This window comes from Rhinolophus sinicus, chromosome 17 (genome assembly GCF_057876585.1).
Source record: "Rhinolophus sinicus isolate RSI-liver-muscle chromosome 17, RSI-T2T, whole genome shotgun sequence".
Lineage (NCBI taxonomy): Eukaryota > Metazoa > Chordata > Mammalia > Chiroptera > Rhinolophidae > Rhinolophus > Rhinolophus sinicus.
The window spans coordinates 22,074,554-23,227,986 of NC_142517.1; the positions used below are offsets into that span (position 1 = coordinate 22,074,554).

The 1,153,433-nt window shown below is 34.3% G+C and overlaps 5 protein-coding genes, 1 long non-coding RNA gene and 3 pseudogenes across 75 annotated transcripts; 5 read left to right on the top strand and 4 right to left on the bottom strand.

Annotated features, from left to right (window-relative positions):
- Positions 1–50,775: 50,775 nt before the first annotated feature.
- Positions 50,776–231,984, top strand: LOC141570216 (uncharacterized). The gene is made up of 6 exons (XR_016019672.1): positions 50,776–50,866; positions 109,547–109,677; positions 168,053–168,096; positions 204,376–204,595; positions 227,019–227,168; positions 228,030–231,984. It is a non-coding gene; the product is annotated as an uncharacterized LOC141570216 (long non-coding RNA).
- On the bottom strand, positions 69,181–107,901 carry LOC109447505 (KATNB1-like protein 1 pseudogene; annotated as a pseudogene).
- Positions 206,826–868,239, bottom strand: LOC109447544 (uncharacterized). Of its 42 annotated transcripts, XM_088794078.1 has the most exons (14): positions 710,836–711,226; positions 684,612–684,672; positions 612,644–612,840; positions 599,654–599,705; positions 523,692–523,770; positions 452,530–452,574; positions 403,761–403,820; positions 350,910–351,024; positions 320,592–320,675; positions 272,710–272,780; positions 271,715–271,868; positions 219,161–219,357; positions 214,400–214,507; positions 206,830–210,400 (listed from the first exon to the last, which is right to left on the bottom strand). In XM_088794078.1, exons 1-4 carry the CDS (start codon positions 711,044–711,046, stop codon positions 599,695–599,697), a joined length of 480 nt encoding a protein of 159 aa, XP_088650204.1. In that variant the 5' UTR covers positions 711,047–711,226; the 3' UTR covers positions 206,830–210,400; positions 214,400–214,507; positions 219,161–219,357; positions 271,715–271,868; positions 272,710–272,780; positions 320,592–320,675; positions 350,910–351,024; positions 403,761–403,820; positions 452,530–452,574; positions 523,692–523,770; positions 599,654–599,694. The 42 variants fall into 42 exon arrangements, 29 of the variants coding, with proteins under 29 accessions (XP_088650219.1, XP_088650215.1, XP_088650204.1 ...); XM_088794075.1 differs by lacking the exon at positions 206,830–210,400 and having other exon boundaries at positions 210,410–214,507; XM_088794071.1 differs by lacking the exons at positions 206,830–210,400; positions 214,400–214,507; positions 219,161–219,357 and adding exons at positions 251,347–254,326; positions 254,525–254,706.
- On the bottom strand, positions 530,246–530,770 carry LOC109447498 (myosin regulatory light polypeptide 9 pseudogene; annotated as a pseudogene).
- Positions 868,240–946,612: 78,373 nt separating the features above from the next.
- Positions 946,613–966,522, top strand: AADACL2 (arylacetamide deacetylase like 2). Its single transcript, XM_019731930.3, has 5 exons — positions 946,613–946,814; positions 950,055–950,277; positions 956,522–956,591; positions 958,438–958,609; positions 965,889–966,522. Exons 1-5 carry the CDS (start codon positions 946,677–946,679, stop codon positions 966,489–966,491), a joined length of 1,206 nt encoding a protein of 401 aa, XP_019587489.3. The 5' UTR covers positions 946,613–946,676; the 3' UTR covers positions 966,492–966,522.
- Positions 966,523–968,618: 2,096 nt separating this feature from the next.
- LOC141572123 (polypeptide N-acetylgalactosaminyltransferase 1 pseudogene) lies at positions 968,619–969,975 on the bottom strand (annotated as a pseudogene).
- A 26,741-nt stretch (positions 969,976–996,716) lies between these two features.
- Positions 996,717–1,026,304, top strand: LOC109447551 (deacylase AADAC). Of its 3 annotated transcripts, none has more exons than XM_019732037.3 (6): positions 996,791–996,992; positions 1,008,691–1,008,792; positions 1,011,622–1,011,844; positions 1,013,829–1,013,898; positions 1,014,943–1,015,114; positions 1,025,430–1,026,304. In XM_019732037.3, exons 3-6 carry the CDS (start codon positions 1,011,658–1,011,660, stop codon positions 1,026,024–1,026,026), a joined length of 1,026 nt encoding a protein of 341 aa, XP_019587596.2. In that variant the 5' UTR covers positions 996,791–996,992; positions 1,008,691–1,008,792; positions 1,011,622–1,011,657; the 3' UTR covers positions 1,026,027–1,026,304. The 3 variants fall into 3 exon arrangements, with proteins under 3 accessions (XP_019587595.2, XP_019587596.2, XP_088650735.1); XM_088794609.1 differs by having other exon boundaries at positions 996,857–996,992; positions 1,008,691–1,008,769; XM_019732036.3 differs by lacking the exon at positions 1,008,691–1,008,792 and having other exon boundaries at positions 996,717–996,992.
- An 8,459-nt stretch (positions 1,026,305–1,034,763) lies between these two features.
- Positions 1,034,764–1,065,581, top strand: LOC141566975 (deacylase AADAC-like). Of its 25 annotated transcripts, XM_088793779.1 has the most exons (9): positions 1,034,764–1,036,232; positions 1,044,216–1,044,316; positions 1,046,258–1,046,455; positions 1,046,620–1,046,689; positions 1,047,765–1,047,936; positions 1,050,314–1,051,334; positions 1,055,210–1,055,371; positions 1,061,620–1,061,844; positions 1,064,041–1,065,581. In XM_088793779.1, exons 3-6 carry the CDS (start codon positions 1,046,377–1,046,379, stop codon positions 1,050,314–1,050,316), a joined length of 324 nt encoding a protein of 107 aa, XP_088649905.1. In that variant the 5' UTR covers positions 1,034,764–1,036,232; positions 1,044,216–1,044,316; positions 1,046,258–1,046,376; the 3' UTR covers positions 1,050,317–1,051,334; positions 1,055,210–1,055,371; positions 1,061,620–1,061,844; positions 1,064,041–1,065,581. The 25 variants fall into 25 exon arrangements, 6 of the variants coding, with proteins under 6 accessions (XP_088649905.1, XP_074182794.1, XP_088649906.1 ...); XR_016019563.1 differs by lacking the exon at positions 1,046,258–1,046,455; XR_016019564.1 differs by lacking the exon at positions 1,046,258–1,046,455 and having other exon boundaries at positions 1,046,629–1,046,689.
- Positions 1,065,582–1,078,258: 12,677 nt separating this feature from the next.
- On the top strand, positions 1,078,259–1,108,542 carry SUCNR1 (succinate receptor 1). Of its 3 annotated transcripts, XM_019732056.3 has the most exons (4): positions 1,078,259–1,078,408; positions 1,103,391–1,103,578; positions 1,104,944–1,105,009; positions 1,105,469–1,108,542. In XM_019732056.3, exons 2-4 carry the CDS (start codon positions 1,103,543–1,103,545, stop codon positions 1,106,408–1,106,410), a joined length of 1,044 nt encoding a protein of 347 aa, XP_019587615.3. In that variant the 5' UTR covers positions 1,078,259–1,078,408; positions 1,103,391–1,103,542; the 3' UTR covers positions 1,106,411–1,108,542. The 3 variants fall into 3 exon arrangements, with proteins under 3 accessions (XP_019587615.3, XP_019587617.3, XP_019587618.3); XM_019732058.3 differs by lacking the exon at positions 1,103,391–1,103,578 and having other exon boundaries at positions 1,078,263–1,078,408; XM_019732059.3 differs by lacking the exons at positions 1,078,259–1,078,408; positions 1,103,391–1,103,578 and adding an exon at positions 1,100,819–1,100,941.
- Positions 1,108,543–1,153,433: the final 44,891 nt, after the last annotated feature.

Here is a 1,153,433-nt window from a genome sequence, read left to right on the forward strand (position 1 = left end):
GTTTAGTGATTCTAGAGCTTTGTTCTATTCTTTTATCTGGGACATGTTTCTTTGTCTTCCCATTTTGCCCCCTCCCTTTGTTTGTTTTTATATATTATAAAGGGTTGCTATGTCTCCTGGTCTTAGTAGGGTGGCCTTATGTAGTATGTGTCCTGTGGAGCCTAGTGGAAGAGTCTCCCTGATCATCAGAGCCGGGTGCTCCAGGTGTGTTCCCTGTGTAGGTTGTGTGTGCCCTCCTGTTGTAGTTGAGCCTTGGTTGCTGTTTGCACATCAGTTAGAGGGATTAACCCTCAGGCTGATTGGCTATGAAGGCTGGCCCTGACTATAGTGAAGAAGTTGTGGTGCAGGGGCTGTCAGAGCAGGATTCACTTTAGCAGGGCTTCGGTGCCTTCCCATTGTGTCCTTTGGGTGTGTCATCCTTGGAGGCAGTGGGTGATGTTCTGGCTGGGTCCAAATCTGTCCACTGGGTGTGCTAGCCCTGGACCCTCCTGGGAGGGGACCCACTGCAGGCTAAGTTCAGACACAGCTTGTGCTGTGCTCAGGGTCACCTGCCATGAGCCACAAAGCAATCTGCAGATGTCTGCCACTTGCACTGTGCTTGGAGATTCCTTGAGAGGCCAAGCCATGAACTCAGGCTAGCTGTTGCTAGTGCTGGACTGAGAGTTGCTCAGCTAAGTGTATGGGACACACTGAAGCTAGATGCTACTCGTTTGGTTTTTGTGAACCTTTGAGAGATTTAAAAGAAACTTTGCAGTATGAGCCAAGACAGGCTGTTTGTATGGCGAAGCTACTGGGAGTGGCTTGGGTGTGCCCAAAAGTTGGCTAGGGTGGGGTCTTAGAATCACAAGGGTGGAGTAAGCAAACAATGTTAGCCAGGTTGATGGAGACTGAGTCTGCATACTTGGAGGTAGAAGGGCTCATCAAAGAAACAATAGCTTCCATCAGCTCCTCTGCCTGAGAGAAAGCTGCCCTTCCAGCCCCCATCCTGAGTCCAGACAATTAATTTCCTCCCTGTATGACCCTGGCATCTTTCAAGCTGCTGCTTCAGCCCTGGAGCTCAGAATGAGTGAGTCAGTGAGTAAGTCTGTGTGAGGGTGCTTTAAGCAGAGTTTCTGGGATGGCTGCCATCTTCTGCAGCCACAATCTTCACTGATTTTCACAGCCAGAAGTTATGGGGACTTCTCTCCCCTGCACTGACATCCTGGTCTTGGGAGCCTGGTGTGGGGCTGGAACCCCTGTCTCCTCTGGGGCTGGACCTCAGCAGATGAGACATCCCTCCCAATTCACAAGTTGGTGTGGAACCATCCCATTCCACGTTTCTGCCTCTCCTAACCATTTTGAGGGAGTTTCTTCTGTATGTCCTTAGTTGTAGGGCTTTGGTTCAGCTAGATTTCAGGAAATTCTCAGTGATGGTTGTTCTGTAGTTCAGTTGTAACTTTGAAGTGGTCATGAGAGGAAGTAAGCACAGCATTTACCTATTCTGCCATCTTGACCCTGTCTTGTAAATTTATTTTAAAATATATTTCCAAATGAGCAATATAACAGCAGTAACAACTGACAGCTTCTGTCAAGTTTCCATGTGTGTTAATTAAACTAATGAGAGGCATCATTGAAAATGATTTTAAATTAAACAAAAACTCTAGTGTTTTATATTCAACCTGCTGGAAGAACAGGTTTTTTTCTTTTTTCTTTTTTTTTATTTTTATGCTGCATATATATGTGTGATAGGGGTGCAGAGTAAGGCAGAAGGGCTATTAAAAATTGCAATTCATAAGCAATGTAGCAGTGGTGACCTTTGTATCAAATGTTATATCTACTCCTTCTGAGATGAAGATCCTATTCCTGAGTACATAAAGGTGCTCATCAGAATGAACTATAGAATTTCAGCATTGAGTTATAACATCCTAACAAAGGAGGAACATAGGATATAAGACCAAAGAATGCCCCATGGAGCCTTAGAAATGAAAAACAATCTCATAGGAGTAATGGATTTTAAAATCCACATATGGATATTGACTTGGAATAGTTCAAAACTTTCTCATATCTTACGGCCCTCTTGACTCCTTCTAAAGTTTCATACCCTCATTGTGGAGGAAGAGTGAACTGAGGGAAAAGGGATTTTCTTTATATTCAAATCATCCATTTTAAATGCATGCAATATGTTTTCCATTTCTCATTCGTGAAATCTGTTTTTCTTCTCAGCTGTCTTATTCTTGTAAGGAGAAATATAAAGGGGCTTCTTTGGGGCCGCTGACCTTGACTTATTGGTGATCTAGGTCTCTGCTCAGTACCACTTGTTTTTTACTCTTACCAGATACAAACATTAGAATTTATTGGGAGCAGAAAGATAAGAGTTGTGAGTACAGTACACAAGAGAGAGTGAGAGAGCAGTATATAGGTGGTGAAATTAGACTGGAGGTTATATCTTTTTAAGACAACATGGGACTCAGACAAGAACTTTTTCTTCATTTGTGTGTTTATAAGAAGGGTTTGGAGCTAAAGTCCAGACCTTCAGCAGTTGACTTCTGCAAAGCATTTTGTCAAATTTGTGGCTTTCACTAAATCAATAATCTCAGCAGCTCTGTATTCTTCAAGTGCAGGATATTGTGATGAGGCAAAACCCAAAGTATCCAGCATAACAGTCAGGTATTTTTAACCAAATACACAGAAATATTTATTAAAACTATAATGGAGTACTTATCAACCTCAAATTATATGTAGATATATCTTAGAAGAAAATACCATCATGAGCAAGATTTCAAGAAATACACTATGTGGGCATGGATTGATACCTTTAGTATGCTCTCTTAGGGTTAATTTCAGATCAATTTCCTTTCTACAATGTTTACTTCCCAGAGCTAAATTATGGTGGCTTTAAATCACCCTTAACTTTTGATGTTTAAGTATCTTGCAATGAGACGTCTTCACCCACATATGTGTAACTCTACGCAACCTTAGTATTTTTTCCAGCGAAAGAATGACTTGAAATGTCAAAAATATTCTCTCAGCCACACTCTTCCAACCACTTGGTCCAACATTTTGGATATCTGGGCAGCAACTTGGTAATCAATTAGCTTTATCAGAAAGAGAAGTCTTTAACTTTTTCATCAGGAAGCTATGTATATCCTCCTTGTGGTAAGCTTCCAAACTTCAGCAATGGTTGTTTTTTAAAAAAGTCAGGACGTAATTTCCTGGGTTTTATGTATTGTGCACCACAAATGTATATCAAGGTTTTGTAAAATCATGAGATAAGACCATAGATGGAGTCCTCCACTTTAGCCTCAGTGCTGGTTATGAGATTTAAGTTGGAGTAGAGGTGGGAGGCGAGCAGAAAACAGAGAGAAAGAAAGAAACAGAGACAGAGGGACAAAGCAATGAACTGGGAGGGAATTGTGAATCAAGACCACCACTAGGGTTTGGGGTCCCTGAAGTAAATATTTTCGTAGGCACATGTCTATATAAACAATTTGATTACAAATATGTTACCAAATTCATGATTCTCTGTGAAGAATAATAATTATCAATGATGATATAAAATAGTGGAGTTGGGAAGAGGTACTTATTTGTTGTCTAATCAGTACACGTGAAGATTCGTTTTAGGGTCCAAGTGCCATCTCTTTGTGTTCAAGTCTAGGAAACATTTCTTTACAGTTCTTTGTTACCAAATACATCGTTCTTAGCTAATTTTATTTCTCTCACATGAGAAAAGGATAACAATGCTGTTACTACTCACAGTCCTATGGCTCCTTGTAACCTGTTTGTATTGAAGCAGGACTCCCACAGCACGTGGTTACTATGGCCGACATCATCACTTAATGGCGCTGCATCATCCATCACACTGCCCATATACCAGCCTCCACTGTCTCTCTCAAAAGTTGTATTGTGCTTTGTTGGTGATAATAAGAGCAAGTCTTATTCAGGTATGCAGGACACTGTGAATGGTCATTTATTTTCTGGTCATGTTATATTTTCCATTGGAATTTAATAATGTAATCATGAATCAACATGTTTTCCAATCGTGACTTCTCTTGGACTCGTTAGTCCATAATCACTGCATTTCTAGATGGCTGGCCCTACCTTTGCTGTCCACACACTGCCACCAGCAAAGGATCTCTGGTTGGAATGACAAGAATGATCCCCTTTGTACAAGGAATGTCTGTCCCTTGTCAGCTATGGGTTAAGACCAATCCAGGAGAGCAAGGCATCCAGCAGAAGCAAAAGAGGATATCAACGGTATATAGCATTAAAGAGAAAATGGTCTCAAAGCCCTTAGAGGACATGGGGTGGTAACTCCTGGAGGATTACTTTATATGTGCTGTGGAGCCTCTAGGGCTTGGGGTGGCTATTTCAAATGATAGTAGTGGGGGGGGGGCACAGGACAAAGGATACCTGCTGTCACCCCTGCTGCCCATGGGTGCTATAAACTGGAAGCTGCACGACAATCAAAATAGATGTTCATGAGTCGTCATACTGGCCCACCTGTGGCTCAAGGCAAAGGGTTGGCAATGAACATTGGGAGCACTGAACACTGAACTCTTCCTGTGCCTGACAACATGAGTGACAGTAACTCACACTCCGTGGGTCAGTACTACTCTGGCTATCCAATTTCATGCAACCATGCAACAAACAAACAAACAAAACCCAAAACAAAACACTATACTAGTTAGTGAGAATAATACACTTGCTAGGCTGTACTCCTGGAACTGAAGCCTGGATGGGGCTTGGGGGCAGCTCTGTAGGCACATGACCCAGAGTCCCTTGTGACATCTGGTCTACCCCATCCACTGTTTAGAGGACTGGAAATTGCTTTTTAGAGGAGTACAGGCTCAGGTGCCCCATATAGAAAGCATTACAGTCCTAGGCACAGGAGGGAAGCTTAGGAAATTTCCAGGATGGCGCAGCAAAGCACATGACTCCTCAGTACCAGGCTGGAGCAGGGGCTGGCTTTCCTAGGTTAAAGAAGACACTCTTGGGACGAAAGCTGTAATGTAGAGGGGCTCAGAACTGACATACACCTTCCTCAAAGCCGATTCCTTTAAATTGTGCTTAAGATTTCTTTTTGCTTAAATTTATGACAATAATGGTATGTATCCGACATCAGTTTAATCAAATCTTTCAAATTCTACAGGACAGACTTGTCTCTGTCATTTCTACATCACCCCAAGTGACCATAGCTATAGCTACCCGGTGAAGATTTTAATACCAGTATTGAAGTATGATGGGGTGAAAAAGTTATCCCAGAAAGTGACACACCCTTCACCTCAAGAAAGTACTAAAACCCCAGCTGGGTGTTATGGCAAAAGTGAATTTAGGAAACTATTTTGCCAGTCATCTCTCTCCTCTCATTTAGACCTCTGTTTCAGAATCTCCCTTAGATTGAGCTCATTTCTGCTCATTCTCCCATTTTCCTTCATCCCACTTTTTATTATCACAGTGCCATGTATTAGTTCCAAAGCTGTAGGAAGAATAGCTAAGTAGAAATTGCAACTAATTTATCTTCTGAATCTTCAATAGAGGGCAGTTGGTAGTGGTGCACATGAAAGTCTAGGGTTTGTTAAAAATTCAGATACTTGAGCCATGACCCAGAGTTTGTGACTGAGTACGTCTGAGGTAGATACCAAAACTTTTCAGTATTAACAGCCCTCCCTGCTGATTCTGATGCAGATGGTCTGAGGAATATACTAAATAGTATAATAAGGAATCGCTATTGCATAAGAATTAGAAGGCTGCTCCAAATTGATACAGGCAGATAAACTGATCTTCTGAAGGTACTATCCGATATTTTGGCATAGCCTTTTAGTAATTCTTATTAGGGAATAATCAGAATAGATAATAAAGATAATTGACTGGCCAGTGAGAAACTTATTCTTAGCCATAGTGGAGATTTTGGTGCTTTTTAGGTGACACACTTTAGGTAGTATTCTTCCTGGTCTGGGTGGCGTATACACAGGTCTGGTAAATACCTTAAATTGGTTTGTGTAACTAAGAACGGTATATGAGGGATGGAATTAAGCAACATCTACTTTGCTATTTCTCAAAATATGGTCTGTATATCACCCTTGATATAAAATTTTTGGTTGGTGATAGGAGCAGCCAAGCAGGGGGTAAGGGAGCAAGTTTAAAAAAATAGATTCCAGAGTCCCATCCTAGACCTTATAAATCAGAATCTCCTTGAGTATGGCCTTGGAGTATGTATTTTTGACAGGCTTTCTAGATGATTCTTACGCATTTGCAGACCACTGATCCATAGTGGAAATAGAAAACAATGTCTTAGAGACATATTTAAAATAAAGAGAAATAAGAAATGCCTAAGCATTATTCTTATAATTACGTTGACAAAAATTAACACGATGAAAAAATATAATTTTCTGTAATTTGAAGTGTACCTTCTTCATTTCTTCGTGATCTGTATGTTTCCTTTCAAGCACAAATCTTGCCTGGCTAAAACTTTCAGTGCCACAAAAGTCCAGATAACACGTTAGGCATTATTTGAATTTGATTCACTTCCTCATCCAATGTTTCTATGTATTTTTTAAAAAGCCAAAAAAGTCTTTGTACATATGTGCATATTTTTGTTTGTGTGAGACAAACCCCTCTCTGCCTTGGTGATCTCTTTAATGTCACTCAAAATGCACACAGAGCAAGGACTGCCAGGGGAGAGAGATGACCCCACTCAGTCTACTTTGTTTTTGAGACAATCAGTGGCTGCTGTGAAATACCAGCAGATAGATATAATCATTTAAAATTAGTTTTAATCACATGGCTGTGCTTTATTTTCCTATTTCCTTTGAAAGGTAAACACCTCAAGAATAACTTGCTGTTGTTCAGGACCCTGCTTTCTCTGGACCTGGTACTTTGTTATGTTCCTACCTTATCCTGTCAAAGAAGGGCGTCCCACCCCACTAATTCTGTTGCTATAACAGTCAGATTTCATTTCTGTGCCCAGAATTCAGGGAGATTTTCACTCCTAGCTCTTCATTTTGTCCCTGGGTTTGTAGCACTCTAGGTCTGTTGATGATTAAACAACAAAGTCTGTTTAAGTACTTATAACAACACTTGTCTATGACTAATAGCTCAGGTCCATTCAGTGTTAAGTTAAAAATTACCCAGTGATGGGTGGTTAGGAGCTTTTGAAATCTAATATATGCTGAGAAATATGGTGTTTGTTCTTAATGCTTTTACTGCTGTCATGCTGCTGTGCACAGTTGCCATGGGGCTGGTTGTAAGTTCTGAACCAACCTATCATTCAGTAGTTAGAGGAAAGATTTCAGAAAACAGGGACTTGTGTGCATACAAGGAAATTATTGCTTGGGGAAATCAGTGTAATTTATGTTGATATGCCACACAATGTAATTACCTAAAAAGTAATAGTATCTTCTTGAAAATATTCAGAGGGAGGCATAAAATAAAAAGCTCAGGAAATTCTCAAAGAATAACTTAATGGGGAATAAAAATAAAAGTCTGAACTAAAACTTTATAACATGTATGAATGTTTAGATACTCTTTTTTTGTTTTGTTTTGTTTTTTGAAGATTTTATTGGGGAAGGGAACAGTGTGTACTTCCAGGACTTTTTTTTTTTTCCAAGTCAAGTTGTTGTCCTTTCAGTCTTAGTTGTGGAGGGCACAGCTCAGCTCCAGGTCCAGTTAATGTTGCTAGTTGCAGGGGGCACAGCCCACCATCCCTTGCGGGAGTCGAACTGGCAACCTTGTGGTTAACAGGACATGCTCCAACCAACTGACCCATCCTGGAGCTCAGCGGCAGCTCAGCTCAAGGTGCCTTGTTCAATCTTAGTTGCAGGGGGCAGAGCCCACCGTCCCATGCGGGACTTGAGGAATTGAACTGGCAACCTTGTAGTTGAGAGCCCACTGGCCCATGTGGGAATCGAACCGGCAGCCTTCGGAGTTAGGAGCATGGAGCTCTAACCGTGTGAGCCACCGGGCTAGCCCCTAGATACTCTTTTTTAATGTTATCGATATATTCCATTCCATTCCATTTCATTCCATTCCTTTCCTTTCTTTAGTTTCCAAAATGCTGCTTAAAATTAGTTTCACAATCCACCAGTAGTTGTTGTTTTTTTTTTGTTTTGTTTTGTTTTTGTGTTTTTTTTTTACCACAATATAAAATACACTGTTTTAGAGACTAAAGATTCCACAGAGAAGTCAAGGGACATAATGCTGGAGCACCTCTTTGGAAAGAGACCAGGAAAGGCCTCAAAAGGCTGTCTAAGTTATTAGGCCATTGTTAGGCAATAATTGAGAAAGCACTATAGGTTTTTGAGTTGATGTAGCATTATTACTGCTAAGTTTTAGAAAGACAAATCTGCAGCAAATGTGTAGGACAGTGTTGGAGAGTCTGTTAGCATGCTTTGGTAATAGTCTGGATAAGAAAGCTCCCGAAGAGTAGATATGGAGAGTAGGAGGAAATGTCACAGTAGCATTTATACAAGATATATTTGAATAGAAAGAGGAAGAGAGAGAAAGGAGTCAGAAAGAATTTGAGTTTGGTGTAATTAGAATTTTTGCATAGTTATGGGCTTGTGTTCTCCCAAAATTTGTATGTTGAGATCCTAACCTGGGATCCCTCAGAATGTGACTGTATTTGGAGAGAGGGCCTTTAAAACAGCAATTAAGTTAAACTGAGGCTGTTGGGGTGGACCCTAATCCAGTCCAATTTGTGTTCTGTAAGAGGTTAGGAGAGAGAGAGAGAGAGACAGACAGACAGACAGACTAGGGTACGTGAGCACAGAGGGACAACCATGAGAAGTGGCAGCAAAAGGATGGCCATCTGCAAGCCAAGGAGAGAGTCCTCATAGGACACCAACCCAGCCTAACCCACTGGACCTCTGACCTACAGAACTGTAAACAATGCGTTTCTATATGTTTTAAGTTTGTGGCCATTTGTTACAGCAGTGATAGGAAACTAACCCAATTATTTCCATGTGCACCTGCTAGGTAAATTTCTAAAGTGGAACTATTGGGTCAAAGAGTACGTACAATGATAATTTTGATAGATTCTTCAAAATTGCCTAGAAAATAGGTTAGAGCAAGTCACCTTCCCATCAGCAATGAGAGTTCAGATTTTCCCATTGTTATCAGACTTTTGGATCTTAGATAAGTAAGAAAATATTGTTTCAGTTTTGTTTTCCTTCATATTTATCTTATAAGTAAAGTTTTGCCACTTTTATTTCTATATCTCTGAACGTTTACTTTATATCTTTTTCCTATTTTTCAGTAACATTGGCAGGTGTATCTTGTTGATTTATGAAGTTGTTTATATACTATAGAAATGTATTCTTTGTCTATAAGTTGCATTTTCCCCTCAATTTGACATTTGCCTTTTGATTCTGTTCATGGTGTTATTTTAATGCAAATTTTAATTTTTATAGAGTCAATTATATTTGTATTTTATTTAATGGCTTCCAGATTTTATGTCATGCTTAAAAAGGTCCTTTGTTGGTAAAGGTCTTAAAGTATTAGGTTGGTGCAACAATAATTGCTATTTAAAAGGTTAAAAAGAATTGCAAAAACCGCAATTACTTTGCACCAACCTAATGATTCACTTATATGTTTTTGGTTTCATTTTTTAACATTTAAATTTGATCTTTTCATGTAATGAATAAACTTTTTTTCCTACTGATTTGAAATGCTATTTTAATCATATTTTAAATTCCTATTTGAATTTTTTGTGTTTCTTATCTTAGTCTGTTCCTTTCATGATTATGTTTACTCAAACGCTAACACCAAACTTTGGATTATTGAAGTTTTAAATATATTTTAATATCTAGTAGTGTGATCTGCCACATTGTTCTGCCTTTGTTGTTTTTTTCATAACTTTTAGAATTGCCTTTCTAATTAAAAAGAAATCCAGCTACCGAGTTTACTGGGGCAACAAATAAATCCATAGATTAGCTCAGGGAGAACATTCATCTTTATGATATTAAATCTTCCTGTCCAAGAACAACACATATAATTTTATTTATTCAACTTTGCATTTAAGTCCAATTAACACTTTAGTCTCCTAAAGATGGATTTTCATTTATTTTTAAATTTATTTCTAGATATTCTTTCTTTTCATTGCCATTGTAAATGGGGTCTTTCATCATATCTTCTAAGTGGTTGTTGCTTGGGAGTATAATATTGTATGTATGTACCTATATAATATATATTTGTTTTTCTATATATTAACTTTATTCTCAGCCATTTGGTGAATTCTCTTACTATTTTTCTGTCGATTGTTATGTTTTTAAGTGTAAAATTATAAAATCTGAAACTAATAATAATTTTACCTTTTCCTTTCACATTTTAAAACATCCTCTATTGTTTCTTGTCCTATTGTATTCAAAAGATTTAACAACAATTGTAAAAAGTCCCTGTGCTTTAGGGTCCTACTCAGCTATAGGTATTGTCCCAAAAGAACCCTTTCTCTTTGAACATCTTGATTTAGACGATTTGTTGTACCCTTTGTAGCTGATCCAGAGAGCCAGCTTCTCTACCCAGGCCTGGTCCCAAGTAGGCTTAGCTCTTTCTTTTTTTATCACTTGTCCGAGTTGTAGGCTCTGTCTTGACATAAAGACGTAATTTATAACATAATTCCATGATTCTCAAACATGGTTTTGCATTAGAATCACTTGAGGAACTTTCTGGAAACAAATTAGTAAGCTTCAGATGATGTCTAACTGAACCAGAAATTTGGGAGTAGACTCCTTTTTTAAAAGATTCCCCTGGTGATCGATTCTAACGCTACTGAAAAAACTCCATCAATCCAAGATAACGGTTCTCAATCGGGGATGATTTTGTCCCCCAGGTGACATGTGCAATGTCTAGAGATATTTTTGATCGTCAAAACTAGGGGTGAGGAGTTCTATTGGCCTCTAGTATAAAGACCAAGCATGCTCTTAAACACCCTACAATGTAGAGGACAGCCCCCCACAACAAAGAATTTTCTGACCCAAAATATTAACAGTACTGAGGTTGAGAACGCTGGCCCAAGACGTGCACCTGGGAACTATCAGAGACTCATCCTTACTGACCATTGCAAGTAGCATGCCGTTTAATGATTTTAATAGCAGGGGGTCTATCAAGTTACAAAACAATATGCCAAAACCATATGGTCTGACCATTATTAAGAACTAAAGAATAGTTGTGTTTTCCTTGAAATTGTAAGAGCTAGTACCTTTATTGTGTCAGACAATATGACTTCATAGTCATGACTTTTTTTCTCACTAGCACCAGAACTTCAATTTAGATGAAGATAATAATGTGCCTCCCTTGAAGCTATGGGTGCCCATGTGAAACAGATCTAGGAAAGGAGATATAAGTGGAACTCCCTGGTGGGGCTTCTGTGAAATCTCTTTAAAACGCAGACAGATTGAGTTGGCACATGCCTTCTGCCTTTCATCTCTCTCTATCTCCCTGCTTGGGACATTGATGTAATGCTCTGGATGAGGCACTCATCTTGTGATGATGGGGTGACAAGCATGTGTTAAAGACATCTGAGTGAAATGAAGATTTCTGAATACATTCAGGTTTGCCATACCAGTCTAGCTCGGAACTCCTTCAAATGAGAAAAGCAAACACCCTGATTTATTTGTCACTGTTTTCAACTGAAAGAAATTTCTAACGATGCAGCAGTTTTCATAATGAAAGTATATAATGCCAATAAGGTTTTGTAATCATTATTTTGAAGACATAATAATGTCTTCTGTTTAACAGATAGACTGTTAAAAATATCGTGTATAGTAATATAAAATTGTGATGTTGATTGATGACACTTTTTTTTTTTTGGAGGAAGGTAATTGCCTTTGCAAGGAAAATAACATAAACTGGGGCTTGAAAGTGTGATTTTTTTTCAGGACATGGGTTGGCAAAAGACAAAGATTTAAAAATATTGATCAATCTCTCTGCATAAGAAATTAATTTGGAATTATGAAAAATGGTGAGTATGTATGGGAGAAGAGAGCTGAGGTTACAATGGTAAGTGAGGCTAGACAAATGGCTGAACTATTTTAAGGCCAGGGATATATAATATTTAATTTTAAGATGTTTGCATCACTTTGATATAGAACTCTTTCTGATACCAAAATCTCTAGTAAGTTATACTGTATGCTTTGCATGTGCATTTTTATTTGCTTATTATTATTTTGGTGAAATTCAAGAAATAAAAAGCCAAATTTCATATTTGGGTTGGACTTGAGGAGAGAATATGAACACTCATTGAATGGGAGCTGAAAGTCCCATCAATAATCCAGCAGAACAAAATATTATACATTTATTTATGTATTTATTATATACATACATATATTATCTATTATGTATATTATATATTATGTATATTACATATATATTATATATTATACATGTATGCTGTGTTTCCCTGAAAATAAGACCTAGCTGGACCATCAGCTCTAATGCATCTTTTGGAGCAAAAATTAATATAAGACCCAGTCTAATATAATATAATATAATATAATATAATATAATATAATATAATATAATATAATATAATATAATATAATATAATATATAATACCGGGTCTTATATGGTATATTTTCTATTGGTTCTGTTTCTCTGGAGAACCCTAAATAAGACAAACTTGCTACTCATTATGAGAGTAGGAGTCTGAAAAGGTAAACTCCCTTTCTCTGATTATTTCTAAAAACCTACAGTAATTAAACTGTCAGTGAAAGAGGAGGGAAATCAATGCCAGCAGAGGGAAGCAGCCATGGGCTGAGCTGTAGATAGCGTACAATGCGGAACACAAAGCTAACACACAAAATGTTTTAAAGTCAGTGTTATGAACCAGTAATAAATTTTACCCAAGGCATGCATTTCTTTAAATGTTGCTCAGAGACATACCTTTTAAAATAATGGTTTAAAAATTTTCATCCGTTCTGCCATACCTGTGGAGCTTTAAGGAAAACAGGTATATGACTCAAGGGATTTTGTGGTTGTAGTGAAATCATTACACTTGTCACAGTATCCAAATTTGAATAAGTAGATGTACTGAGAGATCTCTTGTGTGCTGAAATTTAGAAAGTTATGTTACCAATGACAGTGAATATCACAACTAATATAGAGCATAATTAAATAGATAATCTATTTTAGAAGAATAGGTAGTATATTCATAAACCAAGAATATGTAGTTTATAAAACTTGTTTACAGATATAAAAAAAATATATTTCATAAAAACCAAATTAAATTTCTCATCAAGATCTTACATATTCTTACAGAGTTCTATTCAAGTCTATACACATGCTTTAAATTATTTTTACCAAGCAATTGGAAATACTGTGTTCGCCTGAAAATAAAACCTAGCCGGACAATCAGCTCTAATGTGTCTTTTGGAGAAAAAAATTAATATAAGATCTGGTATTATTATTTATATTATATTATATTATATTATATTATATTATATTATATTATATTATATTATATTATATTATATTATATTATATTATATTATATTATATTATATTCCTCGTCTTATAGTAAAATAAGACCGGGTCTTATATTAATTTTTGCTCCAAAAGATGCGTTAGAGCTGATTGTCTGGCTAGGTCTTATTTTCGGGGAAACACTGTATGGAAGGGAAATTAGATGGAGTCCATTTGTATTGAGTAAAAACAAAATAAAAAAAAGTGAACACACAAAAAAATCCAAAGAATAAAATCTAATTCAATGTAAGAGGAATTAAAGTAGTAAATAAAAAAACACTTAAGCAAATTCTCATTTTTTATAAATTTAAATGAACTGGTAGGCCTGTTTTCCAAAATTGGGAATGTTTACTCTTTGGGGCACATAAACCTAATTATATATTTTATTTCATGATACTTATGTTCTTTATTTAAGAGAAACAGCTGAGAAGTTAGATGTTTCCATCTATAACTACTTAATAGAATTTTTTCCCATAAAATTTCACATCTGTGTTGTTTAGTTCAATGGGCACTTGAGGGAAGGGAACAAGTTACTACAGACTTCTATGAAATCACTATTTCCATAAAGTTTGGAGTCCAACTTCCCCAGTGAATGGGACTTTCGATTTTAAAGATGTCTAGATTGTTTTAATGTAATTGGCACTTGACTCTGCATGGAAATTCAAATAAATATTCAACACTGGGAGAAGAGCTCAGCTCTAGTTCCTGAGGCAGAACTGATTTTGCTCTAATTTCTTCTTATGTGTTAACTGCCTATACAAAATTTGAGGACTAAAAATAAACAAATGAACTGTATCTCTTATAATTTATTTAAAGATAGGAGGTTATTAAATAATTTAATATCATTAGTCTGTCAAGTACAGTCTTCTTCATCAAAGAGAGCACTATTTGTAACAAAAACTTTATAGTTTAAAAGCAATTATATGCACAAATGGCTGCAGGAAAAAAGAGATAATGAGAAAATGTGCAACTCCTAGAAGCAAACCAACAAAATAATTTAAAAAAAAAAGATATTCCAAGTTATCCCACACCTTTCAGAAATTAGTGGTTTAGTAACTTGATATTATGGGTTAAGATAGGTGGTCAAATATGTTTTAATCCATTCCTTTCATCCCAGCATAATACCTGGTACAAGATGAGCAAAGGATTAGGAATTTATTTCTCTTACTCCTGGTTCACTCATTCACCAAACAAGTACTTTTTGAGCGTTTATTATGATAATTGCCTTTGCTTATTACTGTGCAATACATGGGAGACAGAAAAGAAAAGCTGAATCACACTCCCAGACTCAAGAGTCTTTCAGTGACGTGGAGCATGTGGTAGGTCAAATCTATACAGAAAAGGTTGAGTGGAGGATTTGCAACAACCTGGTGATTTGGATCTTTACAGCTAGAATATCTAAAATATTTGGGACAAAAATAAAGCATAGTTGTTTCCTAACCCCATGATTTTGTGAATGATACAAGTGAAGATGACATTAGTGAAGAAAGATTTAATGGTAGAATTTCAAAATTGATGAAATATTAACAACCATTCCTTCTTAGATAATGTCTTCATTTACAAACAATAATGAGTTATACGATAAGCTTCAGAGTGGAAGTTAGAAGAAACCCTGTTGCTTTTAATTGTCTTAACATTGACATATTCGCTAATTCATCTGGGTACCTATTTCTTTGTAACATCAGATATTATGATTATACATTTTTAAAGTAAATTATTTAGTAGTAGTGTTTATGTATGATTTTTATTTAATTTTAAGTATAACCAAAAGAAAAAAAGATATAGCCAAAAGAAAAAAGTAAAAGTAAAACATTTTGAAGTGTTTTGTCTATTGCTTTTGAATAACAAAGCTGAGTTGGAGAAAATAGCGTATATACCTTTGACTTTCCATGTTTTCCACTCTATATTTTTGTTTTTCAATCCTTTTCTGCACATAAACATGATAAAATTTGTTTGCTCTCACCCGTATTATTCTATGTATTTTGCTGGCACTAGTACTCAAACTTTCCTAATCTACTCTAGGTCTGTTTCTTTAAGCTTTAAAGTCTTCCTGGACTGTTCCATTGTCAAGTGTAAAGGCTGCCTGAGCCAGGGTGCATTCTGGCTTCTACAGCTATTCACATATCCCATATTGAATTTGTGATCATAGCCCCACTGTTATCCCTTGGTTGCTGACAATTCCTTCCTTAACTGTTCTCTGATTGCTTCCAATCTGTTATTATCAAGTCCTTTGATGTCTTGGAATTTTGGTCCTGTCCATTCATGTGTACTTCAAACATAGTATTAGGTGATTAACATGACTATTGCAACCTAAAGCAGTAATACTCTCTTAGAAAATCCTCACTTTAAACCTGGGATACAGTGAGTATTCTTTATGAATTTTTCAAACACACAGAAACCAAGGCTATTGGGAAAATGTATTAGAATCAAAAGCACTAGGCAAGCAGTAACTCAGCCCAGAGAGGTTTTTTTTTCTGCATCTAAGTTTAAAGAGATTTTCTACCTTTCAAGTTTTTTTTTTCTGAGTTATTTTCACCATCCATGTATGTTTCTATCAGTCAATCAATCCATCCATCCATCCATCCATCCATCCAATCTTTTCTGAGTGTCATTGTCCTAGATATTTTCTGGGAAAGAATAATAATACAGATATTCTCATTACCATCAGAGAGCTTGGAGTGTGATTAGCAGTATGGGTAAGTAATAGGGAAATTTAAAATAGTGTTTGGGTGTGTGTGTGTATGTGTGTGTGTGTGTGTGTGTGTGTGTGAAGCATTTTGAGAGCAGAAGTAAAAGGCTCTGTGGCAATATATAGGAGAAAGAACTATCTGGGGTTTGAGGATTCAGAGAAGGCTTCATAAAGAAAGACTATTTAGGCTAAACACTGAAATTAGAGTAATTGACAATGAAAGTGGAGTAGAGGAATGGCGCATGCAGAGCAAGCAACACAGATATTTGAGGAACTGAAAGCAGTTTAGCATAGTGTGAAGTGGAAGTAGGGAAGGAGGGAGAGAAGTAGAAAAGTAGACTGGAGTGTTCAGCAGAGTCCTAATTATAAAGGACACTAAAGGTAAAATTAAGCATTGGGACCTCAAAGCATCATCAAAGAGCAATCATTAAAGGATCTTGAAGGAGGAAATGATGAGATGGAGCGGAGAATGTATTGCCAGGAAGAAGCACGGAGATGGGGAAACCATTGTGAGGCTGTTGTCGGAATGTAGGTAAGAGATGATAAGCTAAGATGGTAGTTATAGGGATAGATAGAAGTTGATGGATTTGAGAAATTTTTAGGAGGTATGTTGAGCAGAATTGAATTAATTTCACATTAGAAGTGAGTATAAAGTCAATTATAATGACTACATTATTGTCTTGACTAGACAATGATGATACCATTTGCTGAGATAGAGAACATAGGAAGATATGGAATTTGGGAAAGGGGGATGATGGATAATTCTGGAACATGTTGACTCTGATATATGAATGGAAATATGAATGCAAGGAGACTAACTAATGTTTTCTCGAGCTCAGGAGAGAGCCCTGGAGAGGAGATTAAAATTTAGGATACATTAACATAAAGTAGTTACTAAAGCCAAGGAAGTTAAGGTGATCACGAAGAGTAATGTAGAGTGAAAAGAATTTGCTGAACTGAACTTTAAGGACAATAATATTTAAGGACAGGACAGCAATAACACACACACACACACACACCCCCAAGAAGAACCAAGAGAGGTGGGAAGAAAACCAGGAAAATGAAATGTGATGAATGCAAAGGAAGAAAGTGTTTAAAAAGGAAGGAACAGATAATGTGTTAGATACTTCCAAAAAATAAAGTGCGATCATGGGTGAGTGCTCACTGATTTAGGTAGACCATCATTGATCTTGGAAAAGTAATTGGGGTGAGAGCCAGATTATTATGGTTTGAAGAGAGTGGAAGATAAGGCCATCAAGAGAGTGAATCCAGAGTCATCTTCCAAGACTAGCTGTGAATGGGAAGAAAGAGTTAGGATAGTTGCTGAACCAGTTTGCAAGACTGTGGAGACTTGAGTGGTTTATATACCGGTAAGAATTGGTTTCACAGAGAATTGTGGAATTATAATTTTTATAATAAATGAGTAAAGGTGGCAAGTTCTTTCAGACTGCATCTTCTTGGCACTGCATTTTATTGGGCGTCACTGAGGTCCATGTTCCAGTTATCAGTTACGCTGGTCCTCAAAATTAATCTTACTTAAAGTATGCAACAATGGGTTAGTCAGAATAGTAATTTTTTAATTAATAGATTACTTGTAGAAAAATTTTAGATTTATAGAAATATTGAGTGGATAGTACAGGGAGTTTCCATATGTTCTCCTCCCAGCCCCCAGCCCCACACACGGTTTCCCCTATTGTTAATATGTTACATTGGTACCATCTATTTGTTACAATTAATGAATCAACATTGATACATTATTACAAACTAAAGTCCATAGTTTATTCAAACTTCCTTAGCTTTCACCTAATGTCCTTTTTCTGTTCTACCGTGTTTCCCCGAAAATAAGACCTAACCGGAAAATAAGCCCTAGCATGATTTTTCAGGATGACATCCGCTGAACATAAGCCTAATGCATCTTTTGGAGCAAACCTTAATATAAGACCTGGTCTCATTTTCGGGGAGACACGGTAGAGTCATGTCTCCTTAGTCTCCTCTTGGCTTTGATAATTTTTCAGATTTTCCTTGTTTTTGATGACCTTGACAGTTTGGGGAGTATTTGTCAGATATATTGTAGGTTGACCCTCTGCTGGAATTGGATGTTTTTCTCATGATTAGACTGAGGGTATGGGGAGGAGGAAGGTCACAAAGGTAAAGTGTGTCATTTTTATCACATCATAGCAAGAGCATGCACAATCTACGTTATTTATGTCTGTTGATGTTGACCTTGGTCACTGGGCATATGTAACATTTGTCAGGGTTCTCTCCTGATACTCTTTCCCCACTATTCCCATGCTGTACTCTTTTGAAGGTGGTCATTGTGTGAAGCTCACACTTAAGAATGGGGCGTTATGCTCCCCCTCTTTTAGGATGGAGTAGCTAAATAACTTACATAGAATTCTTCTGCCTGGGTCATTTATCTCTTCTCTTTCATTTGTTAATTAATTTATTTATATCAGTGTGGACTCATGGATATTTATTTTATCTATTGGTTATAATCCAATACTACTTTATTTATTTTATTGCCCCAATTGTTTCAGCTTTGGCCTTTGGAACCTCTTTTAGTTGTTTTCTGTGTCACTTTGACCCTCATTAGTGTGCTATTATTATTATTATTATTATTATTATTATTATTAATTTATTTATTTTTATTGTTTTAATTTGAGCACTGTGCTTCACCAAGTCATTTCTTCGACCCTCACCCTGAGTCCTGGCAATCATTGCTATTTTATTTGTCACTCTAGTTTTGTTTTTTCCAGAGTGTGATGTAATTTGATCATACACTATGTAGAATTTTTCAGGCTAGCGTTTTTCACTTGCAATATGCCTTTAAGATTCCTTCATGTCTTGTGGCTTGATAGATCATTTCTTTTTATCCTTGAATAATATTCCATTGTTTGGATATATTATAGTTTATATGTCTGTTCATTTATTGAAAAACATCTTGGTTGCTTCCAATTTTGAGTATTTACAAATCAGACAGCTGTAGACATTTGAGTGTAGGTATTTTTGTGTACATACGTTTTCTGCTCAATTGGGTAAATACCAAGGAGCATGATTGCTGAATCATATGGTAACACTATGCTTAGTGTAAGAAAGTGCCAAACTGTCTTCCAAAGCAGCTGTACTATCTTGCAATCCCACCAACAATGAATAACAATTCTTGTTGCCACATTTCAGTGTCAACATTTGTTATTGTCAGCTTTTTTGATTTCAGTCATTCTAATAGCTATGAAGTGTTATCTCATTGTTGCTTTAATTTGCAACTCCCTAATGAAAAATGACGTTTAGCCTCCTTTTTATGCATATTTGCCATTTGTATGTCTTCTTTGATGAGATATATGTTCAAATCATTTTATCATTTTTTCTTGGGCTGTTTTCTTATTGTTGAATTTTAAGAGCTCTTCGAATATTTTACATACAAGTCTTTTATCAGATATGTGTTTTGCAAATATTTTCTCACAGCATGTGGCTTGTCTTTTCCCTCTCTTAACATCTTTTGCAGACCAAGAGCTTTGAATCATGACAGGACAACTTATTAATTATTTTCTGTAATGATCATGCTTTTGGTGTTGTATATAAAAATCTCACCATCAGACGAAGGTCACCTAGATTTTCTCTATGTTATCTTGTAGAAATTTTCTAGTTTTTAATTTTACATGTAGGTTGATAATGGACAAAATAAAATGGAGTAAGAATTGCAAAGAGAGTCACTTAAAATAGAGTCAGGAGACCCTTAGGGAAGTTGGACCTGTGCACATCTTGTGCCTCGGTGCTCAGAGCTGCTATTAAGTTGCTACCCTGTGGCTAAACTTGGCTAAGGCTGAGCCATAAACATCCTGGAACCACAGCTGCTCCACTTTACTTCCTCCTTGTAGTTTCTCCGTCATCTATTTGCCTATTGGAACTAATCAATCCCTTTTAACCTAACCAGCAGTTCTTCATTTACATGAAAAAATGACTTTGTGGTTTTTGCCTTTGTAAGCCCTGCCTGTCTTTATTCTCTCCAGAGGGATGTTTGGGCTGCTACCCGCATCTGCATCTAAGGAGTTGCAACTCTTTTTGCTCAAATGAATACTTTTTATTCTGTATCACAGAACTCTTTGGCTGACAAGGTCACGATCAATTTTGAGTTAACAAGGGTGTAACCCCTAGATCTAGAGTCATTATTTTGCATATGGATGTCTAATTATTCCAGCTCCGGTGCCTTCTGAGCTGCTGCCCCAGCCCTGGAGCTCAGAGTGAGTGAGTCAGCAAGTAAGTCTGTGCTTTGGCCCTTTAAGATGAGTACCTGGGAGTGCAGCTACCCTTTTTCTCACTCAGCCACAATCTCTGTTGGTTTTCACAGTCAAAGGTTATGGGGATTTTTCTTCTTGGCACTGGACCCTGGGTTGGGGAGCCTGGTGTGGGCTGGGACCCCTTCCCTTGCTCCTCTGGAGGAAACCTCCACATCTGAGATATCCCTCCCGATTTTTAATGGTCACATGTGGTTGTGGGACCAGCCCATTCCTTGTCTCTTCCCCCCATCAGTCTTCAGGTGGCTTCTTCTGTATGTCCTTAGACGGTTGTTCTGTATTTCAGTTGTAATTTTGATGTGGCCACAAGAGTTGGTAAGCACAGCATTTACTTACTCTGCCTTCTTGACCAGAGCTCTCAAATTTTGGATTTCGATTTTTTCCCTGGAATAGCAATATGTGGTAGAATACTGTCTTTGATGCTGGGCAGTGGCAGTGACCTACAGCTCCCAGTCAGCCACACAATTACAAGGGTAAATAATCGAGACTCTACAGTGTATTATTGAGTACATTTTAGGCTTATCATGTTTGCAACTTACAATGGGTTTATCAGGACATAAGCCCATCATAAGTTGGGGAGCATTTGTATTAAGTGTTGAAGTCAGGAAATGTTAGTCTTCTATCTTGTTCTTCATCTTTAATATAATGTTGAATATTCTGGGTCTGTCATCTTCCCATATCAACTTTGGAATGGGTTTATTGATATCCATGAAATAACTTTCTGGGATTTTGATTTGGTTTGCCTTGAAACGATAGAGCAAATTGGGAAGAATTAACATCTTAACAATATTGAGTCTTCCTGTTCATGAACATGGAATACCTATTTATTTGGATATTCCTTAATTTCTTTGATCAGAATTTTGTAGTTTTTCTCATATAGATTCCATGCATTTTTGTTAGATTTATATCTGAGTATTTCATTATTTTTTGTGCTAATGTAAATTGTATTGTGTTTTTAATTTCAAATTCTAATCTTTTTCACTGTTGGCATATAAGAAAGCAATTGATTTTTATATTAATCTTATATTCTGTACTTTTGCCATAATCATTTATTCCAAGAGTGTTTTTTGTTGTTGATTCTTTGGGATTTTCTACATAGATAATATGTCATCCCTACACAAAGACAATTATGGTTTCTTTTTTTATTCCCCTCCCCACCAACTCTGGGTTAAGGCACTGTTTCTCAGTCTAGTTGTGTAGGACGCAGCTCCCTGGCCCATGTTGGTATTATGAGCCTTGTGCTCCAGTGGGTTGAGGTAGCTGGTCACCGGCCATCAGTTGGCCGCTCACAGCAGCTCACAGCAGCTCTTGCCAGCTGCTGGCCTGCTCATGCTGGCTGTCGGCCACTCATGTTGGCCACTGGCCACTCACGGCAGCCCATGGCAGCACACAGCAGCCCACGCCAGCCCACGCCAACCTCCAGCTGCACATGGCAGCCCAACTCCAGGGAGAGCTGCTGTTCACAATCTTAGCTGTAGAGGGCACAGCTCATGTCAGTGGGAATCAAACCGCAGGTGGGAATCAAATCGGTGGCCTTGGCGTTAGGAGCACAGCACTCCAACCACCTGAGCCACTGGGCCGACCCTGACAATTACATTTTTTACTTCAAAGACTGTATACATTTTATTTGCATTTTTTTTTGTCTTGTGTTAGCTAGAAATTCTAGTACAATGTTGACTAGGAGTCATAAGAGGGAATATCCCCAGTCTTAGTGGGACAGCATCTTGTGTCTCACCATTGTGTATGAAGTTAACTGTAGGTTCTTTATAGATGTTTTATATCAATTTGAGAAAGTTTCCCTCATTTTTAATTTGCTGAGTTTTTATTCATGAGTTAGTGTTTGATGTTAGGATATGTCAAATACTTTTTTTGTATAAACTGATATGATCACATGAATTTTCTTTTTTACCCTGTTTATATGATTGATTACATTAACATTTGTTGAACAAGTTTTATAGACCTAGAATAAATCCCAATTAGTCATGATATATAATTCTTTTCATATATTGTTGTATTTGATTTGCTAATATTGTGTTGAGGATGTTTGCTACTATGTTCATGACAGAGATTATTTTGTAGTTTTCCTTTCCTGTAATGTCTTTATCTTGTTTTGTTACTAACTTTTAATGGAAAGATTCCCGACTTTTGATTTAGGATTTTTAGCAATGCAATAACATCAATTGTATTCCATACAATCAAATTCGATTTGATTCAATTTAATTTGATTCAGTACCATCATTAAGTAATGTATAAGACACTCTGCAATGTACTGAAGTAGATGATAGATAGAACAGGTTCCAGATCTCTTGAGGGTAACAATCAGATTGACTGTGTTCCCTTAAGAGAGCACACTTTTAGGTCATAGTATTTGTTGATGAGAAAAGAAAGTTCCTTAAAAATTGTTTAACAAAACTTTGGTAGGTGAATGAATTTATGTATCTACCTTGAATATTTGTTCTTAAGGATCATGGACTTCACCTATTTTTTGTTTTCGCTGTCCCGCAGGGCCTGGAAAAGCTCCTGGGGGAGTAAGTACTAAAGAAATTTTTATTGAATAAAGAAATACATTGTTGGTGTATTCCTCAACAAAGATCTGAGTCTGGGCATCTTCAGCTGTCCTAGAAATGTTTTTAAGTGCATAAGTTAAGTGCTTTCCATGATTATTTTATTTATAATTTTTATTATGACATGTTATTTTGTTGTTATATCCTAACATCATTGAAGTTGCCAATTGTAAAGATTTTGAAAATTATATTTTGATATATTTTTTTATCAATCATTTAGAGGGGACATCAAGAAAGTCATTTTATTCTAAAATTAACCTACCTTCAAATCACATAAAGGAGTACCTTCTTACCTCGATGATAGCCTCACTTTGCTACACACATAGTGCCTGTGGCCCTCCTTCCCCTTCTCAGTGACCTTACCCATAGAGCACTCAATAGGATCATTGTGTGCATTACCTGGAGTCAACAAGAATGTTCCTTCCTTGACCCATGCATAAATTTTTCTCCTTTGCATTATACTCTACTGTACTGTACAATGCTGCATATTTGCCACATGTGCTTACTGAGCATTGAAATGTGGCTAGTTCCACAAGATGAAACTATAAAATTTTGGATATATTGGGTTAAATAAAATGTATTTTTAAATAGATTTTACCTTTTTTTTTTTTGCTTTTTTAATGTAGCTACTTGGAAATTTAAAATTACATATGTTGCTCACATTATGTTTCTGTTGGATAGTGTTGGAGACTGTTAAGGGTATGTGAGATTGCTATTCATTTGTAATTGAAAATCAGTTAATTATGTTTTTAAAATTTCTTAGTGTGCATCTACTGATTTCTTAAATGAACAGAAAAAAAGTATAAGCAACTTGCCACCCAAACGTTAATGTTTCCAGTGGGCTTTTCCAATGGTGGGGAGAGTTAATAACAAATTGGTTGAGTGTAATATTTGTGAAAGAATATGACTGGGAGGAGTCAAATGACTTCTCTAAAAAATGTAGAGGAATTGTTATTGCTCCCAAAAGAAGTAGTTTTATCTCCTTTCACATGAGTATTGCATACTGTTAGAGTCTAGTCATGTCTTCACCCACTTTGGATTCCCAGCCCACAGTCACATCAGTGTAGTTTCTCTGGTACCTTTTCAATAGGGGAGGTGGCTTCTGTTTTACTCTGCGAACAGTCTCCTTATCCATACTAGTAACACTTGAGTCATATTAAGTTATTTCTGTAGCCTTGAAGTCTGTGCCTTTCACATTCTGTAGACCATCACACAATTTTCCTAAATTGTTTTCTTCTTTTTTTTTTCTCAGCAAATTTCTCTTGGGTAATTTATGCTTCATTTATATTTCCACATGAATGAAATAATCTAACTCATTCATCATTTTGATTGCTATCCTCTGGAACATTTCCTATATTTAAACTATTCTGGATTAGAGAAACCTCAGTACATTTTTTTCCCCCTGAAAATAAATGCAATCTCCGTTTCATGAACAAGTTGTGTTCCTAAAGTGTAGGGATCATGTTACAGCTGAAGTTTCAGTCCCAAGGCCAGTTCACCCATCACATTGTATAACAAAAGTAGAGTAAGTATTGTGTCAGTAAGGCTATGAATGTTAACACTGCATACGAAAATGTTTCCATGAAAACCACACATTTTCAATTCGGCATGGCAACAGAGTATCTTCTTTTACTGTGATGGAATAACAGAAGTCCCAACACGCCTATTTTTTAGCAAGAAGAAGGGGGAATCTTCCTAAATTAATGGTTGTGGATACCACCAGGGTCAGTTTAGGAATTTAAGCAGCTGAAGTGTTAGAGATAAAACTCCCTTTCATGTGCTGGATCCTGTCCTTAATTTCCTTCCTTCCCCCCACTTCTTTCTTTTACATCACCATCAATGGCTTACAAGTAAAGCTTTGTTCCTCATGATCCGATATATAAAAAAAGTGTTATTTTTTCCTTGGTTTTTCCATTTCTACAACAAATAACCCCTTGCCCCTTGCTTATTATTTGCCATTTGCAGAAGTGTGGTAATAGCAGTCTTTTCTGTGTGACATCATCCTTCTCCTGTCAGTCAGTGATTTTAGAGATGCATATGAATGGTGGAGGATGACTGGTCCAAAAAGAGCTTACAAAAGAACATCAATCCACATTTCAATGACAAGTCAGTCTTAGGCCACACTGGAACTTCAACAAAGACACTAGCTCTGAGGTGAAGACAAGCTCTAGTTATGGAAGCCAGATAAAAGCGGCTGAGGACAGTGCCAAGGAATGACAAGGTCTAGTAGAGGAACAGGGCAGAAGTGAGGCAGCTGTGAGATTCTAGCATTTCCTCTTTCTTGAGATATTTTTTCTCTCCTGACCTTGACTGAAGGAAAGGCTGAGAAATAGAGAGACGATAGATCAAAGGACAAAATCTTAGTTTGAAGCCAAGGAGAAAAGGGAGATAGAAGAATTTTAACAATGTTTTTTCCTATTGTGGATATAGATCCACATTATCTCAAATTTGTTTTCTTTGAAGAGCTTTGAAGTTCTTTTTATCATCAACAACTTTCTTCTCCTTTACAAGATACCTTAAATATGCCATGATTTGCGTTCAGCAAACTCTCTGCTTATAGAATTCAACTTTAAACTCATGAGAGTAATACTCACTGAGTGACTGTTATATTGTAGATGCCATTTCAGAATCTGTAAGTAGACCAAGATCTTTAAACTTGGGTCCTTGGAGTTTGTGAATTTGTAATCCATATTTAAATGCATGCGCCTTGGAACATTCAGTGCAAGTGATAAAAAGAAAGTAACCTGAGGTCACTTGTGATACATGTGAATTAGAAAAGTTAAACAAGTTTATTTTCTTCAGAATGTCACTGATTTCTTAATATGATACACATATTGTAACTCTCTAAAAGGGAAATGCAGTGTTCATCATCCCATGATATTATTAGCCAGAGAATTCTTTTTAGAACACTATTTCCAAGAACTAGGTCTGTTAGGAATACAATATGTGAAATGCTGAAACATATTTTAGTATCATTTTCCAACATGTTTTAAGGCTAGGCTTCCACTGAAACATAAATCTAAGAGCTCAAGGAAAAATATCTTTATTTTTCTGGTAATTGCCATGCTGCAATTTTATCAGCATTACTAATTTGAAATCAACTTAAGAATTTATTTGGAAAAAGGAGTTCTATACCAAAACAAAATATGATAACTGCTAATCTAAGCCAAGTGCCTCATTTTATAAGTTAGAAAACTCAAGTCCAGACATTCCTTGAAATGATTTATTATAGATCTTATAATGAGCTGAGTATTAGAACTCCAGTCCAGTGTTCTTTGTATTCCCCAAACTACAGTGAATATGTCCAGTAAAGCTCAGATAATAAAAATGGGTTATAAAAGAGATCCTACTCAGTGACAAGAAAATTTAGTTCTTCCCAACCTGTTACCCAAAAGTATTTGCTGATTTATTTCATATATAACATTCTTTTTCACGCTAAGTTGGGGTGTTTCACCAGAATTTTATTCTTACACTAATTATACTTCATTAGATGGATAAATATTTATGCTGTATTATTTTCTTAAATTCTGTAACATTTTCCTTTTCCTTTTCTTGTTTTTTTGAAATTAAAGTTTGTTGGGATAACACTTGTTGGTAAAGTTACACAGGTTTCAGGTATACAATTCTGTAATACATTATCCATATCCTTTTCTTGTTCAATTAAAGTCATTGTACTAATGTATGTTAAGTCGCTTTTTTGCTACATGTTCCAAATGTTCTCTATTTCTTATGGTTCCATTTCTCAGTATTGGTTTAAAATCCTTATCTGCCAGACATCGTGATGAAGGAGCATGATTATGGGCTTGGGAGTGGATCACAGCCGTACTTGAATTCCAATTTCACTATTTGCTTAGGTGTGTGACCTTGGGTAGATGACCACACTTCGGTAATCTTCACTTTCTGCCACAGAAATGTGATGACCTGTCTGCTTCATGGGTTACCAAGAAGTTTACAGACTGAACCCCAGGTCTATTCCTTTTGCTTCTGGCTCTGGCGTCTCTCTCTCTCATTCCCTCTCCTCCCCTCCATCCCCCTCTCAATGGGTTGCCTGTGGGGATGTCCACCCCCAACTTGCATTGAATTAGACACAGGTTCTCCAATGATCAGTCTATTCATGACTAAAAAAAAATAAGGCCTTTTTTCTTGCTTGAAAGCCAATGACTTCATAAAAGTAGGTAAGAAATCACAAGTAAAACAGGCCATGGGAATATTAGAAAGTTTAAAGAAATGTTATTTTTTAAAAATAGTTTTTGTGCCTGTTCTAGAGATCCCAACTGATTTCCTTTTCTCCTATCCTGCAGTCCATATTAGACTTCTGCGCTCGGCTTTCATTTCTAAACGTAGGGTTCATCAGATTGCACCCCTTCTCTCCTTAATTCTATCCTAGGAGTGAAATGGACATTCTGATCCATCATATTAGAAGGCACCAGGTAAATCGTTCGTTGCTTTTTGCTTGTAATGGGGAATTGGCATTGTTAAGACTCTCTCATAGGGTACCTCCCACCTCAATAGACCCCTCCAAGCATCTTCACCTTTCATCGTCATGATGATTGAACAAGAGAGCACATTGTCCATGTGGCACTTCGCCGGACTCAGAGTACACTGTCGAGAAATGTTATTCCAAGTAAGGAAGGAGAGCAGACAATGTCACCAATTCCATGTAAAGAAAATCATTCGTGACTAATTCCATGAACTGATTTACTATGTTATAATTTAACTCAGCTTTCTGAACTCTTCCCGGTGTTCTCACTGCTTAGGCTTAGCTCTGGGCTGCCCCTACTCTTGGGAAGCTCAGTGCCAGCACCTTCCCCTTATTGACATTTTTAATTCATTTTTTTCCTCTTGATATTTTTATTCTCCTTGAGCTTATCATTTGATGATGCCTTTTACCCTGTTGTCTACACATTCTTCCAAGATGTCACTTTTCCTAAAATACCAATTTGTCACCTATCAATCCACAATCCTTGTGTTATATGAGTTCTCCATGACTTTCTATGCTCATCTTCTCATTACAATTTCTCTTCAGTTTTATAAGCCAGAAACAACTGAATCCAATCAACCCTTGTAAACATCAGGGGTTGCTTCACCAATACTCCATCATAGATTCTTCCGCAATTGGCCCAGGATGCTACATAGGTAGAGTAATAGAGCTTTAACAAGAGTAGTTATATCTACAACTTTCATTAAGAAGAAGCTAAACAGCTTGGTTATATTCAAACGCTGCTACATATAAATGAGAAAGCTTGCATTTGGACACTTGTCTGTGTTTTGCTTCCAGGGAGTGTCCAGATATCCAACTTTTGCTCATTTATGAAGACATTCTGCTTTAAAAAAAATTTAGATAGGAAAATTTTGCTGCATCTGTTACAAAAGTTGAAATTAAAGCCAAAATACTCAAGCTAATATTCATGCAAGTATATCATTTGCTGTACAGTTTAGAATTTGGAATAATTACATCACTCATGAAAGATAGTTTAACATGTCCCAAATGGCACTGTTTAAATTTCCATTTGTTATTGTGTTAAATCAGTTAAATAACATAGCTAAAATTGAGGCAGTAAGTAAAATTAAGAATAGAGTGACTGTAACGTTGTGAAAGCATTTTAGCATTTCAAATCCTAAATTTCTATGCTCACCTAGCAGCAGATGTCACTGGCATTATAACATTTTCTTTTGTCCCCTTTGAGTTGCTGCTGTCAAATTATGTTATCTTTAAGAGTCACGTGTAGCTGAGAAAAGCGACAAATAACCCGCAGTTCCTTCCAAAGTTATTACATGTTGAAGTGGATATCAGTTCTTTGTGTCAAATTTTCCAGTATGAAGAGAGGGGGAAAAAATCTTTCTCTTGGTCAAAATAACTAAGAAAATCACTAAGGATCCTATACAGTTTTAGTTTTACTAGACATTCATTTTGTTATCTTTGGTGAGATTCAGAATAGAAGTCTGGTTATCATATTATGGATCCTTAGAAACTTAAAAAATGTAGGCTAGGCCTACTACTGAAAGAGTTTTGATATTTTATAATTTGGATACTAACCAAGATTACAAAAGAAAGTCTGTCTATAGAGTACCTGGGATTCTTCTAAGTTCAAAAAGTGCCCTAAAGGATTAGTGGTGATGAGAGAGAGCAGTACAGGATCCAGAGGCGTCTACCACATTCTGGAATTTCTGTTCTTCAGTATACTCTGTTTGTCTATATTCCATCACCTGTTGTTCCTCAGTGCTCCCATTATCATCAGAATTTTGTCCTATAGATAAAGGCTCTAGAATTCTAGAAAAAAAATTTAACTATCCTAGGTCAAGTCTTTTTTTTAATTTTCTTTGAGAATAAAATGAAGGAATTTTAGGCAACTGATTTTTGTAATACAGATATAAAAGTCTCAGGACTACAACAGAATTTTACAAACTGATTTTACTAACCCCTATTGCTTGCAATGTATCTTCAGTGTAATAATTCACACCCATCTAGAGCACAGAATATTTTCTTATTCTTGGAGTCATGGATATCACAAATTTACTACATGCTTTGAAAAATGTTTCTTCATTTATTAGGTCATTTATTAACTCTACTTTTTTTCAAGTATTGGAGTGACATTTAAGTCAAGTATTTTAAAACTTGACTTTTACTCTGTCCATATTCTTCAAGTACTTTTTTTTTTTTTAATTTTAGCTACATTTTCTAAATGTATTTACATTTTCAGGTAAAGATATCTAAATTTTTTATCCTTAAAATAAACATAAGCTCCTAATTTATTCATTGTGAATACCTTTCTTTGAGCATACCTAGCTTGGTTTGTTTTATTGCTGAGGTATAGACTTCAGAGCTGCCAATGTCAAAGACTTATTTTGGTATACAAGCAAAATGACTTTTAAAAAGTACCTTTCCTTTTTATGCTACTACCTTCTACAAGCAGTCTGTATGATTCATGTATATGCAGTGACTTTTCCATAAATAGTATTTTTCCAAATGGAAGCTCGTCTACCCCTTTTTTGCCCTATTATTGAGCTTAGTGAGAATTTTTGCAGCTTTGTTTTTTGTATAAGAAAGATTAATGTTAACTGAAAATTGGAAGATTTTCCAATGTCTTTCCTCTTCTTCATCATCTAAAACTATTTCCTAAGACCTTATCATCATTAATATCTGGAAGAAAATCTATTATGTTTCATCCTTTTCTCTTAAGGCTATTTGGGAGACAGAAACAAGTGCAATTTTACATTTATACAAAACTTGTAATAGCAAATGTAAAAAGGTGACACCAACAATAAACCGCCCATGAACCTGTATTTAGCCTATGAATGTTAAAGTTAAGATGTAGCCCTCCAAAACTGCTTAATCATGGGAACTTCTAGTCAGAAAGACTGGCAAAATGAATTTGTTCATGGCTCACTTCCTGGGGGTGCTATCCAAAACTAAACCGGCAAACCTTTTGAAATTTACTTTTTTTTTTAAGAGGTTGGTTTGGAGTTTTGATAGTTGTGAAAATTCCCAATCTACATGTGAATACTTGATAGATAATGACTATATATACTATGAGAGGAGACATAAAGTATGATTCCATCTAAACCTGTCAACTTAGGCCATAATTAGTATAATTCTATAGTGTTTTAGTTGCATTACATCATTTGGTTTTAAAGCAAACAAATATTTCATCAGAAGAAAAATGTGTAAATGTTGAGTCAGCAGAGCTTATAGCAATTTCCTGTGCCTTAACATCAAGGAAATCTTGCAGAGACAAGTGTTTTAGAAGCTTTTGAAATGAAGCTGAAATAACAAGGGAAAATGTCACAGTTTCGTGCAATTAGAATAAAAGTGAAGAGCCCTTGTTATAAACATTGTAGGAAAAAGAGAGACATCATGGGTAAGATGTATATATTTCAATGACTGTCTTTAGCATGCGGGACACATTTGAAGCATGCAACATGTAGCATCTAAAAAGAGGTTAGAAACTATTGGAATTTGACTTTTTGGATTCCTTTGCAATGCTTTTCATTTTCAAAAACAGAAAACAGACAATGTGTTTCCAGGGTATTCCTGGCTCTCTTGAATGGTATTTGGTATGGCTCCTCAAGTATGTCATCACTATTCCTTGGTAAAGAAGTATGTCTTTTAAAGCAACGGCCAACCTTCTGTAGCCAGAGGATCGTATATTTTTCTTTGAAAACTGATTTTGGGGTGGGTACGAGGATGGCCACTTTATCCTCTGGGAATGGTCTTCTTTTGGATTCTCCCACACTCTGAGCATTTGTCCTTAGGCAACTTCAGATGGATCGTGCTTGGCTTTTGAGGATTCAGCTTTAGCTCAGAAGAGGTGGTTGAAAAAGAATCTTTTTCATCTCCAAATGAAAATGCAAAGAGATTTTTTTTTTCATTCTTTTTTTTTTTGAGAAACAGAATGTAATTAGCCAAAAGTGGAGTGGGGCCAACCAAGAAGCATTAACAGGCTAAATGTTGCCCCAGTTCTTAGAGTGGTCCAAAGACTGGCTCATTCTTGAGTGTCATGGAGGAAAGGTGAAGCATCTACAAAAGTCTAAAACGGGTGACTGCGAGACACGAAAAGAGAGAAATAGTTCAATTTTCTCACAGATTAAGGAAGGCAACTGAAGCTAGCCACCCTCTCTTCAATCTAAAAATCCAGTGACTAATTTTTTCTAAGCAGGCACTACAATGTTCTTGCTGGGAACAGGACAGATAATATATGTAGCTGGCACTCTCACCCGAGAGGAACTATTGTTCCGTTTGGAGAATGGAGGCCAACTCCCTTTATGACTTAAGGAAAAGCTAATTTAGGACATATCTAAAAACAAATGAAATGAGAAGGGAAAAAAAAAAAATCTCAAGTTACTATGCAGTATGCCAGTTGACTAAATGTAAAAGAAAACAAAACCAAACAATACCCCCCACCCCAACTAAAACAAAAGAAGAAAAAGGAACATATGTCTTGTGTTTGCTCTGTGCTCATTTTGGCTTACTTCAGATACTTTTTCAAGTTTAAATTTGAAATTTGATGACTCTCAGAAGCAGAAAATTTCTTTTCTAGGTGTCATTTTTATCTATTTCTGTCAAACCCTTTAATAAGAAATCAAGAAGAACTATCATTTAAGGGAAGAAAAAAACAACAACATACAAAAGATGGTTGACTCCAGGATAAAATATAGTAGAAATATAGTAAATTTACCTACAGAGGAGAGATTTCTTTGGTGAGCAGAAAGAAGTCTGAGAACAGTGCCTTTTAAAATATGACATCTGGAAATCACTAGAATTAACTACTTGATGGAAAAAAGAAAACCTCTCCAGATTAAAAAAAAAAAAAAAATCTACCCAGAAGTTCTATATTTTTTAACAAATAAAATTTAACCCTGACCTCACTTTCATTTTAGGTGAAAAGACAGAAGTTTTTAAGATAAAGATGTGTTTATATGCTTTTTTTTTTTTTTTTTAACACGAAGTCCATTTTGATTTTAACATCAAACTCTCAGATTCTGGCTCACCATGAGAGAAAATGCCTCAGGGCATTTGTTTTAGTCATTATTGAATCCCTTATATGTGAACTTGAAAGATCTTCACAGTGTGTCCTGCAAGGGCATTTCATACAGGAGATATGGGCTGGGAGAGAGAACACTAGGCTGGAAGTTAAAACAATCAGGTTTGAATCCCAGCCTAGTACCCTGGACAAATTACTTAACTGTTTGGAAAATGGTGATAATAACATTTAACATCTTATCTCATAGAATTTATAGAAAACATTAAATGAAATAATAAACATGAAAGCACAGTAAAATCTATAAAGAGTTGTATAAAATAAGGTAATATTTTCTATGGAGTGTATGCATTTCTCCTTGGACTGTGTATTATGAAATTTCTCTTCAAATCTTTATTTCTATGTCATCTCTTTGAATGTTCCTTGTTTCACTGAAAGTTTATTTAAAAAGAATTAAATGGGTAGTTATTTACATGGTTGAGTTTTTCTCTTCACTTATTTCTGTCAGTAATTTCTAGGGATAATTTTAGAGATTTTGAGTCGTCAGGTGACTAACTGAATGCATCTTTGTGTCACTTTATCCCATGCACAAGAATCCTGGATAGGAATGGAGGCCAGGGAACATAATGTGATTTTAAAGTGATTACAAACACTTACCATTCCCTGTGAGAATATGAACATTTATGCTTAAGTATGGGTAGATTACAAAGAAGGGGGATACTAGACGAAAACACACGCATGGAAAGTGATGGCAGCCTCAGTAAAAAAAATTGGCAAAGACATGGGACTATAGAATCGGTATGAAAGGGTGTTTTAGAGTTATCTAGTAATACCCAAGGCACAATAAGTGAATCTCTTAAATAGCATCTTGCCGAGAGTTATTTGTACTGATTTTTACTTTTTATTTGTGAAAAAGCTGTTGTCTCTTGAACAGTGTTTCTCAAAATGTGCATGTAAGTCACTTGGAGACCTTTTCAAAATGTGTATTCTGGTCAAAAGCTCCGGGGTGGTGGTTGGGCTAGTTAGGAGCCAGTGTTTCAGACAAGCTCTCAGTCAATGCCAGAGCCGCTACTTCGCAGAGAACAATCTGAGTAGTTTGGCTGACTGTCACTAAAATTATTTCCCACTTACAAGTAACACTCCAGAAATGATATATCCATGTTGGAGAAATGGTGACTATGGAAATATTATTCAAAAAATATTCCATTTTTATATAGATTAACTGAAGTGAAATCGATATATGACAAAGTAGCATTTGAAAGTGTAAAATTGGACAAGTTTTGACATATGTATACAACCATGAAACCATTACAGTAGTCAAGATAATGAACATTTCTCTCACTCTCAAAAGTTCTCCATGCCCCTTTTTAATCTTGCTTTTATTTTCTCCTCTCCCATCCCATGTACCCACTAACATGTTCTCTGTCATTTTAGATTATTTTCAATTTTCTAGAATTTTATATAAAAAGATCATACAATGTGGAATGTGCTCTTATTATCTAGTTTCTTTCATTTCTTTCACTCAGCATAAATAGTATGAGATTCATCCATTTTCCCATCTTTGAAAATTAGATTTTTTTGTCTCATAATTGAGTTACATGTACTTTTTATTGCCGAGTAGTATTCCACTGAATGTAAGTATCACAATGTGTTTATTCATTCTGCTGTTGATAGATATTTGTATCATTTCTAGTTTTGGATTATAACATATAAAACAGTTATGAGCATGCACAAACATATCTTTTAACATATTATTTTAGTTCTTTAGAAGAATGGCTGAGTTGTACAGCAGGTATATGTTTAGCTTTTTAAGAAATTATCAAGTCATCAAATGTGATAGTGTCATTTTACATTCCCACCAGCAATGTGTGAGAATTCCATTTGCTCCCTTTCCTCTTGCTTAGTTGGTATGAACAGTCTTTAATTTTAGCCCTTCTAGTGGTATCTCATTGTGATTTTAATTTGTATTTCTCTAATAATTAATGATATTGAGCAGCTTTTCCTGTTTATTGGCCATTCATATATCTTCATTTGTGAAGTGTCTGTTCAAACCTTTTGCTCATTTTCTACAAGTGGATTGTTTGTCTTATTATTATGTCAGCAAGTTCTTTATATATTCTAAAATCAGGGATTGGCAAACTTTGTCTTTAAAGGCACTGAGAATATTTTAAGCTTTCTGAGCCATGTGCTTTCTGTTGCAACTACTGTGTTTTCCCAAAAATAAGACCTAGCCTGAAAATTAATATAAGACCCGGTCTTATTTTACTATAATGTAAGACCGGGTGTAATATAATATAATATAATATAATATAATACAATATAATACTAGGTCTTATATTAATTTTTGCTGCAAAAGCTGCATTGGAGCTGATTGTCTGGCTAGGTTTTATTTTTAAATGAGGTATTTAACTCTGGCCTTGTATCATAAAAATAACCACATATAAGACAAATCGATGGACATGATTGTATATGAATAAAATTTTATTTATAAAAGCAGATAGCAAGTCAGACTTAGCCCATGGACCTTGTTTTGTTGATTCTTGTTCTGGGTAGAAGTTATTTGTCAAATATATGTTTTATAAATATATTTTCCTTTTTGTGGCTTGTCCTTCCATTTTTTAATAGTCTCTTACAAAGAACAAAGATTTTACATTTTAATGAAATCTAATATTTCATTGATTTTTTTCATGGTTCATGATTTTTGTGTTCTATTTAAGAATCTTTGCCTACCCCAAAACATACTCCTTAATTTTTTCCCCCAAACTAAGGATGATTGTTTTTTCTTACCACAAACGGGTATCCAAATTGTTACAGCATGATTTGTTGAAAGATTATCCTTTGTCTGTGGAATTACCTTGGTATTTTCATCAAAATCAATTGACCATATGTGAATGGGCCTTTTTGAAGACTTCCTTTATAGTTCCAATGATCTGTATACCTCGCTTACCTCGCTTTACACTAATCTCACACTAAGTTGATTATTGGAGATTGAAAATAAGTCTCCAAATCAGGTAGTATAAGTCTTTCAATTTTGTTTTTCTTTTTCAAATTTTAGCTATTTAGGACATTTGTATCTCCATATAAATTTCCATAATAAGAGACTTCTGGGATTTTCATTGGGATTCATTGAACCTATGGCAAGAGTTTGTGGAACTATAGCCCACATGTCAAATCCAGTTCATGGTGTTTTTGTACTGCCCTCAAGCTCAGATTTTTTTTTTTTCTTCACATTTTCAAAAGGTTGTAACAAACAAATTAAAAAATCCCAGAAGAAACAAAGACTATGCAACAAAGATCATATGTAGGCTGCATGGGATCCTGAGATCATCAGAACAATTAGAAGCAGAGATAAGAACTGAACTGAACTGGTGGCAGCATTAGATCTATTGCCTTCACTGGCAGATATTTGTTAAAAATGTGAGATTGAAGCCTGGATATGGCCCTGGGCACAATCCCACTGAACTCTTAACTAATAGAAAAAAATAGAAAATGGCCAAAAAAAGGCTTTTATTAAATTCTGTTGTTTTTTTATCAATGCTAAGATTTTACCAAGAATGGTAGATAGCATTTTATGTTGATATATTAACTGCATTTCATTTCAAGTGGAACTGAGTCACCATTAACTTATACAAAATAAATGTGCACATGGACATCATACTCTTACTTTTTTCTTCTCTAATTCTGACATTGACAGCTTGGGTAAACAGTAATTTTGAGAAATATACTCCTAGGAAATATATGAACTTTTGACATCTATTTAAAAATGAAACAAAACAGATATTTAATTGAGGGTAAAAATAGACTAGGTTCAGACTGAAACAACATAAATGGTGACTTTAAAGTGCTTTTTCTTTCCTTTTGTTTAGGTTACAGTGTTTCATAAAAGCCAAATTTAATTAAATATGACTATACATTAGAGTTATATTCAGGACAGAGAATAGAAAATAGTTATATTGTAAATTCAAGGAACAGTGTTAATGTCATGAAATATACTAACTGAAAACTGGAAATTTTAGCACCATTTTCTGTTCCAATTTCTGCTATTATATTAGATAAGATCTTTGATCATTGGCACCTCGACTCAAGCAATATTGTAAAGTTCTTTTGAGGCAAAGGTTTATTAGTGAATCCAAGAAAATTTCATGGGTCAAATATTTTCATTAGGGTGGGACCAGAGTGGAGCTGTGGCAGGAGGTCTGTTTTGTCCACTAAGGAAGTTTTGAAGTATGATTTGCTACTTCTTGCTATCTAAGGAATTTAAATTTATTACATATGATCTCATTAGTCCTTGTAATGTCTGGCAGGTAATGTTAAAAACACAACTGACCAATAACATAATTTCTACTAAATAAATGTATTGCAACTGCAAAAAGTTTAGTGACTCCTTGCCCATGGTCAGTTATTGAGTCAGCATAGTCCAGGAATGGAAATAAAAAATCCAATAACTTATATATCTTCAATATTTTTGCAGCACACAGAAAAATAGTCCATGAGATGAATGACATACAACATGCTGAGTCTTCCTTCCTCCCACTAGATTGCATTAGCTTACATTCATTGGTTTTTGCCCCAAGTTAATTTTACTTATTAGATCTGTGAAAAACATGGCAATGTCCTTAGGGCATCTGGACATGCACACCGAAACAAATCAATTATTTGAAATGCTACAGAATAAATACTATCAGAATAAGCTCCTTGGGAGAAGAAAGGTGTCATATAATTCAAAGCAATTTATAAATATCTACTTTCAGACACAGTATGAGACCTGAACCAAACTTCTTTGAAGGGCATTTAAACAGAGCTGCCAATATTATGATTACATTTTCTCTTGTTTCATGCCTAGAGTAATGTTTAAGCAACAGAGTTCAAGCATTTTTTCTAATATTGGCAAAGCAGTGTAAAAATAATGCAATTACTTATAAAGGGACATATATAGGAAATTACTTTGACTCGGATAGCTTTAGCTTTTAAAGTAGAGAATTATTCTCACTGGGATAGTGGAATGTATGTTGAGATTTCAATGCTGTTCTTTAAGAATTGAAAAATATGCATAACATAAGATTCTAAAGAAAATGCGTTTTAGATGTTATGTGGCTACGATCAAAATTCTATAATAGCTACCAAACATGATAAGGGATGGTAGAGAAGGGAATTCTGAAAGTCAACATAATAGCAATTACAAAGAAGACTTCTATGAATAATGCAAATTAAATAAGTGGAGTAAAAGAATTGATTAAAGTAAGTTTATATAAGTATTAAGGAAACTGTACTTATGTAGTTCCTAATTTAAAGCACCCATTTTACATACAAAAGAAGGTAAGGAGAATAATTTAAACTGTAAGTACCCTGAAGAATAAAATAATTTAGTATCAAGATGACTCTAAGCTAGTCATTGCAATTAGAAACTGACATTGATAAAGTATTCAACTTTCAATGTTAACATTGTGCTATGTACTAGATATATCAAGACCACACATCTCTGTCCTAAAGGAGATTAACATTCATAAACCAGCGAGAGAAACAGACAAGAAAATAATAACAATAAAGTGCAGTAAATGTATTATTCTGAGAAGTATGCAAAAATTTCTATAGTGGTCTCAGAAGTTATCAAATCTAGATTAGTTTAAAAACGGGAAAGCTTTGGAGAGGTTTTATCTGGATTATATTGATTTACATTTAACATAGGTCAGACAAAAAGATTTATATTTAACATAGGTCAGACAATTAAGTTCAAGAACTCATCCTAGAAAAAGTGCTCCATACCTCATTGCTGAATATCAGTACGGTCACCTTTGAAGTACTCCCCTTGGGAAGCTATGCACTGACACCAGCCCCTACTCCACCCTTCAAAGCAATTTTGGAACTCTTTTTCTGGAATGGCCATCAATGCTGTTGTTGTATTACCCTTGATGTCCTGAATGTCATCAAAATGTCTTCCTTTCAATATTTCCTTTATCATCAGGTAAAGAAAGAAGTCACTGGGGGCCAGATCAGGTGACTAGGGAGAGTGTTCCAATACAGTTATTTGTTTACTGGCTAAAAACTCCTTCACAGACAGTGTTATGTGAGCTGGTGCATTGTCGTGATGCAAGAGCCATGAATTGTTGGTGAAAAGTTCAGGTCGTCTAACTTTTTCACGCAGCCTTTTCAGCACTTCCAAATAATAAACTTTGTTAACTGCTTGTCCAGTTGGTACAAATTTATAATGAATAATCCCTCTGATATCATAAAAGGTTAGCAACATCATTACAGCAAGTTTGCAAACTTAATTGTCAGACCAGCCTGAATATTAAAAATAAACCATATTCTTAATTTCATCGTTTTTGTTGTTATTAATATTACTTAAATAAAATGAGAACAAAGACATTCCACTGAGGGTAAATCACGTCTGTAAAGTATGACAAATAGGGGATAACATGGCACAGTTGAGACATATCAACTGTTATGTATGAAATGTAGGGTATGAAGAAGGGTGGGGCAAAGGATGGGGTTGCAGCGAAACATTAATTCAGATTCTGAAGGCAAAGCTTAGATTTTAGCGTTGACAAAACCTTTCATTGAATTCCTGTGAAGTCTTAGTCTAAGAACCACTTGGTTCTTTAGTATGGTTTGGCATGTGTCGTCTCTGATCCTTATTGGCCTAAGCAATCTTATGTCCGTTTTTAAATTCTTAGAAAGATACCTCATTGCATATATTATAATACATAGTTTCATATTTGGTCTCATGAGTCATTCTGCATTCTCTCATCAGTATGTTCTTTCTAAAACACAAATTTAAATTTTTATGTGCACTCAAGTTTTGGATTCTATTATTCTCTATTGATGCAACTCCCATACTCATTGTCAGTGACTTCCCATTGTTTTTAGCAAGAATATCATGTCCATTTCTTTGAAAGATGCCATAGGAATTTTGATGGGATTGCATTAAATCTGTATATTGCTTTAGGTAATATGGCCATTTTAACTATGTTGATTCTTGCAATCCATGAACATGGAATATCTTTCCATTTCTTTTTGTCTTCTTTAATTTCGTTCAATAATGTCTTGTAGTTTTCAGTGTATAGGTCCTTCACATCTTTAATTTTTTTCCTAAGTATTTTATTCTTTTTATTGCAATTGCAAATGGAATTTTTTTTCATTTCTTTTCCTGAAATTTCACTGTTAGTATATAGGAACACAATGAATTTTTGAACTTTGATTTTGTATCCTGAAATGTTATTGTATTTGTTTATTGTTTCTAATAGTTTTCTGGTGGAATCTTTAGGGTTTTCTATATGAAGAATCATGTCATCTGCAAAAAATGATAATATTTTACTTCTTCATTCCTAATTTGAATACCTTTTTTTTTTTATCTTTCATGGTTGCTCTGGCTAGGATTTCTCATTGTGATCAGCCTTGTTTTCTCCAGTTATAAATCTCTCTGTAGGTGATCTAATTTATTCCTATGGCTTTTTACTTTATTTTGTTAATTTTACTTTATCTTATTTCATTAATTTTTTTTACATTTCTTGGAATTTTTGAAGAGACATTAAATTTATCACACTCTTAAGTTTGTAGCCATTTATTATTAATTTGTTTAAGGAACTGCTTTCCTTTTTATTATTCATTTCTTCCTCTTCATTATTCATTTCTTTATTTTAATTGTTTTTCTGTCAATTATGGTCCTCATCTCCATTCCCCTTTGCCCCTAAGCATTTCTTTCTCTTTTTTTAATTGTGGTAAGAAACATGTAACATAAAATTACCATTTAACCCATTTTTAAGTGTACAGTTCAGTAGTGTTAAATATACTCACATTGTTGTGAAACAGATCTCTAAGACTTTTTCATCCTGCAAATCTGATCCTTGATCGATTTAATAACATCTCCCCTTTTACATCTTGCTCCAGCCCCTGGTAACCTCCATTCTATTTTCTGTTTCTATGAATTTGTCTACTCTAAGTACATCATGTAAGTGGACTATGCAGTTTTTGTCTTTTGTGATTGGCTTATTTCACTTAGCATAATATCTTCAAGGTTCATCCATGTTGTAGCATGTGATAGGATTTACGTTCTTTTTAAGACTAAATAATATCCCATTGTATGTATATATAATTTTGTTTATCCATTCACCATTGCTTTCTCCTCTTGGTTATTGTGAATAGTGCTGCTGTGAACACGAATATACAAATGTATCTTTGAGACCCTGCATTACATTTTTTTTTGGATATATATCTAGAAGTGGGATTGCTGGATCATATAGTAGTTCTGTTTCTATTATTTTATGGAATCTCCATATTCTTTTCCATAGCAGTTGCACTATCTTATAATCTTGTCAATAGTGTACAGGATTCCAACTACTTTATGTTCTTACCGAAAAGTGTTGTTATTTTTTAAAAATAGTAGCCATCCTAATGGGTATGAGATGATATCTCATCATGGTTTTGATTTTTTTTCGTTGATGATTAGTGATGCTGAGCATCTTTTCATATGCTTGTTGGCAGTTTGTGTATCAGCTTTGGAAAAATATGCATTTGGAGAAACATTCTTTGCTCATTTTATAATTGGGTTGATTTTTTATTGTTGAGTTGTAGGACTTCTTTATATATTCTGGATATTAACTCCTTATCAGATATGTAATTTCCAAATATTTTCTCCCATTTCATAGGTTGCCTTATCACTGTGTCGGTAGTGTCCTTTAATGTAGAAGTTTTTAAGTTGGATATAATCCCATTTCTATTTTTGCTTTGGTTGTCTGTGCTTTTGATTTCATAGCACATAAATCATTGCCAAATCCAATGTCATGAGGTTTTTACATTTCTTTCCCCGTTTTTTTCTTTTAAGAGTTTTACAGTGTTAGATCTTACATTTAGGTCTTCAATTCATTTTGAGTTAATTTTTCATATTGTGTAAGGTAAAGGTCCAACTTCATTCTTTTGCATGTGAATATCCAATTTTCTCAACACCATTTGTTGATTGTCCTTTTCCTATTGAGTGGTCTTAGCATCCTTGTCGAAGATCAATTGACTACACACATGAGTGTTTATTTCTGGACTCTCTATTCTATTCTATTGTCTATTTGTCTATCTTTTTGCCAGAACCATACTACTTTGATTGTTTTTTGAGGCATTCATTTTCAAAGTTACATACTCATACTGGGGATGCCAAAAAGTGTATACAAGTGGACACTTTGGTCAACGTTGCTCAAGCAGTAGTTCGCCGTAATCAGAAGTGTCTGGATGCTGATGGTCACCACTTTGAGCACCTCTTGTAATTACAGAAGTCAAACATGACTGTGTTCATCTTTTGGTATTGGTATACATTGAGTATTACAATTTTAATACAGTTTTCCTTTCTTAAAATGTGTATACATATTTTTGATACTCTCTTTATATAGTCTTACAAAGTTTCAATCCTAAAAAATAGCCTTAGTTGTTTATAAATTTTCATAAATGGCAATGTGCTATATTTTTACTATGTTTATTCAAGTCTATAATTTTAAGATCTCTCAGTGCTTCAGAGATTTTTGCTTCTTCCTTCTACATGGCATTCTCAAGTATGCAACTGCCACAGTTTAATTAATGATTCCCTTAGGAATAAACAATTAGTTTATCTCTAATTTTCTACTAATGCAAACAATGTCTAGATGATAATCTTTGTATGTGTCCTCTCACAGATTTGTACAACAGGGTTCTTATATATTTACCTAAGAATGGGGTCATTGTATCATGGGTCAAATACATAATTAATTTAAAAAGAATTCCAGATTGCTTTTGATAATAATTAAGTCATTTTACATTCCCACCAGTTGTACATGAAAGTTCTCATCTCCTCACATCCTAGACAGTACTTGGTATTATCCAGGTTTTTACTTGTTGCCATTTTGATAGATGGGAAGTGGTATGTCAATATTCTTTAAATTTTTATTTTTCTGATAATTGGTAATTTTGAGCATCTTGTGATAGGCTAGGGCATCTTCTTTTACGCACTCCCTATTTATATCCCTTGTCTAAAATTTCTCTTGGGTTTTGTCATTTTGTGTGTTTTTCAGGAGCTCTTGGTATATTTTGGCTCTTAATCCATTGTCAATTATAGACATTGCAAATATTTCCTCAGTTTATAATCTACTCATTTAACCTGATGTATAGTGGACTTTTTTGAATAGAAAATTTAGATTTCAACACAGTCCCGTTATGTTTTCTGTAGCATTTGTGCTTCTTGAAGTCTTCTTCAGCCACAGCTCACAAAGATATTCTACTACATTTTTTTCTGTTGGGTCTATAAATTTACCTTTTGCATTTAACTCAGTAATTCTTCTGAATTTTTCTTTGTGCATAGTATAAAGCATGAGTTCAGTTTTATTTTCTCTTTAGAGTGTGCCAGCTCTCCCAAAGTCGTGTACATAACAATATATTTTATTCACTTTCTCTGTGATTTACTTTTACCATATAACAATTTCTTACACATTCATGGTTTTCCTACTGGCATCTGCTTTTTTATTTTAGTGGTCTTCTTTTCTGTTCTGCAATATCATATTATTTTAATTATTTTGGATTTAAGTTTTATCAATATATGTTAGACTGTGTCCTTACTCATTGCATTTGTTTCTGAAAGATGATTTAACACTTTACCAATCCTTATTATTTTATTTAAATATAATTTTTCAAATTCCCCCCCAAATTTTTTTAAGATTCTGAATGAAATTTTATTGAATTTAAGTTGTGGTGAATTGACTCTTTTACAATGTTTATTAATCTTATTTATTTATTATTTTTTATGTTTATTGGAGACATAAAGAATGCTATTTATTTGCTTGAGCTAGCCAGTCTATTGAATGCTCTTGTTAGTTCTGTTAGCTTTTCTGGCAATTCTGTGGGTTTTCTAGATAGATGATCTTATCCTCTGGAAAGAATAACAGGTTTACAATTTACTTTCCAACCTTTAGAGAACCTATGCATTATTCTTTTTTAAAGGAATATCTGAGTAATGGGCCTGACACTTATCAGTTGTATCAGTTAGGGTATAACCAGGAGACAGAAACCACAAAGTTATTTGGAGAAGAAACAATATAATTATTAACAGGGGATTGGAGTAACAAAAGCTTGATGAGTGCTGAGCAAAATACTCTAAAGAATAGAGGAATAACAGATATAGGAATCAACCACTACTCCTAGGGATAAGAAAGAATGCTCAAGGAAGTTAAAAAAAATCTAGCAAACTCCTCCTACCCCAGGACTGAGATCCAGACTTCATTGGAGACGGTGCAGCCATGGCTTGCTGGATGGCAGAGATGTTAGCTGAGGCTGCAAGGCCATCTAAGAGGGTTCTGGGTGGCTTCCAGGGGAAGCCATGCATAGGGAGATGCCATATTGGCAGTGTTTGCTGGGAAGCCACTCTCTATGGTGCTGGGGGAAGCTGCCCTGGACAGATGCTGTGCCACAGGACTCTCTGTAAAACTGCTCCTTGGGTATGCCTGGGAAAGCCTTTTATGGGGAAATACTGGGCTAGCAGGATTCTGCTCTTCAGTGACCCAAGAGGGTCTGGAGAAGCTGTTCACAGTAGGTGTCATGCTGGTGATTCTTCACTAACAAGCTCCCAAAGAGGAAGCTGGTAGAAGATGTTCATGGGGACATGCTATGTGCTACTCCTGCCTGGTTGGTACTGCTGGAACCATGGACTGGAAAGCCACACATGCTGCAAGAGCCGGGTGCTGCCGAAGCTGTGCTGCTATGCTGCAGGAGCCTATCTAGAGGAACACACCAGAATCAGGAAGAGAAACCCCTTTTCTTGCTAGTGTGCTCTCAGCACCTTCTACTGACAAAGCTTAATATCATGCATGCTGCAAAGGAGAAACATTTACAGGGCGTTATAGGTGGAATTGTGTCGCCTCCAAATTGATATGTGGAAGCCCTCATTTCCCATGCCTCAGAATGTGACTCTATTTGGAGTTTCTAAAGTGGTAATTAAGGTTAAATGAGATCATTAAAATAGGTGTTGACTGACGTCCTTATAAAAAGGGATTAGGACACAGACACACACAGAGAAAAGACCAAGTAAAGACACAGAGTACATGGCCACCTGTAAGCCATAGAGAGGCCTCAGAATGAAAGCTCCTTGATCTTTCCTGCTGACACCTTGATCATGGACTTCTAGCCTCCAGACTTGTGAGAAAATAAGTTCTGTGGTTTAAATCATCCAGTCTATCGTACTTTATTATGGCAGTTCTAGACAACTAATACACAGGTTCTATTTCTATTATTAAGTGGTCGGCAGTGAATAATGCATTTGAAGCTGAGACATTACAATTTGATAACTGACACACCAAGTTTATATGCTTGGAAAGTTAAAAAATTCTCTGAACCTGGTTTCTTATCTGTAAAAATGGAATTCTTGCCAGAATTGAAGGCTCTGTTCAATATTTTTAAAGTTACTTCTATTTTGTCCCTGACCATCAACCACTTACACAGGGACTGTCTTATTCATAGAAGTAATTTTAGGTAGAGCCTGACCTTTGGAATCAGAAAAACCTTTTCATTTTTGCACTTACAGGCTCTGTGACCTCAGCTAAGTTACGTTAATTAACTCTCAGAACCTCACTTTCTTCATACAAAGAAATGCAGATTATAATAGTACCTACCTCATAGTGATATTGTAAACATGAAGTGAGAGAGAGGAAAAAAATATATATATTTATGTGTATATATGTATATATATACATATATACACATACATACACACACACATTTAGCTCTGTGCTTGGTACACAATTAATGCTGGGTATATTGCAGAATATTATTATCTTTTAACTCTAATACCTAAGAAAATGACTGCCAGATAGTCTGTGAAATATGTATTTGTTGCTGAACAAACTGAACTCAACTGAACAGATTATCAGTTGGAGAAATTCAGATATAACTACTGGCTCTGTGTGTGTGTGTATGTGTGTGTGTGTGTGTGTGTGTGTGTGTGTGTATGTGTGTGTGTGTGTGTGTGTGTGGTATAGTATGTTTAGACAGAGCAAGTATCTACTTAGTACTTTCAAATCATAAAAATGTCCTCTATTACATGTAGTGAATTAGGTGTGGATGACCACACAGGAGCATGTTACCATTCTAGTGTTATAGGGCATAATAGATCTCACTAAATAGCTAGGAGGAAAACAAAACAAAACGAAAACAAACAGAGAAATGATTTGATTTAAAGAGGTCACCCCCAAAGAGTGAAAAGTTTGAGAAAACAGTTATTTTAAATCCCTGAGAAAGGAACTAGTACTAAAAAACAGGAAACTCATCAAGCCTCAACTTGTTTTCAGAAAGTCCCTAATTAAATCATGATGGTGAAATCTGACAGGTACAAAACAAAATCTGATTTTAATGACTGTCAAGCTCATAGTTTTTGTTTCAGGGCCACTTTAATATGGGTTCCCCCACTGTTTCATATGTTAGAATATTTCTCCTTAAGATAACATGACAAGAATCAATAAGTTTATTTTAAATCTTACATCTAAAACAAGGTCAAGCAAGGTCTTATGTCTTCAATAAAGTCATTGTTTCAAGCTGAACTTGTGTAATAGTGCTGAGGCATGAACAAACATAAAACTTCTCAACACCAGAGCCGGAAGAGAACACACAATTCGATGTTGGGGTGTGTAATGCCAAATGAACAGAACTGATATTTTTAAAGTTAAAAACATGGCTTCTAATTTTTGCTCTCAAGGTACAGACAGTCACACACACACACACAATTACAAGATTTACTGCTTAATATCCTCTTAACCACTGAAAGTAATTCTGTTTATGTTAGGAAAAAGAAGCCAAGTAGAAAGGTCATTATGTTGTGTCTGCAGCTCTCACTCCTAATATGTGAGTCTCATTTATAAGTAGAGGAAAAAATCAATAATCCTTTTAAGTTGCCTTGGATTCCAAGTGGAAAATGCTTTAACCCACTGTACTGTGATGACTTAGAGCTTCTGTGAGATACTGTGCGATGTTGTTTCACCAAGGATCCCAGCTCACTTCAATAGCTTTTAATTGCATTGCCGAGTCTATCTTGGCTAGTGAAGAAAATGAATGCTCTCACTGCTTCCTGAAAGCTTAACTCTTTTATTCGTCAATTGTTCTTGATCATCTCCTTGAAATTTAATTTTGCTTTTATATAAGTTACCTGGAAGATTAAAGTAGTTTCAGAAACACATTTCTAGCATCCCAGGAATGAAAACCTTCAAGCTTTTTAGTTCATGTTGAACTAATATTTACTAAGTACCAACTGTGTATAAGGTCTTACATACTAGGTGGAGTAGCAGACAAGAAATGAGTAAGATGGTTCTTGTCTTCAAGAAGCTATAATCAGAGAGAATGAGTGAAGAATATAAATATCTACAATTTGAAGTTCTATATAAATTACCATATAAAAAGAGGAAAGATTTTTGTCCAAAGGTTCAAAGGAGCTCTGTCTTACACACATCAAGTTAAAAGGAAGGCAAAAGCTTTAATGGCCTTGAAGAATGGATGAAAATTTGAAATGAAGAGGCAGAGATATTGCCGTGTGGGAGCAAGTGAATTGATGAGTAAAAGTGAAGGCAAGATAAATACCAGACCTTTCCCAAGCTGAAGTCCAAGCATTAGAAGCAGATAAATTTGGAAAGTAGGTGGAGTTTAGGTTGTGAAGGGTTTTAAATATGGTGCTTCTCTGAGAAAATTAGTAATACAATCAAGGCCAAAGACCAGAAGGAAGATTACTCTGGTCAGTAGGTATTGGGAAGAGAGAACAGGACAAATAAAGACACAAAATATATTAGATTAGACATCTGATGCTTTGGAAGTATATAGTAAGTATATTGCATGTTTTAAAGATTATTTAAAGATGTAACTATCTTCTAGAACAAGTTCTGAATTTATGCCCCAAAGGCATGAGTTCTAAGGCCATTTATTCCATGAAGTGTGATAGCTTAGTAAGAATGAATAAATGCCAATTATGTTTCAGACACTGTGCTGGACAGTACATCTTTTCTAATAGCCACAGCAATTCTTTAGATGGGCATCAATACCTTCATTCTACAGATTACGAATATGGCACAGAGCGTGTATGTAACTAGCCAAATGTCAGATAATTGATAGCAGAGTTGAGATTTGAGCCAAATATTTCTGACCAAAGCCTGTGCTCATTCAACTCTAGGTTTGAATCAAGGCCTGCTTTGCCTTAGCTCTGTGACTTTTTGCATATCACTCAATATCTTAATATTCTTGTCAATAAATCGGGTTAACTTTAAACTTGCTGTGTTATCAAAATTAGATTAAAATGCCTGTATTGAAATTAGTGCTCCATAAACTTACCTTTTTAAAGGATGATGAAATTAAAGTGATTATAAAGAAAACCTGTAAAACTTGTTTAAATGATACCTGCTTGTCTCCAAGGTACATGTTAGTATTTGTAAGTGATTTAAAACAAACAAAAAACCCCACACAACTTTTATTTTAGTCCTTGTAGTCTCTCCATAACCCCTCTCTAGTTTATATTATTGTATCCCCTATTCTTTGTAATTCTTCCACCTCATGCTGTATGTTACATACAAAGAAATATCCTTACAAAATCCCTAAATATGAGTATGTGAATGTTCTGGGCATGTGTAGCACAAGTACACCCAAAGTACTTCCTTAATGTAACATATTATATGTACCTTTTTAAAATCTCCATTGGTGAAAGAACATGACACTGAATTTCTTTTCCTTTCTATGTATTTGGTTTCCATATCTTTGACAAATAGGACAAGTGAGGTAGGTAAGACTGTTTCCAGGCAGTGCTGATAGAAAATTAGATGCACACTATGGAGCAATGTGTTAAATGTATACCTATCACCAAAGATCTATTTTTAAAATATAATGTTCATAAAAAAGTAAAAAGAATTAGATGCACAGCAAAACTAATTTATATGAATTTAAAAATATATTTGCACCAAAAACATACATTTTGAAAGAACACATACCAACACAAAGACTGGTAAGTCCGCTAGAATGTTTGCCTGGCAGGAGGAGAAAAGGCATGGACTATGGGAATAGAACGGAATGATGAAGCGAATGTGGGTGTGTGGGGGCCAGTGCAGATAAGGTACCATGAAACAATGCTGTAATGTCAACCCTGTACATCGGAAGTCCTTTCAAAATGAGTAGAAGAACGGACTTCTCATGAACCTTCAAAGAGGAGGGACACCAAGCTTAAGTCAAAGAAATTATCCTACATCAAAAGGAGGGAACTATTTAGAACGGTAGTGTTTGATGACGCACAGATAAACAAGAAACAAAAGCAAGGTGCTTTAAGGATATAAAGCTGTTTCTTGGCGGTCTCTGTAGAACGTTACCTTTTAAATTTTTTTTTTTAAATTTAAATTCTCTAATCTAGTTCCTAAAGCTGAGTCTACCCCTTGGAGACAGGGTTTAGGAGGAGAACAGTGATCTTTGGAATCACACCTGGATTTAAACTCTAAACTCCATCACTTACTAGTTGTGAGGACCAGAGCATGGTACTCAATCTTTTAACTCTTGAGCATCTTCATACATAAAATAGGCACTTTACTGTGTTGATATGAGAGATAAATGAGTGAAATACTTAAGTGTCTAACACAGGGCTAGATACACGGTGAGCACACTCTCAGTAGTAGTTTCTGGATGCTTTGTCTTTTCCTGGCATTGCCACTATGCATTCATTCAACAAACACTGAATGAGGTGTTACTTTGGTTTATGCACTGTATATACAAAAATGGAGAAGATGTAACTGTATTTTCAAACTGACTGTAGTCTAGTGGAGAAAACAGAGTTAAACAAAAAATTATAAGATGAGAAATGCAATGATGAAGGTGTATACTGATGGTAGTGGAACACGGAGGAGGAGATTCTAACTAATCAAACAGCATTTCTTGGAAGAGGAGATAACTTGAGTATTGTCATGTAGATTTAGTAAGAGACAAATAGAATGCAAAGTTCCAGAAGAATCCTTTTGTGTGAAGAGCATTGTTAAATTCCAATTAATGGTCAGTATAAATACTGGTAAATGAATATTTCATTGGTTCTCCATTGTAAGATTTTATTTCCTAATAAATAAATTTGTAGTTCCTGAGATACATAGCTATGTGATAAAACTGCCTGCATGACTCCCCAAAATGACCCACTTCTATAGCACTTTCCTTTTATATGTTCCTTATTTCACTCTGCTTTGCTATACTGTTCAGTTGGCCAGTGTGGAGCTAATCTTGTTTTCCATAAGGTTAAGCAGCCTTCTTTTTAGAGCCTTGAAATCCCTGGGAACTGTTTTTCTAAACTCTGATTTAATCCATGTATATTTGCTCAGTGTTTTTTGTTTCATGCTTCTTTTTGTTAAGTGAATATTGTTTTAAACACACACTCATATATTGTGTATATTTATATATAAGTATGTATATACAGTGGGTGCCAAAAAACGTATATACATTTTAAGGAAAAAACTCTATTAAAATTGTAATACTCAATGTATACCGATAATAAAAGATGAGCAGAAGTCATGTGTATACTTTTTTTGGCACCTCCAGTGTGTGTGTGTGTGTGTGTGTGTGTGTGTGTGTACATATATATATATACACATTTTTTCCTTAAAAAGAGAAAATAAGAAAGGTTATGTTTGGATGGTGCATTATAAACCCAATATGTGATAGTGATGTCAAAAATGTTTTTCCTTTACAACTTCAACTGAAATGGCAAGACTTTCCTGAAACAACACTTGGTGTTTGTTTTTAAAACAAACCCGTGGGTTTACTTTGTAAAAATCATGAATGTTTTCTTATTCATCCCATATCCTTTTCAGAGTTGCTCCATGCCAAGGGAAATATGATTAAGGCAGCTCAGTAAGAGTTTTGGTCGGCATTAAGACACAATGGATGTATCTTGTGGGGGATTCAAAAGGGAGGATGGGAAAATCTGCGTGGACACTCTGGGATGATGGTGGGGGGCAAGTTATAATTCTTAAACTTTTATCAAATGAGAACTCAGACTTTTAAAAATAGTTTCACACTCTGATTGATAACAATAACTTAAATTTACCTCCAAAGCTTCTATAAAAAATACCCAATAAAACTAAGTCCTAAAAATTTTATAAAGCTCAGTGGCAATACTAACGCTGGCATCGACAAAACACTTAAAGAGATCTATCTATTCCCTGTATGTTCACTTTCGTGGTTCAGAGTTTAAGATGTATTTTACTCTGGGAATTTTTCTCGCCTTGCCTTAAGTATTGACTGAGTTTGAAATAAAATATGTTTATGATGAAGCCAATAAAATGGATGAAGCCAATATTGAAATCTGCCTCCACTCTCTAGATTGCAGAATGCATCAGGATTTAGACCTTGCTTCGATGTCAATAGAAAGCCTGCATTTTGCGGAGATACATGGACATAAAGTGGACAAGGTAAGAGGAGAGGAAAGGAGAATGTTGGTTTTAAGAATGGGTATTTTACCTTCAAAAGCTTTAGTGTGCACGAAAGAGATAGAATAAATATTTTCTCCAAAATGTATTCAAAACTATTTAAGTCACACAGATTCATGTTTTTCACCTTCTCTTCGGAAACCTACCAACTAATAGTTCTGAATTCCCCCATGTGTCCAATTTGAATATAAACAGAACAAAATGCAAGTTGCCTTCTGCTGGTGTCTATTTCAACAGCTCAGTTGATGGGAATCAGTCAATTTTAGTAACTGAATGAAATACAATAAAAAGGGCAGTAAATAGAAAAGTGGAGGAGATTAGATTGTAAAGTATCTCTTGCAATTTGAAGATATTATTGTTTCTTGAAACTGGATGTGTAAGAGAAAGCAGTTATTATTTGCCAATTTTTGTGGCTTTACAGGAAAATAAATATTAGTGGTGTTGGCTGTATCAAGTAAAAGACATTAAGGATACCTCTCTGTGTATGTGTGAAATTGTTTCAAGCAAACTGTAAAGTTTACACCTGCTCAGGAATGTCCAGGTGGCCTGGCCAATGCCTGGCAAATTTTCAAAGAATCTTGGGTAGCATGCTTCACCTGGGCTTTGTCAACTTTGGTCTTGATGATTGGCAACAAATATCTCATCAGCCTTGGGTTTGGCTTTTGTATTTGTGATACCAAATAATGAATGCCTAATACAGTATCATTTTTTTCATATTCAATTAGTATGTTATCAACAATCATTTGTTCACATAGGTTATCATCACATTCAAACAACTTCAGGAACACAGACCTGGTATATCATTGGAATTTATTTTTGACATCTGAATATGCATTATAGATGAATAGAACATATAGATGTAAGTTGAAAGTAGAAAATCCCCTTAAGTGTTTTCTGTTGAGAAATCCATTAATCAGTTGAAATGTATAGATATTATTTTAAAGTTAAAATTTTTTAGTAATTAATTATGATAAAATTTTATATTCAGAGTGATCAAGAACTTCAAGTAATTAAAGTAAGGAATATCATTTACAGTATTAAATGACTTTAAAATATTTTTGATTTTTAATTATTTACTTATAATTAGGATATCAATTAGGACATGAATCTTTCAAGCAAATGTCTTAGTTGTTCATTTCACATCTTGTGAAAATGAATTATGAACAGCATGTCCAACCAAAGCATATTTGGTTGATATTAATTAAACCTCACAACAGTAGATTCTAAACAAATGATTTAAGAAGATAATTCCTTCAGTTCTGAATCTATGGAGGCTAATCATTTAATCCAGAGTTTGTCAAAATTATTGCTGTATATTCCTGCTCAGCACTTTCAGCAATGAAGATAAAGAATTTCTGAGATTTTCCTGAGATGTTGATCTTAGCTACAAAGTTCTACAAGAAAACATAAGGGAAAAGGTTTTCCATAATTTTGTTCTGCTTTGCATAACATCATTAGTAATGTTATTAAAATTATTATGTTTATACCTTATATATGGGACATGGAGAGTGACTAGGTTTTTTTGCTTAAAAATAAATTCAACAGCAGAATTAAATAGTGATGAATTCCATGCTTCTACCTCACTCATTGCTTACAGTTTACTGAGTCTTAGACAGCTGACATTACACTGACTCTGACTGAAAATATATTTGCAGAATGGAAAAGCTTTATAGGAAGTGTCATGAAGTTGTCACTAACAATGTAACAAGCATGGAGATTTTTCGTGTTTACACTCATCAGTTATATGTTCACAGAGTAATTATAACATACCATAATATAACCATATAACTGGCCTGCAGCCAAAGACAAGCTATATGACATACTGGAGACGTTAAATATTTTTCCAGAGATTTTTTTAGGTGCAGTTTACGTATTTAAAAAAAGGCTACTGGAACGAAGAAAACTTTAAAACTGTACATGTAGTTGACATTGTTGATACGGTAAGACATAACCAATGGTTGCTGCCCACAGGGTACAGTGGCTGAAATTTACTTGTGAAGTAACAAAGCTGTGGGGCATTTCTTCCATGTTTTCTGCAATCAGAATACACTTATCATCTTTTCTGGGACTAATGCTAAAATTGGTGTGTAGGCAAGGAAAGGAGAGCTACAGAGAGACATTCTGAGATGGTTTTGTTATCTTGAACTCCAGTTTCACTGTTCCATTGCCACATTTCAAGATTCAAGGGAACAATTTTTTTCCAAGGTATCTCATGAGGCTGCACATTCTAATATTTAAAATATTAGAAACAAAAATATAAGTGAGAAGTATAATGTTTTTTTGGAAAATGTCTTTTACAGCTTTATTTAGGTACAATTCACATATCATGCCATTCATCCACTTAAAGTGGACCTTCAATGGCATTTAGTAGTGTAAATTTGAGGTATCACGGAGTTGTGCAATAACCTCCACAGTCAATTGCAGAACATTTTCATTACTCCAACAAGAAACACTGTATCCCTTAGCTGTTCCCCTGCAATCCTCCATCCTTTGCCTCACCCCACGCAACCACTAATCTACTCTCTGTCTCTATAGATTTGCCTATTCTGAACATTTCATGTAGGTGGAATCATACAATAAGTGGCATTTTATAACTAACTTCTTTTACTTTGCATACTGTTTTCAAGGTTTCTATATTGTAGCCTGGATCAGTACTTCATTTCTTTTTATTGACAAATAATTTTTCTATTGTATAGATATACCACATTTTGTTCTTCCATTATCAGATGGTGGATATTTGGGTTGTTTCCACTCTTTGGCCATTATGTATAATGCTGCCATGAATATTTGCTTACAAGTTTTTGTGTTGACATATGTTTTCTTTCTTTCTTTCTTTCTTTCTTTCTTTCTTTCTTTCTTTCTTTCTTTCTTTCTTTCTGTTTTTTTTTTTTTTTTTTTTTTTTGGATATATACCTAGCAGCAGAATTGTTGGTCAGATGGTAATTCTATGTTTAATATTTTGAGAAGCTGCCAAAACATTCTCTAAAATGCCTGCACAATTTTATATTTCCACCAACAATATATGAGAGTTCCAGTTTCTCCACATTTGCACCAACACTCATTATATTCTTTTTAAATTTAGCCATCATAGTAGGTGAGCAGTATTATCTCATTGTGGTTTTTATTTGCATTTCAATAGAAACAAATGGTGTTGAACATCTTTTGATGTGCTTACTGGGTATTCATATACTTTCTTTGGAGAAGAAATTCTATTCCTTCTACATGTGTTGGTATTCTACCGTAAGGTAGAGATTTCTCTTCCATTCCTATTTTTCAACGGGCTATAATAAATTATCACTATTTATTTTGATGTTGAATTTTTCCCTGTTTTAATGTCATCGAGGCACCTTCAGATAACTCCTTTGTTTTTTTTTAAATGTTCCTATCACCCTTTGAATAAGCTCTCTTACTTCCTGTCATGATAGAAAGAATGTTCTAGATTAATTTTATAGTTTTCTTGCCCAAGTCCTGGAATAAGCCATTTTCTCAGGAAAGTAATTTTTTTAAATTGTTAAATGGATTTAGAAACCACAATCTGGGAACCAGGTGTATAGTCATTATTTCTAGGGTGCCATTGCTTTTAGGACTTCTTAGAGGACAGTTAGAAAATATATGTATATGTATACCTACTCACATATGTACATATCTATATATCTTTATTTATAAGTAAAACCCATAAGTTTTCACTGATACCTCAAATTTATTCTAGCCTTTCTCTCCTTTCACATTTGTACCTTCTTTATCCAACAGGAGAAATATAACTCTTATTATTCTGAAAGTGTTTATTTGTTCAATTCTCTTGTCTTTAACTAGTCCTCCAATTCTGTGGGTTGTTTCCTTGGTGTCAGCCTTGTAAAATATGCTAGTTATGCTGACTAAATTCCTCTCCAGCTCAGCAGCCATTGACTCATGCCTCTGAGCAGCTGAGTTCCCACAGGACAGGAGAAGAGATATAGCTAGCTAGCGCATTTTAAAGAAGCATTTCTCTCACAGACTTATAAAAGAAATTACCTTGGTATTAATGAAGTGAGGAAAAGAGGACTGTGAATCCTCAAACAGTAGAGATTCCCAGGAAGTGCCTCTGTAGAGGGAGCAAGATAAACAAATCCTAACGAGAACTGGCTGCATGGTGATTCTAATAAGAAGAAACAAAGACAGCCTTTCAAAGTGACAGGGTCCCAGTCAAGGCATGGAAGCTGAAGAGAGCTGATGGTCTGAAACAGCCATGTGGTCAGGATTAAGAGATGTCTGTGAAGAGAAATGATTGGTGACTTGAAAGTGTCTCCTTCCACAATGCCTCAGCACTGAATCAAAATACTGGAACCATGGAATGGCCTTGGGGATGGGAGAAAAGCGGAGTGACTAAAGGGAAAGGGACTTGGAATTAGAAATAATTTCCTGAGTTACAGGAAATAAAGTACTATTCTTGAACACTCAAGGTTGTAGATTGGGATTCATAGCTACCACATATGGAAGTGGTGTAAGATAATCTCACGAATATAAAACAAGGGAATTAAATATTAATACATAACTTAAAATGTTCTTAAAAGTCATATGACTAGATTTTTTCTACAGTAAACCATAGAGTTAATTAAATCATTACTTACTTGTCATAGCCTGGGGAAACTGGAAGATTATTTTTCCCCCTCAAATTCTTTTTAAAATGTTGATATATAATTCTAGAACATCCTCTTTTTAGAATGACTTTTCAAGTTTTATGACATATTTAAAAAATTCCATTATGATAAAAATTTTTAATGATAAATTTTCTTTTCTTCAATGACCTCTACATTCACAAGCCTTGCTTTGCCCTTTGTAAATCATAATTCCAGACTGAGGTCCCAGTTCACCATCCTTTGACATCACCTTGATAAATGCTGCATATTATGCGTGTCTCCTCTGCCTATGTTAACATCAGGAACTGGCATTGGACTGAAGAATTTATTTTTTGTCAAACAAGCTTCCCATTTGCTTTGCTTGTCACAGCGGGTTATCTTGGACTTCTTTTTGCTGACTCTGCCTATTTGTTCTTGTTCTGCATAATAGACACAAAATATGACCTGGCTATTTCAGCTGTTACCAAATTTGAATCACAAAACAATATGAAAAAGTATGAGGTCTGACAATTAAGTTTGAGAACTTGTTGCAACAATGTTGCTAACCTTTTTTGATATCAGAGGTATTATTCATTATAAATTTGTACCAATTGGACAAACAGTTAACCAAGTTTGTTCTTTGGAAGTGCTGAAAAGGCTGCATGAAAAAGTTAGATGACCTGAACTTTTTGCCAACAATTCATGGCTCTTGCATCATGATAATGCACTAACTCACATGGCACTGTCTGTGAGGGAGTTTTTAGCCAGTAAACAAATAACTGTATTGGAACACCCTCCCTACTCACCTGGTCTGGCCCCCGATGACTTCTTTCTTTACCTGAAGATAAAATAATTATTGAAAGGAAGACATTATGGTGACATTCAGGACATCAAGGGTAATACGATGACAGCTCTGATGGCCATTCCAGAACAAGAATTCCAAAATTGCTTTGAAGGGTGGACTAGGATCTGGCATCAGTGCATAGTTTCCCAACGGGAGTACTTCGAAGGTGACTGTAGTGATATTCAGCAATGAGGTATGTAGCAGTTTTTCTAGGATGAGTTCGCGAACTTAATTGTCTGACCTCGTATGTTCTCATCCTATGGCTTTGATCTAACCTTGCAGATTGGTTCCCTGCTTCTAAGTATCCACCTTGTTTCCTACAGCCTCCTTTCCTTTGCTCATGTAATGCCCTCAGCAGCTCTGAAGTCTTGATTGTCAATGTCCCAACTGTCCTTTAAGACCCTTTTTAATCATATTTTCTGAGAGGACGTTCCAGATTATTTCCATGTGAATTAAGTAATTTCTTTCTTGGCTCTATCTATCACTGCAATGTATATCATGAATATAAGTCTCAACTCATTCCTTGTCTGGATTATAATTGCTTGGATAAACACAAATATGGCACAACAAATTCCAAAGCGTCAGAGGAAAAGTAGGTATGGTTTCATGAAATAAGACTTTGGAAAAAAAATGACTGATTTTTGTGTACTTTCACAAATGACTTTGATTATCCAGAAAGGACCTAAATAAACAAACATGATAGCACAAATTCAAGAATGTAGAACAGGGGTCCACAAACTTTTTCTTTAAAGAGACAGTAAATATTTTTGCCTTTTCAGGTCACACAGTCTCTGTTGTAATGGCTAAATTCTACCATTGTAGTGTGAAAGCAGCTATAGATGATACTGTGTTTGCCCCAAAATAAGACCTAGCTGGATAGTCAGCTCTAATGTGTCTTTTGGAGCAAAAATTAATATAAGACCTGGTATTATATTATATTATATTATATTATATTATATTATATTATGACCTGGTATTATATTATATTGTATTATATTATATTATATTATATTATATTATATTATATTATATTATATTATATTATATTATAGACCTGGTCTCATATTATAGTAAAATAGGTCTTATTTTTGGGAAAACACGGTATGTAAATGAATGGGTGTGGCTGTGTTTCAATAAAACTTTATTTATGCTTGTACAAAACAGGTGGTGGGTAGGATTTGACCTAGGGGCCTAGTTTCCTGATGGTTGGGCTAGAAGACCTTTCTAAAGAGGATAAAAAAGGTTTAGTTGACTTTGACATGAGAATGATTCCAATGTTTGTGTAACCAGTTTTTAATCTTGCTTGGCTATCTGGATCAGTTTCCAGTTTCCCGGTAGATAATTGCATTGTGTGTCCTGTAGGTATGTCATATTCACCATGACTATAACTCAGCTAATTTTCTCACTTAGGATAAGTAAGATAAGTGTTCCCATCTATTTACATCAAAGATTCCATAATTTTGCCAGCGATTTAACTTCTAAGTTTATGTGCTTCTTTATTTACTTATAGTTAATAAGTATGTGAGTGCTCTTTTTCTATCTATGTATTAATAATTGTTGGGAGAGAATTCTTCATAGGTCTCTCATTTCTGAACTTCTTGCTAGCAAAGGGTTTCACAGTTTTTCCAAGACTGTCTTTTCCAGGAGGCATAGATAGCAAACAGCCTTGCAAGATAGAGAACGGGTCTTTTCTCTAGAGCAGATGAGAGGTTTCTTTGCTGTCAAGTATAATAAAGATAATGCCTCTCTCCTGGACAAAGGTTGAGCAGGCTTCCTTGCAGCCCAATTAAAAAAACTAGAGGTTCCTAAAATCGATGTCTCAGCTATGACTGAATCAAGTATGGGTGATTTATCCTGAGGTAAAATTCTTCTCCAGCTGAGAACCTGTGAAAGCAGATAAGCCATGTGCTTACAAAGTACAATACTCTGACAGATGTAGGATAGACATTTTTATTCCAAAAAGGAGAAATTAGAAGAATTTAGTCATGCATCCCAAAATGTAGCAGGGCATATTCATTTAGCTTTTAATGCTTGATATAATCGTTTTTGGCTCAGTGCTCTGTCCTCCAGGCCCACTGATGTTGTGGGCTCATTTTCTGGGTCCACTGGGGTGGCAGCGTTGCCCCCTCAGACCTGGATGACAGTCCTGCCCCACTGAAACCGAGAAAGAGACAGCCTCATCTTGTGGGCTGTGCCCTTTGTGCCTGTGGTGGCAGTGGCCACCCTGCTAATCTCTGCATCTCCTTCAGGGTCATTGTTCTGTTTTCTTGAAGGATAATTGTGTACAGCCACACCGCTCTATCGACCTGTTCCATGCCTTCAGTGTTTCCCTTAGAAATCTCTTCAGCTAAATATCCGATTTCGTTGCTCACAAATTCTACTACCCACAAAATACTAGAATACAGTCAAGTTCTTTATAACAAAGACCGTTTTTCTTTCATGTCCGATAACATGCTCCTCACTTCCATATGAGGCTTTACCAGAAGTATCTTCTCTATGTCCACCAACAATTTCTTCAAAGCAATCATGCTTTATTTCACGCACCTCAAAACTCTTCCAGCCTTGACCCATTACTCCCTTCCAAAGCCACAGCTCCGTTTTTAGATATTTTTTTTTTTTTTTACTGTAGCACCCCATTTCTCAGTACCAAAATCTGTATTAGTTTGCTAGTGCTGCCATACCAAAATACCACAGACTGGGTAACTTAAACAACAGACATTTATTTTCTCACAGTTTTGGATGATAGAAGTCCAAGATCAAGGTTCAAACAGATTTGGTTTTCTTGAGGCCTCTCTTCTTGGCTTGCAGATGGCTGTCCTTTGATGTGCCCTCATGTGGTCTTCCATCTATGGGCACATATCCTTGGTGTCTCTTTGTGTGTTCAATTTTCTTTTTTCTTATAAGGACACCAGTCAGATTGGATTATGGCCCACCGTAACCAACCTCATTTTAAACTTAATCTCCTCTTTAAAGACCCTATCTTAACATACGGTCACATTCTGAAGTACTGGATGTTAGAGCTTCAACTTATGAATTTTACCAAGATATCTCCCGTAATACTTGGTTATTGACATTCAGTGGAGACACTCATTTTGCAGAACAGAGTTGTTGAGGTAACCCGGTATTACTACATAAAAGCATTAACCTCTGCAGCTAATCACTTTTGTTGCTGAAAAGGGAGAAAACCCCTATGGCCCTATCAGATGTAGTTTCATTTTTACCCTTGTTTTTGGATAACAACAGTGCTAATAATCCCTTTGAACATGAAAGACAATAATGTAGATAGTACTTGCCTTCCTTAACTAATTTTTTCTAGACTATTCTATAAATCATGAATTTTATTTCCCAGTGTAAGATCGCAGACTATTTGAAAGCTATGTTGTTTTACAATTAGCAGAGAATAAAATTTATTTTCTTAATGTCTTTAAAATTTTCTTTCCTAACTTCACACACTAGACCAATTCATTTATCCCCTTTTTCCTGTTTTGCTTCCTGCTAGTAAGGCTTGCTAGAAAAGATAATCACAGGTTCACTGTGTCTACTAGTAGGTTATTCTGTTTAACTTTAGTCAACTTCTTCACACTTGCTCGGTAATGCTTCAAGTCATTAGTAATTACAAATTCTTATATTCCCTATATAACATGTGTCTAGCCTCTCTAAGTACTTAACTTCCATTCTGTTGTCTTACCTTCATTATTCAGAAAACAAAGATATCTAGTAGGATAACCCTATTTTCCCATTTTATTGAGATAATACAGGTTGTTGTATGAGAAATTCCTTTGTTCTTCTTCAAATCTCAGAAGTGTTCTGTGTCATCACCTGTTTCTCCCTTTATTTTATTTTTAAATTTCTTGGAAAAGGTAAGTGAGATTTTTTTTCTTGTCCTGATTTTTCTCCCATTTATATACACAATTTAAAAAAAATTGTTTTGGGAACTTATTCCTTCATATATTCACTTTTTCTCCCCCTATAGTGGTCAATCTTAGGTTTTTAGAGTCCCTTCCTGTTTGAATCTGATGTAATCAAGCTCAATCTCTGTATATCTTTGTGTCTGTCCATCCACCTAATGTCTATCTATAATGTGCATGTTTGTGATGCTGATATTTCATATGGTACTATTTAATAAGAATATAAACATATTTCCTTCTGTTCAGAGCTAAACTTCCTAAAGAGCTGATTTAGTGCTTTGAATTCTTCCTCATTTAATTTTAACCAAGACCTAGGAATAACAGCAATTAAATCCTAAACCCCAAATATATTACCTAGGAATAAAATCTGTGAAATGTCTTCTTGGGATGACTGTAAAAGATAAGCTATCATGTAAGTAACTGATTCCATGGGGAAAAATATATACAAATGTGTGACTGAGCAGTTCCTGGATATCTATTTTCAGTCAGGGTTACCTGGGGAAATTTGGAAATTGATTGTAACAGAAAATTAAACCTAACTAAATTAACCACTGTCGGAGGAAAACATAAACAGAAGGGCAGTCATTAGCTTGAATTCTAACAAAAGTAATGCCTGAAGCAGAAGGATTGTGCCAGGATGTTTCTAACACTATCTAGGAGGAAGAATGGCTAATTAATGGGTGGCTTTCTTTCAGGATTCAGGCTATTCCCAAAATTTACATTTTTCTATAGCACCCAAAATTACCTGTGAGGTAGAGTATAAATTTCTTAGCACATTTCATGAAAATGGAAGAAAAAATCTGGGATAGCAATACTATACCAGACAAAATGGACTTTAAAACAAAGGGTATAATAAGAGACAAAGAAGGATCTAGCAATTCCACTTCTGGGTAATTATCCAAAGAAACCCAAAACACTAAATTGAAAAGACATATGCATCTATATGTTCACTACAGCACTATTTATGATAGCTAATAGAAGCAACCAAAATGTCCTCGATAGAGGAATGGATAAGAATAAGTGGTACATATATATACAGTGGAACATTACTCAACCATACAAAATAATGAAATCTTGCCATTTGTGACAACATGGTTGGATCTAGAGAGTATTATGCTGAGTGGAGTAATTCAGCTAGAGAAAGAAAAATGCCACATGATTTCACTTATATGTGGAATCTAAAGAACAAAATTAATGAACAAACAAAACAGAAACAAACTCATAGATACCGAGAATATTTTGATGGTGTCCAGATGCGAGGGGGTTTGGAGGAATGGGTGAAAAAAGGGAAAGAATTAAGAAGTGCAAATTGGCAGTTACAAAATAGTCATGGGGATGTAGTATATCGCATAAGGACTATAGTCAGTAATATTGTAATAGCTATGTATGGTGTTACATGGGTACTAGATTTATCAAGGTGATCACTTTGTAAGTTATATAAATGTCTAATCACTATGCTGTACACCTGAAACTAATATAATATTGTACTCGTATGTCAACTGTAATTGAAAACTAAAAATTTATTTAAAAATGATAAAAAACAAATTAAAGAACAAGTGATAGAACATACAGGCAGCACTGTTAAAAACTCCGAAGTGTTACAAAAGTTAAGTAAAATAAAATAGTATTTAAGAGGAATATAGAAAAAAATCATACGTACACAATAAATTTGAAGTCACCTCTATTTTATGCACAAATTACATACTACCCTTTTATCCATTTTATTCCAAACTTTTAAAACCTGATAGATTATGTTGCCAATACTCTTTTCTTAATTTAATCTAAACAGAGGTGGGTTTTTCCGAGATCCCTCTGATTTGGGTTGGGGGTCAATTGGCTTTAAAAGAGCAGAATTGTGGTGACAGATATTTAATTTTAATGAGCACATATCAACTGCTAAACACCTAGTTAGTACAGGGGCTACAAAGACCTTTATGACATGCTTTCTGGTCTAAAGTAGCTCACGATCCAGCTGAGGAGAGGCAAAAGACAATACACATGGTGTAAAGAAATAGGTCCTATAATTTGTATACCTACAAACTATGTTTTAGATACAAAAAGAGTTTCTGTTTAAACCTTTTTCTCATGCAAGTATTGTTGGCTTATGTCTATGTTGTTATACAAAGTTGAAAATTATCACATTATGTTATCATATCCTATTATGCCATTAAAATAAGTGTTTATTAAAATAAAATGTATTGCTTCTCTAGAATGAAAAAAATAAATTAACTTAATTAACATCCTTTATCTTTTTTCTCTTATCACCAAAGAAATTTCTGATTATGAGTTTCTTTTCCTCTTGCAATTTTCTTTCTGTCAGAAAATATTCTATTGAGGACGTAAGCTTCTCCCACTCTTATAGTTCTCGTTGTATCCTTGGTGTTGAACTGTGATGTGCTGCATAGTTATGTTTGTCCCTTTAGATGTATTTTCCACTTTTTTGCACTTAATTCTTTGTCCCGAGTGACTGACTTAGATGGACTACCTCAATTGGTTCCTTTGTCCATTAACTTCTTGTTGTGTTTGACCAATGGAAACCACTCACGTAGATAAGAGGGAGGGATGATTGAGGACTCAGAATATTATCCCTCTCTGTGCCTATGACTTGCTATGACCCTTAACTGAGAATTGCTTATTGTTTCAAGATGGTCATGACAATAACACTTTCCACTTCTGGATTCTGAAAACAACTCTACCCCTTACCCCCTTTTTTTTTTCTTTTTGCCAGAAGACGTGTTAAGAGTCCCATTGTTACTAGGCATGGGGTAATGCCCCTTGTGATTTCACTTTATTCAGCCCTTTTCAAAATAACCTAGGTAGAGTGTGTCTTACTGGGACCATATTGAGGATTAGATTTGCCATATTTGGTCTTGACTAATAGAGTTATTGGTTCAGGAAATAGCGTCAGGGAACAGATCCTCAAAATGGAATTCTAGAATACAATCACTCATATGTGCAAAGAACACAGGGATAATAACTCCTTGCTAAAGGGGATGGGGCATGGGCAATCCATAGCTTAGTGTGACATTATAATTAATCAAATCAAGTCATTAGAGGAGCACAGATGGAGGGAGATCAAGTGGCTGTGGCACTTAGTAGTTATGGCAACAATAGTGATTATAAGATTGTTGGAGTCCCTGGATTCAGTTTATAGACTTAGAGATGTACATATAGGAAAAGCAAAAATATCAGCTATGAACAATTACGACTACCTGTGGAGATCCTGAAGGCCTGTTAGCAGTTTTGAAAAAATCCTTTATCTCATGAATTTATAGGGAATGTAAGACTGAAGACCAACAGGGTTTGATTGTAAACATTAATTAAATACTCCACGTTACTAATCATCTCACAGTAAGATAAGGACCATGGTGGGGGAAGGAATAGGAATTTTATGTATGAAACAGGGATATTTATGTGTACTTATCCTGTTTTGCCTCAAGGCTGTGTCAAATCTGCTCTCCTACATGAAATAGTCTTGGGCAGTACATCTCAAAATTAATGTATATATGAGTCACCTGGAAATCCTATTAAAATGCAGATTCAGATTGAGCTGGTCTGGGGACTGAGCTGGGTGTGGCCTGAAAATCCTTTACCTCTGAGACATTGTGCTAATCGAAAATGGTGAACAGGAAGTGACAGGCACCATAAATGTCCTAGTAAACTATACGTGTGCCAGAGAATGGGCAATCAATACTGAAAAAGTCCAGTGGTGTGCCAAACCAGTGAAATTTTTAGGGGTTCATGGTAAGATAGCCCTTCTAAAATATGAGACAAGTTATTCCACTTAACCCAATAAAAGAAACACAAAGTTTGATGGGCCTCTTTGGATTTTGGAGGCGATATATACTACATCATACTCCTGCTCCAACCCCTTTAATTATTCAGATCTATAATAGTGCTAGTATTGTTTTGGGACTTGAGTAACAAAGAACCCTTCAATAAGGCTGGTTTTGGTTCAAGCCACCTTACCATTGGGTCTAATAAACTAACACACCCAATGATTTTTTGAAGTATTTGTGAAAGACACGGTGTTGTATGAAACTCTTCCAAACTCAAATAAGAGAAATCACAGCTCAGGCATCTACAGTTTAGGAATGATGTGATGCCTTCCCTATTCTTGCACCATTTGAAAAGCTTCTTGCTTGCTACTGGGCTCTGGTAGAAAGTGGATGCTTAACCTTGTAACATCCGGTGATTATGTGACTCAAACTGTCCAAGATGAACTGTATGTATCTCTGATCAACCCAAACGCAAAATTAGCTTTTCACAGTAGCATTACTTTATAAAATGGAGGTGGTATATAGTAGACTGAGCCCAAATGAAGCTGCTCTGGAAGACACAGTAAATAGCACAAATGGATGACTCAGTTTAACATGGTACCTGTTTTAGTGCTTTGCCACCATGGAGAAGGGAAAAGAATGAACCTGGTTTAGTGGTAGATGTGACTGTTATGCCAACACCAGATAGAAGTAGACAGCAGCTCTCAAGGTGACCTTGAAAGACTGGCTAGAGTGGATATCATGGTGTACTGTCCAGAGTCTGTTCTTTAGGACCCAAGTGCTCATTTCTTCTGTGTCTGGGCGTCTTGGCAACCAACTGTTCTCAACTGAGTCTTGTCTGAGACTTGCTCTTAGTTGAGTCTATCCACCTAAAGCCATGCCTTCTTCCAGGGGACAGCCCAATCCAATAATTGGTCATACAGAGGTATTAAGCCCTGTTCCCATGCCACAGCACAGAATAGCTATGAAGAAGCATCCTAACTCCAAAGTTCGCCATAAAATCAGCTAAGGTCTTTGTCATGATGGCATCGCTCTTTAAATTCTCCTTCTGCCCAGTTCTGCTTCACTTCATAGCTGTTGACCTTGAGCATGTGCAAATAAACTTCCTGCAGACAAATCACTATCTCAGAGTCTGTTTCCAAGAGTACTGAATATGTGGTAGTAGGTGCCCAGAATGGTCTGAGCTGAGGTGCTGGCAGGGTGTAAGGGGAACGTGGAACAGGTGGTGAAGTAAACAACTTGTTTACTAACTCACGCCTCTTAATCAACCATAAAAGTGGAGTGTTGAAGCCATATTAACGTTAAATTACTCCTCTATTTCCCTCTTTAAATTTTTAAATGAAGAATACGAGTGGCAGATACTATTTCAGGTTCCAGGTTGGAGTATGGCCAAATTAATATCATCATAATTATATGGTGCCTGATAGTATTTGTATGTCTCCTGTGTGGGGAATAAAATTCCAAACGGTACAGGCGGAAGTGTATCCTAAGGAGAGAAAGAATGTGCTGTGCCCGGTAACGTTTCCTCACTTGATCTGCTCTTCCTCTCCATCCTTCTCTACCCTAATCTATGTGTTTAGTGGCTAATCTATATAGATTACATCAATGAGTTCTCTTGCCCTCAGGTTTATGAGTGGTTTCATCCAGTGAAATACACCTTCATAGCAACATCATAGATACATTTCTATATCTTTAGTGTTTTATGACTGAAACTTGGCAAAATACCAAAGATGAGTGAACTTTATTATTGTGCGTGCTTGGGTAGTCTGTTGATGGGCAGTGATGTTTGAGAATAAAATTAGGACATTCGTAAATAATAAATTTCATATGTATTTTTATAAAATTAATTTTTCTCACTTTCTTTTTACGAAATCCACTATTTGTGTTTTTATTATAAAGATCTTGAAATAATTTATGTTCTATTATGTTGTGTTAATAACAATGCAAAATAAATAACTTTTTCTGATTAATCTTATTTATTTAAATTTGGAGAAGCTTTATTCTGCTGAGTCAGTAGCTAACAGATTTGTCAACAAATTCTTAAACCTAAATTTAAAAATCAACCATAAATTCCATGCATCATGATAAATGCATAATGAAGTCACAAATAATAACCTATTATTTCAGACAATACTACACATATTTCAATTATCATCATATAAATCTGTATCATTTATGTAATGGATCTCATCATTTTAGAAAGTCATATCTAGATTCAAAATTAGTATATTTTTCTATCTTTAAACATTTCAATGCTGAGATATCATAGAGAATTCAGAAAACAGCAAATTTGAGATTATACCTTGATCTGCAATGACCAAAAATTAGTCTCTATTAATATTAGTTTTGGGATTACCTGTATGTATATTTTCTCCTTCATAGTCATGCAAAAATTCCCATGTTCTTATACTAAATGTTTTAAATTATATTGGAATACCACTTTTGTTATATATTTCAAAGGCAATTTCTTCTGATATATAAGAATATTCTCTTTAAAACTTTAATAATGTATATTTTAATAATTTTAAATGTGAAATAGCCAAACTTATATACATTTTTTGTAACTTTTGTTAAAAATATTAACAATTTTCAACAGTTAATATCAAATAATTGTGCATTACACAAATTCAATGTTATATTTTTTGCCAAAGACCAAAATTTGCTTCAATATGAGGCTCTTTGATTATTTTTCTATCCTTTCAAGTGCATTTTTGTATTTTGGATATTTTTAACTGTATATAGTCAGCATTCCTAACATGCTTCCAAAAATATTTGTAAAATTGATATCCTTCTTCAAGATATTACATCTTTAGGCAGATGCAGAAAATATCACATCTAGTCTCTGAATTCTTTCAAGGTATTTCATCACTTCTCTGGGTCCAGTTGAGGTCTCCTGATAATGAATTCAAACTATGTGCTGCACATGGCATAAGAATGTTTCAAGGTCATCTGCCAAAATTCTAGCTTGTAAGCCTCCTTCTTAATCAGTCATTCTAACGACATTATGATAGCGTTGTCCTCCATAATCTTTTTACCCAAGGCTTAAAAATGTCAGTGATTTTTTCCCCCAGTTCTTCGTTTAAGTCAAAACATGTACTTTTTAAAAATAACAAGTGTAAAAACAGTGAAATATTCATTAATTTCAACCGCTGTTTTCTTCCTCTGATAATTCAATGTTATGCATAATAAATGTCAGTTTCAGCTTTTTTTTTTTTCCCCTGTGCAATCTGGTTGGACTGATAAATAATAGTTGCTTTAATTTTGTGTAAAATTTCTACTCTCATTTTATTATCTGTTAAGTTAATCTGATTTTGGTTTTTCCATTCTAATTGATGGCAACATTTTAAATATATATCTTACAAGTTTGGCCGTTTTAGCATCAGTGTTGAAATGATTTCCACTAAGCAAGAACATTTCTATTATTTTCATTTGGCCAAAACTGATCTTAAAAATTGGTTGTGAAACATGTAACTATCTGAAATATAATATACAACTTCTGTATTTCCTTTCTTCATTTGAAATAATTTTGGTGTATAACAGAATATTAAATTTTCTACTCTGTTCATCCAGTGGAAAATCTCAAACTTTAATTTGAGTCACATTGTGTTTAGTTAGACCTCTTATGTTATAAGAGGGATGCAGTAGCCATTTTCCAGAACCATAATCTAATAAATGAAATAAAACTAGAGGTTTTATTTTTCTTTTCTCAATTTCTTGTTTTTTATGAATTTAATGTTTTTGAAAGATAACATTTTTAATATTTTTAAAGTGAGAAAGCTGCTTGTGTAGAATTTATATCAGTAATCGCTATTTGGGTAAATGCTAAAGAGTTACATAAGCGTTGAAGGATTACGGCATAGAAATTTGGCAACTAAAAAATCTTTGCTCAGATGCCTCTTGGGCTCATTAAAGATGAGATGATGTATGAACCAATAGTGGTATTTAAATCCGAATCACTTTCAAGATAGGCTAAGATATACAGCTGGGAAAACATTCCACAAGTGGGTACACTGACACTAAAAATGGTATTTAAAACAAAAAACAACCTCATACAGTCTGCTGGCATTTCATACCAACCGTTGGAAGAGGTTGTAACATAGTGTTGGAATTTAAAATACAAAGTCAGCAATAACTGTAAACCTTTCTAAAGCATTGTACATACCTTTCTAAAGCATTCTTTAAAACATATGTAGTGCAAAAGAATTAGAATTCATATAAAATCAGAATTAAAAAAAAGTAAAAAATAGAAATATTTAGTGAATTTACTCAAATGAAGGAAGCTTAAATGACACAATGAAAATATTAGAAATCTATATGCAATAGAAAATGAATATAAATTAGCCAACTCCAGCTAAGCATTCATACAAATACATATTTATCTTTTTCTTTTATGTAGGAATAACACGTAGATACATGACATGATGATTCTGGCAAAAAAATAACAGATATTAAAAATATTCTCAAGTTTTAAGGATGGTGTGGAATAAGTTTTAACAACAACATTCTGTGTGAATGGAAGCCCTTGACTTGATTCCATGATTTTATCATTCCAGAAGCATAGTTGGTTTTAATTTTGTTAAAAACAGTTATTGGGATCATACACATTGGCTTATTCATTAAGGCATTTTCATTTTGTATACACAGTATCTCAGGGTGGCCAAATAACTTTTAGTATTTATTATTTGTGATGGTATTTTAAACTTTCCAAATCTTTTCAACATAAGAAAATAGCTGCACATATTTAAGTGTTTTCTTATAAAACACAATCTTAAAAAAAGTAATGATGATTGGTCTTTGTGGTTCCTAGTAATAAGTTGTGTTATTTTTTTTCACATAATATGAAGTATATTCTTATGCATGATTGCATTAAAGTCCAGTTGTTCTTAACCAATATTACCAAATAACCGTATAAGTCCCACACGCAGCAAAGGTGAACAATCGTCACAGCACACTTTTACCTTATTGAAATTGAAGCTGCTCCTTTTGGGTATATTCCCATTTCAATGTGAAGTAGATTGTTAGGGTTTCTTAGTGTTTTACTATACAGCTTTTAGAAAACGTTTTTATTTCTTCCATAGTTCACAGTTCTCCGATGAGATGTTTTGGAAATCGATAGTCCAGAGATGTTCTGAATAAGCAAATGCTCCTTAGTACATGAAGTCTCTCAATGCTACTGTAATAAATAAGCATCTACATCCTTAGCTATACTACCAGCATATCCTGGGACCAAAGTGACATGCTTTTCTTGTTCCCACAATCAACTTAATTACTGTTTTAAAATATGAATGATTTCCATCATTTATAATTTCTGTTTGGGATGATATTTCTGACCACCACCTTTTTATGACTGCTTATAGCCAGTTCAAACCAACTATTATCTACTCTTCAACTTTGCGTTTAAGTAGTGATTGCACTAGAGGCAACAAGTCTACAGAGCAGCCAAGTGAGACGCATTGTTTTTCTTTCAGTAAACTATTAGGAAGCACAGGATGGCAACCCACCAACACTCCAAGTGTTTCTATCCTCACCAAATAAGCTACAAGTTCACTTATACTTCTCTTTTTCTAGAAAGTTAAAGCGACATTCAATCTCATATTCCTCTGAATGAAACTTGTGCCATTGTTTCATGGTCCTGAGAAACCTCAGGAAAAAATTTTTATTTTGTATTTTGTATTTTGATGATTGACTTTCCGTCTGTGAAGAAACCAGAATCACTGGAATTAAATAAGTTTGACTATCATGGTGTAATAATTTTTCAGGCAGGTGGCCTGCACAAGCCAGTTCATTTTCTTTATTTGCCATTTCACAGCCCCCACTTCTAGGGGACTGCTTGTTTTTTTGTTTTGTTTTGTTTTGTTTTGTTTTGTTTTGTTTTGTTTTGTTTTGTTTTGTTTTGTAACAAGGATTTGGAAAAGGATGATGAACTCTCTTTCTGTGATCCATCACCTTACGTAGTTTATCTGGGCTTTTCATGGCTTGTTCAACTGTTCAATTTATGCAAGCCACCGACTTTTGAAGATTTCTTAACCTCCTTCAGGTTCTAATTGGTGAAATTAGAGATCCTTTTCTAGGAAGATCAATGGAATGATCCTCAATATTATTACAAAAGTTTCGTTTTTTTTTTAACACTGTGGATTTCAGGTGCCATACTCTCTTGGGTACCCAACGCCTTTTGGTACAGCAGCGCCTCAGTCCAGTGCTGGCTCAGGAAGTGCACCCCAACACCTAGAGAGTCCCTGGGCTCCCAGCCTGAGCCCCATTCAGGGACATTCAAACCACTGTGCGTCAAGTGTAATTTTTGCTGCCTTGTAGATAGCAGGCCTTTGTTGCAAATCTGATATAGTAATTCCCTTTCTCAATCACATTGTTTTGATTAGTAATAAAATCTTTGTTAAATAGTTAGAATTGCGGCAATTTCATTGAACCCTTCCAGTTGTGAATAATTATATTGCTCATTCTCATGGTTTTGATCAGTAATTACATCTTTTTAAAATAAAAATTTTATAATGTTCTGTTTATAAGTTTTATGTAAATCATGCTCTCCAGAAGTCAGCTCCCTTGCTTTATTTCCTGTATTTAAAAATGTAAGCAATTCTCCTCTTTGAGGACCTTCTATTTCTTTTTTCCTTCCTTCCTTCCTTCCTTCCTTCCTTCCTTCCTTCCTTCCTTCCTTCCTTCCTTCCCTCCCTCCCTCCCTCCCTCCCTCCCTCCCTCCCTCCCTCCTTCCTTCCTTTCTTTCTTTCTTTTTTTCCTTCCTTCCTTCCTTCCTTTTTCCTTCCTTCCTTCCTTCCTTTCTTCTTCTTCTTTTCATAGCTTAACATTGGTTTTACTTAAGCAAACATTTTTTCAGCCAGGTATATTAGTTTCCTAGGACTGCCATAACAAAGCACCACAAGCTAAGTGACTTAAAACAACATAAATGTGTTGCCTCACAGTTTTGGTGGTTAGAAGCCTAAAATGAAGGTGTTGGCAGGGCCATGCCCCCTCTGAAATCTGTAATGTCTCTCATTGCCTCCTCTAGCTTCTTGTGGTTTGCTAGAAATCTTTGCTCTTCCTTGGCTGGAAGCTGTGTAACTCCGGTCTCTACATTTCTCATTACAGGGCCTTCTCCCAGTGTTTTTCTTTTGTTTTTTTCTGACATTTACCTTTTTTGAACCCTGCTTTTCTATTTTCTATTTCTATCAAGATGTCAGCTTGTACTCATTCTCAATGATTTCAGAGATTAAAAATTAAATGCAATCATGTGTAAAATTTATAAAATTTGAACATGCTTAAAAAATATTAAACACAGAATGAAAAGTTAAAGTTATTTTTTGTATATGTTACATGTATTTTTCTTCTAAAACAAAAATCTGTTAAATGTAAAGGGAAAGTTATAATTAATAACTATGAACATTTTAAGAAAAATATTTAAATCTAAAAATTTTGTTTTCTTTTTTTGGGAAGGTTTAATTAAATCATAAATTTTTAAATAAAAAAACTTCATAAAAATACAACTATTAGCCATTCTAGAATTCAGTGTCCATTTAGATGGAAAATATTAAAACCAAGATTACCATTCAAACATATTAGTTCTATACCTACTTATATGTGAGTTTAAGGGCAGTATAAATTGTGAAATATTGTCAAATGTTCACCAATTACTATTACAACTGCTGCAAATGCAGCACTAATTTAGAAGTACCCCACACAAACTGGAATATAAAGAAAAGACAGAAAGTAGATTTCTGGCACCACTGGGGAACCACATTTTATAATGCAAGAGTTTATTGCATTCATGAGATCTGACAGGAGAGATTTGAAAAGTTAATTACTTGTCTGATTTTTCCTTTCCTAAACTCTTCTGTCATTCAGATCTTCCCAATATCCCATCCCATCTTTGGCACAACCCACAGACTTTGATGGTACTGGGATTTCTTTGTTCAGAATACAGAGAGCCATGATCAAAAGTGTTTCTGGGGTCAATAAAACCAATGTTTGAGGTTATTGATCACATATTTCCAGAGCTGAGGGCCAAATCCTGAGAGACAGAGTTGCCTGCATCTTACTTATGATGATGTCCTGTGAGTGTGCTTGTGGTTTGAAGGGCTCTCTATTAGTGGGAGGGCCTCCACCTGCCTGGATCCAAGGGTAGTAGTTCCAACGATATCTTCATTTCCAAATCCAGTGACATGTCTATGTATTTTATATCCTCAGCCTCTTTGTTACAAGCGATACTACATTGATTATCTTTGTATTCTTGAAGATCTCATGTCATTATTTTCTTCCACTCTCCAACTACCTATTTAATTGTTTTTTTTTCCTATCAATCCTTAGTCTTAGCAGATCTTATACACATTTAACCAAATTTCTTTCTTTGACTCCTCTCTGTGTTTTTAAACTCTCATTGACTTCAACTATTATCTGCAAGATGACACCCAAAGGTATTTCCTGAGCTTAAGCATCATATTTGCAGTTGCCTGTCAACACCTTTTGCTGTGCCCCAACACCACATGAGTGCCCCAAAATGATACTCCCAAAATTGACTATATTATGCTCTCCAACATGCTTTTACTTGCGGTGAACTTTATATTTGCTAAAGGTACCACTAACCTCCAAGTCACCCAGGATTGAAAGTCAGACAACTTTGTCTCCTACCCCTTTCACTGTTCTTCATCCAATCAATTTCCTGATGTTGTTGCTTGATTTCTTGAATTTCTCTTATGTCAGTCTCCCTTTCTCCACTGTCCTTTTCTACTTACCATGTACATACTATGTGCTTAGTGATCATTTACTAAATATTGGTTTATATGTAATTAAATGTGTATGAAAACACGGTGGAATTTTACAATCTTGACATACCAGGTCAACTCAGTGATTCAAGGATAACTTTTGAAAAGAATTCTTCAAGTATAAGTTGGATATCTAGTCTTTTTTTTTCATTTTGTTATTATCACTTTTTATTCTTTTAAGTAGAAGGTGATAATCTGCCCCTAATAATTAATTTTTTTTATTATAGCAAACACAGAAATAAAAATCTATATGATAAACCTGCAAACTAAATACTCTAAGACAGATGTTGGTAAATTATTTTTCATGTAAGGGGCCAAATAGTAAATATCTCAGGCTCTGTGGGCCATAAAACCTGTCATAGTGGCTGAACCCTGCTTTTATGGCACAAAAGGAGCGTTAAAACATACCTAAATATAGCATGGCTATATTACCGTAAAACTTTATTTATGACTATTTCAGATTCCACAAAAAGTAAGAGTATACAGTATTTGTCTTTTTGTGTTTGGCTTATTTCACTTGGCATAATATCCTCCAGTTCCATGAATGTTTTCACAAATTTCAGAAAAATGTTTTCTTTTTAAAAAGGCTGAGTAATATATATATTTTAAGATATAAGTTTTATATATATATTCATTATCCAGTCATTTAGGTTGTTTTGTCTTCTTGGCTGCTGGGAATAATGCTATAACAGACACGAGAGGGCAGGTGTCTCTTCAAGATCCTGATTTTACTTACTTTGGATGAATTTCCAGAAATGGTATTTCTGGATCATATAGTTGTTCTATTTTTAATTTTTTAGGGAACCTCTGTATTGTTTTCCATAGTGGCTATACCAATTTTCCATTCCCACCAACAGTGTATGATATCACCTATATGTGGACTTTAAAATAATGAAACTCATAGAAGCAGAGAGTTGAATGATGGTTGCCAGCGGCTGTGGGGACGTGAAATGGGGAGGTGATGTTCAAAGGGTACAGTGTTTCAGTTATGCAAGGTATGTAAATTCTGGGGATCTGCTATACAGCACAGTGCTTATAAGTAGCAGTCCTATTGATTCTTAAAATTTGTTAAGAGAACAGATCTTATAAATGTTCTCACCCCCTAAACACACAAACATAATGATATTAATAATAAAGGGGGTGGGAGGAAACATTGGGAGGTGATGGATATATTTCTGGCCTTGATGGTGGTGATAATTTCACAGGTGCATACTTTTTTTTGCCTAAACTCACCGAGTTGTATACATAAAATATGTGTAGCTTTTTACATGTCAATCATAACTCGGTAAAGTGATTTTAAAAAACCATTTATTTATGGGCATTGAAATTTGAATTTTATATAATTTTTATGTGTCATATTATTCTACTGTTGGTGTTTTTTTCTAACAGCGAAAAGTTTAAAAATCACTCTTAGCGTGCAGGCCATACAAAACCGAGGGAGGTACAAATTTGGCTTGTGGTTTGCCATCCCTGATTTTAAAAGAAGCATTTCTGAAATTCAAAAATTCCAATTTTTATTTTCAGAAGAAGCCTAAAAATTGAATATTGAGTGACCTTCACTTTTACTTTCCCAGGAAATTACATACTATTGATTAAAAAAATGCAAATAGCATTGAATATGCCAGTAGGTACTGGGTCAAGTTTTTTGGGAGACGCAAAGATGAATAAGATGCAATAAGATGCAGTGTTTGCCTTTTTAGAATTCGCACTCTATTAGAGGGCAAAGACAACAAAACAAATAGCTATGGAACAAAACAGTATCTGATAAATGCTACTATTATGGAAATTAAAAATATATCCTATAGAATTCTAGGAGAGTGATCAAGTCTGATTGGGAGGAAATAAAAAGGTGTCATGGTGATGTTATTTAAGGTAGGCCTTCAAGAGTGAATGGAATCGTGATAGGTAGTGATGGGGCTGGAATCAGAGAGGAAGCCCATGTTTCTGAGGGAGGAAATTACAAACCAGGCCTTGGCAGCTGGGGATACTAATGGCCTTGGTTGAGAGCAAGGGTTAGTGCTGGGCAGACATATTTTGAGGGATATACGTTTGGAAATGTTGAGATGAGGGCTTTAAAGTCCAGATTGATAATTTAGATTTTATTTTTTCTGATTCACTAAAGAATGTTAAGAAAAGGAAGATGTCAAAAGATTCCATTTAAAGTCAGTTTCCTTCATGGTGATGGTTAAGTCAAGGATCTAGTCTTCTTTGGCCAATACTGGGAAATTCTAAAAATTAGGTTTAGATGCTGCTGTAAAATTTTCTGTTTTAATATCCATTCAAAAATATTGTTTTTAAAAAGAATGAAGATAGTTAATTGACTTAGAGTTTAAGATATCAATTTGTCTTATGGTTTTAAAGATTTGCTAGAAGATTGCAAGTGTCTTTTTTCTTGAATTTATTTCACTTTCAAATTATATATAGCTGCAGTTAGCGTGTGCATGTCAACATTACACTTTAATTTATGCTTACTGAACAACCATTTAGTTTTTACCCTACTTAGCATTTCTTATACCTATTATGAAATAAGCTCTTGGCTACAATTTAATTTCTAGTTTGTGGATCCCATACTTTCCTGAAATTTAGTAAAAAAATTATAATTAAAATGGGTTGTGTGTAACCTAAGTATAAACAAATGAATAATTCTTTTCCACTTCCTTATTGTGCTGTGCATTTCCATCTCCTCTTTGTTATTTCTATTACATAAGAAAATTTGTCAATTCCAACATAAATGAGTTAGGAAATGAAACTGAAGGCCGTGGAAAAGGAAGTCATGACCGGAGGTAAAAACCAAATTACATTGCAGGATTTGAATGTCTCATTAATCTATGGCATTTCAGAATTACATGTTATATTATTTTAGAGTAGTTGTTTGACAAGGGCATTGTAAAGAAGTGACACTCCCTCCTGATTTAAATAACATTCTTGTCTCACATTTAAAGATTTATATGTTTTAAAAATTCTACTGAATGAAAATGGCAAACAACTGCTTTGGCATTTAATGATTGCTTGTCTGTTATATGCATTTTTGTAATAGTGCCCAGATCATGAGAATTAATGTAAGCATCCTTCAAATAAATTCCTTTTAATTCCCTAGGGTTAGTAACAGAAAGAAACTAAAAAAAGACTATTAATTCTTATATTTCATCTATCTCATTAAATGTAATGGTAGCATACATTTCATAATTCCAGCAATATCATAAAATAAACTGTGATTCTTTGACTAAAAATAGGTGTTTCTTCAATTTTTTTGTATCAACTAACAAGAATCAATGTTTTTTTAAAAAGAAAAGGTAGAGATTCCAAGGTAGAGAAAAACAATTCTTTCTTTGAAGCTTAATCTAAGTATTTTTATCATAAGTTCTCTCATTTTATGTTAAATTTTGCTTACTATCCATTTCACATTCAGAAGTGAAAACTTTTCCTTCAAAAATGTTTTGAAAATAACTGCTCATAGAGAAGCAATTCACTTGTTTACAACAGGACCCCAATCCATCAAGAGCCTACAGTTAAGAAAGTAGATACAAAATGTACATAAATAGCAACAGTACAAATTAGTTCTTGCAATGACCCATTTGGTTAGTCTGATTATTTGATATACCCAAATAAAATCCTGTCGTTAAATTCTTGCCACCTTTTTTATTTGCTCATTAAAGACCTGAGTGGATTATGTTGACTACCTTCCAATAAGTAAACACAGCATCTCATACTGTGGCTCTTGGCACCACGTTTACATGATATGTTGACAGTTTATAGTCAATAGTTGTATTAAAACCTTGATAGCTTTATTTCAACAAAGTACAGCTTTAGTAATGTATCCATTCAATCACAATTCTCAACTCACTGTGTATCATTATTTTTATTTTCAAAGCTGAACTTATATTATGCATTAAGAAGTGTGTATGTAGGGGAAAGTAAAATGATTAAAAAATGGAAACAGATTATATTGAGAATTCTCTCTAACATATTATGAAAAAATTCTTTAGTGAGGTATTTTAATATTTAGATTTATTGAAGGTAATTTTTTTGTTGAAGATCTGATCTCAGCTTTAAGCTAAATACATTTATTAATGGATGTAGCAAAGAACTTTTTTGCTATAGCATAGTTATTTCCAAATGTTCTTCTAAAGTCTTAGAAGGTAAGCTTTATGATAATTTATTACCTTATTATTTAGCATTGTTATATTCATCTTATATGGGTCAAATTTATTATATTAGTGTTATGATTTATACTCTATATGTTTATAGTACTTTGGAGATTTTTCTATAATCAATATAGCTAGTGCATTTTATGTGGCTTCAAACATAATTTTTAAATTGCAAATGTTTTAATGGTTTTAGAGATTTATACAACATACCCTTGCTGTATGAAACAATGTGCAATATGGATCAATAATGCAACCTATCTCTAAAAGCCTTCATAATTTAAAAATAAAAGGAAAATAAAAAGCATGTTACTCATGAATTTAGAAAATTAATACTTTGGAAGAAGTGAGTAATAAAGGTAACAATAGAATTAGAAAAGATCAAGGAGTAGAATTATAAATCTAAGTAAATTATTAATTGTAAGTAAGTAAGTTCAAGAATTAGTTCTAAAGAAAAGTCAGTTAAACATACAGTTGCAATCAGGTAAAATAGAACAAAAGCAATTTACCGCCACTCACCCTCCCTCCCAAAAACTTTTTGAAAACGAGAGGGCATGTCTGAAAACTGAAGAGGAGATTAAAAATATATATTTGACAATTTCCTTGAGTTGGATGGGTTATTGATAAGTATGTATTCTTAAAATGAATCCAAGAAGTAATAACTAAATATTACAATAAACTTGAAAGAAGTTTCAAAAATCTGTCAAAAATCTACCTCCATAAAAGGTTCTGGGCCCAGACAGTAGTGGAGAAAATTATATTTAAACTTTCATTGCAGTACTCTCTAATTTGTTACACACACACACACACACACACACACACGAATAGAAGCTTCCAAATTGCTTTTACAAAGCTAGCATAACCTAATATTCAAACCTGTCAAACACTGTCCAAAGTAAGAAAACTCAATAATCATAGAAAATAGAATAATCATAAATAAATACTTCTGACCTTAACATAAATTTCACTTCCTCTAAAGCATTCCCTGAAATCACTGGTTGTATCTATTTGTAAAAGTGTTTCTAAAAAGCATTATCCCAAGTATATAAAATAAATGCAGTAAACATATAAAAATAATATATATGTATATTCATGTAAAAATTTAAAAAGCATACAGAGCATGTAAAATATTTAATGTATGCATTTGTACATTGAAAAGTCAAAACACTAACATTGATTTATGTGTAAGGTGGGATTACAGATTATTTCACTTTTCATTCATACTTAAAATTCATTGTAATGCTTATTTATTTCTATTATAAAAATACATAAATAAATAATTCATACTCTAATTATGATGTTCATTTTATGGAAAAATATAATCCAAAGTGTTACATGATTTCTAGGTACTCAGAGTGATAAAAAGTATCCCCTATGAGTTAGGGTTTGTTTTGTTCTTATGTTTTGCCTCTCTGAGGAAGACTCATTCTAACTGGTCCTTCCAGAAATTCTTTGTGCTACTTATGTGCCTCAGGGTTCCTGCAAGGGAGAGGGAAATTCTACCAAGAGAAAATGAAATTACCAGTCACCTGAGGGGTGGATGCCAACAAACAGGTCCTGACCCTGTTGACAGTTAAAACTAACAATTTCGTTTTCAGCCATCACTGGCTGTTTGGAGAGTGATTCACTGACAGCTCTTTGATCTCAGCCTCTTTTGCTCCTTATTATTCCTGTTTAATATGTTATTGTTTTTTCAATTTTCAGATATCACTATTTTTTATTTAACTTGCTATCACATACATATAGTAAAAACCAAAAAGTCACCAGTTACCCAATGAAATGTTGTGTAAAAGAAAGTCGTGTTCCTGGCCCTGTTTCTAAATACAGAATACATCTTCTCAGATGCAAGCTCACTTTCTCACTTTCTAGTTTTCTTCATATCACCCCAGAGATGTTCTCCGCACATACAAACATGCACGTATATATCTTTCTGAGAAAACTAATGTTAGCATAGTATGCACACTATTTGTCATCTTTTTTTTTTTTAATTTAAAAATATACCGGAGGTGCCAAAAAAAAATGTATACAAGTGGATGCTTTGGTCAACGTTGCTCAAGCAGTAGTTTGCTGTGATCAGAAGTGTCTGGGTGCTGTGGTAACTACTTTGAGAACCTCTTGTAATTGCAGAAGTCAGACATGACTTGTATTCATCTTCTGTTATCGGTATATATTGAGTATTACAATTTTAATACAGTTTTCCTTTCTTAAAATGTGTATGCATTTTTTTGACACCCTCTGTATACTGGATGTTTTTCCATATTAGGTCATGTTAAATTGCCTGACTTCTGGTAATGGTTGCTTATTATTTTATTGAATAGCTACACAGTAATATATTCAATTAGTCTTTTATGACAGACATTTAGGAAAATGGAAAAAAATACGTGAAAAGGAATCCAGTCTTATGATATAAAGGAAAATAGGTCAAACACTCATGATGAGAGAAAATGTACCGTGTTACTGTGGGTATGTGAATGTCTGGTGGGTTAATAGGTAGTTTCATGTATTGTTGGTGGAAATATAAGTAAGTGGAACTTATATAGATGTTTTTGACCATAATTAAAATGATCTTAACTTTTGACCCAACACTTCCACTTGTGATTTGTTGCTTAGAGAGACACTTACACAAGGAAATTTATAAATGGTTATTCAAAGTAGCATTATTTGTGAGACAAATGATTGAAACCATTTTCAATGGTTTTCAGATTAGATTTTTTAGACCAATGATAGAGCAAGGGAAAAAAAAGCTAAAGAAGACAAAACAACTAAAAATTTAGTTAGTCGCTTTTTGTGACGAAAATGTTTTTTGAGAAGAATGCCTGGCAGAGCAGAAAGTTGATAATATAAAAGAAACAATTTGGATTAGATTGCTGGAGAAATTTATCTATGTTTTCCCGTTTCTTTAAAATCTATCAGCTGCCAAATGTACACCAACATAGCTAGTATAGGGGTGTGTGCTCCTGACTTCATTTCCCACCCAGAGAACTGGAAAGTCTTCCCATTAGATAACTAATAGTCAAATAGGACACAACGTTTAAGGGAAAAATGAAAGTCATTAAAAGAGAACAAGACAGAGAAGCTACTCTTGAAAATAAACTCACTTTTTTCACAGAGCTGGCCTTAGCAAACCACCCAACTTCCGATGTCTCCGACCAAACAGGTCTATTACCTGATGACTCCTATTCTAAGCACCTGAGGTCTGCTGAGAAAAATCACTCTCCTGGGATTCCCAAGGAATCTTGTTCTTCCTTTGCCTCTCACAAACCTGTGTGACATAGGGCAACTCACTAAACTTCTAAGGGCCACCAATGGCTCATCTCTAAAGTGAGGCCTTAATTTTTCTTCCAGATCTGATATTCCCTGACTGTGGCTTCTCATTTACTGTCAAGGGGATACAAGTCCTAAGGGGTTGCTGTTAGTAGTCAGCATTCTAAAAACAGGATCTGATCATTATATCTAATGTATAAGCAGATATAATATATATATATATATATATATATATATATATATATATATATATATATATATATATATACATACATACACACACACACACACACACACACACACACCCTGGTGATATATAAAGCTATATCCTTCAAAACACTATTTGTTAAAAGTTGAGATTGTTTTCTGCATGCCCATGGATTCTAGATAGGAGAGAAACCCTAAAATATGATAATCTCAACACACATTTTAACTTCAGTTTAGTCATTAACTAAATGTTTACTATTTTCATTTATAAAGCAACCAACATCCAAAATAAATGACATTTATCCATGTATCACAGATGATCTAAATAACAGTTCTGAGAGAAAACCGTAGAATTTGGGCAGATTGCACAGCAAATACCCACCTACTTGAGGACCCAGAACTAGATCGGAAGCTGTCATTCATTAAAGTCTGATTCTATTTTTATGTACGTTTCTCTATTTTGTTCCCTTGCTGGTTGTTTGCTGGCCAAACTTCAAGTAGATGTCTAAGTTCAAACGAAGTCTCATTTCATTTTACCACATCCCTAGGCAATCTAATTGTACGTTTCACAGATTCAGGCTTTGTGTACTGAAATTTCAGGGAATTATTTATATTATAATAGATCATTATTATGAAACAGTCTATGTAGTAGGAAGAACTCAGTGTGCAGAACTATATTAGAGAGACGTTCTCACTGCTCATGATGATCACAAGCGTTCAAAATGGGAATTAAATTGACAGCACATATCGAGAAAGAAGATAAGAAAGAATAAACAATTTTTTTCTCTTTTTATTTTCCATTGTTGCGAAATGAGTTCAAGCTGAAGAATAAGTGAAAAATAGCAGATGCTACACAAATTCACCAAAAGGGCTTAGTCCACGTCTATTTTTTTTTTTTTTTACTAATATACGTATCTGTTTTCCGTAAACATCCTATGGATTAACAACACAGTACTTAATTTTGTTCCAATCTGGAGAATTTATGTTTTTATTTTGGGGGGACAGGCCCGGGGGTTGCTGGATCATTATGTTATCTGTAATCTAGGATTTGAATACATTTGGCTGTGGGAGTAGGCACAATATGTGTCACTCCAGTGTGTTCTGCTGACTGTGTATATTTAGCTCTTTGGGTGGCGGACACCCAAATGCAGACATACCGCTGAGAAGCAGTGGGTGGGGCACACGAATGTGCTGCAGGCAGGACTGGGGTCTCTTCTGGGCACTCTTACTCACATGGCAGTGAGCATGTTTAATTGTGAAGAGTAATGATAGATCTAATCACGAATGATCACTATTCTTCTAATACAAAACCTCTGCTTCAGCAAACCTATTCTGGAACTATGACAATTTCCACTTCCAGTGTTACTTGTTTATGTAATTATTTTCTTACCTCCAGGCGCTCTCTGCCTCTTTTTTTTTTTGGCTTCAAATTCCTTCTTGAATCTGACTCTTAAATCTTGAGTCTTTTCCTTGGCTTTGAATTCTGTCTTGAATCTTAGTATTAAATCTTTGGGCTCAGGAATCTCTACTCTTTGAATGAGATACTACATGCCACTCATTTGTTATAAATTATCGTGATGAAATGTTACATTATAATCTTTTATCTATTTTACTCACACATTGTTATGAAACTGAACACGTATGCTTTTGTGTCCCTGTATGTGTATATTTGTCTGTGTATCGGAAAAGATTGTAAACTGGCAGAGGGAAGTAACTACAATTTCTACCTATGAGTATATGTATCATTTCCTAACATTGATACCCAGTATTGAAGAGGAATAGGGCAGGGGTTTGTAATCTCCGCCCCAAAAAGATTCAGTTATTCATGGCATGATTTTTCCAATTTATTCCTCAAAACTTACAAAACCCCACATATCATCACTTATTCAACAGACATTTGTTTAGTCCTACTTTGGACCAAGCACTGCCCTGGACACGAGGCATACTGATGTGAACAAAACAGAAGCATACAGGGAGCATATATTTTGATGTAGTATCACTAATATGAACATCATTTTCTATGTGCCTATCTAAGCATCTTTCTGATATTCTTAACAGTTGAAATATTCCTAACAGTAAAATATTTCAAAAGAATTTAGGATTAAATATGTATAGGTAGGGAAAATAAATTCTTAACTAGAAAACCAAAAGCTCTTCAAGAAAAGGGAAGTAGACACAATTATTTCCATTAAAATTTTGATAACAATTTATTGGGAAAATTAATTAAAAAACATATAGGAGCAGAAGATAACTATAAAAAGATGATAAAGGATTAATATCTATAATATCCAAATAATTTAAACGTTGACAAGAAAAAGCCATAATAAGAAAATCCTGGTCAAAGCACATAAGTAGGTAATTCCCACGAAGCAAATCCAAATAGTAATTACATGAAATTTATAATAATCTAACCAGTAGTCAGACAACTATAAAGTTACATTAAACTGGCAAAAATTGAAAAGAGACATAATGCCTATTGCTGGAATGGATGTAGGGGAAAAGGTGCTCACCCACAATCCTGATAGAAATGTGAAATATTACAGCTTTTTTGAAAAGTATTTTTCTTTGGAAATACGTATTTAAATTTAAACTAGTACCTTATTTTGCCCCCAAATCCCTCTCTTTTAAATCTATGTGCTAGAAACAAAAGCACCATTTTTGGACACGTGTTAAAGGATGTTTATGGATATTCAAGGATATGAATAAGGAAATGACTGACTAAAGGTATGGTATATCCAAACCATGAAACATAACGGAGCCTCTATAAAGAATAAAATGGAGCTATGTCAAGGATATTACAGGATTTCCACAAGATGTTTTGGAGTGAGACATACATTAAGTAGTTTGCTTTGAGGCACAATTAAGTTGCAGGATCAAGTGGTCCAGATGCCCCTGTGCACTAATCCTGCCTCCCCTCTCTCAATTCATACCCACAGCCTAACTGGGATTTCCCTATGACCAACAGACTGAAAAAGAAAAATCTCCATCCTTGTTTACCAATTGTCTTAGTCCATTTTGAGCTGCTATAACAAAATACCATAGTGTGGGTAACTTAAAAACAACAAACATTTATTTCTTACAGTTCTAGAGGCTGGGAAGTACAAGAGCAAGTCACTGGGAGATTCAGTGTCTGGTGAAAGCCCACTTCCTGGATCAGAGAGGGCTGTGGGCTATTTTCACTATGTCCTCACATGATGGAAGGAATGAGAAATCTCTGGGGCCTCTTTTATCAAGGCACTAATTCCCTTCCTCTGCCCTTGTGACCTCGCAAAGGGCCCACCTCCTAATTCCATCACCTTGGGAATTAAGATTTCAACATATGAATTTTGGGGGAACATAAATATTCAGTCCATAGCACCAATGGTTTTGCTTGATATGCTGGTACCACCCAGTATTGTTTGACTAAGCATGACTAAGCCCTGTTCTGGGTGGTCTTGAGGAACAGTGGTGAAAGAAAACCTCCTGGAGGCAGAGCTCCAAGTAGGACAGCTGACGTAATTTTAGCCTAGAGAGAGAGATACTTAGAAACTTGGAAGAAACATGGTTGGAGAACTGGTGAAACGGATGTCTGAGGAAAAGTTATGGGAGTGGAAATGAGATATGAAGCTATTTGTGTCCCATGTGCATATTAACTGAGGAGACTCAGTGGGTAAGATGACCCATTCTGTGAATGTAGGTCAGTTTCTTTCCCTACGTGGTTTCCCAATGGCTGTGAACAGAATAGACATAGTGGCAGGAATGCTGATTATGCATGGGCTCAGCCACATGGACTTTCATAGAGACAGTGGAAGTGTAACGGCTCTGTGCGATGTCAGAGGGATAGTGGATGGGGGGAGAGGGGTTTACACAGTGTGAGGGATATAAATGATAAACATCTAAGTAGTGCTTTGTCTTGTGCACCTGAAACTAATAAAATTAAAAAAAAAATGGCAACGGTCATTGTGAATGCCTTATCTTCCTGCAGCAGAGAACAAAACTGAGTCTTCAATATGGCACCAATCCCAGAAGATCAGTTGGCCACCTGCAGTTAAGTTGATCACATAAGCGCTCTTTCATCAAGAAAGGGTCAGTGCTTTGTTTACACTGAAGCAGACATGCGCTTTACAGCAAATAAAGTATGACAAGAGGCTAATGCTCATATGATTAATTAACTTTACCATGTTACCTGATATAATACTGAAGTGGACTTTTGGTGATTCAGTTATGGCACCAGCTGGGTGGCAACACCTAGTTAGGCTGCAGTAATGTCTTCTAGGATGTGTTACATGCTTTTCCTATGATGTCTTTCCCCCCCAAAGACAGGATCGATGGTTCCATGAATCAAGGGGTGAAAATGGGAGTATCTCCTTTCACTATTATGCCTAGTGATCTACCAGTGAATATGTTTGCTTCCTGTTCTCACAATTGTAAATTCTCTTAGTTTTGCTCCCATTAGGGGACATATTAATGGTTTTATTAAACTGAAATTTGACTTGCCAAATTGACTGCTTGGACCTCCTCAAGCCAGAGAATCAACAAGCCAAGAAGGGGTTTATTCTATCAGTGGTGATTGATTGTGGCTATTGGGAAAATTGAGCTGCTATTACACTGTGAAGTTAAGGAAAGCTATGTCTGAAATGCAGGAGATCTTCTGAGGGTCCTCTTACTACTTTCATGATCTGTGATTAAAGTCAACAGAAACCTATGACTGAATCAGGCAGTTTGGCAAATGATCTAATTCTTTTTGGAATGAAGCTTTAGTGTAACCTAACAGACAAGGGACTACAATCAACTGAAGAGATTTCTGAGGGCAAAGGGGATATGGAATTGACAATGGAAGAAGTGAATCATATGCACCAGCTACAACTATGTGACCCATGCAGAAACAAGGATTGTAATAGTTATGCATATTACTTTATTATTTTCATATGGTTGTTTTCCTATATACATTGACCATTTTCCTTTCTTCCTTATTTCACTATTATCGAATGTAAGATTGCAACTTGATATCTCAGTATCATGCAGAACTGATCATGCCCTGAGATTTTACCCTACTGGCTTGCTAACAGATTAGCCAGTTTCATAGGTACTGGCGGAATATGTGAGATGCCGAGTTAGAGACAAAATACAATTTTTTACTCACAGTAATAGTACTAGCCAGAGTAACAGCATTGTGCTAATTCTTCAAGCCCCAATTCCTACATATGATGTAATGAGAGCTAAGTATCACCTGCCTGTTGCATTACAGTCAATACAGGAACAAAACACTGATATTAGGAATCCTAGATCTTATAGAAGGAGCTGCTGGCAAACCTGACTATACTCCTTTCTGGGTAGAAACATTATCTTTTTTACTCTAGAATACAATCTGCTTCTGGGAATAGGGACGCTTCTATCTTTACTATTTTAGAATGTAGATATATGTATCTTCCAAATATCTTTGAAAAGATAGTCTAAAGCAAACCAGCTGTTAAGGCCTATAAAGATCAGTGGAAACTGATGAATAATTATATCCCCAAACTCAGTAGTCAAGTTATAGGATGCCAAAAGCCAAGAGGGACTCAATTAGAAAAAGAATGAATATCACCAAAAGATGGATACAGGGACTGTGTCATCTTCTCAGGAGAGGTTCGGCATGTGATTAATTGAACAAGGATATCGAATCATATTCTCCTGAAGCATGATTTAAGTATTGCCTATAATGAGATTTTGAGTATGGTTCAAAGAGGTACATACGTGTTCAAAGTGGTGAAGAGGTTCATTGTGTTGCCTTTTCCTGTGTCAACGTAGGTTAAGCCAGAACTGTGTTTCTCTAAATGTCCTTCTGGTAGTGTCCCAGGTTAGGGTGGGCCAAAAGAGAAATTTGTATGCGATGTGGAAGATGGAAGCAAATTAGCAGGCTTTACTTTCTGAAAGCCAGTGTAGGGCACCAGATACTGCTGCAGCTTTGTCATATTGCTGTGAATCTGCCAGCTCACCTTGTGATATGTAGAAGAGCCAGGCTGATGAGCCCTCCAGATTCTACTGGAGCGTCTATTTTAGTATTTCCAAGTTGTAGAGCAAGTGCGTTAACAGGTATGTGGCAAAGGATACAGGGTACTCCTGCAGGTCACTTATGCCAGGGTACAGGCTGAGAGAATTAGATGTGAGTTCTAGTTTATCTTCATGGGTTCCAGTTTGCCTGGATGGGCTCCAGTTTATCCCCACTCTATCCCAATCTATCCAGTGAAGCTTTCCTTCCCAACTGCTGGCCCTGATAACTGACAGTGACTTCAGACACAACATCTGACACAGGGGACAAGTCTTTCCATAGACTTCGTCACCATCTTCTATAATTGTGTGAAATCTAATCCTTATAATAAATTCCTTATCCCTCATGGTCCTACTTCTCTGATCAAACCTTAAATGATTCAGTTTCCAAATTCATTTTAAGCTGAATTCCTTTTTAATATTTCTACATTGTAAGATTACTTTAGTTCTCTGTGCTACTTATAGATTTTTATTAATATCTTAAATAGTTAGAACCATTGTATCATCCTTGTAACTTATAAATGGAAGGCATTAATCATATTCTGAAATAAATTTATATTTTTTCTATTGCTCCCAACATAGGAAATCAATATTATTTTTCATATTTCAGGCCCTACTCAGTAATAACTAATACAAAATGAATATATTACTGCTGGTAGGAGACCTGGCTACACTGAAACACTAGAAAGGACTTGAGTGTGTTAGAGTGTAGGAGAATAAAATAAGGGAGAAAAGAACACAAAATAAAGCAACAAGGTAAGGAAGAAAAAAACCCATATTTCCTCAAATTTTGAATTGACTGCCTTTTATTCTCCGGGAAAAATCTACATGGAATATATATATGGAGCATATATATATATATATATATATATATATATATATATATATGGAGCGAGAGAGAGATAAATCATTTTCTTTATTAATAATTAACTATAAGAAGTGGGTATAGATTTTTTGATAACATTTAGAGACCCACGTGGTTGATTTTTAAACTAGTCACCACCACTTCATCAATCTCCTGTGCTCTCTAGAATTTTATATAATTTAAGTACAAGCCTTGATATTCTTTCCCTTATTTTTCTGACAACAATCATCTTATGCCATTATCTTCATTCTTTATCCTGATGAACTAATGACCCTTTGTATTCTCCACCAACTTAACCTACCTCAGACACACACACACACAGCCATACTTGCATTCAAGGAAATTTTAAAGGTTAGGGAAAATAAAAAGCCATTAATAGGGTAGTAATTCTCTTTTACCTCTACTTTTACCATTTTACATACTTTAGCACATTTAATATATTTGTCCCTAAAGTTGCATTTCAGTTTATAGAGTGCTTTAGAGACAAGCTCTTCAAACTAAAATTGCACAGTTATAAAGCTTTGTATACTGCACTGATTGAGCCCCCAAGATGACAATTTATGCCAGTTAAGATAAAGAACTTTGCAAAAATCTTTAAGTCAATGATTTTGGTCATAGTAGTTCTACGTTAAACGGGTCAATAAAACACAAAAACGGTGCAACTTCATTCTCACTACCTATATAGAATCAATATGTTAAAAAAAGGAAAACAATGCCCACTCTAGATTTAAAGAGAAGGAATAACAAGAAGAGGATGGATAAAGAGAGTTAGAGGAAGAGGGAAAACAGCCATGAGCAGTGAGACGACTAAATCATCTTCATTTATTCATATATGTAAAATGCTTCATTCATTCTAAGTATCATCATGGGTTGAGGCTACTAATCAAAATAAAATTCATGCAAATATATGTACATGATTTGCAGACGAGCCATGGCCTCCAGGTTTCTGGAAAGTTGCCAGTATTGTCCTTGGTAAAGCAGAGTTTAGGCCCTTCCAGAGCTCTGCATTTGTCTTTTCTTTGTTAGAGACACAGAGCTCATAATCAGTGATGAGGGGAGAGAGTGAAGGTGGACTGACGGATGCTAACCCCGCCACAGTCTTTGCAATAAGAATGCACTCGGGTCTTCTTTCTGCCACGTGCAAGTTCTGAGCTCTGGAAGACTTAACATTTCCAGATATCGAAGGGATCACATTAGGCAGAGAATCAGTACAGAAGAACATGCTATTCTTTCATAAACAGATTTTTAAATTGTATTTGTTTAGAGAATGTGATTTTAAAATTCTCTAAGTATAAAAACAATTTTGTAATATAAAAATTTATCTCGTCCGATAGTCTATGGGATAATTTTAATTAGAACTGGGTTATCATCCTTTTTCTCAAATGACGGGCAGGTGCTTCACAGCAATAATTATAAATCACTGGTTCCAGATTCTGGATTACTTAGAGATCTTGATGGTGAGAATGCTGTCCTGAAGAAGTAGTGTAGTGTATTTATCAGGGAGAGTATGAGGTAAGCAAGTAGGAGTTTACAGTTAAGAAAGTTTATGAAAACTTAATAAAAAATTTATGAATATAGGGTACATTTTTCATTCAGCCATATATTCATCCAATAAACATTATTAAATACAATACTGAGGCAAGGTGCTAGCAACATAGTGATAAATGAGACCCAATTTCTACCTTTAAAGTACTAAAGTCCCATAATAGACAAGTAATCGCATTGTAGGAGCACATAGTAAAAGGCATAACGGAAGAGCACAGGGTGCAGTGGCTCTTCAAAGAAAAGTACAAACTATTTTATATAGATGACATTTATTTGAGCGACTCTAAAGATAGCTGGTATCATTTTCTTCTCTTCTTAGCCACACTTGGTGTGCCGTCCTTCATTAAGTGGATAAGTGGAGTATCTTTCCCCTCCTGCATTAGTCAAGGTTCTCCAGAGAAACAGAACCAATAGCATATATTGTCCATCCTCTGTATACATATGCACATATATACATATATCAGTGTATGTGTATCTCACTATCACTATACAAACACACACACACACACACACACACACACACACACACACACATATAGAGGGTGCCGAAAAAATGTATACACATTTTTAAAAGGGAGAAACTGTATTACAATTGTAATACTCAATATTTACCAATAACAAAAGATGAATGTAAGTCACGTTTGACTTCTGCAATTACAAGAGATGCTCAAAGTGTAATTTTAATACAGCTCTTTTCTTTCTTAAAATGTGTGTACATTTTTTTGGCACCCTCTGTGTGTGTGTGTGTGTGTGTGTGTGTGTGTGTGTGTATGTGTGTATTTAAATGTGTATATATAGGATATATATATATATATATATATGTATATATGTATATATACATATATATACCATATGCATATATATACATATGTGTATATATATATATATATGTATATATATCACTAAGAAATGTATTTAAAGATCATTTGATGACTTCGACAACTTAAAGGCAACTTGAAGAATAAGAAAGAGCCAGCCTGACAAAGAGCAGGGAAAGGAGCACTCTACACAAAGGATGGCAGGTGCCAAGACCCTCAGGTAGAGGAAGTTGGCATGTTCAAAGCAATGAGAGAATGTCAGTGTTGCTTGAGCAGAATAACCAATCTCACTAACGAGATTTATAATAAGGAACTGGCTCATGTTAATATGGTGTATGGCAAGTTCCAAGATCTGCAGGGTGAGTCAGCAGGTTGGAGACCCAGGAGAGCTTCTGGTTTAGTTCCAGTGTGAAGGCCAGCAGGCTCAAACCCCAGGAGAGGACAACATTCCAGTGTGAGTATGAAAGCAGGAAAAAAAGGTGATATCCCTGTTCAAAGACTGTTAAGTGGCAGAACCTCCTTCTCCTCATGGGAGGGTCAGCCTCATTATTCTCTTCAGACCTTTACCTGATTGGATGCGGCCCACCCACCTTAGGAAGGCAATCTGCTTTATGCAGTCTGCTGATCCAAATATTATTCTAGTCCAAAAAACACACAGAAACACCCAGAACAATGTTTGACCAAACTCTTGGGCATAGTGTGACCCACTCAAATTGACACATAAAATTAAGCATCATAGCTCCCTTTGAATTTTGGCTAGATTTGTTATTTGCTTTGACCAACAGAATGTGGCCAAAGTATCATGATGCCAATTCCATTTTGGGTCTAGATTTTAAGAGGCCTGTTATCTTTTATATTCTCGCTTGACACCAGCTGCCACATAAGAAGTATAATTCCCTTCTTATTATATTTCGTGGGAAAGTATAATGCTGTGGGAATTTTACTTGCTGTGGGATGCTGTGGGAAAGCATGCTGTGGGAAAGCCCATGCTAGCCACACTCAATGGCCACCTGAAAAAGTTCCAGATTACCAGACATTTGAGGAAACCTTATTTGTCCTTTCAGGACCAGGCCAGCCATAGTAGCTTCCAAGCAGAACACTGCTGAATGAATGGAGTGAAGAACCACCCAGTTAAGTCTAATCAAACCAAGACACTGGGGAAATAAGAGATCACAGTGGTTTTAAGCCACTGGCACTCCTTACTGCTTCTTCCACCTTCAAAGTCAGCAGTGTAGCATCTTCAAATATGTCTCTGAGTCTGACTCTTCCTCAGTCCACTTGTGATGACATTGGGTCCACTCAGATAATTCAGGGAAATCTCCTTATCTCAAGGTCAGGTGATTAGCAACCTTAATCCAGTTACAACATGAATTCCCCTTTGTCATATAACCTACCGTATTCACAGGTTCTGGGGAATAGGACATGGACATCTTTGTGTGTTTGAGGGGGCGTGTTATTTTGCCTATAACGGGGTAAGACTTGCAAAGTTGGATTCATTATGGAAGAAATGTTGAATTATGTTGATTTTAACATAGTCAAAAATTGCACTTCTATCTGTATTTATGTATACAAACACATACAACTACAACGAGAGACTAACATTATATGAAAATAAATCATTTTTTCATATTGAAAATAAGAAATCCTCAAAGATAATTCTGAGCACTGAGTGAAGGTTTTGTATTGAAGTCAGGCAAGGGAATCTAGCATTCAACTGGGCTTACAGAATAATCAGAGAAGCTGTATGTATAGTTAAAATTGTCATTTGACCATAAAAAAAAACAAAACAAAACAAAAAAAAACTAGATAAGTTTTGGGCCAATTTTGTTAAAAAAGAAAACCCCCAAACCAGAAGTTCCTGGTTATTAGCATTGCTACACCCACACTCTCTTTGGAAGCCTGTCTCAGGAAATGGATTTTAGAGCAACTCTGCTGATCTTAGTTACCTTTGTATTATAGAGAAAGCTCCTTCTTTTCAAGGTCTATCTCTAAATCATAAACCACGTCTTGGAAATAATTAAATTTGTTTTGTTTTTGTTTTATAAATTTAGGTATGAAAAGGTGAGGCCAAGCTCTCATTGTGGTCAGATTCCCCTCAAAGGCCAAAAAGTTTTGTTTTCCAGTTTTTGGGATTAGTAGTATTAACTTTATATACTGCTCTATTAGAGCTGCTTTATTATTATTATTTTTTACTATTATTGCTATTATCCCAATTTTATTTGTTAAAAAAAAATAGAGGTACAGACAAATCATCTGCCCAAGTCACTCAATTTCTAAGTGTTAGAACTAAGATTCTGACCTTCTAGATATACTTTTTAGATGACTGTGAACTTGACTGAACTTTTTTTTTAAGTTCTTAAAATATATATGTATATATTTATATTATATATATATATATGTTTATATATATGTATTTTTTTAAATTCAAGTTTATTGGGGTGATAATTGTTAGTAAAGTTACATAGATTTCAGGTGTACAATTCTGTAATACATTATCTATAGCTCACATTGTGTATTCACCTCCCAGAGTCAGTTCTCTTTCCATCACCATATGTTAGACCCCATTTACCCTCTTCTAGAGCTCCCATTCCCCCTTACCCTCTGGTAAACAATGAACTATTGTCTATGTCTATGAATTTTTGTTCCTTCATTTGTTTGTCTTGTTCTTTTGTTGTTTTCAGTTTTATATACCACATATCAGTGAAATCATATGATTCTCTACTTTTTCTGTCTGACTTATTTCACTTAGCATTATAATCTCAAGCTCAATACATGTTGTTGCAAATGGTACTATTTCATCTTTTCTTACCGCCGAATAGTATTCCATTGTGTATATATACCACAACTTCTTTATCCATTCATCTATTGAAGGACACTTTGGTTGTTTCCATGTCTTGGCCACCGTAAACAAAGCTGCAATGAACATTGGAGCACACGTGTCTCTATGGATAAATGTTTTCATATTTTTGGGGTAGATACCCAGGAGAGGGATTGCTGGGTCATATGATAATTCTATTCGTAATTTTTTGAGGAAACTCCACACTGCCTTCCATAACGGCTGCACCAGTCTGCATTACCCCCAACAGTGTATGAGGGTTCCTTTTTCTCACAGCCTCTCCAACACTTGTTACTGTTTGTCTTGTTGATGACAGCCATTCTGACTGGGGTGAAATGATATCTCATTGTGGTTTTTATTTGCATTTCTCTGATGATTAGTGATGTTGAGCATTTTTTCATATGTTTATTTGCATTTGTATGTCCTCTTTGGAGAAATGTCTCTTCAGGTCCTCTGACCATTTTTCAAATGGGTTGTTTGTTTTTTTGTTGTTGAGTTGTATGAATTCCTTGTATATAGAGCTTTATTTTGATAAGAGTAACAAGATGTGATAAATATTTAAAGACTTTCTCGTTATGATGTTCAGCATAGCTAGAGCCATACAATATTAAAGTTAGAGAATGTACTTCTATCTGTTATCTTTGTAAAACCTAAAGTGATACATTGTTTTTCAGTCACATTTACTTGCCGGAAATAATTTTATTACTCACATCAGTTCATGTGTTCCAAGAAGTGGAACCGAGAACTATTCAAAATGTCTCTAGTGGGTTTCACCTACAGTCACTTTTACTACGTATAGAGAAATTCTCCTTTGTTGAGATCCCCAAGTTTGCCAATATTCCTGATTTGCCAGGAAGTGATATTTACTACATGTGAGGATAGGACTCTACAAATCACAAAGGAGCTACAGATGAGTTTCTTGAAAGGATTTTGTGTGCATTATTTCCACACTGTCTTTTTTATTTAATGGTGGATTTGCCAAAACGAATCAAATGAGATTTGTCTTTAAATGTATTTCTTACATATATTTTTTTTTATTCAGCTCCTTTCTGGTAGGAAGTAGGCTATATAGTTATGCAGTTATGTAAATACCTATATTATGCCATGAAAAGTAAAGAAATTCAGTAAAGGCATTTTGAATGTTTTGAATGTTGTTCTGAACAGTTTTCAAGACAATACTACCAATGTGTGTTATTATTCTATACAATTATCGTCCTCTACTTCACAGGGTTATAATCTATATTCATATTTCTTATAGAATATCTTTTATTAACTGCGAGTGGTCAGTTTGATCAAGTTACAATGAAAAAAGTGTTTCGTTCAGTTTGTACAAATTTATTTCACTAAAAGGAGAGTTAGCTATAGATGAAAAAGAAAAAAAAAAATTTGTTCCATATGATCACCTGAATTTGGGACAAAACTACCATCAATACTTCAATTAAAAAACACCAATTAGACTCATTTTGCCAGTTTAATTTAGTCTTGTGTAATTAACTCTTGTCCCATCAGAGCTTGAGTCAGGAGTCTTCTTGCTGCAAGTCATCAGCTGCTGGACCAAAGCTGCTTGGAAATCTTGATGTATTTCTCTGGTACAGTCTGGCAGGTCTCTGCTTATGGTAGCAACGTCAGCTTATACTGTGAACACAAATCCATTCCTTTCAATACCAAGGGTCAATAATGGCTGATATAGCCCTTTATTGATACTATCATCTCTTTTATGTTTCCTCCAATAAACCTAATTTCTTCCTGTAGCTTATTTAGCACGGCCTTTTGGCCAACATGGGGGAAAAAGCAGGGACCACTTGTTGATAAGGCTGAATGATCTTGATTAATTTTATAACAGTCACCAAAAACATGAGCACTGAGGAGACTTGAATTGCCTTCTTGGGCATAATTCAAAATTCCTTAGAGAGAATCAAGTTAATGATTACCCTGAGTATGCAAACACATTATGAACACTGATGGCATTGAAACACTAGCAAGGCCTCTGAGCCATCTAGTAAAATGTGAATAATATGTGTCACCAGCTGAGAATGGTATTATACATATAGAAACAAAGTATTTTAAAGAATCTATTTTAGCAACCTTGTGCCAAGCTTTGCTCATGAACCTGAGACTGCTTCAATTTGCCCTAAGAGCATATATACTGTGGGAACATGTTCATATTAATAACATCTTACTAGTACATAATTGACCCAGAGGAGGCTCAGCTTCTCTTTTTGATTTGACAGCTCTTCCTGTACTGTTAGTTTGACAAGTAGAATGGCTCTGTCACACAATAGTGTTGATCTAATTAACGTATAGTGAATACCAAACCTACCTAATTATTTCTAGCCACCTCTCTTTTAGAAAGTTAATGAGAAAATGTTATTCCACAAGAGAGCAAGGGTAAAAAAACAAACATCTGAACAGTTTTATAATTCTGAATTTGTTACCTGGGCTTGGGAAAGGTAGTATCAAAAAGATTGATGAGGACATTTACCATTATGTCGATATAAGAGCATAAGTCATAGGTAAATTATTACAGTCTTGATTACTATTAGAGTGAAAATATATTAAAATGACATTGCAGAAGGTTACGTAATAATGTAACTTTAGTTCTTTCAGAAGTGGGAAACTGATATTGTTTATTATCAAATAATTCATAAGCGTGATGAAAACTTAGCAGGACCTCAGTTGAGAGAATTCTGGTCAGTTAAGGAAACTCTGCTACCTGGGCAGAACACAGAGAATAACTCATTATCTCTTTGTAAGAACAGATTAAATACTTCAAGAGCAATTTTAAATTATCATTCCTCTATTCTTTATCATACCAAAGCTTTATTTATCTAATGATTTGGGTATAAGTCTACATAAACTTGTATAAACATATGATTAGGTGACAAATTAAAGCTTTCAACTTTAGCTTTAAAATACTAACTTATCAGCACATTGTAAGATGCTACATATAACTTGTTGAACTTTCCACTTTAATTAGAGGGATTACTCATTCATTAATTTAATTTAATACTAGCCCAAGGTCCTAAAGTCAATTAAGGATCCCAGAAATTGCATTTAAATTGGTCCTATGGAGCAACACAATCAAAATTGATATCAAATGTTTGTCAGAGAGACAATCTTTTACAATTTTATCAAGATGGGGTTGGTGGAGTAACTAAGTTCACACAATTTGCATCACTGCCTCCAGTTCACACAAAGATATCTTTTAAAAGATATTAATAATTCAATTTAGTTCAACACATGTTTAAACAACACATGTTTAAAGTCTCATATCCTTAAATAATTTATGAAAATAATAATAAACAATATTTTCCATCAGCTTAGCATAGAACATTTATCAAACTCTAAATGATTAGACTTGCCATAAAAAATTATACCCAAGTCTTCTGTGAAATGTGTTTGCTGTGATAAGTTGCAAAAATGGCCAGAAATTCTCCTACCCCTTTATGCATCCTGCCCTTTGCAATGTAGCTTTGCAGTTCTACCCACCAAGAGGTGGAATCCATTTTTCTACCTCTGGAATCTGGGCTTAGTCATGGGATTTGCTTTGGACAAATATCCATTATCAAAGGTGACATAAGCTGAGGCTGGGTAAAGACTGCACATTGGGGCTTTCTCTTGCTGCTCTGGGAACTCTGCCACAACTGAATGAATCCATGATAATAAGCTGGATGATGAGGGACATGTGGCAAAGTCATCCCCTTCACTGCTACTGACATTAAGCCCATCACCAGATATGTGAATTAGGCTATCTAAAAACATCTAGCACTAGACAGCTAGCCCAGAGAAGAACTAGCCAGGCAAACTATAGAACCATGAACAATAATAAATGTTTGTTTTTTAAAGTAATTTTTTGTTTAACACAGCAAAAGCCAACTGATATTAAACAACAACAACAACAACAACAACAGCCTAGTACCTGAAAATGAGGTTTTGACATAACAAAACCTGAAATATATGATACTGGCTTTGGCCTCAAGCTGTGTATGGAGGCTGAAAATAAAATAAGGCAACTATTAGTAAAGGCTGGAAAACTGATGACCCAGGTTATATCATGATGGAATATTTGGCAATCTTTCATCTTCAGGAACTTGGACGATAGAAAATGTACCTAAAGATCTCATGGGTCTAATCTAGGAGATTTTTTTTTCAGACAGAATGCTGAAAGTGTCAATTGACTTATTTTAGATGTGTGTGGTAAGATTTGAAAGACAGAGATGAGCTAAAGAATGAATTGTTTTGTTTGCAAGATTTTAGAAGAAATAAAAATTGTACAAAATTTGCTGGGTTAAAAAGTAAAATTGTTTTTCTTGGCTCAGTCACTCGAGTTTTTAAAAGTTCACAAAGTAGGAAATAGCCTTGGTGTAAAAATAAAATCAAGAGTGTGTCTAGAAGACCCTTTATAAAAACTTCTAAAAGTTCTAAGTTAGATATAAGAGGCCTCAGCAAGACAAATATGCTCCTAAAAATCCTAAGGAATTTTTTTTTTCCTCAGCAGCCTGCCACATCCAAAGTAGAGAGATGGCTGTTTTCAGAAGAACTGGATGTGAATTTTAGAAGTAGAGAATTTTAGGAATCATATAGAGTAGACGTGAATCAGAGTCATAGTGAATCCATAAAGTTTTTAAGACAATTATACTAACAGAACTGCCTGCTTGGACTAAAATGGATCGCAATGGTTCTGAAAGAAGTAAGATTTCTGGGCTTTTAGCATGCTATGGATAGACTTCAGAATGTAAATCATAGCCATTTATTATAAAGATATAAAAATACTAGAGATTTACAGAATGTTGAGCCAAGAGAGTTAGAGAATAGTAGACAAAGCAACTCACTTTCACGGAGCAGAAATGGACTCTAATCAAGAAACATTCCCAGATTCAGTGTAGGGGAGCCGTTTAATGTGTGCTAGCTGGATTCCAGAATTGGTACAGGCCTGTGACCGCTCTGTGCCTCCCATTCCTCTCCTTTTTGATTAGAAGCAGCTATTGTAGTTATCTTGTTCCCATCTTACCCTTTTATGTTAAGTTGATTGGCTGCAGATAACTTGTGTTTTTAGTTTATAGATGTCTAGGTGAAGAGCAGCTGCATTTAATGAGTCATATCCACATCTAGGCTAGAAAGCAGATTGTGAGAACCTGGACTTCAAGCGAGATGCCATAAATGGCATAATTGAATGAGACTTTTTGTATCCGGGAAGGGAGAACTTATTACCCATAGGAAGAATAATTTGTGACCAGGAGACAGTCTGTGGTAGATTGTAAAAATTGCTACAAATGTTTCATTTGTTTCTCATATCTCTTTGTAAGTTGACTTTATAGTTCTTCCCACCAAGAGGTAGAGTCTATTTCTTGAATCCATCTCTTAAATCTGGTCACGTGACTTGCTTTGGCCAGTGAGATATTAACAAATATGATACAAGCAGAGGCCCTAAAGGACTTGTGCATTGGAACCTGCTCTCATTTGCTATAGTTGGACATGTGAACAAGCTCAGGATAGCCTGTTGAATGATGATAGTTAAATCATCTCCATCACCTCAGGTGACATTGAGCCAACTGCCTGAGGCCAGCTTCAGACAAGAAAAAGTGCTCAGTGAATCCATTATTTCACATGAAAGAATAAAATTATTGTTTGAAACCACTAACTTTTGAGATTATTTGTGATGCATTAAAAGCTAACTGATGTATGATATTTCCCATTGTAATAAGATAGAAGATGCATAGTTCCTTTAAGTCAAAATTAACAAGCCAATCTAATTCATCAAAAGATTTACCTTGATTACCAAAAGATTTACCTTGATTAAAAGGACTATTAGAAGGCTGGCCCGGTGGCTCAGGTAGTTGGAGCTCCATGCTCCTAACTCCGAAGGCTGCCAGTTCAATTCCCACATGGACCAGTGGGCTCTCAACCACAAGGTTGCCGGTTCGAATCCCGCAAGGGATGGTGGGCAGCGCCCCGTGCAACTAAGATTGAACACGGCACCTTGAGCTCAGCTGCCACTGAGCTCCTGGATGGCTCAGTTGGTTGGAGCACGTCCGCTCAACCACAAGGTTGCCTGTTCGACTCCCGCAAGGGATGGTGGGCTGTGCCCCCTGCAACTAGCAATGGCAACTTGACCTGGAGCTGAGCTGTGCCCTCCACAACTAACACTGAAAGGACAACAACTTGAAGCTGAACAGCACCCTCTATAACTAAGATTGAAAGGACAACAACTTGACTTGGGAAAAAGTCCTGGAAGTACATACTGTTCCCCAATAAAAAAAAAAAAAAATCTTAAAAAAAATAATGTTTTTTTTTTAAAAAAAGAACTATTACACAAATGAGGATACTTACAATTCTTCCGTATGTATGTACCAAGTATTAAATAAAACTTCCACTATCCCATTTAAACGATCATTTTAAAGTGCTATTTCATGTCTAGAAATCAACCTTCATCATCACAGTTTGACTTTTCTTGAACATGTATAGAGAGATTCTTTTTCTTTAAGGCACTACACATTTAAAACATAAAAATTCAGTTTTTTATTTGTTTACTTTAAATTCAAGAACTCATATAATATAGTTTATTAACCCCCTCCTCAGGAAGGCAAAGGTATACCAATTTGTTTTCTCAGGTAATAGCTAACATTTATACAATGAAAGAATCGTATCAAACTTTTGGTCAAGCTAGGCAACTTTTGTATTGCCTCTTACCTCCAGAATATGTAATTTGCCCTAGCACGAAACATTGGATATTTAGACTGGATTAGAGTATATGGGGTAGGGAGTTAATGGAAAAGAATATTTCTGTCTATATTTTTCCATATAAAAGAGAGAAAATTATAGACTTTTACAGATTTCTTGTATAGTAATTAACACAAGATCATGAAGCATCACCCAAGCCAACAGATCATTCCCATTCCATATATGTACCTTCTTATGTCAACGTACTTCCCAGGCTCCTTCAAATAAATGTTGACATCAAAGCAAGACCCTTTGCTGTCTAAGCCATACCAAATCTGCTTCTATTTCTTTCATTATTAGCAAATCTTTCCATCCTTTTGACAATAGAACTGCCTGTTTTAATTAGATATCCCTAGAGTGCATGATAATGAGATTCTTATGATCCATAAACTTTTAAGAATACTTCCAAAAGGAAATTTCACTAGGTAAAAGGAAGTACAATTACAGACCTTGGATTGTACAAAGCTAAATCCCCTCCAGACAGGGAAGCTTTTCTTAGTAATAAGCAACAACATATAGAAAGTGATAGCTTTAGACAACTTAAGATGGATTGATTATAGGAAGGGAGAGAAAGGTAGGAACTAAAAATAATTTCCATGTTCTTGACTTTAGCAACTTAAAGGAACGTCTTGCTTTTATTTATAGAAAGGAAAAATGAAGCAGAAAAAGATTTAAGGAAAGAGGAAAATGCAGAGTCAGGTTTGGACATGTTACATTTTAAATGTTTGTGATACATCCAAATAGAGACATCAAGTAGGAAAATGGATATATGAGTCTGGATCTCAGAAGAAAGTTCAGGGCTAGATATAAATTTAGAAGATTCAATAAAGCTAATGGAGTAGATGAGATCACTCATGGAAAGAGTTTAGGGAGAGACCACAATGAGGCTTAAAACTGAGCCCTAAGAAATAATTTTACATAAACTCACAGAAAGCCAAGTGTTTGTATTTAAGACACTGACATACTCAAAGGAATTCTATAAGAGAAGAGAAACATGTACTAGGATCAGTGAAGAATCATGTTTATCACAATAGTAAAAAGCCAGGAACAAGTTACCTGTCCAAGCTGGAAAATAAGTGAGTGAGTTATGAACAGCCTTCTGATATATTTTAATTAAGAGTAGAAAAATCCCATTTTAGTATAATTTATTGGCATGAAAAATTGTTGATAACGTTAATACTAAGGAGAAGCAGATTATAAAATCTTCATGTATAATAAAATAAACATGAACTTAAGGAACACTAGAAGTGCACATTAAATAGTAAGAATGATTATTGAAAGTGTGAATATAGATATTTATGTGCTACGTTTTCTCTGCTTTGTAGTGAAAGTTTACTGCATTGAACATAATCATACTTGAAAAAAAGTTAAAGAGTTATATACTTGAAGAGTTAAAATAAAAAATAATAATGATGGAATACACTACACAATTACAACACAGAAGATGTAGGAGGAAATTTCTGTGAAAATAGCATTATGATTGTTGAGTGCTTAATTTTTCCTACGTTCTATGCTGTGCTAAATGCTTTATGTGGATTATCTCATGCAGTTCTTATAAAAATTACATAAGGTGGAACTATTATTAATATTATCTTTTCTTTTGAATTAAAAAATGTTAATTAAGACTTTATTTTTTTTTAGAGCAGTTTTAGGTTCACAGCAAAATTGAGGGGAAGTTACAGAGATTTCCCATATACCTCTTGCCCCCACACCTACATAGCCTGCCCCATTATCAACATCCCGAACCAAAGTGATACATTTGTTACAATGGGTGAGCCTACATTGACGTATCATAACCACCCAGAGTCTATAGTTTGCATCATGGTTCACTCTTGGTATCACACATCCTGTGGGTTTGGATAAATACATAATGATATTGATCCATCATTGTGGTACCATGCACAGTATTTTCACTGCCCCTCCAAAACCTTTGTGCTTCGCCTATTCACCCCTTGCTGGTCCCAACCCCCAGCTACCTCTGGTCTTTTTACTGTCTCCATACTTTTGCCTTTTCCGTAATGTCATATAGTTGGAATCATACAGCATATAGCCTTTTTCTTCTTTCACTTAGAAATATGCATTTATAGTTCCTCTGTGTCATTTCATGGCTCGATAGCTCATTTCTTTTTAGTACTGAATACTGTTCTATTGTCTGGATGTACCAGTTTGTTTATTTATTCATCTACTGAAGGACATCTTGGTTGCTTCCAAGTTTTGGCAATTATGAGCAAAACTGCTATAAACATACATGTACAGGTGGACCTAAGTTTTTTATGTGGACCTAAGTTTTCAACTACCAAGGATTGCAATTGCTACATCATATGGTAAGAGTACATTCAGTTTTGTAAGATACCAACAGTCAAACTCTCTTCCAAATTAGCTGTACCATTTTGCATTCCCACCAGCTATAATTACCTTTTAACAGTTGGAAAACATGGCGCTTAGAGAGGTTGCCTTACTTGACCAATATCACACAGCTGCTAAATAGGAGAGCTGGGGTTTGTGCAAGCAGGTTAATTCCAGTGAGAGCTCTTCTCATATCCAGGGCACAAGTATAGGAGAGCCTTCCACTTCTTAAAGGTTACCTCAGAGGCTGAAGGAGATAAGATCAGCCATTTGTGTTCACTTCTCCAATAAAACATGCTGTATCAACACCAGTCCAGTGAAGCATCCACATAGTAATAATGACTAGTATTCAACGTATCAATATTTATTTATAAACCACTTTTTTTAAACCTTATAACTTCATACACAAAAATATATTTGTGGGTATGGATTAACATGATGATGAAAACAGTTTTTGAGGATATTGAGATCATAGAAGTAACCGCAGAGATAATCTGATCTAACACCTTCATTATGCCAATGAGAACGTTCAGCCCAAAGTGAAAAAGGTGGCTGATAGCACCAGAAATAGGAATGAGGTCTGCAGCATCTCAGTCTGGGGCTCTTTTCTTCAGCTGGACGTCCATGACACCTTTACAGGAATCTACAAGGTCAAAACTCAAAACTCTTTCTATAGTAATACCAACATGTTATTTGCCTTTTCCACTCTCATTCTCTAACAAGTTTATAGTAATTCTCCAGAGGCTACATTGGTCATGACTTCACAACAGATTGAAGGCAAAAGCAGATACACAAATACAGACAGACAATTAAGCCAGCCAATAAAGATATTTATAAAAATGTAATACAATGCCACTTTTTTCATTAATATATTTATTTAGAAAATAACAAACTCTTTTCATAAAAATATATTGTTTAAGATGCAATCTATTTACTTTTATTTTCATAAACTCTTCAAAATTTTCTCAGTTTTATTTTCTAATATAGTAGATATCACTAGATATGATTCATATAAAGGGACTTCGGGGTCCTCAGTAATTTTTAATAATTTAAAGGACTATTAAAGTCAAAAGTTCATATTAAAATTATTTGCTTAAACTGGTTTTAAGTTCTGTGCCTATTAGGAAAACAGTATTAATTTAATAATATATTTCAGGGTTTCAAATCTCTATATATAATTTTAAGATTTTTTTTCCTCAATTTTTTTATATTGGTGAACAAGAAAAGACCCTCACATTGTAGTGAAATTTATCTTACCTAGAAATCCTATATTTCAGTATTTAATTATGCTTTCCAATGATTAAACTAAATCTTACGTAAATGTATTCTTTTCTTATTTTCCTACAGAATATTTCAGCACAGAAAGCAATTTTATAATCTAAGTTAGATTACTTCTCATCTTTATTACTAATTTAAATCATATTTCTCGAAGTTAAAGAAGCATATTGTTTCAGGAAAATTAGATGCTTTCCCATTAGTATTATGCATGCTTAAAATATACGCTAATATTGCAGTGAGAATCATTATTGGGTTTCTCTATATAGTGCTGAAAGGAAAAACAATTAAAACTGCTTTAGAGTATCAATAATTCATGAGGGAAAAGTCTATCCCTACTAGACTACTAGTCTTAAAAAATCCTAGTGAGACAAGAGGGAGCCTCCAGAATCTTTCCCAGGAGGAAAGCCCTTCCCTCCACTTTATGAGGGAGTTCATTTCAACCTGCCCTTGGGCTTCTAAAATAGCTATGTATCTTCCTATTCTCAATGTGTTTTCTCCAGCAACTTAAAAGTAGAAATGAGGTGTTCGCAAGAAGCCACTTGTAAAACTAAATGAATAAATAAATAAATGCCCAGGGAATACCTTTTGTTAGCTTTCTGATTAACCAGCAGAGCACATAGCATGATACCTTTTATATCGAAAGAGCCAGTAGACAGAAGTTGAGACATTCCATCCCCACCTATGTTGTAGATATTCCTTCTCTCCAGCTCTGCTTCTTAAATCTTCCACTTGCTTGAAACTTGGGGTCTCCTAAATGATTTCCAGGCCTGCTGCCATATCCGATTTTTAATAGGAATCTCTAAAGTGAACTATAATTTGAAACTACGTAATCAAGGACACTGTGGGATTCTCCGCTTCAGGCAATATGTTCTGTCGGGTAAAAGAAAGCTCTGGCAAACAGCAGCCCCAGATCCTTTCACCAGCTGTGCCCCCGACTTGTTCTATAATTTCCATCAAGTCATTCTAGCAGCCATTGTCTGTCTGTTTCACTAGTGGAATCTACAGAAGTCCTAGCCTGCCTGACTCCCTGACAATGATCATGGGAGGATTAAGGAGATAAAGGCTGTAGAAATATTTTGTCCCCTTGGGGAAACACACTCTGAAAATAAAGGTATTAGAGAAAATCTCTGAATATGGCTTTCAAGAACTCAGATTCCCAAGTCTCATGCTGTATGCATGTTTTCTGGCAATTAGACCATTATTGCTTTTTCTCCCATAATAAAAACAATACAAAAAAAAAATCTCCTTTTAAAATACAGCAAAGAAAGCACACTTTTGTTTTTTTCGTGTATGATGTGTTTTCTGAGTCTAAGCATATAGCATTATAGCACGAGTTGGCAGCTTTACCCTCAAATACACTCACATCTGTTAACTGAACCTCAGTTTTACACACCCAATCGCATTGTTTAATTGCCCGTCTCTGCCAGTGGCATAAATATATTATATATTTATATTAGTAAGCCCCTGTGTGTGTTTGTATATACATATAAACATGTATCGACGCTGCTTTCATTGAGCTCTTCTGCTCCAAATTTAAAAAACATGATCCTGTCTATGCATTTTAACAGAAATAAACCCCCTCAAGGTTTCTGTTTAAAATCATGCCCACAGGCGTAGAGTGAGGGTCAGGCCTGATATGATTTCACCTTCACACACTTCAAAAGGATGTGTGCATGTTTGTGTTTGGGGAATGGATAATGTAGGGAAAAGAGGGTTAGGAAGAAAATCCTTTGTGAATGTGAAATAATCCCTGTGTATCTTTCAGCATCTAAATATGAGAATTCAAAGCTTTCATAGGGTTCTTCAATTTTAAAATGCTGGGCTTTGACTCTATTTTATCATGGCCTAATTTGATATTATCCAATCACTAAACCCTAGGAGCACTTTCTCTCTTGCATGGATAAATTTCTCTTAACTTCATTTTAAGGCTAACGAAAGCTTTTGAAGAAGTTGCAAAGTATTGAAAAATGGGATTTAGCATGAAAATGCCTTCCAAATAAACCACAAAAATGCCTTCTGTGATGAGGGAAACTTGCTGGCTGTGCGATACTGACGTGTGGAATTCCAACAGCTCCTTCTGAATTGGGGAGATAATTGCTTCAATAGAGTTCATAAACTTGCACGCTCAATTCATCCAGTAAAAAATCCTAAATGAACGTCACTGGAAAATAAAATCTCTATACATGGATGTCTGCTGCTGTGCAGCATGGAGAACCACTAGTCTGAAGACTGTCAGTTTTGAAATCTAAAGTAATGCATTACCCTGCAGGGCCCCAACCATGCCAGCTAAAACAGATGTAGCTTATTTACTTCTGGAGTGTGCTCTGCTGGGGAAAAATACCTCTTTTCTTCCCCCTTTCTCATTTAAAGATTGAAGATAAAGAAAAATAAAACTTGCTTTTGGATTGAGATTTATGCTACATTTCAATATTGAATAAATTTGCATGACTTTATAGGCACCTGAAAACACGGTATTAACACAGGAAGGCTGTCACAATTCATACCATACTAATTAGCACTTTCTACTATTGCAAAGTGGCATTATTTTAATATAAGAGGATATAATAAAAAATGTAATAGTTAGGAAAGAATTAACTATATAGGGCAAACAGTCAACTTACCATTAGTGTCCTAGCCTGAAAACAAACCCTAAACATCAAAGTTACTGTGAAATTCACATTTGTTCGTCAATTATGAAATGAAATCCATTGCTAATATTCCAAAGCTTTTAGAATTTTAAATACAGTTCAAAACTGAATAATGGTGATGTCCTTCCTATATGTAAATTCATGGCCACCCCACCAAAAAAAAAAAAAAGAAGGACAAGAAAAACCTACACAAATCTAGAAATAATACATCAATTAGAAAAGTCTATCCCCAAACCAAATTAGGGCTAAATCATATGTATTTAAATAGAATTTAAATTCTTTAAAAGAGTCATGTTAATTTCATTGTTAAGGAATATTAGTTTTTAAAGATGACGTAAGTTTGAAACTAATTTCCTCTTCTTGTTAGAAAAATTCATTTTATGCGTAGAAGCTTCTGAACTTTTGTGATCTACTCTTTCTTGCCAGGATAATGGAAATAAAAATCAGTGACGGGAGGGAGGCATTCTGGTGGAAACAATGCAAGAGTGTCCAAAAATAATGTGATGTATGTCAAAGGAAATGAAAACCAGGGAAATTCTATTCTAGAAGCTTAAAAGGAAAATGATTCATATTCTCCCAGGACTTATACTAGGCCATGGTGGTTAGACAGGCAACCTTGGAAATTAGTAGCCTCTGTAACACCACATAATCTCTTACTAGATAATGCGTTACAGTAAAATGGTAATCTTAGAATCAAAAGGCTTTCTTTTTTTTAAAGTTTCAGAGATGGATATCTATTTCTTCACTTCTTTTCTTATTTTAAAGTGCTAACTGGGTTTCCCATTTGCTTCTGAAAGGTACTTTCTTAGCATGATGGATACTTCTAATGAAGTTGACTCTTGCTGTAGAAAAGGAAGACAGTATCTCAGAATTTATATATAAGAATTGCATTCTTATATATAGAAGAAAAGTGGGAAGTACCTGTGGCTCTCCTCACCCTATTTTGGTTTTAATGTATATGTTTTATAATACAAGAGTACTCCTAAGATCATCCTCCCAAATGGCCTTGTGATTTACAAGAGGAATAGGGCCTGTAATCCTCAAAAAGAAAGGGGAAGGTGAACTTTGTATCATAAATTAGCAAAGATGAAGCAGAAATTGTAGAAGATTCATAGCGTTTGCCCAGTCAAACATGACGGGAGGGAACTTAGAGTTGTGTGCAGTGATATCCTGTTATGGAGAGGCTGATTTATAAACAGCTATTTCTTAAGTTCAAGTGCTTTGTACATGCAGCACAGCAAAACATAACGTACTGTTGGTGCCTCTTCTGGATCTCTAGGAATTTATTTTACTGGCTGCTGCAGTGCTGCTGCTTAGGTCTTGGGTGATTAGTGAATACCACCTTGCCCCCAACCTTGGGCATCCAGGTGACTTGCAGGGATACAAAAGCCCTCCTCTCTTACCTAAAAGGTGGGACAAACCTGCGTGCAGGTAATGTTCTTGAGCCCTCACGAGATCAGACTAAGGCGAGACATCCCCTCAACCACATCAGTGTTAATTTATCCCCCTTTCCTTACCCTGCTTTTCTTACTCCCTTGAGTGTTTCTCCTGGAAACATTCTGACACGAAGTCACTCTCACAAGAATTCCCATTATAGGAACTGTTTCCAGGGCACCCTCTCTAAGACACATAACACAGCAAGATTGGCAAAGTTCTCCATGTACCAAGTAACAGGAAGAGCTTTCCAACTTCACAGTCCTGCACAGCCCAACCACATGGTGTCAGAGCTGGCAGTGACAAGAATAATCTGTTTACTGATCAGGAAACTTAGGAAACTAAGGCACCAAAATGACTTGTCCTAGGTAACATAGCAATTTAGGGAAAGAGTCCGGAAGAGCACCCCAAAGCCTTAACTCCCAATCTGCCCCTCATTTCGCTTCAATATCAAAAGAGTACTTTTCAAAAGTTAGCTCTTTTCTTGATTTCCAGTTCACAAAAATATGTGCAGAGTCACTATTTTCTCATCTAGCTGTGGAACGTTTTCTTCTCTAATGAAAGACTCTAGCGTGTCAGCTCAGAAATCAAAATAAATTCTAACTTATAATGGAAGCTATCTGACCTGGACCACTTTTGTAATAAAACTACTAAAAACAAAATAAAATCTAACATTTATTGAGGCCTTACTATGAATTTGGCCCCCTGCTACTTGTGTTGTGTGTTTCACACCATGTGATGCTTAGGATAGGCTAGTGTGGCAGGTGCTCTAATATAATGCCCACTTTGGTGACGAGGAAGTTGAGGTTCACAGATGAAAATGGATGTGCAGCTATTTTGTATTAAAGCCGGAGTCAAGGTCGGATGTGACTTACTCATCCTTGACTTCATAACCTCCAGATTGCACTGACTCTGTAGGCTCCCAGAAGCATATTCTGAAACAGAGGAGTCTTCATGACTCACTAGATCATTCACTCTCTTCTGCCTACTGTCATTAATGGTCATTCTGTGATAAGGATACCCAAAGAAAGCATGGCAAGCAAACACGAGGAAAAAAGGGTCTTTACTTGGATAAAAAGATTCAAGACAACAAATTGCACCTCTCTTCACATAAAACTAATGCATATTATTTCTACACTGATCCAGAAGCAATTTATTGTACTTACCATTGCATTTATCAGGGAAATAATCCGTTGATGAATATTTTAGAACTATAATAGTTACATTATACTGTAATGGGCTAAAATGTCAGCCCTTGTCTTGTGATGTCCATGGATTTTAGCCAGTTTTAGTTTGGAGCTATGTATGACTTTATAGTCCTTCCTGAGTGACAATGGAAACATAATTTCCTACTACATAATATGATATTATCTGAGTGATGAGTAAGGGGGGGTGTGGGGTGTAAGGCAGTCCTTGACTGTGGTTCTATCCGTAGGGACTCAACTCAGAGTGGACACTACTCTTGACAGTGAACTAGTTTGATCAGTGGATTGGATTTGCTCTAATTGGAATATTAATTCATGTTTCATGAGCCTTTTATAATAGGGGTTCATTTCATGAACAGAATGACAATATACAAATTGATTCTTTTCAATTTAAGTTGATAATTCAATTAATAAATTGGTATTTATAAATTATGTAAAAATAAACCATACGTTTTTTAACCTATTGTGATGGAAAATTCCATGTTAAAGGTTTATACTCCAGTGATCTTCAGTTTTTGTCCCAGTTTTGACTCAGAAGTTAAGATTCACTGCAACCTATTAATATTCACATCTCTTTTTCACCGAATTTTAATAGTTTATGTCTTAGAAACACTGAAACATTCTAGCACTCTTTTTTTTTTTCTCTAGAGGAAAATGACTCCAAACACCTTTATGCTTATTTTTAAAAACTAGCGATAGAAACTATCCTGCTATGAGTTGGAACAGTTGACTGACATTTTGGCCTATTTTTTTACAGAGTGGCCTGCATGTGGCCTGCACTTGATCTCCATGCTAACGCCAACCCCCCAGTCCAATTACACTCACTTGCATGCAGCTGGCCTTATGCTGGGAAAGAGGAAGTCTTGGAAGCCAAGCTATAAGCTAATTCTACAATGACAATCTAATTCAGTAGATTATTTTATTTGTAGTCACCATTACTAATTTCAAATTAAATGAACATCAAGAGTAAAAAATTATTCCTGAACTACTGTACTCTTATTCGACTCGGATTTAGTTTTTTGTTTTTTTTCTCATGAAATATGTTGCTTATGTTTGTGTCAGGGTTGCCCTCATTATGTGCAGTTCCTTTTCAACTACATTTGGCTCAGGATTGCTCTAGAATAACACAGGTCTAATGTTATCGGCTTTTAGATGGTTCCTTCAGGAGGGATTCAAAGGATACATTTATTGGGTTTATACAAAGGAGACCCTCTCTTTCTTTCAAGGCTAAATATGTTTTTTCTAAATGCACACTCAAAATCCATGCCTCCTTCTACACAAATAAACTACACATCTGCCTTTCTCAATTTAATATTATATTAGAAGAGGGGGCATTGTTTAGACAACATATTCATGCTACTACTGACTGTTGCTATAAAAATGAACTTTAATCTCTGTACAGTTTCCGTTGCCTTTCCTTTGAAATCTGGTGTTTATTGCAACAGAAATTCAGATTTTGCAACACGAGAGTCTGACAGACAAGCCAACACAGGCGGCAATTTGGAGACAAGAGACCTGGAATTTCCAACAGCCAAAAATCTGGCCAAATACCAAAAGGAGAGGAAAGACACCTCAGGTAAGTTGTATTGATTCTTCAGATCTCTTTTGATTCTTTGCTAGAGGACTGCTTTTGACAACGCAGGGACACTTTTTTTATGGTTGGTCTGTGTTTCTGTTAACCATACTCTTCTGGAAAAGATCTTGACCATCTGGATGTGGTTTTTGTTTTTGTGAGATGGAACTTTTGTGTCCTTGACATGCCACTAGTATAAATAAATGCTCAATGAGAAGAACATGGATCAAGATGCGATATATTTCCAGGTCAGATTAGGACAACTACTACAAATTATTTGGTGTATAACAAGCATGCAAGCTAAATGTGCATAAGTGCATGAAAAAGTACACTTATTACAATTATATTTATGGGACATTCTAGAAACACTTGACTGCTGGTACAATAAACATTACCTTCTGCATGCAAAATGGTCCTCTGTAGTTTTAAAGGTACTAGACATGAGTATGCACTGTATAAACTGGTGAGCATTTTATCATTTTATTTCAAGAGGTCTTGATATGCTTGTTTCATTATAAAAACAATTGTGCATTTAAGATATATATTTAAAAGTGGCAGCAAACTGTAACCAAAAGACGAGCTACAAAGGGTAAGTCAAACCAAAGAATAATGTTTGAGGAGCATATAATTCTTCTATTCTTCCCCCTTGACTCCATTGGCAATCCCTTTGTCATAACTCATTCCCATATGTTGCTAAGTACGTTATCTAGACAGTGAGTTTTTGTTGTTTTTGTTCTTGTGATTTCTGAATTTGAAAATTGAACAGCCAGTGAAATAGATTTCTAAATTAAATCAAATTACCCGTATTGATGTTGATACTAAACAGTACAATTTTGCGTATTTTATACTTGAAATAAAGACAGAGATCTTATTTCAAGATTGGGTGTTATTTTTAGTTGGTGCTTATTTCTATACGTTCATTCTACAGAGATAAAGCCCAACACGGTATGATGAAGTTCTCTGTCTTTTAGGTCTGTGCATAAAATGACAGTTTTCTGAAGCTATAACTTTGGAGATAATGGCCACCAGTCTTCTCTGTCAATGAAGTTTGCATTTCCCTACCTGGGGGCAGGAGGTGGAGGTGTCAGATATTATTATGGCCCTTAACTCTGTTTTTGAATTATGTCTTCCCTTTCTTCACTATTGAGTCTTAGGAGGCGTGGAGATGGCATTAAGGCTAGCTGTGTCTTTGTCATATTCTGTGAATTAAAGCCTCTTTTTAAAGGATCACCACCTAAAGCCATAAGAACCTTTTCTAAATTTCACCCTTGTAATTGGAAATTACTATTTAATTGGTCAAGTTCATATAGAATATTATTTAAGTGATTTTTTTATTACAATGTAGAAATATTCTGGGTCAAATAACAGTATATAAAATCTGACAAGTATGTACTGAAAAAGTCCTATAAAGGAGTTATTATAGTTTGAGGATTCTGCATATTTTGAGAGTTTGTTTATAATTCTGCAATTTTAAATCACAGACACAATAGCTAGTTGTGTCCTGAAATACTAGATTTTTGTAAACATAGCAACAGACCTTTGAAATCAGTTTTAAAACAGGGTGCACTGTCCCTGAAGTGAATTCTGGTCTAGTCAATGTGTTTGATCACCTGGCTTGGATAAACAGTCAGGGTATATGTCATGCTAGAAAGGCTTTGGAAATGAGAACAGACGCTATAATTAGGTTTTACTTGAATGTCATACACTGTGCAATTAGAAAACAATGAGTTAGATAAATGGGATTATAGTCCTAGTTTTATTCTAAATATCAATATTAGGCATTTATCATCAGGCCCTTTAAAAGCCGCTACTTTAAAATGGACATGGTGATGGATGACTTAAATACAGACAATTGCAGACCCTAGAAGCAAGATAAACCACAAGGAATTACTTCCTTTCAGTTTAAGAAAGCTTGGACCTCTTAACAAATCAGTAGATGATATATTATAATGATTTTTCTATTTATATACTACTTCTTCCACTTGCACTGGTTGCATCATCCATAAACTAAACAAATAAATAGATTTATCTAAAGACAGATTGCTCAATAGCATCTTGATAATGGAAAGTGAGCCAACCCTACAGTTATTTGGAATGCCAATTAGGAATTGCTTAAGAATAAGTGTAGCCTTGACCAACTATGTTGTGCATAAACAGTTATCATTTATGGCAATACAGTAAAATTAGGCCTGGTCTACATTTCGGCCATTATTACTCATAACCTGCCACTGTGACTATTTCTGCTCTTCTTTAGTCAGCTCTGCTACAAATCAACAGTGATTATTATATAATAGAGTTCTCTGACTGATATTCTCATACTTTCACATGAGAGATGAGGAAATTCTTCATGGTGAAAGCAAACAAACAAAACAACGAATAAACAAAATAAAACTCTGAGTATAGGGGTCCTAAACCTTTAAGGACGGTAAAACAGATCATTACACTGCACGTGGATATATTGCATTATATGAGGTATATCAATATTGATGTGTGCGGAGAAGCTGCACCCTACTCACCAGGTACTTTTTATTCAGGAAATGATGTGTCAAAATTGTTTTGCTGCATGTGCTTTGGGCTGCATAAGGACAGGACTGATTGTGATAGCAGATGGTTGCGCTGAGTATAGTTATATGAAAGTAGGGTGGGGGCTAGCAAGTAAGGTGGGGGCTAAGTCAAGAAAGGTGAAGGATAACTTCAGTGAGGGGAGCCAAGGAAAGAAAGAATTTTCCTGTTTCATAGGTCTGACCAAGCAGGAAATCAATTCTATGAGGTTTGAGTCTCGAATCAGTAGACAATATATTATAATGATTTTATGTTAATATACCGTTTCTATAATATTAATCAGGAACTTTGTCTATGGAACTTATAAACAAAAGGGATGGAAGTCAAGGCGAAGTGTCTGAGTATAAAAAACGACTACTTTAGAGGCTGTAAGTAACAGGTGCATAATATCAACTGTGCAAAAAAACCCCACAACTTTGCAATACTGGTATCCTTTCTATTTCTTGTTCAGTATCAGGCTTGTGAATAAGGGATAGACCGTGCATTGTCTCCTGTTGTTTTTTTTCTAGTTTATCAATGTAATCATTCATTGTTAGAACTTTTCTTCAGAGCACTGCTGTAACACTGTTCGGTAGACTTTGATATATGATGTTTTCATTATTGTAATGGTAATAGAGTCATAAACAGTAGATACTCAGCAAATGTGCCAACAAGATGTTTTAAAAAAATTAATACCCATTTTAGATAGAAAAATTTAATAAAACCTAATATATGAATACTATAAAATGGTAATATTTATCTACCTCAATCTGGAATCTGGAATTATTCCCATATAAATCAGGGAAAAGAAAAAATATCTATATTATGTCTATTACTTAATCTTCACTAGCAATACGTGAAGTACTCTTTTTTCTAGTACATACTAATTAAAACTTTTGCTCTTTGCCAAACTATTTGGTTAAGGTAGTTTGAATTTTTAATTATCAAGTGAAAAGTGGTATTGAGCATGTTTTTGTGTTTACAATCATTTTGTCTTATTTTCTGTATCTTTATCCCCAAAACTTTTGCCGATTTTTCTACCTGGTTGTTGGGCTTCTTGGTTTGTAGGGGTACTTTAATGAGTTCAAAACATTTTTTTTTTTTTAACAATTTTTAATTTGTTTTGTGACTTTATAGTTAATTTTGCTATCTTGATTTTTTTCAGAAACTGAAATTTATCAATCATTTTTATGACTTCTGTGTTTTTTGCTTACTTGATAATTTCTATATTTTTTTGCCTTGAAAGACCATCCACACCTCGGAAATACTACTCAGTGCAAATAGAAAACGTGAGCATATAAATGCAATATTTTGAATGGAATGTAAATTTTTTTTTACTTGTTAACTAATATTTTATACATGGAGAATCCAGAAGAAATAACTGAAAAATCACAGAGTGAAACAATTCATACAAGTGTCTGGATATAAAATTAATACACAGAAATCAATAACCATCACACACACACACACACACGCACACACACACAGAGGGTGCCAAAAAAACATATACACATTTTAAGAAGGGAAAAAAACTATATTAAACTTGTAATACTCAATGTATACCAATAACAATGATTAATACGAGTCATGTTTGACTTCTGCAATTACAAGAGGTGCTCAAAGTGGTTACCATTAGTGTAATTTTAATACAGTTTTTTCCATTCTTAAAATGTATATATATATATCATAGATATAGATATGATAAACTAGTTAGAAACTATAACAGAAGAACATCCATACTAAAATTGTCTAAATAAAATATCTGGGCATAACAAATGATATGCAAGATGTACATAAATAAAACTTGAAAATTATTCTCTGAGATGCAAAATGTGTCTTGAAAAAATGAAATGATTGTACGTGTCTTTGTAGAAACATCTTCAACATTATAGAAAAAACTGTGTTCCTAAATTAATCTATACATCTAAAGCAATCCCAATAAAAATATAAATTTAAAATTTTGATTATAAAGTTTATATGGCAAAAACAAAAAAGAAACAATAAAGTGGAAAATAGAAAGAAGGCTAGTGAGGTATGAACGTTCCTATCAAATACTTTTAATTTGATATAAAGCTATGATAATTGAAATTGGAGTAATGGTGTTGAGATAAATATGTACCAATGGAAAGGAACATAAAATTTAATAATAGGCCTAAATGTACTTGGGAATTTAATATATGACAGGTTGTCATTTCTAGTCAGTGGAGAAAAAATTGGATTATCAAAAATTGGTGTGAGGGTAACAAGGTTGTCCTTCAAAGAAATGAAGTTGAAGTTGGTGCTAAGCTTTATTTCTTACACTAAATAAGCTCCAAAATATTTAGATTTATTAAAGGAAAACATAAAATGCTAGGGAAAAAAAAATTCTTAAAATGTTGCAGTGTGGATGGTTTCCAAAGTAAGTAAGTAAATAAATAACTTTCAATTCCTATAAAAAGTTCTGCTAAGCAACAACTACTCAAAGGAAAGTCAAACATAAATTAAAAATTGATAAAGGATACTTTAAACTAATAAATCTCTATTACAAATGAAAATATTCAATTAGCAACTACCCAAAGGAAAGTCAGAAGGCAAATTAGAAACTGAGAAAAAATATTTTGAACTCACTGATATGCTCTAGCAAATCAAGAAAAATGTCAACAACCAAGAAAAAAGGCAGGAAAAAGATGTGAGCAGAAAATAAATTTCAAATGATTTGTAAATATGAGAAAATTCTCAATAACACCTGTCATGTGAGAATTACAAATTAGAACTATTGTATTATACTACTTTCATCTAAGTTTGGCAAAGACCCAAAGTCTTACTTATTCACGATGTTGGCAAAGATGTGGAAAAACAAGCACTATTATATATTATTTGTATTTATTTAAATTGGTATAATTCCTTAGGAGGGTAACTTGTCAATATCTACCACAGTTAACAATGTGCATACCTGTTGACCCAACAATTCTACTTCTAGGACTTAATGCTATGTCTAAGTGTGTTTATAGGCAAAATTATACATGTACCCAGCTATTTAAGGAATAACTTCTTTTGCAAAGGTCAAAAGACATAAAATAATGTAAAGTTTATTCATAGAGGATGGAATAAATATATTACACATATTTTAAAATCCATGTAAAAGAATAAAGGAAGTTTTGTCATACTGATATATGAACTCCAGTATTTGCTATTAAATACTAATCACTTCAGTATAGAGATAGTATTCTACCATTTGTGTTAAAAAAGCAAGGTGGTAATATCTTTTGAATTTTGAGATATGTGAATGTATTAACTAGTCAAACATATAATAAAATACATTTTAAGAAAAATTTGAATATTAGACATCACTAATTTTTCAAAAAAATACTTCAGCCTTTCTTTTTCTGAGACCCAGCCAATTTCCCGTTCTGTTCTCCCTACCTCTTCTAAACGCACAGTTTTTACTGGCAAAGGGGGAGTGAGGTTAAAGATATGGCATAACACAACATTTCTTTTACTTTCTTATGATAAAGAGTTCAACTCTAAATCAACATTATAGACTAGCCTATTGGATCTAATTTTGTACACCAACAAAACATTTATTAAGGTAATGTGTTGAACTATGTATAAGCATTACTTGTTTTATCTCCCTTAGTAATATTTTATAAAGAAAATTTGTAAAAATTATAGTTGTTTTCAATTTGGGGAAAATAATTTTTTTAAAGAATTTTCTATCCCATTTAATACAGGACTATTTAAAAATAATGTCTCTGTTATATCACTTTTATTTCTGGATTCTGTAACATTTAATCAAAGAATACCTTTTGGCTAATTTTAGAAAATATTTTCTCTAACTGTATCCAATCTGTTCATTTTTTTCTTCGTTAAATGGCAACTCTTATCATTAGGTAAGCCTAATATCAGTTGCATTTAGATAATCACTGTTGACACCAAGGCAGATATGTTGATTTTTTTACCTTCCCCTTTGCCTCTTCTGCTTACTATCCGAAGCCTAGCAGAAATAAAAGAGAAGGGAGTGTGAGGATTTACACCATTGCTGCTGTTTGGGTTTTTAAATACTGAAATTTTTAGTTATAGTCACACAAGGATGGAAGAAAATATGGACTCAAATTAGAAAACAGAATGGGAATAGATAGTATACATATTAGGCATATTTTAAGCAGAGAACAATGGGATTGCCGAGCAACCTTCCAAATGATAAATTATCAGTTTGAAATGTTATGAATTCCCAGAGTATCTTTATACATAAATGTAAAAAGAAACCCACACTTCAAAGCTAAATACAAATCATTTTATTATACACTTTAATTATCAATAGATAAACTACAGCAAACTATATATTATAAAATAATAGGCATATGAGCTGGAGTATCAGAAAACTTTTGTTAAGCTCTAATGTGATCTGTAAGTGCTAGTTATGTTTTTATCCTAATAATTAAAATATTGTTACAACTGTCAGTGGTTCAGCAACACTTATTGAACTTTCCTTTGTATTGGAGCCCTGTTATAGAAAGTGTGGATGAGAGGGTAGAAATAGTCCTCTGACACATGTAAAAACACATGTTTTTTTGTTGGGTAACACATGTAAAAACATGCGTGTGCATGCACATACACACGAAGAAGTTTACTGACAATCATTTGTAAAAAGAATAAATTGCAGAGTGAGATGCAAAGTAAAAGGGTGGTAAATGCCAAAAGACAGAACAACATTCTTGTCTGAGGCATAAAGTTTTGAGCCACGTTTTGAGGAAGGGTAACAGAAAGAAAAAGATAAATGAAAGCAGATAATCTAGAAAAGATGGCAAAATCATCAATGGGAAGAAAATGTAAAAACGTTGTGGTGAACTTTGAACTTGACGGAAGTGAGACTATCAAAATGGAATTAGTTGAATGGGGCATCAGCCTAGGCATGTTTTTAAAAATGCACTGGTATACCCCATGGCTGCTAAATTTATCTGCTTTTTAAAAAACATTTTCAGTTATATTTGTAGATGGTGTAGTACAATTTCACAAGGACTACTTACATTTCCTTTTTTCTTGATCTAAACTAATTTTTTTTTTTTTTTTTTTTTTTTACGGCCCAGTTTAATTTTTACTAATCTTCAGAGTTTTCATTATAAACCATCTAGGAGTATATCACCACATACATTTCTGTCCTCTCTTCTTTTTGAAAAAGTAACATAATGAGAATACTTCCGTATTTAAAAACTTAACTTTTTATGGTGTTTCAATATCAGAAGTTGTTGTTTGAAAAACGAGTCATTTTTACAAACATATGATGAGGTTAAAAATATTTTTATGAAGGATCATTTGACTGACAGGCCCCTTCCTTATTTTCCAAATAGCTCCTTTCTGTAAGGTCTTCTTCAAAATTTCATTAAACAGATAATGTTAGAGGAACAGAGAAACAATTATAGAGGATGAATCAAAGACACATAATAAGGATGTTCATATACATTAAGGTCTATGTGTGATTCATAGCTGCATAGGTTTCCTTCACACTCATTCTACCATTTACGAATTTGCTAAGCTTTCACAATCCTAATTTGAAAGACTGATTTGTTTATTCCATGCTAAGGCAATGAAAAAACCATCTTTTGGTTCATAACTATTACAATTAGTTAGAGTTTGGTGGCTTTGCCAGATTTATGCATTTTGAAGAGAATTGCTCCTTTTTTTGTCTGCTACACATCGAGTTTAATCTGGTTCCTTTATTTTCCTCAGTTTCCCAAGACTAGCCCTGATCCTCAGGTTTCACTTCAGTGTCTCTTCATAATGTGTCCCTAGATTTAAATTTTCCTTTATTTAGCAGAATCATTATATACAGATTTTTTTAAAAAAACTAGACTTTATTTTTTTAGAGCAGTTTTAGATTCACAGCAAAACTAAGTGGAAAGTTCAAAGAATTCCCGTGTACCTCCTGCCCTCACACCTGCAGAGTCTCTACCACTGTCTACACCCTGCACCAGAATGGGACACTTGTGAAGATCGATTTACCTACAGTGTCACATTATCAGCTAAAGTCCAGAGTTTACATCAAGGGTCACTTCTGGTGTTGTATATTCTATGAGTTTTGACAAATGTATAATGACATTTATCAACCATTGTTGTGTCATGTAGAATAGTTTCACTACCCTAAAAATTCTCTGTGCTCTGCCTACTCAACTGTCGTTCCCCACTAATCCATTAAGACCACTGATCTTTTTACTGTTTTACTTTTATCTATTATCTACTGTTTTACTATTTATCTATCCATTTATCTATTGAAGGACATTTGGTATTGTCAATATTCTGCATTTTGACCATTCTAATAGGTATATAGTGATCTATCATTGTCATTTTAATTTGCAATTCCCTATTGACTATGATGTTGAACATCTTTTCATATGCTTATTTGCCATCTGTATATCTCTTTGGCGAGGTGTCTGTTCAGGTCTTTTGACCATTTTTTAAAATCATTTTCTTTTTGTTGAGTTTTAAGAATTATTTATGTATTTGAGATAACAATACTTTATCAGGTAGTCTTGAAAATATTTTTTCCCAGTCTGTGGCTTGTCTGTTCATTCTCTTGGCAGTGTCTTTCAAAGGGCAGACATTTTAATTTTAATGAAGTTCAGTTTATCAATTATTTCTTTCATGAATTTTGCCTTTGGTGTTGTATCTAAAGAGTCACCATGAAACCCAAGTCATCTAGATTTCCTACTTTGTTATTTTCTAGGAGTTTTACAGTTTAACATTTTACATTTAGGTCTGTGATCTGTTTTGAGTTAATTTTAGTGAAGGTTGAAAGGTCCGCATCTAAATTAATTTTTTTTGCATGCAGATGTCTAGCTGTTCCAGCACCATTTGTGAAAAAGACTATCTTTCCTCCATTGTAGTACCTTGGCTCCTTTGTCAAAGATCGGTTTACTATATTTACGTGTTTCTATTCTGTTTCATAGCATTTTTGAAAACATAAGTAGACTGATGTCCCATTGAATATATTCCATTTTGATATTCTCACTTCAGTCAAGTTCAAAGTTCACCTCAACTCTTCTTCCTTCCCATTAAAAACTTTGGTATCTCCTTTTCTGTATTATCTGTATTATTATTATTATTATTATTATTATTATTGCTATTAAAGCAACAACATTGACATTTTTACTGATGATTGATATAGTTTGGTTAATGTCTACCATATTTGTTACTGTTTTCTACTTGTTGCACTTTTTTTTAATTCTTATTTTTGTTTTCCACTCGTTGTCTGCCTTTTGTGGTTTTAATTGAATATTTAATATGTCTGCACTTTTTCTCCTTTCTTAGCATATCTATTATATTTCCTTTTAAACTTTTTAGTAGTTGCTCTAGGTTTGCAATATACATTTACAATCAATTCAAATTCACCTTCAAATAAACTATACCACTTCAAGGGTAGGGCAATTACCTTTGAAAGACAAATTATTCCTAATTCCTCCCTCCCACCTCTTGTGTCATTGCTGTCATTCATTTTACTTATACATAAACTATAATCACAATATTGTTGCTGTTATTATTGTAAATAATCTGTTATCTATTAGATCAATTAAAAGTAAGAAAAATAAATGTTTTTATTTTACCTTCACTTAATCTTTCTCTAATGCTCTTCTTTTCTTTATGTGGATCTCAATTTCTGACCTATATCATTTTCCTTCTCTCTGAAGAACTTTTCTAAACAGTTTTTACAAGGCAGGCCTATAGTCAACAAATTCCCTCAGTTTTTATTTGTCTAAGAAAGTCTTCATTTCTCCTTCGCTTCTGAAGGATAATTTCACAGGATGTAGTATTCTATTTCAGTAATTTTTTTCTCTCAATACTTTAAATATTTTACTTTACTCTCTCTCTTCTTGATTGTATGGTTTCTGAGTAGAAGTCAGATATAATTCTTATGTTTGTTCATTTATAGGTAAGACTGTTTTTCCTCCAGTCTAAGATTTTTATTCCTTATCTTTGACTTTCTGAATCATGATATGCCTAAGCGTAGTTTTTTTCCGTCAGCATTTTCTTGCTTGGTGTTTTCTGAGGTTCTTGGATCTGTGATTTGGTGTCTAACATTAATTTGGGGGAAATTCCCAGTCATTGTTGCTTTAAATATTTCTTCATTCCTTTCTTATTCTTTTGGTGTTCTTATTACTCACTCATATGTTACACCTTTTGTAGTTGTCCCATAGTTCTTATACTATACATATTTTTAAATTTAAATTTATTGGGGTAACATTGTTTAATAACATTATATAGGTTTCTCTTAGATATTCTGTTCCATTGTTTTTCAGTCTTTTTCCTCTGTGTTTTAAGTTTTGGAAGTTTCTATTGACATATTCCCCAAATCAGAGATTGTTTTCTTAGCAGTCTTCAGTCTACCAATGAGATGTTTCAAAGGCATTCTTTATTTTTTGTCACAATGTTTCTGATCTGTAGCATTTCTTTTTGATTCAATCTTAAAATTTCCATGTCTTTCTTACATTACCTATCTGTTTTGGCATGTTGTCCACTTTTTCTATTAGTGCTCTTAGCATATCAATCATAATTATTTTAAATTCTGGTCCAGTAATTCCAACATCCATGCCACATCTTTGGTATCTCCTTTTCTGTATTATCTATATTATTATTATAATGATGCTTGCTCATTCTTTTTAAATTGTGATTTTTGCTTTTTTGTATGCCTTGTAATTTTTTTGTTGAAAGCTGGACATGATGTACTCAGTAAAAAAACAAAACAAAACAAAAAACCTGTGGTACAAAGGCCTTCAGTGACATGATGGTAAGGTGTGTGGGAGGAGAAGTGTTCTAGAGTCCTATGAGCAGGTCTCAACCTTTTGGTGAGTATCTGTCTGTGGGCTGTGAACTTAACAAGTGCGTCTTAATTTCCCCCCCACCCTCCATCTCCTATCTCTTAGGTGGGACAAGATGGTTGGAGGGGTTGCAATTGGTTATTTCCCTTCTCCCAGAACAGGTAGGCTCTGATAAAACTCTAATAGGTTTGGCTCTGGTAAAATAGTTTCTTTTGAGAGCAGGCCTTGTTGAAAAGAACAGAATGCTCTAGCTTATTTCAAAATGATTACTTTCCCCCTCTCCTTCCCAGAATATGGGGGGATTTTTCTCTGATGTGAGAACATGGTAGATTTTCTAGAGGTAAAACTAACAAGAGTGTGATGACTGCCCAAGACTGAGCTTCTTTGAAATTTTTAACTTTCAGACTTGTCCACATTCAGCCTCCAGCAATTCAGTCACAGTTCAGGTTTTCCTACCCCAGTACTAGTTCCCATGGAGGTTTCTGCAGGTGGGTCTCTTCCGGTAAGTTGTGATTCTCTATGTCCACCTGCCTATCTCTCCAGTTTTGGGGGATAGCAGTTTGCCCTGTGACTTCATGTCTCTGAGGGATCTAGGAAGAGTTGTTGATTTTTCAGTTTGTTTAGCTTTTTAGTTTTTATTAGAATGGAGTACCCACTTCTAAGCTCCTTATATGTTAAGCTGGAAACCCAGATTTACTCTATTTTGCCGTGTATAATGCACTCCAGTGTATAATGCACATCCACGGTTTTGGCCCAAACTTTCAGGGGAAAAAATCTTTTGTTTTAATTTTTTAATTCAAATTTTTATTTGTTTACAATTAGGTACTTGTTTTTTGTATTATAAAGGAATTTTAGCATTTATTTTTTAACATATGGTATGATAAATCTTATGTAACAAATAATTACAAAACACAAGAACAGATACAAGATACAAGAAATTGTATGTACTGGTAAAAAATTTACAATATTTACCCATCACAGAAGGCCAAGAATTCTTTGTTGTTGCAAGTTCGTCGTTAAGTTCAGCAAAACCGATTATTGTATTCCAGGGTATTATTTTGCATATGGATATTGTTATTGATTTTTATAGTTACACTTTTAACTCATAAACATAAATAAAAGAATTAAAAGCATTTATATAGATACAGAATTAGTACTACCCATGTGTAATTTGCATCCTTATTTTTCCCTCACAAATTTGGGCAAAGAAGTGTGCATTCTAGATGGCAAAATACGATATTTTGCTCCTTAGAATTAATCATGACTTAATTGCCAAGTTAGGCCCATATTTGAAACCATCTAAACAGACTTTTCTGCATTGTTAAATGACTGAGTTTCTACTGGGTTCTGTTGTTAAGTAAAATGTCTACCCAATGAGAGAAAAACAGGCCTAATCCTAAATGGACAACAAAATTGTTTCATCAGAAAAACATAAAAATCACATTTTCTGTTTGGCTTGACTGTTTACTTTAAAATACTTAGGAGGAGACCAGAAAGAAAGAGGGATTGCTCAGTGTTTTCAATTAATTTTCAAAAGTATTGTCCCTAGTGGACGACAGACATTTTGGTACTAAAGCTATGGACTCTCTCTCTAGAACCAAAGGTATGTAAACACAAACTTTTGTATAAAATTTTAGTTTCATTACAAGTGTGACAAAGTCTATGGAACTCAGGGCCTTGGTTTAAAACTTCTTTCTTCCTGAATCTTACAGATAATCACAATTTCTAATATTTATAACCAATATTTCATTGATAACATTTCATTCAATTAAGTGTTGCTAAGTGGTTATTAGAATTCGTTATATATGATTATCAAAGTTACCATTTTTTCTAACTTTTATGACGTATTAAAATCTTTGCTCAGTTGAAATTATCTCTAAATCTATTTTTTTAAATGGTAAATATGCAATTTATAAAATTCAGTTCTATACATCTACATGTTTCAATCGAGATAAATTTTATTAACAGAGATTTACATACAGTTTCACATCCTCCCTTTCCTGTTTGCTATCTTTACAAACTTTGGGCAAATTATTTCTCTTTCCTAGTCTTTGTTTCATCTTTTGTAATGTGGCGATTAGAATACCTACCTCATGAAGTGGTTGTAAGAAGTACATACTTAGCTTAAGGACTTCTCTTAGGGATTGCTCCAAAGAATGCTCTCAGCAATTTTGAGCTTTTCATTCCATGTCCTTATGCCCTTAACTCCGGGTTATGTTATCTGATATAAATATCTGGTGCCAGCATGTAGCAGTGGGTAGAGTTAAAGTCTTGTAGGATCTAATTGCAACTGATCCCACAGTGCCAAATAATGTTAAATCACACTCATAGCTGACCTGTCTAAAATCCCTCAAACTGAAGTTGACATTTGTGAGTAGTCCCAGTCTTAGAGCCATAAAAAGGTTGATCTCCACAACCTCCCTAAAGACCTTGAGAATGTCTGAAACTAAATACTTCATGTAAGTGGCAGAAAATTCTCTCCACAGAATAGGTGAGTAGGGAGCAATGACTTTCTTATGAACGTAGGATTTTTCCAAATCAAGTATAAGAAAGATGGTAAAACAGGGAAAAGACCAGAGAATTTCAGTATCCTACCTGCATTTAACAGAAGAAAGGGTAAAGGTGCAGAAAAACATCGAAAACAATATCATAATTTTCAAGTACCTTTACACATTATGTCCTTTTAACCTCACAAAACTGTGACATAGCAAAAGAGTAGATATATGTATCTTCCTCTGTAGATGAAGAATGAATCTCAGAGTGGTTTAGTGACTCACTGAATGTGTCTGACTCCATCCATATGATGGAGCTTTCTGTTATTCCATTCTTCCTTGTACAATTTAGAAATTTCTATTATAACAACGTAATTCCATTATCCAATTTGTTTCCTGCCTGTACTCAAGTTATTTATTAGCTCTCGATTGTTTCTTATTGGTGCTTTCTGAGAGATTAAAAAAAAATGTTTTAGGTAACTTCTCTGTTTCCTCATTGAAGAAGACTTTTCATCCTCCAAAAGAAAATGACAATCAAAGAGGTTACACAGCTAGCAGTGACCAGATATCACCTAGAGTCCAGGTTTTTCTGACTGTTTGTGAATTCCAAGCAAATCATCATCTCACCTAGAAATCCCAGTGTAGAATTTTTATATCCCAATGATAATAGCTTAAATGTTTTTCTTGCCCTTCCCTTCCCTTCCCTTCCCTTCCCTTCCCTTCCCTTCCCTTCCCTTCCCTTCCCTTCCCTTCCCTTCCCTTCCCTTCTCTCCCTTTCCTTCCCTTTTCCTCCCCTCTTCTCTTTCCTTCCTTCCTTCCTTCCTTCCTTCCTTCCTTCCTTCCTTCCCTCCTTCCCTCCTTCCCTCCTTCCCTCCTTCCCTCCTTCCCTCCTTCCCTCCTTCCCTCCTTCCCTCCTTCCCTCCTTCCCTCCTTCCCTCCTTCCCTCCTTCCCTCCTTTCCTCCCTCCTTCCCTCCTTCCCTCCCTCCCTCCCTCCCTCCCTCCCTCCCTCCCTCCTTCCTTCCTTCCTTCCTTCCTTCCTTCCTTCCTTCCTTCCTTCCTTCCTTCCTTCCTTCCTTCTTTTTTTCCTTCCTTTCTTCTATTAGCCTCCAAGGAATCAGCTAAACATTTTTCATCGCCTAATTTGTAGTGGAACTTCAGAGTCCACACAGTTTCCACTAAAACTTTATTCTTCACCGACCTCAGCCTGCCATGCTACTTTGACAAATTTCTGTGCCTTTAGATAGGGTTGGCCTAGTCCTTCACTTGGCTCTACAGCAAGGGCAATGATGGAATTAGAAGATGAGTACCAATTGGAAGGAAACCTAACCCACTTTTGTCCTCATGCTTAAGTCGATTAGTAATGTAACACAAAGGACACAACAGGAAAATTCAAACTTGGAATAAGGTTTAAGAAGTGATGTTAGGGTCACACTAGCAATTTATATAGCTATATACAAAGAAAAAGGAAATATGCAAACCAAAGGAATAGAGACTGTCTCTGCATTGTGGAACTTTAAAAATCCTATATTTTGAGCAGACATTTGGTTTGCTATTTTCTATGGTTTGGAGGGATATGTAGGCATACCTCCACAAAGCACCTTTTACAATTTTCAAGGTTTAATCTACTTCCTCATATTTTAGCAAACTGATTGCATTTTGCTCATATTCTACCTTGGTTTGACATTAAATTCCAGTGTAAATGAGCCTAAGTATTTATTTGATTTTTTTCTGTGTTTATTTCAGGGAACTTTCCAGCTGGTTGCTTCAAAATAATCTCTAGTAATTTAAGCAGGGTACTGTTTTTATAGATCAAATGGGCCTCTAAATTTATACCAGGTACTAATGCTGATACTGTTCTTGCAAAGGTCAATGAAACTGACCCCTGGTCATTATTGTAGATATGATTGTTTACTAAGGACCCAGTGAAACTGAGTCAACTCCAAGACTCATACATTTTCCTTATATTTTACTTCTGTTAGTTCTACTTGCTTTGGAAAAATGATCTCACGTTTTATTAGACATTTTAAAAAGAGTTATTATTAAGAAGGTAATATATACTCAATGTAAAATTAATCAAGTTACACACACACACATACACACACACACACACACATGCACACGCACACACACACACACAGATAGAAATGTAAAGCCTTCAACTTCATCCCAGTTTCAAATCAGGTGTCATCTCATTCATTTTAATTCCATCCAACATGGATCTCTCTCTCTCTCTCATTTACCATGTCTTCTGTGCTGCAGGCTAGTCTACAAATCTCATACTATTAAACCTTTTGTCTATAGTCTCTTCCAGAAATATACAACAACACTAAATTATTCTCTCAGCTAATATACCCAGAGTATTGTATGTATTGCTTGTTAAGTGTCCTTGTTGAGGCTATAGAGTTCACTTTCAATCTTTACAAATGATCTCCAGCTTCTCAATTTTTAAGACATTATCCCTTGGGAAAATTATTTCTGCCGATTGGATCTGTTACTCTGTATTTTCTAGCCATTTGTGGGTTCGCCATGATTCATATCTCCTAAGCAAATCAACAGGGCCTATGAAACTAATCCTTCCCAAGACAGAATCTTCAAGCTCACCTCACTATTCCAAGCTCAATTCATATGATCCTTTGCAATCGATCCTTTCTTAAGATCAGGCAGTGTTAGAATAAGAATAGTGCACAATGGACTCAATTCTTTCTTTTATAACTTGGTGGGGTTGGAGGAGAAGAGGAAGGGAAATAAGAGGCACTACCTCAACTTGTATAATGAGTTCTTACCTTGGGTCTTCTGTTCCTTGATTCTCTCAGGAGTAAGCATGCTATACCAGGAAATATCAACCCTGATTTTTCAGTGGCCAAGTCCCTTTAGGACATAAATATTTGACAGACACTTAAATATATATTTATAAATATATCATATATAGTGTGTTAATATGCAATATATTTTATAAATATTTATAAATATGTTATAAGGGCCTTGATAATGGGTATAGGAAGATTCATGGTCATAAGCTGCCAGCTTCACTCTTCTTGTGCTCCCTGATCTAGTGTTGTACTGGCAGCTGTGTGTAGGTGGAACAGATATAGTCAAGGTTTTTATTGTTACCATTTCCCTGAAGGTGGAAGTCAGGGTACCATCAGGCAAGACTAGGCTAAGGCTAGTCTTTATTGTGAGGAAGCCAATGATAATATTAGTGTTGGGGGTTGGTCTAAGATCTTCTATATAATTTTTCCCCTTTGTTGTCAGACCAATGTTCTAACCAATTTAATACTTAAAATAGCACACAGAGGCAGGTATTACCATTATGTCCTTTGTAAAATGATGAAATTATTGCACAGAAAGGTTAAGTAATTTTCTCAAGGTCACCAACCTAGTAAGTAGTAGAGCCAGTATTCAAAGACGGGCAGCACGATTCTAGAAACTGGCCTCTCAAGCATTACATTTACCTCCTCCAATAATAAATAGCAGTACATTATATTTTCAGTATAAGATTTTCTCATACTTTGGAAGGCCTAATTAGCCTTATACAAATCTGTGACATGAAAATTGGACTATTGTGTTTTCAAAGTTGACAGATCAATAATGTAGAGGCTATATAGAAAGCAGAACAAATTGTAATTGATAATGCAAATATCAGTGAGTGGGGAAATACTAAAGAGAAGAGCTTAGGAGCAGGGGCTCTGACACATTGCACAGGCAAGGAACAAGAATGAGGATACTATATTCTGATAACACGGAGGATCATTTTATGTTCTAGAAAAGTCATAATTGGGATCTTCTTTTCCCTTTTTTCTTCTAGTATACTCTACACTGAACAGTATCTTGTGTCACCAATCTATTGGTTCTGCGTGTCTTCAGTTTGGGTCTTGTCTTTGTTACCTATCTTGGAGCTCTGGGCCCAACTATAGAGGAAGAGCATTTACTTTCCAGCGCAGGTTTAATGGTATATTTGGCAAGTCTACAGTGGACTCAAAACTGTAACATTAAGCTCTATAGTCTTTCTTGACCTATCTTTATTTAATGCAAGAGACAAAAAGGAGACCAGAAATATTTGAATGACTCCAGTCTTCCATTTTGCTATCAGACACATTTCTACGTAAAGGGCAAAGCATAATTGAAAACAGCTAGTAGAGCCTAAATTAGAATGCAATCTCTGTCCCTACCCTATTTTACCTCTCCTCCTCCTAAAACATGGCTTTGCATATTTTCTCATCAGTATATTTTCTTATCAAGTGAAGATTCTTTACCTTCTTACATCTCACATATAGATTACTTGGAAATGTAGGTGGGGGCAAGGAGAAAGGAATAGAAAAGGAGGTAGGAGACAAATCATCATCTAAAACATGGCATAGTTCCTCTCACCAGACAATAACTAGCCGTTGTTTTGTGTCATTTTGTAAAACTTTTCCATTTTTCTTTTCTACTGTATACTTGTTTCTGTGTGGTAACTACATTTTATTTTTAGTTAATGCAATTATTTTAAAGAAATCCATGTTGTCATGAAGCATTTCCAATATTCTTCATTGTTCTTGGATGAAAATAAAAATATGTAAATAAATCCTTGAAAAATATTTAATCCATGATTCCACCAGTATTCAGTCTCTGAGAAAGTTTTCAACAACTGAAAGTTCTTGAAAGTACTTTCATAAAGGTATGTCCTCAACCAAATAACTATGCAGGTTGTTTAATTCCAAGAAGCATGCAGAAATTTCTTTGGAAACCTGATTCTCTTTAGACATTCTCCCTTTAAAGTTTAAGAGCAATTTTGTAGAGTCATTAATATGATATTAATGATAAAGGGAGTGAGTCATTCGTCTCTCTTGAGAAAGAATATTTTGTGTTCTGACCAAACAAGTGGAATACAGATGAGATACTTTTGAGAAGGCAAAATTTCAGATATCAAATGTTATTCTACCCTTATTTTTAAAGTCACTAATAAAAGAAATGCTTCAGCAACGTTATAGTAATTATGGAATGTTTTACTGTTTTCACATACTTTTAACTATGTATGTTGGGGTCATTTTAAACAGCTTTTGTGGATAAAAGGGTAATATTTGATTATTTAAATGAATACAAGATATTGCTATTAAAATTTCAGCTTACACTTTCAAGCATTGAAGACTACTCTAACTTTTTTTTAATCAAGCTATACTAAGTTTACTAGACTGAACTAAAAGAGCACAGCATTGATATAATAGACTCTTAGTAGAACCTCAGGAGGAAATGAGGAAATGATAGTTACATGTCTTGTAGCTTACATTGGGCAATTTTTTTTTTTTTCTTATGATTTTATTGGGAAAGGGGAACAGGACTTTATTGGGGAACAGTGTGTACTTCCAGGACTTTTTTCCAAGTCAAGTTGTTGTCCTTTCCATCTTAGTTGTGGAGGGTGCCGTTCAGCTTCAAGTTGTTGTCCTTTCAGTCTTAGTTGTGGAGGGCACAGCTCAGCTCCAGGTCCAGTTGCTGTTTTCTAGTTGCAGGGGGCGCTGCCCACCATTCCTTGTGGGACTCGAGGAATTGAACTGGCAACCTTGTGGTTGAGAGCCCACTGGCCAATGTGGGAATCGAACCGGCAGCCTTCAGAGTTAGGAGCATGGAGCTCTAACCGCCTGAGCCACCAGGCCGGCCCTGGGTAATTTTTTTTAAATTGCAGTTATTCTTACTATTTTTAATTTTTTTATGATTACTAACTAGCTCCATAAATGTTCAATTATTGAATTAGGCCTGTGAGATAGAAAATTGAGTATGTTAAGGAAAGAAACAAGTGTCAGTTATTGTTCCAGAAGGAAGCAGATAGCACATTCAAAATGTAGTAGAAATGAATTAACGAACATATTTTTTTTTACAACAGTATGGAGAAAAGACATCAAGAGTAACCAATAAGGTGTGCTGAGTACCTAATGACTAGCAATATTGGGAAGCCTTTCTCATCAGTCCTGAGACTAAAAGGGTAAGGAAAGGGAGCAGTTACTGAAAGCTGATGAGAGCAGTAGTTATAGGAAAGATATATCTGCCAAGAAATGTTTTTTGATTAGAGGAACACAGACTCTGCTAGCCCTCAGCCAAGCAAGGAGGGAACCTGGATAATAAATACTCCTACTTTTCTCCTTTTACCTCCCTTGTCTCCTATAGCTGAACCAACTGGAAGTGCAGAGTAAGGAAGCCACAATGATATGTTTATGCTCTATAGAGATCATCCTGGGCATAGAATACAGTAGAAAAAGCTGGAAAGGTGTAGAGAATAGCTCTACAGGGGGAAAATCTAAAACATACAGCACAAGATGAACGTTGAGAAGCAAAGGGACTCTTCGGTTCTGGTAACATCTGCTAAAGTTAAAGTTTCTGCATGAGGATATATCTCAGAATGGAGTTTACTACCAATATTTGTGGAAAGAAAGAGAGATAATAACCAAATTAATTTTTGAATTCAGGTCAGCCAAAGTTTCAAGGTTTTATCTTGGACTCTACATTGACAAGAACTACAATTTTCCATATGTAATTGCTATTTTATTTAAAAAAATAGAAGAGGAAATAACGAGTAGTGGTCACCACGGATTGATGCTATATTAAGTAACAACTGGGCAGCGGAGCCAAAAGTTAATCTCAGACATCACTTTTTTAATGTAATTGCCAGCACAGCTCTAGAAATTTAGACCAAGTCGTGTTTGGAAAAGGCTGCATTAGAAATGAATGATGGAAAAAGAACACCACCAAAAAAAGATCTCAAGGGAAGAAATTAGGAAAATATTTTAAGAAGTAAAAACCAAGGAGAAAGAGACCAAAAACAAAGCAATCCTTGATGAAAATCAAATACATATAAAGTGCCAACATAAATAATCAACCATTTCTACTAATTGATGTTATTTCTATCCCTTTTCAAGGAATCCCTGATGTTTTGGGTTGCATGTCTTTGTGTTCACATGCACATATGTGTGTGTCTGTGTATATACACACTCATGTGTATAACTATCATCTAAAACATGGATAGTTCCTGTCACCAGGCAATAATTTGCCATTAGTTGTGTCTTTATTAAAATGTTTCCTCTCCCTATAAACCAATGTGAAAATACTGAGTTCAGTTCAAACACCTATAAAAATTCCACACCCTCATTTTGTAATTCAAACACTCTATATCTTACTGGCAAGAAATAACAATAGTGATAAACCAAAAAAAATTCAGTTTTAGGTGCGGGGAATGTTAAAAAAAAAAAAAAAAGAAGTCCATCTCTATGTTGAAGCTTCATAGGCTATTATGAAATAAAGAGCCCACGTAGGTGGTACACAAAATGTAGTAACTGCTTTCAGAATTCAGAAGAAGCAGGGAAGATTAGCGTGAACAGGAAATCCTGTGAGAGGAGTTAGAGAGCTAGGGATCACAATCTAGATATTAAGTTGTGTGAAGGTTTGAAGTGCGATGGGTGTGGTTATCTGGGAGGCATTCCAGGAGAATGCTCTAAATACAGCAGTCTCAAAGCAACTGAAGAGTTACTGAGAATTTCCAATAGGAGAAGACTCTGCTCCAAGCACTTGTGTAGGAAGGGTAGGAAGATGGAGGGTTGTAGCATTGTTCCCAGGCTTATCCTTGAGCTCAGGCTCATGAAGATTATTACTATTGCCTCCTACTTGGGTATAAGGAGTCCTGTTCTAGGACGCTGTTGAAAGGTGTAAATACATTAACACACATGCAAGCAATTAACACAGTGCTCGACATCATAACCAGCAAACACTAGTTATGGAACTTCCTTTCTTTGAGACTGAGATCAGGAGGGTCGAGCAGACGGTAAGAAAGGAGGGTGGCAATAGAGAAGTTCCAGACTCGGGTAAAGGATATTGGCAGTAAAATTTTTGTGAAGATACTAATGGGCGAATTTCTGCTCCTGCTAGGATTCCCTATAAACTCCATGGAGAGGAAAAAGATGGTTAGCTTCATTTTTAACTTGGAAAGGCTCCAAATGTAACGGAGTCTCCCAGTCTCTGGTTTAGAATTTACCTAATTCCTGCTGAGTTTCATATACATCGCTTAGTAGTCTAGCCTTCCTTGCTTATTTTCTGGGAAGGTGCCATAGAAGAATCCAGAAGCTGAGAATTGGAATTTTACTTAGCATTTTGCACATCTGTGTCACAATATGGATTTCTTTCATCTCTCTCATATCAATGGCTGGTAATAGTTTGATTTATGGGTAAACTGAAAGGAACAGTCTACCATGACTTTTTTATCCCAATTGTTGGCTATACAAGCTGAAAGGAAAAGGATGGAACACAGAGGCATTGGTGACAAAAACCATGTGGAACTATGCAAAACGAGGAGAGTGGAGATGATGGGAAAAGACCCAAATTAGAGTAAGGGCCTTCTGCTCCTTACCACATAGGAAAAGCCACCGGAAAGTGACTGAAATAAACAAATGAAGTCATTTAACTGAGTACCTATCCTCAAAAACACAGTTTCGTTTTGTTTTGTTTTCCCGTAAGGACTGCAGTTGTGTAAGTGAACAGCTGGTAGGGTGCTTACTGGTAAATTTTGTCAGATTATCAGCTTTTGTTTTTCCTTTTCTGCTCTCACAAGCTTTTCATTGCTCTTTCATTTTCTTTTATTTGCCTAAAGTTCCTTATAAAGTAGAAGACGCTTTTATCACCTCATCCAACCATCTTACAAGCTGTTCTTTTCTGTTCTCCTTTACTCTCCTTTTCCTTATTCTGTAACCACGATTCTTTCTTCTGATTGTGAATGGATCATCTGCTAATCTGGAATATGCCTATGTTCAATAGGTCATCCCTTAATCAGCCCTCAAGAATATGTCTAAATGAACTCTTTTTGTTGTTTGTTAATTTGTTTTTCTTTTCCAAAAATCATTCTGATCTTTTTGTTTTCATTCACATTCCCGCTATCACTAAGACTATTTCTGAATATTATTTTTAGGTATTCTCTGAAGATTGTTTGTTTTCAGTCATTTTGAATACAGTTTATTGTTCTATCCTTAAGATATTAATCTTAGGCAGATTATTTTTAATATCTGTATTTGTTGGCTTATACTCGTGCAGATATTAAATTCTTATTACAGCCCCTATATGTAAAATGTGTGGTACGTGTGCTTGTTAAAACATGAGATTTCCATAAATTAAAGTGATAGTTGATTTAAATGCATCACGCTCTTTTTTTATTTTTATTTTTTTTTACAATTGTTGCTTTAAAAAATTATAATTCACTTTCTGTGAAAAGTAATAAGATTATTTAGTCAAAGATATGTACTCTTGGAAGAAATGATGAATCCTAGACAGATCAATGTGGGTTCCTATTCTGGATGGTCATTGTGCAAACAATTTTACATGCATTTATTTCTGTAAAATGGGTATGATAATACTGTCTCCTTATGTGTTGCAATACTTAATTAATGATTATGAGCTTTTGCATAATGTGTGTTCATATATTAATAGGTTAATAATGTACATTCTCAATCTACTTTATTAAACTATTTTGGGAGCTAATTAAAAGGAATGTAATTTGTGCTTTTGAGAGGAAAAGTGTTATCTAAGTGTAAATTAGGGAGGGAAGTGGCAGTTAAATCTATAAAACGTATCTATTACCACACATTTGCGGCTTAACTCTAATTACAGATTGGACATGTGAGCAAACAGCATCTGGGAGACTTCCACTCATTTCAGAAGGCCCTTCTTCACGTCTACACAAGAAGGCTATTCATTTAATAACCAAGATTATTAATAAGCCACTTACTGCTCAGAACAAAAGGTTAGAGGGAAAAGACCTCTTTTCAAAGTCAGCGTATTGACAGTATTTACTGTTCTCTTTTGTAGACAAAGTCTACCCAACAAGTGTCAGGAGAAAGGAGTTTATTATTCAGTCCTTTAGACAGAGGAAAGCATTTTTGTGGATTGATAACTCTACCCGAAAAGGGCATTTACACCTGATGGCAGAGGAGAATTCTGTAGACAGATTTGTGCCTGTCTTTAAACCTTTCACCATCTGAATAACCCCTGAGGTTAAATAGCTGGTAGACATCTGTAGGCAGAAGTAAGAGAAATGAGATCATCAAGGAACGGTATCGTGCTTACAACATGTGGCGAAATGAGTGGCTCTTCACCATCTGTTATTTGTATGTGTATTTTATTATGTAAATGTTCGTACACACTGCATTCTAAACAAAGGAACATTACTTCCACTTTGTTGGTGCTGCCAAGCTTGCGTATGTGTCCTGGAAAAAGAAAGTGGCAGACAGAAAATTCAGGGTTCATCTAGCCACTTGTGTCCCCACTTCTTTCACCAAGAGGGTGAGAGACTCTAAGTAGGTTTGATTCCTTTTCTACATCCTGTTAACAAATACAAAGCTTGACTGTGAATGGAAAACAATGTCTTAAATACTACAGTTATGGTCTAAAGCTTCTTTTGCTGGCATCCACAAGAAAAAGATACTGGAAGCTAGGATGCCCTGGGATGGTTCCAATGTATACTAGTGACAAATCCAAGCTAGAAAATAAATTTGGACAAAGAAAACAGGCTCTGTTCAATTTTCTCTCATCTGTTTAATTCCTGGCACATATCTCTGGGTCATGGGAAGGTTCTGGTGGACTGCTGTCATTGTCTCCCCCAAAACAAGAGGGGTATGTGTGTGCATGTTTGGGAGGAATGAAAGTGAGGAGATTTGGGTGACACATATTCTGGTTTAAATTTTCATAAAATTACCAATTTAAATTGAAATGTAATTATCCTAACTGGCATCTTTTTGGCAGCAGCTTAAAAAAAAATCCCTCGGCTTTACTGTACCCAGCAAAAGCCCAGAGGAGTCCTGACACTGGCCTTTAATCAAAAGCTGAAAAGACACAAAAGCTTTCAGATAATCTATGCCAAGCTATCTTGGACAGCACGGAATTGCCTGGAGCACCCTTCTGGTGGCATTTAAAACACCTGGTGCCCTTAGAAAAAAAATACATCTGCGTCTGCAATTTCTCCTTCTGTAATTCCCTTAAATCTCTCTATCTCAACCCATCCTCCTATCTTTAAAAGTAGGGATGAATCAGTGACAGTAAAATAAAGCAGTTTTATTTACCAAGAGAATGATACTTGTCATTGGCTCTGCCTGGAGGTGACAGACTCAGGTGCCCATCTGCACAAACACATCCTCACTGTTTATTTCATGTGGTTTAATATAATTAAACTATCATTGTGCTCATTGATTCAGCTCAAATTTTAATTTGATAATTGGGGGAAAGGTGTGCATTTGAAATGGAGGCAATTAATTGACACTTTAAATGCACTTGAACAGAAATAATTTAAGTTACACCATACTTAGTGGTGACTTACTGTTGTGTTTATGCAGATTCTTTTTATTCTTTTATATATCTCCTATCATTAATGGAGGGAGGTAAATAATGTTACTCAGCCAAGTCCTTCCAATACTGGCAGTCTAATTCTGCAATTTGGAAATGTTTTTGCTGCCACAAACTATTCCATTCATTTCATAGTCATAAGCTCTTCTAAAATAAAGATATTCTAACTTTGAACTACAATCTAATCATTCATAACTAGTCTCACATATATACAACATAATTACGCAGATTGTCACATAATTTTGTCACTAGACAGCCTGATTCGCATTCTACCAAACATCTTGCACAAAGAAATAATGTGAATAACAAAGACAAAATTTCTCAATTTACAATACTCATCTTTCCCATGATTTGAATAAAAGGAAGAAAAACAGTTCTTGTTTATTTAATTTTTCTCCAATACCAGTTCTGCTTCAATTCATTGCAAGGGAATTTATATATTTTGGTGAACTTACTGAAACTTAAGAAGGAACCATATTTATGAATAAAGCAAGATTTTTGGTGTTAATTATTCTCCGTCTGGAAACAAATATGCTTTAATATTTTTTAAGAATTTAAGAACAAAGCTAGTTTGTTTTAGCAGCTTGTAAAATCTTCATTTTTACCAGAGCTCTCATTCACAGAGCCTGAAATAAATACCTTTAATCAAAACTTAAGCAAATTCAGTTTTACAAAATGTTAACTACCACAAATTATACCTGCAGTAAATGTTACTTAAGAAGAATTGTTAGCTGTCTCTACATAGTCTCTGAGAGGACTGTTGTTAAAATAAAGGACTGGAGCAACTACTCTGCCTTTTAGATGAAAGCTTATGCTCCTGCTTCAATCCATTATTCAATATTTTTAATATTCAGTGTAACCATGGATGAACCTAAGAAAGTTTTGGCAGGTCATCGCAGTTAAGCAAGCACACTCTTTTTATTAAAGCTGGAAACCTCATTAAAATAGGCTCTGTGAAGATTTTGTAAACTCCAGCTTCAAATCAAGGTTAGCAATAATGCTCCCCCCAAAATCTTTTCATATAAATGTGGTTCTTTTGGCACTTTCAAGTTTTTGAAAGGAAGAAATGTTAAAAAGCAGAAAAGGGCAGAAAAGAGAGCCAACAAATTAAAGAACACACAAAATACACACATGTAACCCACATATCCATATACATGAGCGTGATCCAAGAACAAATTGATTTCTCATATCTTTTCTTTCTATTATCTACATTCAAACAAAATTCTTCCAAAAAACATCTTTGCTAAATCAACTAATATAATAACTATAAAGAAAGGAAAACCTAATCGCAAACAGAACAGTCACCATGCTTAAAAAGAGCCCTTGGTTACAGAGCAGAATTGAAGTCTTTTGAGAGAGCAGAGAACTTTAAGGCTAGAAGTGAGCTATTAGACCAACTGATGTGATAGTTGGAAATATCAATTCAACACAATCTGACGTCTAGGTTAGTAAACCCATTCAAGATTAGAACGATTTGTATTCTTTTATTTTTTTCAGAAAAGCTAAATTTCGCAAATTTAGGTCGTTCCTGTCTAAAACATCCCTATTTTTATCTGTGCCTTAAACATAAAAAAAATTGATCCATTGCCACTGATAGTCTTTAAAATTTGAATTCATCAATAATCCCTTTTCTTAATCTACATTGTTTGTTAATTAATTCACAGAAAGATCTTTCTCTTTTTCTCCAGCAGTTTCTCCCCAGTATTGAGAATATTTTTTGAAAGCTTATTAATCACATAGAAGTACTATTTAGATAGGTATTAAAAATGGATATCACGTCAAGTGATTGACATATTTTGTTGATGCTTATTTAAATGGCAAAAGTCATCTCTCATAAAGGAAACCTGAAATTCCTAAATTTGATTTTAGTTCAGCTCAACAGAATTATTATCCAGCCCTGGTCTGGGTTTTTAAGGGAAAAAGAAAGAAACCATATATGATAGAGTTAATCGTCTCAAACTAGTTGAGCAATTCATATACATACAGAAAACATGCCACAGCATTTTAAAAAGGTTCAAGATAGATAATAAAAGTGGTTAAATGTGCTGGACTAGTAACAACAGGTGTTAAACTGATGATATTTTCTTATCGGGGAGTAACTGAATATTTTCCATTTTTAATGATTTTTTTTCCAGACTAAATATTAAAATAAATTGTGTGAGGAATGTTGTTTCTGGTTCTGTTAAATAAACAGTTTTTCTATGATCCTGATTTGCCAAGAACAACAGTATCAGATGAATAGAAAACAGTGACTTTATTCAAGGACCTATAACCCAAAGTTGTAACTGTGATCGGAATGAAAAGCTAATAGCTGGGTCCCTCATATTTATGGTTCCAATTGAGTAAGATACTTTTGAGCTATGAAGGAGCCTATTTGGAAATGAGCAAGGAGTAGATAAAAATGACTTGCCTAGAACAAGATATAAAGATATGGAATAATCCACAAATTACTTGTTGCTATCAGTAATGGTTGCATGGTATCTACTCCTTTACATGTATGTACAGTATTTCTCAGTTTGGGGGAATATTTGGAGTGCGATTTCTCTACAGCTGGAACTCTTGGCAGTTTCCCAGAAATTTTAACCTTATTTATCAAATTATTTCTTCAACTTAGAAAAAAGGTAAAATTGATATAATCAGGAAACTGTGATCTTAATTTTCCATGTTAAAAATAACCTGAAGGTAAGTTGTGACAACTTGTTGTGACCACTAAAAGATAACGGACACTCATGTAAACATTCCCCTAATTTTCAAAACCTTGACAGCAGCTTCTTCTTAGTTGTACTATTTACTCCTCTCTCTGAGTATTAATGTTGGCCTGCTGTTTTACAGGCTTTCCAAGTGTGTAGAAAATTTGGCTGAGTTAGCAGTTTTGTTTTAATATATTCTTGGAAATTTTACCTTCAGCAGCTCTGTGTGCTTTCAGCAAGTGGCTAAAATGGATGCTCTAAGTTTGACGAGGTCATGACTAATAACTCTATTGGTTGCAAGAAAAATCATGTCGCAAGCAGCAGGTTCAGATGGCACACGAGAAATGGCACGTGTGTCAACTGGCATCTTCCCCCGACTTTTATACATTAGTTTTATTGTTAAACATCAGGGGGAAGATCTCTGGGCACTGAAGCTACTCATGCCACATTTGAAAGCGTTAATAATTGCACTGACAGCTAAGAGGTCTTATTAAACCAGGAGATGCCGTACGTGCATGACTCCTTTTTTAAAAGATCGCCAGTGGCAAAGACAGATACTGTAGAAAGCACTGCCCAGTGAATAGTGAAACGCCTCTAATCAAGTGTTTGTCTGTTTAGCAGCATTTCTGTTGTTATCAGGATGTGTTTACATGCAGTCTCAAGGATGGCTTAATAGAATGAATGCAAGTGTAGCATCACTCTGCAGGCTGCAAACTGCACTTAGGTATCTTGTGGGCTTCACTCTAATTTTGGTGTTCAATATCCAGTTCAGAGCTGATGTGGTTTTCCACAACACTGCAAACAATGAGAGCCATCTATGCCTCAGAGTCCTCAAAAGAAATTGCCAGGAGTTTCCAGACTGGCAAGGTCAGCCCTCACTGAGGAATCAGCCTTCCTCTAAACTGGTTTCCCAACCCAGGCCCACCTACTGAAGAACATCAGCCTGTTGGAATATATCAGCTTTTGTTTTCCAAATGGGAAAAATATTGCGTTGGCCATGTTATTAGCGAAAGGCACTCAAAGTTTCCACTTGAGTTAAACGCATGAAAAGCTAAAATCGACCTGTAATTTAAATTTTATTTCCAAAGTGTTTAGATTTACCATGTTTTAGACTGAGAGGCAGCGTACTCTGAGATGAAAGCTATTGTTTTATGTGTTAATAAGGGTAAGAATGGGTTTTCTGTAGCTTTTAGCACTCTTCTGAATCACTGCCTTATTTACAGTGGAGGAATGTCGTAGATATCGTATTTCATCAGCAATGATGGCTTGAATATGTTCTGTGAATAATTACAGTATCTTTTCATCTCCCTTTTGTTATAGGAAACCTTTATAGTAAAGGCTTTTAAATATGCAGTGGGAATGTGTAATCCAAGTATCAAGTCTAACGAGAAATTGTTTTGGCAAGTTCAGAACCCTCTCAAAATTCATGGGTTTGGAGTTACATATCTAATTGGAACCTTTTAATGTTGGAATAGGTTTGCTCTTAGGAAAACAGTGTAAAGCTTTTAAGCAAGGACGGGACGATGGAGGGGAGGGCACATGGACCTTTAAGAAATACTCAGCAAGATTCTATGACATTAAAATTATGTTTATTTAAAAACAGAGACTCCTGTGTTCTAGTATCTTAACATAAAGAGAGTGAAAAATGGGAATTATATACACATCTACAAAAGTACAAGGCTTTGAAAAATTGCTTGTGCAAAAGCTTTGTGAGTTGCTGTTGAGCCAAATAATGGAAAAATACCTTGAGAGTGTCAGAGACATAATGGAGATTCTGTTCAACATGTTGCCATTTGCTAGAAATTTTATCTCAAGGGTACGTGCCAGCTGTGTAAAGACCTGATTCAAGTTTTCACTCTCTTAATGTTAACTTAGACCATCCTGAGATCATTTACTGCTATATTCCCAGGTTTTCCAGTGAGGAGAACAACCTACTCTTTTTTGAAAATGTCTTCCAGTCCTCACTTTTGAACTTTTATCTGTACCACAAGGCAGGTGCATGGGTCATACTAAGTGGTCAGATAGAAGGAACAAGAAAATCGATCCTTCTTTGTCTCCTTTTGGTCTCTGTATCAGTGCAGCTGACTGCCGTAGGATTTAATCTTAGTGAGGATGTTATGTGTATTGAGTAAAATAATCCTTTCTAAATATTAAATTTAGAAAGATGTTGTCATTGTAAAACATCGTAATGTACAGATAAACCTAGCTCAAAAAACATTGCTTTCTGTCAGTAGCAAGCAAAAATTGCTTTGGCAGCATTTATCAAACTGGGTGTTTGAAAAACTCAGCCTCAAAGTGGAAAGAATTATGAAAAAAGTCTGAGGTGGGGTGGTATCCTGGTTATATAAATATATAGTTGATGCCCATTTTGGAGCTTCGTGTTTTAATTTTGATAAAGTTTAATTTATCATTTAAAAAGAAATGGTTCAAGCGTTTGCATTCTAGTGAACATTTTTACCTGTCTCAACGACACAAAGACTTTGTTCCCTTCTTTTAGAGTGTTTTCTAGTTTTGATACTTAGGACTAGAAATCTTTTTTTTTGTTGTTTTTTTTTGTTAAGTGTTGTATATAGCATTCAGTAAAAATCAAAGTTCACTTTTTTTCCCATATAGATATCCCATTGTTGCAACATTGTTTTGGGAAAAACCCACATTTTCCTTATTGAAAATCATTTGGCCAATTATATTTGGATATATTTCTGGACTCTGTTTCTTCCCCCATTTATCTATATATTGATTTCTTCCTGCAGTACTACATTCTCTTGGTTATTGTATATTTTATAGTAAGTCATGAAACCAAAACATTTAAGGTCTCCATTTCTTCTTCTATTTAAAAATTGTTTTGGTCATTCTTTTTTATTTGCATTTCCATAAAAATTTTAGATTCCGCTTGTCAACTTTGGCAAGAAAATGCTGGGATTTTGATTGGGATTTCATTGAAATTATAAGTTTGGAGAAAACAGATTTCTTAATAATACAAACATAGCTGCATACAGTTAGTAAAATCACAACATTGGGACAATACTATTAACTAATTTACAGACCTTATTCAAATTTCATCCATTGCCCTACTAATGGGCCATGATACAATCCAGGGTCACACATTGCAGTTAGTTGTCATATATCCTTATTCTCTCTTATTCTGGAAGAGCCCTCAGTCTTTGTCATTGATGTCCTTGACACATTTGAAGACTACTGGCCAGTTGTTTTGTAGGCCACCTCCCAATATTGGTTTCCTCTTGATAAATTCAGGTTATTTATTTTCAGAGAGAAAACCATAGATGGAATTCTGTATTCTTCTCAGTGTTAGGAGGTAGAAGTTCTCACTGTCTCATTACTGGTGATATTAACTCTATCACTTAGTTAAGAGGACCTCTGCCTTTTTATCCACCATAAACTTACTCGTTTTTTTTTTTTTTTTTTAAAATTAGTATGTTGTGCAGTATATATTTCTTCAGATTGGATGTGCTCTTTTAATATGTTTTCAAATTTACTGACCCCTTTATCTCTATTTCTCTTAAGCCTATCCAGTGAATATTTTTTACTTCAAGTGTTGAAAATTTCAGTTAAAAAATGTCCAGTTTTCAATATTTGCAGAGATACCTTATGCTTTCATTCATGACAAGTCTAATTTTCTTTATGCCACTGAGCATAATTATAACTGCTTCTTTAAAGTACTGTCTAAAAATTCCAACATCTGCTAACCTAAGGGTTGGCATCTGTTGATAGTCTTTTCCCTGGAGACGGGATCACATTTCCCTGGCTATTTATATGTGAACAATATGGGACTGTATCCTGGACATTCTGAACACCAGGTTGTAGAGAATCTGGATTCTGTTATATTGCTCCAAAAAGTGTTGATGCTTTTGTTTTAGCAGGCAATTAACTGGATTAGACTCAAAGTGCAAACAGACATGTCTGAGGTGGGCGGCAGCTTAGATCTCCTCAGATCAGTTTCTTCAACCACAGCTGTGAGCTGCTTTCCATTCGTCCCATTCAATATGTGGCTTAGGGAACAGCCGGAGACTCGGACTGAGTTTAAGCACAGAAATTGGGATTTTTCTCTGGCTTTCTCCTTTCTATTCTCCTCACTCTCTGGTAACTCTGGTTGCCCTATGCTTCTTGTCTTATTTTCTTCAGCCAGTAAGTCAGTGGGCTTTCTATCAGTGTTTGACCCATCCCTACCACTGTCACTATGACTGAGGATGCCGTCAAGACAAAACTGCAAAAAATGAGGAATTCAGTCTGTTCTGATTACTTTCCCCAAGTGTGGCTCTGCTCCAAAATCTACCTATCAAATCAATCTCAGAAACTCCAGGTAGTTATGTTTGTAATTTTATCAGTTTACAGGTATTATTTCTAGGAGGATTGCTTTGTTCGATGATCATTTCTCCATTAACATGAAGACTTAAAAGATGAGTTGGAAACTGGATTTTGAATGGTGAAAAGATGTTGCCCTAAAAATTACAAAAAATTGTAATATAATAAATACAAAGAGTAAGGTACTTGAGAAAGAGACTTTTATGCGTAGACAACACTTATACGGTATAATATAGCAGATTCCTTTGGGTAACTCCTGAGTCATAATGAACTACTTAATTACTCCCAGAATTTTTCATATCCATAATATAGCCTGTAGCAGCCATATTTATACAACGACTCCTTGAGTCCTTGGCCAGAGTTAATTCAGAAATGATTGGACACCGCACCTGCTCTGAGACCAAGTCACTTCCTTGAGAATTAGGAATTATGATCAAAGAAGTCCATCTCTCCAATACGGCTTACATTCTACCATATTCTGTATAATTGTGTCTCTGTTCTGCCATCATGTAAATTGAGTAAAAGAAAAAAACAACTGTGTGCCATAACAGAGAGAGAGAGAGAGAGAGAGAGAGAGAGAGAGAGAGAGAGAGAGAGAGAGAGAGACTGAAAAGCAGAATCAAGAAGTGGTGAGAGGATGGGCCCAGTGGCCAATACTCTTCTAATGCTTCTTCATTTACCTGACATCTGGCTGCATTATTTTCTTTAACTGCTATTAGCAATCACTATATGCAAAGGAGGAATCTCCTTTTTTTCCTTAAGCTGGTTTTTGTAATTTGCAACTTTAAGAATTCTCACTAATCTCTGTGCTTTCCATATTACAAGCATTGTGAGAGGGTTTGCATAACTTTAGTGATGAGTATACACAGAACAAAAGTGTCCAGGGATGTTAAGTTTGCAGGAAATGGGCTAAAACTTTTTGGTGTTTAAAGTGAGATAATATTTAAAACATTGTGTTAAAAATCACCAGATAGGTTTTAGGCAAAGATCCTACCTATTAATTTGAATGTGATCAAAGGAAAATAAAGGCAAAATTGTTTTAATAAGTTTTGGGATTTTTTTTCCCCTTTATATAAGTAAATGCTAAATAAGATAATGTTCTTAGTTATAAACTCTGTAAATTCAATTTATCTGTCTTGTCCTTGTGCTCATTCCCCACCTGTGAGTCAATCCCATTACTATAATTACGTTTTTGCTTAATCAATTTTATTTCTGTACTTAATAAAAAGGGCCAATTTTTCTAGTGTTCTGTTTTTCCAATTATATAACCACTAAGAAGTCAATTGCTTAGCAAAAGTTAAAGTAATATGATTTGGAAATGAATTATTCTGTAACAGAAGGACATAATGAGCCAGATGAAAAATTAGAGCCAGTCTCCTCAGCCCCCCAAATAAATAAATAAATCTCAGCAAAAGCAAATCTTGGGATCCTTTGGATTTGTCAAACATTTCATGGATCTTCCAAAACATTTTGGCAGGAAAATTCCCTAAAGTGATTCATTATCCATCAATTCATATTTCAATGTCACTTAATATTTGTTGAATATTCACAACATGCTAGCATTGCACAGCTGCTGAGAACATGCTTCTCTGTCTCTCAGCCTCACACTGCATGTTTTTTTAAAGATGAAAAAAATAACATATTTTAAGATTTGTCTAGAGGATAAGAGAAAATTGGTCTAAAAACAAATCAGCACACATACCCTTGAATAATTAATCTTTGTACCTTTATTAGGAATATATTTTTGATTCTGAAAGCACAGAAATGTGCCCCTTATTTCTGTTTATATATTATATATATTCTTGTATTTTGTTGTATGTAAATTTATGTACCTATGTTTGTGTAGAAATCTAATTTTTATTTAATTTTGATATCACTTTTCTGTATCTATGTATACTTTGATTCAACTATTACTTCTATAAAATTTTGTTTTATCCACATTCTAATTTTTACCCACAACATAATTTTTGAATCTCTATTTAGATATATGAGAATTTCCATTTCTTAACAAATACTGAAATTTCCACTTACCTGTTCTTTATTTGTGTTTACTTTTTAATTTGAAAATTATTACATGTATACTTCTATATATAATTTTTTGATCTCATAAAAGGAATCTCTTAATCTCCATTTGTCCTATAAATCAGCAAGCTTCACTCTCTCATTATATTCAAATATCTGCTTAAAGAGGCCTTTAGATAACACTATCAAAAACAACATATTCACAACTCCAGGTCACACTCTTTTTTTCCCCCTTTATATATTTATTAAAAAATCTAGGTAACATATAATATTATATTAGTTTCAGGGATACACCATAGTTATTCAACATTTATATACCTGAAGATGTGATCACCATGTTAAGTCCAGCAACCATCTGGCACTGTACCATGTTATCACAATATTATTGACTATATTCTTTATGTTGTACATTACATCCCCATGACTTATTTGTTTGATATGTAGAAATTTGAACCTCTTATTCCTCTTCACCTTTTTCCCCTCCTTTTCAAATTTTTCAATTACAGTTAACATTCGATTTTATTTTATATTAATTTCACGTGTACAGCATAGTGGTTAGACACTTATATAATTTAAGAAGTTATCCCCCAACTAGTCTAGTACCCACCTGGCACTATACATGCTTATTACCATATTATTGACTATGTTCCCTATGCTTTACTTTACATCCCCATGACTACTTTGTAACTACCAATTTGTACTTCTTAATCCTTTCACCGTTTCACCCTGCCCTCCAACCTCTCCTATCTGTTACCCCAACAAATCTAGTACCTATCTGACACCACACATAGTTATTACAATATTATTGCCTATATTTCTTATGCTATACCCTACATCCCCATGACTACTTTGTAACAATCAAGTTGTACTTCTTAATCTCTTTCCTTTTTTACCCTCACATCCCAACGTCCCCCCTGCCATGTGGTAACCATCAAAATGTTTTCTGTATCTATGAGTTTGTTTCTCTTTTGTTTGTTTATTTTGTTCTTTCGATTCCACATATAAGCAAAATCACATAGCATCTCTTTTTCTCTGTCTTACACTCCACTCAGCACAATACCCTCCAGGTTCATCCATGCTGTGACAGATGGCAAGGACACATTCCCTTCCATGGCTGAGCAATATTCCATTGTATATAAGTACCATGTTCTTTTTATCCATTCACCCATTGACAGACACCCAGGCTGACTCCACTTCTTGGCCATTGTAAACAATGCTGCAATACACATGTTCCTTTGAAGTGGCCTTTTGGGTTTCTTCAGATAAATACCCAGAAGTGGGATTACTGGGTCCTTCTTTGTCTCTTGTTATAGTCTTTGTTTTAAAGTCTATTTTGGCTGATATAAGTATTGTTACCCTAGCTTTTTTGTTTCCATTTTCATGAAATAACTTTTCCCCATCCCTTTACTGTCATTTTCTGTGTGCCTTTTGATCTGAAGTGAGTCTCTTGTAGACAGCATATGAATGGGTTTTGTTTTCTTATTCATTCAGCCACCCTATGTTTTTGATTGGGGCATTTAATCCATTTACATTGAAAGTAATTGTTGGTAGATAGGTAGCTATTGCCATTTTATTATTCATATTTTTGATCTTTTTGTTTCATCTTAAAGAAGTCCCTCTAGCATTCCTTGTTATATGGGTTTGATGGTGATGAACTACTTTAGCTTTTTCTTGTCTGGGAAGTTCTTTATCTCTCCTTCAGTTTTAGACTATAGCTTTGTTGGATAGAGTAGTGCTGGTTGTAGATCCTTACTTTTCATTACTTTGAATATTTCCTGCCAATCCCTTGTGACTTGCAAAGTTTCTGTCGAGAAATCAGCTGACAATTTTATGAGAGCTCCCTTATAAGTTACTAGTTGCCTTTCTCTTGCTGCTTGTAGGATCCCTTCTTTGCCTTTAACTGCCATTTTAATTATAATGTGTCTTGGTGTGGACCTGTTTGGATTCATCTTGTTTGGGACTCTTTGCACTTCCTGGACTTGTATGTCTATTTCCTTCACCAGGTTAGGGAAGTTTTCAGTCATTATTTCTTCAAATAGGTTCTCAATCCCTTGCTTTCTGTGTTCTCCTTCTGGTAAATCTATAATGTGAATGTTATTATGTTTGATGTCATCCCAGAGGTCTCTTAAACTATTGGTTTTTTGTTTGTTTTTTATTCTTTTTGCTGTTCCAATTGGATGTTTTCTGTTACCTTGTCTTCCAAATTGCTGATTTGATCCTCTGCTTCATCTAGTATGCTGGTGATTTCTTCTAGTGCATTCTTCATTTCAGTTATTGATTCTTCACTTCTGACTGGTTCTTTTTTATGGTTTCTATGTCCTTTTTCATGCTTGCTATCTCTTTGTTGAAGTTCTCACGAAGTTTTTTGAACATCCTTATAATCACTGTTTTGAACTCTGTATCTGGTAGGTTGCTTGCCTCCATTTTGTTTAGTTCTTTTTCTGGAGTTTTCTGCTGTTCTTTCATTTGGGATCTATTTCTTTGTTTCCTCATTTGGCTGTCTCTCTGTTTGTTTCCATGTAATAGGTAGATCTGCTATGTCTCCCAGTCTTGGCCGGTGGCCTTCTGTTGTAGGTGCCTTGTGGGGCCCAGTGGCACAGTCTCTTTGGTCACCTGCACTGGGTGTTCCAGGAGAGTCCCTTGTGTGGGTTTTGTTTTATTTGAAGCTTGATTTGTATTGGCATGACAGTAGGTGGGATTGACACTCAAGCTAACTGGCTGTGGGGTTTGGTCACATCCACAGGCTTTTGTGCTGCTATGCAGAGTGCCTACCCTGCAGAGTGGGATTCATCCCAGTGGGCTCTGTGCCTGTTGAGACCATGCTTCATGTGTGCCATTTTAGAGGCTAATTGAGTGGTGCTCTGCTGTGGTCTGAAGCAAACTCCAAATGTGTTGGTTCTGGGGCTTCTTGCTATGGGCTCCAATGCAGGCCCTAGTTACCCACTCAGTGCCTGTGACTGGCTGGGGACTATCCACAGGTGATCGCTGCCTATGCTAAACCTGGAGGCACGTGGGAGAGTCACACTGTGAACTGAAAGTGGCTGCTACCAATGTTGGGCCTGGGGTAGCTCTGCAAAAAGCCGGGACACCCTGAGGCTTGAAGCCACATGCCAGTTCCTGTAAGGCTGAACCACTGATAGAGCCTTGGGATGGAATATGAGAATTGGGTGAAGTAGAGGCTCAGGGAGTCACCAGAGTGGGACAAGTTGTGTTCACCCAGTTAATGAAGATTCTGGTTTGGTGCCAGTGCTGAGCCTAGACCTACTCAGCAATAGTCTCAGTGTACACCAAGACCAGTTGTCTCCTGCCTGGGGCCCATGAGACCCCCAAGAATTGTTGAAAAAAGAGTGCAATGCGGGTGGGGCTGGCTGCTCACTGAGAAAGTGACTCCAGTGTTGGGCAAGTTGGGTGAGGTGGGGTTCAAGGGAGTCATGAGGGTGAAGGGAGTGGAGCTCACCAGACCAATTCAGATTCAGATTTGGCCATGGGCATGACAGGAAGGTTCAACTCAGAAAAGACGGTGCCCGCCTGCCGGCTGCACAGGAAAAGAACCCCAGACAGGGAATATGGCGACTGTCCCTCTAGTCCTCACTCTGAATCCACACAACACAGTCTCTCCCTATATGTCTCTGATACCCCTTGAGTACTGTCCCTCTGCCAGAGACCAAGGTGGGTGCCTCTGAGCAAGTGAGTCTGTGTGTGGGCCCTTTAAGAGGATGTCTGTGTTTTCCACAGCCTTTCATCCCACCTGGATGGTCAGAATCCCCACTGTTTTACACAACCAGATATTGTGGGAGCTTCTCTTCCTGGCACCAGTATTCCTGGCTGGGAGCCTGGTAGCCTGGTGTGGGGCTGGGGTCCCTTGCTCCTCTGGGGGGAACCTCCATGGTTGAGATATCCCTTCTGGTTCTCAACTGTCACACAGAGGTTTGGGACCACCTGATTTGCATCTCTGTCCCTCCTACAAGTCTGGACATGGGTTTTTCTTTATATCCCTAGTTACTGAACTTCTATTTAGCTAGACTTTAAATGGTTCTTCAGGTTCATTGTTCTATAATTTAGTTATAATTTGAATGTATTCATGGGAGGAGACAAGCACAGAAGTTATCTACTACACCATTTTGGATCCTGCTTTTTCCTGCTCATACTGTTGATTCTTGGATCTTGCATTATTTTTCTTCCCTGATATATTGAATTGTTTTGAATTTGTTTATTCTCTTTCTACCCACTATACTGTAAAGCTCATAAAATGGTTTTGTTTCTATTTTTTCCTATGCATGCATAAATTAGAACAATGTGGAGCACCTGTTGGTGCTTCACAAATATTGTTGAAATATTGAGTTCTCCAAGAAAAGTATCATTTTCCTCTTTATTTAAATCTTGATTTCAAAACAGAACTCAATTTACAAATCAGACTATGTGCTATCTTCCACCCTCTCACTTTTTTCTTCTCATTTGAATTTAGATTTATTCCTTTTGCCCAATCTTCCCTCCATTCTGGTTTTACAAGGGACAGCTAGCTTTGTTTGCTTTTCTGAAAACATCTCCTGGCTCTTTTTCATGGAAATCCTCCTTAATGATTTTTTTTTTCTTTATACTTATTTCCTTCACCAAGACTATTTGTAAAATATACACATTGAGAGTTGAGAATATAAGATAAATACAATGGATTTCCTTACAAAAATATTTAGTTGCTCACATCCTAATTTTGGTATAGTTTCTTTAATATTTTGTTGGATCTACAAGGCTTCAATTAAGATAAAATATATAAAAACAAGTTTTTTAAATGCTCATGTATGTAAATTATCTTATGATTTGAATAAATGTTAATTTTTTTACAATCATTGACCTGGAAGATAATAAGGGGATATAAAAACATTATTAGATATTGTATGATGTCATTAACTGTTATTTATTTATTTTTATAACAAAAGTAGAGACTCTTAAAGAGCATGAAATGCTACAAGAAGGATAAGATGTTGGTGTTGGGAAAAAATAATTAAATTTGTTATTGTAGCAATTTCATGAGATATAACTGATGCAGTATGACTCCAGAAAATCCCATTCCCTATTTTTTTCTCCTCTGGAATAATGGACAGCTACTTCCCCTCAAAACAAGAGGAAATAATACTGTGACATCTGGTTGCTTTCCTTTTGTTTCTTTCAAATAAAAGATTATGTATTTCAGTCCAAAGTTTTCTTAAAATGCTGTATTTACCAGTAAGCTTTTGTGTGCCTAGCATATTTTAAATTAACATTAAAAGAAAACAATAATGATGAGCATCATAATTATTCAGTAATAGTCCAAACAGCTGCCTGACTTTCTTTTTTGTTTTTGGTTGGAATTTGTTTTCATATTTTGAGAGAAAGTGTGGAAAACAACCTTTCGATTGAAGTTGGGTGTATTTTATGAAGTAAGAATATAAATTATATTACCTGGAAGTTTAGGAAACAGTTTTTCACTCACTTTCCTCAGAGGAGTCTAGAGGAATAATTAAAGGTTATGGTAATGATATCAACACATTTTTTTTTTCTAAGAGTAGAAATACACTACTTGCCAGCAGCCTATTTTTGTTGATAGTAACAAGTTTAAGGTGATAGTAGTTTTACTGTTATGTGCATAGACATCTTGCTGTTTTTTCTATTAATTTCTTTACCTGGAAGTCTATGTAATAAGTGATCATTTGAAAGTGATCATTTGAAACAGGTAAATATTGATTTTATATACACTCATAACACTTTATGCATACCCATATCTTAGCACCTTTTTTGTTGAATTCCATTGATCTATTTATGGGTTTCTTTTTCAATAGGCCACATACTCTTTCTTAGAGAGCATGTTTTATGGTCACATAGCTTTTCACACCAAGCACCAAAACAGTATCTATATTATGGAGTTACTAGTATGTTCACTGAAACGAGGCTTACATTTCCTCCCAGGTACTTAACTAATAAATATATGTACTGGGAGGAAATGTAAGCCTCGTCCAACATGCTGTTTCCCCCCCCACCCCCCCAGAAATTGAACCAACATTTAACTTTCCCCAAGGTGTTTGCAGACAGAGCCAACTGTTTATATCTCTGTGATGATGTTTCTGAAATAATCTAGATATTTTCTATCCAAAGTACTCTGAATGTAAAATAAGCAAATAACCTGGGAATTAATTTTCTCTTTATTTGCATGATGCAGTATTAGAAAGAGCACTGGGCTGGGAGTTACAAAAATGTATTTTCTACTTTTGCTTCTGCTAATCTGTTGTGTAGTTGTGTGAAATCAGGAAATTTCTTGAGGCTCGGTCCTTATAATCTGGAAAGTGAGAAGGATGGTTAATGTTGTCTCTATGGTCCTGTTCAATTTCAACATCTCAGATTCAAATTTCATTTATCAGTTATCTGCCATGAACTGATGCACTTGAACTCTCACCACTTCATTGCAATAGATTAGAATTCATGTCCCAACTACGTCTCTTTGGTAAAATAACCTTATTATGACCTTAGAAACCACTGTCTTCTACAGATAACATTAATAATAATAAATAATAATAATATAATTACCTAAATCTGTTCCTCATTTTGTTCCTATAAATCATACTTAGTTGGCTTTGTAAAATTAAACAGAGTAATTTTACTTATGATTGTATGCAGAGTCTCAAAAACACCCAGTATTAATGATATTAAGAGCTACTATTTATTGAGTGCCTAACTGGTAAGGACTGTGAGGTAACTTTTATATTTTTATCTTCAAAATAACCAGTTTGAGGTAATTATTAGCATTCCTATTGTTCCAACTACATAGTTAGATACACAGGCTGAGAGAAGTACAACACATCATCTACGTTTCCAAGGTTGTACATCCAAAAAATGTTGAAGCAGGGATCAAATCTAGCTTTTGTTTTTCTTTTCTCAAATTAAAAAGAAAAAAAAAATTCAGGCTTAAATCTAAAAACATGTGTGCAAGATGGGCATCTGGAAGCCTGGAGAGTAGTATATTTACTAAAGCATTACATAAATCACAACTGAAAAGGAGTCATTCAAGTTTGAAAATATGAAAATTTGAAGACCTCCAAAAATTGAATTTTGACAAGTTAAGAACAAATGTTTTTTCCAACCTTTATTGTCATTATTATTACATAAACCAAAAGATTGTCATATATGCTACTTACATTTTCACCTTTAATTTTGTGATTCTTTAGAGATAATTGTGATTTCATGTGCCAAACCCCTTTCTGTAGGTATTTATTTTGTAGTCTATCATTCCTGAAAGATACTTGAGGTAGCCTCAATGAGCTCTATAAAAATAGTTTTATGTCTATATAAATATATATAGAAACATAAAATTTTTTAAATGATAAAAAGATCAAAGTTCAGTTTTCATTGTTTTATGCCTTTTTCTCCAATCATCTTTTAAGCCATAATTCAATAAATAATTCAACTAGGAATCCACATGTCATATTTCAAATGGATATTTTGTTTATATATTATGGCTTATTTTCATCCCAAAATGAGTGACTGACCCAAATTATTCTGGAAACTTCCTAAGAAGCTTGAAAAGTGCTCATGCTTAATTTTGATATAACAATTCATTAACAGTACTGAGTACCAGCACGCTAATATTTTCATGACTCCACACAAATTGAAGTATGGGGAGAGACGGCAGGTGTTTCAGAGAGACAAGAATGTTTAATTTAAAAATTTTAAATGGATTTTAGATATTAAAGTTGAGGAAAAGGGAAAATGCAAGGATGAATATTAGTTTTCTCATCAGTGTAGGTGGATGCATGGTGTCATTTCAGAGATGAAAGATATGGAAGAGGACCAGATTTAGAGCAAGGAAGAGAAATCATGAATATAAAATATTTCTATGTTTCTCGTTGCATTTTATTTTTGCCCCAATTTTCTTATTCTGATTAAATATACATAACATAAAATTTACTATCTTAACCATTTTTAGGTACCCAGTTCAGTGGTATTAAATATATTCATAATGTTGTACAATCATTACCACCGAATTCATATCTGTAACTCTTTTCATCTTATAAAACTAAAACTTTGTATCCATTAAACAATAACTCTCCATTTCTCCCTCCCTGAGGCAGACATTTGAGCAGCATATTTTAAAGTCACACAGGTATTAAGTGGTGGAACTGGCATCTAACGCCAGGAAATAGTACTATATTGAACAAAAAAAAAGAGGAAATGTGCATAAAGGTATAAAATATGAACCCATTTGTGTCAAAAGCATGTGTGGTATAGATACAAACACATGTTTATGTTAGTAACTATAACCTATATGTGAAATATAAACATTTTAAATATACATGTGTGTATGTATATACATATATACAGAGGGTGCCAAAAAATGTATACACATTTTAAGAAAGGAAAAAACTATCAAAATTACACTGATGGTACCACTTTGAGCACCTCTTGCAATTGCAGAAGTCAAGCGTGACTTGTATTCATCTTTTTTTATAGGTATATATTGAGTATTACAATTTTAATACAGTTTTTTCCTTTCTTAAAATGTATACATTTTTTTTTTGGACCCCTCTGTATTCGGCATACCAGTTTGTAACAGTAATTAACTATTACAGACTAGGACTGAGGATGCTAAAATAAGGGTCTTGTTTATTTTTTGTTTGTTTGTTTGTTTGTTTTTCATCTTTGAACTTTTTATAATTTATTTTATCTTTGTAAAGAGTCAGTCAAAACAGAATTATTCAACTCCCCAAATTTAGGTTGTATCTGTCACTTGGTTGCGGGTGCAACCTCCCTCACTCAGTTAATCCAGGGCAAAGATATATTTCAGATATTGAAAGACATTTTTATGCCAGATCCCCAAAGTTTTATATTTTGATACTAACCTTTCTCTTTTTCTTTTATCTGACATTCTTATTTCAAATCTGAGTTTTCTACCCACAAGGATTTTATTTATTTATGAGCTCCTGTATTTGCTGCATGATTCACTGTCACTAGTTTTCATTTTTCCATCTGAGCTAATCTGTACATGAATATAGGTCATGTGGATTTAACTTCTTTAGCAGTGAAGAAATCAATTGCAATGCTGTCATAATGCCTTTTTCTCTGTGGAATTTGTATATATTTTGAATGACTGCACCTGCCCACAGTGGGGGTGAGAGGGTGTCTTTGCAGGGGCTTTGGGGTTATTACTCAAGACTCTGCAGGAGGAGAAGGGCTAAGGGGAGTTGTCAAAGGAACAGAAACATCTGTTATGTTTCTGTGGTTGGGGGCTGGCAGAGAGTGTGCAATCCATTTACAAACTGAAATGCCCATATAACCAGAAATCTCCAAGTTTAGTACTTATTGATCTGACCTTGCTGAGACCTCATTATTACAGGTCCCCATCTTTAAAAATTATGTGCATTTGGTGTCTATGATCTCACTTTCTCCTCCCTCTTTTTTCTGTAACTTAAGTTATTTCCTAGCCTCTGTGTTTCACACTAAGCCCATTAATTTGCCTGTACAGAAAGGTCATGATCTATTACCCTATCTCAGAAAAGGAAATGGCAAGGCAAAATAGAGCTGGAAGTAGAGGAGAAGGAGAATATGAGGGTGAATGACTTTGAAGGCAGAGAAATATCCAAAACCTTTTAATTTAACTTAATATATGTTGTTGGGGTTTCAAGGGTTGTAACAATAATTAATCACTTACTGCAAGGAAGGAATGTAAATTGTTGGTGCAGGAATTGATTTTGGTAATTATCTAGTCTATTTACGTTATGTTATAAGTGAGAAAAGAGGCATAGAAATATTAACCAAATGTCTTATAACCTTACAATCCTGTAAAGGAGTTTTGTAATCTGGAGCATACATGAAATTGGATTAAGAGCTGGTTTAGGAGCTGATAAGGTCGCTTTCAGATTGACCTGTGGTGTCTGAGATACATAGTCCATTCAGGCAGAAAGAGTCCAGTGTCCTGGAGGATCCATGGGGCAGAAAAATCCATCTAAATTCATCCTCAGGCCATAGGTTTGTCTGTTTTTCCACACTCTTTCTGGAAATTTCTGGTTGACAATGACACAGCCTCCTCTTTCCAGATTTAGTTCTAATGTTAAAGAAAGTGTGCTATTCCACACCAAATCTTTCCAACTCTGCAATGGAAAGTACCTTTTTATATTGGGGGTTCCATCTTTGGGAATGGGGCAGATTGGGAGGGGTGAAGAGAGAGAGAGAGAGAGAGAGAGAGAGAGAGAGAGAGAGAGAGAGAGAGAGAGAGAGAGACCCTGTATTGGTTCATGGACAATTTAATCTGAGAATGTTTCTTTTAAAAAAGATACATGAAAATCATCCAAAAGGCTTTTCAAACTACACAAATTTGCTCATGGATAAGCTCTGCTCTCTTCAGGCAACGTTTCTTAACCCAGGCTATATATTAGACTTATTGAACGAGTTCTAAAATAATATCTATGGCCAGTCCCCATCCCAGATAAATTAAATTCTCTAGGGATGAGATCTAGACATCAGTATTTAATATCAAAGAAACTCTTATGTGCAACCAGAGTTGAGAATTTGAGATCCTTTTCCTGAAGGAACATGTGTCTAATCCTTCCCCTGCATTCCCCATGGAAAATCCCAGCAATTTTGAACCATCATTACTAATTGAAGAAAGTTGAGGCAGAAAAATCTGAAAGCCATCACTTTCACTGTTCTTTAAGGATGGGGCAAGAGCCTTACTTAGAGCTAACACATGACTAGGAGGATCAGGAGATGGAATTAAAAATATAATTTACCTCATTTTCACTATTATTGCAAAAGCAATATTAATGTATAATTATTTCTCCTACATTTATCAGCTATAGAATAAGTATTTTCCATTTTATTTTACTACTAGATTCATTTTTGTGATAAAGTGGTATCTTTACAAGTAAGTGATAATTTAATTTCTTGAAACTAATATCACCATTGAAATGAACTAATATAAATTTTAAAATAGCAATGAATTTAAAGCAGAAGCATAGAAGCTATGTTATTTTTAAATTTATAGAAAATGGGACATCCACACTGTTCAAATTTATAAAGTCTCATATGAAAATAAGATTATTTAAAACTTATCTCTTCATATTATGTTGAAAGATCTCATAATGTAGAGAAACAACTTGGTAAAAATAGGTGCTAATAGCTGTAGAGTAGTTTGCTTATGTGAGTTTTTCCTTATTTTAAATGATTTCTAAAAACCTAAAATTGGCAAATATATTTCTGAAATTTAAAGATAGAAGATCATCATGAAATAAAAATTATTATTCTGGATGTTATTTTTTTTGTTTTAATTATTATTTTAAAAGAAGGATGTGGACTTCTCTCTCTTAGGTGATCCCATCTATACCAGTGGTTCAAAATTGGGGGCAATTTTGTGCTATCCCCAGGAAACATTTGGCAATGTCTGGAGAGAGTGTTTTGATTGTCACACCTGCGGGAAGGGCGGTGCTACTGACATTTAGTAGGCAGAAGCCAGATGTGCTGCTAAATATCCTACAAAATGGGCAGCCTCTCCCAAGAAACAATGATCTGTCCCAAAGTGTCTACAGGGCTCAGGCTAATTGTTTTAAACTGACTTGTTAGAAGCTTCATATTCTTTTTAAGGCCAACCAATTATTGTTATTTTAATCATTAATGTAATTCAGTAACTATTTATAAATGTCAGAAAGTATCAAACTGAGTCTCTAAAATAATATCTATATTTTGTTATAAACCAAAACAGAAATATGCCAAATATGCTCTAGAATGTCCACATCTGTGTGTTACTGTCATAAGTCACTTATATAATCCGTCTTCACTGGTCCAAAAGAGCAGGTGCACATACTGTATGATCGTTACTGGGACTGGACTTGTTCAGTAGGCATCCCAACACCCTTTTAGCATATGAACCAAAAATAAACAGCATACTACATTTCCTAGATGTGATTTATACTCCTATGGTTCTAGATATGATTACATATATAAATCACATCTGGAACTATATGTACATATTTGTTATGTAGTTCTAGATGTGATTATATATAGTTCTGTCTGTAAAATTCTCTGTATATACGTGTGTGTGTGTGTGTGTGTGTGTGTGTGTGTGTGTGTAGTTCTAGATGTTTTTCATAGTCTTTTAATAAGATGAACTTACACAAAATTTTTATTTTGAAGTAAGTCACATGGCTAGGTAAATCAGACTATCAGAAGCCCATTTTATAGTTGCAGATATTAGCAGATGCAGTATCATCCTGGAGCTGGCAGAGGTAGCAATCTTCCTGATTTCACATGCAGCTTCCTGCTTTTAATAGCTTCTGTATTGTGTCAGGGACTGCAGCTCCCCTGATGGCCCAGTTCTGCAATGTAGCTTCTTGAGTGATTCCTGGAAACTCAGTCAAGAATTGGGTCTTCAGCCTTCTTAATGATCCCGTATAGCATTTAAATCCCTTCTGGTTAAGCTGTGTACAGTAGATGCTTTTCTCTGTAGCCAAACACTGACTGATACAGATATAACAAAAAGACAGGGTGGGGCAATAAAACACCTCACTTTATGTGTCTACAAAGTACCAATATTTGACTCTTCAACCTTGTAACGCCATTCTCAAGACCTGAAATGCCTGTGTGAACAACATGACACATTATTGTTATTTATATCATCTCATAAATAAATTACAAACACAGGTTACTACTTTCTTCTCTCTTTCCATTCACCTCTGGTTTTGCTTTTCAAAAAATCTGCTGAGAAAACATCTGGTGTCACCTCACATCCAAGAGAAGTGAAATTCTTTCACTGGCTCAAGAAGAGTTCGCGGAGAATATAAAATCCCATTTATTATACTGTGAGAGAATGTAATGCAAATAAAGAAACCTTTTTTTTTGTATTGAGTATTAAATTGTGTTGATATATAGTAGTGATAGTTATGCTTTGGAAAAAAGATTCTAGAATGCTATTCTCTCTTCATAATTCTGAGAAAAAAAGGGGAATAATAATCTAGCATGTTTATCCACATAAAGTTTCCCTTGCTTTTATTAAATTGAATATTATAATTATTCCAAATTTATTTTTTTTAGTTTTCAAATTTTAAACAATTTGTCCTTCCTTTTTTCTATCTTTATTCTCGCCTTCCTTCACAATCATTTTGTTCTTTTTTTTTTTTTAGCTTTGGGATCCTTTCTTATCCTGCATCCCTCTTTTGTTTTATTAACCAACACATATTTGTTGAGCACCCATTGCCTGCTGAGCACTGTGCTAGGTTCTGGGAACAGAGCAGTAACTTTCCACTTTTCCGTACCTCTCCGTGTTGTAGGTATGGGAAATAAGAGAAAAGTAAGCACAAAAATAAATGTGAAACTGTATATTGTGCTTATTTGTAATGAGTTTATTTGTAATGAGTGGAGTTGAAGATGGATAGGGGAATTCTTCAGTGTCAGAATCAATAGGACTGGGAGATGGATTAGATGGAATGGAGTGAGTACTATGGGTTGAATTGTGTCCCCCGCAAAAGAGACATGTTGAAGTCCTAACTCCCAGTACCTCCAAATGATTCAGAAACAGTGTTTTCTCAGATGTAACCCAGTTAAGATGAGATCATTAGGGTGGGCCCTTAGTGCACATGGCTGGTGTCCTTAGAATAGGGAAATTTGGGCAGAGACACAAACACACAGGGGAGAAGACCATGTGACATGGAGCCAGAGATTGGAATTATCCTGGCACAGGCCAGGGAACACCCACGATGTCAGCAAACACCGAAGCAACATGAGACAAGGAAGGATTCTCTTCCTTGTCTCCAACCCTGTTGACACCAGGATTTTAGACTTCCAATTAAGGGTCTGTCAGGAGTCTCTGAGTGGTCGCTGTACCTGAATGAATTTCTATGAGTAACTCAGTAAGTTGGTCTCATTCCAAAATTATTTCTTTAGGAATTTCTTATTTCTTTCCTTTAGTATTTGTTATACATTTTATATTTATTATTTACTACACTCTACTTTCACTCCAGTTACTTGCAAATTGTTTACTAATTTAATCTTTTCTTGTCCTTTGTTCTGATCTATGTTTTTTGTTTATTACATTAAAAGAATTACTTTTCTCTTGTTTTTGATTTTTATTTTTCCTGTTTAGAACAAATTCAAACCATCCCTCCTACCTACTAAAACATTGATGTGTTTCTTTATTCTATGAAAGACTACAGTATTCACTCAATAAATTTATCTCATCTATTTTGTCATTTGTCTACACCTATCACTTTATTTTTTTCACTCCCATAGCACTTTGTCAACATATTTTAACTATTAAAATAACATGTCTTATGATATCAGTTGTGCTACCTGAAAACAACCGTGGAATGTTTATAAAGAAATCCTCTAAAGAACTCATGTGGTTAAAATTTGAGGTCTGACATTTAAGTTTGCGAACTCATCCTAGAAAATGTGCTACAGACCTCATTGCTGAATGTCACTATGGTCACCTTTGAAGTACTCCCTTTGGGAAGCTATGCACCAACACCAGCGCCTAGTCCACACTTCAAAGCAATTTTGGAACTCTTTTTCTGGAATGTCCATCAGAGTTGTTATCGTATTTCCCTTGATGTCCTGAATGTCATCAAAATGTCTTCCTTTCAGTATTTCCTTTATCTTTTGGTAAAGAAAGAAGTCATTGGGGGCCAGATCACGTGAATAGGGAGGGTGTTCCAATACAGTTATTTGTTTACTGGCTAAAAACTCCCTCACAGACAGTGCCATGTGAGCTGGTGCTTTGTCGTGATGCAAGAGCCATGAATTGTTGGCGAAAAGTTCAGGTCGTCTAACTTTTTCACACTTCCTTTTCAGCACTTCCAAATAGTAAACTTGGTTAACTATTTGTCCAGTTGGTATAAATTAATAATTAATAATCCCTCATATCAAAAAAGGTTAGTATCATTGTTGCAACAAGTTCGTGAACTTAATTGTCAGACCTTCTTTCTAAACAGAAAGGATGGATCTGTTAATTAGCTTGACTGTGGTAATCATTTCACAATGTGTACATATTTCAAAACATTACTTTGTACTACACCATAAATATATACAACTTTTATTTGTTATTTATACTTTACATAAAGATAGAAAAAAAGAAATAGTCATTTTGAAATTTTACTAATTTGGCAATTGCAATCTTTCTTAAATGGAAGTATGTTCTTACTTTTTAAAAAATAATTCATTGGGGTGACAACGGTTAGTAAAGTTACATAGATTTCAGGTGTACAATTCTGTAATACATCATCTATATATCACATTGTGTGTTCACCACCCAGAGTCAGTTCTCCTATGTTCTTACTTTTAAATAGTAATAAATTGCTTGTTTGAGAAGATCTACTTCTTTTACCTATGAAATCATTCTCAACTACGAAGCATTAAATGAGTACTCGGTCTACCAAAAAATGTGAAATTCAAATTTTGTGCACTTTCCAATACACCCATTAAAAATATTTACTGGAATTTTTGCCTATCAATTTATCATTTAATTAGAAGTTTGTGTTTATGATATGCTATATGGTCAGGTACTCACGTCCATTCTACTAAAGACAACCATTAGCAAGTATCAGCATAAGGTCAACACATGAAAATCCTGGTTTGCTATCTCTCTGAAGAACCCATGTCTGCTTGAGGAGGAATGGTGACTAGGACTAACAAAAATATTTAAAACATTTATTATTATTTCTTTTTAACCAGTGGTTTTCATACCTGGAAATTTTGTTAAAAGGTGCAATTGCCTACCAAACAAGTACTGTAAGAGAATATTCTCCTTTTAAAAAGTTAAAATATTATTATAAAAATGAATTCCCTCTTGACCATTACCTCCAAGCTTGATTTCCTTTTCCTTGTTTCACATTTCCACCTGATATAACCACCTTCATGAGTTTGGAATGTAAACTCCCCATACTTTTTCTTGGTGGTTACATGCATATTTTACCTATAGAGTACTATGGGGATATTGTTTTCATTCTGAAAAATAAAAGTCTTAATGTAATAGATCTAACAAGTTTTAATCTGTATTCCACAATATAAATGTTTCATCGTCTTCTAAATTGGATTTTCAGGGTGTTTTTTTTTTCCCCTTCAATTTATTGCTGTTATAAACAATCATGAAATAAACCTCCTTGTATAGGTCTCCTGGTACAAATATGCAAGTTTTCCTCCAGAGCGTAAAAATGAATTAAATATGAGGTATTATAGAGTTTTGGTTTGGTGGTGTCTGGTTAATTTTAAGGGATAGTATCAGTAGTTCCCAACGTATCTCTGCCAATTTATTTTCTCATCAGCAATATATGAGGCCTATTTTCCCTACACATTCCTTTAAGGCTTGATGTTAGCAAACTTCAGAAAGGGCTTGTTAATTTAGTTTACATAGTCCTGATTATCACGTCCTATTAGCATATTTTCATGAGCAGAGTACTTGTGCTTTTTTGTGACTTCCATGTTAATACACTTCGTTTTTTTTGTGTTTGGTCTTTTGCCGTGTTCATACTGATTTGCAGGACGTTTTAAGATCTGTGTAGTTTGGAGTGTGATCTCTGGACCTGTGCTGCTCCACTAATTGTTTATTTCTGGTCCACAAACAGGTATGTAGAGAAATTGAAAGTCAGTGGGCTGAGTAATTTTATGGCTATTCTATCTTAAGGAAAAAAAAAACACAGTTTATAGGTCCTTTTAATTTTTTTTTTCTTGGCAGTTAATTTTTATTGTATTTTATGACTATGTTAGTCTGTCAAGGATTTAAAATAGGAAAAAATTAGCTCTCCATCACAGAGGGTTTGAGAAGTACTGCTTTTGATATTTTATTATCATAACCATTGCAAGTATTCTCCCTATGTTTTTGCTTATTATTTAGCTTTATTAGTGGCATATTAGTGGAATCCATGCTATTAATTTTGGTATAATCAATATATCAATACTTGTATTTATAAATTTTGTCTATATGTACGTAGGCTATACTCAAGAAAGCATTACCCTATATTTTCTTATAAAACTATAATATTATGTTTTATATTTTTCTTAAATTCATCTAAATTTATTTTTGTAAAGAGCCTGAGGTGTGATTAACTTATCTGTCTAAATATTTTGCTAATTTTCCTTTCTTCACTGATTTGAAAAACCACATTTTTTAAGTACTTAATTATATGTATGGGTTTCTTTCTTTCTTTTTTTTTAAAATTAAAGTTTATTGGGGTGACAATTGTTATTAAAGTTACATAGATTTCAGGTGTACAATTCTGTAATACACTATTTATATCTCATATTGTGTGTTCCCCATCCAGAGTCAGTTCTCTTTCCATCACCATATATTAGACCTGTTTACCCTCTTGTAGAGCCCTCCTTCCCACTTACCCTCTGGAAATCCCTAAACTATCGTCTGTGTCTATGAGTTTTTGTTCCTTCATTTGTTTGTCTTGTTCTTTTGTTGTTTTCAGTTTTATAAACCACATATCAGTGAAATCACATAGTTCTCTACTTTTTCTGTCTGACTTCTTTCACTTAGCATTATAATCTCAAGATCCATCCATGTTGTCGCAAATGGTACTATTTCATCTTTTCCTATCGCTGAATACTATTCCATTGTGTATACATACCACAACTTCTTTATCCATTCATCTGTCGGAGGACATTTTGGTTGTTTCCATGTCTTGACCACCGTAAATAAAGCTGCAATGAACATTGGAGCACACGTGTCTTTATCTCTAACTGTTTTCAGATTTTTGGGGTAGATACCCAGGAGAAGGATTGCTGGGTCATACGGTAATTCTATTTGTAATTTTTTGAGGAACCTCCACACTGCCTTCCATAGCAGCTACATCAATCTGCATTTCCCCCAACAGTGTATGAGGGTTCCTTTTTCTCACATCCTCTCCAACACTTGTTACTATTTGTCTTGTTGATGATAGCCATTCTAACTGGGGTGAGGTGATATCTCATTGTGGTTTTTATTTGCATTTCTCTGATGATTAGTGATGTTGAACATTTTTTCATATGTTTATTTGCCATTTGTATGTTCTCTTTGGAGAAATGTCTCTTCAGGTCCTCTGCCCAGTCTGCAATTGGGTTGCTTGTTTTTTTGTTGTGGAGATGTATGAGTTCCTTGTATAATTTGGATATAAGCCGCTCATCTGAAGTGCTGTTTGCAAAAGCTTCTCCCATTCAGTTGGTTGCCTCTTTATTTTGTCGATGGTTTCTATGGCTGTGCAGAAGCTTTTAAGTTTGGTATAGTCCCATTCATTTAATTTAGCTTTTACTTCCCTTGCCTTTGGAGTCAAATTCATAAAACACTCTTTGAACCCAAGGTCCATACGTTTAGTACCTATGTTTTTTTCTATGCAGTTTATTGTTTCAGGTCTTATGCTTAGGTCTTTGATCCATTTTGAACTAATTTTGGTACATGATGACAGATAGCAGTCCAGGTTCATTTTCTTGCACGTGGCTTTCCAATTATCCCAGCACCATTTATTGAAGGGGCTGTCTTTTCTCCATTGTATGTTTTTTGCTTCTTTGTCAAAAATTATCTGTCCATATTTATGTGGGTTTATTTCTGGTTTCTCAATTCTATTCCATTGGCCTGCATGTCTGTTTTTCTGCCAATACCATGCTCTTTTGATTATTGTTGCCCTGTAGTACAAGCTAAAGTCGGGGAATCTGATACCTCCAGCATTGTTATTTTTTCTTAGGATTGCTTTGGCTATTAGGGGTCTTTTGTTGTTCCATACAAATCTGATGATATTTTGTTCTATTTCTTTAAAACATGACATTGGGATTTTGATGGGGATTGCATTAAATCTGTATATTGCTTTGGGTAATACGGCCATTTTAACTATGTTGATTCTTCCAATCCATGAGCACAGAATGTCTTTCCATTTCTTTGTGTCTTCTTCAATTTCTTTCAAAAATGTCTTATAGTTTTTAGCATATAGGTCCTTCACATCCTTGGTTAAGTTTATTCCTAGGTATTTTATTCTTTTTGCTGCAATTGCAAAAGGAGTTGTTTTTTGTATTTCTTTTTCTGAGATTTCATTGTTAGTATATAGGAATGCAATGGACGTTTGTACGTTGATTTTGTAGCCAGCAACTTTATTGTATTCGTTGATTGTTTTTAATAGCTTTTCGGTGGGGTCTTTAGGGTTTTCTATATATAGCATCTTGTCATCTGCAAAGAGTGATAATTTAACTTCTTCATTCCCAATTTCGATGCCTTTTATTTCTTTCTCTTGCCTGATTGCTCTGGCAAGGACTTCCAACACTATGTTGAAAAGCAGAGGTGATAGGGGACAGCCCTGTCGTGTTCCTGAACGTAGAGCAAAGGGCTTCAGTTTTTCTCCATTAATTATGAGATTAGCTGAGGACTTGTCATATATGGCCTTTATTATGTTAAGTTATTTTCCTTCTATACCTATTTTATTAAGTGTTTTAATCATAAATGGATGTGGTATCTTGTCAAATGCTTTTTCTGCGTCAATTGATATAGTTATATGATTTTTGTCCTTTATTTTGTTTCTGTGATGTATCACATTGATGGATTTGCGGATGTTGAACCATCCTTGTACCCCAGGGATGAACTCCACTTGGTCATGATGAATAATCTTTTTAATGCATTGTTGTATTCGATTTGCTAGAATTTTGTTTAGGATTTTTGCGTCTGTATTCATCAGAGATATTGGTCTGTAGTTTTCATTTTTGTGTTGTCCTTACCAGGTTCTGGTATCAGGGTAATGTTGGCCTCATAAAATTATTTAGGGAGTACTGTCTCTTCTTCAAATTTTTGGAAGAGTTTGAGCAGGATTGGTATTAGATCCTCTTTGAAGGTTTGGTAGAATTCACTAGTGAAGCCATCTTGTCCCGGACTTTTGCTTTTGGGAAGGTTTTGGATGACTGATTCAATTTCATTACTGGCGATCGGTCTGTTTAGATTTTCCAGTTCTTCATGGTTCAGCCTTGGAAGGCTATATGTTTCTAAGAATTTGTCCATTTCTTCTGGGTTATTGAATTTGGTGGCATATAGTTCTTCGTAGTATTCTTGGATGATCCTTTGTATTTCTGTGGTGTCCGTGATAACTTCCCCTTTTTCATTTCTGATTTTGTTAATTAGTGTCTTCTCTCTTTTTATCTTAGTGAGTCTAGCTAAGGGTTTGTCAATTTTGTTAATCTTTTCAAAGAACCAGCTCTTTGTCAGATTAATTTTTTCTATTGTCTTTTTTTTTCTCTATTTCATTTAGTTCTGCTCTGATTTTTGTTATTTCTTTTCTTCTGCTGACCTTGGGTTTCACTTGTTTTTCTTTTTCTAGTTCTGTAAGGGGTAACATGAGGTTATTTATTTGGGATTTTTCTTGTTTCTTGAGATAGGCCTGTAATGATATAAATTTCCCTCTTAGAACTGCTTTCGCTGCATCCCAAAAATTTTGGTAGGATGTATTTACATTGTCATTTGTTTCTATGTATGTTTTGATCTGTCCTCTAATTTCTTCTTTGACCCAGTCGTTCTTTAAAAGTTTGTTGTTTATTCTCCATGTATTTGTGTTTTTTCCTGCTTTCTTTTTGCAGTTGATATCCAATTTCAAAGCCTTGTGATCAGAGAATATGCTTGGTATGATTTCAATCTTCTTAAATTTGCTGAGGCTCATTTTATGTCCCAATATATGGTCTATCCTTGAGAATATTCCATGTACACTAGAAAAGAATGTATAGTCTGATGTTTTAGGATGAAGTGCTCTCTCTCTCTGTATGTCAATTATGTCCATTTCATCTAATGTGTCATTTAGGGCTGCTATTTCTTCATTTATTTTCTGTTTGGATGATCTATCCATAGCTGTCAATGATGTATTTAAGTCCCCTAGTATAATTGTGTTTTGGTCAATTTCTCCCTTTAGTTCTATTAGTAGTTGCTTGGTATATTTCGGTGCTCCCTGTTTGGGGGAATACATATTGATGACTGGTATGTCTTCTTGATGTAAAGTCCCCTTTACCATTATGAAATGTCCATCTTTGTCTCTTGTTATCTTTTTCACCCTGAAGTCTGTTTCATCTGATATCATTATGCCTACACCTGATTTTCTCTGGGTACCATTTGCTTGGAGTGTCAATTTCCACCCTTTCACTTTGAGTCTATGCTTGTCCTTGTAACTGAGATGTGTCTCTTGGAGACAGCATATGGTTGGGTTTAGTTTTTTGATCCAATCTTCTACTCTGTGCCTTTTTATTGGTGAGTTCAGTCCATTTACATTTAGGGTGATTATTGATATGTGAGGATTTCCTGTCATTCTATCTTTCATTTTCTGGTAAGGCTGTGTCTCCATTGTTTCTTTGCCTTTTGTTGTTGTCTGTTTATTTCTGTGTGGTGGTATTCTATGACATTTCCCTCTGTTTCTTCTTTTATTACAGTATATATTTCAGTTCTGGATTTTTTTTGAGTGGTTACCCTTAAGTTTATGTAAAAGAAAGTTTGATATTTAGAGTATTCCATTTTCTTCAGCACGCTTACTTTCTCCATTCCCATATTCCAGTTCAGGCCTTTACTCTCCCCCTTTTTATGTTTCGGTTGACACAAATTGTCCCTGTTGATGGTGGTCGAATAGCCTCCTTTAGTATTTCTTGTAGTGCAGGTCGTGTAGTAGAAAATTCCCTCAGCTTCTGTATGTCTGGAAAGGTCTTTATTCCTCCTTCATATTTAAAGGATATCTTTGTTGGTTATATTATTCTTGGCTCATAATTTCTCTCTTTCAATAATTTGAATATTTGGTTCCACTTCCTCCTGGCTTGTAGAGTTTCTGCTGAAAAATCTGATGATAATCTAATGGGCTTTCCTTTGTAGGTTACCGTCTTCTTTTCCCTGCCTGCCTTGAGGATTCTTTTTTTGTCGTTGATTTTAGACAGCTTCAATACAATGTGCCTTGGAGAAGGCCTGTTGGAATTGAGGTAGTTAGGTGTTCTATTTGCTTCTTGGATTTGAGGATCCAGTTCTGCCCACAAGTTTGGGAAGTTCTCATCAACAATTTGTTTGAATATATTCTTGGCTCCCTTCTCTGTTTCTTCTCCTTCTGGTATGCCCATTATTCTTATATTGCTCTTTCTGATGGAGTCAGAAAGTTCTTGTAGAGTTCTTTCATTTCTTTTAAGTCTCAAGTCTCTTTCTTCTTCCATCTGTGTAATTTCCAGCTTTCTATCTTCGATGTCACTAATTCTTTCCTCCATCTGGTCAACTCTACTACCTAAGGTGGTTATTTCATTCTTAATTTCTTCTATTGAGTTCTTAATCTCCAGAAATTCTATTTGGTTGTTTTTTAAAATTTCAATCTCTTTCGTAAAATGCTCATGTTTTTCTTTGATTATGTTTCTGAGTTCATTAAACTGCCTTTCTGTATTTTCTTGCATCTCATTGAGTTTTTTCAGAACTGCAATCTTGAATTCTTTGTCATTTAAGTCATATATTTCCATGTCTTTAAGTTCCTTTTCTGGAGACTTTTCACTTTCTTTCTGAGCTGTCTTGTTGCCTTGGTTATTCATGGCAATTACTGATTTATTATTTCTCTTCCTAGACATCTACAGGAGTGGCTTCTACAATAGGTTGATAGGAAGAGAACATTCTTTTGTTTTCCAGTACTTGTTGGTAGAATGTTTTATTTTCTCTCTGACTGCAGCCTTTTTTTTCTCTCTCACACGGTAATACTATGTTTTCTCTGCACTATTCCAGCTTCTCACACAATAGGGGATTCCCTGGGAGATGGTTTCTCCTCTGTTAATAATTCACCTGGGTCACTGGGCTCAGTGTCCGTGTGGGTATGTAGAGAGTTTTTGAAGTTCCAAAGCTCTTCCTGCACCAGATTCAGAGCCCTTGTGTTTCAGCAGTTCTGTTTACTCCTGCAGGGATCCGCTCAGATAGGTGGGGCCAGGGGTGGGGTGAGTTGTGAGAGGTGGCCCAGAGCAATGGCAGCGACCACCACCACAGCGGGTCCTGCTTCCTCAGCTCCCTCCCCTTTGCCGGAACTAGTTGGGCTGTGAATCCGTGTCTGCGGTCCACAGTTCTCAGAACAGCAAATATTCTGCTCTTTTGATCTGACACTGCTACTGTTCTGCTTCTAGCACCGGGCAGATGGGGCCAGGGCGAGCTCTGGGAAGGTAGGGAGAGGGTGGATAGTCTCAGTGCCTAAGGCTTCCTTTCTCTTCTCGGCAGTGAGGGCTCAAACCACCGTTTTCAGCCTTCTTCCCTCAGTCTTTTCTCAGAGGTCTCTGCCGTGAGCATTGGGTTCAGCTGAGTTGTATGCTGCCCCCTCAGCCTTGTGGGCCATAAGTGGAGCCCTGGCAGTCCGAGTTCTTCCCTCTCCCGCAGCTGCAGTAGTTTCCGGAAGCAGCGAGCTCGGAGCACTGAGCTAGGTCTGTGTCCTTTGCTCGCGCGGCTCTGTCTCCACACTTCTCCCTTCCCCCCTCCCCCGCTCGTGCGATTCGCCCACCTTTAGGTGAATTCAGTAGCGGGCCTCTTCGTCTTGCCTGTCTGCTGTGCAGGGAGTCCTTTTTGGAGTTATTGTTGTTCGATTAGTTGTAAATTACAGGGGAGCTTTACAGAGGCTCACCTCAGGCTGCCATTTTGATGATGTCTTCGAAATATACCTCTTTTTATTCTTAATATTTTGTTTAAAGTTTCTCTTATTTTTCTGGATCAGTCTTATATAATATTTTTGTTATTATTCAAAATCTTTTCATATAATCAAACTTTACTTTGTTGGTCATCTTTGAATTTTATAAATTTCAGCATATATTCTTATTTTGTATTCTGAGAATTTACCCTAAGTTTTTTTCTGCTATTATAAATTGAATACTTTACTCATTTTTCTTATATGGTATATTGCTAAAAAATCTTTACATTTTTTGTTATTACTGTGGAAGTGATTGTTCTGTCTTATATTGGCAAGATTTAGGAAAGCCACCAATATTTATAAATTATACTTTAATACTCCTATATTGCTAAATTCACTTATTGGTTCTAGCTATTATAAACTAATATATGTGAGGGATAACTATTATCCCTCACATATATTAATAATATTTTTATATTTTTGTTTTAAATATCATTTCTTTTCTTATTACATTGGCTAAGTCCTTTAGTATAGGGTAGTAATAGTTATAGCAGAAATTATTATTCTGTTTCTGACTAATAAGAAAGTGTGTAATGTTTTTCATTAACTGTTTCAGGTGTGATATACATCTTGGACTTCCAATGAATATGTACTACCAGAGTAAGTGTTTTATTATTGTCTTAGTTTGCTAGATTTTATTTATTTATTTTGGCTTTTTTCACTTGTAAGATTATTGAATTTTATCTTTTATTGCTTTAATAGTGAATATAACATAAGCATGAAATAACTTTGTTAATTTTTACTTTTTGAGCCTTCCTTTGTGACTGTATGTAGTCACATTTTTGTAAATATTGTTATGTGTGTTTCAGTTGAATGTGTATTGTTTACTTCTTATGGTATTCAAATCCTCCCCTGTTTTATGATTGTAAAAATATAAATTTCTTCTTTTTATTAGGTTCAAAAAGTTTCACAATTGTTCAATCTTTTTTATGTGTGGATCATTTCTTTTTCAGCATGAGATATCCCACTTTGTAATTTCTAATGATCTGAACCTTAAATTTCAGTTTTCTAACATTAATGATGCTACATTATTATTATGTAGGCAAACCTCAACTCAGTAAATCAATTCTATGAGAGGCATTGCCAGTGTAGTACTCAGATCTCAGAAAGCTTAAGTCTTGGCGATGGATTGTACATAACGGCATGTAAGAAAGAAATAAAAATATGGAAAAGAGTTGGATTACTAAACCATAAATTGCCATTACAGGGATAATTGAAAGTGGGGGCTGGTTTAGTTTTGTTGATATTAAAATTATGGAGAAGATATTTATTTCTACTAGGCCTTTCAAATGGAGTTTTAGAATTCAAGTTCATTCAGAAAAAAACTCATAATTTCTTGAATTATTTTCAAGAATTCATAAATTATCCATGAATTAAACAATCCATTTTTTCTCCTCCACCTTTATTTCTCCAGTATTTAAACAAAGTATCTGTGCTATAATGGACCATGTTAACTTGAAGTGGGAGGGAGGCAGCTTTTCAATTTATACGTAGCCTTACTAGTACTACTTTTCTTCATAATATACCCCTGTTTTACTTGGTTTAAGCAACATAAGAAAAAGGGAAGTTTACTAAAAGTTTTTCATGCTCTTCAGTGAATCAGCTTTCATAGTTTTTAATGCAGCAAAGGTCTAAAAGAGAAAGTAGGTGGAGATAAAGCAGGAACAGAAACCAGATGGTAGTATGTAAGAAACTGGAAAAAGAAAACATATGCTTTGGATGTAAAATTTTTGAAATAAATTTGTCAGCAAATAATTCTATCAGCAAGGGGAATGTAGCTATTGGAAAATCCACAGGTCAAGTGACATTTGTTTGCAAGGAAAATAGTGAGTGGAAGGAATAGTGCTGAACACTACAGAGTTAGAAATCAAAAGCATAGGGATAGAATTTGAAAATGTGCAAACGGAAGAACGATTTAAATAGAGCATAGAGAGCAAGAATTAGATTTTGGGAGTGGGAAAAAGAAATTCATTAAAGGTGAGAGAGGAAAAGCAGACAGGGGTGTGGGGATCCAAGATAACTTTAATACCCCTGAGGTCAGAAAACTCTGGCATTCACATATTCAGAGAAAACAAATTATTTGATATGTGTTGTGGGTAGATGTAATTCCCAGGGTCTGACAAAATTCTAACAGTCTCCCACTTCACTTTCTTTATTCCTTTTCAATTTTGCATCTCCAGATACAACCCTTACTCACATACTCTGTGCCCCGATAGTGGTTCTGCTCATGCAGATCTGTATTTCATGTCCTCAGGCAGAGTCAATTCCAAACGAGGAGGAGCCCTTAGCACAGACTAAGCTGTTTGTAGTTCAGTGTTTGGAGTGGAGGCCAAGATCAGGGAAAAGGCCAGATAACAGAGGTTGAAGCCAATCAAATGAGAGGACTCTTATAGGAGAGTAAGTCACAGACTGGTCAACTCAGTCACTGTTCAGAAGAGGCCATTCGAAGAGAATTTAAAAAGCCAGGAGAAGAGAGAGAGAGAGAATCTTTACATATGGAGGGCTAAAGAAAGACTCTGAGTGAAACGAAGCACAGGACTGGTTGTTTTGTAAAGGGCACTTCAGGCCTGAAGCATGGGCATGTAAAGCGTTGCTAAAAGCTCAGACTCTGACCTGTTTCCCTACTGTTTTTCTTGCTCCAAAATTGTTTGTTCAACCCTGTTCCTCCCCAATTATCTCAGCTTTATATTAGGAAAAAAGCAAAAAAGAAAAACATAGGATTATCTGATTAAAATGTATGATAGACTTAACCTCCCTAAGGAGTAATTTGTAAGTTTAAAGGAGTGGTTTTTTTTTGTTTGTTTGTTTTTTGTCAAATCCAAATGAATCTCTAATCAGTAGAATGTGTCAGAGGAAGTGAGCAAATCCCTGTCCTGAATGTTGGTAAATTAGACCGACCAGTTAACTTGTGGCTTCAATTTAACTATGTTTGCATCAGAAATCTGTCTTTTATTAGGCTAAGTCAGCCTTTTCTAAATTTGTATTTTCTTTATTTTCCTTTACTTTCTCCTTAATTCTGAGTAAAGTTATTTTCAAATGTCAGCTCTTCTTTGTTAAGTAAAGAACTAGATGGAACTAGATAGAAAGGAATTTTTATTCATTTCTGGCAGACTTATTGCCCCTGGAGGCTGAAGTAAAGACAAAAGAGAACCAACAAGGAGGTATAAGGGAAGAGAGAAATAATTCATACAGCTCCGCTTTTTGCCTAGGATGATCTGTCTTAAACTACTTGGGCTGCTATAATAGAATACCACAGACTGGGTGGCTGATAAACAACAGAAATTCATTTCTCACAGTTCGGGAGGCCGGAAAGTGGAAGATCAAGGACCCAACAGATTCAATACCTGGTGAGGGCCCACTTCCTGCGTTATAGATTGCTGTCTTTTTACCATGTCCTCACATGGTAGAAAGGGCCAAGGGTTCCCTCTGGGATCTCTTTTATAAGGACACTAACCCTTATAAAAGAAGTCTCCACCCTCATAATCTAATCACCTCCCAAAAGCCCTACCTCCAGATACCATTGTTTTGGGGGTTAGATTTCAACTTATGAAGTTTGGGGGGAACACAAACATTCAGTCTATAGCAATCTTCCATACAGACATTTCCCTTGTCTTCACAGAGTTTTTCTGTGCTTATTTCTAAAACCCAGCTTTCTGTAATGCTATTTAAGAACCTGGCTGCATAGTATTGCTAAAATAGCATCTTGAAGATTAGGATACAAAATCCGTGTATTTATCAAGCTCTTCCCACGATGCTTAAACTGCCAGCAGGGAAGGTTCTACATGACATACTGAAGTAAAACTCTACTCTCAATGAGTCTTGTTTTGTTTTTGTGTTTCCATCAAACTCTTTGAGAGTCAAAAAGAATTCAACCTGAAGATTGTAAAGGTTTAGTCATTTTATGAGGGCTAGGAATTTCCCAAAGGAAAAAATATCCCTGTTTTATCACACAGAAAAATTTCCCAATAGTTGATTTATTTTCCCTTTCATATTAATTTTCCTAATGTTCTCATATGATAAAGAAAAGGAAACATACTAAGTTCAAACAACTTGTAGTTTAATTAACTAGCTAGCTTTCGGCCATAATGTGTTAGACATAGGAAACCGAGATAACAGTGCCATGTAAGCAGGGAATACTCATCAAATGTTTACCCGCCAATTGATGGGAAGAAGAGGAACATTTTTATAGGGAGGAAGAGAGGATGAAATTGAGTCATGTGGTCACTAAAAACAACAAACTTATAATTTGATTTTTGACCTTCCCAGAAATGTTGCAATGTGCTGCCTCTTAGTAGCTTCCTACCATATACTTCTACCTCCTTAAAAAAAATTTTTTTGAGGTATAATTTTTATACAGGGGAGTACACTAATCTTAAGTGTAGAGTGTGTGACAAATGCATACATTTGTGTTACCCACACCCTTATTGAAATAGAATATTTTTATCACCCCAGGAACTTTTCCCCTTTCCCTTCTCAGTCAGTTACTCCCTCAACGGCAAATAGTGTCTGATTTCTATCATAGAGGCATTAGTTTTGCCTTTTGTAGAACTTCATATAAGTGGAATAATTTTTTGGAGTCATACCAGTTTTTGAGTGCATCAGTTCTTTCTTTTTATTACTGAGTAGTATTGGATTGTATGATTGTACTACTATTTGTTTATCCATTTTACTCTTGATGAATATCTGTATTGTTTCTAGCTTTGAACTATTATGAATAAAGCTTCTATGACCATTCTTCTAGAAACCCTTTGCTTGGAGTATGTTTTCATTTACTTGGTCAAATAAAGGAATGGAATTGCTAAACCAAAGGGTATTTGTGTTTAACTTTACAAGAAATAGTCAAACAATTTTCCACCAGCAATGCATGAGAATTTTGGTTGCCCCAAAAGGCTAGTATTTCAGGTTGTCAAACATTTTTATTATAACCATTCTAGTTTGTGAAGTGATATTTCATTGTGACTTGAATTTTCATTTCCTTGATTAGTAATGATGCAGAGCACTTTTTCTTTTACATACTTACTTGACTTTTGTATATCTTCTTTCTCTTCATTAGGTGTTTATTCCAGTTTCCTGCTCATTAAAAATAATTGGTTCTTTTATTATTGTTAATGAGTTGTAAGAGGTCTTTGTGTGTCCTAGATGCAATTCCTATGCTAGATACAAATATTCTGAATATTTTTCTCAGGGTGTGGTTTTCTTTATTACTTTTTTAACAGATGTTTTTAGATGAGCAACTGTTTTAATTTTGATGAAAGACAGTTTATCTTTAGTACAAAAGCAAATTTTATATTTAACCATATAGTAATCATTCCTACACTTTATTCTGTCAAATAAATTTGAGTTTATATATGGTGTCTATTCCTTTTAAAAGAACTTTTTTGTAACATTGATTGAATTTTCAGTCTGCTGGTGACAAATTCAGCATTTTTAAAAAAATTGTTTTTATTTTCTCTTTATTTTTGAAATATTTTTTGTGCAGTGTATTGAATTCTAGATTGACTTTTTTATTTCAACATTTAAAAATATTGTTCCCTTGTATTCTGGAATATATAGTGTCCTATTTTAAAAAGTCAGTGGCTTCAATTCTATTTTTTTCTGTGTAGAGTGTGCCTTTTTTATTTGGCTGCTTTTAAGAATTTTCTATTTATCTTTGAGTTTTAGCCACTTGACAATCAGGTGCGTTTTCCTTTGTGTTTTCCTTTGTGTTTTCCTAAGTGTATTTTCCTTTGTGTTTATTTGAACTGTGCTTCTTTGATGTTGTTGGCATGTGGGCTGATACTTCTAAAAAACATTTTTACACGTATTTATTTGTGCTTGATATTGACCTATAGATCCCTGAAGCCTTTTTCGGTATTCATTCTTTTACAGTTTGTGCTTCGATTTGCATAGTTTTTATGGCTTGTCTTCAATTCCCTGATATTTTTTTAACAGTAGCCAATCTGTGACTCTTTTCCATTTTGGGTATTGTATTTTAGAACACCTTTTTTTATGTTGTCATTTCTCTACTAAGATTTTCCATACTTTTATTTATTATATCCATTTGTCCTTTACATTTTTGGCTATATTTATTATAGCTATATCAATGTCTTTGTCTCATAATTCTATCTGTGTCAACTCTGTGTCTGTGTCTATTGACTGTCCCTTATTTTTCTCTGTTTATTCACAGGTCTCGCATTTTTGTTTGTATCCTGGACACTGTGAATGTTACATTTATGAAATCCAAATTATGGAGTCTCTTTTAAAGAACATTAAATTTTTTTTTCCCAAGTGATTAACTCGCAGATCAACATGGTCCTTTCAAGGTTTGGGTATGTCTAGAATAACCCTACTCCTAAAACTTGGTCTTTCTGAGGTCTGACATCGATAGTTTTTCAGTGAGGGTTATCTACTCTGACTGGTTAGAACTCTGGTACTCTCAACATAGAGAAAAATCTAGAATTTTCACTCAGCTTACATTCAGCTCTCTTTCAGACTCCATGATGTCACACCCTGTGCAAATGCAGCTTAATAGTTCATAAAGGAATCAAGATAGACATGCAGATATCTAGTTTTCCTTCTCTGTGTATGACACTCCTTCCCAATATCCTGGCTCATAAATTTCGGCCACCTCAGCCCCTCAACTCCCCCGATCTCTGTATTTGTCTCTACTTCTCTATGGCTCAGTTTGGAAAGTGTCCCTAGATAGGAAGCTGAGGTAAATGTAGAGTATACCTAGCCTGTGTTCCTTTTTTTTAAGGATCTCTGCACTATCTGTGCATGACAATATCATTTTATAGCTGTTTATGGTGAGAGAGTCAACACCCGTTATTCAGTATTGGCTGTAATCACAATTTCTCTTTTCTCTGTAAAAAAAAAAAAAAAAGTTACCTTTGCATTGTGGCTCATTCTTTTTAAAACACTTTCATACATCATCTCATATTAAACTCAAAACATTATCAGATGAATTAGCACTAATGATGATAATCAGGGAAGAAGGGAAATTTTAAATTCCATGTTTCTGATAAGGATATTAAGCCTTAAGGAGAGTAAATGATTTTAGCCTAAACCATGTAAATTGGTACCCAGTTTTCTAATTTTTATTTTAGTATCCTCTCCACTGTGCAATGCTATCTCCAGGAAAAACAAAATTCTTGGCTTTTTAAGCATAGGTTTTTTTTGGTTTTTATTATTTTTTTTGTTTGTTTGTTCAAACATATGCTTTCTTTTTTTAAGTTAAAATTGATCGGAAATCTAGAGAAGTTTTATAATTTTTTTTCTTTAGGATGTCCCTTTTCTGGTTTTGCTTTCTTTTCACGCATTCTGAGAAATTCAACATCAGATGTGTCTATTTTTATAACTGACCTTGTTAACAAATTATATACAAACATGAATGACCACTAGTTTTATATTAATTAAAATTTTTGATGTGGGTGTTACAAATACCAACATAATTTTAGATTTTTGCAATATAATTATAATGTCCAGAGAAGGATATTTCATTCACCCTGTTCTGATGAAAAACTTACCACATTTGTAATTTAGTATTAATATGGTTATCTCTACCATAGTCCAAGCACTATTTTTGAGTCCAAGCAATCTAAGACAGGTAAATAAGACTATATGTCTTATTTAACCACTAGTCCTTAATGTAATAGCTGGCTTATAATAGGTGCTCATTAAATATTTATTGAAAGACTGAACCATGAATGCTAATTAGTTCATATCCTGAAATTTTCATTCAATTCTAAGTATCACAATTTAACAATGTCATGACAAATTGGATGAAATAGAGGGAAGATTGGCACTGATGGTGAAGGGCACAGAAAAAATAGTTGAAATTAGAGATATTAAACTGAAAAAAGACTCCTAATGGTGTATATAATGACTACTTTAAAATACTTGAAGTTATCTTGTGTAGGTTGAGTGGTAGACTTTCTCTGCGGTGCTTCACAAAAAAGCAGTAGGCCTAATGGACAATGTTTCAGACATGCAAATTTTCAGTGCAAAATAAGGAATTTTCCAGAGAAAGGTATACAATTGGAATCAAAGGACTTAAGGCTATAATGGAACCTATGCTTCTGTTGTTCTAGAGACTGAATTTGTCTTTTGGGGCATAGAAGCCACTTTTTCATAATCTTGGAAAATTTAGTCCCTAATTAAATTTATGAAAATATGATTCTATTACTCAACAAATGTTTATTGTTCTCCCAGTATGTGCAACCCCCATAGGAAATTATTTTATACTGTAGAGAGGGCTTATTTTCAAACTCTCAGTTCAGAAGGGATTCAGAAATTCTTTTCCCACACCTTTATTTGGAATTGTGGCTTCCTTTGAGAGATGTTACTACTAGAACTGTTTGATGCATACAAGTGCGTGCACACACACACACAGACACAAGCGCACACACACACACACACACACACACACACACAGAGAAAGTGAACAAAAAAGACTCAAGCACAACTGTTGACCTGGCATGTTCTTAGCAGAAAATTAGAGTAATTATATTTTAAAGGATTGTCAAGATTTCAGAAAATAAATTATTAGGGCAAAAGATAATTAAAATAGAGATCATGAAAAACAGAAAACACTTAGGTAAGGAAGGATTGCTCCTTGTAACTTAAACTAAGAACAATCTATATATTTGGGATCAGATTTCAAAATATAATCCTTCTAAAAGTTTTCCATTTTCTGGTTTGTTTTGCAAACAATTTATGGGGCAACCAACTGCCCATTGAACTGCCATTAACAAGTATGCAACATAATTTAATCTAAGATTACTTATAAGTTTGGAAATGGTGACACTAAGAAATTTGAATTTTCTTAGCCTCATTAGTTTATGAATATATATGACGTCATATCCATGTCTAAATTAATAAGAAAGATGATTACCCTCATCTACTAATAATGCATGAGGGTATTTGCAACTTCCTACAAAGACTGGACTCATTTGTTATTCTTCAAGGATCTTTCAAATGCCAAAAACACACATGTAGAGATATAACTGGGCAATGTTCTGTGTTGCATAGTCACTCCTTGTTGCTATGTATACTGTCCAAAGCTAGGGGTCTGCAGATCTGGCATGCTCTGCCAGTTTGCTAAGGTCTTATAACTAGGTCAAATTCATGGTTCCATGATCCATGTTACCTCAAGAATAGGTTTTTCCTTGGAGGTTTCTCACTTCATGCAAATAGATGCTTTTCAATTTTTCCCCATTTATAGTCCCCCAAATATTCAGTTATATACCTGAATGTCCAGGAGTAAACACATGTAGATATGTACTCTAAGGCAGGATACAATGAACAGTTTTGGAAGAACCTCTGATGTTTGGAAATCATTACTAGAGTACTTGAATTTCCTGGTATACATTTCAGAAGTAATCTATAAAACATACATAAAGCTCAAACAAAAGAAAAATTTCATGCTATAGAAGAATGAAATAACTGTTATTGATCATATAAGCCTTACTTTTTTTCTTCTTTCCAGAATATCTGTATTGTTTTCTCATTGCTTTATAAAGCTAGTACTGATGGGGTAAATGAGTTCTCTCCTATACTTTGTGATTTCTGTAATATGCTCACTCTTTGGGAAGATACTGTTGGAAGCACTGACTCCCTGCACCATGTGTGACTCATGACACTAAGTAGGAATCTTATCTTTGATTAAATGATTATCTTACTATAAAGTCTGAACACACTGCCTTTTGAAAATACCTTTTAAAAAAATAAGTAAAAATTGTACTTATAATTGTGAGATTTCATGAGTAAAATTATAGTTTGGATTTATCCAGTGTTTGCTCACTCTCTCCCTCTGGAAAGAATATATAATTCTTTGCACACACACATATATATCATTCATACACAGGATTATTTTTTTTTTTCAGATACAGTTTTTTTTTGGACATAAACACATGTTGAGATTTTAGGCAGGCACAAAGTGGACAATTTATCTCATGAAGTTTACAAATGTGTCAGAGAAGAAATGAATGTAGATAACATATTTTTGTTCCACTCAGGGACATATTGGGTAGGGCACATTGCTTTCTGAATCATTGATAATCTCTTTCCATGTCTTAAGCTATGAAGTATTACCAATATCCAAGTGTTAATGGACTGGACATTTGTGTTCCCCCCCCACTTACCAATTTATATGTTGAAACCTAATCCACAGTGTGATGGTATTAGGAGGTAGGGATTTGGGAAGGTGATTAGATCCTATGGTTAGAACTCTCATGAATGGTATTAGTGCCCTTATAAAACAGACCCCAGAGACCTCTCTAGCTTGCTTTCTACCATGTGAGGACACACACAATCAATCAATCAATCAATCAATCAATCAGATTAAAAAATGGCTGTCTATGAACCAGGAAGCCTGTCCCGACCATACACTAAATCTCCAGTGTCTTTATCTTGGACTTCCCAGCCTTCAGAAGTGTGAGAAATAAGTGATTGTTGTTTAAGCCACAGTCTATGGTATTTTGTTACAGGAGCCTGAACAGACTAAGATACCATGTCTCTTTAAAACTCTTGCCACAGAGATGAGGTTCTTGCCCCTGAAGACAACTTGCTGATGGTGACTGATTTTTTTCAGTCTTCTCTCCTTACTTCCTCCTCTGTGATTGTGCCACCCAGCTTGAACTTGATATGCCCTTTAAATCTGCCCCCCCTGTTTTGCCTTTTTTCTCCCCAATGCTTGCCACACGGTTTTGAGGCTAAGATACACAAACCATGTTTGCTCTAATGTAAGGGGCTGCTCTAGCCAAAGGCATAAAGAGCACATCCCTAGCCATAGTCGTTAGGAGTATTCACAAATTCCTTGTTCATCTCTCCTTTCTGGTCAACAGGAAGGTCATACTTCCCTACACTTTTGGAAGTTACGGGCGGCCATATTGTTTTATCATGCCTAATAATATGTGACTGGAGAAGATGTATGTCATTTCTGCCAGAAATTTAAGGAACCTATATGTTTTTGCCATATTCCCCTTTTTCTTGACTCACCCACGCGGCATCATGTGTTGAGATGGAGGCTCTATCAAGCTGTAACATGAATGGCTATAATGAGCAGAGTCCCCATGCTAACCTGTAAGACATGAACTAGGTGATTGAAAAATAAACAATTGTTATGAAAAGCCACTGAGATTTGGTGTGCTTGTTAGTGCACAGCCTAGTTTATCCTGATTAATATACTCATTAATGTAAATTAAAAAGCTAGTTTCTTGGCATATGATACCATTTAATTTACAGTCACTTATTGAAAGCTTCTGTGCATAAGGAAAAACACTAGGTATTTATTTGGGATGCAGATAGAGAAATTAGGAAGACTCAGTCATTGCTCTCCCAGAATTTATTCCCACGAGAACTTTATTCTTAATAACAGAGTACAGGTTATGTAGGTCAATTCTATTATGTATGATGGAGAAATAAGTATAAGATTTATTTAGAGGTAGAGTATTTGCTTGTGTGTGTGTGGAGGGAGGAGGTGTTTTTCCAGAAACAGACTCCTTAAGTACATTGTATAGGGAATGCAAATTCAAATGCTCCAACATCCACAGCATTTACACCATAGAAACAAGGTGGGAATTCATAGGAGATATTACCAAGGATCAGATATATTTACCTAAGTAATGTAATGCCAATAGAGAACCCACAGGGGAAGGGAAAGGCTGAGGATACATAGGTGAGCCTCTCTGCTGCTTCAACCTGCAATATTGGGATTCAGTGCAAATATAAGTGTGCAAAGAGATCTGGGGTGGGCACCAGAGATCCAAAAAGGAGGACAGTCAGAAGCATCTGCCATAAGAAGGTGGGCATCAGTTAGGGAAGCTAAAGCCCATACTCCCAGAAGCCCTTCAGGTGAAAAGAGATCAGAGGACCACGTGGAGAGTGAATGTCCAACCCAATCCCTACAGTATGCGACACTAATGTAAAAACCAGAGTTTCTCTCCTGGTATTGCTGTTTCCTTGTTATGCAAATTGGAGCCTGTTACCTAGTTTCTATGTGCTTTATTCCTAATCTGTACAATAAACATAATTTAATTTGGTATCTTCCTCATAAATGTAATGGGAATATTAAATGAATTAACCCCTGTAAAGTTTATATCATAGTATCTGGCAGATAATAAATGCTTAACAAAAGTAAACTATCACTTTTATTATGGTCACCATTATGGAATTATCCTTCCCCTGGAGTTTCAAGCAGTGCACTCACTATTGGTTCACAAAATTTGGGTGATTCCATTAAAAGTAAACATGTAAAATAATACTGAAGTCTGTCTGATTTGGTTGAATCAACATGCAATGTTAAGCCTAGTAATTAAATAATAATTTTTTTCCTTTATTTGCTTTGGTGTCTAGTTTCAGTATCTGGGTTATATGAAAGTATATATTTGGCTTTCATAAGAGGACTTTAGCAATGCTCTTTAAAGGGAAAAGAAAATCTTTTGGCAAAGCCATTACCAACAGTTGATTTTTCTGATTTTTATTCCTTCATCTTTAATTCATTAAGCTTTTTAAAATTCATTCAGTGCAATTTGGTTAAAATTCTTTCTCCTTCTCACTTGCGTCCAAAAATGTATTTGCTATTAAGCTCATTTTGTAAATGTGATACATTGATATGAGTTTTCTTCACATTTTTATGATGCTGACACCAACAAAATGCTAAGAGGAGATTGAAACCGTTGGGGTTTTACGTGACGCTAATGATAGATATTTTTAAGGTTTCTTTTGAGTTTTTACCCTCCATAATGCATAAGATAGCTTTCCTATAATATTGAGAAGAAGAAACAGTGATCAGAAAGATTAAGCAGACACCCTGTCTCTAAGAAAGGAAGACATAAGAGAAATGAAATGTACAACTTAGATTTAGTCAAGGATATTTCAGGGTTCATGGCTGTTTTTGTTAATGATTATTTGGGTAATAAATACTTTATCTTCTCTAATGACAAAGCCAGTCCTGCTTCTGAGTCAGGCATTTTGGTAAACAATGAAGAAGTATTTTTAAATATTCTTTGCTCTTTTAAGGATTATGAAAAGGAAAATGACATTTAAATCTTTGCATATATTTAGTTCGAAGTCATACCACAGAAAACTAGTATTTGGAGGAAGAAGTGATTCTTATAAAAGGAGACAGATGGGTAGACAATTACTGGAAATGGGTAGAGTCTAACAAATTTATGCAATAAGAAAAACACTAATATTTAGCAGTGACACTCATATTTTCAAAACTGTATTCTTCCTAAGCCTATCCTCTCTTCTCTTTCTAAATATTAGGCATACACTTTTATTTATGTGTCTATTTAAAATGCTCTCATGTATTTACATGAATCTTTATCCCTTCCCCCACTTTTTATTTCCAATCCACTCAGATGTGTTGCATGCCTGTGAATTATACCCCAAGTGTGACAGACGATGACTATTTGGAGGATGCCAAGTAGCAGTTGCCCTAGCAACAATAACCAGGGGATGTGTCTCAGAACTTCTGCCTCGTCTCTTCTCCATTATTTTTCCTATTTTGAGAGTTAGATAACATGGTTACCAGAATTAGTGGAAGCTGGTTCCCCCTTTCCCCCATAATGAAAGAGAAACTTAGAAATGTCTGCCTTTTCCTTGCTATCAGGGGAAATCCAGCCTATCTCTGCAGTCAAGACTGAAAGGAGGGGGACTTTCACCATGTTTCCCTGAAAATAAGACATAGCCAGACAATCAGCTCTAATGTGTCTTTTGCAGCAAAAATTAATATAAGATTTATAGTAAAATAAGACTGGTCTAATATAATATAATATAATATAATATAATATAATATAATATAATGTAATATAATATGAATAATACCGGGTCTTATATTAATTTTTGCTCCAAAAGACTCATTAGAGCTGATTGTCCAGCTAGGTCTTATTTTCGGGGAAACAGGGTAGAGGAAAAAGAGCTGTTTGCTCTCATACTAATAAATGCTCGGTGGTGGGGAGAGTTAATTGTCAGAACTGCTACTGCGAACCACTTGTAAGGAATGGAAATATCATTATTGAATTTCCACACGTGGGCTAAAAGAACAGTATCAAACTTGGATTTTATGATGCTGTGTTGTGAGAGTGGAAATTTCTGGTCTGTTCCGAATCTGATATGGCAGATTTAATTTTACACTCTTAAATGAAGAAAACCCAGAAGAAGAACAAAAAAAAAAAGAAGTGTAATCTTGACAGCAAGATGGAAATTTTATTTTAATTACCTATGAATTTGTTGATATTTACATCCCCTACCCCAAATAAATATTCAAATTAAATCAGAGAATGAAGTTTAAGGAAAATTCTATTTGCTAAGAGAAGCAGAGTCGATTTCAATGAAGCAAAAGAAGCCTAAGCTTCAGGGTCTCTCACTTGCAAGGGCCACTTTCAAAGCCCATATCTAAATTTGTGTGTATAGATATATTACTTTTATTCTTAAAAAGCCACTCCACGATCCACTTTTAGATACACTTTAAGCTCCACAAATTCTGAATCCACCTTTGAAAAAAAGGGGAAATATAAATGATTTAGTTGATCACATATTTTTACTATTGTATTTTTATGACGTTCAGATTTCTAACTTTGTAGTTCTCTTTTGAATACTCATGTCTGTTTTTACTTTTTTCCCTCTTGCTTTGAGGTATGTTATAGATCCTCCATTATTTACAAGCTTGCACATGTTTAAATAGCGGTAATCAAAAACGTGTAGTTTGCATGTATCATTGTACTTTCAAAACCATTTAATAAAATTATTAATCCAGAATGAAATGGTAGGTAATAGAAAATAAAAAGGACTGGTCAAGAGTTATTTTTAAAAAGGTAATTTATCTGCTAACCATGTTTTTGGTTAGTCCATTTAATTTCTGTGGGATTTCTGACTGAAAAAAAGTTTTTATATAATCTTAGCAATAAACATAATTAAATAGATGCTTAAGGCAGGTTTCTTTAGAATTCCTTTTCCACATCCTTTGAATGGATAGTTTTCATCACATATATACTAACATTATTGGAATATTGGAAAATATTAGGGATTTTCATCAAATAAGTGTTATTTTATTAATAATACACTGGAAATTTTTGGTTATTTTAAACCCAACACTTCATGGTAACTCTGGAATAATTTTGAAAGGTACAGTAAAACTGAAAAGTCTTAGTACTACTAATTACATTTATCACAATTTACCTTTTATGCAGACATCCATTTCCTCCGCTGAAATGTATTTTCTTGAAGGCAGGGACTATATTTTAATGTTATATATTATGGGACTTCTTGTCTTTACAAAAAGACTTAAATATTTTAAAGCAACACATGCAAATAATGCAAAATTAAAAACGTACAAAAGGAGATATGTATGTTGAAAAAAACTCCCCAATCCATTTTCAGAAATATTGTAGGCATATAAAAACAAAATTATACACATTTTTTTTTTTTTTTTAGCATAGTATGGGGACTCTACAGTCTTAATTGTTTGCACTTACCACTTTTGTAGATTGGCCCATATCTGCAAACAAACAAAAAACTGTGTTCTCATTTTGTGTTATAGCTACATTGCATTCGATTTTATATGGATGGATAATTTATTAAACTGGTATTTTGTTTTTGGAGGTTTAGATATTTTCCAATTATGCTTACTAAAAACACATTGCAATGAATAAACTTGTATATGACACCATTTTGTGCAAATGAGAACAAATTTATAGGCCATATTCCTACATCTGAAATGAGGGTCAAAAGTTACGTTTGTATATATTAATAGATATTGCCAGATTACTTTCCATATGGGATGAATTAATCTACAATCATGACCAAAATACCCTTTCCTTTCAGCCTTACTTATGGAATGTGCTATTAATTTTCAATTATTGTCAACATAGGTAAAGAAAGTTGTCACTATTTTTAATTTATTTTTTTCTGTTTTTGGAATTTAGACTTTTTCGTAAGTTTAAGAACATTTGAATTTCTATTCACTTTATTGTAACACTGTTTATCTCCTTCTATGTACTCAATACAATGTGTACAATGTGTATGTATGTATGTATGTATTTATTTAGTTAGTTTTGTGTCCTTGGTCTTCATTTGTCTGTTCTGTTATTGTACAAGCTCCTTGAATGTCCATACTTGGTTTTCTTATTCATCACTGACTCACCAGGACCCATTACACCAACTCCTCTAGCAGGCATTCAGTAAATATTTGTTGTACAAATGACTAAGGAGAGTAATGTGAGTCCGTTTGGAGGTCTCAAATGTGCTGCCACAGAACTTTGTCTTTGCTTCTGTGCCCAATTACCTCTCAATCTCCTAAAACAACTGGTTATCCTTTAGGATTTTTTGAAAGCTTGCTCACCTATTTGAAATGAAATTGAGAAGCATAGTACTTAAATTAAAGAGACTCATACTTAATATATTGGAATATAACTTTCGTATAGCTTCTCCAAAATATCTAAATTGCAATCACAGTTTAGTTTTCCATAAGGGAGAGGGTTCTCTAATGAGAATTCTAGTTTAACTTATTTTTTCTTTACTTCCATGGAAAGGGAAATTAAGATGCATCTAGGAAATAAGGAAATAATAAATTTATAGACCTCAATATCATATTGAGAAATGCAAAATTTTTCTGTTAAATGGTACACACAATTTGCTACACTGAACTTTGGCATTGCATGAGACTGCAGTGTTCTCAGAAATGTAATTATTTTAAAAAGTCACTATCAATTAAAGATTGGCTTCAAACATAAAATGGACAATGATTTAAAACTCCTTTCCACAGAAAATGTCATACCTGTGCTGTGTAAATTCTTTCAGCAGTTACAGATAAATAATAATTGTTGAAATGTAAAATAGATTTATAGTGTATTTAAATGGCTAATGTAAAAATGGATAAGCATTACTGTATTTTTAAGTAGAATTCAACAAATAGCATCTAGGTATTTTTCTCATTTGAATATTAATGACTCTAGTATAAAGAACAGGTGGTTCTTTATACTTTATATCATATTAGTAGACCTAGTCTTGCTAATCATATTAGATTATTAGAAGCCCAGAAATAAGTCCTTGTTTTCCTCTGCAGTGCATCAGATTTACAACTCTTAATAAAATCCCGAGCTTATACTGTAGGTAGGGTTTGAGATGAGAGGCTTTAAAGGGCTTTGTCAATTATATGAAAGGCTGGCTTTATTCCGAAGAGGGCCACACCTCTGAGGTGTTGCCATGTTAACTGACTTGGGGATTTGCACTTAGAAAACCAGTGAAAGGAGGTTGGAGATCTAGGTAGTTGGGAGAGAAGGGTCTCTGATACAGGGAAAGAGAAGATCCTTGCATTACGGCTTGGACAAAAAGCGAAGGCATAGGTGATACACTCCAGGAGACATTACTTTATGATCAATTTTAAGTTTCTTTTTCTGCATTGTAATTCCTTCATGAATGCCTTAAGACTTCAGTTCAGTTTATTAAACCAATACAATCTCAGGTACACTGCCAAAGTGTGGGTTTATATCTGTGTCTTGGGGTGAAATAGACTAGACAGAACAAGATTGGCAAAGAGATCCAATGATGGATGGACAGAGGCAATTGCTGAGGAATGCCAGCTCTATGGTCAAAGTTGAGAGTTGAAAAGTGACAGCCTATGTGTATAAGTGCAACGCACATTTTGGGAGACTACAGAAACAGCAGAGATGGGACTTACTGTTCTTATGAGAGTGGGACTTGGATTATAGTTAAATGGTAACGGGTAAACTCAGAAGACTGTGAACATATTCAAACATGGCTTAAAGAAATTGATTCTAGAAGTTTATTACAAGTCCTCAGTATAGTTCAAAAGAGGTTCTTGTCTCATATTTCAGTGCTTACATTATGCACATACAAAAAGTTATGGCTATACATTCATGTACATTAGAGTCTTCTCCCTAACCAGATTATACCCCTTTGAAAACATAAGGATTAATTCTTACACCTCATGCTTACCTCTCATACAACCTATCTATTAGGTTGGTGCAAAAGTAATTGCTGTTTAAAAGGTTAAAACTAATTGCAAAAACTGCTATTACTTTTGCAGCAACCTAATAACATGGTACTGAGCCAATATTATGCTGCTCAACATCTATTTGTTAAATGCACATTTTATTGGACAATTCTCTTTAGGACTACACGGCCTATAATCTCAAATGACTCGTAATAACATGAAATAGGATCTTAAATATGTTTAACATCTGCATTTTGGAATGTGAACTTTTCACTTATGATATATTTGCTTTATTCCTTTCATTACCATCTTCATTTAACTTTGAACTCATTAGCACCTGAATTTCAGGGCTCCGTGTAAAGAACAACAAAATAGCTGAACTAAATTCTTCTGTTATGCTAAAATAAAATCAGCAATTCACGTATCAAATCTATGCTCATGCTTAGGCATAAGTCATGAATGCTTTAGTCTATATGTCATGTGTTTGTCCAGCTATTTATACAAACATGTATAAATATGAAGTACAAACATGTTTTGAAGCTCTGAGCAGAGCTGTGACTGACTGACACTTCCAAAAAAGATTTCTTTCCTCCAAAGAATCTTGTTCTCCAAGTTTTATAAGTCTAATTTATATACCCATTCTCAAAATTATATACGTTTAACTTGTTTCTTATGACTGTGGAAGCCTACAGATTAACAAGTGTCAGGAACAGCAATGAATAAATAACACACATCTCACCCCCTCTAGGGGGTAGGAAGGAAGGGAAGGAAAATAATTGCTGGTTCAATCCCATGTGCACACAATCCTCTCATAGAAATCCTGCCCACTCCAGCCCATGATTTAAGAGACCAAACCACCCCAAGCATGGACGTGTTATTATTTTCTTTACCCATCATTTTCCAAAACAATACAACTAATACTTCCAATCAGGTTGGGCATTTCAGTTGGCTACATCACTGTTTTGAATAGTGAGTTCCAAGATTGGTAGCTGAGAAAAGTTCTTCATAAAAAATTAAAAGGGGAGGGTTGCGGGGGCGTGGGGGGGACAGGATTAGGGCTTCGTTTTCTCTCTGCAGCGGCTGCTGCTCATGCATAACACGTTCCTAGAGACTGTGCAGCTGATGCAAAGCAGACTTTGAGGTTTTGTTCAGGTCTGGTTTTGATCTGCAGTGTTCAGGGATGAGCAATTCCTTTCAAGTTATTTGCAAACCTTGTCAAAGCCTGATTGCAGCATGACATTGATGACAGACTGATTATTACTTGTCTCAAAAAGCAGTGTAAGAACATATTGGCTTTCATGCAAACATCCAGCTTGTCATTAGCGTACAGTGCAAATGGCAGCGGTTTTATACCGGAATCCTGGAAGAACAGGCAAAAGGAGGCATCTCTGTTTCTAGTGATCCTGGAAAAATTTTCAGTAAAATTTTAAGGACAATTTTCGTTAAGTGAAATTCTTAAAGCACCAAGACAAATGGTTTAACTTTGAAATTTCATTGGTTATCTTGAGAGACATTTATTCCAGTAGGCTAGACAGAAAAAATGAAGGGGTATAAAATAATATTACAATATAAACAACGTTTTTTGTGTTTTTTTTACCCCCGCCCCCTCCAGGTAAAGCAAACCACTAAAGCTAAGAAATGAGTTCAGTTGCAAAATTTTGCTTACTTGGAAGCCCTAAGTACTAATTAAGTTTTGATAATTTCTCAATAACTTGAGCCAGATCCAACCAGATGAATAAATTAGCTACTTGCAATATAAATTAGATCTTGCAGTAGGCGCTTACCTTTTCAAACCACAGGAACTCAATTGCGTCAAAAAAGTGTATGTATTCTGAAACTCTTTCCAGGAATTAAAAACTCTGTGATTTCAGTTTTCTTTGAGTCACCAAATTTACCTGGGTATCTGCTTGATACTTAGGAAAACGTTAGTGGCTAGAGAACTAGTGGTATCTACAATTAGGATCTTATATTGTCTTCTCTGAGATGTTCCTTTTGCTATTTCTTTCTTGTTTTGGTATAAAAGTTACGGGGATAATTTCATTAGGCCAGAGATACTCATTCACAGAAGGGTAACTCTACAAGAAGGTGACTTGTTTAAAGTTAACTGCAACAATTAATTGAAAAAATAATATATGTACATGGCAACATTTAAATAAAATTTGTAAATAGGAATGAAAGGAACATCTTTCTTCTACTGAAGATTCTTAATACTTTGTCCTAAGAAGCAATTGTTGATAAACATGTATCTGTTTATTATTCCCAAATTTTTACATAAATTGAGGCAGGACTCAGCATAGTATTCTTGACTATGTTTGTTTCTCTTAGTAATATTGGAAGCTATGGAGATAGGACTTTAGGCAGTCCTGAATTTATATCTTACTTAGGATCGTGAGATCTCAAAGATGGCTGAAATTGACATTTGTTTCATGCAAGTGTGATATATTTTCTCATGAATGTGCTTGAACTGATCCACGTTACCTCACAAATTGCTAAAAGAGATAAAGTCAATTATTTCAAGCATAAGGACCACAAGAACTCTGACATGTTTATGTAATGGAATACTTAGCAACAATGAATAATAATAGTTACCGTGTAAACTGGTAAGGTTGAAAGAAAGAAATTGCTTGATAGACGTGGGAGACTCAGTAGGAAGACTTAGAAATTTTGGCATTCTAATTTTTCATTTACACAGTAGGTAGCAAATAGATATTTTGTAATATTGATGGATCAATAAAAACGAGGTGAGGTGCAAGAATACTGTTTAAATACCAGACAAGATTAAAAAAAAAACAACTAATTGAGTAGAAATGTTATTCTTTTAGCTATTATTTTAAAACTATATATATGTGTTGTTTCATAATGGACACTGTATATATATGAATTGTTTCATAATGGACATTTTAAAATTATAAAACATTTCATATTTGAGGTTACTAAATATGATTTAAAAGCTGCGGGACCCCATTCTGCTCATATTGATGTACATACAATAGAACAACCATTAGAAATATAGCAGAAGCTCAAACCTGCCCAAGTAAAGACTTCCAACAGGCCTCAGCTGAAAGTCTTCTCACCTCCCAGCCACAATAACGACCATTCCCCGGAATCTTGCACAAACAAGCATATGCATTCGTCAGGGCATGCGATTCAGTGGGGAGAACTTGGCAGAAAGACAAAAAAGGAGTCTCCAAACTCCTTTGGAAAGTGTTTTGCCACTTATCCTAAAGCTATAACTCTGCCAACTGGAGTCAGTGGGCTATTATATATTTATATATGCATTTAATCTGCCTGGAGAATTGTTTTACTTATATGGTGCATCAACATTTCAAAACAACCTTTTAAGATACAGAATCTTCTAAGAGGAAGGCTCTTCATATGTGAGAGGCAGCTTTCCTTCTGAGGGACGGCAATGACTAGTTTGTTTGAGTACAAAACTGACAGTTGGGAAAGTCTGAAATATAATTCTGGCTTTTCTACTTCCTTAGGTTGGCCATACAGAATAAACACGAACCTGTTAAGCAAGCAGAATTTTGGAGGAAGTACATACACATTTTAAAGAAGAGCTAGACTGTACTTTACTATAATATGGGTTAGTGAAACACCTTTACCTCTCTTTGAGTGACCTTGTCTGGTTAGATCTGTATGGAAACCATTGGCAAAATTAGGACACAGACTTCATGAGACTTTGCCAAATGAGATGAGAATGAGATAACAGGATTCTGCAGAAAAGTGCGCTATTCTGTGAAATTGCTTTGTCTATATAACCTGAAAAGAAAAAAGAAAAAATTGCAAATGATTTGTTTTTTGAAATTAATGAAAATTAATGAAAAATTAATGAAATAATGTTATAGTCTGAAGAAAAGGTCCTTACAGAAATCCATTTTGCTGCATTCTGGAAGAGGAATCTTAGCTTCTGATAAATCTGCTATGTAGATACTGCCCCTATCAAGATGTAGCCTTTAGCCTAAGGTATGTAGGCTTAAGCCCTAATTGCTGGTAGAGGTACAATCTGTAAATAGTATGACTGCACATAGTGTTCATAGTTTTGTTGTTTTTAGTTTAAAAAACTTGCTGTACAGGAACAAAATTCACCAAAGAGTCTGAGAAAATTTACCTCAAACTATAGCTGATGGAAAATGGAAATAAAACAGGGATCCAAGCTGTCAACAGGAAACAACTGGGGGATTGTGGGGTTAAGTAGAGGCTATAAAAAATGGATAGAAGTGTCAGTAGAAGGATTCCAATACTAAGGAGACCTTCTCTTTCAAATGGGCCATCAAATTCTGGTGTGGGAATTGGTAGGATTATGAAATCAATTAATCAGTTAATTAGAATATTTGTGAGAGTTTTAGGCCTCTCCAAAATGGAAGCCTAGTCTCTTAAAGGATGATTAGCAAATTCAATCTTTAGCCAAATTCTTGAAGTAGGCTAAGATATTGGACCAGGAAGTGAAAAATAATTGACATAATCACATGTTTTTAGGTCCATAACTTACAAAAGGTATAGCTGTGACCATTTCACAATCCTGAAGTGAAATGTCATAACTTGATTGAGGAGATCAGCAGTCTTTATAACTTGTAGGAAAAGGAAAGTTGACTATGATGATTAGGTATGTTGTAGGTCCATTCATGCAGGAGTGATAACACGCTCTTTGTTGTGGCCCCATTATTGTGTTTGTTGCAAGAGGATTCAGTAAAACAATGATACCAGGTTTAAAATAGAGTGTTACATGACCTAAAATTTTTTTAGTTATGTTAGGCAATGTTTATGATTTGTTTTTTAAACCAATCTATGTAGTGGAATTACCCCTAGGCCAAGATTTTCAATTTCCATCTTTTCAATGATTTCTAACCTCTGGGATCTAACTATTGAGCCTCAAACCATACATCAAATTATTTGCATGTGCATTTAGATATCTTAGAGGAGTGACTTCAGACTTATGATGTCCACACTGAACTCACATTTTGTTCAAACCTTGTCCTACTCCCAAAGTCCCTGTCTTAAGGACTGGGACTGCTATCTAAGCAACTACCTGGAGAATCTCTTGTCCTACACCATATACCCTATCTTATCCTGTACGAACATAGATTTTCTTTTGTAACATAGGTGGGGCAAATTATCCATTGTTGTAATGATTAAGTAGAAAATTAAGGTTAAATATTTCATTCACTTTAAAGCATTCTGACAAACTCTTTTGTTATAAGCACACACACATATGCATATATCAATATGTGCACACACATAGTATAGTTCATGGAAGAAAAATTACCAGAGAACCATTAGCATAAGTAATTTCAAAGATGCTAGACATGAACAGGCTCTGAAGAAAAATTCTAATTTGAGACATAGGATGGAATGTTTAGAGGGTTTTTTAGCAGAAGAGGATCAGGTGAAGTTTAGCCAATTTCTGAAAAAATTTGGTCCAGTATGGTTTTCAGAGGAGCAAGAATTGTTCTTGGGAAAGAAGAGTTAAGCGTTGGGGTTGTGTGCAAAAGAGCGTGGGCAAGAACATTTATAGGGACAAGGACATGTGAGTGCCGCTGTGGGAAAATCCCTGAGTCCTCAGGGTCTCTCACAGTTTTCAAGAAATGAACAATAAAAATAAAGGAATCCTGAATAACCTCTATACTAGAGTACCATTAGCAAGCTCATGGCATCTGCTTCTTCTATTGTATGCTGTTTTGAAGACTTTTTGATTTGAAATCGTCCTTGACTATAACCTTTATTAAACAAGGAAGGGTATGCTTGTACTCATAGACATATAAATTGTTTAAATGTATCTATTTTACATCAAAGGATTATATTTAGAAAACATATCCATAACCTCATTTTAAACAGAAGCATCAAGAGTACTAATTTAAAATGTATATGCACCAATATATGTTTTATAGATATTTCAGTATTTGCTACCAAAGCCCTCTGATATATGATTGTACCTATCATTCTAAATCCAAAGGTGGAAATAAAGCATGGTGTGTTAAATAATTTCACTATTAAAAAAATGGTTTTAAAAGAGCCTACTTTCTCTACTTTTATTTAAAATGTATTTCTGATGGATTTAGGATTAAGGTTAAAGTGTTCCACAATTTGCTGTGGCAAAGTTGGTATACATACTTCAAAAATAGGCATCTAATCAAGAAGAGTAAGATATAATATGTTGAAACCATTTCAGTGAGAAAAGAAGGAACACACATAAAACAGAAACCTTTTGAGAACAGACATCAATACTGATGTAAGAAAGGATTTCACCAAAAACTGGAATCTAGAATTGAATGAGATGTTAATGTTTGAATAGTAATAGAGAAATCATGAGCAAGTTAAAAATGTTGGCAGATTAAATATCTGAGAATAAATGAGGTATTGGAATGTGAGTGACAGACAGAGGGCTTGCGAGAAGAAAAATAGAAGAAAGAAAATGTTAAATAGATTTGCCATGGATTCTAAATGAAATAAAATATTATATCTAACCAGAGATCTGGAATATTAACCATCAAAACAACGGAAAAAAAAGATTTTATAATAGAACCATGTTCTTCTGTCAATCCACGCTGCCCTCCATTTCTGTTCTCTTTCTTAATTGTCAGGTCTCAAGCCCTCTCTTCCAGTTACAGTCTTCTCACAGTATTAAGTTTTACGGTTGTACCTTCAGGCACAGTTTTTTGGAATGCCAACAGTCTTTGAATATTTCTTTGTAACTGCTGCTTCCTCTTATAACATTTCAATAGATATGTATTTTCCGACACATTACTGCCCCTCTCTCTCAATATGAACCCAGGTATTCTTATTTTGTTCAATAAGTTGATTATCATTATGTATTTTGAGCTCACAATGGCCAGATTTGGCCAGTGAGAGACCCTTTAAGTCATTTGTCCTCTTAATAAGTTCAGATCATTTTTTAGTACATTCTTATTTTCTGAGCACAAATATGTCCTAGAAAACTTTCTTTTTTGGCTAAGATGTCTTAGAATCTAGCCTGTCCTTATCACTTCAAGTGAAAGGGAGTTAGGTTCTGTCAGGTCTTCTTTATCTGCTTCCTCCTTGCTTGATGCTGTGTCCCAGCTAGGAGAATGAGTCAGCTTCTTAATGCATTCAGTGTTATGAAATTATTTCCTTTCAATCTAGCATATTCCTCAAAGAATCTAGAAGGTTTTTGACAGCTCTTTTAATTTCCTTGGAAGAGGCAGACTTTAGTTGCTTCATGTTCTCTTAGTCTTTGCCATGGATGTCAAAGGTGAAGGCAGTTATGCAATCTTGCTCAAAATGGCCTTTCTACTGGAAGCGAATTGATCAATCCATGGCTCTCCAGTGGGTTGTTTTATTCAAGTTACCATTTACTTAAAAGAAACAAAAAATGTTGCTTTCTTTATCATTTAGGATCCTAGCAGGCCGTAGATTCATCTCAGATGGTTCGCATGAAAAGTTTTTAATAAAAGAATAACATATAGAGTTGTGAGCAGAGATAAGAGAGCAAACAAGAGTTGGTGAGACACCCAGATACTAGCAATAGTAGGGAGCATGGCTACTCCAAGGGCTAAATGGACACAGGAAGGACACAGAGTTATGGTGGGCCTTTGGGGTGAGGACCATGGAGGGAGAGCTCTGATGAAAATGAAAGCTGTAGAGGAGTATAGCCAATATCATACTTGTGGCACCAAAGCAGGGAGGAAAAGGAGAGTAAATACAGGGTTTTGTTTCTTTCCACCCTCTTCTCCTGATGATGTTCTCATTGGCCAAAACTCACTGGAGGTCATCCTGCAGGAGACAAGTAAATGCAGTAATCTGTATGAACACTGTATTAGTATTCTCCAGAAAAACACTATATATTTATAGTGTTTTTTGTTATGGTGGTTTTTCTGGAGAATATATATATATATATATATATATATATATATATATATATATATATATATATGTTTATTATTTATTAGGTATGATAAAAATATAGTGAATACTTAAATTGAAAAAAAAATTATTACAGTAAAAGATGCATTGCTACTAATCCCCCTCAAAATACACCCTCTCACTTCCAACACATTTATCCCATCATTCTTGCCACTTTCTGAAGCAGTTCTAGAAGTCCTCTTTCGTGAGTGTCTTTAGTTGTGCTGTCATGGGTGCCTTGATGTCCTGAATGGATTCAAAACGTTTACCTTTCATGATCATTTTGACTTTGTGGAAGAGGCAGAAGTCGCAGGGTGCCAGATCTAGTGAATTATGTGGATGAGGACACAAGGCAATGTTTTTATTTGATATAAATTGCTTTACCAGAAATGATGTGTGACATGGTGTGTTGTCCTGATGGAGGATGATTTACAGCACACTTTAAAACACACATTTTTTCAACCATAGCTCACACCTGACTGACTGACTGCATCGAATAAGTTGAAACTTGTCACACACTGTTATTGAGGTTTAATGTGCCCCTAGCCATATTGAAGACCCCTGCCTTTCCATTGAATGGCACTCAGCAGCAGCATTGACCGTATTTTGTGATCACAATGGAAGTGCTCCATGTAACACATTGTTTCTGGTACAGCAATTTCTGTCAAATAAAAACATTACATTGTGTCCTCATCCATCTTATTCCCTGGATCTGGCACCATGTGACTTCTGCTCTTCCCCACAGTCAAAATGATCATGAAAGGTAAATGTTTTGAATCTATTCAGGACATTGAGGCAGCCACGACAGCACAACTAAAGGCACTCACGAAAGAGGACTTCCAGAACTGCTTCAGAAAGTGGCAAGAACAAGGGGATAAGTGTGTTTGAAGTGAGGGGGAGTATTTTGAGAGGAGTTAATGGCAATGCATCTTTTACTGTAATAATTTTTTTTTTTAATTTAAATATTCACCGTGAGAGGGTGCCAAAAAAAAGTATACACATTTTAAGAAAGGAAAAAATCTGTATTAAAATTTTAATACTCAATATATACCTATAACAAAAGATGAAGACGAATCATGTTTGACTTCTGCAGTTACCAGAAGTGCTCAAAGTGGTTACCATCAGCGTCCAGACACTTCTCATTATGGCGAACTACTGCTTGAGCAGTGTTGACCATCTCTTAAAATTCGTATACATTTTTTTTTTGGCACTCCCAGTATATATAAAACTTAGTGTTATACGCATAATTCAGTCTGAGTCCAAAGGCCTGAGATTAGAATGGCGTGAGAGGCCTGAGGGTTTAACTCCCAGTCTGAGTCCAAAAACCTGATAACCAGGAACATAGATATCAAAAAGCAGGAGAAATGGATGTTTCAGCTCAAGCAGGGAGAGCAAATTTGCTCTTCCCCCAATATTTTGTTCTATTTGGGACCTCAATGGATTGGATGATGTCCACTTGCATTGTAGAAGGCCATCCATTTGTTTTACTAAGTCTACTGATTCCAATGCTAATCTGTTTCAGAAACCCTCTCATAAACACACCCAGAAACAATGCTCCACCAGCTAGCTATCTGGGCATCCCTTAGCCCTGTCAAGTTGACACATAATATTAACCATCACAAGCACAAAGAAGCCAGAGAGGGGAGGGAAATGGTATCTGTGGACAAAGGAAGAAGAGCTGGTCCACATACTTAGACCATTTCCACCACCATCACTGGACAGCTTAGTGCAATGTATTCTTTAGCAAGTTTGTGGATGCTGAGTTCCCCATGCTTAACATCTCGAAAATGCACTTTTAATTTGGTTCAAAAGATTCTGCTGTACAGAAGCTGTGTCATATTTGCTTTATTAGAAAGATCTTGTACCTCTCTCCTTTTGAAAAATCCAATTTGTTGTTCCACTGTGAGAAAGTATGTCAGGTGCCTATGTGGATAAGGCAGTCATAAACCAGGCTCCATTCAGCTCACACAACTTAACCCTGTTAGGAGCTATCAGTTAGGGCAGTTTCAGGGGACGCTGAAGTTGATTATGAGAGAACAAAGAAGCAAGAATCATACTACATAATCAAAATGGAAATTAGTTTAAACTCTCAGCTCTATTTCCTGAGCCAATGAACATAAAGTTCACATTTTGCACATCTGTTTGCTGAGATGGAGCTATAGCTATGTTCAGGTAAACAAAAATAAACCCCAAATATGTTTCTAGGGTCATCCTCAAACTGAAAACATATATCTTGGTCTCTCTGTGGGTGGATTTAGGGACATACTACTTGGGGGTTTTGTGAGGGTTGTGATTTCCTCATTTTTACAAGAACTATACAATTCCCGTGTTTGCCCATTATATTTTCCCTTTTAAGCTTGGCAAGCATGTTATACTGATTTGGTGCCAGTGTGATACTTAAGGCTGAATGCCTGCATTTTAGAAAATTTAATTATAAAGAAAAGAAGAATTTATTTAAAAGCCTGCTACTGATAGAAATGTTTTCATTAAATATATTTTCACCCAGTTATGAATCCAAGCAGCTTTCTCTTTTTCTTTTTTTTTCCCCGGACCATTTTGCTGCAGTGTTTACAGCCTGGTACTGCAGCGCTGCGCTAGTGAGGGAGACTCGGGAGCAGAGCAGACGTGACCAGACACGAAAGGGAACAAGGCCTGCCTCATTTCAATGCTCAACCAGAGTGGAATGCAAATAGCAAGCAGTGCATGACAAAAAGTAAATTAAATCTTTAAAATCCTTCTTTTCATAATCTTAGATAGTATAGGCAGCTCAGGTAAGGCTTCTCTATGAATACAGGATTTTTCGCTCAGCAAAATCCCCTTAAAAGCCAGATAAGGGGTAATATAACTTTGTCCCTTTAATATAAATACCATTTTTTTTTTCCACACTGGCTTTTGAACACACAAACACATACATACCTATGTTTTTCTGATGGCTTCTCAGTTTTACATTATTTAATTATATACGCTTATAGCAAATGGTTTTGAATACCTATGATGATAGGATACTGACTTGGGTACTGGAAGCTCAAAGGTCAACACAAGTGTGTCCTCTGGGAGATAGCAAGTTGCCTGGATGAGCCATCCACGGGGGCAGATAGCAATCCAGTGCAACGTGGCAAAATGCTCTAATGCAGGTGTGAATACAGTGATTGTTGGAGCAACAGCAAAGGAGCAAGTCATTCTGCCCTTGGAATTAAAGAATGTGTTCAAAAAAATGTACATAGAACTAGATTGTGAAAGAGCAAATGGAAGGGGTTTGTCAGATGTAGTAGACAGAAATGCATTCCTGGCAGAGGGAACAAAATAGTCAAATAACATGGAGTCCTATGATGATAAAGTCCATCAAATTTGTATTCATTTTGTTTATTTCAAGATGACATAGTAACTTCAAGAATGGAATTAGTTCTTTACACTCTCTTGAGTGCAGCTCAATAGCGCTTTCAGACGTGCATTAAGATATATATATATATATATATATACTGAGGTTTACTCATGTTTGAATTTTGATCTAGCTTTGGGCCACCTGGCTGCTAAGAGCTTTATTGTCCTAATATCTGGACTAGTGAGTCTAATACTCCATTACAGTACTCATTTTGTGTTGATTAAATCACACAGCTTATAAAAGTTACAGGGCACCTGAGAGACCATTGCAAACTGACTTATTTATGAATGAAGTTGATTAGCACAGGATTTTGAAATAAGTAACCTTGGGTGTAAATCTCTCCTGCACTAATAGCTGAGTAAGCCTGGAGAAGTTAACTAACTGCCCTGAATGCCTGTGTTTTTATCTGTAAAATGAACACAATGGGGCTTAGTAGCACTGTTGGGAAGACTGTAAACACCGAACTGAAGGTGAGGCTTTGAGCACGCTGGCTGGCCCACAGCAGCAGCTCAGTAAATGAGTGACGCCAAAATGATGCGGAGAAAAAATTTTATTTATCTTAAAGCATGATGTAGGGAATGAGGGCAATACTGCATTTATATGAGAAATTATACATTCCACTTTTTAAGGAACCCACACCATCATACCTCCTTTCTAAAATAATGTTTTGTAGCCCCAACACTTCTAAGATGGCGTTTGCATCTGCCCATTTGATTCCACAGTTTGTGTGGAAAATGGTGATGAGCAGTACGGTATGTACCAAGTGGAGGGTAGAGATAAAGAGGAAAAAGATGACCAGCACATTCTCCTATTTGCCAGTCTAGAACCTTCTTTCTCCACCCTCACCTTCAACAGAACAGGTTTCTGACAGAGGAACACTCTGATTATGGTATAATAGTTTCCTAAAACATGCATCTGAGATAGATTAAAATCAGTGTGAGGATCTCCTTTCCTATTTTCCTCTTGGAGCAGGTTTCTTTGTCTCCTGCAGCCACGCTCTAGCTGAGCTTGTTAGCAGCGGCACAGGAAGATTTGTGATCTGAATCTCGGGCTCGAAGTTGTTTACTGTTGAGTATATTCAGGCATCATTGCATTTTCTTGTCTTTAATATGTTACTGGCAGTTGGATGGCTTAAAGCATCTCTGTCCAAATGGAAGCTTTTCCTGCTTTGTTCTCTCTTCCCTCCGCCTCAGACACATGGCCACCTGGCATATGCTGTGTGTTCTCTGTGCAGAGACTGCCAGCACGCAAACAAAGCCGGGGTGGACATGCACGGCCAGAGCAGCCACGATGGCTCTGAACTCGGTTAAACCACTGGTCAGTTGGTCAAACATTCAGATCAAATGGTTTCTTTGTGAATTAACAATAGGAACAGTAGATCATGTCATATATAGACACAAAAAAGAACAGTAGTAACTCACAAGTTTCTTTTCAACAATCCACATGACTGAAAGACAGTTCCTTAAAAACTTTGATACTTAAAAAATTCAGACTAAATAATTATTGGCCAAGTGCATTCCAATTACTTTAGAATTTGCCAAGGAAAGAGAAGAAGAAAAGCAAAAACCTTTGGTTTAAAAGTCAGCTCCCTTATCGCCCTAAATATTGCAAGGAGTTTTATAAAACTTTGTAATAGCTATTCTAGACATAACTGGCAGTATTGAAAATTGGTAAATTCCAGGTGGTAATTTCTCTATATGTCTAAATTATGATAAAAACCATTTGGAAAGCAAAAGGAACAAACTTGCAAATAGATGTAGCTAATAGGATTTTTTAAAGTGATAGCCACACATATTTTGGACATTCCTTTTTTTCTCGAGGTTATATTTTATATAGTACAGCTTGCTTTTGACAAAGAGAAAACGTAATAAAGAGGGCATAAAAGATTCAGTGTCTTAATTCCCTCGGTTTTCTAAATTTACATTTCACTATTAAAAGATAAATGCAGGTTTTTTTTTTGAGCTTTATATAGATGCACACTTGTTGCTAACAATAATTTGTTGGCAAACATGATACTGTCTCTAAATTTAGCATAAAACAGTATATTTACTGTTACAATAAGTCAGTGCTTCCTCAAGCTGGCACATTTTTTCCCCCATGTGCAGTAAGATTAAACAAGAGGCCATTGAATTATATAAGAACATTGAAACTAAGTGCTATAGTCTCAGGTCTTTGAAAGGCACAGTATACGGACTTGATTTGTGAGAAGCATTCATAAGATAAACTACAGACAGGTAAGTCAACATAGCCATGCCCTTGCCATGGCCCAGGGGATCCAAATTTCAAAGAAAACAGTCAAATGCCATAAATGGCAGCAGCTGTATACCGGAAGTCTTAGTAACTATCAAGCTATGGTAGATCATTTCAACTTTGTTAATTACCCCAAACTGACTTCACCCTCTGTTGAGTAGTAGGATTTCAAAATAGACAATGAAGAGTCCTACCTCCAGTAAACTCATCTGGCTTACACGAAGAGAACAAATTAGTAGCACAAAATAATAGATAAAAGATGCCAAATCAGTGGGTTCTTTGACTCATCTCTGCCCTGTCTTTTTCCATTCCCCTACTTCTATTGCCACTAACCAGATATCAAATTATGTAGATTGTCTCTCCTAGAATTTTATATATCCTGAATTTCATTTATCCAGGTTCAGGTTGTCAAAACCCTTCTACACTACGTCAACATCCTACTATTTCATTTCTTGGCCTTAAATTTGCCAGAATATTTATGTCAATGTCTCTACCTGTATTTTTTTTACCTCTCTCTCTAGCTCTATATCTACCTCTATCTCTAACTTTATCTCTACATTTACATCTATATCATCAATATCTGTATAGTGTGACTTGTAGCAGTATCATCTGTTTATCCTTTAATATATTTATATTTTCTAGAGAAAAACATTGTACGTGAACTTCCATAATATCATCCCTTAGCTAATTTTCATATTTAATTTATTATAATTCCTTTTTCTGACAGAATATATGTGTGTTTGTGTGTCTGTGTATAAATGCAATAATCCTTAGATATATTCATAATTTATTTCCAAGGAAAACAAATTTAGACTCTTTAGTCAGATATTCATGACCTCTAACAAACTGACTTTCCTACCTTATTTATTATAGTTCTTTATTTTGCCCTCATTCTCTATTCAGGCCAGTTCCTCATGTACAGGTAATAGTTTTTCATCTTCCTGTTATTGATCATGCAATTTTTCAAGCTACGTGTTGTCTCCCTTTCATTTCCATGTTTGTAAATTCTATGCATTCTTTTATGTTTGACTCAAGTATAACTTATACCATTGAAACATTTCCTGATTTTTCTCAACTCAACTCAACCCTCTCAACTGTTATAGACTAGTTATAGCATTTTCCACATCCCATTTGGATTATTACTTTATAATTATATTTTTTATTCAGTATTTATTGAGAATTTATTTTGTGTCCAGTATTGCAATAAGAGATGGAGTAAAAGATGGGGAAAAATCATATTGTCCCTACCTTCAAGATGTTTACAATCTAGTGGTGAGACAGTCATAGGAACAAATATAACATCATGTTGAAAAGGCTCTGGAAGTAAAGAACAACAGATGCTATTATATAAATAAATGACTAAATTATTATTTAGGGTACTATGAAATATACCAAAGAAAGGGAAAAAATGTTTGGCCTGAAAATGAAGAATGAACAAGGGTTTATAGAGAACCACATAGGGCATATGGGGTGCAATGAGGCCCTATGTGAATCTGCCTGATTCCAGACAGATGAACACATGCAAAGGCATATGTTTAATCACATATTTGAGGACAACACAATAATTCAGAATGCCTTGGACTTAAGTTATAGAAAGGGAAGTAATAAGAAGACAGGAGAGGCAGTGAGGAGAGAGATGGCAAAAGTCTTAGGTTCTGTACACAAGAGTTTGTAGCTCAGATTGTAGGTTACCAATAAGGAATGCGATCAAATATGCATATTGGAATTGCCATTTTGAACAAGTTATAGGATAAGGGGAACTGGTCAGATAGTTATTTAGAGGGGGAAATGAGATTAGCTTTTTTCCCTAAAACATGGGTAGCTGGGATAGAGCGGTAGAGACAGAAGGAGTTAGGAAGGTTGCTATGCCTCTGTCTTGGGAGGTACAATTACTAAAACAAGAGATGCAAGGCACAGGTTTGGTCCAAGTAGAATGAGTATGGCTGCAAATTGGGTGAGTTTAGTTTTCATCATTTATCCAGATTTTGCTTTAGAATTATTACGTCTGCTCTTAGGCTATTAGGTTCTCAGGGCAGGATCTGTAGCTTTTTCTTCTATATATGAACGTCTGGCAATTAAGTTCGTGAACAGTTGCAATGATGTTGCTAAACTTTTTTGATATCAGAGGGATTATTTATTATGAATTTGTACCAACTGGACAAACAGTTAACCAAGTTTACTATTTGGAAGTGCTGAAAAGGCTGCGTGAAAAAGTTAGACAACCTGAACTTTTCACCAACAATTCATAGTGCTAGCATCACAACAATGCACCAGCTCACACAGCGCTGTCTGTGAGGGAGTTTTTAGTCAGTAAACAAATAAGTGTATTGGAACATTCTCCCCACTCACCTGATCTGGCCCCCAATGACTTCTTTCTTTACCCAAAAATAAAAGAAATATGGAAAGGAAGACATTTTGATGACATTCAGGATATCAACGGTCCTGACGACAGCTCTGATGGCCAGTACAGAAAAAGAGTTCCAAAACTGCTTTGAAGGGTGAACTAGGCGCTGGTGTCAGTGCATAGCTTCCCAAGGGGAGTACCTCAAAGGTGACTGTTGTGATATTCAGCAGTGAATGATGTAGCACTTTTTCTAGGATGCATTTGCAAACTTAATTGTCAGACATCGTATTTGCACTGCATTTTATCCAGGGCCTTGCATTTAGCTGTTGAATTGGGAATGGGTAGACCTAGAAGAAGTCTGTGTAGGCCTCAGAAACTATTCTGATCTGGTTGTTTAGGGGCTCTCAAGTCTACAACAGACCACCTCTGCAACTTCAGAGGCAAAGAAGGTTCAAAAATGTATCCCCTTCTATCCTGGGGGTTTTAGATGAAGTTGATGATTGGCATGAAGATGTTCCAGACAAGCTGTGTTCTCTCTCCGACAGTATGAAATCCCCGGAAGGTTTCTGCTAATTCATGGGTCCTGTGAAGTAAAAACGGTTAATGATCAGCTATGATTTCCCTAAGTAACTCACCTGGATTCAAGATCCAAGGAAGTACTGAGTGGCCTTAAGTGACAAAAAAAATATTAATGTACCAATGTCTCAAAGGCTATGTTACCTTTGGAAGCACCAGGGTACCTAAGTTAAAACCCCCAAATCTCTGAAATTTTACATCCTAATTTCCCACATAAATTTTTTTTTTGAGCAACAAAACCAGGACCATTTTCTATTGAGGTGGAAAATGAGGCATTAGGGATATATGCAGAACAATATGTTCTTCAGTTTGTCTCCAGTTTGGACTAATGTCATGGTTTATTTATGGACCTAGCAAAATATTTAATATATTATTTTTAGCTCAGTTCAAATTTTCTCGTGTTTGCTTGTGGTCTACTTTGGAAAATGACTGCTTTTATTTCTTATATCAACTCCTGTCCAGTCTTAATAGCACTGTAAAATAGCATTTTAGTTTCAGTTATTTCTCAGGAATGAAAACAATAGTTTTTTAATTGGTGGGATTTCAATTTCCCAAGAACAACTACCCAATTTATAACTTTTAAAACATTTTTCTTTCTACAAAGCTACTTATTCAAATAAAGATATTTTTTAGTTCAATTTTCTGATATGACTGAAGGCTGGGAGCAAGGAAAAGAAATATAACTGAACAAATTGAGGCACAAATTTTTTGTCTTGTTTTGTTTTCTTGTTTTTTTTTAGTTTTAATGAAAATCTTAATTCTTGAGAAGACAAAATTCGCAAAATCATTATTGCAGTATTACATTTTTTGGAATTGTTTTTAATAACATTATACAAATCATTCTAGTTTGAATATGCTATAGTTATAATAGGTTTTAACATAGGAATAATATGATAATTTAACACAATAAAAACGAATAGAGAAGACAAATACAAAGGGAATATTTAGATACATTTTACATATCATTGACCTGTTACATGCAAACACAAATAAATTCTATAATGGAAAATTAGTCAAGAAGCAAGAGTAAGAAATTCAAAGCAGGTGATATCCATGATAATTGAGGATAATTAGAACAGAATTCCTCTGAGTAGAGCTGCCAACCTTCTGTTGGCTCACGTGATAAAGCAGCTGTTTCAGTCCTACAAAGAAGTGAGACCTTGTTTTATTGCCCTGACTGAAACTTGTTTTTATTAACATGATTCCTTTCTAGCTAAAAAATGTTCAATTCTGTCAGTGTGACTTTAGGGGGTTATGCAGTTTTATTAGACGTACCGATGAACATAATCACAAAACATATACTTACATGCATGGGGAATAAGTATAGTGTATAAACTTGTAATCATATAGGAGTGGGAATATGGGACCATTTATTTAAAGAATGCTGATTCCTACTGCTGTGTAAGTGTTGAAATAGTTTTATCATTTCCTAGACAAAAAAATCCACAGTTTCAGGGAAGTCTCCATGGAAAATGAAGAATACATTTAGATTAATGAAAAAAGAAATGTAGTAAGACACTCTACCAAAATGGCACACAAGCCATGTTTCCAGAGGATATATGGAAATTGTACTGCATGTTGTAGTGTTGCTCTCAAGGAACTCCATTCAATCCCACTTTGAGACAAATGTTATTTATAAAAGTCATAGTTATCGTTCCCTTGCTATTAAGGGAAACATCTGGGTATAAATTCCCCTTGGATTGGATCACAGAGCAAAAATACAATTATTTTATTTTGTCACCATACCAATATTTTCATTAAATAAGTTGTAGGATCTCATACTTGGGACATATATTCTCTTTGAGAGAAGCTGTTGACCCAGTGGACAGAAGCTACTTTGCATACTTTGCCTATTTTTCTAATTTGCTTATTTATATTAAGGTAAGAGAATTTAAAAGTCATCATCCTCTAAGAAGGCTGCACCTGACCTTCTACTTCATATCTTTCCTCACATCACATGGGTCAGTCAAGATAGAACCATATTTGAACACATATTTGTACAGAACTCTGTAGTATGTGCTGTAGAAATTACTAGGTTAGTAAGCAAGATCTTCTAAGGAGTTAATTCTACAAAATGCAGAGTCAGGAGTCAGCATTTAGGTACAAAACTATAAGACAAATATAAATCATATTATATCACAAGTTACCAATGACATAGAAAATAGAATATTTCACCCACTGTTTTAATTGAGCTTGATCTGATGAACAGAACATTTTCTGGGGGCTTACCCAGAGACCACATCACAATCTACAAAAGACTAAAATGGTAATCTTCATTGGTTTACATTGAATATATATTAAATATATTTGTGGTTTTATTACTATAATGATGATGCATAAAAGGATAGTTTGGTAGTATTTTTTGGAGAATTTTCCTGTTGTCATTTAGTTTTGAATTCCTTGAAAAAAGTGCTATTTTGTGAGTTTTCTCATATTTATTCTTAACATGATTTGAATTATGTAGCTTTAGAATTGGATAAACAGTTATTTATCATTTGTGTGTTACAGGGAAACAGAAGACAGAAGGCCTGATAAAAAGGTTGAATAATAGCTAGACTCCAAAACTATCTTCCTGGGCCCCAGTTTGGTGAAAGCTGTATTAAATCATAGACCCACAGAATATTAAAGAAAACGAGGGCTTGAAGATCACCGAATCCAACCTCACCATTTTTACAAATCTGGAAACAAAAATCATGGGATTATGTGCCTCACTCACAGTCACAAGCCAGTAAGTAACCGAACCTGAACCCAAACTCAAATATTCTGTCTCATGGTTCAGTTTGTTTTTCCAAATCATCCTAACTCTCTAAATAGTATAGTTTAAAATTTTAATTGTTTGAAAAGGTACTATAACCACGTGCTCTAAAATGTATGAAAGGTATAGAATAAAAAGGGCAGTTTTTATTCCTTGTCTCTTTTATTTACTTCCCATCAACTACTCTCTCAACACATCCTTAATCAGGTAACCTCCTTCAAAATGTTGCTGAAAATCATCATCTCGCTGAGGTCTCCTTTGCACATTCTACTTAAATCAAAATCCATAGTCCCAGCACTCTGGGCCCCATTTCCCTACTTTAATTTCTCCACAGAACTGATCACTCTTTACCATCTTGTATATTTTACTGTTTTTCACTTACTGTTTTTCTCTCCAAGTGGGAATACAAGATACACAGAGGAAGGAGTCTGTTTAATATTTCTTTAACTGCTATATCCTCAGTGCTTAGTGGGAACTCAATAAAATTTGCTGGACTGAGTTAAATTGAACAACTGTGTGTCTAAATGCTGGTGTGTTTTGTTTATTTATTTGTCCTTGAATATTCCATAATTTCTGCTTTCTGAATAATGGTGTTATGCTATTTGGTGCACGGGTATTCATAACTATTACATCTTTATTGTGAATTGTACCTTATATAATGATAAAGATCCCCCTTTTGTACCACTTCATGTTTTCACCATGAGTTCCATCTTTTTTAAAATTAATTTTATTTTTTTATTAGTTTCAGGTGTACAAAACAATGTAATAGTTAGATATTTATCGTTTATGTCCCTCACAAAGTGATAACCCTCCTCCCTCAATCCACTACCCCTCTGACATCGTGTACAGCCGTTATATTTCCACTCTCTCTATTCATAACGCTGTACTCCGCTTCTTGTGACTATATATACATGTAAAATTATAGTTGATATTCACTATTGTTCAGCTTCAGCTTCAGGTGTACAGTGCAGTGATCAGGCATCTACACCATCCCTGAAATGGACTACCTAATAAAACAAGTGTCCATTGGATACCCTACAATATCTTTACAACATTATTGATTATATTTCCCAAGCTGACTTTCATATCCCTGTGGCAATATTGTAGTTACTGATTGTGCTTTCTAATCCCCTCACCTTCCCCCTTATCCCCCCCCCCCATATAGCAACCCTCAGTTTTTCCTCTGTGTCTCTGAGGCTGTTTGTGATTAGTTCGTTCATTTATTCTTTTCTTTAGATTCCACATATAAGTGAGATCATATGGTATTTGTCTTTCTCTGTCTGGCTTATTTCACTCAGCATAATGTTCTCTAGGTCCATTCATATTGTTGCAAATGGTAAGATTTCATTCTTCTTTATGGCTGCATAATACTCCATTGTATAAATGTACCATAGTTTCTTAATCCAGTCGTCTACCGATGGGCATTTCAGTTGTTTCCATGTCTTGGCTGTTGTGTATAGTGCTGCAAAAAACATAGGGGTTCATAAATGTTTTCGAATTAGAGTTTTGGATTTCCCTGGATAGATACCTAGGAATGGAATTGCTGGGTCATAAGGTAGTTCCATTTTCAGTTTTTTGAGATACCAACATACTGATTTCTATAGTGGCTGCACCAATCTGCAATCCCACCAACAGTGTGCAAGGGTTCCCTTTTCTCTACTTCCTCGCCAGCACTTGTTGTTCGTTGATTTATTGATGATAGACATTTTGATTGGGGTGAGGTGGCATCTCATTGTGGTTTCTTTTGCATTTCTCTAATGATTAGTGAGGTTGAGCACTTTTTCATGTGTCTGTTTGCAATCTGTATGTCCTCTTTAAAGAAATGTCTCTTCATGTCCTCTGCCCATTTTTAATTGGATTGTTTGTTTTTTTGAAGTTGAGTTGAGTGAGTTTTTATAAATTTTGGATAATTATCCCTTATTGGATATATCATTGACAAATATCTTCTCCCATTTAGTAGGATCCCTTTTTGTTTCATAAGTTCCATCTTAATTGACATCATGAAATCATGCCTCTGCTTCTTTTGATTTGTAATTGTATGTTTTTCTTTTGCCCATTCTTTTATTTTTGTATTATCTTGTTTTATATATATATATATATATATATATATATATATATATATATATAAAATTTATATTTATATATATATTTTATTTAATATATATATATATTTTTTCCCCAATGTTTTTCATATGCTTTCACTATGTGGTCTCTTGGATTTTGGTGTACATATATATGGCGTGTGTATATGTGCATGTGCACACATGCATTTAATGTTTAGTTCCTGATAATAATAAAATTGGTACATTTTCCTGTCCTTCCTCCTCTGTCTTCCAATGTTTGATTATCACTTTTACTCTTTATTTTTGTATTGTTAAATGTGCATAAATTTATATTACTTGAGGTATGTCAAATGAGACGACCAGTAAAACTTGCTGTACAGCCAGTTCTTTTTTCCCATTCCCAAAAGAATTTTTGTGTCACATTTATTGTAAGAGATTGAAAAATTGGTCAGAAAATAAATTATTACAAAAATTTGGGAAATTGATATCCCACGTATATTGATTTTCTATTGTCTGTCTAACAAATTACTACAAACTTAGTGACTTAAAACAAACCAAATTTATTATCTTATAATAATCTTATTCTGCAGGCCAGAATGCCTAAATCAGTCTCAGTAGTCTTAAGCCAAGATAGGGGTAGGGCTGGTTCCTAAGAGTAACTCTGTGGGAGAATCTGTTTCCTTGCCTTTCGAGCTTTTGGAGTCAGCCTGCATTCCTGGGCCCAGGGCTCCTTCCTCATTTTCAAAGCCAGAAGAGTGATATTTTCAGATCTCTGTCTCTCCTTCAGTCATTACACCACCTTCTGTAACCCTGATCCTCTTGCCTCTATTTTAGAAAGACCCTTGTGATTACTTTGAACACATCTCATGACCCAGAATAATCTCTCCACCTCAAGATTACTAAGTTAATTATATCTGCAAAGACTCTTTTGCTATATGAGGTAAAATATTCACAGGTCTTGGGATTAGGATGTAGACAACTTGGAGGGGGCATTACTCAACCTAATGTACTATGTTAGACAGTGGCAAAATATTTGGTAGAACTGTCACTAACTGTAAATTGAAAAAAGATTAAAAGTACCCAGTGATCTTGTGATCCCAGGCAAAATGGAAGTTTGGGCAAGGTGGTTCCAGGAAGGATGTCAAATGTATGTTTTTGTTGCTTTTAGCTACATATGATAAGGTACTACAAAAAAGAGATGAGGTCAGAAAAGTGAACACTTTTTAAAACATTTAATCTTTTTCAATTGAGGTAAATTGACATATAACATTATATTCATTTCAGGGGTGCAACATAATGATAGGGTATTTGTATATATTACAAAATGATCACCACTGTAAATCCAGGTAACATGTGTCACCATACATAGTTACAAATTTTTTTCCCATTTAAAATTTACTTTCTTAGTAACTTCCAAATACAATACAGTATTATTAGCTACAGTCACCACGCTGTATATTACATCCCCATGACTTATTTAGTTTATAACTAGAAATTGGTACCTTTTGGCCCCCTTTACCCATTTACAGGAGAGCTTTTTTGAATACTAAGATCTAAGAGGCCGTGTGTGTTTCTTGAGCTGCCACTATAACCATACGATCACGCTTGACTAAATATTTACTGCCCCCTGAAAGGACGACAACCATGTGGAGAAGACCTGGACACACAGACTTGCTTTCAGAAACAGAGCTCCCCTCGCCAAAGTACAGATTCTTGAGTATTTAAGATTATTGTCTTAACTACTGATTTTTTTTTTTTTTTTGCATGATTGTGGTAATGGCTGAATTACAAATATTGTATTTTACGTATTTGTATTTCCTTAGTCATCTGTAAATGATATTCTTTGGCTTCTAGATATTTCAAAAGAAATATCTTCGATCAAGAAATCCTTCTTCCAGTCTTTCCCTACCTTCTCTTTCCTATTTTTTCTGTTATTATTTCCTTATCATCAGAGAATATACCTTTGCCTGATCTGACTTAATCCTAATCTTTGTGTTTGTTTTGCAGTTAAAAACAGTTAATGCTTCTTCCAGTTTTCTTGTCATGTTTTCAATAATGTTTCCTTATTTAGATGAAGTCTCTTCCTCTAGTGGTTCTCTTTAAAAGGTCTCTTGGGAATGAAATTCCATGTTTCTTGCATATTTGAAACAATTGTCTGTAAGTTTTAGAGTTGAGTACAGCTTGTCTGAGTATAATATCCGTGGTTCATGCTTTCTCAAGTATCTTTTACATAATTGCTCCACTGACTTCTGGTATTGAAAACTTCTGGGGAGAGATTGGAGACCAACTTCATTTGTTTTTCTCTTTATAAGTATTGTGATAATTTTGCTTGTCTCTGTGTCTTTTAAGGTCCAATATTTTTAATGGACTGTTTTTTGTTTGTTTGTTTGTTTTTAACTTTTATTTATTTTTAAGTGTGGTTTTCCAGGGCCCATCAACTCCAAGTCAAATAGTTGTTTCAATCTAGTTGTGGAGGGCGCAGCTCACAGTGGCCCATGTGGGGATCAAACCAGCAACCTTGTTGATAAGAGCACCACGCTCTAACCAACTGAGCTAACTGGCTGCCCCCAAAGGACTATGTTTTTAATGGCCTGTTCTAGGTCATTAAAAACATAGCCCTCTATCATGATTTTTTTTTTTTTTACTGTGGTAAAATATACTTAACATAAAGTTTACAATTTTAACAATTTTTAAGTATTCTGTTCAGTAACATGAAGTACATTCACATCGTTGTGTAGCCATCACCACCATGCATCTGCAGAATTGTTTTCATCTTTCCAAACTGAAACTCTGTACCCATGAAACCCATTCATTCCCTTGTCCCTCCAAATCCTGGAAACCACTCTTCACCATTCTCATTTCTGTCTCTATGAATTTGACCACTTTGAGTACATCACTTAAGTGGAATCATACAGTATCTGTCCTTTTGTCATCTTTTAAGAATTAAAAAATGTATAACTTTAAATATATTTTTTGTTTTGTTTTGCTTTCCTTATCAGGAACTCGAATTATGCATATATTGGGGACATGTCCACTTAATTTAAATAGCTAATATTTTAAGTTATTTTTAAGTCTTTATCTTTCATTTTTCCTCTCCTATTCTTTTACTTACTATGTTTTTTGTTTTAGTGACCATTCTTCTTTGTGGCCTTCATATTTATTTCTGTAATTATTTTTTGTACTTCTTTTCTGACATGTGACAGTTTATGTTTCAGCTCATAATTTTTCTTATCTTTTACCTGTATTCTTTACTTGTGTTTCCAGTTTAATGTCATAGAGTCTCTTTTTTCATGAGGTTTTTTTTTTCTTTTTCAATTCATGCTGAAATATTTGTTCACGATTTTCATAGGCACTATAGCAATGTGTTTACTCTGTAGTATGCTTTAGCTTTCACTTGTATACTATCTTTGTATAGATGCTTTTCTAGTTGCTTTTGTATTACTCATCACCGAATGAGTTGGAGTTTTCCTGGAAAAGTAATTTGCAGGAAGTTTCTGTAGGGTTAGATATTCTGTAGTAGTCTTAAATTTTTCAAAATCCAAGTGATTTCTCCTCTGCAGATAGATGACTCTCTGGGCTGCTTTGTGCTACAATTTCTCTTCTGATAAATTTTATTTAGCTTTCCCTCCTTTATTTCTTTCATCCAGACCACTTCAGGCCAGGGTGGTGGGCAGGTTTGCCATCACTTCTGTCAGACCTGATCTCACTCCCATTACTGAAAAAAAAAAAAAAAGGATAGTTTTCCAATTCACAATGAGCCACTCACCTTCAGGAAATACACTTTTGCTGGTGCTTACTGAAATATGCTGCTGCTGACCAATATAACTCCCACCTTATTCTCTGAAATTTCTTCTATGTAACTTCTCGATATATGCATTTCAATTTGGCTCCCTAGTTTCCCTGAAAATGCAGTTAGACAGGTCTTTATTATCACTGTGGCTTTTGCATGATTTCTGGGAGGAGAAAGGACTATACATGCTGACTTATGCAGGGAGATTCTTTTAATTGTTTTTTGTCTGAGCTCCAAAAAGTAATATAAGTTTCAAATTGAGAAATAAATGCCCTTTATATTACATTATACAGTACTTGAGGTTAGGTTCCATGACATTATCTGTGGTGTGCTTCATGGATCACTTCTAATGTTATCTGTGCATTTATCTTTTTATTTACCCATGTATTCCACAGAGTGCTTATCACAGTATCTGTCACATAAAAAGTGCTTAACTGATGTTTGTTGGAATCTAATAGATGAGTGAATACTGGATATTACATATCAAAATTATGGTGAATATTTTATGCCTATCTTACACAAAATATGAGAAATTTTCTCCCTACTCAAGAATCTTTTGTCTACTCAACTAACTCTACCTAAACAGTAAACATTTTATCTACCCAACTATTTCTTCATTGATTTTTGCTTAAATTCTAGAGAAATAATTGTAAATATGACCATTGAATGACTACAAATTGAGACAACAGTAGTGCTGCCATATAAGGATAACTCATATATACTATGAGAAGTGCATTTTACCTCACTAAGTAGATTAAATTTGATGTGCCAAATAAACAAAACAGTGGTATAACAAATGTTTTACATTTGTATCTGGATCTGAGAATTAGCACAATCATTTATTTGCAACATTTGAATTTATCTGTTTCTTTTCGCCTAGTTCAGTAGTTTACAGGTTTCACACTTGAGCTCATCAATAAAGAATTGAGCGGATTCACAAAAAATTGAAACTTTTTGCTATTTTCTCAATAGAGGACACAGCGTGCCCTTTATACGGACTTTTCCCCAGCAGTTAAATGATTGTTTATTTTAACTTTTTAGTTTTCTTGCTCTATCTTTATGTAACATTTAAATTGACATGATATTAGAGAGGCAATTTGTGTAATTATAAAGAGTTTTCTAATCTCTGGATTTACACTGATATGTAATCTTCTCAAGATGAAATAAAAGCTCTTGGTTAGTATGCTGGGTAGAAGATGGTAATTTTCAATTATCATCCAGTATAACATACCCCTACTGTGCATGGATACTGTATTTTGTGTTAATTATCTTAATGTAATTGCTTTTTTATTAATCTTAATACTTAACAAATGAGATCATATCTGCAATGAATTTTTCAAAAAGCTTAGCAGAGATTCATCATCACCCCCTTGAATTTTATTATAATAAGTATGAAATGTGAAAGTATTTTACATTCTTCACCTTTGCATTTAAAAAAAATTAAATTCCCATTTCTTAAAAATAAAGATGTTTTGTTGGTGAAAGCCAAGAACATCAATTCTTAAATATATTATTATTATTATTATTTATTACTCTTAAAATATTTACAGTGTCAAATACAAAGACATCATTTAAGTTATTTCCATTAAGAAAAAATATAGTATTTCCTTAGACCCCATTTTGCCATATAGGGAATATATGTATATGTGTATATTAGGCTGAGCTCTAAAAGAAATATAAGTTTCCAATGAGGAGTAAATAACCCACATGAATTAATTTTGGAGATCTAGTGTGACAATAACAATGTGACTTATCAATACTGCATTATATTCTTGAAATTTGCTAAGAGGATAGATCTTAAGTGTTCTCACCACACATAGACACACAAAAGATAACTGTGTGAGATGATGGACATGTTAATTAGCTTGTTTGTGGCAATTATTTCACAATGTATAGGTAAACCAAAACATCAAGTTATACCTTAAATATATCCAATTTTTATTTGTCAATTATAGCTCAGTAAAGATGGAAAAAAGAAAAAAATTTAAAAAGTGGATAGTCAATGCAGCCTACTTAAGGGGGAGGGATTCCATGAGGCCGTGAGTACTAGGAGGCAGGGATTACTGGGCGCCGTTTCAGAGACTGTCTGCCACAGTAAGCAAGAGTGAGCCTACTGACACTAATGTAGATTTTTTTGAGGGCCCTTAAATTCTCCCAGTTCTTTTTTTTTTTTTTACTTAAATTTAAACACTTAAATTAATACACACATACATATTGTAGTAAGCACTCTGTAAAATACAGAGATACATATTAGAAACCATTAGAGTTCAAGTTCCATATTTATTTTTCTCCAGATTTGATTCACCTTGCATAACTGAAATATTTTACCCCTTGATCAACATCTCCCCGTTGCCCCCTCCCCTTACTCCCTTGGTAACCATCATTCTAGTCTCTGCTTATGAGTTTATCTCTTTTAGAATGATAGGACGGTACTTCCAAGATTAGGTTTTAGAAAGACTTTATCTAGGAATGTCTCTCTCTCTCTCTCTCTCTCTCTCTCTCTCTCTCTCTCTCATTACTTGCACTGAGGCACACAAGCTGCCATGTTGTCAGCTGCTCTCCGGAGAGGCCCCTATAACATAGTAAGGAAAAGAGGCTCTCTGTTCCATAGGCTGTAAGGTATTGAAGCTTTCTGATAACCACTCAAGCCAGCGTAGAAGCAGCTGTTTGAGCCCCAGTTGAGGTCTGAGATGTAGCCCTGATCTACAGCTTGAGGGCAACCTCATGAGAGACCTTGAGCCAGAGGCACCCGATTAAGCTTTGCCCAGATTCCTGAACCTCAGAAACTAAACATAACAAATTTCTATTGTTTTAAGCAGCCAGGTTTGGGGTTAATTTGGGGGTAATTTGTTAATAATTAGTAAATAACTAATACATTTACCAATAACCTCACCTCCCTATACCAGGTAATTTTTCTGATACAAGATTACTATGCTAACTTTTCAGAGGCTATAGACAAGAGTTTCTTCATAAATATAAGATTAAATGGATCATCTATTCTAACCATTCATAGTTTTAAAATGTATTTTGTAAGATAAATTCTAGAAGTTAATATAATGGAAGGGAAACAAGCTTCTTTTAGCACTTGAGATTATGAGCTATATTCAGAAGAATGTTTTTCTCTTGACATGCTACTGGTTTCAGAACTGTACCAACTAGATCAAGTATATCTTCAGCTCTCTCTTTTCCTAAGCTCCATACCCATATATACAGCTACCCACTCAACATCTGTATATATCAAACTTAACATGTTTATAACTAACATGATTATAACATGATCTTTTCCTCCTCCACACATCCTCTTCTGTCTGCCCTCTCTTAGTAAAGGGCCCCATCAGGTTCCATTTCTCGACCCTAGAAAGTTAGGGGTGAATTACAAGTATGGCTATCCCTATTTTAAGTAGGGCACAGACTAAGGTGCTGCAACAAGTAGCACTTGATTTAGTGTAGGTGTGCAGGACATAAGTGACTCCATTAAAGCTAACCCGCCATCTTGGTAGCTGGGTGAAACTGGCACCTTGCTCCCTCCCCCTGCAATACACAGAACTCTGGGCTGGTCACAAGATTCCCATTAATTCTCTCTCCAATGCAAGGCATCCTTACTTCACCTGTACGTCACCCTGGCACCAAAGCCTCCTGGCTTCTTGTCCCTTTGATCACCGACACATTCTCCCTGTTTTTATCTATAAAATACATAGTGGGAGTGGGGGAGGGGTGGAAGGTGCGGTGATCCATTTGTTTCTGTGCTGCCCGAGAGCGCTTCTGTGCTTATGTTCCCTAGCAAATCTTTAAACCAACAAATTGGATTTGTCTGCCTCATTCTTTGGCTTAGCAGGTCCTCTGGCATTTAGGAGCCACTTTGCATACATGGCCCTTTCAGGAAACACATAGGTTCTATAAAATAGAAACACAATTTTCTTTCACATGTTTTCTGAATACGTGGTCCTGGGTTGTTGGGCAGCCTTGCTATCATCAGTATGTGGCTTCCATTTCTGGGTTCAACGCAGTTTTTTCAATGTTGACCATCTCTCGCTGGGAAAAGAGAAAAGGCAGGGGAATAAAACATATGACTAAGCAGTAGCATGTATTGCTGTTGCTCACATGCCACTGGCCAGAGTTTAGTTACAAGAATTCATCAAACTGCAGAAGAGTTATAATCTGAGAAATGTAATGTCAAGCTTGTTGGCCATGGGCTCAGCGAAATTGGGCTAACATGGTTTGGATTAAGATTACAGGCTCTCAGGGCAGACTGCTGGGGTTCAAATCCCTGCTCTGCCACTTACGAACTGTGTGATCTTGGACAAGTTATTTTGCTTCTTTCTGTACCAGATTCCTTCATACGGAAAATGTGCATAATCTCATCTACTTCATAGAAAAATATTTATAAAGGATTTAGAACTGTGCCTGGTATATGTTAGTGTTTTTCACTTAAAATGGGTGTTATTAAGCAGGAGATAATGGATATTGGTTGACAGCAAGCACTTAAAATTTCAGTCTTTTTTATTCATGCTTTGCTTTTAATCTATCACCAAATTCTGTTGATTTTTCTTCTTAAATTGTCTCCATGTCTACTATAACCTCCTCTAATATACTCTTCCTTCCCTCCATCCTAAAATCTACTTTCCACACTATAAGAAGTTTCTTTTCACACTGAAAGCATGATCATTTCATTTTCCATCCATCTTTCTCATGGTTTCTCAAAGTTTCTTATGGTTTTTGGAAGGAAAGAAGGAAGGAAGGAAGGAAGGAAGGAAGGAAGGAAGGAAGGAAGGAAGGAAGGAAGAAAGAAAGGAAAGGAGGGAGGGAGGGAGGGAGGGAGATACAGAGGGAAGGAAAGAGGGAAGAGAAAAGCAAGAAAGCAAAATAGAAAGGAAAGTAGGGGGAAGGAAGGAAGGAAGAAATTCCTTATAAGGCTCTGTATGCCGGGCCCCTGCCTATGCTTTTGGCTTCCTCTTCCCTAGTCTCTCAACTCTCAGCTTGAAAATCTGTTGTTTTAGTTTTCTTTGTAGTTATACCATGCCTCCTTTGTCACAATTTCCTTGCACACAAATCCTCCCCTTGCAGGGATATACCCACTCCTCTCTTGATTGATTCCTTGTCTTTTTTTCAGGTTTAAATTAATTATCACTTCCTCTGTCAAATCTTAGTAACTACCTATGTAGGGTGTGCTATTCTCAAAAGTAATGTAATCATACTTATAAAACACACATGACAGTTTGTGATAATGCAAATTTAGTGTGGGGTTGCTTTCATTTAATATTTGCCTCTTTCACTATCTTGTAAACCTTTTAAACGTGGTGATTTGGTCTGTTTTGTTGTTCAAAATTTGATTTCTAGCTTCTAGCTGATGCTTGACACATAGTAGGCATTCAAGAAATACTTGTGATGGAAAAATGAATACCTACGAAGAAAATTATATTGATGATGAACACTAATACAGATAAGCAGCTGAGATCAAACTCGGAGTATCAGTAGGCAAGATCCAGAGCTACACACTGAGACACACTGTGCATAATAAATTAAAAATGACTCACCAAGAACTTTATCTTCAAAAATGTGCTATTTTCGTACATAACACCAATGGCATTATCACATCTAAAAAAATTATTCAACACCCTGTCCATATCCAATATTCAAATTTCCTCTCTTGTCTAAATTTATTTTCACAGTTGTTTTTCTCAATCAGGATCCATATCACATACTCATTGTATTTGGTTATTATGGAATTTGAAATGTTTAAAAATGAAAATTCTCACTTATGCTAAGCAAAATAAGCCAATCACAAAAAGACTGCATGATTTCACTTATATGTGATATATAAAGTATTCAAACTGACAGAAACAGAAAGTAGAATAACAGTTGCCAGGGGCTAGAGGGAAGCGGAGATGGGGAATTGTTTAACCAGTATAAAGTTTCCATCATGCAAGATTAAAAAGTTCTAAATCTATTGTGCAACAATGTACATAGAGTTAACAATACTGTATCGTACACTTAAAAATTATTGAGAGTGTAAATTTATGTTATCTGTTTTGAATCACAATTAACAAAAATGAATGCAAAACAAATAAACAAAAAAGGATGGGAGCAAAGGACTCAAATAAACATTCCTCCAAAAGACGATATACCAAGGGCCAACAGCACGTGAAAAGAGCTTGGCATTGTTAGTCATTAAGGAAATGCAAATTGAAATTACAATGAGATACCTCTTCATACTCATTAAGAAAAAAAAAGAAAAAAATATTAAAAGTATATGTTCAATATTAGCTCTCACTACTTGGGATTCCATGCCAGATTGCTAAAAATATGTAGATTTTGAATAGGCATATTTACTTGATTTTAGTAATCACAAGTCTAGCAAAATAAAGATGACTATCAATTTTTAAAATATCTCCCACTAAGAAGTGGTACCTATGTCCTCTCCCCTTGAATCTTAGACAAATTAAATAAGGCAGAAATGATATTGTATCCGTTTGGGGGCCCAAGCCTTAAAAAACTGAAGAAGCTTCCAACTTTTGTCTCTTTGAACACTTTCTTTGTCAACCCTGAGCTACCATGGAAGAAACAGGACTACCCTGAGACCACCATCATGGAGGATATAGATCCATGGCAGAGAACCCAGTATTCTAGCCATCTGAATCATGACACCAGATGTTTTAGACCACCTGAGCTGCTATAACAGAATACCATTAGACTAGGTGGCTTATAAACAACAGAACTTCATTTCTCACAGGTCTGGATGATGGAAATCCAAGATCAAGGCACTGTCAGATTCAGTGTCTGATGAGAGTCCACTTCCTGGTTAATAGACGGCCAGCCATTTTCTAACTGTGTCCTCACATGGCAGAAGGGGTGAGGGAGCTCTCTGTTTTGTTTTGTTTTTTTAAATAAGAGCACTAATCCTATTCAGGAGAGCTCCATCCTAATAACCTAATAACCTCTCAAATGTCCCAGCCCCAAATGCCATCATATTGGGGGTTAAGATTTCAACATATGAGTTTTAAGAGGACATCGACATCCAATCAATAGCGCCAGACATGCGACTGTAGCTGTCTTGTATCCTCCAGACAAGCCCACCTGCCAGCTGAATGGCACTGGCCAACCTTAGACAACACCATATGTATCAGAAGAATCATCCAGAAGAGCTTTGACTAAATTTTTGACTCACAAATTGTGAAGTATTCATAAAATGGTTGTTATTCTAAGCTACAAAGTTTTGAGGTTATTTGTTAAGTAGCACTAGCTCACAGAAACCTAACAGAAAATAAACTTTTTTCAGAACTGTCCTAAAACTTCCAATCCTTGTATAATAGCAGTAGGTCATAATTCACCTAAAATGTATTAAACATGTATAGTGGACCCCACTAATACAAGAATATAATAATTTAGCTTTGATGTTTTCTCCCCTCTGGAAATTCTCTCCCAAATACTTATTCTAGAGTGCACTGATGGCTAGTTTAGTTAACTACATCTTTTGCCAATAATACTACAGGTTTTTCCTCTTTGTTTCCAAGTTCAATATACTTGTATTTTAAAATACACATCTTGTAAAAATGTCTATCCAAATGACGATCAGAGACAGAGCTAGGAAAATAAATAAAAGCTAGAGAGACATTAAATGTCTAGCAGTTAACTTCTAGACTGCTTTATGCTACTTTAGGCCCTTATATAGGCTTCTGTTTGCTCCAACTTTCAAAGTTTAACTAATTTCATTTTATGAATATTTTTTTTCTAAATCTGTGAGGAAAAATGAATTATTTCAAAATTTGAATGTTTCCTAATATTTTTCCCATGAGGAGCTAAGTTCTACTTGCAGGATACCAAGAGTTACAGGTTGAAAAACTAGTCAATTCAGAGATTTTTTTCATAGGGTTTTATCCAGGAAGTAAGATTTCACATCAAAGAGATTCTTTACAATATCTAAGTCTGTGTATTGTACTCAACTGACAAGATGCTGTGGTGCCCTTAAAAATCCCCTGATGCTAATCTAAACAGACTGTTTACTTCAATATCTTTGGAAATACAAATATATATGAGTATAAAACTTTCTTTCCTAATTTCCCCTCATAAGTTTAATTTTTTTTCTCATAGGCACCAAAGTTGTCCTCTAAACAATAATGGCCAATTTATTCCACAGTGGTGTAAGAGAATCTTATATTTAAAATTCTAGGACAAACTAATTTTTTGGAGTCACAAGTATAGTGTGAGTCCTTGTCTTACAGTACTTATCCACAAGGTACTCTTTTTAATCTCTTCTTCAGGTACTATTTCCTGAAGTTTGAACAGCTTTCTTTTTTTGTCACTTATTTGCATTTTAAACAACTTCATTTATGAACCTAGTGACCGAGCACAGGACCTGTAACCAAACTACAGAATATTTGGTTCTCTTTCAAACAGACAAGAACATATTTTTCCTTGAAGTGATCAAAGGGACAGGGCAGTTGGCTAATTTCAAATCATGATTATGGGCTAAACATTATCTTGTTCCCTCTAAGACCAACTGTTGAAAGAATTCATTGGCTAAGAAATAGTCTCAGTTACTTTTTTGGGGGGGATAAAGTTCATGTTTTAATTTTATTTTTTCTGGACAGTTATAAAATGCAATTCTTTCTTGTGGTTCACAACTAATAAATTCCCAATATATATGTCAATGGCAGAATGAAAAAATTAAAAATTATAGTACATTACCAAATAGCTAATAGCCTGCTGAGGTATCCACAGTTAGAAACCACAACTGAAAGGTCTGTGGTGATTCTCAACCAACAACAAGTGCTAGCAGGTTTTCTCTCCAAATATTCCTCTCAAAAGACAGATATGGGCATTCCATACTTGTAGGTCCCTGCATGCCTTCTAATAAAAGTATCTGGAAAGAACCCGCATAGCACCTACAACAAAAAGAGTCACACACTTAATTTATATGTTTAAAAAATAATAAACCTCTTTGTTAGTTTCCAAATGAGTCAGCTAGATCCCGTCTTTAGTAGGTAAGCAGCTGACTTCCTCCTTTTTTAAGGTTTCTGGTAATATTTTACCTCTTTCACAAGTCAGGAAGACATTCATGAACTAAGAAAAAGAAAAAAGTGCCCCTTCTTAAATTTTAATTTATTAGGTTGGTGCAAAAGTAGTTGCATTTGTTTGCAATTATTTTTAACCTTTTAAACCACATTTACTTTTGCACAAACTTAATAGCTGTTTTTGTCAAGAACGAAACAAAAATAAAACACAACAAAGTAGAGGATAAAAGTATGTAGGGGGCCTGGAATTGTTCTATTGAAATTCATTTACAGTGGCTAGATAGCATTTAACTCACTCTATGTCAGCTAAGAAAAATTAGTGTTAGTTGCTTAAGAAGGCATTTTGCTCAGGTAGCAAAACATCCCTCGCCACCAGCGTGCAAAGCCCAGGCTTTGAAGCTGTGGGAACAGCAACAACAACAAAAACAAACAAAAAAGTCCTAAAATAATCTATGCTTTGACATATTTTAGAAGAGAGAAATCTCTATAAATGACAATACACAGGAGACTTTTTTGCGTGGTTGACCTGTTCTCTCAAAGGCAGCAAAGAGTAGAAGACAGCAGAGACCACTAAACTATTGTCTGTGTCTATGAATTTTGTTTCTTCATTTGTTTGTCTTTTTCCTTTCTTGTTTTCAGTTTTATGTATCACATATCAGTGAAATCATTTGGTTCCTGACTTTTTCTGTATGACTCATTTTACTTAGTATTATAATCTCAAGATCCATCCATGTTGTCGCAAATGGCACTATTTCATCTTTTCTTATGGCAATAGTTTAGTGGTTACCAGAGGGTGGGAAGGGGTGGTAGATGAGGGTAAAAGGGATCAAATATATAGTGATGGAAGGAGAACTGACTCTGGGTGGTGAACACATAATATGATATATGGATGATGTATTATAGAATTGTACACCTGAAACCTATATAACTTTACTAACAATTGTCACCCCAATAAACTTTAATTAAAAAAAAAGAAAGCAGAGACATCTATTGCATTTAACCTGGATTTATGTTTTTGGAGTCAGAATAGCCTGAAATCAAATCCTGGGTAAACCTCACAGCAGCCGGCTTTGCCTCAGAGCCTGTTACTTAACTTCTCTAAACCTCACTTTCTTTGCTCAAATAATGGGGATCTCAGGGTGACTGTGAATATTGTATTATAGGAGTCAAACAAATTTTGAGCAAATGTTTTACATTACTAAGTTTAAGTTATAGAAATGTTACTTAAAATGAAGTTATTTTATTAAAATGGAACTGACAACGACTTAGTAAAAATTTAATAGCTAACATCAGAATGGGTTATTTTCTTAAATGGTAACATTTCCCCAAACAGAACTTCTGCTAAGCTTAAATTGTCAAGTTATTTAAAAATATACAATTGGCTAACTTATATTAAAACTTGAAAAAGGTTTCAAGATGATTGATTTTTATCTGATTGTTTAGTGGGGCAATTTATAGCTACCATGGAGTGCTAAATTGGAGACACAGGTAAGCAGGGTCTAGTGCATGCCAACCACAGATGTTTGTAATCAAACGAAGTTAACTGCAACTTTTTGAATTTTCTGGATTTACTTTATTTGAAAAAAAAATTGGAGTCCTTGTAACTGTGTGAAGATTACTTGGAGTTACATGAAAGGGTAACAAAATATAATGTAACTATGACATTGTAATTTGAATAAGTTATATGGCTCAACTCTGCCTGGCTCTTTTGTATATAGGCACTTAAAATTGCAAGCAATATTGTAAACTTTTTATAGAACATATAAAACATGTTCTACATGATCCCTGAGGTGAGTGTTTCCAATTGTGTGATATGTTTCTTCTTGATTATTCTTTGTCCTAAACTTGTTGCTCTTCAACTTGAGTTATAAGAATATTCAAAATAGAAGTACTAAATATCTGTGTGCATATATTCAAGCTCTTCTAAAGGATTAGATTCAATAGTGGAACTTTCTGTGAGAAAATAATGTTAACGACAGCAACAACTACAAAAACAATACATAAAAGATATAGGGGATTTGATTTATAGAAATATATATTTTTTATATTTAGTGTGCTACTTTGCAATGGGAAGTGTTTGGAAAAAAAAAAATTTTTTTTTCAGGGAGCCTGTTCCTACCAAAGTAATGATAAGTAGCACATTCACCTTGTCTTTTACCTAGGAGTAACTCTATGCTGCTTTAGTCACAGTCAAAATGAAATAATACATAAGCATTCAGTCATAACATGGTCTACCCATGTATCCTTATCTAATTATAATCCTTATTAGCATATTCCTCTTACCCAAAGCTAGAATGGGATAAGAAACAGGGAAACAGAAGGAGGATGACTAATGAACCATAAAAGTTCCTTTATGGTTTATTTTTAAAAATCTAACCTTTAACAAAAAACTAAAGCTTCTAGATCTTTGGAGAACACTGTCATTTAATCAAATGGCTTAGAGTGACAATCTGAAGCATGGGGGATAGAGAGAGAAAATCACTGAGATGAAAAAGAAGATGAGAAGGAATTTTTAAATCTCATTAGGAAAAAGAAAGCAAATGACATAGAAAAATAGCAGTTCATGACTTTAAAAACTGTCATCAAATAAAGCCCTTTTCTTCTAGAATTACTCACCCACTAATTTAGTCTCAGAGATGTTGGTCTGTTGCACAATAGTCCACAGAAAGAAAAATAAATTTTTTAAAAACAATATCTGCTAAAAACAGAAAAAGAGACCAATCTAAAGTAGATTTCCAAACATAGTAGAGCTCTAGTGAGGACAAGTTGAGTATCAAAAGTTTGATTTTGGCCAAAAGGAAATAAATAAAATTTTAAAAGCTTTAATTTGATAGTTACATTTAAATAATAGTTGGGTTTACATTAAGCATATAAAACATAATGGTAATATAAGAAAAAAATGACTATAATGAGATGTGTTTATATTTTATTAATTTCCAAGTAAGTGGGAATGTTGAACTTTAAGGATGCTTTCTTATAAAATTACATTCACCATTTATAAAAAGATATTAATTTATCTGCAGCTGTGTAAGTAAGTGAGGATGGATACTGGGAAAAGTGAATAAGCAAACTAGTTCTTTAAAATGCAGGAAAAGAAGTCAGGAAAGGATGTTCACTCCTGGTGGTCGGTCACACACAATAATTAGGTGGGAAAGTGTCCAACCATATGTAGCAAGATGATGACTACACTGTTTTAGGAAGAAGATGACTGCATAGAGTCTAATTGGTCCACTATCCTCAATGATGAAACTCCTGAGCAAACATGATTATTATTAGGGAGATGTTTAGGGAGTTAAATAAATAAAGAAGTGACGTGGGCATCATTTGAGCGGTTGTTGATGTGGCAGTGACAAAAGGAGACAGTGGGGAAAGAACCAGGGGTGGAGATGGAGAGAAAGGAGAGGCCACTAGATCTCTGGAAGGGATGTAGGTGGAATTCCTTCCTAGCTCAGTGGCCTCAGAAAGATTTTAGGTTCTCTAGTGAGTCATGGAAAGAAGTAAAAGTAATCGCTGCTTCCATGCTTTTGTCTGGTTAGTGGAGACGATAGCTGACTATATAAGGAATGAATAGGAAACTGTCTTTGTGGTAGAACTGATTTGGTAACAGTGCCTTGGAGTTTTGTAAGGGTTTAGTGCTTGGAAAAAGATACCGGGTGGAGGAGGGTCAGTATGAGCATTTATGATACATTTACCTATTTACATCAATAGATACTCAATTGTTTACTTTTCTTCCCTTTTAGATGGATAGATTATATATATATATATATATATATATATATATATATATATATATATATATATATATATATATGTAATTAGTTTTAAGAAAGTCACCTAATCTTATGATCCCTAAATTTCCTCATCTTTAAAATGATTATAACAATGCTTATTTATGATACCTTTCATAGGAATCAAATATTTGGCAATCTTTGAGGTACCTATACTGTAATTAGAAATCATGAGTGAAAATCCTTTGTGTTTTTCCCAGGAAAGTTTCACTTTAAAGATATCATTACTTCTATCACATCTTTAAAGTGTCTTCTTGCCTCTGTAGGATTTTATACAATCCAAACTGCAGGCAAAAAAGGAAAAATCGTGACCTAAACAGCAAAATAGCATTTAAGATTAGCTCTGTTACATTACTTAAGGGCTATCTAAGAATAATACAAGCCAAATGGTACAAAACTACCTCGACATTAAGGGATCATACAATATTCATCACCCCAGCTAAAATAATGCATAATAGAAGCACTCAGCACTTTGTGTACTAGTACACTTTTGGTGTGGCTGATGGCTTTTGAGCCATCATTTATGTAAGTATACCAACTTTGAGGGCGATAATACATATTATTAAACCATTATCCATGTATCTGTATAAGCCATCCACTTTTGGAAGGTCTAGTAGTGAAGGCTTAGGCGTTTCAATCAAATTAACCATTTTGTATCCTATTCTATACAGTAATTATTTGAAATAGCAAAAAGTGAAACAAAGTTTTGTTGTAATTACATTTTTCCTTAAAAGAAATTTAAGTAGATATTGAAAATATGACTTTAGTTTTATTCAGCATTCTAGTGTCAGAATGAGTTTTACTCTAATAAGTACTAGATGTGGCAAATTTATGTACATTCAAAATTTATGTACAAATAGAGTCATAAATAAGTTTTCAATGAAAGGATAATAAAATATGTGGTACTATATATGTTTAAATAAAACCCTGAAAACTCCGTCAAGATTATATTCTTTTTTATTATAAATTTTTACTTCTTTTATTATACAATTGATATTGGGTCCTGGATTTCGACAAGGGCTGTTTGTATTTGTTCAAGAAACCTCTAATCCATGACTGCTAATATGGCATGTAATTTTCCACATAAAATGGAATAAAGCATTACTGAAATGTTTAACTGATCCTTCAGACTCTTAATGAGACATACTGTTTGGCTGATAATGTCAAATAATGGAAGTTCAAAAACTCTTGACTATTCAATAGAATCTCAGCAAAAGTATTTGTTGGACAATCTCCTTCATCTGCTTAAGTGATACCTTTTTGCCTACTGAGCTTTATGTTCATGACTTAGCAAAATTGCACATCACAAAATGGCATCGGCCTCTAGAGTTTTTTTTTGAAGTTTCCAAACCTTAAATACTAAATTGATGAATGTTGTTGTCCACTGCAAAGCATACGTTTCAGAGACATTTTATAAAAGTCCATTTTACATCCAATAAATCAGTCAATTACCAATCAAATTGCACATTCTTTGGAGGATCTTCTACTATATAGAAAAAAAATGTGTTAAGAAATTACTTCCAGAAAGAGAGGTGGGGAAACACTGTAGTGGCAGTGTTTATTTAGAAAAATTAAAAAATTACCTGGATAATATTATATTGTACTCATATTTTATACACACACACACACACACACACACACACACACACACACACACACACATACACACATATAATGTATACAAAGGGTGCCAAAAAATGTATACACATTTTAAGAAAGGAAAAGAAAACTGTATTAAAATTGTAATACTCAATATATACTGATGACAAAAGATGAATACAAGTCATGTGTATACATTTTTTGGCATCTCAGGTATGTATACATATACATACTTACACACATAGATATATAGATGGATAGTAGATAGATAGATAGATAGATAGATAGATAGATAGATAGATAGATGATAGATAGATTTCTACTGAAGTGATTTTTGTTAGAGTACCATAAATATATATTTTTTGAAATCACAGATGATGCTTCTGTTTGTATATACGCTTAGGATAGGGGAGGAATCTTAAGAAGGTTATCTAGTACATTATCACCTACCAGAACTATACCATTTATCTCAGGTATTTAGCTAGACTATAATAGAGTATTAGAATTGCAAATGACATTTGACCCCTTTCTGCCTATTTAAACATTGAAATCATCACAGTAACATTCCGAATAGATTTTAATCCAGCCTTTGTTTGAACACATATAGTTTATTTCTGAGGAAAGTGATCTGCCCTTTGAACCTGAAATCCAAGAGTCTGAGGTCCAGTCTTCAAGTTCCCAGCCTCTGACCTCTCCCTCCTTTGTATAAAGAGTATGCTGGAGAGACAGCTACTAAGATCTTGATGATTGTTGGATGTTATGAACATCTGACTCTGAGAACCAGGGAATCTATTCAAATCATGCAGTGCTCTTGTTGTTAGAAGGGTGTTCCTTATCCCTCTGTACTTTTGGCATCCTTTCTCTGAGTTATCTCTTTTAGTCTTCAGAGTCTCAATTAGAATCAAAATCCTTATACTGCTCAGGAACAAGTTCTGAATTCTAACACTCTTTCAGAGCCAAGACATTCTTATTTATGTGTAGCAATATTCTTTTGATGAAAGTGAAGTCAATCTTTGGCTCTCTTCTTAAAGAAGCTAAAACAAAAGAGGCCATCAAATACATTCTCTGCTGGATTACACAAACTATTATGTATGATGGAGTAGACCCCCATCAGTAGGCATGGAGATCACCTGGAATGTCCAGATGGTTCCTCAGAATGGGGGTTTTCAAAAGACCATTGCTAGACATATGTGTCTGGTTAGAATGTTTAACCTTCCTGGTCTTTAATCATGTAGCATTATGTGAAGTGCCACTGGATGAATGGCTTGATGGAGTGTTTTGAGGCTGTAGAGTTTCCAATCTCCTGGCCACCACCAGAGGCCCTGCAACCCCCGGGAATGTGGTCCCTAGGGTATGAATGCCTTGCTATTGGTCTATGAGAATAGAGAGCAGATGGGAGTCGGCCTTCACACTGTGTACATGGGCATAAGGAGTGTTGTGATCAAACAAACGGGGGGGGGGGGGGAGAGAAGGAGAGAGAGAGAGAGAGAGAGAGAGATCAACCACTAGGGTGCAAAGAAATAGATAAAGTGCTATGATTCTGCTCCAATTCTTCCTTAATTTTTGATAAACTCAAAGACATTTTCCCCTCAAAATTAAATTCATGTATAGAAGATTCTCTTTGGGATTTTTATTCCTCAAAAGACAAAAGTATCATGTCATGGAAGTTCATTACTCTGCACAAGTACTAATGACACCAGTGAGGATGAAAAGCCCATAATTATTCATTTTAAGGGCAGTTGTAGTATGTGGAAAGCAGTTCCACAGTAGCAAACATTTGCATCAGACTGGCGTGACATTGAGTACTGACTCTGCCACTGTTACATGGAGCAAGTATCTGAACTTCTCTGAACTTCAGTGCTCTCATCAGCAAAATTAGAATAATTTCAGGGTTGTGGTGATAATTAGATAAGATAAGCCATACAAAGAGCTTACTGCAAAGCCCAAAACTTAGTCAACGCATAAAGGGTGGCTATTATTATTTTTCAGAATTATAATTATCCTATACTTGTGAGGAATGTTGATAATGCTTTAGCAGCAGAACTTGACCTAAGACCTTTCTACGTAAATGCCTTGCCCTGTATGTGGTGACGATTTAGGCCGTTTCAGTATTCATTTATCTGACCTGACGTTTTTCTTTTTCAGATTTCTTTTTCTTTTTAATGTTGGTGAGCAGACCTCGCTGTGGTACCTCTGAAGAGCGCTGCGGCTTGAGGGCAACATGTCCTGCCTGCTTTTTCGAGTCCTCATTCAATCCAAACAGAAGATATGAGCTCTCGCTTTCATTTATTGGAGGTCAGCATCTTTGTTGTTGTTGCTGAACTCTGGAAAGAGCGATACATGGAGCTGTGCTCGCCAATTTGGCAACGTGCTTTTTCAGCCCACTTGGCTGTGCACAATATTCTGTCTGAATTTGGGAAGATCTGTCTGCTTTTCTCCTTTGTAGAGAGGCTGTGAGGAATGAGGCAATGGATTTGTCTTATATACAATAGCCTGGAAAAATAGGCCGGGGCCTGACAAATCATGAGAATTACATGGCCATCTTCCAGAGAGCTCCTGGCTGGAGACAGGAGGACAGGTTGAGACGCCTTTTGATAGATTTTGCACTAATTGCCCTCTTTCCTAAAAGAAGTCCTGTTTACAAGAAAAGTGGGGGTTCGGTGAATAGGGGGAGGTGAGGATTCTTACATAGTATGAGATCCTTGTAAGAAGAATCAATATTATGCAGATTTAAAGGTCACAGGTCAAATCATGCATCTCAAAGCATAGCGGTAAACCCTACAATCCTCATACATGACAGCGAGATGTGATAAGGTACAGATTTGACCTAGCCCCAAATACTCTACATTTGAAAATGACCTAAACCCTTTCCTTGTTCGTAGAACCTCAAATGACCATGTGCTATCCCTCTTTGCTATGTTTATGTACGCAAAATCCTTTGTGCTAATAGGGTCTGCCTGTTCCAGATGACGTGCTATGTTTTCCTTCCTGCTGTTTTCTTCTTTAATCAGTAAGGGAACCTCAGACAGGAAGTATAATTCATGATTCTTGCTCCATATTCTGCCCCCCACTACTCACACACTGTCATTTTAATTGCCTTTCCAATGATGAGTGAGTGATGTCTTTCCTATCTGGCACTCTGTCATTTTGGTTTAGAATTCAAGGAATGGGAGACGCTGGATCTGATCAATCTCTGGAGGCAGCTGATCTGACTCAGCATCTGCATCAAAAATATTGCTCTGAAAAAAGATGCAGTCTCCTCATCACTGCTAACACCTAGAGTTACCGCCTTGCCTGTGTGTCGTTCACTTAACTCCTTGACTGCCCGCATTGATTATGATGGCCGTGGACCGAATCTCCATTTCTTCATCTCAGAATAATGTTCTCCAGAGCTGCTTTATGAAGCTATTCATAGATAAAAACAGCAGCAAGCCCAATGGCATGGTTTCCTTTTCTGTATTCTGTGACATTCTCATCTCCACCGACTGTGTCTGGCAGCCGCACAATGAGGCCCTGCATGTGTCAGGGAGATGGATGATATCTGCAGTGTCTGCATCTCAACGCTGACTCGATGAGCTCCTGCTGAACCTGACCTCCGGGATGCTGGATTCTGTGCCATTGCATTAGAAAGGCAGCCCGCCCCTTTCCAAGCAATGTCTTATTTTCTCCCAAGACAAAATACTTTAATAGAAATAATGGCACGCATTAGGTACTTTGATGGATAGCACATAGTACTTTCATCCTCAATATTCCTGATTATGGGACTCTTTGTTTTTGTCTTGTTGCTCTGTTATTGTTTTTTTTTTCAAAGCAAAAACAAAGAGACTACCAGTATAGGTAGTAGTTCTTTATACTCTTTTCACACATCTTTGCTTTCTTCAATTGAATGGTATTAAGAAACAAAAATTAAAAAGGATATTAATGAACCCCTATTTCCTTATCAGGGAAGCAGCCAGTTAATTATGGGGAAGTTTGTTCTGATTTGAATTGACTGGGTTTTGTTTCAGCATAAAATTGGTTTTGAAAAGTGAACAAATGTACTGCAGTGAGGTCTTTGGTAATGGATTATCAGTAAGATCTCAGTGCTGGTAGGACCATGCAGGCACATCTGAGCAAAGTGGGATTATATGGGATATGCACCAGAGAATTAACAACAAGAACTATTTCTATGATCTGTTTCCTAGGGCATGTAACCTGCATGACTACATGGGCACGTAACTTGCACTGTCACACAGAACCCCACCCTGAGATGGGCAGTTTAATGCTCTGCTAGCAGCATTTTGAAATTCTTAGTAATTGGTGAGGAAGAAGACCTAAATGTTCATTTTGCACTGGCCCAGAAAATTATGTAGCCAGTACTGGTGCTAGGCGCTTCTCTGTGCTTTATCATCAAAAGCAGAATTACTCCTCAGTTTTCCTTCCTTTTCAGGATATAGGATTGAGGAACAACAGGATAGACAGCAGGGTAGATGTTAGGATAACAAAGGAAGCATGAGGCAGCCTGTCCACCCCATGTGAAGGGTTACACTGGAAACACCATAAGAACCTGTTCCATATGTCTTTGACCTTCCAAATAGGTTAAAGGTCTAAAAAGGAGGCTAGAGAGAAAAGATTTGGGAAGATATCTCTTCGGAGAGAGCTATTCCTTTGCTATGAGATCTCTCTCCCTTTTGTGGTTGGGAAGAGAAGGACTTAAGAGGGGCCAAAAGAATACATATCTGACTCATTCTGGAGAAAGTTTCAGTGGACTGTGGCCTAGATCCAATTCATACTTGGAAACCTCTAATCTAAAAGAGACTAGAGGATCAAAGGGAGGTGATAGAGTTTGTTGGAACAAGGGATACTGCATGAACATTCGCTGTGGGCCATCTGGAAGAGAACCCTGGTATAGAATTATCTGAGGTCTGCTAAAGTCTATCTTGGGGCTTCTGGAGGCATAAGAAGACCCCAGGGGAAAGATGTCCAGCTGGTAAGGAGTACCTGAAGCAGGAGTCAAGTCTCTAGAATAGAAATGTACTATCTGTTGGGACCAAGAGAACAATGAGAGAGATTGACCAAAGAGAGCATTCAAAAAACCCTCTAAAGCAACCCTGAGGACCAGGGTCAGTTATAATCATTTGCATGGACGATTATTAAGAGACTCCAGCTTTAAGTATCTGCCAGATCCGAAGGCATAAAGGCATCCAGGTATCACTTCTTTTTGCTCTCTCCAATCTTGATACTGAAATGCAGCTGTGGACTAGGAGAGATGGTGAGCAGGAAGGGAGAAGTACCAGAGCCCTTGAACCATTATAAGTCCCAGCATAAAACAGGTGCCAGCTGGGAGAGGGGTCAGGTTTCATGTTAAATCAGATTTGGAGTTTTCACTATTATATCAGACTAAACATTCTGGTGACTGAATTGAACCTGTGTTTTCAATGTAAAGTAATAGTTGGATATCCCTTTACCTAATAATGAGACAAAAAGCAAGGAAAGCTGTCTGAGTGTTCACTCTAGGGATGAGAGAAGGTTGTATCTTTTCCCACTATCCCATTAAACTATTCAGTGATCATAGTGCACACACATCATGCTTGTTGACATACTGGTCACATCTTTATTATCCATTCAATCATCCCAATATTTTGCAAAAAGTACTATCCAAATGTTGAAAAGGAAAACAACAACAACAACAAAAAAAACACAGAGGTTGAGACCTTAGCAAATTAATAAATGATAGAGCTAGAATTTGAAGCCAGATTTATGTTTTTTAAGGTTTATTTTTTTAAATCATTAGACTGACTCTCTCTCTCCTAGATTAGAAAAAAATACCATTCATTGAGTACTTACTATATTCCAGGAATACTGCTAATCGTTTCACATATGTTATTTACTCCTCATATAAACCACGAGTAGATGCTATTCTTGTTATCTGTAGGAGGAACCTGAAACTTAGAGGGTTTCAGTAACTAGTCAATAACTAGTCTGAAATTACATAGTCATGAAATTACATAGCTCTTGTCTGTCTGGTCCCAAATTTGTGCAGTTCATTAAGAGAGAGAAACAGAAAGAGGGGGCAAGGGAGGAGGCGGTGGGGGAACAGAGTGAAAGAGAGAGAAGTTTCCCTTCTACTTTTATTCTCAAATAGGTCATATGTTTGCTAAAATAAAATACATATAGCAGTCCTCCTAATAATATAGTCACTAATAGCCACCAAAACAACAACATAATTATTAGCCAGATATGGTTCTGTGAAGACGATATCATAAATACAGACAGAGAAGACTAACAGTCATAACAACCTTAGCCAAAATAAAAGTGACCAGCTAGGTGTTACTCACTCTAAGTGAAATCATGACATTAGAGAGAGAGCTGCTATCTCCTGTTTCCAGGAATATTTGGAGAAATCTTCATGGAAAAGGTGAGTCATTAACAATAGTTTATTTAAATAGTTCAAGAACAAAACAAAACACATCCAGGTTGGGGGTGGGGGACTGCAAAAGCAAAATCACAGCACTGGGAATAAATATAACCAATAAAGGTAGAAGCAGGAAAAAGAGTTTTTCTTTTAGAAAAATTGCTGTTTGTTCTAGAAGATTGGGACATATGTTGTGGCTGCATTATTTATGCAGAGAGCTGAAGTCAGGTTGATGTATGTGAACATGATGTGGTAGGAAATGAGAGCCCATGGCAGGTGCTTCATCAAGTGATTAAGCAAGGAGAGTTAAGTTTTCGAAATATTTGTCTGAGATTGGTATGCTGGCCGACAGGAGTCAAAAAAAAAAAAGAAAATAGAGCTGGTGAGAGCGATTCGAAGTTTGTTAGAATGGCACAATATGGCACCTCATTTTAGCCTTTGCAGAATGGACTTTTGGATTCTCTCCCTTTTCCTTCTTGAATGAGAGTGGAAAGGAATGGGGGTGGGAATAGACACATCTGGTATGTAGCTATGTAGATTCCTGATATATACGTATCTGCAAACTCTAAGAGCAGAGCTGTAGCCCTGAAACAACGTGGGGAGTTTTTATCATTGTATATTAAATAATGCCTACAAAGCTCATAGTTTAATGAACCAAAATTCTAATATCTATCATGATGTAGAGAAAAATCATCTTTGTGATACTGGGAAGCATGATGTGGTAGAAACAGCAGTGACTTAATCAGAATTATGTGTTTTCTTTTGAAGTACAATATCGCTACATAGAGAAAACACGTATTTCCATTTTTTTCTAAACATTTAAAAATCAGCATACAATTCTAATTTGTTACCTAATGCATTTCAAGACAGTGGAATATTCAAAGAAAATCCTGAATGTACTGAACACTTATAGGTAAATGAGTTTTATTTAAAATTCTGTAACATAATTCCTGGAATTGGAATGCCACTCAAAACTTACCATCAAAGGTTTTGTTGCAAAATGCCAGGACGCCACTGAATAAGGTAACAATGAGACAGGGAGGGGACTCTTAATTTGCCCAAACTTCTCTTGCAGTATCTGAATAATAAGCTCTAATGTACTCATGCAGGGGAGGGTAAGAGCGGTTGAGAGCAGAGTAAGTCATTGATGTGGCACATTTTCCAAATCTCTCACTGGCAGTATCCATATTATGGTTTCTATTTGAAGTGCTGACAATGGAGGAAACATTACTAAGAATGGCTATGATGGATCAGCCAATAAAGCTCGAATCACCCTTTCCTTTCACATCTACTTGTCTGGTGTGTCTCTGACATGAAACAGAATCAACTCAGAAGGGGCGAAGTAAGGTTACCTAGGATCCCAGACAAATTTCTTTTAAGTTTGGCTTATTTCTTTGGATGATTTCTTAAAAATTGACCTTTCTATTGAGGCATTTTTTAGAACAGTATGATGTCTTGCTGAAGCATGTCTGTGAAGAGTCTTTGAAAGCCTTTTTTTTTTTTCCACAGCTGCACAAATCTATGTTGGCTTTGGATCAGAAAAAAAAAAAGTGATATTTTTCCTCTTCTTTCGAATATTCAATTTCATTCTTGTGAATTATAATTTATTTGAAGTAATTCAATATAAATATATCTTTGAAATCAGACATTAATTTGTATTCTCACTTTCAAAACACTTTTTTTTTTTAGTTTTTGTTTGTGTACAAGTTATCAGTCAATTACATCCTTGTGGGTATAATGCACAAATGGCTGATGTCTGTAGGGATTTATAACTGGAAAAACTACATATTGCCTTTAAAAACCTGCTCCTGAATTGGTGATAGATATAATCAAAGATGTGGTTAAAATAAAAAAGTTCTCAGGAACATTATATACAGTACTGGATAGGCCATTTTATTTAGGTTGAAATGATGATTCTCTATAAAAACCCTCTGACTGGCTCAAACATTTTACTCAAACTGTAGGGCCTCATAGGTCTTCTTTTTCCATAATATTTTTCTTTTTAAACAGTGAAACAAATCAAGATTTTTCAAATAAATATTGTTTGAGAAATCTGACAGAACAAAGAAACATGTAAATGGCCTCTAAGTAGCTAGTGCATGAAGAGAGAATAAAGTAGCAGTGAAGGAAGTGAGAAAAGCATGGAGTTGTTCTAACGAAAAGGCATGTTAGTAGAAATCCCAGGCCTAACAGACACTCTTGACTTTGAGCTTCGTTATTGTCACTATCTCAATTCATTCTTAGTACAATAAAATAGTTATGTTTCTGTCAGTAACCTGTTACACCACAGAAATTTTCCATCTTGTGTTTTTGTAATTACGCTTAAGCCAAATGGAAACATGTAAAAGTTAAACAGGATCAATCCTAGTATTCTATAATTATTTTTCTATAATTCATGTCTTAATTTTTTTCATTCTCTACTACTGTTCTCATTCCAAGATTGTTGTTGATGTAATAGTTGACACTAATAATAGTCTTTGGGAGTGGCTAATTATGACTCTACACATGAGGGAAAAAGAAATCTTGAGTAACCCAAAATTACAATGGCAGAGATAAAACTTTAGAAATGATGTTCAAGTTAAGATGAGTCATTCTAATGTTATGAGACACTATTTTATACTTGTTAAGTACTTTACAATTATCCAGTTATGTGTGAGTATTAATATATAAATATGCTGTTTTATTGAAATGTCCAATAAAAAATCATTGATTATTCACCATATATCAGCATTATGCTTGAAGATGAACATATTATGATGGATACGAACATTCCTAATTCTCTAGATCTTGTGGTCTCTTTACCTCTTCCCACAAAACAGGCAGGATTAGTATTATTAACTGACATCCAGAAATCAAAGAGCTTGCCCAGACTTCAGAACTAGTGAATTTCTCAGACATTCTTATTCCTAGCTCAGAGTGTATATTCTGTACACTCATACTTCTCAAATTGTGTTCCCCCATGGCCATTCCACAAAAATAAGTTTGTATTGCCAAACAACATTAGAGACATTTTAAGCTTCATCTTCTTTGGGGAGATTCAAAACATACATTAGCACACTCAACTTCTGAGAAACAGTTTAGTAGAGAAGGATTGTTTAATTCAGTGAGTCCCAAATTGTTAACATCTCACTGTATATAGTTCTGAGATGCAATGTATCATACTTGTATGTAAAAGGGCTGAGCTCATGAGTACATTTGCTTAGTCAATAAAGTGAGAGATTTGTCAAACCCAGTTGGTCTTGCTTGGCAATCCTTTTGCCAGAGTAGCACTCATTGTTATCATGTGGTAACTGAATATTGAATAAATCTCATAACAGCAAAGTATATGCAAAGTATATAAACAACTGTGCATATCACCAGCCTTCCTTGTCACTTTGGAAAGGAAGACAAGGTCTTTAAAAATTAGATTTGATATTTTTAATATTTAATATTAAATATTTTATAAAGCATTTAATCCTTCAACTACTGTATGGTGACACAATATTTTATAACCACACCATAATTACTCAACTAGAAAGAGATGCTTCAAACTAATTACCTTTTGTGTTTTTTCTCCATATAGGTGAATGGGTGGGAAGAATAGTGCTATGCCTTACTATTTATAACTTTATAACAAACCCATCCTAATGTTGCTATCTTACAGTCTCTATAAACTCCACCATCAAAGCCATAAACATATCCCTCATCTTCCAAAGTCTCCTCTTACCCCTTCTTTATTTTTTTTTTTTTTTTGTGTGTGATAACACTTAACATAAGATCTACTCATTAGCAAATTTTAAGTATACAATACAGTACTGTTAGCTATAAGTACTATTAGGTCTCCATAACTTATTTATTTTTCATAACTGAAACTTTGTACCCTTTGACCATAATCCCTTCATTTTCCCCTTACCACAACCCCTGGCAACCACCATTCTACTCTCCCCTTCTATGAGTTTAACTATTTTAGATTTCACATATAAATGAGATCATACAGTATTTGCCTTTCTGTTAGCTTATTTCACTAGTATAATGATCTCCAGGTCTATCTATGTTGTAAATGGCACAGTTTTCTTCTCTCTCTCACTCTTTTTTTTTTTAAGGCTAGATAATATTGCAGTGTATGTATGCACCACAATTTCTTTATCTAGGCATCTGCTGATGAACATCTAATTTGCTTCCATGTCACGGCTATTGTGAGTAATGCTGCAATGAACATGGAAGTGCCGGTATCCCTTTGAGATCCTGATTCAATTCTTTTGGATAAATACCTAGAAGTGCAATTGCTGGATCATATTGTAGTTCTATTTTTAATTTTTTGAGAAACCTCCACATTGTTGTCCATAATGAGTGTACCAACTTACATGCTCACCAAAAGTTTACCAGACCTCCCTTTAATCCACATCCTTGCAAACACTTATTTTTTTTTTTTTTTAATAATAGCCATCTAAAAGTTGTGAGGTGATACCTCATTGTTTTTGATTTGCATTTCCCTGATGATTAGTGATGTTGAGCATCTTTTCATATTCCTCTTGGACATTTGTATGTCTTTTTTGGAGAACAATCTATTCAGATCCTTTGTCCACTTTTAAAATCCAGTTATTTATTTTGCTATTGAGTTGTAAGAGTCCCTTATATTTTTTTAGACATTAATCTATTATCAGATATATACTCTGAAAATATTTTATCCCATTATATAGGGTGTCTTTTCATTTTGTTGATTGTTTTCTTTGCTGTATAGAAGCTTTTTTTTTTTTTTTTTTTTTTTTTTTTTTTTTGTAGTTCCATTTGTTTATTTTTGCTTTTGTTGCCTGTGCTGTTGGTATCATATCCAAAAATATCATCGCCAAAAACAATGTCAAGGAGCTTTTTCCCTATGTTTTATTCTAGGAGTTTTATAGTTTCATATCTTATAGTGAAGTCATAAATCCATTTTGAGTTGATTTTTGTTCATAGTGTAAGATAAGATTCCAATTTTATTCTTTCTGTAAGTGGGTATCTAGTTTTCCCAACACCATTTATGGAAGATAATTTCTTTCCCCATTTTTTATTCTTGGCATCATTGTTGAAGATTAGTTTGACCATATAGGTGTGAATTTATCTCTGGGCTCTCTATTCTGTTCCATTGGTCTATGTATCTGTTTGTATGCCCATCCCACGTGGCTTTGAAATCAGGACGCATGATGCCTCTAGCTTTGTCCTTCTTGCTCAAATTTGCTTAAGACACCTGGGGTCTTCTGTAGTTCCACATGCCTTTTAGGATTGTTCTTTTCTCTTTCTGTGAAAAATGCCATTGGAACTTTGATAAGGATTGTATTGAATCTTGAACTTGCTTTAGACAGTTACACAATATTAATTCTTTTAATCCATGAACACAAAATATTTTTCCATTTCCTTATAGCATCTTTAATATCTTTAATCAGCATTTCATAGTTTTCAGTGTACAAATCTTTAACCTCTTTGGTTAAATTTATTCCTAAATATTTTATTATTTCGATATTATAGTAAATGAGATGATTTTAATTTCTTTTGCAGGTAATTTGTTGTTAGTGTATTAAAATGCAGCTGATTTTTGTTTGTTCAATTTGTATCCTGTAACTTTACTCAAGTTGTTTATTAGTTTTAACTTTTTCTGGTGGAGTCTTTAGCATTTTCTATATATAAGATCATGTCATCTTCAAACAGAGGCAATTTTACTTCTTAATTTCCAATTTGGGTGCCTTTTATTTCTTGGAAATACAGCATGCCAAAACTTATAGGATGCAGCAAAAGCAGTTCTAAGAGAGAAGTTTACAGCAATAAATGCCGACATTAAGATAAAAGAAAGATCTCAAATAAAAAACCCAACTTTACACCGTAAGAAACTAGAAGAAGAACAAACTAAGTTTCAAGCTAGCAGAAGGAAGGAAATAATAGAGATTAGACCAAAAATAAATGAAACATATAGTTGACACTTGAAACTAATAAAAAAAGAAACAGTAAGAAACAAGAAAGTAATAATAATATATGAAATATAAACTAGAAAAAGAAGAATAAACCCAATCCTTCTCAAACTCTTCCAAAAAAACTGAAGAGGAGGGAACACTTCCAAATGCATTTTACAAGGCTAGCATTACTCTGATACCAAAACCAGACAAAGATGTTGCAAAAAGTAAGTTAAATAATTTCTATTAAAAAACTCCCTTGAATGATGATAACCAGCATATTGTCCATGATCACATTTGATTCTTTTAGACTTCATATATAATCTTTGAAAAATGGCTTGAGGAAAAATCCAATCATTATCTATTGGACTGATAGTGTAATTGAATATATTATTTGTTTGAAATACCCTAATTGATCCAACAGCATAGAATACTTAGTTTATTCAGAACATAGAAAATTATGAGTAAACAATTTAGAAAGAGAGGCCCTAGGAGTCCTGAAAGTCCAGGGTTGAAAAAGCATATTGACCAGGAGAAAATAGACCAAGATTTGTAGGACAAATCTGCTACTGGCTGGGCATACAATGTTAAGTGATTAATTTCCTCAACCACTTCAAACCCAGTTTCCTTATCTGTAAAGTGTGGATATTGATACACTCTGCTTAACCCAGAAATTCAAAGAAGAAAAATTATGTTAACTTATTTAAGTAAAACATTTTGTAATCTACAAATTATCATACTCTTAAAGTCATTATGTTAAATAAGCAGAGACAAGGGGTTTCATCAAGTTCTCCATAAAAGCTGTTCTACTTCTTAATAGTTGGAGAGCTAATGGAAAATTATAAGTAGAAGGACATATGTTAGGATGGGCTATGATATTCTGTGGCAGCCAAAATAAACCAAAGAAAACAAAACTTGGTTTAACACAATAGGAGTGTGTTTATTGTCCATGATATATATCTAACAAAGGTCAGCAGAGCCCTCTACTCCACATAATAACTCAAGGACTGGGCTGATGGCCAGTATGACATCTCAGAAAAGATCTTCTGAAGTCTCAACAGCAGGAAAAAGAAACTGGAGAATCATAGATGGGCTTTTCACTGCCTGAGCTGTTCACAGATCCATTGGCCTTTAATTACCCTGGGGCTAGGAAGTATTGGAGAGCAAATGTATTTTGTTAAGCATTACTGTTTCTACTATGGTATTTATTTGAGAGAGAGAGAGAGAGAGAGAGAGAGAGAGAGAGAGAGAGAGAGAGAGAGAGAGAGAGGAAGAGGGAGGGGAAGAGGAAGAGGAAGGGAGGGAGGTTTCTAATAATCAAAACAACATTACAATTCTGTGATTGTTTGATTCTCAACATCAACTGAGTGTCATTCAGTTCAGTTCTGACACTATCTGGAATAAGCACAGTCTCCACCAGTAAAGGGCTTAGTCCCATGAGACTTTCCCCACTTCAGACACCAGTTGCCAGTTCTGGGTGCACTAGCACATCTCACTAGCCAGTTATAAGTCCAAGGTGCCCACAACGCCCTCCTTAAGTTTGGTAATTTGCTAGAACAACTCACAGACCTCTGGAAAACACTTTACTTATGTTTACTCACTGACAAAGGACACAACTGAGGAACAGCCAAATGAAAGAGAGGCGTAAGTCAATGTACAGGGGAGTAGGTTGGTGAGTGGAGTTTCCATGTCTTCGCAAAGCACACGACTTCCCAAAGCACATCAATGTATTACCAACCTAGAAACTCTGAATCCCACCACTTAGAGGTTTTTATGCAGGTTTCACGACATAGGCATGATTGAGTAAATCATTGACCGTTAGTGATTGAACTCGAATCTCCAGCCCCTGTTCTGTCCATGGAAGTTGTAAGGTGGGGCTGAAAGTTCTGACTCTCTAAGAACGGCTTGTTCTTTCTGGAGATCTGCCCCAATCCTGAAACTATCCAGGAGACCCAAGTCATCAGTCATATGATTAGCATACAAAAGACATTTCTACCCCTCAGGAGATTTCAAGATTTTTAGGAACAGTGGTACCAGAAAAAGACCAAATATATTTTTTTATTATAGTACACATTTTTGAAAAAATGGAATTCACCCCATATATAAAAAGTATCTCAAAATGGATAAAAGACCTAAATGTCAAGCTAAAACTATAAAACTCTTAAAAGAAAATGTAGGCGTAGGTCTTTGTAACCTTGGGTTAGATAATGGTGACTTAAATATAATACTGAAAACACATGCAACAACAACAAATAATAATAATAATAAATTGGGTGTCATCAAAAGTAAAAACTTTTGTGCTTCAAAGGACACTATCAAGGAAGTGAGCTGACAAACTACAGACTAGAAGAAATTTTGCAAATATATTTGATAAGGGATGGGAATCTATAATAAATAGCTTTTACAACTCAATAGTAAAAACCTCAGTAAAAAATGGGCAAAGCATCTGAATAGGCATTTTTCCAAAGAAGATACACTAATGGGCAATTAGCACATGAAAAGGTGCTTAACTACACTAGCTGTTAAGGAACTACAAATCAAAACCTAGACGAGATATCACTTCATATCCACTAGGATGATTGTGATCAAAAAGAAAATTATAAGTGTTGATTAAAATCTGAAGAAATTGGACCCTTTCTACATTGCTGGTTGTCATGTGGGAGACCCTGCTAGCTGAGCCATTTGTCATGCAGGAGACCCTGCTGGCTGTGCCATTTGTCATGTGAGATGGCCTGTGGGGTCTCTGGTCCCACTCCCCACATAAGAACTCAGGATATGGCTAGGCCAAAAAAGAACACCCACAGAGCCATAGGTAGGGCAGTCACACCACTATAGTCTCACTGGAGGCTGGAGTCACGCGACCTGCAACCTACTGTCCACTTCTCTGCCTGCCAACTGACCAACTCCCCAACCAGCGCAGCCGTGGCAGTTATATCAGGGGCTAATTGTCTAACTTGGTAACAGCTGACAGCCAACTAGCCACAGCTGACAGCCCTCTACTACCCAAGCCAGCACCTTTCCACGTGAGGCCGAGAGCCTGGAAACTGCTCTCTGGGACTCTGCCCCCACACTGGTAAAATGTTAAAAAAAAAAAAAAAAAGTAAAATGGTACAATCTAAAATTTCCTCCAAAGGTTAAAAATAGTTACCATGTGACCCAGTAATTCTGCTCCTAGGTATATACACAAGATAAATGAAAATATATTTCAATAAAATACTTGTCCATGAATGATCATAGCAACATTATTCATAATAACTGAAAAATGTAAAAGGCCCAAGTGTCCATCAACTGATGCATGAATAGCATGTGGTATATCCATACAATGGAATACTAGTAGGCTATAAAAAAGCATGAAGTATGGGTGCATGTTACAATATGGATAAACCTTGAAAATATGTTAACTGTTAGATTTTGATAGAAGGATGTTTTTCAACATAGCCTATAATATCTTTTGAAGAGCATAAAGCAGATATTAAAAGAGAAATTTTTAGACTAATGGTCTCCAATGTGATATCATACATAAAATACAATTTTCATTTATATTTAGTTTATATTAAATTAAAAAAGAAAGAAGTTAACTTTTACAGAAATGTAATGTACAAATTGACATGTGTCTCCCCACCTCTCTATGGGTGGTCTGAGGTTCTCTGGAACTGACTGATGGTACTCAGGATGTATTGAAGGAAGAGAGTGAAAGTTCAGCAGCTTAGTGACACCTTTAGATTTACCCACTGTGGGGACAGAGCTCCAGAGAGCAGTTTCCAGGCTCTTGACATCAGCTGTGACTAGTTGGCCATCAGTTGTTACTGGTTAGCCATTAGCCACTAATATAACTGCCATGGCTAAGCTAGGGGGTTGGTTAGTTAGTTGGTTTCCAGGCAGAAAAGGGAATGGCGGATTGCAGCTAGCAAGTGTGGTTAGCAAGCACGGATTGTGGACTGTGGATCGTGTTGGTCCTACTTCCTGTGTCTCACCCGGCCATCAGTGAGATGGGGGTGCAGGAAGACCCCTCTTTGGGGTACTGGCAGATGTTTGCTTTTGTGACTTGACCAGGCACCACTGAGAAATAATGGTATGACTCCCCTATTTATGGCTCCATTGTTGTTCCTTTTTGGCCTCACCATATCCTGTGTTCTGGTGTCGGGAGTGGGAGCTGAGACCCTGCATGACACATGGCGTAGTGAGCAGGGAATGGTGCTGGCCAGAATTTTCAAAGGAGTAATGGAGCAGTTTATGCGTATGAAAACTCGGTCTCGGGAAGCGCGTGAGGAGCGGCGCCGGGAGCAGGAAATGCAATCTGCCTGGGAGAAATGTGACCCCTCGGCGAATTGGGAGGCCTCTCTACCTTCCGCATGGCATACCACCCTGTTGGCCGTGACAGGCCTCACCTTCCTTTTGGTGATCTGCTGCTGCCGTGGGCTCCTAGAGTTGTGGACATCTTACACCGAGGCCACCACCCACTTGGACACCTGGTGTGGCAAACAGGATTCCAGCCAGGTAGGAATGGTGTCTGACTCAAGGCAGGAGGACATGTGGCCCCCACACAGTGTGTGGTACCCAGTGGCCACTGTTCTAAGGAGTTGGATCCCCGTGAAGGGGTGGGAGGATGTGGACAGTTCTCCAATGAGCATAGGCCAGAGAAGTGAAGGTCGTTGTGGCCATGTGGGCTGGGAGGTGCTTGCTGGGGTCGCCCAGATTGTGGGACTTGTAGTCCCAGGAAGAAACGCTTGCTGAGTCTTCGGTGGAGGATGCGGGTGAGGTCAAGGTCATCCCTCACCCTCTCAGGATGGGGAGGACTTGGAGCCCTCGCCCTGTGGAGAGGGTACAGATTGTGAGGCCAACACACAACCCTGGTGAAAGAGGGTGTACTATGGGGAATTGCCTTTCATCCCTGATTTGATGGAGCGCTTGACTGTTTGCTTGGGAATGTACCACCATATAGTGGAACAGGCGGATATTTGCTTCCTGTGTCTTGCCCGGCCACTAGCGAGAATATAGTGGTATGACTCCGCTATCTATGGTGTCGTTGTTCCCTTTTGTCCTCACTATATCCTGTGTTCTGGTGTGAGGAGCGGGACCAGAGACCCCGCATTACACCCACCTTTAGTCCCCAAGAATATATAGAGCAAAATATTTGCCTGTGTATGATTTTAGATAATATCATCTTAAAGAATAGGTTGATCACTTAGTTTTTAAAACTGTCTCATCTGCAAACTTAGAAAGTAAACTAAATGAAATAATTTTGTAACTGATTAAAAAAAACCCCTTTCAAGTGTACATCTTAATGTGAGTTTGTGAACTAAGAATTACATTCAGTGATGGCACAGGTGTGGATGGAAAGTTAGAGAAGTAGAGAGAAGAGTGGGAAAGTAGGAGACACAAAGAAAGATTGATGCAGAGAAAGAATGTGTATAGGGGCAGAAATGATTCAACAAATGGGATTCAAATTCCTATTACATACAAATGTATTGCAAAAGGTTTTTGTGTGTGTGTGTGTGTTTATGTGTGTGTGTGTGTGGTTGCAGAGATTTCTTTTTCTTTTTAGTTTCAGGTGTACAAAACAATGTAATAGACAATGTATAAATATACCCCTCACAAGGTGATAACCTTGACTCCCATCTACTACCCCTCTGACATTGAATCTAGATGTTACAATTCCATTGTCTATATTCCCTATGCTGTACTCCACATCCCGTGAAAATATATACATATTTAATTATAGTTGACATTCAATTTTATTCACCTTCAGCTTCAGGTGTATTGTGCCAGGGTCAGGTGTCTACACAGTCTATGAAGTGATCTCCCTACTAAGTCCAGTGCCCATCTGGCTTGCTACATAATCTTTACAACATTATTGAGTATATCCCCCAAGCTATATTTCATATCCCTGTGACTATATTGTGACTACTAATGTGTACTTTCTAATCCCTTCACCTTCTCCCTCATCCCCACCACCCTCCCATCTAGCAACCATCAGTTTTTTTCCCTATATGTCTGAGTCTATTTCTGTTTTGTTTGTTCATATTTTTTGTTCTTTAGATTCCACATATAAATGAGATCATATGGTATTTATCTTTCTCCGTCTGACTTATTTGACTTAGCGTAATATTCTCTCCATCCATGTCATTGAAAATGGTAAGATTTCATTCTTCTTAATCGCCGAATAATATTCCATTGTGTAAATGTACCACAGTTTCTTTATCCAACCATCTATTGATGGGCATTTCAATTGTTTCCATATGTTGGCTATTGTGAATAGTGCTGAAATAAATATAGGGTGCATATATTTTTTCAAATTAGTGTTTTGGATTTCTTTGGATAGATACCCAGGAATAAAATTGCTGGGTCATAAGGTAGTTCCATTTTCAATTTTTTGAGGCACCTCCATACTGTTTTCCATAGTGGCTGCACCAATTTGCAAACCAACCAAAGAGCACGAGGTTTCCTTTTCTCCATATCCTTACCAGTACTTGTTTGTTGATTTATTGATGATAGCCATTTTGACCGGGGTGAGGTAGTATTTCACTGTGGATTATATTTGCATTTTTCTAATAATTAGTGACGTTGAGCATTTTTTCCTATGTCTGTTGGCCATCTGTATGTCCTCTTTAAAGAAATGTCTCTTTATGTCCTCTGCCCATTTTTTAATTGGGTTGTTTGTTTTTTTGATGTTGACTTGTATGGGGATTTTATAAATTTTGGATATTAATCCCTTATCAGATGTATCATTGGCAAATATCCTCTCCCATTCAGGAGGATGCCTTTTGTTTTATTGATGGTTTACTTTGCTGTGAAAAAGCTTTTTAGTTTTATGTAATCCCACATGTTTATTTTTTCTATTGCTTCCCTTGCCTGAAGGGATATATCAGTAAAAATATTACTAAGGGTAATGTCTGCAAATTTATTTCCTATATTTCTTCTAGGAGTTTTGTGGTTTCGGGTCTTACATTTAAGTCTTTAATCCATTTTGAATTTATTCTTGTATATGGTGTAAGAAGGTGGTCCGGCTTCATTTCTTTGCATGTGTCTGTCCAGTTTTACCAGCACCATTTATTAATAGACTATCTTTATCCTAATGTAAATTCTTGCTTCCATTGTCATAGATTAAATGACCATATAGGCATGGATTGATTTCTGGGCTTTCTATTCTATTCCATTGATGTCTGTGTCTGTTTTTATGCCAATACCATGCTGTTTCAATTACTATAGCCTTGTAGTATGATTTGATGTCAGGTAGCGTGATACCTCCCACTTTGTTCTTACTTCTCAAGATTGCTGTGGCTATTTGGGGTCTTTTATGGTTCCATATAAATTTTAGGGTTGTATGTTCTATTTCTGTGAAATATGTCATTGGTAATTTAGTAGGGATTGCGTTGAATCTATATATTACCTTAGGTAGTATGGACATTTTAGCTATATTAATTATTTCTATCCATGAGCATGGTAAATGTTTCCATTTATTTGTATTCTCTTTGATTTCTCTCTTCAGTGTCTTATAATTTTCTGAGTACAAGTCCTTTTCTTCCTTCATTAAATTTATTCCTTGGTATTTTATTGTTTTTGAAGCAATTGTAAATGGTATTGATTTCTTGATTTCTCCTTTTGATAGTTTATTATTGATGTATACAAATGTAATTGATTTCTGAATATTAATTTTGTATCCTGCATACAAAATTAATTTACTAAATTGATCTGTTCTAATAGATTTTTTTTGGTGAAGTCTTGGGATTCTCTCTATATAGTATCATGTCACCTGCATATAATGTCTATTTTATTTCCTCTTTTCCAATTTATATACTTTTCATTTCTTTTTCTTGTCTGATTGCAGTGGTTAGAACTTTTAGAATTATGTTGAATAAAAGTGGTGAAAGTATGCAACCTTGTTTTGTTCTCGATCTTAAGGGGAATGTTTTTAGCTTTTCCCCATTGAGTAGGATGCTAGCTGTGGGTTTATCATATATGACCTTTATTATGTTGAGATAGGATCTCTCTATACCCACTTTACTCAGAGTTTTTAACACAAATGGATGCTGGGTTTTGTCAAATGCTTTTTCTGCATCTATTGATATTACCATATGATTTTTATTTTTTATTTTGTTAATGTGGTATATCACGTTAATTGATTTTTGGATACCGAAACAACCGTGCATACCAAGAATGAATCCCACTTGGTTGTGGTGTGTGATCTTTTTTAATGTATTGCTGAATTCAGTTTGCTAATATTTTGTTGAGGATTTTTGCATCTATATTCATTAGGGATCTTGGCCTATAGTTTTCTTTTTTTGTAATGTCTTTGGTTTTGGGATCAGAGTAATAGTGGCCTCATAAAATGAGCTTGGGAGCCTTCTCTTCTAGATCTTTTGGAATAGTTTGAGAATAGATAACTCTTTTTTGAATGTTTGGTAAAATTCATCCTGAAGCCATCTCGTCCAGGACTTTTGTTTGTTGGGAGCTTGTTAATTACTGATTCAATTTCATTGGTAGTAATTAGTCTGTTCAGATTTTCTGTTTCTTCTTGATTCAGCCTTGGAAGATTGTATGTTTCCAGAAATTTATCCATTTCTCCCGGATTGTCTAATTTGTTGACGTATAGTTGCTCATGGTATTTTCTTAAAAATTTTTTTTTGTATTTCTATGGTGTCTGTTGTCATTTCTCCTCTTTCATTTCTGATTTTATTAATTTGAGTCCTCTCTTTTTCTTGATAAGTCTGGCTAAGGGTTTGCCAATTATGTTTATCTTTTAAAAAAAACAGCTCTTAGTTTCATTGACCTTTTATATTCTTTTTATTGGTCTCTATTTCATGTATTTCTGCTACTATTTTATTATTTCCTTCTTTGTACTCCCTTTGGGCTTATTTTCCTGTCCTGTTTTCCATTCCGTTAGGTGTAAAGATGGACTGTTGATTCGAGATTTTTTTTTTTCTTGAGGTAAGCCTGCATTGCTATGAATTTCCCTCTTAGGACTGCTTTCGCTGCATTCATAGATTTTTGGGTCATTGTGTTTCATTTTTGTTTGTCTCAAGATATCTTTTGATTTCTTCCTCGATCTCATTGTTGACCCATTCATTATTTAGTAATATGTTATTCAGCCTCCATGTGTTTGTGTGTTTTCTGGTTTTCTTCTTGTAATTGATTTCTAGGTTCATAGCACTGTGGTCAGAAAAGATGCTTGATATGATATCAGTCTTAAATTTATTGAGACTTGTTTTGTGGCCTAGCATGTGGTCTATCTTTCAAAATGTTCCATGTTCACTTGAGAAGAATGTATATTCTGCTGCTTTGGCATGAGATACTCTAAAAATATCGATTAAATCCAACTGGTATAATGTGTCATTTAAGGCCACTGTTTCTGTATTGATTTTCTGTCTGGAGGATTTGTCCCTTGGTGCCAGTGGTATGTTGACACCACCCTACTATGATAGTGTTACTGTTGATCTCTGTCTTTATGTTGGTCAATATCTGTTTTATATATTTAGGTGCTCCTATGTTGGGTGAATATTTACTAGGGTTATGTCCTCTTTACTAGGATTGATCCCTTTATTATGCAGTGCCTTTCTTTGTCTTTTATTATAGTCTTCATTTTAAAGTCTATTTTGTCTGATATAAATATTGCTACCCCAGCTTTTTTCTCATTTCCGTTTGTGTGAAATATCTTTTACTTTCAGTCTGCGTGTTTCTTTTGATCTGAGGTGGGTCACTTGTAAAGAGCACATGCATGGGTATTGTTTTCTTATCTATTCAGCTATGCTATGCATTTTGATTGGAACATTTAATCCATTTACATTTAAAGTGATTATTGATAGGTACATAGTTATTGCCATTTTATTATTCATACTTCTGGTCTTTGTTAGTCTGTTTTCACTTTTGTTCCACTGAAAGAAGCCCTTTTAACATTTCCTGCTATACTGGCTTGGTGGTAATGAATTCCTTTAGCTTATTCTTTTCGGGGGAGCTCTTTATGTCTCCCTTAATTTTAAATGATAGCCTTGCTGGGCAAAACAATCTTCATTGTAGGCCTTTGTTTTTCATCACTTTGAATATTTTCTGCCACTCCCTTCTGGCCTGCAAATTTTCTGTAGAAAAGTCAGCTGATAGTCTTATGGGAGTTCCCTGGTAACTAGCTGTCTTTCTCTTGCTGCTTTTAGGATTCTCTCTTTGTTTTAACCTTTGCCATTTTAACTGTGATGTGGGCCTGTTTGGATTCATCTTGTCTGGAATTCTCTGCGCTTCCTGTGCTTGTATGTCATTTTCCTTCTCCTGGTTAGGAAAGTTTTCAGTCATTATTTCTTTAAATAGGTTTTCAATCCCTTGCTCTCTCTTTTCTCCTTCTGGCACTCCTATGATGTGCATGTTGTGCTTGATGTTGTCCCACAGTCTCTTAAACTATGTTCATTTTTTTTTTTTTAATTCTTTGTTTCTTTTTGTTGTTCTGATTGGATGAATTCTACTACTCTGTCTTCTAAATCATGGATTCAGTCCCCTGCTTCATCTAATCTGCTGGTGATTCCTTCTAATGTATTCTTCACTTCAGTTATTATAGTCTTTATTTTTGACTGGTTATTTTTCATGGTTTATAGATCCTTCTTTATGCTTACTATCTCTTTGTTGAAATTCTCATTAAATTCCTTAAGCATTTTTATCATCAGTATTTTAAACATGGTATCTGGTAGGTTGACTGCCTTCATTTTGTTCAGTTCCAGTTCTGGAGGTTTCTTCTATTCTTTCACTTGGGACATGTTTCTTTGTTTCCTTATTCTGGCTGTCACTCTGTGTTTGCTTCTATGTATTAGTTAGATCACCTACGTCTCAGTCTTTGCTGGGTGACCTTATGTGGATGTGTCCTTTGTAGTCGAATTGCTCAGTCTCTCTAATCTCCTGAACATGTGTTCTAGGGGTGTCCCTTGTGTTGTGAGTGTTCTCCTATTGTAGTTGAGCCATGATTGTTTTTGCCGTGTCAGTGGGTGGGATTGACTCACATGCTGACTAGCTATGAGGATTGGCAAAGCCTACAGTGTATGAGCTGCTATGTGAGGGCTGACCCCCGGTAGGAGGCTTTGCCTTGCAGGCTCTTGTGCCTGTTGAGAATTCCCTTTGGATGTGTTGCTTGTAGGTCAAATCAGGTAGTGATCTGGTTTGGTCTGAAGTTGGACTCTGGGTATATATTTTCTAGTGTCTCTTGGGTGGGGCTCTCATGCAAGGCAGTTTTAGCCCTGCCTGTTACCAGCCCATGGCTACCTGGTAGGTGCCTCAAAGCTGTATGTAATTGTCTGCTGCCTGTGCTGGACCTAGAGGCATGTGGGGGTGGCCTCTCTGTGTATTGAGACTGGTTGCCATCAACATTGGACCTGAGGAGCTTAGCAAAAGGCACAGGGCCTCCGATGCCTGCTGCGACCTGTCAGTTGCCTGTAAGGTCCAACTGTTGAAAGAGATTCCTTAGGAGCATGTGTCTGGCTGGTTGACCTGGTGTTGAATATGCCCTCGGTGGGTGATGCAGCACTAACTGGGTGGGGTGGAGTTCAAGTGAGTCACAAAATGTGGCTGGTGGTTTTTACAACGTTAATGCAGATTTACATCTTAAGTCTGTACTTGGCCTGTGACCACCTTGTATCGCACCCTGAGGACACTGTAGCCAGCCTGCACAACAGGCTCACAAATTCCCAAGAGCTGCTCCCAAGTGGTTGCAATCCATTTTTGGGTCCCTGTTTACCACCCAAATCTCCACAGGCTGTTTTGGATTGCTTGCTGCTAGTAAAAAACCTCTTCCATGGTTTGTGGGGGGAGGCCTGGTAATCCAGGCAGTCAGAATGCCCCTAGCAATGCAGCTATAGGTGGATAGGGTGGGGTTACAGGAGGCTAAAGGGTGTGGTCAGTGGTTTCTATAAATTCAGTATAGTCTTGGCTCCTGGACAGGTGCTGGGCCCATGACCACCAAACAAAAGAAACAAAACAAAACAACAAAAAACAACTACACACACACTGAAAAGTGACACACAACAATCAAAACAAATAAAAATACAAAAAAACAAAACAAAAAAGCAAAACAAAACAAGAAAACGAAACTAAAACAAATAAACGAACAAACAAAAACCAGAAAAAACTAAAAAACACCAAAAAAAAACAAAGAAAACAAAAGAAAAACAGAACAACAACAAAAAGAACAGAAAAAAGAAAAAGGTGAAAAAAGAGAAGAGAAAAAAGAAGAAAAGGAGAAAAAGAAAAGGGGGTGGGGGGGAGAGAGAGAGAGAGAGAGAGAGAGAGAAAACAAACAAACAAAAAAATGCTAAGTCCAGCCACCACCCTTCTAGGTTGCAGAGCAGGTCTTGGCTTAACACCCTCTAACAGTCTCCCCAGGCCATTGTGGGTTGTCTTCTGTTGTAAAGTACCTCCCTCCTGCAGTTTGCAGGGGCGGGGCCAGCCACCAAGTGCCCAGAGTGCCCCTGGCAATGAAGCTGTAGGTAGGCAAGGCAGGCTTCCAGGGTGCTATGGGGCGTGGTAGGTTGTTCCTATAGAGTCAGTGCAGCCCGTAAAAACGCGCGGCTGAACACCACTGCCAGAGCTTCTAAAATCCCAAAGCTTCCCCAGCAGCTCAATGCTGCACTGGTGTGTCTCTGCTGCTTTGATTACCCCGCAGGGATCCACCCAGAAAGGTGTGGGCGGGGTCGGTTTTGGAAAGGCGGCTGGTGCTTGTGGCTCCAACCAGCCCACAGCTGTCTGGTTCCCCCCAGCTCTTTCCCTGTTATGGGAGTACATGGGACCAGCGCTGTCTCATCCCCTGCCAGCTCTTTCCCTGTCACCAGAGTACACCGGAGTGTCGGTGCAGTTCTCAGGGTTGTAGATATTTTGTTCTTTAATCTGATGCTACTACCTGTTTCTTCTGGAGCCTACTTCTAACCCTGGGAGGGTGGAGGTAGGGCGAGCTCTGTGAGGATGGGAGGGAGGCAGCCAGGCTCTGTGTCTTTGTTTTCTGTTTTCTGCCTGGCTGTGTGGGCTTAAACTACCATTCTCACCTGAGGTCTCTGCCCGGATCGCTGGATTCAGCCGCCTTGTATGCCGGTCCCTCAGGCATGAGACTGACGGACGCATCTTTGCTCTTCCCCCTTCCCTACTCCCCCACTAGCCCAATTCCCCCACCTTCAGGTGATTCACAGTGCGAGTCTTTCAGGTGTACTTGTGTGATGTGCAGGGCATCCTTTGTTGAAATACAGCTGTTCAATTTGAACCACCCCTCAGGCTGGCATTGCTGTGAGGTCATCCCAATATGGAAGTTTTGAGGAAAGGAACACAAGCTTTGGGCAGTCGTGCAATACCTGGTTTAACGTTAAGGTTTGAGGTTTCCAAAAATTATAAAGTATGCTAAAAATGAATTTAATATCAATAATTAATAATTATAAATATTTAGCTAATGGAAAAATGAATTCACTTTGCCTGGAAATATCAAGTTAGGCTCCAATGGTGATATTAAAGTTGGCTATTGCTGGATGAGGCGTTTTCTAGACTAAAAAAAAAAAAAGGAAAGGGCACTATAAGCAGAGGGCTTTACTGTGTGCAAATCACAGAGGTACAGCACAGGATATTTGCTGGATATTTTCAGTGTAGCCATAACTCATGATATTTGATAGAATAGCTAGAGGTTCTGGGATTAGGTAATGCTTTGTATTTACCATACATTGAAAACCACAATGTGAATAACCTATCTCAGTTGAGTAAATTGTTCTATTCTACAAAATCCTTATAAATAAAATGGCTCTTTGGTCCTAGAAACATATCACTTTAAATGTTTTGCATTTTACATTACCTATCCTTTTACTTCTGAGTTCAATAAAACATTTTGATTTTAGCTGGTTTCTTCTAAAGCACTTTCATTTGCAAATTTCTAAGTATCAATTTACATTCCAAGTATTTCACAGCTATTTGAATCCAGCACTTGTCTTTAAAAGCTGTTTGACCTTAGTAGGAGATTGCCAGCTCTCGAAAAAATGCGTTCTTATAAAGAACAATCTATTTCTTGGACATAGAACCACAACGTGTTTAGCTGCAGTCATTTCCCCCACAGATAAAGCAGTCACTTTAGAAAACTGCATTAATATCTATTTAAGGTAAATATTAATATTAGACATTAAACTTACAAACAAAAATAAATGCATTTAATGTATAGAGCAGCAGCAGCAGCAAAAACAACACAGACACACACACACACACACACACACACACTCACACACATACATACATTCGACTTTCAGTACTCTAAACCTTTCCAAATAAGTTATTTAATTTACTTTGAGAAGTTTTTATTTTACGCCAAATATCTTGAATATTTGTAGCTTGAGGATGTCAAATGAATGTCACAAATCATCATGATTATGACCATCAATCTGTCTTGGAGCAGGAAATTTGTATAGGCCCCTGGCACCAAAGAGGATTTTGTAAGAAATATGTTGTCTGGATGTCATGACTTCTTACTCAACTTTCAAATAATTGTAGTAGAAAGTACAAGTTATAGAACTAACTCAGCCAGAGGGGTGAGAGATTCTCTGCCCTTACCACTGTGCTCATCCTCTCATCTGTCTTCCTGATTCCATTCGGTTCAGGTCAAGTTCATAAGGACATCTTCTGAAACATGGAGTTTGCTTAGTGTTGAGAAATCAGTCATGCCCAGACACGTGATTTCCCTCCCATGTCAGGATGTAACATTAAGAACACATCTGTGCCCCACAAAAAGTAGAGCAGATTTTTTACAAATATTTAATCATTATGCCAATCTTTTGTCTCATTTTCCTGGATACTTGAGAATGAATATTTGGATTATTTTTAAAGTACTTTAGCCCCATGAGTGGCTTTGCTAGCTCAGATGAAAGGGCCTAAACCATACTAAATATCTGATAGAAAACTTCAGAGAATATATTAAAGACTATATTCCATATTTGAATTTAACTTAGAATATGTTACAATAAACTGATAACCTATAAGTTAAAGTAGAATTTTTGAATAATCAAATATTATTTTGTAATAACCAAGAAGAAATGTGGAGGTTTTGTTTTAGTTTTTATATACAAAAGATGAAAAATAAAAGGATCTCTCCTATATGGAATACAAAATATCTAAATTTGCATCACGAAAGATTTCTTTGATAAAGTCAGAGACAAAAATATAGTTGTTAGGAAAAACAAAAACATGTTTAAATTACTTTGTGGTTGAAGATGGGCTTAATTGCCATAAGAGTACTCTTTCAAGATGATTAAACATAAAAACAAAAGCTAAGTATCAAATCAGCAGTATCTCTTTGAAAAGTGCTAACCAGAGACTGTGACTTCAACAGGGAGAAGTAGAAATGGGATAGCATTTAAAGTAAAAATAATATAACTTTTCATTACCTCTGTCTCCCCAGAAGCTTCCTATTGGAAATCTAGTCAAAAGAGAATACATAAAACCCAGTAAAACTGCAATCTTTTAGAAATATTTTTATCACTACCCAATAAAACCTCTGCAAGTCCAGAAAGTATTTTGTCTTATACCAAAACAAGATAATAAGCCAATACTTTGTGAAATTTATAGCATCAGACAATTTACCTGAGTTATTCAGGTAACTCAGGAGAATAGGAATAGCAGGGTTCCTTCCAGCAGGAGGAATTAATTACGATGATTTAAATGAAATCTTGTGAGGAGTCTGAGGAGATGGCGAATGTTTGAATAGGACTTTTCTCAAGAACTTAAAGCATTGTGGTGTACTGTAATGTAAGGTGGAATATTTAGTTCTTGTCATCTGAATTATTTTCATATTTACATGTATATGGTTAAACATGATCTATTTAAACAAAGTACCTATAGTTTAACTGGCTTAAATTATTTCTTAGTTTTGCCAATTTAGTAACAACTGTTTTACTGGAATGAATTGCTCAGTTGGACCAATCCCTGAAATAATAGGGAGGCAGCACAGTGTAGGAGTCGAGTTGAGTCGAGTTGAGTAGTTAGAGTGGAATGGAGTATGTACTGGAGTGGAGTGGAGTAAAGTATGGTAGTGCAGAGTATAGGCATTTGTTATGAACATGGGCCAAACCATCCCTAATGTATGCAGAGTCTGCGGCAAGAGTACAAATGGGGCCACACATATATTATAACTAAATATTTAAAAGTTGTATTTCTAACTAACCAACTATTAAGTATTAATAAAATGTTCTATCATATATAATTTAATAACAAGCTAGAACATATGTTTAAATCTATGGTTTTTGAATGTCTAATTCAGCCAAATACCAGAGATTTCTAAATTCAATTATTAATCGTATGACTGGATATTCTGTTTATTGGCTGAGGCTCTCTGGGCAAATATAAAACAAACTTGTGTGATTTATTAATTATTACATATGTATTCCATAAATTTGTTTGTACCTTTGTTTTAGCAAAATCATGAATTGTGCTATTGTTAGCAAGATTTTTACATAATTTGTGTTCTAATGACATCTAATGATGTACAGAATTGAAATAGTAACATTTAATTATATTCAGAGTTCACAATAGTTGGATTATTTTCATCACCAAGTATACATTGAAGCAAATGGAAAAATTAAATTAACTCATATTGTCTTTTATATGTGCTTCAGAAAGTTATTTTTTTCTATTCAATGTTATCTACTAACATTATAGGCAAAATACAAATTATAATGAATTAATATAAGTCTAGGTTTTATATATATAGCTGATTTTTAAATTTAAGTAAAAAATTTACTTGAATCCTACTATATTATTTTATAAAAATAAATGATTCATTATTCTAACATTCAGTAGTAATTCAGATATTCATGCAGAGAATAACCTTATATGTCGCATACAATTACTGCAAATACTATGCTCCTTTGTGAATACTCCCCATGAATTAGAACACTGGAAAACTATGTTTTACTAGGTAAGAATTTATTGTAGTCATTCTACCTGAGAGTAGAGTTTGGCAAGATTCTTTGTCATTTCTTCTTGCCTAAGTGCTTCAGCTGATAACATCTTCCCCATGCTCTATGTCAGTGTCCATCTTCTATGTCAGCAGCCCAATAACCCTTAATCATGGTTTTGGATAAAAAATGCAGAGAAAAAGATGTAGAGAAGCATTTTCCTGTGGCCTACGCAGTATACTGTCAAGACAGCAGATTGGGGGCTTCCAGGTGGCACTGTGACAGAAACAGAGGCATCCATATGTTCTTTAATAACTTTATTTTTGTGACATATGTCCCATCAAAGTACTAGGCAACGGCCACTGTTGCTCAGGCTGAAGGACACTGACTGTAGGACCTGGATGGAGTGAGACTGCCAGCATTTGAATTAGGGTTTCACTATTTGTAGATGGACATATTACTTCTCTTACATACCTCTGAAGATCCTTTCTGCCATATCTTCTTCAGTGCCTTTGGCTGCCATTCCATCCAAGCCATTGCTGCAGCAACTACCTATGATATGCACGGGTTTCAAATGGCTTCAGAGGGAAGCAAATCAACTCTAGCTCGAGTCATTTCCCTGCAGTGTCTCCTGTGCCTCCTTCTCTGGTGCATTTCTGTTGATGAAAGGCCATAAAATGCCAGGGGATCATTTTGACAAATATGCTTGCCCAAACCAGAAGTAAATGTCAGAAAAACATTTGACCAATAAGACACATAAACCTATTGATAATTCTTCCCTTTCTCTCTTCTTTGATGGATAGGCATTCCTGAGATGCATTCATTATAAAGCCTCTCAGAAGATGATCCTGAGATATGCAGGACAGTTGAATTTGATACCACATTCTGATCAGCTCAGTAATGCTACCTTACATTGACTCTCTCCTTCCTAGTCTCAGGCTCTTTTCCCTAACTCCTGTTTCCTTGGTTTTGCATTCTCTAGTAAAATTTTAGCACATAATCCTTTGCCTCAGACTCTGCTTTCAGAGGAACCCAGACTAAGAAAGTGTATGGTCTTAAGTAAATAAATTCCTCAGTGTCTCAATTTCCTGATATGGAAATGTGTAAGAATACTTATTTCTTAGCATAATTGCACTGACTAAATGCATTTGTACATGAAAAATACCTAGAACATTTCCTGATACCCACAAAGCAGAATCTGAGACAAAATTTTAGGTAGTAATTACTTTCACATCTCCTATTTCCAGATGCAGAATTTTTTCTCATAAAAGCCAGTGTTTTTGATTCCATGACTATTTTTTTCATTCATCTACATATGTTGAGCACAAACCTTGGGCCAGACACTACACTATATAATGGAGATTTAGATAAAGAGCATAATTCTTCTCTTAAACTCATAGCCTTGTGGGGAAGACAGAAACATAAATAAATAAATGAATAAATAAATAGTAATAAATATTGACAGAGATATTCACAGCACAATGGAACCAGGAAGCAGTTACCTAAAATGAAAAGCTCGAAAACTCATTTTAGAGGAAACTATAGCTTAGTTAAATTTTGAAGGGAGCGCAGTAGTTAACTGAGATAAATAAAGCTTCGCAATCATGTCAGAGAGAAAACAATGAATGTACAAGGAGATACGGAAATGAAGAGTACATTCAGGTATTTTAAGCAGTTCTACATTTTTACATCTAAAGCTAAAAGTCAAAAGAAGGAAAAGACAACATTGAAAAGTAGCAAGGGCAACTCCATGAGGAGTTGTGTATATTATCCTAAGATGTTAGTTTTTATCCTAAAGGTATTCAGGAGCCATTGAGGGAGCTTACACAGAAAAGCTAGACCTAGAAAAAAAAATCACTCCGTGATGGTACAATGAACTGGAGGAGGCAACACAGAAGATTGAATTCAGTCACTCATACCAAAAAAATGACAAGAACCCAGGAAGTGGCAAAGGTGGTGGCATGGAAAGGAAGGAACTGATTTAAATTTTATTAAAGTGCAAAATAGACATACAGGTAAACAGATAAATATAACATAGAGATAGATGATAGATAGATAGATAATCACAAGTAGGAATTTATGATAGGTATTATATTAATAGATAGATAAGTGCATATGTAGGTATGTATAAATACGTATAGACCTTGTGGTGACTATAAAGTGGTAGATTGAGAGAGAGAAATCTGCACCACTCTCAGAGCTTGGCTCAGAAGTGATGGTGGAAAATGGTATAAAAAATCAATATAAGGCACACCAGAGTTGGGGATCTTAGAGATGGAGCTTGGAGGGTAGTTTTGAACATGTTGAATGTGAGAGGCCGTGTGACCATCAAAAGCAGATACCTAGAGTACTGGAGCAGAGAAGGTAAGCAGTTGTATTGCGTTTCTGCCTAGAGAAAGGAGAAAAGAAGAGTGTACTTAAAAATATCAGAGGCTTTGAAGAAGATTCCTAAAAACTTTAATATATAAATAAATATAAAAAAGTTAGATGTTTAAGTTCTTTGAACTTTTATGTTCAACTAAGAAAATCAAAACAAGTTTGCTTTGTTTTCATTAATCTCTAACATTTCACAAGGGTCAGAAAAGGGAAACTATTTCAAAATATCAAAAAAACAAAACAAAACAAAAATAAAAAACAAAACCAATTATCTGAGTTACACAGAACCAAAAAATAAGAGCAGTTGACAGTTTCCATATATTTGGGGCATTCAAAAATAATTTGAAGTAGATAATGTTCTGGTAGATGCTATATAGATCTTTCAGGAAAGGCCTCTTAGGACATGATATTTAAGATGAAATGTGGAAAATGAAGAACAGTGTAAAGGAAAGAGAATGTTATATTGAGAAAATCGTGTTGTGTAGGATATTGAACTGAAATATCTCTAAAAAAACATATTGTTTCATGAAAGTTATCCCTTCCACAAGGAAATGCTTAAAACCAAATGATTTTAGTATCATGACTTCTGAGGACTGAAGCCAGGTGCTTGAAAATAAGCCTGCTTCTTAATCACAGTCAAGAATTGAATACTTGGGCAAACACCAATTTAGAACTGAATCCCAGACTTTGTTTAATTATGAAAATGTCAGAGTTCCATAGACTGTGGCATGAAAGTTACCCACGAACTTCATAGACTAACTTTTGGTATCTATTAGGCTACTGAAATGTCTCAACAGTACGGGAAACACAAATTAAATTTTAAGACGTATAATTTCATATTTCAGAGTATATGCCATGGATTTCATTTAATCTGTATCAAGTAGAGGACTATTATCAAATGAAAATAAAACTCTGTGCCCTGTATAAATTTTGACTCTTACGTATGCAGTATAAAAAATTAAATAAATCTATTACAGCCACAAGTTTACGGCAGCCAAATGAACTGGCTGTTTGAAAATGTGAATTTTCAGCACTGCCATTTTCTTTGGCATGGTTGGGATCAGTTCTAAAATAAATACCAGTGAAAAACCTTCCCATTAATTACATGTGTAACCACCAGCTGTTGGTCCAAATTAAGGTCAATTTTCTTTTAGTTTTGTATGCCTCAATCCCACAAGCACTAAAATAACTGGAAATGACTGAAGAAAGATAACAGTAGTAAAAGTCTCATATACAAAACCTATGAACATAACTCTAAACAGCAGCACAGTAAAACCTACACTCAGCTAACACCTACTCCACACCTAGCTCTAGTTTCATCTGGCAGCTATGATATTTAAATGCACATAATACAATTCTTAGCACATTGTGGGCATTTGTTGAAGGGACTACTAAAATTAAAAAAACAAAACAAAAAAACACACATACACAATAATGACACGCAAGGAGCTTTCAATCTAATAAACTTCACTTGAAAATTTGGGGACCAATTCTTGTAAATTTAACAAAAGATAGTCTAGTCTTCTAATGACTCATTAGTAATCACAGACAACTTTAGAAGTCAGCATATTTACATAGATGCTGGTCAGGTGGCTAAAACACTGAAAAAATCTGATTAAATTAATTGAGAAATCTCAATTTGGAGACAGGATAGAAATCCATTGTAGAGATAGAAATAGTGAAGATCAACCAATCTGTGCCTTAGATTTTTCTCAGTGTGCGAGCCAGCTGCAATACATATCACTATATATACTGTAAAAACAAATCTTGATCCCCACACAAGTATCCACCCCACCCATAGAACTAGTTTTACGTCTTCATGCATTTCATTATTTTTTTTGCTTAAAAATGACTTCCATGACCTATAATAATTTTAGATCAGGTTCTTATTCTTACCAATTCCTAGTCATCTTTGGAGTCCCCCTCTGTTAAAAGTCTTTCCTGACAAACTCTTCCCAGAAAGCTTCTTTCCTTTCCTCATCCACTACTACTTAGATTTTTATTTTTTAATTTTTTTATGGCTTTAGCTAACACTGACATAATGCCTAATACACATCAGAAACTGTTCTTTACATAACTTGATTTATACTTTGTGATTCATATTGATTCATTCAACCCTCACTTAGATTAAGGCAAGTGCATTATTATTATCCCTATTTTATAGATGAGAATACTGAGGTTAGCTGAAGTTACAAATCCAAAGGCATGCAAATTGGAAGTGGGTTGTAAAATAATGGTTTGAACACAGGCAAATGGCTCCTGAGTCCATGCTCTCAGCCACTACCCTTTACTGTCTCTTTCTGACCCTTGTATTTATATATATGGTACTGAAATATTATCTTTTATGTCATGATTTTCTCTTCTACACTGGGGGTTCATAACAAAACCTCCATATTTTGATCTTTGTCTTCTGAGCCAATTATGATATCCAGCATCTTGTAGATGTGCAAACATATTTGTTGAATGAATAAATTCACAACTTTGATTGGAAGGGGTACCCTTGTCAAAGATACCCAGATTTTAAGGTTTCCATAAAGAAGTAAAATTTGCCTAGGTGAGCATAACATCAAGATAAAGTATTATTACTTGAAACATATCAAAATTTATATAATATGCGATGGTGACTTACTTATGGTCACCTTTCTGTAAAAGAAATAAAATGGAGCAAAAAATAATTCCATTTGCTAGATAAGCACCATTTTTTATTCTTTCAAATATTTTTTTTGAAGGTAATTTTTTGAGTTATATTTTCAATCTGGCATGAGCTCAAATTCTTTTATTTCCCTTAAGTTCACCATCAATCTAAACTCTGCTCAAGAAAAACCATTCTATTTCCAAATACTACCAGCCAGATGAGTTTCTTTTCTGCCATTGTCATTTTCTCAGCAGGTTACAGATAGCATTTTGTTGCTCTCAGCTGTGATGTAAATTGTCTGCTTCCCAAACCAGTTTTCTCACTCTCTTAACCATGGGCTATCTCCTTGGTTTTCCACTATCATTCATACCTTAAATATAACCTGTTCAGATAAACTGAGTATGTTCTCAACCCTCAATTCTTCATTATGTGAAATCCTTTTGAAAAAAGAAGCAGAAACTGAACCAGCCAGGATATCATACCCTCCAGGAGTGTGTTGCCATATGACGTCAGGTTCTGGTCCATATTAAATGACTATGAAGTATCAGTAACCACAGTTCCCTTTATAGTTTTCCAGTACAGGACAACAATTCTTTCTCAGGAAATAAATAATTCTGTAAGTTTGCTTTTTCCATACAAAAAGTGTTGACCAATTGCTTACTTTTTTTCAACACTCTTTTTTGTTTCTGGCTTTTCTGTTTCTACTGGCTGCATCAAGGAGAAATATTTAATTAAGTAAATATGCTCTTATCTACTGAAACTTCTCATGGTGTACAAGCACACAGTGTTTGTTGCTTTGTAGGTAGGGTCAGTCAATGAAAGAAGAGGAAGCTTGAACTGAGGCTAGATCACTAAGTCAAAGACAGTCAAATTTGTAATGGGCCTTTTGGGCATACATTGAATAATTGGCTGCAAAAAAGATTTCATAGCGAATCGATAGTTTACAAAATCTGAATGGACTCCTGGACAGTGGGAATATAGAATAAATTCTATGTAATGGAATTTTTTTTGCATCAACTTTTTAATTACTAAAATATACCTGCTCTTTGTAAAACATTTAGAAAATATGGAACAACACAAAAAAAGAAATGAAGATAACCTATAATCTTACTACCCACAAATAACCACTGGTAATATGGTAATTTCTATTTTAACATTATTTTATTCTCATATACAAATGATTAAGACCTATAAATATTTTTATTATGTTTTGTTTACTTAATACTACAAATAATTTCCCAAAGCATTAAATATTAAAATAGTCTTCTAAGACATATTTAAGTGGCTGCAATTCATTATAAATAAGCAGGCAATTCATTACAAATAACCAAATTCCATTTTTGTGTATATTTGGTTTATTTCTTCATTTCCCAATATTTGAATTTTATTTTAAAATAACCACTATAATTAGTGTCTTAAATGCCTCTGATGTCCTGCCACCATGCTCTAGACCTCACTATTGATTCCAGCAACAACTGTAGTAGACAGTTCTATTTGGGCTTTAATTCATTCTAGGCTGACAGCATCTCTTCTAATGCAGTTGTCTTTCTCTCGTTCTGAGAGGCCAAGAATGCCCAGGAATTGGCACTAATCCATGAAGACAGTAAGGGGATGGAAAAGAGAGGTAATGCCTGCAGAGTAGCCCTTACCAATGGAAGATGAACCATCATGAATGAATTCTTCTACCAGTTGATCCTTGGGAGAAAAATGCTGAGAAGTATTCTACAGACTCTGGAGGAGATCCCAGATGGGTTAAGTCCCAGTTAGTGACCTTGACAATAGACACTTACAGCTTTTTCTCCATCCCTCAGTATCTCCTATCCCTCATTCCCCCATCCTGGTGTTACTACACTAGCACAAGTCCATGTGTCAGACTCTGCCTTGGGGCACGGGAAGAGCCAGGCAGTTGAATTAGTGTCCTTTCCATAATTCCTTGTGCATATTTCTAATTATTTCCATTAGACTGATGGCTAGAGGTAGAATTTCTGAGATGAAAGCCAGCAATTAAAATACAAATTTTGATACATATTACACGTTGATAAATTTTAATTAAACAGAAAAATACCTAAATGCCTAATTACCATGTATCTACTAAATTGATTTATTTTTTAACTTAAGACAACTTTTTTTCTCTATTTATTCAGCAGCCAGCTAATTTATTATCTTTAAGATAATCTTTAATCTTGGAAAAGTCAACCAAGGAAGAGATATTTGCTGTCCAAACTCCATGACAGTGTCTCTGATTTTTATGAAATCTTTTTATTAACAAAGAATTTCACTGAACTTTTAGACTTGAACATAACCATCTCCTCAGAAAGAATAAAATGCCACAATAAAAGCTGTCAGCATTCCATTTCCATTTGGACAACTGGTAGAATTCACCTTTATTTAGAGATATCTATTGGTAAAATTTTCCATTTGCCAATTCTCAATCACTTAAAATTTGGTTCATAACCTCCCTGTGATTGTATTCAAAAGCAAGATATTTATTTGATCAACTATGTAAGTGCTGTGCTTCCTTTGCCTGCAGAGGTCTAACCTAATCGTCCCCTAGACAGCTAAGGTTCAATGCCGTAATTTTTAATCCACCTGCTCTGGTTCACATCCAGTGGTTCTATGATTACATCACAGTCCCATAGTGATAAGTTGTTCCATATATTCTTGTTAAGAATGTTTTATAGCAGCTGCTACTGGATCTCAAGGTTAATGAAAGCCTTTTCCTAAGAAAATGGACTCTTTTTACTTGAAAAAGAATTCATCTGTATATAGTCTCTTAGTCTTTCTTGAGCCTGATTTTTATTGTTGTCCTTATTCCCTCTAGTTTCTTATCTTATAAGAATTATGTGTGTCTTTAAGTAGTCTGTGTATACATACAAATGCTCTTTATTTGACACTATTGAGAGTTTAAATCTTTTTTGACAACATATTTAGATACAATTTTATTTAACTAGGTCCATGGTAATGGGCACTTTTTTTTTATTCCAGTATTTTTGACATGCAATATTACATTAGTTTCAGGTGTACAACATAGTGATCCTACATTAATGTATTTTATGATGTGATCATAAGTCTATTAACTATCTGTCATTATATAACATTGTGATATTATTGACTATATTTTCTGTACTATATGTTGGCATCCTTTAACCATGATAGCCAATATTGTTGATTGCATAGTTAATATTATCTTAATCATATACTTTGTATTTCCCACAAGGATTTAAGGTATCGCACAAACAAGACACTGGTACAAATGGATATAGAAAAAGGAAATTAGAATCATGGTAAAGAGAAAAATACAAATCTCCCACCCACAATGATTAATAGAGGTGCTATGACCAGTGTGGTGTTATTAAAGCCAAGAAGTAAAAAAGTGTTTCAAGAAGGAAGGAGCAGCAAACTGTCAAATGCTCGTAGGGGGTCTTTTAAAATGAGGCAAAAAAGATGGATTTAGCATCCTGGAGATTGTGAGTGAGCTTGACAAATGTAGGTCAAATGGCATCTCATGGGCCAAGCTTGGGGATGAAGCCACATTGGTGTAGGTTGAAAGGTGAATAGTTGTTGAGCAAGGAGAAACAGAAAATAGAAATAACTCCTTTGAGAAGGATTGCTTTGAATAGGTTTAGAGAGAGATGGGGACATAGCTGAAATACAGTGTGGCGTGTAGGGGCACCTAGAATTCATTTTTAATTTGGGAGATACTAAAGTGTGTTTGTATGAATATGGATATCATAAGATGGTTTCTCTTAGTGATCTTCCATAAGAGTCAAAAATATATCTTCCAAAAAAATTATTGAACCAATGTTATTATCTAGTCCTTCTTTTAAGGAATTTAATATGCACTATAAAAAAACGAGTGAAATATTTCATTGGAATGAACTTGAAGATACCCAATGGAACACTAGGATATACTGGGGTAGATGAATGTGCCATTGAGGAAATATCTTGACCATCATCATACACAGGGGGAACATCCCCAAAGGGAATATCACTTGACTTTTTCCCCTACTGTAAATATACTCTGATCCATCCTATAATCTGTGGCCCTTCAAAGTGGCAGAAATTATCAACCCAGTGGCTTTCTAACTCCAAATATCTTGCTTAAATCAACCTTTCACTCTCTGGTGGTCTGAACACCCAGTAACATGCTAGCCATCTGCCAACCCTGTGTCCTGATGATTTGTCTGGCCATCCCTGTATAAAGAACCAAAGATTTCTGTGCTTCAGCAACTGAACTTTCAATGAAAAGATCCACAGTCTAGGCTGTGGTTATCTCTCTAAGCCTCTCTTCTCACTCTCCATGCTTGAGAAGTACAACTATACAGCAATAGAATGCCTTGCCTTTGTGCAGTCAGCACAATCTTACTTAAAATGACTTTCCTATATAAATGTATAAATAGATATTCTTTTCCTTGAATCATTTCCTCATATTCCTAAGGATATGACCCCTCTACCAAACTTTCTTTACATTCTCAGAATATTATGATTTCTATCAGACATTCAATAAAAAAGAGAAAATAAAGCCTTATACAAACTCTCTCTCATTCCAAGACTATAATCTCCTTGGAAGGACCACATGTTATTTATCTTTGTGTTCTCTGAACTCACACATAGTAACACAAAAAATATTTTAGTTGAAGAAATAAAAAGAATTAATCAAAAAACGTTTGAAGCACTTTTAAGTTTTTGTAAAATGATCATTTTCTTATTTCATCATTCAATATCTTCTTGTTTAATCCATTAAGTAGATTTAGCTATTTATTTAATTCCTCCCTAGTCTCTCACCAAATCTTTTATCACTTATTTCTTTCTTTCTAATAGAAACCAATTGAAAATTTTATTCTTTATCTGTCACTGTTATTTGCTCACTTTCTTTGATGTTTTAATTTTTATAAAATTTTCCACTGTGGACAGTGACATTTATATGCTTCAATGACCATTACATAACACTTAAAAATATCTCTTTATTATATTACCATATTCCTTTGTAAGAAAATTATCATAAAACTATGCAAATATGCTCTGAAGTAACTTTTGAATGATGGAATTAATCAGGAGTATCCGAAAGTCCCATCTCAGGGCCAGAGTTAAGATGCTGTTAAAATACCTGACTGCTAGTAGAATAGCACTTAGAACTGGCTTAGGAAAGAGACAGAATTCTATAATTGTTTATAAAATTAATGCCCTCATAAACCCAGAATAAAGGTATAGCAATGATATTATCTGGGAAGAATAATTGGATTATGGTTAATGGTAAGAACACCTGAAACAATGATATTCTAAATCTAATATAAATCTTGTAAATCACTAAACCAGGGAAAGAAGGTTAATAAGGTTTTCTTTAGCCAACTTAAACAATTTTAAATAAAGATATGGGTTCACAGACACATATCAAAGTGAGAATACTGATGACAGAGTAGTTTGGAAGGAATAAGATCTCATAGCATGATCTTCTGTGATAAGACTGTGATAACATTTCCCAGGACAGACATCAGATCTGATACTTGCTCATTGGGAAAACTTAGATGGGCTTCTAATAGAAGGAAATCTGGAGGAAACAATCACAAGTTGATGAAATGGAATTCCTTTCCCTAAGGGAAGGAAATAGAAATGTTGGCAAGATTAAGAAAATTAACTTTAGAAGCTAATTGTATCAAGCTTGGAAACTTGTACAATGAATCCTTGGGCTTCTCTTAGAAAGTGGAGTTCAAGGAAGTTGACTATCAAAAAGAATATAGTTCTGCAAACTTAAAACAAATTATACCAGGATATTTGAAAGTCAAGAAGGGAAACAAGCAATATGATGAAACCCAGAACTTTGGATGAGGTTGAAGGGAAAATGAGAGGACCACACATCGTCAAATTTAGAAAGAACTTTACAAAAGGGAGTAGTAGAATCAGAGTGAATTAAATACCTAATTATCAGAGAGAACATAAAGAGAATTCTTTTTTTTTTTTCAGAGAGGAATAAAAAATCACAACTAATGTGATATAAATATTTCCTCATCTATTCATGTATTGAGAGCCTATTGTGTATAAGGTATTGTTAGGCACTGGACATTCACCAGTGAACACAAAAATCATCTCTCCCTTGTGGAATTACATTCTTAAAATACCATAAATATATCATTAAAATTCATTAAAGTATCTTCCAGTATATTTCCTGATGTTATATTCAGTTCAATTCTCTACACTTTTTACATGTGTATTTTTTTTGTAATGATGATTCATGCTCATCCAAAGTGATAACCCTAGAGACAAAATCCTTTATAAATTCTATTCACTCAAATAAGAACTAATGCATTTTAGAATAATATGCAATAATAAGTGTTGAAATGAACTTTTGTTGTTATTATTTATTCACTTAGCCAGATAATCAACTATTATTACTACTTTTTGCCTTCACAATGTCCACTACTCCTTTCTTTCCTAGAGAATCCTGATTTTTTTCAGGTAACCACTATCCCATATCCAATATACACACAGTGAGATATCTTGATGAGGTAAATCTCACTCTTCCCTGGGGAAAAGAATGATGGTCAAAGGGGTAATCCCATTCTCCCTTCTCTGTGATTGGTTCAGGAATGGACATGTGACCCAATTTTGCTGTATGACGCATTTACTCATTGAGCCCTCAGATTGTCCTTGAATATTGAAGTGAAACTACTGACAATGACACATGTGACAATTTAAAAAGAAAAATCAGTAATAAAATGGAAAATAAAATTGTGCTTTAATCTTGTCCCTGAAAATATAACAGGGCACATTTATAAAAATCTTTTTGTAACAAGTCTTTTGATATTTTTTTTCTCATCTATTATTTAGTTAAAAAAAAAAAAAAATTGCAGCTAGTATGAAAAGGTCATGGTTGCTCAGTGGAACTGCTTTTCTAGGTGATTTTAAATTGATTGATGTTCTATTTGACAGTCCTTTTTTAACTGATATTACTCACACTTCCCAAATAGTTCCCAGGAGGTTTATGACTCAAACCCTGGCCCCTCTTAAGTTTCAGACTTACACCCTCAACTGTTTCTCTGAGTGTAAAAGGCTTGTCTTGCTTATACAGCAAACCTAAATGTCTCCAACTGAACCTATTATCTTCTTTCCCTCAGTGTCTCACTGCCTGCCTTTGTTCTCCACCATGGTTTGTAAAGCATACTATCCTCTAGGTTGATCAACCAGAAACCACTCTGTCAATTTCCTCTTTTTCATTTATTCTTGAAAACAAACTGGCTGTTATTACCTATTCCTTCTAAATCTAAATTATTTCTCTAATTAATTCATCATTTCTCCTCTGTATCCAATGCCTTATTCAGGAATTTATCCACTCTTCTCTGGATTTCACAGTAGTGATCTACCCAGTCATTCTCTTTCCTTTCTGCTCCTCATGATAGCATCAGTTATTTTATTACGAGGATGTGTGTAAATGTGAGTGTGAGTGTGTGTGTGTGTGTGTGTGTGTGTGTGTATACCAAAGCTTGGCAGAATCTCAAGGTAATCCATAATCTGACCCTTACAACATTTTCCAGATGACCCATTTTATTCTGCTTCATGAACCCTATATTATAGTCAACCCAGGACATTCATCATTTCTAGAACATGCTTGTTAGTGTTTTTTTTGTGTTTTTTTTTTTTGCTATTCCTTTGTTCATAGCATTTTCTGTGATACCATTGTCATACATCTCTACCTGTAGAAATACTACCTATTTCCAAAAACCCAGTCTGAACTTTAACTCTACTTGGATGTTTCTTTTTTTTTAATTTCTAAGGACAATCATTCTTTTCTTCCTTGGCATTACCACCAGGCACTTATCTGGGCTCTATCAGACACTTATCTGCCTTCTCTGCAACACACAAATATGAGTCATTAATATATTGTTATTAGGTAAAAAGCCAGCTTGTTTCTAGAAATATAATGTTCAAGAGCCAGATAATAATTCTTGCTCCATATACTACATTATTGTAATAGTAATTTAATCCCACTTTGACTACACTTTAGTAAGGTTAATAATAAATCAAAAAGGGCATAGAAACTAAAAGACAGAAACATTAAAAGGGTAGAAAGCACAAGGAAAGTACAATTTTAAGAGCTAGGGACCCAATAGGATCAAAATTGGACTCCTTTCAGGTCTGTAAATTGACTGACTGGACTACTAGAAAATATTTTCCACAAAATCTGTGCCTTCCCTTCCCATTGTTCTAGTGTGGGTCTATATCTAAAAAGCTGGTTGCTTTATTTAGGTTCAGTTCTTCCCGTTCCTAGGACCACGATTATCTTTTTGATAGTTGTGACCCTCTGAATATTTGGCATGACTTATAAGAAGAAGTAGAAAGACCTTACTCAAGAAACAAATGTTTATTGATCTCAGATGGTGTCTCAGATATGTCATACTATACGACTTACTACATAGTTCCTTGTCTGTGCATTTCTCTCCACATCCTCTACCCCAATAAGAATGAAATCTCTATGAACAGAAGGGCTTTATCTAGCTATTCACTACAGTATCTCTAGCACCTAGGACACTGTCAGTTCCATGGTAAATATTGAGTTGACTCAATGAATTCCAATATCCTAGTCCAAGCATGATTCACAGAAAGCAATTTTTATAGATATTTTATAATTCCTGTAAGCTTACTACTAACCAAAAATCTATATTCCCTTCACATCATCTCCATTATAGTTAGATGTTGCTCTATTACTGAATAATGGCCAATGAAATGTCATGTTTTCCATTTGGGGGGCACAATTTATAAAGGAAGGAAGATCTCCTGCACCTTCTCCATGCTCACTTTCCCTCCTGCTGGTTCAGAGCAGACAAGATCATATGTTCTTAGCCCATAGGGGCTTGTGGAAAGAATTCAGGGGTTTCATGAACTTGGATGGGAAAAACATTACATCTTTTAACTAGCCTCTAACTGAAAGTTAGCATTTCATTTTACTTTTGATGGGAATCAAAAGAAATCCCAATAGTATTAGTAATATGTGACTTGGTTGCCAGTTGAAATCACAGATACTTCATATCATATTTCTGCTGTTGCAGATATCTCAAAATATTATTTACCCTCATCACTACTTCAGAATTATGGTGGTTATTAGAACTGTGCTGCTAGATTTAGTTATTTAATGTCAATTAAAAAATACATATATTTACCACGTCATAAATTCATTTCATACACATTTTGATATGTGTTTGTCAATGTAATTACTATCCTTTACAATTATATATGTTTTATGTATTTAAAAATATTATACTTACAAAAGAGTCTATAGGCTTTATCAGAGTGACAGGTAGATTATGTTAAAAAAGAAAAAAAAAAAAAAAAAAGAAATGAAGGGCCCTGCCTCTGGATTGGCAGAGCCATGAGCTGAAAGGACCTTGGGTCCCTGAATTACCACAAGAGGAGAGCTGCCAGCTGAAAAGTAGCCTCTTCCTTGAACTATTAAGAGTAAGAAAAATAACGTATTCTTTTGGGGATGTATTCATTAACACAGACTATCCTACGAAAACTAACACTACAATATTTTTTCCAGTCTGCAATTTCTATGAAGTAAAACACTATAACAAAAATCAGGAATTAACAAATATGTCCTAAAGAATTATGTGGAATAAGCGGGAAAAAAAGGGAAAATATGTAAGTATTTTAGCTTTTCAATGCTGTTTGACTTGGGCCTGATTTACTACAATCTCATTTGTATAATAAGCTTATGTATAATTAATGAGAGTTTCCTTAATATTAGGTCTCTTAAAACTTTGTTAATTCTCCTTTATAGTTAAAATGAAGGATTTTTATTGTCCTTCTTGTAAGAGAGAAAGAATGGTACTCTTCACTTCATGATTGAAACAGCTTGGCCACTTGGTGACATGTATGCAAATTTCAGTTTTAGTAATTTTTGCTGATATTTAAACTGCAAAAATAATGGGATAATGTCCATAGTGTCAAAATTGTGTATCCTTTCCTATCCTTTTCTTCTGCACCATTAAGCCAGCTAAAGCATTTTTAGTTCTCATTTTATATTGAATGTTTTAAGTTGGCCACAGTTTCAGAAAAAACAAAAAACAAAAAACAAAAACCCAGATGTGATTCGTTTTGGACAAGACTTAAACATATAAATTTCACACAAGTTTAGAGGCCACTAAAGTCATGGAAGAAGCATTTTATGATTTATAAACACAATCCATTCTGGGCGAGTAACCAATTAAGGTGAAAAGGGCAAGAGAAGTATCTGAGAGCACTTAAGGTGAACTATCCTTGACCAAACTGTAAACTAAATTCACAGTATTTCACATTGTTATAAAATTGCTTTTTGAACTTTAAAACAGCAAAATTTAATTTGTTATTATATTCTCTCTGCAGCCTCCTTTGTAGGCATCACCCTATGTGTTTGCACAAAGTCCAAAAATCAGTTGCATTCCAGGCATTTCTTTTGGCTTTGTGTATTGTTCTCTCTTCACCCATCTGCCAACCCTGCTTTACCCTACATGATTCAGACTTTCACAATTTAAAAAATTATAAGGCTCTTTAGAAACTTAATTATTAGTAACTATTAATAATTTTAGTATGAAAACAGGTTTCATTTTGTGGGAGTATGTGAAAGTACTTAAAAAATGTAATCAATTCATATGTGTTTGTGTATATGCCCTTTTTAAAAAGAATAACTTTATAATCGAGTAATCTACTTAAAAAAGAATTATCATTATAAAATTCCTCAAATTATATATTCAGAAAAAATTGACTTTCTTTAAAAATAATGGAGATGTACATTTTTAGATTTCTTTTTTTTTTTAATTTATTTTTAAAATTTATTGGGGTGACAATTGTTAGTAAAATTACATAGATTTCAGGTGTATAATTCTGTATTACATCATCTATAAATCCTATTGTGTGTTCACCACCCAGAGTCAGTTCTCCTTCCATCACCATATATTTGATCCCCCTTACCCTCATTTTTAGATTTCTTATTAGGAATTATTATTTTTTATTTTTTAGCTGCATTTGGGCAAGTTTAGTGTAGTAATTAGAAAGTTTTTATTGTGGGAGAAATTACTTACAAATGGATTATTTGCTCGAATAATTTGACAGTAAAGTCATATATGGGTATAAATATTTTATAGACATTAAATCTATCAGTTTAATATTTCTAATCCAACAGTGTACTTACGCGTATTAGTGCAAAGGTGTAACTCATGATATTGGTATTTTATCATAGCAATCATCTACATTGTGGAGAACTATTTCCTCAGGATAAATATATATATATATATATTCTAGTCAGTTACAATGTGGATGACATTTATTTTTGCGGAAGTTTTTCTTGATCGGAGTTTTTCTTGACACTGAACAAGATATGTGTGTGACATGATTGAAGAGGAATTAATTACCACCAGCAGACTATGACTCATAAACCAATTTACCTTTAGTGGTCCTGTGGCATGGGCCCCAAGAGTGAGGCTTCATTTTAATTGCTGTAATGGCCATTCCTTTGTGTCATTAAAGCACAAATAAAGATCGGATGTGCCAATAAAATGAGAAATAGAACATAGTAGGGTTGTTTCTAAGATTAAAATCTCATTTAATTAGCGTGAAGAAAAATTAGAACTGAAACACTGAAGAATTTCTTACTATTTTTAGAGTTAGAAAAATACCGTTAACTTATTTAAAATTTCTTTGGCCACCATAACTGTTACATATTTCAAAAACCCTCTTTGTAAAGAATCTGGTTAGTTGACAGATTCACATAAATGCTGAATACATTTTGAGAAAAAAATGAAAAATTGTCTGTTAGGATTTGAAAACTTCTGAAGCAGCGTAAGCCCTTGCCCACTCATGCTCTGCCTCTAATTCATTGCCAGAACAAATAGCAAACACTCAACAATTTACAGTTCATTATTCCAGTATGGCACCAAATGGCATGGATTTAAATATGAGTGAAGGGTAAGGACAATCTACTCATAAGGTATTGTATTTAGGTCCAGTCTACCATGTTAAAAATATTAGTTCTAAAATATTTAAGTGATTTACATAAATAAGTATATAAATAAAATAAAATTTATCTTATATAAAGCTACTGTATGATGTAAAAATGGCTGAGAAACTTGTTCTGTGGATTTGGGGAAACATTAAAGTTGTTAATTAATTATCATTGATTTTTTTACATTCTCCTTCAATTTTTGCCAGTGTAACTTTTTTATTACAAAAAAGTTATCTTCCATTAGGATCTTTGGACCTTAGATATTATTGTATCTCAGATTAATACTGCTCAACCTACAGTGGTGTGATAGACATTTGCCTTGTCTATTGCTTCCCATTCTTTTATTTTCAATATTTTTATTGTATTTGTCTTTCTGTTTCTTTGCTTTCATCTGGTGATTTGGAAACTATATATCTTATTTTCATTCTTCCTATTTCCCTTTTGAGTACAGTGCAATACAGTTGTGTTTTGTTTTTATCAAAATCTGAAGTTCATCACTAACTACAACGTCTCCCCAAATACGGCAAGAATTTTCTCATGCTTTCATTTTCCTCCTATTCTCTTCATCCTTGCCAACAGCTATGTCCAGACCATTTAGCTTTTTGATTTTCATTTTAGTTAGTCAGTGTTATACATCAACATTTAGGTACTAAATATCAGTTGTATTTGTTTCTTTGCTTACCATTTTCCTTTTTATTCCAAGTCATCTTCTTTTTTGAATACCTTTGATTATTTTGTTTTGCTCCAGAAATGTTTTCAGAGAGGCCTCATTGTGATTTTCTTCCTCACATTCCTTTCTCCTTTGATTCTAAACTTGGAATGTCCAGGAGCCATTCCTGTATGTAATTATAATCAACAATTCTTGTGACTTAAAAATTACTTTTTCTGACTAAACCCGATGTTAAATCCCATGAGTGTGCCTTAAGATCAGTTGGATGGATTTAAATGTATATCATAATTTTCACAGAAGAATCTTCCTAAAAGCAAGTTGATTTTTTGAGTTAGAAGGAAGAACACTGGGCTGAAAAGACAAAACCTGATTTCGGAGCTCAGTCTACTAATTAGTTCTGCGATGTTGAGACAATTGCTAGATTTTTATCAATGTAAATCTTTTCATCTGAAATATGAGTAACTTCCGATCTAACATTCTCTAATGTTCTTTAAAAATTGAAATTAGAATTTAGCATATTTAGGCAAGATGCTAAATTGCATTGAAATATTACTTCACATGGTTGTGTATGACTGGTCTTGTTCTAGGTTAATGTTGCTATTATTTGATAGCTTAAAATGTGAAGAGCACAATGATAAAGGATAAAGAAGATATTGTGGTACCTAATACATTTACATAATATGGATATATGATAAGTAGTCCAAAACGTTATGGATTTGTTCTAAACAACTTTTTATTATCGATAAATATATCAGGAGTGTCAACTGAAGAATATATTAAATGTCTATTATTTAACATATATTAAAATACCAGGCTTTTACAAAAAAATAGAGCTAAAATACATCCTAAATATTTAATAAAGTGAAAGCAAAAATAATTTCACTGTTAAGCTGAATTTGCAATACTTACTTTTTTTTCTCTTCAAAATGGCAAAATGCATTGTGCTCAATGGAAAAAAGAAAAAGAGAAAAAAAAAAAACAAACAGACAGAAAGGAACTTTATTTACCAGTGAATACTTGTTGATCTGCAGACATCTCAAGTAAAATCACTCATCATCAGGATTAGTTCTAACAGCATCTGCAGAAACCAAAGGAAAGGATGATGTGACAGCTCTTTTGAAAACATCCGTCATTGTCATCTGATTCCTCTTATTATGTCTTTCCTTTTCAAATATTTCCTTCAGCCTGTACATCTGGATGATCTTCTGTTCAGTAGTACACTTTTTTTTGTTTGTTTCACAAAATCTATGCAATTTTTTCAACACTCTCAATTGTTAAAATAGATAACACTCTGTCTGGGTTACTCAGATTGGGTCACGGAGTGAACACTTACCATTTTTTTCAGCCCTTTTAATAATGAATAATGCCACTGCCACAAGTCTTTCAGTTTATTTCGAATAGTTAATGCATCATATAGTTCACAAATCAAAATGACATTAAAAAAAAGTCTTGTTCCCACCCCTCTCCATATCTACTTTTTCCCTCATCTATTCTTCCGGCTACCGATTGAAAACATTTCAGTCCTGAATTTTTATAATTAATTCTTCAATTATTAATATGCTTTGGCTATTTCAAAAAGATTTTTATTAAAAATATGGTTAATATACAATATTATATTAGTTTCAGGGGTACACCACAGTTATTCAACATTTAAATACCTAGAGAAGTGATCCCCATGATAAGTTCACAACCAGCTGACACTGTACTATGCTATCACAATATTATTGACTGTATTCCCTATGCTGTACATTACATCTTCATGATTTATTTGTTTTATACTTGGAAATTTGAACCTCTTATTCCCCTTCACCTTTTCCCCCCCTTTTAAAATGTTTCAATTACAGTTGACATTTAATGTTATTTTATATTAATTTCAGGTGCACAGTATAGTAGTTAGACATTTACATAATTTAAGAAGTGATCCCCCTGACTAGTCTAGTACCCACCTGGCACTATACATAATTATTACCATATCATTGACTATATTCTCTATGTTTCACTTTACTTCCCCATGACTATTTTGCAACTAATTTGTACTTAATGCTGTTACCTTTTTCACCCTGTCCCGTAATCCCCCTCCCATCTATCACCCTGATAAATCTAATACCCATCGGACACCATCATAATTATTACAATATTATTGACTATATTCCTTATGCTATACACTACATCCCTGTGACTATTCTGTAGCAACCAATTTGTACTTAATCCCTTCCCCTTTTCCACTCACCCCCTACCTCCCTTCTTGCAACCATCAAAATGTTTTCTGTATGTATGAGTTTGTTTCTGTTTTGTTTGTTTATTTTGTTCTTTAGATTCCACATATAAGCAAATATAAACAAGGTTATGTTGTGTCTGTCTTTCTCTGTCTGGCACTTCACTCAGCACGATATCCTCCAGGTCTATACATGCTGTCTGTGCTTTGGCTATTTTTAATAGATGATAATTTAAAAAAATATTTAAAAAAACCCCAATATTTGGATACTTCTAATCTTTCAAATCCTGAAAATGAACTTCTACTGTCACTTATTTGTAGGCTGAAATAAAGTAAAATAACTGGTCTCGATGCTCAAATGTTATAGAGAAATATCAAACATAATGTTGGCTTTGTTTATAATCTACAGCTTAAATAGAAATTTATCAATGGAAGCTAAATATAGCAGCATAAAACCTTTGTCACAATTGGCCCGACTCTTTGAAAGGAAAATGGCAAATGTTTGAGTCCATTTACACTGAAGTGCTTGCATTGGCCTAAGAAGAATAAAGATAAAAGAATATATGTTGTTAAGAATAAACTGTAAGAATATATAACTAGCTCAGAAGTACTTGTTATGTGGAAGAAAAGTCTCAGAGGGAAGAAATACAGTGACCAAAAGTATGTGAGGTTATAAAAAGTTAGTATAAAGGAGAAGGCACAGTATCACTAAATCAAGTCATAAGGTCTGACCACTAAGACGTAGTGCTTGCTATAACAGAACTACAAGGAGAAAGTGGTTTAAGATGAACACTCGGTTCTCCTTAGACTACTTGAAGCAATGGAACACCAGAAATATTTCAAAATGAAGTCATAATACAGATAGCCTAAGTTCTGTCTCATCTAAATTAAACAGAATCGATTGCCACATGTGCTTTAAAATAAATACACTTATTTAACTTGGTTCTTTGGAAGCAAGTAAAGTCAGAGTGAACATGTAAGTTGTTCAATTTAATTTTCAACCTTTCCCTTGTGTATCTATGTAGTTAATCATACAAATCTTCCTCTTAAACCAGAGTATAATTTTCTTCAAGGTCTGTAATAGCTGAATTCCAACTAGCAGGGCCAGAATCAACTCTGCTATGTTGACAACCTTAATTGAATATGCACAACAATATTAAAATATTAGAAGTATAATTCCCTTCACCTTGAAGGGATGTTTTACATTTCATTATATAAACCAAAGGAGGGAATCAGTCTCATCATACATCAGGAATTCTTTCATCACTGCTCATCATGTCATATGATTTATTACTTAGTATTTAGAAAATTTTCTTTTTATCAAAGTTCATTACTAAATAGACTATGCTGAAGATGGTAAGATTTGTCTCCTTGCCATGCAATGCAGTTTAGCGTATATGTTTAAATAAAAAAAAACAAACAAAAAACAGAAGAGGTTTATTTTGCACTACATCATCGTGGAAGGGAAAGAGTAGACATGAAATGAAGGAGAAACTATCCCCTCCCTTTATGCCATCATAAGGCTGGGGTTCAACACTCTATAGAGTGCTTTGTACATCCCCACAGGGTCAGGATTCTAATTTCACGTGGATGTGCTTTTTTTCAAGACAGGAGATAAGATTTTCCTTTTTCATTGTTGACTTTTAATGTTTTTAAAATTCTACAAACCTAATCAATGTGCACATTCTTAAAAAAGATATTTTAATGCTTATAATAAAATCTAGCAATCCCCTGTCCTTCCTGTCCTTACTTTCTAGTCTTAATCCTCAAAAGCATTTGCCTTCAACAAGATTTTTAGTGAAGAAAGTTGATGAATTCAGTTTAGAATATATGGAATTTGTCTAAGTGGAAGGGTCCAGAAAGTTGTTGGACGTCCAGATTTGAAATTTAGGACAGGAAACTTGGATACACGTACTGCTTTGGGAATTCTCAATTTATAGGTGGTATTTGAAGCTATGAAAATAATATCTATCTCAGAGTTGCTTTTTCAAATATGTGTCGGAGAGCCCTTTGCAAAATATGATATAAATGTAGAATATTCTTAGAGAATAACGTGTGGCACTAGGAAGCTTAGTAGTGTGAAAATTAATAAATAGAAACCTCATTGAAAAGGGAGCTAAGAAGCTAGAAAGAAGTCTCAGTCACATGGCACACAACAGCACACTACTGACCCCAACTGAAAGAGAACCTTGCATCACCATAGAAAGTGATACTACATTACTACTTCAGCAGGGGGAAGAAAAGATTTCTTTTCTTCCAGCAACAGCTCCACCAATGGGAGACTGCCATAACTCAGCCAATAAAAAGTCACTATACTTTGAACTTTTAGTTTCTTTCAATGGACTCTTTGTTTACAATAGCTCCTCCCAAGTTCATAAAAGAACATTCCTATTTTTGTTTCTTTGGACATGGAGTGTTTCTTTGGTGCATGGTTCCTAATTAAATCTGCATGACCCTAATTGCAATTCTTTGTTGTTCCTGAATAAACCCATTTTGCTGGAAAAAAATATCTATTTCTTTAATGTCAACAGTAGTAATAAATCTTGGCAGGCTGTTCTATATCTTGACTACAAGGAGCTACAGACAACAAGAACTGAGAGAAGAGTCACCAAATTGGGTAAAAAACAGCTCAAAAAAGAGCAGCAAGAAAGGAATGGAAGAGAAAAAAAACTGGAACCCAATCTTAGGTTTTCTTAAGGCCAAACCTAGAATCCCTATTCTGCCGCGGTTCAGACATTGGAAAGAGGATTTTCAGGTAATGATTAGTTATAAAGCTTTGCGAAATAGTCCACAGAATTTTCCATTGAGATGTACATAACTAAAATAGAATATTCTTACATGGAAAATTGGACAGTGAGTAAAATTTGTCATTGCTTCCTTTATCCCTAACTGCCTTTTATTGTTATATTATGGCTTCCCAGAATTCTCTGCTTTAATACTCTCCTCAGATTTACCCCTGAGGGCTATGTTCCATCCCTCTGGAAGTCTTATGCTTCGCTTTCATCAAAACTCACCTGAAATTCTACTACTATGCATGAAAGATTAACTGCAATGGGAATATCTTTCTGCCTAAAACATTTGTAAAATTGAACAAAGTATCAAACAAATTTCACACATTGGAAAATAGCATATAATTATAATCTCTGAAATTAGGAAAATAAGTGAGGTGAGTCCTAAAATTGCCCCAATTTATATTCAGGAGTGGGGGGTGGGGGATCAGTTCGCAGATCACAGTGCATCAAGAGGGAGTTTAAACAGGGCCTACCAATCTAGCTGAGTTGAAGACAGAAATTAGAGCTAAGGAAGGAAATTGGCTAAATTTTGTGAGGCAGACTATCCAAAAAGAAAGGTTATACACATACACACACAGAGTTTTGGAAGTCTGCAAAAGTGACTCCCTGAGTCTTACATTGAATACAAATCTAGTCTACATGAAGTACAATTTCATGAAATATCAACTAAGAAAACACCAACCAAAACACAATAGGTTGGAAATTCTCTAGAGCTCCCTAAGTCTTAGAAGAATTTGTGTTTCCCACCAGCCAGAGTTGGTGAACTTTATGATATGTGCAGCATTGGATAGATTGCTCAGAAGAGCTATACCTATGCAGTAGCCCTAAAGGTTGCTTCAGAACAAAACAAAGCAAAACAAAGCAAAACAAAACAAAACAAAAAGTAAAAAAGCACAGCTTTGAAAGCATCAAACTTATTCTATATAACTCCATGCCAGAAAAAAGTTCAAAACAATTTAAAGAAAAATATCACCATTAAAAACCACACAATTTAGGATTTCTTGCATCTACTAAAAAGCAATCACCATGCAAAAGAACAGGACTATATGATTCATAGCCAGTAGAAAAAAAAATCAATAGAAACAGACCTAGATATGACAGAAATGATGGAATGATCAGAAAAAAATATATACCTTAAGTATCTAGTATAAACTTTACAAATAGATTTAAGGATGTACGCCTAATGAGATTAGAAATGGAATATATAAAAACTGAAAAACTTTAGAACTAGAGATGAATAATATAATGCTAGATTGAATGAAAAATAATTGGATGCAATTAACTGCAGATTAGAAATTGCAAAAGAAAACATTAGTGGGCTTGAAGGCATACAAATAGACACTATCCAAAATAAAGTTCAAAAGAGAAAAGAATGAACCCCTTCAGTTCATCAGGGACCTGTGAGATAACATCAAGTTTTCTAATACAAATGGAACTGGAGCTGGGGGATATTTGAAGAAAGAATGATCAAAATGTTTCAAATTTTAAAAGTTGTCACATTTTAAAAGAGCACCTAAGCTGAATATGAACAAACAAAACTACGCCACCACACATTACAATCACATTACTGAAAACCAGTGATTAGAAATAAAAAGAAACAAGAGAAACGGCTCACACATAAAGAATCACATACAAAGAGATAACTTTTTAAGGTGAGGGGACGGTTCTGTGTCTGGACTGTAGTGATGATTATACAATTACGTATTTTTCAAATCTCATTAAACTATAAAGTGAGTGAAATAAGCTCATGTACATTATTTTTTCATAAAACTGATTATTTTAAAAATTTACTTGATCTGTGTTCTTTTACTTGACAAATTATTGTTATATTGTAGACTAATAAAAGATAAATAAACTTTTTTCTGGTGTACTTTTATTTCAAAACAAAATTTTGGACTGAAGTTTTTAATTTCAAAAACGTAAGTTTTAACTATGGTCATGTTAAGTGCTATGGTGAAATATTTGGGAGCAGGATAGATTTTCTAGCACTTATCGAAACTTACTATAGGACTACCCAAATAGATCCAGTCCTGCAAAAACAAACTGGCCTAAATTTAAAATGTCATTTCAGGCAACCACTGGGAGAAAAACCTCAAGGTATTAGTTACAGCAATTCAGCCACTTCTCAATAATTTATTCTAGCGAAGAAGTACAGTGGCACTAACATTCCACAATAGCCTCAAGTCATGAGAAAATTTCTATTTGGCTTCATAACACATCAAGTGATTTCTAGAAAAATTTTTCCCAAAATTCAATTTTATAGTATAGTTGTATCAAGCATGGAGCAGCTAAACTTCACAGAATATGAGCTGATACAACAACAAACATTTTGAACATCCTCTGTTGATAGAGTTCTGTGAAGGACATTGGGAGTAAAAAGACATATCACCTTAATATTCGTGATTAGCAATACCTGTCACATGTTATTTACTCCATATCATCTGTGGAATGAATATAATAAAAACAATATGTCCTGTCTGCCACAGAATCACACAGCTCCCTTGGCTTGGGAGTATTGCAAAAACGAGACATTTCCTTGGACCATTCATCACAGGTTAGGATGCCCATTTTTCATTATAAACACATATTCCTCTATTTGTAAAGTTCTGCTTCCCTTTTATCCTCATTCAAGTGAACCTGGTATGAAACATTTAGTTTACAAAATCTACCAAGTGGAAGTTTTGCATCTCAATACTCACGAACTGCCTAAACAGCAAAATAAATTTTGATTAAATAGACTCAGGGGACACCTATCATCACAACTGATCTACACTTCTATAAAAAAAAAGAAAATGAGGGAGCAGCAGAAGTCAGAGATTCACAGCATGAGAGGAATTCAACAGGCCATTGCTGGTTTGAACATGGAGGGAGCTATAAGGTGAAAAACCAAAGTGACCTCTAGGAGTTGAGCATGATTCCCAACAAGCAAACAGTAAGTCAGTGGAAACCTTAGTCCTACAACCCACCCCCTACTGAAACAAAAACAAAAACAACCCGGATGAACTTGGAAGGAAATTCTTATACAGTCTCCAGCTTTGCCAATGCCTTGATTTCAGCCTTTGAGATTCCAAGCAGAGGACCTAGCTAAAATGTGCCAGACTCCTGACCCACAGAAACTATGAGATAATAAGTATGAGTTGTTTATAGCTGCTAAATTTCTGATAATAGTACAGCATAGGGAATATGGTCAATACTATTGCAATAGCTATGTACATTGTCAGATGGGTAATAGACTTATTGGGTTTACCACTTTTTGAGGTATATGTCTAATTACTATGTTGTTTTGTATACCCTGTAACCACACATGAACTTCATTTCTTTAGCATCCATTCTGCTTTAATCCAGGCTAGCTTTGTTTAGCCTGACAGAACTATGAGAGCTTGCATTCTTTCCCCAGATCCTCCTACTTGTACATATACTGTACGTCCACTCCTTTTAATCATTAAGCCTTTAGGACATTAGCTTCTGGTCAGCATCAAACTCACTTAAGAATAAAGCTTCAGGTCTACAAAAAAAGAAATAAAAAAAAATATATATGTAATATATATATAAAGGAAATATATAATATTATATATAATATATATATTATGTGTATATATATTATATATATTATATATATATATATATATATATATAAAGGAAATTGATTCTGTTTAAGATTCTGTCAAATTCTACTTGTATTTTATAAGTCTAGGATTAATTTGCGAATAGTGCCAACCTAATCGGAAGGACATGGCTTACTAAATTGAAATATAAACCCATAACAATCGTCAGAGATGGATACTTTATAGATTTTAGGTAAAGTAAATTTAAGGTAAAAGTTGGCACTTGTTTCTTTCAACAGGCCGCATTTCAAGAACACATATTGAGAACCGTATGATTTCACTCATATGTGGCATATAAAACTAAAAGCAACAGACGAACAAGACAAACAAGCAAAAACTCATAGACACAGACACCAGTTTAGTGGTTACCAGAGGGTAAGGGGGGAGGGGAGTGGTAGATTAGAGTAAAGGGTGTCAAATATGTAGTGATGGAAGGAGAACTGACTTTGGATGGTGAACACACAATGTGATATATAGATGATGTATGTATATAATTATAGAATTGTACACTTGAAACCTACATAATTTTACTAACCAACGTCACCCCAATAAATTTAATAAAAATAAATAAAAAAGATTACTTAAAAAAAGGAAACATATGAAAGAGAAATTACATTGATATTCTTGGGAAGCAACATACAAGAATAACAATAGACTAAGTCAAAGTAATGCTCCAGAGAAAGAATTCAGGCAGATTACCAATCACTTGGTTGTAACATGTTTCTACTAAATCTGAAAGCTCAGTGTAGGGTTGAGAGCCTAAATCTCAACAATACTTATTAATAACTCAAATCACAAAATTAGAATTCCAATGACAAAATCTTTATCAGAAACTTGCTAATGGCCTTTGAGTTTAACATTCTGTGTCTCCTAATATACCTAGGGACTTAAACCAATGACTTTTGACCCAAATAATTTTCTTCTAAGATGAAAGTGATTGGATGGCACAGACTGGACAGATATAACTAAAGAATTTCAATTACACTCGCTGGCTTAAAACAGTATTATAAATCTAGTTTTATTCTACTTATGACATAGGTAACAGTTAATTATTTAGATAGGTTTTCAGAACAAATATTATTGGTATAATGAAAGAGGTGCTTTTTTTTGTCTGTTCTTCCTTGCTTATTCAAATAGCCTGACCATACCCCTTGATAATTTTAGCTGGATTTCATTTGGACAAAGTAAACAGTTATAATTTAACCCATGGATGCCATAAAGCTCACTGTACTCCATACCCATATCATATATTCATGGGCATAATACATTCTCATGATACACTCACTTTATACACTTGTTGATATTCACTAGAATGAAACAAAATTATTGACCCAATGGGTATATATATAATATGTATTGGTTTTCTAAAATATGTACTCAAGTTCAAAACCAGTCTCTGGCCAAATGGTGGTCTTAGTTCCCCTGATACCCGCTTTCCCAGTTCTTTGCCATTATTTTTCCTATCATGGTCAATAAGAAAAATTCAAGAAATGAAAGGGCAATCAATGCATGATTTTTTTTTTTTTTTAGTACTTGTGAAGGAAACAGTTACTGCCATAGTTTAATATGACTCTTCTACTCATTATTTGTTCCTCTTCTCTTTTTAATCTCTCTCTCTCTCTCTCCTAGGGCTCATTTTATTAACTCTTCACATTCTTTTTATACTTTATCTCATCTACAATGGGAGAAGTCCTAATTTTAGCACACAAATTGAATTTTCTCATGTTAATATTTCCTTAGCAAATACGTTTTTTTTTTTTTTTTTTTTTTTTTTTTTTTTTTTTTTTTTTTTCTGTTTCATTAAGTAAAATCTAACAAGTTTGTGTTGGAACTGTTTAGGACTCAGGTCACCTGGAAGGTGAAGGGATTAATAATGTGTGAGCTGAGGTCTGAGGGTACCAGAGATACAAATGCTGGCTGTTTACAATTCTTAAGTTTCTCATCAGCATCAATGGTCTGGTTCTCTGCTTCACACATGTGAATCTGAACTCTTTGGGTCATACTCCTCTCTCCTGCAGCTGAGTTACTGAACTGTTACCTGCAACCACCAACCGGGTCATACAGTGTTTCTTAGTCCTCTTTATTCTGTGCCTCGATTATGACCCCCTATTTCAGACCTGCAGGTAGTTTCCTGACTTGGTAGGTTTGGTTTATATTCTTCTGTATAAGGTGAGCATGAGGATGATTACCTCCCCATTAGGCATCATTGAAAGTTTTGAGTTCCCATTGCTGTAAGAGGTGTTACCGTATCTTAGAGTGAATGGCTATGAGGTGACAAATTCTTTATAATTAAAAGAAGTTTGTTTCTAAACAATGTATCTAATGTTATATTCATATAGCCATGATTATCTAAGAAATATGAGGTTTGACAATTAAGTTAGCAAATACATCCCGGAAAAAGTGCTACACACCTCAGTGCTGAATATCACTATGTTCACCTTCAAAGTACTCCCCTTGGGAAGCTATGCACCGACACCAGTGCCTAGTCCACACTTCAACGCAATTTTGGAACTCTCTTTCTGGAATGGCCATCAGAGCTGTCATCGTATTACCTTTGATGTCCTAAATGTCATCAAAATGTCTTCCTTTCAAGATTTCCTTTATCTTTGGGTAAAGAAAGAAGTTATTGGGGGCCAGATCAGGTAAGTAGGGAGGGTGTTCCAATATAGTTATTTGTTTACTGGCTAGAAACTCCCTCACAGACAGTGCCATGTGAGCTGGTGCATTGTTGTGATGCAAGAGCCATGAACTGTTGGTGAAAAGTTCATGTCTTTTTTGTCTAACTTATTCATGCAGCCTTTTCAGCACTTCCAAATAGTAAACTTGGTTAACTATTTGTCCAGTTGGTACAAATTCATAATGAATAATCCATCTGATATCAAAAAAGATTAGCAACATTATTTTGACTCTTGATTTGGATTAACGGAACTTTTTTGATCATGGAGAATTGGCTGACTTCCATTGTTCACTTTGGCGCTTTGTTTCAGGGTCGTATTGGTACACCCATATTTCATCACCAGTGATGACACAGCCCAAAACATCATCTTGCTTCTCCAAAAGGTTTTGGCAAACTTCAACTCTCCTTTGGTTTTGTTCATCAGTGAGCTCCTTCAGGACCATTTTTACACACACCTTTCTCATGCCAAGATATTCAGTTAACATTTTCCTAACTGTTTCTCTATCAATGTTTACTTGGTCTGCTATGCTTCTCACAGTCAGCTGATGCTTTTGATGCACAATTTGATGAATTTTTGCAATGTTTTCATTAGTTCTGCTCCTTACTGTCTGCTCTGACCGCTCTTCATCAGTGGCCCGTTCTTTCCCCTCAGAAAAATGTTTAATCCATTTGTACATTGCCATTTTCTTCATGGTATTATTCCCATAAACTTGAACTAACATGTCCCTGATTTCACTTCCACTCTTGCCAAGATTAATAAGAAATTTAATGTTTGTTCATTGCTCTAATTCAAGCTCACACATTCTCATTACAACACACAAAAACACACAATAATAAACGCCACTCAGCAAGACACTGCCACACGTCCACATGAACACAGTTGTGAGACACTGATATACCAAGGTTATGAAACCTTAACGAGATGTTTGTAGAGTGCTGCCAACGGTGGCAAGTTCTCAAACTTAATTGTCAGACCTTATATGTTGAATAATGACAACTACCTATTGAACTTACCTACACATTCTGCTTCCTAAACTACTTAATGGCAGTTGGAATCATTCATTTATTTATTCATCAGATATTTATGTGCTGGACAGTGTTCCACTGGGGATTCAGGAGTGAACAAAAAAATATAGAAATTCCTGCATCAGGGAGTTTGCATTCTATTATGCTTGTATATTTATGTAGTATTTATGAATATTGCATAAATCAATAACATATGAGAGCAAAAAAGTGAGTTATCTATTAAAAGCATGAAAACTCTACATGAAAGGGGGGATGGCATATAATAGAAGAATTCCACATTCCTCTCGTGGTGCAAGTGTCTTTAAAATGGGACAGATGCCCAAATAGGGAGTGGGAAATCTTGAACAATTCAATCTGAGTATGATTAATGCAAGGAAGGTGACTTGGGGCTCCATTTTAGAATATCTATATTGAAAGACATGGCCTTGGCCTTGCATCAAAACTTTGATGAATGAATATGTATTTGCTTAAGTTAAAGTAAAAAATTTAAGATACATTATATATATATATATATATATATATATATATATATATATATATATATGTATATAATGCCATAAGATGTTCTACTTTAACTATTTTTTAGAATGCCTATTGATCTTGATCACATCAGATGAGCGAGTTTCTACTGACTTAATAATAGTAAATATTGACTTTATATCCACCATGGGCCATGCATTGGGATTAGCATTTTATATGCATATTTCCTGTGTTGTCACATAATCTTATTAATCTCTCCATTTTTTATGTGACGAATCTAAATCAAGAAAAATGTCAAGTAATTTGCTCAAAGTAATACAGATGTTATAGATAAAGGCAGGTAAACTCTAAAGCCACTGCTGTATAAGGTTATTCCTCTAAGTTAGAGGTCAAGCATTATCCCACCTGGGAAGCTTTCCTCATTCCTTTTGCACTGATTCTAGGTCAATTAATCATGTAATATAGAGTCATTTTTACTGTATACAAGCTTGTGACCTAACTTCAGAGAAGGATGTTCCAAGACTGGGAAAAGGGGCCAATATAATATCCTATCAGGGTAAAGCTTGTAACTCCAGTTTCATATAGTACTTTTGAGGTCACAGAAGATCGGGGACTAAATGTGGCCTGCAAGAGTAGCTGCTCCAGCAGACACATCTGCCTTCGTGTGGACCATACAGGGCTGGACAATTGACCCTGCGGATAGCAGACATAATGGGAAGATAATGGGAATAGCAGATACTCTTCTTCATTTTCCTGGGTAAGTCCCAGGGTTCTCATATGTTCCCACAGTATTGGGGAGACTCCTGAAAAATGAGTTTGACTTTTCATTAATCTTGGCAAGTAGGTACTGAGATAGATTAAACATTAAATAGAAAAATAAATAAATAAATGTGGTATCCTAGTTTCATGGAGTAATTCATACCTGAATCATGCATTTAAACGTGCATAAACATATATATTTGAATATGTGTGTGTGAGGTTTTGTGTATGTTTTTATCTGCAAGTGACAGAAATGTAATGTCAAATAACTTAAGATAAAAGAAGATTTATTTAAAAAGTAGGGGCAGTTGAGAAGATTAAAAGGGAATATGTGCGAAGATCTGCAATTTATGGAACCTGCACCTTGGATGCTCTCCGGTAGTTTTTGTCACTCCCTCTTTCATCACTTCTCATTTACAAGTAAGTCTCATTCTCTCAGTCTTCTGTGCAACAGGACACATGGCCAGCAGCAGCCCCAGGGTCCTCCCCTTCCCCCTCAAAAAAATGGTGTTTTTTTTTGCAAGAAAGAAAGTGAAAAGAGCTTCAACTCCAACTCCAACTGAAAACATCGGAGTTGGTGAGGACTCCAACTGACCCTCTAGCTACTGCTGGGGATGACGTTAGTGGCAGGCTCTACAGGACTGGTATTAGCTCAGATGAAGGATACTGGGTGCAAGCAATGCAGAGGTTGAGAGATTGAAACTTCCCCATGAGCTGACTAGATTTATGAAAAAGATGAGAGTTGAGCTGGGACTTAAAGGATGAGAAGGATTCAAATAGATCATATGGGTGAGAAGGGAACACAGTGGGAGCAAAATCATAAAAGTGTAAATGCAAGGGATACAAGGAAGGTGATTTAATTAAAGAGGAAGCAAGAGAAGGAGCTATCATTTACTGACCATCTGAGATCTACTGGGTCATGGCTGGTACTTCATGTATATTTCTCACTTAATCCTCTTGGATACGTTTGTATGTTTTTGACTACAAGTAATAAAAATCCTAACTAACATTGGGTTACACAGAAAATCAGTTGGTTCAAATAAGAAGTACAAAGATGGGGTAGGATGTAGGATTGGTTGATCCACTGTCTCAAAAATCTATTCCCTGTTTCACAAGTATCATGTGTTTCATTTAACTGCACTGTGTCCTTGAACTGAAATGGAATGTCTGCCCAACTTTTAATATGGCTTTTGTGTTCAGCTCATATACTAGCACTGCACTGACTATTTTAAGTTGAATAAAATAAAATATCTAGTTTTTCAATCACATAAAACATACTTCAAATGCTGAACAGCCAACTATGGTTTGTGGCTCTATATTATACAGCATACAGAATCATTTCTGTCATCACAGAAAGTTTTGATGGACACTGCTCTTCTATGTCCTTGAAATACTTTCTGAGACTATGCACTTTCTTGCACATTTACCTCTCAATGCTTAGAGGGTTTTTTTTTGTTTGTTTGTTTGTTTTTTTTGTGTGTGTGTGTGTGGTCTTATCTCCCCATTATATCCCTTAATTGTATATTGCCCTTTGGTTATTCTTTTAAATATTTCTTGCTTATATATATTATCTGTACAAGATAGTACATTTCAAGGGTAATTTTTCCATGCTGCGTGATGGATGAGTAATCACTTGTTGCTTTGAATTTGAACATATAAGATTTCAAATTAACATCAAATGCCAAACATGAATGGCAGAAAGGAACTATTCTTTAAATTGAATTTTTATATTAGTATAGTTTCAGATACACAGAAAAATTTCAAAGATAGTACAGAGAATTCCCATTCACCCCACATCCAGTTCCCCCTGTTACTAATATCTTATATTAGTATGATAGATTTGTTATAATCAATTGGACAATATTGATGTATTATTATCAACTAAAACCTATATATTGTTTTTTACCTAATCTTTTTTGTTTTCCAGGATCCCATACAAGACACCATATTATATTAAGCAGACATGTGGTCTTGACTATGATAGTTTTTCAGAGTTTCCTTGTTTTTGATGACCTTCATCATTCTAAGGAGTGCTGGTCAGGTATCTCATGGAATGTCTTTCATCTGGGATTTGTCTGATCTTTTTCTCATAGTTAGAATGAAAAATTTTGAAAAAATAATTTAAAGTATTGAAAAATCATTTTCAATACTTTTCAAAATAAAATTAAAGTGAATGAGAAGAATAGATATCTAAGGATTGAGACCACAGTTAAAACATTGCAGTTGTGATTGGCATATAGAACGTGGTATCACAAAACTAAATGTACAGGCAATGGAGATGAACGTTTAGATAGTACTAATTGCAATCTTGAAAGGCTCAGGGTAAAGAGTGACCAGAATATTATAAACATGAGATGGGGGGAAAAGTGCCCAAATCTTCTCTTTCAACAAACTTTCTTTTAAAGTAGCTTTTTCGAGTAATTCTGAGCAAAAGTTCTCAGGAAGGTGAATGAGTTAATGCCAATATCTATAATAAAAGCAAGATACATCTAATATTCTTGAGTCAAACTTTTTAAAGAAAAAAATGAATATTAGTTTTTATTAATCAAATAAGTAAAACAGTAGCTATATTGTAATGTTCCTGACAGAGTTTCACAGTAGGTCCACTGATAATCCTTTAACTCTTCACTCCTTCAGGACTGCCATGTCAGTCATGCTTCCACTTTGAAACAGCGTGGTGATGCATCTATGTATGTACCTCAGAAGTATGAATATATGTACTTTTGGATAGGTCAGTAATGTGATGGTAGTTCCTAATTTCCTTGATTTACCACATTTTTTCATTACTACTAGATATAAAAATAGATTTTTCAAAGTCCAAAATATCTATAAACAATTACGTGTATATTTTGATCTATACCACATATTCGCCTTAAAATATTTCCAGGCATGCTAGTCAAAGTATGTACCCGTGGATGTGGGATGGTGAGGCTGACTAGAAGAGCATACAGTCTTCCAGAGGAGTGAGAAAAGATAAGTAGAAAGTGGGTCAAGGAAGGAAAAGGAATGCCATTACATACAAAAGTTGAAAAATGCTTTAGTTTTATATAGTTTTTATTTTACCACTCTCATATTGTTATTTATTTCGTCACTCTTCCAGCCAGCCTGCTCTCAGAACCCAGACTTCTCTTTTCTTATACTTCTAAAGGAGGAAAGCTGATATTACTTTGGTGCGCAATCTATGCATCTTGCTATGTTAAGCAACTGTAAACTTCGTCCAATTTAATTGCATCTACAAACTCTTGGGTAGTTTTATTATTTCCATTTTAAATGAAGAAACTAAGGTTTTAAGGAATTACATAATTTGCCTCTTGGCAGAGAACTGATAAGTGAAGAAGCTCATAAGCATGTCTGTGTAATCTCAAATAAAACTTATATTCTAACGACTGATAAAACACTTCCAAAATGATTGGATTGAGTCAGGCTATATTCCTAAAGTATATACTCTGGGAATATACAGTTTCGTCTCTGATAATTCTTCTCTTTACAAAGCTTGGGAACAGAGAAGTTAAATTTAAGTTTGGTTGATCCAGGAGCTTAAAGATCTACTCACTGTTCCACAGGCATGGTGTTTTAATCATTTATATTCCATATGCCTCACAGCTGAGATAAGGATTCAGCAAGGGCTCCACAGCTGACCAAGCAGAAAGTTTAAAAGTCATAGCAAGAGTTTCCATTGTCATGAAAGGACAGGTTTTCTAACATGGAGAAAACCTCTCACTTCATGGAGTCACGCGCTCAACAAGGCTTTAGGAAGTCATCTGGTACAGACACTTATCTCCAGAACAGGAATCCAGTCTAAACCAGGGCGTGTGAATAAATCACCATAAAGAGTCAAGGACACAGGTTGTTTTGGGCTGCTCATGTAGAATCCTGGTTAAATACTTTGCCACAGTTATTCTACTCTCCTGAATGGTTTTCAAACTGAGTTCACACATTTGCCCTGGATGCAAATAATAGCTCCAGCAGGGAAAATGATCTTAAATAAAACATGGATGTGTTTGAATCCTGTTTGTACAATGTTTGATCATTGAAATACATATAAAATCAGGGGGTAGAAATATAAGAATGTATTTACCTCCATAATTTCAAAAGCCAGTAGAATAATATTTATGTGGCATGAGTGTGTATATGTGTGTGTGCGCGTGCTTGTGTGTGTGTGTGTGTGTGTGTTTATGTTTTGTAGGAGCCCTGCAGAGGGTGTCTGCGCCTAGACAATTATAATACCCCTTGAAGGCTACCTGGTGATTTTGATGACACATGTAAAACTAGGAGATTAAGAACATGAAGGATCTATTTAGTAAAACTCTTACTTTTGTTACAAATTTCAACATATAATTTTCACAGCCCTTCTCACCAAAGAGTAAGAAAACTTATTCAAAATTTAATTTGTTCCATATTTTGGAATTGTATCTTTTACATTGTACTGAATTGGCAGTTCACTTGCTACAGAAAAAATAACACAAAGAAAATACTGGGCATGTCTGCCTATATTATCATGGTTGACTGTGAACTACATAGAATATTATTTGGACATTTATAGAGACAAACATAATAATTATGGGGGAAAAGTTCAGGATTATTTTGGCTTTTTATTCTAGCATATTTTAAGAAATTGACCTGACTGTAACTTTCATTTGGAATACTTGTTGAAAAAGCATAAGTAAGTTTTAAAACTTGGATTGAAACTTAATCTATATGGCAATAGTACTTGGAAGAATCTAAGCTCAACTCAGAATAAAATGTCAGGACAGGTTTTTAAAATGGTACATCTCATACAACTTAAGTGTATAAAGAAATAAACTGTATTGCTTAACTGTTTTTCAACAAAGGGCATAATGTGTAAAGAAAGGAAATAAGTGTTCAATAACAGTTGATTTAGCCTGTCCCTTTTAAGGTATATGTCATCTGTGAAAAATACAAAAATACAAAAACATAATGGTTCATATGCTCCTTTCTGATTCCAAGGGAAAAACCTTTCAAATCTTCATTAAACACTTTTATTTTGTTTTCATGCAAAAGTCTCTGTTACACGTTCTGTTTCACCTTCAATACAAATTAAGTTGTAATTGAACTGCTCTTTAAATACACAGAATCTACAAAATAGCATTTGTTAAGATTGTAATGGTCTTCTTCCCCTTCCTGCCATCTTTCCCACCACATCACTATCTCATGAAACCAAAACAACATACTAACATGGAGCACCAATATAATACCCCTATTATATACCCTTTATAATCTAAAGCACTAGCTCTCAAACACAGCTACACATTGGAATCATCTGGAATATTTTAAAAATGCTGATCTTTGGGACCTATTCTACCTGATTTGATTGATATGGAGTGTGGATTTGGATTTTTTTTTTTTTTAATTTTAGTTTCCATAAATAATTCTAATGTGCAACAAAGTGAGAACCATTAATTTAGAGTAGTGGTGCTCCATCTTGCTTGCACACTGGAAACTTCTAGGAATTATTTAAAATATTGGTGCCAAGTTCTCACACTTCAACTTGACGTAACTGGTCCGAGCAGCAGCCAGAATGTGAGGAGTATCACCCCACCCATAACTGTTTCTAGTAAATAGCCAAGACGAAGAGCTAGCCATTCGTATTTCACTGTTTGCTGAGTCAGAAGGAGATTGATATAATTTTCACATTTATAAACTTTCTCACATTGAACTTTTAAATACTTAAAATTTGAGTTAGAATAGATGTATTTGAATGTAGTTTAAGGAATTAAGGCAAAGAATAACTGATAATTACATCTTCAGAATAACTGAAGATCTCCCAGAAGAAAAATCGTGTTCTCATTGTAAAAGTATAAGATTCAAGGGCAAAGTTATTACTATTTGAAGAAAGAAAATTATGAAAATATAATCCAAATAAATTATTTTTTAATGCAAGTGTAACAATTAAGATCATCCTTGGGAGAAATTTATTACTCATAAGTAAGAACAAGATAGAGAAAAGGCACTTTTTGTCAGATTCACCATTTTTAAAAGCAGCGTGATTAATTTTCAGATGTGTAAAGTCACCTACAAATGTTTATTCTACTTAGAATTTTCTTAAAAACACAAGTTCTTCACAACTAATGTAAACTGTCAATTGCTTAAAAGTGGAAAAGAAATATCTATTTAAATACTATAGCATGCTTCTGAATGGAAAGTACAGTGTTAGTTTTTTATTTTAATTAAAGACTTGATAACACATTCAGAGAGAAGCCAGGTATAAACTGTTAAAAGATTTTTCTACACTTGTGGAATAGTTTTATATGATTCTATTACTGTAACTTGCTGAAGTGTTGTGTAAACACCGGATGAGTTATTGCTTATAAGTTAATTTATACATGATAATGCTTACAGTATTTTCCCATTCTAAAAACATATCCAAATTCTTACACTCAAAATAATACAGTGTAAAGGGTCATGTTCTCGTTCTTCAGTATTAACAGGAAGATTGTGTGTGTGTTTTTTTAACATTTGGGTGATTTTGTGTGTGTGTGTGTGTGTGTGTGTGTGTTATATTTGATGATGCAACTTCATTTCTCTAAGCAAATTATTTTCCTTTAGTTGTTTCTCTAATTCTACCATTTGCATTGTAGGATAGATATTTTTTTAACAAAAGTAATGCTAACCTCTCAATGTCTGTTCGTGTGTGAAAAAATGCCAATAAAATGCATAGAGAAATTAAAAACTTCTTTATTCACTATTCACTAAAAAGGAAAAAAATATTAAAGTTGAGAATAGGTACATGGTCATTGGCAGCAGAGTGGCCATTTAAGTAGTGTTGATAAAAGAAACTATACAAACGCTTTTGTGTGTATGGCAGATTTAGGAAAATCTGTTCTTTAAGGAATTAATCTAAAATTGGAACTTTTTCTAAAGTAATGGACTAAATAAAAACGTACAAATTAGAATATAAACTACATGATATTTCCAGATAATTCCAATCATTTAAAGCAAAACAAACACATCTATTTGACTTTTTAAATTTATTAAAAGATTGTCTTTTTCCCTCATTATGTTTATAAATTTATTAAAAGATTGTCTTTTTCCCTCATTATGTTTAGACCTTATAACTATAAGGTCTTTTTGATATGTCTTTTGATCCATGTTGCAGTATTATCTATTCTACTAGCTTGAAAATATAAAAGGTATGATTAATAACCTGTTCCTAGGTGTACAAACGTAATAAACATTTACCTGGCCAACTATTAAATTAACTCTATAAATGTCAAATTTTCACTTGTTACAAAGGTTAATATGCTATTGATCTTGTCTAATCCATAAAGTGACTGAAATAACCTGAATACAGAATAGTCCATTTATTTGTGTCTTATAGACATAGTTTAAATAATTGGAAAATGTAAAAATTTTATGACTTCAATAAAATTTTTGGTCACAAGCGCTATGTCTGACACCAGGAGTACAGCAAATGAGGTATGAAATAAAGTTCAGAAAGGTTCTTCCTCAACAGGGTCACCGTCCAGGGCAGTAGAGAAAACCAGAGGCAACTAAAATGCAGAATGATGTGGGAGATTCACACGTCATATGGGGATCACAGAGAACAGGCATCTGTCCCAGACTGAAGGTGATGGGGATGGGGGCAAAGGTTCTTGAAGGATATGAGGCTGAAGAACCTTAATAAACCTAAACAAACAATACACTTGTATAGTAGAGCAGTAGTCAGGAGGTTTGGAGAAATAGACATTCTAAGCAGGAGGCAGCCAAGGAGTAAGAAAGGTCTAAAAAAATTACAGAAATTACGTAAATGGAACTGGAGCACTGAATGTGAAGATTTGAAAGGCAGAAAATATTTGAAGAAACAATAGCCAAGTGTGCTATTACAAACAAAGGACAGCCAATGAAATATGTTAAGCATTTACTAGAGGGACAATGTTGGTGATGGTGTTGATCAACTTGATCATATTCGCATTTGAAAAAGAATGCCAACTATGTGGCAGCAGATTGGAGATCAAAAGAAGTGGAGAGTTTAGTTAGGAGGGGTATGTGGGCAGAATTCCTAAAGGATTCCCAATGACCCTCCTTCCTTATTTGTGAGTGGAACCTGTCAATATGATGAGACATACATGATGATGTTGTGTTGTATGAGAGGGATTTTGCAGATGTAATTAAGTTTCCAAATAATTGGACCTTCATATAGGGATATTATCCGGAGTGGGCTGAATCTAATCAATGGAGCTCTTGGTGAAAGAGATTCAAAGTGTGAGGAAGATTTAATGAGAGCAATTCTCTGATGCTGGCTTTGAAGATGGAGGGAGACACATGGCAAGGAATATGGATGGCTTATGGAAGCTGAGAGTGGTCTCTGGATGACGGCCAGCAAAAAATCTAGAGACCTCAGTACCACACTTGCAAGGAACTGAACCCTGCCCAAATTCTAACCTCCATATGAGAATGGAACCAAAATGACATGCTGAACTTGGTCTTGTGAGCGTCTCAGCTGAAAACCCACTTATGCCATGTCCATATTCCTGACGCTCAGAATTGTGAGCGAACAAATGGGTGTTGTTTTATAATGCTAAATGTGTGCAACTTGTTACACAGCAACAGAAAACTAATGCAAGGAGAAAATTAATCATTCCAACAAGGAAATAAATTTATATGATATCTTAAAATACTTTACAGAGCCATTTCTAATTATAATCAGCCACAGTTTACATTGAAAAAATTATATCCCATTAAAAACAAAATAAAACAAGACAAAAATTTACTCAGAAGGCTCAATTATTTATTACATATTGGGCTATTTTTATAACTGAATCTCTTTTAATATCGAAGACTATCAAAGTTTTTAATCATTTTGTGTGCATCTGCCATTCTTGTCTCCTAAATTCCTCTTCCTGCAAACATGGTCCACACTATCAAAACTTTGATAATCTTTTGCCCAAGGACCGGAATTACTTATCATCATTCTCATTTTTATAGTTAAAGAAAAAAATACAATCATTGTTCTCCCCTTATATGAAAAGCTTTTTCCAAAAATCCTTCCTGTTGTTACAAAGTTACCTTGAAAGATAATACTCATTTTAAATTTTACTATATGATAAATTTGAGTCTTTAATCTTCGATAGGTGCCCATTCTTCATTTTCCCAATACCATCAAACTTATTTACACTGGAAATATGAGCAAAACAGGATCAAAAATAAAAACATCACATCTTTAACCTTTAGAGAAAGATTTCCTTTCCTAATTTCTGCTTACATTTATTTTATTATTTTATAAATATCAATTAGTGTTTATTATTATTATTAGGAAGTTATATATAGGATAATCACCATAAAAATAGATCAAAAAGTAATAGTATTTCTGTCTTGTAATATAAAATTTTTATAGTAAAAACTCTATTAAGTAATATCCTCTAAGAATATATATATATATATATATATATATATATATATGTGTATGTATATATATAAATATATATTTAATTAAAGTGTATTGGGGTGACAGTTATTAGTAAAGTTACTTAGGTTTCAGGTGTACAATTCTGTAATACATCATCTATATATCACATTGTGTGTTCACCATCCAGTCAGTTCTCCTTCCATTACCATGTATTTGATCCCCTTTACCCTCATCTACCACCTCCCTCCCTCCTTTACCCTCTGGTAACCACTGAACTGTTGTTTGTGTCTAGGAGTTTTTGTTTCTTCATTTGTTTGTCTTGTTCCTTTGTTGTTTTCAGTTCTATGTACCACGTATCAGTGAAATCATATGGTTCTCGACTTTTTCTGATTTATTTTGCTTGGCATAATAATCTCAAGCAGAATATATTCTAATATTTATATTATAGTGATGGTCTATAGAATAATGTTTATCTATGTATATATTGACACTTTCCTCGACTATGTCTAAATTTATATTTCAATAATATTCTAAGATAGCAGATTTTAAAAATATGCTACTTTTTTGTGTTTACTTCATGGTAAGACCCTTCTTCCCTATTTCTTTTTTATTAGAGAGATTCTATTCTGTGCTAAATACTTGGTTCCATTTGGTCATTACCAGCAATGAAATTTTTAAAAACTATAGCATGCACTTTAATTTTTTGCCAAAAAAGCTTTTTTTTTTTTTTTTTTTAGGAGGGCACAGCTCACAGTGGCCCAAGTGGGGATCGAACCAGCAACCTTAGCGTTATTAGCATCATGCTCTAACCAACTGAGCTAACTGGCCACCCCCCAATAAGGTTTATTCTCTGAAAATATCAGACAGACATTTCTGTACATGGAAAAAAATTGTTATTATTAGAATTTATTAGCTAAAGGAGATATGTTAGGCAAGAGATTTGGAACTAAGTATTAAAATATTTTTCAAAAGAATTTTGAAGGGTGATATCTTGAATATGTGACTAAGTATCACATTTATTATTCCTTTTACTTTTGAGAAGAATGTGCTTTTAGTTTGTTATTTTGGTCACTATAATTCATTTTATCAATGAGCTGTCACTGTATTTAAACATCTGGAACCCATCACACTGAACAATTGCCAACACTCATGACCAATCAATGAGCATTTACTGTGAAGAATAAACATTAAGAATATGATCCTAGTTTTGTTATAGTAATTATGTGATGGAAAAACCTTCCATCTCAGATCCCTATAGCTTGCTGCCTGAAGAATTGTTATTACCACTCTCTTGAAACTTTAAACATCATCAATCATTTTATTCAAAAACTCAATTTGTATAGATTTTTTAAAATCCTAAATGATGTCTAATGATGCCCTCCCATTCCAAAAATTAGAATATTATTGTAATATTATAACTTTAACCATAAGTCTTGAGTAAGAGACTCCATGCAATTAACTTCTAAAATTTTGGCTTCAATATTTCAAGAAACCACTTAAAAGAACAGAGCCTTTTAATTGCTCTCAACGGAATTCCATTCTACTTTTATCTCTGGAGAGGATTTCCCTATAATTCTAGCACTTCAGCCAGATTGTTTGCACACGGCTGAGCAGAAATAACATATATTTATACATCAGCATATTTAATATCACAGGTTCTTCAATGTACTGACACAATGTTGGCAGTATTAACAATACAGACATCATTAGCCTTCCAAAAGACCCATAATTGAAAAGTCAGACTGCTGAAAAATGTCACCTTGTGTGTACTGTACTAAAGGAATAAATCTTTGCCTAAGTCCTTGAAAGGGCAAATAAAAACTCAATTATGGCCTGTGTTGAATCCATAGGCACTAAATTTCATTAGCCTTAACATGCTGTTTGGAATTTTCATCTCTTATGAACCATTTCTCATAAATTTGCAAAAACAGTACAATCTCCTGTTCTTTATGTTCTAGCCAAGTTAGAATCCCACAAAGACTTACACAGTAGGTATGAAAATTGTGTTTCACTATATTAAGATAACAAGTATAAAATGTTTGTGAGCCTAGGAAAAAAGTAACATTCTATAGATTTGTTTATTTGTTTGCTAGAAGTAGAATTGTTGGCAGGATGTATCTAAATTTCATTAAATGTGTTCCTGGAGAAGGGAGGACTTTCTCAAAGACTGTAGGAGAGAGTTGTGGTTTGCACTGATTGTGTTGTTAATTTTTTTCTGAGCATTTTTGTTTTGTCACTTGCAAATCTGGAAACATGAGCCAACATATTTTTTTAAAATGGGCCCTAAATTCGTTGCTAAATAGGAATTTCACATTTGGCGAAAGGTTGGCAGCGTTTGGCTAACCACTCAAAGACATGAGTATACACATACTGCTGACTCAGAGAAATAAAAACCAAGAGGTCCAGAAGACAACACTAAAATGTTTTTTCCTTTTCCATGTAATCTCACTTTATAAAGCCTACATTAAAGTTTTTCAGCAACTGTAAAATTTATATAGTACATGGCTAATAGATATATTGTTGGACAGATAACACACTTATAAACCGTTTTTAAACTTAAAAATGTGTCTCCAGGCCATAGTAGCTGTGACTATAGCCAAGGGTACATACATCTATCATCATTAGTCTCAGAAGTAATGTTAAAATGACCTTTACATGAGTTTTAGTTGACTATGGCAAGAGTAACCAAAGGCTAGTATTTATATTGCAGTTTCAAAGGGTAATTTTTCTGGATAGGTGATTACCAGTTCCTCTTAGAAGAAAATCAATAGAATTGCAATCTTTTCCAATGGGAACAGTAAGGAAAATTTTTTTTGCCACACTGAGTCTAGTTTTATAGAGTCCTTTCATTGGATTTCTTCATTTGGTATTCTGAAAACTTCCTAGTGGCAGGAAGCATCCTATACTAATTATTAGTGTAAGGCTTATGTCTGTGGCAAGCTGTCACTGGTTCTCCATAAACTAGACATTTTAGCAATTCTAGTCTCTTGATATTTGACCATTTTTCTCAATCAGCTCTATTGCCTTAAGTATTTTATATCTATTTATTTTGTATTTTCTTGTCCAATTATTCCAGTATCTGCTAAACCAAATTATTTTCCTGTTGTTTCCACCATTTCCTGACCATGGTCCTTGTTTCTTTGTGTACTTGGCATTTGTTAATAATGAAATCTAGTCACTGTCAGTAATCTTTGAAATTCCCATGATACTAGATAAAGGATCTTCAGAGAAGAATGGAGTGCCTCTACTAGTACCAAAGAATGCTGACATCCTGGAACTTCAAATAAGTTCTCAACTTGAGGGGTCCCTGACCTATTCAGGTAGTATAAATTAATGAGCAAGGCCTATGCTTACCATATTCAGGAAATACTATTTCTATCCTGTCCAGAGCCATCGAGACTCACAGATCTTTTTCTGGTTCCATTTAGTGGGACAATTTTTGTTGTTACTGCTGTTTGAATCAAGACTCTCACTGAGTTTACAGTATCTTAGATGGTCCCAGCTTTGTGCAGGGCTCTCAGATTTAACTGCCCCTTGTGTGATGCTCCAAGAGGTAGGGACTAGTTTCCCCAGAACTCGAGACTCCTGATTATAGCATTTGGCCTCAGGACAATCATTAGCTCCTCATTTACTTACTACTCTGGTTTCAGCTCCTAGGTGTATGTGTGTGTGTGTGTGTGTGTGTGTGTGTGTGTGTGTGTGTGTATTTTTTTCTTTTTTTCTGATGTTTGCCTTTAAAATGAGGAGTGGATTCAGGTTTTGTGAGACTTACAGCTTATACAAGTTTGAGGAACATTTTCAAGAAAAAGAGTAGAAAGTAATGAAACAAAGTTAACTAGACCTATGAAAAGAATCAATGAAATATAGAGGAGTCTGTCCAAGAGGGGCCTTGGATTTTAAGCTTCATTAACTTCATAGTAAATATACCAGTTTACTACTTATCTTTTGAAAACTCTTTTTAAAATTGTGATTAAAAAATACAAAACATAAAATTGACCATTTAAACCATTTTTAAGTGTAGAGTCAATGGCACTAAGTACATTCACAGTGTCATGCAATCATCACTACCACCCATCTCTAGAACTTTTTTCATCTTCCCAAACCGAAACTCCGTACCCATGAAACAATAACCTGCATTTCCCGCTCCCCTTAGCCACCAGCAAACACCATTCTACTTTATTGGTTGGCCCTTACTAACTACTCCACAGTCATTGAATAATTTGGATGTTTTGCTAAGTTTCAATAGCTTCTAACCATTTGGGGTACACAGAGTAGTACAAATAACTAAATTTAGCTACTGGAGGAAAATCCTTGTGTATGCTGGAGTTTTTCCTTTTCCCATACTAAGTCATATAGGTTTAGCTCCATCCAAGGAGGTCCATATTAAGACACAGCAAAGTGAAGCAGAACACTTTGACCTGATTCTGTCAGCCCAACCTCAACTGCCTCTGAGCTCCTGCTTTCCCAACAGAAAAACACTTAGTTTCCAGGCACTTCCAAGGCCCCACCAAATCTCTTTCCAACTCTACTTGACAAAAGCATTACTTTAATCACGTACTTTAGGCCCTCTTTGTTCTGAAATTCCAGTCCTCAGCATCAATCAGGTAAGTTATCGCTCAGGCTTGATGTAATTCCAGACTATATCTTGTGCATATTGGAAAAGCTAAATATATCTAGAAGCAGCATCAGGATTCAAAAATTAAACACCATGAATTGAAAGCAAGATTGTTTCAAATAATATTCTGAAAGATACTGCATTCAGATCCAAAAATATGAGATGGTCTTTTACTTCTTGCATTAATTTCAAAGAGCACAATATTTACATGAGAGTTCCTTCTGCAAGCTACTCGGAAAACTTTTGCTCTGAGAATTTTTTAATGTGGTGATGGCTCCCAATATTTCTTTGGAAAATGTATTTTGTATTTCAATTATGTTCACTAAAGGAAGAAAGTATCAAAGCATTAGCACAGAGTTTCTCCACCTTTGCACTATTGACATTTTGGGTTGGCTAATCCTTTGTTATGGGGAACTGTCCTGTGAATCATAGGATATGTAGCAGCATCCCTGACCTTTAGCCATGAGATGCCAGTAGCCACCCCCCAGTTATGACAACCAGACATGTCTCCAGACATGTCACATCATCCCTGGTTGAGAACCACTTATTTAGTGTAACTATGAGAATTCAATTTTATTTAAACTGTTGAAATATTTTTATTGATTTGGCTGTGAGAAACAATATATTCCATTCCCAACATGCAGGAAAGACACCTAACTCATTCCCTTTACTAAGTGAACACACTCTGTACCTTCCTGGGCCATGCAAGTTGTAACAGTGCTGTGGAGTGGAGAATGAGGGCAGCAGTCTGATGGGAAAGATACCTGTGGAATTTCTGCTGGTGCTTCCTTTGCATTGCCAGAAAGCTTTTTCCTTAGAGAGATGTTTATTAGCAGAAGCTACGGGAGTTAGAGTTTAGCCTTCCCCTTTGACAATAAACCTCAGCATCAATTACTTTCATTCCAACTTCCCAAGAGACATCCTTTGGCTCCACTCTGGTGACTAATGTTAGTACATTAGAGCAGGAGTTGGCAATTTATGGCCTGCAGGAACATAGCCATGCACATTATTTTACATATGGTCTATTGATGCCTTCCCTTCTCCAACAGCAGATTTCTGTACTTGTGACAGTATGGATTGCAGAGCCTAAAATATTTACTTTCTCCCCCTTTACAGAAACAAATTCACAATTCCTGTTTTAAGTCCTAAAATCTGCAATTTTTTTAACTGCCCAACCTAAAGCCTTGTCCCATTCATTGCATCTGTTTAGTCATAACAGCAACAGCCACATTTGCACAAGTATCAGATTCTCTACCATGTATGCCAAGGGCAGGATTGATTTAGACACGATCTTCATCCTCATGTGAATAAGCGGGTTGCCACTTCACATTCAAAGACTATTCTTACACCTTTGCTTATTCTGTCTTTCCATAGGCTCAGCAAACCTTTTGTTGTAGGTTTTTCTCCTCTCAGGCCTTTGGGATCTTTCCTGTCATTTTTGGGAGTAGAGTGGGAAAATGAGGCCACTTAGGAGCCTGGTTACTGTTACTGAATATATTCATTTTCCTTCTAGTTAAGATTGGGATATGGGGAGAAGCAAAATACTTTGGTGTAGGAAAGAGTAGCTAAAACATTCTTCCTTTTTCAGAATCTGTGGTCACGCAAACTTTTCTGCATTGTTTTATTTTTGTTGTTTTCAAAGGAGAGCAGACACTACTGAAAACTTTGTCTAGCAAGTCTACATAATTTTTATTTTGTTAAATAAAATCCAACCAAGTGAATTCAAAGATGTATTTGTCTTTGTTAAGTAATTCATGAATCAGTCAGGATCCTATCTAGCAACTCCAAGGGATTGCACAAAATGGAAGGCATTTATAGCAAAAAGGTGAGGTAAGGGAGCTATTAACAAAAGTAACAATGGATTTTTTTAGACCAGCATTATTTTTATATTATTTAAAGGATTATCTCCTTTTGGGGTAAAGGGGAAAGCAAGGGTTTTTATCATGCCAATTGCCTCTTCTTTCTTTGGGGTATATATAGAGAGGGCCCACTTGACAGATTATGTTATTGGTGCTGACCAGAAAATTCAGACTGATTGATTGGCATTATATTTCTCTGACAAGTTGAAACAGTAATTAGATGAGGTATTAAATCTAGGTTTGGTATCAGGGGCTATAGCACAAGTGATGCCATTTTGTCTTGTGGTTTTCTCTTTGACTGTCTCTTTTCTCTAACAATCATGTCTCTGGGATGGTTTTCCTATCAGGACCAGTTATGTTGTGATATTTTGCCTGAGGCTTATGCTATGCTCTATAATATGGGAGTTTTAAAAATGCTCCTTTAAAATGTGTAAGGCTTGGAAAACAAAGTATGTATATGATACTTGATAATTCGTGGTCACAGGATGTGCAGAAGAAGAGACTCATGAAGGAAAATGGAGATATTCAACCTACCACAGGTTACTCCATAGATTATGCCATCAAGCTGTTTTCATTGTATTGGAATAACCATTGTGAAGATATTGTGAAAAGCTTTTAATCCTCATTTTTGTTCACTTCCAGCAAAGACTACATTGGAAATATTAAGACTAGATATAATATTAAAGGCATCTTCGCATGCAATACTTACTTGCACTTGTATTTTTACTGTGAACTAATAAACTGCTGAGAGTAATATTCCAGTACTGGAGTTTAGAAAATATTTACATGGCAAAACAGAATGTTTAAACTGCTGTCCCCTTTATCAGCTGTCCCTGCTCCACTTAGCATGCCTAAGGGAAAGAACTGTAGCCAGAGTGGACCAGAGTATTGCCAGTGAAGGAATGCAGTGTGGTTTCCACTCACTCAGGCCTTTGTTCCATTCACATTTTGAACAGATCCGTGGTAGACGTAAACTTAAATCTGCTTTGTATTTTGTTACAGTAGAGTTGAATCTATAGAAAATATAGAAATTCTACCTGTTAATCAAAGGAACATTCAAGTACAATCAACATCTAAATAGGCTCTAGGTTTGCAGTGAAAGAAAATGCCTATTAAATGCTACTAGTTCTGGGTATGACTCACTTGTAAACACGCACACCTAAGTGACAGTAGTGTCCCTATAGAAACTTTTAGAACATAATTTAGAGGAAGGAGAAGTGAAAATTATGAGATTGGGGGAGTTGCTAAAAACATGCAAATGATTAGGAAGTAGTTTTGAGTATGTAGAGTACACCACTGGAAAGATGACCTTGGAACAAATTGAAGGAGGAGGAGCTGGAAGTGGGAAAAAGAGCTAGAAGAGATAAGCTCATTTACAACCCATCCTCCAAAAAAAGTGGATTTTTATTTCCTATGGGATAAAGGTTACAATTTTACACTCAATTCCAACCTTCAGATTCTTTTTACCCATATTACCAAGGAGTTCTAGACACCAGCTGCTGTCCTACAATTCAACTTATTTTTGACACTCCCCACCAGGAAATAGCATCAGATTCCACAGGTTAAGAGCTCAGATTCTACAATGTTGCCCATTTCAAAGGCCAATAACAAGTTCAGGTTGTCACAAGTGCTTCTGTGTCTATAGATTAGAGGTTTCAACCACCACTTCTTTGGGCTTGATTAATTTGCTAGATCAGCTCACAAAACTCAGAGAAACATTTTACTCACTAGATTACCAGTTTATTATAAAAGGATATATACGAGATGTGATAAAAAATACAACGAATGCTTAAATAAAAAAATTATTACAGTAAAAGACACATTGCCATTAATTCCCTCAAAATACCCCCGCCCCCCACACACACACACTTCAAACAAACTTATCCCATCATTCTTGCCACTTACTGAAGCAGTTCTGGAAGTCCTCTTCTCTGAGTATCTTTAGTTGCGCTGTCGTAGCTGCCTCAATGGCCTTAATTGATTCAAAACATTTTCCTTTCATGGTTACTTTGACTTTGGGGAAGAGCCAGAAGTTACACGGTGCCAGAGCCAGTGAATAAGGTGGATGAGAACACACCGTAATGTTTTTGTTTGATAGAAATTGCTGTTCCAGAAGCGATGTGTGATACAGAGCACTGTCATGATGGAGGATGAAGTAAAGACATTCTCAAAAGAAGACTTCCAGAACTGCTTTAGAAAGTGGCAAGAATAATGGGGATAAGTGTATTTGAAGCAAGGGAGAGTATTTTGAGGGGCATTAATGTCAATGTGTCGTTTACTATAATACTTTATTTAAACATTCACTGTAACTTTTAATAATTTTTTCAGGAACAGCCAGATGGAAGAAATGCACAATGAATCCATTATCCCATATAGATACAAAAGAAAAAGAAGAATAGTAATTTTTCTCCTTGTGATGAGAGCTCTTAGGATTTCCTCTTTTAACAACTCTCATATATACCATGCAATAGTAGTACACTGTTGTAGTAGTAATACATTGTAATGTTGTACATTACATCCCTAACACTTATTGATCTTATAACTGGAAGTTTGTACCTTTTAACCACCTTCATCCGAACAGTGATTTAATTTACTTCAATATACATTATAAACTTATTGTGGTGATCATTTGATATGTAAGTCAAATCATTTTGCTGTACACCTTAAATAACATACACATATGTCAATTGCATCTTAATAAAACTGAGAAAAACACAGATAAGGTGTTAACAAATAAAAATACAATTAAAGACAAAAATAATAAAATAAGAAAATAAACTACTGTTTCTGTATATTGGACAGTAGCCAACACAGGACTATGATCACTGAAAGAATGGAAACAATTGAGGAAAGCCTTTCGATTGTTATAGATTTCTACCTGCAGTTATAGTATATTCTAGAACCTGGAGCAGGAAGGATGGGTCTTAGCAAATCATGGCTGTCTCACCAATGAGAGAAGAAAGAGATTGGAATTCAGGAAGTCTAAAACAGAGGGAAATAGTGAATTAGAGTTCCAAAGAGGAGAGAGGTATGCAGAAAAAGAACACTAGAAAACATAATAAGGTCCCCTTGAGACTTAGCTGAATAGTAAGATGCATACACGTAGGTGAATCTGCATGAGAATAGGCAAAAATTGGCTGGGAGAACTGGGGATCCTTTGCGTTTCCTCCAGCCAGTGTGGAGAGTCCTTGCTGATCACGCTCGAAGTTCAAGAGAAATGTGAAAAAGCCACATCTTAGTAGCGGAGCTAGATAATACCCAAAGACTGCTCTAGTCATATCCAAAAAAATAAAAAGAAATTTCAAAAAAAGAGTAGGAAGAACTGCAAGTAAATTAATTATAATTACCTTCTAGAACAAAGGCCAACTGCTCTTTAAAGGAGGACAATTGGTGACCATCACCACTGTAAAATGCAAACATTCAGCATTCAGTCAAAACTTACTAGACATGCTAAAAAATAGGAAAATGAGACACATAGCCAGGAGAAAAATTATCCAGTAGAAGCAGAACAAGAAATGATAGAGATGAAAGAATGAAAATTAGAAGAAAAAATTATTAAAACAGCTATTACAGTTTAGTTCAATTGTGTATAGAAAAACAAACAGAGTGTGGAGAGAAAGGAAGCATTTAAAAAAGAACAAAATGATGGCATTTCTAGAGATGAAAAATAGAATAACATGAAAAATTTACTATATGGGATTAACAGATTAGACATTGCAGAAGGAAACCTAGTAAGATATTAAAAAAATATCAGTAAAAACTACATAAGATCAAACTAAGAGAGGAAGGTAAGAATGGAAAAAAAAAAAAAAAAAATGAAATGCATTTCAGTGACCTGTGGGACAACATTAAGCAATCTAAAACCTATATAATTGAAATCCCAGAAAGGGTTGGTAGCAAATATTTGAACCTATAATAAACAAGTTTTTCAAATTTAAGAAAACATTTACCATATAAATGCATGATGAACCCTAAGAAGGAAAGATGCACAGGAACATACAGTGAGACAAAGTGAGAAGACATATATCAACAATGTCAGGAATAAAAAAGGGGACATCAATTTAAATTCTACTGACATCAAAAGGACAATAAGTGAATACTGTGACCAGCTTTAAGCCAATGTATTAAAATACAATGTATGAGTCCACAAAGAAATCTCTTAATTCAGATGGATTCACCAGTGAATTCTAGCACAGATTTAAGGAAAAATACCAATTTTATGCAAACTCTTCTAGAAAACTACAGGAGAGTGGAACATTCCTTAATTCACTTTATTAGACATTATCCTGATTTTAAATATTACAAGAAAAGTACAAAGATTCCTCATAAACTGAGATACAAAAATCCTGAACAAACATTAGCAAATATAATCCAGTAAATCTTTAAAAAGAGAATATGTTATAACCATATGGGGCTTTTCCAGGAATACACAGTTATCTTTTTAATATCAATCTTTAAAATTCATCAAATTAACAGAATAAAGGAGAAGAATCATTAGATAATTTCCCTAGATACAAAAAAAAACCAAACCTGACAAAATTGAACCCCCATTTATGATATAATATCTCAGTAAACTAGTGATAGAAGAAAATAGTCTCAATCTTATAAAAAGTATCTTTAAAATGTTAGCTATAGCTAACATCATACTGAGTGAAAGATTTTTCTCCCTAATATTAGGAACAAGGGAAGGATCTCCACACTCATCATCCCTAACCAACATTGTACTGAAGTGAAATAAAGCAAAATAAGGAAATAAAGACACACAATATGAAAGTAAGAAGGAAAATTGCTTTAATTAGCAAATGCCATAATGATGTATGTAGACACTCCTAATGAAGCTCCAAAAATCTACGAGAATTAACAAATGTAACAAGATTGCATAAAACAAGATCGATATAAAAATCAATTGTCTTATGTACTAGTAATGAACAAAGGATAATTAATTTTTAAGTATTTATAATTGCATCTAAAACCATGAAATACTTAGAATTTAACAAATTGCAAGACCTGCTCACTGAAACTATAAAACATTGCTGAGAAATTAAAGAAAACCGTGATGGAGAGTGATACCATGTTCATGGATTAGGATACTCAATCTTAAAAGCTACCAGTTTGCCCCAAATTGATCCATAGATTATATAAAATCCTATTCAAAATTCCAGTCAGCTTAATTTTTGAGGAAAATTGACAACCTAATTCAAAAGTTATAGGGAAATATAAAGGACCTTGAATAGCCAAAACAAGTTGATAAAAGAACAAAACTGGAATACATAGGTTCCAAGATTTCCAACAATTTTACAGTAATCAAGACAATGGTATTTGTGAAAGGATACACATATAGATCAATGGAACAAAATAAATGGTTCAAAAGTAGACCATGCATATATGGTCATTTGATTTCACACATAATAATTTAGACAAAATAATTCAGTGGCCAAAGGAGAATTTTCTCAATAAATGGTGATGGACCAATTGGAAATATCTATAAATAAAAAAATATCAACCCTTACCTCAAAATATACATTTAAGTTAAACTCAAAATGGATCACAGATGTAAAAATAAAAGCTAAAATTCTAAAACTTCTAGGATAAAAATATATTTTTATATTAGAAATATTTTTATAGTTAGTTCAAAAAGTATCAATCATAACATATAGATACAATAAACTTCATTGGTCTTCAATTGCATTTAAAAATGAGTATGCAAGCCAGAAACAATTGCATTTAAAAATGAGTATGCAAGCCAGAAACAATTGCATTTAAAAATGAGTATGCAAGCCAGAAACTGAGAAAAAAAACATTTGCAATATACGAGTATATCACCGGAGATTGTAGCTTGTTGCTAGCAGACACTCCCCCTTGCTGGTTTTGGTGAAGCAAATTTCTTATTGGGAAGGCCCGCAGGCAATAAATGGAAGGGAGCCTCTGGCTAACAGCTGTCTGTATCTGAGGTATATGAGGCCATCAGTCTAACAACTCCAAAGCAACTAAATCCTGCCAACAACCACATTAACTGAGAATGAAAGTGAACCCTTCCCAAGTTAACCTTCAGATAAGACCTCAGCTAAGACCCCTCTTCCCTGGCTTATTAGCAACCCTGAATGAGAAGTTATTCACATAAGCCATGCCGAGAATTCTGAACCATAGAAAATATGAGGTAATAAATGTGTGTTGTTTTCAGACACTGGACTATTGGTGATTTGTTATGTAATAATATACACATGCATTCACCAATAAAAAGGAACAATCTAATGATATACGCAGTATATTCATTTTCTATTGGTGCATAACAAATGACCACAAATTTAGCAGCTTCAAACAATGCCCATCTATTAATTCATAGTTCTGTCCATCAGATGTCTGGGCATGGATGGCTGGGTTCTCCCCTCAGGTCTCACCAGCTTGAATTCAAAGTGTTGGCCACTACTGTGATCTCATGAGGATCGGGGGAACTTCTTAGTTCATGCAGTTGCTGACAGAATTCAGTTCTTTATGGTCATAAGACTGAGGCTGGAGCTTTATTGCTGGCTGTCAACACAGGGTTGTGCTCAGCTCCTAGAGGCTGGTTGGTGTTCCCTGCCTTGAGGTCTTCTTTACAATATAGAGATGTTCTCTCTAAAAGCCAATGGCAAAGTTTCTCTCAAGCTTCAAATATCTCTAACTTTTTCTAAAGGCTCATTTGCTGAAGTCAGTTTCATCAAGGAAAATATTCCTATTTAAGGTAAACTCATTAGAGGCTTTAACTACATTTGAAAAATTACTTCACAACATCATCTAGGTTACTGTTTGAGTAACTGGGAGAAGGTGTGCATACCAGGAGGCAAGAATCTTAGGGGCCATCTTAGAATCCTGTGCACCATATGAATAGTAGGAATACATTTCAGAAACAACACTGAGTGAAATCACCCAGACTTAAATAGGATACATATATGATCCCACTTTTTTGAATCTCTAGGAAAGATCACTATGCTCAGTGGTAACAAAAAGCAGATCAATAGTTGCCTGGGTTGGGGTGGGAGTGGAAAATTATTTTAAAGGAGGCACAAGGGACTTTTCAGGGGTGAGGGAATTCTTATGGACCTTTATATTGATACTGGTTACACCGGTCTATAAATTTGTCAGAACTCCTCAAACCATATACTTAAAATGTGTACATTATATTCTGTATAAAGTGTACCCCAATAAAGGTCTTTAAAAATATACAGAATCAGCCAGTGTGACCTTTGTTTCACTGTTATGTAAGGACATCTAATGGGTCAAACATAATCTCACCCAGAAACCAAGTTGCAAAGGAGTCTAGCAAATTCAATTTTAGCTTTAGGTTCCATCATTCATGGTAAAGGATTGGACACTGGAAAGTAGATGGTACATATGTTGAGCTAAGCCAGGTCCTTCAGTTCAAAGTATAAATATTTCTTCTCATTCTTTTGGTATATTTAGAACTAATGAAACAAACACACGCACACATACACGCACTTGAGTATACACATACAAGTATATGTACATACTCCTCATGAAAAAGCACTACAATTAATAAAGAGAAACAATGTATGTCATGATAGCTGCCCATCATAAATAGTCCTTCATGTCAATATATAGAGTTTATTATTGTTCCACAAATTAAGAGATAGCAGGCCTAGTTTTCAGACCTGAACTTCACTAATCAGAGATATCACTTCTGTGGATAAATGCCACCAAAGAGATTGTCACTTCTTATTTTAAACCTGTGTTCCAGTTTTTATACTTAGGAATGGAACCTATTCTAGGATAATATGACTCTTAATGGGGAAAAAGGAAACAACTGAGTTATACATAGATCCTGCAGAAATCTTTAAAATACAGTAATTTTTCCATTTGATTTTTGGATCAGCTAAATGTATAGGGCAGGGCCTTCTTCAATAATCTCTATTTGAACAACAGGGGTGGAGTGGGCAGAGCATGAATCAACTATTCTCAATGCCAAATCATCCTCTGGGTTTAAAAGAAGGGTGTTTTCTCTTCCAGTCACAAGCATGTGTACTTACTTATCAAAAATAAAATATAAAAATTAATGAAAAATTTTCAGGACATCTGGGAAAGATTTTCAGAAGATGAGCTGCAGGAACATATCACTTGAGAACCATGGACACAATTATATAAATAGGACAAAGAGCAAGATTTAAGCAAATTGCCAATGTTCACTTGATTGTGCTTCTGCAGTATGTATCACACCCAGAGACAAATAAAACTTAATTTAAAACAGCAGTATGTGAGGACTGTTGCTTATTTGATTTTTGCCAAACCTAGGCATACATATAGTTAACTGAATTTACCTATTGATGCTCACAGAAATTACCTATTTACCTCTAAGACATCTTTCATGGGTTCTTCAAACATAGGCTTCGGGAAAAACTAACAAATAAATAAATAGAAATGACGAGACACCATATGTCATATCTTGCACCATGGGTAGAGATGGAGTTATTTCAGTAGAGTGGTTTTAGCCATATAAAAGTCTAATCAGACTTTGAAAGTTATGTCTTTCCCTTTTCCTTGGAAGGGCAAATGTATCAGATTGTGCGTTGAGTTTCATGAAAAACCAACAGTGAGTTAAACAGGAAGGGGTTTATTTATCTCATGCAACAACCCCATGGATAGGAAGGTAGGATGAGTACTGTGATTCAGTGTCATCGAAGATCCAGATTTCCTCTGTATTCCTATTGAAATCAAGCCTACAATGTGGATTTAATCCTCATGATTGCGAGATGGTTATTTCTCTGGGCATCCATCTGGGAGGAAGGCAAGGGGAATAAAGGACCATCCCAGTGAGTTTCTGTCTCTTATGAAGCTTTCCAGGTAGCCCCCAACCAGATTCTTCAACTAATTTTATCATAGGCCAGAATTCAGTCACATGACTGCCTCCATCTGCACTGGAGGCTGCCAAAGCAACGTTTTTATAGCTGGACACATTTTTACTCAACTGGAATGGCTGTTAAGTAAGAAAGGTGAAGAGGATATTGTGTAGGCACTGGGTAGTGGCTGTCACTGCTGGTAACTATCACAGACAAGATCTGCTGTCTTAATACTCCCTTCTCCCATCTAACATTCAAATCACACACACACACACACACACACACACACACACACCACTTCATTTCGCTCATATTCACCTCCTATGAACTTACTCAGTAGATCCTTTCCCTGAAAGGATAAGCATATTGTTCAAAGAACATAAGAATATAAGTGTTATTCACCCAGGTTTCTATGTCTCTAAATCAAATAATGAGATGTTTTGAGGTTCGAGTTATTGCTTAATCAAAACTGAAATAAAAAGACTTCTTGACAGTCTTAACTAATCTTGCAGCATTTTTCCAGAGTTAATAAAAGATTAATAGAGTCAAGAATATTTGAAAAAAGATAATTGAGTCAAGAAACATTTCTTGAACATCAACAATGTGCCAGGCCCTATCTTAAAGTTACCAAAAAGAAAAAAACAAAGTGTCTCCCACTGGGGAACTCACTATCTGATACAAAAAATAGGCATGTGAACACGTAACTACCATAGAGGAAGGTGTGAGTGCAAATTAGAGGACAGCACAGTGGAAGAATGTTTCTCTATTGGTGGAGGGGTGCAGGGAGGACTCCTTCAAGATGTGATATCCAAGATATCCAAGCTGGAAGTGTCAATGTCAGGATCAGTTCTCATGTTTGTTGATTTTCAGTCTAATGTATTTCCCATAATCTAAAAATGAAAATTAAAAAGTGGCAATGAGAAATGTACCTTCGATAATATTTTTAAATCTACCTATGAATAAATATACAACCCAAAGTGTTGGTCTGAATTTTAATGAAATAGTTAGATTACTGCTTTGGCTCACCCAAAATGCATTATGTTTTCTTCACAGTTTGTTATAAGTTTCCTAAATATGGAACATCTCACAATATGCTTGTGCCTACTGAAAAACAAATAGCAAAGTAACTAATAACCCAGGAAACTGTTGTCCACAAAATATGTTATTTTCATGAGCTTGAGTAATACTTAAATTCCTGTTTGTTTTATGTATTAAATATTTGAGAATAAGAGAGTAAATATTTTTAATTGACTCTACCATACAATAATGATATAAACTGTATGTTGTAACATGTAACATGTAACATTGTAGCTGAACCTCTTAATGATCAAGTAACAAATTCTTGAAGGTATATATATACACACTATATATACTATACATACACACACATACTCATTTTAGATTTTCTGGGGGGTGGAATTTCATGGTAGTCCTTAATGATTGTGAACAAGGTCACATTTCCCTTTATCCCAACAACTGCCCATTCTCATCATCATCTTTCTATTTAAAACACATTTCTGAAAATCAATCCTGTCTGCCTAGAAAAAGTTAACAATTAAAAAATATATCAAAGTGCTTTCAAATATTCTACATCTTTAATTCTCACAACATTCCTGAAAGGTTGCATGAGCCATTTTCATGGGTTTTATGAACTTCCGAGGCTTGTCTAAAGTTATATAGCTACTAAGTGACAAAGACAACCCTGGTTTCGTTTTTCCTAGGTATCCTTTTAAGTACCTTGCAGTTCAATCTCCCACTTTTTAAGTCTTCCTTCAACCAGGGTCCTTGAAAGTTCCTAGTATTTTAAATATAATAATTCTTTTAATAATACAGGAATTTTTATTGAGCATCTATTTATGTTCCCAACATTCTACTAAGAATAAGGCAGATAAAATAAGTGTCAGTCTGTCTTCTAGGGAATGGCAGTTTATTTCACTAAGTTAATATAAGCATCATAATGGCTAGAACTAACCATTGTATCCTAAATGCCTAGAACAGTGCCCGGCACTTAATATATTTTAGTAAGTATATACAGTCATACAAGTGAATTTTCAAGACTAGAAAGTGTATGATGGGTGCAACTGTGAAGGAACAAATGTAGACAATAAGATATATGTAGAGTATCAAATGGAAAAAAAAAAAACACAGTAAAATTCTGAGCCAATATACCAAAAGAGCATGCAGAGATCAGGGACATTCTGGGATAATTAATAATTCCTGGCAGGCTTTTGTAGCCAACATGGAGAGAAGCCAAACCACTTTTGGTCTTGTGTATATCAAGAATCTTATCTTAACATCAACTTTGAGCTATTTACAAATTTTAGAACATTTTCCACAAACAATAGTATGTGCTCACAGGCATGAGAACAACAACTCAGCCCATCATTTGTAAACATGAATGGAACATCTTCTGAAGCAGGGAGGCTAGAAGAGAATGAGGCTCTAAAAAAGGGCAGAAGAACTTGCACAGTCAACTGAAAAGAAAGCTGATTAGAAATAACAGAACTATTCCTTTAACTGAAATTGGCACAGGCTTCTGGGTTTGGGTAAATTGGAAATTACACTAAATCACATTGTATATAATTAAAGTGACATTTGGTTTGAATACATACTGCGGGTTTTATAAAAACTATTCATTGCTTTCATCTCTTACTATGGGCTGAATCATTCTCTACCAAGTCTTTGTTGTCATCAAGTTGTCGTCTCCATGTGGCTTGTCAGAGATTGATGCTTAGTGCATACATACCTTGCCTGACTACTGTGAGTGGCATCCTCTGCAGGCTGATGCTACGACAGCTATAGCTTTAGCGAAAATTTACTGAATACATTCTCCATGATAGGCAGGTAAATAAACTGAGGCGCAGAGGATTTCACAAGGTCCAATCACCAGTTTTGGAACAGATTCTGAGCTCAGGGTATGGCTCTAGAGCTGGTACTCCAACCCCCTAAACAGGGCATGTGTCTGTCTGTATCTATTGCTTATGATACAAATATAGCAAGTTCAGCTTCTGCAAATGTAGTTTACCTTCTAGGTAGACTTTTCATGACATGGATTTAACTCTAGAATGATGTTCCCTGGCCATCCAATATGGATTGTTTTGTATCTTATAATGTCATCAGGTTTTGTATGCCTAGGAAATATATTACGTTGGTACAAAAGTAATTGCGGTTTTTGCAATTATTTTTAACCTTTTAAACCGCAATTACTTTTGCAGCAACCTAATAATTTTAATACTAGCCTGAAATCATCAAGAAGGGGAAAAGTTCATATGATTATTTCAAAATTCCATCCTTGAAAGAGATATGATGGCAGGTGATTAATAACAAAATCTAGTTAGCTTAATTTTCCAATTTTCCAGGAAAATTTTAGAGAAGTGAGAACCTAACAATAGTCACCCACACAAAGTAGGCATGACCTTGTTAAATTACAAACACTGCTGATTAGGGATGATTCAGCTCTAGTGGTTCACTATGGAAGAGAAAATGCCAATGAAATAGAAATTAAAAAGGCATAAGGAACGTGTATTGGAGTAACGAGAGAGAGGGTTTTCGGAAGTCCTCAACCAAGATGTTCTCCAGGCCTGACCCTCCCTGACAATGGCTCCAAACATTGCTGTGCAACAGAATCATCTCATTAAAACATAGATTTCTGGGCCCCACCCCCAGATTTTACAATTCAGTGGCCCTGAGGTGGGGCCCAAGAATACGCATTGCTAACAACTTCCCAGGTGATACTGAACCTGCTAGTATCCATTCACTTTGAGAACCATTATTCTATCGTAATTGTTCTCCATATAGTCTATACAATCACTGGGAGTATTCTTTAAGATATCTACATTGTAAAATTATGCCTTTACAATTAGGATCCGAGTATATGCTAGGGAAAATGGCCAGAATGACTAAATCCTGAGTCATAGCAGAACAAAAAGAACACCTACCAAAAAGTATTTCAGCTTTAGGAGCCGCCAACAACCTGCCCACTGAGGGCTGCTCAACGAAGATTAAACAAGAAAGATACTAAGCAGACCAGAGATGATGCTCACCCTCGGCTCACACTGTCACCACTAAAATAGTGAGAGAGAACACCACTTCCATATTGACGGCATTGTAGGTAGACCTACATATTAGTTAAAATTAGATAAAAATTTTGACTCTATCCTCTATGAAATGGTGAGTCTGGGAGATTGAAAAACTGAAACATGACCCATGAGGTCTGAGTTTTAGGTAATAAAATATATATCAATCAGGACTCCCCCTCCTACCCCCGTTGAAAATGAAACTCAATTTCAATTCAGACCAGCTTCAGCCAAACGCAAAGCATATTGTCTCATTACCAGGAGTAAGTTGGAAAATTTATCCATGGTATCTACATGCTCAAACAATATTCCGAAATTTTGTCAACTTTCCCTGTTGCTCCTGAGACTGACCGTCATTTGTCAGAATTTAGTCTAATGTCCAACCATGAACCAATGTCTGTGGCCTCAGGTGTAGGGTTGGGTTGGCCAGACACCCCGAGATGTCACCTTGGAAAACGAGTAGCCTTGTTGAAAGTCCCAATTCTCATCTAGTTTACCCCAATGTTCCAAAGAAATATTATCATTTTTTCATATGCCTGGACATGAGAAAATTTGGGAAACATTGCTTTAGAAGATAAAGTAACACAGGATGGGAAATAGGCCAATTATTGCTACAATGGGCCTAGCGAACAGAACTTCCACATGTCTTAAAGTCAAAATTGAGTGTATAAAACCAACATCCCTAACTTTTATGCTGTTACCTGAGTTAGGTAGATAATAAATCCCTTATAGAAGTGGCATCTACACTCTCAGAAGGGGGAGGAGAGAGGGGAAAGTGGATAGAGAGCCTGAGATAAGACTTGAGGTACCTGTGCTGATGCCCACCCCCCCACCCCCCCATCCCTACTTCAATCACTGTGATTTGGGCTCTGTTTCTTTCTATTTTGCATGTAATCCTTGCTTGAGTTCAGGGTTCATTGGCTGAAAAAAGCTTGCAAAATGCCACCTTCAGAACAGGCTTAGACAGAGGCCCCTCCATTGTAGTTATGCCAGCCTTCATTATAGTAACTCAGAAATATTCTTTCCTTGAAAAACCCAAGCTCAAGATAATATGAACTCTATACCTTATAGCCCCCTACTAGGAGTGGTGCAGGGAATAAACTCTCTGGGACTGAATTTTTGATTTAGTTACAGTGCAATAGCTTACTTAGTTTGAAGGATATGGACTTAACTAAAGCTCAGAAATCAGCTCGTCATCTTCCCCTTGCTCAGGAGCCCGAGCAGGGCACGGCATGGTTTGGGACAATTCTGGCAGTAGTCCAGTGAGAAAATATTGCATGCCAGGTTCACGCTCAATTATCTACAGTTTGAAAAGAAATGTTCTCAGAATTAAAAAAAAAAAAAAAAAAATAAGGAAAAGAAAAACTCATACAAAGATAACCAACACAGCTTTTAGGAAAACTTCTAGGTTTTAAGCACTTCATTGTGGAATCACACAAAGATGATTTTAAAAGCCAAGTTTTGAAGTGAGATGTACGGTTCTGGGTCTTCAACAAATTCTGACAAGATTTCACACACTGTCAGAGAGGTTCTTTTCTCTTGCCTGGCTTCCCTGTGGTGGGAGTGGGGACCGAGCCAATGCCCCAACCTCCTTACACTCAGGGAGCCACTTTGACCCAATTCCAGAAGCCCAAGGGCTGTCCTTAATTAGCATTGTAATTTATATTGCACAATTATGCAAATTGGGTACATAAACAAAATTATCCATTCAGTTTGGCTTTGCTACATGAGAAATGCAAAGAGAGTAAAAGATAAAGAAAACAATACATTTGTTTTAATGTAATGCACCAGTTCTTACTTTATCCATTCTTTTGTTTTCCTCTTTCACCTTGCACTTGGGTTTTTAAAAAATTTTCCTTTCTCCTATTTTCTTTTCTTTTCTTTTTATGCTGTGTTTTCTTCCTTTATCTATGTTTAAGTCTTTTCCTTGAAAAATTTTCCATCTCATTAATTCTGCTGCAGTGATTCGTAACTCTTCAGGCCATGTCTTTGTTTTCTGATAGCACTACTATCTCAACTGTCTAGAGTTTCCCTTTTCTTCTTGCTCCCAGATTCTCTCCTTTCTCCTGGTGTCCTTTACCATTTTACTCCATTTGCCTGTGAGTTTGACTTGCTTTTATACCTCTGTGATGCCAACATGCTTAGGATGCAATCACTTTTACTAAAACTGAAAATAAGCATGGCTAATAACGGAGCTTGGAAGATAGAAAATTTAAGATACAAAGCCCAGTGAAACAGAACTGGAAGCCAGTGCCTACAAGCAATAGACAGTATTCAAGTTGATATCCACCACCTGGTAATCCATCAACAAATCAGCATGACAAAGATATTTTTCCTAACTGGGTGATAAGTCAAATTGAGCCAGCCTCTTTAAAAAGCCTTAACATTGTACAGAAGACCAGAAAATCTAAAATACCTAAAAGTAATGGAAAATATAACCTTCTAGATAAAGCTGGCTAAGCCAGGACACTGGCTACTGTGCCTGACAATATTCGGAGACTAACCGTTAAAGGGATTTATAAGAGGGGCTTGAACAGAATTGTGGCGAGAACAGAATTGTTCATTGCTTTATCTGCCCAGAACCACAGCTCCCACGGGGACATATGCCTCCTCCTGTTACAGCCCTCTGGCTGTAGGAACAGCAGCCAAATTAAAACATAACCCAAGGGATACTAGACCCAACTTGGGCAAATCATAGCACCCTCCCTTTGGCTATAACTTGTTTCCACTTTGAATAACAATCAAATGCTTTCCCTTCCAGAGCAGACTTTTAGTCCCTGTCTCCCTCTCTGACTCCCACTTCATCTCCTACATTTCTCCCATTCACTTACTAAGTTCTAGTCACCCTGGCTTCCTAATATTCTCAGGTCATTGTTTTTGTATCTTTCATCCTCTCCTCCTGGAGTGATCTTGATTTTTCAATGGATGGTTTCTTCTTGTCATTTGAGTCTCTACTCAAATGTCATCTCTGAGAAATATGCTCTTATATTTCTACCTAATGTTGACCTCCATTCCCTCACTTGCTATATATATATATATATATATATAAAACCTTGCTTTAAGTTAGTGTCATTGAAAATTGGCTATGTATATATTTTGTACATGTATTTACCTCTCAGAAACATATATTTTATCTTATTTGTTGCCTATCTTTTCCCACTAAAATGTCAGATCTTGCCTATCTGATTGACCTCTGTATTCCCAGTATTCAGGATGGTGTGAGACACATAGGGCATGCCAAGCTAATTTTGATTTAAGTGAATGAATTAATATTTGTTATAGAATGGGCAATGACCTAAACCTGGCCAAAGGTTTCCATTCCCATGATTTGTGGGCTTTGTGATCAAAAGCAAGTCAAGTTCATGGTTTGGAGCATTGAGTGCTAGAACTAGGAGATACAAAGCTGACACAAACAGGTTTCCACCATGTGAACCAAAGTGAGTACGGCAGTAGGGGGAGGGGGTAGATGGTGGGAGAGGGAACAAGTAAGGGGTAGTAAGAAGGGTTGAGGAGTACAGTGAATGAAAACCGAGAGTTTGGACAGTGTTTATTGCATGGTTTCTGATGTTCCTGAGGCCCAGCTACGTTCCTGCCTTTGGTTTCTATGAAAATCCTCAGGTTCCTTTCTATGATTAGTGCTTTTCCTTTAACTGTAAATTGGATTTCAATCCTCTGCAATCAATAAAAATAATACATAATAATGTTGTAACATTGTGCTTAAGAACTTAAAATTGGGTGCAAAATTAGGGTTTGAATCACGATGCTGCTATTTATTACCTGTATCATTGAGGACCAATTTCTTAATCTCTCCAATTTTAGTTCCCTTATCTAAACATGAAGGGCAATAATAGAATATACCTGAAAGGGGCACTGGAATGGTTAAATGTAATTATACATATAAATTTCTTAGGCAAAGTGTGTGATATATTAGTACATTCCTAATTAGGGAAGGAACTACAGCCTGGCTCCAGGGTGAAAGTCTGCTTTCAAATGGGATTTCAACCCACCCTCAATGATGTATCTTACTTCCTGCAGTATATCTTGCATTCTAGTTTTTGTTAGAATATTTTCTAAATTCTTTTTGTGATTAAATATATTTAGAATTGGACTTCTTTACTTTTCTCTATGAACAATTATGCTCATGTCATCTTTGATAGATCAGTTTCTGCTAGACGTCTGGGTGGACCATTTGTGAATTACCAAAATATGTGGTGCTAAGAAATGGGAAAATTGATGATCTAGATTGATTCTCTTCAAGTGTAAGGTGGTAAGTGCTAGGTATCCAGTCTATGAAGAGAAAGGTAAGTTCACAGGATGAAATCCTGGAAGACAAACAACAGAAGCTTGCCTCTCCTAAGCCTCTTGGTAATTGCCTATTACAGGATGTGGGTTGTTACAATAAGAAGAATGAAACTATAAATAAACACGAACGCTGGAGAGGGGTTTGGACTGGATCAACCTTTTTGAATGAGGCTTGAGATACCACTTTGCTGCTCCCATAGTATAGTCCTATATCCTAATGTCCAGTCTACAAAGATCCCATAAGTCAGTTCCACCCTCACCACATCAATAAACTGGAGGAGCCACTCTGGGAGTGGGCATGGGGGAGGGTGTGTGGGGGGAAGAGGCTGTTCTAAGACCAGCAAAACTAAAATGCAAGGAGTGATGACAGAGGTAAGCAAGTGTAGCAGACAGTAAAATGCAGGTCTCTAGTAAGTTAACACGTATTTCTTAAAAATGTATCATATTAAAACAATGTATCATATATGCCAAAAGTAAAATAAATAAAAAAGGAATTTTTAAAAAGACTGTAGCATGAAATTAAAAGTATAGAAATGAAAAGTTTCAAAAACTTACACACAATTTAATGATATCAATTAAAAAATGCTCATGTTTTTTAATACGTTCCCTTACCTCAGCGAAAACTGAAATTCAGATTCTATTAAGTAGCAGGACTGGATTTCTAATGGGCTTGTAATTCCCAGGTAATAGGGAGAGATTATGATGGAGTGGGGTTTATGACTAGAAAACTGAGTAATATTTAACATAGTAGGTTAGAGTAGATTTAAAGAGATTGAACACTGTTTTTCTGATAAATTTTGGGTATGGATTTGAGAGGAAAACTAGATTATAGATACTATATTTTCTGTTTACATTCAAATTACAGTATGTATGGAATTTTGTGACTCTTATAATCCAGGAAAAACCAGGTAAAAATTTAATAAGAATATCTGATTCAAATTTTTACAAAAACATAAAATTATAAGAAATACACTTTAAAAACATTTATGGGCCCTAAAAATATGATTGAATCCCTGGAGAGACAGTATTGTTATATGGTAAGGTCAAATATTGTAAATTGGTCATTGAAATCATTTACGTATGGCTGAGATAAATGAAAGTATTGATGGATTATTGGATATTATTTTAATACACTATACAAATTATATTTGCTAGTATGTCATCAAGAAAATTGCAATTACTTTCTTAAACAATATTGCCCTTTATATAATTTTTCATTTCGTATTTGTTGTATTCTTTCTCAGTTCTATTATTTTTTCACTCTTTGCAGAAAATTAGAGATTTTTCCTTTAAAAATTAAGTTATGTGATTCATTTGTTGATTTTACATTTCTCCAGTTCAATAAAATATGTGTTGTTTCAGTCTCTAAGATTTGTCTCTTTGATTTGTAGTGTGCTTAAGTTCTTGAGATAAAGACTTGATTCACATATATATATATATGATTCATATATATATATGAATATATATGAATCATATATATATAATTAAAACCTACAAATTTGTTTCTGAATGAGTGTTGCTAATATACTTGTGTTGAAATGTGGTGCTGTAATATTAGATTTCTAAATAGTCTACAATTACAGTTTTATTTTCTGTTTTATCCCAATGATTATTTAGGCAACTGGTTTACTTATCTAATGTTAATTTGTTTGATTGTTTTTAATACTCTGGGGGGTATTTTTATGGAAAATGTATTTTTAGTACTATTAAATTGTAACCATATATGATTTCTGCAATTTCTATTATTTACCATTTATTTGTTCTTGCCTAATACTGATCTGTTTTAGTAAATAAACCATAGATGCTTGAAACAAATGTGTAGTTTTTGTTTAGAGGGTACAAAACTTCATAGACATCAATTATTAACTTTTCCTTCTATTTTCTTGATTTTCATTATTCAAATTATCTGATGCTTCTCCAACGATTTTGTAGTTATATACCATGTTCACCTGTTTTATAAATATGTGCTTCCCCCTAAAATGTCTACGTACATTCTTTTTATACCTTATACTTGTATTATTATCCAAGCTATGAATGAAGGCACATAGTTGGCCCCTTCCTGTTAAGATGAATATTTTGTTACATATTTCCTTTTGCATTCCCCCCACTTCTCACTTCTCCTACATTCACATTCTTTCTAATCATCAATTATAATCCATGTTCTAAAACCAACTCATTGTTGTTTAATCTTTTTTAAAAAAATGTTTAAGTGTCTTATTTTGCCAATGATTTTTACATTTGCATTCAATTTTCTAAGCATATTATCAACGATTAGGTAAACTTACTTTTATGTTCGTTCACCACCGTGTTTTCCTGTTCTCACACGACGACTGACACATCATATGCTCTTGGGAATTCTCGTTAAGGAACTAATGCAGTAGAACAAGAGAGAAAAGAGCCTGATCAAGTGAAACTTAAACTCCCATCCTAAGTGTTGCTTCTATAAGTGCATGTTACCTGAACATATTACCAAGATTATGGTAAATCCATAGAATGGATTTCACCTTGATAGCCCCATATCTGCTGTGGTCAAACACACACACATACACACAAATCAATACTAATGGAAATGAACACTTTACTATGTCCCATATGCTAGTACTCCTGGAATGTGAAACGCTTACATTAACTTCATTGTTATTAGTAGCTCTTTTATAAGATTCACCTGTAAATAACTGTAAACATTGGTCTCGAACTTGGCTGCACATTGTAATCACATGGGGAGATTTCTAAAAGATCCTACTGGCCTGACTACCCACCAGCTCAATTAAATCCAAATCTCTCTGGTTGAGATCCAGGCGTATTTCCTAAAGCTCCTCATGTGACTGCAGAGTAAAGTCAAGTATGAGAACGGAGGAGAGTCAACAGAGTCTGAACTCAGTCTAGTAATGCCTGTGGATATAATGTGTCATGCGGGGTCTCTGATCCCGCTCCCTGCATAAGAACGCAGGATATGGTGAGGCCAAAAAGGAACAAACAGAGCCATAGATAGGGGAGTCATACCAGTATATTCTTGATGGTGGCTGGTCAAGAAACAAAAACAAACATCCGCTAGTACCCAATGAGGGGTTTTCCTGCACCCCAGTCTCACTGGCAGCCAGGCAAGACATGGGAAGTAGGATCAAACAATCTGCAATCCGCTGTCTGCTTCTTTGCCAACCAACCAACCAACCCCCTAGCGTAGCCACAGCAGTTATATTAGTGGCTAATGGCTAACTGGTCACAGCTGATGGCCAACGAGTCACAGCTGATGGCCATCTACTACCTGAGCCAGCACCTTTCCACATGAGGCCGAGAGCCTAGAAAATGCTCTCTGGGACTCTGTACCCACATAATGCAACCTACGGAAAAGCTTTTCTGGATTCTTACAAAATGACCTGGGGAAACAGAGTTTTCTTCTGAACTAGGATAACCACATTAAAATGATTGAAAAGCACTTGTATCATTGTTTTATCATTTTTTTAATACGCAGATGAATGGAGTGCCCAGCTCTGTTTTGGGGTGAGAGTAGAGACAACAATAAGGTTTTTCAGAATTGGTCAGCTCAGTTAAAACCAACATGGAAAAACAGACTATAGCCCAATTTTGCAAGACTAAGAACTCTGTCCATTTCATAAATATGGTTTGGGCTGTCTTACACAAGAAAATTTAAAGTTATAGCTGGTATTGAGGTCCTGCAATCTTTTCCTTTATCTTTGGTATATTACCACATATATGCTTCCTGATTTTATGGAACCTCAGACATTTGAGTTCATAATAAGGATCAGATTTTGAAGGATACCCGAATAGAGTCAAGGAAATGTTCCCTCTGGAAATGCACTTTGAATATCAATTGTTGCCATAACAATTATCATGCTTGACTTGAGAGAAGAGACAGGTAAAAAAACAAAACAAAACTCATATGCAAACTTTAGGTGGCATTTTATTATATGCATTTTTCTAAACACACTGTTAGGGAATAAATCAGCATAAGTTATAGTTAACATTGCAATAAAGGGAGGCAACTTGCTGTTTTATATAGGATAATCATTAGATTGCTACTTTTTTAATTTAAAATTTGTTTGACAGTATCAATTCATTTTTTTTCTTCTAGTTTATTGAGGTATAATTGACAAACTTATATACATATTTAATGTATACAATGTGAAGATTTGATATACTCCTATGTATACACCGTAAAATAACCATAATTAGGTTAACACATCCATCACCTCACATTTACCATTTGTGTGTGTGTGTGTGTGTGTGTGTGTGTGTGTGTGATGAGAACACCTAAGACTTATACTCTATTGAAAATTTCAAATATACAATACAGTATTAACTATGGACATCATGCTGTATATTAGAATCAATCAATTAAGCAGTTAACATACTCGAATGTTTTAGGAAAGAGATGTCTCTTTACAGATAAGAGTGAGCTAACTAGTTCACATACAACTTAAACATTATTTTTGGCCTCTCCCCTGCTAGGTAATATCTATTCATTTTATTGTTTACGTTGCTGTTTATAAATATGTTGTTAAAATATGCAAAACGCACTTGTCAGGCAGATAGCCTAATTTATATTTTCAGGATAGCTTTCTTTGTATAGAATCTGGATTTCCCAAGATATACAGCTTGATTGAAAATAACAAGCAGAATATAGGATCCTTGGACACCCATCTTACAGGAAAAATAATCAAGAAGATAATGTGAGTGAAGTGTCTTCTACAGTGACCTTCACTTAGTCCACTGGTCCTCAAACAGGAACTGGACCTGCAGCATCAGTGTCACTTGGGAACTTTACAAATGTCATTCTGAGGCACTGCCCAGCTTACTGAATTAGAAACTCAGGTCTGTGTTTCAACAAACCGTCTGTGTGCTTCTGCTACACGCTAAAGTTGGAGAATCTCTGACATGGTAGAAGTGCCAAAGAAAAGGTAATAGAATAAACATAAAACAATAAAACCTATGACTCTTCCACTGCCTTTTTATTTTGTTTAGAAAACGATCTATCTGCATTAAAAGATAATATTTGCCCAGGTAGTTCATTTTTATCTACAGTAGAATTAATCAGGGTACATAATCTATTTTTGCATTACCTGTCAAAAATTCATGACTGGGTTTTAATATCTTTCAGTGTACACTTAAGTGATCATTAATTCCTTACATTTGCATTCAAAAATTCTTTCAAGCAACAGTGTTAGATTTCACTTGTGCTTTACTTACCTCATTGAGATAATGTTACTATAATGATCTCACTTATATATTGCATAATTAGATCTAATATCTCTTTAATGAGATACACCATGTTATTTGGAACCAGCTGCCCTATCATAGATAGCAAAGGATACCCTATGCTAAATTTTCCAAGACATTTAATAAATGGTCATTTCATACAAATTATTTTTTCCTTTTTTCTTTCAAAATCTAGTTGTTTCTTGGTGGATATTAACATTCACAGTAACTCAAAGGATTAAGGGTGTCAGCTGGCTTTGGCACGAAACATAACAATTATTTGCTGGGAGAGTAAAGACTCACTCGGTTATCAAGAAAAAAAACAGTTAAGTGAGAATATAGATCAGGTTGCTCTCACGTTCTTGCATGTATACATTCACAACATATGTTAAAATTTTATGATATTACAGTTTAAGAAAGAACCTCTTTTATATGAAGAATAAATTTATTTATTAAGGAAGAGCTACGTGTCGGCTTAAGAATGTGGTAGTCCGTTTTTTTTTTCAGTAACTGCTTATGTATGTTTAATAAATATGAGATGGAAATAAGTACATATATATCTGTAGGGGTTGCTTCATTGGTTATTCACTCATACAAAAATACTTATGTGAATTGTTAATACAGACAAATGAATCCACAATAGACATGTGTAGACATATAAGGTGAACTGCATGGAGGCACAGTTACTAGTTAATATTCAATGGTATTCTCATCTCTCTGCTGAATATAAATATATAACTATTTATCTGAACTGTATTTGCTGGAGAATGAAACCAGAGCATGCAGCATTTTATGAAAGTGTGGTGAATTAATGGCTAAGATTACCTCACTTCCCTCCAGCCTGAACAGAAGAGGAAATGAAGGGAGACAAACTGAACTGGGATGCACAGGGACTCCCTTGATTCTGCCTGTCACTGTTGTAAGCCAGCTCAAGGCCTCAGGGGAGTCTGGCTGTTTGAGCCTTCCTCAGCCAGCCAGACGGTAACGGCCCACTGCTTTTACTCATTACCCCGAATGTAACGCACTAAATTTAACAAGTAACACACTCAGCGGGAATTTATTGGCCTTTTGCAGCATGATTGCAAAGTAGAATATGGATATGGATTCCAATTACTGTTGACACCCAGATCAGAAGAACAAAGCCTGTATATAATTATTAATCAAAGTTGATATTTTAGGGAAATGAAAATAAGTAAGTCAGTAAATAAATAAATATATATCTATACTATTTGAAGCAAATTTTCCCAGGTTGAAAGAACTCTCCCTGGTTACACAATAGAAGTATTCCAATTAAATATAGGAATAATAAAACTGCAACACATGGAGGCAAAGTGATCCTATAAAGCAACATTTTTTGCATTAAAAGAGCTGTGTGGAGCAAATGTACAGTAGAGAGAAGGCTAACAAATTCCAAACATAGACTCATGTGTAATATGTAAATGCATGGTCAAATAAAAGCAATCTTTAAATAAGAATTTGATGTTTTAATTAGAAAAATAATCTACTTAACATTGTTATTGCAGAAAATAAATATAGATCCCTTAAAATGTGGTAGGAGGAGTGATTGTAACCATATATATGTATATATACACATATATATGGTTATAGTTTCATATCTACAATACTGTTGTTTTGTAATCATGAAAATTACATATTGTTGGCATATGGACAGCTATGATAGATCTCAAAATGGGAGAAGGAGCTAGAATTTTTACTCACATTGGGCAAAAGTTTGTTTTATTTCTAAAGGCCATAGGAACACAATAAGTGTACAGGCATAAGAGAGGAAACATGATTTTATTTTACCAGACTCTGTGTGAATGAAATATATGCATCCCTGGGAAAGGCTGGAACCCTTACATTACACAGCATCATATCCTGGCTTTAATAATGACTAGTTTGCTGACCTTGAGCCACTAATTTAAACTCTCTTAGCCTGTTTCCTCAACTGTAAAACAGGGATAATTATAGTAGCTGACTCTGTTGTTATATTGACAATACTGTATTATATACCTCAAAGTTGCTAAGAAACTAGATGTTAAATGTTCTCACCACAAAAAAAGAAATGACAATTATGGGATATGACGGAGGTGTTACCCAACCTCAAGGTGGTAATCACATTGCAATATATAAGTGTATCAAATCAACACCTTGTACACCTTAAGCTTACACAATGTTATATGTCAATTGTATGTCAATAAAATAATTCTGGTAAATTATTTAATATAGTTCTAACACTCAGTAAATATTAGCAAATGTTATGCTATTTTGTATTATTTTAATCTATTCAGTATTGAAAATCATTAAACCAGAAAACAAATATCATCATAATCTTTCTTTTCCACCTGGATATGTTTCAATACAAATTTGAGCTCAAATATTTTGATGGAAAGGAGGGACATTTTATTCCTCTACTGATTAGTTTGGACGTGAGAGTGCTAATTATATGGCAAAGTCTTGTCTTGTAACTGTGTGAAGTGAAAATGCATTTCTGATACTCAGCAAGCTAAGGTATAACATAAGTCTAATGATACCTGCCTTTGAAGGCATATGCTAAAATGTACATATATGTATATGTCTATACAACTCACCTCATGGCTTGGTAGCTCCAAATATGGAGATTTTTATTAGGGCTCTTTGTATTTAGTCATCACTACAGTTCCACTTGGTAGGTTTCACTGTCATTTCCATTACTTTAGCAAATGAAATGAAGGATGCAACATGTTAACTGGTCTTTACAAGACCACAGTGTTAATAGTAAAAACCTTATTCACTTTAGGTCATTGACCATAAGTCAGTGTTCTTTCTACTGTGGTAACTTCCCTCAGCAAGTGAGAAGATAAAGGTGGATCACTGACAAAATGTGTGTGTGTGTGTGTGTGTGTGTGTGTGTGTGTGTGTGTGTGTAAAAGCCATGTGCTCTTGATAGTTGGTGCATATTTGGGTTTTAAACAGAAAGTGGGTGGGTGAAAATCATCTATGTAGTGCCCTAGTTTTCTCTTTCCTACGAATGTCATGAAGCTTACCTATTTAAAGCCTTAAATAATTGGAATACTGAAACAAAATTATCTGCAGAAGTAGAAAGAAGTACTTCTATCTCAATGTCACCATTGATGTTTTCAGATCAGTATCCATGAAGCCCGTAAAGCCAAAGGACGCAGTTAAGAAACATGAAGTCAATCAACCTGCAAGGAGTCCCAGCATAACAATGAAATGATAACTTAAGCTGAAAAATTTAACCAAAACTACAAATCAAATATATTATATTATATGTATGTCGATTTTTATCATTGAACTTTGTCACTACTCCAGAACAATTTTTATTCCACAATACATAGGAGCCACATGTAAAAACTGGTCAAACAACTTTCAGATATGAGTCAGAGAAACATGAACAATGCATGACTTTTAAAAATTAAGGAAGAAGAAATTAAATCAAATCACACTTTACATAAGCGTGGGTCAATGCTTATATTGAAAGAAATTCATTTATTCTTTCATTCACTCCTTCGTTCAACAATAATATATATTGACGGCCTCTGCTTGGGCAGTTGTATGCTAGCACTGAGGATACAGCACTGAATCAGATGGACAAGGTCATTACCCATGTAATAGTAAAGAAAGATATGAAACAATCATATAATTACAATTTTAATGAGGGTGTTGACTGCAACAGAAGCCTCTATTAGGATTCAAATCTGCTCTTGGGCAAGGGGTCAAAAGGACTCATTAGAAAATAACTTCACATGTGCTAATACACTCAGTCCTCATACCAACCCAATGAGAGCAGCACTGCTACAATCATCCCATTCACAAATTAAGAAACTGAGGGGAAAAAAGACACTAAATATCTTAACAAATCATACAGCCAGTAAAGGATAAATCCAAGATACAAACCCAGGCCATCTGGTTTCATACTCTGCTCTTAACCACTGTGTTATAGACGCTCATGTGCATTTGTGAGGGGATAATGAAAACACACTGAAGATGGAAAGAAAGGCATGCGGGAAGAATCTGCGATAGAGAAGTTCTCGATGCTCCTACATACGAGCAGCCAGCCCTGTCCAATAGAAATGTGAGCTGACATATGTAATTTAAAATTTTTTAGTAGCCATGTTAAGAAAAAGTAAAAAGAAAACAGGTGGGTAGAGTACTCTGGAAAGATGATTTGGCAGTTTCTTATGAAACTAAACATGCAAATACCATATGACCCAGCAATTGGACTCAAGTATTTACCCCAGATAAATGAAGACATATGTTCACACAAAACCTGTACGGAAATGTTTATGGCAGCTTTATTCATAATAGCAAAAGCTAGAACCAAGCCAGGTGTCCTTCATTGGATGAGTAGTTAAACAAAGTGCAGTATATCCATAGCATGGAATGCTATTCAGCAATAAAGAGGAATGAACTATTGATATATTCAATGGCTTAGATCTGTCTTCAGAGAATTACGCTAAGGGAAGAAAGCCAGTTCCCAAAAGATACACTCTGTATGATTTCATTTCCTTAACATTCTTGACATGACAAAATTACATAAACGAAGAATAGACTAATGGTTGCTAGAGCTTAGGGCCAGGGAGGGATGGGGCACAGGAATGGGTGCATGTGGTTAAAAAGCACAGCACGGGGGATCTTTGTGGAGAAGGAACTGCTCCCAATTTTGATGTAATGGTGGAAACATGTACCTATTTGATACATATGTGATAAAAACTGCATAGAACTAGACACCACACACACACACACACACACACACACACACACACACACACATAGACACACACACACACAAATGAATACAATTAAAACTAGAGAAATCTGAATAAGACTGTATCACTGTCAACATCCTGGTAATAATATTGTGACAACAGATTTGCAAGATCTTGCCATTGGGCAAAACGGGATAAAAAGAACACAGGACTTCTCTGTACTATTTCTTACAACAGCATGGCAATCTAGAATTATTTCAAAATAAAAATGTTAATTAGAAGATTAAGCTTATTTTATTCTACTTAACTCAATATATCCAAAATGTTTTCAACATATTAAACAATATAAAAATTATTGAAATTTTAAATCTTTTTTTCATGCTGTCCATTTGAACTGGCTACATTTCTAGTTCTCAGTAGCCACATGTGGCTAGTGGTTACCATCCTGAACAGTACAGGTGCAGGGAAGACAGAGACAGGAAGAGGAGACAGGTAGGTAAGGGTCAGGTTACAGAGAGAGCACTCGTAACAAAATGGCCTACGGAGCCCAATGTTCAGGCAATCTACCACGTTTTCCTCAGCCACCCTGGAGTCTTTGCTGCTCCTGGAACATGCCAAACATGCTCCAAACTCAGGAACCCTTGGTCTTTCTGTTTTCTCTGCCTGGTGCCCTCCTCCCAGGATATCTCTCTGACTTGCTCACACACTAAGAATTATCTCTGTTCAGCTCTCTGTCACACGGTCTTTCCTGACTTACTTATATAAGTAAGTCTTATACATAAAAGAGCAAATTCCACTCTTCGACACTATCACTTATTACACACTTTAATTTTCTTGACAGTACTTATATCATCTGACATTCTATATATTTACTTACTTGCTTATTGTCATTTTCCAACAGGGCCTGGAACAGTGCCTGGCACACAGAATACATCCAATGAATACTTACTGAATGGATTGTTTGATGAATAAATTAATTGTGTTTAATTCCTTCAAAGTTCTCAAATGAACTGCCTGACTCAAATAAAATCTATGATTACCTTGAATTCAAAAACTGACACAATAAATTTCAGAAATTGGGTAAAGCCTTCTGAGGTTTTAAAGTACAAAGCACAGAAGCAATCTCTTTATATCCCAGTAAGATCAATACTATATTTTTAATAAAAAGATTAAGCTTTTGGCTAAACATTTTTTTCTTTAACACTGCCAGTTATTTTAAATAACTCATTTCTGACAAGATCATTTTATTTATATTTTGTTCCTATATTCAGGATAGATTTATTTACATCATGTTGCAAAATTCACTTTTCTACCAAGTAATTCATGCAGAAATTCTGAATAACGGTAATCACTATTGCTAAAAGTGCTATCAAAGCCCACCTAGTACTCTGGGTCTTTCATGATGTATCAGCTTCTTAGAGAAGCATTATTATTAGAAGCAGCAACTCCAATCAGAATTTCTTTCTCTCTTGTATTTCCATTACTGCTTCCAATATGTACCTTAATTCAACATCTATTTATATCAAAGGTATTTATGAAAATGTTCTCACTCCAGGAAGGCAGAAACTGTCTTTTTCTCTCTCAGTCACTAGCATAGTGATTTACACTTTACAGCTGGACTTAGATAAATATGTGATAAATTGAGTGAATTCTGTTTTGTTTTAATAATATATGCATATGCATAGATCTAATCTAGAGGACTTGGTAGGCAAACAATGTCTAAGATACTTCTCAAACACAAATTCATATCATTCAGTATTGTTTTCAGAAAAGAACTAATATTCATCAAATTCCTATGATACATTAAAGATTTCCATGTGACCTCATTTAGTCCCCACAATATATGGAATATTATTACCAACTCTGTGTCTAGGAGGAGATAGAAGCTCAGAAAGAACATGTAACTTTTAGAAGGTCTAATGGCTGTTAAATATCAGGATTCTCCCTGTCTGCCTGATACCCATGTCCAAAGTATTATTTCACATTTTACAGTAGGGGTTAAATACTTCAATATAGAGAGAGCTTCTGGAGACAAGTGATATGAGGTACATATTTTGTTACCAAATTTACCCAAAGTTTCTGGGACCCAAAAGAGGACATTGGTAAATTAGTGATTATCTAGAGAAATGCAACCAAGACATGTTGAGCTTCTAAAACTATATTTCATATAAAATAAAGGAATTGGGATGTTTTATCCAAGAAAATAGTAATGATACTGAATGGTAAGGAATTTGGTGTCACCCAAACAGAGGTCTGGCTTTTGTACTTGGTTTGTGGGAGGTAACCCCTAAACACTTGGGATTTCCCACGTGCTTGTATCCGTTATTCATGGGAAACACTTTGGACAGTCTGGTAAATCAATCAATCCATCATGCCTAGGTAATAAAGTGCCAATAAAAACTCTGGATGTTGAAGCTCATGCACACTTCCTCTGTTGGCATTCTGCGTGTGTATTGTCACACATCAATACTAGAGGGGGAACAGGTTTGGAAGGTAACGGAAGCCTTACATTTGGAACCCTCCCAGGCTATGCACTGTGTCTCTTCCTTTGGCTGAGTTTTGATATTATTTCCCTGCGATAACTGAAACTGTAAGTATAGTAGGTTTCAGTTAGTTCTGTGAGTCTTTTCAGTGAATAATCAAACTTGAGGATGGATTTGAGAAACCCTGAACTTGCAGTTGGCATCAGAAGGGAGGGTGGTCTTGTATGCACTCTTCCCTTTAACTTTGTAGTTGGATGCTAATTCCTTATATTTGGGCTCAAAAATCTTGGGCAGAGTTGATGGTCTGGAAGACTATATGCTTAACTCTGTGTAGATGTATAATAACACAATAATTTTAGATATCCTTGAAAATGTATTATAGAATATTAAAAATTTGTGGGGAAGAGGGGCATGAAAACAGATCTCAGACATTCAAAGTATTATTGTGTAGACATATTTGGTATTGTTTCAGAGACAAATTTTGGCTCAAATAAGAACTTTCTAAAAAAAAATGGAGCTAGTCAAATATGTCATTAGCTGTCTATGAAAATAGTAAGTGTCCCACCTTTGAAAATGTTGTGCTAGTGTAGAATGTCATAAGCCCTATGTATTGCTAGGGATTTCAGCATCAGAGGAGACCATGGGTGATTTTTAAGATATCTTCAAACTCTAAGATTCTGCTATTTTATGGTTTCTATTTCTTAAAAATAGCAACTAATAAACCCAAGCTTACATGTTTAATGGACAAGGTCTTTAATTTGACTTTTTAAAAGATTTGCTAATTTTGTTTTGCTTAAAAATACCAGGAAAAAAAAAAAAAGTGCTCCAAGTGAGAACTTTAAATTTACGTAGTGCTGGCTCATATCTTCCCACATAAGTTTTTGTAATTTCAGGGAAAATGAGGAATACTTGCTTTCAAATGTTAATAGAAAGTATACCTTCTCTGAAAAACTATTTTATCATCAATACAGAATTTTAACAATGTACCATAAAAATTGGTATTCTGTTACAAATCAAATTATAGACAAGCATTTTCAAGCAAATCATAAATGAATACAAACAAAATCTAACATTGTCACACAAGAACATAAACTACATACTTAACAACAACTTGAATTTAATGCAAAATATATTTACTTGCATTTCACAAAAACATTTTTCACATTATAACATATCACTAAATGTTGTCACATCAACAGTTCATGAAATATACCTTCTGAGCTTTCCTAATTGCCATTTCTGTATACTCAACTGAATCTTAAGTTCTTGAGTAAAACTCTTGAGTATGGGTTTTATTGAACCAATAAAAACTAACGTGTTCCTTGGTATAAGTTGCATTTCACACATTTCTGTTACTATTCTAATCAGCACAGAGCATGGTCAGCACAGAGCAAGCAGCACAAAGCACCTTACTCGAGAGAGTTAATTTCATAGACCTGATATGTTATGACATATGGAACAAAATAATCAAAATCCCACCACATGAAAAGTACAATAACCCTTGGTCCAACACTGCCCAGAGTATTTTATTGCTACTTCTCGGTAGAGATTATAAGGTTGGGGTTGCCTCGGGCTATCCTTGTCTATGTTCATAATAATCTCATCAGTTTGCTTAGGCTCAGCTTGCCCCAAGTTCCTAATTGTGACAAGTAAGATTTTATATGAAATAATAATTTTAAAAGTACATACTAGATTAAGGAGCTTAATTAAAACAAAAAAATTCTTTTAAAAGATATAAGATGTGTGATATAAGAAAGCAATGTGTCTATATTCTTACTTTGGGGGCAAAGCAGTAGGAAGAATGGGGAGTAGAAGAAGTGGGTCATAGACTCCCACATTTCATTTTGTAGATTTATGTAACTTCCTGAAAAAACTTCTCCGATACTTGATATGGAATGAAAGAGATTCAGGGAATCTTACAACTTGAAAAGAACTCATTAAGGTACTGTAGTTCTCAGTTTAAGACATTCTCCAACAGTTTCAAAATAGAACATGGGTCTAATTTTAGTGATGTATTATTGAACAATTGGAATATTTTATACATGATACCACAGCTTTGAACTAAAAGCAGCCACACAAATGGAAAACTAACTATAACTTATTTATATCCACTAAATATATAGTGGAAAGATATACCCTCTTCATATCTGGCAAGGGATATGAGATTAAAGTTTTGTCAAAATGAGCTAATTATAAATTAAAATCTCCCAATTTTTTCAGTTTCTTTTTTTTTTTAAATAAGAGGAATCAAAAAGACAACCATAGAGGTGGCTATTTAAAAAGCCACACATTTCTGAAAGTCCATAAACAATATATACTTTTCAGTCCCAATAATAAATATACACATACTTCTGTTTTTAAAAGACAATTGACATTTCATACCATGTCTTCATATTTTTATCTCAACTCTGTATTCCAGGATAGCGAAAGGGATGCACCATCTCCTAGAAGTAGGCTGGAATGGTTTACATGCTCCACCCCAAGACAAGACTGATGCTTTGAATTGTCCCTGTAATTGAGTGCATATTGGTCCTCCCTACAGTTCTTATAAGGGTAACATAACAGTCAACACAATACAATTTTACTAGTACAGTATTACTCATTCTTTTCTGAGAATAACCTAGGATCATTTTAGATTAAGAAGGTCTAAATAGAACCTTGTGCTTGTTCAAAGCTACTTCTGCTGGAATTTCTCCACGATTTAATTCAGTTTCAGACATACGAATGGGATGATCCAGAGTTTCATATTTAGTATGGTAATGGTGCTCAGACTTGCTCAGTTGGTGGAATCACTGAAGATTAAGGCACTCCTTTTGTGACATGGTGAAATAATCACATAATAAATTCTAACATGAGTTTGATATATTTGATTACCAGATGATGCAACCATAATATATACAGTTGGCCCTTGAACGACAGAGGTCTGACCTGCATAGGTCCACTTATATGCAGATTTTGTTCAATAAATATAGAGTTGGTCCTGTGTATTCCTGGGTTTTGGGTTTTGCATGCTCTGATTCAACAAACCGCAAATAGAAAACAGTATTTTCAATCCGCAGTTGGGAATTCAAGGCTGTGGAAGGCCAACTGCGTGGATTCTTCTATGCTATATTATGTAAGAGACTTGAGCTTCTGAGGTGTTTGGTATCCGCTGGGTTCCTGGAACAAAACATCCACGGATACTGAGGGACAGCTGTCATTACATGTTTAGGGAGTCAAAAGATATGCACAGATTTTCAACTGTGTAGGGGTCAGAGCCCAACCTCCTCATTGTTCAAGGGTCAACTGTACTTACAAAAATCACAAACATCCTTCTTCCAACCACAGTAAAGACCAGCTTTCTATGAGCTTCCTGGTGGGATGTACATGAGACCATTTATGAATGAGTCTTGTTAAAACACACACACACACAAAGAATGAACCTGAATGAAACACTTCAGTCTAGCTCTCTGTTTACAGGAAGTATCAGCAGAGAAACACATGGCTAATGGCGCTACAAGGATGCAATCAGCAAAATCCAGAATGAGAAAGACACTAAAAGACAACTGACTCGGTTTCATCAAAATAAATTGCAAAGAACTAAAAGAAGAGGAAGCATATAGCTTGAAAGGGACTTTAGGAATACTCATATGTCAACCAAGTGTTGTACTCCTACGTGGCCCGTATTTGATTCCTCATTTCAGCAAATTAACTAAAAAAAAGACATAACTAGGAAAATTTATACATTTATGGAAAATTTGATGGTATTAGGGAACTACTGCAAATATTTGTAGGTGTATAAATGCTAGTGTGGTTTGGAAAACAGCACTTTACTTTTAGAAATACATACTTATAGAATATTTATAGATGCATGCCTATTATACGATGCATGGGTTGCTTCAAAATAATCCAGGAAGTTAGGAAAGAGTGAATGAGGGGTATGGATGAAACCAGATTGACCATAAATTAATAACAGTTGAATAGTTGGATATATATCCAAAGGAAAGGAAATGACTATCTTGAAGAGATTCTGCAACCCTATGTTTACTGCAGCATTATCTACAGAGACAAGATATGGAAACAAGTGTCTGTTGATAGATGGATGATCAAGAAAATGTGGTATATAGACACACACAATGAAATATTATTCAGTCATAAAAAGGAAGTCAATCCTGCCATTTGTGACAACGTGCATAAACCTTGAGGGAATTATGTTAAGTGAAATAAGTCTAACTGAGAAAGACAAATACTGTATGATCTTAATCTGTGGAATCTACAAAAAACAAACTCACAGAAACAAATTGTATGTTGGTGGCTGCCAGGGGCTGGGGAGTGGGGGAAACAAGAGATGGTGGTGAAAGGGTACAAAGTGTCAACTGTAAGCTGAATAAATTCAGAGGATCTAATGGACAGCACGGTGACTGTAGTCAACAATACTCTCTCATATACCTGAAATTGCTAAGAGAATAGATCTTAAATATTCTCACCATCCAAAAAAAAAAAAAAAAAGGTAACTACGTAACTAAACTTGTGAGGTGATGAATGTGTTAAGTAACTTTATTGTGGTAATCATTTCCCAGTATAGTGCACTATGTTATATGTAAAATGCATCTTAATACAACTGGAAAAATAAAAGATGTGAATTCTCCCCCTCACCCCTACAAAAGAAGTTGAATAGCTGAACCTCTATGTGTGATGACTAGTACATAGAGGTTCATTATGTGATTCTCTTTAATTTGTATATATTTGGAATTTTCCATAATAAAAGCTTTTTTTTTTTTAAAAAAAAAAGAGAACGCTGATTATCTAAAATGTATTTTCATTAATATTAATATAAACATAAAACCAAAAGAAAATGTAGCAAAAAGAATACATCTGGAAGAATTCATTGAAATAGAAAATTCAACTCATTCGGCAATATTTGGGGGTTGAGGGGAATTCTGACCAGGGTTTGGGCTGAAGCAGTCCACTGTTAAAATGAGCCTTCTGGAAAGAAGACAGTCAAGAAGCACAGTGGGATAATTGCCACAAAACCAATATATTTGAATTATGTGCTAACAGAAGTATAGAGAAAACGATTAAGATTAGCTAGAATGTTAAAAGGAACACTCGACTCTCCTTTTTACCTCATTTCACAGACCAAGCACTAAGTTGTACCCTTTATAGAAGTACAGAAAACTTTATAGATTGAAAGCAATGGGCAGAAGACACTAGAGGGACATAACTCAAATAGCACTTTTATAGTATTCAAAACAGCAGATATTAGCTTTTTCTCGTAATATGGGATATTTAGACCTGAGCTGTGTATTAATCTCTTTCAGGGTCCATATATGTATGTGTGTACATATATATATACACACACATATGTGTATATATGTATATGTGTGTGTGTGTGTGTATATATATATATATATATATATATATATACACACACACACACACACACACATACATACATAATGTATATATATATCCACTAATTTATTTCAAACTGATGTTCATTTTGATATCTGGTTACTCAAACCATTGTTAATATTTGCTTATTTCATTAGTTTTGTCCAACTGGGACCGAACTGTACTGTTTCTGGCCAAATAATGTAAGGCATCCATGTTATTAATTCAATCTGCGTGTTTGCTTTCAAACTTGAGTGAAACCTTTAGTTTTTTGATGTCCCATCCTTGGTCTTGAACTTCTTGGGATGTATTTGTTTGGATTATAGTCAAATTGAACCCACTATTCAATCAATAATTGAACTATGCTCCTAAGATACATTCTGTTTAACGCTGAAGGAAAATAACACAATTTGACCCTTGTGAAGTGTTAGGAAGAACTGCAGTCAAGTGGAGGCTTCTTTTCTTCTGGTTGGAGTATATTGTTGCTATCTTAACCTTGAGCTAGGCAGAGTCATGAATAGCAACATAAAATTCTTTTATCTTTGTTACTTCAATGTTAAGAGGCTTTATAACACAAAGGCATTAGATTGAAATCTGTAGCTAAACATTTAATTTTAGTGCTTATAATAAACTAAGAATAGCTACTGTTTCCTGAGTATGTATTTGAAGCAGACACCAAGCTAAGCGCTTTGTATCCTACATTACATTTATATACAGTTTCATTATTTTTGGGCATTGCAAGAGATCATCCACCTAGTTGCTCCCATCAAGACCACCACTCTTTCCTCCAGACTTTCTAATAGTAGTGAACAAAGTTATTGCAGCTTTTAAACATGTATCCTGCTGTGGGTTGGAGCCAGCCCGGACTGATTCTGGAGACTATTATGTCCATCTTTCCCATCGCCATGTTAAGTGACTCATACTGGTAGTATAAAATGACCATGGTGGGATAATTTACTACAGAAATTAGTAAATGTCTTTTTTACCCTCAGACAGACAGTTGTCAGACATTTACCAATATGTATCCTTTTGTCATTTTCCTAGAATTTGTCATTGTTGAGGATCTAACGTGGCCCAGTTATTACTACTGCTGTGACAGTTTAAAGAATTTTGAACAAATAAGAGGAGAAAGAAAAGAAACCAGCCTCAGTAGTGTCCCACCCACTAGACAGTCCCAAATTTATTTTATTTCTTGAAAGAACCAGATAAGAGAGCCATCGTTCTCTTGGCATTATTTTAATAACTTGAGGGAAGAAGGAATTGCAGTGAGACTCTATATCAGGGGTCAGCAAACGATGGCTTGTGTGCTAAATGTGGCTAATTTTCTGTTTTTATAAGTAATATTTTATTGGAACACAGCCACACCCACTTGTTTAGGTGTTGTCAATGGCTGCATTCACACCTCAACAGAAGTGCTGAGTAGTTGTGACACAGACTCTATGGCCTGCACAGCCAACAATATTTACTACCTGACCCTTTACAGAAAAAGTGTTCCATGAATGGCTGGCTTTGTGATGTGTTTGCTGTATGGAGCATGTTTTATTTTGGATTTTATTCATGCAAAGATGAGGTAGAAATAAGCTCAATTTCCTTGTTTTACTTCAATCTGATGAAGAGAGTCACAGAAATATAAGCTATGTCCCTAAATTTTCTTTACACTTTATTTATTTGACATTCAATATTATTTTATATTAATGTCAGGTAGACAGCTATGTCCCTAAATTTTACTGTACCCATTCATGCTATTTGATCGTGTAGGGTAAGATTTCATTCATCACGTCATGAACACTCATTACTAGTCTCACATAGGTAGGGATACCCAGACCCTGTGTCTGGATCTCTTTATTCAATCATTCGTTTATTTATTCATCCAACAAATACTTATTAAAGGCCTCTAGGGTCTGGCCTCCTAGGCTCCAGGTACTAGAGCTATGCTCACGAATAATCAAATCTCCTGCCCTATGAGCTCGTATTTTAGTATGAAAGACATACACTTGTTTGCTTGTCTAATATCATATCAAGAAGTGATAAGAACTACGAACAAACTTAAAGCAGGAAAGGTGTTGGACAGTGAATGAGGTGCTCTTTCAGATGTTTAGGGAAAGCATCTCTAAAGAGATGGCATTTGAGCAGAGAGACCAGAATGAAGTAAAGGAGGAGCCATGCACTCCTGGCAGAGGGACCAGCAAAGGCTAAGCCTCTGCAGCAGGCATGTGCTCAGCTGGCTGAGGACAGGCAAGGTGGAGAGTGTAAAGCGAGGAGTGATGATGTCAGCAAGGTAGGCAGGGGCAAGGTCATCCAGGGCTGTGTAAGCACAGGAAGGATTTTGAGTGACATGGATAACCACTGGGAAGCTGTGAGCAGGGTGCGGACTTCAAGTGACCTGCACTTTACATCAGTGCTCCATCTCCAGTGCATGGTCGTCTACAGTGGGTAACAAGAGGGGAGAAGACTGGTTACAAGGCTGTTTCAGAAAAATGCAGGCAAGAGATGATGTGCATGTGTAGGACTTAGGGGTCCTGGGAACCATGTGAAAACAGTTAAAAGGATTTTGGATTAAAAATAATTTTAGACTCCCTAAGTCCTCTTTATAACTGTGCTAATTTAGTTCTTACTACATAGAACAGAGAGTAGGGAAGAATTCATATATTCATTCAACGAACACATTGATTATTAATAAGAGAACAACAGGTGCTACGTACTTGAGATAGAGGTTAAAAGAAGCTCAGTTTAGTGGAAAATAACTGGCAACAACTGGGTTCTTTACATACCTGTTTTCTCTCTTACTTTATACAAAGTCGCCCAACCTTGACCGCAACACCATCCACTAAGCTCTCTGCATCGACGGGACACCTCTGGGCCCTATGGCTGCTTTCACTCAGGACATCTGAGGCTACTGTCATTTAAGATGCTTTTCTCTAGAGTTTGAGAATGGAAGGAATGGACTAAAATAGAATATAGTCTATGTGGTGCACGTGTGTGTACACACACACACACACACACACACACACACACACACATAGTAGTTCCAATGCACAACTGTTGACTCTCTAAGACTTTCCTTTTACAAATCTGCCCTATTTCTATTGACATAGTTCTGTGATTTCCCAGCCAATTAAGCTATGGGATTTTTTAAATTCATGTTTTCATTATGATAGTCTCAACTCGCTCTGTTCCTTTCTTTTCCTTCCATGGTTAAGGTTTTGGGTGAAATACACTAAAATGTTCACAGATTTCCTTGATCTTTTCTATTGCTTGACATCGAAGCCATATCCTCTCATATTAACCTCACAGCTCTCTGTGTTGCCATGGGCATTGTGAGATCAATATCTGTTCCAAAAGTTATGCTTCTTTCTTTGTCCTAAACAAAGAGCAGAGCTTTGCTGGTTTTCCAAACGAACAAGATTCAAGCCCTGAGCGAACATTTGGGCATTTCAGTAGACATTGTTCCCTGTCATGTGGACCTGCCTGGGACTGCAAAGGAACCTTTTAATGTCAATTAAAATCTAGGGTTTATAAAAAAAAAAGAAGGAGGGGGTGTGAATACACTGGCAGACAGTCCTCGAAGCTGAGAGTCAGTGTAGCAGGCTAATATTCCTGAGAACGGGGTTTTCGAAATCGAAATACTGTGGAATCCAAATTGCAACACACACTTTAACATAACTTAAACACTATTAAAGAAGTGGGGAAATTATAATAACTATTTGAAGTTCTATATAGTATATGTTATATATAAAATACATAAGTATATATACCATATTGTTGATATATTTTTAATTTTGAAAATGCCCTAAGTGTACAGCCCTGACTATATTTTCTTTAGTGGTATGATGAAGATAAAAAATAAAATGGGGCCTTGGGAATCCTCTCCAAGGTGTGTGAGCTGCACTGGACTTCCACCTCACCAGCAAGGCGTAGGAGAGTGTCTTGGAGCTTGGGAAGGGTTAAAGTTTTGTCTGTGACACTGAAATTGAGGCCAGCTGTAGGTCATATTCACGTCCCAGTCACAGGAAAATGAACCTGTGAGACAGAACCTAATTATCTGCTAAACCAAAAGCCAGTCTCAGTTCAATAACTTACGACAGAGCTAGCAGCCAGATATAGTGTTACTATGGCAACGCTGGAAAAAGCTCCACTGCGGTTGAGAAGGAGGAAGGGAAGGAAACTGTAACCCTAAATGTGCTGTAGCCGTTTGATCTCGGACAAGTGGGTCTGTCTAGAAAACCAGATTATTCTATACATGTCTACCATCGTCTGTTCACTGAAATATCTGCTACAATCCCTGAAAAGAAAAATGCAATCACAATGTCTTCTGGGCTTAAAAATAATCCACTAGTAAATGGCTAACTAGGAATTAATTTTAAAGAGAAAAACATAAGCTTCCTCTTTCTCCTCCCCATGCCATCCCCAAATACAGATAAAGCAGGACACACAGGGTGGGGATTCTTGATACCTCATCATTGTAATGAATGAGTTCTGTATGCATAAAATTCACTGTCACCCTATTTTCCTCTTATCCCCAAATGAATGCTGAGATATTTTTGAGAGAAAATTTTGGGAATTAAGCAATAGTATTTGCTTTTCTAAGGGGTAGAATGAGAACTGGAGAGTAGGGGAGAAACAATTTTTCTTTGCGAACTCTGTGTACATTTTCAAATGAAATAATTTCTTGGGATATTGAGTTAAGAAGAATCAACCATTAGATGGAGATAAGCTGTGCTAGGTTGATCATTTTTCTTCTTGCCAGTTAAACTTTGTCATTCTTTCTGGATTTCTGACTTTAGAAGATGATATGGCTTATGCACATTAAAACTTCAGTAGCCAGTTACCATGAATACTGTAAAAGCAGCATCTCACTAAAAATATTTGTGGAAGAAACAAGAGCCTACCATACAGCAATATGCACTTAGAGGAGGAATTCAGAAGTGTATTCTCTCACTTTCTCTGTCTCTTCAATCCTTCCCAATGGAGACAAATCGTTCTAAATCTTGTCAGTTATAATTATTGGATTTCAAGATATTTGACAATTTTGATATGTCATTAATGATGTAGTAAGACACATCTAGCACATAATGTTATTATCACTTGGGCTTGCTATCCAGTTGTAATACCAAATTTGATTTCACATGGATACATATGTATAAATATATAGATATAACAGACGTGTTTCTTATGTATAACTCATAAACACATTGGGTTTGGAATATGGAGGAAGGAATATGGATATGAATAATATACTTCTCACATGTATGAATAAATTTGCAGTAATGCAAATGAGGAAACATAAAATGGAAAGTAGGTTTCTTCTAACAAAAATATCACTAAGACTGTAGCCTGAAATTTGCCAATTTGCCAATATATTAGAGTCACTTATGATGTGTGTGAATTTTCTTTAAGATGTCATTACCTTTTAAAAACATTTTACCCTACCCTATTTTTTCCACATATAATTATGTAAATATAGAAATCCACAACTTCAAATTCCTTTAAACAACAATGATTTGTGAAAGGGAGTTTCAAGATTTTAAGAAGGGAGGTGGGGGCATAAGGAACAGAAAAGCAATACCAAAAGGCGGAATGAATTTTCTGATTAATTTCCAGGTGGGTGTAACCTAACTGCTGCTCTTGACCCTAACTTAATTCAAGTAAATGGAAGCCAGAAAGCATATCCCTTTCTCAACAGACATTTCTGAGATCTGATTATTAAAAGGGCCTCACTGGTGGCACAGATACCAAGAATACAGCATTGGTACACTATTTGGATTCTGTCACTCTTAATATAAATAAGTTTTTTCTTAATCTTTCCATTTGCATGAATTAATTAGTTAGAAAAGAAAATGAAGCAATTTTATCAGAAAAGCATCGGAAAGTGCTATTGATTCAAATGCTTTTACATTTTAGCCTTATCACACATGATGAACTTGCAGATATGAGCTTAATAGTGATGCAAAGCACCAGATCTAACTGGATTCTCTGTTCCACTTGAATTCCCAGAAAAGATATTAGGAGCACTAAACAAAGAAATAATTACCGTTTTTCTCACGATGTTCTTTTAGTCAATGATTTTCAAGAGATGCGATTTTACATATGTAGTACAGTCTTTCCAGAGCATTCCATTACACATTTTCTTTAGCACCATCAATATTTCCTATATTTTTTGTGGATAGATGTGTGTGTATGTATGTGTACACTTTGTTTACTTCTAATTGTAATCCTAATATCCATCCGTAAGTAAGAATTGTGTGAAGCATGTGTCCCATTCACTATAAAGACATTGATATGTTCAATGAATGTTAAACAAATACAATAAAATAAATTGTAGCTGAAAGTAAGTCTACAAATGAAAATGAAGTTTACAGATTAAAATAATCTGCTTGCAATATGGAAGGTACTCAGTAGTGTGTTTGTTGACTGAGTGAATAAATAAGTGGGTGTGTCTGCTAAGGAGCAAGGAGAAAAAGCTAAGACTTACTGATTAAACCTTGGTTCTAGCTGGTGTTTTGTATCCTCTGAAACTCCACAACATCCTTCCCCTTTTTTCCAGATAACTTCTTGATGCCTCTCAAAGACAAGGAAACGTTTCCAGATCTCCCCCATGCCCTGCTGAAGGACTTTCTTAGGGGGAAGGTGATGGGTAGAGGGTTGGAGGGAAAGGGTACTAGTTTAGACTCCCTCTAGCTCTCTCCTATTGCCATTCCTCTAGGCGTCTAGGCTCCAAGTGGGTAGGAATCATAATCCCTCTTGGCCCACATAGCTTCACACTCATCTAACAGAAGTGTCTTGTTACCCACTTCCCTTCCCCGGAAGTTGCAACCAAAAGAGCAGAATAGGTAATATTCCTTGTCTATATCTAATTTTCCCCTCCTTCTTGCACTCTAGGCTCCTCACTGACCACAGCCTAGAAAGTTTCATGCTGTCCTCCTGTGTGATAGGCAACTACCTCTAGCTCATGTCCTGAATCCTTCTCTACTTCATAGTTAACTTTTATAAATTTGATGATCCAGGTCTCTAGCATCAAGTTAGTATTTCTGGCCATACCCTTAAGGAATTAAAAATAAAACCATTTCCTTCTCAAGAGCCTCGTTCCTCCAAATCAGAACAATCTGCTTTGAGCTTACTGTACTCATTGTAAGTTTTAAAAAAGAATCTACTAGGTACTTTAAACCTTCCATTGACTCTGTTCTTGATTGTGTCTACCCTCCCACTATAGCAATTGATGCCACTAATCACCTGAGTACGGCTAAATAAAGCAAAAAGCATAATTTGGAGAAGTAATAACCTAAGTGGAAATTTTCCAGGTATTATTCCACTATACACTTGGCTCTATTATTTCTGTCTTTAAATATTTCTCCAATGCCCCCTTGTATCTCTATTTCTACTGCCTTCACCTTCACTCAGGCCATTATCATCTGTCTCTATTAATATCCCAAGGGAATCATTATACATAATTATATAAAAGTGCATTTGTCTTCAGAATTCTGTTTATACTGGTATTAAGGAAAAAAGATGGAAAGAAACTCAATTTACACCTGTGAATGAATTCGTTAATTATATTCTACTCGAACAATAGTATAATGAGCATATGATAAAATTATAATATATGAGAAAGTGTTCGTTTGGTATTTAACAATTAAAAAGCAAGTTACAAATAATTCTGAAAATATTAAGGGTATTTATGTGTGTGAATGAGAGAGAGACTGAGAGGGAGAAAGAAACTGGTAGGGAGAGGGAGAGAAGGTATGAGTATTTACTATATGATAAGAAGAGTTATTTTCTGAACGATGAGATAAATACATTTTTTCTTGGTTTTCTATTTGTCTGGAATTTCTAATTTTATAAAATTCTTGGTTTTCTATTTGTCTGGAATTTCTAATTTTATAAAATGAATGCTTGTTATCATTGAAAAAATAGTTTATTTTGTAAATAAACTGGTTGTCTTACGAATAATATATAAATGTCTTAAATTCGCTTAAAATGGATTGAGACTAGTAGGTTTAGTAACACTGGGCTAGTAGATTTAATTCTTTTTGTAACCTCTAATACTATCTTTCCAGTTGCCCCCAGAACTCCGGTATTTTCAGGATATAAACCGCTTGAGGAGGACAGGAGTTTGAAATGAGATACGTTTTCATAAAAGTATATGGTATAAAGAAATGCCTCCTTGTTTCCAACCAAAATCTGTTACTTAGATTGAATGTCCAGATAAATTTTTTCTATATTATGACTTTGCTTCATTAATTATTGAATGCTTCAAAATTGTTTATGTTCACTGTGACAGAGATTGCTTGTTTTTCTGCAATATCATTTCTCCCCTTTTTCCTCTGGTCCTTCACTGGCTGAATGACTACCCAGAATAAAGCCTACATTTCTATGCACCCACTCTCCAAAAGCTTTGTGTGTGTACCTGGTGACTAAGTTACACGTATATTGGAAGGTGTGTATAACAATTACAGAAATTTTCTTTAAAAAGAAGTGTAGTGTCCCTATTTTTCTCTTCTTATTACTACTGTTTGAAAGTGAACAGCATGGTGGAGAACCATGGGGCATCTTGAGATTACCTGGAAAACGGAAGTCATTCAAAGAGAGAAACAACATAGCAGAATCCTAGGTTCTTGACTTCAAAGTGTTCAACTAGATTTCCGTGAGAATGATTTTCAAAACTATGTCATCACCTTCAAATTTTCCGTTACTTGTTTGATATCTATCTCTGGACGTCACATTCAAACGATGAATCCAATGTGGCTGATATCAAAGTTGTATTAACTAAAACAGGAGCCAAGGGGGGGGATCTGATGCTGGTTCACAAAAGGATTACCATGATTCTTATTCTTCTAGCATCAAAAGGTAAAATACATAAATAAATAAGATAAAAATGTTATTGCCTTTCTGCCTTGCTACAATTTGTATCCCCATGCAATCTACTCAGTTACTTAATTCTCTTAATTACGCAGCTATGAGATTTCTCACATTTACCTCCTCCTTTTCACATTAACTATCACTAGTGGTTCTTAATTTTGGGGTGGTTTTAGCCTCCACTAAGAATCTTATAACTCATATAAGGGATATAAAACTGAAAGCAACAAACTAACAAGACAAACAAATAAGCAAAAAGTCATAGACACAGTGGTTTTCAGAGGGTTAGGGGGAGATAAAAAGGGTAAAGGGGGTCAAATATATGGTGACAGAAGGAAATTTGACTTTGGATGGTGAACACACAATATATAGATGATGTGTTATAGAATTGTACAGTTGAATCTATATAACTTTATAAACCAATGTCACCCCAATAAATTTAATTTAAAAAAAATTCTAAGGAAGTAGACATTTCTTCCACTCTATGGTTTTAAAAGAAACTATAGTGTTTTCCTAAAGGTAGAAGACATAACAGAGTAGGTTAATTTTTTTTTTTTAAACATTCAATGTCAAGTTCCTAAAATATCCTATAAGAATTTTTCACTCGAGTCAAGTATGGTTATTTCTATGCCACTTGGGTTGAATGGTCAAAAAATCAAGGCAGAGTTTAATGCTTGACCCACCTAACACAATTAAATACACGCTATTCCTCATTGATTCTAGAATACTGAACCTGCTTTTTATGTGCAAGAATATAAAAGTAAAAATACCTTTTAGAGGTTTCTAGGCATGAGATCTGCTTGGTTGAAGTTCAAAATCAGTCCATAATTGGCATTATACATGTATATTATTCAATAATCAAAGGTTAACCTAGGTATGTGTGTACACAGCTTGGATTTTTTAAATCACAGCACATTTTACAAAAAGTTTGCAAAACTAAATAGCAGTTGCTGCTACTGCCATATTTTTAAGCTACCAATACATCATATTTAAAATAAAATCTGGCTTAGTGGTGATTTTTTTCTTATATAAAATTTTAAAAATCAATTCATCCATATTGAGATTGAAGAAGGAAGAATATGGTTTAACAGCTAAAAGAAGTGATGATGTAACACTCGAATAATCCTCTGATGATCATGAAAATCCCAAATAAGTTTTAAGAAGACACAAGGAAAGGCTTGGAGTAGTTACCCAAGATTTGTGAAATGAAATTGATTTCCATTCAAATCAGGTTTTTTACTCTTCTTGAAAATGTCAAGGTGTCAGCCTGGGCCATTACGAGACTGTGATTTATAGGTAAGACAAAGTGATAGTACCAGCTGACTGTCTCGAGCCACGGTACAGTGTCTGGAAAGTCTGCCAATGAGAACGATTGCTTTTCTTAACCAATCAGCAAGGCTCAACTAAAATCCTACTCTTTTTTATTCCATTTTGATAAGGATATGATAAAATACAATCTGGAAGATTTACTCTGTAGGAAATAAACAAGCATTGTGGGAGCAAGTAGTTATCATACTTCCACAGACTAAATAACAAATATTATTTATGGCTATCTATGCTTCAGACAGTTAGAAACACATACTCATAATAGGAGCATAAACAGATGTTCAAATATGACAACTTATTTTAATATACTGAAAACCATAGCATAAATTTGTAATTTAATTAATTAGGAAGAAGAATTGTGATATTAAAATCAATTTTCAAACCCTTTAAATTATATTTACAGCATTGCTCATCTGCATCACACACAAACACACAAATAAAAACCAGCAGAATGTTTTGTATTAGAATCATTGTTCAGAACAAATTAATCTTTTTCTCATCGATAAAGATCCCCTAAATAGTTCTGGATAGTAAAATATTTAAAATGCCCAGGTCATACATGCGATATAAAACTAGTAGAAGACACAATAGTAAGGAAGAACTCAATTCACAAAACAAAATAAAATATTTTCAAGAATCATTAATATAATGCTCCCTAATATTGGAGATAAAAGTGGAAAGGATATAAAATGTGCTGTAACAGGACAGCCTAAACATATGGTGGCAGAGGAGAGTCACTAGACATTACAGAATATAATCACCATCCCTTCTTTACCAAACTCCCATTTCTGATAATCCTAAATAATTTTTAAAATGTCACTTTCCTAAATGAGTCCTAATGCTGACTTTCCTGAGGCATGCATGCATGCCATATAGCAAATGATTATGGAAAAATTAATAAAATGTATTGACTCTCCATGATACTCAAGGTTGAGATTTGCTGCTGCAAATGTTTCATAGTTATAATGTTGTACAGAGCATGTTAGGGCTAAATAATATTGCCTATATGTGGATAGACTCCACCAAGTTTACCAAGACAAACATATTTCACAGGAGCCTATAATATATCATTATACTGAGTGATTTAGAAACTTGTAGTGGTTGTTTGGATTCCTGTTACATTTTTGCCTGCTTTGGAATTCTTTTAAAGCCTTTGACATCAACCTTGCTAGGTTAACCGTGTTTTGCCTCCCTACACAGGCTGTCCAATCTGCGAAACTCTCATCTGGACAGAGACGTGTCTGCAAAACAGAGACAATCAGAATCTTCTGAGAAATGAAATTGATGTAGCGGTAGAGAGAACCTTTTTATTTTTCCTTCTGGAATCATAAGCTCTAGGAATGATGCGTAATGCATGTCTAGAATTGCCAGTTGCCATTTTTTTCAACACACAGAACGAAGGTGAGAATGAAGTCAACCACCTGAAAATAAAGTCAACACATTGGAGATAGTGAGAGAGAGAGAAAGAGGGAGAGCTACTGAGAAGAGGAAAGATAAGGATAGGGATAGGGGGAGGGGGAGGGAAAGGGGAGGGAGAGAGGACCAGGGAGGAAGAAGAGAGGAGGATAAGCAAGAGAATAAGAAAAGGAAGAGGGGATGAGGTGAAGGAAGAGGAGGAGGAGGAGATGATGACATACATACAGCTTCCTGTCTTTCTTAAACTAGTTTGATCTGGGTTTTGATCTTTTGCTACTGAAAGAGTGATTAATGTAATGATTTAAACAAAGGTTATCCTTTCCTACCCCTTTGACTCAAAATACCCCGTGTGATGGAAAAATATCCAACTATCTTATGACATACTAATTTTTTACATGTAAGAAACTTTAAAATCATCTTCTTCCACATTCTTGTTTCATAAATCAGCTGTAAATTGGGAAAGTGAAAAGGATAAAGGGTCAGTTTTATAAGATAACTAGTGGTAGAAATGTTGTTAGAATTCTAGTGTTCTACCTTTTACTTCACTTGTCAAGTTCAATGGCGGCATTTATGATGCAAGTCTAAAAATCCAAGTTTACTCTGCATATTTTGTTAATTCCCAGAGAATAGCACAATTAGAATGTTTTGGACCTTTGAGTAATTAATGTTAATTCCCACTTCATGAAACTTTGCATGATCAATACCATTATATTCAACCTAACTTAAAAATAAAATATGGTTTCTTTTTTGTTTTGAGGGATAGAAATTTTGTCCAATTATTCTGGAAATGCCAGTTTTATAAACTACAATTATTAATATTCCTAGTCAATCTACGGTTTTTAAAGACTTTTATATAGTATAGGGAATAATATGAAGAGAATCTAGGCATTGCAACATTCTAACAATACCTCACCCATACCTTGTCCAAAACAACTCAAAGTATATAGGTAGGTTATCTGAGCTACAACTAGAAAATAAAGCAAACCACATAGAATGCTTATCTGTAACATACAAAACAGAATAAAACTGCTAACTCACAGGATTTATAAAATGCTAAACCCACTAAAAGGACAAAATATGTTGGACAAATGAAAGATATCTTTTGTAGATCACAAGCTGTTTGACAGCATAATTTCTCTTTTTCTTTCCTAAAGTCTACACTCCAGAAGTATTTGATAAAGATATTTAGAGTATATGATTTTTGAGTGCCCAGGAGCTGGAATGATTTCCTAATGTGGTCTGCCTTTCACCCTATGGGACAGTGTATATCCAGTAGATTTTAGTGATGAAAAAAATAATATGTTTAACAAAGGTAAATGCTAAGGCCCAAACAGTAATAAATAAGCTAATATTCATTGAACGTTTTCTTGGTGCTAGGAACTGGGCAAAGGAATGTACTTGGATTATTTCATTGATCAATCATTAAGTATACTGAAGTCCTTGGTATTAAAATGTCATTAAGATTTTTAAGCCAATATAAATCAATTCAGTTGTTTGGTAAATGATGATTCAGGCTGTGCCTATTTATAGTGCATTAAATTAAATTATCATTAAATATTTAATATCTATAACTAATATTCATACATCTGACATTTCATTTTAAAATCAATCAAATTTTGCTAAGTGATCAAGTTTTAAATGGCCATAGGGGTCCCATGTGCTGGTACAGCCTTAATTCATTGAGTCTTTTTTTATGCTTGATATACATTTGTGAATGAATGCATGAATGAATGTATCAACAGCTTATTTTGAGTTGATAAATTATATTTATGTACTGATGAAGCTCTCTCCACAATGACAACAAAGATATGTCATAGAGAGTTCAAGCTTCCATCATCTTTACAATTTGTAATCCCTGAGATAAAGAATGATAATATTTTTCCAATATCTGTGTCAATTCTAAAAGATACTAGGAAAAACCCTAAAAATTTCATCTGAGTCAAGTCTGTACTGGCCTTTAAATGAACCTTATAAGCAGTTCTTTACCTCAACATTAGGACTAATAAGGTATGTATTCTTATAGATGTGGGTACTCCGTATAGAAGCATGTTTTATAGATAAATAAAACCTAAAGAGCTCTTTGTAAGCTGGTAAGTAAGAGATAAGGTAGAGATCATTTTTTTATCTCTCAAATTTAGCACCACCTAGTCCTATTATTTATCAGCACTTTGCTCTTTCAGAATTAGTTCATTGCATTTATTCAAAACATAAATCATAGACTTGAATGGGAGGAAATGAACTAGAAAGAACATACAAGTCGAATATCTTTATTCTAAAGTAGGATTATGATATATCTAATTGCTGAAAAATACATCATCTCTTTGTCGTGTGTGTATATTTGGGTGAGTTTAGTCAATGCACTAAGTGGCCCTCACTAAAACACACCCTATGGAAAGAAAATGCATTTTCTTTAAACATAAGATATAATTCCTTTGAGATTCTGTTAATCATTTTCCCTTTCTAATTGAAAAAGTCACCACAGAAATTAGAGTACGAATTTCATTATTCTAGAAAGAACCTTAAAAGTTGACATGTCTTTGAACAATTGTTTCAGAAATCCTTTTTTAAGTACATTTTCATTTTCTGGCATGGCTTGAATTGAATTCTAAACTTTCTGCTGCTTGTCCTCTAAGCCCCTCTGGTGAATTTAAATAGGCTTCCTTATATATTTAGTACATTCAAGAATTCTTTGTCGCAGTGCCTACTCTGCTTTATTATTAGAAGGCTGTCTCGGAAGTCCAGCAGCCAGTTTGTTTTCTGCCATTAATAAAGAGTCTACTTTTTTCCCCCACTTCTTTGAAGAAGTTGAAAAGGCTCCATGTTGGGTGGAGGGGGGCCAGGAAGAGAGAGAAAAGTAAAGGGAACCGACTGTGGTGTAATCCCCCAACAAAAAATGCTGTCTAATGTAGAAACCTCCCCGAGGTTTACAAATGCACAGGCTGGGCTTTTAGTATGATGAACAACAGAGTAATAACTTAGCCACGGCCAGGTTTCCCCCCAACCCCCCATCCTCACTAAGAATAGGAAGTCTTCTATGAGAAAGACATTACATTTTTAAATCCTACAAAACGAAATGCTTCTGTTAGCTAGTGTTTCAACACCACCCAAATCTCTTACTGAAGATATTTGGAAACTGGAAAGACAATCACAATGTAAACCTTTAATTTCTCACAATTCACTTAATATGACCAGAAAAATATACAGAAGAGTTTCAAGGAAGACCTACCAATTTGGATGCATAAAATACTGATGTTGACTCATGGTCTAGGGAAAGCTAATTCAAAGGCAAGGAAAGATGATTCCACAGAATGGTCACTTGGTGCTCACAAATCGTCAGATACCTACCAATAGAAAGGGAGAAATTTCTTAGAAAAAAATGAATGGTTAAATCTGCCTACATAAAAGAACCCAAAACACTCCCAAAACATTAAAAGGCCAAGAAAAAACCTAGGGATCATTATTCTTATCTAACTGACCTAACAGATGTAATCCATGATCATTCTTACACTTTTTTGTTTGTTTAGGAATTAATTATTAAGGCAATAAACTTAAAAATCTCATTACTTATATAAACAATGAAAAATGTATTTGACCATGAGAATCTTTCACTTTTAAATTTTCTATAAAATAGGCTTGGAATTAACTGACTGATTACATAAAATAAAACTATTTAAACTTAAATTCACTCAATCTCAATTACCTTCAAGTTCCACCTGCTTTTAAACTTCCAGAAGTAAAAACATTGCATACAAGTAAATATTATTGGCTAGTAATGCACTTCACCTTAAAAAGCTACATTTAATATGGGAAGATGTGGGGGGAAAGTAACATTCAATTAAAATGAAAATCACTCACTAAAAATTATGAATGATTTTATGATGATGTCTCAATTTTTATGCTGTTTTTACTAAGACTTAAAATCTATCTATCTATCTATCTATCTATCTATCTATCTATCTATCTATCTATCTATCTATCTATCATCTATCCACACACACATATATAAATGTCTCAATGTGTGTTCGGTCACTTATAGATCAGAAAACCAAATACGGAGATGACAGGTAAGAATATTACTTAAGTTTCTGCACAGTAAATATGTAGTTGCAAAGCTACTCTAAAGAGTATATTTTTCAAATGCTTACAAATGGCCAAGATTTTTTAAAAGTTCTCTCTATTAGGAACTTTATTTTCCTTCCAAATACCATCATTAAGAGATCGCTGGGATGTGAGTGTTAAATTAAATGAATAGTAAGAAACCAAAGGCAATAATCCAAGATATCAAAATGATGCCTGCATTTGCAGCCTACAGAAACCTAGGCTGCACTGCATGTGTAAATGGCAAGAAAATTTGGGTGTTAGCTAACCCTTTATATCCTGCTCTTCTTGAAACGCATTTAAATAGGATAGTTTGTAAAACTATTTACATATTTATCAGGTGAATTCAACATGTACCAGCATTTCCTTTTGAAGAGGAATTTAAGGTAGTATACACCTTTTCTAATTTCATTAGTAATTAACCTGTACTATAATTCCCCTGAGATTCTTAAACCTCTTCTAAACACTATTAATGTAACCTATGCTTAAATGACTTTAGAATATCTCTACACCTCTTCTATAGCTTCACTAGAACACTAAAGTGTTAAGCACTTTTAAACTAAGAAATATATTGATCCTATGAACCCTGAAATGAATTATAATCATATCATATTTGGTAAAATTCCAGAAGTGGCTTCCTTGATGGATCTTAAAAGGCTTTAAAAACTGCCATTTTGGAAAACTGATGTTTTCCTCACAGATTTTTAAAGTTAAAAGCATGAGCATCACAATATTACCAAAGCAATACAAAAGAGACAAAAGAAAAACTAATACTTCATTGGTCTTTGATAGATGTTTGAGGTGAGTGATGATATTTTAAGAAAAGGAACTTGAAGTTTATAGTAAATTAACAATGTGAGAAAGGGAAAGAATCAAACAGGGGTTAGCATACTTATGTAAAACAGTGATTTGCTATTTCAAAATAAAAATGTAAAAATAAGCTGGTGTCAAAGAGGAGGTGATCCCTCATTTCCACCGCATTGAACAAGCTCGCATCCGCAGCAGACAGCCCTTAATATATGCGTCTGGCTCAGGCTGGTCTCCCAACCAGGAAGCCATCGAATTGTTAATATCACTGCTTTTTCTGTATGCAACACACATCATTTCCTCGCTCTTTGTTGAGGATCTCTCCTCTTATTTTAAGCTTAGTATGATCTGATTTTCCAAATCATATTATACAGTCCCGAAACAATATTATCCCTTGACAGTTACGATCCAAATACAGAAAAAGTGTCCATCTATCTAGATACAGCATAAAGAAGTTTATATAAACAAAGTCACCCACTCACATCTTTACTCACCTTTCTGGAGTAAGAGAAAAGCTTTATCAATGATGCTCTCAGAAAAGACGTATATATATATATAGGAAAGGTACATAGGGAGGGCTCAAAGAATACATGACGATTAGTAAAAAAAATATATTTTATATATGTTTATGGGGAAATAAACATCATTACATTCTAAATTTAGCTTTAGTACCTTTCTTCTATGTAACAGAAGTTAATATATAGTGTGGTTCATAAATATGATAACATAAAAGAAAATATTGCATTGGAAATAGCTTATATCTAATATCATATAGCAATACATATCTATCCTTCACATTATTTTGGAACTACACTGATGGAACATCTTATACATATTATTTATGATTATATTAAAACAGGTGTCTGTAAACATATACTTGTATGTGATATTGTTTTACATAAGAAGTATTATAGTTTCTGATCCTTTGTGTAAACATTGTTATTAAGTATAATCAAGTTTCTGTGTACTTAATATATATGTACACAGATATCTTTGTATTAAGAAACTGTATGCTTTAAAAATGTTCAATTACAATGAGAATGAAGTTAAAAGAAGTAAAAGATTAATACTACCGAAAACCTTTACTATTTAGATTACCTCCTTTCATTTACAGTTTTAAAACATGTTTATACACACACATGCACACACTTAAAATTTCAAGATTCTGGAGAAATGAAATAAGTAATATAATTTAAAAATCTGAATAGGTACAGTGTGAATACATGCTTAAACATATCCTATGTACCATATATAGATGATAAATATGTTTATGATATTGTAAAGTCAATTTTTTAAGAAATATAACTCATGGGTAACCTGTATTCTGTGATGTTTCAAATCATAAGTAATTATAACACATTCAATGAAAAGGTGAACAAAGACTCCATACAGTATTCTAAAATACATTCACAAATTTATTTTAACAATGCAGAAGATATAAATTTATAGTACCCATGTAAAGCATTAGAGTTAAAAGAGTGAAATTGCTTTGTTTCTTCTATTATGGAAAGTGTCCATTTTGAATCTTAATATCTGCAGCATTATTGTAAAATTCTTAAACAGATTGAATATATTGATTCTATTTCAAAAAATTACTTATTTGATATGCCAGTGGCTAATAATGTTCAAATATGACACATCAGTTATAGGTGAAATAGTTACTTCTTAAGAAAATAAAATTCTTATAAAACTATACATTTAAGATTCAGCTGATAGATGAATTAGAGTCTGATTTGATAGGTAATGTTTACTGATTTATCTCAATAGGTCCATGAGGCATAGAAACTAAAATATAAAAACTAAAAGGTACCATATTTTTGCTAATTATTGATAGCTGTCACTTGAACTCTTATAACAAGGGAATGTCTTATTATAAAAAGACATATAAAGTATTTTGCCTGGTTAAAAAACTAAGGAAAACTCTGACAACAAATACCAAATATAAAGCAGCATTCTTCTTAAATCAGTAGTAAAATCTAACAGGGTCAGTAGAGAAGATTGTAAATCATTTTATTTCTAGGCCTCAAGCACGATTATAGCTATATATTATATATTCTGAGCCATAGTTACATGGAGACATATATGATTTAAGTAGCTAATGTATATAGTCTATGCATATGAAAAAAGTTATACATATATAAACCACTCTCTCCATTATTATCTAAGGAGGTATTCTCTTAGACTAGCCACCTTAAAATATACTAAAAGTAGCATTTTTACACTTGTATTGTAATTTTGCTTCTTACACAGATATCTTATATTGCTTTTATATGGTCGTTATAATATAAATGCGATTCAGTGAAACTCTATAATCACTTTAGAGTACAGTTTCTGAAAATAGTATTTTTGGGGGTGGGGTCATCGTGAAAACATTGCTGATTATAAAGAAGAGCATTGTTCTTTTCTTCTAGGCAGTATCTATGTATGTTCTTTTGTTCTGGTGGTAACTGCAGACAATCAATAAGGTCCAAAGCTGCTGGTTCCCCTCCGCCTAGGTCCCAAGAGCCTGACTTGTGATGTTACTAAAATACCTCACAAGTTAGGGTCTCAGGGACTAGGAAAAGTCTGATTTGATGAGGTAGAATTCTTCTTCCAGTTATAAGGCTAGCTGAGAAATTACAGTTGGGTTCAGTTAAACTTTTCCCTTTAAATAGTAATTAAAATACATACGAAGAAATATATAGGATATATAAAAGTTAGGATGAGCTGAATATTCACGACGACCATTTACAGATTAATTCCAGACCTTTAAATAATGAAGAATATGAGAAACAATGCAAACAATGAACAGTTAAGAGTCACTGCATTAGATCCAAAGAAAGAGACTAAAAATGGGTTAAAAATCTGTTTCTAGCAGACTTGTACAGCAATACCATAGCCTCTATTACATCAAAGAAGGATTACATCCCAGTTAATGGGACCCTGATTGAAATTTTGCTTCCCATTACACTTCTATACAGCACAACTGTTAAGGTGGGCCCAGGACATATAACACTTTAAATCTGATTTAAATATATACTGTTGCAGTTAAGAATAAAACAAAAAAACTTTTCTGCATGTCATAATTTAATACCTCTGAAGCTTGATTTTTCTCTTTCAATCTCCAAACTATCCAGACAGCAAATATTCCCAAGCATACTCTGTAGCTATTTGAGCAATGCCACTTAACAAACGTAACTTAAAATGCTGGCAACACGATAAGAAAAAAAAAAAAAAAATGATTCTATATCTGAAATAGTTGCATTAGAAAGCTCAATACTTTTGAAAATGCACAATCCCAATCCTGTATTCACTGAATTTCCTTCGATCTTTTAGCCTTGTTTGTGGTTCGAGAACAGAATTTGTACTTTAGGAATGATCCAAGGTTTAGTAGCATAGAACGAAGGGTAAAACCATCGGACCAGCCATAACATAAAAGTCCTGGCCACAGAAGTGGAATCTGGTTCTTCTGAAGTGGTTGATCTTAAAAGGGAAAAGAGGAGGAGGAAAAAAAAAACAAAAAAACAAAACGGAAAGAATTAGAATGTTTTCCTGTAGAACAGGTGAATCATCCATTTCCAAGTAAGCTGTAAGGAAAGCTATGCTGAACAAAATATTTGCTAACTGGCCCCCCTCCTCCACCCTAGTACCACACCCCTTTCCATTCCCCACCCCCACCCCCTGTCCAGATCTTTACTTTGCCTTGTAAGACTTTAAATATTCTGCTCCATGATGTAATACATCATTATATAAGATCTTTTTCTGTTTATCATTTGATTTTTCCATACTGAATCAGTTATGACTAAAAATAGTAAATAGTTTTTTTAAAAATTCAAACAAAAAAGCAGCACTCACAAAAAGCAAAAAATAAAACAGTCCTTAGATATAAGTCCATGCTTTTCCTTAAAACTGAATATGGCTTTACAATTTTTGACCATAGCATTCAACCAATTATTAGAATGAAAAATCTCACCCCTCCATAAATATGACATTAACATAATTATACCACCCCCATCACGGAGACCCATCCTCCTTAGGGAATACATCTGATGCTCCAAAGATGGAAATCAGTCAGATTTTAGTTGCTCTCCAACGTACCTTTGCTTCTCACTGACTGACTGGCTTTTACCCTCCACGCACTCACACGCCACCCCCTCCCCTCGGCTAGACACGGATGCCCGAGCGAGCACGCGCGCGCGCAGGCATACAGACACCCTGCGAGAGGCGAGGCAAAGCATCTGATGCTGACTCAGAGCGCTCTGTGTGCAGGGGGTGGCAGCGGCTGGTATTTTCACTGCGCTCATCATTAACATTAACTCACAGTCTAGCATCCACCCTCTCCCAGACCTGCGGGACTGCAGCATTTGCATGACGCTGTCACTCTAGCCTTTGCAGGTCAGATGATGGAAGAAAAAAAAGAGAACCGAAAGAAAGAAAAGGAGTGAAAAGAAAAAGCCCCAGGGCTTTAATAAGAAATGCCTTCATCTTTTCCAGGGTCTCCTTATTTTTCCACTTTTCTACTTTCTCTGTGGCTGAGTCTCAGTTGTTTGACATCTTTCCGGAAGAAAATATCTTGTGGTTCAGTTCGCCAGTAGTCGGTTGGTCCTGCCCTCACCTCACACTCCCACCTCCACTCCCCCCCCCCCCCCCCCCGCCCCAATCAATAAGACAGATCTCTAAATGCAGTTGTGGAAACAGGCTCCGACACAATCTCATCCTGGATCCACTACCTCAGGAAGCAGGCATCCAGACTCACATGTGATAGAGAGAAATAATGCCAGCAGTCTTTAACAGTCCTATACTTTACTCTTTGCCTTCTCTCCCTGCCCCCACCTCCCTGCAAAAGGGCAAAAGGAGTCTTTCCAGTTCCCTATGAAGCCCCCGAAACAGCCCAACAGACACATGAGTGAGACTGATCTGTATACATCAATCATTTCTATTTAATAATGAAAAAAATTACGATTTTAATAAAAATAATTGCTTAATATTTTTATTAGCTATGCTCTCATTTCACAAGAATTATAAGATCTGCCAGCATCTGAATCATCAATATGATTTAAACTGTGTTGAAATCTTAAGTTGCTGGAATGAAATCAACCAACAAGCTATTAGTATATTTTTTATTTTTTTGATATATGAACTTTAAAAAAGAATAACAAATAGTTGAGTTTTAGTATGTAATACATATGTAAAAGTTTTTGAGATTAAGAAATGTCTGCAGGCTATAATTAAATATTGAATATATGTTTACACAAAATATGGATTTGTGTACATACATGAAAACAATCTATATGCATTGTTATAAAAGGAAGGGAAATATTTGGCTGAACACAGTTATGTCTGTGCCACTGTGTTTCACAACACAAAAGGCAGTATATAGGTATTTATCCAGTTCCTTTGTTCTTCAATTGTTCCCTATAATGACAGAATGTGGTAAACTGCCTACCTTTCCTTTCTACATGAGCAATATTTCTGAATTACTTGCCAGAGAAATCTAGCCATTGGTGACTCTGCAGCATACAAGAAATCCATACAAAGGGAAGAGAAGTACAGCAATTCTCAAGCCAATTTCAGTACTGTCTGGTGCTGTTGAAATTTCAGTTTACTCACACAGACAGATCCCAGCATGCACTGCGGCACTGCAGGACCAACTAAGGTAGCAGTTTGGCAACAGATCTGTGGCAACAAACATGAAGGACAACCATTTGCAGAGGTTCCAAAGAAAACATCACACAACCCATAAAGAGAAAAGAAACGTGTGCAGGCTGATATGTATCTCTAAAATCAGCTCCTAGAGGCTCCTGATTTGAACGAAAAGGAAAAGAAAAACTCAAGCGCCAAAACAAAAAAATACACATACACACAAAAATAAGTTGGCGCCTGATGGAAACATGGAATTAAGTACACACTCATGAGAGAGAGAAAAGAAGGAAAAGAATAAGAAAGGGAGGAAGAAAAGGAAATGCAGAAATGAGAAGTGGGCGGGGAATGAAGGGGAAGAAAGGAACAGGGAATAAAAAGCAAAGAATCACGGAGCACTGAAGCGACAAATAACAAGAAATTAGATTGCAGAAACCAGAGATTCAGGAATAGTGTTCAAGTTTAGAATTTAATGAAAAACAATAGCAGAAATTAATGCATACACAGCATAGCTTTAAATACTGATTGTCAGTAACAGTGAGACGCGTGCTGCCTTCTTCCTGTTCTACTTCTTCCTGTTCTACTTCTAAATCTACTGGTCATCTCTTAAAGTCTCTTTGCTCAGAGAGCCATCTTTTTTTTTTTTTTTTTGGCTCTCCAACATCTGTGTCCTTTATGCTATTTTTTTCTAGACAGTTGCCCACAATTCTCTGGATAAATTAATGTCATGACCTCGCTAAGGCTATCAGACATAAAATGTCGACTATTTTAATAATTGAACATGTGCTTACAGCAAACAGCCTACTGATATCTTAGCTCTGTGGACTGTCTGCATAAGCACCTCACTCCGAGCTCTGCAAATCAGAAACAATAAACGTAAATACAAGTCTCCAACATCCCCCACCCCCAACCATGCTATCTTTTTTTATTACATGTAGAAACAGACACATACATCACTTACTTAACTTTCCGGAAGGCATAATAATATTAACCAAGGAGGCAGAAAATCAAGAGGAGTAAAGGTTTGAAGAAAAATAATGATTATAACTGAATGGCCATGAATTTAAAATATTTATATCCAGACAGGGTTTAGTCAGTTCAAGTGCCCAGGGTTCTGTCAAGACCACCGTTAGGGCCAATGGGAATGCAGACTTGATTATAATCAATATTTATCTGAAAGAAGATGTTGTAATCAATCAGTTCAATCGCCACTGTCATAGACATGGGTTTAAGGTCTCTTCTGATTTGAAACTACTGATCATTAATACTAAAACATCCCTAAATGAGACCCTGACTATGGTTAAAATATTTACAAAGTAAAATTTTTCTCCCTGTTTTATATTTAAGCAGTGCAATACATGTATGGTCTTGCTAGGTCAATTGTTTTTATGTATTATTTGAGTTTTGTTCTGTTAACTTAAAAAAAAAAAACACTAAGATATACCTGAATATATATCAAGTGACATATTGACTTTAAGGAAGCAATAACTACTCTAAAATACTTTAATATAACCTGTCCTCTACCTTACTACTAAGGCAGGAATCTTTTATTTCTGATAAAGGCCATTTGAATTTAGTTTTATTTTGGGAATTATATTTAGGGTAAGGGAGAAGGAGGACAAACAATGATCTACAGTTCAAACTTAGACTCAAAAGTCATGGATGTGCAGAATATATTGTTTTTTATTACTTGCATATATTCTTTGTTTTACTTAACCTACACTCTCCAATAAGGTGAGACAAGCCACATGTAGCTATTAAAATTAAAATTAAATAAAAGTAAAAATTCAGTTCCTCTATTGCCTGAGCCATATTTCAAATGTGTAATAGCACACATGGCTGGTAGTTACTATTTTGGACAATGCAGCTATAAAACATTTCCAACTTTGCAGAAAGTTTTACTGGACACTGCTGACTTAAAACTGTTCTTGTGAAAAGTTTATAGCATAACTGACCATTTTGTCCCCATACTTTCATTTCAGTCTATTTTAAGAGAATGATTCTATATTTATTTGAAGATCTAAAATAAGAGAATTTCATTTGACGGAAGAGGATCTAGTAGTTTTATTTACTAATAGTTTTGAAATATGCTATACCACTTAAGGGAAAGTGTTATACAGAAATTAATTTTAAGGTAGTTAAAAAAAACCACACAAACAAATACAACATCAGAAAACACAAAACAAATACTCAAGCCAAAGTTGCCAAATAAATCTGAGAGATGCTTATGTGTCTATCCTTTCCAGAAGTGAGAGTGCTGGTCTTTTTAGTGTTAAATAACACATATCACAAATTTCTGTTTTCAATAAAGAAGGGATGTAATGGTAGCATGCGTAGTAGCAAAAATCCAGAGAAAGAGCAATTTTTAATAATCCTTTTCATATAGAAGGAACAGCAGTTAAGTGTGGCAACAACTACGATTAGATGTCTTTCGTTTTCTTTTGAAGAGAAAAGAAATAATAATTAATGGACAAGGGAGACAAGAATTAGATACCAATGAACCAGGATGATCTGTTGGGAATTTCCTATTAAATAAAATGTTGAGAGAAAAACAGGTGTGTGTGTGTGTGTGTGTGTGTGTGTGTGTGTGTGTGTGTGTAGACCTTGTTAAGATAATTCTGAGTTACCAATCAGATTCTGGAACTAATTATCTTAAGCAAAAAGAAAATAAAGTAAAATATAAATATAGATGAGTTATTACTTTAAAAATTTCATGGTGAAAGATACAGATGGTTTTTCACCAGGAAAAAATACCTGACCCATATTTGTTTTAGAATTTTAGTATGTGGACTAGAGGATGATTCAGTGTTTTTTTGTGTGTGTTTTTTTTTAACTCAGGCAGTTCTTGACTAGGATGCAAAAGGTGTATTTATCAATCTGAAATTAATTTTTATTTTATTTCTCTCTCTTCTTTGATATATAAGTGCAGAGTATACCAACTAACACGGAAAACTAATCTCATAGATTTCTCTTCCTTTCAGGGATAATCCTTCAGACCCTGGCATGTGAAATCTAACGTTCATTCTTCTATTCTATTCAGAAAATGGAATGATTGTAACTCTCTAGCAATCTTTCTCTCTTGTTCCTACTCTCCCTCCCTTTTTTCTTTCTCCTTCCTCTCGCCCCTCGGCTTTCCCCAAGTGCGAAATACACTTGCCTATCCATTCTGTCATCAATATCCACAAGGGGACAGCATTCAAAGCCATACCAGAGAGAGGAGATGAGGAGAGTACATCTGAGACGGTGTAATTAGAGCAACAACATGAACTTGAGGGAGGTCTTGAGGGGAAAGTGACAATAATAGCCATTGTTGTATAGCCATACACATGAACAAATAGGTCTTGAGGATGCTGGTGGAGTGTTTTTCTTTCAGGCAAAAGGCAGGGCATGATAATGAGGCACAATTTGGAGAACACGAAAAATTACATCATATAAAGTTGTATTTAAATCTGGAAAAGCATTTTCCAATAGTTATCAGGAATATATACATGTATATATTTGTAATAAAGGAATGTCTCTGTTATGTTGATGGACTTCCTAACAGGTGAGAGAAAAGAATTAATCTTGACTTTTTAAGATGAGACTTAGTGGAAAAGTTTAAATGATAGCAAAGGACTCCAGAATTACTGTCATATTCAGAGCTTGAATATTATGGCAAAGGAGCAATAATAATTTATGTTTTAGCTAACGGAACTATACAGAGTACAATTTTCCTTATGTTCTATATACAACACTTTGCAAACAAGATGAGAGGTGGGAAGGGAACTGATTTAGGAGTCAGGAAATGGGTTCTAATGCCAATTCGGTAAACAATAAAGTTTATGGTCTTGGATAAGTAATTTAACTCTTAGAAATTTAGTTCTCGTATCTTTAAAATTAGGAGGAATAACTAGGTTAATTACCAAGGCCTAATTCAGCTCTAAAATTTTGTGCAATGGAAGGGGAGTAAAACTGGAAACACGTGTTTGTTATTACTACCTACCACTTAAATATAATATTTGTATACATAATTATATTATTTAATCCTCACAGTACCGTATAGTAGCATTTATCCCCAGAAAGACTAATGATATATCCTCTCTCTATATCCCTGTGATTATATTTCATCTAATAACTGAATCTCAAAAATGTGTCATTTCATTATAGCTGCATAATATAGCAACATTAAAATGTTATATTAGATGTTTTCTATGGATTACCCTATTTACATTTAAATGTTCATTTTTTGAAGCAATGTATACTTTCATTTTAGAAATAGGGAGGTAGTAATTTTCTAAGATTTAGAAAGATGTGTATACACTCTTATGGTATACACACTAAGGAGAAGAACTCATAGTTTCCTTGGATAACTTATTTGTAAAAATTAGCGTTATCAAAAAACATTTTAGCATTAATTGGTTGAATAGATATACTTTAGTTTTAATAATGAATTTATAAAACTGCTTTAAGTAGATTTTAGAAATTCTGAATAAAAATATCAGAAAATCAGAAGTATCACAAAATCAGGTGAATCATGGGCTTAAAATTCTCTACAACTATCAAAATGTTTAAAAACATTTTTGTTGGCTTTTAAAAATACTCATTTCAAATGCTGCTTAATTTAGGTGGCATAAAGTTATTAATGAATAGATATTCTGATTGCTCATAATCAATTTTATTTTACATGTTTAGGGTTTTCTTCACTCAGAAAAATATGCTAATTTTGTATGTTCTTTTTTACATAAAGAAGAGATAATACTTTATCCATTGATCACAGTAGGTAGGAATAGAGCACAAATGATAAGAGTAAATAAATAAAAATGTATTCTCTCTTTATAGATACTGTTATTTCCTTTCCTGATTTTCCTATTAAAATAATGTATATTTTTGAAACTTAGTATCACACAATCATACATGTTATTTTCTAGATTGAATGTTCACTTTGCTATCTCTATGCCTAATGATAGAAACTCTATCCTGATTAATAAATTTTTAGAATTATAAGTACTATGAGACAAGGTTAACTTTTCAAAACATATTCTTTCATGAAGAATGCCACTACTTTATTACATAGCTTTTCAATGTTGGTTGGAGAAGCATCCATTACCTGGGAGTAGAGGAAAATGCTTCTAAGGGTTATCAACATCATGTAAATATATCTGAACAGTGAAGGTTCAAGTGTATCCTGCATTCTCATGCTTTGTTCCCATCCTTTCCAATCAATTGTATTGATTAAGGGTTAGAGGGCATACTTTCACTGATCAAGGAAAGAGCCTGACATAGCAAAACTGTCTGCCAATTCAAGACAGATCAATTCCACCTTTGTTTCCTTTTGGATACATTATGGTTATTTATTCTGCATCACCTGAATTCCATTATACATATATATGGAATTCATATATATATATATATCCTTTCTTCCATCTTAAGAAAGGAAATGGATAAAGAAAGGAAATGGTAAAGGATTTTCTATTTTCATGGGGGAAAAAAGTGATACATTTCTGGGTATTCCACCCACTGAATTGCTGTTGAACTTGCTAGACACTGTAATATCTGATCAGGCACTTGACTTGATTTCCAAGTTCACTCTAGAATTCTGTTCATTTTCAACATTTTATAAAGAATTAGAAAATAAACTTTCATAAAATGTTGAATTCATTTATAAAATCAGTGTCCATTTGAGAAAATAAAAATGAAAACACACCATTGTAGCCTTCTTTTCTGGAGCCACCTACCCATTAATTTTTTTAATGCCTCAATGGAACTGGTTGAGCCGCAAACAATCCATTGGTTCTGACAGCTTTATAACTTAAAGAACATGAAGAACTCAATTTAAGCTACCTTGGGAAATAATTTAAAACAAAAACAAAAACAAAAGCCTTCATGCAATGTTATAGTAGCATATTAATCCTCTTGGGAGGGTACTTTGTAATACTGTATTCTAAACCTGCACGAGTGACTAGTATGTGGACTTTTACTAACCTGAAAAGTACATGTTCTTCCTACCCTATCTGTAAACTTAGATAACAAAGAAAATATTCAAGAATTTAAAATCCTCATAATCTAAGAGGCTCACAGGCATGTCAATATTTTTCAGCAATGCTTGATTATATTTCTTTATTTATCAACATAACTAATTTCCTTTCTCTTAAATGTCATGAGACATAACTCATTAAGAAAAGGGGTTAAAATAGATTTCCCCCTCAGATACTCTACCATTATAAAGCTTTGAATTTAAAAAAATCATATTTTTATTCTTATGCCTGACAAAGACAGGTTTTAAAGTACACATTAAACAAAAGAAAACGGCTTTTCAATTACTAAATGCAATGCTCAGTAGGACAGAAAACTTACTGCTTCTTTTAAATGCTAGACCTTTAAAACATTTGCTAGATGACAGCATTATTTTAAAAAATAGTTTCTTTAGCAAAGCATTAAAGCTGAATATGCAACATTTCTAAGGAGCATTGAATTGAATAAATCTATTTGTCCAGCTTACTTTGCAAAGACTGCGTAGAAAACAGCACCATAAACACTTTCAGTCCCCACACAAGGACTAAACAAAGAGTCCTCTTTCTAGCCATCTAATCGGGTAATTTATTTTTTCAACCATCACATATAAATCGAAACACAGCTGTAACCAATGACTTGCAGATCCAGTTCCCAGCCAGCTGGAATCAGTTCTGCTGAAACAGCAAGATTTTTACATTGTTCACTTCTGTACATCTGGAGAAATCATTGAGGTTCAAAGGTGACCAGAAAAGCTCTTTAAATAAATTCAACCAACAGTGAAGATTTGCCTAAAGAACTACAAACTCCATATTCACTTATATAAAATGTCCATTTCATGAAATTAATGCTTATAAAGGCTATTTGCATCTTCATCAGTATAGACTTTATGAGTTGCTAATTGAATTAAACACTTAAATGTCTGTTTCCAACAACTTGCTTAGGGTTCTTCAAAACTCTTTCTTAGGAGATGTAGCTATTTAAAGGTGGTTATATTAAAACACTATGTTACATGCTGAAACACCAGGGGACCATAAAAACCTGTAACAAAACCAGATACCAGAAATGTACCTACTCATATCTCAAGTTTAATCATGTTTAGCTAATATAATCCTCTATTTAGATAAAATGAAAGAGAAATACTATCTGAAAGAAAGCAGGCTGGAAACCCTCCCTCAAGCTAGGCAGGCAAATCCCCAAGGAGCCAGAGTCCTGGGAGAAACAAACTCGGATCAGGAATGTTCCACAAGCAGTCTCGCAGGGAGGTGATTCTGGCACTAGAAGAGAAACCTAAGAGCAGCAGACACTTTTGCTTTACTCTAGAAGCATCTAACTGCACCAAGGGCACAAGTTAAGACTCTCAAACAAAAACTGACACAGCCAATCCTTGATGTAAAGAGGCTTCCATAAATATTGAATAAACTTAAAGCAAATAAAAACCCAGAAGAGTAAATGTATCCTAGGCGTTTAAATTACACACAATATGTTGCTTCAAATGCATCATTTTCTTCTCTAAAGCCATCAAAAAGATATTCACCTTGGGAAAATGAATATATATGTCTGGCAAACTTCTCAATCCAATTTTATTATGTTAAAACACTATGCAAAGAAATCACAGATACTCTTAGTTTTCCTTTTTTAGTGAAATCAATATGCAAGTAAACAAGTAATTTTCAGTATGTAACCACCTTATTTAAATGTGTGGCTATTTCAATTGCACTGGATCAACAATCAGTAACATCCCAATGATTTGTACTTCTAATTAGAAAGAGTGAAAAAATAAATAATAGTCAAGTATACTTTCAGTTTATACTGAATGACAGATGGTGGCCACACATAGTACGTTGCAATTCCCCATGAGATATTAAATTCACATAAAGTTGGTTAAGTTCATTCATTTGTTAAATATATGACTGATTTTTATGTGTCGATCACCAAGTACACAAGCTATATGAAAATAGTCTAGAACAGTTAGGACTGTGATTTAATAAATAATGAAACATTCGGTGTCATGAGGATGACCTTTACGAATTTCAGGGTAAGAGAAAATTGCACCCAATGAAAAGGTGGGAGATCTGCCCTCTTGCTATCACTGGTTATTAACTAGCTGTGGGATCTAGAGAAAGACACATAACCTCTTTAGATCCCTTGTAGAATAAGGATCTGATGTCCTTTTCAGATCAACTGTCAGCATTTTTTGCAGATAATTTCAAAAATCCCAATGTATATCTACTTATCCTATCATTCCTGAAATGCAAAATCCCTGATTTTGTTTTCAAATTTCATCATCACTTTGGGAGTGCACACAATTAAAAAAAAAAGAAAGAAATCTGTCCTTTTTTCAGATATGAACCAACTAATCCATAAAGAACCAGAGTCTACTACATAATAACTTTGGTGAGTAGAGGGAAATTTAACTTTATAGGAAAAATTCTTGAATGGATATAGCTTAATTTTATAAGCATATCATTTAAACTTAAGCAACCAGGTAAATTTCTCATTGTTTTAAAAAAGGACTAAAATTAGGCAACTCCCACACTCTGTTCTTTACTGTAATATTAAAGTATGCTTCATAAGGAAATTCACATGATGGAGTAACATTTTAGTTATTTGAATTCACATGTATTCCAGAATCCTGTGATGTCTATATACTCATTCAAATGTGTAATATTTCTAGAACACCTGTAACGTATGACATATTTATGTATACTCGTATACATTCATGATTATACAAACATTTATTATATTTGTAAAAATAAAAAAAATCCAGTATCCAGGAATCTTCATAATCTATTTCTACTGAAAATCACCTGTACAAATAGCATGAGAAACTACTCCACAAATACTTGTTCATAACAAGACAAACAAAATAGACCTCCTGTGACAATTTCAGCTGAGAGAGAAAAAGGGTGGAGGTTCTTATTGGAAAATAGCTTGTCTTAGGTGTCCCCCAAACAATAATATCTTGTAATATGCCCAGCTAACAACTTAATGTAATAAATACTGAATTATTCTAAGTCATGAGGGATACTTTTAATTATTTCAAAGTAATAGAAATAAGTTAGTTCCTTACTTAAACTTAGTATTATCAAATTTTGATTAACTTTATACCCATTTTCTTTTCTCACAATTTCTTGGCCTTTAATTATAAAACAAATATTTAATATGTAATCTATGCAACACAGGCTATGGAAATTTTATCCAAAAAAATGCCATATCTGTGTTATCATGAGTTGTGAATTCTAAGAATGTATGCCAGCCCTCTTTCTTCTACAGGAACTGAGAATGGTTTCTCATGTTGTTTTGAGCTGTAGACCGAGGGAAAATAGTCGAAAATAGGCAAATGCTCCATGTCTATTTGTGAATATATTTTCCTCTCATTATGCTAATGGTTACTTAATCCATTCATATTAGTTTGATCTTTTTAAGCACTAGCTAGCAAGAAATGATACTTCATCAATATTCTAAATCCTTTGTTAAGCATAATATATATAAACTTTTGTGATAATAATAGTTTTAATTTCTTTGGGTTAGGTGTTAAGAGAGCCACAGTGTAAATTTAAAAATGTATAAAATGTATTAAATCTATTAAGTTATCAAATGTATTTAAATATAATTGCCATTAAACTAGCATAAATAACTATATTTAATTGTTTTTAATAAAGGTTTTTTATTCCTAATAATTGAGTTTCAGTCATTAAGGCAGTATTTATTAATCTTAGTTGTTTGCTTATATGCTTATTTCGTTTGTAATGTTACATGAGCATTATCCTGTCTCCATGGAGAAATGGTAGAATTTCATATATTGAAAAGTGGTTTGGAACTTGGCAAGATAAAAAGTAGTAAAAATACACATTCAGGAAGAAGTAAAAAGTCCAGTTTTGTTGCATAAATATGAACATGAGAAGGCAGGAAGGTGGAGTTCGGGAAGAAACATGGGGTGAAAGAGAGAAAGGACTCATGAGATAGGATTCTTAACACATATGCTAGAGCCTTCTTAAATGAAATAATACTTAATACTTCTAAGTTAGGGTTACATATGAACTAATTTGTCTCTTTTCTATTTAAAGAACAATATGTAATACTTAAATAATTTCTTCTCTATTTCGGATAAGAGAACTGGATCTTACGCTGACTTGCAAAACATCGATGGATTTAGCTTTAAAGTTCAAGTTCACCACTGTATCTGACAAGGAATAAATATTTTTGAAAGTCTACACTGACCTTGATAGTTTTAAATTTTGATGAGTTTTTGTTTGTCAAATGTTGATAAGTCTAATCACTTCTCTATCCAGGGTTCGCTATTGGCAATACGGGGGTGCCAAAAAAATGTACACAAGTGGACACTTGGGTCAACATTGCTCAAGCAGTAGTTTGCCCTAATCAGAAGTGTCTGGATGCTGATGGTAACCACTCTGAACACCTCTTGTAATTGCAGAAGTCAAAGGTGACTTATATTTATCTTTTGTTATCGGTATATAGTGAATATTACAAATTTAACACAGTTTTCCTTTCTTAAAATGTGTATACACTGTTTTGGCACCCTTTGTATATATTCAGTATGAAATACCAAGAGCAAATAATCAGGACATTTAAAAATTGTATGATTATGAACAGATATTTTGATTCATTGATTGAATTATCAAGTATACTGACTCCTTGTCAGAAAGTATATATCATTAACCATTTTATCTAAAGGTTTAGCCAAATTCTCTAGGCTAGGAAGTAATAGGCCATTCATTTAGGCATAGATTCTTTGGGAAAGAAATAAAACACATCTATATTACATATAGACATAGATATATAGATATATAAATATATAGATATATTACATATATATCAAATTTTGTGGTTTAATTGATCTTCTCAGTCACCCAGAGGGCAAGTTCCTATAAAAATGGTTCATAGATTTGTAAAGATGTAAGGAAATCAGGAATCTATAAGAAGAAATTTTGTCTTTGGAGTACTCATAGATATTAATACCTATCAGTGGCTGAAGTTGTAGAACCAGGCTGTTAAAAAAATTAATTCAATTAGACTAAAAATAGGAATTTTTTCAAGATCAGCTGACATTTACATTAGGATCAAGTCCTGGTCTTTTCTTTCTCCCAATCTCACCACCGTTGTAGATAAATCTTTTTTAAAGAACTAAAAGTTTTTCATATTCAAAGAAAGAATGATAAAACACTATGTTTGAAATCTTGAGTCTACTTTCTTTCCAGAAGACCTACAAATCTTCCAGATATACCATGTTAATCAACACACAAATCTTCCCATATCTTTAAGTCATAGAAATTTTCCAGAATACTATAGGCAACATTGTAAGCAAGCCAGGGATGGAGCTTGTGAATTACATAAAGGTTATATCCATGAACTAACCTAGACAGAAAGAATACTATACCCATATAATTGTACCTATAAGCCTTTCATCTGTGTAATTAATTAAAATGAAGTGAGAGGGGTTAAAAGGTAATTAGGGATCAAGTATCCCAATACTTTTTGCCATTTTGGTACCAACCTCACATAAATGAAAATTTGCTAAGTGAAAATTAGAAAAATCATACTCAAATAGGCACTTCAAATGACACAGACCTGTCAAGAAGAGTTACACGAGGTTATTTCTAGAGCTTTCAGTCACTCTTGAATTTAAGTTGACATATGTGTGTGTGTGCGTGCGTGCGTGCGAGCGTTTGTGTGTATGAGTGTCTATTGTGTACAAGTTGCTAAAATGATTAATAAAATGAGGGGAGAAATTGCCTCTTCCTCAAACAACTTACTATGTAGTAGAAGAGTCAGACACAAACAAAATTAGAATACACAGAAAATGTGAAGCATACTATTAAATACAAAGTGCTATGAAAACACAGGCAAGAGAGACAATAAATATTGAGCACTATACAGAAGGCTTATAGCAGGAAGCTCAACTAGTCTAGGGCCTTGAAGGATCAGAAGGACTGTTAGAGGAAGCAGATAGAGAGAAAAAAATTTCTAATTGGAGGGCAGAAAGAGGAAAGGCTCAAACACTCATGCGATGTTTGGGAAATGCCCAGGAAAGAGTGGTAGAATTTTGGCTTACACAAGGAAGGATACATATTAGGAAAAATGGCCAGGCAGTTAGACTGAAGTGCAGTTATAGAGGGTCTTTAATGTTACATTGGGAAGTAATTCTTTAGGCAAAAATGAACAACAAAAATGTTTTTGAGTAGGGGTTTCTGATTAGTATAATGACTCAAAACAATAAAACCAATAATTACTATGCTCAACACCTAATCCCTGTCTAGTCATGTGCTGGTATACATCGTATCATTTTATCATTACAATGACTTGGTTATCATTTTTGCAATTTATTGACAAGGAAGCTCAGTTTCAAAGAGTTATATAATGTACCCAAATGCCAAACCACTAGCAAATGGCTAGAAATTGATCCTGGCCTATCTGATTCTGAAGTTCATCTCTTTACTGTTTTGTCAGATTGCCTCTCAAAATTAAATTGGCCCCTCTGAGAGCACACTTTTGAATCTGGATCTCACTACCCAACAATGTAGGCTGTCTACATCATGTCAGGAAGATTCTACAAAGAACTTCTGAGATGGTGCTGAGATTCTAGGAATCCCTTCATACTCTGAACATTTTGGAAGTGACAGAAATATTGAAACATGGGTCTGTCCAATCTAAAAGCTTATGTTCTTTCTTTCACATCATGCTACAATCTGTCTAATTAATAATTTAAGTATCTGTACAAAATTTCATCTTGGGAGTGTACCACAATTTGCTTAACAATTCCCCAATTGCTGAAAAATTCTAGGGGTTCCAATTTGGGGATATTATGAACAGTGTTGAAACCAATACTTTTCTCCATGTGTCTCGTTTCCTATTTGAATATCCTCTTGTATAACACTGCAGAAGTGGGATGGTTATAATGATTTAAAACAGCTGAGTAACTTTGGCATTGCTGAATAAATGATGGCCTAGAGATGCTTTCCATTTTTATTTGAATTTTACAATATATCAAACTTAGGACCATAATATCTAATATGATTTCTGTAAAGCTTTTGATTAGGAGTTTCATTCATTCATTCATTTTTACATTGGTTCATTACTCAACCATTTTGTTGCTCATCCATTTCTCATCTGACTACACATTATGTGATGGAAAAATCAGCTAAAGATAGACTTGTCTTCATCTGGTAGACTTTGAGAGTAGCCACTGAATACTTTAATGTTCAAAGGACTTATCAACAAAATATTCTATTTTCTCCCATGTGGTAGTCTCAAGTTACATGATAAAAGAACATTTTGGCAATACACCATTATGTCTATTCCAAGGAATAAGGTCAGTTGGTGGAACATCAAAGTTTGTACTAAATCTCCCATGAGGATTTTATCAAAACAAGAAATCTACCAGTTTTGAGGCTTTTATTTGAATTTCTATTTCATGCACATTTCAAACATGTTTAACCTTTTGAAAATAAGCGCTTAAATCAGAGAACAGTAAGCACAAATGTATCATAGAACAAGGGTTTTTGAGAGATCTAATTAATTTTGAAAGCAAACAGCATTCCTAATTTGGGAATTTAATATATATATATATATATATATATATATATATAAAAAAGCAGAAGAAAAAAATACACTGAAATTTAGAAACCCTGAATTCTAATTTTGTCTCTGCTATGTTTATTGTGCAACTACAGACAGACTATTTAACACTCAAGGAAGCTACCGCATGGGATTGGAATGTCAGTTTTCCAACATTAAGCCCAATGAAAACAGAAACTTTCAAATAAATGCAAAATCACATTTCCACATAATGGATTGATTTGGGGTTATTTTACCTGTTACTTTTAAAGCAAATTTTGTTAAATGGCAAAAAAAATTCCAGTTGATTTCTGTTTCTTAAACTTGACTTTATGCACCTGGAATGTGGTGACAGAGTTGCTGGATTTTGAAGACATGCAGCAGAGCAGGGAGTAAAGGAAAAAGTCCAAAATTCAATTGATGTCCATAAGGTTTAGTAGATTAAAAAGAAATAATGACAACTAGTAGAATTTTCATGATCTGAGGGCACTATTCTGGGTTGAAGAATCAGATAAATAAAATTTCCAAACTGTAATAATGCCATATCAATTCCCATGTCCCTTCCAAAAATATTTAGATTTATAAACCAATGAAAAATATGAAAGACATTTTAGATTCTTTTGAGAAGATGACATTATAATAATTTAAAAAAATAACTGTTAATAATTACACACTGACACTAAGAAACACATCTACTACTTATGGGAAGGAGGAGGAAGTAAGTGAACAAGTGAGGGAAATGTAATATTTAAGGGTTATTTTACTGTTTTCTTCCATGGACCCTGGTCTTCCTAAAAGCAGTAGCAGTGGGGAACTTTCTCACTAGGGTAGGAGGGAGCCATCAGGTGGATTCTCAAATAATCCCATCCAGTTTTAAAGGAAGCTGACCTGACTGAAAACCTCAGATATTCAACTTTTATCTTTGTAAAGTTAGTAATATATGCCCATATAGCTTGGATAATTTGTATAGTTTATTTTCTTTTTTATTATTTTTTAATATTCAATAAATATTGTGGGGCTCTAGAAGGCATATTTCTATTTTGACTAGTCTTCATCCCCTGTTCAGGTAGCCTTGAGGGTATCTGGAAAGATTTTATCAATATTATAGACAACACTTCCAAATAGATCTCTGTTAACTAAAAGAAAAATTCAAATACACACACACACACACACACACACACACACACACACAAATCATTTATTAGAAGTAAAAGTATTTCACTAAAGGTAATTTCTTAAAGAGAAGAAAAGGAAAACATGTTGGGTATTGTATGAAGTAGAAGCATATATTACAACAATAAAGGAAGAGTAGCAACAGCACAAAGTTGAGCTTGTTTAATAATAAAAAAAAAATGCCCCTTCCTTCTTTCCTTCCTTCCTTCCTTCCTTCCTTCCTTCCTTCCTTCCTTCCTTCCTTCCTTCCTTCCTTCCTTCCTTCCTTCCTTCCTTCTTTCTCCATGCATCTATCCATCCAACCATCCATCCATCCATCCATCCACCTACTCCTTATAGTGAAAACTTCTCACAAAAAGGCTATCTTGAACAAATCACAGAGTTAGAATTTCTAAACAAAGAGGGGTTAATTGACCTTCCTAATTTTCAGGATGGCTAAGTTATGCCTACAATTCTTCAGGATGCACATAATTTAGAGGTTTTACATACCTCAAACATGTCTGGGATATTGTGTTCCTTTCTTCAGAATGGTTTGCTCTATCTTGAACATCACTGAGTTAGACTAAAGAAACCCTGTAAATTTTCCTTGAGACTAAGTACAAAATGTGTTAGATACTATTTTAGAAAATATGATGACAGGAAAAAAATGTCACAGAACAGTCTGTTCTTGAGAAGAAATAACAATGATACATAATTTTTTAAGAAAGATGAAATTACTAAGGGCTTTAGAATTTCATGACATAGGTTCAAACATGTTACTCTCACATTCTTTGCTCTCCTGCTACACTGACTTATATCCTCCTCCACTTGGGCTTTACCAGACAACCTCCATATCACAAGCTACTCATCCACTGAGCAGAAGCATTGACATAATTTGAAAACCATGCTTTCTAGTCTGCCTCTTAAACACTGACGCAGCCATGGGATAACAGAAATCTAATACCCCTGACCAATCAAGTGTACCTCTGTTCCTACCTACATTCAAGATGCTTTTTGCTACCATTCCTATAATTGCCATTGGCTTTTAACCAAACTTTGAAATGATTCATTCACCAGACCTGGTGATTTTGCAACTGCCTCTTTTTCCTTTGAGATCTTAGCAATGATTTCAGACAACACTTTATTTATTTTACCCAGTTGTCTTCATTTGAAGATTAGATGGTCATAGCTTTGCGTCTTAACAAATGTTTGTTCTATTTATTACAGCAATTTAAAAAATATGCTTGACCTTGTTTTAAAAAAATAATGTACCCCCACTTCTTTCTACTATACATGTAAAATTCATTACATGAATTTTCATTACATTTTCTAGTTTTGACTGGAGGAAAGAAAAACTTTAAGTCCCTCCAAAGTACAGCAATACCATAGTTCTCAGGGCAGATAACTTGAATAACAAATAAGTAACCAGAGAATTGAATTTCATAAATGTAATAACAATTTGCAGCTTTAGGTCACAGTAACCATATTTCTGATAATAATAGTAATAATAAATTTTTATACCTTGAGGTCTGGTTATCAGAGAGTATTGCCTAGTTCTAGGTTAATAGTCTACACCAAAGAGACCATTCCCTATTAGCCTTACCTAGTATTACAAATAATTTATTTCTAGAAAAATGACTAGGAAAGGGCATACTGTCCTTAAAATTTTTATTGAAGAATAAATCTAATTCATATATGATTTAAGTAATATGTACATCTATAGTACATACAAGGGAATATAACAAGGCTAAACTTATAAGATCTCTCTCCTCCAGTGAAAATAACAAATGGTAAAGAAAATGCTGGCGACAATGAAAGAGGTAATAGATGCATCAAGAAGAAGCCCAGATGCCCACAGTTCAAAAAGCATCATGCTAGCTTTGTTGGAACAACTTGTGAATTCAACAAGCATCTAAGAACCATCATTTGATGTAGACTCAGCAACCAGATTATCTGCCAAGTCTATCCCTGTTTCTCCTATAAGAGACTGAACTTACCTTGCCCTCTGCGTGTGTCACCTAACAGGCAGTTGGGATAGGATGGGATAATGTTTAATTGGAATAAATCATGTAGGTAGGACCGAAGAAGTCCTAAAATCTGAGCTTCAAAGGACTATTTAACTATTTGAACATTGGGATTCTAAACAGGTCTGTGAAACTGAATTTAACACAAGCAAAGAAAAATAATTTAAGGGATCGACAACAGGAAAGAAAAATTTGTGAAACAGACTCATTAATAAAATACGAAGGAAATATGGCCTTCTACTAAAGCAGTGTCACCTAGCTTTGTGAGTCCGTGCACTGCTAATGTCATATGAATTTTGCCTGTTTCAAAAAATATGAATATTCCTGAGAAAATAAGTGTAGCACAATTTAAGCCATGCCAAAGATAAGCATTATGTGCTTCAGATTATGTATAGATATATAATAACCATAAAGAATAGAACCATTATACAGTTAACAATCTGGGGGTTAGGGGTGCCAAACTCCACAAAGTTGAAAATCCACGCAACTTTTGACTTTGAAAAAACTTAACTACAGTGATCCCTTGGTATCTGTGTGAAATTGGTTCCAGGACTCCCATGGATGCCAAAATCCACAGATGCTCAAATCCCTTATATAAAATGGCGTGGAACAATGCATATAGTTAGCCCTCTACATCTTCAAATTCCCAGTGGTGGATCAAAAATACTGTTTTTTGACCAGTAGTTGGTTGAATTGCAGATGTGAAGCTCGTGTATTCAATAAATACAGAAGGCCAACTGTATTTATTGAGAAAAAAAAATACACATATAAGTGGACCTATGTAGTCTAAACCTGTGTTGTTCAAGGGTCAACTGTAGTTTTTTGAACATTAACCTTTTTGAAGAATTACACATAAAGCTATTAAAAATGAAGGTGTTATATTTTATTTAAATAAATAGAATTAATAAAAAGGAATGTATATTTCTTAAAAAGGTAAGCATAATACAGATAAAACAAACAATGTGAGTAAATCTTTCAGTAGCAAAAGCAACAGAACAGGTAATACAGTCTATTTCATTTTGAAAACCCTTCATTTCCCTGCAAGTAGATAATGGACGTCAAAATGCCTATTCACAACCTCACAATAAAATGAAATAATTTTTCCCCAAAAAAACTCCTTGTGTATGAATCATTTCATATGAGTATCCTAATAATGGAATTCAAAATAAGTATTATATGTTCAAATACAAAGAGTCTATTATGCCATTAGTTTCCTTGTTTCCCTCTCTAACCTCCATTTATAGGACACAACTTAATTCATCAGAAGAAGCCTTCTATCTTGTATTCATTTGGTTTTAGTATAGCTATTAGACAGTTCCAAGGGGAAAATGTGTCTGTAATCAGACCTTCCCCCAAGATTCACCAGAAGGAGAAACCACACAGGCAACAGTTTTTGAGGCATTAAAAGTAGCAGCCTCAGGATGGATAAACACAGACTATGAATGTTCACACTACATATTGTGAAGCGTTAATTGAAGAATGTTTATTTGGCACAAGTGCCACCCCCTTTTTGTACATTCCATAAGATGGTGGTGTCATGTTTACGTGGTTATGCCACCTTGCAGCAATGCATTCTTCAAAACAATTTCTAAATGCTTTTAAAATTACCTTTCTTCCAATACTGGATTCATACACTTAATTCAATCTATGTTCTGGAACCTAAGATGCAAACACTGCATTACCAAACAGATTAGATGTCTTTTACGAGGTTAAAGGGTTTCATACATAAACTGATTGCACTGCAGAAGGTTGCTATGCATGCACATGTGTGGGTCAACTGCCCGCAAGAAATAAGTATGGTAAATTTGATACTTTCTTATGTGTGACACTCACTTTTTCTTAGTTTGCAAGAAATCTAATGCCTTAAATCCTCCTTTCAGTCAACTGAACAAGAAAATTAGCAGAGATTAATCTAGGTTAAATATGGAGACAAGAGATGCATATAAATATATAGTGGATAATTTTATTTTCCTAAGAAAAATACTATTGAACAATGTTGATGATGTTGTATTTTTTTCATTTTAAGGAAGACCTTCTGATTCTAATGCATGGTGTTGTGGTATTAATAGCCAGTGAGAAAATACAAACACTAAAAATGTTAAGATTTGATTAGGTGGTCTCAGAACAAACCTCTTAGAGTCCGGAAAATTGGAGAAACCTGCAAAATATGGGGTTATATTAATTTTAATAATTAGAAGCAAAGCTTTATTTTTTAGTATAAACTTGATTTATGGGATATGGAAAGAAAGCTACTGGGTTCAAAAAAACTTTTCTTTTAGTTGACTGCTTTCCTATAGGAATCCATGATTTTCCATTTCTTAAATAGCGAAGTGCATTTTTATAAAAGTAGTCATTTTCTAAGGGAGAGACCAGGCTGTGGTGGGTGCATTTAAAATTTTAAAAATCTGAATTCTCTCCTTAAACTTTTGTTAAGAAAAAGAAAAACAACAAACATGATATTTTGACAAATGATGTTAGAATATCATAAAGTTATAAACTCCTCATATTTAACATGGGCAAAAAGGTCAGCATCATCTCAAAAGCTCTAGGGACATGTTCATCTGTATTCTCTATAAGAATCTTTAAATAAAAATTTCACTAAGAACTGAAAACTATGACAAAGTGGGATCCATACTCAAACTAAGGGCAAACCCTTCTTTTAAATGGAAGTTAACTAAGATTTTAAAAATGGCATGATGCAGTTCACTGCTTACTGGAACTCTTTACGACTAATTCTATTTAAAATTTCATGCATTTTTCAATAGACGTAGCTATAGGATGAAATACTTAGTATTTAAAAATTCACGTTCACATTTTAATTTTAAATTTAGAAAATATACAATAACTTTTGAAGTTTAAGTTATGGTATTTAGAACACTTAAAGTATTTACTTCCCAATTCATGTCTTCTGTCTACATTAGTTTTCAAAAAGTTATCATGTTACACAAACACACAAAAGGTATTTGAGGGTAGAAAATCAAGTAAAAATATGAAAACAAGATCGTAGGTATAAGTGTAAGAAATAAGTGTCACCTACAGTGGCAGATAGGGGACATATTAGACTAATAAGCCACATTGGTTTCAACAGCAAAATGTTATTCAGAATTTTATAGACATATTCTTTCCTACTTGATGCCCCTCAACTGACCAACAGAAGTATAATAGATAAATTCTCAATGGAAGGCTTTACTATAACTTATTATATCTTCTGTAGATAATTAGTAAAGGCAAAACAATTAAGAGTTAATTTATTCTACCTGCTGATAAAAATCACAATTGCCAAGAGTTTGAAACATACACACACACACACACACACACACACACACACACACACCCCAGAATTGCATAGCTTTAGTATTAGAAAGACATCATGCAGGTAAAACTCAATGATATACATTTTCTACTTGGCAGAATGACATAAATAAATATAACTATTTTGGGAGAAGTTTATTTCTAGCTTTTGGTCCATAGATATAACCTATCTTATTAACCATTTCTTATATGAAGTGTGAACTGAAATGTATTGCTTTAAAAATTTAAGTCAATTAGAATTAGTAAAAAATTCACATTCAATAGACAATAACATAGCAAGCAGTGATGAAAAGCCATTTATTTTAGAATATTTTATAAATATTTATGTAAATGATTGGTTTTAAAAGCAAGACCAAAATGGGCCCAGAGTTTGTTCTGAGGCAAACACACACTTCTATCCTTCTACATCTATAATTTAGAAAGGAAGGGGATTACTAAAAGCAGGATTACAATCTCAAATTAACACATGATAATAATGAAAAGTAAAGGTTGAATTAGGCACCCCCTAGAATATGAAACTAGAAGATGAAGATGGTTTTCCAAAAAAAAAACTGAAGCATGATGCCTCTCTGGTGAAAAAGTAATCAAATATGTTTTCTGATTGTTGTTAATACATAGGAACATTGTAAAAACAAAACAAAACATGTTTTACTGTGAAATCATACTAAACAGAGATAATTACTAGACCTCACTATAATTTTCTTGCCTTGTTATAGAAAATTTAGTTCTATGGGGCCCACTTTTAGCTTTTAAGATCTTGCTAAAATTTTGTGACTTTACTAACAAAAACACGGGTGATACTGATAGAAAGTAAAGGAACTGGGAGCAAGTCATCTCTACACATGTGAAGGTACAGTGTCTGTTGATGGGTATCCATAGGTATCCACATAGCCGTACAAACTACTGACATAGTACTGCTAGCCCACTTTGCTAATTTACTACTTTTGTTACCTGACATGCTTGATTTGTACGTAGCAATCATGTGGTCAGTGAACCGTGGTAAGGGCAGGACTTTTTGTCTCCTGATGCCATTTACATTACCTAACCACAGGTGGGGGAGCCTTAATCTACAGTTAAACACTTCCTCCTCCATTCTTTTTTTTTTTTTTTTTTTTTTTAAGGTTATATACTTATATGCTATGTTTCTTTCTTTTAGTTATTATTTTTTTAATTTTATTAAATTTATTGGAGTGATATTGGTTAATAACATTAGTTTTTAAGTGTACAATTCTATATGTCACCTGTTTATTGCGTTGTATGTTCACCACGAAAAGTCAAGTCTCCTTCCTTCACTATATATTTTGCCCCCTTTACCTTTTTCTACCTTGCCCTCACCCCCTTTCCCTCTGGGGTCTGTGTCTGTGAGTTTTTGTTTCTCTTGACTGTTGTCTGTGTCTGTGAGTTTTTGTTTGTCTTGACTGTTCATTTACTACTTTCAGTTTTATATACCACATATATAAGAGTGAAATCATTATGGTTCTTGACTTTTTCCAACTGATTTATTTCGCTTAGCATGATATTCTCAAGATCAGATTTCAACTTTTATTATGGCTGAGTTGTATTCCATTTCACACATGTATTGGGAAAATATTAGCATTCAACTGAGGGTGGTCAGATGGATATTTAACTAAAGAATAATAAAGAGTGCCTAGAAGGAAAAAATATCTAGCAAATTCTATGTGGGCTATTGTGTTTATCTCTGCAGACCTTTTTACTTACTTCCTTTACCAGAAACGCTTGGGTACACACCTTTCTCCTTTCCACAGTGTTTATGACTGGCTTTCTTTCTCCTGAGTACAAGGGAAAGGGTTACTAGTATGGAGTATCTTGACAATTCCAGAAAAGCATCTCTCTCTCTCTCTCTCTCTCTCTCTCTCTCTCTCTCTCTCTCTCTCTTTCCCTATTAATTTTTGCACAATGTGGTTTGAGGTGGATAACCACTGGGCTGAGCAAAGTCGCCAGCGGGGGAGGTGTTCCTCTCTTGGAATGTGTTGAATGTGCATTCTTTAGATGCTTGGAAGGGGTGACTGCCCTCTTATTGGCTCCTACCCATTTTCACTGGTTTGGCTGCTTCAGTAGGAAGGAGGTATTGCTTTCATTTTTTATTAAATGTGTGGGTAATATTTCCACAATGCAATGCCAAAGTGACTTATGAAAATATGTATCACTTAAGCATGATGCCCTGAAAGGAGTCTAGATCACGAATCTTGAAATCTGCTCAGCTGACTAGCTCTATCATCTAGGACAAATTGTGGCACTGTTCTGGGTGTTTCCTTTTCTTTCCTTTAAATTTTTTTTTTCAATTACCATTAACATACAATATTATATTAGTTTCAGGTGTACAACATAGAGATTAGACATTTATATAACTTACGAAGTGATCACCCCTCTAAGTCTAGTATCCATAGTTATTACCATGCTATTTATAGTTATTACACATAGTTCTTACCATATTATTCACTGTATTCCCTATGCTGTACGTTACATCCCCATGACTGTTTTTGTAACTGGCAGTTTGTACAGGTATTACTTTTAAACACTCAGTGGGTTCCTCAGCACTTAATCACTGATTACTGACTGCTCTTAGGCTTCTGAAGTTAGCTTTTAAAGCAGAGCTTCATTTGATCCGCATTAGATATGTATCTTCAATTTTTGTTTTGTTTATTCTATTTTTAAATGAAAGAATTAGGTTCTTGGTGGATAGAGTCATCTCCTCTTGGTTGAAGCCTTTTGACCACGAGCTCTTGCTTAGCAATGGAAACGCACAGAGAAGTAAGGACAAGGCCCTTACCTCAAGGAACTTCCTTCAAGAAACCAGTATGTTCATGGCTTGTTCTTTATAAGCTTTTTACTTTGAATGGTCTTGGTGGTTAGTAAGTAATGCAAATAGACTCGTGCTATTGACATTTTACCTATTTTTCATTCAGTGAAATACGTTAATTGCCATTATTAAATGCCACTATTTTCCATTTTCTTTTCTCTGAAGAATAATTTACAAGCTAAGAAAAGTGAAACAAATCTTTTAATCCAGTCCACTAGTTTTTCTTTACAAGATTTTTAAAAATAGCAGATGCACTTCTGATCAAAACTCAAGCATACAGCTGCTTTCTACAGTTTTGTGAGTTCCTGACTCACCCTAAGCTACCTTCATGCCATATTGCACTCCTAGCCTAGTTTTTCCACTCACTGAACCCTGTTCATGTGCTTAGGATTATTCTCTCTTGATAACTTTTGCAGGATACTAACTAATAGAAATGTCAATGATAATGATTTCCCTAAGCAATCCATTTAATACTATCATGGATTAAACTTTATACAGATTTTTGTTTGATATTTGAATTAATATATAATATGAACAATAATGAAAACTACTTACTTTAGAAAGAGTATTGCAATATTTCAACTTTCATTTGCATAGGCCTTTGCCTACCTTTTTCTGAATTATAGTGGTTATATACTAAGCATTCAGACATAAAACGGTATGAAAAGAATAATCAAAAATAAAATAAAATAAAAGAGCAAATGAATATGCACAGTCCATTCCATCTGTGGAAATCCCACCGCACAAAAGTACATTGTTCTGTCAAAGCCCTTATCACATTGTATTATAATTACTGTTTATAGTCTATTTCTCTGACGAGGCAGAGAGCTTCAGGAGATCTTAACCTATTTATCTTGGATCTCCATCTCTGACATAATGTCTGGCAGGTAGAGGATGTTAAGCATAAAACTGTTGAATGAAAGAATAAGTGAGGAAACAGAATGGGTTTGCTTCCTCACTCTGCCATTTATGGTGTGTGGCCCCTTCCCCTTTAGCCTGCGGGAGTCTCAGCCTTCTCCTCTGTAATACTATCAGAAAATCAGGAGTTGTATAGAGCCTCAAAAGGCATCCTGTGTGTATAAGTTATAAGGAACTGCACAGGGCTTGGTTAACTTTACTATCCCTTCCCTCAGTCAAAGCTGATCACTTACTATGTGTGAAACACTGGGCTAAGAGATGGGACATCTGGTTCCTTTCCTTGTGGGGTTGAGAGTCCAGTGGGAAACAATGCCAGGTAAATGGGCAATCGCATTAACATGTGCTAATCGTATTGTGACAAAAGTTGGGCAAAGTACAGGATACTAAGTAACACATTGGAGAGTGTTTATGAGCCTTGAGGAGTCTGGAGAGGATTCCCGGACAATGTGATATTTAGAACTGATGTATGTCAGATAAATATTTCAGGCAATGGAGGAGGAGATGAAAAGACCAGGAGTGAAGAGTGAGCGCATGATGCTATGTGTGTAAGGGCGGCTTCTAAAATTCCTCCAGTCCTAGCCTTATTCCAAAAATCATGGGGCAATGCTTTTGTGATCTTTTATGGTTCATCTGTTTCATAAAAACATCTAACTTAAATTATTGTTTTTCCTCCAATATGTAGGGAATGTTTTCTTTGGAAAACTGCATTTCCCAAAATCTCCTAACTCATATGACCTTATTTATCACTTTTGTGATTTAGTAAATTTTCTATCAAAGAAATAGCCGAACCCTATCTTTGCACTGCAAAAGAAACTTGTTAATAAAGCTGCTGAATATATTGCATATTACTGAACTAGTTTTAAAAATATGAAAGCATCTAAGCCCTGATTATTTCCATCTTTCATTAATTACTGGTATTATGTAGCTTCCTTAAACTAAAACGAATACTAGTCACAGAAGTATTTATATTGACAAAATTAACAATTTAATGAATGTTTGCCACATTATATGGCTATTTATGATTAAGCATTGCATATTGGGTGTCATATTAGCTTTTATATTTTGAAGTGTACTCTGTGTTGACAAATACAGATAGTAAACTATGTACTAAGGTCAATCGTCTTAAAACACTGACTTCTTTAAAGAAGTAGTGAAAAGAATATGAGCAAATTAGAAAATCTAGGTTTGATTTTTGGCACAGCCACGTACTAGTTCTGTGGCTTCAGGTGGGTCACTTAACTTCAATTTTATTTAGAAATGTTTTTCTTTTTTTTAAATCCTTCTCATTTACACTTGAAATGAAATGGAAACAGTGTTTACAAGAGTTTTCAGTGGGGATTAGTTATAAAATAAATACTTAAAGTTTATTTACATATGGCTTAAATCCTAGAAGTTAAAATAAAAACCTTCTACAACATTATCACATTCTGTTTCAGTGTGTGAATTCTAGACTAAGAATCAAATATCCTGAACACTGTTTAAAATGCAAGTGTATGTGTTACTGAATCATTGTTTACATTACCATGATCCTCAGCCATCAATGTTTAAAATGGACTTTGGCAACATCAATAGAGGAAGACAACTTTAAAATAACTTTAAAGGATCCAGATAGCCCACATATCAAATACAAATAAGACACAAAGAATTATGATGTTATTATGAGATCCTTAGGTATTTGGGGTTTTTTTTTTTTTTTTTTTTAGAAATTTGATTGTAAAATGTGTTAAAAGAACAATTTCAAGGGTTGAAAGGAAGAAATAAGCTATGGAACACTTGCCATAATATTCACACTATAAATGAAAGCATTCACTTCGCTCATTTTGATCTCCCAAGAATTACACACACTATTTTTTAAAAAAAACAAACAGTAGAAAAATGCGGTGCCTTCCTGCTTCCTGCAAGAACTGAACCGCTAATTACCTTGGAGGATGAACATGACTTCAAAACACATATTTATTACACAAATCATTATTTTTCCATCCCCAAATTTCCTAATGATAAGAAACAGCCTATTTTAATCAAGTTGGCTTTTCTTATGCCCCTTAAGTATAAGAGATACGTGTCTGGGCCTGCAGATAATGATGCCATGAGATGGCAATCTAAGTTTTAGGCCACAGTCAGGGAAGTCTTCTACTAAAAATAAGTGGCCATTTAAATGCTACCATATCTTATTTTGTAAATCTATCCTCACACAGCAAATAATCGTTTTGGGTGCAAAAGTTAGTCATAAAATTCTCCATTAGTAGTTGGTAATTGCATGTTTGTAAAAAGTGCATTGGAAAATTAAATGTTGGAAGTACCGGCCACATAAGGAATATTAATATTTATATGAGATAACCTTGTAGGGCCTGATTTCCTTTTTACTGAAAACTGCCTACACGGAATATTTTCCATTTTCTTGAGGAGAAAGAGTTTTGCACATCTATCACTTGTCTGTATTAATACTCTGCTTTGTTCTGTCCCAGCTGCTTTAATAGAAAAACAGGAGTAACTAATAATTGTTAATTTTACAGTAGGTGTGATAAACCAGAAAGTAGTATTGGGATGTGAAATATATTACAGGCAAACAATATTAACCTATGTCTAAATCACACCTGAGTGCGTACACAAAGTTTCCACCCTTCATTATTAACACATAACTCTAAAGGGATAAATTTCAAGCCAGTATCAAGAGAGAATTTGGCTCTTGTAACTGTACTTTCAACATATGTTCCCGATGTGATGCTAACAATACTAGAGGAAATGTGTCTAGTTTCTATCATGGTCGATACTGACAAAGATGCTGCAACTGAAAACAGAATGAACTGAAATCACCTAATTATACACAGAGAAATGATTCCTGAACCCCTTTATTTCTTGTTTTAAAAGGAATTTGTTTTTATTTACATAAAGAAAAGTATGATCATATTTTCAATGATCAACTCAGATTGGATGAAACTGTTGCATTTAATATTCACGAAGTGATGAATAATAATAATGTTTACGAGTTAATATTTATTCGGCCTTCACTATGAGCCAAGCACTGTTCTGCTGCATTTGTTATTTCATTCACCCTTTTCCACGACCTTTGAGGTTGACACTGCTTTACAGATGAAACATTTGAGGCATAGAGAAGATAAGGAACTTGTTTAAGGCCACACATCTAACAAATGATCACAATTTTGACCAACTGATAATGGAGCATACTCTATCTCTGTTGATGTCTCTCTCCCTGAGCAGGAAAACGAAGGACTTGTTGAAGGTTATTGCTCAGTTGAAGCGCTAATTACTAAACACAGATTGTGTGTCCTTAAGCCACTATCTGAACTAGCCAGCTGTTTATTTTTTTTAAGATTTTAATTAAACTATAGCTAACATACAATATTATATTAGTCTCTGGGGGACACCATAGTTATTCAACATGTATGTACCTAAATAAGCGATCATCAGGATAAGTCCAGCAACCATCTCACACTGTACCACACTGTCACAATATTATTGACTATATTCCCTATGCTGTACCTTACATCCCCATGACTTAATGTTTTATACCTGGACATTTGAATTTCTTATTCCCTTTCACCTTTCCCCTCCCTTTTTAAAAATTTTTCAATTACAGTTGGTATTCAATTATTTTATATTAATTTCAGGTGTATAGCATAGTGTGGTTAGACAGTTTTATAATTTAAGAAGTGATCCTTCTGACTAGTCTAGTACACACCTGGTACTATACATAATCATTACCATATTACTGACTATATCCCCTATGTATTACTTTACATCCCCATGACTATGATGTAACTACCAATTTGTATTTCTTAATCCCTTCACCGTTTTCACCCTGTCCTCCACCACCTCCCATCTATCACCCCAACAAATCTAGTACCCATCTGACACCATACATAGTTATTACAATATTATTGACTATATTCCTTATTCTATACCTTACATCCCCATGGTTACTGTGTAACAATCAATTTGTACTTCTTAATCCCTTCCCCTTTTTCCACCCACCCTCAATGCCCCTCCCATCTGGCAAAAATCAATATGTTCTCTTTATCTATGAGTTTGTTTCTGTTTCATTGGTTTGTTTTGTTCTTTACAGTCCACTTATAAGTGAAATCATATTTCATTTGTCTTTGTCTATCTGACTTATTACACTCAGCACAATACCCTCTAGGTCCATCCATGTTGTTGTAGATGGCAAGACTTTATTCCTTTTTATGACTGAGTAATATTCCATTGTATATATGTACCACCTCTTCTTTATCCATTCATCCATTCAGGGACACCCAGGTTGACTTCATGGTTTGGCCATTGTAAACACTGCTGCAATGAACATATGAATGCACACATTGCTTGAAGTAGCATTTTGGGCTTCTTCAGATAATTACCTAGAAGTGGGATTAATGGGTCCTTCTTTTACAGCCTTTGTTTTAAAGTCTATTTTGTCTGGTATAAGTATTGCTACCCCAGATTTTTTTGGTCTGTTTTTTTTTCAATTTTCATAAAACATCTTTTTCTATCCTTTTGTATCCAGTCTCTGTGTGCCAGCGGTTTAGTTTTAGGAACTACAGGGGCCTTTAGCGTGGACCCTCAACGGGTCTATAGCCCATTGCTATTCTTGGCATTTTGCTAGAAGTCACATGGAAGAACAGTAGGTTTTTCTCACTGGTGTAGAATAAGTATAAAATACTCTACTGGTGTAGAATAGCACTATCACAGGTATAAGGCAGCCCTCAAAAAGCAATGAGAGGCAAAACTGTGCAGTATAACAACAACAGGATAAGAAAAAGGAAATCTGAATTCAAACCAAATCCTAGTTTTGTATCTATAAAACATTGACCCTAATAACTTTGTTGCTTCTCCTTGGGTTATTCTGGAACAGAAACAAGGTAACAAGCAAAAAGGTAGTCTCTACAGACAGCCAAGGTCAACACAAAAAAGGCAATATTATGCAGTCAATGTTGAAATAATTGCTATGCAAAAGAAGGAGCCATGTGATGTCCGGGGTAGGAGACCCACATGTCTAGATCAATTTCACCAGGAGAAAGTAATACTGCTGCAGCTTCAGTTTCTCCTGGGCTTGTCTCTAGGAGTGTGCATCATTACAACTCCAGAGCGAGTTAAGTGATTGCATTACAGAACCAGAAGAGTTCCTGGATCTTGTAACGATCAGCTTTATAGGGGCCACTCCAGCACAATCAAAAGCTTTCAAGAGAGATTTCCAGTAAGTGATCTGTAGAATAAGATAAAGTTGGAACAAAAGGAAATATAATATAACACTAACTTAGAATTCATGAATCTGGCCAGAAGTGGTTTCATGACATCCACTTATCCATTACTGTGGTTCCACCCTGTGCCAAGCATTATGAATAGTAAGCCAGTCAGATAGATATAGTTTTCTACTTTTTGGAAATTCACAGACAACTTGGAGGCAGATATTATATAATAAATCACAAAAAGTATGTTATTAATAAGTTTGAACTTCAGTTTTCTTAGTTATTAAATAAGGATATTGGAGTAAATGATTGCAACAGTCCCCTTCACTCATTGCCTATGACTGATTTTAAAGTAACAATCTAAAGAATAGAAAAGGGTATAATGCAATACCAGTTAAGAAATAAGAGAGTAGAATTGCCAGAACATGCAACTGAAACATTATTAATTACATATTAATGTGAATATCAGGGATAAGCAGATCTTGAAGAATGAAGGCAATTTTGCCAGGAATAAAAGTTATTGAAAAACTTTTTCTACAAAAGGAGCAAATTAATTAAAGACTTTTGTGTTCATCTTTATCATATCAAAATAGCTTCCATTTATTGCCTTTCATGTACCAAGCAATTTAGAACATAATTTAAATTACGTTATCTCATTTAATCCTACAGGAGCTCTATGCTATACTATTGTCCTAGTTTTGATAAAATGAACGAGGCTTATAGAGAAAGCTACTAAGATACAGTTGTGTTCTGGCTGCCTCATTCCAAAGTCTGTGCTCACAGCACCTTACTGCTTTCTGTTACACAACACTTTCATGAGTTACTTTTGGGCATGGAGCCCCATAGTGACTGAATGTAGCGGTGTATGGATATGAACTGGGAAGAGATGGGTCCAGGAACTGCAGGGGGCGCCTGACATAGTTTGTTACACTGGAAACAGATTGTAAAGTTCCTTAACATCCTGCAGAGGAATTTAAACTCCATTATGTATACAAGATAATACAACTTTTGCAAAATACACTCTACTCTTTGAGTAGGGACTTACAGAGGGGGGAAGGAGCTTCAGGAGGTAAAAGAAAGCCAGAGGCTTAAATGAGGGTCAATGTGAAATATTGTAAAACTGAGTAAAAACATAACTTAGAAATATGGTACATTTTTAAAAAATCCAATTACTTTAAAAATCCCATAGTTTACTTTAAAATATCCAAAGAAGCCATGTATTACCTATATTACTTTCAGATGTGTCATTAAACAGCTGGAAAATAATAACAACTGTAGACGCTACCATTTACTCATGCATATTCATTTCAAAATACTCAGTTACAATTATGCATTAATTAATAACAGAAAATGTATATGTTCACTGAACATTTATATCTGACAAAGAACTATGTCCAGGAACAGAAAAGTTAAATAAACGTATCAGCATCATAAAGCAAGGTAGGCAGAGCTCTAGGAATGAATAGAATTATTACCCCCACCAAAGCCAGGTCTTCTAATAAATTCTATTAATAAATTCTAATAAATTATCTGTCATTGAAAACAGGGAGGGGGGAAACCCACATTTTCTGAAAGCCCACTATGAGCAGTTGAGCTAGGTAATTTAAGTTCTCATTGAATTCTCAAAAACAACAACAACAACAACAAAACCCCACCATTCTGTGGCCATAAGATCCCATATGATAGAAGAGGAACTCTGAAAAGATTGATTTAATGAAGAGATCGAGGTTCCAGCCTTGACTTGGAAGTGACTCTGTTACTTTGAAAACGCTCTCTTTATCTTTCTGTGCTTATGTCCTTCTGTATAAAATAAAGGAAAGGGGGCCAAGTTGATAGAACAGATTGCCTCATAAACAAAGATTCATTGCGTGTGAACACGTGGATAAGCATGTGTGTGCTTAGTGTGACTTGACGGGTGACACTTTGAAAGTCTCCAGGTCTGTTATTCTCTGCTCAAGCTGCAAGAATAGAAACAAACGTGGGGCTGATGAGTGTGGGGAGAAGACCCAGCTGGGAAGCTTGGCTCTGGTAGGGGTCTCAGCAAAACTGGAAAGGGTGGAAGCCATTGAGCTGGGGGCAGTCAGGCTGGCCAGAAAGGAAAAGATCAGATGGCCGTGAGAAGGGGAGAAACGGCGCCATGTCCAAACACAGTGAGGGAGTACCACCAATCTCTAGGCGCCAAAATATTCAGCCCAGTCTGGGACAAAGACGGACACACCACAGACTATGTATATAAGATTTATGTTTTGAGGAAAACTGACGTTTTAAAAGCTAACAGAGATTCTAAAGTTATTGATAGCAACGGATCACGTGAAAAGCCATCAACGCCTTATTGGTATTAACTCAGAAGTGAAATTATTTTAACCAGAATGTTCATTTTCTAAAAAAGTTTCCCTCCAGAACTTTCAAAAAAAGTATCTCTCATAACTATTGCAAAGACAGCTTAAAAAAAAAAAAAAAGAAACAGAATACACTAGGTAATGTGCTTAACTGTTATAATAAATTTTTAATCCCCTGAATTTTATGCTCATGTTATCAACTGGCTTCTACTTATTAGATGTCATTTGTTTAATCATGTAAAACAATTGTTAGCCTAATTGTTTTACATGATCCTAACTTTTAGGGAAAAAAGTTTATTTCCAATTTTCTATTATTTTAATATAAAATATTATGTTAATCTTGTATGCTTCCCCAGATATTTCATGGATAAATCTTACTGTTTTCTTGATTAGCTTTTACTCCCTTATTTAATTGAGTGGAGCACATATGGAGAAATAGAATAAGACACTTTATTATGGAAAATTCTATCCAAAAAGAGTTGCCAAATGAAAAATATAGGTCACGAAGTTAAATTTGAATTTCAAATAAACAATGAAAATAACATGAAATATCAAATGTAGTGATACTAAAAAATTATTCATTGTCTATCTAAAATTCAAATTTAACTGTGCATCCCATATTTTTATTTGCTAAATCTGGCAGTCCTGTATCTAAAGTACATGTTTTGTAATGAAACTAAGCAAAGAAAGTAGGTCTATCTTCCTGTATCCAACAACCATACACCAACCTTGAAAAGACCTATTCTGAAGGCCACAGCACTTTCATAGCCAGCAGTAAAATATTTGGCAACTGAAAATGGGCAGGGCAAAGTCACTAACCCAACCCCTGAAATCTCTGACACCACCATAAAGGGAATAATAGATGCTTAGGGTCGAGGAGGTGAAGATGTTATTTCCTGGAGAATATTTAAGCCCACATCCAAGACCCAGGAAGGAGGTGTGGCCTTTCTACAGATTTGTGGGGCAGGATCAGAGCACTGGTTAATTGGCATCCAGCCCTAGAACTTTAGATGCCTATTTTGCTTCCTCTCTGGAAGTTATCATGTTTTGGGAAACCACCCAATACCCTGACATAGTACTCTATCAAGCCCGAAGAACAGAGGGGGACAGAACTATGTTCAAAACCTCACAAACTTTTGAACTCAGTTCAAAAACTTCCTGTCTATTATCTAAAATGAAAATTGGTTACAACAAAATTACTGAATATGCTTTCACTGCATGAGAAACTGAATTTAGTTTCTACACGTTAAAAAAAAAAATTAACTTGGTTATGAAACATAGAGACCCACCCAATTTTCTGTGAGAAATGTTTAAGGTAAATCAATCTTATCATACTGGCATGGTGTGCATGCCTTACCTCCTGATGAAATGGTCGTCTTTTAAGAAAATAAACCTGTCAGGAAGAAAGTACAGACTGAGCTATCTTCCTATGGCATCACTTGACTAAGATTGGCCAACAATTAATGTATTAATTACATTGTAGCTAATGCCCTCCAGTTTCATCGGAACTAAGGTCTACATTTCTGTAGTTGCTCTTGCCTATTGATTTAATTAATTCAACAATTCATTCATTTATCTATTAAATACAATATTTTTATTTTTGGCACTTGGCTATGTCTAAAAATGGAACTCTTGTGTAGTAATGGGAACAGAAATACAAACAATTAAGCAATAAAAACAGCAGGATCTAAGAACACAAAAGAGAGATGGGAAGAGACGGGGAGAGAGACAGAGACAGAGACAGAGACAAAGAGAGAGAAAGAGGTAAGGAGAGGTATTGAGAGATTGAGAGAGACATCTTCTCTCTGATAATGAATAGTTTTAAAACAATTTGTTCCTTCTCCTTCCCTGGAAGTCTGTTCATGAAATTTCCTGTAGATGAGCTCAAATGGGTTAATTTTCTATTTGTGGGAATGCTGGTGTTGTTTTTGTTTTTCATTTTTTTACATTCTGTATTTTTATTTTCTCAAGTCTGGAGATATTCAACAGAAAGGAGTTGTTACCTCTTTTTACAGACGGGAAAACTAAGGCGCTTAGCAATTTATTACCTCACTGTCTTTGTATATAAACAGTGGTGAAAAATTGCTTATGTTTTCAAAATAAGAACGATACAAAAAGGAAAATACTTAACTCTAGACATATGAAGAGGAACTATAATCTCAGAAGGAAAAGGTGAGGCTTCTTGTCTAGCGTAATCTAACAATGAGAAGAATATCTGAAACGTGACCTATTCAAAAGAGCAAATCCAGGCAGTAGAGCCCTGATGTTCTGGAATCAAGGGGAGGTCTCAAAGAAAACAACTTTCTCCAATGTGTCCTGTGGTTGCCTCTCCTATGGAAATTCCACAGCTCTGGACCTGTGGGGTGCTTAATAAGTAAACAATACACTGCACCCTTATATGTGTAATGATGGTCATAATAACTATATATTTTTCAACTCCAATTATCTACTAGGCACCATGCTTCCTAAATGCCATATAATCTTTTAATCCTCACAAAAATCTTGTAATACCAATGTCATAATTTTCACTTTATAGATGAAGAGTATAAAGCACTGATAAAGAGATCAGCTTTTGTAGTAGTGAGTAACATAGACTTATTATAATGTCAGGTGTGCCTGCCTCCAGGGCTGAAGTGCAATCTGCATTACTGGGGAATGGGGAACTGTCAATAACTGTGCTCTTAAGTTTTATGTGCAACAAAAGACCAATCTGTTTTGGAGCAGGGGACATCTTTCTGAGGCCTTTGAAATCATATCACAAAATGATGCTTATGGAATGTATGCCTATGCAGACATAAAATCTGAGTAACACTGAGGCCTTTTTCAAACTACACCCACATCCCACCCCACATTCCCTTCTCTTCACGTCCTCAAGCAATAAAGTTTAGAACCACTGTTCTAAGAAGTCTTAAAATCCAGAGCAGGAAATAATATGCAGTGCTAAGCTAATATTATTAGAGGAGGGAAAAAAAAGGTCTTCTCTGTCTCTAGCTTATGCAAGGAACGATATTAGATACTTCTCAAATACCAATCAGTTAATCTCAAGTAGTCTGTTTATTGTGCTCCCATATTTTGAAATTTTAGAATTTAAAAACAGAAGTAATCCTTACGTAAGAGATAGATGCAAATCAATATTTATCATCAAATAAACATTTTACCACAGTGAGCTGAAGTAAGAAGTAAATATATTTGCTGTTTTTAGGTAGGCCTGGCAACCTTATACTATCCTATGTTTTGAAAAATCAGACACAAGAAAAGTGCTCATTGAACTTTTGTTGCATGGATATCTAAATTGAAAGAAACACTAGCCTGGGAATTTTTGACTAGTGAAGCTAGACTTTCATTCTAAATGAAGTAGAGCAAGTCTTACTTTCAAACTTTTACTGTGCATACCAACTGGTCTCAAATTGCTGAGCCTCTGTCATTGGAAGCATAATGACAAAGCAGTTGAAATCCACTCCTTTGGTATGTCACATTTGTTTCAGTCCTAGGATTTACCATTTATATGGTTTAGGAAATTATATAAAGCCCTGACTGTGGTGTTCTCACTTTTAAAAGAGGAATAATACTATCACAGTAGAAGCAATCCTACCTGATGTGTTTGGGATGAATAGTTGATGGATTAAACAAAAATACTAGTTAGAAAGGGAAACATAAAAATACATTAACACAAATATCTTTAATTTTTCTTAAAATATGTCAGAGGACAATTTTCTAATTTTTTCAATGTTTTCATGTGAGACAAATCTTTCATTAAACGTGGGACTGGTGACAGTCTTTTTATGTTTCATAAATTGTACCCACAATGCACCACTTTAGTGGATGCAGTCATTTATAAGCAAGAACACATAATGGCACTGATATAGTAAACTGAGAGATGGTTCAATCAATATTTTTATGATTTTTTAACAATAATTTACAGTTGAATGTTCAAATTTAATATGATAATGATTTTAGCTATTCCATTTTATTGAATCTTTCCAAGGAATTCAGTTATTCTCTTTCTTTTCTGAACCATGTTCCATTGGATTAGACAATTAAATTATACATATGTTACTAAATAAATTACAAGTAAATTATATATAGTACAATTTTTAATTAAAATTTCATATATTTAATGACATATAAACTACATAATTTGAAACATATATGTGAATTTATGCATGGATAGACAAGTAGACAGATAGATTAATAATATTTGTAAGGAAAGCTTTCAATGATATCGAGTTTACTACTTAATTAACTCTGGCACCTCAAAAAGTATGAAACAGTAACCCAATGCAGTTATTCTTAAATTTTTCAAGAAATGGACTCCTATGATAACCTGACAAGACCTGGGACATTTTCCTGAGAAAAGTAAACATACCCACATACATTTAAAGTATTATAAATATTTTCAAAGGGCCCATAGAGTCAACAATTTCATCCTATGGGTCTTATGGATCTATGATCTTAATTAAGAACACCTTTTTTTTTTTTTTTTTTTTTTTTCCTATGTGAGAAGCAATGTCATTTCTTTCTAATTAGGTTTGTGTTGATTGCTTCAGAAAGAGTTGCAAACCTCTGTAGTTTTTAATGTTTTGGCTTCCTTCTGTTGAATAAAGGTTTAAAATCTCATCAAACTAAATCTATACTCAAATAGGAGCAAAATAAACAAATAAAAACAATAAAACAAAACCAATTGAATTCCAAATCGATTTGAGTTTCCCAAGCCATTCTCCCCCTAAATCTTAATTCAACTACAGAGGGAGTGCTCTTAGCTATTCTCCACTTTACAGATTAGCTGACATTTTCAGCAGATGCTCCCAGCATTCCAAATAAAAGTGGGCTACTTTCAGGAACTACACTGTCAGATACATAAGATACTAAGCCACGTATAGCTACTTAAATTTTATTTAACTAAAATTAACTAAATTTAAAATTCAGTTCTTCCATCACACTAGCCATATTTCAAATGCTTAATACCCACATGTAGCTGGTGGCTACTGTTTAGGGAAGTGCAGAGAACATTTCATCACCTCAGAAAGTTCTAGAACACCGAAGTATTTCTGCTCTCAACAAGTGATTTGTATGCTTGCTGGCAGTCAGTATGTCTGTTTCCAAAACAGTCTATGCCAGTTGTTTAATATGAAATTGTATAACTTAGTTAAATATTATATAAACCAATTTAAATATGAATGTAAAAAGAATGAGAGATTGTTTATACATGAAAATTTTGGAAAGACTTAATAAAATTCCACCATTTTAAAATGCTATCGACTTAGATGAAGGTAAGGCAACTTCAAAAGATTAGAAAAAAACCATGGAGAAAATAGAATTCTGCTGTCAGATTTCTTTGTGTTGGATTTTCCCTTAAAGACATTTATGAAGCACCCAAAATTATAATTCAGATAATGTATTATGGGATTCATAGAAAAGATGATTAATATCTGTAATCGGCAACCCAAACTCAAAAATAGTACTTGGCAAATAAATATATAGTCGTGTTTTAAAATTGAAATAAAATATGTATTGTATGTATGTGTTAATTTTTAGGATCCATTTGTTCAAAAAATCTTTGTGGATTAACTGATCAACTACTGATCCCAACTATACTAAACAGGAATGTTCTTACTACACAGCAAAATTGTAGACACATCTTTTTTATTACTATAAATGCAATATTTTCATAATTGGCTGTGTTATTTCTACTTACCAAATTTAAGTTCTTTGAACTAAATTATATTAAAAAATTTATGGATAGTAACCTGATCTAATTCTAGATTTATGCATAACTAGTCTTTGAATTAAAATATAATTAACAACGATGTCATTAACTTTAACAATACCCAGTTGCCTGAATGTAAGACATTATACGGAGATGACAACACTTGAACTTTGTGTTCACTTTATTTATTCAGTTTTGATTTTTTCTGACTTGGAAATGCTATCTATCCATCTATCTATAGCATTAATTACTTGAGAAATAAGAAGTATAAGAATTTCATTGTTTTGTACATTTGAGATATAGATGCAAATGGAAACCTAAAATTACTACAACCAGGACTACTATAATTACTACTACTACTACTACCACTACTACTACTAAATTTCTTTCATTAAAATTAGCATCAAAATGATATTACATATGGTAGGTGTTGCATGACCAATAAATACTTTCATCTGTCAATTAAATTCAAGGAAATATTTAGACTGTCATGGATCACATGTCTATTTGAAATAACAGCAACACATGTATATTTAAAATAACATATAAGTGTGTAAGAATTTATCTTTTTTAGACATTGTAATTACTTGAAGATATTATAGATACTTCAAATTACTAGTTCAACTGTAAAAAGGCTATTAGGTTTATCAAAAGAACAAATTTACAACTTTACTGTGTGCCGCCTTCATATGAAAATGAAAAACTGGCTGCCCTTGGGGGCCAAATTTAGATTGACTGAAGAAGTCATTTTGAAAACAATGAGTATGCCTTCCTTGGTCTACCTCAGTCCTGATTATTTCCTTTTGTCTTAAAGTCTAGCTTATTATACTGCCTAGACCCTGAACTTGTTTAAGTTCATGATCCCTGTTACATAATGATATGTTGCATATCTTGTGGGGGGGCATAGGCAATTGACTTCTTAAGTTGGACTTAGTTATTATGGTTAGCATTTCATATTAACTTTATTCTTCCAACCAACACAATGTTAAGAAGTCAACCAATTCATACTTCCTTTTTCACTTATGATATACCACCAACTGCTAGGCCATGCACCTCTCCCCTGGAGAAGACTTCTGGAAGAAGAGGATATATCAGAGCAGAACTAGAGGGTAGGTAAGTTTCCTCTATGCCTAGAAAAATGAGTGTACTTGTATTTGAAAAGAAAGAACTAAAGGGATACAGAGTTCATATATCTACCATATTTGAGTCTGAAGATAAACTATTTTGTTATCTGTAGTCTTTCAGAAATAAAACCTTATTATCTCATTTCAATCAATCAATTAAACTTGGTTTAATGACACTACAGCAAAATCTATTGCTAGCAATAGAAAACTACCCAAAATTTATTAATTGCAAATGTAAAATATTTCTTCTTAGATTATTAATCTGGACAGAAAGCTGGACTGTGTCCATACTAATGGATCGACCCTGAAAAAAATCAGGAAATATTCTGCGTTTCAGTTTGGTCATCTGGAAAATGGGCCATTTGACCTCTTACCATTTACAAACCTAGATTTTTTTTTTTTTAATTTCAATCAAGTACTATTCAAGTGCTTACCAAATAAAAGTACACATAATTTATACAGTTTACAATCCAACTTTACTATGTACAATCTAAACATATAAAAAGTAACAAGAAACAGAAGGCTGAATATAATTGGAGTCAAGTAAGCCGTCCAAGAGTTCAGAGTGAAATGAAACAAACAAGATTTAAGAGGGGACAGAATTAGGGAAGAAACATGGGTAGTAAGTTGATTTAACTCACACATTCCACATAGCATCACGTGAGGTTAAAAATGAAGGCACACACAAAACAATGCCAATTTAAAAATTCAAGAACCATCATTAAACTTTTGACGTTCCCAAAAGTTAAACGTCATATTCCTAATTTCTCTTAAATTCTAAATTTTTAAAGTTTGAAGAAGTCTACTTAAATATAGAATCGCTCCACTGTACATGTTCTTATTTCATTTAAAAATGTTTTTGTTCATTCACCAAGGAGTTCTTGAATTCACCTTACAAGCTGGGCACTATGGTAGGAGTTGTGAGTTTTGAAAAAGACAGCTATTTCTGTACACAAGGAAGTTAGATTTATTATAAATAACAGATTAGCTTGCTTCACAAATGACATTCAAATGGTATATCACATGCTTAATCAAGACTGGCCTCTAGACCTCATAAACAGTCTTAAAAATTCCTTATCCCATAATGATATATTCTGGAGAGCCTAGAAATATTTTGGGAAACACAAGACATTACTGACGAAGCATAGTTTATATTAAGGTATGTACATGTTCTCACCATTGCTCACAAATGATCTGAAGTTCACCTCAATCCAACAGTTAAAAAAAAAAAAGTATGTACCCTGCAGGAGGTACAAAGGTAAGTCAAAGTCATCTTTGGGTACTTGTACTTACTATTAATGGAAGTTGGAGAAAACCCTGTGGGAATAAAAGATGTAAGGGCTATGAGGATTCAAAACTGAAAACGTCTTCTGAGAGAGAGTAAAGGCTTTATGGATGGAAGGTGATATACAAGGATCCAGAAGAACATATTAACAGGTGTGTGTTTGCTTGGAAGTAGTGGTGGATGGTAAGAATGAGTAAGCATGTAAGAGATAAATGTTCTTTGATACATCAGAACCTTCACCTAATGATCTTTCATTCACAGGCATTCTCTATGGGTCTTTTAGGGACTTAGTATGGGCATAGTCAAGATCAGTAACCTCAAGAATTATTCTTATATTCTGTTGAAAACCAGGCATGGGTATGAAGTACTGCTCAGAGAGGCAGAATTCTGTATCGCATCATCTGAGGGATCCTGGGGAATCACCTATGCTCATGAGTCAGCATTTGATAATAGGGAATAACAGAAACAAAATGATTATTTACAGAAAGTGACTCATTTATTCTAATAACAGTTCATGTACTGCTGCATTGTTTTCAAGAAGACTCAGTCCAATTGCCAAGCAATTTATCTGATTCTCTTAAAGTTACTTTGGCCAATTTAGTTCATGAACTGAATTAGGCTTTTCTGTTAAGGCCAATCAATTGCCTTGCCGTTTGTTTTTCTTCCCTTTCCTTCTTCCCTCCCTTTCTTTCTCCCTCTCCTTGATATCTTCCTTTCCACTCCAACTCTTTCCTGCCTCATTCCACAAAGCATTTAAGCTAAATCGGCCACTATGAGCATAAAGATATATATACCAGGGGTGCCAAAAAAATGTATACAAGTGGACACTTTGGTCAACATTGCTCAAGCAGTAGTTTGCCATAATCAGAAGTTTCTGGACGCTGATGGTAACCACTTTGAGCACCTCTTGTAACTGCAGAAGTCAAACGTGGCTCGTATTCATCTTTTTTATTGGTATATATTATTACGATTTTAATAGTTTTTTCTTTTCTTAAAATGTATATACATTGTTTTGGCACCGTGTGTGTGTGTGTGTGTGTACAAATTAGTGTCCCAAAATATCAAGAGAGAGTTTGATTAAGTAAAGTATGGTTAACTGATATTGAACTGTTTCGTGAATTTTCAAACTTTCTCTGTTATAAAATATGGAAACCCTGGTATACAATAAAACATGACGAGTGAAAATTCTTAAAGGACTTATTCAGTCTGTATAGCTGTTCCCCCATTGAATGTTAACTCTTTAAATGTGCAATGTTTCCACATGGTTTCTTAGACATAATTTGACTCTTTCTAGATACTGACACGAGCAGGAGTCCTGAATCTTTAAAAGTAATCCTATCAATGTGTGCATTTTCCATTTATAATTTTTAATAAATACATAGTAAGTTAAATTACCACAACAGCTGGGTGAGAAAAATTTATCATTAAACACTAGTGAGAGCATAATTCTCCCATGTAGTATTCTCACTCTATTTTCTTCATTGATGCTAATTATATCCTCTGCTTTTCAGAATTACTATAATTTCTGAATGACTAACACAATGGGTCATAGTTAAATCTTTGTCAATTTTCAGCCATTCTTCTATAGTACCAGACTACTTTAGATAGAGCAGATAAGAGACCACAATTCTATGCATTTATCATAGTATTTTTTATGAGGTTATCCTTAAACTGCTCATCATCATAGTTCAATTCTGTGACATATTTTAGTTCACTGCATGGAAACAGGCATTTATTGGCAACAATATTATATTTGGCCCATCAATGTCTACATGACTTGGTCTCCAAATCCATACACTGAATATTGGGATACACACAAATACATACATTCTCACACAAGAAAGGGATCCTAGGCTCTCAAGGGCTACACTAATTACAAAGATGTAATTGTTTACCACTCAGTTGTGTTTCTTCTAACTTTGGGTTGAACTATCACCATTAGACACATCACTGTTACTCTTTGCTATGAGTCACTGTCTTTTTCATCACTTCTTTCTCTCTCTGTCCCTTTTCATCTCTTGTCTATGCTCCTGCCTTTTGTTCATTGTCTCTTGACTAGTCCTTAAAACAATTTTTCTTTCTTAGAGACTACTACTTTTTAACTTCTGCATACCAGTCAAATAATTTTTCTTAAAATCTTTAGTATTAAGCTTTCTATGGCTCGTGCGTTCTTCCTGTTGGTGACTGAAAAGTTTCTTCCAAACTACCACTGTTGGTGGATTCTAGATTCTGAAATATTCTGGATGCCAGAGTTGCACAGAAAGTTCATCACCACACAGCCAGGGTCTTAGAGTTTCTTAACATAAATACTTGTATCTACAAATGTCTTCTTATGTATTCAATGTTTCATGTTTGAAGTTTAAATTAGTTCTAGTATCTACAACTATTTAATTCTAGCCTCTCTATATAAATTGCACCATTCACTGCCACTAAAGTTGACAGAAAGCTAATGGACTCCAAAGAGACCCATTTGTGTTGTACAGACAGAATATTGTGGGTGCCATTCCTTCAAACCAAAATGTGATCCAGACCTCATATTATATTTCACATGCTTATCTATTATTAATTTCTTGATATGGTTCTGATTTAGTTGTTTCTGGTTTATGCAACAGATATAGCTGTATAAAAATAAAGGGCAGAAGATAAGGGAAGAAAATAAAGGGTAGAATACAATGAGCTGGTTTTGAAATTGGTGCTGAAGTAAATACCATTCGTCTGGAAATTAAGGAATTTAAAAATTCAAAAGAAATATACACAACCTAAATTTAGGATTATAAACTGTAATGAGCTTACTAATAGAAATGAATTTGTTCTATTCTTTTTATTTTAGAGAAAGAGCACTCCTGAATTTTAAATTGTATGTGTAGGATGAGAGGAGACAGTCAACAGAGTCGAGAAACAAGTCAAGTACATTACTGATGCAGAAAAGTCTGGGAATTAAATTTAGGGGAATTTTTAGGACCAATAAACAAAACTCAGATTTGTGATCACTGTTGTAATTTATAAATATTCAATAGAAATCATCACAGAGTGAGATCTTACACTCATTCATTCAACCAATAAATGTTTAATTCTTATTATGTGTGAGGCATTGCAGGGGATACAATGAAAAATAAGACATGGACTTTGCCCTCAAGGGGCTTACAGTCTAGTATGGAAAAAAATAAACAAGCACTTAGATAGCCACAACATAAAGGAGAAAGTGATGTGTCATAAGAAAGAATCAGTCAATGTGCTATGGAAGTCATTAACACTGGTAGACACTTTTTAAAAAAAAAATTTATACTGTAGGGTCTACATAGCTAATAAAAATAAAAAGAAAGACCAACGATCATTTTGAAGTTTTAAGTGCCAAATTTTGTGAATCAATGGTTGAAAAAATCTGCAATATTAGTGTAGTTTAAGTCACTACTCACCAGCCCTTAGAAATGTTTGATCACAGAGTAACAACCTATTAGAAATACCATCTTGCAAGTGTTTATAACCAGATGTAAATTGAATAATCTAATATTTAGGGATGAAAGAATCATTTTCATGTAATAAAGGCACAAATTAACTATCCAAAATACTCATGACACATTACCTTCTTGCACAGAAATTGACTCAATAAGATTAAGATGATGAAGAATTCCTCGGTGGCTCAAGTGTGCTCCAAGGAAAGCTAGAAGGTTGTACAGTTAACTCCCAGGGTGTAACTCTAAACCATACAACCTACTACCTCAACCCGGATGCACACAGCTTCAACTGTTGCTTCAAACTCCTTATCATATCTTCAGTCAGCTCCTCCAAATATGGCGGCCATACACCTAAGGGCTTGGCAAGGATGTAGATATAATACACTAACATTTTACCAATCGACTTAATATGTGCCCACTAGGACTATCTTAACCTCTTCGGTTTCCAGAATAGGTAATACAAAATGTTTTCTGACATCTCTCCTGGCATAGTTCTACTAGCAATTAATAATATTTTAAAAACCCAATAGCATTCTGCTTCATTTTTCAAGAGAAAAAGGCTCAATAGTAACACATAAATCCAGTGTTGTCTTTAATTTTCTTACTGAAGTTGATGAGATGCGCTAACCACTGAAATATGACCTGATGTTTCTGAACAGTATCTAGGCAGATCTTGGTTCAAACCATGCTATAAAAAATTAAAGTTTATTAAGCAATTTACTACACTTGGATTCAAACTTGAGGAGCTGAGATATAAACGCTTCCAAGTGGTCAACAATTGAATCCTGCCTTGTAAGACAGCTGAGAATTAATACATACATAAAAAATGAAGGAAAATATAATTACCTCAAAAGTACTCAACTAGAGTTTAACCGGAGTTTGACTGAAATATTATTGAACAGCACTGTGTATAGCATTTTGTCAGATTACCACACTGACACAGACCCATAGAAGCGAGCTTGTGCGGTCCACTTCACCACAAGATCGGATCTACGGGTTTATGCCGATGGGCAACATCTCACATGGCCTCCCTATTAAAGCAGAACTTGTAAATAACTGATGAAATTAAGAAATGAGCATAATAATATCGGTCATTTAGTATAAATATTTTAAATGCTGAAATGTTCTAAGTATGCATATTCCCATTTAAAGGCCTTAATAAATATTCTAAGTACAGGTTTATATACATGAGAATTTAAAAAATACTATATTGAAAGATTTTTTTCACAGATTACTTTTGTTTAATAGTGAGCATTTTAAAATTAGGCTATTCTAATTAACGATGAGTTTTAAAAGAAAGAAATCCGTCCACGTATGTATAAATTATGTAACTGTGAGGCAGGAATGTAGTGTTATGAGCCTATAATTAAGACCAAGTTAACTATTAAGCTAATTGTGTAAGAGTTAGATTGTGTTTGTTCTAATTCTTATAAAACCTCACATACTGGTTTCAAGGAATTGATAACATAACTTTCTCATAAAACAAGTAAAGTCTTGTTGACTAGGTAGAAAACAAAGGAAGTTATTTAAAAGTCCTAAAAATATATATATAGCTGTCTATATTTGGAATAATATTGAAATTAACAATATTTTCATAATTAATATCAAATAACTAAAATTAATCAAACATGAATAGCATTATTACTACTACTGTGCGCTAACATTTATACTCCAGATCTATTGCATAAAAGAGGATATGATCTCTCTTATACATGATATATATAAATATATTTTTCAAAAATGATATAGCTAAAACAATATATGGCTATATACAACTCTCACCTGGTCAACAGGTTGGGCAAAAATAATTATTTAAAAAAAATTAAATCACCAGACAATAAGCAAACACACAAAGAGTAAACATAAAGCCAGCCATATACCCCTTTTTTTAAGATTCTAAGCTCAACAGCAACAAAATTATAATTTGTGCCATCATTAATCGTTTTACTCATATCAACAATATTTAGCATTTTTAAATTATACCTTCATTGTGAAAAATAGTAATACTATATAAAATTTTCTGGTTTTGCATGTTTTGAAATAAATGTTTTATAGACTTTACATGACGAATTCTGTCTACGTAATTTTCACCATTACTTGTATTCAAATTATTCCCATAGTTATTAATAAGTATAGTAAAAAAATCAACATTCATGCATTCAATTATAGTAAAAATATTTCAACATAAATTCATAAATTTATATATGAAATTAAGAGCAACCTTGTTTTGGGTTTTATCAAAACTATAAGAATGTATACTTTGCTTTCATTGTCTTATTAGATCATATATTTTTAAAAAGCATGACTTTACTCCCTCCCCACAGATTTCTCTTCCCTACACATGGTACAACAAATTATAAAATACACTTTTTCTTTTTTCCTAAACAACTTTCTATTCAATCATATTTCACCTATGTTATATGGATGTATATATAGACATATAAGCAAAGGGACTCAAAGTGTATACTGCTCACAAACTCAGACAAATTTTTTCACAAAGTAAGTAATATTTTAAATTCTCAAACCATCAATGAAAATTCCAACAGCTAGGTTCATAAGGAATATGAAACGAATTCTTATAACTAAACACAGTCAAAATTATTGTTTCTCTTAAAAAATATTAGCTGCTCTTTTGCTTTTTATTTTTACCTGAGATGATTTCTCCTATGATCACTGTCTTCACTTCTCATATCCATTTTAAGTTTTTCCCTAAAACAACCACAAAAGGAGAAATATCAGACAGCTGCTCTCTAGGAGGAGCATTTGGGTAGATGGTGGGAAGGAAGGTAGACGATCGAGAAGAAAACACAATATCAAAATGGGCAAAACCTTTTAAACTATTCTTTTAAAAGGCTTGGAAGACTCCTAGAGCCCCACCCAAGGCTACTCATATGACATATAATATGGTTTCATAGTTTGCATTTATGCGTTCATTTTGGTTGGTGTTGTTTTCACAGTAACAGTTTTGAAAGTGAAAGGAGGCATGGCTGTTGAAGAAGCGACTAGGTTTTGCACAATGAACTAGTGAAAGCTGAAAAGAGATTTGGATTTGGCATGGAGCTTAATAAGATAATTAAGAGTATAGAGATTAATGGTTCCTAAAAATAACATTTAAAATAATGTTTTTCAACTAAAGGGTCTTGAAACATGAAAACAGGTTTATAAATGTTAATTAAGCCTGTGAAAGTTGATGTTACATTAGCTGAGGCAGCATAAAGGAACAAGAGCTGTTTTTTAAAATAATTAGGAAAGAATAACCCCAAAACTTAATAAAACGTTTATTTGAATGTTACCAGTACATAGGGTAATTGTTATTTCCCATAATTCTTTGTAGAATAATAAAAAAGAAAGTAGAATTCATCGGTTCTGTAATATTTTCTCATTGTTTACCCTATGTACTTTCAATATAATAAAATATGATTTTAAAAGCACAAGTTTGCTTAAAGTTGGCAAATATTACAGTATCAATTTGTAATACGCAAATTATTGTATACTGTATCATTAATATATACTGCATATTTCAAAAACATTTTCTTTTTAACATATTTTAAACATGTTTAGAAAGTTTTACTCAAAATTAAAATAGGTGGAATACATCTGCTAATCCTTTCTCATTGAACCAGGCAAAATTGGGTTTTGTTATAAAATGCTTAAATTGCTTAGCAATATAATTCTACAAACAGACATAATAATTAGAATGCAATGCATTTATCAGCTGAGCCAATATATTGTTTTTAACTTAAAACAAGTTTGTATGTACTTTTTCCACTAAAACAGTTAATGGATATTTCCAACACTTTTGCAATAGTTCTAAGACAAATGCTTTTTTTAAAAGTATATTTTTTTTAAAAGTATTATGTGGAAAGAGCTTCTTTCATACTTAGCAACTGAGAACATGACCTTTTCAGCTACATTTCTGTAATACTGAAATTCTGGTAAATTATTTAACACTAGCTTCGCTCAAACTAATTTTATTTATCAGTAGTTTAATGCATATTCTAATATGACCCGTTTTTTAGAAGTTCAAAAAGTTTTTTTCTTCCACATTTCAAACTATGAGTCACAGTACATGAAAGATTTAGTTTCTTTACCAACTAGGTCTAAACACTCACTTTTCTTAGACAGCAAAAATTAATACTGTACACAAAAAGCACAGAAAACAGTAATGTCATTTCAAAGCTTCTATGTACAACAAAAATAAAAACATGTACTATATTTCTCATAGAGATTTTTCTATTTTTACTTAAGTTTCTATTCTAAACAGGATTAGAGCAAGAGAGCCAAAGGAGAAAGTTAATAAGAGTAAAGTGGGTGATGAGTTAAATAAGAGTAAACTGAAAGTTCAAGGATTCCCTTTTATATAATATAACAGTAGGCTTTAAAAGAAACAACAAAAAAAGTTATACCTGATATGAAAGGTGCGATTTCACCAAGTGCAACACATTGCTAATTATGCCATATTTTTGAAATAATAAAAATAAAGAAGGCTCATTTAGTAATGTTGCCTTATAAAGCTGATTTACAAAGCTCGATGTCTCTGCAGTTATACAAGCCAATGTTTGCCTTTTTTTTTTTTTTTTTTTTGGTTTGTTTTGGTTTGGATTTTTTGTTTGTTTTTGTTTTTGAGCAGGAACGTCTCTCTTTTTTTTCCCCCAGCACTGTTGCATGGAGTGGGACAAACTCTGATATTTTTTCTCTTCAGGGCTCTTGTTATTTCTTGGAGAAAAGTACCAGGGTGCTTGTCTTCTTTTTCTTCCTTCTCGGTATTCCAGGCACAAAGCACTGCACAGAAGCTGCACCAATCCTTGCCGTCCCTGGCAGAAGAATGGTAGAAGGTGGGAGAGACCAGGAATCCTTCCAGGCTCTGCTGACTTTAGAAATGAGGATTGCACACGTTTGTCTCCTGAACCAAAAGGGTGAGAAGGCAGGGTGCCAGTTTGCTACACTGCTGCAATGATCTCATGCTCACTGCTGCTGTCGTCCTGTTTGCCCAGTTCAAATGCCTGTTCATTATAAACCAAAAAAAAAAAAAAAAAAAAAGAACTACTTGGATTCTTCAGCAAGCAGAATGGGTATTAACATTAAAAAATATCAGCAGTAAGAAAAAAAGCAAAAAGCGAAATGCACATATAATTTTAGGATTCACTTGTTATGCCTCAATATTCTGTTTATATTTTCCTTCTTTTTCTTTTTTTTCCTATTTGGAGATAAGCAGCAGAATTTATCAGGCGTGAAAGGGACAGCCTCCTGGTGGCCTGCCAAAAACCCAGAATAAAGGCGAAGTTGTGCTTCAAAGCTCAGTCGCTTGCTGAGTCTGGCTAAAGTCAAGTATTAAGATCCACCATTTTCTGAGCCATGCTAGAAAAGAAGAAAAAAGTCAGGACGGTTGCTGCTTTCCAAGTCTCCGTTGGCACCATCACAAAATCTCAGTCGTAAGGTCACATGATTCTCTGCCAAATGTAGAGTGCGTCCCCATCAACCATTCTGCTGATACTGCGAAGGCAGCTATTGTCTCGTTTAGACCCAAAGTTCAGCCCACTCTTCATTGAATTAGCTGAAAAACGCATCACCTTTGGGGGCTGGGAGTCATGGAAACGTCTACCTGGCAAGCTGCCCACTTTTTCTGCCCATCAACCAGAGATGGAATTGTGCTGCCTAATGCAATGATGACTTGGAATGTGAAGAGTCGTCCAAAGTGAATCTGATTCTTGCAACGCCTGTTTCAGTTTGCACAGAAAACTCTGGCTTCTTGTAGTTCAGAGGAGGGGGGGTGGGAATCTTTCCTACTAAATGTAGCAAATAAAGGTCTGAACATGCCTACTCTGCAACTTTATTTCACAACACACCCAAATTGTTCTCAAATGAAAAGATTGAACTCCCTGCAAGTCTTCTGAGTTTAAGGGATGCCTTCCACTGTTTCCTTTTCCTTCACAGCGAATGCAACAAGCAGGGTATTTGTTTAAGATTTAAAATCTCAGAGATTCTTCTTGTTTTTTACTACTTTCTGATTTTATCTGGGACTGATTTGGGGCTACATGGCCACAAAATCCACTGGCAAACCTGGGGATGCCTGATTGCTGCAATCTCCGTCAAAGTGGTCCCCTGAGAGGAGAGCCAGTTGTCTCTTTGACCACACAAAACCCTGAAACTAGGTCCTGTGGCAATCCTCATCACTACCTAGCACAGATGCTGTGCATGTTTGCTGAGATGGACTCATGGAAGAAGTGTTCTTTCTGTTCCTTCACTACCTACAGTTTGAAAGATGCAGGTAATGTATCAACAGCTCTTAGGCAGTAAAATGAAACAATTCCCCCTCCCCAATGAATTTCCATTCTACCAGGCGACTGAAGTTCCCATGGACAAACATTTCCATACTTTCGAACAAAAGCACATTTCCTTAAGCAGAATCTAAAGCCAATTGGAAAAGCAAGTCTTATTAGTATTTAAATCAAGCATAGTAGTACTTAAAAGAATCATGTTCTCCTATCTGCATTAAAAAAAAAAAAAAAAGAGAGATGTTTCAATGATGGGAAGATCTTTATCTAAAGTATAATTATGTTGGTAAAATTTTAAAGTTACATCCAGGGATTTACAAAATGATGGACTAACATTATCCCTCCTCCATGTATACACACCACACACACACACACACACACACACACACACACACACACAGCACAATATATGACAAAGATATAAAAAGATAACCCAACCCTGACTTGCCTGATAAAAGAAAACCATTAAAAAAGAAAAAGATTCAGGGATCTAGGAAACATCCTAAAAATGGTCTTTTTTTAGTGTCATGTTCTTCAGTTCACTTTCTTTAGGAGCAATAGGAGTAAATGTGCACAAATACACACATACGCATATACACACGCACACACACACACATTGGAACCATTCTGGCGTCCTCCCCATATGTAATTCAAAATACAAACAATTCTAAACCATGAAACAAAAACTTACACATGCGATGAAATTAAAATTGCTTTTTCTACGTTGTGAAATTCTGGACAAATTTTGCTCATGTCTTAAGTGCTTAGAGTGCCTGATAGGTAATCAAGCATGGTATGCAGACACATCTGTCCCATGCTTCAGCACAGCAAAAAGCAAGTAGATAAGCTCTCACAGAAAGAAAATGTTAATTTTTCAGTTCTCATTCACTTATTCAGCAGATATTTATTAAATAAACGTAATAGGCACAGGGGAACAGCAATGAATCAAATCGACATGCCCCCATGTGGGAGTCATTCAAGAACTTTCAAGTGAGAAAAGCTCACTTCTAATCATAAGTGTTGCTGGTCCTAAAGGAGCATTTATTGGCAACAAACTAGTCAAGAAAGAAACTGGTAGAAAGTGGAAGTGAAATGGATATTAAAAAATAAAGGTAGAGATGTATTTTTTGTCTCAAGTTTTCTCTTTTTTGTATAAAATTTATTAATCAGATTTTTATAATTCTGTTTAATTTCCTTAAAGAACCTAATGTGAAAATTGCATGGTACCCAGCCAATTAAAAAAAAGAAAGAAAGAAAGAAAAAAGAAAAAAAGAAACAGGAGATGTTCATTTACAGGAAGATGGAGTAAACTTAGATTTTCCCTAATCCTACTGCTAAGTACAACTAAAACCCTGGACATTATGTATAAAATAAATGTAAGAAATATTCTGAAAGACAGATGAGTCAGGGACCTCAGGACCCAAAGATCAACATGGCGGTGAGGTCCCTGGATTTTAGTTTTGCCTTGTATATCCAAAACTTGTAGCTAAAGAAGTCTGTAATCGAAAGATACCAACTGGAAGACTAGAAAGCCCCAACAAAAGCCTGCTCTCTCTAGGCAAAGGAACAATAAAGGGCAGCCTAGAAAAAACAGAAAGCACTGTAACAATATTACTTTGCTTCAAACATCACACAAAGGCTCAATAGGGAGCCTAGCACTGATTCTTGCTAGACTAGAAAACAGCATCCTAACCTCCTCTCTTTAACCCCAGGAGGTATAGGGAAGTCTGAATAGGGAATTGAGACATTCACTCCTTCCAGGGGTTCCCTCCCTCACCCCAATACAGTGTCAGTTTCATAATTAAAAATGAGACAATAAACAAGAAGACATAACACATCAATATATAAGCTTCCAATCGGAGCACCAAAATATATAAGGCAACTACTAACAGACTTAAAAGGAGAAACTGACAAAAACACAATGATAGTAGGGTCCTACATATCCCATTGACAGCCATGGATAGATAATCCAAAGAGAAAATCAATAAGGAAATATCAGTCTTAAACAACACATTAGACCAAATGGATACAATTGACATTTACAGAGCCTTTCATCCTAGGACACCAGACTGTATATATTTTTCTAGTGCTCACAGAACCTTCTTAAGGATAGACCACATGTTGGGACACAAAAATAGCCTCAGCAAATTTAAGAAGACCGAAATCATACCACATACGTTCTCCAACCACAATAATTTGAAATTGAAGATCAGCTGCAAAAAGAAAGCAGGTAAAACCACAAATATGTGGAGATTAAACAAAATGTTACTAAAGAATGACTAGGTCAAAGAAGAAATAAAAGGAGAGATCAAAAGATATATAGAAACAAATGAGAATGAAAATACATTGTATCAAAATTATTGGGATGTGGTGAAAGCAGTATTAAGAGGGAAATTTACATCATTAACAGGCCTACCTCAAGAAACAAAAAAAATCCCAAGTAAACAATCTAACATTACATCGTAAAGAATTAAGAAAAGAACAAAAGAAACCCAAAATTAACAAAAGGAAGGCAATAATAAAAAAATTAGAGCAGAATTAAACGAAATAGAGAGCAAAAAGCCAATAAAAGAATTCCTGCAACAAAGAGCTGGTTCTTTGAAATGATTAATAAAATTGACAAACCTCTGGCTAGACTCACTGAGGAAAAAAGAGAAAAGACACAAATAAGCAAAATCAGAAATGAAAGAGAAGTTACGAAGGATACTGCAGAAACACAAAGGATCATACATGAATAGTATGAAGGACTATGTGCCAAAAAATTCAATAACCTAGAAGAAATGGACAAGTTCTTAAAATACATAGCTTCCTAGACTGAATCACAAAGAAATGGAAAATCCGAACAGATTGATCAACAGTAAAGAAATTGAAACGATCATCCAAAACCTCCACAAAATCAATGGTCCAGGACCAGATGGCTTCACTAGTGAATTCTACCAAACATTCAAAGTTGATTTAATACCTATCCTCCTCAAATTCTTTCAAAAAGTTGAAGAAGAGGCAATACTTCTTCACTCATTTTATGAGGCTAACATTACCTTGATATCAAAATGTGGTAAGGATAACACAAAAAAAGAAAACTACAGACCAATATTTCTGATGAATATAAATGCAAAAATCCTAAACAAAATACTAGCAAATTGAATACAACAATACATTAAAAAGATTACATATTACGATTAAATGGGTTTTATTCCAGGGGCCCAAGGATGGATCAACATACTTGAATCAATAAATGTGATACACCACATAAACAAAATAAAGGATAAAAATCATATGTTCATATCAATAGATGCAGAAAAAGCATATGACAAAGATACAACATGCATTTGTGATTGAAATACTTGGGAATAAAATGGGAATGAAGGAAAGTACCTCAACATAATAAAAGCCATGTATGAAAAACCCTCAGCCAATATTCCCTATGATCAGCAACAAGACTGAGATGCCCCCTGTCACCACTGTTATTCAACATAGTATTGGAAGTCCTAGCCAGACAGCAATCAGGCAAGAGAAAGAAATAAAGGGCATCCATATTGGGAATGAAGAAGTTAAACTGTCACTATTTGCAGATGACATGATTCTTTATATAGAAAACCTTTAAAATTCAAAAACCAACAAACAAAATATAGAAACCTATTAGGATAAATAAATAAATATAGTAAAGTTTCAGGACACAAAATCAATGTACAGAAATCCATTGTGTTCCCATAACAATGAATATACACAAAAATGAAATTTCAGAAAAAGAAATGAAAAAAAATTCTTTTTGCAATTGCAACAAAAAAGGATAAAATACCTAGGAATAAACTTTTTTTTAAAATTAAAGTTTATTGGGGTGACAATTGTTAGCAAGGTTACATAGATTTCAGGTGTACAATTCTGTATTACATCATCTATAAATCCCATTGTGTGTTCACCACCCAGAGTCAGTTCTCCTTCCATCACCATATATTTGATCCCCTTTATTCTCATCTACCACCCCCTCCCCTTTTACCCTCCAGTAACCACTAAACTATTGTGACAACATAGATGGATCTTGAGATTATATTGCTAAGCAAAATAAGTCAGACAGAAAAAGCAGAGAACCATATGATTTCACCGATATGTGGTATATAAACCAAAAGCAACAAACGAACAAGACAAACAAATGAGAAACAAAAACTCATAGACCTAGGAATAAACTTAACAAAGGATATGAAGGATCTATATACTGAAAGCTATAAGACATTATTAAAAGAAATTGAAGAAAACACACAAAAAATAGAAAGATATTCAATGTTCACAGATTGGAGATTTATTATAATTAAAATGGCCATAATACCTAAAGCAATATACTGATTTAATGTAATCCCTATCAAAATCCCAATGACGTTTTTTAAATGTATAAAACAATAAGTCATCAGGTTTGCATGGAATCACAAAAGACCCCAAATAGCTAAAGCAATCGTGAGAAAAAAGAACAAGGCTGGAGGTATCATACTCCCTGACTTCAAATTAGACTACAAAGTGACAATAATCAAAACAGCATGGTACTGGCAGAAAAACAGACACACAGACCAATAAAATAGAATTGAGAACCCAGAAATAAACTGACACTTTATATGGGCAGATAATTTTTGACAAAGAAGCCACAAACAAACAATGAAGAAAAGAAAGCCTCTTCAATACGTGATACTGGGAAAATGGGCAAACCACATTCAAAAAGAATGAAACTAGGCTGCTATCTGTCACCATATAGCAAAATTAACTCAAAATGGATCAAAGTCCTAAACATAAGACCAGAAACAATAAATTGCATAGAAGAAAGCTTAAGGTCCAGTACTAAATTTATGGAACTTGTGTTCAGAGAAGATTTTATGAATTTAACCAGAAAGGCAAGGGAAGTAAAAGCAAATATAAATGAATAAGACTATGTCAAACTAGAAAACTTCTGCAAAGCAAAGGAAACCATCAACAGAACAAAGAGGCAAACAACTGAATAGGAGAAGATATTTGCAAACAGCACCTCCAATAAGGGACTGATATCCAAAATACAGTGGGTGCCAAAAAATGTATACACATTTTAAGAAAGGAAAACTGTATTAAAATTGTAATACTCAATACATACCGATAAGATGAATAGGAGTCACGTTGACTTCTGCAATAACAAGAGGTGCTCAAAATGGTTACCATCAGCATCCAGATACTTCTGATTACAGCAAACTACTGTTTGAGCAACGTTGACCAAAGTGTCCACGTTGCAACCTGCACAACACACTTGTATACATTTTTTGGCACCTCCACATATAAAGAAATCATAAAACTCAATGACAACAAAAAAACCAAACGATCCAATTAAAAAAAATGGACAGAGGACCTGAACAGACACTTCTCCTGAGAAAACATAAAAATGGCTAACAGATATATGAAAACAATGCTCAGCTTCACTAGTTATTAGGGAAATGAAATTCAAAATCACAATGAGATACCATCTGACACCTGTTAGAATTGCTACTTTCAACAAGTCAAATAATAACAAATGTTGGAGAGATTATAGAGATAAGAGAACCCTCATACACTGCTGATGGGAATGTAAATTCGTAGAGCCACTGTGGAAAATAGTATGGAGGTTCCTCAAAAAATTAAACATAGAATTACCATATGACCCAACAATCACTCTTCTTGGGTATCTACCCAAAAAATCTGAAAACATTTATCTGTAAAAATATATGTACCCCTATATTCATTGCAGCATTATTCACAGTGGTCAAGATATGGAAACAACCCAAGTGTCCTTAGCTAGATGATTGAATAAAGAAAATGTGGTACATATATACAATGGAATATTACTTGTTCATAAGAAAATATGAAATACAGTCATTTTCAACAACATGGATGGATCTTGAGATTATCATGCTAAGCGAGATAAATCAGACGGTAAAAGTCGAGAACCATATGACTTCACTCATATGTGGATGCAAAACCAAAAGCAACAAACAAACCAGACAAACAACCAAAAACTCATAGATGTAGACAAGAGTTGAGTGGTTACCAGAGGGTAAACGGGGACAGGGGTGGTATGAGAGGGTAAAGGGAATCATATATACGGTGATTGATGTGTAACTGACTCAGGGTGGTGAACCCACAATGCAATATATAGATGATGTATTATAGAATTGTACACTTGAAACCTATATATTTTACTAACCAATGTCACTGCAATAAGTTTAATAAAGATTGAAAAAAAAGAAATGAGAAAAAGTCTCAAACCAATTTTCGTCGGTCCCACCACAATAACCAAGAAAAAGAAGAGCAAAGTCAACCTGAAGTAAACAAATATTAAGAATAAGAGCACAAATAAGTGAAATTGAAAATTTCAATTGTTACAGAAAAACAATAGAGAAAATCAACAAACGCAGGAGTTATTTCTTTGAATAAAACCAATAAACTTGACAAACTTCTAGCAAGACTGACAAAAAAGATAGAAGAAACAAATCACAAATTTCAGGAATGAAGCAGGGTATATCATTACAGACCCTCCAGGCATCTAAAGATAGTAAGGGAAAACTACAAACACTAAACTCTTAGACAACTTAGATGAAGTGGGCTAAATTTTCCAAAACACCAAATATTACAACTGACCCAATATGAGTTAGACCATTTGCTCAGTCCTATAACTATTAAGGAAGTTGAATTTGCAGTTTAAAATCTCCCTCAAGAAGAAATCTCCACACCCAGATGCTCTAGGTAAATAATTCTGACAAATATTTTAAAATAATTTAACACCAATTCTGTACAATGTTTGGAGAAAGTAGAAAAAGGAAAAGTTCCAAATTTATATGACGAAACTAATATTATCCTGAAAAACCCAAAGAGCATAGAAAAAGAGAAAAGTATAGACCAATATTCTTCACAAATATAGACTCAAAAATTCTTAATATATTATTAGCAAATAGAATCCAGCAATATATACAAAGAATTTATACCATGACCATTTGAGGTTAATTCCAGAAATGTAGGCCTGGTTCAATATCCCAAAATTAATCAATATAATCCACCATATTAACAGGTTAAAGAAGAAAAATTACTCAATGATATCAATGGATGCAGAAAAAGCGTTTGACAAAATTCAGCACCCACTCATGATTAAAACCTCTGTTACAAATAGGAACAGAGAGGAACCCCTCAATTTGATAAAAATATTGTACAAACAAAAACCCCTACCATTTATATTTAATGGTAAAAGACTAAATGCTGTCCCCCTAAGAACAGCAATAAGGCAAGGATGTCCATTCTCTCACCACTCTTATTCAACATAGTACTGCAAACTCTATTGCAGCTAGAGTAACAAAGGATAAACAAATAAGCAAATAAACAGGGAGAAATACAATGCTAGTTAAAATCACTCAAAAAAAGAATACTGAGGTATAGATCTAAAAAAAATATATAGAACTTGTATGCTGAAAACTATAAAATGTTTATTAAAGAAACCTAAGAGATCTGGAGAGACATATTATATTCATGAATTGCAAGTCTCAATGTAGTAAAGATGTCAATTCTTCCTAAATTGATATAGGTTTAATTAAATTCCCATCAACATCTCAACAAGATATTTTTTTAGAGATAGATAAAATTTTTCTAAACTTTATCTAAAAATACAAAGGAATTTGACTAGCTAAAAGAATTTTGGAAAAAAAATATTGAAAGGAATTATCAAATTTCAACTTATTTTATAATACTATATTATTTAATATACTATTTAATATTAGGCATAATATTATATATCCATATAATAATATATTAGTAATAAATACAATAATAGATTACTATTTGATTGTATTCAAGACTGTACAGTATTGGTCAAGGAATAGGTACATCTATCAATGGAACAGAACAGAGAATCTAGAAATAGACCCACACATATACACCCAAGTGATTTTTTGACAAAGATGCAAAATCTATGTAATGGAAGAAAAATAGTCTTTTCTATAAATGGTGCTGGAGTAATTGGATGTCCATAGGCAAAAACAAAAACAAAAACAAAACAAGGTAGAGAGAGAGAGAACTTTGACTTGTATCATACCTATTACACAAAACTACTTCGAAATGGTCACAGATGAAAATGTAACATAAAACTTTAAAACTTCTAGAAAATAACATAGAACAATGTCTTTGGGATCTGGGCCTGTGCAAAGAGTTCCTAGAATTGACACCAAAATCACAATCCATAAAGAAAAATTGATAAATTGTCTCTTCACAATTAAAAACTTTTACTTCATAAAAGACTCCACTAATAGGATGAAAAGGCAAGCTACAGGTGGGAAGAAAATATTTTCAAACCTCATATATGAAAAGACTAGTATCTATGAAATATAAAGAATACTCATAACTCAACAGTAAAAAAAAAAATAAAAAAAAATCAAACAATCCAAATGGAAAATGGGCAAAAGATAAGAAGAAACATTTCATCCAAGAGGGTATACAGATAACAAATAAGCGCATTAAAAGATATTGAACATCATTAGCCATTAGGAAAATGTAAATTAAAATCACAATGAAGTATCATTATACCCCTATTAAAAGAGCTAAAACTTAAAAAAATAAAATAAAATACTGATAACACTAAACATTGGTAAGGGTATCAGATCACTCATATAATTGCTGATTGAAATATAAAATGGTGCAGCAACTCTGGAAAACAGTGTCATATTATTTTAAAAACTAAACATATGCTTACCATAAGACACAGCAATTTGACGCTTGGGCATTTATCCCAAAGAAATGAAAATTTATGTTCACGCAAAAACCTGTACGTAAATGTTTACAGCAGCTTTTTTTATAATAGCCCAAAACTGAAAACAACCCAGATGTCCTACAACTGATGAGTAGTCAAACAAACTTTGGTACATCCATACCATGGGATACTACTCAGCAATAACAAGGAACAAACTATTGATACAATCAACAACCTAAATGATTTCAAGAGAATTATGCTGAGTGAAAACAGCCAATCCTCAAAAGTCACATTGTATATGATTCCATTTTTAAATTCTTGAAACGGTAAAATAAAAATGGGAACAAGTTAGCGGTTAAGGAGTTAAGGCAGGGGTTGGAGTGGGAGGCAAGTGGGTGTGGGTATAAAAGGGAAATATGAAGAATCCGTGTGGTGATGGAAGTATTATGTATCTTGGCTGTATCCATGTCGGTATCTAGGTTGTGATGTTGTACACCAGTTTTCAAGATGTTATCACTGGGGAAAACTGGGTAAGACGTATATGTATTTTATGTCTTATAACTGCGTAGGAGTTATCTCAAAATAAACAGTTCATTTGCTTATTTTTTAAGTAGCAAATACACGAAGGCAAATACTTTTACTGGTTGTTCGTACTATCTTTGTTCTATTGTAAAGAAAATGATCCTGGAAAAATCTGAATGTCCTATTGGTTTATTTGGACTTGATATCCCAGAGTGCTATTCAGTAAACAATGTTTTGATCAGCTAGGGAAATTAGCTTGAAAAAATGTTCAAAATAGGGCCAGCAGACTTTCTGCAAAGGGATAGAGATAAATGCTTTAGGTGCTCCATGTTATACAGTCTTGATTACAACTGTTTGACTCTGCTATTGGAGTATGAGAACAGTCATTAAACATATATAAACGAAAGAAAGTGGCAGTATTCCAACAAAACACGTAAAAGTGTGAAAACCATTCTTAGCAAGTAAACTGTACAAACACACATCCTGGATTTGGTCCACTGGCTACAGTTTGCTGAACTCTGAGCTAAATTACTTTTTTGGAATCTTTTACTATCTCATGATTCAGTTTTGTTTCCTTTTTATTTTGTTCTTGAACATCTTCTATACTGCAAAGGCTGCTAACTGCTCCCATTTAGGAATTCCCCTTCACTGTCCTTGCATCTATGTTTTCCTTTCTGACGTTGTCAAGTAATACAAACAGATGTTTTAATGTTGAAATGTGAGCTTGGGACAAAGTAGAAAATTGGAATAAAGTTACCTTCCCATATTATCTTTTTTTTTACATTTCTTCATAATTTTACTGAGAAATAGTGCAGCCTTTTAATGGGCCTCTAGAGGCAAACTACTTGAAAGATTCAAATTTGTATAGAATAGAAGTTGAAAATAAAAACAAACAGGCTATAAGAAACAGTGCATTATGTTGTGGTTGTTGGTCTTACTCCCATAGTGGTTGTGTGAGGGTGGGAACAGAAATGGTATTAAAAGCAGGAAAAAAAGCAGCTCATGACAATAGAAAAGAGATTGAAATTGGTAAATTAATAAAACAAGGAGGCCATTAGACTGGAGTGGCTTTAATGCCACATAGCCTTGTAAGCAAGTCAATACCTGAGCCTGTAATGCTTCAAGGTTAAGAAATTGAAACCTAAGAACAACCAATCACAACCAACTAGGCTTTCCCAAATAAGGCGACTTCTTAATCTATAGCCAAAAAAATAATTTCCTTGCTTTGCTTCCGTGTCTTCTCCTTACAAGTCTTTTCCCTGGTTCCCATGGGTGGAGTGCCTGTAAGCACTTCTAACCACTTCTGGTTTGGTGCTGCACATTTGGAATCAATTTTTGTTCAAATAAACTTTCAAAATTTTGATATGCCTCAGTTAAACGTTTAACAAAATTAAACTCAAATCATTAAAAATAAAACCATGTCAAGCACAAAGAGAAATTTAAAAACAAAGCCTAAATGGGAGTAAGAATAGTCAAAATACTCCTTGGAGGCCATTTGGGTAATAGGGTAGGCTACTACCAGAATTATTATTTTCATGAAAAACAAGACTCTTTCCTACAAAATTATGCTTAATTAATGACACTATAAAAACAGTTGTTCAATCATAAATGAAGAACATTCTGAAGTCCTCAGACAATATTGTCTAGAAATTCCTTAGAAAATTAGAATGAGTAGATGGAGAACAAAGCTGTTTTTTTTAATTAAGTGACTTCAAATAATTAACATAGAAAACTAAATTGCTTATTATTTTTACCTTCATAATCAACTAAACACGAAGACTCGTTAAGAGCTCTTGTCCATTAATTATCTTTGTATCAGATAGAAGATGATGAAAACATTTCAATTGGAATGAGAAGTTTTAAATAATACAATTTGTTAAAATACTGACCATAAAGTAAAATGAGATTTTCATTACAGATATGAGTTAATATGTGAACTTAAAAGTCATGTTAAAGCCCTTTATATAAATAGATGTATAGAGAAATATTAATTTATATTGAGCACTCTCAAATTGTAGGTCTGATGCTAAGCAATTTATGTGAATCAATTCCATTGATAACTCTAAGATTGATTTCTTGAACCCAAACTCTTATGAGCAAGAAGTTCATACACGTGTGGTTATCTTTGCTAGTATAATACTACCTATCACACTGGGAGAGAGTGTTGTTTTTAAGTGTGTGGTAACACTGTTTTAAGTGGCTTAGGGTTTTAACCATTACTTTTGCAGTAACTATGGAATTGAACATTTCAATTTTTAGTTTTCCAAAACAGAAACTGAATACATGCAATTTTCAGTGTATGGGTCTTGTCTAAGTAATTAAAAAAAAAAAAAAAAAATGCCTCTTTCTCTGATTTTGAATATCTGGTTCTTCTCAGATCTAGAGATTTGGCCCACAAGTAATTAGCAGATTCTTTCAGGCTTTGGCTGATTTAAGAATGTGGGGTACTAAGATCACCCTCCTCTCCTGAAACCATCCAAACTAGATTACAAGGGCCTGAAATACATTGATTTGAGGTGAAGAACAAAAATCAAACCCATAAATTCAAAGTGTATGCCATAAATGCTCTCCTTCCATGGGACTTTTTAACAGATGTTAGTACTATAGTAAGAATTTGAAAAGATAAATTATCAAATTTAAAATTAATAAATTTGGGTAGTTGAAAATATTGCAGACTGGTAAAATTTGTTAGTTGTCTTATTAATTTGCCTTAAGAAGAGTGTATATCTTAAATATGCATGGTATTTTATTGTTTGTTTCACACGTCAAGTGAGAATCACATATTAATCATGACAGTCTAGGAAATCTGGCATCTTTCTTGCCCACTTAGTAGGTCTGCTTTATATATTAACTAATTTTAGATTTTAATGGCAATGAAAGACTATAAGAACCTCTGTTGAGCAGACTGAAAGTTTGTATTAGAAGAGTTAAGCAACAAAGGAATAAATAGCCAAGATATTCCTGTCTGTTTAATAGGAAGTACCACAAGGGTATTCTTGAGTTGGTATCAAATGTTCACATGACTTATCCAATTGCATCCCCAGGAGTAAGTGGTAAAGCCTTTGGAAAGAAGCAGAGCATGAGCCAAAGGTGTCTAATCAAGAACTGATCCCAGATCTGAGGCAATATTGGGAGTACCAGTGGGAAGGGCATGATACTCAGAACTGAGAACACCTATTCATTATTACTTTTCAGCAACTGAATTATTTTATAGGAGAGTTTCTCGGCAGTCAAATAAATATCCTCAAGTGATGTTCAAGTCTAATGTTAGGATGTTTGTAGAATCAAAGCCAGAATAATTATTAGTTAATGCCATCCCAGAAAGGTAGTGGCTATCTATCCTACAAAGTATTAAAGGGCCTAAGTGCACTAAGGAACTATATTTTAATTTCCTATTCACCACATCTCCCTAGTCCTTTTTCCAGTGTCTGTTCTCAATTATAGTAGCACATTCTACTTTTGACAAGTCACACACGCATGACCTGACTTTACCATCATGCATAAACTGTCAATTACTGATATTTTAAAGTAATTTTGATTTCAGATAAAATTGCCCTCAACTTCCCGACTACTTGTGCTGCTGTAGTGTCATCTTGTAGGTTTGCATATCTTCTGTATGTGTGAGGACAGATTCTCCTTTAAATGGGTGTGGTTGAACCAAGAGTGGGCAGAATTAGCAAAACATGGATTATTTATATGCTGCCATCTGTACTCAATTGTGTTAAATTTATCACAGATCCATTATGGGAATTCTCCAGATTACTGCCATGTTGGTGGTCATTGGTCTGACTATATTAGTTTTTATGTTTCCTTCATCTCTCTAGGAGAACCAAATGAAAACTCCATGAGATGCTTACATGTAGAATCATCTCCTGGGCTACAGAAGGAACTCATTGTTTATTTTGCATGCAAACTTTTCTTCATTCTGATATCATATGAGTAACATTGGTCATTATCAACAACCTTTATTTAGTAAGTAATGCAAGAATAATTTTATTCACATTAACTTCATGAATTAAGAACATTCTCTACAAAAAAAACAAACAGGTATAATGAAATAAAAATAGAATGGAAGTGATTTGTATGTGAATTGAACCTACTTTAATCAGTTATTTCTTTTCTTGTTCCTCAATTCCGTAGTTTAAAAGAAGCAATTACTAGACTATACATTTTATATGACATTATCAGAGGATGAAATATCCCACAATTTATTTTTCAGTAATGCAGTATTATTCCATTAACAGGAAATCATTTTCTAAAATCTAAGTATATATATTTAGAAAGCATTGCACAGTTTGACTTACTGAAAAGAATATATTACCATAATTTTACTTTTCTTGGTAGATTTTGTTTTCTAGGTGTCATTGTTATGGGTTTTGGATACTGAACTTTGGTTGAACATAGTGTCCCAGTTCTGTAATGCAGCAAGACAGTCTTTCACAAAAAGAGAATGTGCACCAAGAGAATTAAAAACAACAACAACAACAACAACAAAAACCACAGTATGGGAGAAAATATATGCAAAAGACACACATGATAACAGGACTATTACCCACGATATAGAAGAACTCTTAAGACTCAATAAAAAGCAAACAAACAACTGGATTAAACAATGGACCAAAGACCACAACAGACACTTCAGCAAAGATATACAGATAGCAAGTAAGCATATGAAAAGATGCTCCATATCATGTTGTGCATATCATGTTATCAGGAAAATGCAAATTAAATGAGGTGCCACTACTCACTTATTAGAATGGTTAAAATCTGAGACATTGGCAATCTGGGAACATGTGGAACAAAAAGAACTCCCTCATTGCTGGTGGCAATGTGAAATGGTACGAGAGCTTTGAAAGACAGTTTGGTGGTTTCTTATAAAACTACACACATTCTTTCCATAATCCAGCAATCACACTCCTCAATAGTTACTGAAAAGAGTTGACAACGTAAGTCCACACAAAAATCTGCACATGTATGTTTGTCACAGAAGTTTGGGGGTGTAGTGGAGGTGGGGAGTAGAAATGATTGGGCTGAACACAGAGGATTTTTAGGCCAGTAAAACTTTTCTGTGTACTATAATGGTGATAGATGTCATTATATATTTGTCCAAAATCATAGAATGTACAACATCAAAATTGAATCTTAATGTAAATTTCATAGACTTTGGGTAATGATGATGTGTCAATGTAGGCTCATCAATTGTAACAAATGTAACACTTTGCTGGGAAATGTTGGTAGTGGGGGATGCTATGTATGTGTGGGGGCAGGACATATACAGGAAATCAGCTCACTCTTGCTGTAAAAAATTAAATCTACTAAAATAATAACGTATTCACTTAACTTGCCATAGTATTCAATGTGTATTCAGTAGCCTATTGTACGTAGTACGTATGAGATCAATACAGTTTTTCAAAAATATAATTTGGTTATTTATCCCTAAACTACATGGCCTTTATATTTTTATGTATTTATATTATATTGCCTATTAAATGTTATACAGAGGGTGCCAAAAAATGTATACACATTTTAAGAAAGGAAAAACTGTATTAAAATTGTAATACTCAATATATACTAATAACACAAGATGAATATAAGTTATTTGTATACATTTTTTTGGCACCCCGGTATATATTTTATAATTTGAGATTTATCAACTTTATTTACTTTTCTTCCTTTGTCTCTATCAGGACCTCAATCTTCTCCTATCTGTCAGGGTCTATGACAACCCATTTTATTTACTGAATTTAATCTTCTGTTGCTCAGGAAAGAAAACAGGTAACCACGGCATTATGATAATATCAAAGTCACCAACACTCCTTTAATATTTAATAAATAATACTGCATATGTATTATACAAGATATTATTCAAAAAAGATTCCCATGTCTTCAAAAAGCTTAAAATGCTGTAGAATTGATAAAACATTTCAAAACATTTTGAACATAAGGCCATTTGTTTCCTCCAATAGGTTATGAGAGTTAAGTCATATGTACCTTTAAAGGTGGAATGTGGTATAGAACAAGCAAAAAGAAAGGTTAGGTGAGAAGGGGTGAAAACAAAATCTAGAAGAGCTTTATGTACACCTGTACACCTATGGCTAAATAAACATCTGGAAATTGAGAACAAGTTTGTGACGTATTTCCAAATTCATTCTGTGCTTTAAGTATTACAGAAATCATATACTTGGGATGTGTGTTGCAAAGCTTTGTCTGACATTCAGTGTGATGGTGTATATCTAGAAGACACCAAAAGAAGTAAGCTTTTAGTGTAATATCTATTATAGCCCACAGGTAATAACACACCAGATTTGGGGCAGGGAATAGAAAAGAAAAAGATACAGTTCAGGTGTAATTAATATATATGAAGAAAATCACTGTTGGTAGCAAATTCTGCTTTATTAAATAGTTCAAGTAAGCTACAAGGTAGACTATGTACGAAGACTATGTTTTCAAAATAGTTGTGAAATTGATTTCTAATGAACAAACTCCACACATTGCTTGCTCAAATGTGTGTTTTCTTATTATTTGAAAATGGGAAATAATATGAAAGAGTGTGTGTGTGTGTGTGTGTGTGCATGTGTGTGTGTGTTCTGTGTAGTGTTACTTACAGTTAACTAAAACTATTCTTCATAAAGTTTTCAATTTATAAAAAAGAGAACATATTTGTTATTTTAAGATACAAAGAGAAGAAACTAGATTAGCAAACTAAAAGTAGTATTTCGATGCCAAATATATTTTTGGTTTAATAAGAATCTAACTACTTGAAATCAAACCTGTTTTAGAAAACAGAGCTTAGACTATATTCAGAGTTGGGGTCAAAGTTTACGATTTAATTTCATTTGCTTTGTTCACTTCACAAACAATGCATCAATGATCACTGTGTTTAACTTCAGGTATTTGAATTTGATAATGGTGGTCTGTAGAAGATAAATTTCCAGGGTGTGGAGAATGGATCTATTTAACTATTCAGTCTGAGCTTCTGAAATGTTAACATGTGCATGTGTATATACCAGAATTTCTTACATATGTTGAGCAAGCACAGTCAATATGTTTCATTTCAAAAGGTTTGTATTGCTTAGATTATACTACAGAATGCCTTTCACCATATACATAATAACAAGAATCTAAGAATACATTTCTAAGGTCCTAGCATGATATTAAGAGTTTATTTTAGAACGTGTCCTGTCCTACTCCCTTCACTACCGTGTTTCCCCGAAAATAAGACCTAACCAGAAAATAAGTCCTAGCATGATTTTTCAGTATGACATCCCCTGAACATAAACCCTAACACATCTTTTTGGAGCAAAAATCAATATAAGACCCAGTCTTATTTTGGGGGAAACACGGTATCATTTGTCCAAATTATTATATAATTGAAATTCCTTTCTTTTCATGAAAGGAGTGAATTATTAAAGTAGTTTTCTTTCTATAGTTCCAGATATTTGCGCTTGCTAGTAACAGGGAAATAAGTATCAACCTAATTCAATGAAGTGCTTTCTAATGGCTGGGAAGTTATGGTGGAAGTCTCCCTCAGATGAGCACACCCACATGCCCCCCTCATTTACTCGGTCAGTTATGTTTCAACAGAGGCTGGAAAACTGTGTGGAGGGATCCTGTAGAAAAGAGTGCCCTGTTGAGACAGGGTCAACCAGATGATCTGAGGCCCATTTTGCATTGTGAGCCTGGATAAGTCGTTTAGTCAATCTGTGCTCACTTTCCTCTCCTTTGCAATAGGAATAAAGATAATAATGACCTTATCAGGCTGTTGAAAGAATTAAATAAATAAACTCACCTAAAGGGGTTAGAACATGTCTGGTACCTGGTAGGCATTAAATAATGTTAGCTACTATAGTTGTTTTATAAGTCTCCCAGTGCTATGCTCCCAATTGAACACATTTAATAACAAAAAGCTATCTAGCAATGTTTCCCAGCAACATTACTTATAAACACCAATGATGCTACCATTACTGTACATTGATATAATGTGATATTTTACATATATCATTTGATAATCATCACATCTTTAAAGGTTAAGCAAGGCAGGTGCTATTATTCTCATCTACAAATCAATGAACTGAAGATCAGAGTGATAAACATACTTGCTTAAAGTAATGTATCTGAAATGTAAGACCCAGGAACACAGGTCATCTGATTCCTATCCAAGGTCAAGTTTTAATTAATTAATTAATTAATTAAGTTATTTATTTTTCACTAAGCATGTTTTAAAGTAAATCTTTTAGTTTGTATATTTTTCTTGTGTTTCTCTCTATCTCTGTCTTTGTGTTCTGTCTCTGCTTCTGTTTCTCTTTTCCTCCACTGTCCTGTCTCCCTCAAGTGGGGCTAGGAAGAAGCACAGAGTATTAATATTTTTCCGTATAATTGTACTGGATGTCTTACAGTCTTGTGTAGACCACTAGGTGTTGGGGTTTTTAAGGGGAGGCAATAAAGTTCATAGAAAACAAGTAAAAGCACATAGTTTTGAGTTTGGTGAAATCTGGATTATCTGGACTGTTTGCTTTATGCAGAGAAGAACATGAGGAATGTGAAGAACGTTTGGAGTTCTGTTTTGCGATAACGTCTGGAAAAGCATTCAGTAAGAATTCAAGTTGAATTATACTGTCATCCAGTTTTATCAACATAATAAATAAGCATACCAAAGATGTTTTTTTGTGATCATTTTCGCCAACAAAAGACCTGGTTTTGAAAAACATTTTTAATAGATTTTTCCTATATAATTTTGAATCTCTGTAGTTAAATTTTATTCTTTTCAACTGTGTTGGCATCATTTTTGTTATTCACTTCTTCAAAGATCAAATTAAACATACAAACAATCGTAGGACTGTATGTGCTATTAAAGAGAATTGTATGAACTTAAATGTCTGTGAATCTTAGAGTTCACAAAATTCCAATTACACATTCACTTTAAATGGAAACTTGAGATTGAGACCTAAATCTAATCAATACTTGTACATAAATTTAGGTTAAATTTTTTTTGTAACCCACAAACATAGATTTTTAAAGATATTCAAACAAAACATCCACTTTATCATGATTAAATATAGTTTTTATTTATATAAAATAGTGTCTAATATTTCATTTTTTAAATATTAAATTAATCTGCAATACAGGTTCATTTAAAGCAAATTAAAAGTAGAGAAAATCCATAAGCACATATACAATTATCCTATTAGATTGCATTGCATGTATTCAAAGTGTAATTACAACTTAGTATCATGGAAAATTATGAATCTCTGGTTATCAGAGGTTTTCCATTATTAGGGGAAGGACATATTTTTCTGTCCTAATCTATATTAGTTCAGGATAGGTTGAAAAGTATAGACTTTACACAGAAAGTATAAGTTCACACTTGATAGTTATCATAAAACCTCATATTTGGATCAAAATGCCACATGTGTTAGAAATAAAAGTATTATGACAAACAGGAATTTTAGAGTCTGAATCATCAAGTTAATACAGTTAATTTAGTCAATGTTTTAGTGACTGAAAATTCAGTTATATCCATTCACAGTGCAGATGAATTAGCCAATAAAGTTGACTAAAATGCTTTTATTATTAGAAGTTTTCTTAAGATAGAGAAGAGGACAAAAAAGAAAAATATTACAAGAAGGCTCAAAAAGAGTAATATTAGTCACTTATTTTCTTAAGGAGAGCTTTCCTCAGGTTCTAAAATACATAAATACTGAGTACAATCTTATAAAATACTGGGTATAATCTTATAATCCTTTGCCTCTCTGAAAAAGAGTAAACAAATATGTTAAACCACCCCAAATCCTCCTCCCTCTTTATTATTTACTGGGCTTAGAAACTCACTTAGGGGCTTATAATCCAATAATGACAAATGTTTTTATTTATTTAAATTTGGAGGGGTATTTACTTCAAAATATTTGAGAAGTTGAGGAGGGGTTAACTTCTCCCATTAGAATGTAAACTCCACAAGGGCAGGGATGTTTGTCTCTTTTGTTGAAGGCTGTATCACTAGTGCTTTGACCACTGCCAGGGCACAAAAGAGGGGCTCTATAAATATTTGTCAAATTAATGAAAATTGAGTTAGTCTCACTTTTACAATAAAGATAATTTTTCCAAGGTGGTTTTTCTGCTTGGGAAAACAAAACAACACACACACACACACACACACACCCCACACATAGTTTTATACTAAAGTTTTAAACTAAAGATCTTCTTTGATCAAAGTATTATTCTGGAAAAAAAAATTGACAAATGTGGAATTTGTTTTAGAAAAAATCATTAGTGTACCTGTAGTTATTTATGCTCAAAATTACAGTTGCAGCAATGCAAATACATATATTCCTAGAGTCTTTATTTCTACAACATGAAAAATACTCTTTCTACTTGGTATGCTATGCATTTATGTTTTTTTATACAATCATAATGAGATAAATTATCTCTTCTTCATTAGTAATAAACTAGACATTATAAGATATTAGTACAAATAACTTGATTATACCATGATTTTGATGAGTGTTTCCCAAACTTAAATTTACAAAACACCTGTTATAATGGGGTTCCTTATCAAAAGTATGAAAAACATTGTGATAAAGTCAAACATTAAAGAGCTGAAATGTAGTGTGGTATTGCTACTCCCCAAGAAGGAACATGTCACACAACATTTGAAAGATGTATTTGCGTGGGTTATCTCATTAGACTAAGGTCATGTTGAGTTTATCATTAATGGCAATGAGTTAGTAAAATAAATGATTTTACCAAAATATTTGCTCTGAATTTGACTTCTCCGTCATGGTATGTGGATATTTCCACTCTAGCATTTCTCTATGATTCTATTTATGATCACATGTGGCAGATGTCATATGTACCATCCACCCTTAGAAATTTAGGAGACCATCAGGAAGGACACCACCCTAAAGAGCAACATTGATTCTGAAAAGGTTTCCAAGTATTTATATACTACAATGTACAAACAGTGTTAGTTCTCATTTTTGGCATTTTCTCCACTTTCTACACTGGCCGTTTGTTCAATTTTTAAAAAATTGTGTAGGTGAGGTAGGGGGTGGCAGGAATTCTTTTCCTTCTGATGTTTTCTTCCATATAGAACAATCCAGTCCTCTCTCCTTCTCTTACTTAAATTCCCAGTGACCTAATTTGACTGATATGTTTTCAAGAAAAAACTGTCCATGCATAAATCAATCCCATTTGCTGGCACAATTTTTTGGGGATGAACCTCCCACAGAAAGAGCTATTGAGCAATAAAACGGGACTTGTCTTACAAGGGAGATCTAGTTTTTCTAGTCTGAATGGGTGGGAAAGTTTGTCTAATGCTAAGATTATTATTAAAAAGCCCATATCCCTGCAAGTCTAAGCTATATTCTCAATCTAGTCCACAACAAATGTGATATTTTGGCCTTCCTTCTGTTTTCTCTTCTCTCTTTTTGTCTTATTTCCCAGTTGGTTCAGAACTGGAGGGAGCCTGTAGGGTGTGTATTTATCAGATCTCTTAATGACCTTTATAACCTGTTGAAGAAAAATCAACATGTGGAGTTTTGTTTTCCTTGAAATTTAAAAAAGATTTAAGTTGTGGTTATGAATTAGTATTTTTCCATGCTCTCTTCAGATAATTCTTAGTATCATTTAATCCTTGATATTCCATGAGGTCATAGAATGTTTTCCTGTATGTCGTTTTATAGCAATACTGAGGGCATAACTGATGCTTCTTTTCATACATGAACATTACTGATAAATCATTACCAAGCAAATCATCTATACAGTTGGGGATTTTTTCAGGAATGCTGTTGGATTTACTTTCTCTTGCCCAGTTGTTTTTATGGTCAGTGGCATTCAGCTATGAGATAGTTGGCCTGGGTTTGAACTATAATCTGTGAGTGACCCAGGAAGAGAGCAAACCTCACTGGCCCACACAGGCATCCAACCCAAGCTTTGGCCTCATCAGCTCCATGACTCAACTGACTGAGCTGATTAATAACAGATGCACAATTATCAACCACTGATTCCACTTCTTGAAGAATTATGGGTTTACAAATTGTACTGAAACATATTTAGGGTAAACTTGGATGTGTTAAATTAAATGTATTTATAGAAGTAAACCTTTTTCATTCTTTTTCTCCCACAGAAATCTTAACACCATTTTGGTAACTGCATCCAAATAGAAAATCAATCCAGAATAAAAAATACACCAAAGCCTCCTTCCACTATCTCCCTCATGTCACACACACTCACACACACACACACACACACTCACACACACACACACACACGTCTGTACAAATGTCTGGTGGCATTTATAAGCTCTCTCCTGGATATCCAATATTCTATAACAACAATTTTCTTTGGAACAATTGTCTTTGGAAAAGACAATAATGCAATAATGCTGGGAAAAGTAGAAGCAGCCAGAAAAGAAGAAGACCAAATATGAGATGTGTTGACTCCATGCAAGAATCCACAGGCATGAGACTACATGAGCTGAGCAGGGCTGCTGAGGACAGGACCTGGACATCACTCAACAACACATAACACACATACAACAACATAATTTTGATCAGCTCTCTTTGTTTTTATTACCATTTTCTCTTATTTGTGAAGCAGTGCCCTAATTTCTTCCTAAAGGTCTTTATACTCTCCAATTCATTCATTCACAACCCAACTTTGATTTCTCTTCTCTGTATTCTACCTTCCCGCTACACATAGATTGATGGGAAATAATTATTTTATGACAGAATAAACAATTTCTTGGAAAAAATAGCAGTAAACTTAAATGAGTCTAGCAAAATAATTTTTCCAATAAAAAATGGAGTGTCCTGAGAATACTAATCCTGTGATTAGCAAATACATTTTATCAATTATATTGTTGAAATATAATAACAAATAAATAAACAAATAAAAACAAACAAAAGAACTGGTTTCTCCATGATTATCAAGCTACTTGGCTGATATGAACCATATTATAAGTGTTTAATCAGAGCCAAAAAATGTCACGTATTTCCAGAAATTCCTTTTTAAAATTTTATTCTCTGCTTACAAGACAATGAGATATTTGTGCCTTTTAGAGCTTAAGCAGTACATAAGATTCTTTTTCTGACTTATTCTATGAATGAAAATTGTATTATAATACAAAACTTCCAACTTGTGAAATTTAAGTATAGTTTCTCACACTGACTTTTTTATTTACATGAATTTTTCTCATGGAAACAAATTATTTACATGAGCAATTTTCAGAAAAAATTTATGCTTATATATTTTAGAGTAATAATTTCAAGTCCCTGCTTTAAATCTACCCCAACTTGGTATGTATTAATTCAGCATAGTTAGCATTTTTAAAACTAGGTCTATTTTAAGGCTTTGTCTAAAACAGCTGCTTCAGTTTTTTTCCCTTATCATGATGCGATCTGGTGCAATCAAGTCTTGGTCTTTGCATTTTGACTTACTATCTTAAATGTACTTTATACTTGTCTGCTCTATAGTCTTCATTTCCGGAAGTACTCATCAACAGTGTCAGACACTTATGAAATATTGTTCTACATTTTATTCATCACTTGCTATTTTTGGTGTTATAAGAAGCTTGTGGGACACCTTCCCTCTCATGATTCTGACACAATTTCACTTCTACCATCTTGATGCTTCCAACTAACCCAGTTACAATTTCCCTTCATCATAAATAAGAAAGTCCTTTTTTACATAATTTATTTTCTTTAAGTAGGTAGTCCCTGCATTGATGAGTGTGTTTAATTATCACTATACTGCAAGAATAGATAAATAGGCCCCAAACAGTGAACTCCCTAGATAGTTTAAATCTATTTTTCCGTTCAAGTTTCTTAGGCCTTTTGGAACCAAGGACCATTAGGCTACCTGCCAGGATCATATTGAAGCTCCAATACAGCTTTTCTTCAGGCAAGTACAACTTATAACATAAAGTCTTACCCTCCACTTTTAAAAATGAAAGATATGTATTGTCCAGAGCAACTAAATAGGGATTTTAAAATATGGGTCACTAATATCTTTCTAATATAGAAGTTGCAACCACAGGGTTAAAAGTGCCCTAAAATCATACTTACTTCGTTAAATAACATTCACACAATATTTTACTTACATTTCCAGAATTCTTCTATGATCCTCAATGTGGAAACAATATAAAGCAATATACGTGGGTCATGAGTTATATAGCAATATAACCCATAAAAATCTGTTATGTAAATAACGTTCCTTTTTAGGGATGTACAAATGACAAAAATAGACTATTATATACACAGAGACTTGGTATGAAGTCGTATAAATGTCTAAGGGGGAAAAGTATATTAAAAGGAATCTTTTGAGCGATCAAAACAGCTTATTTGGATCACTTAATTGTCAATTTATTGACATAAGGAAATCAGTTGTTAAAACAGCAGGACAAATGGAATTGGCCATGTCATTGCAGATACAACATGCATAACATTAATAAGTCAAAACCATCCTGCATTGATCCCTTTAGTCGGCTTAGAGGCTATATCACAAAAGCTAGTATACAATGGGTAAGGCTCTTGGTCCAATTCCGAAATCACAGAAAACAGCCGCAGCAATGACGCCAGCAAAACACTGCTTCTTACATTCAACCTCTAATTACAATATGGACCTTATCCTTCCAGTGGGCCAAAAAGGAAATTTCCCACTTTATGGAAAGAATCCTCATGCGTCTATTGCTGAACTTCATCTCATAAAGGACCTTTAGATGACATTCTAATTGACAAGCACGACATGAGTTAATACTTTAATAATGGAAAATGTACTCCTTAATCATTCTTGAGAGTCATAGAAGCATCAAACTTATGTTTTCCTCATATACACTATTATTGTTTAATTTGGAGCTTGCATTCTGATAATTTACATAATTTTTGAAAAGTTAAATGGTCTTCTGAGACATTGAGCTTAAAAAAAATTTGTGTTATTTTAACCTTTTACCATCTTTCTGGAAGCTAGCTTACTCTTCATAGATTGATTCAGCTGCTTAATAGGTGGCATTTATGATACTACTGGGGGTGATACCCATTATGTACCTGTTACCGTCTATTCTATAGATATAGAGTCTGCAGCCCCAAGCCATCAACTCAGTCACTATCCTTTGCCAAAAATCTCAAAAATATAGGCTGTCGTTCATAATGGGGCTGGATATGTCTGATTCAGCAAATTCTACTGCCACTGTTGGAAAATAATTTAAAAGTACATGCTCCTAGTGAATCCGTAACTATGTAGTGATATCTTTGTAGAGACAGGACAATGTGGAATTTTAACAATGCCTTTAACTGAGAGATAAGGAATGCATTAACAAAACCATATTTTGCTCACAGAACTACACTGACAACCTTCAGACCAAACATATGAGGGCAGTTACAAAATTAAAATATAGATCTATTTTGTTATTGTGAATTAAATACCTCAGGTATCCTCTCCTCTCACGCCATTCTAACTGCTATCACCTGAAGCTAAAAGCTTATCATTCACTCCACACCTGCATTACTGCAACTATTTTCTCTGGACCTTCATGACTCCAGGCTACCTCTTGCCTTTTTTTCCAACCTTCTGCTGTCACCCATATAATGCATACCACTTCCAGGCTAATCCATGGTAAATGCTACTCTCAGTATATTAAAACTCTGCTTAAAAAACTATTATGAATTTTTACTTCAAACCACACTAAACACAAACTTTTCTACCTAGATATCAAGACCATACACAAACTGTTTCCATCTTTCTCATTTAAGTTTATTTACTGAGATTCAACAACAAATACTTCTGGGTCCCATTAAAGGTCTCATCCATTGGAAACGGCATTCTTTCATTCAGGAGTTTCCTCTGATACCAAATGCCTTCTACTTTTATCTTTGGCTTCACTGACTGAGTTCTACATAGTCTTCAACCTCATAATCCGGATGCTTCCAGAAAGCACTCTATTGTTTTTGCGACCATCACTAGGTCCCATCTGCTCGCAACACCTATACCTCTAATACCACTTCCTGGTAAAGTGGCTTTTTATTATTAAAGTTTTTGTCATGTTTTTTAGACACAGTTGCATAATTATATCATAACATATTTGAGGAGAGGTGCTATGTTATTTACTTTGGTATCTTTTCCTTTGACATAAACGGTACTAAAATATAGAAAGCACTTTAAAATTATTGACCAGTTGCAGTTAATTTCCACAAAAAATAAAAAAATTAGAGCTTTGGATTCTTGCCCACTTCAAAATTCACAAAGCACTTTCTCAGTTCTTTTCCAGTAATGGAAGTGGTTTTCAAGCTATAACAATTATTATTATTATTATTATTATTATTATTATTTTGCTCTGAAAGATAAAAATCTATTACATGGTACTGACTTTAAACAGCAAAACTTTTGTATATAATAATTTTTGAATTTTTGTACATCTATATAGAACAGTATTTCAGACCCATGATGGTAATTTCTGTGCACACAGAAACCATCTCCCAAACTCCATACACTATTACAGCCTTTTCTAGTTCCTCAAAAATCAGCTCAACTATATTAATAGTATAAGGGAGCCTGGCAATAAGGGCACCTTTAATAATTCTTTATAAAAGTATTATTTTGGGATCTCTTAAGGAACTTTTTTCTTTCTAATTCTTTTCATTTCTTTTTTTAACTAAATAAGCTGGCAATTAAAATTTTTCAAGCTCTGTCTTCAGTAACAATGACACATACTTCAGGGGTGATCAAGTCTTGTTAAACTGAATGAAGAGTATTGGACAGATTTAACCACTTTAAAAGGCCTTTTGTCCTTTTGTCAAAATTGGGTTGATTGTTTTGTTTATACATTTCTTTAAATGACACTTATAATTCTAGAAATAAGCTCTCATTGGAATCCTTGTACATTTTTATAGTTACAAAGAAGTGACATTCTAAAGTCAAAGGAAAAAGCAATTCTATTTTGTAATTACTACTTTAAAGACAGAGGGATCACTAGTAAATTATCCCAAACAACCAAACATCAACAAGGGGTCCAGCAAGAAGCTCTCCTAGATGAGATTTCTAATAATTTCTCTGGGTCTCACTATTTCGTTGTGTTCACACAGCCCTATCCTGTCCCCTCTTGTTTAACTATTGATCTGCTTGCATATATATTATCTCTGAAGAAGATCACTGGGGCATAATGAATACTAATACTACATAGATAATATTAATGTTTATAATTAATGTTTTTATAATATTGACAATAAATATTTTATTAAGTAATATTTCTAATATTAATAAAATAGGGAGGTGCCTAGTGCTCTAACAACAAATGTGAATTGAGAAATATGAAAGTTTGTATAAAACAGACTGGAGAGGTCAAAGTCATGGGTGGTCTAGGAAAACTAATGGAATGTGTTTTTCTGGTGAATGCCATATAAATTTGCAAAGTAAGAAGGAGAGCTGTGACAACCAATTTATTTCTATATATGTATGTGTTTTATTTTAGCATTGTAGGATTGTTCCCTGAAATGTGATATTTTTCTCACTTCAAATTCAAATAAGTCAATTTTGAAAAATAACTACCCAAAAAAAGGGGTGTTGTCTGTTTCTTTATAAAATAGAGTGCTGCTCGTTATCTTTTGTACAACTTTACTACACAGGAACAGCTCAGAAAACAAATAAATGAATTAAGAAAACGTCACCAATCTAAAATACTTTTTCTTTACTTCTTCAGATTTCTTCAGTGTTAAACTTAAAATTCCACTCCTATCTTCCCTGTTCTTAATTTTCTAAAATAATTGTTATTTCCATGTGAACATTAAAAAGAGGTGGCGATATGCCAACACTTTGTTTCATCTACCTTGAGAAAAATCTCAATGATGAAAAATGGAATGCCTATCAATTCCCTTTCTTAACCTATGTCCAGCTCAGCAGACTTTTAATGAAAGCCCAAGTTCAGTAATATGAAGGCATCCATTTCCTTGGAGTTGACTATACCCTAATCATCCTTTTAATAAACTCACTGACTTAGTAATGAGTCTGGTATTTTTTTCCACCAATATTGCACTTAATTATATTCATGAATTCCATTTTGTGAGTTCTATGTCATACTCTCTTCCCATAAAAAGGGCAATGTTTAGTTTTGTCTTACGAACTCAGTTTCCATTTCCAAGTGTCAAAGCAGAGAGGATGATAGCACTGGCCAAAAGACGCTATCCTTAGAGATGAGTAAGTGCCAACCTCCTTGCCACAGTGTCTGCATGAATTCCATGTTTATCTTGAAACTTTTTTATTTGTTTTGCTCTAGTTAGTTGGCATCCTCTATCCCTCTATAAGAAAGGCATTTCTCTGATTAAAGCAAATGTGCAGGATGCCAAAATTACCAACCCAAAAGTGAAAAATTAAAATATTTTTGGTGGGTTGTGTTTTCTTTTGTTTTTGACTAGGGAAGGTTTTTTTTTTTTTTTTAATTTTTTTTTTTTAAAGACCAGTTTAATTAAAGTGTTGATGAAGTACATTGTGTGGTCTGAAGTACTGTGGTTTGGTGCCACCTAGTCAGACAAATTTCTATTGTACTTAGTTCCTCAAATTTTTCTATATTCCATGACGCCAGAGCACATTTCCTACATAATATTACTTACCTTAATATAGCAAAAGGAATTAATAGTGATATGAGATGAAAGCACTAGAAACAGATAATTTAAAGATGGAAATGATCACTTTGAGAAATAAGAAACATTTGTCAAAGGTAAGGATATAGCTAACACTCCAAATTGGTGCTGAGAATTACAAGATTAAATTTATATGTTGAAAATATTTACTCAAATTTCATCCACTAGAATTTCATCAATTATGAAAATAGAGGAAGTGGGATGAAGGCACTGATAAAGTTTCACAGTTTTGTTTATGCATGCTTGTTCCAAGCAGTAAGAAATATTAGATTGCTATAAGATCTAACCATTAGATTCAAGTCTGAAAATTTAAAGGAAGCTGAAGAAAAAGTGTGATGGGAAAAGAGACCCCATAGAAAAAGAGGAAAATTAAAAGAGAAAGGAGATCAAAGAAAACAATAAAAACAGGAGACAGGCTGATTAAAAGGAGAAATGCTGTTACAAAGAAACCAGAAAAACTAGTGACACACAGCACTTAGGTTTGGCAAATTTCATTTTGTTTTAAATGGGAGCTAAAACAAAAAACTGAGGTTTGAACTGTTAAAAAGCCAACCTATGAGGCTTGGGATTTAATTTTAAATTCAGCCTTTCACCATTTTTCGAGTATTTTCTTTTTTCTTTTTTAAAACAGAGTCTTTGATCTTTTGCCTTAATGGGTCTGGCCAATATGTAAAGAATCAAAGCTGTGAGTGTTAATGTCTCTATTTTGTTAAATCAAGTATTAAACATTGTACTATTTGTGCGGTCTGAAGACTATTGGAATTGTACTTTGTGTGAGTGAGATGTTTGAAGATTCTGGAAACGAAGTGCCTAACCAGGAAGCCAAAGTAATTTTTTGCCAGAAAGACATTTATTTTAGATGAATTAAGCTGAATAATATAAAAATCCCAAATCTCTCCAGCAGAGTTAATCAATAATTACATTGGATCATCATTAATAAATGCAGATCTAGATAATTCAGTATATGAACTGAGATTCTTGTCTATATTACTTTTCACTCTAAATTCATCCAAATTAATAACTAGTTTCTTTAACTTCACTATCATTAATAAACTACAAAAATTAAAAGTCTACCTAGACAAAGGAATAGCAAGTCTATTTCAGAGAGTTACTTAAAAAGAAAAACTTAAACAACTTAAAAATTACTGATTGATTTCACATATATAGTTTTTATATTTGGACCTATCATTGGTTATTAAAAGGACTACCACAATTTACTGACCACTAGGTGCAAATACTAGGTGCAAATGCTAAATAAGATATAAATATGCATTTAAATGCAAGTTAAATTATAAATCCAAATGAGACAGGTGTATTAACAGTTGGAAGAAAATGGCCTTTGATTTATTTTCTAGTTTTTGAAGTTGCAGATTTAAACACAAGCCAATAGAAACGATTATCAAATTAATTTCTATTTTTTCCATCAATAATTAATTTGTAAACTGAGTGCATATCTTGATTATTATGTTCTCAGTTTCTTTTCTTTGGGAAGAACATGTGTTTGGCTGAATGGAAAGCAGAATATCAAAAATGAAACACATACCATGTTTCCCTGAAAAAAAGACCAGGTCTCACATTAACTTTTGCTCCAAAAGACTCATTAGGGCTTATGTTCAGATGATATCATCCTGAAAAATCATACTAGGGTTTATTTTCCAGTTTGGTCTTATTTTCGGGGATACATGGTATATCCCAAGAACACTACAGTAATAAATAGGGTTTAATGACTCATTTGGTGACAGTTATGCAAGTTACTTTGCATAATTTTTGAATTAAATCTAAACGTACACTCATGCTTATATAGAACATAACTAACATATGTAAATTATTTTACATGATCTTAATTGGTTCAAGTACTTATTATTTATATATCTTTAAGCTATTTTTCAAATACTTAGCAAACAAATTGGACAAACATTTCTGGGAAGTTCTAAATTTGTACATCTCAGTTTATGTTAAAACACCAGTTTGAAAAAGGGCCCACTGTTTGTAATTAAATCTTACAACAGTAGGACATGCTTCAAAAAACAAGTCTTTTGAAAAGTCAGTATCTGGACTTTTCAGGTAAAATTGAACACCAAGAATAAGAAAATGGAAAACTAAATGCGATATTCGATAGGGATCTGAAGTAAATGTTAGGGTATATTTATCAAATATTAAACCATAGGTTAGATTTCAAAGGGTAGTGATGGGAGAAATGTTATAGAGAAAAGGGGATTAAGAAATATACCAGTTTGATACAATTATACGGTATGTATGGGAGAATTGAGAAATTTACTGAAGAGAGGTTTTGACGAGGCTGTGAAGGTGATAGTGACCTGGACCACAAATTTGGAATTTATTTTGGAATTTGGAATTTATTTTGTGTATAACTAGGAATCATTGATATTAGCACAATGTGGTCAGGTATATGTCAAATGGATAGCACTGTGGTAGTAGTGAATTTGAGGCAAAAATGGGAACACTGGAAGATTGAATAGTATTACAAAAATGGTGTTTTAAAAAACATTTAAAAAGTTATCCACTAACTAATATAAATGAAAAATCTAGTTTAAATGACATATTATAAATTTTCTTATGCTTATATAGTTAGGCAAACTTTAAACATCATGGAGCTTTCTAATATTGGCCAGAGAGGGGTGGGTTTGGAAAACTTGTAAACTTCTCCAGGCAATGTAATTTGGTACTATCTTTCTGGTAAGAAGTCTTGCAGAAAGTATCAAAAGTCATACATTTCAGTATTATAGCAATTTTATATACTATATACATAGTATATACAGTGTGTATATATATATATATATATATATATATATATATATATATGTGTATATACATCTGTATACACAGATATGTACATATATACAGTATATATAGACATATATACTGTATATACTATATATAATATATATATACAGATACATCATTAATAAACACTTCAAGAAATTAAAAGTCTACCTAGACAGAGGAATATCACGTCTATTTCAGAGTTATTTAAAAAGAAAAAACGTAAACAATTTAATATATATATATATATATATATATATATATATATATATGATATATATGTATACACACACACACACACATATGGAAACAAAATAATACCTGAAAGAAATAGTATAAATATATGAATAACTTTTTTTTCTTGATGGGATTATTCGTTCATTCACATAAGAAACAGTTTCGTAAGCATCTAGAACGTATCTGTTGTCATTTAGTATGGTTATGGGAATACAAAAATAATTCAGCTTATAAAATACTAGGGAAAGTTAGATACCAAATAAGTTCAACCATTTGTTCTGATTTATGTGTATTCATAGAATGGGGGTTGCATAGGAGAGCATGGACATGCCTAAGCAGGGCCCTGATGAGTTAACACTGAGGCAAGGGGAGGGATACGCAGGGGAGATCATAAAGTAGGAAGAAGACAGAAGAAAGAGGTTTATGCTAGAGAAGTTGGCGAGGCCAATTTTTGCAAACTGTGGAAGAAAGAGGATATCAAGGGAAAAAAACTAGTATCTCTTAATGAAAATAATGGAAATCTCAAAGGGGTAAGGAGAAGCTAGCCTTGGATCTTGAAGAGAATGAGTCAGATCAAGCTGAATGCAATGAAAGTTTCAAAGAAGAAAGATGTGTATCTAAGTTGATACATGAGAAAATAAGCATCTCAAAAATGCTTCCTTCAAAAAGTAAAGATCTGATTAATTTGGCTCTTAGAGAAAAAGGTCTAATTTTTACAAAGAGAACACTTCATTTTCTTAATGCAACATATTTTCAAAAGTGTTCTTAAATTTTTTATCCCATGAATATATGAATTTCTTATTTTAAAACTAAGATGACAAGAACTTTTATATTCTAATAGGATACTGATGCTAAAAACACAAATTTTTTCTTGCTCATGAGATTCTAAGCTGTAAAAATACGTTAGTAGTTAAACTTCAGTGATTTTTTTTTTTTTTTAGATACTAAAATAAAGATATATTCCATAAAATTGGATACCGGCCTCTTGCTAAAAGTAGATTGGAACAATATTAAAATAAGCACACTTATTTTAATTATATATTGCATCAAGAAACTCATGAAAATACCAGGCCTGGTTGATGAAATTCTTCAACATTCATTCAAACAACCACATTGTTCCATTTTTTCCTAACGCCTGTCCTGTCCTCTTATAAACAACATGAAAGTTTATAACCTAAGAACAGAGGTCTTTTTCTTTGTTTTTGGTTTTAATCTCCTCTTTTAGAAAGTTAAAAGAAAAACAAAAACAAAAACCTCTTGTTTTAGAAGCATTCCAAATTCTCTTAATATTTATTGACCATATACAGATCAGAATTTTATGTGTTTTTGTCTGGTCAAAGGAATACTACACTAAAGAAAAAGAAGAGATATGGGTAGGAAACGGAATGAGAGATGAGGATTTGGGTTGGTAAAAGATCAAGCCTTCCAATGTGTTCATGAATAATAACAGATAATCAAATTATCTCAATGACAATTTATTATTTTTGTTTGTGATGCAAATTTCTAAAAAAACTCAGTTTTGAATATGAATACAAATGACTGTTACAAAAGACAGAGACTTTATCTGTTTATTTATGACTTGTACATGGCTCAAAATATATATTTTTAAAATGATGACTAAGTGGGGAATATAATCAATAATGTAAAGATTTTGTAGGGTATCAGATGGGCACTTGTCTTATTAGGGAGACCACTTCATGGACAGTGTAGATGCCTGACCACTGAGCTGTACACGTGAAGCTGAAGCTGAATAATATTGAATGTCAACTATAATTAAATATATATATATATAGTTATGGGATGTGGAGTACAGCATAGGGAATAGAGTCAATGGAATTGTAATAGCTATATATGATGTCAGAGGGGTAGTAGATTGGGGGAAGAGGATTATCACTTTGTGAGGGGTGTAAATGTCTATTATTATACATTGTTTTATGTAGCTGAAATTAATAATAAAAAATGATGACTATAGCATGATGAAAATAATATTATAAACTTTCTGACAATATAAATTAGAAAAAAGCTATTATTAAATTAGGTAATTAGGTTTTATTTCTAGCTTTGATAAAAGTTCATTGATTTGCTTGAATAATATCTTAATGATTGTGAAATATAGTAAAATCTAAGTAGTAATGAATCATAAAATTCGTCAAGGATATGGATCGATTCATCTTTGTGGCATTCCACCCCATACTGTCTTACTAATATTGATCCCACAGAGATTCATTAACGTATACAGGTCTAATTAAAAGTCAAATGAGAAACAAAGACTCATAGACATGGAGAATAGTTGAGTGGTTACCAGAGGGTAAGGGGGAGGGGGATGGTAGACGAGGGTAAAGGGGAACAAATATATGGTGGTGGAAGGAGAAATGACTCTGGGTCGTGAACACACAATGGGATCTATAGATGATGTAATACAGAACTGTACACCTGAAATCTATGTAACTTTACTAACAATTGTCACCTCAATAAACTTTAATTTAAAAATAAATAAATAAATACATAATAAAATATAAAAGACAAATGTTAGCTTGACTAAAAGATTAGGCTAAAATATATTTTATAAGATTTAATGGCTGCCTACAAACTATTTAATCTCAAAGGAAAAAAAATCCCTTCTTAGACTATGCTTCATTCTTGTCACTTCACCTTCTGTGACTTTGTTTCACAGTATAGAAAATGAAATCTTCTTGATTATGTTAATGTACATGTAGGTGACATTAACCAAAATAGGAGTTGAGCAGCATGTTATTTAGATCAAATATTTGATTTATTTTTACTTCCATTTATTTTTTATGTCATTAGCATTCTTTCTGATGAACTAATGCAAAAGTAAATATTGCCATGGTTGAGTGAGTTAGATCATTGAAAATTTCACACTTTGAGGGGGTTGTTCTTCTTTAAGTAAGTTGGGTGCAATAAAATTATGAACTACAAAACCCTGGTAGGAAGAAGTGGGATCCTCAGTGCTTTGATCATGTTTTTCTGCTCATATTTGAACAGGATGGGTTCTACCATTTGTAAGTTAAAATATTAAGTAGATTGTTTAAAAATAAGATTTGTAGAATGAAACAAATACCAAGATTTGGGTGCTCTTCCTTTTATTTTGGGAAAATTTTCCTAGATTTTGGATCCTTGTCTTTCAAAATATAAGGCAGCTATTAAAGAAGTTACCTCACATTAATATTCGATTATGGGTGAGACTTTTGTCACATCAGTCCTGCATTTATAACTTCATGTAATATAACATCACTACGGTTTCAAGGTCTGTTCACTTCTTGCCATAAATATACTGCTGGACTACCCCACTGACATCAGAAATTAACTTCCACCTACATCTTTTTACTAATGATACCCTAATCAATATCTCTAGCTTAGGTTTCCCTTTTAAGGGCCAGTTTTATCTATTTAACAGCCTACTTACATAACCAACGGAATTCATCGCAAACACATTAATCTCTCAACATGTTCATAATTGAACTCATCATTTTTCCCCAAAAACTGTTTTTTTGTAGTTAGTTAATGGCACCTTCATCTACTCAAACTTTCTTGCAAACTTTGGGAATCATCTAAGATACCCCTAAGAGGTTAGCTTGTGCTAACCTCACATGCATGAATGATGAAGTCTTATCAGTTTCATATCTAAAATATCTCTTGAATGAGCTATAAAACTATGCCTTCTCCTAGCTCTTCATCAAGAACTCTCCTCCTTCTTGACCTTTTGTTTGATATTTACTTAGTTTTCACAGTTGCTAAAACTTCCAGAAATCGTTCTAAAATGTAAATTTGTCTTTTCATGCCATTGTGAAATTTATTCATTTATTCTTCATTATCTTTAGAATTTAACTCAAAGTCATTAGTATTACATTAAAAACTCTTGTGATCTAGCACATGCCTACTTGTCTTGCCCCGTCCTGACCTGTTCTCTGTGTCCAAAACACCACACCATCATTCATCAAATGTGTTTATCCTGCCATCAATATTTTTTTTATGGTACCTGGAACTCTCTTTTCCATCTTATCTGTTGGCCTGTCTCTTCAAATCTCCACCTTTGTATTTTCTCTTCTGGCAAGCCATACCTGAGACTTTTGAGCTGGATTAGAGTTAAAAGCTCTTAGCTCTGTGTGCATCCCTCTGATGACAGAAAATCTGACTTAGTCCATGAATCCTCAAAACCTAGTACAGTGAGTGCCTGGTACACAGTATATGCTTGATAGTCATTGATGAAATACACACAAAAAAAGAAAACACCCCAAAAAACAAAAAAATGCTTTGAATAGAAGAAAATAAATGACGGGAGGTTACATACATGCTTTATAAATTGGGCTACTAAATATTTCTGAGATTCAAAATAATCAACTTAGACTTGTGAAAATAAAGGAAACCTCATTTAAAATAGAATTGGGAAACCCTGTGTGGGAGCTTGCATGCTCTACCACTTCTACCTTGGCAAACCATAATAGTGACAAACTTATTTTACATTCTCCATCAAGAGGAAGGAAGATTTTTCTCCTTATTCATCCAATAAGACAATAAGAAGTCGTTATCACCTCGAACTCTTGTTCTCCTCTAAAGGACTTTCCCTCAAAATTATCCCTCCCACTTCTTCCTTTCCTCTATAAAGACAAGCCTCTCTCCTTTGTTCTCCAGATTTACTTATGGCCACCATAGCTCGCTTGTACAAAATTACAATTCCCAAATAAGCTCAACTTTGCTTTTATAATTTGTTAATTATTTTATTTGAGGTGGACAATTTATATATTTTAAATTCTCTATATTTTAGATAATTAAGTGAAATTGATGACTAAAACTCAACATCCGTTTTCACCGACTGTGTGCAGGGGGAAAGGAGTGGAATTACATAAATTTTGTCTTTCTCTTTTACAAAAGATAATCCAAAAATGTAATTTGAAAAAAATCAGATTTTTATTCGTGTCCTACCTTACCACTCTGGCTTTTTTATTAACTGCGTTAAAAAAAATTACTAAGTAGGTATTATGGGTTAAATAGTGGAGATATAATGAGAGCTGTGTTGTTAATGACTACATTTAGTTGAAATCCTAAGGTTTTGGATCCTAAGGACTGCTGTACAGAAAAAAACTGTGTTTGTGTTTAGGAGACCGAGAGGTAAGACTTGTCTTCCCACTGACTAATTCATTTTGAGTTTCACGGCAGGTGCTGAAGTTGACTGGAGACCTAACCTTCACAACACTGACCCAAATGCATGGAGAGTTCAAGAATCTAGTTGGTCTCTGTGGACATCTTAAATCAGGAGATGCTCAAAGGTCACTATTGACAAGACTGAGTCACTGAGGTTTGTTGCAATGAGGAGTAAGAGGTAACAGCACATTGTCATCACATGATGACAAAAAAGTAAATACTGGTAAACTTTTCACTTTGTTGACTATGTTATTCTCTAAATACAGAGACTTATAAAATGATAATTCTCCAAATTGCAGAGCATATTTAAAGTGTTTTTCTAGAACCACCAAAAAAGGAAGTGACTTTTCCTTTCTAATAATAGTAGAACATGGAAATATGTCCATAAGCAAGGGAAAGCAGAGAATTAAGGCAATTATAAGGATAAATTAGGCACAAAGGTTGTTTCTGCCCCAATAATCCAGGTAATTAAAACCAAAACAGGTTCCGTATGTAACTGGCACAGTTTTCCTCTTTGCTTTGGTGTTCGAGACATGATTTTTTCACAAGCCTATAATCTGTTTTAAGATACAGCATTTTTCTTTGTCCGTAGTATATTTTGAAATAAGGAATGAATTACTAGAGCTTTAAATTATATATTCAAGCAGTAAGTTAATTTGCCAGCAATAAGTTAATGAGAAAGGAAAGCTTTTAGATGACTGTACAGATAGAATTGGCACTTGGAACACTTACTATATATTAAAAGTACATAGATATACACAGAAACATATATATGCATTTCTTCAGTTTTGACATTCTCTTCTGCAACAGGCATCTCAAATTTGTTGTCTAAAACTGGATTCATTTTGATATCTCTCCCTACTTTCCAAATAATTATTTGTCCTCCCGTATATCTTAGCTTAAATTAGGATTTCATTACGCATTCAGGAACACAGGTCATAAATATGGAAATTGTCCAAGCTTTCATCTTTCCCTTCACACTGTGATTTGTCTCTTCCCCTCCATATCCCTTAAATAAGTGAGAAGTTCCACTGATTCCATTTCTCCAGTGACTCCTAAATCTCCTTACCAGTGCCCTTTCCCCATGCTCCATCTCTTCTTTCATTGCTTTCTGTTAGGACTTCGCAATTTTCCTTCCAAGACTAGTCACATGGCCTCCTAATTGGTATCATTGTATCTTTCCTGTCTCCCCCACACATAGTCATCTACACTCAAACTACAATACAAATCTCACGATGCCAGGCACCTGTTACATAAATAAAGAATGGGGCTTATTATTGCCAGGAAAAGTCTCCATTACCTGGCTTTCCCTTTGTCACCATTCTCAACTCACCTTTTTCTGTCACACTATTTTTACTACATCTTGTAGGACTGCAGATCTTACCTTTGTTCCCACTCAGAAGGATGTTTTATGCTTCCTTGACTCTGCCTAGATCTTCTTCCTACTGTTGCATTTACCTCTACTTGGTCAGCTAATTCTAAAAAACTAAATTATTCATTCATTCAAAAATATGTATTAGCACGTACAGTGTACCAACTCCTGGACTGAAAGCTGATTATCAAGTTGTACTCCTTCTTATAAAACTGAAGGCAGCAAAGGAATAAGACAAGCAAATAAAGAAACAAAAACTCATAGACAGAGACAAAAGTTTAGTAGTTACCAGAGAGTAAGGGGGAAAGGGGATGGTAAATGAGGGTAAAGGAGGTTGACTATATAGTGACGGAAGGATATTTGACTCTGGGTGGTGAACACAAAATACATACATATAGATGATGTATTACAGAATTGTACACTTGAAACCTGTGTAGTTTTGTTGACCATTGTCACCCCAATACATTTTAATTATATAAAAAAAGTTGTACTCCTTTCCCTCTTGTGTTTTTTCAATTTAGTTTAGTTTTCATCAAGATACTTCACGAGTACCATCTCTTACAAGAAGCCTGGGAGGCTGGTCTATCACCTTTCCATTGCACCTGCAAATAACCTAATGAATGTCCCTATCACTACACTGAAATCATGTTTGCTTATCTGTCTTACCCAAAACACTGCAGTCGTTATAGGGCAAGTTCTTGTATTTTATTATTCTTCTCATTTCCCAAGTCCAGTGTCTGGTCCATGACAGTTGCTTAATAAATAATGTTTGAAGTGAGGGTTGTCAATATAAATTAAACTTAATGCAACGGTGTATTTCCTCCCTTTTAGGTCCCCCCCCCACCATCATTATTTCTTATGCACATTCTATTCTTTCTCTCATTCTTCTCCCTCCTTTCTATTTACATATCTTCTCTCTTCATTTAAATATTTGGAAAGCTGTGCATTAGGCTCTGTCATCAGAACTGATAATAGTAGCTCTGGCCACTTTCTTGGTCAGAGGAGCTTATTAGTGTTTTGCCAGCAATGGGGATTCTAGGTTCCTGGTGGTTGAGGGAAAGAATGAGTTAAGAAAGGAAACGGAGATCAATAGAACATTCTAAACAGGGCAATTCTATAGGAACCAATGTTTTGGGATGCAATAAAGACGTGAGAGGAGTTGCTATCACCCAATATTCAAATTATGAGCTCTTACTCTTTGAGACTCTTGCCTTTTGAAATCCACCTAATGCACACGAGCTTGTATACAAATACATACCGTGTTTCCCCAAAAATAAGACCTAACCGGACCATCATCTCTAATGCGACTTTTGGAGCAAAAATTAATGTAAGACCTGGTAGTATATCATATCATATCATATCATATCATATCATATCATATCATATCATCACATCATATCATACCATATTATATGTTATATTAAAGGCCCAGTCTTATATTATAGTAAAATAAGATGGATCTTATATTAATTTTTCTCCAAAAGACGCATTAAAGCTGATTGTCCGGCTAGGTCTTATTTTCGGGGAAACATGGTACATGCACGGTACATGCACACACATATGTACAACACACAAGCATACTTTTACACTTAGCTATGCCTGAATTGTCCATTTCTCCATTTTATAAACTAGAAAGATCCTACCCATTCTTCAGGTTCCAGGTCAAATCTCACCAAGTTCTAGCTCACATTTATCCCACTTTACTCTGGTAGGAATGACCACAAACTGTGGTAAACAACACATTTTTAATGTCTAATCTAATGTGGGTCAATAATTATGGAAAACACAATGTAAATTAGTTACTATATAAGTGGAATAAAGAACAAAAAGTAGGAGAAGTATATTTAATGCATCACTTTAGAATTATTAGATTCAGCAGAAATAGAATCAATTTGTCAAAATGCTAAAAGGTATCTAAATGCATGTTCCCAATTTCTCTACTTACATCATTATGAATCAGAAATGGTGTGTGAACTGGAAGCAGCCCACAGACCAGGATTTGAGAAGCAGAGCTCTAAAGAAACGAGTATTGATTTACAGAGTGGTCAGTGTTTGCGTGCTTACTAAATGAATTAACAGACATACCTCAGAACCGGCACAGGAAGACATGGGAGTTTTCTTTTTTCCCCCTATTTTGGCATGTTTTACAAATTTCTCTCAGAATTTTGAGAGAGTTTCTATTAGCATTGCCTCAATTATTCAGAGTCAGAGTTTTCCAGCAGAGGTTTTCAATCAATCATTAATTCATTCCTCAACTAGCATTTATTGAACATAATTTATATGCCAAATACTGACCTCGATATTAGGATCCAAATTTGCATGAAATATGGTCCCTGAAAAACAGCTGGAATGTAGTCTTTAAAAGTATCAGGGCCATGAAAGTCAAGGAAAGTCTATGGAATTTTTCTACATTCATGGAGACTAATAAAATGTGAGTACTAAACAAGGTACATCATTCGGCAACAAATGCTTACACTCTAAAGGATAGCTTTTGGAATTTATCTGGACAACTAATGAAATTCAAGTGGTATCTGAGGATTAGATGGTAGTTATATATCCATAGTAATTTCCTGATGTCTTAGTTTTCTCTAGACCACCATAACACAACATCATTTACTGGGTGGCTTACTTATCACAGATATGGAGGCTAGGAAGTCCTCAATCAAGGTGCTAGCCAATGCCATTCCCTGGTGAGAACTCTCCTCTTTGTTTGTGCTCTCACATGGCAGAGAGGGAGAAAGAAATAAAGCTCTCTGATGTCTCTTCTTATAAGAGCACTAATCCCATCATGAAGGTCTCTCATTCATGACCTCATCTAAACCACTTAGCTCCCAAAGGCCCCTTCTCCAAGTACCATTACATTGGATTTAGGGCTTCAACATATAAATTTGGTAGGCGAGACACAATTCAGTCCTTAGCATATAATATCGATAATTTTATTGTGGTCATGTGCAAAATGACCTTGTTTATAAGGAGACACATCCTAAAGTAGTTGAGGGTAATGAGGCATTAGATTGGCAATTTACTTTCAAATGATACCCTATGCTATACTTGCAAATTTTTATAAGTTTATGATTGTTTCAAAAAAAAAGTTTTAATGATATTGTTTCTGGTCTTGAGATTCTCAATTCTATTTGGAGACATTGGAGCAACTGTAATTAAATACCATTAAGTGCAGTGAAATGTGTGGTGGTATAACAAAGAATTGAAATAGAAGAGGAAAGGGTGAGTCTGTCCAGAAGGAAAGCAGGGAGAATTCAAAAAGGAAGTCTTAAATAGGTCAGAATAGAAAACAAACTAGGGGCCATGGGACCCATGTTTATCCATTAATGACTATATGACAAAATTTACGTTTGATTTATATTTTCCCCTTGCATTTGTCTTCCCTGTGATCCATTACTTTTATTCAGCATTTCTTTTTAAGATTAATAAAACATTTGATTTGCAGGAATCTTGAGTAAAAGAAGGGGTGATAGTAAATTAGTAGCATAAGGTTAGTTGCTGTCAGATAAAACTGTGTCAAAAAAAATTGTTTGTTAGCCATCATTTTTTTTTTTTTTTTTTTTTTTTTGCACTTCAGAATATATTTTAGCATCACCTTCTTAGCTTACTTAAATCATTCTTGATTTTCCCTTTCAGGACTCTAGAGATAGTTGAAAAGTCTTATGTGGTTGGTCTCCATATTTGCTGCTATGACTATAGCCCTCCCTAAAGTATTATATGAACTCTTTAAAGGACAAGGCAGAATAAGGGTTAGGGTGTTTTTGAATTTCCCTATTTCTTACAGAAATCTATGATTCACTCATTAATTGAGCAATTATTTACACGGTATCTATGCAAAGGTGGCCTACCTAAGGCCTGTCTAGACTCTATTACATTTTTTTTAACTAAAAATAATTTGAGTCAACATTCAAAAACCGTCAGATTTCACGTAAAAATTCCAATAGTCAATTCCCTATGCTTTCAGTAGTTAATGGCCATTGGAACATACAATTGGTCAGAAAAATTGACTGGAGTGAGTAGAAGTAACCCTTGTATGTTGAGCATATGGTCATCGTTTGCCTCGTCCACATCACTTGTTATTACATAAGCTTGATCTGTTACACCCACTTTTGTTGTATGCATGAGTCCTGAAGGTACTTGCATTTGCAACCCTAGCCAAATCGTGGGAGACCTTTGCCTAGGAGAGTGTTGAGAACAAAGACAATATAAAAGTATGCATTTCAAATATTAAGTCATACAAACTGTCAAGCAAAAGTCAGCAACAAACTTATTTATTTATTTTTTTTAAGAAAAGATTGACCAAGATCCTTTCCTCCTTTCCAACTTGCCCAGTAAAATGTATATCAAATTAGAGTCGTGGCTAGTGACTTGTACAAATCAGAGGAAGAGAAAAACCATTATGCACTAGGCATTACATTCAGTTTCAAAAGAGACTTTTCCACCCACTAATTCTTAATTTTTCTATAAAGGAAAATGAAACTAGTACATCTCTTCTGATATTTTAAATTTACATTACCATTGAATTCAAACTAATGTGGAATTAGCGATTCTTTCAAGCATAATTCAAACTATTAATAACTCTACTTTTGCTTGTTGAGACAATGTCAAAAATTCATTTAAATGGCATGAGTAACTACTTATATCATACAAAGTCCTGGAAACAATACTCCTTTTCTTCTAACAGAATTCATATAAAGAATTGTTTCTTTTATTTATTACTTCTATTTTGTAAATAACAATTCCTATTTTTAATCCACAGAGCCAACTCTATTACTGTCTTAACAATAATAATCTTACATGTGTATAATGCTTTAAAGCTGACGCTGTGTTTTTAGATCCATATGATGTAATGTGTAAATAAGTTCAGCACCATATAAATAATTTTCATACATTTATAAATTTTTTTTGCTGAAATACTCAACTTGTAGGTATAATTTTGAGCATGAATACCAAAAATAATATTTAAAATTCAATTAAAAATCATTTTCATTATATATCAAAAACTTTATATTATTTGTATCTCATCCATCAGAAGAGTTGATTATGTATTCCAGAGAAAATGGAGAGGAAGATAGTGGCACCTTATAAAATTTTGGTAAGATGAAACATTTTCACCTTATTTGTTCCCTTTCTAACACTTCAGTTACTTAACTGAGTGGCTATTTATTTAGCATCTACTAGATTCAATGATGACTGATACACAGTTATTGCCCTCTAGGGGTTAACAGACTACTTGGGTCAAAAAGATACACGCAAAATGAATTTCGTATCTTAATGATAGAAAATTTTGTATCTTGATAAGATCTATTTTTACCCAAGTGTTATAGAGATGTAAGTCAAGTGGTGTGAACAAAGAGGAAAGGAAGAGTCTCTTTGAATGCTTACGGAAGGAGGTGTCATTTGGGGTAAACCTTGAAAAAAATTAGTAACATTTTAGTTTTATACACCTACAACTGTGCAGGTATGTTCATATAATATGAACATCTATATTATTATCTTTTCTTTCCCCTGATCATTTATATGCACTTACCTAATAATATTTTTATGTCTCTTTACCGTAACACTTTTTCTTCACCCCTTAATTTCCTGATTCACTATACAAATGGGAATTATCCTTTTGTATGCCTGCCAAAAGTGTAATTAAGGAAGGCCTTCGTTCATTCTACTATTTTAAAGTCCTATTTTTAAAAATAGTTCAGAGGCCCTATTAAATAAATCATGGTACATCAAAAATGTTGCCTATATAATGCAGCCATTAAAAATGGTGAAATAGATAATACATGTTCCCTTAGAAGGATGTTCATAATTAAAATGTTAAAAACACAGAATCATGCACATAGTATGAAAGCATCATGTGCACATGTGGATACTGAGGTTTATGTAATAAAGAAGGAACAAGGAAAAATAAATACTAAAACTTTAACAGCAGCTCACTTTGAGGGAAATACCTCTTTCTATTTAGTATAACTCTCTGCTTTCCTCATCCTAAGAGTTAGTAAATGTCTGCCTCTTTTTAATTCAATAATTCTTCAATAATTGTTTAAGAATAAATAATCTAATTCAAAATAAATTTTAGACAATGTTAAAAGTCACAAAGTATATGAAAATATAAATTTGAATTGTTGAACAAACTCCAGTGAAAAATGATAATTATATAAATTATGTTTATATTAAGACAGAATTTTAATTTTATTAGAATTAAAGTGAAAGTAGTTTTTAAACAAAAAACAAGCAAGGCTCACTATTTCTGTCAATATACCAAAAAACCTTGGTCACAATCACCTAAAGATAAAACACAACAAATGTAATAAATTCATGAATCTGCTTCATTATTTCTCAATGCTTTACTAACTTGAAATAAATTTTTTTCTTTGAAAGTATAGTAGACCACATATAAAGATTAAACAGAATTGTAGAACCTTATTCATCAGAAAATGATACAATGCTCCATCACAAAGGCAAATATAGACTAGAACTATCATGTAACAGCCATAAAATCAAAGGACTTCTTGGCCTCACCCAGATCTACACAAGGTATTCTTTCCCATCAGTGAGACCCATCCTCTGTCACACAACAAGATCACACAAAAAAATGACATGCTCTTTTCATACGGGATTAGAGGAGTCACACATTCATTTTACATTCCTTGTTTTACTAGATCTTCATTTCATTCAGTCAGCGAAAAAGAGTATTATGACATGTATTTTATAGATGAGGAAATATTGCATTCTAGAGGCACCACGGCATGCCAGCCTAAAAACTCAAGAACAGTGAACAAACTATTGTGTAAACACACAGCAAGCATAAGCGATCATCAACTCAGGCATTAATAAATGCAAACTGTCTGGACATTTTTATGAGAATATTCTGACCCAAAGTTGGTTTATTTGTCATTATTGTTCTTTTTTTTTCTTTTAGTCTTATGTCTTTAATCTACTGTTCTGCCTCTTTTAGGCATTGAGCAATTTGTCCAAAATTAGAAAAGAGGTGCTAGAATGTGGGAGTGGGAAACTGACCTACATCTGAACAATTTCCATGTGATTCACTACAATTAAACAATTTGGTTTGAAATAGCTATAATTAAGCCATTATCGGAGAAGTATTTACTAGGCTAGGAATTCTAAATTTATCTTCACATAAGTCCTAGACAAGAAAAGAGCCACATTTTCTGGTACTTTTATTAAGTAAATTCTTCCAAATTAACTAAATCACTGATAGCTAATTATACTTATGCTATGGTTACTTTGGCTGTTTTTAAAGAAATTGCAGGTTTAAAATGCCATACACTCAAAAAGAAATGATGGTCGATAAGAGAATCTCAGTTTCGAACAATATATTATATACATTAGTATACATAAATGTGTATAGTATAAAATTGCCTTCCTGATATATGGAAATTGCATACGGCAATGTCACAGAACCCTCAAATTATGGAGACACTAATATAAAAATGTAAAAGCAAGGATAAATTCTGTCTACAGTAAAACAAGCTATAATATATAATAAACTATAGTAGTACGTAATAGTATGGGAAAAATTCAAACTGAAGATTAAAAATTATGTGTTGGATGATTTAAAGTTTAGTGAGGAAGTAGCTATAAGACACTTTCAGTTATTCAAAATAAGCAACATCAATTCCATCAGTATCTAACAAGAGGAGTAAATTATTGAAACAGATAAATACAACATATCTTGTAAGCAAAAAAGGGTTCTTTTTCCTACCTTTATAGATGTGTGAAAAGTTCTATGATTAATCTTCAAGATACCCTATAAAATAAATAGAAAATAGATGACACAGAGAATAATAGAATAGCAGGATTGTTTTCACATTAATATCAACATTGAATGTTAGTGATCTCTTTGCTGTGAGGTGGTCTATTTACTGTGTCAAGGCACTGTCTGTTCCACCCACAAATATACACGATTCTGACAACATTGAAGGTAGTATAGGATACATGAGCATTGGAACAAAAACATCATATGTGAATTGCACATTTTTGTTGTCTATAGAGCATATATATAGTGATTAAGACTCTTGTTCACAACTTTCAGCCAATTTAGTAATTTTACTATTGATGGCAACAGTAAAAAGAAAAAGTAAAATCACACCATATTGGAAAAATGAAGCAAAATAATAACTAATAAACAACAAAAATTAAAAAACAAAACTTCTAGATTTAATTACATCTTTATATGATTAAACTGTGGGTACTAAGACTGTAGTATGTACTGTGGATATGATCACAAGATTTCAGCTTGGAGTGAAATCAAGTACTAAGAGATAGATATTTAAGAGAAGTATTACCTGGCATAGGCAATTAGAGTAAATTAAAAAAATCAACTGGTCCAATATCCTCACTTAGCACAACAAGTTCATATATCTAGATCGTGGCAGAACTAAGGGCTGACTTTCCATCTGTCAGCCTCAGAAGTTACTTAAATCTTTGTAACTTCCAAGACTGAAAAGAAGGTTCTTTTTTCCTTTGTATGTTTTTGGCTCCTTTGTTGAAAATTATCTGCTGATATATGTATGGGTTTATTTCTGGGTTCTCAGATCTGCTCCACGGGTCTGTGTGTCTGTTTCTCTGCCAATACCATGCTGTTTTGATTATTATTACTTTGTAATATAAACTGAAGTCAGGGAGTAGTGATACCTCCAACTTTGTTATTTTTTCATGGGATTGCTTTAAAAATAAGATCTGAAACAATAAACTGCATAGAAGAAAGCATAGGTACTAAACTTATGGACCTGGGGTTCAGAGAGGATTTTATGACTTTGACCTGGAAAGCAAGTGAAGTAAAAGCAAAACTAAATAAATGGGAGTATATCAAAATAAAAACCTTCTGCACAGCAAAAGAAACCATCAACAAAACAAAGAGGCAACCAACTGAATGGGATAAGATATTTGTAAACAGTGCCTCTGGTAAGGGGCTAATATCCAAAATATATAAAGAAGTCATATAACTCAAAAACAAAAAGAAACAAACAGTCCGATTAAAAAATGGGCAGGAAACCTAGACACTTCTCCCAAGTAGACATACAAATGGCCTACAGATATGTGAAAAAATGTTCAGCCTCACTAGCTATTAGGGAAATGCAAATAAAAAACACAATGAGATACCACCTCACCCTTGTTAGAATGGCTATTATCAACAAGGCAAATAATAACAAATGTTGGATAGGTTGTGGAGAAAAGGGAACCATCATATATTGTTGGTGGGAATGTAAATTGGTAGAGTTACTATAGAAAACAGTATGAAGTTTCTTCAAAAAATTAAAAATAGAATTATCATATGACCCAACAATCCCTCTTCTGGGTATCTACCCCAAAAATCTGAAAACATTTATCTGTAAATATATATGTACCCCTATGTTCATTGCAGCATTATTCACAGTAGTCAAGATATGGAAACAACAACAACAACAAAAAAAAAAAAGATATGGAAACAATGAAAATGTCCTTCAATAGATGGTTGGATAAAGAAGATCAACATGGATGGATCTTGAGATTATCATGCTAGGTGAAGTAAGTCAGACAGAAAAAGTCGAGAATCATATGACTTCACTCTTATGTGGGATATAAAACCAAAGCAACAAATGAACAAGACAAACAAAGAAACAAAAAACCATAGACATAAACATAGTTTAGTGGTTACCAGAGGGTAAGTGGGGAGTGGAGTGGTAGAATAGGGTAAAGCGTGTCAAATATGTGGTGATGGAAGGAGAACTGACTTTGGGTGATGAACCCTCAATGCAATATATATATGTATATGGTGTATTATAGATTTATACACTTGAAACCTATATACTTTTACTAACAATGTCACTCCAATAAATTTAATAAAGGTAAAAAAAGAAGAAGTAGAGGGAGCAGAATTTTGTATTTTGTTCTTGATATGTTCCATCTTCCAAATGAAGCTTCATACTCCTGCCTGAATAAAGACCTATGTCATCAACATTTATTTCTTTGACCTCATTCAAAACTCCTTTCCTTGGTAGAGGGAGATACCAAAGAATTAGAGGACAGAATTCTTCTAATCATAAGCTACTTATAAATCAATGACAGAAAACAGGGGAAAAAATCAAGAAAGAAAGCACGTGAGCTACAAATCTAACAAAACCAGTCAATACCACTGCGAGCAGGATACGAGAGAAGCCATCCAGTAGTAGGCACATAAACTATGCTTTCAGGGCATCCTTCAAGGAAAAGCTCCCACAGCTCTTTAATAAATGCATCTCCTTTCTAAATTGTTCTATGATAAGCAGTAGTATCTGGCTGCACTTCATTAAAAAAAATACACAATCATTTGTGATTCTTAGTAAATAAAATGTAATTTGTTATAACAACCATGGCTTATTACGCCAATTCTTGTAAATGCTTTCAAAAGATAGACAGTAACCCCTGGCCCAGTCTGTTTTGCTGTTCACAGTAACCTCTATGTTTTCAGAAAGTGCAATAACAGACTTAATATAACAGAAACATAGAATCTACCTCTGTACTATCAAGATTAGAATTTTAAGAGACTGGGAACTGATCTAGTAGCAATACAATAGCTGTGGGATATTTTCTTGTGCTATAATCTCAGAAACAGCTTGTGATGTCACACTGGAAGCTCACAGTAGCTGTAAAATGCCTCTCCCCTGGCTGGACAAACTTAATGATTGATTCATGTTTCCTTTGCAGAAGGTCAAAGGATGAGTGTTGCAAATTTAAAGACTCTATCAGATATTTTAAAAAAAAACAACAGATAAAAAGGGTTTCCAAAATGTGAAATTTAGATAAAAATTCGAGAGATTGGGGCATATCTAGCTAAAGTAGCTAGTATCTTTAAGAACATAAAGCATTGCTTAATAATAAGATGTATTAATTAGATTTGATTACTCCAACATTACAGTTCTGCTTAACTCATGAAGAAAGAATGCTGAGATATTTTTTTTGAGTGTGTGTGTGTTCCAAGATATAAGCAACTTAACCCAATTATATTATACTTTAGCACTCTTATTTTAAGATATGCAAATATAAATACACACACATATAAACACTATTGTGGGTGGACACAATTATGTAGTACACAACCAACTATGGTTAAACACTGAAACGTATGTTTCTAATCCGCTATGTATTTTATGTTCTTAAATATCTTGACTATAGACTAGAGTTTGGGTATTTTTAATATCTCCAAAATCAGGGTTATGGTAAATAAACCCTTCTACAATTTTCAAAATGATTCACGGTGCAAATCACCGCTATTTAAGGCAAAATTACTATAATGTGGAAGGCAAGATATTGTAGATAGTTGGAGAATGTCAAAAAAGTACATGTCAAGGTGCTGCTTTTAATATACATTTAATTAGAAACTCTGTTTTCTGTTCTCTTTCTCTTCCACTGAAGAGACTATCGCTTATTAAGGTGCTACCAAAAACACTTAAAACAATCTCTTGTTTCAGAACAATGCAGTTTAAACAATCAAGATAATTTAAAATATTGTATAACGTATTTAAGTTTTCATTCCTAAAGGCTTTAGTTCTTTAATCAGAATAAGAGGTTGCAACATGTATATCCTACAAAAAAGGCAAGTTGCTCAACGCATTTGAAGAATAGGAGCAAAATTAGACTTGAGCATTTCTGCAAAAGCACATAAGAACAACTAACTTTATAATGTCTATACTATACACCTCTGACACAAAATAAACATGTTTTCTATGTAAACAATAAGGAATTATACCTCACATATTCATTAAAATAGAATTTAAAAGTATAGTATTACTTGTTGTAAGCCAACTGGATTAAAAGTTTTGATGGTCTAGGTAAGTCCTCTTATTTTATAGGTATATAAATGAATTATGATGTATACTATAATATTTATGAGTAAAGCCTAATTTTATTATCACAGTACATATTTTCTTCTGAATTTTGCTAAGCTTAGTTTTGCCATTTTAGGAAAAATAAGCATTAAAATATTCACATTTTTAGCTTTGAGGTTTACTTCCAGCTCCTCAAGATTCAAATCAAATAATGTCTACTAATAATATGTTTTTACTTGAAGACCCATGTTCTTCCATTTGATCAACACAGAAGGATAAATACAACTTTAAATATAAAGCTTAATCTAAAATACTAAATTTTCTGACATTATTAGCAAAGCAGATTTTTGTTCATAAGAAATAAAAGTATTATTTTTGCCTAGCTTTTAGCACAATTTTCTCTTCTATATCCTACAATTTGTATAACTCAATTCTATACTTTGAATCATAGTGAAGGGTAGAATAAGGGTTATTGTTACTTTCTTAGCATTGGTTACTTTAATAATTATGTCAGGAAGTTGTGGTTTAGTTAACGACACAGATTCTTCTCACAAAAAACGTTTAAGACCCAAAGTCTTTATAGTATTACAACCATCTTTACTTCTTAACCAGTAAACATAGATTGTCTAAATCATTATGAGGACACTTCTAAAAGCTTCAGCTCCCTTGCATGGTGATAGAATGGCTAGAGAATACAACTTTCTCCCCTTATCCATGGTTTTGCTCTCCAAGGTCCACTATGGTCTAAAAACTAAACAAACAATTCCTAAGTTTTAAATTGTCTGCTCATTTGAGTTGCGTAATGAAATCTCCCACTGACTTAATCCATTATGTGTGAACATGAATTATCCCTTTGTTGAGTAAACCCCAGTTGTAGACAAGGTCTGACAATTAAGTTTGCGAACTTGTTGCAACGAAGTTGCTAACTATTTTGATATCAGAAGGATAGTTCATTATGAATTTGTACCAACTGGACAAATAGTTAATCAACTTTACTATTTGGAAGTGCTGAAAATCCTGCGTGAAAAACTTAGGCGATCTGAACTTTTTGGTTCTTGCATCACAACCTGAACAATTCATGGCTCTTGCATCACAACAATGCAGCAGCTCACATTTCACTGTCTGTGAGGGAGTTTTTAGCCAGTAAACAAATAACTGTATTGGAACACCCTCCCTATTCACGTGATCTGGCCCCCAATGAATTCTTTCTTTACCAGAAGATAAAGGAAATATTGAAAGGAAGACATTTTGATGACATTCAGGACATCAAGGGTAATACGATAGCAGCTCTGATGGCCAGTCCAGAAAAAGAGTTCCAAAATTGCTTTGAAGGGTGGACTAGGCACTGGCATTGGTGTATAGTTTCCCAAGGGGAGTACTTCAAAGGTGACCATAGTGATATTCAGCAATGAGGTATGTAGTACTTTTTCTAGGTTGAGTTCCCGACCTCAATTCGTACACTCCCCACCCATTGGTCATATAGTAGCCGTCTTGGTTATCAAATCGACTGCCATGGTAACACAGTGCTTGTGCTCATGTACATTTATTTTACTTAATATGGCCCCAAAGTGCAAGTGAAGAGATGCTGGAAATTTGGGTATGCCAAAGAGAAACCACAAAATGCTTCCTTTAAATGAAAAGGTAGATGTTCTGGACTTAATAAAGAAAGAAAAAAATTGTATGCTGGGGTTCCTAATATCTACAGTAAGAATGAATCGTCTATTCATGAAATTGTGAAGAAGGAAAAAAATATTGGGCTAGTTTTGCTGTCACGCCTCAAACTGCAAAACTCATGGTCAAAAGTGTGTGATAAGTGCTTAATTAAGATGGAAAAGGCCCTAAATCTATGGGTGGAAGAAATGAACAGAAAACGTGTTTTGGTTGACTGCAATATGTTGCGCCAGAAAGCGTTGAACCTATGTGAAGTTTTCAGCAAGGGATGCTCTGAAGCAAGTGACACGAGGCCCTTTACTGCAAGTAAGGGATGGTTACACAGATTCAGAAGTGGTTTTGGACTGAAAAATATAAAACCACTGGAGAGGCTGAGTCTGCTGATGAAGCTGCTGCCATTTCTGGTCAAGTTGAAGATGTTGACTAGGGTTCAACTAGGGGTCAGTACTACTGTGTTTCCCTGAAAGTAAGACCTAGACAGACTATGAGCTCTAATGCATCTTTTGGAGCAAAAATTAATATAAGACCTGGTCTTATTTTAATATAAGACTGGGTCTTTATACTATACTATACTATACTATACTATACTATACTATACTATACTATACTATACTCTAATATACTGGGTCTCATATTAATTTTTGCTCCAAAAGATGCATTAGAGCTGATGGTCCGGCTAGATCTTATTTTTTGGGGAAACACGGTATCAGCAGTTTCACACACCCACTGGTTGTCTTGGAATGGACCCCCAGTTGATAATGGCAGCTACTGTAGTTCCAATAGTAGCTTCATATCCAAGGAATTTGATAAGGCCTTTCTCCCCCACAAAGCCTCTGTTGGACAGAATGATATGACTGGTTTTCTGACAAAAGATATGCTGTAGAAATTTATCTCAAGTGATCCTTTTTTTTCCAAGTGACAGTTGGAACATGCCCATTAGGATGGTTCTAGAAGTATTCTGAAGCAACTTGTAAAGGCCTAGCTGAAGTCTTGACAGTTGATCTGAGAAAAGCAGTGACAGCATCACAGTGAAAGATTGTCAGATTGTCATGTTCAATACCTTTCTGAAATAAAAACCTCCATGAAAGTAAAATGGGCTATATTTTAAGAATCACACACATCCAGGAAGTAGGTTTAACACTATTTATTAAAAACACACATACTTATTCCCACATTAAATGCATTTTGTCTTGATTATAATAAATTAAATGCAGAAAATTGTATTCCTAAAATATCCCAAATTTTATTTTGGAAATTACAAAATAATTAATGATTTGCATTAAGAGAGGGTTAGTTCCAAAAAGAGCATTTCTTGCTCTTACAGAGTTTATATACTACCAAAAGTAATAAGCTAATTTATCAATAAATATGTAATATGGCAAATGGTGGTAAGTGCTATGAAGAGACACAAAGCCAGGAAAAGGGGAAGTGAGCTGGTGTTACATTTTAGATAAGGTGGGAAGATTAGAAAAATCAGGAAGGAAAAATATAGAAAAAGAAGGGGACACATTGTTTCCTAGAGCCTATCAGTTATCACCTTGGTTCTGCTGTTATTGCATGTTTGAGCCTGAGATTTTCTGTCATGTCACCATGTGAACTTTCTATAAAATGGGATAACAACATATATTTTGCCAATTTTTGTAACATGTAATTGACTGCAAAAATGTTATAACTTAATATCTGAAAAGAAGAACACCGTGACTAAAAAGAATGCACCATATGCAACTTAGTGAGCTTCATTTAGATTTGAAAATCATCCTAGGTCACTTACATGTGTTAGTTAAAAGTTGTAATTATTATTTCCATTTTATAATAGTGAACTGGACACTTAAAAGACTTAAATAACTTCCCAACGTCAGACATACTGTAAGGGCCAAAGGTGGGGATTTGGCCTGGGTCCCTGTTATTCTAAAGCCCAGTTCCTGATGCCCCATCTTACTGGGTGGGGCTTCTTCCACCATCATGTCAATTCTTTCAATCCTTAATATCTAGTATAATACAGTCATGAACCACATAGTGACGTTTCGGTCAAGGATGGACAGCAGTTACCACAGTAGTCCCACAACATTACAAATGGAGCTGAAAAATTCCTACTGTAACTGCGGCAAAGTTGTAGTATAATGCACTCCTCACATGTTTATTGTGATACTGGTGTACACAAGCCTACTGCTATGTCAGTCTTACAAAAGTATAGCACATAAAATTATAGTGGTGGGCTATGCCATCTCTGTTTGTGTAAGTGCACTCTAAGATGTATGCATGACGAAATGGCCTAAGGACACATTTCTCAGAACATACCCCTATCATCAAGCGGTGCACGACTGTAACTGCAATACTTTATGTTTCTGCCATATCTTAAAATTCTTCAAAGCCTATTCTCTAATTACCCATTGCCACTCTTATAGAAGTCCTGTATTCAGAAAAGTGAAGGCAGAGTGGTTAAATGATCAGTTATGCAACTTCACCTCATTGTTTAGTGAGAAAGACAGCATTAAATCTTAAGTTTGCAGACTCTGAATCCATTTGTTTGTCTACTGTAGCACACTGCTCTACATTTTGAGTTAGAAACGGGAGGCAAAGTACTTTCCAAATCTGCAGTTCTGTTTTCCCCTTGAGGTTGAGCCTATGTAGTAGCAAATAAAATAATTGAAAAACAAGCTTCCCCATTTTCTGATTTTAGCATTCTCACTCTTTATCTTTCATAAGATTATTTTACTCTTCATTTTGTTCCCTGGCTCCAATCAAACAAATCAATTTAATCAATTCTAATTTGGGGACATATAAATTTATACTTTATTAGAGTTGATAAAGATTATACCATGGTTTTGGCATTTGCGTACAATATATGTGATTCAGTAAATTTTTATTACCCTTGATTATCTTAAAGGCAGATGTCAATATTAGCTATAATTTTTTCCCCCTCAGAATTCATCTATTGATATTCCAGTCTGGACACAGTGCTTTTTTCATAGTATAATAACTGAGTTTTAGATGCTCAAAAGATTAAGATTTAATAGTCTATCATGTTCCAGAAAGATAATCGCTTTTGCTTTATGAAAAATGAGGTGGTTTATTCTATCATATATGGTGGAAATTTAAGTTACATAAATAAAATCTGAGTTGTTATGAAATTTATACCTATATCAATAAATCACTTGAAACACTAAAGCAACTTAGTAGTGCCATTTCTATACAATTGAAGAGAATGGGTCAATAACCAAGTTTGACTAATACCCACATTCTATCCATGTAAAACAATAAAACTCATTTGTCTTGAGAGGTACATCAGTTAAGTTTTGTGGAAAATGACAAAACATCACAAAACTAATGTCAAATCAATCAGAAATATCAAAGTCAGAGGAAAGTGCTCAAAAGAAGATTCTAACCCAGTCTTTTGAATTATTTGGCATCCTTTCAAATACTCATATAGTCTCATCAAGAGTTAATCTTTATCATTTGTTTTCCAGGTCCTCAACAGTAAGTCACTTAGAATATGTTTCTTGAACAGAAGACACACACAACATCCCATATATTGAAAGTTTACTTATCACTGATATCCAAATTATAAATCTCCTTTTTGACAAACATTGTAAAGCTCCAATTCTCGAATGACACTCCGAGGGAAGTGTGTGTGTGTGTGTGTGTGTGTGTGTGTGTGTGTGTTGTTTTAGCAATAAACATGTCCCTCATATGTTTCTTCTGTCCTTTTGCCCAGAACTTATTGACCTTGAAATACTAGAAGTCTCAAATTTGGAAAAGAATCATACAAATAAATATTGCATGGATACAATAGGAAACTGGTAAAATGGCCTATAAGAAGCTACTCAATTATATGAAAACCTAAATTTTTCTTCCTAATAAATGAAATAATACATTACCCAAATTTTCAAATCTGTTAAAATCAAGGTGATTACCCAATCTTTGTCAAAGATACTAACATGCAGGTTGCTAAACGTACAGAATAAATAACTCACAGGGAAATCTCAAAACATACAGCCAGTGAGTTGATCTATAGCCGACAGCAAATATTTCACCCATTTCTAGACTTCAAGCTCTCTAAGTGTAAAGAGCTATCTGGCTTTATTACCAATATGTCTCCCCATACCTAACACAGAACCCGACCAATGGTAGGTGTTAGCATAACATTTCTTGACTAAATGGAAATTCTTAAAATTCTTCACAGTGCTGATCCAATCCTATCACTCCTATTCATGCTTAAAATCCTTCAAAATCTTCCCATTGCTCTCAGAATAAAGAGTGAAATTCTTAACAGAGTCTACAACCTGCTGGTTTAGCACCTACCCATTTCCCCAGTCTTGTCTCACACAAAACTCCAACTTTACTATTCGTGATAAACCATCTTCTTCCAGGACCATGCAGACACCTGCCTCCCTCACACTGACTGGAAAAGTATACTTTATAAAATTATTTTTAAAATACTTCAAAATACAAATGTACATAAGTATCAACAATTATAAAACAGACTATAAGTATTCAACACAGATTAGATAGGTATTACCATTTTGCCATGCTTGCTTCACTTATCTTTTTCTCTAGCTCTTAGAAACAACAACAACACAAAACAAAACAAGAAGAACAGGTCATAACTCACTTTCTTACTTCACTAAGATGTCTGCTCAGAAAAGACATCCCTTATCCTCAGTCCGAAATGGCATCCCTCCCTAATGTTTTTGTCTTCTAGTTTTGCTTTATTATTTTTCATAGCATTTATTATTACCTAACATAGTATATATACTTATTTGATAAAATTACCTGTCTCCCTTTCTAGAATGTAAGCTACATGTTAAATAAATATTTTATTGCTACCAAAGTTCCACCCAACATAGTCCATTTTCCCTCCACCCACCTCAGATACTAATAACAGTCTGAAGTAGGGGTGTGGGCTTTCTACATACGGTTTTTACCTTTCCTAAGATTGGGTGTCTCCATAACAAAGACACTGCATAGCTCTCTTCCTTTTTTTTTTTTTTTTTGTCTGGTTAACATCTATCCATCCTGTGAATTTCAACTGATGTTTTATTTTCTCAGACAAGCTTTTGCCCACTACCCTGCTTATTCCTCTGTACTTCTTCTGGGCAATTGTGACAGCCACTGTTGACTTTTGTTATGTGAATATTGAATAATCTGTCACTCTGCCATCAGACTGTAAACTCAATGAAGGCAGGGCCAATTCTGTGTTTGTTTATCATTCCTGATATGTAAGTGCTCAGGAAACACTGGGGAATAAATGAATTGAGTGGCAACATAATTCAGAGAAAATGGTTCTTATCATCCTCCCAGTCATGAAGATGTAGACTTATTAAGCCAGGAACCAGTCATTTCCTTGGTCAGATTTTCCTACAAATGAAGTTCCTTTGCCTGGCTAACATGAAAAAAGGTAACAGGGTATTAGTTGTCACACAGATATTTTTCCCCCACAATTTTTTATTATACTCTAGAGAGCTTTCCATTCATCTCTGTGAATGGCCAGTGCACATACTGTTTCATATTTTAAGACAAACAATTCTATTTTAACACATTCCAATTCTAGGAGTCACCAAATTATATTCAGGCACCAAAGAGAAAACTACTTTGTGCTATTTACTGATGTTTCAGTGAATCAAGTAGAAATATTTTAAATTACTGTCTCATGATTCTCAAAAACATTCCTTGTAAAATACGAGATCCAGTTCACCTAAGTTCCTGCTCAAAAGTGCATGTATTATTGGATCAAATTACACAGCACTTACATTTTGAAACTGAGCCCTTTTTCCTTTGGCCTCTTCTCACATTCTTTCCAAACAATGTGCACACACACACACACACACACACACACACACACACACACACCCCTTGATCAAGAATTTAGACTTAGGCAATGTGGAAATACCTATATTAGCATATAATCATTTCCATTTAGTTTTACAAAAATTAGTTAAGTAAAAGTTCAAAAAAACTTAGAAAAATATTTTTGAACTGAGGACTCTAAAAATATATTGACATATAAGAATGGGTTTTAATAGCAAGTTTCTCTAGGCCACATAGAGTGCTTATACTTGCTTTCATATTTGCAAAGTTATGTCTTCAGTTTATTACTAAGAGGACCAGAAAAGTAGAATGAATTATGTTATAAAAATATCTTGACACACTATTATTTAACAGACATTCCACAACCATATAAAAACAAAGCACATGTCTGGGGTGAATAAATAGCACTTATGTTGCACAAATAATCAAGTCAATGTGTATTCTTTTAAACATGAGCAAGAACAAATAAGTATTTTTTATATATATATATATATATATATATATATATATATATATATATATTATATATATATTATATATATATATATATAACTTTGAAATATGTTGCATAATAATATTCATGGCAAAAGGCACAGAATTTGGGTACTTAGGAACAATTAAAAAAAGTTTGTTTTTGCTGCTGTTATTTACTCAGTCATTTTTAAAAACACAGTTTTTGCATAAAATGTATTCAGTGTTTTAGGCTTTGCTCAGATGTCTGAAACTCAAATTCCTATAGCAAACCTGATACTGTACATTAATTGCATGGACTGGGGTGACCTGTGTTGTGCTGGAGAGTACATGACAGGAGTTTGTGAGTTCTGCCTTCAAGAAAGATGAAAACCTCTCCTACATATACTTTTTTTTTTTCTTTTACCATATGCAGAAATACTTTTAAAATTAATTTATCAAAGAGTGCTTGGTTATGTGACAATTACTGTTTAAGTTGTCCTTAAATTGCAAAGATTAGTACAACTGTGCTTCTGTTTCAGGGTGTCTATCATCCAGTGGGTTAGACAAACACATAATTGGCAAAATGATAGCTGACTATAGTAAGAGCAGTGATAGGCATTGAGAGAGTGATGCACAGGGTATTATAGGGACATGGATTCGAGTCATCATCTCTGACTGGAATCAGGATGAGGGTGAGAACTAGGTCGACAGTACAAGGACATTTAAGAATTAATTGGAATTGGCGAAAAATTGGGGTTGTGAAAGAAAGCCTCCAGACAAAGGAAACAGCATAAACAAAAGCCCAGAGAGCAGAAACAGCATGAAGTAAGAAGGAAACAGCCATCACTGAAGTGTTACATAGAATATGAGGCAGGGAGTCGTTGGAGGTAAAACTGGAGACTTGGACAGAAGTCAGATCATAGATGGCCTCGTGTTGTACTAAGGGGTTTATCCTAATCAATATAGCAGATGGATTTACTCTTATATGCCAAATCTTATATGACATCACTGGGTGGACTGGTTTCTGTTTTGAGAGAGATTCTGAGAGAATATTAAGACTTATTAAAATAGGATATTTTACTCAATTACTAAGTTTTCCACAGATGCAAAAATGGGGAGTTATGGCATTGATGTTATATTTGTTATTCTGGTTACATATAGTTGACGTCTTTCAGTGTATGTGTGGCACAATATGTTAAGATTTTCCTTTAATTGCAGACTAATCAGGCAAGATTTGGAATGGGGAGATAAATTAAGAGGCTTCGTAGAAGTTCAGAAGAGAGATGATGCGAGTCCTAAACCAGGGCAGTGGGAATACACAGAAAGACAAAGGAAAGTTTCAAGAAATATTTAGAAGTCCATATCGGAAGGAGTCAGATATGGGTGATGATGTTGAAAGAGGAGTCACAGATGATTCTCAAATTTCAGCTTGGGAAACTGGGGTTCATTGTATACCACCACCTAGGACAGAAGGTACAAGGAGTAATCACAAATTTGAAGAGGAAAATGCTGAGAGATGGTTTGAGATTTAAGATGCTGGGAGAGCCACCTAGGAGGCAGTGAACATGTGGCTCACATAAGAAGTCATTTCGTTGGAGATAAAAATTAGGGGAACGATCAGCACACTAGTGAAAGTTGAAATTATGGGAATCAATTTGTTCACCTAGAAACAGTGTTTAAAGTGTAGGGAGAGGAAATTCAAGACTGATCAATAATATTGTTCACAGGAGAAAGGAATCCCTGAAGGAAACAGAATGAAGGAATCAAGTTTAGAAGGATCAGAATGGGGACAGTCATGGAAGTTGATAAAATTTCAAAAAGGATGGTTGACCAAGTCAAATGCATCAGAGAACTTCACTAAAGTAAGGACTAAATGTGCCTTTGCATTTGGCAATTAAGAGCTGATTAAGTAAACGAAAGGTAACAAGTAGTTTCAGTAGCATTGCAATGGCACAAATTATATGTAAAAATTACTGATAAAGTTTTTATTGTGTTTATCAAATAAATAAAAGCAAGGCTATGATTTCTTCCTTCTACATATAAAGCACAAATAAAATATTAACTTAAAATAGGCCATTTCCATACTATTTTAAATATACAAAAAGATGAATTACATTTTAATTATGTATGAACTTCAAAGTGCCTATAGTCTAGTGGGTTAGATACTAGATATAAAAGTGCTCTATAGGGGATAACTATAATTATTATACATTTATTTGTTATTTACTTAGTTATACCTATTATTATTTATTTCATTATCATTTGCATATATGTCTCTAAATTATTATTTCTCAAAAAGCATAGAAGATTAATATATCATTTAACAATCTTTATTTTGTTTGTTTTAGATTTCACATATAAGTGAAATCATATGATATTTGCCTTTCTCTGTCTGACTTATTTCACTTAGCATAATGCCCTTAAGGTCCATCCCTGTTGTCACAAATGGCAGGATTCCATTCTATTTTATGGTAGAGTAGTATTCCATTATATATATTTTATATATATATATATATATATATATATATATATATATATTAGCATATGTATATAATATACTATGTATACATTATATATAATATAGTATATATAATATATAGTTATATATTATATATGTGTATATATGTATACATATATATATAATTTTCTTTATCCATGCATCCATCAACAGACAAAACAAAACAAATAAACAAACAAACAAAAAACCAAGCTCACTGACACAGAGAACAGACTGTTATTTTCTATAGGAGGGGGGCTGGATTGAGGGTAAAATGGATGAAGATGGTAAAAAGATTCAAACTCCAAGTTACAAAATAAATAAATCATGGGGATATAATGTACAGCATGGTGATTATTATTAGTAATACTGTATGGCATATTTGAAAGTGCTAAAAAAACAAATCTTAAACGTTCTCATCATAATAAAACTTTTGTAACTATATATGGTAACTAGACTTATTGTGGTGATTATTTCACGGCATGTAAAAATATTGAATAATTATGTTGTACACCTGAAACTAATATAATGTTACATGTCAATTATACCACACCAAAAAAGAATATATAAAGTAGGAGTTGGAGATAATTTACACTATAATTCTCTTTAAAATATAATTTAAATATGAGCCAAAAATTTGGGGCTTTAATTTTGTATAAGGTGTGAATCATAGGTTAAAAAAAAAAAAGAAGAAAAGAGGGAAGAAAGGCAGTGTAAGTTAGGTTAGCCTACATCCAAAACTCAAAGGGTGGCAGGTCAGGGTCCTAAAGAATGGAGTCTCTTGACATTCTGTCCAGTAGTGAACTCTCCAACTATGAGGGAGCCTTATAGCATGGCTATGAGAAGAGCCATCTAGATCTGTGATTTCTAATCCAGAAAGTACACTGGGTGCACCTGGAAGTCTTTTCAAGATACACATGCCGTGGCCCCACTCTGGACCTTCTAAAGCACAATATCCAGGAATTGGTCCAAGACATGTACATTCTGAAAAGGCCCAAAGGTGATTCTAATGTTCATATGTAGACAAGCATCACTGTTCTACATGGGAAGCTCAAACCACACATCGTGACCCCCATTCTTGATATAGTCTGCTTCAATAAAATGGCATGAAGTAAACAGAATTATTCCTCAAGTTTTTTTACCTGCCAGAAAGATGAGACTTTTCACCTGTACCAGAAAAGCTGCGAGGTAGGCAATAGATGGAGATGGGTTTTTCAGTGCTCCATTAAGAAATGGTATAAGATCCTACAAGTGCCTCTGCTAGGTTCCAGCTATTTTTTCTAAAATTTCAGTTTTTCCAGTTCAACCAGGGTTAAAGGAATAGTACACTCAGAAAAAAAACTAAAACAAAAACAACAACAACAAACAAAATACACAATTTTACAAATTGGACTTAACATAATTGAATTTATTAGGTTGGTGCAAAAGTAATTGTGGTTTTTGCAATTATTTTTAACCTTTTAAACTGCAATTAATTTCACATCAACCTAATAGTTACAATTACATCAGCTATTTAGATACAGAATCCAATTGTACAAACTATACAAAAGTACATAATAAAATTTCAAAAATAAGAATATTGTATATCACATGAATGATTTGACTTAAAATGGCTGACATACTTAAATTATTTATTAATTATGCCTGTTTCTTAGGAATAATCTTCCCTTTTTAAATAATAGAATGGACCCTGAGATGGACAGAGGACACTCAGCTGCATACCCCCTCTTCTCTCCCTTTGCTTCCTCACTTACACTCTCCCCATGTAATGCCAGACTTCCCTTTGCATTCAAATGCTGCCAGTTATTACTGTATTCTTGGGGGAAGCAATTGGCAAAGTGTGTGTGTGTGTGTGTGTGTGTGTGTGTGTGTGTGTGTGAGTGTGTGTGTGTGTCTACATGCGCGTGCATGTGCAATGGGCATATTTTTCTTCCTGATGAAGGGAAGCTGCATTTCCACTAATCACAGATGAGGTGAACTGCTTAGAGTATAACTATTAATATTTCAAAGACTGAGAAAGAGAGAGAGACCTAATATATTATTATATTTGCTGATCCATAATACATTTTCAGATTTTTGCAAATGTAATGATTATCAGCACTGTTTTTGCCACTTAACTCACACACTGTTGAATCCTTCCCCCGTTGGTAAAGGAGAGTGGAAAATATATAGAATGTAGGCATCATTGAGAAATGGTAGACAGGCAGCTGGGAGAGCTGGTAAAGGGGAGACATGGCCTAAGCTAGTGAGTCAGAGAAAGTTGCCTAGGAAAATAATGTTCTGCTTTTGTGTTGGATGTAAATGTCAGGAATAGATGGCTACACAGCATTTTTGAAATAGCCATCCTATTTCTGCTCCAGTACCCCACCCACTCTACAAACACCCCCTCCAGGTCTACTGCTCTAAGGAATTCAGAAGTATATGTTCTTACATACAAATATGTTTAAGTCATTAAATGATTTTTCCATGGTGCTCTTGACCGGGATTTGGAGACCGTGAAAAACAGAAATCAGCAAAGGCAAAAATATACGCTGAGTTCATTTTAGATTTCTTTGAACAAAAAAGGAAAAGGACTGAATTTACTTAAACAAGTATAATGTGTTTTTCAATGAGAATAAAATAAAAAGAAACTGCATGAAATTTCAGGAGGAACAATTTTAGATTTTACATATAAAGTGACTGAGACTTGCAAATAGATTTAAAATAATCTACAAACCCATTCTTACTGTTTTTTTTTTACAGTGGAAACAACCTCTTGCTTGCCTTAATTCCAGACTCACTAGCCTTCTTTCAGTTCCTTAACATAACTTCCTTCCTCTAAGCCCTGACCTTTGAACATACCATTTCATTTTTTCCAGTAATCACAACAGATTCATTCACCCTACAGATATTTACTGAGTACCTATTGTATGACAGGCACATTTCTAGGCATTGGAGGATATGTCATTGAAAAAAGAGGGGCAACTTTGCCATCATGGACTTATGGTCTACAAGGAGTTGTGAAATTACTTCACGATTTCTCAACCTCAGCATTTTTGGGCATTTGGGTCTAAATGATTTTCTGTCATGGTGCCTACTTTGTGCATTCAGGATGTCAAGCAGTACCCTAGATTCTACCCAATTAGATGTCAATAGTACTTCCCCAGCTGTGACAACTCAGAATATTTCCAGACATTGCCAATTATCCCCTACGAGAAGCAAAATCAGTCCCAGTTGAGAAGCACTGGGTGACTTAATAGCGATTGTTATGGTTGTAATTCTATATTGATTTTAGTAATTATTAGAATATTTTTTTCTCCCACAAGATGATACTTGTCCACATAGAACATACAGTATCTGTTTTTCTTCTCACGTAATATTTCCAGGTTTAGGGCCGTAACTAGTATGTAGTAGGCACTAAATAAATACTTGTTAAGGGACTGAATGATTAAACCAATGGTCAAACAGCTTTCTTCTGTCATATGTGAGTTAGACATTTTCATGTGCTCCATTAGCTCTTTCTGCTTACCCTCCATCATACCTATTATACTGTATTATATTTGCCTACTCTTTGATCTAGCTCATCTCTCTCTCATCCACCATACTGAATATTCCTTAGGGGCAGAGGAGGTGTCCAATTCATTTTCATATTCTCACTTCTTAACACAGTACCTGACAGAGAAACACCTAATGAATGAATGGATGGATAGCAACACTAATAATTTCTAAGCATTCAAAATGGGGCAGGCATTAAGCTAGTCCATTTCTGCTATACATATCCCATGTCATCTTTCCAAGAAATTTGGAAGGAAATTATATAATCTCTATTTTCATAGAGCAGGAGTCTGAAATTGAGAGATAAGGTAATATGCCCCAGCCATGACATGAAAGCTTCAGAACTGAAACTTTCAAATTGTTCTAAAATCCAAAGCATTACTCTGATAGATGTACATTTCTTGGCTTTGTCTGTGAGAACTAGTGAATGAGTTAGTAAACAGCAAATGAAGAACAACTGCTTTTTTTTTTTTTCCAAGTAAGAGGTGAATAACTTTTCAAATTACTATCTGCACACAGATAGCTTAAGAAGAAACAAACAAATCACCTTGTAGATGACATGGTTCCTATCCCATTACCTAAATTTTTGGAGTGGCCAAAATTTCGTTTGAAAATTGAATGTACAGTGAATGGACACTACCAATGGAATGTCAGTTTGGTCAAAATGAAAATTTTCAGCCAAATTTATGTATTTTAGCTAATAGTATTCCTGTCATGTGGTACTTCATTGTGGACTCAATAGTAAGTTTTAAATATAAAAACAGATTTTTAATCCTAAGACATTTGTTCCTTAAGCACTTCAAAAGACTTAGATTTTAAGAAGCTAACATGATTTTGGAATCCAGTGCTCAATAAACCATTATAAATCTCCCACATTACATTCTAATCATTAATTTATGTTGTTTTCTCATTATTTTGTCCACAATTCCATTTTTCTAGTGACTGATTTTTATAATTATTTTTAATATCCATTTATTTGCCCTCCAGCAACAAATTAAAATTATATATATATATATATATATATATATATATATATATATATATATATATATATATATTAGGTATATATATATCACATGTATCAAAATGTACTTATCAATTTTGTAAGATAATAAAAGAATAAAGAAACAAAACAATTTCTGCCTACAAGAAATTTGTTAAAAGGTAGAATTTAAAACAAACTTTTGATTTGATGAACATTAAGAGAAAAACCATAAAACAAAGCAGGTGATATAAGAGCAATGACAATGTCTCATATTTGGGCCTAACCACGTTTGGAGCATTCTCATTTACTTCTTACAGTACCCTCACAACAGTGCTGGAAGTTAAGTTTTGTAACAATCAATATTTTCAAAGTTGTTGCTGAGAAATCTGAGATTTATATGATTTGAAACACATTTCTGAGTTCACTGAGGGAATAAATGGTCTAACCTGGAGCAATTCACATCTTCTGAATGTTGGTTCCAACCTAACTTTTCCCTACACCTACTGCTTACTCAAGTAGATGATTATATAGACCCCACCTAAGAAAGGGAGACCTAATGACTACTTGGTTAACACTCTGTCCAAGTTCCAGTCTTAAGATGTTTTTGTATTTTCTTGGTATTTATTCATATTCCCTTTTTGTGTGTGTTTTCTTTTTTTTTTTTTTTTTTTTTTTTTTTGGAAATATAAGAATTCAATCCCAAGACTGGTTTTGAATGACTAAGGAACATTGGTTCTTCATTTTTAAATGGTGTAAATTTGACAATTTTATTTTACAAAACTCAATGACCCCACTGACTTTCCACCAGAAATGCTTTTATAAAAATAAAATTATTCCAACTCAAGATCACACCTACAAGATAGTACTTGTATCTTCTGAAGGAAGGGTCTTTTTAATCCTGTTGTGATAGTAAAATTTCTTGCAATCTACCCATTGCTCCAGTTTTATCTTCTTTTTATTAAGTAATTAATCGTTCACATTTTTTTCATTTACTTTCATTGCCTGGAGCAGTAATTTTCAACTTGCATCTGCTCAGAATGCACCCAAGAGCAAATTCATGTTGAGAGATTTCTCCCATCAGAAAATGGTGCTGATACTATCTAGCTACAAAGACAGGATTTATGTAAATTCCTGGTCTCTGAACTTCCAAAGGACTTTGTACACTTATCACTCATTTAGTATTTGCTACATATGTAAGACCTTATATTGGCTAACTTTTTGAGGATTTAATCTTATTTTCCAACATAAAATATAAGCCATCAAGGTCAGAAAACTTGTTATATTTCCTTTCATCTTAACAAGACTCTGCACGAATGAATATAGTTGGTATATATTTGTTAAGAAGTAATATTTGTTAAGAAGATCAGCTAATTTGACCATAAACCGATTTAACCAAAACTATCACCACTTAATATCAGAATTAGAATTTAAGTGATCAAAATATCACATTATTTGCTACAAGTGAGGTTTGACATCATTCAAATTATTGAAACAAACCTAATAATTTCAGCTCAACTCCAAATGGACTGGAATCCAAATAAGTGTTTACCAAAACATAACTATTTTAGGACATAAGAGAAAGTGTAAGATGGAAAAAGAAAGAATCTGGAACTCCCACGACATCCCGTTTCCCCTGAATGTGCCTGGCAGCAACAATGCCAGGATGGAATTCCATGCAGGGCAATTCTATTCAAGGAAGAGCTCCCCACTCATATCCATTTAGTGGCCTTTGCAAAAATTATGAGAAAAATTATGTTTGATTTTCTTCTCACCCTAAATTAAAACAAAACACTCCCTTTCTTTGTTCTCTTTCTTGTTTGGAAGGAAAATTAGGGGAGAGAAAAATAATTTGAAATCAGGAAAACATAAGTGTTGTATCATTCTAAGTTCTCGTGTTCCCTCAACTTGTTTATGTGAGTGCAAGCATGTGCATATATCCACTGTGCATTCATTATACATGTTTTCATTATATGCACAATGTCTATTCATTATATATAATATATATTTATACTTATATATATTTATGTATAAATATATAAATATATATATATACACACATATATATAATGGATGCATATTTGATAAATATCATCCAAATCTTGCTTTGAATATTATCTGAGTTATAGGCTAGAAAGTTGGAAGATATGTGAATCTACTCAAAGGCATTCTGATACCACAAAAAATATCTTTGTATGAATTAAGGTGTAATAATCCAAACTCTGTATCTTCTCCAATAGTTGAAATATGGAAACAGATACAAGAGAGTGTATAATCATCAAAACTTGTAGTTATCACATGCTTAATATATATTTACTTTTTCATTATGTGTTCAATAAATTGTTCTAAGAATTAGTTTTTAATGAAGCACTAGTGGGAAGCAAAATGGTGAAAAATACATGGCAAAAAAGAGAGCTTATGTTAGCCAGTTAAAAGCAAATAACTGGCTTATATATTGTTATAGACATATCAGCATAGATATGTAAATATCTAGATATGGTTTGTGTTCTGAGAATAATTACATATACACAGGTTATACAACTGTCATTCATTGCATCAACTATGTATAATTTTCTTTGTTTTTAAATTCTAAAACAAATAAAAATGAAAGCGATCCAGAATAGACCTTCTTAGAGGAGTCTTCATTGGTTATTTGGCTCAAGCCCTTATTTTAGAAATGCAGAAACTGGAATCCAGACAGTTTAACTGACTTTCATTTGAAACCTGAAATATAAATCCCTTTGTAGATTCCATTTCTAATAAGTGAGGAGTCTTGTTAGCGATTCTTTAAATAGTGGTGTTATTTACAGCATCCATTTCACTGAAAGCAGTGTCCTTCATTTGCCTGGCAACTTGCTTTCTAGAGTCATAAGTTTTCACCATTGCTAACCCCTGTTTACAGTTTTTGCTTTGTTCCTGTGCCCATTCTTCAAAGGCTTGCTCAACTGCCACTCCTTCTTAATGATGTCTTCTTTGGTCATCCCAGCTGGAAGTGATCTTTACCTCCTCTGATCTACTAGAGTAATTATCACATTCTGTCTTGTTATTCAACATGGCTTAGTAGAAGTGAATGGATGGACTCTGGAGTTTAGCAGATAGGGGTTCAAATTTTGGTTTTGCTGCTCGCAGGCAAATATAACATGGGCATGCTGGCCAGTTTCTCTGAGCTATAGTTATGGATAAATATAAGTACCTTAACTATGTTTGTTATCACCCTTCCTGCACTATGCCAACTAAACATATTTATCAGCTAGATAAGTTTTAAATCAATATATTACATGCACTTATCAAATATTTACTAAGTATTTTCAACATGACAAACTCTGAACTAGACTTTTTCAAAATTTGAAAGTCACATGATCATTTATATAACTACATTTCCTGTCTCCTCAACCAGAATATTCACATCTTTAAAACAGGGACTATAGATATTATCATATACTATTTTGTGTTCCATGGTGTTACGGTATGTATTTGACAAATAGTTGAAAAAAATGAATGAATTAATAAATGAATGAGAAATCAAATTGATTATTACTCTTATTGGAAGTTTGGTTGACAAGTTATCAGAAGGGTTATAAATTGTTTAATACTAAGTACACATTGTACACAAGATGGAACCCTTTTTGTTGCTAATGACAATTGATCTGAAATGAGAAGTAGACATTCTCTGGAAGTAATAAATTTATGTTCTCTTCACCAAGAAGTATACATTTGATTCATTGATACATTGCATATGAAATTTTATTAAATAAAATAAAAATTTTATTATAATTTCTACATGATTCACAATATAAATATATCTGAACCCTGCAAAAATTGTTCAATCAATGGGAGAAAACATCATGTCTACTATTAAATCCATCTATGATTTATTTTTGTTATGTCAGCATATCATAACTCTTTCAATACCCAAAGCCATCGTATAAGTATGGATGAATTACAAATGTATGCCACAGCATGGCACAATGCTTTGCATACTTAAGTGCTTCAACACTTAAACCCTACAACTATAAAACAGTATAGTCAACATAAGCAAATTCATCTTTGTGATGGGTTTTATTCTCTAAAAGGCTTAATGTTCAAAGAATCCTTTGTTTTTGACAAGTGTAATGTGAGGGCTCTCAAAATCCTGATTTATTATTGCTCTCCCCTGCCTCCCCTTCTCTCCTGGTGTTATTTTTTAAGTGCTTGCGATCCACATTGGATGAAAAAATATATATATCTGAGGTAGAGAGCTGTGGAGATTCAGGGTGGGAAGAAGAGGACTATTTTAAATCTTGTGACAGTGAGGTTTCCTTCACTAAGGAGCTCTCTGTGGGTTTCTGGCATTGTAAGTGTTTTGTCTGCTTGCAAGTGAGCAGCTGATGGATAGGGGAAATGTTCATTGATTTGTAGTGCCTGCATTGCAGCCAACCAGCACTAGAATGAGGTGGCACCATCATGAATCTCTCAACTATGCATATTTATATGCAGCTGCTGTACTTCTAAACCTCCAGTGAATACAAAGTACTTGTGTGGCCACCAGTTCACACAATGCTGTCCTGCCGCATGCTCTGATTTAACTACTGTATGGAAGAATAGACTTGGGTGGGGGGGCTCCGTGGGATACAGAAAGGAGAGGTAAGCATGGAGGGAGAAAAGACTCTTGCACAATTCCTTTTTCTCAGATAGTCAAGAGAATGAAATGAATGTGAGAACAAGCAGAAACCATTCTAATAAATGCCTTACGTGCTTGAATCTCGAGTTCTAAAATTGATTAATGGAAACAAAATCCTTTTAAAGATAGTGTTCTCAGTGAGCAAGGCTTTGGGACTACATGATAATGATGTGGTTAAAATACGCTGGCACCATTGAAATCATCATAGCACTGAGCTCTGTGTATGAGAAAGTCCCTCCCCTGGGTAAACCACAGTTTCAGTACAGAGAAATAGATGAGATGCTATGGGGAGGGGGAGAAATGTGTGTGGAGGGGGGCAGGGAGAGGAAGGAGAAATAAAGAATCTTTGAAAGCGTTGGAAAGAAAATTTAAGTGATGTGAAAATATGAAGTTGTTAAAAAAAGCAAAACGCAGATGAAAGAGAATTCATTTTAGAATAAATATGGAGCAGGAGGGGTGTTTTGGAAGCATGAAAGCTATAGGACAAGGTCTGAGAGCTGAAAGCTGAGAAGAAATGAGGAGCTATACTGTAAGTCGGAAAAGAATTAAAGGAATAAAAGAAACAAAGAAGGAAATTGTCAAACAGAATCCTGTCTTTCAAAGAACACAAAAATCATTTTTGAGATATATAAATATACATTTAGAATTATAGATTCTAAATAGTTTTAGAAAATGTCACAATTTTATTAGACTTCAAAGTTTTGAAGTACAATAAATTTGTAAGATAGATTTCTAGATTTTTATCAGTAAATTTCATTTTCCCAGCATTTAAAGGGAAATAATTAAAGAGACAAGAAAGGAAAAAGGAAAATTGAAATTTATATAGAATTAACACGTATAAGAAATTATTCTCATTCATAACTTTCTAAAGGCCATATCAAGTATATGCTATCAATGACAACAGTCTCACAGCATATCTGACAGAAGTTCACTTTATTATAAGATTACGGCTCAGCTCCAATATAAGCTGTATCGAAACAACATTAAAGGAAAAGTCAAATTCAATATCTGGGTACAGTTTGATTCCATTATAAAAAATAAGCTTTATGCTTTTCCATGTAGAGTTAAAGCATTAATTCAGCCTAAATTGCAGCTGCTCTTTTGACCAGAACATAAAATGGCCTTCCAAATAAATCTCTCCGAATTTTCTAGGCAGGGTGTCAAACCTTATCTCTCATGCGTCTAGAGAAAATAGATTGATTCTTGAAAGTTATAATGCCAGAGCATAAACAATGTTAGTATTATATTCTAGTCATTTGGCCTTTATTAATCATGTCCAGATTTTCAAAACAATATACAAAACCTCAAAATTGATTAGGAATTTCTCTCTTCTGGCACAGAAACACTCTATAATGCAGTAATATTAGACTCTGGGTTAGCAATGTACTCCACCCAGTGGTGTGTCAGAGTAAAAATGCCTTTTATAAAGGCTAAACCTGACCTAATTTCCTTCTATTTTTAAGCCTTAGAGTGGTAAAATGTTAGATAAATACATGAAATGTAACATGAACTTCACTCTTCATAATGACAAAATAGGAAAGGCACATTACCTGTTTTGAAAAGATCATGTTTTCCAATTTTTCAGTTAAAATAAGTAAAATCTCTAAAGAGTCCCATATAAAGATTATAAATGAACTAATCAATCTTCATGTAGGTGTATATGCACGTGCATTGATAAAACTGACAGTGTCTGAGGTCATATAAGAAAGCACTAAATTGCTATCACTTAAACTAATAAAAATGATAAACACCATTCTCCCAATAGAGAAACCAAACCTGAATGTTAAACAGACAACCTAGCAAAAAAAAAAAAAAAAAAAGGCAAACCAAGCCACTTAGACTAGTTCTAGAATGCATGGAGACGGGCTCCTCAGATTAACTACATTATCTGATTATAGGCCTAAGAAAAACATCTTGCCCAATCTTGTTGAAATATCTAAATTTCTGTTTGTTTATGCCCTTGTCCTAGTTGGCAGAGAAGAGAGGAAATACAATAGAACATCTCTTTTGTGATTTATCTTTATGATGATCAAAGACCATTAGACATCAAAGATATTGGATAATCAATGTTCTGAGATTAGGGATCCCCCAGGAAATTAATTTTTTTAAAATTCTGAGTGTAATTTGCGTCTTTAAAAAACTGAGCAGAAATAAAACACAGAATTAGAGTTTGGATGTCTAATGCAGGGTTGGAATTTCCCCCTATTAAACATGGAGGAATATGAAAGCCCATGTTTCCGCTTACTGTTAAGAGAATGTAGGGGAACAAAAAATGCTTCAGGCTACATGGCTAGCCAACATTTTAATTTGAACAAAAATTGAGCTAATACCAATGAGATAAATATCTGGTGGTAAATAACTCTGGAAAATGTCAAAAGACAACTATTATTATTACTTTAGATCTGCATTAAATTGTTACTTGACATTATGCAACTCACAATACTTTTAGTCCCAAATTTCTTCACATATTATAAAATGTACCACTAAAACTACTTTACTTCCATTGCCAAGTAAGAAGAGGATTGCTAATTACTAACTTTGTCTACATTATCAACCTTTCAAGAATTTGATGAAATCCATGAACATCTATAGTACCAAACATATCCACAGATGCACAATGATTTGTACATGATTTTAGGATTTCAAGAATCCCCTGAAACCTACTCATAGACTAAAATGAATAGCATGAACGTCATGAAAAGAAATCCTGGATAATCATTAATTAGTTTGTATATCTCACCCAATAGACTATATCGTTTATTTCTGTACTCAAGTCTCAAATAAGGTATCTGGCCCAGAGTTGGTACTCAATAAATTTGGGGCATATAAATATGGTTTCTTAAAGTTATTTGAAAATTTAAGTTTTGAGAGAGAGATTTTGAAATCATAATTTGTTCTGAATAGTTTGAGTGGAAATGAAAAGTAGAAACCAGGAATCACATTACCATTTACTTAGCTCAAGAAATGTTTAGATTTCCCTGTAGTTCAATAAGGCAAAAAGAGAACATTGGAGAAAATAGTTGTGTGTAGGGAGTAGATGTCACCTTTACTGAAGTTTATACTGTCAGCTCTTTAATATTTATATAGTGTGAATGTTTCATTTTCCCATTAGAAAAAATGCTGGATAATTACTCCATCATCACTTCATGGCATATAAAAGAGTTTTTCTAATAAAACACTTAAAAGGCAATGAGGAATGCCTATAGGCATTGTTCATTAAATAATTGTCTTATGTGTTGAATATGATATCTGTAAGACCACATTTATAGCTGTGACTCTCATAAAATATACAGTCCTATTCACTGCAGCAAAGTAGAAAACCAGATACAATCAAAGCCCATTGCAAAGTAGCTCACAGTTACCCTGGACCCAGTTATACTTAGGGCCAAATGATCTCCCTTCAGTACAGTACAACTCCTTCACTGTTACCCCAAAACCCCAAAGAGTTGGGACTACTCTTTTGTCATTATAACATGATTATATTGAGCTATCAAGGCAGGTTTTCAAATATTTAGCTTAACCAAGGAGAGAAGGCATTTGTAGAAGTGAGTATAAATTATGGAGAAAATTAACCTTGGATAAATTATTTAATTTTTCTGAGACTGGCTTCTGCACATGCAAAATGTCCAAGATAATAATAGTTGTGATGTGTAAATGCCACGATCAATGTAAAGTGTGCAGCAACATGCCTGGTACAAAGTAAATACTGAATACATGGTAACTGCTATATTGCTATTCCTAGCACCATTATTACAATAACACAACTTATTACGTATGATCTCAGCAGATCTTAGACTCACAAAAACTTTACTTTCCCCTCTTGGTAAAATAAAAATTTCTGAAACTATCTCCCTAATAGTCATTGCTATTATAAATCTGGAACACCTGTTAACCAAATAATGCTTCAAAAATAATTATAACATGACCAATTTTAGTTCCAAAGTGGCTTAACATATTAAATTAATATCTTCCTGCTTACACTGCTTGTTTCTAAAAGAACTGACGGGGTAAGAGTCACTGTCACGTGGGCCTTTGCACCAGGTACACTGTTCAAAATAATAGTTTCCTAAAATACTGTTAAATATGTGTATAACATTATTATAACTCTAGGGTCTGCTTTCTTAGAGCCAAAATCTGATGACAAATGACCTTACCTCAAAAATCAGTACTTGTGCAAATAATTGTTTACTAGTTGTAACTACTAAGGAATATACCAGGGAGTTTTTGACACATTCAAACTCTGAAATGAACAGAAGTTTTGATTTTCTATATCACTGTCAGTGTTGCATATGTCACTTCAGGGGTCTATTTGAATACCAAAACATCTGTATTTCAATTGATATTTAAATATTTATGGAGATGCATGATTACCTCTTAAGTGAAATAATTTTATTAACTCTCCTTTAGTCTTAGTTATAGTCAAGAATTGGAATAAAATAGTGATTGGACATTCCATTTTATTTCAAAAGATGGAAAGACCTTGAATTTTTCCTTTGTTTAATATTAACATTCATTATGAATGAATTTCCTTTGGTATTTTTTATCTTCTGAAGTAGAGTAAAAACTGGCAAAATTTGCTTTACCTTTGTGAATTAAGCTATTTGCACTGCAGAAGAACAATTTTGCTGATAATTCTTCCATAGAGTTGCTATGGAAATTATAAGAATATTAGCAGTGGATGAATTCAGGAGATAGAAACATTAACAGAGGCTGTAAAATGACTCACTGATAAACTCCAACTGTGCTCTGCTCCAGGGCAATGATAATTTGGTCATTTTTCAAATGACTCTAATTCTCCTGACTCTTCCTTTGCCTCCAATAGCATGAGGTGAGGAACTTTGAAATTAGGACAAAGGAGGCTCCCACATTATGATGGAAAATCAAAAGTTATATTGATATCTAAATTGAACACTTATTTTGTAGAGAAACCTTGGCTTGGTAAATGAAGACAGATTTGAATTTCTTTCCCAGCCTCTAGTCATCTCAGAGATTCATACTGATAGCCTGAGGCAGAGTGTCCCTAACTCTCTGTCTTTATTTCGCCCCTGAAAAAATAAGACCAACACTATCAGGCTTCTACCCCAGCTATACCAGAATTATTTTGTAAAAATGACTGCCCATGTACAATGTACAAACACACAGTATCAATCATCTATTTTGCAACTGAAAGAGATGATAAATAATTCACCTACCAGCTTCTCAGAAAAACTACCAGCCAAATACAATATAGACCATAATATTACTTATTATTTTCCTTTTTATTTGTGGAGAACTGCAGGGATGGAATGCTTTCATTTGTCAATGGGAATGAGACTTCATTCTAACAATTTTGCCACCTAGGCTCAGTTGAAATTGGGCCTGAGGATTTAGCAAAACAACTAAAAACTAAGAACAAAGACTTTTCAGGATAATGTCCTACCTGAGTTATGAACTGATGTTAATAATTTTGAAGTCTAGGAAAACCTTAAACATTTAGAGTTTGGCTTCTAACGAATGTTTCTGTTACTTGAATGAGTCAGTGGTTATAGTTTTGTTGCATGGTTTTCAAATAATCTCTTTTCATGTCCTTTCTTTGTATTTTGCTTATCACTCATAGTCTAGACTAAGTGCCTAGATAGTTATTCTATACAAAGTTTTACTGTTATTATTATTGTTATTATTACTATTATTAACAAATTTGTTAAATAATCAGATCTTTCAGTTTTATTTATAGGTGTTAGTTAAGATGTTACTACAGCTCATTTGTCTTATTTTGTCTGGGGTGATAAGAGGGATAGGTTTAAGGAAATCATTATGTTTTATCCAGAAGAGAGTCTTAATGTTGTCTATTGTCAACTTAAGCATGTTTTAAATGGTAAATAGGTGCCAAAGTCATCAAGCCAAAATGAAAAAGTTCCAGCAGGTGGACATTTATCAGCAAAGCACTGTAATGGGTTTGAATGCATCTAAATATGAAAGTGATTGGGTGAGGAATTAAACATTGCTTGAGAGAAACACTTGCAAAATCAAAGGACTATATCAGGACATTCCAGTGATGTTCCAGATTTTCTCCTTTGGGGTTTCAGGCCACATCCAGATATACTGAACCAACATCCCAGTGGTAGGGCCTATACATCTATATTATAAACTCTTAGGATAATGCACAGAATTACTGGGCTAAATTTTATCAAATGTCAGTATTTTAATGGTCTAAAGCATTCAGTGTTAAATATTAAAAATAGTTATGATCTAGTTTTGAAGGAAAGTGTTTTATAAGATTACTCACAGACAATTGTCATATTAATTAACTTGGTATAAAATTTGTATAAAATTTATTTTGAGGTAGGATAGATCTGTTTTGAAGTTTGTCCAGGGGATTCATATATTGAAGAATCAATAAGACTTTATTTTCATGGAGAGCAATAAGGTAATTCCAATGCATTCTACCACTTCTTTAATGCGAAAGGCTTATGAAACATCCACGGAGAGAGACAGATGGAAAGGGTCTTATGAAATGACAATCTACATTTATGAAGCAAAATCTACAAGAGATGCAAAATGAGAAAACCACTAAAAATGCAAGACTTTAATATTCTACTCAGCATAAAACAGAATAAGTGGACAAAAAATAAGAGAAGAGGTAGAATATCTAACCAGCATAACCAACAGGGTAGATCTTATGAAAATACAGAGGGTGCCAAAAAATATATATGCATTTTAAGAAAGGAAAAAACTGTATTAAAATTGTAATACAATGAATGACGCTAGCATTCATTTACATTAACGCCACCTCTTGAGCAAATGTTGTACTACACAGTGCTACTGTAATTCAATTCAACCTCGAAAAGTAATACATAGAGAATATCTCTTAAAATGTATACATTGTTTGGCACTTCCAGTCTATTGACTGCTACCCCCTAAGAATAGAGAACACACATTCTTCTCAGGTACTAACAGAATGTTTACAAAAATTGATCACATATTAAATTGCACAGAAAATATTAGTAACTTTCATAAAGTAAAATATGATATACAATATTACATAATTATAAGGCAATAAAATAAGAAATTATGTATATTTTTTTAAAAACAAACAAGGAAGGCCTTTCCACTTGGACATTTAATATATATATTTTTATTAAATAACTTGGGTAAAAGGTGAAGTAGAAATCAAAATGATAAATTAAAAAATATAATGAAAACCTACCCATTTAATAAAACAAGAATCATTGCACTAAACACTTTCAGTAATAACAAAGAAAGAATGAAAGTAAATGAATTAAATTCCTATCTCAAAAAACTATAAATATAACAACAAGTAACAAAAGTAAAGTATCATAAGGATAGAGTTAATAAAATTAAAAGAAAAAAATTATCAGAGAATAATATAATAGAAAAATAGTAGATCTAATTAATAAACTAAAATCCTGTTTTTTTCCAAGAAAATTAACAATAGGGAAAAATCACTAGCTCACTAATCACTCAAAAGTAGTGACAAAGTATAGCAAGAAAATGATGCAAATTAAGAAATGACAAAAGGAAAACAACTACTGAAACCAAAGAAATAAAAACATACTTACATACATGCATGTGCTTGTGTGTACACACACACACACACACACACACACACACACACACAGGACTGCCTTGCAGTGCTCAATACAAATAAATTTGAAAAACTGGATACTTTTCCTAGTGAGATAGATATTACTGAGATGATTCCATTTGAATTAAAAATCTTAAAACAGACGACAAATAGCACCAGGCCCTGATGGTTTCACAGGGGATTTTCATCTACTCTCAATGATTATATAGTTTAAAGATTCTAGATATCATTCCAGTGCATTGAAAAGCCATCAAATTTTATAATTCCTTTTATGAAACAAGTATGACACCTAACAAAATAAAGGCATTAAAAAGAAAGAAAACAAAGACTCATACTTAATTCAAGAAAACCAAATAAAATATTAACAAAAAGAATTCAATAACATGTTAGGAAAACTAATGTACCATGTCCAAAGCAGTTTTATTCCAGGAATGAAAAATCATTTCAATATTTAGAATCTATTACTATCACATATTACATCATAGATCTCAGGGGGAAAATCATGATTGTCTCTATAGATACTGAAAAAGCCTTTGACAAAATTAAACATTCATTAATGATTAAATAAACCTTAAGAAAATAAAACTAAGGGATACTTTTTACATATATATATATATATATATTATATAATATATGTGTGTGTGTGTGTGTGTGTGTGTGTGTGTGTGTAAAAAAGCCAATATCTTATTTAATGAAGAAACAGTAGAAGCAAAATTTGGAACAAGATAAGCATGGTCTGTATTTATACTACTATGCAACAATGTACTTGAAACATTAGTCAATGCAATTAGATGATAGAAATTAATTAGTGGTACAGAAACAGAAAACAAGAAGTGATACTATTCCTACTTGCAAATGACATGACAGCACACCAGGAAAACATCAGAGAATCCATGATAAAGCTAACTCAGACAAACAAAGATTCCAACAGTAGCATCATGTAACATTAACATGAAAAAATAAAGAGCCTTAATATAACAATAAATAGAAGACATATTGATAGAGAAAATCCCTTAACAATAACAATAAGGAAAATTAAATACTTAAAAATTAATTTAAAAAGAAATGTGAAACTTTTAAAATATTAAAAATAGCCCAAAAGACATAAAAGTAGGCTTGAACAAATATAAATACATATCTTACTCTTGACTAAAACAACTCAACATTATAAAGATATGAGTTCTCCCTAAGTTAATTTGTAAACTCAATGAAATCCCATAAAAACACAGCAGGATAGTTTATGGAGTTAGATAATTTGATACTAAAGTTTATTTTTTTAAAGCAAACATAAAAGGATAGCCAGGAAAACACTAAAAAAACACAAACAAACAAAAACTACAATGTGGATTAGCCCTACTATATATTAAAATATACTATAAAGCCTCTATAATTAAAATGTGTAGTACTATCACGTAAGTAGATAAATAATCCAGAAAAATGGAGTACCATGTACAGAAATAGCCTGAAATTTGACACATGTTAAAAGTGGCAGCTCAAATAACTGTAGCAAAGATAAACTCTTAATAGATGGTACTGGAACAACTGTGTAGCCATTGGCAAAATATAAAATTAGGCCCCTATCTCATAGCACACAACAGAATAAACTCCATATAGATCCGGAATCTAAATGTAAAAATGAAACTACTTAAATACCAGAAGAAAACATGAATGAAATCCTCTTTGACCATGAATTAAGAAAAGACTTTCTAAATATAAATCAAAATCCAGAAGCAATAAAAGATTGATAAATTTGAGTAAATTTTAAAAAACAAAACAAAAATCTGCAGGCAATAATTTTCAAAGTCTAAAGACACCCGAAAAAGAGGGAGAAAATATTCACAACATATACCATAGACAAAGGGCTAATATCCACACTATATCAACACCTCTTAAAAATTGAACTAGCACCAAAAACAAAAGTTTGAAAGATATCTGAAATGACAATTTTTACAAAAATGGATAAAAATAACCCCCAAATATATGAAATATTTTAATTCAGTCATAATCAGTGAAGTGCAAATTAAAACACTGAAATACCGTTTCTTAACTCTCACACTGGCAAAAATTAATGCTATCACATTCTGTTCATGGAGGTATGCGGAACTAGATACTGGTAGGAATAAAAATTGGTCCGATTAATCTGGAAATAAATTGTGCAATGCGTAATAAAACTACAGACACAATTGCCTACAGATTCAGCAATCCAACTTATAGGACTTTAACTTGTTGGTACCTTGGGACAATTATAAATTACATATGCACAAGGTTATTCATTGCAGTAGTGATTTTAATTGCAATATATTTGAAATAACCTAATGCTCACGCACAGGACAGGTGTTGGCTGCATTATGTTAGAGCAATACAACAGAGTACTACACAGAGTTGTAAAAAAGAATGAAGGATTTCCTGATGAAGTTTGAGTTGGAGTGGTTTCCAGGAACATTTGTTAAATAAAGAAGGCAAATTATAAGAGTATCTACTGTAGCTACCTTTCTTTTAAGAAAGAAGGGGATATAGGAAAATAAATATGTATCTGCTCCTTTGTGTAAAAGAAATACAGAGAGGGTAAACAAGAAGCTAAAGAAAGTGGTTGTGTGCAGGGAATGGGAGAGAAAGAGGAGAGGAGGGAGAAACGGGGACCTGGTAGCATGTAGAGAAAGCAACATTTCTCCAAGTATAACATTTTTAAAGTAGCTTCCTCACTTAGAACCATAGCAATTTTCACAATGTCCCCCAAATAAATGAAAAATTAAAATAAAAAAAATTGAAAACAACCCAGGATATGATGTGAACATACAAGTAACAAATGAACCTACTTATCTTATAAATGGAAAACATACCACATTGAATGGGATAGGGAAGAAAATAACAATCCAAAGTAACTTTGGAAAAAAATATTTTGAGACACTGTGAGGCAAAAAGAATTGGGTACAATTCCTTTACTCTGATTAGTAAATCAGTTTCTCACAGAAGTAAGGGTTATCAACTTTGTAACTATGTGATGTGCCTACCAGGACCAAACAAGAAAATATATTGTAGATAATGAGAGATAACATTTTTAGAGAAAAATAAGTTACAAACAAGGGAAGGCAGGAGACTAGAATGAACTCTGTTGTATTAGATTAGAACCAGAGATACCAGTATTAGCTCATAGTTGTTCAGATATTTATAGACAGGTAATACAAATAAATATGGACGAATGTCTACGCATGGTTCAGTATAGGTACTTGTACGTATATTCCACAGCATTATTTATTGGGAAGGTATAGAAGCAATCACAGCCCAGTAAGAATAAGCATATCTCGCACCCAGATCTTGGTTTCCAAATACCATTCTCCAATAAAAGGAACCAGAATTCCTCTAACAAATTGATCATGTCAGAGATGAGCAGGAAAAGCACAAGGTGAATCTGGAATATCTTGTATTGCCAAAAAAATAAGAAAGTGCTCAAAAAAAGGGGGTATGTTAAATGGGCACTGAAGCCAGACTGAAAAAAAAAAAAAAAAAACTTTCCAATATTTGAAGCTGAAATAATTGGAACAAAATACGAGTATACCTAACAATAGTATTGAATTATACCTCCTGAAATAAACATATACCCATGTGTCCACACTAATATAAATATACTGTATAACTGAATAAACAAACAAATGGTAGAAAAGGGACAGCTCCTGTTTAGAAGAATTCCAATTAATAAATGTGGAAGGAGTGAGGTACATACAAATTCACATTAGACAAACACAATAGTAATAATTATTAGACAAGATCTACCAAAATGTTAACATCTGTGAGCAAAAGATTGAAGAAAAACAAAATATTTGCTTAGTCTAAGGGCAAATGTGTATATAACTCCCAAGATATATATTAATTATGAAGGGAACCTTACACTGGAAAACCCTGACTGACACCACCTTTAAGTGATAAAGTTTAACATCAACAGTAAGAAGATAACAATGACATCATGTATTCCCCCATACAACGCACATCTAGATTAAGTTCAACATATCCTTATTTAATTGGAAGCGATGTATTCGCTGGATATTCTATTCCAGTTATTCAAATTAATATTATTCAAACAAATCTTGTTTCATTCCTAAATTCTGTGCTCTTCTTTTTTTTCTGTATTGTTTAATTGTATGGGGAAAAACAAGGCAGCAAAGAGCATAATCTGCTGTTTGGAATCATATATCATCTCATTGTAAACATATTATTGTTCTAAAAGACTGGATTAATGCTAAAATATATCAATCAGCCTTTCATAGAATGCCAACTATGAAAGGCATAATAGAAGGTGGTGGGAAAACAGAAATGAAAGAAATAGTCCCACTGTAAGGAGCTGACAATTTAGCCTCAGAGCAGACATGTATATAAATGAATATTTGTAAGTCAATATGAAGCATTGTGATGGAGATATGTACCATCCCAGAGAAGAACAATCAACTTTGCCTGGGGAGTAAAGGCAGATTTTTCAAAGGAGATGTCAGAGTACTGGAGAAGCAGCAGACATTTTTCAGGTAGAAAAGAAGGGAAAGATTTTTCATGATGTAGAATAGTATGTGTAAATATATAGCGCTATGAAAAACTGGTGAGAGTTTCATTCCAACTGAAGCATATGCTGAAGACCAGTAGTAGCAAAGGCCTGAAACCCTAAGTTGAAATGAAAAGGACCGACAAACAAAAACTATCTAATTCTTGTCCTGCTTACTATTGCTCTCTTTTTTGCTTGCTTGCTCTTTTCCTATTACATCACAATTCAACCAATCCCCCACCTTCCCCAAAATATAACAGCAACAACAAAAACCCTAAACCCCAGGCTTATCCCATGAGCTCAGCCTTAACCCTGCAGGCCAAAAGAAGCAAAAGGCTCATTCTTGCTTCTAATGGCAAATTTTATTTTACAAACATTCATGAGGAAGGGATCCTCTATATACAAGGCACTGGTTGGATATAATAAAGAAACAGTTTTTACCTTGGAGGTCTTTAAGCAGGGGAGATGCATAAATTTTTTAAATAAAAAAATAACATTTTCAGAAATAACTTCTCCCTACATACATCCCCAACCAATCCACATCTGTCTGCGCAGCACATCATAGACACCTATGAATAAATTTGGGCAAGACATTGGGCAGTTGGGTGGGCATTTTAGGGCAGCTCCCTGAAGTCATTCATTGAACTAAAATGTACAAAATCTCAGAGCTCAGTGGGAAGCGGGAAAGCTTGCTGGATATTAGGTAGGTGGACAATTTTCCAACCACCACCTCTGAGGCAAAGAATACACTGTGCTTGTCCAGTTCCCATTTTTTTCCAAGTTTAAGCATTTTTATAGTTTATTTGCTCAACTGTTCATACTTCATGCTAAAGCTGATTTTTATTTTTTAAAGAAAGAAGCTATAGGGGCAGCCAGATGGCTCAGTTGGTTAGAGCGCGAGCTCTTAACAAGGTTGCTGGTTGGACTTCGGCATGGGATGGTGGGCTGTGCCCCTGCAACTAAGATTGAACCCAGTACCTGGAGTTGAGCTGTCACTGAGCTGCCAGGGGTGGCCCAATGGCTCAGTTGGTTAGAGCATCAGCTCTTAACAAGGTTGCCAGTTTGACTCCCGGATGGGATGGTGGGCTGCACCCCCTGCAACTAGATTGAAAATGGCAAACTTGGAGCTGAGCTGCGCCCTGTACAGCTAAAATTGAAGGACAACAACTTGACTTGGAGCTGATGGGTCCTAGGAAAAACACACTGTTCCCTTCTAAAGTCCTGGAAATACACACTGTTCTCTTCCCCAATAAAATGTTAAAAAAAGAAAAGAAGCTATAGAATCAATAATGTACAGATTTTGTAGGGTGTCAGATGGGCACATGTCTTATTAGGGAAACCACTTCGTGGACAGTGTAGATGCCTGATCACTGCACTACACACCTGAAACTAAAGGTGAATAATATTGTATGTCAACTATAATTTCATATATATAGTCATGGGATATGGAATAGAGTAAATGTAATTGTAATAGGTATATACGATGTCAGAGGGGCAATAGATTGGGGGGTTATCACTTTGTGAGGGGTGAAATGTCTAACTATTGCATTGTTTTGTACACCTGAAACTAATAAAAAAAAAGAAGCTATATATTGATGTATATGTTTAACTATCAACAATAAAATACATGCAATCAGTAAACTGTGTTTAATACTAAATTGAGCTCAAGATTTGAAACTCAAAGTAATTTTTTTTTTTTTTTTGTAATGAAGCTGTGGCAACATTTAAAAATAGGCATCCTGAATTCTTGCTTTTGAATAAAGCATATCAACTATCACATAAATAAGTAGGAACAATGTCAACTCTAGGTTTAAGTGACAATGCTGAAAATATTAAAATCCACATTTTCAGGTGATGCTTTATCAAAGATGAAATTGGTTGTGCATTAAATACACATAGTTTTAGGTCTGAATAAAGCTCCCAAATTATTCTGCATTTGCATATTACCACAACTGCATTTAGACAGGAGAAGCCTTCCACAGCCAAAAGCTCAAATAAAAGAATGTGCATAGTTGTCAAAAATCTCTTACAACAATCATGCAGGAGGTAATGACATTATTTTGACCACGATCAAGAACTTTGGCATTGTTACAGCCAGTTCTCACTGAAGTGTGTGTGTGTGTGTGTGTGTGTGTGTGTGTGTGTGTGACTGAAACAAGTATGATTTCTGAAGAACACCATTTTCCCACCACTAGCATAAAAATGACATTGAACATTTTAATATATGAATGTGATAGTCCAGGATGGTAAGGCAACAAGAAAGTTCAGATAGCAATTTTTGCAGATGCTTAATAATGCAGACCTTTGTTCCTCTGTTTTCTTCATTTGATTATCTGCCAGCAAATACAATTTCAAAAATTTTATCCTCCAGTAATTTTTTTTAAACTCGACTTCCATTACTAATCAGAATATTTATTTTAAATCCATTATTGTTTATGCCTTACCATGGTTACCAACAAATACTTTAAAAGCAAGCTCAATTGATTTTTTAAATTTCTTTAAAAACATTCTGGATTTTATTTGTATAGTGAGATCAAATAATAAATATTTTATTATGTTACAGTAGTAGTTATTGGTATTAAAACAATTTAGTAATAATTTCTTCAAAGTGTAAATGATTACTAGATAAAAATTATTGAAATTATGAGAATTTTGTCTCCATTTTATTAGTTAAACTCTTCTTAAAAACAAGCATACAATTAAAACTACAACTTATACTTCTAAGTTTTGATATCTAAACAAAGTCAGTTTCTTATTTTTTTAATCTTTAAATCCATGTTTCCAAGCTTATAGAAGTTGACTCTGAAGAAAATTTTAAAAAATTTAAAAGCAATGGTCACAAAATGACTTTGGACGCCCAATGCATGGCTAATGCATAAAGCTCTTCTTGGAGATCCAGTGTTATTTTCTTCACTTTTAATCATGGTGGTCATATTTTAAAGGGTGGAATAGCTGAGACACTTCAGTCTATTCAATAAGGCAAGTTAAGAAACATTAAATTCTACATAATGTGTCATATCCTGCAGGAGGCCTTTGCTTTTCTCTTTCAACTTTATTTGTTACCCACTTCCATACACCTCCTAAGCTATTTCAGAATCTTTCTGCAAGATTCTGTTGAGCCATTGTAGGTGCCTATGTACTGTAATTTACAAAACAACATTAAGAAATGTTTCCTCACAGAAAATTCCTCCAAGATCAATTCAGTATTAATAATCAGTTAATGCAATAATCGGTTAATATGCAAATTTGGGGGGGATACTTCAGACAACAGGGTCTTGAAAGACCCTTAGAAAAATACAGGTTTGATCTTAACTTTTGAAAGAAAATTTCAGGCAAGAAGGCAAGAGTACATAATATAATTGAGGGAATGAAAACTTGGAGATCAGATAGAAAATTGCTACAATACTCTAGCTGCAATATACAGGATGAGATGAACTAGCTCAGCGGAAGTTTCCCTTGTAAAAAACTTTAAACCTGTGTGAATAGAAATTTAATTTCCTGAAGAGACATAGTTAGAGGGCTGTTATGAGAATGAAGTGTCACTAGCTAGTTATAGGTGATTTTGATTCCTTATTACTTTGGATGGATAGCACACAGATGTTCTGAGAAATCAGTAGATCAAGTGAAGGATATATTTCATCTTTTTTTTTTTTTTAAATCAAACAACACCCAAGCTCTACACAAGGCCCTCTGCTATATGTTTGTTTGTTTCACTGCACAGAAGAATTCTGGCCATCCTTTGTTGTAGTTCAGCACTCTAGTTTCTGAACCCGGTTGCATCAATCTAATCTACCACTCCACCACCAAATCATTTCCTTTCCCAAAGCACCCATTCTTTGTTTTTAAAAAATCTTTCCTTTTAATTCTTTTGTTTCTGAATTATGTCTCTAGTTAGATCTTGAAAGTAACAGGAAAAAAGTGAAAAAAGTATCATACCATCAGGATTAAAGTTTTTGTGAAAACTTGAGAGAATGGAATCATTGAAGCTTTCAGTGTCTGCAATGCAAGAGATCCCAGGTTGGAAAAACGTCTCAGGTTTAGATCAGCATAAATTAGATACTGTGCTCCCCACTATAGTTACTCAAGTAAAGAAGGTCTCTCTGCTTTTAAGATGGACTTCTTGGACTTTGTAGAAAGAGACTGGATCAGAGACAATAAGATTTTCTACACTGGAAACTGACTAATTTTTTAAAAAATTAAATATATCAAAACGTAGAGTATAAAAAGATATTTTTGAACAGAGCAAGATACACTGACACTAATATAGCTTAATGAAAGTTTGGATAACTTGATTTGGAACTTTATTTTATGTCCAAACAGCTGGATTAAGCTCAAGGGTTATTCCAAATATAAGTATTCAGACCTGTACATGAAAGACAATAATTAAGCTAACTACCGATTTCCTTTCCAAACTTTAAAAATCATACCAGGTTTCATCTGTTCCTTTCCCTTAATTTACTAAACAATAGAATTAGCGTCAGAAGGAGAAAGAAGATAATTGTGAACACCATTCAGCCTTTTGAGGGTAATCAAAATAACCAGTTACTTCAGAAAAGAAAACCAAGAGAAAGCGACAATTGATGCCAAAAAGAAACAGGAGAGTTGAGAACATATATTTCATCATCTCCCAACTGAAAAGTTGGTAATATATGAAACTTGGACTTTAAATTAATTGCTTTTTCTTATGCAAACTTATACTATGAGAAGTGAAGTGCATCCTTTGAAGTTTTACCCTGGTGTAATTAATGAGCTTATAGTCCCTTGAAGAAATGTTTCACAAAAATATATATGAAAGATAAGACTGCCATACCCCATAGTTAATGTTGGCTACAAAAAAAAAAAAAAAAAAAAAAAAAAAAAAGCAGGAAACATTCACTACTTTTCAATATTCTTAGAAACTTCATGCTTTGTTCTCTGTTTTGACTTCCATGATGGAAACTTTGATGCTTCTTTCAATGACGTAATATTAGCAAACAGTTACATCTCAAAAAAAATATGCTTCTTTTCCCATTTTATTCATAGTCACTCCCACATCTAGATTAAGTTCAATATATCCTTATTTAATTGGAAGCGATGTCATTAATATTTTATTTAACAAATATTATCATGTCAGTTCTGCTATTGTTGCCAATTTACACATAAGGAAAGTGAGGTAAGGGAGGTAATTCTTCCAAGATTTGATAACTAGTAAGTGGTAGGGGTGGGATTTAAACGAGGGCATTCTGACTCAAGTACCTATTCTTTTAATTCTAATGTTGTGGAAGAAGTCCAGTAGAGTCTCCAAAAGGTAGCAGTAGTAGCTAGCTACTGGCATTATTTTTTAAAAAGATTTTTTTGCTGTAGAAAACTGCTCTGATCTATCTTCAATTTATTTCTTTTTTGGAGAAGAGGGGAAAGGTCATGGATTTTAATTTTGTGTTAGTAATAATTAAATCAGTATACTCTTGGCTTTTCCTATATTCCTAAGTGTATATTTGTCAGCAACAACTAATTGATCTTGATTAAATCTTCCTGATGATTAGTTAAGAAATTTCCTCATGGCACATATAGAACAAAAGGCAGCTAAAATTCTGCCCCATTTATTACACTAATTAAAAAAAAGTCCCAATATAGGTGCTATACCCATTTATTATCACTTATAATTTTTCTGTATGTATCCTCTTTCAACATTTCATAATAATTCCATATAAATATTCACTATATGTTCATTTGACTTCATAGATGGCTAAAATACAAGTTCTCATTTTTATGAAGATAGAATTTGTGCATATAATATCCAAACATGCCCCCAAGAAATAGCTACATGTATGTCCAGAAAATTATCTTTGAAAATAAATTAACTATGATACAATACAAGGAGGCCAAAAATAGTCTGGGTACAGTTTTTACATCTCAGTTACTGATTTTTAAATTGTATTATAAACTGAATTATTAAATCCTTGGTGACAGTTCATTCTTTCCTGGACCAGATAGATATAGCCATAATGATTACAAGTTCCCACACACATAGATCCTCAGAAATTGTCAATTTCTTTGGCTAATAATACTAGAAAATGAGAATCAGAGTGATCTCTTGGAATAATTTTTTTAACTAGATGTTATTTCTTTGCAAAATAACTGAATTGTTGAAAGCAGCTTTAAGAGTTTTTATGAAAATGAGCCATGTTGAGAAGGGGAAACCCAGGTAGAGATTCAAATATCTATTTTATTAGGATCATTCACTCATTTATTCATTCAACATATATTTGTTGAGCACCTATTATATGTCAGTTCCTGTTCTGCAACAGAAATAGGAATAGGTACCAAATGCATTATCAGGGTAGTTTTCACACAGAATATCAATTAGTAGTTTTGTTGAATTCAGTTGCCTTTCCAATAGGCTAATATGGTATTTAAAAGTGTATTTTTCACAAGTTGTTCAAAGAGATTTTTTTCTGGCTTGGACTTGATTTGTTTTCCTTTAAGTTAAGCACATGATAAATCCAAACCAAATCAAACCAACCAAAAACACACAAATAAGCAAAAAAATACCTTACTAGCTTGGTTCACCTAATCTTCATCAGGACAGAATAACTCACAAGTATGTTATTAAGAAGGATACAGAAACATGTAGTCATTAATGAAAGGCAGTTAACTAACCACTTTGATTACAGATTGGTTTTTATTATTCCAGAGCAGATAGGTATTCCATGGTTTATAGATATACCACATCCTATGCATCTTTTCCTTTCTTGAATCATTTACCTAATAGCTAGCACCCATCAGAGACTGAAAGAACAACATAGGGTGAAATGTATGTCAGTTAATTTGACAACGTTTCCTTTTAAAAGACTATTCAGTTTTATTTTGTAATCAGAATAATGTCAAATAATCTAATTCTCTTTAATTCTCTATGGCTTGGATTTTATTTAATTTTTTAATACAAATCAAATGACAAATTAGCCATGTATCAGCATAGAACATTATTTCCTATCAATGGGCATCAGGGCTTACAATCAATAAGAAATAAATAGTTCTGACAGGGCAGGAGAACAATCTACCACATATGGCGATTTTCTTAGTGGGGTTTGGGATCATTGTGGCTTGCATTGGCCAGAATTGCCATTTAGTTTTTTATAAGCTAGGATTTATTACAAACCACACAAGGAAAATCAAGGAAGTAACAGATATATCTCTTCCCTTCAAGAGAAACTTAATGATAAATTATATTCATAATTATGGCTATAGCAAAACAGCTAATATAGGCAGTAAGTTCCGTGCGTTTAAAACATGTTATATAATTGTTTAGAAATTTTGTACTTCATCACTTCACAATTAGTCTAGACAAAAGAAAAACATATTTAGCCCTTTTTGTTCTTACCACAGTTAAATATAAATTCATTTTTATAGCAGCTTCATTAAAGCAAACATAGAATTGCAAGAAAACAGAAATAAGAACTGATGAACTAAGTATAATGAAATCTTTAAGATAAAATTACTTAAATATTATAGTAAAAAGAACTGAGGAGCAAAAAAAATGCTTTTAGTGAAAAATTCAATGTGTCCTTCATGAGGAAATGGCTATAAAGTTAACATATTTAGGTTACCTAAGTCGGGGCACTTTAAAAATATCCTGAATTAATTCTGCAGTTGTTTCCTTGCTGATCGCTACCTATTTCTGATGAACTCAATGTAAATAAACATTTGCTTTTTTAAAATCAGCTTCTTCCTTTAAGGTGATTCCTTCTGCTGTTCTCAAATGCAAGTGTTAACCTGACCCTCTCCATAGTTAGATCAGAATAACTCCATCCATTTTCACGGGTCAGTAAAGGCCAATTGCTGCAGGTTGGCATCCTGAGTTAAAGAAGACAACACTTTGATGTCAATCATATTTTTTTTACAAAGCCAAAGAAATATCCTGTAGTAGTACAACAAACTAGTATTTTCTAAATGTTCACATTGGTTTGTTTATTCTTAGGCTTTCAGGCATTGCACATAATTAAAAACATATTTAATACCTAGGTTAAGCTTATGGGGAATAAAAGCATTGTAGAAAGTTGATCTTCTCTCCCTATTAGAGGCAAATACATCTAATTAAGCAGAAGCACAGCAGTGGAATTTTGTAGTGTCCATTACATGTTTGAATTGTGAACAGGCCATCTATGAATTCATGTGAGAGGGAAGCTTATTGCCAGCTGGTGTCAGAAATGGAATCATTATCGGGTATTGTATAGTTGTCAACAATAATAACAAGCATCGTTGAACTTGGCCAAATTTGAACTTGTTGTTTAAACACAAAAATAATAGAAAGGGGTATTACTGTTTTAGGTACTATAATGTTTTCAAAATATCAACCCCAAGAAACCTGTAAAAACATTGTTTATTATTTATTATTGATAAATTACTTGATTATGAGGGAATTTTGTCGTGGAATAAATATAAATAAGACCAGTTTTCTTTAAAAATATTTTGGGAAATTGTAGTAAGCCACTTGTTCACCCTGATCTCTTATATGGGTTACCACTCTTTATAGAGACATAGTTTGTTGTAATAAAAGACAGATTTAGAGTGGGGGAAAAAAAATCCCAATACAGTCGTAGCTCAGTCTTTACTAGCTATAGGATACTAATTATTTTGATCTTTGGGGTGGAGGGGTATTCTGTCTTCTCCCCCCCCCTCCCCGAGTTCATGTGTGTATTATGTGAAAGGGCTTTGCAAACTACATTTTATTAATATACTACTTTAATATCATTTACTTTATTTAAACCAGCTGCTTATTAGCAAGTGTAAATAATACCCAGATGACAATCGCAGACTGTTTATCAGTATAACCAATGTAATAAATATATTCATTTGCGCTTCGGGGATGCACTCAATAACTCAACAAATAACTCAATAGGTGAGGTGGTTAATAACATCTAAATAACTTAATTTAATATTATTTTTCTACTATCTTTTGGCACCAAATTTACATTTTTGAAATGTAAAAAGGAATCCAAAAACAACCTAATAATGTAGAATGGATAAATAAACTGTGCTATAGTCATACCACATAGCAATAAGAAAGGACAACCTACTGATATATATGAAATATGGGCAAATCACATCGACAAAATGTTGAGTATCATAAGCCAGGCAAAAATGCATATGTTTTGTGTGATTCTATTTACATGAAATAAAAAAATGGTAAACCCAACCTGTGGGGATATCAGTAGGGTATGAGACAGTCTTCTGGGGTGCTGGAAATTTCTATATCCTAATATATGAGATGATTACATGTACATATGCATATGATTGCCTATATGTACTCATATGTAAAACACTCATTCAGTTTTATGCTTAAGAATCAGGTAGAGGAAAAAAACACAAAACTGGAAGCTAAGATCTGTACTCAAAGCCAACTTTCCAGGCACTAACTATTGTTATTACCATGAGCAAAAATACTGTTTTTTCCCCCCTAAGTCACCATTTTCTCCTGCATAAATTAAGGGAGTTAAAGAAATAACACTCAGTGATCACAGCTTGAAAAGCCAATGAATCAAATATCTGTGTTGGAAAAGTGATTCTTCATTGTCCATCAAGATATTTTGAATCATAATTTCCAGTATTATATGAAACTTAATTGAAGTAAAATAAACAATTTGATAAAATGTATTTTATGCCCATACCCTCATTTGTTTTAACTTCTAGTCCTACCAACAGAGGTTAGAAATCTAAATTTTAAAACAGTTACCAACAATTGGTCAAGTTTTCCGTACACAAGCCTATCACGTGGACAAATTGTGAATTTTAAAGTAAAGAGACACCATCGTCTAGTGGAAATCATCTGTTTGAAAACAGTAAAGCACTTTGGGAAGGATTCTGAGTGTTTGCTTCTGTGGGGTGCCATAATAGAGCACTATTGTTGGGACGCACTGGATGGTATTGGTGGCCACAGTGAAAAAAATCACTGCGCCTCTTCAACTCTTGCATTTCTTTGGTTATAATAACATTTATGTTAACAAAACAAACTAGTGAAATTTTTTGACTGAGAGATATTTTTCCCCAATGTGCTATTCCACAGCTTTTAATATATTAACCCACTGACGTGTGAAAGAGCTTCATATTAGAAATGCAATAGTTGTCCATATATACTATCGTTTGTTTTTTTCTGGAGAAAAAAATGCTTATGACCAAAAGTGTTTTACTGGTCACTAGCTATTGCTTAATTTAGACCTATTTTAAAAGTACATACTTTAAATATTAAAAGTTCCTACTACATAAAGGATTTGTATCGCCTGCTACTCTCCATCTAGTGCTGACATTAATATTTTTAGTTCTGTTTCTTCAATTGTTAACAACAACAACAAAAAGAGTATTTAATTCAGAGGGTTATAGTATATATTCCTTGTACTCTCAAGGTCAAGATTATTAAATATGTAGTGCAACATATAAACAGCATGGGCTAGAAGTATCATTAACATAGGTTCAATCCTGACAATAACATTTACTAGCCCTGGAACTGTGGAAAAATTACTTAAGCACTCTGAGCCTTCTATCTCTACAGTGGGGATAATTATCACCGCTTTTGATGGTTGTTTAAAGGATTGAGATGAGACATATGAAGCACTCTACACAGGATCTGATCCATTGCATCAGTGACTGGTCCTGTATAGCACTTTTAACAGTAGGAGTCAATCCCTTGAAAATATATTGTAGACAGACTAAGTTAAGGGTTCTATCAGCATACTCATAACCAATGAGTCAGTTTTCTAATTACTTCCAAGGTCAAATTTTTGGAATGTGTTTAGTAATACTCTTAGAAAAGCAAATTATTGTTGAAATACTAATGGACTGATTATAATAAATCTCTCAGCTAACACAGGGTAAAAGCTCTTTAATTCCCTGGTCCAATGCAATCCGTCACTTTCCACTTCTTCTTCCTGTAACCATCAACATGCCTTTTCAGAGAGCTTTAGAAAAAAAAACTTGGCTATTCCTATCTGCAAAGAAAAGAAGTCTGTTTCAAGCCCAAGGGAATTTGGTCAAGAACAGGTATTTACTTAACAGAAAAATATTAATGACAGTAGTTTATCATTATTTAATATGTAAGTAGCTCCAAGTAAAATGTGTGGATTTAAAAAAAAAAAAAGCAGATTTTCCAGAAATGTAGGTTCATGGTCATTTCTCATAAACCAATACACAAAAACAGTTTAGCAATATTCCCTATTTTTATCAGTGTACCTCCATCTTACTTTTGAGATTTTTCTTATAATTAGGCAAAGAAAACATGAAGATCACACACAAACACACATACACACACACACACACACACATACACACACACAAACACAAACACACCCACATCTTGTGAACATGTACATACACATAAAAACACTTTTTCCAGCTATAACTGGATTATTTTGCATGCTGTAAGGAAGTACATAATATAAACTACATAAAGGCATACAGTGGGTCTACACACTTTACCAAGTTTCACAAACCTGCTATAACTTTGGTCTGGTTGTGATTTCCAGTATCTTAATGGTTCTGCTGCCACCTAAACAGAAATTGTCCCAGGTACTCATAAGTATTAATTCCCTTCATCTAGTAAACTTGGTAATGATGCTTCCAATCCAATTTAAAAACCATTAAATGGTAGTGACTTTTAAACCCATTATAATTTAGCTCATTTCTATGAAATTTAGTTAGAAGAAAGCAGCTGTTCATTTGCACATCTGTAAATTACATTTAATTGCACTTTTATCAAGTGAGAAAGAAAACGCTCTACCTACAATGCAATTTGTATATCTGACCACACAAATGCTAGTAACCACCTGTGCTTTATATATAATTTCATTTTGGGTTACATAATCTCATCTCACTATTAATCCAGACTTTTAGGTAATTTAGCATCTAAAGTTTGATCTTGAGTAGGCTTTAAGATGAAAATGGAAATTATATTTGATTACACATAAGTTATTTACTTATAATTATATAAAAGAAGATAATAAATTTCACAGGTAGATATGGCTAAATCTGGAAGTGGAAAATATGCAAATACTATTACATTCATATTTAACTATTTGGGTATTGAATATCAAAACAAATTCCAAACATGAGGTAGTCTAATAGCCTACATTTTATCTAAGACTTATTCATTCAATAAATCAGCTCTTTATCTTATATAAGGCATTTTGAACTACTGACTACCAAAGTCAATTACTGCCTTCTAGCAACAAATAGCAGTTTCCAAATTAAATTTGTTGGCATCAAAATGTCAGTAGAAAAATGTTATCATTCTATAAATATTCTGAACTGATTATTGCTGTTTCATTTGCCAAAATTACAATTCTCTGTTTCTATATCCTTGTTGATTCATTTCCTAACTATCGAAGAAGTTTCACAAATAGCTAAATAACAGTTGAGTATGAATTTTCTGTACATCAACATTTTCTAATGAAGAGCTACCCGAATGTATCTAAAATTGGCTTCACACACACACACACACACACACACACACACACAAATCTCTCCAGAGAATATTTATGAATGGGGCCCTAGAAATGCAGAGGAAAGAACATGTGATCAGGTTAGAATACCACAGAACAAGCCATGGCAATATACCTATAATTTTCAAAAATTGCACCACTAGAAGAAAATTCACGTCTAAGTCATTATGCCTCATGAAGGATGTAATACAAAAATGTTAAAAGGAATGCTTTTAAAAAGTAATTTGCAGATGACATGTCAAACAGAATTATAATAAAGTTAATTCCACAAGTTTAATTTCAGGACAATTGCTTCTTTCATTGTTTAAATATTTGGCAAACACAACGTATATTGATTTATACTATTTTCAACCTAAAATACAGTTTATTAACTCAAGTAGAATGCACATGTTGTACAGTTTTATCTTCTTAACCTTTCATGCCCAACTGTCTGCATTCTTCAGGAAAGTGGCCAGGTTTAGGGAAGAATGAAAACTAATTATCCTTGCTAAGGCTGAGTTAGCTTGGTTATTAAACTGATTTGGCCACCTGATTGAGCTGACCTACCCAAACCATGATTTAAAAAAAAAAAAAAAAAAAATCACTAAACAGAGAATAACACTGCCTCTGCCAGAGAAACTCAAATCACAGACCCTCCAGTGAACAACAAGAATGAGTTTATTCTGCTGCAATCCATCTCTCTATAAAAATTTCTAAGATTAGATATGGGGCTCTGAAGCAAGACTAGAAGATTTAAATGTGGGAAACAATGGCATGGGCCTACCACACCATGGATCATACAGGTTGGCCCCAAATCACCCTTTTGCCACCACTTTCTCAGCAGTTCTTAAGTGAAGAGTAAATGAAGGCTGCTCTCAGAGCACACTGTCTATCTTTCCAGACTGTTGTTTATGTATGAATAGCAAGTTGTAATTAGTTGCTATAAAAATGCACCATGTCATTAATCTCAATCTTATTTTCTATTTTAGTTTTTTAACTGAAGTCCACAGAAAGCCCATGCATATCCTCACATTTATATAAACATTCAAAAAATACAACCACTTCTTTCAAAAATTTCTGCAAATAGTAGTTGATAATCACAGACGAGAAAGAAAAAAAACCTGAAATATTTTCAGGCCCCACATCCCACCCTACACATGTTGACCTCTTATGTTAATGGGAGAAATGGAAACTAAGGCACTGCTTAATCTCATGGTATTTTTGAAGAGAGCTATAACGTAACATTTCAATAATAGCAAAATGGAGGCAGTTATAAAATTAGTAAATATTAATAGTTTCTTAAGCAAATGATGGCATTCTAGATTTTCTCTAAACTAGTAAACCTTAAAATCAATAATAATCAAATATTTATAATCACTAACGTAACATTTCAATAATAGCAAAATGGAGGCAGTTATAAAACTAGTAAATATTAATAATTTTTTAAGCAAATGATGGCAGTCCAGATTTTCTTTAAACTAGTAAATCTTTAAAACCAATAATAAATATTTATAATCACTACACAAACATGTAAATGACCACTAACTTACGCTAAATATTCAGTGCTTGAAATTATCCAAATCATCAAATTTGAAGTAATCATTTATACTGATTCATATATAGACAAGCTTTCAATATGAAACTCAAAATTTTTGTTTATTCAGAATAATATGGAAAAAGAATAAACTTGGAGTCTACTACTACATTTTCCATCTTCATGCTCACAAGACCGTCAGTCATCTCAGGAGATAGGCAGATACTCAGGTCTGCCTGAACATACCTGAACATATAAACAAGAGGAAACTCAGAGTTTTGCTTTTAAAGGGCCTCCCCAAAGAAGATCTTATGCTGATCTTGACTTTGAGACAATATACAGCTAGACATAAGTCACCATTGTTTAAATATATATTAGGTTAGGTTGCTTACAAAATAAACCCTACCATGCTTAAAAACTATATCAAATAGCAAAATTTGCTTTATGATAATTTTAAAATTAAACCAATATTAAGTAAAAGAATTGCAAAGTGAAAATCAGATGTTCTTTTATACGAAAATGACTTAAAATCAGAGAATGTTATTTTTAATTCAATATTAATTACATTTAAATCAAAGCATAACATTTTAAAAAATTACTTGGTTATCTAATTTATAGTTACATGTTGAGTGCTTGGAAATATGACAGTTGTTTATCTCATAAAAGAATAAAATACTACAGTTAATTCTACAGGAAAAGTCTTACAAATGCAATACAGATTATAATTAAATTATTTTAATGTTCAAGATTTGTTGTACTAATGAAACAACAAAATATTATTGTCAGCAGTTTACATGAAAAGTATCTCCTTTTATTTTAGCATGTATTTTCTCTCCAAAACAACAAAGGTTGGTGTCTCACGTGCTTCACTTATCTACTTCTGTTACTGCAAATCCACGATCATCCCACATATGCTAATCTTTTACGGCAGAGGTCACTGAAGTTGTGCCAAAATTTAGTAATTATGTTCAATCTAATGTAGTCATACATTTATCTCACTGCTGGAATTTAGACCATTTAGAACAATGCATTTTATTTAAATGATGAAATGATGATCAAAAATGCCCCGTTGTAAACATTTCTTACATTTTAAAAATTGTGGAGAAAAAACTGTAGTTATAAAACTTTCTTATCAATACATAATTAAAGTCAATACTTAATTATTTTACTTACTATCTCTTTTACTTAGGGGAAAACAAGCATTTTATGTTCCTGTTGCATAATTGAAACAAACAAAAACCTGTCACATTTAAAATGGTAAAGGCCCATAATCTAAATTGACAGCTATAAATGAATTTCACTTTTTCTGAAGAGTGAAGAAGTTTCCACACTGTAAAGTGGAATAGGTTTTAATGTTTACAAAAGGATGGGGAAAAATAATGAATGAAGCAAATTCATCAAGCTGTTCTTCACAAATAGAATAAATCTAACAAACACATTGAAATAGTTTTCTTTTTAAAGTAATTGTATTCAGAATATTGTTTTAAAAATGTCAGCTCAATGAAGAAAATATAATCAATGTTTTGCATTTATGGTTCCAAGGAAAATTAGCTAATAAGCTTGCCAAAAAGCCTAAACCATTGAAATATTCAGTTGAAATTCATAGGTATAGCAAAACAAAGTAAATTTCTTAGCTTTTTCAGTAAAGAGCGTCAAGTAACTTTTTTTCAATACTTACTTGTTTCTACCTCAACTCAGAAATATTTGTCAGTAATCGCGAACAATAAGTTTCTTCTGAAGTCGCAAACTGACATATCTGTATACTCCAAAAGTTCTATATTTTATGTCATTTACTTTGCTAAGGCCTCTAATTAACAAAAAAAGCAAAAGAAACCTAAAATGTTCAGTAAAGACATCTCTCAGTATTTTAGAGAAATATTCTGCCAATTTCAAATAAGTAAAATAACTGACTAAAAATAATCAAAAAATGAAAACAGAAGACACCATTATGTGTATGGGAGCTAAGATTAAAATAAAACCAGAATTCAAAAATAGCTTTTTAAGCAAGAATCATGCTGAATAACACAAGCTATCTTATTTTTCCTGCACCTGTTCGATAACAGTAAATGATAAAATGTTCAATTTTTATACAAATCATGAACTATCTACCTTACATATTAACTCCTCTGTTAAAATACCAAAGATTACATTAAATGAGAGTTCAACAGTGAACTCACATGGATGTACCGAACTTATCCAGGTAAATTTTGGTAAAAGCAGATATGTATTTGCTCTTTTCCAATTTATAACATCTATGTATTTTAATGTTGACTGATATGATCATTTCAAACAGTCCATGTCTCTACACAACTCATAGCAAGTTATATATAGTGTCATAATTCAGTCCACAGCAATAGTAAAAAATATTTCATATACCCATAAATTACATATATACACCTAAATTGATCTGAAGGAAATGAAAATGCATTTTCAAGTTCATTTTCACTTTTCCTCCAAATTAGCAACATTTTACACTGTAATAATAAAGGGAAAATAAGTATAGTGATAAATACATGAAAAACATACCTATTAAGCTCTAAATCAGGTTTCTTTAAAAGAGAATAAATCATATTCTCAAAATTTTACAGAGAAATATGTTTATTTTAAAGTAAAAAAATAAAGTTTCAGTCCAGATTACTGTAGATTAAAATATAAGGCAAAATAGTATTTAGAATAGTGATAATAAGATTTCTTTTAAAAAAATAAAACACAGCAACTACGATCCTTCTTTTCTGCTCTTGTATACTATGCAATGTATCTGTTTTTAATGTGTAAAGATACTGCTGAAAATGACTATATAAATTCTGAGGTTGCTAACATCTGATTACTATAGTATTTCATAGCAACTTGTGAATTTAACTCTTAAAATACTGGAGTATAAAAGAACGTATCGGCTTACATGACAAAATGCAGTTAGAGTAAAATTAATAGCTCTGAAAACTGTATAAGTGCCTTTGAGCTTCAGAATTTCTTTCATGAAAAATTACCTTTTATGGTAAAACAGCAATTAAATACAATGATTTAAAGTTATTCAGTCATGTTTATATACCAAACATTTCTATTAAAACATTTGTTAGAAATAATATCAAGGTGTTAATAAATTATTATAATTACATGATAAATGTTAACATTTTTAGGATCCCAAACACCATGATATTTAAAATATACAAAAATCTCAATTAAAAAATGTTAAATTTAATTGTGCTCAGAACAAAACTTCTAGAAAACTTCTTTACTTACTGTTCACTGAGTATTACTTACAGAGATTTATAGTTTTAAGAATTCATCAGTTATTTATCCTGAAGTGTTTTGAATAACATTTTCGTACTGTATACGTCTTAATGAGATGATCAGCCCTACTCTGTTCTGCTGAGAAAAACAAAAAAATCAGTAAATCTTCTTCTTTAAGATTGTTCTTGTTCTGACGTATTTTAAGTGACCACAAGCAGGAATTCATAATGATAAAATCTACGATATGAGGAAAATTTTTTTAAATGCTTGTTTCATATTTACTGTATAAAGTCATTCTGACATGCCTACACAACTGGTTGTGGCAGTTTTCAGACATGATTTCTAATCAAAAAAAAAAAAAATTGCTCCAGGTTCTTTAGAGAAAGCTTGCCGCTGGGAAGTTGATTTTGGCCAAGTGCCAAAATCATGTGCAAAGGGGCCTCATTAGGGATTCATGGCAGCCTTCAGCACTAACAAAAAATGTGACCCAACAGGCTAAATCAGTGACTAAAATTAAAAAGTAAGAGACAAAGACAACTTACTTAATATTCCTTCCAAAGCAACATTAAACTTTTTTTTTTGGTAATTAAACACTTGTTAGTCTAATGCAGTGTTCCTCTGTCCTCAAATGATTGTACAATTACTCTTTAAATCTTGTCAATTTCCCTTTTAAATACACTTTCTTTCTGTGACAGTTTACAAAGATTTTGCTATATAATAAAACTCTATATCCACTATAATCTGTCCAAGAGCAGAAAACAAAATCGTAAAAATGCAGACTACAGTATTCTTTTAAGATTTAAACAAACGAATAAAAAATAAGCAAACAATAGTCAGTACCTTTTAAACTTCTACCAAAGTGAACATGCACACTCCAAACTCACATCGATTGTGAGGAATCATTCTCACTGCCCAACTTTTTCCCAAAAAAGTAGATTTGATAGGTAGCCTTACCTAGATGTCTTCTGGCTTTTCTGCAGATCAAAAAGTTTCCTGCCTAAGCACACAGATATTCTTTCACAAACCATAAAGGCCCTTTTATGAATCCAGCACTGTAACAGGCAGCTTTCCACACCACGTTGAGAGCCCAGTGCGTCAGCTCTCAAGATAAAATACACTGCTAATACACAATTAGTGGGAGAGGTTGTCTATTGGAGAATTTATCATAACGAAAGAAGGAAAAAGAAGGGGTTTTTTGGGGTTTTTTGTTGTTTTTGTTTTTGAAAAAGCAAAGAGGGTGCGGTCAGATGTTAGGTTTTGCCTGAGAAAAGGGCCCTACACTGCACTAGTACCTAAATACTAGCAGAAGCTGCCTGGGAAGAGAGCCAATGGAAGGACTTTGTTTGACCCAGCTGCCAATCTCCCCTGAAGCCGTGCGCCAGACTAAACACTCACACTATTTTAACTCAAATCAGGCTACAGCAGCTGTTTGCTTTCCGGCTCTGAGCTCTGCACCCATCATGGCCTGTGCAGTTCACCCGGCAAGCCCTGCTAGCTGCCTGGCTGAAGTCTGTTCCTGGTTGCGATTTGTCATTGGAGAATAAATTTTAACCCTATTCCTTGTAGTAAATATGGATTGTTTGTTGTTCAGCATTTAGATCTAGTAATTTAGGATAAATTTACAATTCTTTTAAAGAAGAATGGTATTTTATATCATGGAGGAGAATTGAGATTTGAAGGTAACAAGGATTCATACATTTCTTTGAAATTCTAACCTAAACTCTTCTGATATGCTCAAATTAACACTAAAATAACCTTGCATGTAGCAATAACAAGGCCCCTACCACGCACCACTAAGAACCAAGATGGTATCTATTCACCCCAACTGAAACTTCTTCAGCCCTAGAAAGATGGAAACATGGCATTGCAGGACCAGAGAGACTCATATCATTCTAAGAGTTAGTACTGATTGCTTAACGCTCTGGAAGTTGCGTCCAGAAGCTACACCGAAGCAGATAAGTAGTTTGTTTTCCTTACATGAAGAAGAACCAAGTAGTCCAATTTATCTTTCTTAAATTTCTAGCTCTTTTAGCTACTAGTTTAAGTATTAAAAAAAAAATCACATCTTTAATTGTAAAACATTGAAATTTGCCTATTAGTAGTCTATAGTAAAAAGGAAACTAAAAAGGAATTAGTCAGGGGAAGTACAATTTAAGTTATAATCAAAATTATTTGATGTAGCAGGGAGAAGAGATCCAATAACTAAGATCTATCCTACACCATATAGGAGCCAAACATCGCATATGTGGAGAAAATAAATCACTAAGTCATTCAACATGTGGAAGAAAGAGAGGAGATCCAATAACTAAGATCTATCCCACACCGTATAGGAGCCAAACATCGCATATGTGGAGAAAATAAATCACTAAGTCATTCAACATGTGGAAGACAGAGAGAAGTCGAGAGGGCTGTGATAACATGGAGTATAATCAAGTTGTTCTCATCCCTGACCAAAATCTTAATTATGGACAAAGATGGTGATGGTGAGAGAAGACAACATCTTTTCATTTACAAATTGTAGTTTCTGTTGTTGCATTGGGGTAGAACGATGTCTCTTCATTTAAGGCAAATAGGCAATAAGACTTTTTTAAAAAATAATAATAATAATAATTTGGTTCACACTGTAGTTAGATGAACAAAAAAGAAATGGTTCTGAAATACTGTAGAAGTATGTCCAGGAATTTCTTCAGAAAGTTGTTTTTTCTGCTTTAAGTAGAGAGTTTACTTTGTTTTTATTCCTGCCTCCAAATGTCTGTTTTCTTATCTTAGAAACTAGAGCTCTAAATTATAAAAATTGTAATTTTATAATAAAATATTATTACCTAAAATAGGAAGTGGCAAAGATAGTTACAGAGAGTTTAAACTATTAGGTTTTATGGGTGCACATAAACTGACAGACCCAATTCATTAAAAATGCATGTCAAGATAATACTGTGTAACAGGTGAGTTGCTATCCTTATTCTGAAAATAATACATGTATAAAACCAAAAGATTCCCATTGGACCTGGCTTCTTATTAGCAGAGTATGGTTTGACATTCAAAATTCTTACAGAATCAAATAAAGTGCTGGGCAATGGTTTCTTTGAGTTCTTTACTTTCAATCTAAGAAAGTATTCATCACATTTCTCTGAACAGTCTATTACAATTTGCCAAGCAAATTATCAACCACAATCACACTGCTACATACACATCCATGGTAACTACAGAACGACTGTCTTGAAGAAGAATCTGCTAAAGTCAGTAATTACGTCTCTTTCACTGCATTCTGCATGCCTCTCTTCTCCTTAGACACCATGCATAGTCTTTTAGTTCATATCATGACTGTATGGACTGAATTATAATCCCTCCCTCCAAATTCATCTGATGAATTCCTAACTCCCAGTGCCTCAATATGTGACCCTATTTGGAGACAGAAACTTTTAAGAGATAGTTTAGTTAAATGAGGTCATCAGTGTAGCCCTAATCCAATATGACTGGTGTCCTTAAAATAAGAGATTAGGACAGAGATACACTAAGAAGGAAAACCATGTGAAGACAAGGGAAAGAAATCCATCTGTAGCCAAGTAGAGAGGTTCAGAAGTAACCAACCCTTGATCTTGGACTTCTAGCTGCCAGAATTGTGAGAAAATGCATTTCTGTTGTTTAAGCCATCCAATCTCTGGTATGTGTTATGGCAACCTGAGCAAACTAATACAACGTTTAAGTACAAAGGAGTGAAAAACTGTCTTATTTTGGAACACGATTTGTTTCTATACTCAGTGTTTGATTTTTTCCAAGAATGCATGTAATTTATGAAGGAAGTCTACAATATTCACATTTTCCAGAAAAGAGGAAAAACAACATGCATGCCAGAGTTTTATATAAAAGCCTTACATGGTGCTAAGAATGAAGGCAAATGTTACACAGTTGCCACTTTTCCATGATACTTATTTTTAAACTTTGAACAAGAATACTGTGCTTAAGTCCTTGTGTAGTACATAAGAAAATTCTATGCCCACAACTGATATGCACAGATTTTAAAAAAGAATTATGGAATTCATAGGTGCCTAGCAAAAATGGTACATCAACCTATATGTTAGAGTCAGTTAGATCTTCAAGTAAAGTTACTAAAGGGAGAAGAAAGAAGCCAATAGGTAACTAATACACTTGACCAGAAGAGGTAAGGAAAAGGTTATTGAAATGACCATTACAATGAGATATTGTTTTACCTAGCAACAATTCCCACCAAGTGACACGTGGATGTAAGCATTCAAACATCTTTTGATTCACCACCCATCATTTCAAAAATTCTGTTTAATGCCGACTTCCTGTGGGGCGCTGGACTAAGTGTTGTGTGAGACAAAACAAAAACAAAAAAATGAAAAAAACAATACAGCCTCTGATTTTGTGTTTCAGATAGTCTAGTAAGCAAACAGAAAGCTGAACAGCCAGTTCTAAAGGAATGGGTACTGTGTTTGTTGAATGCTTCAGAAAGCTGAGGTGACATTGCCCAGTGATTTTGTAAATGTGATAGGGTGTTATGACAATATTGATAATTATCATCTATTCAGACACTTATAATAAACAAGGTACTATGAAAGACATCATCATGGAAAGTGACATTTTTTTGTCACTCGATAGCTTCATGATGTCATTGCTTAAAGTGCCTAACTATGTCATTGCTTAAGTAAAATTAAGATTATTTTATTAGGTTGGTGCAAATGTAATTGCGGTTTAAAAGGTTAAAAATAATTGTGAAAACCGCAATTACTTGTACACCAACCTAATACCATTTAAAAAAACAAAAAACATTTCCCTTATTATTTCTCATGCTAGTTGAGACCAAAAAAGACTATATATCTCTTGATACTAATATTTCAAAATAAAATCCAGACATAATCATTGTGCACAAAAGCACATTATTACTTCAAAATAAATTGCAAACTACATTATAGTAGGTTTCACTTTAAGCAAGATACATTAATAACACAGTACTCTGAGTAGCTGTTTCCTAATAAGAATATTCATAAAACATAGAGAAACTGTTTCAAATAAATGTTTGATGTAAATTGAATGTGATCATAGAACACTCAAATTATTATAACAAAATGATATTAAATGTTTAAGTAAATATTCTCCAGGAAGATCATATGCTAACATTTAAAACAAAACATAATACAACATTTAAGTGTCAAAACAAATAATTTTTGTCCTCTTCAGAATAGCAAATGGAGATACCCAAAGACACATAGCATACATACAAACAAACAAACAAAAATACAGTGCATTTAAGTAATGGAAAGAAGATAACATATTCTTATCGAACAGATTAAAGTATCAGAAACTCCACATTCCCACTGTGTTTTTTTTTAAAAAAAAAACATTCCCTGCTTCGCTTCATTTTCTCAATCTATAAATCTGCTTTTGTGGGAATATCTGTAGGTAATTTTACATATTATTAAGTATATGGTATAGTTTCTGAAGGAGTAAGAACAATCTAAACACACACAAGGAGAAGAAATAGATAACGCGGATAGCTCTATATCTATCAATGAATTGAATTAATAATTAATAACATTTCCCAAAACAAATCACCAGACTGGAATGGTGTCATGGGTGATTTCTACCAAACATTTAAGGAAGAACTGGTATTGATTCTATGCAATCTTTTCCAAAAAATAAAATCAGAGGAACATTACTGAACTCATGCAATGAAGCCAGTATTACTCTAATGCCAAAACTAGATACAAGAAAATAACATTATAGGCCTGCATCTCTCATAAACACTGACACAAAGAAACTTTGATAAAACACTAACATATCAAATTCAACAATGTATCAAAACAATTATACACTGTACCTAAGTGGTATTTATCCTATATACGCAAGCCTGGTTCAACATTAAAAAAAAAATCAATCCTTGTAATAATACCCCATTATCAACAGACTTAAGAAGGAAACTCATATAGTCATATTAATTGACACAGAAAACACAGAAGAAGTATAAGTTTTGGAAAATAATAACTGAAACTCTCTATATCTATAGATGATAGGATTGTCTATATAGAAAAATCCCTAAGAGTTAAAAAAAAAATAAAGCAACTATAGAAAGCTTTCAGGATGTAATGTGTAAAAGCCAGTGCCTGTTAGAAGATGAGTTAAGTCCTGGGGTTCTAGTGCACAGCATAGTGATTATAACAAACATTACTCTATTATACATATTAAAATTGCTAAGAGAGTAGATCTTAAATGCTTTCGCCTCACACACACACAAAATGGTAGTTATGTGATGCAGTGAAGGTGTTAGCCAACTGTACAGTGGTAATCATATTGCAATATATGTCAAATAAACCTGTTGAACACATTATATGTACACAATGTTATGGCAATTATATCCCAATATCGCTAGTAAAATATACTTTATAACATTTTTAAAAAGTCGATTGCTTTCCTCTTCATCAGTAATAAAAAATTAGAAATTGAAATTTTAAAAATACCACTTCTCATAGTATCCAAAGACTAAATACTTAGGTATAAAACTAACAAAATATGTACAAGACATATACATGGAAAACTGCAAATTGCTGATGAATAAAGAATAAAAGGTGATCTAAATACATGGATGTTTTAGCTCTGTCAGCGGACAGGGCCTAAGACACAATGACTGCACTAATAATGAGCACATCTAGTACCCAGATCTTGGGTAGCAACACTGTTACCCAATAAACGAAACTAAGGCTTTTGGAGAAATGTCTGATACTAGGATTTGGCAGAAAATAGGCAAAATGGGCCTGGAGCATCTAATAATGTCAAAAATTAAGTAAGTGCCCAAAACTGAAAAAAACAATGATAAAGATATACCAAAGGTATATAGAGGCCAACTGAAAGAGGTCCCAATGGACAAAGTTAGAAAATTTTGAACAAAATTAATAAAGTCATTTTAGACTACAACCCAAAATACAAAATTCATATCTATGAATACATACTGACATCAATTAATGATTTAAGTGATGTGGAGAGAATAGACAAATATCCCATGCAGAAGAATTCCAAGTAACTCCAAATCTATGTATTCCATTCTGAAGGAAATAGAGCATACCTGTCTATACCTGAAGTGTGGGCAAAGCATAGCGACTTCCTTCCAAAGAGCACAATATTAAAGATAGAAAGAAAAAAAAAAAGAACAAATTTGGAGGGGAGAAAGCTAACAAACGCTTCCACAAGCCAGGTGATCAAGATTAATATCAACAGTGGTTAAAAAAAAAATAAAAAATAACATCAACAGTGGTTAAGTTATTTCGACAGTGTTCAACTTTGATATTATGTGATGAGAATGGCAATTTATCTTTTTGGTCTTCCTCCCAAAAATGCATTACTCCAGTTTAAACACAAGAAAAGCATCTGATAAATCCATTTGAGAGAGAATCTATGGAAAAAATTGACCGGTAAACCTCAAAACTGTCAAGGTCATTAGAAACAAGGAAATTCTGAGAAACTGTCACAACCAAGTATAGCCTAAAGAGACATGACCATTAATATAATGTATCCTGAATGGGATCCTGGAAAAACAACAAAAAAAAGGTGGGACATTAGGGAAAACCTAAGGAAATCTGAATAAATTACAGATTTTAGTTTCTAATAATGTTATCGATTGTGTTTGATTAATTGTGACAAATCTATCTTAGTAATATAATGAGGAACTGGGTTTGGGTTATACAGGAAATCTTCGTACCACGTTTGTAATAATTCTGTAAATATAAAATTGTTCTGAGATTAAGTTTATTAAAATATGCACTAGAAAGATATTTTAATTAGAAAAAATGATTAAACACTTCAGGGCATATTACGTAATATTTTCTTACGTGTGGAAGTAATGTACAGAAAGTAATTCATGAGAAATATGTATTAAAGTAATAAAACTACTCCTTGGTTTTCATGACACTGTTTCCCCTACATTTTTTTCTGCTCATATATCTAATTTTGTTTTCAATCTTTAAATGTAAATGCGACTCAAGATTCCCTCTTTAGCTTCTTTTTTCTATTCTCACTCTACTCAGAAACCTAACTGACTCTCAGATAAAGATTGATAACCTCCAAATCTTCAGCACAGACACCTCTATGGTGCTCTAGATCCCATTTTTTTAATGCTCATAGGCATACCATCTCCATTTCTAAAATTAAATTTATTATTTTCCCTTTAACCTGCCCATATTGTGTTTAATAGCCAACCAACCATTTTGCATGCCACATACTGGAGTCAAAAGTAAAACACTGGGACAAGTAGAAGAATATGGAATACAAAAATGTAAGCAAAGAAAGATTCCCAACAACCACCAAAAATAAATAAAAGACATAAGTGAGCAGATCAAAGAGAGTTTTGTTTCAGGAAAAAAGAAAAAAAGAAATCATGTCAGAGAAATTGATCAATAGAAAGAATTAGAAATGAAAAGATAATTCATGGATAATTAATGTTTCTGAAGTATCAGAACAAATAGAAAAAAATCAAAGATATCAAAGATAGAATAGAAGAGGACTTTCTCAAGCCTAATGCCAAATTAAATAATTGACCGTGTACTTGGTAAAATTGATGGAGGAAGACGCAGACCTAGATCATTTTAGTAAAGAAAAAATATAATTACAATTTTAAAGGACACATCTTACCACTATCAAAATAGAAAAAGTGTGTGTGGGTGGGAGGGAACGTATGGTGTGTGTGTGTGTGTGTGTGTGTGTATCCACATAGGAATAAAAATGGGCTGATCACATTATTTTTCTATAATATGAAAAATTAACAATATCTATAACATTGGGATAAATTAGTTTTTGAATAAAAGGATTTAGGTCCACCATAGACATCCCCAGCAAGCCAACAGAATTAGGACAACCCCAACCATGAGCCAATCAATTAACTGCATTTATCCAAATGCAGATATTGGTTTCAGGTGGTCTGGAGCACATGCCCTTCACTGATCTAGTCTCTCATGTATAAAGGAGGCATGTATATCTGGGAGTTACCTTTTTGTAACTGTGACAGAACCAAGCTTTGGGGATAAAGTTGACATCACAGAAGACAAAGAAGGGAGAGAAGATAACTAGCTCCTTGATGATATTGTTAAAACACAGATTTAATCCTATCCTACTTATATCCATTTTCAGCTATGTGAACCAGTCAATTTTATGATTGTTTAAGCCAGTTTATTTTTCTTTTACAGGACATGGGAAGTATTATAACTGATAGCCTAGCCAAAGTTCTTTATATGTGTAAAGGCAACAAAAATACATCTTACATAATCAAAAATCAAAAGATTATATTATTCTTGAGAAAATTACATAAGACATGCTGTCTAAGAGCTAAATCAAAATTAAGTGTCTACTGATGGATGAATGGATAAAGAAATACCTGTATATAATGGAATATTATTCAGCCTTAAAAAAAAACAAAAAAAACAAAGGAAATCTTGCTGTTTGTGACAGTATGTATGAATTTGGAGGATACTACGCTGAGTAAAATAAACCAGACACAGAAAGACAAATACTATGTGATCTCACTTATATGTGGAATCTGAAAGTCAAACTTAGAAAAACAGAGAGTAGAATGGCGGTTGCCAGAGGCTAGGGGGTAGGGGAAATGGGGAGATATTTCTCAAAGGGTATAAAATATCAGTTATAACATGAATAAGTTCTAGACATATAACATATAGCATGGTAACTATAGTTAATATTAGCACATTTTTCTATTTGAAATTTGCTAGGGTAGTAGATCTTAAGTGTTCTTACTATACACATAAAAAAAGGTAACTATGTGAGGTGATAAAAATGGTAATTAGCTTCATTGAGTGTGATAATCATTATACAACACATACTTATATCTATAATCCATGTATGTATAACTTAAATACATACAAGTTTTAATTTATCAATCATACCTCAATAAAGCTGGAAAAAATAAAAACAAATTTTAAAAGATAACTCAATATAGAGGCCTTTCTTAGTCAAGCTAAACCCCAAACTCTGTATTTGAACTTGGAAATTTTCCCTAAAATATTATACTTCTTTTTCCTATACGGAGAAATAAAGTTGTTATGCTACAGTCTTCATAACCCAATGCTGAACGACCACTTAAAACAATAACATTATATTCTATTCCAATACTTGCTAAAAATGACTAAATTATTTACAAATTTGTGATGCCATGTCAGAGTTACTAGAAGAAAATTCTTTCATTGATTTATTTTTCCATAGGAAAAAATGTTTAGAGCACCGTGATTGATGATAAGTTAGAAAAATCTAACAAAAAGTTTGCAGATGCAGATATTTTCTGAGATAAAACTCTGATTTCTCCATTTAAAATCAAGTTCATAGATATATGCATCTTATAATTATGATTCAAAGTCAACCAATAAAGAATGATCTTAAAGAAGGAGCAACAGCAGTAATTAAAATGTATGTATTGAGCACCAACTCTGCTAAATTAGTAATATGAATTATCTCCTTTAATCCTCACTCCAACCCAAAGAAACACATTTTATTGCATTGAGTTGAACAGTCTCCCCCAAATTCGTGTGCACTTGGTACCTGTGAATGTGTTTTATTTCTAAGTAGGATCTTTGCAGATGTAAGTTTAGGTGAGGTCATACCAAATTAGAATGGACCCTAAATTCAGTGACTGGTGTCCTTATAAGAAGAGGAAACTTTGTCACAGAGACACACATGAAAAATGCTATGGGACGATGGAGGCAGAAATTAGAGTGATGTATCTACAAGACAAGGAAACATGCTGGCATCTAGTGAGATGCCAATAGAAAGTCATGGGACATATTCACCCCTAGAACCTTCCAGAAGGAACCAGTGATGCTCACCCTTTGATTTCTGACTTTGGGCCATCAAAACTGCAGGAGAATACATTTCTGTTATGTTTAAGTAACCCAATTTGTAATTTGTTATGGTAACCCTAGGATTGTAACATGTTATTATCTCCATTATGTAGGATGAGCAACTGAGGTTTAGAGAGGTTAAATATCATTCGAGTAATAGAATAATCGGATTAAATCCAATTTATCTGACACCAGAGCTTATGCTTCTGATCCCTACCTATACTGTGTTTTAGGTAATATTTATTGAGTGTTCATTATATAATGAACATCTATTCTATAAGAGTTCTTTGTGGTATAATCATTGTTTTGCTCTCAAATAATATCTCTTGTAAATTATCCACATTATATCATCAGTGCAAGGAACTAGGTTCATTGCCATGTTTTCTCTCCCCAATCTGGACACTTGTGGTAACACCCTTCCTTCCGACACTTAGCTTGGCTCTCTTCTATTTGGAGACAGCATGGGTGTCAACTCTTTTAGGAAGACTTTCCTGACCAAAGTCTAGTTTAGCATTCTTTCTATGCCCTGCCATAATACAATACACACTTCTAAATAACATAAAAATCTATTGTAATTTGGTTTTATCCATCTCCCAAGACTTTAAAACAAAGGACTATGCTTCCTTCTTTCCACTCTCAGTAACCTACACAGTCTTTGGCATTGAGTAAGCACTACTTAATGAGAACACTGAGTACTCAATTGAGTAGAATATTTAATGTTAAGTAAAGCAGAAGTCTTGAATTTCATAGAAAATATAGATGCTTATAGATTAACTTAACATAACCATGTGAAGTCTGTGGAATATATAGAAATTTAAATACAAGAAGAAACTAGATTCTGGAGAACAGAAAATAATTTTGAGTCATTTCATACTCTCCTTTACAGACTTGAGAATAATATGATAAATGAATAGTTTAATACTCCATTTAAGTGATTTTCTTATTTGGAACATTTATTCCTTTATCATGGTATAAGTATATATTTGTCATCTTGTCTATTCTTACGTTGAAATTTAGTGGGTTGAATTGTCTCCTAAGAAGACATGCTCAAGTCATAACCCCTGGTATTTATGAATGTGGACAAATTTGGAAATAGGGTCATTGCAAAAGTAATTAGTTAAGATAGGGTCATATTGGAATAGGGGTTCCTTAATCCAGCATGACTAGTGTCAGTATAAGAAGAGGAGACGAGACTTAGCAACAGATACACACCAAGGGATCACAGCCATATCAAAACACAAATTCACAGGGAGAATGTCATGTGACAATGGAGGCAGCAAATGTAGTGATGACTTTATAAATTAAGGACCCACCAAGAATTGCTGCCAACTACCAAAAGATAACAAGAAGGCCTGGGACAGAGTGTTCAGAGGGGACATGACCTGCTGACACCTTGAAGACAAATTTCTAATCTCCAGAACTATGAGAGAATACATTTCTGTTAAAGCTACCCAGATTGTGATACTTTATTATAGCAGCCCTAGGAAAATAATACAAGTTTCTTTACCTTGAATGTAAGCACCGTGAATTGTATTATGGTCTCCCTACTTTCTTTCTAAAGCACTTGTTTTGGGTTCATGGACTTTTTAACTTCTTAAATGTTTACAGTTATAATTTGGGGTGGGGGGATCTAAAACAAAGTAATCATGGTAATATCAACTGAATTTGATACCCTAACACATTATTAGGTTCTAATCACGTTTTTGTTAAAACTAGAAGACAAAGATAAAAGTTACTGAAATGGAATGCAGATCTCAGGGAAAAGGCATTGATGGCAAACAGGCTTGCTCTGTCATCTGGCCCGACCTTTCACCACAGCATTCCCCACACCATGAAACATATTATATTTAAAATTTATAACCTTTAGAAGAAGTCTGAAATACTCAACAATGGGAAGGAAAAGCCTGTTACAGTTCTGATGTATCTAGTCTATACTTCTCAAGGCCAGTGTGAAACATAACATATGGAATGCTGATGAGGCTTTAGGGTTAAAATCTCAAGTCTGCTAAAAACATGATTAATATTGCATTAGCCTTTTGGAGTAAAGGTCTAAAATATAATACATTTTTGTTTATAAGCAAAACCAGTGGGACATAAAATTGAACAGATATGCAGGTATAAACCCATAACCTTTAGCTGTCCTCTCAGAGAATGTGGTATCTTTAATCTCACAAATAATAACACTGCGATTAAATGTAACGAGAGCAGATAACAAGAATGTGCACTGCTGCTAGGGACCTTAGCCAAAGTGCAAAGTATGCTGTTTGTCTTGGGAAACTTCTCACCTCTCGGTAAACTCTCTTAATAAGCCCTCAGGCATCCACTGCCCTCAGGCTGCCCTCTGGCTGTCCTAGGTTCTCCTCACCCACCACATGCCCACATCCCCTCCTCACTGAACACCAGCCTTGTGCTTCATCATCAAACTTCCTGTCAGTTCCACTTTTCAATCAAAATTCCACTTTCCTCAGGCTGGCTGATTTTGGCTGGCTCTAAGCAAAATCCTAATCTGATAATCTGATTAAATTAATTCAAAGTAAATTGTAAATGGCCAATAGCCTAAATTTCTGAGAGAAGCTGAGTTCTTGAAATCTAATTTGTGGAATACACGAAGGAGATGTATTGAGCTGGAAACTTTCTGAGTGCCCTTTGTTTATACTCCAATTTCTTCCATTGCCTCATTCCTCCCTTCTTTCCCTCCTTCCCTCTTCCCCTTTCTCCCTCCATCCTTCCTATCTTTCCTTCCTTTCTCTCTCCTTTCCTCCCTCCCTCTCCCCTCTTTCTCTCATTAGTGGATCAGCAATGTGGCACTCCTTTTTGCATGGTTATTTATCCATAAATTGGCTTCCAGAGAGGAATTTAAAAAAGGAAATCACTGTTTTTTCCAAGACAAATGCAACTTCTTCATTCACCAGGTTGGCAATACCTATACTGTTAATAGTCTCCTCTGCTAGTGACTGTTTTCAAATCTGTGATGAAAAAAATATATATTCGACTATGATTCAGGATTATATTTCCCACTTCTTTAAGTTATTAAAGGTAATAATTTAAAACACAAATAGTACATTTGGAAGCATCACAATGAGCTTCTTCTATTATTATTATTTTTTATTATTCAAATACTTGTCACAAACTGCTATTAATGATCAAAACGTCTTTCCCAGAAAATCTTAGACTTCCTTTATAAGAATTTACTGATATTTGTATTAGCCCATCAAATCAAAGTACACCAATATGTATTGTATATTTATTATTACTAATTATTCTTTTAAAATATTCACTAATAAGGAATACTATGGTTTGTATATTTTTATAAACAATCAAAATTGTTTATATTTATTTCATGCTTTTTTGTGCCAGATGCTTTTCTAAGTATTTTGCATACAATAATAATTCATTTAATCCTCAAAACAGTATTATGGATTGCGTACTTTTATATACTTGCTTTTAACAGGTATGGAATGCTAAGACTCGGGGTATTTAAGCAACTTGCTTAGGATCACACAGTAGGTAAATTGTATTCAAAAATCACTGCATGAGTACCTAGGAACATATGTGCCATCCACTTTTACAGATATATATATATACATATTCCTTTTTTGAAAGATAAATTATATACGAATATTGATACTATTTCAAGTTCAGTCCCCAATGGAAGGTATGGGGCCAGTAAGTAAGAGTTAGACTAATGTTTTAAAATTGTCTTGCATGAAAAGCAAATCAATTTCTGAGGGTATCTTAGATTAACGTGGAAGAAAGCTGGTGAACGCCAGGAGAAGGAATAAGAAGCAATGGTATGTCCAGATCACTTCCTTTAAGTCCAGAGTAAGGGCAGGGACATTCAGGTCAGACTTTGGCAAGTTTACAAAAACACCTCTGGTGGTAAAAAGGTAAACTGACTAGATGAAGACAGATGGGAAGTAAAGTCTCCAGAAATCCTAACCAGCAGGTAGAAGAGAAAATGAGGCACCCTAACCACTATGAAATAGGGAGAGGAAAATGACAGATTCTTATCAAAATAAAGCTTTATGCAAGCTAAGAACAGTGCTCAATCCCAATATTATTTCATTTATTTCAACTGAATAAATTGTTTGGACGTTTTCAATAAATACTGCTAAGCAAAATACCACCAAGTATCAGGCTCTGCAAGGGACACAATTCAACAGTAGGTCAATAAATACCACAGCTGACTGCTTTAAATGATAAAAGTCATAACTTCTTAAGACTAAAAAATATAATAATACGGAAGTATATGTGTATAAAACATAAAATAAAAAGGTCTTTCTTTCCTTTCTCTGTCATTCTGTTCCCCTGATATAACTACTAATCTAGGTGTGTTTTCAAGACATTTTCACTCCAAAAACAAATAGATACTCATTCATCTTGTTTTTTGGTGAAACAAATGTATTAAAATTATATTTCTGTATATACAAAATGTGGCTACAAGTTATAGAGTTTTCTTTTCTATAAAAGATCTTACTATACATATTATATTATTCGATTTATTTTATTTCCCCCAAAATAATATATCATGCAAAGCTTTGCCAAGTCAGAATGTACAATCCTAATAAAGTGTTTTCAAAAAGTTATTTAATATTCCACAGTATGGTATCTCATAAGTCATTTAAGTATTCCATAATGTTTTATCTTTTTCCCAAGCTAGATTTTCACACATTTATATACATTACCATATGTATTTAGGGACCTAAGTTACAACTCAAACAGTGTTTTTAATCATGGGAATACTGTATATTTTTTCTCTATTATCTAGAAGAAATAAGATACTGAGGACTTAGAAAAGGCACCTTATCCAATGACTTCTCATACATTTCACACTGTATATTTTGGGGTATAAGGAAGTAGATCTGAGGCCAAATGGCTGTGTTTAAAATACCCTGTAGACCATAGTTAAGTATGTAAAAGTTTAATAAACTCAAATTTCCAGTTTCTCTGGCCAAAAGTTTATGTTCAAGAAATATTAACTAACCATCTTAAAAGTAAATCCTAGATGTTGGGATAGGTGGCTAGGCAAAGCATTCCTCTGAGAATTCTGAGGAAAACTCGCTGAAGGAATCGTCAGTGAGTGGGGTCATCCATGCAACAGCAGCTGTATTTTCATCCATTTTGCTTATCCCCCTTTGGCACTAAAGAAGCCTTTGTGTATGGAGAAATTTTGCAGCTGGGCAGAAGAGACAAGCATCTGGCTGAGAAATAACACCATAACTCAAGAGCAAATTTGGCCTCTGCAAATTTGGCCTTCTACATTGATCTTATTAAATTTCAACTTTGTCTTCTGGAAAAGAGATTCACTAAGCGAAGAAAAAATATTACAAAAACTTCTTCTGGCACAAGGACTAAAGCTAATAGGCTTCAGATATCTTCTAGGTGGGGAACATGTTCACCATCAAATGAGGACGTGGGCTGGCATGGGAAGCCTTCTTGGGATCTTCCAGGATAACCTCCCTTCTCTCCCCACCAAAGAAATTACCAAAATAGCTGCACTATTCCTTTATAGCTGATAGAGTTCATAAACAAACAAAATAAAATTCGTTCTCAATTGGTAGAGACACAGGCTAACCAAGAATTTTTGTTAATAGAGTTCAGTGAAAATAAAATAGGCTGCTGGGATCCCAAAGAATAAGCATGCTCATGAGTGTAAATGGAGGTGGGAGGTAATGTCCACGTTAGCAGGGACAGAAATATCATGCAAGAGGCAGAATGATTTCCAGAGTTTCCAGCTAAGATAAGGAAAAATTACGACTAGGTCAGAACTGGTTTTTCTATCTATATCTGTGAGCGACAACAAACAAACAAATATAAAATAAAATCTGGAGGCAACAGAGATCAATATTCATACAACAGGGGCCAATATCAGTAGAATATTGAAAAAAACACAGGTGTGTTTCAAAAATATACGTTTAGTCATAAGATAAATAAGGTCTATGTAAGGATTTGTAAAGTGACTATAATACAAACAGTTTTATATATTTTTATTTGGAAGAATAACTTTAAATTTGGTTCAAGTTTTAAAGAATGATGAAAGGGAAATTACCCACAAAACCCTTTTGAACGCTTTTTATTTCCCTAAAAACATTTATAACTAAAAAGCAGTCATGAGGGTACAAATTTTACAGCCAACACCACCTGGAATATTAATAAAAATATATATATACAAAACCTCTTCACTTCCTTCAAAATTTTCATTTTAATGACATCTGTTCTAAATTTGAAACATGTTAGATGAAAACTTTTCATGTCATCAAGATCTTTGAAAAATGGATAAAATACATTGATCATCTCCACAAATAAAGGGAATATACACACAATATATTGCATATAATTTCAGAGCGATCACTGATTATCTTGCAAAATGCTTACTCTTTGATCCCAATTTAAGGAGCTCTAATCTAAAAGAAAGGACCTAACTAAATAAAATGGGACCTACTAATGGTTTCTGAAATTTTACTAGTAGAAGAAAAGTACAGTTTTTGCCACCATGTCACCGTAAACATGCAGCATTTGCTTGGGCACTGGATGGGTTGAGATGGTGGTAGGGATGGGCATAGTACAGAGCTAGCAGCATGTCTCTCTCTACCTGTGCTCCAGAAATGACTCTAGAACCCTCTTCCCTTATATTTCCTTTGCTCTTTCAACTGTCTCTCACTCATTCTTGGAGAAGTCCTACAGAGGGTCTTCTGAATAGGACAAGAGAGAAGGAACCTTACCCAATATATTTCTAATATCATTATGGAAAACACAGCAAGGAAACAACCCGAGATACTGGAGGTGTTCATAAACTAAGTAAAACTAACTTGTTTTTGTAAACTAGTTTTCAAAAAAAAGCTCTTTGAGCATCCAGATATACTTAACTGTTGCATGTCTATTTTGAATAGTTTGAATAACTTAAAGTAAAAATCAAATTTTAAGAAACTGTAAAGTCTTTGCTTTCTATTTTATAAACCACTATTATAATCCCAAATGCCATTTTAAGAAACTCTGTTGCTCTAGGCGCACAAATATGTATGTCCTAGTCATATGAGCAATCTTGAACTCTCCCTGATTAAAATCCAGAGTTAAAATTACCTGCCATGAGTAATAACCAAGTGTCCTTTTACACAAAGTTTGTCAAAATAATCTTATAGAAGTGGACAAAGTTTGACTCAACTGTGGTCACATTTCACTACTGCTTGTAATAGTGACTACCTTAATTATTCACTTTCTATGTATGCAACTCACAAATGATAACTACACAAGTTTAGAAATTTGGCCACACTGGTCTATTTGCAAGTCACTTACCATATTATGTATTTCATTCTCCTCTGTGTTCAGTCTTGACATCAAGAGTTTTCTTTATCTCAGAAGCAGTAACAAGGTCCTGAAAAGCATTTTTATATTACAAAAGATTGCACTTATGAATATGTGTACAAATATTTCTCCAAATAATGGTCTATTATTTTTAAACTACTTTCAAAATTTATGAACAGGTTTAGCTCCAGAAACAATCAGCAAATTAGTACATTGTCTCTAAGAACACTAGATTTTTTTTATTGAATGCTGTCAAGACATCAAAATGTGTGGAATCACCTTGAAAAAGTGTTAAATTAGCATTTATTCTTTTGTCCCTAGGCTAATAGCTGGGTGTTGTTGTTTTTTAAAGCACCTATTTGAGGTGCTAAGAGGTCCTCATTAGATCAATTAAACAACCACAGCATTAAGTTTCAGAAATGAAGTGTCAGAAGAGATACCTTTTGATCTGTAGATCACTACTGGAGCAACAATAAATTACAAATAATGTGATTATGTTTCCTGCCTTAGCATACTGGGTTTGATAAAAACTGTTTTATTTTAGGAACAGTGTAACATTATCATTCCTGGGAGGAGCATGCTGTTTGCATGGCTAACTAAACAAAACAAAACAACTCAAATAACCATAAGAACAACAAGGACAAACCAGGGGTGATTCATTTGAAGTCAGTTCAACAAATCAGTATGCAAGTATTTTACTGGACTAGATTAAGAGGGCCACAAGGATTACTTGGGAGATTTATAATCCAATGAGGAAAGCAAGACACATATGACTACAACTAGTGGTAAAATATGAAACAATGACATTAATTACAAACATAAAAGTCTTTTAATTATTTTTAAGTTGACCAAGGTAGGCATCATTTGATGCTTGAGGTATTATTTGAACTGTACCTAAATGAAAAATCAGCATGTAAAAACATGGAAAGAGAGAGGGAGAATAATCCAGATTAAGAGAGCAGTACCGTATTTCCCTGAAAATAAGACCTAGACAAACCATCAGCTCTAATGCGTCTTTTGGAGCAAAAATTAATATAAGACCCAGTCTTATTTTAATATAAGACCGGGTATAATATAATATAATATAATGTAATATAATATAATATAATATAATATAATATAATATAATATAATACTGGGTATAAATTAATCTAATCTAATCTAATCTAATACTGGGTGTAAATTAATATAATATAATATAATATAATATAATATAATATAATATAATACAATATAATATAAAATATAATATGATATAACATAATATAATACCGGGTCTTATATACTATAATATAATATAGTGTAATATAATATTATATAATACCAGGCCTATATTAATTTTTGCTCCAAAATATGCATTAGGGTTGATGGTCTGCTAGGTCTTATTTTCAGGGAAACACGGTATGGGTTAGGAGACAGAGGACAGAGTATGTGATGGGTAACTTAATGAGTATATTTAACACAACTCAAGTCTGGAAGTGGGGGTAGGAAAAATAAGAAGTTCAAGTTCAAGGGGGAATTAATAATTTTAGTTTGATGATTAATTGAGTTTGAAGTACCCATGAGAAACTCAGGATGTATATCCAAATTAGAGGTAAAGATCGAATCACATGCACAAAAGGTGATAACTGAAACTTTGGGAGCCTTTGAGGCTCCCCAAGAGAACTGAGGATTTGAAACAGCTCAGAGTGTATACATGTTATGGTTAGAGAAGAAACCTATGGAATGTCTATACATATTCAAATACAAGTTAGAGAAAATGAGAATGAGAAGAAACATTCTGGGAAGCAGCAGAACCAACAAAAGAATGTATCTCAGATATTAAGAGTAGGTAAATGTTTCATGAAAGAAGAGAGTGCCCAGTATTGTCAAATGATGCCCACGAGTAGCAGATTAGGTATTAGAAAGTCATTTGCACTCTCTGAGTGAGCAGTTTCAATGAAGTGTTGGGGGAGAAAATCTAGATTGCAGATGGGGTGGGGTAATTAACTGGTCAATGCAGAAAATGGTCAAAATGAGTGGAGAAGTTATGGGAAAACCAGGGTGGGGAAAGTTTTCCAGAGAGAACGGCATATTAGAAAATGCGATGGATCCATCCATGTTATCGCAAATGGCAGTATTTCATCTTTTCTTATGGCAGAGTAGTATTCCATTGTGTGTATACACCACATCTTCTTTATCCAATCATATTTCCAAGGACACTTTGGTTGTTTCCGTGTCTTGGCCACCGTACATAATGCTGCAATGAACACTGGAGTATGTATATATATATATATATATATATATATATATATATATATATATATATATGCACACACACATCTTTACGGATAAATGTTTTCAAATTTTTTTGGTATATACCTAGGAGAGGGATTACTGGGTCACATGGTAATTCTATTCTTAATTTTTTCGAGGAACCTCCACAATGCCTTCCATAGCAGATGCACCAATCTGCATTCCCCCCAACAGTGTATGAGGGTTCCTTTTTTTCCATAGCCTCTCCAAAACTTATTATTTATCTTGTTGATGATAGTCATTCTAACATGTGTGAGGTGATATATTGTGGTTTTGATTTGCATTTCCCTAATAGCTAGTGAAGTTGAGCGTTTTTTCATATATCTGTTGGCCGTTTGTATATCTGTGACAACATGGATGGATCTTAAGATTATTATGCTAATTAACCATAAGTCAGACAGAAAAAGTAGAGAACCGTGTGACTTCACTCATATGTGGGATATAAAACTGAAAGCAACAAATGAACAAGAAGACAAAGAAATAAAGAAACAAAAACTCATAGACACAGACAACAGTTTTGTGGTTACCAGAGGGTAAGGGGGGGACGGTGTGGTAGAAGAGGGTAAAGCGGGTCAAACATATGGTGATGGAAGGAGAACTGACTCTGGGTGGCGAGCACACAATGTGATATATATATATATATATATATATATATATATATATATATATATATATACACACACACACATACACACAGAAAATGGAGAGGAAAACAAATACATCAAAAAAATTGTATCATTCTCAATTTAAAAGTAGTGTATTCTAAATTTGTTATCTCTGTGATATTCATTGAAGAGGTATACCAATCAAGCATAAGATTTCCCACCCAGGGCAATGAGTAGATCATTTTGAACCATTAAATTTCAACATCTTAAGTTGTCTGATACTACCTACTACTGATTACTAAGAAAGAAAATATGTAATGTGTGTGATTTAAGAAAATACTTTAATATTTAAAAAAGTATTTTTTTTTTACCAAGTGCATATTCATGTCAACAGAGATTTACTGAGCTTTGAAACACAATCTCATAAATCTTTCAAAGAAATGATATAGGACAAAATATCCGCAAAGAAGAAATATAAAACATTTTCTGACTTTAAAAAAAAACTCTAAAATATCTGCTCTTACTACATGGTAAGTAAGGCTATATGATTCAACAAAGCATTTTGAAAAATACATTTTTGCCACCTAAACCGTCCTCACATATATTCCTAAAACTATGAATATATTTCTCAAAGGATATAATCATGTATATACATCAGACAATATAAAACTGACATTCTACAAAATAATTGACCAGTGATCTTTATAAGTGTCAAGGTCATGACAGACAAAGACAAAGAAAAAGTCAGATTAGAGGAAACTAAGGTGATTTAAAGTTTGGATCCTGGATGTAAAGGAACCTTAGTGAGACAAAGAAACTTGACTAGGTCTATAGAGTAGTTAATAGAATTGCTTCACTGTTAATTTCCTGATTTTCAAAATTATACCCTAGTTATACAAGATGTCAACATTTGGGGAAGCTGGTTGAAAACCATAAGGGAATTTCTGTAATTTTTTCAAACTCTTTGCAAATCTGAAATTATCTAAAAGTAAATAGTTAAAAATGAAAGATTTCTAAATTAGAAAAATAAATGGGTGAAGAACCATATCTGGAGGGAATAAGAGACCAACATTTGACTATGTAGTTGTACGTATCATAGTGCTTTTTAAATTTTTAAAACAAATTTCAACCAGCTGAAAAGTGGCCAGAACCAAGTGATAAAAAGGCAACAGATCAAAAATGCCTGGGTTCTAAAGAAAGAAATTCCTTGTCTACATGTAAAATATCCCATGTGTATCTCAGTAAATAAGCTAATCAATAGAAACTCAGAATGTGATTTTTCAATCTGGTTTTCATGTGAATTTCCCAGTGTAAAAAAATATGATAAAGACCAATTTAGAAGTTGCCGAGACATTCAGTTTTGAGTGTCAAGATATTCAAAACACATTATTTACCATAAGCAATATGGTCTTTGGTTATGAAAAGTACCTCATCACCGTTGGTGGACTATTATACTGTATATAATAACTATATTTCATAGAATGTCTTATAACAAAGAGGCAAGCAAAGTCCTGTTGAAATACAGAGAAAGGAAGAATCATTTGGGTTACCTCACAGAGGCCGGGACAAATACCTGTCCACCATGTAGAAAATGAGGGAAGGTATTAGGTAGAGGCAAGGTCATTTGAAAGTGACAGAGGATTCTGATGGATAGTGATTGAGTCATAAAGGAGAAAAGCATTTAGGGGAAAAGAAAAAAAAAAAAAAAAAAAAAACCTAAGCAAAGTCATGGGATAGAAAATGGTGGGGTTGTTTTGATTACCCAATTCAAATGAGAGGTGGAGGAGCTCTAGGGTCAGAATTTCATTGAGTAATAAGATAGGAACAAAACAGTTTTGGGCTTAAAGAGCCTTGGAGCTCCCCCCAAATTATGTGTCACAGGTAAATACTAAACCCTCTCACATTTAAGACTAATTCTATTAAATGCTGCTCCATACACTTCTCATCCTAAATTCAGCATATTTTCATAGAACCCAAAGTATGAAATATACATTTTAGTTGCCTGCTCCAAAGTAGTAGTGATAAATTCCAATGATATTCTAAGTGCCTTGTTTTGTAAGTAGCCAATTACTATTCACTGCCAGCATCTAAAAGATCGATAATTCAGATTACCCTCCAGGATCATACACCTGGCAGCAATCTGCGCACTGTGATTTTACAAAACTAGAAACTTCTTTGTTAATTGGATATGGATTTCATTCTAGCAGCAATCACTAAGGTATTTTAGCAGCATTGTCCTTCAGGAAAAACTAGTCCAGAATATGTTAATTGATCTGATGTAAAAAAAATAGTTCCTTAGCAAATAAATTTGGTAAACATTGGATTAAGGAAGGTTAAGGAGGATTCTTTGCTGCAGGAGTTATCAGAATCCTGAAAACGCTAATGAGAACTATGGTATTTAACAAGGAAGGAGACACTATCCATTGTTACACAAATCTAATGGAATCTAGTGATGCTAGTCTCCCAGAGAACACACACTTGAAAGCTGAACGAGATGCATCTCTGTTTCACCTTATTTTAAGTCTATCACACATTATTAGATGGAACGGCTTAACCAAAGATCTACAAGGGAAGAAGAATGTCTCCAAAACAACTTGATTTCTACATGACTGTAGTTAATGTAACTTCATTCTTATTTTCACTTAATGCTATCAGGAAAATTTCTCTCCTTAGCATAATTTCTCTTCCTTTAAAATTGATAGTAGTGGGGAAAAATTCATGCACTGATATGTCCTTTTCTGCCAACATCTCTAAGGGGAAAGCTATTTTTTTTTTAATGAGAAACCTGAAATTTATTCATCTTATAACATCGTTAAATCATTTGAAATGATCACTTAAATGATGATGTTGACACTAAAATAAGAGAAACACTGTAATAGAAAACCAGGAAAGTTAGATAAATTTCAAAGAAATTAAGGTATAAGAAGTGGGAGAGCAGTTTGATAATATTTGTATACTTCACAGATCTCTAAATCCTGCTACAAGCTAGCCATCATGGTACATCCATGAAATATGACTATGTAATGTCAACACTTTGAAGTTAGTTCATAATTTCAGGTATTTGGATCTGAAAAAGAGTGGTGATTTCTATGCAGATCATATGCATATAATGGTTCTATAGCTTGAGAAGTGAAAGCATGTGAATGTCCAACACTAGCGTTGCATCAGCAGGAAGGATGACACTCGACAAAGACCATTGTGTCAAACTTCATTTCACAACACCCATGTATAGTCATCAGATTGTTACAGAGAATTACATACTTTGTAATAGAGATTGAGGTTGGAGCTATGTATTATATATGACATTATATTTCTTTTTTTTTTTAAGTTTTATCATAAAGTTAAATTATGGTTCAGAAAAATTGAGTAAATAACTTTCTCTGAAAAAATACATTGACTCTGTGTAGACTGCAGTTATTTTGGGGGGAGACTGGTAAGTGAAATCACCCTATTTTTAATTCTGAAAATGGCAAAAAAGTCCCATTTCCAGTCTGATTATATAGACGCATGTGCCCCAAATGGCTGAGAATAAATACAAGACAGGCAAAAGCTGTAAAGCGAGGGCATGCTATAGGCTCTAAGAGAAAATCTCACAAATACCCAAAATGGTGACAAGGAAATTTTGGCTGGAATTTGGAATTCTTTTCAGTCTTCTTTGTCTTCTGCTCCATGTTTAAAGATGTGCATGAACTCAATGTAATTGAAATTTCCCTTTTTGTCAATAGGTGCTTCTCTTTACAGCTCATCCACTTCTTGTGTAAACCGATCTCCCATTGTTGTCAGCAGCTCTCTCAGGTAATCTTCCTGAATGCTGCCAGTTGCCTCTTCATCAAAGCAAGCAAAAGCATTTCTGATGACATCTTCTGGATCTGTGCCATTTAACTTCTCACCAAACATCATGAGGAACATGGTGAAATTTATGGGACCTGAAGCCTCATTCATCATGGTGTCTTGATACTCATCGGTTGGATTTTTCCCCAGGGAGGCAAGCACATCTTTTTCAAGATTTGCATGCAAATCGTCCTTGTCAATGAAACCATCTCTCTTTTGATCAATTGCATTAAAGTCCTCTTTGAACTCCTGAATCTAGTCAAACATGGCGAACACATTGGATGTTGTGCTCTGGGGGCATTTCTTGGTGGTCTTGGTCTTTGCCCTGTTGCTCCACATGGTGGCAAGAATCCCAGTACTTCAGGGACCATCTTTCTGCCCTCGCTGCTGCTATCACAACCCCACTACACCCAGAGCTGCCATTATATTTCTTAATGATACATATGTTAACTAAGGCGTTTTGGCACTTTCAACAGCCATTTACATAATCTAATTATTTTTGGTTTGCAGCCACAATTAACAAAAACTAAGATTATCCTTCCTCACATATATGATCAGAATCATCACACATATGGAACACACTAAAACCCTTTGAAAGAAAGCATAATGTATATTTTAACACAACTTTTTGTTTTGGGGGTTTATAAGTATTAAAAACAGTCTTTCATAATAGTTCTATAATCAGGTCCTCCGACAGAAATAATAATTTACTTAATTGGGATAGCCCCCTCTCTCTAGAAAGTGAAATGTTTTGGGAATATCTGAGTCTTGAGGCAAATGCTGGATTTGATTGTTCTTGCTCCTAATAAGAATACATCTAATGTCACCCAAATTCTCTCCATGTTGCTACTATATTTTTCCCTCATCATTTTAGTTTATCTTCCCTCTCCACTATACTAAGCAAACTCATGAGACAGAAATATTATTTGTCATAGTATTTAGAAAAAGCCTTCAGTAAATGTTTGATGCTAAGAATGGAATGGTATTTCATTTCAAAAATACTGGAGTTCATATATATATATATATATATATGATAATATTATTTAGAATACAGAAATAACAGGATTGCTAAAACAAAGACAGGTCTTTCTTTTCCAAGTAATGGGTGTTTGCTTCTTGCTCCTTATTCTCTTCCTTGTCAGTTAAGTGCAAACCTTGCGTAGGCAGCCACTTCTAGGGAAGGAAACAGTCTTCTTTTCCTCTTGCCTGGAATATTCTTCTCTCAGCCACACACATGGCTAGTCCCTCAGGTCTCCCAAGTTGTTACTCAAGAGTTACTTCTCAGTGAGGCCCTCATTGGCTACCCTATCTATAATTTTTATCCTCACCTACACCCCTCTTCCTGCTTTATTTTTTTCTTTTTTATTATTTTTCAGTATTTAACACATTGTATATTTTACCTATATTTTACTTATATTGTTACCCACTTCTATCACTAAAATGCAGACTTTCCGATGTCAGGGAGTTTTGTCTCTTGCTTTCAGTTTTGCATTGCCAGTACCCAGGAGAGTACATGGCACATAATAGGTGCTCAATAAATTGAAGAAATGACTCACTACTATTATAAAAAAATATCTTCCATATACACAGGTAATTCTTCTAGTTGGTGCATTTTGTTAAATAATTATCTTCTCAAAACCATTTAATAGTTGAACAGCAATGATTAAATTATGACATAGCAGATGATGGAATATTGGGAAATCAATAAAATGTTATATGTAATATGATGAGCAAATACTCATGTAAAATGTAAGAACAAGTTAAAACACACCTTAAAAATAGTAAAAAAAATGCATATTGAATGGACATATTAACAGTCTATATCTTTGGTATGCCTCTCTGAATTTTACAGCATGGACTCATTTTTTTTCCCCTAATCTTACTTCTCTATAAGCCCCAATGAGCACACTCACATTTCATTGTTTATCCAGGTTTTATAATAATTTGCTATTATTTTGTGGTTCTTGTCTCTCCAACTTGGTTGTAAGCTCTGAGAAGGCAAGATCATGTTTTGGACAGCAGTGATCCTACAGCATCTAACTCAGTAATCCATGCATGACCAACCCTTATGACATAAGTGTGAACTGATTGGTTGATTAATTCACATATGGTGTCATATTTGGAATCTGCAGGTACGGGATTTGTATATGGTATGATTCTATATACAGTATCTGCAGATGCAGAAATAGGTTTCTGCCCCCTTAAGGTTAATCAGCTATTTAGGATGACACTAAGATAACAAGCAAAAACATTAGCATAGTAAAATTAGCATTCTACATTCACATGTCATTTAGGGTATCGTGAGCAGTTCTAATTTAAAAGTTGAAAGTAAAGTCATATTTACAGAAAGGATGAACATCTATGAAACAAAATGCACTATCTTTTGAGGAATTTTCTGAAGTTTAATTTTTTTTAATACATAAAATGACAAAAATTAGGAAGAAATGATATTCAACATTATTAATCTTTGCATGATACTGCAATATATTTAAGCAGGACTTCAATGTCCAAACTTTTAGTTGTTTTTTGATTATAATTAAGTCTGTAATAAATGTACTCTAGATTTCTTTGTAATAAATGTAGCTAGATTTCTTTGCAGTGGTGATATGAAAAAAAATAATGTAGATATTTTCACTTAAAATAAGGCTTGAAAGGAAGATGATCATTACTACCTTGACTGTCTCAATCCATATACTCTGAGGCTTGTTCCAAATTTGGAACTCACATTTATAGATTAATATTAGACTTGTACAAGAAATTTTCATGGTACTACTAAGTTTGAACATTTCTTCATTCATAAATTTTTTCTCACAATTTTTTATTGAGAGCCTTCCATTCTTAGGTTTTCAGAAAGCCAATGAGACAGCACTTGGGATGTCTGGGGTACAGCTTAAACATGTGATTATATTAGATTCCTAAGAGCATTTTGATTTTTTACAGGGTGTAAAAATCCCTGCAGTGATTAAAATATATGAAATTCAATATATCCTTCCAACAAATGACAAGTAACCATTACCAAAGGCACACGTCTTTCTCCTACATAAAATTTTGTGAAGTTTAATCCTCAAATAGCAAGAACATGTACAGTAAGTCCTCACAACGTCATTGATAGGTTCTTGGAAACTGCATAAGTGAATCAATATATAATGGAACCAATTTCACCATAGGCTAATTGATATAAATAAAGAGTTAAATCCCTAGGCATATTTCTGGTCACAAAAACACCAAACTTCTAAATAAAGACCCCAAACACTTCTAATATCAAACATTAAAATAAATGTGAGCTATATGTACATTTAAGAAAGAAGAATGAAAACAAGTAAGAGAATTCTTTTCCAACCCGCTTATTCCAGTTCATGGTCACAGGTGGCCAGAGCCTCTCTGGGCAGCTCAGGGCACAAAGCAAAACCCACCCTGGATAGGACTCCCTCCAATTGCGCACACACACACACACACACACACACACACACACACACACACTTACTCTGACTGGGACAATTCAGACACTTCAGTTCACCTAATGTGCACACCTTTAGATGTGTGGTGCTGGAAGAAAACCCATGCAGACATGGGGAGAAACGTGCAAAATCCACAAAGACAGTGTGGCCCTGGCTGGGAATCATTTATTTTTTCTCATCAATGTTATAATGTCATGACAGTATTCAAGGACTGTACTTCCGGCTCCTTGAAATAATGATATTTGATATGCTGTGTTTGAAATGGCATTACAGTGATCTTGAAATGGCTGTCTTTTCCCCCTTTCATTCCAAAACAGTCTCAACCAATTAAATTCACAATCAGAAGGAATTAAAGTTACTTTCAAAAAGCATCTCCTTAGAAAAAAGTTTTTGAAAATAATCTCAATTATAGTGCAGGGCCACAGTATTCTGACAACCCAAGTCAGAAGCTGAACTAAAATGGTAAACACACTTATCAGTAGTGAAAAGTTCATACCAAAGTATAAAAGAGAAACTTGTATTAAGGCTACTTTTAAGCATGACTAATTTGAGAAGAGTTATGACAATTTAAAATATGTAAACCATCTTGAATGTTATTCAAGCAATAAATACCAAGTATTTAGACATTAAATGATTTGAAATGCTCAGCGTTTTAACTGGTGTGTTTAAAATGTTCTCTTTTTAATTAAGGAATGTGTTTTTAAAGGCTAATAGTAGAATTAATGGAATTACATTAAGTTTTATGGCATTTTTAAAAATGTAATATCCACAGATATAATTTCATTTAATGCAAGTTTACTTTTATATCTTTAATAGATCATATTTGGGTCAACTTTCAACATAAAAAAAATCAAGTCAAACAGCAAAAACATTAGTGTATCTAAAAGAAAATCTGAAAACATTTATCTGCAAAGATGTGTGCACTCCTGTCTTCATTGCACCGTTATTCATGGTGGCCAACTCATGGAAACAACCAAAGTGTCCTTCAATAGATAATTGAATAAAGAAAATGTGGTATACACAGATAGATAGATAGATAGATAGATAGATAGATAGATAGATAGATAGATAGATAGATAGATCTATATCTATATATGTCAATATATAGATATATATATTACAATGGAATATTACTTGGCCATAAGAAAAGATAAATATGGCGAACACAATATGCAACAACATGGATGGATCTTGAGATTATCATGCTAAGCGTAATAAGTCAGAAAAAGTCGAGAACCATATTATTTCACTCATATGTGGGATATAAAACTGAAAGCAACAAATGAACAATACAAACAAAGAAAAACCCATAGATACAGCTAACAGTTTAGTGGTTACCAGAGAAAGGGGGACAAAGGGGTAGAAGAGAATAAATAGGGTCAAATATGGTGATAAATAACTGACTCTGAGTAGTGAACATGCAATGCAATATATAGATGATGTATTATAGAAGCGTACACTTGAAACCTATCTAATTTTACCACCCAATATCACTCCTATAAATTTAATTAAAAAATAACTAAATAAAAGATAATTATTAAGAAACCAAGCAAATAAAAACAGCCAGAATAATTTCACAAAAGTGGAATTCTTTGAAATGCTACTTGAAAAGTCAACAATTAAAAAATAAGAAAGGAAAGAAAGAAAAGATAAAGAAAGAAAGAAGGGGGGAAAACAAGTAAGAAAACAAAGAGGATAAAAATGTACCTCCATGTAACACTAATACGTATTATTAAAAGTGTATCCCAGCCATTAAGTATAGAACAGGTCTATGTGTAAGGTGATGTAAATGTGTAAGGTTAATGGTAAAATAGAAAGGTACTTTGTGAAAATCTCATGTATAAACAATTACTTGGAAGCTACCTGTGTCATGAAAAGAGTAGGTATTTTAGGGGAAGAAGGTGAGGTTAAATAGGAAAATGTCAAATTTTAGATTGTATGCTCATATTCTGGAGACAATAATACATCTGTTCTAGATAAATTTGTTCTAATTCTAGGTAGAACTCAATTTAGAGAAACTTGTTTTGATACCAAAAGTCCTTGTTCTTGTCCTAATCATAAAGGCAGCATTTGTAATCACACGTTTTAAAACAGATTCAATAAAAACAACTTTTAGTTCCATTCCAAATATTTGTTGGAACACAGAGAAGTTAGTTGTTTTTTTGTTTTTTTTTTGTTTTGTTTTTTTTTGTATATGTTAATTCACCTATTTTAGGGGGGATGAAAGAACTTCTTTAAAAGCAAATTACCTACCACATGACAGCTCTTCTTTTATGATAAAAAAAGGAATCCTTCACTTAAAAATTTGTATTTGTATTTTTTACTTAAAGGTTTAGCAGCTATATGTTAATACTTATTTTCCTAGACTAACCTTCAAAAATCATTTACAATTTGTTTTTACTTCAAATTGTTACCAGTTACACATTCACAATTTGTACCTTTTAAAGGAATTATTTCAGAACCATTTTATAAAGGCTATTTTAATACAGATTAATAAAAAATACCATCTGTATCTTGTATAAATATATTTCCAGTAACCAGAATTAAAACCTGTGATGAAACTCAATTCATAAAAACAAATATATTTTGGAAATATAAATTATAAACTTAAACGGCACTTGATGAGCAAAGTATGAGTACACATTACTACTATTAACTTTTCCCTAACCCAGGGTTTTAATTATATGTAGCCAAAGTCTTGGTTTGTGGGGGGTGAGGGGGTGAATAAAAGGAACTTTTCAGTTCTCCACTGCTATACTACTCAGAGGTATCATCCTCAAAACATATTACATTTTAATTTGCAATATATAAAAAGATGATTATTTCAATGTGAACGAATTGCTTGCAATTAGGAGCAATGGGTATTTAGGGTAGAGGCTAGCATTTGTAAACAATAAAATTGCAGATTTTCACAAGTTGAAACAACATCAAAGCCACCAGCCTTTTTGTTATGCTGGGTGCCGAAGAAGGTTCAAAAGCATACGTCAAAGAGTCCTAATGAGACCACGTGGCATTTGCTTCTTTTAATATCTCTTGTTTAAGACATGGCAGCAATCAGTCACGAAGCACCACAGTGTACTCTGTTTTAAACACTCCATTTTGTAGTAACTGTTCTTCTTAAAGTAAAGGGTCTTTAGTTTCTTAAATGCACATGATTTTGGATTAGAAACGTCTAACTATAAAGGAGAGTCATGTCCTCTGGACTGACACAGATTTCAGCTTAGAAACTAGAAGTTAATTGAAATGATTTAAAAGCACTTAATAGGCACCCCCACAATCAGTTTTAGGATGAAAACTTTGTTTAAAACAATCATTAATTCATCAAAAGTCTTGTCATATTACTTAGTACAACACAGTTAGTGTTGTACTAGCTAGTGTTGTCCTTAGGTATCATCTGGGTTCTCTATACAGTGTTCTCAGATGGAAAATGTTTACAGCAGTTCCTGATATGTTTTAAGCTGTTATTTTCATTGTTATTATGAGAGGTAATATCTGGTTGAGGGTATTTCAATAACGTTGAAAAGGTAAAATCAGTACTCATGTTAGATTTTCAAAAGTTTAACTAGTTCAAACCACATTTATGTGACCTTAATTATCCATACATAGAAATCACTTTACTCCCTAGTTATTTTGTAAGCAATGTGAAGATTTTTCAATTAGAACATGGAGGACTGCTTTTTTTCTCCAATTGTCAATGACATAAGCCCTCCTACGTCTTTAATCACTTCTGCTTCATGGCTCCAAAACTACGAAGAATTGGTTACAAAGCTCAGAAAAAGAGACAGTCCCTTATAAATTGCACATTAATGGATTTTTCAGTAGTAAATAGGAATCAAAAGACACCAACATAGCAAAAACTACAATTATTGTGCTTTAAGCAATTGCACTCAAAGATAGTTTTCTGCAATTAATATATCAACCACATCAACTTTTATACAAGCAAATGGTCAGTTCCATAGAAATTACCATACGACAAGGATTGGCATTGGGCATAGACTGGGGGCACAGAAACACGAAAATTAAAAAAAGTTTTCATATAGATATAGGAAAGTGTGGTTTTTGTTTGTTTTTTGGTTTGTTTCTCTTAGCAGCTCCTGGCTAAATATTTCATCAATATCCTAAATGGAGAAATTAGTAGTAAACATCAGGATAGCACACTGGTTATGTAGGTTTAAATTTATTGTAGTTAAATAATTTTCATATATGTTTAAATTAACTATTTAGAATATTACAAATAATGGTCTATAATATTGTTTTCTTCAACTAATATTTTTTTCTGTTGTTTGTACAAAAACCCATCCCAATAATGTTTTCTGAACTGGGGTTCTGAATGTTCAGACCAAGTAAAAAATTCCTCTTACAAATGCAAATGTTATTGCTGTGTAGGTACGCCACATGTCCCACTGGATTTCTAATTCAACAGCAATTCAATAAAAGTATGTCTTATGGTTTTCATCAAATGATATCAACAAAAGCTGCTTTTATTAATAGAGTTGGGGGGATTAAAGTATGTATTTTCTAGTATACACATAGGTCAATAATTTGATCAATGTTATCACCTTTGAAATAAATAGAAACCATAAATATAAAGAGAGAAAACATATACAGAACTATTAATATCTTTGAAAAGTGTTTTGGGAAAATAAATTATTAGATAAGCTATTACCTTGTCTTTGTAGTGGGTAAACAAAACAGAAATGGAATAGAAGCCAAGAAAGCACAATAGAAAAGTAAAAGCTGAGAGAACAATGATGTTCTAGGGAAAGTATTTAAAATTAGCCGCAATCAGGAGTTGCCGGCAGAAACAGAAATGGCTGCTCTGAGCTGCATTCATAAGGAAAGAGTTTGGTCCAGAGGCACGTCTAATGCTGGAGCCTACAGGAAGGAATATCTTCTTCAGTGTGCTGTTCTAGTTCTTCCTTTCATGCATACTTTCAGGGAAGTTAAATATAACTCCTTTGTGGAAAGAATCCTGCAAATTTCCCAAGAGAATTAATGGCTCTTGTGCAATATTTGCAAGAATGTGGGTCAGATGTCTGGATTGTAATTATTTATTGCTTTTTCTCCTAAACTAGAATGTGGGCTTTCTCGGGGTTAGAACAATATTTTAGTCAACTTGGTATTTCTCAAGTCTAACAACAGTACCTGTGATATTGTGTTCGCTCAAATTTTCCCTATTGTTTGCTCAACACAGACCAATACATTTATTTAGTCTCTCCCTCAGTATGATTTTAGTATTATATTCATTATGGTGGTACTCATGGCAACTGTTTTAGACTTCATCTGAATTATGTAGAATAAACATGTTCAAGCGCCCTTAATTTTCTTGACCTTTTCCTAACACGAAGAATGCAGACTTTCCCGCTAAACTTTATTCCATTATTTCTAGGCACACTTTCCTGGTTCCATGCTACATTGCCTCTCTATACTTGGGGTTAGCGTATTTATACATCACAGTCTCTATATATTGTCACTTAGCCTTTTAAACTTTTCAATTTTCAGTTCTGAAGTAATACAAAATAAGCAAAATAAAACAGTGTAGCAGAGTCATTGTTAAATCTTCAGAGAACCAGAGTAACATCAGAATAGTGCCATTCTCTTAAAAATTGGAATGATATTGAACTAAATGGACAGGCTGCTGTAATTCTGTCATTGAATCAAAAATGTTACCAAAAGTTAGCTTTTGCATAGACGGTCTAAAAATATCTGTTAATCTAACAAAATCAAAGATAAATATATACTTGTATATGTGTGTATAGTATATGCGTCTGCACACACAAACACACATGCTTTCGCATACATATTTTGTTTATTTATGTACATATACACATATGTATCACGCGTATGTATATAAAAAGTCACAAAGAATGCTAATTAGTAGGTAGCTAATTTATGTTAACGAGTTTTCTTTCTTTAAAGGAAGTGGGACAATGCTGGTATAGACGAAGTTTGGGGTTAACATGTAGCGCAGAGTGTTAGGGCCCCACTTGGAAGGGCAGGACACTGAAAGCGGGGTAAAAAGAGGGGATACAGGATAAGAACACGGAATATTTTCTCCACGAATTTAATAGCATGTAGAAATTTAAAAGCATAGTCAGAGCTTGGTTTAGCGGAAGATTTTTTTGTTTTTTTAATTCCATATTCTTGAGTTAGATTGAGGGTAGGGTGGAGGGAAAGTGGTGAGAGACTGCAGAGGTCTCTGACTGTTGACGCTGGACTGCTTCCTTCTTTTGGACACTGTGGCTTTCTCAGAGGTGGTGAAGGAGGAAACCCACTAAAGAGCAGGAATGGAAAGCAGTCGAGTCCCGAAAACTCTTGGCTCCTCAGATGTGGTGCTGGCCAGTCGCCATCTGTGGGTCCTGTGGTCACAGCATCATTTTGCCAACCTTCATCTACAAGCGAGCACAGAAAGCTCCTCTGGCGAAGGCTATGACAGGATGGCGGTGAAATACAAATGGCAACATCCTGAGGTTTTGCCAATGGGTGTTAAAGAAAGAGGGGAAAGTTCTCTCTTGCTTGTTTACCAAATTTTTGTGCTTAAAATAACTAGTCTTTTCATCTTTAAAACTAATGACTTAAGGCAGTTATAAACAAAGTATCCGTTTGAAATTCAGAGTTTAGTCTGAGTGACTAGGGGACAACCTTATTTAGCATCACAAATTATGTCTAAATTTGGAAAAAGACAGGTGGTCAGCACAGGAAACTATACGACCAATCTTTTTCCTTTGGCTGACAGAGCTAGCTCTTGAAAGAGGTGAGCTGGGCGGTTATCAGAGAAAGGTTGTTCGAGGAGAATACGAAGACAGGGACGCTGAAAGATTCTTTATAACCAAGAAAGTCTAGTCTACTCTGCTAAATTCTATTTCGATTCTTTTGTTAATTTGTGACAGATGTTCCAATAAAATAAAAATTTTTAATGTGAATACAACCCTTGATGCTAAGATTATAACATATGATTACATAGTGTAAGTGGTCACTAGTAAGTTTCCATAGCCAATATTTGTTATCAGAAGAATATGAGATACCATCTAACACACTAGGTCCCCTTTGTCTCATCTATAAAATGTTTATAATGATAATGATGACTGATACTACTGGCTGTTAGGAAATTTTGATGCGAACATGCAAAGGTAAAGATATAATTCAATGCTGTATTTGGGGGGAGCATTTTATTCTGATAATAAATGAGTTATTAATGTCTTGTGTAGTGTGTACTGTTGCTGATAAAAGTCTCAAGAAGGTGAATGTGACATATTATACAGGTTCAAGCCTCTTGTCTATTTTAGGGATTTAAAAAACAAAAAAGTTCTCAGACTTCAATTTTATTTGATATCATATTGTCATAGAAAAGGCTTAGAATATGAACGATTTGGTTTCCCTGGACTATAGAATCGATACAACTGACAAAGAAGTGGAGGTACTAGTCGGGATGCATTTTGAAATCAGAGGCTGGGGTTTACATGGAAGATGTTTATACTCTCGGTTATACGTGAGGCAGAACACAAAACCGATGACAGAAGAACTAAAACAAGAGTTTCGAGGAGATTCTACTTCCAGGGAAGGGCCAGAAAAGCAAATTACCATCAGAGAAGAGGCTTTGGGTTCTTTTCGGGTTGTGACCCACTCACTTGGATCACAAAAGACCAATAAGTCTCTTTTGTGAATCTGTGTACCTTACTCTGTATTTGGCAGTAAAAATTATCTGTCAGATGGAAAACTCCCTTGAAACACACTGAATAGTCGAATATATTTTTCAGATCTATCCAAACATAAACCATGGTCCTGATTAAACAAAGTAGTTGCTCCTTCCCCCTTCATATTTAACCAGTAGATGAACAGCCACTTCACAACAGTTCCAAAAGGGCTCTGCTCCAGTGCCATTTTCCCCAACAGATTCTCCTCTCCACTGCCAAAACCCAAAGGAACGCAGGCCTGTCAAACATCTTGGCAGCTGTGACGCCACTGAAATAGGAGCCTGTGAGACAGCAGTAAAGTATCCCCTAGCCACTTTGGGATATCCAAATCTCAGTGGTATTTTAAGTCCAGCAGTCAGTATCTGTTCCTAACTTTCCATTTTTATTACTACTGTGTTTTTTCATTCATTCATACTAAACGATGATGGACACAGATCCTGTCTTCATTTTCATTACACTCAACTTCCTTATGACAATACAAGACTGGTGAAATGACGAAAATGCCAAGGTTTACAAATACCTACCCTGTAGACTCCTTTAGCTCAATTTGAAGGACGTATCCATTTACTACCTTGAGCAGCTCTATGAGACAGCCTGGGCAAAGGGAAAGGTACAAGCTTCTAGAGGTTTCAAGATATGCCCAAGGTCATACAGCCTTGGATGAAAACACCAGCCAGACCAGACCTGGGGGGTGAAGCACTACTGCCTAGTTTCTTTCCCACTACACCAGTGGTTTTCAAATGTGCATTTCATTTATCTTGAATGGAACACATTGCTTAAATTACCTATTACTAGAAATCCTGATATAAAAACAAATAAAAGCTAAAGTTATCCATTAGAATCACGCCCAGATTCTGCAAACTGTGCCTGTCCTTACACCTTCTGCAGTCACCATGTCATTCAGTGGCAGAATCCTCAGGCCACTGGGGACAATGCTCAGCATGATTTCTCATATAAAGGTCAGAAAGGGTGAGAGACCTAAAACACTCAGAAAACTTAAAATCTGTGTTTGGTTCTTGCTATGGACTGAATGTTTGCCCCCCTAGCCCTTCCCAGTTGATATGCTGAAGCTCTAATGGCCAATGTAATGGCATTTGGAGGAGGGGCCGTTATGGGGTAATTGGGTTTAGATGAAATCATGAAGTTGGAGACCCTGAGGATGTGATGAAAAGAAAAAGAGATCAGAGTCCGTACTCCGTCTGCAACATGAGCATACAAGGGAAAGGCAACCATCTGCAAGCCAGTAAGAGGGCCGCACCAGACACTGAATCTGCCAGCACCTTGATCTTGGACTTCCCAGCCTCCAGAACGTGAGAAATTAATGCCTATTATTTAAGCCACCCCGTCTTTGGTATTTTGTCATAGCAGACTGAACTGACTAAGGCACTTGCATGTATTTGCGCTTAGTTACATATGGGAATGAAGAAAGGGAGGATTACACTAAGCGGAAGAAAGACATTCATTTCATGTTACTAAAACTTGCATACTCATTTTTTTTCTCCAAAGCCAGTTTTATTAAAATTTTTAAATCTTTTCAAAAATTTTAAATCTTTTCAAAATTTTAAATCTTTGCAGACTGATCATTACATGTCTACAACTACAGTATTAATGTTGCAAAGAACTCAAAAGTCCCCGTGTTAATTTTGAAATCATAACTGTATATCTTTGAGAAGAAAACAAAATGAAGCACCAAATGATTAATTGATACAACACAGTAAACCAGGAAAACAAAAGTTGTTTTTTTCAAATCTTTAATTAAAATGCTAGTTGAAAGGGAAGATTTCAAATAATTTGTGGTACTCATTTGTTTAAAACTTAAGAGATTTTTGGTGTCTCGAATTGGACACTGGTACAGGACAAATGGACATCTGTTGTCAATAAATACCTTTACACATAATAAATATATCTCAAGTCCCTTTGCTCTTGTAATAGAGCTTCTTATGTGTCATTTTTTTCTCTCTTAAATGAAATCGAAGAATATTCTATTTTGAGTCTTTTGTTACTTTACATTCCACAGTATTCCAATAATTGTTTTTTTAAATTGAACTGCTGGTTTTGTAATATTTATTTCCATAGTGTGGGTGACGTCTAACAACCTTCCATAGCCAACATTTATCAGAAAGCCTTTTTATCATCCCCCACAAACATTTTAAGAAGGCATAGGTACTTTAGTTTGACATACCTGCCGCAATCAATGTTAGTATCCCTATATTTCCACTATGAGTAAGATAGTTCACTAGGTTTTTCATAGAAAGAATACCTAGTATACAATCAAATTCAAAATAACCCAGTGAAGCAGTTTTGAAACTGTTGTTATACCTCTTATCGAGAAATTGTATATGGAAAAGGAACCATTTAAAAATATTATTTGAATAGTGGCTTAAATTTAGGGAGTTCAGGGTCAGAATATTATCTTCTGACTGTATGTTACAGGTCTTAACTCTGAATAATTATCTGTGATCTTGATGACATCACCTCCTCCTTGGATCTGAATTCACACAGAATGAAAAGATTGGACCAGTCTTCCTCTGTTACTCTCATCAGGGAGGGTCATAATTGGGGCATGATCCTTAGCTTGGGTTTCAAAGAACCAGAGCAATTTTGACACATCAAGGATAATTTTTCTTATGATGTTCATCATGTTGATTCCCAGTTGATCTCCACTTTTCAAAGAATAACTCTTGTTAAAAGATAATTGCGTTGAAATGGGATCAAATATGAGGTGATGGAAGGAGAACTGACTCCGGGTAGTGAATGCACAATGTGATATATTACAGAATGGCACGCTTGAAACCTGTATAACTTTACTAACCATTGTCACACAATAAACTTTAATTAAAAAAAGAAGATAATTCCAAATCACATTGCCAAGCAAAATAGTACACTGTAATTCGTTCCACCTTTTCAATGTTTCTATCACTACTAGCTTGAAGGAAACTTCTGCGATAAACTCACCTACTCACTCGCTATACCCTGAACACACATCATCCTTATGGCATCATTGACCATCCTTTCATTTCAGGACCTGTTACTGGAATGTACTTCTCCCCTCTTCCAAATTTCACCTGGCCTTCAAGTGATACCTCAGATATTTCTTCCCCTGTAAAGCTTTCTTCAATACATATACCAATCTTCTATTTCCCATCTCTTGATGGCTTCTGTTGCCTTTGGGATACAATTCCATCTCTACAAGTTTCTTTGTAATATGGCTCCTGCCTCTAATCTCATTAATGAATGCATTTTTAACAGATAACTAATAATTATTTATAGTATTACCAGGGAGTGGGCCAAGATGATGAATCAGACGGGCAAGGTCTCTGTCATCATGGAACTTGCATTCTAGTAGGAAAGATAGATAATAAGCAAGGAAACAAATATATTGAGACGCTAATTTCAGACAGTGATGTAAAGAAAATAAAGCAAAAATACACAATAGAGTCGAGGTAGGGGCATGGATCAAGAAACATGTTTTTGAGAAAAAGGATGTTTCAACAGAGACTGAACAATAAGAAGATGTTAGCCAACTGAGAATCCAAGGGGAAAGCATTGCAAGGAGGAACAACAAGTGTCAAAAGCAAGAATGAGCTACATAAGACATATGGTTGCAGATAAATTCAGAGAAATAGACAGAGCCAGGTCAAGAAGTGTCTCATTGCCTAGGCCATGTGGAATTTGGATTTTTCTTAGTGTATTAGCAATGATTTTAAGCAGAGGAAATCATGCTCTCATGTATTTTTTAAATAATTACTCTGGCTACTGTGAGGAGAACGGATTTTATAGTTATAAAAATAGAAGTTGGGAAAGGAAGTCATTGCAATAGTAACTTCATCCCTAGTCACTCCTACATATCATAGCTTTTCTCTGGATATAACTTGCAGAAAAATATTTCCACTAACAAAGAGGAGCTGGAAATGAAATTCTGTTTCATGTGTAAGGAAGATATTTTGAGCAGTGTTGTTCTGTGATGTGGGAGTCAAGTAAGATATATGTTATAAAAATGTAGCAGTGTCAGCTGTGTTACATGAATAATTCATTAATTCATTTCATTCATCCACAAGATATTGGTTGAAAGTTAATATGTATCAGGCACAGTGCTAATTTCTGGGATTAGAGAGGTGGCAAAAATAATATTGAAATAATACTAACAGTAGCTGAAATATATAGGGCATTTACTACGTGTTAAGCTTTTCACACACTCATTGCATATATCGACTCATTTTTGCTCATAGCAGTTCTATGAACTATATATTATAATTTGCCATTTTATAAAGGAGACAAATAGAACAGAGGTTAGAAACTTCCCCATAGTCATTCAGCTAGTACATGGAACCTAGGGAGTCGACACTCTTACCTAGTACATAATGCCTCTTTGGAAAATAAAACACACATAGTCGGCATTTTCATGGAACCTACTATCTGGTCATTAAGAGCAATATTAAGCAATATTATAAAGAAATATGGTAATAGCCAATGGTCATGGATTTTGACAGAGTAAATTGATAACCTGAAATATTGACATTCACTTAATAATTTTAGTGAGTTAAGAAAGGAAAAAGACATGAGGACATAAGAGCAATAGATTTGGCCATTTGAGAAATTGAAGGAAGAGCATCATAAAATAGGAGCAAGAATTGGAAATAAAACCTCTTTAAGAATAGAACACTCTAAATAAATTTAGAGGTAGACGAAAAGTGCCAGATGGAAAGTAAAAAATAAAGAGCTTAAAAACAGGAAGTAATAATATATACAGAAGCCTGTCCATCCAGGTAGGGCTGTTCTAACTTCTGGTAAAGGAATTATATTTAGAACAAGAAAGAAAATTTTGTCAACCAGGATTTGAAGCAAAGTGGAAGGAAGGGGGTGGGGTGAGGGGTGACCAGAAATAAAATGAGGTAAAAATTAAGAATAGAATAAGTATTTCACATTATACAGACATATGAATAGAAATATTGTATGGGACATGGAACCACATATAACACAACACAGATTATTAAATGGTTTAAAACTCCACATAGGTATGTCATTTATTCTTTGCTGAAACAATACTGGGAGATAGTATCAGAACGATGTTGTTTATAATTTGTCACGTTACATAGAAATATTCATACTTATGTTAAGTATTTTGGATATTAATTATAGACCACAACATGACATATGTTCAACTATTCTCATTTTGTTTTCAGATTGTCTTTATAAAATACCACAAGTAAATAACCCCTACAGCCATGGCCAAATGGAGTCAATCAAGTTGAGATGCTTAATAATTTCAATCAACATCAGACCCAAGTAACATAAATTCACAGTGGTATCTTAGAAGAGATTATTCTAGTTTGGAAGCACACTTGCTCATCACCTAGGATTTGGGTAACTTGATATAGTCCCATGTGGCTAATATATAGCCACGTGTATAGAACACCTACATCTGAATATACATACGCAAAGCTGACTGTGAAGTTATGAATGAATAACAAATATGGAAGTAATCAAAGAAGAGATGGAGAGAGAGAGAGTGAGAATGTTACCAGAATTCCTCCATAAACCACGGTAATTGGTGAGATGTGTACCAATGTGTCTGAGCACTTATTACTCCATGGGGGTTGAGTGTCACGCACCATCATCAAGCACAGGTGTTGGCGTGACTTGCAGCTCATTCATCACTGGGCTGCAGCAGTGTTAACATATGCTGCTTTAGTGTTAAGCGGGTGTGTTTTTATAATCAACGGTGATCTGCTCTTTATCATGCCAAAGAGATAAATGTTAGCTGAGGGAAAACAAACCTGAAGCATAATATTATGTATTCACCCAAGTTCATGTTTTATTGCCCCCGTCCCCCGGGCAAATTCCCATGCCTGAGACCTAAAGAATCTCAAAGATTTCAAATTCAAGATCTTGGGATAATTTAAAAATAGAGTAAGCATTTTTTAAAGAATTATATTTGACATGAACTATTTGGAAAACTCTTGGTAAAACCCTTAAATTCTGATATTGATTGTATGTCACTGTTTAACTATAGATCACTGAATCAACGGTATACTGTTTAACAGAGACTATTTAGAGATTAGGATTTAAAGACAATTAAATTTGAATCATGGGCAGCCTGCCTTGCTAGTCAACTGTTAAAATACAAGATGAGAATAAAATGTTTTGCATTTTAGCAAAACCAGAAGTATATAATCAGACCTGTACAGAAATATACCACAAATAGTCATTAATTAGGCTCTGTCTGATTAAATGAAAAGGTTCAAATACAGAATTTCCACCTTCAAGTATAGTTGAGATTTGCATTAAATTTATGACTTGACTTGAGCAAAACAATTGAGATTTTGTTAATTAAGCAGTTCATTCAGGATCCCAAACAAGCAAGTTGCATACCAACTGCTAGTTCTTAAAGACTTCCTAAAAAGTTTACAGAAAGTTTCTTCTTAAATGTTTACCTTGTTTATTTTTTTCCTTAGGTAGATAAAAGTTTTACTAAGTAAATTTCAATGCCAAGTTATTGCAAATATGATCATCTCTAAATCATGGAGTACACAATTGAGGCTATACAATCAAGTAATTTTAGCAGCCAGATAATTTATTTTTGTTGTAAGGTTTTTTGTTATGTTTTTGTTTGTTCGGTGTGTATGTGTGTGCTATGACTCGGTCTTAGTCATGATTGCATCTCATTTCTCATTTAGCTTTTTGCCAAGTCTTTTTCATTGTGCTATTTTTTCCTTCAGGTCCTGGCTTTGCTTCTACTCTTGGTGGCTTTAGCATTTGACTTTCAGATCTCTGATTGCAGTCAATTGAGTATCTTGTTACTCTTTTTGTCTTTCCTGCGCACTGGTATAATTTGTTCTTGAGATAGAGAATTGTTTATTTGGTGAACTTCTAAGTATCTTCAACTGTCCTTTTCTGTTCATTTTTTCCCCTGTCCTTCTTTTATAGTCTAATTCTATTAGAATCTTCTTTCTTAAATGTAATTATTTTTATTTTATTATGTTACTCTCTAAGATCTTGGATCTTACAGTATGTCCACAGATTTTATGGATATTAGAATTGTTTCTAATTTTTACTCAAATGCTAGGTAAATCACCTAAGCAGAGTATTCACCTATTTGAGTATAAAGACTCAAATTTTACTATGAAGTTGAATTGTCAGAGAGACAGCCTGGAGTGGTGATTAAGCACAACGACTTTGGAGTCAGTTTATTCAGGTTCAAATTCTGGCTCTTCCATTATTAGCTATGCATCCTTGGGCACATTACATAATCTGTTTCTCAGTTTCCTCATCTGCAGAGTGGTGGTTATTATCTAATATAGGGTTGTTGTGAAGATAAAGTTGGTTAATATATGCAAAGCCCTGGAAACATTGCCTGAAATATTACAAGTTTGTTATTAAAAGTATTTACTTAGCTTTGAGTTATCTGACTTACTACTCATTTCACTATTACCTTTATTATTATTTCTAGGGTGAAACACTTATCTTTATGTAACTTTATGCTACTTACAGTGTCTTGAAGGTTACCATTTAGGAACCCCAAATGCTCTCTTAAGTTCCAGGGGTCTCCATCCATAACTCAATACTTTGCCTCAGTTATGTTACTATGTCCTTTATTTGAAGGACCTGAGTTTTGCTTAATGAGCCTCAGTGCTTTCTGGAAAGATCACTTGTGCTTAAAGGGATGAGAAGCACAGACTAATGGTTTGCAGACCTACTAAACCATGTCTCTGGTCTCCTAACAATCCTTCATAGGGCTCATTAAGAGATTTCCTGCATCCAGAAAATTGCCAATCAGTAGCAATGTGGATGGAAAGAGGTCAATTTAGTACATATGAGTCTGACAATTAAGTTCGTGACCTTGTTTGCTAGGATGTTGCTAACCTTTTTTTGATATCAGAGGGATTATTCATTATGAATTTGTACCAACTGGACAAATAGTTAACCAAGTTTACTATTTGGAAAGACTGAAAATACTGCGTGGAAAAGTTAGATGACCTGAACTTTTCACCAACAATTCATGGCTCTTGTATCATGACAATGCACCAGCTCACATGGCACTGTCTGTGAGGGAGTTTCTAGCAAGTAAACAAATAACTATATTGGAATACCCTCCCTACTCACCTGATCTGACCCCCAGTGACTTCTGTCTTTACTTGAAGGTAAAGGAAATATTGAAAGGAGGACATTTTGATGACATTCAGGACATCAAGGGTAATACAATGACAGCTCTGATAGCCATTCCAGAAAAATAGTTCCAAAATTGCTTTGAAGGGTGGACTAGGTGCTGCATCGGTTCATATCTTCCCAAGTGGAGTACTTCAAAGGTGACCACAGTGATATTCAGCAATAAGGTATGTAGCACTTTTTCTAGGATGAGTTCGCAAACGTAATTGTCTCACCTCGTATACTGGTAAGTACATATTCACTCATCCATTCCCACACAATTCAGATACCAAAAAGTTCGGACTGATTGGAATATATGTAATTCTTATACAAGTAGTTTTTCTATGAAATTTAAAATTTTAGAACATATTGACACATATCATAATTCTTCATATAGACGTTAAAATAATGCAGTAATTGATAGCCACTAATTCCTTGTAGCACAACCATTCCCAAATTAAACCTGAATTATTCACTATCTGTGCTTCATATTGTTGCTGATCACCGCTACAAGAAAAAAAGTTGTATTTAAATGAAAAATAAGTCATGTCACTATGTTGAGAATAAGACATTCTCTCCTACACTTCTTTGAATTAAATAAAATTCCCTGCCTTTAGCAATTGTAATATAAATAACATTATATGAAAGTAACATTGGTCCCTTCACTTTGCATGTACTACAAAAACAATAATTGATAACTAAAAATAATGTTAGCCTGGTTGATTGTCTTCTGTTATTTTGTAAATACATTTACTATCACAAGACTATAATATCCCTCAGAGCACAGAACAATGACTAGTTTGTCTCTATAATCGGAAGTGATATGTACTCAGTACTTACTAATCAGATGAATGAGAGAACAAAAGCATTCAGGTTCTCAGAAAGATCTCAATGGTTACTAACTTCTCAGTAAGAACCAGGTGTTTCCATGGTAATGTCTGTTATTGTGCTCCATATTTTATTTTTGTGTTTGTTTTTCTTGTTGTATTTAGTTCATCATCATGAATGAACTTAATATTTTCACATTATTATTCACAAAGCATATAACTATGAGGCATGAGTTTGGCTTTTTAGAAGAAATCTAGTATAAAATTGTTCATTTGTACATTTGAGATTTGTGAACTGATTTGATCTGACTTAACTAAAGTTTTACTCTATAAAATGTTTGGAGACCTGCCCAGGCCTTTCATCTAATGTGCTTGATATTAATATTATGTCTCTCCTAGTTCCTTCCTGAGAGTCTCCATATTTCACAATAGGTTAGAGAAAAAGGTCTGAGTAGTCTAAGTTTGACACAATATCATGGTAGAAAGTAGGATTTGACAGAAACAGAGTAACTTGTCAGTTTAGTGTTTTCCATTCAACAAAGTTGACATCATTGACGAAAGCCGTTAGACAGCATCATTTTGCAAAAAATAACTGTAACTTACTACTTATTGTATTTTATGCTTTTTTAAAATATAGAAGTTTATAAAATAAAATACAGTTTATTCTTGTTTTTTCTTATTATAACATAATTTTCTCCTCTTTTGGGTGTTTTATATTTATAATTGTATTACCCACTTCTGCATTATTCCCTTGGCTTATAGTAACAGCTTTACAGAAAGATATAATTCAATGAATATAAACAATAGGAAATAGAGATAGAACTATTGCCTTAGTTCAAAATCTATGCCATCTCTGATTTTTACTGCAAATCTCTACAAATGAGGCATCACAGTATTTCCAAAAATAGAGGAAAAGAATTGTGACTACTTTTCAAACTTATAGTGCGCACTATAAATTTACACTTTAGGTATCAAAGATTATAATACATGATGCCATTTCTCAGCAAGGTAAAATGAATACAACTGGAAAGGAGAGATTTGGCCTTGTTAAAAAAAAAAGGGGGACGGGGAATTACATTTTCTGATAACTTTTCTAGTCTTATTGTCTTTAATTGTTATGAATTCTGTATGAATAGTACTCATAAAATCTTAAAGTTTCTACTAATTTACAAATATCACAATGTCTTCCAATTATCATAAAACACCAATATGTTATGTAAATCGAAAGTATATAAAATTATTGAATATGGTACGGTGTCACATACAATACTATAGGCAGTTTGGTTTGGTGACAGAAGGTTAACAAGTATAACAAAAGATTTGAGAAAAAGAAAAACTAAAACAGATTGATATAGAAGGAAAAAATAGTAAGCAAGATTTCAAAGATAAGGGAGATAAGGAAGATCAGGAAAAAAACAAGAATAAATTAAAAGTAAACAAGCACGATAATAGAGAAAGTAAATAGGTAAATTAAATAAGATTTTTGCTTGTGAAATCTCTTACGGGTTTATTTTTATTTTAATTCCAAAGGCAAAAAAGAAAAAGTTACCGTTGAACATATGATTATCTACATATTCACTAGGAGAAAAAGAAATAACTGTGTCTTTAAAAACATCTTTCATATATGTAGTATTCTCAAAATTGAAAGATCTATAAATATCTTTACAGGTATATTCTCTTGCAAATATTCTAACAAATTTTGGATTGGTGTTAATTAAATTATCGACATGTGTTCTCATTTATCTTCAGCATGGGAAAATATTCACTGAACATTTTCTATTTAACCACTTTATTTTTTCCCTTGTCTTGATCTCAATAAAATGCAGTTTATTAAACTAAATCAAATCTTAGTGGCCAGAAAAAAAACATTAATTTGGTCACAGTGAGTGGAACATTGTTTGAACTAAGGCAACAGTGAAAAAAACCTGAAAAATAAAATATACATATACATATGTGTGTATATATCTCCTCACACTGTGGTGTGTGTGTGTGTGTGTGTGTGTATTATGAGAAAATATAAGTCCCTGGGATAATCTTTGGTTGATACCAAAAACCACTCCAAGGAAAAAGAAGGAGAGACACAGGGAGAGGGACAGGAAGAGGAGAAGAGAAAGAGAAAGAGAAGGACAGAAGGAGAAGGAGAGAAAGAAAGAAAACCAAAATTGTTTTTCAATAGCTGTTTTGTCCGTTTCCATTTTCCTACTATATGTTTGGCATATTTGGAAGTCTTTATAAAATCTAGATGAAATCCTTACTACTTGACTTGTGACCTTAAATATTAAATGTTACTACCTATGGATATTTCCATGTTGCATAGCAAACAAACCATTTAAAGAATGACTTGATAAATGTATGTCTAAGAATTTAAAATTTCTTGGAATATATAAAAATATATAGATTTAGAATTATTAGTGTTAAAAGAAAGACAATTTTGATATTGCAAACTTTTAACTTCAAAATTCTATCTCATTTCCCCAAATATTAATGGATCTGTTATAATAAATATTAACAGAAATATTAAATTAAATTTTGGAAAATCCCACTGTATGTTTAGGAAATGGCTCAAAAATCATCTTTCTCATTTATTGCTTGATTCTAGCACTCTTGTGGTTTAAAAATTATTCATGGTAAATTGTAGATTTTGTCATTCTGTCATTACGTTACAATGTCTCTGAAACTAAAAATCACAATTTCTTTGAAGCTGCTGTTAATCTCTTTTCCCAAAGCTTTTGTTTGGATAGGATGGGGATATGATGGAAGAACCAATTTGATATTAATCTCAAGAAAAAAAAAACTGAAAGCAAAAACCAGGGCAGAGCCAAAAATAACGTAAGCAGGTCGTCCTGCACTCAATCTTCCTTAAGTGTTCTGCCAGTGCACTCTCAATGTGTATATTCAATTACTATCAAGGGACTGTAAATTATGTGACACATTTTGAGTGGTCTAATGTCCACTAGGGAAATGAGAGAGATGCTGCAATGATTTCCATTTGCTCACTGACTTTGAACTCTACCAATGGATCTCACTTGACTGAATTTTCTGCTTGAAAGATTTGAATATATATGTCATAAATAAAAAAAGATATTATCTACAGTATATAAAATTTTTTCATATGGCTTTTTAGTTTAGTGAAGGAGAGTTTCACTATGTTCCTAATACTTTATTATGACCGGTTAATGGTTTCACAGTGCTTGTATTTTTTTGTACGAAGCTTGAAAAGGCTTCTCCAGCCCTCCCTCTGCATGAAGAGTACATTCTGGGCTTTTGGGAATTGTATGGTGGAAATCCTTGAAGTGGAGAGAGATAGATAAAAAGCTGCCAATGAGCCCCAAGGTTTTTTATTTTCTTTCTTTCTTTTTTTCAATTGAAAGATAATGTAGAAGGCAACCATTGCTGACCAGACTTCTTGATTTGTGTCTCAGAAGCCTATTAGGACCCAGCTGTTTGATTGCTTCTTACATCCAGAGACCACAGGGAACACTTCTGTAGCCACCAGTTGGTACAAAACATTACTCTGGTTCTAAATTTGACAATCCATGAGTGATGGGTCCACATTTCTGGGACATAAATGTTTTCAGTCTCCAGATTTAAAACATACTTTGAATTATATTTTATGTGTATATTCAATGCCTACCTTGAGCTAAATTGGGAGATTTTGTGAAGACATTTTAAGTTTCTTGTTTTTTTACATGTCAATAATTTTTTTTAAAAACAAAATAACCATGTCCCAGAATGATTATAAAAGTACTGAAATAAGGCTGAATGATTGTGAAGCTCAACACAATCAGCTATATTATTTTATACCTGAGAGCATTTGGAGTCATGAATTGACTCTGAAACGTAACAAATATAACAAAGTTGCATTATGTTATATTTCAATGCCAGATTTACTCTGATGAATAACTAATTTTTTTACCTTCCTATCTACTAACATCTCCTATCATCAATTCTAAGAGTAATCAAAAAGAACTTGAGTATGTCAGTCCTTTTTCTTTTTTCAATATTATTAAATTATTCTTTCCTGAAATTCAAGGTATAATTTGAATGAATTTGAATTTTTTCTCAAAGTATTCATAAAAATCAACTTGTCAGAGAGATCAAGATTAAGAGCTCAACTACATTTATTCACCCTGGGTAAGAATTTTCCAATTTTTTATTAAAGATACAGCCATGACTGATTTTACAAATTGAGTTAGGAAAGTTTTTAAATTGTAAAATAGTGATGTTTTAAATTCAACACATGGGATCACAATCATTAACTATTATTATCATTGTCAAAATCCTCCTTTAACCTATACAGAACATATCAATAAAAAGGGAAGACTCTACCAGAATCAATCATTCTAGCCTGTTATATATAAAGGTCCTTCAATTTGCTTTAGGTACTCAAATTAAGAGAGTAATAGAACCATAGTAAAACTATGGTACTATGTTAATATACTCTTGTATTTCAATTCACATGTGGAAGAAAACAGGTCCTTTATTTTTCTACTATTTTATGGCATATTATACCACACCATGCCTACATTTTAGCTATTTTTCAAGATCATGGTCATCCAATCTTTTCATAATGGGGAGAATCTAAACTTATACACACAAAAAACTTTTTTTTTAAAGTGTGAAGTTCTCATTTAAAGAAGCATTTATACACACACAAACACGCACACACATATATTTGGTATGTCGACATTTTTAGATATTTAAACTTGCTAAATTTTAGCCTCATATAAAGTGATAGCTGTATATGTTATAATGCATATATTAAAAGTGAGTCTTATACTATAGCTACCTTATTCTATAAAACATACTATAATAATTATACATCATTAATTCTTGCAATTATTAAGAATGCAAAATGAGTCATAAAATAATTTTAAATGTGTGTACTTATTACTTATATATCAAATATTTTGCATTTATATTTTAAACAGTCATTCAAATTGAAGAAGTGTTTTGTTTAGTTTTTGAACATTGAAAAAACTTATTAAGATCTAGAAAATATTGAATGCCATTTAAACTTGGAAATTTCACATATTCAAAATTTTATTTGTAAATTATTATCTACTTGTGTCCAAAAATCATATGTTTGAATTTTAAAAACATAGTCCTTCTAAATATTTTACTTTGAAGTTTGAGTCTATTTAATAATTTAGACTAGATTTAGACAAAGACGTACAGTTAACTAGGGGAACAAGAGATTATTTAAAGTAGCCATCCTAATTAAGGGATTCAAATTTTACAGGATATTCAAATATGTACGGTAAAAATGATATTTCAAACATAACATTTTATAAAATGATAGCAAGGAAGATAATCAGAAATGATCAATATAGCACTTTGATGTAAAATATGTCACAATAACATGACCTGCTATATTAAATGCATCATTAAAGGATTGAATTCTGGGTTCCTTCCCATGCTCTAACTGACACTTTTCCTGTTTCTTTCATTTATTTTAGCAACCTGACAATTCTTGCCCAAATCCCTAAGATTAAGTGTTTGAGACTTACTTAGAATCAATCTAGATTTGAACATTCTTATTATCACTTTTAGTTTATGGTGTTAATTGGGTTATTAATTTCCTAAATTTATTTTTTTACATAAAGATGTGCTAACATATAATGGTTTAAGAAAATCTAGAGGACAGAATTCCAGTATAGATGGTGGAGTAGATAAACACTGTGCTCACCTCCTCCCATGACCACATCAAAATTACAACTAAATTATAGAACAATAACCTGGAGAACCATCTGAAGACTAGCTGAACAGAAGTCCTATAACTAAAGAAGAAGCCCTGTCAAAATTGGTGGGAAAGGCAGACATGCAAATTGGGCTGGCTCCACCCTGATGTGTGGCAGTGGAATATCTGGACCGATATCTCAGCTACAGAGGTCCTCCCTGAAAAACACGGGTTCCCAGCCCTACACCAGGCTCCCCATCCAGGAGCACCAGTGCCAGGAAGAAGAGCTTCCACAATACCTGGCTATGAAAATCAGCAGGAATATCATTTGACTGTGTGAATGAGATGGAAGGAAGCCTGTTGGAAACCCAGGCATTCCCCTTAAAGTGTTTGTGTAGAGACTTACTCATTTGCAGGCAGTCACTCTGGGCTCTGGTGAATGGACAGCAGCTCAGGGTGCCAAAAACATACAAGGAGAAACTTAGTTATGTGGTTTCAGGGAGACAGCTGGAGGGACAGTCTCCACTGTCTCTGTGTTAAGTTCTACTCTCACACAGCTAGCCGTCAGGTACCATCTTTCCTGTGTTGAGCCATCCTCCTCACAGCCAAATCTGAATCTGCATTAGCCTGGTAAACACAATTCACCCCACCCTAATGACTCCCTAAGGCCCTGCCCCACCCAACTGGCATATGGATGTAGGCTCTTTCAGCTGTGGGTGACTGGCCTTGGCTCACGCAGCAGTCTTTCTTCAAAAGTCTCAAAGTTCTGCAGGCCCCAGGCAGGCAGTGGCTGACTTTGGTGTGCTTTGTGCCTCTTGCTGAATGCCCCCAGGCTTGACAATAGAGCCAAATCTGAATCAGCATTAGCCTGGTGAATACCACTTGCCCCACTCTGACAACTCCGTGAGACCTTGCCTCACCTAACTCGTGTACTGCCCAAGGCCCTTACAGCAGCTGAGGCTTACAAGCAGTCTCAGGCAGCAGCAAGTCTTGAGGTGCCCTGTGCCTTTTGCTGAATGGCCCCAGGCACAGTACTGGTGGCAGTTGGCCTTGGTTCACAGTGGGGCTTCTCCTATGTGCCTCCAGGCCCAGCATAGGCAGTTACCAACCAGAGGCAGCTGCTGAACTTGGTCTGAACCAGAGCCACTCCCAAAAGGCCCCAGAACCAACACACCTGATTGTCAGTTTCAGACCACATCAGAGTACTACCCAATTAACTCCACAAATGACACACCCAGAGGATGGTCTTGGTACACAACAGAGCCTGCTAGGGTAAATCCCGCTCTGTGGGATCAGCCCCCTCACAGAAGTTCATGTGCTTCACACAGGGCCAGTCCTCACTGCCAGTCAGCCTGTGGGCCAACCGGACCCACTGATGTGCCAACAGCAATCCAGGCTCAACTACAACAAGAGGGAACACATAATCCACACAAGGGACACTGCTGGAGTACATGGCTCAGGTGATCAGGGAGACTGTGCCACTGGGCCCCAAAGGACACTTATTACATAAGACCACTCTGCTAAGACTGGGAAAAGTAACGGATCTACCTAATACATATAAACAAACACAAAGAGACAGCCAAAATGAGGAGACAAAGAAAAATATCCCAAATCAAAGAACATGAAAAAACTCCAGAGAGCACTTCTCTAACCTGGCATAGGAAATACACATACAAGTCCAGAAAGCACAGACAGTCATAAACAACATGAACTCAAAGAGCCCCACACCAAAACACATCATAATTAAAATGGCAAATGTTAAAGACAAAGAGATAATCTTAAAAGCAACAAGAGAAAGGCGGTTCCTACAAGGGAGCTCCCATAAGACTGTCAGATGATTTGTTAACAGAAACTTTGCAGGCCAGAAGGGACTGACATGGTATATCAAAGTGATGAAAAGTAAGGACGTACAACCAAGACTATTATACCTAGCAATGCTTTCATTTAAATTTGAAGAAAAGATAAAGAGCTTCTCAGACCAAGAAAGCTAAACCAGTATCACAAGAAACCACCAAACCAATATTACAAGAACTGTTAAAGGGACTCCTTTAAGAAAAAAGAAGGGAAAAAAACCCCCACATAATTATAAATAATAAAATGGCAATAACTATGTATCTATTAATAATAACTTTAAATGTAAATGGATTCAATGCTCCAATCAAAAGACATAGGATAGCTGAATGGATAAGAAAACAAGACCCATATATATGTTGTCTATAAGAGATTCACTTCAGATCAAAAGACACATAGACTGAAAGTAGAGATAGAAAAAATGGAAGCAGAAAAACAGCTGGAGTAGCAACACTTTTTTAGACAAAAAGGGCTTTAAAACAAGGTGATAATAAGAGACAAAGAAGGATGTTTCATAATGATAAAGGGTCACTCCAATAAGAAGGTATAACCTTTGTAAGTATTTACTCATCCAACATAGGGCGACGTAAATACATAAAGGAAATATTGACTATCAAATAGGGAAAGCTTGACAGTAATACAGTCATAGTAGGGGACTTTAACTCCTCTTTGACATCAATGGACAGATTGTCCAGATAGAAAATCAACAAGGAAACAGTAGCCTTAAATGACACATTAGAACAAATAGATTTAAATGATATCTTTAGAGCATTCCACCCCAAAGAAACAGAATATACATTCTTTTCAAGTGCACAAGGAACATTTTCCAAAATAGACCAAATGTTAGGCCACAAAATCAGTCTCAGTAAATTTACAAAGATTGACATTATATCAACCATCTTCTCTGACCACAATGGTATGGAAATAGAAATCAATTACAAGAAGAAAAACTGAAAAGCACACAAAGAAACTGAGGTTAAATAACATGCTATCAAGCAATGAATGAGTTACCAATGAGATCAAGGAAGAAATCAAAAGATGCCTTGCAACAAACAAAAATGAAAACACAACAACCCAAAAATCTATGGGACACAGCAAAAGCAGTCCTAAGAGGGAAAGTCATAGCAATACAGGCCTATTTCAAGAAACAAGACAAATGTCAAATAAACAATCTAACCTTACACCTAAAGGAACTAGAAAAAGAATAGCAAACAAAGCCCAAAGTGAGTAGAAGGAAGGAAATAATAAAGGTCAGAGAAGAAATAAACAAAATAGAGTCTAAAATAATAATACAAAAGATCAATGAAACCAACGTCTGGTTCTTTGAAAGGATAAACAGAATTATTAAACCTTTAACCAGACTCATCAAGAAAAAAAGAGAGAGGACCCAAATAAATAAAATCAGAAATGAAAGAGAAGTGACAACTGACACCAAAGAAAAACAAAGGATTAAAAGAAAATATTACAAACAATTATATGCCACCAAATTGTGCAACTTGCAATAAATGGATAAATTTCTAGAAGCACACAATCTTCCAAAACTGAAATAAGAAGAAACAGAAAATCTGAGCAGAACAATTATTACTAACAAAATTGAATCAGTAGTCAAAAAATTCCCAACAAACAAAAGTCCTGTACTGGATAACTTCACAGGTGAATTTCACCAATCATTCAAAGAAGAATGAGCACCTATTCTTCTTAAACTATTCCAAAATATTCAAGAAGAGGGGAGGCTCCCAAGCTCACAAACTCATTTTACAAGGCCATCATTACCCTATTCCAAAACCAGATAGATGTTACCAAGCAATAAATAAATAAAAATTATAGGCTGATATCCCTGGTAAACACTGATGCAAAAATCCTCAACAAAATATCAGCAAAACGAATTCAGCAATACATTAAAAAGATCACACACCGTAATCAAGTGGGATTCATCCTGGGATGCAAGGTTGGTTCAATATCTGCAAATCAATTAGTGTGATATACCACATTAACAAAATGAAAAGTAAAAATCATACAGTCATAACAATAAATACAGAAAAATTATTTTACAAAATCCAGCCTCAATTTATGATAAAAACTCTCAGTAAAGTGGAAAGAATGGGAACATACCTCAACATAATAAAGGACATATGGGACAAACCACCAGCTAATATCGTAATCAACGGTGAAAAGCTAAAAGCATTTTCCTTCACATCAGGAACAAGACGAGGATGTTCACTTTCACTACATTTATTCAACACTGTATTGCAAGACATAGCCACAGTAATCAGATAAGAGAAAGAAATAAAAGGCATCCAAATTGGAAAGGAAAAAGTAAAGCTGTTATTATTTGACATGATAATATATTTAGAGAACCTGAAATATCCCACCAAAATACTATTAGAACTGATAACTGAATTCAGTAAAGTAGCAGGGTACAAAATTAATATTCAGTTGGTTGCATTTTATACACCAAGAACAAACTATTAGGAACAAAAACTGAGAAAACAATCCTATTTATAATTTAATCAAAAATAAAATAAAATACCTAGGAATAAATTTAACCAAAGAGGTAAAAGACCTGTATTTGGAAAATTATGACATTGAAGAAAGAAACTGAAATGGAAGCATATACTATGCTCATGGATAGGAAGAATTAACATCTTTAAAATGCCCATACTACTCTAAGCAATCTATAGAGTCAATGCAATCCCTATCAAAATACCAATGACATTTCTCCCAGAACTAGAACAAATAATCTAAGGATTTATATGGAACCACAAAAGACCCTCAATAACCACAGCAATTTTGAGAAAGAAGAACAAAGTTCAAAGTATCAACATTGCCTGATATCAAGCTATACTACAAGTCTGTAGTATTCAAAATGGCATGGTACTGGAATAAAAACAGACACACAAATTGATGTAACAAAATAAGAGAGCCCGGAAATAAACCCATGTCTATATGGTCAATTAATCTATGACACAGGAGGCAAGAATATACAAGGGGTAAAGACAGTCTATTTAATAAATGATGTTGGGAAAACTGGACAGATAAGTCCAAAAAAATCATACTAGACCACTTCCTCACACCATAATCAAGAAAACTCAAAATGGATTAGAGACTTAAATGTAAGACCCAAAACCACAAAACTCTTAGAAGCAAATATGACATTCTTCTTAGTAATATTTTTTCAGATATATCTCCTTGGGCAAGCGAAACAACAATAACAAAAATAAACAAATGGGACTACATCAAACTGAAAAGTTTTTGCATAGCAATAAAAACCATCAACATAACAAAAAGATATCCTACTGAATGGGAGAAGATATTTGCCAATGATGTATCGGATAACAGCTTAATATCCAAAATCTGTAAAGAACTCATATAACTCAATGCCAAAAAAAAACCCCAAATCCAAAAATGGGTAGAGGACCTGAACAGACATTGCTCCAAACAGGACATACAGATGGCCAATTGACATACGAAAAGATATCTAATGTCACTAATCATCAGAGAAATGCAAATAAAAACCACAATGAGATACCACCTCATACCTGTCAGAATGGCCATCATCAGTAAATCAACAAACAAGTGTTGGTGAGGGTTTGGAGAAAAGAGAACACATATGCATTATTGGTGGGATTGTAAATTCATGCAGCCACTATGGAAAACATTTTGGATGTTCCTCAAAAAATTAAAAATAGAGCTACCTTATGACCCAGGAATTCCACTTCTGGGTACTTATCTGAAGAAATCCAAAACACTAATCTGAAAACATATATGTACTCCTATGTTCATTGCGCCTTATTTACAATAGCCAAGATATGGAAGCAACCTAAGTGCCCATCAATAAACAACTGGATAAGGAAGTTGTACATATATAAAGAGGATGCCAAAAAAATGTACAGTATACACATTTTAAGAAAGGAAAAAACTGTATTAAAACTGTAATAATATATACCGATAACAAAAGATGAAAACAAGTCACATTTGACTTCTGTAATTACAAGAGGTGCTCAAAGTGGTTACCATCAGTGTAATTTTAACACAGTTTTTTCCTGACTTAAAATGTGTATACATTTTTTTGGCACCCTCTGTATAATGGAATATTACTCAGCCAGTAAAAAAGAATGAAATCTTACTATTTGTGACAATGTGTATAGACCTGGAGGGCATTACGCTAAGTGAAAAAAGTCAGACAGGGAAAGACAAATACCATATGAATTCACTTATACATGGAATCTAAAGAACAAAATAGACAAACAAAACAGAAACAGACTCACGGATAAAGAGAACAAGTTGATGCTTCCCAGATGGGAGAGGGTTTGAGGGGCTGGATAAAAAAGCTGAAGGGATTAAGAAGTACAAATTGGTAGTTAGAAAATAGTCACAGGGATGTAAATTACAGCATAGAGAATATAGTCAATAATATCGTAATTACATACGGTGCCAGGTGGGAACTTATTGGAGCTGATAACTTCATAAATTATATAAATGTCTAATCACTATGCCGTACACCCGAAACCAATATAAAATAGTACTGAATGCCAACTGTAATGGAAAAAAAAAAAATCTAGGGGGAAAGACCATGTCTTAAGCTTATTTCCAGCCCCCTCCACCCCCCAAAATGATGGCAATACCATTTTCCTCAAGGTAGCTCATTCATCCAAACATAATGAATAAAATTTTAAATAAATATAAATAACACATATTATCATCTCTCTTCAGAATTTGAGTCTCCACTTACATGACCTGAGCTTATAGAAAGACAAGAACAATTCGCTCTACAAGTTTAATAGAAGAATAGGAGAGAATGATGATCCAGAACCTTTTCTTTATTCAAGGAGACCACTGACATCTTTAAATTATCAATATATTTTTTTAAATCTGTTTAGGAGTCACAAACTAATATTATTTAGCGCCAATTGGACAGAGAAACAGTATTCTCTTTTTTTTCCTCTTTATATCTCAATGTCTTTTTTTTTATTTTAGTTTCAGGTGTACAAAACAATGTAATAGTTAGACATTTCACCCCTCACAGAGTGATACCCCTCTCCCCCAATCTATTGCCCCTCTGACATCATATATACATCTATTACAATTCCATGGACTCTATTCCCTATGCTGTACTCCACATCCCGTGACTATATATATACATATATTATATATATTAAATATTAAATTTATATATATATTATATATATATATATTAAATTATATATATATATTAAATTATAGTTGACATACAATATTATTCAGCTTCAGCTTCAGGTGTATAGTGCAGTGGTCAGGCATCTACACAGTCCATGAAGTGGTCTCCCTAATAAGATATGTGCTTTAATTTTAATGTTTTTTTTCAACTCTTCCCCTTTCTAATACTCATCACCTACAAGTGTATATTCACATGCACACATGCAAAGCCTGGGACTCAACGGACACTCTCTTACTTCCTTACAAGCATGGTTCTACAAAGGACTGCACATACCCTAGTGAGTTATCCATTTACATACCTGGACGGGGACTCCACTCTTAGGGATGACGTTTACAAGATGAAGTAACAAGTGATTGAGCATTGATTCTTTTTAGACAATGGCTTACAAATTGATCAGGGTGTGATCCGATACAATTTACCCAGAATCTATATATTATCTAAACCTATATGATGTTTTATTTATTTATAAATAAAATTAATTTATATATTACTATTCAGTTAGTAACCTTTTATTTAGTGATTCATTTTTATTAGATCTCAAATACCCCACTAAACCAACCACTATCATATTCCTCGACAATCAAAAGGGTCTGTCTCTTCACCTCCCATGGACACATGTTTGTATATTAATCACATGATTTCAAGATTTAATGTTTTATTCGTATTGCACAGATGTATAAATACAGCACAGTAAAATCACGATGTAATGCAATAGCATGAGAGTGGGAGGAATTTGGTATCAGACCTAAAAACCTAATGTCCAAAATTGAGTAAGGCCAATGTGTTTTTAAAATAAATACCAGAGTTATAAAAATCTACAAGATGAACTGAAAACTATAATACTAATGAAAGACATTTAAGAAAACACAAACAAATGAAACAATATCCTGTGGTCATTGATTAGAATAATTAATATTGTTAAATTACCCATACCAAAGCAATCTACAAATTCACTGCAATCAAATTTTCAAAAAAATTTTCACAAAAATCAAATGAACAATCCTCAACATTTTATGGAACCACAAAAGTCTCTGAACAGCCAAAGCAATCTTGAGAAAAAAAGAACAGCACTAGAAGCATTATGCACCCTGATTTTAAACTATATTAAGAGCAGTAGTAATAAAAAATGTATGACATTAGCATAAAAACAGACACATAGACCAATGGAACAGAATAGAGAGACCAGAAATAAGTTCACACATATATGATCAGTTAATTTACAACAAAGAAGCCAAAAATATACAATGGGAAAAATAAAATCTCTTCAATAAATGGTATCAGGAAAACTGGACAGCAACATGCAAGAGAATGAAACTGCACAATTATCTTAAATGAACTCAAAATAGATGAAAGACTTCAATGTAAGACCTGAAACCATAAAACTTCTAGAAGAAAACATAAGGGTTAAGTTCCTTGACATCAGTCTTGGCAATGATTTTTGGATTTGACCCCAAAAGCAAAGGCAATAAAAACAAAAATAAACAAATGGGAGTACATCAAACTAAAAAGCTTCTGCACAGCAAAGAATATCATCAACAAAATAAAAAGGCAACCTACTGAATGGGAGGAAATATTTGCAAATCATGTATCTGATAAGGGGATAATATCCAATATATAAAGTACCCATACAACTCATAGGAAAAGAAACAAACAATCCAATTAAAAAATGGGAAGAGAACCTGAACAGACATTTTTCCAAAGAGCACATACAAAAGGACAACAGATACATGAAAAGATGCTCAACATCATTAATCATCAAGGCAATGCAGATCAAAATGACAGTAGATACCACCTCAGATCTGTTAGAATGACTATTATCAAAATGACAAGAAATAATGAGTGTTGTTGAGGATGTGGGAAACGGGAAACTTTGTAAAGTGTTGGTGGTAATATAAATAGTGCAGCCATTATGGAAAACAGTATGGAGATTCTTCAAAAAATTAAAAATAGAGCTACCATATGATACAGCCATTCCACTCTGGGTATGTATCCTAAACAAAAGAAAACAAAACACCAACTTGAAAAGATACATGCACCCTATGTTTGCAGCAGTATTTACAATAGCCAAGACATGGAAAGAACCTAAGTGTCCATCGATGAAGGAATGGCTGAAGAAAATGTGGTATTCATATATAATGGAATATTACTTAGCCATAAAAAATGAAATATCGTCATTTGTGACAAAACGGATAGATCTAGAGGGCATTACCTAAGTGAAACACGTCAGATGAGAAAGACAAACACCATATACTGTCAAGTACAGGTGGCATCTAAAAACAAAACAAAGAAAAACAGAAACATACAAACAAAAACCAAGCTCATAGATAAACAGAACAGATTCTTGGTTGCCAAAGGCAGGGGTGGAGGGTGGGAAAAATGGGTGAAGGCAGTTAAAAGATACAAATTTCCAATTATAAAAAAATAAGTCATGGGGATATAATGTGCAACATAGTAATTATAGTTCATAATACCTTATTGCATATTTGAAAGTTGCTAAGAAAGTAAATCTTAAAATTTCTCACTATACAGAAAAATGTTTGTTGTAACTATATATGGTGATGAATGTTAATTAGACTTATTGTAGTGATCGTTTCATAGTACATACAAATATCTAATCATGTTGTATACCTGGAACTAATATAACGTATATGAACTATACCTCAGTTAATAATAAGAACACAAGAATCTACAAGATAAACGTGTTTTTACAGAATTTTCAAGCTTTACAAGAATTCTTTCCCTCTCCTGCATGCAGACTTCTATTGACTACAGATGGAGTGTCAGGTGTGGAGCTAGCATAAGTTTACTTATAGATACAAGAAATAAAGTGCTACTAAGCATTCTTAAATTTCTTAATAAAGATATAGGCCAAGTGATAGCCAAGAACTGTTCACAACATCAATTCAGTATGGGGGGGGGGGATTTTAATAAAACACATAAAGAAATAGACACCTATGAAATGTTATGAGACATTGCAGTCTGTAGCAGCAAGTTACATTAAAATATATATTTGTAAGCAAATTTCCTCCGATGTCCTTGAGATGCACATATCAAAACACATTCATGATGGATTCCATATGCTGTGCAACACTAATTACATATGTAGTTCTATTTACACAAAATTAAGAAATATCATTAGCATTGGATTAAATCTGTGGAGCCAGTTTTAGTCTTTTTTTTTTTCAACTATGTAAGACACTAGCATTCTTCGAAGACACTAGATTTACTCATAACACAAAATAACCCTTAAAAGAAAATACTATTAGTTCGCATCTCAAACTCAAATTGGTCTCAAAAGTCAGTCAATTGTGGAACACACATGATTAACTCTCAAACCTGTGCCAGTTTTCAAAAAGGGGAGTATTGTACCACAAAGTTAAATAAAACATTTTTGAACTTTTATTTAATGTGAATGAAATTTAAATTTAGGTTGAACATTACCCTAGTATTATCAAAGATGACTATCAAATAAATGGCCACATTTCATAGGTAACTCTGTAAAGACTGGTATGATTCCAGTTACAATTAATGTCATCTATTACTTTTTAAACACATATCTATAAACCTTGGTCTTTAAGGAAGTACTTTAAAATAACCTGCTCTAATTAGTTATTTTATCAATTCTATGTCTTCTAACTAATTATTTTGAATTTATTACTTAATAGGTATGCTTACTGATATGATTCCAAAGTAACATAAAGTATTAACAGCTAAGCTATTAAAATTTAAACAAATTTTTCATCTAACAAAATCTCAAATCATTTTACTACTAATTAAAAACCACTGACAATTAATTTTTTTGTAGATAATTGCACATATTTTTGTTCTTATATAAGCATATACTATATATAATTTTTTTACACCTTTCACTATATATATATATATATATATATATATATATATATATATATATATATAATCATCTGTTTTGTGATGAGGAGATATATTCACATAGCTATATATCAAAATACATACACCTTCACAAATGTGTATGTATGTATGCATCCACCACACATATACCTAAATATATACTGGGGGTGCCAAAAAAATGCACACATTTTAAGAGATGTTATCTATGTATTACTTATCTAAGTTGAATTGAATTACGGTAGCAATGTGTAAAATGACATTTTCTTAAAAATGGCATTAATCAAATGAATGCTAGCATCATTCATTGTATTACAATTTTAATACAGCTTTTTCCTTTCTTAAAATGTATATACATTTTTTGGTACCCTCTGTATACGTGTGTGAGTGTGTGTGTGTGTGTGTGTGTGTGTGTGTGTATGTGTGTGTATTTAGTAGAAGACAGTGGAACACAGAAGACAGTGTTCTCATTTCATTATGCAGATTTCACTTTCAAATAAGACCAAAATACTTGGAGACTCAGTTTTTTAAAGTGTATAAATAGGGGTTGCATATGCCCTACCTTCCTCATATAGATTTTATGAGAATCTAATAAGAAAATGTATTTGAAAGCACTTTAGAAATAACATTAGAGCTATAAACCAACTAAATAACCCTAGGTATATCTGTTAGTCCTGATCTTCTACATCTAACATCTACCTCAAAATGAAGATAAGATACAGGATAAAAAAAGCATTGAGTCACTTACATAATATCATTCTAAATCTTACCATGGTGTTTGATAGCTGCTTCATGTTACCATTTATTATAAATTTATGTCAGATACTGGGGCCATATAATAATGACATAAAATCTAGGACAGTATAAAAACTTTTTCAAAACCTCTTTTCCCCAACTGTCTATTTGATTAAACAATAATACTAAATATAATTTTTTTACATACCTCCAGCATGGATCTCTCCTCCTAAATTCCAAAGTCAAAATAAAATGTCGACTAGACATTGCCACATTTTCAGATCTGAATCATGATCTTCTCCCCAAAACCTGCTCTCTAGTATTCACCCTCAACATACATGACTGCAATTCCATATTGATATGAAAAAGTTCGGCCAATTACTGAGGCTAAAAGGTTTGGCATCATCTGTAACTCCACCCAATATATTAACAAAAATTTTGGCTCTACCTTCAATATTCATTTATCACTTCTCAACATCCCCACGGCTAATAAGCTAAGCCAATGTGCCATTATCTAACATGTTGTTTGTTGACATGGCTTTCTAACAGGTTATTCAAATTTTATCCTTGTCAAGCAAATTTCTTCTTAAAATAAGCATGACTGTCTTACAGAAAAACTGATGGGTCCCACAATGCTTGATCAACAATGAAAAATCCCTGGCCTGCAGTCGAATCAACTCTTAAATGAAAATGCTAATAGTACCAATTTCAGAAGCTGAATTTCTGGATTCTTTCCTTGTTTCCAAATAAAATTATCTAATAATAGGAATTTTTATGTACTAAGGTGATAGATTCAACCTTCTTCTTATTAAGTATCATCATCAAAATTCATCTGGTCCTTAAAGACAAATGTAATATCAGCCATCCTAATACATTTTTAATTGAACTTATTTATATAGGAATTTTATTTCATAGAGATACAATAAAATCATGTAATAAAAGTAATAAAGTTACTCCAAGATATTCTAAAATAAATTAAATGAAGGCAATTTGTTATTTAAACTTTGTAACAGTTCTAAACAGTTGAAACAATCAGTTGGACATGCATCTTACAAGCTCTGGTGAAGAAGACAGTACTTCTAGCTAATTATCTTAACTGTAGGCTCTCTTTATGCCAACAATGGAGCATTGCACCTTCGTGATAGCTAAGGTCATAATAATTAAGGTCAGCTCTAGGTGACATAGAAATAAATAGAAATGGAAAAACAAAATGTAAATATGTCAAATTGCTTGTACTGGGGTAGCAATTTGAGCCTTCCTAAGTATGTATACTTGGTGATTTCCAGAAGCAAACATATGGATGACTTTATCTCTGAAACAGTAATTTCTCTTTCAGGTATTACTAATTTATGTTAAAGAACTAGAAATTTAGACATTACATGCACTTGTTTATTGAAGTGCTATTGTAATAATGAAAACTATAAATAAACAACACATTCAACAACTGGAGAATAATAAAATGAATGATACAGTCAAAGAAACTGTTAACAAATCAAAGAGCAACCGACAGAATGGGAGAAGATATTTGCAAAAGAGACAGCACCTCCAATAAGGGGCTAATATCCAAAATATATAAATAACATGTAAACTCAATGACAAAGAAACAAACAATTCAATTAAATAATGGGCAGAGGACCTGAACAGACACTTCTTTCAAGAGGACATGCAGACAAACAATAGATATATGAAAAGATGTTCAACTTCACTTGTTATTAGGGAAATGCAAATTAAAACCACAATGAGATACTATCTCACACTAGTTAGAATGGCTATCATCAACAAGACAATAACAAGTGTTGGAGAGGTTGTGGAGAAAAAGCAGCCTCATACACTGCTGGTGAGAATGTAAATTGTACAGCCACTTTGGAAGGCAGATTCCTCAAAAAATTAAGAATATAATTACCATATGACCCAGCAATTCCTCTTCTGGGTATCTACCCAAAAAATCTGAAAACATTTATCTGTAAAGATATATGTACCCCTATATTCACTGCAGTATTATTTACGGCGGCCAAGACCAGGACCAACCAGTGTCCTTTGACAGATGATTGGATAAAGATGTGGTATATATACACAATGGAATACTACTCAGCCATAAGAAAAGATGAAGTACTGCCATTTGCAACAACATGGATGGCTCTTGAGATTATTATGCTAAGCAAAGTAAGTCAGACAGAAACAGTTGAGAACCATATGATTTCGCCCATGTGTGGGATATAAAACTGAAAGCAACAAGTGGACAAGACAAACAAGCAAGCAAAAACTCATAGACACAGATGACAGTTTAGTGGTTACCAGAGGGAAAGCGGGGACGAGGGTGGTAGAAGACGGATAGAGGGGTCAAAGATATGGTGATGGAAGGAAAACTGACTCTGGGTGGTGAACACACAATGCAATATATAGATAATGTATTATAGAATTGTACACTTGAAACCAATATCATTTTATTAACCAATGCCACCCCAATAAATTTAATAAAAAAATAATCAATGGTGATAGACCATTAAGTATTCAATTCCATAGCCATTAAAATAGAAGATGGAACAATGCTCGACACATCGTGCAATTGTGTTAGTTCCAAAAGGATACTCTATGACCCATTTTTTCATTAAGTGTGTATAAATATTTACTTATAAAAGGAGTAGAATGAATGAAATACAAAATTAATATTGTTTGTTTCCTAGGTGATAAAATTATGGGCACTTCCAATTTTCTGTTTTGTAATTCTTTACATGAACAATATTTTATTTTATATTAATTCAATAATTTGCATTTAGGTTACCTTTTCCAGATACATAAGAAAAAAAATCAGTAGTTATTAAAACATATTCTGAAGAAAGGAAAGTTTTACTAATAACATTACCTAAGATATTATTAACTTTCTTTTTTGGTTTTCCTTCCTTTTTCTTCAAAACCCTTTTTGATATAAGTGTTGACTAATTACCAAGAAATTCCGTTGAATCTCAAATGAAATCAGTTACCTGAGATCAGAAACAATAACTAATGTTATATTTGATATGAGTTATTGTCAACAGTTAATTTCTCAGTCATACTAATTTTAAGATACTAAACAACTATCCAAATTTCTAAGCAATAAAGCTGAAAGAGTAAAGAATTAGCTGAACTTGGGGCTAGGAGAATTTTTTGCTATGAAATAGCTATACACCATTGCCAGGGACAGGGAACAATAGTGAAGCCAAATGAGCAGAAAGTGTGTTTTATTGGTATATACCTTGCAGTTGCATTTATTCATTATCCTTCATTTTCCAAGGAATCAACAGCCAAGAGTTCAGAGGAGATGCATATTTTCTATATTTACATTAAAAGTGTGTTTATCTATACAAGGACCAGGGGAAATGCAAGTGAATCTGAGTAATACTAATGATCAGTGAGAAAGATCATTACACTTAAACTTTACAAGGAAATATAATTGAGTCCTATGTTTAACACTCATCGGTCATACTACTAACCTTCCTACTTCAGGAAATGAAAAGACTATTATAAATTATTTAAACACCACTTTGACTATGCACCTCCAGAGACTGCACTTGATGGCTGCAGTGTATATGACAATAAAACAAAAAACAGCATGAACACAAAAAAATAATTATTATTTGGAAGCATTTTTCTTGGAAAGCCTTGTATCACAAAGCCATAATTAATATTAACAATAAAAAGAAACAGAAGAAAATGCCAGAACTTCTCAGCCACAATAAAAGGTGGCGGCCATGAAAAGAAGTAATTTTAACCAAGCCCCATTGTATATTAATTTTATAGCTATATACTGTATTCATCAAGATTCTTCCAGATGGTAAACATGGTTTCTGTTTTATAACGTGTAACATAATGACATGGAAATTAATCAATGAATCAAAATATTTGAAAGTAGGCATACTTTATATTAAAGAGTTTTATCATATAGTAATCATATTGCAATATACAAATACATCAAACTACCATGTTGTACACCTCAAACTTATATAGTGTTATATGTCAATTACATCTGACTATAAATAATTTTCATTATACATTGTATTCATTATACATTGGTTTAGTTAGATGCTATTATCTGCTTAATATTAAGGAGATTCTTCAGTCACAAGAGCGTATGGAATGAAGATCAGAATAACTAACATCCTAACCAATATTTTAACACTATTTTGGTTTGTATCTGGAAAGAATTCAGATCCAGAGCATAATGCTGTGTAGAAATAAAAAAAAAAAAAAAAAAAGGAAAGAAAACAATCACAAAGGGCTTAGAAACCCAAGTCAAGAAATGAAGTTTCATTCTAAGTACAATGGAGGATTGAACAGTTTTAATCATGATGAGAATTCCATTTGAGAAAGACCACTGTGTTGAAGTATGGACGGCAGATCAGAAGAGGCAAGGATGAGAACAAGAAAACTAATAAAATGACTGTGTCAGTAATTCAATAAAGAGGCAATACTAACATAGAGGAGTGAAAGTAATGCCATAAGTAGATACGATTATGAATGATTTAAGTGTTAGAGTCAATTGACTGATCAAATATGGATTAGAGAGTTGATAAAGCCGTCAAGGAAGTCTTCTAGGCTTCAAAATTGTGGGCAGCTAGTGAATTAAAAATAATGGCAGGAAGAGTAGGTTTCAGGATGGGTGACGAGTTCTACTGTGGATATAGAAGCTAACTTCTAATGCAAGAAAAGAGTCTTATAAAGTATAGAAGCAATAATAGTGTTTAAGCATTAAACCAGTTGTATAGTGAAGAACTTGAAGTATGTGTCAACTTAGGATAATTTTATTTTTTTTAAAGATTTTTATATAAAATACAGCTAACATACAATATTACATTAGTTTTAGGGGTATACCATAGTTTTTCAACATTTATATACCTAAAAAGTGATTAGGATAATTTTATTGTTAAATGTATAGTTCTTTTTCTTTGAAGTGAAGTTTTAATTACTCCAGTGAAGTCTGAAATTTGACCATTCTGTAATTGAATCCCCCCAAATTTATAGAGATTGATGGTTTGCAAAGTATCACCCAGAAAACACAGAAATGTTAGAGGGCTTGGCCAATATTTTATTCAAATTTCACGCTTTGAAAATTATACATTTGAATGACTTTAAAGTATTTTAACAATATGAATGCTTATTCATAGGTGATACTGGGAAGCTACCCTGGTAACAGAATAATAACAAAGTAACTAGTGCATTTAGGTTTGTCAACTCATTTTGTACAAGTATCAAAGTAAAGCTTTCGTTGTCATCTTAATATAACATATGACTATCTTGTAAATGTGTCCACGATTAGGCAGCTGTATATCTACACCGATGTGTTTTTAAAGTCAGACCATCACCAGCCTGTCGGCTGATACAGAATTGTGCAAACTAATATTCTCCCCCTGAACTCAACTGCCAGGCCAGACTCAGAGGCTTCTGCCTGGTGAGAGCCAGTATGATGGTATGATATTTAATATTATATAATATTAATGTAATATGTAATAATGTTCATCTAAAGTGAAAAGGGGACCTTATGAAATCCTTAGAGAGCAGATTTAGTGTTTGATGTAAGTTTTAAGAGTCATTTTTTTATGATTTTTAAGAAATAAAATATAGTACATTGTTTCGTATCTTTTTGTTCCTTTTTCTGACTAGCATATGTTTCCATTCCATTCCTTCATAGAACAAACCAATTCCCTAGACACTGAGATGAGCATGTGATCCACGCATTCCCCTTCCCACTAGCACTACTGGGTAGAAGTAAAAACCGTGGGCACAAATGTTAACCAGAGCCAATCAGAGTCTTTCCTGTGATTGACATGGACAAAACTATCTATTGTAGAAGAGAATTGAGTGAACCCATGAGGTGGCCGCAGAAATGAGAAATGAATGGAGCTACAAATTGGAAAATAACTGAGTCTCCAAGTGCCATCTAATCCGTAATTCAGGTCTTCCCTTGAATGTATAAATTACCGCAGCAACTTTTCCAATTTAGTGTTCCAATAATTCACCTTTTTTTGTTTAAGCTACTTTTTAAAAGTTAGACATCTATTGCCAAAGCTGTAAGAATTTTGACCGGTACATCAAATAGCTGCAATTTAGAATCTCTAGGTTGAATAGGTGCTAATTAACAAAACCAAATATTTTTTGACATAATTTGATCATCATAACAACCTTATAATGGTGTTATTTCTATTACCTCCATTTAAATGATTAAGGAAACTGAGACACAAAGAGATTTCTAATTGCCCAAGGTCACACAACTGGTAAAACGGAAATACTGAATTCGAACTCGGACCTTCTGACTCCAGTGTAGAAACTCTTAACTTTGACTCTAGAATCCCCCTCTTGACATAAACTGAGTTCCAATTCAGCCATTTAACAGCAGAGCTTTAATCTCTCTGAAACTTATTACTATTTTTTTTCATCTCTAGAAGAAGGATACAATTTCCTACTGCAAAGATTGTTGTAGTAATAGAAAAAAGATAATGCTTATGAAAGCATTCTGGAAACTGCCTAGCACTAGAGAAATGTTGGTTCATATTATAAAATTATAAACTACATTAAGGCTTTATCAGCTATGAATCTTGTAATTGAGTTACTACAAAATTTAATCAACATATTTCAATCAATAATATCTCACAAAAGTAGACACAAGAGTCAATTTATATATCAGGAAGCAGCTTTTAATCTAAACAAAATAAAAAATACTGGTGTATAAAATCTTCCTTTCTTCAATAACAAGATGATGGTGATGATGACTAATATAATATTAACTTTACATTTCAATATCACTCTAAATTTTCAAAATTATTTTACATTTTTACCTTCTTTAGCATATTTCAATTTCTTGGGTAATAGATTATATTTATTTTTCCCTGTTAATGTCAAACTACTGCTACTGGGAAAGTTTTAGTAATAAGTTTTCTGGATGACAAAGCTTTATGCAGCTCACCATGAAGCTCTCAACAATGATAAATATGGAACATTTCTTCAAATCTGCTTTTGAATTCCTCTCTTTTATCTCTCTTGAAGACTGGTTAAAAAATCTCAGTATTTCTTCATAATATTACATATAAATGAAATTAAAGACAATAGTTACTATAAAGACCAAATTACACATCTGTACCCAATTTTTATTATTAATATAAAACAAAAGTTCTGTATAGTATAGATATTCATTTATGTATTTAGTCATTTCTTCCTGTCTGGCACTTTCAGCTGATATTTATATATTTATATGTTAAGATTCATGTTTATTTTTATTTATGTTGGCATACACTTGACAACAGAACTATGCTGACTAATCTTACAATAAGCAAGTGGATATTTAATATTACTAAATATTATGATTTAGTTGCCAGCTCTAAATCTTTATTCATAATTAATCTTTGTAAACATCAAAATATCACTCAGTTCTGTACAGCCCATTATGATTTAGACAAATTTGGGGTTGAAGGGAATTTCTTTAGCCTGCATCGAATACTAATACTCCAGCAATGTAATGTTTTATGGAGTTCATGAAAATATTCTAATTAGATCACTACCACTAATAACATTCAATCTATCTAAATCTTAGAAAGAATCAAGAGAAGGGAATCAAAAAACTGTATTAAGGTATATATACAAGAAACAGAACAATAACAACAAAGCTATACAATTAAATGTATAAGTTATGAATTTACATGGTGATAAATTTGATTTCCATATAAGCCCCTAGCAATTCTAAAATAGTTTACCTAAGCCAATTTCTTATTGCCAATAATATTTCTCAGAAATAGCTCCTTTTAACATTTATATGTCACAGAGGTCTATTTTATGAGATCACATAATCAAGCAAAGTAAAATATTACATAAAATGGAACAAAATTATGATTTGTTTTTTAGTAGTGTGTTAATGAGCCGCAGCAGAGCAATTCTATTATCATGGCTTAAAATTAAACAGATACAAGTATAGCTGCTGATTTATATTTCCCTTATTTGACTTTTTATACTTTGCAATATTATTTTTAAACTCATTAGTATTCATGTGAAGTGAATTGCAATTTCAAGTCTGGAAGGTTTGATTTCATTAAACATTTTGCCTCAATCAAAAAGTCTGTATACATATGAATATTTCAAAACCTGTATCCATTACTTTTAAGATTTTTCAATGTTGCATTTTTAAGTATAATAGCAAGGAAATGTACAAATGGGGTCTAAAAGAAAAAAATTGAATAGATTTATTGCACAATCTGGATTTGGTAGAAACCAAAGTCTAAAATAAACCAACTTTTTTTTTTTTTTCACCACAGTCTTACATTCATGCTACTCTGAATCTACATGTTTTCTTCCTAGAAAAGGTCTTGGGAACATGCAAAGCTTGTGCAGATAAATTTCTGCATTAAAATTTAAAGTAAAAAAAAAAAAAAAATTAAAGTCCAGTATAATGCTTTCATCTTTTCTAGCTGGGCTTGACCCAGGCTCAGAAGGTGCAATGACAGAAAAAGAGGAAAAGGTATATATAGTTACTTCTTTCACAATTCACACCTTGAGTTCCGTTTCCCCATTCACTATGCTGGCCCATGATTATAGAAGAAAAATAAAGACAAATTTAAGGTACAACAGGCAACTTTCTTAATTATTATAGTTGTAACTTGTGTTGGTGACATATCTCATGGGATGCTTTTGCAAGTTCTTGTGGTCATGACTACTCCTTTTTAGATGAAACAGTCAGGTTACTTTCCCTATTATCTAATCGGAGGGTTTTGAATGTTTCTTTAGAATGTGTGGGCACATATACCATAGTTCTCAGATATGAGGACTCTTTCTAAATTTTAGTTCACCAAGGTAAGCCCCCCTTAACATCCTGCTTCTTTCTATATATATAATATGCATATATATATATATATATATATATATATATATATATATATAATATTATTTGTTTATATATAACATACGTTAGATTGGTGCAAAAGTAATTCTGTATTTTGCAATTATTTTTAACCTTTAAAACTGCAATTACTTTTGCACCAATCTAATAACAAACAACAACAAAGAACGACATTCATAGATGGAGTTGTTTAGGGATTAGATTTACAGACGGACAAGAGCTTAAGTTAATGGACATACAGAGAGTTGTTCAATCAGAAATTAAGCCAAGCTACCAAAGATTCTGGATTCCAACCTAAATTCCAAGGACAGACTGGTTGAGACAACTGCAAAAATGCTGATGGGAAGTTGTTGAGAAAAGAGAGAATGGGAGACTGAAAGAGAGGAAAATCCCACAACTTAGCTTCTCATTGATAATGAACCTGTAAATTTAAGTACCTAAAGAAACAAACAAGTATAAAGACAGAACATGCAAGCAATAACCTCAAACTGGATGAAGAGGTATATTCTCTTAAATGGAAAATCTAACAGTTCCTTTAAACACACCTCATATGATTCTAAATTAAAGTTTAAGTTTTCAATGTCAACTACCTGGAACAAAATGTGATATTAAAGCCACAGTAATACAACATTAGTGGAGTCAACATAACATGTAAGGAGTCTGAGTGAGGGCAGATTGTTGAGTTAATCATGTGAAAGCTGAAGGAACATGAAGGATAGAAGAAAATTTTCAATTGTGCAGCATAGCGACTCCATATTCTTTTGAAAATGAGCAACTAGTAAATGGACTCAAAGCACAAAGATGGTGGCAGAGTTCGAATGATCCAAGAATCCAAGATCATATAAACAATAGAGCAATTTATTTTAAAATACAAATTAAAAATATAAAATTTCCAACTACCCCAATGGATAATCCATTTCTAATCTTGGAGAACTAAAACCTGCCTAAAACAGGCTCTTGAATCCAACCACCATTGAACTGTACATAACAACTTGAATCCACTGAACATGTACGAAGTGATTGCCATGATGACTTTAGGAAATGTACATCAAGAATGAAACATCAGTGTAAGCACTGTGTTTCCCCAAAAATAAGACTTAGCCGGACCATCAGCTCTAATGAGTCTTTTGGAGCAAAAATTAATATACGACCCGGTCTTATTTTAATATAATATAAGACTGGGTAATATAATATAATATAATATAATATAATATAATATAATATAATATAATACCAGGTCTTATATTAACTTTTGCTCCAAAAGATGCATTAAAGCTGATGATCTGGCTAGGTCTTATTTTTGGGGAAACATGGCATTAGTTATAGAGAAATAATTGGCATTAGTTATAGAGAAATAATTAACACAGCAGTTAAAGAATAAAAATTAATAACTTATTAAAAGAAAAATAATTTCAATAGCTTTCTAGATTTTTTGTGCTCCAGAATTAAATGCTTCCATCCAAAACTGTAGCTTGCTCTCCTTCTAATACAGAAAATCCATACAGCTATTATTTAACTATCCTATTTGCTTTTCTGTCATTCATTAGCTAAGGCCTATAAAATAAACACTAGTAGATTTTTCCTACATTTTAGTTGAAAGTAGAATTAATTTTATTAAAGTATTTCTTTATAATTTTCTGTAACAAACTTTTTAAAGTAAGACCAATGACAAGTAAATTATCATTTTACCATCATTATTAATTTCTAGGAAGTACAATTTAGTTGCATTCATTGTAAACTGCTCCCCAAGCAGAACCTGAAGATACAGCTGTATTTCTAATGGCAATATAAATACTAAAAGATAACTCAATTTTCCACTTTTTCCACATGAGACTGAAAGTCAAAATTTCTGAGAAAGATAAATGACCTGGTAATTTTGATAAACAGAAAAGAAAATAATATGGAATTTATAGTAGACTGTATTTGAAAATACTTGACTGAGAAAAGCCAAAGACCATATAACACACACACACAGAAGCTCTTCACTTTCCTTTGAAATCATGCATATGAGGTCTGACGATTAAGTTCACGAACTTGCGGCAACGATGTTGCTAACCTTTTTTTGCTATTAGAGGGACTATTTGTTATGGTTTTGTACCAACTGGACAAACAGTTAACCAAGTTTACTATTTGGAGGTGCTGAAAAGGCTGCCTGAAAAAGTTAGATGACCTGAACCTTTCACCAGCAATTCATGGCTCTTGCATCACAACAATGCACCAGCTCACACAGCACTGTCTATGAGGGAGTTTTTAGCCAGTAAACAAAAAACTGTATTGGGACACCTTCCCTACTCTGCTGATCTGGCCCCCAATCTGGCCCCCTTTATCTTCTTTCTTTACCCGAAGATAAAGGAAATATTGAATGGAAGACATTTTGATGACATGCAGGACATCAAGGGTAATATAATGGCAGCTCTGATGGCCATTCCAGAAAAATAGTTCCAAAATTGCTTTGAAGGGTGGACTAGGCACTGGTGTCAGTGCATAACTTCCCAAGGGGAGTACTTCGTAGGGTACGGTAGTGATATTCAGCAATGAGGTATGTAGGACTTTTTCTTGGATGATTTCATGAACTTAATTGTCTGACCTCATATTAAAAATTATAGAGGAGGTCTAGGCAAGATGGCACCATAGGTAAATGCTGTGCTTACCTTCTCTCATGACCACATCAAAATTACAACAAAACTACAAAACAACAATCGCTGAGAATTGCCTGAAGTCCTACTGAACCAAAGTTCTACAACTAAGGACACAGAGAAGCCACCTTAAACCTGGCAGGAGGGGCAAAGACACGGAACAAGCTGGTCCCACACCCACATGTAATCATTCAAAATCAGGAGGGATATCTCAGCTGTGGAGTTCCCCCCACAGAAACAAGGGGTCCCAGAGCCACACCAGGGTTCCCCACCCAGGATTCTAGTGCCAGGGAGAGAAGTCCCCATAATTTTTGGTTGTGAAAACCAGCAGAGATTGTGGCTGAATGCGATGGAGGGCAGCTGGAGTGCCAGGTGCTCCTCTTAAAAGTACTGCACAAGGACTTACTCACAAATGGAATCACTGGTTCTGAGCTCCAGCACTGAAGCAGCAGCTGGAGATGCAATAGGGACATACAGAGAGGAACTGAGTTGTCTCGCTTCAGAACGAGGACTGAAGGGACAGCTTTCTCCCAGACAGGTGAGCTGGCATAGCTCCTGTTTCTTCGTAGAGCCCTCCCACATCCTGGCATGTAGATGCAGGTGGCCACCATATCTGAGTCTTCATCAAGCTAACTAATACCATCTGTTTGCCATGCCCTGGTGATTTTGAGGCCCCGTCCCACCCAACTTTTGGGCACACCCAAGCATCTTCAAGTGTCTTTTGTGTATAAATTGCCTACTTTGGCTCATGCTGAAGACTTCTCTAGGTCTCTGAAAAGTTTGAGGAGCCCAGACAATAGCATCTGGCTGGAGCATATCCTATACCTCTGGCTGAGCAGCCCTAAGCCTGGCACCAGTGCCAACTGGCCTTGATTTGCAGCTTGGGCTCTGGAGGCACTTCCAAGCACAACACAGGTGGTGGCCATCTGCAGATTGCTTTGTGGCTCCTGCCAGGTGGCCCTGGTGGTGCATAGGCTGTGGCTGAACTTGACCTGATGGGGTCCCCTCCAAGTGGCCCAGGTGCTGGCACACCCTGTGTCCAACTTTGAAACTAGCTGCAGCATCACCCAACTCCCTCCAAGGACAACTCACCCAAGGAGCAGATTGGGCAGGCACCAGAGCCCTGCTGAGGCAGGTCTTGCTCTATAGGGTCAGCCCCTGTACCACAGCTCCTCCACTGTAGTCACAGCCAATCCTCACAACCAATGATTCTGAAGGTCAATCCGTCCGACTGACATGCAAACAGCAACCAAGACTGAACTAGAAGAGGAGGGCACACACAAACCACACAAGGGATGCACCTGGAGCATGTAGCTCAGGTGACTAGAAAGACTCTGCTACTGAACTCCAAAGCACACCTACTACATAAGGCAACTCTACTGAGACTGGGAGACATAGCAGCCCTGCCTAACATGTAGAAACAAAGACAGGGAGGCAGCCAAAATGGGGAGACAAAGAAACATGTACCAAGTGAAAGAACAGAGCAAAGCTCCAGAAAAAGAACTAAACAAAATGAAAAAAAAACAACAACCTACAGATGCTGAGTTCCAAACACTGGTTATAGGATGTGCAATAATCTCAGGGAGGACTTCCACAAAGTGATAGGAAACAAAAATGGAGACATAAAAACATAAAAAAAAAGGAAATAGTCAGAAATGAAGAATACAATAACTGAAATAAAGAATACATTAGAGGGAATCAACAGTAGGTTAGATGAAGCAGAAGATAGAATCAGTGATTTAAAAGATAAGGTAGCAGAAAACATCCCATCAGAACAGAAAAAAATATATATATAATCCAAAAAAATGAGGACAGTTTAAGGGGCCTCTGGAACAACATCAAGCATACAACATTTACATCATAGGGGTACCAGAGGAGAAGAGAGAGAGCAAGAAATTGAAAACCTATTTGAAGAAATAATGACAGAAAAGTTCCCTAACCTGACAAAGGAAATGGATATTCAAGCCAAAAAATTGCAGAAAATCCCAAACAATATGAACCCAAAAAGACCCACACCAAGACACATCATAATTAAAATGCCAAACGTTAAAGACAAAGAAAGAATCTAAAAAGTAGCAAGAGAAAAGCAGTCAGTTACCTACCTATAAGGTAGCTCCCGTAAGACCATCAGCTGATTTCTCAACAGAAACTTTACAGAAGGTTTTGGCACAAATTATTCAAAGTGGTGAAAAGCAAGTACCTACAACCAAGATTACTCTACCCAGCAAAGCTATCATTTAGAATCAAAAGACAGATAAAGAACTTCCCAGACAAGAAAAAGCTAAAGAGTTCATCACCACCAAACCAGTACTACAAGAAATGTTATAGGTACCTCATTAAGATGAAGAAAAAAAAAAAAATCAAAATTATGAATAATAAAATAGCAATAACTACATATCTATCAACAATTACTTTAAATGTAAATGGATTAAATGCTCCAATCAAAACACATAGGGTGGCTGAATGGATAAGAAAAAAGACCCTTACATATGCTGCCTACAAGAGACTAACTTCAGATCAAAAGACACGTACAGACTGAAACTAAAGGGGTGGAAAAAGATATTTCGTGAAAATGGAAATAAACAAACAAAAAAATCAGGGGTAGCAACACTTATACCAGATAAAAAAGACTTTAAAACAAAGACTATAACAAGAGAAAAATAAGTACATAGTAATCCCACTTCTGGGTATTTATCTAAAGAAAGCCAAAATGCTACTTCAAGGGGCTGAGTACATCCACATATTTACTTCAGCATTATTTACAATAGCCAAAATATGAAAGCAACCTGGGTGTCCCTAAGTGGATAAAGAAGAGGTAGTACATATATACAATGGATTATCATTCAGCCATAAAAAAGAATGAAATCTTGCCATCGGCAACAACATGGATGGCCTAGAGCGTATTGTGCTGAGTGTAGCAAGTCAGACAGTGAAAGACAAATAATGTCATATGATTTCACTTATAAGTGGAATCTGAAGAACACAATAAAAAAACAGAACAGAAACAAACTCATAGACACAGAGAACATTTTGATGGTTGCTAGATGGAAGGGGGGTTGGGGGTAGCTGAAAAAGGGGAAGGTATTAAGAAGTACAAATTGGTTGTTACATGGTAGTCATGCGGATGTAAGGTATAACATAAGGAATATAGTCAATAATACTGTAATAACTATGTATGGTGTCAGATGGGTACTAGATCTGTGGGGGTGATAGATGGGAGGGGAGTTAAGGGCAGGGTGAAAAAGGTGAAGGTATGAAGAAATACATATTTATAGTTATAAAATAGTCATGGGGATGTAAAAAGCATAGGGAATATAACCAATAATATGGTAACAACTATGTATAGTGCCAGGTGGGTCTAGTCAGGGGATCACTTTGTAAATTGTATATATGTCTAACCACTATGATGTACATCTGAAATGAGTATAAAATAATATTGAATGTCAAAAAGTAAAATGAAGAAAAAGAAATATTATACCCATATCTAAATAAAAACTGCCTTAATACCATATTTTTTTCAGATTCCTAAAAATGCATGCAAAAACATCGTTTGTACTTCATATTAAACAGAAAATATACTAGCAAAAATATGGAGGTATTATTTTGGTATTATTTTGCATATTTATAAAACTAAGCACCAATTATCTGCAGATGGCATGTCTTCAATGCAATATTAACTGGAAGTTGCAGTTGAAGGCATGCCATCTGCAGATAATTGATGCATAGTAATGAGATACTTTTCATAGTATTAATCAAAACCAGTTTTGAAATACCATCTTGATAAGCTGAATTTATTCCTCCTCAATACACATCGATATTTGTTAAATAGAAAAAAGTATATTTATCATGTAGAAGTTCCGGTTAATATCCACATGAGACATGTTTTGTTTCATTTCAAATGGAATCAAAAACAGTAATTATATAATTTAAATGTGGAATTGTTCAGTTAATAATTCATAAAGAAAAAATCATATTCTCTTAGTCATTATATGTATGATACTAATTAGCTTTTAAATATGATGTCTACCTCATGCTAACAGACTGCTCAAGTTATTGATATGGGATCATTTTGTGGCTATGATATAGAACAGAAAAGCCTTTTTTGATCGTTAAAATTTTATGTATGAAATGAGTGAGATAAAGATACTTTCTGATCATAGATGACAAGAATTATGAATAAAGCAGGATGTGGAAAGAAATTGTTGTTGCTGATTATAATTTATAGTTGCTATTTATTTGGGTTGAAAATCTCCAAAATGGAAAAACAAATCAATGACTGTCAGATTGTGTGAAAATCACAGAAATCTTAAGACATACACCATCTAAAGCAACACTGTCTAATAGAACTCTATGGGATGATGGAAATATTGTACATTTTTTCACCGCCCAATCCAATAATCAAAAGCCCCATGTGGCTATTGAACATTTGAAATGTGGAGAGTATAACTGAGAAACTGCATTATACATTTTATTAATTTTAATCAATTTAAATTTGAATAATTACATGAGGTTAGTGTTATAAAAGTGTGGGTTATAAAACTCTCTGTTCATGTTCCTTTGCTTGAGATCTCTAGTATTTCCAAGAAAATGTGGTCTTAAAGAGAGGGACGTGATAGCGCTACGATAGCTCTCTTTCTTCTAAAAAGGTCTTATGAAACCAACCCTCACACTACAGTTCAAGATGACTCTGAAGTGGTTCAAGATAATCATAGAAAAATACATCACAGGCCTGAGATGGATGAAAATAAAGAGGAACTTGGAACATTTGAATGCTCTAAAAATAGTACTCTCCCCACCCCACGTTTCCCTGCTAACCCCGCCTCCCTAAAAAAAAAAAAAAAAAAAAAAAATGCCAGACCCTTCAAAACTCCTGACGCCTCCGTCATGAGCAATTTCAGGATCAACAGGCTGGCAGCATTTTTCCTCTCCACCCACACAGTTGAGAGGTTCCATTCTAACCATATTGAAGTTCTTGGACTTGCTCTTCCATGATAATAGGCTATCATTGTCTCCAGTTGGACTCTGTCAACTTTACCTCCAAATACTTTAATAGCTTCTCTTCTCCAGTGACTTCTGACCTTGGCTTCTTTTTCATTTTTTGCTTTTAAAAATATCTCCCTGCCAATCTTACCTACTACTCTCACAGCATTCACTGTTAACTCCTAATCTCAACTTCCACTCCTAATCTTGAGTGACAGTCAGGGGTTTCTAGCTAACAGTGATATATTTCACCCTGAATACCTTAGCACTAGTTCCAATGCAAGACATTTAAAATTAAACCTTTCCTACTTCCAAAAACAACAATAGCAACAAAAGTCCTTTCCTAGTCTCTGCCCTATTTCACTAATGATTCTAGTCAGCCATGATCAGCCATGATCTAGTCAGCCATGATTGTTTCTTTTCTATAGATGAGAAAACTGAAACACAGAGTTAAATAAATCGCCCAAAGCCACAATAGTAAGTGCCTGGGTTCAATCCCAGACATTCTGGCTCCGAGACTGTAACCACCATATACACTGTCTTCCTGATAATAACAACTTATCTCATAGTGTTTTTGTGAGGATAAAATTAGATGAAGTCTATAAAATACTTATAAATATCAGCTGCTATTATTATCATGAATTTCTAGATCACCAAAGTCAGAAGTAACTTTTCCATTATATGAATTCCTATAGCACATAACTATTGGACCACATGGTTTATAAACTACCTTGTACTACATCACTTTACAATAATGTTTTATTATAAGCTATAGATTATAAGCTGTTTGAAGCTAGGGATGGTGTATAAAACTATCCCATACTCAGTAAATATTAGTAGAATTAATGTATATCAAGGACTTTTAAAATTTATTATGATGACCCATATCCATTTCACAGTCTCTTATCCTGGTCTTTAGTTTATAGATACACTGTTCACTCTGACATTTCATGCTTCTCCAATTTTTGCTACCTTTGCCGTACTCATCCTCCTTACATTGACGTATTTCCTAGCCCCTGCAGTCATATCCTGTAGTCTACATTCTATACCTTAACTTGGTCTCAGCTCCCCAGCAAGCCCAATCTCATTGGCCATACTGGTCTTAGAATGTGCTCAAGGTCCCATGACTTAAACACAGATGCCATACTCAAAGGTCACAGCCAGCACCACCTCGACTGAACACTAGGAGCTTGTGTAGAGTTAGCAGGAAACAACAGTAAGTTGGGATGTTGTAGCCTATCATTTTTAAACAGATAATTTATGAAAATAAACAGGGAGGAGCTAAACTCTTACATGTGAAGTACATTGCTTTCTTATTAAAAAATAATATTAAAAATTCCCCAAAACTATTACAACATGAAATGTTGTAATATGTTAAAATATATGTTTAAAATGTTAATTATAAAAGAATGCAAACAATATGGACCAAGTGATGTATGTAAAAAAAATGCATATATATATATATATATATATATATATATATATATATATGTACATAGCAAATGTATGAAAGGTTATATGCTAAAGCATGCAGTTTATATTCAAAATAGGGATTATGAATAATTTATTATTTATTTGCACCATTCATTTTTTACAATAAACACTGTTTATTCAACAAATGTATTATTTAAAAATCTATTGAGCAAACAAAATTTGCATTAACCCTTGATATTGTCCCAGTGCTATATAATTGGCAAACTAGCAGTATTTTACATCAGTAATCTAAAGAACTAATTTTTGCTTGTACATTTTATTCCTCAGGATCTTACTTAAAGTCGATTTTCAAGCTAGTCTTTTATGCTTTTTTCGTTTTGTTTTGTTTCTGGCATCAGCTACACTGATTGTTGATGATTTATATGGCTGCTTTAAATGTATTCTAAAATTTCAAGGATGATTTTTGTTCGATCTTTAGTTAATGATATGTCCTTCTTAGGCAGCCAAGTTTTACTGGTCCCTGGAGTTGTTAACTAACACAAGTTTTGCTACACATATGCAAGCTTTTTACATCATATGTCCAGAAAATAGAGTACTCTAAAAGCAAGTCCCTTCATTTGGGTCTTACGTAGATAGGTCTTTTTAAAGAACAAAGTTGCCATTTCTTTTGGAAAAATAATAAACGTTAAGGTGGCATGTAACAACAAAAAAATGACATGCCCTCTATACACCAATATTGAATAAATTCTAACCCATAAAACAGTATGAAAACAAAATATAATACACTTTTAGACAATAACTGCGGTCTTTAAACCATTGCTCACTAGCATATTATGTTAACACAGCAACCGAGTTATACAATGTTCCCACACAAAAAAACAAAGCAGTCTGTTTTCTAAAGTGAAGTTGCTGATAATTGGAGTTCTAGCCCAGAGCACTGACCAAACATGAATAATCTTAGAAGGAGCCATGAGCATAAAAATCTGCCTGCACCTTCATAAAGTAAACCCTTGGTAAATAAAAGAAAAACAAGAAAATATACTTAAGTTTAGACAATCTCGAACAGGAAGGCAGGCAATGAATGTACTGCATAAACCAATTGGTATAAGGAAAAAAATATATACGCATTGAAAAAATTTAAAAAGGAGATACTCAAAATTGTGTTAACAATTATATCTCTCCATTGTAGCACTGTAAGAATTTTGCAATTCAACTCTTGCTACCAGCTTCTTTACAGATGCTGTTTAAGATTTAGGAATAAGACTCATTCTATCCAAATTTCTGCAGAAATTTAGAGCAGCTGCCCCTTGGGATTGTCAAAAGTGAGGCTGCTAAAGAGAAGTCTGACTTTCAATTCATTTGAGCACCTATGTCCAAGAATTCCTGTACAAAGAAACTGTAAGTTGTGGATTAATGTATTCTTTGTCATCATCTTGTTCTTGAATAAACTTATGGACTAAGAATTTAATATGATGAATACACAAGATTTTCAGTACTTGGTCCATACTTACTGTATGATAATGCAACGGGGTGTGAAGGAAAAGGCTGGACTTGAAGTTAGAAGACCGGATGTTCAGTTTTCACTGTGTCACTTACTAACTCTCACTTTTCCAGTCACAATCTGTACATTAGTTTGAGAATTTTTTTTTAATTTATTGGGGTGACAATTGTTAGTAAAATTACATAGATTTCAGGTGTATAATTCTGTATTACGTCATCTATAAATCCCATTGTGTGTTCACCACCCAGAGTCAGTTCTCCTTCCATCACCATATATTTGATCGAGAATTTTTAAAATAACATTTGTCCTAGGAATATTGGAGGGGTTGATGTGAAGATGAAGTCATATATGAAAGTACTTAGTAAGCTGAAAAGACCAACGTGGAATATTTTGCGATATTATTATTAATTCTATTTCTCTGATCCTACAATGGGGGCAAAAGGGAGCAGTGGCCCTCTAGCATTTACATTTGTGTTTAATCTATACTAACATATTTGTAATTTTGGTCCTGAAACATTTTTATGACTCTATGCTCCGTATAGTTATAGTACAGTGTTTAGTTAACATCTTATTATTTTTATCAAATTTATATCTCTACATCTGGAAACGTCAAACAACAACAATCACCACAGCAGAATAAACAATAATAACCACCCATTATTTAGAATTTACTATCCGTCTGAGACGGTATAGGTGCCTTTATTCCTCCTGTAATTCCCACAATAACGAGTTTTATAAACGAAGACACCGAGTGCAATTTAACATTGCCTGAGGGGCTGCACAAAGATGCTTTCTTGCTTTACTTTCCACATTTTTTATTTTTTGTGATTATATTCATTCTTTTTCTTTATCATATCAGACTGAGGCACATTGAACTTTGTAGATAAAGCTAACAGTAACTTTACTAAATCACTTTCCTTTTTGTTTAAATTTCTTAAATTGCGCAAATTCCCACTAAAATGTAGTTGTGCAGGTATGAAAATAAACTAATTATATTTGCTTGATTAATTATTGCATGGTTGAAAAAAATTATGATGTATGTCTGGCACTTTGTTTATTTCTTAAAATTTTTTTTATTGTGCTAAAATATGCATAATATCATAGAACTTGTCATTTTAACCATTTTAAGTATACAGTTGAGTGACAGGAAACACATTAACATTGTTGTGCAACCATAACCACTAATATCTACAGAACTTTCTCATCATCGCTAAATGAAATTCTACATCCATTAAACAGTAACCCTCTATTTTCCCCTTCCTTCAGCCACTCATAACCCTTATTGTACTTTCTGTCATTATGTATTTGACTATTCTAGTTGCCTCATATAATTGGAATCATACAGTATCTCTCCTTTTTGTCTGGCTTATTTCACTAAGCATAATGTCTTCAAGAATCATCCATGCTATGGTATGTATTAGAATTTCACATCTTTCTAAAGCTAAATAGTATTCCTGTTTATCTATATACCACATTTCACTTTCCCATTCATGCATTGATGAACATTTAGGTTACTTCCACCTTTTGGCTATTATGAATAATGCTGCTATGAACACAGGTAAACCAATACCTGGTCAAGTTCCTGCTTTCAATTTTTTTTGTGTATGTATCCAGAATGTTGGCATTTTTTGCTGTAACAGAACATTGGTATTGCATCCTTGGTGAATCGAATTCACTAATTCCTTGATCTCCTTATATAACATCAGCTTGAATTTCATTATCCAATAAATATAGTTTAATAATTTAACCGCATTAAGCTGCCTCTGCTGAATAGATTACACTGACTTATATTCTTTTGCCATTATTCTTATAATTTAGAACATTAGTCTTAAACTGTATGACAATAAAAATTACTTTTGTTATAAAACTGGCTTATGACTCATCTTTTCTATACATTAAAAGGTCAAGTATGTGGTGATAAAAGGAGAATTCACTCTGGGTGGTGAATGCACAAAGCAATATATAAATGATGGATTATAGAATTGTATACTTGAAACTTATATAATTTTACTAACCAGTATCACCCCAATAAATTTAATATAATTTTTTTAAAAAAGGAAAAAAAGGTTGAAAACATTACAAATCCTCAAATTTTAGAAAAAGAAGGAATTTTTAGAAAGAGAATTAAAATATGTTACTGCACACTCAGTAGCATGTATAAATAACTGTTAACATCAATTTAAGTTAATAATATGTTATCCTAACTCTAACCCATAATTTAAAATTTTAGATTTTTGTAATTCCTTGCATGCTTTTCTGCAGTTCACCAACAATACTTTATAAAAGCAAAAATAAGTGCACTTTAGGCAAAGCTTAAAACCTGAGGGTCAAATTAGGAAACATATACTCATATAAGCAAAGGCACTAACTTTGCTTAAAAGAAACCAGACTGTTTTTCATCCAAATGTGTGAAAGTTATTTCCTTTCATCCAATAACAATGCTATAATCTTCTTATATGTGAAGGAAAACTCTATGAAGAATTTATCACATGTTTTTACAATTCTGTATAGAACTAAAGAACGTAACAGAGCTTATTAAATCATGTAAAATATTCATAGCATAAGAAAGATATGACAGAATCGAAATACATAAAATATGATTTGCTCTGATATTTTAGAAGACAATAGATATTTTAATGGCTTATTTTCCGCACAACAGACTTATCATTATTAAATTTATCGAGAATCTTCGCCCTCTTATATCCTCACACTTTATATATGCTACTGCAAGATATAAATTTGGTGCTGTATAAAAATACATTACCCAGCTATATATTAATCTAATAAAATGTGGTACATCCAGACAATGGAATATTATTCAGCACTAAAACAAAATAAGCTATCAAGTCTTACAAAGACATGGAAGAAACCTAAATGTATATTACTGCGTGAAAGAACCCAGTCAGAAAAGGCTATATAACTGTATGATTCCAACTATATGACATTCTGGAAAAGGCAAAACTATGAAGATAATGAAAAGATCAATAATTGCCAGGAGTTAAGAGATAGGGAGAACAAAGAAGATTTTTAGGTCACGAAACTATCCTGCATGATACTATAATAGTGGGTACATATCATTCAGTATACATTTGTTTAAACCCATAGAATGTACTACACTAAGAGTAAATCTTTATGGTGCAAATTAGTAGTTACAAAATAGCCACGGGTATGCAAAGTACAGCATAGGGAATAGTCAATAATATTGTAATAACTATGTATGGTGCAGGTGGGTAATAGATTTATCGAAGGGATCACTTTGTAAATTATATAAATGTCTAACCACTATCATGTACACCTGAAACTAATATAAATAATGTTGAATGTCAACTGTGATTGAAAAAATAAAAATAAGAGTAAATCATAATGTGAACAATGGGATTTTGGCAATAATGACATGTCAATGTACGTTCATCCATTGTAACAAATATTCCGCATGGGGGGATACTGATAGTAGGGGAGTCTATGCATATATCAGGGGGTATATGGGAAATCTCTGTACGTTCCTCTCAATTTTTCTGTGAATCTAAATCTGCTTTAAAAAATGAATATATTTACCCTTCCACTCTAGGCTCGGTTCCAGATAATACAAAAAGGCAAAATGAAATATTCCCAATATTTCTTTGCCTGGTGTAATGCTTTCTGTTTTTCATATTTAATGGATTTCTTCACACTTTATCTTAGCCAAAAGGCCGAGAAGTAATAATGGATTTCTTTATAAAACAATTCACAAAGTTCTTATTTATTTTATCCTTCAATGAAACCTCAAGGCAACACGTGTTGTTCCACAGATTTACCTCAGGCTTCTTCTATGGGGATTTCAAAATTCTCTTTTCATTGAATGAAACTTTCTAGGGTGCGAGTATATTTGTATGTGTCCATACATTTGCTCTGTGATACTTATTGGTGATACTGACATTTATTGGCCACTAGGTGCTAGATGATATGCTACTTATTTTACACATTTAATTTTAACTATATGAAATTTGGGGTGCTTGTTTTTAGTCTATAAAAAAGGGTAATTTCATATGGTTTATTATGAATTTTTTTTTAAAAAAAAGGCTCATTTATTATTTAAGAATGATGGGATGCTGGTATGATTGTTAGTTTAGTTTACAGATGATAAAACTGAGTCATAGACATGTTAAGTAGTTTGTCCAAGGTTACGTGCATAGTAAGTAACAAAGCCAAGTAATGAATTCGGCAATTTGACTCTACCGGCCATTGAATGAACTGCTTTGCATTATACCAAGATAACGTACAGTGAGGGGTATGTATGGGGTTTTCGCTTCATTTTGGAACTCCTTCCCTTTGATAACCGACTCAAAGGCTATCATTACTCAAAGTATGACCTGATCATAAAGAGCAACATGGGCATAACCTGAGGGCTGTTAAAAATGTAAAATCTCTGGCTTTGAGATAGGAGGCTGAATTTTCCTTGTAACAAGATTCCTAGGTGATTCCTAGGTCCTTAGAGTTTGAGAAGAATTAATTGTGCTATCTTGATTGTTAAAACTTAATGAGCATATGTGAAAACGAATTTACATACCAATAGGTAAAGAGAAAAAAATGTACAAGTAATAAAAATGCCATGGTTCAGGTAACCTGTGTTCAGTGAGCAATAACATTTGATATGGAATTTTGGCTCTATACAAAATGAATCTTATAGATGCACGCATCCTCTCCCATTCTTCTTCTTTCCACACATCTCTTTAAGTTATTAAGTGAATAGATGTCTATAATGTTTCAATATCCATGAGATTGTGTCTGCTGGTATGCTATTTCACTTCTTACAATACACACTTTGGTTTTTCCCATTCCTCCTAGAACTTTTGGGTTTTAGATACAATCTCTGACATGGATTATTTCTTTCCACTAGATGGCAGTAATGGCAATTTAATAGTACATTTATAAAGCAACTACCCGTTTGCCACAGGCACAGCAAACAATGACTGTGCGTGAAGGTTTGTGAATTGCTTGTTTTAATATAGGGAGCAATGATTTGGTGCCAAATTAAAGAACACTTTTCTCTCTTGATGTCTGCGTTTAGATTCCATTTTGTTTGTTTTCCAAGATTGAAAGCAGTCCTGTTTGCATATCTCTTACCCCTAGCTCTAAGAATCAGCAATTATGAATAATTTTCATTGGTAAGAGTTTGAAACTATAGGTGGTTGCTAATATAAGATACTTTGTTACTATAACTATCAATAAATCATTCCATTAGCCCAAGTTTTAATGGTGATTTTTCTATTTTTTTCTATCAAAGACTGTTTATGATTTCTAAATGCAGAAATTCAAGATTTTCCTGAGAAATCATGGGTTATAAATTCATATTTTATTAAGTTCTGTACTAATAAATATTTAAAGGGCACTGCATACAAATACCATACTATAGAATTTAAACAATAACAGTGAAAACAGATTTATAGTAAAGTGATAGTATTTTATTAATGCTGTTCTATTAACATTTTATTTAGTATTTAAATATGAGTTTTTGCATTCAGAATGTTTTCACATAAATATTTAACAATCATCTTAAAGAAAGGAAGAAGTGTATTAATCAAAATATAAGTTCCTTTGGGATATATGCAACTAAATTGTAGTCTTGATATATCAAAGAGAGTAGAAATATATTTTACTACTGATCAGACTTGTCTATGTTAAAACTGGAAGTGTTAGCCTAGTGCCTCTAGAACTAATTATGCTACGGAGCCAGACTTTGGCTTTGCCCAAATAGTCATTGACAGTAAAAATGAATAACTAGGAAAAGCAAATTAGAGTATATTAAAATATCCGTATTTTATTATTTGAGTCAACAGAAACAAACTGTCAAATTTCTATAAAGTTTTCTAAATGTTTACTCTCAGTTTTCATATGTTTTGTTTTCTGATTGGTATTAGTTTTCAGAAGAGCCTGTCCAATGGACCGCCCTTTGGATAGCACTGCTCTAGACTGCTTCCTGGCACAGAGAAGCTGCAGCTACTGGAAAACTGTTAGATTTTAAGCAACCACACATAGTGAAAACCAAGACTTGTCAAATTTACCCTAGAAAATCCGTGAGGAATGGGCCAACTTGAAGACCAACCTGGGGTCTCTCGATTCGTCTAACAAAGGCAGGCTTTTTTATGTTTTTTAAAATATGTTATCTTTGTTTATCCAAAATGCTCAAGTTGGTTTGCATTTGGGTGAAGTAGGAAAAATATTTATATTTCTACACTGGATTGACACACATCATGGGTGCTCAGAATGATGCTCCCTGGCACAGAGGCTGATTCTTCTCTCCCCGCTGGGACTCACTGAGCCTTGGCCTTCCTTCTGTCTGTATTTCTCTCCTACTCCCCATTCTGCCTGCCTTCCCCTCCCCACCCCCGATTGAGCACTGATGCCATGCTCTCTTCTAGGGCCATATCTAGGGATTGAACTGTGAAAACTTATACTAATAACCAAGAAAGCAGAAGCCTTGTCTCTGCTCACACAATGTAATGGCTTCTGGAGATCAGCTGAGCAATGTACATACACTTGGTGGCAGGATGAAAGGCCACACAAAGAGCTTTCTATGGTGGTATCTTTCAAAAGCACTTTGGTGCTAGGCCCATGGCAAATAAGCTTGAACTTAGGTTTTTATGTCCGAGAGCTCAATTTTGTTTGGATGGTGTCATATTAACTTTCTAAAGACCACTAATTTAATTTCAAGAAAATTCCGTAAATATTTATGAAAATATATTATGTGAATATTGATATATATATTTTGAAGGTCTTTGACATATGTCACACTAACTTTTGCAACATGTTTTATATTTAAAATCTGAAATGAGTTCAGTGTTAACTTTCAGTTATACCTACATACATGTATATATGTACGTACATATATGTGTAAATGTATGTATAAAATATGTGTATATAAATGTATACATTATACGTCTAATATATGTATGAAATGATGATACATATTAATCATTTTTAATTTAGCTGAAAGCTAATTAAATTTCAGTGTTAGACTATTTTGGATTTTCCCTTAGATATGAGAATTCATTTTTCATTAAACTGGAAATGTTTACTAAAAGCCAAATAAGTATGGAGTCATTATATATTACAGAGTATTACTAACAATCATTTGTAATTTTAAATGTATGTTACACTTTTTTCCTTCTAATTTAGTGTATAAAATGTGGAATATATTAAAATTATCCAGTCTATTTACACACCAGGTAGGTGAATATACCTGAGTTGCTAAAGTATGTATATTGGGTTGCCAAACCTGGATCAGAAAGCTGGAACATTTTATCTGTACTAGTATTTCTCTATTCAGCGTAATGATCTGTTTTTGTTTGTTGTGTTACTATTTCAAAGGTATATATTTTAAAATGTGAATCAGTGTTTGAAACTCAAGTTAAAATTAGCACTATTCATCATTCTGCCAGCCTACAAAATAACAAAAACAGCCCGTCCAACAAAACAAAACACATTACAAAAATATGTGCAAAAGTGATTTGTGTACCATGCAAACCCTACGTTGAAAAGCAGTCCTCAGGAAACTAAAGAAGCAATAAGTTGAAGAAGGGACAAAAGATATGTTTTCAATAATATGCTCCTCTCTATGTGCAAAGCCATGGTTTTCAAAAAGTACAGGTAATGTTATGCATGGTTGTGCATATGTGTATACCATCTATGTCAATTTAGGCTGAGTATTGAAAAAAATATACAAAACAGTAGTACACAGAAAACAGTCAAATCTAAGGATTAACGGTGCTCAGGAAAGTCAACTTAAAACAAATGTATGTATTTGTGTTTGGGGACCAAATTTTCATATAAATGAGGGGGGAAAGCCTGATTGGGACTTAATTTTTAAAATGTAAGTAGAAATAATGCAAGTAGGTTTATGTTAGCTGTTTTTAAAAATTAGGTTTTTTAAATTATAACATAACTTTAGAATGAGCAAAGCATTGGATGTTATGTATGTTATTGTTAAATAATTCTCTGTAGTATAGCACATCCCCAAATCCTTCAAGTTTAATTTTAGCAAGGAGTAGATGGTCATATTTGTAAAAACATATGAGGGGACTATCATTTTTCTGAAGGGTACCTATCATGCCTTTTGATGACACTAAAGATGAGGTTGACGACTAAGAGGATGAAAGTAATAGTATTTACATAGAACTTTCTGCATACCATCATTGTTTGAAAGATTTTTTACATATTATTCTATTTTGTTGTGACAATAAAATAAATCATAAATCAAACATTACAGTCTTCTGTTTAAAAGCAACTAGTGGATACAAATCCACTCTTGCAAAGTGCTATAATAAACACTTAACTGACTTTTCACTTTCTCTCAGGCCATTCTTCACATAGCAAAGCACACTCTTAAAAATGTACATCAATTCACATCTCTTAATCAAAAGCATCCAATGGATGCCTCACATTTGACTTAGGAAAAAAAATATATAATACTTTAAACATGGCCTGCAAGAACTTACATGGCCTTGAGCCACCATATTGGCTGCTTTGGTAGTGCTCAAATTTGAGCTCTCTCTTTGGAGGGAGTGCACTTCAGAAACAGTGCTTTCTCCTTGGGAACTTGACTCTGGCTCTTTCCTGTCTGGGATGCTCTTTGCCTGCTAACTGCATGGTAAGCATACCTCTTCACTTTTTCAGGTCTCTCTTCAGATGCCACCAACTCAGAAAAGCCTTCCCTAACCAAAATAGAAGATACCCTCCCCCTCGCCTCCCACACATCTTTATTTTTCTTCACATTTGACACTATCAAAAACTGTGTAATATTTTTTATTAGTTTGGTTGTTTGCTTAACGTCTGTCCCCCATGCCCCTCATCAGTACCACAAGAATCTAAGAGCCATGCTTATGTTCACTACTTTAACCTAGTGCATAGTAAGTGCTCAATTAATATTGATAGATTGAATTGGAACATCTTGTCAATTTTCTCTTCACACTTTGGCTGTGCTAAAACTGCCTGATCTACACTGTTAACTCCAAATCTAGGCTCAATGCTGAACACACACACACACACACACACACACAAAATACACCCTTACACAGGGATTTTTAAAAACTTGCTATTTTGAAAAGCTTCTTAAAAGCACAAGCTAGCTTTGTCATGCTGTTGTGTTATGATTTACATCTTGTAAAAATAAAAATATTTTTTCTATGCAAATATAAGGTGGTAAAAGTCAGATGCATCTATCAGTAGGTAGGTATAATGTATCGGTATAGCATACAGTAGTCCCCTCTTTTCCATGGGGGATACATTCCAAGACACCCCCCCCACCCCCCCCACCCCCCCACCCCCCCGCCCCGTGAATGCTTGAAACCACTGACGGTACTAAACCCTAGTCAACTTCTTCAATTCAGCCAGAAATGTGGCAGCTACTTCTTCATCGGCAGACACAGCCTCTCCAGTAATTTTATATTTTCAGTCCAAACCTAGTGGCCTGGTGTCACACATTTCAGGCGATTCCTTGCTGAAGACTTTGTATAGGCACAATGCTTTCTGGTGCAACAGGCTGCTGTCAAACGGAACACGTTTTCTGTTCACATCTTCCATGCACAAGTTTAATGCCTTTTCTATATTAGCTAAGCACTTATCACACACTGTGGTTATAACTTTTGCAGATTCAGTTGTGATAGCATAATTAACATGATTTTTTTCCCTTCTTCATGGAAAATTCATGGATAGAAGATCCATTCTTATTGTGCATCTTAGCAACCTCAGCATACGATTTTTAAAATTTCCTTATTAAGTCCAGAACTTTTACCTTTTCACTTAAATAAAGCACTTTACAATTCTCTTTGTCATGTTTAAATTGCCAGCACCAGTCCTCTTGCTCTTTGGGCCCATTATTAAGTAAAATAAAGATTACTTGAACACAAGCACCGTAATGCCAAGGCAGTCAATTTGATAACCAAAGCAGTTCTTAAGTGACTAATGGTCAGCTACCATATACAATGTGGAGAGACTGGACAAAGAGATGATTCACATCCCTGACGGACGGACTGGGACAGCTAACGGTATCATCATGCTACTCAGAACTGTGCGCAATTTAACACTTATGACTTGTTTATTTCTGGAATTTTCCATTTAATATTTTTGGACCAAGGTTAGCCACAGGTAACTGAAAATGGACTAAAGTGAAATCTCAGATAAGGGGTAAGTACTATATATAAATATATAATACATGAAACATTAATATAGTCAATATTGTCCGTATACATGTAATATATAAAATAATGATGAATATATTATAAATGTAGTGTTTTATATTTTATATATATATGTGTGTGTGTATATATATATATATATATATATATATATATATATATATATTTCTGATGACCTGTCATTCTAAACAAAATGACTAATAATTTTGTTATTAAGTAATTTTATTTATTTTCAAATATGATTTTTATATGTTTATTTTCTTGAATTATATTTAACTGTATAAGTAAGTCTATGGCTTAATTAATTTGTGTTCTCTTCATTATGACTTACCTTAATCTAAAGAGAATCCTGAATATTTTAAACCACCAATGGAAGGTTAGCAAAAATAGCCAATCTATCCCCTAACTCATTTCTTTCTACTGAAACACATGGTTTTGCAATGTGATTTTGTTTCATCAAATGTGTTATCTGAAACATGCAAACAATTACACATCCTTACAAATCAGCATGTATTCAGCTTTGAGGATCAGATATTGTCGGAGATGGATAAGACTAGATCGCACGTAGATCACTATAAAAACTTATTGTTTAAAACTTGATACCTTGCTCTAATATAGGTTTCTAAGTCATTTTCATCTGGCTATCTGCTTTATCTGCTTTTGGAGTTAGATTATCACTACATCACTGAGATTTGCCATTCATGGCAATATCGTGCCTTCTAAATTAAAACTATGATTGAAGGAGGAAACTGAACAGCCAGATTTTTATTTTCTTTTACTAAAAGTTAGTGTGTATAATATATATGAACCTGAAGGGATAACTATAAAAAAACAAGATGAAGAGCAATGCTCTTGGTAGTTTATGAAAATAAATGTCAACAGCAAAAATATCCCTTTCTGACAAAAGAGACATAAAAACGTGCATCTGAGGTTGTGCTTTCTGAGGTTGGAGAAGCGCACGTGAGGGAAGTACAGAGGCCCATACCACACTTTGACGTTGGCCACATGGGGAGGGCACAGAGACCAAGAGGGGGAACGGGTTCGTAACTTTCTCTTTATATAAGTCTGTTTTGAGTTTTAAAACATATTATTTTTACAATTATATATATCTATATAATTATGTATTTTTAAATATTAATATATACTTACATAATTTACTTACATATATTTATGTAATTTGTTTGAATGTATTATATATTATTATATACCCATATAATATATAATTACATATCTTTAAAATATATAATGATATGTTATTATATATCCGTGTAATCTCTGTGTGCGTAGTTGTGTGTGCACACATACATATACATATGTAGATCTTTAAATTCACCAGTTGTGTTTAATTTAACATTGTTTTCCTGTGTTTTATTTCTGAGCCTATCTTTCCTAAGTATATTTTTGTGTCAGCTGTCTTTGGGTAAGAAATGTTATCAACAAAAATGAATATCTTAGTGTCAGGAGAGGAAGTAAATCCGTAGCATTAAAATAGCACTTTGTTAATGTATTGGTTAATAATTTAGGCAGAACAGATATTTTAAATTATTCTAATGAATTATAAGAAAAGGCAAAGTATTTCCTTCAGTCCGTTGCAAATAACGTATGTCTATTTCAGAAGAAAGCACATAGCTGATCAAAGTAGATTATAAATATGAAACATATTAAAGATTCATAGTTTGAAACAGCAATAGTAATATATAAATAGTAGATGTAAGTAGATTACTAACAGGGGTCATCTAACTGAATAAGGAAAGAAAGGGTTCTTATCATACTGATTTAATAAGTAGATCTTACTGGCAAAAATTTAAATCCAGCATAAACATTAATTATGTTCATCATAGCAAATAAACAGAATTATTGTTACTGTAGGAACACTGAGTTCATAAGCATTTGCACTAAAAGGAAAAACTGTTTCAGGGAAAAGAGGACATTGAATTAGAAGGGAAATAGTTTTGTTGACTTTTCTCAAAAATAGGACTGTACTGCAACTTGCCAAATCCAAAAATTGACTAGAAGAGTTTAGTTAAAAACATTTTGGCTTCACTTAAAAATGTACTTTGAGGGCTAAGAGTTCTGCTCACATTCTATGCCCTATATTACTATACAAAATTAGAAGAAAAAATCACCAAATATGGTATAATATGTTATAGTACAATATTAAAATAGCTTTCAAATAATTAAGACTTACTGTTATTTCTTCATCATCCCTTCACAATGCCATTTTAATGATCAATAGTAACCTGAAAGGAAAAGAAATATATCAAGGTATGGTCATCATTTAAAATTTCCATGAACTCTGCTGAGAGAAGAACTTTTAACGTTCATCCCCCCACACACACACACACAAACACAATAAATACATGAGGTGATGGATGTGCTAATTAAATAGATGGGAGAATCCTTTCAAAATGCATACACAGATCATATCACCACGATATACACTTTAAATAGCTTACAATTTTATATGTCATTCATACCGCAACAGAGCTGAAATTTTAAAAATCCTATGAACTAACATATAATGTTTATTTTACATTTATTCTAAAAATCTTAAAACCAAAATATCCTTATTAAAATGGCATGTCTAAAAAATTTGAATACTTCAGTTTACATTCTGTCCATTGGAAACACCTTCCCTACAATAAAAATAGTCAGCCTCTTGGATTTCCTAAAAACCAGTACACAGTTATAAGGTATATAACATCAATAAAGTATGTTGCTAGGAATAATCAATCCAAGGCATTGTAAGGATTCTTTCTAATTTGGAAATATACAACTTTCAAAAATAAACATTCACAGGAGTCAAAATTAATAAAAGTATTAGAAAAGGCCCAGTCAAAATTAAGTTTACATAAATCTAATTTCAAGTTAAAATGTTCTCTTGCTATTTTTATTGTTATAGTTGTTGTTGTTTACAAAATACCATAAATATTTTAGAGGATTGCCATATGGGTGAACATACAAAACACCATAATTTATTTAATATCTCTAATTTTATTTTGTTAAAAAAAAACATTTTTTTTTTTTAAATCATAGGGGTTATTATTAGTGGAATCCTTCTTTTTAAATACAGTTTTATTTAAAAACGTTAATATAGAAATATACTATAAAATGTCTAATGTCTAAATTTTTAATACTTAAAACGCTATTCCTATTTTTTTAGAAATGTTTTAAAATGTCATTTTATATGCTGCATTTACAATTAATTTCCTTACCAATCTGATTTGCTGCCAGAGGCATCAAGAAATTATTTATCCATGAAAATAACTAAAAGAATTTGAAATGAGGTGAAGATTTTGGAAAACGTATGCTTACTGATGAGGTTTTACAAGTTATATTCCAACTCTGTGAGAATCTACAAATATTAACAAGATGATTAATGGGCTAGTCCAGTTTTTCAAACAGTAGAATATTCATGAAGGCTGTAGAAAGAATGTTTTCCTCTGTTGACCTAGTTCATTCATAGTTGGCAAAATATTTGGAAAGTAAAACATTAAGAAAGGCTGGTCTCCTTTCCAGACCATGAATATGCAGAAAGAGGACAGCAGAATCTAAACTTATAAGCCAATGTTTCAAGTTTTTCATTTTAACCCTATATAGTCTATTTTGTTTGTTTAACAAACTCTACACTATATATGAACAGTACAATTATACAGAGTGGGTACCAAAAAAATGCATACACATTTTAAGAAAGGAAAAAAGCTATTAAAATTGCAAGACTTGCTATATACCAATAACAAAAGACGAATACAAGTCACGTTTGACTTCTGCAATTATAAGAGGTGCTCAAAGTGGTTACTTACCATCAGCGTCCAGACACATCTGATTAGACAAACTACTACTTGAGCAACAGTGACCAAAGTGTCCACTTGTATGCATTTTTTTGGTACCTCTGGTATATTTTTGTATAAATAACTGTAAATAATTCTTGATCTTTTAATACTAAAGTGAACTAGAGAAATATTGAGAACAAATTCTAAAGTGAATTAATAAAAATCAAGTAATAATACATCTGTATTTGTTAAGTCAAGTTATGTAAGCTTCTGGTCACTTTTACGTTTTTTGTACTCCTAGTAGAACATAAGGAGAAAAAAATAAAAATCCATAATTAATTCTGTTAGTGCCTGTAACTTACTTTAAAATACTCCAGTAGGTATAGTATGAAGTATAATACATCAGATTACCTTGACTTACAATCTAGAAAAAATTAATCAACATTTGGAGGCCTCCAGTCAGGGATCCACTCTCTAGGTTGGTTAGGATTTGAAGTTTCCTAATTGATAGTTTGCACTCCAGGGGCAACTGTGACAAATGCTTCAAATTTCCAAATATTGCTCTGTGAAACTATATGTGGGGGCTTGGTAATTTACAAAGAAGTGTACCAATTTTTCACTAGGGAGGGAAGTGGTGATCGAGACGTGATTGGCTAGAAATGCAGAGCAATCATCTCCCTATTGTGTGAACAAAGTATAAAAATCCCAGTATAAGGTCAAGAAGGCTAACATCTTTGATACCCTAGATCTAGAATTCGATTTAATTTGTTACCCACCCCTTAATGTAGAAGGTGGCTCCTTGCTGCTGCCAGCAGAATAGTGATGCCGTTGCTCAGCAGTGAACCTTCCCTACAAGGTCCTGGATGGCATCCCACAAAGGACACAAAATTGAGGCTACCCCCAAATTATTCAAATGGGCTGTTTGATGGATTTTGTGACTGATTATTAGTAATAGTTTGGATGTTTACAGAAATTGGTTTGTAAATTATTTGGGAGATTGTTTATGTTTTTTTTATTTGTCCCTTAAAAACTATCTGGTAGCAAAGTTGTAAGAGAAGAGACGTAGTCCCTACCTATTACTTCTTGTCAAAAATTAAAATGTTGACACAAATCTCTGATGATTGCTGAAAGTACACATTAGCTCCAGTCAGTTCACAACATCCGCCTGTTGAATGGGAGATAACTCAGGTTCAAGTAACACATTTTTGCTAGAGAAAGTAGATGGTGCTGCAGTAACAACTCCATCTGACTGGCTTAAAATTACAAAGGTATATTTCTCACTCTCACTAAATGCCCAATAAGGTTGGCAGAGGAGCTTTGCTAATCATAGTAACTCAGGTAAGCAGGATAACAAGGAAGCCTCCATCTCAAGTGTGGGGAAAAATAGGAGAAAGTTGAAAGAACACTAGCAATCAAATGTTGTGGCCTCAGGTACAATATTTATTGGCCTCAACTACTTTTCTGGCCCCACTTAAGTCACAAGGGAACTAGGAAATGCAATATAATTCTATCATGTGCCCAGAACAGGGGAGAATCAGAAATATTCAGCAAACTTTTAAAATTACCACAGCTATTCAATATCTACAATTGAAATTGAGTTTTTCTGTTTGAACAGTATATCCTAAAGTTGCAGTCTATTGTACAATTAATTTTTTGCAAGGAAAAAGGGATAATTAAGTTTGCTTTTGTTTTGCTATTGAGTTACTTAACTAAAGATCCAAATCTTTATGATTGAAATAAATTCTATTTTAATCTAAGCAACCTGAAATATGAGTAGGTCAGTTAAATGATATAAAAATCATTAATTTTATTTTGCAATGAGAGAGTCTAAAAAAAGATTTAAAAAGAGACTATATTTTCTATTTACACACTATAATAGAAGTGACCAAATCTTAATGTGCATACTAATAATGAGTATTTGTTACAATGCAGATTCCTGGGTCCCTGGACTAATATAATTGAATAGGTCTAGCATTTGAGTGCAAGATTCTACATTTTAAAGTACACCTATTTAATTTTGATGCAGGCAATACTAGGTCTTGGAACAAGACTTTGAGAAGTAATGGCTGTAGCTGATTGGTTCCAAGAAGCAAGAAGCATAAGTATGACATTTAATTGGTGGAAGAGCAAGTGGTCCTTCAGTCAATTCATGGCAAATTTTAGTTAGTGGCTGAAATTTTATTATAAAAATGTATCAAGAGAACACTGACTCAGCAGCCTCGACAAGATGCAATAGCTATGCATTGACACTGCTTCTCTTCTCTGCATAAAAACTTTGAAAAACGGGTATCTTATTAGTCCTCACTTAAATTACGAAGAACAGGGGCATATTGTTCTCTATATAGATGATTCCCAAATTGATATCTCTAATCCAGACTTCTTTCCTGAGTTTCAGACTCAAATATCCAACTGTCTACATACATAGCTCCATTTGGATAGACCTAACAGGCATCTCAATCTTTATATCTCAAAAACCAGATTCTTAACACTTACCTCCAAAACTGTTCCTGCTGAAGCCATTTCCATCTCAATCAATGACAACTATTCTTTCAATTACTCAGGTAAAAACCTTAAAGCCATCCTTGTTGCATCGTTTTGCATTTTCTCAGTCATTCAGCAAAGCCTGCCAGTGCTGCCTTTGAAGATGCCTTCCAGAATCTGACCACTTCCTATCGCTTCCTTCACTACCACTCTAGTCTAATCTAAGCCACCATCACCTCTCACATGGACTGTTGTAATAACCTCCTGTTCTCTTCAGAGATGTGCTAGTAAATGTCTATCAACAACTGTATTTATAAAGAATAAATAAATATTATAGTCATATAAGAAAAGAACACAAAGAAAGGAAGGAAGATGGAAGAAGTATGAAAAGGGAGAGGAAAGAGGGAAGGAAGGAGAGAGAAATACAAAAAGAGAGTGACAGCAGGAGCAAGAACAAGAGAGAGAAATCAACAAAGAAAAGAAATTTAGATGATGTATTACAGAATTATATACTTGAAAACTATGTAACTTGACTAACTATTGTCACCCCAATAAACTTTAATTAAAAAAAAAAAAAAGAATCCCTAATGCACAGCTTTTGTAGATTTCCATGGTGTAAACATTCCCATGATGGCTAATCTCAGGCAACATGACCACATGTTTGGGAAGAGATGTGCATAGTGGGGTCCTGGGAGCCAGTAGGAGCGAGTCCCAGCGTACCATGGGTGCCCCCTTCTTTCAGCCTTCCCAGCTGATATCCTCTTCCTCACAGGCTGCCAGAATGACTTGAATCTGATGACGTCCTTCATCAGCCCAAAGCCTTTCAGAGATTCGCCATTTCACTCCGGGTAAAATGTCAGATTTTAATAGATTCCAAAGCCCGCATGATAGGGCCCAGGGCTGTCCTCTGCTCTGCAGTCTCCTCCCCTATAACTCTTGCCTGGCTCACTGTCCTCCAGCCACCCATGGCTCCAAGCTTGATCTTGAACATACCAACGACGGCCATTGCACTTTCAGTTGTCTCTGCTTGGAACACTTTTTCCCTAGGTATGTCACTCTTTTACTGCCTTCTGGTATTTAAACAAACAGCACCTAATCAGTCAAGACATCAAGAGAAAGCTGGGACTCAGAAGGGCAGCAATAGAAGAATTAGGAAAGATCACCAAGGACAAAGAATTTGTGTCATTAGAGACCAAGGCTCAGATCATCCCTACCACTGCATTCCCAATTAGTATGTATGGATGAGAAATTTGGACAGTAAGGAAGGCTGATAGGAAGAAAAACAACAAAAAAAACCCACAACTCATTTGAAATATGGTGCTGGAGGAAAGCTCAATGGATATCCTGGACTGCCAGAAAGACAAACAAGTGGGTCCTAGAGCAAATTAAGCGTGAAACATCACTGGAGGCAAACTGACAACACTGAAGCGGTCCTACTTGGGGCACAATATGAGAAAACAGGATGCTTAGGAAAGACAGCAACGCTGAGAAAACCAGGAGACAGCAGGAAAAGAGGAAGACCAAATATGAGATGGATCGACTCCATAAAAGAAGCCGTAGGTGTGAGTCCACAGGAGCTGAGCAGGACTGTTGAGGTCAGGACATTGCAGCCATCACTCATTCCTAGGATGACCAGGAGTCAGAGCTGACTCAACAGCATGTCACACATACACACACACAATCAGGGGGCCCCGCCCAGAACATCTGATATAAAACGGCATAACAGCCTTCCCTCTCTAATCCTGCAGCTTGCTTTATTTTCCTTTATAGCACTTTTTACCCCCTGACATTTATACAGAGAGATAGATATTATTATTATCAATATTTATTATTGTCTGTCTCCTTAAGGGCACACACATTGGTTCAGTTCCTATGTTCCTATCCCCAGTTCCTATGACACAGTCTGTCACATAATGAACTAATAAAATCTTATTGACTAAAGCAACATACAAGCAAATAAACAAAGAATGTAATTTCAGGTAATGAAAAGTGCCATAAAGCAAATAAAGGAGGATGGTAAGTGATCCCTGGGGGTGCAGTGGCCGGTGGGTGGTAGATATCACAAGAGGTGATATTTAAGCTAAGGTCAGAATGACAATGTAATTAGCACAGTGTGCACATGAATAAAAATTCATTATGGGATAAAAGGAAGGAACGGCTTTGTGGATGATTTTAGAGTTTTAAAAGAGAATAGGTAAAACAAACCAATTGCTACATGTGTTCTCAAAAAGTGCCCACTAAGTCCTAAAATGAGAGTGAAAAGATGATATTTTATTTAAAGGAGAAGGAAAAGGAGGCAGAAAGAATCACCACCTGTAAAGACCCACCCTGAAGAGGAATAGGGAGGAATAGAAAAATTCAAGGGGAAATCCTTATAGTTGTACAGACCTTTATACTTTCAAAGTTTACATTTTCAAATTTCTTTACCGTATTTATCTCCGATAATTACCTTTGAAAATTGTCAGAGTTTACTTCCATCATTAAGTAAAAGAGCCTGAGACTTACAGAGGAGAATGCCTTCTCTAAGATCCAGCAGACTAGCCAGTTAGTGAGAGAGACATACCTAGCCGTCCTCACCCAGTCCATTATCCCATGCCCATTATGCCGTTATGCTATGCTGCGTTGATAAAAAACTGGCCAGAGTACCTGGAGGTTGCCAATCTGCTCACTTGGTTCACATTTAAATTCCACAGACTTGAATTAAAGGTTAAATTTGAACGCATGACAGGAAGACCAACAGTAACATTAACGTTCAAAGATTTCTTCATGACCCCCAAACAAAGCCCAGACTCCTGTAGCTGGCATTCAATGCCATCACAGTGTGACTCCAATGAGAATATCCAGCTTTATCTCATATATGCCTTTAAAAAGAAGTTTTAAGACCTTTTGCCTATCCCATATCATTTTTCCAAACCACTGAGCATGAACAAAAGCAAAGAAAGCAGAAGGTAGGATTTGTTCCGCCTATGACATCTACCCTCTTCTTCTCAACTCTTTCTGTTGCAATTTACCGATCTTTAAGGAATCTTTGGCAAACCCCTCAAATCCGCTGTGATATCACGATATTCTTCAAGTTTGATGACACCAGGCATTCTACTTTGTACTAGTTATTTGAGAAGTTGTTAAATAGTCCACCCCCCAAATAGAATACAAATGATTTGATAAAAGGACTGCCCCTTCTGTAACTTCTCCAATTTTATGTGCTTTTTGCAGAGAATCTGCTATGTAGTGGGAAGTCAATAAACTTTTGTGAAGTTGGATAAAATTGATTCAAAGAGAAAAATATGTAACCCTCAGATTAATGATTCAACAGTCTATTAAAAGGAGAAGGAAATATATGAGCAATATAGGGCATAGAGCAAAATCAATAAATGAAATTATTTGAGAGAATGAAGAAAAGTAGAAGTTAAGTGGAAAGAGCCCATTGTATCTTCAGGAGCTGGCACATGCATGGTGTAGAATAGGTACACAATAAATACCTGTTGAATGAATAAATGAATGAATGAACAAAAACATGTGTGCAAGTGTAGAAAAATAACTATTGAAATATAATCTTAAAACCGTGTCCATCATTTCAAGATAAATGGGCAGACACAAACAGAAATGAGGTTTTTAGTATAAAATATACTATTCAAAGAATGAGAGAAAATATGGCTGTATTACCTCATTTCACTGTTCTTTGTTATAAAGCACTTTCCTAATTAATTTCATTTGAACCACAGAACAATTCCGCGAAGAGGCAGGAGAAATATGATTCCATCCATTTCACAAGGAACAAGATCAAGAGGTTAAGTCTCTAGGTTAAGATCAGAATCAGGGGCAAAGTCAAAACTTAAACTTCCCAGTTAGGAACCCTCTAAATCTTTGACATTCTACCTATGTTCCACAGAAGATCAGAATTGTCACCCCCTGGGGTCTCCTTAGACAAGCAAACTCTCAGATTCCACCCCAGACACCTGGATCAGAATCTGAATATTAACAATATCCTTAGGTGATTTGAAATAATCTTAAATTTAACTGTTTACAGGATATAAAACTGGATATAAATCTGTCTACCTTCATGGATAAATAGATAGAGCATGATATATGATATATATATCAAGAGAAGAACCAGTATATAGATATGTTACCCTTATTTAATAACATTGAATAATGTTATTAATATTTGAGTATTATACTCAATGTTATTGAATAATATGATTTATGTAAGATATATTACAAAGATATCAATTAGAAAGGAACATTGTTTAGGTCCCTGAATATGGCCTTTAAAAAAAAAAAAATTAAGGGATGAGCCTCTTCTTAATTAAAGCAAATTTAACTGAAAGCTTGTTTAGTGTACTTGTATTAATGATTCAATCATCTCTTTGAAAAAGAATACAAAAGGAAACACAAAGTAATATGGCAAGCACAATAGTTGGCATCCATCTATAAAAACAAAGTATTAAGAGAGGTTTATTTCAACACATATTAACACCAGGGGATTTTTACACACACACACACACACACACACACACACACACACACACACACAAGCTAAATAGAATGGATTTGATGTTCAACAGAAATATGAAGGTTGTGACATGCTAATTAAAGGAAATTGCTTTTAATGATCTTACGTTAGTAACAATAAACAATAATTTTTAGAAATCAAGGCAATACTAGAGCTTAAATATAGCTTATTATAAGCACATGTATACTTCATGCTTCAGATAAAAAAATGGAGAGAAGTAGGAAGTTCATTTCCCCTTTCAGGTGGGTGAGAGATTGGTTTTATTTTATATTTTTTAAAGGTTCAGACAAAGCATTTCTTAAAAAGTGGTTGAAAATTCAGCTATTAATCATGTTTGAATTCCCAATAAATAGTGCAATACTTGTCCCCAAAATAGACACACAGATTAATTAACTAATTTGAAGGCCAAAGCTGAAATGTTTGGGGTGTATATGTTTGAGAAGGTAAATTTAAACCGTAATATAAATAATCCTGCGTATTGTGACAAAGTAGATCCCAGAGACCTTTAAAACATGTCACCATAGAACTCATTTCTTCAAGTAATATTCTTCAAGCAACAAAGCCAAAAAATAATTTAGTCATGACTATAAGTCATCTATTATTTAGTCAAATATCTACACTCAGAATCTACTTATATTAGAGATTTCACCTATAATCTACCCACAACAAAAGATCAATTGGGAATTAAGCGGCTTAACTATCAAAAATGTATATTTCAGTTTCTTCATAGAATTTTCATTTTTGTTTTTTCCTAATAATCTCAAGACAAGAGGGTTAATACATCTGATAAAATGCCTGAAATTAAATGATATGCAAAACAAAAGTATACATAACTTCAGGATACCTCATCCCAGTTTTATAAAAATTCGATGATAATGAAGTGAGTCTGAGTTAAAGACACATTTAAAGGGTATCTGGCAATTTTAGAACCCCATTCTCAGGAACTCACTTGGCAATGGTTAGACAATTATATAATATAAATATTTTGATAGAAAAGGAAAAAAGGAATAAACATGGATGTTTATCCAGGTAAATTAGAGAAGTCTGAAAGATAAGCTATATGACTTCCTGATATAAAAGCAAAATCTCCAAAGAAAAATTAGAGTGCCTAATATTTTCCATGGCCATCCTTCTTTTTTATGTCTAATCTTCATAATTGATTTAAAGAGTTTTATATTTTAGACAGGTTGATGAATAGAAAACTTCTGAACTTATTGACCTCTTAGTGGTCATAACTTAACTTACAAAGATGGATTGAGAGAGGAAATTAGGCAATGGTGGGCTGGTAAATGTTTAACAACCCGTTCTCAGAAAAAGAAAAAAAGGACCTGATTTGCAGTATTTGCTAATTTCTAGGGTGAAAATACTCCTGCAGCAACCTATTTCAGGAAAAGAAAATAATGTCTCTTAAAAATGGAGTTTAGGAAGGAATAGTTACATTGACTCAATCAAGCTGGTTTAGCCAGTTTCAGGGTATCACTGAAATTAGGTCATACTAAGTAGATAAATATTTTATGGAAAAAAAGTTGATTAAATACATACGTATGTAAGTTAATAAGTATTTTATTAAAATATTGATTAAATAACTTTGGTAAGTAGTATCTAATAATTGCCACTTTTAGGGATATAGTATATACATTAGTTTTTTGAATGCCCTGAAAAGTACTGTACATATAAAATCTATTTAACATTGTTTAATATAGCATCCCTTTCATAGTTATTTGAATTCCAGATTTTATTTATTTATTTATTTATTTATTTATTTATTTATTTATTCATCTCAGAACACCTAGTAACATCAAATATGGCTCTGGTTACACACTTGATTCACAGACATAGTAGGCATTCAGTAATCACAGATTACTGACAAAAAATACTCTTCTTTTAGAAAGGTCATAAGAAAAAAGGTAAAGAAAAGGTACATGAGGAAGTAGAGGAGATTCTGTCCTGTCTTCCATGAGATTAGATTAGTTTTAGATAACTGTGTCATTGGTACAATCACAGGTTTGTTAATTTATTAGAAAGATATTTATTGAGCATCTACTATATTCAAAGCACTATCAGAAACCAGGCACTGTAAAATTTCAGTTCTTTATTTTACCTATAAAGGTAAGTGCTCCATTAGGCAAGGCCAATTTTAGCTTTCTTTCTTTTTTTTTCTGTTTTTTAAATTTTGCAATGGGGAGGGCAAAATACACTAATTATCCTAAAATTTAATTCTAAGGAATACTCAAATCTAACATATCTTGTTATATGAGGAGAGTTTTTGTTGCAAACTGCATGCAGTATGGACATATTACTCAGCTGTTTAATACTTCAGCTAAGAGGTTGTTTTTTAAGAAAAGAAGCTGTCATTTTCCCCTCTAGATACTCAGTATTAAATTTCTTATCTGCATATTAATGTGTTAAAGTAATAGCATTTTAATAACTATCAATCTGATTCTATGAGAATGTCTTCAAGAGCTTTATATCCACATTTGGCAATATAGCGTAATTTGTGCTTACACATTAATATTCATAAAACTGAGTATGTTTTGAAAAACAAAAGAGCAAGGCTAATGGCTAAATGTTAACTGAAGGGGAAAAAAAGGAATCTAACTATCTTTTTTGCAACAGATTTCATGTAATAGCCTCATTTTCCTTTAACCACAACTCACAAATTATCATGTAATAATGTAAACCTCAGTGCATTTGCTTTTGTTTTGTTTTCCTTTTGAGAAATAACAGGTAGATTTTCCACAGAAGAAATAAATGGCACTTGACCTTTGCTGACAAGTATGATCTGTTTTTATACCAAAGAAACTCTAATGTTGAAATATCTTAGCAGTATGTAATTATTTAAAGAAACTAGAACACGACTGCTTTAAGATATGTTCTTTGCTTATAATAGCGTATGAATTATTATTATACTAAAAATAGTGACACTTCAATAGTTCATTTTTACCCCACTTTTCTCACCATGCAAGTATAAAAATTAATGCATCTCAATATATTTAAAGAAATAAAACCACATGCATATATTTAACCTAACTCAAATCACAGCATCATATGGAGGAACACACCAGAAAATTATCTTCTGCTTTCTCAATTGAGAGTATAAAATTCTTGCTATCATAGTCACCAACACTTAATTGCTTTTGTAAAACTACAAGGCAATTTTCCTTCAGGTAAGTATTTGAAATGAATATCTACATACAAGACCATATGCTGCTCATTTATAGTAACATACAGAGCTTCTGAAAAATAAATGTAATGAAAGTTGTTTGAAGCATTCTTTCCTTTATCATTCCCTAATTTTAACAATACACTTGCAAACAAATATTGCTCAAAGGATAAATTGCATGGAATACTCCCGTTAATTGTACATCCTTGGAAAATAACCAAGCATGAGTTCTTTTATATTCAGTGATGGTACATTGTTAGAGGAATGTTTATCTATGTTAATTTTTCATATGTCTAGATTTTGCGTGGTTATAGTAGACCTATCCTCAACAATATAGGATATGCTGCATTTTATATTTGTCAAATTTTTACTCGTAAAGCATCAGCTATTTATAATAGAGTAGATTTTATCACAAGATTCAACTTTAATGACTAAACATCCCACAGAAAAGGAAAAAAAAACTTTTATATTTGAATGCACAGACTCATTGATGTATCAAGCAATCAATAAAATATAAACACATTAATTAAAAACAGAACTATTGTCAGAGGCGAATGGTTTTGACACAGATTTGAATTTACTATAAGTATATTTCAAAAGTCAGAAAAAACTCTGCACACTCTGTGAACAGTAACACCACACCAAAGAAGTTTCTCACCAAACCTTCTACCTCTCCTCATGAGATCTAACCGTGGAAATGAACATAAACATGGGAAAATCCAGGGCAGAAAATCCAAGAGAACCAGGTCAGAGAAAGAGACTCACAAGAACATATAGCCGATGTCCGGTAAAAAAAAGGGAAATATTTTTAAATGATATCCATAATAAAGCTATATTAACAATGGCTGTATGGTCCTGCTATGGGAAGGGGGAGTATTAGCTTGACCCTTGACTTCTGCTTACATAAGAGCCTGAGAAATGAAAATCATGTTTATCATCGCTATTTGTTTTGTACAATTTTATTGTCTTTATTTAAACTGGTATAAGGAAAAATTTCTATTCTGAAATAGCCCAAGTCTGGTTCTTAATAGTCATGTGACTTTTTTTTTTTTTTTTCCTGCCAGCCATGTGCATCGTATCATTTTACTCCGAAATAACTATGCGGATTTCAGCTCAACCTGCCTTTGCTTATAATGCATGACATACCCCGTGAGGGAGCCTGAGAACAGACTCCCTTGAAAAGCAAGGTTCTCATGGTTGGCCTGTAACCATGGAAGCAGATGCCGTTTTCTTCTTACCCCTGCTTACCTCTTTGCAGCCTCGAGCTGCTCCCTATTGTTAAAAGGGGTACGCCTTGATTTTTCTTCATCATGACCGAACTTGCCTCTTCTTCAAAGGGCATGATGCTGCAGGTCACTGGTCTAGACTGTTTGCACGGTCCAGAGAACAGCCTTGAAGTAACCCTTGCTCCGTCTGAGCCACACCACCAGCCGTGCATCTGTAGACTGTAGAGGGACATTGGAGATCTGTATTTGAAAAGAAGTCTGTCTGATTTTGCCATTGTGCCTTTTCACTCATCGATCGAATGAATATCGAACCTTCTGTCGTTGCATGTGTGAAATAGATAGCTTAGCAAGCACTTTTGTGCCCAACCTGTGCGGTGGGCCAAAGGTTTTCCTTTTAGTCTCAGGAATTTTTTCTTCAGACTTTACGAATTTTGTGTTAGCTTAAATTATTTATATGCTTTTATTTTATCCAACTGTTATGATGACCGTTTGAATTAATTCATCAGCAGTGACTTTCTTTTGGTCCCAGAAAGAGCATTTTTTTCTGTCAACTGCTTTTTGTTTTTTGGTCTTTTTTTTTTTTTTTTCTCTTTTGTAGCTTTTAAAGATCTTCTGACTGAACTCATTTGTAACTTTAAGTGCTGTAACTGTACCCCGTTAAGCCAGAAAGTTGAGGTATCTTTTTAAGAAGATGATTAGATGATATCCATCATTTAACAGATTTAATTCCAGAAAGGTGAACTTGAACTGCCTCAAGGTAATTTCAGTGATTTGTAAGAGTAAGTAAATCAAATAATCACATTGATTTTAAGTTAAACAAAATGTTTGATAAACTCTGTTAATGGAAAATTTTTCTCTGTTTTCCCCTTTTAAAAATTTGTGAAAATGTTAGTCCAAAGTATTGAAATGTACTTAAAGGCACATAAATTAATTACTGTGATATATGTTAAATAAATACCATATATTTCTAATACGTACCTTATGACATGATTTAATTAGAAAGTATGCAATATGAAAATACGTTGTTTACATTCCATTTTTAATACAATTACAATTCACTACTTGTCATCAATAACTTGCGTTAACAATAACTGATGGCAACCATACCACCTGCTCATTTTAAAATGTATTCTTTTACTGAGTCCTTCAAAAATCAGAATCACTTCAAAATTCCTCCTATGCTTATCTTCAGTATATTGCTTAGCAAGCATTGTCCATGTGTCACAAGTTTTGTTTTGTTTTAAGAAACCACTATCTCATACTTCAAGGCATACCTATTTTCTCTAATTGCCACAGGCAAAGGGGAGGTCCGTGACAGAATAAAGAAGGTTATTGTGACAGATGAAACATAATTCACAATGAGTACTCTTTTCATCCAGCCTTAAGTAGCAGAGGATTACTTCCAAGCTGAATTTGGTGGCAGAATGTTGAGCTGATTTTATTAACACATAAGGACAGGCCAAAGGCAGAAAACCTATTTTTCTTCAGCTGGGCGGTAGTTATTTTGTGTGTGTCTGTTTAGGAGTCTTATTTTGTTCCCCTCAAACAGAAGATATGCTGGACCGAAGAGAGTCTGAAGAAACAGAGGGAATAGGAGAGAGAGTAGGAAATAGGAAATGTAAAGCCATGAAAGTTGGGTTTTTCTCTCTTAGATAATGAAAACAATGCGTTCAATATATTTCTACATTCTTTGGCATGCACATGAAATAAAGTCATACTTTTTTTCAACAAACATATGAGCTGCAAAAGTAGGTAAATTTTATTTTATAAACTTAACTTACATTTCTTTAGATGATTTTTTTTTCCTTCTTTGGTCATATTCTTAATTTCTAATGGTTTGTTAGAGTTCCACATGCTGTTTAGTTTAACTTAATGTTAAACTTCAGTTAAATAGGTGTGTGTTTATTTGGATATTTTACTTGTTTTCAACTATTTTGTTTTCAATGACAAGGATTTTCTTTGACCTTTATTAAATTTTATATAATTTTTTTCTTTCTCTTTCTAATATTAGAAGTCAGTTTTTAAGTTAACTAAAAAGACAGGCAAAAAGAAATGTGCTTAATAAATACCTATGTATTATGAGAAAATTCCAGGCCACAAAATCCATTGCATTTCATTTCTCATAAATAGTTTCATTTACATCATCCTTTTGGATTTAGCTATTCCCAAATTTTCTTTTCTTTTTTGCTTTACTTTCAAATACTTTATAAGTTGTAGTTGAACTAGTTTTCTATCTGTAAAAGGAAAAGTAAGCAGTTGTTCTGTCTGCTAGTGCATTTACTATTATAGAACTCACAACAAAATGCTATTTCTCAGCGATGTTCTGTCAATCCTGGTTTGTTATTCCAGAACTTGAATAAAAGATCTAAATTTTAAATTGAGGTCTTCCTCAATATAATGGATACATTTCACATATCAAATACTGTGAGGTATAATTCAGATGCACTGAAGTTATGTAGGTACTCTCTGGATGAAGGCACAAAAACTATAATCTACAATTACTTCTTTTGTGTATGTTTTTAAAGCACAATAGTATGGTTCTTTACTATACATAATATATATAATTTGTATTAGCTGAAATGAATTTTACTTCTTGAAGTTGGCTTTGTAGCTAAAAATTAATGAAATATGCAATAAGATGCTTTCACCTTAAAATGTGTTAATAGTGTTAACTTATTACTGCATTAAAGATCTGCTTCTATTAACTGTTTCATTTCTCTTTGTCTTATGATTGTTACTGTTCAAAAAACAGTAATTTAAAAATAAAAGAATGTGACTATTCTATAACTTCAGAAAATATAAGAAATTATATGGTTATTATCTATCTGTTGACTAAAGTAGAAATCTTTACATGTCTAGAAAGCAACTTGAGAATATTCTTTTACATATTTTTGTTAATGCAAATAAAAGATAATCTTTATACAAAATAATAATTTCAAAGTATGAAAATTTGTATATATTTATTATTGCCAGATCATCTACAGAGATTTCTCCTCTTTGTAGTTTTTATAACCTTCTTAATAATTACTCTGTAGAAACATGCCAATGCACACATCTTTTGCATTCGGTAAAATCTTCCACTTCTGCTGTTATTCAATAATTATTGCTTTATATTATTTATTTGATATATCTGTGTGATTTATTATTAGAAAATACGAATGAAATGAAGGAGGACTACAGTAATATTTTTAATTAAAAAGAGGGGAAAGAAGAAATCTGCATGAATGATGATATTGATACAGAAATTATTTAAATACTGTTGTTCATAGTACATTTTTTTAAAAATAATGGATTGTACTTCATTTGTTGTTGACATTAAAATCAAATGGGTTATGCTGAATAGTCATATCTAAAAGTAAAATTCATCTGCACCCACTAACTTATAAAATATTGTGGGAAATAATTGTATTTGTCTGAGATTATTTTGTTTTGCAATTACATGACAGCTTTAAAACAAAAACAAAAACTGTTCAACCTGAAAGTTTTATATATATATATAAATATATATATAAATATATATATATGTGTGTGTGTGTGTGTGTATACATAGATAGATACATATACACATATATGTGTATATATATTTATATATGTGTGTGTATATATATATTTATGTATATATATATATATATATATATACACATATATATGTATATGTATACAAAATAACTTCCATATTCATTATAGTATTGACAAAAATAAAAATAGAGGCAAGCATATTTCACTTTCATGTATAATCTTTGCAAAGTCAACCTCTGTTTTATTCAAAAGATATTTCCTGTGTTTCAGGCCAGAACATTTTTCATATTGCTTTCTTCTGGCTCCCCCACCCTAAAACACTTTTTGCTATAAACTTCTACACCAATCACTAGGAAAGACACAAACTGCAGTAGCAGTTCAGGAAGCAGCCCTGTGAATGTAAAAAAATCACAGACTTTGATTTTATAAGACAAGTTGGATAGGAGTCAAAACTGCCACATGCGGTGTGAAAAAATGCCACCCTGGTGTGAACAAAAGGTTTAAAATGGAGTCAAGAAGCGTGCAAGCTCGATGTCTAAGCTTTTCCTGTGAATTGTCTGCCACAACCTGCAGGGTATCAAGTGGGCTGTGAAGAATAGAGAGCCTTGGAAGCTACAACTGAGAAACATCGACAGTCAAATGTGTTAGTTGTGTTTTGTTTTTTTTTCAATTTTGTTTTGTTTTGTTTTGTTTCATCTAGGCATCATTATACTAAACTGTTTTACCCAAAACATAAAACAAATCCAAAAAAAGTCACATAATGTGTGAAGAAACTGTTGCTTACAAATAAATTGTAGTTGTTTTTTTTCATTCCTTCATTGATAGCAAAGTAAAATTATTAACTGCACTATATATTTTAAATTCCTTGTTTTGTAGGATTGAGTTTTATTTACAGAAAGGTGAATAAGGACTGAGTTTTATTTACAAAGACTGATTAGGAAAAAAGGCTCATAAAATCCTGAATACTAGAGTAAAAATGTAATTATAATACTCATGTTTGATTTTCTTCTAAATTATCAAAAAAAGAATGGAGGAAAAAGACCAAGAGTTCACTATGGGAAACAAGCATTTCATATCTTAGTAAATAATAAGGATAATTCCAAATGACTATTCAGCAGGATTGTCCTTCAGAAAAAATATTGCTACAACATACTACAACAATATACTAATATTTACACTTTTCCTAATATATTGCAATGTAAAAATTTACTCCACATCCAAAAGTGTTTGTTAACCAAAAATAATCAGTCAAATAAATCTGAAGTAAACCATCCTCATTGGCTTAAATAACTGAAACAAGACAAATTCAGTTTTAAGGGTAATTAAAAAGAATACCACTGTGTCTTAACCCCCACTTCAATAATTTTAATATGTTTATAAAGGCACATATGAATGCTAATTACATGATAAATTATGAATAGCATTTAAAGAAAGTAACATTTCCTAGGCAATTGTGATCTAATCAATACAATACATCTAAATGCAACAAAAAAGATCTTTGATGAGCATTGAAAAGATCCTTAAACTTTGAAGCCAGTTTTATTACATTTGCATCTTGTCTCTTATTAAGGATTGAGTCTAAAGCCAGCAAATCCCATCGGTTATGAATGCAGGTCAAGACAGGAACATTTTTCTATTTACTCTTTGTAACACTGGATAGAAATCAATCTGTTACTTTCATTACAACCACACAATCAATTCCATTTAAAGTATAATACAAGAGCCAAGTCCAAGGACAATATGGATCCTTGAAAAAAGCTCATACCATTTGCAGGGCTGTATTTGATATAGCTCCTGGTAAATTGTTTTCTTTCTAATTAGTGTACATGGGTCATTTAAAGGAAACATGCCTAAACTGGTTTTGCAACACAGACTCCAACCAAAAATTAAGAGCACACTCATCATCAAAGTGGCATTTAAAAAAAATTATTATTTTTATAAAATGAAAACCATACAAGAAAGGATTCTCTACATTGACTCAAATGTGAGCAAGACATTGTTACATAGCCATTTTGTTATTTCAATAAAAATTTACACACATCAAAAATTCTACCTTGAAATTAGCATATAAAACCCTTATTTCAAATGTCACTTTCTCTCAGCTCTCAAAAAATGACTTTATTCTAATCAGTCTTATCTTGCCTCAAACTTACCAAGATTTTTGCCTTCAGCTTTCTTGCAAAAAGCATAGCTCAGTAAACAAAAGAAATATGTCCATTGTGTACTGAAGTTACACATAATAGAACCATCATTTCAATTATTTTTAAATATCAAAACTAAGATAATCTTCACATTTGTAAATTAGTTGAAAGCACAAGATAAATTACTGTATGCTAATATTAATGGTAGTTAAATGAGTTATTTTCCATTTATTTTATAAATGTGGATATTGACTTTTTCATGACAGTTTTAAACATGTTTTAACAGTCTCCTGATTTCAGCAAACATGTAGTAAATGAATGTCTTCAGGAAGAAAACCATTTACAATTCTCTTAGATATCACTTAAAAAATATATTTGTTATTCAAAATGCATTCTTTCCCTTCCAAATAAGAGGAATAATTCAAATTTAAATCATTTTTGGTTGTTTCATCAAAAAGGTTGTTATTTATGCAACCTGCATGATATTGAAATTTTTTGGAGTTTGGGAAAGTTTTCTATACTAGAAAAATATAATGCCAAATTTAGTTTCAATATTTCATTCTTCCTGCAAAACTGAGGATATGTTTCTCTGTCATATTCAGTAATGTTTTTATTGTAACTGTGGTTAATGAAATTCCCATTCTAGTGACAAAAAGTGGTTCCTAGGACTAAGCTTTCCTCAAATACAGCCTATGTACTCCCATATGTCCTAAGGGGCTTTAAAGTTTTCTCACCAGAAAGGGGTGTCTTTAGTGCTATATTCCTTGCATACATAAGCACAAGGCCAATGAACCCAATGTTAGTCTCCAGACAGACTGTCACTGCCTGGAAGACATTCTTCTTCACCTCTAGAACTCAATTTCTGATGGCCTTGAATGGCCTTGAATGAGACTACTGTTCAACTGGGTTTCCTTGTTTTCAATGGCTTCCACCACTGAGCATGCAACTCTACTCCATTTTTCTCTGGCCTACCCACCAGGCTACACTTTTTAATCTCTGAAGGCACCACACTCACAAATGACTTGTACACATCATGCTTTGGGCCCCAGGAAACAGACTAAATTCAGACTGCAGAGGTCAAAGATAGGTAGGCTAAGCCTCTGACAGCTACTTAGATGTCACCACGATGGACTTGGACAGACAGAGCTGTTTTTAGAGTAAAGGTTAGCTTGAACCATTCATAATATAATCACTTGAAAAGCAGAAATATTTCAACTTATGTGGGGCAAAACTTAAAAGGAAGATGGATATCACTTTAATGTTTAAACAAAGGCAAAAAAAACCCCAAAAAAACCTTAGGTGCTGATTTTTATATGCTTATGAGTTTTGATACTGACCGTCCTGTTGTTTTTAAGTGTTTCTAAAGCTACACAGGGAGTTCCTAAAAACTATGGCATCTACACTTGCACACCTGACATGGCATTTAACATTTCCTTAATGTTTGTATTCAACTCCACCATATATCCTTGTAAATGAGAGATAAACTTTCTGCAAATTCAGAAATGGGCTCATCCTTCACATTCTATCCAAGTTTGTCTGGAATGCAGGATTTCCTAGAGGAAGAGGACACTCACCAACTGCATTTCCTTAGTTTATTCATTTTTATTAATTGAAAAACAAATACAGCTAAAATATGATTTCTTTTTCTTTTGTACATTAAAAACACTAAAATGTGGAAGTTCAATTTCTATATATATATATCAAAAGCTATAGCACATGATACTTTCTATATTGAAGGGATTTTTTAAAGACGTCTAATCAATATAATTTACCATTAGTTTTCCATTTGGTAAAAGTAATGAAACTGAATTACTAAATTTCTGAGAAGTAACCATTTAAAATATATTTTTCAAATGTCAAAACTTTATACATAGTATCTCATGTGTCACAAAAACATAGACCCTTCTAAATACTTACAATATGTCTTAACTAGGCAATGAAAATTTTATGTGCTTTCATTTTTGATCTGGACTGTAGGTGAAATCCCATCTATCAGCTAAACGGTTCTCTAATCAAAGAAAACATGTGTCACTGTGGTTTGGGGGGAAAAAATATATATATATATATATGTATATGTATATGTATATGTATATGTATATGTATATGTATATGTGTGTGTGTGTGTCAATATTATTATTCTTCAAAGCAAAGCCTCAAGTTCAAATCTATTATGAGTAGGAGCAAAATGCACTGATTCATACTTCTCGATTTTTACTTGAAAATTTTAAAAATATAATTGACATATTTGCAGTATTATAGTCTTTGCTATCAAAAGTCAATACACTTCAGTTGTATATATTAAGTTGTGAAATGTTGTTTTGTAAATGAAAAAAATATAGACCTCTAAGCCCATATTCTACTTTTAAAAAGTTGGTTACAAGTTGGAACATGACAGTATTTCTAGAGGGTGTTATTCCTTCATTAGATTCAGATAAAAAAGTTGTAGACAGCTTGAAAGTTTAATATGACAAATCATGAAAAGTTGCAATAAACTGGCACCTGTTCTTTGGGGCTATGAATCCATAGAGGCCTACTCTCAAAAAGATATTTCTGAAATAATTCACAAAGTGAGATAGATATTGACAGTATTTATAGCTAGTAGTCCTTTGATCTTAATTATATTCATTCATTCAACTAACATTGTTAAATCGCCTTTGTGCTTTTCCAGGTTTTGAGAACATTTATTCATTCAATAAAGATTTGTTCCACACTTATTTGGCAATAGTCGAGGTAATAAATAGGTAATTACAATTTTTTAAAGAAGTGATTAGAGGATTATGTGCTATGATGGAGAATAATGAGTGAGAAGGAGCAGAAAGGGTTCCTATACAGATGAGATAGTCAGGAAAGGGCAAGAGAAAAGGTCTCCAGGGACAATATGTGAAATGAGATTTGGAAAATGAGAATGACCTAACCATGGGAAAAACAGCACACAAATTTTCTCCCCAGAAGGGACAACTTGTGTGAAGGACCTAAGGCAGAAAGACACAGCATATTTATTAGAAGCAGTAAGAGGAGGCCAGTGCTACCAAAACCCAGCCAGAGAGCAAGCAGGGGTGACCTGAGACCAGCTGGGATGGGACAGCAGAAAACTCAGCAGTCAAGGATTTAAAAGACACAGGGAAGAGTATGAATCTTATCTGTTGGGCAGTGGATACCTCCTGAGGCAGAATCTTCCCGGAGATATTGAGATATGAAAATTTTTTAACCTCCCTAGATTCTGGGACCAATAATCGTAACCCAATGTATTAAGGACTCATTCTTAACAATGTCAAAAACAATCCTTGTGTCATTATTTGTTGAGTAATTCAGGCCTCCTAATTTTTCTTACCTGAAAACTGCATACTTGGGATATTCATTTTATTGTTTTTATCCCAGGAGTTAATGAAACAAATACCTTCTTAAGGGTCAATGCTAACTTGGTTACTTTGGCTATCAGGTGAGGGTGGTAATTCTAGAAGCAAATATATGCAATATTCTTTACCAAGAACAGCTGCTTCCCCTGAGTTTGCCTGCTCACATGGCAAAATAATTCACTAATGAGATTAATTTATTTAATTACGTTGACGGTTTAAATATTCAACTAAAAAGTTTAAGGGCATCATACTATGCATTCAAGGGATTGAATGAGGTATTTTCAGTTTATTAGTGACTGGATAAACTGAAGAGCCCATATATAGGTTACTGCTTATAATACAAATAAACATGAAACTATTTTCCTAAACAATAGCCAGGAATATTCAGTTTAAATATCACTTAAGTTTTTATGAAGTTGTTTAAGTTAACTAATTAGATCTACTTTGTGAAAATAAAATATGTTCATTAAAACCAAATGGAGCACAGGTATAAAGATTGGATAAGCAGTTGGAATCATAATTAATAAGCGGTGACCAAAACCACAACTTTGAAATTAATAAAACACAACGATTAAGCTAAATTACAAGGTATGTCTGCTGACTGAGATACTTAATCAAAAGTTTCATTATACTTTTATGGGACCCTTAAGACAAATCATTATATCACTGTCAATTCTAGATCTTAAAACACATGATATATAGCAAAATTCTTTAAATTATCATGGAAGTAGTTGACATTTGTAATTGGGGCTTCCCTTTAACGAATTTGTCCACAAACAAATATCTTGCACTTCTTAAAATATACAGATGAAACCCTTCCTTGAGATTTAGGTTTAACCATATATAAAATGAAAATAGGGCTTCAAGGAACATTTAAGACACTTCCATGTAGAACTTTTCACTTAACGTTGAGTGCACTTTTATTCAGACATTCAAAATTTTGATTTCCATCAAAAAATTTTTTTAGTATAGGTCATCTATACTAATCTCTATATACTGAAATGCCTTTTATATGACCAATTTGATAAATCTAATTTAAAACCAGAGGGTTTGTCATCACTTTATGTAAGATCTTATCTATTTTGTGTACTTATTAATGCATTACATTAAAAGTTTTTACTGGGGCAACACTATATAAGAGATATTAGATTAAGGAGAGTTTTGAGACAGAGCTCCTAGTAGCAGTTTCAAAGTAGGTGACTCTGAACACACTGAAACTATAAAAGGCTTGGAATGAGACAATATAAAAGGGTTTTCTGAAGATTTCTTTAGGGACCTGGCCCTCCCATCAATTTTAGTGAGGGGGTTTCTTCTGTAGGACCACTTAAAGATCTGGAGATGGGAGAAGAGTGGAATTGCCCTTGACTCCTGCCTGGACGATATAAATGATACACATGGATGAGCTAGCTGCTTTAGTGCCAGATCAAAGGAGAGCCTCCTACAATGTTGATATCTGCTTGAATTTCCAGAGTTTGTTGGTCCAAAAAATGCATGAATATGGCCTGTAGACTAATATAGTTCCTAGCATGAAGAGAAGCTGTTTAAGAAATCATCTGGAATGATGGTGGACACCACAAGATAATTTGTGTGGAGTAAATCCCAAAAAATCACAAGCTGAGGATGGCAGAGCAAAGAGAGGAAATATCTACTACCAGATGCATAGGAAGTACAGTGGAATGTCCCCAGGGGGACTTCTTATGTGCATATAAAAGGACTCTGAGAGCTTTAGACAACTACTTGTCCTTGACATGGGAAGCCAACTTAAGACAATAACAGCAAAATGAGAATTCCCTGATACTCATACTTTGCCCTCCTACAGCTTTGATACTGTACAGTAGAAACTGCCCTTAGGAAGCTGCTAGAGGAGGGATGCAAGCCAGAGCTGGGGAAGGAGAGAGGTTCTCTGTTTTGGCTCCTGGACTATGGACATCTAACATGCAACAGAACCCATCTGGGCAAAAACAGAGATGAGGTTAGAGGTGTAGCCACTAACTAGTTAATGCAAGGACTTTAGGCCATTTAAAAAAAATAGAGTTGAAGGTACAGAGATTTCCCATGTCACCCCTGCCCTCATGCATGAATACCCTCCCCATTATCAACATCATTCACCAGAGTTGTACTTCGGTTACAATTGATGGACCTACACTGGCACATCATTATAAACCAAAGGCCATTAGGGTTTATTCTTGCTATTGTGCATTCTATAGGTTTGGACAAATGTATGACATGTATCCACCATTACAGTGTCGTACAGAATAGTTTCACTGCCTTAAAAATCCTCTGTGTTCCACGAACTCATACCTCCCACCTCCCTAACACTTGGCAACCATTGATCTTTTTACTGTCTCCATAGTTTTATCTTCTCCAGAATGTCTTATAGTTGGAATCATACAGTATCTAGCCTTTTCACATTAGCTTCTTTCACTTAGCAAGGTTCCTCCATGTCTTTTCATGACTTGATAGCTCATTTATTTTTAGCACTGAATAATATTTCACTGTCTGGATATATTGTGGGCCTATTTTAAAGAAAGTTTTCACTATATGCAATGGAAAGATTTTGAAGAGTTTTAAGAGAGAAGTGACATGATGAGATTTATGATTCAAAAATATAAATCTGGCTTTTATAAGGCAGAGGTTAGAGAAGGATAAGAATAAAGTCTTAGACAACAATTGAGGTGCTAATTGCAAAGTTGCGGTGTGGGCGGAGAGAGCCGCATTCTGTGTTGGTAGCAGTTGAGATGAATATATTGGAATGGTTTAAAACTACATATTTAGGAAGCAAATGTACTAGCACTTGTTAATGAATCAGATTTTGGAAATTATAGAAAGAGAGGTCAAGGATTCTCTCTCTCAAGAGAAGGCAACCCCTTCTGGGTTTTGGGCTTGAGCAATTGGATGAATGAAGGTATTACATAAGAGTGGGTGGAGAAATAAGGCTGGAAGTCTGACTGAAGTGGGTCAATACCAGGCCAAAACTCAACACCTCCGAAATTTTCTATTGGGGGATATAAAAGTCCTCACCAAACATAAATCTCATTTCCTTGTATTTGCAGATTGTTGGGCACTTCTCCTAGGCTCCAGGGATGCCATTAATAATGTCAAAGAATTTCCATCAACCCTTAATTGCCTACTAATCTGTTTCCACTGTCTTTAACCATCTCCTTGATGGTGTTCCCAGCCTCTATTAAACTTGATATTTTACATCTGAAAATACTCTTTCTTAGTTTTTGTTTGTCTGTGTTTTGCAAACTATTATGATTTGCAAATATCTTTGCCAGCTACAATGGGTCAAAATGGGTCGCATTGTGTTACAACGGGTCACATTAGCTCTTATTGGCTAAGCTTAAAATAGCACTCAGAGCATATAAATAGTAGGCTATCATATTTTTCTTTCTATATGCATTTATTTTTATAAAAATAATTGAGAGACTAATAGCATTAAATCAGCAGTACCAATGTTAATTTCTTGGTTTTGATAATTGGACTATGGTTAGGTAAGATATTAACATTAAGGGACGCAGGGTCAAGGATACATGGAAACTCTAAAAGGTACTATTTTGTAACATTGCTGTAGGTGTAAAATTGTCTTAAAATAAAAAAGTTAAAAAGTGAATCATCACTACAGGACGGAGTTAAAAAGGAAATATATATACAAGATATACGAAAAGACAGGTATTCAAATATCAGCATTAACGAGATGTAATTTAGTATTATGTCTTTACTTATTCTTGATTAAATGCATGAATTCACTTACATTTGCAAACCAAATCCAATTAAATTATATGAAATAAGATAAAATATGTGAATAAATATATGACTATATAAAATGTCTTGGAGTTTAATGAATAAACAAGAATTAATATTATAAAGAAGCTAAGAATTGTAAAGGAGTTAAGAATCCACCATAAATCTGAATGCAAAGTTGCTTACATTATAGACCAGCTTGCCCTTGCTTTTAACGTAAACATTTTATAAATCTTCTGAGTTCTTAGCATGTCTTTTAGCTTTCCCTAATCTGTTCATCACAACATCATTTCTATTTACTCTGGTACAAAATGTTAGAGACCTCTTTAACTCTTCCTTCTACATTTTTTTTTTAATCCAAACACTTTCTAACTCATGCCACATTCTCAAATTCATTATCTTCACTTTTATCTGTTGTTAAGTCCTTATTGCTTCTCTAAGGTACCCACATGAGAATATCCTCTTAAATACCACCCTTACCTTCCCTGACTCAAATGATCCATTCTACGTACATACAGCAAATAATTCATTATAAATTATAGAACAGGTATGTTCAAAACCTTCAAAGAAAACATATTATCTTAAAAAAGAAAAGAGAAAGAACAAATCCTCTAGAATCTAATCATCTCTTTTGTATCTTGCCAACTTCAACTTATACTGCTTCTTTCCATAAAGTTTCCCTGCCCTCCTGACCAAATGGATTGTCTGCTGTTCCCTGAAGGGGCTCACACTCTTCCATCCCTGCCTTTGTTCATGTTTCTCCTCTGCTGAAAATCTTTTGTTCTCTCACTCATTCAAAGGGCCAGCTTTAACACAAAAGCCATGATATAACATTAAGATGGCAGAGTGGTCTTGCCCTTAGAAGGCTACCAATGAAAGACTGCTTAACAATAGATCTTTCGATCTACTTGTTAGCATGTAGACTTTCTTCCTTTGACTTGCCTTCTTGGCTGTTAAGGCATCAATATGACGGCACCCTGATACATACACTGATATTGTGCTCCCAGGTATTGCTTTCATGAGATCTGACACTATTTACACATATTTTTAAAACACCTTTAAATGTCCACCAGTGAAGTGAGTGCTCAGTAAAGGTCATTAAAATGCACACTGAAGGCATTCTCTAAGAAGCAGGCGTTACTCAAACTCAGCTCCTGACTAGACCAACTTCTCTCTTTCCTATCCTAACCTCCTTACCATGACAAATTTATCTAAATATTTTTTAGCCTTAATATATTGACAAGCATGCTACTTAGATAATAGTCATTTTTTCGAGTTTAGATTAACAATCATCAGTGATCCACAATTAAATATTGCATGATTATATTTATTTTTTTCTGTTGTAGGAAGCATATTTCTCCTTTATTCTGCATATTGCTCAAATTTCCTATTAAAGAAAAGCATAACTGAGCTGGAACTGTTGACCTATCTTCATTTCACTTTATGCAGAATCCAACGCTGTCATTGTATTCATGATCTAATATTTACAAGGCTCCTATTTATTTAATAATATTTACAGGGCTCCTATTTTTTGTGTTGTGCCCTATAAAAAGGACACTGGCTAGGGAGGTGAGTGAGGCTGAAATCCATCTCATGCTCTGTTTACCAACCATAAGCAGGAATTCAATTATACCTGCAAGTGTGGGTGTGTCATATGCACAGAGGAAAGGGCACCTTTTTAAAATTCACACAAAGTACCAGTTAGGATTAATCTCGTCAATAAACCTTAACACATTGTATAGAAAACTTCTCCTCAATACTAAAATCCTTGTTATTTTTTTAATTAATTTGGTTGACAGGAGTGCAATTTTCATCTAAGTGTATTCCAGCCTAGGAGCAGTGAAAAATTCTATAAATTAAATATACAGACTCCCTAGAAATAATAAAATGGTAACATTCAGTCATTGGATCATTTTTTTTTTCCCCCAGTGTAAGATTTTCTCTCTTGTATACTTTTCATTGTTTGGTCCCATATGAGTTTAAATTATTTAACCTACAGTCCCTATTCTGTTTCCCAAGGGTGAATATTCAAGAATGTAATGGATGTCCCTGATAATGAATTGAAGGGTGGGTGTTTTCATTGTGCACTTCTTTGATGAAGTAGACTGACCTAGAATTCAAGGCACTTTCTTATTACTTTCATTATTATTGCTATTGTTGCTGTTATTAGTATTATTAAACATCTATTGGCCAATTACTATGTTCAACATACTCATTATCTCTAATCCTCTCTGCAAAGTAGCCTGATAGCGTTAGTCTCACTTTTCACAAAAGAAAACTTGGGTGTTTAGTTATTTCCCTAAGTCTATACGATAAGCATGTGTCCGAACTGAGATTTAAATCCAGGTCCTCCTGGTTACAGAAACTTTGCTCACTCCTTAAGATGAAGTCTTGAAAACTATATTCCACTTTTTAAAACAAGTGAATTCAACAGATAGTTATAGAATATGTCTTATGTGCCCTGCTTTTTTTCTAGATGACAGAGATGAGCAAGAGAGATAATATTTGCTCTTATGGGACAACAATAGGGAAAGAGACAATAAACAGGTATATAAACATATGAGTCCAGGAATTGACATGTACTGTGACATGCACAAACAAAATCACGGTAAGAAAATACAGAGTAATGAGTTGGAAGTCGTGGTTGGTTGGGAGATCAGAGGTCTCTCTGAGGAAGTGATATTTTAGTGGTGGCTTAATGTAGTAAGGAGAAGGTCATATGAAGGCTGAGTGGAAGACGTGTCCCAGGCTAGAAGGACCATGGCATGTGAGAGAAACTTCATGAAGGGTAGCATCAGCAGGATAGGATACGTAAGTGGGAGAGTGGTAGGAGATGGAATCAGAATATGGTAGAGATATCATAATGCAGGGTCAGGTGGGCAGGGGGAAGGAGTAGGGACTTTTCTCTAATGAGAAACCATTGGAGGGCTTTGCCTAATTTACATTTTTGGAAAATCACTTTGACTGCTGTGTGAAATATTAACTCTAGGGGGAAAATAGACACAAAAATACCAGTTGGAAGGCTATTGCACCAGCCTGTACAAGAGATGACAGTGGCTCAAGGAAGAGAGGCAGTCCTTGACATAAGGAAAATTGGTTACATTGGAACACAGTTGAAAGTGAAGTTGGCAGGACTTCCTGAAGGAAAGTATGTGGGTGACAGAAAAAGAGAAAAATCCAAGATCACACAGAAGTTTTACATACACTTCAGAGATTGGGTGGTTATCAGTGTAATTTACTGAGACAGGGAAAACTGGAAAGGAGCAGGTTTTTAGGAGTGGATGACTAGGAATTTAAGAAATCTGTTTCACACATGTTATTACTTCTTATGGCATTTTTACATTTCTCTTTCATTTTGAGTTTATAACAAATCAACTATATCAGAAAAGATCTAAGAGGCGTTGGCAGAGAGATAACTAACATGGATTTGTACAAGATGTGAAAAAAAAAAGTCTCCCTATACTTGCCCCCCCCCACTTGCCTAACATGCAAATATAAAAGTGTCCCTACTTTTTTAAATTATACATTTGTATTTATTCACTGGGACACAGAATTTGATTTGGATCACCAAACCAGTGATTAAGTCCAGCCAGAGAGGAGTCAATGGAATTGTAACTGCTATGTATGATGTCAGAGGGGTAGCAGATTGAGGGAGTGGGTTATCACTTTGTGAGTGGTGTAGATGTCTAACTATTACATTGTTTTGTATACCTGAAATTTAAAAAAAAAGCCAAACATGTAATAAATGTAAATCTTCCTTTTGCTCTAGATCATCTCTATGATGTCTGGGACAATATAGTCCTAAATGGTTTGTTTTCTCCATGTATAAGTGGGTGGTGTAAATCAGTAAGAGATGTGATTTTGAACTGTATCTTGGACAGATTACCAGTTGCCTTTTATCTCAACATCGTTGTAACTGTGATATGATGCTTCAAGAGAAACTGTGGTTATAAAAATCAAAGTGTCAATTTATTTTAAAAGATTATCTATAATGTGTGCTTTCCCATGGCCCTGAGTTTGGAAGCAGAGATAGAGTTCGCTGAGATTTTTTTTCTTTGTTGGTTTGTCTGTCTCTAACATTCTTTCAGATCCATTCTCAAAACACAGTTCTGCCAAAAGCCTTCTCTGATTGCTCCATGCCACATAAGAAAGAGCCCAAACCTCTTTTAAAGTTCTGAGGAGGTTATCATTTGTATCACTTCTTTACCACTTAGAACCGACTTAAATTGTCAGCTTTCCTTTTGTTTCTAGATGCTTTCTATAGAGTAGGATTGCAAACTGCTAAGGTAAGAAGTGATGTCTTTTGTACACTCCTATGACACTACTGAGCACAGTGTTCACTTCAGAGGCCTTTTATCCATTTATGCTGATTGAAAAACAATCATAAAATCTACTTTCAAAATTCAGAAAGGATTCAAAATAGTTGTTTGGGGACTTTTTTCATATATTTATGAAATCATAAACTGCTAACTCTGGAAGCAACATTACAGATAATTTAATCCAAGTTTTTTTGCATTCAAAACTTTACTAGGTAAACTGCTACTTGCTAAAATCAAAACAGGCAAATAACAAACAAAAACGACCAGGGTGTACATCTGTGTCTGCCTGTGCAATTCTCTGGTTTGTTGGGGACTAGTGTATTCTTTGAAGTTTTACTTATCTTAGTTATTTGTATCTGTCTTGAACTACATCAACATTCCTATGACCTATTTTACCTGTGAACAAATGATCCACAAGAAGACTGAAAAGGAAGGATATAACATAGAATTCGTCTGAAGGATAGTTTTTCACCAACCAAACTGAGGACTCCTCCCCACTTGATTGGAACTTCAGGTGGTTATTAACTGGTATAGTTGATAGTCATTAGGGCTAATGTGCACTGTTTATTGTGATTTTATTATCTGGAAGGGTCATACAAACACTTCTATGGTTTCCTAAATTGTCTAGTATACTGAAAATAAAATCTGTTGAGCAGCATAGAAGTATCTGTGTCCCCTTATATGGTAGTTTGTTATTTTTCTCTTGGCGAGTCTCCTATAAACTTGAATTTGTGAAAGTTAAACCTCATGGACTTTATCATCTTTGGGTAAAATGATCAAGTACGTTTTTCTGACCAAATACAACAGAGTCCTGGAACACTCAGACCAACTGAGGTATAGATTCTTTTGGAGGCTCAGCTTAAAATAGTGAGATTTCTTCTTTATTTTACTGGGGGGAAAAATGTGAAAAAACTAACATGATAGGAAATGAGATAAGAAGTGAACGTGTGTTTATATTTTAAGAACTCTAATTACACATAGAAACACCAAAATTATGTTTTTCAAGTCACAACTTGAAAGCTGAGTGGCCCTATTTCTGTTTTACGTTTATTCTCATTGATCAACTTGTCCAGATAATTCCACCTCCTTTTCCCACACTTTTGATTCAATCTGTTGTTAAGTCCATCTTTTAGAATGCTTGCTGTGCCCAGTGGTCAGAGACAAATTTGGTTCAATACTAAACTGAGTAATTCAAGAGGACAGCCAAATAGCTGATATTATACTCATTAGTGACTGAAAACAAAACAAAAGACCCCCAGGGATAAATTGGATTTTGGTGAGAGAGAGATGGTAAAATACCTTGGTAAGAGTATAGTGAGGTTTCTCAGCAGGGATAATTTCTATTTTTCATTCTGAGTGTCATTTTTTGGAGTATATCTTATATTCTTAGCATAGTTGTTCTTAAACTTCCACTATAAAGTGGCTTGTCAAATTCCCATGTGTAGCAGGTCACCAGGATTTCTCAAAAGAATCTTAGTAAATAAGCTTTCATGGTTCATCTTCTAATATAAACATCATGATACTACTAATGCTAACACTAGTCACCTAAACGGTCTGACAGGAGACCAAAAAATAGAGACCTGATTCTTTCTCCTGGAACAGTAGAAACTGAAGAGAGAATTATCAAGATGTAGTTATAAAATATTCAAACTCCTCTTCATGATCAGAGGAATGCATAATTAGCACATGTGTGTTTGGCAAGATTAAATTTAACTCATCTTATGCTTAAAATATCTCAAAATATGACATAAAGATTCATGGCTATTTCAACAAGTATCCATTGACCTCTTTCTATGTGCCAACCACTGTGAACAGAAAAAGGAATAGACAAGGAACTCTGCCCTGAAAACTCCAAGGTGAGAGGGCTGATCCTTTATTAATAAGGCATCTAAATTTTCTCACAAAGCAAGGACATTTCCTAAACTGTCTCTTTGATTTGATCAATTATAACCTGTGTGGACTTCAGGTTCATACTCTAGTTTAGTCAAAAACTCTAATTTTAGGATTCCAAGGAGTTGCCGACAAAACTAGAAAAGAGGAGATGAGTACAGTGTAGAAAATGGGGTGGGGGGTAGGAATGAGCATGAGCCAACAGAGAGAATGGATTTAACTAAGAGAATTTCAACTGTAGAGTACGCATTGAAGTTGTCTTAGGCTACAACCCTAACAAAAATATTGTTAAGAAAGACTTTTAAGTCACAAAAGATCTATCAATTTGAGATATGTGGTAATGGACTGCTGAAGAAGCATTCTAAACCATGTTGTTATGGCCAGAAAGCCATACAGACTTATTATTTCTTTAAGGACCGGGAAGAAGAAGATAGAAACGAACAGACCAACAGAGACAGATAAAAGAGAATCCTACAGATAAACACAGAGTGATTACAAAAATTAATATGAATTTGTATGTCATTTACTAGTTTGCACTAGTTTGTAATTTACTAGTTTACATATTCTGCACTCAACAGAATGTCTGGGACCTCACATGAGTTCAATAATAAATGTAGAGAGGGATTTTTAAAACTGTGTCCTTGTAAAGGAGAGTCCTGTTCTGTAGTCTGTAAGTTTAAGTGTGACTGTTGAATGGAAGGAACTACCGGGGTCTAAGGATGCCATTGTTCTCTAAATCCCTTTGGTGAACAGAAAATAAGGATGGAGACAATATAGTAGCATTCTGGTTCCTGAGGACATCCTAGGTGTAGAGTCAGCATGATTACTTCCACAAACAGTTTTTGCTCATCTGCAATTGTTTTTACTTCACAATGCTTACATTCTAATTGAAAAGAGATAGAAAATAAACAATGACAAGGACTTCAATATTAGCTGAAGGCAGACATAGTTTTTTTAAAAGGAAAAAAAAAACATCATCGGCAACTGGTGCTTAAGTATCTTGTAAATTGCTAGGAATGCAGTTCTTTACAAATTTAAGAGGAGGCAATATTGCCACAAATATTAGGTTACGTGGTCTCCTGGAATTGAACATGGACAATTATAATGTATAAAGTAAGATCCCAGTCTAGGGTCTCTGTTTCTGTAAATTATGATTACTTGCAATTCTTTTTTTTTTTTTAAGGTACACCTTCTGATATATTTAAAATTCTGTCAGTCAGCCATGGAATGTGGTGCATCTTAGAAAGTTGCTTTTCAGTAGCACCTCCTTGGACCCAAGAGAGTAGAAAAGCACTCCACCTCCAGACTGAACCTGATCTACTTCAGAGAGTAATTGAGAATGACCAAACACATCATGGCAATTCCCATCTCACTATGGGGAAAAAATGAACATTACCCTAGAACATCAAGGATTACTGCCATAGCTTCTATGAAATGAGTTAGATGACTTGTATTAATCCCCCATATGAACACACAAATACATATCTTCTATTGTAATGTTGATAGAGTGCAGAATGATGCTGTGAAACTGTAGGAATCTGTTTACCCATTGTATCTTCAACCAAAGTGTTGGTAGTTTTCAGAAATGATGTGTTAAGCAGACTTAGCACACACAAAGTAAAAAAACTGAGGAAAAAAATCATGTGGTAAATTTAGAATAAAACACTGTCTTTCACCAGAAAGACTAATTATTTATTATGTTTTGATCATGGGAAATATTTCCTTACTACCTAACCTTAATAGATGTACTTTCTTTAAATAGATGCCAATTATGAGGTATGCTCAAACAATACAGATGTTTAAATTAAGAAAAAAAAATACAGATAAAAGACAGATTGAAATTGATCCCCCTCAAAATACTCCCCCGTACTTCAAACACTTACCCCTTAGTTCTTGTCCCTTTCTGAAGCAGTTCTGGAAGTGCTCTTTCATGAGTGTTTTCAGTTGCACTGTTGTGGCTGCCTCAATGTCCTGAATCATTTTGACTTTGGGGAAGAGCCAGAAGTCGCATGGTGCCAGATCTAGTGAATAAGATAGATGAGGACACACCAAAATATTTTTATTTGACAGAAATTGCCATATACCAGAAGCGATGTGTGACATAGAGCATTGTCTTGATGGAGGATGATTTACAGCACACTTTAACACACACCTTCTCTCAACCGTAGCTCACACACACTGACTGCACCAAACAAGTTGAAACTTGTCACACACTGTTACTAAGGTTCGACACGCCACTTTCCGTATTGGAGATCCCTGCCTTTCCGTTGGATGGCACCTGGCAGCAGCATTCACCCTGATTTGTGATCACAACGGAAAGGCTCTGTGTCACACCTCACTTCTAGTACAGCAATTTCTTTCAAATAAAAACATTATGGCGTGTCCTTATCCACCATATTCACCAAATCAGGCACGTGCACCTTCTGGCTTTTCCCCAAAGTCAAAATGACCATGAAAGGTAAATGTTTTGAATTGATTCATGGAGGCAGCTATGACAGCACAACTAAAAACACGCATGAAGGAGGACTTTCAGAACTGCTTCAGAAGGTGGAAAGAAAGATGGGATAAGTGTGTTAGAAGTGAGAAGGATTAATGGCAATGTGTCTTTTACTATAAGTTCTCTTTTAAATTTAAACATTCACCATATTTTTTAATCATACCTCATATACCTTGATGTATATTTGAGGTAAGCCTTGATTCATGAAGACAATTTTCTTTAAACACTCTATTTAAAAATGTATGACCTCAGAAGGGAAAAAAAAAACATAAGAAGAGCCAAATTCCATCACATATACATATATTTAACTTTCAACTATGCCAATACGGCTATGTGTGTACAGCAATACAAAATTTTGTGGGGTTTTTTTTTTAGCTTACTGAGTGGGTTACAATGTGAGCTACCAGTTAAATTCCCAACTAAATCATTTTCTGGTGCTCTTTGTAAAATTAGTAAAAAAGTGCTTTAGCTTACCGCTGGCCTTTATCTTTACGGTTAAAGCATGATAGTTAGAACGTCTTTGACAAATACAACTTGGATTAAGAGCTAATACACAGAGTTCCCTCTACAAATGTAGTTTTAGGACAAACTTCTAGTGAACAATTGGAAATTTCTTCAATGAAATATTACACAGTTTGGTAAATTAACATATGTGAATTAGGATCTGGAAAAATTGTGACTCACAGTGGTAGAACCCAGAGGTATTATTTTTCATTGTTTACATTCCTTTCCTAAATGACTGAGCACGTTTATTACAGGACCAAATTACTCAGTGTCAAAACCATGAAGGGAGATTCAAGATGAAACTAAATGTGTTTTATACCTCCTGTGTGCCAAGTGCATAGGACAAGCATGACATAGGCATTTCCATATACTTAATCTTGTAATTCTGTTTTGTAATTTTTCAGATAAAGTAATTAAGGTCTAAATTAGAGGATGTATCTTATCCAAGGTCACATACCATGAACATAGGGGAGACTGGACATTAATATATTTGTCTATATTAAAACTCCTGCTTATATATTTATTCCACACTGCCTTTCAATTGCATTAATTATCAGAAACCATAACTTTGGTTAGAAAATCCTGAATGTTCATTTGAATCTGGTATTGCTTTGAGAGGTACCAAAGGAGTTTGCTTAGCATAACCTGTTTTATGATATCTGTCTACACTAATTATTTTAATTTCTTTACAAAATAAAACAATTTGCTTACATGAGTTTTAATTTTACAGCTTTTCACATCCATAAATTACTATCACTGTCATTATAACACTGGCAGTAAATATAAGAAAAAGGAAGGCACCAAGACTAAGGATCAGAATTTATACAGCCCTAAATTCTGATATTTTACTCATGATGGCATACTTTGTAACATAGGCAATAGTAGGAATGATTTATTTAATAACAACAACAAAAAACCACGAAAAAACTTGATGTGCTGTTTTTAGTCTATTTACAGAAATAGGTCAACCCAGAGTCACAGGCCCATAAAAAAGGAGAAAAGAATTTTTCATTTTCTCAAATTTCAAAATTGGCACAAATTTGACTCAAGTCTTTTTCCATTGGGCTCATCTTTAATTATATTGGGCTGGCAGGAAAATGAGGATAGCTCCTAAGTCTTTGAAAACAATAAATAAGAATCAACCCTACCTTAGATTCTGGTTACCTATCCATTACATCAACAGAAGTACTCTGTGTATGAGAAAATAAAAAAAATATAAATATGGTATGTTTGACATTTTGGAGCATCTTTGGAGAGACAATGACTTGTAATTCAGATCACATAGCATCTTTGATTTCTCCCACTTGCCCATGCCCTTTCCCCACCCCCACTCCCCAAATACAACACAAAAGCTTTATCTACAATGGATGGAGAGCAACCCAGGAATCTGTGCAGAGACTATCCATCACATTTCTGTCTTAATTGAATGACACCAGAATGAGATCGATAAAACGTAACAAGAGACAGCTTTGCATTTCCACACTCACTTATTCCCTCTCTCTATTACTCTCAGCCACCACCGTGACCAGAAAGCCCAAGTACAGAATATGAACCTTGCTGGAAGGCAAGCTGTTAAGGATGCGAATAAACTTGTCAGAGAAACAACAAAACTTACAAACGTTAGAAGGGAGCTGGGGAGACAAAAGGTTATTAGAGGGGTATTGAATAGGCTTCTTTAAAAAAGCAATTTCATAGATGTATTCTCACTCCTAAATAACCTCCTCAACTGCAATGTTTCAGTTAGAGAATCTCAACAGCTCTCTCTATGCCCCCAAGATTTCTTGAGAATGCATCAGTGGCTGGCTCAAAAGCAGATGTGGTGACATCTCAGCTCAAATCTGCAAGTCCTACAATAAATGCTGGGCAGTTAGTTGTGATGTCCGTATGTACAAGATTCCTGAGATTTCCAATGCATTATTGATAACCTCATCACTCTCCTAAAAGCACAGGCTGACATTGTTATAATCTCAACCTTCTCCTGAAAAGCTTGGCTTTGCTTAGGAATCGATCACAGGAAGAAGTAAACCAGAGAGGAAAACTGCCCGTTGAAAAACCAAGAAGGTGAAGAATTACCTACATTCGCTTCACTCTAAATGTGTTAACTACAATCACATGGCCTGTTTTGGTATTTTTATACCTTTATCAGTTTACAGTGTGGCTGCATGCTAAACTCTGTCATAATAGTTCATTTAATACTCCACATCTTGAGCTTGTTAAATGTTATCCCTGGGACAAAAAGAATGCATAATAAAATAAAAATGTCTTCAATGCAGTTTCAAAAAGGGCATTTTTAAATTCTTCATTCCAGAGAATTTTCTCTATATTATTTTGAAACTTAATTTGATAAAGGTTAGTGCTCTAGATATGGACGTCTTCTTTCCATTGCCATGTGACACCTTATGAAAGCTATGTACTTCCAGAGATATTCTATGTAATTTTACTCTTCTTTTATTGCAATAATAATGCAAAATTATAGCACATATTAGTGGCTAACTTCTTTATTATTTTTTACTTTATTTTAAATTATTTTCAAAAATGACACATTGAACAAATGACAAAATGTATGTCACATCTCATCCTAAGAAGGTCAAGAGAGAATCAGAAGATATATCCAAAGCATGATTTGGAGCTTGAATATTTTCCATGCTCATAATTAGAGATAAAATCTTAAGTAGCTTCTGTTTGCTAAAAAGAAGAGAACAGTATTTTCTTGGCTGGTGTATGACTAGACAACTTGCAAAATAATCATTACTCTCAGGTTACTCCTGGATTCCAGAGCAAATGAACTTGTAATTAAATCATTATTTATGAATGAAACAATGGGTCATATGGAACAAAACACAAAACATACACTGTTGCACTTCACCTGCCGACATTGGTCACCTGAAGCAGGGATGGATGGCTGGCTGCCCCGGTAAGCCACGTGACATGCACCAAATGAACCTGTTTCATCCACTTTTTCCTTGTGGAGACCTGTATATGATGTCATGTAAATTTTCCCCAAGTTACAGATTGTGATGTTGCCCAACACAAAGCAAGGTCCCAGAAAACGTGTCTTTACACATGTATGCCCATATCGCAAGACACAAAATTGTTACTTTGGACATTCTATTAATAAGTAACACTTAGAAGCCCTCCAGGCTTACAACACTGTTGTATTATGGTTTATGTTTTTTAATGTAGTCACTGCTCACTTTCCAAAGTGCTGCGGGAGTTTAACCCCTGGGAAAAGACAAGTTTCATGGGATATAGAACTTATTTGAGCAACATAAACTAAAACTAGCTTTGAATAAATATGTCCTACCTCTGATCATTTTTTATTTCACTTATTGCTGTGTGCTTAATTTGTAGAGTACATTTGCAGTAAGAGGGTGAGGCTCTTTCTGGTATGAACAAACACCTCACTGGGAAAAAAACACATGCACACACACACACACACACACACACACACACACACACACACACATTAAAATATAACAAACAACAGCCAAGTCTGGTGGCCCCAGACTGGGGTCTGGTCGTCCTGCTGTGTGTGTACCTCTGACTGCGGAAGCTGATTAACCACACACAGCCATGTAGTCAGAGGCTAGGAGCTGAAGGCAACTGTACAACGTGTGGAATCACACAAGGAATACAGTGCTGTGGGGTGCTTCTTGTTGATGTTATATTTGTGTGATGCTTTTAATTTTTAAAATGAGGCTATGACTAATTAGGGGTATTGGCACAGCTTAGACTGAGGAAGAAACCGATTACAATTATTAAAGATGCTGGGGCCAGATCAGACAAAGATGCTCGCGGCTACCTGAGTAACCCCAGCATTGTCTATATAGTGTCAAGTATGATTACGCTAGAAGTAGACTGGATTTATTAGTTTGCTTGTTTGTTTTTTTCCCTGTAGGATTCAATGCCCATGGATGTGGCTCACAGTATTACCAGAGTCCTAGTTACTCTCTTTTATTTTCCCTGAACATTTAGAATACTCAAGAAAGAAAAACCCAATCCTCTTATACTCCCCAGAGTCTAGGATAAGGCAGGATGAATAAAAGCAAACTATTATCTTACCCAAGTAACTTTTATAATACTTTATCATTCTTAAAAGTTAAAGTCAGCCTCAAATCTGTTTATTTTTCACATTCTAGATATTTGAAACTGATAGTAAACAATAGAGCATATTGGATATACACCAAAAGAACACACTGAATTTTGCTTTAGTGAATTTACTTTTAGAGCATGAAGAAAAAAAGAAAAGAGAAGGGAAGAGAGAGAGAGAGAGAGAGAGAGAGAGAGAGAGAGAGAGAGAGAGACAGAGAGAGAGACAGAGAGACAGAGACAGAGAGAGAGAGACAGAGAGAGAGAGAGAGAGAAAATGAAAAGAAAAAGAACCTTAGTTTAATCCTATGGGGCAACCTATTGAAATGCAGTATCTAAACATAGTTTATGTTGAGTTTTGTCCCCTCAGAGTATTCTTCATTTAGGAGATGTGCATTTATCACAACACATTATAAAAGAGCCTGAATGGGTATTCAAATAACCACTGTAATCAAAAGAGTCTTTTTTCAAAGAAACAACCATAGATTTTTATAGTTTCTGCGCTTTGCTATGGACATTCCAAAATGATAGAAAGATTTCCATTTGTGTCCCCCCTCCCCTGGAAGCTAATGAATTGTTCTGGTTTTGTACAGTGTAGAACAATCCTGCAATAATAAAACATTTCAACTTTGTACAAAAGGTGAGGCTTTCTATTTGAAGTTTTTCTTTAACAGGAAAGAAATACAGAAAATGGGCTGACAGCTTTAGAAAATTTAAACAATTCCCCTTGCCAACATACGTATTTCATGAGTTTTCTCTAATTTCAGATTTTGTGCATATGTGTCATGCTAACAATGAATGCTTTCAATTTCAACGTTCAGTTTCTTCTCTCCCTGCTCAAACCAATCTTCACCTTTTAATAGGCAATTATTTTTCTAATTGCTTCTTTAAAACTTTTTTTCAGGATGATTGTGAGACACTCAGCTCTAAGTTATACATTATGGATGGATTTAAAACAAACTGAGTACATCGTAAACTGCAAAATGTACTTGATTGCTAAAAGTATCTTAGAGGCAGAAGCAAGGAGGCTATACTTCAACGTATTAGAAAACTTTTGTAACTCAAAAAGTCATAAAAAATCACAGGGAAAATCAGTTGAGAATATATATACGTATATATATATATATATATATATATATATATATATTTTTTTTTTTTTTTTAATTATTTTGTTTTTTTAAGGGAAAAGAAAGAGCAACATAGTATTGGCTGTGATTATTTTACTGGGATATGTAATGTTGTACTATTTTCTCTCATCAGTATTAAACCTCGTTTGACAATACTCTCCCATTTTCTCTCTCTTATAACTTATTACCTACATGGAACACACTTTTCTCTGTTGAAAAAAAAACAAAAGAAAGAAAGAAAGTTTTTATAATCTCAACTGTTCATGTATATTTTCATTTGAAATATAATGCTTCGAAAAACATTCTCCTGTGCCAAAGCAAAACAGAAGGGGGGGGGGAAAAAAGCTAGATAGAAACCAAGAATAAATAATGTTATATTTTATTAGAATCAACTTAACTATCAGGCATGAAAAGAAAGACAATGCCATCCAGCCCTGTGATATCTTACAAAAGCACTTAAGCAATGCTAATTTCAATGTTGCAGACACAAATAGAACAATGAAAATGCATGTGGCTAAGCAGATGAAATTAGTAATTGTGTTATTTTATAGATGATTCTAAAAGGATTCAAATAAAAAAAAATAGCCAAGCTTTCATGAAACCAACTAAATCTATAATAAAAGCGTCCTTCAATTTCACTATTTTAAAATTAATTTATGACAGGCTGTTTAAAAGACTTGTTTAATTATTAATAGAAACATTTTATCTCATAGGAGTTTTTTTTAAGTTGCACTTGATATTATCTACCATTGATTCAACATCGAAGGTAAAATACAGAACATGGCTGAGCCAGTACTGCAAAGTCCTAATTAGTATCATGCTATAGAAAAAAACAATGAAGTGATTTTGTCACCAATTACTGACAATTAGCCAAAGTAAAACAGTTAATTTCATGGAAATAAAACCACTATAAAATGAAAGCAACGAACTCCATCATAATTAATGGCATGAACCATAAAAGTTTTGAAACAACTTGACTAGCTACACATGTAAGTAAAATTCAAGAGTCTGTGGACCTGGTTTTTCTGATTTTTAAAGCATCTGTGGAAATGTAATTTAGCAACAATATTTCATATATATCAAATTTTTACCCCCTAAAACTAAATGTATTGTACTTCCAGAGTGTGCACTTGTTAAATAATAAAAGTAGTATATACAGTTACAGAGAAATGTCTTGTGATACCTTGTCATTATCCTGTTGTAATGCATCCAGATAAAGTTAACTGCCAATAACTGTAGAAATGTTACAGTGTTAAAAGTTCCTAGTATCCCTTGCTCTTTTGTCCCACTCAAACTTTTCTTTCCACTTGCTTCACCTTTTTTTCTTTTTTGTTAATGTAGCACTGCTGTTTGTGTTCATGAGCATGGGGGTGTATGGGCTTGTGCCCCATGTCAGTTTCATCTCAGGCATGAACTCTGCCACAAGTTTCAGGTGCAGTGTCACAAGGCGTCAGGAAGTCAAATCAAGCTTTAAAATGTTGATCTGGCTTCTCCCAAAGTTAGAAAGGATTCATTTTGCAAGTTACCTACCAATCACGAAAGTAAAAATACTTCAAGGCCAGTGACTTCTAAAGCTCAGCTTCAAAAAATGTTCCCTTGAAAATATTTTTCTAGTTTCAACAAGTTCTGAAAACAAAACTTTAAGACCTAACAAAACATCACTATAGACGATTGCTTAATTAACGGCCACATAGATTTTAAAACTTTAGGTATACAAATAAACATGTTAGAGGTTTTTGGCCATGGAGAGATAAGATCCTCTCTGGGGAGACGACTAGAAACTGCTCGGTCTTTTGTGCAGACTCCTGGAATGTGCTTGCTTTTCATTTCTTTCTTTGTGTCTGGCACACTGGCCTCACAGGCAGTGTCTTAAGCCATGCAGGGTCAGGGCAAACAGAGAACTGCATTCATGGACAGATCAAGTTTATGTGAGAATCTGCTCCTCCACTGCCCTCAATCTCCATATGAATTGTTAATAAAATCTCAGCCTGAAAGCTCATCACCCCAACAGTGGGGAAGTCATGCAGAGAATCCTCTAGTTCAGAAAAACAAGATTTCTTTATCTTTTTCATCCTTCGCCAGCATTCGTGGGAATTCTGCCATGTAACCTCCTCCTGAACCAACCCCCCCCACCCCCACCCCCACCCCCAACACCCACCTCTCTCCACAACTCTCTTGGCCGCACCTGATCATCAGGGAGGGCAGGGAGCTAAAAGACAAAAGAAGCATTCTGACACCCACAGCAAATCTACCACAACATCAACTTTGCCTCTGCAGTAATTTGCTGCTGTAAAAACCTTCAGGCAAAAGGAAACATCAATGCTTAATTTTTTTCAGTTTGTGTCAAACAGCTGGAAAGACTTTCCTAGAGCTTTATGATACCACATGAACTAGAGAGCCACAGATATAATAAAAGGTCACATATAAAGCGAAGAACAGAGTCATACCCTAATTAACTTGATCTCTCCATGCAAATACTGGACAGGAACAAGACTCGATGTATGTTGCAGCCAGTCTTGCGTGTATCTTGCTACAGGCTATCTGGGCCTCTTGTTTCCTCTGCTTTTGCTCCTTGCAAACTGTTTTAATATCGAACGCTTTTCAGAGGGATGGGCTGATGAACGAAAACATGAATTTCCTGCTTGCCCTTTAAGGTGGGTTAAAGAGGGTGCTAGCAATCAATTACAGAACAAAAGAACAACAAAAAAAAAGACTTAAGAACCTAAGGAATAAATGTGTTACATTCTTTGGAGTCTATTTCTTAAAATTAAGTGCTTCGTTTTTTATTCACCCTTGTCATGAATAGTAAGCAATATCCATTTCATTAATAAAATGAAAGAAGTTACCCCACTAGCTCTTGAAGGAAATCTGTTTTCTACTTAAAAAGTCTTGAAATGCACTTAACTTCCATGTCAACTTGAGAATAATTTTACAAGGAATAAAGAAGTTAGAAATTTCATCTGAATTTGTGCTTCAGATTTTCAAATTGCTTTATTACACTCATGCCCATTTCAGAATAAAGAGTATGTTTTACCTCTAATGAACATTTTGACCCTATCAAGTCTTGGATTACTCATTTTGTTTTGCTCAATAAAGCAACACAGAACAATTACAGAACAAAACTCGTTCTAAACTCGTTGCACATAAATTGTTCCAAGATATCTTTCATAAAACTTTTTTTTCCTATAACTGCATATGTCAACAAATGAATATTTAAAAACAAATATATTTAAGGTATACATAAATAAATATAATGCAAATTTCTATCACCACATATATAGTAATGCCATTAGGTGATATTTGAGAAGATAAAAATATGCAAGCACACATGTATACACACACACACACATAGTTTATTAAAAACAAGCAAAGTAAAAGGAAGATAAAATGACAGCTTAACCACTCACATAATAAAGTAATATAAATGTGTTATATCACTCAATTTACTTAAAACAAAGTCACTATTATAAATGGCACATTCATTTGCTCTATATCATATGTATCTCTTTAGTATGTGAAACATAAGAATCACTAGTTGAAAGAATTCTCCTACATAAAATTTAAGTCATAGAAGTTTGATACATTTTCAAAACAAAAGTATATTTAGTTTTATATTAAATATCCCAGTGCCTCATGGAATTCTATTTAGGTATTATAAATTTAGAAAGTCATTAAAGACACAATGGAATTACAAAAGCAAAATAAATTTCAATATTATTCTTTAGCACTGATATAAGTTATTATCATAATTAGTATGTATTATATTGTTTCTGGAAGTATAGAACTTTCAGCTGTTTTTCACAATGTACCTAAACTAAATTAATCTTTAAATATATAAAAGTGAGTAATTCAATGAATGTTGAAGACATACTTGCAAAGTTATACAAATATGTGGGAAAAAAGTGATTTTAGGAAATGGAGAATGATCTGAGATATATATTGCTCTTACATGAAATAATTACTCAATAAGCTAATTTTATAGTAATGAGAAACTCAGTAATTTTTATCGTAAGATAGCGTGTTATTGAATTATATCACTAAAGGAATAGTGATATTTTAGCACATAATTTGTATTACAAAACCTTAATTCCTATTGTTATGGGTATTTTCCGAGAAGCAGGAATTAATGGCTCAGTCAAGTCCCTTTAAGAGTTTGCTTTTCAAAAATATGTGTTTTCAAAATTTTAGTGTTCTTCCAGAGTAGGGCCCTCATTCTTTTTCTAGGTAATGTGTCCCACTGATTTCCATGGAGTCCTGCTATCCATGACAGGATGAAGGAAGAGACAAAGTTGAACATGCATGTTATAGGGAGTTTTGGAAAGGGGCAACCAGTAGTACTTTCATCTCCACCTGGAAACACTGTGAGCCACAGAGAGAGGACCTGTTGCTGAGAACTAGCCTGGAGGTGGTAACCAGGTGAAGCAATTGAGAACTCGAATCTGGGCATGTGCATTTATATTCAGAATGTAGATATCAACGTAGTTCCATAACATGAGCTGTAACAAGGTTTTTAGGAGCCTCCAGATAAATTCAGAGACAAGTTGAGTCCAAGTTACTATTATGGACTGAATGTTTGCGTCACTTCAAAATTCATATACTGAAGCCCTAAACCCCAGTGTGGCTATATTCAGAGATTGGGCCTCTAAAGAAGTAATTAAGGTTAAATGAGGTCATAAGGGTGGGGCCCGATCTGATAGGATTAGTGTTCTTATAAGAAGAAGAAACACCAGAGTTCTCTCTCTCTCTCTCTCTCTCTCTCTCTCTCCCCCCTCTCCCCTCTCCCCTCTCCCCTCTCCCCTCTCCCCTCTCCCCTCTCCCCGCCTTTTCCCTCTCTCTCTTTCTCTCCCTACCTACATGGATGGCATTGAAGAAAGGCCAAGTAACATACGAAGAAAGCGGAGGTCTACCAGCCAGGAAGAGAGCCTCGCCAGAACCAATTTTACTGTCACCTTGATCATGGACTTCTAGCTTCTGAAAGAGTGAGACAATAAATTGCTGGTTTTTAAACCACCCAGTCTGTGGCCTTTTGTTATAACAGCAAAACAGATCAGTACACATATTAAAACCAACAATAATAATAACAAATTGGGATAAACCCAGAACAGTAACGGTTTTGCTTGTGGTCTACTCTTGCTGATAATTTAAATATAGCCCTCTATTCTCGTTTAAGTAAGAAAATACGTTATATGTGAAATACATACAATGTCAAACAAAACATATAAAACCTTATTCTAGTCTATATTCATGCTTCTACAGTGTATAACATTGGAGTGAGTTATTTCCAAATGAAACTCTAGCAGCAAATTTGATTATAAGATGATAAAATATTATAAGGAAAAATAAGGTATGACTCTTCCAAATTGAAACTGCTAAAAATGGATATAAATGACGAAAACTGCCAACTCAATGTAAATACACTTCCAAAACTGCTTATCGTTACATAACATATATCCTTGTCATAGTTTTACAAGAAATTATTGTCTCTAATTTATAACATTAAAGTTGCTAATATGGTCTATTCAACTATTGATCACCTTTCAAAAACAAACGCATCTACCAATAGAATCGAAGTATTAGCTGAGCTATAAGTAACATCAAAAGTTACCTGCTGGTGCGGAGGAGAGACTGTTCCATGATGAGACCGCAACCAGACTCACGAGCTGTACCAGACCAGAAGGGGACATTTATTTACCCCAAATCTCGCTTAGAGACTTCTGATCATGATCGATGTTCCTTCTGACGTAAACCAGTACCCCCTCCTCTGCCTGCTGCTATGGGCTGGTTTGTGGGAAGGACCATTGTCCTGAGTAGGTCAAGCCTGTGATACCTCATACCTGGTAACACTCACATCTTAGTACCTGTGACCATCCCCACCTTTACACAATACAATTCTCTGGCACCTATCAAGTGCTGTGGGGATACATTTCATCTTGCAGCTACCCAAGATTTACCTCAAATGTACATTTTCCTTAATAAACTCTATTAATCACCAGACTGGAATGGCCAGTCTCTTTCTTTGGACTTTCCCTGCCTTCTGCTTATGGAGATAGATTGTAGTCCCAGGACCTTTCCTTGTGTCTGCATGTGCCAACAGCTAGATAAAACTCAATGGCTGGTGAGAAATAGTTAAAACACAAAAGTTTTTCCAAAAATTCCAAAACTAATATTTCAGAAGAGATTTTTTTCTTAGTTTGAAAAAAAAAACACACACAAAAGAAACCTTTCAAATTATTTTAGAAATAGTTTGAATGTGGCAGATCTTAATATGTACTCACCAAGAATTCTACTCTTTCATTTTTGAATATGCAGACAGTTAAAGAATTCAATCACACACTTTGCTTATTAAGCTTTACTTAACTCTGGAGATGTTTGCTCCCTATGGAGTCTCCAGGCCTTTGGACCTTCTGCACTGTGTCAAGATTAATGAGACTCAAATTACAACAGGCTCAAATGCAGAGTCCAGGCAGCTCTATTTGATTCTATGTACTCTCCTACACTTAACCCTTAAATACAATTCAAACGTAAGTTCTAAATGCATGAACATTCTTTAGCCAAAATGAAAATAAAATCTAGACATTATGGGAGGAAAAAGGTATGCTTTATAGATGACAATGATAAAAGTTCATTATTTTTGTGAAATATGAAATGCTAAAATATTCCTTACATATGTATTGTGTATTATGGTATAACTCAACAGCATATGTGAAATACAGTTTAAATATAAGATAACCAGCTGAAGTAGAATTGAACAAATAAAATAGAAATGATAGTTTAAATATACTAATTTAATCAGAATAATTCAGCAAGTGCAAACATAATTATCATCATTACTAAAATAATCACAGCTAGCATTGAGCACTTACATTATTCTGGGAATTGTGGGTGGTGTGACACATGATATTTATTCAACTTTTAACTGTTGTTTCTTACATACAAGGCTGGATAATAAAGTTCACAAACTCATCCTAGAAAAAGTGCTACATACCACATTGCTGAATATCACTACGGTCACCTTTGAAATACTCCCCTTGGGAAGCTATACACCAATATCAGTGCCCAGTCCACCCTTCAAAGCAGTTTTGGAACTCTTTTTCTGGAATGGCCATCAGAGCTGTCGTCCTATTACACTTGGTATCATGAATGTCATCAAAATGTCTTCCTTCCAATATTTCCTTTATCTTCAGGTAAAGAAAGAAGTCACTGGGGGCCAGATCAGGTGAGTAGGGAGGGTGGTCCAATACAGTTATTTGGTTACTGGCTAAAAACTCCCTCACAGACAGTGCCGTGTGAGCTGGTGCATTGTCCTGATGCAAGAGCCATGAATTGTTGGTGAAAAGTTCAGGTCATCTAACTTTTTTGTGCAGCCTTTTCAGTACTTCCAAATAGTAAACTTGGCTCACTGTTTGTCCAGTTGGTACCAATTCATAATGAATAATCCCTCTAAAATAAAAAAAAGTGAGCAACATCATTGCAACAAGTTCGTGAACTTAATTGCCATACCTCGTATATGTTGTAAATCATACCAGGTATATGATTTACTTCCAGGAAAAGATAAATAAAACATGGCAAGATCTTTGCCACAGATCATAAGGACACTATTGTTTTCTCCATATTAGAAGATGTGAAAAGTGAGGCCTGTAGCTGTTACATGACTTATTAAATGTCACACAGCAAGGAAGAGGTAGAGATAGGACGCTAATCCATCATGCCTGACCCAAAGTCCATCTTCTCATAATTCTGATGGAGCAAAGAAGTGAGCATTATCAGTTCAACCTCTTTTGCTTTCTTATATCAAGATCTTGGTCATTTATTCATTTTCTCTCTGTGTTCCCCCATTCTCTCTCTCTCTGGTGATGATGATGGTTTCTCTGTATTTTCTTTTATATAAATATTTGGGTATTTGGTAACCATGGAAAATCATTGAAAGCAAAAATCTTTTCACTGTAAGACTCCCCATGAGTCTTAAGAAGTACTGCGATTTTTCTAAAATGAAGGGCAAAGACTCTTTAACAAAAAGGAATCAACAAATTAACTATCAAAATCTTTTTTTCTTTCAGCATATATTTTTTCTCAAGAAAATCTTTCACTTTAATTACAATACTTTTGACCAGTCTTGACAAGAATTTTTCAAAAATGACTTTTAACTTGGAGCCTTTACTGTCATTATAGGAACACACAAATATTACCCTGTGTTTAAGGATCACAATAATGGAGCCACTAGGAGTGGTGATATCCTCTGGTGGAGAGAGTAGTAGCAAAAACATCATGTTATGGTTTTGGTTTCTTAGAAATATGAAGAGCCATAATCTACGCAGTTAATTGTAGTCAGAATTGGTGTTTTTCCCTTAAAATGTTACATACAAAAGTTTTACTACCATAATCTACGACTCAAACCCAACTGAGACATTGTTCCAATGTGAGATTCAAACTCAGTGTCGTAAATGTCAGAAATGTGCTTGCTAAGAGGTTTGTAGAACAGTTTCTTGGAAGGTCAACTCTTAAAAAAAATAAGACAAAGATTTGTACACACAAGATGAGCTGAGAGCCACTTGATTCAGCAAATACAATGTTTCTAGGGCTACCTAATTATCTATTAATATAATTATCACTAATTCCTTTTTTCATTTCAATGCTTCTTATTTAATAATATTCAGGGAAATGTTGTATTTTCTTCAAATTTATTATTTTACTTGTACTTTCTAAATATTTTTGAAATATTTGTTCTACTTATCTGTGGTAGAGATACATTCTAATTTATTTTGTTGCTTATGTACTTTTTACTGAAGCACTAATAGAAACTTGTTTATTCAATGGAAGTACACTCAAATACATTATATATTACGACCAAATTTTTTTAACCACAAATTATAAACCATAATATTGGTATTTATCTTTATAGCTATATTTATCAATTATTTAGCATGTTTTGTTTCTTGTTTTATAACAATATCTAGTGATTCCAGCATTTTTTAACAGCTTTGATATATTATACTTTATTTCAGGGTAGACAGAATGTTACTACATTTCCAGAACTTAGAAAGTCCTACTGGATTCACTTACATAATTTATTCTATTTCCACAAAGTGTCATTTCACCACCACCAATAAACCATTAAACCACTTGAAAAACACATTCTATACATGTTCTTAAAAATATGCCACATAACATTGATATAGACCAAATGTACCAGCATTTCTTATTCTCAGACATTTAAAATAATTGTTAAATATGTCTTTTCAGTAGACATGTCTCTACCATTAATCTGATCCTTATACTGGGTGCTCACAAACCATCAAAAACCAACTGGAACACTGTGTGCACTACCATATTTTAAACTTGTATGTACAAAAGATCACTTACTGCTATAAACTTACGTTGTCCAGGAGTGTAGCCACTAGCCAAATATGGCTAGTGAGCATGTGAAACATTAATTCTAGGAACATATTTCTCTTTAGAAAAATTAAGTCAAGAGTATAAAACATAAATCACTCTTCTCTTTTGTTTTGCAATTGTTAGTAGCAATGGCTTTAAATATTTTTGGATTATAGACTCAGAGGAAAACAAAACAAAACAAAAACCTCTAGGCCTTTCTCAGAAAAAAAGAATTGTTTATAGACAGGCATAGAATATTGCACACAATGTCTGCGTTCCAGAGGCCTTCTGCCACCAAAGAGTGGATCAAGTTAAGGACTCCAGTCACAAAAGTCATTTTGCTATGTATCGCACTTCAGCACGTCATTCTGTATGAAAGCCTGTTGGGATATCAGTACCATTGGCAGAAGGAGTCTGCACAAAGAAAGCCAGCACAGAGGGACAATGACCAGACTTCAGGTAGAAGTTGCAAGTTGGGTAATCAATAGTTTCATGCAGTGGGATGCCATGAGATTGGGGAGAACGCAATAGCAAGTAGAGTCCAAGGTATAGCACACAGGTTGGACACTGACAGTGGGACTCTGCCGGCACAATGAAATTCCAACATCTAATTATTGAGGTACAAGGGAAAATAGTTTTACAACAGTCCACTATTCAAGAATGAGAAGTTAAAGGAACTGATTCTAGTCTCTCCTGGGTAGAACACAACACGAATTTTAGTGCCCTGGCCAAGCTGGGTGTGTTCAGGGTTAGGTTAAAGCACATATGAGGAAACTCAGGGTGACTGTATTGACACAGAGAAGTGAGGGGAGAAGCAGCTGAAAATGTACTCCCCAGAAAAAAACAATTGCCTATGGAGTTTAGAACTTGTCATATGTTTCAAGAATAGCTGAAAATGATGATTGCAGCGTTTCTCAAGAAACCAAATGGTTAAACCAAGTGAACACCTCTCTTACCTATGAACTTTGGGATAAAATTAAAATCTATTAGAGTCACAGTTTGCTTAGGAGTATAGCTATATGTTAAGAGTACAGACTCTGGAGTTGGCTTGCCTGGGTTCATGTTTCAGTTCAATCAACATCAAGCTGTGTGACTTTACACCTTATCTTCTGTACTATATTTATAAATATGTAAAATAGAAATGAAAATAATACCCCACTCATAGGGAATTTGTAAATTTAGAGCAATGCCAATCTGACATACAGTATATGTTCATTTAATCTGTCATACATATTGCATTTTGCTCAGTAGATCACTTTCATTCTAAGTCTTTGAAATAGCTTATTACGCAGAAAATCTCAATTTTCAGATATGTTCACCAAATAACTAATGTATTGTTAGACTCTTGTTATGAATTTTTGGTATCTGAATTCTGAGGTATATGCTTTTCCATTGACTTATTATGCCCACTGATTTATCATCCCACGTTGATGACAATTTAAATATTTTATGTGTCATCTAGGTGAATCTGAGTCATGCGCAGACTATTTATTCTGTGAAATTTCAAAGTTTTAAAAAATGTTTGAATGGAAAATACAGAAGACACATAGGCCGTCTCATCACCCTAGAGTCACAGCTCATACTTGGAGACAGAGAGTAGCGTCTCTAAGAAAGTGGCACATTTTCAAAAGAAATTTTCTTAAAATTTTGTTACTAGAACACAAGCATCGATATAAGAAAAAAATTCTGAAACAATGACCAGTAACATGTGCAAGTAATTATAAATTATTATTTTCCATGGAACTTTGAAATACCATAAGCTCTAAAGGAAATAAAGCCTTTTTTTTTTTTTTTTGGTGACACCGTGCTCTTCCATCATCATAGTTCCCCTATCTTCATTTTCCAGCATATGTATTATACAGCATAAGAAGAATAGACAATTGGGTGCCCAGCTAAAATGCATTCCATGGTGGGTTCATTATTAATAAGCACTAATTGAATTTCATCACCATAATTCCAATTAAAATAATAACACATTATCTGAAGAAAAAAATAGTTGTTATTGTCCTGTCTCCCAGCAGGGCTATTAGCTCAGGTGAGACGTATGAATATGTTTAAATTAGTCCTATCAGCAATATTTTAAATCAAAAACATTGTAATATTTCCTGGACATACTGAAGACCAAATTTAATTTTTCTTTTCAATTCGTTTTTAAGACAATCTTAATCCTGAATCAAAATCTTGCTTTGCTATGATTTTGTACTTCTTATTTGAAATGAAAAACATATTTATATGTTGCCCTTTTTTTTTCAATTCTATTTATTATGTTCTTTAACATTTTTATCTATTGGTAGAGAAAGTACCCATTTGGAATACCAATTATTAAGTTTTCCTTCTCTCAAACATGCTAGTTTATTTTATATGTATGATTTATTTGCTAACTAAATTATGATATCCTAACTATAAAACTGATTTTTTACATGATCTTGAGCCACAACATTTATAAAGATACAAGATACATTACAATGGCTCAGTTAAATGTTTCTGGCAAGACTGATAATTATAAATATATGAAATGCTCTGATTCTCTTATAATAAGATTAACACTGAACACTAAAATGTTTTCTACATTAGCCACCCATTACTGTTAGCAGATTTATTTTACTTGTCATATGACGATTCACATGTATATAAGAGGTTGGTGTTTTGCAGTGAAAATACAAGTTGTACACCATTTTTAAAAAGGGGAAAGAGAAAATGACACATAAATCTTATGAAAGAGTTATAGTTCTTGGAAATTCACAAAAATCTCCAGGAATAACTATAATAAGATGTAATAACAATCCAATGATGTATACTATAAGAAGGATTTTTCAGTTTGAAAATTCCTAACTATTAGCAAATAAAGCATAGAGTATAATCAAGTTAACCAATTAAATAACAGCACTGAACTTTCAAAAAGCCTAATCCACAGGCAGAATTTTGTCCTTTCACACTGAGATTTATATAACGTTGCTTATCTGGGCATGTTTGTGTTCTGCTGATGTGTGTGCATGCATGCAGATACTCAAGGACTGGTGGGCGGTGGGCGGAAAGATGTAAGTAAAACTATTTTTTTGTTAGTTTTACCAGAAGAATGATGTTTTGGAGCCTAAAGCAAACATGCTATATGTTTTTCTACAAGAATACACATATCTTGTAACTTTAAAATATTATACATCATCCATTTTGACTTGCTGTTTTAGGTGTGCTACACTCCTCTAGTGCACAACCCAACTAATCACCAAAGAGCCATCCAGTCTGTGAAGGCAAGAATTATACCTGTTTTGCTTGCAATGGTATCACCAGCAGTAGCAGGGCTCTTAAATGGCATTTAATAAATATTTTAATAGAAGTCAACTCATTGAATGAATGGAAGGCCTTACGTTCAATAATTGTGTAACAACCCTTCTTATATAATAAGATGGATATGTGCATAAAGCATAATTTAAAAGAAATATTCCTCACATCACTCAGATTTCTGCAAATTTCTAACACAGTAGAGAATGGGAGCTTTTGGACGTAGGTGTCTCATACATTTGCATTGCAATTCCTGCACTAGAATCGAGAAAACATCACCTCTTTAAATATGTCTGGTTTTAAAAACACTCATCTGCAAAAAAGAGACTCAATGAATCTCCCTCAGATTGCTGCTCACAGGATTACAGTATAGAATACAAGGTTTATGAAAACCATTCAAATGGCAGATACCTTTCCCCACATTACCATCTTACATATCCACATTAAAAATTTAAAGAAAGGACTGGAATTTACGATACTCAACAAAAATAACTAACACAATTGGTGCAATATTAGTTGTCAAATAGAATTTAAAAATCTGGGATAGATTTTAGAACATTGTTGGGTTTATTCCCATGTTTGTAAATAGACAACATTACCAGCTATAAAAACGCATCCCTTTCTGTTTGAGGATATGCAAATAACATACACTGTCTTTTCCTTGTTCAAAAATAACTTTCTATATTTAAATCCCCTCATTGGTTATCTACTGACATAGAGCACCACTAAGCACAACAACAACAGCAACAATATAGTAATTTGAAGACAACAATCTGTTTATCACTTTTTCCCCCTACTGTTGAAAAAGTCCAAATTAATGTATCCTCTCTTCAGTGGAAATGTTTATGCTTCCCCTTGATATTGTGAATTGCATGACTGAAATAATTCACTCTCCCCTTAAATTTTCAATCACTTGGTTTCCCTTAGTAAAAATCAAATGAGTAAGAGGCTTTGCTTTTGTTAATTTCATTTCTTTTGGCAATTTGACATTACCTGTAACAGTCCATAAATTCAATTAAGGTTCTATGAATTGCTTTTACAAAGAACATCTAGTACATGATGCCCAAATCACCCCAGTATTCATTCATATCTGATTTTAAAATGAAGAAATTACTTTCCTGGCTTGCATGTTTTGGGACAATAACTGTAACAAAACCTTTCCATTTAGTTCCTTTTGTTTCAGTCCAGGTAGTGACTATAACCTAATGGCAACATTCTTGAGACTCTTCATTTTGAATAACACTTGTCCCAAAAGATTATCTAAATTCTTAAATTCTTGTAGATCAGTGAAATTATAACTCAAAATCTGCATAAAAGTCTTTAATATCTCTTGTTTACTTTCTTTTTTTCCTCTTCCATATTAGTACACCCTTTTTTGAGGGATTACTATATGGGAGAAGGGCTGTGACAAACTTAAGGCATTTTTCTGACACCAAAGGGTTGAAAACTAATGGATAAACTATAATCAAAGGCAGCATTTCTCAGTGTTTTGTAGAACCATAAACTCCCTAGGAAACAAAGGTGTCTCCAAAATCAAATTTGTGCGAAAAAAAAAAAAAAGAAAAAAATTACAGTGGTCATTTCCTGACTACATTCTATTATTTCCATAACATACAGACAGTTCAGGAAGGAAAATAGTATTTGGAAAAATTGTGGACGATCAGTTAGATGGAATCTGGGACCTTGGATAGCTTCATGGAGCCACTGCCTTGCTCTGGACAACCTATCTTCCTCGAGAAATTTATAAGAAATAGAATTAAACTTCTATCTTGTTTGATCTGCTATATGTGAGAGTCTTAATTACTGCTGCTTAAGGCAATGTGAAGTGTGCTTTCTAATACTGGAAGTTGAAAACTTTTCAGCTGATAGAATTTTCTTCTCTAGTTGCAGCTCCCACTAGTGCATTATAGTCTTCGTAGCTCTAATAATATTTTCCTCTTTCTTCACCTGGAAAATTCCTTCTCCAAACTCAATTATTACATCTTGTGAGAAACCTTTCCCAACGCATTCAGACAGCTTTTCACTCAATCCACTTAGCTCCCCGAGGACCCGTTATATGGTAAACAATCTTATGATAAAATATGATTGCATGAGACATAGTCTCAGAAAACTTGAGAAGACACTGGCTTTGTTTAACTCTTTAATTTAACTTTGTTATCATGATACCTAGATAATATAAACTTCACTATTCCATATAAATTAAGTAGAACCCAGCATACTGAAGAAAAATAAGGCCAAACAAAATGAAAATCATATTTGTATCCAATCTCTCACTGTTGCAGTGTTTAGGCTCATAAGGCTATTGCAAAAAAAAAAAAAAAAAAAAAAAAAAGGAAGACCTGGAATGAAAACACTTAAATCATAGTTCTAAGTTTAGAAGGAATGCCATCTGTGCTTAGAGTGCAAGTATTCTCTCTTCAAGCCAAGAGCTCATATTATCTTCTACATCATTCAGCATCTCTACTTAAAAATGGGTAAATTTAGCCCTGCTTTGTTGAGAGTTATAAGAATGACATATTCTTTGTCAAAAATGAAGATTAGTTCTTAGGAAAACTGCTTCTTAAATTCAGTTCCTTGTTTAAATTAGCAGGTGTCTAATATATATATATATATATATATATATATATATATATATATATATATATATGTATACATATATAATATGTAATGTATATATACATATATATAATATGTAATGTATAATATATTATATAGCATATTTCATTACCAGTAGTAGAAACACATTGATTTTAATATAGTATATTATACATACGCCATATATATTTTAAAAAAATACATATATATATATATATATATATATATATATATATATATATACACACACACACATATATATATGGTATTTTAAAGTAGTAGGAAAAAATATTTACCGGTATTAATGTTATTTTAAACTTTATTTGATAATTTTCACTCAACAAATCTTCCCACAGATATATTATAAAAAGTAAGAAATATTAGGTTGGTGCAAAAGTAATTGCTATTTTTGCAATTTTTTTTAAACCTTTTAAACTTCAATCACTTTTGTACCAACTAATAATAATTGTTTCAGCCAATCCTGAACAAAGGTAAACCTCAGGTCATCTAAAAGTCTAGTATACCACATAAAAGCCCTCAACTGGAAAAGTAAGAGAACATTATAGAGAGAAAACAATGATCTCCTATTCCAGAACAAAAAGCAAATGCAGAGAATTTCTTGAACCAGTCTGGGATATGGGCAGACCTGGCATAGAAACTTATTTAGTTCAAAGCACTATTAAAGAACCCTTAGTGTAAGATTATAGACAAAGCTTTGGCTAGTGTACTGTGCCCTACACAAGTCTCAAATTCACAGACCATCTTCTAAAATATTTGAGGCCTCCTGTTTAGGACTGCGCAAAAGGATGGTTTTTAGTAATTTGAATTATGAACAAATAATTAATAATGTTTAACATTTTAGAGTGCTTTCTTTGTGTCAGTCATTGCATTAATTGCATTAACTTTAATTTCCCAAACCTGAAAAGTAGTAATATAATTATTCTCACTATAATAGAGGAATGGACTAAGTCTTCAAAAGACTAATTACCTTGTTCAAGGTCATAATGCCAGTAAGTGTTGAAGGCTGGTCTACTTCCAAATACCACACTCTTAAGCCTTAGCCCATATTACTACCTGTGTTTAAATATAGTAACATGCATTATGTGGGGCTAACGTTTGATAATATTAACTGTACTAATATTCTTAAAGGCTCCCTTTCAAAGGCTGAGAGTTTTAATGTATATACAATGAAACACTGATTAAAATCTAAAATATTTCTGCTGGACTCCACAATTGAGCCGCTAAGTTTTAAATAAAGTAAATTAAAATAAAGTTCTATCAAACATAAATTGTGTAGAAAAAAATAGTATCACTTCAATTTTTTAAACAGGCTGAAAAAATTAAAAGGGACTTAAAAGTTCACATTTGCAAACCCAATCTGAAATATCTGTATGTGAATTACTCACACTTTATACATTTTTATACAGTCAATAGTACCCTACTTTTTAAAGGTGGAAATAAAACTGCAAACCTTAAAAAGAAAGATTTTATTATCTATCCATAAAATTCAAGTTTATAAGATAGCTGGAATATATTCTATGGTAACCTGATCATGCATAAAAGGGGTGATACACTCAGTGGCTCACATTACTTTAATTAAAAACCTGCTTGGGGTTATTTCAGGTTGGAGAATAGCACAAAAATAGAAGTCACAAGGGGAGATTTATATTCTTGATATACTACTAACAGGAATCCTGCATAATAAAAAGATTGGTTTATTTCTGTGTCAGAAAGCAATCAATATAAACTAAATGTGAGATGTACATTGCTTTTATTAGAGGGAGGGCACTGCAGCATCCATTCATAAAATTCCTTTTAGGCTTCACTCTCTAGTTCCCATTCAATCACTTCCATAAACTTATGAAATTTTATCTAAAAGTAATCAATGACACAGCATGGTAAAATAGATTATTTTACAATAATAATAATAATAATAATAATAATAATACGTGGGAGGAGTCCCCTAATAAAAACTGTATTTTAAAAATTATTAGAGAAAATGCCATAGACATATCCCTGAGGGTGAGGTAAATAAGAGAGTTAAATTAGGAGCACCTCTGAAAATAAACAGAAAGCTACTTTCTAAAGTGAGAATCAGACCAAATGGAGAAGAGAAAGGAAAACGGAAAGAGAGTTGAGATTTGACAAGGAAAATAGAATCATGAAAATTAAAAAATTTTGTTTTTACCAAGACCCACTGATGATTAACGCACTTTACATTGGGATATAATTTTTCAGAATCCACTCAGTAGTTTTCTAATTTGCATGACAACCCTCAGAGTTATAAAAGGTAGATAATATCATCTCTATTTTACAATATGGAAACAAACTCCAGGAGCTCAGATGGTCCCCTCCACACTTGATGCAAAGTTATAAATGAACAGAACAGAAGAGGCCTTCAAATCCACCACCCTAACTTCAAGTCAAGTACCCTTTCCAAATAACAAACTATTTCTTCAACTTAGTTCAATGTGAAAAGGGAGAGAATTGGTATTGGAAAATGAAAAATTAATGAACTTTTTTCACTTTTGTGATGTTTAATAATAAAGTCTTAGTTTCAAGTAACCTGTGGAGGGTCCAAGGTACTAAAAAGAAATATTTCTCATCTCTCTTAATATTACAAATGGAATATAGATAATGAAATATAATACTTAATATTGGTCATAATGTGAGTTATGTTTTATTAGACTATGATAACAATCTTTCAGTTATCCATCTAAGCTATAATGGATTAAGAGTAGGCCAATTTCTTGACTTTCTTACAATTTGAAAATAATACGCAATCTTTCATTGGAATTAATTATTTTCTGGCATTTAAGTCAATTCCAACTTCAACAAACACTTCGCATGTGGTATTACTCTATCACATGACAGAACTATGGAAATAATTTGGACAGAATGATAACACCACAGTTACTTTCATTAAGTAACAGTCTATTGATTCTAAATTAACTATATACTAGTCTATTGATATATTTAAGACAAGTGAACAGAAATAAGCATTCTATGTAAACATTGAAGATGGTTGTTTCTAAAAATATTTTTCAGTTACTTAACCATTTCTATTTGTAAAATATATCTCCTTGTATTGTGTTTCTTTCCATATTTCACCTCAAAGTCAATAAGAGTGATTAATTTTTCATTTGTGATCACTAATTCTATTCCTCCTTTTTGACAGTAGACCGCGGTGATAAGATACATAGTTTGATTATGTAGAAAGCAGGATGGAAATGACACCTACAACTATTTTCCTTCTCAAACATCACTAGATATGGAACCTTTTAGAGGCTTTCCTTAAATGTTAAATGGCCTTCTCATTCTAAGATACATGACATTTACTTTACAAAATGAAAGAAAAAGTACATATTTAAGAAAAGTTTAAACATGGTCAAAATTATAATGCAACTTATTCAGTTCTTTACTGCAAATATACTTTTATTCCTCAAAAGTCTATGGACAGAAAAATCTGTAAATTATTCTTAAGACTCAGACTCATTATTTGGCAGGAATTTAAGCCTGAATACAAGACAGTATGACCAAAGCCACCAGATGTTTTCATAGAATGCAGATATTGGTCTAATGAATTCCATCCTCATGGAAAATTCTACCTTGTTTTATAAGGTTCAAAATTTGTTCCCTAAAGAAATGGAAATACTATTGGGGTCGCCAACAGGCAGAATAAAGCCCCACATTATGAAAAGTATTTGTTCAATTTGTTTTCTTGGAAATACTATTTCTTGTCAATAGCAGATTCTATAACATTTTGTTTTTTCTAATTTTTATAAAGTTTATATTTTCTAAATTTAAAAAGATATTGAAATGTACAAAGGAGTAAATAAACTATCCATGTCATGCATATTTGGACTACCCAGAATTAACCATCAATAATATCTTAGCATATTTCTTATTAGTATTTTTCTGAAGAAAAATCATGTTGTTGTCGTCTCTTTTTTTTTTTTTTTTTCACTAGGAGTCATGCTCACTGTAAAGAACTAAAAACAATTATTTGTCAAGAAATAAAGACTACAGAAAAATGTTTTAAAATACACAAAATCCTCATGCAGAAATACATACTATAATTGATATTACAGGAACTTCATTTCAGACATCTTTCTATGCATATATATGGATAGATGGATGAATTGTAAATGATGTCTTTATGCATAGTCACTCATTACAAATGCTATTTTTAAAGTATTAAGCTTACTATCAAAAAGAATGAAACTGAGGACAGTGATGAATTTCTAATATTTCTTTATAAAAATGATACAATATCTTTAAATTTTCTTTTATTTAAGAAAATGAATTATAAAAACATTACAAGGTAAAAGCATTATCTTTTTAAAAAACAACATATTAAAGGGTATGATTCTATATGGTTTTTACTGTGAAATATGAAGATATTATACATTTCATGTGTACCAATCTTGCCCCTTTCTACTTCCTAATTTTTAAATGTGAATATGCTTAAACTTACCTTTTCTAGGTTTAAAATTTTGCCATTTTTGTCAAAATATTACCCTCAGTTGCTAAGTTTTAGTTTTATATTAAATCGATGAAAAGCTTACCACTATTTTTCTCCCTGTGGTCTTTCCTTTTCTGCATTCTTTATTTTGATTCAAACATTAATTGGCTTGATTTTACTGTCATGATGATTTTGGATACACATACAAACATCTTTATTTAAATAAATATATGTAATCACTTTAAAAGAAAACAAATGAACAAAACAAATAAGAGAAGTAAAAAGAAAAAAAATAAAAGAAAACTACTAATACTACTACAAGAGAAAGTAATAAAATTGTGCTCTCAATTAATTCAAATTTTGCAACTGCCCTTTAACTAATTTCATAACAATTAAAGGGATTTCTATGTTGACAAGATATTTCTAATTTTAATCTCCAATGTTTGTTTCAAAATTGGTTAAGGAAATGAGCTATTTTTAAGAATAGCCTTGATAACCGATACTATATTGATTCTGGAACTTCATGTCTAAGCTTCAACTCCTCTAAATTTACAGAACACATGCAATTAAGTTACTGTGTCAAAATAAATTATATTGAAATTGAAGATTCACCTTTTAACTGATGTGCAAAATTGTGAGGTGGGAGGATGAGAAAATAAGACTGGAGCATGAATACTGGAATTGTATAAAAAAGAAAAAGAAAAAATAAGGCTCAGAATCCAGCATTTGTCACAGATGATTCAAGCAGTTTATCATCTGAACAGACTGCTTTCTTCAAAATCATCGCACAATAGCCTAACACAAGAACAGGCAACAGAGCCTCCCCCATCCAGAAGCTATGCTTCTCAATTGATTTAACTTATTTGTAAGAGCAGATTATGGCAGTCTAATGTTCATACACTGGACCTCAGCTTACCAAGGAAGGAAGGAAGAAATTATCTGTGACTTGGTGAGATCCTCATTTAAATTTCACATGCTCTGATTCAAAAATTATGTATTCTGATTCAAACTGTTATGGTTTTGACAAGCTATACAACACTCTCAGCTTCTTGCCCAGCAATGTGATAGTCACATTAAAGCTCAGGATGAAATAACATGTCTGACAAAATGGATAACCTGTGACAAAACAGCTCATTGGGAAATGTCATTGTGCTTATGAATCACCTATCATCAGACATGCTTAGTACCCAGGAGGCTAGTGGTATCACCACGAGAACATGCCCAACTAAGAATAATTAGATTTCTCTGGAAGCAGCTTTCAGAATAAGCTTCCAGACTGTCACAATTAAAAGCATAAGCTTACTATCGGATATGGTAGCATTATAAAACAGGCCCCGTCAAAGCAAATGATTGTGTAAATACCATACAGAAGTAGGGGGTTTGGAACATTTTCAAGATAATTGAGAAATGTAGACTTTTTTTCTATTGTTGGAACGACTAGACAATAAATAATTGAACCCTCATATTCTGATCACTCAGGAATAGAATATGGAGTTGGGGAAGCCCACTGTTCATGCTTTCTCTTTGTTAAGTGCTGTAGGTTGCCAAAGGAGAAAGGCATTGGTCTCTGACAAGACTAAAGGCAAAAATCCACAAATCCTGCCTCACTTAATTTATCTTCAAGATATTGATAAAGGAAATTGCTACCTACCACATACAATCATATCATTTAGGGGGGAGTGCTAAGCTACAGTAAAAGCAAAAGTATGCACAAACTCCAAGAGCAGGAGAGGAATAAAAGCTAGGTCTTTGGATGGTGTTATAAAGAACTTGGTGCAGTTAATTCACTCACACACACACACACACACACACACACACACACACACAATCTTGATTTAATGTCCCAATATTTAGTATAATTAATCACGCCACTATTTAGAAATTGGTCAACATATTATGTATATTTCAAATGACAGGTAGAACTGCTATTCCATATATGTTTTAATGCAGCTAGATTAAGAGAAAAAAGGTGAACACATTAATTTTACTTATCTTTGAATGCTAGCTTTATTATAAAGCAATGTCTAGGAGGGATCTAGGGATACTGTAGTGATTATCTTTTAAAATGGTCCCCTAGTTTCTATAGATTTGTCCAGAAGAAATATTTAGAACTGAACAATTGAAATTTTCATAAATTATTTCTGAATATCCTATTTTTTAAAAAGGAACAATAGAAGATGGTCAAAATTACTTTAAATATTAACTCATGTGAATTTAAAGATGCAAAAAGCTACCGTGGAATTTTTACGAAGGTTTTATCTCCTAGTAAGAAATCCATTAAGGCTTGGGAGGTTTGTCTACTTTTTTAAATGGCATCCTAAAAGCAAATTAAAATAAAAACTTTTAATTTTTATTCAAGTATATATATTTCCCAAGATGGATAGATGGTTAAAATGTTATTTATTTATATTTGAAAACAATTATCTAACAAAAAAAAATGTTCAAATCAATTACCATAAATTTAATAACCTGATTACTTATGCTGGAGGATATTTGTTATAACGCTAACAGTCAGTCTCCCCTGTACTTTTACTTATCTTTGCTGTCTTTAAAACAATGTACTCAGCTTCAAGAACAGCTCTGTTAGCTTTAGAGATAAGTAATCATTCAAGGGGGGATTGAAAATTGACCTCATAGTTTATAGAAAAGGCTTTTACGTGCCAACTCAGTGCACTCTTCAGTTAATTTTTTTTTCTTTCAGATTTGTAAATATGTTGGTAGAAGACATGGGAACTTGGTAACTGCATCAATATAAATGTCAGTATATTTTGTATCTGTCAATTTGGTTTAATTTGCTTACCAAGATACATTAAAAAGGTTTTCACTTACCTTGCTCAATGCTTCCACTTAGGTATACTACCCCTTTCTTTCCCTTACAATATCTCGGAAGAAATAAGGTCATCTTTAGTAAATCAAGATTTATTCCTTTCTGGTCATACAATTTAACAGTACAGATTTCTACCTTACAGACAAACACAATCAAATCAACTAGACATGACCATCTGGAGTTTAAAACCACCAAATAACGGAATAACTGTTAAATGTATTAGTCTAGCTCTCTGAGTGACATTTTTCCCTTGTGTCATCATGCTAAGTACTGAGGGAAGTATCCATCCCATAATTTGAGACATCTAGGCCTGCAGGCAAGAAGTAGATAGAAAGCAAATGAAGTTTAAAATACAGAAAATTGATTAGACATAGAATTGAATTAACACCTAGAAATAAGATTGCTTATTTAATTATTTCATTTAGTTTTCATTTTCCTTCAATTACTTTGCAACCTTTCATAATAAATGAAGCCAAATCATAGAGAGGAAGTTTTAGCTGTACCTTTTTATAAAATTAGACCATTTTAAGGACTAGAAATGTGAAAATATATGGTTGACTACTACCTTATTTTAGGTAACATGATTGCAGTTTGAAGACCCAGTTAAATGGAAATGATTTTCTAATGACTGAATTTCTTGAGCTTTCAGTGTAAAGAAAATGCCAAGTGATCTAAAAAATATTTTTGAGGCAAAAGTATTTTTAAAAAATCAATGTCAACTGAGATATAAAACGCTATTACAAATGCTACTATTAATTCAGGCTGTGAACTGATAAATTTAAATATGTCTTTGTACTGTATAGAAATAATATTTTAAATATGTATATCTAGAGACAAACAAATATATGTCACGTTAGGGAAACAAAATAGAAGTGATGAGAAATAGGGTAGAATTATTACGCACTCATGCATACTATTAAACAGTTCAATTAAAAAGGTTAGCCTATTAGATAAAAATTAGAAAAAAAAACAATGGAAACAGTCCTGCCAGAAAACCAAAGATAGAATGACAGAAAATCTTCGTATATAAATAATCACCCTAAATGTAAATGGACTGAACTCACCAATAAAAAGGCTCTGATTAGGGATTTGGATAAAAAAAACTAAACCCAACCATATGCTACCTCCAAGAGACACATCTCAGCTACAAGGACAAATATAGATTCAAAGAGAAGGGGGAAAAAAAAAAAAAAAAAAATTTACTACCACTGGTTAATCTACTGGTATGCTTATTAGAATGAAATGAATCATCCGAGATCATATAGAAAGAAAGATTTTGCTAACTAATCATAAAACATGGATGATCAAAACCCTTGCTTACCCAACATTATGAATTGAAAATATAAAGATGCTAAGGCAGGGAGTTGCATCTAACCCTATTATGCATGACTTGCCTATCTAATGAAGTATACGTTAAGAGTAGAGTTTGGCCTAGGAGTCTCATGATATAATCATGTGAGCATGAATTGCTGTGATCTCAGTTGCAAGGACCAAAATGCAATGTTGGCCCCCAAATGCCTTCTTTCTTTCAGTAGCCAAAAAACCTGCAATTCCATTATCAGTTTAGTCCATTCGATTAGAGTTACAGTTTTGCTATTCTGAAATTACCTATTAAATACCAAAATCCTAGAAAATAATGCTCCAAACTACTACTAGTTACGAATATCATAGTTCACTGTTTCCTAATTTTTTTCAACCCACAATCCTGAAAGACACGATACACTTCCATCATTAACAATGATTCTCTATAGCAGAAATTCTCTATACCGTTACCGCTATAAGCCATACAATCCATCCCCCAGATAAGAATCGCTGCCTTAATTTAAACAAATAAATGAGGTTCCTTTCTGATGGGGAAACTTGATGACAATGGGCTCCTGTGTAGCATGAGACCAGAGAATTGGAGAGAAGCTATTGGATTCATGGGCATTATCAGTGAGCAGTGAAGGTCATGGATTGAACTAAACTTATTATCCATTTAATTCTGGCTTATTTAATATTCTTATTTCTATGTGCATTTCTATTTCGATAGTCCCTACACTAAAATGAGATTATCTGTTTTGTAGTCTATATTTCTATAAGATAGTATAACAAAAATCATCTACCAGTATACTTCAACAAAATACTTAGGGATAACTCAAAGAAGTTTTAACTAAGTAGCACATTCCTAAACGATACCTAGCAATAAAACTTAACAGTCCTGTGTTAGCCTATATATTCTCCTTCAATAACTACAAAATGCCAGCACAAATCATGATAACAAGTAATATTTGCAAAGTTTAAAAAAATCATCTTTTCTGATAATTTTGCCCAAAATTATATGAAACAAAAAACAGTGAAATAATATTTGAATAAGTACTTGCAATTTAACAAAATTATTTTTGTACTCAATTATGTTGTTTTTTTAAAGTTTCATTTCTTTTTAAAATTTATCTTAGGAGAATGCTAATATTTAAAAGGAAATGGTGACACAATCATTCCTACGGAAATGGGGTCAAATATATTGCGATGGAAGGAAAACTGACTCTGGGTGGTGAACACACAATGTGGTATATAGAAGACACATTACAGAATTGTACACTCGAAACCTATGTGATTTTACAAACCATTGTCACCCCAATAAATTTTAATAAAAAAGGGACTATTTTTTAAAGAATCAAAACATCAAATGTTGGAACCAGTTTGTTTCTAGAAGCATCTGCCTTTAAAGAAACCTAAGTTAGTCCAGTTCAGGATAGGACATAATGAATGAATTTCATATCCTATCAAATCTTCAAACAAAATAAAACAAGCTTTTATTCTATGGATATATAAACTAATACATTTGCTAGCTTCTTTTCTTAAATATTTCTGAAAGCTTTCTTTCAATGAAATTAACAAATCTAACATTTCAAGAACAACAATTTATGACAAAGTGTCTATTATGTTAATCGCTGTTTCTGCATCCCATGTCTGTAAAACATAAGATCAAATCACAAAACTTTTCATTGTTAAGCCATTAATTGTTATTTAGAACATTCCAGATAGAGGTAAACTGAAGTACACTTAACTTAGGTGTTACAGTGTCAGTAAAGCCGAGATGATTTGGTACGAAGTACAATATGATATTACTTTTTAAGAAATTATTTAATAAAAATGACATCGCAAACATCTCTTATTCATTGGAACTACTTATTCTGGAAAATGTCACACACAAAATATGATACATGATAGCACTAAAATAGGAACAGGAACAGAAAATTAAAAACAAAAGTGATTTATCCATGTTTATAAAAATAAATGAAAGAATTGAGAAAGTGTTTTTATGCCAGCAGTTAAAAAAAAATACACAGAATAAAAGATCAAAGATCTTTTTTGTTTGTTTGTTTGTTTGTTTGGCTTGGATTGATTTGGCTTTTTAAAAAATTCATACATTTTATTATACCGAGGGTTACCAAGACAGAAATATGGGGGAGGGAAACTTTTGTATTCATTATATTTCTCAAAATTATTAAAGAGGTATCAGTCATTTCCCAAATTTAATAAAAATTAGTAAGGTAAAGTAGTATCACGTTTTGTGATATACAGATGAGCACACACACATAATCTCAATGAATCAGTTCTTCAGAATATCCTTTGATGAGATATACACTATAAACAAAAAAAAAATGCTAATAATAAGTGATATGTCCAATACTCTTATTGATAATTTTTTTGGTGTGGAGACTAGAACAACATTGATTTGTATGAAAACACTGTGATAAATACTGAAAGCCATATAAAGGTGCCAAGTATCTCCATCAGGTCTCTGAGCCCACAATGAACTTATTAGTAGAATGAATACCTAAGCCGTCTTACAGGTCTGCAGCTATAGCTGCTATTGTTTGGGAAACTTTGGTTCCAAGGAAACAGAGATGAGAGTTAAAGAATGATGACCAGAGAGTCTATTACTCTCTAATTAGAATACAAGAGAATATCAAAAGGAAATTTCTTTTTTTTTAAGGTTGAAATATAGATTCTCCAATGTGCAGTAGTCTAGAGATTTAAAAATTGGTACCTAACATTGTCTTTTTAGCCAGGGGGGGTAAAAGGATTTACAAATGCAAAGAGAAAATAACTATTCAAATGAAAATTATGTTTTGAAGTTACATGATATACAGTGCTTCCCAAAGAGTGGTATAGTAATTCAAATGACAAGCTAGCAATTTAAAATATTTTTATTATTTTATCCTTGGAAATCACTAAGCATCTGTGAAGTCTGTGATTGTCTCTCCTGTCTCAAGGAAGCTGATGGTTATCAATTTCAAATGATCTACTAAAATGGATACAAATTTAGAAGCAGCGGATCCCCCAAAGCATTGTCGATGTCACATTTTAACACTAATGTTACATTAAAGAAAGTATGTTAAGCTAAAAAATAATGTAGCAATTCTATGTTTCAGGTATAATTTGAATGATTAGAATTGAGTTCGAAATATTGACATTGTCATAACTATTCTGTAATGAAAAATGAAGGAATGTGTAGCTTTGTTGAAGACTCAGAAACAGTCTAATAGACTTTAATTAATTTTTAGCACAAAAGAATATACCCAAACTTACTTTTAAAGATTATGACACATTACAACAAAAAGGATCCCAGTGGCATGGAACAGCAACTGAATTAACAAGTTTTAAATTGAACCAGTATATCAATTCACATTAGACCTACAAAGGCACCAGAGCTTCTAATAGATTTCATTGCTGAATCTAGTATGCACAAGTCTTTCAAATTTCACAGAGACAATATTTCATAATTTTAATCATAATTTAAATTAACTAAGGCAAAGTGTTGAATCTCTCTGGATGGTTCCCTAAACATAATCATTAATAACTAAACTTCTATAAAAGGTAATTTACACAATCTATTATCTGTTGAAACTCTGTGTTCTAAAAAGTTAAACACAATATTCATAATGTTTATAAAATATCTCATTACTTTTAATTGGCATATAATGGCATTAAGTATTAGTTATTCACAAATACGCAAAAGCATGTAGTGGGCTTTAATTCTGGTTTTTGAAAATTTTTTTTGGATTTTTTATCTGTTTATTTATTTTCCCTGTTACTTACACATAATTGTATCATTGTTTCACATTATCTTACTTAGATTTCAATATGAAATTCATTTTGAACCATTTTTTCTCTTTCCATATACATATATACCCACCCATACCACCCTACATACATGTATACACACATGGTACGTATACACACATTTATTATATATGTATTTGATATGTGCATATATATAATACAAATCTAAAAATATGTTATAGAGTCATATGTTATAGCACTTGTCATACTGAAACTTTTACTACATTCAGAATACATTCAATTTCCTATGAGGTACACTGAATCAAGTAAAATATTGAATCTTTCCAATACTTATCTTCATAAAAATAAAAAAGTCTAAAGGTTGAATGTTTTGAAGCAAATACTCCATTTTAGGAGTAAAGACTCCATTTTGAAGTAAAGACTCCATTTAAAGACATAAGTGTACATTTCTTTCCTCCATCTTGTACATATGTAATTATCAGAGTCATGAACATTACCCACATAGTGATAAAAAGGTGAAACCCAATGACCAATTTGGAGTGAATTTCATAAAGATTAATAGCCCTTTTATATAAAAAATGGACACTGATTGTACCCATTTGTATACTGATTCCGACCACCGTGTTTCCCCAAAAATAAGACCTACCAAGACAATCAGCTCTAATGCATCTTTTGGAGCAAAAATTAATATAAGACCCAGTCATATTATATTATATTATATTATATTATATTATATTATATTATATTATATTATATTATATTAAGACCTGGTCTTATTTTAATATAAGACCAGCTCTTATATTAATTTTTGCTCCAAAAGACTCATTGGAGCTGATGGTCCGGCTAGGTCTTATTTTCGGGGAAACAAGGTATATGAAATCGGCACATAGGAAACAACCAATGGAAAGAAACATCAAAGCAACAGTGGTGATAACTATATGGTTTCATAGACATTAATGCTATATATTTTGGAATGACAAGCTCTTCAGGGTAAAGTCTTGGCTTATTATTATTATTGTTTTTTACAGTACATAATTAGATGACAATTAGATAAATAAGGCAAATTTGCTTGAAGCTTTTCTATTGCTCCTAAAGGTGCAGTGGGGTTTGGCACACTTCTATACATGTGGAATGGGATCAGCTTGTGCATGTATGATCACTATTGTATTAGAATTGGCACTGTGTGTATCACAGCTAATGACAGCAACTTTGCCTCTCCTCACATCTGAAGACTTCAGGGTTTAATGAGATTCCTCCTGAGAGAAATATGGATTCCAAAGTTTTTCTATACTCACTGAAAAGACCCACAGATACTAAAGACAATATTATTTTCTACAACACAAACCACAACAAACAGCGGGATGTTCAGCACTCTTCAGAAACCATAGAATTGACAGGAGTTTGACAAAACTGGTGTTTCTCACTTGGTCCCTAATACCCTCAGTGGTGGCTCCTAATTCACAAGGATGCTACTCCTGATATTGAATAGACCCTCAAGAGTTCCTGCAACTCCCAATGGTCCCTCATTATTCTAGGGAACCACTTAGCATTAGTAATGACTATCAGATGAACGAAAACAGCTAGAACTGATCGACTACAATAAGAGAGTTTTAAAATTAAACCTCAAAAAGTTTTAATCAAGGTGCTTATTAAAACCTATCCAGTGGGGCTATGAAATGGTTTTTGTTTAGCCTATTAATATTACATAAACTCCACTGGATAAAATCCAATCACTCTGGGATCAACACAAAGAGATGTACTTAAAACATAATTTAAAAAATGTGTTCATATAGACTACCTAAAGCTATTATATAAAACATTGCTTCATTTTGTAGGTAACATAATGAAGTAAATACACACATTTATATAATTATGTACATGTATATATGGATGTATATATACGGATATATATATATATATATATATATATATATATATATCCATATATATCTGAAATAAGATCATATAAAACTATGGCAAAGAAGTTCAACTCTTGTGTTAGAAAGTCTGAACTCCACAAAAGTGATACACTGCATACTATCTAGCAAACTGATAGTGAAGACAAAAGAACAATCAATTAAGTAAATTACTCAATGAAAGATAAATATAGTATCTGTTCCATTTTCTGATGTAAATATACTATTTGGAAACGGATTCCATTTTTAACATAGACAAGAGGTATTTTTAAATGTTCTTAATTGTCTGTTGTATTTTCCACAATTACTATGTTCTTTTCCCATTAAAACCTTGTGTGTATATCCCAACTCTAGGTACCTTTGAACTCTTTTTTTTTTTTTTTAACTTTCATCTTTTCCATAGAATAACGTTAGGATATGTGAGAAACACAGGCATGTTATATATACCAAAGGATTACTAACATTTATTTAAATATTTAAGACTATTGTGTAGCACATTTATCAAGTAACGTTGATTTATGCATCAATGCAAAATTACTTGTACATTTTATAGTGGAAAATCTCTCTTGAGACATTTCAATTGCTCGCCACAGAATAAGTATATGCTCTCAATATAATACAGGGTGGGTATTTTTCTAAGATAGACACAAAAAAAACACCTCAACTTATAAAAGAACTAAACTGTGATTTAAAAGTAATGACCAAGTTTAATACTGAATTCCAAATTAATCTAAATTCCAAATCAAGCTGCCAGAAAGAAGATTCACCCCCACCTTGGACCAACCCCTCCAGGCTTGCCACAGGAAACTCTGTCAGTCAACACTAAAACTTCCTTTTTCACGCCACCTCCCTTACTTCTCACCCAGAAAACTATTTAAAAAAAAATTTATTTTTTCAGAGGTGCCAACAGTGACTAGACGTTTGAGGAGAAAAAGCAGTGGAAGATTCCCATTATTTCATTTTAGTACATGCTTGCTGTTGGACAAGGGATAAAATATATTTAAACTGCTAAAAATGTCACAGAGGTCAGTTACACAGTGATCATCGTCCTGCAGACCACTACAACACAGAAGTGCCAAAAGTTAAAATTTTAGCAATTTGTATAGGTTTGCCATTATCTTTCATCCACCATTATACTCCCAAGATTTTAACTTGAGGTTTTCACTTCCCCCCTTAGTTTAGAATTGTTTATGGCAGTTAGCCACCAGCACCCATTTTATTGTCATGCATGGGTGAGGGGGCAACATGAAGGATCAAGGCTGTCTCCTAAATAATAAAGTATACCAAATAGTGAAAGCTTCACATCACAAGAAAATAATGAATTACATCGTCATGTCTCATCAAGTGTTCTGAAAATTTAGATCCATTTTTCCTTCATACATGCACCAGCTGTAGCCGACAATTCCAATTTATACACAATATAAACTCCTATTTCCTTTGTTTTTCTTTTAAGAATGCTGATTTAGTTTGAAACATCAATGTGCCCAGGTAAATACTCAATTTCTCAGCTTCTACTAAAGTCTGAGCAGGCAAAGTGACACAGTTATGGCTAGCCAGATGTAGGTAAAAGTGGCCATCCCTTCCCAAAGTGAAGGGCATACTCTTGCTTTTCGTCCATTTGTTTCGTTAGTTAGTTTTTGGACAGTCAGTATGAGGCTATGGGGCCTAGATGTGCAGCAATAATTGCAACAGGAAAGACCAAGCATGACAGTTAAAGATTCCAGGATGAACCATAGAGCAGACAAAGGGAAAGAGCCTGGAATCTACCGGGCATCCTTGAGCTTCTGTATTGGCCTAATCTCAGTGTTCTTGTTTTGGGAGACAAGAATATACGCTTCTGTTCAAGCCACTGAAGTAGGATCTTCTATTACTTGTACATGAATTCCTAACTCTTTTTAAACATGATTCAGTATCATTCTCTGTGATATTTTAGACATGATATATACCTAGCCCTTGGCTAAAAAGTAAATTCCTATATAAGACAGGGTCTGACAACCATTCTCTGAGGGTATCTCTAAACTCTCAAGTATGATGCTTCTATACTGGTTTACTTCTAGCTATTGGAATCATAATGTATGAAGTACAAAATGGAACAACTTGTCTAAAATAATAGTTTTATATGAGTGGAAGTTAGAAAGATGCAGTCTAGCTTCAAAAAGTACCTAAAATTTTCGTGACATTTCTGTTGTTTATGGTACAAACAGGAAAGCACAATTAAAATCTGGATCACTTCAGAAAATCTATAATAACACACTCTAAAAGAGTAACAGAGAATGACAAAAGTTGCTAACACAAAGATTGGTGCTCAGGTTCAAGAACATGGCAGTCATTAAATCTCTGGTTTTGAAGATGCTATTCCTTATGAGATGATATGTGATTTTTGTGAGAGTTTAAAATTACTTTAAATTATTTTTTGATGGATAAAAGATACGCATTTGTAATAAAAGTCCACAATTTATGCTCTAAGTAATATTTCTTAAAATGTGATCTATGGATTACCTATGTCAGAATCACTTGGGGTAGCTAACATATAAGTTCAAAACACACACTAAAGATTTATTTAAAAATTTCAGCTTCTGGGGTTGGGACTCAGGATTCTGTTTTTTAAATAATTTTTTTTCTAGTGATTCTTTTGCCCACTTTTGTTTGAGAATCTCTACCACAATGAGCATAGTAGAATTCTAAATTTCTTGATTTACAGTTTACAGTTGACTTATAACAATGGCTTAAAATGCTTAGTATAAAACTGAGACTCACATCAAACACTCAAAATCAATTTCTTCCATATTGGATTTTAATATAATGTCCCTAGAAAGTAGGAATCTAATGCATTATCTTATCAGAGATATGTTCAGCCCTGATATACTGGTGTGATAATGAGGCAAGGTCCTTTATGATATACCTCTTTAAATTCATAGTTTTTTTGTTTTGTTTTGTTTTAAACAGGCTATTATATCCAATATAATGCAGTTGGGTTATATGAGAGCAAAACTGTTAATAAAGTTATAAAATGAAATATTTGGAAAATATTTCATTTGAAAAATTCTATTTCAGAATATTTCCACTTAATGAATTTTAATATTACTAGTAATTTAGAACTTGAAATAAAGCATCTTAAGTAGAAAAAGCAAAGAAGTTTTATTTTAAGTGTTGTAAATAGTACACATAAACATTGAAAAGACTGAGATTTATAAAGAAGAAATAAACTTTGTGACTATTGTGTGTAACACATAAAAAATAGACATTGGCAAACTTATAAAAATAACAAACTGAAAATCATGGAAAAAATCATTAATTTTTGTTGTATCAAAAGTGATTGCACTTTTTTAAAAATTACCAGATTACTACAGTACATAAAAGCACTCTTCTCTTTAAACAAGGATTAATGGATTCAGAACTAGTTTATATCATAACTGACAACATAGCCAACTGACTGAACTCTCCAAGAAATGTCTTTATCTATTCAATGTATCATTTGAATAGTCACACATTATTTATTGAAAATTTCTATTAAGATGAGATATAGATTTATTCTACTCTTAGATTTGTATAGCATAGCTTTATAAAACATTTGCTAAATATTTCAATGCAAAGACAGTTACACAGACAATATATTGACATTTTTGATTATATGATTTTCATCTAAATAGAGCACGTGATAGAACAAAGATGAATAGGCACTCTGTGTTGAGTTGATATTAATATTTATACTACAATTTTATACTAAAATAATATAAAGGAATCAGAAGAGAGTCAAATTCTAAAAGTGATTGGAAGTGCTGTTTGTTTTGGAATACACCACAGAATAAAACTATAAGGTTAGATTAAGTACATTAAATTTCTTTGTACAAAATTAATGATGACTATCATTTAAAAGTGCAAATAAGAAAATAAGTCAAGATGTTCACAAATGACAAAAGATAATACTACTAGATATAGAACTTCTGCTGTGAATTAGAAAAAAATTTAAAAGTCACCCCATCACATATATTTTGTTTCTTATATATTTGCTGTCTATTTTTATATCCCCATAGTATAGATGTAAAAGCCTTATCTTGTGGTAAAAGACAGTATTTTTTTGAGAGGTTTCCATAGAGCCTAATATTATGACAAATCTCTCAGAAAATCATGTCATAAAATACATTATATCACCATAAATACATCTCTAAATTTGACAATATATATATAACTGTTGCTAACTAAATTATACCTCAAGTAATCACTAACTTCAGCAACAATAAGAAAACATAAGAAGTTTCTAGATATGTATTCCATTGCTCTTGAATCAGCCTTGAAATGGTATTTTAATACATTACACATAACATTAATTGTGTCCTTACTTTGAGAGTTGACACACCTGGTACATCTTCAAGAAAGGAATTACAATACAAACAGTAGAAATATGTTTATTTATTATGAATTCAAATTAATGTCCATCTTTTCAGGTAAAAGCAGTAACTGTTAAGCTGGTAGTAAAATTATTTTATCATTGAACATAGCAGCAAATCTTACTCTTTCAAGATTGCTATAATATAAATTTTGCTGTGATATTATTTTCTTCTGAAACAGTCAAAATATGGTTGAAAATAGTTCTGTCTTAATCTGAATATGGATTGTCACGACATTTAAACCTAACTAATATGATAGAATTAATAATATGTGGACTTTTCACATTTCATTTACTTAAAACTCAAAGTTATCAAGCTATATAAATTGTGAGATTAAAAAAGTAAAGTACCCTTCAGGTTTTATTTTAATTATTTTCAAAAAAAGAAGAATCAATGTTTAGCATATATAGTAACAACGCTTTTGAAATTTTCCATAATTAATTTAAGAAGTCAAAGACCTGATGTTGCAGCTTGTCATGTGGAATTATAAAATGGTACTGAGATTTTCATTATCCAACCCTCTTATTTTCAGATGCTAAATCTGAGATCCCAGAGGGTAAAATGATATATACAGTTCACATACCCAGTCAGTGGCAGCTCTCATGCTTAACTGGGCAATGGAACCCAGCTAAACCAGTTTTTAGTTTGTGGCTATTCTCATTGTGTTTTTCAGCTCATTTCTTTATTGGACTAAGTATATTTTCAGCCATCAGTTATTTTTACCAAATTATTGGTAACAAAAAAATAAGTTCAGCAATAGACATTTTTACAAGTAAATTAAAACTTTTCAAAAGTTTTATTTTTGAAATACCATATTTTAAAGGCCTTTACTTACTTTTAATCAGAGCAGAAAAGATGTGTTAAGAAAATTACAAATTTCCAGCGGGAAAAGAAAAGCAAATATTAGTTATTCAGCAATACCAGATGAATATAGAAGACATAAGTTAGAATCCTTCTTTTAAAAATTACATTTTAAAGTTATTTTGGAAACATACTGTTTGTCTTCTCAAACAGAAATACACCTTTTTGTATTAATGAGCACATAGAAGCTAAACTTGGGGGAGAGGATAACCTCTCCTAAAACCTAGGGTATCTATAAGCAGTAAGTTGTTCTTATAAAAATTCAACCTATCAAATGGCCAGAACTACTACTGGCAGCAGCAGAATCTTATCACTGAAACTCAAATTACTTGTCAACATTTCCGAAGTTACTGGAGTGAAACCGTCTGAACAAAAACATGTTTTCCATTAGATTTGTGTTCTTGGATGCTGTATCTATTATATATGGACTTCCTTAAGAGATACAATAAATTATATGAGGGCTATCTGATAAATGCACACAGAATAACCAACTTCTTATGGTTGGAAATAAGTTATTTCTTTTAAAAGAACAGCTACATTAAAAAATATCTCCAAATGCAGTAATAGTAACCATTTCTTTCCTTTTGTAATAGTACGAAATATAGGTTCAAACATATACAATTTTAATTAAAAATCAATTGCTTTTGAGATAGGAAAGAGAAAATAACCCCAATGTTTTTAAATTAAAATTTCTTTTAATTTAAAAAATACTGGTCATTAAAATACTAGTACCCCAATAACATTTCAAAAGGTGTTCTTTTCCTTTAAGAAAATGTCTCTCTTAAATGAGTGACTTTCTATTTTAATGCCCCTTGAGAAAAACCTCAGAGAGCAGTGAATTAGACAAAGGTAAGCTTTACAGACATTGAATTAGAATATAAAATAAGCATGTCTCATTCACATAGAACAATGAATGCCTTTTGAACAAAAAGCAAACCCCAAACCACAAGACCATATATCTGCACAAGAAATTTTCATCACAATCACTATATGCACACTAAATCATTATTTAAAAATTAGATCACCACTAAAATAATTTGAATTTTGCAAAGTTGTTCTATCCAAGAGTAAAATTAAGTGATTCAGTATATTATTATTCTATTAATTTTTGTCTTAGAAAAAGAAACAAGTACTTAACCTTTAAAAAGTTCAAAAATTATGAGAAAAATAATGTAAATATATTCATAATTCTTCAATAGATGATTTCATTATTAAATACAACATATTTGTTGCAAAATTCTACTTGAAAATAGTGTTTTAGTTCTTAATTGTGATTATTTAATCAATAAATGACCATCCATGGAAGTGAAAATATTAAAATTATAAGGAGTATTTATAATTTAAAAGTAAAATTTATATCTAAATAGAAACTGCATTTCATCTTAATACAACATTTCTTTTATCATGGTAGATATTTGCATTTCATTATGATAAAATTCTTAAAACAATTAATAATTATAAAATTTTCCATCTCAAAACTTTCTCTTAACTGTTTCTTGAAAATGCTTTTTAAGGAATGAGATTATTGACTAAATTCTAATTTTTGTATCTACCAAACAAATAGTTCAAAAGCCTTAAATGATTTTTTAAAAATCTAGTCAACTAAAACTCATGAAAACCTACTAATTAGCTACTATCTGCTTAATCTAGTCTATGTTCTTTACATAATTGAAAAAAAAATTATTCAACGAACCAAATATAAACTTTTACTCTATTTGTATTCCAAAAAAATGGCGTTGCAGAGTTTATTTTTGAATTGGATACGTTTATACATGTGTAATTTGTAAAATAGAATATACAGATTCAGAACGTTTTCTTTAATTTTAATATAACAATTCACTATTAATCAAAATTTGGTTACATTTGCATTTATTCCTCATACTATTTGTATACCACTAACGGATCATACCTGTAAATGTTAACTTATAAAACTAATAAACCTACAAGTTCCTCTAAAAGGTGGGTATTACAATAACTTATTGCAGCATATGATGTGCTTGGAAAGCCAAACCATAAAGTAAATATGCACTAAATGTTTATTCTGAATGTTTACATGCATTTTTAGTAATTTTCTTGGGAGATACAGTTTATTTGAAAATATTGGAAAACGTTTTAGCCAAGAGTTTTGATAGTACCTCATGTGATTAAACCTAGTAATAATAAATGCAAAGACATGTAGTCCCCTAAGCATCTTTCAGGCCCAATAAATATTTATTCTTGTCTTTTGTCATAAGATCTATTGACCAGGCAGAAGGTGGGGAGGGACACTCCCAGGGAGTTGGAAAAACCAAGGTTGTGGAATCGGTGTTTCCGTACAGAAAACATTTAATTAAGATTATTTCTGATTTTGAATCTCCCTCTGTGCTGATGAAAAAGCAGCTGTAAGGAAAAAAAAGGGCCCCCCACTGGCTGTAAACAAGGTAGAACAAATACCCTGCAGCTCCAAAACAAGGAAACATGGGCCCTCCTGCTGGTTAGCAGAGGGAGGAAGTTATCTCCCACAGACTTCAGAGATAAGTCCCAGAAAAGGATGTAGTTTTGAGAATCACAGGCACAGGGAGTAGGAACAGGAAATGGAGCTAAACCATTCTTCATGGTTTTGTTCCACTGTCGTGTAATAATGCAGGCAGAGTCTTAAGCACAAAATCACTGGGACTTTGTATTTCAGAAATCATGGCTGTTGTATTTCTAAAGAACAGGGGCCTCTAATACTTCTACTATGTTAGCAGTAAAATCATGTATCAATAGGCTGTTTTTGTGCATCAAAAGATGAATGTTGTATCTTGTTACTATCTCACATTGATGAGAAACATTTTTCCATTGTCTCTCAAATACTACATTATCATAATAAAGCACTTTATTAAATGGAGTTTTTTTAATGAAAAAAATAAAATAGAATCCACATGTTCCCAAAATGTCAAACATTTGAAAGAAAAAGTTTGGCAGCTCAATTCGTAGTCTTGAACCACTTGGTTTTCACTGAAATTAGAGTGATGTTCTTAAGGAAAACCTGACTCATCCCTCATTTGACAGCTTCTTCTCAAAGTTGTAGAAAGTGAACTTGGAAAACCTGATAGATTATGAATCTCCCCAACAATGTTTGCTTCCCTAAGGCTTTTTAATGTAATCTCTGAAGTGTTATAGTCCATGTTCACAGCCTTACACCAAAAATGTAATTATAAATTATTTGATTTATTAGCTCTTCTGACTTATTCCTATTAAAAGTAAATAATAAATAAATGCCAATGCTCCAGTGTAGTATAATTGCATTAAATAACTCTATCCTGTTGCCTGAGTTATACAGATTGAATAAACTTCCCTCCTGCCCCTTCAGAAACTGTCCATTACCAGGTTGTTCTTGTTTTTTATATCATTGGTTGAAACATAGGGGTTTCAACCAAAATGAAATCTTACTAAGAAACAATAACATCATTTCCAGTGATATAACAGTGGCAACATGGTGGCATTGGTTTGTTTTGTTTTCCTATTTAATAGAATATAATTTTCTCCTGAAAATCTGAAAATGCACTAAAGGCCAGAAAAATGTTTGATGCTAAAAAAATATCTAAAGGAACATATTGGAGGCAAATGGAGTAATAGTTATAATTTTGTACTTTTAAATCTAAAAATATGTTTATCATATGTCGCGTCTTATTTGACCATAAAATAAGGTAGCAGTTATATAAAAGAATCATAGAGCGTAAAGTAGCAGAATGCAGTACAGGATTCATATCAATGAAATACATGGAGAATCATTTACGCTATAAAGATAGAATAAACCTGATTCCCCTTCTCACTAGTTTTGGGATATAGTGATGCTGCCCAGGGACTCTGATTCTCAGTTTCTCTATCTGAGAAGGATCAATAATAATATTGTATGTTCCTTACAATACAGGCTTATGTTGAGAAGGAAAAGATACTGTCATCCAGGATCATAAGTAAATCTTTCCTAACAGTATCTGAACCAGCAGAAGACAACTGTGGACTACTAAGACTTGTTTGCAAATCTTCGTTCTCCTCCCTCCCAGGCACATAGTTTGGATGTACCTTCAACCTGTTTTGTTTTATGTGCCCATCTGACTCGTGTTGGCAAATGAAATGTGAGCTGTGATGCTTTAGAAGTTCATGAGCTGTTCACTTGTGTCTCTCTTTCTATGCTACATGGGTCAAGATAGTCCTCCATCAGCCTGGGCTCCAAATGACTGCAACATGCACTATAACATGATCCTCCTTGTTCTATACCATAAATTAAAAGCTAACCTTTGTATAGAGCATTCATTATGAACACAAAATGGACTCTAACAATCCTGATAGCTATGTCAGTCACAAAGTGACAGTCTTGCTAGAGGATCATGTGGAAGGCATACCCAGTGAACGCCCTAACCAGATAACTCCACACACACAGGGTGGAGTGTGACCATCTGGACAGCTTTATCGGACTGCAGGTGGGTGTACCGCACCCAGTCTTGAGCATAAAAATCAGAGCTCTCTGACAGCTCATCGCTTAGACCTCAATTGACGAGCTGACAGCGGCATCTGCACTCATCCCAGACAGAGCACTTGAAGCCTCACCTCCTGACTGTATCAACAGCCAGGACTGATGCCCAACGCTACGCACCTCAGTGCCATAGGGACTCTGGCTGAACACAGCACTCACTTATATCCTTCCCCTAACCCTACTGCTTGCAAACCTGTGTGACCCTCTTGTTGGAAACCTCTCTATCTCGACTATTAGAGGCTATCCTCTGGCTGGAGCCTTGGTTAATGGACGTACTAAACTGAGTCAGTAGTATTAGATCCACAGCTTTATTCTAATAAAGTCTGACACCGTGGAAAGACAAACGTGTGTGAGACTGCTACTTTGATAGTCATGTCCTGCTTACCACAATCTTTGTTGAGACCTTCAGTGTGGACCCAAATTATTTTTCTTAATTTAAATATAAAACTAAATACAAATTCCTAGGGCTTATACCTCTGATAAAACTATAAAAGCAAGAGAAATGCATAAAATGTAAATAATGCTACAAAATAGAATTTGTTTCCTCCCATGCCAATAAAACTAGAAAATTGAAGATTTTCTTTATTTTCCAAGATATAGGAAGGCAATGTCTCCATAGTGACTAAGTCAACTGAGAATAATGTTTTCTTCACCAATAGATGATGAATCAGTGCAACCGTAGTACATTCAATCTAGTTTCCTTAATTATTGAAATGTCAAAACAATCTGTCAATTGTTCAAAGACTGTGTCATTGACAATGTGTGTAGAATAATACATATCACGCTATTCAGAGCTAACATACCTTGACACTTGGAAAGAAAAGTGACTAAGACCAAGCAGTTAAAATTTAGAAGAGATAATTACAAAGACTAAACATCTGGTTCAAAAAAATTAACCAAACATAAATATGATAGGGTAAATCTAGCTTGGCTGTTTCTAACACGATAAAGACAAGGAGAAACAACTTTTATTTGCGCTAAGGTGTGTGATGTAGCTGCTAAATTCATTCAATCCGATACCAATATCTCCATCTCAGATTTTCTATACATCCTCATGATTCTTTTACTTCTACCCAGCTCAGACATACCTTTTACTTTAAGAATCAAATGGCCAATTACATGCTTTAAAAAAATAAAAATTACACAATCATAAATACTTCAATATGGACAACAGAAAAAAAATCATAATAATATAGCCTTGGAGATGAATTATTTGCTGGTATATTATACAATAATTTTGTATCAAATCAGAATAATCTACTTGTATTATATAATAGTTACAGTTCATTATGTTTCTTAAATTCATACTCAGGATGCAAACCATTGTTGACTGTAGCCTCCACAGATTAAGAAGCAGTCAATCTCAGAGTATTAAACAACTGTAACTATTATTCTGAGTAAATTTCTGATATTTCAAGCCTCAACTTATCATTCAGAAAACATAGTTTAGGTTAGATCAGTTGTAAGTTACACTTATGGATCGCGTTTCTACGGTATTCCCCTAGTATAAAACTTTAGTCTCCTGTAAGTTACCACATTAAACAATATCTCCTTAGTCGGACCCACCCAGGACATCACAAGCTCCTGCTTATTACAAACCTGAGTCTTCTCAAAATAATGATCAGCAACATTGGTTGACTACCCACCATGTGTCAAGAAATGCTCTAAATATAATATGAAGAAGCCAAAATATACAGTATTCGAATGTGATTGGAATCAGGGGAGGAGGGACAGGAAATGACAAATAAATTAAGAAGAGATAAATTTGGTACTAAGGTGTAAAGAAAATCAAATGGCACTTTGAGGAGTGGGAATTTTCCTTTAAGGAATGCAAAGTTATCAAAATTTTTGAATGGGTGACTATCATGATCACATACAAATTTTAGGAAGTACTCTGATGGCAGTGTTGATGGACAAGAGAGGGAGAAATATAGAGATAATTAGAAGCTTATAAACAAAATCAAGGGACAGTTTTTGTGGGTCTAAAACTAAGGTAATAAATACAGAGGTAAAGAGAAGTTTGGGATTAAATGTAAATATGTAATCAAAGGAATTTTGACAAAAGTTTGTTAAGAGTAGGACAGAGTAAAAAGTATAGCTAAAATTGTTAATTCAATAAGATTGCATATTAAAGCCTATTAGGTTTGTAGCACAGCTTACTACCAAGCATTAACCAGGATAGGAAATTGTAGGATGCACAGGTTAGAGATAAAGACTGAGATTATTAAAGTTTTGGGTATCTTCAGGTTATCAAATCAAAGATACACTAATGCCAACTGGAAATACTAAACCTTGGGAGGGTTCAAGCATAAGATGAAAATCTCTAAAGCACAGAGATTAAATGTTCTAGTCCTCCACAGACAGCTTTTTCTACTTCTTAGCATAGGGCCTAAAATACAGTTGATTTTAATAAATATTCGATGGATGGCTGGATGAGCACTGAATATAAAATTCTGGCATAAATTTATATTGACTTTTAAAAGCTATAGCAAAGTTGTTAAAAAAAAAAGCGAGGAGCAACAATAATAACCACCAGACAAGAAAGTCATTAAACTTTACATGTAAGAGGTTAGCATGACACAAAAGTACTGAGAAGGAAATCTGATGGAGAAAATGTCGTAGATGAAGGAAAAGTGGAAGACAATGGAAACAACCCTGGGAAAGAACGAGAACACTGAACGCTTTTTTTAAGACAGGAGGGTATTAAAAGTCAGGTTCCTAAAAGGGGCAATACTGAATCTAACTAGATTCTTGGTTCTTCTCTCTGGCCCTACTGCTTCCCCTACTGCAGTTGTTCCTCCACATTCACAAAAGACTCATCTTCCTAAGTGAGATTTACTCACGTAACTCACCAGCTTAAATTTGGTAGCTTTATCCCTAGAGTAGAAATCCAAATGGATTACTTGGACTTTGTAAGAACTTGCAAAAACTAGCCCCATCTCTGTCTAGTTGACAGAATATAAGAATATGAAACCTGAATAATATGATTACTTATGTTAAATTGATAAAACTATATTTAACTTAGTATGCAACATAGATTATATATTGTTTTAAAATATTCCCAAACATATAAAAAGTTATTCATATTCAAACCTTATTATAAACAACCAAAGGTGAACATTAAGCAATTTTGATAGAAATAAGTCTCTGAATTTAAGAAATGGAGTGAGAAAGAAACTAAGTATTCAGTAGAATTAATAAATTTAAAAGAACGAAAAATAGCTAGAGTAATTAATTCCAGTTTTGTTTTTTTTAACGAACCCATAAAATTTGCAAACTGTTAACATACATAATGAAAAACAGAAAAACACAAAAATTAGAAGTGATAGTCTTTCAAACTAATTCAGCAATAATTTTGCAAACTACAAGACTAAAAGTTATAAATATATGCTAATAAAGTGAGAAGTTTTTCAAATAGGCACTATTGTAGAAAATGTCATATTTAAAATGAACTCAATAAGTAAAATTCCAACAAAATTTAATGAAAACTGGATGAAACAATTTTTTAAAATTGCAAATACCACTTTCAAAATAGATTCTGTTGGCTTATTTTACTAGTGAGTTTTTTCAAAATTACAAATAACATAATTATGTATACAGTTATATGTAACATATAATTATATATAATATCTTCTATAACATACATTACATAATTATAATATATAAATAACATATTATATATACATATAAATGTACCACCACAGAGAATATTGTAAAGTTTCCAATATGACTATAACCTCCTTAACACTAAAAAGATGGCAGCAATTAAAAAGTACTGCAGACCATCTTAACTTTGGAGCATTCTTCCAAATTTCCAAGTAAATAAAAAAGTATTGAACTATAGTATGTCATAAAGGAATAAGCTTCCAGCTATTCAAGGATAACATAACATTAGCAATTTAACTGATCAACAGAGGAAAACCAAATGATCGCTTCAAAAATATATTTATATGCTTCAAGATTTACAGAACACCAGCGAAATTTCTAAAAATCTAATTTAGTTAATTATGAATAGGATAACTTCTTAAAATAAGTGGGGAATTCAAATTTTAAAAGTGTGTGGGATTTTAGAAAGGAAAAGACAAAATTCTCCAAAATTATTATTTGCAGATAACATGACTTTTCACCTAGAACTACAAAAGAACTGACTGAAAAATAATTACAGCTAATAAAGGGCTAAATGTGGTGTCAGGATACAAAATAATACACAAATTAATGTTTTTCCGACTTAGCAAAACACAATTAAAATATAATGGTTAATATAGTATCTAACATTTATGGGCTGGGCACTGTTTTAAGCACTTGATCTGTATTAATTTACTTAATACTCAAGACAACCCCATTAGCTAAATATGCATTATTAGCTTCATTTTGCAGATGAGTTAAGGAAGGCCCAGAGAAAGTACAGGATTTGCTCAAGGTCAGACAGAACAAGTGGAGGAGCAAGGAAGGATTCAAAACCAGGCTTCAGCGTCATTTTGGGGCAGATGGCGTGAACCTAAACTTCACATCATCATCACTCATTTTTTGAATTCCTGTAGTAAGCTATGGGGTAATATACTGAAAACATACATTCACCAGTTTATACAGAGGGTTATGTGATTATGTTTAGATCGTGAGAATATGGTTATTTTTGGTTTCATTTGTATTTATAGTCACTTAATATCTGTCCATTGTGAACAGATCATGTGAAATGAGAAAAGATAATAAAACTAATTTCAAAGTGCTTTGTTTAGGTCATGAGTTCATGACCCAAGTTATTTCAGACATCTCCCTCATAGCCAACAGTTAAAGGACTTAGAGCCCATCTGCTTGACACCAGGATTGTCACAAACTTAAGCAGCAAGTTTCAAGGGGGATAGTGCCCAGTTCTTGCCAAGTGGTTAAAACAAGATGAATAATGACTTCATAGCTCCCATCTCAAAACTTGAGGAAATAAACTCTTAGTGAACATGATCCCGAAAGTAAGGTTAGACCAGTTTACCAAGGTATCAGAAGGTGTAAGTACAGACTTTTATATCATTTTAAAAATATAGATAATTAAGAATCTATTGAAGTCTATAAACTACATTTTTATAATTTTACTATGAGAAAATAAATAACAAAATTATCTGAAAGATAATTTCAAATATGTATTTCTCTCTATAATCCTACTTAAGAAGATATTTTTAAAAGGGGAACTCTAAATAGATTCTTAATTCTTCTCTCCGGCCCTAGTGTTTACAAAATGTGATTCTGTAAAACATGTTTTACAAAACATGTTCGCTAGTAGCAGATGAATTAAATTCCAGACACTTTACCATTATTTTGGATTTTAGAGACAATTGATAGTCTACAAGTTTATATGCCACATATTTATATTCTACCATGATAATTTAAAAATAAAAATACATTCTTTAGTGGTTTTGCTTTTTTAAAAGTACGAAATACAAGTGAAGAATGGTAATTCATGTTTCTCATTTCAATACTCAGAAACTCATATTATTTACTGATGAACAAATATGGTGATATAGTACATAGCTCTACTTACCATTTGAATAGAATGCTTGGAATTTCAACTGAACAGTAATCCCAGTAAAATTCGGGAAGATCTGAAAAGTTAGCATGATTGAAGAGGATCAATAAAACAGATTTTGTACACCATTTTATAATATATTAATTTCATATGATCTTTGACTCAAAATTGTTTCAGGTTTCCACAGGATTCATTCAGACTCGTGATTTTTTATTCCATCTGAATATTGTCTAAACTCAGGAAGTAGTGCACCCTTTTATTTATTCATACACCACCTTTAGTGCTAGGAGCTCCAGCCTCTCTGTTCTCAACCTCAACCTGACCTGCAGGAATTACAATGCATATATAAGAAATAATTCATCCTGAACTCAATACTTCACTTAAACAAAGTCAAGAGACTGAACCACTACGTTCTTATTTTTTTAATGCAAACTTTCTGTGGGCGAAAATTGCCATTATCACAATACCATTTCATTGTGATAAGAGGAAATCTGTATCCTGAATATTTTAAGTCCATATACTAGTGAACTAATTGATAATTTTAGCAACTATATCACTTCTGGAAATATGTTTATTTTAAGGTAGTGATTACAAGGTTATTCAGATGTAATACTCTAATTGCCAAGTACTTTTATAAAACAAGAAGGACCTTCCTCAATCTAAAACATCCTTTGTTTTAAAAGATGAGAAAACCAGACATAGTGAAAGAGAAATGGCTTGGCTAAGATCTCAGCTTAGAGGGACCACCGTGACTAGATGCTAAGCCTCGAGGCATTAGCTTATCTCTTTCCAAGGTATTATTTTGAAACACATTTATTAAGGCTCTGATATATACCAGAAACTGAATTGAGCACTGGATAATGAACAAGATAATGAACAAGACAGGTAAGAGAGCTGCCTTCATAAAGCTTAAATCTAGCGATGTTGATTCATTCAAGTATCGAATATAGTATATTTGCATCCATATAAATAAAAAAGAATGCAAATATAACCAAGATACCAATTTCTAGAATGCATTTCTATTATGAGCCACTTCTGGTTTCCAATGAATATTATTTTTTTAACCTTGGGAATATATTTGACCTGAAAAACATTTAGCTAAACATTTGAATATCTTTAACATGTAGATAGACATTTTATGCAAAAATAAATCTTTCAAAACTCAAAAGGAACAAACATTTTTTCTACTGAATGTTTTAACAGCAATCTTTTATTTGCATATGATCTGAATCTGTACCAACTTCCAGACTCAGTGTGAAGCTTAAAAACATGATGTTGAATTTCTTTTTGGGAGAAGTGTCTATTCAGATCCTCTGCCCATTTTTAATTGGTTTGCTTATTTTTTGTTGTTGAGTTGTATGAGTTCTTTACATATTTTGAATATTAGCCCTTTATTGGAGGTGTTGTTTGCAAATATCGGCTCTCACCGGTTGGTTGCCTCTTTGTTTTGTTGAAGGTTCCGTTTGTCGTGTAGAAGCTTTTTCATTTGATACAGTCCCATTCATTTATTTTTGCTTTTCCTTTCCTTGCCTTTGAGGTCAAACTCATAAAATCCCCTCTGACCCAAGGCCCATAAGATTAGTGCCTATGGTTTCTTCTATGCAATTTATTGTTTCAGGCCTTATATTTTGGTATTTAACCCATTCTGTGTTAATTTTGGTGTATGGTGACAGATGGCTCTCTTGTTTCATTTTTTTTGCAGATAGCTTTCCAATTTTCCCAGCACCATTTACTAAAGAGGCTTTCTTTACTCCATCATATGTTTTGGATCCTTTGATGAAAATTATCTATCTATCTATCTATCTATCTATCTATCTATCTATCTATCTATCTATCTATCTATACATACATACATATGAGTTTATTTCTGGATTATCAATTCTATTCCATGGGTCTCTGTGTCTATTTTTATGCCAATACTATGCTGTTTTGATTATTGTCGCTTTGTATTATACATTGAAGTCAGGGAGTGTGATACCTCCAGTCTTGTTCCCCCCCCCCCTCAGAATTGCTTTGGCTATTTGTGTGGGCTTTTTTGTTTTGTTTGTTTGTTTGTTTGTTTGTTTGTTTTTTGTGATTCCCAAGAAGACATACAAAAGGCCAACAAATATATGAAAAAAGGCTCAACTTCACTAGCCATTAGAAAAATGCAAATCAAAACTTGTTGCCACGTAGTAGCCTACACATCTGTCTCCTGGTACCTGCCCCTAAAGAAAGGAGAGTCTGTAAGACAGAGCCTTTCAGGGACTTTGCTTCACCTTTGTGCTTACACGTTATATCTTCCTGTTTGGCCCCAGAAATATAGCTGGCTAGTCAAAGATGGGTATGACGCCCCATGTGGAGGAGGCAACCCAAGCCAGACACAGCCATGTGGGGACTATCTGGGGAACTTGCGGGGTCGATAGAGGTAGGCAGAGCCCCCCACCATCCCCCGTGCTAAGGAGAGCCTCTGCCTCTGTGGCTGCATTCCTTCCCACAACCTGCAGGGGAAGCGATTCAATGATGTGTCCTCCATCTATTCATATGCATAAAGGTTTTGTCCCTTGGGGAAGTACTTATCCTGAGATTTAGATTCAGCTGACTGCCCGCAAGGGTGATTGGCTTAAATCAGTTTTCTATTGTAATGTATGGGATTCACAGATATTGAGATTGACAAGCTTTACTTCTTTTACTTTCACATCTAACTTATAAAAGCCATGCTTTGGCCGATAGGGGCTCAGTCCTTGAGGCTTGAGTCCCTTGACCCTGCTAGCACGCTACTTTTGTCTACTGTCTTTCTTAACTTTGTGCCACCCTCCTCGCTTCCCACTGCTCTTCTTGTGCTGGATGCGACAAAAACTATGATGAGATATCACCTAATACCTGTTAGAATGGCTATTATCAACAAGACAAGTAACAACAAATATTGAAGAGGTTGTGGAGTAAAACGAATTCTACTACATGGCTGGGGGGAATGTAAATTGATACAGCCCTTATGGAAAGCAGTAAGGAGGTTCCTCAAAAAAAGTAATAATAGTATTATCATATGAGCCAGCAATCACTCTTCTGGGCATCTACCCAAAAAACATAAAAAAGTTTATCTGTAAAGATATAAGCACCCCTATGTTCATTGCAGCATTATTCATGGTGGCCAATTCATGGAAACAACCAAAGTGGTCTTCAATACATTATTGGATAAATATAGCGTAGTATATATACAGTGGAATATTAGTTGGCCGTAAGGAAAGATGAAACTGCCATTTGCGACAACATGGATGAATCTTGAAATAATCATACTAAGTGAAATAAGTCAGATAGAAAACGTCGATAACCATATCATTTAACTCATAGGTGAGATATAAAACTGAATGCAACAAAGGAACAAGACAAACAAACAAAAACTCAGACACAAACAACAGTTTAGTAGTTACCAGAGGGTAAGTGGTAGAAGAAGGTAAATGGGATCAAATATATGGTGATGGAAGGAGAAGTAACTCTGGGTACTGAACACACAATGTGATACATAGATGATGTATTACAGAATTATACATTTAAAACCTATATAATTTTACTAACGAATTTCAGCCCGATAAATTTAATAAAAGTTATATAAAAAAATTCAGAGCAACAATAACCAAAAATAAACCAAAAACAAAAATAAAAACCACCATGCTGTTGAAATGAAAAGTTCCACATGTGCAAATGAGTAAATAGATTTCACATGTAAGAGCAAAATAGACCCTGAGATCTGTTAGCCAATCACTTAACTACTATTTCATACTTAGCACTAAGTTCAGTGTTCTGCTTATAGGAAGCATTTGCAAAATACAATGACCTAGTTTAAACATAAAAAGTTGAATTTCTAGACCTCTAAAGTACTGTTCTCACTCCTTCATTATTCAAAAGGTTGGACAAGTAAGTTCGTGAACTTTCCACCATGTAAGCACACCGTGGAAATTTAGAGAACTTATTTGTCCGGCCTTCATAAGTAATTATTTTCCCATTTAGTTTCATTATCTTAATAACTTTGGAAATATTATTTTAGAATGATTTTCACATGAGGCAATTAGGATATTTTCTGCATTATAAAATTAGCCATAAAACATGGAAAACAAAGAACCCAAAACAACGTACTAAACATGAACCCAAGTTCTGCCTAAAGTTACTGTTGTCTAAAATTAAAACCACAGAGAGATATGCAGAATGTTTAATAAGTGTAAAGTGATTATTGGGTAGGTTCCCTTGAGATAGACAGTCCAAAGCCTACTGTCGCAAGTCACTTAGAAATACTTCTGTTTTGGCACAGCAAACCTTCAGATTCCCCACAAACATCCTTAATAAAACATTCAATATACTGAAATAGCGAATCATTTCACCAAAAAAATCAACTCGTAGAATGGATCCATCAGAGGAGGCCTGAGGACAAACATTCCCTTCATGTTAAAGAAGAGGTGACAAGCCCAGAGCCACTCCATACTTGATTATTGATAGGACTGAAGCTGGTGAACACTCCTTAGTTCCTAGTTCCATGTCATAATTTCATATCTAAGTTAAGAGAGTTTCTTTTATTTTCATACACTTTGCCTAAAAAGAGCATTTTCTGGCAGATATTTTCAGAATAAAACCCTGACAGATATAATGCATAATAATAGATAAGATATTATTACATAAATAATATATCTATATAGAAATATCTGAACTTGAAATCTGTGTCTTCTGCTTTTAGCGACCAACTCAATCATATAAGGATATTATCTTTTCTGAATTATGACATGTAGAAATTATAATAAATCGCACCACCAAAGTTATAACCACTATCTTTGGCCAATCTCATCCTACCTTCCTTAGAAATCTCTACAGATTTTTCTGAAGTACTATTTCACTTTAGAATGAAACTTAGTGCATTCTTCATATCTTATTGTCCTATGTTACGCTCTTATCCCTAATCACTGCCATTATATAAATCTTGGTCTTGTGATTTGAAGTTTTCAAAATATCAAATATCAGAGGATTCCCTTTTAATTCTTTTTTTTTTTTTTTTTACTTAAAAATATCACTGATTTATATCCTTGAAACAAATGGGACATGTATGAATATTAGCTGTCACTTGCTTAGGAAAAAAGTCAAAGTTTGTCTTTTCTAAATATTATCTTACTTAATACTGGAAATTGAGGGGTCAAATAAAACATAACTGATAGAAACAATGTTTTCCTCCCATTCATTTCAAAACAAGGCGTTATCTAGGGGTCATATGTTTATAACAGAAACAAGCCACACTGATGCTGACTATATTTGCCAAAAATCTATCAATTACTATAGGTTTGAAATAAGATGATCAATTTATTTTAATAATGGCTTTGCTATTATAGAGTTAGAGAAAGGAAACTGGACAATTCTCATAATGATGACAGTGGCCATCATATACCACATACCCACTATGAGTTATCGAAGACTTTAAACTAGAGTGTAACATGATTGAATTCACCTTTTTATGACATTTATTCTGGCTGCTTTAGTGGAGAATAGATGGGGGAGTAGGGGTGGAGTGGCTCTAGATAAGTGGGCAAAGAAGTTAGAAGGTTGCTGTTATAATCTGGGCATGACTTATTAATACTTTCAACCAGAATGCAGTAGTGAAAATGGACAGAAGCAGATGTAGTTGGTAGGTTTGGACAATGAACTGTGGGAAAGAAAATTGAGGATGACTCAGATTTTTGGCAAGAGCAGGAGGTAGACCCCAGTGCCTTCTATTAAAAGAGTGGATCTAGAGAGAAACCGATTTGTACATGGTGGAACAGAATGGAAAAGAAGACTAATATTTTGGCCACCTGTCTTTGTAGATTTAAAAATACTAATTCTATAGATCATGGCAAACAAGATGTCCTTTGAAATACCATAACTTCTACTTTACCAACCATAAAATTTCCTTGATAATAAAGATCATAGCTCTGCATTTCTGCTGCACTGTGTTGAGGTGCTTCATGAATAATTCTCATATCTTCTATATTCTTGGTCCCTACCAGCTCCTTTTGCAGAAATCATTAATAACAATCATGTGTCACTTACTTTGACATCTTTCTACCCTGTGAACCTCTCTAGTGAATGTCCTCCCCTTTCTTCCACAGCTAAGTTCCTCAAAAAAAGGACATGAACCTGGTTCATATGAACTCTTCCATTTATTTTTAATTCTACTGTGCCACTGAGTGGATGCTTCTACTTGCACTACATTACTGAAACTCACCTCACAAAGGTCCCCAGTTAACTCCTAATAGCAATACCTCATGGATTTTTTTGGTCAGCTCCTTTACTGACCCTTCCTCCTCCTCTTAAATGTTATTTTTATGCACATTGCTACCCCTGATTTTTTTTTTTCCTGTCAACATTTTACCTTGAGGGATCTATTTATTACCTGCTGATGACCAACAAATTGCTATTTCAAATCCACTCCTGTATTCTGACCTGTACATTCACATATGCGGCTGGCTACTTGGCGTCTTCACCTGGCAGCCCTGTACACACTTCAAGCAACACATGGCTAAACACTAAGCTCCTTACCTTTACTCCCAAACCTCGCCTCATATTCTTATTGGTGGATAGTATCACCATCTACCCATTAACTCAAGATAAATGCTTGGGAATCAATCCATGCTACTGCATTTTCCACATCCTCCAAATATTGTCACTGACACAGTTTAATCAATACTACTTCCTTAGAATATCCTGCCTCAAAGCCTTATGGCTCCATCCCCACCACTCTGGCCTTATTTCATGTCTTAATATTACCTAAAATGAATCATTTTAATTTCCCTTATTGTGCTTTTCCCGTTTGTCCACTGCACTGCTGCCAAAGGTCTCTATCTAAAATGTGCAGCTCAGAAAAGAAATCAATGGAGGATCAGGTCCAAGATGGCAGATTAGCAAGCAATAGTGTTACTCCCAGCTCCTAGCCTGGTACTTCCTGAATAGTCCCCGCACTACAATGCCACTGGAATGATTTTCAAATACAAAAGACAGGAGAGGCATTTTGGAAATACATTGCATGGGGCTCAGTGCTTCACTGAATTTCCCTTGAAATCATAGATAAGTAACTTAAGGTTTTAGGCTTCAGCTTTCTCAACTTTAAAAATAAAAGGAAGATGGACAAAAAAAACAAACAAAAAAAAACAAACAAAAAATGTGCAGCTCAGTTGCACTCCTGCTGAAAACCCTTTAAAAGTTCTTCACTACCTAAACAAAAATGTTTAAGGACTTTAGCATGGCTTCTGATGGTTTCTAAGATTTGTTTTTTAGCTCCTTATCTTCATTCTTATTTCTCACCGAAGTTTGTCTCCATGTTTTAGCAGTAGCATGTATCAGATCTGTTGTTTCATGCTTTTTTTTTTTCCTCCTCTCTAACTGCTTCATTTCAGAAATATGTCCCTATCTCTGCCCATGAATAATCCTGTTACTTTCCATTCAGATTTCACTGGAGCTTTCACACTTAAATGAATGTTTCCTCATGGTCCTGGTGGAAGGAGTTCTTCTTGGTTATTTTACCCCTGTTTGTACAAAGTTCTCATATAGCAACTCTAATACTTTATGGAACTCATTGATTCACCTGTACCCTCACTATACTGGTCTTGTCTTGATAAACCTATGAATATGATTGGTGTTCAATAAGTGATTGTTACTATTCAAGACTGAAGAAGAATAAATTAATTACAGAATAAATGATTTATACCAAAGCCCTACTAAAGAAACCTAATACTTATAAGTAACTACTAAAATACTTCATTATTTTCTAATCCCATTTAAAAGTAGAGCCCAAGAAAATAATATAACTATATTACATACACAGCCTAGTATAAAAAGAACAGTGTCAACATAGGACAAATCTATTAGGTCAACTATTGACAGACATAAGCCATTTCATGGACTTTGACTACAGCCAAACTTGAGAAAACAATTCCAAGTTAAACTTTGAACTTCAGAATTTAGGGAGAAAGAAAGCAATCAAAATAAACTGCATATTCAGTTTAAATTCAGTCGTCACTATTTCTAGACACAGCTTAAACATTTGTTAGCTGTCTTGTTTCTTATTGCCAAAATTAACCGTAGGTAAGGCATATGGATCACTGAAGGTCTTCAGCAAAGAGTGATTTTTTTAAAAAAACACATGTAATGGTATTCATGTGGTTGAGTTAGAACTACACATATCCAGCGGGACAGATGGAAATGATTTGTTCTGGAAACCATGATGGTTTCATTATTTTATCATTTTTACCTACAACAATAATCCAAATGCAGTGCATATGAGGATTCTCAGACCCTAAAATACACCGAGACTTATTTGAATCAGAATGCCATCATGTTATAGCTATGAAATTTGGATCTGAAGTTTTCACACTATTTATTTTGTACCTTTATATTAATTACATGTCTCCTACTATGCAGCATTAATGTATTTTAAAAGGTAAAATAATTTACTAAAAACAAACATTTAATCTTAATAGATTAAGTGCAAATAAAACTTCCTTAAAAGTCTAGTAGTTCATTTGATAGTAGTTTGTAATTTGTTTGTCATTTGTGCATATCTTGCTTTCTATATTTTATATTTATTGCCATAGTATAAAATAAAACACTCACTTGTAGGATATGGGTCTTCATTTCCTTGTTATCACCTCACCTAACTCATCCTATTTATTTATTTGGAGTATACCAAATAAATGTGGAATGATGAAAAACAAATATTGGTGTTATAGCTATATTACTGTAACTACTGGAAGGAAATAAAATGGTAAAGAGCATTATGGTATGAAGTTTCAATGACCAAATGTATGCTACCATTTGGTTCACACATTTTATTTCAGCCACGCCTTAAAGATTTTCCAAGGGAAAATACTAGGTGTGAAATATGAGAATGAAAGAGAAAAAAGTTTTCTATATATTCAAAAAAGGGCTTAAGAAAAGGAAATAATTGAGAAATACTTTCAGAAGTACTATATAAATATTTAAAAAAAAAATTACCTCCTCTCAAACAGAGTATTAGTGAAGAGACGGCTAAATAATTCACTTAAAGGAGATATAAAAAACAGGAAACAATTATTCTGTGATTAAAGATATCACAATCTTATAAATATAGTTTCAAATGTGGTACTCGCCTCAAAAATGTCATTTAATCTATTTTATATTCTCTCCTTTAAGATGAAAGAGGGCAAACTTATCCTTCCACATTTCTTGTGAATTAGTTTTCAAAACCAGTTTTAATAAAAACATTCTTAAAATGATGGTTCACATAGACTATTTCATTTAATTTTTTCAACAGCCCACCAGGGTACGAATTATTAGCCTCATTTTACTGATGATTAATGAGGCTCAGAGAAGTTAAGAAACTTGCCTAGAGATAGCCTGCCACACACTTCAGAGCTGGAATTTGAATTCCCATTTGTTCTCTCCAGATTTAACTTTTATTTTTTTTTTTTAATGCTGCATGGCAGTTGCTTTAAAATCCTTATATCAAAATGTCATAAGAATGAACATAAATACTTTGCATTCATAGTTTTAGTTAGCTTTTATTGATCAACATAATCATTCTCATTTGATATGTAAGGCAGTATTTATAAAACATGTAAAGACTGCCATTTAATAAACCTAGTTATACGAATTTATCAGATATATCACATTCTTCCTATGTGATAGGAAAGATAAGAAAGCTCTGAAAGGAGTTCTTTATTATTTCATTGTTGTTGTTGGGTTGCTGTAGAAAGGGACATTCCCAGTAATTAAATAGCAATCAGGCACTTAAAGACAGGCTGATCTCAGTACTGTATTTACATAAAGCAGACAAAGATTGTATTTTCCATTCTGTGGTCTGGACACCTGGTGCACAAACTCCAGCAAGAGGGTCAGCATAATTGAAACCATCCTTAATGTGCCTGTCATGTAAACAAGACTTTGAATTCGGAAAACTCTATGTAACAAAAGAAATAAATGTGTTTTGTTTTTTTCACATTACTATTAGGAGTGCCAATGTTTCTGTCTTTAGTTGCATGGTTTTTGTGACCATTTCCATAACTTGTAAATAACATTCCTCACTTAATAAAAGTACTTTGCATTAACAAGACCTAATTACGTTATGCAAAAGCCATGGGGATAATTATAGTTCATCCAGACATTCTTAATGTATATTAGTGGAAACATGTTATACAGGCCTGATGAGAAACTCACATATCATTATCCAATCTCAACAGCTGCTCAGTTCAGTCTTGCTATAATCAAATCTAAGTTATCATCCCATCATTTCTAACGTGCCATGTTCTTCCACATTTCTACTGATTTAAAGATACATTTTAAGTCATCAGATCTAAGGCTTTGTACTTTAACTAAATGTGTTTCACTAAACCAAACATGTCATTTTTCTAACATAATTTAAGATTGCACTATATACATATTCACGGTTTAATTTAACTAGCATATATTTGCTATCTACTATGTCCTCAGAGTTAATGGAACTAGGGAGGCTATGGGTTTTAAAGAACCAGCTATATATTAATTAGCAGACAAATCCCACCAGGGAGAAAATAATTTCACTTACTGTATATGTCCTATTTCCATACCTCGATTTGCCCAGTTTACTTAAAATGTCAAAGTTTCAACTTATACTTATACTTATTAAGTGATACGGGAAACATGGCTTTTTAGAGCAATATTAAATCTTTACTAAAATTAATTTAGCACTTTGTCCAGCTGGATTTCCCTTATCCAAAGAACTGGTATTTCCACCATTTCCGTTGGAACTTTCCTCCAATAACTGAACAAATTCATTGCTAGATAGATTTTCCTGCTATTCAGTTCATCTTCTTCCTGATGCTTATTAAGCTAGAGACAGATACTTTAGATCTGTAGGGTCAAAAATTAATTTTGCTTTGTTTTAACAATCTGGGAGAGTCAACAGTCATTTGTAAATTTTCCATGAATAATAAGCTTGTTCTTATCTGTGAACTGTCAACGTTACTGTAGCCGTTTTTGAATGATGGCAATATTACTGCTTTTGAGAAGCAATGGAAAAATTATAAAAGAGTAGTCAAAACAGTCAATCTTTTTTATATGTGTCAGGAAACTTCCATTCTCCCTCCCTGGGGGAAAAAATTGCAGGTGAACCAAAATCCTACCTTTGCATAAGAACCAAAAGATACATCCCACCACTAAAAGGAGTTGTAAAAGGATAGGAAAACAAACCAATCAAACCAAACACAAATGCACACATATTCTTATTCAGCTTAATTAATATTTTCATTGATGACCCACCAATCAATTCCTTTACAACTTTCAAAACACCGGACAAAGTTTAACTATTCTCACTTTAATATATGCCTATAATTCTTAATTGGGAAATGTTTTATATTAATCATAAATATTTTGGCTTCTTCATATCAAACCTATATGAAATTCACTTTATTTTATGTATCAAATTGCTATACTACTCAATGTACTTCACCAAAAGATTTACCCAGTTGTTATGCACCAAAACTTAGCTTCAGAAGTTATTTTTAATCCTCACTTTCCATTTTGTAATTTTTGCTGTTTTATTTAAATGATAAGTTATGTTTTCTAAATACTTAAACATTCTGTATTATGATTTCTACAGAGTAGGGAAAATGGCGATGAAAAATAAAAAGAAAAGAAAAGAGAAAGAAAATTTAACTAAGAAACAGAAAACATTTCCCTCTAACTACATACTATTTAAAAGTCAGTGGGAGTTAATCTTTACCTGATTTTTAAAAAAATATTGAAAGCGTTCTTACATATGGTTGTATTTGAACTCAGTAAATAAACTTGAAGAAGAACACCTAATTACATATTTCAGCCTAGTCTTCCAATCAAAGATTCTAGTTCATGAAATAACTTTGAAGAAATTCCAAAATCAAACACCAAGAGATTTGAAAAGCATTAATGGATGATTTTATGTAACGTGGTATTATACAAGAATTGCAATTTGTAAAAAAAAAAAAAAAAAAAAAAAAAAAAGCAACCCTGTGGCTGCAACAAATTATAGCATAAAATCTATTTCTTTCTTTCTTTATCCTTATCACTGTTCCAGTACTTTATTTTACTGAAATGCAGAAACTGTATCATTCTCTCAGGTGGTGAAAACAGAGATTGGTAACAAGACTACTTTAAAGAGCTATGAGTGATCAGAAAGAGGTAACATAGGCCATGGAGATCAGATCAGTGGAGTTAAGCCATCGTAGTATGAAAATACTGGAGAAGAACTCGGGAGTATTTTATACTTCTCTCTCTGAATGCCGTAATAATTGTTCCTTAGAATACCTCTGTGTTGTAGATAGAATGGTTATAATGGATGAAAATTAAGAACTTACTTTGTGGCAAGACAGAAAGCTAAGCTAAACTCTTATCTTCTGATAACTAATCAGTCCTTTTTTCTGCTTACTTTAACGTCATTCTCCCTACTGTGAATATCATAAATGAATGGGAACTAATAAATGTAACTCCAGATACTTTTAGGATGGCTGTCCCTCTCTTTTTAATATTGTGAAAATGTATCCATTAAAAGGACGGCTACATCTTAGATCAAATCATTTTAAGACCATATAAATACTACCCACTGTAACTGAAATCCATGTGAAAACCATCTTATTAGATGAAATTTTTATTCTAATTAATATACTTTCATTTGAATGCTGCTATTGTACTGTATTTCCAAATGGCAGTCTTAACTTAAACATAGCGTACAATATGATTAATGGAAGTAAGGTAATTTCTCTGAAAGTTGGAATAATTTTAAGTAAATTATTGATCTAACAGTAACATATTAATTATAATACTATGGTTGTCATCTAAACTTTGTTACCTTTTCTCTGCAGGAACTGATGGGGGTCTTTTGTTTTGACCTTAACAAGGGTTAGACTTTCTTCTTGGAGGAGTAGCTTTTTCAGTAGCTAATGAAAAAATATTCTTAGGGCAGAACACCTGGAAACCAGGCTTCAAAGATTCTACATCAACACTATTTGATGTTTTACATCTGGTAAATTGTTGCTAGCAGGTCTAATGGGAGTTCAAGAGGCTATTTCAGTCCTTAAACATTTAAATACTTCCCATGCATCATAAAAATGGGGAAAAGTGTCTCTCAAAACCCTCATTCCCAGAGAGCTTTTTAAGTAATGAATATTGTTAAAAGTGCAAAGGAGACTTACATGTGCACTTGAGAAGAACTCTAGTATTACCCTTTCCTTCGCTGAGGTCTAGTAGAATTAAAAGGACACATGAAGCTTTCAAACTCTTTAAAATGTATTTACCTTTCTTCAAAATTTAAAAATATACCTATATTCTGATGCTGTCTAGAAGAGAATTTAAAGTGAAGATTTTGGTGACGGGAAGACAGTTAAAGAGAAAAGGAATATATTTTCCTGGTTAGAGCCTAAAAGGAGTGGGGGTTCATCTATCTTGTGTTATTTCTGGTTCGGAATTTTTTTTTTCAAAATATGGTAATTTGTGGATACAATATAAGATGTATCTGTTACGCTTCTATGAAATTCAAGCCTTCCAGAGAGGTCATTGCTCAAATCCAGAAAAAAGTTCTTGCCCGAGAAGTTTTTAACAGTTCCGTGGCTAATGAAATCAACTGTTAAGTGCTCTTTGGAACTCAACAAATAATTCCTAAGGATTAACAATTGAGAACATTCTGTCAGTGAAATACAAACTCTCTGGATTACTCACCAATGTAAACAATCTCAAAGTCTTTTTAAATGTACTTTTTCAAATGTTTTGCCTAAGTGTTCTCTCATTTCTATTCCTGCTGCCTTAGCTCAAGTAGCTCCCCATGGCTCCCATCCCTAATTTCTTCCCATTCTAATGTGTCCAGAATATTGCTTCTTTCACAAGCATATGCTTCAGATTTTGAAATGGCTCCTGAAGTATAAACAGTATTAAAGGCCTGTCAGGTGGTGGTGCCAAAGCATCTCTGACATCTTTATCTCTGTAACTATCATAGACTCTCATTGCTAGCCATTTGATAGCTACTTGTCATGTCACTTTTCATGCAGTACCTTCCATTTCTGCCTGATGGTGACCCCCTAAACGCTTCAAGGTCTGCTTAAACGGCTCTTCCAGGAAGTCCTTCCTGCATCCCTCTAATACAGAACCTAATACATGTGGGATTGCATTAACATTTACTTATATATAGTTCTATCTAAAACTTTTAGAAGGGAAAAAGTGTGTCTTGGTTATAGATGTATCCACCATAATGCCTGACTCAGACCTTTGTACATACAACAAAACTGCATTATCTGATTTAGGGTTGGGACTCTTCTTTTTGAGGACACAGATAGACGACATTTACCAGATTTACTTGAACATGTTATGCTCATGTGGCTGAGTTCTGAAGAGCAAAATATGGATGGGATTGATCATTCCACTTTCACGTCAGGACCATGAAATCCTTCTATGTGTAAACTCATAATTTGAGGCTGTGAGAGTTGATATTAGTGAAACTGCAAGAAGAACCCAAGTCCTTGAATTAATGAGCAGAAAACTACCCAAGGCACACTGCACTGGACTATGCTCTAAATTCTGAACTTCTAAGATGCTGGGATTTTATCTATTACATCAGTGAATGTAGGCTTACTAGCACAGTTCTGCTGACTGGTCAGCCAGTTATTACAGTGGAGAATAATAAATAATGCCATCACGGGGTGTGGATGGATTTGCCTGAATGACCCTACCTTGACTCACATGGCCATCTTGTCTTTTCTCCAGTGCTGAACCCATCCCCATGCTGCTGCTTGGATCTAACGGTTTCTCCATTTAGACATTATTACACTCCTGGGATTTGTTACATCTGTATGGGATTGGTCTCCAGACCTTCTGGCTAGAACTGAATCCATTTGGCTAGACTTATTAATTCTTAGCCATATGTCCCAATCATTCCCATCACTCAAGGCTAAGCAGATGTTTTACTCTTCAATAATGTTTATTCTCAATACATTCAGATTGTTTTAACTTGGTTTTGTACTTCTATAATATTCATTTGGTAATGCTTTATACTCTGAATGAGTCTTAACATTCTGCCTTTTTTTTAAAAGATTGAAAAACAATAGTTAGTTAACCCTCTCTAATGCCACTCAGCTACTGGTGAGCAGGAATTATGTCAGATGTTTCTTTGTGCATCCCAGAGTGGCTGGAAAGAGATGAGGGATGTAAGGAGTCTGTTTCTGGGTTTCCATGTGGCAACATGTAGCATCCCTTCCCTTAAAACAAGGTAAAATTTTTATGTTAATCCCAAAGAGTTAATCCAGATCAATAGTTATTATTTGCAACATTCTTTTAAAACGACATATAGTATCATTATAAGTGATAGTCACATTTTCTATAAAATGAAGTGAACTAAAATGATACAAGAACTTGAGAGAGGCAACTTTGTCTTAGTTATTTTTGCCTGCTTGTGTCTAGCAAGAGAGGGGAAGATTAAATGCTCCAGAATTTATGGTGAATGCAATTTTCCCTATTTAAAACATTGAATCCCACAGGCTTCAAGGCATTAAAGAAGGTCAATCTCCCAAATTGTTCTAAAATATTAATATTATTTTGAAATTACATGATTTATTTATTTATTTAGTTTTAATAAAAGTTTATTGGGGTGACAATGGTTAGTAAAGTTACACAGGTTTCAAGTGTACAATTCTGTAATACATCGTCTATATAGCACATTGCTTGTTCACCACCCAGAGTTACATCTCCTTCTATCAACATATTACACATTCTGATTCTTCCTTTTTAATGCTGTGTCCTGGGATTTTCAAAGCACAGAATTCATTTAGTCCTGACCTATTTCCAAGTATTTCAGTATCTTATACAAATGAAATATGAAATACAACATTCCATAATATATATGTGTATCTATCAATATGTGTGTGTGAATCAAGCGTCAATGCTGCCTTTCTCCATTTCTGTTTATAACTATTCATTTTTAATCACCCATTGAATAATTAACTTGATTTAGTAAATTTATAACAGTGATTAAAAGGTTAATAACATTTAGTAAGCATTGATCGTTTTTGCTATCCACAGGAGAAAAGAATTCTCAATGTTGATTAAGGTGTTCTAAACTGAGATGATTTGGGCCATATTCTTGTGACATTTTCCCCTATGTAATTTCTGATGCATAAATAGTACACATGACTATTGATTGTAAAAATCTTCTACATTGTGTTGTGATACCCTGCCTTCAAGAGCATATGAAATCTGATCTTACTGATTTACATGTGACTGACAAGAAATATTGATTGAGAAGATGAGAACAATAAGAAAGCCAATTATCAGTGTGCGTATAAGATATCAGAATTTAACATAGATAAAAATGGATGTTAAAGAATACTATATTTAGTTTTGAGATTTAAGTGTTTACCTCTTCTTTGTTGAAGATATTTTACAGAAATGAGAGTGACATTTCTGCTGACAGGAAGAGTATGTCAGCAATGCAGAACAGTGTAGGAGAAACTTACAGCAACTAGAAATGGCGATACAAGTGGAGGAATGAGAGAAAGATTGTGCGTAGATCTGAAGGCAAGCAGGAATTTCACTATAAAGTAACTAATTAGGAAATAGGAACGCAGAAACTGGCTTCCAGAAAGAAAGGTAAGAGAAGCCAGAAAAAACAAATTAAAGCAACGGAAGGGCCAGAAGAAAATCATAGAGATACTTTTGTGCTCTTAGAGGAAAGACAAACCAGTAAATACAAATATTCCTATTCCACAGAAATATAAATACAAGAAAGAATAGACTTCCTTGGAAACAAGTAAACAAACAACAGCACCTCAAAATGTCTAAGGTAGATACATCTTGGAGTAATCTGAGAATCAGAAACTATGAATAGTTTTATAAAATAAAAGATAAAAACTAAAAGGCTAGAAAAAAACAGAAAATATCATAATGCCAACGTATTACTTTTGAAAGCGAAAAAGTCTTGATAACTCTGGCTATGGTTGCTCTATATCTAATGTCATTCTTGATTTAAAAAAAGGTGGGAGTGGAGCTGGGAATATGCAAATATCCAGATAAAAAAGGCAAAAAAAAAAATAAACAAATGGAATCTAGTTATAAAAAAATATATCCTGACAAGACGGGCTAACTGATCTATGATGTAACATCTATGGATGAATGAAATATAAAAGATGACGTAAATGATGCTAAAATTTAGTAAATCAATAAATATAAACTGTATGCTTTTTCACCCAGAATTTTTTTTTTCCTAGTTATTCCATGAAGTAAAAACAGTAATTCCACTAGTGACTGGCAGATGTAAAAAATAAAAAAAAATGACAAAATGAAATAGAGATTTACTTAAGGTTTTAATTTCTTAATGTTTTAATGACTTGTCTTCCTAATTTCAAAACTGTGACAGTAAATTCACAACCCTACACAACAATCCCACACAATAAAAACAAGAATTTCAGTTAAATTAAAAATTTGGAATTTTGATTATTAAATTAAAAAAACTTTTGAAAAATATAATCTGAAACATATCTCTCAGTCACTTTATAAACTCATGCATAGTCTAGAACTGAGCATGTGGCTGCCTGGTCAGTTCTCTTCCGAAGGGCCATTTCTTTAGCTATGTAGGATAGACATTATGTTTTACCACCTGAACCATTCTCATCACCACCTTCTCTTGCCTAACACAGGTAGACCCTTCCACTTCCCACATCCAGAAAAACTCAAGCACAGATTCAATTCCATGACACACTTCTCTCCTAGATTTGGCCTTCTCCTATTTGCTAGAGGCTTTCCATAACAACTCCATACCTTCATAATTCTCATCAAAAACCTGACAAAGCCCATACAGCCTTCACTCTAAGTAACTTCCCTGACTTATTACTTAGGGAAAATATCACATTTAAACTATACCTGTGTCCACCATTCCCTTCCTTCCAGCACTGGGACCTGCAACAATGTCATCTCTGCATGCATTTTCTCTTTAGACTATATTCATGGTCAATTTTCTCCCCACACTCACTAACAAGATAATCCTTCTTTAACTATGAATCTCTTCCTAATTAGCAACTCTCCTTGTCCTATTTCAACAAATATTCTGTTCTTATAATCAACTGCGAATTCTCCCTGAAAGAGGGAGATCTCAATAGTTTAGCTTTTCAGTTTTGAACATAATAGATTTCCCTGACTAATCCATCTAAAAATAGCACCTCTATCCTTTTAATTTTTTTCTTCTTAGTAGTTATTACCTCCTAATATTGTATCACATATTCATTTGTTAATTTGTTTAGCATCTCTCATTTCTAGATTATAAACTCTTTGGCAGATTTTTTTTAAAATGTCTGTATTCTTATCACACAGAATAATGACCAAATATAGCACTCAATAAATGTTAAATGGGTATATAAAGCTATCTAACCTGTAAGTATTTTTTTTTTTTAACTTCAAAAGTTGGTGTGGTAACTGCTGGATGCTCCCCCAAAACTCTTTTGCCCCTTCTTCCTAATTATGTGGCTTTCCAGGTAGAAATTAAATCTCCCAGTTTCTATTGCATCCAATTGTGACTCTTTATAATTTAGATGTAGAAGAGAACAGATGTATCACATATAATTTTTTAGACTGTCTTCAACTCAAACACGGGCATTTGTCCCTGAACATAAGCTCTTTTCTCTTCCTTTGTGAGCTCAGCTTTGCTCGCAACCCAACCAATGCAAGGCAGAAGGAACTTCGGTTCCTGAGTGACCAGCAAAACGACCCTGTTAGCATAGATAGGCTAGCTTGTAATATGAGAGAAATAAACTTTTTTTATTCAAGAAACTTAGTTGTAGAATTGTTTTCTTGTAGCCCCTAAGCCTTTAACACACTCAGCTTCCATGATTCTTTCTGCTGTTTCTTTATCTCCTTTGGAACTTCTCTTCCCCTATCTGCTCCTTAAATATTGATTTTTCTCAAAGGTTCTTTTCTGGTCAAATACTGTTCCTTTATCCCCAGTTTTATTGAGATATAATTGACATAAAATCAATGTTTAATGTGTACAACATACTGATTTAATAATATATGTATATATTGTGAAATGATTATCACAATATGTTTAGTTAATATCTATCACCTCACGTATTTACAACTTTTTTCTTGTAATGAGAACTTTGAAGATTTACTGTCTTAACAACTTTCAAATATTATGTTAGTGTATAGTTCAAATATACAATATTATTGTATGTTATTGACTATAGTCATCATGCTGTACATCACACCCCTAGAATTTATTTATCTTATAACTGGAAGTTTGTACCTCTTGATCATTTTCACCCATTTCCTGCAAACCCACCCCTGCCTCTGGCAACCACTCATCTGTTTTCTGATTCTATGCAGTTGGTAGTTTTAGATTCCACATATAATTGAGATCATAGGGTATTTGTCTTTCTTTATCTGACTAACTTCACTTAGCATGATGCCCTCAACATTCATCCATGTTGACTCAATTGGCAGGATTTCTTTTTTTTTTTTTTTTTTATGGCTGAATCATCAACTACTAGTCTTACTGTAATCTAGTGATCCTTGAATTTTTTAGTCAATGACAAGTTTAAGAACTTAATGAGGAATTTATATACACATAAATATTGTACATAAACATCGGAAGTTTACAGACACTGAAAAATTGTTTTTGTATCTTTTTGGTAACTATAGTGGCCAGATTAAGAAATTTCTTGAGACTAGGAATTATTGTCATGGTTCAACTACCACTCTTGCCCCAGGATATTTTTCTGTCTAGGTAAAGACAACATCAGACCTTTTGACAGTCTTATTAGGCCCTTCAAATGGTTCCCTAGGGCCCTTAGGACAGTGTCCAAATTAGGCCTTTCAGGAGTGAGCCAGTACTTATCCCTATAGCTTCTTCTGAGCTATTCACCACCCCTAGCATTGTTTACTCCACCCAATTTGAATGTTTTGCAGTTCCTCAAACTCAGCAAGAGCTCACTTTCACAACATTATATATACTCTTCCTCTGCCTGTAACATTCCCCAACCTCACTTGGATATCTCCATTCCTCAAACATGCTTCAGCCTGAAACAAAAACACTCTCAATAAATATGTGACATTTCCCAGGATGCCTGGGTATGATCATACTGTATTTACTCTTTCCTCATTGCTGTTTAACTCCTAGGTTCTACCTTCCCTGTAATCAGGCATTATCTGCCTTTTTCACTTACACATTTTCATTAATACCTGTCACAGTCCCTGATATGTAGTAGGTTCTTCATACACTTTTCTTTAATACAGATTAGCCACACTTTCCTCAGCTATAAAAAAAAAAAAAAAATGGATATTTAATTTGCTGGGTAAAAATTTGAAAAAAAAATGTGGTGTAGGAATAAATTGTATCTCCTCATGCATGATTCTCAACTGTTTTGAGGAACATTAATTTTTCAGTTGGAAAAAAAAATATCACCCCTCTAAATTCCCGTAGTGCTTTATAACTTTGTCAACGTCACATGTGAGACTAAGCTCTCAGTCGGTAGGTTGTGTTCATGTTTTCATCCCTCATCATGCAGCACAGTTCTTTGCACATCTTAGAATAACTCCACAGTATATTACATGACAAAAGCTTGGTTTAAATTACTGTAAATAATTAGGGGGAATAAAAAAAAAATCTATGTTTACTTGCTTTGTATTCAAAAAGAAACTCGGTGCAGGTACCTATATAGCAAGGATTAGAGTCGGGATGGCAAAAATAAATAAAGAAGGCCAAAAAGTCAGTAAGAAAAAGACATTAGACTTAATAAGGAACTGGCCAAGGTATAAGGAAGCAATCAACTGAAGAGGGCATTTGAATCATTAATAAATAAAGATGTATTCACATTAAAAGATGTGTGACATATTATAGTCTCTATATAGCTAAATTCTTCACTGCTCATCTAGTTTCAGATATTCATTAGATAAATGAATGGCTGGGTTCATTAGAAATACATATATGTATATAATGCATATATGTGTATATATATATATATATATATATATGAAATTAAAAACCTGTAATGTACTCTTTTACTCAATGGATTGATTTAAAACATTAGACGATATTAAAGGTTGGAAATGATATGAGCAAAACGACATTCTAGTAACTACTGATGGAAGCAAACACTTGCACAGTACCCTGGAAGAGTAATTTCACTATTTAGGAGAGTAATTTGAAGAGTCGTAAAATTTAGACCACTCATATCTCATGACATAGCAAGTCTACTTTTGGATATATACCCTAAGAAAAATGCAATATATGATCACAAGGGAACATATACAATGATGTTCTTTGCAATGTTGTTTGAAATAACACTTGGAAACAACTTAAATGCTTCTAAAATGTACAGTGCAGATGCTCTTGGTGTTCTCATATATTCTTGACAATCATATTTCCCTTATATTGAGGGTATTTTACAGCAAGCACCTATCATTTTGTGCCAGAGGGTGTTCCCTAACCAAGAACATGCTTGGACTGCCACAAGTAGAGCTGGAATTTTAGAGTTAATTGTCACAGGAGTCACCCTCAACAAATGCCAGATGGGTGCTGTGAATACATCCTTGAGTGATACAACTCTGAAATGGCTTTCAATATAAGTCAGATGGTAAGAAATGCGTAGATGTGTTCAAGGAAATGATTACAAACAGAAATACAGTTGACCCTTTCAGTACACATAGTTCGGGGCACCAACCCTGCACAGTTGAAAATCCACATATAACTTATGACTCCCCCAAAACATAACTACATCAGTTGTCCTCCGGTATCTGCAGGAAATTCGTTCTCAGACCTCTCGTGGATACCAGCATCCATGGAGGCTCAAGTCCCATATGTAAAAGGATGAACATCAATGCATACAGTTGGCTCTCCATATCTGCGGACCCCACCATGGATCAAACACAGTGCAGGTATTTACTGAAAAATATCTATGTATAAGTGGACCTGCACAGTTCAAACCCATGTTGTTCAAGAGTCAACTAACTTAGAAATAGAATCATTTTTCCATACAGCTTAAATGTGTGGGGAGAGACAGGTATAAAGATGGCAAATTTTCTTTTTCTGTTTTTATTTTGGGCAACTAGGTAGATGATAAACTGAAATAAAAATTATTTCTGATAGGGAAATGATTCAGATTTGGACATGTTGAACAAGAATTGCCTGTGGCTAATTGGATATACAGGTTTAAAATCTGGAGATAAGAAATGGGCTAGAGGTTGGCTAAAAATGGTATCTGAGGTCACAGTGATGGATGAGATAAACAAAGGAGAAAGGATAGTAAGAGAAGAAATGGCAGCCCAGGAAAGAGCACGAAAGTTCACGATCGTTTCAGAAATGAGCAAAAGATAGTCTTATAAATGGCAATGAAAGAGAGAAGTCACATGGTGGAGGGAAACTTTTAAGTAATTGAAAGCATTGCCTAAGGTAATGCAGTAAGTGAGTCAGAATTTGAACCCATGTTTTCGATTTTGAGAGCCCATGGTTTGGGAAACACTTGTCAAGATGGCATTGCAAACGTCTGGTTTGAGCCTCTTGCCTTTGCTTTCAACATGTAAGAATAATAGATAAAATATTTAACAAGATAGTGTAACGGTGATATCAAAAACAAAGTAAGCACTTCTGGGGACCAGTGATAACACAGAAACAGGAAGTGAGCTGCAGTGTACTGCTGGTTTCTAGAATGAGAGTCAAGAAATTGCCTATATCTGCGAGATAACTGGGGTGCTACATTTACCCCACAGGGACTGAAAATCAGCGTTAGGTTTACATACAGAAATCTGAGATAACAGGAAGTTGCATAACTGACTACCCCCTTGGAGCCATGTCTTACATAGAACTGCTTACATAGGCAGGCCAGAGCAGCATCCATTATCTGGGGGTCAGCACCTGTGAAAAACTGCTGTTTGACTTGGTGACTAGATCTATGATATCCCCATTATCAGACATTATCAGCTTGGGGTACAGAATATGCAGGCCACTTCTGTGACTACAGCATTGGGGTGGGGCTAGCCAAGAGAGAGACAACATTTTTTAATCCTTCTCACTCAAGTTGCGCCTGAAACCCAAAATTCCAAGACATGTGAAATTATTAAAAAAAAAAAAAAAACAAGAAAGAAAGAAAAAAATATGCCAGCAAATTAAAAAAAAAAACCACAATGAAGTTATTCCAGATGACATGAAAATAATAGATTAATTTAAGAATTTCACAGTAAGCATGTTAGCATTCCTAAAGAGACAAAGTCAGAAATAGCATCAGTACAATTTACAAGAAAGTCAGTAGAGATAAAACAATGAAAGTGGCTACGAGAAAAGAATCAGAATTCCCAGGAAAATATGTTAGTCAAAAAAATTCTGAAATGGACACAGTCAAAACAAGACTTAGTAAATTGGAAGATATTCCTGAGCAATTAACCAAAAATGCAACCCAGAAAAATATATAAATTAGTGTGAAAGAAAATTTAAGAAATATGTGTAATCATATAGATTCTGTCCTATATTTTGATAAAATAAATTATCTCTAAAAGCAAATTGATGAATGTAATTTAAACAAGAATACAGATAATATGTCATTTTTCCTCAATAGAGAAGCCATAATTTCACTGCAACAGATATCTACTGCTGCAAGGGTACAGAAAAAATGGAAAATTTAGTGACCATGAGAATTAAGGAAGTAAGTCAAAGAGTGTCATAACCCTAGCATATGTCCCGGCCACTCAATCACCCTCTCTGTGAACTCATAAATGTAAACACTCTCTCTCTCTCTCTCTCTCTCTCTCTCTCTCTCTCTCTCTCTCTCTCTCTCTCTCTCTCTCTCTCTCGGCATAATAAAGTAATATAAGGGAAGGACAATGATTGCCAATGTTTTAGATATAAATAAGAGAGACAAGCCTATATTAATTTGTGAACATATTTTCATTGTTTCATAACCTAATACATAATTTCAACTTCTGTGGAAAATTCAACTTATATAAAAATATATGACTTCTTAAAACTGTGGTTATAAAATAATGCTGAGATTGATTTCAGTTTTTAAAAGATGCCTTCACTTCCGCAAACAATAAGTAAAGATGAACAGAAAAGACTGAAGATAGTTGAAGATTAAATGCTAGGAAAATTAAACAGTAGATCTTTTTTTTCCTTTTGTTTTTCACAATTTATGTTCTTCCATTAGAGGGAACTCCATTCTTTTCCAGCCCCTCCTCATAGCACAGTGATTTCCTGAGTTGTGGTTAGACTATAACCAAGGAAAATAATGAAGTTCCTTTAATTTCTGGCTTCTGGATTGGTTTGGAGGGGATAGGTAATGGGTGAACATTTCTTTCTTTCTTTTTTTTTTTTTTACAATCTTGATATCAAAGGGAGACATTTTCAAAAGGTTGATCTGTTGACTAAGTCTTTCATAAATCCTCAGGCACACCTTAACTTGACTTAATAAGACATATTAAAAGAAAAACACAAACACTAGAAATCTCTTTTTTTGACTATTCATATCAAACTCATAAAGAAGACCTTATTAAAAAATCACTTTGGCGATTTTGAAGAGGACATAATTTTAAAACCTCAAAAGATTCATGAAAATGAAAACTTCAACGTTTTCTCTCAAAAAAGGCTTTAGCTTTCCTTTAGCAGTAATAAACAGATAGGAAATGTGCATGTGGGCAAAAAAAAAAGAATGAATGTAACAGGTGACAAACATAATCAACTCATTCTCTTAGAAAAAGATTTGTCAGTCACATTTTACGATTGTTGAAAGAAGCTTGTATGAAATCATAGGAATAGCTCAAAAATAATTTTCCTTCTACATAGTTTTGGTACTAAAGTCAAGGCTATCACTTAGTTTTACAGCAACTGACAGTTTTCCACAAATCTTCGAAAAACAAAAGCTAAGGAATGCCTCAAAATTGCCTTATAAGCAAAAACACATTCATTCTTCCTTAAAAGCTTTCCTTCCTTTATTGTAAAGTTTTATGGCTTCACTATTATTCCTATATATTTTTTCATTTATTAATTTACTTTGGAAAACAGAAACTATAAATCTAAAAATATAAAGCACTTACTTTAGTAAATTTTATTTTTAAAATGATTATTCAAAACTTGTATTACAGAGCTGTTTTTTTTTAAAAAAAAGTTTAAATGAATGTGAAACACAACAATGCAGAAGACCTCTGTATTATATCAAATCAGCAGCATGGAAGGTACATTTTTCATTTGGTGACACCATGTTAAGAAAACTGCTTTTTAAACAAAGTCAACGACAGCAATAATATTTTGGCACTTATTAAACACTGGAATACTGAATTTGCAGTTCTTGAAGAAGAATCCTATAACGTTTCTATGAATACTCCCTTAGGCTCTGTTTTGTTTTGTTTTTAACAAGCAGCACATTTAAAATAAGATTATAAGTATGGCTAAATGAGGAATTAAGCACAATTTACACTGTGAGGTAGTTTGTTTTTTTCCAGAAAAGTAAGCCTACTAACCTCGAAGATATTTGCTCTGTAATATCTGCACTGAACAAACTACCAAGTATTGTTTCAAGATAATTAAACTGAAAAAAAAAAAAAATGTGTGCAAAGTTTCAACAGTGAAATATCGAGCAAACAAGACAAAAAGAAACAAAAGAAGTTTGCATGCTGCTTCTCAAAAGAAATTTAAACAATCCTTTGCCAGGAATAACACACATAAACTATAAGAAGGCAACTGTTGGAATCAAAACACACATACTTTTTAATATGTATAGATGCACTTTTTTTTTCCTATTTTAGGTTAAAAATAAGAAGACACCCCAGTGAGTCGGATAACGCATAGGCCCTGACCCTTTAACTCGCAGGAATTCTCACACAAAGCTCTTTTCATACAGACTGTGCTATATATTCCTGAGACAGGGCAGCAAACATGAAGCCGTGGAGAAGTGACACAAAGTTGGACTAAATGAAATGTTTACATATATTCTGTCACACCGTTGTTCCCTCATTATCTATTCCACACATGATTTGCCTAAAACAATATTTATTCAGGTTGAAGAGAAGCATGACTTAAACAAAAGGACAATTTTAAGAAAAAGGACACCAAGACAATACAAATATTGTATTTCTCTGTTAGCACTGCCAAGTTTAATGTGAAATCAAGCAGAAACAAAAGCAAGTCACCTTACTAGAACTTATAAGAAATGCTCTTGCTATCATTTCCCTCAGAGCACAAGAGATTACTTGTTTTACAACATAGAGAGGATATTTTAAATAATCTTAAATCTGCACTCACCATGCGAAAGCAACGGTTGCGTAGAGTAAAAGTGTGCTATTTTCTGCCCCTGTTCCATTTCAGTTTTGCCTATAGTTGTCCAACACCCAGTAGCCCAGAGCTGCCACCCAGAGGCCCCTTGCACGAGCTGGCTTATTTGCCTGTCAATCTGAGTCCCGGCTTCTGTATTATGCAGCTGGGCACTTTGCTGAAGTTCTAATATAATTTCCATACGTTCCCCACCGCCTGAAGTAGGTAATTTGTTCTTTCAGTTCAATAAAGACTCAGATCACTTTTCGGGTAACTCTGGGATCAGGCTTTAAGGTTCACCATCAAGTTAAGGAGTTCTTGGTAAGAAGTGGGTGGAGAGAAGTAAGCTCACTACAAGGGAATGCGGAGTGTAATCAGAACAGAGAAACTTCCTCTCTTTTTTCCTTCCTTGCTAGGCTCAGCGGCTAGTGCCTTTTTCACAGAACTTAGGAATGTAAAGGGAGGACACCGAGAGGCCCCGCCAGACAAGCCTTTCTCAATCAATTAGCTTGCAGCCATTACTTGTGACCCGAGGTCACACAGCGTAAGTGTGTGGGGTGTGCCTCCAGGGGTCCCAACGCTACTTATTACAGCTGAGATAACCAAAACCAAGCAGACACTAAAAATCTAGAAAATATGCTACAGATATGAAATCGAGCAAAGGTAAATTCCAAGTTTCTTCTTGCAGGAGCAACTATTTAATTCAGTCAAAGATACGTGTTTTTTTTTTCTATTAAGAAATCCCAAACTCTGTGTGTGTGTGTGTGTGTGTGTGTGTGTGTGTGTGTGTGTGTGTGTAGTTTGGGATTTCTTAATAGAAAAAAAAAAAAAAAAAAAAATATATATATATATATATATATATATATATATTTCATGTTGGATAAAACAGGATTTAGACTGAAGCAATGAAGCATTTTCTTTTATATGAAATTTCAAGCAGGGAATACAGAAATAACAAAATAACTAATGTATCATAGAGATATTTCTTAATCACCTGGGTTCTTAGGTTTTATTTTAGTGGTTTAAAAAATACTGACTTACTATACATAACTGAAAAAACTGTTATAAATGAAGCTCTCTATGCTTAAGGAAATCAAAATCATATCACTTTGGGGGCATAGGGATAGTTTTTTAAACACTTTCAAGATGACATACTATCTTAATGTCATGATTTCTTATTCTCATTGCTACTTCAATTAGAATTTATTTTTGTTCTCTACTTCAGGCATATGCTTCCTGTCTTTAATATATACCAAAAAATGAGAGTTAAAAATAACAGAAAATAAGTGAAACACAAAGGGGAAATGCAATCTTCTGAAACTACAGGTTTATTGAAACACCTGACATGAAATTCGCATATTCCTCGAAAACACTTTAAAAATAATAGCTACCATAGTTATTAGTAAGTTAGTGACAAAGACTTATCAGAGAATCTTATTTCAAATCAAATTATGCTTTTGAATACTATAACCCAGGAAAGGAGTGCATGCTTTATAGTGATTGTTAGATAATCACCCCCGTCCTGCTCCCGGCCCCAAGCAGCATCACTCAGAGATGGATTTGCCACACCCATATTTTCTCACCCAATTTACTCAATGATGCCACAATCATCTGGCACCGCACTATACAGGAATGGTGATTTTCATATGGATGCTAATCTTAGCATTTCTACCTCATTAGCTTTTACTTGACCATTTGAATAGTCTTCAAATTAGGCACCATCTAACTTAAAACAAACCAACCAATACAAATCCAAGAATGCATAAGACAGGTGAGAGAAACAGGGCCAAATAATAGTAGCTGGTGGATAGGATCAATTTTGAAAACTACAGTAGTAGAAAATATGGTAATAAGAATGTTATAATCAGTTATGGGTGGAGGATAGTGCAGAAATTAGGGGTGTCGACTTTTTCCAATATACAATAAGGGTCATTGACAGGTTTGGAGAAGGAGGTTGATTTGACATTGCCTCTAAATAAGTTCAAAAAATAAGTTAAATAATAGTAACATTATTTGGTATATTTTAGTGATTCAGTCATGCCTATTTTATATATAGAAAACAGGCATCATTCAAAAGCACTTTGGATGTTTTCACCAATAAATATGTAGAAAATCAAGAATTCTAATTACTCCTTGAGAGATACGTATCTTCAGAAAGTGTATGATTCAGTGCCACCCTGTAATTCTATGTTCCATTTTTATGTGTTGTGAAAAGCAAGCTTTATTTTTTTCTCATTTAAGACTAACAACTAATTCCTAAGCGTCAACAAGGCCATCAGCCTTATACATTAGAAGCCTACAGTCACCCATACACCTGAAGGATCTGGCCTCTACTGCCACAGAGCTTCTACAAGCAAAAAACAAAGGACTTTCTGATTAGTGCAGAAAGGTCACTAATAACCCACATAAAATACACACAGGACTTGAAAGAGCTTTCGTGATTTCATAGTCTACAGTGTATTTTCTTTATGGCCGTTGGGTTAAATAACCACAGACAAGATAATCCCCTCTGCAAAAGTGTGGTAGCTTACATTGAAAAGATCACTAACAGGATGATACGGAAAATACTTTGTCAATTTTACCCCACCCGGTTTCCATTTTAATTTTATGAGAAAAAAGTTTACTGTGATAGATGTCATTGAGATTGAATGAAACTTTGAAGATAATTTTGCTAAATTAATCTTATTTGCAAAAGATCTTAATAGCTCAGATAATTTTACCATAAAAACCCTAGCATGTTTATTTAGGAATTCTAAGTTAGAATACACAACAAATATGAAAATAATTAAAAATTGTGTTTCAATTAATTAAAAAGTCATTCAAAATAATAGGATGCAATATTTCTATATGAAGTGATAAAGACATAATTTCTAAGCATTACATAATAACAACAAAAGATTAGCTACTTATAATGTGGTGTTGACATTTCCTATACTAATTCTATTCTACATTCATATATGTTCCCCTACTCATCTGCAATGGTTTGGAAGGTAGTCACTTGGAGAAAGAGATGCACTATAATGAAAAACTTGAAAAATATTACTATCAAATTTCTAGTTTTCTAAGACATCTGATTAGCAGTCCGCCATCCTCTGTTGGTCTCAGCCAACTTTGTGTTAAACTACCTACACAGGAAACTACAACAACAATCTTAAAAACTAAGCTTAATAGAGAGTGCTAATGATGTTAGACTAGGAAAAAAACAACAGATGGTCTATACATGTAGACAGACTAGTCCTATTCATTTGAAAGTTAAGACAGTATTTCAATATTTCTTGATTAACTGTATTCTGGTTCATGGTCCTGTTCCACCCAAAATCTGGATTGCCTTGGTTTCACTGGGTATCAATACAAGGTACTACTACTTGAGATACATAGAGTAATAGTATCACAGCACCATCTCTTCCTGTTTTGATATTAGGAGCTGCAAACAGGAGGGGAGAGAAGGGACTGGCATGTTACATTACATCCCCCCAAATTTGGTTCAAGCAATATAGGTGGAAGCAGAGGTAGGAAGAAGGTGGAGAGAGGCTCATATTAGGAACTGTATTTTTTCATGCTGGTGAAACAACAAGGTTTTGGACATAGGAGACCACCTTACTTTAGAGAGCGAAGTTAGACTCCATGTATGCTGCCTAGTGTCTAGCTGGGAGGTCTGCACACCAACCTGTCACCCAGCTGGAGTCACAGCAAAGGGATTTAACTAGTATAAATGGGTTTTTTAACCAGTAATAAATGGATGGTAAGAAAACAACAGGTGTCATCTGGTTGTAAACATGACATTGGAAAGATCTAGGCTGATTTAGTGTTAAGCAAATAAAAAACAAATATAAAATGGGGATTATATAAAAATATGACAGAGAAAATGGGAAAAGAACATTATCAATCAGAGAGCAATAATTGAATATATCATATACTAAAATAGGTGAAAACAGGCATTTTAAATAGAATTCATGATGTCATGCCCCCTATAATACAAAAAAGAGGAAATGACCTAAACCACCCCCAAGAAAACAAAATGGAAATACACACTATCAAAAAGAAAAGAGAATATAGTGGCTGAAGAAAAATAAAAATGGAATAAATATAAGAAATGACATTCTGAAAAATCGTACTAGTGATATGGATAACAATCTTTAAAAAAGACAAGTTGGAAAGCTATAGCAACAGTGAAAGTGAGCTCTCTGGAAGAAATCTTAAAATATTTGTTCTACACATTTGTTAAAAATCTAAGGTGTCATAAAACATAAGGAGAAGCATGTTGTGAAAAAGAGAAAATATCTATACAAAATTTCCACACACAATACATATAAGTTCTTATATGTTATTTTAAAGGAACAAAAACCTTAATGAAAAGAAGACGAACAGACAATTCAAAGAGAAAATTTTAAAATAAAGAGGAAACTAGAGCAACATTGAGATTATAGTATGCATTTTTCCTATTATTTGACAATTTGAAAATTAATATTCAAAGTGGGTGATGCTGGGTTTATGAATGTATAAACTTGAACAAGTTTTCTGGAAAGCAAACTAGTTTATATATACCAAAATTATTGCTTGTTTTTCTTTGTATTTATCTATTCATTGAATAAATAGTTATTAATCACTTACTACTTTCCAGGTGCTGTTTGAAGCACTAGAGATAAAGTATTTAATAAACCTGACAGAATTTCTGCTATTATTTACCTTAAATTCTAGGAGGTGGAGGGAAACAATACACATGTAAACAAATAACATATTAGGTACTACCGAGTACTATGAAAAAACATAGTGCAGGATAAAGGGATAAAGAATGGAGGTGGTGGATGTGACACTTTATATGGGTGCTCAGGGAAATGTCTCTCTGGTGTGATCATTTGAGCAATAATCTGAGTGCAGTATAGGGGTCCATCATAATATACATGAGAAAACACTTCCAGAAAGGAACCTACCAGTGGAAAGGTTTTGAGGTAGGACATATTTCTCAGTAATATTATCTCAAAGACATATCATATCAAAGATTCTTTTGTAAGAAAGTCAAAGACTCTTTCATAAGAAAGTCATCAATGAGACAGACCAACAATTTTGTACAAAATTGTTAATAATTGTAATTCAAACTGAAAATAAGAATACATTAATTCTTATGCTATAGTATTATGTAGCCATTTAAAATCATCATTTAAAGAGTTATGAATTGTGAACTTCAGGTAAGCAAAAGATGTGAACTTTAGGTAAGTAAAACAAAGTCCAAATTATATGTGACTCCAGTTTTGTAAGATGGGTATTTTTGAATATAGTAAAAGGATCAGGTATCAAAATGTTGATAGCAACTGTCATCTCTGGATGGCAGCAACATGGATTGTTTTTGCTTTTGAATTTTCTTTCTAAATATTTATAATTTACTTGTAGTCCTTTCACAAAAGAAAAATATTCATTAAACAAAAGAAGAAGTACATATTACTAACTTAACATGTATTATAAATTCCAGCATTCTCTTTATCACAAATCTTGAAGCTTTCAACTTATTTTGGATTATTTACTCTCTCAAACCTATTAAGTAAGTACTTAGAATGAATCTTTTATAATTAATTGAGAATTTCCCCCTCCCTTCCATTTTACTACTTCTGCCCTGTTACTTAGATCTATAGGAAAAATTAAAAGTGTGTAAAAAATCATGTTCATATATGTATATAGCCTTTGTTTTCTCCTTTGAGAGCATATGGCAAGAGTCATCTCTTTCACTCAGTGACAAATGCCCTCCCACAGCATTTACTACTTTGACCTTTAATTAGATCACCCCAGACTCATGTCTGAGACCCTCCCTGTTTGTGTGGGTCCCAGAGGATGGGGACAGCAGCAGGAAAGCGAGAAATTGTCTTACTGTAATTTAGGATATATATGACAAAATAGTAAACAAGTAGGGAGTTGAATGAGGTTGTTTTAAAATAAAGAAAGCAAAAGAAGGAAGGAAGGAAGGAAGGAAGGAAGGAAGGAAGGAAGGAAGGAAGGAAGGAAGGAAGGAAAAGAACGAAGGAGGAGGAAAGAGGGAGAAAGTAAAAGAACACAGAGAACTCTACAAGAATGAGTCACTGATGAAAAGTGAAACCTGAGCAAAGTATTGGAATATAAAAGCAAAATCTCATTCTGAACAAGAGTCTAGGTTGACCCCAAAAGCACCCAGATGGACAACTTTTGTTGTTCATTATATAAAGAATACAGTGTGAGTGCTGTCATTTAAAGGCCTTGTTAAAGCAAAACAAAAACAAAAACAAAACAGTAAAACAAGAAAAGAAAGTCAAATACGGAGATAAGAAATACAAAAAGGGAGACAGCGAGATTGAGAGAGAATGAAAGATATGAACAAGCATAATCTGAAAAAATAAATAAATGGTTAGAATAGGAGTTAGGAAAGCATGCCTTCTGAAGAGGTAATATGAAATGCATGTGTGTAGATGCTTCTGACATGTGTTGCTATATTGATATAAGCAGAGAATTCAGAAGAGAATGCAGAATGTAGCCCAATTGAACTGGAAATGATAGCAGATGGGTGTAAGAAAGCTACAGTAGTTGGAAAGTATAAGTTTGATTCAGATAAAAGAAAATAAAGAAATTCACAAATTATAGGGGAATGGAGAAAAATTACAAATTGGGATGAATTGGACTGGTAGTGTGTGTTGCATAGTGAAAGGTAAATGCTGAAGTCTGATGCTACGGGAAACTGTCTGTATAGGGGCAAGTTTTGAGCTCTTCAGGGGAGGATCTTCTGTGAGGCCAGGGCTAAACTGGAGTCCTTCTATCAGGATTGTCTCCGATCAGAAATAGGATACTGGGTAGTCCCCATGCATCCTTATCATCAATAGATTCCTTCCAGTTAAGTCACTTTTAGCTGTTGGCAGCTAAATATGCCTGGGTCCCAGACCTAGGAAAATAGTGCGGTAACAAGTTCAATCAAGGAAATTAGAAGCAGTAGGCAAATGTGCTGTAGTATATTAAGGCTCCCATAGGGTGGCAGAGGCCAGACAAGAACAAAAGCCAAGGCTTATTTGGCATTTGTGGAGGACTGTCTCTGAGATAAACCAAGGCTTTTCAGAGCAAGTATTGAAGAACATGCTACATGCTATAGCTTGAGGAGTGAGCAAAGACCAGTCTACCAAAAGTTATCTTTACCTTTAGCCTTCCTTGGTTCCAAACCCTCCTCGACGATGTTGGTGCTGAAAAATCCCCATACAACCAAGACACTAATTCTAGTGTGGGTGAAATACTGTGTCTGGAAACTTTTACAATAATAAAACAGGAAGATGATTTTCACCTTTTACAACTGTTATCAGGCTTTAGATTAGGATATTTGGGACCATCCAGGGAAAATTGAAGGCCAGGGGATATTGCCAAGAAAGGCAAACCTGTCAGAATCAGGAGTCCCAAATTCAAATACTCTGAAACCACTGTATCTAAAACCTTTGTTACTCTGTACTCGAAACTCTGGTTGTCCATGCTGTTACTAAAATTTAGACTATTGGGTTAGGTAATCCTAAAGAATTAATCTTAGGCAAAACACTACTTTCTGGAGCTCTTTGAGCTTCTATCCCAATGACCAGAACTAAACCACCAATTAGAACAGGGTATGATGGACTATTGAACACAAAGGCAGATAAAGTTCTGTGATTCTAGCTGTAAAATTTTCAATAAGGAGCTATTTTTCAAGCCCTAACTGGTTTTTAATTAGATTGGAGAATTGTTGCCCTGTTTGTCATTTTGTCCCCATTCATAGTTAAATTAATTAACTTTAAAGCTTTTAAGGAAAGGAAATGGATTTTAACTATGGCATGTGCTCAAAAAGTTATGTAAATATCTGAGCTAAAGGATATATCATACAGATTACCCATTAAAAAGTTTATTCTTTTCTTGCTGCCTTTCCTTTTAGAAAACAAAGTTCAAGAAGAAATAGTCCAATGTTGCAGGATACTTGTATGTGCAGAGAACTATGAAAACTTGTAATGGGTGTTGCCTCTCTCTTTTTTTTAAGACTTGTCAAACCAGAGAACACATCATTACGCTTGCATTCTAATGGAAACCATAGACAGTGTCTTGGCTGTTCCTTTACATTGGCTAAGTACGCGTTGAATGAATAAATAATGTATTACAAGTGGATAAAACGGTTGGATATAAATTTTCATTGAATGCAAATCTCTATAAATTTCTCAAAGGAACAGGAAATTGGGATGACTTCCCTGACAGATAAAAGTTCTGAGTATATTTTAAAAGGCTCAAAGTATGAACAGTGGACAAAAGACGGTACCAGGCATAAAAATTGGTAGAAATGTAAAAATGAACATTTAGGGAAAGAAAGAGAAGTTAACCAGAGATCTCCATTGGCCCGTTCCTTCATACCTCACATCCTACTAGACTTTCTACACCAGCAATGACATGCCACTGAGAGCTGATCTAGCAGCCACTCTGGTTCTCACATTCATACTTCTCCTCAGATTGTCTCTGGTGTTTGGAGAGCCTTGCCATCACAGTCTGTTTCCCTGCTCCTCTTCTTTTTCAAATAACTTGTTCCTTCTCTCTTTTAAGGCTTAGCTTAGGTGTCATCTCTTCTGCCCCTTCCCAGACCCAATTGGGTCCATCTCACCACTGTCCAGTTGTACTCTGTGACTGCTAGCATTGCACTTTGTGCTTCCACTCAATGGTAGAAATTCCATCCCTCTGCTGGAATTTTGTTTCATAATTATCTCTTCATCCCATTCTCTTTTCTTTGTCCCATTACCTCTGCTTTGATTCAGGTCACTGCCATCTACTGCTCATCTGGGCTCTTATAAGAGACCATAAGTGATCTCCCAGCTTCTCTACATCACTGTGATAATCAAAATGCTGCCAGCATTTTCTTAGTAATGGACTGTGTCATTTCCTACTCAAAGCCCCCACTTCTAAAATAATAAAAATCTAAAGTCATTAATACAGCAAAAAATGTTCATCATAATCTGACTCAAATCTTTATAGTCTCATGATTCTATACTCCCCCACCCTTAATCTATGCTCCAGGCGTATTAAATATCTTGCCATACCAAAGCAATCCATGCTCTTTATCATGTGGGTGCTTTTTGTGGAGGCAGTTCCTTTTCATAAAATGACTTTTCCCTATTTATTTTTTTCATAAAACTGCAGTTCATCCCCTAAGACCCTGATCAAGTACTACTTCATAAATCCTGTGAGTCTCTGTCAAACAGAGTTATTCAATATGTTTTGTGAGATCACAGCATTTTGCTCATACATCTCATTTAGTACATACAGTACCATATTTTTGTTGTTAACTTTTATGTCTGTTATTGGGTTTCTGTCTTACACTAAAAAGAATGTTATTTTTGTTCCTTTTTTATACAAAGATAGTGAGATCATGTAGGGCAATAAAATTGCTTTATTGGTTTCTGTATTTCCAGAGCTAACCACAATGGCTAACACTAAGCAGATAATCAATAGATTATAGGAAAAGGAAAGGAGAGGAGAGGAGAGGAGGGGACGGGAGGGAAGGGAAGGGAAGAGGAGAGGAGAAGAAATGAGAGGAAACGAAAGGAAACAGAAGGACAGAAGTAATAGATATTCAACAAAAGACACTACGTAATAAGAAGAGAGGAATAAATGAATACCCTGTTAAAATTCCACATCTGGAAAAGCTATAATATTTCTGGAAGTGGGCATATTCTTTATGGTAGAGATAAAGTTATGAGAAATAAAACTATCCTCAGTCAAAGAATTAAAGGATTCCAGTTTCAACACTGTAAAATAAATGCTTTTCTACCTCTTTTTCCTTTAAAAAATTATCACAAAGAAAAAAATAGAAAAAAGAAACTAATATATAGTGTTTGCTTTCTGTTCCCACAGTAACAAATTCCTACAAACTTGGTGGCTTAAAACAACAAAAATTGTTTTCTTATAGTTCTGGAGGCCAGAAGTTCAATATAAATTTCACTGGGCTGAAATCAAGGTTTTTGGCAGGGTTTTATTCTCTCTGAAGGCTCTACAGAGGAATCTGTTCCTTGATTCTTCTAGCTTCTGGTGGCCTTGGTATTTCTTGGTATTCCTCACATCATTCCCATCTCTGCCCCCATCTTCATATCACTGTCTGCTCTGTGTGTCAAATCTCTTTTTGCCTCTCTCACCATGGTACTTACAACCCACCTGGTTAATCTAGGGTAATCTCCTCATCTTAAAATCCTTAATTTAATTACATCTACAAAGACCCCTTTGGAAAAAGTAACAGTCACAGGTTCTGGGAATGAGGATATGAACATATTTTGGGAGCCATTATATGTTTACCACATAAAGCCAAATATTTTCGAAAACTGAAAGACTTGTATAACTCTAACCCACAATACATAAAGGCAAAAAGTGGGTATATTAGTAGCATTTGACTTAGCAGAGTAGAGAAAGGATAAATTACATGTAAATAGGAAGAAAGACAAATTAAATGTAAAAATAAATAAGCACACCCATATAGTAATACCCAAGAAAAGCTCAGACATTAGAACATCGAGGTATTGTTGAGGGTAGGGTTGAGGCCAGGAGTTGAAAACAGAGAGTGCTTGAAAGACAGTAACAGGAGTAGTTGGACACCTATCTGTGATCATACATCCACTATAAAGGAGTCGGGGGACTAATTCTTCTCACCCTTAAAGGAAAGAAATGGTATCTGGAGAAACTGAACCCAAATGACCCCAATTATAAGACAAGGCAGCAAAGAGACATGGTACAAAAATTAAAAGGTTATGTGAAAGTCTATATACACAGAGAACTATAATAACCCCACCTTCCTTACATAAGGCCCAGGATGTGTATATACCCAAACAGAAGATTAAAAATTATCCTTCTCATATTGAGTAAGTAATTGCCCAGAGAAACATAATCTTAAATACAGATGTTAATGTGTAGTGACCACCAAACGAACAAACAAACAAACAAAAAACAACTGCCAACTCAATGGATTGAAAGTGAAGCCTACCTATTGACAAGCATCACTCTTGCACACAGAAATTTTAATTAGATTTTTAGTGCACCCTTAAAAAATATGATTGGAAAGTCAAGGATCAGCATTGGGAATCCATCAAGGAAAAAGTAGAAAAGAAAATAAGTGAAAAAAGAATTGAAGAAACTCAGAGAAATAGAGAATATGAGTGACTATAATAAAATTTTAAAAGAAATAATAATGTCCTTAAATATGAGAAGAGATATTGCTTTGGTGAAACAAAACAGAATACAGGAGAGAAAGAGAGAGAGAGAGAGAGAGAGAGAGAGAGAGAGAGAGAGCAAAAAAAAGATAATTATAAATTTAACTTATGAGAACCAAAAGTAAAAATTAGTAAAAGTGATAAAAAGGTAATGAAGGGTAAACTGAAAAAGATAAACATACTGTAAATAATGGAGAAAAAAAGACTTTTGAAAATAAGATGTTCGATGGAGATAATCCAACACTTCCAAATGGTAATTAAAGAAATGAAGATTAGAGAAAATGCTGGTAAAGACATTATTAAGGATATAATACAAGGAAATTTCTCATAGATGACAATGAGTCTCCAAATTGAAAGGAACCATCAGGTGCTTTACAACAGGGGATAAAGAAAGACCCACAGTAAGATATATCCTGATATATCTATAACACCACAAATATAGAGAAGATCTCAAAAGCTTATTAGTGAGAAAAGTAGGTGATATACAAAAGATCAAGATCAAAATGACACTGGTCTTCTCAACAATAACATTGGAAGTAATGGGATGTTTTTAAAATTCTGAGTGAAAATTATTTTAAATCTATAATTCTATTCCAAAGAGTCAATCAAGTACCAAGAAGAACAACAACATTTCTCAACATACAAACTGGTAAAATATTAATCATCTGCAGAACCTTTCTCAAAACTACCAGAACATGCACTCCAGCAAAAAAAAGAGACAAAAATCAAGTAAAATGAGGACATACTTTCTAGAAAGAGGCTACAACATCATAAAATGGAAAAACAGATTTCCAGGATGACAGCAAGAAAAAAAAAAAATCCTTGAATCACATCTTTTTTATAGGATGCTTTAGAGAGCAACCAGACAGGATAAAGGTAGAAGTTCCCAGGAAGGAATTTTTTCAAGGGAAAATAAAAATAACATCAAAAATGGGAAAAAAATTAGATTATTTGTCAACTTGACTGTATAGAAAGTTAAATAGAGAAGCATTTTATGAAAATTTTGGACTTTTGGGGAAGACTTAGCAAAAAAGAAAGGAAGAGAGGAAAGAAGGAAGGTAATGAGGAAGGGTGATGGGGTGGGGGGAGGAAGAGGAACTGGACAAAAAGAGAACATAAATGAAGCACTTATTAATTAAAAAAAAAACAAAAAAAAAACAGAAGTTCTAACTACAGAACATATAATTATATCATATCACCAAGCTCAACAGTAAACACTATTTGTATAGTTTTAATAATTAAAAGCCCAGATATGGATTTAAACCAAAATGGAGACATAGCTTTAATGGAAGAATTAGAATAAAGAATTTTGAGGTTTTAAGAATGTGTAAACCTTCATCTGGAGCAATAAAAAGTCAATCAATAAGCTCTAAGTTCAGAAATCATGAGATAGCCGTTTGCATATTATTCAAAAATGCAGAAGTGAAATGAAAATTAAAGTTGAAAGTGGTTATTGCCCTCCTGCACTGGTGCCAAAGGGTATATTTCTTATGTTCCTTTAATCTTTAAGCTTATTTGCAGTTTTAAATATGTGTGCATATATTTATTTGGTAAAAGTTATTTTTAATGAAACATTAAACTTATTTAACCTAATCTTCTTTCCTTTGTTAAGAACTATAACAAATCAATGTCTTTTTTTTCTTTAAAATATTTCCACAAAAATAGACTTTATTACTAATATAACTTTATTAAATTAATGAATTAATGCATGCATATATGCTTTAGTAAAACATTCTGCTCCTCACAGAGAAATGAAATGTCAGACAGATATAATTCAATGTTTGTAAACAAATTATATATTAAATTTGATAGTAAATATAGTTTCTTGAAGGAACTTGCAGTACAAACTTGATAAAGAAAATGGGGATTTTTGTGTGTTTGTTTGTTTTAATAAAGGGAATATACATTCCTGAAGTTGTCTCTATTATTTTTACCTGATTTCCAGAATATTGAATTTTCTACAAATGAAGCTCTGATTCGGTATTGTTATTGATGCCCATCTCCACATCACCATGGGCAACCTAAATAAAACTGCTGGAGAGAATAAATATTGATATGTTCATTCAGAATTAGCGCTCATTCAAAAACTTTCTATAAGTATACGAATGCCAATTTTATGAAAGTGCTAATAATAAGGTCTTGTTTAATCTTCCTTAATTCTAAAACAAATTCAATGCAAAATAATATTTTTCAGAGTATGCTCGCCCTCTAAAAATAATATTCCCACACATCACGCAGAGAGCAAAGTACAAATAGTTTACAAAACAGGATGAGATTCTCCATTATTATTTCTGGAGAGCATCCTAATCTGATGTTTTTTCTTCTGCCATTCTTAGAGGAACTATATTATCCAAAACAGGTCAGTCCAAGTCCTACTTATTTCCTCAGGAATAAGGGTCAGGCAACATGCAGTATCCTTGGGAAAGTAGCCTAAAATTACCAAAAAGGCCATCTCAGTAAGACATCAGGAAGCACAACTGTTTCCATTGACACGAAAATAATGAAAACAAAACGCTCTAGAACTATGTGCTTTGTGAATCACAGTTTGTAAAAATATCACACATGCTGTGTTTTGACCACCCAAGCGAAATCAAAGTCACTGTATCGCTCCACAAGTATCTTGGTCCTACTGATGTTTTGATTCTAAAATCAGGAGCATGTTCCTGGGACACAGTCAGTCAGTATCTGCTAAGGCAATGTTAGGAAAAAAAAAACCTTTAAAATGCCCCCTTTGTTCCTGAACTGCTATGGGAATTTATGGTATGCAACATCAAAGGCGAAAAATCAGGTCACCTCTGTTGGATGTAGCCATGCGGGTGTGTGAATTAAAAGCATGCAACAGGGAACCTGACATGTTCCTGTTTCAATATGGTCTCTTCTTCGACTCCTCTAAAGGTGGTGGATCCTTAATGGTAATGAAAGGAGAGGCCGCAGACCAGTTTCAGGATGTGCTGGTTCCCAGAAAAGTGATTTAGAATGGTCAGATACCCCAACACTTTCAGAAAATAACCAATAAAAATTCAGGTCGAAATCTTTGTAGCTCAAAGTGAAAAAAGAAATCTGAGAATATTTCTGTTTTACCGTGGAATAGATGAGAAATCAAGCTGTTCAGGCACAGCTGGAGAATGTGTAGAAGTGAACCATAACACTCGTGGTTTAGTTTCTCAAGAAGCTAAAGGTTTTGATGCTCTTAGGACATGGCCTGATAGAATGTTTCATAATAAGTAAAATGAGCAACCATCTAGAAGCTAAGATTAATGGATCCTGTTGAGTGGTCAGACCCTCAAATGAATGGGTCACTTATATCCAAGAATTCAAAGCTTATATCTTACAACTGGTGAAAGCACAGAGATATTAAAACATGGTAATTTGTACTCATCAAAAACAGTGATCAACTGACAGATGCAAAATAAGAAAAGTAAAAATAAAAGAAGATTTTGTTATTTGAACAAAGCTTCCATTTTAAGCATTCTGATGTTTCCTTCAAACATCCATTTCTGCAATTTGATTTTCAATTTTCTTCCCACCAAAATTTTTGCATTATCTGCTTTCCACCTAGTAATACCTGGCCCTCTTCAAAGGCTCCTCTCAAATTGCATCTCCTTGGTAACAATTTCTTCGACTGTTCCACACCATGGAAATCTCTGTCGAACTCATCTGTGCCTCTCTTGGCAGTTATCTTAAGCTTTCTTGAGATTTTATTTGTGTGTGTGTTTGTTTGTTTGAGCCAATGTCTTGTCTCCTTTGTTACAGATGCAAATCCCCGGAGTCCCAGAACCTCGCCTTCAATTTTCTGTTTTAATTTCCTACAATGTTTCCCTTAATCTTATGCGAATAATATGTAATGGTTGACAAAAAAACACACACAAAACAACAACAACAAAAATACACAAAAACACACTCACAAAATCACAAAAACAAAACAAAACAAAAAAAAGCATATTTTTTTTCATTTAGCATAAATAATATTGGAAGGGTCCTGTTTGTCTCATAATGCATTTTAAAAAGAGATTCATGATGACCTTGTGAAGAAATATTATTCAATCACCTAAAGCTTTTTCCCCCCAGTTATTTAGGAGTTTGGCTTAGAATAAGATGGTAAACAATAGAGGAACAATATTTACAGAACAGCTTCTGAGTTGCTTGTCAGTTATTCTGCAAGTTATCTCTATATTTATGGGTTCAGTAAAGACTTCCTTTGTCATTTGCTCCCTTTACACAGGAGTAAGCCGGGTCTGGAATTTATATCCAGACATTATTTCATCTAATTTTTTTTAAAAACTGGATTGCTTTTTAAATGATACCAAATTCAAGGTAATATATTAAATGTTGACTTCCTTAAGCACATCTAAGTTTAGTTCAAAGACCATGTAACTTTTTAAAGATATTTTCCCCCAGTGAAGATTAGAATGGTCTGAGAAAAATAGGTCTTAGCCTTTAGAACACAAAGATGTATAAGCTTAGAAATACTATATACTGTACATAGAATGGAATACATTAAACAAAAAATAAATTCAAAGAAGGAAAGAAAATCTTTTATATTCATGATCAACTTGAAAATATAGCTAGATATTCTGAAAGTGCCTTCATTATTTATATGAATATTTCCATTATTTTTTGCTTACAGGGAAAAAATATACCATTTCCAATTATGAATATGAGCATCATTTTAAATGAGTAAAAATAGAAAAACATTGTAACTCATAGCACCTGAGTTATACAAAGACTGAAATGCAGACTGAGGCCCATTATGTGGTCACTTACGTGAGAACCACTTAACAGAATAAAAATTTTCATGACAGAATCCTTGCTGTCAGAAAGATGGGACAATGAAATAGCACACATATAGGGAAAGACAGCTGAATGCATAAAACACAGGTTTGGGTGCAAAAGAGAGAAAGGTTTGAATCTGTTGCTTTTTACCAGAGATACTTTGGGAAAGACCTAAAATCCACCAGGCCCCAGTTTCTTCAACTGTAGAAAAAGCATGATAGTTCCTCCTCCCCTGGTTGCTATGTGAATTAAATGAGGCATATAGTGTAGAATGCCTAGCAATTCATGGAAAACTATGGTCATTCACCAGGTGTACGTTTCCTCTCTGCTCTACCCACAGATGTATCCGTTCAAGACAGCAGATGTATAATCATTTGAAAGAGAAAGACTCTCAAATCCAGAAAAAGGTTTCTATAGAGGAGGAGGATTTTAATGGACATTTAGGACAAGGAAAATTGATCAGTGGAAAAGGTGGTTGGAGAAAGTAAAAATTTGGAGCAGTAGAGTAGGTGTTTGGAGAAAGTAAAAGGTATGTACATGAAAGTAAAAGTATGAGTAAAGGTGAAAAGTTACGTGGTAGGATACATATAACCGGAAAGATGAGTCTGGATAGAAGGATGTGGTTATGTGAAAAAGGTGGTTATATATAAAAGAAGTTGAGCCCTGGACCATGAATTCCAAGAGGAAGCATGAAGACATCTTGAGAAACCAATGAAACCTCTTAAGCAGGGAAAGAGAACCCACTTCTCCAGAGGTAAATGATGATGTTCTTATCAAACTCAATTATTAACACTCCAACTAGGAACCCTTGCCTATTGGAAATGTTTCTTTCAGTCATTGCAAACAAAAACGTACCATTCATTCAAGTTTAAATTGGGCTTTTACATGAGAGAACTTGTCTTAAAGTGTATCACTTTATTTTGCTCAAATAAATTATATTGGGCTTTTAAGTAATGACCAAGAAAGCAACAAAAACCCTCTCAAGTAATTATTTGTAAGCATGGAGAATTGGGACCAGGCAAGAAATAGAAATGCATATTATAAGTCTAATACTGCATAAAATGACCACGGTTTGGGAAGCAGAGCAGGTCACTAACTAAAAACACTATAATGGATTTTTAATGGCCCTGTGTGGAATTCTTCAGATACAATAAAAACTCTTAGTAATGACAATGAATTTTATATATTATACTTATTATTCAATAAGAACGTATTTTATTTACCTGCAACATTTTTTTGGATGGAGTGTGATACAATCTAAAAAGGATCTCCAGACATGTTTTTTTTTTTTTTTTTCACCTTTTCTCTCACAATTTCATCCTATTTAAGGTAATGAGGTCTGTCTGATTTTGCTGTATGACACATCTATTATCATCCCATAGCCCATATGTTTTGCAGCTCTGTTTTAAATGGTGATTTAACTAGCCTGAAAAAAAAATCATAATTTTGGTATTTAGAGTAATATAAGGCCAAAGTGCCTCTGTGTCTACCCAGTCCTGGAATGCTATTTTTGAAAACCTCAAATAAACAAAACTTACTTTCAGTGAATAAAATTAAAGCATATTGAGAGCTCAGTTCAGATGAACAACTACAACATGCAAAGACTATATTATATTAATCCAACTTTCTTGCATTAATGCACAAAGTCCTGGAGTACTTAGTTTTATAGAATGGGGGGGGACTGCTTCTATAAAATGATGAAAATGAACAAATGTGTCTTAATATCTCACTATTTTATATATTACTCATAATATTTCAATTCCAACTGACTTTCACAATTTAATAAAATCAATAATACATCCATCACAGATATTTTTTTTTGCTTTTGTCATATTCTTACTTTAATTATAAAATCCTGCATCTTTGCTAAGTTTATTCTAATATAAAGACTAGCTTACATTTTGCAGTGATCTCCCATCTAAAACTTTTTTTTTTTTTTTTTAGGTTTAGTTTTTACATAATCAAAATAGATTTGAGAAGAAACCACTGTCAAAGTTGATGATGGAGAAAGCAACTGTAATAGAAGAGGCAATGGCTTCTTAAATGCCTCTTTCTAGTTAGTAAGGAGAGGGCCAGAATGTTTTCAGAACTTTCAGCCCAGTCCAGGGCTTGCTGTCCTAAGTCACGCTCCAATCCCTCTAATTTAGCTGAACCCCAGCCTTGTCTTCAGAAGTCAAAAAGGAAGTGTAAATCTTAATGAAATCTAGAGAAGGCCCACAAAGATTAACCAAGTCTTTAAAAATATGATCTATAAAGGAGCATCAATAAAAAGGAGATTTTCTTTTTCCCAAAACTGGGGAGTATGTTGAGATAAGAGAATGATTTGATAGTCCTGGAACTGCTAACTATAAAAGAGGCATCTGAAAAAAAGTTCTTGAATGAATACATGGGCAGGAAGCAGAGCGAGCGAGAGAGAAAAGTTACCATTTTAAAACAAAAATAGACAAGAATATAGAATAAAAATATTGGTGTTCAGTTAGAACAAGAAGTGGTGATTTAACATGAGGAGATTTGAATGTGTTTTTAGGTTCAGGTATTGAATCTTATTGAAATACAGATATCAGCAAAGAGAAGCTTGTGTGTTCCTGGTAGACGAGGTTGAGATGGACAAAGGGCTTTCCAAAAGAAGCAGCATCACTCATGGGCCAGAAAGAAGGCATCATAAGGGATGAACACAGATTGTACCAACTTCCTTTCAAAACAATAACAACATCATCAGCAATTTATGGACTGCTTATTATATGTTAGTCCATATTATATAATAACTCTTTTAATTCTCAAAACAACCCTAGAAGAGAAAATAACATTATCCCCCAAAACCTAGCTGCAGAGTGTTTAAGTAACGTGGTCAAGATCACAGCGAGTCAGTGGCAAAACTAAGATCTGAACTTCGGCTGTCTGGATCCATCGCTCACCCTGCAATGTTTCCTGGCTCTCAATATTATCATTATTTTTGTTTTTGTCTATAAAATTGTTTATAGTTCTCTACCTTTAGGGTTTGTATTAGGGAATGAAAAGCATTTTGGCCCATGTGGTATATATTTGTAAGTCTAAAAAATGGGGCGAGAAGGAGCTGGGGGAGATGGAAGTCATATCAGACTTTCCAGAATGTTTAAGGGAGATGTGTAATTCGAAAAAGCCTACCCAGTGTGTTCAATGCTGTAGCTCAAACATCATAAATTACTTACTGAAAGTAATTTATTTTAGAAAGTAAAGACTGACCTCATTTGGTTGCAGGAGGATGAGTGAAAAAGAAAGCTCTTACAAGATCTAATCCAGGCCCTCTGAACACACTAAAGAATCAGAAATCACAAACCACAAACCTGGTCATCTCACTCCTAACAAACAAAATTCTGCACTGTATTTATAGTATGAAGTTTAACTAATTATTTGAAGTTTAAACTACTTAACCTGGCATTTCAAAAATGATTGACTATACTGCCCTAGCCACCTTTCCATCCTCACATCTTATAACCTCTGACCACTCCTCACAATGGATGTTCAAAAATCCCAAACATTCCATAAACTTGTATGCCACCTCTTTCTAACATGTGCTTTTGAAATCTTATTTATTATTGGAATGCCTATTCAGCTCAAATGTCAACTACTCTATAAATATTGCCATAACGCCTCTAAACAAAGCTTTTTCTACTCCTCTGCTTAGCTACCGATGCATTATATGTAAATATACTTGCATTTATAATATTATACTCTAATTGTCTCTCCTTTAGTACATTTATTCAACCATTGAACAGTTATTTGCTGAATAACTACGAGGTTAAGCTCCCTAAACCAAGGACTATTTGCCATTTTGTCAGTTAGCCAGGAAGGGGTTGTTGTTGGTGGTGGTATTATCTATTACCGCCTTACTCACTGCCCAACACATAACCTGTTTCCCCGAAAATAAGACCTAGCCAGACAATTAGCTCTATTTGTGTCTTTTGGAGTAAAAATTAATATAAGACCCGGTATTATATTGTATTGTATTGTATTGTATTGTATTGTATTGTATTGTATTGTATTGTATTGTATTGTATTGTATTGTATTATATTATATGACCCGGTCTTATAGTAAAATAAGACCGGGTCTTATATTAATTTTTGTTCCAAAAGATGCATTAGAGCAGATTGTCCAGCTAGGGCTTATTTTGGGGGAAACACGGTAGTAGCAATTAATTAAACATTTGTTGAATTGAATGACTCATGAGAACTTCAATGGACATCACAGTCAACAAATGATAATTAAAAAAGAACATATTTTCTTAGAAAGAAATAATTGGATGTAGGAGAATATACATGTAAAATAGCAGACCTTTAAATTTGGCAGGGTCTCAGATCTGAAACTTTTATAATGTTAATTAGAAAGGGAGTAATGAAGAATGGCACCGTTTTGCTGCTTTTAATTCCTTCCTTCAAATTTTAAATGGGTTTTAATTTCCTAGAGACCACCAAGTTAGATTCAGAGATTCCTAAAATTTCAAGGGCAATTGGAAGTCATCCAGTCTAAACCCCACATTTTCCAGATGAGGAAACCATGTCCAGAGAGATTAGCTTGCATAGATAGGGCAAGAATCCAGCTCTCTTCTTATCCCAATGTCTTCATTTTGGTATCCTGTCACCATATATAAATATTTTTTCCTGTTTCAACTTTTTTCTCTAGATATTCAACAGCATACTGGTAGCAAATCATGGTCAGTTGAGAGAACTGAAAGATGATGATAGACAAAATATTTCCTTCTTTTTACATCCCAAGATCTCTTCTAAATTTGGAATCTTTTATAATAAGAACATGAAACACTGCTGAGAAATTTGTCTTTAACTAACAAGAAGAGAGATGAAATTAAACCTTTATTTTCCCATTTATTCCATTATTCTCCAAATTTATGGAAACTCAAACATGTTAAATAGGATGCCGTGTGTGTGTGTGATATAGTATATATATGTATATGTACATATATATACAAGATATGTATGTGTATAGTATATATTATACTACACCTTATAGTATGGAAAACAAATATTTCCACTTTTTTAATCTGTAAAATTCCTTGAAACTTCCTTATTTTATGGCTGATTGCGATTAATTTATCAAATCATCTTTTGATATAGTGCAGACTGTTCATGATTAATATGTTTATCTACTAAACATACAAAAAAGGTTAGTTTGAGCAAGCAAGTCATTGTGTTCTACTTATTAATAAATCATCTGTTCTATGAGTTTTTGCCTCCTGGGTTGCTCATACTTTGAAGTGAATTGAACACGTTTGTTAAATAAAGAAAAAGAAAAAAGAAAAAGAAAAAAGTACCTTAGCTACTGCCAATTTAAATTTCAGTCATTTAAAGTTAAAGAGAAGTTTCCTTTAACTCTGAAAGATTGTTACAAATGTGGGGAAAGAATCTACTACCACTTGACTACTGAGTTTTTGAAGCCTACATTCAGAGGTAGAGTAGTTACAGATGCCTGAAGGAGGTCCGATTTTAAGTATCGACGTTTGAATTTAGAGTGAAATATCAGCTCAGCAGAGGGCAAGCGTGTAGGAGAGCCGAAGTCAAGATGCAGCATCCTAGGTGTATATTGCTGCCCACAGGCCTCCCATTCGGTCTCAACGGGCCTACTTTCATTATTTGCATTTGTAAGAAGCTTACTCTTGATCTCGTTACTTAGACCAAAGCCCTCTTGCAATCATCTTGCCTGGATCATCTTATAGTATTTATTAGTACCAGCTATTTACAGTATTTTTCAGTATTTGCTGAAAATAGACAGTTTCCTCCTTGAAACTAACCCACTGCCTGGCACTGTTACTTGAAACAAATCATTATGTCATTCTGGTCGAACAGGCAACTTGCAGTTTGAAAAACAAATTCAGCTGCAACCTCTTTTAAAACATCTTACTAGGTTACTTTCGGCTCTTACGTCATCCAGGTTTCCAGAAATCTACTCAAAATGACTAATGAGGCAATAAATTCCTTTATTGACTGTTCAGAATGTGGAAACAAATTGGAGTGACTCACTCAGGCCCTTTCTTAACCCTCTTATTCAGTAAAACAGTTTATTTTACTGAAAGAGTAGGAAAAAAAGAGTTGACAATCTAGAAATAAACTAAGTAGGTCCACCCTCTTTTGTGCCTCTAGCACATTTAGGGCTTTCTTTTCACATGAGTATATGTTACAGCTTAATTGAGATTATAAAAGAGCAAAATCTTGGCTTATTTGTCATCCTTGTGAAAATAATTCCTATGTTTGCCTTTTCACTTATTATGAATTAGTATGGCAACTTATTTTTTGTGAAGTTTTCTTGTTTCATTTTTGTTGAGTTTATGGTTTTTGTTTGTTTTGTTTGAAAGTACAATGTTCCTCTGTTAGTAATAATCCACAGGTAAAAGTTTACTTACATAGGAGGTAATCTTAAAAGAAGCCTTGCTTATAATGCTTTATAAAGTATGCAAAGTAACACAGGAGAAGGAAAGTACCTTAACTTTTATATTTTTCTCTATAATTTGCTTAAACATATATTTGAATGATCTGTATTTAAAATATTTGCATTCCCTGAGCATATTCCAGATAATAATGGATAAAAAGGGTTGAAAACCTACTTTGAGGATTAAAAAATTAATAACTGCATGCATAAAAAAAATCTGTTTAAATGTTTATAGTGGATATACATCCTGAAAGTAATATGTTACATTTAAAAGTGAGCTTAGAGCAAACTTAGCTCAGACACCTCAATTTCCACATATTGAAAGAAAGGCTAGGGAAATAAAGGGATTTAATGAACATCACTGGAAAGTTAGTATACTGCACAACATCTGGAATTCCCATCTAAGCACTGGGTGCTTGTTCCAATATTTCATTCTTGCCTTACTTTTCATTGCTAAACCTGAAAATGCCATATGGTGTCAGTTTCTTTCTTATGCACTCATTCATAAAAAAAGAAAAAGAAAAAAAAATCAAGTCTTAAGGGTGGGAATGGGGGTGGCGGGGAGAGATCACCTCTGCCCTAAAAAGTGGGGAGTCAGCTCTTTATTTTCTCCTTAAAAATAGTGGCCTTCCCCATAGTTAAAAATAGTGTTTCATGTTCCTCTTTTCTCTTCTTCTTAATTTCAAGTCTTCTAAACTCCTTGCTTGAAGGCTAGGATATTAACATGAATATGAGTATTAGAAGGAAGTGAAAATAACACTGACTGAGCAGCTGTTACATCACAGTGTCTAGGATACTAGAAAACAGTACTGATCTTTGGTTTGTGAAACCTATTTTGTTGACTTCTTGGAATTCCATAAGAGGTAAAACACTAAGGAGAGAACAGGGATAGCTTACAATAGGAGGCAATTGAATGCATAATTATTTATTTTGAATTTCCAAAAAAAATGGGACCTTAGTTTTTATCTTCAGCTAATAAATTGGGATTAATATTTATATATACAATTACAATTTATCATAGAAACCTAACCTAGTAGAGCTAGAAGGGACTTAAAATATTATTTAACCTTACTTAACCTCTATATTTTATAGATAATGCCTAGGAAAATAACATAGTTTATTAAGTGGCACACAGAAATATAGCAAGAGAGAAAGAGCTAAATATCTTATTACATAATCTCATGTTTTTTCTCCAACATGCAGCTTCTTACCTGTGTATGAATGCACTTGCATTTCTAATGCAGATACTTTGAGTTGTTAAAAATAAATGTCTAAATGAACTAATTCTAGCCAAGGACTTCATTGACAAAAATCACTTTCTAAGCAACACTGAGGTTACAGAAACAAAGTTTACTAATCATTATAACAATGTGTTACTGGAAACCATTGTCACTATTGCAAGTTATTTATGCTTAAAATAAAGAATATTAATGGGAAAACATTTTTTACTAACATGAGCAAAAATATTGCAGCATTCATTCCCCTTATTAACTCATTATAGTGGAAGACAAAGTTAAAGGCAACTACAAATAAGTAAATCATACCAAAAAAACAATTATTCCTGAAAAGAAATGGATTCATCTTTTAATATTTCAACTTGGAAAGTAAGTTTTAAAATATATTCCTTACTGTATCAGTTTTCCACAGTCCTCAATTTGATCTTTACTAACAAAATTATTTGGGGCACTCTGTGAACTCATGTACTTTTTTTTTTTCCCTATACATACATACATACATACATACATACATACATACATACCATACAGACATACATACTTTTTCACTTAAAGGAAGCATTTTAAGGTGTCTCTTTGGCATATCCAAATTGACTGCATCATTACTCTTGCTCTTTGGGCCTGTTATTAAGTAAAATAACAGTTACATTAACATAAGCACTGCAATACCAGGACAGTCAATCTGATACCTGAGACCTCTACTAAGTATCTGACAATGGGTGGTATATACCAGGTGGAGATGCAAGACAAAGGGATGAATCGCACCCTGGGCAGAAAGGCATAGGATGGTGAAAGATTTCATCACGCTACTCAGAATGGCAGGCAATTTAAAACATATAAATTGTTTATTTCTGGAATTTTTAATTTAATATTTTTGGACCACAGTTAACTACAGGTAACTAAAACTACGGGAAGTGAATCCACAGATGAGGAACTACTGCAATGGACAGCTGTGAATGAGCTGAAAACATGGACTCCATGAGAAGTCTACCCAAAATCCTGACAGGTATATAACTCCGTATCTGTTTTTCAATTTTAGTGCTTATCAGAAACTTCTTGAATCAGGAAAATAGATGACTGTTTAAATTTAATATGAGGATAAACAATGCATTGATAAGTCTTAAAATCCCCAAGGTTCTACTTCATCAAAGGGAAATTTCATTGACAGCAGCATTAGAGAATTCTTAATTTGTTTTTAATATATAGGAGAAAGGGTTAACACAATGTTGATAATCAGATGTTGCATCTTATAACAAGTTTTCACTAAATAGTTTTTTGTAACTTTAAATAAGACACTTCATCCCTTCATCCTTCTGAGAATTACTTATCTATAGATCACTTAACTTAATATGCATGTGTGTGTGTTTGTGTGTGTGTGTTTGTATAAAGGTGTTTTAGACGTCCTAATCTCTAATTCATCTTTTCAATATTCATATTCTGAAAAGTTTACCTGAAAAATGCATTTAGGCACCCTACATTATACAGTTTACTTAATACAATTTTAAGATGACTTTATTAATAGGAACTAGGACAATCATTACCTTGTAATCCAAATCCCAAATTTCCTTTTCTATTTCGCTAACAATCAACAAGCATACTTAAGAAAGTAAACAAAAAAAGAAAAAGAAAATAAATAGATAGCAATTGATGAAACTGCAGTATACCAATGTAAGAATTTCCTAATATAATAGCTAATATAGTACAAGAGAATGTTTTTCAATGAACATATACTATCTGAATTTATTTTATATTTTAAAACCTGTGGTTGTTTTCTGGTACTTAATCTACTGGACTCAACGGAAAATTAAATTAAATTTACACTTACTACATAATCTAACAGGATTGTAAAGAACATTCCTTGGGATGTTATGTCAGTTACTCTTTTCTTAGAACTAGCTTCACTGTCCAGAGGGGTAGGTCCCTGGAGGTCCTTGACACTGTCTCTCCTAATCACAGCTGATTTGATCTCGTTAGATGCTTGACCCAGCCTGCATCAATCAAACTATTTCTCCCAAGAATTTAGAATTGGGGTTAAGAAATTTTTTAACTTAGTCCAAGTCTTTGGAAACAGATGTAAACTCATGACTGTGGAGTGACCCACTTCCAACTTTGAGGGAGGGTTGGAATCAGAATCTGACCCAGGAAATCTATGAGATAGGTACACAGGGAGAAGCAGAGGTGGAAGACAGAGAAAATATTTTAGTAGGCATTAGGGATCTACTTCCAATTTCTCCTAAAGAGCAATCCACTTTCTTTTTTTTTTTTTAATTAAAGTTTATTGGGGTGACAATTGTTAGTAAAGTAACATAGACTTCAGGTATACAATTCTGTATTACATCATCTATAAATCACATTGTGTGTTTACCACCCAGAGTCAGTTCTCCTTCTATCACCATATATTTGATCCCCTTTACCCTCATCTACTACCCGCCACCCCCCCTACCCTCTTGTAACTGCTAAACTATTGTCTGTGTCTATGAGTTTTTGTTTCTCATTTGTTTGTCTTGTTCTTTTGTTGTTTTTGGTTTATATACCACATATCAGTGAAATCATATGGTTCTCTGCTTTTTCTGTCTGACTTATTTCGCTTAGCATTGTAATCTCAAGATCCATTCATGTTGTCACAACTGGTCCTATTTCATCTTTTCTAACGGCTGAATAGTATTCAATTGTGTATACATACCACAACTTCTTTATCCATTCATCTATCGAAGGACATTTTGATTGTTTCCATGTCTTGGCCACCGTAAATAAAGCTGCAATGAACATTGGAGCACACATGTCTTCATGGATAAATGTTTTCAGATTTTTTTGGTAGATACCCAGGAGAGGGATTGCTGGGTCATATGGTAATATGGTAATTCTATTCGTAATTTTTTGAGGAACTTCCATACTGCCTTCCATAGCGGCTGCACCAGTCCACATTCCCACCAACAGTGTATGAGGGTTCCTTTTTCTCCATAGCCTCTCCAACACTTTTTACTATTTGTCTTGTCGATGATAGCCATTCTAACTGGGGTGAGGTGATATCTCATTGTGTTTTTTATTTGCATTTCTCTGATGATTAGTGATGTTGAGCATTTTTCATATGTCTATTTGCCATTTGTATGTCCTCTTTGGAGAAATGTCTCTTCAGGTCCTCTGCTCATTTTTCAACTGGGTCGTTTGATTTTTGGTGTTGAGTTGCATGTGTTCCTTGTGTATTTTGTATATTAGCTCCTTATTGGAGGCACTGTTTGCAAAAATCTTCTCCATTTAGTTGGTTGCCTCTTTATTTTGTCGATGGTTTCTTTTGCTGTGCAGAAGATTTGAAGTTTGATATAGTCCCATTCATTTATTTTAGCTTTTACTTTCCTTGCCTTTGGAGTCAAACTCATAAAATGCTCTTTGAACCCAAGGTCCATAAGTTTAGTACTGATGTTTTCTTCTATGCAGTTTATTGTGTCAGGTCTTATGCTTAAGTCTTTGATCCATTTTGAATTAATTTTGGTACAAACTTAACCAAGGATGTGAGAGACCTATATGCTGAAAACTACAAGACATTTTTAAAAGAAATTGAAGAAGACACAAAGAAATGGAAAGACATCCCGTGTTCATGGATTGGAAGAATCAACATAGTTAAATGGCTATACTACCCAAAGCAATATACAGATTTAATGCAATCCCCATCAAAATCCCAATGGCATTTTTTAAAGAACTAGAACAAAAAAATCATCAGATTTGTTTGGAAACACAAAAGATCCCGAGTAGCCAAAGCGATCCTAAGAAAAAAGAACAATGCTGGAGGTATCACACTCCCTGATTTTAGCTTGTACTGCAGGACAACAATAATCAAAACAGCATGGTATTGGCAGAAAAACAGACACGTAGACCAATGGAATATAATTGAGAACTCAGAAGTAGACCCACATAAATATGGACAGATGATTTTTGACAAAGAAGCAAAAAACCTACAATGGAGAAAAGACAGCCTGTTCAATAAATGGTGCTGGCAGAATTGGAAAGCCATGTGCAAAAGAATGAAACTGGACTGCAAGCCACTTTCTTGCTATTAGAATGCATGAGAAAATACAGTTTTCATTTAATAAATATATTTGTGGTTCAAGCCTGCTCAAATTGCCTTTTGTTACTTGTGAAAAGAGTGCCCTAAGTTTTGTTAAAATCAGTTGTGTAAGACTACCATCATCAATTAAAGAACTCTTAGTATCACCAATGTAAAATAAGTTGGCATGAAAAACATTATCTATACTGATTAGAAAACTATGGTCATGATATAAGTAAGTCTTGGGGATGTAATGTATAGAATAGCAAGTACAGTTAATAATACTGTATTGTATATTTGAAAGCTGCTAATAGAATAAGTTTTAAAGGTACTCATTACAAGAAAAAATTTTTGTAACTATGTATGTGACAAATGCTGACTCAACTTATTGTGACGATCATTTCCCAATATATAAAAATATCAAATCATGATGTTGTGCCCCTGAAACTAATGCTATACGTCAATTATACTCTAATTAAAAAAACAACAACTATGCTCATGAAGATATAACACAAACCAAACTCTGTTAAATAGAAATATTGTAGTACTATCCAAGTAATAGTTAAAGTAAAATTTAAAAATATCTTACTGTATTTTATTTCACCAGACATTTTTTTATAGCTCTACTTTAAATACAGTTCAATTTTAATATGTATTATGTTAAAAACAATATTAATTTGCATGTTACATTTTGCCTCATAATATTTTCTAGAATAAAGGACTTTCTACTCTTAGTCCTCTGATAACCATAGCGTTTTACTGCCTACTTCATAAAGCAATGTTTAAATTAGCTTACCCTCCCTTTATATCACATTTTGTGTTTTAAGAGCTTTGTGAAGCAATGCAAAGAGTATAATGGGGCCATAGATCTAAGCACCTCATTCATTAACTTTTAAAATATCACCTCATTTATTTAGTCTTCCTCTGGAGTTTCTCTTTTGATAAGTAGCAATTTTATTAAACATCCATTTAAGTGAAATGAGAAAGAATGACATACTTTGCTCTAATACATATAGAGGCTATATTCTTACATCTAAATTTACCCTAGCCAGAAACATTACAGAGTAATCACTACATCTGTTTTTTGTATATATAAGGAGTGGGAGGAATACTACTGGCTTTTAAATTTACAGCACACCAAATAGCTAATACAGATTTTGGCCATGTGGGAAAACTTTGATGAAATTACTCTGTCTAGGGGAAGAAAAAGGGTGAAATCATTGGATTAGTGGCAGGCCAGAATATTTGAAAGGTGAAAGCATGCTTCAAGAAGTCTGAAAGAAGAGAACCCAATTACCCAACGTAATTCATTGAAAATAACAATACATGTTGTCTTGTAATTGGTATCAGTTTGAAGCTTCAATCAAAATTCGAAAACATTACATCCTTTAAATGAAAGAATAACTGTCAGAGCAGGCAATATACTGTTTCACAAATACAGTTTCTTTTGGAATAAAAATATAAAGTCATTCTGAGAGATTGTTTGAGGAAGGGGTAGCTTAAAAGGAGTAGTGTACAAACTTTTAGACTTTTAGACAATCTTTCTGGTAAAATATCCAGTTCACAAAGTTGGGGAAATCAATGGCCTGTAAGATTTATGAGAAGACTCTAGGGAAAAAAATACTTCTATTATAATGTATAATAAGACATTATAGATACTAAATTAATCCTATCAGTATTTCTTGCCTATTATCTTACTCAGTAGAAGAAAAAAATGGGAAAATGAAATCTAGAATCAGTAATCCAGCCTCAATTCTCCCTAAAAAGTTCTTATGTAATTACCTTTACTTTCCTATAGGCATTGGGTCATTTTTTTTTTCCCCAAATGAAAATACTATGAAGTTCCCACCACAAGACTTCTCAGAAGTATACATATGGAAAATTGATATTTAGGGACAAGTTAACCCCAAATTCTCAAGACAACCACCATTTCCTTTTGCTAGAAAGTCCCCATTTCTACTTACTAGGACAAAGGAGAGTTTCTGCCCATCAAAATACCTTTCACAGCTGGATATAAAGTTTTCCAAAGTATCTATATTCTCTTCTTCCATGAACCCAGGAAAAATAATGAGCTATTCAATCAGAAGAGAGAAAAAACTGCCAGCTGTATTCACATTCTAATATTGTTTTTTTGAATCACAGCTAACTTCCCCACTTTTGCAAGTGGCTGGTGTCCTTTTTAGAAATTTGGCACAGAAATTTTGTAGTTTGATATAGTTTGAGTGGAGAATCATTACTCAGAGAAACTTATGCACAGCTTGACCATATATTGGAAACACCTTAGAGAGAGGTACTTTGCATTTGCATGGAAAGAGGTCAGGTGGAAACCAACAGACAAACATATTTCCTCCATGGAATTCCTCCTCTACTCCAGAAATACCACAATGAGAATTTGAAAAAAACTTTGAATTTCTCTTCTCAACATACAAAAATGTAGAAAAAATTTTATATACAATGTAATTTGCTCATTTCATATCAAATATAAAACCAAAGAATTGTTATTTCAGTTTTTTATTTTTAATGCAAAATTTAAGAAAATGGATACTTCCTAAAAAGAATAAAGAATTAAAAGTATATAGAATTCTAACTGGGGAAAAAATATCTGTAATTATTTCTTCCCTTAGAATAGTAATTCTCAAACTTGGCTACACATTGGAATCATATATATATATATATATATATATATATATATATATATGATTGATCTGTGGTAGCCTTGTTAATAGGTTTTTAAAAAATCTCCCCAAGTGATTCTAATATGCAGCCAAGGTTGAAAATCAGTGTGTTAGAATACAGGTTCATTAGGTTATGCCAATCTTTTCAGTAATTTGAAAATTTTTGTTGAAAATAAACAGGACTAAAGATTATGTAATGCCATCATAAAATAACTAACATGCTCATAATTAAAATCAGAGAAAAACACTATAGATACTTAGTTAAAAAGTAATGGATAACTATTAGAACTGAAAATGAATTTAACAAAGTAGTAGAACACAAAATTAATATTCAGAAGTAGTTGCATTTTTATACACCAATAATTAACTATCAGAAAGATAAATTAAGAAAACAATCCCATTTATAATTGTATCAAAAAACAAAAAAGCAAAACACTTAGGAATAAATTTAAGAAAGGAAGTAAAAGACCTGTACTCAGAAAATTGTAAGACATTGAAGAGAGAAATTAAAGAAGCTACAAATAAATGGAAATATATACCATGTTCATGGATAGGCAGAATTAATATAGTTAAAATGTCCATACTACCAAAGCAATATATAGATTCAATGCAATTGCCTATCAAAATACCAATGGCATTTTTCAAAGAACTAGAACAAATAATAGAAAAATTTATATAAAACATAAAAGACCCTGAATAGTCACAGCAATTCTGAGAAAGAAGACCAAAGCTGGAGGTATCATGCTACCTGATATTAAATTATTCTAAAAAACTATGATAATTAAAACAGCATGGTATTGGCATAAAAACAGACACACAGAACAATGGACAGAATAGAGAGCCCAGAAATAAAACCATGCCTATAATCGTTATTTAATCTATGACAAAGGAAGCAAGAATTTACATTGCAGTAAAGACATTCTATTTAATAAGTGGTGCTGGGATAACTGGACAGATACATACAAAAAAAATGAAGCTATACCACCATTTTATGCCATATACAAGAATAAACTCGAAATGGATTAAAGACTTAAATGTAAGTCCTGAAACCTTAAAACTCCTAGAAGAAAATAGAGGAAGTAAACTCTTAGTAATATTTTTACTGATATAGCTCCTCGGGCAAGGGAAACAGAAGAATAAATAAACAAATGGGTCTACATCAAAACTAAAAGATTGTTTCACAGCAAAGTAAACCATTAAAAAACACAGAGCCATCCTACTGAATGGGAGAAGATATTTGTTAATGAAACATCTGATAAGGGGTTAATATACAAAATTTATAAAAACTCACACAATTCAACAACAACAATAAAAATTAAACAATCCAATTGAAAAAAGGACAGAGGACCTGAATAGACATTTCCCAAAAGAGGACATACAGGTAGCCAAAAGACATATGAAAAGATGCTCAGTGTCAAGAATCATCAGCGAAATGCAAAGAAAATCCACTATGAGATACCACTCACTCCTGTCAGAATGGCTACCATCAATAAATAAACAAAAAGCAAGCGTTGGCAAGGATGTGAAGAAAAGGAAACACTCGTGCACTGTGTTGGGATTGCAAATTAATGTAGCCACTGTAGAAAACAGTATAGAAGGTCCTCAAAAAATTAAAAATAGAACTACTTTATGACACAGCAATTCCACTCCTAGGTATTTATCCAAAGAAATCCAAAACACTAATTCGAAAAAATATATGCACGCCTATGTTTATTGCAGTGCTATTCACAATAGCCAAGATACAGAAACAACAGAAATTCCCATCAATAGATGATTAGATAAAGACATTGTGGTACATTTATATAATGGAGTATTACTCTACCATAAAAAAGACTGAAATCTTACTATTTGCAACATCATGGATGGACCTAGAGGATATTACGTTAAGTGAAATAAGTCAGACAGAGAAAGAAAAATTCCATATGATGTCACTTATATGTGGGATCTAAAGAACAGAATAAATGAGCAAACCAAACTAATAGACTCATAGATACAGAAAACAAACTGATGGCTGCTAGATGGGAAGGGGTTGGGGGATGGGTGAGAAAAGTGTGGGGATTAGGAAGTACAAATCGATAGTCACACCATAGTCATGAGGATGTGATATACAGTATGAGGAATACAGTCAATAATGTTATAAAGACTATGTATGGTGTCAAGTGGGTATTGGACTTATCGGGCAGATCACTTCATAGATTACATAAATGCCTAACCATTGCACTGTATGCCTGAAACTAATATAAAATAATATTGAATGTCAACTATATTTAAAAATATAATTAAAAAATATATGTATGTATATGTGTACATCTATATAGTCAATATATAGATGTACATATATCCATACATATGTATTTTTTAATTATATATGTACACATATTTTATATATATATATATATATATATATATATATATATGAGACACTGGATGTAAATTACAGCATAGGGAATATAGTCAATGGTATTATAATAGCTATGTACGGTGTCAGATGGGTAGTAGACATTTTGGGGTTATCACTTTATGAGGGGTGTAAATGTCTAATCATTATGTACACTTTAACTAATGGTAAATAAATAAATAGTAAAGTCAGATTCACATTTTCAATCTTTATGAATCCTTTTAAAGATATAATATGTGTTAAGATATTTACTAAGATTGCATATACATGGGTGAACAAATCTAGTTATTAGAAGCATGCCCACATTTAAATTATACTAGTTCTCCTTTGCTACCTATGGAAGATCGTGGAAGAAACTCCCATGTTTATTTTTAAGACTTAAAGACTTAAAGTGTCCTACATATTAACTTTTTTCAAGGAGCAATCTAGAATTCTCTGGATTCAACTAAAATATAATTTTTAGAAGTGTAGGATAAGAAATGGAATTTGAGATCCTCAGATTGTCATACTTCTTCCTGAAATTAATGTCTATGTTACTGTCTTTCAGAAATGAAATAAAGACAATTAATATGTCTAGATCCTGAAAGGAGTTTAGTCAGAATTAGGAGCTATCTGCGTAGTACAAATGTTATAAAAAAATAAAATGATTGTACCTTATCCAAATGAATCTGAGCAGACATTCCCATGCATGTATAAAATTATATATACATTGTTAAGATTTGGGGGAGTCAAAGGTTATAAGTAGATCTTAAATGGTGGGGGAGAGGATCAGTGCCCCTAACCTCCATGTTGTTCAAGGATCCACTCTATTGATTTTGCATTGTGACAATATGGAAACTAAAGACTGGAAGCAACCCATGTGTTCAGCAATAGAAGACCACTTTCTTCCATACACTGTTCACTGTGCCAAAGAAAAAACTATATATATTATATATTATAAAATTATATATACACACACTATGTACTAATGCGGAAGGAGCTCCAAGATATATTACATCATTTATTTTAAAGTACAAAAAGTATTTATAGTTTGCTACCTCTGTAAAAAGGAAAGAAGTGAGAAAATATATTCATATTTGCTTATAGTATTTGTCTTACAGAATGTTGGAAGTATACAAAACAAACCAGTAAAAATGGTGTGAGAAGGATTTAATATATATTTTTACATAGTTTTGATCTTGAACAATTTAAATGGTTTATTATTATAAAAAGATTAAAATTCACAAATAAAATAATGTGAAAGCTCATTCTGATATTTGAGGGTTCATTTCTAGGTACTCATGGGATAACACTGAAAAGGTTCTGGTTCAAATAAATGAAGACAAAAAAGTCTGTAACAATGCAGGATGGTTTTAATAGAGTATCTTGTACAACAGAACACTATGAAATCTTAGAAAAAGATATTTTAATAGAAGTTTGTGACCTTAAAAGGATGTTTATGATAACATTTTAAGTAAAAAAAAGGCAGGTTAAACAGAAACATAAGATATCTACTTTTTGTAAAATAGTAAAGGTACATAGAAAGTGATAAATAGCTGAAAGTTTGTCCATTAAAATCTCATCAGTGGTTTGCCATGGGATGTGGCAGTACACCAAATTTTACATTTTTCTTTTTGTTTAATGGCCCTGGTTCTGAACACCACATCTGTGGTAGGTGTTCCATCTCCTGGATGGTACACCCAGCATCTGTCTTCCTCCAGTGGCCAGGACGTTCCCTCACTTTCCCTCCCTCCTCACTTGGGCTTTTAAAGAAGCTTCAGGCTACAAAGGCTCTAGAGGGAGAACTTCAGAAAACAGATGTGAAGTCCATTAAGGTTCAGAGGAAAACTTAGATTATTCCTCTGCAGACTCTTCTTTTTGCAAAAATGAGGGTCATCTGGACATTTTGTCACAAGGGGTAGGCTGGAGATTCTGGGAGGAAAGCTAGAACTAATAGAATTGGTGGTTAACACTGAACAGAATACTGATGGTGGATGAAACAGCAAAAACCAGTAGAACTGACCATGGGATTCATGCTCTTGTTGCTTTTCTCCTTTTCTTATCGGGTAGCCCAGCCACCATAATTGCTCTGGACAAGATGAGACTTGAGAACCTTGCATTAATTAGGCATTTGGAATAGCATTTCATAGCAGCAGAGAAATCAGTAGCTAAGTCAGCTGTGGTAATGAGGTGGGTACAAAAGGTTTTGGCTTTGTGTTCTCCCAGCCAAAAAATGTTTTACTCAGGCAGGCACTTGACCTCCAGTCTCCTTCCAAAGCTAACTCTAACTCTGAGTCAGGAAGTAGGAAAATCAAATAAAAGAAGTAGTCATCAGGTTAACTTTTCTGACCAAAAGTTAATTAGGAAGAGTTAGAGGCTAAAAAATATTACAGTGAGAATTTCCTACAGTTCCAAAAATAATCTATAAAGGCTCTTAATAAAGTTTTCAATACAACTTTGTGATGGTATCTCCTTGAAGACTAATCACTCCATATGCACAAAACTTTCAAATTTTAACGGCATTGCAGAGCAAAGTCAAATCTAAGATTTATACAGATACTCTGAGCAATTGCCTAATGAGATTTGACTATTAAATAATGAAACTGAATTTCCCCTTTGTTGCAACTGGCTCTGAGAAAAAATTCTATAAAAGGAATTGAAATAGCAACAGCTTCACTCAAATGAAGGTATTGTGTCCTAAATTAAATGAAGGACAGCATTCAGTTGGTGTGTTAGGATTGTAAAATTAGTTGGCTTCATTAATTGTGATTCTCAAACTTGCACACATCAGAATTACCTGAATAGCTTCTTAAAACACAGATAACTGAGTTCCAACCCCAATCTTCTGTTTCAGTAAATCTTAGGTGGGTGCCAAGAATTTGTTTTTTCCAGAAATCTCCAGATGATGCCAAAGTATTGTCCTGGGGACCACATTTTGATAACCACTGTTTAGAACGGCATTATCCTGTAGTTTACGTAGATATGGTCTTAGAGGATTTCACATCTCTATAGGAATTATTTAATTTTGCTGTTTTCATTTTTATCAACTCCAAACCCCATATTAATAGTCTCATTTTTTATCTCAATGGCCTTTGACAAAAGTTTTTCAGTACATTTTCATTTTTAAGAATTTATATTTGTGTTTATAATCATGTAAGCACTAAACTATCACATAGTGTTAATTTTTAGAAGTGAATTTCAAACTGGATTGTTAGATATATTCTAGGGGTTCCTGAATCTCAAATATTTAGAAATACTGGTTTACATGCTAGAATCCTGTACTACGGTGTAACAGAAGTGCAAATTAATCTAACAATGAAAATTCACATGCACATTCTTCTTTGTATGTCTGTGGCTTATTGTTTTAGCAAGTAGAACCAGTAGAAAGTGCCACTCAAGAGTGTGCTTTCCAACTATTTCATGTCAAGGAACATAGAGAAACTTAAATTCATTTAGGACCCTCTGGGGGGAAGTAAATAAAGCTGCAGATGGTTTGGCCTAAGGGATCTAACTGCCCTGCTGTCCTGGCCCACTGGGGGGGCAGAGGAAGTCGGTCAATGCTTTGGAGTATTTGTTCTTTCTTCAGCGGCCTTGTAGGTTGGGTAGATCTTATTGAGGTAACTTTGTTCCAGAATTACCGAATAAGGATGTCATATCTAAGCATTTAAGAAGGGACAGTCATTGAAGAGGTAACATATTATAAGATCTGAGGGAGGACAATTTTTTAGAATCCCTTCAGATTTCACCATTCCCCTAGATTCTGTCCTTAAAAAGGAGAGATACTTTCCTGAACCATGGCTCCACTCCTATACCTGCCAACATGGTGTAGTAAGCCCAACTGATTGATGAGTATGTCCCTTACTCCTCACATAGGTTGAGAAAGAAAATAGAAATTGAAAAATATTAACCTAGTTACTAGTGTCCAGTGGTGATTGTTTCCAAATTGTTCAGTGAACTGTTCCTTGAAATATCTTTTAAAGTCTCCTTTAACCAACGTGGTTTAGGAATTGGGATATGCAGGATAATGCATCTATTCACACATAAACATCCCAAACTATATATATATATATATATATATATATATATATATATATATATGGTAGTGAAATATTGTAAAGTTTGTAACTAAGAAATTTACACTAACGAAATTTATCTAATTCTTCTGTAATTTTTCTTTGATGATTTGGGATAAACTCCAGGCTTTTACAGGGCCTCAAGCTAATACTTATCAAGTACTAGTTACATACCAGAAAGCAGTCCCAAACTTTACATGTCTTAACTAACCAATTCGATTGAACAACCCCATGAAGTAAGTACTCTAATCACTATTTTACAAATGGAAAAAAATGCATGAGATACAGTAAGGTTATTTAACTTTCCCAAGGTCACACACCTAGTAGGTGGCAGAGCTGGGATTCAGATCTAAGCTTTAAGGATCTAGCCATTTTATAAAAAACAGTCAAACAGGCAGAGGCAGTTAAAGAGGACATGCTAATTAAAAGCATTTCTTATCATCATCTATATCTCCAAAGAGCTTTTAAGAAGCCAGGGATGGTTGTTTCAATTATGGACTACAATGGAGTATAATGTAGACACCAAAAATTAATTGGTACATCTGTATTTTTTTTGATGGAAAAATGTCCATTAATCGACATTGAAAAAAAATCAGGTTAAGAACCATTGTATTGAATAGGATTATATTATAATTATATTAATAGGCTACATACCTAGATAGTAATAGTACACTGGGTTCTTATTTTCTGTCTTATTTAAAAAATTTTTAATAACAAGTGTATACATTATTTTATAATTAGGATACAAGTATAATTTTTTTTAAAATCAATGGTGCTCTAGTCATAAGTATATAATAATAATAGCTAACATTTATGTATTGAGCACTTATGAGCATAATGTGCCAGGCAATGAGCTTAGAGTTGTTTATAGGGATCTCATTTAACCACATTTAGGAAAACAGAAGAAGTTGATGTAGGTATTATTCCCATTCCCATTTTACAGATGAAGAAACTGAAGCCTAGACAGATTTAATAATCTCTCAGTGGAGTTCAAATGCCAGCAGCCTGAAACCTGAGTAAATATTTCTAGACACTACCATGCAAGTATATCCACTCTTCTCGAGTTGCAGTCCAGAAAATCCCCACTATTTCTTGCAGAACTTCTCTATTAGGACCTTCAGTATTATTACTCTACATTCCAGGCAGAACCTTGACATTTTAGAATAAAATCATTCATTGAAATGGCAAGACACCAAATGGATTTATTTTTATGAAACTAAGCTACATTTGTACTTGAAATCTTGATGATTGGTAAGAGTTAACCAAAAGGAAAAAAACAGTGTAGACAAAAGAACTCAAGCCTGGAGATCAAAAACAGAAAACTATTTCCAAGCACTTAGACAACTAATTCGGCAGTTATATTAGCATTCAAATAAAGAATGTGCTCATTACAAATGATCTACTTTGTTTAGCACCTAGAAGTACATGAAACAGGTACCCTCAATCTTGTGTTCTCTGTTTACTTTCTTTAGTCTGTTGCATTTTCTTGTGTAATGGAAATAGATAAAACTTCATTTATGTAAGAGATTTATCAATTCAGATTTTCCACTGATAGGCAGACACACAAAATCTCTCCCTTGCTCTGCTCTCTTCCTTTGATTTTTTTCTCTCTTCCATTGCCCATTAAGTTTCAGTGGGAAGCTTTACTGTAATTAAGGATAACTATGCAATACCTAAACACATTCTAGCGCTTCGGGTTCTGATAACAGGCAAATAAAACACTGAAACACTTCTTACTACTCCCCCACAATAACAAATCAACTCTAAAGCAAATGTACAACTCCAAAGCCATCTTTTTTATTATTTTTTCCCCGTTTAGATTTGGCTGGCTTTACTGAGATTTATCCCCTTCCTTTCTCTTTGCATCCACGTGGCTGTGGGTAGGTATCCAACAGAGAGCAGAGACACTAAAATGTCCCATACTATTCACAGCAGGTATATGATGGACAGCTGGGCCACATTCAAAAGCATCGCAGCTTTCCCCCAACCTTTTGCTGAATCTCTCATTTAAATATAAATATGTAAAAATAAAACCCTGTATCTTTAGTTCCACTATAGGTAATAGCACACAAAAACACAAATTTTGTATACCTTTTTCCAATGATTTTTTAAAAAAATGTACATAAGTCCTGGAGATGCTGGGAAGGTGCTCAGTAAACTTGGCTTTCCTGGGATACAATTGTTTCAAACACTTGCCTCTTACTTCATTCTTTAATGAACATCTCTGGAATAAGTAATTACTGTGGGAACACATCTTTAGAGCTATTCTCAAAGAGCAAAATTGGCAGAGGTTGGTTTTATAAAGTTCACAAAATGAATGGTGCCTTATTGCCATAAACAAAGGGATTTTTAACAACCAGCTTTAAAATACCCAGTGAATTACTGATAAGTGAATCAGTGAATAAAAATAAATCTTTAATTTACAAGAAATTGAAGGATTAGGCTAATAGCGTATTATAGCAATATGCTGTGAATTCAAACTTAGGCTTTCTTCCCTATTTGCACTAAGTACTTATAAGAGTTGTTTTTTGTGTTTTGTGTTTTGTTTTGTTTTTTTTTAAACAGAAAGACTATTTATTTTGCAACATTTCTGCCTAACAACTCCTAAAATGTGTTTTACTGGTATTAAATCCTAGCAATAATCCTCCAAGTGACTTATAATATCCTCACAACTCTGTATTTGAGGTGATATATTTCTAAAGTTGACCTTTAAAAATCTGAGAATTCTCCACAAAGTATACTTGCCTACAAAATACATTTGAGTAAAAATAATTGTACCTTAAACTAAAAGAATATGTTGTATTTGTGTTTTAAATTTTTGATGCCAAAAGTAAAATATTTAAAAAGAATAATTCTATTTTTTACTTTATGCCAAGAAAAAGTCAGATATCAATACCAAAATTATGAATAAATAATATGAACTTTATGAGAACCAATGGCAGACCTACATTCAATTTCAGAAGTGTGCATATAAATATTTTCCCCTAGAGAATAAGTCAATTGAACTCATCCATAAATTCTGATTATGATTTGAGTTGATAATTCATTCTTTTTAAGTAGTAATATTTATTGTTACCACAGAAATCCATCGAATAACATCTTCAAAGCCATGAGTTTTCATATGTACTTTATATAACGACACCCTTGCAAGATCGCTGGTCCTGTGCAAAATATCTACAGAGAAATTTGGTGCATGCCAAAAGGTCCTTTAAATTTGTTGCTATCCAAAACATCCACAGAGACATCTATATATGTCTCCTTGGAAAAAGGTCTATTCAGGTCCTTTGCCTGTTTTGTAAACAGATGTTTTTTGTTGTTATTGAGTTGTGTAAGTTCCTTACATATTTTGAATATTAAGCACTTAGCAGATGCATGCTTTAAAATTATTTTCTCCCATTCCATAGGTTGCTTTTTCACTTTGCTGCACAGAAACTTTTAAGTTTGATGCAGTCCCACTTATTTCTGCTTTTGTTGTTTGTGGTTTCGGTATCATATCCTAAAATCATTGCAAAGACCAATGTCAAGATTTTTCCTTGCATTACTGTGTCAGGTCCTGCATTTAAGTCTTATTCCATTTTGAATTAAAATGAGTGAATATTTATGAGTTTATTCTGGTCTCTCAAATCTGTCCCATTGGTCTGTGCCAGATTTTATACCAGTATCACACTGTTTTGGTTGCTATAGCTTTGCAGTATATTGTATGTTTTGACATCAGGAAGCATGGTGCCTTTAGGTTTGTTTGTTTTTAAGATTGCTTTGGCTATTCAGAATCTTCTGCGGTGCCATACGATTCTTAGGAACTTTTTTTTTCTCAATTTCAGTGAAAAATGTCATTTATAGGGATTGCATTGAATCTATAGATTGATTTAGGTAGTATGGACATTTAAACAATATTACTTCTCCTAATCCATGAACATGGGATATCTTTCCATTTATTTGTGTCTTCTTCAATTTCTTTCATCAATGTCTTAAAGATTTAGGTAACAGATCTTTCACTTCCTCGATTAAATTTGTTCCTAATATTTTATTTTTTTGACGCTATTGTGGATGCAATTGTTTTCTTTATCTTTCAGATAGTTCTAATAGATTTTGGTGGAGTCTTTATGATTTTCTGTATATAAGAGCATGACATCTGCAAACAGAGACAATTTCACTTCTTTCTTTCTGATTTGAATTTTTTTTTTCTTGCCTTATTTTCTGGACTAGGACTTCCTGTACTATATTGAATAGGAGTGGTCACATTTGTCTTATTCCTGATATTAGAGGAAAAGTTTTCATCCTTTTATTATTGAGTCTGATATTAGCTGTGGGCTTGTCATATATGATTTTTATTTAATGTTGGGGTATGCTCTTTTTATACTCAATTCGTTGAGATTTTTTTTTATTATGAAAGTATGTTGAATTTTGTCAAATACTTTTTCTGCATCTATTGAATGATCATATAATTTTTTGTCTTCCATTTTTCTAATGTGGTATATCACATTGATTTGCAGATATTGAACCATTTTTGCATCCTTGGAATAAATCCTACTGATCATGGTATGTGATTCTATTAATGTAATATTTAATTTGGTTCACTAATATTTTGTTGAGAATTTTTGCACCTATATAAATCAGGATTATTGGGCTGCAGTTTTCTTTTCTTGTAGTTTTCTTTTCTGGCTTTGGTGTCAGTGTAATTCTGGCTGCATAAAATAAGATTGGAGGCGTTTCCCCCCCTCCATTTTTTTGAAAGACTTTGAGAAAGATTGATGTCGATTCTTTAAATATTTGGTAGAATTTACCAGTGAAACCATCTGGTCCTGGACTTTCCTTTTTTGGGATGTTTTTGATTACTGATTCAACCTCCTTACTCATTGGCTGGTTCAAGGTTTCTATTTCATCATGAATCAAACTTGGTAGTTTATAGGATTTTTTTTCTAGGAATTTATCCATTTCTTCTAGGTTGTCCAATTTGATGGCATATCATTGTTCATAGTAGTCTCTTTTGATCCCTTGTATTTCTGTGCTATCTGTTGTAATGTCACCTCTTTCAAATACAATTTTATTGATCTGAGTCCTGTATCTTTTCATTTCTTGATTAGTTTAGCTAAAGATTTGTCAATTTTATCTATTTGAAGAACCAACTCTTAGTTTTATTAACCTTTTATGTTATGTTTCTATTTTCTATTTCATTTATCTGCTCTAATCTTTATCATTTCTTTCTTTTTGCTAATTTTGGGCTTACTTTGTTTTTCTTTTTCTAGTTCCCTGAGGTATAATGTTAAGTTGTTTATTTGAGATCTTTCTTTTTTTCTTGATGTATACATTTATAACTATAAACTTTTTAAAAAAAAAAAACAACGCTTTTTCGGTATCCCACAAGTGATTGTGGGTTGTGTTCCCTCCTGGGCGGAATGTAGGATATGTTCCATGGCCTGTGCAGCCCATTGGCTGGGGATCCAAATCAGACAAAACTGCCAACTGAGTCCCTTGGCTACGTGAAGCCACAAGCTTTGCTCTACAGATGGAAAGAGCTGCTGGCTGGGATCTCTGTTTAGGTGCCACTGCAAACGGAAACATAGTCTGCCAAGATCTGAGCACTGGTTGCTAAAAGCCCTGGCCCCCTCCTTCCTCTTTGTCTGATACCCAGTGGTTGTGTTCCACAGGTTCTTCCAGTGATTTCCATAACGTAAGACCCGAGTCAGCCTCTCAGGAAGCATTACTGCAATCCTGAGAAAGCTGAATGTCCACCTGGGGCTCTTGTTTTCCCACTGGAAATACCATAGGCCCAGGGGAACCCTCTCAGTTTGGGGCTGTGCTGGCCTAGGGGAGGGGTGATGCAGTTAAACTGAGTTAACCTTACTCTTCTAATGTGATCCTTCTTGGTCTTTGTTTTCCAGAGGGGTTTTTTCAACACCCCCCACCGTTTGCTGGGATTTTCACTATGATGTCTTATTTATGGATAGTTGCTAGTTGATCTTTTTGTGAGAGGTACTAAAGATGGGGATGACCTATCATCTGATGACCTGAATATTTATTAAAAAGTGCAGCCCAATGTGTTTTCTTTGTAAAAGTTTTTAAATATAAGACTTTTACTGTTCTTAATGTTATGAGATTTTAAGCTCTTATGAAACTGTTCCCAAACTAATATAAATCATTATTGAACAACTACAATTGTGGTACTAACTGGACAAAGTGTGACATTCACATGACCATTATAAAATGAAGCACTTATTCAATTTAGTTTCTTTTACACCACCAATGTCTTTAAAAAAAGAAAAAGACAATAGTGAAGGAAAAGAAAGCCAAAATGAAAGCAGCAATGTAGTTTTTCTGAGAGCTTACTGGGCTCCAACCATGTGCGAAGTGAAAGCTACAATCTGATTCTTTACTATATAATTCTGAGACCAGTATTATCCCTATTTTATGCACAAGAAAACTGAGGTCATGACATACTCAGCAGACTTCTCAGAATTATACAGCTAGCAGTAGGCACAGCCAGGTTTTAAATCCAGGTTTATTGGATTTACCCACTAAGTGCCGTGTACTCTGCCAGGCATAACCACATACTAACTTTTTTACTTGAAGAATGAAAACTCCCACTTATTAGATTTCACAATATCACCTAGAACTCAAGAAAGACCACCTGAGTGACACGATTGACCATAGTGTCTGGGTTGCCAACCTGAAAAATAAGAAGATTGTATGGGGGAACAGAGAGACACACAAGAGAAAGCTTTGCTGAAAGAAGAATATTATATTCTTTACTTTGTCTATTTTCAAAGAATAAAAGTATCAGGAAATATCAGAGCATCTAAATGTAAAGCAGTATTTGAGGAAATCTAAAGCTGTCCTCATGATGATGGGGAAATAGTTTTTTAAAATATTCATTTATCTTAAAGACATGTAATATGCTTATCGTTTTTATAGCCAGATGGTGTCCTGGCTCCACTGACTAATAAAAGCTAGTATTTACATCATATTCCTTATGAAATTTTAAATATATTTAGTGCAATGTCTTATCATTCTTTGTAGTACAATTTAAAATGCACTCTAAAATGGGCATATGATTTCCTATTCCATTTACAATGGACTATTTTCCATTTAAAATAATTTGTAAAGCAAAAGCAGGCTTTCATACTATGCAAATAATATATGATAATTTAGAAAAACTGGGTAACGATACCTAATAGTCAAGAAATAAACAATAAAATATTCTAAAACCTAGCCAATATTCCTAATATGTTTATAAATTGCAGTGGTATTTACCTTAGCATATTATATAATACTAAAATAATCACATGACAATCCAAATATTTTTCTAAATAAGTAATATCATGATAAAACATATTTTAATATAAATACCTTGCTTTAATCAATTATACAGGAAATTATCACAAATAGAGGAATAAATATTTGAGGGGAAAAGACAATCCTGTGAACAGACATGTGTTCTAAAAAAGCCAAGGAAAATACTTTAAAAGTTGAGTAAAATGGCCTAAATACATGCTACACCACACTTATCATTCCCACTATAAGACAAAGGACCCAATTAGAAAATACAAAAATAAAACTCACTCATTAGAATTATAAGCATAGAATATTCAGGATAATCTTACCAATAAATGATTCTAATCAAGTTTAAATTTTAGCTTTATACTTTATCATCTCTTAAATTAAGAAACATCTGAGTTATTGCATACAAAGATTAAATGTTAAAATACTGTTTCTTCTCAAATTATGATATTTGACAATACAAAAATAGCAACCCACATTTATCTAGTGCCTACTGTCTGATAGACAGTTCTTTAAGTACTTAATTTGCATTACTTTATCTCATGTTCATAGCATTCATGGGAAATATGTGTTGTTTTCCCTGTTTTATAAACAGAGGAACAAATGTTTCTCGTGAGAGGTTGGTACAGTTGCCCCAGCTCACAGTTAGTAAGTGGCCAAGGTAGCATTCTAACCCATTCTTATGATGGGGGGCTCCTAATTAGTATGCTGGATACTTCTTGATGAGTCCTGAAGAAATCCTAGAAACTGTAAAAGAGGGTTCTGAGTTTAACTAATATTACTGGTTAAATAATTAATAGGCAAAAATATCACAATGTATCTCAAAAAATTAAATAACTGAGAAATTACATATTAAAACATAAAATAAAATTATTATTTTTTTTCTTTCAGCCAAACTCACTGGGGATATAACACTAAACTGATTCCTAGTCTTAACAAATTTTTTTTCTTATGAAGCTCAAATACTAATAGGAAGGAATCAATAAAAATAAACAAAGTAACAATAGATGGTGATAAGCACAATGGAGAAAAATAAAAGGGTAAGAAATTAAGGGAGTTAGGGACTCCTAGAGTGGAGGTGTTTCTGTTGTTTTGCTACACATGGAGGTCAGGGATGGCCTCCCTGATGAGAAAGTATATGAGCAGAGACCTAAATGAAATGAAGGAGGAGAGCCTTCCAGGTCCTGAGGGGGGCATTAGCTTGGCTTGTTTAAGGAAAAGCAAAGGATGACTGTGTCTCTTCAATGGTGAGTGAAAGGTAAATGGGATCAAGTCAGGGATATTCAGCATAAGACTCGTGGGTCCTTAGAGACCACTGTGAATCTTTGACTTGCTGTTGGATGGGAAGCTATTGGAATATTTGAACAGGGGAATGACATAAACAACTGATATTTATAAAGTACCATTCAGGCAATTATTTTGTAAACAGACTCTATAAGATAAAGGAAGAAGAAAAGAGATAGACTAATATCTTGCTGTGGTATCCCAGGGAAGTGATATCACAGGCTCAGTGGTGGTAATGAAAGTTGTGCAAAGTAGCCAGAATCTGGATGCATGTGGAAGATGTTCCCAAGAGCATCTTCTGTTGAATTGGATATAGAATGTGTGAGAAGGAGCATTATTAAGGATGACCCCAAGGATTTTGGACTGACAAACTGTAAGGAAGAGGAAGATAGCAGGAGGAATATATCTGAGGGTAAAAATCAGAAGTTTGATTTTTGTACACTACAAGTTTAAGGTGTCTTTGAGAGACCAAAGTGCAGAAGTTGATAAAATATATTGGACATAATGGATATGAAGTTGGATATTTAAGGGTTTTGAGTTCTGGAGTCCAATACAAAAATGAATAATTTGGAAATCATGAGATAACAGATGATATTTAAAGCCATATTTAAAGCCCAGAGACAGGATGAGTTCATAAAAAATAGGCATATTAAGAGAAAATATCTAAGGATTGAATTCTGTGGTAATCCAGCATTAATAAGAGGTCAGGAGTTGAGGAGTGTGAAAAGTAAAAGATGGCAGCAAATTCTTTGATACTCCCCGCAACGAGTGATATATCAATGTACTTAAATATCCTAGCTTTACTGAAGAAGCCCAAAAGCAATGAGAACCCAACAGCAATGAGCCAACCTAGCACCCAGATCTTGGTTTCTAAATACCATTCTGCAACGAAAAGAACCAGGCTACTTGGAGGAGAGGTTAATTCAAGGGCCAGGGCAGGAAAAATAGATGATGAGCCCTGGGACATCTAGTGATGCCAGAAAGTAAAAAAGTGCTCACAAAGGATGAAGGCATGTGTAAAAGACACAGGAACCATCCTGAAAATCTCAATGATCCCCAATGAATGATGAATGTATTTCCTCTCCCTTTGAATTTGTGCCTGCTTTGACCAATAGAGTACATAGCAGAGTGACACCGCGCCTTGTAAACTTGCAGACCAGATCAGCCACCAGCTGAATAACGTCAAGTGACCCCTTTCAATTCCACATGAAGTACAAAAATCACCCTAGCCCAAAGTTCTAAGTCAAAAAAATTGTGAGATATAGTAAAGTTTTGAATTAATGGCTTAGGAAACATGAAAGAGGAGGGTGCAGCAAAGGAAAGAGGGTCCAGTTGAAGTGGAAGAAAAGCAAGAGACTGTTGACTCCCAAAGTCAAGTGAAGAAAGTATTCAAGAATGAGGACGTGATTTGCTGTATGAAATGCTGCTTGAGTAGGATGAGAACTGAGAATTGACCATGTATTTAGCAATGTGGAGAAGACTGATGACTCTGAACAGAGCTATTTCAGTACAATATTGGGGACAAAATATTGCTTAGAATGGATTCAAGGGAGAGTAGGAGAAAGGAATTGGAGGTGGAGCATATGGAAAATACTTGAGTAGTCTCGTCTCAAAGGGGACAAGAAAAATGATGTAGTTAGGTGGCCATGTGAGATCAAGAAATCATTTTTGTAAAATTGGGTAAATTACAGAATATTTCTATGGTCTTAGATATGATCCAGCAGGGTAAGGGAAATTAATGATAGAGCAGAGGAATGGGACAATTAGGGAAGCATTGTTTTTTAATTCATGAGATGAATAGAGATTGTGTACAAGTATAGGTGTGGTCTTAGATAAGAGCACAGATATTGTATCTGTATCAAGGTGAGGAGAGGTGAAAGGCACATAGGCAGGTAATTTGAATGATATAGTGGTGCTTGGGTCCATGAGAGATTTCTTTTCAAAAGTGTGGTCCTGGCACAAGACTAAAACCATAAATCATTGGATTAAAATTTTGGCTCAAGGCATTTATAGGAAGGCAATATTTAATTTAAAATGATATGACAAAGAACTAGGAAGGGTTATTTAATAATTTGAGATGGTTTAGCAAAATGGTAATACTCTGATGAGTCCCACTAGTCACACTCTTCACCAAAACAAATTCCCTGTGCATTTAAAAGTTAAGTAACTTGAAACCAGATGACAATTTTTAAAAAGGTAACCTAACAGAGAATTGACTCTTTACCAAATTTGTTGATGGAGACAATTTTCATAAGTTATAAGTGACATAACATAAATAAAAAAGCAAAGTACCAAATTACATGTTTCCTATGAAATACCGATTCAGCCTGCAATTATTCAAATAGAGAATTTCCAACAAGTGGATTTCTTTAGCTGTAGGTTACTGCTTGTCCCTAATTTTCTGGTTCACAAATCTAAGAAATGTTGGAAGCAAAGATTTACTTTCCTCAAAGTTACTGTTCTCCAGGAACTGCTATTTTCTCTTTGCAATCCGTAACAGAGTTGGGAGAGGCTTTGCAGATAATCCTAGGTTAGAGGTATAGATACAAGAGAAGAAGGAAGAAGGGAGAGACCCAGTCCCTGAAAATATCTTGCCCGCAAGACAAAAGCATGAGTCCTTTGCATTTTGGGGTCTATGCACCTCACTCCACCTCCACTCCTCTGCAGTAAGTGAGATTTTCTCATTAAAAGCACCATGCCTTTCATCACTGCTTAATGGAAAAAGACAAGAAACGAATACATAATACTAATCTTATTTGCTTTGGACTGGTGGAATTATGGCCAAGGTTTCTATTTTTATAATTTCCCTACTGTTATAAAATTCCTTAAACTTTCAAAAGTTCAATATAAAAAAAAATGAGAACCATTTAATTAGTACAAGGCCTTCAGAACTTTAAAAGTTAATGATTACAGCTCTGAGTTACATTTTACTCTCCCCAGTGTGTTTATTCCTACTATACATTCCTATATTAATTTTCATTTACATTTTGATTGCCATTGATTTTGATTTACCTGGAGTCAGATCAAGATTGAATCCTGGTTCTATTGCACATTAATTGTGTGTACTCATCTGGTAAAATGGAAATAGCTCCACCATGTATTCCAATAATCTTGGGAGGATAAAATGAGATAATGTAATGAAAGTGTTTTATGAAGTGTGAAACACCATGGAATATGTCTTTTAGGTATTTTTATGCTGAAATATTAGCCAAGAGAAACTGCAGATTCAATTTGTAATCCAAGTCTATTAATCTTTTTTAGAGGAAGATCCAATTTGGGGATTCTGTCCCAAAGGAAAATGTGAGAATGAGAAATGATTAGAGAAGAATTGAGAATACTTAAAATTTAAAATTTTCCGCAAAATTTGTTATAAAATAATTAAAATTACTGAGACCCCAGAGTTTCTAAGAGAAGGGGGAAAGTTATTATATTACTTAATTAGGAATGATGCATAAGTAGAAAAGTATATATCAACTACTATGTTCAAATTACCTAATCACTAATTACTAATCATTAAAAGCCAAATATTTTATTGGCTAAATTTAAAAAATACTACCTTCAAAATAACAATGATTACTCCCCGGAAGGACTCATGAATCCAGACCACCTGATATCCATTATCTGGACAACAGGACATGACCAGACCTCCTGTTGCCCATCCTCCAGACCACCTGGCATCTGACTGATAACCATCCTGGACCAATCCTAAGAGCTAAGAATGAGAGACTGATTATTCTCAAGAATGTACTTTTTAGTTAACTTTTCTTTCTTCTCTTAAACTCTTCTGAGCTTTTGCTTAGTTGTGTTTCCGGTTTGTAAACCTTAAGATCATTGAATAAATCTCTATCATTTATTTCTAAAAAACAAGTAAAAAAATACATTTTTATGTATATGTATTACTATGCAAAATTTTAAGGTCTTGTCACCCAATATTTAAATGTTTATTAGATTTCAATGTTTAATATTTAGTTATAATACTCAATATAAGACAGAACTTCAAAAATTGAGAAATAAGGAAATCACTTAATCCCACCAATATAACATAAATATCATTTATAATTATTAATCTTCTTTCCATATTGTACACACACAAATACATATATTTTTAACATCATGGTAACCATAATAAACATATAATTTGTATATTGTATTTTCACTTATTTAAATATAAATACTTTTACATGTTGCTATATCTATTAAGTTGTTTATGCACAATATAAAGGATATTTCTCCCCAAAATGTAAAGCTGTTGGATAATAATCAATACAATTTCCTTATCTAGAATACCTATGAAAATAAGTACATTTCCTAAGGAAAAATGACAGTGATTTGGGAAATACACCACCAGTCTGCTATTAAATAGACATAGTTGGTGGATTGAAAAGTGATGCCATTAGAATATTTCCATTCAATTTTATAGTGTCCACAATGCCTAGAGAATAACAAAATTTCCACAAATGTTAATTAATGCTTTTTAAACAATTAGATCTTGATTAGTGCCCATGAGGAATGGAAGGGGAGACCCTATAATTCTTACAAGCGTTTACAAGGGGCTGGTCCTGAAATTTAGTGCATGAATCTTCTTAGAACCAAAGTCTTAATGAAAACTTCACTTTTCCTTTGTAATATGCGTATTATTCTACCTCACTTTCCCAAAGACAAGGGAATTTTTTCCAAGTTTATGCATTTTCTGGATTCTTGAACAGTGCTATTTAACCTTAAAAAGTATTTCCTTATTTCAAACAGGTAATAGCAAAATAATACTTCTAATTTAGGCTTGCCATTTGACAGAGTACCTGAAAGCAGACTCCAGGTCAAAATAGCAATTCAAGTGATATATTTAGGGGCAACACCTGTGAGGGAAATGGTAAGAAAGACAGGAGAGGCAGAGGAATCGTCATACATGATGTAGGTCTGACTCGCGATAAAGCAGAGAGGGAAGGAAAGTGGCTTGGTTGGAAATATCTTATATGACAATGCAGTTCTAAGCATTTGCCAAGGTTTGTTGGGGAGTTCTTGAGCTAAAGTTGCCTGATAGATGGCCATATCTCCCACAAAACGGCCTGAATTAGTATTCCTTCTGCACTCGGTCATTGGTTACAAGAAGCCTGTGGGAAGACTGATACAAAGGCAGTAATAGATTTTTAAGGCACAAAAGCTGAGCATCTTGATCAATTATGCTCCTTGTATTCAGAGGCAAATTTACATGCTCACCACCACAATGTATGCCAATCTTGAGATGCTTTTATTTTGGAGTACACCTTTGTCCTCAATTTAACCAATTGAAATTCCACACACTATACATTGAAGAAGGTTGTGGGGGTTATACTTAGAAAATGTGATCTATATGTAGGTCAAAGCCAATATTTGGACAGCAATAAATTATGTAAACATAAAGATTCCAATAAGAAAGATAAATCAAGCACATTGTCCATTGTCCATAGGACATGAACTATGCATATGGTAGGGCACTGTGGAGAAAGAGCACAAGACCCTGAAGTAAATAACCAGAATTCAAATACTTTTCCAAAAGAAGAATCATAAGATTCTTCTCAATAGAGATCATGATAAGAAAGTAGAGAAGCTCTTCTTATTATAAATAGATTGAATCCAAAAAGAAGATATTCTTAATACCATTTTATAAGCCCAAATCAACACCATAAAATGGAATGCTTTTCTGGCACACAGCTAGGGAAGTTTGTTTGTCAAGCAATTGAAACTAGAAATGTTTCAGACCCGTGACGGGAAATAAAGCACAAGTATAGAGCAACAGAGATTGAGTATGTGTAATTTGGGAAGAAAAAGCATCAATCTGCCTAATGATATCAGATTTGCATGGTAAGCATCAGTTAAATCACAGGTCAGCAAAATACGACTTGTGGGCCCAAGACAGCCTGAAATTTTTTTTTTTAGTAAATAATGTATTATTGAAACAAAGACATGTCCATTTATTTACATGTTATCTATAGTTATGTTTGCTATAAAATTGCAGGGTTGACTAGATGTCCCACATAGCCTAAATTGTGTACTATTTGATCCTTTACAGAAAAAGTATACAGACCTCTGAACTACAGTCAAAGCAATATGATATATATACAAATAACAACCAACACAACTAACACAGAGTGCCAATACGCCAAACTTTATTTTGAATCTTTATCGTAATCTGAAAGATAAATTGTGTGTGTGTGTGTGTGTTCTGCACAATCACCATATGAGGTAAATACTATTCTTTCCCATTTTCTACTGTAGAAACGGAGCCACCACCATTGAGTTATTTGCCAAAGGTAACACAGTAAATAGCAGAGCCAAACTTTAAACTAGGCAGTGTAGCTTCAGATTTTGTGCTCTTGATCCCTATCCTCTATTACGTATTATTCTCCTTTTAGACAAAAGGAAAATCAGGCTCAGGGAACTTAATATGTTGTTTAGTATTACATGGGTACCAAGTAGTCAAGTTAGACTTCAAACCCAAAGCCAACATACTTTCCATTTTTCCACATGATTATCCCACTATATTATCCCTAAGGAGCTAAAGAATTGGAAAGGTTTGGGGGAAATTATAGCCAGGTTAGAGTTGGAAAAATATACCTTTGAGAAGAAATTATTCAGTCCCAAGAAACAAATGGTTTATTTTCAAATAACAGGTAAGAGTGACATGACCTTCATTGCTAAGAATAGCAATATATGGAATATGGTTATTTTAAAAAGCATTGCCTTTAATCTTTAACATAGGGCAAATACACAATTTAATAAGTATCTCTTAAACTACAGATGGGATTATGCTTAGAATACAATGGTGGCAGAGTATATCTTAATCAGCATAACAAAAAAATTTAGATCTTATAGAAGTAATGTAGAAAGAAGGATTGAAATTAAGATTCAACCATGAAACAAAGAGAGGCAGAACAAGATTTTTAATAAATAGTATGAACATAAAGTGACAACATTATGTGAACAAATCACAGACTGCACAGCGATCAAATTTATACAGTGCTTTCCTAACACAGAAAACCAAAATGTCCCAGAGGCAAGATATTGTACTGATAGAAACTTTCCTATATTTGAATACATACTGAAGTCCAAATTACTATTCTACAAGCAAACTCACTATTACTTTCATTATTTTTAGCATTTACACAATCAACAAGCATTCACTATTTGCCATGCCTTGTCTTTAAGATGGTCACAGAGACAAATACCTTAGGCAATAGGGAAAAAAGCTTCAAAACGGTGGGGAAAAAAAAGAAATATATGACCTCATGACAACATCTTCGTACTGATTATTAAATAGCTGAATTAGTAGTTGAATAAAAAAATGTTGCTCAGTGGGAATGGAATCACATTAATCCACAGTCTTGGCTCAAATGATTCCCAGTCTGTATAAAACTAATAGTGGAACTTTCGGGCTACTGTACTCAAATCACATGGTACTGCTTTTCTCCTACTAATAATAGGAGCAGTAACAGTTTGAAGACTATGAACTTCCTAGGCAGACAGTGGTAGGCCTTACTTGCTGTGTAAACTTGGGTTAACCTCTTGACCTACCTAAACTTGTTTTCTCATCTTTCATTCGGAGAATGGTGGGTCCTGAGTAAGAATATATGACCACATAATACACCCGTACTTCTCAGCACCAAAGATGGTCAAATGGAAACTTGATAACACATATCAGGGACCCTACAAGAACAAAATTAAATGAGAAGCCAAGTAGGGCCTAACTTTCAGAGTCCATGATCCATCATTATCATATTTTTTATTCTATTTAATAAACACCTATATATTTTGAATTCTGTGCCAGGCTCTGCTCTAAGAATTTTACAGACATTTACTCATTTAATCCTTATTAATATTTGTGTACATGTATTACATTTAACATTTTGATGTTTGACCATTGTGACTATAGCCTTGTCTGCTCCGGGCACCAAAGACAAGAAACTTCTAAATAGTTATAAATGCTTTAAGTTTCTAGATTCATGTGGTGTGAAAATGGCTTTGGGGTATATGATAAGGTTTTTGTAACTGCCTTCAAGCTAAAAGGGAGTTGGGATTTTTTTTTTTTTTTTTTCCAATTGAAAGTAGACATAACATACTGTGTATACTACCAGGTACTGTAGTCTGATAAATAGGTCCCTGGGTTGAAAGTCAGAACCTTGAATGTTATATCATTCATTGCATCACAGAATTACATCACCTCAAAGTGAACAAAATCTACTAGACAGAAACAGTCAACTTGACATTTTAGTAATGGCTCATTTGAATGGTCCCATCATTTATCTCCTGGGTTGTGGGAAAATACAGCTGGGGAATTTCAATCCACAGAGTCTCAGAAAAATATGTTTTGCTATATAGCTCCAAACTTACTTTGTGACCTTAGTCAATTTTCTCTGAACCTCTCTGTTCCTTCGCTTGTAAAATAAAGGCCACTCGCCCCAAGAGAATCTCAGGAATTCAAACTGGGACAGAGTCTAGAAGTCTCCAACCCCTCCAGTTTACAATGATTCCCAGAGAGATACTAATCAGCATAGGGTAGGGCTATGCAATGCAACAAACATGCCAGTTCTGAGCAGCTTACAACAAAGACTCACTTCTCATTCACATTGTGAGCAAGTGGGTTTTCTTCACTTTATACAACTCAGAGACCTTGCTTCCATCTTGCAGCTTTCTCATTTGAAATCCTTGGCTTCCTGCTTCCCTGATGACAGAGATCATTGAAAACTACCCTGGTTTACTTAACTCCCATAGATGGAAAGTGACAAACGTCCCCTGGATTAATGTCCTGCAAAAGCACATAACTCCAACCTCACCACAGTGGATGTTAGAAAATGTTGGAGAGCACATGGGATGTTGATTAGCACTAGTGATCTTTTCTAGAATGGTGAATGAGTATGAGCAAGGTAATATAAGGAGCACATGCCAGATTCACTATGACAGCTCAGGCCTTTTAACTCCCTGTGCAGTGTTCCCTCCAGATATGTGAAGTTAGCATGCTAACGTCTCCAAAGCCTTTGAACCTGGGAAAGGGACAGCTATTTCTCATTATAATAGTTTGAATTTTACTGTGATTTCTTAAAGGACAAAATTAAGTTTTTTCAAGTGATATAGAAATATATACCCTTAATTATCTTTCTCGTGAGGTTAACAAAACCAGCCTATATCTCACAATTTCACATTATTCCAGAAGTTCTATTCCAAAAGCTGTTGCACTGTGGTTCTAATTTAAAAAGATTTTATCAAAGGCAAAATCCAGACTCTATCTATTTGATATTCCATCCTCTCCAATAAGAGTCCTTAGAACTGAGAATCTCCTAGTGTGAACAGGATGGACTAATATGTTGAACTATAATGTATGGAGATTCCTCAGAGGTATTTGAAACAGGTTTGGGAAGATTTCTAGGTGGAAATGTTTGATTTTTCAGATCCTTTCTTTAAAACCAGATGAAGAAATAAATCCCATTGTGTTTTGGTGGCTGCCTGCTTTCACTCAAGTGTACTTGGCTTCAGTGGTCGGTGTCAGAAGCCAGAGGAAAAATTCAGCCTACTGGACATTTTAAGAAAATGCGGTTATCCAAAATCTGGGTTATAATGAAATCCTGAGTTGATCCATGATTTGGCCAAACCATCAATTCTTTCTTTCGTCTTCTTCATCTTTTTTTTTTTTTTTTTAAAGATTAATACTTTTACATAACTACAACCAAGAATGGAAGAGGACAGGAAGATACTATGCAGTTGCTTTTCGTTTCACTATACTAGCATGTTGGAAGGTTTTTCTGCCTTTAAAAAAAAACAACAACCCAGGTTTCACATCCTTTCATTAATTCAGCCAGGAAAATAAGTGGTCAAGTTCATACCTGTGGGGAATGTCACCAACACCTTCCATTTTCCATAGTTATTCATTAGTGCGTTTTCTTTATCTTGATAATCATGCAACTCTTAAAGGCAGCATGCAAGTAGTTTATGAGATGCTCCTATGACATTCTAGTAAAATTGTTGGTAACTATCTTTGGTTCTTTTCTTTCAAGACAAGGAAATTCAATACAAAGTGAGCTGTACATGTTCAAGTTTATGTTTCTCTACATGTGAAAAAAAAGTTATATCAATCTCTCTTCTGATGGACATTCTGAAATCTATAATACATATTCATTTTCTAAATAAATTGTTCCCATCTTTTATGCATTGAATGAAGTACCATTACTTACTTTTGTTAATTTGAAATTAATTCCATGTCAGTAAAATTAGGATTTGCTAGTAATGACAATTTGACAGTTAAATCTTTTATTGTACTGCATTTTGTTTATTTGCTTACTTGTCTTTCCATCTAAAAAGATGGAATTTAAGGTCAAAGCCCATGTCTTATTCATCTCTGAATTTCTTATGCCTAGGACCCTGAGGTTTTAACAAGTATCCAAGAAAATAAGAGGCCCTCAATATACTTTAATGGACTAATAGGCAGTTATTGACCTATAGAGAAAATAATATCTATTCATTTATTAGTAGTATTAAAACCTTGAATAAACATGGTTACCAGCATAATTAGTTTTACTTTCTTTAAGACAAATTTAAAAGTCACAAGGTGAAAACATTACAAAATTGACATGATATTATACTAAAAATACAAAGCGTGTATAATTCTAGGCTAGCCAAAACAAACTACACTCATAAGATGTTCAAGGTGGAAAGAACCATTGAGAGCTTCTAGTTCTTTCCATTTGAGGAAAGTAAAGCTCAGAAAGGAGAAGCACGTAAAGACACAGTGTAAATTCATGGCAGAACCTAAACCAAAGTCTGGGCAGTCTGAAAATGAAGTCAGTGCTTTTTTTTCTCCATTCTATTTATTTAAATATAATAAAATATGTGAAGACTTTATTCATGTGCATGCCAGATGTCATTAATTTTAACTTATGTCAACACACAAGGTATTAATAAACAACTCTCAACAAAAATATTTGAGAAGACTGTTGATATTTAAATCTTGGAATGCAGTACTTCAAGAGTTCAGCTAAAAAAACTTGTAAATATGAAATATTCACTGTGTTAGAATCACAGAGTTGGAAGACACTTATTCAAGAGGTGAACTTGATTTACTCTTGGCTGCAGGGTACTAAATGTTAAATTTTCTTACATTTTTAAACGACTTTTTTTTTGCCGGTTCTAAATTCTGCAGGCATATTGTTTAAACAGTATCCATATATTCATTAATTTCTTCATTTGATGCTGAGAATATAAAAGACCATTTTAATAATATCCTTAACTTCTTACATGTAATTTTTGTACATGTGTCCTGTATTTATAACTGCAATATTTTTGGCATAATCTTAAACAGATGGTGGAGTATTTAGTGATGCCTCTGGAGAAAATTCAATATTATCTGAAGCAAGGGAATCATGAATTTGAAAAACAGAAACATTTACATTTTCTCACTAATAGCACTTTTGAGTTTGTCTTGTATTTGTCTTTATTGTCCAATATATAATTTTTTTTTAAATAAAATTTTAGGAGGCCAAAGCGCTTAAGATGAAATAAATATTTGGAAAACACAAAAGACTTACACCTGAGGGTTTTCTCTAGGGACAAAGGATCACATTTCTCTTTCTTTAAGGCAACTAATGTAGTGATTACCATAGGGTGTGCTGATGGATGTGTTGCTCCTTCCCCCTCCTCAAATGAATAATATAGATTATTTTTTAACTAACAGCAAGAGACATTACACTGGAAAATTATTTTCTAGGTAATAAAAGACTTATAACTTAAGTAAATGTTCCCATTTGGACACAATCTATGATCATGCAATATTGAAATAGTCTTTTATAAACACAAGAATTAAAATAGCCTTTGAACTCACTAGAATAGCTGTTTATTTTTAAATCAAACTGTTTTCCACATATGCAGTTAAGTATAAAATATTATTACAGTTATATAATCAAATATATCTCATTACTTCTTTGGAAGCATATGGAGTGATTGTCATTTTGTCATCAAAGTATGTAAGAAAATCAATATTTTAAAACATAACATGATATAGTTCAATATACAAATATCTCGCTCTTTGCAGCCTGATCATGAAATCTTCTGAAATTGTCTTTGAGTAGATATTTGTTCCAGTGAAGAAAACATTACACACTTCCACACAAAAGAATTATTTTCTAACTTGAGAAACCCACATTTTTCATGAAAGTTACTTGCCTGTCTCAAGGTTTAATTGAAACCAAATGAAGTCTAGTAAAACTAATCAAAACCAAACCAACCCTTGGGCTACACGGACTTACTGCTAGCTGGTTTTACCTCAACTTATAGTTCTCAAAGATTTGGTCAGAGAACTCCAAAATCAAATTGAAAATGTTACCATGCCATGTGAACTAGACATAAAATATTCTCTCAGGAGTTTCATGAATCGTTAAATTATAGATGCAACCTTATTATCTACAGAGTTATACTATGACCATTAAGAAGGCAGAAAATGAAACAATTCATAAAGATTGATGGTAAAGAATTAACCTTAGACATTAAAGCGATTTCACATGCTATATTATATCACTCATTAAAAGGAAATTTCCCCAAAATGTCAATGTATAATTTGCATAAATGATTCCATAAGAGGTGAGATCTCTCAAGTTATACAGGGGAGTGATAGAAATTGGTAAAAATATTAGGGGGAAAAACAACCTAGGGGTACTGAGGGGAACACCAGATCTGAAGCTTAATAGTCATGTGACTCTCAACTTCTCACACTGGAGTTTTCTTATCACAAAATGAGAGTATTAATTCCAACTCAACATACACTTTTCTCTGATACAATCATGTAAAGAGTGATTCAAATGGAAGTTATTGTGAAAGCATAAAGCAGACATCAGCAAATATCTGGAAGATAAGGAATAGAAAAAAATTATTGCTTCCAAATTACTCGTTTATGAATTAGTGTTCCTCTTTGCATTTGAAGATATAATGATAGAGAAAAAGTAACTTCAGCTTTGATAATAAGAGTACAAGTGTTTTGATATATCTTATTTCATATTAAATAATATTAAATAATTAAATATTAAATAATATGAAATTTATTATCTATCTGAGGAACGCATGTCTTAAGTGAATGCCTATTCAATGTTTCAACAGGCAGAATAGTAAATGGTGTGGATATTTGCTGAATAGATTACAAATACTTAAAAGAGTGATTTAAAAGATTTGATGTTACAATACTGAATAGGTCCAAGGACCATTTTTTATTCCATGCACCTTGGCTCGCGCCAGGCCACTTTTAAAATTGTAGTGTGTTAAAAAAAAAAAAAAAAAAAAAAAAAAAATAGACATAAAATAGAACAGGACTGTCCTAAAGAAAAATCAAAAGGAAAATTTCCCTTTTGGCAGTTAGATAACATACATCTTTTGACAAAGAAGGAGCAAAGAAGTATGATTGAGATATATAGTAAAGTTTATTACCAATAACTTGATGTTGTGCTTAATTGAACTTTCTGGTTAACTGAGGACATACTATATAATTATTCCTTTGCTTTGTAATTTTAAACTGCTGACAATTTAAAGAATTTAATAATATAAACAATGACTTTCTTATATTAGTGAATTAGTAATTTAATTTTTTTAAATTCAGAATATTGCCTTTAGCTAATTACCACAGTGTGTCCCTTGTGACCAAACACATTTTTACCAGTTATTTTCCAATTTCTAATGCTTTACATAAATTTAAAACTACTAAACAGTCTCTCTAATAACATAATTGACAAATCTAATTGCATTTGCTCATTAAAAGTTCTATGCCTTTATGGTAAGCATTGAGCACGAGAAACAGAAAAAATAATAAAACTCTAAATATTTTACTGGGAACAATAACATAAAACTCATAAAATTCACTCTTACATGTGTGCAGAATACCGACTTATTTAACAGCTTCATTTGGTCTTAAGCGAATAGATTTTATAAGTTAATGGCTTTTCTGAATTCATTATAATTAATGGGAGTAGGCCTATCCTCTTTTGTGTATGGGGACAAAGGAAAATGGCAATGTGTCTATCCTCCTTGTTCCAATGACAACTTCTGAAGATATGAAATTACTGAGACTAGAGGATACCCAGAACCTCTGCTTTTGTTGAAGATGGACTGCTTAATTTGGACTAGTTTTCCTGCTGAGAACAACTAAAAAAATAGATAGATAAAACATTGTTTAAAAGTTGTCTTTAATGTATCAACCTATAAATTTATGAAGACTTACTGGGTTGGTTGAGATCCAGGAGAGGACGGGAACTCATAAAACCAAGCCCAGCAGTCAAGGCCACTTTTGTACTGGGGCTACTTGTAAAAAAAAGAAAGAACAGAGATACCGTGTTTCCCCGAAAATAAGACCTAGCCAGAACATCAGCTCTAAAGCATCTTTTGGAACAAAACTTAATATAAGACCTGATATTATATTATATTATATTATATTATATTATATTATATTATATCATATTATATTAAAGACCCGGTCTTATAGTAAAATAAGACAGGGTCTTATATTACTTTTTGCTCCAAAAGACACTTTAGAGCTGATAGTCTGGCTAGGTCTTATTTTCGGGGAACACACTAATAAGCTGCAGTTGAGCAGTCTTGCAGTGATCAAAACTATACAACCTGGAGTTAAAGACCCTAAGAGTTTGGCCCATACACTAGCCCACCCCCTTTTCCAAGGTTTTGCCTTCTGAGGTTTCAGTTACCTGTGGTCAGCTGTAGTCCAAAGATATTAAATGGAAAATTTTAGAAATGAATAATTCTTAAATTTTAAATAGTGTGCTATTCTGAGGAGCGTGATGAAATCTCATACTGTTGCGCTCACAATGTGAATCATCCTATAGTCCTTTGTCCATATGGTATATACTCCCAATCCATTTGTTAGTCGCCTGGTAGCCGTCTTGGTTATCAGACGACTGTCACCGTATCCCAGTGCTTTTATTCAAGTAACCTTTATTTTACTTAATAATGGCCCCAAAGCATAAAAGTAGTGATGCTGGCAGTTAAGATATGCCAAAGAGAAGCTAGTGAAAAGGTATGTAAATAGAAGAAAAATCATATGTATATATGCATATATATATATACACACATATATATATACATATATATACATATACACACACATATATATAATAACCATATATTACATATATATGTATACATGTATATGTAATAACCATATATATATGGTTCAGTACTATCTCATATCTGGAATATATGATTAACTTCTAGAAATCCATAAGAAAAAATCATGTAACCTAACTGTAAAAAGAGAGGAGACTTGAATAGGTATTGTACAGGCTAGCCAAATAGCTAGTGAGCATACTAAAAGATACACAACTTCATTAATAATGGGGAAAAATTCTAATTAAAGCACAATAAAATAATACACCCACCACTACAATGGGATACTACACCTATCAATACACCAGTGTTGGCCTGGATGTGGAGCAGGAAGTCACATATAGAAATAGCCGAGCATTATCTAATAAAGAGGAAGATTGCTATGAATAGCATTTCCACTCCCGCTCCTAGGTAAATATGCCAAAAGTCTATATGCATGTGAGACACAGGTAGCTTCTATACAAATGTTTATAACATTTATTTTAATAAGATATAAACTAAAATATGCATGAATAATATAATTGACATACACTGCAGTACCTAACAGCTATGAAAATGAACTAAAGCTACACACAGGAACACAGACAAATTTCACAAACATAATATTGAATGAGATAAGCCAGGCACAAAAGAAACTTGAAAAACATCCAAAATTAACTTTTGGTGTTATAAGTTGGGCAGTGGTTATCTTTGTGGTTGGTGTTAGAAGCAGAGGTAATGACTGATGAAGACCCAAGGAGGGTTTCTGGGGTATGCTTATGTCTCTGTGTCGTTTTGTTTTTACATAAGTGATGGTTATATGAGTATGTTCATTGTGTGACAATTCATTGACCTGTACATTCATGATGTATGTGTTTTTCTGTATGTGTATTTTATTTCAATAGTCAAGAAATGTTATACACACACATATTCATGTAGTATGTATAGTTATATAGAGTTAAAATGCATGGAAGCAATTGCTCAAAGGACAGTCTATAACTTTTTTTGTATCAGTGAGTTCTAACAAATATTTAAGGGATAAATATTTCCAATATTATATAAATTTTTCTAGAAAGTAAACAGAGTATATGCTACATCTCATTTTCTGAGCATAGCATATTTGATATAAAACGAAGAAAAGGAAATATGAAAATAAAATATAGGTCCCTCTCATTCATGAATATAGATGCAAAAATGTAAAACAAAACTTTCACAAACCAAAACCAGAAATATCTAAGGTGCAAAACATATGACAAAGTTAGGTCTATTCAGGTAGCCAATGTGAATTACACTGGAAAAATAAATAATTAAAATTTGCCATATTAACATTTTAAAGGGAATAATTACATTTTTAGCTTATATATTATAGAGAAAATCCATTACAATTCAAAATCCTTTAATGATAAAAAGAAACAGCTTTTAACAAATGAGAAACAGAAGGGTATATCCATCAATCTAACAAAGGATATCAATAAAATAAAAATTTCCACAAACAAAATACTTAATGCTAAATTTATAATAGTGAGCACAAAACAAAGATATAGCCATTATCTTCATTCCTATTTAACATATCGTATTGACAATGGTCAATATTTATAGATGACAGAATTTCGTACACTAAGAAATGGAAGTCATCTACAAACTGACGTAATTAATGAGTTTAGCAAGGTCATTCTCTACAATATGAGCCTACCAAAATAGTGTTTTTAAACCTTAAAAATATTTTTTATGAAGTGCAACTTACCATAGCATGACAAATATTAGTCAATAAGGAATAAATCTAAGAGAAGACATGCAATAATTCTATAGAGCAAATCATTACACTCTATTGAAATTAAAGATGACCTATATAAATAGAGAAATATACTCATGGATTGGATGACTCAGTATTATAAATATATCAATTCTTCACAAATTGATTTATAGTATTTACTTTATTGGGGTGATCTGGAACCAGACGTGCAATATTTCCAAGGTATGCCAGTAGATTCAATGTAGTGCCAAAAAAGATTACAATGAATTTTCAACTTTACAGCTTCTAAAATGGAAACGGAAATTTAAAAGGCCATGAATAGCTAAGCAGTCTTGTATGAGAATAAAACATGAAAGGACTTGTTCAACTGGTATTAAAACTTTCCATAAAATAAATATATTAATATTAAGACACTGTAGTTTCAGCACAGGGAAAAAAATAAAGATCCCAGGAACAGGTGGATACATACATGGACCCTGTTATTTAGCTGCCCTGTGTAATAATAGGACAAAGACCATCTTTTCAGAGTACATTACTGGGAAAATCTTTAATGCTAAAGCAATATTATGGGGAATTTTGTTCATTGTTTCTTAATGAAAATGGTCTTTATTGAAATCTTCTTAGAAAATGCCTGTATTTCAATTATGCCCAATTTCCTAAAACAGCCCTTTCCCTGTGCTGTGAAAAATAGGTAAATACTACAAGTTATAATAACACTGTCCACAAAAAATTATGTTATTTTCAAAGGGTAGAAAGATGGGAAAAACTTAATAACATCTGGCATAGATTATCACTACAAAGTATTTATTGCTATAAAGGTACTTTATAAGTACAGACTAAAAACTATTCAATAAATGTAAAACTATTTCAAAAATGATTTTATCAAGAGATGTATTTAAAAACTAGATACTGCACTCCTTTTTCTAATACCTAATGGCCATTATATGTCAATCTGAGCTAATTAGTCTTAAATTTTTTTTTAATGCTTTGTTTGTAAAAGTTTTCAATGACTTCTTTTGAATTATTAGTATTGCTAGTTCTTATTAAAGTCAAAATATTCTGAGTCTCAAAGTAGGCATGTAGATATTAGAAACAGATACATTTTGAAGAATTGTATTTCTATTACATTAATATTAAATTGCACATTTGGCAACTCAAAAATAATATATATACATATATATGTACATATATATGTATATATATAACATATATATGTATATATATATAATTTATAGACATTTTTATTTCAACTTAGTCTTTGTCCCTAAATTGTTATATCAAAGTGTTAAAAATTTAGTAAACTTTGCGAACTTAAATAAACTTATTTCTCATGACGTATGACCTCAACAGAATGGGGACTTGTACTTTCTAATATGCACATTTCTGTATTTTTAATTCTTTAGATAAATTCTTTTACATTTTCCAAACACAAAATATCCAGTAAGCTTGATTATTGATTTTATTTATCATTTATAGATTTAACTATAAATTAAAATTTGTTAACCAAGCTATAGAGATCGATAATTCTACTGAAAAACATTGGAAATTTATAAGTCAGATATTATTTGAATTATAACAAAAGATTTGCTAAGTGGTGACCAATATGAGACGTGGTGCCTACTTTTAGGAAAGAAACACTGTTAGGGCTCATTGCATATTACAGAATTAGCACAGAAATCTGCTTCCAATTAAAAAACTGTGGGAGAACCCAGCTGTATTTGCGATTTGGCAAATGTATTAAACTGTGCTCCAAATGCTTTGGTTGCAGAAAAGCCTGTAAAGTATTTTCTCATGTCTTTCCCTCCTTAACTTTAAAACACATGTAGACAGCATGAATAGGCAGCCTCTTTCTCCCTCCAATTTTAATTAGAAAGTTTTTATATTCAATGCCTTTAAATTTTTTATCTCTAATATACAGCGTGCAAAAGAATATTCATGAGATCACCTGTGTAAACTAAAAGATTTATATCCTGGTTGCCAGAGTGTTTAAAAATGATTCACTTTTACATAGAACCAAGAAGCTAGGTTTTGCCAAAAGCTGATGGTACTCAAGGTTGGGGTGATTTGGATTTAGTTTGAAATATAAAAGCCAAGTAAGCAAATAGGTTGTTTCAGGATAGTTTGAAAGTTCTCACAACTACTTTTCACATACTGTGCACTGACATTTTGAAAACTAGGGCTCCAAAGCAAGTTAGTTATGGGGAGAATGTTTTCTAGGGACATTAAATTAAATTTAGGGGATATAAAAGTTAGAAGGGTTTTTGAAATAGGAATGGAATAGCATGGATATAGTATGGAAAACTTCTGAAATTAATTTGAGGATTCTTTTTTTTTTAAATTATAAAATGACAGTCATCTTCAGAGGTTATATGGTCTATTTCTCTCTTAAAAGTAAAATAGATCAGCATGTTTCTTTTTCATTAGCTCATTTAGTAAAAGTTTTTCCATGTTCAATCTTTACTCATAGAAAGTTCTAGAAAGACAGCATGAAAAGGAAAGTACAAATGGATATCAAATTTTCAATGTCACACTTCCTAGATTTAAAACCATTCATAAGAGAAAGTGATGTCTTTTTTTTCCTTGAGATAGACAGGGAAGTAAAAAAATAAAATCAGCTACGACTTACTACTATATGTTAGACACTGTTCCAAATCTTTTACATACATTAACGTATTTCATCCTTTCAATAACTATGAGATTAGATACTACTTCTTTGAAGATTTTACATACAGGGAAAATGAGATACAGAGAAATTAAGTAGAAAGTTACTCAGCTATTGCATGCATATCTAAGATTCAAACCCAAACATGAAGCCTTGATAAACAGTGCTTTTAACCACCACTGCACTATGTGATATCAGTGACTATGACAAAATCAGACATAGTTTCAATGCTAAGATTGTCACTTATTAAGTGCCGGGACCTCCAGGATGTGATCTATTGTAACTTCAGTTTTCTTATATGTATCATGTCCACTTTAGCATAGAATTATTCAAATTTTAAGGACATAAGGTTCTGGCACATATTATTTTAAATACACAATACATGTCAGTTCCAAATGATACAAATCCTTAACCTGTTGTTTTTTTCACAGCTAAGTTACAAAGTAATGTAGGATTCCTAGTTAAACCTGGAGTAAGAAATATGTTTGTTTACTTCCTCTCCTTTTAAAATTTCCATTATGGTATCTATGAAAGGGTTAAAAAGGGGTTGGGGTGAGGATTGCCCATGAAGACAAAAAACGGGAGAGAAGAAAGTGGCAGATAGAAGATTAAAAAAAGAAAAAGAAAAAAAGGAATCTGAAAAGAAGTTGGGCAAGTGATGAAAGCAACATATAGGAGAAACCTGAAATCTAAATATCTGAAGGCATCAGAAAGCCAAAGTAAATCACTATGTGCCCTATACCAAGGAAGTGCTCAAAATATGTGACACTGTGAACCCTGAAGACAGAGAGTGGGTGAGATAAAAAATAGTGGAGCTGGTTGAAATTCTGTGAGAAGTAGTTAGATTCCTAGATGTCTCTTCTGTTTCCACACAATCAAGTAATCAGCTCTCACTAATTCCTGCCAAAGAATGGAACATTGCTCTACAGCGTGGCTGAACTAGGACACCAGATTCAGAGACACCACATGTAGTTGAAGGCCTGGGTACCATGTGAACACAGATTAAAATTTTACATGCTGAATGGTGAGACATGGCCCCTATCCCAAAAGGGCAAAATTCACTCTTTACTGGGCTTTGAGAAAAGTGGCAGCTTCACTTATATCACCAGGAAACAAACACACCAAAAAAACAAACAAACAAAAAAATCTAAGATTTCTTCTAGTGAAACACTGACATTTAAGAAATGATATGTAGTTGCTGACAGTTAACTCCCAACAAAACCAATGCATCCCTGGCCATTTATTCTGAAGTAAAACTCTTAATATAGCAAATATTGACAACTGAAAAACTGGGGACTCTTTTTATGCTATGGTAACCATGTGGTAAAAATTACAAGGTAAAACTATGATTACTGAGTCTATTGCTTTAAAGGCATGCTAATAGAACTTTCATATTGATATAGGAAATGGTGGGAAATTTCTACATCTGTGCTATTCATTGCAATAGCAATTAGTCATGTGTGACTACTGAGCACTTTAAATGTGGCTACTGCAATTGAAGTACTGAACATTAAATTTTGTTCAATTTTCATTAATTCACAGCATAGCAACCACATATATTTAGTGGCTATCTCGTATGGACAGTGCAGCTTTAGAGACAGTCATTAGAAAAAGTCAAAATAGTGTTGCTTGTTGGCTGTTCCTTGTCACTTTTAAGAGGCCTAAGAGAAACAAATTTAGCAAGTTAATCCATTTTTAAAAAGTATTGAAGAGAATCCAGTTTTGCTAAAAATTGTGTCTTTCAGTCTGTTAACTTCAATTTGTATTAACTGAAGATAACTTAATTCAGACCTCACTTAGTTTAGAAAAACTAACCAACTTTTGTATCTCAAACAGCAGGAGATAAAAAGAATTCCTCCTCAAGCCTCTTTCGGTTACATTCCAAAGTGTTCTGTGCAAGAGAGATCAATTAAACAGGTTGGTGGTTCTCCCTCTGTTGTTTCAGATGGCTTCAGAGTAACTTTCCTTAAATTGACCTTTGTAATGTGTTATGCACATTTCATAACTCTTTCACTTTTACATTCCTTTTTCTCTCCATGCTTTTCCTTGGTACTTTCTATTGACCTATTTTCTACTTTACTATTCTCTCATTTTTTTCCAATCTTCTGTTAAAACCAATCATTGATATTTTAATTTCAGATATTGATATTTTAATTGCATTTTTCAGCCCAAGAATGTCCATTTGAATCTTTTCATTGATAGCAATTCTGTATTGAAATTCTACATCCTTGCATTTTATTTCTAACTTTGTCTGTTTTCATTAACATTTTACTTATAATTTAAAATTACTGCCAATATTGAGATTATCTGTGCATCTACTCAGATTATCTATTTTTTCTCTTGTACCAGACATATTTTCCTGCCTCTTTACAAATATAGTAATTTTTATTATATGTTGGAAATTGTGATAAAAGAACCACAGAGGTTCCAAATGATATCTTCTACCAGAAAGGATTTCCCCCTTTCCTTTGTTAAACACATTTAATGAGGGGCTGATGATCTCAACTAATTAGAGGCTGAATACTTTCAAGGTTAAGCTAAAGTTTTGGTAAGACTTAGTTTACCTTTCGGTTCTCTCTGTTTCTCAGGCATGGCCTCCTTGGGCTTTGGACAGAATGTCTGGCAAACTTTCTTTCCTCATCCCAAAAGACTGGAAATCAAGCTCTGCTATCATAGGCTCCAAGGTCAGTTATTTAGCCATTGACCTTCAAATCCTGGCACCTCTATTCAGGGCCAGATTAACCATGTGCATGGTAAGGGGGGCGGGGGGTGGGGGGTGGGAGATGAGGGTAAGGGGGATCGAATATATGGTGATGGAAGGAGAACTGACTCTGGGTGATGAACACACAATGGGATTTATAGATGATGTAATACAGAATTGTACACCTGAAATCTATGTAATTTTACTAACAATTGTCACCCCAATAAATTTAATAAAATAAAATTAAAAAAAAATAAAAATAAAAATAAACCACCCTCTCCCTTTGGTGACTTTTTTTTTTTTTACAAGTCTGCTGGAATTTTTCACTCTGCTTTTTACCTAGCTTCTCAACCTCTTGATTCGCCTCAGAATTCAGCCATGTGTTAGAATTCTCACAAGGTTACTTACTATTTGTTGCTTTCGCTTTCCACGGCAAGTAAAAGCTTTGTTGATTTTTTTTTTTTTCCTTCTTTTTTTCTTCACAGTAGCCCTCTGTTTGGACTAGGCTGATCCTCTGCCTTCATTCAGAATTAGCTAGTGCTACTGGGAATTAAAAGCAGCTAGTGAGCTTCAGGCCATTTCAGAATGGTTCTACCCACTCTGATAGCTAGTCCTTATTGACCATATATATATATGTGGTCTATATATATATACCTTTTCAAGTATTATTTTGTAATTTATCGTGATTTTTCTCGTGGCTGTAATACCAGCTATGGGTTGGGGCCTGTACCAGGACTAGTAAAGGAATAGGAGGCTTCAGGTTTGATGTCTGTTTTGAGATGAAATTTCTGCTTGTGCTTACCTGCGGATGGAACTGACTGAGACCATTACATTTTTATGTAAATTGTCGTTTCAAAGGAACCACAAGGGAGATTTGCAAAAAGCCTGTGTTTTTCAACTGTCAAAGCAACCTCCAGGTCTCCAAATCTATACTAGCAGGAAATGAACTGTGAAATCCGTACTTTCCTAAACAAGGGCATACATACCAACACTCATCTAAGATGTGGCCATAGACAATAATGGACAAAAGGAAACAAAAACCTTCCCAGACGGAAACTCCAGGAGCCATGGAGGAAATAGAAAAAATTGTTACCCCAGAAAGCAGAATAGTAATGATTAATTTAGGTAGTTCTCACAATTCTTGCTGATCAGGATTTGATAAATATAATGAACCAGTGACTTTAGTTTGTATAATGTCCTGGGTTTTCCTGAAAAACAAAGTTTTATTGTGGTATCCTGCCCCACAGTACAAGAGTTTGTGTGTGGAACCAGGAAAGGGGTGATTAATAATTCTTTCTTTGTTGTCAAATCACAATGAGCTTTTTCTGACCCAGTGGAGAGAACTATACACTCTTTGAGCTGGATCAAGTAACTCAAAAAGACTTTGGATTATCTTATGTGGGGAGGGGAAAAATATGTGTTAAATGTATGAAAAAATAAATAACATGACTCATGTGTATACAGGTGATCAAGCTATGAGAGTGTGGTATTTGTCAATTAATATCTAGTCTAGCATTCTGCTCTTTTAGCAACAGACTCCCCAGAGGTTAGCTGAATGCATGACAGCTAAAAGAAGCCATGTAAATAAGAACAGCCTCCTGGATGTAAGCAGAAATGGTGTGAAATGTAAGCAGAAGAGGACATAGCCTTGAAAGGAGGCTATTTGTCTTTGTCTTCTTCCTCCTTTTTCTTGTGGCACAGTCTGGAAGTAGTGATGAGCCAGTTTCAACTATGCGGACAAGGGAAACACTCAGGAGATGATAAAGTAAAAATATAAAAGATTTGGGACTCTGGATGACCTCAAGGGGCAGAGCTTCTTTCTCCATCCCCTCTCTGCAATCCCCTCTCTGACCCACCCAGGCAACCACAACGAATTCTCACGTATCTTGGACTTTTACACTACAGAGACCTAAAGCTTTTGTCTTGTTTCAGCCATTGTCCATTTGGTCTCTGTTAAAGCATTGAAACAAATATCCTACTTTATATACAAGCCTTATAGAATCAAATGTAATTTTTAAAGTATGTGCTTATATTTTTATAAAAGTCAAGCTAAAATTATATTTTATAAGGAAAAAAAACTCTGGCCTAAAATAATGTTGAATACATCAAATATTTCTGAAATATGTATAATTGCAGTAATGTTATTTGCTAAATAACTAACATTATTATATTTCGTTTATAGACATAATTCATAATATACTTTCACATATGCCTAGTTTAATGTACATAGTATCATTTATTAAGAATTATATTATTCATGGCAATATTCAAGACTGATAATCTTGACAGAATCCCTTATTGCAAAATATCTAAGCTTTAATTGCCTTCAAAGGTAATATGACGCTAGTGAAAAGAGTGAAAAGACTTTGAAATCAATATTCTTCAATAGATGATATGGTATATATACACAATGGAATACTACTGTGCCATAAGTAAAGATGAAATACTGCCACTTGTGACAACATGGATGGATCTTGAGATTATCACGCTAAGTGAAATAAGTCAGACAGAAAATATCGAGAACCATATGACTTCACTCATATGTGGCATATAAAACTGAAAGCAACAAAGGAACAAGACAAATAAAGAAACAAAAACTCATAGACCCAGACAACAGTTTAGTGGTTACCACAGAGTAATGGGGGAGGGGAGATAGAAGATGGTAAAGGGAGTCAAATATATGGTGATGGAAGGAGAACTGACTCTGGGTGGTGAACACATAATGCAATATATAGATGATGTATTATACAATTGTACACTTGAAACCTATGTAGTTTTGTTGACCATTGTTACCCCAATAAATTTTAATTAAAAGAAAAAGAACCAGGTATGTCTTAACTCCATCCATCCCGCCCCATCAGCAGTGCCGAAAGGCAAGTCATACATTGTCTTTGAACCTCAGTCTCTTTATCTATATATTGAAGATAATAATCTATCTTTTTCACTGAATGAAGTCAGTCAAATTCAAATGGAATAACATATATGAAAGTAATTTGTAAAGTCTTATAAATCAAACATAGAAGTCTTAGAAGAGAAATGAATGGTAATTCAACCAATGAGTCAAACTTTCACTACAAGTCACTTCTAGAATAGAAATGAGAGATGATGTATGGCAGAAAATCAAGAACAAACGGTCAATAAAGATAGTGCTAAGACTGTTAAGTACATAATGCCTGTATTCAGAAGAAAAGACTAAAACTCTAAAAATATATACTTGTTTTAAATAACATTTAGCTATATGAAATAGAGCACTTTTGTTTTTCAAAACAACATATTAATGGATTTCATTGAATACCAAAAACATATTCCAGGATTTGGGACTTGCTGGGAAAATACTATCACTTTTCTGAAAAATCCTTGATCTAAGACTTAGAGGAAGGTTCTTTCCCAGTGGCTCCTTTTTGTTCTGGATAAATCATGGACATCTTGAACTGCTCTGATCCCACAAATAATCAGGGTCTTGATGCTGAATCAAGTCTTAAATCTCCTAGGACAGGAGTAACTGCTAATGCTTTTCCCCTTCTTCTTCCTTTCTCATCTACAGGTTACAAAAGCTGGTAATTCTGTTGTGATAACCTTCCTCACAGTCTGACAAGTTCCTTTTAAGTTTGACAAGGCATCCTTTCAACTGATGATTCCATTTTAACATTCCCTTAACATTCTCCAACATAGCAAAAGGCTAATGCTTGTTGTATCAATGCGTACTAACCAATTGTGCCACTGGAAAACATTTATCCATAAAGATATATGTGCTCCGATGTTCATTGCAGCTTTATTTATAGTGGCCAAGACATGGAAACAACCAAAGTGTCCTTCAATAGATGATTGGATAAAGAAGATGTGATATATATATATATATATATATACACACACAATGTAATACTACTCTGCCATGAGAAAAGATGAAATAGTGCCATTTGAGACAACATGGGTGGATCTTGAGATTATTATGCTAAGTGAAGTAAGACAGAAAAAAGTCAAGAACCATGTGATTTCACTGATATGTGGGATATAAAACTGAAAGCAACAAAGGAACAAGACAAACAACAAAAACTCATAGACACAGATAATATTTTAGTGTTACCAGAGGTAACTACGGTAGAGAGGGTGGTGGATGAGGGTAAACGGTGATCGAAGAACAGACTCTGGGAGGTGAACACACAATGTGATATATAGAGGATGTATTACAGAATTGCAGATGTGAAACCTATGTAATTTTATTAACCACTGTCACACCAATAAAATTTAATTAAAGAAAAAACAAAAAACGAGTCCAATTCTTGCTGCTGAAAGGCTAAGTCCAAAATGGCAGGTAAAATTTTCCTTTTAAAGGGTAATGCACAGTGATACAAAGGAACACCCTAGTTCCTTTTAGAAGGCAGGTTAAGAAATGGACTGGAATTGATTTATAGTCTCTTGCTTCTTTGTTACTTTAGTCAATATTTCTTATTTTCAATTTTGACAGTTGAGCTCTATTAATTGCTTGATAATTTATGTTAAAGTTAACTGAGAAAGAAGAATCTGTTAGGAAACAACCATTTTGTAGCTAAAAATGTTGTTCCATTTAATCAGTCAAGGTAACTGGGGTTAGAGACTTATTTAATTTCATTATTTTTTCTTCACTATAAAATAATTTAAACATGACAAAACAAATAAAAAACATATAAGAACATGGAGAGAAGAATACAGCTGTAGAATTAGCAATTGCCAATTATTATAAGAAGCATTTTATAGCATCTTAATCCTCTTAATATAAAAGAAGACTCACAATGATAATTGAAGATAAGAGAACAAAAGGAAGACTATATTTGGTTTCTTGTTAAAGTGAAACATGTAGAATGTATTAAAAAACAAAGTGTGAATTGAATGACTAGATGAAAATGTCTTTCTCCTGAAAATAAATCATCCCAAAATGCTATCTAACAAAAATAATTTTTCTTACTTCAAAACGCAAATCTAAATAATGAAATCAAACACTTTGATGGCAAAACTAAAATGGACAGAACTTACTTTTCAAAGTACGTTTTCTAAATTATGTAATTATCACTGACTGAATTTTTTTTAGACCTTAAAAACAATAAGCCTTAATCCATAATGCAAAGAAAGTCTTGGCATATTTATTCTGAATGCTTTTGTTCCTTAAAATAGATATAACATCCAGTATCCAATTTGCTTTCAGATAATTTTAGTCATGGATACTGTAAATATACCAGTAAGTCTTAAAACCAATTCTGTACTCACACTTTCCTGAATTTAATTACAGTTTGGGCAGTTAAGTTTAATTTCTCCTTAATAAAGAACCATGGAAAACAATATGAATGAAGATATAAGAAATCAATTTTTTCCTTTTAACAATTTTTAACTCTTCAAAAATAAGTATTCCTAGAAATTTTTTTTTAAAAATCCATTGCAAAACATTCACATTCTGCATTATTACAAACAGCACTACCATATTTCCTATAAAACATCATGCTTCTACTGATTGCACTGGAAATGTTTCAATGATTCAACTAAGAAGCTCTTTCACATCGTAAGATTTTGTTCTTTCTTCAAAAAATGGTACAACATATGAATAATAAAAGAGAAGAAAATACGGTAATATTTATCTATGAATGCAAACTTCTGTCTTTTTATCATAGGCCATATTCAATTCTCTACCAATTCATCTCAGCTCTACTTTCAAAATATACCCCAAATTCAATCACATCTCACAAAGTCCAAGCTACCACCACAGAACACGGGCTTGTTCCAGGCTACCAACATAAGTTGCCTGATGTATATTGTATTAGTCTGCTCAGGATACTATAACAAAATATGAAAGACTGGGTGGCCTAAACAACAGAAATTTATTTTCTCATAGCTCTGGAGGCTGGAGGTCTAAGATCAAGATGATGGCAGGGCTGGGTTCTTCTGAGATCTCTTTCTTTGGGTGGCATTTGGCCAACCACTTGCTGCTACTTCACACGTGATAATTCCTTTATGCACGTGCCTACATGATGTCATTTTTGTGTGTGAGTTATGGACTGAATAATGTGTATGTAATATATATACTATAATATACAGAGGGTGCCAAAAAATGTATAAACATTTTAAGAAAGGAAAAAACTGTACTAAAATTGTAATAATACATACCAATAATAAAAGATGAATACAGGTCATATATATACATTTTTTGGCAACTTCAGTATATATTTACATATACATTATATAGACTATAATTTAATATATATAGTATAATGTGATATATTTCTGTGTGCTATAAACTGAATTGTATGTGTAGTATATATATATATATATATACACACACACACGTGTGTGTGTATGTGTATGAATACACACATATATAGGATATATATATATATATATATCCTATATATGTGATATATATTATATATGTTATATATTATATATATACACATATATTTTATATATATATATATATATATATATATATATATATATATATATACACACACACACACACACACACACACCACAGAGTCAATTTTCATTATTTGTGGTAGTTGTATACTAAATGTTCATGGTAAACACTGAATTAGTGAATATGAAAACATTGCTCCTAGGAGATATACATGGTTATGTTACTGCACGCTTCTGGTCACATTCTTGTCAACCAATCAATACATACCCCTGTTTTATGTGTGTTTCTGTATCGGAACACCTAATTTAACATATATTTTTTACAAATATTTAATTGCATGATCACTGAATGGTTTAAAGCCAGGGACTTTGGAGGACATTTGTATTTCATAGGTTTCTTTGCCAACGTTATAAAACAAGCAATCTCATCAGCATCGAGAATCTATTCTTCCACGTAACCTTTTTTCTGTATAACTCTTAGCAAGTATTTTTCTGAATTCCTAAGGCTCCTGACCTTGCCTGCAAGTTTAATATTTTTCATAGCACATCACCTTGTGAAATGTGTGAGCCAGACAGCATTAGCTGAGAAGGGGTAATAATTCTGAGAACTATGACTGGAAAATTTTTTGTCCTTTAGCCTCATAACATGTGGCCCTATGCTTTTTTCTATTGGTCATCATCTCAGCAATACATAAATTTTGTGTCACCCAATAAACTGTCCGTCATTTCTATAGCCTCATCATGTACTGTAGGTGTTCCTTTAGCACTTTCTGGAGTAGCTTTTTATACACAGTGGCAAATTTCTTCTTCCTTTTTCTGGATGTACGATACTGTTGACTCATTTACATTGACCAACAGCACTATAACTCATGCCTGAATGAGGGTGATATTACACATATATTTCCTGTATAAGGCAAATCACAGGTTGTTTTATGCCCAGGAACACTGCTCAGCCCTTGAGCACTATGCATAGGAGCCATTTTAAACAACAAAATCACTAACAAAAACCACAAAATACAAAATAAGAGAAAAAAAAAAGTGTGGCACCAAACAGATACAAAAAGGACACTTGTTTATTGTATGAGAGCTGAAACAAGAAAGCAAGGAATCCCTTTGTATAATCTCAGATGGGAACTATTTTGTTTACTAATAACTCTCAAGGACAAATGAACGAACACATTTATTGCATCACCCAAAACATTCTGAGTGCTTACTACGTGACAGACAGCGTTTTAAATGCTTTATTTATTGTATGTGTTACGGTTCAGTTATATACTAGAGAATTCACACTTTGCATTTTGATTCCCAAATGATTTATTACATGGTATTAGGTTGGTGCAAAAAAGTAATTGTGGCGTTTGCAATTATTTTTAACCTTTTAAACAGCAATACTTTTGCACCAACCTAATATTAAATGGCTTATAAAACAACTGGGAGAGCTGGAAACAAAACATTCTAGATTGAACTTGCAGGAAGAACTCCTAAAGCCATGATTCAGAACTGGGTTTGGAGAAAGCTACTACTACTGCTTCTATCATAGGAATCTGCTTGGAAAATTGGGAAGCTTCCAGTATAGCAGTTAGCCTCGAAACCACATCATCACTGTCATAATGTCTTAGCCACCAAGATTAATAAACTGACAAGATCACAGACAGGAAACTACAGTTAGTGCTGCTGGATCCAAGACAGTGTCTCATTTGCTACATTATCCACATCACAACCAAGGACTCCTTCTCTCTTCTGAATTTTAATATTGCCCATTTCTTCTTCTTTCTGTTCATCTGGTCTATGTTCCTCTGCATACTGACTTTTCTCCAGTCTCCAGTCCACCTATAAGAAACTATAGTTTTTGACATCTCCTTAATTGTGTAAGTTTTAATCCAGGCACTTAGAAAACTCGAGATGGCTCTCAATCTCAATTTCAAAATCAAGGGAAGAATATCACTTGTGTACCATGCTCATAACTGATTAACACTCATCACTGTATTAACAGAGATAAGAATTACAGCAGACTTTTCCTCAAAAATTACTTACACCAACTACAATGGAGAGAAATATTTAAAGAACTGAATGAGAAAAAGAAACTGCTAACCGATCGTTATTTGCCCAGAGAAAATGTCTTCAAAACTGAGGTAAAATTAAGACTTTCTCAGAGAAACAACCACCAAGGGATTTAATCACCAGTATAACTGTACTACAAGAAATGTCAAAGAATGACCTTTAGACGAAGGAAAATCATACCGGGAAAAAAATTTGTATCTGTACACAGGAGTAAAAAGTGCTGGAAATGACAATCAGATGGATAAATATAAATATTTTTTATCAATTAAAAATAAATTTAATGTTTTCAAAACATATTGTGCTGTTTATGGCCTACAGAAAAATAAAACGTTCAAAACAAATAGCACAAAGGATTGAATTGGGGAATAGAAGTACACTCTTATGAGGTTCTTACTATACATATGAATTAGTATAATATTATTTGACAGTGTATTATTATAAGGTAAAGAAATATATAATAAACCCTAGAGCAACCAATGAAAAATAAAACAAAACAATGAAACCAATATTGAAAATAAAATAATTCTAAATAATCACTCAACCCAAGTGAAGTAAGAGGAAAAAGAAAGAAAAAAAAGAAATTAAAAACAGATGGGACAAATAGAAAAAATATATAGCAATATCATAGATATAAACCTAACTATACAAAAGTTATATTAAATGTAAATTGAACACTTCAATAAAAATTAATTAAAAAGCAGAGATTGTCACTTTAAAACAAAAAGCAAGGCAAAAGTCTGATATTGTCTTGAAAACCCTATTTTAAATATAAAGACATACACAGTTTAAAAGCAAAAAGGTTAAAATAGATATACCAAGCAAACAAAACATTTTTAAAAAAACGTATTCATATCAGACAAATTAGAGTTACAACAAGGGATGTAACTAAAAGATTGGCAATGATAAAGGGATCAATTAATTAGTGTATATAAAAAAGGCTACATACAAATAGACTAATAACAGAACTTTGAAACACATGGAGAAAAATGGATAGAAATGAAAGGAGGAATAAACATTATAGATCTAAAATTATAATTGGAGAGATAACATATCCCCCTTAGTAATTGATAGGAAAAGTAGGTAGAAAATCAGTAAGAATACAAAAGACCTGAATAATAGATTGAGCAGTCCCAATAAATTTTAGAAAACTGAAATCATACAAAGTTCTCTGACCACAATGGAATTAATTTGGAAATAAATAATATTTGAAAAATCATCAAATATGTTGAATTAAATAACAGGTCTAAATAAACCATAGGTAAAATAAAAAATTAGATAACATTTTAAGCAAAAACATAAAATTTTGTGGGATGCAACTAAAGCAGTGCTTAAAGGAAAATGTATAGCATTAAGAAAGATCTAAAATCAATTCTCTAAGCTCATATTATATTAAAAATAATGGGTAAAATAAACCCAAAGTAAGTATTAGGTTGGTGCAAAAGTAATTACAGTTTTTGCAATTATGTTGTACCTTTTAAACTGCTGTTACTTTTGCACCAACCTAATAGAAAGAGGAAAATAATAAATGTATGTGTAAAAATCAAGAAAAAGAGAGAAAAACAGGAAATCAATAAAACCAAAATCTGGTTCTTTGAAAAGAGGGGAAAAAAAATGATAAATCATTAACCACACTGAGTTAATCAGTGTGGAAACAAGAGAAATCACATAAATAACCAATATCAATAATGAAATAATTGATATAAATATAAGTCCAACAGACATTAAAATGATGAAAAGAAAGTATTATGAACAAACTATATACTTATTGACATCTTAGATGAAATGGAATAACGCTTTAAAATGTATAAACAATTGAAGCTCCCTCAACAAGAAATAACCAGATAGCCTTATAACAAAGAAATTGAAGTCATAATTTAAAATCATTCTCACAAACAAAGCTCCACAACAAGGTGACTTCACTGGTGAAATCTAAGAAACATTTAAGGAAGAAATAATATGAATTATGCATGAAGTTATACAGAAAATAGAAGAGGAGAGAATATTTCCCTACTCACTTTATGAAGCCAAAATTACCTGATACGAAAAACAAATAAGCACAATAAATTTTTTTTTTTAAATTACAGTTGACATACAATATTAGTTTCAAGACTGTAATAGCATAGTGATTAGACATTTATATAACTTACAAAGTGCTCACCCTGATAAGTTTAGTACCCAGTTGACACCATACATGGTTACTATATTATTGATTATATTCCCTATGCTATACTTTACATCCCTGCGACTGTTTTTATAATTGGCAATTTATACTTCTTAATCCCTTCTCCTTTTTCACACACCTCCCAACTGGCAACCATCAAAATATTCTCAGTATCTATGGGTTTGCTTCTGTTTTATTTGTTTGCTAATTTTTCTTTTTAGATTTTATATATAAGTGAAATCATATGGTATTTGTCTTTGTCTGAGAGACTTCACTTAGCATAATACCGTTTATGTCCATCCATGTGGTGGCAAATGACAAGATCTCTTTTTTTTTTTTTTTTTTTGTGGCTGAGTAATATGTCATTGTGTATACATACCACATCTTCTTTATTTATTTGTCTACTGATGGACACTTAGATTGCTTCCATATTTTGGCTATTGAAAATAATACTGAAATGAACATAGGGGTACATATATATCTTTTCAAATTAGTGTTTTGGGTTTATTTGGATAAATACTCAGAAGTGGAATTGCTGGGTCATATGGTAGTTCTATCCTCAGCAATCAGATAAGAACAATAAATAAAAGACATTCAAATTGGAAAGGAAGAAGTAAAACTATCATTATTTGCAGATGACATGATACTATATAGAGAGAACGCTAAAGACTTCACCAAAAAATTATTTGAACTGATAAACCAATTCAGTAAAGTAGCAGGATACACAATTTATACTCAGAAATCAGTTGCATTTTTATACACCAAGGATTAACTGTAAGGAAAAGAAATTAGGGAAACAATCTCATTAACAATAGCATCAAAAAAAAAAAAGTAAAATATCTAGAAATAAATTCAACCAAGGAGGTAAAACACCTGTACTTGGAAAACTATAAGACACTGAAGAATGAAATTGAAGAAATACAAATAAATGGAAGCACAAACTCTGCTCATATATAGGAAAAAATAACTACATTAAAATATCCATACTACCCAAAGTGATCTACAGATTCAATACAATCCTATCAAAATGCCAATGGTGTTTTTCACCGAAGAAAAACTTGAATAGCCAAAGGAATCTTGAAAAAGAACACAGTTGAATTATCACAGTACTTGATATAAAGCTACACACTACAAGGCCATAGTAATCAAAACAGCATGGTAATGACGTAAAAACTGACACACAGATCAATGGAACAGAATAAAGAACCCAGAAATAAACTCATGCCTATATGATCAACTAATCTATGACAAACGAGGCAAGAACATACAATGGGAGAAAAGACAGTCTCTTCAATAAATAGTATTGGGAGAACTGGACATACACATGCAAAAGAATGAAACCGGATCACATTCTAACACAATTTCAACATATGTGGAACAGAGAGTTTGATAAATTCAAAATCCAATCATAATAAAAATTACCTGCACACTATGAATGGAAGGTATCCTATTCTCAACTTGATAAAAATATCCATCAAAATCTTACTGCTAATAACATTCTTTTGAAAGAGTGAAGAGTACTTTTCTCTAAGATCAGGAACATGGCAAAGATGTTTGTTCTTACCACTTTTGTTAAATTTTGTACAAACATTGTAAAATATTGTAGTGTAATAAGATACAAATGTAACTAACAATAAATAAATAAATAAACAAATTAATAAATAAATGCATTAAATATTGGAAAGAAAAAAAATGAAACCGTGTTTATGTACACATAACAGGATCATTCATGTAGAAAATCAAAGAAATCTACAGAAATACTATTGGAACTAAGAAGTAGGTTTAATAAAGGCAAATGATGCAAGATAAATATACAAAACTCAGTTATGTACTTCTGTATACTGTGTTTCCCTGAAAATAAGACCTAGCTGGACAATCAGCTCTAATGTACTTTCTGGAGCAAAAATTAATATAAGACCCGGTTTTATATTACAGTAAAATAAGACCGGGTTAGAGCTCCAAAAGACACTTAGAGCTGATTGTCCGGCTAGGTCTTATTTTCGGGGAAACACGATACTAGTAACAAACTAAACAATGAAATTAAAATGTCTTTTATGGTATCATCAATAAACATGAAACATATAGGGTAATTATACTTACTAAAATTCATGTCAGATCTTTATTCTGAAATCTCCAAAATATTGCTGAGTGGAATTATAGGACAGCTAAAAAAAAGATGGAAAGGAATGCCATGTTCATGAATCAAAATATATAACTCTGTAAAGGTTTTAAATTTTCTCCCAGTATATCTATTGGCATTATGAAATCCCAATGAAAAGGTCAGCAGGCATTTATGTCGAAACTGACAAAGTGATTCTAAAATTAAGTAGAACCTAAAATAGCCTTAATTTTAAAAGAGGACAATGTTAGGTCATTTACAATATTTCATTTCAAAAGTTACTATAAACCTACTATTATCAAAACATTTTGGTACTGGTGTTAAAATTAACATATAAATCAATTCAGCAAAAAATAGGGAGTCCATATATACGATAAATTAATTTTTGAAAAAGGTGACTAAGTTATTCAATAGGCAACAGTTTTCAACAAATGGTAACGAAACAAATATATATATATATATATTTATGCAAAACAAAAAAAAGAACCTTGACCCTGACTTAACACCATACACAAAAATTAATTTCAAATGGTTCACAGAACTAAATATAACAGCTAAAATTACACACCTTTAGAAGAAAACAAAAGTGAAGGTCTCAGTGATATTAGGTCAAGCAAAAAGTTTTAGAAAACAAAAATATAAACTATAAAATACAAATTGTTTATTTGGACTTCATCCATATGTTCTTTTAATCTTCAAAGGACACTTAAGAAAATTAAAAGAAAAGCCACAGTTAGGGAGCAACATTTGCAAACACATATATGATAAAGGATTATATCATGTTTATTTAAAGAATACTTAAAGCTCAACAAGAGGAAGAAAAGATGCAATAAAAATGGATGAATGATATTAACAGACATATCAACGAAGTAAATAGACAAATAGAGAATAAGCATAGGGAATTATGCTAAAAATAATAGTCCTTGAGGAAATGTAAATTAATGCCAAAATGACAGCACTACACACACACTAGAAGGGCTAAAATGACTGACAAAACCAAGTGCAAGTGAGGATATGAAGCAATTGATTTATCCATTGTTGGAGGGATTGCCAATGGTATAGCCACTTTAAAGAGAAAACACTTTTGAGATAATTAAAAAAAATATTCATGGACTTACCATATAACCCAACAGTTCCATCTCCATGCATTTACCTATGATAAACACTACATCCACATAAAGACTTGTATATACTTGAATATTCACAGAAGCTTTTTTTCTCATTGCCCCAAACTGGACAGTATCCAAATGTCCATTAAGTGATATTACTTCATTTAATGCAGAATACGACTCAGCAATAAATAGAAATGAACTGCTGATACCCTCAACATGGAGATGAATCTGAAAAGCATTACACTGAGTACAAAAAGCCAGACATAAATCACTACACACTGTATGAGCCCAATTACAGTTGACTATTGAACAATGTGGGGGTTAGGGGCACTGACTTCCACATAGTGGAAAATCCATGTATAACTTTTGATTCCCTCCACAGTTAAATTGTTCCTTGGTATCCATGGAGCTTGGTTCTAGGACCCTCACAAATACCAAAATCCAGGGATGCTCAAGTCCTTTATATAAAATGGTATAGAACAAGGCATAGGGTCTGGCCCTCCGCGTCCGCACACTCCCAACTGGAGCCGGAAAATAAATACTGTTTTCTATTGTGGTTGGTTGAATCTGCAAATGTGAAAGCCAAGGATAAGGGCTGACTGCATATTTATTGGGGAAAAAAAAATCCACCTATAAGTAGACCTGCACAGTTCAAACCCATGAATGTTTTGTTCAAGGGTCAAATGTGTAATGAAATTTCAGAAATGTAAAACTGTAATGACACAATGCAAATTAGTTGTTGACAGAAGCTGATGGTGAGTAGATAGGATGGACTACAAAGGGATAAGAAGGAACTTTTGGAACTGAAGACAATGTTTTCTATTGTGATTATGATGTTGGATATAGGACTGTATGGATTTCTCAAAACAACAAATCGTATACTTAACATTTTCCTATTTTATTGTATATAAACACAACTTAAAGCTAATTTTTAAAAAATTATCTTTACATAGATGAACCCATTTAATCCTTATAGTTCCTTTATAGGTTAAATGTTGTTATTATCATTACATTATCATTAGGGAATCAAGTTTTGACCTTGGTTGCATGGCTACTGGATGGTAGAATTAGAATTTCTTTTATACGCTGCTTACATCTGCAGTGAAATCAAAACCAAATACTTAAATTCAATGCCATGTATATGCCATTGACGCAAGAAGCAATTACAGAAACACTAGTAAGGCAACTAAGATAAACCCTATTTCTAATGCCCCCCCCCCCCAATAAGCAACACTAGTTGTATCTTCTTAATCCTTTTATATCACTTACATAAAAACAAAAACATATATGAATTCAAGGAACTTGGTATAATATAGCAACAGTCTTGCAATCTGCCAAATTTTCCTAATTTTACTAACAAGATAATCTATACTAAACAAGTTAATTCTTTTTCTTCTTTCAATTACATATTTGATAAAGAAAGAAAAAAATTGGTTTGGCTTTCTCTTTTTAAATAAATCAGATATATGATTTAATTATATTCTGAGGTATGAAACAGAAAGGGAATAATTTTCCTTTTCTCCAAATCCTGCTAAATATATTAAAAGACTGTAAAGGAAATATTTCAGCACAAAGAAAATATGATTCCTTTATCACATGTTGCTGCTCCCTAGTCTCAATAAACAGGCCAATAAAAGGTACATCTTTTTTTTAGGTCTCCTAGCATTTGCTCCATAAGTTCCATTTATTAGGATTACCTTTCTTGAAGTTAACCTGTGAACCTAAGTTATTCGCCTCTTCTCTGAAGAGCAGGCTGCTCAGTTCCCTGGAAACTTGAGTTACACTGTTATCTGAAGTGTCACAGCAGAGGACTTCAAAGGGAGACAGCTGCAGAACACATCTTCACAGCTCCTTGATCTCTGAAGTGCGTACATATACTTCTAAATTGTCTTAAAGGGAAATTTCGAGTTTACTTTTGGAACGTTTAAAGGTAATTTGTTCTGATAAAGGTGAAATGACGAGATGACTGTTAGTCGGAGAGATAGTATCCACTTAAGGTTGGCTTAAATGCCGACATGTTAAACTTCAACTCAAACCTATTTTGACAAATATTTGTTAAACACATATTATATGAAAACCGCAAAACACTGCATTTATCAAAGAGTACTTATCATTTCCACATAAATGCTGAAATGGGTAAGGATAAAATGATAGGATGCCTGGGTTTACTTCCAAATAATATAGGAGGAAAAAATTAAATGGGGGTATGGATAGGATACAACTGGCCATTGGTTGAAGGTTGTTTGGACTGGGGTAATAGCTCCATGGTGGTTTGATATACTATTACTTATTTTTGAAATCTCCAAATTTTTTCATAATAAAAAAAATATTACTACTACTAATAATGAGAGCAACATTTAAAAGCCACTGTTTATGCCCAAATGAAAAAAGTAGCTATGTTCTAAAGCTTGGCGATCTAGTTATTGAAAAAGAGACCACATTTTTTTTATTTAATACGTTTTATGTACATGATTAGGGGCCTGTGTTAATCCACAAAAGCCTATAAGTTTTTATTTTACATTTACTAATCACTATGATTTAGCTCATTTATGGATTTAAAAATCTTTTGTGGTCTGGCCTTGGGTCTCTGCCTCCCCACATAATATTATTTTCATGCAGTGATATGTTCCACAGGACTGAGAAAGAAGGAAAGTTAGCAATATTAGATACATGTTTTCCAAACTACCACTGATCAGACTGGCCCCATGGACATATGACACACTGTATCATCTGACTCAGCACAGTTTTTAAATGAAAAGGACACTATTATGAATTACTAGACAATTTGCCTAAATTGACACTGCCCCAGGCCCACCAGGACGTAGTTGCCACATCTATAAGATAAACACTTACATGTTCCTGTGTCATAAAAATTCAATTATTTTTCTAGTTCCACATTACTCTATAAATAAAAACTGAGTACTATATCAAACTAAAAAGTTTCTGTACAGCAAAAGAAACCATCAATAAAACAAAGAGGCAACCAACCGAATGAGCGAAGATATTTGCAAACAACACCTCTGGTAAGGGGATGATATCCAAAATATATAAAGAACACATACAACTCAACGACAAAAACCAAACAATCCAATTAAAAAATGGGCAGAGGACACAAACAGAAACTTCTCCCAAAAAGGCATATAAACAGCCAACAGATATATGAAAAAATGCTCAACTTCACTAATAGGGAAATGCAAATCAAAATCACAATGAGATATCATCTCACACCAGTTACAATGGCTATCATCACTAAGACAAATAATAACAAATGTTGGAGAGGCTGTGGAGAAAAAGGAACCCTCATACACTGTTGGTAGAAATGTAAACTGGTACAATCACTATGGAGAACAGCATGGATGTTCCTCAAAAAATTAAGAGTAGAATTACCATATGACGCAGCAATCCCTTTCCTGGGTATCTACCAAAAAAAATCTGAAAACATTTATCCGCAAAGATTTATGTACCCCGAGATTCATTGCAGTATTATTTATGATGGTCAAGACATGGAAACAATCCGTGACCTTCAATAGATGATGGGATAAAGAACATATGGTATATATGCACAATGGAATACTACTCAGCAATAAGATGAAATACTGCCATTTGCAACAACATGGATGGATCTTGAAATTATTATTCTAAGCAAAATACTCGTAAGTCAGACAGAATAAGTCAATAATCATTTGACTTCACTCATATGTGGGATATAAAACTGAAAACAACAATGGAACAAGACAAACAAACAAAGAAACAAAAACTGATAGACACAGGCGACAGTTTAGTGGTCACCAGAGGTAAGAGGGGAGGGGGTAGTAGAGGAGAGTAAAGGGGATCAAATATATAGTGATGGAAGGAGAACTGATGACTCTGGGTGTGAACACACAATGTGATATATAGATGATGTATTATAGAAATATACACTAAAACCTATATAAATATACTAAGCATTGCCATCCCAATAAATTTAATTAAAAAACTGTGTACTATAAAATTATAAATTATTCTTTCAAACCACAAACTATAAAATATTACATATTTTTCCTTCTCTTCTTAGAAAGATTCTTCTTACAGATGAGATTTAGTGGCTAAAATAATTCTATAGGTTCTGGATAACTTTCTACATTTTAGTCAAATTAAAAGTTATTTGTATGAATAGTCTAATTTCCTGTCTTTTGTACTTTGATGTAATGACCTGTTTCACTTAACTCTTGTTTAGAAGAATCTCAGTTATGGGAAGGACTAACTAACCTAATTAAAATAAATAAATAAATTATAGAACTCAATTTCAAATATTCCCTATGTTAGTCAAGAAGGGACAGGTTACATTATAGTAGCAAATGAAACCTGAAATTTCAGTGGCTTATGACATAAAACTATTTCTTCTTTATTTAATACTCAGAAAAGTTCCCTCTATTTCACTTCAGTATAGCTCCTTTGAAAGCAGTCTCGGGAATCCAGCCAGTGTCCACCTTGGGACTGTGCCATCTCCATACATGGTCCCAACCCCCACTATGACTGGAAGAATTTGGAGAATGGGAACACTGGTTCCCCTAGGCTAGGATTTGAGGGAGTGATTCTGCTTTCTTCTGATCACATTCATTGGCCAGAACTAGTCATATGATACCACCTAATTTTTAGGGGCTGCGAAATCTGCGTTTTCCTTGTATTCAAGAGGAAAAAAGTGAAATGGGATTTGGTGAACAGAAGTATATCTTTCAGAAAGACATAGGACGTTTTCAACCAAGGAAGTAGCTATTTCCATTCTTTATTTACTCAAAGTAATGCAGTAACAATTGCGAGGCCATTCTGTTAGCAGCCCTCCAACTCAGCATAATGATGTCCAAAATACCATAAGTGAAATACTAATAAATTATTTGTAGAGAAAAAGCTTTGCAGAGAAAAGGCCTTGCTCTGATAGCAAGGAAACAAGGATTCATGGAATTATTCAGAGCAAAATGTCTCAAGTTATAATTTAATCTCTCTTTCATATATCCTAGAAGGAAATAGGCAAAAAGCTTTTCAGACCTCTGTGAAAAAAAACAAAAACAAAAAAAAACACAAAAAAATCTTTACATTCTGAAAAACTCTTAGTCTCTTCTCATGAAACATTTCAGTCACTTAATATTTGTTCATTATAAACCTGTTATGAAGGCAAAAAAAAAAGAAAAAAAGGTTTCCAAATCTATTATGTGCCATATTAACTGTACTCAATTAAAATGATAGAGGACTAATGTGGGGAAAGGAGTATTTAAAGATCTAAAGATATGATTTTTTAAGAGAATTTTGGGTAATTACTTAGAATAAAACTACTTTCCATATATTTAGTGGTGATGTGAATTATTATTAAGAGATTAAAAGATTCAACCTACCATACATACATAAGAGCTCTAATTTTGAAATGTTCTTTGCTATTTATAAAGTAATATAGGTGAGCCACTTATTCTTTTCCAGCATTACAATATCCTTATTATTGGAAATCATATTTTCTTTTTTACAATGCATTCAAACAATCTAGTAGACAAAATTGAACCATTGAGGTGAAAATTTGAATTTAAAGTTAGCTTCCTTTTGTTTAAATTCTCTTTTGTTTTATTTCATGGACCACATAATTGTCAGTCCTAAGAAAGTAGCCTAAGGCAGTTCTATTTGAATTAGCTAAATTTCGTGCCTCCTGACCCTGGCCTGAAGAGCAGGAATTGGTGCTTAAGGCAAAGATAACTACTATTCAAGTAATCACTAATTTATCATCCTAACTGGGAAAATTCTGAGAGTAAAATGGTGAGCTATGATTAATTTAATCTGGAAAACAAGAAAAAAACTTTGCTCTTTTACCTTGACCTTTCTATGTATATACTGCCTCCAATGACATCCATCCGGCTTTAAGGAAACAGAGACTGCCCATAATGGGTGATCTATGTAAGATTACAACAAATTGAGTTCACCATTTCTTCTCTCCTGGTGAGTATAAACAAGAGATGTCAAAAGAGAGGAGCAAAGGACAACTTCTGGGGGTGTCAATGTTGTCATGAAGTTGCCAGAACTGTTGGTCCTGGAAAACCTGCTGAATCCACAAGGCTGATGTACACTCGACATAGGAAACACCAGAGCAGCTTTCTGAGCTACCTCCCTTCCCTGGTTATGCTTATCATGAACTCCCATCACCTAATATAGAAACACCACCTCCTTGCAACCTTAATACACAACACAATGCAGACTACCATTATCATTGAAATGTCAATTCTGTGGGAGGCAGATAGGTGGCATGGGAGAGGGAAGATGAGTGGCTAGGTCACCATCACCTTTGGGTTAAATATTAGGTCTAGTAAAGGTGAAAAGTCGAGAGGGAATTACTAACAAATTTAGATGCTTGTACAAACGTATTTCTTTGAATGTTGTTCAATTCTTAAACAATTCCCATGACCAGAGCAAGCAATATTTTACCAGACATCATGAAGACTGTTTGGTCTAACCAATAATTTCACAATATCTTCAAAACAGAGCACCAAGTGAGAAGAAATTGAGAGGTCAAAAAGTAATTTTAAAATGCAAAATATGAGAAGATGGAATTCTTCTGAAAGTTTTGTGAGTAATCCAAATGTGTGCGTAAATATTGAACTGAAGAATGTCTATTGAAACTTAGAACAGAGATTTGATCTACTGCCATCTAGTGGAGGTTTAATTTATATTTAATTATTAGCTGCTCATAAAAACAAAAGCAAAAACAAAATAACCGTCTAATGTCAAATTCCAGGGATTCTAAGTGATTATCTCCTCTAGTGGCTTCAATATTATGGTGCTCTGAGGGTGTCACCAAAGTACTTGGGACACTATCTGAAGTGTGGGAGAGGTGAGAGGGTAGGCTCTGAGGTCCCACCCCTAGTCTAAGCAGAGCAGTTACAGTTTTACCTGCTCTATTTTTGGGGGTTGCTGATTCAATTTTATTTGCAGAAAGGATTTCACTTCTAAAAAGAAAAAACAATGTTGAAAGATCTTATCTGGTTTTATGTCCATCATTGTATAAAAGAATATACCAATAAACATTGATTTTTCTAATGTCACACAAATGGCTAAGGAGACAACTAGTAGTAGAACTGACATTTGAGGTGAGAAGTGACATCTTTTGATTCCTATTTTCATTCAAATAATTTCGGATGTGAGCTTATTTCATTTAAAAATAGATTATTTCCTTGAATCTTATTTAAAATAACTTGACTTTACGATCTCCCTTCTACCATTAGAAACTTGGGTAGGGACAGAATCTCAAAATAAATCAATAAAAAATGTGATCATGGCTGTAATTATAGTTACACTATGTCAAATACACATTTAGTCTAGAACACTCTAACAATAATAATGAAAAAGCAGCTTCTGAGTATTCTCTCTTCTCCCTTAGATTCATTTAATTTTACAGGTGCAAGAAACATTACAAACTGTTTAAAAAACTCATTTTAAAAATCATTTCATGTTTTATAAAACATAAAACTATCAACTCTGCTGGGGTGCGGAGAAGTTCCACTACTTGTCCCAAGATTGTTGAGTGTTTCTCCAGCTTTCCTGACTGCCCACCCAGCAAAAAGGATGAATGACTGAGAAATAAAGAGGATAAAGTTTTATGGGGGGGTGGTTGTTACTGTTTTGTTTGTTTGTCTGCTTATGATGGATGAAAGTTGAGGATTTTTGCATGCTGGGAGGAAAGAGTTGGTTGAAAAGGAGATGACGATACAGGAGAGAAAAAAGACCATCAGTAGAGCAAGTTCCTTGAGGACTTAAGAGAAAATAAAATGCAAAACACATGTAGAGAGGAGAGATATCACTCTCTAGGAACAAGAGAGTGTGTAACTGTAGTCACAGAGTAAGTTAACGAGGTATTTTAATTTTTTCTATACCTATCTTGAATTTTTCAGAATGAAAAAAGTATTACCTTTATAATCAGAATTCATTTTAAAAAGCAAAAGTTAAAAAAAAAAAAAAAATCTTGGTTCTATTTCTGAGTCTGCCACAAACTAGTCTATGAACTTGGGCAAGACAAATATCATTTCTTTCCCATACTTCCTGTGCCCATTTGAAGAATAAGGAAATTAAACTAGATCATCTTAAATCTATTTCAAATGCTAAATGGTTCTGATTTTATGATTCTTTTCATTTTGAGCAAATATGCTTTGGTATATAAATTGCTGATTATTTCTTTCATGCCCATACATAAGTCAATAAAAACTTAAAATATTCATAGGCTTTATGAATAACCAAATAACAAGCGAAGGTGCTTTGTCCAAAGAGAAATCATTTCAGAAGCTCCAGAACACATTTAAAATGATGAATTATATTTATTGGTAGAAAATGACAATAACCTGTCCTTCTCAGTAAGGGAAGATAAAAGTTTTCAAAGACAAATAAAATAGCAAGTTTTCCATGTACATTTACATGTTAGCTAGAACACAGAAGATATCAAGACTACTAAGAATTTGATTTTCTGTGCTTCTTCTTTAATTAAATAGTAACATTAAAATCCTGGGCAACTGCTACTGTCAACTCCAGGAAGGTTTAAGATGTCAGGTAACCAACTGAGTGAGCGAAAAAAGAATGTACGCAGTAAGAATTCATGGTATAAAGTTAGCCTACACCCTTGAGCTGTCTTAGTAAGAACAGGCTAAATTTTAAATGAAGCCTTCCTTTTGTCAAAGCAATTTGCATAAGAGAGCAAACTCTTATCAATATAACTTAATATATATATATAATTACCCTATAAAGGATCTCGAGAACAAAAGCTTGATGAGCATGGAACATAGTCTAATTTCTTTCCTGATGGGTCTTTCCGTGCTTATAGCAGATTGGCACGTAGATAGTGCAATGTTTGTTAAAAGAATGAACGTCCTGAACTCCTTCCTGCTATTAGTATAGACCAGAGTACTGAGGAAACCTAATGTTCAATTGAGAGAGATTAATTCTGCAATTACTTGTTGAATGTCTAACACATGTCAACAAAATTATCTACCACTATTGCAATCATACTTTTAACACCAAAACTCGGTTTCTTTAATCCGCAAAGTACAAATAACCTTTTAAAGACAACAGATCAGAATATGTGGTTTTGACAATATAATTTTAGCCAAAAAATCAGAAATGAACTTTATATTATAGAGTGGCCACATAATTTCTACTTAAAAATGGGTCACTACAGAAAATGAAAGAGGGCAGTAATTACCCTGGTATATTGGTCATGAACTAGAAGTGACCCTGAAAAAACAGGGTGTATGGTCTCTATAACAGATTTCATGCTAAAATCTATGCCTAGTGAAAGGATATGTTTCTACATTGGTAAAAACCCAGCCGGTCAATTCTAGAAAAATCGATGATAAAATAACAAAGGTAAAAAATAATTACATTTAATAAAATTTTTAAAAAATCTGAGATCATCAGGGCTAGGAAGGTAATGCCAAAGATGAACTCCATTGCAAAATGAATAACTTCTAAGAACTGAAAAGCTAAATAGATTCTACTGTGCAAACTACACTGATATCCAAAACTATTTTTCATGATATTTAATAGGAAGTTAGCTAATTGCTGTTTAAAAGGGGGAGAAGGGTTCAGTAACAGACATTATTATAAAATACCAAAGCAGACTGTGTAACTTTTTTCTTTTCTTATATACCTAGTTTAACCAATATCTTAACTTATAAGATGCCATGACAAAATCCACTAAATCACCATCCTCATTATGACACCACAAAAAAAAATTTTAAATGAATAGAGTTTGAAGTAAGTAGTAACAAACGTTAATAAATGAGATGAAATTAGGAAACATCATAAAATTGGCACATAGGCATTCAAAGATGAAGCTGTATATGGCATATTATTTCTTCATGCTAATAATACTTCTGACAGTTGCACCTAAAAATCTGTATGTCTTTGAACTTCCCTTTGCCTCAATCTCTTTGAATCAGAAAACTCTTTCTGATTCTGTTCTCTATCCCAGTATGGTAGGTCTTCAGGGAGGGAGGGAAAGAGTAGGGTGGGAGGGAGAGAGAGAGAGAGAGAGAGAGAGAGAGAGAGAGAGAGAGAGAGAGAGAGAGAGAGAGAGAGAGAGATTTTGAAATGTGACTATCTTTAGGCTCAGTCATTCCCAGGATAACAATCTGATTTAATTACCACATTCATAATCCTCTCAAATCAATCAAATTAATGGTGGTTTTGATTCAAAATGTAAATAAAAGCAATCTTATTCTTTATTCCATAGAACACATAACACTAGGGGTTGTCTCAGAGGCTGGCATTTTATTGAAATCATATTGTTCTTATTGATATTATCATTATCCCTATTTTGTAAGAAAATTGAGACTTGAAGTTACACAGGGTTCTAACCCAGGTTATCTGATAAGAATCTTTTTTTTCTTAATGAACATAAGATTGCTATAGGAAAGTCCTGTATGTATCAATTATCTGATTCATGAGCATTAGACACTTGCCTTGTGGGTTAAGCTTCTGTACAGAATGCCACTGATTGGGTCATTCTAGGGTATCATGGTGTGAAATATTAGCTCTACTACAGAGCTGAAAATATCAAAATAAGCAGTTTCAGGCATTTTTTTATCTATCTCAGGACATTGTTTTTTTCTGACATATCCAACTAGTAGGATCAATGAATTAAATCTTATTAGTTGCCTATAATTATAAAATTATACTGATATCTTTAAAAGATTATACAGTCTTTTTAAAAAAATAAATGAAATCAATATTTGATAACATTGATAATTATATTATAACAATACTTTGATACCTTGTTCAAATAAAACAAATAAATTATTGAAGAGGGGAGTAGAATCAATAAACAAAAGTATTTATACATTTCTGTTATAGTACTGAAGGACACCACATTAATATTTATTTCATCTCTCTCTCTCTCTCTCTCTCTCTCTCTCTCTCTCTCTCTCCCCCCCCCCACTACATTACTACATTCTGCTCTTTGAAAAAGAGACCATGAATGTATCTATCTTTATACTACCATCCTTTGCAAAAATACACAGAATTCTCACCCTCTCATAAAATAGGTACTATTATACAGATGAGAAAACCGAGGCACAGAAAAGTTACAAAACTTATCCAAGGTTATATATCCAGTAAGTAATGGAGACGAGATTCAGAACTAGGCATTTGGCCAGAGATTCCTGGGCTCCTAACCATTTGTATACTGCTGTATAGAGTTCAGTGATAACAGATATAGCTTTCCTTGTTATCAGCTCTGGTTTTTATTGTGTAAAAGTAAACATTTTGAAAATAACCACCTTAAATACTTTCTCGCCAGATTCGGGAAGCAATGGCAAAAATTGCTACGTTGACCTTCATTCTTGCCCACAAATAGGAAATTGTGAGTATCTTGAAAATAAAGCCATTTTGAAAGGAAAATAAAAATAATTATCAAGTTGTAACTGTAAAGGAGGATAATGGAGGGCTCAGGCCAGAACACAATATGACCCTGAGAACTGCTAATGAGCCTTCTGACCACATCAATGGGTCCAGTGTCTTCAGAGCAAGATAGTCCTGCACCCACCTGCATTCACTGCGTTTCTAAGGAACATTATCTTGAGTTCTACGTGTCAGGACTATGGAAGAAGCACAAAGTGGAATAACCTCAAACGAGAATCACAGGGCTCAAAACTATTACTTTTCTAACAGGGCTCAAAATTATTACTTTTCTAGTATTTTTGAGGAGATGGGACTATAAATTACGGAACAAAACTCAAAACTTTGATTACATACTAATATATATTGATACGTAGTATTTCCATAATAAACATCAATAGCAATATTGAAGTAGCGTTCAAGAGGCTAGGTTTGTTATCACCATTTAAGGCATACGGTAAGTACATGACATTTTTGAGAAAGAAACAGTGAGAAAATTGAGGAAGAAATTGGACATCGATTCTCCACACTTTTGTTTTCTCCTCTGCTTTAGAAAAATTAAACTAACTCCATAATATTAAAAAATTTGACTCTGTCCCTTTGTCTTGACTACTAGATAAAAGCTGTAAAATCTATCATTAAGCATAGGATATATTAGTGCATAGTAAGCAGCTGCAAGATTCTTCTCTTTTAACATCTCATGGATTACAGTGGGTTATAAAGAAAAGATGTGTAACCAGGACTGAGAAAGCTGAAGTACCTTAAATGTCTGTCCAATCAGGATCTAACGAGACTGTTAAATGATACTCTGCAATTGCCAAATCAATAAGCATTAATTTTCTCATAAAATAGATGACACGTTTAATAAGTAATATATCTAGAGGAAAGAGGAAATGGAAGGATTTAGTCTAATAATCATTTTTAGTAATTCAGACTTACAAAGGCATTTTAACTACTTTGCTGCGACGTTCGGATATATCCGAATGAACATTTACATCTGCTGACTGTAGCATTCGAGTTTACCCCATGAGCTCAAAAAAACTTTTCCCTCTACTGCATAAAATAGTCAAAATAGCAACTTTTATTTTTTGTGGATTTTTGACACATTTTGAAAAAAAAACTTGAAATCAATTAACGCAATGAAAGGGTTAATAACATCATGATCTTATATTCATCTGGTATGTTACTGTTTTAAAATGCCTTCATATGCATTGCCTTAAGTGATTTGAATTGTTAATAAATACAAAACTATAAGAAAATATCAATTTCAATGTTATAGCCAGGTGAATAGCTTTCAAATTGATTTGTAAAACACTAAGGTAAAAAAATATATGTACACATCTAAAAAAATGCACCAGATAAACTATTTATGGGTGTAATATATGCAAAAATAACATTCTATTCTTACAGCTAAATAGCAAATTCACATGTACTGATTATTCAATTTGGTGCAGTGATTCAGAATACGGGCTGTCAATTCAGAATCCTTGGTTTGAATCCCAGTTTTGGGGCTTTTTAGGCATATGACTTTTGTTAGCCTATCTGAAACTCAGTTTTCTCACCTGTAGATTGAAGATAATAATACCAAAGCACTGACTTGGGAATTAAATGAAATAGTGCCCGCATAGTGCATAGTATACCATGGCATATAACTTATCCCCAGTGAATATTAGCAATCAATCCATATGCTTTTGTTCCTCCATTGTGTTAACAATCAGTGATAGACCAATGTCATTTTTCACTAACAATAACACGGTATCATCAATATCATGAAAATACTCATTCAGCTACTAAATTCATTTAATATTGAGCATATTTTAAGGGTTAAGTAAAAAAAAAATGCTGGAATATGCAAACTTTAAGTCACTTTCATCTATTCCTTTGACGCCTTACAAATAAATGATTCTTAACCCCAAAGCTTCATAGTTTTATTATATAAGAATAGGTCCCAATATTTACCCACACTTTCCTAATTTGGAAGTTAATTTTGTAATAAAAACCATATCATTATGATATTAAAACATGTCAGCGTAAAGGAGAATGCTTCATTACTTTTATCTCATTTATCACTACTTTAATAAGTTTTAAAAAGACAATAATTTTATATAGATGCGAATGGCTTTCAATTACCATGTCTCAAACCATGATATAAAGGGACATTTTCTTTATTTAAGATGTTCCATATTTACTCAGTCACTCTTTGAACTCTTAAATACCATTTTTCTGAACAGAAGAAACTATTATTCTACTATTTGAAAAAAAAACAAAACAACTTCATAATATTTTTACTATTTTACTTCTACTATTTTTACTGTCTTTGAGAAACATTTGTTTCCTAAGTGGGTACAGATCATTTCCCTGTATTTCCAAGGTTCAGAATTCTACTTTTAATTACTACGCTAGAAGGAAAATATCGTTACTGAGATAACTGAAGACTTCAGAAGAAAAAAGAAAAGGTCAGTACTAACAGCACAAGTCTTTGATTAAATACAGTTCAAATTATCCCCACCCAAACCTATTTAACCAATCCCGCAATTTAAGATATAATGTTTGTGTTAATGGAATTCAAAGCCACTGGAAAGTAAACTCAGATATCAGGTTTCCATTTTTCTTAATCAAGACCAAAATTATTTACACAATACTAATATAAATAATTATTTAGTAGTAGCTGATTACATTACTGTAGGATAGTGGGGGAAATACACTTCAATAAGCTCCAGTCTCCTTGTTTTCACTTATAAAATAGGAACCTTACATACACACAGTGTTGGATCACATAAGTGAATGTAACGTATGTTAGTACTATAAAATTAGTATGCTAGTACTATAAAATACTTCTATCTGGCTGATTTTAAAAGTAAGGATTATTTGGTGGCTAGAGTGGAAAAAATATTGAACCAATCTTTCTGAATTTTGGATCCAATCTCAGTTGTCCTGGAAACTTAACAGAATGCATTCATGGGCAAGAAACTTTTCCTCTCTCTGAGACTCTTACAAAACATGGACTTCAGCTGATTTCCAGAGCTAAAATTTTTATTTTCCCAGGTATAAATAGTAAAGATGTATACATTTTCTAGTTATTTCATTTTCTTCTCATAACGTGTAGTGAGAAAATGGTTAGAAGTAGAATGTTTAACATCTAAAAAAACTCACAGACACATTAACAGAATATCGTTGTTTGAAAAGAAATGAATCTCCAGTTAGCTGTAGTATAAACTTAAATAGTATAAACTTAAACAGATGAGTAGCATAAATCAAACAGATTTTGGCATTATGTTATCAGATCATATAAAAACATCTAGAAGTACTCTCTTAAAAGATTATTGTACTAGTTTACAAATTAAAAATACATATCACAATTATAACACTAAGAATAAGACTCAGAATTCCATATTTCCTGATTTATTATGGTTTGCAGTGCATTTCAAGATCCAACATTGGTTACCTCTTCCAAGTAATTAGTTCTTTCATATCATTAACACTAGAGCTTGATACTGTAATTTGCTTATCCTGGTGGCTTTACAATTAATCCATATCAATTTCATTTATTTTTAAGTTTTAAAACACCAAACTAAGTTGTCTTAGTTCCATATTTGATAAATAAAATGGTTTATAATTTCCTATAACTGCTTATTTAGGAAAAATAATGAGGCAACCATTTATTCTGAGTTTTGTAATGAAGGGCCAGTGAAATGAAAGGCATGAGATAGATAAAACTGACAACTGGTACACAGTGGTAATAGTTAACAATAGTAATTCCTGAAATTTTAAAACCCTCTCTACAATTTACAATGTACTTTTAACTCACTGATTAGAACACTGATTTAAAAACTAGGTGCATAATCTATTATTCTTAGATTTAGAACTGGAAGAGGAAGGGGAATTCAACCTTGCCCCTGTCCCCAGGGGGCTTTCAGTCTAGTGGCAAAGACATGCACCTATGTGGCCCTACAACAATGTTGGCCTTACAGTATTATTGCCACACATGCAATCCTGGAAGCACAGAGAGAATGATGGAGAAGTGAGCGATTCTAATCACACTGGTTTGAAAAGATTGCATAGAAGAGGGAACACTGAAGTTGGTCCTTAAAGCCAAAAAAAAGGGGGGTGGGGTGGGGTGGGGGATTGGATGTTAAGAAAAGGAAGGGGAGGTATTCCATAGAGAATATCTCTTGTCCTGGCAGTGTATTTAATTTTCACAGTCAAGAAAAAACAGCAATTACATGATTTGATCAAGGACAGAATAAGAAAGAATCAGAACTATTCCTTGAGCTTTTAACTCTTGGGTCAAATGGTTCCTGCCATCACACATGGCTTCCTTTCTGAGGTGAGACAAGGCTTCTCTGCTTTCACAACTATTGCTGCCCTTCATTTATCCCTCCATGTTGCCACACCCTCTGCAGAACCCTGCGAGGACGTCCACAGAAAAATACAGAGGTAGGTAGCCATGACTTCATAAAACATATTACATTTTAACTTGTATCTAAAAATCAAACAAATACACCGAGGTCTATTTTGGGCAGCTCTTTCCTCACCTTTCTTCATTATTTCAAAGGAATGGGAGCTTGTGCTTTTGCCACATGGCATGCTCAATAAAGCTGTGATCCATTCCTGTAAACCTTCCATTTTTCTACTTCAGTTTTGTCAAGTGTTCCCAATTCCAAGAAATCGTAACTCAGAATGTGGGGGAGGCTGCGGATTTTTGGCTCAGGAGGTCGTACAGATGTTATTCCTTAAGGAAGACGATCATGATTGCCTATGTGAGTAATGGCTGTGAGTCGGCGAGGAGCCAAAAGTTCTCTTATAGCAGAATGTATAAACCATTCTCCTACTGAAAGAAGGCCCCCAGTAGGATAATATATTATTACACATGATTCAAATTACAGAATCTCCAGCAGGGGAGCTCATGACTGATTCAGGACAGTCGCCCCCTGAATACTGATGATGGGATGATGGAATGCCTCATGAATTAAAAGGGCCATGGTTTTAGCATCTAAATCCTTCAGATGCTTTTTAAAATGTCTATGCCTATCATTGTACTCTTTAAGCTTCTCAAAGGAATCGTGCACCGTTATGAAACCCTTGTCGATGTTTTTAAGTTTCCATGTCTTTGAATAATTATATTCAAATATTCTTTCTTAAAAAGCAATAAAACTTTACCTGCTCTGCTAGAATACTCTATCCCTTTAATGCCAATATGCAATGATGGTATGGCTTAAGAGAAATCGCATTTAAGTATGACCCAGTTTCCGCTCTTTGAGATTCTCTAAAGCAACCTGAAAATCTTCACATGTCACATATTCCAGCCTTTTCAAGTTACTAAAGAACAAATGAATTTATCTCTGACAAACTAAATACAAATGTATAGGACAAAATTGTGTTTCCAAAGGTTTTCTGCTGATAAATGAATTCATTTGTGAATATTATTATTTCATTTGGTCTGTTTTGGTTACATAACAAAGCAATAAATTTGCTAAAGGTATTACGCTGGGAATGGAGATCAGGCATTTTTATAGAAACACTAAGGCAGATGTTAAATATTACGAATTCTGAAAAACAAATGCTGCAATATATTCTGAAATAATATGTACGATGGTCTCTTAAATTCTTTTCAAGCTGGTTCTTGTATTCAATTTTTCTAGTAAATGGATGCAAATCAGGAGCATTGTGCTGAGATGGCAAGAGAGAGATTTGTTCAGAAATGACCTCAGTTCTATTCATTAATAAAATGACATGTTGGCTGAGAGCAGTGAAGAATAAAATATAATAAGAGTGAACTTTTCCTCCATGTGACAGATGTACATAAGCGGTTTTGGGATAAAACACTGTATGAAAAATGGCCATTATAGCATAAAATCTGCAAACATTAAAGAAAGCTCTAAGATGCAGATCACTTGAAAAAAATTGCAAGTTCCATGGCAATGCACTCCCTTATTCTCTGTTACCTTGTACAATTAATTCTGAATCCGACTTGCAGAAAGCATGCTATTCATAAAAGGGCAGTGGAGTCAGATAAAATAAACAAAGGTTTAATTTTTTTTTTTTTTTCTAAGAAAGAGAAAATAATTTTGCAAGGTCAAAACAAATACCCAGAATCACTTTCAGTGACAGCAGATACTAAGGGTGGGGGGGAAGGTAAAAGCTACCGAGAGAATGTAGCCACATATTTGCATAGCGGTTTAAATTATGCCAGCAGAATAATTAATGGAAGGACCTAATATGGAGGGGGTGGGTAACAGGAAAGGGGGGAAGCTATGTTAAACAAAGTTCATTACTGCATGATGTAAATGAGTTTCTCACCAGTGATGTCACTGATTGGCTGAGCTGCAGAGCTGGCTTCGAGCATGGCCGGATTGGCTGCTAGCTCTTCTGGTGCCTGCCTGCTTGGGCAGCGGTTGAACCAGATACTTTCTGTCTCTCTTGTTGTTGTTTGAAGCAAATCTTGTTCAGCCCAGCTGTGTCTCCATAGTAGTGGCACCCTAAGAGAGAGTCTCCCTCCTGCTTCCCACAGCTCGTCTGTGAGGCGGTCGCTGCTGTGAAATACCAGCGCTTGGCACCAAGCCCAGACAGCATTCTCAGATCCATCTATAACACACACATACAAAAAGAAAAATATAAAAAAAAAAAAAAGCAGTTCTTTCATCTGAATTGCATCCTAAGGAGGATTAAGAAGGCTTCTATTGCTACTGATTTGTGTCTTTTCAATTTGACGGCTAAAATAGTTTTTGAAATACTATTGCTCTTATCTGCAGTAGAACGACACTGGTTAAAATTGGTTTAAAAAGATAGGGGGGACCCCCCTCTCCCGTGTTTACCTTGATTACAGAAAAATAATTCTTCATGTCCCTCCTAAGCACCGTAACTGATGTTTTTGGTCCCCTACCAGAATTTTAAACTCTCACCAGATTTCTAATTATACCCGAGACATTATTTTCAGGTTAAGACAAGGGATCTTAATTAGCATTCTTTTTAGCTATGCAAAATGAGACAGGGCATGAAACAGAAACTATCTATGGAGAGGCAGAGAGAGAGAAAGAAAAAAAAATCTGTGCAGCTTTTACAGTTGAGCTGACACCCCCTCCTTCCCCACTCTCCCACCACACCCCCCTTGCAAAAAAAGAATGCAGTCATATGAACTTTACCAGACAATGGAGTACCTACAGGCTCTCCCCTAGACAAGTCCTTTATAACCAGCCAGTGCTATGTGCTGCAGACAGTGGCCAATCGGCGGGCTCCTTTCTGCTGCAGGGACACAATAGGTGCATTGGCCACACTGTCCTCCTAGCCCCTGACAGCAGTTCAGGTTCATTTATTGTACACTGGAAGGCACATATGTCTTTAATATGCACTGTGAAACTATCAGTGAGGCTGCCTTTATTTCACCATAATTACATCAACCTAATTACCGCACATGAGCTGCAATAGCACTGTTTGCACAGAGTGGCGCATCGGCACGCATGCCCTAAAAATATGCATGAACATGCCTGCTTATTTCAATAATAAAATTCCCCAATATTATTTCCTTCCCAGAGCTTAATGATTCTTCCAGAATACTTCAGTGGATATAGTCATCATTTCCCCCCATCAAAAAAAAAAATGTGTGTATATGTATATATGTGTGTATGTGTCTGTGTGTGTGTGCGCAGGCGCGCGGGCATGTGTGTGTTTATATGTAATTTAAATATGTTTTAGTCATGTAGTGGGGGGCAGTATGGGAATGAAATCTAGTCAGCAAATAAAAGGTAATTGAGGACCTAAGGCATTTTTCCCTTATCACTAGCCATCAGAGGTAAGTAATAAGTGAATCTGCATACATCACCATAGCCGTACATAGATGCCAATTTATCGAGTCCAACAATCACGAGCACCTGCATATATCTCATTTATGTGTTTCCATGTTATATAATTATAGTATTCCTTGCAACACTGACTCAAAATGCTTGAAAAATTAAATCTTTGCTTTTTGTGTATTAGTTAAACAGAGTTGGGTACAGTCTGCAGTGGGAACCGCCTGCTAATTTTTTCATTTTATTTTATGCATGTTGTATTTACATATTCATGAACAGAAAAGCTGTTATGACTGCTGATTCTGCAGCAGGAGATGAAAAGGCAGGATCCGGCGTACAGAGTGTATTAATTTCTAGGGGGAGAATGGCAGCATATGATAACCAGGATGAGAAGGTGCTTGAGATTCCATTTGAGGTTTACCTCATTGTATAATAAAGGCTCTGGGCAGACAACCTACCAAAAATGTGTAAGTATAAAGAACTTAGAAAGTAAAACCAATTTGCATTATTCACAGCCTTTGAGCCACCCTGTAAAGAAATAAGCATTTTGAAATAGTGATTTCTGACTCTCTCTTTAGAGGTAAATAAAATTGTATTTTGTTTTATGGCTACCTAGAATACCATCAAAATGGTATGTGCTCAGCAGCTCTGAATTTTCTCATTGTTTTATAATCTACACATTTCTTTTTCCAAATCAGAATCCTAAGCTTTAAGTACTGATGATTTCCTAAGGTAGAATTTCATCAATGTTTACTTGTATTTACTGAAATCGTTTGATTTTTAGCTCATGATTCTCTAATCAGGAATGGAATTCATCATTACCATTGGCACATTAGGAGAAATAGTAACTCTTTTATATCATATACATACATGTATATAACACATATTTCACCCATACTAGAGAGAAAGAACCCCAGTGTTATTTTTTTCACTTAATATTCTTCAGTCCTCTCTTTAATATTTGCAAGATGTGTGTCATAAAATCTATTCAAGTTGATTCTTGCATTCTATAAGCTTTTTAAAAAAGCACAGCTCTTCTACTTATACTTTCGCAAAATCAAGTTTTGGTAGTAGGAAAGGGCAAGGCAAATTCCTAAATAGATCAGTAAGAGATCACAAGTCTCAATAATAAAAAAAACCTCAAACACTAACCACATTTATATTCCTGAACTGCTAGATACATTGAAATCAAAACACCTAAAATCAAAAATGTAATTTAGTTACTTGATATATAATGTAAGATGCTTCTTGTCTAGGTGATCGCAGAAAAACCTAAGCCACTTGTCTCACCTTATTGGTGGTTTTCCTATTAAAGGTGAATTTTTCTAAATCTTAGAATAAATCATGACAATTTTACGGGTCATCATTTCAAGATATGTAGCTCTCCTCTCTCTCTCTCTCTCTCTCTCTCTCTCTCTCTCTCTCTCTCTCTCTCTCATACACACACACACACACACACACACATATGTAATACACATATACACAATCACAGCTCTCCATTTTCTGGTAAGAATATGCAACTTTTTGACTTAGTCATCTCAATCCTTTGATCTGATGTTGCACAAAAAAAGCTTAAAAAATCAGAGGTAATATTTAATTGCTAGTTGTCCATTTTGCTAAGTGAAAATCAAAACAAGAAAAGCTCTCATATCACATACATTTAGACTCCAAATACATAACCTGTACTTAGAAATTCACTGTTGAACAAAGTATTTTGATTGTTATATTAATTGTATTAACAAGATGAGCAGATGGTACATATCCGACATCCTGAAACAAATAGGGATGTGTAAATAATAAACACTTAAAATAAAAGAGGCCTTCATTAAGTACTACAATTCATCAAACCAGGCAGGTTAGCCTTCCAATTTCCTATAACATTCTGTCATAATTTGAGTTATCAGATATATTTGAAAACAACATTGCATTTTTATAGTATTTTAGTATCGGGCTTTATTGTTCTTCTTACATCCCACATACAAAATGCAATTGTGAGATTTTACTATGCTACTCAAGCCAAGATAATTTTGCAACAAAGTCTTATTTGGAATCATTTTATTGGAGAATTTAGGCTTAACTTATATCTTAGAAATTGAAACTATTAATTTTAGACATGACATCCAAAGAAAATTAGTAACTAGTTAGTGTATTTCCACCCATCTCGCTGTCATCCTTTATTATAAATACAGCTCTGATTTGCTGTCAAAATATTCTTAATTGGTTGAGTTTTACTAAAGATAAGGACTTTATGGTCTCCTCCTATAAGATCAAAGACATGCATTTATAAGATAACTGTATGGAGAATATAAGTGCCATCTGTGTTCCCAGGATGGAAGTAAGCATACTTCTTTATAAAGATCAAAAGCATAACCTTAGACTTATAATCAGCACGAATTGGCTGTAAGAATGTGAAATAGCAGCCAGTCACGTAAACCTTATAAATAATACAATGCATTCTATATGTGGAGCCAACTTGGAGAGAGATGTAAAAATAATAAATTAATAAGCAACTTGTCAGTCTCCTAATGCATGTGACTCATTCTAAAAACAAACAAACAAACAAACAAAAAACCCTTAAGTCATGTTAATAAGTATGGAAAATATTCAGAGTACAACGAACATCAAGAAAAAACTTTGTATCTGTCTACACAATGACAAGCATACAGGTGACAAAACAAGTTAATCATTAGAATAGCTCTAAATATCCGGCTGCTTTTGTGTTCACAAACTCACTGCTTAAAATTTCAGTGTCTATGTTTTAGATTCCAAATGAGCATTTCTTGAACTATTTAATAATGATTATCATCACGGATATAAGTAACATAGGATTTTAAAGATGCCACTTTTGGGTCATCCAGTCTACCAATCTGTTTCCAAAGGATAGGTTTCCAGAGCACACGTATGACTGATCTTGTTTATATTGACCTCAAGAAGGTTAGCAGTGCATCCCTGTGGAAAAAAACACACGTAACACCTCAGTAGTATTTAAAACTTATTTCTCTTGTAAAGTTCCCAGCTATTTTATATGGGTTATTTACTAAAGGTGCACTTCATGGAAAAGAAAAAAAAAAAACCACATGAAAATCATGACATCTAAATATCCCATGGAAAAGGAAAACTTCAAGGAGATTTATCCCCTGCAGACCTGAAGAGAAATATTCCATTAGGAAAAAAAAAAAAAAGGCCACAGGTTTCTGCAACTGTTAACATGATGCTCTATAGTTACTATTATTTGTTCTTCTATATACAAGGAATAGCAGAAAAGTTGGGAAGAAAAATGAAAACCTTTCATCTGAGAAGTTGTCACCACGCATTTAAAATTATCTCACTGTCTTTGGATAATGATTTTCATCTAAGTAAAAAATTGTTTTTAACATCCAAAATGACTAAGAAAGAAATGTTCTACTTGAGCAATGAGATACATCCAGAATTATATTAAGTAGTGGTGACTAAAACTGTGATTAATAAAAAAGCTATCAGATTGTATTTTATAATCTGCACTGAGGTAAAACATTTATTTGCATTACACAACAGATATGCAGAGGAAACATGGCTTCTCTGTTTTAAAAGTGATCTGGTTTTTCATATACCTATCTCATTGGGTTGTTGCAGGTGGGGAGGGGAATATAAATCTGCCAATTAATTTATCTTATTGCTTTATGATTTCAATAGTATCTTCTAAGTTATTCCCTCTCTGGTAGAGAGAATAATGGTCCTTGAAAAATGTCTACATCCTAATTCCCCAAACTTGTGAGAAGTTCAAGTTGCTGGTGGAATTAAGCGCGCTAATCAGCTGCTCTTAAAATAGGAAGATTTTCCTAGATTATCTGTCTGGGTCCAAAGTAACCACAAGGGCTCTTAAAAGTGGAAGAGGGTAACTGAAAGAAGTTAGAGAGAGATGTGACTACAGAAGAATGGCCAGAGAGACACAATGTTGTTGACTTTTAAAGTAGAGGGAAGCGGCAATGAGCAAGGAAGAGAGGCAGCCTTGGGAAGCTGGAAAAGGAAAGGTAAGGGGTTCTCACCAAGAATCTCCAGAAAGAAACACAACTCAACCCATACCTTGATTTTACCCTAGTGATACCAATTTTGGACTTCCAACCTCAAGAACTGTAAGCTAATATATTTGTGTTGTTTTCAGCCACTAAATTTGTGTTAATTTGTTACAGTAGCAATAGGAAATCAATAAATGCTATATTTTTTTTTTAAAAAATGAAGGTTTAAGTTTAATCCCCTTTTCTCCAGAATCATAGGAAAGAGATGGACTTCAAGTCTTGTGATTTTGCGGAATAGGGAACTTTTCTCCTTGATGGTCTCTGCTTTAAAGTGTGCCTTGTCTGGTCTCCGGACCCCTGTGTAGCTTTCACTGAGGTAGGGTAGATAATCCTGCTGGTCCTGTTGGGGCACTGTATTGAATCCAAAGCTGAAGACCATGTATCTCACTACTTTTCCCTGGTCACAACATCCTCATGCTGTGTAGCCTCTTCATTCCAGCTTTCAGCTTCTGTTGGAAAATCAACCCTCTCAGCCTCACTGCATCAAAGCACCAGGTCATGTGGAAATGACTAATGCTCTATAAATTATGTGGTCATAATAAATTGGTAAATTACCTCCAGCCTTTCATTTTTATGACGACTCAGTCAGCAATTGCTAACCTCTTCCATGTTGTTCTGACAGGAATCTGAATATGAATACAAGCATTCCAAGAAGATTGCAGTTTTCTCAATTCATGTCCAGTCAATCTCTGTGGCTGTGGGAAGTATCTCCTCCCCATCCCCTCAATGATATCACCACATTTATTTAGTGATGTATTTTGAGAACACTTCCCTTGGGACTTTAGCCCAGAGGAAGGAGAGTGAGGGCAAATACATACATCCTATCACTTTCTTCTTTTTCCATTTGTCTTCTTCCAACACTCATCTAGGTCAAAAGGATCAGTAGCTTTTGTTCTTGTATGATAGAGATTTCCTTTTACATCATATATTCTTCCTTCATGACGTGGCACCCACAACTCTTTCTGTCACTGAGGACTAATGGTAGAATGGCTATAGAAAAAGCATGGCAAATATGATTTTCAGGGATAAAAATGTATTTGTTTATTATTTTAAAAATATTATACCCATGTACTCTGATTAAAATGGCAGATGTGATGTCAAAAATCTTACTAATACTACAGAAAAGGGATTCTTTTTTTCTTTCTTTATGGAGGTAGCAGAGAGAACCAAAGGAAAAAAATAGCATTTTGAAAAGTGAAAACAAAGATTTTTTTTGAAAAGTGGAACAAATTTTGAAAGGTGGAAACTTGGTGACTGACCTGCCAAACTTAAGAAAGCTAGATCCTAAGCCCACAGTAGATAAAGACAAAAGCAATTCCACGAACACTTAAAGAATCAGAAGCATAGATACTTGGGAAATAGAGATACAAGGGGGTAGAATTCAGAAAATAGTTAGATTCTGTTTATAAAGCAATTAAATCCCTACATCTCTTCCCCTACTGCATGTTTGTAGGCAAATTCCCCTCCCTCACTACAGTGGAAGACTGAAGGCTGATTATGTAAAGAAGGTAAAGACAGATTTGACATAGTTGAGAATGGGGTTCCCCTACTTTAAAGAGGAGCTTTAAGTAAATGTATACTTTCTAGGTACTCGTGCTCTTCCCATACTAGGGTTTCCAGGTGAGAATTCCCACCCATTTCTCAGGATTTTCTTTTCAATTAAAGTTTATTGGGGTGACAATTGTTAGTAAAGTTACATAGATTTCAGGTGTACAATTCTGTATTACATCATCTATAAATCCCATTGTGTGTTCACCACCCAGAGTCAGTTCTCCTTCCATCACCATATATTTGATCCCCCTTGCCCTCATCTACCACCCGCCAGCCCCCTTACCCTCTGGTAACCACTAAACTATTGTCTGTGTCAATGAGTTTTTGTTTCTCATTTGTTTGTCTTGTTCTTTTTGGTTTGTATAACACATATCAGGTTCTCTGCTTTTTCAGTCTGACATATTTCACTTAGCATTATAATTTCAAGATCCATTCATGTTGTCACAAAATGGTCCTGTTTCATCTTTTCTTACCGCTGAATAGTATTCCATTGTGTATATATACCACAACTTCTTTATCCGTTCATCTATTGAAGGACATTTTGGTTGTTTCCATGTCTTGGCCACCGTAAATAAAGTTGCAATGAACACTGGAGCACACTTGCCTTTATGTATAAATGTTTTCAGATTTTTTTTGGTAGATATCCAGGAGAGGGATTGCTGAGTCATATTGTAATTCTATTCGTAATTTTTTGAGGAACCTCCACACTGCCTTCCATAGTGGCTGCACCAATCTGCATTCCCATCAACAGTGTATGAGGGTTTGTTTTTCTCCACAGCCTCTCCAACACTTGTTACTATTTGTCTTGTTGACGATAGCCATTCTAACTGGGGTGAGGTGATATCTCATTGTGTTTTTTATTTGCATTTCTCTGATGATTAGTGATGTTGAGCATTTTTTCATATGTCTATTTGCCATTTGTATGTCCTCTTTGGAGAAATGTCTCTTCAGATCGTCTGCCCATTTTTCAACTGGGTCGTTTGATTTTTGTCATTGAGTTTCATGAGTTCCTTGTATATTTTGGATATTAGCCCCTTATCGGAGGCACTGTTTGCAAAAATCTTCTCCCATTCAGTTGGTTGGCTCTTTATTTAGTCGATAGTTTCTTTTGCTGTGCAGAAGCTTTTAAGTTTGATATAGTCCCATTCATTTATTTTAGCTTTTACTTCCCTTGCCTTTGGAGTCAAATTCATAAAATGCTCCTTGAACCCAAGGTCCATAAGGTTAGTACCTATGTTTTCTTCTATGCAGTTTATTGTTTCAGGTCTTATGCTTAAATCTTTGATCCATTTTGAATTAATTTTGGTTCATGGTGACAGATAGCAGTCCAGTTTCGTTCTTTTGCACGTGGCTTTCCAATTCAGCCAGCACCATTTATTGAAGAGGCTTTCTTTCCTCCATTGTATGTTTTTTGCTTCTTTGTCAAAAATTATCTGTCCATATTTATGTGGTTTTATTTTTGGGTTCTCAATTCTATTCCATTGGTCTACATGTCTGTTTTTCTGCCAATACCATGCTGTTTTGATTATTGTTGTCCTGCAGTACAAGCTAAAGTCAGGGAGTGTGATACTTCTAAGATTGTTCTTTTTTTCTTAGGATTGCTTTGGCTATTTGGGGTCTTTTGTGGTTCCAAACAAATCTGATGATTTTTTGTTCTATTTCTTTTAAAAATGCGATTGGGATTTTGATGGGGATTGCATTAAATCTGTATATTGTTTTGGGTAATATGGCCATTTTAACAATGTTGATTCTTCCAATCCATGAGCACCGAATGTCTTTCCATTTCTTTGTGTCTTCTCTCGGGAATTATTTTCGCTTTTCTCTTCCTGACTCCTGAGAAAATTTTGTCAGGGAATTGGGAAAATCGGCTCCTTGAACCCACATGGTCACTTTGGACCACCACGGTCCAAAGCGACGGTCACTATTGGCCATCACTTTGTGGAAATGATTCATTGTGGAGAACAGAAATCTTTGTATCTCAGGATTTGGGAACGGGAAAGCGAAAAAAATTCCTGAGAACAGATGGTAATTCCCTCACCTGGAAACCTTGTCCCACACTATTTTCTTCCCTAATCGCATAGTTGTCAAAATGCTAGCTTCTAAATTTTTTCTGAGAAATATGACTTAGCAAAATAAAATAAAATAAAAATACAATGTAGAAGTAATGGTTCACTATACAACAAAAATTGTCATATGCTTCCTCAGTATACATTGGTCCCTGGTCAGTGGCTGCCCAAGAAGAGTCTGTATTTCCCATTACTCTATGAATGTATATGCAAAGTGATGGTTGATGGGATATGAGTGGAATTGATGTGCGTCAATTCTAGGCCTGGCAGGTCCATGAAACCTTCTCATATAACTTTCTTCCATATTCCTTTCTCTTTTGAGCTGTTTGAAATGTAGATGACCTCCAGTGTGTTCTTAAACATTGTATATCAAAGATAGCAAAACATCTGTTGGTCTTGGCCACTAAATGATTGTGTAGAGAAGGGATGCTCTCAAATATAATTATATGTTCAGTACTCCTTTTGCCTTCCTTTGGGTTAATCAAGGTTTTTTATTATTTATTTTTATTATATTACACAGCAAAGTTTATTTTTTATTATATTACACAGCAATGAAAAGAAATTAACCACTGCTATGTTCAACAACACAGACAAAACTTTGAGTCAAAGGAGTCAGTCACAAAAATATACATACTCTATATGGTTCTATTGGTATGAAGTTTAAAAAAGCACAACTCATCAATAGTGATAAAAGTCAGAATGGTGTTTATCTTTGCGGGGAGAAGAATATTAACTAAGAAGGGACCTGAGAGAATCTTCTGGGTTCAGGAAATGTTTTATATCTGAATCTGAGTGGTAGTTATATAAGTATGGACATGTACAAAAGCTTATCAAGATATACACTTAAGATTTCAGCAGACTATTACACTATTACACATATATATATGTATATACATATACATATATATATATATATATATATATATATATATATATATATATATACACAAACAACCATAGGAAGTGAAAAAAAATAAAAGATAATCTTCATCAAAATGAAAGAAAAAAAACAAAGAGAGGATAATATGAGATGCCAGAACCCAATATGAAGAGAGGTGAAAGAAACTTCCAAAAGTAGGTGAAGGGAGAACCAAGCACTACAGTTGTATTCTAGACACAGAGAGGCTACAAGCCACGTCTGAGCAGTATGACTCAACAGGTGAAGAAGTAGAGGGCTATCATTCTAGAAGTCCCTGCTGCTGTTGCCCTATTTTCTTATACTTAAGAAGTAATGTTGGAAAGGAACAAGACAAACAAAGAAATAAAAACTCATAGAACACTGCCTTGACATGAACTGATGAAGATTCTGCTCTCCCTTCTATGCCCTTATAAATTGAATATCCTCATTTTGCCCCACAGAAGTATCCTGCTTTGACCTTTTCCTGAGCACAGGAAGAGGTCCTTTTTAGCTTAGAGAAAGATGATTCCTTTCACCTACTTCCCTCGTTCACATTCGTGATAGGTTTTTCCATAACTGGGCCCTGAGTAGCTTCTTGTCAGATAAGAAAAAAGAAAAAAAAAATCTCTGAAATGTTTAAAGTCACAATCTATTATGTGTAATAAAACACAATCCTAACTTATGTAAACTTAATACCAACCAATGAAATCTTGCCAAAAATAAACATTAAATGTAACAACATCGTTAGTAACGCTGCAATTTGTAAGTGAATATATACATGAAACATAAAATAAATTATATATGCTTTTCTACTTTTACTCATCTTAATGTTCTCTTAATGTGAAATTGACAAAGATTTTGAGCACATTGATGATTTCTTCACAATGTTTACAAGATCACACCATCTTTCCCTGTGTAAGTGACACATTGTAACCACAGTACCATTCAATCATTTAGAGGAAATGAGGTAGTTACCTATATAGAAAAATATAAACAAAATACTTTCAAGTGGAAATAAAAGGCAGACCAAAGTACAACAAGTGTAATTCCACTTGTGTGTGTATGTTATATTCATAAGCATAATTTTAAAAATGCTTGGAAGGATAACCACCAATGTGTTGAATGGCTACTCCTTGACAAGGGATTTGAGGAAAGGAATCACAATTTTTATATTCTTTACTATATATTTTAATAACAAACATATTCAAGTAAGATGTTAAAAAAAATAAATGACACCAAACATATGCTTCATTTAGCTAGATGATGCCAAATATATAGGTATGTAGAAACATTTAGCTTATTCTCTTGTTTTTTTGTTTTCACATTCTTCCAGATGGTTAAGATCACGTGGACATTTCCTCAGTTAATATTTAAGAAGTGTTTAAAGTTTGTAGCATCCCCTTTAAATATGGAGTTATAGAGATGACAGTACTTCCCCACATGTACTTCTCCCTAAAATAATTAACAATGAGTATTTCTGAGGTGGAAACAAAATAAACAGTAAAGTAATATAATGGGAAGAAAGTATCAGTTTGAATCTTGGCTTCTCTGCTCTGAGGAGAAATTTATCCATGCACAAGACAGAGAAAATCACCCCTATTTTAGAATGTTGTTGTGATGATCAAATTAAATAATTGTTAAAATATCTTCCTTGGTGTCCTGCCCAAAACGTGTACTTGATATATATAACTTCCCTCCGTCTCCCTAATTATCAATATACTGAACAGCTTTTAGAATAAAATTATTTTTTATATTTATATGATTCAGAAATTTGAAGATAAATTTACCATGGTGGTGGAGAAGTGAAATAAAATAAAAAAAAGCTGAGAAAATTGTAAAATCCTTTTAAGGATTAACGATAAGAGATGAACTGTCTCGTCTATGAATTTCTCTAAGGCAGATGTAGGTCAGAAAAATGATGCAAGTCTGGCTTTTGTAATAAGAGCCTCCGGCCAATGTTAGGGAAACCATATGATCCTCACCTGAATCAACAAAATAGAATTTGGCCAGAGATTATTTTACAACATCTGAATTTTAAGAGTGATGTGAACTCTTCAAGGACTTGTGGTATTTTTGTTGTTTAACTTCTTATCTTAGTAAGAGGTTGCTGATAAAACACCCATTCAAGTTTCAAAAGGAAGAGCCACTGCTGAGTAACTAAACGTTCCTTATTCAGGTCTTCAGACTCTGGCCCAGAGAGAGGATACCTGTAGCATTATATATAAAGCAGATTCAATTATAGTTTGGTTTCATGTGCCGGGACTTGCTGCTGCAAGTTTGGCTCCCATTCTTGACACACAGGAAAGAGCCCATGATGTGGGCAACATCCCCACTCCTGGCATCTGCTGTTCAGGCCACCGTGCCTGAAGGGATGAGAAATGGTACCCCTGACTTTTCTTCTTTGTTGGGGGGAGGTGACCCTTATCTTTCTTCCTCCCTGGGGTCTGTTCGTGTTCATTAAGCCTGTCTCTGTCGAAAAGACTTCTGCAAAGAAGAAAGTAACAGCTTTACCCTCCTTGCAATCAGAACATGGATTTTTCATCAGCTGAATTAACTTTTCGTTTAGTTCCTCTCTCCAGAGGGTATCTCCACAATAAGGAAGATTTGGCAAAAAACAAAGTCCCTGAATACACCATCTTGGAGCCTCTCTCAGTAGCCTTCATGAGTCACAACAGAGACTTTGCTGCCTTAGGACACAAGGTGGAAATTCCTGTTGTATCTTTTCCTAAACCATGGCTAAAAGAATGGCTCGATGTTCCTCCCTGTCTTCTAAGCAAGGTCACCTCAATAAAACCCAGCTGTAGTATTGCAGTCCAAAGAAAAATGTTACATCTTCAGGAGTATGCTGTCATCGGAACATAAAACTATGTAACCAAAGATGTTTCCCATTTTGCCTTTGATGTCAGAAACAGTGAAATAAAATTTGTTGCACAAGTGCTGTAGTCTGTACTTGCTCTGTCTGCTTCCATCAATGGGATCTTTGTACCTTTAAATGTCTCCTCTTGCTCAGCACTTTAGCCTCTACTCTCTGAAGTCTTTTCTTAAAAAGGTGTGTGTGAGTGTGTGTGTGTGTGTGTGTGTGTGTGTGTGTGTGTGTGTGTGTGTTGGGGGGGTATTAGTTTCCTATTGCTGCTGTAACAAATTATCACACATGTAGTGGCTCTAAACAACCCAAATTTATCATTTTACAGTTCTGGAGGTCAGAAGTTCAAAATGAGTCCCAGTGAGCGAAAATCAAAGTGTTTCTTCTGGAAGCTGTAGGGGAGAATCTGTTTCCTTGGCTTTTCCAGCTTTGGGAGGCCACCCACATTCCACAGCTGGTGGCCTTTTCTTCCATCTTCAAAGCTAGCAATAATGCATCTCTCTCTGACAACTCTTCTCTAATCACATTTTTTTTTTAAGATTCTGAAACCTCTACCTTCATTTTTTACTTTTAAGGGCCTTTGTGATTACATACAATCCAGGATAATCTCAGCATCTGCTAATTTGCATCTTTAATTCCATCTGCAATCATAATTCCTCTTTGCCATGTAATATAACATATTCCCAGGTTCTGGGATTTGGGATGTGGATATCTTTGGGCGTCCATTATTCTGCTTAGCACAGGGGATATCTTAAATTAGCAATGGAGCGGTAATACTTATCAAATATATAAAATCTGAGTTGGGGAATAATCTAGGGTCAAGAATAACAACTAATACCTCTCCCGACAGAAAAAGGGGGTGGGTGGGAATGAGCAGCATTTGAGGTGAGATTACCAGACTGAAACCATCAGCCTCGGGGTGCGCGTGGGAATGGAGGAAAGCAGACCACCAGAAACTGAGAAGGGTCAGCACATAAAGCTCCAGGCCACCTCCCTGGTCGTTCTCCTCCACCCAGCCCAAGGTTTTTGTCTCTCCATGGCCTCTGCTCTCTCTCTAGCCTCAACTCTAGGTCTCTCTACTTAATTGACCTGTGCGGGGGGACTGAGAAATGTAAATTCAAATACTCAACAAAGTGCCTGAAGGAGGTTTTCACCCACAGTACTAGTGGCTACATAATTGCTGTACTTAATTACCAAGTGCTTAAACCAAACCTAAGTACTGAGGCTTCCAGGTTGGAGCATTTATCAATGACACAGGACTGTGGAAGTCAAATATAAAAAGAATTCAGATAGGACCCAAAATATGGACATATCTCTGAAAATGTGTGGCAGACTGCTGATGGGACTAATATTTGTTCCCCTCTTTTCCTTAGTAAGTGCAGTAGTTTCCTTTTGCTGCTGTAAAAAATTACCGCAAACTTGGTGGTTTGAAACCACACAAATTCATTCTCTTACCATTCTGGAATTGTACAAGTTACAAGTCAGAATGCATCTCATGGGGTCTAAGGTGTTGGTAGGGCTGGCTCCTTCTGGAGACTCCATTTCCTTATTTTACAGCTTCTAGAATGCAGTCCACCTGCATTCGTTGGGTCCTCACTCCTTCCTCCATCTTCAAACATTTCACTACGACCCATGTTTATATCATCCACCTGTTCTTTGAACTTCTTGCATTACTTTTATAAGGACCTTGTAACTACATTGGGCCCACCTGGATAACCCAGGATAACTCTCCTCTTGACATTCTTAATCACATCAACAAAGACTCTTGCCATGTAAAGTATCATATTTACAGGCATAAGAATTAAGACATGAATATTGTTGGGAGAGGCATTATTCTGTCTATCACAGTAAGATAATGCTAAGTTTTTAGCCTGATGCATGTCCAAAAGTAATAAAGATGACATTTCACAGTCTCTTTTGTAATTAGATATGACTATGTGGCTAAATTTTGGTTAACGAGAAATAAGATAAAGTACTCTGTGAAAATTTCATGAAGTGTGTCTAAAGGAAAGTAGTATGCCCTGTTGTCTTTCTACATCCTGATGCCTGGAATGCAGATAAAATGCCTGGAACTCCACCAGCCATCTTCGATGAAAGAGTTAATTAACATTGACAATGGAAGCCATACTGGAAAAACAAGATAGAAAGAATTTGGGTCTCTTTTGGAACATCAAAACAATCCTGAACTGACCTCTAGACTTCTTGAATGTGTGGGAAAAACATATCTTTATTTTGTTAAGCTATGGAGTCTTCTGTTACTCATAACCTAAATTAATGCTAATACAAATATATTTTTGCATAACATAGAGTTGTATTAAACTTTCATCTTTTTATGCATTTATATCATTGGGTTTGTTTATATAAAATATTTTTCCTAAGTAGAGGGGTTTTATCATAATGATAGCTAATGTACATATGAGCGAGGAGCCAAAAGGAAGTTTCTAGATTAAGTAGGAAGATGAAATATAAATTCATATAATTGGTTCATTTTCTTATTACTATACCAAATAAAGCAAAATCCTAACACATTTATAATATCAAAGGATTTATCTAAAGGCTAGCAACAAATATTGACCAAAGAACAATGCCAATTTAGAAAGACTCCTTTAAGGGTTTTTGCATAGCTCTCCTGCCTCCTTGGTAAGGACCAACTTAATTCATCTTTTTAATCTGGGTGCTTAAAAATAAAGCTTTTATTTAAAATTTTAAAAAGAAAAAGCATACCAGGAATGATACATATCTTTATCTTGCCTTTTCCTAGCAGGACATTGAATATACATTGCCTCTAGTCTTTTATACTTGATTTATGAGCTCATGAAAAGAACAAGTCTACATTTCAACGTGTCAAATTAGTACACATGCATTTCCAAACAGAATTTCTCAAGCAAATTATTTCTAGATTCAATTCTATAATTATAAAACTGAATATAACTTCTATATAACTTCTATATTCAGTTTTATACACAAGCACACACACACACACACACGTCACTTCACTGAAATATGTATTGTCCCCAAATTAGATACATGTTCATAATAGAATTCTTTATGCTATATGTTATCCCATTTCTACTCATTCCAGCATCACTGAAAAGGGAGAAGAGCTGGTTACCATCTTCTTAATCATGTTTAATTTGTATATCTGTATCTAAGGCACATTATATATTTAATACATGGGAATACATATATTTATAGTAATATTACTTGTGAAAGTTGCACTTTTGCTTCTCTATAAATAAATTCTTCAATACTATATTTACATGTGAATAAAATTTTAAAGGCAAATAATACATAAGATGATATTTAGGGAAAACATGTAAAATATTATAACTAACCTATCGAGATAAACTTAGAGTCAAGATGAACAAAAGTACAAGAATGAAACCATTACATTACACATCGACTTCCATTACCCCGATACTTGAATATTTGGCATACATAGATTACAAAAGACAAAAAAGAATTGTAAAATGAATAACAATGGAGCATATACTGACAGCCTTCAACTTACAAAGAAATGATGCTCTGAAAGCTTATCTGTAAATTGATTACCCAAAACTCAGAGGATATTTTTGTTGTTTTAACTCCAACACTCTATAATTAAAAAGATGAAAAAAAATTACAATGAATAAGTGTATCCTCCTCCACATTAACATTTGTATTCACTATATCATACATATCAATAATTACGTATCCCTTCTGTTGGCAGGCTGCTGTTCTAGGTCACATAAATTGAATTAAGCTTACAGCATGGCACTAATTTACATTAAGTTGTTTAACCTTCTCCAAGGTTTGCATTTGTGTAACATAAAACTGGAAAATGAGAAAAAGTAGACGAAACAGACTATCCATAATTTTGTCACCAAACACAACCACTGTTAAGTAACACAAATGCTTAAAAAAAGTTAACATTTTTATTTTACTTTGCATAAATCTTATTTTATGTAATATTCATTATATTTACCATTTTTCATAAAATTTACATAACTTTTGCAGTCATTTTAAAATAAGTAACTAATAACATATTCAATGCATATCTAAAATTTACTTAACCCTTGCTTAACCATCCCTTGTAATATAACATTTGGATAGTTCTCTCTTCTTTCCATCATAAAAATGCTGCAATGAATTACTTAGTGCTTCAATTTCCCCCCTTACCTGTTTTTCCTTATTTTCAGAAGTGGAATTAATTTCAATAGAAGGAAAAAATATTTTTATTTACCCAGTTTATATCATATATTGAAATATTAAAACACTCCAGTTATTTCTGTTAATAAAACAAACTTTTGCTACCTAAGGATGGGAAATTACAATATCTTCCCATTGATATTTAAGATCTGCCTCTTTCCTATTTCAACACAAACTTACTGTTTCATACTTCTTTACCGTCGGAGCTGTAATAACCCAAAAATATATTATGTTTTTGAGGTGTTGGAAAAAAAAATATCCAGGAGTATCTGTTGCTAAAGATAGAGATTGAAAGAGGAATATGGCCACTGTCTAGACTAAAGATCCATTCATAGGTCAGAAGAGATCAATTAAGCTAATCTGTACTGAACTGTAGTACTGTAAGTTTCAATTTGACTTAAGAGTTCATGCCCCTAAGCTATTAAAATTACAGGAAATAAAAATATAGAAAAATTGAAAGTAATTTATGGCAGCTTTTAAGTTGATGCTGCAGTATGAAAGTTCTGTAAGAGTAAAAAGAGGGAATAATTTTAAAAGATAGAAAATGAATTATTAGGTGAGAAATAAAAAAAAGGTATCTGGCAGATTTCATACTAGAGAAAGAAGTACTTTAACAACCAAAGGCAGAGAAACATCAAAACCTGTCTGAGGCTACACATTCTAAGATTGTTGCACCATTATAATCTCTGCCTTTCATTCTATAACAACCTTGTACTTGTAATTAAAAACTGTATTTGCATAATGGAGGGAGTTTTCCTCAAACTCTTATTAATCAAAAGCATTCTGGGTCCTGGACATGTTCATCTAATCCAAGGTCATGAAGGACTTTTGAAAATCTTTTTTGCTACTACCATCAGAGAAATGGAAAGCTTATTTTATACCCAGTTCACAGAAAAAGGTCTCCCATTCCACCATCACAAGCACAGGCCCAATATAGAATATTACATCATGAAATATTATATTAAAGACTAGACACACACTGCCTATCTGTCTACCCCTCACCCCATGACACATCATTAGAATTCAACTATCACTACCCAACATCTAACTTAATTTTTTAAAAACATCTTATGAATACATCACATTGATGCATTATTAAATCCCTTCTCTCTGTGTTACATTTTCCCATTCTTAATGAAAATTCTCATGGATTACTTAATCTTGTTATGCTTTTGCTAAGTGAATTAATTGCCTAGGATGTTAAATGGTAGGATTCCTGCTCATCTGCTCAAACTTTATATTTCCACCAGGTTGACAGATTAATTTCCAAGAAAAAAACCATTAGCAATAGTCCACTCCCTGCTATTAAACATGACATGTGAAATTAAAATAATTGGAAACAGCTGGAGCAAGACTTTCCAGGGTGACACTTAAGGACTATGCCCAATGAAACATTAATCCATATTATTATGTTGGGATAAGTTTTGCAATACAGTTTCAAGTTTAACTTAATTTTTAAAGAATTGTCACATATCACTAGAATGGAATTTATAGCAATGAAAAAGGTCAGCTCTCCACTGATCTTAGCCAAGAACAGGAAAACAACGAAAAAGACTAGAAAGTTGGAAGAAGTGACTAAAAGGATAATGAAAAGATATTTAATACACATTAATTATAATAATTGCAAATTTTAGTTTTTATATTTCGAAATTGCTAAGTACATTAGCTTAAGTATAAGAAGTATTACAACTTTATTTCTTAATATTTAAATTATTACAAGCCGATCTGACTTTTTAGAAGGAAGCACTGAATCCTTTAATCTTGGAGTTGCATACCGAAATGTTTACTGATAAATTGGTCTGATATGTATGATTTGCTTATTTTAAATAATCCAGCATGATGGGAATTGAGCAGACTACGGAAGGTCAAATTTGCAATGTGTTGATAATTATAGAAACTGGAGAATGAGTACATGAGGGTTTTATATTCTCTCTACCCCTCATACTCATCACTTATATAAGAGGTTGTTTTTTGTTAAAGGAAGCAACTCTAGAGCATTTATTTCAACCATCTCTAGTGATAACATATGTAAACATATGTGTGTGAGACAGAAACAAGGGAATACCCAAAATGCTGACAATACTTGCTTTCCTAATAGACAAGAAAGCACTCGCTCAAGAAAGTAACACTGAAGACAGGACAGGAGAACTCAATGGATGTCCAGATCAACAGAAGGAACCTAGAGATCCATGACAAAACTTTAGGAACAGTTGAAACTTTAGGAATTTTCTCTTCAGATTATTTCTGAGCCAACTGCAGCTAAGAATTGCAAAGTAACTTGTACTCCACAGAGTGGATGGTTGGTTTATTGATTAACAAAAAGTCGGTGAGCATTATTATGGGCTAACCACATTCTAAGTTGTGAGGGCACCAAGAAGAACAAAATCATTCCTTTTTGTGAGTGAGACAGATATTCAAATAAATAATTACAGTGTACATAGCAAGTAATGTGGCAGGGTTATAAATGATACTATGGGAGAAGAGGGAAGAAAAACCTACTTCTTAACAATAAGACCACAGCAAAATTATGACAGAGCTGAGGATAGAATACATGATTTCTTCGTCCTAGTTCAAGGTTATCTTTGCCAGAAACCATTTGGTTTGGGAAGAAAAAAAAATCTTACTCAAATTAGAGTTTCAAAAATATATATCATAAGGATACAGGGAACACAACTGCAGAAAAAAAAATAGGAATAATTACAGAAAATATAGAAATACAATTGCAGGAAATCTGAGAAAATAAGACAAATACAGTAACTTATTAGACAGTAACTCTGGGGACACATAGTTTCTCATCTCAACATCTTCTTTTGCCTCTGTTTCCATTTCTTTCTACAAACCAAACTTCTCTGCTCACATATGTGCTTTCATATGAACCATGTCATGGCTATCCTGAGATGAAGAAAAATCTGCATAATTCTAGTCTAGTCTCCTACAGTTCACAGTCCTTGTTTCTACCTGATTCCAAATTCCCTGAAGAGAGAATCTATGAGTCATAGTAGCATCAAGTACCCACCCTCAAATAAACTTCTGTGAGACAGGAAGTGAGGCCATTGGAGCTAAGCCCTTTTAGGCTGTGGATGAGGTGTGGTCTCTCAGAAATAAGCCTAATAGTGACTTTCTTGTGATGAAGGGTTGTTTTCACTCCTTCCTCAATAAAGATGTTGAGAGAATTAATACAACCCTGCCATAAAGGTTTTTGAAACTGCTAATATGGAAAGCTTTCTGGCAATATTAAGTTGTACCATGTTAAAATAAGGTTGTCTTTTGAAAAAAATTAAGTGATAAAATACCATAATTTAAGAAAGATATTAGGTCCATTGTTTTTGCCGAAAGAGGTTGATTGATACTTTTGGAAAGGCTACCCCAAACAAAAACAAAGACAACAATAACAAAAACTGTACAAAAATAAGAGGAAGTTTTGACTCGTTTTAACAAAATTTCCCCAAACCCAATTCTTTAGTGTACATAAAAAATTAGTAATTAACTATATAAAGATACAAATGCTATGGTGCTATTATACTTAATCTTTCATAAAGCTATAGAATCATGTGTTATTATTTCAGAAAAAAATAGTGATTTTCAATGCAAGAAAATGTCACAAATTTTGCCTACATCATTTATTGATTTTAACAAAATATAGCATGTGAGCAAGGATAAAGTAAAAGAGAGTATTCAAAATTAAATGTATTTCATTCTCTTTGACAGGAGCCATTTGGTTGCTGCTTCTCTAATACTTCAGACTAGAAAACTTATATTCTAAAGTACTTTACAGCAATAATGAGACCCCAGGAGGGATTATGTGTGCAAGAAATAATCTCAGTTTAGCAGAGAGGGAATTAGGAATAATTTCATTCTGGGGAAGAAATAACCCTGAAATATCTTATTGCCCATAGAGTATGGAAATTAAATGATATTACACATAGTTTTTTATCATTTATTTCTCCTATCTCATTCCTATTTATTTTATTAATAACGATGAGCAGTAATTGTAAGATAACATTTAAAGCAAAACAAACTGGGTCACAAAGGACACCAAAAAATAAGAACACCAATGAAATATTTGATGTAAGGCATTATGCAGACTTGTCAAGTTTCCAAAGTTTCAGGAAGTTGTCAAGGAAACTCATAAAAGGAAATTCTGGGAAAAATTGAAAATTAAGCACTGGCTGGTTAACAACCCTTTGCCAAAAATTAACTGAAAGACAAAATAGAATCTAGACAAGAAAGGGAACCCTCTCTAATACTGGACCTAAGGAAGTATTAAACCACAGGACAAAAATTATAGGGAATTTTATCAGATACAGCACAATTTGGATCAAACCGGAAAAAAATAGTGCAAACTGGAACACAACCCCTTTCCTCAAAAGAGTATTTTAATTTTATGGTAAATAAGTGGATAAAGTTCCAGTTAAACTAATACCTCTCAGCTTGGAAAAATAAGAGAAGGGTATGTGACACAGGACATGGGAGAGTCAGACCCCCTCTCTCACCAGTGATCAACAGCTTTCCAAAGGCATGGCACGTGAGGAGAGTGTGCCTACCCTCCAACCCAAGAGGTAGGATTTATTTGTTCCATGACTGGGAAGGAGCCATGCTTACTGAGAGAGGCAAGATCTGGGGCCAAGCTGCAGTCTGAAGTCATTAGAAATAAGAACTAACTTGAAGTAGTTTTACACTTGCAGACAAAGAGTAAGAAGAGATAACAAATATATGGGGTCTTAAAGAAAAAAAAAATCATCTGTAAGCTTCAGAGATTTTCTCTCCAGTGTGGTCAGGGAAAGAATTGAAATCCAAAAATGAAATAGTCGCTCCTGTGAAACCCAGAGACATCTGAGTACAATGATTCCTGTGACATAAAGGAAGAGTTTCCAAAGACCAGTTTCTTCAGTTGTGACTCCTCATGGTCGTACTTATTCCCCATGTCCCACAAGCTACAAAATTATTACGGAGGCTCCTGTAATGTCTTGGAAGAATAAACAAAAGGGACATTATCAGGAAAGTTGACTAACATTATTTGGAGGATAAGTAGGACCAAATAAGCCTGGATGCACCAGTTCCCAACCAGATAGTGTACACAGAAAAACAGTACGACTTACTCAAAAATTCTGCCAAAGAATAGCTAGCACGCCCTGCCTAGTGGTCTCCCAGAATTAAATAGTGCTTTTTTCCATCTGCACTACTTTGTCTATCCATATGCCTGAAAAATACCATCTATTCATTGAAGGCATCCACCCTTCAGGGAGATGGCACCCTGAATCCCCAAAAATGGCCAAACATAGACATGTGTGTCTGAGGGAAGGGAGCTTAACAAGACCTTATGTCCCTGAGAGAAACTGGTGAGTGCTACTCATATAAGCAATAGTTTCAGGACAAATAGTTTTCTGTCCAGGGATCTAATAAAACCATTTGTGTTTTGAGGGTTCAAAGGAAAATTTATCCAAACGTGAGGTGGAGTCAGAGGATGCAGCAAAGCAGGACTTTGCTAACAAATTCAGAAAAGAAAGAATCTTATATCAACAAGACAGCACCCTAGAACTGACCACTGGAAGAAATGGGGTTTTACAGGCAAAGTGAATGAAAAACTTCTGTGAATGAGGTTGTTTCTAAGGATCCTGTGGACTACAGGATCTAGCCTCTACCTCTGCACTCTGATCTTGAATTCAGGACCAGCCACTAGAATCTTTCCTGTTGTCAACTGTTTGAGGCAAACACTGTGGCTCCCTTGGGTACTCAGGGGCAGAGGAAGTAACCACGATCTGGGCATTGGCAGGATGCACAGTACCTAAAATCACGCTTCCATGCAATCACTAAGGAAAAACACACAGAATAAATAAGATTGTACTCAATCTCCCTGCAATTTATAATCCCGACTCCCTTAATAGGTGGGGTGTTATTCTGATTGTACTACTATTACCTGAAAAGGGGAAACAAAGGCAGAGGGGCGTGCACACACTTTTGAACTCTCAAGAAGAATTAGGGCAAATTAGCCACACTTTTGGTTACGTGGCTTGTCTTATTCCATTCTGGATGCTATAACAGAATACCACTGGCTGGGTGGCTTAGAAACAATAGAAATTTCTCACAGTTCTAGATACTGGCAAGTCCAAGATCAAGGCAGTAGCAGATTCGGTGTCTGATAGAGCCCTGATTCATACATAACACCTAGCTGTGTCCTCACATGGCAGAGGGACAAGGGATCTCTCTTGGGCCTCTTATAGGACATCAATCCCACTCATGAGAGTTCTGCCTTCTTGATCTAATCAGCTCCCCCAAAACTCACTTCTAAACCATCACACTGGGGATTAGGATTAATAATGAGTTTACGCAGTCGAGGGGGACACATACACTCCGTCCATAGCTTGGCTGCAGTGGGAGGCATACCAAGTACATGTACAAAGATGAAGATCATACATATGAAGATACATCCCAAAAAGTAGAAGAATTGTTAAATAGTGACTGCTTTGATCTTTTAATGTAGTTAAATATTCAAATAAGATATGGAATAGGAAATAATAAAGTTATCTCAAGAAAAGGAAGAGCTCAGAAGAAGAATTTAAAGAATCCATTCAAATCAATAAGAAAAAGACAGAAAACCCAATTTAAAAGGGGGCGATAAGCTTGAACAGGCACTTCACAAGATAATTTATCCAAGTGGTGAATAAATATATGAAATATGATAAACATTATAATTCATTGGGGGAAAAGTAAAACAGTTATTACACACCAAAAGAATCGCTACCATGAAAAAGATCACTGGTGAGGATGTAAAGCAAAAGGGACATTATACATTGTTGACGGGGATATAAAGTGGTAACTTTGAAAAGCTGCTATTATCTACCAAGGCCATATATTCATATAACCTATGACCAAATAATTTCATCTCTAGAAAGGCACGCATATGTGCAGAAAGACATCTCAGGAATGTACATAGCCTTATTCTTAAATGGCTCCAAACATGAAACAACACAAATATTCATCAACTAAATAGAATGGATAAATCAATTAATACCAAAACATTAGATATCATTGAGAATAAACTAATTAGTTCTACATTCAAAGTCTCACAAACACAGTATTAGGCAAAAGTAGCCAGGCAAAAAGAATGCATGTTGTATGCTATCTTTTATGTGAAAATAGGTAAAACTAATCTATAGTGATAGAGATCAAAGTATTGGCTATCTTTAGGTGTTGGTTCTACAGATTTATGCATTTTTGTAAAAATTCAACTAGCTCTACACATAAGATTTGAAAACTTTACTGTAATTATGCTATATGTAATTAAAAATGAAGAAAATAATTTAAAGAAGTAAAAAAAAAAAAAAAAAGCAGTATCAGAACTGAAAATGTCAATAGAAAACAAAAGTGCAGAATCAATATTGCGGAAAATCTAATCCATAGACTCAAATCCTTCACAATACAGAGGGGGAATAAAAATGAAAAACCAAAAGTGATTATGAGAAGATATGAATATGGAAGACATATAATAATAATGCAATCTACATTTCTGTTATTGAAAAACATAAGAGGAACTGAACAAGTAGTCAAATACATAATAGATGAAATCTTGACCACAGTGAAAATGTGAATCTTCAGGTCAAAAACATTCAATGTGGGGTAGGCACAACTGACAAAATTCAAAATCTAGCGTCTGGTACAGTTTTAAATTGTAAGGATAAATTAAGGATTCTACAAACTTCTGCTCATCAGCATGACTCACTAGAAGTCTAGATTCAGCCGTGTTCTTCCCTGGAAACTTGGCAGAACAAAAAACACTTACTGAGGACAAAAATCAAGCAGGTGCCAGACTCCCCATGTACAATATTATGTGCCAGATGATGAAATAATAGCTAGAGATAGTTGACAGAGACAGCTTGATTCCAGAATTTTATTTTCAGCCCAGTTGACATTTCCTTAATAAAGACATAGAAGATTGAAATATACAGGAAGTTAGAAACTATGTACTTTCATTGCTTCCATTCCATGGGGGGGTGGGGGGGGGAGAAGGACACTATCAGAAGAAATCTAAGAATGAATCGAAATACAGAACTTAAAGTCACGTTCGACTTTTACAGACTTTTACAAAATACAGAACTAATGATTCTAGAAGTTGATATAGAAAATGATCTATAACAATTTTCTCTATGCAATCCAAAATAGAGTTTGGATTTTAAGGCAAGAGTCTAGGTACATTAAGTCAGATCTTCACCATAAATTATGTTTCATGATACATAAATTGAGAAAAACTTAACAATTCTGTAATACCAAATGGCGGGGGTGGGATCACTAGGGTGAGGTAGGAAAGAAAACGAGCTTGTTCCAACTGTGTCTGTACCATGCAACTGCAGCCTGCTTCCAGGTAATTTGATCTTCAAAATCTAAAGATATTGATAGGTGTCCCAACAGGTGATTTACAACAGGAAATAATTTTCCTGGGAGGTCTTTAATTTCATAATTTGCTAGGAACCTCTATTTAATGGAAAGGACAGTATAATTCTCCAGGCTCAGAGGACCTTCGACATGTTCAGGTCAAGAGCACTGTGATTTGTAGGAGAGTAGAAATGACCATCTTCTGTCCTGCCCTGTGCCTGCATCATAGTTCTGTTCCCTTTATCATCTACTTCTTCCAGATAACTCTCCACAGATCTGACTTACTTCTTAGTCCTATTTCTACCTCACTGTACCATTAAATAAATAAACAAATACATGAACAAAAATATTTACAGTGGCAACCAAGTATCAAATTACTTTTTTAAAGTCATAATCATATAAAAATGGCTATAATGTAAAATGTCAACATTAAAATGATTTATCATGTATTATAGAACTCAATATAAGAATGATAACTTTAGTTAAACAAACATACCCAAATCAAAGAGCATAACAAAATTTGAGATGTTAAAGGAGGGGAAGATAAGAGAAAATATAAGTGTGTTAATTGTGTAAAATTGCATAAAGGAAATTAATACTATTTATTTTTGAAGCTGATAAGTTGCTAAATACAAGTTTAAGCATGTCACTTAAATTTATAAAACTAATCATTGATAGAACAACAATAACATTAAAAGGCTGTGCACTGTCTGTTAATAGATGGCATATAAACACAGATCTGTAGCAAAGAGTTGTGTTTCAATTGTGCCTGGATAGGTTAGAAGACAAGGTAGGTTATTTCTACTCTCCCAAACCCACCTCATGGGAAAATGCCTGTAAGATTCTGAGGGAACAATATTTAAATCTCAGAAATATTAATTAATCTGACATAACTGGCAAAAAAAAATAAAAAATCACAGTTGACTTTTGAACAAAATGGGTTTGAACTGCACTGGTCCACTTGTATGTGGATTTATTTTCAATAAATAAATCGTTGGCCCTCTCTATTCCTGGGCGTCACAGATGAAGATTCAAACCAGTGTGGATTGAAAGTAGTACTTTGGATCCATGGTTAGGGATCCAAAGATGCAGAGAGCTAACTATGCATTGTTCCATGCTATGTTATATAAGGACTTTGAGAACCTATGGATTTTGGTATCCACGGGGTTCTGAAACCAATCGTCCATGGATACTAAGGAATGGCAGTTAAGTTTTGTGAGAGTCAAAAGTTATATGAGTACTGTGTTTCCTGAAAATAAGACCTAGCCAGACCATCAGCTATAATGTGTCTTCTGGAGCAAAAATTAATATAAGACATGGTATCATGTTATATTATATTATATCATATTACATTATGTTATGTTACGTTATGTTATGCTATGTTATATAAGACCGGGTCTTATACCATATTAAAATAAGACCGGGCCTTATATTAAATTTTGCTCCAAAAGATGCATTAGAACTGATGGTCCGTCTAGGTCTTATTTTCAGGGAAACTCAAGGGTTAACTGTAGAGTCATTTTGACCATAACAAGAATTAACATTGCCCACATATCAATATACCTACATAACAGGAATGGTGTGTGAAATATTTGCTTGTGGAAACCCAGAACAAGGAATTACTTGGGCTACTTTCTGTCTCCTTGTGGCCACCATCTGCCACTGAAACATAAATATTTGTCTTACAAATAGAAATAAAAACTCTGAATTACAAGACAATTAATTTCAAAGGATTTCAAAGGGAATTCTCCCCAAATTCTGCCAAAATACAACATTAACTTTCAAGGAAGCACAAGTTCTTTGCAATTTCCATAGCAAACTGAAAAAGAAAAAAATAGCAGCAGTAAAATAAAAGAGTAAAGTCCTTGAAACAAATGGCCATTAGAGGTGTCCTCGTCTCCCAGGAAGGCCACTGACTTAGTGTCCTTTTTCTGCTCAGTCATTGGCTGGGAGCAGCACATAGGAAGTGTGGCCTCATCACTAACGTGCAATAGATTTTATGAGAGCTAAGGCTCCTGGTCAATTACACTTTCTGTACTTCGAGATCCATGACCACCAAGAAATTAAGGCTAGGGCTTTTGGGAATAAGCAAGTTACATTTATAAAAACTTAGGGTAGTATTTACAAAACCTTCTTCTGTTAGGAAATTATTTTAAAATAAATTTGTCTGTCTCTCTCTCTCTCTCTCTCTCTCTCTCTCTTTTTCTCTCTCTCTCTCTCACACACACACACACACTCACACACACACACTGATGCACATACACTGTTCTGACACTATGGTGACTACTGAAAAATTAACCCCTGAGAAATAATGGAAGAAGATGAATATCATTCTATAACTTTACCATCCCTAAAAGGATTATTCTAATACAAACAAGTAGATTGCTTGCCTTCACCCTAAGGTTATTTGTATCTAAAGGGGAAACAGATCTAATGTTTTTTCTAGATATATTACATACGTTATCTCATGCATCTGCATAACACCGTTCTGATATATGGATAATTACCCCTATTTTCAGAAATGAGGAACTAGAGCTCCAGAGATTTTTAAATTGGCTTAACACAGTCATTAGATTTTGAATATAGGTTCTGGCAACTTATATTTATTCCACTGTACTCCCTTAAAATCTTTCAAACAGTTTTAGACTTAGAAGAAATAAAATTCAAATGAACAAGGAAGTGAAATTTTACTCAGCAATATAACTTACATTTCTAAGAGACACATAAGAAAAATTCAGATAAGTATTTTACTGCAAAAATGCTCAGAGACCGTAAACAAGAATTTATTACATAAACTATAAAAAAGAGATGAAAGATAATACTTAACAATTATAAGCATGTTATTTATCCCAGAATCCTTATTAACCTATGTAAGAAGAATAAAGTCTTCACATCATGGAAATACTAAGAAATCAAATAGATATATATGCAATGGCTTGATGCTAACTACACAGAGCTAAGCCAAACTTGACAGGTTAAGAACACAGTCCTCCACACACAACTATCCTTATTTCAGGCACCGACTACAATCTTAAGGGTTCCCAGGCTACTCACACTTCTGACCAACTAGCTAAATATTTGAATATTTCCATTACCCCTTGGGTTCAATAGTTTGCTAGACTAACTCACAGAATTCAGTAAAGCACTATACTTACAGTTTTAGTCTTGTTATATCAGAAAGGATACAAATAAGGACCAGCAAAAAGAAGAGACACATAGGGGAAGTCTGGGAGGGTCCATCCCCACAAAAAAAGAGAATGAATAAGTGAATGAATGAATGAATGAATGAATGAGTGAATAAAAGAAAGAAAGAAAAGAAAAGAAAAGAGGAGGGAGGGAGGGAGGGAGGGAGGGAGGGAGGGAGGGAGGGAGGGAGGGAGGGAGGGAGGGAGGAAGGAAAGAAGGAAGCTTCCAAGAGCTTCTTCCCATGGAATCAAGATGCACCATTCTCCCAGCACATTGATGGGTAACGCTATACATGAAGTATCATTCACCAGAGAAGCTCATATAAGCTTCACTGTCCAGAGATTTTACTGGGGTTACATGATTGAATTATTGGCCATGTAATTAAACTCAATCTCAAGATCTCCCCTCCCCTCCTAGGAGGTCAGATTGATATGATGCGATTCAAAGCTCAAACCCTCTAATTGCATAGTTTGTCTTTCTGAAGTGTCCAGCCCCTATCCTGAGTCATCTTGTTAGCACAAATTATGTAGGGGCTATCCACAAGTCACCTCATTAGCATAACCTATCAGGAACCCCCATGAATAACAAAGATAATCTTATCACTTGGGAACTTTTGGGGTTTTTGTGGCTACCTCCAAGAACTGGAGACAAAGGACAGCAATTTATTTAAATTATACAATAATATATACAGCACCACTTTACTTTGTACCCAGTGTGTGTGTGGGTGTGTGTATACATGTGTGTATACATATACATATATATGTGTGTGTGTGTGTGTGTGTGTGTGTATATATATAATTGTTGTTAATATTCATAGGATACCAATTTGAAAGAGAAAATTAAAAACAGGTCTATGATTTATCTTCTAGCCTCAGGGACAGCTGAGGATTTGACCTTTATTAAAATTCTCTTTGCACATTAACTCAAGAAATCATAGGCACATACTAGACACAAGATTAATGAGAATTCATCCAAGGTTATTATTTTCCAGATCATACACTTGGACCTCATTGTTGAAGAATGTTTATTGAGTAACAAGTGACATAATTGAACGGCTGCTGCACTAAAAACTGGGAGCTAGTCATGTCCATCTGAGGAGGTCGTCATGTACATCTTCAAGGTAAAAAAGCAGAAAGGACACACAGAGCATATGGTTTCCCTGAACTGAGGTTGGTCATATTCACCTTATCTCATTTCTTGTGACCACATTCATCTCAACAATGAAGTAAGGCTATCAAAAGACACACTTAGGAATGCCAAGACCTCTGATTTGTTGTTGCCAGTCATGCAATGCAGCCTGCCACATATCCTGTTTTAAAGCTTCAGTTTTAAAGCTAAGTAAACTTAGTCCTGGAAGAAACTTATTTAACTTGTAAATTTAAACGTGAACCCAAGAGTCTGCTTCTCCTCAAGCAGACTGTTCTGTAAAACATTATTTGGGAGCCCACATTTTCGCACATGTGGAAAATCTAGAGATCTTAGAATTATTCCACAGTGCAATAATACTTTTAATGGTGAGAAACCATCTCAACTGGTCTTAAACATAAAAAAAATAATAATTATTATTATTAGCCCACATAAGTCAAAATTCTAAAAGTAGTATAAACTTTAGGTGGAATTCCTTTTGGTTTCTGTCTCAGTTCTCTGATATGAATTCCTCTTTTATGTGCTGGTTGGTTTTGTTGTAGGTATTAAACAGGGGCAGTTATTCCCAGTATGACATCTTCTCATAAAACCAACCTGAGGAAGAGTCAACATTTGACTGAAAACATCAAGTGAAATTCATAGGCTTCACTCTATAAAAGCTTAGATGTTACCTAACCCTGAACAGTCACTACAGTCAAACGAGTGGTATGCACTAATGGCTTAGGGCCAGCTGCCATGTTCATCTCAAAGCAAACATTGCTGCATGGGGGATAGAATTAAGCATGCTAGATTGGTTTTGTTGCTTGTTTGTTTCAGGGGTGGGGGTGAGTGTAGATCTTTCTTTTCTTTCCAAGTTCAGGAAAAAAATGAAAAACAAAACAAAGGAGATAGATACACAGAGAGCAAAATGTCAGCCCTTTTACTTATAGACTGAATAGAGGACATGGCTTAGATTGTGGCCCAATGAGTTTGTTCACATATCAACCATAAATCTCTGGAGGCCCTCAATAAGGTAAAGCCTGGATTACTAAGTTTATCCATGTTGCTTTGTTGAGGGCGAGAAAAACTAACAAGAGAGAAAAGAGTTGAGTTGAGAACACTCAGTTTCTTCTTCCAACTCACAGTCAGCTACCATTCTTTTTCCACTGGGAAGACTGAGTGAAGACTGGGGAGTGTTAATGCACCTGAAATCTCTCCATATGGAAAAATAAAACCAAGAACTAGGAAGATTGTTCACCCTTCTCCCCATCAATGATGACGATTAGCTTGACTCAGTAAGGGCCTACTCCTTCAAAATGGCATAGCTGGTAAATCTGGAGTCTTAACAGTGGGTGAGGAGAGAACAGAAGTCAGGGAGGTAACTGGCTCGGTCCACTACAGACAGTATAAGAATATATCATGACAGAAACTTCCTAAAAAATATAGCAGACATATACATTTCTCTCTGCTCCCTCCCCAAATCTGACTAAAATGGCACCGTGTTGAAAAAAAAAAAAAAAAAAGCATTAACCCAACAAGGAGAATTAAAATGGTAAAGGAAATAAAAGCACTCTAGTGAAGTCAATAATATTTTGGAGGTGTATTGATAGAATAATAGTAACAGAAAGCTAAGTAGCTTCTTGGAGAGAGGCCAGGATAAATAAACCAATTAACGTCATAAAATGACAGAAAGGCTGAGGAATTGAAGGCACCCACTATATCTAGAGGAAGGGGAGTAGGGATTTGGGGGTAAGTCATAAAACAGGAAGATTGGTAGAACATCTGAAACAAACGTATTAGAATAGTAGATGCCTTTTTTGAAGAGAAGCAATGTGATTAACCAGTCCTCACTGCAGCTGAAGTGTTCATTTCTAAAGACGTTTTTCCATAGAGCAAAGAAACACCTGACAACAGGGAGGAGATGCTGTACTGACAAAGAAGGAATAAGTGAAGGTCTGTATACAAAATTATGAGAACATCTCTCTAAACCCCATCATTACCCTGACAATTATCTCAGGTAGAAGAATGTTGGGAAAACTGACCAGCCCATAGGGAATATTGGGCATCCCGTTCTAAGCACCCTTCAGAAAACATGAGAATCTGTAAGCCTTGCTAAAGCAGACAGAGCTCCCCATAGCATTTTGGCAAACACTTAGGTATAAATAGATTGCCTAAGCCATTAAATAGTTAAGTAAAGCCCCTACCTTTTATTGCAGCTATTTTTCCTCTGATTCTTTTCAAATTAAAAAAAAAAAAGTATATGGGATTGAGTAGAATAATTTACCATGATCTAGAAAATTTAGCTCAGAATTCCATTATTGTTCAATAGAAGGACCTCACTTAATACACAACTTAAGTGGTACGCACATAAATCTAATAACCTTAACAAACACATTTATAAAGATATTTGTTAAAATTCAACACTTATTGACAAATAAAAAACTAATAAAAATAGAAATAAAATTCTGACTACTTGTCATGATGAAGAATGTCTATCCTGAAGCAACTGTCATGATATACTGAAAGGAAATATAACATACCTACAAGAAAGAAGGGGACATATCTATATCAAGAAATGAAATAATTGCATGTAATTAAGTATAAGAATGGGACAGAATAACGATATAACACTCAACAGCATTCCTGAATAACCAAGTAGGGTAGTAAAAAAAAAAAAAAAAAAAAGAAATGTATCTCATAACATTAACTAAAATGATCAATTAAAAATCTGATTATAAATATAATATATATGATGTGTTTTGCAAAAATTAGAAAGCTTAACTGGAAGAAAATTATATTTGACTACATGGAAAGATATAACATTTTCCTAGATGGGAAGAAACAGTCATGTATAATATTGGCTATTTTCTAAAATAATATGAATGTTTAATAAAACTCAACCAAAACTGTAAGATTTTTCTTGGACCATGGCATTCAGATGACAAATTTTATTTGGACTATTAACTAGTGAAAATATTTCAGAATAGTCTCAAAAGAAAAATAGTGGGGTAACTGGATTTTATCAGATATTAAAATATATGCTGAACAATCAATAACTGAAACATTGTGATACATAAATCAAAACATGATATTGAAATGTTGAGAAAACTAAAAACTATCCCATACATCAAAATAAAAGAACATATTTTTAATTAAAATACGCTTAGTTAATGGTTTTGCAAGTTTGGGAGAAAATCTATTCAGATCACTTCAAAAAATGGTAGCATATCCCTAAGTATGCACTATATGTTTATATGTTATTATACTCTAAATGCACTATATGTTATTATACAAAATAATAACAACATCTGTAATGCCTCAAAAAAATAAATCTGGACATTTAGACCATAGTGTAGTGGTGAAGTGAAGGGGTTGTCAATAATTTTTTCACTATCTGAGAGAAAAGGTATCTGCTCCAAACAACAAATTAAACAATACAAAATTTTGATGTTTCTGCATTACAGCAATAAATAAAAATCTAAAAAGGCTTTAAAAATCTAAAGCAAATATAATAGGAATAGATTAAAATTTAATAATAATTACTGTTTTACAAATTAAATTCAGGATAAAAGTGGGCAAAATCATGAGCAAACATTCACAAAATAAAGCATATTATTTTAGTAAATAAACCTTAAAATGTTTATCCTCAATTGTGTCTCAAATTCAAATTTAAGCTAAGTGATATAATTGCTTACTATATTAGTAAAATTAAATTAAATGATGCATATTTTGGCAGAAAATATCTTAAAATCAGCACAACCTAGTGAAGGTAAATATGTTCTCTTGCAAGACTGACACAAAAACATGAAAAACTTCATTTAAAAAAATACACTAAGAATAGGAAACACAAGTCTCAGTTATTTAAAAATAATACTAAAATCATAATGAAATAATTCACCAAATCTTGACATCATTTTGCTTTTACTTTTTGAAAAAGCATTCCATTATTAATTCAAATCAATGCAGCAAATATTTACCATTTATTTGCTATGTGTTAGGATTGTTCTAGTGCTACAGACAATTAAACGTTAAGCAATAAATACATAGTTCTATTTCTCCAGGAGATTATGATCTGCTGTGAGTCTGGAAGTAGGATGTAAAAAAGTAAATACATAAATTTTAATTAAATGTAATATATAATGTTAGAAAATAGAAAAACTAATATATATACTGTATAATGAGGTGTAAATGTTTAAAACGCTTTTTAAAGAAAGTTCAACATTTCATACAACGAACCATAAACATTTCAGAACACTTTGTTCAGTAATTTTCTTTCTGCAAATTTAGTCTAAGGACATTCTCCTTTTGAAGGAAAAAACATTGTAATGAATTCATTTGTTTATTGCAAGATTATTGAGGCAGCAAGAAACTGGAGACTGTTCCTTGGAAAATTGGTTACATTTAAAAATTATGAAGATCATGGCAACTAAGGAAAATTTAAAGATATATGAAGAGAAAACTTGAGATACATAGTTTTAGAATTCTGTTAAATATGTTTTAAAAGCATAAATTTGGAAACAGTCTCGAAGGAAATCACACAGTAGTAATGCATATGCTTGAATTGGGGTGATTTTCCACTCCCCTAAATTCAACATTTTATAGATTGCCAAAGCAAACATTGTCTAGAGCTGTTTAATGTTGGATTGTTTAGTAATTAGGACAATGTAAACAACCGAGTTTTAGACTTCGTGCTAATACAAATTTTAGAACCTCTGATTCCCACTGTTCTTTTCCAAGGGAGAGAGGTGTTCTTTTGAGTTTACATCTTAACTTGTTAACCAGTTAACTGCAAGAGAACTGCATAGCAGAGTAGTTAACAGAAGGAGGGCCTTCAAGGCTTTGGCCACACCCACACTTAGTGCCTTGACTCTTACGTCTCAGTGCCTCAAACCTGAGCTTGGATTAAACGGCTAAACTTCACCCAAAACTAAAGAATCAGAGGCAATATGGTTTTGTCCAAATATGTGGGGAAAGAGGAAGTAGAACACCATATTCGATGTGGATATAGGAGAAGGGGAAGGATACACATTTTACGTGTATTTAACAAGGCATTCATTCCAAAATCTACTCTGGATAACCTGAATACCAGACAAAAGTACTGACTACACTATTCCCCGACCCCGTTCCTAATTCATTCCAAGAGTGGACACACTCCTTTCCTTGACATCTCCCATCCTCTCCATAGCACAGTCAAGTGAAACTCCAAAGAAATCTCAATAGTTCACAGTATACTTCTCAAAGTGCTGTGTGTTCCACCTTCAATAACCCATGTTAGGCACATTTAGTACAATCTCAATTTCCCTCTCAGAAAAACCATCTTTCTCAAGGAAACAACTGAGATTAAAACTCAACTCAATTTACATTACGTAACCAACATTAATATTCTGCTTGCAGATTGATGGGATCTTCCTTTTTTTTTTTCAAGAGCAAGGGATCATAAATTACTTAACTTTGTATAATTAAAGGGCCCATCTTATAGTCATTTAAAGTCATGCAGTCTCAGACTACAAAGAAAATTAACTTCATGACAAGAGAGGGCATTTGGATTTTGATGGGTTGAAAATGGAAAACATCACTCACAGTTGAGACGAATGAGAAAAAGGCGTGTTGGGGCTTTATTCTGCTCTATTAGTTTAGGAAACTATGCTTGGTTTAGAGTGATGTGCGGTTTAATATGCCTCCCCAAAATGCAGCAAGGTTTGCAGCCAGAAAATCAGGCTGCTAGCTGGCCAAAGAAAGGTAAAGGTGCTACATTTTAACCTATATTGCTTTGCATTGCATAGGACAGGAGGTCATTCCACACTTCCTATTAGTTGGAATACCCAGAGTGTAGGGCTGGACCTGTCAGCTCTGAGGCATGCCACCAGCTGAGCCAGGACTGGATCAAGAACACATCCTAAGCTAGTCTGTGTCTGACATTCCCTGGACCACAGAGACTAGAATTATAACATGAATATGACTGAGTTTGGGACAAAATGAAAGATGCAAGAATTTCCTGTGAAGTTATGGGGATGAAGTTTCCTTACTCTCAAGAGAGAACCACTGGAAGGTACTCTTCTCTGGATGTCATGGCATGAAGATGACCACATGGGATTGCTTCTACCATTTTGCCACCAATAGGGAAGGACAAAGTCCACACTGAGGAGAGTTGAACCAAAGGGATTAGAGAACAACAGGTGGAAACATTGGCTTAAACTTGCCCCAAGCCCCTTCCTGTTTCTGGACTTTTAGATGCAGGATCCAATAAGCAGAGTGATATTGAAAATATGAAACAACCTTATTCATATTTATATTTATATTTATATTTATATCTGTATCTATGTCTATGTCTATGCCTATCTATCTATCTATCTATCTATCTATCTATCTATCTATCTATCTATCATCTATCTATCCATCCATCCATCCAGAGGATGCCAAAAAATGTATACACATTTTAAGAAAAGAAAAAACTATTAAAATTGTAATACCCAGTATATACTGATAACAAAAGATGAATACAAGTCACATTTGACTTCTGCAATTACAAGGGGTATTCAAACTGGTTACTATCAGCATCCAGACACGTCTGATTACGGCAAACTACTGCTTGAGCAACGTTGACCAAAGTGTCCCTTTGTATACATTTTTTGGCACCTCCAGTATACATATACATATGGTGCAAAAAAATTGTGCATATTTTAAGAAAGGAAAAAAACTGTATTAAAATTGTGATACAATGAATGACTCTAGCATTCATTTGATTAATACCATCTTTTAAATGAACATATACTACACAATGCTACAGTAATTCAATTCAACTTCAAAAAGTAATACATATATAAAATCTCTTAAAATGTGTACATTTTTGGCACTATATATATATATACACATACATATATATGCTGTTGTGGCTGCCCAGATATCCTGAATCATTCTGACTTTGGGGAAAAGCCAGAAATCGCAGCAATTTCTGGTCAAATAAAAATGTTATGGTGTGTCTTGATCCACCTCATTCACCAGAACTGGCACCGTGAGACTTCTGGCTCTCCCCCAAAGTCAAAATGATTCAGGACATTGAGGCAGCCATGATAGCGCAACTAAAGACACTCATAAAAGAGGACTTCCAGAACTGCTTCAGAAAGTGGCAAGAGCAATGGGAAAAGTGTGTTCGAAGCAATGGGGAGTATTTTCTTTTCAACTCAAGAAGTTTAGTTTATTAAATGTTTCACGTGATATCAATTTTATGTGATTTATCAGTGAATGTAATAGTATTTTCATTGGAATTATTAGCTTCTAATGTTATTATACATTAAACTAATCTATCAGCTTTTTGTCATGTCCAGCACAACACGGGCAGTGAGAGAACGAGAAGTGGAGGGTAAGGGTTAAGAAAGAAACAGAAGTCAAGAGATTTATGGCCTAGGGTCCAAGGGTCTCACAGCCTCAAAGGACTGAGAGCCCCGAAAATTGGGCCATCTTGTGGCTTTTATTGATGTACACACAAGAAAGCAACATTGTGTTCTCCAAAGTCTGTGAATTTCATACGTTATACTAGGAAACATTCAAACCAATCACCCTTGCCTGCAAGTGGCTGGAACTGAAAGTCCTAGAATGTCTTAGTAATTGTTGTATGTACCTCCCCAAGGGACAAACCTTTATGCTGAAACTTACTGATATGAATAGATGGAGAACTAATATTATCACATCATTGAATCTCTTCCCAAGAAGGTTGTGGCAAGGAATATAGCCACAGAGGCAGAAGCTCTTAGCCGGGGGAAAGTGGGGGTCTATGCCCACCTCTATCAACCCCGTGAGTTATTCAGATGGCCCCTATGTGACTGTGCCTGGCTTAGGTTGTTCCTCCCTTGAGGAATCTTACCCTTCATTGACTAATCAGTCATCCTTTGGGGCCATACAGGGAGACATAAGGTGTAAGCACAAAGGTGAAGCAAAGTTCTTGGAAGGACCAGTCTCACAGACTCTCCTTTCTTTAGGGATAGGTACGAGGGGACAGACGGGTAGGCTGCTGTGTGACAACAACTTTTAAAAATAAAACTATTTCATGTAAAGTTAAACAAAGTAGTGAAAGCTATAAGATTGTCATTATTCAAACCCAAATCTCCAAAAATAGTGTCTACTTTCCACGTTCTTTCTTATTTGTATTTCATCATTTCTATTACAGTGAATATTCAATGGATAAAATTTCCAAATGATGTTCGCTGCTCTAGAGGCATAGGCTGCCATTACAGGCACAAATACTCTTTCAATATTAATTATGTCACTTTCAAGCCTGTTAGCAAGTCACTTAATTCTCTCTAATCTTTATCTAATACATGATAATGAGTATAATGTTTAAAAAGATACTTAATGATGTGTTATTTACATACTCCAGAAAGTGAATATGTCCAGAAATTATTGAATAATGTAGTACCAAATTAAAACATCTGGAATTTTAATAAAAATCTGGCTTAAACTCCAGACTTTCTCTTTCATATTACATTGACATAACTATGTGAAAACATATCGTAAGATTTTCATTCAGTTATGTCTAATTTAAGTTATTTTTTTAGCGCACCAGTAAAAAGATTGATGTTATTTCAGATGGTACTCTTTCTAATTCCATGACCAATGAAAGTCATAAAATTATCTTCAGCCTTGAGTTTTATATTTTAATTATGAATCACTTTTATGAAAAACAGTTGAAGCGTCATCCATGAGCATTGAAATTCTTGTGTCTTGTGCAGATTTCTCCAAAAAAATGGCAAGCTATCCAACTCTTGCTATCCTAACAGAGTCATGTAATATGAGATTCGTGTATTTCAAAGCAATAACAAATTAAGTAAAAGAGAATGAAAAGTGGCTGATTTTCCTAAAACATAGAACAGTTTTTAGAGAACGCACATGCTGCCTCCCATGACACCTGGTCGGTAGAAATGCAAATGTTTTAGATCTCACTACAAGAAAGAGGACAATTTATCAATAGATATTTTGACATCTTATGAAAATTAATTTGGATTAATGAGCTTGTTGTAGTTTGATTTTATCAATGGCCTCACTACTTCATTCTCCATATCCACATGTTTTTGCCATGTAACTTTGTAGTGCCATCTCATTCTGTTTCTGGGCTCCACCAAGTGACTCGCTTGGGCAAATGTGATATTAGTAAGTGTGATACAAGTAGAGACTTGAAATCATGTGTGTAACTATTTTGCTCCTCTCACTTTACCATCAGAATACCTGGGCTGACTTTCTAGAGCCTGTCACATGTGTGGAACAGAACTGAGTCACTCTAGTTATTCAAGCCAGAGCCATCCCCAAGTGATGTGAGTAAAGGCCAGGAAAGATCAGAAATAAACTTAGCTGAAATGTAGAGATCCGCTGAGCTCAGAGGAGAGCATCTAAATCCTACAAAATCATAAGCTAAATAAATTTTATTGTTGTATGCCACAGAGCTTTTGTGGCCATAGAGAGCAGGGACAGTTTATACCTAATTTCTTTTCATTCATTAATTTTACTTTTATTGCCATTACTATTATGTGTTTTAGCAATCAATGAAAAATTCTTTCAAGTTTTAAAAACTAGTATAGCCATCCTGGAATGTTTTGGCTAAACATCAGCCAAACAATGAGTCTCAAAATTTAGTGCTGCATGAGTAGATTTTCTGTTGCCTACAGTCAAAAAACAACATAAATGATGCAATTTGTGCTCTCATTCTGGAAACAGTGAGAAAGCATTGAGTGATGGCAACACTTCAAAGTCTCACAAGTATAATGGCCAATACTTTATCTATATACTTGCTATACATCTGCTTGATCCAGAAGCAGATTTTCTAATTTGAATGTATTTTCTATTCTGAGCCAAGAATGATCACATGACTTTTAACAATTTTTTAAAAAGTCATAAGCACTGAGATTAACCTCCAATGAATCATATGAGGCCAGTAGAAACTTCAATGTAACTAACTTAACTTTTATACATTTGGTAGTTGAGTGAAAAGTGAACTAAAACTGAATAAAAATATGGGAGTGGGGGAGAAGGGATATATCTTAGAGATTTAAAAACTATTACCTAGGAAATTTAAAATCAACACCTGCACTGCATTTCTATGCTTTTTAAGAATAAATAAACCTGAATAACTATCTAAATTCTGGAAAATAACTTTCTCTGGGAAAAAAATTTACTCTGAAAAATTGTTTCAATGAAATAGTGACTATACTATCAGAATAAGGAACAATAGCTTGTAAAATGTTGCACATAAAATTAAAACAAAACATTTTATAGACTGCCAAATATTTATAATAATGATAAACCTGGCAGCTAAGGGTAGCAAATAGCTACAAATGTTTTGGAAAACAACTTATCAATATGAATTACCAGGCTTACAAATGTTCATTCTTTTTGGCCAAATAGATTGACTGTGAAATATTCAAAACTTAGTAATATAAAATGACAGTCATCTATTATTCTTTTAACTGGGTAGTTCTGGTCATACTGGGCTCACTTGTGTATCCGACTCAGCTGCTGGTCAGGGAGGCAGCCCTGCTTCTGCAGTTGGCTTCCAATTGGCTAGGATGATTGGAGCAAATGGATTATGTGCCTGTCATCCATCAGCAGCTGGTTAAATGGCAGCTAGCGGGATTGCAAAAATCAGAACAGAAGCTGCAAGGTCTCTTCATACCTGAGCTTGGAACTGGCACAGATGTCACTTGTGCATTTTATTGGTCAAAGCAAGTCACAAGCTCTAATACAAGTAGTGGGGGGATTGGATTTCACTTCTTGATGGGGGAAGCTGCAAAATGACACTGCAAAGGGGCAGGGGTGGGGGAGGTATGTAGAATTATGGCCAATTTTGCAAACATAGATTCTGAAAATATCTTCTAAGTAATTATCCTAAATATGGGGGCTGGGGTCTCAATGCACAAAGATGGCTATAAAAGCAAAATTGGGGGAAGCAGCATTTCCAACTCATAAGGAAAATGATTACATAAGTTATAAAAAGTTTACTTTGTGGAATAATATGCAGATAATACTAAACATATAAGGAATAGATACTTGTGTTGTAAAATCGAAAACCAAAGCAGAAATGTGTGAAAGTAATAACATTACTGTTAAATCAAAGTCTTTAAAAGAAAAGGTGACTTTGATGTCAAAATGTGCACAGTAAATCTGTTTGGGGAGCAAGACTATGGATATTTTTATTCAGCTTATTTTTGTGAATTTAATATTTCTCTATGTTGAGCATTTATAGCCTCCAGGATATTGGACATAAAGTGATAAATGAAAACACCCCCTCAGCTATTCTTTTAGAAGATATTTTAGAGATGATACATGGAAGGTAACATCACACTTCAGAGAGGGGAGAGGGAGGAATGATTTTTGTTCATTTCAAAGAAGGAAATGACGCATATTTTTGGAACACCAAACCCATCATGAGACTGAAGCAACCAGAGAGAACACAGGTGTAGACACAGTGCATTGTGGGTAGAAAGGCAGAGAACTTCAGTAGAGAATTCCACAATATTCAATGAACATATAAGAAAAACCTCATGGCTTTTAGCTGGTATAGACCAAGTACTTAAAGCTCTACTTTAAGAAAGCAAAGATTAAGAAAATTTTGTCGAGCATTTTTTTTTATTGAAAAAATGCTCAACATCACTAATCTTCAGAGAAATGCAAATAAAAACCGCAATGAGATATCACCTCACCCCAGTCAGAATGGCTATCATCAACAAGACAAATAGTAACAAGTGTTGGAGAGGCTGTGGAGAAAAAGGAACCCTCATACACTGTTGGTGGGAATGCAGACTGGTGCAGCCGTTATGGAAGGCAGTGTGGAGGTTCCTCGAAAAATTATGGATAGAATTACCATATGACCCAGCAATCGCTCTCCTGGGTATCTACCCAAAAAATCTCAAAACATTTATTCATAAAGACACGTGTGCTCCAATGTTCATTGCGGCTTTGTTTACGGTGGCCAAGACATGGAAACAACCAAAATGCCCTTCGATAGATGAATGGATAAAGAAGTTGTGGTATATATACACAATGGAATACTATTCGGCGGTAAGAAAAGATGAAATAGGAACATTTGTAACAACATGGATAGATCTTGAGAGTATAATGCTAAGCGAAATAAGTCAGACAGAAAAAGCAGAGAACCATATGATTTCACTGATATGTGGTATATAAACCAAAAACAACAATAGAACAAGACAAACAAATGAGAAACAGAAATTCATAGACACAGACAATAGTTTAGTGGTTGCCAGAGGGTAAGGGGGGTAGGGGGTGGGGGGTGGGAGATGAGGGTAAGGGGGATCAAATATATGGTGATGGAAGGAGAACTGACTCTGGGTGGTGAACACACAATGGGATTTATAGATGATGTAATACAGAATTGTACACCTGAAATCTATGTAATTTTACTAACAATTGTCACCCCCAATAATTTTTTTAAAAAATTGTCATCGGTAATGGGATTTAAAAGCCAAAAGTACTCTCAACCCAGATCAAATTTGTATAAAATCTGTACAAATTAGTAGCAGAGAAAGGGTCAGAAGGACAGAAAAATAAGCCATGAGCTACTCTAGTTAAGAATTATAAAGCTATATACTGAAAATGATATGAAAAATCTTTACATATGCTTCATAACTTGCTGAATACAATTCTATAGAAATAGTATCTAGAGTCCATAATCACCATCACAGTCAACAAGAACTTCTGAAGACATGGAGAGTGGTGAATAAGAGTAGAGCGGTAGCTTTGCTATTCTGTGCCCATTATAATGCATCGTTGGACTCTGAACAAGTTTCTTGTTTTCTTCCCTAGTCTCCATGTTATGCACATGTTTAGGATCATGGAGATGATGGTCTTCCAGGATCCCTTCTTCTAGCATCAAACTTCTATGATTTGATGATTTAGTAACTATTTTGCTCCTCTCACTTTACCATAGTGGACCACTAAATATTGGGTCCTATAGTGACAGCTCAATAACACCTTGGCTGGCTTAAATTAAGGTCTAGGATATAAAGAGGTAAGCACTAATTCCTAGGGCACTTTTCTCATTCTGAGAAGAGTTGTTAAGCACTTTTAGATAGTTCTAGAAAGAGCTAACTACAAACATTAGGCTCTAGGCCAGAAATCAATCATCACAGTCTGTTATCTTTGTAGTCAGTGCTCCCCAATTTGTTTCCCCTGTAGTCTCCAGACCAGACACAGACAACTCTTACTTCTCAACTGTACAGGTACTTTTTTTGTATGCATGGCATTGATCTTGATATTATTCCAGACAAATATAGTTATTGTGACAATCTAATCCATGCCAAGCTATGGCCATTCCAATAATGTGACATAAGTCATTAGAAACATTAGAATCAGACAGGGGTTTGTGGTAATTTCTTACGGCAGCAATAGGAAACAAACACACATGGTACAAAAGTAATATAGTTGAGGGTTACTGAATGCATACGTAGCCTCTATATTTCAATCAATATTTCCTATGTGAGTCTTTGAAAGGGGCTGGGCCAAACTTTGAAAGCACATAGAGTAATAGTTTCTCTTGAGGCACTGTACTAGAAAGAGTTGTTTGCATTTTATTATTCTAAATGTATTTTATTTAAGGAAAAGCCAGTTAAGGAAGAGTGACAGAAAAGTAATAAAACTCTTCAGAATATAGAGATACACAAAACAAACTAAAAATCTTCCCAGGAAATGAAAATAGTTAAGAGCAAACAGACTTCAAATGTACATCATGATAGACAAACGAGATATGTAAAATTAAAAATATAATAAAACAAGCAAACGAGAAAGGAGAAAACTGTTTCCATTTTTCTTTATGTTTTGATTGTATCCAGTCTTACAATGATTCATTTTTTTATCAGATAGAACTTTATAGACATATTTCATCAGATAGATGGAACATGTTTAGTTTTTTAAAATTTTTAAAAGATTTTTACATAGTTTACTTGATAAATTATACTATTTCTAAATGAAAATCTTGCCAATTTATTTTTATACCAGCTGGAATAAACAAAATTGAAATATTGACCTTTCTCCTTGCAACAATTTTAGTGATTATTTTATATGTTCCAAGGAGAAACTTTGTTTGCTATGACATGTCTACTTTAGAAGAATACTAATAAAGTTTATCAATTATGTAAAGAACAAGATATTGAATAGGAAAAAAAATTAAATTAATTTGGTAAATTTTAATTATCACTTTATCCAGCTAGTTATGTAGGACTTACATAAAAAAGAATATTTTGACGATACAGTAGAAATAGAACAAAGGCACTTGTAAAGAGTTTATATTTTATTTCTGACCTTTCCCACAAAATATGTGATTCAAAACCTTCTACACTTAAGCACACAACCATTTTTCTCATCCAGCCCTATTTTTTTCCTATGGATTCTTCTTACAGTAAATGTTATGTCACAATATTAGCTTCCCAAATAGCCTCTGAAATCAGCAGAAGCAAAACTGAAATGTTGGATTCCACTTAGTTTTTAAACATATTGTACCTTCCTTACGTTAATAAACAACCTTTAAAAATGTCAAGTCTTAGTAAATATGACTACATGGAAATTGTTAAATGTTATATGATTCAAATTATATAGTTTACACCTCTTATCAGTTTCAGAGATCACAGCACAAGTACATTTTCTTTGTCATGTAATCAATTCCAAACTAAAAGTACATGTTGCTCCTTCTATTAAGAAAAATATCCCCATGTGTTTTATCAGACGTCAAAAATTCAACATAGAATATAAGTGATTAATACAAAAAATTTTAAGTAAAATTGTTAATTTGTCTTCTCCATTGGAATATAGAAGTATTGGGTTTCATTTAATTCTCTGTACAAATCAGATCTTCTTTTGTGTGTTTATATCAGGCACAGCTGCAGGAATGAGTATGTGAAAGAGAATGATAAGAATGAAGGTGAGAGGAGAGATATGATCACTGAAAATCTTTGATGCCATATAAAACGAGTGTGAGTTTGATTCTGTAAGCATGGGGAAACCATTGGTTAGTGGAAGTATTCACTGACATAAGAAATACAAAAGTCAGAGTAATGTCAGGGGAGAGGATGAAGACAAAGAAGCCTTCAATTTATCAAGGCAGGATTGCATATCGCTGTAGGTAGCCAGCAGGAAATGTCCAGAAAGCCATCTGAAAATGTCCTGTAAGTTGGAACTTAGTAGAGAATTTAAGGATGGAAACAGATTTCATGATTACACCTCATCAATGAACCTGTGAGAGTGATGTTGGTTAGGATGAATGCATAATCGAGAACATGTCCAAGAACAATAGCCTGAATGACACAGATACGTGGAGAGTGGGCAAAAAAGGGAATATAACAGAGGACTCTGAGAAGAAATAGTCAAGAGAGGTAAGAAAAGACATAGGGCAGAATGACATTTTGAAGGCCAAGGAAAAAAGAAGGGTCAAGAAGAGAAGAGTGGGCAATAATACTGTCACATACAGAGAGGTAGGACACGATGAAGACTTAGAACACATTGAGTCAATTTTCTATGCTTTAATAACATAAAAGCTTCTGATACATTAATAATCTTGTTAATTATTCAGATAGAAGTATTTTTTTTCTATTTCTAAGAATAGTAGCTAGCATATTTAGCCCCAATATTAAATCCATTTTAACTAATCCTTATGATGTTTTTTCCAGCTTTCTGGCAATCTTTACTAGACACCACATTTTTAGTATGTAAAAACAAAATATTCACCTTCCACTTATTAGACATTCACAGAATAACCAAATATGTACTATGGTCTTGCTTCTCTAATTAGAGATGCTTGTTTACTCAAGTGCCAGCCATGAGTGAGAGCTATACGACAAATGTGGCACATCATTCCAGAGGTTTGCTGCAATTCCTGGATGGGAGTTCACGTGGACAGTAAAGTGATCAGTCTTATACTGGGAATTAAGACCAAGAAACCAAGCAGGAGGGGCAGTGAGAGAGGATGAAGAGAAGCTGAGCAACAGGTCATGAAGGCCATGCTGGTTCACGGAGAGAAGAACAGAAAAGTCAAGTAGAGAAACCACTGAGCCCCAGGACAAGTTGGAGAGGGACCCCCCATGCCACCTCTAATCTTGAGGAGAGTCCATCTGTAGCCTAGAAGGATTCTTATAAGAATCTCCCTTAAACTTTTAAGTAAATTGAATGAATCTGTTCCTTGCAAGCAAAACTTAAATATAAAAAGTACCATGAACGTTGACAGGCAGGGAAAATAATTTTCAGCTCAGGAAAGAAAATGCAAAACCAAGCAAAAAATGAACAAACAAAAAGGATAAAGAAAAACTGTTTGGAGAAGATAATATTTGAACTAAGTTTTAAGTACGCTGGTCTGACAAATTGGTTGTGCCAAAATGTCTGTCTTTCAGGGCACGGGTCACAGAGAAGAGTCTGTCTATGAGGTGGGGGCAAAAGGTCTCTGGATATAGTAAAGATAAAAATGAGAGACATCCGAGGGAGGGGGAGAAAGAAGTGCTGGTGACAGCAAAAGGATGTGCTCCCTTCATCCGTGGCCATCACTAGAGGTTCAGGGGGAGAGGAAACCTTGGGTTGGAGAGCACTGAAGCAGCTTGAATCTAGAGGTAGAACGATAGCCTAGAGAGTGGGCAGTGAGGACAGCCCCAGGGAACCACGAGCGTGAAGAGAGCATCTGCAGCATGGAAGCAGCTGGATGGAACAGCTCTCCAAAGCCTCGGCCATGGAGAGCCAGTGGCCAGGTGACCACAAGGTGGAAAATGTGGCAGCATATGGGCGAAGAGGTTAACTAACTTCAAATGTCAACTACAGGCTTCTTGTTGTTTAATGTTAGTTAAAGCTGTTAATATCACCCAAAGGTGAAATAGAAGACTTCTAGTCTTCTATTTCAGATATTTCCCACAAGAGCTGAAAGATACAGATCAGGAATAGGTCAACTCAGCAAGAGCACACAGAACCAGTTACCTGTGTGCGTGCTTGGCCCTACTGGCAGAGCCATTAGAACTGATTCTCTTGCCCAGGTTGGTGGTGGCCCGATGCCAGGTCTCCAGCCCAGCAAATGGGCCACCTGGGGATATTCCTTACTAGCAGGGCACTATCTGAAGTCAGGCTTTGGTCCTGAGTGCTCAAAAAAAAAAAAAAAAAAAAAAATGTCTGTCTTTCAGATCCAAGTTTGAGAGTATTGAGGCCAAGCCTATGCTGCCCAATGAACAGTGTGTTGTATCTATGAACTCAATATTTCCATGTTTAATAAAGAATATGGAAGCATAAGAAATTGTCACAAAAAGTTTGCTTCAGAACAGTTCAATATAAAAATAAGTGGTTTGGTTATAAAGACAATTTAAAAAGACGTGTCCCCATATTCTTTCAGTTCTGGAGTTAATAAACCATTTTCATAAGGAATGCCTCAACATTTATCTAACTGTTGTAACTAATATTTCATTCCACTGAAGACAAAAAGAATTGAAATGTCTCCCAAAACTTTTTAAACATGTATTGTATTAGGTTGCATCCACTATTCCAGATTTTAAAATCAACCAAACAAGTAAAAAACTCTGTCTCACTAAGCCAATTCAATTTTTTTAAATTCCATGTTGCCTGTAAGCTCATATGCAACTACTAGATAGATTTCAAAAGCTAAGCAAAATAACTCCATAAAAAGGAGGACTTATAATGGAAATATCTAATAAAATTCCAAATCAGTAATGGTATTACTATTGAGAACAATGAGAATATTTCACAAAGGATTCTAAATAAATTGTGTCACGTTCAATAAACAAAAGTATTTTATTCTTCCTCATTTTTCCTTAGCCAACAACCTCATCCCTGAATATGACACAGGGGAGGAGTGGTGTTGGCTTAATTTAGATTTGATTTATTTTCTGTATCATCAGGAACAGATAAACCTGCATAATAAACAGCATATGTTGGCCTTAACCAAGCATGTGGATTCTGTTATATGAAAAGCAAATGTTCAAAGTAACAAAATTAATATTAATGTGTTTTGCAAAATCAAAGTCGGGAGCTACTTTTGGAGGGGCTGAAAAATCACAGACCCTACTGTAGGCTAAAGCCCATTTATTACACATAATAAAAGAGAACTGGTGGTCTCCAGTATTGAATCCTGTGGGTCTAATAACCAAAACTAAGTTTGTTATTGTTCAAATAGAAAGTTGCTCTATGAGAAAAATAAGTTTTATAAAAACTGCAATTGCAGTCTTCCAGAAGAATGATGTAGAAGATAACCACCATTATTGTAAAATTCTTCAAAGCCATATTCACAGTTATTGTGTTCTGTTTGCTTCACCTCATTTTGGAATGCTCAGCTGCACAGATCTTAATAAACAGCAATAAGCCAGGAAACAAATTCCCTTTCATGACAAGGGACAGGGCACTTGTATTCAACACTGCCTATACCTTTGCTATTGCAGACATATTTATGATCACTTAAAACTCCTACAAATTAAAAATGAATGTTTAAATTTTTCTATAGCTACCCCAAGAGGCTAGCTTTCCTGAAATCCCATATTCTGATCTCACTTTTGATCTCTGGAATCACATTTACTCATATATCATATGCACACTTTTCCATATTTACTGTCCCTCTTCTTGGGTCTGTCTCTCTTTATCTCATTCTGTCCACTATGACAAACAACAGTTGTCAAGGGTCCACTCTCCTCACAGATGGAACATGCAAGTTTTTTTTTTTTTCTTTTTTTTTCTTTTTTTACTTTTTATAAAACAGCTCATTCCTACAATGGGCTGGCAGCCAGCCTGCTAAGAACCAAGTGTTCCATTGCTGATACTTCTTTGAAATAGAAATAAATCTGTGCACTTAGTATTAATGTGTATTCATATCTTTAAAAAAATCAGTATGGAGTGCCTTGGGTTCTATCATTTTACCTAACAGAGAAGTTTTCAAACACATCCTGTGGCTCTTCCCATCATTAAACCACACAAACAAATCCCCTATCTCAGTGATTCAAAGTTCTGTATCTCTGACCTCATGTAAACACAAAGAGTAGAAAATAAGCAAACTGAGAAAATACTGAATGTCTTCCATGTTTATATACAAAAGAAAGAAAAAGAGGCCACTAGCCTAAAAGGCATTATTTTTAATATTTTCATAACACTGAATGACTCTTTTAAGAAGTGGTTTGCTCAAGATTTTAAAAAATTGAAAAGCTGTTTGTTGCTGAGGTCCTATGTCAAAATCTAGTTATTGATGATACCATTCATTTCTTAAATTCATTTATGTTCTCAAATGTAAAAAAAATATGCTTTTTATAAAATAATTCATAGGAATAAAGAAAAGTATGGGGAAATAAAGAATTCTTGTGAGGGAGCATTTGAGATCTTGCTCCCTAGCATATGTTGTAGGTTTGGCTCAAATAAAATTTTATAAAAATCCCCACCCCCCCAAATAAGCCAGCAATCCTTTATGAGGACATAAACATTGTTAATTTTTTATGTATATGTGTGTGTGTTCGTGTGTATGTGTGTGTCTATTACAGAAAGAGGATCATACAGTTGCATAATCAACTTTTACATCTGTCAACAAATATATCATGGGACTTTCACCACTACGTGCATTTGTACACAAATTTAATGACTATACACTATTCCATTGTATGCACTGCTGCACAAATTTAATGTTTAAATTAGGATGGTTCCAATGTTTCCCTGTTGAAGACAATGTTGTGTTGTTGACAGTTGAAATATATTTTGGTACAGAAATTGCATTACTTCCTTAGGATACATTCTTAGAAGTGAAATTTCTGAGTCAAAGTGTAAGCAGATTTAAAAATCTGAACCATGTTGTCCAGCTGCTTTCCAATCAACAGTAGGTGGTTATGCTCCCTTATTCTTTCTCCTACTCTTTTCTCATTGAGGCAACAAATATTCGTTGCATGTTTCCTCTCTACTAGCATGTGTACTAGGTGCAAAATAAGGAGATACTGAAGAACGAAAAGGTGGTTCCAGCCAACTCCTCCCAGAGCTCATAGTTTAGTAGTAGGATAGGCACGTAATTTAAATGCAGTGTTATTGTACAAATGACAGATTTAGCGAAATGCGCATAGTTGACTAAAGAGTATAAATAACATCCTTTAAACATGAGTTAGTTACTTTAACCTTATTTTTTACTACCAATATCATAAGAGATGGGTCTTATTATCTTTATTCTACATAGGAAAAATATGTAAAACCCAGAGAATTTGGGTCTAGTCTAGTGTCAGCTTTGTAACTTTCTAGCACTGTGATCTGGGACAAGTGAGCCTTTCTAAGATTCAGTTTCTTTATCTATAACATAAGGATACAATGAACTTCAGAAATGTAGCAAGGACTGAATTAAAGAAAATTATTGTAAAGCATGTGGCACAGTGCTTAGTACATAGAAAGTGCTCAACAGATGTCATCAATATTACCACTGCCTCTACTAGTAGCCCTATCACAAAAGAGAAAGATCACTTTTAGCTCATATTCCATTTCATAATCAGAGAGATTTCTTCAATGTTTAACTTACATCTCCTCAACATCTTTCAGTGACATTTGACAACATAAACTTCCCTGCCTTTAAGTGAAGTAACTGAAATTTCTTTAATGTTTACATCCCACTTATTATTTAGTGATTCTATAGCTATTTTTATGAAAATTCTACTGTCTTTTCAAGATGGACCACAGTCCTGCACTTGGTTTTGAGCAACTGAAGAATTATAAGTTGAGTTTCTAAAGCAATCTAAAATACATTTTTAAATATGTTCTAGCAGCATAAGCAATTAGCTCACCTGAGTATCTCAGGGCAGAAAGAACAGACTGTAGGGGAGTCAAGGAAATTGTAGTTACAGGTGTGGAATTTTTAAGTGGGAAATCATCTTTTAGCCACTTCAATTTTATCATTTATCATTTATGTAAATACATAAAAATTCGTAAGTGACATATTCTGAGACTCTAACGTAATCTGTTAAACCAGATCATTTGTTCCATTAATTCTTCCAGAAATTGTTTATAGCCCAAGGCACAGCTGGCATTTGTTCTAAATAAAAATGATCATGCTGTTTTTGCTTATTTTATTTATTTATTTATTTGTTCATTTGTTTGTTTTTAGTTAAACAGAAAGATTTGGTTGAGAGAGAGCGAGAGAGAGAGAAGTTTTAATTTATATTTATGCTTGCACTATTCAGATTAATTAGTTACCAGGCCCTCTCTGGGTTTGGAACATGGATAAAATAGACATCAAAGTGAAACTATTTCAAATAGTTTTCTCTCTGACATAAAAATAGAGACGTTCCTCATTAAACATGTGAAGGTGCAGGGGAATTATCTGCCTAAAAATGTTCAAGCAAGCAACATTGATAAATTGAAGAAAGGTTAAAACTAGTATATTGAAAAATTACTACTCTAGGCATCTGACTGCCTTAATCCTTAACTCTTCATCATTTCCTAAAGTTAATTCCATGGACTGCTTCTTTAGTATGCTCACTAATTGTCTTTATTGGTTGTTTTAATTTCAAGATTTAGGATAAAAAGTTTTGGTGGAATATCTGTCCCAAATGCCAATATAATTTTGCTTTTGTTTTTAGTGACTTAAAGACTACAGATTGCTAAACCTTTTTATTACTACAGCAAATAACTTCATTTAAATCATCTCAATAGTTATTCTTAATGCAATATTATCACACTGAGAATCTGTGGAATGTCATGAAAAGGGAAGACACATTCTGACTCACTAGGAAATACATTCAATGATTTGAAATTAATGTAATCCATGGAATAAAAATAATATTGCTTTGATATGTTATTATAATCATTATTAGCAGAGATACTGGATTTTTTAAGCCATTTATAAATGCAGGTTACAAAATAGTAATACAAACCTACTCTTAAAAATGATTGATAATCACTTTTCTTTTTCCTATATGAAGTACACTTCAGAAAGCCTCTCTGACCAGAAGAGAACCGTATTACCCAAGAGTGGGAAACATTCTTTTTCTAGAAATGAAACATCAAACTTGCAAATGTAGTATCAATGAATTCACTATTGCATGCAGTGTGAAAACCAGAGCTTCAGCTCAATGGGGGAAAAAAATGAAGATTTATTTTCTCTAAGTGTCATATAGTCCTTTATTGACTTCAAAGTCAGACCCATTTCTAGGCCTCTAAAACGTAAAATGAAGTACTCATGTCAAGTGGTTTTTCTAGTGGGTATTTTATTTCCATCTGTCTTATATTTGTGGGGCAGGTAGAGTACAAATCTGAGTCTGCTTGAGAGAGAGATGAATGATAGACTACTCTAAAGAAAGAGCTGAGTCTAAACAAGAAAATAAGAGTCAACATTAGCAAATTAAACTGAAAAGCTTGGGGGATGTCTTATTTAGGCAATTTTATGGGCAAATTTTAAGTTGCAAATATGGAAACTGGACAATCTCCACATTGTTATATACAACATAGTTAGAAATGATCATTTATGTAAACAAAAATGATATGTGTATTTTCTAAGAAGCACATTAAAGTTCAGATTTATCTGTTGAATTTGTTTTTCTTTCTTCCTATAAAACTAAGTTTCAGTTTCATAAGTTCTCCTTCCGTGAACAATACCCATTTTTATCATTCTTCTTTACCTTTCCTATGAAACCATTTTTCATTAAAGTTTGTACCAGTAAATAAGCAGAAAAATAAATATTCTAGTGTAATCATGTGCTGGATATAGGTTCTTAACTTATCATCACACATTAAACTTGCACACAATTTATGTTGGTGTTAACTGCAGATGTATGTTCTTTGAACATTTTTAATAAGTGAATGCTTTATTTCCCTAATGCAAATACCATTGTTTTTTCAGATTCTTATAAAATATTTAACAAGTTACCCTGGTGTCTTTAGGTACAAATAAATTAACTTGGAAAATAAGACCAGCCTAATTAAATCAGGTGCCATGTAGTAGCTTTCTACTTGTCCATAATTACAAATAAAAGACAATCTCTTGTACAAAACAGAAAATACTTATAGTATTAATCATTTGGGGGGGGGGTAGTGAAAATATTGAAAGTGGGATGTGTTTAAAATCAGATAATGTACCTCTCACGACTGAGGAACAATTGTCATAAAATACAGTTTTAGGGGATCAGAATTTTCTGAACAGGAATTTTAGATTTCTCCGAGCTGGAACCTATATTAAGCAGTCTTTATTTTGAGCAGCTTCCACTTTCTGATTTAAGTGGTCTACAACAATAGTTACTGGAAACAATCCCAGGTGAGTTATCCAAATAGAAAACCTTTTGTAAAATTGATTTAAGCAATTGTTAACTTCAAATCTCAATGGTTTGACATAACTAAAGTTCTCTTCTTGCACATAATATATGTCTGACTTGGGTTAACAAAGGTTTCCCCTCTGCATGGGGTTTTATGGATGTGGGATCATGGAGACTTTCCTATCTTGTGATGCTGCAATCTTTCACGTGGCTTCAGCATTTGCCACAGGGAGGGAAGAGAGATCTTAGGTAACTTGTAGTTCTTTAGAGAAGCCTATCATTGCTGTTCACAGTTCATCGGCAAGTTATGTCCTTGACATGAACTTCAACGGATGCTAGAACATTTTCAAGCAAAGGGAAAATAATCAATTATGAAGACTAGTTATCTCTATGCCCTTCTAGTCACTAAACATTCAGTTCCTTCTTCTTCCGACATATAACACATACTCAGCAACTCAGATGGAGACAGTCTGAAGCCCATCCAGTCAGTGCTGCATCTCAAAGTCCAGCATTCCACCTAGGTGAAGTTCAAGCCCTACCAAGGTCCATACCAAGCCCTAAGATGGCTTCTCTTGGTCTGGAGACCAGTGAATTAAAAAACCAAATTACCTGACCCTACACACATACACACATACACACACACACACACACACACACACACTCCACACAACACAAAGGAGTGATGCATCCAGGACAATTAGAATAATACACTCACTTTTAGAAAGGCGACAAATGTTACATAATCAGCAACTCATGTAAATTCTGAAGTCCTGCTGAGCATACAGTGAGGGTTCCCTGCCTGTGTGTGGCTTCAGTCTCCAGTCTCCACGCTAAGACAAGTTCCTTTTTCCCATCCCCTTCCTTGACTGTAACTAAAATTAAGTCTCCTTAGGGCTGCACAGCTACCTCACCTCCTTTTTGCTTGCATAAGGTTGTGTGTACAAAGTCCATTTTCAGCTTCATATAGTCAAAGGCCACCTTAGTCCAGGCTTGTGGTTTCTTTGGCAGTGTATTTATCTCAAATACCTAAGAGGCTTCTTCTCTGTTTCCAGTCAGTTCCATGTACAGGTAACCACACTCACACTTTTAAATATTTAGTTTTCAAATCTGCAGTAGCTCTTTGTTTTCTCACCACCCCCCCCCCGCCTTTTCTCTCAATTTGATGATGGCTACCTGAAGCTTATCTCTAATAACAGGTGGGAAGACCTCACTTTTAAAACTTCCTCTGCCTTAAGTACTGTAATCAACTGAAAAGTTTTGTTGAATGTTTGTTACTTAAATCCTCTGTCAAGTTTGTGTGGCCCGACTGTCTTTAACCCTGCCATCTCAACCTGTGGCTCCGAAGGTTGCCAGGTCAAGAGGAACTTACAATCACACTGATACCTCAGACTTGAAGTGACTCATGCCACTCTCTCTCACAGCTGTAGTCCACAGTTAAATACATGGCCCTGTCCTCACAGCAAGGGAGACTTGGAAATCTTCATGTGTGCCTAGGAATGAGAAAAGACCTGAATCTTGTGGGAACTAGTTATTTCTATCTCCTGGTATTTTTTATGTTCAGATAAACATGGAAACATAGATAAACCACAGTAACAATTCTTGATCACCATGATGGAAAAACATTTGTCGAACGAAGTTTTGGATCGTGTCATAAGTATGGTTGGGAAACAGGAATTTGATTCATCTTCAATTATGAAATACGTAGTGACTAATAAGGTCTAAAGGACAATTATATAACTATTTAATTGGCTCTTAATTTAAAAAAAAAAACACAGACTCCCTCAGAACTAATGTTATCACATGGAAAACAGGTTATTGAATGAAAGCAGAAAACAGTAAGAAGTGGGGCTGGAAAACGGAGGAAAAGAAACGAGTAAAAAGGGAAAAGGAAAGAATAAAACCATATAAAAGCTTTCAGGAAGGATTTAAAGAGTTATAAAACATAAGGTGTTATTTTTAATAATGATAAGTTAAGAGATCATATAAGGGATTGCCTTACAGCTTCAAAGATTTATCATTGCTAAGACATCAAGTTTCAATACGAGTGGAAGGATCCTAAATTATTCTCAGAAATGGATATTCCTTAACATCTAGGTCAAGAAGGAGAGTTGTAAGCATTTTGGTGAGAAAGTGGTGACACAGATAATAAACTAGCTCATCTACCAATCATGGTGAAAAGGAGGGTGACGACCCTTCTAAATTAACAAACACTATATCCATCATCCCAGCACCCAGGCTCAGGGAGTTTGAGAGAAGGAGGAAATAGAATCCTCATCAGGCAAGCAGAGCACTTGAAACACAATATTTATAAGAAATATTTCAAACAAGAGTTAAAATCCTTGCTACATCAATAACTCATTCAAATTGATAAAAAAATAAAATAAAATAAAAAAACCTTAAAGAAATCAGCCGTATCAAACATGAGTAGAGAATCCATAAACTCTTGCTGTGGAAACTACATATTTTAGGCATTGATGGCCACACAATCTCTGTCATAACTATTTGCCCCCCTGTTGCTCTAGCAAGAAAAAACCATAAACAAGATGACACATAAATGAATGGGCCTGGGTATGTCTCAACGAAACTTTATTTACAAAAATAGGTATCAGGCTGAACTGGCCTGCAGCTCATAGTTTGCCAACCCTACTCTAATAGATAAAAGGAAAAAGAATTATAACAAAAGTTTTTAAGTAAAAGCCAAAAACAAAAACAATGTTAAACCATACTAGTAACCAAAGAAATGCAAAGGAAAACAAAGAAATTCTATTTTTAGTTACAACATTATAAAATAAATATCATGATACTAAAGGGAGGATGGGTATTTTGACATAAACTTAAACTTTCTCAAGGTCAAATGCACACACTCACACACACACACGCACACACACACACAGAATTATAATTAGGAATTCTTACTAAGGATATGTGGTGTTTGGGTTGAATTTTAAAATTCTAATTAGGGCAAAGCTATTTAGAGATAAATTGGCAATGAGACAATACGTCTACATGGCCATAATAATGGTTTATTTAACAATACATATGCACTTTTCTAGCCCCTTTATTTCCCTGGAGAACAACAACAAAAAAAGGTACAAAATGGGAAATGTCATACAACCTCCCTATTGTGTCTAGGATTTCTTTACATTGGCAACATGAGAGCTCCTGCTCAAGACCTCTTTATCACCTTCCTTCATCTCATGTATCAAGCACCTTTCTGGGGAAATCATATTAAGCAATAGGAAGAAGCATGTACTTTTAGCCATGGGACTGTTCCCTTCTCCCGTCTGAAGGGTCCTAATAGCCCCATCTGTCCATTGGTCCAACAATTCTTGCATACAAAAAGTTCCCTAGTACCTTTAAATTGAATAAATACAAAGTTTTGTGGGTGCTAAAATAATGAACATTCCACTGAGAAGTAAAATTCATTTAAATGTGCTCTCGACTATTGTAAATAAACTAAAACACAGATTTATAGTCTCTTACTAAAAAATTCCTTTTTCTTCTTTTTGAAATTATCTTCCTTTCTGCCCTGATCACAACAGAAACCATGGCTCACTGTCAAATGTTACAAAGAAAAAATTAAAAAGAACCAGTCACCCATGATGCAGTATTTAGAGATAACTACAGTTGGCATAGTGAAGTATACTCTGTCAGATCTATATATGTGTATTTACCAAACTAGGTCTGTTAAACAAACTATTTTTTTTTTAATTTGCTCTATTTCATTTAAAATAATATAAACAACTTTAATGTACAAAAGTAAAAATGAGCTCCTTCACTTTTAACCACATTGCATTCTCCTGGAAGTATGCACCATCAATTATTTATGCAATCTCCTACTAATGGACATTTAGACTGCAAAATTATTTTTGCTATTAAACACTCTAACATGAACATTTCAGTACACATATTCGAGTGAGTTTTCCTTATTATTTCCCTTCAGGTAAATTCACAGAAATGTAACTTTCTATGTTTAAGAATAAGTTTAACATTTTGTATTATATTAATAAATTACTCTCTAGATGTGTTGTAACAATTTATACTCTCCCTAAGTGTCCAATATGAGCATGTTAAAATAAATTATGATATTTTCGTAGACTGAAATACTGTGTTGCCAAAATTAATGACATGGCCAACTATGCATAAAACCATTATCAAGTAAAACAAGATACAATATATAATGAAGCATAACACTGATGTGATAGTTTACTATATAAATTATAATATGTAATATATGTGGGGAGCAATATCTATTATATATATGTATATAATAGATATATAATATAATAAATAATATAATATATAATAAATACAACATATAATAAATAAATATAATATATAATATATAAAAATAATATCTAATATATATAATAGATATGTGTGTGTGCGTGTGTATGTGTATATATATAATCTATACAAATTTCTTGCCATATACACATATATGGCAAGAAATGCCACAAATGAGGGAAAGAACTGAAGCAAATTTTAAAAATATCTTTTATGTTCTTCTGTATTTGTTAAATTTCCTAGAATTTGTGCATGTTTTAGTTGTGATCTGAAAAACAATATGTTAAGAGAATATTAGAAATCACAAAGCTGAAGAGATGTCTTCACATATTTTGTCATTCACCTGATATTAGACATACAATTAAAAAATAGAAAACCCCTAATGTGCTCCAACTGGGAATGTTTACACATAGTATAGTGAAATAGTTTTTTCCCAACAAAGAACTTGTTTTAACTCATGAGAAGTCTTCATCCCTAAAAGAAAGCAGGATAAAACCTTTCCCTTCTACTGAGAAAAGGAGAGCAAAACTATGAGTCCCTGAAAACAGGGAGGAAACTCAATCTTAGGAGCTCAAAGTCCCTGGCTGCAGGCATTTTGGAAAGCAGTTCGTAGGGGAACAGACCATTAATAAAGACTTAATACTTACAGTGACCTTCGAGCAATTCCAGATGTAGACATGGAGATTTTTCCACAAATAATAAAGGAGGGCCAGCTATACGAAGCGACAGTCCGGACCAGGCTTGTAGGAGGCTAGAATCACATGGGACACAGAAAAGAGACTCAGCAGAGATGAAACAACACAGAAAGAATCTAGATCCTTGACCAAACAACCGGAGATTTATTCTCTCTTGCGTGAGTTTTTACCAATTCGTTAGTGAGGAGGAAATATACACGATTTTATATTTTCTGATTATGAGTATGGCTTTATCTGTCTTTATGACACTTATTGTCCACCCTATCCCTATGGTAAGTTTTTATACAGAGTAATTCCTTAGTCCTCATCTGGTAGGGACTATTATTCACATTTTATAATTAGAAAACAGAGGCACAGAAACTGAGTTAGCTTGGCCAAGAACATGAATCTAGAACAGGGGTCAGCAATGTTTTTCTTAAAGGACCATGGAGTAAATATTGGGCTTGCTGGTAATCATACCCAATACTTAAATGGGTGAACAAGGCTACGTTACCCAAACGAGTGGTGGGTCCACTGGCCATAGTTTGTCAACTCCTGATACAGAAAGTAGTAAAGTAAGATTCAAACTCAGGTCTATGCCTTTAATAACTAAACTGCCATACAATAAGGAAAATAAAACAAATATGGTTCTCCTTCCATAGTCTCCGGTCACTCATTTTCAAATATTTCTGTCCTAAAAAGAAACTGTTGTGATTTGGTAGGCAAAAAAAAAAAAAAAAAAAGAAAGAAAGAAAAAGAAAATTGGATGCCCAGAGGGTAATAACAAGGTAGGTAACTCCTCTGACATAATGTAGATTTAGCAATATTTTGTCAGGATAGCTATAAAGACCTAACATTTGGGCAGTACTTGGTCTTCTAAAATAGAAAACGCAAGAAGGAGATGACTCTGTGCCTTTTAAAGTATAGAAATAGTTAAACAAGTCCAATTATCTCTATATTTTTTCTTTAATAATTTCAAAGTTATTGTCTTTGTCTCATAAGTATAATATTGCACAAGATAAGCGTACCCATTTTAAGTTGCTTAAAATTCAAAATTGTGTGAAAAAGATATTTTAATAACATTTAGTTTTTCTTGAGTTTTAAAGTAGCACTGAAAAATAATCACGTGTTAAGTCAGTTATTTGAATTTTCTTCGTAGGACTTCAGAAGAATTTGGCAGCCACATTCATGAATTCAGAATAAATCCAGATTATATAGGTGCTAAAATAATTGAGAAGTTACATGATCTCTGGACGAAAGTAAGAAGAGTCAGAGAATTTAAACTCTCAGTGTTAACATTATTATGGCCCAAGCATATGACCTTGAGCCAATTTTCTTTAAACCTGAATCTTTCATAGGAAAATGGCAATCATATCACCTGTTAAGTCACCAAGGTTATTATGAAAGTTATATGAAAAAATTCACAAAGTTACCTTACAGATTTAAAACATTATATTCATTTGAAGTCTTCTAAGACTACAAATCTATTTTCTTGAAAATATCTTTGTTTTGTTTTGTTCAGAATCTTTGCCAGTCTATCATTGTGAAAATGCAAAGTAAAGCCAAAATCCTATTAGGATTTCATTTTGCAGGACCTTTAAATTTTTACCTTACCATTAGTAATCACCAACACTTCTAAATATTCTGTCAACTACATTCCTAAACACTTTCTCAAGGACTAAAGACTGGATAATACTAGCATTTAGAGAGCACAAGTTATTTGTATTAAACAGTTTATACAAACCAACTGAATACGATTTTTGGATGGATTTCTAAGAAATATTATAAGGACAGTATAATAAATTGTGTTATTTTACACAAATATCAGCAGCCCATCTCTCGGGAAAGATTATACTCCCCCACTTCAGTGATGTCAGCCTTGGTCATAAAACTTGTGAAAAGTTAACTTGTGACATGTGTCACTTGCAAGCAGAGATTTTAAGTGTCACTGTAGTTTACCATTTTTTTTTTCCTCTCCTGTATTATAAGACCAGAATATTCCAGATAAGGGCTGCTCCATCAGTCAGGGGTCCAGAGTGAAGACAACATGGAACAGCACTGAAACTAACACATGAGACTACATAGAGTGAGTGAGAAAAAAAGAAAAATTGTTCCTGTTAGCCATTGACATTTTAGGTCCCTTGTTTGCACAGGATAACCTAGGCTATCCTAAGTGACTAAATAGAGAATGTCAAAGTCCAGTTACACTCTGTACTTTGACACTTTAATTATAATAATTTAATAAAGATGGCTGTAGCATAAAACATCTAATTTATTCACAAAGAACAAGCATTTTAATGTTTTCTACATAATAACAGTTAAAATACAATTAAGATCAAGTTTTGTCTGTACTAAGACACAAAAACGTTGTAAGATATTCAGAATCCAAAAGGATTCTAAATTTATTGGCAGGATAGGAAAGCATATAACCAGAGAATCACAATTGAGAAACAATGTTGGTTATTGTTTAGGGATTATCTATAACCTGAGAAAATAAGGCTCTCACCATCCCTAATCATATTTTTTCTTTTACTCTTTTTTTCTTTTACTTTCAAATTATTTTCAAGGACAAAAAGAAATGAGTCTCAAAATGCATTAACAAAATTCAATAGATTAGCTAAATCCAAAGACTAATAATAAATATAGTATTTCCTTGCCAAGAAGCTATGTCTTAATATTACAAGGTTATATCAGGATTTCTGTTTTTAATAAAAAGCAAATCGTGTCATTGGTATTTTTTAAACATAAAATCTCAGTATCTGGCTCAACACATAAAACATACAATTTCAGGGATAACATTAGCTACGCTTTGCAATTTCAAGAAATTATCGACACAGTATCAGGGAAACCCTGCCCTCTACTGTTAGTATTATGATTTTGCATGTGTAACAAGTTAAATCACTTTTTAAAAAAAATCCAAGTTGTTTTCCCCTCTCCACATTTTGGCATTTAAACATTCTATTCTATTCGCTGTTTTCTTAGAAAATTTAACATGTATGTTTCACTTAAACAATAAAATTAATCAATCTTTTCATACTGCTCATGAATAAAGAAACAGGATGCTTTAAAGTTAACAGGTCGTTTTTCAATTTTCTGTCTCTCTACTAACTTCTCATTATTTTCACCTCATCAATTAAAAAACTGTTGTGATTATTTCATATGGTAAATGTTTGCTTATCACACAGATATTTTCTGAAGATAATATTTTCGTATCTTTTACCATCCACTGTTGATATCACTCATCTCTATATTCCAGCTGGTTTCTCTGACTCCACTTAACAGATTTTCAGTAAATTGTCCCACTAACAACTTCACAGTCTAGATAAGCTCTTGTCAAGCTAATTTGGGGAGTTTTCCAGAGTTTTGTTGGATAATCTCATTTTTTCATTGGTTTTCTGCTTCATCTGTTTCATTCTACTTCATTTCTCTGTGTATTTGTCATTTCTTATAGTTTCCAGAATTTTCCTACAATGTGACCTCTAAAAGTTAGCTTAAAAATATATGCAGATTTAAAATATACATCATCTGCATTTATGTCAATGAAGAGGACACAAGTTCATGCATCCCCATTTAGTATTTCACATCATTTTGGTATTCTTGGTTTGTGTTGATGGTTGTCTTGTACAGTGATTTTCCAAATTTTTTAAATCATATATGTGTATCTGTCACAAAAAATGGAGTGCTCCCCCAATACATTATATGTACTTATTTGCAAATTACATACATGTTCTACTATCAATCTTAACATTAAATAGTAGTGAAATATATTTTTATTTTATACAAATATATTTAAATAGACTATAAGTAATAGATTTTGCATAGATTCTGAAGTGCATGTCCTACCTGGAGTCATAAAGGGTCTTAGAAACTCTTCTGTATGCAAGCTTTTTATTGAGCAGTCCACTTTATAGTAGAGCTAGAAGACTACCTACATTAGAGTGCCACCTTCGTAATTCTACATCTTTTTAGAGCCTTTTACACAATTCAAGAAATATGTCTGAAAATAATACACACAAAATATTACTGTTTTAAATTACTAATTATGGTACTACTTAAATAACATTATTTCCCAATTGATATAATATACAAATGAAGTAGGTGAAATCTTACCATTAGTCAAAGACCCCTCCTTCATTAACTCAACAATTTTTTTTTTATATCTGTAATGTGCTTGGTACTAAATTAGGTGCAAATGATAGAGCTATGAAAAGTTGGACCTGGTCTGAGATCATAGATTGTGATGTCTCTTATGAGAAACTAACAATTATCAAGTCAATACAGTAAAGCGTGACGAGTGCTACTATATGAAAAGTACGGTACACTATGTGGTATTTAATATCAAAAACATTTTGAAAAGACTCTGGCTTTTATGATTTGGCTTGAGATTACACTGCAGACAGAACCTTGAAAAACATCTGCTTTATTTCTTAGCCCTGAAAATCACACCCTAACTCATTTGTTCTCTTTGCACTATTTGAAATCCTAGATGGTCACCAAAAACAGTTCATAAAAAATTAAAACTTATTAAAAATGTTAGTGATGATTTACAAACAAAGCTTGGTACAGATAGTCACAAATTCATACAGTTTTGAAAGGGCATTTTCTGCCATGAATGGGTACACTCAAAGTGCCAATTATTGGAAATTTGGTAAACCATACAAATATATCCAGTTTCTTTGAAATCAAGACAGAGTGAAAACACAACAATTAAAAATAGGTAGGAAATGATATATGAACCATATATACTTTTAAAGTGGACTGTACCAGTTTAAGATGCAATTTGGTGTAATATGATCCTGCACAAATATAGAGCGTTACGTGATACAAGGTTATCATGATTAGAGAGTCATTAAAATGAAAGTTCCATTTTAAGTACTTAATTTTCAAATGTTTATTTTGCATAAAATTATTTCATTAGAGAGTCATTCAAATGAATGTTCCATTTTAAGTACAACAACCCTATAAGCATCATCTTGCAATGAGGTGAAATGACTCATTTTCTTTGTCTTCTCTTCAGGAAGGTTGAGATATCAAGGGACTATATATATATGTGTGTGTGTATATATATATATATATACACACACATATATATATACACACACACACATATATATATATACATACATATATATGGTTATATATATATATACACATACATATATACATAACTATATATATACAACTACATATATACAACTAAATATATAACTATATATATAACTATATATACATATATATATGTGTATGTATATATATACTCTTAGGGGTATGTGTTGATGTATCTGGGAGTTCACTGAGTTAGAGTAAAAATATAGCTCACCTTCCTGGACCATTAGATGTACCTAACTGTATATCATTGAACATTTTAGAGAGATTATGTAGAGTGCATACATCTGTATGAAAGTTTGTAACTTGTGTTTGTGGCTGACCACGTCTGGTTGTGATCTTATGTTGGGGATACATGATCACAGCCTATTTGGGTGTATTTCAAGAGAGCTGAAACAACTGTTACTAGAAGGAACACCCAATCAGACACAGAAGTCCCGAGTTTGATGATCCCTTTTCCTCTCTGTCCATGGCTGTAGCAAGGCCCTGAACCTCTGGGCTGTGGTTCAGTGTCCAAATTTCTAAAATGGGATCTCTGAGGCCCTCCATACTCTCAGATTCTGGGTTCTGTGTGGTTTCTGCTGATGTTTATTGAGTCTAAAGAGCACTGGACATTCACATTCCCAATAAAATGTTTTGAGTGTTCATAATGGGCTATGTTTATTCCTTGCCAGCACATGTTTAAGAAGTTTATAAGTTTGATGGCAACTGGGAATGGTGGACCAGGGTCAATGAAGGACACACACATATAAATACCTATACTCAATATTGTTTTGTATTACTTAATTCTCAAATGTTTATTTTGCATAAAATTATTTCATTCCACACTATAAACTTTGCATTGTAAGGTTTATATCGTACTCTTATTCTGCCATCCAGAAAGTTTTCAGTAACTTCTTGATTAGTCTCTAAACTAGCTTTCAAAATAATCAAGTAATTGGCATTAGAGTTTTTACCTGCTTTACTTCAGATAAAACTCTGAAGTGGATTTCTTAAATATAAAATAAGAATTTAAATGATATTTCTCACTTTCATTGCCACAGCAGTTATCAGAAAATAAAGGTTAAAAAAAAGAGGAAAGAATTAAACATTTAATTCCAACACAAGAGTAGGTAACATTCTTATTTTATTAATACAAAATCTTGCCCATTATTTTCATGTTAAACATTTATTATCAGTAAGTTGGTATATGAATTACTGGCAAGGAAATTTTTCATGAGAAAAATGGCCTTTAAAATAAATCTTATGTATTAAAGTATACGGATAAAGAGGTAGAAGACAACTCCCAGAGAAGAAAGCTGCCTGGTTCTTAGGTATGAATATAAAAAATTTCCCCTCATTTAACCTCTTTTCTGAGGGCTGGATTGTTCCATAAACTGAATCTACTCCAATTTGAATATATTTAATATGAATGAATATTATAGCAAATATTAACAAGGCCAAATTCTGGTACCAGAAAAATTTAAAAAAAAAATAATCACCCTAAGGAAAATAGTAATAAACCCTGGCTTATGGCCCATGCTTGGTTAAGTTTTTAAAATACGCTATTCAAATGATTCCACACAATTTTATCAAATCCTTAACTCTCATTTCTCCAATGGCTTTTAAGTTTTTATTGTGATTCCCAGAAAAAATATATATTTATATCATGGACAAGTGTATGCACATAAGTATATCTATACATGCATATATAAGTTATGCATATTTATATATAAACTTTACATATGTCTATATATGAAATTATTAAATGAGAAAAAGTTTCATAAAACAATACCCACTCTTACCACATGCTAGACATTCTAATATTTTATATTCTATTTCCATTTTGAAAATGCTGTTTCAGTCTCTGTTAGTTGATTTTGCAACTCAGTTCTATATCATGAACCAATGCACAATAGAAAATAGAGACAAAATATTCTCTCCAAGAAAATGAAGGGAAACAGAAGAAGGAGAAAAGGAGATGGGGTAGAGGGGAAAGAAAAGAATGGTCAATTATAGAGAAAAGGAGGCATAGTACGTTGTTAATGGATATAGCCAAAGAGCAGAAAAGGCCATCAACTAGAAAAAGAGGAAAAATTACAGAAAATTGTCAGAGTTAGTCTTTAGAGTTTGAAAATTCGAACAATCTTAAATATTGTCATTCCAGCTATACGAAAGCTAACTACCTCACATATTAACCATTACTTTCATTAGATGCATAAACAATGTCCAAACTATAGGCTAGATGAAAACCAAGGTACCTTTGTGATTTTTAAAGTTATAGCATATTAATTTTTAGTGTAATATAGAGAATGTTTTATGATTTGCAAATGTTGAATTAAGACTAGCTATCCATTTTATTCAATAACTGAGAAATCAAGGAATTTAATTACAATTTGTGTATTTCTATGTCCTCAACTGTTCATAGGATTGGCCAATAACTAACTGTGCAAAGCACATAGACTTCAGAGTTGAAAGACCAAGTTTTGAGTCTAGGTTTTAGCACTCTGTAAAAAGGGTAAATGACAAAATGTGGTAGAAAGTCTGTGAATCAGATTCCCCAAAGCAATATAGCAAATCCTCAACTAATTATACCATTATATTTTCATAATTGTTTAGAGTTAGAAAAATCTTTGCCAGAGGAGAGCTCATTTATTATACGAATATATTTCTCCTTTTTTCCCAACCATTGTACAATATTTTCATTTAATTTTCCTACTACAAAATAGTTTATCCAGAAGATTTGAATTTTTTACTTGCCTATTACTTTTTCAGAAATTCCCTCTTCTGTTACGCAAGCATTCAGCAAATATCATCTTGACACCTACCAAAATGAAAACAAAGTTTATTAGCTTACCTTTTGAAATTAAATGAATCAGGATGTGTGTTACATTGCAGATATTTCAGTGAAGCAGTGGTCCGGCTTTTTCATCCATTAGGCTGAGACTTAGTAAAAATGTCCATGCCTTAGTGCATTTTATTATCTTCATTATTAATTATTTTTAAGTTACTCTAGTTCTGTACTTTTCAAGGCTAGTTTTAGAGCTGAATCCCTTAGGTAGCTTTAGAAACCGACCTACCAGCTGAATCAGTCTCATTTATCTGCCCTGGGTTGGGGATTTGGGCATTGCTTGTTTTGAAGTACCCATGTGATTCTACTGAGCAGACAAGATTGAGAACCACTGTTATTTCCACCAATAAAAAAGCAGCTAAGAGACTCAAAATTCAGCCAAGAGACTCAAAGTTGATTTAGTCAAGAGACTCAAAAATTACATCTTTACATTGTAGTGAAACTTATGGCCTTATCAAGGATACACTGAAAGTAAATATCCCCATTTCTGCATTAGTAAATTTTCCTTCTGAATATTCAGGACAGCATAGAAGGTATCAGTTATCCCACCTTAACAAAAGTAAAAATAAAACCTGTGCTAATCACACTCCCTCTTCTTACCTTTACTTCATTTCTCTGTTTTTCTTGATAGCAAAACAGGATGTATATCAGTTGTTTCCAATTTATCTTCTTATTCTCTCTGGGGCTTACTTCAGCTGGGCTTTTCCCACTACTACCACTTCATTGAAACCGTCCATTTCAAAGTCACCAATAATTTGTACGATCCTAAATCAAAGGGATAGTTCTAGGGCTTCATTTGGACGCTTCAGCAGTATTTGGCTGCAGCTGGCAATAGTTAGACACTCCTTCGTTCCTTACTCACGTTCTTTGCTCACTTCTAGGATCAAGTTTTCTCAGTTGCTATTCCTTCTCAATTCCCTCTGCTGGTTTCTCCTTTCTAACAAGCTCTAACTGATGGTGTGCTCAGTGCTCAATCATGGCACCCCCTCACTTTCCTTCATTCCCTTCCTGGTTCTTAATCAATCTTAGGACTCTAAACATGATCTACGTATTGAGAACCAACGAAGTAAAATTCCCAGCTCTACTCTCCTACCCAGTGTCCTTAGCCACAACTGCCTACTTGACATCTCAGCTGAATATCTTTTAAATGTTTCAAACTTAATGTGTATGCAAACAAACTCTTACTATTATGCCAGACTTTTTTCCTATACCATCTTCTCCATCTCATCTTCATCATCCTTCTAGTTCTTTAGGTCAAACCCCTGGCAATCATCTAGTGCTGCTCATTCTTTTATGCTCTCACATTCATTCTTTCAGCAAGTCCTACTGACTCTACCTTTACAAATATATCCAGAATTCAACCGCATCTCAGCACCTCCTCTGCGTCCTCCCCAGTCCACCTTTCACTTGTGTCCTTGCAACAGCTTTCTACATGAATCTTTTCCTTTCCTTACTGTCTATATCCACATAGAAGCCAGAGGAAGCATTTTAAAATACATGTTATGTTTTGTTTCTCCCTTACTCAAAGAATTCAATATTCTATTTCACTAAGAGCATAATTCAAATGATTTACCATTTTTCATAAGGCCTTATGTGATTTAATTCCCTATTTCCTCTTTAAAATACTCTTTCCCATCACACACGCCACTTCAGCTACACTGGCCTCCATGCTGTTCTTAGAAGCTACAGACATGACCTCATGTAATGGGCTTTATATTGGGTTCTTTCATTTGCTAGACATGCTTTTACAACATGCCCCTCAATACATCCAGGTGTCTCCAATGGCTTCTCTCTCAGTTCCTTCAGGTCTTGCTCAATGGTCTTATCTGGTCAAATTGTTTAAAATATAATATCTCATAATCTCTGTAACCCTTTCCTGTGTAGCTGTCCATAGATGTTATTAATGTATCACCATCTGATATACTGTAGATTTAATTGTGTGATTCACTCCTGTTCCAATGTAAACTCAACAAGGACAGAAATTTTTGATTTGTTTTTGTTTATTGGCTTCTTTTTTAGGGTTCTAATTAGTTTATTTCAGCTTTATTGAGGTATAATTGACGAACTAAAATTTTAAAGTGTGCAATGTGATGATTTGATATATGTATACATTTTGAAAGGATTCCCCATATTGAATTAATTAACACATCCATTACCTCACATATTTACCTTTTTTTGTGAGAATATTTATGTTCTACTCTCTTAGCAAATTTTAATTATACAATGCAGTATTATCAACTATAGTCAGTATGTTACACATTAGATCCTCATAACTTATTTATCTCATGACTGAAAGTATGTATCCTTTTACCCACCTGCCCCTGTTCCCCCACCCCCAACTCCTGGCAACCACTTTTCTACTTAGTATGAGTTCAACATTTTTTAAAAAAAAGGTTCCACATATAAGACTTGTCTATTTTGTTTATCTTTTCAAAAATCCAGCTTTTAGTTTCATTGATCTTTTGTCTTCTTAGTCTGATCTCTGTTTCTTTCCTTCTATTAATTTTGGGCTTAGTTTGTTCTTCTTTTTCTAGTTCCTTTGGGTGTAAATTTAGGTTATGTATTTAAGACATTTTTTTCTTCTTTACTAAGGAATTTATAACTATAAACTTTCCTCTTAGAAATGCTTTTGCTGCACCCTGTAAATTTTGGTTTCCATTTTCATTTGTCTCAAGATATTTTTCGATTTCTCTTTTGATTTATTCTTTGACCCATTCAGGAGCATGTTGTTTAACCTCCATATATTTGTGAATTTTCCAGTTTGTTTCTTGTACTTGATTTCTAGATTTGTACCATTGTGGTCAAGAAAGATGCTTGATGTGATTTCAACCTTCTTAAACTTATTGAGACTTGTTTTGTGGTCTAATGTATGATCTATCCTAGAAGATGTTCCATGTGCTATTGAAAAGAATTTGTATTCTGCTGCTGCTGAATAGAATGTTCTATTAATGTATGTTAAATCCATGTGGGCCAACCTACAGCTTACATCCAATGAATCCTTACTGGTTTTCTGTCTGGATGATATATCCATTGTTGAAAGTGGAGTATGAAATTCCCTACTATTAGTGTATTGCTGTCCATTTCTCCCTTCTAATCTGTTAATATTTCCTTTATATATTAGGTCCCCCTATGTTGGGTGCATAAATATTTTAAAATGTTATATCTTCTTGATGAATTGAAACCCAATAATCACTAATAATTTCATTATTCCTCAAATTTGAAACCCAAGCACTCAAGTAGTATATTTTTTTTCTTCTCTATGATTTTTTTTTTTGGGGGGGGTGCAGAATTCAAAAGTCACCATGTGCTCTACTGGACTGTCAGGAAATTAGAAGTCTCATTTGAATGGACAGGAGCATATGAGAAAGTACTAAGCCAACTGATTTCTGATTAGCATTGAGTGGATCAGCATGAAAAATCACTTATTCACGTTAGCACATGCCTCACAGTGTATGTACTATACTATACAGAAAATTTTTATAGCTACAATTGAAAATAATAAAAAATAAAACTCAATGAAATCACAAAGATAATGTACAACTAAGTTATGTACAGTACATTGCCTGTTCTAAGGGGAAGCATTTGAGCATTTCAATTGATACAAAAAGTGGGACATAACTATATAGTTCTTAGTACTTTCTCACATCCTTAGGTACATTTAGATAGTCAGAGTTAACTTTCTGCTTTAAAAAAAAATACATGTATATACTTTAAAAAAGTAATGTTTCCCTCTTGGGAAAACAACAACCACATGCTTCTCTCCTGTACTATTGTAGGAAACTAAGGCATTGATGAGAGGGCATGCAAATTGCACTTCACTTCACAGTGTTTATCAAAGCACTTAATAAAATGTAAGGCTATTTATTTGAAGTTGTACAGTATGAATTCATATCTGTTGGAATAGAAAATATATTCTGTTGAGTATTTAATAAGTTGTACATGTCTTCTTTTGTGTTTGGATTCTTTGCATTTTTTCATGTTCAGTACATCAATAAATAAATTTGAAGGAAGGGAAAAAACATGGACAGGAGCATATTTAAGTTGCTGAGATAAATGAGGACAGATCCAAAAGCTCTTTAGGAATAGATATTTCCTGAATTCCCCATTTTTATATTTTATTTGAATTTTTTAAAAAAAGAAACAAACTAGGAAATATCAATTACTGAACATCATTTAAACTGCGTATACTAAATCACAATATTTTTTAAAAAGGAGAAAGATACAACTTTGCATAATAGGACATATTTTAAAGAAATTGTGGTTGATTTACATGTCTAATCTTAAGGAAACAGCAAGAAATGTATGTATATTGTTTAATTTTGCATCTACGATATGAATTCATACTTCACTAGTTATCGTAGTACAAAATATCATCATTCTGTTACATAACAAGGCTCAAGCATGTTTAACATGAGTTTATCATCATTCGTTTCCTAAAGCTTACTTGCTACGCATACATAACAAATTAAATTTTTACAGTATTTTCTCCTTTTTGAAAATAAAAATATCTTACCTGCACTGGATTAGAGTTCTCTTTAGTTTATGTTTCATTTTTTAACTTTCCATAACTAAAAGCACTGACTGACCCTAATTATATGTTCCAGATATATTTACAAAGTAGAAAAAATAAATTATAATACTAATAATACCCATGTCTATACATATTTTTAAGTTAAAGAAAAATCTTATTAGAGATCATTTGTAATTTGCACTCCAAGTCAAAAAAAAGTTGAGGTATGAGGGTTTTCTGACAGAAATTTCTCCTCACATTCAAAATAGTCATCATTGCTTTTGAGATAGAATTTTATGTTTTAAGCGCAACTGGGGAAGGATGAAATCAAACACCTTTTAAAGTGTCTCTTCTAAGCCAAACAAAGCTTTCATTGGCGTATTTGATTAGCTATACTACTCAAATCAATATTTTTTAAAATTTCCAAAGTGATGACTTGCTAACATACAATGACTTTCTTCTAAATACCTCAATCATTTGACTAGTGAAAGGACTACATGAACCACTTAGAGGATCTCTCTTGATCAGCCCTATACTCCATCAGACACTCATGCATTCTATACACCTTTATCAAGCTATTTCTACCATTGTGTATCAAGTACTGTGCTATGTATGGAGGTTCTAAAGATCGAAGTCCTTGTTTCCTTCCATTGAAAATTAAAGACAGACAGCAAAAATAATTAAAATAAAATAAATGCTTACTAGGAAATGAAAATGTGCTATGTGGATTATCTAGGTTTTGTAAGGTCTGAAACTTATGCAATGTGCAGGACCTTCTTTATGAAAGAGAAAATAGATTTATAAATATAAAATTAGGCATATATGTGAAGATGGAATGAGAAAATAAATCATAAAAAGTTGCAAAATTTAGAAAGCTGAAAATATTACAAACTTCACAAAATCAGCTAAGTCAGTCTCTTCTCTAGTATAATTTATTGAAATTATTTTGGTATTTACATTTAGGCAATTTTTATCTTCACAATTTGCTATTGATAATGTTAGAAAATTATTTAGAATTGTTATCCAATTTGGGAGAACGTTTATAAAATTTCTTTTATGTAAATTAAATTTCAGGCATTTTCAAATATTTCTGTACATTGACTATCTCACATGTCCTGAGTTGTTAACCATTAACATTTATTAACCATTTTGTCACAGACATCCTCATTGCTTTAATGTCATTAGGAGTTACATGTTATCCTCATCAAAATCAATAATCATGTCCAATCAGTAATAAATTTAAGTATTTTTTCCAGTGGATTCATATGACTCATTTATTTTCATTAATTTGATTAACTAACAATTCTATAGCTATCCATTCCTTTGCCCTAGAAAAAAATCTCTCTCTCTCTCTCTCTCAATAATTTGCTATTTTATGTATAATTTGAACATGTTTTATTACAACTTGCTTCTCATTGTCAAAATGATTATAATTAATTTTATTTCCCCTTCTTGCATTTGTTGTCATATGCCATTAATTTTTATGTGAATTTTCTCTCATTTTAAAAAAAAATGTTGTAATGAGGAATCTATCATTTCTCACTTCTTATATCAAAACATCCCCCAAAGTATTCCATATTGTAGCTAAAATGGCTCCCCTTAGCCTTATTCTAATGCTCTAGTGACTGCAATAAGTGGAATAAGACTTAAATCATAACTAATTGGAATTAAACTATATTTTGCTTCACAGTAAATATACATTTGTATTGTGGAAAAATGGAAAGGAAAACTAACTGTGCCTGGTAAATTCAAGGAAGGCATCACAAATTTCATGAATATCGGAGCTGACTCTTCGAAAATAATTCAGTGTTAATAAGGTGGGAAAGACTTCGGACAAGAATTTGTGTAAAAGTTCAAAACCCCACAAAACTAACCACAAACACAAGGTTCTGACCCTGATATCACCATCTTTCTCTTCCAGTTAGTTATTGAGCTTCCTTGTTTCCCAGTTTCTACCTACTCTTTTACAGTAGCAATTGAGGTTATTGTTAACTCAAGGACAATTAAAATACGCTACGTGACATACAATTTTCTACACAAAAATAGAATAAAGGAAATTTAAGATTTGGGGTTTGGAAAAGACCATTAGAGAATACATAAAAGACTATTAGGAGAACATTTTTACTCAGTGGGCTTTATCAACTTGAAAGGTTGTAGAGATGAAAATCAGGAGTTTCAAGAAAGCTTTAGGTGACATTATGGATGAAAAATCCTCACCAAGAGGAAATGATACCTTAGAGCTGCCAATCTCTACTATTTGTGATGAAGATCAAAGAAGGGAGCAGCCATCTTCTTTACATAATGGGTCCTATTCAAGTCAGAGGCTGCTGAGTTAGATTAGCTTTTAGGGTGACCCATATGATTCTGATATTCTTAATTTCTCAAAATCTTTAAAGCCTCTCAGAAAATAGTTTTCAATATCTAATCCCGAGGTTTAAGGATAAATGCATACTACATACTCTCGTATATAGTTTCTTTTTTGACTAGTGTGATGATTTATTTTATGTGCCAACTTGACTAGGACACAGGATGCCCAGATATTTGGTCAAACACTATTCTGAGTATGTCTGTGAAGGTATTTTTTGAGTGAGATTAATATTTGAAATAGTAAACAGAGTACAGCAGCTTTCCCTTCCCAATGTGAGTGGGCCTCATCTAATTAGTTGAAGAACTAAATAAAACCAAAAGGCTGATCCTCTTGTGAGTAAGAGGGTAACTCCTGTTTGACTGCTGAGCTGAAACATTGGTCTTTTCATGCTTTCAGACTTAGACTGACACATTGTCTTTTCTTGGGTGACTAGCCTGCCTATCAGTTCTCCTGGTTGTCAGGTCTTCACACTTGGACTAGAACTACATCTGAGGCTCTCCTCAGTCTCCAACTCTCCAACTGCCAATTTGGGACTTCCCAGCCTCCATTATCACGTGAGCCAATTCTTTATAATAAAACTTTCTTGATGGATGCCAGATAGATAGATAGATAGATAGATAGATAGATAGATAGATAGATAGATCTATATCTCCTGTCGGTTCTGTTTTTCTGGAGAACCCTGACTAATACAACTAATATAAACAAGATAAATAATTCTATAAATTAGCGAAGAACAGAATGTTTAAATTAATGTTCATACATACTTAATCTTGTCTATATGTTTGGCATTTGCCAATTAAGGTATGGCATAAAAGAACAAAGGCCAATCTCATCTATAAACACAGAATCATGGATGTTAAATTTGGTCAACTTTACAGATACGGAAAATGAATACAGTGAGGTGAAACATTTTTCCAAAGATATACAGCAAATCAATGGCCAATCCATCAGTAGCATATCTTTTCTGAATTTTAGTCTAGTGTTCTTTCCTTCTCACTAGGCTTCTAAATTCACACTTGATTCTTTCCATACTTCAGTGGCTTAACATGTGAAATGATCTCTGAAATTAACTCACACTTCCCACTTCATTTACTGTGCACCAATCCCTTGTTTTGAATGAGTATGTCTGGCTGAATAAAACAGGTTCTTGGGCTGGACCAGAAGTATATTTATGCTTTAGAGGCAATCTGGCAGGGAAGGGATAGCAGAGATGAGCAGAATGCCTTTGGCCCATGAGAGGGCTCAGAGAGAGAACTGTCTGCAGTCTACTCCAAGATGGGAACGGTATGCATACTCAGCTGGTGCCAAGGTATTCAACTGCAAGGAGGGTTGGGGTTAGGGAGAGAAATCCTAAGGCCACAAGGAGGCATTATCTCGGTAGCCTCCTTAAGTCACCCCATCTCCAGAGAAGGCTCTGGTGACCCGAATATGCCATAAACAAAGCTGACACAACCACCACTATATTTTGCTTCAAGGGATTTTCCTTGAATATTCTTATATGAGGCCCTCACTATACACCAACTAACTGCTTTTGGTGAATTTCAGCACTACCCTTATTCAATTTTCCCACCGTTGGAAGTCTCACTCAATAATTAATGGTGCATTAGCTTGGTAAAATAAAAGGAACTATATATTATTTTTGCAAAACACATCTGCTTGCTATAGAAAATGTGTGGAAAGAAAAATAAAGCATTGATTCAAATTTCCCTGGACAGATTCTAAAGCCACCTATAAAAAAAGCAAACCATATCAAAGAATACTTTTTATTTTCTAAGAAAGCAAATAAAACAGTCATTTAGGAAGTGTTTATCACAACCAGCTATACATATTTAATCAAACCTATAATAAAAGTTTCACACATATAACTGATACGTTCAGTGTATTTTTCCCTGTTCTACGATTTTGAGCAAGATTTTCCTAGTTGGTAGATTTTTACAGTTATATATTTTGCTCTGATTAATTTTACGTTGGATCTTTGGTCAGAAATACAGCACCTACCCCCTATTACAATTGTTCCTATGGGAAAAATCAATCTTTTTGACAATGAAATAAGTCATGACAATTGCCACGAACATCCTCTAGTTAAAAGCAAGGGTAGCTTGTTACATGCCTCCACCACATAGAAAGGACCAGAGGGGGCAATATCCTAATGTTCGTTTTAGATAAATCATAGATATTTTATGAGTCCTTGCAAAGATCCACTCCCTATGCCAGAACCAGGGGCAGTGCCACTTGTCAATAGACAGAAAGTCAATATCCAGGACTACTCATATGAAGTGCTTGACCAATTCTGTGGTCAGTAAGCTGTGACCCCTAGGATATATTCAAGAGCGAGTTATTAGTGACCCTAACTATATACTCCTTTTTGATGCCTCTCTCTCTCTGGGAATGAATCAGGGATAAATTTGGGCTGACTCACAAATGGAATTAAAAGTTTAATCTGAATGGTGGGAGATATCAAAGGAGAGAAGCAACTTTGTAAGGAATAAAATATTCAACTATGAAGGCTAAACTATATTATACACACAAAAGTTATTTTTCCATAAGGAGTTATGGTTTGAAAGCTGTCTATAACATCTCGATGCTGATTTTCTGACCCACCACTATCATAAAGCCATAAAACATAAACAAATACATTATAAAATTGTGACCTAAAAATTAGATTCTACTCAAAACTTTCCTTCCCACCAGATGCTAACTTCCATTCCTGCCCATCATACCAACCCCTTAATGGAAGCAGTCTACCAGTTTCTTGTCAGAGTCATGAAAATCTGACAGTGGAAATTGATTGCTTGAAATTTTTAACTTTTCAAAAGATGGGAGATTTCATGAAGTCCATGAAAGTGACTTTGGAGAACTGGTTTTACTATGGGCACAGGAACTGACATTGAAAATTTAGCTGGCTTACTCCAGTTAACAACTGAAGAAAAGAAACTTGACTCAAATACAGATGACTAAGTATCAAAAGATTAAGCGAGGACTTTAAGAGTTATGAATCTTCTATAGTTTTTTCCAAAGATAGCTCTCTTAGCAACCATAAAAGTCAAAAGTGACATTAAAGCCCACTTGTCTTCAAAAAATGCCTGAGAACTATTATTGTGTAGTAGCTATAAATGTTGAAAGAATTAAGTCTTCTGAGAGTTTAGTCTCATTCTTAAGATCCAGTTAACCCACAACATCCTGACTTCTAAGCAGACTCTGTATTCAGGTTCCTCATCTAAAAATAGAGAGGAGTCTTTCTTATGAAAATAAAGAACAGAAATTTACTTTCTATCCTGGAAAGAGGTTCATTCACCTGGTGATTTGAAATATAGAACAAGGTTGAGGGAAGATACTAGAATATGAGGTTGAAAGGTGAGGGAAAGAGAGATACATAGTTTAAAACCGTACTTTGTGTGATATTTGAAATTTTACAAAGCAAACAAAAACTATTTTGTAGTACCATAATAGTAAATAGCACAAATCTCAAAAAATAAAGTTTATCAATCCTTTTTATAAATGGAAATATGCATATGATATCATGATTTTAACAAGGTGTATCACAATTTGAGGGAAGGAAAATTTGAGAGTTCTTTTAAAAATGTATGTGTGCAGAAAAAGAGAAACACAGGTCTTTGTAAACAGGCAAAAAAATATTTTAAAAGTGGAAGAAAAAAATCCATTGGGTCATTTGAGGTTTGAATAAACCTATTCACTCTAATCTTTTCCTCTAATAAAATAACAAATGAGCTGATTTTGACAGTCTCTCCCTTCCCACCTGGATATAGACCTAAGCTCCAGAAATGACTCCTTTATTTAATGAACATGGATGGCCAGGAGAAGGCAAACACACACATAGTGTCTTTGCAAGCTCAAGCTATGTCTAAGAAACTTAGTGTTTAAGACAAGTTATGTATTTACGTTGGTCTTAACTATATTTATAAAAGCAGAACAGAGTTCCTCCCTTGATTCTGTAATTCATTCTGAGTTCTGGGAGGTCTGTATAAAGGTTAGCTGTTATAATTGTTCATTTATTTGGGAATATATTTTAATATTTTTATTGAGTCCTTGGGATTCCTCACATAGGGATATAAAACTCCTTTTTTTTTTTACTAAAGCCTTTAGACATGCTAGGAAATAGTACAGGATTTAAGTGACAGAATCGCAAAGCTAGAACAGAGCTCAGAGTTTTTTCCTTTTTATAAATATGAAAACTAAGGCCCAGAAAACTAGAATCTTGAATTTATGCTTACATAGCGATACTGCAGAGTACAAAGAAAGACTGTAGGGTTTGTCAGCCCAGGCGTTTGAAGTCACATCATTACTCCACTGTTTATAACCATGAGAAATTGGGCAAATCACTTATTCCCAAAGGAAGATATTTTGACATGGCTAAAGTTAATTTACCTATGCACTTCAGTTTATCCATTTATAAAATTAGGACAATAATACCTAGCTCTCAGGTTTATTGATAGAAATATAAATAACATATAAAAATACTTTTAAAATGTTAACACTTTCTATTTCCTGAAAGAAATTCCAGAAATCCTGAACCTCAGACGTTTGTTCTAAGCATATGATGTCACTATGAACTTTAAAATTCTGATTTGTATTTCTTTAAAACTCCTGTTTGTAAAAATCTCCTATTTGTTCATACTATCCTCCACCAATGTCATAATTAGGCCTAGATTAATATTTGACAAAGACTCTACTGAGTAAACAGTAGACTCAGGATACTCCTGGAAAAATGAGGCAAATAATTCAGGAAATGCTATATATTATGCTCTAAAGATAACAGAGTTTATTAACATCCAAAACATTTCTGAAAAATCCTGCAGGAAGGAAATCTGTGAACACTAGCTCAGTGTCTTTGGCACACTTAATAAATAATGCCTATTAATACCCTCACTGATTTGTGTCTCTTGGCCTACCTCCTTCACAAAAATGACACGGAAGTGCTGCTAAAGGCAAGAGTTAACTGAAGTAATATGGATCACTTAAAAATAATGTCTTTAATTCCTTGTATGTGTTAAGTAAATAAAATATAAAGTCAGTTCATTTATTTTTACTTTGAAAATTTCCACATTCATCTAGGGGTTGGGGAGAGGGGGGAGAAACTGCTAAATGATATGGAGTTTTACCGTGGGGTGATGGAAGTATTTTGGAACTAGATACTAGTGATGGCTATACAACATATGAACGTACTAAATGCCATGGAATTGTTTACTTTAAAATGGTTCTGTTTATTATGTGAATTTCAACTTCCAAAAATTATCGTTTTGAATTTCACTTACGTACAAAAAGTTCCATTTCAAAGTATTAAAACCTAAATATTTCAAGTGATGTGTAAGAAACTTACAAAAAGTTTCAGAGTTAAAACATGTATTACCACAAATATGGAACCGTTACACTGCACACCTGAAACTAATATAATTTATGTCCATTATACCTCAATTAAAAAAAAAAAAGAACGGTATCACCAAAGCAAAGAGCAAATTTTCTTAGTGGTCTCTAAACTGTCTGTATGTATTTGTAAAAATAAAAATCAACATTTTTATTAAGTTCTGAAATTGCAGAAGTTATGTAATATAGTCAATACTGGGGGGGGGGAACAAGTATTTTCTACAGGTAGCTAATATTTTACAGGCAGATTACAAACCATCACAAAACACATATTGACAGAAATTGACTGTGCTTGCAGTAACTTAATCTCAGCATTCGTGATCTCAAACCTCTGGAGTCTCACTTCATGGTTTATGATACAGTTACATCACAATCCCTCAATAGAATTACAGCTTTGTCACTAATCTCTCCCTATCAGTTATCCTGTAAGGAAGGAAGCTGGAAGGCACCGCTAGAAAGAGGCAATGGCATGAATGATTGCATTCAGTCTCTTTCCACAACAATATCTGTAAGTCTGTGAGTGATAAATGGCACCCAAGTTATAAACGAGCAACAAGGTCAGTAGCACCAAGCAGCCAAGAGTTCAAAGAAAAGTCACAATTCTGATGGGTTCAAGAAAAGGCCACGTACTGCTGGCGTGCATCAGCAGAGATAAATCCTCAGAGATGCCTCACTGCAATTACAAAACAGAATTCAAAGAGCCTGTTGTTGAAGAGCTAAGAGATTTGGCCAGGAATTGAACAAAGAACATTGGTTAGCATAAAAGTCATTCTTTTTCTGCAAAAAAAAAAAAAAAAAGATGAATTTAATAGCATTCCATGACCAGTCAAGAATGCCAATGGAAAATATCTTGAAAACGTTAAATAATTCTTTGACACTAAAAGATATATAACTGACCAACATTGATTTTCTTCTTGGTCTTCTCTCCTTACTCTCTTAAATACATCTATAAAGAGTCCAGAAGAGACATGGAGAGAAATGGTCTAAATCTCTAGAATTGTTTTAGTCTGTGTCTTCATCTCTTTACAAATTTCCTTAGGTGAATTGCATACAATAAAAATTAGATCTTTTCTTATAAACTGAAATATACAAATTTTCTAACAATATAGAAGTAAAAACTCACAGGATGTTATAATGGAAAGTCACTTGAGAAATAAATCCCCTTGTTTGACCCTTTATGTAACAGACACAGAGAAATGTTGTGAGTCTTTTCCAAGACTATGCAACTGAGAATTGGCAGATTGGGATTAAAATCACTGGGTTCCTGATGCTTGCTTCTACCTTTGTTCCGCTTAATTTTAGATCCCCTCAAACAGATGGTTACTGAAGATCTTGTATCATCTAGGTCTCTCATTGGATGGGTTACAGTCCTCATGGTTTCATGCTCTACAGATTTGTAATCGATTTCCATAATATATGCTATTTCTTATTTATTTATTCATAAAGATTAGCATGAATTGTACCATATTGGAAAATTTGCTAACCGTTGTAATGCAAAGCTGGAGAATAACACAAGAAGGGAAGTCACTGAAATCTCCATTACATCTCAGAAAAAGAAGCCTCAAAACAAAGGACTCTTGAAGATATTGAAAGAACTTCGCTTTTACTGTCACTTCCTCCTGTGACAGCCATGGAGATTTTCCTCTTTGCTTTAAACAGCCATGTTAGTGGCTAAAAAAAATATTATGCCCCATCTTCCATTAGTGATTAACATCAGGGTTACGATTTTTACAATACTTTTCCCTTAAACAAAAGGATATAAAATGTTAAAAAGCTCATTCCATTCACCAATGGAAATTTAAGGCACATTTTGTAAACACATGCTTTTAAGATCCAAGATGATGTTACACAATTTTGACAAGGCATTAACCAATGAAACAAATATACTATATTTTCAGCAGTGGCAAAGAACTGTAATTAAGTGCTAACCAAAGGACACAGAAGCTTTTTTATCCAAATTGGTGGATAATCAAAGAATGACTTGCTATCTTTAAAGACTAGGTATAGATATAGATGTAGATATAGATATATAGATATGGTGTGCATGTCTAATGTTCTGAAAATACTGTACTTCAAACTAAGTATTGAAATTTTGCCATGAAGCTTGAAAGATTTATTTTCTCCATTGTGTCCCATAACTGCCTCTATGACACTTTCCAACTCACTGAGAGCCCCTCTCTGACTGACTGTGATAAGGCCCAAAGAATTTGTGTAAATTCACTGACTCACACCTCTCCTGAATATGTATAACAATGGGTTTGCTTCAAAAATGTTTCTTTTCTTGCAATGCTAAACTTGAAAAACATTAAACGAGCATTTCAATCAAGTATATAATTAAAATGTCCAGAATGCAAAAGCGAATGTTTTTAACAGATAATGAAAAATGAGAGTGGTCAATAGAAAGTCACACAGCTTCAAATATATGTAAGAAATACGAAAAGTTGTGCTCTGGTGGGAGAGTAAGATCAATAGAACACACAATCACTGACGTGTTCTGTATACTCTAGATTCTAGAAAAATTATAACCCAAGGCAAAACCTCTACAACCACTTCAGAGAGTTTCTAAATTCTTTCTTTGTGCTGGATTGTTCTAATTATTATGGCTAGAAAAACTTAGTTGCTGGACAATTAATCATCTCCTTCATCAGAATTGGACTGAGATAAATCGAACCTAAATACCTCAGGACTTTTTTGGCAACTTTTCTTTCATTTGGGAAGGTTCCTTCATGGATGCAAAATACAGAATTAATCATCATTTCTTTACTCCATGAAATAAACTGCCCATGCTAATTTATCATGTAAGCAATGCTGTGTGCACTGCTTCGCTTTCCTCTTTTGCTGTGGGCTTCCAGAGAAGCTGTCTACCCCTCCTCTCTGCAGTGTCAGTCAGTGCTTCCTTTAGTCCTTGCTGAGCCAGAAAAATCTGCCTTCCAGTTATCATGGGGGAGATCACGAATAGAGACATAACCTGGACAAAAGCACTTTTAACTTAATTAAAGCTAATATTGTAATGAGAACATTAATGTTCAGATATTGTTGGCAATCAGCTGGAGCTGAGAGACTTTCTTTAAACCTGTGATAGATTTTATTAATGTTATAATGGTTTTTACCATAATGAAATTTAACACAGTCGCAGGAAAAAGTCATGCCCTGTGGTAGGGTGCTGCTTATATTTCGAAACACGTTAGCGTGAAGCTACAGTGAGATCTAATAATAGAAATGAACTTACATAAAGATGCATTGATTTTTATATTAGGTCATGTTGAGAATTTACAAAGAACATCTAGTCCATGAAACAAAAATCCTCTTGAGAATAGCATTGATTGCAAGAAAGGTAATATTAAAAAAAATGGAAATCCTCTACTCCCAGAATGGTGTATGGTTCTATAATGGATTAAGTGCACTAGGTAGTTTAGAAAAGGTCATCTTTCAGATAAATGATAAATTTGATAAATTTCAGTAGATTTAATCACCCCTTGAGATTTGATCAAAACAACAATGGAGTAAGAAATAACATCTATTTCACCCATAAATTTGTTTATTTGTTTCTTCTGAAATTTTAAATATTATTTGTGTTATCATGACCTATTCAATAAAATTTCTCACAAAATAAATGTCTACCATTTTAATACATACTCCAATCATTGTATGTCTTTAAAGACGAGAAAGAGATTGGCCTTAGACAAAATACCTGGAAAAAAGAAGGAACATTTAGGAAATATTTGATTATATCTTTAACAAAACGAGAAATCTTCCCCAAGATATAAGACTCTAGAAAAGGCAGGTAACTTTCTTATGCCCTCCTTCTTAGACAGTTGAAATCAGCAGTGTGTCTGTGTGTGTACGTGTGTGTGTGCTTATTATATATGTGTTGAAAAAACACTTTGCTAACAGTTTTTTTCAGAGTTGTGTATTTCTGCATTTTCATCATTCTAGTTTATATTGTTTATCCATATTCTCTATTATAGTTTTAATGTATTTTGTTTTAAAATATTAGGTTACAATTTCATTTCTTCGAGGGCATGCCTCGTGAACACTTTCCTTATTTCTGGGGGTGTTCTGGTATTCTTTACTCACCTTTTTTTTCTATATTAAATTGGTTTGAGATTCAACTCACCTTCTTCTATTGCTCAATTTTAAGCAAAATGAATTTTCAGGTCCTTTTTGAAAGAAGGGTGGGGCCCTGCTATCTTTTCCAAGTTCATGGCACTACAACTCCCTCTTTTGTTGTTTTCACAAAGCGATTAAAATAATATGAAGTTTTACTTTCTAAGATGGGCTTCCTTTGCTTCCATTTCTTCTTTTTCCAAAATCAAGGGAGGCTCCCTGCCACCTTTGGGACAAGTGTGGACCTCTGACTTGTTTTGTGCTGGTCTAATGCTAAGAAAGTTTTTCACTTTTTTAAAAATAAAATTAAAAAGTAGAAAAGGAAGGGAGGGAGGGAGGAAGGGAATAAATCAGGAAGAAGATGCAGTCTCCAGAGCTTGCAAATTTCCTATCTGGCCCTTTACAGAAAAAGGTTGCCATCTCCTGAATTCTGGATCAGCATTTTCCTTTGAACGTGTCATCATCCTGCATTGTTTGGCTTTTATTCCCAGATCTCTCCTAATTCAAGGCTTTTACCTGGAAGAGAAATTCCATTTTTTTAATACTATAAAGAGTTCTTAGGGTCTGGAACTTACAGTGGTCCCCATGTACTAATCAGTAAATTAGATCCTGAGGAACCCCTTCAGCTTTGGCTGCTATTTTCAGATTGCCACACTGTCCAGTTGGTTTTCTTTCCCTTGTGAAGAGATTCAGGGAATACTGAAATGTAGACTTCCACCTCCATCTCCCCAAAATCTCAAGTTAGTTATATGTGTGTATATATGATGAAGAGAACCTGGAAAGATTGGGAACATTTTTACATTCTCTTTATGAACCGTAATGTGTTTTTGTTAAGCACCACGTATGAGTTCAGTAAATGCTTGTTAGCTTGATTTATTGATTTTTCCTCATCTTTAATAACATATTCAACTCTATTTTACATATGTTAATAAAACTGATCAAACAAATAATTAAATTTTAATTTATATATCAATATACAATTAAATTAACTTCCCCTGAGAAAAAGCAGAGCATTTCTACTGGGTTAATTCTATATCTCCTCTAATAATAGAGCCACTCTTAGAGTTAAAGCTATTTTAACTCTTTGTTTCAGATTTAGTTTTCAAGGACTAAGCATAATATGAATCTACATAATTAAATTTATTCTATGAGAAAACTAGAATCACTGATATTGGATCCATCTACAGGTAACTATTGAAAATTCTGAACAAAATATAAAAAGTAACTCTGAGGAGACCCTGGAGAGCGAGCAAGAGCAGTAAGCAGCTGGTAGGCGTTTGACTCTTTCATGAACGACATGTGCTACACCAGGTACAGTCCTTGATTACACCAGTTTTCAAGGAGGGCATCCATCGGGCAACACCTGGGGAAAGGAGATAAGGGGGTTAAACCTCAAGCAAAGGCTCAGACCTGCTGGCTTCAAAAGTCAGAGAATGAAGCTTGGGATGCTAAATGGCTAAAAACCAAGGGGGAGGGGGGAATCAAAGAAAAAAGACCACAGCCAGGGAGGTCCTCAAAACTGCATAGAAACTTCACCAAAATTCTTGGCTAATCCCTGGGTATGCCCAGGGTGGGATATGGGTAACTGTTGGTTTGCAACCTCAGAAGTTCCCTTGGAGAATTCTGAAAGTGGCCCCATGTACAGAAAGTAAGGGAGATCAAGAAAGAGGCAGACTCCACCAGATTAGTAGGTGGCAGGCTTAATAAGAAAACTTATCTACAAGGTTTGCCTTTGGCAAATGCAGGATGAGTAGATATCTGCACCTGTCCACCAGGATTTTAAGAGTTTATATGGAGGCCTTAATGGGGTTCAGTTGCGTATACAGTCCAGATGGTCTCAATAACACATTACTTCCTCCATGCTTCATCCTTGTGGCTCCTAGTTTGAGAAACATAGGAGGAACATTCATTCTGAGAACACGAGAGGGGCTGGGCAGCCTCAGATTGCCCTGGTCCAGCTTGAGGGTTAACTGGTGCTCATGTCTTCTCAGAGAACTCCTCTAACAGGAACTTCAAGGATTTGTGTTATGCAATAGCTGGGAAGTCCAAAAGAACTAACTGAGCAGTTTCAGTAGCTACCCATTTTAAGGGAGACAGCTTGGAATTTAAACCTAGTCAAGTTAACTAGCTGTCTGTTAGAACTAAATTCAGCACTCTTCAGAAAGTTACAGAAGCCAAAGTCTCTCAAGGGAAAAAGCAGGCAATAGGCTAACTCCCCAACCCAATAATCCAGATGTTGGAATTAGCAGAGAAGGTTTTAAACATCTATGATAAATATGTACAAGGACTTAAGGGAAAATACTGGGGGTGCCAAAAAAATGTATACAAATTTTAAGAGATGTTATCTGTGCTCAAGCAGTACTAATCAGAAATGTCTGGACGCTGATGGTAACCACTTTGAGCACCTCTTGTAATTGCAGAAGTGAAACGTGACTTGTGTTCATCTTTTGTTATCGATATATTGAGTATTACAATTAATACAGTTTTTTTCCTTTTTTAAAATGTGTATACATGTTTTTGGCACCCTCTGTGTGCACATAATGAGTGAATGGGGGGAAATACAGTAGAGGAAGAAAAATCAAACAAAGAGTTAAATGGAATATGTAGGACCAAAATATTATATTTTAAATGAGAAACCTAAAAACCAATTGGAAATAGAAAGAGAAAAAGAGTGACGCACATTTCTATCTCTGGTTTAAAATAATAATAATAGTAATAATACCAATTACTATTCTTATTGTTTAATATACTCATATGTGTTGAAACATAAACATTAATGATGAAAATTACCAGCTACTGTAAAAGTCTGTTTCTTTTTAAATACCAGGTCCTTGCATGCTCCCTGGAACCCACACTCCTTCATATCTACGGAGCAGGTCATCTAGCACAGATCAGCACAAAAGCAGTCAAGTCATCTGACTGTGAACGCGGGAGGAAAGAAAGATCATTATCTGGCCTTCATCAACAAAAAATTTTCATATAGAGTCAGCACAGACTATGAACTCAGACTTTCAATCTTAAGGCTTGAAGGCACGATAATAAGAATTAACCCAGGTTAGAGGAACATGATTCTTACCGCAAAAGTATGGAAAAAATTTTTTTAAATGCTTTAGCATCTTTAATTTATTTTTAACTACTCACAATACATAAAATTTTACCTAAGGAAATCCCCCAATATTTCATCATTTATTTTATAACCTGGTGAAGACCTATAACATCACATGACTTGAGGTGGGCACCACAGAAGATATAAAGTAAGTGAGACACATTGTTAGCCTTCACTAGAACTTACAATCCAGCTTAGACACTAAGAAGTATGCAAAAAATGTAAATAGACTATGATAAGTAATTCAAGAACAAAAGAACCAGGGAACTGTGGTCATTTAGAGAAGGAAACATTGACTTCTATGGTGATTATCTAGAGAAAAGAGTATTTTAGGCAGCTTTTGAAAATGAAACGCATAGTCATTGAATTTTGACAGGTAGATGCGTTTGTACAGAGCATTCTAGTGGATGAGGCCATGTTAATAAATGTTCACAAGTGAGATAAAGAACACGTCGCAAGTTCAGACACTATTTTATATCATCATTATTCTGTCAAGGCTTATGCAATTTGAATTTTACATAAGTTAAAAACAATCTAGTTTTAGGTTCTGTCACAAACAAATCTCACCACATTATTAATATTATTAAAGCCAATCAGGTGTTAATTCCGTGGAACATACAAGAAATTCCTCATTATTTACTTCTTAAAAATAGATGAAGCAAAACAAAAAAGAAATAAAATATAAAGACATGAATTTTATGCATGCTACAATTCGTACACCACTTCTCAAGTGAAAAGAAACCGAGCTGCTATTGAGCATCTTCCATCTATCAGGTGTAATGGGAAAGCAAAGTATGTGTATCATCATTCCTTGTATATTTCTACTCTATGCGAAGTACTGTCTAGACAAGATAGAAAAAGGTCTCCATTCTTTAAGGACTTTGCACAATAATAAGGGAAACACACATGAGCTTACGTACACATGAATGAGATCTATGCATTTATCAGTCCAAACGTGTAAATATCCCTGGCTATTCAGAAAGAGATAACATTTTTCCCTTCCCTCCTTCTTCAGAATCTACAATACAGTAATATCCCTGTATTACAACACTTCTCAGACTGTATTTCAATTGTGCACTTGGCTTGCTCTGACAACGCAGTAAGATATTAAGGGCAATGACTTAGCCATCACCTCTTTTGCCTCTCAGAATCTGGAAGACCTTGAGTATTCCACTATCCAATAAATATTGCATTAAAGGAGGAATAAATAAAAGAGTAGGAACTTTAAATAAATCATTTTTAAACCCTTATTAAACAAAAGAGTACAATCATAACCAAAGAAATTACGATGCTGTGGAATAGGATGGGACTCAAATAGATCAATCCTTTTGTTTTCTCAACCTGACTTTAACAGTGCTCTCCTAAAGCATTTTAAACATTTAATTACTTTAAAGACATATGCTGCAAAGGGTAACCTATAGTATATGTTGCTATCTTATGCCAAAGTTCAATTAAATGTTTGGATTCATATTTAATGTAAATTCTACTCATAGAAAGTTCATTCTTTCTCCATAATAAAAATAGCTCATCATGTGATGCAAAACTTTATATACATGTATATGTATATGAGGTTGGACAATTAAGTTTGCCAACTTGTTGCAACGATATTGCTAACGTTTTTTAATATCAGAGGGATTATTCATTCCGAATTTGAACCAACTGAACAAACAGTTAACAAAATGTACTATTTGGAAGTGCTGAAAAGGTGGTGTGAAAAAGTTAGACGAAAATGACCTGAACTTTTTGCCAACAATTCATGGCTCTTGCATCACAACAATGCACCAGCTCACACAACACTGTCTGTGAGGGAGTTGTTAGCAAGTAAACAAATAATGTTTAAACAGTTTGCATAAACTCTCTTTTCTTACCCTAATTAAAGCCTGGTTCTCCTCTGAGTATACCATTTTCTCTATAAAATTTCTTACAAAAGTTACTGTAATCCAGGTAATCTAGAGCTCTATCCAATTCCTATACAAGGAGTTTATATAGACTTTGGAGGAAACAGTAAACAGTTGTGATTCCTTAAACTGTAAGTACATACTCCTCACCACATTCACAATGTGGAGATTTCATGATGACGATGATAATGATGATAGCTGACCAGCAAGGAAAGGAGATACGCCTCCTTTACATGTCCTTACATTTCCTCCTCATCCACTTTTCCCCAATGGGCATTCACATTAGATCCCAATAACAGATTAAGCTATTCTTCATTCAAAGCTGTACAAAATCCAAGAATGGGAATAAGAGCAGCAAAAACAAAACAAAACAAAACAAAATAAAAGAACAAGAAGAAGAAGAAAGAGGAAGAGAAGGAGGAGGAGAAGGAGAAGAAAAGCACCAACAACACCTGATGCAGATACTTGGCTATCATGGACCACGCATTCTCCTGAAATGCTCAATCACATCATAAAACAATGATTAAATCCCTGCTCCCCTTGTGTATCTTATAATTTCACAGACTTTGCCATCTACTTTCAAAGGCTTTCCTCTTCTATCAGGTGTCTGCTGGTCTGCAGTGAAGATGGAGGAACCTTGGTCTAATGGTCTGTCCTTTGGGGATGTGAAGTTTTCCATTTCAGGCTGCTGCTTGAATCATGTCAAATATCTAAGGTAAAGCATCTTGCACACTATGAGACTTCATTTCCTTCAAACAATCTACATGAGATATTAAACTTTTTCCTACTGAAGTAAGTTAATCTCCAAGAACGGTCCCAACAAGTTCGGACCATTTTGTTGGTCCCAATGGACAGAATGGTCTACTCTGTATACACATGCAACTCTTCACATGAAGAAACAAATCTGGTTTCCTGTCTCCTTGAAAGTGAAATGGTCTTGGGTCTAGCTTTGACCAGTGAAATGCAGCAAAAGTGACATTCTGGAATTTCTAAGTTGAGACCTTAAGAGAAATGACAGCTTTAATTTCTCATCTGCCAGGAAAAGCCCAAGCCACATGGAGTAACCACACAGAGAAGAATTAAGACGGTCTTATCAGCAACCCCAAATGTGTCACCAACCAATTGTCAACTATAATTGCAGACACATGAGGAAGCTTTCGTGGACATTCCAGCCCAGTCAATCCTACAGATGCTTCAGATCCATCATATGAAGCAGAAGAACTACATAATTAAGTCCAGTCAACCCACAGAATTATGAGAGCTAATAAAATTTGTTGCTGCTTAAAGTTACAGCAGCAACCCAGCAACAGCAGGGGTGTTATGCAGTAATAAATAACCCAAACACCAATTAACATAATTTGACCTTATGCCATAGGAACTTAGTTTATTAAATGCATAAAGCAAAATGAATGTTTTTTAGTTAATTCACTTTGATAGTATCTATGTACTTTCATCTAAAAATTATTCAAGAGTAATTCATACATCAGAAAATAAATTATTACATTGAATATGATTTCATATATATTGAAAATGATTATGATAACTAGTTTATGTTCTCATACTTCACATAAGATCTCTATGTTTAGGTATTGTTAATTCTCAATGATTGAGGTTTCAAGGAAAGGCTATTAACTAACATTCCTCTTAGCTGCCTAAGTTCTAAACCAATTAAACAAAAGAGCAAAGCAGTCAGTCCACGAAAACCAAAACATCACTTTTGTGATTGAGAAAGATGATATTGGATTAAGTGGTCATTGTATTCAGGAATGCAAAATAAAATCCTGAACCCAAGAATTAGATAGATTTACCCATTCAGTCACAAGTATTCTTGGAATTATAAGTTACACAACATTATGGGGGAGAATAAGAGTTGATCCTAAAAGGAAAAAAGAAGAATCTTGACAATGTCTCCCAAGATTCTCCTTTCAAATTCATTAGAGTATGGGATTCTTTTTCCTCTGTGAGAGAATCAGGAAGAGAGCATAAAGGTATAGGAATGTTATGATAATGAATCTGCCTAAAATATGAAAAATTACCAGAAGTAGGGAAGATAATTTCCTTCTAACATCCATCTGCTATTGTTCTTTCAGTTATATTAAATGGTAACATTAAAGTAGACAAAAGAACTTTCACTTTCAGTTGAATGTTGAAGGATATAAAAAAAATCTTCTCTCGAATTGTAATAACAATAAAAACCCAGGTAAAATTAAAAACTATACAGTTTGATGGGGCTACAGAAGAGCATTCGATGCAAGAGAGCTTTGAATAACTGATTCCAGAAAAAGCGATCTTTTCATAAGTGATCAGAGAGTTGCACAAGCATCAGTGAGCTCTAGGACAAATTCAAGTAGCCTAATATATGTGAATATGTGAATGGGGAGGAGAAAACAAAATATTTAAAGACATAATAGCGAAAGATTTTTCAAATTTGATGAGAATAGTAAACTACAGATCCAACAAGCTCAATGCACTTCAAAAACAAGAAACAAAAAAATATTCCAACCTATAGCAAAATCAAATTTCTTAAAACTAACAATAAAGATAAATCTTAAAGCAGCCAGAGTTTAATGGAAAAAAAATAGACACAGAAGAAGAAAGTTAAAGATGACAGCAGATTTACCTCAGAATCAATGGAAGTCAGAATAGAACAGACCAATATCTTTTAGGTCCTGAAAAATAAAACAGCCTAGAAATCTATACCTAGTGAGAATATCTTTCAAAAACAAAGTTAATATAAGGACTTTTCAGACATACGAATGCTGAAATGATTTGTCACCAACAGATCTGTTTTATAAGAAACATTTAAAAAGTCCTTCAGGTAGAAGAAAATAATACCAGATGAAAATTCATTTGTCCAAAAGAATGAAGAGCACTGCAAATGGTAACTGTGTATAAGACAAAAAGATTTTATTTCTTGTTATTATTTAAATCTCTTCCCAAAATAATTGACTGTATAAAGACTCACCACGTTCCTTAATAATTTGGTCAACAGCTCTTGTCTAAACGTTGAGTCAAAGCAAAAACATTAATGATAATATCCTGTAAATAATTCATTTTGAAGTCTTATACGCTGAGTTTAGTTCACCAATTGGTAATGCAATACACTAGGAAAAGTATTTCCCAAATCACAGTATCTTAAATAGAGATTCAGTTATTTCATATAACATGAAGTCTCCAGGTAGAGTAATACTAGGTCTATTCTGGCTACTCTAAACTTACATCAAAGGCAGAGGTTCTTTCCATCCTTTTTAGTTCTCCCATTCTTAGTATGGTGAGAATATTTTCCTCATTCATGTAGCCTTTTGCTGAAAAAGAAATGGCTGCTACAGTTTCAACCGTCATATTTACATTCTAGGCAACAAAATGCAAAAAGAAGGTAGCATCAGCTATGCTGCTCATTTTCAATAAAATCTTATATTTTATAATTTCCTTGTTGAAATTTGGTCACATTATCCCTCTTAGGTACAATACAGCCTATCCAGGCAGAAAGGAGACAGGAGTGCCATGTGTGGCTTAGGCCAATATTTTACCATATGAGACTGGGAACATTGACACCCCCTACCAATCAAGGTGATAGGAGCAAAGAAGAAGAGCGAAGATGTTGGATGAGCCAGTGTGTTTACCAGTCAGTGCTACAAATTATTCATTAAGAAAAAACTTTCTGCTAAAACTTATGGAAGAGGAGTAAAACTGGAAAGCTATATATTGTTTTTTAAGGATGTCTGCCAATATTTTCACATTTCTTAAATGTATTGTATAAAAATTTCATGAAGTCTATGAAAGGTGGCAACATTATTCTAACAAGATGAAAACCAAAGGACTAATGCTTGAGTGGAAAGTTCTGATTAAAGAAATGTTTGTCCGCTTCATCAAAGAAGTTGCCTAGCATGATTTCCAGTGCTTCTAGTGACAATCTAACAAGGCAATCCATTTCATATTTGGAATATGGACAGCAGTTATTCATTTTATTTAATCAAATCAAAAAGCTGTAATGGATAATGGCTGTTCATAAAATAAAATGTATGTATTTTCTGGTTGAAGGTAGACACATCTTTGAGTAGGAGCTATGAGATTAGTTATAAGCACTGTATAGAGTAACTCCAATTTTTCACTACTAAGGAGTCTGAAGGAGAAAGATACACTGTCATAAGATTAGCATGAGTCTCACAAATGCAAAAAGGGCACTGTCAGTTGTTTATAAGGACTCAACAGAGACCACACAAGTAATCACCTCTCCCACCTTCACCAGCAAATTCCAGCATAACACTAATCAGATGAAGCAAGAATATTAAGAAATAGGACATAGGATGCTATTCTGTTTCTCCATCACAACTTTAGAAAGTCATTATATGAAAAAAAAAAAAACAACACGTCATTATATGAAGTGACAGGAATCATGAAAAAAAATTAAATGGGAAATCTCGTGTCTCACAATCCCATAATTATTTTTATTTAGTCACATCCCTTTAATTTTCAGGTGACTCCATCATTTGATGTATTTCATTCCTTTGGAGACAATTACATCTAACAAAAAGTAATTATCTAGGTAAATCTAGATATTTATCTAGATAAACAATGGTACTAGAAAAATGTGAATGAATAAGCTATATAATAAAATCATTTGTCTATAACTTTGTATAACTACTTATAGAATTTTTTTACTATTCTAAAGCTCTGTGAAAAAAAATAGAGGATTCTTTGCCTAATATTATTGCTGTTGGGAGCAATTAGAAAAAGCATAGGAGGTCAGATTCTTCTTCTAATATCTATACAGCTCTAAAGGGGAAATGTATGGTCACAGAGAAATTAAATGAAGTCTTTTAAGTTAAGGACCTTTCATATGCTTATAGCCTTAAGCATAGGGGTGATAGTAATACATCTCACCACTCAGAATTAATCCAATTTAATCAGCATATAATGACTAAAGTTGGCCATATGTTAACTGATCAAACTAGCAACAAGTTATAAATGGTTAACTGAGGAATTCACCAAATACCAATGTTCTAATCAAGACCTGAGTTCTACAACAAAATTTGAGTTGAGAATACACAATATTATTAATATTATTTTAAATTTATTAACAAAATAATTTGTCAAAATAGAATACATATTTTTTAAAGAGTGGGGTAAGAGATATTGAGCCTGACCTGGAGTTACCCCATACTCTTTAGAAGAGTCTTATTCTTCAGACAGAACATTAAGGTCACATGAGAAAGGCCCTATCTACAGAGAAGAGGAGAATTTAAAGTTATCTTGTCCAGAACAAATCCTTTTTCCTGGCTCTATACTCACTAAGCAAACTTCGAATTATGATTTGGCTACAGGTGCCTATAGATAAAGAACATTATAGCCTACCAATATCATATTTAATTTGTATAGAAGTAACATTTCTCATTTAAAAACAAACAAAAAATGTCTATGCCTTAGATTTCTGTTAGTTTAGTTTAATTTATATAACTGACAATGCATACATTGTAGCTCTCCAAACCAGAATATGGTGACCCCATCAGAAAACTTCCAGAGGGCCAGCTGCCTTGTGTTGGCCGTACCCCTCTTCCTTACCCTTTCAAGTCCATTATACCATACTGTCCTCTGAATATGAAACTTGTCTCTAGTCCATGCTTTATAAGAGGCACCTGGTAATTTCTTCAGAATTTTGGGTAGATCGTACTGAGCTATCAATACATAACCTTTTATCAATAGAATATAATAAAAACTCAATTTGGGGAATAAAGATATGATCTATGGTCAATTATGGAAGAATGAACCTCTCACTTTAGCCTACTTAGTACCTACTTAGTAACTACTGCCAACTCATTGGGTTCTCAACCCAGATGATTTTCAATTAGGCAGCCTCACTTGGCTGCCAGGGAGGACCAGGATCTCTGGGTAATGCTAGTAACATACCAAGACAATACATCCTTCTTCTTCCCCCGTGACTTCTTAAAATTTAATTATTGTCTTATTCCTATTGTTTTTCTTCTACTTTAACTACATGCTACTAACCATGATCATTGTTACATTGATTTATCATTTCGTCTTAGCAAAATTTCAATAAATCTCTAGTAAAATGCACAGCATTTTATATCTGTATGATGATCTGAAAGATTAGTTGACACAAATTAAGGCTTTGTTTTCCCTTTCCATGGAGCAAATATATGGACACAAATACAAGTTATTAAGCAACTTACAAATACAATCCGTGAATGAATAACAGGAAGGATTTCTGATGTTTCTGAAACTTAACTCATATTATGGCCTGTCCATATCACAATTAAAGCAATATTTGGGGTAGCAAGCCAGCTGCAGGAGAGCCAGACTTAAAATATAATAATCCCAGGGGAGGAGGCCTAGGACAGGAAGCTGGAAGCTGTCTGGTGTTGGCTAATGCCACACTCAGTCATCTACTAGATTAAGTTTTAGCCAGGTCAGTTAGTGGAGGAAAAATGTGAAGCAGAAACTTGTTCATTAGAGAGGTGCGAGTTGACTAAAAACAGAATAATACTACTTAGTAATTACCTCCTTTTCCTCCAGCTACCCCCCTTCTACCACACACACACACACACACACACACACACACACACACACACACGCACATACCTGGCATGAAAGTCTTTGGCCACAAGACAAACAAGCAAAGATTGGAGGAACGGTGCACCAGCAAAGAGCTCTAACAACAGATACTCTGAAAATCTTCACTTTGTTGCCCCAGAGGACCAATTCAGACTCTCTTCCCAGATCTAAGAATCCCTCTAGGTTACCAAGAGATAGCTGCCTTTTTTCAGACCAAAACCAAGTGTGAAATACAGCCAAGAGGGAAAAAAAGTTTTTGTTCTAATTTTGTGAAGGTCTGTTTGCATTCATATTTTGTCTCCTAAAATTATTGATTATGCATGGTAAAATGAAACAACAGGCATAAAATAATGTTTTAAAGTAAATACAATAAAAGCTGGGTGAGGGATGTTACCCTCTTCCTCCTCTGAAACATAGTAAGATGTTGACCTTAATATATATTAAATCAACTATGTCTATGTATTTGCATGGGGACAAATGAGATATTTCCTAGAGATAAGAGGATTTAGATTAGAGATGTGTATTTCTACACCACCGTGAGACTTTTTTTGAAAAATGACCTACTTCAAGTAAAAGCCAGAAATTTGTGCCATCAAAGGTTGCACACAGCTGACTCCTGGTCCCTAAATTGCCACTATTATATCTCTGCTTTCTCTGTCTTCTCATTCTGTAATTGGCCCTATAATTTGGTTTTGACCAAATACCAAATGCCTAATACCTCATGCTCACCCTGTAGACTTCTACTATCTAAGGATCAAAACTCTTTGCTGAACCCTAGCCAACAAGAAGGACCTATATCTATACACAGGTAGGTTTTATAGATGATGACCACCTGTCCACTTGCTTCTCAGTATTTACTGTTTTCTGGTTTACTCATTACAGGTTTGGCTGGAAAAAATGACTTTTTTCTTTCTACACTGCAAATCAGACTGCAACACTCCTCAAAAATTAATCACCCTAATTCATCACCCCTTCACCACCAACATCTGTAGCTATGTCACTTCTCCTATGTCAGTTCTTCCCTGGAGAACAGGTTTCGTGCTACCACCCAAACCTGAAGAAGACATGCTTTCTGCTCTGTCCTCCTCTTGAAAGACCATCAATGTTTAGGCGTGAATTATCTTAAGATGTATATTGTGGTAGGCATAATTCTAAAGATGCCCCCCTAAGATTAAGATTCCTATCCCCTGGTTATTCAAACACTAACCTAGGCATTATTAGCAGAGGTAAGTAAGGTTACTAATTATTTGACCTTAAAATGGGGAGTTTACCTTGGATTATCTGGGTGGCTCAATATAATCCGATAAAGAGAAAAATAGAAGACTCTGTTTTAGGGATGCATTACAGGAGGAAGAAGAGAGATATACCAGAAAGAAGAAGTCAGAGATATGCCAAGCAATTAAAAAATAACTACATATGTTGCTGACTCTGAGATGTAAGGGCCCACATGCAAGGACCTGAGAAGCATCTCTAGGAGATAAGGGCAAACCCCAGCTGACAACCGGCAAGAATATGGAAACTATGGTCTTACAACAAAAAGCCACTGGATTCTGCCAACAACTTGAAAGATCTTAGAAGTGGATTTTTCTCTAGATTTTCCAGATAAGAGCCCAGGTCACTGACACCTTGATTTCAGCTCTGTGAGACCTAGAGCAAAGAAACCTATTAAGCTATTCTAGATGTATGGCCTGTAGAACTGTGAGGTCATTAATTTCTATTGTTTTAAGCTGTTGGCTTTATAGTAACTTATTAAGGCAGCAATAGGAAACTACTCATAGACATACAATTTATTCATACAGTAATTTTTTGTGGAAAAAAATTTCTTAGGAAAAAGACACCTTTGGTTAAGGTTAACATCAATTTTCTTTTTCATACATACATGAGTTTATGCTTCTTATAGTTCCTTACAACTTTACTAGTAGAAGCATTTCTAACCAAGCATGTCTTCATTCATCAGACACTTATTGAGCATCTGCTATGTCCAAAGGTTGTGGCAGAACAAAAGGACCCCAGCCTTCGGGCTCCTCCTTGTATAAACCATAGCCTGACTCCTATTGGATGAAGTGTAAACACCTTAACACAGCACACACTGTTCAATCACCTGCCTGCCTTTTGCATATAATTTTCTACTCCCCCTTTTTTAAACCCTTGATTTTCTTTCCTGCTGTTGAAACTAGCAATTCACATTTCTATACCGCAAGGTTGCTTTTCCTTCTGTGTGAAACACTCCTCTCCCAGATATCCAGATGGCTCTCCCACTCACTTTTTTCAAGTTTTTACCACATTATGCTCTTTAAAAGACTCCTACCCTGACCACACTATTGAACATTGTAAACTACTATCACCTCCACACTCTGAAATGCCCTTATCCCTGCACAATTTCTATTCCATAAAACTAAGCAATTTCTTATTTATTTATTTATTTATTTATTTATTTATTTATTTATTATAATAGCTGTTGCATATTGTCTCTCTATTCCCTTAATAAAATATAATCTACACAAGAAAGTGACTGTTATTTGTTGTGTTCACTTGAGTTATCCCTAGCATCCAAAATGATGCTAGCTCATGATAAATTGACATGTTGTAAATATTTGTAGAGCACTGAATGTATCTTATCAAGACCACATATTTTCAACAGTTAATTCATAGGGTGGCACTTGGAGCAGTTCCATTGATGTCCATCAAAGGTGGAGGACTAACTGATAAATCCACAGGTCACCCTGCTAAGACCAGGAAATGGGCCTAGCATTTCACAGCTGTCAAGTGTCTGGTATACCCAGCATTCTTTTATGACTGGTCTGGAAATATGGGAAGCATTGCGAAGTAGTTTTTGGTGAAATGACCTAGCATAACCTACGGAATGCTACTGAAATGAAGGTATTTTGAATTATTAAAAAAGAAAAGAAGAGTTTGAGTCTCACTCATAAACTCTTTTCCTTAATTTTCTCTTTACATTTCAATAATGACATAAAAATGATGCTTAATTGAGTACAGTATTTATAATTTCTCTAGTGTCACTCTTATTTGTTGCCAGTCTCCTTTCTGATAAACCCTTCAGTACATGAATGACATATTTTCTCCCTGTCTTTTTTTCTTTTTAAATCATTTTGACCTTGGTGTTCATAAACCAGGAGGGCAAAGATGAAATGTGTAATAATTAGAGAAGACCTTTTCTTTCTTGTTCTTACAAACACAAGTTGTTCACTTTGAGGTTATTCTTTAATATTTTTGAATTGCTAACTCAATATTCTAAGTTGTACCTGGAAGAAAAAAGCTTGCAAACAGCTATCAATCACCTATGAAGCCACATATGGCTCCCCACAAGTAAACCAAAGCCACAAATTAATATTTATAAAACTTCAAAGTTTAAGGAGGTTATTCTGGGATATGTGGCCGAAAAGCACTGATACTGTCAGTGACAAGGAGCTACTGTGTTTACTGGTAAAGAAATTCTAGCTCATGCTGGCATTGAACAATGTATTTGAACTGGTCCCCCATTTAGTATGTTACAGTTTGCCAACTTTACAAAGGAAAGGTTTATTGAGGAGAAATTTCAGCCTCTCCTTTAGCCTTCTCTATCTTGTCCAAAGTAGTTTTGCCAAAATCAATGGTTTAAGGGCTGGGCTCAATTTCTCCATTTTAAATCAGGACCACAAATAAAACTGTCAACCAGTAAGAATAAATGTAGTGAGCTTCTTGCCCAAAGTGGGAGACTTAGTTTGGTGAGCAATGCCAGAGCAAATACATCCATAGGGCTCATTCAAAGACTGACAAATTTTGACTTGGTCCCAACAACAGCAAGTGGAAAAAAATCAGTCCTTAAATCACCTCATTGTGGGTTTGCATGTTTTAAGTTATGGCTGCTGCTGCAACCTAAATAGCAGCTATTTCAGACATATTTTCATACCCCCAAATCCTAAAGTGGATCTAATCATATAGTTTCATACTCAAAAACACAGCAAGCAAACATGCCCACTTTTCTTTTAAAGCTGGAAGCATAGCAGATAAAGATAATTTGATTCTCAACGTGTTTAGACATGAGGGATGAAAGAAACAATAATTTATTTCAAAAACTATGAAAAATCATTTTCTTAAAAGAACTTCAAATTTGCCTGGCAAATTTCAATTCTAAAGGCAATCTTGACTTTCTGAAAAAATCTATATTAGATGCCCCAAAGGATACTCACAGAACAGTTACTATGACTACAAAGCATCTGATATCTGTATCTCCTAAGTTAATGTTTGTCAGTACTGACCGTGTTAGAATTACCTAAAGAGTGTTTTGTTTTGTTTTGTTTTGTTTTAAATCCAATGCCTACTCCAGAGTAATCAAACTAGAATTTCTGGGATTGAGGTCCAGGTGATTCTAAAGTCCAGCCAGCGCTATAAACTGAGGTCTACAAACAAAGGAAAGGTAATAAGAGTTGTGAAAAAATGTTTTCCACACCTGCCTGATCACACGTGTTTCCCGGAATGTTTGTTAACACTCATCCAGACCTATCTCCAATCTCTGGGGGGAAAAAAAACTTGAAAACATATTTTTAAAAGGGAACACAATAATTTTTATCATCAGGAGCCTGGTATCCTGGAAGGATAAATGTGAGAAACTACATAAAGGCTTTAGTAGATCTGTGGAAGCACTTGAGAACAAAATGTCATTTAACTTAAACTTCAAATCAGCGCCTGAGCTTTTTTCAAGTAAGGCTTAAGGTCTACATTAACCTAGGCACACTATAGAGGAAACTCAGGTTTCCCCTAATATTTTCATTGCACCCTGTCAAGGAAAAGGAGATGTGAAAAAGGTCAAGAACAAGACGGAGTCCTCAGGGACAGCTAGGTCACAGTGTTAGAGGACAGGCAGAGATTTTAGTGTGAAGAATTGGATTGGGCAAATCCTCTTCGGTCATCTTCTTTTCCTCATATAGTAAAACACACCATCACATGGTATGTTGTGTTCACTCTCTTTTGTTGTGTTGAGTCAGGGCCTGGAGCACCTTCAGAGCATGTCATTCCAACTTCACAAGGCCTGACAATGTGATGATTTGCTCATTTAATAGTGTACTAAACCATAATGGATATAAATGTCAGTTTAAATGGCTGCATTTTATTGTTTTACTATTTTGTGTTACTACTTTTACTGTTTTATTTTTACTCATTTGTGTTACTATTTCCCTCTTGCAACACTGACTTGTAACGATATTCATTCAATATCCCTCTAACAGACCATAACATAAAGAGAGCAAAGGCAGGCTTTTTCTCTATGCCATTGAATTTCCTGCATAATTTGCCCTTTAAGATCCCATGACATTGGTGACAATTCCCAGTGGAGCCATAGAGAATCCTGGTGGGCACAGAAATGTACTGCAACAGTCTGGTGGGATACGGTAGTACCAGTAGGACATGGTGATACCAATGACTGCATAGCAAGGAACGCAAAAGACCACCTTAAAAGAGCAAATGGGGTAACCACTAGTATAAACTCAGACATAACTTTGTTGCAATTTGAGTAGACTTGCATTCCTATATAAAAAGTGAAGGCAAAAACCAAAAAAAAAAATTGGAGAGGTTACCATACCCACATCTTTACCTAAAGGTAAACGAAGTACAGAGATACTTGAATTTAATCAGAGTTTTTAACAGTAGAATATAATGAAATATACCCATCAATCCAGTTTTGTTAGAGAAATTTGGGTTCATGTTTTAAACTTTAATGATATAAAAGATCTGAAAAACAGCGATTTTCTCTGGGTAGTGAGATTATGAGTGATTTTAGGGATTTTTATTTTGCTTAATTTTATTTTCTAAATATTCTACAATGATATCTATTTTGCAGTAAGACAAAGTATTAAAGTTATAAAAATTTTGAGATATTCAAAATTTATTTGCATGCTATATATCTGTGTTTTAAGGAAGTTTTCAAGCATCATCATCTGAGGTAATTGTTGATTAAAGCCATTCTCACAGCAACAGCTTGTTAAAGAAGTAAATATGTATATTATGGAACTCAAGTTATACTTTGATCCAACATGGTAGAGGAATAATTAAGTATTCATGATCAAAATATAAGAAAATTGTAGTATTTTTTGTTGTCAGATACAAAACTTTTTCTACAATAATTATCTACTGCATTGGCTAATATTTTTCTACTCCAACTTTATTCCATAATCTAGCCTTTCTCATAAGGCATAAATGCTATCACCATCATTGACTGTGAATAAATACAGACTCAGGCTCATTAGTTTTGGGCCTCAAATCCTGGCACTAAATCAACTCTCTAACATACTATCATAGGGCAGGGAATGGGATCGCTTGAGAACAATTGTTTTAACTAAAAGTCATACTTTTTAAAGGCAGAGCAGAAAATCCATGGTTCTATTCAATTATTCTTAAAAAAACAAACAAGCAAGCAAACAAACAAACAAACAGAATTTCATGGTATATTCCACCACAATCTAGCTCCATTTATATTAAATTCAATGTATTACCCTTTTGACCTTAGTTAATTAAAAATAGTCAATGTATTCTTATGAGTATTAACAAAGGTTTGAAATTATGTTAATAATGAAACACTTATTATGTGCAAAAATTACATGCAAAAAATGCCATATTTGAGGGCTTTCATTATAATTTATATTTTCTCTTTGTTAAGCAAACGTGGAAGTGTTTATAGTCACAACTAAATATATGTTTTAAGAGAGAAGTAAAAATACAATGATTGGATGACAGTATGGTCAACAGAAACAATCTTCTATGCTCCTCAGACCCCAGAGTGATGGATGGTGCATAGGAGACAGAATTATCATTTACCAGCATAGCATCATATACTTATAACCCCTAAATTTACTCTTCTCTTCTCTTTCTGATGAGGTATACTCTGAAAAGGAATGACCTCATATCAGCTGGAATTGCCTATTGATTTAAGAAAAGTATCTGATGAAAATTTAATTTAGCTAACTGTATTAAAGAGATATATGAAGCATATCTAAAATGTTACCATTTGAAACAATAAACTTATAATACATAGCATGCATTTCATTATTCTGGTGATTGATGTCTATTTTATAGATCAGTTTCCAGAATACTGTTCTGGCCTCTGTAATTCCAGCACAGAGTTTCCAGGATGGCATTCAAGAATAAGATGCCCACACTCCCCCCACAACAAAAGTCATTTTAACATCATCATCATCATCAAAATTATTCTCACGATCATCTTAGTTAGAACAAATAAACTATAATCAAGAGCCAACATTTTGAATCTTACCTTTGGTTTAAGTCATGAGTATGCCACCCTCCTGCTATATAAGGTTAGTTTTTGAAGAAATACCATCCAAAATTAAAGACATGAAATAACAGTGAGCATCAGCTAAGATTTTTTAAAAAATTATTTAATATATCTATTTTAAATCATAAAAATATGAGAATACAATGAAAGGCACTGTATATGTATATTGCTTATTGAAAAGAAAAATGGCACATGAAGCCCCTTTCTCTGCGACCTGTTGAATACCCTTGAACATTATCACTAGCCTACTACAGTAAAGAACCTTTTATCAGAAAATAAGTTAAAACTGTGGAGTTGGACATATAAAAACATTGGCAGTACAATAAGCATTAGTTATAGTGTTGAAGATAAAAATGGGTAAGTGTAACTAGAGAGCAAAAAATCATGTGTAGAGATTCACTGAAGCTCAGTCACATGCCACACATAACAGGTGGAAGGAACATCAGTGTAACCAACAGAACCAAATGTTCTATAGCCATGAGAAATTTTGATCAGCTGTATGTTTAAACAAAGCTTGCAGTCAAAATATGTGGCCAGGAGACAGGTAGCGATTGCGATGGACACATGGGTAGTGACTTTAGTGACAGGTATTTGGAGAAAGACTATAGTTACAATCCAAAGCATAATAGTCATTTGTGAAAATTGGCCTTTTTAACCATATCTGTATATGCAGACCATACTTCCTGCTCAAACAATGCCCATCATTACAAAAATGGCAGGATAACATGATAGATGTATTATATGGGGCTATAATACAACTGTGTTGAACATTGCTTAAGCATTAGTATTAAACTAATCTATGTTAAGGAGGCTAATGGGAAAGAAAGTCAACTAAGAATATACAGATAAATTGAAGTATGTCAGTGACTAAAACACAAAATAATGAGAGTTTAAAGAACAGGCATTACAAAGGAACCAACTCTCCTTTTGATTCAGGGATCTAAATGACGAAAAAGAATCCATTAAACAGGTAAAGAGTCAGTATCCATTGCAGTACTCCCCATGTGTTAATCTTTTCCATTTTTTAAGGGTGTCATTTGAAGTTCATTTTATTTATTGAAGCCTAAGTTTAAAAATTTTATTTATTGTGAATTATGCTTCTGATGTTATAGCTAGGAAATCTTTGCTTAACTTAAGGTCTTTTTTGTGTTTTATTCTAGAGGTGTTACAGTTTTGCCTACAGCATTCAGGTCTATGGTCCAGCACCATTTATTGAGAAGATCAGACATTCCCAGTTGGATTATGAGTATGTAGGCACATGTGTCAAAAATCAGTTGTCATGCATTTAATGTTAAGATGGTGATACTCTAAAAATTGATCTACAGATTCAATATAATTCCTATGAATATCCAGTTGTGCTTTTCTTGGTTTGTTTTGTTTTTTGGAATTTAACAAGTTGATGACAAAATTCATGTAGAATCAAAAGAATTCAGAATATCCAAAACAATCTTGAAAAAGGAGAACAAAGTTGGAGTAATTACACTTCCTGATTTTAAGACGACAAAACTACAGTTACTAAGACAGTGTGGCACTGCCTTAAGGATAGACATATAGATCAATGGAATAGAATTGAGAGTCAGAAATAAACCTTTACATTTATGGTCCATTGATTTTCAACAAGGAGGCTAAGGCCTTCCAATGGAGAAAGAAAAATCTTTTCAACAAATAGTTTTGCAAACGGCGGATATCTACATGCAAAAAAGAAAAAAGAAAAAGAAGAAGAAGTTGAAACCCTTCTTTATAACATACATAAAACTAAACTCAAAATAATCATGGACCTAACTATAAGGGCTAAAATTACAAAACTCTTGGAAGGAAACATAGGAATAAACCTTTATAATCTTGTATTAGGCAAAGCCTTCTGAGATATGACACCAAAGTACAGGAGATAGAAGAAATATTAGATAAACTGGACTTCATCAACATTGAAAACTTTCACACTATAAATTATATCATCGTAAGAAAGCAAAACTATAACCAACAGAACAGGAGAAAATTGTTGTAAATCTTTATCTGATAAGAGGATTGTATTAAAAAATATGTAAATAACTGTTACAACTCAATAACAGAAACATAAATAGCCCACTAAAAAAATGGGCGAAGATTCTGAATAGACATTTCTCCACAGAAAATATGCAAATGATCAAAAAAGCACATTGAAAATATGCTCAACATAATAAGCCATAGGAATATGCAAATGAAAAACATAATGAGATGCTACTTCATATTCACTAAGACGGCTGTAATGAAAAACACAGATAATAATGAGTAGTGGTGAAGATGTGGAAAAATTTGTTAGAGTGTAGAATGGTGTAGCCACTTTGGAAATTTTTTGTCAGTTCCTCAAAATGTTAAACATAGATTACTGTACGATCCAGTAATTCCACTCCTGAGTATATATCCAAATGAAAACATATGTGCAAATACTTGTACACAAATTATTGAGGGGAAATATTTGCAAAACACATACCTAACAAAGGGAACATCTAAAATATATAAACAACTCTCAAACTCAACAGCGATAGAACAAGCCAATTAGAAAATGGACAAAAGACATGAACAGACATTTCACTGAAAAGCATATACAGAGAGCAAATAAGCACAGGAAGAGATGTTAAACATCATTAGCCATTAGGAAAATGAAAATTAAAAATAAAGTGAGATATCACTACACACCTATCAGAATGACTAAGATTAAAAACTAGTGACAGCATCAAATGCTGATGAGGATTTGGGAATCCGTTATCCATACGCTGCTGGTGGGAATGTAAAATGATAAAACCACTCTTTAATACAATTTGGTAGTTTCTTTTGAAACTAAATGTGCAACTACCATACAAATTAGCAATTGTACTTCGGGGCATTTCTCTGAGTGAAGTGGAGTACGTGAAGATCAATCTGAGGAATGATGCTGAGACAGAGGCTGTTGTCAACCCTACCCATTCTACCTTTCACTTTTAACTTCAGTTCAGCCTGAATATCTTTTATTTGAATGATGTGGACACAAATGTATAGATGGGGGAGTGAGGAAGAAGTTAGCTTTTTCTTGGAATGTGCAGTGAATTTCTACAGTACTTATATTACATTATTTCCATAAATAAAATATTACATAGGGAAAATAATTATATTGCCAAGTACCATGAATGTATACAAAAGTGTTGTTCTTTGTAAAAGCAATAGTTTTGGTAGAATTTTATTAAACAAAATGCATAAGTTAAAAGCTAAACTTCAATTGCATAGGATATTGCACATATATTATTATACTTAGTTGAGATTTGTTAGTATGTTTGTAAAACATAATTTCATTAATTATTATAATGATATGCTATATTCTAATCTTATCAGCAGGGATTCTATTAGGCAAACATATTTTAATGGTATATTTCTGGAAAAGAAATTTGGGATCAAAGTGCTGCTTTCTAAAATGACACACAAATGTGACAGACCCGCAGTTCTAAAATCCAACAAAGTTATGTGAAGTGACTCATATCTAGATAACATTTTTTCACTTTGATGATTCCCAGTTTATAGTTTGCCTAAGCTTCACTTTCAGAATAACACATTTCTTTTGCATGTTTTTGTAGTGTTTGCTCTAAATGTCAGTTCTCTCAATATGTTCTGATTTTTATTATTTTATTAAAACACTTCTCTAAAAATACAATTTTGGGGTAAGTGATTGTGGAAGAATTTTAATACAGTCTCCCATTGTATTTATGAAGAAACCATTCTTAGCAAGAGGTAAGACAGTTCACTAATCACCCATCTATCCATTAGCTATCTCTCGCATCTACGTAGATAGGTATTAATTACTTGTGATCATTTATCTGTCACCACATCCTGAACACCCATAAGACACATTAATGCTCATTGTTTTTTCCTACTACCCTTTGCAAATTGCTCACAGGAAGCTAATGATCTTTTTCTGTTTATTAAACTCCACAAGATCGGCCCAACTTTGAACACTTAGAATGGAAGGAGTTACTTTCATGAAGTGTGTTTTCAAAGGCAGCAGGAGGGAAGAGCTCAGCAGCAGCCTGGTGAGCAAAGTGCTAAGAGTTTTGCTTCATCTCAACCCTGGTGACCCCTTCACTTCACTTCCCTCAGCTGCACAAACAGAGAGCTGCATTAGCCTTGCTTACTCGGGGACATGAAAAGGAAACCACACAACAAAAATGACTGGAGGTTGGACTTGGCAGTGAAATCTTGTGGAAAGAGGGGCTTTGAGAATCTGAGGACCTGGACACTGTTTTCCACTAATCAGGACTATGTGACCACAAGCAAGGAAATGCTTTTGTATCTTTATCACAAAATGGCTATAATCACAACAACAGAAAAGGGAAGGTGCAGACTTTTTGAAAAAGGAATACTACCACAATTACTTTATAATCTAAATAAAGGCTGAATTAATTTGATGTATTATTATAATTCCAAATGAATAACAGAATGAGGTCTCATATTTTTTTATTTATTTTTATTTATTTTTCTAGGTTTGAAAAGGAACCAAATAATTTTTAAATCTTAAGGCAAATGTCCTTTAGTCAGAAGAGTTTTAAGGTTTTACTCAATAGGGAAACAGATTACCAAAAAACAAATAAAAAAGCTTTTTAAGGGACATTAGTTCTTGGATATCAAATAACCTCTAAAAGCAAAGTTGTAATACAGTACACTGAAGTGAATCAGAACCCAGTGGATAATGTTCTGTCAAATGATTTTAGAAAGACAGAAAATGTTTACTCAGATATGAATGGAATTTCAGGAAAGACAAACATAGAACATAATTTATGCTGTGTTTCTGGTATCTAAAGTTTGTAACAATGTGCTGAAACTGTTGAATAAATAAGAAATGACTTTCAAAAGATGCCACTAAAAATGTAGCAATTACTTTTAACTTGATAATACTTAGCAGTTATTAGATAATTTTCTTTGTTATTTTTCAAACTCAAGGAATTTTAATGACTCTAGCAAATCAATAGCTTAAAACAAACATCTTTATATGTGTTGGCAATTGCAACATAGAATACTGAAAATCAGTAGGAGTTAAGAACAATATCTGAGGAAGCCTGGAAATGTAACACAAATGCTTTCAACTTATGCTCTTTCCTTGATCAAAAACTACAAAATGCAATTTAATTATTGGTCATTCATTCTGAATATTAAAAATAATATGATCAGAAATATCATCTTGATTTACTCTCCTAACTACTTAAGGAGTTTTATTCTCCTAACTACATTAAGGTTTTAACATTTTTAATATGGATGGTGTTCACATTATATGGGTATATTGACACAAAATTGTTTTCAGGAAGAGTTTAAGTGACTTGAAGTCAAAGCAGAGCTGAAAGGGAGGTGACTGTTAGTTTTGCCCACATCTAAAGGTTGATATTGTAGTTCTCTTCTCTTTACCAAGTTGTTTGCTAATCATAGAAAATGACATTATGTGGAAATTGCATGAAAAAGTGTATATTGTAAGTTTAAAAGTGGGGGGGACAGAAGTAGAAACTATAACAGAATTGGAATAGAAAAACCCAGAAAAAACAATCACTGTACTTAAACATTATATATATATATATATAATTATATATATTTTTTTTACTACAGTCATTATACAAACTGAAATTGTAATCCAATTTTTGCCTAATTATAGTTTATACTATAAGGCAAATTATAATCGAATTTATGCCACACTTAACTGATTACTATTCTAGCTTACACTATACCACCCATTCTATTCTGAAGCACTTATTTCCAATCAATGCTAACTCTATGAAAGGAAGGAAAGTCTTCAGCATCTACTCATGCAATCATCCTGAATTAAGTGAGTTAAATAGTACCTAGGAAAGTGTTGATACAGTATCAATGTGCGGGGTATCAAAAAACAGGATTTATATTTGTGAGATTTTCCTATCATGACATTGAATTCATAAAGACTAAAATAATGTTTAAAACTACACATAAAACTTTAAAATGTATCCAATCATGGAAATTGTGACTATTAATTTGTACTTTCTAATCCCTTTATCTTCTCTCCCATCCCCACCCCCTCCCATCTAGCAACGATCAGTTTTGTTTTGTTTTTCCTTATATTTCTGAGTCTATTTCCCTTTTGTTTGTTCATTGATTCTGTTCTTTAGATTCCACATATAAGTGAGATCATGTGGTATTTGTCTTTCTCTGTCTTTTCTATTACTTAACCACAATTAGCTTCTAAACAAAATTAGCTAAAGTATTTTTTTCTCTTACTCATGAGGGTCAAGAAAAGAAGGAAATTAATATTTCTGGCATCTTTTATGTCACAGGAACTTTAAATGCTTTCTCCTTTAATCCTTACAACTGTCTTATGATTCAGGTTTTATTACTTTTATTTTACAAACAAGGAAACAGAGACACATAAACAATGTTCCTAAGTAAATGACAGGGCACTGATTCAAATTCATTCAGCTCAAAGAAATTTTATGGCAAAAAAAAGTCTGAGAAAGTGTGATAAGAAAATTATAAAGTGGTATTATTTGAATGTATTTTCCCAATTTTTAAATAATTTTCATAATACAAGTCACATCACCTTAAATAAGAGTCAAGTGTTTAATATATTTCAGAATCAGATCAGTGCAAGGAAGGACTAGCTATCCCATATGGATAACTATCCTATATTGTCGTGTTATTGAAACAGTGCAATCTAAATCCATTTCTCAGCAACAGAGACATTATGAGTTATCTAGAACATTTTAAATACTATTTTATTTGTTTATTGTTTTATCATACTGGTAATAATCTAAAAGTCATTAATTGTATGAGCACCAATATTGCTTTCTGGTATTTGTGCCTGCATTTCTTTACATGTAAGTTCTAATGATATCACCTTCCTTGTACAGGCTAATGAGAAGACGAAACCCAATGTAATAATTGATGTGTTCACACAAAATAAAAGGCAAAAAATATACATAATGCTTGAGTAAAGTTTCTTTGAAAGTGAGAAAACCTGGGGGAATTTATGTATTATGCAGTACAAGAAAAATAGAGACATGCTAAACATTTTTCAATATACTATAAAAGTCAGAATTATACTCTCATAAGCAGCATTTTAGTTTCAGGTAAAGAAATAATCATATTACATTAAATAACAATGCATTATGAGGCACTTATCACAAAAAAAAATCACGTCAGGAATAATTTAGCAACATGAGCAAAACCTAAACACTGAAAACTATAGAACACTAATGTGAGAAATTAAAGAAGTCTTAAATGAATGGAGATATTATATTGATAGGTTAGAAGAACAAATGTTGCTAAAAAGTCAATATCACTTAAATTGATATGTAGATCCAACATAATCCCAAATAAAATCTAAGATGACTTGGAGGAGAAGGTCAAGATGGTGGATTAGGTAAATGCTATGCCTACTGCCTCCCAGGATCACACAAAAATTAATAATGAATTATAGAACAATCAACTTCAAGAATGACCTGAAGACTAGCTGAACAGAATCTCTATAAGTAAGGATATAAAGAAGAGGCCACATTGTGGGTGGTAAGAGGGGAGGGTATACAAAATGAGGTGACCGCAAACCCACAGATAGTGGTTGAATACCAGGAGGGACACCACAGTGGTAGAGGTCCCCCAGAAGAGGTTGGGGTCCCATCCTCACACTGGGTTCCCCAGCCCTGAGGTCCTGGGCCAGGAAGAGGAGTTCCCACAACAGCTGGCAGTGAAAATCAGTGAGGACTCTATGCGTCCATCCTGGTGAGATGAAGGATGGCTGGAAACCCAGATGCATTCTTAAAGGGCCCTCATACAGACTCCTCACTTGCAAACACTCACCTGGTATCTGGTGGAGGATTGCCATCTCAAGAGGTGCCAGAGACACACCTGGAAAGACTAAGTTGTGTGGCTTCTAGGCAAGGGTGAGAGGGATAAAAACCACTGCCCACGTCACAGGAAGCCTACAGGCGGGCACCATCTTTTCCATGTTGAACCCTCCCCCAAAGGGACAAATCTGAGACCACAGTAGTCTGGTAAAATCTGCACATGCGCACCACCTTGGTTACACGCTGGGTCCCTGCCTCCCACTGTTAGTACTACATCACCCAGGGCACTCCAGGCTCCTGTGCTCCTGCCCCATCCCACAAATAGCAGAAGTCTTTCACAGCAGTAGATGATACACAGGGGCCAGAAGAAATCGTGCGGGTGGGCAGTGAGCCACACCCATGCTGCAGCTGCTCTTGAGAAGCTCTCAGTGATCTGTGGGCCTGAGGCAAGCAGTGGCTGGCCCACAGTATCCTCAGGGTATTTTTGCAAGGTGGTCATGGGCCTAGCACTGGTGCAAGAACCAAAACTGCATTAATTTTGTAAAAACCACCTCACACACCCTGTAACTCCCTGAAACTCCTCCCCGCCCACCTAGTGCTACATTGTTTAGGGCCACCCACTCTTGGGTGGCCAGCCCCACCCCACAAGCTGCGAAAGGCTTTTACAGCAGTGGATAACCCGTGGCTTCCCATAGAACTTTTGCTGGTGGGCAGTGACACACAACTTCAGCTGTAGCTTCTCTTGGGTGGTTCTTGGGGATCAGTGGGCCCCAGGAAAGTCATGGCATGCTGCAGTGTACTCAGGGCATTTTTCAAAGTGGCCACAGGCAGGGCACAGGTGAAAGAATTTAATCTGCATTAACCTTGTAAAAACCACCAGTCACTCCTCATGACTCCATAGGACCCCACCCACCCAGCTAGTGCTGCATCATCAAAGGCACTTTCAACACTGGCTCAACCAGCCCAGCCATTGCACCTAAGGAGGCTGTTTCAATGGCTGAGCCTTAGGGGAAGCTGGTAGGTTTCAAAAGGCCAAGGGGGTCATGGGCCTTTTGCTAAGCTGTCCCAAGTTCACTACTGATGGCAACCTACCTCAGATCAGAGTCAGGCCAACCCACATGCCTCTAGGTCCAGCACAAGCAGCAACCAACCACATGTAGCTTTGTAGCTCCTATCAGATAGCCCTGATTAGTCACAGGGAAGGCTGAAATTGACATTCACAGGAGCCCTTCATAAGAGTCACTAAAAACAACACCCCCAGAAGTCAGCCTCAGATCACACCAGAGCACTACCTGGTAGCCCACAATCAGCATACCCAAAAGGTGGTCTCAACAGGCACAAGAATCCACAGAGATTCCCCTGTGAGGGGTCACCCCATACACAGCAGCTCACACATGTGGGGGTAGCCAATCCTCGTAGTCAGCTTGGGAGTCGATCCCACCCATCGACATGTCAAAAACAATCAAGACTCAAGTACAACAGGAGAATACACACAACACACACAAGGGACACTCCTGGAACACATGCACAAGTGATCAGACAGACTGTGCCACTGGACCACACAGGACACCTACTACATAAGTTTACCAGACAAAGACTGAGAGAGATAGATCTACCTAATACATAGAAAAAACACAGAGATGCAGCCAGAAAGAGGAAACAAAGAAACATATCCCCCAAAAAACAACATGAGAAACCTCCAGAAATAAAACTAAATAAAATGGAGGCAACCAACCTACCAGAGACAGAGTTTAAATCACTGGTTATAGACATGCTTAAGGAACTTACCAAGAATTTCAACAAAGAAATAGTAAGCATAAAGAAAGACAAAGAAACCATAAAAAAGAACCAGTCAGAAATAAAGAATACAATAAATGAAATGAAGAATTCACTAAAAGGAATCAACAGCAGATTAGATGAAGCAGAAGATCAAATCAGCCATTTAGAAGACAAGGTAGCAGAAAACACCCAATCAGAACAACAAACAGAAAAAAAAGAATTAAAAGAAAAATAAAGAGAACTTAAGGGACCTTTAGGACAACATCAAGTGTAACATTCACATTCGTATCATAGAGTACCAGAAGGAGAAGAGAGGGAGCAAGATACCAAGAACATATTGGAAGAAATAATGACTAACCTGGTGAAGGAAATAGACATACAAGCACAGGAAGCACAGAGAGTCCCAAACAAGATGAACCCAAATAGGCCCACACCAAGACACATTATAATTAGAATGGCAAAAGTTAAAGACAAAAGCAGCAAGAGAAAGACAACTAGATACTTACAAGGAGCTCCCATAAGAATATAAGCTGATTGCTCAATAGAAACTTTGCAGGCCTGAAGGAAGTAGCAGGAAATATTTAAACTGATAAAAAATAAGGGCCTACAACCAAAACTGCTCTACCCAGCAAGGCTATCATTGAAAACTGAAGGAGAGATAAAGAGCTTCCCTGATAAGAAAAAGTTAAAGTAATTCATTACCACTAAGCCAGTATTACAAGAAATGTTAAGATGACTTCTTTAAGTAGAAGAAAGGAGAAAACAAACAAACAAATGAATACCAAAAGTATGAATAATAAAATGTCAATAACTGTGTACCTATCAATAATCATTTTAATGTAAATGGATTAAATGCTCAAATTAAAGGACATAGGGTTGCTGAATGGATAACAAAACAAGACCCATGCACATGTTGTCTACAAGAGAGACCCACTTCTGATCAAAAGCCATACCTAGATTGAAAGTAAAGGGACGGAAAAACATATTTCATGCATATGGAAATGAGCAAAAAGCAGGGGTAGTAATACTCATATTGAACAAAATAGACTTTAAAATGAAAACTATAGTAAGTGATCAAGAAGGACATTACATAATAATAAAGGGGTCAATCCAACAAGAGGTCATCGCCCTAGTAAGCCTTTATGCACCTACGAGTAACATAGGAAACATCTAAATATGTAAAGCAAATATTGACCAACATAAAGGCAGAAATCAACAGTAACACAATTATAGTTGGGGACTTTAACACCCTACTGACACCAATGGACAGATCTTCAGAAAATCAACTGGAAACAGCAGCCTAAATGACACACTATACCAGATAGATTTAATTAATATTTTTAGAGCATTACACCCCAAAGCAGCAGAATATACATTCTTTCCAAGTGCACATGGAACATTTTCCAAGATTGACCACATGTTAGGCCACAAAACAAGTCTCCATAAATTTAAGAAGATGGAAACCATATCAAGAGTCTTCTCTGACCACAGTGGTATAAAACTAGAAATCAATTACAATAAAAAAACTGAAAAACACACAAACACATGACGACTAAATAATATGCTACTAAATAATGAATGGGTAAACAGTGAGATCAAGGAATAAATCAAAATATATCTTGAGACAAATGAAAATGAAAATGCAACAACCCAAAAATCTGGGACACAGCAAAAGCAGTCCTATGAGTGAAATTCACAGCAACGCAGGCCTACCTAATGACACGACAAAAACCTCAAATCACCTGTCTAACTTTACACCTAAGGTAACTGGAAAAGAACAGCAAACAAAGCCCAAAGTGAGTACAAGAAAGAAAATAATAGAGCTAGGAACAGAAACAAACAAAAAAGAGTCTAAGAATAAAATACATAAATAAAATAATAAAAATGATCAATGAAACCAAGAGCTGTTCTTTGAAAATATAAATAAAATCGACAAACTTTTAAGCAGACTCAAAAAGGAATAGAGAGGAGCCAAATAAATAAAATCAGAAATGAAAGAGGAGACATGACAACAAACACCACAGAAATACAAAAAAAAAAATTTAAGAAAATACTACAAACATCTATATGTCAATAAATTGGACAACCTGGAAGAATACAGATACATGCAAAAGAAATGAAACTGGACTATCTTTTTATGCCATATACAAGAATAAGCTCAAAATAGATTAAAGACTTAAATGTAGGTCCTGAAACAATAAAACTCGTAGAAGAAAATATAGGAAATAAACTCTCAGATATTACCCTTAGTAATGTTTTCACTGATATTTCTCCTTAGGCAAGAGAAACAAAACAAAAAACTAAACAAACATACTACATCAAATTCAAAATATTTTTCACAGCAAAGGAGACCATCAACCAAACGAAAAGACATCCTTACTGAATAGGAGAAGATATTTGCCAATGATTTATCTCAAAAGGGGTTACTATCCAAATTCTATAAAAAACTCATACAACTCAACACCAAAAAACCCAACAATCCAATTTAAAAATGGGCAGAGGACCTAAATAGACATTTCTCCAAAGAGGAAATACAGATGACCGATAGACATGTGAAAGATGCTCAACATTACTAATCAGAAAATTACAAATAAAAACCATAATGAAATACCACCTAACTCCTGTCAGATGGCTATCATCAATAAATCAACAAACAAGCATTGGAGAAGATGTTCAGAGAAGGGGAACCCTCATGCACTGTTCGTGGGATGGCAAATTGGTGCAGCCACTACGGAAAACAGTATGGAGGTTCCTCAAAAAAGTAAAAATAGAACTACCAATGACCCAGCAATTCTACTACTTGGTATTTATTCAAAAAAAGCCAAAACACTAATTTAAAATATATATGTACCCCTATGTTTATTGCAGCAATATCCACAATAGCCAAGATATGGAAACAACCAAAATGCCCATCAATAGACTATGAATAAAGAAACTGTGGTATTTTATGGAATAGAGTATTACTCTGCCATAAAAAAATAATGAAATTACCATTTGCAACAAAATGGATGGACCTAGAAGATTTAATGCTAAGTGCAATAATCAGACTGAGAAAAACAAATACTATATGATCTCACATATATGTGGGGTCTAAAGAACCTAATAAACAAACAAACAAAACAGAAACAGACTCATAGATACAGAGAACAAACTGATGGTTACTAGATGGGAGGAGGATTGAGGGGATAGGTGAGAAAGGTGAACTGATTAGGAAGTACAAATTGGTAATCACAAAAAAGTCATAGGGATGTGAACTACAGTATGGGGGATATAGTCAATAATGTAAAACCATGTGTGGTATCAGATGGGTGCTAGACTTATTAGTGGAATCATTTCTTTAATTATATAAAGGCCTAACCACTGTGCTGTACAACTAAAGTAATATAAAATAATATTGAATGTCAACTATAATTACATATATTACATATAATTACATTATAATTACATATATATGGTCATAGGATATAAAGTACAGTGTAAGGAATATAGTCAGTGGTATTGTAATAGCTATATGTGATATCAGATGGGTAGATTTGTTGGGGTTATCACTTTTTGAGGTATGTAAATGTTTAATCATTATATTGTTTTGCACACTTTAATTAAAAAATACAAGATGACTTGGAGTGGAAGGTAGAAATTGAAAATATTCTAAAATATATATTAAAATATAGAGGATATAGAATAGCCAAAACAATTTGTTTAAAAAGACAAAGATGAAAAACTTTTAAACTACCTGATTTCAGGACTTACTAGAAAGCTAGAGTAATAAAGACAGTGTTCTACTGAGAGTAAGGATAGATATAAATAGATCAATGTATTAAACTAGAGTCAACAAATAGAACCACATATACAAAACTGATTGACTTTCAAAAAAAGATACCTCGCTAATTCAATGGGGAAAGGATAGTCTTTTCAATAAGCAGTTGTGAAACAACTAGATAATCTGTCTGTCTTCAATAGCACATCATTCTACACAGAAAAGTTAACTTAAAATGAGTCATACATATAAACATACAAAGACCTCATCAAATTTAAAAGCATTTGCTCTTAGAAGCACACCGCTAAGAAAATGAAAATGCAAGCCACAGTCTAAGAGAAAATATCTATAATTTACATATCTGGCAAAGTACATGTGTCCTGAATATATAAAAAAAACTCTTAAAACTTAAATAAATAAAATAAAATATTTAAAAATGCATGATTTTAAATAAATGCTTCATAAGGATATATGTATAGCTGAATAAACACATGAAAAGACGTTCAACATGATTAATAATCAAAGAAATACAAATGGGTACTACAATATACCACTACACACCCTATAACATGAGTAAAATTGAAAAGGCAGAAAGCACTAAGTATTGACAAGGACGTAGAATAACGAAAGTCTCAGACATTGATGGTAATGTGTCACATTGTACAATTTAGCAGAAGTGTTTGGCAAATTCTTATAAAGTTAAACATACACTTACCATGTTACCCAATAATAAATAAAAAACAAATGTTCAAAAAGATTTGTAAATAAAAGTTTATAATAGTTTTATTGAAAATAACACCTTGAAACAAGTGAAATGCTCACCAGCTGTTTGAATGGATAAATAAATAATGGTAAAAGCACAATATGAAATACCACTCAGACATTGAAAGAACCAGATTACTGATATGCACAACAGCATGCATGGATTTCAAAAATATTATGCTCTCAAAAGAACACAAACACCAAATTGTATATACTGTATGATCCTATTCATATGAAATTCTAGAAAAGGCAAAACTAATCTATAGTGGCAGAAAGTAGATCAGTGATTGCTCGGGGTTGGGGGTGGGTAGGGAGAAATTAACTATAAAGGGACAGGAGGGAACTTCTTTAGATGATGAAAATGTTCTATATCTTGATTGGATTAGCATGCACATGGGTATACATGTTTGTCAAAACTCATAAAACTGTACAATAAATATAAGCATAATTTATTCTATGGACATTATTCCTCTATAAAGTCAATTAAAAAACAAAACAAAACAGCAGCTTGAATAAGATATAGAAATTCATTTAGGCTTGTTTGCTTGGTCAGAGTTGAAAAAACATGTGTTGGTTTCAAAGGGCCTTCTAGTCTCCTCTTATAGAACTTTTCATTATAATTATTTTACCATCTGATTTCCAGAGCCTAAAATGTTTTCATGCCCCACCTTTAAGACAAATCAACCACAATGGTAAGGACCTGTTGACCTCTGTTGGTGCCCAGTGTTTTCTTCTGCAGCTTTGACTTGAAAGGACAAAAAGAAAGTTCAAGGATAAAAAGGTCCCAGACTACAAAGCGAATATTGATTATTCTAGAGTTGTGGGAAAATATATCAACCAGAACTGGTTCTAAACTTGTCTAATCCATTAATGACAGTTCTATTGCAATGGTAACACCACAAATCTGTCTACTTGTTAGGTGACAACTCACTTCAGTGAACACACCTTTACAACCAAGACAAAACAGGCTCTAAAAATGCCATCACCCTACTTCTGCTTCTATTAGAAACATAGAATATGCTTCTAAGATTGACTTCTAGCCACTCCTTCCTCTATAACCAGCTCAACTCAAAACAAAGTCTTCATAAAATCTGTCAGTCTTATGCTCTGAGATTGTCCCCAATCATCAGGGATAAATCTGCTCCACTAGGCACTATGTTGTGATTAATACATTACTTCATTCAGTTCTCATGATAATCCCGAACTGGTACTTCAATATAGTCATTTTACAGATAAAAACAAAAAACAAAAAACAAAACAACAACAACAAAAAAAACAAAAAACAGGGGCACAGAAAGATACTGTAACTTTCCCAAAGTCACAAAGCTATTCCATAACAGGCGTAGGAATTGAACCTGAGCAGAACATGATAGCCTACACTCTAACCCATTATGCAATAAAGAATGTACTTTAAGGTATATGACAACTTTATATAATTTTCAGAGCTGTTTATATTACTTAAGCTTTTCAAAAGCCAATGAAAACTAGTGTATTAGTAGAAGATTTAACAAATTCATAATTTCTTTCAAAATATGATGATTTCAATCATTAATTATGTTTAGTAGGCACAAAACACAGTATAAAAATTCCGATGTGAAAAAAAATGTAGTTTTATTTCTTGTATTACTCAGTTTATTTTCTATAATAAGCTCCCAATCAGTGAGATCACAAAAATGAAACACCCATTAAATATCCATTTATCTTTAACAAAGGGTTTCAAATGTTGTCGGTGGGAGTTGCTAGACATCTGGCCTTTGTGTCATAATCTGTACAGACTGGCATTTCCTGAGGTCATCTGAGAAATCCATAATTCATGTTAGTCCATGGATTTCTGTCAAAACACAAATTCGTCACTGCTAAGTCATTCGTCTATCCCATCCAAAAGACTCCTATGTATGCTCTCTAGGCTGTATCCCACATCCTTTTAGGGCGTGTAGGATCATTCTAATGCTCCTTATCACACAAGTCACAGAGACTGATGGGATAAGAAGACTGATGGGATAAGAAAAATGATCTCTCATTACTTCCACGCTCCTTAGTTTCAGGAGATGGTTTTACTTCTCAGGTACCAACCGGGGGTGTGAGGAAAGTATGCGTTATCATAACTTGAGCAGAGATGTTTGTTCACCTAAATCCATGTTGTCTTTTTCCTGGGCCAATATCCAATCCTCACTTGCTGGGAGGTGAGGCCATGCAACTGAGTTTTAACTACTGGGATATACATGAGCAGAAATAATACAGGCCACTTCGAACGTGACTTCCAAACCTTCCACATTTGGCCTTCTATGTTCTTTCTTCCTCTGTTGTTATAAGACAATAAGCATGGCCCTAGATGCTACAGAGATACAAACTGCACAAGCTGGAAAGGACTTTGCTCCCTGAATGATAGAGAGTCATAATCTGGAACATCCACTAGGACAGTTATTGATCAAGGAATAAACTTCTGTTTTTGTCTAGCCATTACTAGATTATTTCTTACCGTTATTTCTTGTACCCTAACCAATACAAAGATCCTTCTGATTAGATATGTTAAGCAGTAGTGTTTCTTCTGTACTAAAGGTGCCTCCATGAGGTGTACTTGAAAAAGGAAATACAGCACCATTTGCCCTCCAATTCCCAAAATCTACCTGGAATGCCTGAATGACCTTCTGGGTTCATCCAGGAGAGGAGCTGCCTCCCTTTTCTGAAGAATTTCCATTATTTATCCACTCGTACCTTCTCCATCATACTTCTCTCTTTCCCCCAGCTCCAAAATATTTATCATTTTGGTGGGCAGGCAGAAAGTTTTGTGTTACTCATCAAATACTTTAAAAAATATATATTAAAGAGATAAAAATATCATTTGTTGAACATTTTGGAAATAAGTAAGAAATGAGTAATGCCCTAGCTTATTAACTGAGAGAAGAACAAAGAATACAAAGAAAAGCAAAGGTAGGGGAATCTCTACTAACATTTCCAAATATTACTCCATGGCATTTCCAGTCCTCTGTCAAATGGGTCACAAACAAAGAACTGCATTACCTCTTAGCATCTCAGTAATTAGCTTGAGTCCTATCCAGAATTTAAGGAACTATAATACTTACAAATGATTAATATTTTTTGATAGTGAGGAATTTGGTCAAACATAAATGCTTATTGAATACCTGATATGTATGCCAATCACTGTTCTAGGCATTCAAATTTCCAGAAGTACAAATACTTGTAGTGAATGACCAACAATATCTATTTTCTCCCAAGATGCAAGTACCCAGTGGAGGTAACCACCTCTTTCAAGCATGGCCCATACTGAGATGGTTGAGTATGACAGAGAGCATGGCAAGGTTCTGTAATTCACCACAGATGTTTTCATGAAGTTGCTCTTGTGTCCGTGTACACATCTAGCTGTGCTGGTATGTGCAAAGATGAACGTAGTTCCCCTTGCATTGCTTCTGGAAAGCAGTTAGTGCCATGGTCCTCTCAAGACCAGTTATTGACTTGGGAAACATTTATCTCCTCACCTCTGCACAAAGTATTTGCAAGGTTTTGTGATGTAGAACTCAAATATCTAAAACAAATGCCAATTGCCTCAAATTCTTCTAGGGCCTGCCTCACTCCTTAAACTGGAACAAAGGAGCACATATTCAAACTGTATACTTGGATGAACTAGTTTCCTGATTAAATATGCAGAGTAAATTCCAACACTGGTCCCAGGTGATAATGCTGGGTGTTAAATTTCTTAAAATAATTTTTCACCAGTTTCTCAGTCATGATTCTATCTTGGTTTTAAACACCAATCCATGTTGTATAAAGTCTCACTCCAGCTGGCTAAGCTGAGAGAGCAAGAAATGAAAATCAGATATGATTCTCATGTGATAAATGTAGGACTTGTGACTTCAATGATGGGACTTTGGAGAATTGAAGGATAAGGAATTTTTAGGTTTCTGGAGAATTACCTTCTTCCAAAAACAACTTGATTAGTTAGCATGGGCTGTTATATTTTGAGATTATGAGCTGTGGGTTAAAAATAAAATCTCAGGGCTCGTAAGACTGGTAAAACCACACAATTCTGTGTTAAATGAAATTTCTTGCAACAGCAAGCTTTGCATCGCTTTTACCTGAAACCATAATGAGATAAATCAAGTGTGCATATGGGCTGAGAAAAAAGAAAATAAACAAGTAATACTTGTTTATCACATAACCAAGCAAGCGGATCTGCTCAGTGCTTAAGCAAGAAGCCTGGAGAAAGGTGCAGTGAGCCAATGAGCCACTACCGTTGCATCAGCCAGTTTCTCCCCAAAGATTTGAGTATTCACGTCCTATCATCCTGGGGGAGGCCAGAGGAGTAAGTCTGCATTCTCACGCACAGTATGGCCATGGTGGGAAAAGACCATTATGGGAACATGCTGGTTACAAAAGCCAAAGTGCAGTTTGGCCATATTCAGTCAACTTAATCCCTATTTGTCTCCTGTTCCTTTTTTTTTTTTTTTTTTTTTTTGGCTTCCTTAGTAACTCCTTTTTATCCAACTCCCATATAGCTCAAGCTTTTATTTTTGCTTGAATATCTTTACTTTTTATCATAAAAAAATCATCCTCAGTTTGGAAAGTGAAGGAGAGGCACTTTTCCCTATTTTTTCACTCAGTACAGTTAAATATCCCAGGCACTATATACAAAACAACAACAGAAGGCACTGAATGGTAGAGAGAAGAAGACAGACTGGGTGGGGACTGTGGACCCAAGGAATGACACCATGGTGAGATCCCTGGATTTTTTTCTGCCTCATAAATCTAAGACTTGGAGCTAAAGAAACCAGCAAACAGAAAATGCTACTAGGCACAGACAATTAAGCCTCAACAAGAACCTAGTTTTCTCTACCCAAAGAACCATGAAAGGGACAGGCAGCCTAGACAAGAACAACTCAACTGCAAACAAACATCACAGAGAAGACCTGCTGCTTCATGCCCACCCCACCACACTCCTGGGTCAGCAAAGGCCAAATGGAAAGCCTAGACTTCCACCCTGACCCAGCTGTAGATGTGCCCCTCCACATCCCACACCCACTGGTGTGATGTCAGAGAAGGCTGAGTGAGGAGTTGGGAAGTCCATCTCCATCAAGCTTTAATAAATCTCACCTTACTTTGCAGGTGTCTGTGCATACCACATCAGGAATCTGGACTTCTACCCCCACGCTGTGGTAATAAAACCCCCTTACTCCATGCTTCAGTGGTGTCAGGTGAGGTCTTATGGAGAGTCAGTACTTTTAGTACTGTCCAGAGGTAAGTGGGCCACCCCTACTTTGCCCCACATGTAAGTGGAGCCACATTGAAAGCAATAAGCAGGCATTCTATCCAGAGTAAAGGTCTAGTAGGAAGCCTGAATTATCACTCTCACTTAGAAATAAAGTACCCCTCAATAATCACCCTGCACCATATCTTCTCTCAACCGTAGCTCACACCCGACTGACTACACTGAACAAGTTGAAACTTGTCACACACTAAAATTCAGAGTGCCGCTTCCCGTATTGAAGATCCCTGTCTTTCCATTGGATGGCACTCAGCAGCAGCATTCACCGTATTTTGTGATCACAACAAAAAGTCTCCGTGTCACACATCAATTCTGGTACAGCAATTTCTGTGAAATGAATACATTACGATGTGTCCTCATCCACCTTATTCAACCGGATCTGGCACCATGCAACTTCTGGCTCTTCTGCAACGTCAAAATGATTCAGGACATGGAGGCAGCCATGACAGCGCAACTAAAGACACTCACAAAAGAGGACTTTCAGAACTGCTTCAGAAAGTGGCAAAAATGCTGGAATAAGTGTGTTTGAAGTAAGGGGGGTTATTTTTAGGATAATTAATGGCCATGTGTCTTTACTGTAATATTTATTTAAAAATTTAAACATTCACTGTACTTTGTAATCACACCTTGTATATATATCTGGAGAGAGAGAGAAAGAATGAGAGAGAGAGAGAGAGAGAGAGAGAGAGAGAGAGAAAGAGAAAGAGATTTATTTGAAGAATTAGCTCACATAATTATGGAGGCTGAAAAGTCACACCATCTGCTGTCTGTAAAGCTGAAGACTCAGGAAAGCTGATCATGTAGTTTAGTCAGAGTCTGAGAACCAACAAAATCTGTGTAAGCCCCAGTCTGAGGGGAGCTGAAAACTATGGTCCCAGTTCAGCAGTCAGGCAGAAGGGCAAATTCTTCCTTTTTCCAGTCTACTTTGTTCCTTTCAATGGGTTGGATAATACTCACATCAGAGAGGACAATCTGCTTTATGGAGTCCACTGATTCAAATGCTAATGTAACTTAGAGCCACTCTCTCAGACATACCCAGAAATAATGTTTAGTCAAATATCTGGCTACTCCATGGCCCAGTTAAGTTCATACACATCACAAAAAGTAAGTGGCCCATCAAACTTAACACGTTGCGTACGGATCACGAGAATCTTCGTTTTTTTCTGAGCCATGCGTTAAGGACAGATAACGAGAATTCTCGTTTTTACTGTTGACTCTTTTTACTTTGCACATTTTATTGAATTATTTGTGTTTCGTTAATAACAAAGGAAGCTGCTTTCTGCAGTATCACACCAGGAGGGATTACTAACATCATAGGTGAGTAAATCCTAAAAAATTCCATAGAAAAATAATAAATGACATAGAAGCATTTACGCTTTAAAGAGAAGAGTGCATTTTAAAGTAGTTTCTTTTAAAAACCTGCTGGAACAGAGGGGTATGAGGGATTTAAACCCCGCCGTACGCAACGTGTTAAAGTTAAATAATTAATTTTCTTTTTGATCTGAAGTACTTTCGTTCCTTAAAGAATTTTCAGTATCTAGTTACTTGAAAAAGAAGCCCAAAATTATTTTACTGAATTTGATTGTATTTAAGATACCATTTCACTGCAAATACTGTTTCTTCTCTCTCTCTTTTTAGATTCATATTTTACTGAGTCTTTATTTATGAGATAATGTCATGGTTCAGAAGCAATACAAGGCTTTTTACAGAATTTTTTTCCCCTGAGATAAGACCGTAAAAGTTATCATAAACCTCTCCACTCTTAAAAGCAAGATTTGGCAGTCCCCATAGGGTTTCAAAACCATTAGCTCTCTTCAATTGCATGGTCATTTATCTTAACCTTATATCTTTCACCTGGTTTTTAATCTAAAGACAAAAAAATGTCGATGACTAATCTTTCCATTTAAACATATAAAAAAATAAATTTATCGCTTTCCACTTTTATTGGTTTTATTTGGGGGTTTGTGAATCTCAGGGGAGGGGCCTGTTAGAAAAAAAGCAGGGGAGGGTATCAATTTGAATATAAAACAAAAGAAGAAAGGAAGTTCTTCTCTCATGCAGCAGCACTAACTTGTTACAATATTTGTAAGGAAATATATATATAATATTAATATAGATTAACATATATTAATATATATACTAGTATATATGTTATAGTATATATTATATATATATTATATTATATATATGTCATATATACACACACATACACACACACACCAGCTGACTGTGCTGTGAATAAGAGTTCTTAAAAATTGCCCCAAACACAGAAAATGGAACCATAGACTCTATAGTACTGCAGTTATCTGAAGTACACTGGCTATAATTCTTTCCAAATTAGGAAACCACAAAAATGTAGGAAGCAGAAAACTACTTGCAAGCACAGTGAAACCAACATTTATAGTAATTAAGAGATGAGGAGTTTGGGGAAAATTAATTTAAGGAGGGTGGAGGATCTTGCTATTTAATTAGATAATAACACTATTATAGAAACTTTACAAAAACAGTGTGTGTTACGCAGCTCATACTACACTCTCTGATATCCAAGACATCAGCCCTTTTAGCTTTACAGTTTAGATGGAAATATGAAATGCAAACTTACCCATGATGTATTTTCCTTTCTGTTTAAATTACAATTGATTGTGCACAATTCGAAAACATGGTAATGTGATTTTGGAAACTCTTAAACCTTTATAAATTAACTTTGAGATATGGTTAATCTTTATATTAGTAAGTAAACTCTAGAAATATTAGCACAACAGTAAACTCAACTATATAAAACATTCTTTCTGATTTTTAGGATTTGGTCATATTTCTGTATAATATCTTGGGAAATACCGAATCTTTGCTCCAATTTAGTTCTTCTCTGATTGGTTCTGCAGCCACTGCAAATCAAACTCTGGACAACAAAGATTTAGAACATTACAAGGGTAGCAGGAAATGCCAGGATTTTCAGAGAAATGTCTAGGGGGTGAGTAGCTGCTGCCTGAAGTTCTAATATTGTTCAGACCCACTTGGGAAGGACTAGTTTCCATATAGATGGTATCTAGGATCTGTTATTTTTTTAGTAAATACCAATAGTCTCAGAGAACTATAAAGAGTAAATTGTAAATTGGCCCACCTGTTGAGCTCTGCCATGTCACTTCAACAGCTTTTAAGAACCATTTCTGCCAGTAGAGTTGGAAAATTTTTATGGGAGTTAAATGACGTTAGAAAAAGCAGAGTCGAAACAGAAATCCTTCTGGAACAGCTTTTACATACTACTTTACAGTTTACGATGTGTTGTACATGCAACCGCAGCTGATGGCCTGTTTATTCCCATTCAATCATGTTGGATGGAATACAATTCCGTGTCTTAGATGATTCAGCAGTACATAAAAATCAGCTTGGCCCTAACCATAAAAATACAATCTGAATTCAATTTTTAAGAAACCACAGATTTTCCTCTTAGGGAATGGACTGTTTGTGGGCAGGCTGTCTCTTTTATAAGAAAATCATTTTCCAGCGGAGCATTTCCACAGGCTGAAACTGAAAATTCCAGTACTTTCACTGCTTGAATATAATATTTTAAAGGAATATTCCAAAAACTAAGCATCACCTATTTGCTTGTTTTTGCAGTTTAAACACCAATCTGCAGCCCTAAGTAAAATTCTACTCAAGGACTGACTTTCCTTATTGGATAAATCAATGGATTCTAAGTCTTGCAAAACCCCTTCCTTTCACTTAGGAAAAAAAAAAAAGCAATCTCACTTACCTTGTGCCAGCTATCTCTCATCTCCAAATCCATCTTCCATTTCCCTTCTTTTGATACTGGCGCTGTACCTTGTAAACATTTTTCTTTTCTCAAATGACACAATGTTAAGTGTTGTCAGCAGATGGCTCTAGAGAACTCCGCAGGAAAAATAGGCTTTGGTCCAGAGCGGTTTTCTCTAACTGCTCCTGTAGTGCACACTGTTCAGTGGTGCATGAGATACCCAGCGGTGCCCCCTCCCCACCAGTGAGTTCTGTTGAATGGCACTTCCATGGGCTACTTCCTCTGGCACTTCAGAGGGCAGCTTCCCAGCAAACTCCATGAAGCAACACTTCCCTATGGGCAGTTTTGCAAGCACCCAGAAGGGGGTTTCCTGGCAATTTTGCCTGGCAATATACCCCAGAGAACTTTACCATCTAATGGGTCATGGCCATGGCCACACACCCTCTCTCCACTGGAGAAGAGGAGTACCTTCAAAAAGTTTTAAATTCAATAACTGACAATACAAGTACAAACTTGTTTCAGAAAAATCATAATATAATAATGTAGGAAATCTTTCCCACTATCTTAAGAAAATAGGATCCCACAACTTTTCTTTAAGTAGACATTATTTTAATTTTTTAAAAAATGTTCCCAACATCAAATTTGTTATTTCCATGGGTTCTAATAACTTAATAACAAAATATTCATGTGTGCAGATTTAATTTATGCTACTTCATAATAGATAATGTTCAAAATTCCTATAAGTAACTAGAATAAAAATTTTACTGATTTAAATTTGGCATGTTAACAAATCAGTTATATCATAAACGCAATTTGGTACTGATAAAATTTATTAAGTTACATGTTTTAAAGGCAATTACAGTTGACCCTTAAATAATACAGGTTTGAACTGCAGGGATCCACTTATATGCAGATTTTTAAAAAATTATTTTTAAAGTATCCACTTACTGCCAACATAAATATAGCATATAAAAGAATAAATATTATCAAACTAATTTATCTCTGCTGCTTGAAAAGAAAATTTTTAGTGGAAATATCCACACAGATATTGATCAGTAAAAATGCCAAATGTAATGAGATCAACTATGTACTTTTAAAACAAAGAAGATAACTAAAAAACAAAAGAAGAAGAAGATTTGTATACATGTTAGACTGCATAATTTAAAACACTACTGAACTCATCAGAAGGGAAGGCTACTCCTTATCAGTAATGTGGACATTTTAAAGCATGTGGATCAAAGGAACTGAGATAATATTTAGAGATATCAAGGACCGCTTTTGCCCTTAGCCAAATAAATATGTAGGTTAGCATTTCCTTTCATCACTTTCCATTAAAAGATACCCTCCTTTTCTCTCCTCCAGGTGCAGAATACCCTCTAGATGTCAGAAGTTATTTTTGTAACTTCCTGTAGATTTAAGGTTATTTAGTTACAAGCAACAGAACCTTATGATGACCAACTTAAGCAAGTATAAAATTTATTTTATGTCATTGGGCAGCTTAAGACATTGGCAGGAAATCTGGAGACAGAGGCTCAGGAAAGGCTTGGAACAACAGCTTCTCTGCAGTTCCAGGTCGAATTGAGTTCCATACTCAATTATCCTGTCAAGGATAACTACAAGCAGTACTGAGCTCTTCTGTCCTAAGTCTCTCTAGTCAAAAGTCAAAGTACTCAGAGGGTAAGCCCAGTTTCTCTAGCGTAGTCATATGCCCATCCCTTGCTTAGAAGAGAGAGCACTGTGATTTTCAGTCTCACCAAAATGGCACAAATTGGGAATCAGGTTGATAGCTGAAATAGGGTGAAAGGATACTGGAAGGTCAAAAACTTTTTCCACTACATAGACCACTGAGGTCAAGTCTTTCATTCCTTAAGCACAACAACTGACAGGTAAGTGATAGATGAGATACATTCAAACAGTGATTGACTGTAATTGTTGAAAATCTGATAAACTTAATTTTTTGTGGGCTACGTATATGTTAAAAGAGGAACCTGGCAACTCTGAAGAACATGGAAGAGGCAGACCTATGTTACACATTCCCCAATGCGTTTCTCATGGTGAAATTATGCCACCAAACCAAAAGTATCAGAGATGGTAATGTGGCATCCACTGCTAAGTGTTATCCCGCCTCCAAAAAAAAAAGAGATTTCGTGACTACTTAACTTCTTTTGCTGTCCTTAGGACCCACTCAGAAAAGATGCTCAAATGACCATGAAGAGTCTTGATCTGAGGATGTTAATTTCCTGTGGCTTCTGTAAAAAAAAAAAAAAAAAATGACCATCAACTCAGTGGCTTCAAACAATAGAAATTTTCTCTCTCCCGTTTCTGGATGCCAGAAGTACATCAGTTTCCCCGAACTGACTTCAAGGTGTTCGCAAGGCTGTGTTCCCTCTGCAGGCTCTAGAAGATAATCCATTCCTTGCCTCTTCCAGCTGTAGGTGATTGTTGGTATTCCTTTGCTATTACCACATCACTTCAATCTCTGCATCATCATCACATGACCTTCTCCTTTTCTGTCTTCTCCTCTTCCTTCTGCCTCTCTCCTGTAAGGACATGTGTGATTGCACCTATAGCTCATTCAGGTAATCCAGAATAATTTTCAAATGGTAAGATTTCTAATTTAATTACATATCCAAAGATCTTTTTTATTTATAAAATAACACTTGTAGGTTCCAGGGATTAGGACCTGATATCTGTGGGTGGCCATTATTCAGCCTACTACACTAGCATCATGCAAAGAGCTTTGACTTCATCTGGATATAATAGCTGAATAACTTGGAGCTATTTCCCTTGGAGAGAGGATAAATGTGTTCCATGCCTGGAAAGGAAAAGATGGATTATGAAGCAGCTGCCCCACTAGCATCAAAATGTAGCCATAGATATATGACTAATGCTTACCCAATAAAAAGTGAGTGGAAGCTATTCATGTATGTTTTTCTGGGCCAAAGATATTATGAAGCTACTGTGATTCCACAACAGTCTTTTCCATTCTGCTGGCTGGTTTAAGACTATGAAAAGTGAATTATTGAGACACAAAAAGGAAGAAGCTGAGTTCCTCTGTGTGGAAGATTGTATCTGCCAATGTGTCCCAAATATGATAAATACAAAGAAACATACTCATAGGAATATTGTGGTGAAAATGCAAACACCAGACAAAGAAGATCTTAAAAACATCAGAGGAAAGATAGACTACATACAAAGGCATGATAGATTGATGATAGATGGATTGATGATAGAATTCTCAATAATAACAAGGGAAGCCAGAAGAGAGTGGAAAGTATTGAGAGAAAGTATTGAGAGAAAATACATATCAATCAAGAATTGTGTATCCAGCCAAATTCTATCGCTAGAACAAGGGTGAAGGAAAGGCATTTTAGAAATCAAAACATTTGAACATTTATCACCTTAACTAAAGGAACTTCAGGTGTACTTCAATAAAAAGAAATCTGATTACAGGCTGACAGTTGGAACATTAGAAATATTGAACAAATAAAATGATTAATGTGTCTATAAATAGATGACAAACTTGTCTGTATAAGTTATTAATGATAATATCTAATTTTGTAAGTTAAAAAAAGAACAGAAGTAACTACTGGGTAGCTAGTGCACGTGAGTTGCGAGGCCATTGTATTTGAGCCAACTGTCATTATTAAATCTGAGTGTACACTATGAATTTAGATTCTACCTTGAGTTACAGCAAAGACTTGGCTGAGGCTGTCAATTAAAAACAAACAAACAAACAAAAAACACACATAACCAAAAAACGTATTATTACAAAATACATTATTTCATTCAACAAGCTAACTAAGCAATCAATAAAGCAAAAAAGCCAGTACAGCTAACAGATTGGGAAGGGATACATTACCATAGGCCTATTATTTGGCCTGATATTCTGTTTCCTGTGGCTGTTTATTCCTAGCTGATCCTTTGTTCACAGGTACTATTCTCTAACCTCATGTAACTGTCTGCAGCAAGATCAATATACTCTGGAAAGAGGGGGCATACAGTATTGTTCTTGTCTGTTGGGTGGCAAGCTAGGCATTTTATGTTGACTAGGGAGCTGGGCATATTCGATATGTCTTACATTTTATTGGTTCAAATTAACATCAGCCTCATCAGTGCCTTTAGATTCAGTAAATAGGGTGTATTCAAGAGATGTTACTTGTTTACAAATTAAGTTTATATCACGTCTTTATTAGTGTCAACTTTATTAGAACTCTGGAGTTTAACCAATCAGGTTTTCATTAATGGGGCACTAATACCCTGTCAGAGGACCCACCTCCCAGAAAGCAACTGTAAAACTTGAACTAATACAGAAAGGCACTGGAGAGTGCACTGAAGATGACAGGTTTAGAAGTGGGGTGCACCCTCAAGGGTAGGTGGTGGAGTGCTATAAAGTAAGCACCTATTTCTATGATTTTCAGCTTAAAGTTAATTGCAGTCTTTGAGGTCACCCAGTGGTAGTGGGGGGTACTTGTGAAAAATCACAGTGTGTTTCTCACTGAAGGAACCAGAAAACTAACACCAAGAAAATACCAGACAAATAAGAAAAGACTCTAAAAGGGAAAGAACCAAAGAAATAACATAAAATCCACATCTTTAAACTCTGAATAGACCCAAAATGGCCCCCTCCTCTCAAATATTGTGCTGCACAAATTACAGCCATTTCACCTCTCTGTACTCTAATCTCTTTTCTATTTAGCAAGACCACCTTGTTCTGCTGTTTCCTTTCTGCAGGAAATTAAGTACTTCTTAGGTCTTTTCTGGCCCAGCATGCCACAGCCTTACCCATGCGTGTGGGCTTCTAGACCCCCAAGAATATGTCAACGCTTTTTAAAACCTCATATGGACATCTCATTCTCCACATTATCCTTTTATGTTTTGGGGCAAGCCTCTTGTTTGCCCCAACTGCTATTACTACATCAGTCAGCTGCCTAAATGTGAAATAATTGCAGCTAATTGTGTTTCACAAATGCTCTGCTCAGCATAGGATCTTTCCTAGCAAGGAAGTTCTGAGTCAGTTCAAGTAAAGGTAAGACCTTTGAAGTGGCTTTTCCAGGGAACTGGCAGACAGGTGAAGTAGTAACTGTTAGCTGGGGGTGGAGCTTTCTGGAGAGTACCAAACCCATTCTGCCCCCTTCAGTGGTTACTAAGCTGCTGGTTTTCAAGACTACCATGGAGCTGGGAGAAAGATGGGAATGGGGCAATTTAAAATGCCACAGAGCTCACTCTTACCAAGATTGTCATTTTTCATGAATAAGCAGATTGTCACTGTCATGCAGGGTCTCCAGTCCCGCTCCCGCTCTCAGTGGGTGGACACAGAGTAGGGTGAGGCCAAAAAGGAACACCAATGGAGCCATAGATAGGGGAGTCATGCAACTACAGTCTCACTGGCAGCTGTGTTGGAGACACAGGAAGCAGGACTCACACGACCCTCAATCCGCTTCTCTGCCAACAAACCAACCCCTAGCATAGCCACGGCAATTATATCAGTGGCTAATGAATAACCGGTAACAGCTGTTGGCTACCCAGTCACAGTGGTTGGCAATCTGATCACAGCTGATGGCCATCTAATAACCGAGCCAGCACCTTTCCACATGAGGCCAAGAGCCTGGAAACTGCTCCCTGGGACTCTGTTCCCACAGTCATAATTCTTTAATTAATTTCCAGATTCTGAAAAAAAGAAAAAAAAAAAGAGTCAGTTTTAATCAGTTTTTCTAATGTTCTCAGAGTTTTTATGGAGAAATATATTTTCAGAGGCTTAAGCCAACATTCCAGAGTGCTTCTTCTCCCGTATTATTTTGCTCTTCATTCTTACATCTCTAACTGCCATTTGAAATATTCTTTTTTACCATTTAATTTCTTGAATCTATCACACTTACTTTACAGTCCTTGTATGATAATTCTATGATCTGGATCTCCTAATGTAATCTTTTTCTAATGGCATTTTCCTTCTCATTTAATTCAAAGTCATGTCTTCTCTAATGTTAGTTTTTGCTGTTTTTGTTTGCTTTGTCTGATTTGGTTTGCTTGAATGGAGGATACTATATGTAAAGTTTGAAGAGACCATATCAAGGTCTGGATGATGTATCTTTACCCACAGAGTATTTACTTTTTATTTTTGGCAGGCAGCTCAGCTATGAGTGCTAGAAACACCAAATTCACATCAATCTCCACTAATCTCATCAGTCACTTCAATGGTCTTCTCGGCCTGCCTCTCAGCATTGAACTTCTGCCCTATACCTGGTCTGGGTAAAGGAAACCAGAGACCCTGTATTGTAGATTAGCTTTAACTGGGCTGTCCTATGAGCAGGGGCTGAGTGGAATAAGGGAGCTCCTGACCTCTTAGTGTCACTAACTAGCAATTTGCGGTCTAAAATTTTGAGTCGAAGGGACTGAGAAATGCTGGTGATTGGCCCCTGCTGGGGAGGTAACATTTCTCTTGTTTGGGACTAGCTGAGAGGGAGCCCATCTTTCTATCTACCATCACCCACAGTGGAACTTGCATCAAACTGAGTCGGACTGATGGTGGAGTGAATGAATCATGACTCAAGTGCCACCTTATTGTTTTTAACAATATTCTGTACGGTATATGTATTATATACTATATTCTTACAATAAAGTCAGCTAGAGCGAAGAAAATGTTATTAAGGAAATTACAAGGGAGAAAAAACACATTTACAGTACTGTACATATTTATTGAAAAAAGTCCACATGTAAGTAGACCCACACAGTTCAAACCCATGCTGTTCAAGGGTCAACTGACATTCTTTATTGAATATGTAGATTGCAAATATGTTCTCCCAGAACCCAGAAATAAAACCACATAAATATGGACAGATAATTTTTGACAAAGAAGCTAAAAACATACAATGGAGCAAAGACAGCCTCTTCAATAAATGGTGCTGGGAGAATTGGATAGCCACGTGCAAAAGAATGAAACTGGACTGCTATTTGTCACCATGTACCAAAGTTAATTCAAAATGGATCAAAGACTTAAGCATAAGACCTGACACAATAAACTGCGTAGAAGAAAACATAGGTACTAAACTTATGGACCTTGGGTTCAAAGAGCATTTTATGAACTTGACTCCAAAGGCAATGGAAGTAAAAGCTAAAATAAACGAATGGGACTATATGAAACTTTAATTTCTTATTCATCCTCTTAATGTAGTCTTTCACAGAGCAAATATTTTAAATTTTGATGAGTTAACACTTTATCTATTTTTTACTACCTATGTTGTAAGCTACCTAATGTCGATGAATTACAAGCTACTCATATGTTGATGAGTTTGAACTGAGCTCCTTGCAAATAGCATATAGTGAGTGTGTGTTAATTGGTGTATGTAGACCATTACATTTAAGGTAGTTATTGATATATTATGGTTTAAGTCTGTCACTATTTGGTTTTTATTTATTCTTCTGTTTTTCTTTTCTAACCTTTCTATGGGTTACTCTATCATTTTTTATTAATAGACTTTATTTTTCACAAGTTTTAAATTCACAGAAAAAGTGAGAAGTTACTACAGAGAATTTAATATATCACCCACCACTGTCACACACACAGTTCTCCTATTACTAACATCTTGTATTAATGTGGTACACTTGTTATAATTAATGAACCAATATTCATACATTACTATTAACTAAAGTCCATAGTTTACATTAAGGTTTACTCATCGTGTACATGGGTTTTGACAATTGCTTGATGTCATGTCGTTACAGTCTCATACAAAATAGTTTCACCACCCCGAAAAACCCCTATGCCCTCTCCCCAAACTCTTGGCAATCTATGATATTCTTAATGTCTCCTTAGTTTTGCCTTTTCCAGAATGTCATATAGTTGATTTCATATGGTATGTATCCTTTTCAAACTAGCTGTGTTCACTTAGGAACATGCACTTAAAACTGATCTGTATCATTTCATGCCTTGATAGCTCATTACTTTTATTGCTGAATAAATTGTATGGATGTGCCACACTTTCTTCATGCACTCACCTATTGAACAACATCTTGGTTGCTTCCAGTTTTTGGACATAAATTTCAACTCAGTTGGGAAATACGAAGAAGTGCAATTGTTGCATCATTTGGTTTTGGAATGTTGAACCAGCCTTACATACCTGGAATAGATTCCACTTGGTCATGATTTATAATTATTTGAATACATTGTTGGATTTCATTTGAAATATTTGGTTGAGAATTTTTGCATTTATGCTCATAACATATATAGGTCTGTAATTTTCTTTTCTTGTGATGTCTTTATCTTGATTTGGTATGAGGGTAATAACGGCCTCCTGGTATGAGTTTGGGGGTGTTTCTTCTACTTTTTTTTTTTTTTATAAGAGATTGTAAAACATTTGGTATCATTTCTTTATGAAATATTTGATAGAATTCACAAACTAATCATTCTGATCTTGGTGTTTTCTTTTTCAGAAGTTTATTAATATTTGATTCTGTGTTATAAATAGATATAGGCCTACTCAAATTATCTATTTCCCCAGTGTAAGTTTTGGTGGATTATGTCTTTCAAGGAATTGGTCCACTTTATCTGGGCCATTGAATTTGTGGGTATAGAGTTCATCATAATATTTCTTTATTATCCTTTTAATGTCCATGAGATCAGTAGTGACAACCCCTCTTTTATTTCTGATATTAGTAATTTGTATCTTCTCTCTATTTTTTCTTGATTAGCCTGGCTAGATGTTGACTTTATTGATATTTTCAAAGATCCAGCATTTGGTTTTGTTGATTTTTTCAGTTGTTTTACTGCTTTTAATTATGTTGATTTTTGCTCTAATTTTTCTGCTTGTTTTAGTCTTATGCTGCTCTTCTTTATCTAGTTTCCTAATTATATAAGATGAAAGCTTATATGATTGATTTTACATGTCTCTTCTTTTATAATATATGGATTCAATGTTATAAGTTTTTCTCTAAGTATATACTGATTTTGCTACATCTCATAAATTTTGATATTATATTTTCATTTCATTTAATTAAAAATATTTTTAATTTCACTTGAGACTTCTTCTTTGCCCCATGTGTTATTTATAAATGTGTTGTTTAATCTCTAAATATTTGGGATTTTCCAGCTGTCATCCTGTTATGGATTTCTAGGTTAATTCCATTGTGGTCTAGGAGCATACTTTGAATAATTTCTATTCTTTTAAATTTGTTGAGGTGTGTTGAATGGTTCAGAATGAGGTCTGTCTTGGTGAGTATTCCATGTGAGCTGCAGAAAAACCTATATTCTGCTGCTGCTAGATGAAGTTTTTCATAAATATCAATGAGATCCATTTGATTGATAATGCTGTTTAGTTCAACTATATCCTTAATGATATTCTGTATGCTGGACCTGTCAATTACTGACAAAGAAATGATGAAGTCTTTAATTATAATAGTTGACTTGTCTATTTGACCTAGCAATTCTATCATTTTTGCATCACATATTTTAATGCTCTATTGTTGGGTCCATACATGTTCAGGCTCATGATGGTCTTCTTGAAAACTAACCCTTTCATTATTATGTAATGTCTCCCTTTATCCCTGATAAGGTTTCTTGTTCCAAAATCTACTTTGTCTAAAATTAACACAGTGAATACATTTTTTTAATTAGTGTTAGCATGGTATATCTCCATCCCTTTACTTTGAATCTGTGCCTCTATAATTAAAATGGACTTCTTATAGACAATACATAATGGAGTTTATTTGTTTATGCAGAGGTTGCAAGGAAATCACACACACACGCACACGAAGTCTGACAATTAAGTTTGTGAACTTGTTGCAACGATTTTGCTAACATTTTCTGATATCAAAGGGATTATTCATTATGAATTTGCACCAACTGGACAAAGCGTTGACCAAATTTACTATTTGGAAGTGCTGAAAAGGCTGCATGAAAAAGACAACCTGAACTTTCGCCAACAATTCATGGCTCTTGCATCACGACAATGTACCAGCTCACATGACACTGTCTGTGAGGGAGTTTTTAGCCGTAAGCAAATAACTATATTGGAACACCCTCCCTACTCACCTGATCTGGTCCCCAATGACTTCTTTCTTTGCCCAAAGATAAAGGAAATATTGAAAGGAAGACATTTCAATGACATTCAGGACATCAAGGGTAATACGACGACAGCTCTGATGGCCATTCCAGAAAAAGTTCCAAAATTGCTTTGAAGGGTGGACTAGGCACTGGCATCGGTGCATAGCTTCCCAAGGGGAGTACTTCGAAGGTGACTGTAGTGATATTCAGCAATGAGGTATGGAGCACTTTTTCTAGGATAAGTTAGTGAACCTAATTGTCCGACCCCATGTATATACATGGGGTCGGACAATTAGGTTTGTGAACTTTCTACCATGCACTTACACACACATACACACACACACACACACACACACATACACGGTGTCTTCTTTCAATAACCTTATAGTATACTTGGAAAAGCAGAAACACCACTTAAATTACATTTTATAAAAGACCTATAATTAGGGTAAGACTGTAAGTCCTAGTTTGTCTAGGACAGTTCCCATTGATGTACATTAGTGTTAAGATTATCTCCTTCACTTTTCATAGTGTTCTTATTTGAAAAATAAATTATATTACTAAGTTATGTCTATGAGATTCAGGGAAGACTGAAATAGACACAAATAAAAGTGAAAATTTTAATAGTTAAATTTATGATAGGCTTTGGTATTAATACTGATACTTTCAAGAGGTTTAATATGTACTTACATTGGACCCCTGATGCCACTGAAGTCTATCACTAAAGATTATTTCCCCTATGTACGGAACCCTGGTGGATGAGCTTGAGAATTGTGGATTTATTGTGTTTCAACTGTTCATTTATTTTCTAGGTTAACATATTAGACAGAAAATATCCAGTTCTTGTATATCTAATGAACCTCCAGGTGATCAGTTTTACGGACAGGTTTCTCTCAGGCTCTCAGGTTGCAGCAGACAGGAGTCTAACACGTGTACATGATGTTTTCTGCCACTCTAAACTCTTGATTTAGATTATTTTAAAGATTACCACTTAAATACATGAACAAAGTCTATGTAATCTTTAAAAAAAAAGAAAGGTTTGAGATACTTGTACTGAGCTTTGTGGTGCTTCAGTCTATTAAAAAATTCCAGCTTTATGAATGGTGGAACTTGGACAAAACCCCACATCCCCTATCTTTCGGCCCAAAGCTTGGTCTACCACAACAAGCAAGGTTTATTAACATGGTTAGTAATCCATGTGAATTGCATTAGCCTGGATTTTGACTAAATGTCAGCTTTTTTTTTTTCTTTTTAAAACTTTATTGATTTATCACCTGATTAAAGCATGGAATATTTTAACAGTATTATACATAATATTTTTACATAGAAAACTGTACATAGCATTGAATATTATATGATTCTTCTTATTCTTTCAAAAATGTATACATCTATTGGTCAAGAAATGCTTTTCATTATATTACCAATATTAAATGCACTTAATCATTGTGTATAGGTTAAACAAAAATAGCTATTAACTTTTAGGTATTTTGAGGAGGTAAAACATATTTTGCACATAAAGAAATATTTGATGCAAATATACAGATAATTTTTTTTAAAATTAGAACACTGAGAAAACTATATCTTTGATGAGTCTTTTTTTTTTTTTGAGAGCAAGAATTTTGATATATTCATTCTTTTAAATATTCAGCTTTGGTTTCTTTGTATCCCAAACTACAAAGCTACTGATCACAAAACTCCAGGATGTCACATAAGTTCAAGCTATGTTTACCTTAACACAAACATTGAAGCAGAATTCAGAAAATGCAGTACTGATAATCCAGCTTCTGTTTAAACCAATATCTACTTGCATCATAACAACAAATAGTTGAATGAGACGGTCAAACTCACATTTATCAACAGGTTCCTTTAATAACTATTAAAGATTACTAAATGTATAGCTGTAATCACAACAGAACAACAAAAAAGTTTAGGTTTGTTTCTTTTTTGCGTTTTGTACAAAAGTCACCTGTCAGCTATTTTAAAAAACAAACCAAAACAACAACAAAAAACCCTTACAAAACTTTGGAACCCACCAATCACAATTTTTTTCTTCATGGCTTATTCAGAGCTCTCATTTAGTCTCCAATTTAGGTCTCAATAATAGAGTTGTTTTGGGCTGATGATAGTATTGCAGGGTGAAGAAACACTGTGGGAGTTTTTAATTGCATGCTAATGACACAGGCATGAATTAATGAATTATGACATCTGTTACGACATCTGTCTCAGAGTCAGTATAAATACAATTTACTACTGATGTTGTAATATTTGAAGGAATATTAACTTCATGTTAGAATGATCATACTACCCGAAAGGGTTCCCAGTCTACATTTGTTCTGCTACTTATTCAGCATTAATGGAAACATTTTAAACTTGGCTCTGTGAAGAGGCTGGAAAGAGGAATATTATGGGGTTCAAAGCTCTCTGTTTTGGATTGTTTTGTGTTCTCTTTGCCTCTCATATTTATGTACCCATACCAGGCAACATTGAAGAATACTGGAAAGTAATGGCCTTGGATGCAGCTGCTAAAACTTGTACATTTATGGTAAGATTAACATTTTTTTTCTCCTGGATAGTGGGATTCTCTGTTGTCTAAAAATCAGTGCTTATTATCAGTTTTGAAATAACAGTTGTTTGTTTGTTAGAATAAGTCAACTACATGAAATTAAGTAAATAAAACTTTCTGCATCTGTGCAAAACAGAGATAGGATTTTTGTTTCCAAAGAGTTTATGTCTAAATGTAAAGACTCCATATATTATGATATGTATAAAATAAATGGTATTGCTGAAGGGAAAAGCTTTGAAGTTTATTTGATGACTTACACTTGAGTTTTCAGGGAAAACTTAGTCCCACAGTTACCTTACAGTACACAGATAAACTTTATTGATGTTTGTACATGTTTGATGTTAATATAGGGCTCTTACTATTTCAATGGCTTCCCTTGCCCATCTTCACTTCTAAATTACTAGGTTTCAGAAATTGTCTGACTTGGTATATACAGGGTAGATTATGAGTTCAAGCAAAAATAGCTCTTCAGTAAAGGGGAGATATGGTTATAAACGAGCATTTTTGAGATTTTACAATGTATAGGCTTTCTATAATATATACCTCTTGTTCAGACTGAGTCTGAGTTGTTCCAAGATTTGTGTCTGAGAAGTCACAAGCCATGTGGCTGAGTGTGAGACATAGGTTTATTGAAACTTACTGACCGGGGAGAGTCTCCAGTGGTGGCTGGCTGGAGGGGTAGTGATCCACATGCAGGCAGAGAAGAAGCAAGGTTATATAGGTATAGCAAAACAAAGAGCATTTGCAGGACAAATCGTTCAGCAGTCCCTGCAGGCCTGCTTCCAAGGACACAGTGTCTCCAGAAGCTGGTAGACCTTGACCGTTGGCCAGCATACAGAGCTGGCTGTCTGTCTGATAAGCAGCATTTCCGTGGAACCAGGAGACCTTGATGGCCAGCTATCTAATCTGCCTGTGGGCCAGGTCCCTACACCTCTGCTCAACCCACTATGCTCCAATTATTTTCACCAGTTTATAGAGGAGGGAAAAGAGACTCTGACGAGCTTGTGCAGTTAGAAAGTGACAACTCCAGAATTCGAACCCTGGACCGCCTCATTTCCCAATCCACACTCTCTCTGCAAAACCAGGGAGCTCCCAAAAAGGTTCACTGATGATAGTAACAATAGGAGGCTGACAGGAGAAGGCCAGCAGATAATTAGAGAAGAGAGAACAGTCCATGGAATAAGAGAGAGAGGTCATCCCTTGGTGATTTGTGCAAGAAAGGACGGTTCTGTGAAGCCACAGCCAACTCGTCTGTGTCTTCAAAGTCCTGATATTTTCCTCTCAAGTCACTTTTAGAGGCTCACTTTCATCATAAGTGTTTTTTTTTTCTAATGTTCTCACTCCTTCATTTATCATGCAGTGAAAGAACACGTGGGTTAGCAAGCGTCAGCTCCACAGAGAAACTGTTGTTACCGTCCTTGATTACTTAATATGCATTTAAAACTGAGTATCTGATACTGATATAATCATCAAAGTTACATTAGCAGAACAGACAACATTAAAATTCTACTTTCTGTCTTACCATTATCTATCTACAATAAAATTATGCACTTTATGTGTTTGATATCTTAGGTGGGTTGCCCTCTGGTTTTAAAAATATAAGAAAAATACAATGTAACTACCTTAAAGATCATTCTGGTAAAATTATCAGTCTTTGACTGTTGTAGGAAAAATAATTTCATTGTTGTCAGTACTAAATTTTGTAACTCAAAGTTATGATACCAGTGAGAAAACTTTATTTTTTAACCTATGAAAGGGAAGTGAAAATTAAAGTTCTTGGTAAAGTGGTCTTGCAAAAATAAATGCTACTATGTAATCATATGTTAAATTGGAAGGCAGAGTTTGGTACAAGAAAGCATGCCGGACCCTGAAATTTTTCTTTACCCCTTCGTGTAAACTTTTTTTTATAAAATGGGGATACTAATAATAAATACTTTGTAGCAGTGCTCTGAGAATTAATGATCATGCATGACAGAAGAGCAAGAAATAATCTCTAAAGTGGGAGCTTTTGTTATTGTTCAAAAAATACTTAAGTATGTACTAACTATTGTCACCCCAATACATTTAATTAAAAAATACTTAAGTATGTATTCAAAACCAGAAAATGTCTGAGAAATGAGAAACAAGGCAATTTGCCAAATATCTAATTTTGAAAAGCCAATTGACCAAATGAAATATTAACCTAATTTAAGCATTTATCAAAAACATGCTTTAAGGAACATTCTACGTGATAAGTACATTCAGTTAGCATTGAAATATTAAATAATTATTCTTAATGAGGAATATTAAATAACAATAAGACAAGATTTTTTGAATACTTACATGGGCCAGGCACTCTGCTACAGTGCAACTCATTTAAACCCTACTATAACCAAGGAGGGATTTATTATTATTATTATTATTATTATTATTATTATTATTGGAATTTTATAAATAAGAAAATTGAAGTACAGATTCTGCATGCTTTGTCATCAATAAAGTGAAGGGATTAGATGTTCTTTAAGATGTTCTCTAAGGAACTCTTTGGAATAACTGTTAAGGTATTACTGACCATGTGGTTTTAAGGTTTGTCTTTTAAATAAACTGTCCAGTGACCTGTCACAAAGGTCCTAGGGAAAGAAGCTGGTCAGAAATACCAAGGAAAGCTTTTATAATGATAGCAAATATAGAATTTAGGGGTGTGGGGGGGTGGCGAAGGACAAGAATTTATTTGGAGTTGAAAACCAAAACTTTTGAATCAGTAGTGTGGGCATAAGACAACACTTATATTTTTGGGTTAAAAAGAATGAACAGTAACAGAAAAGAACGTATGACTGCATGCCTACAGAAAAAAAGAGAAAGAAAGGAAGGAAGGAAGGAAGGAAGGAAGGAAGGAAGGAAGGAAGGAAGGAAGGAAGGAAGGGAGGAAGGGAGGAAGGAAGAAAGACATCATAAGACCTCGACATTTTTTCAGATAAGCATTTACAATTTAAAAAATTATGACAGGCATAAACAAAACTCTCAGTTAATTGACAGCTTTCAAATGACATAGTTATTCATTTAAAACACGCAATATTTGAAATTTTCAAAGGCAAAAGATTATGCAATGAGATATACAGTATTATTTGAAAACAATTTTTACAAACATCCTACTTCTTTTTATTTTGCTGTCTTTTTCTGTTTATATGCATTTGATGTTATTTAAAGATGAAAATGTTTAATTTTGTTTTGCTTTTACAGGCTCTGTGTTTTGAAAATATAGGTATTATGAGATATGAAGAGTTTATTTCCATGATATTCAAGCTGGATTATACTCAGCCACTTTCAGATGAATACGTCGAGGTGACTGACACAGCATTCACTGATATTCCAGTACGTTTGTACTTGCCAAAGAGAAAGTCAGAAACCCCACGACGAGCTGTAATCTATCTTCATGGTGGTGCTTATTGTTTTGGAAGTTGCAGTAAGTTCATCATATATGGAAAGAGTATAATTGGCTGTATGTTTTTTGATATAAGTACTATTTTATATGCATATATACTTATATGTATACTACGTATAAGTATTACTATAAATATTAGATATCTGATATAAAGAGATGAAATAGACATGTTTGGCAAAATACATCATGGATATTGTAAATTTTTTTTTTCTTTTGCAAACATTTTCTTCTTCTCAGTTTTCTTACTCAATTAACTTATATCAAATGAAAATAGGACATGAACCTGTCAATTAGTAACACTTTTTTTCTTTGGGATCAGAATATATGCGGGAGCAGAAATCTTGAAGGGGTGTAAATGTTTTAAACAGTAAATCTAAAGCATGTGATGTTGGTTGTTACAAGGACAAGTGTGTCGTTACTGATGACAATAATGTTAACTGTGGAAAAGCCTAGAATGGTTGCCTGTCTTGATTATACAAGGAAAATACAAAATAAAACTATGTAAAAATAAATTCTTCCCATGAAGTCTAGGTTCCCTACTTATATTTGGTGATGAGTTTAAGAGGCATATATTGCAGATTCAAAACAAAAACGTAAATAAATTTATCTTAATGAAAACTGAAAAACTTCACTTTAGAATGCTCTAGTATATGGGGAGGAGGGCAGTGTTCTATTCAATTAAAATAATAAAAGTAAAGAATAGAATTAAGGAAAGGTAAACAGATAATACATGATTTGTTTCACCTTTCTCTAAGCCTCATTTGGTTCTAAATAGTTTGAGAATCTTATAAAAATATATGTAATAGAGCAAGCAACACTTAACCAAATATTAGTAATGAGAAAATTACTCATTCAAGAGAAAATAAGCATGGAAAATTAATGAGGCACAAGGACTTTGATTAATATACAGAACACTAAAATAGTTAGGCTGCAATTTTGGCTTGCTGGTTTTCTCCTCCCTAGCTTTTTCATAACTAACATATTCAGAGAGAAAGAAAAAAAAAAGAAATAAAAAACATAGCCAGTTACAAATTTCACAGTGACTTGTTAAAAGAAAATGATTTAGGTGATTCAAATAGAGGTTAAAGACTTTATTCTGTTGATGAGCCTCAGGGAGCATTTGAAAACCACATGGCTCCTCAATTGAAAGATTATGGGCTTTTTGTAGGCTGGTAAAAATTGAGTATGTATCATTGCAGTGTCAGAGGAGGCAGCAGTATTCAACTCTAATGAAAACTCAGGATTGGGGACCAGTCCTGTGTTTATGTCCCTTGCATGCATGGCTTGATAGAATCCGGAAAATCATCGCAATATTGCTTTTACAAGACTTATATTAATATGTTATCAGCTACTCAACATTCACAGTGTCAGGCATGTAGTTGGCAATTCAGTAAAATAGGGGGGCAAATGTAGAAGGCCAGGGGAAATAGGAACCCTCTACTATGTTTCTTTTATTCTTTTCACTGTGAAAAGAATAAAGTGAAAAACAAAGTACAAAACTGGATAATTTCCAAAATGAGATGAGAAATCCAAGTCTTTGACTTTAGAAAAAGACTTTCTGTTATATGAAGAACATCTTAAAACTCTTCTTACAGCCAGCTATTGATTTTTATAATTATCCATCTAAATATATGTTGAGAGCATGACTACAGACATATAATTAGTAAAAACAATTCTAGAAGCACATAATACGATGCAGTAAAAGTAAAGACTCTTTGAGGATGTGATTCAGAGGTGAATTTTATAATATCCAGTGAAGAACGTGTTCTGGATATCCTTTAGGAAATACTCATGAAGATTGTTTTATTTCTCAGAGATTTTGAAAGAACCTGGAAACGTGAATTCCAAAGCACACACTGATAAGGAAGGGAAAGATGGTCTTTTTCTACTGCCATACGGTATAAAGCCTTAATGTAGTGGTTCTCCAATTTCAGTGCCTCAGAATTAGCTAAAAGTTTTGTTAAAAGATTGCTGGGCCCCACCTACCAAGTTTTGGATTCAGTAAGTCAATTGTGGAATCTGAGAATTATCATTTCAATTTGTTTCGGGTTACTGCTGATGCTACTGATACTCACCACACTATGCTAGACTGCTTCTGATAACCAATGTCACATGTAGTCCAGCTGTGTCTCAGAAATCCTGTCCCCCCGTCAGCTATGTGGGGACAGTCATCTATGTCTCTCATTCTGTGTCTGTGTCGCTCCTGGTCTCCTAGCACCTCCCAGTCAACTAGAGATCAAGCTTATTGCAATTCCAAATGAAATAGAGGATAAGAGGGATTGTATTCCCTCACATCTTTGAACCTTCATCCCTAGCTCAATCCTTCCTTTCTATAAACTTGTTATCAAGCAGACTCGTATCTAGCTCACTTCTTTCTACTACTCTCAGAGAAAGAGGCATAGTCTCTTTGACAAAATTCGTCTTTCTATCTTTGCTTTATGTCATGTGGCCCTTACCATAATATTTATCATCAGTATATATCCATCAAGTCTCTATCTTAAAGCTTTTGTTTGTTTGTTTGTTTTTCATTCTGAAATGACTCCTCCTAAACATTTTTGGTGAGTCTTATCAAGTGGAAAAAGAAATGTTTCCACTTAACCATGAATTCCTCTCCAGTCCCTTATAATTTTCCTTTTCTTCTCAGACTCACTTCTATACACTGTAGTTTCTTTTCCTTCCCTATTTCATTATTTTCCCACCTTTAATTAATTTCTCAAGCTCTATAATCTACAGCACTTGATGAATACAACTATTTTCTCCTTTTTGATAGTCACTGCTCCTCCCTTTGTTTTCTATAACAAAATATCTCTTAGATTTTTCTCTGCCATTCATTGTTTTCTCAGTGAGTCTCTCTTCCTCTTTCATTTCAAAACAAAACAAACAAAATCACAGAAACTCCATATTTACTCTTTGTAAATATTCTTGTCTCCTAGAATTCTCTCCCTACCTCCCAGTTTCAATTCTACTGCATTTCCAATCCCTTATGTTCTCCAAATACCCACATGCTACTGACAACTGGTTCTGAATCTCCTTCTCTGACACTATTTCTGAATTTTGGATCCATATTTACAACCGTCAACTAGACATTTACAAGGGGACAAACCACAGACACCTCAAGCGCAGTATGACCAAACACAATTCATCACCTTAGGTCCAAACAGCGTCATAAAAAACAAACAAAAAGCCACCATTTATCCAAACCAACATCTCATCCTCTTGAATGCTCTCAGTAAATAGCAATTATGGTCAATTTTGTGTTCTTCTTTAGCTCTCACATTAAATCATTATTCATTCCACTTTTGAATATTTTGACCACATTGACACAGATTAGTGTCAATGATCTTGTACAGATATTCCTTTCTGATGTCTCTGCCTTTTTCCTGATCAACTTTATTGCATCTTATAATACATTTAGTGCTCTGGACCTCTCTAATATGCAAATCTGGTCATCTGATTTATTTGTCTAAGTTTTTCGGGGACTTTCATCACTTAATGAAATAAATCTAAATCCCCTAGCATAGCGTTCAGATTTCTAGGTTCTTAACATTCATTAACTTGCTTGTCCCCGCTGACGAGATGCTTCCCTCATAATTTTATTTTAACCATTCCGAGCCACTTTTAGTCCTCCAAACACTCCATGCATCCTCATTTGTCTCTACGACTATGCTTTCCTAGAATGTCTTTCCCATCATACCTCAAGAAAACTCCTACTCACACTTTTATATTTAGGTAAAGTATTGTTGTCTGTGTGTGTGTGTGTGTGTGTGTGTGTGTGCGCGCACGCAGGTGTGTGGGTGTGTGTGTGTGCAGGTGTGCATGTGTGCATGTGTAGTCTTCCTGGGCTGTAAAAGATTTTAGCAATGTTGCTGTGTGTCCATTGCAGCTCGTTGACACTTGATGCCAACCATCCCTGTTTTGTTTCATAATTGTCTTGCATGTTTGTTTTAACATCGCCCAGTAAATGGCATCACCTCTTAGCATCTCACACTTCCCATACAGTAAATGTTCAACAAACGTCTTTTGGGGAAAAAAAAGAAGGACTGAATGATTGAAAGGGACTTCCATTGTTGACCTCTAGAGAGGTTATTATCCAAAATGTTTTCCCAGTACTTTTCTCTTATGTCTTTTTTGGCTCCATAATGTTTTCAGTAAATTAAATTTCATCTATAATTTAACTTACATTGGGCATTAGAATGGTCAGAATACTCTACTTCCTTTTAAGATAAATTAAATACCAAGTTGACCTCATTTGTCTCCAAAGAGAAATATTAATTCCACTAAAGTTTCTATAAAGTCTATGAAATATTTATGTGTTATTATACATATTATCAGGGACTTCAGCACAAGAGAAATGCACACAGATGGGAAAATATCACTTTGAAATTTGAAAATATCGATTTGAAAAATACTTAGAAATGTTTCTGATTATTAGATTAATTTCCCTTTCCGTTACAAGGGCAATCAATGATCGTTACTACTAATTCCTAAAAATGTGAGGATTATTATTCAGGACATACCACTCCAACATTCTGCTCAGCTGAGTTAGTTGTGTCTTTTTTCTATGCCTTCATTTTCTATGCTCATATTATTTGTTTTTTGATCTGCCAGAAGTCATATAGGCAAACTATACTTCGATACTTTCTATTTTTTGACAAATCAGGACACATACCACAACTATTCTCAGTTACTTAGTTGTAAATTTTAATTTTCTTTCTTTTTTCCCCTAGCATTCTATATTTCCCTTTTTAAAACTTGCCAAAGTTTCCTTGAGAAGTAAGAAATGTTAAAAAAGTATATATCTCTAGTAGACTTTTTACATACTTCTGGCCTTATTGCTTTTCAACATTTATCCTAATATTTTGTTGTTTGTACCTGGGTTCTACAAGTGCTATAAATTCAATAAATGGATATAGAAAAGAGAAAAACATACGCCTACAAATGTCAGCAAATACTGTGTGCATTGAGACAATTTGAGATACAGAATAGGAAACAAAAAAGTGGTGACTTTTGTTGTAAAATAAGCAAAAAAGTATTGTGAGATAAAAATAAAGACACACTTGAAATATATCATTCAGGGGTTTGAAATATGAAGGTCAGAGGGTTCTTATACCTTGTACTTTTTGGCCTTCATTTATACATTGCCTTTTCTCACAAATTATAAACTCAATCTTTAATGGAACCATTATTTTTCTACCTAGAAGACTGGGTGATTTACTTTTCTGTTTTCAAGGTTGTTACAAAACCAGTATTTAATTCGAAGTTTTGCTAATGTGCAGAAGAACCCCTAGAAAAGATTGGAATTTGATCACAACTCTAGATTTCTCAGAATTTCTAGAATCTTTTGGTAAATAAAGTAATAGAAGATGCCACAGATTTGCTGAAGTGTGTGACCAGGGCACTGGTTAATTGGATTAGTGGGTACATGGGGAAAGATGTGGGGTGTGGTGTGTATGTGCATGTGTGTGTGTGTGCGTGTGTGTGTCTGTGTGTGTGTTGGTGGGAGAACCAATGGCTGTGTGCCAAGCATGCTAAAATGGATATGTACATCTACGTCCACAGTCTGACTTGCCAAAAGCCCTCTCAAAATCTAGTTGCTTTTTGACTTAAATGTCAGTGATTGTGGGCCACTTCATAATGTGATGTATTCAGAGAAAATGAAGATTTTGAGGAACCATGTTACTGAGTGTTGTAGTTTTAGAGAGTCAATACATCTATTACTTTCTTCTCTGAATTCTAAATTCATTGTAAGATTGTACACTGAATTCAAGTAAATAAAATAAAAACATAACTATTATTTCTAGTGAAGCTTGGAGAATGTGTGTTAGGTGCTGATATGTCACCCTTGAGTCGGAGATTAATCCATCTGTCTTGGCTGGCTCTGATGACCTATCACATGCCTTCTCCCTTTGAAATTTGGTGCGTGGAGGAACAGAGCAGACTAGAAGGCACCGGGCTACAAAAGTTTCCTTGGAGGATCATTATGTGCAGATAACAGATTGCAAGGGAAAATTAGAATGAACTGAGCCTAGTTTCTCCTGCTCAGAACACCAATTAGCCAAGTCATCTTTTCACCCCTGGAGAGAGTGACTGAAGAGACATTCCTGTAGAGGATGTCACACTGATTCAGGTCCCTCTGCATAGAAACAGGGGCGGGGAAAGGAACGTTTCCTGGTGATACTCAAATTGAATTTCTTTCCAAATTCATTGCAATATCTGTTATTTCTTAATTACAGGGAATACTTTGACATGTATTTCTTCATTTCAGAGCAGACGGCATTTGACTTCCTGAATAGATGGACGGCAAACAAGCTCGATGCTGTTGTTGTGGGAGTGGAGTAAGAATGACTTTCTTTGGCTACTATGATTTTTGCTTTCACGAAATACAGGTTTGGTTTCCAAATCAGGTGTCTCAGATATATATTTTTTTAGTTGATATATTTTATTTGTCAGCATTGCCACATAGACCAGTCTTCAAAGGGGTCCCCTGTCTCAATATTCTTCTATGATGTGGGAATCTCTGAATGACACCACAGGGTGAGCATTTTTGAAAACGCTGTTACTCTAGACACATTAAACTCAAGCCCTATAATGCCCTACTTATGCCTCAAGTAACATAACTGGACAGGAGGAAATAAATAAACCATTACACACTTGGGATGTTAGGTTGTATTGGGGCTGTTAATAAATTGTTTTATTTCAGAATAATCCTTATTTGTAGTGGTGTAGAATGTAAAGTTTGGGATCCACTGAGAATTTTAAGCCACTCTCCAGAAAAGTGATTTTACATTCTGGATTTCATTAGAACGTGCAAGACTGTCTTAGGACAGTTCACTATTTTCTCACGCTGATAAAGTCTGGATTTCTAAAGCCGACATCTTTAGGAGGAATTTTATTTCTTCCACCTAGTAATTTTTGTTTGCTAGTAACAAAAATATAATTAGAGACTTCTAATCCAATAGTTCTTAGAAGACATCATGGCATAGGTTTTTGTTATGACACATTTTGTTTTATGTTTTTAGCTAGGAAATTTAGAGAGAAAACTGAAGTGAAATTTCATCATCTAAAGAGTTGACTGCCATCATTGTTATGATTACTTATAGTATCTAAAACAACTTCCTCTTTGGTGGAATAGTTCTAGTTTATAATAATATGATATTCTATTTTTTACCCCCGTAGCTTTTGAAGTAATCTGAATCTTTTCATTTTAAATCTGTTTTAATATAGTGATATCTGTGTGCCTGGTTTATATATTCTACCAAATCGTCATGATTTGTGTTGTTCTTTGCCCTAAACAGTCTAAATCTATGGCATTTAAAGTAATAGATACCAGCATATTGTTGATACATATGCATACCTATGTTTAATTACACTTTATTTAGGATTTTCTAAATTCTGTTTATAATAAAATTTAGGTATCATCTCATCAACATTTAATATTAAATGCAGATATTTACAAATTTTAGCATTCTGAATAATAAAAAGAAAAAAGTCCTGAGAACAGACTGATAGAGTTGTTCTCCTGTTTTTATTGGTCCACATATATGGAGGTGGGGGGGGAATCCATTCGTATCTATTAAAAGAATGGTGTGATAGCGTGCCTTACAACTGAATTTACCAGAAACGAGCACGCTTCCTAGCATATTTAAATGTTATATTTCAAAAATTTTTATCTGGAATCAACTCTTAGACATTATCCATGATGACATATGTGCATTGCCAGTATGTAAAATTTTTATCTAAATAACCTTGAAGAAAATAGGCCTCTTGCCTAAAATATGCTCTCAGATCTGCTGCCTTCAAAAATCCCTGGTTCTTTTCCAATAGTTTTTCTTAATGTTTGGATCGCCAGTTACTTTGAGAGTATGATGTAAGCTACAGAGCATCTTAAATCCAAAATGTACTTGAACTAAAAATTATACTTACAATCAGGGAGTTCATAACACTCTCTTTCTCATACACAGTGCTATCCATGGACCTTAGATACAAGGTTGAAAAATTTTATGCCAGTTTTCATTTTTTCATATAATGAGTTAATAGAAAGCTCAGGTTTGATTTTTGGAAGCATAAACATTTGAGCCTGGTGTTAAATTGCATCTGTTTGTTACTTAAAAGCTTCATGGACAGATACAACCATAAATGGTGCTTTAAAAAATTGTTTAAATAAATTGTTCTTTTTTAAAGTTATAGACTAGCTCCTCAACACCTCTTTCCTGCTCAGTTTGAAGATAGCATTGCTGCAGTCAAGTTTTTTCTTCAGGATAAAATTCTTACAAAATATGGAGTGGATCCCAACCGAATCTGTATTTCAGGAGACAGTTCCGGGGGCACTTTAACAGCAGCAGTGACTCAAGAGGTACATTATATTAGCCTTTATGCTGGAAAGTAGAGGTTGAATATCATCCCCCCCCCCCTTTTACAGATACCCAGTTCTTCCAGAAACATTTGATGAAAAGACCACCCTTTCTCATTTAATTACAGTGATGCTTGAGTTTAACATCAATTGACCATAACGTGACTATCTATTTTTGAATTTTCTATTCTTTTCCATTGATTTATATATCTATCTTTACGCCTATACTAAGTGGACTTCAGCTTTGTTCTTTTTTTTTTTTGTAAATTGTTTCAAAAACTCCATATTTTTTCCAACAAAATTCTAAGACATCTTGTCAATTTCTAAAAAAGAAAGGCCAATTGGATTTTGATTGGTATTGCATTGAATCTATAGATTTGGAATGGATTGACATCTTAATAATATTGAGACTTCCAATTAATGCACATGATATATCTTATATTTTGTTTAGGTCCTCTTCAATTTCCTAAGTAACATTTTCTTTTCAGTGTATAAGTCTTGCAAATATTTCCTCAAATTTATAACTGAGTTACTTAGGAAAGTTTCATTTAAAATAATATTTTCCAACTGTTTATTGACAATATATAGCAATACATTTCATTTTTACATTAACGTTTATAATATCTTTGAAAAATTCACTATAAATTTTATTAGTTTTTAAATTTCTTATGATTTTTCTATACAAACAATCATATCTTCTGCAACTAGAGACAGCTTAATTCTTCTTTTACAGTCTTTACTCTTTTATTTCATTTTCTTAATTAGTGCACTGGTTAGGGCTTCCAGTACAATATTGAATATAATTGTCTTGCTCTGGATCTTAAGAGGAAATTGTTCACTATTTCACCAATAAATATGTTAAGTGAAGGCTTTTCATAGTTGGCTTTTGTCAGAATGAGAAACCCCTTCTATTCTTAGTTTACTGATAATTTTTGCATAAATAGATACTGAATTTTCCAAAATTTTTAATGCATCCATTGAGTGACCATGAGATTTCTCTCCTTTATTTTTTAATATGGTGAACTATGTCAATTGACTTTCAGATGTTAAATTATGCTTGCATTCCAGGCATAAACCTTATTTTGTCATGATGAATAAAAACTTTATATAGTGATGGTTTCCATTTACTAAAATTAATCATTTTGTGTTTTTTGAGGGATTGATTTCTATTTTCAAAAAATTATTTGTCAGATTTTATATTAAATCATTTGGGAAGCATTCCAATTCTTTTTTAAAATTTCTTTCAACTTATGTATGGAAATAAATTACTCAGGGATGGAGAACTTAGAGGAAGATTATACATACATACATAGATATATACATACATATTTATATTTTATATATACACTACACACGTACATATGTACATTTACATGTGTACATGACTATATGTAATCTGTAACACCACATACACATACAAAGCCCTATTGTGGAACCAATTTGGCAGTGGTGGCAAAGATTTGGGTCTACACCCTGGGCCTCATTTTAACCCAAGATGCTCCACCTTAATCCCTTTCATATTTAGAGCTATATGTAATTTTTCTTAGGGGGAAAAAACAAAGTTTGCAAACTATTAGAATTGTTGATTCCTGAGGTCTCTTTCAATCTGAACTAATCTGTGAATTTGAAATAATATGTCACTTACTTGAAGGATCTTGCTGGGTGGTGTGGGAAGTGTGATGGGGAATGAAAATTAGAGACTGTCCCCACATTGAGATTATTATACTAGTTGCTATGCCAAGTTGTATATCAATCTGATCTTGAATTGGATCTAAAACTGGTTTTGCAGATGTAGAGATTCTGAAAGCTATCCAACAATTACCCAATAACAATCAACAATAATAAGCAACACCTTGGCACACCTATAATTTCTGCTTGTGCAATGTAATATTTGTTTGGCTTTGTAAGTGATAAAAGGTTCTGAAATGATGATTTGATTTAGCCATAGAGACTTATGAAGATATAAAGATCCACCTCATATCTCTCCAATGGGGCAATCTTAAAAATTAATACTACCACCAAAAATAGACACAATTTTCAGTGAAATTTGTAGGACAATACAAATTGTTTTCTTGAAGTGAATTAAAATTTGGCATTATACTATTCTTTGAATTAGTTAATTATACAAGAACATAGTATCTATTTAAATCTCTGTTCTATTTGTTCAAAGAGATTGTTACAGTTGAAAATACTGCATCAGAAATAAGTGTGCTTACATAACATAAAAAATTATTTCCTTTGCCCTTTCTTTTTTATTTTTATGATCATACTTTAAGTTACTTTTTTTCCATGGTATGCTAAACTTTCTACAACAGTTTTATTTTCATCAAAAATTTTAATTCTTATACTAGGTTTATTCTTGATGTGGGTCATCAGAATCAACTTTTACTTTGTAATTTTTATAAACCTTTTTATTTTCCAAAGTCTTGTGACCCTGTGACTATGTTATAGATTTATGGATTAAAAAACTCAGTTTCAATAAGAATGCACCACTGAGAGATCAATATTGTGTACTCTGAGAAGACTATAAGAAAATATATTAGATTTGTTTTTCCTATATGTTTACAAATAAATGACTCATTGCTTCATATAGAATTCACAATATAAAAAAAAATGTTCTCATGTATAAGGAAGACAAATAGATTCTTCTGTAGTTTCCCTTTGTGGGCTTTGTCCATTTTTCAATTATATCCCCATTATTGAAAGGGAATGAATATCTGTCACCTATAATTCTGAGATTTCCTGGCAATATTCACATTATTTATCTTAAAATCACTAACGTGGCTTGCTAATCACAATGATCTGGATATAGTGAAGGAAACTTTTCTGTACATAGTCACTTAATCTTTAATTAAGAGGAACAAATATTTTAAAATCTAATCATAGCATTTAAACCCAATTTCATAGCCATCTCATCTAATTTTATTTTAAAGCAATCTATGAATTACTTATTAATATAAGATTCTAAATATCCTTGTAGTTTTAGAAAATAATGTGAATTGATATTATACTTTGAAGTAATTATCAAGGCTCACTCTCCTCAATTTTTAAAAACTATGTAGTATTTCAATACAGATAATTTAAAGAGGAAGCTGTAAGATATCTGTATTTATTAAAGGTTATACTTTTGCCCTTTCTGAATATACCATTCCTACTAATTTGGATCATTTGTCTTAAGGTGGTAATATGTCCCTGTGATCTGATTTATAACAATATCTCTATGGCCTCTGTATGCCACATTTCTGTGGCCACACATGATCTTACATGTTTGACACTTAACATGTTTTTAAATTTTCTTTTAAAAAGTCTTAATAGTATATATTAATCAAAGACTGCAATTAATGGTGACATTTCAAAGAAAAGTTGACAGTCAGAATGCTTAGTATGTATACTAGCTTCTGCCATTTTTTGTTTATCTCTATGTGATTACAAGATCTCAGTTACAAAGATTCCCAGAAATCTTCTGAAAGCAGAAATACCTATCCTCTGTTACTTTGAATCTTGCATCAGCATTGCTCTGGAAGCTTCTATCCATCTGTGCTAACAGAATCAAGATGAATTGCAGAAGCCACTGTGTAGTCCTAGGACATTCTCTGTCATCACTAGTTAGATCTTGAACTATGTAACCATCTCCTAAGACTAAAAGTGATTCCTCAGCTCTTCTATCATGGGTTGATTAGCAATACCTCTTTCTCTCCCTATGACCATCAAGTGGAACACATGTCTAGGGAAAACAACTTGTGCTGGGACATACATCCTCATCTCAGGGAAAGAGATATCTGAGTAAGATTGCTAGATTTAAAAAAATATTGGCTAACTTCCTCAGGTCTGTAGAACTAAAACACCTTCATAAATAGTGCTAGTTAAGCCTGAAATTTATAAGGCTTTAAACTATTACCTTTTAACATTGGAAAGTTGTTTACCTGATATATTGTGACAACACAGTTGCCTTGCCCTTAAGTGACAGATGGAGGTCAATTTGGCAGGTAAGAAAGTCACTTTGTTTCAGCCTAACATCATAAATTTCACCATCATAATTTTATTTGTTCAAATTTGGGTTACTTGTTTTTTTCTTCATTAATATAATGACAGTTCAGAATTAATGTAATTAATTTGCCAGTAACTTACATTCTTACTTTTTCCAAGTACAGGTCTTTTACCTCTTTGGTTAAATTTATTCCTAGATATTTTATTCTTTTTAATGCAACTGTAAATGAGATTGTTTTCTTAATTTCTCTTTCTGATAGTTCATTATGGGCATATATAAATGCAACCTATTTCTGAATATTAACTTTGTATCTGCCACTTTACTGAATTCATTTATTAGTTCAAATAGGGTTTTTCTTTGTTTTAGTTTGTTTGCTTTTTGTTTGTTTGTTTGTTGTTGTTGTTTTTGGTAGAATCTTTAGGGTTCTCTGTATATAGTATTATGTCACCTGCAAATAATGGAAATTTTACTTCTCCTTTCCAATTTGGATGCCTTTTATTTATTTCCCTTATCTGATTGCTGTGGCTAGGACTTCCAATACTATGTTGAATAAAACTGGTGAAAGTGGACATCTTGTATTGGTTCTGATCATAAAGAAAAAGGTTTCAACTTTCACGATTAAGTATGACATTAGATGTGGATTTGTCACATATGGCCATTATGTTGAGATATATTCCCTCCATCCCCTACTTTGCTGAGAGTTTTTATCATAAATTGATGTTGGATTTTGTCAAATGCTTTTTCTGCATTTATTGATATGATCGTATAATTTTTATTCTTCATTCTTTTGGTGTATATAGTTAATTGATTTGCAAATATTGAATCAACCTTGCATCCTAGGAATAAATCCCACTTGATCACGGTGTATGATTTTTTTAGTGTATTGCTGAATTCAGTTCACTAATATTTTGTTGAGGATTTTTGCACTTATGTTTATCAGGGATATTGGCAAAAGTCTGGTTTTGATCTCAGGGTAGTGTTGACTTCATAAGATTTGTTTGGGAGCCTTCCCTCCTCTTCCGTTTTTTGGATTAGTTAAAAAAGTATAGGTTTTAATTCTTCTTTGAATGTTTGTCAAAATTCACCTGTGAAGCTAGCTGGTTCAGGACCTTTGTTTGTTGGGAGATTTCTGATTACTGATTTGATGTCATTAGTATTTATCTGTCTGTTCAGGTTTTGTTTCTTTCTTATTTAGTCTGGGAAGAGTGTACGTTACTAGGAATTTACCCATTTCTTCCAGGTTGTACAATTTGTTGGCATTTAATTGTTCATAATATTTTCTTATAAATTTTGTAATTCTGTGGTGTCAGTTGTCACTACTTCTCTTTCATTTTTGATTTTTTTTTTTTAATCTGGGCCCTATTTCCTTTTTTCTTGAGTATGACTAAAGATTAATCAATTTTGTTCATCTTTTCAAAGAAACAGCTCTTGCTTTCAATGAGGTTTCTATAATTTTTAGACTCTATTTCTTTTATTTGCTCTATGATCTTTATTATTTCCTTCCTTCTACTCACTTTGGGTTTTGTTTTCTGTTATTTTTCTAGTTCCTTTAAATGTAAGGTTAGATTGTTTATTTGCGATTTTTCTTGTTTATTGAGGTACAGTTGTATTGCTATGAATTTCCCTCTTAGAATTGCTTTGGCTGTGTTCCATAAAATTTTGGGTTGTGTTTTAATTTTCATTCATCTCAAGGTATCTTTAATTTTCTCCTTGATCTCACTATTAATCCATTGATTGTTTAGTAGCATGTTATTTAGCCTCCATGTGTTTGTGTTTTTTCAGTTTTCTTCTTGTAATTGATTTCCAGTTTTATACAATTTTAATCACAGAAGATGCTTGATATAATTTCAATCTTCTTAAATTTGAAATTTGTTTTGTGGCCTAACTAGTGTTTCCTAGAAAATATTCTATGTGCACTTGGAAAAAATGTATATTCTACTGCTTTTGGATAAAATGTTCTGAAAATATCAATTAAGTACATCTGGTTTAATATGTCATTTAAGGTCACTGTTTCCTTGTTGATTTTCTGTCTTGATGATCTATCCATTGATATCAGTAGGGTGTTCAAAGTCCCTTACAATGATAGTATTATTGTCAGTCTCTCCCATTGTGTCTGTCAATATTTGCTTTACATATTTAGGTGCTCTTATGTTTGGTGGGTATATGCTTACAAGAGTAATATACTCTTTTGGATTGATCCATTTGTTATTATTAAATACCCTTTTTTGTCTCTTGTTACAACTTTTTTTAAAAGTCGATTTAGTCTAATATAAGTATTTCTACCCCAGCTTTTTTTTTTTTAAATTTACATTTCCATTAAATACCATTTTCTATCCCTTTACTTTCAAACTGTGTATATCTTTTGATTTGAGGTAGGTCTCCTGTAGGCAGCATATGTACAAGTCTTGTTTTTTAATCCATTCACCCACCCTATGTCTTTTGAATAGAGCATTTAGTTTATTTACGTGGAGCATTTAATTTATTCTTAAAGTAATTATTGATAAGTATGTAGGTATTGTCATTTTACTGTTTTCTGATTGTTTTTATAATTCTTCTCTGTTCCATGCAATTTTCTTGCTCTCCTCTCCTATATGTATTGAACCAATTTTATGTACCAATTCAATTGGTGATAAGGCACCCAATTTTCTAGAGCAAATCTAGCAATAGTTTTTGCTGTTATTGTTGTCATGAAGCCAGGTTACTGCTACTTTTATGGTTACCTCAGGTTGGGAGCTCACTGTAGTTGCTGCTCCCAGTCTCTCAAATCCTGCCATATGTCTTAATTTCTTTTTTAATTCAGACATAATTGACATATAACATTATATTAGTTTCAGGTGTACAATATAATGATTCCATATATGTATATATTCTGAAATGGTCACCACAATAAGTCTAGTTATTATCCATCACCTTACAAAGTTATTTTTTTTTCATGTGAAGAACTTTTAAGACCTACTATCTAATAATTTTCAAATATAGAATATAGTATTATTAGCTATAGTCACTATGCTGTACATTATATCACCAGAACTGATGTATCTTATAACTGGAAGTTTGCATATTTTTCTCACACACACAACCAAAGTTTTAAAAACTTTACCATTAAAATGAGCTTGACATTTTCTCATGCCACTGAAAGACATTAAAAATATTGTGAAAATAATTACAAAATCACATCAATTTATGTAGATGTATTCATTTCAAGATTGCTCAAATTATTAAAATTAAATTTCCTCTTCCTGGTGTTCTGAAAGTCTTTGCCTTAGAGAATATTATCTTTTTTTTTTTTTTCAGGTGCAGAATGATCTTGAAGTAAATCATAAAATCAAGATACAAGTGTTACTTTACCCTCACTTACAGATAATCGATTCTTATCTGCCATCTCACCGAGAAAATGAGCATGGTATAGTTCTGACAAGAGACATAGCCATAAAACTTGTGAGTTTATATCTCTCTAAGGATGAAACACTTCCGCAAGCAATGAAAAAAAACAAACATATGCCTCTGGAATCAAGACATCTGTTCAAGTTTGTTAACTGGACTACTCTCTTACCCAAGAAGTATAGAAAGGACCATGTTTATACTGAACCAGTTCTTGGAAGAACTAACTATTCATTGCCAGCACTTATGGATAGCAGAGCATCACCATTGTTGGCCAATGATTCCCAGTTACAGAATTTGCCATCAACTTATATTCTTACCTGCCAGTATGATACTGTGAGAGATGATGGACTTATGTATGTTTCAAGACTTCAGAATGTTGGAGTTCAAGTTGTTCATGAACATATTGAGGATGGATTCCATGGGGCTTTATCATACATGAGATCACCGCTGTATTTACGTCTTGGTCTCAGGATAAGAGATATGTATATTAGTTGGCTGGATAAGAATTTATAAATATATACAAAATATATATGGCCATCACTTAGTTGGTTGTAATCTGTGTATTTTGTAGTTGCAGTGCAAAGAACAATGTCCTTTGTGTTGTCTAAATCTAGATTTGAATCAGTTATAATAATTATTATATATCCTTGAACTAGTAATATGTCTGACTCACAAAACCTATATGTGCAAAATGTATATAATCCTGTCTATTTTCCCTTTACTTATAGTTATTATAATGATGTTGATTATAATAAGACCAGTGCTTGTTAAAGTTGAGAAATAAGAATAGTTACTGGCAAGTGAGAGAAGACACTCTCCAGACAGGCACAAAAATTGTAGTAGGAAATGGGAAGAGGAAAAATAAGGAAGAAAAATTGCAAGGTAACTGTATTAGTTTCTTGTGGCTATTGTAATAAACTACTACAAATTTGGTGGCTTCAAAGAACATAAATTTATGCTCTTAGAATTCCTGGGCCTGAAGTCCAAAATTAGTATCGCTGAGCCAAAATCAAGATGCTATAATAGACACACTTGCTCAGGGGGCTCTAGATGGCTGAACTCCTTGCCTCTTTCATCTGGTGGCTGCCAGTAGTCCTCGCTGTAGCCAAATCATCTTAATCTCAAAGGCCAGCATCTTTAAATCTCTCTCTCTGTTCCATTTTCACATGGCCTTTTAATCTGCCTCCCTCTTAGAAAGATACATGTGTTTACATTTAGGACCTACCCAAATAATCCAGGATAATCTTCCAATCTTGAGATCCTTCATTTAATTACATTCATAAATACCCCCTTTTTATCCCTATGTAAAGTAACATTCACAGGGATTAGGATTTTTATACTTTTTTGGAAGCCCATTTTTTCACATTTTTTGTCAAATCTTATTTTTTAAAAGGTAACAGATTAATAGTGTAATTCAATCTAATCTAAATATGCACTTGACAATGTAGTCCATCTGAGTATAGAGTGAAAAAAGTTTTCTAAAAACACCCTCAAATATATCATCTTGAAATACCCCAATAATACATCACTTCAGCAAGCCTTTTATTGAGTAGAATCATAAGCTAAAACTGAAGGTTTATTGCTGTGAAAATAAAACTGTAGTATAATAGTGTGAATTTGGGGTATTAAACATAATCATCTGAATCAAGCTAAGAAGTTAAAAATGTGGCAAGAAACGTGTGTGGGTGGGGTAGGGGAATGGGTGGGGTGAAAATATGTAAGCCAGTCGACCTAAAAAAACTGAAATATCTAACTTGTTCAGTTGAGACCAGACATTATATCAAACTTACCTTTTTTCAGAGGGTAATTAAAAATGACAATTTCAACATTCGATAAACCACATACTGCTTTATAATGTAGAAGGAAATCAACTATGTGCAAAGAGCCATTTTTCTTCAGCTCAATTTTAGCACCCAAAGGATAAAAACAGCATCCATGATTATCACAAATGTAAACAAAATGAATAGCTTGGAATCAGTTGTTTTTCTCCATTGATGCTTATAAAATCTATACAGAAATTTGATATTATAATGAATTACATTTTCATAGTTCTGATTTAATTTCTTAAAACTCTTTTAAAGTATATTTTTTTAAAGGTAAAAATATTTTTACCACAATAGTGAATCGGGTTCCAGTTTTTTTTCATCATTTAGGATACTGGCTACTAGTTCTAATTAAGAGAGGGGGGTGGAACCTCTTGGAAATCTCTTTATTATGAAAGCACATTCAGCAGAAATAACTCATGTGCAAGCAAATCATAAAAGGCGCAGCTCTCCCGAAAGTACATTTTGTTGATTGTCCCACTGTTTGTTGATTCTTCACCGTGATTCTTGATGAAAGACTCTTTCAATCCTGTGAGCATTAGTGTGCTATCTCACTAGCATGTAGTTTCACATCCTTGGATAGAAAGGTTAGCTCACAGCTAGAGAAAAGCTCGAGGAGTTTAAGTTTTAATTCCTGAAAAACCTTACATCCTGCTAAGCAGGAAAACACTTCTTTTTTGGCAACTTACAAATGTAGCAAATGTAGGCTAAAGTAGCCCAGTCAATCCTCACTTGTTTTGTAAATTTGTTCTCAAAACATTTCTGGAAGAGAGACCTTTCAAAGGAGCCACTGCTGGATAGGCTTCCATTGCAATCTCTAACAACAGATTACCTGGGTCTCCTGCTCTGGGGCTTTATCCAGGCACTGGTTACTATTCACATGCTTCAGCGTTAGTTTCACTGGTTTATATTCCTAGTTTGTTGCCTTTTATGTGGTGGATTTGAGCATTATGATCAAGCCATTAAGTATGGAAACATCCAAACAAAAGTCATCTGTTCTAATTTCTTTATTGGCAGTACAAGGGAAGATCTGATTACATTCCATTACCGTGCCAGCTGAAAATTCCAAGCTTGTCATTCTCTTTTATACTTATGTTATCCAGATATTGCTTTGTTTCAACATTTTGTATCTCTCCCAAACAGAAACATGAGGGCGGAACTTGAGCATCAGGGTAAATTCTTTCTAAGTATCAAGAGAAAGGTTTGCATTGTAGTTTGTGTCTTAGACTAAGTCTTGTTGATGTATCTCTATACTACCTTTGTAACACCTGGGGAAATTACACAGAAGAAATTCTAGACTGCATCTGTCCAACTCTGCAAATCATCTGTTATTTTTATTGATAATCTGCCCTGTGCCTCCTAGAAATATATAAAGTAGATTTCCAAAATACATATCCAACATGTATACAACAATTTCCAATCCTACAGGAAATTTCTAGGTTTTCTGCTCCTTAAATATACATTCCAGCATTGTACCAGCTTGGTAGATTGCCCTAACAAAGTACCACAAACCAAGTGGCTTGAACAACAGGAATTGATTTTCTCAGTTCTGCAGGGTAGAAGTGTAAAGTCATGCTCCTTCTGGAGGTTCTAGAAAAGGTTCTATTTCAGGCTTCCGCCCCAGCCTCTGGCAGTTCCTGGGCTTGTGACAGCACAACTCTGAATCAACACGTAGCATTCCCCCTACGTATGTGTCTACAATTTCCCCTGTTCATAAGGACACCAGTCATATTAGATTAAGGTCCACCCTGTTGGTCTCATTTTAACTATCTCCAAATATGGTCACAGCTGAGATACTGGGCACCAGGACTCTAACATCTCTCTCTCTTCTTTTTTTCTTTTTTTTTTTTCGTTTATGGAGAGGGGACACAATTCAACCCACAGCAAACATCATATATTCCAATTTCTTAAAAGTTATCTCTGTCTGTTGTAAGAGGCCTCCTGGCATTGATGACGTTCTGCCAAGAAAGACTCCCATCACTTCACTCCACCTCTCTTTGGGGAAGAGGGTATCAACAAGAATTGAGCTTCTAGTTGAACGCACCATAGGTCACATCACAATCTGCCAGGTACTGAAAAAGTATCCTTGATAATCTCATTAATGATGAGACATGCTGTTGTTCTCCTGTCACAGTGCCGTGTGAGCAGGTGCTTTGTTGGGACGCAAGAACCATGAACCGTTGGTGAAAAGTTCAGGTCGTCTAACTTTTTCATGCACCCTTTTCTGCACTTCCAAATAGTAAACTTGGTTAGCTGTTTGTCCAGTTGGTACAAATTCATAATGAACAACCCCTCTGATATCAAAAAAGGTTAGTGACATCGTTGCAACAAGATGGCAAACTTAATTGTCAGACCTCGTATATCTGCTTTTCTTCACACTGAGATTCCTGGTTCTCATGTACCATGGAGATGACAGAATTATTCTATAATTGCTCATCTGCTTTAGCCTACATTATAAAGAAATTGTTTTCAGAATATTATACTACCACCAGCAATTTAGTTATAGAAAATGCTTGAAATTTTTTGGAAGTGCTATCCCTATTTGCTTCTCATTTTTAAAAATACACCATTTACTTTGAAATACTTTTATAGTTTCAGAATAGTTGCAAAGATAGTACAGAGAAATCCTGTGTAACTCTCTTTCATTTCCCCCTATTGCTAACATCTTACATAACCATAATACACTTATCAAAACTAAGAAACCAACATTTATTATATTACTATTAACTAAACTCCAGTCTTTATTTAAATTTCACTGCCCCCCCCACCACCACCCCCAGTAATGTCTTTTTACTATTCTAGGATCTAATCCAGAATACTATATTGTGTTTGGTTGTCATGTCCATTCAATCTCCTCCAGTCCGTGATGCTTTCTTAGTCTTTGTTTTTCATGGTCTTGACAGTTTTAATGAGCATTAGCTCAGCTTTTATAGAATGTCCCTCAGTGTGGATCTGCCTTATGTTTCATACTCAGTTTGGATTATGGGCTTTGGGAAGGAAGGTGAAATGCCCTTCTAATGTCACCATGTCAGAGGATGCAATGTTATCAACATGACTCATAACTGATGATGTTAACCTTATTTGTTCGGCCAAAGTAGTTTTTATCAGATGTCTCAAAGTTACTTTTTCCTCCATCTTTCCATACTCTGTTCTTTGGAAGGAAGTCATTAAGCCCAGCCACACTCATGGAACAGGGAGAACTAAACTCTACCTCCAGCAGGACGAGATCTACATAAATTATTTGGAATTCTTCTGTGAGGAAGATTTGTCTCTTCTTTCCCTTTGTTTATTTATTCAATTATTTGCTTGTATCATACATACATATATATATATATATATATATATATATATATATATATATATATATATATATATATGTTTTGTACTTGGGGTTGTAAGCTAGTACTATGTTATGGATTTTGTCACTGAAACTTTTCCAGCTTTGGTCATTGGCAGCCCCTTCAAGTTGGTTCTTGTGTCTCTTTGACATACCTCTATAGGTATATCCTTTTGAATTTTGAACACTTCCTATTTCTTGGCACTATAAGAAACTCCATGTTCATCTTGTATTTATTCTGCCACAGTCCAGGAATAAGCCATTTATTCAAGGAGCCCTGATTTCTTTTATTAGTTAATGGTATTTAGAGATAAACATCTGAGGACTGGTGTGCTCACTGCTGCTTTAAAAAAAAAAAGTTGTACTCTAGCTACGTTTCAAAGCATGTAGACATTGGATGCTATATGCTCTCAGAGTTTTCATGTGTTCTTAGTTTCACATGTACATATATATATATATTTAATTTTTATGTCTGTCTAGTATTTGGCTGTTTGACGCTTTCACATTAACATTCCAAAGAAAGAACTCATGGGTGATATATCTTGACTTCTTGGATGTTGATGATAGTTTTTCTTCAGCCTATATATTTGAAATTAATTTCAACTGGATAGTACACACACACACACACACACACACACACACACACACACACACACTTTTGGCCTAAAATTGCTATAAAATATCTGAAAACAGTTTGATCAATTTGATTCTTCTTTCCCCTATATGTTATTTGATCTTTGTCCTTAATGTGCAAGAGATTCTTAATTTTTTTCCTGAACTCTAATAACTTTACTAAACTATGTTACAGTGTTAATTATTCTGGTTTGATTTTTCCCAGGTATTCTCATTTACCTTATCAATATCTAATTTCAAATCTTTCATTTTTAATTTCAGGGACATCTTGAATTATAGCTTTTATAGTAGTTGTTCCAATCCCTTGCTTTAGGTTTTTTCCTATGGGAAAGTTCATCATACTTATGTTCAATGTTCTTTCCCTGTGTTCATTATTTGTTGGTTTTAAAAATCATTTTAATATTGTTCCTAATATCTTCTTCATATTCACTTTTTTTACACTTACATGCTATAATGTTCACTATATTTGGTGTGCAATCCTATATGTTTTCACGAATACATCCCATCATGTAAATTCCTCCACAATGAAGGCATATGACAGCTTCATCACCCCAGAACATTTCTACCTGTTTCCCCTAGCCCCTGGCATCTACTGATCTGTGTTCTATCTCTGAGTATACCTTTCCTAGATGATCATATAAATGGAAACATATAGTATGTAGCCATTAAACTCCTTTTATTTTAAAGTTTTTCCTAATGTTCAGGCTATATTTTCCCAATGACATCATCGGTACTCTTTGTTATCCCTTGTGTCCAGTCTGGTCGTCTTCATTTTTGAAATGGTGTTTTGTTTTCTGAATTATTTGTGGATGTTATTAATTAATTTATGAGTTTTGTAATTCTGGTTTATATTGCTCTTTCACACTGTACATCGTTGTCTTAATAACATAAGATAATTTTAAAACATTTGGTTATAGTTTTCCTCTGCTTTGTGGGCAAATTTATCTGTTACGCTTTCATTGCCTGTAGAGAAGTTATTCTGCATTTTATTGTGCTTGCTCTTATATTAATTCTGAATGATTTTAACTTCAGGTATTTTCTGATACATATTCTTCATAAAATTAGTTATCATAACTTTTAGAAGAGTGGGCATGATGTTGCATATTTTCTAACTTTATGGCTCTCGGGCTCCCTCTTCTGTTGTTCTTGTGAAATATTATATTTTGCTCTTTCCATGTATTATTCTGCATCATCTTTTCCCATTTTGCTCATTTTGGATTGTATTCCCAGCAATTTCTTCTCAGGGTGGATCTCTTTCCTGGAAGAGGTTTTGATTGGTGAGTGTTGAGGGGTCGTAGGGCACAGACTGTTCCAGCCCCCTTCAGAACTAATTGCATATACATTGTACTAGCCCACTAACAGGATGAGCAAATCCCTGGTAGTTTCAACTGCTTTCCAAATTTGTTACCAAAACTTCAGGTGAATATATGTTGGTGAGTTCTCTGTTGCTTTGCTCTGCTTCCTCCTGTACAGATGCTGAAACTGCATAGGCCTTGGAGTTGTTGATGAGTTGTTCCCCTGGTTATACTTGGAGATTCATGCAGGTACATTAAATTTTAGCTCATATTTTGCTTCATATTATGTTGTCCATAGTTTTTTGGTTTTATTATCCAAGTTTCTCTGTGGGTTTTCATGGGGAGACTGGGGGAGTTTTAAAAGCTTAAGACCCATAGTGAAAGATTTTAACACATTTTTTTTTTAGTAACAGAAAAAAAAACAGACAAAAATTAGTAAGTAGAGGAGACTTTGAAAATATAATTAATAAAATTGGTTTAATTTACATATAATGAACACAGTAGCAAATAATGTCATAACACACGTTCTTTTCTAATACACATGAAACATTTAAAAAATATTCTTGGCCATAAAGCAATTATTATCAATTTAAAATGATGGAAAACATGTAGAGACTATTCTTTGCCTACAGTAGAATTAGGCTAGAAGTTAATAACAACATGATAATTAGAAAATCCCCATCAGTTTGAAAGAAATAAACATACTACTAAATAATTTGTAGTCAATAAATAATTTGCTATGAAAATTAGAAAATATTTTGACTTGAATGATAATGAAAACACCACATACATATCAAAATTTGTGGGGTGCAGCTAAAAGTGGTCTTAGAAGGGACTTTATAACTAAAATATATACACTAGAAAAGAAGCAAGTTCAATTATCAGTGAGCTAAATAATCCATCTGATAAAGTTTTCAGCTTGCATTTCACAGAATCTCCTTCTGTATTGCAAGATCCAGTCATCAAAATACCTTAAAGCCTACCAATCACAACAAACTACCGGACCTATAGACTTGTGCTCATACATACCCTTCTACTCAGAAGACCATCCTTTCACCTTCTTCTTTTGCATTAAAAATCATATCCCGATTATACAATCTAACCTCAGCACATGATTTACTTATAGCCTTTATAAACCAACCATTACCTTCATTTGGCCTCGATTCTTGCTCTATCAGTGGCTGTAACATTTTAATTATTTGTGTAGGGAATACAATTCTCTTTAAAACAGTTAGGGTTTTTTAAATCTTGTTTTCCTCCTTGGGAGGTAGAGGAATGGTTTGGCTGAGCAGCACACGTTTTTTGGGGTGGGAATGAGCCTATGAAAGCATGGAAGGCCGTAAATGGACTCTGTCATATACAGAGGGTGCCAAAAAAATGTATACACATTTTAAGAAAGCAAACTGTATTAAAATTGTAATATTCAATACATACCGATAACAAAAGATGAATACAAGTCACCTTTGACTTCTGCAATTAGAGGTGCTCAGAGTGATTACAGCAAACTACCACTTGAGCAACATTGACCAAAGTGTTTGCTTATATACATTTTTTAGCACCCCGGTACATATATACACACATATACGTAGAATTATATGTATGTATATGTAGAAGTAAATGCATGTAGAATTATATGTGTGTGTGTGTGTGTGTGTGTGTGTGTGTGTGTGTAGAATTGCTGACTCATAGAAAAATACCACATTATTTTCTAAATAGCTATGCCAATTTAAATTCTCATAAACAATGTATGTGCTTTCCCATTGATCTGTATCTTTTCCAATAATTGGATATGTTAGACTACTTTATTACTGCCAGTCAAATTTGTGTCACATAGTATCTTTTATGACTGTAAGTGTTTTTTTTTTATGTCTTTAATTGTATTTCTGTAAATACTAATGAGTTTGTTTATTTTCTTATACTTATTTGGTCTTAACTTTTTTTCTCTTTCATGAGTGCTTATTCAAATCTGCTTGTTTTTCTATTGCTTATCTTTTCTAATTAATTTGTGCAGTACAGATACATATCTACACGCACAGATATATGCATCTCTAGTATTCTGAATCTTTGTCATCTCCTCTCAGTATATTACTTTTCTTCTTTGCCTTCTAAATAAGATTTTGATGAATAGAAGTAAATATTAAAGTAGTAAAACTGATCAATTGTTTTTATGGTTAGTATTTTGTGTCTCCATTTAAATAATAATTTATTATTCAAGTTCAGTATATTTTCCTATATTTTCTTCTAAATGTTTTAAAATTTTGCTATTCACAAGTTCAATTTGTAAGTTGGAATTGATTTGGTGTATGGTATGAGGAAGGGATCCAGTCTCACTCGTCAGAAATAACATCTCTGCTTATATTACACTTATTGCACACGTAGATTTGTTTCTGGCTTTAGAGTCTAATCAATTGATCAATTTGACTAGCCCTGAATCAGTAGTGCTTAACTTTAACTGCTTTAGCTTCATTGTAAATCTTCATATCTTGTAGGACCAGGTTCTTTATCCTATTTTTCTTTTTCAAAAATATCTTAACTATTCATGGCACTTTATTCTTCCACATAGTTCAGAATCAGTTTGTAAAGCTTAACTAAGAAAAATTTTTAAAAGGTTAGCATTTTTATTGGAACTTTTGACAATATGTAGATATACTTGGATAGAAGTGGCATAGTTATTAAGATAATGAGACTTCCTATCCCTCAAAATAACTATTTTTAAGAGTTCTATAATATCTTTAAATACAATTTTATAATTTTTAAAAATATATTTGGCTTTCTTTTTTATAGCAACTTCAAAAGAAATTCAGACATAATTTACCTTCCCTTGGACAGGACTCCGATATGTTTATGATCTTCCCAGCGATATTTGGACCCTCTCAAATATTGACATCACTATGGTTAGGGACAATTTTGTCCTGATAAGTATTGATAGGAAAGTAATTTATTATGTTAATAATATCAGGATAAGTTCTCTTTGAGTAGAAAAACAAAGATTATGTCAATGTGCATGATTAGCAGAAGCTGGTTAATCCACCAGCTAAAATACAAGGACCAGTCTAATCAATACATTTTCTAAGAATAGCTTGGTTCAAGACCTCCAGATAATTTCACAGATGTATGGGACAAACACATTGCTGGGTGAGCAATAAGAAAGAAGCACAGCGCCTATGGTCTATTTGGGTATTGATATATAGACCAACATAGGCCTCTTGTCAACTCCTATACATTGAGTTGCTAGAAATAATTCCAAATTTGAGTGGGGTCTGGAAGTAAAACAGGCATGTACAGATGATTTTTGCAGCATCCACTACTCAGACACGTGGAGATGAAGTCCAGCACTGCCACCCAGTGGTATTGTTTAGGATTTGGGATTCAACATCAACTTGATGCAGTAGCAAAGTATTGCTTTTTTAAATGGCAATTGCTAGTCTATTATTGGGTCTTGTGCAAACAGCTTCCATTACAGAAATCCAACAGATAACTTTAAGAGCTGAGATACATTTTATTTCACTTGTAATTTCAGCGATACATTCTAATAAATATGGGACAGTACAGTAGGGCTCTTTGGTAACATGGAAACTGTGTATACAGGACCCTTCTGGAGAAGTATATGGACGGGGTTAAGTCATTTTGCTATTTGTTTTCCATTTGTTCATTGTTTCAAAATTTTTTCTGCCTTTTTAAAGATTAACTCATTATTTTATGATTTAATCGTTTTCTCCATTATTGGGGTATTGGTTTTATTATTTTTAGTGGTTGCTTTAAGAGTTTATATTATGCATTTTTATGATATCACATAACATCAAATGATATGTTACACTTAAGTAGTAAGAAATTTCCTACTACTACCAGAATACTACCTAAACAATATACTACCATTTCTTCCATCTCATCTATTAGATTATTGTTGCCATATGTTTCAATTCTGTATGTGCTATGAACCCAAAATTATAATAAAAATATTTTTGCTTTAAATAGTTGATTATCTTTTAAGGTATTCTTAAAAGGAGAAAAAAATCTATGTTGACTCAAATGATTATCTTTTCTTCATTCTTTTGTATAGATCAAAATTATTTTGTATTAGTTTTCTTCTGCCTAAAATACTGCTTTTATCATTTTCTGTAGTGCAAATTTGCTTGCAATGAATTGTCACAGCTTTTCTTTCCTGAATATAGTTTTGTTCTGCCCTCACTTAAAAAATTGTTTTCACTTTGAATAGGATTATGGTTTGATTATTTATTTTTCTTCAGCTCTTTAAAGATGTTGATCTGTTGTCTTATAGATTTCTAATGAGAAGGCTGTGGTCATTCTAATCTATGTCCTTCTGTAATAATGTTCTTTTTTCTCTCTTGTTGGTTTGAAAACTTTCTTTTAATCATTCTTTTTCAACAATTTGATTATTATGTGTCTTGTTGTGGTTCATATTTTTACTTTTTCGGTGGGATTATTGAATTTCTTGAATCTTTGAGTTTACAATTTTCTCCAGATTTGGAAAAATTGTGTTCCATTCATCTTCAAATAATTTATCTGTCCTCTCCCACCCCCATAATTTACCTGCTACCTTTATGTAGAACTCCAGTTACACATATTAAATTACTTGATATTTTCTCAGAGGTCACTAAGATTTTCTTCATTTTTCCCTCCTTGTGTGCTTCATTCTAAATATGTTCTGTAGCTATTCACCTTCACTTATCTTTATAATAAACTCAAAATCTGGTTTGGTAAATATTTCAACTTTGTTCTCTTTAAAAATTGTCCTGGCTATACTATGTTTTTTGCATTGAAAAAAATCCTGAAATTTTAGGTCAGATTTTATTGAATTTATGGATTACTTTTTGAAGAATGGTTATGTTAAAAATAGTGCATTTTCCAGTCCATGTACATGGAGTATCTCTGAATTGATTTAGGCCATTTCTAATTTCTCTCAATAACATTTTGTAGTTTACATGTCAAGGTCTTACAAGTCTTTTGTTAGATTTAATTATAGGAATTAGATGTCTTGGTTGTTATTGTGACTATTTTATTTTTATTTTCCTATTTTTGTTATAGTATATAGAAATATATCTAATATTTTACTATTGATCTTGTATACTAACACTTTGCTAAATTTACTTATTAACTCTGACTTTGTTAATTCCTTAGGAATTTCTTCTTATATGATCAAGTCATCCTCTAAGAAAGTGTGCTTTATTTCTTACTTTTCAGGTATGATTTTGATATGTTTCTCTTGTCTAATTACATTGGTTAAAACCTCCAAGACAATATTGAGTTGAGGTGTTGAGAATGGATATCTTAATGTTTTTCTTGATTTTCAGAATAAAGAATCTTATTTTTCACTATTAAATGTGATATCACTTTAGGTATAGGTTTTTTATAAATGCTCTTGAAGAAGTTGAAGAAATTCTCTTCTATTGCTTGTTTGATGAGGATTATATGTTGAATTACTTCAAATGCTTTTTCTGTGTCTATTAAGAGGAATCATATTTTTCTTTATTAATACAGTTTTCAGATGTTAAACCATATGTATAACTAAAATGAATCCCATTTGTATTATGTATAAAATAATTGGGTTCTATTTGCTAACATTGTGTTTAGAATTATATTGTTCACTTTCATGAGAGATTTTCATCTGTTAATTCCTTTTCTTTTACTGACCTTGTCAAATGTGGGGTTCAGTTTTTGCTGATCTCATAAAATCCTTTGCAAAGCACTCCATCTATATATCATCTATATATTTTTTTTCTCCTTCTCTGACTGCTATTCTTTCTTTTTTCAAGTTTTGAAGAACTCAACAGTGAACCCACCTTGCCTGTGGTTTTACTGTAGAAAGTTTTTTTAAATTGTAGATTAAATTGCTTTAATAGTTATGTTGACATCCTGCTTGTTTAAAATTTATTTTTGGATGGCTGTATAAAGTTATTTCTTCAAGGAATTTATCCATTTCATCCAAGACTTTTAACTTTGTTCACATAATGTTTTTTATAGTATTTTATCTTTTTAAATGCCAGCAAAATCTGTAGTTATCTTATTTTTTATTTCTTTTTTTCCTTGATGAGCTACTTAAGGATTTATCAATTTATTGGCCTTTTCAAAGGTGTTAGAGTCATTTGTTGATTCTCTTTATCTCATGTTTATTTTTATTTCATTAATTAATGCTCTTATCTTAAATAATCATTTCCTTCTACAGTCTCTGAGCTTAATTTGCTTTGGTTATTTCTTGAGATGGACGATTGGATTTTCATCTTAAGTGATACTATCAAATGAACATCTTAATAATATATATCATACATTTAGATATGCACAAACAACTGAACAAGTTTTCAAATTTCAAATTTGACAGCAATGTGGATTAATGAGGAATTCTCTCATGATAATATTATATTTATTTCTTCGACAAGTGGTTTCTAGACCTTATAATGGATCTTAGTATATGAGTGATTTAATAATTACAAGAATATAATGGTGGTAATATCTTTCAGTTTTGTGTACAAAAAATTTTTTATCACAATGAAAAGTAACAATACTACTGGCCTTCAGCATAAAGATAAAAGGACATCAGTAGTTAATCAAGGACAAACTCCATGATGTACAAATAATGGAAATGGCCTTAATGAGAACTTGTACAATAATTAAAATGAGACAGAGAGGTGGAAATTAGGTTTAATTGTCAAATAATTTAATTGGCAAAAAAAATCCTTTATATTTTGCCGATAAAAATACCATATTGTGTTCATACTAGCACAATTGTTAAAGTAAAATAACTTGTTTTCTGGAACTTTCTGAAGAAATAACATTCTTATCTGCCTTGACTGTTCAAATATTTGTGCATAGTATTTGCCATAAAACCACCCAGACATTTTATTCTGCCGAGGTATTGAACTGAGGTGAATACAATGAAAGCTGAATTTTTATTTTCTGTTTTGTTGTTGTTGTTTTTTGCTTTATATATAATCCAGTTCCAATAAACTACAATCATATTATTGAAGCTTTGGAATTAACAATTATTTTTCATAATAATCCAGTTATAAATATTGTTTGATATTCTTTGTTTAAACCTTTTCCAAAGGTTTCTTTTTAAATTTTATTTATTTGGTTTTATGCTTTTTAAAATTTTCAAATATAGTTGACATTCAATATTATATTAGTTTCAGGTGTATAGCATAGTGGTTAGACATTTATACATCTTAGCAGTGAACCCCCCGAATAAGTTCTAGTACCTACCTGACACCATACAGTTATTTGTAATATTATTGACTATAATTCCCTATGCTGTACTTTATGTCCCCATGACTATTTTGTAGCTGATTTATTTTTTTGTTTGTTTGGGTAATTTGTTTTCTAAGAAAGCCAATTATATACACATAACACTTGGACAAACCTCAAAGGGATTATGCTGAGTATAAGAAGCCAGTCTCAAAATATTATATACTATATGATTTCATTTATATCATATTCTCCCAAAGAGAAAATTATTGTGATGAAAAATAGATCAGTGGTTGCCAGGGGTTAGAGATGAAGAAAGGAAATGATCACGAAGATATAGAAAATAGTAGTTTTGGAGAGCGGTGTTTGTATTCTGTATCCTAATTTTGTATAGTTTTACAAATCTATCTATGTGTTAAAATCCATAGAGTTATACAATAAAAAGTCAATTTTAAGATATGTTTATTTAAAAAATTGATTTTCATTTCTAGCCTTGGTGAGAACAGACTTAACTTCTTTTTTAAAAAAACTAGAAAACTGTACAAAATGACTGAAACACTTGTTTTCATACATTGGATAAAAGCAATACCCTTATGTGAGAGAAAGGTAATGAATGTCGTCCTACAATAGTCCCAGCCTTCTGCTTGGTGGAAATTTCCAGGTCATTATCTGGGAAAATTGATCAGAACTGAGTAGAATGTGATAATTTTTCAGTGTTGAAGAGTCAGAAATGAAAATTCAGGGAGGCTGAGGCATTTGGAAGCCATGCTGTGTAATTCTGGACAGGATAAAATTTGTGCATAAAACTGAGCTTGAGAAATTTCTTAAGGGCTATCCTAGACCTAGCTGAACACTGAGCCATGTATGCGTAGACTGTAACTCCATGTGGTAAGCAAATAACTGGGAGTTATTGGCTAAACAAATCACAGAACTCAGACAGGGTGTGTCGACATCAGAGCAAACACAAACAATTTTTTTTTTCCAAAATTTGTTGAAAAATGTGCAGTCACTGATCCAGAAGCTCAACAAACCTGAAGCAAGATGCACACAAAAATATTACACCAAGGCATATAACAGCCAAATTGCTGAAAACTATTCATTAAAATAAAATATTAAAAGAAGCCACAGGAAAACAATACATGATTTACAAACTTCATAGCAATCTTCTCAGAAACTATATAAGTTAGAAGATGATGAAATGACATATTTAAAGGGCTTGAGAAAATGCCAACTAAAATCATACATTCAGCAAAATCACATTTTCAGAAGGCCTAGACTTCTAATAAAGAAGGATACCAGCGAATGGATTTAACCACTTATCGAAAAAATTTAAAAAAAAGAAAAAGTGTTTATAAAATACTAGTTTTCAGTTATTGGAAGATAGGAAGCAAGGAACCCTGATGATCAAGAGAAGAGAAACCAAAAAAAGTGAGCGCTAAAATTATCTCCATTTATTAACTGGAAGCAGTTTCAGGCTTCAATACAGGAAGGAAAAATCCAAAAGGAATCTGTCTGTCACCCTGCATTGAGGAAATAGATATCAGAGTCCAGGAAGACCAAAATAGCTATAATTTGCAGATTAAAATACCAGAGAGGAGCTTCAGAGATTTTCGGAAGATGCCTCTTGAATCTTGGCTGCCTATTGAGCTACATGTGAAGAAAAAGAAACTGCAGGGAGAAAAGACACACTGGAAAGGAAAAAAGAAAACAATTCCTATGCACACATGGGGTTAGAAATAGTTTGTGTTCCCACTGGTTTATAGTGGAGAGATCTTCATTTTAAGATTAAGATGGGGTATCATCAAGTAGAGTCCTTGGTAGGCTATTACTTCCATAGGAGGGCTAAATTAACCCTGGAGTAAAGACTATGCTAAACCTCCACTCAACAAAGTTTAATACAATGCTCTGAAAGTATCTAGTTAATTCTGAGTAACTTAATTATGTGCCAAAAAAATCCCAGCATTATTTTGCAACCAATAATATAAAATTTACAATGTCTGCCACTTAAAGTCTACCATTTAATGAATGGGCATCTAAAGAAGTGGGAAAGTATGACTCAAACCAAGAGAAATATCCAATACTCCTATTGGATGTCATAGCAGAGATGATATAATTAGTGGACAAGGACTTTAAAACAGTTATAAATATGTCCCATATGTTCAAGAAGTTAGAGGAAAATATGAGCATGATGAAAAAATGAAATGGAAAATACAGTTTTAAAGCCCAAACGGAAGTTCTCAACTTGAAAGATACAATATCTAAAATTTAAATATGTATGAATGGGATTAATAGCAGGTTAGATACCACAGAAGGAAAGACTCATAACCTTGAAAATATAGAAATGATAAATATCCAAAATGAAGCAGCAAGACAAAAGTAATAGCAAAATGAAGGAAGTATCAGTGACTTCAGGAATAATATCAGACTGTTTATATACAAGTAATTGAATTCCTAAAAATAGAAGTGAAAAGAGGGGTCAGGAAAAATACTTAGAGAGGAAAAAAATGACAAGTTTTCCCCTAAATGTAGCAATACGCCACAGATCCAAAAAGCTCATAGAACCCAAACTAGAAGAAATATAAATAAAATTACATCGAAATTAATTCCAGAAAAGCAAGGATAAGAGTAAATCTTAAAAACACACAGAGAAATGGCTAAATGACAAAGATATAAAGATAAGTGTAAAAGCAGATGTGCCATCTGAAAATATGCAAGGAAAAGATGTAGTGACATTATTAAAGGACTGAATGGTAACAAAGAAACTAACAAAAGATAATTGACTGTATAAATAATATAGGGTTTATAGCATATGTATAATTACGATATATGGCAATTTTAGAACAACGTTTGGTGGAGGAATATGGAAGCAGGCTGTTGTATGTTTCTTACACAACATGAGAGATGGTATAATATTTGAAAGGTATTGGATAAAATAAAATTCACATTGTAAAGACTAGACCATCCAAACTGAAATATAAAATCAAGAGATATAGCTATTAAGCCAAACATGGAGATAAAATGGAATCGTAAAAAAAAAACCCCAGGTAATCTAAAAGAGATAACAAATGGAAATACCAGTATATAGCAAGATGACACATTTAAACTTAATCACATCATTAATTATATGAAATGTAAGTGGTGTAAATCCCCCAATTAAAAAACAGATAATGCAAGATGGCAGATTAGATAAATACTTTGCCTACTGCATCCCAGAATCATATGAAAATTATTAATAAATTATAGAGAACAATCAACCTCAAGATTCATCCAAACACTAGCAGAACAGAACCATTGTAACTACCTAAGGATATAAAGAAAAGGCCACATCGAGATTGCTAGGAGGGGTGGAGACTCGAAATGGGCTGACCCCAAACCCACAGAGAGAGGTTGAATGCCGGGAGGGAAACCTCAGTGGCAAGGGTCCTCCCTAAAGAGGGAGTCCCCCCAATCACCCCTCAGCCGCATACTTGGAAGAGTATGCGGTGAAAATCAGTGAAGACTCTTTCTGCCCTTCTTGGTGAAGTAGAAGGCAGTTGGAAACACAGATACCCTCTCGGAGTGCCCACACACAGACTCACTCATTGGCGGCCACTCACCTGTTCTCTGGTGGAAGGAGTGGCAGCTCAGGAAGCCCAGAGACCTGTGGGAAAGAACTGAACTGAGTGCCTTTGGTGCAGGAACTGGGGGGATGGGAGCCATTGTTTTCCCTGTGTGGAGGCAGCACATGTGTGGCTTACAGGGAGGTGCCATCTTTTCAGGGTTAAACCCTCCCCCCAAAGGATTAAGTCTGGGACTGCATTGGTCTGGTGTAATCCGTGCATGCACACTGCCTTGGTGACGCCCTGGGTCCCTGCCCTCTGCACAGATGGTGCTAAGTCACAGTCACCTGAGACTGCTGGACTGCTGGCCCCACCCCACAGGCTGCAGATTAAAGTAGGTGGAGGGCTGTGGCAGCCAGGAAACATTTGCAGAAGGGTGATAAGCCCAGAACTATGCCATAGTTCAGAGGCGGTGGTTTTGGGGGACCTGAGACAGGAGGTGGCTGGCTGTAATGTTCTCAGGGTGTTTTTGCAGGGTGGTTGCAGGCCCAGCACTGGTCCAGGAGTGGAGACCGCACTGAATTTGTAGAAACCATTGACCACACCCTTAGCTCTCTGAAACCCTGCCCTGCCCACCTAGAGCTGCATTGCCAGGGGCACTCTGGATGCCTATGTGGCTGGCTGTGCCCCCACATGCTGTGGTGGAGGATTTTCACAGCAGTGGACAATCTGAAATGGCCTGGTGAGATTTTGGTGATGGGCAGTGACCCAAAAACTACACCACAGCCACTGGGAGGCAACTCTCAGGAACTTGCGACCCTGAGGTGGTGGCTGGCTAGTGTTTTCAGGACACTGTGCAAGGTGGACACAGGACAGGTACAGGTACAAGAACTGAATCTGCATCGATGTCGTAAGAACCATCAGTCACATCTCCTGATTCACTTGTCTCCACCCCGCCCTGCTAGTGCTGCATCGCCAAGAGAACTCTCAACATCGGGTCATCTAGTCTGGCACACGTACCTAATAGGCCTCTTTCAATAGGTGGGCCTTGTGGGCAGCTGGTGGGTGGCAATAGGCCTAGGGGGCCCTGGGCTTTATGCTAAGCTGCCTCAGGCCCACTATTGGTTGCAAAAGGCTTCACTTTACAGTGAAGACACCTCCACATGCCTCCAGGTCCAGCACAGGCAGCAGTCAGCCACATACAGCTTTGAGGCACCTACAGGTAGCCACAGGCCTAAGGGCTAGTCTGAAATTACAGGGCACTGTAGCTCCACTCAAGAGACATCAGAAACAACACACCCAGAGGCCAGCTTCAGACCATACCAGAGCATTACCTGGCTAGTCCCACAAGCACTACACCCAAAGGGAAGGGTCTCAACAGGCATAAGAGCTCATGGGGGCCAATCCTCCTCTAAGGGGTCAATCCCTATACAGCAGCTCATACACTGTGGACATAGCCAATCCTCACAGTCAGTCAGCTGGGAGTCAACTCCACCCACTGACATGCCAAAAGCAATCCAGGGTCAACTACAACAGAAGAACACACACAACACACAAGGGACACTCCTGGAACACACACACAGGATATGAGAGACACTGAATCATTGGACGGCACAGGACACATACCACATAAGGTCATATAGCAAAGATTGAGAGATTCTACCTCCTACCTAGAAGCAAACAGAGAGGAAGCCAGAATGAGGAAATAAAGAAATATGTCCCAAATAAAAGAACAGGAGAAACCTCCAAAAATAAAACTAACTGAAAAGGAGGCAACCACCCAACCAGAGACAAAGTTTAAAACATTCATTATAAGAATGCTTAAGGAACTTACTGAGAATTTCGACAAAGAAATAATAAGCATAAAGACAAAGAAACCATAAAAAAGAACCAGTCAGAAATAAAGAATACAATAACTGAAATGAAGAATACACTATAAGGAAACAGCAGCAGAATACATGAAGCAGAAGATCAAATTAGTGATTTAGAAGACAGAGAAGCAGAAAATACCCAATTGGAACAACAGAAAGAATAAAAAAACAAAAAAAGATAGTTTAAGGGGCCGTGGGACAAAATCAAGCGTAACAACTTTTGCATCATAGATTCCAGGAGGAAAAGACAGGGAGCAAGGGATCGAAAACCTATTTAAAGAAATAATGATTGAAAACTTCCCTAACATGCAATTAAATAGACACACAAGTCCAGGAAGTGCAGAGAATTCCAAACAAGATGGACCCAAACAGGCCCACACCAAGACACTCATAGTTAAAATGGCAAAGGTTAAAGACAAGGAGAGAATCCTAAAAGCATCAAGAGAAAGATAACTATTAGGTTGGTGCAAAAGATATTGCAGTTTAAAAGTCTAAAAATAATTCTAATAACCACAATTACTTTTGCACTAACCTAATAGTTACTCATATGGGAGCTCCCATAGGACTAGCAGGTGATTTCTCAACAGAAAATTTTCAGGCCAGAAGGGAGTGGCAGGAAATATTCAAAATGATGGAAAACAAGGGCCTACAAACAAGACTGCTCTACCCAGCAATGTTATTTAAAATTGAAGGAGAGATTAAGAGCTTCCCAGGCAAGAAAAAGCTAAAGGAATTCATTACCACCAAACCCACATTACAAGAAATGTTAAAAGAACTTTCTAAGCAGAAGAAAAGCGAAAACAAACAAAGAAACATAAAAAAAAATGTGAATAATAAAATGGCAATAAATGTGTACCTATCAATAATCCACTTAAATGTAAATGGATTCAATGTTCCAATCAAAAGACATAGGGTGGCTGAATGCATAAGAAAATAAAACCAATGCATACACTGTCAAGAGACCCACCTCAGATGGAAAGACACACACAGACTGAAAGTAAAAGTATGGAAAAAGATATTTCATGTAAATGCAAATCAGAAAAAAAGCTGCAGTAGCAATACTTATATTGGAAAGAAAAATAGACTTTAAAATGAAGATATAATAAGAGAAAAAGAAGGAGATTACATAATAATAAAGGGATCAATCCAACAAGAGGCTATCACCTTAGTAAACATCTATGCACCTAACGTAGGAGCCCTAAATATGTAAAGCAAATATTGGCCAACATAGAGATCAACAGTAACACAATTATAGTAGGGGAATTTAACACCCCACGGACACCAAGGGACAGATCTTCCTGACAGAAAATAAACATGGTAACAGTGGCCTTACATGACACACTAAACCAGATGGATTTAATTGATATTTTAAAGCATTTCACCTCAAAGCAACAGAACGTAAGTTATTTTCAAGTGTACATGGAATATTTTCCAAGGTAGAACTATGTGTTAGACTGTAAAACAAGTGTCAATAAATTTAAGAAGATTGAAATCATAAAAGAGTCTTCTCTGACCACGGTGGTATGAAACTAAGAAATCAATTACAAAACACACACGCACACACACACATAAAAACAACAACAAGTGAGAAACACAAAAACACATGGAGACTAAATAACATTCTACTAAATAATGAATAGGTCACCAATGAGATCAAGAAAGAAATCAAAAGATACTTTGAGACAAATGAAAATGAAAACACAATGCCCAAAATCTATGGGACACAGAGAAAGCAGTCTTAAGCAGGAAATTCAGAGCAATGCCGACCTACGTAAGAAACAAGAAAAATCTCAACTCACCAGTCCATCTTTACACCTAAGGGAAATAGAAAAAGAACAGCAAACAAAACCCAAATTGAATATAAGGAAGGAAATAATAAAGATCAGAGTGAAAACTGTATTAAAATTGTAATACTCTCTCTATTTTGATAACTCTCTCTATATATTGATTATTACAGAAGTCATGTGTGACCTGAAATTACATGAGGTGCTCAAAGTGTTACCATCAGCATAATTTTAATACAGTTTTTTCCTTTCTTAAAATGTGGATATATTTTTGACACCATATATATGTGCATGTGTGTGTGTGTGTGTGTGCATATACAAAAAAGATTGATGAAACCAAGAGCAGGTTTTTTAAAAATATAAACAGGAATGTCTGGATGGCTCAGTTGGTTAGAGCACAAGCTCTTAACAACAGGGTTGCCAGTTGGATTCCCAGATGGGTCAGTGAACTACATCCTCCACAACTAGATTGAAAAAAACAGCTTGAGCTTGGAGCTGAGCCACAGGTGTGCTACCAGTTGGCTCAGTGGTTAGAGTGTGGTGCTCATACCACCAAGGTCATCAGTTTGATTCCCACATGGTCCAGTGAGAAGCAATGGCTTGAGCTTGGAGCTGAGCCGCCAGTGGGTGGCTGGTTTGCTAAATGGTTAGAGCAGAGTGCTCATAACACCAAGGTCGCTAATTCAAGTCCTGCATGGGCCAGTGAGCTGCGCCCCCCACAACTAGACTGAAAAAACGACTTGACATCCTCGAAAAACACACTGTTTCCCAATTAAAAATAAATTTAAAAAAATGATAAAATTGATAAACCATTAACCAGACTCATTAAGAAAAAAAAAAAGAGATGACCCAAATAAATAAAATCAGAAATGAAAGAGAAGTGACCACAGACATCACAGAAATACAAAAAAAATTTAAGAAAATACTATGAGCAACTATATGCCAACAAATTGGACAATCTGGAAGAAATGGATAAATTCCTAGAAGCATACAATCTTTCAAGGCTGAATCAAGAAGAAGCAGAAATCTGAACAAACCAATTTCTGACAACAAAATTGAATCAATAATCCACAAACTCCCCAAAAACAGATGTCCTGGACCTGATGGCTTCCCAGGTGAATTTTACCAAATATGCAAAAAGAATGAGCACTTATTCTCCTCAAACTATTCCAAAAAATCCAGGAGGATGGAAGGCTCACAAGCTCATTCTATGAGGCCACCATTACCCTGATTCCAAAACCAGAGAAAAGGGTTACAAAAAAGAAAACTATAGGCTGATATTTCTAATGAATATAGATGCAAAAATCCTCAACAAAATATTAGCAAACAGAATTCAGCAATACATTAAAAAGATCATACACCATGATAAAGTGGGATTTATTCTTAGTATGCAAGATTGGTTCAATATCCACAAATCAATTAGCATGATACACTATATAAACAAAATGAAAAATAAAAATCATATGGTCATATCAATAGATGCAGAAAAAGCATTTGACAAACCCAGTATCCATTTATGATAAAACCTCTCAGCCAAGTGGGAATAGAGGGAACATACCTCAACAAAATAAAAGCCATATATGATAAACCCACAGTTAACATCAATGGGGAAAAGCTAAACGCATTCTCCTTAAGATCAGGAACAAGACAAGGATGCCCACTTTCATCACTTTTATTCAACATAGTACTGGAAGTTCTGATCACAACAATCAGAAAAGAAAAAGAAACAAAAGGCATCCAAATTGCAAAAAAGGAAGTAAAATTGTCATTATTTGCAGATGTCATGATACTATATATAGAGAACCCTAAAGATTCCACCTAAAATCTATTAGAACTGAAAAATGAACTTAGTAAATTAGCAGGATACAAAATTAATATTTAGAAATCCATAGCATAATTATACCCTAATAATGAACTATGAGAAAGATAAATTAAGAAAACAATCCCATTTACAATTGCATAAAAAAATAAAAAATAAAAACCTTAGGAATAAATTTAACCAAAGTAAAAGATCTGTGCTCAGAAAATTATAAGACACTGAAGAGAGAAATTAAAGAAGATACAAATAAATGGAAACATATACCATACTCATGGATAGGAAGAATTAATATAGTTAAAATCTCCATACTGCCTAAGGCAATATAAAGATTCAGTGCAACCCCTATCAAAACACCAGTAACATTTTTCGCAGAACTAGAACACATAATTCTAAAAATTAAATGGAACCATAAAATACCCTAAATAGCCACAGCATTCCTGAGAAATAAGAACAAAGTGGGAGACATATTGCTCCCCGGCATCAAATGATACTATATGGCTATAGTAATAAAAAAACATTGACATAAAAATAGACACATAGATCAATGGAATAAAATAGAGAGCCCCCAAATAAATCCATGCCTATATGATCATTTCACCTATGAAAAAGGAAGAAAGAATTTACATTGGGGTAAATACAGTCTATTTAATAAATTGTTCTGGGAAAACTGGACAGATATATGCAAAAAAAAAAAAGAAACTGTACCACCTTCTTATGCCATATACAAGAATAAACTCAAAATGGATTAAAGGCTTAAATGTAAAACCCAAAACCGTAAAACTCCTAGAAGAAAATATAGGAAGTAAACTCACAGACATTGCCCTTGACAATATTTTTACTGGTATATCCCTTCAGGCAAGGACAGCAAAAGAAAAAATAAACATGTGGGACTACATCAAACTAAAAAGTCTTTTCACAGCAAAGGAAACCATCAACAAAACACAAAGACATCCTACTGAATGGGAGAAGGTATTTGGCAATAATACATCTGATAAGGGGTTAATATCCAAAATCTATAAAAAACTCATACAACTCAACACCAGAAAAACAAACAACCAATTAAAAAATGGTCAAAGAACCTGAAGAGACATTTCTCCAAAGAAGACATAGAGATCGCCAATAGACATAAGAAAAAAATGTTCAGCATCATTAATTATTAGAGAAATGAAAATAAAAACCACAATGAGATATCACTTTACTTCTGTCAGAAAGGCTATCATCAATAAATGAACAAATAAGTGTTGGTGAAGAAGTGGATAAAAGAGAAACTTCGTGCACTGTTGGTGGGATTGCAAATTAGTGCAGCCACTATAGAAAACAGTACAGAGGTTCTTCAAAAAATTAATAGAACTACCTTATGACCTAGCAATTCCACTTCTGGGTATTAATCAGAAAAAATCCAAAACACTAATTTGAAAAAATATATGCACCCCTATGTTTATTGCAGTGCTATGCACAATAGCCTACATATGGAATCAACAGAAATGCCCATCAATAGATGATTGGATAAAGAAATTGTGGTACATTTACACAATGGAGTATTTACTCTGCTATAAAAAGAATGAAATCTTACCATTTCCAAAAATATGGATGGACCTAGAGAATATTATGCTAACTGAAATAAGTCAGACTGAGAAAGAAAAATACCATGTGATCTCACTTATATGTGGAATCTAAAGATCAGAATAAATGAGTAAACAAAACAGAAATAGACTCAGAAATACAGAGGAAAAACTGACGGTTGCTAGATGGGAAGGGTGGTTGGAGGATGGGGGAGAAGGTGAGGGAATTAGAAAGTACTAATTGGTAGTCACAAAATATTCACAGGGAGGTCAAATACAGTATGGGCAGATAATCAATAACGTTGTAAAGATTATGTGGGGTGCCAGATGGGTACTGGACTTATCAGGGAGACCACTTCGTAGACTGTGTAGATGCCTGAACACTGCACTGTACACCTCAAGCTCAAGTAGAATAAGATTGAATGTCAAATATATATATATATACCTATATATATATTTGTATATACATATATATACATATATGTATATATGTGTATATATGGGGCAAAAATATATATACACATTTTAAGAAAGGAAAAAAACAATATTAAAATTATGCTCATGGTAACCACTCTGAGCACCTCGTGTAATTGCAGAAGTCAAACATGACTGTATTAATCTTTTGTTACCGGTATATATTGAGTATTACAATTTTAATAGTTTTTTCCTTTCTTAAAATGCATATACATTGTTTTGGCACCTTCTGTATAGATATTACCCTGTTTCCCCAATAATAAGACCTCGCCAGACAATCAGCTCTAATGTGTCTTTTGGAGCAAAAATTAATGTAAGACCCGATCTTATATTATATTATGTTGCATAAGACCCGGTCTTATAGTAAAATAAGACCGGGTCTTATATTAATTTTTGCTCTGAAAGATGCTTTAGAGCTGATTGTTCAGCTAGGTCTTATTTTCGGGGAACATGGTATATGTACGTGTATTTATATATATACATATATGTGAGTAGGGTGGGTGTTCCAATACAGTTATTTGTTTACTAACTGAAAACTCCCTCACAGACAGTGCCGTGTGAGCTGGTGCAATGACGTGATGCAAGGGCCATGAACTGTTGGTGAAAAGTTCAGGTTTTTGATCTAATTTTTTCACACAGCTTTTTCAGCACTTCCAAATAGTAAACTTGGTTAACTGTCCAGTTGATACAAATTCATAATGAATCATCCCTCTGATATCAAAAAAGGTTAGGGACATTGTTGCAAGTTTGCAAACTTAATTATCAGACCTCATAGTTAATGGTATTGTAACAGTTATATTCAATGGCAGAGTGTAGTATACTGTGGTGGTGGTGGTGGGGGTTATAACTTTGTTAGGGGTCTAATCATTGTGTATTTTGTACACCCGAAACTAATATAAAAATTAATTAATTAATTAATTAAGCAGATAATATTAAATTACATTTAAAATGAGAAACAAGACACAATTATAGACTATTTGCAAGAAAAAATATTTTAAACGTAAAGACACAGATGGCTGTACAAGGGTGGTAACACTAATGAAACAATAAAAGAGAACTAGATTGACTATCACATTAAGAAAAATTATCAGAGCTATAAAACAGACATTTTGTAATGATAAAAGAGTTCATTTCTTAAGAGTACACAATAATCACAATTATTTCTTTACTTAGCAGAGCTTCTAAATAGAGGAAGCAAAGCCAATAAAAACTAAATATTGCAATAGACAAATTCAAAATTATAGGTGGAAATTTCAACACTCTTTTCTAAGTACTTAATTGAACAATTAAACAAAAACTAAGGAATGGCACAGAAGACTTGAAAACAATCTACTACTTGGACCTAATTGACATTTAGGAAAGACTCCAGTGGACCACCCCAGGATACACATTCCATTCAATTATATGTAGGTAATTGTCCAATGTCGGCCATATTGTTGGCTATAAAATAAGTTTCATAGATTCTTGTGATGACAGTAGAGGGACTGGATTTACACAAGTGCCAGAAACAATTATTTAAAAAAATAAAATAAAACTTCACTCAACAGAAACTAGAGACCAGGAAGTGAAGGACAGTGAGTGATCCCTGAGGGACAATAAACAAAGAGGGTGAGCACTATACTTGTCCCAGCTGACTCCCTTGAGAGAGCTACTTGGCTTTGGTGTAAAGAGGGAAACCCAGGCAGTTGCTAGTGGTCCTACTGATTTGAGAGACTATGAGGAGACCAGAGACCGAAGCAACTGGAAGTTTCAGGACAAAGTACCAGTTTGCCTGATCAATTTCAGACTTGAAACAGCACATTATAAGTCAGTAGTTCATGAGTTAGTTACTTAGTCCACTCCTCTTGTCTTAGTCAAGGTACTTTAGGTGATTAGGAAAAGAGATCGCCCTAGCTTGAGGACTTCTATTTTCTTGGTATCCAAACTACTTTGACAAGTTTAAGGAAGACTTTTAAAATTTCTCTTTCAGGAATAACATGTTCTGAGTTTTAAATATTTGACTGATATGTTTACACAACTTTGTTTCCCAATCACTTATCTAGATTTTCACCTTCATCAATTGGAACAAGGACTTCACAATCCTATTTCTGCTTTATCAAAGTTAGGACTGTTTAAGTAAGAGTGTTTCTATAGAGGTAGGACAATATAAAGTAGTGATTCTTAGCACTAAGGGCCATGTCAGAATCATTTCAGAGATTTCGTTTTTTTAAATCTGCATGACCTTCTGCCCCCACCCCAAACACACATGGCCTGCATCCTAAAGGTTTGATGCTTTGTTCAAGGGATACTTGAACTTTGTAGTTAAACATAACCCCCACTGTGAATCATCACTACTAATGAGTCTTATATCACTTAACTCCATTGAGGCTGGAGGAGAGTAGGAAACCACTGAAGGAAAAGAAAGGGCAAAAATTTTGTAGTCACACATATCTAATTTTAGACCTTTGTTCTTAGTAATAGGAGACTCAAGAACTAGGAATCATTATGGCTATTTAACAAATCTCTCACTTACTATGTGACTATCGGCAAAATCCTTAATCCTCCCTGATCTCAGTTTCCTCATTGGCATGAATTGGTAAAATAATATACAACTCAGAGTAGTTGTAAAAACTGAATAAGGAAATTGTAAAGCTCACAGCACAGAATTGGGCACACTGATAAGCATTCGTCAAACATTAATTCCCTTCAGTTTGGGTCTCAAATAGTCATTTAAATTCTGTCCACTATTCTTCCCAAATGAACACAAATACATTTAAAAAAAATTTTTTTAAATAAGTTTATTGCTAAGGAACAATACACATAAATAGAAGAGAATTGCACTGGATACTTTTCTGAGGGAGGAAATGTCAAAGTCATAATTTTTAAGTGCCAGAAAGGAAAGGAAGAATGGTTCATGGAGGTTATGGTAGTTAATGATTAATGAATCACTGACTATCGCTCAAAGGGTAGGACAAAGAAGTCTATAGGTCTGTACACTGTTGGTTAAAACAAGTTTCATTGTTTGTTGGTCCAGAAAAAATCTTCAGTTATTTTCAATAAGAATCTGACTGAGGAAGTTTATTAAAATCATATTTTTTTTCAGAGTATCAGTGTTAGGACAGTTGATGTGAAATACAGTATTTAGCAAGTAATGCTATAAATTGAAAGTTTTCATTTTGCACTACCCCTCATTCCATGCAAGAATCCCCTTGTCAATGTAGAAGAAGATAGTCATCCAACGTCTTGACAATAAACACGCACACAGAAAGAGAAAGAGAGAGAGAGAGAGAGAGAGATATTAGTGCCATTAACCAATAACAAATAGAGTAAAATACAACCAGCCACAGTTGTATATTAACTGAGATGGAACATGATGTATGAAAGAATAAGTAGTTGTATCTTAAACAGATAAATTTTCCTTAAATAGAAAAAAAAAAGGATTCACTAGATATCCTTCAGTGCTCTTCATTTTAAAATAATTTTAGCTGGAAAATGTTGCTTTCTGTAACTTACCAAGCATCACCCTTTCCCAAGCATGTGGCTCATTGTAACCTTTGCCACACACCTTTACAATTTGCACATTATTCAGTTCTTATATTTATCGTGCTTCACAAAATATTTCAAAACCATCTATAGGAATTCCTTTAGCTCTTCCTCCCACCTCAAGGGGGAGTGTTGACTTATGAGAGAATGTAACTTGTTTATGCAGAAAGGGAAAAGAAAGCAGATCATGGGCAAGTCTAAGAATCAGTGATTGTCTGGGAGACCAAGCATGTTCTTCCTAGGATTTCTATGTAAAGTGTAGAAATATAAAATTATCACAGAAGGCTATCTACAACTAAAAAATCAATTCACATCATTTGTTAATTCTCATTAATATTTTGATTTCATTTCGTTTTATTTGAACTCTTTTTAGATATGACCTTCTGTCAAGATGGACAGTAGACAATCTTGATGTTTTGTCAAGTAATTGCAGTGTTAGTAACACTTTAGGTCAGATGCCCATATACCAAAATTCTCTCAGCTGTCCTGAATGATTTATTATGCCCCAAATAAATCTGTCTCCCAGATGAAACTGAGTATGGAAAAAAGCTGATGTCAGTACCTGCCAATTGCAGAGTTACAGAGAAAAGACAGATATAGGTAAGTAAAGAGAGAGGAAAGTCCTGAAATTTCTAGCAGTTGTTCAAACAAAATTAAACAGTAACACTACATGGAAATTACTAGCTCCTCTGGATTTCCACTTCTCATTAATTTGCAGAGTATTAAGAAGAAAGACCTCAGAGCCAGAGGACTTAGGACTTAATGATAACTTTGGAAATATGTAATGATGTGACCTTGGGAAAGAAATATAGCCTCTCATAATATTAGTTCATACATTTCACTGTTGATATGAGGACTGAGTGATATAGTTAAAGTGATATGAGGATTAAGTCAGACAATACTTTAAACTTGGCATAATATTTTCTTGCTCCTCAAGAATATTCTCATGGAGTTTGAGCAACTGAAGTCTTGGGTCACTTAATCCAAACTATCTATATGTTGTGATGCCACCATTTCAAAAGATCGTTTCCAGGTCTTGTGGATTTTAACTACTTTTGTCTGGAAGTGACACACATTGATTTCTACCAGATGCCTTTGGCCAGCACGAATCCCGAAACCTCACTTAACTGCAAGAGAAGGGATCTGAAAATTATATGGGCACATGGATATTCAGTGAACAGTGTCTCTGACACTGATACTTAGTTTTGTATGATCTGGAAAAATTACTTAATCTTTTTAATTTCAATTTGAGACTAATTAAAGAACTGAGACAAATGGAGTTTTAATAAGCACTCATGGAGGACTGCACTGGCTTTGCTCCATACTACTGAATGCGCTTGTGCAACTCTCCAAACTTTCCTCAGTCTCACTTTATTTCTCCCTCATACCACAATAACCCCATTGAGGATTAACTAAGATTTAATTGTTTTAGTACATTGTGTGGGGTACAGAGTAAGTGCTCAAAAACTGTTAGCTAGCTCCATGATTGTTGTTTAATTTGAACATAATCAGTATTATTCATTGATAGTTGTAGCACGACAAAATATAATCATAATATGAAATTCAAGTGAGCACATTCACCCTATTTGTAAAAGCTCTTAGCTGTAAAAATACTTTTCCTTCTCTCTGAGATTCATTATTTGAAACATAAACTGGGGTGTTTCTTGTATTTTTCTATGCCCTGTTTTTAAAAAGTATTCTGTACCTAGTAATTATTCAATAAATGTTTGTTTACTGACTTCCTAGCAACATAGTAAGAATGTGAACATGACAAAACTTGCAGACAGTAAGTGCCGTTTGTTGCATAGGTTTTTTTTGTTGTTGTGCTTTTTTTTTCTTCCTGTCTATTTATGAGCAGCCAATGAAAAGATAACACACTGAGCAGTGAAATTTGTACTCAGGAAGTTAGATAACAGTTTATTATAGGCTGAAAAACTGGGTATGAAATTTCAGTCTGACTATTATTCCAAAGCATATTGCTGTGCTGCCCAACTAGAAAGGGCAGAAAGGAAACGTCATGGGAAAAAAGATTATTTTGCTTCTGCTGGTGGGCGTCCTCGGGGCGTACTATGTTCACACACCTCTCCCGGACAATATTGAGGAGCCATGGAGACTAATCTGCATGAACACACTACTGAAAACTGTAACAAATTTGGTAAGTAGAGAATTTAATTGACTCTGAATACTTAAAAGTTTAATCGGGGGGAAAAAAGAATGATCTGTTTTATTATTTAAAATTTTTTTCTACTATCTGGGAAGTTTTGCTCTTTAAATTTCCTTGCTGATATTAAAATCTTTTTATATGTCTATTTTAACTATTTCTTAATTCAGATGTATAGTAGAATGAATATGGAGGAAGTAGACAAGTAGTTTTGATTTTAAATATGAAAAGACAAAAAATGCTGGCTGAGAAAAATAATAGCCTTCCTCTGAGTTTCAGGGCATGGATGCTGCCAGCATGAAGCGTTTTAAAGTAGAAGCTCCATGAAATGTAGGGTTGAGCAGCACTGTGCTTACAGAATTCTATTCAGTAATCTTGTATTCTGACATGAAAATGATTTCTTACTGAAATATTTGGAAAAAGGTCATTGGTAAAAAGGCAAGGAAACAGGACATGCATGATTTCCAGGAGACAGGTGAGCTGCTGAGGTGACCCGGCAGCTGCCTGGCTGGGTTGTCCCCCAGGTGACCATGGCTAGCACTCAAAGACCTATGGTTCTTTTGGAGTGAGGCTCACTACTTAGAAATGAAACCATACATTATCTTCTCTAACCTTCTCTGCAGCAAATTGCTGCAGGGGAAAAAAAAAAAAGATAAAACAAGGACAAGCACCCTGATTATTAAAACACTTGGCTTATTATCTCTCTCCTTGTTTTATTTTTTTGATTTTTTGTTGTTTACACTCTTCTGTCATTTAATGTAGCTCTGAATAAGTGCAATACATGTCTTATTTTCATTTTCTTATTAGTGATTTAATCAGTTTTAGTAATTTCATTAGCACATATTTTGTTGTATTTGGGTCAATTTCACAGGAATAAAGCTCCAAGCTTTATTTTTAGAAGTTATTGTTGAATTATATTTTAAATATTAATTTTGGTTCATTGTTTTGATTTATATAACACCTACATAGTCATCTTTGAATGTCTTCTAAAACGGTGTCATTTTCTCTCTAGTACTTTTTAATCTTTCTTCACATTTTTCTTTCCTTTTGTTTGTTTTTCTCATTTCTATTATATATAATACCTTGAGTTCATTTTAATTTCTCATTTATTTATGTTTTTTTTTCTCCCAGTACCAGTTTTTAGTCTCTGATCCTTTTTGACTAGCGATCACCTCCAAATATCTACCTATATCTTCCTTGAATTTGTGTATTTCTGCTTTGTGATGTTTCTTCTTATGTTATTTTAAAAATTTATTTTACAATATTGTATAATGTACTGGGGGTGCCAAAAAAATGCATACAAGTGGCTATTTGTATCAACGTTGCTCAAGCAGTTGTTTGCCTTAATCAGAAGTGTCTGGATGCTGATAGTAACCACTTTGAGCAGCTCTTGTAATTGCAGAAATCAAACATGACTTGTATTCATCTTTTTTTTATCGGTAAACATTGAGTATTACAATTGCAGTAGTGTTTCCTTTTCTTAAAATGTGTATACATTTTTTTTTGGCACTCTTTGTATTTTATCTACTTCGTAGCAACTTTTTCTAGTTTGCTTTTTTCATGCGTTGGAGACTTACTATTCTTCTTAGAGTACATAGTACCTTGCATTAATGTTTTATATATATAGCTATTGTATTATTTCTAATTGAATGAGATGGCTTTTCTTGGACAAACTATTTTAAGAATGTCCTGGGGAAGAGAAGTAGGGTGAAGACTATTTTTCTTTCAATTTTTGTGCTCAAAGACTCTTATTGCTATAATTTATTTATATATATATATATATATATATATACACACACATATATGTATATATATAATTTATATATATATATAAAATTTTATATATATATAATTTATATACATAAAATTTTATATATATATAAAATTTATATATCAAATTATATATATATATATATATATATATTATACACACACACACACACACACACACACACAAACACCTATATATGTTTATATATCTGTATTTTTATAAATTCTCACTTTTTAATTCCAGCCCTCCTGAATCCCCTGGTCCATCACTGACTGTTGTTAGCAGAGGATACAGCCATACTTTCCAGTCTTGTCTTCCACTTTAGAAGTTCTTGCAGAGCTCAGTTACCTCTGGGCCTGCCTGGGTGATTTCTGAGTTTGCTTAGCTACTTCTTTCAGTAATCCAGCCTTCTTATGTTTCCTGCCCTTGGGAGTCTTTGATCATGGTGAGGCTCTTTTATTCTTGGGGTAAATATTCATTATCTTTTTGTAGGATCTACCTCCTTCAGGGCCCTCCACTGTCCTTTCTTGCCTATCAAACTGCCTTAACATCATAGTTTTTGTGCAGTTCTGCAGGTTTCGGTTGCTTTGATCCAGTACTGCACATAATTTATAGTTCATGGGTTTCCTGTGACTCAGTCCTTAGCAGAAATAATTTATCTTTGTGATTATTGATCTGTTGTTTTCTTTCATGCTCTCCTATGAAAGAAAAATGTAGATTTACCTTAAAGTCCTCACTATGTATTTTTTAAAGAAAAAAACAATTTATGTGCTACATACATCAGGTTACCATATAATACGGCATCTTTTCTAAACCTCTATAAAGTCTACCACCCATTGATGAAGTAGCTGAAGTTTTTCCAATCCTTCTTCCCTGTCCTCAGCCCCAGAGGGAAAAAACAAACAAGCAAACAAACAAAACCTTTACAAATTTTTGATTGAATTTAAACCCATCTGGTCCTATTTTATGCTTAACCAATCAATTTGAGCTTGAGATAAAGGATGATAATTCAAAGTTTTAATAATTCCATGATGAAGATAAATGAAAGTTATTGGATGGAATAAACTGTCAACTAGTCTGTGATACAGAATTATTTCCTAGAATAAGAATATCAAATATAGGGAACTACAGTGCCAACACTGATGGATTGCTCAGCATTATCCTGAAAGATCTGTGAGGTTGCATATGAGCTTGCTAAGACATAGCAAACACTCAGACTTATCCCAAGTTTGGGATTATATACACTTGTGAAATGTGTTTTCCACCCTTACACCAGATTGTAAGGTTTTCCTTGGTTGCATTGGGACAGTTTGAAGCCCTAGATTTGAGACTATTTTTTTAAATATTACTTTTATTATCTTTTCTTCTCCTTTTTCTGCATTCGCCATTGATTTTTCTCACCCTGCTTATTTCTTTTTGCTTCCATGGTCTTCTCAAAAATACATTGTTCTGCAAAGTATGAACAGTTTGAAGCCCAATGATCATTTAAATTTCCAAATTCCCAAATAACCACACTTCATATTCAAAACTCTAATTTGGGTACAGTCAGTGGCATAGACACTGTTTCTCAATTTTGAATCATTAGAACTTTAATCATTGTTTTTTCCTGAGGTGATAGATACTTGTATGATGGATTAAGATACAAGACACAATTTTGCCTCTACATCGAGGGATATAAATTCCAGAGTGAATCAGAATTTCCCCTCTATATCATTTAATATTTCAAATTTACATCAAAAATTGCTTTCAGGTATAGAGTCAGTATATAGAGAATAAGCTTATCTGATAAGCTATGTCCATTAAGCTACTGCTCTAATTCATCATACTTTACTAAAGGGAACAGAGTCAAGGAAACTGTAAAACCCTGGTTACTCAGTTCGGACTACAGGGACACCGGGCAATATTTTGGCACATTGATGACTTCCTAGTCTTTGTTTTATGTATTACACTTTCTAGTATACTCTAAAAACATGTGGAATTCTAAAATTGCCTTAAACATATCATACTTATTATTTTCTTGTACGTATTACAATTTACTATTTTCATAACTGAATTTCTGTCTTTAATTTGTATAATATAGTACCATTCTCTATCATTTAAAAATATTTATCTGAAACTAAACAGTCTCCTTCTTTGAGGATAAAATACTTGAGTCTAGTGATTTATGTTTTAAAAGAGGATCTTGTATTTTCTGCACTTAACTTTGATTTAAAGCCAGAGGGCCAACTCCATTAGCATAAGTTACTTATGGGAAAAATGTTGACACCTACTTTATATCATACATTGCAGAAATGCTGTTTATTTAAAATTTATGTTAAAACTAAGTAAATAAATGGTATGACCTGAATATCACCTTTCTATGTAAACATTTAAAACCAGCAGGCCTGATATTTATGTGATTCCTTCAAAGTCACATTGTTAATTGGTTGGAGTGCTTGTAAAAAATCACACCCAGCAGAACGATGGGGAAACATGATTTAACACTCAGCAGAAATAAAGAGAACCGAAGATGGGTCACTGGGGTAGGTGTCTCCCCAGCCTTCTGTAATCACACAGAGGAGTAGCTAGGGGACATCCTCCATGTTGAGGCATGGTCAGTCAGTGTATAGAGCTGTCTGTGTGTGGGGGGGAGGTGTGTCCACAGTGTAGACATGGAACATATAGCTGGTTTCTCAAAGCTTGGCAGGTGGACTAAGCGTTTGCATTTCACTCTCACATGCATGAGTTCTACTCCTCTGGTGACAGTTATGGCAGTCATATCCTGAAGGTGTGTGCTTTTTGTAAGTCTAACTCCTCACGTCCTTTTGGGATAGCTGTTGGGCACCAGTAAGTAATGTTATTTGCTTGTTACTTGAATGTCTACCTAGGTGTAGCATGAATGGGCAGGGAAATGAAGCTGACCAGGGGAAACACCATTCCAGTAGACCCTTGGGCAGGGACCTCAGAGTTAGGTTTCTGCTCAGTCTCACACGAATGAAAGTTCTCTGAATACTGAGGGATCCTTCTCCACTGTATCCACAGTCACCCTTTCCCTACAATGAGCCTTTCATAATAATGGCCACTTGGGGACAACATATTGGCTGCTTAGGAGTTATGCCTGGCTCCAAAGTCAGGCCTGGGCTTGAGTCCCACATCCAACACTTATTGCCTGGGTGGACAGGAACAGGTCTCTTAACCTCTCCTACATCAATATACTCAACTGAAAATCTGAGACTATATTACTACTTACATGTTTTAATAAGAATTGAATGGGTACACAGATGGAAGATACTGTATCTGGCAAAGATTAAAAACAATAAATATTGTTGTATTTATATATGTGTCCATAAAACTGTCAACATCATCAATGGATTTTTGTGATTTTACAGTCAGATATAATCATATGAAAAATACTGCCAACTGAATCTTGGCTATACTTAAAAAAATAAATATTGAAAATCATCTCCAGGTAAAATTTGTGGGAAAATACCTAAAAATTTTATAGAGACAAATATCGACATGGATATGGATATGAATACAGATTTAGACATGGATTAGATATGGACATAAATAAGATATATGCTCCATATAAATAAAGACAGTGCGTTATACATAAGTGAATGTATATATTATGAGCTCTTAACATCTTATGATCTATGTATCTATCATCACTGTATCTGTAGTTGATTACATGATGTCTTTTATCACTTATTTTGACTGTAACTAACTTCTTAACTTAAGAAAAATCTAATAACAACTCCTTAATATATGTCCACATCATAACATTATTAATTTTGGGTAACATTAGGCTGAGACATTGGACTAAATAATACAGAATAATAATTGGATCTTTCAATACATGAATTAGAAAATTATAGATTATTGTCAATTTAGCTCACTCATTGTTTCACAGTGCCCACGATGCTTTTTTTTAAAAAAAAAAACGTTTTAAGTAATTTATTTGATCATTATATTCCATGATGCATATATATCATATACACCTCATTTATTTTACTGTTGGCTAATTAGAACATATTAAGCTGCTTGTTAATATTCGTATAAAGAAAGAATAGGGCACCTATGTTCTGAAAACAAGTCCTCAAAATGCAGCCTTCAACAGAGCTTCCCAGTATAATTTCAGCCATATAGCCCCAGAGTTAGTTATCTTCCAGATAAAATGGTTTTCATAAACACCTTTATATTCCTTTTCTTCAGACATTTGATTAAATAGTCACACCTTTCTCACTACATCTAAAATTTTTAAACACTCATAATTTTTCAGCTCTATCAGATTGATATCAAATAGAGCACCCCTCAGAGAGTTCCTTCATGAGGACTATATGCCACCAAATTCAATAACCTAGAAGACATGGACAAGTTCTTAGGAACATATAATCTTCCTAGGTTGAATCACAAAGAATTGGAAAATCTCAGTAGACTGATCAACAGTAAGGAAATTGAATCAGTCACCTGAAACCTTCCCAAAAACAAAAGCCCGGGACCAGATGGCTTCAGTAGTGAATTCTACCAAACATTTAAAAAGGATCTAATACCTGTGCTATTCAAACTCTTCCAAAAAATTGAAGAAGAGACAATTATTCCCTAACTCATTTTATGAAGTCAACATTACCCTGATATCAAAACCTGGTAAGGATAACACACACAAAAAAGAAAATTACAGACAAATATCTCTGATGAATACAGATGCAAAAACCTTAAACAAAATTCTAGCGAATCGAATGCAACAATGCATAAAAAAGATTATACATCACGACTAAGTGGAGTTCATCCCAGGGGAACAAGGATGGTTCAACATACACAAATCCATCAATGTGACATACCACATAAACAAAAATAAAGGACAAAAATCATATGTTTATATCAATAGATGCAGAAAAAGCGTTTGACAAGACAGAACATCCATTTATGATTAAAACACTTAATAAAATGGGTATAGAAGGAAAATACCTTAACATAATAAAGGCCATATATGACAAACCCTCAGCTAATATCATAATTAATGATGAAGAACTGAAGCCCTTTGCTCTACATTCAGGAACATGACAGGGCTGTCCCCTATCACCTCTGCTTATCAACATAGTATTGAAAGTCCCCGCCAGAGCAATCAGGCAAGAGAAAGAAATAAAAGGCATCCAAACTTGGAATGAAGAAGTTAAATTGTCACTTTGTGCAGATGATATGATGCTATATTTAGAAAACTCTAAAGACTCCAGGAAAAAGCTATTAGAAACAATAAATTAATACAGTAAAGTTTCTGGCTACAACATCAGCATGCAAAAGTCTATTGCATTCCTATATACTAACAATGCAATCTCAGGAAAAAAATAAAATAAAAAAAAATTCCTTTGGCAATTGCAACAAAAGGAATAAAATACCTACGAATAAACTTAACCAAGGATGCAGAAAACCTATACACTGAAAACTATAAGACATTTTTAAAAGAAATTGGAGAAGACACAAAGAAATGGACAGACATTCCGTGTTCATGGATTGGAAGAACCAACATAGTTAAAATGGCCATAGTACCCAAAGCAATATACAGATTTAATGCAATCCCCATCAAAATCCCAATGGCATATTTTAAAGAAATAGAACAAAAAATTATCAGATTTGTTTGGAACCACCAAAGACCCCTAATAGCCAAAGCAATCCTAAGAAAAACAATGCTGGAGGTATCACACTCCCTGACTTTGGCTTGTACTACAGGGCTACAATAATCAAAACAGTATGGTATTGGAAGAAAAACAGACACAGACAAATGGAATAGAATTGAGAACCCAGAAATAAACCCACATAAATATGGATAGATAATTTTCAACAAAGAAGCCAAAAACATACAATGGAGAAAAAACAAACTCTCAATAAATGGTGCTAGAGAACTGGAAAGCCATGTGCAAAAGAATGAAACTAGACTTCTATTTGTCACAGTGTACCAAAATTAACTCAAAATGGATGAAAGACCTAAACAATAAACCTGAAACAATAAATTGCATAGAAGAAAATATACGTACTAAACTTATGGGCCTTGGGTTCAAAGAGGACTTTATGAATTTGACTTCAAATGCAAGGGAAGTATAAGCTAAAATAAATGAATGGGACTATATCAAACTAAAAAGCTTCTGCCCAGCAAAAGAAACCATCAACAAAATAAAGAGGCAACCAACTGAATGGGAGAAGATTTTTGCAAACCGTGCCTCTGATAAGGGGCTAATGTCCAAAATATACAAGGAACTCATGCAACTCAACAACAAAAAAACAAACAACCCCATTGAAAAATGGGCAGAGGACCTGAATAGACATTTCTCCAAAGAGGACATACAAATGGCTAATAGACATATGAAAAAATGCTCACTATCACTAATCATCAGAGAAATGCAAATAAAAACCACAATGAGATATCACCTCACCCCAGTCAGAATGGCTATCATCAACAAGACAAATAGTATCAAGTGTTGGTGAGGCTGTGGAGAAAAAGGAACCCTCATACACTGTTGGTGGGAATGCAGACTGGTGCAGCCATTATGGAAGGCAGTGTGGAGGTTCCTCAAAACATTAAGGATAGAATTACCATATGACCCAGCAATCCCTCTCCTGGGTATCTACCCAAAAAATCTGGAAACATTTATCTGTAAAAATATATGTGCTCCGATGTTCTTTGCACCTTTATTCACAGTGGCCAAGACATGGAAAACAACCACATCTTCTTGGATAAAGAAGATGTGATATATATACACAATGGAATACTATTCTGCTATAAGAACAGATGAAATAGTGCCATTTGCGACAACATGGATGGATCTTGAGATTATTAATGCTAAGCGGAAAAAGTCAACAACCATATGATTTCACTGATATGTGGTATATAAAACTGAAAACAACAAATGAACAAGACAAACACATGAAGAACAAAAACTCATAGACACAGACAATAGTTTAGTGGTTACCAGAGGGGAAGGGGGAAGAGGAGTGGTAGATGAGGGTAAAAGGAATCAAATATATAGTGATGGAAAGAGAACTGAATCTGGGTGGTGAACACACAATGTGATATATAGATGATGTACTACAGAATTGTACACTAGAAACCTATGTGACTTTACTAGTAATTTTACCCCAATAAACTTTAATTTATAAAAAAGAGAGAGACTTCCTTCATGTCGGTCAGTTAGAATCGATTCTCCTTGTCTTCCTACCCCAGCACCCTATTCAAGATCTCTCTTTATTCTGCCTTTTATTAGAGCTTATTTATGTGAATGTCAATTTTTACCAACAGTCCAAGAGGGTTGGAAACTGTATTACAGGCATGTTGCTTCTATCATGCTTTGAACACACTAAGTATTCAGTACATTTTGTGAAATCATATCACATTCAGTGGTGTTGAAGAAATTTGCACTCCAGGGCTTCCCCTGAGATTGGCCTGATTTCCTGCAGAGACTTCAATGCTACCCAGACTCCTCTCTGCTTTCTTCCTTCAGGAATCTCTGAGGATTACTGCTCCCAGAGCTCTTAAAGGGGATTCTCCTCAGTGAACTTGTCAGACCAATAAACACTCAGGTTATAAGTATCTTTCTTTTTTCAAACCTAGGAAGGATGCAGGAATTATAGTTTATGTAAGGAAAAATGATAATTCAGTTAGAACTCTGCAAAAAAAATAGGAAATTTTCAAATTGAACCACAACCAAAAAAAGTAAAATGATAAATTTTATGAAAGCTAAAATGTAAAGATGTGGTTATTAATATTTTAATGACAATTTCTTGATGCCAGTTCTCTTTTGGTAAATCTAGAGTATGGTTACATAGACGGGTTGTACATAAAGGAAGAAAGAAGAGATACAGTTACTGCAACTGGAGTAAAAGAAGGAGCAGAAGAGCACAGCAAAATCCCAGGTCCTAAAGTATATTTAATCACAAAGGGAATACTGACTTAGCTGTGTGTATGTGTGTGTGTGGCGGGGGCAGGGGAAGGTGTATATACCATTATACATCATATACCGGGGGTGCCAAAAAATGTATACACACTTTAAGAAATGTTATCTATTTTCAAGCAGTAGTTTGCCATAATCAGAAGTGTCTGCATGCTGGTGGAACCACTTTGAGCACCTCTTGTAATTGCAGAAGTTGAACATGACTTGTATTCATCTTTTGTTATTGGTATATATTGAGTATTACAATTTTAATACAGTTTTTCTCTTTCTTAAAATGTATATACATTTTTGACACCCTCTGTATATATGCTTATATATATATTTATGCTCATATATATACACATATACGCATACATATATAACACTTAAATATATATGAGTATGACTGCACATAGTGTAGACAATAGATAGATAGATAGATAGATAGATAGATAGATAGATAGATAGATAGATAGATAGATAGATAGATAGATCCAAGACCCTTTCATCACTGCTGGATCTGTTCGGCGCAGAGCAGTTTGCAAAGTAGCCTTAAAACTGCTGCAGAGCCTCATGTCTTTAGTTCCCAATCAAAACCAGCAGGCTGAGGCTTAAGCTTACTCGGTAAATAATTGTGAATATTTTGCCATCATGGCCTGAAGTGAGTGGGTCACTAAGCGATGTGTCTCTTTTTTAGTGAGGGTTGCAGGATAAAGCGACTTTCTCTAACTTTGGAGAGAGTACCACAATGAGCCATTGACTTCTGAATACCTAGAAATTGACCAGAGTTGCAAGTCCCTACCTTTCCATGAGGTTTACCATGTATCCTTTGTCCCACTTCTGACTGACCAAATATCATACATAGCATGTATGTATTTGCTATTTTCTAATCACCAGATCTGTAAGCTTGATGAAACAGTGTTATGAAACAATATGATGTCCTGTGCCATATAGACACAGTTGAGGTCTTTGTACACTAGATTATGCATGAAGCAGAAGAGTTCCCAGAGACTTGAAGCAACACAGTGATAGCCTACTGCTTTCTTTGCTAACTGGTAGAGAAAGAAAAAAGCTCAAATCACTAGCTGCATCCTAGGCTGTGTTGATTTGCTCCATTAAAGAGTTCATATTTGGAATAGCAACTGCAATTGGAGTTACCACTTAAGTTAAAGGATAAAGCCAGATACTCATTAAAGTGGTAAGGATAGATTTTAATCAGTAATATACTATTGCAGTAGGGAAGAGGGTCCAGCATGACCTAAACTCAACTTTGATTTGTACAGAGGTGACCAGATGTTTTAAAGGGAGAATTGGAATAAGAGAGAGAACAAGCAAAGGCTCAAGAGGTAGAAAGTAAAAAAAGACAAAGGGTTGGTCAGTATAAATATGGTTATGTCAGCTGTGTCTGCTAGTTGGAAATTAGGATTCTATTCTCCCACAGACAGGAAGACAGAAGCCCTGTTCTTCCTAATGGTTACATTCCAAAGGAATGGCAGTCAGGGCTTTGAGAATGACACTCCTGAGTTGCAGGAGCTACACATATATCTCACAGGGACAGAGGAAGGATTCACTGTTGTAAACCCTTTTTAGTAAATTCTCTATGAAAGGATAATCAAGGGCTGGTCTGTGAGGTGTTGGCCAGAACAAACAGTACATATTGGGGGCAGTTTTGAGCTTTCTCAGCAGCCACTTTAAGGCGGGGTGGGGGTCAGGTCATCATAGGGATGGGACCTTGTGCTTAATTTTGTTAGAAACTATTAGTGTTGAATTAAGTGTTCTCATGTGGGGAGAAGAGAGTGAATGAAATCTGTGCTAAGAATCTGTAGTTTTTATATGACAAGCTTGAGGCCTAGTTGAGAAAGGACTCAGAGGAGCCTGGCTAGTGTTTTGTCAAGGAGAGAAGCTTTGTCACTTTTAGACTTATAACAGAAATCATCAACTTGTGAATTGTTCAAGTCTCTGTGGCATTAATCTTTGTGATTCCCTGGGATATGCTATTGCTTTTGTTTTACTATTTCAGTAGGGAGGAGCAGTTTCAGATGCATCTACATGGTCCTGACCTCCATAATATCTCTCAATTGATGGAACAAGAAGCCAATGTAAGGACACTGTCAGTTATCAAGTATGTCTATTTCTACTATTCATTTAAAGAAACTGGGAAAATAAACACAGCATGGATTTTCAGACCCACTAGACCCATTTTAATATAGAATCTGTCTAAAACATGATTTCATAGTTGATATCGTAAGCCCCCACTCTACTTGATGGCCACAGTTGCTTTGGAGTCCCCATGAATTAATATTATTTCAGAAACAGTGTCCAGTATTCCCTTTCCAAAGTGCGGGTATTCCCCTTTCCCCCATATAAAGTCATCCAAGCCAAAGGTCTTGGCTCTCTTTGGGAATGCTAAGAAACAGACTCGCAGTACTGATTTGTAACAGTGTTGCATGGGCATCCCCTGAGGGCACTCTGACTTTCCTTCATCCAAAAGGTCTGAGTCTCTGAAGTTGCTTAGCTCTGGTAATGGGGTGAGAAGCCAAAACAATACAGATTAACTCAGACTTCACCACTTGCCCTACGTTTCAGTCTTCCAGACATCATCGTTTATTCACTGCTAGAGACTTCTGAGATTATGTTTCAACACTGTTGCTCATTTCGTTAACTACATAAAGCTTGTATTTGATATTTAATGAACGCTTTGTCTACATCACTTTGGGGTCTCATCATCCCTATTGAAATCAGTAGGTCAATATCAGAATCTTCCACTGCCATTTTTGGACAGCAGATGACTGCCAATGTAGGTGTTTTTTATTAAGATGCTAAGGTTCCACTCACTAATATATTTCTCAGTGTCTTGGCATAGAGAATATCCTCTGGATTTTGCTGAAGTACACAGTATGAGGGTGAGTTACAACATTAAATTAGATCCAGTATTACTATTTCCCTAGGCCTTTGGCTTTCTTTCTTTACAATACCGGGGGAAATTGGCATCTCATTTTCCTTAAATGCACCTACTGCTGAGGCTGGTTGCTATTGCTTCTGCTAGGGGAGGATTAGTAGGATTTAGGACTTTAGGGTGTTCAAAATCCGTACAAATGTTTCTAATCCAATAGTGAGAATATCACATACATATGAAAGTTAATCCAAGCTTCACCTTTCAACTAAGAAGTCTGGCAGGACTGTAACTTCACGTTTCACTGTAATTCCACAATTTGCAAAATCAACTTATGGTTCTTTTTTCAGACAGAGATGTAAGAGATAGGAAACCTCTTTTAGAAAGGTTTAGAGAACATCTGCTTTACTGATTGTGATTTGAGCTGAAAAACCAAAGCTGTGAGTGTAATTTTTCTTTCAGTAAATTTCCAAGTGCAGTCAGTGGTTGAACTCATCAGTTTCACCATAGTGTTTTATTACATCTATTTGGTCTCTCAAAATTCTCCTTAATAGGAACTATTACAGGTGTTAAATTTAACAACTGTTTTGCTACTACATTTCAAGCATTAACAGGTCCCATTTTACATTGGCAATGAGTCCGTTGCTATCTTTACACTTGATCTTAGCCAAAAGGCTGAGAAGTGATGGCCATTATTATCTCTAAATCTAACCAGGTCATTTGGTCTAATTCCAGCACATCCTAAAATGTTCTTCTTTCTGAGACTTCCTTCTAGACTACTCTATCAATTATGGTTTTGTTAGAATATAGATGCTACTATAAGTATCTCAATAGAGAAAGACTAAGAATATGGCATTTGAGATAGACAACATTTAGAGTGTGGGGTTGAAAGGAAGCCACCAATAACTCCAGCTGCCTGCATCACTGAAATGGTAATTCTCACAAGGAATATCAGAGGCATGAAAAGTCACATGTTTATTGATGTCTATATTAATGTGCACAATGGTCCAAAGAAAATAATGCTTTTCCTTTATTTTTGCCCTCTCAGTCTTGTAAGAGTGACTCTCTGTGGCATAATTTAATCTGGCAAGGAGTTCTGGGAGATATAATTCCCTTTCAGGAACAAGGGAGGATGATTCAGTGTTGAAAATAGACAATTTTGCTTATTCCTTTTCTACTTATTTTATCTTCATACAATGGGAAAGAGTTTGGCTCAGCTATTTAATTCATCACCTAAGACCATAGTCCACATGTTACAAAATTAAGATTGGAAAACATGTCATTTTGATTCTTGGAATTCCAACATTATAAGTCCTGTATGGTTTGGCTCACACTCACCTCTTGGGGTAACTTTTCTTTCATTCATCCATGTGTGGATCTGACTTCACAGCTTTACTAAACTACTTGTGGTTCTCTGATTGTAATAGGGGTGTCCCTGTGTCTGTTCTTGTGGCCTATAATGAGATTTCCTCCTTTGTTTGACCAAACTCTACTCCCCTCTCAGTACTCATAGCAGAGTTCACCTTCTATTTGAAAACTCTTCCCACAGGTTTCATGCCCAGACAAGGAGTTTTTCCTTCTATTGACCTTTGCAAAGTTCCATGAGACATGCAGATATGTTGTTTTATAACTGCTTGTATAAGTATTTCCCACTTGACTCTGAGTTTAGAATAGAGAACTTGCCTTATTTATCTTTGTACTCAAAGTAGGAAGCATAGAATCTTCCAAGTTGTAATACTTCAATTATTCTTTAAATATATATATATATATATATATATATATATATATATATATATATATATATCCTGATACTTCCCTTTTCATATATATATTTGTGTGTGTGTTGTTGTTGCTTGTTTGTTTGTTTATCTGAGACAACTATTATGGTAAAAATTCTGAATCTCCAGTATTTCTATGTCATTCAGATTCACTTGTGACAGTATAACACAGGACCATTGGGAACATATACTTGTATGTATACTTCTCTGTTCATAAACTACACTGGTGTTTGGTATTTGTAACCTGTTGTATTTCCCCCCCCCCCTTTTCTCCTTTAAGGCTATATTTGCTGAACTATTGGGAATCAACCACTTCATGAACACTGTAATGTTCTATATGAACTTTCATGAAGTCCCACCCACATCTGATGAAAATGTTACTGTGATGGACACAACTTTCAACAATGTTCCTGTCCGTATATATATACCAAAGCGAAAGTCAGAGACACTAAGAAGAGGCTTATTTTATATTCATGGTGGTGGTTGGTGTTTGGGGAGTGCTGGTATGTGTCCCTCATTGACAATTTTAGTTTATCATATAGCATGCATTTTATTAAGATATTGACTCCAACATATCTGGTAAAACATTATCATAGATAACAGAACTTCAACTGTCTGAAAATTATTTTTTTGGAGCCATGTTAGTTTAAAACAAGTATTTTAAATATCTTTCTGAAAGGGATAATCAATACCAAAAACTAACAAATTTCAGGGAAGAAGTAAAAGTACTTCATGAACAGAGAAATTTATTATTAAACTTATTAATTGCAAAAATGATGGAATGGTATAATGAAAACCAAAATGAAGTTGAATAGTAGATGAGAAATGAGAAAATGGAGATGGTGCGTCCAGTCTTTCAATAAGTTTACATATGAAGGAAGGCATTAGATGGAAAAGAAGTACAGAGTTAAGTAAGGGTAGTTTATTTTTATTTTATGTAAAATTATATACATCTCAATTTATTTTATGTATTTTCTATATTCCTATACATATATTTAATATAAAATATTTGATTATATCTAATTTTACTTTATATAATATGAATTTTTATATTTTCTTTTGTATATATATGTATATAAAATAATACATATTTTATAGTGTATATAGGTTTCTGAAGATGTTTATAAACTGAAGGTAAAGATGGTAGGTAACAGAGGTGTGTTGGAGAAATGTGAAAAGAAGAGGCTTGAGGATGGAATGAAGTTGCTGGGCCTAGAAGACATGGGAGGAATTCGGGCATAGCACCAAGGGGATGTATTGACAATGCACGTGAGGAGGAACATAACTTTTTCTGTGAAAGGAGAAAAAGAGGTACTGATGGGTATTGATGTAGATTTGAAATGTAAATTGGAGCACTAAAAGATGTCATCCAGTCTAATATTTTCTATAAATTCAGGCAGTAAAGTCATCAGCTGGCAATGAACTAATGTTTCTAAGACTGAATCTGACTGTGCCATGCCTCTGTTAGTTTCCATCAGTTCCTGCTGCCCAAAGCACTTGATTAAAACTATTTCCATCAAAGTATCCCTGAAGAATGGGAGTATGCTTACCAAGGTGAAGGAACTGAGAATAAGCTCTGAAACAAAATAGTGTTTGCCTGGTGCTTTCTATTTCAATATTAAAGAAAAATATAAATATCTGTGTTCAATACAAGATATAAGCATGTTTTTTTTTTTTTATAGTAAATGTTAAGTAAAAGTTTAAAACAGTGAGTATTTGACATTTTTCATGGCCCACATGATACAACCTTTGTGACAACTTTGTATCCTGATACTTCCCTTTTCGTACTTTATGATCACTCCTTCCTCTTGTTACTGGCAAATTCTATTTCAGTTTCTTAAAATGTTCTTATATGCAAAAGGCAACACATTCTCAAGTACAATAACAAACATGTGAGACCCATCCCCACTCCATACATATGGCCAAAAACACCCCAGAAAGCACATATCTTCTTGTTTGCCTAGAAAATATGCATCTATAAACCAAGTCTCAGCTCTCCCTATTTCCTCTTTACTCCTCCTTATCTTCCTCTGGTGGTTTTATGAAGCCTAATACCATTTCCACACAGCATGTTCTGTACTCTGCTATTAAAGCAACTAATATTTTGCATTATTGTTTTTTGATATATGTCTACCCTATCTGCTCCTGTCTCCAGAAGATTGTGACTTCCTGAAAGTTAGGGAATTATATCTATGTGTTTATTCTTTCAACACTTACTAACTGCTCTTTGAAGGGAGCAGAGATTAATCTTGAAGAGAATTAAGTTGGCTTAAATTATCCAGTGTGGAAACGTGGGGAAGAACAAGAAAACAGACATTAAAAGGATCACTGAGCAGAAGAATTTGTGTTCTATAGCTATGATGAAATATTAGAAATATTTTCCTAGAACATTTCAATGAGGAACAAAGTGTAATAGTAAGCTTTCTGCTGGAGGACACACCCATCAACTCATTTGTCAGTCTCTGATGTTATTTTCTTTTATTTCAGCTTTGTCTGGTTATGACTCTCTGTCAAGACGAACTGTTAATAGACTTGATGCTGTTGTCATTTCAACCAAGTAAGAACACTGTTTGTTTGTTTGGGTTTTGGCCAGGTGCCATATAGTAAGATGTTCTCAGCTTCCCTGGTCATTGGCTATGCCAGGTGTGTTTCAAATGAAATTGAGAGGATGAGAATAGAAAAATTAAGCTTGAGTGTGGCCAGAAAAGAGTCAGAGAAAAAAAAAGTTATATAGTTGAGTCAAGCAGGGATCAAAAACAAGAAATTGTTAGAATAAAATTAAACTACTGAATCTCATGGAAAAATTACCTTTGCAGGGTTTCTAGCTTACTCTTAATTAGCAGAGCAAGTAAGAAAGAGGGTTGTGGAGTCAGAGAATCAAGTTCAAAGCCTGGTTCTAGAATTAATTGAATGACTTTGGGATAGTTAAATCTCATTTTAGCTCTGTTTTCTCATATGTAATTGGGAGTCGTAATATTTTCTATATCATAGGGTTGTTCTGAGAATTAGATGATAAAATACATTTAAAGCAATTAGTATAGGATATTTTATGGTATAATATTTCATTAAAAACAATTAGTCACCAAATAACATAGGAATACAGGCACAATCTATTCTAAAAAGCATTCAGGTCAATAATCAAAATAAACAAACTATGAGAAAAACATAGTAGTGATTTCATGCCAACTTGATCATTAGATTAAGTTGGAATAGAATAATTTCTAAAATTTATTTGATATTTATTGGTTAATAATAAAATGTAATGATTACAAAGAAAATGAAATTCTGGGATAAGTTTAGTTAGTTATCACCTGGGATTTTTTTTTTTTCTTAAGCCTAATCCAAGTTTTACATTCAAACTTTTACTAGTATAAAATGACATGTGTAAAAGTTTTCTTATCAAGCATTATCATTCGGATTAAGTGTCTTTGACTCATGATCCAAAATATATTTGCTAAAGAAAAATTTTTCTTTTGATTTTTATGGTCAGAGCATACACACACACACACACACACACACACACACACATACATACCACACACACACACACATTTTTTATTAAAAATATTGACTTAAAGACCATTGTTTTTTCTGCCCACAGCTACAGACTAGCACCTAAATACCACTTTCCAAATCAATTTGAAGATGTATATAATGCAGTAAGGTGGTTCTTGCGCCAAGATGTTCTTGACAAATATGGTGTAGATCCTAAAAGAGTTGGTATTTCTGGAGACAGTGCTGGAGGAAATTTAGCTGCAGCAGTGACTCAGCAGGTATGTTGGTCAGCTTTGTCTCAGTTTTGAAATATCCTATACTTAAATATTCAAACCTTAAAATGTCAGTGCAAATATATTATATACTATAGATTAGAGATACATAGAGATCATATCATAGGACAAATTTTTTTTTAATAAAATGATAAAATCCTCTTTCTAGATCATTGGTTTAAACATAATTGATAATGGTCAGGTAAGTACCATGCTGTTTTGTTATAGTAGGAGATGTAATTTTGAAATCAATCAATGACACCAATCTAGGGAATCAGATGATTTCAGTATTCTTCAGTGGTGTATACTAAAACTTGAATGAAAGCTATTGTTATCAGAATAAACAAATTGCCTATTGACAAAAATGTTATCAGGTCCATAAATACTATTTATTTGAGGAAGGAATTATCATTTTCAGATATCAATTATTATATTATTTCTATGACATTTAGCTAAACTAGATACCTACTAGCTATCAATTTAATGTGGTACATAATTATAGTCTAATAAATTATGAGTACAATTGTTTTTGATACCAGTTTATTTGACTTAAGATATAAATTGGCACTGATGGCTTAGAAGAAATGTTTCTGTAGGAAAAAAAATTCTATAGATTTGCAAATGAATGCCTGCAATTAAATAACCGATTCTAATCATAAATATTACAAATACATTTATTGTGCAACAAAGCAAAACTTGCTGCTAATTTTATTATTCATTTTTATATACATTTTAAAGTATATAAATTTAGCTATTGGTATTTTTAGGATAACCTTCTCATGATTTCTAGCCAAAGGAAAGATAAAAATTCTGCAATTTGTTCAAATATACTACAGAACAGATATTTGTTACTTCTCAGAAACTGAGTTCTAAATTGGCACTCTTTTCTGCTCTGAGAGACATCTTGAGGCAGTACAAAGAACACATCAGGAGACATGGATTTTTGGAGCTAAAGTAATGTCCATCTGTAACCTTACCTCCTAATCAAGCATCAATTTATTTTTACTGTGTTGCACAATGAGCCTTTTCCCTTCTGTAGTTCATGTTTTTTTCATGTGAACCAATTAATTCTGACTACAATTATTAAAAATCTGGATAAAATATCTTACAATATTCTGGAAAGCATCAAAGAGCTCAGGAGAAATTTCTAAACCAATTTTTTTTTTAAAAAGATAACACACCCACAAAAGTAATGCCAGCAATCAATGTCCTCTCTTCTCTAAAGGCTTGTGTCAATGAAAAGGCAACTGTTCAACCAAGATGAGCTTTGGAAACCTTTCAAGGCCAGAGTTGACATCAAATTGCAGGGCTCTCCAAATATGGGGATACTCATGAACCACTCCTCACTTTAAGTGAAGTCCTGAAGAGAGATACTCTCAGGTCAGGGTGAGCCTCATGCAAAACAAACCTCACGTGAGTTTAGAGCCTTGCTTCATATCACCTGGATTTTTTTTTGGGGGGAAATCTCATGCTTTGGCCTTATATTAAGGTGGTGTGAGTGGTTAATATTTGACTGTGCTTGACAGAAATGTATAAAAATACTCCCTGGAGAAATTAATCCTCCAAAAGTTTTTGAAATTCAGTATGCAGCACAGGATAATGATATCCAGGTAAACAAGTAAACAAAAACCATGAAGGAAAGCAAGCAGAATCAACAGACAATAGAAAGACATCTGACAAAATTCAGATACTACAGTTATCAGCCACAGAACATGAAATAGCTATCCTACTTTCTTCAATTAATTCACAGCCAAGCTGGCAAATTTCAGCACAAAAGTGGAGTTTTGATAAACAAACAAAAACACTAAAACTAAAAATAAAATTGTCGAAATCAAAACCTTTATGAATTGCTTCAGTGATTTTACACAGTTGAAGAGATCATTTATAAGCTGAACAATGAGTCATATTGCCTCACCTATGACATACAAAATGAAACACAGAGAGCCAAAAAGTTAGAAAGTACAAAACAGATAATAAAAAATATAGCAGATATAGTCTGAAAATTCAATAGAGTTTTAAATGTTGTATCAGGAACAGAGGCGGGGGGGGGGGAATGGGAGGAAGGAATATTTAAAAATACAATAGGAGAGCATTTTGCAGAACTGGTGAACAATATCAAGCTACAGATTAAAGAAGCTCCATGAACCCTAATAATCATTTTTGAAAAGGTTAAAATTAAATATCTAGAAAGAAATCTGAATATAGACACGACAAAGCAAAAGTGTAGAAACAAACAAAACAAAATGAAACAAAAAGGAATAGAGAAAATCATAAAACAATCAGAAAATAAAACATCCTCACAGAGGTACAATTCATAATGACAACTTACTTCTCAATAGCAAGCATGTAAATTCTAAGTCAGTGGAATGATATCATCAAAGAGCAGCACAAAAATGACTTTCAACCTAATTGTATGCCTCACAAAAATATTACTTAAGAATAAAAGAGAGGTTTCCAGTCATGACAGTGGAGTAATTAAACACTGTGCTCACCTCCTCTCAGGACCACATCAATTAAAACTGAACTACAGAACAACCATCGTTGAGAATTGCCTAAGTCTAACTATGGACATATAGAAGAAGCCACCTCAAGACTGGTAGGAGGGGCAGAGACACAGAACGGGCTGGTTTCACCCCCAGCTGTGACCACTAAGAACTGGAAGGAATATCTCGGCTGTGGAGGTACCCTCTTGAAGGAGTGAAGGGTCCCAGTCCCACACCAGGCACCCCAGCCCACGGTTTCAGTGTTAGGGAAAGAAGTCCCCATAACTTCTGGCTGTGAAAGCCAGCAGAAATTGTGGTTGTGTGAGATGGTAGGTGGCTGTATTCCCAGGTGCTTCTCTTAAATGGCCCGCACATGGACTTACTCACTGATAGACTCACTTGCTCTGGGACAGCAGCTCAAAAGGTGCCAGGGACATACAGAGAGGAACTGAATTGTGTAGCTTCAGGGTGAGGGGTGCAGGGGCAGCTTCCTCGCAGAGGGCGGAGCTAGTGAAAGCCATTATTTCTTTGTTGAGCCCAGCCCCTCCCTCCATGCAGACACAGGTGGCTGCCATACTGAAATCTCCATCAAATTGGCTATCACCTTTTGTCTGCTCCACCCTAGTGATTTCCTGTGATTCCTCCCCACCTAACTTTCAGGCATACCCAAGCTGCTTCTAGTGACTTGTCCATTCAAACAACCTGTCTTAGCTCTTGCTAAGCTCCATTTGTCATGCAGGGTGTCATGCAGGGTCTCTGGTCCCACTCCCCACATAAGAACACAGGATATGGTGAGGCCAAAAGGGAACAACAACAGAGCCATAGATAGGAGAATTATAACACTATATTCTTGATGGCGGCTGGTTGAGACACAAACGCAAACATCCGCCAGTACCCCAACAGGGGGCCTTCCTGCACCCCAGTCTCGCTGACGGCCAGGCAAGACACAGGAAGTAGGACCCACACAATCCACAATCTGCCATCTGCTTCTCTGCCGGATTTCTGTTGCTACAGACTTTCCTAATATCTATCAAAGGTTCACAAAACCCAAACAAGCAGCATCTGGCTTCAAACAAGCAGCATCTGGCTTCAGCATGTCTCATACCTCTGCTGAAGCAGCCCTAAGCCTGGCACTCACAACAGCAGACCTCAGTTCACAGATTGGCCTCCAAGCCCAGTGTGGACAGTGGCCATCTGCAGATGGTTTTGTGGCTCATACCAGGTGTCCCTGACAGGGCACAGGCACCAGCCAAACTTGCCTGCAGTGGGTCCCCTCCCAGGAGGCCCGAGACTGGCATAGGTTTGGACCAAGCCAAAGCCTCATCCAGCTGCCTCCAAGATGGCACAAACAAAGGACAGACTGGGCAGACACCAGAGCCCCACTAAACCAAACCCTGCCATGTATGGTTAGCCTTTGCACCACAGCTCCTCCACTGTAGTCACGGCCAGTCCTTAAAATTAATCAGCCTGAGGGCCCATCCCTCCTATTAACATGCCAACAGCAAACAAGGCTCAACTACAACAATAGGGCACACACAAACTGCACAAGAGACACATCTGAAGCACACAGCTCTGGTGACCAGTGAGACTGCACCACTGGGTCCCACAGGATACCAACTACATAAGGCCACTCTCCTAAGACTGGGAGGCATAGCAGCTCTACCTAACACAATGAAACAAACACAGGGAAGCATGAAAAATGGGGAGACAACGAAACATGTTCCAAATAAAAGAACAGAGCAAATCTCCATAAAAAGAACTAAACAAAATGGAGACAAGCCATTTACCAGATGCAGAGTTCCAAACACTGGTTATAAGAATGCTCAATGATCTCATGAAGAACTTCAACAAAGAGATGGGAAACATAAAAGTAGAGATAGAAAACATAAAAAAGAACCTGTAAGAAATAAAGAATACAATAACGGTAATGAAGAATACATTACAAGGAATCAACAGTATATTAGATGAAGCAGAGGATCAAATCAGTGATTTAGAAGGTAAGGTAGCAGGAAATACCCAAAAGAACAGCAAAAAGAACCTCCCCCCCAAAAAAAAATGAGGACAGTTTAAGGGGCCACAGGGACAACATCAAGCATGCCAACATTCACATCATATGGGTACCAGAATGAGAAGGAAGACAGCAACTAATTGAAAACCTATTTGAAGAAATTATGATAGAAAACTTCCCTAATCTGGAGAAGGAAATAGATATATAAGCCCATGAAACACAGAGTCCCAAAAATGATGAATCCAAACAAGCCCACACCAAGACACATCATATTTAAAATGCCAAAGGTTAAAGACAAAGAAAATCTTAAAAGCAGCAAGAGAAAAGTGGTTAGGTGCCTCCAAGGGAGCTCCTATAAGATTGTCAGCTGATTTCTCAACAGAAACTTTGCAGGCCAGAAGGGATTGATAGGAAATATTCAAAATAATGAAAAGCTAGGACCTACATTCAAGATTACTCTACCCAACAAAGCTATCATTTAGAATTAAAGGACAGATACAGAGCTTCCCAGACAAGAAAAAGCTAAAGGAGTTCATCGCCACCAAACCAGTGTTACAAGAAATCTTAGAGGGACTTCTTTAAGATAAACAATAATAATAATAATAATAATAATAATATATGTGTATATATATACATATATATTATTCATATATATGAATATATACAATGTATATGAATATATATAAATAATAAACTGGCAATAACTACATATCTACAATTATAGTAAATGTAAATGGATTAAATGCTCCAATCAAAAGGTAGGTTGATGAATGGGTAAGAAAACAAGACGCTTACACTGCCTACAAGATACTCACTTCAGATCAAAAGGCACACACAGACTGAAAGTAAAGGGATGGAAAATGATATTTCATGAAAATGGAAACAAACAAACAAAAAGCTGAGGTAGCAATACTTATACCAGACAAAACAGATTTTATTTCATTTTTTTTTAACAGTTTCAGGTGTACAAAACAGAATAATGATTAGACATTTACACACCTCACAAAGTGATAACCCCATCAAGTCTACTACCCACCTGACATTGTATATAGCTATTAAAATACCATTGACTATATTCCCTATATTGTACTTTAATCCTGTGACTATAGATATAGATATTGATACAGATATAATTATAGCTGTCATTCAATATTATTTTATATTAGTTTCAGATGTACTGTGCAGTGGTTAGGAATTTATAGACAAAATAAAATTTAAAACAAAGGTTATAACAAGAGACAAAGAAGGACCCAGTAATCCCACCTCTGAGTATTTATCCAAAGAAACCCAAAATACTTCTTGAAGGGGACAAGTGCATCCATGTGTTCATTGCAGCATTGTTTATAATGACTAAGGCATTATAAACAATGGAGGCAGCCTGGTGTTCGCCAATGGATGAATGGATAAAAAGGAGGTGGTATATATACAGACTGGAATATTTCTTGGCTATGGAAGAGAATGGGTTCTTGCCATCTGCAGTGACATGGATGTACCTGAAGGGTATTGTGCTGAGTGGAGTGTGTCAGACAGAGAAAGAAGGATGCAATGTGACTTCACTTATATGTGAATGTAAAGAACAAAATTAACCAACAAACAAAACTCATAGAAATAAACTCATGGATACAGAGAACATTTTGATAGTTGCTAGATGAGAGGGAGTTGGGCTGAGTGAAAAATGGAAAGGGATTAAAAAGAACAAATTGGTTGTTACACAATAGTCATGGAAATGTAATGTATAGCATAAGGAATATAGTCAATAATATTGTAGTAACTATGTATGGTATCAGATGGGAACTAGATTTATCTGAGTGATAGATGGGAGGGGAGTTGGGGGGCAGGGTGAAAAACTTCTTAACAAATTGGTTAAGAAGTAAAAATAGTCACGAGGATGTAAAGCACAGAGAATATAGTCTATAATATGGTAATAAATATGTATAGTGCCAGGTAAGTACGAGACTAATCAGAGAGATCACTTATTATAGTATATATTATATAAATATCTAACCACTAAGCTGTATACCTGAAATTAACATAAAATAAAGAAATAAAGTTTAAAAGAAACAAAACAGAACAAACAAAAAGAATAAAGGAGAAATGAGAGGTATTCAGATAAACTAAAACAAAGAGAGCTTGCTATTAATGGAACCCAATAAGAATACTTTAAATAAAGTGTTTCAGATGAAATGAAAATGCAGATAAAAGTTTAAGATGCTGAAAGAAAAAGAGAGCAAGAATGTGGTAAGATGCGGGTAAATCTTAATAAAGTTGGATAATTTAAAATAATAAAACATATGGAATTAAACTGTAAGGAAAACTAACTATAAATTAAGAAGAGAGGAGAGAATAGATTTTAAGTCTTACAAGCTCTTTTTTATCATCAAAAAGGAAATCAAGATTTAGAATTGGCCTTTGATAAAGTTCATTAATCTTTGAGAAGTTAAGAATACACACTGTAATTTTTTGGGTAATCACTTAAAGAATAGAAATAAGGTATAATCTATAAACTATTACAGGAAAAAATTAGAATAATTGAAAGGTCAACCAATTGGAAAGAAGTCAAACATAGAGAAAAAAAAGAAAAGAAAGATGCACAAAATATAGATAGAAACCAATTATTTTAGTAACTAGAGTAAATATTACTGGTATAGATGCTCTGATTGTAGGACCAAGATTAAAAACATAAGTGAGCAGAAAATTTAAGTTAACAGTGGAAAACGTATACCCTGCAATAACAGAATCACTAGATAAAGAAGATCACATCATTACAGAAAAGGTTTAATCACCAAGAAAATATAACAACTCTAAATTTGTATGGATTTAATAACTTGACATTAAATATATGAAGAAAATATTGACAACTACAGGAGAAAATACAGTTTGTGACCACAGTAGGAGGTTTAAAAATACCCCTTTTAGTAATTAAGAGAACAAAACATGCAAAAATAATGATAAGGGTATAGAGGACCAGAATAATAATCAACAGATTTTACTCAGGGTAACAAGCATGTTCACATGATCATGGGCCATAAAGCAAGTCTCAAAAAAAAACCACACAGAATATAAGTCTTATGATATTTGGACTTTTACCCAGGCTGTAATGTGGGGAATCAATGAGAAAAAGACAAATGCAATGTCCTCCTTTGTATGGAAATTTTTAAAAAATGCATTAAGGACATATGGGTCACTATTTTAAAGAATATACATCTTTTATATGTTCTCTACATTTAGAAAAACAATTTATAGGAAATTATATTTTCTCAAAAGTATATATTAGAAAAGAAAAAAGGCTAAAATAAAGATCTGACTCAAGAAATTGAAGAAAAATATAATGGTAAGATAACAAAAACAGAAACTTCAATAGTCAAAAGTTTGTAGTAGATGAGAAAGAAGCAAAAATTAATTCTTTGAAAGTACTAATCAAATTTTAATTCTGGAAAGACAATGGAGGAAAACAAAAGTTAGTTACAAATATTGAGATAGAAAAAGGAACAGCACTGAAGACCCTTTGACATAAAAGAATTTATGAGTTAAAAATGCACATTGTAATTGTTTAAAGATATTTTCAAAAACTTTGAAATTAAAACATTTAATAATATTTTTTATTAAATGGATAAATTCCAAGAAAAATATAAGTTGCGAAACAGAGACAACAAGAAATGAAAATCTGAGTAATTTTATAATCAGAAAACAAATTAGTAATAAAAAGTAGTTCCAGTAAGAAATCTCACTGGTAATTTGTATCAAACATTCAAGAAGAAATAAGTCTAAATAAACCCAAGATATGCCAGAGAATAGGAAAAGAATGTAAACTCTCCAATTAGTTTTAGAGAAGCATGATCTTATGATCAATCAAAGATCAGCTTCAAGAAGGAAGACAACGGGCCAATCACACTCAGAAAACTAAGAGATTGCTATCATGAACAAAATATACAATGACCAAATTACTAATAATGCAAGGAAAGTTATATTTGATAAAAATAAGTGAATTTCACAGAGAGGGTATTTAGTAAAAGTCACAATAACAAGTATTAGTTAACTAAAATAGATGAAATTTCCTTAACCAGATAAACTACATTAATTAAGGACATGTTCAAGTGGTATAATTTAAAGGAAGTACACGGTAGTAGATTCCATAAGGAAGAATTTGGTTACATGGGAGCAAGGAGTGAGATCAATTCAGGGCATGTGGTGAACTTCCTGACGCTTAAACGTATTTATTATATTTTAAATTTCTGTCTTGTGAAGTTATATACTTTATTTCACGTGTATTGTATTTAACTATAAAAGAAAATTTTTTTAAATATCTGTGGGTTCAGATTTTAGCTACCTGTGAGGTTGAAGTTATTGGTCAAATATAACATATTTTTGTATTTCTTCTTAACTCAATCTAAAATCAGCCAGTGTTCACTACCTATTTAATTATCATTACAGCTCTACTAATGTAAACAGCATTCTTCATACTAGATATTGAGCTAAGTGGAATGTGGTACTCTTATCCGAGACAAAACACTGAACTGATTAAGTTTAGAAATTATTTTGCATAAAACAACCTCGTGATGGGCTTATAAATATTTTGTTTTACTAACCAGCTTTAATTATTAACTGCATTTTAAATGTAATAAGATAAATATTGCTTTCATTTGCTTGTGTGTGTGTGTGTGTGTGTGTGTGTGTGTGTGTGTGTGTGTAAAATGTCCAAGTTATACCAAAGGACACAATGGATAGTAAAATGTCATATCTATACCAAAGGATAGCAGAGGGCTCTGCTTTCTTCAACTTTATATCAAGGTTTCAGAAAATGACTTCAAGTTAGCCGTTATACTTTACTCTGAGAAGCATCAGAGTACACGTGGCTTCATTAGTTACTACTCATGACCTATACTAATGGATCTCAAATTTTAGCATGCAGTAGAATCACTTGAAAGACTTTTTAAGACAAAAATTGCTCGCTCCTCCCTGCCCAATTCAGTGAGTCTGGGCTAGGGCCTAAGAATTTGCATTTCTAACAAATCCTCAAGTGAAGCAGAATCTACTGTTCCAGGGTTACAAAACTTTGAGAAGCTGGTCTATGAGACACAATGGACCATTCCAACTTGCAGGGCCAAGTAAATGCACATTAAAACATCAGCTAAACTGTAATGCTTAATATTACTGATCTCTAAATAGTTTTTGGCCAGGTAATAGCAAAGTTTTAGTACACCTCAAATATATGCATATTAATTTATAGATAAATTTGTCTTCATGCACTAGTATAATATAAATATTTATAACACATAAATATTAAAATGAATTAGACTTTCATTTTATGATTAATCTATTTAGTGTCAGAACCAAACTAGAATTCCTAGTTATATGATCTTTCCCTTAAATGTTAATGCCTGTTGAAATATTATGTACATAATTTTTTTTTTTTACTTAAAAAAATAAGTTTGCTCTGATTGACATTTTTGGCTATAAGAGTAGATATTTTGCTTTTAAATCACAAATTAGATGGTTTCTTTCTCTACCCATGAGGAGAGTAGTACAAATCATTTTGTTTATATTCACAGTATTTATTTAAGTATAGATATCTAGTTTTAGATATAATATTGAAAATTGGAAAGCTCTTTCAGATATACATCTTGTTGTTTCTGATTATCTTTTTTTTATTAGTTTCAGGTGTATAAAACAATGTACTAGTTAGACATTTACACCTTTCACAAAGTGATAACCCTCTCCCCCAATCTATTACCCTCTGATTTTGAATTTATCTCATATCAACTATTGTATTTAAATGAAAACATGTTTTAATAAAAATATATTTTAACAACATACTTTAAATTATTTTCAGCTCATAGGTGACCCAGATATCAAGATCAAATTCAAGACCCAGTCTTTAATTTATCCTGCCCTTCAGACTCTTGATATGGATTTACCATCATATCAGGAAAACTCACATTTTCCAGGTCTGTCGAAATCATTGATGGTCAGGTTCTGGAGTGAATACTTTACCACGAACAGATCACTTGAAAACGCCATGCTCTTCAATCAACATGTACCAGTGGAATCAAGCCACCTGTTCAAATTTGTTAATTGGAGTTCTTTGCTCCCTGAGAAGTTTAAGAAAGGCCACATATATAACAGTCCAACTCATGGTACTTCTGAGCTGGCTAAAAAATATCCAGGGTTTCTAGATGTGCGGGCAGCCCCTTTGTTGGCTGATGACAGCAAGTTGCGTAGTTTACCCTCGACCTATGTCATCACCTGTCAATATGATGTTTTAAGAGATGATGGAATCATGTATGTCACCCGACTTCGGAATGCTGGAGTTAGGGTGATCCATAACCACATTGAGGATGGATTCCATGCAGCACTTACCTATCCTGGATTTAAAATTAAATATAGAATAGAAAATCAGTATATGAGTTGGCTAAGTGAAAACCTATAGTAAAAATCTCAGCATTGGTTCCTAAAAATGTATAAGTTTCAGTATAGGAAACAAATTAGTGAGAATCAAAAAGTTATATTTGAATTGATGTTCATCATCTGTGACCTTTCTAAGGACCTCATAGCCATTGTGTTGTTTTTGTTGTTGTTGTTGTTGTTTTTAATTCAGTGGGTTCTTCTCTATTCCTTATTTTAAGTGTTGTTTATGCACTTCTGTAGCTTAGAAAATATCTACTTTCCTGTATATTTTTTCTTGCTATTAAAGTGACTAAGAAGAGACCACTAGCATTAATTTTGGTATCCTAACACAGGAATACGTTTGCATTAAGAATTGAATTTTATAGTAATAGACAAGTGACATTATACTGAGGCAAATACTTTGAAAAACTTGGCACCTAATTCATATTAGTATCTACAAGGCAGCATTTCAAGCTATACCTTTGTACCAGTAGAAGTCCTGACATTTCACAAGCCAGATGTGTTTGTTTAAAACGTTCTCCTCAACTGTAATATTATAGGCAATAAAAAAAACTAGGGCTGTAAATTAGAGCAATGAAAAAATGGGTAACAGTTTGTTCATTTTAAATGTCACATTTTTTCTAAAACATGTATAGGAATAAAATGGATATAAAAAAACTAGTTTGTTTTGAGAACACAAATTTGGAGCACTTACAGGTCATGATTTCAAGACAATATAAAGCTACTGCAATCAAAATAGTATGGTATTTCAATAGGGATAGGCAAATAGGTAATACAACAGAGTTCAGAAATCAACTCATATGTATAGAGTCAATTTTTGAGACAAAGTTGCCAATGGAATTCAATTCCAAAAGTATAACATATTTTTAAATGGTGCTTGAACATTTGAGTATTCATATAAAAATTTTTAGCCCTGACCTTTACTTCACATCATAGACAAAAATTAACTCAAAAAGAATCATTGATCTAAATATAAAAAACAAAATTTTACATCTTCTAGAAGAAATCAAAAGAGAAAAATTTTTGTAAGCTTTTGTTAGGCAAAGATTTCTTAAGCAACACACATGACAGAAAAAGTCATCAGCTATAAAAGAAAAATAGATAACTTGGACTTTATAAAAATTCAAACTCTTAACCCTTTGAAACACACTATATAGGGAATGAAAAAACAAGGCACAGACTAAGAGAAAATATTGGTGAAATATATATGTGATGATGGACTTAAGTGCAGAATATATAAACAACCCCTATAACTCTATAACAAGAAAACAAAACATGCAAGAAAAACAATGGACAGAGTATTTGAGCAGCTACCTCACTGAAGATATATGAATAGCCAATACTCACATGAAAAGCAACATTGTTAATCATTGATAAATACAGTTGAGTTGGCCCAGTGAGCACTGTGCTCCTGACGCCAAAGTCGCTGGTTCGATTCTTACATTGGCCAGTGAGCTGTGCCCTCTACTACTAAGAGTGTGAACACATAATACCAGCATGGGCCAGGGAGCTGTGTCCTACACAACTCAACTGAGAAACAACGTCTTGAACCGGAGTCGGGGGAAGAGGCAGAAAAAAGGGGAAAAAAATACAGTTAACCCATATCTTATAATGTTAAACAGTGCCTATTATATGTCCCAGAAATTCCATCTCCAAAAAAATATGAAAACATATACCCTCATACATACTTGTGTATACATTTATTATGGTCAAAAAAACTGGAAACAATCCAACTATTCATCAACTGGTTTTGATATCTAAGCAATGGAATAATAATGAATGATGTACAGAATGACTACCAACACGTATGACAACATGCAACAACATGGATAATTCTCAAAAGCACAATACTAACAAGCCAAATAAAAAACAGTACATAAAATATGATTCCACTGATATTTGACATTCTGGAAAAGGCAAAACGTTAGGGGCAGGAAGCAGATCAGTGGCTGCCTCTGGTTGTACGTTTAGAGAGGGAATTAACTCCAGTGGTTGTCACAATAGTGTATACATTTGTCAAACTCGAACTCTACATTTTAAATTGATGAATTACTTTGTATGTAAATTTGACCTCAACAAAGCTACTGAAAAAATAATAACAGGGAGCTGGGAGAGGGTAAAAAGATAGGATTCAACACTTTTGAGTATATTTGAGGCAAAGGATTGGGTGACTTCAAATACTAAGTGATAAACTTCAGGCTCACAATTCCAACAGAGTCAAAATGATCAAATATTTTAATCATATGTGAACTTTATATTGCTGAAGAGTACAAGTAGACTTTACATGATTGGGAATGCAAAACATCTATTCTTAAAAACAATAATATCCATTATATTAATAGGTGAATCCTATGAAAGTAATTTAATCTGCACAATCTTCCAAATATGTAATTGATATATTTTAGATTTTGAATTACCATTATTAAACTAATCTATTTTAAACGACAAATCATCAAATGCCACAGAAGCTTTGGATTATCATTCATAGTGAATAAGGAATAAAAACTCAAGAACTGTGTGTGTTCCACCATAGTAGCTGCTAACCGAAAGTGATTATTGAGCACTTGAAATGTGGTTATTGTGACTGAGAAACTGCATTTTTAATTTTTTATTTAATTTTAATGAATTTAAATTTAAATTTGAAAATTATGTAAAATATTTTTGTGGCAAGCACAACTTTATTTTTTTTAGATAGGACTAGATTTTACTTCAACTGTTGTATCAATAAGCTGTCATTATATTGTATTATCAGGTGTGTGGATCATTTCCAGTATTACGCCTAAACAATCTAGGCAGTGTCAACAAATGGATTTAGTACAAATGATTTTTTGCTAATAACTGATGCAGCATTATAATGGGTTTGTTTGAATACTTCATGAAGAAAACAGGAGTTACAGTAATATTAATAGGGACGTATCTGTAACTGTACGAGTGCATGGATCAGAATTCAGCTTGTTTTAATGCTCTCTTCAGTGAGGCATAGATGTTAACACATGTGGTAAACCCCACTGTACTTATGTTTTCTAAGCCACAAAACTAGTCATACCAAGGAAATTACAAAGAAAGGTGATGACATCAGCTATTTTCTTAGCCTTGTGAAAGCATTCAGTCTTGGCACTCAGAGGTTGACACATGATATCAGCTGAAAATCCTGACTGTAGGAGAGGTTTCCCAAGATTGTTTGTGCTCCCTGACCTATGACCATGTGGGCCAGTCCGTGAAGGAAGTAGCTAATTTGTCCCTTTCCTAGTCCACAATTTTCTCCTGCTTCACATCACACCACCGGTGGCCCTGCCAGGTTGAGGTAATGCAATGCAATATTAACAATTGCCATATTTCTAATGGCTTATAGGCATGCAACATGACTTAGATCAGTGTTGGTTTTGTGTCTTTTTGCAGCAACAAATGTCACTGTAGTTAAATCCCTTGGTCCATCAACAAATAATGAGAGCACATTCGATAAGTAGTTTGCTTGAAGTCAACCTATTTTTCCTAGATGGGGTGAGAAGATTAAGGGGAGTAAATACAACCACTTTCAAACTGGTTTTCTCTGTATATAAGATCTTTTACAATATCTGAGACAGGTTAGTTAGCATGTTGTTAGGCAGACAGGAAGGTCCCTGGTGGAATAAACAAAAGACAGTCATATCCTGAATTTCCAGGTTCTGAGATAGCTCATTCACTCCAGGACAAAATGCAACGGCACCTTGAGGCTAATAAATTATCTCCTAAATCCCTTTGGGCCGGACAAACTGAGCAGATCTGATAGATAGAAATGTTTGTCCTTCAGGGTGGAGAAACAGAGCAAACTGGATAGATGAATTCCATTAGAAGGTGCCAACCCCCTTCCCCAAGCAGACAAGGAAAGGTATAAAATTAAGAGCTTTTGCCTCAATCACTGGGCACTCCAATGAGGGATCCCCTCTCGTTTCGAGAGCTGTATGTCTTTGCTTTTTAATAAACTATCTTATTTTGCAACTTCTTGCCTCTCCTTGGTCCATGCTTCCATTCTTCGGTTTCACGAGACATGATCCCAGCACTCACAGAAATTTCCTACATCATATCCACAATGATACTTCAAGTTCATGAGAAGATTTCTGAATCCTTGGAAAGAAAGATAGGTATTAATTGAAATGCTGAGATGAATTCAGTGAGAGTCATATACTTTCAAATCAACCATATTCTAAGCATGTGAGAAAAGCCTTAATTTGCTATTGGAAACATTTAAACCTTAACCCTTAATTGGGTAACAGAAAATAACATCTTAGATTTCAGTGATTATTTAAATTCCAAATGCACTTCCATGAACATTTTGGAAATTTGCCACACCAATAAAGTCATGCACATCTCCTGCCTGGGTGAAAGTTTGTTTGAATATGGTTGAAATTGAATACCAAAAAAATAAATAAATAAAAATAAAGTCAAGACTTTGCTTCACCAACATGTTTTTATATCAGTAGTTTTACAGTGTGATGTGGGGTGCTCTGATGTGTCATTATTTTTATTCTCTTTTTCTTGTTCTCCAGTACATAGATACATGTAAGGGAAAATGTCTTTTTCCTAGTGAGCAACATTCTTGCCTCACATACTTGCCCTATGTACCATGCTTCTCTATACTCTGTATTTGCTCATAGGTTGGCAGGAAGATTTTTCCCATCTTGAAAGCGTGCCTTGCTTGAATCTTGCATTATTTGTAAAAGGGAGAGTGTCAGCCAAGTGAATGATGGGGGGAAAAATCAACAAAACGTTTTCATATTCATCAAAAAGCTGCATTCCTTTAATTCATAGAATTTCACTTAGAATATATTATTCCTTTTCTCTATTTTTTTAGTAAACTAGTAATCCATCAGCCATCAAGGAACAGGAGATTTTGATTCTCTTTGGTTATTAGGCCTTCATTCGACTACACTTTCTGCACTGTAAAATTCTTGGCTTTTTCTATGTTGCTGCCCAATTTATAGGAGCAGTTCCTAGGGTTCATGCCTTAAATTGCTGCCCTCCGTATTTCAATCCATCAGTTTAGGTAGCACCAAGTAGTAAATTCTTTTTAATGGGGGATGGGTGGAGTCAGATGCATCTGGACGTGAATTTGCATTATGTTCTTTTTTCAACTGTAATGTTAATAATATGTACAGTGATAATAGCAATTACAACATTGCCATTTATTGAGGACCAGCTAAATGCCAAGGGCTATACTTTGTTCTTTGTACTCATTAGTAGTTTAATTCAAACAACAATATTGGATATGAATTAACGAGTGCCAACTAATGGTTGTTGGTGCCAGTTCAATGCCAATAGGAATCCCCAGTTTGGGATGTAGTAAAGAGAGAATTTTTTTTCAGTGTAAACAGCTCATCTGTGATACAGCATAGCTGTGAGAATAGCATGACTATGGAACAGCTCAGTAGAGTTCAGCTCAATTATGAAGCAGCATGCTCTGGAGCATGGTGGCCCTGGGGCACACAGGCCATGGGGCCAGTCCCCTCTTCAGCAAGACAGCTCTGCTCTGGTTTGCTCCACCTGCTCAGGTCTGGTCCAGTCCATTCCATTCTGCCTTGTGCCCGTCTGCTTCGCTCTACTCTGCGAATTATTTTCAGTGTTTCAGTTCCAGCTGTGTGAACACTGTATTCTATCTTTGGTAGAAAGTACAATCTCTGAGCCACAGAGACTTATGTAGACGGGTAGCTGACTTATGTAGACGGAAGTCCCCATCCCCAGTCTCTGATTGGTCTGTCCTCACGCAAATGAGGACTCCAAATCCTCTGAGTTTGGTTGGTCCAAAAAGACACTTTCCTGATTGGTCAGAGTGGAGCCACTGTGATTGGCTGATGAAGATATGATGTGGATATAGTTGCACAGCTCCTATTGGACACGGAAAACCTCAGTCATATTGGTTGAAATACTATTCCAGGAACTCCTTTATAAGGACTGACTCAGGTGGCAGGATCACAGTGCAGGCAAGGCAGTTCAATGTGAGAGGCAGAAGGCTCACTGCAGCCTTCTCCCTGAAGTATGGTTTGCATGAGAGGTCTCTGTGTAGAAATGACCACTAGGCTCTGTTTTTTTTTTGTTTTGTTTTGTTTTGTTTTTTGTTTTTGTTTTGTTGTTGTTGTTGTTTATTTTAGCTACCAGCATCTCTTCTTAGTAGGTATCTTCTTTCTCCAGGTCCACACACGCCTTTATTATAAATGAAATTACTGTATCAGAATAACTCTTAGAAACTTCCCTTTGATCTTACTGCTAGTGATTGTGTAAGTTTCAATTACATCATCTTTAAAATTGTAAGCATAACACACAGTTATCATATTTTTTAAACAATAAGTACCTTTATTACATAGACTATGATTGGACATAAGAGGGCTTATTTAGCTTTCTATACCTTGATCTTGCTGATAACTCCAGCTTCTTGCTAATTAACACATGACAAACTTTTGAGTGTATCGGCATTGAAATGGTCTCAAAGTGATGAATGCAAGAGTACACCCTGCTAGAATTGCAGCTGAAGTCTACTGATCTTAGCAGTCTTTCTACATATTGCTTCTGAATCCCTTTTTCCTTCTTGGGATTCTGTAAATGAAACATAGCAATTGGTTACATAGAATTCACGAGGGCTTCTAACTCTGATAGAAAAACTCATTAAAAAGACAACCTGCTCAAAATTGTAATATTTTGAAAAAATATACACACATAGATTCATGATTGAGGAAAATTCTGAAAAAATCTTCCCTTGTGGTATAAACTTTGGAGGAGAAATAGAAGATGCTACATAAAAATAGCAGCAGTAAATCAGGACCTTTATCTTTTCTCTCTCTTGTTAAATAAAACTTTCACAAGCAGGAGAGAAGGGTACCGAGAATGGTTGTCCTTCGGGCACCAGTGAAAACATATTGCAACTGTCATAAAAGAACAAAAACCAGCAACAACAAAAACCTTCTATGCTGTGGGGAGAAGCAGCATTTAAAATGAGAAAGTTAGTTAATAAAATATTTTTTCAGCTGTGTTGAAATATGATTGACAAATAATATCATTGTGTGACATTTAAAGTATACAACATGATGGTATGACACATGTATACATTGTGAAAGAATTCCCTCCATCGAGTTAACTAACACCTTCATCATCCCACATACTTACCTGTGTGTGTGTGTGTGTGTGTGTGTGTGTGTGTGTGTGTGTGTGGTGACAACATTTAAGTTTTGTTCTAGTAACAAATTTCAGTTGCACAAAACAGTATTATCGACTCTAGTCACCATGTTGCACATTAGGTCCTCAGACCTAATTCATCTTAAAACTTGAAGTGTTTACCCTTTTACCAACGTGACCTTATTTTCTCCAACTACTGGAAACCTCTTTTCTGCTCTCTGTTTCTATGAGTTTGACTTTTTTTCTTCTTAAATAGGTGCCACACATAAGTGAGACTGAGCAGTACCTGTCTTTTCCTGTCTCCCTTATTTCACTCGGCATAATGTCCTCCAGGTTCATCCATCTTGTTGCTAATGACAGGATTTCCTTCTGTTTTAAAGACTGCATATATATATATATATATATATATATATATATATATCATAGGAGACAAAAATGTGCATAAGTGGACACTTTGGTCAACGTTGTTCAAGCAGTAGTTCACTGTAATCAGAAGTGTCTGGACGCTGATAGTAACCACTTGGAGCACCTCTTGTAGCTGCAGAAGTCAAATGTGATGTGTATTCATCTTTTGTTATCGGTATATATTGAGTATCACAATTTTAATACAGTTCTCCTTTCTTAAAATATGTATACATTTTTTTGGCATCCTTTGTATGTATCTCACATTTTTTGATCCATTCATTTGGCGACAGACACTTAGGTTGTGTTCATACCTTGGCAACTGTGAATAATGCTGCAATAAATATGGAAGTACAGATATCTTGACATTGGTCTTGGTAATGATTCTTTGGATTTGACACCAAGAGCAATAATAAACAAATGGGACTACATCAAACTAAAAAGTTTCTTCACAGCAAAGAAAACCATCAACAAAATGAAATGGCAACTTATGAAATGGAAGAAAATATTTGAAAACCACATATCCAGCATAGGGTTAGTATCCAAAATATATAAGGAACTCATATAATTCAATAGCATAAATACAAATAACCCTATTTAAAAACAAGCAAAGGATTTGAACATACATTTTTCCAAAGAAGACTTGCAAATGGCCAACAAGTACATGAGAAGGGTTCAACATCACTAATCATCAATGTAAATCGAAACCACAATAAGATATTACCTGACACCTGTTAGGATGACTATTACCCAAAAGATAAGAGACAACAAATGCTCTGAGTATGTGGAGAAAAGGGAACCCAGTGATGCTGTTGACAGGAATGTAAACTGTTAAAGCCACTCTGGAAAACAGTAAGGAGCTTCCTCAAAACAGTTTTTAAAAATATATTAATGAAGTTTAATTTTCACATATCTATTTTTATTTGAGAAAGATTTGCTTTCTAATGAGGATTATAGCCCACAAGCTCTATATTATATTTATTACTGTGACTTATTATTAGTCTTTCATCTTCTTTAAATTATAGTGTATCTTTAAAAAGAAACTGTGATGCACAAAGCAAAATAAATGAGAGAAAGAATAGAGAGAAATGTAATAGGTGATGTTCAAACATTTTCTCCTGCAACTTAAGTTGCCATTTATTTCTGTCAGTTCCTTCTCCCTACTGTCAAATAATAAAACAAAGACTATATATTTCTTTATGTCTATCATCTATCTATCCATCCATCCATCCATCCATCCATCCATCCATCCATCCATCCATCTATCTAGTGCTGAGTTAATTACCAGGCAGAGTACACACACCAGAAAAGAAATTCAGTCATTTCCTGAGAAGGAAAAGAAGACATTTTAAGTACTCAAAAGTGAAGGGGCATGGTCCAAATTGGCTGTGGTAATAAAGAATTCAAAACTAGCTCTCCATGTAGTAAACATGAGTCCATACGTCTATACATAATAGGTAAAAACAAGTCCCATTGATCATTATTCCAGAAAGAATCCCAGTTGGATTCAGGTCAGTTTCTTAAGGTTCATGATTCTGTAAGAGCATTAGTGTCAAGAGAGTTGTAGTAAAATAAAATATTAAGTTTTGATTCTCTTCTGGGCAGTCCTGCTATAAGTTGAAATTGTTCCTACCTTCCATGCAGGAATTCTCTTGACAACACAGAAAATGTTGGATACACAAATTATATTCCTTGCTTTCCTAGAAAGCAGAGCAGGGACAAAAATAAAAAAAATAAAATAAATATTGCATTAAAGTCAGTAGAATTAGCTTAAGGACACACTTAGGACATCTTCATTTCTGATATGATTCTGTAGAGTTATTTAACAACTTATTCAAGGTGATATATTAACCAAGGTAGAAACTGAAACAGAAAAACGTTACATATTAAGCTGAGAAATGCACTTTAAAATATTGGACTTACAAAGTCTACTTCAGTGCCTTTTATTTTACAAGGTCCTTTATCTTTCTCCAGTTTACCAAATAATAGATATTTCTAAGACTTGATTCAAAGTTACCTTTGCAACAAAGTTTTTCCATTATTCACACCAAACTACTCCAATCACTACATAGCACTTAAGATATTCAGTTTGCATATGATGATTTGGCTTTTATTAAAGATATAATAAACATAAAGATATATTTTTAAAAAATATTTCAAAACCTGTATTTGAATCCCTTTGCTTTCTTCTCTTCTCGGGGGAATGTGGTTCTACTACATTTTTCAGAATCTTTGAGAATTAATATACTCTTCTCCAAGTTGGTGTTCCACAAATATTTGTCCAGTGACTCTCTGAAGATAAATAATGAGACATATTTGACAGAACTTGCCAAATGAGAACATTCTCTTTTACAAAGTGAACATTAGAACTTGAGCTTTTGTCAGCAACACTACTTGTTGATACCCGCCACATGAGAAAGTACTGTGCTGAGGAAACTCTGTGGCTGGGAAGTTAGATAATAGTTCTGAGTAGGGCTTGCCCACATCTGCTTGTATTTGCAGGCACTGAAGTAAAGTATAATACTGTCTTGTGGAAGAAACAGAAGGGTTACAATATGGGAACAAAACCCTTTTACTTTCTGATATTGGGAATCCTCCTAGCATATTATATTTATACACCACTCCCAGATAATGTTGAAGAATAATGGAAAATAATGCTCTTTTGAAAACGGCATCATATTTGGTAAGTGAAAATATTTACTAACTAATAGAGGCACATTTTCTAGAATTCTAGTTTAAGTGTTTTGTTTTGTTTTCCAAGTTTTATGTTCCCTTGGCTTACTATTACAAATTCTGCATACTTCTTTATTGTATCTCTGAATGATGTCAAAACGGACCACTAAAAAGATGACCAAGGCGGCATTCAGGTTATATCTCTAAAATGATTCATTCCAATATTAGTAAAGTAAAAAAAAAAAAAAGTGAAAATTTTTTGTTGTACTTTTTCCTACTTTTGTGTGATTTAAAATTTCATACAAAATTTAGAAGTCATGTTTGAGCTACTCTGTAGTTAACTATGACTTTTAGCATTAATTGGATTTGGAGTGTATACTATACACATGCAAATAGGTTTTCATGAAAACACACTGTAGATTGGCTGACTGAAAAATGCCTAATAAAAGTTCCATCCTGGGGAGTCTTTATACAAGTATACAAATAATCATGAATACAAGTAATAAAGACATATTCTTATCCTCCTTCCATTTTTATATAAAAACATAACTGAAAGTATTTATTCTATTGTAGTCTTTACGTGTTTCACTTAATTCCATATCCTGTAGATATTGCCACATCTTCACATATAAATCTTCTTCACTCCGTTACATACTGCATAGGATTCATTAAGTGTATAAACCATAGTTTATTTAATCGGGCTATTGAGGTGGAAACTTTTGTTCTTTTAAACAATAAAATGATAATGCATCAATAACATTTGTAGTTTTATCTATGATAAATCCATGAAGTGGAATTATAGAGTCAACTGTAATTTTGCTAATTATTGAAAAATCACCCTAGACAGTGGACTCCTGCCAATAAGACATGAGAAAATCTGTGTCCTGTGAGCTTCTCATTGAAGCGTGTTGTTAGTTTCTGGATTTGGTTTTTCTAAAATAAGTGATAAACTGTATCATAGTCCAATTTTATTTTGTGCTTCTCTTATGATTTAATAAGTTTGAGAATCTTTTATGTTTAAGAGCCATTGGTATTTCTTTCTTTGAACTATCTGAAAGGTCCTTTATCCCAATTTTTAATTGGGTTTTTATTCGATTTTTTCTATACTAAGAAAATTACACCTTTGTGAAAGGAACTGCAAAATTTGTTCCCAGTTTGTCTTTTACCTTTAATACAATAAACTGGCCATGATGAAGTATTTTTACTATTCTTTATTTTTTTAATTATAATGTGTCACTATTTAAATTATATCTCCTAGACCTTGATAAATAGTTAGAAAGGTTATGGGAAAATTCACCCTACTCTCTTCCAATATTTTCATGGTTTCCTTTATGCATTTAAATTTTTCTTCTAATTGGAGTTTATTTTAATAAATAAGGAGAACTACAGATTTAACTTTACTTTTTCCAGTTTGCTAGCCCAGTACCACTTCTTTGAAAATTCCTAGTGATTTGAGATCAATATAAATGATTCATGCAAGTCAGGCCTCTAAGAAGGAGCCACAGGGAAATGCCTCCTAAATTGTCTATCAAAATATATTGGCTCAAGATAGGCCCAGTTAGCAGTAGTACCATACTCTCAGAAAAAAGGGTGGTGAGGCATTCAATAGAAAGGGGCCACATCAGGTGGCCAAAATGCACAGCAGGTAGCCAAAAATGACAACAAAAAACAAATGACAATCTGGAGCAGCACACTGGGAAAAAAAAAAAAAAAAACAAACTAGAAAATTGTCATAGAAGCCTACCATGAGCCCAAATTTGGAATTGTTTTTTTATTTTTTTATTTTTTTTCACATTTAAAGATTCACTTGCATTTAAAAGCATGTTTATCCACCCAGGGAATGTCTGTGACTTCTAAACTTTCAACTGTGACAAAGGTTCCAAAATTGTTCAGGGAAAAACTATTGGAATTTAAATAGTAACTAAAATCTAGGTTTTGTGTAATCCTAATAGATACTAATGATTAATTATGTTTCTAGTAGCAAATCAAGGCTCTTCTGAAGAGTTTAGGAAAATATTTTAGTTTGGATTTATATGATTCTTGCCAAATTCATCTCAGCTTCTCAGCAAATGTCTCATTCTTTCCAAGAATCTTGGAATCTGCTTACAAACTTGGAATATCAAGTTTTGGTATCTCTGATATTATGGGCACTGAATAATTTAACCTGAATAGAGAGGTTACAAATTTTACGTACCCCATCTAGGTAAAATAGCCTGACCAAATAAAGTGTAATTCATGAAATGTACTGTTATTGGATACTGGAGAACAAAGAGGCCACCTAATAAACCTACCTTTATTGCTATAGAAAAACACTAAACCTGCTAAATCAGGACTATACCTGCTGTAAATCAATGTAGCCATTCAAAGTTCAGACAATTTATGGACCTCACGCCCCAGCGTTTATCACTGGCAGGATGACCAGTTGCATGAAGAAAGAAAACAAGAGAGGTTACAGACTTGGAAGGGGACAATTTGTCTGCTGACTTCATGCCGGGACACTAGAGCTATTCCTCAGGGAGCTCTTAGACTCTGCCTAAGAGGCTCAGAAAACAGAAAGTTTCTCTTCTGCAGTTAGGCTTTCAACCTGAGTCATACGAGGTCTGATAATTAAGTTCCCGAACTTGCCCCCTGTGTGCTTACATTGGCAGCACTGTATGAACAGCTCAGTAAGGTTTCATAACCTTGGTATATCAGTGTCTCACAGCTGTGTTCATATCGACTTGTGGCGGTGTCTTCCTGAGTGGCGTTTATTATTGCTGTTGCGTGTTTTGTGTGCCCTCGTGAGAATGTCTGGACTTGAATTATTTTAATAGAACAAGGAACAGACATTAAATTTCTTGTTAAACCTGGCAAGAGTAGAACTGAAATCAGGGACTTGTTAGTCCAAGTTTATGGGGATAATGCCATGAAGAAAACAGCAGTGTACAAATGGATTAAATGTTTTTCTGAGGGGAGAGAACGTGTCACTGATGAAGAGAGGTCAGGGCGGCCAGTAACGAGCAGAACTGATGAACACATTGCAAAAATTCGTCAAATTGTGCATCAAAGTCATCAGCTCACTGTGAGAACCATAGCAGACTAAGTAAATATTGATAGATAAACAGTTAGGAAAATCTTAACTGAAAATCTTGGCATGAGAAAAGTGTGTGCAAAAATGGTCCCGAAGGAGCTCTTGCATCACGACAATGCACCAGCTCACAGGGCACTGTCTGTGAGGGAGTTTTTAACCAGCAAACAAATAACTGTATTGTAACACCCTCCCCACTCACCTGATCTGGACCCCAAAGACTTCTTTCTTTACCTAAAGCTAAAGGAAATATTGAAAGGAAGACATTTTGATGACATTCAGGACGTCAAGTGTAATGCGATGACAGCTCTGATGGCCATTTCAGAAAAAGAGTTCCAAAATTGCTTTGAAGGGTGGACTAGGCACTGGTGTCAGTGCATAGCTTCCCAAGGGGAGTACTTCAAAGGTAACCATAGTGATATTCAGCAATGAGGTATGTAGTACTTTTACTAGGATGAGTTCACAAACTTAATTGTCAGACCTCGTACTGTTACTACTGTTTGCCAAGTGTGAAAAGGCTTGCACAAGGCTAAGAAAATATCATATATCTTTATCTTTGTAAAATTGTCATCTTTGCTGTCGTTTTTTACAGGTGCACTGGTATTTATGACATAGTCCAGCATGTATACTCCGTATGGACACATCATGATAGTCTGTCCCCTGATCTTTGCACCTATATCATCCAAGATGGGCATATCAAAGTGCATATCACAGCTGGCTACATAAATTGTGGAGCCCAGTGCAAAACAGAAATATGAGACCCCTTGCTCAAAAGGCAAGGGGAAGAGTGCAGTTGAAGATATTAAAACATCAAACCTTTTTCTTTAAGAACATTTTATTACTTAAGAAATATAATTAGGGATATTAGGGGTAGTGAGTAACAACATAAAGTTACAAATTGAAAAATTATATGTTGATGTAATTTTATATAATACAATGAAGAAGAATGATGTATTAATGTAATGTTACAATTGATCTTAAGATTTTTATGACTTGCTTTTCTGTAAATTCATTCATTAGGTCATCAAAATCTATACTTTTAGCAACTTCATTGTCAGTTCACATAATTGAAAGTGAGATCAGTTGCTCTTGGCAAATGCAAGATTGTAATTAGTTTTCAGTAATCTTTAATTTTGAGAAGCGTCATTCTGCCAATGAAACTGTTGGAAGAGTATTTTATAGATGGTGACAACACTGAGACACATTTCTGATCAATTATTTCAAAATATAAATTTCAGTGCATCTACAAATGATCCTTGTATGGATGAAATGATTCTTTTGCATGAAGTTAAATATTTTTCTAAAAATTACATAATAAATTATTATTCTTCTTCATTGTATTATATAAAATTACATCACCATACAATTTTGCAATTTGTAACTTTATGCTGTTATTCACTACTACTAACACCCCTATTATTTTTCATAAGTAATAAAATGTTCTTAAAGAAAAAAGCTTTATGTTTTCATATCTTTAACTGCACTTTTTCTAAAACATTTAACCCTTCATACAAATCAGTCTCATATATGTCTGAATTTAATTTTAAATAAACATTTATACAATGGAATTTTAATGTTTCCTCTGACATTACCAATAACTTGCAGAAGTTGTATAAGAAACTGAAAGTGGCTTCATGGTTTGCATACAATTCATTTTTAAAAATGTATTTTTTTATTATTCATTTTTCAAATACAGTTGACATTCACTATTATTTTATATTAGTTTCAGGTGTACAGCATAGTGATTAGACACTTATATGATTTACAAAGTTACCCCCCCATAAGTCTAGTACCCACCTGGCACCATACATAGTTACTCCAATATTACCGACTATATTCCCTATGCTGTACTTTACGTCCCCATGACGATTTTGTAACTACCAATTTGTACTTTTTAATCCCTTCATCTTTTTCACTCAGCCCTCCAAACCCTCCCATCTGGCAACAATCAGTTTTGTGTCAGTGAGTCTGTTTCTGTTTTGTTTGTTTGTTTATTTTGTTCTTTAGATTCCACATATAAGTGAGATCATATGGTATTTGTCTTTCTCTGTCTGACTTATTTCACTTAGCATAATACCCTCTTCAATTAAAAAGAAAAAATAATTTTAAAATGTCTTTCTCATTAATAATTGGTTCAACCACAGCTTTATATGAACATAGTGGTATTTTCTAACAAATACAGCAATCTTTAAATTTATTTTTTATTTCAAAGTCTATGGTTGTGCATATGGATTTTTAATGTTGCAAGTTTTCAAAACACAGATTAATTTACTTGAAGAATTCTAATAACTTACTTATATTATCCTTTGTTACAATGTCTCTGTGTATACTTTTAGTTGGTAATAATTTGCTGACAGTTTAACTGGTTGAATACCCACAGTTCTTAGGAAATTTAATATTTGTGGCATCTGAGGATGAATGGAGCAAGCCCGTTTCCCATGACAATTCCTATGCTGTGCCCTAGCAGAGCCTCTCCTTTCACCCAAGTCCCAGCTCCAACGCCAGCCAACTTCTCTGGGCCTCACTGCCCTGGACTGCCCTATTTGTACATTTGCACACATGCTGGGCCAATTGCTCTGCGCACACACTGACTGACATTCACTGTGCCTACAGGCCTAAGCACCTAAAGTGATGTTCTTTCATTTATTTCTGATATTGGTAAATTCTATCTTCTCTCTTTTATTTTTTTTCCTGAGTAATCTAATTAGAGATTGATCAATTTTATAGTTTCTTTTCAAAGAATCAATGTTCCGTTTTGTTTATCCATGTTCCATTTTATTGATTTTCTTTAGTTTTTCTTTCCTCCATGCTTTGGGTTTAATTTGTTCTTCTATTTCTAAATTGTTAATGGAGGAAGCTTAGATCACTTACCTTAGACCTTTCTTCTCTTCCCGTATATGCATTTAAAGCTATAAATTTTCCTCCAACTAATACTTTATCCTCACTCAACAACTTTCGAGATGCTATGCTTTCATTATTATTTGGTTCAAAATATTTTTTTTTTCAGTTTCCCTCGTGATCTCTCTTCCTAAATAAATGAGTTATTTAGAAGTATGATGTTGAACTTCCAAATATTTGGGGATTTCCCATAAATCATTATGATACTGATTTTCATTGTAATTATGCTACGAACAGAGAACATACTCTATATGATTTCAATCCTTTTTAACTTGAGATTTTTTCCCAAATAATCTGTTGGGTTGATAGTGTTTTTCAAATTTTCTATATTCTTACTGTTTTTTTCTGTTTACTTTCTCTATCAATTAATGAGATAGGAATGTACAACTATAACTAACAATTTTGGATATTTCTATTTCTCCTTTTGGTTTTTTCAGTTCTTGCTTTCTGTATTATGAAGTTCTGTTACAGTATGCATACACATTTAGGATTGTTATGTCTTATTGGAGAAGTAACTTTTTGTCATTATGAAATGTCTGTAGTTTTTTTCCTGTTTATATGTATTTTTTCAGATGCTTATATGGATATATTTCTCTTCCTTAACATCATTGTGTTAAGATTTCTATTTTACCATCAGTTTAATAAAATATGTAGAAACGAGGAAAGGTTAAAACAGTGCTTATTCCACTGGCTTGTCTCATATCCATTCCTTTTGAATTATGTACTTGAAAAAAGGAGTATTTTTGTTCCTTGGGGTCTCAATCATTCTAGGCTTTTCATGAAACAACTGAAATCTTGAAGTCATGAAGACTTCTGTCCAATTTGTCTATTGAATTATTCGAGTGACTAAATATGACTACTGGAGTCATATTTCTTACTTATATGAGTTTGTATATATGCTACATACTAATATTTTCTTATTTAAATGTACTACAAATATCATTATCCATATTGTGGCTTGTCATTTCAATGATTTTATAAGACATTTTGATTAGTGGAGTTGTAACAAGTATACTGACTCTAAATTCTTAATATCAACCAAACTGAATTGATCAATATTTCTATCAGAGTTTCAATTTTTCCTTTATTTTTTTAGTGTGTCAGTATGTTTTATTAAATTCCTCTTAGGGATTCTTTCCTCTGATTCATTCTCTTGGACTCTGGAAATACAGGAATAACAAATGACCTGTACTTCTCTATCACCACATCTTTATTTTTCTCCAGGCTAAGCTCTGAAATCTGCCTGAAAGGCCTTCTGTTCAGGTGGTCTTCCAAACTCTATTTTCCCTCCCAGTCTCAGTTCAACAACAATTTAAAAGCCCTTATCCTTCCTCAACATCTTTACAACTATCCCAAATAATTTTTCCCTTATTTATAGAAGGGCATCATTTTTTTTTTAATTTTATTAAATTTATTGGGGTGACAATTGTTAGTAAAATTACATAGATTTCAGGTGTACAATTCTGTATTACATCATCTATAAATCCCATTGTGTGTTCATCACCCAGAGTCAGTTCTCCTTCCATCACCATATATTCGATCTCCCTTACCCTCATCTCCCACCCCCCACCCCCCACCCCCCTTACCCTCCGTCAACCACCAAACCATTGTCTGTGTCTATGAGTTTCTGTTTCTCATTTGTATAAACCAAAAGCAACAAAAGAACAAGACAAACAAATGAGAAGGGCATCATTTTATAACTTACATTTTTCAGTTGGCGCTAATTTTTTTGAGGATGAGGAGTTTGCCTGCTTCTGCTGGGTATTAACAAGTAGTTAGCACAGAATAATATATTCTGTAATAATATTCCTGTTGGGTGAATGAATAAACAAGGATTAGTCTCACTTATGGCACTTCATCATATGGTAAAACAATATCTGGATTTCTATATCTTCTGGTGCTATCATAGGTGATTTTTCTGAGAGAATGTAATTAAGACTCTTCAGGTTATATCAAATATTAATGTGCACTTCTTTGTTCAAAACATTTTTGACAGTTAAAGTGTGTGTGTGTGTGTGTTTCTTTTAGCCCAATTTGCTGAAATGTTAGGACTACACCACTACATGGAATCCATGATGTTTTTTATAAGCTTCGAAGACGTTCCATCAACATCAAATGGAAATGTAACTGTGAGTGACACAACATTTAACAATATTCCTGTTCATATACATGTGCCAGAACGAAGGCCAGAATCGTTAAGAAGGGTCTTGTTTTATATTCATGGTGGTGGTTGGTATATGGGTAGCAATGGTAAGTCTGATACGATAGGAGATTCATTTCATAGCATATAATGGACTATTCTTTTATTATGATTAACAAATATCATTTTCCTGCTTCTGAAATTCATTTCCTTAAAGCAACATGGATTAATGAAGTTTTTGAAATAGTCTAAGTAAAAGTTTATTAACATTTGGAATTTAAAAATTTGTGTTACAAAATTTATGAGTTTCTGACCCGACCCACTAACAGAATTTACAAAAATTACAGGATTAAGATTAAGCTACTTAGCAAATATAAAAGTCTCTTCACATTTTGAACTATCTTATTTTTCCTTCAAGACTCAAATAATTCTTTACCAAGTATGTTTCCCTAACAACCCCAGACAGAGCTAGAAAAAAATTTCATTTACTGAAATTAAATGTTAAGGTATAATCTGCTTTCTTCAAATTGCCGCCTGCTAATAGTATAGAACTGAATAGTGGGTTGTGTTTCTTCATTTTCATTTTTTCCCCCTCCAACAATATTACTGTCCTTTTCCCAGATCAAAATGTGCTCCAAAAAAAACGACCATTTTTATGTTGAAATAAAATATTTAGTACCGTTTTTTTCAGCTGAGGTATCACAATAGACAGGATGATTGATTAAAAGTAGAAAGATTCTGTTCAAGGTTCCAAGTCCAGACTACTGGAGTGTGGTGTGCAAGCATGTTACTTTGCTCTGCTGGATCTATGCCCTTGGTGACACAGGCAGCCAGAGGAAGTGTAAACACTCCTTCTAAGTTTGGGGCCCAGAGCACAGTTCCCAGTTGCCTGGATCTAAGGGGGATTCTGATTGCCAGTGTTCTAGGTGGGGTGAAAGACAGTGCTGAGATGAAACTATTTTAAAATGACGAAGGAAGAGGTGACTTGGTCATTCCAAGTGACTAAGAATCTTCACAGATATAAGCGAAGCCAAGAAAGAAGAGAACTTCAAGAAAGACAATGGAGTTAGCAGTATCAAATGATGGAGGAATCCCTAAATATTAAAAGAATGGCTCATGGACTTGGACATTTTTATTAATTGTATGAGGGCAGAAATTATAGAATGGTAGGATGTTAACTCAGTTATGGTGGGTGAATAGTAAAAGAAATGACAAAGAAATTAAAGAAGGGATTATAGTCTTTCAAGAAGCCTCACTGAGGAGGAAAAATGAGAAATAAAGAGTCAGACAAAGAGAAAACATGGCTTTGAAAGAGAGTATTTTATTTTTTATACTTCAGTATGTGAGGCACAAATATGTATGCAAGTTAAATAATAAAAAAACAAACCTGTAAATAGCAGTCTGCTGAAGAATAGGGATGATGACTGGGGCAGCATAGATGCAATGTTAGGACCTGGAATGAGATCCCAGGGGAAAGGATTGCCAACATACAGAAGATGGAAGACATCTTGCTAAGAGAGGGAAGAAGAAGAACCTTCAGTGCAGAGACCGTATATTGGCAGTGGGAATACAGCAAGTAACTGAGAGAGTGCTGCTCCTCAATGATACCGACGAATAAGAGTAATCATCAGCTGCTCTTGATGAAGCTGTATTTCCAATTTTTTTTTTTACCAGTTTGTCTTTCAAATGGCCCCACTGCTCAAAATGTTGCTCTTCAAACAATTTTGCTAAAGCTGTCTCTGTGTGAGTGCCAAACCCCAACACACATACACACACCTAAATTTTTTTTTTAAATTGTTCCCAGAACCCCCAGGCAGATTAATGAGGGATCTTTCCTATATCTCACTATTACTCTCCACTCACCTCTATTAAGCCAGCTATTTTTTTGTGTTTCTCTTTTTGACTTATATTGCTGCCCCTACCCCCATAGATGTAACCTCCTTAACGTCAGAGAACGTTTCTTCACATTTGCGTTCGGGGTCCTCTACCTACATACCAATCATATAGTAGGCAGCTAAACCAAGCTAGTGTGGAATAGACTATTTGGAAATGTGGCAAATGAAAAGAAAAGATGATCAAGGGCGAACGAAAGGACCACTGAGAAGAATAACTCACATTCTATTGAGATGTAAGTATGTGTATTGATTAACATGAGCCTTGTGTTAGATTTTTTTCTTTATACGTATAGTATTTCAAGATAAATAGATGAACTATAATGTCATCACCATAAACTTTATTCTTAACAGTATCATTTTCAATTCCTATTAATATTTCAATATTTTTTTATTTGAGCTCTTAAAGATTATGACTCACTGTCAAGGTGGACGGCAGACAGACTTGAGGCAGTCATCACATCAACCAAGTAAGAGCTGTGTTGGTTTGATTTTAGGCCAGATGCCTCACATACCAATATTTATTCAACTATATTGAGTGTTTTATTATATAAACATTAATATATCGCTGAAACACCAAGTATGAACAGAGAAAACTAATGTCAGAGGCTGTCCAGTCCAGCGTCAGGGAGAAAAGGCATATACACATAGGTCAAGAAGGAACAGAGGCAGGAAAGTCAAGAAATGTTCAAGTGAAATTAATCTGTAATATCACACAGACTTAACTGCCTCTGGACTTTCCCCCCTATTAATTAGCAGATTATTAGGGATGAGGGTTTTGAAGACAGAGGACTGGGATAAAATGTAGCTTCTGCAAATTGATAATTGTGTGACATTTTAAAGATATTTAACTTCGATAATAATAATCTGTACATTTAAGTATTGATATGAGGATTAAATATTAGAACACATTTATAGTGCCTGTGATGGTACCTAAAACTTAGTAATCCATTGATGAAATAAATATGACACAAATTAACCATGAAAGTTAAGATACAACATACCTCAAACTATATTCTAAAGGTCATTTTAGGAAGAGTAGAAAAAGATTTGAATTTTCTGTAGAACACACTCTCTGTGAGAGTTACATAAACTTAAACCTAAGATAAATTGGAATTTATGAACTAACATAGTAATAGTCACATGTAAAATAGAAATGTTTTGATAAGGTTGAAAAAGTAATTCTGAGATACAAATATGCAATAATAATAATTGATTACTAAAAAGATGAAGCAATTATCAAAAAAAGTCATTCTGAAAGAATTTTTATCAGGGAAAATATAGCAGCTAAGCAGTATTTCCTTAAAATTAAACCAGATTTTGCATTCAAAATTTTAATCTTGTTTATAAAAATGACAATGTTTAGTAATCACTAGTCATATTTCATGATTAAGAAAAGCATGAGTTTCAATTAATAGAATGTATCAAAATACCATGTTCGTTAAAACAAAATTTTACTTTTGATTTTGTATTGGGATTACATTCCTTGGTTTGGTACATGAGTAAATATTAATGATTAAGGAAACATTGTTTTTATATCTACAGCTATAGACTAGCCCCAAAGTATCACTTTCCAGTTCAATTTAAAGACGTATACACTGCATTAAAATGGTTTTTGCACCCCAAAGTTCTTGAAAGCTGTGGTGTAGACCCTGGGAGAGTTGGTATTTCTGGAGACAGTGCTGGAGGGAATTTAGGTGCAGCAGTGACTCAGCAGGTAAAATGCTCAGCATTTTCATTTATTATGTTTTCTTTCATCTTATATTTAATAATATTTATTCATATATTTAAATTACAAATAAAATGTTTCAATAATTTTTATTTTATTTATTCAGAGAATGTTGAGAAGAATAATTTCATGCTTTAATGTTTCTTTTTTACATTTAAATGTTGATACAATTTCCTATATATTGTACTGGGCTTTTGAATAAGGGAAAATCAATAAATGGTAGCAATAATCATAATCAGAATATTGTATATATTCTGAGTATATTCAAAATATACATTCAGAATGTTATATAATATAATATGTGAATGTTTGTTTGCCAGCATCAAACATAGGTCACCCCTGGGAGAATGCAACATGGTCCTAGGTTTCAAGCCATTCCTAAAAACATATATATATATTTTTTTTTTCTTTTTTTTTTTTTTTTTGGACAATCAGTAGACAGTTGAAGGTAGCCAGGTACATAGAGAAATGAGAACAAGGTAACAGGAACACCTAGATTCAAATGTTGTTGTAACTACGAAAAATGTTTTAATAGGATGTATCTAATATAAATAAAACATATTTTGTAACTTGAAAATATATGTTCATGGAAGGAGGAACTATAAAAAAGTCACTTGAGAGATATGAAAAATACACATATACAACTTCAAAAACATGAAAACTTTAAACATAAAAATTAAATGTTGAATGTAGGATTTTTTTAAGGTTTTATATTTTTAGGGCATTTTTAGGTTCACAGCAAAATTGAGAGGAGGTAAGATATTTCAAATATATACTCTGCCCTGCATGTACACAGCCTCCCACATTATCAACATACCCCCCCCAGAGCGTTCCATTTGTTACAATTTATTAACTTAAATTGACACATCATAACCACCAAAGACCATAGTTTATGTTAGGTTCACTCTTGTTGTTATAATTTAGGTGTTTGTTAGTATATTGACTTCAGTGCAAATAGAAAATTAAAAGACAGATCAGAAAAATTGTCCATAATATTGTACAGAGAGATTGAAAGATAGAAAAAACAAAATAGAGAGAATAGACACCAAGAAAATGGTTAGAAAGACTAAAATGAGTATATTCTTCAAGTGTGAAGACAAAATGAGGACATTTTTTGACAACATAATTCAAGAGAATTCACAACCCAGCATACTGATGATACTTTGGATATTAGAGAAGATATTTCAAACAGGACATTAATCCCAGATGGAAGATAAAAGAGGCAGGAAGAAATAAAGTGCAGGAAAAAAGTGGTAAATATATTGATAAATCAAAATGAACACTGATAGTATAAAACAATAATTACGTCCTGTGAGGTTTAAAATTACAAAAGAAATTCATATATACATTAACAACAGCTACTACATCAAGGACTAATAAAAGTATTAAAGTGTTCTAAGAACTTTCTATTGTCCAAGAAGACAATAAAGATATAACTCATGCATTGATAAATTAATGAATTTTACTTTAATCCAAAATTTAAACAATTATATATTAAAGGTATCCGTGAATCTCTTAATTCTTTGATGAGAGAATAGTTGACAGACTTTCTGAAATATTAGGAACTCAATAATTTGAAAAAAGTCTTTCAAAAGTCTTTCATTGAATCCATCCATGATTGGTGTTTGTCACTTATTCATTCTCTTCTTCCTTCAAAGGACATGATGCTACAACAGAAAAACTTAGCATATAAATCCAGTGCCAATGTTAATCAGAGTTTAGCATTCTGAAAACACTTGCTGAACTGAGTCAGCATATTATTATGTGTGATACTTTCACATAAATAGGCACAATCATTGCCAAATAAATGAATGAATATGGATTAGACAAGAACAGAGGTCCAGAGGCACAATTCATATAACTGTTCTTGTGTATATTTTGTTCCATTTGTTCTTGAGTGTTTCATTCTTGAAGCTGTTGCAAATTGTAATACTTATTTTTTGTAATTTTCATTTTTTGAATGTTCATCTCTAAAATATATTATAGAAGTATAATTTGTTTTACGTATTGATGTTGTATCCTGAGACCTTGCTTAATTCACTTATTAGTTCTAATAGCTCTATAGTGGATGATTTATAATTTTCTACATAGAGAATCATGTCATCTGTAAATAAAAAAGAGTTTTTATAATTCCTCTTTAATCTGCACGCATTTTACTTCTCTTTCTTGCCTGTAGGACCTCCAGTATAAATTGGGGGTAAAATAAAAGTGGTGATATCCTTTATTTTAAATGGATATCTTTTGTTTTTTTCAATGTTAGTGGAAAGCATTCAGTTTTTAACAGTTTGATCTAGTTAGGTCTAGTTATTTTATAGAGGCTCTTTACCAAACTGTATAAATGCTTTTCTATCTCTACTTTGCATAGTGACTTCCAGACAAGGAGAATGATTGTTGAATTTTGTCTGATGTGGTTGCTACATATATTGAGGTAACCATATACTTCCCCCCCCATTATTCTGTTTATCTGGTTGATTAATCATAAAAAGTTAATCAGATTTTGCACTCCCGAGATAAACTCCACAATGTCATGCAATACTTTGCATATATTATTTTTCTAGAATAGTAATTTGCTAATATTTTGTTCAGATTTTTATCTAAGTCCATGAGGAACATTGATCTGTATTTCCCTTTTCTTGTTATGCCCCTTCTGGTTTAGTATCATGGTAAAGCTGGTCTCTTAACATGAGTGAGAATGCTATTTTGTGAGAAAGTTTGTGTAGGATTAGTAGCATTTCTTTCTTATCAAAACCATCTGGGAGTACAGTTTTCTCTGTGAAAGATTTTTAATTATAAATTTAATTTCTGTAATAGGTGGAGGGCTATAACACTTGTAACTTTTTAAATTCCAGTTTCAGTACTTCATGTCTTTAAAAAAGATGATCTACTTACATAGTAATAGACCATTTCTAAAATAGCTCCCACCTCCCACTATTCACACAAGTGTGTAATCTCCTCTCTTTATGTAAACTGGGCTTAGTATTTTCTCTTTTAGGTATAGAATACAGGAAAAGTGAGGGGAGGTCACTTCCAAAATTAGGTTATAAAAAATTGTGAGTTCTTTCCTCTCTCTCTCTCTCTCTCTCTCTCTCTCTCTCTCTCTCTCTCTCTCTCTCTCTCTCTCTCTTCCTTTCTCTCTCCCTCACTCCCTCCCTCTGCTCACTCTAATGAATCAAGCTGTCATGTTGTAAACTGCCCTATGGAGAGACCTCCAGGGTAAGTCTCTGAGGGCAGACTTCTTTCAACAATCAGTAGGAATCTAAGGCTTTTGAAAGTGGATCCTTCTCCAGTTGAAGTTGTTGATGTGCCCGACACCAAGATTATTTTGTGAAACACTCTCAAACACAGGACCCAGCTAAGCTTTGCTGAATTTCTGATGCACAAAAACGGTAAGATAATAAGTGTTCTTTTAACTCACAGATGTTCGAGGTCATTTGCTACAAAGTAATAAGATATCTAATAACGCTTCATCTAAGCTGTCAGGTTGACTGGAATAGGCTATCTCAAAAGCTTTAATAACAATTTTGACTTAACTAAAATATGGAGAATTTTAGATAAACCAATGCTTGTTGTCTTCTTTTTTTAAGCATTAAGGAGCAAATTTTTCTATTACCTAATGGCCATCTTAGGAAACCCAAAATACACCTTGATAATTTTATTATTCTGAATTTAGAAACTGTATTTGGGAAATATACAATCAAGAATAGTTAGTTGTTAGAATTAGTAGATGCAATATAGTCATGGGGATATGAAATACACAGCGGGGAATATAATCAGCAATGTTGTAAAGATCATGTAAGGTGCCAGACGGGCACTGGACTTTTTAAGTGGATCGCTTCATACACTGTGTAGATACCTGACCAATGCACCGTACAACTGTAGCTGAAGTAGAATTACATTGTATGTCAACTACAAGAATATGTAGCATAAGGAAAATAGTAAATGATATTGTAATAGTTATAGAAGATGTTAGAGGGGTAGGCGTTTGGGGGAGAGGGTTATCATTTTGCGAGGGGTGTAAATGTCTAACTATTATGTTCCTTTGAAAACCTGAAACTAATAATAATAATAATAATAATAATAATAATAAAGGGCATAAAAAGTAAAGAAGAGTTGTTAGAGGAGACAAGGTATTAATTAGAAGTTTCCAAAGACAACCATTTAAAGTAAACAATAAATGAATATAGCAATAAACAATGATGGTTATAAGCAACTTAACTTATTTTTTAAAGTAAGACTTTTCAAAAATTATTTAAGTGTATGTGAGGAAACACAAAGAGTTAACAGAACAGGCAGGATTTGTAGTTGTGGGAAGGGTGAGCGGATGTGCTGACAGGGCGGCTGGCTGGCTGCCAATCTAGGAACCCAGGAAGGCCCTCAAGATCTGGAGGGTGGTAGGAGAAAGGGCAAAAAAGGTGAAAGGGATTTAGAGGTACAAGCTTCCAGGTATAAAAAAAAAAAAAAGGCATGAGGATGTAATGTATAGCATAGGGAATATAGTCAATAATATCATAATAACTTTGTATAGTAACAGGTTACTAGACTTGTAGTGGTGACCACTTCATAAAGTGTATAAACATCAAATCCCTATGTTGTACACCTAAAACTGAATATTGTATGTCAACTATACTTAAAAGTATATATATCTGCGAGTCTCTGTTGAGGCTACTTGGAAATGAAGCTATGCCTTATTTCCTGTCACATTCTCCCTCCAGTAAATTGTTTCCCCCAATAAAGCAATGTGAAGGCTGGTCTTAAGTGGGCCATACATTCTCTATTGGAGCAGAAAAACATTGATAGTGAAGTTTAAAGATGATAGATGACCATCAGGGCAGGATAAATATTTCCAGTGATGGTAAATTGACTACTCAATTTTTGGCTGCATCGAGGTTTTTAAAGAAATAATAGTGTGATCAACAAGTAATATCTGGGTTTGACTCAGTTGTGAGAGGATTGGCACTTCTAAAATGTCTTTTTCACACTTATCTCAGACTGTAAGCCCTTTCTTAGTTATCCTGGGAGAATTTGAAGCTGCTCAGCTTGAGGTCTTTTTAAAATGACTTTTTTCTTTCTTTTTTTTCTGTATTCTCCTTTTAGTGCATTTGCCACCAACCTTCCTAATCCTCCTTTTTGCTGCTCTGACTTCCTCAAAGATCCAGTGCTTATCCTTGGACATACTGCAAATTCCAATTTCTAAATTCCTTACTAACACACCTTGCATATTAAAACTCTAACTTTAATAGCAGCATAGTGGCTAAAACACCGTTTCCCAACTTTAAATGCTCATAAACTCATTTGTATAGGCCTCATAAAATTAATATTTACCCGGAAAGAGCTTGTGAATAAAATGAGGGGTATATCTGTCAGAGCTGGCGAGGGATTTTCCTTTACATTATTTGATAATTCAATCAATATCAAGATTGCTTATAGAGCACAGCTAGCCTAAAGAGAGCTGAATGATCACAGGAGGATTGTTTATTAGGTTCCAGGTGTCTTTTTCATTGTACTTCACTAGAACAACACCAGTCAAAGAATCTGTAAAACTCCTGCCACTCAACTCAGACACTAGGGACACACGGCAGTATTCTAAATGCTTTGTTATAAATTTATGGTTCTGCTTGGTAGAATTCAGTAACTTCTATGATTATAAGACCAACTTAGCAAGAAGACATGCAAATGGCCAACAGATACATGAAAAAAAATGCTAAACTTCATTAGCTTTTAGGAAAATGCAAATCAAAACCACCATGAGACACTACCGCATGAATGGCTATTATCAACAAGACAAGTAATAACAAGTGTTGGAAAGGATGTGGAGAAAAGGGAATACTCATGCACTGTTGGTGGGATGTAAATTTGGTACCGCCACTATGTAGAACATTATGGAGGTTCCTCAAAAAATTAAGAGTATTACCATATGATCCAGCAATTCTTCTTCTGGGTATCTACCCCAAAAATCTGAAAACATTTATCCATAAAGATATATATACTCCTATGTTGACTGCAGCATTATTCACAGTAGCCAAGACATAGAAACAACCAATGTCCTTCAACAGATGATTGCATAAAGACGATGTGGTACATATACACAGTGGAGTATTCCACAGCCATAAGAAAAGATGAAATACTGCCTCTTGCAACAACACGGGTGGATCTTGAGATTATCATGCTAAGTCAAATAAATCAGACAGAAAAAGTTGAGAACCATATGATTCCACTCATATGTGGAATATAAAACTGAAAGCAACAAATGAACAAGATGAAAAAAGAAAAACTCATAGACACAGACAACAGTTTAGTGTTTAACAGAGGGTAAGGGTAGATAAAAGTAAAGGGTGTCAAATACATGGTGATGGAAGGAAATCTGACTTTGAGTGGTGAACACATAAGGCAATATACAAATGATGTATTATGGAATTGTACATTTGAAATTTATATAATTTTATTAACCAATGTCACCCCAATAAATTTAATAAAAATAAAAAAACAACTTAGAACATATTACTCTACTACTTATGGAACATGTTACAATTATAATTTCCTTACACAACTACCCCCTCTCTTTAACTGTGGTCCCACACATCATTCTTGCACACACTAAAAATTTTAATACTGACAAAATTTTAAAAATAACATGATTTAAAAATAAAACTCTTGTGCTTAGTGATAAATGGTTTAAGAGAGGGAATAGAGTTGACTGTAGCTAGCTATGATTAGAGCCACAGAGGGGAGCCTAAGTGCTATGATGTGAATGTTTGTGTGCCCCTGAAATTCATATGTTGAAATCCTAATGATGAAGGTGGTGGTATTAAGAGGTGGAGCCTTTGGGGAGCGATTAGATAATGGGCGCAGAGACCTCATTAACAGATTAATGCCCTTAGAAAAGAGGCCTGAAAAAGCTCACTTGTCTTTTCCACCATGTGAGGATACAATGGGAAGTCTGCAACCTGGAAGGGCCCTCAACTGACCATACTCACATCTTGATCTCAGACTTCCAGCCTCCGAACTTTAAGAAATAGATTTCTGTTGTTTATGCCCCATCCAGTTTGTGGTATTTTGTTACTGCAGTCTGATTGGACTAAAACGAGAAATCAGCATAAATTACTACTGTGGGAAATGTGACACCTATTGTAATCTTACAGGGTGAGTTTATTTTGAAACACTAAGTAAATAAATATTGAAGATGTACCTAACACCTGTCAGTGTTAACGCAAAATTAGCTGGGCTGGTATTATGTCATTTGTTGAAATTTTTTTATTAACAGGTTTAAGTGTTTGTACAACTGAACCAAGGCAAAACAAATTTCAGCGTTTTGTTGAGATAAAATGCTAAAAGATGGGCCACTGGTGATAGGAGCTCCTTACGCAGCTGCAGGGGACTTGGACAGTGCTGGTGGAGCAGACATGTGTGAAGCTGGTCACGTGGGGTGAATCCAGAATGTGGTGAAGGTCTGATACATCCTTATAGCTGAAGTAATCCGTCTCCTAAAGCTGGCCACGACATTTATGTCCTCCTAGGCTTGGGTGAAGCTCTGCTCCTCTGGCTGCATGTGCAAATTTAGGGCACTCATCTCCTAGCCTCTCGCATCCACAAAAATTCTAGTTAGTGAAAGACCACTGGCTCCTCTGGCCCCTTGTCACCTCTCTATTCTCTCAGAATTTGTATAGTGATGGTTGCTATGGGGCAGGGTGTGTGACTTAAACACATCTCAACCTTTTCCATTTGAAAAATCTGAATACTGCTACCATCTGTTGGATTGTGGTGTGGATTAAATGGGCACAAGCATGGAAAGCACACTACCTTGCAAAAAGGTGAAAGAGAATAAGAGGTACAAACTTCAGTTATAAAAAATAAATAAGTCATAGTGATATAATATACGGCATAGGGAATGCAGTCAATAATATCGTAACTTTATATGGTGACAGATGGTTACTAGGCTTACTGTAGTGATTACTTCATAAGGTACATAAATGTCAAATCACTACGTTGTACATCTGAAAACAATATAATATAAATTTATCAATTTAATAAAGAAAAAGAAATAAAAACCCTCAGGAAATATAGTTTTTACTTACCTTCATATCCACAAAATACCATGTATAATCATTGGCTGTATTTTTATTGACTGATATGAAACTCGGCAATATTGAAAAAAATGAATATTTAATAGTGAGACCCACCAAGCAAAACTTGTGGAACTCAACCGACAAGTGATATATATATATATATATATATATATATATATATATATACAGAGAGAGAGAGAGAGAGAGAGAGAGAGAGAGAGAGATTGAAATAGAAATTGACCTGGAAAATGATATGGATATGGATTTAGATTTGGATTAGATGTGGATGTAGTTAGGATACACTCGTACATAACTAGGATAAATATAGTTGCAGATAGCACATTACCTATAGATACATGAGTATATTAGATAGCTGTTAGTTACATATTAGTCACTACTGGGTTTATGAGTTGTGTTTTTTTATTATTTTAATTAAGATATAATTGACATATAACATTGTGCACATTTAAGGTGTAAAATGTGTTGATTTGAAACATTTATATATTGCTACGTGATTCCCACTGTAGCATTACCTAACACCTCTATCATGTCACATAATTATTTCTTTTTGTGGTGAAAACAATTAAGATCTAGTCTCTTGGCAACTTTGAAGTTTATAATACAGTATTATTGACTATAGTCATTATGATGTATAAGTTGTTTTCATAAGTAAGAAATCTTCAATTTTAATATAAATAATCATATAGACTATGATTAATATAATCAACTATAGATTGTTTTTTATTCATCAATTGATAATCTCAACATTTTTGATAAGTTGTATACCTGCCACCATGGTCTCAATCTTTCAATTATAAAGAACCTATTAATTTTTTTTAAAAATCTAATTAAAAACTTTTATATGTATACATAATACATATGTACATTTATATACATAAATACTTACATATAAATATATATCAAAATATATTATTTATCATATATTACATATATGATGTATAATATATTATACATAAAGACATATATGTAGTATTGACTATGATTAATAACTACCACATATAGGATATATTGTTCATAAACATATACATGTTGCTTGACAGTATATTTCTCCTTAGCATTTTGTATGTCACTCCACTGCCCTCTGGCATCCATTATTTCTGATGAAAAGTCACCATTCTCTTTGAGAATAGATTTTTGTCAGAGTTTCATGTGTAAGTAGGTGACTAATTACCTTTTTTTGAAAGATTACAATATGACTGACATAAACTGCTATGCATTTTAAACATACTTTATCATTTAATCTTCAAAAAAATTATATACTGTAAAAAGTATTATGGTGATTATAATACACAAATGAAGAAGCAAGGCAAAGACATACTACTTAACTTACACAAAGTTACTCAATTAATCCTCAAGACAAGATTCAAATCTGATTTTATGTCTCTGGAATTCTCATTCTTATTAACTCTGATAATTTACAAATGACTAGAAATCTAATGGTAGCCATTGTATCCTTGAGATGTCATATTTTAATTTTATTAAAACATCGTGGTTATTCTAGTAACTTGGCACTATGCATAGTTGTTGCAACATTATTGACTATATTCCCTATGCTGAGCTTTACATCCCTGTGACTATTTTCTAACTACCAATTTGTATTTCTTAATCCCTTCACCTTTTTCACCTTGCTCCCCAAACCCCTCTCCTCTGGCAGCCATCAGTTTGTTCTTTGTGTCTATAGGTCTGTTTCTGAAATAAACAAACCAACAAACAAACATTTTTTAAAAGATGTAATTCTGTGAAACATTTAAAAAAAACACCTTGACACTCTGCCATTGGTTCGCGTTTATATCGTTATATCGCTTGAACTCTATACTGAACAGACTCCAGCTCACTTTTTCAGTCTTCTATTACATGACTTCATTAGAACCATAGATTTATAACTATAGTTATAACCACAACTAATTACTATGGAAGCTGAGAGCATTATCATACATAAGGACTTTAACTTAAAATCAAACTAACACAGCTTGTATTTGGTTGACATGACAACAGAATCCAACAAGTCAAACAGCTACCTGTTTTCATAGATAATAATTATGCAAAACTGAAAAGAAAACAAAATTAGGATACTAGTTAAAATTGAAAAATAAATTAATGGTTGTTTTCTTGACCAGCAACCCTACAGTATTTATCTTTTTCCCCACAGAATGGAAAATCTACAGTAATAAACCCTACAATTATGTTTTTATATTCTCTTAACTAAAACTTTCCTCTTCAATAAAATACCCAGGAAGAAAAGAAAATCTAACATTAGATTTATCGCAGCTCCAGATCAAGGGAGCAGCAAAGACGGTGTCCAACTAACTGCTTCTGATTTAGTTGGAGACTCAAGTTTGCTTGGAAAATTGTACCTCACGTATGTCAGCATTTTTTGTGAGTAAATTTTGAAACTAAGAATCTGAAGTTATTGTTTGGGGTCTTCTACTTTTCTTCTAACTGCTTCAGAAGAATACAAGGAACATGCAAAAGAGACAGGTATATATAATTTTTGACAAATGGGTATATTAATGCATTATTTCTTTGTATTATCAGGGTCCAGACATGAAATTGAAATCATGCTAAGTGCATGGAACAAAGGGGATTTGATATAGATAAATATTTATACAGGTGTTAGAAGTTAAAAACAAAACAGAAAACTAATCCCAGAAACTGGTAACTACCACAAGCAACTAGCACAGCGAGGACTAGGTGAATAGAAGGGAAGAGGTGGTGTGTAGGAGGGATGTTGCAAAACGCCATGTTCAGACATTTCAGGGGTGCCACATGGCTCATGTTTGGTGCTTGGACTTTCAGCAGGCAGTGTTCTGGCTCTTGCTGGGAGTTCAGGGAGATGCTGGAGCTAGCGTGTCTTTGGCTGTCAGAAGACTACCAAAAGAAACCCGAAATAGGAAGAGGAACCCCTTTCCCTCTTTTCAATCTCCTGCTAGTGTTTACCATTGGCAGAAACTATCCAGTATCCCGACGACAGGAGTTTGGCAGCAGTTTGTAGAAACCTAACCCTAGCATTACAGAGAAGAGTGTATATTATAGAAAGGTAGGATATAATCAGAGATATGGTAAGTATATTGATAACTACTATAAAAATTAAACACAAAGTATTTCCACAAATTGAATTCAAATTGAAATAAAGGCACCTAACCATATAACACATTGGTAACATTACACACAGAATGAATTTCTAGTGATTCTATTTAGTTCTTGAGTCAAGTAGATGAACTTAAGGTAGAAAGTGTTACAAATAAATTTTAATCATTCCGGAGTAATTTTATTGATTGTAGGAATATTATTATTGATATTTTGAGACAATTTCTTATATTTCAGTGTAAAGCAAATAGGAAATAATATTAGTGATAAAATTTTCAGGATAATAAAAATACACAGTTAATGGGTGGTAAACTAAATGCCAAGTCCAAAGTGTCTTGCTCCAAAGCGAATATAGGCTTAGCAAAGACATAATTCCACATTTAAGAAATAGATTCTTCATTAGTAATAAGAAACTATTATGGTAGAACAAGATAATTAGCTGTGTACCTTTGGTGACCTAATTAGCCTTTCTGTGCAGCAGTTTTCTCACTGTTAATATGTTGATAGTATCGATTAATCAATGCTTATGAGGAAAATTAAAAGAGAATGCCACGTAATATCATTAATGTTAGCTATAATTATTATTATTACTACTGATTACTTACATGAAGAAATCAAGACTGCTGGAGTGCTCCTTAAAGACCTCAGGTGACTTCCTCAAATTATAAGAACACAATCCCTACGGACCAAAAAGGGAGGTTCAATGACAAGTGAAACAGATTCTACCCATTTGAAGACAGAAAACACCATCACAGGAGTGGAGCAAATCAGAAATTACAGGTTGTTCAAATAGGTATAATCCACAATGTACACAAGCAGAAACCTCATCGAGTCAGGTTGCTGGGTGACCACTGGTTTGTTGCATTTATTTTAAAAATCTACTTTAATATTGTTGAATTGTTCTATAAGGAGGAAGGGGGAAAAACTGATTTGGGAAGATGGCAGGACAGGGCTCCTGCATACATGGCCAGAAAAAGACTCTTTGAATAGGTAACATCTGCTTAGAAACCAGATTATAAAAAGGAACCAGTCACCCTATGTGCTGAGGAAAAAGTTTTCCAGCAGAGCCAGCAACAAGAGCAAAAGTCCCAGCAGCAAAATATTGACAAGTTCAAGAAATCATAGGAGATATTTGGGACTCATGGTGGAATTGTTGTAAGTTAGAAGAAGTTAGATGTCAGTGCACTGTGGGTAGTGGCAGCAAACTCAGGTTTAATTCCATGAGCAATGTAGAGCTATCAAAGTTTCCAGAAACAGAACTTTTTTTCCCCCTCATATTTGTTCTCTCTGCTCTATAATTTGTGAGAGGTCCTTGATTATTTTTCTTTGAGCCCTCTTATTAATTAGTTTTTAAAAAGTTATTTAAGCAAATATATATATATATATATTTTCTTCCTCTCTGGTAGCTCTTTTTTTGTGTGTGTGATCTGTTTACCACTTATGAATGTAATATATTTTCAGAGCTCTCAAAGGATATATATTTTAAAAACTGCTTTAGTGTCTTTTTTCATTCCTGAATTACCTATTTCTTTTGTGTATGTGTGGTCAATTATTCTCTTGAGTCATCTTGTTTTTCCTAACTTGATTGGCTGGCTTCCCTTTCTGGAAATCTTTGAGTATCTGTTCATATAACGTATTTGAAGGATTATGCTATAAACATTAAATCAAGAATCAAACTACTGGATTTTGAATCTTGGTAAATATTACTTACTAGCTGTGTGACTTTGCACTACTTATTTAACCTCCCTGGGCTTATTTTCCTCATCTCTGAATATGGTAATATTACCAACCTCATATGTATGCAAGTCATTAATATTATTGAGACTACGATACATAAAGTCTGAGGACATGACTTGTTCTCAGGTGCAAAGACAGTTTTCAGATAGCAGGCTGGCCTTCCCTTTTTCTCCCACCCATTGCCTCACTCCTAACCCTGCCTCCCACCCTGATATGCACTCAGATTTACAACCATGTCACCCTGTATCAATAAGAGCCTCCTCCTCAGAAAGCTAAACCAGTCCCTCTTCCTAGAAGGGTTTTTCCTTGCTCCATTTGTTTAACTAAATTCTTAAGAACAGATCTTACTTGCAAGACTCCTGTTTGAAAACTCTTTTCCATTTGCTACTCCAGTAGCTACTCCTACTGTCTTCTCCCAAAGTGCCAGGTGCAGACTTCAATGGAGGCATTTACATGTTTTTAACAGTTTACTTATCTTTCTTGCCCACTTAACTCTGAGGTTCTTGAGAAGATCATTTCTCCTGTTCTATTCTATGTAACCCGAAAGCTTAGTAGAGAACTCGACACATTTTTGTGGAATGAGGACTAAATGTGAGCACAATCTCTGCACGTCTGGTTTCCCTGAAAGGACCACAGAGGGTTTATGTATGAGAACTTAGTTCATTGCAGTTGAGCTTAGTAAATAGTAATGTGTACTTTTATCTTTGTAGATGTCTAACAGTTGGAATTTGAATTTTAAGATGTGTGTGAATTTCACTTTTAGGCTAAATTTGTCGAATTGCTGCTGGGATTTAAGCATTTTGCAGATTCCTTGAGAATTCTTTTGAGTTTTAATGAAGTTCCACCAACTTCAGATGAAAATGTCACTGACTGTGAGAACTTTCAGCTACATCCCTGCCTATGGATATGTGCCACAGGAAGTCAAAAGCACTAAGAAGATGTGTACTTTACATTCATGGTGGTGGCTCATGTCACAGAAGTGCTGCTGGTAAGGGAATGCTTTGAAAAATTTCTATCACTGGGATAGTGGGCAAAACTTTATTAGAAAATAATGTCTTCAGTGGGTGTACAATATCCTTCTGTTGGGACAATACAGTATCTTTTGTCTTCTCTTGTTTTGTTCTCTTGGCAAAGTTTTACTTTCCTTGAAGCTTTAAGCTACTCCCTTCTACATATGCTTTTCTCATCAATTGGAATTGTGAAGACTTAAGTTTTCATATTTATTGCAAGTGCTCTAAGAGAGCATACTTTGCTTTTCTTTGTCCCATTGATATTAGAGAATCATCTAATGTGTTAACTCATTTATCACATATTTACTGCCTGCCTGGCAATAATTGAAGAGCTTTGGGTATGTCTTTGAACCGACAAAACTGCTTGCCTCTAAAAGCTTACATTTTAATGGTAATGACCTCTAATTAGTCCATAAATAGGTAAACCATACAGTGTGCTATAAAGTGATAAATGTAGAAAATAATAGACCAGGGTAATCAAGATTGAGTGTATTGGTTGCAAATATCTTGACATATAGAATTATAGTGGAAAGAATATATTTAGATGTGGGAGCACTGACCTAAAGGTCCCAATTATATAATTTTGAGAAAATCACCTAACCATCCTGAGTCTCAGAGTGCTTGATACTCATTTGTGTACTCCAGATGAATAGGATATGGGTCAACAAAGAGAACAGAGATTGGTTTGGGGTCTAATTTAAGAACCCTGAACTCTAGAGAGGAAGAATAAATTAGTCCAAACAAGAAATGTTACAGTCTTGAACTTAAGCAAAATTTTCAGTTTCTCTGGGAAGTTAGGAGAGAGGGAGGGAAGGAGAAGGTGACGGAGGGAAGCATAGAGGGAGGGAGGGAGAAAAGGAGGGAGAGAGAGAAGGAGAGAGAGAGAGAGAGAGAGAGAGAGAGAGAGAGAGAGAGAGAGAGAGAGAGAGAAAGAAAGAACGAATCTAAGATGATTCTCTTCCTTCTGATAGAATGACTGAATGAGTGAGGACAGATCCCTGGGGAACAGAGACATAGTATTGGGTGAAAAAATAAGCAACTAGCAAATTACCAAAAAGTTGTCAAAGAGGTAAAAAGAAAAAGAAGGAGGAGGAGGAGGAGGAGGAGGAGGAGGAGAAGAAAAGGAAGCCAAAGAAGATGACCAGTCTTAAGAAAGAAAGAGTAATAAAAAGTACCAAAAAGTGAGAGGTAAGGAAACAGTGGGAAAAACTGCTGGCCTTAGAAGGATTTAGCTGTGAAAGGAATAATAAGCAAGTGAGTGATAGATTGAAAGGAGAGTTAAGTAAGAGCATTTAAGTTTCATTTATATTTTTATGTGATAGAAACATGAACAAGTTTGTAGGACTGAAGGAAATGAATGTAATTAACAGAAATATATTAGAGAAATAGATGGGCTAAAAGTGTTGACTGATGGGGGAACATCCCAGAGGAAAGAAGAGGGAAGAAGACAAAGAGCATTGGTTAAAAACATTGGGTATAGATCGGAGAGTTGGAGATGGAGAAGAAGAGCATCTAGGCTCCCTCCCAGACAGGAGAAAAAGAGGCAAAGTCAGGCCTTAGCTAGATAACACGTTTAGGATATTACTGCAGACGAAAGCTGGAAGTGAGGGAATTGCAGCTTGGTGTCTTAAAGGAACATACTTCTCCCCCACTTCTTTTCAGATGTTTTTCTACTGTTCCATGCAGATTTACGTGGTCTTTCTGTGTTACAACAATTCTGTTCTATCTCATTGACTCACACATCTGACAGCACATTGGTCAAGTCAGTGACTTGTCTTTTTATTTTTAAATACCCATCACCTAACACAGAGTGAAATCAGTGTCCCTTCTGATAAGGGAGTTGGGGTTAGTCTTCTAGAGAATGAAACTGGCTTAGAAGAGCCAATGGCCAAATGTGCAGGGCCAAAGATAAAAGAGACAAAGAGCAGTTAGGAGGTACATTGAGAAACTCAAGTTCTACTTAGTTGTGGATGGGTGGTTTCTTATGTTCAGCATGGGTGGTTCTTAAGTTCAGCGCTGATTGCATCTCCCTAGTATTTCAATATGAGCAGGTGGAGGACTGCCAGAATACAAAGCAAGCACAGTAAGATTGTTTTGTAAAGGAAATATCCTCCTCTTATTTTGTCCATTCTCACTGATACGCTGCTTTTATTCTTTTTTTATTTCTGCTTCAGGAAATTATGACTTAGTGTCAAGATGGAGAGATAGCACGCAGACTGGATGCTGTTGTTATATCAATCAAGTTAAGAGCTGTGTTGTTTTGTTTCCAGACCAGATGCCTTACATAGGATGGTTCTCTCAGTTTTATTGGCTGATCTATGATTCTGCCAAAAATAAATATTTTTAAGATAATACTGAGCAGGGGATAAAAAGTGAAGGATAGACCTGCATAATCAAGAAAAACATATGTGTGTATGTGTGTCTGTTTTTCAGGCAGGAAGGAAGAGTTAAAAGTAAAATTTTTTTTCACATAAATTTTAACTATATTATCCATGGACAGAATTACTTGGACTGCATTTCCTCTCAGCATTTAATTCACAGTATTTAGCAATGAGAACCTCCGAGACAGAAGATTGTCTGTAAAAGTGCACCATAAATAATTTCTACTTTAGACGGTCATTGTAAAGATGAAGTGGTGACATTCCTGAAACTAACCTAATTCAGTGTCTAGCACTTGAGTCTAAAATATTAAAATACATTATCAAATTAAACAGACACACTCAGTGAGTTAGTATAAAATAGCAGGTTGGATCAGTAATTTGTGTTTGAAAAGAACACTTAGGGCATTAAAATTAGGGGTGAATTGCTAGATAGAATAAGTTAGAGCCACATACACCTATTTAAACTTAAACTTCAGAAAAGAAAGTTAAAAAAGAAATCATGACTGTTTATCAAGTTAAATCATTATTATAAAGTAGGAACATAGTCATATAGTAATTAGAATAAAATTTTAAAGTACTTATTATAGAAAACACAAGTTTGTACTAAGTATTGTATTCCACCTTTATTTTTTTAAAATTATTTTCTTAAGGATAGCAAGTCAAATGACACTGTAAGATAAAACACCTGTGCTTGATTCATTGAAATCATTAATGAATCACATAGTTTTAAAAGATAAAATATACTTTAAAATGTTTATGCAAACACAGGCCTTTTTGTAAAATATGTTAATTTTACTTATATTAAAGATAAATGACACTGAGTAAAAATTAGATAATTTTGACTATTAAAATTAAAATGGTCACTTTTTCAAAAGTGATTGCCTCAGTATAATGCCATTTTATTATAACTGTTCACCTGACTATTCTACCTAGGCAGAAATGCATATGGCAAGAGATGAGTTAAATATTCCATTTTGTCAGGAAGCCAGTAGTTATCCCAGAAACTCTAACCAATAGACTTATGTTTCATTTTCTAGGACTTCGTCATGATGAATTTTGCAAACATAAGTTTTGTAGTTGAGTAAATTACATTTTCTTATACTAAGGAATAAGAAAATAAAACGCAACTTGAAGAACATGCTACATGCATCTTTAGCAGTAAATTGCTAAAAAGCAACTGTGAGATAATTTTCTGAGCTAAGTAAGAGAAGTTGAGGGTTAATATTAAATGTAATGAATATATATACTGGACCTGTGGTCTCCAAATGGTCATGTCTGTACCATGTACAAACAAAAAAATGTGTTGAATGCTTTGAAATAAACTCTTGAATTTATCCATGGCTGGTACTTGCTGTTGTTTAATCTGATCACTCCTCAAGGGTAGGAGGCAATGACGCTAATATGAATGCTAACAAACAAACGTCTTACTGACAAGAGAGCTAAGTACTCAAATGTCATCTATGATATTTTCACATTAAACAAACACCCTCTTTGACAACTAAAGTCATGGGGCACAAAGCAGAAAAAAAGGAGTGGGACACAGAGTTAGTTTACTGAGATTCCTGAAACTGTATCTGAAAAGTTTCACTATATCTTGATAAGCATGATAACTATTTTAGATCACTCTAATTTTTAGTAAAATTTAATGGCAGTGATGCAATTTCAAAATAGGGTGATCCCTTTAGAGAGAAGGGAAACAAACAAACACAAAAAAATTCTGGAAAATTCCAGTGATCCAGCAATTCCACTTTCAGGTATTTTCTCTCAACAAAATAAAACATAGGTCCACAAAAAAAGAAAAATGAAAACTGGTACACGTATATTCATTTTAGCTTTTTTTCACATCAGCCAAGCATTGGGAGCGGGGGTGGGGGTGCGAGGATTGCCTTAGGTTTTGTTTTTCCCTTCTCATAAAATTCCAACAACTGAAATGTAGTCCTTACTCAAAGACACTGCTTCCCTTAGTTTTCCTGCTATAACAAGAGCTGGAGGTGAGGCAGGGTTTTAAATATTCCTCCTTACAGATTATTCCCTCCAACTCCAGCCTTGTTTGGGGGTCAGTAAACTACAGCGTGCAGGCCAAATCTCTTGTGTTGTGCGTTTTTGTACAACACTGAGCTAAGAATGGTTTATACGTTATGATATAGAGCATTGCAGGAGGGAGGAAAAAAAGAAGAAAAAGAAAAGGAGGAGGAGGAGGACACACGTGGCTAGCAAAGCCTAAAACATTTGTGATCTGACCACAGAAAAAGCTTGCAACAAACCATACCACCACAATCCTTCCTCTTTGCTGTCATCTGCAGAGCCCTGGGTTACTCCACCTATGTCTCAAAGATTTTATCGTTTAGCGCACTGTCAATATCTCATAACTGCTCTGGTAATCTAAGCATTGTTTAAATGATTCATGTAGGCACACTGGACTCACAACTATTTGGCATGTTCTCTTCCAATGATCTTGCTCTCTCCTTAAATAAAACAGTCTCAGGGTCATGGCCTAGATTGTATCCTGACCAACAACCAGACCCCCACTATAATCTCTATATCAAACACTCCAGCTCATTCCTGTTTTGTCCCCAGTTTCAGTAATATTTGAAACATATGGGACTTAAAACTCACTGATCATACCAACCTTTCACTCTTCCTCACTTTTCTCATATAATTCATTCTCCTCCTTAACTGACGTGTGCCCTGTGATCGGTCAGATAATCCCTCTCTTGTGTATACCATCGACTCTCTTGTCTCTATCTACTTGTTTGTCACAACCCCAAACTGAATAACTAAATAAATCTGTCTTTCTGCCTATTCTGTACATCGACCTCTGCAGATGAACATGGTTGAAGAAAAAAAAAAAAAAAGAAGCAGGCTAAAATTTCTCTCTTTAATCAAGACTATGAACTTCATCTATGCCCTTAATGATTTCCTGTTTACAGTTTTCCTGTCAAGTGAGCCTTCTAATTTACTTACCACTAAGTAAGTAAATTACTTCCCTACTCAAATCTCCTCCGTCAGCCTTTATCTCAGCTGATGACTTTGCTATCTATTAATAATTCACTGAGAAAACAGAAGCAATTCAAGCAAACTTCTACAAGTTCTCACCCCATGTTGACCCAAGTACCAGTATCCTCACCCATATAGTCTATTTCACCTCCTGTTACTATAGATGAACTAAGGATTCTCACTCCCATGTTAAGTATTGTTTCCTTCTATTTGTGTTCTTCGTCCCATCCTCTTTTGGATTATCAGGGGAGTTTTCTCCTTTCGATCCTGTGTCATCAATTTCTCTTTCTCTACTGGATCTTTCCCATGAAGATAACAAATGTATTTCTTTTTCACATATCTTAAAAAAAACAAATAGCAAACAAAGACAACAACATCAAGAAAACTTTCCTGACATCAATTTTCTTCTCCAGCTTATTCCCTAGAGTTTTCTGTACTTGCTGTCTCTATTTCTTCTCATTCCATCCTCTCTTATATTTTCCCAATTAGGCTTTTTGTTGTTATTGTTCATGAACCATCAATATTTTCTTGTCAAGGTTAACAATAATCTCTACAGTGTTAAATTCAGTCAGTCCCTTCCTTTTCCTTGAAATAGTTTGTTCACTTAGCTCCAGTTCATCAAACCCTCATCAATTCCCTCCTACCTCTTGAGCAACTTCTTCTATTTCTCAATGGCTGCAACTACCTTTGACCTCTTCTCAGTGGAGTGTATCCAGTCTCAGGACTTGTACTTTTTCTCTGTCTGCACTTACTTCTCTGATGATGGCCCCTAGTCTTAAGGCTTTACCTGGCCTATATGTTAAAACCCCAACTCACATCTCCACCCTGGATTTCCTCAATTCCAAATTAGTATATATACAACTGCCTACTTGACATTTGGATGTATAAGGACATTTCAAATTTAAATTTCTGATTTTCTACATTAAATAATCACCACTCAGAAATCATTTCAATTTAGTAAATGGAAACTCCAAAATCCTTCTTGTTGGCTCAGGTCAAAAGAACATTCAAGTTAAACTTGCTTACTTTTTTTCTGTCATATATCAATGCATTATTAAATCCTTTTGGTTGTATTTTCAAATTGTTTGAAGAATTCAACCATTTCTTAACACTTCCACTGTTAATAACCCCTATGATACACCATCGCTTTTCACTTGTTATTCTCATAGCATCCTAATTGGCCTCTCTGGCTTTACTCTGTTGTCTTAGTCACTACTCTTAACACAGCAAACAAGATGATCTTTTTAAAATGGAAGACAGAACATGTTACTCCTCTGTCAAAATCCCGCAAAGACTTCTCATCTCAGGCATATTGTAAAATAAATCCTTATAATGACTGTAAGCTAATTCTTACAATGGCCTACTATGTCATACACACAATCTAGGCTATTATTTATCTCTACTTCAGTCCATTTCTACATTCCAACTATTCCGACCTCGTTGATGTTCTTTTGCCTTCAATCACCTCCCCACACCCTTCAGATACTCACTTCCTCAAACATCACTTTCTCATGAAGGCCTTTCATCATCACTCTATTTAAAAGTATATCTCACTTGTCCTATACCTATCACAGTGCCTGACCTGTTTCCTTCTCTTCAAACAGGTCAAACTTAATCCCACCTGTTTGATTGCTTCACAGGGTTTATCACTCTGAGATGAGCTTGTTCCTTTATCCACTCAGATTAGTGTCATTGTTTTTTATCATTTGTACCCCTTGCCATTTCTTCACAAGAGAACACCTAACACAGTTTTAACTATTCTTCTTTAATTAGTCTATAACTAGTAGAAACAGAGAACTTCAGATCCATTAGTTACTCTACCTCTTCTCATCAATATTCTCATTTGCAAGTGAAAACAAGTAATTCAACTGAAAAACAAACATTATTAATAAAGATATCACTGCTGGAAATTTCCCTAAGATTTGTTTTACAAATGGGCTTCAATGATGGGAATATTCTAAATAGTGACTGAATGGTTACGATAATATCAAGGGTGGGATAACTGTTGGAAATGGAAACTTGGTCTTCCCTCATAGTATACTCTGGTGTTGTGATCTCCATTCATGGGGCACTCACTGGTTATTGCCCATCAGTTTTCATATCTATTTCAAAAAAAACAAGAAAATTTTCTAAACAATAAAAGTTTATGCAGGGGATTTAAGGTGTGCCATATTCTACTCCCTTAGTACACTTATGTATTCTAACATTTTGGAAGAGCAGAGAAGATTTAGTCCATCTTGTTAGAAAAAAAAATAAAGTTAGCTTTTCTCTTTCCATGAGATTACAATGGGCAAAAGTGTCATGAAACACTGTGTTAGAGAGTGAGAAATATCCCTTGTTCACAGACAGAACCCCCACACTATTTAAATGATTCAGTTTCCTAGTGATACTGGGTATCACTGATAGAACACTTCAAATGTGTCAGATCTTACTTTAGGAAATGTAAATCTTAGGCTATCCTAGATGTATATCATAGAACTAAATGAATATATAAATATGAATATATATGTGTGTGTATAAATGCATACACATTTGTGAGAAAAATACGCATATTTTTCTCACAACTTTATAAGGTATATAGTAATATTAATTTGTATTTTGCAAAGAAGGAAAGGAGGAAAATAGGTTATGTGGGTTTCCAAGGTCACATGGCTAGTAAGTGGCAGAGCTGAAAATTAAACCCCAGACAGGCCAGCTTCGAAGTCTGTACTATCAATTACTTAATGATATTGGAGACTACTTTTCCCTTCCTTAGGGAGGGTGTGGGGAGAAGAGTGATAAGTATAACACAGTTAATTACCCAGGTAACCTCAGGGAAGACTCAAGCTTCCTGAGCCTGTCCCAAAGCTCCACAGTTCCATTTTGGATAGTGTATCATGCAGATCATCCAAAGTTAATTATGCTTGGTTGTTTACCATATAAACCAACCAACAGCTTCATCCAGAATATATTTCTAATGTACCTCAGCATGTAAACAACATTTAACACTGCAAAATAACCACTGTAGAGAGGAGAATGTGTTCTTCCTAAGAGACCTACGAGTCTTAGGCTGGTTCTTGCCCTAAGTGTACATGTTGGGGGAGGAGTAGGAGAGTGTTTGCACTGCACAGATACTCAATGTACTAAGAAGGCGCTCAGGTATTTAGAAACTCATCAAACTCTCAAGGGGGCATGAGGCACAGGAGCCAGAAAAAAGGATTTGGGTTTCCTCTGTGCTCTGAGCATTTTAACCTTGACTTGAGGAGAATCTGCCTAGCAACCTATTAAAAGGAAGCAGTGGGGAAAAAGCCACAAAAGTGGTGGCTGGTGAACTTAAAATATATTTGCTCAAACATGTCAGCTCTTTGTCACCAAATGCCAGGAAATCACCCAACATTGTTGATTGTGCCTCATAATTTATAGTTTTTAAATTTTTAAATTTTTTCTAGTTTTTAAATTTTTACATACTTTGCCATGCCTTTTCAAGTTGTTTTGTTTTTGTTTTTCTGGTTTTTTGTGGTTTTTTTTGGTTTTTATTTTTGTTTGTTTTAATATTATGGTTTAAAGTGGGGTATAATCTTGGTAGGCATTATTCTGACAGGAATGTCTTCCCAGGACTGGTATTCATGTCTTTCTTTTAATTGGGGCTAGAAGTATTTCTAATGGTATTTCTAAAATTCTCAGCTCTTCCTTTTCCCTGGGCTCTAGGCTAGGGCATCATTAAAAAAAAAAAAAAAAAAAAAAAAAAAAAATTATAACCCTTCACGGACAGCCTAAGTTCCTTAAAACTCAACTCCCTTATAAAAGTTTGTAGGATTCTGAAAGGAAGCTGAAGATAGGCTTCTCACTTATTTGTCAGTTTCTTGGAAACAATAGATTGACTGATTGATTGATTGATTGATTTGTACATTTAAGGCTCTGAAAATGTGGTACCTGCATAAGAACTGCTGTTTTATTCTAGCATTGTTTTCTCTCAGCGAATATTCACTGAATCCATTTGGAGGGTGATTCTGAGTACAGGCCTCTTTCAGAAGTCAATCCCAAAGTAGCTGACTCTCTCAGACAAACATACACTCTATTTTGTCTCCAGATGACGTAATGTCACTGCTACAAGCTGAGACTTCAGACTTTCAAAAGGCCTTGACCTCCCATAAGTCCTCAGGAGGTGACTCATTCTTTAGTGAACCCTACCCCATTATCAGGTCAAAGATAGGTCCCAGCAAGTCTACAGTCTCCCCTACTTCCAAGGCCTGGAGAGACATGTTTTAACTACTTCTGGGTAAGCCAGGCATACCAGTTTGAGTTCATGTCATTCAAAAAGGAACTTACTGTTCTTTTTTAACTCTAAGCTACTAAAGCTAAAAGTTAAATTCTTTTTACCTGGGTAGTCTCCAAAAGTATGCTGCCTAGGGATTAAACTACCTTCTTCCCCCAAAAGATCCTATACAAAGATCATCACTTGTCAGTTTTTGTTTTGGGCTTTAAAATTCAATGCCTATAAAAGACCCGAAGGTTAGACAATGTATTTCTTTCTTTTCAAACCCTACTCCCTAACTTGAGGGGAGGTGATCAGTTCAGCAAGATGACATGTATAATATGTTGGCCTTTCAGCTACGAACAATTTAAATTTCAGTAACTATATGCTCTTGCATTCCCTTTATGCCTAGGTTAAGATGCACAGTGTCTATTTAGAGATCTAACCACAATTTTATAACTTTGTAATATTCATTCTATGAATGCAATACCAAATTTAAACATATATATTTTTTTAAATCTCAAACAAAAGAATTGGCAGTAAGATTAAATTGTGACTAGTTAGAGTACAGGAGACATTATACCTGGGCTAGAGCTTAATCAATAATTTGGAACTGGAGATAGGGCCTAAGTGAACTGGACACTTAATACTTTGTTTATAACAATTTAAGTGAAACACCTCACTTGAATATATTAAAGTATATGAGCTGTTAGAAAACTTCTACTTTTAAATCTAGTTGAGATTAGAAGTAATATAGATTAATGTATTAGTTGAATCTCATTTATAGATCAAAAGACTGATTTATCTTCAGTTAAGATCTTTTTGAACATTTCTTTAATTATTAAGGATTAATACAAATGTGATCTTTCCTTCTTGTGCCAAACAATGTTTTTCAATGGCTTAGTCCCAAAATAGTTATCGTTTCTAGATACATGAGTACACACAAATATAATACCTTCTTGAAAAAATAAACAGTTTTTTTTAGAAAATATTTTCCCAACTAATCAAATAATCTTCAAGAAATATAGGTAGATGTTTAAAAGATTCAATCAACTATAAGGCCACGATAAAAATAAAAGAAATATTAGAGCACCAAACTATTTATTGCTAAAATCCTGATCTATACGAGTATAATTGGTATGAAAACAAATAAGACATTAGTTATGATTAATATTCTAATTTTCTTTTGAAAATAAACAAACTGTTATAAAGAAAATAATGAAGTAGAAACTATGAAAATGTATGCCTCCACATATGACTTCAACACAGTCATTCTGTCTCTTAGAAGAAAATAAAAGATAAGACAGTCAAATGAGTTTAGATTTTCAGTGCTCAATTTTTCAATGCTGCGCACAGAAACTGAAATTGTTTTCACAGTCAGGAGAATATAAGATAAAAGTCCGGTGAAAAGAAAATAAATAAAACCAGATCCATTCAGTTTAAACGTAACTTTCACCAGAAAAGCAGAGGCTACAGATCGAAGATTATTTTCTTTCATTTGTTCTTAGTTAGTCTACCCCTTTGTGGTCTCCAGAAAACTGTTACCCAGCATAAACTAAAATGACAAAGCTATATAAGTCTTGTTACATATAAGCAATAAGATCAAGTTTTAATATCTTTTTTAAAATGGTTCAGAAAAATGCCTCTGCCTACTTCAATTGAGCATACAAAAATATTTAGAACTAGAAATAACTTTCTCAGAACCAACATCTTCGACTACATTGAAGGAAGATCTTTCCTTTAATTCCTAAAATTATTTTTAAGAATGAAAATACTATTTAAACTACACACACACACACAAACACACACACACACATATATATATATATATATATATATATATATATATATATATATACACACACATATATACATATATATGTATATATATCAAGAATTTCAATATTTTCATGAACTTTACGGAAATTGAGTCTCTAAAGAAATTGTTGAAAAATGCTATATGAAACAATTTGGCTGAAGACTTTTGTGCATTCATTCAATGTCTCATGAATAGGCTTTGGAAGCATTTATTTTTCACTTCTTTACAAAATAAATTGGGTTATTATTACCTGAAAGAGGAAGAGACACATAACTAGTAGTGTAGCTTGTTATCCTTAGAAATTGCTCTGATGGAGATATAGCGAGCAAGATGTGGATTCCATGGATGATGCTGTCGTCATACCTTGATTTGCCTAAACATTAAATGCCAAGTTTATAAGTTGAAAAAGATGTCCAATGATAACTATGGCTTGGCATGTTTTGATAATTAATAGGTTATTATAGATGTTGTATTATAAGTTCTTAAATTTTGAGTATTTAAACAGGTAATTGCTAAAGTATGATATTATAAATCAATATTATACTTGATTTAGTTTTTCATTAATTTTTCCATACCTTTCATCTTATCTTTCACACCACACACAGTTTTTCCATGAATTAGAGGATTTGTCTTTATTTAGTTTTCTTTTTTGGTGAGGCAATTGATTTTCAGCTTTCCATGTTTGAATGGGTGAGCGGATTCTCAAATGAAATGAAGAAAGAAAAGGATAAACACAAACATTGTAATTGCAATGCCATTTTCCCAGGTAGTGTCCCAAGTTTAAATATGCCATAACCTTTAAGTACAGTATGATGTTTCAAGATCGAAAGCAAAGGAAAACCAGGTGAGTACAAACTGTTATACACACACACACACACACACACACACACACACACACACACACACACACACACACACACACACGATTTTCTTACCAAGGCTTCTGCCTGAAATTCTTTGGTGACTCGACAAGGACCCTTTACCATTTTCACCTGTAAAATGAGCGAGGAAGCTGGTTAGTAGTTTACAAAATGAAGTCTACAGATCGATATCTAAGTGTCCACAAGTCCTCCAGGAGAATTTTTAAGTATGTTGTCTTCATAATTATGATAATCTAACCATACATGCAAATTATGATTATTTAGATGACCATCTTATAACTGGGAGTGGTTGTGAAGCTAAAACCTAAAGCAGATGCTTTAACTTTGTAAAACCGAGTTACTGAATATATAGTCCAAGAATATTTGCAGTCCTCCAAGGTGCTCTTGACTGTCTACAGGTGTTCAAATTTGAGAAACATTTCTTAAATTCCTTTAGCATTTAACATTTATTTTAAAATGATATTCTCTTGCTTTAAATGGAGCTGCCAGCAGAGGGCAGAACACTGCAAAAGAAAGAGAAAATAAAATTTGTCTTTTATTTTTGGGTGCTCAGCTCCTAAAAGCATTTCAAAAGACGCAAACCAATTTAGAAAACTCTAAGGTATGTATTGCCTAAAGGAAAGTTGCAATAATGTTTGCGAAATAAAACCGACAACCTCCAGGAAGAGCTTGCTGAAATTTCTAGCATAATGATGGCAATCTAGAGTGCTCCATGGCAGGGTGGGGGAAGGGATGTCATGAACTCTGAGGAAAAACAAAAGCCAAAAAATAAAACGTATTTGCAACATCAACGATATTGAAGCAAAGAATGTTAAGAGTTTCAAGGAAATACACTCTGCAAGTACACCAAGTCATTCCAGTAAGCCTTCAAAATAATTGAGCTTTTGCAAAGATGAGGTTATATAAACAAATGGACTGAACAATATGAGCAAATGATCAAAAGACAGACGGGTTGCTGAATATGTTTGGAATGAACATACTCCAAAGGAGAAGACGATTCAGAGTGTTTGGACTAATCAATTGGAATGACTCCTGACAGAAGGAAATAGGTGGTAAATATGAAGACTAATATCGATTGGGCTTCTAACCTGGGTTTGTTTACAAGATAATCTAATAAAAATGATGGATTCAGACTCTGTCTCCATTAACAAATAGTTCAAGATCCACACATTTGTCAAGATCACTAGGAAAAGCAATATGCAAAAATGGTGAATGCAGCATTTCTTATTTTTAGGCCAATATAATTAGCTACCAAACTATTTAATTACAATATTGATGTTTTTTCCTGATCTGATTTTTTGAGTTTTATTTAATTTGGTCTGATAAACTGAATATAACACAATCATGAGTCTGTTTCCAAAATACATAATGGTTAAAATGTTTCATTAAACAAGTATAACTAATTTAAAAATGCATAACTGAACTGAATAAGCATTTTATTATAAAACATAGCATATCTTACAGTTAATTTATTTCTTATTTACATATGTTTTATTTCTGTGCATAGCATCTATAAGGGGATATATGTCTAATTAATAACAAAAGTATGACTTTAATTTTAAAAAGCAATATTTCTTTATAAAGATATATATATTTTTTTAATTCTAAAGAAGACTCTTTATAGCCCTATATATTCATATTCATTCCTGATCAAACACAGTCAAGATAAAAACCAAAACCCAGATAAAAACAAAAACTGCTCATCTAAGTTGGATTTGCCCTTTCCTCAATTACCAACAATGGAAAAACAACCAGCTTGAACAACTTCGTAGGAAAGATGCAACTGACCTAGCATATAAAAACAAACAGAACAGGCCATATTTTATTATGAAGTTAACACAAATAAAAGAGAAAGCAAACATCTCTCTCACTGCTTTCATAGTAAACAGGATTAAAAGCAACAGCTGGCTTTGCCTTCCTGAAGCCATCTATCATGAATACGGTTGCCTAACACTGACTTACAGAGAACACTTTTTCATAAACTGAATTAAAGATATATGGAGAGAAGAGGCCTATCATTTCTGTTTTGGGACATCTAGCTGCCTGAGTCCTATTAAATCTATAGCACAGTCTGTCATATGCTCCCTCAACTCAGAGCAACGTCTCAACCTTTTACTAATTTGTGTAACAGCTCCATGCTTTTGCCATATCTATGTGTCACCTCTACTATGAATTTTATTGTTTTTTAGTAATTAGCTAATTTAAAATTAAATTACGTCTATTCTTAAAAAGAAAATTTCATAAATAGGAAACCAACTAACCTGCCACGAATATAAAGAACATAAAATGCCAGTAAATACTATTGGAATACTTTTGCCGGTGAGTACCCTGAGCCTTAGATCTCAGACTCCCTTGTAAAGGGATAAGAATAAGTGTTGAAGAATATTAAAAACTTGAGATAATCATAACTTATTTCAGACTTATTTCTTGATGTATTCCAAAGCGTTGAAAACTAACTAAAAAGGAGATGACTATCGTTCTCAGGTATCACGGTTTCCTCTGCAGTTATCTGGTGTCCTGTCCTCGGTAAGAGGACCACACGGGAAACGCCGACAGCTGGGAATAACAAGGCCAAGATTAATGATGGGTCAGATCCTTAATTTTTTAGGCACTTGACACAGAAAAAAATGAATTTCATATCAAGCTCCGAGATGACTCAGCTTAGCCTATCAGGCCTCCCCAAGGCGGGATGGAGTCTGTTCAGTACTTACTACACGAAGTGCAACAGATTTCATGTTCCAAAGACTCTGCTCTGCATCTGCCCTTATGTCTCTCTCAACATATTCACGCATAGTCTGTAGGTTATCAACGTGCACTAGTTATCATATGAGTCACAGTAATTTAGGGGTATAAATTAAACATACAATAAGATTTGGCAAAAATGTGAAGTCTGGAATTTACTGTTGTTTCCAGATTTACTTACTTCCAGTACCAGGCTGAAATCAGAGTTCTGTTTATTTTGTTTTCTCCTCAGTGTTATCAATCGTTGAACATTTAAAATCCTTTTTTGTTTGCCTCCAGAGTCTCCCACTGATCAACCTGTAATTCCATTTCTAGAAACAAATGATAAAAATGACAAAATAAATTATGCCCAAATCACATCAGGACTTTGGTCGATTAACATCAGTTGGCTGAACATACTCTATTTCATTCTCTAATATTCAACTCAAAAGCATATCTTCTTCCATTATTTACCCGCTAAGAACTTTACTTATTTGCAATGACAATTAACTCTGTCCTCTTTTTTATTAGGAGTAGTTTACCTATTTTTCATTTTTGTATTCTCCTCTGATGCCCATCACAGTGATGCCTATCAAAACTAAATAAATAATTATTGAATCAGTTTAGGGAATGAATAGAAAGTGATTATATTCGAACAAGTCTCTATAATAGTTTTCACAAATAATACGTTGATTTTTATAAATAGGATATCTATTGTTTTTTGTATAACAATATATTCAATCTGTAATAAAAATGAGTTTTGAAAATAAAATATGATATTTAGGAGTTTACTTTGTATTTTAAAATCCAGCATGTAGATATTTTACATGCATGACAGTGTTCTGTATACAGAGGTATACAGAACACAAGAATGTGTTCATTCCCACAAGAATGAAAAAGTTATATTTTTATCTTTATTTCATTTAATAGAATGTATATCAGCCCTCACAGAATTTATTGCACCAAATATTTATTTTTTTTTATAAATTAAAACTACCATAACAATGTCATGTAATAGCAAGTTACTTTCAGATGTAGAAAATAAAACTTTGAGTTGTTTCATAAAAGCAGAACTAACAAACTCTTTTAAAATGTTTATTTTTTTTACCCAGCTATAATTTATTACAGAGTAAGATATGTATCAAAGTTAATCATTCTCCATAATTTTATTGTTTTAAAAACATGTCTGAAATGATGAATTATTTCCACATTGGAATTTTAATCAATTACACATGTTCTAGTTTATAATCTATTTATTCAGCAAATATTTAATCTGCCCTTATGTGTCAGGCGCTTCAAGTATATAATGATTATTTATGTTTTTATTCATCCTGTTTAGTTGGGGATCTTTTTTGGTTTCAAGTAAAAGAAGCACATTACAGCCAGCTAAATAATACAGCAGTTAGTGGAGAAAGAATGTGGGAGCAGGATTATGAAAATACAAACAATGGCTCATAAAAACCCAAGGACAGGAATCTCATAGAGCAAGAATTCATGGAAATACTACAGGTAAGAGCCACCTGGAACCCAGGTTTCTTTCTCCCAGAGGAGGGTTCCTCTTCCTTGCTCTGGACTCTGATTTAAAATTGAATAAATGCCACATCAACACACTTTATTTCATAGAAAACCTTGATATATGCTTTGGCTCCTGCTCTTGATGCTGCCTCATTTTCTCAGTTACCCAAATTTTTCAAAGAGAACTCCTATTGTTGGGTTAACTTTTCCAGACCAGGCCATTTAGCTCAAACCAGGAGTGGACACCTCTAAACAGCTTTCCGAATTAAGGGCTTACTTGCTCAGCAGGGCCTGGGATGAGCGGGTCTCTTAAGTGTATATGGGCTTTCTTGTACATTTTCTTTCAAAAGCTTATGCTTTTGTTGAGGTAGATAAGCATATTATCTAAAGCCTTGTTTGCATATTTAGAGGTATAACCTAATTTTACCTATAATTTTTTTTCAAATAACAGATTGACTTATTATATTTTTACCTATGTCACTTTCCAAGGAAAAATTTTAGCAGGTTGTAGACTAAACTCTATTTTCTAAGATATTTTTCATCACTTCATTCTTAAAAATTTCAAACTATTTCCTAAGGTTTTATTTCAGCTCTGTGTGTCTATATTCACAAGACACTAGTACTAATATTTTCCTTTCTGTTTTGCTCTGGTCAAGACTGGAAGAAAAACCACATTTATTCTTGATAAAAGAAACTAGGTAATAAACTCTGCTTTTTATATCTTGAAGAAATATTTGTAAAATAAAAATGAGTCATTATTTAAAAAATTTTGAAAAATCCCATGCAGTTTTTTTTTTTAAATAGTAGTTCTTATTATTTTATTGAGCAATTACTTTAAAAAAAAAAAAAAAGATTTTATTGGGAAAGGGGAACAGGACTTTATTGGGGAACAGTGTGTACTTCAAGGACTTTCTTTTTTTCCAAGTCAAGTTGCTGTCCTTTCAATCCTAGTTGTGGAGGGTGCCATTCAGCTTCAAGTTGTTGTCCTTTCAGTCTTAGTTGTGGAGGGCGCAGCTCAGCTCCAGGTCCAGTTGCCGTTGCTGGTTGCAGGGGGCGCAGCCCACCATCCCTTGCAGGACTTGAGGAATTGAACTGGCAACCTTGTGGTTGAGAGCCCACTGGCCCATGTGGGAATCGAACCGGCAGCCTTTGGAGTTAGGAGCACAGAGCTCTAACCGCCTGAGCCACCGGGCCGGCCTCCCATGCAGTTTTGTTCTAAAGTTATTTCCTTTTTTCCTGTTAATTCCTCTTTTATTGTTCATGTCACATTTGCCATTTGATATCACTTTTCCTATTCTGTATTTTTAAGTAGTTTTTTATTTCCAGTTGGAAATAAAAATACATATTAATTAAATGTAATATTTTAACTGTCCAATGTATAACCTCTCTATTGTTTTTATTGTATTTAATGACACATCGTATCTTGTCTTTCATTAATTAGGCTGATAGAGAGGTATTTTATCTATTTGAAAATTCAAATACTTGATTTCTTTTGCTTTCAATTTTGTTTACTTCTGCTCTTTCAGTATTTCCCCTTTCTGGGTTTCTATTAAGCTCTTTAGATTAAAATGCCAGTAGTTACATTTTGTCTACTTTACAAATGTAGACATTTAGGTTGATACATTACCCCTTAAAGAAGATCTGGTAACAGGCGTACCTCTGTGAAAGGTTGTTTTTATTTTCAGTTTTTTGTCTTTTCTTTTCCAACATTAAATATGAAAATTTTCAAACATACAGAAATATTAAAATAATTTTTACAGTGAATATTCATATACACACCACCTAGATTTGACAATAAACATCTCATTACACCTCATTAGTTCTCTATTCATCTACCTATTTTTTATTCATTAATTCAACTTATTTTTTGATGCATTTAAAAGTTGTATACATCATGACATTACATTCCTAAACATTTTAGCATGTTTTTCACTAACTAGAGTATCATAATCATTTTTGGTTTTGCTTTTTTGAGGTAAAATTCATATACAACCAAACGCATACATCTTAAATATATCATCCATTGAATTCTGACAAATGCGTAAACCTGGACAACCAAAATCCCATCCCTCTCAAGATACAGAACATTACTATTGCTCCCAAAAAGCTCTCAATGCCCCTTTTCCAGTATATCCCAGCCCTGTGGCCACAGAAGCAAACTTTGTTCTGATTTTTTTTCCACAATAGATTTATATTTGTAGTTTTAAGAAACCTTTTAATATGCTCTGGTTTTCAACATTAATCAAAGCATTATTTGATAAGATACTGTTACATTTCAGAAGTAAGAATAATGTTACAGTATTTGATAGTCTAAAAGCATTTCAAATGTCAGACACTTTCTGATTTGACCCTCCCAACCACCTTATTTTACCGATAAGGAATTTTAGGCTGTTCAAGGTGGAAAAATCTATTTCGGTGCAGTTAAGATCCAACCCCAGATTTACAAACTCCAGGGCCAATGTTCCTTGTCATTATTTTATATAGTGCAGTTGTTCTAATTTTATCGTATTATGGAATGAGAATGCCAAAATTAAACTTCATTTATTCATCTCCCCTACATAGCTTAGCCACTGCCTGATCACATGGGAACAGTAGAACCCATCAGTTGGCAAACAGATCTATTTGTTTTATAGTGCATTACTATCAAAATAAACAGGAAAAAAGGGTCAGTTGATAATTGAGGAATTTTTTCAAAAATAAAAATAGAGACTAACATACAAAATAAGAAAATCAAAAGTGAGTGATAAGGCATAAAGCAGGAAAGTTTTTCCAACCTCTAATCAATATATTCATTACCATAAAAAACTAACATTAATGAAACAAGAATAGGATAAAATGAACAAGAACAAGAAAAAACATCTTGAAAAATAAATATGTGGTAGCATAGGTAAAAATTTCAATATAACTATTGGAACATAAAGGCACATACATGAAGATACAGTAAAAAAAAGACAACGAGAGAATAGGAGATAAAAGATAACTTGAAGATTAATTCACAAGTTCCAAGATCTGAATAAAAGGAATTACAGAAAAGGAAACAGAAAAAGAGATGGCGGAGGGAGATGTATTTGTTTGCTACGACTGCAGAAAGAATAGCACACTGGGTGGCTTAACGCAACAGAAATTTATTTTCTCAAAATTCTGCAGTCTAAAAGTCTGAAGTCAAGGTATTGGCAGGTTTGGTTTCTTCTGAAGCTTCTCTCCCTGGCTTGTAGATGATTGTTTTTTGTGTTTTTTTCTGTGTCTTCATAAGGTCTTCAGTTTATATGTGTGTGTATCCTAATCTTTTCTTTCTTCCTTTCTTTCTTTTTTCTTTCTTTCTTTCTTCCTTTCTTCCTTCCCTTCCCTTCCCTTCCTTCCTTCCTTCCTTCCTTCCTTCCTTCCTTCCTTCCTTCCTTCCTTCCTTCCTTCTTTCTTTCTTCTTATTAAAATTTATTGAGGTGACAATGGTTAGTAAAATTACATAGGTTTCAAGTGTACAATTCTGTAATACATCATCTATATATCACATTGTGTGTTCACTACCCAGAGTGAACATAAAACATCAATCATATTGGATTAGGGCCCATCCTAAAAAAAAATCATTTAATTTAAAACTCTATCTCCAAATACAGTTACATTCTGAGGTCATAGAGGTTAAGACTTTAAGAGATGAATTTTCACTTCCATTGTGTCTCCTCAAGACTTAAAGCTCGATTCCCTTAAATCCTTACCTAATTTTTATTAGCTAACACAAATTGCATTCTTCACCCTATCTATGCAATCAGTATGAGCAACTCAGGTCTCTCAATACTATATATACCTCAGGCTCTTATCTACTCAGAGCTCTGAATATTCCCGTATATTACCCCTTCTACCACATTCTCCTTCCTGAATCTTTCTACTATTCGCTCCAGAAATCATGGCTGATTGCTATAAAAATCTCCTTTACCTCAAACTCAACATTGAATGTTTGTTTTATTGCTCAAACTAAAACCTATCTCTCATCAAGGGTTGATTCTCCTACAATCCTTGCAGTCAATGCTTCCCTCACACCCATGGGCCTGAAAATGAGGGAAATGTGTGTGTGTGTGTGTGTGTGTGTGTGTGTGTGTACTCTCAATTTTTTTTTATCCATTTATCTTAGTGTACACTTAGATTGTTTACATGTCTCGGCTATTATAAATAATCTTGCAGTGAACATAGGAATGCAGATATCGCTATATGATAGTCTTTTTTTTTTTTTCCTTTAAAATATATCCAAAATTGGAATTGCTGAATCACTTAGATGATCTTTTAAGATAGCTTTACTAACTATCTATGTTCTACTACCTATGTTCTGGTGGCTTCAGATTTATATCTCCCATCTGCTTATCTCTCCTGGACCCCAGAAACATATATATATATATATATTTGACAATTTAATATATCTAATAGGCAATCAAATATAACATAATAAAGAACAACTGCTCCTATATAGTCTTTCAAGTCTCAGTAAATGGAATTATTCCTCCTAGTTACTTAGGCCAAGAAACTTGTATTAATCTTTTCTTCCCCTTTTCCTCACATCTCACATCTATCCCTTCACCAAATCAAATTCACACCCCTTTTAAAACTATCCCAATCCAGTCATTTTTCATGATTTCTATCACCACAGATATGGTAGAAGCCAACATCATTCTTACTGCAGTAATTCTCTAATAAATTCCCGTACTTAAGGGAGCGGATTAAAATTTGTTATTTTTTGAAACATAATTTGTTATTTCTTTTATTCAGCTACTATAAAGCAACATCAACAGAAACAAATTTGTTTTTAATTAAGGAATTAAGCAGGATATTTATCAAATAATTTCAATATGACTTTTTTTTTTTACTACAGAGATAAGAGTACAACACAAAATTTGCTTAGAATGTCATGTTGTAGTTGATATAAAAAATTTGAGTTAAAGTTTTCATTTTTTTAGAATCAATAGACAAAAATGTGGACTGCTTTAAAATCTGTAAGATTTACTGGCATGTACGATATGTCCCTCAGAATGCCTAATGAATACATCCACCAGTTTAATTCTAAAGTTTATAAAACAAAGAAAAATACTGTTAAAAGTATAAAACAGGGAAATAAACATAAGATTCAATCAGTTTAATAGTGCTTTACCTTAATCCAGGTATGCTGTCACTATGAGAGTTACTCTAAAACTTGAACAATGAAAATAATGAGCTGACTACATTTATAAAGCAGAATGTGCTATGTGCCCTAATAAAGTTATTTTAAAAACCTAGGAAAAGGCTAAGTTTTGAATTGGTTAAAGAGAAGAAAGGTTAAGAACACTATACAAAATAGTGTCCAACATGGCAAATTATATTTTCTCTAGAAAATAATTAACACAGATCATAAATCAAGGTCCTATAATGTTGAATGGAAAACATTTTGCATATACAATTCAAACTGTCTCTGTAAATATATTGCTATAAAATGAATCAGGAAGTGGGACACTGCAAAATTGTTTATAGATTTCTATGTGAATGTGAACAAGAATAAACATCAAATAAATCACAGCTTTGGCCATCAATGTCATAAGAACAAATATTCAACAATCAGATGCTTATTATTCACGTTGAATTAGCAGGAGCTCTACTCTAGTTATACAGCTTATACTCTTCCCCACCTAGATACTCATATACACAAACATACTCATGAAGACTTGGGCACACAATTATCATGAACAAATATTTGTAAAGAATAAAGATTGTTCTATTCTAAATATTGAGGAAAAGACTGCAATGATTAACCAACTCTGAAGTATAGTCCAAGTTGGATAAACAAAAAAAGAAAGAAAGAATGAAATTAAAATTATACAATTCCCTGCCCCTAATTGTCCCCCCAATAAACTTTAATTAAAAAATTATATGGGAATGATTAATAAATTGGGCCTCTTTCTCTATATTTTATTTCTAGATAGTAGTACTCCTAAATTTAGTTTAAGTAGGGTTAGATGTTGTTAAACTTGTGCTTTCAATCCCTCATAAAGCAGAAACCCAAGACTTGAACGGAGCCAGGCATTCTGCGTACCAAGATGGTAAGGAATCCTGGATGGAAAAGGAAATAGAGGCAGGGAGTAATACAGACATAGAATTGAATAGTCATTACTTTATCGCTATCCAGCTAGCTTTCTTCCAGTTGACTAAGGTAAGAATTAATCAATAATTTGCCCATTAATTGGGGTAACATTAGGAGTAAATAACTGTGGCAAGTCCAAGTTTCCCTGACTCTCCTGGTTACAAATATTCTAATCTGTTAGACTAGGAAAGGGACTACTTACTGAAGACATGTTTCCAGAGTCAGAGTGCCCAGGCTAAAATCCCTATTTTGTCTTTTACATCTAGGTCACTTTAAGTTATTTTACTGCTCTAAGTCTCTATTTCCTCATCTATAAAATATGGATACTATATTTAACTTATGCTTTTTTTGATATTGAAATAAAATAATACCTATGAATTTCCAGTGAGTGAATGAATAGCACTTATGTCACAAAATCAATGAGTCATCAGCCTTCAAGAGCTGATTGGATATGTGGAGATAAGGAAGAAAAATCAGCCATGTCTCCTATCCTTTTTGATTGGATAACTAGATGAATGCTAAAACTACTCATGAAGCTAGGGATACAAAGAAGACAGGAATGGTGTGGACATGGGTTGAGGAAGTGTGTGGAGAAGAGAAAGATAATTCTAGTTCTAAGCGTGTTGTGATTAAGGTGCCTATTTAGATGAGGTGTCTTTCACTGCTCACTCCATCTATATCCCTTTCTAAGGACAACAATATTCAACATGTGGCATTTGACTCTACGCCGTACCTATTCCTCCCTCAAGGCTCACAGATCAAGCTGAAAAAGGTTGATTTGAAATGTCAGACCCTCATTCAAAAACTGGGAATGAGGTCATTAGGCTAAGGAAGTTGTGCTGAAGGAGTATACAGTCTTAGTGGTTAAGATAACAATTCTAAGTCAGACAGAAAGAGAAGATAATGGAACATATACTGATGGATACCTGCATACATGCATACATACATACATGCATGCATGCATACATACATATAAGGTCTGACAATTAAGTTCATGAACTTTTTGCAACCATGTTGCTAACCTTTTTTGATATCAGATAAATTATTCATTATGAATTTGTACCAACTGGACAAACAGTTAACCAAGTTTACTATTTGGAAGTGCTGAAAAGGTGGTATGAAAAAGTTAAATAAAAACGACCTGAACTTTTAGCCAACAATTCATGGCTCTTGCATCTCGACAATGCACCAGCTCACACAGCACTGTCTGTGAGGGAATTTTTAGCCAGTAAACAAATAACTGTATTGGAACACCCTCCCTACTCACCTGATCTGGCCCCCAATGACTTCTTTCTTTACCTAAAGATAAAGGAAATATTGAAAGGAAGACATTTTGATGACATTCAGGATATTAAGGGTAATACAATAATAGCTCTGATGGTCATTCCAGAAAAAGTTCCAAAATTGCTTTGAAGGGTGGACTAGGCACTGGCATTGGTGTATAGTTTCCCAAGGGGAGTACTTCAAAGGTGACCATAGTGATATTCAGCAATGAGGTATGTAGCACTTTTTCTAGGATGAGTTCATGAACTTAATTGTCCAAACTTGTACATACATACACATACAGATAGATTGATATAGATCAATAGAAAAAGATAGACAAACTAGCTTTCATTCATCAATTGTTGACTTTTAAAATCCCAGATTTTTAGTGAGGCCTAACTGTACTTTCATTTGTAATTATAGCTGTGATTGCATCCCTAAGATAGGGCTTCTTTGTAACCAGATATGCCCTGACAGGAATACCGTGGGTAAATCCATACATCTAGTTGCTGTTTTCTGTTTTCTGTAATCCTCACAAGACTCTAACACAGTCATTATCCCATATGATCAATAATAAAGGGTAGATGGTATATTTTAGCAAGTTTAAGGTGATGATTTTGCAGAGAAGTTCACATCACAATCATGTAGTTTTTAACTCAAATATGTATCTTTCTCGTTTTTAGAATGGGCCTGACATGAAAGGCCATGTTTATTTCATGTATTATGAAATTACATGTCACTTAATCTAATCCTCCTGCCACGAACCCAAGAAAATACATCACTAAGTAGACATTTTTGCTTCTCTGCTGCAAGCTCTTCTAATATAATGTTATTTCTTTAAAAACAAAACAAAACACATATCCAAGGGTATCAAATGCAGTATGTTAAGCAACCACCAGCTACATAATGATTTCACAGGTTTGTAAGTCTCATATTTAATGCTACACACATCAGTTAGCCTTTGAGGGAAAGCAGAAGAAGTGAAAGCTCTCATTAAGCGTCTAGCTACATCCTCAGTCTTGTACCACTGTGATTCCTGGATAGTAACTGATAATTTCAAATACATTATTAAGTAATATTTGCAAGCCAGGGGCTTTGATTTATCTAGCTTTCCCTCAGGACAACTGGCATAGTACTTAACTATAAAAGGGATCATTTAAACATATTGATAATTCACTTATTTCAAAAGGTATGTGGAAGGTGGCACCTCTCTGCTTATGGAAAGTTGTGGGTAATACACTGTAATTTTTTTATGGAAAACTTAATGTGTTTTTGAAACCACACTTATTTCTAAAGATTTTGCCCATCCAAATACAAATAGTCTACAGAATACATCATCGGTTCAGTGATGCAAGCAAGCCATTCCATTCCTTGACTTACATGGAACTCAAATCGCAGAGGGTAACAGGAGTCCCAGAGTTCATAGACTTGGAAAGAGAATATCATTGACTTGTGAGTTGTGGGAATCTGAAGATATAAGAGGTCAAGGGAACTATCTCTCATAGGACATGGGGACATAGCAACTATAAAACACAAGAAAAACTTTGTGAAATAAAAAAATATATATATAGAACATAAAAATGCAAGTGACTAAAATATCTTTGGAACCACCATGCAAAATTTTAACTATTCATGGATAATCCTACTATATGAATGCTAATATTAAGAAAAATTCTCAAGGGGATTTCTACCAGTAACAACAAAATGTTGTCCATTCAAAATTATAGCCCTTAATGGATCTTTAACATGGGCTTTATCAAAAGTGGCATTTTTTTAGCCTTTACACATTGTATCTCTGATATTTTTAAATCTCAGAGGAAAAATGCAGGTCCAAAAAAGAAACATTATACTTAAGTCCATTCTGTTTACTATGATAAACTCAAATACAGAATTTGAAAACATACTATGCCCATGGGGCTCCCCCACTTAAGGTTTGACCTCTAGTACATGGGAACGATGTAATGACCTCTGTGCATAGATATGTTGACATTGTTTTAGAGAAATGTTAATTAGCTTCCCCTCCCCTTTTTCCACCCCCCCACTCTGGTTCAAGCAGTTGTTTCTCAGTCTAGTTGTAGGGTGCAGCTCCCTGCCCCATGCTGGTATTATGAGCCTTGTGCTGCCCCCAGCTGAAGCAATCGGTCGCTGTGGGCTGCTCACAGCAGCTCACGGCAGCTCACGCCAACCTCCGGCTACTCAGGCAGCCCAGCTCCAGGGAGAGCCATTGTCACAATCTTAGCTGTAGAAGGTGCAGCTCACTGGGCCACGTGGGAATCAAACCAGCGACCTTGGCATTCAGAGCATGGTTCTCCAACCACCTGAGCCACTGGGCCAGCCCTTAATTAGCTACTTTGAAATATCTTGATGATTTATTATAGGTTTGAAAGTTCTTCTGTTTCACAACTAAATATGACCTAATGTCATTTTTGTAAGGACAATAGCCATTGAGAGGTGAAGTGAGCCCACGATTCATGTTTTTATCATCTGTCATCACATGACTAGCCTGGGCTATTGTGGGGGTGGGGGTGCCATTCAGTGGGATTAGACAAATCCCAAGCATGTACCCACTCTACTCATTAAAGAATGTCTGCAACAGAGGACATGGAATGGTGGAAATGCTCTCATCTAGGGACATTTTTGAAATTTAGCATGGGCTTATTTTTTCTCTTCAAGATGAAGAGTGCCAATTCTTCACAACAGAACACTCTTTTAGTCTTGATAAATCCCCAATCATTCTAACTCCCTAAGATTGTGCCTGGTTAGGTTCATGAATATACAGGGACAGAAAAAGATTTTCAGGGAACATTTCTTTCTTCGATGGACATTTTTGGAAGAACAACAATGCAATATCTTTTTTCTACTTTGTTTTGGTCAATCCTATGTGGAAGCTATAAAGCATGCATTACCAAAATCAAGACAACCCATTTTATATTTCACATCTTTCTTTTTATGATACTTGCACAGTTTGAAATGAGATACCTTAAACTGGCAGAAATTTAAGAACACAACCATATAAATGATAGTCAATACAATAAACAATATCAAGAGAAATTTTATTTGCTGTTATGATTGCATTTAACAGCAATATGTAACTTTAAACTAAGACAGGTGCAAATCTAGATATACGCAATTTTCCCTCTGAGGATTGTGAGAAAATTATTTGTGACAACATAAATAATACTCTAAAATACGATGATTCAAACAAGCTACACAATTTCAAGTCATGTATCATTTAGTTCCTTAAACGAAATAATAAGACACTAAAACAGAATCATTATCAGTTCAAACTTAATGACCATAATCATGAATCATGTTTTCTAATTTTGCAGAAATTTTATTATTCTATATTGAACTGAAAATGCCTGAAGGAAACCAGGGATAAAATCAATCAACACCCAGCATTTATTCCATGTAACTTTCTCTCCTTTAGACCTAGGTAGATAGTTTAAGTCTTTTTGCTTTAAGAAATTTTAAAATGAATTTATTATAGTTGAAAGTGAAAGAAAGGACTGTTTTCTTACTAAATGAGCTGAATGGGGTTAAAGAATATATACAGAACACGCAAAACTCAATAAAAAAAAATTCAATTAGAAAATGGGCAAAACACATGAACAGACATTTCACCAAAAAATATGGGTGATAGAAAATAAGCACATGAACAATGTTCCACACGATTGTGAAACAATCCACAATTAGATACCACTAAGTACCTATGAGAATGATTATGATAAAATACAATGACAACACAAAATGCTGGTGAGACTGGAGAAAAACGAATTACTCACATGTTGCTAGTGGAACATAGCCATGCTGGAAAACAGTTTAGCAGTTTTCAAAAACACTAAAAATGCAACTACCACATAACTCAGCAATTTTATACCTGTACATTCATCCTATTGAAATGAAAACATGTTTATACCAAAATCTGAACACAGATGTTCATAGCAGCTTTATTCCTCCTAATAGCCAAAAAACTGGAAACAACCTGATGTCTTTCAACAGTCAAATAAACAAACTGTGGTACATCTGTATCACAGAAGACTATCCAGTAATAAAATGGAACACACTATTGATACACGCAACAACCTAGGTGGATCTCCAGAGAATTATGCTGAGTCAAAAGTCAAGCCTAGAAAGTTACATATTACATGATTCCATTGACAAAACAGTTTTGCAATGACAAAATTATAGAAAAGGTGATTAGTGGTTACTAGGGTTTAAGGAGGTGAAAGAGGGAAGTTGAGGACAGCTAATAAAGGGCAACATAAAGGATTGTTGTGGAGATGGCAATGCGCTGTATCAATGTGAGTATATTGGATGATATTGTCCTATAGTTTCATAAAATTTTACTTGGGGGAAATGGGGTACAGAATACATAAGATCTCTCTGCATTGTTTTGTACAACAGTACGTGACTCTACAATCATTTTAAATAAGTAGTTTAATTTAAAAAAAACATTGCATTGTGATTGAAACATAAAATGTGAAATGCAAATGCTCTTACAGAAATTTAAACGTGTTTGTAAGCAGTATTCATATTGCTTGCTTTAGTGCCCCACCCTCGCCACCAAGGTAGAGACTCTTAAAGGTTCATATTAATATTATCTCAGCACGTATAATCTTCTCCTGCCCCCTCTTTCATGCCACACAGTTGAATGTTTTTCTCCTTTATTTCTCAGTGTAATAGATATGACATTGCTTACTTTCTTCCTAGAAAACATAATTTTCTTATTATTTTTTAATTTCCCTAGAATTAAAAATAATATAATTTTACCTGTAAATATAAAACTTTGAAATTGCAGAATACCTATCAATAAAACTTAAAAATTATGATTGGCAAATATTTCCAACTTTGTAAAGTCATGGTATGCAAATTTAAAAGAACAAAAACATATCATTTCTGGCAAAATCGTTCCCATCTGTGTAAATAAAACTGGACAGTTATAAGGTTAATGGAGCCGACTGTTTTAATTAAAACAAATATGTAACAGACCCAGTTAAGAGAAAGGTAAGTCAGATTCTTTGAATTTTGCTAATTTTTACAGTGTATTTATTGCTTAATGGGTGAAGTACTTGTTATTCCTATTAATTCTTGTTTTTGACCTTGATTCCTAACATTCCCTTATGTCAGCACCACTCTTTGATGTCCTGGATTCTAAGAGAATTTCCCCCCATTTCTGTGATTTATTTTTTCTTCATTCTCATCTTGAATTTACAAAGCTTAGTACTATATGATAGAATTATTTTTCCTGCATTCCCTCTCACCCCCCTCCCAGAGATTATCTAAGAGGCTGGGTTTTATTTCTCCAGGAACAATATTAGGAAACTTTTTCTTGTCCGTTTTTCTGTATAATTCTACCTGCTATTTAAAAGGAGGCTTGTGAAATAACCAACGATGGACAAGACCTTTGCTCTAATCATAAATTCACATATTAAAAAAAAAAAATTATGACATTTTCAATTACTATATGTAAAATTCTAAATCAGTCAGCACACCAATATTCTGGATTACTCTGAGTTGAAATTGATATCCTATGAGACTTTAATAAATGTCATACAAAGAATAATCACTGAAACATTTTTCTCATTACTTAGAAGTTGACATTTTGTATAAAGTATTTGATGCAGTTTATAATAATTTTCAGATGTAATAAAACTCTTCAAACCAGAGTAAATGAATCTAGCTAATATGTCAACTATGGTCAAACTTACAACCAGGAGTTTTCTAGGAGCCTGGGACAATAAGAAAACATAAAAGAAAAGATTGGGCAAAAACCAAACTCTCAGTTGGTACTACATTTTTAAGAGGAAGTTATCATACAGTAGAATCAGATAACATATTTAAATGAGAACTCCTATATTCAAGCCAGGATATACCAAGAGTGGTAGTTTTAATTGGTAGGGACTTCCCTGAGCACTCTGTTAAGAAATATTCTGAGGTTAAGTTTGAGCACAGCAGAAACAACAGCATGATTGATAAATAATGTCTTCCATGGACTTAAGCATGGAGAGAGACAGCCTTTATCACTCTCATTTGTCACTGATAACTCAGCCCAACAATGTGAGAAAAACAAGGCTCAAGTAATGATGTAAGTTTTTCAAGATTACATGCTAAATATTTGACTCAGTAAGTCAACAAAAGAGATTTTCAGAGATTTTAGAAAAGCTAGATCGTTAATAAGGTTATTACAGAAATTCTGTCTTCTAAAAATTCAAACAATAATAAGCATCATATTGTAGACTAGTTGAAGATATGGAAGGCAAAAAGAGAAATTTCCTATGGGGTGAGACTGTTGAAAAATTTTAAAAGATTTTAGTGTAAAAAGTTCACAAATTCCTTGAGGTCTGGTTTTATATTTATCCTTTTATTTCCCATATTGCCTTAAACATTATAGGTGATCAATACATGTTTATTGAATTAATTACAATAGAAAGGTAGGACATGAGCAAAACAATGAAACGTTAGTGTCTGAGTTACAAGAATGAAATAGAAATAAGGGAGAAAAGAAATGTCAGATACTGCTTTGTGAAGAGCTTTTATAATCTCTCATTCTTTTCCTCCTTTCCTGATGCTTGGTATTTAATATTCAAGAATCCAGTGTCGTTGGAAAAAGTCAATTCAATTTTATTTTCCCTGTGTTCTAATCTCTGCAATTAGCATTTCACTATTTCCAGTTCCTGATTGATATATATATATACAGGTCTTTAAAAGATGTTGCGTGAAAGAGGAAGGAATGGTAGAATAAAGGGAATGGGCCATTGTTACTCAAAAAGTTTGCTTGGAGTTTGGGGCTTACAAACCTTATCAGTGGTAAAAGAAATTGATGCAGCTGATGAATTTCACTGTCGTCACAGTGTACAAAACACAGAGTTTTGTTTAGAGTGAATGTTTTTGCCTTAAGCTATTGTGTTTTGCCGTCCTTTGTCAGTGAGAAGCTCTTAGCTAGCTCTCAGTTTATCCCTCTCCTGAACATGGAGGCATCATGGAGGGTCAACCTGCAGGATCCTCTTTCTCAAGCTTGCTGTTGTTTTTCTTTCCTTCTATTTTGTTAATCAAAATACACCATGTTAGGACCTAGTCTAGGGATGTATCAGAGAGTGGTTTGCTCTTCTTCCAGTAGGCCATAGTGCGTATACAACGTCTGACAATTACATCCAAGATCGCATCCTAGTAAAACTGCTGCATACCTCATTGCTCAATTTCACTATGGTCATCTTCAAAGTACTCCCCTTGGAAAGCTAGGCCCCAACACCAGTGCCTAGTCCACCCTTCAAAGCAATTTGGAACTCTTTATCTGGAATGACCACCAGAGCGATCATTGCATTACTCTTGATGTCCTGAATGTCATCAAAATGTCTTCCTTTCAATAGTTCCTATATCTTCGGGTAAAGAAAGAAGTCACTGGGGGCCAGATCAGGTGAGTAGGGAGAGTGTTCCAATACAGTTATTTGTTTACTGGATGCAAACTCCCTCACAGACAGTGCCGTGTGAGCTGGTGCATTGTCGTGATGCAAGAGCTATGAATTGTTGGTGAAAAATTCAGGTCGTCTAACTTTTTCATGCAGCCTTTGCAGCCCTTCCAAATAGTAAACTTGGTTAACTGTTTGTCAAGTTGGTACAAATTCATAATGAATAATCCCTCTGATATTAAAAAAATGTTAGCAACATTGTTTTGACTCTTGATTTAGATCAGGAGTGTCCAAACTGCGGCCCGCAATTCAGTTTTTATTGGCCCGCAGCAAATTCCAATAATATATTTAGTTATTTAAATAAACCAGGTGAGGCAATACGTACTTCACCACGATTGAGTGGCCCGGCTGTTTGTGTATTTTACCGCATATGGCCCTTGGTGAAAAACGTTGAAAAATGTTTGGACACCCCTGATTTAGATTGACAGAATTTTTTGGTTGTGGAGAATTGGCTGACTTCCATTGTGCACATTGATGCTTTGTTTCAGGGACATATTGGTACACCCATGTTTATCACCAGTAATAACATAGCTGAAAACATCATCTTGCCTCTTCAAAAGGTCTTGGCAAACTTTGACTCTCCCTTGCTCTTGTTCATCGGTGAGCTCCTTTGGGACCATTTTTGTACACACCTTTCTCATGCCAAGATTTTCAGTTAAGATTTTCCTAACTGTTTCTTTATCAATGTTTACTTGATCTGCTATGCTTCTCACAGTCAGCCAATGATTTTAACGCACAATTCGATGAATTTTTGCAATGTTTTGTCAGTTCTGCTTGTTACTGGCCACCCTGAACTCTCTTCATCAGTCATGCATTCTCTCCTCTCAGAAAACGTCTAATCCATTTGTACACTACCATTTTCTTCATGGCATCACTCCCATAAACTTGGACTAACATGTCCCTGATTTCACGTCAACTCTTGCCAATTTTAGCAAGAAATTTAATGTTTGTTCATTGCTCTAATTCAAGCTCAGACATTCTCGCGACAGCATACAAAACACGCAACGACAATAATGAATGACACTCAGCAAGACACGACCACACTTTGACATGAACACAGGTGTGAGACACTGATATACCAAGGTTAGGAAATCTTAACAAGCTGTTTGTACAGTGCTGCCAATGTAAGCACACGGGGGCAAGTTCACGAACTTAATTGTCAGACCTCATATACGGCTCTCAGGATGGGTTCTCTGCCACTCTCTTCTCCCCAGTATGGATCTTGGTATCTCCATCATGCACAGAGTATCCCTCATTATTCCCCCAAACAGCCTTCCCCATCCTTGGGTATCCCTCTTAACAATTCTGAGCCAGATGTCCTTGTGCTTAGGATAAGGTAGCTCTACACAAGGATTTCTCAGCATGTGTTCAGATCCAACAGCCCATCCTAGGAGTTTAGACTGGCAACAACTCACAAATAATACTAGTGATGAGTTTTAAAGTTAAGTCAAAATGAAAAATACTACTTATAGATACGTAATTAATATAGGGTGGGGGCATATTTTAAAAGGTAGTATTTGAATATTTTCTTAAACTTTTACATTGTTTATTTGTAATTGTCAGAACTGATAAAATCTGAAAATTTTTCATTTACTATAATACAATATTGACCTAACAGTGCAAATCAAATGTTATTAGTTTTGCAGTATAAGTCAGCATAAAACATACTTTAAAATTAAAAATTGCATCAATAAGTATGTTGTAGTGGTAAAGATACTAATAAAAGAGAATCACACCTCTAAATGTTTTATTAATGGAAATAGTTACTTTCCTTAATTTAATTCATAACACAGTCACAAAGCACTTAGCTCTCTCTCGTAATGAACATATTTCCGGTACCCCAGGGAATTTTGAAAACTTTCCAATTCAGTTACTAAAATGCTCAGTGAGATTCAATCAGACTGACTTTGTGTTCTTTATTCCAAGGGTAAATAATATATTGGGGCAAGCAAGGGGTGCAAGATTGGGGAGGGTGGTTAATTAGTACCCAATAAAAAGTGCTTATGTGAACATCAAAACAGTGAACTAGCTGTTTTTTGTTTTGTTTTGTTTTCATAAATAATGCACTGAGAAGCATGTCAGTTTGCACAAAATATGGTAAATGTGACTGGAAAAGACTGAGTAATTGAATAGCCAATTAACAAATGAATAAACTATTTCAGTGTTTCAGGCAAACTCTCTTTTCAAAATCAAAAATGCTGTGCCTTGGTCAGTGACTGTTAAGAGTGAAAATTATCTCCATATTTCACATAAATATTTGAATTTTATTTCAGGGAATCAAGACAGCATTATTTTTGTAGGGAAACACCTGTTTACCATATATAATTTAAAAAAATCATTTAGCCGTTGGTGTTTCAATATTAAAAGGTAAGTTTGCTGCATTTCTACATTAACTATTACTAGTTCAAAGAATTTAGAATCCTTCAGCTATAGCCAGATACTTTCAACAATTAATGTATTTTAATTCAGCGGAGCACAATTTCTTTGAGTTATGCAGAAAAATAATAAACATGGCACATTTTTCTCAATTATGTGATAAGAGAAAAAAGCAATAATGTACAAATCTGAATTATTAATGTGACTCTTACATGACAAGCGTTTTTATGTAAAGAGGAAATAAATTTCTTTGCCTCAGCCTGAATTCCCACCTTGAATGGTTAAATTTCCATGGTAAAGTAAATTTGGTCAACAATTTGTTTGGTTTCTAGAATCTGGAAGAGTTTAGAGACAATCCACATATACCCTCTATGTATTATGTTTTCTTTTTTATTGTTCTCTTAATTTCTTTTTTCCTATCTAAAACCATTCTTTGGATAGGGAAATAACCAGGTAGCCTTGGGTAGGCCCACCCAACAGAGCAACACCAAAATATCCTCCTTAGTAATTTTTATTTAATTCAATTCTTTGGGGATGTATTATTATTTTACTATTACTACTACTACTACTACTACTACTACTACTACTACTACTACTACTATTATTATTACCACCCCAAAAGGTTTAAGAGAATTTACTTGAGTTCCATTAATTGTCGTCTTTTCCAGCCTGTGATTCCTTGAAGATCAGAGTGACCCTAACACCATCTTGTCATGTGCTGTTGAAAGAAACGTGTCTTCTGAACATGCTCAGGGACAGTGTTAGTAGAACCTTCCTATAAATGCTTTATTTATTTATTTGTAACATGCCTGGTTTCTTTTCTAAAATTTTCTATTCTATTTAGTTGGCAGATTTAAATAATTAAATTTGATAACCAATAAATCTGATGGCCAATAATTAAACTTAGTGTTGGTTTTAAACTTATTTTTATTAGATCAAAACACATGAAATGGCCATATTTAAACTAAACATTTACCAAGGTCCATCATTTTGACCTAATATATATATTTATATATATTTATATATATTTATTTATATATATATTAAAACATATATATATATATATATATATATATATATATATATGTTTTTATCTTATGAGAAACAGTCAAAGGCTTGGGTTCAGGGTCAAACAGAAAAGACTTCAAGTTACAGCCTAGTCATTTATGAGCTGTGTGATTGTAGATAATTATTTAATTTCTGTTCAGCCTCAGTTTCTTTATCCGAAAATTAAGAACATTAATCATATGCACTATATTAAATTTTTGTCAATATTAAAGGAGTTGATGCACATGTGGTGTTACAGAGCGAGTGCTCAAAAATGTTAGTGAAAGTTATTATTATTAACATTGGATTTAATTAACATTTTGATTGTCTGTGCCATCCTTTATTTCTTCCTTTTGAATTTCCTGATCAGTGTTCCTGGTTTATATGAACTGCTTTTGCATTCCTAGCCCATTGCATTTTCATATATTATCTCATTTGATATTATGAACATTATGAGGTTTATGGGATAGGAATTATCATCCCCCTTTTCGAAACAAGAAAACCATGTTATGTTATCTTTTCAAAGAGCTCACAGTGGGTAAAACGCAGAACCGCAATGAAAATTCACTAATCTTTTCACCATGCTGCCTTTTATAAAGTCGTTTTAAATAGACCATCCTGGGCATTCTAACATTGAGGCTATTGGGTTAACATGATCACTGTGAAGAAATCTGCTTCTCAATTGTTATAAACTTCTATAATAGCCAGCATTTATTTAGCAATTAATTTGGACCTCATATGATATATATAAACTATGTACTTTACTACATACATAATAACTCCATGCAATTGGCCCCCTTTACAGATAAGAAAACTGGGAGCAAGTAAGGGGTAAAGCCAGGATTTGAAGGAGACAGATTGCCTCCAGGCCTATGCTCTTAATCAGTACAATATATTGTACTAAAAACTTTACTGTCTTTCAAATTTTCATTGTTCTTCAACAGTAAATTTCAACATGTCACATTGTTTCTTTAAAAAAAAAAGAAAACCTGAAAATAAAAACTTTGCCACATGAAAATTTTATATGCTAACTATAATTATTTCCTAGGAGACTTGTCCTCTCACAGGCAAGACTGCTTCATAATTTATAATTTACAGAGCCTAGTGAAAAATGAAAATGCAGGGACTTTTGTTAAAATGTTATTAAGAGTTTCAATTAGAAGGCCAAAGCACAGCTTTAAAAAAAGGGTATGGTCCCTTAGAGTGTGAGGCCCTATGTGACTAAAAGATGGCACACCCATGATGCAGACTCTGCTCGCAAGGTCCATAACCCTGAATCTGGCCTTGACCCTTGCATCTATCTTTCTGTAGACCTGAGCAAAGCCTCATAATATGAAAAAAACAGAAGTATTAGAGACCTTTTAAGTCTGTCCCAGAATCACTCTAGTTTCTCCACTGAAAGTATCCTGAGGCAATGAGACTTTGGGTGAATTAGGACACAGGAGGGAATTAACGCAGCCAGGCCACAGGTCTGATGATATTTCCTCTAAGAAAGGAGAAGTACGGTCCACAGTCCAGAGTGAGACAGTAGCCAGGATGTGGGGAAAACAAAGAGGAAGCGCTGGGGTACTCCCATCACCACACAAAGAAGGAGTAGCCCTTATCACCCATCAGAATGGTGGCAGAAACTTGTGAAATACAGCCAGATGTCTTGGTTGTTTGGGGGGGGGGGGGGGGGTTCAAGTTAATTTATGTTTAAAATTAATAAGCCTGGCCTCCACGATTAAAATGCTTTGCTTTTGCCCTTTTAAATTTATAGACAAAAATGATGCTTTTAGTCTTCCTTCTAAAAGTAAGAAAGAGCTCCATTTCTGAAAAAGTGTCATTATTTCTTGAACTTTTATTTAATCTGTGGTGTACATCAAAGTTATTGTCATTCAATCTTATAGGCAATCAAAAATCAGAGCAGGTAAGACATACGAAAATATGCTCACAAAGAGATGTCACATCATACTTATTAGAATGCACATCATGAATAAATCAACAAACAAATGCTGGCGAGGATGTGGAGAAAAGGGAACCCTCATGCACTATTGATGGGATTGCAAATTGGTACAGCCACTATAGAAAACAGTATGGAGTTTCCTCAAAAAATTAAAAATAGAACTACCTTATGATCCAGCAATTCCACTCCTGGATATTTATCCAAAGAAATCCAAAACACTAATTAGAAAAGATATATATGCCCCAATGTTCATTGCACTATTTACGATAGCCAAGATAAGGTAACAACCAAAATGCCCATCAATAGACGATTGGATAAAGAAATTGTAGTACATATATACAATGGAATATTACTCTACAATTAAAAGAATGAAATCTTACCATTTGTGACAATATGGACGGACTTAAAGAGTATTATCCTAAGTGAAATAAGTCAGACTTAGAAAGATACCATATGCTCTCACTTATATGTGAAATCTAAAGAACAAAATAAATAAGCAAACAAAACAGAAACAGACTCATAGATACAGAGAAGTAATGGTTACTGGATGGGAGGTGGGCTGAGAGTCTGGGTGAGAAAGGTGAAGGGATTAAGAAGTACAGATTGGTAATTACAAAATAGTCATGGGGATGTAAAGTACAGTATGGAGAATGTAGTCAATAATATTGTAAAAACTATGTGTAGTGCTAGATGGGTACTAGACTTATTGAGAGGATCACTCCATAAATTATACAAGTGTCTAACCACTATGTTGTACACTTGAAACTAATAAAAAATAATATTAAACATCAACTATAATTAAAAAATAATCATGGGGATATATAGGACAGCATAGGGAATATAGTCAATAATATTCTAATAACTATGTCCAGTGTCAGATGGGTCATAGATTTATTGGGGTTATCACTGTGTGAGGTGTGTAAATGTCTAATTACTATGTTATTTGTACAATGCAACTAATAAAAAATCAATGACTAATTGATAACAATAAGAAAAGAATCAGAGCAGGGGCTTTTACAATAAAAGTATATAGGTTTAAACTCAGGTTCCTCTCCTTACAGATTCTGTGACCTTGGGAAAGTTAATTAACCTCTCTGAGGTTCAGTTTTTAATCTGTAAAATGAAAAAAAAATTAATAATGACCTCAAAGAGATTTTACAAGCATTCAATAAATGAAGGTGCTTAGTATAACACCTGTCATATCATAAGAATTCAACAAATTAGAAAGACGTTATTTGACATAAATATACATATATTTCATACATAAATATGTGTTATATTTCACTCATGTACATACTTTTAAGTATATTATATATGTATACATACATGTATATAAAATATATTTTTTAAGTTTCTAAGTTTTGGTTTCTCATATATTGGAAAAGAGGAAATATTGGCTTGGAGGACTGGCTGTAATAAATAGTTTCTTTGGGGACTTCAGCCTGTCACTGCTAACTCAAGACTCAGCTTTTATGGCATTCAAATTAAATTACTACTGCCTGCACAATTAGGGATATAGCATAAACCCTATGCTTCAAATCAGGCAGATTAAGTGTTTACTTGAATATAAATTGAATAGAATCCTCAGAAAAAACCAGGTGTGCTTCTTGTCTAAAGTTTTGGTGATATGCTTCCAGGTGCTATGCAGTGTACTGACTGGAATGTATAATTGCCATGTGTTGAGGTTATGTTACTTACATACCATCTCTCTCCCTAATCCCTCGATGCTTGATGTATTCTTCTTTATGTGCCTCTTGATTTTAATCATAGAAAATAATACGGGAAATACCTTAAGCTGTATTATCCCTTTTGCTAATACACTGACAGAACATAGTATATACAGATTTGCTTCTAAAATTTCAGTTATATAGTTTCCTCAAAATTCTTGATAACAGCTATTTAGTTATCATATGCCCAATATAGAATTCACCAAATATTGTCAATTTGAAAAATGAAGAAAAAGCAGAAGCAATTGTATACCCAACATAAACAGTGCTAAACTTTAAATATGCAAGTAAACATGAAAATAACAAATGTTTTTCTGTTGTGTTGATAGTGAATAAAATAATTTCAGTAGCACTCTTTTCAAAATCTATTTGTGAAATGAGTAATTTGTTTTGTATCTGAACTTCAGAGGAAGTTCCCCTACTTGAACTTAACTTGGAGGTTTGACTGAATAAATTATTCTTTGACTTTTGAATTATTAATCTTGGCTGCATGACATGCAAATGAGACAGCACTATGTCCAGAGGCACAGCTCTGGGTCAGAGGCTGTATCAAGCTGCTGGCAAAGAACTTCTGTGAAAGGATCAGGGCCAGACAACAGAACGGTAAGTTCTAATGTAACTCACGTTGCCCGGGTATATAAAGTAATGCCAAACCTCCTTTTTGTTAGGCGTTTCTTTTAAAAGTGGCCTGGGAGCAACTAAGGTTTAATGTTTAAATGAACTGTCTGAACTGTCCTTCATAAGTACGTGTAGAACAGCAACAGAAACTAAAAGGAAGTCATAAGTTTTTCCTCTACAGTTACTTTTTACCAAATGTCTTGTTTTAATTGCCAAATACTAAATTTATTTTATTTAAAGAGGTTTATTATATTTGCTTGTGTCTTGGTAACATATTTAAATAAAAAGAGTAATTAGATTTACTTAAATAAAACTAGCTGAAAAAATTTAGTTTCTAAATCATATGAAACAAGTATCATATATAAGATCTTATGTTTCAAAAATAATGTGCTAGAGGGAATTTTAAGGCATTCTAAAAACTAAATTTAGTATTTATAGTTGTAAAGATGGCATCAATCAAGAATATAATTCACTAATGAAAAATGGAAAATTGCAGAAACTATTGCTATTACATCTTCCAGAACTTTTCATAATTGGTGAGCTATTTTAAGAAATTTATAAACACAATTTGATACCATACTATCACATTTTAATACTTTGACTTCTGGTGTAATTTCTGCAATACATGAAAAATGAAGTCATCCCTATTAAATTATTGTGTCTTTTCAATGTGAATATATTTTTATTCAAATGGTTTATTAATAAAAAAACAATTTGGTAATAAACATACTCAAATTTCTATGTAAATTTGGCTTAAGAAAGCAGTAAAGAATTAATATTTCATAAGTGGTCTTTAATCATGATGATTATAAGAAAAAATTTAAGAGCTAATAAGCTATCAAATATATTTTTAATGTAAATGTCAAAAAAATTTACATTTTAAAAGTCTAAATATAATTAAAGTGAAAGAAATATTCTCTAAAATTGAGAAGTACTGATCTGCTTATGTGAGTAAGTGAATATTGTTTGTAGTTTAATAATTCTAACAGGTTTAGGTATGTTTTTAGATATATAATTAAAGATTTTACATTAATTGCCAATATCTAAAAACCAAAAACCTGTTTAAAAATAATTCATTTAAATCAGATATAACCATTTATCACAATTTTCATTTCCTAGAAATTTAAATACAACCTCTAGAAAGTGGAAAAGAGATAATTAAGTTTTCACAAGAGAATTTCCCTTCAATTGGGAGTTTTGCTTAAAAGATCAGTTTACTCCATCAATTTGTAGAATTGTGATGGCCAAACTAAAAACACACTCAATTACAAAAATCATTGAATTTGGAATCTAATACTCTAGAAATTGTGCCTCGTTGAGAGGTTAAATTGGCCTGCAAATATTAGACAGCCTTACATTTATAAAACCACAGTTTATCAATATTAAGGACTTAGGAAAATTCGTTTAAAAATGAAATAAATTTGTAAAAAACAGATTTTAAAACATATTTTTGAAAAATTAAATTCAAAATATATATTAAACTGTAGTATGGTATCCAAATATCAGGAGTGGTTGGTTTACAGACAATTTTGATATGTTCTTTTTGCCTAGCTGCATTTTCTGAGTGTTATATAATAAAATGTATTTTTTAAAGTTATTTTTAAAAAGAGAGAAGAAGAATGAAGTAATCACTCTGAGAAACAGGACAAAGGTGACCAGTCATTCATTTGCCTTATTTCAGTCCTGGTATTCTCTAACCCTATTACCTCTCTAATCTCCAATCCCAATGGATTGCTCAAAAGCAGGAGAAGTCTCCATGGCTTCAACATGGTCCCAAACTTGCCTGCCTGGTAGCTATTGGTAATCTGGCTTCTAGTTATAATCTTCATAACTATATTTTACTTCCATGGCAGTCAAACTTTTCTTCTGTACATAAACTACTGACATAAGTCAGTACAGTGCATTTAAGAACTCACTAGGTAGAAAGAGAAAAGTGACGACTAGAAAAAGAGGAAATTTAAAAATGAAGGAAACTTCCTATTATCTTCATTTTCATTTGAGCGTGTGCACCAGCTTTTTGAGTATTCCCAAAATAACAAAGCTGCCCAGAGCTGAGCTTTGAAGAACTATAATATTTAAAGTATGGGCAAAGAAGGATTAGACCACAAAAAAATGTCTAAAAAGAAATGAGGGAAACAAGAGACTGTTATGTCATAGAAGGCAAGGAAGAGAGAACTTCCAGAATTCAGTGTAAAAAACAGCTGAGAAATATAATAAGAAGACTAATGGAAAATGACCGCTGCATTGAGCAACATTGAGGATATTTTGATGGAGTGGTGGGTCAGATGTCAAATTGGAGTAGATTAGAAAGGGAATGGGTGTCAGGATATCAAAACAATTAGTGAAGACAGCCCTTTTGGTAAATCAAGCTGTGACTATGAGAGAAACATTTGCAATGATGGAAAGTTGTTTATGCCTGCTCCTTATTTTTAAGACTGACGAGACAAGAATGTTTATATGTTGATGGAAAAGATGTCGCTGAGCTGGAGAAGAAGACTGAAGAGACAGGAAAGAGAAAAGCTGGATAACACAGAAATCTTGAAACTTTGGGAATGAGTTGCATCTGGAGTAAGCCCAGAGGAACAGATGTTCTCTGTTGTCACAGGAAGGAATAAAGGACAGGTACAGAGGCAGGAACCAGAGAGTGGAGACTCAATGAATGAGCTCTGTCTCAGGGAACTCGGAGACAAAAGTATATGCTAATGATGAATAGGGCAGAAAAAGATGGAAGAGGTTTGAAAAAAATTGGAAAATAAATGAAATTGAGAAATGTGATCAATTGTTGGAGATGTGAGAAAACAGTAGAATCAGATAACCTCAAAGATGGAGTGAAGCGGAAATTAATAGCAAAATAAAAGAAACTAACAATAAATTTAAATTAAATTAAGGGGAAAAAAGATAGTGTAAAGCCAATCTGCTTTGGTTCTTCAGCGTTTTCATGTGTCTGTTTCCTGAGGAAGTCCCTATTCAGCTTTGTTTAGAGCTGGACTTAGTGGCAAGTTGCCATAGAAAGACTTGAGGAGGGACTCAGAGGAATTTAGGATGTTTTAAATAGTGATTAAAAATAACTTACCAAAATATTGAATTTATCATATCTACAATTCCATGAATTATTTTCATAAATAAAACACTCAAAACACCAGCAATCTTTAACTGAAGTAGACTACTTAAATTTGACAAAAGTAGATATGAGTTTTCCAGAAGCCTTCATCATAGCAAATTATGCTCGTTGTTTGCATACCTCCCAGAAAAAAAGCAGTTCAAGTATATTTGATCTTTTTTTTTCCGTCTATTTACCAAAACACTATATTGAAAGAATCATTTGATTGTAACAACTGACACTCAGAATCCTATTTGACAAAGAGATTTTTTGAAAATGTTATTTCCAACCTTGATTTTTTTCTCACTAGAAATAAGAAGGATTCAATATTTAACAATAGCAAATTAGTATACTTTTTGAGTAATTCAAGTTCTTTGAATACCCTACCCAACCACAAACAATCTGGCCTCATTACAAGAGAAAAACATGACAGGTGAGCAGGACATTTGAGGTTTGAATGCATCCAATTGCTTATTTTCATATCCCCTATTCAGAAGATGCTATGATGAAAGTCTTTTACTATAACCTCAGGAAGACACTTAATTTTTCAAGCTTCAGTGACTTCATGAGTAAAATGAAAATAATAATAGTCCCCACCAAATGATGTCACTGTGAGTGTAAAATGAGATAGTCCTTGGAAAGTGGTGAGCACAGTGCCCGGTACACTGGAAGTTTTCAGTAAATATTTTTCACTATTTTTACTAAGTGTTTTACTATTATTACTAAGATTTTCAGCTTCATATTTCAAATTGGAAAAAGTTATGTCTTCAAACTGCAGTTGCATTTTACAAATTCAATGAAATAAGCATAATTCTTTGACAATATGGAAACAATAGCTATTAAAATGGCAAGACTGGAGTTACAATAATTTCTGTTTCCTCCTTTAGGTTATGGTTCAATTCAATGTAACGCAGCAGAATTTGCTGAACAACTACAATGTGCCGGAGAGCCTGGTAGGTCCCGGAGACTTTCCTCGGCTCTTACTACACTGAACTTTCCATTGGCCTCTTTGCTGTTTGTCAAGTCCTCCATGTATGTTTCCATCTCAGGGCCTTTGACATGCCTTTCCTGATGTCTGGAATATTATTTATCATTATATAGCATGCACTTATTCGTTCATTTCCTAATTCCTTCAGAGAGAGTATAAACTGTTTGAGATTAGAAACTGTGTTTTACTCACTGCTGTTATTTCCAGAGCCTAGCACATAGTTCAAAGGTATCAATAAATATTTGTTGAAACATTAGTGACATATATACGTATATATATATATGTATGTATACATATGCACTCTATACTAATATAACCTGCAGCTTTTAAGTTTTATTTTTTTTAATTATTATTTTGTTAAGCACAGTTTTGTCTTTAGTCATAGTCTAGTGTTTCATCCTTATATTTTCTCTCCCTTCTTTAGGCACCGGATCCCTCTTGCAAAAACTGGCTGACAGCAGAGGCTGCCCTGCAAAAGTACTACCTTTCTATTTTTTATGGAATAGAGTTCATTGTGGGAGTCCTTGGGAATAGTATTGTTGTTTTTGGCTACCTCTTCTGTCTGAAGAACTGGAATAGCAGTAACATTTACCTTTTTAACCTCTCTATCTCTGATTTGGCTTTTTTGTGCACCCTTCCCGTGCTGATAAGAAGTTATGCCCATGAAAAATGGACACATGGGGAGATGCTCTGCACCACCAACCGATACATGCTTCATGCCAACCTCTACACCAGCATTCTTTTCCTCACTTTTATCAGCATTGATCGCTACCTGCTTATGAAGTATCCTTTCCGAGAACACCTTCTGCAAAAGAAAGAGTTCGCTGTTTTAATCTCTTTGGCCATCTGGGTTTTAGTAACCTTAGAGCTACTGCCCATGCTTCTTTTTATAAATTTTGTTACAGGGAATAATGGCACCCAATGCAGTGATTATGCAAGTTCTGGCGACCCCATGTACAGCTTCATTTATAGCATGTGTCTAACCTTCTTGGGATTCCTTGTTCCTCTTTTTGTGATGTGCTTCTTTTATTTCAAGATTGCTCTCTTCCTAAAGCAGAGGATCAGACAATTGCCCCTTGAAAAGCCTCTTAACTTAGTCATACTGGCGGTTGTGATCTTCTCTGTGCTCTTCACTCCCTACCACGTCATGCGGAATGTGAGGATCGCTTCACGGCTGCAGACCTGGGAGCAGCCCCCGTGCGCTCGGGTCATCATCAGCTCCATCTACATTGTGACTCGGCCTTTGGCCTTTCTGAACAGTGTCATCAATCCTGTCTTCTATTTCCTTCAGGGAGATCACTTCAGGGAGATGTTGGTGAATAAACTGAGGCACCACTTCAAGTCCCTTACAACTTTTAGAAGATAACTATTGGACTGATGATGTTTGCACTCAGGGAAAAGTGAGGTCCAGGAGACACAGATTGTTTTACACATGCAGTTGTAGGCCAGTTAGAGTTTGACAAACTCATCGACATAAATCCAAGAGGATCACTGATCTGACCGTTTTTTAGAGACCTGGTTTACTCAGAGTACATGAAAAACAGGATGAGAAGAATTTATTGGTTTATTCATCTAAGAATTGGAAGAAGTTGGATTAACACAAATGTTTGGATGTGTAAATCTGAAATCTTAGGTGTTACCAAAGTTTCTCAGTCGGTATAAGAGGAATAGAAGATAGATAAAAGAAACAAGTTTCTCTGCATTTAATCATTGATCAGATTGTAAAAAGAAATTGTTTTGGTGATATTCTCTATATTATGCTTATTCATACAATCTTACAACTTTATGTGAGAAGTGAATAGCAAATTAGACATACGGTACTAAACAGTTTTGTTAGAAGTTGTGCTCTTCAGCAAATTTAAAGTAAACAGTAACAATAATGAGCAAGAAAGCAATATAACAAGTTCACAGATGCCTATATATTTCTTTATATTAATCATGAATTGGAGTCAACTTTTAATTTATCGGTCATTTTTTGTTGTTGTATGGTTTATAGTGCAAATAATCATATTAAAAAGAACCTGAAGAGATATTTCAACAAAGGGAGTAGAGGTTTGAGCTTGACTCTTAGGAAATTTAGATGTAAATGATTTTTATCAAAATACTAGAGAGAGATTACCAAGCATAGTCATAAAAACCTCAGAGTTACAGAACACAAAGTGCCCATCAGGAAACCAAAGCAAGACAAAAAAACAAAACAAAAGTGAGTAAACTATTTTTGAATTGATTGTGCCATCTGGCATTTACTGATCACAATTTGATCATCAATGCATGGAAATATATTAAAGTTTATTAGCCTTGCTCCCATTGATTAAGTAGTAAAATTTAAACTATGTTAATATCATAAAACCAGCAAATAAGAGGAAATTAAATGTTAATACCAGAATTTGTTGGGTTAGTTTTACCTTTGGAGGGAAAACCATAGTTCCCACACACACATATTTTATTTTGTAAGCACTGGGATAATTTACAAGGACAACTTTATCTTAGACAGAGTGACTCACATCTGGAAAGAGTCTTGTTTTCATAGAACATTACATAATACCATTGAAGGAAGTGTTCTAAACAAAATGCACTTTGTGAAATTGTAGAATATGAGGAATATTTTTATGTGCATATCAATATAGATTATCTCAGGAGGGTTAGTCACCACTTCATGCCACAAACCAAATTTGGGGACAAAAAAATGGTGCTGTACTAACTTTTTAAACCTAAACAAGTATCACATAATAATCCATTACTATATGCAACAAAATGAGTCTATGGCCACGTGTCTATGTTCCTTTCCTTGATGTCAGTTCCTATAAAGTGAGTAATATGAAGGATGAAATAAACATTATGAGTACAGAGACATAAAATTCCATTGTCCTTCCTGTTCTAAGATACTCTGGGAATATTACACGTATTTTGATATCCCCCAAACCCAAAATATTCCCAGTTAACGCTTTTATACTATAAGCAACTGAAATATAAAAACGCAACACTCACAAAGGATTTATTTTAAGATTTTTTTATACCATTTCTTTATTATTAATACTTTAAAATTTTCAGTGTAATTTTATAACTGCCGGATAATAAACTGAAAACAGGATCTCCTGAATTTCTTCATCAGAAAAAGCCACAAAAAAGGCCTTAGAAAAGAAATTGCTTACTTCTGCAAAGTTAGCACCATATAATTAATTGTAGTTTGTATGGCTTTTAATTTGCAAAGGTAAAATTAAATTTTCCTGCCCCTACCTCAAGAAGTGGCAGGTTTGGACTCTTTCTAACAGTACACTGACGTATTTTGTAAAAACCGTAAACTCTTATATGTATCTTGTAACCAAAATGCTAAGTATTTTCATAGCAAATTTCTTAACTCTTTTCTTGCTCAAATCTGTCATATGGTAACTTAACCCTTAACAGACTAAACAGGCCTTCACTAAAATTATAAGTCATGCCATTTACTTTTTGGACTAAGTGATTGTAAGAATCACAAATAATAAATAATGGAAATCCTTTCTGGGTTTATATTTTTCAAAGGAAATAATGTTGGGCTTTTGTATCTTGTCTTTTAATTGGCTCCCTAGTGTCTTCAGAATCATGTCTAAACTATTCAATCCAGCATTTTGCAATCTGCACCCACCTCCTCTTTATACATTACTCTCACTACTGTTGTCACAAACTGTACCCTTCAGCCACTTTGCTACTATATTAAAAAAAAAAAAGCACTGAAGAAACTTTCTATTATTAGGTAATTAGAGATTAATGTAAAGTTATAAAGAAATGTACAGGAAATACTATGAACCCTTCACCCAGCCTTTCTTAAAGTTCGCACACTGTAAAACTATGAGTAATACCTTTTAGCAAGAAAAAAATATGTTTCTCCATGCTTAACAGTTATACCAAATTGATCTAATTCAAAAGTGATCATAATTTTAAAATACACAAAAATATTATAAAACTATTAGGAGAAAATAAGTATATAGTTATAGTCTCTTGAAGAACATTTCAAATGTTATACAAAAAGCAAACACCATAAAGGGAAAAAAAAAGATTATAATACCTATATTTTTGAGACATTCTCTCTGTTGAAATGCAAATAATCAATGAGCCAAAACCTATGTGTGATATTTCAAGCCCTATCATAGGCAATTCCAAAGGCCTCAGGCTAACAAGGCCCTCACGCACCAGACTTGCTACACAGACAATGCATTATAGCTGCTGAAAGGAGTTGCAGTCAATGACTTAGACTCCCCTGCTAGCCAGGTTGTTCCTGGACCTTACATTCCAGAGGTAAAAAGTCAGTCATCATCTAAAACAATCTGCATATTGCAAAATGCTATAGAAGGGAATTTCAAGTGTTGAGAGGCCATGGTAGAGGTTGTTCCAAGACAAGGAATTCAGGTGGTTTCACTCTGAGGGTATCTTCCCCTAAGAAATTTAACATGTCATAGTAAAAAGAGGAAGAGAGGAGGAAAGATCATGCCAGGCAATAGGGACAGAATATACAAAACCCTTATGTTGGGAGGGGCATGGAGGAGACCAGTGGAGGGTCAGCTGATAGTCTTGAGCACAGAGCGTTTCAGGAAGTACAGGATGGCGCTCAGGAGACAGATAGTTGCCAAATTGTGTCGCTGAAGAGGAAACAATAGGATATGTCAGGAAAGGATAGATCAAGAGTCCCAGCATTTCTCAGCAGGTAAAAATTTAAGATCAGTTTTGACTGGCCATTTGTGATTCCTGTATTCCAAAGACCATAAAAGGATAAAGCAGTCAGCTCCACATACATTTCCCAAAATACCTTACGGATTCCTGCTGCTCTGGATTGGCATCTCAATGATCAGATTCCTTTGGTTTACTGTCGTTTTCCCTTATTCATAGTTTCAGTTTCCAAGGTTTCAGTTACCCATGGTCAACTGCAGTGCAAAAACATTAAATGGAAAATTCCAGAAATAAACAATTTATAAGTTTTAAGTTGTGTGATGTTCTAAGTAACTGGATGAAATCTCGCAAGTCTCGCTCTGTCCCGCCAGGGATGTGAATCTCCCTTTTATCCAGCATCTCCACCTGTAGTCACTTCCTGCTTGTTAGTCACTGAGTAGCCATCTTGGTTATCAGATCAACTCTTTCAGTTTTGCAGGGCTCGTGTTCAAGTAACCCTTATTGTACTAAATAACAGCCCCAAAGGGCAAGAGTAGAGATGCTGCCAACTCAGATATACCAGAGAGACGCCGTAAAGAGCCTCCTTTAAGTGAAAAAGTGAGTACAATACAGTAAGATATTTTGAGAGAGATAGAGACCACAATCAAGTAACTTTTATTATAGTATTGTTATAATTGTTCTATTTTGTTATTAATTATTGTTGCTAATCTCTTACTGTGCCTAATTTATAAATTAAACTTTACCATAGGTATGTATATACAAGAAAAAATATAGCATATATATGGTTCAATATTATGTGTGGTTTCAGGCATCCACTGGGGAAATTGGAATGTATCCCCCTTGGATAAAGGGGAATACTGTAATCATGTTTTAAGATGTAGCTTGTTATCTAAAGGCAGATCAGTTTGTGTCTCACCCCTGCAAAAAATAAATTATTGAGTCTCGAGCAATCTTATAGTAAAACTTTTTCTTTTTTTAAGCTTAGCGTATATGGCCCTAATGATGTATCCCCTGCTTACTGCTCTTGAATAATCTGCCACCCACTCTTTGCTCCATCCATACCAAGAATCTAATGTTTTCTCAGTGTGTCAGCCTTTTCTTTTCTTTTCTTTTCTTTTCTTTTCTTTTCTTTTCTTTTCTTTTCTTTTCTTTTCTTTTCTTTCTTTCTTTCTTTCTTTTTGTTTGTTAAATTTATTGCAATGCCAATGGTTAGTAAAATTAAATAGGTTTCAAGTGTGTATTTCTATAATGCGTACTCTCATACATCACGGAAATATATATATGTTTCATATATATATTCATAAATATGTATATATATTAATATATTCATAAATATATATACACATATATATGTGTGTGTATATATACATATATATATATATATATATATATATATATATATATATATATATATATATACACATATATATATATATATTTCATGTTGTGTGCTCACCACCCAGAGTCAGTTCTCCTTCTATCACCATATATTTCATCCCTTTTGCCCTCATCTAACACTCCTTCCCCCCTTTACCCTCTGGTAACCACTAAGCTGTTGTCTGTGTCTAAGAGTTTTTATTTGTTTGTCCTTTTCCTTTGTTGCTTTCCATTTTATATACCACATATGAGTGAAGTCATATGGTTCTTAACTTTTTCTGTCCAACTTATTTTGTTTATTTTCAAGGAGGATTTTATGAATTTGACTTCAAAGTCAAGGGAAGTAATAGCTAAAATAAATGAATGGGACTATATCAAACTAAAAAGCTTGTGCACAGCAAAAGAAACCATCAACAACAACAAAAACAGGTAACCAACCAAATGGGAGAAGATATTTGCAAACAACACCTCCAATTAAGGGTTTGTATCCAAAATATTAATGAAGAACTCGTACAACTCAACAACAACAACAAAAACCCCAAGCAATCCTATTAAAGAATGGACAGAGGACTTCAATGGACACTTCTCCCAAGAAGTGTCCAACAGATGGCCTACATAATCCCAAGATCCGTCCATGTTGTAGCAAATGGTACTATTTCATCTTTTCTTATGACAGAGTAGTATTCCATTGTGTATATATACCACATTTTCTTTATCCAATCATCCATTCAAGGACACTTTGGTTGTTTCAATGTCTTGGCCACTGTAAATAATGCTGCAATGAACGTTGGAGTACATCTGTCTTCACAGATAAATGTTTCCAGATTTTTTGGATAGATATCCAGGAGAGGGATGGTAATTCTATTCTTAATTTTTTTGAGGAACCCCCATACTGTTTCCATAGCAATTGTACTAATTTACACTCTCACCTGCAGCGTATGAGTGTTCCTTTTTCTCCAGAGCCTCTCTAACACTTGTTATTAATTGTCATGTTGATTATGGCCATTCTAACAAGTGTGAAGTGATATCTCTTTGTGGTTTTGATGTGCATTTTCCTAATACCCAGTGAAGATGAGCATTTTTTTGTATATCTGTAGGTCATCTGTTGGACACTTCTTGGGAGAAGTGTCCATTGAAGTCCTCTGTCCATTCTTTAATAGGATTGTTTGGAGTATTTGTTGTTGTTATTGAGTTGTACGAGTTCTTCATTAATATTTTGCATATAAACCCTTAACTGGAGGTGTTGTTTGCAAATATCTTCTCCCATTTGGTTGCTTACCTCTTTTTTTGTTGGTGGTGGTTTCTTTTGCTGGGCAGAATCTTTTTAGTTTGATATAGTCCCATTCATTTATTTTAGCTATTACTTCCCTTGACTTTGAAGTCAAACTCATAAAATCCTCCTTGAACCCAAGGTCCATAAGTTTAATACCAATGCTTTCTTCTGTGCAGTTTATTGTTTCAGGTCTTATGTTTAGGTCTTTAATCCATTTTAAGTTAATTTTAGTATATGGTGGCAGCAGTCTAGTTTCATTCTTTTGCATATGGTTTTCCAATTTTCCCAGCACCATTTATTGAAGAGGCTTTCTTTTCTCCATTGTATGTTTTTGGCTCCTTTTTTGAAAATTATCTGCCTGTATATATGTGGGTTTATTTCTGGATTTGCAATTCTATTCCATTGGTCTATGTGTCTGTTTTTCTGCCATTACAATGCTGTTTTGATTATTGTCACATTGTGGTACAAGCTGAAGTCGGCAAGTATGAAACCTCCAGCATTGCTTTTTGTTTGTTTATTTGTCCTTAGGATTGCCTTTGCTTTTCGAGGTCTTTTGTGATTCCATACAAATCTGATAATTTTTTGTTCTATTTCTTTAAAAAATGCCATGGAGAAACTGATGGGAGTTGCATTAAATCTGTGTATTGCTTTGGGTAATACGGCCATTTTTTTTTTTTTTTTTTTTTTTAATTAGTTTCAGGTGCACAAGACAAAGCAAAACTTAGACATTTATCATTTATATCCCTCACACTGTGTGAACCCCCCTCCCCCCATCCACTATCCCTCTGTACGTTCCCAAAACCTCTCACCTTCCCCTTATCCATTTTAACTATGTTGATTCTTCCAATCCTTGAACATAGAATGTCTCCATTTCTTTGTGCCTTCTTCAATTTCTTTTAAAAATGTCTTATAGTTTTCAGTGTATTGGTGTTTCACATCCTTTGTTAAGTTTATTTCTAGGTATTTTATTCTTGCAATTGCAAAAGGGATTATTTTTTCATTTATTTTTTTGAAATTTCATTGTTAGTATATAGGAATGCAATGGATTTTTGTACATTGATTTTGTAGCTCGCAACTTTACTGTATTCATTTATTGTTTCTAATAACTTTTTGGTGGAATCTATAGGGTTTTCTATATAAAGAATCATGTCATCTGCAAAAAGTGACAATTTAACTTCTTCATTCCCAATTTGGATGCCTTTTATTTCTTTCTCTTGCCTGAGCTGGCTAGGACTTCAAATACTACGCTGAACAACAGTGGTAATAGGGGACCTGTCTTATTCCTGAACATAGAGCAAAAGCCTTCAGTTTTTCACCATTAATTACAATACTAGGTGAGAGTTTGTCATATATAGCCTTTATTCTGTTAAGATGTTTTCCTTCTATACCCATTTTATTAAGTGTTTTCATCATAAATGATGTTGTATCTTGTCAAATGTTTTTTCTGCATCTATCGATCTAAATCATACAATCTTTACCTTTCATTTTGTTTATGTGGTGTATCCCATTGATCCATTTGTGTGTGTTAAACCATCCTTATACCCCTGGGGTGAACTCCACTTGATCGTAGTATATAATCTTTTTAATGCATTGTTGCAATCGATTTGCTAGAATTTTGTTTAGGATTTTTGTACCTGTATTCATAAGAGATATTGGTCTGTAATTTTCTTCTGTGTGTGTGTTATCCTTACCAGATTTTGATATCAGAGTAATGCTGGCCTCATAAAATGAGTTAAGAAGTATTGCCTCTTCTTTAATTTTTTGAAAGTTTGAGGAGGCCAGATGTTAGCTCCTCTTTGAATGTTTGGTAGAAATACTAGTGAAGCCATCTGGTCATGGATTTTTGCTTTTGAGGAGGTTTTAGATGACTGATTCAATTTCCTTACTGTTAATCAGTCTATTCAGTATTTCTAGTTCTTTGTGATTCAGTCTAGGAAGGCTGTATGTTTCTAAGAACTTGTCCATTTCTTCTAGGTTACTGAATTTGGTAGCATATAGTCCTTCATAGTATTTTTGGATGATCCTTTGCATTTCTATGGTATTCGTGGTAACTTCTCATCTTTCATTTCTGAATTTGCTTATTTGTGTCTTTTCTCTTTTTATCTTAGTGAGTCTAGCCAAGGGTTTGTCAATTTTATTAATTTTTTCAAAGCACCAGCTCTTTGTTGCATTAATTTTTCTATTGTCTTTTGGTTCTCTACTTCATTCAGCTGTCTGTAATTTTTATTTCCTTCCTTCTGCTGACTTTGGGTTTCATTTTTTCTTATTTTTCTCATTTTTAAGGTGTAATTACAGGTTGTTTATCTGGGATTTTTCTTCTTTCTTGAGATAGGCCTGTAATGATATAAATTTCCCTCTTATTACTGCTTTCACTGCATCCCAATAATTTTTGTAGGATGTTTCTCATTATCATTTGTTTCTATGTATCTTTTGATCTCTCCTTTTATTTCTTCTTTGACCCAATCACTCTTTAATAGCATGCTGTTTAATCTTCACATATTTGTGGGGTTTCCTGCTTTCTGTTTGCAGTTGATATCCAATTTGAAAGCCTTGTGATCAGAGAATATGCTTGGTATGATTTCAATCTTAAATTCACTGAAGCTAATTTTATGGTCTATCTTTTGAGAATGTTCACGTACACTAGAAAAGAATGTATAGTCTAGTATCCTAGGATGAAGTGCTCTATAAATGTCAATTATGTTCATTTGGTCTAGAGTGTCATTTAAGGCTGATATTTCCTTACTGATTCTCCATTTGGATGATCTATCCATAGCTGTCAATGACGTGTTTAAGTTCACTACTATAATTGTGTTTGGGTCAATTTCTCCCTTTTGTTCTGTTAGTAGTTTTTTTGTATATTTTGGTGTTCATTGATTGGGTGCATATATATTGAAAACTGTTGTTTCTTCTTTTTGTATTGTCCCCTTTATCAATATGAAATGTCCATCTTTGTTTCTTGTTACTTTTTTTATCCTGAAGTTTGTTTCCTCTGATATAGGTACAACTACACTTAATTTTCTCTGGATACCATTTGCTTGCCATATTGATTTCTACCCTTTCACTCTGAGTCTGTATTTGTCCTTGTAGCTGAGATGTGTCTCTTGGAGGCAGCATATGATTTTTTTGTTTGTTTGTTCGTGTGTTTTGATCCAATCTGCTACTCTGTGCCTTTTTATTGGTGATTTCAGTCCATTTACATTTAGGGTGATTATTGATATATGAGGATTTCCTATAGCCATTTGTTTTCTGGTGTCTCAGTATCTCCACTGTTTTTTTGCCCTTTTGTTGCTGTCTGTTATTTTAGTGTGATGGTATTCTATGATTTTCCCCTCTGTCTTTTTCTTTCTTTTCTTTTTTTTTTATGTTGTGTCTCACTTCGGGATTTTCCTTCAAGTGATTGCTATTAAGTTTATGTAAAAGAAAATTTTGTATATACAGTAGTCGTTTATCTTCAGCTTGCTTCTTATCTCCACAGATTCAGACTTTACTCTCTCCCCTTTTATGTTTTTGTTGTCACAAGTTATCCCAACTTAAGCTGTGAGTTGATTTCTAAGTTACAATAACAAGTTGTCTTTTTCTTCTTTTTCCTTTTCCTTAATATTTTTGTTTTCTTTACCCTTTATGTTATGTTTAACTGTACAGTAAACTATTTTGTGTAGGGGTTGTCGTTTCCTAATTCTATTTGTCTGTTAATAATCTTGCTCATGGTTTTGTATTCTTTTGATTTTTTGTTTCAGGTCAAATAGCCTCCTTCCGTATTTCCTGAAATGCAGGTCATGTGTTAGAAAATTCCTTCAGCTTCTGTATGCCTGGAAAAATCTTTATTACTCCTTTGTATCTAAAGGATAACTTTGCTGGATATGCTATTCTTGGCTGATAATTTCTCTCTTTCAATCGTTTGAATATTTGATTCCACTTCCTCCTGGCTCGTGGAGTTTCAGCTAAAAAGTCTGATGATAATCTAATGGGCTTTCTCTTATAGGTTATTTACTGCCTTTTTTTATCCAGCTGTCTTGAGAATTCTTTCTTTGTCATTAATTTTTGACAGGTTCAATATAATGTGCCTTGGAGAAGGCCTGTGGGGATTGAGGTAATTAGATATTCTATTTACTTCTTGGATTCCAGTTCTTTCCACAGGTTTGGGAAGTTGTCATCAACTGTTTGTTTGAATGGACTCTCTGTTCCCTTCTCCCTTTCTTCTCCTTCTGCTATACCCATTATTCTCATGTTGTTCTTTCTAATGGAATCAGAAAGTTCTTGTAGAGCTATTTCATTTATTTTAATTCTCAAGTCTCTCTCTTGTTCATCTGTGTCATTTTCAAATTTCTATCCTCTATGTCACTAACTCTTTTCTCCCTATGGTCAAGTCTATTTTCTAAGCTGGCTATTTCATTTTTTCATTTTCTTATTGAGTTCTTCATCTCCTCTATTTCTATTTGGTTCTTTTTAAAATTTCAGTGTCTTTGGCAAAATGTTCATTTTGTTCTTTGATTGTGTTTCTAAGTTCATTAAACTGCCTCTCTGAGTTTTCTTGCATCTTGTTGAGTTTTTTTCAGAACTGCAATCTTGAATTCTCTGTCATTTAATTCACATATTTCCATATCTTTAAGTTCATTTTCTGGAGATTTTTCATTTTCTTTCTGAACTGCCTTGTTACCTTGGTTATTCATGGCAGTTAATGAATTATTATTTCTCTTTCTGGGTATCTACAGGAGTGGGTTCTACAGCAAGTTGATATGAAGAGGTCTTTCTTTTGCTTTCCAGTAGGTGTTGCTGGAATGTTTTATTTTATCTCCCACTGAGGCTTCATTTTCTCTCACACTGTAGCATTTTATATTCTCTTGCACTGTTCCATCTTCTTATGTAATGGATGGTTTACTGGAAGGGGTGTATCTCCTCTGTGAGCAGGTTGCCTGGGACTCAGGGTAACACCCCTGTGGGAGGATGTGGTTAGTGATAGAGTTCTGAGCTTGTGAAACCCCGTGCTGCCTCTGCAGCCTTATGTAGAGCCTGTGTGTCTCAGCAGCTCTGGTTGTCCCTGTAGGGATTTGCCCGGAAAGATGGTAGTGGGGTAGCCTGTGAAAGGCAGCTGTGTTTGTGGTTCCAAGCAATGTCAACTTCTAGGCCACAGTTGTCTCATCCGTATAGCAACTTCCCTGTTGCCCTAATGAGCCATATTGTGTGTCTGTGGCTGGGGACTGTCTCCAGTTCTCAGGGCTATAGATATTCTCATCTTTAATCTGACACTGGAGCCTGCTTCTAACACTGGGATGGTGAGGGGGTGGGGCTGGCCAGGCTCTGTTTTCTGTCTGGCAGTGAGGGCTTAAACCACAGTTATCACCCCTCTGTATTTGGTCTGTGCTCTGAGGCCTCTGACCTGAATGCTGGGTTCAGCCATATTATATGCTAATCCCTCAGGCAGGACTGTGGGCCACAGAAAGTGTGCCTGCTACCTGAATTCTACACTCTTCTGAGACTGCAGTGAGTTCTGGACTGTGTCCTGTGGCCCACGTCCTTGCACTTCCCCTTTCCCTCCACCCCTGCCCACCCAATTTGCCCACCTTCAGATGATTTGATGTGTGGATCTCTCAGATATGCTTGTGTGTTGCTTGGGTTATCATTTGTTGAATTATAGCTGTTCAATTTGTTGTAACTTTTAGGGGAGATTTCAAAAAGCACTCCTCACACTGCCATGTTTCTGACATAATCAGGTTGCTATTTCATTTCATCATATTCAGAAATTTCTTCTCTGTGTACACCTGGATGTTCACCCTTGTTCCATTATACCCGTATATTAAAGTCTAAACTTATTTTAAGGTCTATCACACCTGTCAGTCTTTCTTAAAGCATTCTTTTATATCTTCTTCTCCCCAAATCTGGAAGTAAATCCATCTACCTCTGGAGCTTCAGACTAATTTTAAGCATGTTTTAAATAAAACATATTAATTTTCACCTTATATTACAGTTGTTTTTAATCAAGCCAACTTTTAAGGGCTTTTGAATAGAAAAACCATATCTCGTTTTTTATTGGCCTTATAGCACCTAGAAGGTACATTTTAAATGATTGTTTATTATGAATGAATATCTTACAGAACAAATTTGAATTCAATATGCCTTTTGAGTGTTCATGGTCATGCTATTTTTTTGTCATCCACTTTTATAACTAATGTTATTTTATATGAAGAATAAATTATATATTCACAAACACATGTGCCAACTGCCATTTCCCATCCCTGATATTTTCCTCTATACTTATGAGCATAGTTTTAATGAATGCTTACACTCTGTGTCTGCTAGTTCTATATCTAGTTCATTTCGAAGTTGGTCTCCATTGATTGCCTTTTCTCTTAAGTATGGGTCATAATTTCTTATTTCTTCATATCTAATAAATTTGGATTGTATTCTGGACATTATGTATTTTGGAGACTCTGTATTTTGTTTTGTTCCATTAAAGAATTCTGATATTTTGTTTCATGGCTGAACTCAAAATCTAAATTCTACAATCTCAGTTAAGTTATTTTAACATTAATTATGCTGCTTAGCATCTACCCAGCTCAGAGGTCAGCTAGATACTTGAGCAGAGATTACACACAAGATGTGGAGTTCCTTTTCTGTAACTGTCTCTTCTATAGCATCTACAGCATCTTTCCTCTTCTCTTCCAGTTGCTGAACTTGTCCTTTGCTTTCTCATACTAGATGGACTGCAAGTCTCTTTCTGGATTTTAGCAAACCTGCATGGCCTGACAAGGACCTGCACTCAGGTTAAAAATGTTTAAAAATGTAAATAGGAATGCCATTCAATATATTTTACTTCAGCTAAGTATTGATGCCCTTCCTGTGTCTACCTCCTTTGGTTTACTTTTTAGTGCCTTCATGCAGTTGGTTAATTTTATGTTGCTTACAGTTTTAAGTTACTTACAGAAAGTGTGGTTCAATAGAAGTTTCTAGCCATTACCAGAAGCAGAAACCTTTTTCCCCTTAGAAGTAAATAAGCTTATCTAGATAATATAACTCTATATCCTAAACAGTTTATATTTCTACTTAATGATTTCTAAAAGTTTGTCAGTGCTTACTTCATCCTGCCCATCTTCTGTCTCTAGATTCTGCATTTATTTATGCTTTATCTTCTTTCCCTTGTACCATTATTGGTTTTAAACTTAGTCTCTGCAATGATTTCCAATAAAGAGGCAGTTAGAAAAAAAAACAAAAACAATAATTTACTGAAGGCAAATATAATTCACTACCAATTGTCTTGCCTTTTGCTGGCTGTCATCTCTCCCTCTGAGTAAGTTACTCCTTGCTTCATGAGGGGCACTCTTGCTCCACTTTGAGACTTTCACACCAAAAAATATTTAAGCACCACAGTGGTCTTAACAAATGATTTTTTTTTTCAACAAATGTAAGATTGTTCACAAAAGAAATTATTTTTTTTAAATCCAAAGAGATTTGGGATTTCTCCAATTTATAGACATACTTTTCATTTTTTATAAGTTTTAAAATATTTTCTTGTCTATTGTTATAGGAAGGGAAGTGTGTAGGGAAAATCCCCACTCTCTTGGGGAATTTTCCACACCAAGCAATTCTCTGGGATACCAGCTCAGTATCCTACAATTTAATTCAAATCTGAAACTACATACCTGGCGATAGCATCAGAACCCACAGTTTAAGAACTCAGTCTCATGAAACTGCTCCCATCCCACTTCAGACACTAACTGCAAGTAGTAGTTCTCCAGGTTACCCACAACTTCTGTCTGACTGGGCTACAAATTGGAGAGTCCCATGACCCCCTTTACAGGTTTGATTAATTTGCTAGAGCAGATACAAAACTCAGGGAAACATAAAAACATTTATCAGTTTATTACAGAATATGATAAGGGATACAAATGAATAGCCAAATAAAGAGACACATAGGGCAAGGTCTAGGAAGAACCTGAGAATAGAAGCTGCTGTTCCCATGGAGTTGGGGTGCGTCACCTGCCTCATATTGTTGTGTTTACTAATGTGGAAGCTTTCTGAACTACGTACTTTGGGGTTTTTGTGGAGGATTCATTATGTAGACAAGATGAATTATTAACTCCATGTCCAGCCCCTTGCCCCTTTCTAGAGAAGTGGTGGGCAGAACTGAAAATTTCGAGCTTCTAATCATGGCTTGGTTTTTCTGGTGTCCAGTCTCCATCCAGGAGTTCACTCAGAGTCACCTCAGTAAAAAAACAGATGCTCCTAGTGCTCTTACTGCTAGGAATTTACAAGGTTTTTAGGAGACCTGCGTCAGGGATGGGGTCAAAGATAGATTAGATAGGTAGGTAGGTAGGTAGGTAGGTAGGTAGGTAGATAGATAGATAGATAGATAGATAGATAGATAGATAGATAGATAGATAGATAGATAGATTCTATTATCTCACAGGAGGGAAAGTAGTGGAGTAAGGCATTCTAGACAAAACTCAAGAGTGATGAGAATTCAAGGGTTTAGGCCACGAACTAACACCCTACAACCACCCTGCCACTAAGATGGTAACTTTGAGCCTAACATAATTTCTTCTCACTTCTTTCTGGCAACTCTTTTTTGTCAAGTGTCATCAGTGTATCATATATTCAGTCAGCCAGTTGGGAATAAGATCCATTAACTGTAAGTATTGAATGTGTCAGGATATAAAACATTTACAAATGTACAGTTGTATAAAAATTAATATTTTTTTTTTCTTAGACCTGTTTACCATCGTGTGAAAGAGATTCTTCTTTATGTCCCTATATCAATGTAAAAGAGGCTTTAAATTTCCTAGTTGTCATATCTCTGATTAGATTTATATGTTCAATAGTGGGGAAACGCCACTTTGGTCTTAACTTGAAGCTCACTTTCCAATTCACACTTACCAATATTAAGTCAACTGCTTTGATTTCCATATGTTACGGATTCCTGTGGGAATACTTTATATGTCAGAGTTCTAGAGGGAAAGAAAAAAGATTGGTCAAGATTCAGGCACCAAAGCTCATCATAAACCATCAACACAAATAATAGTAATAGGAAACACTTAGGTAGCACTTAAAATGTGCCAGGAATAGTTGTTCAGGCATATTATGTAGTTTAACTCATTCAACTCTCACAAAACCCATGAAGGTTACAGATGAAGAAATCAAGCCATGGGAAATTTAATGGATTGCCCAAGGTCATATAGCTAGTAAGTAGTTGAAGCTGAGTTTTCTAATAGGCTATTGAGTCAGAATCACTTGTTATTTATACATGAAGGTATTGGATTTATTTATAATCTTGAATTTAATCATATGGTATAAAATCCATTGATTATGTTTTCACAAGATACAATAAACTTGAGAATATGTACTGTGTCAGAATGAAAATATCTCTAAATAACGACCAGGTATATAACATTTAGGAAACTGACATCTTCAGTAATGCAGTATTAAGTCTTATGACCCATGATCCTGTCAGAAGTTTTTAATGAGATTGTCATACAGAATCAATGAAACATTCATATTTTGTCTCAGTGCTAATATGAAGAATATTTTGTAAGAAAATTTACTTGTAACTTTCTATTGTAGTAACAGTATCTTCACATACAAAATTTGCTCTTGTTCTATATATGTAATTAAATTTATTAACCCTAGCTATAAATATATTGGTTTCTCCTGATTTTTAAACATCATAAACTATAATCCTTTTCATGTCACATTTAAATCTATGTAGAACAATACGTGAACTATATAATGTTATACCGATGGGTGTATATATGTCACATCAAAAAAAAAAAAAAAAAGGAACCAGGAATGTGCTGTATAAAATTATTAGCTTTGTCTCGGTAACTCATTAGATCCTCCCAAGAACCTTGTCATATTGATTATATTACTGTCTCCAATGGACTGTTAAAGAAACAGGCTTTAAGAAACTAAGCGATGGAGCCCTCATGGCAAGTGTCAGAGTTAGCTTTGAAATTTAGATCTGACTCCCAAGAAACTCAAACTCTCAATGACAATCTCTTTTAAAATGAAGTCCAAGTCATCACTCAAAATTTTAATGCACTAAGATATAAACAAGAAAGCTGTTTACAAACCATCATGGAGCAGTATTTTCAATGAGAAAACACTGACATATGATGGGGAGATTTTTAATTTTTCATCTCCTACAAAAATGTAGTTTTCTTCACTTAAGATTTAACTTTTTAGACTACAAAGACTTTGAAATTAATTTAGTGAATGTAAATATCAGAGCTTTCCATACAAGGTACACTTTGTTAAAATATATAAAAGTACATGTTTTAAAAGTCTGCATTTATGGCAAAAAGGATGAAGGGATTCTCTCTCAGATTTAACAGCAATTGCTGAAACAGCTGATGTGTGTGCGTCCATTTATTGCATTGTACACACTTCCTGTGGTTTTCAATGGATCTCAAGCTATAAATATTTTAGTGGTTTAGAAAAGTAGCACATTCTATAAAACTTATACTGTATACATAAGGAACTATTACCTCAACTTTAATTTCAGTTTTGTCCATAGCCATAATGAAGACTTGTGCTTGGTGAGCTTCAGGGCAGGGCAGCGTGCATTTTATGTGTGTGAAGGGCTCTACCAAAGGCAGATTCATCATCTGTGAAAGCAGGCAAATTCAGCCAATTCTTTTTCTGGACAAGGTATTAGAGGAGATGGGTGATTCTGAGTGCAGTAAAACGGGTCACTTCAATTTGTTTTTCTGGCTCAAGTCCCACAGATTCATGTCTGGGCCCTATGGAGAAGAGAGGAGTTAAGTTAATTCAAGAAGTGTTGTTTTATTAGAATCTTTATAAAACTTTGGGACATGAGCAGCCTAGCTTTGTGAGTGACACCTCCCTCCACCCCAACCCACGCCACATGTTACTCCACACTCCCATTTGGTGCAAAGGATATAAGAAAGAAAGATTCTCTCATACTCAACCTTGGACTATGAAGCTACTTTGAAACCTTATCCAGTGGCAGGAGTGGTGGTTCCCATTAGAATTCATGGTGCAACATCTAAGTGGATGGGTACTAGACTTATCAGGGAGATAAGTGCCCATTGGGAACAAGGTGGTCAGTCAGATTTGTGTTTACCGATCCCAGCAGAATGCTCTGAAAAGGAATCTGCAACAGAAGAAAGGAAGGGAGCATGAGCATTTTTATGAGTGTAAATGAGACCAATCCCAGTGCCCTTACATAAATTCACACCTGGGCTGGATTTTAGACATGCTGAGTAGGTGGAGCAGAAGCAAGAAAAAGCATTAGTATCCTATAATGCTATATAGAGAGATAAAGATATACATATTTAATACATTTAATGAGAAAGATAGCTCACAAAGTTAATCACTCAGTCATTTGGTTCCTATGTTATATTTTATTTTATTCAATATTTTTTTTATATTTCAGTTACACTTGACATACCATACTTATATTAGTTTCAGGTATGCAACATAGTTATTAGACATTTGTATAACTTATGAAGTGATCTCCCTGATAAGTCTAGTACCTATCTGACACCATACATAGCCATTACTATATTATTGATTATATTCCTTACTCTGTATTCATTAAACTTTGTCTATAACCAGAGATTGATGAGACTAAACTGACAAGTGCTTTGGGTTTTAAACACATTCAAAATAAAAATAAAAGTCATATTATGCAAACTGGTAGAATTATGTGACAACTTCCACTTCTATAACCACTATTCTTATTCAACAAATATTCATCAGATGCCCAGTGTTTGCCAGAAATTTTGTCATTGGTTAAGCTATAAAGAACAAAAAGTTCCTTCCTTCAATTAGCTCATAATCTTATAGGGAAAACAGCTGTGTGAATAGACATGCATAAAGTTGTCAGGGCAGAAATAGAGATGTACCCAAATTGCTAAACATGCATGGAAGAGAGGTCATAATTCTGTCTTAGTAGATAAGGGAATGATCTGTAGATGACACTAATTCTGCTGAGGATTAGCATGGGGTGAGCGGGAAAACGAAACATGGAGCTGAGGTATGAAGGCACACGCCTGGAAAGTAGACATTTGCAGGCAAACCCAACGAGGGATTAATTCTTGTGTAAGGGGGCATTTTCAGATTCAATGATCAGTGTCTCTCTAGGGTAGAGAAACCGTACACATAGGCAATTCTGGTCAGCTTGCAATGAACAATACATGGAACCATTCAAGAGTTCTCAAACTAGGGCTTTCCAAAAAGTTTTATTTTAGGGAGGCTTAAGCAAAGGCAGAAAATCAAATTTACTAAGCAGTTAAACCATTATTTTTACATACTGTGTCCTGTTCTATTTCTTTCACTTCTCTGCCAGCCCTGTTGTTCTTATTCCAATCACCTCTTAAATATTGGTGTTCTGAGCTCCCTCTTCTTTTTCACTCTTTTGCCCCCAGAAAATTTCATTCTCATCCATTTATTTATGTCTTATCTCTGAACTTAAATCTTTCTAATTCGAATCTTATTTCAAGATTTCATAGACATCTTGTCAGTAATGAGAAATATGTTAGAAATTTTGGCATAATGTTATTTATAGTGTCAAATAATTAAGTAAATGAGATAAAATGAGGGTCACACTTTAAATGTTTATAGCAGTGTCTCTCAAGGTATGTGAAAGGAGACTGAGGTCAACATTAGCTGCAAATATTTCAAACTATTTTTTTCCAAATTCTTGAAAATTTTTCTGTCCCTTCTCAGGTGAAGGAATCACTTTAAATGTTGGTTTATTTCAGAAGACCTTCAGTATGCTGCCTCCAAATTTATACACCAAAATATGGAAATGCCTGTCCCATTGTCAATCATAGCAAGCAGCCTTATTTTGTAATTACAGTTTCCTTTGTAGAGGTTCCAGAAAAAATATTCAGTATATAACATATTTATAATTGTTTGATTTATCAGTGTAGGTGCAATTATTATTAAAACTGGTATTTCTTAGAAGTAGTTTCTAATCATTTTGCTAATTTTGTTTATAATTGCTTACACAAAAGAAGATATTTGCCTTGGTCTTTAGCATCCATTACTCTATTTCTGAATCACACAGTTTATAATAGTTATTGGGAAATCCTATGATTTGGACAGTTTTTAAATATTTACAAATACTGTTAAATCAGTCTCACACAAATAAATGGATAAAATAAAAGACACTATGCAGCATCAAGATTTACTGATATTTTCAAGGGTATAGACAGTCAAGAGACATAAACAAAGCAGGGGGACCCCTCGAACACTGATATCATCTCCCCAGGTCCTTCCCTCTCTCATTGGAAAAGCTCTCTGACCCAAAGTGATAGATGATGTATCTAGGAAAGTTTCTTTTAGATTATTATAGATTGATGCTTTATGTCCTGGATAGTTATAACAAACGAGACATTTCACAGGAAGCCATGCTTCTTCTGCGATGATTGGCAGTTATCCACAGTCTTTCCTAGCTGATTTTGTGTTTTTCATTAGGGAGTTTATGATTTTTAAAGAATTGTCTTCGACTCAGGAAGAAACATAAAAGACTTTGTCCTAAGGGAGGACATAATCCTCATACCCGAGACTTCTACCAGCTGGCATCACACTTCTATCCCAGATTGCCCTTCTTCCAAGGTCTCTGTCCAGCTGTTTATTATGTGATTTATCTGAGACATCTATTCTCACATGCCAGCATACCCACATCTGCCCCCTCACCAGACCTCTCGCCTTCTATATATAAAGCTTACAAGGGCCAGTAAAATAGCACATGCTGTCTGAAATAAAAATAAATAAATAAATAAATAAATAAATAAATAAATAAATAAATAAATAAATAAATAAAAGCCAGGTTCTGGTTTTATTTATCAATATGTCAATCTTAAACCATGGAAATTCTGCTAGAAAGTATTCCATAAATAAGTATCCTAATAAATATCATTAGTCTATCAACACAGAGGTCCAATGACCATTACAAAATATACCAGGTTTACAGATTTAGAGCAGGTCATACTAGCCTTTTTCTTTCCTAGATATATGAGTGTCTCCACTCCCCAAAATAGAAACGAAATGGATGGATCACAGGCAGCTGCTTGAAATCTTTTCTTCCCAAACCCCATTAGGTGAGTTGGAAAAGAGTTGTGGAGAACCTTGACAGTTACTTTCAAATTCAGTTTCAGTACACTCCACACAAGCCACAGCCTAAAACAGAACTGCCCGAACAATACACAAATTTCAGGAAAAGGGAAACAGAGGTTTGTTGAGATTTGACATTTAGATATAAATATTGCATTTAAAATTAATAGTATTTCTTTAATATCATCAAGTATCCAGTTTTTAAGTTATATTTGTTGGGATGACACTAGTTAATAACATTATATAGGTTTCAAGTGTACAATTCTATAATACATCATCTATGTATTGCATTGTATGTTCACCACCCAAAGTCAAATCTATCTTCCATCACCATATATTTGACCCCTTTGCCCTCTTCCACCTCCCTTCCTCCTCTCTCCCCGCTACCCTCTCGTATCATTAAACTATGTCTATGTCTATGCGTTTTTGCTTCTCTTGTTTGTTTGATTCTTTTAGTTTTATATCCTACACATGGGTAAAGTCATATGGTTCTCAACTATTTCTGACTGATTTTGCTTACCATGATAATCTCAGAATCGATCCATGTTGTTGCAAATGGCAGTATTTCATCTTTTCTTATGGCTGAGTAATATTCCATTGTATATATGTACCACATCTTTTTTATCCAATCGTCTAACGAAGGACATTTGTGTTGTTTCCATTTCAGGCCACCAATATCCAGTTTTTAATTACCCAATTCTGTCAAAAATGTGATATATAATAAAATGTATAGTATATATACAATAAATATATAATATGTTTAAGTGTGTATATGAATATATATGTATGTGTATATATATAGATAGAGAGAGAGAGAGAGTATGTGTGTAAATCAAATTCTTTTTCATTTTTTCAAATTAGTATGGGACATTGTAATTGGTTAATATCTTTAGACATCTTTTCTATTTATTTTATTGTATAGTAATTTCTTTGTTGAATAAATTAAAACTTGTTTTCCCTGTAGATTTTCCTGTGATCTGAATTTTGCTGATTAAATCACTGTGACTGCCATTTAACATATTCTTCTAAGTACTAAGTTTTTTGTAACTTGGATTTTTAATCTGGAAGTTTAATCAGTTTGATACTCATGTTTTGCTTTTGCAAAACTATTCATAGATGCTGTTATGTTTTTTCATCAAGAGATAGATAATGTCTAGTTCTTTCCATTCTATAACATTAGAAGCCACTGATGGTGAATGACTAGACTCATTAATTCTTTGGAAAATTAAAATATGGTGATACCTTAAATATAATATTCCTTCTTTACCTATTAAGTGCAATACTTCTATTAAGTATTAGACATCTACTATATGGTTACCCAAAGGTAACCGAATACATGCAGAAGAAAAAGGATAAATGCTTGTTCTTTTATTTACCAGTTTTTAAAATAATAAGCTGATTCCTTAACATCTTTTAATATTGAGCTATTGGGTTGTTTTTTAGTTTTTTATTGTTTTGGTTTTTTTTTGTTGTTGTTGTTGTTTTATTTTGTTTTTTGGCTATTAGGAATTCATGGATTTAAACTATGAAGTATATTTAAATTTAGTATACTTACATTCTTGTTTATGGTCAATTTGTCCCTTATTTGTCCAATAAGTAATTCCTAAAGTGAGCTAGCTCCTAAGTACTTCTGGTATGAATTTTTTTTGTGTGTGTGTGTCTTTGGTAGTTTCCTTGCTACTTGGCATGCCCACCTTATACATTTCTTGTCACTGGAATCATCCCTTTTTCCAAGGAGATTTCATTGTTTTCACTGAGACATATTTCAACTTGAATGTTAATTAAGTTTCTTCTACATTGCTCATTTTTCTAAGAATTTATAGTGGTCAATATTTTTAAGGTAAAACACATCATAAGAAAAACACTAAGATAAAATACACCATGAGTTTATACTTTCTTCTTTTTACCATGTCAAGAATCCTGATACTCAACAACATGAGAAATGATAAATGTACAATATCACATAATTTTCTCATCTTTTTTCCAGCTTCCACACAAGTCTCAGAATGTGAATATCAACAATACCACAAATAATATGATTTCTAAAATCATTTTAAGATATATATTTTAGTTCACAGGGATTTTTTTGTGTCTTTATAATATACCTACTAAAGATTTATAGTCCTTTACTATATTTTAATGTCAGTTGGAATAGTTTCTTTCCATGTAGTTATATCAACAATTGGATACAATTTTAGGTTCATTTTTTGCATTTTTAATATAAGAATATATAGTAGATAATCTCCAAAGATGACCTCCATCAGTTATTTTCTTACTTCACATGGTTCACTCTCCTCTTGAGGGTAGAGCGTTTATTTCCCCACACCTTGAATCTGGGTTGGTCCTGTGACTGCATTGACCATTAGAATGTAATAGAAGGGATTCCCTGGGACTTCTGAACTGAGGACTTAAGAGAACTGACAGCTTCTGCTTTCTTCTCCTTAGATCTTCTTGGAAACCTGACATCAGGTTTGAGAAAGTCCCAAATACGTTGATGATAGACCCATTTAGAGAAGAATGTCTCTATGAGAGTCCTAAAATCTAAGATTAGACCACATCTAAGATTATTACAGAAATAAGAAATGAATTACTTTACTCTCTCCCACATGTTGATGCATTGAACACTTTCATCAAAGAAGGCCCAGAATAGAAGGAGAAACATTCTACATTAAACAATAATTATTGGAATAATTATTATTGAGCACTTACGCTATGCGTGGTGTTATGCATATATTAATACATTGAATCCCTAATGTAACCTTTAAAGTTAGGTATTACTACTCCCATATCCATGAGGCAATAAAGTATTGGAGGAATCTAATAAACTGATCGTGTTAAGCACATGGACGTTTGATGTCCACTCAGTGTGATTCCAAAGGACTCCCCGCTGCTCTTGCCCAAGTAACAGCGGAAGGAACTCATCTTCAGGAAAAGAGAAATTCAGCCTAAGATAACAGGGAGAGGAGTAGCTATGGATGCTATTTACAAATAGTCAAACAATTTTCATAAGAAAGAGGAATTAGATTTAGTCTGTGAAGCTTTATAGGGCGGAACTTGTTCAGTGGTTAGAAGTAAATTGAGGTGACATTCAGTTCCAGATGAGAACAAACTTTCCATCCTATGACTGTCTGAAAATTGGACAGACTTCCTTGAGAAATAATGTGTTCCCCATCATCAGCTATGCTCTGTATTGTTGGAGGTGCTGTAAGGAATGTGCAAGTCTGAGATGGGCCTAGAAGAACTCTGGGTTCCCTCTTACTTGGAGATTCTATTACTGGAGGCACTGCTCCAAGCATAGAGTCCTGGAAAAAATTAATTAATCCCAACCACCAGGCACCTGAGGTTACTTTTAGGCAGTCATACAAAGAAAGAATAAAAAAAGCTCCCTCTCATCTGTGCTCAAAGCATCTTTTCTTTTGTTCAAATTGGCACTGAAAACCTGTTCAGAGTTCCTTTACACCACTTAAAATTATTCGGATGGAATATTAGCTAATACCTAGAATCCTTACTATTTGCAGGATCTAATGGTTCTAATAGCTCCATATGGATTAATCATTGAATTTGCCTAACAAATTCAGTTAGCAGGTATTATTATCTTCATATTACAGATGAGGACATCAGAACACATCAAAGGTAAGTATCCTGCAAGGGTTACAGAGTCAGTAAATGAAAAAGAAAGGATTCCATCGTAAATAGCCTGACTCCAGAATCCACACTTCTACCATGTAATGGAGGTGGTGATGATGATCATAGAATTAATATTGGTTACCAAGAGCTGATTTATTTATTTTTTACTTTATTTTTTTGTAGAGCTAAATCCTACCTGCCCAATGTCATTATTTTATTTTGGTATAATCCAACTCTATTCTCTCTGCTAGGAAAACCTGTCTCATGGGTTCATTCACGCTGGTGTAACGAATTGGCAGGCTCCCAAGGACATCAGAACATAAGGACTTGAGAGGTGACTCACTCATCACAATGGTCAGGTTCTCCTTGAAGCAAATTTGACCAGTTACTGTGTGGCATTACTTTTCAGAGAGAGTTATTTGCAGTTATTAGAATTCAAAAGTCTAACCTGAAGGAAAACAAAGATAGTGTGAGATTTTAGGCACGAGTTAATTTTTTCTTTACTATTGTTGTCGTTATTAATTTTAGGTGTACAAAACAACATAATAATTAGAATTTTACAGCCCTCACAAAGTGATTATCCCACTAAGTCTAGTGCCAGTCTGACATTGTACATAGCTATTACCATGTTTCCCTGAAAATAAGACCTGGTCTTATATTAATTTTTGCTCCAAAGGACTCATTAGGGCTATGTTAAGGGGATGTCATCCTGAAAAATCCTGCTAGGGCTTATTTTCAGTCTTATTTTCGGGGAAACACGGTGTAAAACCATTGACTATATTACCTATGCTGTACTTTACATCCTGTGACTATATATATATGCCATGGGTGCCAAAAAAATGTATACAGATGACTTATATTCATCTTTTTTATCAGTATATATCGAGTATTACAATTTTAATAGTTTTTTCTTTCTTAAAATGTGTATACATTTTTTGGACATATATATATTATATATATAATTATAGTTGATAGTCAATATTCTTTATTAGTTCAGGTGTATAGCACAGTGGTTAGGCATTTATATAATCTATAAAGTGATTCCCGCAGTAAGTCAAGTACCCATCTGGCACCCTACATAGTATTTATAACATTGTTGATTAAATTCCCCATACTGTATTTCATATCCCCATGACTATTTTGTGACTAACAATTTATAGTTCCTAATCCCTTCATCTTTCTCACCCATCCCCTCACTCCCCCATCCCCCATCTAGCAACTATAAGTTTCTTCTTTGTATCTATGAGTCTATTTCTGTTTTGTTTGCTCATTTATTCTGTTCAGTAGATTCCAAATATGTGAGATCATATGATATTTGTTTTTCTTAGTCTGACTTATTTCACTTAGCATGATGTCCTCTAGGTCCACCCATGTTGTTGCAAATGGTAAGATTTCATTCTTTTTCATAGCCAAGTAATACTCCATTGTATAAATGTACAACAAATCCTTTATTCATCATCTATTGACAGGCATTTATTTTGGTTGTTTCCATATTTTAGCTGTTGTGAATAGCGCTGCAGTAACATGGGGGTGCATATTTTCTTTTGAATCAGTGTTTTGTATTCCTATAGATAAATATCCAGGAGTGCAATTGCTGGGCCGTAAGGTAGTTCTATTTTCAATTTTTTGAGGAAGCTCCATACTGTTTTTAAATAGTGGATGCACCAATTTGCAATCCCACCAACACTGCACGAGGGTTCCCTTTTCTCCACATCTTTGACAACACTTGTTGCTTGTTGATTTATTGATGATACCAGTCTGATGGGATGGAGGTGGTATCTCACTGTGGTTTGTATTTGCATTTTTCTGATGATTAGTGGCGTTGAGCATCTTTTCATATGTACCTCGGCCATCTGTATGTCCTCTTTGGGGAAAAGTCTATTCAGGTCCTCTGCCCATTTTTCAATTGAATTGTTTGCTTTTTTGGTGTTGAGTTGCATAAGTTTTTTAAATTAATTCTGGATATTAACGCCTTATCACATGCATCACTGACAAATATCTTCTCCCATTCAGTAGGATGTCTTTTTGTTTTGTTGATAGTTTCTTTTGCTGTGAAAAAGATTTTTGTTTGATATAGTCCCATGTGTTAATTTTTCTTTTGTTTCCCTTGCCCAATCAGATATATCAGTAAAAATATTACTAGGGTAATATCTGAGTGTTTACTTCCTATGTATTCTTCAAGGAGCTTTATGATTTCGAGTCTTACATTTAAATCTTAATGCATTTTGAATTTATTCTTGTATACGGCATAATATGGTGGCTCAGTTTTATTTTTTTTGTATGATCTGTCCAGTTTTCCCAGTACTATTTATTGAATAAACTGTCTTTACCCCAATATAAATTCTTGCTTCCTTTTTTATAGATTAAATGACTGCATAGGCATGGATTTATTTCTGGGCTCATCCGTTTCCATTGATTTATGTGTCTGTTTTTATGCCAATGCCATGCTGTTTTGATTACTATGGGCTTGTGGAATAATTTGTTATCAGATAGAATGATACCTCCAGCTTTGTTCTTCTTTCTTAGAATCGCCATGGCTATTCAAGGTCTTTGATGGTTCTATATAAATAGTAGGATTATTTCTTCTAGTTCTGTGAAAAAATGTTCTTAGTATTTTGATAGGGATTGCATTGAATCCATGTATTGCTTTAGGTAGTACGGACATTTTAACTATATTAATTCTTCCTATCCATGAGCATGGTATATGTTTCCATTTATTTGTATCTTCTTTAATTTCTCTCTTCAGTGTCTTACAATTTTCTTAGTACAGGTCTTTTACTTCCTTGGTTAAATTTATTTCTAAGTATTTTTTTTTTTATGTAATTGTAAATGGGATTGTTTTCTTATTTTATCTTTCTGGTACTTCATTATTGATGTATAAAAATGCAGCCAATTTCTAAATAGTAATTTGCTATCTTGCTACACTACTAACTGTACCAGTTCCAATAGTTTTTTGGTGGAATCTTTGGAGTTCTCTATATATACCGTGTTTCCCCGAAAATAAGACTTAGCCAGACAATCAGCTCTAATGTGTCTTTTGAAGCAAAAATTAATATAAGACCCGGTCTTGTTTTACTATAATATTTTACTATAAGATGTGGTATAATATAATAATATAATATAATACCAGGTCTTATGTTAATTTTTGCTTCAAACGACGCACTACAGCTGATTGTCTGGCGAGGTCTTATTTTCGGGGAAACACAGTAGTATCATGTCATCTGCAAATGATGACAATTTTACTTCTTTCTTTCCTGTTTGGATCCCTTTTATTTCTTTTTATTGTCTGATTGCTGTGGCTAGAACTTCCAGTACTATGTTGAATAAAAGTGGTAAAAGTGGTCATCCTTGTCATGTTTCTGATCTTAAAGTGAATGCTTTTAGCTTTTCCCCATTGAGTATATTAGCTGTGGGTTTGTCCTGTTTAACCTTTATTATGTTGAGATACAGTCCTTCTATTCCCACTTTATTGAGAGTTTCTTTTTATCATGAATGAATGCTGAATTTTGTCAAATGTTTTCTCCACATATATTGATATGACCATATACTGTGTTTCCCCAAAAATAAGACAATCAGCTCTAATGCATCTTTTGGGCCAAAAATTAATATGACTAGGTCTTATATTACATTATATAAGATTTGGTATTATATTATATTATATTATATTAGGCCCGGTATTAGATTAGATTAGATTAGATTAGATTGGATTAGATTGGATTAGATTAGATAAGGCCTGGTCTTATATTATAGCAAAATAAGACCACGTCTTATATTAATTTTTGCTCCAAAAGACGCATTAGAACTGGTTGTCTGGCTAGATCTTATTTTCGGGGGAACACGGTAATTTTTATTTTTCATTTTGTTCATGTAGTATATCACATTAATTGATTTGCAGATATTGAACCAATGTTACATACCAGGAATGAATCTCACTTGATTGTGGTGTATGATCTTTTTAAAGTATTGCTGAATTTGGTTTGCTAATATTTGGTTGAGGATTTTTGCATCTATGTTCATTAGCGATATCAGCCTATAGTTTGTTTTTGTTTTGTTTTGTTTTGTTTTATTTGTAGTGGCTTTGTATGGTTTTGAAATCAGAGTAATTGTGGTTTCATACAATGAGCTTGGGAGCCTTCCATCCTCTGGGATTTTTTGGAATACTTTGAGAAGAAAAGGTGATAATTCTTCTTTGAACGTTTGGTGAAATTCACCTGTGAAACTATATGGTTCAGGACTTTTGTTTGTTGGGAGTTCATTGATTGTTGATTCAATTTCATTGGTAGTAATTTGTCTGTTCAGGTTTTCTGTTTTTTCTTGATTCAGCCTTGGAAAATTGTATGCACTAGAAATTTATCCATTTCTTCCAGATTGTCCAATTTGTTGGTGTATAGTTGCTTGTAGTATTTCCTTTTTTTGTATTTCTCTGGTGTCTGTTGTCACTTCTCTTTTGTTTCTGATTTTATTTATTTGAGTCATACCCCTTTTTTTATTGATATGTCAGATTAAAAGTTTATCGATTTGGTTTATCTTTTTTCAAAAAACACAGCTCTTGGTTTCATTGATTTGTGTGTGTGTGTGTGTGTGTATGTGTGTGTGTGTGTATGTATGTGTATTTCATTTGTTTCCACTCTAATGTTTATTATTTTCTTCCTTGTATTCACGCTGGGTTTTGTTTAACTTTCTTTTTCCGTTTCCCTTAGGTATAAAGATAGACTATTGATTTGAGACTTTTCTCATTTCTTTAGGTAGGTCTGCATTGTTATGAAATTCCCTTTTGGGACTGCTTTCACTGTGTCCCATAGATTTTGAGTTGTTGTGTTTTTATTTTCATTTGTCTAAAGATATCTTTTGATTTCTTCCTTGATCTCATTGTTGACCCATTCATTATTTGGCAGCATTTTATTAATTACTCTCTATATGTTTCTCAGTTTTTTTTCTTGTAATTGATTTCTAGTTTCATACCACTGTGATCAGAGAAGATTCTTGATATGATTCCAATCTTCTTAAATTTATTGAAATTTATTTTGTGGCTTAACATGTAGTTCTACCTGGGAAAACATTCAATGTGCACTTGAAAATAATTTATATTCTGCTGCTTTGAGGTGAAATACTCTAAAATATCAATTAAATCCATCTGGTTTAGTGTGTCATTTAAGGCCACTGTTTTTGTACTGACTTTCTGTCTAGAAGATCTGTCTATTGGTGTCAGTGGGGTGTTAAATTCCCCTACTGTGATTGTGTTACTGTTGATCTCTGCCTTTATGTCAGTCAATATTTGGTGTACATATTTTAGTGCTCCTATGTTAGGTGCATAGATGTTTACTAGGGTGATGTCCTCTTATTGGATTGATCCTCTTATTATTATGTAATATCCTTCTTTTTCTTATTATCGTCTGTATTTTAAAGTTATTTTGTCTAAGTATTGCTACCTCAGCTTTCTTCTCATTTCCATTTGCATGAAATATCTTTTTCTGTACCTTTACTTTCAGCCTGTGTGTGTCTTTCCATCTGAGGTGGGTCTCTTGAACACAGAATATGCATGGGCTTTGTTATCTTCTTCATTCAGCTACCCTATATCTTTTGATTGGAACATTTAATCCATTTACATTTAAATAGATTATTGACAGGTACACAGTTATTGCCATTTTATTATTTATATTTTTTATCTTTGTTTTCTCCTTTCTTTTGCTTGAAGAAGTCCTTTTAACATTTCTTGTAATATGGGTTTGGTGGCAATTAATTCCTGTAGGATTTATCTGGGGAGCTCTTTAACTCTCCTTCAATTTAAATGATAGTCCTGCTGGGTAACGCGCTCTTGGTTGTAGGTCTTTATTTTTGTTCACTTTGAATATTTCCTGTCACTCCCTTCTGACCTGCAAATTTTCTGTTAAGTAATCACCTAATGGTCTTAAGGGAGCTCCCTTGTGAGTAACTACTTTCTTTCTCTTGCTGCTTTTAGGATTCTCTCTTTGTCTTTAACCTTTGCTATTTTAACTATGAAGTTTCTTTGTGTGGGCCTGTTTGCATTCATCTTGTTTGGGACTCTGTGCACGTACTGAACTTGTATGTCTATTTCCTTGGACAGGTTAGGGAAGTTTTCAGTCATTATTTCTTCAAATAATTTTTCAATCCCTTAGCTCCCTGTCTTTTCCTCCTGGTATCTATGATGCAATTGTTGTTATTCTGGATGTAGTCCGTCAGGCCCCTTAAACTATCTTTACTTTTTTTTCCTTTTTGTTGTTCCAATTTGGTGTTTTCTGCTACTCTGTCTTCTAAATCACTGATTTGATCCTCTCCTTCATGTAGTCTGCTGTTGATTCCTTGTAGTGTATTCTTCATTTCAGTTATTATATTCTTTATTTCTGACTCGTTCCTTTTTATAGTTTTTATGTCCTTCTTTATGCTTGCTATCTCTTTGTTGAAATTCTCAATAAGTTCCTTAAGCATTCTTATAATCAGTGTTTTAACCTTTTCTCTGGTTGCTTGGTAGCCTCCTTTTCAGTTAGTTTTATTTCTGGAGGTTTCCCCTGTTCTTTTATTTGGGACATGTTTCTTTGTTTCCTCACTCTGGCTGCCTATCTCTGTTTGCTTCTAGGTAGTAAGTAGATTCCCTATATCTCTCAGTCTTTGCTGGGTGGCCTTATGTGATATGTGTCCTGTGTCGTCCAATGGTACAGTCTCTCTCATATCCTGTGTGTGTTTCAGGAGTGTCCCTTGAGTGTTGTGTGTGTTTTCCTGTTCTAGTTGAGGCTTGATTGCTTTTGGCACATCAGTGGGTGAGAATGACTCCCAGGCTTACTGATTGTGAGGACTGCCTATGCTCACAATGTATGAGCTGCTGTATGGGGGCTGACCTCTTAGAGGAGGATTCGCCCCCATAGGATCTTATGCCTGGTGAGAGGCTCCCATTTGGGTGTGCTGCTCGTGGGGCTAATCAGGTAGTGAGTGCTCTGGTGTGGTCTGAAGCTGGCCTCTGGGTGTATTGTTTCTGATGTTTCTTGGGAGACACTCCCATGCAAGCCAACTTCAGCCTTGCCTGTGACGGGCCCATGGCTACCTGGTAGGAGCTATAAATCTGTATGTGGTTGGCTGCTGCCTGTGCTGGACCTAGACACATGAGGCGGTGGCCTCGCTGTGAACCAAGGCTGGCTGCCACTCAGTAGAGCCTGAGATAGCTTAGTAAAAGGCACAGTGGACCCTATGTTTATTGCCACCCATCAGCTGCCCCTAAGGCCCAACAGTTCAGAGATCCTCCTTAGGTGTGGGGTGTGCTGGTTAAACTGGTGCTGAGAATGCCATCAGTGATGCAGCACTAGCTGGGTGGGGTGGAGCCCCAGGAAGTAAGTCACAACATGTGGTTGGTGGTTTTTACAAAGTTAATGTAGATTCAGTTTTTATGCCAGTGCCCAGCCTATGACCCCTTCATACAGCACCCTGAGAACACTGCAACCAGCCACCACTCGCCTTGCTTAGGGCAATGCCTATCCTGCGACCACTTCAGAAAGTGCTCTTAGAACAGTGCAGCCAGCCACCACTTCCCTCAGTCTCGCATATTGTCTGAGAGCTACTGAAGAGTGGCTGCATCACAGGTTTTGGGTCACGGTCCACCACCAAAATCTCTCTAGGCCATCATGGGGCCTCAGCTGCTACAAAAAGCCTCTGCAGCTTGTGGGGCAGGGCCCATCAACCAGGTGCCCAGAGTGACCCTGGCAATGCCGCTCTAAGTGGGTGGGGTGGGATTCCAGGAAGATAAGATGTGTGGTTGGTGGTTTCTACAAAGTTAATGCACTCTCAGCTCCTGCAAGGGTGCTGAGCCCATGACTACCCTGCAAAAACCCTGAGAACAACTAAGCCAGCCATACCGTCTCAGGCACACATGTTCCTGAGAGCTATCCAAGAGCTGCTGTGGCACAGGTCTTGGGTTGCGTGCTACCAGCAAGTATTTCCCTGGCCACCGTAAGCCATCTGCCTGCTATAAAAAGACTTCTACAGGTTTTTGGTCAGGGCCAGCAGTCCAGCAGTAGAGAATGTCCCAGGTGATGCAGCACCCGTTGTGTGGGGGTAGGGGTGGGGGTGGAGACCCAGGGCATTACCAAGGCAGAGCATATGGGCACTTTCCACCAGACCAATGTAGTCCCAGACTTGGCCCTTTGGGGAAGGGCTTAATCCTGAAAAGATGGTGCCCTCCTATAGGCCACACGTATGTTAGGCTGCACTCAGGGACTGCAACAGCTCCTGTCCCTCCAGCTCCCACCCCAAAGCCACACAACTTAGTCCTTCCCCACACATCTCTGGGCCTCCTGAGCTGTGGCCCCTCCACCAGAGACGAGGTGAGTGTTTGCAAGTGAGTAAGTCTGTGTTAGGGCTCTATAAAAGGGCATCTGGGTTTCCAGCCACCCTCCACCCCACAGGGACAGGCAGACTGAGTCCTTGCTGATTTTTACTGCCAGATGCTGTGGGAACTTGTCTTCCCAGCACAGGACCCCTGGGCTGGGGAGCCCAGTGTAGGGCTGGGACCCTTCCCTCTTCAGGGTGGACCTCTGCCACCAAGGTGTCCCTCCTGGCATTCAACCACCATCCATGGGCTTGGGGTCAGTCCGCTTGGCATCTCCCTCCCTTTACCAGTCTTGATGTGGGTTCTTTATTTCCTTAGTTATCGGAGTTTTGTTCAGCTAGTCTTCAGATGATTCTTGAGGTTGCTTGTTCTATAATTTATTTTTAATACTGTTGTGATCCTGGGATGCAGTAGGCATAGCATTTACCTAATCTGCCAACTTGGACCCAATCTTAAGTTAATTTCTTATTTTATTTCCCCAACACCACAGAATTTATAACAGGTTAGCATTTAGACCATTTATTATATATAAACTAGCTCTAACTAGAAAATTCCTTTTCACTGCTACCTTAATAACACTTGATGATATGTATTAAATTTCTCTAATCATTCTCCCTTCTCATTTTCCTTTAGTACTCTATTTTTAATAGCCAATATTTAGTCAAGTTAATTTAAAGGTTTATAGTCCAGATGTTACATTTCATGAAAAAATAGTAAAAGAAAATAGAGTTCTCATTTCTCTTCTAGTGTAATTCTAGAGGCCAAGGTACTGATAAATCTTTGAAGAACGTGTGGAGTCCCATAGAGACCAGGAGAACCATTACTAGCATTGACAGGCTTTCTATTTTACCTTTTAATGTGTGTGTGTGTGTATGTGTGTGTGTGTGTGTGTGTGTGTGTGTGTTTTACCACAAGTGATGTTGAGTAATAATCTGTTTTAAAAAAATCTCTCCCTGATTTTTTTTTTTTTTTTTTTTTTTGCTACATTAACTCTTCAAGGTCATGACTAATGACTTTCTCATGACCCTGAATTTCCTGGACTTGTTTACTCAGAGCAATTAAACAGGTCAGTTCTACACATATCTTAGAATCTTAATAATTAAAGCTGCCTCAATTGACAGTGCCAAAGATGATGAATAAGATTGATAAGGAATATAAAAAATGTGAATAAACACATTTGTACCATCTGTGCCATTAAATGAAGTGATGCCACAGGGAATGCTATTCAAAATGGAATGCAAATGAAATTTGAATTATATGATGTATTAACAACAGATTTTCCTTTCTTGAAAATTCCTTACTCCAATATTAAAATTAATTTGCATTCCTTGAAAACAAATAGACTGGCATATGCTAGTGTATTGTACTAGAGGAGGGTAAGAAATTGTCTCCAGATTCATAATTTATCTTAGATCTCACACACACACACACACACACACACACACGCACACACTTTTGTAAAAATTAAAATTGGTGTATTTAGTTTTCTTAGTTTATATATCATGTATCTTAATCTCTACATCATTACATCAGTCCAAACTAAATCAATTTTTGACATACATTAAAACTCTAATTACAGGCATCACACCAAGAGAATAGCTCACAGTGAATCACAGACCTGGATGGGGCTCAAATTCAAGACAGAAGGAAATAAGTCACAGTATTGAAGGAACACTGAGGGTCAGGGGAACCTAAAAAGGTTCAGAAACCAAAGGCAAGCCGTTGATTATTAGTCAGAGAGCACTTTTGCCTCTGTAAACACCTAGCAATCAGAGAACAGGAAGAGATCACACAGCTTCTATGTAGGGTCAGAAGGCTTTTACTTAAAATCCTGGTTCAGTCAGCTATACCTACTTAGTCAGGGGCCATGATTAAACCTCTCTCAGCCTCATATTCCTCATATTAAATAGGGATAATAACACATCTTTGCAAGACATTGTGAAAATTAATTGAGTAAATGAGTTTCAAATGCCAGACACATCATTTAAACTCAATAATGGTTATTTTCTTTTGCCAACATCAGAACAGAACAAAACAAAATGAGTCCAACTTGGGATGGTAACTTACATACACTTCAGGAACTTAGTGTGGGATATTTTATAATCTCTAGATTATTCACAACCACTTTGGCTCAACTCAAACAACTGAGTTGCTCTAAGTAGCTTGTTTTCTCTAGCAGAAAAAATCTAATAGTAAAGCCTGGTGAATGGTGGTACCTGTGAGGGGAATGGATGTTTAAAGAGTATGGCCTGTCTATTCCATGCATTTTTTTCACTAGCTGATGGACTGCTCATAAGTCCGTGGGGCAACGCTCTTATGTCAAAAGTGAGGGTAAGGGGGATCGAATATATGGTGATGGAAGGAGAACTGACTCTGGGTGATGAACACACAATGGGATTTATAGATGATGTAATACAGAATTGTACACCTGAAATCTATGTAATTTTACTAACAATTGTCACCCCAATAAATTTAATAAAATAAAATTAAAAAAAAAAAAAAAAAGTGAGATTCTAAGTGTAACCGACGTGTTCAAAGTCTAGATAAAGGCGGCACTGGAATTGAAAGAGTTGCTCTCAAGACTTGTTACACTATCTCTGACATGGATAACTATGAACTATGATCCATTTTTATAACATCCTAGATTCACAAAAGTTTAGAAATGAAAGTTGCAGTAATAATCAGTTCCAAAAGCAGTATCTATAACAACAAAGGTGTGGATGGAAAAAAAAAAAAAAGAAACACACACAAAAAACGGGGTTCTATGGAAAGAAACTTCACAGGGTGATCTGATCATAAAGCCTAACTGGGAAGGTTATGGTATAGTCACACCCCAGGCCTATATCTCCTCTAGTGAAAGGTTGTTAGCCAGGTTTGTCCTTTTTTCTTGTGTATCTAGGCTAACACACCTTTGAAATTAGCTGCAACCACCCTCAAGACAACACCTAATCTTGTTAAGTATCCTGTAATCCAATCCCTGCTTTGCTTTCTCCAATCTTTCTTACATCCCTTCTTTAATTTCAAATACATAAAAGAAGCTGAGGAACTTATTTTCCAGAGCATTTGAGATCTTGCTCCCTTGCATATGTTTTCAGTTTGGCTCAAATATACTGTTATAAATATTCACCAGAAGTTTGGACATTTCTTATGTTGATAAAGGTAACATATTTTGTTAAAATATGAATTATTACTTTAATAATAAATTACCAATAACTGAAAATTGTTTAAGATTAAAAGAAATAAAAAAAATCTAAATGTCTTCTAACTTGAAACTAATTGTTAAGACTCTCTGCCATAACTAAAGCTGTCTTCACTTTTGTTCTTCTCTTGATAGACTTTAATTTTAATTCAGATAAGATTTCTGAATTTAAGCGAGAAGTCTGAGTCTGAAAGGGGTTAATGGCTTTGCTGGTGAGAAATTCTCAGTCACTGACCTTATCAGAGCAAGTCTATGACTTCTGATATCTACCCACTAGATCAGGAGGAAAGCCTCTGCAACTCTGCTACAGCCCTGACTTACCCTGATAAACAGAAACTTAGAGTTCTGGCTCCAGCCCCAGGCTTATTTCTACACCCAGATCTAGGTCAGAACTAGATACAATTGCAAACCCAAACCCAGGATTAATTTAGGCCTTGTGCCAGCCCAGTTTCAGCCTCTGTTGTAACCCCAAGTCCAGCCCAAGACCCAGGCCCAGGAAGGGCATCCTAGTCTTTATGTCACTCAGTGGCACTGATTCTGTTTGGCTTTTTTGCACAGAGCTCTTGGATAGATGGAGGTGGAGAAGGAGACAGAAATCTCCTGTTCTCAGATGTACACAAACCTCTAAGGTCTAAGCCACAGGTTGAATTTCTGTCTCTTTTGACTGAGAAAATTACCCTTAAATTGTCATGTATTCTTCCTCTTGTGGTTGCTAATCTCAAAGCTTGGTGGTCTTTGCATTTTAGAAATGTGCTCCTTAAATATCCTTTCTCTCATAACTCTGGCTCTTGCACTAGCAAGTCTTGGTTTTCAATATTCCTATTTATGCAATAAAGAATTTTTAAATCATATGTGGGAACCAATTGACAATTTGTTTTCAAATTTATCAACTCCCCTTTGTGGCAATAAATGCCCAGATTCCAGGATTCTCTTTAGACCTTTGGGAAGGCAGTGGGAACTTTCAGGTATCATCCCCAAAATGTATTCTACCACTTCTCTCTTTATGCCCTCTTCAAAGAATATTTACTTTAGTCCATTTTTAACACTTCTTAGGATTGGAAACAATTGTCTTCTTCCAGAATCCATTTCTTCAAAACATGCCTACAACTTGGCAAGATTTTGTGGATAATTGAAGGATTTCTCACCTTCCTCCACTGGAGGTCACTGTGTATTTATGTAGAAAGTTTATGAGATTATTCTGTTTGTTTTGGGTAAATCATCAATTGCAGATCATTTTCATTCCCTTCTCCTCTTTTCTCTAGGGGATGACAAAAATTACTTTTTGGAAGGGATTTAGTCATACATTGGTGTGTGCTGAAGGGAAGGTGTTTCTACTTCTTTTCCTCACTTTCTTTCAGTCCTATGCAGAGTTCCATTAATGTATGTTCATCAGCCTCCAGCCACTTATACCCACTGCCAGAGTATCTATGTCTCTTTCTACTTTCCCTCTGCCATGTCTAAGGTCACTTTGCATCCTGCTTATCCCACCTGTATGGTCAGTCTGAATTCCCAGTCAGCACACTTGTGCCTTTCTCAAGGACACGAGAAACTTTTGAAAACTCAACTGTGCTTGTCCAAAATTATGAGAGACTTGGCGTAGGGTATCTGTGGCAATCTCTGATGAAACTTCTGTGATTCTACTCTTCCACTGCTAGACAATGATGACTTTGGATGGGACCATTACATTGAGAAGACTTCTTCGAGGCTTGCACTCCCTCAGCTTTCACAGAAAACTTATCTCCTCTGTTCAAGATCTCCACCAAATCTCTCTGTGGTTTGCATTTGCCCCATCCAGAGTCTTGGCTAGGCTGAGGGTCAGGCAAAACACGCCATCTCGGTCACCCTGTTTCCAAATTCAGATAATACACTTCCCACTCACTTATTAAATGTCATCTCCTTTTGTGTGGGAAAATACTCTTATCGCAGCATGCATTTTTTCCCCCAACTTCATCCTCAAGACTCCCTGTTCAGCAGTCTCCAGAGGCTTAACCTTTTGTAGCTCAAAAATCCTTTGTAATTCAAAAAGTTTGGCTCTTAGAAGGCTTGGCTTTCAAAATGTCTGGTTCATAGGAGTTTGAAGGTATCTCTTTAGAAACTCAGCTGAATTCCTGTTTCTCAACTTCATATGCCCTCCCTGGAGAAGATGAAAGCTATTTACTTGAAGGGTGGGAATTGAGGCAGCAACCAGAAGTTGTAGGAGGAAAAAAAATCAATGGTTATTTTCTCTGAAGTGTATCCCCCAACAAGAGGAAATAAAGCAGAGTATCCAGTACTTGGTAGTTGCTCAAAAAATATTAGTTTCACCTGCTCTCCACCTTTTCCTCAAATTACTAAATAAGACATCTGCATCACTCCTAAGATCTCTAACGCTTACAATAAGAGTCAAATGCCCATCTCTTTCCTATAGAACGTTCTCCCAGAAAACTGGGAATATTTTTTTCTACTTGATCGTCATATATCCTAATCACAACTTGTAAGTTTATAACCAAAGAAATTAAAAGCATAGCAATACAGGAAAAGGAAAAAAAAAATCAATTTGTTTTCTAAATTCTACAACTGAAAAATCAGTAATTTCAAGTCCTACCATGTTCCACATTTTGTGTGATCCATGAGTCAACTCTCTGCTACAAAGGCCATGGCACGTGGATAACATAGTCTCTTTTGAGATGTGGTCTGCTTCCTTCTCTCTGCCAAAACCATGTATTTATCAGTTTTTACTACTCTGGTCTGTACCATTTTAAACCAGGTGTATGAGTGTGGCTGTCTATCTCCTATAGTGCTACTTATTCACAGCCGTAATCCGAAACAATAAAAATTATATCTGCTTTATATTTGTTCGGGTAAAACCTAAGTTGCTATCACAAAGGGTCCAAGCAATACTGTTGTTCAAAGTTATCTTTTTTCCTCATGTGACAGGCAGGAAACAGGCATGTCAAGACAGGTTGTGGGGACAGAGTCCCAAAGAGCAGTTTCCCGGCGCTTGGCCTCACGTGGAAAGGTGCTGGCTCGGTTATTAGATGGTCATCAGCTGTAATCAGATGGCCATTGTCTGTGGCTGGTTGGCCATCAGCTATTGCCAGTTAGCCATTAGCCACTAATATAACTGCTGTGGCCATGCTAGCAAGTGCAGGTTGGTTGACAGAGAAGCAGACTGCGGATTGCAGCTAGTAAGTGCAGTTAGCAAGCAGATTACATTGCGGATCGTGTTGATCCTACTTTCTGTGTCTTGCTTGGCTGCCAGCGAGACTGGAGTGCAGGAAGACCCCTTGTTGGGGTACCAGCAGATGTTTGCTTTTGTGTCTCGACCAGCAACCATCGAGAATATAGTGGTGTGACTCCCCTATCTATGGCTCCATTGTTGTTCCTTTGTGGCCTCACCATATCCTGCGTTTTTGGTGTGGGGAGCGGGAGCAGAGACCCTATATTACACAGGTAAGTGACTTTGCTCAAGAAGGTCCTTCAGGAACATAGGCTCCAACTGTCCCATCTCGCTCTATTCCTTGTGGCTTTATCCGTATCTACATGAACGAATATAATTCACTCCTTCCACATCCATGTTATGATTTGTAGAGAAAAAAATGGGCAATACAAAGATTTTCCTTTTCAAGGATGCAAATCATACATCACTTCTATTCCTTTTCATTGACTAAAATTTAGTCCCATCTTCAAACTTGCTACAAGAGATGAGAAATACATTTTCTAGTTGGTAGCCAAGGGTCTAGCTAAAACTCAGGATGTTCTATTACTAAAATAAATAAGGGGAGAATTGCTATAGTTGACAAATAGTATCTCTGGCACCAGCTGTTGGTAATAGCAACTGACACCCAAAGCTTTTTTCCCTGGTTTAGTCAGCAAGAAAAAGTCTTTGATCACAGGAGACTCTAGCTCAGTATTTCTTATCCTTGGTACTATTGACATTTTTGGACTAGGTGATTCACTGTTGTAGAGAGGTGGGGAGTGGGGCTATTCTGGGCATTATAAGATGTTTAGTAGCATCCCTGGCCTCTAACCACTGGATAGTAGTCACAACCCCCAACCCCAGTTGTGAAAAACAAAAATGTCTCCTGGCATTGCCAAATATTCCATGGGAAGCAAACTAGTCCTTATTGAGAACCACCACTCTATCTGTAAGGTACCAACTCAAAAAGTTTCTTCTTTTAAGTATATTCCCTTTATTTTCAAATAAGCTATCCCTGAATATCAGAATTTACAATAGGAGTCATGTTAATTCTAATCCTCAATCATTTTCACTCACTCAACAAATATCTGTTAAGCACATACTAAACACTAAATAACGGACTTCATGCTTGTTGATGGGAAAATATGGAGAGGAATTCCAACAAAGTTCTCAGACTTCAGAGTCGCATATAGACAATACATGTAACTGTTATGTGGGATATAAGATTAATACACGATAGAAAGGAAGACATTCCCCTCATATTACCAACTTCTTTAGAATGTACTTGTTGTCCAGTGTAGCTGAGTTGACAGTTTGTATTTTATTGCTGTCAGGATGAAGGAGTTATCACCTGAACCTTGTATTTACCCCACATTTTGACCTTAATATGTCCTTCCATGCAGAGACTGGTCTCATAACCTCAGGGGTTTCCTACTTATTTCCATTAGACATTGACCAGAAAAAGGAAAATAATGCAGTTGCCTGACAGTTTCCCTAAGACTGTAGTACTTCACATTTTAGTCTGGAGTCATTTGGTTGCAAGTAAGAGAGATTCACATGAAGTATCTATGCAAAATAGAGAAACCTATTAAAAGGTTATTTCATAGACCCCAGAGGAAGAAAGTTCATTCAGACTTTACCAAAAACCTTGATAGTCTTCTATCTACACAAGCCAATAGAGGACTGGATTTGCCGGCTTTTCATCAAGTTCATGGGTAAATCTAGTTTTTGTCTTTAAAATGTGGAGACAATATGTATCTGTTTACCTCAGCTAGGAGACTTGAGTTGTAATTATAAGACATCATGAAAGTTGCCATAAAATATCATGTTTTACTTGCTACTCTCTTTTTTTTTCATTGTAATAATTCATCTTTCAAATCCAAAGTAAAATCCTTTTATTTAGTAACAGGATAATTTTTATAACTGGCTATGCAAATGTTAACTACTAAAATAAATTTCCATTTTATTTTTTAATCACTTAAAAATCTAATCAGCATTTTCCTACAAATTTTACTTATCTTGTTAGATGAGCAAATAATTTACAATAACCTAAGTGTAATTATTAAAGATCTACTCTGTTAGGGGTATCCCAATTTCTGACTTCTCTCCTACCCTGGATATTTATACCTTTGAGAATTAGACTTTGGAGATATAATGAGCATGAATTATTCCTTTCTACTGTGTCCAACTCATCCTTAATAAGTCTGCTTAAGCCGTGTGATTAGAGACTCTGCTTCCAGAGAAACTCCTAAATGGATAAGGACCATGTAATCTCATCTCCTTGGCCATAGCAGATAGCACTAAGGTTTAGTATCTGACCCAGTTTTTCTCTCAAAGGAAATCCTTGGAGTAGAAGATCAAATAAGGATAATGACCACATGACAAAACTTTCTATTATGTGATCAGCAAACATACAACATCAGTCTATAGGAGAGAGCACAAGAGAGTTCTTAGAAGACTAGACATTATATTAATTTTTGCTCCAAAAGACGCTTTGGAGCTGATTGTCCAGCTAGGTCTTACCTTCAGGGAAACACAGTATTAGGAGTCTTGTGACCTGCAGGACACCAAAGTTCAGGGAGTACAGCAGGATGAGTTACATGAAAAGATCGTTGCTTCTTGTAATCCCATCTCTCCACAATTTGATTTTAGAGGACTCTGCAGCAGAAGAGGGTAGAGAATATTGTCATAAAGCAGAAAAGTCTTCGCATTAAAATTTTCAGTAAAATTTTGATGTAAGTTGGTCTAAACTTTTTAACATTAAAAAGTGATTATTAATTATTGTGATGATATGTTCTAATAGCAGAATATGGCCATACTTACCCACCTGACTGTTGAGATTGACGGATGTCGGAAGACCCACAAAAGTGATTTCCAGCTAATGTTTACAAATAAGAGGATCCTAAAGACTGAGTTTAGACAATGTTGACTACAGTGACATCTTAGAGTGCACACAATAGAGGGAGAAAATAATTAGAAAGCTACCTGACAGAAATGCAGTGTTTTTTAAGAGTGAGATTAGGTTGTTTGAAAGGGGTACAGTATAGAACATAATTACATGACAGTTGACTCTTTAAGGAATATGATTTAAAAGCCATCAGACCATATTAAAGACCTTATAACCATCACAGAATGGAGTTTTGGAATCCAAAGGAGTCTTGAGAAATCTAGGAAGATTAAAAGTAGATATTGATAGTCATGTACTATACAAATGGACTTACCTAACCAATATATCTTGATGTTAGTATTCCCTGGTCTTTCTGGCAGACACAGTGATTTTCATTGTTAGATTGAAAGAATGGCTCTGATGAGGCTGAAGGATATGAAAAAAGTTTAGTATTCATTTGTCCAGAGGAACGTTTTTACAATCTGAAACAGTACATCAGGATTACTTTACATACCATCTACCTACCAGTGCCTGATGTGGGATGGCATTTAAATGTATAGGAATATTTAAATAGTATGATTGCATGGTTGGAAAGACTTGGGGAGGAAAAACCAGAATTCTTAATGTTAGACTATCTCAAGGAGACAGAATAGAAAATGTTCCCTAAGAAGTGTTAGGTCTGCCACGCCTATGTCTCTGTTAATTATATAACAGACATAGTTTCTCATCAGGGGAAATTTTGTCCTAGTCTGTTGGCCTCTTCCCAGTGTACTTAGAGAAGTTAAGACGCTTTGGAAGCTCGTCTTTAAGGCTGTCAATTTAAGATTACACCTGGGTCCCACTTCCCTCACTGTGAGCATTGAGTTAGCACTAAGTTCCTGCCCATCTGTAGGCTGATGCTCAGGGCAGCTGTGGGAGAGAAAGGGTTGACTCTATCACCTGGAGCAGGTAGGTATCTAAATCCTAGACCATTGGTTCTCAAACTTGGCTGATTATGAGAACCATCTGGAGAGATTATTAAAATTTCTGAAATTCTGATTCAAGTAATCTGTTTTCCTTTTCAAAGCTCCCCAGGTGACATTCATATTTTGCCAGCGTCCAGAGACCCTTTGTCTTAATCACAACCTGTCCATTTGAATTCTCCTAATTTCAGTAAGCATTACACGTCATACATTGATGCTGGCTCACAAGTCCTATGAGTGGTATTATATTTTTTAAACTTAAATAACCAGACAAAGAAAAGTCTGGCATTTGCTAGTCTATGGCTAACAGCTCAATCCCCCCATTCATAAACTAGACTTTTTAGCACTGAAGTGGGCTATGTGGTTAAATGTGAGGTGTACTCTATATATTTGGAGGGTCCTTTCAAGAGCAGACTGGTAACAACACTCTCACTTCCCAAGTGTGTCCTTACTTATTCTAAACTGGGAGGGATAATACTATGAGTTTAGCAAGCCCCAAAAGTATGATTTAATCACTTCTTACTGGCCAGATTTCAGCTAGACCAAGCAATGGTCTATAAGGCAGTTTTCACCCTCAATCCACTGATACCCTCCATTTTGGGTTATTAATTGGACAGGCCCCTCAAAGCTGGGTTGGGCAGAGACATAATTGATAATCTGGAGGTTTCACCAGAGATTGTAGCAACAGCAGTTGAGGATTACACAATTTTAAATCCAGTCTCTTTTTAGATGGAAAGGATGGACTGAAAAGTAGACCCTTTGGGAAGATTTGGAGGTACGGATGAGAGTGGAATGAGATATGTGAGCACTCTGACAGGGTAGATCTACATCTTTCCTCAAGGTGTGAGAATGCCATTCTGAGAATGGGAGAAATTATCATTAGTTATTCATGGGATCCTACCCAATGGGCGTTTCTGCCAGGGATGTAATATAACCAGAAAGAGGCTGAGGGGAGATTATAAATTGTCAGCTGAAGGAGAGACACTGCCCTGCAGTATAGCTGCGGCTGGAGGGACTCAATCAGGACCAGTCTTGTAACTTGTGGGGCCCATTGAAAAAGGAAAGAGGGCCCAAGGCCCTCTTTGTCTCTTGTTCAAAATTATTAAACATTTCAAGATGGTGATGACAGAGCATTAACCCAAGACTGAGGCCCCTCTAAGCGTGTGTTCCTGAGCATTTACATACGGCTCACACAAATGAAGCTGGCCCTGGACCCTGTACTGAAATTACACAGCCACAAACATCCCCAAAATTTGCCTCAAGAGAAAGAGGCAGATTTAAACTCCTACGACAACCAGAGAAAATAAATGTCAGATTACAGACATGTCGATGAAGAAGACATCTCCTGCTCTTTACCTCGCTTCCTTCTCCCTCTTTTCAACTCTCCAGGACTCAGAGGCAGCCCAGTGAGTGGGAAGATGCGTAGAAGCTAAGTAGGGAAATCAGCCTGAATGTTTGTGACCATCCCACCACTTTTTCCTATTATGAGCTTTGAGTGGAAAATAGATAAATGAAGGGAAGAAGTTGAACTTTACATGAAGCTTGAATTTTAAGTATTACGTAAGATGGATATTTTAGTTACTGAAATAAGATAATTTGTGGGGTAATAAAAGTAACTTGAAAACTTTTTTTTTTTTTAACATCTGAGAAATTATGGGACTTGCCCAAGATTTTATCCAATATGGTGATGATAAAGAAGCAGAAATATGGGCACAGTGGGTTTGCAGGGCAGTGATGGGAAAGACTAAATGTACTTTATGAATGTGCTCCAAAGAATTCTAGTTCCCTGTAATGGTTACAACTGTTTTTATTTATTTACTCAAACTTCTCTGGGTAAACACACCACACACACCCCACACACACACACACACACACACACACACACACACACACACGGACGTTAAGAAATACTTCCATGAGCCTAAAAGATTACTTGAGGTGAAGAAATTGAACTTGTGACTTAACTGAGCAATGTCTCAGAAGTACATCAGTTATAAACCACAGCAAAAAATAGAACTGATAAAAAAAATAAACAAAAAGAATGTGTGTATTTAAAAATTTGTTTTGTTTGTTTCACTTATATGAAAGAACCTCTCTAGGAATCTGAACTATGGATGTCTGGGATAATAACTCTAGACCAAGGAAGGAGTAGAGAAAAAGGCATTTGAGCAGTGTTTAATTTTAGTTATAATTAAATCATTTGCAATAGATGGGCGAGAAACGTGTTTTTACTGCCCTCAAGTGGTTTTAATTTATCACTGCAACATCTCTAACCATTTCAAAACTGAATGTTTCAATCAAATTCACATCTTAGAGGCTATTTGACAAGAGATTTGGAATGATGATCTTTAATTCTGAAAAATTTCATAAATAATCAAATAGCAAAATGGACCCAGTATTATAGCTTTTGTAGTTGTGTGGAAATATGTCCACTCTACACGGATTTGCAAAATTGTTGGTTTTGTCTTCTTTTTACATTTATCGGTAACTGCTTTATGAGCTCTAAGTCAGCTAATCAGTGTTTGGCTAAGAAGAGGATTTAGGGATAATTTCATTTTTCAAATTAAGCGTTGAAAACAGTCTCTTTTCAAACAAATATTCAGATTATATACTTCAACACGGCAGCACTTTTTACCTCCTGACCCTTCTACCTCACAGTAAGCTCACTGAGCCATCCCTGTGTGCTGAGTCTTTGCAGAACTGTCTACTTGGTCCACCGTGTAGCTGCCTTGGGTTCTCCTTGGCTCTTTATTTTGCTGCCAACTCCTCAAGTCTCAGCCATGCCCTCCGCCATCTTCCCTGCTTTAGGACGTTGCTTGCATCTTCTGCTCCTGGGGCATTTCTTCTCCTTCTTCTTTTTCTCCTCCTCCTCCTCCTCCTCCTCCTCCTCCTCCTCCTCCTCCTCCTCCTCCTTCTTCCTCTTGCTCTTGCTAAGTATAGTTGTTATACAATCTTATATTGGTTATATTAGTTTCAGGTGTACAATACAGTGATTTGACATTTTTATACCTTACAACGTGATCACCTCCACTAAGTCTAGTAATAATTTGTCACCGTGTAAACTTGTCACAATATTACTGAATATATTCCTCTTCCCCTTTTCAACCATCCCTCACTTTCCCTCCCTTCTGGTGACCATCCCTTTGGTCTCTGTTTCTATGAGTCTGTTTTCATTTTATTTTTAGATTCCACATAAGAGTGAAACCGTATTTGTCTTTCTCTGTCTGACTTATTTCACTTGGCATAATATCTTCTAAATCCATCCATGTTGTTCCAAATGGCAAGATTTTATTCTTTTTTATTGCTTCATAATATTCCTGTGTGTGTGTGTGTGTGTGTGTGTGTGTGTGTGTGTGTGTGTGCCATACCTTCTTTATCCTTTCATCTATCGAGGGACACCTAGATTGCTTTCATATCTTCTTGGCTATTGTAAATAATGCTGCAGTGAACAAAGTGGTACATACTCTTTTCAAATTAGCATTTTTGTTTTCTTTAGATAAATACCCAGAAGTGGGATTGCTGGGCTGTGTGATTTTCCCATTTTGAGTTTTTGGAGGAAACTCCGTACTGTTTTCCATCGTGGCTGCACCAGTTTTCAGTTCCACTGACACTGCACGAGGGTTCCTTTTTGTCCACATCCTTGCCAACATGTGTTATTTGTTGACTTTTTGATAATAGCCATTCTGTCTGGTATGAGGTGGTGTCTCATTTTGGTTTTGATTTTCATTTCCCTGATGATTAATGATGTTGAGCAAATTTTCATATGTTTGTTGCCATCTGTATGTCTTCTTTGGAGAAATGTCTTTTAATACCCTCTGCCCATTTTTCAACCCGATTATTTTGTTGTTGAGTTGCATGAGTTTCTTATATATTTTGGATATCGATTCTTTACCAGATATATCATTTGCAAATATATCCTTCCATTCAGTAGTTTGCCTTTTTAATTTGTTGATAGTTTTCTTTGCTGTGCAGAAGCTTTTTAATTTGATATAGTCCTATGTGTTTATTTTTGCTTTTGTTTCCCTTGCTCAAAAGGATGTGTCCAAAAAGATATTACTTAGATTAATGTCAAATAGTTTACTTTCTATGTTTTCTTCTAGGAATTTTATGGTTTGAGGCCTTATATTTAAGTTTTTAACCCATTTTGAATTTGTTTCGGTGTGTAGTGTAAGAGAGTGGTCCAATTTCATGTTTTTGCATGTGTTATCCAGTTTTCCCAACACCACTTGAAGAGACTGTCTTTACTCCAGTGTATATTTTTACATCCTTTGTCATAGATTAGTCGACCATATAAGCAAGGATTTATTTCTGGGCTCTCTATTCTTTTCCATTGATCTCTATTATTTTTCCATTGATCTCTATTATTTTCCATTGATCATTGTACTGTTCTGATTGTCATAGCTTTGTAGTATAGTTTGAGAGCAGGGAGCATGACACCTTCAACTTTGCTCATCTTTCTTAAGATTGATTTGGCTATTCAGGGTCTTTCGTAGTTCCATATAAATTTTAGGATTATGTGTTCCAGTTCTGAGAAGGATGATATTGGTATTTTAATAAGAATTGCATTGAATCTATAAATTGCTTTGGGCAGTATGGTCATTTTAACAATATTAATCTTTCCCATGTGTGAGTATAGTATATCCTTCCATTTCTTTGTTTCTTTTTCAATTTCTTTCTCAATGTCTTATAGTTTTCAAAGTACAAGTTTTTACCTCCTTGGTTAAGTTTATTCCTGAGCATTTTATTCTTTTTGATGGGATTATATTCTTCATTTATCCTTCTGATTGTTCATTATTAATATATAGGTATGTGATAGACTCTGTATATTAAT

Excerpts from the sequence above, each read along its gene's own strand:
- LOC109447544 (XM_088794093.1), bottom strand. The coding sequence starts at position 711,046 with ATGGAAATTATATTAGAACTTCAGCAAAGTGCCCAGCTGCATAATACA. Across the intron at positions 684,673-710,835 it reads GCAACCGTTGCTTTCGCATG|ATCTTCCCGAATTTTACTGG; the intron begins GTGAGTGCAGAT and ends CTAACTTTTCAG. Across the intron at positions 612,841-684,611 it reads CCAAGCATTCTATTCAAATG|TCTACAGATGCACGGCTGGT; the intron begins GTAAGTAGAGCT and ends GTCCCTCTACAG.
- AADACL2 (XM_019731930.3), top strand. The coding sequence starts at position 946,677 with ATGGGGTTCAAAGCTCTCTGTTTTGGATTGTTTTGTGTTCTCTTTGCC. Across the intron at positions 946,815-950,054 it reads CTAAAACTTGTACATTTATG|GCTCTGTGTTTTGAAAATAT; the intron begins GTAAGATTAACA and ends TTGCTTTTACAG. Across the intron at positions 956,592-958,437 it reads GCTGTTGTTGTGGGAGTGGA|TTATAGACTAGCTCCTCAAC; the intron begins GTAAGAATGACT and ends TCTTTTTTAAAG.
- LOC109447551 (XM_019732036.3), top strand. The coding sequence starts at position 996,855 with ATGGGAAAAAAGATTATTTTGCTTCTGCTGGTGGGCGTCCTCGGGGCG. Across the intron at positions 996,993-1,011,621 it reads TGAAAACTGTAACAAATTTG|GCTATATTTGCTGAACTATT; the intron begins GTAAGTAGAGAA and ends TTCTCCTTTAAG. Across the intron at positions 1,013,899-1,014,942 it reads GCTGTTGTCATTTCAACCAA|CTACAGACTAGCACCTAAAT; the intron begins GTAAGAACACTG and ends TTCTGCCCACAG.
- LOC141566975 (XM_074326693.2), top strand. The coding sequence starts at position 1,046,377 with ATGTGGCAAATGAAAAGAAAAGATGATCAAGGGCGAACGAAAGGACCA. Across the intron at positions 1,046,456-1,046,619 it reads AACTCACATTCTATTGAGAT|CTCTTAAAGATTATGACTCA; the intron begins GTAAGTATGTGT and ends TTTTTATTTGAG. Across the intron at positions 1,046,690-1,047,764 it reads GCAGTCATCACATCAACCAA|CTATAGACTAGCCCCAAAGT; the intron begins GTAAGAGCTGTG and ends TTATATCTACAG.
- SUCNR1 (XM_019732059.3), top strand. The coding sequence starts at position 1,100,834 with ATGCAAATGAGACAGCACTATGTCCAGAGGCACAGCTCTGGGTCAGAG. Across the intron at positions 1,100,942-1,104,943 it reads CAGGGCCAGACAACAGAACG|GTTATGGTTCAATTCAATGT; the intron begins GTAAGTTCTAAT and ends TTCCTCCTTTAG. Across the intron at positions 1,105,010-1,105,468 it reads ACAATGTGCCGGAGAGCCTG|GCACCGGATCCCTCTTGCAA; the intron begins GTAGGTCCCGGA and ends TCCCTTCTTTAG.